Source organism: Cydia fagiglandana, chromosome 10, assembly GCF_963556715.1.
Source record: "Cydia fagiglandana chromosome 10, ilCydFagi1.1, whole genome shotgun sequence".
Lineage (NCBI taxonomy): Eukaryota > Metazoa > Arthropoda > Insecta > Lepidoptera > Tortricidae > Cydia > Cydia fagiglandana.
In genome coordinates this window covers 6,738,528-7,698,294 of record NC_085941.1, presented here as the reverse complement: position 1 = coordinate 7,698,294, position 959,767 = coordinate 6,738,528, and the positions used below count along the sequence as shown (strand labels likewise).

At 36.9% G+C, this 959,767-nt stretch overlaps 17 protein-coding genes and 1 long non-coding RNA gene across 23 annotated transcripts; 10 read left to right on the top strand and 8 right to left on the bottom strand.

Moving 5' to 3' along the window:
* Positions 1-33,887: 33,887 nt before the first annotated feature.
* LOC134668427 (glucose dehydrogenase [FAD, quinone]-like) lies at positions 33,888-37,156 on the bottom strand. Its single transcript, XM_063525908.1, has 3 exons — positions 37,043-37,156; positions 35,557-35,687; positions 33,888-35,471 (listed from the first exon to the last, which is right to left on the bottom strand). The coding sequence occupies exons 1-3, from the start codon at positions 37,143-37,145 to the stop codon at positions 33,897-33,899; spliced, it is 1,809 nt and encodes a 602-aa protein (XP_063381978.1). The 5' UTR covers positions 37,146-37,156; the 3' UTR covers positions 33,888-33,896.
* An 18,789-nt stretch (positions 37,157-55,945) lies between these two features.
* On the bottom strand, positions 55,946-820,329 carry LOC134668174 (uncharacterized). Its single transcript, XR_010098726.1, has 3 exons — positions 820,277-820,329; positions 220,094-220,294; positions 55,946-56,170 (listed from the first exon to the last, which is right to left on the bottom strand). It is a non-coding gene; the product is annotated as an uncharacterized LOC134668174 (long non-coding RNA).
* LOC134668065 (toll-like receptor 6) lies at positions 89,615-234,208 on the bottom strand. Its single transcript, XM_063525525.1, has 2 exons — positions 229,901-234,208; positions 89,615-94,489 (listed from the first exon to the last, which is right to left on the bottom strand). The coding sequence occupies exon 1, from the start codon at positions 233,755-233,757 to the stop codon at positions 229,918-229,920; it is 3,840 nt and encodes a 1,279-aa protein (XP_063381595.1). The 5' UTR covers positions 233,758-234,208; the 3' UTR covers positions 89,615-94,489; positions 229,901-229,917.
* LOC134668206 (uncharacterized) lies at positions 176,788-179,095 on the top strand. The gene is made up of 2 exons (XM_063525710.1): positions 176,788-177,485; positions 177,982-179,095. Exons 1-2 carry the CDS (start codon positions 177,033-177,035, stop codon positions 178,111-178,113), a joined length of 585 nt encoding a protein of 194 aa, XP_063381780.1. The 5' UTR covers positions 176,788-177,032; the 3' UTR covers positions 178,114-179,095.
* LOC134668287 (uncharacterized) lies at positions 332,378-337,587 on the top strand. The gene is made up of 4 exons (XM_063525769.1): positions 332,378-332,778; positions 333,278-333,519; positions 334,260-334,332; positions 337,277-337,587. Exons 1-4 carry the CDS (start codon positions 332,378-332,380, stop codon positions 337,584-337,586), a joined length of 1,026 nt encoding a protein of 341 aa, XP_063381839.1. The 3' UTR covers position 337,587.
* LOC134668286 (uncharacterized) lies at positions 337,587-340,672 on the top strand. Its single transcript, XM_063525767.1, has 3 exons — positions 337,587-338,359; positions 339,227-339,547; positions 340,492-340,672. The coding sequence occupies exons 1-3, from the start codon at positions 337,644-337,646 to the stop codon at positions 340,670-340,672; spliced, it is 1,218 nt and encodes a 405-aa protein (XP_063381837.1). The 5' UTR covers positions 337,587-337,643.
* LOC134668426 (tubulin-folding cofactor B-like) lies at positions 560,939-564,549 on the top strand. The gene is made up of 5 exons (XM_063525907.1): positions 560,939-561,122; positions 561,752-561,951; positions 562,542-562,685; positions 563,292-563,450; positions 563,833-564,549. Exons 1-5 carry the CDS (start codon positions 561,000-561,002, stop codon positions 563,948-563,950), a joined length of 744 nt encoding a protein of 247 aa, XP_063381977.1. The 5' UTR covers positions 560,939-560,999; the 3' UTR covers positions 563,951-564,549.
* Positions 566,731-579,190, bottom strand: LOC134668100 (pleiotropic regulator 1). Its single transcript, XM_063525590.1, has 10 exons — positions 578,921-579,190; positions 576,563-576,687; positions 575,726-575,950; positions 574,758-574,844; positions 573,541-573,626; positions 572,643-572,765; positions 571,855-571,926; positions 571,091-571,265; positions 567,715-567,860; positions 566,731-566,942 (listed from the first exon to the last, which is right to left on the bottom strand). The coding sequence occupies exons 1-10, from the start codon at positions 579,034-579,036 to the stop codon at positions 566,751-566,753; spliced, it is 1,347 nt and encodes a 448-aa protein (XP_063381660.1). The 5' UTR covers positions 579,037-579,190; the 3' UTR covers positions 566,731-566,750.
* LOC134668123 (uncharacterized) lies at positions 581,394-589,266 on the bottom strand. Of its 4 annotated transcripts, none has more exons than XM_063525624.1 (4): positions 589,140-589,266; positions 587,653-587,853; positions 583,313-583,433; positions 581,394-583,052 (listed from the first exon to the last, which is right to left on the bottom strand). In XM_063525624.1, exons 2-4 carry the CDS (start codon positions 587,849-587,851, stop codon positions 582,569-582,571), a joined length of 804 nt encoding a protein of 267 aa, XP_063381694.1. In that variant the 5' UTR covers positions 587,852-587,853; positions 589,140-589,266; the 3' UTR covers positions 581,394-582,568. The 4 variants fall into 4 exon arrangements, with proteins under 4 accessions (XP_063381694.1, XP_063381696.1, XP_063381697.1 ...); XM_063525626.1 differs by having other exon boundaries at positions 581,394-583,037; XM_063525627.1 differs by having other exon boundaries at positions 583,313-583,418.
* On the top strand, positions 595,512-712,780 carry LOC134668103 (potassium channel subfamily K member 6-like). Of its 2 annotated transcripts, XM_063525597.1 has the most exons (7): positions 595,512-595,646; positions 670,160-670,268; positions 685,533-685,646; positions 705,050-705,190; positions 705,947-706,156; positions 706,636-706,824; positions 707,288-712,780. In XM_063525597.1, exons 2-7 carry the CDS (start codon positions 670,169-670,171, stop codon positions 707,596-707,598), a joined length of 1,065 nt encoding a protein of 354 aa, XP_063381667.1. In that variant the 5' UTR covers positions 595,512-595,646; positions 670,160-670,168; the 3' UTR covers positions 707,599-712,780. The 2 variants fall into 2 exon arrangements, with proteins under 2 accessions (XP_063381667.1, XP_063381666.1); XM_063525596.1 differs by lacking the exons at positions 595,512-595,646; positions 670,160-670,268; positions 685,533-685,646 and adding an exon at positions 688,856-689,486.
* Positions 716,864-718,595, top strand: LOC134668205 (uncharacterized). Its single transcript, XM_063525709.1, has 2 exons — positions 716,864-718,131; positions 718,463-718,595. The coding sequence occupies exons 1-2, from the start codon at positions 717,309-717,311 to the stop codon at positions 718,591-718,593; spliced, it is 954 nt and encodes a 317-aa protein (XP_063381779.1). The 5' UTR covers positions 716,864-717,308; the 3' UTR covers positions 718,594-718,595.
* LOC134668132 (uncharacterized) lies at positions 725,893-727,302 on the top strand. The gene is made up of 2 exons (XM_063525640.1): positions 725,893-726,509; positions 726,882-727,302. Exons 1-2 carry the CDS (start codon positions 726,102-726,104, stop codon positions 727,128-727,130), a joined length of 657 nt encoding a protein of 218 aa, XP_063381710.1. The 5' UTR covers positions 725,893-726,101; the 3' UTR covers positions 727,131-727,302.
* On the top strand, positions 728,795-730,702 carry LOC134668085 (bifunctional lysine-specific demethylase and histidyl-hydroxylase NO66). Its single transcript, XM_063525564.1, has one exon. The coding sequence runs from the start codon at positions 728,926-728,928 to the stop codon at positions 730,678-730,680; it is 1,755 nt and encodes a 584-aa protein (XP_063381634.1). The 5' UTR covers positions 728,795-728,925; the 3' UTR covers positions 730,681-730,702.
* Positions 730,742-768,518, bottom strand: LOC134668156 (proteoglycan 4-like). The gene is made up of 8 exons (XM_063525675.1): positions 766,750-768,518; positions 765,050-765,165; positions 758,804-758,970; positions 757,965-758,135; positions 740,288-740,412; positions 737,929-738,099; positions 734,548-734,665; positions 730,742-733,655 (listed from the first exon to the last, which is right to left on the bottom strand). Exons 1-8 carry the CDS (start codon positions 767,998-768,000, stop codon positions 733,567-733,569), a joined length of 2,208 nt encoding a protein of 735 aa, XP_063381745.1. The 5' UTR covers positions 768,001-768,518; the 3' UTR covers positions 730,742-733,566.
* LOC134668425 (protein PBDC1) lies at positions 769,953-772,565 on the top strand. Its single transcript, XM_063525906.1, has 3 exons — positions 769,953-770,065; positions 771,044-771,142; positions 772,109-772,565. The coding sequence occupies exons 1-3, from the start codon at positions 770,063-770,065 to the stop codon at positions 772,496-772,498; spliced, it is 492 nt and encodes a 163-aa protein (XP_063381976.1). The 5' UTR covers positions 769,953-770,062; the 3' UTR covers positions 772,499-772,565.
* Positions 776,486-779,734, bottom strand: LOC134668424 (large ribosomal subunit protein uL24). Its single transcript, XM_063525904.1, has 4 exons — positions 779,641-779,734; positions 779,227-779,408; positions 777,608-777,748; positions 776,486-776,661 (listed from the first exon to the last, which is right to left on the bottom strand). The coding sequence occupies exons 2-4, from the start codon at positions 779,392-779,394 to the stop codon at positions 776,524-776,526; spliced, it is 447 nt and encodes a 148-aa protein (XP_063381974.1). The 5' UTR covers positions 779,395-779,408; positions 779,641-779,734; the 3' UTR covers positions 776,486-776,523.
* On the top strand, positions 784,211-896,735 carry LOC134668082 (muscarinic acetylcholine receptor DM1). 2 transcript variants are annotated; one of them, XM_063525561.1, is made up of 6 exons: positions 784,211-784,361; positions 857,382-858,175; positions 886,365-886,380; positions 886,691-886,783; positions 894,532-894,710; positions 895,113-896,735. In XM_063525561.1, exons 2-6 carry the CDS (start codon positions 857,451-857,453, stop codon positions 895,903-895,905), a joined length of 1,806 nt encoding a protein of 601 aa, XP_063381631.1. In that variant the 5' UTR covers positions 784,211-784,361; positions 857,382-857,450; the 3' UTR covers positions 895,906-896,735. The 2 variants fall into 2 exon arrangements, with proteins under 2 accessions (XP_063381631.1, XP_063381632.1); XM_063525562.1 differs by lacking the exon at positions 886,691-886,783 and having other exon boundaries at positions 886,365-886,473.
* Positions 896,736-946,114: 49,379 nt separating this feature from the next.
* LOC134668311 (chorion class B protein PC401-like) lies at positions 946,115-946,523 on the bottom strand. Its single transcript, XM_063525793.1, has one exon. The coding sequence runs from the start codon at positions 946,521-946,523 to the stop codon at positions 946,179-946,181; it is 345 nt and encodes a 114-aa protein (XP_063381863.1). The 3' UTR covers positions 946,115-946,178.
* Positions 946,524-959,767: the final 13,244 nt, after the last annotated feature.

Sequence of the window (959,767 nt, the reverse complement as noted above, 5' to 3'; positions counted from 1 at the left end):
ATGGTTTAAAGTGTTTGTTGCCGATGGGGTCGAAAACTGCTCGAGTGGAGACCACGGACTAGCAAGCGCAGCGAAGGACGTCCACCCACAAGATGGACAGACGACCTTGTTAAGGTAGCCGGAAGACCCTGGATGCGGGTCGCTTCCAACCGGCACGTATGGAGGTCCAAGGGGGAGGCCTATGTTCAGCAGTGGACGTCTTATGGCTGAGATGATGACGATGAAAGTATTTGTTATAGTTCAGAGCACCAGTATTAAAGCCAGCAGACCAAATGGTTCATGTGTCTCATGATAAAATACTTAAAACTAAAAGTTTGATGATTGAAATAATCTAAGAAAGTCGTTAAACAATGTTGTCTAATGTGTAAAATTGTATGATTTTAACATTTAATCATGAAATATCTATACATTTTATCAATTGTTTATGTATTTAAATGTACATCATAAAAATGACTTTTAGTATTTTCTGAAAGGTATAAGTAGATACCTACCTATATATTTTATTTTTGAACCTATTGTAAGATTCATTAAAATTACTAATTATTAGAAACAGATTTAATGAAATAAAGAGTTGAATAATCATTGGTAATCTATAATTTAATAAATTTAAAAGTAACGTGATTGATAGTTGACCTTTGTAAATAGAAGGTAGTTGGAAGAAAGAATAAAAGACGACTGGCATGGCGGTTAACGGGCATTCGGTTACGGGCAGAGGTGAAGGGAGGACGATTGTGAAGTAAGGTGATTGGAGATTGAACTGTAACGGAATATTGTGATCAAGAAATATATTGTTGTTATGAAAGAAGGAATTTTTATTATACATCAGAAGTGGTAAGTACCTACAAGTCACTATGGTATTCCTGAATGTATTATATTATGTAGGTATTAATATTAGAACTGATCGAGTTAAATCTTAATTACCCAATTAATTTGTTACAATAGTAACAGTGGTGTAAAATTATTATAATTATATACCTATACATATATTAGTAACACTTATATTGGTTGTTGTTTTGTTGAAATTAATTATCATTTCATATTTCCTATGTTAGGAAGTTTATGTTTAACGGGCGCTTAGAAACAAAGACACCGTTAATTTTATCAAGAACAAAATAATTGGGTAAACCCATTTCGGCCTATTCGTTCACTCGAGAGCAATTATACTGCAAATTTTCTCTTCAAGACCAACAGTTAGGTTTTTTTTAGTGTTTGCTGTAATGCCTATCCATAATATAATTAAAGCATTCATTACATCGCGGGTAGCGTGAAACCTTTGGAACACCGTTTTATTTTGAATAGTTCGGATACCTTTATGATTATTTACAGGTGTAGATCGAATTCTTTTAGTCTATGTATGTACCGCTTATTTGGTTACAACTTTTACCATATTTTCAATATATTACTTATCAATACGTCAGTATTATATAGCGGGGTTAAGTGTTTTCGAAATTATAAACTACTCGGACTGTAAATAAGTAGGAATGATACTTTTACTGGTAGTTACCGACCCGCCGACCTGGCCGGGGTTACAATCGCTGTCGCTTCGACAACGAAAAGCATTATGTCTCTATATCACTCTTCCATATTAGCGCGACAGTGACAGTTGCATTCCGATCGCTACGGAGCGTAAGCGATTGGCATCTTGGCTACGCGGCCCGTTTCGTATTCCGGATCCCGTTTCTGGATTTGTGTCCGTGCCGGATACTGGAACCGTGCCGGGTGCATACCTGATTTGTGCCGGATGAGTTCCGGATCCATGCTGGATTCGTACCGGATCCGTCCCAGACTGGTGCCGGATCCGTGCCGGATTGGTACCGGATCTGTGCCGGATTAATACCGCATGTATATCATTTGCCGGATTCGTGCCGGATTGAACCGGATGCGTGCCGGATTGGTATCGGATCAGTGCCGGATCCCGAATTTGTTCTAGATTCCGTTTCTGTACCAGTTCTAGAATTTTCCCGTTTCAAAAAGCCTGTGTTCCGGATCCGTACCGGGATACGGATCTGTTTTGGATTTAAGATCTGTTTTAAACGTAAGATTTAGAACTCTTCTCTAAATATAAAAAATATAAATATAAATATATAAAAAAAAAAGTTAATCCAAGTATATGTAAAGTTGTTTGTTTAAAATTACCGACTTGTTCTTTAACCCTAACACATATGTGCGGCCCGACAGGACAGTCCCGCGTATCAGGGAAATCTACAATTTTCTAATTATTATTAGAATAATAAGAGAAACAAACTGACGGGAATTTTTTTCAATCTTATAAATCTTATAATGTTGGCGGGATCATTTTGGCTGGTGTTGATTGAATAACCAAGGTTGGGCCTACACTAGTAAAGTATTCGTTATAACCGTGTATTGATTCGCTTTCAGTATCCTTGGTTTTAAGAAGTTCGTTGCATTTTAAATATTTTAGCTTGGTTATTGTAGCAAGCAAAGCTCTGCTGATTGCTGTTGATCAATTCGTTCAATTGTGGTTGGTGCAACTGACGCTTAAGTGGCAAGTAATATAACGATATGATGAAAATACCTACATATGATGATAAGTATAATATTATCGAATTATAAAATTTCTGGATTATTTTAATTAATGAGTTATGGATTAATGAGTTACGGATTAATGAGTTACGGATCAATGAGTTACGGATCAATGAGTTACGGATTAACGAGTTACGGATTAATGAATTACGGACTAATGAGTTACGAACTAATGAGTTACGGATTAATGAGTTACAGATTAATGAGTTACGGATTAATGAGTTACGGATCAATGAGTTACGGGATTAATGAGTTACGGGATTGATGAGTTACGGGATTAATGAGTTACGGGATTAATGAGTTACGGGATTCATGAGTTACTGGATAATTGAGTTACTGGATTAAAGTTATTGGATTAATGAGTTACAGTAAACGAGTTACGGATAAAGAGTTACGCATTAATGAGCTACGGATTAGTGAGTTACGGATTAATGAGTTACGGATTGCTGAGTTACGGATTAATGAGTTACTGGATTAGTGAGTTATTGGATTAATGAGTTACTGGATTAATCAGTTACTGCATTGATCAGTTACTGGATTGATCAGGTACTGGATTACTGGATTAAGCAGTTATTGGATTAATGAGTTATTGGATTATCGAGTTAATGGATTATAGAGTTAATGGATTATAGAGTTATTGGATTAAAGAGTTATTGGATTATCAAGTTATTGGATTATCGAGTTATTGCATTATCGAGTTATTGGATTATCGAGTTATTGGATTATTGAGTTGAGTCTATTGGATTATTGAGTTGAGTCTATTGGATTATTGAGTTGAGTCTATTGAATTATTGAGTTGAGTCTATTGGATTATTGAGTTGAGTCTATTGGATTATTGAGTTGAGTCTATTGGATTATTGAGTTGAGTTTATTGGGTTATTGAGTTGAGTTATTGGGTTATTGAGTTGAGTTATTGGGTTATTGAGTTGAGTTTATTGCGTTATTGAGTTGAGTTATTGCGTTATTGAGTTGAGTTATTGGGTTATTGAGTTGAGTTATTGGATTATTGAGTTGAGTTATTGGATTATTGAGTTGAGTTATTGGATTATTGAGTTGAGTTATTGGATTATTGAGTTGAGTTATTGGATTATTGAGTTGAGTTATTGGATTATTGAGTTGAGTTATTGGATTATTGAGTTGAGTTATTGGATTATTGAGTTGAGTTATTGGATTATTGAGTTGAGTTATTGGATTATTGAGTTGAGTTATTGGATTATTGAGTTGAGTTATTGGATTATTGAGTTGAGTTATTGGATTATTGAGTTGAGTTATTGGATTATTGAGTTGAGTTATTGGATTATTGAGTTGAGTTATTGGATTATTGAGTTGAGTTATTGGATTATTGAGTTGAGTTATTGGATTATTGAGTTGAGTTATTGGATTATTGAGTTGAGTTATTGGATTATAGAATTGAGTTATTGGATTATTGAGTTGAGTTATTGGATTATTGAGTTGAGTTATTGGATTATGGAGTTGAGTTATTGGATTATGGATTTGAGTTATTGGATTATTGAGTTGAGTTATTGGATTATTGAGTTGAGTTATTGGATTATTGAGTTGAGTTATTGGATTATTGAGTTGAGTTATTGGATTATTGAGTTGAGTTATTGGATTATTGAGTTGAGTTATTGAATTATGAGTTGAGTTATTGGGTTATTGTGTTGAGTTATTGGGTTATTGAGTTGAGTTATTGGGTTATTGAGTTAAGTTATTGGGTTATTGAGTTGATTTATTGGATTATTGAGTTGAGTTATTGGATTATTGAGTTGAGTTATTGGATTATTGAGTTGAGTTATTGGATTATTGAGTTGAGTTATTGGATTATTGAGTTGAGTTATTGGATTATTGAGTTGAGTTATTTAATTATTTAGTTGAGTTATTGGATTATTTAGTTGAGTTATTGGATTATTGAGTTGAGTTATTGGATTATTGAGTTGAGTTATTGGATTATTGAGTTGAGTTATTGGATAATTGAGTTGAGTTATTGGATTATTGAGCTGAGTTATTGGATTATTGAGTTGAGTTATTGGATTATTGAGTTGAGTTATTTGATTATTGAGTTGAGTTATTGGAATATTGAGTTATTGGATTATTGAGTTATTGGATTATTGAGTTATTGGATTATTGAGTTATTGGATTATTGAGTTATTGGATTATTGAGTTATTGGATTATTGAGTTATTGGATTATTGAGTTATTGGATTATTGAGTTATTGGATTATTGAGTTTTTGGATTATTGAGTTGAGTTATTGGATTATTGAGTTATTGGATTATTGAGTTATTGGGTTATTGAGTTATTGGCTTATTGAGTTATTGAATTACTGAGTTATTGGATTATTGAGTTATTGGATTATTGAGTTATTGAGTTATTGGATTATTGAGTTATTGGATTATTGAGTTTTTGGATTATTGAGTTGAGTTATTGGATTATTGAGTTATTGGGTTATTGAGTTATTGGATTATTGAGTTATTGGCTTATTGAGTTATTGGCTTATTGAGTTATTGAATTATTGAGTTATTGGATTATTGAGTTATTGGATTATTGGATTATTGGATTATTGGATTATTGGATTATTAGATTGTTAGATTGTTGGATTGTTAGATTGTTGGATTGTTGGATTATTGGATTATTGTCTTATTGAATTATTGAATTGGTAATTTGCTATGGATGGAGGAACGGATATATGGTAACGATGAAAGAAAAAAAAAGACGGAAATAGAGGATGTTATGTTGTGAGACACGTTTGTGTCATGAGAGTGATTCAGTAAGTAGCACAAAAAAAATGGAATGAAAAATGGAATGGAATGGAGAAAATATGGAATCAAAAAACAAGAGGAATAATGTGCTACATATAAAATTTAATTTAAAAAATGGTATGTTGTGAGACACGCTTGTGTCATGAGAGTGATAAAAAAAAAACAGAAAAAAAAACAAGAGAAATAATGAAAAAAAAAGCAACCTAATATGTTAAGTAATGTACTTTATATGTAGTGATGATTTGTTAAAAAAAAATAAGTACTTTATATTATGTAGTAGTATGTGTAACATTAATAAAAACTTATATATCTAGATGGATATATTTATTGGATTTGAAATAATAATGTAAAGATATACCTAGATGAATTCAATAAATAATAAAAACAAATATATATAGACAGACAAAGAAAGAAATTGTATTAAATGGGTAATGAAGCATTAATAATTTTCTTACTGAATGCCCGATGATTTGACATGCCGAGTGTAAGATTAGATGACAGACGCGATTAGTATGACTGTGCATGAGGACATGCACAATGTCAGGATGGGCGAGTGTAAGATTCATTAAAATTACTAATTATTAGAAACAGATTTAATGAAATAAAGAGTTGAATAATCATTGGTAATCTATAATTTAATAAATTTAAAAGTAACGTGATTGATAGTTGACCTTTGTAAATAGAAGGTAGTTGGAAGAAAGAATAAAAGACGACTGGCATGGCGGTTAACGGGCATTCGGTTACGGGCAGAGGTGAAGGGAGGACGATTGTGAAGTAAGGTGATTGGAGATTGAACTGTAACGGAATATTGTGATCAAGAAATATATTGTTGTTATGAAAGAAGGAATTTTTATTATACTATTTAGAAATGAAGCCAACGAAATTAATAACTGAACATACCATATTTTTGTCAGTAAAATATTTTGTTCATGTACATTCTATTTGTAAGCGAATGAGGTCCTGATGGTGTTTGAGGTAGTGGTGTTGTTTTTGTTAATGCATACATTTAGAGCATTTCTAGAAGGTTAGAAAATTTACATCCGCAGCCACTTACGTTAGGGAAAAACTTGCAGTGAGCATCGGCTCTTCTTCATGCCTGGAGAGTCCGTGGAAAGCGAATAAAACGTTCCTTTTCAAGATATATTTTTATTATATTTTATACTTAGTGTAGTTATAAGTAGGATCCCTTTTAGGATAAAGCAAAGGTCCGCCGTCTCGTGTATTTTACTACCGGCCCGGTTTTTATTTGGCGTAAAATGCAAGGTGAATAAGCATTACATGCTTTGAAGGTAGGTTATTTATATTTTTGAAGGTAAGCTAGGAAACACCTGTACCATATTTTGTTGGATACCAAGATCCAAGAGGCGTATTCTGATTGTAATAACAGGTTTTTAATTTGATCTGGATTTGTTGTGGATATATACGGTAATAATGACGTTACTAGTTGACGAAATTATCACTTTTGATACTGGCATAACAAATCCAGATCAAATTCATAACTTGTTACACACAGGACAACACCTGGGAATAGTCACGTATCTTTTTCTGGCGTCTGTACCTACGAGTGCCTACAATACGAGCCTACAATACCTACCAATACGATTACCTACATTTTTTCGATGTACGCATCTTGGCTCATCCCAAGTATTTTTTATTTTTTTCATTTTGGGTGGTTAGGTAATTTATTCGAGGCAATTATTCTAGACATTCTCATTATGATATATAATTTAAGATAAATCATTATTGAATGTTAAATTAAATATGTATTTATATTTAAAGTGTTATTGATAACACAGGTCTCAACCTTAATTTCATACCTAGTGAATCTCTAATTCATTTCCCGAATCGCGCCGTTTATTGTTTATTAGTAAGCATATACGGTATAGGTATGTATAATGATCGAATACCTACTTAATACATACTTATTATTAAGTACATTTATTACAACGTGATTCTTTTTCAGATTCTAAACCTATTTAAAGAGGATTATTTTGTTTATTTAAATGCGATTGCCTTCATTTCGCTCAATCATTTTAAATGTTACTTTGCATCTTTGATGTTTCGAGGATATTTTCGAGACGACTTATTCGAACGTCCGTATTTCCGTTACATGAGGAAAAAATAACAATTTAATTCAACATGAAAGATCGCTCGAAGAGTGACTGGGATAAGCTTTAATGAAGACAACAGTTTTATGGCACTATGAGTTTGTTCAGTACGGCTACCATCAGTTTGGCATTGACATAAACGCTATCGTGAACGTAATTTACTTTCTTTATATCTCTTTCGCACTAATATGTCAGTACGAACGAGATGCATAGAAAATTAAATTTCGTTCACGATAGCGTTTATGTCAATGCCAAACTGATGGTAGCCGTACAGATGCTGTAAGTAGCCTGATAGCCAAACTGACATATTAGATAACGTCTGCGTAATTTACTTTCTACACTTAAGTATATATTTACTTTTTTATTTGGTTTTTTATTTCCTTTCTCTGTTTTTTCTTTTGTTTTTGGTAAGTAACGGACACGCCAGTGAATTTGTCAGTGTCAAACTGGTGGTAGCCGTATAGTTCACCGTGAAAACCGGTGACACCCGATGTCTTCGTTCTTTCGGCTGCATTTTACCTTCACTAACCCGCTCAATTTTATTGGCCGATTGGTAAGCGCACTATAAAATCCCAATAATTGTTATCTCAACGATACACCCGTCTACAGAGGCTTTGGGTGTGTCCCAGCCAGTGACTTTATTTACTCTCAACCGATTCCCAGGTTTATCTCCTTCGGTTGAGCCCTGAATAAAATGCGGCACAATAACAATAAAGTAGGATTTTGCCACAGATTGCTGACATTTCCGCGAGACGAAGGAACGATATAAAACGAGCCCAAACTCTTATTAAAAAAGCTTTGCATATACCAAACAGGACATACAGTTGTGGGATTTTCCTTGTTTTACTTTGAAGGAGAAAAATGGAACGAGATCTTGTAATTTTATTAACAAAATAAGTTAGGTAGCTGCGCCAAGGAAGGTCCTTCGTTATTTTTTATTAATCTTATGTTTAATATAAACTTCCAGTTTTGTCTATGGTAGTACCAAAACATTAATGCATTATTTGAACTCATTAATACTTAAAAAAGTATGAATTTAAAAAAATTGGCAAGCTTGAACCAGGCCTTTGGCGCAAGTACCTTAAGTTAGTTTAATTTTATGATTATTGTCATTAATAAACATACTTTAAGTAAGTAATTAGTATATGAAATGAGCAATTATACCGTCAGATTGCGCTTTATAATCGCTACACAAATATCAACCTACCTACATAATTATCAAACCGTTTATCTGGCGCGGAGGTATCACTTGCTAATGGCTTCGCTTTTTATATCCAGACTACAGACAGTATAATAACAGAGTTGTAAGCACCTTATTATGGAACGAATCACGAAACATACCCGAAGGCGAAATCGTGTAAGTGCGCTTTGTATTGGTTTTGCCTTCAACTGATATTAAAACATCTCTTGCTTTATGAACATTTTAATTGTTGTTTTTTGTGACCGAAGAAAGTTTCGAAATTACTACAATTATATGTTGTTCTTCATGGTCCTCACATATCACGGTAGGTATGTGTAATATGTGTATATTGTGTATAGTAAGTACGTACGTATGTATGTTACTAAGTAATCTCAAAGTCAAGGCGAGAAAAAAAGCCTCTATGTTTCTTCAAGGAAAAGGTACATGCTTTTGTGTTTGAGTACAAAAATAATTCTTCCGTTACTTTTAATAAATTATCAGATTATCACATTACATTACCTTTACACAAAAACGCCTACAATACTTAAACCAAAAAAATGAGGTTCGTGCGAAAAAGGCGTGGTAAGTATTTATTCCTGAGCCAGAGATCTTTAAAAAACTTCTGAATTTGTAATTTAAACAACGGAGAGCCGTTCAATATAAATAGCCTGGATATTTTAAGAGCCGACGCTAGTAAAAAATTGCAACTCATCATCTAAAAGCTTGCTTAAATAGCCGGCCTAATGAAAGGTTGATCGACGGTCGATTGATGGATTACAAATTTTCTTTGACCCTCATGCGAATACTCTCTATAGTTAGGGCTCAATATTGAGCTAGCCTTTGACCGCAACTTGAACTGATCATTAGTGAAATTGATGACCATACATGTATATATTGTTATCGGATTTGTAGTCTTTGCCGCCCTAGGTCCCAGGCCCTATAGCCGCACTTTTCGCAGCACCCCATATTGACTACATTTTAAGTTATTTCTTGTTATCATCAGCGGACTTTTTGTCATAATTTGCCGCCCCGAATTTTTTGCCGCCTTAAGGCAAATCCGCCACTGAGTAAAGCCAAATGTTAAGGTTAGCTATTAATCCTAAAGTGAGTCTGCATATTTCAAAACTGTTTAACTCAACTTATTGGATTTTCGCAGATCGTTTCTGTAGTTATTTCTATAAAGTTTTGATTAATCAAAGTTTGTTACCAATCCCCAGTAATTACGGGTAAGGGAATGCCGGGCGGGTCGGAAATATCTTAACTGGCCTTTCAATATTTAACCAAAGGCGTCGTTGCCGGCTGATGGGTAATTATTGAAATCATAACGGTCCTCGTCGACAGCTAATGGAGTTCGTGTGATTTTTTTATGAGTGCGCCACATCTCACTTACTAATTGACCTAATTAGGCTGTTAAATTACTAGAGAATTCAGTTTGAAATGCTTTTAAAATTGTTGGCTAAAAATATATGCTTTACAGAGACAGCGAGATTGTATTATTTTAGCCTTATGCTTGCTAGCAAAATGAATAAAGTATCGTCGTGATTTTGAACTGGTACCTAATAGACTAGGAAATAATTTACTTCAAGTCTGTTATATTTCCTATATATCAGAGGGATTAGCCTATAGGGCCCTTTCTACCACCTATGACTTATACAGGCCGGTCCAAACCTTGACGTCCAAAAATTTTTTTTAGATTCCTCACGTCGTGGTCTATCAGAATATAACCCCATGTATGTTAGCCGATTTTTCGTAGTTTGCGAGTTGGATTCTAGTGGGAGTCATGAAGAAATCTACAAAAATCATACTTTCTCGAGGACGCCTTTATTATTTTACTGCCCTTTCGCTTACAATAATTAACAGCAGAATTAGGCCAAGAAATAAGAAGTTATAGAGGGAAATGCTAGGAACACAATTTTTGACTCCGTAACTTTGTTTGGACTAGTTAGGAGGTGAACATATCAAAAGTCCCCGGCCGTAGCCCCGGTGCTGGGGGGGAGAGGGGGGAAAGAAGGTCTCATTTTTCGGTTTTTCACTAATATCTTGGAAACTTTGCGTCTTAGCGACATGCCTACTGAGACAAACCAAAAGCTGATAAAAAAGTTTTATTCAGTCAAGTTTTTCGATATCTTGAATAGTTTTTGAGATATCCGCTCTTGAAAGTTTATTTAGGGCTTTCAATTTTATCTTGATATCTACATTAGTGAAGCTGCTAGGCCGTATTTGGTATCATTTTCGTATAAATCGGGGGTGCTGAATTCATTTTTGATATCACATTGACATCATTCCTTAGAAAAAACATATAAACTTTAAACAAATACCTTTTTTTTTAAATTCCTCTTCACGCTTAAACCGCTCAACCGATTTAATTGTAATTTGGTATACAGATATTTCGAGTCCTAAGACAGGACATAAGATACTTTTTATCTCAATAATCATCCTTTAAAGTTGTGAAATGGAATATGGGGGGAATTCAACTTCGTCAACGAAACTGAATTCCTGAGGTAAATACTGCTTAAGGTAAAGTTTGAAGTCATGTTAGGTATCATTTTCATCTAAATCACAGAAGTATACCATCCTAAATTTCACCTAAACCGGTTCAGCGGTTATTGACTCCTCATACAAACTTCCACCCCACTTTTCACATCCTCAAAAGATGCTTTTGGTTATAAAAACCATCCTATGTCCTGTGTCGAGACTGAAACTATTTCTATACAACATTTCAACGAAATTGGTTCAGCGGTTTAAGCGTGAAGAGGGATTTTTAAAAATATATTTTTTTTAATTTTGGTTTTACTTCGGAATAGTGTCAATATGATACCATAAATGAATTCAGCACTCCCGATTTATACAAAAATGATACCAAACATGGCCTAACAGCATCACTGATGTAGATATCAATATAAAATTAAAATCCCTAAATAATCTTTCAAGAGCGGGTATCTCAAAAACTATTCAAGATATCGAAAAACTTGACTAGATAAAACTTGTAACTAATTTTATGAGCTTTCGGTTTGTCTTAGTAGTCATGTTGCTAAGATGCAAAGTTTCCAAGATATCAATGAAAAACCGAAAAATTCGACCTTCTTACCCCCCTCTACCCCGCAGCACCGGGGCTACAGCCGGGGACTTTTGATATGTTCACCTCCTAACTAGTCTAAACAAAGTTACGGAGTCAAAAATTGTGTTCCTAGCATTTCCCTCTACAACGTTTTTTGAGCATTCATTTACTGACCTAAATACTGCCAGTAATATTTAATAACAAAAGCAGTGAAGTAGTAAGTAAGGCCAGTGGTGCCTCGGGTAAACCACCATTTTACAAGCTCAGTGCGCAACTGCGTGTATTTTATCGCCAACGAATTAATAACATGTTACAAATATTTTACAACAACAGATTTGTAAAATATCGCCGGCCGGTACGGTTCATCAACTTGTTTACACGAAACCTTAGTTAGTATAAATCAGAACGTACTTCTCGCAGGAGACCTGTGCTGTGCGTTGCGAAGTGCGGACAGGTACGGTCAGCCAAGAAAGTGGTCTACCACTTTTCGACTCTATCAATCAGATGATAGGGTCGAAAAGTGGTAGACCACTTTCTTGGCTGACCAGCGGGTCGCCGCAGCTATGTCAATAATTCAGAAGCATTGAAGCTCGTACAGATTGGGACATATTACAAGAAACAACTGCTAGTGCAGGGACCTACGTGAAGGGTAAGTTTTAGATGAATGATAATTCTGGCTGAATTTGAATTTTCGTGGGTTTTATTGATCGAAGAGTGCGGAGGCTCTCGGTAAAATCTGTCAATGTTAGTGAAACTTTAGAAATAGCTTCGTCTTGCTATTTTAATGTCTCAGAAACAAACAATTGTACTTGTACTGAGTTGACGTCAACATTTTTTTTGTGGAAATGCGCAGCAATGTTAATTATAGCCATATCGAGTTCAGTTGTTCAAGTAATTTATTTTAAAGACAACATGTTATCCAGTAATTGCTAGTTTTTACTTCATCTACGTACTTAAATATTAGTTATTAATAATCTCATTTTAGTTCTTTTCAACCAGAAGTGACCTAAATTATTAACGGCAACCTTAAAATCGCCGTTAGCTTAACACTTGTATATATTGCTGAAGTATTTTACAACAGGTACTAACAGCAAAATAAAAAGTACCATTGGTATACTCTATGTTATTGCAATAAAGTTCGCGAATGGTCAGTTAATTGTATCGTAGATGGGCTACTCTCAGCCTCGCCGGTAGTACATACCTACCTAATGGAACCTGCGCAAGCCCACTAGATCACCGCGCGCCGCCGCCGCCGGCGCATGAATCAAAAAACAATGCGTACATTGCAATTAAGAGAGATACCTCCACTGTAAGTAATAAGATTCGCACACGGGAATAATAACATTTTATCTCGGATCTGAGAACATTAATATAATAATTACATCATACTATTGACAAGGCCATTAATATGGCTGTGATCAGTTGCCGCTATGAGAGGGAACGATGAAAGGTAAGGAGTAGGCTTTATATTAACTAATAGTTTAAAAACTAAGAAAGCAGAAAAATTATAATATAGGTAGTATAGGTACTCCGATTGCCAATACGTGTACGAGTACCAAGCTCGAAAAACGGGTCAACTTATCAATGAATAACTTCAAAATAACTTAACTTAGATCCTAGATTCATTGTATAAATTAGCTGTGGTACTTATAATGTATTTCATTTCAAGTAATACCTCGAATGTCTAATCAACCCCATACTGTTAAATTTATTTTAGAAATTCTACTCCATTCAATTGATGCTCATTGGTAGTAACTAATATATAGAGTAATCGCGATGTTCTTTTAATTAAAGCTTATGAGGCCTCTCGTTGCGGCTTTGCCCATCGAACACAAGTACCTATAGCCTCAATTTAAGCCGCTTGTTACAGCCATGCCAGGCGAAAACAGCTTTTGAGAACAAATGATAGAGTTTTAAATCTGTACTGACTCGTACCGTTTTTGATACAGTTTTTATTTTACGTAAGGATGTCACCCAATTAGTTTAAGCTTTGACAGCGTTTAAAAAATATAAAAATATGGTTTTAAATTCTATTGATGTTGTACATAAGTATTAGGTATCTCTAATAATAATTAGCTATTAATTACGTGTGCTATTAGAACCGACGAATCGAAGACCGCTAGGGTGGAATATAAAGGTAAATAGAAATACTACCTATAAATACCTATATATATTTACTATTGAAAACGGGGTGTTTACCATATAACCTGTATTCGTATTTAAATATGGCTTCCTGGTATGTTGCTACTTACAGTTACACATAGCATTTTCACGCAGGGACTAACTGGTGTGTTTAAATTTCTGTTTTGGAATTCAATCTGTAGCTAAGTCGCAGGGGATTTTCTCGTTGTTACGAGTTTGTTAAAATAGCAAAGCATTATTAAATGAGAATAATAGCTACTTAGGTAATTATCGACTACCACGGATACTTGGGCCCTGCGTATTCGCTGCATTGCCGTAGGTTAGAAACCTTTGAAGTGTAATGTAAAATATTTTTTTACATATTTAATTCAATACCACATTTATTTAGGTTTACTTGGAAAAATGTACCTAATCAATGTGCTTTGGCCGTCCCACCCTAGTAAACCCTACCTATTCAAATATTGCTCGTTTGTTCAATACCAAGTACCAATTATGATGCTTACGCATTGTTGCACCGAAAACTGGACTTAAATAAGTTTTCCAAGACTCAATCCAAAGGTTACTTTTTCAGTATACTTGACCTTTTCTGATTAACCCTATACGCTGCTAGGTTGTTTTTATTTAATTTTAGATGTTTATTTTGTTCTACTGCCATAAGAATATTTGTATGCAATAGTAATGTTTGTTTCTGTCGTGAATTAATATTGCCACCTCATTATAGAGGCTGTGCGGAAAGAGAAGTCTTGGAATCTGGGAACCCATACATTATACATTTCTACGTCTCTTCTCTTTCCACACAGACTGTACCAGTTACTAGCTTTATACCGGTTGAATGCAATTAGAAATGGTTGTTGAGCCCTGGTAAGATTTGTGGTTTAGTCTGCGCAGTGTGCAAGCGCGCGAGTAAATACGTCGCGCTCGGCTTTTACCATATCATCGGGTGACAAGCAAAAGCCACTAACTAACATAATTCAAATTATTGGACAATAAACCATATTAAAAAAGCAATAAAGTGCATTGTTACTTTATTTATTTGATAGTACTTAGTGAGTTCTGCTTGTCACCCGACGAATTATAAGCGTATAGCAACACACTCTCTTTATCTATCTATCACGCTGATATTGGTAGACGTTATCCCGTTGCAGTAAGGTTTAAAATCGTCTGTAATTGTGTCAATGATGCCTATTTATTGCTCAAGCGCCTCGAGATCTATATTAAACTAAATGAGCCCGATTCTGATATTGGTTACGATTTAGATCTTATTTCGATACGATCTTGAAGATCGCTCACGCTGATTGGTGCATGTGAAATCAATAAAAGTGCGTGCGATGCACGACGATCATATCAAAAACAGTTAATTTGTATGGGTATGTAATTATTTGAGTGTATAAGGGAGAAGTAGAAGTGTGAGTTGGAAGTGTTAGATCTTGGCGGACTTTCTCTGATCAGATCGGGGAAATCCTGAAGAAAGGCCAGGTAAAGAGCACCCTAAACCGGCGAGCGTGTATGAGGAAACTTATGAAAGTGAAGGAAGCGATAGAGGTATGTCATGATCGTAGCAAGTGGAAATCCATTGTCTCCGTCTACCCCTCCGCGAAATAGGCGTGATTATATGTATGTGTGTATATAATTATTTCCGTTATAGTTTTGATACGAAACTAGACAACTAACTTCAATTGTAATTTCCAGTTTCATCGTTAATTAATGAACCGTATAATAAACCGACGACGGAAAACAAGTTGGAGTCCCGTTACAGTTTCTATTGACAGCGTAAATCTGTTGGGAGTGTATTCCAGTGACAAAATGATATCTATCGACACCAAACGTGGATAAACTGTCCTTTGTTGTGTTACAAGGCCCAAGCAAGCCCAAGGCCAAGGCAAGGTATGATCGGCCAATTAGATTTGGCTAAAGTCTTGCTACAACACCTTTAGGGGCCCTTTTCTTTATCATCGATTGAAAAACGTAATTTTGGAATCTTAAAATTGTACATTCGTAGTTAGTTATTTATAAATAGGTAAATATCTTAACCCTTAATCAAACGGAACACTTTTTATGAGATTTTTGAAAACTAAGAATGGTTTTTAGGTAAATTGGGTGCGTAGATTACGAATAAATATGTAAACAGAATTTTAGTGGGGGGGAAAGGGGGGGTTTTGCGGTGGGGAATAATTTCCCATTATCCGTTACGGAATAGCAAAATTTTGAATGAAGTGGGAAATAGTTTCCCATTGTCCGATACGGTTACGAACTTTTTACTAATTAGTAGCTCCCCCCGGCTTTGCTTGGAATTCAAGTATGAGCCTTTAACGTTATCTTCAAAAATCAAAGAAATAAATAAAATAAAAAAGAAAACAAAAACAGGCACAGATTTTTTTGTGCAACAGGCAAACGGGCATATATTTTTATTTTTGGAAACCAATTAAAATTTAGGTGGAGAACAAACACGGGGAAATAATTTCCCACTTGATAAAACCTACCAATTTTTTTGTAAATCGTACGTTCAGGCACAAACAATGGGAAATAATTACCCACTTACTAAAACCTTAAAATCTTGGCTAAATCATATCGTTATCACAATTCCTTTCAAGCAAAACACAGGGAAAATAAGTCTAGTTTATGATAATATTCAGTCAGTGTACGCACTTACAAGATTTTTTTTCGCACTTAACCTCAAAACACTAAAAAAATTGTCGTTATTGCAAAAAAAATCACAACAACTGACATTGACTTTGACGTATGGTCACAAATGGCGGCCATTAGAAAAGTGTTGCCATTTTTCAAATTCAAAATGTTACTAAGATTTTAAATCTGTATCGTTGGTATCGCTGAGTGCTGCCATTAAAAAGATAAAAAATATTTCGTAAATTAGAATGAAGTGGGAAGTAATTTCCCGATATTTGATTAAGGGTTAAATTTACTACTAGAGTTGCTGGAGAACAATACGAGTACAATTGTGTTCGATATAGGATGTAATTTAACCACCCCATTTCATTACACCTACGACGTAAGATCTTTATCCACAATTCGATTATTGAGAGCCTGTTATGTCCCACTGCTAGGCAAAGGCCTCCCCCAGTTTTTTCCATTCCTTCCGGTTTTGAATATTCTTCGGCCATTCTTTTAAAAAGGACGCCATCGACGTGGTCTGCCAAATCTCCGTTTTCAGCTGAGCTGCCACTTTGTTGTAATCTTGGCCCACAGCTCACTTCACAAAATATTTTAAAAATACCACTGCTACTTAGAGTAGTGAGAGCTCTTGAATAAATTATGCCCTCCAGTGACCTCGTGCTAGGAAGTTAATCCAAGCAGCATTCGATATCGCATCGGACGTCGTAAATCTCACGTGCTCTTCCTTAACTACCGCCTTGTTAACCAGCGACACCTAACGACATCATTAAAGGAAAATGCGCAGACAAAACAGTCTTGTACAGGTCAACTTATTACGCAACAAATCCCGTGTTGGTAAACAAGGATAAAAATAGATAGGTATGTGTAGTCAAAACAACCTTGGGCAAATATCGTATTATGTTTTGATCCTTAGATCATATTTTAATAACCGGAGTCGTTTAGTTCGAACTTTTTTTTGTGACTCAGGAACAAAAACCTGCGCTCATCACACAAATATATGCCCTTACCGGGATTCGAACCCAGGACCATCGACTTCGCAGGCAGGTAATTTCTACCCACTAGGGCAGACCGGTCGTCGACCGATTTATCCGATATATTTTGTAATAGATATAAGGTATAAGTTCCTATGTATATGGAGTCATTGTTAAGATTGCATGAGTAACATCATTATAGTTCTACATTCGTTATTTAACTACTACCGTTACTATATTATTCCATGCATAAGTGATTGTGTGAACAACTGTCGGCCACCCAAAAGGTTTTCTATGAATAAGTGTTGCGTGATACTTAAACAATATGTTTAAATATGATTACAGCTTTGTTTAATGCAACAGATAGGAAGAGTAGGTATATACATAGTGGCTAAAGTTGATGTCTGTATTTCGTTGCTTATTATTATTTAAATACATATATATGTAATAATATGTATCCAAATCGGGATTTTTATGGTTCCGTAGCCAAAACGGCAAAAATATGTGGAAACATATTTTTGCCGTTGCTGGTTTCATCTTGGTTTCGTCCAATGACTATATTATTGGACCATATTAATTTTGTTTAGGTAGGTAGGTTAAGTATTTACCACCCCCACCCACAAATACTATGCTATTCTCCCAACTTTTCTATTAGATTAAGTTTTATGGGTTAAAATACCTAATATTTTGCTACTCTGCTTTCTACGAATTAATAAAATAAAACTAGGTATTTAATGATGTATATTAGATTATAGAGAGAAAGGAAGTCCAACATCGCTTCACTTATCAAGTGTCTTTATTAACTATTCTTTTTTTTAACAAGCGGCCAGCGAAGCTCTGCCATTAATCCGACTGCACAAAAAAAACTAGGTAGATAAGTTATTAAGTCTCTGGTTTGAAACTTGGCGGCAGGCGATTTTCCATTACCGATCTCAATTTAAAAAGTAACAGTATTTTGAGTGTATAACTGATCATTGTATATAAAACATACAGATAAATACTTTTTCAGTACCTTTATTTGATATTGTTTTAAATCATGAGCATGTCTGCTTTATCCGATGTCATTATTTAATTTATTTGTGGATCCCACATTTTTAGTTAAATAATACGAATCGAAATATAACTCTATGCAGATAATAATATTATATAATTATAATATTGGTGTTTCAGCCACTCTTCTCTGGCTATAATTATCAACAAGCTGTTTATTCACTTACTAGTTTTTGACATAAATACAAGTATAAATAAATCTTAAATTTTATAACTTTCATCCTAAGGAGGTAAAAATCGCTGCAATTACTCCCAAACCCTATCATTTATCAAACAAAACGAGCGCTAGTCGTTCATTCATTCCTAGTTCTTAATTGTTCCCTGTTTAAACAAATCGCAATAAAGACTCTGCGAGTGCCTGCTCTGGTATTGTTTGAACTCCAGAGGTTTTGTCTACTTGCTGATAAAAAGATCGTAGTTTCACGATATTACTGCAGATCTGTTCTACTCCGAGCCAAAATAGAACAAAGGAGCTTGTTCTTTAATTAAAACTAGTTGTAGTCCATCCGCTTTGTAGTCAATATAAAGTGAATTTGCGTTGTAGTAAAGACAATAGTGACGTTAACTAACATTTGTTTACATTTTAGGGTTCCGTAGCCAAATGGCAAAAAACGGAACCCTTATGGGTGTGTCATGTCTGTCCGTCTATCTGTCTGCCCGTGTATATCACAGACACTTTTTTCCGAAACTGTAAAAACTATACTGTTGAAACTTGGTAAGTATAAATATTCTGTGAACTGCATTAAGATTTTTACACAAAAATAGAAAGAAAACAATAAATTTTGGGGGTTCCCCATACTTAGAACTTAGAACTGAAACTCAATTTTTTTTTTCATCAAACCCATACATGTGGGGTATATACCTATAGATAAATAATTTTAAGCCTTTATAAACAAGTTACAATCTTGATTTTTTTTTGAAAATGAACTACCATTAGGTGCATGTAACATCCAAATTTCAAAACAATAGAACCACTAGTTTAGCTACAAAAAAATAAAAAAGTTTAAAAAAAAATTTTTTTTTGCCAAACCAAGCGGATTCTAGGCTTGAAATTTGGTAAAACGATATCTTATAATAAGACAAATAAACGCGCCTAAGAAAGGTATACATTTCAGCCAGGGGCAGTTTCACTATGGGATTGCGGCTAGACCCTTTGTGTTATTTTTACATAAGTGCTTGCTAACATTTTTGGTAAGTACTTAATTTAATCACAGACCTACACTTAAAAGAGAACACACATCTTAGAAAACCAGCCACATTAAAATAAATAAATTGGGGCAATCGTGAAACATTACATAGAAGATTACAGTGACAGTACGTGTAGACACTGTAATCTTCTATAGAGTGGAGAGTGTAGGATTAAGTGTTTATCATTATCATTAGTACATGATCATACATCATAATATGTAGAACTACTACTGCACAGTTTTTAAATGGCATTAGACAATAAGTACTTTTTATTCAGATCTCTTTGGATCATATACATATATAGTAAGAGGAAAATCTGCATTAGACAAAAGATTACTTAAAGTAGACAAAGTACAAAGTTCCTTTGGCGTGGTTTCAGGTTATTTCAAGCAGTATAGGTGAAGATGCGGCAAGCTCCGCCTTTGCAAATGTGTTTTCGATGGACCGGCGCTATGGCTGCGCAGTTTCGAGTTATGGCAATCGTTTTCCCGCCAAGGTTTTACGGTCTCTGTCTTTTATCGTGTGGACATTGGACGGAGCTTTGATCTCTTTGAGATATGACCAAGTCTTGTACTAACGAATGTCCCTCAAGCATCCAATAAGCTTCTTCGTTACCAGATGTCGTGCATCAAGTATTTTTATAGCCTCCTGTTATTGCAAACGACATTCGTTCATTGCTCATTCTAAGTTTATTTTACACAAAGGGAAATTGTCCAGTTGATGATGACATCAAACTACAACGTGACAAGAGACACATTGAACGACACCTTTTTTTAATACTTAACTAACATTTATAAGGAATGTGAATAGCTTCACGCATATCTTCAAAGTAGCCGTTAAAATTAAACAAAGAAATATGCTTACATAATAATTACACTACGGTTATTAAAGAATTCCTGCAGTTCTATCGCTAACGTTCGCAGACAATTGTTCGTTATCACGTAGTTAAGGCAAACTAATGAAGCTTAATAATCCTTAAGATGCTAGCCGCTGGCAAAAACTATCGCGGATAAGCGCGCTAATTCTAGGCGGCTGGTATGGAACGCAAGACCCAGTCGTTGGAGTATCGAAAAGCAATTATTCTACGCGAGATTAAGAGCTGCAAGATGTGGCTTTTTATACTGAAGATGTGGTTAAAGTTGCAGGTAAATGTTTTCAGTATTTCCTATGGTTATTTGGTTACACTTGATATATCAGGATGTTTGCTGCATCGTCGTATTGTTTTAGTTATTGGAAAACACTATTATTTATGGCGTTTGGTACAAATGTTTATCCTGATGAGTTACTATTTGTAAGCCGGAGTTAAGGTATAAACATTTTTTTTAAATGAGACATGACCGACTAAGCAAGAGTTGCTGTAATTAAATTATTAATCGATAATAAAATGTCTGTTGAGAATTAACAACACAATAAATATCATGTCTGTTAAAACAAATGAAGTTTATTTCCTAAAGTCCTTCGAGCCTGACTGCATTGTCAGCTTTGAGAGTTCCATTCCATTCAACGATACGAAAACCGAGATACCACCTTAATAGTTTCAAGTTCAGTGTGCACGTCATCGAGTAAATGCGCTAATTGTTTCCAGCCAATTGCACGGTACAAGGAGAAGCGCCGGAATGTGTGAGAAGTCGGGAACGCTTTATAGTCACCGCTCATTCAACGGTGTAACTTCAATAAGATATTAATTCAATTTACATCCATTATACGTACCTAGTTACTTATAGTTATTGCTATGTATAATACGTACTTAGACACGCTTAAGTAATTCTATTGGGTTTCACCTGCGTTTAAAAGTATTTTAATTGTTCTTTTTCTCTTTGTTACAAGGAATTCTTGGTCTTGGACGATCCGAAAAAACAATTAAAGTAGCAATGTAGTGAGAGGTGTTTTAAAAAGTCTGGTGGCCTGATAGTTGTGTTCACATACACATAAATCTTCATATAATATAGTTGTGATATTATGTGATATACGGTTAATAAAGTCTAAAAATCGAGTTGAAATTAAAATAATTTTATCACATTTATTTTGCACAAAAATGAAACGTTCCGAACATGAAAAACGCTGTAAGCATAATAAATATTTCCTTTAAGAATATTCTTTCATATAAATCTGTTTGCGTATTCGTGTCCCCGTTGAAAACAAGAGTGACGGGAAACGTCCGTGGCGGGCCCTGGGGAAATCTTGACAAAAAGGTTCCTTGAGCAAACAATGAAGACCAGTCGGTTTGAGCGTAGGCGTCCGACAGACACTCCACATAGCCCAACGTATATGTTGTGTGTGTATTGGTAGGTTGGGAGTCCGTTCGGATTAACGGTTTTTCCTGCGCGTAATTTAAACGTCTTAATAATACATAGGTACCCTAATTTGGAATGAATTATGATTGAAGATGCTAACTATAGTTCGTTTTTTTTAGCATTAGAAAGAACTCCACAGAAGTAAGCGTACAGTTTTTATCAGGCTCTTTAATTGTTAATAATTATTGAATTATCTAATGTAGCTCGGTCAATACATATAATTTACTTCAAATTATTACCGCCAAAAGTGCCGGATTTGGAACCACAAGCATACTTCTGCGAAGTTCTTTCTAATGCTAAAAAAACGAACTATAATGGGCTATTTACCTTATACGGTCACTCGCTCGTAATTAAGTAGGCTATACCTATATTTCGCGTACGCGTACTTTTGATACGACAGATAACCCGTGTATTTGTAAAATAGTTACTGTGACGGAAAAATCAAAACGAGTTCAATATCAAATAATAGAGTAGGTGTCAAACCTTACTAAAACATCCAGTCTGAAGGTGCCCTTACGTGTAAATTCCCCCGGATTGTTGCCAGCTCTGTCTGAGCTGTTGGTGCAGATAAGAAAGTGGAAATTATACGAACTTAATACTATTTTGCATTTGCGTAAGCTGGTAAAAGGTTTATTTGTGAAGTAGACTTGAGATCCCAAGCGAGCTTTAGAATCACACACGCTATTTTTAGGGAAGGCTATTTATTATTACGGCAAAATTGGCAAAAAATACCTAGCAATTGCACATAAATATTATGTACGCAAGTTATAAAAATTATGTTGAACTATAGTTACGGAAGTGAAGTCATAGATGTGAGATGAATATAATATGACTTATTACTTACTGTGGGACCAGCTCCGAACTCATAAAGTAGGTGACCCTAAAAAAACTACGTAATCTAAATCCAATGAATTGTAATGAATGGCAGTGAATACGGATTTATATTAAAACTGAAGTTGTTTTTAATCCAAAAAGCCTATTATTCCGTTGCTGAATTCTTGGATGAATAGCTCGACGATATATATCATTTATTTTTTAATTCTTTATGGCATTCTGAGGATTCTATTGTTGTATTTTTCTTTGTATAAATGTATTTATGTTTGACATCCACCTTGCTTGATTAATACAAATAAAATGAATATGGTAGGACGACAAATGCAATTCTAATATTTATTCTCATAATATTAAATTACATAAATTTAAATTACTAAAAAGCATAAACAGGAATATAAAACTAAAACTAACTACAATTAAAATAACTAAAACTAAAAATTAAAAATAGGGATCTATCAAAATTTGGTGCCTTCGGGAGGGTGATGCCCAACACGCAGGCAGCTTTCCCGCGCTGGATTTCGATTGCAATTCTCAATTTTAAAAGTAATTTAATAGTTACAAATTACCGCAAGTCCTTCGGGCGGATAGTGAACTTTTAATAGTCAACTTACTTGCCGAAATCTAATCAACACCCACTCAAGCGTAGGTTATCCTTTGGCTTGCCCGCACGGCACAAACGGCAAGTGCTTTGGCAAAAACTAGCATCTACGCTGATCTTGGGATTAGAAAGCAAGGCTTTCTTCATGAGGCAGGATTCTTTAAGATGCACTTGAACGAAAAGTATAATGCGTAAGAAGTTTCTAGGTCTTTTTACGACTGATACTGTTGAATGTAAATAAATTAATACATATATAGGTATTTTATACAGTTTGTCTGTCAGATTAATTAATGTAACTGACAAATACATTTCCTTATGAAGATTTCAAAAGAGCTGCTGTATTAAGATACCAAACTTTGTTACTCCAAGTACCTACTTCGTAACTTTCTGTGACTTTCTGATATTACATAATGAATTCAATTAAATTATATTCCCTTTGACTCCTTCCCAATGTATTTTATTATACGGCGCAGTGTAGCGTGACGTGAGTCATCCTTAAGGTGACAGTCCATTTCCAACGACAGCTGCATTACTGTTCATTTTACTATGGAAATTGACAATAACAGCGACGCGTTCAGTAGTAGGACTTAGAAATGGAATGTTACCATTAAAGGCTAGGTTGACGAGTGACTAAAATTAAGTGAGTAAAACCGTATTTTTTGGCTTAAACGAATGTCGGTTCATACAATATAGATTTACTCAAATCCTCTAATGAAGTATGAGAATTAGTTCATATTGAACTACGAACAAATTGCCGTAATTCACTCCAACTAGGACGAAATATATATTTTAGCATTAAACTGAATTGATACTAATGAGTGTTAATTAAACAGCAATTACAAACTGTTTCGGGAACCGGGGAGTAATTAGATGGATAATTCAGTTTCATTCTGTGCTACATTTGCAGTGAATGTGAGGCGAATGTACTGCCATTAATATTACCGCTATAGAATTAATTTTGGGCATGAATTTGGTAACAAATAACTAAATAGGTGTAGTTAGCTATCTGCTACATATGTACAAACCCGATTATGAGTGTATCGCGCTTAATGAACGGGACATGTTCTCTGGCAGAGTGATGACAGGAGGACCAAAATGTTAACCGATTGCTGGCCGTTTTCGGATGAAAGAAACTCCTGGCATCCGTTCGTCGGGTGGAAGATATGTGGAATATCGCGGGGCACTTCTGGATGCGACTAGCCCAGGACCGGCATAAGTGATGTACACGAAGAAATGCTCAGCAGTATGGGCGACAGGACACTAACGTAATCTTATTGATATGAAGTAACCTCAAATTTCAGTCAATGCCTCGGTGTATCCTAATAATACTCATCGATTTATGACAATCAATCGTGCACCAATTTTCATTTCTATCTCTTTTATTTGCATATAAATGAGAAATAGTTTTGGCTTCCATTGGACAGATCACAAAGGGCTTCGCAGACCGGAAAATTCGGTTGTGTAGCTAACATGCGGGCGCGGCAAACAATACATACAGCTAATTTTATTTGAACAAAATTACAGGCTCCCCTGATAAACCTGTTATACACTGAGAGGGTTTTCTTGATAAATGTAATTGATTTGTCACGTTGCCTCGAGATACATTATAAGGTTTATTAAGAGAGGGTGTAGTATTTTACTGATTGTAAAGACATACGCCAAGTTACTGCGAAAATCACTGTTAATTTTAAGGCCAATTTTGCAAATACGGCTGTTATCTGACGTTTCAAAGTCGGATAAGGTAAAAATCTAAAAATAACCACATTTAATCACTTACAATATATGTATATACGGCGTACAATATGAAAATTCAATATTGTGCGACATAATGGGGGAGAGTGGTTTCTCTCGTGACAAGGAGGTGTGGTCACAGGCGTCAGCCTCTCCGAATCCGCTGCAGCTTAATAAGGGTAGTATAAAAAATTAAGGGCTGCTGAAGGGAAGAGAGCACTCTGTGTAATCCATAACTTTCCTCTTAAATTACAACTGCTTTCTTATCGCCATTGTCAACACCATCAGCTGAATACCTAATGGCCCTTTTAAATTATAGTTGTCCTATGCTAGGTGCCTATAAACAACATCCTGCCGGATTACTATTATGTTTTCACCTCAGCAGCTCGAACAAGGGTACTTTGCTTCTTAAAAACAGTGAGGAAAATGCGATTTTGCTCACTGAGTCATTCAAGTGACTTTTATAGTCAAATGTCATTTCAACATGCCAGGTCTAATACAAGGTTCGATATACTTGGGTTCTATTATCTCTGTCCCTCTAGGTACCGTCTCACTGCTTAGGGTGAAAAATTTTGTGTATTACACGAGATCAAAGTTATTTACATCTCGTGCGCTTTTGAATCCCTTACTACGCTCAAGATTCTAAATTATTATAGAATCTTTCGCTTGCACGGGACTCAAAATAGGCACTCGAAGAAATATCAAACTTTGATCTCTTGTTGTCCAAATAACTATTTTTTAATACCTCTCGTATGAAAATTAAACACTGAACGGTGAGCAGATCTTAACCGGGTTTATGACGGGTATTTCCTTATAAAACCAATAGTAGTGTGTTAGGAAGTCGTTACTGCGTCGAAAATTCCAAGTCTGGTGCGTGAATTGTAACGATATACTCGTAATCTCGTAAACAGATGAACTTTACTTCCCTAAGCGCCACACAATGTTATAAACACCATTCGAACTATACAAGTAAAAAAATAATCGATCTATGTAATAAAAAATACTTTCGTAACTGGCTGGAGAGGATATGTTTTTCCGTTTTTAGTGTCGTGTAGGACTTTTTATGCGTAGTGTAGATTCTGACCGTGTATTCGCATTGGTTGCGCCAGCGCGGCGAGTCTAGTTTTCAGGCTAACCATTGTAATTTGATCTCAATATTCATGTTAATTATGTACGATTGAAAATTGTTCATATACTGGTTAGTTGGTTAGTCTGACCCTTGACGACTGCGTGCAGTGTAAACGGCATTGGAATGACACCTCGGGTAAACAAACATGTAGCGGATACGGGTGGTCGGCGCGATTTGTTGACACGTGGTCCCGCCACCGGTCCACCGGTTTAATTATCGCGAAAGGGTCGCAGGTTTACATAATACTATACAATGTGTGCAGATTATACAATTTAAATACACGTTAGAAAAAAAAGCACTAAGAAAATATAAACTTTTTCTGTACTGACTCATATGGTTGCCCTCTATGTAAGTTACTACTTATGGCAGGGATCACCCTGCTTAAGCCTATCATAATCATACGAACCAAAATACGTCTACTGCGACAGGTCTTCAGATAAGTCGCAGTTGCCATAAAGAAGTTCATGACATGACACGGTGATTAGTTAAATTAAAGAATCATTCGTTTTGCATGTTTTTTCGTAGGTATAATACTTTGCCATGCCATTTATTTTCTTCAAATACCTGCCGATAACCTATAGGTAATTGTATATCTATAGATTTATATTGGTGCGTGTATCGGTTGTTATAAACAAACACATGGCAGTTACTTACGGGTGGTCGGTACGGTGGCAGTAACCTACAAAAGTACACATGTGTGAAGTCGTTCTTCCAAATTAGTTTACACTACTGTTAGATTTTTGTACCTATGTTAAAAAAATGGGCTCCTAGTTTCGGTATTAATTTGTTCATAGAATTTGGCCTTGATTAAAATGTGTAAAAAAACCGGCCAAATGCGAGTCGGACTCGCGCACGAAGAGTTCCGTACCATTACGCAAAAAACTACAAAAAAATGTATGGGAGCCCCACTTAAATATTTATTACACTTATTCAGATTTTAATATTTGTTGTAGCGGCAACAGAAATACTGTACATCATCTGTGAAAATTCATGAGATACAACCTGGTGACAGACAGACAGACAGACGGACAGACGTAGTAGGGTCCCGTTTTTACCCTTTGGGTACCCGGAACAATATAAATTTTGCGTTAGCCCACTCTTTAATTGCACTCATAGCACTAAATATTTTTTAATACAGTTGCTCAAAAAGTGCTACTTTACGTAGCTGTTTAGCGTGCGGAAAGTTGGTTATCTCGAACTAGTGCTTTTTACTTTTCCAATTTTTTTAAATTTATACTTGTTCCAATTCACGACTACTTATTGATGAGTGTTAATATTAGTTTCCTTTAAACGTCGTAATCAGCATAAAAACCTATCGTTAATGTAAGAATACGAAAAATATTACATATTTCATATTTAATTACTTACCTCTTCATCATTATAACACGTTTATTTTTTAATATTCAATATTGAAAATTCCGTTCTTAATAAGTTTTTTTTTTTTTTTTTTTTATTATGCATGGGTTTACTCATGGCCACAGACTAGCCGAGGCGTAGACGTGGCCTACGATGGAGCGAGCTCGCCCAGAAGGTGCCTGTTCACTCTTGATTTGAAGGTTGCCGGGTTATAAGAGCACGGAAATATAGACGCCGGCAAGGAATTCCATTCCTTGGCAGTGCGCATAAGGAAAGTAGAAGCAAAGCGCTTAGTGCGAATTGGCGGAATATCTACCAAGTAAGAATGGAAACCGGCCGTGCGTCTAAAAGTCCGATGGTAGAATGGGGACGGTGGAATGAGCTCGTGCAGCTCTTGGGCACACTCCCCGAAGTGCAACCTGTAGAATACCGACAGGCTGGCGACTTTCCGCCGATGGGCCAAAGTCTGAAGCTTAGCCGTTAGCTTCTTGTCGCCAATCATCCTCCTGGCTCTGCGCTCCACTGAGTCCAAAGCGGCGAGTTGGTATTTAGCTGAGCCATCCCACAGGTGGCTGCAATACTCCATACACGACCGGACTTGAGCTTTGTAAAGTGTTAGAAGCTGTCCAGGTGTGAAGTATCGCTTCACCTTATTTAGGACGCCCAGCTTTCTGGCCGCAGTTTGTGCTTTAGACTCAATGAAGCTGCCGAAGCCGAGGACTGAACTCAGCTCCATGCCGAGGAGTTCCAGGCTGTCGGTAATAGGTACAGATGCACCCCGGAAAGAAGGAGTTAGGTCGAATGGACTCCGTTTAGCGGAAAATAGACACGCCTGCGTTTTGGAGGCATTGAACGTGACCAGATTGTCATCACCCCACTGGGAAACGAGACTAAGGGTCAAGTTCATTCGCTCAACCATGGCCTCTCTCTGTGAACGTATATCCTCCCTGCTGTCCCTTGCACTAGCCAAATATCTCTCAACAACCGTACTGTCATCTGCATAACCTACAATGCTGGGTTGCAGCATGTCGTTAATGTGGAGCAGGAAAAGGGTTGCGGAGAGAACAGACCCCTGAGGAACACCGGCGTCAATGGCCATGAGGTCCGAAGAGCAGCCATCAATAACTACTCTGATCGACCGTTCACTCAAGAAATCAGATAGCCAGCTACAAAAATCAGCAGGGATGCCGTAAGCAGGAAGCTTGCTAAGGAGACTTGCGTGCCAAACCCTGTCAAAGGCCTTCGAGATGTCCAGTGAAACAGCAAGCGCTTCACCGTTCCTCTCGATGGCCTCGCCGCAGCAGTGCGTGACATACGCTAAAAGATCCCCAGTAGACCGACCTCGGCGAAAGCCATATTGACGGTCACTGAGCAGATCATTTGCTTCGAGGTATGCCAGCAGTTTGCCGTTAAGTACCCTTTCCATGACTTTACAGAGCATGGAGGTAATGGCGATTGGTCGGTAATTGCAGGGATCAGCACGACTACCCTTCTTGGGTACTGGCTGCACGTTTGCAAGCTTCCAGGATTTCGGCACCGTTCTTGTTTGGAGAGAGAGGCGGTACAGGCGTGTCAGTACAGGAGACAACTCAGGCGCACACTGCTTTAGTACACGTGCAGGTATACCGTCTGGTCCATTGGCCTTATTCACGTCAAGATTCAGCAGAGCTCGGCGTACCTCTTTTTGATGTATAGCAACTCTCTGCATAGAGGAACTGCAATGAGGTAGCGTAGGTGGAAGTTTTGAGCCTGCATCTAGACGTGAATTGCTCGCAAACAGAGAAGCAAACAAGTTAGCTTTCTCTGTCGCGGAGTGGGCCAGTGTCCCATCAGGTTTCTGCAGAGGTGGCAATGTGGGTCGGCAGAAGTTGGATTCGACCGCTTTCGACAGGGACCAGAACCGCTTGCTACCAGGAGGGTAGGAGGCGAGTTTGGCCCCTATTCGACTGACGTGGTCGAATCGAGCCTTTCGAAGCACCCGTTTGCAGGACTTGGCAGCTGAGTTAAAGGCTTTTTTCTTCGCGCGAACCCTCTGTGCTCCAGCTTTGGTATCGCGGGCTAGTACCCAAGCCTGGTATGCAGACTGCTTAAGAGCCTCGGCTCGAGCACAGTCCGAATTGTACCATGCTCGGGTCTTGTGATCGAGCGATAGGTCGGAGAACGGAATGAAATATTCCATTCCCTGCCGAATCACATCCGCAACAGCCTCAGCAGAACACGAGGGGTCACCCGAAGAAAAACAGACCTGCTGCCAGGGGAAAGACGCAAACAAATGCCGCATCTCATCCCAGTCCGCTGACTCGTATCGCCATACTCTCCTCGTGCCCCTAGGGCAGAGATCAGGAGGAGAGTGGATCGACACGGATTTCACCAGACAGTGATCGGACGATCCTAGCGGAGCTGAGACCGAAACCGAGTGCCTGTCTGGATCAGTTGTCAGCAGAAGGTCAAGGCAATTGGGTGTATGGTCAGTAACATCCGGTATCCGCGTCGCAACATTTACCAGCTGGGTAAGGTTTAGGGATACAGCAAATTTGCGCGCTTCCCTCCCAGCGTGGCAAGTATTCTTGTACGGGAACAGCCACTCCTCGTGGTGGGCGTTAAAGTCCCCAAGGAATACGAGTTGAGCCGCGGGGTACCGCTGTTGGGCTTTATCTGCCATCTCAGTAAGGTGGTCAAAGAGCCTAGTTGTCTCCTGGTTTCCGCTGTGCGATCGGTAGACACAGGCATACAGAGTTTTCTCTGAGCCCGAGTCGACCATAATCCACAAAGTGGAAAACCCGGCAGCCTCAAAGCAACGGAGACGCTTGCAGCAAATGTCGTCGCGGACGTACACACAGACCCCAGCACGTGCTCTGAACTTATGTTCCAGTGAGTAGCCTGGGTAGTTGAGGTACGACGCGTCCGCTGGGGTTTTGATTTGCGTCTCCGTCAAAAAGAATAGGTGCGGTTTTTCGGTTTCAAGATGGTGGTGGACCGGATCGATATTTGAGTGCAACCCCCTGATGTTGGTGAGGTGCACTTTCAATGGGAGGAAGTGCAGCCGGTGTTTAACCCTATTCTTTTTTCTTTTTGTTTTCATATTTGTGGAGTGTGGGATGGGTGAAAAAAAAAAATGCCTGTCGAGGTGTTGCGTTTACCAATTGGATCACTTGAGCTAATCCGGACAAGTTGACTGAATGGAACGGAATAGCTGCCAAACGCCCATAGATATAATATACTTAAAGACGACGTCTAACCGAGCTGTCACTGTTACCACTTTTGTTTAGTGCACGATTAACAATGTTTTTCTTATTTTTTCGCAACTGTATTAAAAAACGTCGTTCGATACACGTGCGGAAATGTCATTCTTCACTCGTCCCGAGTCTTGATCTCTCAAGATATCTCGGTACTCGTGAAGTAATGACATACCTTCCGCACTAGCATCGAAATGTACTATTGAAGCTTAGTTAGGTACTAATAAAAAAAGCAAACACCGTGTGTTAGCCCCCTAGGCCGTAAAAGTTATTATGCATTGACGGTTTTTTTTCGGCCTCCAACCTAATTTATTATTAAAGTAATTTAATATTCCATCATAAGGGCGCTCGTTCCACGTTTTTCCATTATAAACAACTATTGTTAAGCATAATGTGCTGGCTAATTTTCGTTTCCCACTCAAAATGATAATTAAGTAGGTACTTCTCGTCGTCGAGAGAAGAGAGCGAAAAAATGAATAATAACTGAATAATTTAAAAGTAAAACATCAAGTTTTTTTATGATCCCGTACTCTGATGGAAGCGAGACCGTTAAGTAGAATTTTATAACGTAGGTAGGGGATATGGGAGTTAGCAAAATAAATATTTTATGTCACTAACAGAACATAAATTCTTTTAGGTAATAGGTTGTTTATTCATCCATGGTTCAACATTGTTCCTAGTGAAATGATAAAATTTGCACTTGTAAGTTTTACCGACTTGCACCTATTGTATGAGAAGAGATGTTGTAGGGTTTTTATATCTAGGTCAAATAATTTATCATACTTATTACTTAATTAACATTTTAGTATATACAATATCGAACTTGTTAACGTGGCCATGTAAAAAGTAGCCCCTATCTCCTTTTTACGGTATAAGTAACTACGTTATTCTTTCCTGCCATGCTCGTGTTATTAAGAGGTGATGATTAAATACTAGTAGGTATTAAATTTTATACAATACAATTCATAGTGACGGCCTTGAGCATATTATGAATAATATAGACTGAAATTACCTACATATGTGAGTCGACAAAACGACAATTATAAAGACAATGAACAATAAGTCACATTAGAACTGTGACTCCGACAATTCAAATCGGAAATATTTCATAAAATCATCAGTTTTTAGACTGATTTCGGCTTCTTCTTCTTCGCTTGGACAGTGCTTCTGTGTCAATAAAAAAGCAATTTTCCTTTTTTAGGGTTCCGTACCCAAAGGGTAAAACGGGACCCTATTACTAAGACTTTGCTGTCCGTCCGTCCGTCCGTCCGTCTGTCTATCACCAGGCTGTATCTCACGAACCGTGATAGCTAGACAGGTTGAAATTTTCACAGATGATGTATTTCTGTTGCCGCTATAACAACAAATACTAAAAACAGAATAAAATAAAGATTTAAGTGGGGCTCCCATACAGCAAACGTGATTTTAACCAAAGTTAAGCAACGTCGGGCGTAGTCAGTACTTGGATGGGTGACCGTTTTCTTTTTGCATTTTTTTCCTTTTTTTTTGCTTTATTCCGTACCGGAACCCTTCGTGCGCGAGTCCGACTCGCACTTGCCCGGTTTTATTTCTAAGCCCAACTAATCGTAGAAGCCTAATTGAAATTGTGGAAATATACATACATGTAAATAATATATATAGGTACAGTTCATCCGATAAAAATAAAGAGTCTTTTATACGATATTTTTGCAACCTCCTTGAATGTAACACCTGATTCACTAGATTTAATAATGAAATTAAACAAGATTTTGTTTGTTAGGCTGCCGCTACCCCCGAATGTTTGAACTAAAGTCAACTTAATATGAGGCGTTACTCGCCCGAGCTCTCTTGTGTAAACCATTTTAACACTGTGAAAATATTTATTTTATGCTTGTAATACGGAAATTAAGCTCCTCTTGCTTGGTATGTTATTAGAATTATTTAAAAGACCATTTCCATACGTGCACTTGCAGGATCGATATACCTAAGTATGTGTGCATAACATGTAAAAATACTTACACATAGGTAGGTACTACCTACCTACATGATTTTTGCGTATTTTGGATCCTGAACAGAAATAACAGGTAGTTTATTTTTTAAGCAAAAAGCTAATTAGCATGTATCTATTTACCTACTTTTTTCAGTGATACAAGCTAGTATATCTCCCATAGTTTTATTAGTCACCGAAAATTTCTGTGCAGAGCTCGAGGAAATACATGCGCGTGTCACTGGACAAAGAAGGCTTTTAGCGATATAAGATTGTATAATAGAATATACTGATGATACTTACGTAGAAACGCTCAATAACGCCTCGAAAAATAGCGTTATCGTCTAACCGAGCTTTCGCATCTTAAGCACTTTTCAGCCAATAGACGCACGCGCCATTTCGCAGGCTATTATCATAGATTACAAGCTGAAATCGCCACGTGATTGCCCGATGGCCGGCCATCATTATGACGGTCTATCCGGTATCGGATTTCGCGTCACGTCCTCTGTTGATTGCCGAACGACAAACCGGTTGCCCGCCGGCGTTGCAATTACTAACGACACCGACACCCTGCTACCCTCCAAAGTACCGATAAATAGATGAATGTGGATCGCTTTGACGCCATTACGGAAGTTTTATGCCTTTCGAAGGGAGTCTCAGAGAGGACGATAAGACAAGTAAGGAGAGTAAAAATGCGTAAAAATATAATAGGTATTTTATTTACAGAAAATGTAAGTACTTAGTTATCACGGGAATTTCCCACTTTCGCACTTTTTAGTTAGTTAGTTAGTTAGTTTAGTTTGTCTGTCGGCGGCCTTCCTCCGCGAACGTTTGTGCTAGAAAGCTGCAATTTGGCGTGGATAAACATAAATCATGAAGTGCAACAGAGCGGTACAATAAAAACTAGATTTTTTAAAATTATTTATTTATTTGTTAATAATATTACAATTGTATCAATACTATAATGGTAACTTAGCTTACCTTATTGCAAAAACAGATATTAATGACTAGTCGTGTGAATTATCGAGTAGTTTTCTCAATGGCTATATCCTCACAAAATGGTAACATAATTAGAGTTATGTTAAATGCTAAATTGATTTATAGAAAATAGCACTTTTGTTTATCAATCAAATAGGTATTTATCGGTGTCTTTTATGATAAAGTCAGCGACGCGCTCTCCAATTGCGATGGCAACGGCGGCAGTGTTGCCGCGCGGCACCTCCGGCAGCACGCTTAGGTCTGCCACTCGTAGGCGCTTCACGCCATGCACGCGCTGTTGTGGGTCCACCACCGGGCCCAGCCGCGCAGTACCCACTGCGTGGAGCAACGAGGTTGTTAAGTGCCGGCAGTAGCAGCGCCAGTACCCTTCACGGTCATCCTCGTACTCGGGACAGTCAGGCAACTTTAGGTGGACGATAGACGCATTTTGCACCTTAAACTCTGGTGTTTGCATCAAGTGCTCCACGATCGTTATGCCGCACAGCATCTCATCAACGTCCCTTTCATCAGATAAGTAATTTGGGAAAATAGATGGCTTTTGTAAAGGATCACTGCTGGCGAGCCGAATGTTGCCGCGGGAAAATGGCCGCAGCACCAAAGGACCAAGTAAAATTAAGGACTTGTTTTTGTTTTCGGCAATAAGCTGTTGCGCGATGTTGTTAAAGCCTAAATTCGATTGAATCAACCCAACGTCGAGGTACAAATTGGCTAATTGCATGGTAGGTATTTCGCAGTCGGGGCTGTTGTAAATGAGTTTCCGTTGGCTGACGTCATAGCAGCGTGTGTTGAGGAATGCTGTTACGGCGGTAATCCCGATGGAGGCGAGGGGCCCTGTGCGATTATACAACCACCTTTCCATGGCTTCGCTTTGGGAAGACATTGATGTGTCAGGATTTACCGATGCGTAGATCTGTGGAAACACGTGATCAGTTAGGCTATCGCCCACGGGTAAATCAGCGCGCACCGGAATGCCCAGATCGTTTAAATGAGAAGCCGGCCCTATACCAGAAAGCATCAAAATTTGCGGAGTTCCGATCGCACCCGCTGAAAGAACTATTTCTTTTCTCGCGTAGAGTTGAAGTGTTCTATTTTGCTTTTCATCCCCAACCACCGCCTTGATGCCTATAGCGTTATTGTGTTTGTCCAGGATAACGCCGGTGCAGTACGTGTTCTTAGTCACCTTTAGGGCTGATTTCACGTCGTCGCGTGTCAGGTAACCTCGCGCCGTGCTCATTCGCTCGCCTTCGTTTACGTACCCAATTACTTGTGATATTCCGATTTGCGATTTAGCATTTACGTCATAGTTAAAAGGGAAATTAAGATATCTATAACCTTTTATGGTCCTTGAATGCCAACTGTTTTCAGAGTCGGCGAAAAATCCTATTTTCATAGTGCCGCTGGTGTTGTGGTAGGAAAGAGAATTATAAGGTAACTTATCCAAGTCCTGCAAGCCCTCATACTTTAGGAAGTAGGGTTTAAGGTCTTTCCAGGCCCAGCCCTCGATACCGAGCTCATCGTAATCCCGGTGGTTACCTCGAACATACATCATGAAGTTGATACTGGTGGATCCGCCAAGACACTTTCCTCGACTAAAGCGGCACTGTTTGTCCGAATGTGAGAGGCATGAAACGTTATTAGTGACGGTTGGGTACTGCCAGTCTAGAGCTGAGCCGAGTAGTGTCGAGTACATTCCGGGAATCTGAAAAGATGAAAAATTATATTTTTGTTTGATGTTTTTTTATACACATGTATAATACAAGCAGGAATTTGAAAGGTTATGTTACCCTAGTATTCAGATTGGGGTCGCCGCCGGCCTCCACCAGCAGAACGCTTGCGCCGGATAACGCCAGCCGCGCTGCCGCCGGGGCCCCCGCGGCACCCGCGCCCACCACAATGTAGTCGAACGAATCACTATCTGTAAGCAAACATGAGCAAAATACAGATGGTCAAGCAAATCTTGTCAGTAGAAAAAGGCGCGAAATTCTAATTTTCTATGAGACTTCAAATTTGCCGCCTTTTTCTATTGACAAGATCTGCTTGACTAACTATATATCTGCAGGCACATGGCATATCAATAAATAATATGCTTATGCATCACGTCATATTGAATGAACTTATCAACGTCACATCAAAAGCGCTTCGTAGTTATTATTGAGTCTATCTAGCGTAGTTTATTGTTAAAAGTGTTATTAAAGTGTAAAATTGTATGTAGTTCTAAGACAACTTACCAATAGTGTACGCCTTTGTAAGGCAGGATATGGAGAACATCAATAATTTGTACCACCTTTGTAAATAAACTCCACCCATAACCATATAATTTTTTTTTTATATATATATTTATTTATTATACAAAAGGTTAATGGTACATAAATAATCAAACAAAAGTAACTTAAATATATCTAAATATTAAAATATTTTAATCTAAAAGACCTCTGCGGGCTATACCGGGTGCAAAGGTGCCCATGATACTTGCCGCGTTACCACGTAAGGCTGGCCATCGCTATCCAACGTGGCACGTTGGATAGCGATGGCCAGCCTTTTTGATTTGTTTTGATTCTTTCATTGTATGATTATTTTATAAGGAATAGTACGATAACCTTCGATACCAAAGGAACCAAAAGAAGGAGAAAAGCGAAAGACATACTCGGATTCATAACGTATAAGTTTCTTGAAACAATTCTACCATTTTTAGGGTTCCGTATACCTCAAAAAAAAGAACCCTTATAGGATCACTGTCTGTCAAGGCTTTTTATCTCGGGAACGCGTGGAGGCATCGAGAAATGAAACCTTATTGGAACTCAGTTCCTTTGAAGTTGTAAAAAAATCAAACTTATAAGTTAACGTACAAAAAAGATACGGCCGATTATGCCGCAAAAGACGTATATTTTTCACACTATAAAGGAAATCAAAATTTACAGGGTATCCCGTTGACCTAGAACTATGAAATTTGGCAAGTAATATCGCCTTACATTACAAGTATAGGGAAAAATCTGAAAACTATAAATTTGTAAACAAAAGTTACTTAAATTTCTACGGAACCCTCGGTGAGCGAGTCCGACACGCACTTTTCCGGTTTATTTTATTATCTTTACGAACAATATTTGTCAATGTTTTATTCTGAAATGGCTAACTCTTGGAAGACTTCTACAACCATTCAGATATTCCAGAAAAAGGGTTCAGCTTAATGTAAACCTTCTCAGGTCAGCACTTCGAGTTAAATCAATAGTTACCGAAAATTTTAATGAAATATTTATTGATAGCAATTATTACCTTGTAAGGGCACTGAAAGGGGTAGCACATAATCTGGCAATTCTTGTGCTAGGCTGCCACCCGCTAGCATTATATTCAACAGTAGTATGGCCCAAGGCAGCATTTTCAGTCCATAGGTATATTGAGATGGCCGATGGGGTCGAAAAGTGCTCGAGTGGAGACCACGGACTAGCAACGCAGCGTAGGACGTCCACCCACAAGATGGACGGACGACCTTGTTAAGGCCGCCGGAAGACGCTGGATGCGGGTCGCTTCCAACCGGTGCGAATGGAGATCCAAGGGGGAGGCCTATGTCCAGCAGTGGACGTCTTATGGCTGAGATGATGAGGTATATTGAAATGATGTGTCTGAAAGTAAACGTTTTAAGAACACTGAGAATAAGTAAATGTCCACTATTTTCACCCAAAATCCTAGTACGTTTTAGATTCCATTAAATCTCAATAGTCCTAGCATGTCCTCAGTTCGGTTTCATTCAATTGTCGAATGCGTCTGTATCTGCCGTATTCGAACTTTAAGATATTCACAAGAGACGACACGTACTAGATCCATTCTAGATACGTTATAGTTTAGATATCAATTAGTTCTCTTTTGCAGCGCGATTCGGGCAACCAATGTCACTTTTACGTTAGATAAAGTAAGATATCTATTAGATGTGATTCGCATTTTGAAATAGACACCTATTAGATATCTTTTAGACATCATCAAGATACGACAACGATATGTTTAAGATCTAACCTGTCAAATTTGACATTTGCGCGATTCTGGAGATACTCTTGAACGATTTCCACAGGATATGACATATTCTTACCGACCGCGTAAACTTCCCAAATATCCGGGATAGCATTGTTCCGTTTATGGGTAAGACATGTAAACATGTATTTCATATGTAGGTTTCAGCAACCTACATAAGAAAAATATAATATTTCAGAGCCTTAACTTACAGATTTAATGTGTGAACTCGCTGAAGCCAGGAAACTAAATGTGATCTTCTACCAACACAATACCTACTATTACCTCGTGTATTACTGAATCGCGATTAGAAAGGGATTGAGATAGCTGTCAATCCATATTGATTTTGACGTAGTATGGAAATCTGTTATTTCTAATCCCTTTCTGATCGCGGCATGATAATACCTACATCACTGACATCACCAACACACCTGTTATCGCAGACTGCTTTAATCAATATACTTAATTATACATGATAATTATACAAGTGTTCCGTAATTAAAAAAAAACATTTGTGTTCGTTCGATGTTGACTGAGGTCTGAAAATTCAATAGGTACCTACCAAATGATTAACTTCTCACATACTGCGTATCTGGTAGAACCACTATGCGAGTTTGGATACGCGGGACAAACTTGTTTTTGAAAAAGGTCACTTCTGTAACACTTCTGAACAGAATACCTTATTAAAAAAGGTCACTTCTGTAGACAATAAAATCAAAGTTAACGAATCTGGTACATAGATATCCCGTTTTTATTATTTGAATCTCACGTAAGAAAATTATTTGGAATTTAAATCGGAAATTTGCCTCTGAACAACTGTATATTCATCAATAAAAATAATTTAAAGAATACTTAATCTTATTAAAATATCTTAGTAGACTTTTCGATTAAGGTTAACATGAATAAATTTAGAATAGGTATGGGTCTTTGTTTAACACAACGCATTTAACAGTCTACGAAATCAGTATTTAGCAACGTAATCAGTATTAATAACAATACTCACGCTAGGCATGATAGGGATAATAGATATTTATCTTTATAGTATATTATTAGTAGTGCTTTACATTGGTAGTGATTATAAATAGCCGATGTCTCGTATTGATAAGATATGTCATTTATCACTTATCAGTTTGTATCTGAAGACCACTAAATTGTTTTAATATTGCTGATACTTGATAGTGATTAGCTACAAATATTCGATATGCTTTTTGATATGTGATAGTGAAATAAAGTGTGAGCATTCTTCAGGGTTCTCATTTTTATATGTTCTAGATATCTAAAGAACATGGCCATTGTGGATTTGGTTGAAAAAAATTTTTCAGAAAAAATATCGTATTGCTTAGAACAAGATGAACAAGATTCAACATACCTTTAAGCCATTTAGTTTCCGACTAACAGAAGCAAGGGATAATGTATCAAGGGTCTGCCTGAAAACCAGCGTTGTAGTTAATACACTGCAACATTATGCTGAGGCAAGCTCCTATTTAACACTCATGAATATTTCTCCCTTAGATGTGCAACTCAATTTCTTAGTTTTTAAGTGTAAATTTAAGATTTATCTGTAAAATGTGTTACACTATTTGTTAACTCTGTCATTTCATGTGATGTTGAATAAAATTATTCTATGTCTATGTCTATGTCTAGATGTCCAGTCGCATCGCCGTCCGTTAATCTATGTAACTCCCTGCAAACAATCGGGCCCTCACTTATCAAGACTTACGGCTAATACCACCCGAAGGGCTCCACCCAATCTGCTGTAGTTCTTATCTCAATTTAATGCTTCTCGTATTAATTCCGTCTTTGTATCATTTGGAGATAGCTCGGGAGATGTGCAATTGAGTTGAAAAAATTGATACGCGTGTCGTTTTGTTTGAGTTTGCAAGAAAATATCTAGTAATTTTGATGTTTAATGTAACTAATGTGATTAATTTTAATAGTAAATTTACGAGATGTGATTACTGTTTTGTTAACTAATTATAAGATGCAAATTATGCAAAATGCACGCTTACATAAAAAAATTACACAATGCCTTACATATAAGTAAAATGTTCAATGTGACGAGAGTTCCATCTTTCTAATCTATCAGACCTTTATAAAATTAATTAATTAATAGAAAATAATTAATTTATTAATTAATAAACTGTACACAACTTGTAATTGATTAGGGTGAAGAACACAGTCATATCAAAGGAAAACTCCAAATCACACGTTTCTATCTCCGCTCCGGTCGCGTGTAAGCTTGCTAAGCTTGTATTTTGCTCCCAATAAAAGTTACATAAAACTTGTGTTTACGTAAATCCACAAAACAAAGCGTCCTTATTTGGAACGACGTCACGTTTAGCCTCAAATCAAAAGAACGTTATAATCCGGCCCGTTTTCGCAGCCCGCTCCGAGCGCGGCGGGAAAATTGAGAATCAAAGCCATTGTTTCCAATATCTAGGGAAGGGAAGAAAACTTTTATTGGGTACAAAGTGGGTATTATTCACGGGTTGAACGCAATCAACCGCGGACAGGGCGACCGGACGCGCCGCCCCTGAATGCAAAGATATTTTTTTCGGGTCATTTTAAAAGGGTTCGTTTTATAAGGAGTCCGTTTTTATTATTGGACTCTTGGATCAGTGGCTGGGTTGCAATTAAGAGAGATTAGGCTATTTTTATGGATCCCTTCACCCTTTTTTAACGGGTTCCGCAATGGGTCAGAACCAATTAGGAATAAATTTCGTACGATAGTGAGTCGTCGGATAATCTTAGGTCGCTTCGTAGTCCGTACCGGACTGTTACGTCGATTCGTGTTATGGCGTGCCTGACCTCCTTAAGGCGTTAGTTTAGAGAAGACTTACGTTAATGGCGTCCTAACTAAGTTTCCGTGCGTTAGTTCCGACTTGCAACTTCATTTAAGTTCATTTAAATTTATTTCAAGACTGTTGTCTTAGACTATTTAATTGGCTTACTTAAGCTACCATCACCGTTATTTCAATAGATAAAACCATTTATTCAGTTCCTTTAAAATTCGTGCTTACGATTGTGTTATTATTCACATTAAATAGTACGTACTTGAATGGATAACTAACTAGTAATATAATAACTATCATACTTTAGTTTGTCAACCACGTGTTGTTGTATGTCATATCATACTAAGTAAAGAAAATAGAGACCAAGTGGAAAGGTCTATATCACTTTATAATTTATGTAATATTTATTAGGTCACTTATGAAATTCTATTAAGTATAAAATAATTTCATTATTTCTCTAGTAGTAGTTTAATGTCATACACTGAAAACAATAATACAAATACGTAGTAAATCCACAAACAGCTCGATAAACCTTAATGATAAAATTGCAGCTTTCACAAGTCTCACTTCTGTCAAAGCAAAATAGAAAAGGCTTTAACGCCTCGCGAGTAGAGGCGAGGCGGCGATTGCCAAAACGGTCGTATAAACTCCGGATAACGATCGTCCACTCATCTACAGCTATTGAGCCCATTGCCTGCAGAGCCTATATTTTCAAGTGATAGCTTCTATAAGGTTGCGCTGTGGGTGCCCGGGCGCGGCGGGCTTGTGATGCTAATATCGTTATGAAAACCTATGTACTCAAAACTATATAGGGAACAAATAAATTATTTTAAATGTGTTTTTAAGTTGTCACAGTATACAATTCTTATAATAAGTATACGTTTATATAAAATATGAATTGAAATGGACGTCCTTTTACAAAGCCATCAAGTGGCCGAGACCGGTCTCCTATGTACCTACTTATTTTATCATATGGAGAAATCTATTCTTTTTTGTCGGTTATTACGTTACTATTTTACGATTTAGTAAAAATAAATTTTACTAAATCGTAAAATTTGACTTGTGATTTTTGGATTGGAATAAGTAAACTGTAGTTGTACTCGTAGTAGGTACTTATTGTAGTTTATGTAGCTAGCATGATAGTTCGCAGAAATTTCATGCCAAAGAAATTTTTCGACATGATAGAAGACTTCCAACTTCTAGTGGCGTACTTTTATAATGACTTTTCCAGAAGGTTGATTTAAAATCGGCTCGATTTTTCTAAAATAAATGTACATGATGGGGTCAGCCTAGCAAAGAACCAAAATAAAAAATACCATTGATAAATTACCACACGTCAAATATTATGAATTAAACACAATCGTCCGCTCCGCTTGTATATGAAACTAAATACGCAACCTTAAGAGAAACGCGCCTGGAATCCCAACAAGCACTATTATTAGACGTGAGCCTAGACTTTCAGAGAGGTGTTTATACTTATACACCTACTTATGCCGTCGTATTATCCATTGCTACAATGTATTGATCAAGATCACGCAGCAGATGACTTAGTGGCTTCGTGTCCTGCACCAGATCTGATCGGACAGGAGAGGATGCCCTCTTTATCCACAATCTAGATATTTTAGTCCTGGGATTATTTAACGCTAGACTCTGGGCCGTAGGAGGATTCTTGTAGCTACATAGTATGTAGCATTCTATGTAGTACATACGTATAATAATTGACCAAGAAAAGGCTGCAATGATTTTGATAGCACACGCAGTGCAAGTGTTAGATTAAACGTTAAACTTCTATGAAATTATGACGTATTAAATAAATAAATAACACTACCACTGTGATAGCTAATGTGGAATGGACTGTATGACTTATGAGATGATGGAAACACGTTTTATAATTAATGGTTTTAATTGATAAACAAACCACAATAAGATGTTGTCATTACAACGGTAACAGGCAGACTCTTTGACAATAATGTTCAATCATAAAAGGAAAGGTTTTGCAAAATAATATATGTTCCAAAGAGGTCGCGCGCCAGCCAGTCGCTAACACACTGCGTATGCTATCTAAATCGGTGCAGACTTTTCTTGGTTTAACTCTAGTAACGTTGCGCCGAAATGTCTTTGCAAATAAGTGCATCGTTTTATTTCAATAGAGGTTTACTTAATTGAGAAACGATTTAGAAGTAATTTTGGTAATTTTGGAAGGTTTAAAAAAATATACTACTGATTTGATCTTAACCCTTTATCGCATATGCAGCCATATAAATAAGAGTTATAATATTCAACTAGGTATATTAACAGCTACTAAAGATCAAAATTAAACTAATATATTTTTATTACATGAAGTACCTAAGGGGTTAATCAGTTATTGACCTCATTGTGTCCTTTTTGCAAAATAATATAATTATGTATAAGGACAAACTAGATGCACTGACAGCAATAATTATATTTAAAATCTGAATAGGTACCTACGTGTATTGATCACGTTCGATAATGTCTTAAAAATATTATGAATAATATCGAACGTCTGAACTATTTTTACTATTCGTGACATTATTTTAAGTGTTATGGACTTCGTAGTGACACTTTACAGACGATGAGTCACGCTTAAACCATAAATAACTATATATGTAGATGATAAGATATTTTATGAGAAATCGACCAGTAGACGGCGTCTCTTGACGCTGAATATGTCCTCGGAAATAGCTGCATTATTTGCACATTAATTCTTTACTGCAGCCAGCTGGGGTAATACAAGAAGTAACGCCAGTGCGTTGGCAGTGTTGGCACCCTACACAAAGCGGAGGGGAAAACAGACATGGAAAAGGGAAGTAAGATTAAGCCCTCCGGCATTCCTCTTTAATAAGTAAACAAAAGGCAAAAAGAACATTACAACATGTTTGGAAGTACCTATGAACTATAATAATTTATAAAAATTAATGTAAAAAGAAAAATGGCTTATTAGAAATGAGACTGAGAGAATGGTATTTGCGTCTGGTGAAAATTGCTTCGAGGCTTAAAATTTTGCACATAAAGCTACATATTTAATTTAGCTATCCAAACACACATTATAAATCAAATATATTTGCAAGATCAACTTTATTTCAAGCCAAAAGTCCTTCAAATTTTAAAACAATGCGCAATACAATGGAAAATATGAAACATTGAATGTCATGGTCGTTGTTTGAAAATGTCCGTTTTATGGGGTACGTTGGTCGCGATAAGTCGACTTGTCAGAGTTGTCACTGGCAAGTCGCAATATGTGCATACAAGTGTTTCTGTCGGGCGCGTCGGGTTTATGGCTTCGAGTTCAAACATTAAACAGCTAAACTAACACTAGGGCAAGTGCAACGAACTGGGAGCTTTAACCTTTAATTAATTTTACATGTGCATTGGTTCAGTGTGTTTAATATATGAGCGTAAAATATTCCATTTTTACTTCAAATGAATCGTTAACCATGTTCTTACTAAGCCAATAAATCAGAATGAAAGAGAACTAAAAATGAAATTAATAATTTGTGTTGATGTCGCTTTTGGAAATTGGATGATAAAATTATCTGTGTTTGTATGTTATAAACATTAAATTTGTACATCCGCATTTGTGGATAAAACATAGTGATCGAAATGTATTAAAAGTACCACCTGTATTTATTACCTATGTTATACAAATAAATTTCTGATTCTGATTCTGATAAAAAAATTGTTAAGTGTCAGTGTCATGTAATTGTTAATTGTTAAGTGTCGACGTGCATATATATTGGTATTTGTATCGACCCTTACAATATTAATTAAAAACAATTACAAAGTAAAACATGAAGAGTAACATAATAAAACACAGAATATTTACAGAAACTTTAGCCATAAACTCTAACATTAGCTATTATTGTTTAAAAAGCCCGTAAATACTTCTTACTCCGCTCCCCGTGACTTCGCTGTCTTGAAACCACATTAAAATTTGCTGTCTGGCTTTTCACGGCTAACATTTTCCGTCGACTGCTACCACGGCATGTGCCAGCCAAATTAGAATCTTAACCTCAAAGAAATACAACTCAAATTGGTTTTAGACTAGCACCCTAACAGCTACTTTTTGCAATATTAATTCGAAGTAGCTTAAGTATTTTTACGTAGCTGAAACAGATTGGGCAGTTGGAGAAAAATGTATTTTAAAGCGGGGGGATAGAGTATGATGTTGGTTGGGGAGTTTTGGTAGGTTGCTATGTTTTTTTCCTAAATCTTCCCTCGCAGCCAAAAGGAGTCCCTGGAGGCATGATCCCGAACTCCTCATTTATCATGCTTGTCACGCGCTGCCCATCCCTCGCGTGTAGTGTTCAACATATAACATGAACTCGCCTATACACATACCTAACACTTATATTGGAATCAACTTTGACTTTGTGGCTTTTTGTCGATTCTCTTTGATGTGTTGGTGTTTTACGAGGGGAATGTTATTTTATTAGAACGGGTAGGACGAATGATGGTGCAAGCCTCAAATTGTATAAATTTTTGTTGCTGCAACATACTTCAATAATACAAAATAACAATATTGTGTATTTATGATATTTGAAACTTTTCGCGTTTTGAACACATACTTAACTCACAATATCTGGGAGACCGAGCTTTGCTCGGAAAACATATGAAAACTCAAAAATGCGCTTTTTTCCAGAGATAAGATCCATGTTTCGCCCCCGAAAGCCCCCATATAGCAAATTTCATCGAAATCATTAGAGCCGATTCCGAGATCCCCAAAATATAATTATATATAAATAAATGAATATATATATAAATATATATAATATTTAAACGTATAAGACGTATAGACGTCGACGTTTAACGTCGATAAATATAGGTAGTGAAATAAATTCGCGATAGACTCTTCTATAAATGAGATTTAATATTGTGTATTTATATTACAAATACGAACACACTGATTGAGTAGGTATTAAAGTATAACACTACACATAGGTATTAAAGTATAATACTCTCGCGTTTTGTACACATATAATATTTAATTACACAAATGGGTCTAAAATTAAATAAAGAAAAAAAAAACCGATGATGAAAGTACCTATATCGCGCTAGACCCGTTTGTGTAATTATATAGGTATTATTAAAGTATGTCATGCCAAAATAATAATGTTTCCCTCATTTCAATTTGTTTAATGAAAATAATTCGGTGGCGTTCCGTCCACATAATCAACTTCGAGTTCCCTTTCCGCATTCCGCTTCTTCGTCCAAAAATAAATACGCAATATTATAAAAAAAATTGAAAATGTAGTCTGTCTGATACCAACAGTTGAAAAATTATTACTGTTTTAACGAGCACAACTGTTTTGCACTTAGTGAATTTTACCTATGGGCCCGATTCGGATTCTGAAATAAACATCTATTAGATATCTTTTAGACATCATCAAGATACGATAACGATATGTTTTAAGATCTAACCTGTCAAATTTGACATTTGCGCAATTCTGGAGATACTCTTGAACGATTTCCACAGGATATGACTTATTTTTAGGGTTCCGTACCTCAAAAGGAAAAAACGGAACCCTTATAGGATCACTCGTGCGTCTGTCTGTCCGTCTGTCCGTCTGTCACAGCCAATTTGCTCCGAAACTACTGGACCAATTAAGTTGAAATTTGGTACACATATGGAAGTCTGTGACCCAAAGACGGATATGTAACGTCAACAAATGAATTTTAAACACAGGGGCTACTTTTGGGGGGTAAACTATAAAATTAAAAAACAAAGTTTTGAAAACAGTATCGTGTTATATATCAAACGAAAGAGCTCATTGTGAGAATCTCAAATATATTTTTCTTATAAATTTACAATAAAAAGTTTAGAAGTTATTCAAGAAAATAGACAAAAAATGACCATTCCCCCCCCTTTATCTCCGAAACTACTGGGTCTAAAATTCTGAAAAAAATACAAAAAATAGTCCTTTACCTATAGATGTCAGAAAAACCTATTAGAAATCTAGAGTCAAGCGTGAGTCGGATTTAAGAACAAAAATGCAGTTACGTTTTTTTAGGGACACAGCCGCAATGGTTTAAGTGAAACGTGATGTAGACAGCTATATTGCGAAGGTCCTAAGCCGATATCCGCATAAGGCCGAAGGCCCGAAGCGTCCCGAAGCGTCCTTCTTGCGTGAGTTCGACTGAAGACAAAAAATGCGACTAGGCTGTATCTGGCACACAGCCGCAATGGTACTTGTAGTACTGATTGATTAGGTTACTATTGTTACGTGTTTTAAAAAGCCTTATACAGGGTGGCCAAAAAAAAAGTGTATTCCCGTTGCCAACTTGCAACCCCGAAATCGCGAAGAAAAATTTGGCTGTTTCATACATTTTGGCTGGTCCGTTTTCTATGGGAGCATACATTTTTTTCGCGATTTCGGGGTTGGTCCCATACTAAAAGTTGCTTAGTATAATCTCAAAACCTCCTTGGCTACGGGAATGCACTTATTTTTTGGCCAACCTGTAGACCTACAATAATACCTGTATTATCTCTCTTCGGCCTTCGCTTTTATAACACTTTTGGAAGTTGTAGGAAGCACGACCCGTCGGACGCTTCGAGTTTTCAGCTTTATGCGGAGCTCGGTCTTCAGTCTTCGCATTTGGACACTCGTACTATTGTTCAGCATTTAATCTTCAGAGTTGTAGAGATATAAACCACTACGCCAGAAAACTTCATGTTACATCTGGTTATTGATTGACCTATTCGGGTTTTTCAAGACGTTTCACTCACGTCATGTTTCAAAAATGTTGAAAATTGTATGATGTACTTTGAAACGCGAGTCCGACTCGCACTTGACCAGTTTTTTAGATATACAATTCACATCTAATAGATATCTTACTCTATCTAATCTAGACACGCGGCAGCGTGTCAAGCCAAGTTCAAGCAAAGGAACTGGCTAGCCAGCGCCGAGTGTAATATTACACGAACCACTTGGTGCCACTTTTGACCCTTCTATAACTCAAAACATCTTTAACGTAAACACATAAAACTACGTGTGTTTAATTATATTCATAAGGACATCTAGAAGCCCAAATTTCATGAAGCTAGCTCAACCGGTTATAAAGATATGAAGGTCAAAAAGTCGTAAATTTTAAGACTGACTGACAGACTTATAGTACCTAAACCTAACCTACTTCCAGATGACCTAGAAGGATGAAATTTGGAATCCAGCTCGGTTATTGTGTGTAACCGTAGGAAAAAATCTAAAAATAAAATAAAGTTACAAAATAGGGGGGGTCCCCATACAAAAAAAACATTTTTTATTGGGACTGACATATAAGTACCTAAACCTAACCTACTTCCAGATGACCTAGAAGGATGAAATTTGGAATCCAGCTCGGTTATTGTGTGTAACCGTGGGAAAAAATCTAAAAATAAAATAAAGTTAAAAAATAGGCGGGGTCCCCATACAAAAAAACCATTTTTTATTGGGACTGACATATAAGTACCTAAACCTAACCTACTTCCAGATGACCTAGAAGGATGAAATTTGGAATCCAGCTCGGTAATTGTGTGCGAGCGTAGGAAAAATTCTAAAAATTAAAAAAAATTAAAAAATAGGGGGGGGTCCCCATACAAAAATTTTTTTTTTATTGTAGCGTTGGAACCGTTACAAGCAGATATTTGAAACTACCCCAATATATGTATGAGAGAGAGAGAGATGGCGCTGCTGTCAACTAGTACACATCGGCTACTTGAACTTTTGTTGTTTATAAATATAAATCAAACTTAGTATCAAGTAAAAAGTGATAAAATCTGCTCAACTGTTTCCAAAAAACCAGTGATAACGTTATTTCGGGCTGTAATCCCGTTTAAGAATCATAAATACGAGATGAAATCGAAGTGTCTCAGTGGTCTTAAAGTGACGGAAACGAAAGTTCCAAAGGCAATTAATGAATTACGATAACAACAACAACGGATATACAGTCAACGTATGCGGATGTGTAGAACTAATAACAAGTTAGTGTAAAAAGAGTGTATTTCTGAGTTGTTAAGTGTGTAATAAAATTCTGGGTAGTTTGTTTTTCTTGATGAGGGTAAACCACAAGGTAAACATACCACACCGGAATCTTAAGGAAAAGTACACACACTCATCAGAACCTAAAATTCGACGGTTTGAATATGGGCTTCGTAGCACTGGGGTAATGTCGGTGTTTTTTTGGCTCGAGGTCGGCGATAGTCCTGCGTTCGAATCCCAGCAACTGTGCATCTTTTTGTTTGTTTGAACATTGTGCGGATTCTGTTTAAATATTGTTCTTTGGATTTTATTTTATGTGTTGTGTTTTTTTTGTTTCGTTTTAATTTTCTGTAATACTTTTCATTTCAATCTGTCAAATTTTAATTTTGTAATAATTTTATGAATATAATGTTGGTTAATGTTATTTATTATATTTTTTATAATTTATTTTCTTTTTTGTAATCTGCATTTTTTTTTTGATGATTTTAAATTGTGAGTTAGTTATATAAGTAGGACGTTATTTTTATAAGTTTTTTTATTTAAATAAAAAAGTAATGTTATTTGAAAGCAATTATAGACTTATTATAATTTTTTAGGTAAAGTTTTTGACTTTTAGAGCGGAATTTGAATGTGTTTAATGTAATTAGTGGCTCAGAGGCCAAATTAGTATTATTATTATTTTTTCATTTTGTATTTTTTATAATTGTATTTTACATTGGAACATTGTATGTTTAATATGGCTGACCCGTCTTTGTTATCTGTGTGTCCTTACTGCCCTAACTCTTCAAAGACTTTTAATTCTCATGGGCTCAAAGTCCATATAGGGCTCAAGCATAAAGATGTGCTTCGCCCGGTTTCGCCTCAACCTCCTTCGGTGTTGCAGCGTGACACTCTCTCCGGGCCACTGCCAGCGGCGCAAATGACCGAACCCAGTGTTTTAGGATTAGGCGACCTGGCTATCCTGAAACAGTCAGTGAAGGTGTTGCGGCATATTCCTAAGGGTGCACGGAATCTGGCTGCTGGTAGAATGAGCGACCTCATTGATAGGTGCTTAGACACAAATGGTACGGGTGAGTGGTTTGCTCTGTTGTCATTCGCATATTCTGCCCTTAAAACGCCAGAAGCTACTGACCCGGGCAATCTGACAACCAAAGTAAAACGAAACATTGGCTCAGCTAATGCCTTTACTTCTGCGGGAGATTGGGGGGCAGAGGCAGGGTTTACGAGTCGGCCTTCGCTTACTAAGACTGTTGAGTCTAAAGTTTTTGAGGGTGACCTGAGGGGTGCAGTGCGGGTGCTAATGTCAGACGACGGCGTGGCGCCTTCGGGTCCGGAGACACTTGCCGCCTTACAGACGAAACATCCTGCCCCTTCTAGGCCGCTTACGTTTCCGCAGGATCCTGACAACTCTTTTCCTGCATTTTTTGTGAGACCAGAAGAGGTAGCTCAGGCACTGGGCTCATTTAGCAGCAGTTCGGCGGCCGGCTTGGACGGTATTAGACCAACGCATTTAAAGGAGCTTACATCTGGATCCGCGGGGGAAAACGGTCTGCGGTTGCTGGAAAGCTTGACAAAATTATGCAACTTTTTGCTTAGCGGTCAGGTAAATCTGGAAGTTTGTCCCTATATTTATGGAGCATCTTTATGCGCACTTTCGAAGAAGGACGGGGGTATACGGCCCATCGCTATTGGTAGCACTTTTAGACGGTTGGCGGCTAAACTTGGGTGTCGTGCTGTGCGCGAGGAGATGGCTTCGTACCTTCAACCTTCACAGTTAGGTTTTGGCACTAAATTGGGGTGCGAGGCCGCTATTCACGCCACACGGTCTTTTTCAGTGGACCCCAACAACGCGGATTGTGTTATAATAAAAATCGACCTGAAAAATGCCTTTAATTCCATCGAACGCGATATACTTCTGACCGAAGTCCGAGAAAAGGTCCCTTCCCTTTATCCGTTTCTCTTCCAGGTATGCTCGCTTCCATCATTCCTCTTTTACAGCGGTTCCCAGATTTTGTCTCAAGTCGGCGCGCAGCAGGGTGATCCGCTGGGTCCTCTAGTATTCAGTCTCGGGATACAAAAGGCGATTTCCGAAATTCAGTCCCCGTTAAACATCTGGTATCTGGATGATGGCACCATAGGAGGAAAACCAGAAGAGGTGGAACGGGATCTGCTCACGCTTCTTCCTCGCCTTCGAGAATTGGGGCTAGAGGTTAACTCTACCAAGTGCGAGTTCTTCCCCTGTAGTGCCGGGGCCCGTTCTTCCTTTCCCTCCTTTTATGATATCCTTCCCGGTCTTACGGAGGTGTCCGGTCAAAATTTTAACCTTTTGGGCTCCCCTATTTTTGCAGAAGCGATCCCGGAGGCCTTCGAGGTTAGAAGACAGCTTCTCTTGATGGCAAGGGAGAGATTAGAGAAACTGTCGGCGCATGTTGCTCTCGTGCTATTGCGGGTTTGCTTTGCTGTTCCCAAGCTCATGTACTTTTTGCGCACAGTACCGACTTGGTTTCAGCCTACGCAAATGGACTCCTTTGACTGTGCTTTGAGGGAGTCTGTTGAGTCCTTGCTGAATGTGGCTTTAAATCCAGAACAATGGGACCTGGCGTCCTTGCCCATTCGGAGTGGTGGTCTGGGGGTGCGGCGCGTGAGGGATGTGAGTCTACCGGCATTCTTGGCATCGGCGAGTGGGGTCGTGGATCTTGTTACTCGAATTTTATCTCCTAATGGTAACAGGGTATCCATACCTTACGCTGCTGATGCTTTGGCGGCTTGGATGACTCTCAATCCGGACGCGCCCCGACCCGAGAAGCCGGACGTACAACGGCTATGGGACGATGTTGGAGTCAAGAGGATTGTCGAGGGTCTGATGGAGAACGCAGTGGGGGCGGATAGGGCGAGGCTGCTGGCGGGGTCCCAATCGGAATCGGGGGCGTGGTTACATGCGCTTCCATCTCCGCATTTGGGCACCCTCCTTGACAATGATTCGATGCGGGTGGCGGTGGCTCTTCGTCTGGGCTGCGATGTGTGTGTTCCTCACTTATGCATCTGCGGTACTATGGTGGAGAGCAACGGCCACCACGCTTTGAGTTGTGGTCGATGTGCAGGGAGATTCCCACGCCATCACGCTCTTAACGATCTGATCCGAAGGGCGCTTGTTTCCGCGAATGTCCCATGCATGCTTGAGCCCCCAGGCCTTAGCCGGTCGGATGGTAAGAGGCCTGACGGGTTGACGCTGGTGCCTTGGCGGAGAGGAAAGTGCTTGCTTTGGGACGCTACATGCGTTAGCACTTTTGCTGCATCGCACATTGGCCGCACCGTGAGGGCAGCAGGGGCAGCTGCTGAGGTGGCGGCGCTGAGAAAACGGGAGAAGTATGCGGAATTGGACGGTTATTTGTTTGTGCCTCTGGCAGTCGAAACGGCTGGATGTTGGTGCTCAGAGGCTAGAGAGTTTTTTAAGGAGGTTGGGAACCGGTTGCGAGATAGAGGCCTGGATCCCCGCTCCGGGTCATTCCTGGTGCAGAGGTTGTCCATCGCGATTCAGCGCGGTAATGCGGCAAGCGTTTTGGGCACCTTTGCGCCAGGGATGACGCGGGGTGGGATATTTGACTGACGGGTGACTGTTTTGTTTTTGACTTGTGTGTGTGGGTGTTTTTTTTTTTATGTTATGTAATTTGTAGTTTGTAATTAAGTGTTGTTATTTAAATATAAGTTTAGTTATTAGTTTAGGTTGAGAAATTAGTGATTTTTGGATTTGTGTTGAATTGTATTGTATTGTAATCTTTGACATTTTTTATATATGTATTATTATATTTGTTATATAGAAATAAAGTTAAGTCAAAAAATAAGTGCTGTCCCCATACAAAAAACTTGTAATACGCTCTAAACAACCGGCCAACGGTGTGTCGTCGGCGGCGCGCGGCACCACATAATTGTACAAAGAACAGAAGTAAAAACCATACAGCGGAAACACAAGAAAAAACATTAAATCTCAATACCTGCCTAGTATTCTTTACAAAAATATTGATATCCCACCAAAAACATAAATGTAAAAAAGGAGAGCCAAGTTCAATACAAAAATGATGCTTGGCTGTGGGGTTCGCCGCAAAAAGAATGGAGATCTAAATGAGTGCCAAGTTCTATGCAAAATCCAAATATGTATTTATAGGAACAAAATAACATTATAAACAAGTATTAAACTCTATTTCTTTGCTTTATTGGATACCTATAACAATTGCTGTTATTTAAAAAAATGTGCGATCTTAAAGTAGGTTAGATTTGGCTTGGCCAGATTTTATCAGAATTACAATATATATGTTGAATAACTTTATAAAATGATTGATGTAATGAAAACTGGCCAAGTCAAATCTAACCTACTTTAAGATCTCACATTTTTTTAAATAACAGTAGTTGTTATAGGTATCCAATAAAGCAAAGAAATAGAGTTTAATACTTGTTTATAATGTTATTTCGTTCCTATAAACACATATTTGGATTTTGCATAGAACTTGGCACTCATTTAGATCTCCATTCTTTTTGCGGCGAACCCCACAGCCAAGCATCATTTTTGTATTGAACTTGGCTCTCCTTTTTTACATTTATGTTTTTGGTGGGATGTAAAAGTGACATTGGTTGCCCGAATTGCGCTGCAAAAGAGAACTAGTTGATATCTAAACTATAACGTATCTAGAATGGATCTAGTACGTGTCGTCTCTTGTGAATATCTTGAAGTTCGAATACGGCAGTATGTTAAATGTAGATTGTAGTAAGTAGTATTTATGTTTCAACATGTTTGAAACGTCGACTTGGAACACAACCTCCTAAGCGCGCCCGCAGTCGGCAAGCTAGAACAAACACCGTTCATAATGGAAGCCTCGTGATTAATGCATCGCGCTACTCGGTAGCTTTATTATTAATTTATCGATTGCAACTAACGCTGAAACTCTCCTTAATAGTCGGTAAGTGATTATGATTTATTATGATGTGCTCGCGATGTTGGGCCAACGTTGGCAGAATTGTGGAACTATGTTGGAAGTTAGGTACTGAAAGTTACTAAACTATAATTAATATTTTTTAACTTTAGAAACTTTTGTTGATATTACATATATATCTTTAGGATAATAAATAAATAAGTATAGTCTCATCTTTTAAAATTGGCTTGACTTCGCCACGAAAAGGAAACATTTTTTTATGTATTTCTGTTAGTTGTCAACCAGATAGTGACAACGTCGTTGTATACCACAAACCCTTCGGAAAGCAAATTTCATCAACAGGTAGGTACCTACAAAGGATACGAAACCAAAATTGTGTAAAACAATGCGGGAAATAACAACGGAAGTACCTAACCACAACAATAACGCAAAACCAAATTAAGGATTCCAGCGCGAATATCTCCTGGTGAAAAAGGAGGCTCAAATTACGGTGAGCCGTGATTTGAATTTATTACGAGGAGGCTAATTTTGTTTCGGTGTCTGTGAGACAATATTGTGAGGGATACCTACTTCCTGACTCCCGTCTGACGCTTTTGTGCTTGTATAGAGTAATTCGGATTGTGACAGATTGATGTTTTTGTTTTCCGTCTTGTTATGAAGATACAAAAATTCATTATTTAGACTTAAACGGGACTTTATCGTGTGCATTTGAGTACTAATATTATTTATCCGTCGAGCGAGTTTATGCTACCAGAATTGGTAATTAATTAATGATTAAACGAACTCACCATAAGTGAAGTTCTATCATAATTATCCGAGTTGCTTCGTCGAATAGATTAGAAATAAACACAATGTACTTTTAGTACCTCTGAGGATATGTAGGTAAGGTACGTATCAGTCAGCACCAAATAATTTCTCCTTAAACCGAATTTACTAAAATAAATAGCAAATTTGCTTAAATTATTTAAAGAATTACCCCCAAACGACTTCCCGCAACAGATTCTCTGCAAAACGGAATACGTTGCTCCAACTGTGCGTTCAGAACTAAACAGCCGCACGGCTCTTGTTACTGGCCCCATCCGAGCTATCGCTTTAATCGAACTATTATAAATGTAACCTTGAGATCCGGAAAATTTAAGTTTATTTATTTCTACAAACAGCTCAATAATCCCAAATATAATATCAACAAACAGATAATAGAAATTGCAAGAACCAATAGAAATTACAAAAGTCAATTTGTTCCTTTTAGTTAACTCTCCTTGTCCCCGGATTAAGTTTATTTTTGTAATTCTAAGTATGTTTTTGTTGTACTTTTCTCTCAGTGAAATCAGGATTTAAACTGGTTAATAAAAAAGGAGTACCGTAGAGTTTAGTTAAATTTTAAAATAAGCCTTTATTTTATAGTCCCTATTTTGGGCAGATCGAAGGGAGAGTACAGCCCAGATGGAACCGAGCTATTGGGCTGTTGCCGTATTTATATAGTATTTTACAAGTAATAAAGCACTTTGTAAGTACCTATGTGGTGACGACAAGATTTCAAGGGTTTGTGGCTCACGTTTCACGTTTAAGCTAGCTTAGCTGAAGCGTACCTATACTCGGCAAGCAATGAAAATGGGGCCAGGTAAATGTGGCCGTAACAATAAAAAAGCGGGAATAGGGAAACTCGGAACGAGCACTGTTTATCGGGAAACAAAGGCAGCGAGGCATAAGATATGCATAAAGTACTAAATTAGAAGCCCTTTTTTACTCTGAATTAAATTGTTTATTGTGGCCATTTCGCCGTCTTTAGCAAATTGGACGCGAGATTTTTTTTATGTAAAAATAGAAATTGTAGTTTTCCTTAAATATAAATAAGAACTCGTTTGTACCTTTAATTTGAATACTTGGAGACAAATAGAGATCAAAGTTCCGTTTGGTTGCAATGAAATCTTGAATATGACTTACACCCCGCTGCAAGAAACTCCATGAATAAGGGCTCATTAGACGGTGCGAGAACTCGCATGCGAGTTTCAATACATTGCGGTATATGATTGGTCGGCTAAAATGGATGTAATCTCAACTATAGTCCGAAGTGTAACTATACTCACTTACAAGTTTGTGCGTCATATAAATGAGCCCTAACTGTAGGAATAACTTTAATAAGGAATACACAACTACAGAAAAAAATATGTAAATCATCCGTATTATCTTTTACATTTATTAATACAGTTGAAAAAATAAGATTTGCCAAAAACCGCTGCCATTTCAATATCCGCTGACATTCCAGCAAGTAGGCAATAAAGTCTAGTAGCTCCATAGTACTTTTATTGCTTTTCAATTGACCATAAATCTATATGAATGCAAAAACGAGCGATAAAACTTTAACGATTTGACTTCGATAGCCTTGATCGCTTGTAAAATTTGATGCCTTGCGGGCAAATTACGCCGGTAAATTAACCTTCTAAACGTTCAAAGAATGCTTTAAATAATAACGTGTTGAAATAAAAACCGGACAAGTGCGAGTCGGACTCGCCCACCGAGGGTTCCGTACTTTTTAGTATTTGTTGTTACAGCGGCAACATAAATACATCATCTGTGAAAATTTCAACTGTCTAGCTATCACGGTTCGTGAGATACAGCCTGGTGACAGACGGACGGACGGATGGACAGCGGAGTCTTAGTAATAGGGTCCCGTTTTACCCTTTGGGAACGGAACCCTGAAAACTAATGCTGGGCTTACATGAGTTCAAATGAATTAGGCTTATAGTGATGTACTTACCTACTGTACCTACTGCGGTATACAGCTACAATCTTTAGCATACTGAGGTATGAATACATTCCTCATCATCAATTTAGGTAATTGTTTAATGTTTATTGTTTAGTATTATGTAAAACTGCTAATGCCAATACGAGTAATTATATAGAAGTTGATGATTAGTGTTTATCTCCTAAGCGCTTGGTAAAGCGCTTCGATTTCCGCACTTAGACTGTCAGTACATATTAGGTATCAGGCCAGAGCATTGCCCGCCAGGGGTCTAAACAGCCTAACTCCGTCCAGAAACGCAGAATCCTCTTAAGCGTCTCCACAGGCTTCCTGGAATGATCTTCGTGTGTCCAGGAATTGAGCCCGTTGTTGAGAATTGAACTGTTTTACCGGCCGACAGGCATCCCCTACATAGGCGGCTAAGTATTAAGTCTTATCTTATCTAAAACGAACTACTACGCGCAATTAGGTGCTCCCAAGAGAAATCTACATTTTCCTAATAAATGTCGCTTGTGTACTCGTGCGGTGTGAACCTTACCCACGCCCAATGTTTACAACCAGACCTTATTAATATACTATTTGTAATATTATTATTTAGAACCAAATTGTAAACACCCACGTATCAATTGTAACCACGCGGTCAAATGCGTATGTATAACTTGTTTAATGATAATATACCTAAATAGGTATACTAAATCATACTCAAGCGTCTTGACTCGGATCTAAGCTTAGGTTATGTTCCTTTTTTATCTTTAAATAATGAACCAAGAGGTAAGTAAGTACCTAAATAAGTAGATGTTCCTTTAACCGTACCGCAAACTAAAGAGGAAGACTAAGTTTAGTTGAACCGAATTTATAAATTCTTTCACATATTTATAGTGTAGCTTCGAAGCATTTGAATGGCTGATCCTAAGATTTTTCATGTGAATGTAGAAAATTCCCAACGCACACTTGAATGATTTTGTCCACGCCCTCTCGCTACAATGCGCTGTTAAATGGTCAAAACGTATAACTTAATATGTTTGTAAGTACTCAAATACATTTTGGCTCGTCGGTAATATTGTTAACAGTTGGTATGGGCTCTTCCTTCCTTTATATATTTTTTATAGTCTCCGTTGCTTAGCATCTCGCACGTTGGGTTACACGGGAGGGGTGGGGTGGTCACTGCAAAAGCGTTATTTTGAACGCTTATAAAGCGCCGGCTAGTCGAAACCTCAGGCGTACTAGTATTTCTGTGCGTTCTGCGATTTTAGGACTTTTATTATAGTTTTTTTAGTGAAATTGTATATTGTGAGATAAATAAATCTTATCACAGGGAAATTAGTATATTTTTAGATATTCACCTATGTAAATGTATATAAATACAAATGCATTTATTTAGAATAGAATAGAATATAATCCTTTATTGCGAACCATGGTACATAATAAAGTTGTTACAATAAAAAAGTTTAGAACACATGGCACCCTGGTAGGGCATTGCAAATTAATCTTATGTCTAGTTATTTATGGAACATTTTTTTAAACTAAATACTGTTACGTAACTGTAACAATAAATAATACTGTTAAATAAGATAAATAAAAATCCTAAATAATAACAACTTTATCCTAGCTTATTTCTTGTATTAAGTAAGTCCTAATGTAATTTCATTACATTATTAAGTATATCTGCTTAAGTTAGCCTCTAACTCTAACCTTTACTTAGGTCTGCTTAGGCGTTCGACTTATTTCTGCCGCGTGAGCTGTGAGAATGCGACAAGGGCCTCTGTACACTGTTTTGACAGCCGAAGCACAATTTATGACCGCTCACCGACAGCGATAAAACCGCCTTTGTCACAAGCCAATGTAACACTCGCAGGTTTATGGCCAAATAAATTTCGAACACTATTATTATTCAAATCAGTACTGGACCCACAAAATACAAACACACCTTTTTATCGGCGGTCGTTCATTCACAAAAATATTTTTAGAAAAAAACGCTTGTCCTTATACCCGTATTCTTGATCATGTGTACGTTATTAATAAATTATCGTTAAATTGTTACGACGCTTCTTTCATGCGGGATTAGGCCGGGACTCTTCAGTAGTTAGTTTTTTATCACTTCTTATTAAATAGCATGCTTCACTTCTAACATCTGTTGTCATTATTCAATGTTTTGATTTAGGGTGGCTCATAAAAGTATTTCTGTCATCTAGTAGTCAAAGAAGGGCTGAGAAAATAACGCTAGTAAAAAAACAAAAACGTAACTGAATAAGATTGACCCTGCCGATACTTAACACATTGACGGATGATCTCTTAATGATTGATTATTTCCACAGGCCTTCATATTAATATGGTTTCTAATGTAATCTACAGATATTTTACGGTTGTTGTAGCATTCGATGAAATAAACTATTGTTCAATATGATATGAGCTAGGTAGGTTGTAGTAACTAAAATATGGTTGATTTAGTTTTTGAAAAAAAAAATATGATACCATGAAGTAGAAAACATTTTTACATCTAAAAACTAAGAAGAAATTATGTTTAAACATAATTTAAAAGAAAAAAATCTTTAATTAAACAACAAGCGACTATCTCCTTTTAAAATTTCTCTTGATACACAAAAATTATCTATCTTCTGTTACAGGATGGTGAATGTACAGGGGTTTTGAGCTAGTTAGCATTAAGCAAGAAACAATTAATCCCTTATATTTCGTATACAGGGTGCTGTGTAAAGGTCGCTGCGGGGTGAAGTGGCGGCGAAGTGTCTAGTCTGCAGAATGGAGTGCTCTGAGACAGGTGAGAGCTCGGATCAAAGGGCTCCATTGACCCGCTTGCTGTCAGTTTACATTTCGGGGTGCTATGCTGTTCCATTTATGACACTTTCCAACGTGCCAATCGTTAACGCTCCGTAGCGTATCGTAGGTAGTCATCTCTCTCTATCACTCTTCTCTAATAGTACGACAGTCAGGCGTATTCGGGAAACGAGATAATCACAAGATCTAGAAACGGTATAGAGATCTATTAGATTTACATTAGATATCGACTAGATGTGACTTGGATATCTAAGTCATAACTTGTCGAAATCGTTCAAGAGGACCTCCAGAATCGCGGAAACGTCAAATTTGACATATCTATCTTACAAATATCTTTAAATTATCCATATCGTAACTTGTTGAGATTTAGTAGAGATCTATTTCATTTTCCGAATCGAGCCGAGTGATAGTTTGCGTTTCGTTCGCTACGGAGCGGCTGCGTTAGCACGTTGGCTACGCGCCCAGGCTGCGTAGCCAAGATGCCAATCGCTTACGCTCCGTAGCGATCGAAACGCAACTGTCACTGTCACACTAATATGGAAGGATGATAGAGAGACACAATGCTTTTCGTTGTCGAAGCGATAGCGATTGTAACCTTGGCTAGGCCGTCTGTTCTCACTTTAGTTAAATAGATAGAAACTTTATTCAACTACAGCTTACATGCTTAGTGACACAAATAATTGACAAGAAACTACGAAAAGAAAAACTAACATACTAAATAACACTAAAAAGAGTAATAACGATTTATATGCCTATTGTTAATTTAGTCGAGTGTGTTGTGGTATAGAATAGGCGCTGACTCAGCCTGCTGCGGAGTCCACAGCGCTGATCTTCCGTCAGTATTCTAAATAAATCTTACACTTTAGAACGACCAGTACCTACAGCAAAAAAGCCAAGTGTGTGTAGTTCGAATAACTCACGCTGCGAGATATTGATGTTAGTTTTACCCAATCTTTCTCAGAGATGATTTTGTAGCTTAGGTATACGAGATGAAGTCCCGTTCATATAAATAATAACGTGTAAAAATAGCAAAATTTCTACTCCCATGCCACAAAAATTCTCAGCATTTTCCCTGGTCAAGAGTCCGCGTAACCGCAAGTAACCGCGTTAAACCCAATGTAAGTTGACAAAATTTAGTCATAATAGTCCATGAGGTAGGCTTGCCATACGTCCCGGTACGCCGGGACATGTCCTGGTTTGAAGCATGATGTCCCGGTGTCCCGGCCCATAAGCAAATTGTCCCGGTTTATAAATCATAGTTATTTAGTAGGGGGCATTGAGACAGACAGACGGCCGGACGGGCAACAAAGTGATCCTATATGGGCTCCGTTTTTTTCCTTTTGAAGTACGAAATCCCAAAAATCTACCTACTATTATCTCGAAAAAATTTCGCGCTCGCTTCGCTCGCGTTTTCATTTAGGTACCTACATTATTTGTGACAGTTAAGTTGAAATTTGGTACACATATATTATGTCAATCTATAACCCGAAGACGGACATGTAACGTAAATAAAATGAATTTTAAACATAGGGGGCACTTATTGGGGGGTAAATGAGACAGTTAATAAACAAAGTTTTGCAAACTATATGGTGTTACATATCAAGTGATAGAGCTGTGGGAATCTCAAATATATTGTATTAATAATTTTAAAATTAATAGTTTAGAAGTAATTTAAGTAAATAGTAGGGATGTACCGACTAGTCGCCGACTAGTCGGGAAAGCCGACTATTCGGCCATATTTGTAGTCGGCGATTAGTCGGCGACTAGTCGGCGAAAATGGCCGATTAGTCGGCACTTTCTTAGTGAAAGAATACCATATGTTATATGTGTATTTTACTAAAATAACTATTCAGGATGCAAACGAAAACTTTTGTTGATATAAATAATTGACCGTTTGATCGTTATCGTATGTTGGTGGGCTGGTGTTGTCCTCTACAGGTCGTTCTCAACTGATTCTAGTGTAATTATGTGCAAGTTTGATAGTTAATTTTTTTAATTATTATTCAGTTTTTTTTTTTTTAATGGTAGAGCCATGAGGAACTATGTATTATGTTATTGCAAAATTTAGAGACTTAGACAGAGCACGTTGCTCGTTAAGACGCTGACCACAAGGGGATAGGTTCTTAACTGGCGACTATACGTACGGGAAATACTTAGAGCCTTGGAAATACCTCCTACAAGCTGTACTGGCGGTCTGCTCAGGATCGTAAAATAAAAGAACCAAAGACAGAAATTGAACGAGGATTCTTGTGATAGATCTTTGAATCTGTAGAGAACTCCTTTTAGCCAAGCTAATATGATAAATAGCGCAACCAAAGAAGCAAAACTATTGTTTTCCACCTGAACTTATACGAAACGAATGATCTGGCCGACTAGCCGACTAGTCGGCCGACTAATCGGCCATTCGAGCGCCGATTAGTCGGCTAGTCGGCTAGTCGGCCAAATCAATAGTCGGTACATCACTAGTAAATAGACAAAAAATGACCACTTCCCCTCTTTATCTACGAAACTACTAAAATTAAAAAAAAATACTAAATAGTTCCTTACCTATAGATGACAGAAAAACCTATCAGAAGTATGCAGTCAAGCGTGCGTCGGACTTATTACTTAGTTTTTGATCGTCCCTTACGGGTCTTTTTTAAACATTTCACTCACGTTTCACATCAAAATATACATTGTTGAAAATTGTGTAATGTACGGAACCCTTGGAAGGCGAGTCCGACTCGCACTTGGCCGGTTTTCTTTAAATGTCCCGGTCTGAGCCCCGACACTTATGGCAACCCTAACATGAGGTCATATTTTTTTTTATAACATTATAAAGCCTGGTTTCCAGTGTCCAAATGATCTTTCTGGGCGCAACTCCATTTTTAATTTTTTTTTTAATGGACTGTAACGATACAGCACAGATATTTAAACATTTACTAATCGAGATTTACTTCCCCGAGGTTGGCTCAAGAGGTTTTGGTCACTTTTTATTTAGTATAAGCGTTAATCAAGAAATGAATTTATCCTCGAAGTAAGAGCTGGTGAAGTGTCTAGTCCGCAGACCGGAGTGCTTTGGAGACAGGTGAGAGCTCGGATCAAAGGGCTTCATTGACCCGCTTGCGGTCGCCTGTTAACATTTTGGGGTGCTACTCCATTTACGCGAACTCGATTTGTGTCGATGTATTTAAACACAATAAAAAGTCATTTTTAGGTAATTTCAAATGTATGTAGTTATCGACTGATGTTTCATGTGATGTATTATGATGTTCAGATGAGAAACAATTATTATCATGTCTAGCTTTTGTTTTTCTTTAGCTCTGGGGGTACAATTTAGTTTTTAATAAAAATTATGTTTCATCCTTTCTACAGACATTTTGGTAGCTGGCATTTATGCGATTCTGGAGATACTCTTGAACAATTTCCATAAGATATGACTGAGAGATCCAATTCACATCTAATAGATATCTAACACTATCTGACGTAAAAGTGACACTGGTTGCCCGAATTGAGCTGTAAAAGAGAACTAGTTGAAATCTAAATTATAACGTATCTAATAGAATGGATCTAGTACGTGTCGTCTCTTGTGAATATCTTGAAGTTCGAATAAGTATCTAACCTAAGCATATGTTCAAGATATATGCATATGTACAAAAGGATGGCAGACGTGACACATATTTATAAATTCAGTATTCAGGAAAAACGCACTATGTAAAGTAATCCGTTGATATGCAAGAAACATTCCAGAAATTTATGAGAAACATGGTAGGGGCAAGGAATTACAGGAGACAACACAACAAACTGGGTAAGCCTGGTCGAGTGTTCGACGTCATCCGTCTTTTGTAACTGAGGACCCAGCAAAACTGAAGATGAATTTAATTTGTCGAGAGCTATCCAGCGACAATGGTTTCTTTAAGGGCTAACACGGAATTCGTTTATTTGAACTGAAGTTTATTAATTTTATTATCATTTTGTTTAATAAAATTTTCTACAGACGATATATTCGAATTAGCCTCATACTTAAATCACATGAAACTTGGCATGAACAGTTACGTAGAGTGTATCGCCCTAATTTCTTTGTACATATTAAAATTTCTAGCAAGGAAGACTACAAGATATAGAATATTGTATTTCAATGTTTATGTTAAATTTAATGTTATTTCGTTTTATAATGAAAGCTTAAATAATTTTGATTGTATGGCGGCAACTAGGTTAGCGTGATTATCGTAATAAAAAACCAACACAGCAACCTTGAAATTTTCTAAGAATGAACTATATTTTTAAGTAACGGCTCAATCGAAAATTTCAGTACAAAGGATTACATTTAAAAGACCTTATATCCGCTCTATTAACAGCTGTAAATTAGAATACTTTTAATATAATATACTCTTTTCGGAACGTTACGGAATCCGAATCGATATCGAAATGACTCGTGCTTTATTTCATGCAGTATATCTAAATAATGTAGATTAATCATTTTAACTTAATAAATAAGGACATATTTCAAGAGAGATTATTTTATAAAAAAGGTCCTATTTAGAATAAGGACGATATTTGAATTTTGACTGCAGCAGCGTTTAATTAAGGCCTGCGCAAACCGGCGGAGCGCAGCGCAGATCACTTTAAAATTATCAATGTATTTTCTTCCCTATTTCAATTACCCTCAGGTATAAATTTAAATGCTTTGAGACCTCACGGAGGATTGTTACTCCGCGGCATCGAGGAGCACGCTAAAGGATACCGCGGCGGTAGGCGCCGGCATCCCCCAGCATGCGCCGAGGGCTCTCGAGTGCGCTGGAGTAGCGCCGGGACGACGGGGGAGAACTCGTGCACACTAGTCACTAATCCCTTGTCTTGTGATAGCGTACACGTGGCAGCATGCCGCGGCATCCCCCGGCCTGCGCCGAAGTGCTCCCTGGTGTGCCGGCCGTCAGCGTTCGGACTGGCGGGCGTTCGGTATCGCGGGGGATTTTACCTCGCCGGTGTGCGCTGCGCGGCGTAAATCCTCCTTGGTGATCTGATCTGCGCTCCGCCGGTTTGCGCTGGCCTTTAAAGTGTTAATAATTACGTCAACACAACAATAGATATAAATATATTGTTATGGCGCCGACGCGGGCGATGCCCTTGATAAAAATGGGCGACTGACGTTCAACGTTCCAATCGCGACTGCGATCTGCCGTCAATGCGGTATCGACAGCAATGCAATTTATCAACGAAATGGACAGTGACAACGCCCGCGTCAACGCTGTACACAGCAGTAACGCTGAGGAATTGGTTAAAAATAAATCATTCAACCCAAAAACTATCTTTGCAGCAAAGTAATTAATCGCCATGATGAAAAAAAGATTTGAGTACCTAACTATGAGATTTACTTATCTGACGAGCCAGATGTAATTAAATTAGTAAATATTAAACCTATGTGTAACACGTAAGTATAATAACAACTTACAAATCTTTATTTTTTTTCCTTAAGGCTTAATAACTTACCATTACCAAGCCTGCTTGCTTGCTTTGCTTTGGGGGGTTTGCTTTAGAGTAACTTCGTTAAATTATGTTTTGACTTTTTACTCTCACATATTTGATTTTACTACGTAGTATCAAACGTTATTCTGTCAATAATGTTACCATTTTATTATCAGATTTAAGAATTTTATAACCCAAATAGACGGTTGTAGTTGTGTACTAGGGAACCGGTGGGCGGCGAGTCGCAGTCTGTCGTGGAAAGACATAATATATAAAAAGCGACGTAAGTCTTGGGTGTAACAGTGTTTACGAGGCTTTTTAATATTGGACGCAAGAGTAATGCCACGTTAACGGCTATCTGCACCAAAAGGTTCCGCTCTTATATGATTTAAGATGACAATTAATCAAGCTCTTTACCTACTGTTTAGCTTAAACACGACTCTTTATTAATTTAAATAAATAAAAACTAAAAAAAATCGTTTATTTCAGATTATAGCGTTATTAGTAGGTAAGTATAAACTTATTGTTAACCTTTATTTATATTTAATGTTGAGTCGATTAATCATAATTTGAATGATAACAAAAACTAACATAACTTTGACTCAACTTTGGGCCAACTTTCAGGGTCATAAAATTTGTTTGCGACACGTGTTTGTTAAATAAATTTAAAACATAAGATAGAGATCTCGTTTCCTTGTTTTTGTCACTTAAAGTATTTTTCTGCGTCGATTGCCTTGGTTCACAACACTATCCCTCAGTGATGCCTGCTTTTATATTATCGTGGAAATATCAGATTTCGTGTGTCAGTGTCTACTAGAGATGCAATGGATTGTTGTTTGGCCTGATACCGGATACCGGATATTCGGCCTGCCCATCGGCCGAATATCCGGTATCCGGCCGCCGAATATTCAGCCGGCGGAACTATACCTACATTTCAGTTTTCAGGTGCGCATTGTGCAGATTTTGACCTGTTTCGTAGTGCACGTTCACGCGAACTTATTTCTATTATATGTTCAAAATGAGTGCGCGTGCATGTCTGTGGAATAAGATAAGTTAACGATTATGACCGTGATTGTTTCTTAAATCCAATTTTGTGTACTCCGAAATCAAGCAATGTTACTATCCGGTATCCGGCCGGATAGTAGGTCCCTATCTGGTATATGGCCGGATATTAAAATAATTGCCGGATAGGCCGGATACCGGATAGTAACCGAATATCCGGTACATCTCTAGTGTCTACACAATTTTTGACTGGTCTTCAGGAGGATGCTTTATTCCCTCACTTATTCCCTAGGTAAAAGACACGAGCTGAAGAATGTAACAAAAGCACGTCAGTCAAAAAGAAGAATTTAATATGAACGCAGCTCCCGAGACAATTCCGGGTCAGGTTACAGTTTGGCTTTTCAAATTGCATTATTTCGCCAATGGTATCTCAACATTTTTGAACTTTCCTCGCGGGCAAGGTATGAGGGAACTACAATGTACCTATTGTGTATAATGTGATAAATATTAACTATTTCTTTCTCTACTATTTTTTTGTATATAAACATCATTAAAGTTTAAACCAGCTAATTGTGACGTCAAACGATTCATAATAATGATCAATCATACCGAAGCTTAATTATTTTTGCTAATCAAGGGCTAGGTTAACAGAACACTCAAACGATTCGGTTAAACCGTGGGAAACAAAGTAAATAAGTAACGAAATCGAAGAGCGTAATTTATATCACTCGCCAGAGCGTTCGATTATCTGCGTTTGGAAAGCAGTCGGAATGCCCATTCTGACCAAACCGGCAAAAGGTGCTGCCACGCTCGGTCCAACTGAAAGTCTTCCAATTGACAGCCCTGCGACTGTCAATCTTTACACCAGATAAGTTTTTGCGGCGAGATAAATTGTCAGCGGCTAACGCCCTACTATAATTACACAATATTTCAGTTTCTTTCACCTCAATTATAGCATTTCGCGGCGCCGACAGCTGGGCTTCGTTTCGGGCATTCCACAGTAACCACGCTGCATGCCGCACTGCACTTAAGGAGCAATGCCGTTTTTGCTACCATTTGACTTTCATTCCCAGTGTGAAAGAATTGTTCTTCGATAGACCGTCAAATGATCTTTTAATTTGAAATATTTGGTGATCTGCAAAAGGAAATATTGCAAAACGGGGTATTCTGTCAACTCTAGGCCAAATTTTCAAGGGAATAGTATATGTGACGTTATCTATGAAAATATAAAAGGGACGTTATTGTCGATGGCGCTTACCTACGCCACTACTAATGATGCTCAGATATAAATACAATGCCTCGCGACGCTGTGCGGCGTAAGCGCCATCGACAATAGGTTCCTTTTCATAGATAATGCCCGATATACTGATCAACTTTTTTATGGGACCAACCACGAAATTGCAGAAAAAACTGGCTCTCAAATTATCTTCATACCAAATTTCATATAAATCAGTTTAGCGGTTTAAGTGTAAGAGGTAACAGACATTCAGTCAGATAGACAGAGTTACTACCGGATTTATAATATTAAAAAGAGATAAAATTCATTGTTTGGTAATGCCTTCACATGCGTCGAGCACAAGTCAAACATAAATATAAAATACGGCGGCATTATTGTAAAACTGATTTGCAATCATATTCATTTAGAAAATAAATACGTTTGAAAATAAATAAATATGCTTTTTTGTCATATTTTATTGAGAAGAAACAACCAAATTCGTTTGTAAAGCGTAAGTAGCCAATCACAAATTAAAAACTGGTCAAGTGCGAGTCGGACTCGCGTTTCAAGGGTTCCGTACACACAATTTTCAAAAAATTTTTTGTACGTGTAACGTGACGTGAGTGAAACGCCTTGAAAAACCCGAATGAGTCAATCAAGTTTTCAACACATGTAACATGAAGTTTTCTGGCGTGGTGGCTTATATCTCTGCAAATATGCAAAGTAGCTTTTAGATAGGAAATTAAATGCCGAACAATAGTACAAGTGTCTAAATGCGAAGACTGAAGACCGAGCTCCGCGTAGGACTGAAACTCGGAGCGTCCAATGGGTCGCGCTACTCGCACTTCCTACAACTTCCGCAAGTGTTTTAAAAGCGAAGGCCGAAGAGAGATAATACCTACAGGGTGGCCAAAAAATAAGTACATTCCCGTAACCAGGGAGGTATTGGGATTATACCTACCTACTGAGCAACATTTACTATGGGACCCGAAATCGCGATAAGAAATGTATCCTCCCATAGAAAACGGACCAGTCAAAAGTTTTGACTTTTGACTCAAAACGTATGAAACAGCCAAATTTTTCTTTACGATTTCGGGGTTGCACGTCGGCAACGGAAATACACTTAGTTTATTTTTTGGCCACCATGTATAGTGCTTTTTAAAACACGTGACAATACCTAGTAACCTAATGAATCAGTACTACAAGTAACATTGCGGCTGTGTGCCAGATACAGCTTAGTCGCATTTTTTATCTTAAGTCCGACTCACGCTTGAAGCTAAAGGCACGTCTCTTCGGGACGCTTCGGGTCTTCGACCTTATGCGGATTTCGGCCTAGGGCCTTCGCAATAGCTGTCTAGAACTCTAATACATCACGTTTCACTTAAACCATTGCGGCTGTGTCCCTAAAAAACCTAAACCGCATTTTTGTTCTTAAATCCGACTCACGCTTGATTCTAGATTTCTAATAGGTTTTCCTGTCATCTTTAGGAAAAGGACTATTTTGTGTATTTTTTTCAGAGTTTTAGACTTAGTAGTTTCGGAGATAGAGGGGGGGAATGGTCATTTTTTGTCTATTTTCTTGAATAACTTCTAGAATTTTTATCGTAAATTTATAAAAAAAATATATTTGAGATTCTCACAATGAGCTCTTTCGTTTGATATGTAACACAACATAGTTTGCAAAACTTTGATTTTTAATTTTATGGTTTACCCCCCAAAAGTAGCCCCTATGTTTAAAATTCATTTGTTGACGTTACATATCCGTCTTTGGGTCACGGACTTACATATGTGTACCAAATTTCAACTAAATTGGTCTAGTAGTTTCGGAGCAAATTGGCTGTGACAGACGGACGGACAGACAGACGCACGAGTGATCCTATAAGGGTTCCGTTTTTTCTTTTTGAGGTACGGAACCCTAAAAACAACTCACAAACGAAGAAACAAAAGTTCCACGCTACCCGCGGCAACATCAAAAGCTCAGGCGCACGTCACGCGGCATCAGCGCTGACAGATCGACATTTGAGCGAAAATTAACCCCCATCCTCGAAACCAAACTGACACACTCGATAAGTAAAAGCACATCAATTTAAACCTTCACTTGTTTGAGGTTGAGTTTATATTTGCAATAAAATTTAATTGTTTTTTTTTATTGAGAGTCCAGGGAAAAAAGTGCACGTACAAAGACCGGCTGCCTGCGTGCGCGCACATAATTAGTGACTCGTACTGAATAGACTTGATTGTTCATTGCGATATAGTTGTAAACCAACTCGTTGTTTCTAAAGTTCGAATGCGGAATTGATCTGATGTGTGTTTTCAAAACTAAAGATTTTCATAAGACGTGTTAATATTGGCTCAAATAATAAAAAAATATTACGTTTAAATCGAAATACATATAAATATTTACACTCAAGAGATTCAACTGCAGAAAACTATAAATAGTTACCTACACCTATAAGCAATAGAGAAATGTGTAAAGTTAGTTGTATGAAATTCGAAAAAACAGATCCACATTTTAATTTGGAATAGAGACTTAACGTGCTTGTTGCTAGGCCTACTTGAATACAGAATGTTTTGACTTGTCTTGAATTTAATACCTAAATCTAAACGCAAAAAACTGTACATGAACTAATCTTAAACGAACCTGTTTCTAATTTAGTTTTATATATAAATTTAATATGCCTACAAAGTAGCAGTAATAGTAGTATATTTTAAGATATATGTCACTTTAAGTATTAAACTATTTTCATCGATTGTAAATTAAATGTAAATGTAAATAACAAATGACCGTATAATTTCTAAATTGAGTATGATAACACGGAGAATGGCTTTAAAATGAGGTGCTAGAGGCTGCTAGGGACGTGTTAAATATGTCTGTATTATGTAAAACAGTATGTATGAGACTGTTAAACCAGTTGTTGCACTTAAGTTATGCGAAAATATTGCAACGGAAACTCGCCACAGTGCTTATCATCGAATACCATTTCAAGGAAGATAACGGACAATAAAACCCTGCTTGGGAACGTAAAAAGTCATGTCTGCACTGCGATTGTCACATAATTTTAAGAATTTACATAAGCACAATACTTGTTCCAGAATTAGACTTATTTTAATAAAATAATGACTCCCACGCACCTTCCTCGATTCGCGGCGCAATTGCTTTTAATATTACATTGACCAGCTAAATGCGACCTACGTCTCCTTGTAGCTTTTATATTTTTAAATTAATAAGGCCCACTTGCACCATCTCACTAACCCGGGATTAAGCGGTTAAATCTAATAACCTAATCTCAAATTGTACTGGTAACCATGGTAACTCCAGGTTTAACCGGTTATCCCCGGGTTAGCAGAATAGTGCAAGTGGGCCTAAGGGTGCTGGTATGTGTGAGTCAGGGGTCAGGGGCTGCTGGTCGGTGCCCGCGGCCCACGCGTACTGCTTTATTGGTCGGAATTGCTCCTAAACGCTACCAATGAGACGTTTGTTGTTGTATATTTACGGCACTTTAAGTTCTGCGCGGTAAAAGGCCGCATCGACGCAGTAAAGTGCCAGATATATGGGGGTCTAAGCCTTGCAACGATTCACTCACAAAATCGGACTGAATTATTTAAAAAAGTTCTTTTATTCCTTAATTAGAAGTGGGCCATGTTTAGATTACATTACGCTCAAAATATTATGTATTTTTACTGAGCCCGTTAAAAGCTCGCTGCAAATGAACAAAAAAAGCTATATTAATAAAAACGGCCCCTACTCCATGAACTTCGGCCTACTTACTTTACGAGGGAGAGTGTACTGTCTCTTCCGAAAATCGTTTTTTCCATATTGATATTTTTGCCATTCGCAATTTTTACCATTTTACTTTTTCTCGATCGCATCCTTTTCCGAAATCATATTTAACCATTCGCATATTTTCCCATTATTTTAATTTTCCAATATCTTAATTTTCTAATAGGTTTTCCAACCATTCGCATAATTTCCCGAATTTAGCGAAGCGAGGAGGAGTGTGTTAGATGAACTGCGAGAAAAACAGTGCGCGAAGCCGAGCGAGCGAAGTGAGCGTGCCGCGGCAGCGGCCGGCGAGCGCCAGAACCGACTAATTATATTGTACGATATTTATTTACAAAAAGAAGTTATTTTTAGTGAGTCTCTCGTATATTATAATAAGAATACATATCCAAATTATGCGAATGGTTAGAAAACATATTAGGAAAATAAGCTACTGGAAAATAAAATTAATGGGAAAATATGCGAATGGTTAGAAATGCTTCCGGAAAAGGATGCTATCGAGAAAAAGTAAAATGGTAAAAATTGCGAATGACAAATATATCAATATGGAAAAAACGATTCTCGGAAGAGACAGTACACACTCTTACGAGGTGCAGAATAAAACTCATTAAGTACACTTTATTATTATTTAAAAGATTTGCTGATTTTTTCTAAATTCATCCAAAAAATACGGATAATAGAAGCCAAACAATTTTCAATAAAAATACTACCTAAACTTACTCTTAATCTTATCAATAATAACAAATGTTTTATTTCGAAAAAGTCTGCCAGATTTAATCAAGATACCTTTTTACAGAAAATAAACTTCACTGCCATATTTAAACATTTTGTATGCGGAGGACTCATTTCCTGTATACAATTTCTTTCTTCTTTGTCGTCACACTCTAGCCAGAGTGGTCGTGGTCGTCATACCAGGGCCGGTGGCAAGCTTCATAATCCGTCGCCATTCTTCCCTTACTGTAGCCCTTCTTGTACATTCATGGAGTGTTCCATTGAGTACATTTTTGACTAGGTCTGATCTGAACAAGCTTTGGTGAATTTGCAGTAACTTGTACTACAAGTCTTTCACAGATGTATATTCTCGACGTGTAAATAATATGTCCAAAAAAAGTTAATGAACTAACTTTTGCGAATTCAGTCGTATTTTTTTGGTCGCAAAGACCACGCGAAGTCGCCCGTCTGTATAGTTAATTATACGTAAAGTAAAGCGCGGCCTAACATTATCACTACCAAGAGTAGATAACCGGGGCAAATTTAGCGTGGTCGTATCCTAATCATATTATTAAATATGAAATGAAGGACTTAAAAGGATGAATTTTAATACACAGTATTAACATCCATCCTTGTTTAGATTGCTCATAAAAACATCATCGATGAAGCTACTTCATACGCACCGGATCCCATCTTCTGTTTACCTCCAGTAGATAAAAAGAGCATATTAAAATTTATTAGGGCTCGGCTCGTCATGGAAATAAACAAACGAAGGGATGTTAATGTGAAACTATTTGATCTTCAACGCGGGCTTCAGGGTATTTTGTTTGTTCACAGCATATTTTTGGGGGTGCTTTTGACAGTCGCCAGGCAAAACATGTTTACTAAGTCTTTTTTATCGAATATTTTAAGAGAAAGTTAGGTAAGTTAAGGTAAGTACGTAAGGTACAGCTCGGCGAAAATTATTTGCTATTTTTTGCAGGCATTTTTCGAATCATCGATTGCATACGTCCCGTATTGTAAATTTTGTGAAAATCGCGAGAGTCGTTTTTGAGAAATTATCAAAAAAAAAATGCAAATGTATCTGACAAAATATGATAGATTAATTGCCGCTACTAACTGAAGCAAGTATATTTCGGTTTAATTCAAACATAACAAATAATATTTAATATTATGGAGTACGCTGTGATTTAACCATTACGAAATAGGATTCTTCTTAGGGTATGATGTTATATTCTTTAATTTTTTTGTGAATTACGGCGTACAAGTAACCTGATTACTGGATATTCAAACAATGTAATTTATTCGAGTCTGTGTTTAATAAATGAAAATTATAGTAATACATGTAAGAATAATATATCCCTCGAAATCCAATTTCACGCTTCTCCTGTGCTCATATAATTAAAATGGTACATCGTTTTTACGGTAATATTTTCTCTGTTTGCATAAAACCCCTACTTAGGAACCTTAAAAAAACCCACCCTCGACATACTTTGTTTATACGGGGAACATTTTTTGAGTATGTACAGTCGCCATCAGATATATCGGAGCGGTCAAGGTGTTCACAATATCTGAACACGCACTCTAGCGCCTTGACAATAGAGGCGTGTTCAGATATTTGTGAGCGCCTTGGCCGCTGCGATATATCTGATGGCGACTGTACTTTAGATATGTTCTGCTAGGGCTCCGTCAGTGTTTGCACAATTTAGTGTGTTTATTATTCAAGTATTTGCACACTACATGTGTAGGAAGCGAAGCGCCTACTTTAAAAGCTTTTCGCGACACGGAGTTATGCACGCGGCATTGTCACAAACATGTGAGGGAACGGGGTGAATATAAATATATGGACTAGATGTTTTTAAATGAATAATATAGGACAATTTTACACAGATCGATCTAGTCCCACAGTAAGCTGAAAAAGGCTTGTGTTGCAGGTACTAGACGACGATGTATGTAATATACACAAATATATTAATACTTATATACATAGAATACATCCATAACTCAGGAACTAATATTTGTGATGAACACATAAATAAATGCCGTAGAATTCGAACCCGGGACCTCCTGGTTCGTAGGCAGGGTCACTACACTACCGACTAGGCTAGGAGGCCGTTAAATATAATTTGTTTTTGTTTTTCAAATCTAATAAGTTTTTGGCAAAAATTTCATTTTTGGTACGAGCTTTTATCGCCGACTGTACTTTTTTTTCCACAGGCAACTAATACTAATCGAGACAATTCTAAAAATCCCAAACACAATTAGGTTTCGTTGTTTTATCACAGAGTTCCTATGGCCACCTCCGGTCTCCATCATCAGATCAGCTCGATGACACCATAATATTGCATTGTCACCCGACTTACGTATGTATGCAAAATATCAGCTCAATCGGAAACCGCGAAGTGGATCAAATTTAACTTGCAAGATTTGATTACACACAGACAGACAGACAGACAGACAACGGTCAGGTGAAACTAAATAAAAGCTAGAAAAAATGCAGTTCTGTCAAACAGTATTATTACTATCTACCCATAAACATACAATTTCAATAGAACATAAAGGAAGTTGATGATCCTAGAATATTTTTATCACCGCCTTAGTTGACCGTAAAACTATCCCAAGACTAAAATTTAAAATCGCGCCATTGCGACTCTAGAATAATTCGCTTCAGGCTTATTTGCTCTGAGAAAGTCTGGAATAAAATGTATGGATCCAAGTATTCATAAAACAGGATTCGGGCCAATAAAAAATGAATAAAAGAAGTAGGCAAATATGTTAGAATAACCTAACCTTAGCTAATATTTTTGCGACTCGTGACTATTTTTATTGCATTGTAACTGATATGATAACTAAAAATTTTGCTTTAAATGCAAACTTTACGTACCTACAAACTTATACCTCTATTACAAACGCTGTATAATTATGAAGCCAGTGGACGAAAGTCAACCCTATCTTTACTTAAAGTGTTTTCTGACATTAATTGCTCGTAACAAACGCCCACACGTCTGAAACTAACAAACCACGAAACTAAAGCCGCGTGACACATTTGACCGCAAAAAATCGCTTCGCGTGTTGATTGAGAACGGGCGTATTCAATAATCCATTAAAGCGGAGCTCGAGTTTTGACAGATGACGTGCGAGGTTGACGTCGTATGACTGATGCGCGACCTGGCGCGCCGCTAGTGGGAGCGGCGAAGCGGTAGCGATGTGCCGTTCTCGAAATTTTCCCGAGAACAGAGAATCGGAAAATTTCTAGATATTTAGAGTTTTACCTTTTCGTCGCAAAAGCGATGAATTCTTTTGTTTAATCACTTAGTGTAGGAGATAAGACAAATACCAAGGAAGCTTAAAATCAAATACTTGGCACCATTCATAGGAATATAAAAAAAATAATACCAATTGATTAAAAAACCAGGAGTGAAATTGTCCAAACAAGTTATTGAGGCAAAAGGTATAATCTTAACAAAAGTACATATATCATTCCATAAAAAAATAAGATTGTTCATAGTTTATTTATGCTTATAAGAGAACGTTCTCGAGAAAGTTGGAAATATTCCGGAAATTTCTTCGAAAAGGAATTCTCAGAAACGAGAACGTTCTCATCAGCAGCTAGCGGTAGCGGAGAATGTGACGTCGATTCTATTTTAACATGTTATGGTTTTGGCATGACCTTGACGTTCGACTTGGTGATTGGCGCGCATCTCACGCTCGACTTTCACATCATTTTGCATGCACCAATCAGCGTGAGCGATCTTCAAAACCATAACAAATGGATAAATCTGAATCATGCTCCGTGTCTCATTCAGAGATGTGATGCATAATTATTTTCCATCGTATTTTAACGGAAACGTACGAGTGTCTTGCTATTTCAGTTAGACTCGGTACAAAAAGTACTGAGGTTGACTGAAGTAGCATGAGCGATAAAAAATAACCCGTTATTAGTACAAAATGGCGCTGTGAAACAGGTTAACCAATTTTTATCAACAAGAGTTAGTTTCATTACTTTAAGAAGTTTTACGAACCCCCAGTTTCCCGAGAGGACTCGTTATCACAAAACCACATTTTACGACGAGTTCGGCTTAAGGTGTAGAATGTTTCCAGAAGAAAAACTATCGTAACTCAAAAACTACCGAGTTTGTGTGTTCTAAACTTCCGCATTATCACTACCGCGCCAACAGCAAAGAGATTAACCATGTATCTTGTATAAGCACCGAAGTATTCCAAAACTGGAAGAGTTCTATTTCATACTTTACCAGTTTACCTTACTTGGGTGCTGTACAGCGTACGATACTGCTAAACTTCGCCTGTATTCTAAACTATCATCTCACAATTTTAAAAGGTTATTTCTAGCAAAGTAACGACTAAGGTATGGTCATTTTTTTGAGTGAGCATATGGATATGGAATCTGTATTTCAAGTTTAAAAAAATTGACAATTTACACAGTATTTATTTTGATTGGAATTATTTTGCACGTCACGTCACATACCTACAGGTTAAAGGGTTTGATTGACTTTAATCGTCCCATAGTCTATATAAAATATGGTCTTCTCTTTCCAGAGTGACACAAGCCTACGTCACAATAACATTGTCACTTCATATAGCGCTGTCGCATGATGACGCAGGCTTGTGTCAGTCACGTGACCACGAAAAGACGGGAAGAGAGTACCAGGCGGAGTATACCATGAACCGTCCTGTTTAATTTGTCTCCGTTGTCGAGTATTTTTTATTATCTTATTACATAGTTTTTTAATAATTTTTTTAAATGTTTCATGACTCAAAAAAAAATAGAAAAGGAACTTAAAATTTGTTTAATCCTTTAACAGTCAAGATTTAAAGTAAACACGATTCAAGGCTTATCGCCTCTTTAAAGTCACCTCGTGAAAGATAATATTAGTCGTAAATGTAGCATAATACACGTTAGACTTCTTAACATAATATAACAACTGCAAGCATTATGTAACCTACACATAATTCTATAATCTATTCCCCCATTCAAAACAATAACATGTTTGATGTCACTTAAATCATTGGGGAACTGGTTGTCAACGCGAACCGTTAATACACCTTACACGTATTTAGCGACGCGGCAACCAATATGGGCCGTCCCAGACCATGTACGAACGATCGAGTTACAGCGAGCGCGGAAAATGCACCATTTACCATACAATAAGCGGTGGGCGTCACATATAATGTTCAGTTGACTACACTAACAGTACAGGAACAGAGGTAACTTGTAGCAAAATACCATGTATGTACAGTCAGCGTCATATATAGTAGGTAGCATCCAAAGTATTCAAATTATCGAGTGTACCGAACTACTGTTTGAATACTTTGGATGCGAGAATACTACGAGTATATGACGCTGACTGTAGTTTGTTTTGTTGTGACTAGTGAATGATTGAAAATGTAAAATAAAATTAGCGGGCGGACAAATATAATTTTTAATTAATGTACAGTTTTGGAGTTCTTCAAATAGGTACATAAAAACATAAAGGACCTGTAAAATGGTAGGAGTATGACTTGTCTTGTGTGCTTAGTTACTTATTTTAATTAATTAATATTATTTTTACTTCTTACCAGGGTTCATAGCCAAGATGCCAATCGTTCGCTCCGTAGCGAACAATAGGTACGCTAATGTCTCTCTGTCGCACTAATATGGAAGAGTCATAGAGAGAGATTACCGTATCGTTCGCTCCGTAGCAAGGGACCCAGAACATTTACCTACAGTATAGAGAGAAGAACCATAAATTATAAATAAAAGATACAACATAGGAAATTTATTTTAAAAGCATCGAAATATGCTAACGATCAATTATATTTTGTAGCTAACTACATCCCAACTATCCGGTCCGCTAACGCTAATAGAGGAAATTTTGTATCTTTCAGGAAAATGCTGACACATTTCACGATAATAAACTATCTTCGTGGCCTACTAAATTATAGTCAACGATTAATCAAAAAATACGCAAGAAGTAGCAAATAACGAAATAAGGTCGAATATAAAATACAAGGCACCTAACATGGAAGATATTTCGATTAGTTTAAATTATCCCGGAGTCTAAATTGCCCCCCTGCACCTTACATCTGTCATCCCGATAGCGATGTATGAATGTCATCTTGGCTAAGCTCCGAATTTTTTTATAACACTAAATAGCGCCTTAACTCAAGTGATAGATATATTTACGAGTATCTTGTGATTATTTCGCACCTGAATGCGCATACGCCGGTGGCACGTATTCAAACCTCAGGTCCATGCGGGTTGTTAGCATTACTTGTTGTGAACTGCCCGCGTATTCTTATTTGAGTGCAATGCCAGCGCTTACAAGTTTTTAGACGAACCAGTGTAACCTGACCTCAATCTTCGTAAAAACTACGTGGAATCGGTGAGCGCAAGGATACTGGTTAGTCTGAGTCAGATAGCTTTTCACTTGCTCCTGCTTTTTAAGTGATTGGAGTTGACTCGCTTTGGCCTAAACGCCGCTTTAAAAGGCAAAGATCAAGTGTTCGTTAAACCGTGTATGCTGTCAGTTAGCACTTGTATTTTATAGTCCATTCCATACAGAAGTAAATCCCAGCTTTGAGCTGTTACAGCTCGTTATATTCAGAGATGCCATGGGAATTTAATGCTTTTATAGATTTTCTTGAGTAAAAATTTAAATAAACATAAATGTTAAACGTTTCTTAGGTCTTGTTAATAGTAACAAGACTTTAATGCATAAACATAAGCAACTTATTTAAAAATTGTGATTGACATGAAAAAGCAATCCAGTAATTTAATTCAATTCTTTAAGAAAAAAAAATAGAAAACTTAAGCAAAGAAAATGTGTCTTTTTTTGGAAGTGAATTAAAATTTAATCTATGTTACCCGAATTGAACCAGAAAATCGATTTACGTGTTCAATATAATTGTCTTTGTAGTTGGAAATTTTTATTTAAATAAATAAATAAAGTTGTGTAGAAATCTACATTAGCTTAAGAAATTTCGCGCAAGTTATGCGTTGTTAACAATAAGTCATCAAGGGCTTGAATCCGCCGGATAAGAATGGTCACATGTAACTAAGACGCCCAGACATTACTCCTCCAAGATTACAAATTGTAACTCACACTGATTAAACATGACAAGTGGAAGTGCAGTTAAATGGGACTTATTATCCCCGACTCACCATGATTGCGTCCACTGTCCAGTAGAAAAAAAAACAGACTATTAATAAGAGCGAGTTAACTTTTTGCCAGCTTTGCGATTCGCGTTGGGAAATTTGAGTTTCAATCGTAATTGCTTCGTTACTGAAAAATGGAAACTAATTTTCGTACTTTGAAACCAAATAGGTGGGATATTCTGCCTGAATATTTTTGACATTTGAATAAAAATGTACACTCAGAAATTATGCATGGCCACGAGCGTTTTATTTATTTGATCATATATACGAGTATATTAGTTATCTTAATTACCTATACGGTAATTTGAATGCTTGTAAATATAAATCATATAATAATATGTTTCCCAAAATAGGTATTAAATTTGACGTTTCATTATGGTTGGTAGAATTGGCTATGAACACGAAAAAGGTAAGGTTTATATTATGTATATAATTAAATACCTGGAATTACTTCTAACGTATCTAACACAGACTGAGATTTAAGGAACCTCAAGCAATTTGAATTTAAATAAGAAATCGTGACAAGAATTCCTCGCGATACATAAATTACTGAGATATACTGTTGTTGCTTTCTTCTTATACTTGTACTTATATTGCCTCATGATTTCCATACAAATTAGTACCAACATTAAGGGATAATGTTTAATCAAAATGTTGACAGAGACGATTTCTGTAAGTACACACAATTCCAATTATCGTTGTATACTTAACGTACTCTATGTGTATGGTTTACTGAAGATATTTTATGTTATAAGCTGAAGGTTTACTGAAGGTTTGTCTTCAGTCATACGTAATTTTCTTGAGTAAATAGAGTAAGCTTACATTATGCTTTAGAATATTTAACGAAAATTTTATTATGAAAGCCCAGGCCCAGACTTCATTAGGAGGTTGGTAGTCACTTAAAACAGTTAAAACACTATACAATATTCGACGTAGGCATAGAGGAGGTAATTCAAAGGGAATAAAAAGTTAATTAGTATCATGTTCTTGGCAGCCATTGGAGCTAAAAAGATAATTCTTGTGTCTTTAATACTTTCGTTTATGATTGAATTTTTATAACAATAATTGAGTTTGGTAGGCAAGATATAAAAAGAATAGTGACATAATCGTAAACAAGCTTGTATGCACTTCTAAGTAATAGTATTAACTGTTTTTAATTTAAAAACGAAAGTGTAGTAAATAGTCATGAAATCTAGGATATCAAATTAATGATTATGGTTCATTTATTTAATATTACAAGGAAATCTAAATTTCCCCAATTGTTTCATGCATGGCCATGACTCCCAGAGTCCGTTTACCATCAGTGTGCACTTATTCGTACGTGCCACAAAAAGCACTAGTCCTACCGCGGCTGCATTCTGCTGATTGAGACTGCATAAAAGATTAGGTGCTGTAGGTGAAGATAAAACGAAAAAGTCCTCACCGGGGCTCGGTCAGCCTTACTAGGTACACTAACGAAATTAACATATTCACTGTTTCATTTTAACTAGTTCCCACTTTTGAATTTCCTATTAGTGTTTACAAAGGCAAAGTCAATACGAAGTCAGCTAGAGGTTTCAATATTGGTGGAGTATGTTTGCGGAAGGTTCGACTCAAAAGATATGTATAAAAGGTTCATATTTGGTTTTTTGACTATAAATTATGAAATGAAGATCCACATGCTAGTCTATTGTTGGAATTTGTTTACAAAATGCTTAAGTTGTTGACTTAGGCGTGAGAATTGGCTTCTAACGTTCGTAATGCTGGTAGGTCCAATCGATCAAACATCTAACAGGCTACTGTGATTTTTTCGGGTCTTGTTATGTTAATAAGCTAAAAGCTTTCCTGCACGATCTTGATACAAATGAATTTGTAAAACATAGCTTAGGATGTGGAGTTGATCGGTACGATACCGACCTGTCAGTGTCAAAACTGACATTTTTTTTCAACAAAAAAAAACGTCACTGACTGAATCTGAATCGTACTGCTGTGACTTCTCTAAAGCATTGTTCGAATCGGACCGTAAAGCTAATGGTAAAGGTTGCAGAGAAGACAAGGCGAAAATCTTAATGACTGTTCTTTTTAAGAAGGTTGATATTTGTATGATGTAGGGGTTTCTTAGAGGTTGACGAGTGAACTGTTTGATGATTTTATTTGCAGCTGATTTTGACACATACATGACATTAATACGATCACTGACACGTGCTTACTGGTAACATTCCATTTCTGACCGCAGCTGCACGACTGGTACTGAACGCGTCGCTGTTATTGTCATTTTCCATAGTAAAATGAACAGTATTGCAGCACATTTAAAACGCATCCAACAATGACTAAGTACGTCCAGGAGTGCCTTGCGATTGTGACATCTAGTGGGAGTAGTGGGTCTCTTGAGGAGTTGTTTGTGTGAGATCGTTAACTATTACTAATAATAATCGCTATCGATATTTTATCCAAATTATCCTGCTAATTACCTTGTTAATCACAACTGTGTCTTCGGAGCCAGACATGTCCATTATGTTCGTGTACGTAAACAACGCAGCGGAAGCGTTTGTTAATAAGCACGTCGTGTAGCATTAATTAGGTGGAGGAGATAATTATAAGGACTATCAAATATTCCGTGTTGCTCGTAATACGTGTTTGCGTTAATATGCATATATTATAAAGCTGTTTCTGCGAGATACAAAGTCGATGCTACTGAAATTCTAATCTACATTACGATACTTACCTAAAATAACACATAATCTAAACATAAAACCTAATTAATAACTAAACTTAAATATACACTTAATATGTATAATATGAACTACCTACCCGTCCCGGGCTGCCCCCGATGCAAATATGCCCATCACGCTCGCTGCGTTGCCGCGTTGGATTACGATGGACAACCTTTGCATCAGGAAAAATCCGGAGTGGGGGTCAAGGCCCCTTTCAAGCTGGCTATGACCCAGCTCCCGGAGGAAGGACTTACACTTAGTCAACCAGATACTTACCTTACATTTTTAAACTGCAACTTTTATTATATCGCCCCACTTTTTTATCTGTTTATTAGCATGTCGCATTTCATAATTAGGTACAGCATTAGTAAAATTATTTAATTAATCTAAAGTTTTTCTCGTTGCTTGCCTGCTTGGCACCCTTGACCTCGCAAGAACCTTGCATTAGTTGCATTTCCAAGGAAACTGGGTCTAAATGGGGATGATTTCTGTTCTTGTGTCAGGATATTTTCTTTACTTAAGACGTACAGACCTGACGGACCTGACGATATACCCTCAGCACCAGATACTTACCTTACATTTTTAAAGTGCAACTTTTATTAGATCGCCCCACTTTTTTATCTGTTTATTAGCATGTCGCATTTCATAATTAGGTACAGCATTAGTAAAATTCTTTAATTCATCTTAAGTTTTTCTTGTTGCTTGCCTGCTTGGCACCCTTGACCTCGCAAGAACCTTGCATTAGTTGCATTTCCAAGGAAACTGGGTCTAAATGGGGATGATTTCTGTTCTTGTGTCAGGATATTTTCTTTACTTAAGACGTACAGACCTGACGGACCTGACGATATACCCTCAGCACCAGATACTTACCTTACATTTTTAAAGTGCAACTTTTATTAGATCGCCCCACTTTTTTATCTGTTTATTAGCATGTCGCATTTCATAATTAGGTACAGCATTAGTAAAATTCTTTAATTCATCTTAAGTTTTTCTTGTTGCTTGCCTGCTTGGCACCCTTGACCTCGCAAGAACCTTGCATTAGTTGCATTTCCAAGGAAACTGGGTCTAAATGGGGATGATTTCTGTTCTTGTGTCAGGATATTTTCTTTACTTAAGACGTACAGACCTGACGGACCTGACGATATACCCTCAGCACCAGATACTTACCTTACATTTTTAAAGTGCAACTTTTATTAGATCGCCCCACTTTTTTATCTGTTTATTAGCATGTCGCATTTCATAATTAGGTACAGCATTAGTAAAATTCTTTAATTCATCTTAAGTTTTTCTTGTTGCTTGCCTGCTTGGCACCCTTGACCTCGCAAGAACCTTGCATTAGTTGCATTTCCAAGGAAACTGGGTCTAAATGGGGATGATTTCTGTTCTTGTGTCAGGATATTTTCTTTACTTAAGACGTACGTACTTAAGACCTCACGGACCTGACGGTATATATCAAATAATATTTATTTCGAACTCACACTTCAAAACAGTTCCCAGAAACTCATTCTCAAAAGACGAAAATAAAATTCTTGGAACATATTATTATTTGATTATATACACGAGTCACACATTTCATATTTACTTATCAACATATATTTTATGGATTACATTTTTTTTTATCATACAAGAGGAAAAAAACAAACTCTCGTTACCACCAAGACCACCTACAGTTCACAAAATTAGCGTCAAATTAACAGACGTGACACCAACCAAATTATCGATAACCTTCCCCCCTACTTGTACCAATAGTTCTTACTTAGTTCGAAGAAGTAACAAAAGTTAAATTTAACCACTCCGGCACCAGCTGCCGCGCTGTCCAAATAAAATCCACCACGTTCTTTAAAACCGGGCAAGTGCGAGTCGGACTCGCGCACGAAGGGTTCCGTACCATAATGCAAAAAAAAAACAAAGAAAGCAAAAAAAAAAAACGGTCACCCATCCAAGTACTGACCCCTCCCGACGTTGCTTAACTTTGGTCAAAAATCACGTTTGTTGTATGGGAGCCCCATTTTAAATCTTTATTTTATTCTGTTTTTAGTATTTGTTGTTATAGCGGCAACAGAAATACATCATCTGTGAAAATTTCAACTGTCTAGCTATCACGGTTCGTGAGATACAGCCTGGTGACAGACGGACGGACGGACGGACGGACGGACGGACGGACGGACGGACGGACGGACGGACAGCGAAGTCTTAGTAATAGGGTCCCGTTTTACCCTTTGGGTACGGAACCCTAAAAAGGGCATATGTTAGTAAAAATATATGGAGAATACGACGTTTTCGGGGAACACGGCAGATTAATGCCACCTCCGCGGACTTCCGACGTCGTAATCGAATAACTCAAATAAACTCAGGTGGAACTTTTCAATACGCTTCGTGACAGTGACGGTTACGACTGAAACGCGCTATGTAATAAGACACATCTGAGATTTATACTAAGGAAATCCAAAAGAGTGCATGCAACGTGATTCCGTTATAAAAGGTGCCGTTTTAACACTGACAGGAACTTTTCTAGATCTTTTTGTTTTCAAATGGAATTTCAGAAAATGCTTTTCGTTTAGTGTTACAGAACTTTTAGTTGAATCCGATTTGGGTATATATCCGCAGTATTGTTTGTGTAATATTTTGAATACTCCACTTACTTGACTAGTTTATGCTATGCTTCTATCCGATTTATTTTGAAGGTAGGATAAATATTTAACAAATCCCTCTGCTTATGCTTTCGTTCAAGAGAAATAACTGGTGCTACTAAAGTTTATTTGTATCCGCACAAAAAGGCTTGTTCGTTATTGCATAAACACTTCCCTTTTCCCGAATCGAAGCTTCAAAGCAGTAGTACAAAACACGTAGTTTGATTCGTTCCGAACTTGCACGCTAAGCGTCACAAAAACTCGCCGCCTCTTCGTCTGCGACTACCTAGGCCAAAGTCTTCTTAAAAAACGCTACCTATATGCCTAAAGAAGAGTTAAAATATAGATATAGAAAATGTAGCATAGCCAATTGCGAAGTCGTCCAGAGTTACGTTTACCTGCACTCTAAAAAAAATTTGGTTGGCCCTATCAATATCTTGATGGCCGTAATCAAGCATCTTGATTCCATACGAGCCTAACAAGAACTTAAACACATCAAACAAGGTAATTCTGATTGCTATTACTATTGTTAGGTAACTGAACCAATTGAGATCTTGTTCAATATTTACACGAAAAATAATTATGCCAACTAATTGATCCTAGTAAGATCAACTAAGGGCTTGATAATGAAAACAAACAAGTTAGTTTAACTAAGATGTAAATCAATGTTAACATGAAGAATTACTGTATTAACTATTTGACCCAAATAAGTTCAACTAAGAACATGATTACACCGACTTATGGCGTATTAGCCTGAACTAAGATATTGGTCAATTTGAATCTTAATTGTTTAATCATTTCAACTAAGATGTAAATCAATGTTAACATGAAGAATTACTGTATTAACTATTTGACCTAAATAAGTTCAACTAAGAACATGATTACATCGACTTATGCATCTTATTAGCCTGAACTAAGATATTGTTCAATTTGAATCTTAATTGTTTAATCATTTCAACTATGAAGCTTGTTTAGTACAATACCATTCTTGTTCAATTGTACTATGACTTACTTTGTCGCATTTACTAAAACATTTCTTTCAGATCTCTAGTTTTTATACGCGCCGTGCTGAATAATGCTGGTGGTCCTCGTTATTATTCTCAAGGAATTAGTCTTAAATACTAAAATATACATTATACATTTATTTCAGATCTTTTTGGCGATCGGCTTAGACCGGTTTAGCTTTACAAACACGGGAGGAGGCGTGCTTGTGAAATGTGAAGCCATATCGGCCTAGGCCGATCCTCAAAAAGATCTGAAATAAATCTGTAATCTGTATTACCTACTTAGTATTTAAGACTAATGCCTTGAGTATAATGCGAGTACGAGGACCAGCATTTATTCAGCACGGCGCGTATAAAAACTAGCACAAAGAAAATGTATAAAATTTAAACGAATAAGTAGTAAATAAAATATAACAACAAAGAAAGGGATAAAACATAATTAAACTAAATCAAGCCCGTAGAGTTTTATAAAAAGGGGGTAAATGAATAAAACAAAAAAATATTATAATAAGATGTTATTTATTCATTTAATCATTTTGAAAGTAAACGTTTTGCATTTAAATTCACGCGCACGGATCCGTGTCTAAGCATACGAGGGGTTAACACTCGTTGGTCCAATCACGTTCACACTTGTTGGTCTATCCAAGCACACTACACTCACAGTGTCACTACGCGAGTTTGATTCGGATGTCACTGGTTGTTTTTTAGTCAAACAAATCACAAGATTCCACACATTTGACAGTTTAAAAACCCATCTTCACGATTGTATTTGTGAATTAAGGCTTCTCTTACCAATCTTGGTATATAGTGGCGTGCTGTCGAAATGACCTTGGGACTATGCAGCTCGATCCAGTGACTTATACTCGACTCAAGGTGACACTGAGCAATAGCTGACTTGTGAGCGTCGTTGTTCTTGACCGCAGCGATGTGGTCTTTAATTCTGCAGGCAATAGTGCGTTTGGTATGCCCACTGTACGAACTACCACAACTGCAATCAACTTTGTACACACCAGGTTTTTCCAGAGGAATAAGTAATTGAATGAGCTTAACGCAACTGCGTGCTACAGAGACTGACTGCTCGGTCGCACGCGCCACGAGAGGGGCGCGGGCGGGGCGGAGAGCGGGTGTACAGGCGATCCCCCTACTTATCTCTTGATTGATCGGATTAACCGATTATTTAATTTAATTATTAAGAAAATCGATTTAACAAATAATTCTTAGTAGAATGGAATATTAGTTTCGTAATCAATACAATAACTTGATCATAATGGGATTGAGTGTTTTATCTTCGTTGTTCTAAATAAATTATATGTTTAGTTGATTCAACTAGCAAATCTTATGTAAATCAACAAAGACAAAATAATCAAAAAAACTATTAAAATGTTCATACCTATTAACATATTTATCTGTTTTAATTAAATTGTTAAGGATTGAATTAACCTACGTTACATAATTATGCCAACAAGTTAATAATAGATGCAAAGTATACAATTGTTAGGATTAATAACATACCTACTTTATTAGTTCAATCACAGATACACTTATTGTTTTAAGTAATCAGCTTTCTTTGATTTATATAAGATCGTTATTGTTGTAATTAACTTAACGTCAACGAAGAGAAAACTGCTCTTAGTTGGTCTTCATTTTTTAGAGTGTGGGATCCACTATCACAAATACTGGAAATTGTGAACAAGAAAATAAAAGACGTTGTGCTGTAACACGATCAGCTGTGGAGAAGCTCACGAAAATATGGAAAGATCGCCGAATAACTAAAAACACAAAGGTTCGACTCATGAGGTGTTTAGTATTTCCAATTTTCTTGTATGGAGCTGAAACATGGACAATCCGTGAAAAAGATCGCAAGAAGATTGACGCACTTGAAATGTGGTGCTGGAGACGGTTGCTGAGAATAAAATGGACGGCTCGCCGTACTAATTTCTCCATCCTAAAAGAGTTAAATGTTAAGCAAAGACTTTCGTCGATTGTGCAAGTGCGAATACTGAAAATGTTTGGACATATCATTCGCAACGAAAAGTCGATGGAGCGGTTGGTAGTGCAGGGTAGAGTGGAAGGTCAACGTTCTCGTGGCCGATCTCCTACAAGGTGGACGGATCTCATAAAGTCCACGACGAAATGTTCCCTGACTGAGGCTGCTCGGAGTGCCACAAACAGAGAGAGATGGAGGAGTATCGCAACAGCCACAATAAACATAGAAAAGGACAACCCATAACCACGACCACTCTGACAAGAGTGTACGACTAAGGAGGAGGATAGATAATGTGCACACACCAATTTACTTAGCTTCCTCACTTCGTAATCTCGCATTTTTAAGGTCAAACGTTTATACAGGGTGAAATTTAAATCACTGGCCATATTCATTCCCGGCACTAGGTTACACTTAAGGAATCTATTTAGCGAAAAAAAAGAGTACACGTTTTTTTAATTTTCATTTTTCAATTTTTAAATATTTTCCACGAGTCGTGGTCACCCTATTACCACAAATGTAAACAAACCTAATAGTAGGTTTTAACAACAACATCAGCAAAACCCTTATCTGACCTTCACTAAACCTTATAATCGTTGCAATAGGGTCCACCCAGTTAGTGTTGGCGATGGTAGGCAGGTTTATCAGTTTCGAGGGTAGTCTAAACTAAACCATTCCGCGCTAGCGGTAAACATAACGGTAAGCATAAATGATTAGTCACTCGTCACTCGCCAACCTTAAAATAATAATCGCGCGCGTACTAAGGTTAAAAAAAATGTTTTCGAACCGGGAATATTACGAAGTGGTACGGTGTTATTTATTAAGTGGTGAGTGTTTACGTGGTGCACAAAGATTATAAGAAATGGAATCCGTTCCACGCCTTCGCAGACAAGGATTGAATCCAAGAGTACCATCTCGTGGGACTTTCGTTAATTGCGTCGATTTTTAATCAAATGTACGTAAGTTGATTCAATTTTTTAAATACGCCTGAATGCAAAGATTCCTGACCTAGTTTTTACTCATTGTTTTTAAGCCACGGACGTTTTGCTAATAATCATTAGTCAGAAATAACATTTTAGATTAAAAATGGGTTGCCTTTGCATTTTGACGGTTCTAAGCCCGTTAATATGAAAGGAAAAATTAGCAACTTATGTACGTAATCTCGCTGCAATAGGGTTCATAATTGGTGACGCGATTGCAAACAGCGGGAGGGGCGGGGTGTCAATGACCTTAACTGATAAGAGAGAAGCGGGTGTAGCGGGTAGTTGTCGGTTCACCATAACGTACGAGGTTTTTAGGACAACTTGATGATGAGTTATTTCGAAAAAAATGTACTGAGCGGTATTAAAAGAAAAAACACGTGTTTAATATTTTTTCGAGTTCTTTCGGTTGTTTCAATTTGGCCAGTGAATTAAATTTCACCCTGTATAGGTTCACCTACTTATAGTTAAAATATGTTAATTATTAAAATTTCAGTGAAATCATCCTGTTTCATAGATCAAAATCTGTTTTATATGTTAATTTTTTTTAATTCTGTCGAATTTCACTTAAAACTGAACTTTTTTTTTTTAAATGTGCTCTGAAAAAACTTTCGTAACAGACACTGAGGTGAATATTGGTCACGTCACGTCACATATATAATCACCTCTATTATTTATATAGTTGTATTATATCGTGGGTCTGGCATAGCCATGACTAAAATACATAAAATTGTGTAAAAAAAAATATATTATATTTTTAATAATGTCAATATCCAGGAAGGAAAATGACGACTACGTTTTTATACAGAATAAATCGTTCTTTCTTAGTGCATTTAGTAACTGGAGACGCTTTGGCTGTCATTTTCTATACAAAACAGTCTGCCGATTTTTGCGGCAGAGGGGCACGTCAAATGTATGACTATTTGTAAGTAACGTACAAATAGCCATGTCAGATAAACAGTACATACAAAAGTTTGCACAATTGTGCAAAGTTTTCGGCAGAGGGGTAAGCTCTTAAAGGTGACTCCAGTTATTAAATGTTTTAAGTTCCCTTTCCTCTTAAATAGAGCTTTGAAAGCATGTCAAGCGAGCATCTAGGGCACAGGAAACTTTAATACAAGCTCGCACAGGAAACTGACGGAGCAAGTCACGCTAATTATCGTTTAATCTCGCCTTGTGTTGGCAATGACACACTTGATTAGTTTGGGAATATTTTTTAGCTTGATAGTTTCTTGCTAGTCACCAAAAGACCATGATCCTGCCTTTTACTCAACTACTTTGTTTCAGCTGTTATACTAAGTACGTAGTATCCAGATTAATAAAGAATATACCGTCAATCGGGGTGAATACGGATGGCTGGGGTGAATAGGGACAAAACTTAAATTTGTGATTTATCTGACTATTACTCATAAATTTTAACCACACAAAATGTACCTTTCGATAAATAATAGTAGATTTTGTATGATACCATTTGTATGGGTAATAGTTATTAAGAAATTGTCAGGTAAATGATATTTTAAGTTTTGTCCCTATTCACCCCAGCCATCCCTATTCACCCCGGTTGGAGGTACTATGTCTGCAATAACTAAGAGTCGAATTTTTATGACACAAATTGTTACAGATAGGTAGGTATTAGTTAGTGTATAATTTAGGTGTATAATAATTTTAAGGTTCAAATAGTTATGTACCTATATGTACAACAAACGGCTGCTTTTAATAAATGAGCCACGTGTTATATGTATAATTCATGGCAAATGTAATTTTATTTTCGTGTAGTAAGTTACCGACCTGTGAACTTGATTTTAAATAATATTACGGTTCGGCCGCATAAGGGTTGTCCCCAAGGACTACACTTTTTGAATTAGGAGATAACATGGTTTGTTTATGTTGTATTTTTATGTTGTATTGTGGGTCTTTATTTTCAATACAGGTTTTTCATATTTTATTGTGTTTTTTTTTATAAATACATTAGAAATAGACATACATATATATTTTGAGGGGTAATTAAACACACATTTAAATTGATTAATACAGAATCTTGTTACCAAAACATTTTAGGTGTAACTTAACAATTTTAAGAGATGGGTATACATAGGTAGTAAATTATTATAACAAATATGTACAGCTTATATGGTGCTTTATCTACAAACGTTTGGAACTAAAGTACTTTACGTGGTTCTTTTTTTCAAATATGTATTAACTTTTTAAACTTTCGCGTTTTGAACACATATTAACTCACATTCACAACCAGTGAAACCTGTGTCGAAACATCGGTAAATCAAGGCAATTGAATAAGATTCGCGTTAGACCCGTCTATAAATGTGAGTTAATACTTATGTATTACCTAACTGTTATTAAAAAAATATTGTGATTATATGCATATTAACAATCAAACAATCAATTGTGTGAAACATACCTATACAATACAATTAAATAATTGTTCATATAAATGAATGTATTCTCGTTGGGCGTTGATATATTTTTTAGCTGTAGGTAAGTACTACATATATTTTTATTTTATATATGTAATATAAAATAAAAAAAATCTGATTATTGATAAAATTGTCTGCATGAAAAAAAAACAATACATAGGCAACAATATACGAAAGTACAGTGAAGTATCCAATATTAAATTGATTAAATACCTACTCCGCAATTAATGAAGTAAAATCTTGCACTAACTAATCTACCTATTGTTGCTTTAATTTTCTTCTTTACAATTTTCACTCCTAGGTCGTTAATGTTCATCTCAAACTTTCTTTCACTTATCAAAACTATGTACAGTCAGCAACAGTTAAATTGAAATGGAAAAATATTTAACACAAATTTAAGTTTTTTTTTATACACGTACTTATTCTCTTTCAAGTACAACTTTTAGAATATTTACACCCATAATGACTAGAAATATTTTGTACAGTATATTACTTAATTACTAATAACACTATCGAATCGTGTGTCTTGAAACCTGGGACTATCTACATTAAAAAAATAAATCTTAACAAATATTTCTTACAATTAAATCGAGAAGTAGTAAGATATTTACAGCTAAGAATTGGCAAATATACTTAAATTGGAAGCTTAACCAAAAATCACAGCGATCTTATGACCTAATTTAATCGATTCGTTTCTAATAAACATAACAAAGATTGCTGGTGTCATCTCTTACATACAAATTTACATTTATTCGTCTTATACTCAATACCTTAGGATATTACAAAAGTCATCATGTTAAGATAAAAGTTAGGGGTATAACCTATAGTAGGTACTACAAAATTACGACACATAAAAATAAGGAGACTTATTAAGAACGCTAATAGTAGATAGTAACTGTAGCAAAGTAACACAGTAGATATACATGTATTCAGAATAAGTAAATATGCGGAATGTACACACTCGTCGAGGGACCCCGAGACAGGCCGAGAACGTGTGTGTACTTACATGCTCCTCCCTTCATGTCTCGTCTCTCGCTTCTCCGATTGGATAATGGATAGGAGCGGTGCTGAGACTCTCGGCGAGAGGCTCTCGACGAGTGTGTACAGCCGGCATTACATGTCTATGTATATGAAAGGATTATTAGATTTATTGATTTAGAGGTTTTTGCTGTTGTAGTCTTTACCTCCTAACCTTAAATACTAAAATGGCACGGATATATATGTCAAACTATAAGAAATAATCGGGGTAAGTAGTTGTAGGTTTTATTGTTTGGAAACCCAAGCATTGCCTCCGTTGATTCGTTCGTATTGTATGTTACTGTAAAAATCCGAAGTACGGCAAAATCTAGGATTTACCATATCGGTGTTGGTAAAAGCCCGAAGTAAACTAGGTACTAAGATTTAACATTTCGGGCTTTTACCGATCGGCATAGATAAAAACTAGGATTTACCGGTAAAACCTAGGTTTTGCCGTACTTCGGGCTTTTACAGTAACATATATATAAATATACCTGATGATACTCCCGTATACCGAAACACCAAAGTCCCGAATCCGTTGCGTTCGATAACTAAACTGAATACATTCTAACTTCGTCCATAAATGGCGCATTACTCGTTGCCCGTCATAAATATTCATTTTAGGCAACGATGAGGAAGTTGCACGCTTCTTCTTGGTTCCAAGTAAATGCGAGAAATATTAGAGAATTTATGAGCGTGTACTTAGAAAGATGCGAACAGGCCTTAGAGCGTTCGTGTACTACATGGAACCATCAAGGACAGATAGCTATTATCACAAACAACACAATATCTAATAAACCTAGTATACATAGCATGTAATTGAGTGTTTATTAGTTTTCCTGTGCTGATATTTTGTAATTATTTATTCTATTTCTTATATTATTACATATTTAAATCTGCCATGTGCACCCGGATCGTTGGGCGAAATTGGCTACCCGGTAGTAGCCGCTACCGAATGGACACCGCAGGTTAGCCAGGGCAGAAGCTAACCAACAGAGAGATGGCGGGACTACCTCGACACATTTTGCTTTGCAGCGAATAGCGGGAGCATGCACCAAACCGTGATGAGTGGTGGACGAAAGGGGAGGCAATGTATACATTTTTACTTTATGACAACCTATAAGGTGCAAACATAACGATCTATTTTCATTTACCGTTGTACACCATACATTGAAATATTTTAAAAGGTATTTTAATTTATCAACCAATCGAACTTATGCTCCTACGCCGACTCTAAGATAAGGTAGGTACCTATATAAAAAAAATACATTTTAGAATAGAATAGAATAGAATAGAATGTTTTTATTCGTGACAAAAATTATAGATAAAACAACAGGTAACACTACCATGGTCACGAAATGGTCCCGACTCAGCAGATGCTAGCCTAAAGGCTAGCGCTGGTCTTCCGTCGGGGCCATGGACTATTACGACTAAATTATAAGAGAACACATTATGACTACAATATTATGTAATAAGACTAAAATTACAGTTAATATGACAGTTAAAATGAGTGGCGGTTGTAGAAGAGACGAAAAGCAGTAATACTAGGAATGCGTCAAGGGTGCTTAAATGTAGCTAGTCTCAAGTTTGAGGCACTCTTCGTTTGATTGGTGTTCGAGCATAAACTTTTTAAAAGTTGATTTAAAACTGTGAATGCTTTGCAGGTTCCTAATAGGAGGAGGGATGTTGTTCCAACACTTAGTGGCTGCGTAACGAAAACTGCCGCGGAAGGCTGCTGATGTGTGTCTATGAGTTAGAAGTTGAGTCGCAGATCGCCGACCCCCGCGTGACACGGAAATGGACAGCTTCTCGTACAAATAAGTAGGAGCCTGAAGGTTTATTACACCAAAGAGCAAAGAAGCAAGGTGCAGCTTACGGCGGTGGTGCATTTTTAGAATGTTGTGCTGATTAAGGAAAGGTGATACGTGGCCTCGCAATGGAATGCAGAAACAGAAGCGAGCACAGGTGTTTTGGACACGTTGTATAAGTCTTTTGGATTTACAAAGAAGTCTTGGTCCAAATACCGCATCCAAATAATTTAATTTTGATAAAATAAGTGACTCAACTAACCTAACACGCAGTATTTCATTGATGAAAGGTCTAATTTTGTACAACACTTTTAGTTTGTAAAAACACCTCCTTACTACATCAGAAGCATGCTTCTCAAAGCGAAGGCCACTATCCATCAAAAGACCCAGGTTCCGAGCCTCATAGACTTGCTCGATCGGCTCGTCTAATAATGTGACTTTCAAAGTAGGAGTTAAACCAGCCAACTGGTGTTTGCTTTCAAAGATTAGATATTTCGTTTTGTTCGTGTTAAGTAGCAGGCAGTTATCTGAAGCCCATGATGCAATATTACTGAGATCAGAGTTGAGTTTAGCTATAGCATCATCAATATAAGGTGGTTTGCATGAGATGTACACTTGAACATCATCCGCATAGATGTGGTACTTACAGTGTGTGATACGTGAGCCGATGTCAGCAGAGTATAAAATAAATAGGATCGGGCCAAGGATAGAGCCTTGGGAGACTCCCCTGGTTAATTCAATAGGATCTGAGGTGGATGTAGAACCATCACATTTAATTTTTACATATTAGACTTACACTTCATAAATCTTAATAAAAAGTGGTCATTTTTTCTTACTTTTTCAGTGGAAGTTCCTAATCGAATTACTACGATCTTTGGCTACCTGGTTTATATCGGAGCTACTAATGGCACTTGATTTTACTTTTTGTTTAAATTAAATAGAAAAATACGTTAGTTTGTTTTCTGGGCATTCTCCGCAGGTCCACAAAACCGTAGTGTATAGGTATTTTTGCTTGCGGTATATAATTAAGGCCTAGTCTATAGGTACGCACTTTTAATTAAGATTTACTTCATTATAAACATTAAACATATTAAATAATATTCATCTCTCATCTAGATAGTTTGTATTTATAACGTATATATTCGTGTCCACAAGTGTCCGTTGTTAAAGCAGATCTTAAAACATACCAGTTTTATTACTACAACGTTTTGTAGACATACTCGTAGTAAAAAAATATTTGATATCAAATAAAAGTTTGCTAAAAACCACGACTTTAGTCAATTTACAATAGTCAGTGTTACAAGCGTCCGTTGTCAAAGCAGAGTCTTTTCTAGCATGCAACTTTCGTCGCTACAACGTACCTATTGTAGTTTAAAGACAGTAACAAATCACTTTCCATTAAGACATGTCTTCATTGGCTGAACAAATCACAAATCTATTAATATACCATAGTAATTTCACTGTGATTAGTGTCCGTTATCATAGCAGGGCCTCTTCGAGCGTGTCGAAGGTGTCGTGCCATCAGTCGCTCTCATAGACCGTGGATGTGGACGACCGGCGCCGGCTGTAAGGCGAGCTGAACTCCAGCCTGTTGTCCGGCAGCCAGGAGTACGCAGTGCGCTCCGAGGATGCACTGGAATGAGGGAAAAACAATATTTATTGTTGATATTCATAATACACAGCACAGGTAGAGAGGAGATGCTAAGCTGTCTTTGCTGTTCCCGAAATTTAAAATTGGTGTTATATTCAATGCTTTAGATTTTAATATAGACATACACTGTCTGCCCGATTCGAACTTTAAGATACGTCAAATATTACAACAAGATACGATATGGATTAGATATGTCAGTGTCGAAAGTGACGTTTCTTCAAACAAAAACGCCAGTTTTAACACTTACATATCTAATCTGTATCCTATCTTATCGTAATATTTGATGTATCTTAAAGTTAGAACCGGGCCGTTTGTCTGTGATGATATAATTCACAACCAGAAGTAAGGCTTCTTAAAGTGACATTCCATTTCCAACTGCAGCTGCAATACTGTTCATTTTACTATGGAAATTGACAATGACAGCGACGCGTTTCCATAGTAAAATGAACAGTATTGCAGCTGCAGTTGGAAATGGAATGTCACTCTTATCCTTACTTTCAGGAACAACAGATACAACTTTTCTTTCAAAATTTCTTTCGTAGGCTTCTGGTTAAATTTAAAAACATTTTTTTTATATCCCGTAAAGAATTTAATAAAAGAGGATTATTGTATGCGGAAGAAGTCGCAGACAGAGGATACATAATTGTCAATAGGTATATAGTTTCAAAATACTAACTCAGACATGTTTGAAAATTTAATGAGCCGTGTTGAACTTTGTTTCATGTCCAATTAACGTTTACAGCTCGGCTCGGCTTTCAACGTGTAATAGTGCGAGATGTAAGGAAAACAGTCCATTAAATGTGGGAAATATGTTCTCTATAATATAGCGGAATAAGTAATGGTGCTTAAGTATTACAACTATGGAAATATGATTTATACCGTAAAAATATAAAACTTTGCCCTTTACTGAACTGTGACGCGGTGGGTAAAATTATGTTAAAGGGCAAAGTTTTATACTCTTATGGTATAAGTATATTTAATAACAGAAAACAAAGACTATCCCAAAGCTTTCATGTGGATAATTTGTTATTAATTAAGGCAATAACAGTATCAACGGATTTGTCATATTATAAAAAATGTGTACATTTTTATAAAATACCATGATCCCCTAAACCTAAACCCTATATTCCCGTAATTAGATCTAGTAGGTATCTAATTAATAAAACAGTAAAAGGAGATGCTCATGTACGGTATGCATTAAAATACTCAGCATTCATCCTGTAAAACTATGTTAAGGTTGTCCATACCCGTGTTAACTTGAAGATATTAATTACAAAACACAACATTACAGAATTCGCTAATGAGTTTAGTAGCGTAATAAAGGAGGCTTACTGCAACCTTGCGTTGGACTTCGCGCCTTAATGGTAATCTAGCTCAGGATTTACATGACCAACAGTAACAATTGGACCATGTTCTTTGGACTAAACAAAGGCATGGTTAAGCCACAACGTCGACATAATATTATCATAGTAATACCTAATACAACTAACAAGACAGTTCTTGACAGGGCGGGGAACGCACTTGCACGTGCGGTAGAAATGATGTCACATCTATTACAAAGCCAATAATATTTGGCAGGCGTTAAAGTCCTTATAGCATTCACAGAACGCTTATTATCCCTTGGTTCTCGTGTCATCATTTTGTAGTATTATCATGCTACTGCTTCCTACGTTTGATTTAACAGGCTATCATCTAATAATGTTGGTAACTGTAACATTTAAAAGTTTTGAAACGGTTTGTTGTGTTGATGATTTTTGAAGCGGCTCGGAAAAGTGAAATTATGGTTCTTGGTTGATTAAGCGTGATTTTGTCACACTTGTAATATACACTGGTTTCTCTCCCAAAGCGCAATTATAACTCTGGCAATGAAGTTTAAACAATTTTATTAATCATGTTAAAATGCATCGTTTCTGTTTATTTTTTATTACCAACAATATTTTTTTAAATCTTAATTTCTATTAGCTGCTTTATGTTGCTGAATCTAAATAAAGATATAAAAACGCATAAGTAAATAAACATTGGGCACGATTCGGATTGTGAAATAGACATCTATTAGATATCACCAAGATACGATAACGATATGTTTAAGATCTAACCTGTCAAATTTGACATTTGCGCGATTCTGGAGATACTCTTGAATGATTTCCACAGGATATGACTCAGAGATCCAATTCACATCTAATAGATATCTTACTATATAGTCTAACGTAAAAGTGACATTGGTTGCCCGAATTGCGCTGCAAAAGATAAATAGTTGATATCTAAACTATAACGTATCTAGAATGGATCTAGTACGTGTCGTCTCTTGTGAATATCTTGAAGTTCGAATACGGCAGATTGTCACTTTATATCCCAAACCTACAGAACCACGTACAAAAACGTCAAAAACTACAAGCTGTGTGTACATACGGCCTCCACTTTTCCCCAATGCAGTAGTACATTTTTATTCAACCCATCTTTACAAAAGTAGTTATATAGGCTTACGTGTTCGCGCGGGCGAGTGCCACCTACGATCACTTGAACAAACAGCATGTATTTACCTTTGTCTTGCTTGTTGTTTTAAAGAGGCGGTAGAGAGCATAGGTCACCGCTCTTGACACACTTTATAGGGACTCGTAAGAGGTCTCGACTGAATACTGGGGTGGGATTTATAAAATGTCCACGGTAAAGATTTATTGATACTTTTGCGTAAACTATGATCCAAAAGCGGTTAGCAAATGGCTCGTATGTATCATTTAAACTGCTATCCATAACATTTTATACGATGGTTTGAAATGTTTGCTGAACTAGTTGGGATTTTAAAACAATTTACTAATAACTGATTTGCAAGACCGAAGTGATCCCATAAGTGTTCCGTGAACAAAGTTTTGTACGGAACACTAATAAAATAAAAATGTACAGCACTCAAATTACTGGCAAACATATTTTTTATCGATTTTATTTATGTTTAAGTTCCGTTTGTTGCATTGCATGAGTGTGCTAAACAAATGAAATGCTAAAAAATCTACATTCCAGTAGAAAAGTACTTCTCATCACTGTTCTGTACAAGTACTGTTGTTTTTAAGTTTTTATTTGTGTGTAAATGTATTCAACAGTAGTTTTTTGCTTTTATAAAACGCAAGCCGTTGAATGAGATTAAAATTGTAAACAAAACTAGATGAGGTACATAATATACACACTGTGGCTGACATGTTGCTGTCATATTTTTAGTTATATCCCGGTTATATATATATATGTTTATGTATGTCTATTTGTATTTCGTATATGTGTATGTTTATTCAATGTGATTGTGTGTGTGAACGTAGGCTCCATAATGTTCTCTTTGCAACACCTACTTTTTCGATTAAGTACTTCTCTGTTTCCGCTACCCAAAGGTTGTCTGGAAGAGATCGCTATTTAGCGATAAGACCGCCTGTTGTCTGCCTCTACATTTAATCAATTGTATTTTTCTTTTGTATCTTTTTACTGAGGTGTGCCAATAAAGAGTATTCTATCTATTCTATCTATCTACACAGTTTGTGATACGTCATACCTTATAGAAGATTAGTCTACTAAGCCATTGACTTCCTATAGGTATAAGGTTATACCTCCGCCTAATACATACATAAAGTAGGCATTATACACGAACAATGGAATAGTACCTACTAATCCACTTCATACGGTTAGTTAATTGCAAGGCATGTAGGATAACAGTATGATTGGCGGGTTAATCTTATGGCCGATAAATTATCCTTTAGAGTTTAGACCATCGAAGTTCGGACGGCCACTGGTTACCCAACGAAGCCAACATCGAAACATGAACAAAGAGTAAAATAATCATGTAGTAGATAAACACAATAGAAATTACCTTTTTTAAAGGGTCACATAATTATGTATGTACAGCCAGCGTCAAATATATTGTAGCAGCCAAAGTGGTGAAAATGGTGGTGGTGGTGGTATGTATTTACATAGTTTGTCACACCGTCTCACCTTACTAAATACATATATGGTGTAGTGAACTATTTGACCACTTTTGCAGCTACTTATAATATTATACTTGATGGTGATCGGTGACTATACTCAGAGAAAACTGATGACCTCCACGCCTAGAAAATTGTTTGCACGGGGATCAGTTATCTCTGCAGTTGACTGTACATATATGAAAGAACTAAAGTCACAGCAGCATGCGCACGCGAAAACAATGTCATCAGTATCCTTAGTGTAAATTTCATTAGAAAGTGTGACGTGACGTGCGCGTTTGTATTTTAGCTTAGCGCGCTGTTCCCAAAATCCCATACAAAAATAGACATAACGCAAACGTCACGTTATCGAATGAAATTCACACTAGGGGTTCTTGTTATTTAGACGTCCGTGCATAAATAATAATTCAGAAATGTGATTTTTCAAAGCGTAACTATTATCGGTACAAATATGTAATCAATGATCAAACTATCAAACACAGTATTCAATTCATGTTTACTAATCTAGAATTAAACAATATGACGTAGTTACAATTTTAGATACAAAGGTTTCATTTCGATAACGAAGCGTATTTAGTAATTCTAATTTACCAGCGCTATTTACAATACGAGAGCAATGGAAAGCAAATTCATTTTCATTTTGATGACTTTAATGTTTACCTTGCAATAACTATTTCTCAATTAAAGCAACGAAATATAATCGTATTTTATGTTACGCATAGTTTTTAGTCAATTGTATAGATTTGTATAATTGGTTGATACCTATTCGTTTTTTGTAGTAGTGTTACGAGTATAATTATGTTCGTCGTCGTGTGGTGTAAACCTATATAGGTAGGTACTTATTACTAGCATTAAATTCTTTATATTGAACACCTACCTCGCTAAAAGCCCCCAGAATTAAAGATCAGTTTTTAATAACAACCGTTCTACATTTAATTCACACGGTCGGTCGGTTTAATTTTCATGCTTAATGATTGGAAAAGGATGTATTGATTATATTCAGGTAGGTACTAAACGTTTTCCTCAAAAACGAACAATCCTTATTGTTCGGCGCTTCTAAAGCTATCATAAGGGAAGCAAATGGAAAGCGAGTCCAAGACTGTTAAAAGGGAATAAAGACCTTACAGACATCACAGTGACTGCGAACGAAATCCAATTTGAAATAAGTGCCAGCTGAATTAATCCAGCCACTTTGAACGGACCGGATGAAATTTCTGGTATTTTTCACGTCTAGCAATAAAAAAGAGCCCTCGAGTTGGGAAAGATGAGTAATAGCCTCGCTTGGAGCTCTGTAGAAGTGTAAGGAATAATATTATTATGCTCGTGCTGTGAGGACCTTTTTAAGGCGTATCCATACCTCCGTGACATTGACCACACATTTAGTCTATCACCAGCAAACGAGAAAATTGTCATTAAACATTATTTAAATAAATTTATGATAATTTTCTCGCAACAATCCTACTTGAATTAATAACTATAAAGTAGACATCCGAGTGCTCGTCACTGTCACAGTACATTATGTCATCTTTAACATTATGACATTACCATAGAGATGACAGCCAGGTGTCACCTATTAGCGTCTCCAGCATTGAGACGTTTACCTTATTACTATCGATTTTTGTGTTAAAAACAGCCTCTTTTGTACATTTTTTACCTACAAACAAGTTTATTCTCTTCGTAAATTTCAGTATTCATTTATGTTTTTGTATTCATTTGCTATTTCTATTCATAAAAAATACTTAGGCTTATTTTAAACATTTCACGGCCACAATACGCCTTAAGCACAACTTAAACTGTTGTGCTTTTTGCGCGGCCCAGGGAAAATGGGATGCATCTAGATACAATCTGTGTCGACGGAACATTCTGTAACCGTTGGATAAGACTCATTTCTCTATTATTCTTACCACTGATCTTGCTTATATTTTTGTTAAATGTTCTCATTTCATTATGAAAGTAAAGTCTATATACTCTGTATCTTTAGGTACTTAAATAGCAGTAAACAAATAACGTGTACATTTTCGGGTAGTTATAACATTTATTGATTAACCAATCAAATACTTACAAAACCACCTGGATCTGTCACTGAACGACTTGACTTTAACCTACATTATTTGATCATGTAATGTTTTCAACTACTCTCAACTGGCTAAAGAAGCCATTTGAGGGTCGATTTTGTTTACTCTTTTTTAAATACCTAAATATACAGACTAAAGGTAATGTTTGAGTACCTAGTTGTTATTTCCTAACTTTGTGTTAACGAAAACAAAACATTAAAGTATCATATGCTCAACTATATTGCATTGAGAAAAAGTGTATAAATGGTTATTAAATTTAAGTGCATATTCACGAAAATTCTATTTTGAGCACATCTTGAACCAAAAAACTTGATATTGATGCGCTAAGAGACGCGGCCATGAGTTTGTCACGTACACGTTTGAATGACGTATCATTTTTTTTTAGGATTCCGTGTCCAAAAAAATATGAAATTGCCTAGGATTCCGTGCCCAAAAAATATGAAACGCGATTTCGACTATTGTTTGGTATGTGTTTTTAATCTTAGTATTTACACTTTAAAAAACATTATCGGAAGCAGTAAAAAAATAAATCAATAACATTAAAAATATATCAGTCGAAAATAAAATTGCTCGACAAGTTTGTTATAACCCGTAATATAGAGCTGTTTGCATTGGCTGACCAACTGATTCCTCAAAAGGTTATTTATAAAAATAAACCATATTTTAAATCGCATAGACATTCGTAAATAATTCTCTTTTGAGGGTCTTAGATTCTTAAATTAGCCGTCTTTAAAACATAATAAGGGCATGGAGGACGAAAAGGGCATACAAATTCACTGACCCAATTGTAGTGTAGGTAGCACTTAAATTTTATAAGGGTGCATGATTCAAAGCAAAAATGTTTGTTTTAAATCTTTAAGGTTATATTTTTTAGCTATTTAAGATGTCTGCGTGTGCTGAAAGTCAGAAGCTGTAATTAGTTCTAAAGCTCACTAATTACATAAACATTAAAAAAGTACTTAATTTTAGATAAAATCCAAAGTAATTATGAACTGACGGACTTGAATAACTTATTCTACTATCGAATTAGATTATTTACTTGAACTTGTAAAGACATATAAAATTCATAAAGTCAAAAGGAGAACCTAATTTTGTTTTGAAAATTTATGAGCCTAGTCTAAATATTTGTTAGCAAAATAACATGATTTGAAATTAGTTAACTTTTTCTTTAGTAAGTACTTCAGCCTAACAAGCAGTTATGTTATACTGTTTCGAGTTCTTAATGTTTAACTCGATTATGTTGCTAGAGATAATTTAATAACTCTATAAGTCTCGTAATTTGAGTATTTCATATTAATAATATATAGGTACCTACTGAAAATTTGGTAATTGTAATGTAAATCTGGTATAAAAATTATAATAGGAAACAATAGTTTCTAAAAGTTATTCGACCAATTTTGAAATTTTAGTACCTACTTTTTTTTTCATATGCTATAGGATAGGTAAGTAGGTACTGAACTTGCTAATAATTTCGCTAGTTCGACCCGAAAAGAAAAAAGATCTGTTACTTTTAGGAATTAATTTTAAACACCCAACCACAAGTAATTAACAACAATATAATTTCTTTACACGGCCATAAAAGAGTTGTTTCTCATTACCTGTGCACAGAACTTTGGTGGTATCCCGGGCGTACCGTGAATTGTCTATACAAATACAGGCAACGGTCAAAATGGAAGAGCCATTGTGCAGCGACGTATTCATTTGTATGGCAAGCTCAATATTGACAGTATGGAACTTGTTTCGTCAATGTCAATAAGGAAACGAACCGTATGTGGTATCGGCTAGCTCATTATTAAAGATGCTAGATTTCTCTGATTTTTAACTGTTAGAATTATTGATTCAATGTGTGTAACGAATCATACGGCTACTACAATCAAGATAGGAATATTCCTACCATTCTCGTAAATTTTAAACTGTACCTACTAATATTTGATAGACGAATCATAAATTAAGTAGGAGAAACTTCGAAGTTTCGTATGAGAAACAGGTAAACAATATAGTAGTATTTTGTGTATCATATAAAGTAGTAAATGCATTATGACTAACCTATTTATAAGTAAGAGATACGTTTGATTTATAAGAGCCACAAAATTAATTCGTAACTTCTCTATAGTATCATATGAACCTGTTCTACACACTACATGACCTATGAATACTGAATTTAGATTTTTAAAATAAATAGGAAATCCTGATCGTCGCTTAATTTATTATTAATTTTTAGGTTGACTGTAATAAAAGCGTGAGAAATAAAAGACCGAAGTAAACTTCGGCTAATAACAAATTGATTATTACTCCGCAAATGGCAGTTTAATTTATCATAAATTATGACTAGGATGATCGCCTTAATCAACATTCAGTTACGATGTTAAAATAATTGCTTTTATTACATTACATTTGTTATCTTCATTGGATAGACGTTCATCATCATCATCATCTCAGCCTATATACGTCCCACTGCTGGGCACAGGCCTCCTCTCGAGCGCGAGAGGGCTTGGGCTATAGTCCCCACGCTAGCCCAATGCGGATTGGGGACTTCACATACACCTTTGAATTTCTTCGCAGATGTATGCAGGTTTCCTCACGATGTTTTCCTTCACCGAAAAGCGACTGGTACGCACGCTCTTACCGCTAGGCCACCAGCACTCTTATCCGATAGACGTTACCGTAAGTTAAATAAAAGCCAGGAAATTAAGTCCTCGTCTTTGGTGGTCCGCCTAAACTAATTAGTATTCGACAAATACATTCATGAACTGCGATAAACGCGTTATAAAACAAGTCTATGTTTTACGACCTCACATCCGAATCCCAAGTAACTTTTACGTCCTTCATTGTTGCTCTTCCATTAACATTATTAATTATTAATGTATTTTTTATGGTTCATAAATGGCGGCTTAAGGCGACGGAAGATCGAACGGCAAATTTAACAGCCAGCTTTATGTCTGATTATCTTAGAAATGTTCTGAAGAACATAACGAGATTGTTGGTTGGTTGGAGTTTTAGCTCTAATAAGAGTAATAAGTTATTTTTACTACCTGTTTGGGTGTATGATAGTTTTTTAATTGCTTGGTAACGGTCCCGCTGACACATTACTGTTTTGAATACGTTTGATGTAAAACAAAAAGTATCGATTTGAAATAATGTGGCTAATACTCACGCGAGCCCCTAATAAAGGGTGTTTATAGGGGGAGTGAAATGGCTTTCCGACCCACGTCGATTGCGCATGGGAACTAAAGTTTAAACAATTCCGAAATCTGTATGGCAGGCAATTTAGTACAGATAAACGCATTGTAAAATTACCGCTGCTGGTCAGTCCACCCCGTCGTCGGTCAGATGGTGTATTCTACTTGGGGTCCCTTTGTTTCCCATAAAGTTTTAAGTCATATGTATTGATTGTCATATTATCGTTAGTCATAAAACTGAAACCGTTAACTTTTCAGGATTTTTGTAAGGTTAGGTTAGTTATTTTTGTTAGGTTAGGTTTGTTTTATGGCAATCCTGAAAAGTTACGCGTTTTTGAGAAAAACCAATTATGACTAACGAAAATTCGGACAAACAATACATTATGACTTAAGACTATTTGGGAAACAATAGAGACCCGTTCTACTTTGTACTAGTAGGACGATACCTTTGCTAGTGCACAAAAAATTAACAATCATAGGTACATTTTGAGTAATATGCTATTCATTATGAATTGAATTTTAGGGTTTGTTTGTATCGAGAAAGAAGCGTGATTATTCTTATTGACTATTCCAATGGTATTTAGCATGAATATTGTTTTAAGTTTGTATAAATGGGCAATTCTTAAAAAGTTTGTACAATTCGATCACATTTTAGATTTTTATAGATATTGGTATACTGGTAAAGTGTACATGTATACATGAAGCTGAACATTTTCCACCATAAAATGTCCCAGAAAGTTTCTAGGAAACATTCCTTTTTTGTTACCAAAAGTGTAAGGAATTCTGGCAACAAAAAAGGAATGTGAAAGGAAATAACAAATCTGTTCCAAATTAACAAATTCCTAAAATATAACTAAGTTTGAATGCGACATGCGTATGTTATGTTTTCACTAAGCTTTAACTTATATCACCAAGAGAATTGATTGCTATACTTATACTCGTATGAAGTTTATAAAAAAGACGGATGAAAAAAAATGTATAACAGTACCTAATATAATTATAGGCTTAGCAACAACTACAACATGAAACGCATTAATAGTACAGAAAATGTCTTATGAAATGTGTGATGTGCATCATGTCGTGCGAGCTTTGGGCGCCAAGTGGAAAATACCAAATTAAATAGGATAATATTTGAAGCGTAGCTAATATTTTATCGGATGCCGGTTGCATGATGAATCCAGATGGGCGATGCGGACATTTAAATTAAACACTGGCCTTGTTTATTGGGATTTTTTTTAAATATATGTTGCCATTTAAGCCAATGTCAAAATATTATTTATTCAAGTACCTAGGACTAGCAGCAAATACTATTTAATCATGTTTTACAAAGTCAAGTCCACATATCAGATGAATTAATGATGCAGTTTTTATTGTTCTTAAAGAATTCTGAATTCTTAAAGAGATGTCAAACTTGATAATAAAAATTTCACAATAATATCGTGAATCCCTGAAATTGTATAAAAATACTAGTCTGGAAAGTTTCTAAGAATTGAATTTGGATTATAGAACTCATAATATATTAGGGGACTATACACATATAATATATTATATGACCTACTCGTGATGTACATCATGGAAATTTTAAGTATGACAGTAAAGGAATGGTTATGATGGTGTTATATATAAAACATAACATTTTACTTTCCATTCTATATAAAATAATACTTAAGTACCTAAATTAACAAGACGTACAAAACGGTTAAAAGATATTATTAATAATAAAAGATGGAATCGCTAAGGACGATACTTAAATAATTGTAATTTTGCTTGTCTTCGCCCATTCAAGTTTGCTCTGGCATTGTAAACGAGAACCCTTGTCTTTGAATAAGTTTAAAGCCATTAACAGTTAAGTAAAGAGTTGAGAAAAGTAAATTAAGTTACCATTCTGACATTGTAGCTTTTCTTAAAACTGTAACAAATGCTTTCAGCTAAGTAGTGCTAATTTTCGTCTTCGCAATTCAGTCTGAAGATTTTTAACTTGTTTAAAGTTTAGTTGATTTTGTATTCCTACATTTTTAACAATTGATTTAAATAAACTGAGAAATATATTTTTTACCAGACTTTTATATTCCAGTAAATGTTGTACATATATTCTATCTAAATGAGCTCATTATCTGAAAATTAATACATAAAGGTTAAAATAGAGAAAATAAATGTAAATACTAGCTATTCTAGCAGTTGGTGAGTACCTACATATTTAAAAAGTCAATTTAAATCCATCGATATGAACTGACAGGTACTTAATTAAACTAGGATGATTAACTAGTTCGATGCAAACCTAACCAAGCTAATAGCAGAAAGCCCAATAGGTAAGTGGGGCAAAGCCAATCGAGCCACATTCAGTCACGATGGACGATGCGTAGTTTCGCTTTCCATACGTGATATCAACTTACATACAATTATATCTATCTTTATTTTGTCGAGATAAAACCTACTTAAACGCTAAGACTTAAAACATATTTTACAACGCTGCATTTCTGAAGCAAAATCACAGCTTATTTTTCTTAAATCGTATTCAAATAATTCTGCCATGCCAAATGCAACTTAGTTCTAACGCAACTAAGGTATAAACATTTTAACAGCACAGGAGAAAGATATATTCTTGGGAAAATAGCAGTGAATACGGTGGAATAGCGTTCTTTTCACCGATTTATTTGACGTTTGATTACTATCAATGGAATTGCTACATCGAATGCCGTAAATTCCAGCTTAGAAACTAGTTGGGACTCATATTTTCTATTCCATTGATTTAGTTTAATTGAATCAGCAAATGACTTCCCGAAATCCTATAAAAGCTAGTGATGTAACATACATAAAATCTTCTTATCGTCTTCCTATAAAATATAAATTTCCTATAAAATATAAATAATCTATTTAATAATAAATGTCAAATATAGGAAGAGGGAAAATAATGTGAAATGTGATGTGTTAGGGAATAACTTCGTGGGAAGTTACTTGAACGGAGAGATTAAAACACAGGGCAAGGAATTTCGTATGTACCTAATGGTAATTACTGGAAGTTATTTCTTTTTGTTGTGTGAAATTATGTTCATTAAATCCTGGAGGCATCCTTAACTAAATACATATAAGTGAACAATTATAATGTTATTACATCCATTTTTATGGATGTATAGTATAAGTAAAAAATAGTCTGTTGTTCGTGAAACTAATCATTATTAGTTTTCCTGGTACTTTATTTAGTCACGAAGTAATTCAGCACCCTAAAGTAAGCGCTTTTTTTATAAGCAAAATACAAGTCACGATTTTAAACAAAATTTGTCGATTACGTTAACAATAGCTTCACAACACTAGAGAGGAAATGACATAGTGTGTGATATGCGGAAATGTATTTAATGAAACGCGAGGGGTGACCGCGTGCTGTGGGTCCGACCAAAGTAACATAAATACACACACGATGTCGTGTCATTGTGTGGGTTTAATATCGCACAAATCATTGTGTGCGTGTGTTGGGTCCTACCAGAAGGATGCACAGTCGCACACAGATATGGTGTCATTGTTGGGACCCGCTCAGCTGACGCACACGAGGGGAAAACGCGTGTTGTTTGGATGCGGGGGCAGTAGTGCGGTAAACCGAAATTATTGACGGATGACAAAAGGATATAAATTAATGATGTCATTAAATTATTTGATTTTGTTGAAAATGTTGTTTGCTTTAATATAGGTACATTACAAATATGACTATAGGTAATTCTAACATTATAATTATGATCACCTGCCTCCTGGAAATAATTATAGGAAGACGTTTGAATAAGGCCAAATTTTACACACAATATCATAATCGACGCCCTAAAACTGGTCAAAATAAGACACATATAAAAAGAGTCTCACATTTTTGTCAAAGAAACAATGGAAACTATTGCAAATAATTCTATGATGGAAATATAATACATTTCATAGTTAATCAACAGCCAATTTTGACTCAAATTTCGTTTAAACACCACGGGGCAGCGCAATTGATTTTCGATAACCGACAACTATTGTTACATTTCCGACAATGGGTTCCCGGCTTATTAGCGAATATAGTTACGTTTAGCTAAATAGCTCCGGGTCAAACCAATAATTCAGACGCCCCGGGAGACGATATTCAAACTATTTCGATAGACTCTATTAACGTTGCGATTTCCCCCTACAGTCACACTGGTAATTTAAGACTGGTAATTTGGTACGTGAGGTTGTACGGCCGATTCACTGTTATGTTATTAAGGCTTATTAAAGCAGCGGGGCTTGTGATCACTGTTCGATTATGGTGCGCAAAGTACGTTGCTTGGCGTATTTGCGTTTGCGTTGGCTTTGAAATTGGAACGCGGTTTGAAATTGTTAGGTTTGATTAATTGGTTGGTGAACACCGTTGTAAGAATGTGATTATGTTTGAAGTATTGACGGGGATGCGATTATGATAAAAAGTAGGTTCGTTGTGTAGTAGTGCAATCATTTGCTTTGTTGGCCTGCGAACGGAATAGTTGCTGCAATTTGTCTTGTCAATATTTATTTTGAATACAAATGTGTACTACTAGCTTTAAAAATAAGGGATAATATGGGGCATTATCTATGAAAAGGGACCTTATTGTCGATGGCGCTTACGCCGCACAGCGTCGCGCGGCATAGTATTTAAATCGGAGCATCGTTAATAATGGCGTAAGCGCCATCGACAATAAGGTCCCTTTTCATAGATAATGTCACATATGCGGCAAGAGTACCTACTATTCTGTAATAAATAGCTATACGCAGAGATTTTTTGTTCAATTTGTACAAAAAAATAGACATGGGCATATAAGTACGTACTTTCGTTCGTTTAGTACAGTTTATAAGAAGAGAACCTAATGTCTTAAATGTCTAAATATAATCCAAAAGTTTAAAAACAAATTACAAAAATCAATATACCTTATTTTGTTAGCGTACAACCCACAGAAATTATTTGCATTATGTACCTAATAAACGGGGTCCGTGAGAATCATAAACAAATTAAATGAATCTAGCAACCCCATCATTGAATGCGCAATAATGACCCGTTTTGCCGTTAATAAAAAAATATAATAAATAAAAATGCGCTATAAACGGTGGACTGCAGCAAAATATTATACTGTAATAAATTACGGTACACCCCGAATTTAGCGCTTATGCGCACACGCTTAACTCTGTACAACCCTACGCTTAGGCACGACATTGAGTTTCATTAAGTATAACTACGCACAACCCTACGGTTAAACTTGACATTCAATTTCATTGTCAGACAAAAATGTTCGCACCGGCGGTACTTATTATTTATTATGACCCCGCATGTGTCACTGTTAAAAAACATACAAAGAGATGGTAGAGATTATTACATCTTTCCAAGTTTAATTGTACACAATGGTTAAACAACAAAAGCTGGGTTCTACATTTGTAACAGACGTGCGCTATGAATGCGAGTCTGCAAGGACAATAAGTGCATTTGCTGTGGCATTGATTTTGAAAGAGTGCTCGATGAAAATTTAAATGATAAAAGTTGATAACGCATGGAAGGCATGCTTGCCGGTTTCTATGAATAAATGAAGATATATTAATCTAGTTGGGGTTAAATTGTTATTAAGACTATGATAAATGGTTTTTGTTAATGGAGCTTAGATTAAGGAGCGGTCTGCGTTACCACGGTTAAAAGTTACGTCGGTTAACCCGTGGCATGGAGTGAGAATTAATCTCAATTATTAACATGTTAGTTTCGATCGCACCAAGAGTTTGGTCCCGCCCGGCCAAACCTTGAGTATTGTGAGGTGCGCCTGATTTTAATTGAGCTGTGTACGCAACTTGGTCTCATTTAAACTGCACCTGTACCAAGGAACAATACAAAAGAAAGAAAAACCTTTACCTATTGAATTAATTCAATTTTGGTTGATCAAACATAAATATTTGTGAATTGGTTTGTTTCGCTTTTAATTTGTGGTTTTTATTTTAAACATTAATTTGCTCAAAAAATAATATAGGATACACTATTTTCGTTTTCGTTCTGCATTTTGCACTCGAAAAGATCCGGATTGCTTTATATATTTTCAACTTCTTCTGATTACTTTTACTTAAATAAGGGACCTTATCTATTAAATCCATAAGTTTCAAAACTGACAGAGTGTTAATATCAGCTAAGTCGCTTTAAATCCCATATCAAGGCGTGTCTCCCTCATACTCATGAATCTATTTTACTGTTCTGATTAAACAGGACCAGCCAGCGCTGCCCAGCGTCGGTGCTTCCTTCGATTTTATATGATAAACAAACATCAGCGAGGCAAACACGCTCGTAAATTTTACTACAGTATTCGCGATCCCGGAAATTCTACATCAAATCAAAATTTCCCTACTTTCGCCGAGTTACGTTTGACTCGTGTTACGTTTTTGTGGTTTTATTTGTAAGAAAAATATGCTTTTCGTGTATGTTATTTCCGTTGCCGTAAAATATACAGCAAATAAGCTTGTGAATAAGTCAAATAATATCATTGATATTATTTGACTTATTCACAAGCTTACTTATTGATATTATATCAATAACAGTGATATCATTTTCTAACTCCTATTTTGAAGAGCGATCTGCTGTTCGGAAATCATAGTGCATATTTATTTTCCATCGTATTTTCACGGAAACTTACAAACGTGTCTTGCTATTTAAGTCAGTCTCGGTACAAAAAGTTCTGACATTGACTGAACTAGCATGATAAATACGAACAATTATGCACTTTATCTATAGATTCTATAGAAATATAATGCCTCTTATGTTTTAATGTTTTTTTCTTGATCGATCTATTTTATTCCTTTGCGCTGCTTATTGCAGTTACAAAAATCACGACACACTGGCACTGGATGTAAATGTCATAACTGTCATAAGCTTAAAACTTTATTAGCGAGAAGAGGGAAGTTCTGCATGTGATTTAAATATGAGAAATCACGATACATGCAATAATTTGTGCGGTGCTATAATGTAGCAAATAGATAATCGATCATAATAATACCAACATATCCATAACCAAACTCAATGACATGAAAGTTACTAGCGCATCAGAAATATATGGGCTGTTACCAAATTTTATTAGCAAACAGTATGTTAGATATTGCCGATGCACGACACGAATTTACTCAATGACTTTATGTGCCAATCGCGCGTAATAAAACATGGTCATGGATTTAAAACACGTAAGGATTTTACTATAATGGTGAATAAGATTCTCAAACCCATTAAAATTTAAGACATAAATACAACTAAAAGGGTTTCTTACGACTGTCATAACAAATGGAATACTCTCTACGTTTTCCTAGATATACGACCCATTATTGGGCCTTTTTAGCTTAATAAAACTTATCGTAACGGAAATACACTTGCCATAAAAAGCCGAACTAGACGGATAAGTCCCTGCCTCCATTCGAACTTCGTAAAAGCAAACAAACTTCATTACGCATACAGGGGGACCCTAAAAAAGAGTGCAGCAAAAGTAAGCGCATCGAATGAAATTTCTATAATAAAATTACCATAATCGATACATCGACAGAGTCATCGAAGCACCCTAATAGTAGTTCAAAACCGTAACGATTTATATCAAGTTTATTGGCATCGTTCCACACAAGTTTACATATGCACTTAGTGCGCACGGAATTGAAATTAAGCATTATTTCATGCAAACTGCAGTGTATTACGATAATTATTATCGATACAATCTATGCGTTTCCGAGTCGATGGTCGGAATTGCTCCGTTTGTTTGCTTAGTTACGAGCGTGAAACAGTTGGTGGAACCAGTATTCGTAGCACGCGATAATTAGTGAACGTAGGACGTACATACAGATAGTTACATTTAAACTATTGTGAGTCATGCTAAAGTTTTACAGCCGTATTCGAACTTCAAGATATTTACAAGAGACGACACGTACTAGATACGTTATAGTTTAGATATCAACTAGTTTTCTTTTGAAGCGCAATTCGGGCAACCAATGTCACTTTTACGTTAGATAGAGTAAGATATCTATTAGATGTGAATTGGATCTCTAAGTCATATCCTGTGGAAATCGTTCAAGAGTATCTCCAGAATCGCGCAAATGTCAAATTTGACAGGTTAGATCTTAAACATATCGTTATCGTATCTTGGTGATGTCTAAAAGATATCTAATAGATATCTATTTCAAAATCCAAATCGGGCCCTTAGTACTTGAGAATATCAATGAGTGGCGTATATGGTACCCCTTTTCATGGCCGAGTATTAATGTTACAGCAGGGCGTAAGTATTATAGGTAGGACCTACTGATGTCAACAACAGTAACTTAGGGCAAGTTGCACGGGATGCACCGGTCACTTCTGATGGACTGAACAACGCAGCTGCCATCCCCTTGATATCTGAGGGCCTACCGCAAACCCCGTTCGACGTGTTGCCTATGTCACACATACGTACGAATTTACATGTGCGACAGAGAAGGAACACGTCGAACGTGGTTCGCGGTAGGCCCTCTGTGCTTTCCGTGCAATTGATTCCATGAAAATGTTATCATCTTACATTATAACCGACTACGAAAATTGGCTCTTATGATAAATGTGTTTAATTGAAATGGTATAGGTATGATTTAGTGTATTACGATACTAGTGCGAAAAGTAGGAAATTCGCAACGAGTAGTGATACGACATGACCGAAGGGAGTGTTTTAAATCGACACGAGTTGCGAATTACATTTTCGCACGTGTATTGTATAATTTGTATAACCATCATCATCATCATCTCAACCATAAGACGTCCACTGCTGAACATAGGCCTCCCCCTTTTATGGGAGGTGAATGCCATAATCGCCACGCTTGGCAGGCGGGTTGGCGATCGCAGTCGAGTACACCGAATTTGAGGGACGCTGCTGCCCGTCCAGCGGTGGTCTTGGACGTAGTTCAAGGACATACCAGGGTCCACCCGGGTCCAATTTGTATAACGTTTTACAGTATATATGGCCTTTTAAATTTTCGACATTCGACATATAGTGCTAGTTACCGTAGTAGGGCGGTAAATTAGCACCAAATATACTGTAAAATGATTTAATACTCTTTTTTAGCCCAAAGAACCCAGAGAATTTACTCTAGATAACACAAATATTCTGCAGTGGGCGTAATAGTAGCAGTTTTATTGTCTGTTGTGTAAGTTGTGACTAGTTTTCGCACGAAACTTTTTTACTCGCGTGTGGTTCCCATTACGGTATAAATCGTTACACGGGGGAAGTATAAGTAAGTTTTATAGAGCGAATTACATAAACTGTGTTGTTTGTTAAACCAGGGAAATAAATATTTATATTATTTTTGTAACTAAGACGATTTATGAGATCACCCACAAAAAGGAGAAGGTATTCTGTTTCAAAAATGACTTATATTAGTTCCCTATTTATGTTTTCATTGAATTATTTACAATTAGGTACACCCAGTTGCAAAAATATGTAACCATGATATGAATGAATTCCATTCATAAAGCGGGTTTGCACTTTTTTTTTATTATAAATGGGCTTACTTTTGTAGCTCACTCTACTTTGAGACAAAAAACCTTGAATAAAAAAAAAATCATATGAAGATCATATGAGATCTTTAGCGGCTTTCATATTGATTGTCACTGTGACAAGTGACTGTACTGTATATAACCGTAAGGACACTCCATTTCCAACGACAGCAGCACTACTATTCATTTTACTATGGAAATTGACAATAACACCGACGCGTTCGTACTAGTAGTGCAGCTGCGGTCAGAAATGGAATGTTACCCTTATGTAGCAATTTTCACCATATGCCCCCTTTCGTATTCAGCACGTCACAACATATGCGACTGCTTCCTATCCGAGACATCAATTTCAAAAACAGTCTCGTCCAGTCGGATGATTCATATCTGCGATAGCCTGTCTCGTTCCAATCGCTTGCTGAGACCAATTCACTCAATCCAGTATAAAGTGCGCTCTCTGATTACGTGTAGTTACTATTGATTTCGAAATCAAAGCTTAACTGGTTCACCCGAGAGTTTGAATGCCCCATTTGGTGAGCATTGCGAATGCACAGCCTGCTAGTGCTAGGATTCTAGGATGTCGGTCTCGCACCGTTGGGCCGGAATTAACCCGTCTCTACACAGCACTGTATTCAGCATTATTGAGTGTATTAATCTTGATAAGTCTTCAAGGAGATTAGACAATAAGACGATTAGCACACACAATCTAAATTTAAAGGAAAATCAAGCCCCTGAAGCTTACTTAAACCCCTTTTAGCTAATACAGATCTAAATGTATTATCATTTATTTTACATTTTCATCCTCATTCAAAAACAAAAGGACAACTTATCAAGGGTAATTATAAAATACTTATAAATAATAAGGCATTAAGAGTCGCCGCCAAAAAGCAGCAGTAACATCAAAATAGCTTATACAATCAAAGTTAAGGTCTAATTTAAAAAGAGCTAAATAACCAAAAAAATATTAGGCGCTTATTCTTGTAGAAGTAATTATTTTTTAGTCTGCTATCACCGACTGGGTTGGAAGGTGAGCTGGCAGTCGCTTTTGTAAAAGCTAGTGCGCCTATTCTTGGGATTATTTGCTAAGCGGACCCCAGGCTCCCATGAGCCGTGGCAAAATGCCGGGACAACGCGAGGAAGATGATGATACTACGGACATTTTCTACTATGACTTTTGTTACCTACTAGATGGAAGTAAAATACTAATCAGACTTTTAATTGGAGCCAGCTATGTAGGCAATTGGCGAGATTAGAAACATCCTAGCCGCATGACGTAAACGAGGCTAGGCCAATAATGCAAATAGCTGCCAATTGAGACGAATGACCTGCGCATGACAATGCTTTTATTGTTAGTTAGTTGTAATCAGGAACTACATGTGTAGTAGGTACAGTCAGCAGCAGAAGTTGCTGAGCGAGCGAGATGTTCATAATTACCTTGACACACTCTTATTCTCTTAACAATAAAGTCGAATCAAGATCATTTTGAACACCTGACCCGCTAAGCAACTTCTGCTGCTGACTGGACAACCAGTTGGTGAAATGGGAGAGATCTCGAATTTTGGATGCTAAGCATGTCGCGGCTAATCAATGTTTTTGTGTAATTAAGTTTTTGCTAAATTATGTTTGGCTTAATTTATACATTAATTAAGTACTTTTTGTAACTAGGTAGGTAAGTACTAATTTTTCAAATAAATGAACATGATTGACAATATCAAATTTAATTAAATATTTATATGCTTACTCTTAAAAAAAAAATCACATCATTATGCAATATGCTTAACCTAAATTAATTAAAATTTGAAATAGCGGTTACTTAAAAATAACACACATACATTTAAAACATATGTACTTACCAATTAAAAGGTTATACCGATAAATTAAATGAAAAAGTTTGACTGTAAACTAAAGAGGTGAATCTGTGCTCAGCATTGGGACGATTTAAAAGAAAAACTACTAAATTCATCTTATTTAACTTACACAACTAAATCGAGTATGCACCAATTGCACAATATACATAATAACAATACACCTATGCAAAATACGCCATGTCACAACAATGCTGATAATGGTCGGTGGCTTTGTGTGCCAAACGTAATCCGGGCCTGTTTAACACATACACATTGCGGTCGCGTGACTACTGTGAATATAATAATATATATGTATATACAGGGTGACCTTACATTAATGGGACACCGGAAAGGCCAGTCCTTGTAACTATTAAGGATAATTCAACTTCAAGACACATTTGTGTTGACATTAATTTGTCGTTAGGATATCTCCGTGTAAGAGAGCCATTTCTGATTGAATTGTGTGTTATTGTTATTATGATAAATACGAGCCCTGGAAGGTTGCTGACCCCTAATATAAAGTTGGGACGTGAAGGAGAAAATCAAATAATTACGGTACGTACGTACCTTCCACAGCCAAGGAAGATTTTCCTAATACTCAGAATACAGATCCTGTTTCTATCTGTAGTTAAATATTATAAAGTAAACAAGTGACGCGTCACGTTCATGAATTATTTCTTGCAATTATTAAAAACCCAATATAAAAATTTAGTATCCGAAACAATAAAAATCTCTCTCGAGTCTAAAATCTGTTTTGGGAAATATCATGTTGTTCCTTACTTCAGACTTTACTATCCTATATTTACTCATCATAACTTAATAGGCCTCGTGCCACAAGGATCCTTCTATACCTCATTAATCTGTTCAACATTTCAGATATGTCAAACTACCCATCAACTCATCATTTAATCGTATTACCGAGCGGTAATACGTACTCTACGTACACGCTCCAAGAGGCTAATTTAATGGTAAAGACGAGCCAACACAATTAACCCATATAGCAATGTTCGGAGAAGCCAATTAGTATTATGCCCCTTATTATTACGAGGCTAAGGTTCAAAAGAAGCTTTGTAAAGACAATAACGTCATAGTACATATAATACCACAAATTCAAGTTAACTGACCTAATAAATTCATTGTGCCATAACTATAATTGCTATGTATGTGAGTTATGCGACTCTCGGAACGTATGTTTGTTTCCATTGTAATGCGTCTGGCAAAAGGACGGGAAATTGTCAAAGCATTTACGTTGCGTATGATGTCCGGACGCTTTGATATCTATTACTTTTGTATTATCTAATGTAGTTCCGTATTCAAAATTGTCTTTGTTTACATACGAAATGATATGCTTTTATGATGATTGATGAATGATATGCCTTTTGGCATTTAGTCCGCCATTTTTACATACCTTTGTGTATATCTTTGTGCAATAAAGTTTAATTAAATACCATTAATTATGTTATTTCCTTCATTCCACTTTTCGAATACGAAACCTAAAATAGGAACAATAATTCCCTACGTAGGGTCAGGTGGGATAAATTTTAATATAAGACACGTGTAAAAATAAGACTAAGTTTTTAACACTCAAAAACTTATTCTACTTCATTCTTATTCTATTTAAAAATAAGTCTTGTGCGTAGACTTATTTTTAATGGAATGGAATATAATAAGTTTTTGTGTGTTAAAACTTAGTCTTATTTTTACACGTGTCTTATTTTTACCCCTCTTGACCCTAGTGTCTTTTTTGTTATTTAATATATAAACGGGGAAACATATATATTTTTTTTTATTTCAATACAATAAAACCGTTATAAAAGGAGAATTAAAAATTTTATTTTTTAAAACCATAAACATACTTAAAAACAAACTTAGAATAAAAAGTAACCTAAAATTAAAACTACCTACAAAACTAAAACTAATACCTAAAAAAAAAAAACATATACTCGTATAACATGATGTGGGTGATCTAGCCGAATATGTATATGTATATTAGGCTAGATCACCCAGGTCCGAACCCTGTGGAAGGGTTCCCATAAGGCTGGCTGCGTTCCCCCTTTGGATGGCTATGCCGATCCGTTGGGCGAGGAACGAGCCAGTCCTACGGTCCCCGGTGACCTCGAATATTAAAAATAGTTCCGTTATATTTTAAGTATAAAATGTGTAGTCGCTGGAAAATATTAGTTGTTTGAACAATCGTGTCGCTCCAAATAATGAAAACAAATAACCCGATCTGTTTCTCCGGGATCGTTTGATTCAGATTAATATTCCGCATGCTAAATAACACCCAACGCGATATTCTAAACAAACTGCCAGGTCTAAAGGCAGTTTATTCTATTTCAGAGCATAATAAATTGTGGCCACGTCGCCTGTGCAATATTTCAGTATAAAGTTTCTGAACCCCGTTGACAGGTGATATTTTCGGTGAACGGCTAACTAGGCGAAAGAATAACAGTTCTGTCCATCAAAAACTAATTTTGTGGAACTAAAGAGTCAAATTTTTGGGACGGTTTCGGGTGGTTCATTAGCGTATGCAGTTATGCTATTTCGGCTACATTATTTATGTGGAACGAGTTTATATTTCATGAAAACCTGATTTTAAAGCGCCTGAGCTCTTTGTGTACATTTTCCTCATTATATTATGCTTTTATGTAGATACGTATGTTCTAGCTAATAATTTATAGTCTCCGTACACTGTCAGTTAACCATACAATATGAAATGATCATTTTTAGTATTATAATTTGGTCATATTAACATTATATGTACCTACCTATAAATATTTTTTGTTAGAATTTATAATCGTTGTATTTTAATTAACTCATTAAAATATAAAACGACAAACAAAATTAATGAAAACGACGCCCCAAAGCGCGTCGTTTTAATTCAAAATCAAAGTTGCACCCTCTATCATTAACCAAGCTCACGTTAGAATAAATAAAACAGTCCCGTCTGTAAATATGGGGGATGAACACAACTTACGACCCGCAAAAAAGCTAATCTATACTAAAAGTATGTATTCTAGAAGTGACTAGGTCCTGTTAGCCAGTGAAATAAGTTTTATCGATATAAATATTTAAAAAACCGGGCAAGTGCGAGTCGGACTCGCGCACGAAGGGTTCCGTACCATAATGCAAAAAAAAAAAACAAAAAAAAAGCAAAAAAAAAGCTTAACTTTGGTCAAAAATCACGTTTGTTGTATGGGAGCCCCATTTAAATCTTTATTTTATTCTGTTTTTAGTATTTGTTGTTATAGCGGCAACGGAAATACATCATCTGTGAAAATTTCAACTGTCACGGTTCGTGAGATACAGCCTGGTGACAGACGGACGGACGGACGGACGGACGGACAGCGAAGTCTTAGTAATAGGGTCCCGTTTTACCCTTTGGGTACGGAACTCTAATATGTAAGTGTAGTGTACGTACACCTCAACAAATCCTCAGCTTAATTTGGCAAGCCGATTACGCAATTACTTACTGCCCGATTGGAACTTTAAGATTTGTCAATAAATAGATCTAGAAAGATATGGATTAGATGTGTCAGTGTCAAAAGTGACGTTTTTGTTTTAAGAATCGTCACATTTGACACTGACATGTCTAGTCCATAATTAGAGTGACATTCCATTTCCAACTGCAGCTGCAATACTGTACATTTTACTATGGAAACGCGTCGCTGTCGTTGTCAATTTCCATAGTAAAATGAACAGTATTGCAGCTGCAGTTGGAAATGGAATGTCACTTTTATCGTTTCTAGATCTATTAATTGACGTATCGTAAAGTTCGACGGGCCGTTAGTTACTTTTACGAAATCTGATATCTGGCGCAATAAATTATTTACTTTACCCACAGGTAATTAAGATTTGTCATAAATGTTACCTGCAATAGTATGTTACTCTTCGAAGGCCGCAAAAATATGTGAGACGCTCCTATGGCTCTACAAATAAGATCATTTCAGATATTTTTGCGGCCTTTGTTGGACAACATATTATTGCAGGTGATTGTACAGATAAATGCACCTTCCAGCAAACGCATCTACAGGCAAATAAATTCAGCCGGCCAGTACGCGTTGTTGCTGTCACCCGCGACACTTCATACGCCAGTAAATCACACGTCGTAAACTCTGTCCGTATGGCTCGTCACTAAAATTAAAGCTTTAAGTGAACCAAGTCTATAATAAAGACAGTCGATCTTTGTACAAATTCGTGGCCTCGTAATTGTTACATGAAGATGGCCAAAAAATAAAAGCCTGGCGCGAGTTGTGAGCGATAATGGCATCGCGCGTGGCAGTGAGACTTCTCTACTTAAGCGGATGGAGCACGCGACTATGTTAGACCAGTTTTTATTACATATTTGTCTTTGGTTTTAATGAGAAAGCGAACTACCGTCAGTTATGAAGCGCGCAACTATACGTTACATATATTTATATTACCTGAACCGTGAACGCCCGCGAACCGTAATGGAATATGTTCCGGCAGCTATTTATTTATTAGAACTGACAGCGATTGTCCATAAATAGCAAAATATTTCCGAAACAAATTTGCAAGCGGCCTTCTGTATATGAGCAACACACACAAAGACAGTATCGCTATAGTGTGCGAGTTGGAAACTTTTGATCCCCTGACATAAATCTCCATCAGAAAATAGGGAGGGACGTAACCGGCTTAAGCTTAACTGTGACTAGTGGCTCCGAACCTTACTTTAAATATATTGTAATAATGATAAAATATAGTAGTTAATTTTCGCCTCTATTTATTTAGCAGTAAAAAGCGTTTTGTCATAACAACCCTGTTTATGTTGGGAATGGGAGCGCGGGCCGTGCAAATATTGGTTCATATTTCGACTGCTTTTGCTAGTTATTTAGGTAAACAGATTTGTATTATTGGCATTGTAATCTTATTTTGCTACTTAGCTAATCCTCTGTTGTTACTTTTTCTGTTGACACAAAAAAAATCTTTTAATATAATATATTATAAGTTAAAACAACTTAATTATTTATTAACAAAATAACAAAAAATAATTTGCGAATTTTTAATTTGCGAATACACTAATTATAGTTATACTTTGTTGTACGTAAAATTACATATACACCGTGTTTTTATTGAATTCCGTTAACTTCGGGGTATGATTAAGAACGTTTAAGAGAACTAAATGGCATAGTTAATTTTCAAAAAAAAAATTTTTTAGCTTTTTTCAAAACAAAAAAAAAAATTTAAAAAGTAATTAAATGTAGCATATACCGTTGTTGTAACACGGGCATTACATTTAACTCAACCAAACAATTGAAATCTGTGACATATCAATGTCATTTCGAACATCGATCGACCGAGATTGTACTTAAGTTTAGTAGCAAATGTATGAACTCATTCTAAACACTAATCAATATGTAAACCGGCCCTAAGGCAAGTGTACACGCTTGTAGAGGCCTTATAGGAAAAAAAAAATTGATTATCTCCGAAATGAAGTTAAGACGAAACGGGAGCTGAGCTAAAAGTCAATTTTGAGATTTCAAGCTGAATATACCCGTCGCTCTGACGGGGCGTAACCGCGGCGTGAGAGACTGTATTTGTATGTGTAATGCACGCACACAGACGCGTGCGGTGCGCCCGTACTCGCGCTGGCGCGCACCGCGCACCTCACTGATTGCAATTTGCATTGCCACTTTTTGTTACTGCTACTACTAAGTAGGGTAATTCGCCAGTAACTGGCCGCCCTAAACTAAAAATGAATCCTATTCACCTATAAACAGAATTCATTTTAGTATAAGGTTTCAATAACTTGCCACTTTATACTAAAATTAATTCTATTTATAGGTGAATATAATTCATTTTTGGTTTGGGGTGGCCACTGACGAATTACCCTATTGCGATTGAACTTTTTTACTTACCCGGCTTACGTTTACGGAACTCGATATCGAATAGGGTAATTCGCCAGTAACTGGCCGCCCTAAACTAAAAATGAATTGTATTCACCTCTATACAGAATTCATTTTAGTAGGTATAAGGTTTCAATAACTGGCCACCTTATACTAAAATGAATTATATTTATAGGTGAATAGAATTCATTTTTGGTTTGGCGTGGCCAGTTACTAATAGTGGCCTGTTACTGGCGAATTACCCTATTTACGTACTTAGTGGTTAATACTAGTATCAAGTAAGTTTTTTTTTTCAATAATGCTCAGAAACGAAGTATAGACATGACAAATATAAATATTAACGTCTTTGTAAGGCAGGATTGGACTTTCTATAGAGTAAGAGTAAGTGTATGAAACAACCAATTCAGCTAGGACTAGGGAATGCTATCTAGATCTCGCACGTATTTTCGAAATTTAACCTAGTTGACAGGAAATCTCGATATATGCAATCTCGGTCGAGATCTCGATTAATATATTCGAGATCTCGAACAAGACTGAAAGTGAAATACTTTGTTTTAAGTAATATATGACCTTAGATTCATGTTGTTCAGGCAGTGCTATTATGTGTCCGGCTTTAGCTCTATATTTTCATTTATTTATTTTTCTTCTTAGGCTAGGTCATTTATAACATGGATATAAAAGTAAAATACAAAAACACATAAAAAACAACAAAAAATAAGTATAAACACATTATAAAAAACCTAACCTAGGGTGCCGCCAGCAGCGGGGCAGGGCCCATTAGCTCTATTATTGTTAGGCAGTTTCTAAGTAAAGGTAAATAGTGGTTTAATTTCGATAGCATTTCATAGAAGTAAAGTAAAAATTAAAATTGATTTTATGTTAAATATTTAATTTGTTGTTGTTATTTTCAAAATATAACATGAGGTAAGTACCTTAAATAAGTAGTACGTCGGCGGCATATCGTAAAATCGTAATCTTAGGCGTATCATGAAACGCCACCATTTCCTGATCTAATATTAACCCAGGCATATCACGATCTTTCTTATGAAAGAGACGGCAGATCCATCAGAGCAATGCATTCTTTGATATTCCTAGCTTCATAGCGGGCGCATTGTAAAATAATTGATCGAGAAATCATATACATATTTTCAATGATTTTGTAAATGACTACAGTTATGACTACGGTTATTAGAAACCAATTATCCACTCAACCGTCCGGCCCACGAGACTGTTTTCCTGTCAACCGTCCGGGGTTTTTTAGCGACGCACACCCCGCGCAGCGCATTCACAATTTTCTACAAAAATTATAACTACACTGCCATCTAAATTTTTTTAGAGCTAACTATTTAGTTAGGCTACGTTGTCGCATCAAGAGAATTAGTAAATAATGCTGAAATATTCCGTTAGATGGCTCTGAAATCAAATCTTTCTTCCACCCCTTTGGATAGTAAGGTTCCCGCGGACGGTTAAGAGCATATTTTTTTCGGATACTATGCTATCGTCGGACGGTCAAGTGGTTATAGTATGTTTAATATTCTTTCTAATGGTATGCATCACCAATTGATCAGTAAAATAGAACCCGAGAAATAATGATCAGTTGAGGTCGGTCGCCCGCCATTTGCGTGACGGAACAAAATTCATCATTACTTTGTTATATGTATAATATCATACATCAATAAAACTTATGTTTTTGGAAAGCTAATGAAATTTTTCGTATATTTTATAATAACATTAATTGCGGTAAAGTTATAATTTATTGAGTTAGACGCATGTTTTGTCAGTACTTATGCCATCCATGCACGGTAAAAGATCATATATTTTAAATATTTTGTAAATGACTACAGTCATGACTACGGTTATTATAAAACAATAATTGCACGTTTAATACTCTTTCAAACGACATCTCACACGAACCGATCGGTCCCATAGGACTAAAGACGTGAACAAATATCAATGCTGGTCGGCCGCCCACTTTTTCCTTCCTTTTTTTCGACACGCCCCCCCCCCCCCCTCCATAAAATAAAAAGCGGTTTATTCATATTCTGGAGACCACGAGGAACACGTCCATACCAGTTTTAGGTATTTAGAAGAGATGTCGACGAAAATCGTGAAGGAGACGACTTTTGTTTAATTTGCCTATAGACTATAGGAATATCAGAATATCACACCTTGAGGTTTACGCAAAATGGCTGGTGTTCGCTAGGCAGATCATGAAATGTCGGCGTTTCATTATATTCCTAGGAATATCTCGATACGCCCGATTTTACGATGTCTATATCTATGGAATTCTTAGAGATTATTGATTAAAATAACACATTTTTAGTTACTTTGTCAAATTCGATCTCGTCGAGATATTAATCTCGATTCCGAAAATCTGACTGTCGAGATCTCGAAACACCCAATCTCGATTCGGATTTTTCGTGCGAGATCTCGAATCGCCAATCTTGGTGCGAGATTGCATTCCCTAGCTAGGACCTTAAATTGCTCGACAATTACGGAGCGTGACTGTACCTAAAAATTTTGTAAACCCATAACCATGCAATAAAATATTTTTGATTTTGATTTCTAATTTGAAATATTAGAATCAAAAAGTTCAAAATAGATTGTACCTATGTAACTACAAAAATGTGTTCCCTCTCAACGCAAAACCCCTTGTGTCTTAGGAGGATCCAGATATGTTCACACAAGACGGTTTGTCGATAACTTCTTACATCACTAGATTATCGACATTAAAATGTCGACTATTGCCCATCACTTTTCTGGCTGTGTACGTATTTAGAAACTTGACTCCGCCCCTAAAATTAGTGCGATAGGGACAACTGCAGCTGAGGCGAAAAATCCTGCGTAAAAATGACAAAAATCGAGGTTCTCGTTCGTAGTCCTCTTTTTCCTCCTCCAAAACTTAACCAATCGTAACCAAATTTGGAAATCTAAATGATTATGAAATTATCTGTGTCGGACCGTTTTGCTTTTTTGGCTAATTGATATCAGTTTTGAATACCACGCCTCTCATTGCGGCATAGTCAATTAGGCCATTTTGGCCATTTTTGAAGGGCTCTAGCGCCTTAAAAAACAAAAATATCAAAAAAAGCAAAACGGTCCGACACAGATATTGACAATAATTATCTGTGTTGAAAAAATCATTGCTCTAGCTTCAAAAACCACGGAGGAAAACGAGGACTACGTTTGTATGGAGAAATGACCACTCCTGTTGGCTCTTAATTAGAATATCGGTGTCTTTGAGAAAGTTACTTGATATAAGCTCAGGAATGCACCCTTGAAATTAACGGAAAACAAAAAAAACACGGTGTATACGTTTGTAAAGTTATTATTTAATGAAAATAAATTTAGCACATTCGATAAATGCGACATAAATTTCACGGGAAGGTTAGCACAAATTACTTGCTTACAACCCTTTTATTATATTAATTCATTTTAACAGCTGTCATTATTAAAATTTCCTCTCGTGAAATATGACTTAATAGAACAATACATTTTTCACCACACCAGCTCAGAAAGTCTTACTTTGCACTTCAAAAACTGATAGCAAATTTGCATTTTATTCACATGTGAGGCAAAGTAATCAAATGCAAATTTTGAGTTGTTTTCTTATGTTTGCTGGTAGTATTGACTTTTAAGTGATGATTTTGGATGATAAATATTTAATAACATTCATTTGGATTTGATTTGGTTTAATTTTGTTTGATATTTTACATTTAATATTTGGTTCGGGTTGGTGTGGTGAAAAATTTTGTGTTTCACTCGCTACGCTCATGGTTCAATTTTGGAATATTTCGCTTGCTCGGGTATCATTATTAGCACGAGCGGTTAAACAACTTTGCCCCCCCTTTTAAAACAAATAACTATTATTGTGGTGTTGTACTGTTAGTACCTACCTATTGTGAATAAATTGTTAAACTCGGTAACCATATTTATAGGGTTATATGTTTACTGTCAGTTGTGTTGTACGTATATAATAAAATTGTGGTAGAATATTTTTTCGAGACCTACGTAACTGTAAAATATGCAAAAGGGACGCAAATCTTCTTATTGTTTGTTCAGTTATAGTTTTACATCTTTTATATTTACTATGTCAAAGAAAGGTAAAACATTTGAGTGAGTCAAGTGCCAGGCCAAGTACCCGCCTATTGACCCAAGTAAACACTTTTAGGAAAACTACGCACATTCCGATTCTGAGTAAGTATTTGTTTAATACTAATTTCAAAGATATTATAGCATTTAAGATGCAGGGGGATAATTTTGACTGCGGGGTTATTTCGACTAATCGAAATACTTTGTGTTTTACGTGAACTAGAGTCACACACAACATATTTTTTTCGCTATCTGGACATATATGGCAATCTAGTTAATAATGTTAAGCATGGAAGACATTTTGATTAGTTGAAATTATTTCGTAGTCGAAATTGTCCCCCAGCACCTAACACGTTCGCGGACGCGGATTGCATAGCATCCGTTTTTGTACTCCTCCTGGTGACGCGCCTGCTATTGCATCCGTTATTCTTTTTAAATTTCTTCGTTGAAATGCTTATCAATCCGCTTAACCACAGTATAATATTATTCATCAACTTTTCCTCTACCAGTCACCAGAGTCAAATAATGCGTACTGCCATATTACATAATTTTATCGAAGTTAAAAATTATCCTGTGACGTCTCCAAATTGGCCCCCCTTTCTGTGACGCGGATGCTATAGCATTCGTCTTTGTATGGCAGCTCCCTTAGTAGCCCGGCAGGTGCGTCTGGGAGTGGACACATGTAATTTGGGTCAATTTCGTGCGCGATAGCGATTTTGACGTATTTTTATAAAATCGTAATTAATGTTTTTCTTACAATTTCTTTAAGTTTTTCATTGTGTTTTAATAAACAAACGCGTTTACTTGCTGTTAATTATACTACAGTAAAATTTTGATAACGATTAATGTGAAAAAGTGAGGCATGAATGTGTATACCTATTATTGAAATAATTACGTTACTAGTCATAGTTTTGGTCATATAGTTGTGAATTATAGCCTGTAGGCGCTCGATGATCACCTCCCACAAGGTAAGCACCTTATGACACGCATTTGTGGTATCATTCTGTGTATATTTCATGCCTTGTATTTGGTGCAGATGCATCCGAAAAAGAATATAAAGTTGGGTGAATCATCGCTTGGCAGGAAAAGTGGTGGACGCTTTACGTCCAGAACTTAACGCGGCGGTGCGTTACAGGGAACTGAAAAAGTGTAATGCGGTACATATTGACACTTTTGAGAAGTAGTGTTGGCGTAAAATGCTGCGTATACCTTGGACAGCTAGAAGAACAAACCTCTCATTTTAAGAGAGCTCAACATTGCAACTCGGCTCTCTACAACATGCTATGAGACCCATGACTGGGCCTTTAGATTAGACCCGGTCTCCAACGCATAATTTGTAGGTAGTATCACATAATTTGAGGTCGAATGAACAGCGAACGTGCTTGGCATGGGGCATGTATGAGATGGACTCAATATTACAATGATAAGCAAAGAGGGAACAAAACAGAAGAAGAAAATTGTTTGAAGAGGTCAGCAAATGAGTCTTTAGAGCAAAAATCGCGCCCTTAGGAAGTCAGAAGTCTCAGCCATCAAGTCCATCGAGCACGATGTATGAATGCTATAACATGCGATGTCATATAAAATCCCATCTTGACTACGTCATGTGACAGACATGCTTATGCATCCGAATTGTATAGCATTTGTTGTCACATAGCGTATAAAAAATATACTTCATATTGACGCGGATTGCATAGCATTCGCCTTGCATAGCATTACGCGTCATATACAAACCTAAAAGATATATTTGTAGTGACAGGAATGCTATAACAGTCCCAATATTTCCATACAAAATTTAGGTGTCCAACTGGTGTGACTGAGCGTCCGCGAACGTGTTAAATCTCCAAAAAAGTAAAATAAAGAAAACGTACTTACCCACATCTAAAATGAAGCAAAATTGAACAAAGGACGCTCAAATCAAGTTGTAACGCGTAATGGAACGAAGTGAATGACGCTTAATGAATCAAACTATCTCCAAGTGACTTACTTGAAATCCTAGTCTGGAATGTTTGAAAATCTATGAGTTTTCTATTTCTATTAGGATTGAATCGTATCCATAGATTTGAATTACTTTGTGAGTTTTATGTCCGTTTTCATGTATTATTCAAATGTTTAGGGGTTGATTTCGTAAAACAAAAACCTAGTTGTCTGTGTTTGAATGAGTTACTTTTCGCATACTTACGCCGTTTTTTTTAGTAAATCGATAATTTTACGTGATGTCAACAACGTGGATATCAGCTGATCGGCCTAAAAATAAAAATAAAATATTATGTTAAATGTAAATAAAATATTTTGTTTTTATTTTAATGCTATACGATAAGATTCGGAAATAAATCACAAGCTAGTTCATTCAGAAACTTCTAATTCGGAAATAAATCGTACATATAAATTGTAATGTTTTGAATTATTATCTCTCTTTGAGTATTGAATATGAAATGTGGTTAAACCTGTCATATTAACGCCCGATATTACGCATTTACCAAATGCTTTGTCCGGTTTTATTGCAGTTTAAGGTAAAAATAGTATAGACATGACATTGCCATTTTTATTACTTCTCGGCTTTTTAAAACGTCTATAATAGGTAATGGTCAATGTATCCGCCTTTTGCTTTTGTATTTCGAATACAATAACGCAGTTCAACACTAATTACACTTTATTTCAATTCAAATTTTATGTTCTCGTTATACAATTAAAACGAGATGGATAAATCTCCAGGTACAAGATTGCAATACATCAAAATAAAATACTGCCTTACTAGGAAAGTAACTTTCCTTACATACTTAATGAAAATGACTACCTAACTTTATAAAATGAAGTTCACCAACTTATCTAAAAGACTAGGAAGCGTAAGTTTTCACTAAAATATTATTAATATGAATCCCAATTATGAGCAAGGTATGTCCCCACAAATCGTTCCTCATATCATCTGCTCCCCTTGCGGTGAACCTAATGGTATCATTTAGACTTATTTCGCTCCTCAATGGGCCCGAGGCTGGTCGTCAGTGACGTAATGCCCGTTTTTTATTCGCCGTTCGACATTTATCGATGTCTCTGAACGTCGGACACAACTGTTCGTTCCAATAATCGTAATAAAGACGTATGTGTAGTTAAAATTGTAAGCATATACGGCATTTTAGTGAATTTACTGGGCAGGTTGCATTGTTCAGTGCCGTAAAATGTTTTTCGTGTTTTCATTGATGATGTTTTATGGTCCACCATGTTACTGTGCGTTTGGGGATTTTGTTAGTTTTATTAACGTGTCTCTGATCTAGAACGTTAACTACCCACGGTTCATACATACATATGTAGGTATATTGTTGTGCCTTCAATCTGGCCAATAACTGGTACGCACTCGTAGCATAGCGGTCTGCGTACGGGCTCAGAAGTTATTACCATACCAGGTTTTAAAATCAGAATTGAACATTCTAAAATAAGTAGGTCTGTATTTCTAGTGGCTCCAAAAATGCCCAACGAGTTTGCAAACTCATTAGGTATATCTTTGTACCTATCTGGCTATCCCACGGTTGGAATGTTTTTAAAGCAGGCCACTGACGAGCCTTCCAAATGAATGCCGTTACAATGGATTCGTCCAAATGGACGGCATCCTAATATTAAACATTGTACGTTTTTGACATTCACGGACCGATTTCGGATTGCAGCCACGCAATTTGGACTGTTGGAAGGCTCGTCAGTGGCCACCTTAAGGGACTTTAGAAGCATTTACGAAAATTAGAATATGTAATTAAAAGTTTAAGTAATATCTAGGGTCTGTTCTCTCCGCAACCCTTTTCCTGCTCCACATTAACGACATGCTGCAACCCAGCATTGTAGGTTATGCAGATGACAGTACGGTTGTTGAGAGATATTTGGCTAGTGCAGGGGACAGCAGGGAGGATATACGTTCACAGAGAGAGGCCATGGTTGAGCGAATGAACTTGACCCTTAGTCTCGTTTCCCAGTGGGGTGATGACAATCTGGTCACGTTCAATGCCTCCAAAACGCAGGCGTGTCTATTTTCCGCTAAACGGAGTCCATTCGACCTGACTCCTTCTTTCCGGGGTGCATCTGTACCTATTGCCGACAGCCTGGAACTCCTCGGCATGGAGCTGAGTTCAGTCCTCGGCTTCGGCAGCTTCATTGAGTCTAAAGCACAAACTGCGGCCAGAAAGCTGGGCGTCCTAAATAAGGTGAAGCGATACTTCACACCTGGACAGCTTCTAACACTTTACAAAGCTCAAGTCCGGTCGTGTATGGAGTATTGCAGCCACCTGTGGGATGGCTCAGCTAAATACCAACTCGCCGCTTTGGACTCAGTGGAGCGCAGAGCCAGGAGGATGATTGGCGACAAGAAGCTAACGGCTAAGCTTCAGACTTTGGCCCATCGGCGGAAAGTCGCCAGCCTGTCGGTATTCTACAGGTTGCACTTCGGGGAGTGTGCCCAAGAGCTACACGAGCTCATTCCACCGTCCCCATTCTACCATCGGACTTTTAGACGCACGGCCGGTTTCCATCCTTACTTGGTAGATAAGTATTCCGCCAATTCGCACTAAGCGCTTTGCTTCTACTTTCCTTATGCGCACTGCCAAGGAATGGAATTCCTTGCCGGCGTCTATATTTCCGTGCTCTTATAACCCGGCAACCTTCAAATCAAGAGTGAACAGGCACCTTCTGGGCGAGCTCGCTCCATCGTAGGCCACGTCTACGCCTCGGCTAGTCTGTGGCCATGAGTAAACCCATGCATAATAAAAAAAAATAAAAAAAAAATAGGCTATCATGTATGGGCTAAGATTATTGATAAAATAAATAGTTACGAGTCCGAAATTGAGTAAATTCTGTCCCTATATTATTAATACATTGAATATATGTTCACTGTCATCGTGACACATGGACATAATACCGCTATTTACTAAATGAAATTCGCATTAACAATGCAATTTTAAATTATTCAACGCAAATGAAAGTGAACTCATCGTAATGGCCTATAAAATACTGACAATAAATCGATTATTTACGATAATTCGATATACCCGTTATTTAAGCTCGCTCTACTGAGCCCAGAATCAAGTACTAATTTAAATTAATATAATATGTAAATTGGCGAGTTCTGTTATATTACTCCATAATTATGCAAGTAACAAAAGGGAGGCCCGGCCGACCGCGTAATCGCTTACACCGGGCGATATGGATATAGGTGGCTGGCAAAGAATAGAAAATGTTGACTAGATTCGTAATGCAAACTTCAGCTTATTTTATCAAACCAACGAAACGTTCAATTTTTTTTACCAGTTTGTATGATAATTATACATTATATCGCCATGAATGAAGTCACAAGCTATGTACATAAATACAATGTCAAAATATTTATCACATCACAATAATATGTCTGTATTTTATAACAGTACTGCCAGGGGCATCAAACATAAAATACAGGTTGATTCATGAGACGTGAGCAGGACTAATCCTGCACACTCAGTAACTGATAATAAAATTGATCGATCACCGTCGTATTTAGGTGAAACAACGACACTTTTTCCAATTTTTTACTTTTTGGTGAGGGCAAATTTAACTCTCTACAATCATGGTTACCCTACAAGACCTAATTAATAGACATAAAACCTCTTTAACCGTAATGACAGCATTTTGATTACGAAGAAAATAAACTGTCAAACTTGAGTGAGATACGAGTTTTAAAAAGTAACAAGACCGTGATGACAGTGATGACATTCAATTTGACACAGAATATCGGTAGTTTAGTATTATAATTTTAGGGTGACCATGCATGTCGTGAATATTTTTTTTTCAACACGAGTAGAAAATTAACGTGAATCTCACTAATACTGATACGAAACAGTTGCTTATAATTTACAAAATGCGCAGTGTTAGTCCTGCTCACGTCTCATGAATGACCCTGTATAAGAGAAAAATCCATCACGCTATGTTACCAAATTGTACAGTCAAGGAATTTAAATTCCGACCCATTTCGTACTTTGTCACAGTGACAACCGTATGAGGTCTCTAGCGGCTTTCATATTGATTGTCACTGTGACAAAGTACGAAATGGGTCGGAATTTAAATTCCTTGACTGTACCCAGAAAATCGTTATTGTTAGCGTCTGTACTCTGTACCTTTAGGTACTTAAATAAAAATAAACAAATAATTTGTACCTTTTCGGGTAGGTACTCATAACATTTAATGATTAACCAACCAAATACAAAACCTCTGAACGACTTGACTTTAACCTAATAGATTATTATATCGTGTACTTCTAGGTAATGTTTTCATCTACCCTTAACTGGCTTAAAGAGCCATTTGAGGGTAGATTTTGTTTACTTCTATTTAAGTACCTAGACATACAGAGTATAGTAGCTGCAATCTCTTTACCTACTCGTAGTGTTTTACGATGTCGCTTTTGTCGTACAACAGCTAAGTCTCTCATTTGACCTAGATTTTATTAACCGTCATAAAATGTAGCAATTAAAAACAAATTGCATTTTTACAATTAAAGCTGGAGTCGGTCTTAAATTAGGTTAATTGTTTAAATTGCTTGTAAGATTCTGATTTGGGCTCGAGTTTTAAAATGTTTGTTATATACTATATTTGCCATACTTGGTACAAGGATTTGCTAAATTAATTAGGACTTTTTGTTAATTCTAATACCTAAGTACAAGCTTATAAGTACCTACATTCATATTTCTATCTTAAAAACATAACTTATACTTTTGAAAAAGAAACGATGCTATCTGCGCATTTTACACACTGATACTAATAAGAATATTCTGTGCCCCGTTACATATCGCGGCGGCAAAATGTAGGCTCATTTGAGTGAAAATTAAATTATAACCGACGCAGCAATTACATTTTGAATTGTTTATCACGAAATTTGTAAAACACCAAGGGAATATCTGTGGTGAAATTTTATTGTAAAATGTTTGCACATTTTGAAGGTTCGTCGATCGTCGACACAATCGTGAATAAAACGGCTTTTATTCCAAAACAATGGCAGCTTGAGGTAGTGAGGGGCTAGACGTCAGCAAGCAAAACGAATCTCAGGGTGAGTTCGCCAAAATCGCATTTAAATTTCGCGATCACAATTCGAGATAAGCAAAATCATGACTTAGGCTGAAAGGGTTAAGAATCCTGCGTGCCGCCGCATAATTTCGCTAGGGAGTCTACGTGAGTCACATTAAGGAGGCCCGAGTTGCGATTCGGGGGACTTGTTTTGGTCATGTTGCTATATCGCCGACTTTGTTACTTTATTACTTCCAGCGATGTGTCAATTTATGATGTTTGAGATGTTTAGCTTGCAAAAAAAACAGCATAGGGGAGACCGAGATGAGTTGTGACAGAAGAGAGTTGTGACATCTCAAAATATACTTTATTCATGTAGGCCTAGCAACAAGCTCTTATGAATCGTTTATTTTTTGGAATCTATTAAGTACACAACTCTACACAATTCTCCTCGGTCTCCCCTAATACCTACTCAAAATGTGCTACACGTCAAATTTCGAAAATTGCGTTCCGACGTGGAGACACCACTTTATTGACACTACTCGATCTTCACTTTATGTAATAAATCTCTGGTGACAACACCGCCATGTTACAATTAGCGACATTGTGACCAGACATAAGAACGTGTTGAATAGGTCCTTGGAATCTTGTTGAGATTATCGTGCCAGCTTCCGCTTCCGCAAAGAATCTGGGTCAAAAACGTTTAAGCAAATGTGATTGCAATTTTATGTAATGAATTGTTTAGCTCTTTAAAAATAATTCTACTAATAATACTACAATAAATAATTAGGCAGATAGATAAATTTCTTTTGTTTAACTTACTTATTTAAAGTGGTTCTTAGTGGTACTTATTTAAAATTATAAGAATAGCAGATACTAAATCAACATTGTAATATTTTAATATCCTTATAACTGTACAGTCAGTAAAGCTATTTGCTTAGCACCCTTGCATACCTACGTATTTATATGCAGGAGTCCTAAGCTAATAAAGTTGCTGACTGTACCTACACTTTATTATTGTCAAGGCCACCTTAATAATGTCGAAATAGTAATAGGTACATCTGCAGTTGCTACCTAAACGTCATGCATGTTAATGTTTATGTTAATATTTCGGTACATCTTTGATTTCTTCTTAAATAAACATTACTAACGTAGGCGACTTCTATAACCTAAAAACGTTAAAAAAACAAACCATCTAACGGGTGTCCTAATAATCATCACTTTGTGTACCTATACCCTACCCTATCCTCCTAAGGCCCAGCCATACAAATGAAAACGCAAAATTTGCCACAAACATTTGAACCTACAATGTAGGAAATAGAGTTCCTTTTGCGTTGTTCGAAAACTGACCGAAACAAAGCAAAAGCAACTCTGTTCCAATAGAATATTATTTAAATTTCATTGAACTGAATAAGAATCTTTGGAGGCTATTGCAAGGGAGTTTTAAAAGGGTTGGAAGAGGGACAGAATAAAGGGTGATTAGAGATAAACAACGGTCGTATCTGCGTGTATCCATTATTGATCTTTATTTCTTGCCCACAAGGTTCTAAAGTCAAATAATATTTATGTTGCTGACTGTACACTGTACAGGCAGGCGGTTAATTTGCAATTGTATCATTATCTTCGGCGGTAAATTAAACGAGTTTTATGTCTCGGAGGCGGCGACTGTGATTTATGTACGGCTTAAAGCCTGTAGACTTATTGGCAGCGGGCGAACCTCTGAACTTGAATGAATCAGTTATTTCAATATATATGTAATGATACTGGCATGATAATGTAGGTTATTCATTTTATCAAGCGACATAATAGAGACAAACGGTGAGGGAAAATCAATGTAGTTGGTAGGTAGACTATGAAACAGAACTTGACTTTGAACACAATGTTTTTCCATTGTACAATAATTTATTGAAATTAGTTTAAAATAATGATAGTAGGTACATATATTATAGTATTATATAAGCTCTCACGTATAATACATTAAAGTTCGTGACAAAAGTTACCATTTTGTAGTCAGCTATACGTCGCTATAGGTGATACACCATTTAAAGTTATAAAAATAACTCGAACTGCTACGTTTCCACGAATTTGACTAAGGCAGCTAAACAAACAGACTATCCCGAAATAAGCAGTGTGTTAGAATAATTGTCTCAAAACCCTACTATTAAGCTCCAAAATAGGAATTCCTGTAATAATGGGAACCTCACCACGTAATGGGCGCTATACTTGAATCCCAGTCAATTAACATTGATAATTTACTAGTAATTGTTTTTGAAATACAAATACATATGCATAATATTCTAAGACAGTATTTTTTGAAGCCGGACATATGTTTATTGTATTCTTCGAAAAGTTCATTCATAAACCTTATAGGTATCGGAGGAGTTCGGCGAAAAAATAAATGCACATCTAAGAACGATGATGAAATATTGCTTCTTTTTAAAAATTCATTATGAATAGCACAAAGGTGAGCGCAACTGTTTACAGTCATTTGCAGGAAATATTTTAGGATATATGTATATCTGTATATATATATATATTATGCATATTAATTTAATCTTTAATATGCACCCAATAAAATTCCGAGCCACAAAAAATACAGTCAAGGAATTTAAATTCCGACCCATTTCGTACTTTGTCACAGTGACAATCGTATGAGGTCTCTAGCGGCTTTCATATTGATTGTCACTGTGACAAAGTACGAAATGGGTCGGAATTTAAATTCCTTGACTGTACAAAAGTCGTATTTTCATTAGTGGCAGTAATTAACTGACGTTTGCGGGTGTAATAGTCTGACTTGATAAATTGGAGGCCTTTATAAAAGTAAGTAATAAAACCATTTTAGTTTTAATTTCAATACGTCAGAAACAGAATGGTTGTGGATTACCTATTAAAAGAAAATACTTGATAAGTTAGAAGTGACAATAGTTTGCAGAAAACTCCAAATGAAACTCAAATAATGTACAGTCAACGGTAAAATATGGATGTAGACAACTTACTCACTGACATAAGAGTTATGGGACATATTTTTGAAATGATTTGTACACCCATATTTTTACCGTTGACTGTACCTACATTATTGTAATGTTAGTTGCATAATTATGTCTTCCCAATTAATTTAAATATTGGCATTCGTCCATATACGATTGTTAAGTAATTTGTCATCTTGACTATCGTTTCAGAAAAAGTCTTATTTTCCTTTTTATAATTTTTCAAATTTAGTAGTGTCAGGTCCAACGAGGTAAGTACCTCTGAAATGACCCCACAACCTCGTATTGTATGTCCCAACTCGCAAGCTGACGGAAGCAGTTGCCAAATCATTCGCGCATTAAGGTACTTGCTGCCGCTTGGCGACCAGCCATCTGGAAGGTCTAGCTCAATCTAGCTGGAATTGGGTCTAACAAAATGTTATTACACCACTCTGGTTTAACGATTATGTTAAGTGTTGATCTAGTTATGTGAAATTTGTAGGTGCGCTTTGCATGTTTGGATATGTAGGTATAATGTATTAATCAAGTGCAAGTTGTTAACTAGAAAATACATACTAAGGTGATATTTCAAATCATGTCACAGGTTCTGACGTCGCAAAATTTGTAACGATACATTTATTTATCTATGTGTAAAAGGAAAATTTACAGTTGGCAATGTCATCACCGCTGCATCTGCCGCTTTATTCAAAAGTTTCTTATACAAATACGTAAAAATGATGTTATTGAAGCCAATCCCGTTTCACTTTATTCAAGGTAATATTTATGTATGAAGATATTTACGTATAATTTTATTGAGGAAAATAACGAAAACAGTAGGTAAAAGTAATAAGTGTGTGACGCAAAATTTGGTACAGTCCTCGGAACATTTGGAACAGGTAATTTGTTATCGCATTGTCAAAGAAACGTTTCTATTAATACGTCATTCGCATTAAACTTGATTTATCTGAAACCCGGCGCCTACTGACCTCCTTCAGGCTAGATACCGGTTGTTTACGGCCGTCGGTTTTTCTTTTTAAAATTACGTCATTTTTTGCCGGCAAAATCCCGGCTGAATGGCGTTATTATAGCTCGCCCGTCCCGGCTCCGTACTCATAGTACGTCAACGAGGACTAGAACCGGCCATTGTTTCCATACATCCCACCTTCCTATTCATTTAGCGAAAATCGATTTATTTGCAGCTTCGATTGTTCTTCGATCACAAATGAAATCGCTTTTTCTGTTATCAGATTAAATGCTCGACTTATTCTGGCTTCACTCGTACTCGTATGGACATTTTAATGAAAAAATGGTTTTCTCACGCCGACGCGCGATATGTCACCGGTGGTATCTGTTTCGCGTGTGTTTTTAAATGACACCGACGTAGAGGAAAATGTGGCTTTTTATTTTCCTGGACATTCCTTTTATCGTACGCAGTCACCTCATTTAACAAATTGAATCAAAGAAATTTTAATACAAACTTATCCTATATATATTATGTAACTTCCATAACAGAGAAAATTATTTATATGACATTATATATAAGTACATTGTAATTCTTCAAACGGTGTAAGCCATAGTGTTTGAAATAATTGTTCATTCGCAATAAACATTTCCAACATATAAATATCACTAACATTCCGGAACAGACACACAAGTGAAATATTTCATAAACATGCTCTTTGCTTACATATTTTCATCACGGCAGGTCCTCGAGAGACAAAGCTCTATGAATATTTTGAGGTACCTACACGAATTTGGTGTAACGGGAAAACATATTTCACGCAGTGTTGCCAACTTGGCATAAATGATGCCAGATCTGGCATATTTTCACTTGCTTTCGCATCAAAATTTTCCATTTAGCATCTGGCATATTTTTTAGCATAATTTAGTCTAAGCCAAGTTTGCACCAACTTTGCAGCAACATATTATGCGGTTCACATTTTCATATGAATTTTGACTTTTGTGGACGGATGGACGTCGACGGACTATATAAAATTGGTCAAGCAGATCTTGTCAGTAGAAAAAGGCAGCAAATTTGAAAAATGTATGTGTTTTAAGTGTTTAATTTCGTGTGACATATATTTTAGCATTTTTTTAGCATATGTCAAAAAACTTTGACATAATTTTGGCATAATCTAGACATTAGTCTAGCATTTTTTCAAATCCGAGTTGGCAACACTGATTTCACGTTTTCCTCCTTCCCCGTGTACGAGTATCATTATTTTAGCAAGCCCGTCCGATAGGAGACTTGCTCAATCCGAGCTCACCTTTTTTTGCAAAGATCCGTATTTTTGCAGATTTTTTTAAGGCGTAACTTTTTAGTTTTTGGGACTAACGTCGTAACTCAGATTTCCCAAAATTGTGATGAATATTTGTTAAGTATATTTATGGCGGAGATAATTTTTATTCCTTATAACTAAATACATTTTTTTAGAAACTTTCGTACGGTGTAACTATATGTAAGGAAAATAATTTAAGTAGGTGTAGAGTTGAGTAGTTTTGTGTCGTCATATTTTGTACTAAGTAAGCCGTGAATTGTGGTCATAAAGAGGTATTTTCTCAGCAGTGGGACGAATAAGGCTGAAGAAAAAAATTCGACATTTCTTGATTATGACGGGCCAAGTTATAAATTTAATAGTCTTAACAGAAAACAATTTTTGAAAACTATAAAAACATCGTGCTAAATTACGGATTTTTTTTAACAAAATATGCAGTTTAGTTTATTTTATGGTACTTTTAGCAGCAGCCCTCCTCAAAGTTTTTTAACTCGTCAATAACATCGTATGAATTTAAAAGATACGACGTTGACTAATGAATGTGTCAAAACATACAAACACGCCATCTTTCAGGAGGAACCCCACTAAGGATCCCTAATACGTGATGCGTAGATATTTTTCTTTGGATTTCGGAGCCTTTTTTCACATTTAGGTGATTCTTTTTTGCTAAATAAATTTAGTTTTTTCTCTTATTATATAGATTTTATCTGAGTCTAAAATGTAATACTTGAGGATCATAAATAACTTTATTCTTGTTGATTTTTTCTTGTTAAATTAAGAAAATAAAAGACATAATATATTGGATTTAGAATATTCTAGATCCATCAGGCTTAACCTAATAAATCTAGAATATTTATAATCTTGCTTGCTAAAACAACAGGCCCTGATAAAAGAGTCTACAGTCAAGATACTGATGAGACAATACCGTGTAGCATTTGTACATGAAACTAAGTTCAATAAGTTAAATAAAACAGGCCAGTAAAGTTCTATTCTATAAATTTATTAGTGTGATGTCTCCTTCTGTATTCAAATCAAAGAATTCATAGGCGTCTGATAAACCCAACGAGTTGTCTCTACCCGCCATTTTGTCATTTTTGTTTGTTAGAGAGAATTTGCGAAATTTTATGAATACGAGATACCTCTTTTACTATCTAACATTATATATGGTTAAATATCTACATATACCGGGTATGGCCTGTAACATGAGGAAAAAATTAAACTGTAGGCTGTAAGGACTGTATCGTTTATTATAAATACAACTTTACTTAGCCGTTTTTTCTGGTATTATATTTTTATTAAAAAATTACACATATAGTTTAATTAGTGCTTTAATAATAAGTAACATTTCGTCCTGGGAGATCACGTAAAGCATATGGTTTGGACAATATTCACCCAATCCTCCCGAGTAACTACAACGATTTTGGACAAATACTACAAGAAAATTTACGGTTTGCGAACAAGACGAGATATTACACAAAAAAATTCGTACTATGTAAACAGCAATTACATATGATTCGTAAAGCGAAACATCTGGGCATAGTCTAATCATTTCTTTTAGTTGGAAAAAAAGTTTTGGATCTGTGCTTGGTGGCCTTTTAGAGAATATGGCATGTTACTTACGACAACCCCGACTTTGGTATACAATATAACCATCATGGAGCGTTTCTATCGACCTGTTCTAGCCATGGTTCAACGCCATGAATGTCCGTTAGGCTTTGGATTTCGGTAGATTCTTTTAGCTGTTTCCCTCATTTCGCTGGCGTCAGAAATTGACGGGAATCCAAAATGTTGCATAAAAAGTCGTTTTCATGTAAAGATAAAAATTCACCACATTAATTCTGTGGATGTTCAATTGAGCAATCATGAAAAGGACACTTAGATGGCATATTTTGGCAGCATATTAACCTTTTGTTTCTTTAAATCGTACCAAGGAATCGGTGAAATAGTCTCAAATTAAGCTCGATAGGCTTGTCCCAATTACAATTGCTAGACGGTATTAAAATCATCATAAAGTTCCTAAAATAAAATAAATGTAAAACCTTCTTATATCAGATATGGCTTAAAAATACCCCCTGATTATACCTTAAGAACATAGTAATACAAAATAATACACACGTCAACAGTTAGACCAGGTTTTATTTGTATTTATAATAAACGATACAGTCCTTACTCCTGATACCGACCAACATATTTTGTTTTGCGACTTTTAAAAATAACTTGTGGTTTGATTTTTAATACACTTTAAAGTTTATTCTAAGACGCATTGTATTGCGAATTTTATTATGTTTAAGGCGTGACAAGCAACGTCAATCACAATAATATGGCGTGGCGATGGCGTCCATTGAAGGTAATATTTATTTTGTATGAAAAATAGGGAGTCTAAATACTTCATCATTTTTAAGAGTTGTTGAACAAAAATGTCACCGTTTGAGGGGTACAATCTACGTTTTAAATAAATAAAAAATAAAAACTGTTTTATTGCCACAACTACCAAAAAAGAAAAAGATAATACACGAGAGAAACTATACTTCATTTCACAAGGACGTTAAATATACAAAACATGCACAAAAATTTGTGGTATAGGCAATGGGTACCAATGTCAGCTTTTTGCTAGATGTATACCCAGCGCTGATTTTCAGACGGGTCCCTTTTTTTGACAGGTCGGTCTTTACATATACAGGGTGCACAACATCCAGTACTTACACTGGTTATAATAATCTAATATACGCGAACGGCGCGGCTGTTTATGTGTGTATGTGTGTGTGTGTGTGTGTGTGTGTGTGTGTGTGTGTGTGTGTGTGTGTGTGTGTGTGTGTGCGTGTGTGTTATGTATATATATATATATAAATATATGTACATATATAAATATGTTTTTATGTTTTATTAGTTATATTTTTATTAGGTAGTTATATTCTTATTAGTAAGTTAGTTAGGGGGATCTCCTTTCTGTAATTGAAGTAAATGTGCTTTAACCAGCTTCTTAAACTTTAGCAACGGCATAGGATTCCTTAGTGGTGGTGGGAGATCGTTCCAAATTTTTGTTGCTGCGTACTTGAATCCTCCCCTAAATAACTTGGTCCTATGTTTAGGGATAAGCAAGGCATGTTTTCTATGACTTCTCACTGACTTGTTTCCATCATTTACCCACTTCCGTTTTTCATAAAGATAAGGTGGCTTCTGAAATTCTATAATTTTACGTAGTGTAAAAGACAAATGCAGGTTTCTTCTATTTTCCATATTTAGGGTGTTTTTGACATTAAGGTAGGGTGTTATATGTGCTCTTTTAGGGATATCGTAACAAAAACGTGTACAAGCATTCTGTACTCGTTGTATGGACTTTTTTGTTATAGCTAATAACCTCGGACCATAGACAATGTCTGTGTAGTTAAATGGCGATAGTACTAGAGCTTCCACAAGAATTTCTCTTACTTTTTCGGACAAGTATTTCCTACAGCTGTATAAGGTCTTGAGACGATAGAAAGCATTCCGTATCTTAATATTAACGTGATGTTCATACCTTAGTTCTCCATCCATAATAAGTCACCTGAGGTACAGACTCAAGTCCCACATATAATTCGGGTTTTTGGTTTATAATTTTTTCCCTTTGCCACTTACTCGTTTTAATTATTTGCTCGTGTTACAGGCCACACCCGGTATATAAAATACGTATTGTCACTGGCCGTTAAGAATGCTTAACAACAATAATATATAATATAATATCATCTAACGTCCTTTATTACGAGCTACGTCCGGTTTAAATATGATAAAAAATGATTTTTTGATTGAACCTGCTGTAATGGTCATACTTCAAGGAGGGTGAATGTATAGAGCTGCTTGTTCTAACTGAAATATTGTTGTATAAACTTATATGACGACCATATTGACCACTTACTATTTGACTTTTCGATAGTATATGTAGATTTACTTGGTTTAATTAATTACTAATTTATAGAATACTTTTGAGTGATCTTTTTAGAACTGCAAAACATTCAATGCACTACGATTCTGTACCCGTACTACGAGACACTAACAGTGTCAACACTGGCATATACCCTAACGCCTACATAATTTACTTTCTATACATTACAGTACGAGCGAGATGCAAAGAACGTAAGTTACTTTCACGCTAGCGATTATGCCAGTGCCATACTGGTGTATAATTAGCACAGCTTCTTGTATGATAAAGTATTTGTAGGTACAATTTCGTCCTGAACATTGATTAATTTTCAGAAATTGTGCAATGGCTACATTTATATTTGAGTAAACATTAACTTTAATAAGGTCCAAATATAGCACAAATCTTATATTATATCTGCCTAAAATCCATTACGACATTCCTGGAACTCCATATTATTCCAGCGCTAGTAGCGACAGGGGCCTATTTAACATAAAATGTTATAGAGTACCTAATATCAGACGCGAGCATACCCAAGGTCCCGCCGTCTTTGAGGCCATTATTGATCAGATCTATTATTTTTGACAAGGGTCGTGTGAAGAAAGTTTTATATTCTGCCAGTAACATGCTGAAATATTAATAACGATTTCTGAAGCAGCTCTATATTATATCCATAGACATCAGGGCATAATACTTACCATTGCCGACGTAGTTAACTAGCTATTCTTAAACCTTAATACAAGGCAATAAGGTCTCTTAATGGTTAGTTAAGTGTGTTGTTGTTGGGAAGTGGGACGTTCCACTGGCGAGGTCGAGCATGTTATTGACCTGCCCTATTGTTAACGCCATATGGCCACCGAAATTACTTCGTGCCAAGAGAATTAGCAAAAATTGGTAAGAAAAATACTAAGTTAGGTCTGATGAAAGATATTCGGTTCGCGAGTTAACACGTTTTCTTTTTTGCTTTTATTAGTCGTGAACAGCAGATGCAGTGATTTCTGTACGGAAAAGGGTTTCGCAGCTGCTAGTATATTGACTGTGGCGGCATGTTCCGAAAAGTTTTGAACACAGCGAAATCACCTAATCTATGGAATTGATTTGTTATTTAAATATGAGAATGGAAATAATATCCAGATTTATAAAATAAATCCTCCTTAAATTAGAAAATTCGACGTGAAAATAATTCCTTTTGAATGTATTTAATTATGACCAATACGAGTACCTAATCAATCGTTTAAATTTTTAGCGTCTACCTATAATATTATATATATAGTACGCAATATAAAATGTTAAATATGGGGACAACATCAAATTTAATTTCAAAATCGATGAATATTTTAGCACATGGCGCCTAAATGTTTCTCATAATTCAGCATATGGCGGCGACCATAAAATTTGGTAAATTGGACTGATTACAAGTTACGACCAAAACAAGAGTTCAATTATCGTCCAATAGACAAGGGTGGACGTGATAAAAACAGATCTCCTAACACGTAATTACATAATTGCGCGCCCTCGACGCCGCACGAATATGGGTTAACCGGAATGAAAAAACAAAAATTACATGTTGACTATCATAACATGGATGTTCTGGGCCTTTAATATGTCTTTCAACACACCAACTACTTTATTCTTCAAAAACTGATGAGAATCTTGCATTTTATCCACGAGAGTGGTAGAGCAACATTTAATGTGATTGATATTTATAATTGTTGTATTTAATGATATTGATAATTGTTGTTGTCTCATGTTGGTTGGTGGAATTGATTTTTAAGTGATGATTTTGAATGATAAATATGTAATACCGTTCATTAGGATTTCTTATGATTTACAATTAGTATTTTCTCCGCGTTGGTGTGGTAAAAAAAAGGGGGTTCACTCGACATCAAAGTTTGTTTAACTCTCGCATCGCTAAAAATTCCACTTTTATAACCACTCGCTACGCTCGTGGTTCAGTTTTGGAACTGTTCGTTTGCTCAGGTATCAATATTAGCACGATGAGTTAAACGTTTCCTTTGCCCAATGTAAATCAAATAAACATAGTTCATAGAACATTCAAGACTAGGTTGCCGAAACAGTTACCTATTTGGTAAAAAAGAGAATCTACTGTTTCTATGGTTACTTAACCCTTTATTTACTCTTTTGCCAGGGTATGTTGAACTTATGTTAAGCAGTCAAATCATGCTCTGATGCTTAATGTAGTAAAATAAACTAAAAATATCCTTTTAAAAAGCGACGAAAATAGTTTCAAACTCTATTCATATCTATAGTAAAATCATCGCTCTCCGATGCACAGATAAAACAGAGGAGACCCAAAAACAAGTTTAATAAGATAGTGGAAGTAAAACATTTTCTATACCGGAATCGTTAATAACTGTACGTTGCGGTCGGGGCCAGCCGGTGAACTGGCGATTCCCTTTTAATTTGAAGCCTGAGCAGAGACGAAAAAGTTAACAAGACCCGCGTAATTATAGCTTAGTGAAAGAACAAACAAGCTCCGAAGGCTATTTGAAATCGTTATAGCGCCATATGTGGGTACGATTTTGCATAGTTATTTAGATTGTATTTGAGACTACGGTATTATTTCGGCTCCATAATTATCACTTGTTACAGAGCTAAAGCCTGACCAGGAATATATGAACATGCGCCATGTTGCGGAATTTCACTGGAACTAATTTTTTCATACTTTATTGCACTGTCACCCTATACATGAGAATGACAGCGCCCTCTTGACAATGACCATATATTGGTCAGGCTTTTAAATCCGAATTTAACTGTCGGAAATTATTACTAAAGGTTGCAAAAAATTTACGTTAGAAAGTATCTTCAAAACTTTTTTTGAAGTATTTTCGTTGATAGTTAAAGTAATATTGTATATTATGGCACTTTAATATCTCCGCCTATCATTCACTGGTATCTGTTCGTGTAAATGGTTCGGATAGTATAGTTATGCAATAACTAAATAATTTATTAGCGCTCACAGCGGTCTCCTTCTAAACTCACAATAATACAGCAAAGTTAACACTGCAAACATACTAGGACGCCGCAATGTAGGGCAAACCTTGGCCATTCGGTGATACGTAGGTTTCATTGTCTTTTAGCCGAGTTACCCGGTAATTTTATTGCTTAAAACAATGTTTAAGAGATACCATGGATGTGACTAATGTGGTGTAATATGGTTTCAAGTAATATAATTACCAGGTAACGCGGATAAAACACATTAAAACTGACTATCACCGGATAACCAAGTATCACCGAATAGCCAAGGTTTGCCCTACGTATAATAAACCGTATTCGGTCTAAGATTGTGAATTAATTATGAAGTTTCTTGCGTTAAACTCCTCTATTGGCGATAGTTGGTAACAGCATCCATCCGCGCGTTATGCATATTAATGAATCAGCGGAACCATTGCGGTACTGTTCCTCCTACGAGGATTGAAAATTTCATACAGAAATAAACTTGATGCTCGAGGCCGCATTTTTCCCAACGCAATTTGCTTTTCATTTCATTTTAAAGCTAATGAAAAGATGTTGAGCAAAATTTTAATTTAACAAAATATGCTCGTAAGGATTATACCGCATTAAGAAGGCTTCTATATTTTGATAAATTAAGTGTGGCTCGCTGATGCTATGTTTAAAGCTTAAGGTTTTAGAATTAGACCGTCTTAGTTAATTTATTAATTTAGGTAACAGATATTTTCCATTAGTTGTTTCGACTTAAGCAAACCGACTTTGGTTGAGGGCGGAGCATTACCACAATAAGTGGCTCTTAAATGTATTTAATGCTTTTTGAACTTAATTACCAACTAGTTAATTGAGTAAGTCGTGTGCTTTGTTTGGTTTAATTACTTTTAAACATCTGTGAGTGACCGAAAATATTCCAGTCTAAAATGTATCTAACTATGATTATCTCTCATGAATTCATGATGTATTTTAATTAAGTTAATGAAGGTTTATAAAATACATTTTCATTACAGAGTTCTATTATTCAGGGAATGTCAGTGTGATGTTAAGCTGTTGCCGGATATATTGATCAATATAAATCTCTAAAAGCTTTCATGGAAGTGAGTAATAATTATGATAATTATCGTGCCGTCGCAGTGTTGTCTTGTAGACAGCCATAACAATAATTACGCTCATAAAAAGTGTTATCTCCCAAAAACCAGTAATGTTCAAATAAAAACACTGTCGCCGTCACGTTCTTGAATTCGATTTATTATTCGAATGAAACTGAACTTTACGTGCATTCACTTTATACAAATCTGAGTCGATTATCCTATGATCCGAGTTGCTATCCCGAATAGTCGGCTGCATTCGTATGAAGATAAAGTATCAAATTCCCACAGACGAACAGTATCAAGATGCAAAAGCGGTAACCGCTTTCTTCCAAATTTAAATGAATTATAATTACAAACAATTACCGACTGATTTAATGAATAAAGAAAAATGGTCGATACGAAGTAAGAAAGAGATATCCTATTCTAAGTAGTGGTCGTATGAAAAGGAAGTGTAATAGAGAACGCCTACGTATTTCTTTGGACGTACGATTCGGCGAGCGATAAAAATCGCTGGTCTTATTCGTCAGTCTTTTTTTAATTAGTGAGGGGTCCGACATGTGAACTGAGGTGGCTCGGGCCATTGTATGGGAATAAATACGACTTTTATAAATGATCGGGCCTCAACGCAGACATTGAGAAGGACACCGCATAAAAGAAGAGGCGGAAAGGATGGGTTTTACGTTTTTCTTTGTTATTTACATACACGAATTTATTTAAGTGCTTAAAGTTAGTATTTTAGTACCTAAACCCTATATAAAAAGAGAATGAGATATTTGATTACTGAATGAAATATTTTGCTTTAACCTAATAATAAATAGAAACAAGACGCAACACCAATGGGTAAGTACTATCCCAATCTAATATTTAATCGTTAGTTAGTGGCAACGAAACGTCAACTTAGGAACTTCAGTTAGTTTAGTTCAGGGGAGAGTGAAGTAATTGGGTAACTCCGACCACTAGAATATCTAGCATCGTACTCTCCAAGGCCCGCTAATAGACAGGTTTGCTTCGGCCATCTATGGTAAGATTATCCAAAAAATGTTGTTGATTCTTTTTTTTAAGCAAAACATACTGTGACACGGATCTTTAAAAATAATGTACTGAATGAAACTTTTCAACTGTTCTGTAGAAAAGCTGAGTAGAGAAAAAAGTAGGTTTTTACTCAAAACTCTACTTTTTTAGTGCCTAATAATGTAATAAAGTCATAAATGTCACGAAGATACGCTATTTCATTTGTTGCTTTTCTGATTTGTCGTGTCCTATAAAGCTACACAATACACAACTCTCCATTACGCGCTTTCCAGCACGAGCTACCGGGTTAAAACACACTTTTTTATTTTTTTCCTTATTAGCGAAGGCTAGTTAAGGGCGATTTTATCCTGTAAACATGATAAATTATGTAATTAAAGATATCCTGCCGAGCTTCCAAGGTTATTTAATCATCTACCGGGTTTTCCTGATGTTGTTTTGGAGATGTTTACCTATTTGTATTTGCGCAATGAAGTACCTATGTACTTGGTGTAAGAGAGGGATGCTTGGTGTAGGGGAGGGGTGTCAGGATCAGGGAGGGAGGGATGATATAGTATATAATATTATACTTTTAGTAGGTATTATCAGCATATATTTAGTATGGTAAAATTAATCTAAAGTTATAAGTAGGTATAAGTACTAATTTTTTTAGTCTTAAATATGTTTAATTTTTACAATCCACCAAACACATCATAATTTATTTTACTATAGTGCATACATCAATTGTAGAGTACGTATACAACAGGCTTTTCACCACCGATATTGACTACCTGGCTACATATTGAACCTGAGCAAACATGAGACGAAAAACAGAACACGGCTGTAAAATTGGAACGCAGTGCTATGCCAATCTATTAACGGTTGTAGCTTTTCATACCTGTACGATATTTTACACTGTACAGGAGCGATATTCAGATAATAAAGTGTGTTAAAATTTTGATATTTCTATACTTACGACGTTGACATGACTCGCAGTGCATCTTGCACTCAACAATAATTGCAAACGAGATGCCTTTTGAAAAGACTTGCTGTGAGCGATTGGACATAACATAACCATAACAAAACACTAACAACTTTTAAGTTGCATATACGTAAACCGCGTGCACGTACGTGTTCTTATAACCCGGCAACCTTCAAATCAAGAGTGAACAGGCACCTTCTGGGCGAGCTCGCTCCATCGTAGGCCACGTCTACGCCTCGGCTAGTCTGTGGCCATGAGTAAGCCCATTCATAATAAAAAAAAAAAAACGTTTGAAGTTGACATTGCAGTTATTTTATCTGTCTTTAAATTGCCAGCTTATTACAATATAGGTTCAATCGAATGTCAATTGTTTAAATAAATAGTTGGGAACTGAATCTTGTTAAAGTACCTACTAATACTTTGTTATCTAGTACAAAATCAGTCGAAACTCTGAAAGGGACTCGGAAACAGTGGCAGCACCCCTAGAGGCTTTTGTCCAGGACTCTGAAATCTATAACATATCAAAATCTCAAGATATTGAACTGAAACCACATATTCCATACTTTAGGTCCGTGGTCCTTTGAAGTCAGAATGCCGCTCCAGATGCATGTGTGTGTAAGAAGCAATACAATTAAGTTCGAACACGATAGAATTTTCATTATTCAACCAAAGTTTACTAGCCTCCGGCTTTTATCAGGTCTCTTCGCCACGAGGCGAATTGCCTAAGAATAACTAAATAACCCGTGACTACGAAACCAGTCAAATACAAAGCTTATAAACTCTGACCTGTTAATATAAGGTTAACATAGGTTATCTTTCTATATCAGTAAAAATAAAAACGTAGGTAGATAAACAGCTGAATCGTATTTTATATAATCGTAACCATTATTTATACTCACACATAATGTGTATGTGATAACTGCATAGAATTAATCGGAAACAACAAGTTAGTTCGATAACCTCCACCATTACGTCTCGAAGCGATCTTCGGCGACCCTTTCATCTCTGAGCCAGTCGAGTCATTACAGTCAATAATACAGTGTATAAAAACAGATGTCTACTTCATTTATAGGTGCACCTTGAACAATGCCTACAACCTCTGAGAGAGTTTCAAATAATAGGGTTATAATTAAAGAGGCGATAAAACCAAGAATTAAAAGTAAATTACCTAATGGATTCGTATTTTAGAGGACAATTTATAGCTTTCTAAATGAGAAACTGGAGTAAGTAATACAATTACTAAACTGAAAACATCAATTGAAATAACAATAATAAAGCCTGTGTTTGTTTAGGAGTTTACAAACAATAGTATATTAATATAACTAAAGTTATATATCGACTCTGGAACAATCAATTCCACTACTCGGCTTCATTTATTCTATTCATAACAACTGTATCACAAATTTGCAAACTGCTAAGGTACCTATTATTAGTTACCTATCTCTTAATTAACCTAAAATTAGTGCGATATGAAAGTAAATTTAAAACTAAACTTAGACCGTTCGCTTCCTATTTCTGTTTATTTCGCTGTCAAAATAGTTGCTAACCATTTTACTATTCTATTGGCGAATACGCTTTATTCTCGTGTTCAATTGCTTAAGTAGTAAATGACAAAAAAAATTGTATAAATTAATATTTAAAGTGAACTCTCAACTTCGTGTTTAATCTGTGGCTCGCGTTTATCCCACAAGCACGATCTCGCGCACGCGAGTCTCCAAAATTTGTTCCGGCGACTAACATTGTTAACGTAGGCAGATAATTTCTACAATAAAATCAAAACTCTTCGAATTCTCCCGAACTAACAAATAAAACGTTTAGAGACGATTCTTTGTGCTTATTAATTCATATTATACGGCTTTTTGAACCTCTTGACGTGGTGACAAAAGGGAGGTCTCTGAACGACCACAAAAGTCAATGGATCGGAGCGAGCTGAATATAATAAATTACTATGGCTATCCTCAAAGATGCGTACGTACGTATACGTGAGGGTTTTTGTTCCTTTTTCTCTCGACCGCGTTTATTTGTGTACTGGGACAATTTATCTTGCTATACGAGCGGAGTATGAATGAGTGAGCTTACGGTTATCGAATGTATGGAATTGTCACTGGCTGAGCGGGAAAGAAAGGCCTTTTAAATATTTTTTGCGCAGCAGTATCGACAATGAATAGACGCTCTTCGAATAAAGATGAACACGCGTCTCAATTTCGGAAACATTTCAGTACATCAATATTATTTAGAATTTATTAATTACTAGCTGTGCCCGCGGCTCCGCCCGCGTGGAATTCGGTTTGTATCAGTAAGCTGCTAAATATATAAAAAATAGTAAATTACATTACGCTGTATTTTTTTATTCAAAAAATTATAACATTTATAATTTCCTGCATGATAATTTCTTAAAATAATTCTATCTTATTGTTTCATACTTTTTAGAGCGCGATTTGTAGTAGTCCGACTACGCCCGACTCTTTTAGTATGAGAAAGTCGAAGTCGCCTAGCTTTGGACCGCATTCAGCGCGCCACGTGCGTCGGGCTTAGCCCGATGCTTTGAGTATGAGGGTGCCTTCGGCTCCCAACTTTGGCAAGCGTACAGCGTGTCACGCACGTCGGGTTACGCCCGACGCTTTGAGTATGAGGGAGGCGCCCGGCTTTGGAACGCGTTCGTCGGGCTACGCCCGACACTTTTAGTATGAGGGCGCTAAAGGCGCCCGGCTTTGGAACGCGTACAGCGTGTCACGTACGTCTCTTTTAGTATGACAAAGTCGAAGTCGCCTGGCTTTGGACCGCGTGCAGCGCGCCACGTTGTCGGGCTACGCCAGATTCTTTTAGTATGAGGGCGCCGAAGGCGCCCGGCTTTGGAACGCGTACAGTACGTACGTCGGGTTAAGTCCGAAGCAGTGCCGGATTAAGATATTTTGATGCCCTAAGAATTTCTAGACCATGGTGCCCCCTCTCCCTAGGGTCATTAATATTACATTATTTTTTTTGGTAAATTGAGTGAAGTTCATTGCCGCATTACAGCTGAGAATGGAAATCAGTTACATAATTTTATCTCGAAAATTGACAGTGCCGCAGCAGTAATGTTGCAACAGAGTACCTAATGCTGCTGCAGTCGCCACCCGAATGTCACCTTTATCATATCTTAGGTTAGAATGTAATTGTAAACGCGAGCGAAGCGAGCGCGAAAATGTTTGGATATAAAAACGCAATTTGATAGACGATTGTACATTTTTACTTTTAGTATGGAACTCGGTCACATCATTTTATGACGAAAATTTACAGTAACGTTGCAACAGAGTAATGCTGCTGCAGTCGCCACCCGAATGTCACCTTTATCATACCTCAGAATGTAATAAAAAACGCGAGCGAAGCGAGCGCGAAAATTTTTCGATATAAAAAACGCAATTTTATTTTTAGTCCCAACCAGGCGCGAATCCAGGATTTCATACAAAGAAGGGATGGGACAGTTTTCTAACAGCCTAGCTTCGCATAGGGCTCGATATTTAAGGGTTTCAGCGAGGTTGTTTTCATGCATAAAAGATGCAATAAAGCAGAGCTTGAATTGGCGAAGTGTGAGCAAGGCAGTAGGCCCAGCTGCGAAAGAGGAAAGCTTGGATCCACGCCCAAGTGTAATTAAGGCAGAAGATCAACTTTGCCGTAAGGCAGAAGGCCTCGCATAAGACCTAACGTCGAACCGCAAAAGAGTGAGAGAGAGTGAAACCCAGATAAATAAATATACTTATACCTACATATAAACACGAACGCTGAAAACACAATACACACTCTCTCTCTCTCTCTTTTTTGGGTAGTCGTGAAAAAGATGTCACTGTGCAATGAGGGGTAATTAATTTACTGTCCTTTAATTTTGTTGTATATTATTAAATCGACATAATTATTCAATTTAATTTGTTGATGTCCGTACCCCCTCATCTAAATCTAATTTGGCAAAAACCTTCCTCGGTGGCTATTCATGTCACTACGTATTAAATTCAGCGCCATCTGTTAGTTTACCAGGGTACTCAATAGTGGTAGCACATATTTGAAAAAAGCTTGCCTCTCCTTCCTAAGTAGCGCCATAAGATTCAGGGGCAAACTTAAATCAAGCGAGTGTTGTGGCTACCCCCCCTTTTAAGGGTTGAATTTTTATAGCCTATAACCTGGCCGGAGATTTTCTCGACATATTAGTAAAGTTTGCATCAAAATCCGTTCAGCCGTTTTCACGTGATGCGCGTTCAAATAAACAGACGAACAGATAAACAGATAAACAGACAAACAGACAAAAATTCTAAAAACTGTTGGAACGTGTTCTGTTATCGATTCTAAGTATCCCCAGCCAACTTTTTTTCAAATATCTTCCATGTACAGACTTTCTACCCTCTACAGCTTTATTATATGTATAGATTCAAAAACTAATTTGTCAAATGTTTTGTAGACATGGCTTGGATTGTGATATCTCTGTGAGAAAAAATAGTATTTACAATTATTATTAAATAATTACATATATTTATTCATAGGAATATTAATTATCTTATATTATTATAAGTTAAATATTTTCTTAATTAATTTGAAGTGTGTTAGATCTCATCAACGCAAAGTTTGTAAAACATCTGCTAATTATCTTTTTTCTCCAAGTTGGCAGCTTGCGATAAATCTCGCAAAAGCATCCCGCATTCCCCGCTGTCAAATATCTCTAGGATCCCGCAATGAATCCAAACTCATCTAAATTATGTCTGTCACGTATTAAGCTTTCAATATGAAGGAAAAGTCCTTTCTTTCAAATATGATACAGAATACTCTACCTCTTTTGTCTTTCGCGTATTCTTTAGTAATTCAACGTCGGGAGCGTATTTGTCATAGACAACGCGTGTAGGCACTCACAAGACATTCAAGCAGGTCTTTGTGTTTGTTTGAGTTCCATTTCCTTATTCAAAATTATGCGGCACATATTTGAAAATGGAATACTGAATACGTTACTGGAGCGCTCTTTCGTTGCTATATGGAAATGAAAATAATATCTCTAAGCCATTTGCATTTTGGACAATAACGTCCGTCCATTTGTGTCATTCAAATTAGAATTAGGTTTTAGTTTGCTTGTTGTATTAAAAGCTCTTTGTTGTGAGATGCAGCTTATAAATGAGGACGTTTATTAGTTAACCATATGTTATAACATATAAAGTAAATGCTACGCTTACAAATATATATGCAATAATCGTAGTTCAGTACCCACCAAATGTAGTACAGTCAAAGAATTCAATTTAATACCTATTTTGGACTTTGTTGCAGTGATAATAGTATGATATGAGGTCTCTAGCGAAAATCGTATTGATTGTTATTTTCAGTTTAGCTTTTATATAGGTACCTACTTATAAAATTATCATGTAAGTTTTAATTAGTTTTGGTACCTATCATGCCTATTAATTAAATACATAAAATATATGCCTTCCTAATCTTAATTCTAATTTTCAATAACGAGTAATCTATGTAAATTTTGACTTTTGGCAACATTTTGGATTTTTCACTTGTTCCCAGCTCAACGTAATTAAGTATTACAAAAGCATCTTGAAAAATCGTGCTTCCATACTTTTAATCTAACTCTGACCCTAATTATTCTTTGATAAACTATCATCACAAATGAGCAGTTGACTGGTCTCCCAAACACCATTAACACATCACTTACACACTGAAAGCAATAAAACTGACCTATTTATTACCCACACACCATCCGATAAGTTTCGAGGTCATTAACACTCTTTGATAAAAAAAAATACTTTCGAAGATGTTACGTTGACACTTTTATTTTCTATGTATATGATTTGTGAAGTTGTTTATTATTTCATCAAAGTGATTTCAAAAGTTAGTAAAGATAAACTTAGTAAGTACCTACCTAAAACACGGAATAGAAGCGAATACTTACTTATTAAAGAATATCTATGACATAATATTCAAAACTTTCCAAAACGTCGGTAAATGAAGGTAATTTAATAAATTTCACTTTTTAATTTCTTATGCTAACCGAAAATAAAAGTAACTTTTGCAGTAATTAAGTCAAAGAAGTAGCAAGAAGACTTATTGCACTAAAAATAAAAGATATAACTACATGTTAATATGAATTTTCTATAATGTGCAGTCCTATTTACGATGCGACCAGCCGACCATTCTTGTCATAAAGTCATATTTTTTTTTATATGTACCAAACATGCGTATGAATGACAGTTTTTATGTAATGCATGACATTGCTCTACAGAAGCTACGTGCGAACATAAATCAAAATTTCCCACCGATAAGAACTTACTGGAATCAAGCATTCTAGGTGGCATTCGTTTGACATCATAATAAAATGATAAATGGTGTATCTGATTGTTCCTCATTACCATAACATGACAAGTCCATTAAGGCTTGGACAAATGTAACACGGACAAACATGGCTGAAACGTTTTATTTTGTATTTAAAATATTCACAAGAAGCAAAATGTTTTACATGTGTAAACTGAATTATGAATAAGACATAAGTCTTATAATCAACCAATTTATGAAGAAGAAGAAATGCGAGGTCAACTGAAATACAAAGCTTCTTAACGCATAATGTTACCACTGACTACCAATTTTATATTAATTTATGTTTTTTTAGGTAGGTATAATTCAAAATCACCTGATTTCGATATTAATCCAAAACTGGATATTTAGGTTTGATACCTGTTGGGAAAATTAATCTAGTCTGTAATTTGATGCAGATACAAAATTTCATGATTTTATTCGTGTTGTCTATATCATCCCTGATTCAGGATTCGAACCCATAACCACCAGATTCGTAGGCTCACTACGGACTACTGACTAAGCTATGATACCAAAGCCGGCATGGTTGATTTTCCCTTTAATCCGTAGCGGCAACATACTTGCCATCATATTTAAAACAAAATCGCATCTCTATTATAAGAATTACAGTTCTAATTCGAATGACTAAAAAGGCATGTCAAATGGTTAAAGGGTTAAACTGAAAAAAAATGTCCTAATAAAGGATGACACACGTTAGACCGGGCCGTGTCCGGGCCTGAGCTTCTGATGCTTACTTTTTTATGACATGACAGGTGATCACGTGATTCTTTCCATAGAAAACGATGCTCCGGAAGCTCCGGCCCGGACACGGCCCGGTTTAAGGTGAGTCATCCCTAACTTTATTTCATTTCATTCATTCTACTTTTGCAAAAAACCAAAGACTTATTATCTACCGACGTTGGGCTTCAATGATTTAGTTTAGTTAGTTTGTTCGTTCATCACAATTAAACTCGACTTTTTAGATAATTTAGCTATTAGCTCTTTCTTTCGCATAAATATCAGATAAATACATCGGCCTACTGTTTTTATGCACGTTGCGTATTTTCACATGACCCCTGGTTTATAATAAGCGTTCAGTAGTAATTGTTGAGTCATTGCGAGTGAATTTGTTATACGTGTTTCGACGAATTTCGATAACGAGATAAGCTCCTATAACTAAGGGCCCCTTATTAAGTTACCTTCTTAGATGTCAGGTCATAAAATCGGGTTTTTAGGGTTATTATAACAACCTCCTTTAATGAAATCTCGGAGTCATCTTTTATTCTTCCGCAAAAGGGAGGTAATTAAAGAAATTTAAGAGCTGTCCTGATTAGTCGGATATAATGTGACTTGGAGAGTAGTAACTGAAGTAGGTACCTAACGAATTTGATTTGATTCCATATTAATTAATTAGGTATAATTGGGTCTTTCATATTTTTGTAAACTATAACAATAAACATGTCGATATGTCGCAGTCTTATTTACTCCATTCATCATATGGGGCATTATCTATGAAAAGGGACCTTATTGTCGATGGCGCTTACGCCGCACAGCGTCGCGCGGCATAGTATTTAAATCGGAGCATCGTAAATAATGGCGTAAGCGCCATCGACAATAAGGTCCCTTTTCATAGATAATGTCACATATGAACAACAATATTTACTAACTAGCCAAGTGTAACGGTTTTAAATACAAAACAAATCACGTTACGTATATTATCTACTTCAAAACTTATGAAATCTCGTAAGTAAATGTGGCTATTTAAAACTAAATTTCAAGAGATATCACTGAAACTTCTCTCATTTATCTTACATAGCGGGACGATAAAACAAATTGACGCAAGTTCGAACTTACTCCAACTTTATAAGTGCCTTTAGAAGTCAAAAATATTCAAAGTATTGTTAACATCGCTACATAACCGCCTAGCGAGAGCATAAAACCTCGACATATCTCCAATTACGGTTAATGTTACAACTTTGTAGCAAACGTAATTTTAAAAAATATCCTCTTTATTACAGACATAATCCATGGAGCGCGAATCTCCCGCCGTATATTAGGCAGCTCGGATCGTAAAGGTCCGCTATGCGAGACCGTATATCTCTGTTACTGAGGAGTTTTTTGCCGTTTGTTTTCACGCAATAACCTCACATTAAGCGTTATCTCCACAGCCGGTTCCGCTCGCGAGGCAACTTCACTCATTTATTGTATTATAAATTTAGTGGGAGGAGCTATCGAACGCGACCTTCCCACTTTGCAAGTCGCAGGAACAAGACGGCGATACCGCGTTCCAGTTTAACAATAAACTACGCGAACGAGTGAGAAGGAGCCTATTATTTTTTAAAGTTCACTAGGATAGAAATATAGGGGTCGATTGCCGGCTTCCCTTCATTAATAAGCTATTAGATTACGCGATGTCGCACCAACCGATTGGTGGCCATAGGGAATCCCAATAAGCGTTGCCCCCACTTCCACTCGGATGGCTGTTCGAGATTCAAAAGAAGCCCCGCTTTGAGCTCACGAAACAAAACAGGCGCTCGAAAAAGACCCCGCTCTAATTCTCTTTACGATCTCCGATTTCAATTGCTCCTTCAGAATTTGAATATAGGGAGGGACAAAGTTTTGTCACGTAGGGTCGTGTATAGAAAAGCTGAGTACATACAATGCGGGCTCGGGCCTCATAGGTACCCCATTAACGAGAGTGCCCGAGTTGCGAGGACGATATCACATCTACGGATCAAATTGACAAAAAGTAGAGAAAAATGGTTCATCCATACAAGCAGACTAGTTTTATGAGCCCTGTTATTAAACATTTTAAATATGATTCTGTAGCGTATATTTTTTACTGACCCTATTCAGTCTCTAAAGATCTATGGGTTGATCTTAAACCCTTTGGCTGTAAAGCACACACACACACATATACACACATAAAATAGCTAGTATAATTTTATCATCCATGTATATGTGAGTTTTTTGGTTATTTGTGTCCCCTTTGCTGGTACTTTTTGATACCGATCATTTTTTGTTCGCCCATTATTACGAAGCATTGTGCGAAGGTTTAGCTCGGATAAGATCTTTGATATGTCACCAAAGTCCCTACCGTATTTTTTATTGATCAAAAGGAGTAACCTTTTTAGTAAATCAAAAAAGGTTGTGAGAAAAATATCCTTAGCTATAAATTTTGGACTTAAAATATTTCGGATCCAATACTGGAATTGAAGTGATTATAATTGCTCCAAATATTTAGAGTAATAAATAAAATTCTAGATTACGCAATTTATACATTTAGTATGAAATATTTATTTTTATGCCTTATGTGATAGGTATAATTACCATCAATCATTGTTTTTAGACTTTTTTTAATGATTACATTCATCAATCAAATCCTAAAATAGAATTTAGTTTCGCCAGCCAAAGTAAAGGATGTTTCGCAAATTGGTAATTCAGTGAACAATCATTCGCTCCACATTGCAAAAGTCGAAACGACCATCAATCATTCGAGATAACGCCACAAATCGAACCAGTCACACGTAAACCATAAAATTGCATATTCAGCATCGAGACAAGATAAATTTGAAGCAAGTAGTGCAGAAACATCGCAAGAACACTGCTGAATCATTTACCTATTGCTAGAAAATATTTCATTGATAGAATAAAAATGACGCTGACGCTTAAAACAAAAGAGTACCTACAATGTCTGCACAATGATATTTGTGGCAAAAAGTGAGCAGGAAAATAATAAAAGGACCGGCGTTTCGGGATCAGCGTATTTCTGAGATTTCTTACTTGAAATGTATCTATCAAAAGTCGCTGAGTTTGTCAGCACAATGGTCTGCTAGAAAACATCTACTTGTTCGGTTTTATTCGTGAGACTCGCCATTTGTCGCTGGCTTGTAACGATAACAATCTCATAAGTCGTATTCAATGTCACATTTCATCAATAGTGTCTTATCAGAATCTGCGCCGTGGAGACTTCATGTTATGTAATACTCTCTTCTGTTCAATGCGACTGCCACGTCTTAGTATTGAAATAGGTTTAAACAAACAAAGGACATAAAAGCTAAAAGGAGAATCAAGCAAAGGTTCTATAGAATTATTCTTACACATAATGTATTACACTTATACGTACCTACAGTAGGTATACTTACACATGTAACTGAAAAAAAAAAAAAAAAAATGTTTAGATATAAATTAACATTTTTTTCAAATGCAACGTAGAAAATGTAACGGACTTTCATAAAGTGAATTCATACGGTTAAAAAAGCTTTTGTTCTTTCTACAGGCCAATTCGAACGTAGTGTACATCAAAATGATATCTGAATGATGTCATTTAGTTATTGTGCATTTCGCTCGCACTTGTCCGTACCTCCATGTACCTACGTCTCGCGTGCGAGACGCACGGTAGGTAGTAGGCAATTGACATCATTAAGATACCATTTTGATGTCAGTGTACCTTCGAATTAGCCTCCAAGTTTTAAAACAAAGCATTTAAACATTTCTTATTTTCCGTTAGTAGCGCAGGAAACGCAAACACTACTTTTCCTATTACGTACGTCTACTTTTGTTGCTCCACTGGGAAAAATGTTGTAATTCGATGTAATTTCCTTTAGAAAGGCTTCTGCTGAGACCCTGCAAGCTCTCGAGAGCCCACGACCATTTTGTATCCGATTACACGTTCGTAAGGACCGGAGTAACTAGTCGATTGTTTGTCGTACGGTTTGTTTGCTCACTCGGTCCGGCTTTATCCCTCTTAATACTGACTGGGACTATCTTCAATCACGCAAGTGCTTGAGAAACTTGTTTAGTGTGCTGCGAAAATTTTAATGTTAGATAAATTCCTCATGAATATCTACTTTAAACGAGCCACATTAAAGAGGAAAACCGATTTATTTAAACAGCAAACTTACAATAAAAAGTAACCTAAAATATAAACTACCCACAAGTAGTTTACTTTTAATCGTTAATAGATTAAAATCGTCTCACATTTATTTAATAGTCGGTAAGTCATTTATGATACCACAACACAATTTTATCTTAATCCATATAAAAGGCATCATAAATATAGATACTTAAAGACATTTCAGATAAATACAAGCTGGTATTTATTTAATAACATTTTAATGTCAGATTCTTCAATAGTGTACGAGAAGATAATTGAAATTTTACGATGCAATTTCTCGTTGTAGTAACTATCTGATGAACGTTACGTTTTATTTCAAAGTTTAAAATGTTTTACATACTTACATTCAAAGGAATAAAAATGGAAATGACTAAAGGTAGTTAAAATTTGATATAAGTAGGCACAATCTATGAAATGAGCTTTAAAATTCGAAATATTTTGTTGGACTCAATAAAGAAAATCATGTTTTATGAATCTGTCGTCAAAATGCACACACAATTTTAACAACAGCTGCAAGCACCTTTGCATTTCACAAAATTAATCCGCGTGGCACTGCCGTATTGGATTTCGTTTTCACTCGATTGAAATTTTTTTTTCGTCACAGACTGTCGCCTAAGCTTAGGATCTCGAGTTACACGGTAGCTTCTTTGAAGCGTTGTAAACCAAGAAAGCCGCCGGTAGGTGCCATTATCATACACTACTTTTTTAGGAGAGGTGAACGTTATTTGTAGGCGTCTCTAATGGGCGGGTGAAAATTAAATTTACGAGTGAAGTCAAAAACTTATCATTTCTCGAGCACTGTATATTTTCAATAGCTAGTGAACCCATTGATGTTGTATTAGTGCACATTTTATTTAGTTGAAAACTTTGCGTTTCCTGCTATTAACTAGGTACTTTAATTTAACTTCGTGCTTCTACGGAGTTGACGCAAAGTTTTGGTAACGAGATATTTTGAGATAAATTATATTAAAGTCATTTGTAGGAAGTTTGAAATTAATTACACCGTAATTAATTAACTAATATATGTCTGTATCAAGAAATATAACATTTGTTAATCGCATTGTTTTTATATAGGTACCACGACAATGTAGCGAACCGATGCTTGCAATTTCACGTGTGTACTGTGTAAAGTAACATGGGCGTGTGACAAATGTAGTCTCCCGGCGTTAACACAGCGCAACTTTACTCACCATCAAAATACAATACTCCTATAAAATAGAAATAGAAATAGAAATAGAAATAGTTTATTCGTGGCATAAAAAAAGAAAAAAATAGGTAAGTAACAGACAAAGAGAAAAAAAAATAATAATAAAAAATTACACTTAACATTACAACACATCATTACATAACAAAACAAGTAAATAGCCACGAAATGGTCCCGACTCAGCATGGTGTTAGCCTTGATGGGCCAACGCTGGTCTTCCGTCGGGGCCATGGACGAGTGAAATAATCACTGCACGATAACAATAATACAGTAAAAGAGTTTTTGTCAATAGGTACTGTCTTTTGAAAAATAATTTTAACTCTTTAATTGATCAAAATGAGTTGCCGCTAACCGCTATGCATAACCTGTACAAAAACGTACAATATTCAATTAAAATATGTGTAGGTTGAATAAAAAAACTAATGCCAAACCTGTCAGTTGGTTACATATTGCACATGTTTGTTAGCAAACAATAAAAATCAAATCAACCGCAAATTAAGTTTCAGATTGGTTTGAATAACAAGCTCCCTTAGGACGGCGGTAGGTGAGACAACCGATGCATTCAAAAACAATATTTGCACTGCGATACAATAAAAGACTGTAAATACGGTGAGCAATTACTACACCGGCAACATATTTGTTTAGGACAGAGAAATTGAAGTGTTTTCGGGCGTGCCGAGACATTTCGTTGAAGGTATTTCCTTTAAGGCGCTATGATGAGTGGGTACGTCTACAATGCTACCGAGTTGGTAAAATAATATCGCTTTCAATTAAAATTTACTACACATATTTACTAGATTTTTTCAACGTTCTAGAGAAGGCTTAATGTCTTTTATACATGTAAATAGTGAAACTTCAGCTTTAGTTATATATTAATTACTAGCGATCCGCCCGGGCATCGCACGGGTAAACAAATTATACACCTAAACCTTCCTCAAAAATCACTCTATTGATAGGTGAAAACCGCATGAAAATCCGTTCAGTAGTTTTTGAGTTTATCACGAACATAGAACATAAGCGGCGGGGGACTTAGTTTTATAAGTTGTAGTGATCTGGAAAACAATTGAAGGGATGTTTACAAAAACAACATAACTGATTACACTGGTTGACACCTGAAACGATTAACAATGTTCTTAAAGAAGTGTCAACCGCTCTAAGCAATTATGTTGTTTTTGTAAACATCCCTTCAATTAAATGTCTCTATGTAAAATAGTGGTAAAATATGAGAGTAAATAATGATACCTAGGTATATGAACAACGTACAGATGCATTCGCTTGTCACAAAAACAATAATATAACCCTTATAAAAAATACGTCGAAATGTCTATCACGGTTAACCAATCGGCAGCAATGTAGGCAAACCATAATTGTATGCTTACGCCTACCAGTCGACTATGTAAATAATATTCCTCTGAGACAATAACGAATCGGAACAATCACTACGTTAATGTATTTGATTTATTAAGAGCTCCTCTAGACACGGCGATAGCATCATTCAATACCCGAATTGATTTCGTGACTTATTATGATTGTAGTTATTGCTTCGTAGCTACCGAATTGTCTTTGTATTTTAGTTTGACACTTGGTTTTGCTACGGTATAGGAAAAATTTTTTTTTCTTTCATTTAGAAAACAATTTTTGTCTTTAGGAATGATTAAATACAATTATTTTATCGGATTAAATGTACCTATAGCAGTGTACCCTATAATGGGCGTGGAACCAGTAATGGGACAAAAAAACATAATTCCTCTAAAAGTAGTTTATAAACACGGGCTGTATATTTTCATAAATAAGAGTCCTAGAGCTGTTTCAGTTTGAAGTTTCATTAAATTTGGTTGCTTTTTAAAAAATTGGCGTCAACCCAAAAGTTGTCGTGTCACTGAAAAAAAATACCACTACGAATTCTTAACAACTTCGCTAAGAGAGGTGAGTTAATTTATTGAATTTCAATTAATTAATACTTGATGAAAACTAGAATGTGTTTTGTTAATTGAATTTACCATGAGATAAGGTATACAACACACTATGTTGTGACTCCACAGATGTAAAAAAATAGTGGTATTTGGCCCAATCCCATTATAGGAGCTGTAAAACTGCGTACCTCCTATGATGGGACATTTGACAGAATGATGCTTGCCATGCCATAATTTCATGTTTAAACAATACAGAAGTAAAATGTAGTTACGAAATATGTCAATCAGGAGGTATTCTCGGACTTCGGATAAATTAATATCGTTTTTCCAAACTTTTATTTAACTTGCCCTGTTAGTTAGTGTGGGTCCAATCTTGGTAGCTGAATTTGAGCCACTTTTCGATTTCCGATTCAGTTGAAATTTTGTGTAAGTACGTAATAATTGTAATTAAGTATGCAAATCGGATGATAATGCAATATTATGATAACATGGACCTAATCTGATGATGGAGACAGGAGGTGGCCATGGGAACTTTATCGCAATAAACCCTAACTAATTGTGTTTGGGTATATTAGAATAGTCTCGATGGATCTAATACAATAATAATTGGCTGTGGAAAGAAAAATACATTCAGCGATAAAAGCTTATACCAAAAATTGATTTTTTTGTCGTAACTTATTCCCATTTCAATATTTTATACTGATAGAGCAATGTCCATTATAGGGGGCCCATTACTGGATCCACGTCCATTACCGGGGGCCCATTACTGGAGCTTTGGTGTCCATGACTGGAGAAAAAAAGCATAGTTTTAATTTGTTAAATATGTGGAAACTAATTGCTGTATCTTTCATACAACACGCCTAAAACATGAAAGACGGATAGGACTTTCATCTTTTAACACGCTAAGCGGTAGACCATTTACATGTATACGGGAAATATCATAAATACTCCAAATTTCCTCTTAAATGTCCCATGACTGGTGCTGTTACTATATACGTATTAAATGCGTAATATAATGCATTCAAATCGCTTGATTTAAATGCATGAACATGATTTTATATAAACAAGGCTTGATATTATTCTTATTACCTATGTAATACTATAGATTAGGTAACACAATAAAAATACATAGGTACAATTAAGTCAATACTATCTTTGCGGAAGTATGTTGTATGAAGTCATTGGTAACAATATTCATATACTCGTACTTAGCTAATATGGAAGTGTTACTATGATTCAAGAGTTTCAACATATTCAATCAAATGAAATCACAATACAACTTTTAATGCAGACAGAACCGGCTACAAATGAGAAGGGAAGAAATGGGAAAATAAGGGAAAAAATATTAAAACTTTCTTTATTCCATCTTGGAGCGTAGCCCCGGAATCCTTTTCGCTAACTTTCTTTAATATAACTACCTACTCGGCGGATCCCGCATTATGAGGAATAAGAAGAAAATATAGGGAGATAGTATGACTCGTCGTAGGCTGGGTTTAGGTAGTTTCCTAATTCGTGGGTTACTTTTCGAGGTCAAATACTACGGATAAGTTCAGCTCAGTGAGTTTTGTTCAACAAGAAAAAGGAATTGAAACTGCTTATAGTTATATCCTTGTAGCATTTGTGTAATGCTGGTTATAAATTAATGTTTTGTTTAAGCACTCACAAGCAGTTGTAAATATTGTAAATACTCGTATTTAGTTTTAAGTTATATAAGTTTCTCATATAAGTGAATTGTAAAAAATCTTTTGATAAATAAAGATCTTTGAATCGATAATACAAAATTAACTTCACAGAATTCATCAAATATGAAATTACTTTTCTAAGAATTCTCGTTGCAGCATGCGAATTAATTTTGCATTTTCATTTTAGCTAAATCGGACTCCGGGAAAATCGAGTTTTCGTCTCCACGCCCGCATCTGTATGGAATGGCTTGTAGCGTCGAAAAACAGACGCGACAAGAGATTGAAACCGCTTATTAATACGAAAACGTCCTAAGCGACGGCAAAATATGCATTCCTTTTCATTCAAAAACATACCTTGAGACGATGGAAGTTAAGTTGATCATTGTGCGAGATAAGTTTGTTAACGCAAGTACACAAAATGCAATCTAGTATAGAATGTAGGCACCATCCACACGCCAGATGTTGCGGTTTTCGAATTTCGACGTAACTAAAAGCTTTGTTCCGAGTTAAGGTCTCTAATGCAGACACCAGCACTGAACATTAATGACGCGTGTTATACTCTTTTATTGTTATTCTAAGTAGTTACACACACGTGCAGTCAGAAACGGAATGCGTATTTCCGCGCCAGTGTTGCTATATTAAAAATACTTCAAATGTATTCTGAAATGTACAACTATAGACCGACAAGAAATTGTAGAAATTAAAAAGTGGCAACCCCTTATTTTCCTAGATTGATTTGAAAGGGACGACACTACGATGTCGCTTTTTTTTAATTTCTACAATTTCTTGTCGCTCTATACATGCATTATATCTATTTAATTTTACCTACCTATTAAACCTGTAACCTGTTAAATATGACAATAGTTCATTTAAATATAAAAGTACTGTATTTTTACATTAATAAACACATACACGCATCAAGTGTATTTACCTATATACGGATGTATGAAATGAATTTAAATTTCCAAAGAGCAATATATAAAGCATGTTTGATTGACATGAATATAAAATCACACGGATAATAACACGTAATCAGCCTTTTTAATCGCAGTAATATTCATTACCGTTGAAACCGAATGGGCGAATTACTCCGATATTCTTATCCCGGCGAGCATTGTCAAGGTACCCGTGTATTGTCAAATGACAAAACCAACAGACCCAGGTACCCAACCCACCAATTACTCCCCATTGTCAAAAACCTATTCTGGAGACATTTTTTGAACATGTCATTCGTATGTCACAAGCTCGTGGCGCTGTTTTCAATCTTGAAACAGAAAACCGTTTTAAAATCGACTTTATGCAAACGGGTTAAAGACCTCTACGGAGTTTACAAGCAGAATAGATAATTGTGGAATCGCACTCAAAAACTTTTGTAAACTGGTCCTCTAGTCTGTCACATATCCTCCCTATTGTGATTTTTACTTCAATAGATTTTAGCCTATTGATTTTAAGGGAACTTTAGCAAAGAGTTCACCTACACCTGCTTTATAAACGTACCTACGTTAGTAATAACAGTAATAATAAAACGTGATGTTTATAAGAGTTTTTGTGGGAGCTATTGTATTTTTAATTAAATTTAATTTTCACTATTACAAGTTAGCAATTAGCTTTTCAATATATGTATTACAATAATTAATTTAAAATAATTAGCTACTATGAAAATATATACAAACATATATAAATAATTACAAGAGACCAATTAAATTAGACTGTTGGCTGTCAAAAAGTATATTTTCATTAAATAACACTCGTGTTTTAGGTACCGTGAAAATATGTAGTGCTATTTAGATCCGAAACGGCTCTTCATTAATTTTATTTTAATTAGAACACAAACATTAATATTTCATCACAAGAAAGTGCTCTCGAGCATTCTCCAGAAATGTGCAAATACACATAGGTACTCTTAATCATGATATCAATTAAATTAAATAGTAAAACGAAATTATACATTTAATATACCTAGTCTAGACAGACAAATTTTAGTAAAAAATTAGTAAGAAACAGAATTAAATACAAATATGTACAAACAATTATGTTATAATATGTTTAAACATGAATACTTATCAGTGTACGTCTTACTAACGCAAAGATTTATATTAGGTAAATTAAACGAATGCCGGGGTCTGACTACTTATTACGTTCTCGATATCATTATGATATGCCCAATGCACATTTTATCGTGGGGGGCACCTAATACATAATGTACCTACTTCCAGACCACAATAAGCCGTATCTTCACCGTGCAATCTTGAGCAGAAATATTCACAAATAAGCCACAATTAATATCCCTAATCATTAATATCCCTAATCATTTTGTTTGCTTTGCTGATTTGAATCAGAATTATACACAGCTTTTATTTAATTTATGCTAATAATAAGGCTGAAATCGCAGTTAGAAACTCTTATAACTGTGTACCAAGGCATTTCTTAAATTATATACATAGTTAGTCGTCAAATAACATATATATCAACTTTAAACTTTTTAAGACTGCATAAGATAGCACTATTTTATAGCACTTAACTGGAGATTATAAATAACTTGTAATTAAAGATATTTTAAGGATAAATTGTATTTAGTTCTTACTTAAATTTTAATAGTCAAAAGAGCAAATTACTTAATAAAGTGCGAGTTCCATTTTGAATTTTGAACTTCGATAAAAATATCAGCAATGTTTCAAGATACGTAAATACATACTTTTACGTTATTTTTGTTAAAATAAATGTTTGAACATAATTATATTAAAATATAAAGAGAAATCTCATTTTGCTAGAATTAAACAACTATTTACTTACTCATTTGCGTGTCTGGTGCTACATTACTCGTACTAGTATTAGTATATTCTCGTTGCATTTAATTTATCATATCGTTTATTTCATTCAAATCACTACACTTACACTGTCTAGCAGCCATATTCGAACAATGAGATACGTCAAATACTAGATATTGAAACGATATGGATTAGATATGTCAGTGTCAAACAAGAGTCAAAATTGACATTTCTTCAAACAAAAACGTCACTTTTGACACTTGTTTGACACTGACATATCTAATCCATATCGTTTCAATATCTAGTATTTGACGTATCTCATTGTTCGAATACGGCTGTAGGAGTACTTATCTAATGACTTGATGTACTTATTGTGTAATAGTAACTCAAAGGAAATGTAAAATTGTAAAATTTATAAATTTGTGGGTAACCATAATAGATCTATATTTTTTGTTTGCTGCCCGACAATTTAAATACCTACCGGGAACACTATATGGGAACCGGGGACATAATTATGGGTTATTTTTAGAATTACCCGAATAACCCTTCATATATTTCAATAAAATTCATAATAATATACCTACCTACTAAAAGTATACTATTATATACAATATCATCCCAAACTAACAGGAGTATAAGTAAATCTATGAAAAGTAATAAAAATGTTCACATATTTCGCCTTTGCTCTTACTGCATACTTAAGTCGTTCTACCACAGAATAAATAATGGTACTAGGTACAGAAGACTCACTCTCTAACAAAACGCGTCTGTTAAGATCAGCACAGATATAGCCGCTAGATGGCGACAGCGCCACGCGCGGCTTAGGCACTGGTCCCACCGCGAGCTAGTAAGCTATGAGCTATCGGCTATAAACACGAACAAAAGATAAGCACTCCCGTGTAAATAAAAGAGACACGGCGACGACGGCGATATTTATAGCTCACCGCTGGGCGAGTAACTATAAATATCGCCGTGTCTCTTTTATTTACACGGGAGTGCTTATCTTTTGTTCGTGTTTATAGCCGATAGCTCATAGCTTACTAGCTCGCGGTGGGACCAGTGCCTTATGGCTTTCCCCAAAATTGGGGCCGAACGGATGTACTTTTAGCTAACTTTAGCAAAGCGACGAAATCGTGGAGTGAGCCACGCCTGGTACTGCGTTGAGTAATCACTCCATTCAATCCAATCCCGAAGTACAGTCAGCTGCACAGATAAATGCTCCGACCCTGCATATAAATTCGTTTGCAGGGGGGCCATATATCTCTGCAGCTAAGTATTTTATACTTGTATGCCAAACTCTACGTACCCAAAATATGGTGGGCATTCTCATAAAAGTGCGGTGTACTGTGATGAGATAGAATGGCCGCTAGCGGACATTGTTAAGGATAAGCAGAAAAATCCGGTAAATATTTATAAATCGCCGTATGCTGAAATAAAAATCAGTACCAATATAAAAGCAATACAATAAGAATATCAAGGCATCCCCCTCGTACACATGTAACTGCGCTCAAAAGCGAGCGAGCGCACGTAATGAATTCGTTTTCAATACCATTTTTGATGTAGGTAAATATCGTTTCTGAAATATGGCTGGACTTGGTATCGTGGTTTCTTGTGTGGCTGAGCACTTTCTTACGTGACTGGTTTGAAATCCTTGCCTTTAGAAGGCTTTTACGAGCGATACCTCACTTTTGATCGTTGATGAATATAGCCGGTAAATAAAATTGAACTGGAACTGGAAACTGAACAATTTCATAGAAATCTATAAATAGAATTCTTATTTCAGTTTTCTTCATTCATAGACACCACCTACGTATAACAGAACATTTTATGAAAAATATCTATTATAAAAAAGTTTCTGAATGTCATGAATATTTCAAGTCAGTAGCACAGATAATTGACCGCCTTCCCTGCATTAAAGTTAGTATACACTAAGTATGCAGGGGGCACAACTATTTCTGCAGCTGACTCTATATCCAGCCGCAAAATTGCATGACCAATTGACCACTTTATGAACAATTTCATTAATGATGTGTCCACGGAATTTATTTTTGGAGCTCGTTGTACAATATTCTAGTTTTTATAATTTGAAGACAGGTGTGGCCTAGCGGGTTCACTACCATGTCGATGAAGCCGATGGGTTCGAATCCTGGTAAGGGCATTTATTTGTTTGATGAGCACAAATATTTCTTCCTGAGTCGTGGGTGTTTTCTATGTATTTAAGTATTTATATATTATATTTATCGTTGTCTGAGCACCAACAACACGAGCCTTCTTGAGCTTACTGTCATGTGGGGCTTAGTCAATTTGTGTCGAGAATATCCAATATTTATTTATTTTATTTATAACTGAATGAAATTTAGTCATACACACATACAATATACATAGTTCTTTTTTTAGCATTAGAAAAAGACTACACGATCATAAGCTGTCTTTTAATTAAAAAACTCTTTTTAAAAATCAGTAACTATTACTTATGAAAGCAAAAAAAAATATGATTCATAATTGTTACTTTTTTGCCGTGACTTATTTTTCAAAAGTGGTTTTATTTTCAATAAAATGACACGTCAATACTGTTTTTCCTTTTTCTTAATGCTAAAAAAACCGACCTAAACTTCCAGTCCACTTCTTAAATAAAACTAGACACGTAACATTCTAGATAATATGTCCACGTATGTTAGGTACTGTTATTACGTGATGGGGCGTAGGTACCTGTTCTATATTTGGGCCGTAGTTAGAGCGCCTGGGGTCAGGTCGTGCTAGTCTCCATGTAACTCTGCACTTCGAGCTACAGGTTCATGCTAAGCCGTATAGATTTGTATCGTGTGGTTGATACAGGTGTTTTCTTTCGTAACACAATAATATTGTGAAATTATTTAATTGCCGTTTTAAACTTTTATACTAATGTACATTTAGGTTGATCACTTAGTTGTTATGGATTGGTTGACTGGAGGAAAGATTTTTAGGTACCTAATACCTTACTCGTTTCTAAGTATCGCGTCGCAAAAAACTTGTTTTAATGATAGACCGGGAGATAGTGACACATTTTACTGGGTCATTTGTACCAGTATGGCGGTTCGTCAGGGGTCTAAGTACGTAATGAACGAAATAAAAATGATGGTCATAGCGCTGGTACCGGCGGCCCAATCGCGTGGGCGTTAGTCGAACGTGTCGGATAAAATACGAGTGTCGAACGATTTGTTCCACAAAAATCCTCGTATTTTTCGATAGCCCATAAAAAAGAAGTAGACGGTAGCGTAATGCTATACTTCTCCGGTGTGACTTACAGCCCGCCATACTGAGGCGAACACATTAATTAAAAAAAAACAATTCAATCATTTGTGCCAAGCTAATTTTTGCACAGGTGATCATCGTCGAGCAGCCATTCATGGACATCACCATGCCATACTTTTAGAGTGGTTCCAAATGGCCGCCATACCGCCGCAAAGGAGTTAAATTTTTTTTTATTGCTAAACGATTTGTACCATCTTGTAATTTTTTTTCAAGACTTTCTGTGTGATCATAAATGGAAATCTCATAATGCCATACCTGTAGGAGGTGGCAAATGTGTACAATATTTTTATTTTATTTCAAGTATGGTGCCTCTTTTTCCCCCTATTAGAAGTATGGCAAATATAATAATGGTCACATTGCATCATATAATTTCCAAAAATCCAAATGCCATACTGGTACAAATCTTTTTTTTTTTTTTTTTTTAAAGTGGAAAAATTACTGTCTTGGGTGAGACTTGAACTCACGGCCTCTGGATCTTTTCCACTTTTAAATTTATTCTAAGCTTAATAGCATCGTTCGCAGACGTTTCTGCTTGTTAAAAATTAAAATTGGTACAAATCGTCAAAAAATTGTTTTTTGTTTTAAGTCTTGGCTTAACTCTCACAGTCGTCCGCCCCGTAGTTATAATCTGAAATATTTTTTTTAGGTATAATTGTATCCAAACAAACAGAATATGATGATGCCATGCTGTAAAAAAATATTTTACGTATACATAGTCGTATTTTTGAAACGTGTCGATTAAATAAGTTTTTCAAGTATGGCAGCACTTTTTCCCCCTACTATAAGTATGGCAATTATAATAACGGTCACATTTTATCAAATACTTTCCAAAAATTTTAATGCAATACTGGGACAAATCGTTTAGCAAAAAAAAAATTAACTCCTTTGCAGCGGTATGGCGGCCATTTGGAACCGTCCGAAAAGTATGGCATGGTGATGTCCATGAATGGCTGCTTGACGATGATCATCTGTGCAAAAATTAGCTTGGCACAAATGGTTGAATTGTTTTTTTTTTAATTAATGTGTTCGCCTCAGTATGGCGGGCTGTAAGTCACACCGGAGAAGTATGGCATTACGCTACCGCCTACTTCTTTTTTATGGACTATCGGAAAATACGAGGATTTTTGTGGAACAAATCGTTCGACACTCGTATTTTATCCGACACGTTCGACTAACGCCCACGCGATTGGGCCGCCGGTACCAGCTCTATGACCATCATTTTTCTTTCCTTCATTACGTGCTTAGACCCCTGACGAACCGCCATACTGGTACAAATGACCCAGTAAAATGTGTCACTATCTCCCGGTCTATGACTTAATTTTGCGATAAATTTTAGTGTGACAATCGGTTTGACAATTTAGTTCAGTTTATAAAGAGATACCTACAGAGGTATCTCTTTATAAACTGAACTTGAACAATTGTCAAACTGATACGCCGCGATACCGATACCGCTACGTTCATGTTAGTTCGCTTTCAAGTTCAAGGTCGCTAAGAATGACGTAATGGGTCATTATAAGAAAAAGCTCGCAAAGATACTAAAACTTATTTAAAAAACCAGCCAAGTGCGAGTTGATCTCGCTCACAAAGGGTTCCGTACCATTATCTATTGTTTTTTGTATTTTTTTCATAGGGGCAACAGAAATATATCATTTGTGAAAAATCATGTTTATGAGATACAGCCTGCTGCCAGACAGACGGACAGTGGAGTCTTGGTAAAGGGTCATGTTTTTATCCTTTGATTACGGAACCCTACAACCCAAATAGTAAATTATTCAGTTTTTAATAAATGTCAAGGTTGATTTTAAAACTCATACGAGAAACCAATCAATATGTATTTCAAAATAAAGTTTTATATTATAGTGATTTCGATAAGCAATCACGAGAATCGGAGATTGTCATAATTAAGATGAAACTAGGTTGCGTTTTATCTAACGATCCATCCTAATCAACGTTAACATGTGACATATGAGAAACATAAATATTCATAGTCAATATTTCTGCTAACAATATTCTGACTCGTCTTCCAAAATACTAGCTAGACTAGATTTCTGTAAGCATGATTTCTGAGATAATTGATTCGAACTAATAGACACACAAGAATATTAAACAGGCTACCATTGTCAAAGTTACAGGTAACATCACTATTAACACAAATGGAATAACATATTCATCTCAGACTTGACTTAATTTGCCGTGAAGACGATACCTAATTGTTTGGGAGATCAGCTGCTTTCCTGAATCTAGATTAATTTAGGTAAAGCCCTAAATGAAATTGTATCCCGCCGCCGGATATGATTTCGTTTAGGGCTTTAGCGAACAAACCAGGTTTCGTAGCGTATGCGTAACCTGTACTAGGTTTTATACCCTCGTATACTGTCTGTCCAAATGTGTCATTGAAAAACTGACCATGAGACATTAAACAATAGATTTATATAAATTCCCACGCACGGATCCATGTCTAAGCATGCGAGGGATTAACGGCGCGATTCGGGAAATGAATTAGAGATGCACTAGATAAGATATAGTAAAGATATGTGACGTTCCACTGCGAAAGGTACCATTACCCCGACTGAATATTGGAGCGGCGTTAATAATAAGCGTAAGCGCCAGCTGCCATAAGGTACCTTTTGCCGTGGAACGTCACATATCTTTACTATTTCATATCTAGTGAATGTCTAACGGCGCGATATCTTAAAGTTCGAATCGCGCCGTAAATGACTTTATTTTATACCTTCTTCTACCACCTTTTCTTCGCCAGTAAATCAATTTCCAATTTGTGCCCATGACAAAGTAATCAACTTATTTATTATTAATCCTGCCACAATGTTGTTAGTAGTTTTCTGCCGCTATCGATATCGTTTTTTTAATCGCTTCTGAGAGCTTCATAAACATAAATTAAGGTTTAATTACTTTAAAATTTCCTACCAATACACGTATCGTTATAGAATAATGGTTGCTAGCGAATTATAAGTATAAGTTACTTGAGGAGTTCCGTTTAACCCTCTTAGAATCGCCAACGTATTTTTTATTGCTCTTAAATATTGCAACAATGGACCCAAAATTAATTTAAAATCGCGACTATCTGACAATATACAACAACTGTGAATTTTAATAAAAAGGTACATAATTATTAATCATTAACTTTTGCTTATCTCAGTGTTGTTGGTCAAGGCGTTTCATTTTTATACACATAGGTATCTATGGTATTTACTAAGTAATAAATTTTGCAGTGCAGTTCTGATCTTATAACATTCACTGTCCCCATACAAAATAATATATCACAAAGTCACATGTCTAAGTGTGCTTTCAGTTCGAACTTCGAACTTGTAAGTTGTGAACCCATTGTAAAAGTACGATTTCCCGAAAAAAAAACTTCATGATCATGACTCCACATTGGGGGCACCTAGATATGCTATTGAAACACATTGTAAAATCCATAATGAAATTGGCAAAATTTCGGGTTTCCCGTCTATACTAAAGTACTGATTTTTGCTCAAGTTTGGAAACAGAAAATAGGAATACGGGAAAATACAAAAGAACATCGTTATTAAAGGCAGTGTCTTTATATTCCGTACGTTTTTCCAGTCAAAACAAGCAATGAAACCGTCGGATTTCCGAACGCATTCCGACATAACTAACGAAGCAAGATTTAATTAAAAACGTATCGTCGAACTAGCTGGACGGTACACAATTTACGATGCCGCTAAAACAGAGCACCGGCAATAATTTACCTCATTTCTAATAAGAAAATTATGTAAATTAGACCGATTAAGTACAATAAATAGTTAGTAAATCAGACGAGCCGGCCTTTAAGTGATGTCTGATGGTAATTTTATGAATACTTCCAAGTCTCATCTTGTTATGTGTAAAAACTTCACTTAGAACAATATTTATAAGTGTAAAACACATTTTTTAAAAATTTTAAGGTTTCAATTTCAAGTGTTCTAAAAGTAGAATATATATACATAGTTTCGATTGAAAAGTACTCAAATTTTATATTTCATTTATAAAATATAAAATTTGAGTACACTTCAATCGAAACTACATATGTAACTGGATGAAGTTTGTAATTGAGAATGGAATCTTATTTGACATTGTTAACTTCACTGACAAGTTGACAAAAGACACGGCAACTATAAGGCCACTTTATTGTCTCCACTTTCCAGTCAATGATACTATTGGATTTTTTCCTATCAAAACACGCTAAATTAAAAAAAAGTTAAAGTGAACGTTATCAAATCGAACATCAATAAATTTTCTTAACACATTGTTAAAACTAGGTATGGAAAATAAAAAGCTTGAGACAAACAAGTATGCGCCGAAGCAAAATAAATGCTATGCTTTTAAGATGATACAATAACTGATATTAAATAGGGTTTCTATTTCTGGTTTGAAATAAAAGATTATTTATTCATATAAAAAGTTTGGTACATAAAAAAGTTTTAACCAGAAACTTGATTTTTTATCGTAATGAATACATATCGCTTATAATGATTATAATGAATTAAGATCGATTTAAGTCTAAATTGGATCTAACGCCGCTGCCATTTAAAACCAGGTGATTAATGTATTGGAACCTCTACAAACTGGCTTTAGACACAAACACAAAATTAAGTTGTGATAACGTATGTATAAATGACATCAAATTAATTGGGTACACGATTTATTGTAGAAACTCACATCAAAATGCAAATTTTATGTAAACCTAGTTACATTGTTTCGGCTTTAAAATTAGATTACAGGTACCTAATTTTACGTTAAGATTAAAAATGGTAATTTCATTTCACTAATGAAGATAAAAAGGTAAAGTGAAGTTTAATTTTAGAACTTTCAAAGAGATTTCTCGATCAACTGCTTTTTAATATTTTAATCCTACTTAAGACTCAAGTGTTCTTGACACACAGCTAGGTCATAATTAAAAAAGTCTAAAGTACTCGCAAACTTTACAAGCTTTAGTTTTTAAAACACTACTTATCGTTGAGCCTTTGAAACTAAAAGCATCTGGCATACGATTTAATTACGGAACTCCGTGCACAATGGCGATTCATAATTTCACTTTCTTCGTAAGGGTTGGAACAACGTGATATGTTTACAGCGGGAATAACGCTTGTAGAACGCGCGACGTAGTCAATATTCATGTAAGTTATAGGTTAAGTTATTTAAATATGACCACACATTGTGGGAATAAAGGGTAACGATGTAGGTAAGAGGGTAAAAACGTCAAAACACTTATTTTATCCTAGTAAAGTCAGCCTATCTTAGGATAAAAATATTGATAGCTTTTTTAAAGTATGTAGTTTTAATGAACATTGGGCCATATCGTAAGCTGAACTGAAACATTATAGCAATACCTTTGGACCATACGAAGTTACGTTAGAGGTGAAGTAGTTTCAATGGTGAAATATCCAAAAAAAAAATCGTTTGTAGATGTGGTTATAAATTTACAACTGAACTGTAAGCGTGAAATTAAAATTTCTATAAACTAGGCGCATTTCTCGCACGCTATCGCCATCTTGATTTAGCAACGGTTGCCGGCGTACGCGCATTTGTTTGCATCCAGGTGTTGCGCTGACAAAACAATCGACCCTCCACGCGAACGGGGCGGAGAGCCCATACATAACGAAACTTATAAAATTCCATCGAAAAAAGCGTGAAAAAATCTCAAGAACTCACATCTCCTCTGTAATATGTTATAACATTAACTACTTAGCTGTCGAAAATAGGTGTGTTGTAATTTTGTTAATAAAAGACTTAAGTTCGGCTCCTTTATTTCTTGACGTAGGGAAACGCCCCCGAAAGCAAAGGTGCAAATAGAGGCTTCCGCGCGTTTATTAATTAAGTTTAGTTTCGTCTTTCTTACTAATATATTTGCAACTCAAATATAATTATAAAAGGTATTCCTTCTGGCCAATTCATTATGTTTCCTAAAACTCTAATTAAACTCACGAATGTCGCTCAGTGTCATTCACTAATCTGGTGGTGTATTATTTTCTGAAACTAGCTAGTCTGTCTTTCCGAGCGAAAGAAGCTAACAATAACAGTGATGGGCAAAAAGTAACTACACCTATCATAATACAGACCGATGGTCGACCTCTCGCATTGTATCATGTTTTCATAAGCCTCAAGGACCGCCTTCAATACATCCACGGAATAGAAAATCCTCAACGCTTCGTCACACTTCAATGCAAATAATTAGGTGTATATTTTACAATTTGCCAAAGATCTCTTTTGTGTTCTTTGTGTTGTAAGTGGATTTATTTTCTACAAAGGGCCGGCCGCATGACAGTGCTACCTAAGATATCGGTACGTGTGTGTAATGTTATTATACCGAGCCGCATCTGTCACAAAGGCCGTTGCGTCTGTAATTTTACAGTTTAATCAGCGTTAAATGCTTACAAAGTTACCGCGTTGGGCGCAAAAAATTGAAAGAAACGTGTCCTCAGCCGGTCGCCTCAAGAATTTGAGTTCATAAATCACTTCTGTCGATGACGTTCGCGTTCCCTCGTAGTCATCAAGACCAAGGAGTTTTTCGTGGCTTTGTTATTAGAAACAAATTGGGTAAAATCACAGGAACCGTGACATCAAATTTACTTAATTATCTCAGCGTAAGTGCTTTATAACGATTTACCCAAAAAGTTTCTTTCGTAAAAATACAAGAGAGTGAATTGTAAGTACCAAAAAGAATAAATAAATAAAGAGGCTATTTAGTAAGATTTTGATCTTCAAAGGCAATTCTTATGGAAATAATATTATAAGACGGCAAGACGTTCATTCAGCAGAACACAAAGAGATATGTCATCTATTATGTCTCATTCATCGTCCGCTGACCACTTAGCGTCGAGAGGAAATAATTTATTTAAAGCATACTCTGCCCTATCTTCAATGTATTCTAGCCACTTTGAGACGATGCCTCGTCCTTGCTTTGAATTGAGAAACATTATTCTGGGCGAGAAAAATAAATGTAACTGGTGGCCTTATTTTTTACACTCATAATTGACTCGTTTTCTTTCTCGGATAAGTATGAAGAATCAATTAACAATGGTACATGGTAGCTAAAATTAATTAGCAGACTTCCTCGGCTTAACAAAAACAGCAGATGCGGGAGCGGTACAAGCTGCGTTATTAGATGCTCAGTAATGTTTTTGCTTTTTATTTTTTCCTTGCTAACCGGCCGCACTAAAACACCATCTGTGAGCGGACACGATTCGGTGCAATACACACGGGTTTACGGTTAGTCGAATGACATAATCACATGTATGCTCTGTGCTCTCATAACTACAATGCGAAGTAAAAAGCTAGCTTGAAGTGCGCAGAAATAATGCTGCTTGAACATACGATTTTCATTCAATAGACATTGACTTTTAAATATTATATTTAAATAAAGCATAGAAAACTATGCTTGAGTTGAACTAAAAAGTTCACAAATAAAAATTAAGACACACACACAGGATAACCTAGGAATATTTCAGTATTATTTATTCCAAAATAATCAGTGTAAAGTCATGTCATGTGTAACTAATATTATAATTGTTAAGGGTGTATATGTAAATAGGTTTTGATACGTTTACACTATTATCTATGTCTAGTCTTAAGTTCTTTTTTAATTCCATATTTAAATTCTAATGTTATTTTGACTGTTTATATTTTTGTACGTCAGTTCGCAAAATAAATCCGTTGCATACAGTCGACTGCCTGGTTTATTGATTATTTTCCACCTTTAGCTATCGAAATTCCCTCTTCTTCATTTGGTCCTTCTTCCTCACTCATGATCTTGCGATCTAAAACCAAGCAGTCGGCTAAAAGCGCAAAAATGACGCGCTCGGAAACGGGTACCCCTGCCACGGGTAGGCTCGGCCAGTCCAAAAAGTTGGACCACGGTGCGGCCGACGCCACCGTACCATCCGCGGCTTCCGACCCGCAAATCCCCGGGACGTCTCGCGAGTGCCTCACAACCGGCACCAGCGCCGAACAAGTTAATGTTCCCCTCAGTTGCAGGTCTCGCGCTTCGGGCTCTACGCGATCATCGGCCACGATTAGGGCACGACGGTTGACCGCGGAGGCCCACTTGGCCCGCAAAAGCATAGAAAGAGAACAGGAGCTCTTTCAACGCGAGCTCGACAACCAACGGAAACTCCTTGAGCAGGTTAAACAGGTAGAACAGCTTGAACTTGAAGCGAAAATAGCCGCCTTAGAAGCCGAGGAGCGATCCAATCACACGGTTAGTAATGCATTTTCTCGTACAGCATCTTGGGTTCGTGACGTAAATCAGGAAAGGCAACCCGTAGACACACGGGCCGAAGTGGGTGTAACTATTCCGCCTCATATAGCGGTAGTTACCACCATGACTGCCGATCCCCCTATAAATTTACATCCAGAACCTACTGTAGAGTTTAATGTAGTAAATAACCGTATTAATTCACCTTTATTGCGTGAAAACGTCAAACGTCAAAACGGCCACGATAATGCAGTGATTGATTTTAATAATGATTATGTAAACCAAGAATGCCGCCGTCAAGAGCAAACCGAGCCAATAACCGGCTCTGCCACGCTTTTACAAGCTATTGCCGATACGGCTGCCGCAGCTAAAGCGCTCGCCGCACGAGACGTGCCAAGAAAAGCTAAAATTGAGCTTCCAACTTTCTATGGCAACTCGTCACAATGGCTTCAATTTAAATACTTATTTGATAGTACTAAAACTTCTTATTCCCCCGCAGAAAATACGGCGCGTCTACATAACGCACTCCGCGGGCCCGCCCGGGAGGCCGTCGCCTCTTTACTCAACACCGCGGCAGCTTCCGAAGATATCATGGCAGCACTCGAACGTACATTTGCTTGTCCCGAAATGATTATCTTCGGCGAAGTTCAGATTTTGAAAACGCTGCCTCGGCTCGGGCCTGACCTAAAGGAGATAGGTATTTTCGCTAATAAGGTACGCAATTCTTTGTCTAGTATGAAATTACTCGGCCTACGAGAATATTTACAATCGCCGTAGCTGTTTCATAATATTCTAGGAAAATTTAACCCTTTAATGAAAATGAGATGGTCTGATTATGCGTCAGATTTGTCAGAAACGTCAAACCATCTCAAGTCAAAGTTAGAACTTTTATCTGACTTTCTAACACGCGAACACGAACGCTATACTAAATTCGCTTTATCACCAGAAGTAGGGCTTTCTACGTCTATACCGCAACAATCACGAGTACATTTTCCAATGAATAAACTATTTAAACGTGAAAATATACATTCCGTCACTCATGACAAAAATAAAACGATTGGTAAGATAGAGTGTGTTTATTGTAAAAAATCCCACAATATTAAAAACTGTACTGAATTTACGTCGTTATCTGTTGACGATAGGTGGCGTTGGTTGCGTGAACACAAAGTTTGTTATAGATGTCTAAAAGACAACTCACACCTATGGAAATTATGCAAAAGCAACCCTTGCGGGGTCGATGGTTGTACTTTTCGACACAACCCTCTTTTGCACGGCAGGCAGGAAACGTTTACATCACCGCCTCCACCCGATACACGGATTAATAACATCATTTGCGTTCCTGCGGCTGAAAGTGGTACCCAGCATTCGTCGAGTTCCTCGCCAGCCGATAATAAGGAGTCAGACAATAATGTGACTGTGTCTAATATAGGTATATCGTGTAACCAACATGAAACGTCTAATGAAATATGTTCAAATATTACAATGTTGAAGGTTTTACCAGTGACACTGTCAGGGCCAAATGGCAGCTATGAAACCTTCGCGTTTCTCGATGATGGCAGTACTGCGACTATGATCGATTGTAAAGTGGCTGCTCGTATAGGTTTAATAGGGCCTGAAGAGATCATAACTGTCAATGGTATCATGGGTTTACAAACAACTACAAAGGTAAGGTACGTTGACTTTTACATGAGAGGTAAATATGAATCTGACATCCATTTGGTAAATCGTGCTAAGGCTGTACAATCGTTAGGCTTGAACGAACAAACTCTATCTAGAGAGACTATTGAATCTTATGCTCACTTAAAAGACCTAGCCGAATACTTGACATATGCTGACGCTACACCAACCGTACTTATTGGTGCTGAGCATTGGCATCTGTCAATATGTCGCGAGGTTTGTGAAGGCAGACGTAACGAGCCCGCCGCTTGTCGCACTTTGCTTGGGTGGACTTTGTATGGACCAACGAGTAGTAAAACCAAGCCAGTCGAGTTTGTCAACCATTGTCAGTTAGACCGCACTGAACCTTCTGAAAATGAACGCCTGGAGTCACTGATAAAGGAGCAATACAAACTCGACTCGCTCGGTATCTCTAAGCGCGAGACTCTATTTAGCAAGCTAGACTCCCGTGCCGTCGAGATTCTTGATGCTACCACCACACGCTTACCGACCGGTAGATATGAAGTAGGTCTTCCGTGGCGTGACAACATACAGTGTGTTCCCGATAGCTACCCGCAAGCTTTATCAAGATTTCTAAGCCTCGAAAGGCGAATGATTCGTGAGCCCGCCTTTGCTGACGCGTATAAAAAGTTTATTGATAACATGATTGCTAAAAATTATGCTGAGGAGTGCAATCCCGGCACTTATTATAATCATCTTATCACTAAAAGCGTCAACACCAGCATTGATCTCAAACGCGATACCAATTTAAGCGATTATCCAAATACAATTCGCACCTTATCTGATAACTTACAACCTAGTACAGTCAGTCCGAATAAAGCAGAAACAAATTTTGACATTAAGCTGTCAAGTGTGAGCAACAATAAAAATAAATTAAAAACCGATTCTGAACCTAACCAAAGTGACATTAATGCAAGAATAAGGTGGTATTTGCCTCATTTTGGCGTGTACCATCCTCAAAAACGTAAACTTCGTGTTGTCCACGACGCAGCCGCGACTAATCAGGGTGTTTCATTAAATTCGTTGCTGCTTCAAGGACCTGATCTTTTAGAAAATTTATTAGGTATTTTATTTCGGTTCAGAGAGGGCGCTGTTGCCATAACAGCTGATATTAAGGAAATGTTTCCTCAAATAAAAATCCGTGAACAAGATCGTGACGCACTACGTTTTTTATGGCGCGACGTTCAGTCAAGGAAAACAACGCCTCTAAAAGAATATCGGATGACAGCTGTCATTTTTGGAGCATCGTCCAGTCCTTTTACTGCGTTGTACATTAAACATAAAAACGCTATGTCTCACCAAGATTCGTATCCAGCGGCAGCCAACGCAAGTATCCATAGTTCTTACATGGACGATTTCCTGGATAGCCTGGACGATGTTGACGAAGCTGCACAGATGGCATCCGATGTTGTGACTATTCATCGTAACGCATGTTTCGAAATGTGTGGCTGGATTTCTAACGATCAAGGAGCATTGCGTCTTGTACCGACTGAACTGCGCGCCGCCCAGCCTAGTGAGATGTCACTTGGTAGTGAGTCAAGTAGCGTCAGAGCCTTAGGTGTTTCATGGGATCCTATATCAGACACTATCGGATTTAGGACCGGTTTAGAAGGTCTCATACTACAGGGCAGTTTTAATAAACGCAAAGTGTTGTCCCACCTCATGAAAGTATACGACCCACTAGGTTTGTTGGGCCCAATTGTGGTCAAAGGGCGTATACTGCTTCAGGAGGCGTGGAGATCCAATATGGACTGGGACACACCATTTCCACCATCACAGATTTTAAAGTGGAACGAGTGGTTTAAGGAACTGTCTGACGTATCTACAATTAGGATTCCACGATGGTACGCCAAGCTCAATGGAGAACCTCTACACAGGGAGCTACACATTTTCGCGGACGCAAGCGAGCTTGCCTTTGCCACCGTCGCTTATTGGCGCTTATTGTATGCAGATGGTACAGTCAAGCTCGCACTCATCACCAGTAAGACGAGAGTCTCACCTTTGAAGCCCACTTCAATTCCTCGTCTAGAATTGCAGGGCGCTTTGATAGCTTCTCGCCTTGCTGTCACTATTAAAGAGTTTCATAAGAAAAAACCTTTACGAACTTTCCTGTGGACAGATTCAAGAACTGTCCTCGGTTGGCTCAGAAGTGACGCACGAACGTACAAACCCTTTGTGGCCCATCGCGTAGGAGAAATTACAGAAAATACGCGCGTGCAAGATTGGAAATGGGTCCCAACTGATTTGAACGTTGCGGACGATGCCACTAGGATTAAGCCGCTTCATCTTAATCCAAACCACCGATGGTTTACAGGTCCCTCGTTCCTTCTCGATCCTCCGGAGAACTGGCCTGTTGAACCAGCTGGTCAGCCTATAGTCCAGGAAGAGCGGAAGCAGACTTCTGGACTTGTGGTTGGTCATCTGACAATTACCGCGGATTTCAGTCGTTTTAGTGACTGGCTACGATTACTTCGTGCTACTGCTCGCGTTTTGCAAGCTGCGTCTAAATTTCGCTCGGCTTTAGATCACGTAGGTCGCGTTGCTCCTAGCACCGATGTTAGGCTTCGTCAACGTACGAATACACCTACGTCCACCACTCTAATCCCCCTGACAGCGGAACTTATGGAAGCCGCAGAAAGGCACGTCCTGAAGAAAGTACAGTCTGAATCATTTAGTGACGAAATCCCAATAATAGAACGTGGAGAATTGATACCAAAGAGTAGTCGCCTGGCGAAGCTTTCTCCCAGAATGGGGCCAGACAACTTGTTGCACCTAGCTGGCAGAATCGTTGCCGTACAAGATGTCGGTTCCGAGATCAAGTTTCCAATCATTCTAGATGGACGACACCCAGTAGTGCGCTTATTGGTCAATTTCTACCATCGCAAGGCTGGACATGCAAACAATGAAATGGTGGTCAATGAGATTCGACAAAAATATTGGCTTCTTCATCTGCGCAGTACTGTTCGAAGCGTCACCAGCAAATGTTTGTTCTGTCGCATCAAAAGAGCAAAGCCAATGAATCCGATGACCGGTAACCTTCCCCCTCAGCGGCTTGCCCACCACCGCCGCCCATTCACGTACACTGGCTTGGATTATTTCGGCCCGATAATTACCAAGATCGGTCGAAGACAAGAGAAACGTTATGTGGCCCTGTACACCTGCATGACATCCAGAGCCGTTCATCTGGAGCTTGTACATTCCCTTTCTGCTGACTCCGCAATAATGAGCCTGCGACGATTTATTGCTAGAAGAGGAACTCCCAATACTGTATATTCTGACAACGGTACATGTTTTATTGGTGCAGACCGAATTTTACGAGAATTTTATCAGCACGAGGTCTACGATTTTGCTGCCAATAGAGGAATAAAATGGAGCTTTATTCCTGCCGCTGCTCCTTTTTTCGGCGGATGCTGGGAGAGACTGATTCGCACCATCAAAGTCGCGCTGGAACGCCACATTACGTGAAAGAGAACCTAATCCCGAAGTCCTAGTAACTCTCCTTCTAGAAGCGGAGGCAATTGTAAATTCTCGACCTCTGACCCATGTCCCTATTGGCCCTGAAGACCAGGAAACCCTAACGCCCTTCCACTTTCTAATTGGCTCATCTTCTAACCAGGTTCTGCCTGCAACCCTTGACGACCGAGACCTTTTAAGACGTGCTGACTGGAGGAAGGCGTTGAGATTGGCCGACCACTTTTGGAACCGATGGGTAAAAGAAATTCTGCCAACCATGCAACCTCGCCAGATAGCGGAGAACAGAGAGCACAACTTGACTGTTGGCGACTTAGTCATCATTGTAGACCAGAACCTACCCCGAGGAACCTGGCCACGCGGCCGCGTCGTTGCTACATTCCCTGGCAGAGACGGAGTGGTCAGGGTGGTGGACGTAGCCACATCAGGTGGAATTCTTCGTCGACCTTCTAAAAAATTGGTCAGATTAGAGGCATAAAGTCTCAGTTTATATCTAGTCTGGCTAGTTTTGTGTGCTTTCGCACACAAGGGGGTGGGATGTTAAGGGTGTATATGTAAATAGGTTTTGATACGTTTACACTATTATCTATGTCTAGTCTTAAGTTCTTTTTTAACACGTTCGCGGACGCGGATTGCATAGCATCCGTTTTTGCACTACTCCTGGTGACGCGCATGCTATAGCATCCGTTATTCGTTTTAAATTTCTGCATTGAAATGCCTATCAATCCGCTTTACCACAGTATAATATTATTCACCAACTTTTCCTCTACCAGTCACCAGATTCAAAGTTTGCATACTGCCATTTTACATAGTTTTATCGAAGTTAAAAATTATCCTGTGACATCTCCAATTGGGCCCCCCTTTCTGTGACGCAGATGCTATAGCATTCGTCTTTGTATGGCAGCTCCCTTAGTAGCCCGGCAGGTGCGTCTGGGAGTAGACACGTGCAATTTGGGTGAATTTCGTGCGCGATAGCCATTTTTATGGATTGTTTATAACATCATAATTAATGTTTTTCTTACAAAATCTTTAAGTTTTTCAATGTGTTTTAATAAACAAACATGCTTACTTCTGGTTTATTGTGCTACAATCAAATTTTGATAACGGTGAGTGTGAAAAAGTGAGGCATGAATGTGTATACCTATCATTCAAGTAATTACGTTACTAGTCATAGTTTTGATGATATAATTGTGAATTATAGGCCTGCTGGCGCTCGATGATCACCTCTTACAAGGTAAGAACATTTATGACAAGTATTGTGGCATAATTCTTGTATATTTCACGCCTTGTGTTTGGTGCAGATGCATCCGAAAAATAATATAAAGTTGGGTGAATCATCGCTTGACAGGAAAAGTGGTGGACGCTTTACGTCCAGAACTTAAAGCGGCGGTGACTTACAGGGAACTCAAAAAGTGTAATGCGGTAGAGATTGACGATTTAGAAAGTGGTGGTGGCGTAAATGCTGCGTATACCTTGGACAGCTGGAAGAAAAAACCTCTCTCTTTTATGAGAGCTCAACCGGCTCCACTCGGCTCTCTGCAACATGCCATGAGTGGGCATTTAGATTCTTCAGACATATTATGCGGTCTCCAACGCATGATGTGTAGTATCACATAATTTTAGGTCCAATGAATGACGAACGTGCTTGGGATGGGGCATGTATGAGAAGGACATAATATTACAATGATAAGAAATGGGAGAACAAAACAGAAGTAGAAAAATGTTTGAAGAGGTCAGCAATGAGTCTTTAGAGCAAAAATATCGCCTCTAGGAAGTCAGAAGTCTCAGCCATTAAGTCCATTAAGTACGATGAATGAATGCTATAACATGCGATGTCATATAAGATCACATCTTGACTACGTCATGTGACGGAGATGCTTATGCATCCGAATTGTATAGCATGTGATGTCACATAGCGTATAAAAAATATACTTCATATTGACGCGGATTGCATAGCATCCGCCTTGCATAGCATTACGCGTCATATACAAACCTAAAAGATATATTTGTAGTGACAGATATGCTATAACAGACGCAAAATTTCCATACAAAATTTAGGTGTCCAAATGGTGTGACTGAGCGTCCGCGAACGTGTTAATTCCATATTTAAATTCTAATGTTATTTTGACTGTTTATATTTTTGTACGTCAGTTCGCAAAATAAATCCGTTGCATACAGTCGACTGCCTGGTTTATTGATTATTTTCCACCTTTAGCTATCGAAATTCCCTCTTCTTCAATATTTGAGAAGTGTTTGTCTGTCTGTTACCTTTTCACTCTCAACCGCCGAACCGATTTAGATATACAGTGAAACCTGGTTAATTGGCACCTGGATAAATGGAAAACCTCAATAATTGCAACCAAAAGTCCGGTCCCGGTCCCTTGAGACCAAAAGGCCTCTATAATTGAAATTTTGGAACCTCTATAATTGCAATTTAGATTTTAGTGCTTTTCGTAATTTTGCCTCTGTAATTGACCACATCGCAACTTAAGACCTTTATAATTGACACTGCTAAAAAAACCGTTATTTTGCTCTTGTTTTTACCTCTATTATTGAAACGAGTCTTACTTATTACCTCTGTAATTGAAATAATGTAGTTGTAGACAGCAGAAACAATATTTTAATAGCAATGATCACTTTATTTATATCTCCATCCAGAATTCAATTTATTTATTGGGTATCTATCACAGCCTGTAATAGTTTAAATCAATAAAAAACAAAGTATGCTTTTTACATTCTAATAAAACTTTCTTCTACAATTCAAGGGATTTTTTGAAACCCAAATGATAAGAAAATAAAGTGGTAAAATTTATGTAGTGTAAAAGTGCAAGTATCGACACAAGCAATATATAGACCAGAAACCCAGAACTTAAGCGTTTAAATCTACTTTAAATGGTTATTTGCACCTCCATAAAAGAAATTTGTCAGAACGCTACCTCTATTAATGAAAACCTCTATAATTGACACAACTATTTTTTGAACCTCGTTAATTGACACGACCTGCTTAAATGAAAAACCTGGTTAATTGACAAAAACTGGCCGGTCCCTTGAGATTGCAATTATCCAGGTTCCACTGTAATTTAGTTTGGAGATATTTTGAAACCCGGAGAAGGACACAGGGTAGTTTTTATGAATCATTATCATTCTATACGGACGAAGTATTGGGCGGAAGCTTGTAAGTAATATATTTATATGTCCAAGTGATTAAAAAAAAAACAATTCCGATTTCACCAACACATAGCTTCTTGATGATATTATATATCAATTATATCCTTACATATAAAAGTATGTAGTTAAGTCTCCATGTCAGTGTGTCCAACTTTAACTTAATTATAACACTTGCCTATAGGGACTGGCCGAGATTGTGACTGTATAGAATGGAAAAGATTTATTGCGAACTTGCCGAGTCGGTTAGTAAGTGCGGCTCGACTTTTTGTTTCATTCCCTTCACGCTTAATCAGTGGATAATCTTGCACTAATGTATATCCAGTTTCGGTTAATATTGATAAAGTATTACGGTGCGCATGTGTGCGTACGGTGTGTATGTTTACTATAGGTGCATGTACATAAAACTAGTTTTAGCAAGTTTATTGCGAAGCTGAAGATAGGTTTTCCAGTGCAAAAAATAAAATTGAGACTATACATATAATACTTTTGACTATAACTTCAATTCACAATGAACTACAAATAAACAGCTTTTTAACATGGTAGATCTACCTACCGATAATTTAAATCAAAATTAATGGAAGTCGCAAAAGTAATTAAAATCTATTCCATACATGCCTCTTAATTCCGATAACACTAATAAACTAAACTAGTTTTTAAAACATAATATTTAACAACGACGATAAAACAAAAAGTTACTTCTTTTTGACCTCAATTGGAATAAACTAGAAGCTATAAATTAGTTTTAATTGATTACTGTTAATATACAAGGAAACAACCGCCTTCCAGCATTGATTAACTATTAAGTCGATAGAAATCTGTTTGGAAATGTTTTGCTTTTAATTTTAATAAAACTGTTCCTCCGACTTGTTTTGGTTTGTTAACTGAGTAAGAGTAAATGTGACTCGTTTCTTAATGTTTTCCCAAATAACTTCGCAGTAAAGATTAAATCAGATCTTTTCTTAATTAATATATCATTAAAGCGGTTATATTTCATCCTGTCAGTTATTTTATTAATTTATAAAGACGATAAGAAGAAAATGATATTCTGTTAAGAACGGCGCGAGTATTTGTACTTCGTTGTGTTGATTCGTAGGTACTATAATTATTGCCGATGACTTGCTATGCCCGGTAACTGAACAGTGTACTGTTGATGAAATATTCTTGTTCCTCGTGTTCACGCCGCTACAGAAACAATTATGAGCATACAAGAGACGGGTCGATCAATAAATCTCTCTATAATAAGAAATTCTATAAATGTAATTAAGACGCATTCTTTTAAGGCGTCATAAAATCCGTAAATAGAGTTTCTTGCCCCATCTGAAGAATAACCATGAACAATAAATTTAAAATCATGACAAAATGATATTTAATGTCCCTTCATCCTTTGTTACTTATGAGAGCATTACCTCATTTCCCAAAACTCATTTAGGCACGAACGACTTTAAAGGTACCATCCTTAATCTAAGGACACGTTTTTTCATCGCAAGTCTATCATCAATCTGTTCGTCTCAGAGTCTACTTATTTCCTTGTTATTTCTTTCGTCCTGCTCTTTAAGGAGTATAGAGAGGGCAACAAATAGAGAATGTATTATCTATTTTGTCTTAGCTTTGACAATAATTAATGACTGGATTTAAACGCTTCCTCACGCCCGTGACATTAACGTAAATAGAATGATCTTCGTTTTGCCCATTCAGCCCCTTTGATTCCTGTATTTTTAGCTCACCGGGCTCAGTTTTGTATATTAATTTGTTAACTGTAGATACCGCGATGCTTTCATTACTTTGATGTTTTGTGTTAAATGGTGTCTGGTGATTTTCAGTTTAATACCTTTTAAGCCTCCTGGATAGTGTCACTGAAACGAACATGTTCGTTAGAATGTTTTAGCAAGTTATTTCTGTGATATCTAATTAAAAAGTGGTTTTGAGTGTACGCTTTTAATTTACAAGAACTGCAAAGCTAATTTAACCTTAATAATTGCGTACAGTGAGTGACTTGACATGGACACAAGTAAAAAAACTCCAAATACCTGTATTGCAGTATAATTTATAATCAGAACGAACAATTAATGTGTGTATAAACGTAAGCACGATTCTATCCAATTAAGTAGAAATAAGTGCGCGATTCCAAAGTTTAATTAACATAAACCTGAGTCATGGAATGAACAAAGATCATCAAGATAAATCCGCTGGTGTAGAAGATGATCATAAACCAAGCGCTCGGGGCGACGTGTTTGACAAAGAAAACAATGGTACAGATAGTGTAGCCGAGACACAGGCTTGAGGCAAGTGTGAATTATTGTAATCAGCTGCTGCGCGCTCTTTCTTTTGTATCCTAATTAGTTCGAGGGGAATTAGAGGGATGTGAATTTGAATGGCAACATAATGTGCGCCTTAATGGGTTTGTATTAAGATAGAGAATTTGACTTCTCCTGTCGTAATATGTAATTGGTTTATTAGAACTATTTAGACACTTAATAATTTTATTGTGAGCACGTGTTAGACAAGTTTATGTTCAAGGTTAAAAATAAAGTTCTCACACAATGCACTAAATGATAATTTTGAAAAGATAACTAAGTATGCTTATGATAGTTATAATTGCACGGATCACGAGTAAAGAATCCCACGCTTTGTAAATTGTCTCGCTAAAATAAACACATGACGCTCCAGATTTGCATCTAAACCTGTGTAATGAAGTTAAACAACTCTCTCATACACCAGGACATAAAACACGATATCTTGACTAAACCGTTATTTTAGCATCTTCACCAGACGTTATTATAGTGCCACGAGCTAAGCACTCGACGACCGTAAAGTCGTATATAAGTTTGTGCAATTCCTAACAACATGAACCTTACGGCGGGCTTTAAAGTTTTCATATTATTTATAAGTAACTAGACTTACTTCCAAGATATCTTGATATAATATATATAACACTGTAGTAAAGCGTCCAAAAAATGTTTTTAAAAGATTTGTTCATTATGCACTAACGGTTTTTCTTTCCTACATTTTGCTATTAGAATGTCTAATCTTTACAAAAAATACCAGCTCTCCGTTGGTGTCGAAATCTTAGAAACCGATTAGTTTCTTTATGCATTGACTAGTATCACGAGCATGCATCGGGCGACCCGAATAGCGAGCCCTGTATGGTCACCAGCGGCGAACAATTAATTTCACAATGTGCTAAGAATTTCTATCACGTCTCTAGTTAAACGACAAAGGCTTTCGAGAGTTCTGTTACATTCAATATAACTATGAGATATCTATTAAACATTTCCACCGATTTAGTGACCAATTCACGTAAAAAAGCTATAAATTAGTTTGTATGTTGGAGTTTAACAGGTCAATAAAAAAAAAGCCAAGTTAAAACCATTGATACTAAGTATCTAATGAAATATATTGCAATGCTGAGTTGATTTAAAATACTTCCATGGTAAGTAAATTATGAAATTAACCAAATTTATTTATTTTAAGATAATTATTATTTACCATAAGTACTTCACTAATAAAATAACTGTAACAAACTGCTTAAAAACTGAATTATAAATCTGTTAGGTCATGTTGTTGCTTAACAAGCACGTAAATAATAAAGTACTCTGCCAATCTCGTATGTGAATCAGCGCAGACAAAGCTTAGTAATTATTTTGCAAGAATCTAGATATTATTCCTAGAAAGATACCTACATTTCTTTTTCAGATGAAATCGTTTAGCTACAGATACTAGTTTTAATTGAAACGAATTTTCTTTCAGTAGAAATGTAATCATGAGCTTATGTTTCTTGTAAATATACATATTCTGTTTTATTATTTGCTAAATGAAATAAAATGAAAGTTATTCTGTACGAGTATATTAAACGTTTTAGTTGCAATTTTATGTCAACGATAGCAGTGTTACATGCCGCTATAATATTTATATAATTTTTAATATTTTATCGACTATTTTTTGATAGAACATTCATAGAGTGTAAACTACAAAACTGAACAGATTTAAAAAAACAAAAAGTAGTCGCGAAGGAATTGTAATTATGCAGTATCAAATTTATTTTCTACGCGGACAACTCACAGCCACTGATTATATCAAATTAGGACGAAATCATTTCATATTATATCCAGCCTCGAGCCACAGAATCTCTCAAAAGCATACCACTGTGTTTTTCTAATAATACCAAGATAAACACACCAATTATTAAATTCCCTATATTATCTTATGTATGGAATCCCAAATCGAATAACCATAAGCCAATAAGAAATATGAATTTAAAGAATTGAGACGTATGCCAAACTAAACCGAAATAATTTTTTACTTGAACTTTATCCGATCGCCGAATGGCGGTTACTTTATTAATTAATAAAAACATATTTTATGCTGAATTGAATTGAATTATTTATATTCGAATCTTTGTTTGGAATCCTGCTATTGTTTAAGCTTATCGGGTTGGGGACGGTGATATATTTTTGGTATCATACATTATTTATATTTGGAACAACTTAAATCATTGCTGTTTTCGTTAGCCATATGATTGGTATAAGTAAAGGTAGTCTCTAGCTAAAATACTAATTGAATGGACCCCACTGTTATTTATTTATCTTAAATGCTTAATATTGGCCGTGGAGTATTTTATGAAATGATTGCCCCGAGTATCGGCCCGATTCCAACTTTAAGATACGTCAGTTATTAGATTAGGGATTGCAATCCGGTCCGGCGGATCCGGTAATCCGGCCAGATGCGGCACTTTTTAGGAGCTACCGGATCCGGTTATAAACACCGGATCCGGACCGGATCCGGGAAAATAGAAAAAAAAGACCGCACACAGCACCGACTGTGCGTTTTAGGTGAGATAAAGGGGACGGATGGAAGAAAGAAGTTAAACAGAATAAAGAACGAATGAAAAAGTCAAGATTTAGTAAACATCAAACATCAAACATCAACATTTAGAGTATAACAACATATAGAGTAAAATGAGAAGATATTTAATATTTAATATGACGATGATTGAGAACAGAAGCGGATTTCCTCTACTTCCATGTTGGTGGCACAAATCGGCACGATACGACAATTACTTATATACTTACTTAGAAGTAAAAATCAAAGGATGTTGATGTTATGGAAGGCATTTGTAGCGACCGGTCTGGTCTAGTGGGTGTCATTCTGAATCCCTAACAACGTTTGTCCTTAACTCATTTGCCCTAACTGGTTTGTCCTAATGGGCACATGCCCTAACAATAAATTGTCATAACGATTATTTTCCATAATGTAAGGTTCTGAAAGATGGTTAGGTTTTAGAACTTGCTGCCACAAAAGTAGGTTTGGTTAGGGTTAGAACTGCGACCCTCGCAAAAAAGAAAATATGCTTAATAACATTATGATAACTAATCAATAATTAGGGAAACCAGAATTAGGGTTTTTAGTGTTAGGACAACTGATCATTATGACAAACAATATTAGGGAATGTAAAGATAGGAGATAATACTTTAGGGATTCAGATATAGATCCTGGTCTAGTGGATAGTGAGTAGTGACTAGTGACCATTCAGGGACACTGTCTATGAAGCCGATGGTCCTGGGTTTGAATCCCGGTAAGGTCATTTATTTGTGTGATGAACACAGATATTTGTTTTTGTTCCTGAGTCATGGGTGTTTTCTAATTATATAAGCATGTATTTATCAATATACTATACGTATATATATCGTCGCCTAGTAGTACTCCTAGCTAGCTAGTACCCATAGTACAAGCTTTGCTTGGTTTGGGGCTACGAGTAGGTCGATCTGTATAAGATTGTCCCCATAATATATTTATACGTGAATTATTTACTTATTTGTGAAAGCAAGATAATATTGGAGCGCATTTCATATAATTTTGCTTTATTAGAATGGATGTCAGCGTTACAAATAATTCCATCAATGAACAGTTACGAAAACTCTTTTCAAGGAGGAGAACAGTCTTTTCAAGGAGTTCTCCAATTCCCATTCTATAGTTATCCCATTAACAGGCTTTGGAATCAAATCAAATTTATAATTTTATTGTAAATGTGAGCAGAAATTAATAAATGGCTTAGATTTCAAGTTTTATTTTTAAATTGAGATTGTCATGGTGACACTTTTTAATACTTAGTTTTATTATATTGTTAATAAGTTATTTCTTATTAACTTTAAATTTATGTTTTATGAATACATTTGCAAAAATACCCTTTGCTTCTCATATAACGTATAAAACTTGAAAAATATGTCATTTAATTAATTTTAATATCCTTATACCTCACCCGATCCGGTCCGGCCGGATCCGGTCGGATTGGGGCCAAAATCCGGCCGGATCCGGCCGGATTGAAAATAAATCCGGTTTGAAATCCCTATATTAGATCTAGAAAAGATATGGATCAAATATGTCAGTGTCAAACAAGGTTCCAACTTGACGTTTGTTCAAACATATACGTCACTTTTGACTCTTCTTTGACACTGATATATCTAATCCATATCGTTTCAATATCCAGTATTTGACGTATCTCATTGTTCGAATACAGCCGTATGATTTATGACACTAAGCTGATACTTATAACCATGTAAGTATCAGTCCAAAACTAATAAGTTTATAAAATATTATTTACAACTTAATTCACATTATATAAACCAGAATTTGTTTGAATGTAGGCTGTCGAAAATACTCTTAAATTATCTCTACAGTAAATAATATCTCAATATGAATGCTTGGCTTATAACCTTTGCCGGTAATATTTTATAATATTCTTCATTTCAAATATGCTAATCATATGTTACGGCTTGCCAACAAAATCCGATACAAAGACGTATGTGATTCGATATTAACAGAAAACTAAAACTGCATGAGATTGGTGCTCATTTGAAGCCAATTTACATAATAAGATATAAGTCATTTAGGGAGTTTATAATCAAATCTGATTATTAAATTCCAATTTAAAAGAGTGTTTATATCGTGGGACAAACCGTTTTTTACAAATTATGTGCCCATAAATTTCTTTATGATCGGGTCGAACACGTATATTGATTTAACAAATTGAGTGGATATCTATAATTTATTTTATGTTTGACCTTCTCAAAATCTATAAATTATATTTTTGTATGAAAGGAAAAATTAACGGCAAAATTCACCGCCTCAGGCAAGAACTTGCAACCTTTCGGTCGCTCTAAACAACTAAGCTACCGCAGATAACGCGCTGCAGGGAGGCGCATAATGATATTCTATCTTAACAGCATCAGAGTCCAAAGTTGACCAATTCACCAGTAACATAGTATCACCAGTAACATGTGATAAGTCTGCGAGTGATAGGTACAACTTTTTTATATCAAAGGAAAAATATAAAACTCCACCGCATTGTTCAGTCGTTCTCAATATTAACTTAAGTATCGGTAAATCCCTCTCTTACACACATTATGAGAAACGATAGCGATGATCTATAATTTATTATTCCATAACTGTAATTCAGGTTGTCGTATTTCTGCACAGCTGATGATTGAATGGCTGGATGCTATGCTGCCTGCGCCTTGTACAACTAAAAGCACTGTGGTTTGAATAGGGGCAGTGACACGGTTCATAGTTGAAAGGAAAAACAGAAACAAAAGACGAACGGCTCACATTTTCATCCTCTTTGTAGGTGACCCAACAAATAAAGAGATTACTTTACCTCGACACCGCCGAAACAATTTTAGGGGTTTGCAATTGCAAAAAGATATGAGTAATATAATATAATCAATAAAAACGCGCAGGACTGGCAATCCAAAGATATGGGTTCGAATCCAGAATTGACCAGAATTGATCTTCATCTTCTTTCAATCATCTTTATTGAAACAATTCATTGTGATTGACATCTGTATACACAGTTTATATGTAGATTATAATGTGTTACGACCGAAAATAAAAAAGGGAAAATATTAACAAAATGTGCCAGAGTAGGCGGCTTAAGAACGGAACCCGTATTTGTTCCAAAATACACACGTACTTGGCGAACTTTTTTGCTGGCGCGTGAAGGATGATAAATTACTAGCCGCCTGAATGCAAATCTCTGGAAGTGGGTCAGTCCGCTGATATTTTTCACGTTGAATCACTACTGGAGACCTCGTCTACTGAATGATTGATCTCTTATTGTCTCGTGACACTTTTACGACTTGCGGGTGTAATAGAAAATTTTTACAACGCTCCGCAAAGCAACTTGAACGTAAAAGGCCGCGCGGTTCCCTCTAGAGACAAGCAACTAACGGCTTAGATGCTCAAGGCATAAGTTTTATTGTCATCTGTGACGTGACGGACCTTTATGACTTTGCAGTAGTATAATTACGTCGAGTGCTCTTTGTGTGGGGCTCACTTGAGAATGTATTCTTGGATTGCACAAAGTGCAGTTTTTAGAGTTCCGGCCATTGATGGATTAATCGATTAAAAGGTGCAAGAAAGTGTCACTTTGAATCATCGATCACAATACTTCAAAAATATTCCTTGGCGAAATCAGGAAGTTTTTATTGATCGAGCGGTAAATAGGTTGTACTCGTAATACATAGCAAAAATGAGGGCCGTGGGAACTAATCGGTGTATATTTTAAAAGGTAGCATAAAAATATGCAAACATGTTTTTACCGTTAGCAAGCTAAATTCACAAGATGCTTTAAGGAATCCAACGTGTAAATGCGAAGCATTAGCTGTAGGCTATTGAAAATAATATCCAAAACATTCTCTGCATATCGATAGACTTAAAATCCAGTTAGTCTAATATAAACTTTAAGCACCAGCCATAAGAATGTGCTTCCAGGTACATAAGTAAGTCGAGTTCGGACATGGACAAGCATTCACCTCATCATCATTTTAAAATCCCAGAATTTTAAACATTTAAATTGCATAACGAATCGCAAAAGGTTACGATTGAGCTAATAAACCACTGAATATTAATATTAAAAATACCCATCGCATATTGCTTGTAGCGATCACGCCATTAGTCCACTAAATTGTACCGTGTACGCTTTAAAATGCAAAAAAGTCGGAATCCGCTGAGAAAGTAAAAGGTTGCACATAATCTGTGCGGTGCCGGGGTACACGTACGTACACGCATCCCTGTAATATGAATACGGTCGCAACAACATAATGTGTATAAACAAGTTTAGCAAAGGCGGCTATTGACGGAACAATTTTGTTTCAAACACCAGGAATTCCAAAAAGAAAGTTGGATATAACAATACAACATTGGAATAAAACAATTAACTTTTTTGGCGCGAGCAAAATGCGTTGTGAGTACCTAATCCCTATTAGTAGTAGTAGTAGTAGTAATCACTTTATTCCACACAACACAGGTTTACATAATATTAATATTTGATGCAGAAATAACTCTGACTGTCTGTCTGTATGTTAAGTAGGTACTAACGCGGTCAGATATGGCTGGATATTTCGTCAACTGAATCGTTTGTAGCCAAAAATTTAAGGCGTCACGGCTCCTTATACGACAACCAATTAGGATAGTGCAATAACTCATTATTACGCTTAAGCTCCTGAACCGATTTTTAACGAACGTTTCTTAATCAATCACGCAAAAAACATGCGCAGTTTGATGTTCAGTTGTAGTTAAGAACCTGAATATTTTATTTTAAAAATATTGCTCTTAAATTACCCTTTGTTCATAATTATAAGGGTATACTTAATCAGTTGATTCAGTTGCAAATAAGAAAGAAGATTTAGGTGTGCATAATGACAAAATGTGTTGCTGCTTGCATAGGTACTAGTATCGTAACACAGATTAGGTAAATATTGTTACTTACTGCAGCAAAAATGACAGATAGGGAAAAGTTTTATTCTTAAATCCATCTTGTTAAGTCTTTTATCCGCCTTTTTACGTTTTACTTAACGTAAATGCCGGGCCTTAGCCAATTTATAAATCCTTTTGCCGTAGCTTGAGGCGAGATTATTTGATGAAAGAAATTTCGAACCACGAGTCGAGCCACCGTTACATGCTATGTTGAGCATTATCTTAATAAACAATACTTTCCTTCATCAACCTTAAATATAGCGCAAAATTGGCGTAAATATTGGTATACAATTTTAAACTCAAAATGGCGAATAAAAAACGGAGACCATTTCAATTAAAAACACAAATGAGCATTAAGAATTAAGAATAGTTATGTAAGTATGTTTGAAAACGAATTAATGTTAATACTAATCAATATATGAATAAACAGGCCCATAGCCAAGATATATATGATTGTCGATATATTTGGAAACGTAATTCGATCCCAGTGTGGTTCAGTTTAGTATGCATATTCGATGATAAAATACTGCAAAAGGTTGAGCTTTCAAATATTGTTTTAGACTAAATTTAAAACCAAACATATTCTTTACAAATTAGTTTTCTATGTATGAGTAAATTTTAGTAAAAATATAATTCTGGATTATGATGGAAGCCAAATACCGTAACCAAAAATATTCAACTTTCCGACACCGCTGCTCAGATCTGTCTCAAGAGCAAAGAGTATTTAAATTTTGTAGAACCTACCCAACTTAAGACCTTTTTCCTCAAGTTGCCAGTTCAGTCATTAACCGACTTCTAATTTTCCTAACATCGCCTCGGAACATCAATCATAACTCAGTTTAACTCGATATAACGACTCGTCCTCGACAACAGATCCACCGACATGATGATGATGACTTATGTAATGCAATCATCTGTAACATTTGACGCGGCCGTTGCCCTTGGATAGGAAAAAATATGGCGTTTGTGACAAATTACGAACCGTGATGGTAAAAGGATAAATGGTGATAATGTCTACATAGTTTTTGGATTTTTTTGCTCTTAAAGTAAGAAAAAATACATTAAATATACATCAATAAAAATATTACATTTTATAACTGGCTAACTTTACTTAATTACATATTAACTCACATTATAGACGGGTCTACTTAACGCACCGCGCGCGCGCGGGCGCGGGGTTAACGGGGTTTACTTAATTAATTATGCATAATGCTCGAATATTTTTCTAATTTGATAATTTGCAGTTTAAATTACGATGTTAGTGTGACGTATTTATACGTGTACCTGTGCACCTATTATGAGTTGGATACACAAAGTTCACATATAAAACGAAGTGAAAGTGTTGACAATTCGTTAAAATTGAGTTAATTTGGACTCCAATCCAACTCCGTTATGCATGCGTATACTGTTAATGACAATATATGATATTCGGTACCGGTCTTGACGCTATCATGTTGATGATTGAAGCAACACAGCGTAACGTCCTCTATAGTCTCCCGAACCCTGATACTAATCGCCAAGTATGCGCAGGTAGCAAGCGGGACTGGAGGATTCTCAATGTTTAGCGAGCCGCAGGCGAGCCAGCCGGCCTAGTCAAGGTTACAATCGCTATCGCTTCGACAACGAAAAGCTTTATGTCTCTCTATCACTCTTCCATATTAGTGCGATAGTGACAGTTGCGTTTCGATCGCTACGGAGCGTAAGCGATTGGCATCTTGGCTATGCGGCCTGCATGGTCGCCTAACGCCAGGTTGGCTAACCAAGGTGATAATCGCTTGCGCTTCGCTATCGAATCGCTTTGTGTCTCTCTATCACTCTTGCATATTAGTGTGACAATGACAGTTGCGTTTCGTTCGCTACGGAGCGTTAGCGATTGGCATGTTGTCGACGGGGAGGGTCTACCACCAACCACGTTCGACGTGTCGCCTCCCTGTCATACTTACTTATGTACGAATTTACAAGTGCGACATAGGCAACACGTTGAACGTGGTTCGCGATAGGCCCTCTGCATATCTGGCACCTCGATGTAAACAACTATGCGTAGGTAGTCAAGGACTGAGGCTAATGCTCGTCTATGGACGTTAAGTGGTAAGAATAGCAGCGGTCAGCCGCGACTCGATGCTATCTAAATACGAGACATATCTCAAATGATCTCTTTAATTCGGCGAGAGGAGTTTTGAGATAAGACAGACCGGTTGACTCACTTGTTCGATTCAAATTCCCAATAGAGGATAATTTTATTATGTCTGGAGTTGCCTTGTTATCGTACCAATATGCAAAAAAAAAAATTGTTTCGGTCAAAGACTGACATTAAATACTGGAAATAAGTATTTAATAGTTACAGATCGAATTAAATGATTAAAAAGTATTCTTGGTACGAAAAGATACTTTACAAAACTTCAAACGAATCGTTGGAGAAAACTAATGTTAAAACAAAGCTACTCATGTGTTATATTTGCTTTAACGCTTCGCAACGTGTGAAATAGTTAGCGGAGACGGAGAGGATCTTGCAAAGCTTAAATTATTCCTCATGTTTCTTCAGTACCTTAAGGCTAACGACCTTCTTATGTTTCTTAAGCACCAACTGTTTATTGCTTGCATTCACTTAAATACTAATAAAGCTCAGCATTAGAAGTATAAAGTTTATAAGAAGGTAGCTATTTTGTGCTAGCCGGGAACGCAGCTCCGCCCGAATTCAGTCTATAGCCATTTTAAGGTGGTAAATGAAATAAGTTTTTGGCAAAAATTTCATTTTTGGTACAAGCTTTTATCGCTGACTGTACTTTTCTTACGACAGACAACTAATACTCATCGAGACAATTCTAAAAACCCCTAACACAATTAGGTTACGTTGTTTCATCACAGAGTGGCCATAGCACCTCCTGTCTCCATCATCAGATCAGCTCGATGGTACCATAATATTGCATTGTCATCAGATTTATACATGCATGCTAAATTTCAGCTCAATCGGAAACCGGGAAGTGGATCAAATTTAACTTTCAAGATTTGATTACACACAGACAGACATACAGACAGACAGACAGACAACGGTTAGGTGAAACTAAATAAAAGCTTGTAAAAATAAAACTAATTGAGGTCCGTCCCTTTAACTCATATTGTCTATAAATATTTCAAATTTCATCACAATCGGTGTGAAACCTTAACCAGTAGATTATAAGGCACATTACCGACCGACATACAGACAAAAAGGCACAATAAATATTACTTCGCATTTGTACGCATAGATAGTATTGATATGAAAGTGTCATAAGAAAACCTAAGTATGTGAATTTATAACACTATTTGTATTTTAAAACGTGCAAACAGCTTTAAAAACAGTGAATTCGAGGAGCAACTTGATTCCTTGGTTATACCCATTAAATAGCAGGTACACTTTGACCAGAAGCTCGGACCAACAACCGTAAGCAATAATCATTACTTTCCTCTCATCAGCCTTGAAAGATGCTTTATTGTCTCGATTCGGCTCGTTGTCGACTTGTTACGACTACACAATAAAATAAAAAGTAATCATCAAACTTGTATTATAAAACCTCACGCAATCGAATGCGTCGGGAAAAAAGTTAAAGCAATTCCTGCGTTGATTTGGAGAGGGCGTTGTTGATGGAAATGGTTTATGGTTGGTGGCGATTAGGATTTTATTAGATGAAAGCTGGCCTTGAGGATTGTGAGATGACAAAGCTTAGATTAGTGACATTTGAGATTTATGCTGTCCGCTTCTAAGATTTTAGATGTGTAGACGGACAATCAATAAATATGTACCTACATTACGAATGTCGAACTGTAGGATCATAATCATCATAATAACAGACGTTACACAATGTTATAAAAGAAGTTAGAAAGTAACCCTATCCGCTACAATTGAGCTAGGCATTGATTTAGTTTAGACTATAAGCGGTAATCAATGCAATATGAGCACTGGGCGGATTTACAGGCATGCTCTGCTATTCATGATATATGAAATTTTCTCTTGGTGAAATTAGAGCTAGTACGCCTTTATCATCATAATTATAATTCAAGACTTATAAAATACCAAGCGACAACTATAAAAAAATCATACGTATAAAAAAATGCTAAAACCGCTACAGTAAGTAAGGTCAATCTCATCAAACTTTATGTATTATATAAATTTTGTTGCAAATAATACTAAACGCTTTGATATTCATTTCTCAATGTTTTTTTTTATATAAAATATTTAGAAGTTAGTGATAAATAGACTCTTATATGAAATTGCTTTGGCGAGCTGGAACTCATTTGAATCCTTTTCTTGGCAGGAAAATCCAGACAGATTTTGTAATAAGGTACCGAAAGGGCAAAAGCCGTACGTGAATGCCATTACCGTACTCAAATAAGCATTCTCGGATGGGTATATCCCCGTAAATTCTTGCGGCAGTAAAAATATACCTAAGCGTTATTGCTTTATTGTTACGACGATCCAGATCCCTCTTGTAGACAAACCGAAATCCAGATAAAGTCCATAGAAAGTATATTTCGCGGGGAACGGCAATAACTTTTTAGGGCCACCATGAAAGTAACTTTTATGATTGTTAGGAATTAATATCTGAAAAACGGTTTCGGACCGTCGTATTTTAGCCGATAAACGCGATATTGCGAGAAGTTGCTACCAATATTTTTTAATTACGGTACGAGTTACCGTATCGGTGCGATGAAAAGATTTTATTGACGTCTAATGCTAAATTTTGTATGAGATACCTACAGACCCTTTCAAACATCAATAGGTATCAACAGCTTAAATAATTATATGATACTCGTATATAAACACGAATCCATCTAATTTAAAACAAAAACAAAGCCTTTAAGCGCATACTCAGACCTTGGTCAGTGAAAACGTAATAATCCTGAAAGCCGCTGCAAGTACGGGCAGTCCAAAAGCCTTTATTTTTATGTTAGGAAAGGTACGTTATAAAGCTACAACATCAGCATGTTAAGCTGTACTTACAGTACCCGTTGTTCAACATGTCGATAGAGCCCAAAAAGCAATTGCGTATTCTCTTTCATACATATTTGAACAACACGTAGCATATGAGCACTCGTTCTGTCTGCCTACTTTTGTGATATATACAAATACAACCCCGATATAAATTGTGCTACGTGAACCCGCGGTGGAACGGGAAAAGCCGGTGAAAAAGTTTCCCTTTTGTTATTTTAAATACCGAGTGCCGACCGCCTAAAAAGGTCGTCTAATTTGTCGACCGGAATCCAACATTATTTCGCTTGGCCATTGTTTGTGTTACGATTAACGCAGGGGTTAAATCGAGCGTTAACGCGCCGAGTTTTTTAATCAACTTTTCCTCGCTGCTTAGAAGGAGTGAAAAGGGTTAAGCGCCCAGCTTTAACCGTAAACTACTTGCGTTTTCTTCCTTTTAATCTCGGATTTCTGGGGTGGTTGGAATTATTTATTTAGGATCCTCAATGTTATGTAAAATGGAAAAGTTGTAGGTACCTAAACAAAAAATCGTTTGCGCGCTACCTTCGACTTGAGTTTCCAATAGGTACCTAACTGAATTAATTATAAGTACCTAAATACATTTTGTATCTGGCTCTTGGAATATACTTTTTATTTTTATCACGAAATTTTGTTCCTAAATATACCTACATTTTGTAGTCAAAGTAAGTACTTATGCAGGAAATATTAATTCGCGACTCGTGACGATGACAATAAGAACTTATCTTGTAAAACATAAAGTGAATTGCGCATCTGAATAAAATTAAAATTAAAACTTGTTTACATCAGTTTTAACCACGGGAAGTGTTTTCAAGGGTCCATAAACTTGTATAAATAAACAAGCTTGATACAATTTGCGTATAACTTTATTGCAATAACGAGGAAGAAGCTCATTTCCACGCGATCCGACTGCAATTGCGCTGGCGCATGCCTTAGGACAAATCGCATAAGTGCAACTATTAATTGCAACTGGTCCTACTGTTACCCGTACTTAACTACCGCTATTCCACTACACCGTCAATCGAGATGTATGTCCAGCCATACTCAAATAGATACGACTTTCTTGGATAATGTAACCGCTATACGCGCTAGTATGTGACGTCGGAAACATCTCTCTCGCCTCTAAATAAGGTTGAAGAATCGGGCTCGATATGGAGATGGCTGGCATAGTTATGCTTATGCAGTAGTACTGAGTTGTCTTTACCATAGATACCTTGGTATCATATGAGATTTATAACAAGATCAATAACTGATCCATAGGTTGATGAGTTTTTTTTTTTATAATTCTGAATAACGCGTAACTGTAAGGTGACTTTCTATAATAAGTAATGGAATAATTATTAACAGTTAGAATAATTAATAAAATAGATGTTTATTAATCGTTAGTTACTGTAAAGGTCTTCATCACATTTATAGGAACTAATGATTTAAGTACCTATGTAATGAATCCTCGATACTTTGAGGTAAACATACTGGTTATCTTACTGGTTTTTGAAATACCTACTCTTTTTGATTGTTTTGTTTCCGCTATCCAAAGGTTGTCCGGAAGAGATCGCTTTTTAGCCATAAGATGGCCTGTTCTATGCCTCTACCTATTAATCAATTTTTTTTTATTTTAAGTTTTACTGAGGTGTTCCAATATACCTACCGGGTGTGGTCTGTAACACGAGCAAATAATTAAAACATATATTGCACTCCTCAAACGGTGACACTTTTGTTCAACAACTTTTGAAAATTATGAAGTATTTAGATTCCCTATTTTTCATACAAAATGAATATTATCTTCAATGGACGCCATCGCCACGCCATATCATTGTGATTGACGTTGCTTGTCACGCCTTAAACATAACAAAATTTGCAATACATTGCGTCGTAGAATAAACTTTAAAGTATATAAACATCATTCCACAAGTTATTTTTAAAAGTCGCTGAACAAATGTTGGTCAGTATGAGGAGTACAGCCTACAGTTAAATTTTTTGCTCGTATTACAGGCCACACCCGGTATAGTACTCTAACTATCTATATATTTTAATCAACCCGCCCCGGCTTCCCACGGGGTAGCAAATGATACACCTAAACCTTTATCATGAATCACTCTATCGATAGGTGAAAACCGCATGAAAATCCGTTCAGTAGTTTTTGAGTTTATCGCGAACATACACACACACACACAAACAGCCAGACGCGGAAGGACTTTGTTTTATAATGTGTAGTTGATTGAGCCGCCTGACAATAATACGGATACATAAAATATTAATTAAAGTCCCGATAATAACAATAACTTTTTTATATCGCACCTTCACGTAATATCCTGATCAAAATGCCAGTGTTGACAATGAAGCCAAACTTCATGGAAATCCGGCGATAACCTTCCTTAATAAGGTGTGAAGCGCTCTACAGCTTCACTAAGCGCTATCTTATGGCTATCGACTCAGCTTATCAACAATCGGTCCTCTTAATTGTTGCTCAGTGCATGTCTGGCCTTAATTAGTGAAAATACCCACGCGTTATCGGGCCGTCCATCTTTGATTTTGAATGCAATTATTGTTCTCTTGATAAAGAGGCCGTGTTAAGCGCTAAGACTATAGTAAATAAAGAGTTAATAGTGTTATGCAATATGTGGTAAAATGTTAATTTGAATTTATATAATTTATTAACCATAAGAGAATTTTAGTGGTCATTTATTTTAAGATTGAGGTCGAAAAGGAACAGCTATTTCGTTGATAGAGAATCCTTTTCATGGTTTATAATTTTGAAGCCTGGAATGGCAGTCTAGATTTCTGTTTGAGGTACATATACGATACAAGACAACATTTACCTACTTCGCCGTCCTTAATTTGTAATGATACTTAACTCAATTTTCACTTTAATACGTAATTAGCGGAACTACATAGGCGTAACATCACTTATCTTGGCCACCTATAACAAACAATCCAGAGAGACCTAATTTTGTACCTAGTCTAGTAAAGTTGTTTTGAAAAAATGTAAACATTTTTATTCAAGTTTTTCGTATTCCTAATACGAATGGATTATAAAGGATATTTGTAGTTTTCAGAAAACATTTATATTGCTTGAAAATGTTTCTATTTATCAAACAGTTCTTTGGGATTCGAGAAGCTTAAGGAAATTGAACATGGAACAATTAAACTTACTGATTGTTTCCAGCAGAATACCTACAGTTGTTCAAATTTAACACATTGTATACTTAGTTATATAACATCTCTGTTTTCAGCCCTTAGGGGACGAGCCCACGTATTGTATGTGTACGTGTAATATCATAACTAAGGATTAGTGCACGTTCTAATAATACCCCTTGGTTTTCCAACTGCGTGGCGGCTGAACAATAATGAAAATTTTAATCCATTCATCTGCATACCGCATGAAACCATTCAAATTATCTAATTCAGTTGATCTTCAGCGGCGCGCTGAGATGTGAAGGCCCTTTTATTTTGCAACTGCTGCGTAGGGAACACAGAAAGGCTTAAATTTTAATTAATTTTTCACTCGACGGACTTCTTTAATAAAACGGGAGGCCTAATTGCCAAAATATTTCACAATCCTTTTACGTGAAGGGAGTGCCTTAAGACGTGTTTAAAATTAGAAACGTGGAATTCATTTAAATAATGTTAGTTTGTAGACAGTCGTAATGGTTTGTGCAGATTTTGCGCAGAAGGCACTGACCGTTTTATTATATCAGACTGAAAACTATTTTCTAGAGCTCAGGTCATACATATAGCTAATTAGCAAAGCGTGCAACTTGTTTTAATGGGGTCTAGTCAATGCAACCCAAAGTTATCAAACCACGAAATCTGGAGGCAGTCACTTTCTTAAAATAACACGGTAGTTTCAAGGTTTAATCTTCTGCGAGTGATTCAAGCAAGGAGAGAAAAATGAAATTTTCATGTTCAAAACAAAATACATACAATCTTAAAAATAAATGTATTTTTGGACTTAATGCGGGTACGCAGCATCAAGGTTGCTAGACCGGGCCGGGGCCGGGCCGGAGCATCCGGCGCGTCGTTTTCTATGGAAAGCATCACGTGATCATAGAAAATGTCATGTCGGACGCCTCGGCCCGGGCGCACCTTCATTTGTGACATAAATATAATAAAGTATTTATATAGTATTTTTCAAATTATCACTGGTTTATAGGTATAAAGTATCAGCATTGCGATACAGCGAGGAAATGCCGCCAGCATTCTTGGTACAATGCCTCAAGGGCCTATTTTATATTTAAGCTAGTTATTAATTTCTTTTAGTAATAACACTGTAGGTATATCTTGTTTGTAAATAAATATTTAATTTGAATGAGAAATGAATGTTTATTAAAAAGCACTCAAGCTCACATCACGCCTTAGAAATCCTTCTTGAATGTGTACGAAATGTTATCTTTAAACGTATTTAGCTACTTTCTTTAATAGCGAATACAAAGCCCTTCCAATTCATTTACTTATCTCTTTAGACTCTTGGTAAGGGTACCGTATATTGAAGCGCAATGGAGCCTAATGTCACAAAATGTCATGGACTCAGCCATCCACCAAAGTTGTTCCGCAATGAATAATAATAAAAAAAACAACTAGTTTTATGTTTGGGTTCCGTAGAGCACTTTTCGTGCGTATGTCAAAAGTTTAAAGGGCCTGTAAAACGTTGTACGATTCACGTGCGAATAGGTAATTCGTAACTCGTGCGAATAGGTAATTTATCGCCACTCTTCGAATTTCATCTTTTCCGCACTTGTATCGTAAATAACTATTATTATTTAAGGTGCGTGCTGTGCTTAAAAAAAGAGACAATTATACAAACATCGGTATTAATTCAAATTGAAAAAAAAAATGTTAATGATTTGACATTAAGTATATTTTCCAATGAATGAGCGATAACAAGATGCACCGAGAGTTATTTCATATCAAATCTTTAAAATCAATATGACAGATTTACGTCTCAACTGGTATCGCTTATGAGCAAAGTCGAAATAAAATATCTAAGCTGCGTTTAGTACAAGAATAATAATAATAAAAAACTTAAGTGTAACATAGTGTTCGCAAACATTCGAAATGATTATCAACAGGGGTCGTACAAAAAGTGCGGATGACGTCAAACCACTTATAGGATGATTTCAAATAGTATTTTTGATTTTCATAAACAATTATCACTTATCATTTATCAACCTCTGTATTAAACGATATCGCCACTTGAAATGAGTAAGTACGTTTTTGTCTGACACATTGTCAATCAGATGAACAATAAATTGACTTCGTTATTGTTTAGCTATTGTATCTTCACGATTATATTTAGCTAAAATTTATATTTACTAATGTATAAGAAAACGCTCTAAAATGTCATCTTTACTCGAATATTGTGGCAATTTTCCGTTTTTGGAGGTACGATACAAACACGTAACTGCTCTTGCTGTAATCAAGATATACCAACGAAGGTAAGCAATATTAAAAGACATTTGGAGACAACCAAACATGTCGGAAATGTAGAAAAGAAAGGGCAAAGTGAATTTAATATGAACCTTACAAATTTTATGATAGCAGCAAACATACCCTGGGTGCAACTATTTATCTGAGGATCCCACAGACCTGTTCTAACTAATTTCAAATAATTATACCTTATGGTAACAAGTTTCGTGAAATTTATTTTATTCACTACATCACCCTACCACCTGTATTATTAATTCCATGGATTTATTTACGATTATTTTGTTACTTCATTAATACTACTTTGTTACTACATGTCACACGGAAGTTTAAATACAAACTCAAACATCATCCTGTGTGCAAGATTACGTCATTTTTACGTCATCCGCACTTTTTGTCCGACCCCTGATTATCAATATGATTATAACATGACTGTCAACCCTAAGTCAGAGAGGTATTCTGCAAGCGTCCGGCTTGCAAAATGAAAAGTTTGAACTCTAAGGATTCACGGCGGTACCCTAAAAAAAATGTAAATATGCCTCTCACGTTGCTCGGCCAAGCGAGAGTTTTCTGGAGGTAGTAGGTAGGTATATTCAGTTACCTTTTACAATCTCGTTAGTTGAGCGCCTTTTCCTTTTACCAAATATATGGTTTTCAAAGACAGATCGATATTAAAAAGGTATGTGGTTTCGTTTCGCTTATCCTTTTGTGGGACAGACTTAACGCGTATGTTGATAATGGAGGTAATTTTTTCGTATTTTTTGGTACCTACTTTGCATTTGTTACGAGTATTAGTAGGGTACGATTTTTTGTTATGATATAGAAGGCAAACGAGCAGACGGATCGCTTGATGGTAAGCGATTACCGACGCTCATGGACTCCCGAAACACAGAGGGGTTGTAAGTGCGTTGCCGGTATTTAAGATGGGAGTACGCTCTTTTCTTGAAGGTCGTGTCGGTCCATAAATATACAAGCGTATGAAATAGGATATTTAATTCGCATTGCCAATTTGATTTTAAATGTTTTATTTTAAACTTGTACTATATCGGTGACATGCTTGCTGCTGGTGCTTATTGCTTATTGATATATATTATAAGGCCTTTAAAAACTTACTTATCTGTGTATGTAACTTACACCCACAATTTCATCCAACAAATTGAATCCGGAACTTCCCCATCCCTTCTCTCCGCACACAAAATATTATACGCGAATGCAAAATCACGTTTCTTTGCCAATTCCGGGATCGCATCCGATAGTTCACTAGTGTTGACAAAAAGGAAAAACTTTATATTCAGTTACATGCCTCTCTATATTTTAGACGGAGCCAGTTTTATTTGCCAAATGGCGTTGTTTAATACCGGTCGAGTTGGCATTGTTATTGGCATTGCCGCTGTCCTGGCGTCTATTTGAGGGAGATGTTTCTCGTTAAACTGCTTAAATACTGAGATTTCTAGACACTAGACAGTTAATTTATTGGTGCGAGATTATCTTTAGGATTACCTAGTCAAACACATTCACTGCCAAGAACACGATAGGTGGTTCATTTTGTATTGGAAATGGAGCGCTTTGGCACTATAATGTCTGGCCAGCTACATGAGGGACAAATTAAAAGACATAAATAATAAACATGTATTTATTTTATGTGTGTACGAGTATAACTATACAAATACATTCTTGAGATATAATATATTTTTTTAGTTTGACTAACACTTTTCGAAAGGAATAAAATAGAATGATAATTTGGGAACTGATTCAAAGCTCATATGTCTGTGTAGGTACACATAATAATAGTATTTATGTACATATATACGAAAGTACATTTTTCTCGTGTATTTAAACTTTTTAAATTTATAAATTATACATAATACATTTTTTATCTAATAAAAATAATAATTTAGAATTAAATATAAAAATGTAGGTACTTGTACTCTGTCAAACCTATTCTCATAATGATGGCTGATTAACTATTGCCAATTATGTCACATGCAGCTGTGCGCACTAAAATTGCAATTTAGAACGTAGCCTAACACTTTATAGTCATTCATAAATTCTACTCATTTGGCTTTAAGTATTTAATGTATGGACAGTTGAGATTATTGTTCCAATAATAGTACTCATAATCATGAGATTCACGAGTCAACGTCGCCAATATTAGACTAATCATATGCCTTATGGGAATATAGTTCAGAGCCGGAAACCGCTACCAACTTTTAGTATGTTGTTGGGCATGGCATTGGGTCTCCAAAACTGCCGGGAGACAGCGGCACCGGCCATCTACTTCAGCGGAATGACGTCATCAAAATGACTCCCGTTTCGTTGCGAATATTGCATATTGTACCCAAACTATGCATGGCACATAATTGTGTGGGGTATTGAATGAAAGCCAGTTAAATATGCTATATTTCATTTATACAGTGTGTATCAAAATATTCAGCCGTTTAAGAGCCATTTGCAAAAGAATCAAAATGATGTAAAAAAATATTCAATTATTTGGGTTTTACAACCAAACCAAAAGTCGGACGTTAAAGCAATGTACTACACAATTAAAGACGACGTCTGACGCCATACGTTGATATCAATCAAGTCAAAATTGGGCCAAATATGTGGAAATTATGCATCAAAATGTAGATATTTGCTCATACAAATGCATTAAAGTTTAAAAAATCCAAATTGGTCATTTTCAGGATAATCCGCGTAAGCTTCTAGTATGTTATTAGCAATATGACCTGGGTTCTAAAACTGCCGGGAGACCATCTTTATTGTCCCCCAGTCACGAATAATGACGTCATACAAATAATCACTGCCGAATTTCGTAAAATGTAAATTATAGCTATACTATGAGTCACACATACATGTGTGTTACATGTAATGAAAGGTTATTAAATTTAGTACGATTCACCTAAACATTGTTTGTAAAAAAAATGTACGGTTTAAGAGCTAGAAACAAAGAAATACCACTTTTTATGGAAAAAGTAGATATATATCAATTTAATAGCTAAACTAAAATCGTCAATAAAATGTTGCGTATAATATTTAAAAAACCAGTTATTCAACTATATATCACAATTTAAATTTTACATTTCCGACAAAAACTGTGGAAGTTCTGGAAAAAAAACTAAAGCGCCCCAACAATTCTACCTTAATGCGCTCATATTATGCAAATAATAGTTCTAATTATCGAGTATTAAATGGATGAACATTACATAAAATACATGAAAACGACATTTTCGAATGGAACCATAATTAAAAAAATAATAATTTACTTCATAAGTAAGCAAAATACTGTTTCTTTAAGTACCTAATCTCCTCCTTTCAAGGTCGGTTAAAATGTGGCTTTTGTGACCTGGGCTACAAAGACAAATAAATTGACACCTCATTTATCAAAATCAGTTCAGTTGTTTCATGTAAAAAATACATAATTACATACGTAGATAGCAGTTCCTGCTGTAGTCGCGGTAAATATTAATATCAAATAGACTCTTATTGTCATGGCCTAACGCTGCATTATTAGAGAAATGTAAAGTTACATGCCAGTAAGTAGGTACATGCCTAATACAAAATGCCTCATCTCGGTAAACGCCACATCAGTTCACTTAATGCGATACATAATTATATATTTAAGCCTCGATTAGCCTTATACATACATACATACATACATCACTGGCTCAGTGACCCAAAGAGGATCTTGACCTCTGACACAAAAGAGCGTCACTCTGCCCTATTCTGCGCCACTTCGCGCCAGTTGGGTATTCTTATAAAAGTGGAATCTTGAGTGGTGCAAGGGTTTCAAGGCTGAGCTGAGAAGGCTGGCAGAATTTTCCCTCTGATCCTCCGAAATACAGGTCATCCCTCTGGTCTGCTAACATCTACGGCCTGAGGGTTTCAACGTTAGATGCCAAGCCACGCCAGGCCATAATAGTAAAGGTCTAATTATTGAATTTTAATTTTTTGTCCGACTACGGCAGAATTTGCTATCTATGCGTGCATGTGTAGGTACCGTTTGCATGAAAGTACTGAACTGATTTTGATAAATTAGGTGTCAATTTATTTGTCTTTGTAGCCCAGGTCACAAAAGCTACATTTTAACCGACTTTGAAAGGAGGAGATTAGGTACTTAAAGAAACAGTATTTTACTTACTTATCTAGTAAATTATTATTTTTTTAATTATGGTTCCATTCGAAAATGTCGTTTTCATGTATTTTATGTAATGTTCATCCATTTAATACTCGATAATTAGAACTATTATTTGCATAATATGAGCGCATTAAGGTAGAATTGTTGGGGCGCTTTAGTTTTTTTTCCAGAACTTCCACAGTTTTTGTCGGAAATGTAAAATTTAAATTGTGATATATAGTTGAATAACTGGTTTTTTAAATATTATACGCAAATTTTTTATAACGATTTTAGTTTAGCTATAAAATTGATACATATTTACTTTTTCCATAAAAAGTGTTATTTCGTTGTTTCTAGCTCTGAAATCGTACATTTTTTTTACAAACAATGTTTAGGTGAATCATAATACATTTAATAACCTTTCATTACATGTAACACATGTGTATGTGAGACTCGTGGTATAGCTATAATTTACATTTTGCGAAATTCGGCAGTGATTATTTATATGACGTCATTATTTGTAACTGAGGAACAACAGAGATGGTCTCCCGGCAGTTTTGGAATCCAGGTCATATTGCTAATAACATACTAGAAGCTTATGCGGATTATCCTGAAAATGACCAATTTGGATTTTTTTAACTTTTATGCATTTGTATGGGCAAATATCTACATTTTGATGCATAATTTCCACATATTTGGTCCAATTTTGATTTTATTGATATCAGTGTATGGCTTGAGACGTCATCTTTAATGTTGTAGTACATTGCTTTATCGTCCGACTTTTGGTTTGGTTGTAAAACCCAAATAATCAAATATTTTTTTACGTAATTTTTATTTATTTGTAAATTTCTCTTAAACTATTGCATATTTTGGTACACTTTGTATAAATAAAATAAAGTTTATTTAATTGGCTTTCATTTAATACCCCACACGTGTATGTGCTATGCATAGTTTGGGTGCAGAATGCAATATTCGCAACGAAGCGGGAGTCATTTTGATGACGTCATTCCGCTGAAGTAGATGGCCGGCGCCGCCGTCTCCCGGCAGTTTTGGAGACCCAATGCCATGCCCAACAACATACTAAAAGTTGGTAGCGGGTTCCGGCTCTGAACTATCTCTGGGACCGTTTCCCATAAGGCATGGCGCTAGACAGTCATTTTTGCATTTCGATTATGAACCGTATTAAAGTAGCGTTTAACTGAAATTTGGTGGTTTGTAAATGTTACAATAATAGAAATATAGATAGTTAAACCATTTTGAGAATTGAATCAGTGTTTATTTGTGTGATTAAAAAAGTAACTACTCAAAAGAAACTAATTAATTACATAATGATTACATCATCTTTAACGAATTATTTGGAAAATATACTTGCAATTACACTACACGTCTTAATCATCTCTTACACTCAGTTCAAGCCATATGTTTTGAAATGTGCATAATATACCGAGATACATTTGAGAGGCACCAAGATCAAACAAATCATTAAGAACCAGTTTTCTATTTTGTTACTAACAGCTGTATTTAAATTGAATTTTGATATTGTATAATACTAACCAAACTATGGACCTAGAGACTGCAATATATTTTTTTTCTCAAAGATAGTTTATACCCTACCATACAGCATATACTGCTTCTTTTATTCCAAACATTTTGCCATCTATAGGCAACATCCATTAAACTTCTAACTCCTCATAATTACTTATGTTTTCGTTACATGATGTAACATAGTTTGCTGAATACCGAACATAAAATTCCTCATAAATGTACTCGATGGAAGTCAGAATTGCTTCCTACGCGAAAGAGTTGCGTTGAACATGTGAGTAATATTCACCATTTATTCGGTAGCGACGCCTCAGAATGGCTTTTTCTTGTTATCTAAATTATCTATTATCTTTTTTAGCTCCATACCCAAGAATTGCCGTATGATGTCGTATGTTGTGTATTTTTTAAGTAGCTGGGAGTGTTTATTTACTTTCAGCGATTGAATCAAATGAATACATAAGAACCCGTATTTGGTTTTCATATTTTGATGTCAAGCTATAAAACCTAATGTTATATTTTTTGAAGTAAACGTTTTCTTACTACGAGTAATAATAAATTTTAATTTTTCCCTATATTCCTTTTATAGCTTGCTCTTTATCGTAAAATCCTGGAATTCCTAATCTTAAAAGCATAGAAAACGTACACGCTCACTAATAATAAATTTGAATATCAATATTCGGTAGCCGATGTAGGTGTTAAACGGATGGGAGCCAATCTTATCTATGGAACGTCAAGTAGCCCAGCTGAGGATGTGTCCAAACCAGCATCAGAAGATCTTTCACACCCGCATGCTGTTGCTTCGGCGCGTTTGACTTTTGTTAGTACACCGAGAGGTCATTGAATGTTGGTAGCATGACTCACGTGAGCTTGGATGTGGGAGGTAGGTGCATTAGGGCCGAATCAAGATCGTTGCAACGGAAGCCAGGTGATGCATTGCTCCTATCAATCGCTAGATGCCCGATAAGATCTGGCTTTCTAGCTCAAACTGCTTTCAAATGTAGTTTCAGTTGTTTGAGCTTTAAGTGATTCGTCTTTTACACACCTTTCGCAGTTTATTTTCAAAGAAAAGAAATTGCATTGTTCAGGTTTATTTTCGTTTCTAACAAAAATATAATTCAAATGTCGTTTAAGGTGAGAGTATGGAATTTATTCGAGTTGATTAAAGTCTCCTTTGTTTAGCCTAGATAGGAATCGTAAAGTCGTACTTAATTCGCATTGCACATTCGTGTTAATAATATTTAAAAATACCGGTTGATAGACTTATAATAAATAATAACGCTCGTTCACATGGTAAGTGGGAACATGGACCTCTGCGCGAAATCCAATTAACCAAATGGGTGTCAATATACGTTTGAGCTAATTGTTATTCCATACCGATCTTGTAGTTATTGATGGGCCAATCATAGGAATGATTAAGTTTATTTACCTGTCCGCCAACGCAATAGTTCATTAACTACGGTGTATGTTCGTATCGTTTAACGTCCAAGTGTGAGCCTGTGCAAGCTGCATGACTTGATGTGGGTGTCCATCTTTCATTAAGAACAAGTCAGTTCATCACGATTGAAAGAACACTATGATGTTTCTAATTGAATAGTTTTTAGTTCAGACTCGTTAGTGTTTTGATAAATTATGGATTTGACATTCCGAATTCTGGTTCTGTAGATGGAAATATTTCTATTTAGGTTGTCAAAAACCGGTGTTTATGAGTATTTTTGATTCTGATCCATTTTTGTTTCTGGTAGTTATTTATAAAGTATTACCATCGTACTCATCACACTTGTCCTCTATTAGTTAAATATTATATAATATATGTAATATATTTTTCCTTTTTTCATCAGACACAAATGTCAACATTCTAAAGAGGGCTAGCCAACTTTTTATTTATAAATTTCAACCATTTATAAGATTTCGTTTTCCATTTCCTTAGTTGATACATTTGTATTAGATAATTCTATTAATCTCTTAGTAATTCATAGCACGTCGAAACCTTCAACAGTAAAAAGTAGATTATTGTATGATATATACCAGGCCGCTTGTTTTTGTGTACTAGAGCTCTATTATTCGGAGCCACTCATGTCAGCACTCAAGTCACTAGTAATGAATGTCTACACTTAGCTAGATTAGCTGCCAAGTGAACATTAACATTAAAATTATTTTTCTATTCTAGAAATTATTGTTTGCGGGTGGAAAACATAAAACTAAATAAGGTTTTTAGGAGTCATAAAATATGATACTGTGAAGCTAATCGTAAAGTTCTTTTCATAAAATTTCAATAGGTACTGCAAACTTTTTGCCAGACCCCGTTAATTTAATAAATTCTTAAATTCGATTTGAATAAATTAATCAACATCTCATTTAACGCAAGAACAAAATGCTCAAACTCAATAAGAGACTTCTTTATAATTGACTTAGCCCCACGTTTGACCTCTGACTAGGCGCTGGTATCTCTCAGAGAAGCCGCTAAATCTTCGGTTTTAAATTTGGTCTCGGGAGGACAATTCCGAATCCTAAAACGAACCGAGGTGCGTTAGGATGTACAAAGAGGGTTTAACTCTGTATTGTGATCACAAGCACGCGAGATAAGAAAATATTGTCCCCTTACGAAGACCGTACGCAACGTCTTCTTTTCTTATAAGCTATATCCGCACTCATTATCTTTTAACACGCCGCAAAACTTATGTTCCTCCTACGTTATTCGCTATCTCGCCTCTTAAACAGCACTTTCCCGGCTTTTGCTGCGTCCCGGGCTCAGATCAGATAGGAACGCTCGCACGAACCAACAGTCTATACACTTATTTATTTACCGCGCTAAGACGATTATTTACGATGTAAAGCGCGTTGTAATAGGTTGCAGTATCTTGTTTTTCCGTACGCGCTGCGGCTCCCAGAACATGCTTGAATGTGCGCTAAGTCAATTTAAAGATTTGAAACGCTTCAAACCTCCAGCGCCATCATTTCTACTTTAAAAGTATTCGCGACGCGATCCAGATTAGCATATAAAAGTAATTCAAACAAATTGCCTAAACGATTTTAGTGAGAAGTGAGATACGATCCGTTTAGAGAAGCTAGTTCCGAGAAAACTTTATTTAAACTCTCATTTGAACAGCTTTCCAATGCATACTAAAATTTGCTTTGACTCTTGATTTTATCCTAGTAATAATTTGGTCAGTATATTTTACCCTTTAAAAATGACTCGTAACAAAAAGTCCAAAGTATATTTTCCAAGGCAAAAACTCTTTGTTGTTTAATTTCTTTATTGCACGGTGGATGCGCGAAATTCGTAATAATTCTTCAAAATTACTTTATATACTTTTAGCGATAACGCTCGGAGGGCCATCATTAAAGGCCTTGTTTAACTGCTGGCCGATAACATTTTTTGCAAAATACATAAAAACGTACATAAAGATAAGTCCTTGTGCGCGTTGCTGAATTTGTGCCGCAATATTTGCTTCCGAACCGTTTTCGGATAATGTTCTCCCATCAGTGGTTTACAGGAATGAGCTCTTTTAAGGTTTCATTTTCGGTCGCTTTTATAACCTCTTATTTATAAGTACCTAAGAAGTTATAAAACCACATGTAAGTTTAAAAGCAAAAAACCAGAGAACATGCATGAGAGAAACAATATTTACTTAGTCATGTCCTGCGAAAAGATAATGAAAAATTGTCTAATTATGTCAGTTTTGTGTTAAGTTGCACATTGTTGCTTAAGATGACAGTGGGTGATGTCACCCAGTGTTTTATTTTTAAACACAACACACCAACCGGGGTGACGGCGAGTTTTACTTTCAAAGGCTAATAATACTCCCGTTAAGGCTTAAAGACGTCTGCCATCGCACGGCGGGCCTCATAAAACTCCCTTGTTATGCCATTTAACGGGCCAACGCTGGAATAAAAACTATTTATAACACGATATCGAAACTGTAGATACACAGAGAAAGCAATAAATATTAATATAGGAGGCCCAAACTTTCGTTTATGACGGCCGATCCCCTGTCGCTACTCAGAAAGTAAAAGTACGAAAATAGGTGCCGGCACGCGGCATCCCTGTGAACTAATTTGCCCTGTAACAAATACGATAACAACGGGCTTGTTTAACACTTGGGTATTTTAACATCCTTTGTTTAAGTTTGTCATTGAAAGGGTTTTATTGACGCAATAGCTTCAGCAATCTACATCAAAGGCCTATTGTCTACAACAACCGTCAGTTTAAGAAGAACGACAGTCATGTTTCGGCACGTGAATACTAAACGCTTTGACTTTGTCCCCGACACCGATCACCGATATGTCGTTAACGGCGACAATTTCGTATCCGACAGTGATATTGGCGCCAACACTAACGACGGTGAGCACGGGGTGAAAAAAGAGCACTGGGCGGGGTAGGCGTGTCGTCGGTCTGTCGGATCTACACGTCGGTTTCGGCTAGTGTGAATCGTATTTAGTAATGTAGGTTAGGATATAATAAGTATCTACCAGTCTTATGTTTGTTCGTATTCGTGTTTAGCCGGACACATGAGATCTAACATTTTTCGGCAAAGTAGTAGTACATATAGGTAGTTATATAAATCAGAATTGTTTAAACTAAACTCAATTGAAAATTGTTTCAGGTAAACGAATGGTAGGTATTAATTCACATTTTGATAACTTGTCGGGTATAATATCAAAATTTGTACCTACCTGTTCACACAATCATGTATGCAAAAAGTACCTAGGTATATTAAGGAAAATGAGCTAACCAACATAGACAGATATTATACGAAAATGCGAATTCGTTGCTTGCCCTTTAAGCGTCCTGCCATTCATTTCAAACTTAAGTCATGACCCAAATCGAAAATCGTAACAAAACTCACAAAGAACTCGGTACTATGAATAGAATCGTCAGCCGTAAAGACAAAGTTGGTTTCACTGAATCCTCCGCTTCGTTTTACGCATCCCTTGTATGCAAATTTGGTTCAATTTCGGCTTTCGTTTACTATCAACATCGTCATAAATAACTTGAAGAAATTGAACAGAGGGTCCTTCCGAAAACCGGCGGCGGTAAGGCCATTGTGACGAACGAAAGTAAGAGATTTTTTTACGTGTATTGTTTACGACATTGTAAATTTAGAATTTCTTTTGGGAATTTTATTGTGATGACGACATGACTTTATTGTTATTTAGTTTAATGACGTTCACTTTCATAATTTCAAATTAGTCTGGATATTCCCAGGTGCAGTTTACTCTTCTTTGTAGTGAAATAACTTTGTTTTGGGTACTAAAGTTCCTTTGTATATGGACGAACATGAACTACGATCATAATACTCATAAATTACATTTGTCAGACCAAGGTTAGGTATGTAGTTTTATTTTTTAATACAATTCTGATACTTTTGTGAAAATCAAACATATTAAAATGTTAATTTTAATTTTTAACAAGCAGAAACGTCTGCAAAGGATGCTATTAAGCTTAGAATAAAAGTATTTAAAAGTGGGAAAATGACTGTCTAGAGGCCCTGTCCAGGCCCTGATCTAGAGGCCGTGAGTATACCTACTCATCCAAGACAGTCATTTTCCCACTTTTAAATTTATATTAAAATGTTGATTATATAGCTGATTATACTTCGAGTTTAATTAGCAAAAGCATATTTTAGTTCGTAGCCATTAACGGAAACCAAGTCATAAGTACGGTTAGTACGCTTTTATAGGCCTTAAAACATACGTAATTAGTAAAGGAGTCCTGTTGCAAACTACAATATAATTTGATAGTATTTGATGCCCGTAATAAAGTGTTTATTTTAATTGGCCGTATTAATCGCATTAGCAGCGTGCACTAGAAGGTTGTTTACGATGAAACAGCGATAAACCTAGATCCAGCTCTTGTTCATCAACGAAATTAAGTTATTGAGTTGGTTACTACTTTTGGTTTTAAAAAATACTTGGGACTGTTATTACAATGTGTAGAGGAGGAGAGGGAATGATTCTGGCAAGGAAAAGATACTGAAAATTGTTACATTTTGTACAATTTTGAGTTCAATGTTAATGTTTCAATAACACTACAGGAGACTAGTTAACTGTTACACTGAAAAAAATATGATCAATCGAGCACACATTAATATGATTTCATTAAGTTCAACTGCTATATACAATATCAACGAATGTACGTACTTTACGTACCTCTACGAACAGTAAACTTTACTGATGGTTCGACAGGCTCATATGGAACGAATCGAATCGAAGTCATTTTAAACTTTTTTGTTTTCAGTGTATACAAGCTATTGCAGTATCTCTATTAAACGTCTACAAAGCTAAAATTGCGTTTCATCGCAGATAGCTATGCTCAGTGTGTGGTAGAGGAAACAATTCACAATTTTCTCCCATCTCTCCCCTTTAAGCAAATCCGCACGAATTCCTAATCCTTATACGGTTGAAGGCCCGGCGGATCACGCTGGAGATATAAAGGCACTAGACGAGGCAACTAGAGATTACTGAGTTAGTTGTTACGCAACGAATAATTGTTTAACACTAGCCATGCTTAATCAGAATCAGAATCAGAATCAGAATAAGAGCATAAAAGGGGTAATAAATATGCTATCCTAAACTTTAACAGATTCCTATCTAATATCCTCGATATAACAAAATTAAAATTTTATAATGAAAACTCATTTATTGTATAATAAGTGTTAAAAAATGAATATAAAACTAAAATGAACTACAACTATAAACTAAGGCTAAAAAATTAACAATAGCTATCAAAATTTTGCGTCCTTGGTAAGGTGCCCATCACGCAGGCAGCATTCCCGCGCTGGATTGCTATGGTCAATCTATGGTCAAGTTAGCTAAAACAATGTATTGAGTATTCAAATTGCTTAAAATAGTTTTTTGTCGATAATGTAGATTGAAGACGATTGACTTAAAGTACCTACTTAATGTGTCCACTTATGCAATGTATTAAGGTTGAAATTGTACACATATCTTTGATGTTATCACTCCATGTTTTAACTTCCAGTAAAATCTAAGGATAAGCGAATTCAAAGGAATTTTCTGTGTACGTCAATGGCGCGGGCGTTAGGTTCGCGTTTAGAACCGATAGCCCGAGCTTTAAGCGCTAGATGCCGCTATTCTATACAAAAACAAATAACGTCGTGAATAAAGAATCGGTCTATTATCTTATCTCTGGATTTAAAAATAAAACTGTTTAAAATTGAAAGCTCAAGTGTTTATTTTTCTTTCATTTGTTTTAAACGTATTCAAATATGACCTTCAATATACCTTTGATAATAAGTATATAATTATCTTCTTTCTTAAACATATATTTTTTTCTTTAATATATATTTTCTTTTTCTTTGGGTATTAATATATATATATATATATATTTGATATGTTTTTATTTTGGATTTTCCTTTAAAAAACTATGAGATATTGAAGCTACTGAATGTTTATTCACTAGAGGGTAAACTTTCATTGCACTACACATGCCAAATAACTTTTTACGCAGGTATACTTTAGTATTTCAATTCAATTATTTTATTTTAGTTATAATTAACATACATACAAAACTGATTCTACTCCTCAGACTTATATGCGCTGATAAATAAAAGTTAAACTTTGTATGGCAGCCGGAACCTAGCTGACCCCACTTAATTACCATGCCTTACTGGGAATAAAAAGTTGGAATAAAATAGTCGCCGGTCTTTTTGTGTGCGTTGAAACAAGAGTTTTATTATTTTATTTTAATTGGCGTCTTAAAACTTCGATGAATTAAAGATAGAATGATAGCTGCGGTTTGTTGAACCTTCTTTTGTTAATGGGTAAGCCTGAGGGGCAGACGATTTTGAAAGACAACTTTTTTGCTTCTTTCTAGCCCACAGTACACCTACACTGTTGTGCCTTTATAGTTGTATCATTGACTAAAAATATACAGTGTGTTTTCTGTAACAGGAGCAATAAATACCTACAGTTTACTGTAGGCTTTACTCCTCAAACTGACCAACATTTGTTCAGCAACTTTTGAAAATAACTCATGTTTTGATTTTTATTACACTTTAAAGGTTATTCTAAGACGCAATGTATTGCAAATTTTGTTATGTTAAAAGCATGACAAGTAACGTCAAACACACTGATGTCAGCGTACATTGAAGGCAATATTTATTTTGTATGAAAAAGAGGAAGTCTAAAGGATTCATAATTTTTAAAAGTTGCTGAAAAAATGTTGGTCAGTTTGAGGAGTACATCCTTTAGTTTAATTTATTGCTCCTGTTACAGGAAGCATCCTGTAGTTGTATCATTGACTAAAAATATATACACCTACAGTCCTACATCAAAAAACGTACCTATTTATAACAAACTTAATTAAAATTCTTCAATGTTTTAGCAATTTATTGATTTAATATATTGAAAAAAGCAGCCAAGTGCGAGTCGGACTCGCCCATGAAGGGTTCCGTAGCAGTAAGTAACATAATAAAATTGCGGTTTACGATTTATGACGTATTAAAAAAAACTACTTACTATAGATCTCGTTCAAAACAATTTTCGGCGGAAGTTTGCATGGTAATGTACATCATATATTTTTTTTAGTTTTATCATTCTCTTATTTTAGAAGTTACAGGGGGGGGGGGATACATTTTACCATTTTGGAAGTGTCTCTCGCGCAAACTATTTAGTTTAGAAAAAAATGATATTAAAAACCTCAATATCATTTTTGAAGACCTATCCTTAGATAGGTACCCCACACCACGTGTCGTATGGGTTTGATGAAAAAAAAAATTTGAGTTTCAGTTCTAAGTATCGTTTTTTTCTATTTTTGTGTAAAAATCTTAATGGGGTTCACAGAATACATCTACTTACCAAGTTTCAACGGTATAGTTCTTATAGTTTCGGAAAAAAGTGGCTGCGACATACACGGACAGACAAACAGACGGACAGACATGACGAATCCATATGGGTTCCGTTTTTTGCCATTTGGCTACGGAACCCTAAAAGAATCTTATTAATACGACTTTTTAAGCATGACATTCTTTATAAAACTTATGAGTAACCATATTTATATTTAACAAATGAACTGTCAATAAATCATACATCGTAACAGGCTCTAATTTTATGCATTGATTTATTTAAACGATTCTAAATAAATGTTCTTGAGCATCGACACCAAGCACCATTATTTTAAACTATTGTTTAAGTTGCCTTCTGAAATATAGCCTTTTCCCGAATAGAACATTTATTCATTACTGTAGGCGTTTCTTAAAAGAGTGCTGAGGAATCAATAGAGACTTGGACGTTCAAAGATATCGAGTAAAAATACCCGTGCTCCTCAGTCACTGTAACTGATACTCGAATACTTGGTGCGAATATCTCTCAAAAGTCTCAAAAGACTTGATGACCAGGAAATTAATTTCCGCTGCTGAACACTGATTTTTGTTGGTTTAAATAATCTATCTAGTAAATGTTACCTAAAAAGAACTTCTAACCAACCCAAGCAACACGTCCGGCATCACACGGGTTAGCAAATTATACACCTAAGCCTTCCTCAAGAATCACTCTATCGATGTGTGAAAACCGGATGAAAATCAGTTCAGTAAGTTTTATCGCGAACAAATAAACAGACAGACGCGGCGGGGGACTTTGTTTTATAAGGTGTAGTGATTTGATATTGAATTAATTTCTTAAGCAACGAGCACCAACAATACTTCGAAATACTAGGTGTACTGGTCAAAATACTAGATGTACTAGGTACGTTACACCGCCCGCAGGCATCCAAGTCTACGCATGGTCATTCATCGTCTACATGATAATTAAATTTGACCTCAGGCGGCTTACGAATACATATCGCTTTGTATTTATGGATACGTCGAACTCTCTTGACATTTCGAATGACCAGGTGCCGAACCTATGCTGTAAATATTGTTAACACTGCATATAAAGCGGAAGGCATTATATGCGGTAATTGATTGCTTCCTTTCATGAGTTAAAGAAAGGTAAGTGGAAAGTATGATTCGGAAATTGTGACTTATGTGTGATATCATAGTTTTATTTGGGCAGCGATGAGGCATAATATCTCTTTTCTACTCCATTGGATTGTAAACTTAGGACTAGGTACAGTCGCCATCAGATATATTGGAGCGGCCAAGGTGTTCACAATATCTGAACAAGCGCTCTAACGCCCTGACAATAGAGGCGTGCTCAGATATTTGTGAGCACCTTGGCCGCTCCGATATATCTGATGGCGACTGTACCCTATAAAATCTTTTAATAAATTAAAACGAGCAGGCTCAACACCGAAAGCTTTACGGAAATCGTCGTACGTCTACTAACGTAAATTAGTATAGCAAAATTAAACTAGAGGGTTTTCCTCGATATTGACAAATTAAAATAAAAACATACTTCTAAATATTTTAAAGCAATGAAACCAAAATTATTTCAAGTATACACTTACAAAGATTTAAATTCTTTGAATAACGACTACTTCTGAAACTTTTTTTATTTATAATAGCATTTTTCATCCATTGGAAGACCACACCAGTAGCTCATATAATACATAATAACATTAACAAATGATTTTAACTACATTTAGATAGCCGTTTCTGACGATTATTGGTGCTAACTGACACATAAATACGTTTACGTGTTCATATATAAGAAACAGTTCTTAGAATTATTAAAATTTCCAGTGATATGTTGCCGGAAACAGTGATATTAGTCGTGTGCAGTAAATTTTACAAATTAGTAGCGTATGACAAACGAAAATTAATGGCTCTGGTCGTCAGCTCGAGGCATTTTTTAATTCCACACTCTGGTTGTGCTAATGATCAAGCAGATGTCAGCGCCGTACTGAAAATGAGTGACGTAACGTAACGTGTTTTATTTTTAATTAATAATTTTCTGTGCGTTATCTTAATACACTACAAACTGTTTCTTATAATGGGTGGGCTCACAAAGCTATCATAATTTAACTGCCCAATTTGAATTTTAAGATACGTTAATTAATTAATAAGATCTAGAAACGATATGGATTAAATGTGTCAGTGTCAAAAGTGACGTTTTTGTTTGAAGAAACGTTACATTTGAGACAGACACATGTAATCCATATCGTTTCTAGATCTATTACCTGACGTATCTTAAAGTTCTAATCGGGCCGTAAGTTAATTACATAAAATGCATTGCTTTATTAGGTACTTAACTGGTATTTAATAGTATCATGTATTACAACCATTATAATTTAATTTTCAATCACTTCTATAGCAGTGGAATAATAAATAGAAAATAAACTGTTTTAACCGACCATATATATAGGTATATAGGTAGCCGATTTTCGTGAATTAGTTATCATTCTATTCGCGGATGGCATAGCTTACATTTTGATCCAACTTTGAAAGTGTAGGCGGTGAACACAGAAAATCGTATTCTGGTTAATCTCCTGAGACCCAGATTTAAATAGTTATTTTGTTTCTGAGTTTGGAACCCTTACTCAATAAAAGTTCAAAATACGCAAGGTCTCAAGAGGTAAAAGTTTATCAAATATGTTGCTTGTTTACACGATATAATTGTACAAAAATAATGTCTACTACATAGGGGCTGTCCATAAATTACGTCATCGATTTTTGAGGATTTTTGACCCCCCCCCCCTCTATAATCATACAAAAATCATGCTTCAAATGACCCCATTTCCTCCTACTTTATGCTACCGTCATCCGATGTCCAGACCCCCCCCCCCCACTAGTTTGAAATGACGTAATTTATGAATAGCCCCATATATGTATTACATTTCAGCATATTATTCATAAACTAAAACCCGTGCTCTCCCCGACCCCAAATTCTCAATTTACTAAGTTCAAAAGTGTATACTCAAATACCTATACTATTAACCCTATGCTTTTAGCCTGTAGAAAGCAGGTTTACCGCACTTTGAGGTCTACACCTTAGAAATCCAAACACGCTAACATATTCTGATTAAAGCACCTTAAACAAGAAACAAGGAAACACTAAAATAGGTTCCATTAAAGTGTATCCGCGCCAATACTCCGAGGGCTACGAACATTGATTAAAATTTCATAACCCCGAGCTTAAGCAGGGCAGACTCATTAGGAATTATAGCGCGTGTTCAATATTCAATGGGTTGAGCCTTTGTTAACACATGTAACCACTATTTTAACTCATAAATATATAATTTAAATGGTATAATTTTATTGGTTACTAAAGCCTGTAATTTCAGTATTCGTTTTTAATTTTAATAACGTATTTAAGACGTAGATGACTGCTATGAGTTCATTTTATAATTTAACTGAAAGACCGTTTACCCACGAATTTAATACCATGATTGGTTTTCCAATGAAACCGAAATATAGGGTAGGAATATTTAACTTATATGAGTTCCCTGAGCTATATTTCACTTTAGACTTTCAAGTCAACTATTGCTCAGCTAATTACTTCTCTCAAACTCATTAGCTTTTTAAATCTGGCTTCAGCAATCAGTCCCTGACAAGAAAATCAGAGTCCGTTTTGCGCAAGTTAACAAAACGCCGGCATTCCCAAAGGAGGCGGCTATAAGTCATCCAACTACCGCCGTCAAGCCGCCGAGAAAGCGATATATCAAGTTTGATAGTCAATTATTGGCACTCGGTGCTGGAAACCGCTGTCTTTGGGTTATCTAAACCGAGGCTGCCTTGGGGACAGCCCTCTGGTAATATGGCCGGGTTTATTCATACTTGGCCTGTGCGAATGAATACTAAGCAACATTTTGCCGAACTCTATGGTTAAATATGTTGAGTGAGAGTAGCTGGTTTTAATAAAAAAAATTAGTCTAAAAATTCTAAAACGTATAGATAGTTTGCTACTTTGCTACTTTCTCTGATATAATTTAGCTTTTTTTATATAGGTATACATACCATGGTGAGAAATAAGCTTTCTGATGGTAGGGGATGCGGAAATTCTAGTGATGTCACAAGCGCGTAGCTGACCCTTTATATCTTAGTAAAACTCTTTACGTAGGTATCCATAATTTTACAAAAAAAAATGTATCTCTTCAAGGCAAAAGTTTACAAACCAGCAATACTTTAATGAAAATGTTGATGTTATAACATACAACAATCGGATGTCACGGCAAAATAACCTATTGAATGTACCTAAAGCACGCCTGAAACAAACAACTCGCACGCTTTATTTTAATGTGTGTTAAAATATTTAATAAAATTCCTAGCGATGTAAAAAATCTTCCTTTAACGCAATTCAAGAAAAAATTGCATATGTGGCTAGGTATATGAATTATGTACCTATTTACTCTATAAACGAGTTTTTAAATGCCAAGTTTAGTAATAGGAGCTAGTTTAATGTAAACATTTACATTTATTTTGATAATAAGGCATCTTTATTTTGTGTGAATCCAGCCACGAAATGTAGATTTTATAATTGCATGCTTAATTTAAATAGAGTATGGTGGACTATATAACAAATATTGTAACAAATTATTGTAACCCATATTCCGCAAATAAACAATCATTCATTAATTCATTAATTCAAAGTTTTAATAACGTATTTGATATAATACAAGTAACATCCGACTCTAATGCTGGGAACTCGGAATGAACCCGCCATAATGACGGTCCCATCGAGCTATTTACTGCGCTCCGAAAATTCCCAACACCGACACTTGGTTCACATTCTCGACCAAGTTCAGATTAAATTAGCGTCACTAAAAAGTACAAGAAGTCACGAAATCCTTCGTAAAATTAACGATAATCTTTTGTAACACTGAACGCGCCCCGAGCAACATTCCTTTAGACTATTCAAATTTAGAACGAGACGCCGGAGTTCTAGCATTTTGACAACAAATTCGACTCGAAAAAATGTTGTACGGCCGGTTGTTAATGCACAAATAGATTTGTCCTACCCAAAATAGAATTTCGAACAAATGAATCGTTCTGTTTTTCTATTCGACTACCAAACATTATTTCGAGTGCACCGGTGCATGTGATTAAAGGATGGGATATTATCTGAGCTCCTTTTGTCCTCGATTGTCCTTGTTTTGCGGTATGTGGTCGACATATTGATATGAAATGTCAAGTAGTTCTTATTTTGTGGTACTTAAGAGGTACATTTGAATGTCGGATGCGTTTCACAATTTGTATTGAGTTACGCAAACCCAATACCGTTGCCTAGACGAAAGCTGATCTCTTGCAGTGACATCTCTAAAGTACGTAAAGGATTATCGAATGACAATATACGTTTTTCTATACGGTGATATTTTAGACTAGAGTGCTATTAAATTGCGTATGCGTCTTTTGTCGTGCCATATGGTGCTTTCCCAGCAGATGTCTCTTTGTTAAGCCTCCATGTTTAAGTAAGCTTATATCTTAGAATTCCTATTAAAAGTTTAACGACATTTAAAATAGGATAACATCGATCAAAGAGTCCGTGCGGCACTCAACGTTGTCTACTTCACTTTTGGGCTTTTGGTCATCACTAGAGTTATACATATAAATGTGTATACTTTGTTGCCAAAATAATTGTTATTACAACGTAAGCAAAACATGTTTGCCTATTTTATCGCTTATAAAAGGTATTTCGTATATTTAGTTTTGAACACTAATTTAACATTTATACCCTAAAATTTCCAGTTGCAATTATAAACTATTAATTGCAGTTATAAAGTAGGTACAAAAAGTTTTTGAATTTGCTTAACTATTCACATACAAATGTAATAAGCATTCGTTTGTTCAAAAACAAAACGGAGTCCCATAGCCCATTACAATCAAACTCGTTCTACCCTTGATAACTAAATTTTAAACTTAAGTACACAGAGGCCTATTGCGGTTTACTAATAACTATCAAAATGTACGCGCGTAGCTGAAATTTTCCACACAATGTTATCTACATCCCTCTTCACTGGAGTACCAAAATTAATTACCAACTAATTCCATTATCCCGCCAGTGTGTTAGCATTATGTGAATATATTTCATGAGATAGATAATATTTTACGCATTTTTACTTTTGTCTCTGAGGTGTATTTTATAGGTAACAAGATACGACACGACATGTATTTATGTTCATTAATGTGAACTATAACTAAACTTATAACTCTTGTAAGAAAATTATATTATTTATGCTGTGAATAAAAACGATCCGACAATTAAGATATAACAATTTTATGAAGCAAGTATGATTTTCTCAGAATATACATAAGCTTTATTGAGCTTAATTTAATCTTACTAATTAATGTTTATTACTTTTAGGTACTAAGAGCATTCCTATGTCTTCGTTAATTAAGTATTGTACAAGGAATATGCATAGGCAAATTAGAAACTAGTTGAAATTCGGAGTACTTACGACAGTATCCTTAATGTATAATAATCGTTAAGTAAATTAATTTCAATCTTTATGTGCCAAACTATATAAATAGATGGTTATGCGTTATGGTAACATTCCATTTCTAACCGCAGCTGCACTCCCGGTACTGAACGCGTCGCTGTTATTGTCAATTTTCATACTAACATGAACAGTATTGCAGCTGTCGTTGGAAATGGACTGTCACCTTTAGAGATCGTGAATGAAACCAGAGTATATCTCGTCGCATAATAATTGATTTTCCCTAATGTAATGTAACGCATAAAACTCTTTTCGCATTATTTTTCCAGCTGAAACAGAAAGTATTTTCGCAAATATTCTGCATAGGTTGTGTAGAATAGGGTAAATAGGGTAGGTTAGGTTTGTTTTACGATTTTCAGAAGTGTTAATAGGTTCAGCATAATAACAATTATTACCTACATTAGGACAATCAATTATTATGCTATCCAATATAGACCCGAATCAAACATCTCGTTTTAGAAGTTTGAACAATTGAGAAACATAGTCTCAAGTGCCAACGTCTTGCCAAAGTCGCATTCTCAGTACTAACTTCCAGCAATTTACAGTTGTAAAGACTAACTAACAAACAGGGTGTATCCGATAAAATCGAGACCCGGGTTCGTGGAAATAAGTTTTCCCATTATTCCCGCGCTGACCCGTCCTCGGTTGATAAGGGTGCGACCGGCAGAAGGGAAACCAATGTTGATTTCGTTTTGATTTGTCCGCGCCGAGATAATAGCAGTTTCATGAGCCGACGTAGCAGCGTTCCCGGCAGGCGAGACAAAAAGCGTTAATATGACACGCTTGTCACGATGCCGGCTGACGGAATCAAAGGGCACCATTTGTAAAAGTTTGGAAATGTTTCTTTAATTCGTGATGCTGGTTTTTGCCCAGAGTTATTGCCAGTTATACTTATTTCTTGCAGTTGACAGACAACTACTTACTACTGTCTAAACTTATACTTCATAGATAGAAACTGAGTTGAAAACCATTGCAATGTTCGAAATTAAATATAGTAAATAGGCCGCGAAAACTTTTGAAAGTGACATCGAGAAATGTAAAAATTCTATTTAGTCCTTATAACCAAAAAATAATATTTTCATTTTATCACGTTATATAAATAATTCATTAAGGTGTAATTTAAAAAATACCTAATTTTAACTGCGATATTATATACCAAAGTCCTAAATCCGCATTAGGCTAATCCCTAAGCAGGCCCAATGCGGATTTAGGACTTTGGTATATAATATCGCAGTTAGAATTAGGCATAATAAATTGGGCTATAATTAGCCCAAGCCCTTCGCGAGGGGCCTGTGCCCAGCAGCGGGACATAGGTATATAAGCTGATTTTTATACCAGGTTTTAATATACGCACACCCCATATACGAGTAAGTTAGTCATTTAACTACGAAGCACCGGCAACCATATTACCTGACTGTAATTTCAATTTTGCAGTGTATCGCAGCAAACTTGCACCTGATCGTGGCAGAAAACTAAGAACTCTCTACAGTGAACAAGGTTATTGAGTTATAGGTTCTGAAGCGGACAGATGTTAGAAAGCTATTCATTTGAGTCATGGTACCTACTTAAGGGTGTTTTTGACAACTATAAATTATTTAAAATAAATAAGCAAAACTGTCAATTCAGTTTTAACTTTTGAATTGGCAACAGTGAAACATGTCGTAATTCACTTAACTGTGACCGATTTTGTTCTAAATTAATTACAAGTATGATTCTTTAATGTGCTGGATACATGTTTTAATAGCCAGTTTTAAATAAAAAACAAACGAAATGTCTGACTATAATTTAATAAATACATACATACATAATTTACTTTCGAAGTTAGGCAATGATATTATCGCTTTAAATGTTTCCTATTTTAAATATAGGTACCTACCTATTAGATTAGCTAGTAATGTTTTAGTCAAATCCAAATAATTATGTATATAGATTTTTTATAGAGTATTACCTACCTAAAAGTAACATAATTTTTTTTTAAATTATATATCTGTAGTATGTAATGAACGAAATGTCCCCAAAGAAATTATCCTTTATAAGTTTGGGCTATATTACCTGAATTATATAAAATAGTTAACCATGGTATCATGTACCTATCTGCATATACCACTTTCAGTTCTAGACGATGCATCTCTAGTAACAGAATTATTGGGTTCCTTTTACCAGCACTCAACTTAGGTGGAGTGCCTTCGCATTTCCAACATGTTTGCATATTGACGAACATTGAAACAAGTCAACTTTGCTAAGGCAGTTAGTTGACGCTTTTAAGAACAAGTGCTACTTTAGTATACTTTTTAGTTAAAAGTAAAGTATACATGTAAATACAATTTCAAAATAAATTTGGGTAGGTAACTTATATGTATAGGTATTTATTTATATGGGGTATTTATATGCCAGACCTAACTATTGCTGCTTTTATTCCCTGAATAAACCTAACTTTTATTTAAATAAAAAAAACAGCAAATAAAGACAAGGCTTAAAATAAAATAAAACAAAACAAAATTATAATTTCATATTGTATTTTATTTCAGTTTTTCTTTTTCGTATTCTTGTTCATATTTACAGTTATTTACATATTTTAATATTTACAGTCTTTTATATGACAATCATAATATTAACAAATAATTATTATAAATGCATCTGTACATAAAACTTTGGTAGGTAAGTATTATAATAATTTAAGCAATAAAAATAAATCATAGAAGATAAGTCGATTGAGATTTTTAGCTACAGTATATTTACATTTGTTATTCGTCTATTTATAAATTACTATCGCAGATAGTAGGAAAATAATCCGACCGTAACATCATAATCTAACCCTACTTGTACAATTAAATGCGGATTGTGATGCTATACACCTTAGACTAAAATAAATATTTATATGGAACGTACATACTTAAATTTAATTATCACTTTTTTGGACTAATACGCTTAAGCGTTTTAAGAGGGAATTTTACCTGCGCTGAAGCATACGCTACGCCCAAAGCTGCGCGTGCGGCGGCATGCGGTGTGCGTGCGCATCGCGAGCGTGCACGCTGGCCGAGAGCGCCAGCCCGTCGCCCAGCAGAGGGGGCAGCTTGCCCGGCGGCGGGGGCGGGGGCGGCGCCGGCGCCCGCCCTGCCCCCACCGGTGACACTGACGCGTAAATATTCACAGTCGACCGGTGATATTGACACTTTCTCAAGTCCGGCATCGCGAACCTCAACTTTTGCCAAAACTGCCTATCACCCCACTCTATACACGTGTTCGCCTTCAGACACAACCTCAGTTCGGGATCAATGTCTCTATTCGGCAGCTCGCCTAGTAATATTATTATCAGTCTTCTTCGTCTCTCTTTTAGTACTTCGTGGAGCGCCGTCTTAAATTCGAAACGGCACCATTCGTTGTTAATGAAATTTTTTGATAGGACTATTATCGTCCTTTTCGATGATTCTACGGCTTCAATTATCGTATCGGCCACATAAGCAGAAGCATTAAAATCTCGATAGTGCAGGCATAGCCGAAAACTTGGGTCAGTTGATTCTAAGCCGGGCGCCAGCATCTGTGCCACGAATGCCTCGTCTTTGACACTATAACTAATGTAGGCATCAAACAGCCGATCTTTATCAGCCTCATCATCGAAAGCTGTGCTCTTGTAGCACATTCTAAATCCGCAATGGTAGTAAATCCAAACGCGAAGCTCTCTCCTCCAATAAAATATACCACATATTAATGCGGAACTTATTACAAATATGCATAGAGATATCAGAAGCAGTGGTAGGTAATCATTTATAACTTGATTTTCAATAATTGAGGAGCTGCCGCCGACGTGGCTTGTGCAAATAGTGGAATTGAAATCAGCCATGAGAGGGCCGACGGTGTTGGTTACATTATCGAATACACATGTGATTTTGTTAGCGTCTTCCACTTTTCCAAAGTTATTTTTAAACCAATTTCTGAACTTGTTCAAGTATTGACAATCGCACGACCATGGGTTTCGAGACAGGCTTATCTCTACCAAATATGGGTTCACTGTAAACTGCCACACCGCAAAGCCGTAAATGTTATTCCCTTCCAAACGTAGCACTTCTAAACGTCTTAGCTCTATGAAGGTCCGATTATCGATATAGTGTATTTTATTGTCTTGTAGATGTAGCTCTCGTAAATTCTCCAGGGGCGACAATTCAAAGCCGAGCAGCTCTTTTATATTATTTTTTTCTAGATGCAAAACTTTTAAGCGTTTTAGTCCACTAAATGTATTATTATACAGAGCGTCAATATTTGAATTATTAGCGTATAATATATCTAAGTTTTTACGACCTATAAAAGCGTGACTTGCTAAACCACCAAAGTTGTTACCGTCTAGATATAGTTGAGTAGCGTCCATAGGTATGCTGCTAGGTATTTCCGCGTACCCAGCAGCCGAACAGTCCACAATATTTGCCGACCACGGTTGGTCATGATAACATGTACAGTTCGATGGGCACGTCATTTCACAATCACAAGCGTCAAAATCACAACAATGACACAACGTAAAACAATGAGTTTTATATGTACACAAAAACTGGGAAGATTCCGCCTCGATAAGCGGAATATAGGTCCTTTCCCTGTTATATAACAACTTGCAGTATATGCTCTCTAGGTCCATTACCCTAGGGTGTTGTCTGAGGTGATCGAGTTTATTAATTCGTTGTAACCACTCCATTGTACAATCACACTGAAAAGGATTTCCGCCAATGTAAAACTCGGGCAGAGGGCGACCTGGATCGACCGGAGTTAGACGAAGCGCATTGAGATCCATACTAGTTATCTGATTAGCATACAAATCGACTCTCGTTAAATTGGTTTTTCCAACAAAAGTTTGAGCTTCAACTTGTGTAATTTGATTATCATTTAAGAACAGAAGTTCCACGCTATCGGGGATGGAAAAGGTAGATATTTTTGTCATTTTATTGAAGCTCGCGTCTAATGTCTGCAGGCGTAGCTCTTTATTCAAACGGTAGTTATTGCCCAATTCTTTGATGTTGTTGCTATGTAGGTCCAGCCATTGAAGTCCCGTCGGTATAAAAGCGTAATCAAACCATTCTACTTGGTTATCTGACACGTTTAACCACAACAGAGAGGGGATGTTTGCAAATAGACCTTGGATATCAGTGAGCTGATTAGCGTCCAATCTAATAGCTTGTAAATTAGTAAGGGTATCAAACGCATTGATGTCGATTTTCTTCAACTTATTTCGAGCTAAATTCAATATTTGCAACGAAGGTAAATCAGAAAACACGTCTTTGCTTATGTTTTCTATTTTATTTCCGATAAGTCGCAGTCCATATACGTTATGCAAACCGACAAAGCCGGGCTCTTCAAGCAATGTTATCTGATTTTCTCCTAGATCCAATGTTCGCAATAATCTCATGTTTCTTAGCGCTATGGGTACTTTCTTTAATCGATTTCCATTTAAATTTAAATCTTGCAGGGAGGATGTATTTCTAAATGCTTCAGGGTGGATTTCTTCGAGATGATTATTATCGATAGATAGCAACGACAATACGTAGAGACCATTTAAGGCATAGGCATCGATATGTGTTATTTTATTGTATGACAAAATAAGCGTATGTAGGTTGTTCATGGGTGCAAATGTATCGGCAGCAATATTTTCCAGAGAATTGTGTTGAACATTTAATATTTGTAGTGTATATAAATCCTTGAATATCTTCGGGTCTAGTTTGGTCAATCGGTTATTCGATAAGTTCAACAGGACCATTCTTATAAGACCCCTAAATGTGTTTTCTGTGACCCAAGTACTCGTTAGATGATTATTTGACAGGTCTAATGCCAACAATTGGTCCAAGTTGGCAAAGAGATTCGGTGATAATACACTTATGGAATTGTTTTGCAGGTAAATTTCTTTAATTACCGTCTTACAATCCTTAAATAAGTCCTGTGGTAGGGCGACAATTTTATTATTCGAAAGATCTATTATCTGTAGTTGTTTTAAGCCTGATAGAGCTTTTTCTGACACCATAGATATTTCATTATCGTGAATATGCAATTCTTTTAATCTCCTCAAAGACATGAAGCCATTTTCAGGCATTAACACAAAACGGTTGTTTGAAGCATCCAGGACTTCAATATCTAAGGAACACGAAGCATGAGGTAGGGATGACGAAGGGACTGGTCCATCTTGTTCGCTTATAAGAGCCTGGTGCACTGCGTGTTCCCGGAATCCCAGATCGCTCACGTCCAGCAGTCGGTTAGACGAGACATTTAAGTACACTAAGTTCGTCAGAGGGCAAAACAAATTTTCAGGGAACGACCAAATGTTGTTAAAACTCAGATCCAACTTCTCTAACTGCCGAACCGCCGCAAAGCTTTCTGATGCTATCTCTAGGCTCATAGCGGCCCACTCCGTATTTTTCGTTCGGATCGTTAAATTTCGAAGATCTCTTAAACCCGAAAGTACACCAGGCGGCCATCTTCCAATTTTACAGTTATCCAAAACAAGTTCACGTAGTTTTATTAAATGGGCGAAACTTCGGTCGTCTAATGAGCTCTTGTACATCATTTCTTCATTACATTCTATTCTAAGTGACGTTGTATGTTCTGAAGGGATGACACTGAAGTTTGTTGTGTCAAATTCGCTGTTAATTGTACGAAGCTTACATGTGAGGGAAACTTCGTGGGAGTTGTTCGGGCCTCGTAACCACCACTGGCAATCATCTGGAGCTTCATATTTGAGCGGTAATGAGCTCTGATCGGCAACATTAAGTCCAACGACGAACCAAAATAAAATTTGGCTGAAGGCTTGTTTTCTTGAAGAACTTCTCTGAAGAGCCATTATGAGGTAAATCAAATATCAAGGAAGAAAGAAAACAAGACACGATAGGCTCAGTGTCATGTTTTTTCCGCCGGTGTTCGTGTGTTTCGACCCCTTGCCGGATGTGAAGTATCCATCAATTTATAAAGTCTATTTCAGTGTTAATTTAACAAAAAGTCCTTGTTATACCAACACACATTATGTGGTATATTAATTCACAGCTTTCTAATGTATCCTTGGAGATGTAAACAAAAATCACGTAAACAGTCCACTTTTACGAAAAGTCAAGTATTTTCACTAAAACTAATACACAAAGTCTTCTTTTATTCATTTGGTGATTTTGTAAAATTTTCAGAGTCCGAGTGTTGTTGCTGAAACACGTTAGTGATAAGCGTGTTTTACTGAAATATCGTCCGTACGTAGCGTCGAGCGGCGCGACCGTGCTCTGACGCTGCGGTAAGTAAACTGATGCGAGTACAGGCATTGCAGTCGAGTATACGTTCGGTGGTGGGGAGAGGGGTGCGCGGCGGGAGCGAGATGAGCCGAACGGTTGCGAATGTTCACGAGGACTTATTACAATAAATTATTTTTTCTTGGAGCTTTAAGGCATCGGACGCCTGGATGTGCTGACCTTAAAATATGAAAATTTTCATTAAGACTAAGCTTAATGCCGTTTTTCTGATAGGTTAAATAAAGTAAAGTAAAAAATATTTTTATTGCACAGAAAGAATACAGTGTTAACATAACAACACGAGTTTCTGATAAGAGTTGTGCATAACCAACTTGACATTCAGAGATTCCAGGAGTCCCCGCACTAGGCTAGGCCTGTATCGCGGGAGACCAGATGTACATTGTATGTCATGCAAGTTAACTTAGGAAAAGAAAAATAATTTATATTTAACAATTTTGTAAACTATATATGTCTATCTGTTATTACATTACTATTAATTTTGTTTCTAGGTTCAACTTTAGTATCAATTATAATATCTTAGTCTAATCCGTTATTTTCTTTAGGTTCTTGCACTAGTTTCCTATAATTTGTTTCGAATAGTTTAAATTTAAAAAAAAACTACCTAGCTGCTTTCAAACAAACACAATTTTTTTTATATAATTCGTACAAATTTATTTAAATGGATATCCCTATCTATCCCTAACTTTAAAATTTACAAATACAAATGCATTTATTTCATTACTTTTTACATCAGTTCTTAGGTATAATATAATGGTTAGGTAGGTAATTAGTCCATCTTAGGTATATGGAGTAAGTAGGTAAGTATTTATCTAAACATTATGCAACAAATTTTGTAAGTAATGAAAAAATGATACAGCTAGCTGAATTTAAACCCGCCCTTGGTCAGCTAATTGGAATGGTATTAAGATTATCTAGTATTTAAATTATGAAATTGACATATAAAACATTTAGGTATTAAATAAAGGCAATAGATCTATTTTAAAAGAAATGCTAATTACATCTGATATAGATTGAGTCAGGTAGATACCTAAGTAATACTTTTATAAAATGGTCAACAATTTTAATATAAAAAGGTAAAAAAATAGTAATTATGTGACAGTTAAGTAGTGCATAAATATAAAACAGTAAACAAGTATTTTGGGAGACCAACATTAAGTACGAGTAGAGTACAACATTAAGAAGAAACATTAGTGAAATAATCATTTTTCCAGATGTTAAAATAAGCACACAACTCAGAAGTATAATCATGACTGTGTGTTGTTATACTATTGAGCCATTAATTATATTTTTCAAAGCAAATCCCTTAAGACTTTTAAAAGCTTGAATATTAATCGTCTACTTCCTACCACGTCGCGGTACCCAACCAAAATAAATTTTAATAGGATTCTGAATAAACGAGAAGCAATCGTAGGTATAAAAAACTTTTTACTTCTATTATAAACGTATAAATTTTCTTATAGAAATCGAAATGAATTTACCGCACGATGAATAGGGCCTCGAACAGTAACAAAAGGCTCTGACGCTTTTGCCTACAGGAAAGCGGGATTAAAAATCAACCCTTTTATACTTTTTGAATGCTAAAATTAAAAGCTACTATAGGATAAAGGTATTAGGAGCTTAAGGTAACAAAATTCGTAAATGCGTTCTCAAAAGACTTGGACAAGAGATTTTCTGTTCACGCTTGGCGGACCACACTGGCTGTCAGACGACGGAAGATATCATTTTAATCCTTTTAGTTAAGTTGACTATGAGACAGATGCCTTGTGGTATCCGTGTTTTTCTTTTGTCACTTGGCGCTGCTTTCACGGTTGACGTGACGAACTTTGACGAACTGACTGTTAGTCATTGGAAGATCACTTTTTTGTTTTTACTCTATGAAAAATCTGTTTACTCACAAACGAATGTATATCAGTAGGTACATTACAGCGATGCGAATATAAGTAGGTATCTCATAAGAATAAATACCGACTTTTTTTGAAAAGCTACCCAATGGGATATCTAAATGAAGTATATAAATAATTTAAAAAAGCTTCGTAAGGCAAGGACAATTAGGTAGTGAGATTTTGAATTTGGGACCTTCTTTTATTTTGTGTAAGAATTAATATTTGAAATTTAATATATACAATCACGCGAGGACTTACGAGGATAGATAGATAGGTATGCTAGGTATGTAATTAATGTGGAAGTATTTTGGTGTAAAGCCACATTTAATAGTCATTATTTCTTAGTTTCTCGATCTGTGACCTCTGTAGGTATCTGTAAAATCTGTATTTTATTGAAATATATTTTAAAGCAAATTACATACTTACATAAATTCACAGTAGATATTGCTGATACTTGTTTATTAAATTAATTAGATACTAATGTGAAATAATTTTCGATTATTTCATTAACTTGACGTCGAAACTTGAATAACTTTATTGGGGCCAAAAACATAGCAAGCGCGGAATGCAGCGCGTACCTAAAAGTAGTCTCTAATATATCGACCATGATAAATCCAAAACGTGTTAAAGTTATTACACCGAGGTGTTTCACATCAAAATCTGTCAGCTCTTGGATGAATAATGATCAATCGTTTTCGCTGATATTCGCCGTAGGGGCAACGTCTCCCACGCATCAATACTTTTTCTTCGGTTAGGTATTCCGCGCCGCCAGTGAAATAGTTCAGAGGGCCTACCGCGGACCACGTTCGACGTGTTGCCTCTCTGTCGCACTTGTAAATTGGTAAGTAAGTATGACAGGGAGGCAACACGTCGAATTTGATTCGCGGTAGGCGCTCTGCGCTCGAATAAATCGTTTTTATCCGATAATTGCGAAGCGATTGTTGAAAAATGCGAGGTAGTCGTGCCCATTCCATTTTATTAACCAGCTTCTCAAAGGGATTTTATAAATTGATATTCGATAGCTCGATTAATTTTATTCATAGCCATTTCAAATTTTAATGTATTTTGACGAATGATTCTTTATTTGACATTTACTCGTATGTAATAGGTACATTATTTTATGCATTTTCAATTCTAACGAAAATTTTATGTATAATGTTTATCTTAGCCGGCGTATTATGGATAGCTTTATCCATCTTTATCCACGTGATAAAATAACTGTCACCGTGTGATAGAAAGTGACGGACACCGTTTTATCACGCTGTCACGCAGACAAGAACGACCATCATATCCGTACTCTTGACATAAAACGAAATTCCTAAAAAGTTTAATGTTTGCAATTAGAGCTTTTTAATGCAAATAATCGAGTTATTCTTATTCGACTTAGAATTGTTCTATTGGAAGAATTTTGAGTACCTACTCAGCTCCCGAGAAATCGTTCTTACTCAGCGTTTAAATTAGGTAGTGGTTTTAGATTAATTGATGAGTCAGTATCTTTATTTATCCTGACGTTAATAGACTGTTACCAATTAATTTATTGCAACGGGATATCAACAAATTACCGCAATACGTTTTTGGCTTCTTCAAGATTATATTAAATTAAGTTGCTATCAAGAAAAACTACCAAGAAATAAATTCGGTTTATCCGGACTTTAACTTGCGGGATAAGATAAAGAACGAGTTATGTTATTAAAGATAGCAGAGGAGGGCAAATCGGGCAAACAGCGCTCCCTAATAGTATCAACATCTTGTATAAATAGAGTTAAAACATAGGTATTGTTAAAATGTATATTGAGTTAACGAATAAATAAACTATGATATGTTTAAATGTTCCTACAATAAAGTACTTTTTGATATTATAATGAGAAGATTTTTTTCGACTTCTTAAAAGTGATTAAAATCATTTAAACGAAATAATGTTTTCATAAGAATTTATAACGTCTCAGAAACTATTTAAAACGAACAAAACGATCACCGCATATTTGGACGCTAAACTTTTAATCGTCAGTAGCCATCTGATGCAAATCAATAGATATAATGCCTATTAACCACCCAGAAAATCAACCTTCATAAATTTGGGTTTAACTTCGCCCGAAGTTCGTTAAAAAATATTAAACTTTATAAAAAGTGCCAAAGTAAACTTCCGCGAGGAAACGACGTGAAATGTTTCCTTTCCTTCTTAACTTTTTATAAGTATTATGTTGACAGCCAAGCCAGTAATAAAATAATATAATAACACAGCATACAATGACCAAAACCTAAGAAGGGTAAACATTCCATTCACTGAAAAATCCATTCCATATTTTATAAAAGTCACACCGTATAAAATCAGAAAATATGAACCTTGACAAAACGCGTGAATCTGTATATTAATCTCTTTGAAATCTAATCAAAGCAATTAAGGATGCTTATTTCTTATGCCGTGCAATATATCTGTCCTTCTCATATTTACGGGGATTCTAATCAGATATCTCTTTCATCCCGTTTTTTTGCCGTTTATAAGGTGGTCACATATCCACCTTATAAACGGCAAAAAAACGGGATGAAAGAGACAGGGGTTGTCCGGCAATATTTCACGAGCGGTGCCTATAAGGCAACAACGCTCAGGTAGCAAACATTATCACTATGAGCTTTGTTCATAATTTAGAAAAAAAGTCAGCTCTCTGTATGGTAGAATAAAGGAGGAGTAGAGAGTACAATTTATAGTTTTTATTTTACAGTAACTGTAATTATGTTACCAAATGACCAATTTATTCATTTAGGTAAGTACCTATGTTAACTGTTGCCGAAATGTTTATCGCTATATTCTACCATCTAATTTTCTACCTAATTATTATTTTTATGTGAACACGCAGTGCGTATCTAATTGTTTAATTAGATATAATAACAATAATTTTACCAATAAATAACGTGACAATAACTACCTAACTATACTTACATATCTTCGGAAGTAATTACTTTTAACTATTGTAGATAAAAATAAAATTTAACCTGCCACAAAATACTCAACGACAGTAATCGTTCTTTAAAAAAAATGTTAAACAAAAATAAAGTAAAATTTGAGTATTAAGTCGTCTCTAATCATTTATCTAACTCCCGACAAAAATAAGAAACGGATAAAAAATAATCGGCTCAGAGCTGAGCTGCTAAGAAAAAATGACGAACAAAAATATTAATCTTAAAAAAGATAATGCTCTGTCTGAACTTATTTTTTGCATTGTGCCATCTTTTGTGCCAATTATGAGGCCGTTTTTAATTTTTTAGTACCTTTTTCTAAAATGTCAACGGTGGGTGGGAACTTTGTCCTGCAGTGGTTAACAAGTCCTTTTGTGTGTTAGGTGCGTTTTTAATCCTTTGGTTTTTTAATAAATCTAAAAATAGAAACTTGATGAAAATTATACTTGCACTTCTAAGTATTTGCTGTTTATTTCGTCACCACCATCCCACTAACTCGGGTTAACAGGTTAAACCTGGAGTTACCATGGTTACCAGTACAATTTGACACTGAGTTAACGGTTTAACCGATTAACCCCGAGTTAGTGGTATGGTGCAAGTGGGGCTTAGATGATAACAATCATGTACTAAAAGTTTTTAGTAAATGATTATATCTAAATTATTTTTTTAGATTTTATCCTGGGTTTGATTATATCACCAATTACTAAATAATTACTCATACATATATCATGCAATTGTTGGCAAAAAATGTAACTATTGTAAACTTTTTTGTGTGAAAGTTGAATTTTACTAATGAAATCATTAGTAAAATTCAACTTTCACACAAAAAAGTATGACTGATGTTGATAAAAGAAGGAGAAGCATAGTCGAAATAAACATATTGAGGTTACCTAATATGTTTCATTATTACTAATCGATGTGCCTTTAGAGGGGCCCACTGATTAACAGTCCGCCGGACGGCATCGGCCTGTCAATTGTTCGGAACTGTCAAAATTTTGTTCTCACAGGCCGATACCGTCCGGCGGACTGTTTATCAGTGGGCCCCTTAAGTTTGGCAGGTACATACGTGTTATAAACGTTACTTAATCCGCGAGTAGCCGATAAGCGAAGGAGAGTTCTAGAAGGATCCCTCAAACAGGTTGAGGGCAATTATTTAGCTTTCGATCTAAGTCGTTACTAATAGGCGCACGTACCTTTCAACGCGCCGGCGATGGCTTATAAGCATGCGGTACACTGGTCAGGTTTTTACTTTAATATTTATGAAAAAGAAATCATGAAAATATGGCTCAGTAAAGATTTTAAATGAAAATTGTATTGAATTTTCGTGGTCTTCTTAGTAAAAAGACGTACAAGTGCGAAGATAGTCTCTTACTCCTTGTTTATATAGAGATACAACCACACAACGCTGAAGATAAAGATGGCATTTACATTACTGCTACATCGTTGATGTCGCCGATAGTAAAATGAGTGACGTTCGTTGCCGTATTGCTGCCACGGTATTATGAAATTCAATCCGTCATCTTTTATAACAAGAAAATTTAAGGTGACAGTCTATTTCCAACGACAGCAGTACTACCATTAATTTTACCATGGAAATTGACAATAATACCGACGCGTTTGTAACTAGTAGTGCAGCTGCGGTCAGAAATGGAATGTTACCTATACTGTCACGTAATGTCACAATAGTAATGTAGCATCCGAATGTCACCCTATTTAAAAGTTCATAATCATAATCATAATCATAATCTTTATTGTTTGTGAGAAATGGGTTACATTGCCAGTAATTACTATTGTAACAATATTTTATGGACTCACCAAGACTCTACCTTTACAGGTGTACAAACAAATATTTCCTATGTTAGGTACCTACATAACAAATGATGTCAAGTATTAATACAATCATAAATCACAATCATAAAGTCTTATTAAAAACTCATGCAATAACAAAACGAAATAAAATAAAATACAAATAAAGTCATACACAATCTAATCCCATTAAATCATTATTTAAAAATTCATTAACACTATAAAAACATCTCTGTATTAGCCAAGCATGGACTTGTGATTTAAATATATTCAAATTATTATTCTTGAAAATGTCAGGTAATTTATTATAAATACGAATACACATAATATACGAGTTTCTTGAGGAAAGTGCCAAATTAACAGAAGGTTTATGTAAAGTAAACTTATATTGTGTCCTTGTCGCGCGTGGACCCATGGTTTGGAACTCCACAAACAAGTATTTATACTTGTGTACAAAAACACACACTTCGAAAATGTACATGCTAGGAAAAGTGAGTATGTTATTTTCTATAAAATGAGCACGACATGAGCCCATATAGTGTATGGCAAATATGGCTCTTATACAACGCTTCTGTGTTATAAATATTGCGTCTTTTTCAATACAGTTTCCCCAAACTACAAGTCCATATCGTAAGAGAGAATTTACGTAGCCATTATAAGCCAGTAGCGCTGCTTGGGTCGATACAGTTTGGCTAATCCGTCTAAGTGCAAAAATAAAACTATTTAGTTTGGATCGTACATTAGCAGCATGTTCCGTCCAATTACAGTGGCTGTCAATAATTATGCCTAAAAACTTTGTATTTTGCACTTCTTTTACAGGCTCGTTATCTAAAGTTATATGCAGTTTCTGTGTATTGCCTCTTGCTGTACTGAACTGAATATAAGTAGACTTATTTACATTTACTTTTAAGTTATTTCGTTTTAACCATTCTACAGTGCTTATCAGTGCTGTATTTAAGTCATCGTTATAAGTTGATGCATTTTTACACTTTACAATAATAGATGTATCATCTGCATACAATAAACAATCATGACTGGGCAAGCATTTTGGCAAATCGTTTATGTATAATAAGAATAGCAGAGGTCCCAAAATACTGCCTTGCGGTACTCCATAATTATTATACATTAAAGATGACTTGTAAGAATTTAGGGTTTTAGATTTTTGGCAATATTTCAGGGTCTCGACACATTGATTTCTGTCACTGAGGTATGTCTTAATCCAATCAAGAGCAGGCCCACGTATACCGTATCTGTATAGTTTAATCGCCATGCGTTTATGACAAACAAAATCGAAAGCTTTGCTCATATCCAAAAACAAAACTGTTACAGGAATCTTATTATCGATTGCATTTAATACATGTTTTACAAGTTTAAATGTCGCCAATGTAGTACATCTCGATTTGCGAAAACCATGCTGCTCTTCTGTAATTATATCATAGCGTTCTAAAAAGTTTAATAATCTGCTAAACATCACTTTCTCGTAGATTTTTGCGAACACAGATATCAATGTAACTGGCCTATAGTTTTCTATATCCGTCTTAGGTCCTTTCTTATGAAGGGGCTTTACCACCGATTGCTTTAAAGCATCTGGAAAAACACCTTGCAGTAAAGAGAGATTTATTGCATGTAGAAGAGGTTTTTCAAGAATATGCATACACATTTTAATTATATCCATTCTAACTCCATCATGCCCTACCGACTTCGAGTTTTTTAGTGACTTGACTAGCTTGTTGAGTTCATATGCGCTTACTGGATTAAGATAAATAGTAGAAGTTCTATTCGTTATATCGATATCGTCTGTAGAAACAGTAGAAACATTATCGCGAACTACGCTAATAAAATAATTATTAAAACAATCAGCAATATTTTGGGGATCCTGAATAATTTTATCGTGAAGTGCCAATTCGTCCACTGATGTGCTACAACAATCCGTCGATGTATAATTCTTGATGACGTTCCATACTGCCTTACATTTATTACTACTGTTGTCAATATATCTTAAATTATTTGATTTTTGATGATTAAGTACGCATTTTTTAAGAAGACGAGAGTAGCGTTTATAATACAATTTACAATACAATACAATACAAATACTCTTTATTGCACACCTCATTACAGAAAACAATACAAATTTAAATCCTGAAATTTAGTATCCTGAAATTTAGTATCTACTACGCAAGTATAGTTGGCGTTTATGTTTGCAGCAGTTTCGTAGGCCTCTCGTTATATTTTTAGACTTAAGTGAATTGTTCTTAATTTTTACTTTAATCACTGGGAAACAAAGGTTGTAAAAAAGTAGAAAAATGTCACTAAATTTACTAAAAGCTTTGTTGGCGTCATTTTCGTTTACAACATCATTAAACGATAAGTTCGTCAAACATTCTAAAAATTTTAGCTGATTGTCATGGCTAAAATCTCTTCTGTATACATACCACCATTTGGCAGGACATGGAGACCGTTTCTTTACCGGTACTTGACATGATTGCGCTGTGTGATCAGATAGACCTAAATCGTGTATGATAGCATTCCCACTGTTTGTATTTGAAGCTATGTGGTCAATACACGTTTCTGAATGTTCAGTTATTCTAGTTGGACAGTTAGTCAGAAGTTCCAAATTATAATTATTTAGTATCTGTCTGAACTCATTTGCTATAGATGACACCTTCATAGTATCGATATCGATAGTTAAAATAACTTTATTATTTGTTTTATGTCTGTGGCTCTTATAGTGTTTGCTTTCAATACAGTTTAAGCTTAATAAAACGCGTAGCACAAATACGAATCAATAACAAAGAGTCTAGCGAAATAAAACGTCATCAACTCCAATTGACTTTTTCTTAGCAGACGAGGAAAGTTCAAAGGCTTTTTTCAATTTAAATTTACCTTTGCCTAGGTGACGGGTGCCTATGGAATTTCATTTAGTGCGCACTGGCCCTAACCCGCGCCGCATGGTTCCATTGCGGATTTCTTACACAACCTCGTATTATAAACATACAGTGTAAAACCGTAAGCTACCTTACTATGTAACAAATAAAGTTCAGTTTAGCAATATGTGAAAAGAAACGTATGGGAATGGTAAAGTAAATGTGGAACGGCCGCCTCTGTACAGGCAAATTATACTACTCACAGCGGGGCTCAGGTCCTGTTTAACGCAATATATCGAATTTCTCTCACTCACTTAACGATTTATCCTGCTTGTTCGCAGGAAAAAATAACGAAGAATTTTTATTTAAGCGCAAAAAGTAGCTTTGAATAAAATAACAGATTGAAATTGGACAGCTCGTAAAACAATCGCCGTACGAAATAATTTGAGTGATCGCTCACTTTTTATTTATATCAAGCAAACTGCTTTTAATGAATTAATTTATTTTATAAGTCCAAAAAATATAGTAACACATTATAATTATATTCTTATAAAAATTTAAAAAAATATCTCGTCATTGTCACAAGTTTCATAAGTACCTACGTGCCAAATACCAAAGAGTAATAAATGAAAAGTATCGCATCGTGTAACCATTTGTGCGCTATTTAATAAACTTTTTCTGGAGTAAAGAAATCTAGACTTGCAATCGCCCCTGTCGATACTAACACCTTGACTTCTAACACATTTTAGCCTAGAACATTATGCTGTAGTCAGAGTAATTTGCAAAAACCGGTGTTTTGTGAACAAATACTTGCTCATTAAAATTACAAAAGGTAAACAGATAATGTAGACGGAACCAATCTTTCGTAACAGATTATCCCTTAAGATAAGATACAGTTAAGGCAGACAAAGATTGAATTACCATTACAAAATTACAAAAGACATTTCTACAAGGTAACGTAAGAGGATTAACCGAAAGTGGTTTACAAGTCAACATTGCAATTCGGAAAGGAGATCACGCAACTGTACATTTAAAATTAGTTGTTCTATTGTTGTTAGCCGGACACATTTTAACGTCTTAGGTTCTAAACGACTTGCTTAAGCCGGGTCTTTGCCAGAATTCGCTTTCCTACTTGCTTTTTCCACTTTGTAACTATTTATGTACTAGTGTTTTTTCATTTATAAGCCCATTTTAGAATACCCTTACAGCCATTGCTCCTTTAGTAACCTATTGTGACGACCAGATTCCATTTGGTCAAGGTTCAGTAGTTCAATTCGTTTAATAGGTATCCACGCTTATGTCAAAAACATACAAATTACAATAAAACACACACCGTCTTGGAAATGGCGCGGATAGTCCGGCGCCGGCGGTTCCTCTCTCTGCGGCCCGGGTCTCTTGGGCCTTGCCTCACTGCTGGCGGCACCCTAGGTTAGGTATTTTTATAATTTTATAAGTATTTTTCTTACGTATAAAAATGCCTTTGTGGCCTATTTGCTGGATAAATGTTGTTGTTTGATGTTTGATGCTTAACAAAGTCAATGTTACAAATTATTTTATGAAATAACTGAGGTATGGCTTTTTAGCTGTAGGCTTTTATATGTAAGTTCAGTAGACTTATTTTATAAGGAGCGTATCTAATGAAATAAAGTCTAATACTATGGAATAATGTACTATGCCGGCCATTAGGCCATTATTTAATGTGCTGAAATAAAGTAGGCAAGATTACAGTTAAATTTATATATTTAGGTAGTTCTCCTACAAGTAAGTCGGTACGTATAGGTACGTATATATTTACTGATGCCGTTGTTTATGCTTTAAACTGTATTACAATTATGATTAAACATGTTGTTACACACGAAGTTTGTTACAAATTACATCAGAACGTTATATTGAAGTACCAGAAGTCCAGCGCTTAAACTAAATTCGATGTACGCAGAATCTCAACGGACCATGCACGTCGTAGAAACTTTGCTAAAGTAATCAAAATGGCGTGTTAGTTAACTGAAGAAACTTAATATTAACCCACGAGCACACCGCTTGGACATGACGCGCCGCATGTAGCTGGAAATGTCTGGCCTTGCTTAAACTTGCCGGAGGCTATATGGCCACAGATATATAATTAGCAGCATGTTCTAAGGCATTGTTTGAAATGTAACCTAATTGACTTATTTTACTGGAAACATTATTTTCTTTGCTTAAAACAGGTAAAGTCACATCCTATTAAGTTTGTGTTATTTTTAGCTAGATGTGTCTTCACAGCCAGAAAAGATAATCAAGGAATCTGAAATCTGTTCATAATAATTTACTATTACAGCTATCATCAGTACCCAGCAAATTATACTGTATATTTGCTTGCAACATTAGGCTTGCAAATATAGGGAATATTTAAGAAGATGGTTTATTTGATTACATAAACAAAAAGTTGATTCTTTCATAAAAAACTTAATAAATTGTCGTTATTACCTACATGTTTTCTCATGCGTTTACTTAATATACAATAAGGCAGTTATTTAGTCTTGCTTGCATTAAGTGTTCCCACCAGTCCCACCCCATTTGTGTAATAATCAAAGGTGAAATTGGATATGAAACTCGTATGAAAACTAACTTTAATTCACTGCCGCTATAACTGCAAACTCAACTAGTTTCCAGCTTCGTTTGCCGGCCTCATGATTCGAGAAATCGCACCAAGCAACATATTGCCGATTCTGTTGGGGAAGGTGAATAGTTTTGAGTAAAATTGGCTCGCACGGTTTTTAAGGGAGCGCTTCAATCTTGTTCAATTAGTTAAAGGAACTAGTTCAGTGGCCAATTTGGCGTAGGGTACGAATAGGAACCGTTTTTATCTGTTAGTTAATTTCACCGAATCCGAATTAAACGAACGATTTATTTGTATTTGTTGATACAACATACAACAGCAACTAAAGAAAGCCAATTAAATATATTTTATTTCATAATTATAATATTTTTCCAATGGGCTAGCTCAAGCCTTTAATAGGCCCTAAACCCTTTTTAATAAGAAGAGGCCTGTACCCAGTAGTGGGGCGTACAATCGTACATAAGCTGGTGTGAAACATAGAATTGAAGACTAGATACCGTTTCAAATAATTCCAAAGGAACTAATAGTTCCTTTTTCCCAACAACGGGAATTCATTTCTAATAGTTCATAGTTCCTGCCGACTCGAGTCTAGTTTTGAGTAACTTGCTGTGGTCAGGCCCCGGTGGATCGCGAGTTGCGTTGCGACCACATACACCGCTTATATTAGACCCGTGTTTGCTGACGCTACTTGTCCGTAATTAGAGAACTGAGGCGTCCGCAAATAAAGTCCAGGAGGTATTAAACTTTTTGCTCCTTTGTCTAGGACAAGGGATAGACATCGGGTTGAACTGCGGGCTTTGTTCCGGTTCCTGTGTTGATTTACTTTGTCTGATATTTCCTTCATTAGTTTCTATAGCGATTGTTAGAGGCCGAACATGATACAGATATTATTATACACTTTGAGAGAGAATTGGTTCATTTAGAGAAAGAGTTCTAGTATCTACTAACGTAACTAGGAATTCATAGACCTTAATGTACAGTTGTAGTGCATAATTATTTTCCATCGTATATTCACGGAAACGTACGAACGTGTCTTGCTATTTCAGTCAGTCACAAAGTACCTACTGAGGTTGACTGAAGTACCTAGCATGACAAATACGAACGTTTCCAAGAAAGTACGATGGAAAACAATTATTCACTACATCGGTATAGTTACTACTATAGGTACGAATTTAAGTGTACCAAATGAAAATTTTGAGTTTGAAATAATTTGATTTTGATAGCTGTAGCATGACAAACTGAAGAATTGAAGGACTAGGTACTAATATTTAGTAGTCATTTCATTATATTTACAAGCAAGTTTATGTTATAACTTGTTCGGCTACTTGAAGTTGTGCAGTGAACTTGTTATAAACACTCTATTACCATAACTTCAGGTTTGAAAGCAAAACAAGCACGTTATTGCAGCTGCGAGCTTCGATAAGCGACTTGGTGAAAAATACAATCTTACGCTACGTCTTACGTAGGCGAACAACGCGCGAACGCGGCGCGGCGCGGCGCGGCGAAAGCGGCCGCCGCCGCGCCGCGCCGCGCCGCGCCGCCTGACATTCGCGTGCAAATCGCGCCGCACCGCGTTCGCAACGAGATCGCTTACGTAGGACACTTCTATGGGCATCAAAGGATTGATTTCGCCGCGCCGCGCCGCGCCGCGTTCGCGCGTTGTTCGCCTACGTAAGACGTAGCGTTACGCTACACCTCAAGGCATAATGTATACTTTAATACAGAATATACAAAGAACCAGGATCTTTTTAACTAGTAAAATGGTTTTCTGGTGTATCTAGTGTCTCATTGTTTTTTAATAATTTGGCACCAGCTTTGCTTTTATAGATTTATTCATTTTGAACGCTGGCAAAAATTCATATAGGTTTTCAGGAATTTTCGCAAAATTTTGTAATCAAATTTACATTGGAAAATTTAGAGCGATTGTTGATCTTAACGCGGGACTCCACCAGGGTGCGGCTCAGCACTAGCATACACTGGTGGAATCCCGCTTTAATAAACATTTTAATCTTACTTAATATTTACACACGGTGTGTCTGGCAATACAAGTAAATTCTTACGCAATTTAGTATTTAGTGCTTTCAAGTTGGTTAAACAAAAAGAATGTAATGACCAAAATGCTACGAAATTTGTATATCGTTGTTAATTTTACTGAATTAAAAAAAAATACTGGGACCACTAGAAATTGGATAAATAACTAGGAATAGTTTAAATTAAGTCTCTTGTTTACATGCGCCCAAAAACTTGCCTTATTTTATCATACACAATCTTATCATAAAAAAAGGGTTACTTACTTAGGCACAATTCACTGTCTTCTTGGGTATCGCTTGTCAGTAAACTGTAAAAGCAAAACTTTCAAAAGAAAACAAACTTGCGATATCAAACTTTACCCTTTGTTTTGTTTGCAAACATTAAAATAGTTTTACAGTAGTATTTTATGAAATGCTTCAATAATACATTTTTGACATACCTACTTTAATTTCATATACCTCTAATCTCTGATAAAGCTTCATTCAGTAATATTGGCATACATTTCAATACTACTATTACATTAAAACGTTCAATTGTTCAATAATTAACGAGAATTATTATGATTTTGGTGAACTAATATTTTTAATTAAAATGTGGTAGTATCGGTAGGTATAACTTTAAAAACTTTTTAAATCATGTGTTTTAAGATATGACTGCCTTTAGTAAAACAAACAAACACTGTAGGTATTCTACTATAGTTATTGTTAAAATTTACATTCGAGTTTTTTGTAAATACTAGCGACCCGACCCGGCTTCGCAAGGGTTAACAAATTATACACCTAAACTTCCTCAAGAATCACTCTATTGACAGGTGAAACCCGCATGATTTGTTCAGAAGTTTTTGAGTTTATCGCCAACATACAAACACACAAACAGACGCGGGGACTTTGTTTTATAAGGTGTAGTTATAACATTTTTGTATAATTTAGCACAAATTGCGATTCTATTAAACAGAATCAATTGCATAACATATTTTTTGTCGTCGGAAAGTCTCGTTAACGGTTTTTCACTAGGTACATTTATAATAGTGAGTTCGAATTCGAATACAAATAGTAGTTTCACAATGGCTGACATTTCGATTCGATTCGACCCTTTTGTCCAACCTAAGAAGACGGGCACAGCGAAGCCGTGACGAGTGTTTGTCATTCGTATATCGTAACGAAGGCCGAATAGAAAATCGCCGTGTCATTAAAACGAAACAAAAAAGTTAATATGAGTGTGATACCTGTGACTATACATTTAAGAAGTCAGGATGCTTCTATCGCTGATGCCTCCTATTTTCTATTTGTGATAGGCTTAGGTATTAAGAGTTCTAAAGGTTGCTCCATAAGATATTTTTTTATAAAATTTATTTATGTTTTGTTTACCTGAAATAATTTTGAACCACGAGTATACTTATATAGGTAGTTCTTTTGTGGCAATTTGCCTAGGGTTTTCATAGAAGAACATGATTCGTACACATTAGTATTATTTTATTGGCTCGTTACAGAAAATTTAAAGAACACAACGAACTGTCATTTACTTATGTTTCGTTAATATGCTGTAATACTTGTACTTTCAAAACGACACATTAAAAATAAAGCTCATAATCATAATACAGAACCGTCGCCGCTGGCAACTGAACGTTTATAAAATGTATAGTAGTTAAATTGTCCGAACAAATTATAACTTTTATTTATTTTATTCGGAAACACGATAACATCGCATACCTACTCCGAGTTTGTTATTATCAAATATAAATGTACAGATTGGACGACATTCCCTGGCGCGATCATAAAACCTGCTTCGATAGATAAACAGATAAAATCAGAAATCTCTAACCGACACATTCGTATAGCAACTACAAGCATGTTTCGATAGAAGGCAGTTGACTTATGTAGAAGTCTTAATTAAGTAAAAAACAAGCTATATCTGGCTACCGAACAAATACATATTCCATCAATCATTGTGTGGTGATTGATAATGTATAGTGAATTACTGATAGATCGACTCGCCCGCAACGGGAATGGTCTAACAATTTATTTACATGTGTCCCGTGGCACTACTACTTGTTGATCTTGCCATATGAGAAGATATGCCTTTGACAATGGATAAGACAATTTCCTCTCGATGATTTTGGTACTGTAATTTTTTTTATAATGACCGCTTTTTGATTGAGCTGGAATGAGATCTCACCAATTTTAAACAATAAAAATTTACTTATTTTTGAAATTACTCAGAATTATTGTTAAACCATACATAGGTTTTAAAACATACTAAAACTAAGCTCATACTATTTTTGAGATTCATTAAGTCACAAAATATTTAACCTTTAATTTTCAACTATTAGGTACCTATGTAATAAAATCGAATCTTGCTAATTACAGGAAAACAACACGATCAAAGAAAATAATCCATAATAACTGAGCTCAAAATGTCTTCTCAAAATAATCGTTTCTTAGCTCCGTGGCGATGATCTAAGATACACGCTAACGAAGCGTCGGATGTGATTGAAAATCATCTCAGAGGAATGGTGTTCCACACGGAAGCCACTATAAATCATCGACGGTAGCCCATACATCAATAAGGTCGATTATTTGATAACTCAACACAAAACACGGTCACATCACCAACTGCGCAACCAACTAATATATTATAAGAATAAGTTTCTATTTCACTTTATCATCAGTGATAGGCTCTTGTCTAGAAATATTAAAATAAATAATTAATAGTTACATCTATGGTCAAAATCTATATACTAAAAAAGTAGAAGAACAACCAATATTGGTTCATTAACCGTTAATTATTGATTTATACGTTATAAGACCATAAATGTTTATATAAAATAGATTACTGTCATCGAAATTATCGCGATTCGTAGAAATATATTTTAAAGGCCATAAAAAGCATCAATTACTTGATTATAGATTGAGTTGATATCAGGCAGGTGATCACGGATCACGACCATCGGTCGATCAATGAAATTCGTTACAAATTCGACCATTTAGTTACACCTCGTTGAGTCAAGGACTTACCGACTCATTCCGTGCACAATAAAAAGATTAAAAAACACGAAACAAATTAACCGATTGAACCTGTTTTGTGGGGACCCCTGAAGAGCGGGTTCTGTTAAACTGAACTAATTTATACCCACCTGTATCATAAACAATATGAGAGGCAGCGGTGCGGGCTGTTTTGGAGGCATTTAATATTTTTATTGGCTAAGAACAGAAGATCCGCGCAGTAAAGAGATGTTAACTCTTAATATTAATTTTTAAGAGCGCGAATCGATATAGTTGTTTTATTTGAACTGCCGACAGCCTATGTTGGGTGTAGCTGGAAACCTGAGACGCTTATTAAAGTCTTTTTTTTTACCATTATTAATTAACACGCGACTCGTATTTATTGGTTATCTGTTACTATATAATAAATCTTTAAAATTAATATTAATCAACACGCACTTTGTATTTATTGTTAGTCGGTTACATTGTAACATACATATCGGGTGTCGGGTACATTTAATATATAAAGTATTAAAAATACTTTGTATTATATTTATTGCACTTATCTTCATAAAAGTCTGCTATTTTCGGCGTTGCCCAAATAGCTATATTTTCAATATTTTCATATGTTGTTATAATAGTATGTTTTGTATAACCGATCAGTTAAAACTATGAGCGCAGCGTTTTAGTTAGCACTAAATAAGCGGAAGCGCTACTTTAAGCTCAGTCAAAGCCCATTTGAATCGTTAATAAGGTGTTATCTTAAATTAGATTCTTAAACGGAAACCATCCTATCTTAATTGCAAGATAAAACCTGCACACAAAACCATTTTAAACTGATTTGATTGAGAGGTTTCATGCGGCGCTTGCAAATTAGTCTTGTAACGTTATTCGGTTGCACCATCTACTTATCTAATTGATGTTATATCTGACGCAACGCGTATAATAAGTACATAAATTAGTTTCCGTTATTGAAAGGCCTTATTCGGCTATACAGTTGCCGCCACACAATATTCCATTTCGCCTGCCAGTGGGGGGTTCGACGGCTTCAATCGTAGCTACAATTAATCACAGACCGGCAGTGTCATCCGGCTCCGGTCAAACCAAAACATTCCCCCACCAATTCTAATTCCAACTAAGAATCAAAACAGCGTATGTATATGAAAACTCCTCTAAAGATACGTCCTTTTAACTGCAACAGGTACAATTCGTAATCAGAAGAATACAATTTCACAGTCGTTTTCGTCTTCACCATCTCGCTTAATCTTCTTTTGATAGAAAAGGACGTTCGCTTTATTGAAATAAATTCTGTATCTGGAAGGTTTAGAATTGACCGAGGAATACATGCCTAACGAATTTATGGTACTATATTTTTTACGTGTTTTATACGCGCGATAAACGTTACGCAGCACAGCGGAATTGAGATGCTAATCAGACAGTTTCTGATGAAATTTTAAAATAAATTGACACATTCGGGCCAAGTTTATATGCCCATTAAATATTTTATTGTTCGGTACTTACTTATTATTTTGTAAAGCATACTTATTTCTAATTATGTTATTTAGACTTATGTATATTAGCCATGGAATTACGATAAAAATTGCTCATTTAGTTTTTCATAGCTTGATAGGTTATTACGAAAACGATTTCAAAATTATAAATCTTCAATAGGTACATATAAAAAAAAATTGTACCTAATATGTACATATATGCAGATCATGAATTAAAAAATAATAAAGCTCACAGCACGGCAGAAGTGGAGTATAAGATAATTATGATTAAATTAAGCTTGCCAAATCGATAATAGCGTAATCACCAAAGAAGGTTCGAAATTATCCTAAAATATTTGAGATCATTTGTTATGTTTTCGACGGCTAGCAGTGAAACGAATTTTGATGAATAATTCTGATCAAAATGATTGCTCTCTTTTATAACTACGAAATTAGATTAAAATAGAGGTTTTGGTATAGCTGCCTTTAAATATGCAATGTTATTTAAAATTCCAACTACATAGCACACATTTGCAAATATATTTGAATTTTGTAAAGTTAATAATGCAATATGTAGTTCGGAATTTTCCTTTCTGAATTAGCTTTATATTATTCAAAATAAATATAAAAATAAAATAAATTTCACACCATTTCTGAATTAGTATTAGGGAGAATTTCACAATATTTGTGCATAATGTTTATTATTTATTTAATAACATTTTTACAACTTTACAACAAAACACAAACTGTGCATAATTCAATTTCAATTCTAAATGAAGGAAGCTATGATCTATTGGTGTGTCATATTTAAAAGAATAATAAGACAAGATTACATGTTATGTTAAACAAACCTATGTTCGAACACAAAGGGTGGTCTTGGCATGTGTAAAATGCACGATTTGCTAGACATTAAAGCCTAGCATATGAGAGTTAGGGTCATAAGGAAACCTGAGCCGCAGCCAATCAAAGACGTAAAACGGGATTTTATTGTGTGCAGTGTTCCGTGGCAAGTTTATTGTACGGAGTTGTGACGGTAGCAATTACTCAAGTCTTGTATAAACACGGCTTTTGCTTTACAAAATAGCGTACTTCGGTTTATGTCCTTTCATATATTGCGGCGCTGTGAGCCTTTTAATCTTAACAACAAAAGTTTAGATATTATGTGACTTATGAAATTTATTATTAGACATATGGAAAGTAATACTGTTGACTTTTGTAAATGTCACTGAAAACTATGCATTTGTAATATATTTTATTATTCAATTTATAGCTGTAAATTCATAAGAGCTGACGCGAGATTTGTAGTACTAAACTGTCAACATTTTCATAGAAAATTCGCGCCGTTCTCCGTGAAAAGACTGTTTATTTTAATTTCAATTATTTATGTAAGGTTTACTCGGGTAATTCCGAATGTCGAAAACTGTCGGATAATTCCGAAAAGAGACTTTTATTATGATGGAATTAAGGGTGATTTTCATCTGAATTTCGGAATTATCCGACATTCGATATTACCCGAATACACCTTATTTCAGTCAGGTCAATTGAAAAGTGTCTAAGTTGTATTATTTTTCTTCAATTTATAATGAGTATAAATGTACCTAATTATGATGATGGTATGATAGTTATATTCATCAAAATCATCAACAATTAGTGAATGAAAACTATTTCATTTTATTCAATTACCAATAACAAATCAAAAGTGGGGGTTACATTAATATGTAATTTCGTAATATTGATTATTAAAATATGCGCAAGTAACTAAAACAATGCGCTTGAAGCGGTTACATTCAAAACAAATTCCACTTAGTGGACAACACTGAAGTCTTTTACGCCTTTAATAATGCCTCAAAAGCGGCAACCCCATTATGTTCCTTTGGCAAAAGTTGCTAAAAGGGTGTCAAGCGTTAGATTACAAGATAATCGCGACGTAAAGAAATTCGTCAAGGAATGTACAGGGAGCTAAAAGTTAACACTTTTCATTTAAAGTTTCCCGTTTCCCTTGCGCCGCAACGTTTAATTTCCGGCACAGAAATTATCAGGAAGAACTAAGTCAGAAAGGCTTTGAAAAGTGAACGACAGTAGCCGACTGGCCTTAACTACCTGTCAACTATAACTTGTGAAACTATAACTTTTATTAAACTGAGCGGAATTACACGGCAGTTGTTGCAGTTTTTAAATAGCCACGGTTTGTTGTTATGGTCTGAAGCGGGGGTTTATTATTTAGTGTACAGCTTGATAGCTTGTGGCGGTGTAATATTATTTCAATGCTTGATTGCGCTTAATATTGGTATTTTTAAATTTAAACACATAACAATTGTTTTATTAATCTTGATCCAAAATAACACGAACTGCGTTGTATCTAAAACTTGAAAGAAAATTCAAGTCCATATAGCTTATCTGTTTCTTCAATTGATTGTCCTTTAGTTATTCCGGAGACCGAAATGTAAACTAAATTTATTCATTAAAAATTATCTTTCTCATTTTTGTTACAAAATGAATAAAATTTTGAGATACAAAATTATTGAATAAAAAATATGCTTTCAAATAATATTCTAGCAAAATCGTAAACAAATTTATTACAATCATTACAGACGCCCTCACCTACACTTGCGAATATACTCGTATTCCAAAATGGCGCACGATAGCTCACAGGAACTAGATGACTGGATTCAAATAAGCAATTTTCTGCACCATCATGGATAAGCACTTCACACTCGTGAGCCATAAACCGCGGTAGAATCCCAAAGTTACCATGAGATCTATTCAGATTTGTGCTCGTGAGAAAAAAAAACGAAATTGCAGTGAATTTGTTGCTATATCCTTATGGAGAGGCAATCCTCTTACGTGGATCGTTCGGCTGAGCCCACACATTGTCGAACTGATATCGAATATAGGGTGAACGTTCATATGGACTATTATTATATGATCTGCGATATGGGTATGCATTTTTCTTAATAAAGCGGCTAACTCCAATCATTGATATTCTAGACAATGTAGATATAGATCTAGATAGTCAGGTACTTATTGGAAAAAAATACTTGCTGCTTACTTAATTACAACACCTTTATCCTGATATTTTTAAAACGTAATTTTGCACACATTTGTATGCAGGGGTGCTAAGCTAACTGTTTTGCTGGTGAGTGTGTAAAAGTCTTACCTATTTAGAATTTTCTTACTCTGGTCGGTAAATTAAAAATCAAAACCTTAGTTAAGTACCAGAAAGGAACGCTTTGGGGGCTAATCTGCATTGACGACATGCAATGAACATCACTATCACTTCACCTTATAATTAAAACAAAGTCCCCCGCCGCGTCTGTCTGTTTGTGCGTTTGTTTGCGATAAACTCAAAAACTACTCAACAGATTTTCATGCGGTTTTCTGCTATCAATAGAGTGATTCTTGAGGAAGGTTTAAGTGTATAATTTGGTAACCCATGCGACGCCGGGGCGGTTCGCTAGTTCTAAATAAAATCCTGTACCTGAGTGCGAGTGTAGGAACGTCATTATAGAGATTGGAGAGCGCCGCTCGCGAGCAGGCATTACGAAGGAACCTAATGACTATCTTAGATAGAGCAAAACTTTTTCGTTTTTCTAGGACTTGTCTGAGGTTTCGTCTAAATAAGGTCATTACGGCCGATATAGAACGCGCGGTGTTCTGACTTTATGTCGAATTTGTGGGAATTATAGAAAAGGTTTGTCTTATTTTGTTGTGGCTTAGGTTTGACCGTGGATTCCTGGAAAGAAAATCTAAGTTTATCTTAAAGCGCTAAGAGAAATAGTACTACTATTTTCTTTGTCCGTTAAATAATAAGTTTGTAACTGAACAGAATTCTAATAGAGGTCACTTTGTTTGACATAAAGTTTTAAGTCATAGTGTATTGTTTGTCATATGTGACATCCCATGGGTAAAGGTACCTTATGGCGGTTGGCGCTTACGCTATTATTAACGCCGCTCCAATATTATTACGGCGCTATGCGAAAGCGCCAACCGTACCATACATAAGGTACCTTTTGCCGTGAAACGTCACATATTATCATTACTCCTACATCTGAAACCGTTAACTTTTTAGGATATATAGCTTAGGTTAGGTTTGTTTTATGGCAATCCTGAAAACTTACGCCTTTCTGAACCAAACAAATTATGACCAATGAAAATGCGGACGAACAATACATTTTAAGACTTAAAACTTTTTGGGAAACAATAGAGACCCGGGGCCCGATTCGGATTTTGAAATAGACATCTATTAGATATCTTTTAGACATCACCAAGATACGATAACGATATGTTTAAGATCTAACCTGTCAAATTTGACATTTGCGCGATTCTGGAGATACTCTTGAACGATTTCCACAGCATATGACTTAGAGATCCAATTCACATCTAATAGATAACATACTCTATCTAACGTAAAAGTGACATTGGTTGCCCGAATTACGCTGGAAAAGAGAACATGTTGATATCTAAACTACATATAGGTATAACGTATCTAGAACGGATCTAGTACGTGTTGTATCTTGTGAATATCTTGAAGTTCGAATACGCCAGCCGTTCTAATATCATACACACTATTCAAGTTTCAAATTAAAGGTTTCCAAGGTTTAGTTTATACTTTGGATCTGACCTGTTTTACAAATTATTACGAATATAGTGTAACTAAGTCTAAGCTCTGCCACGATTGGGGTCTCTTCACTTGAATCGACAAAGTAAAAGTTTAAAGTGACTTCAGTACCGTGTCTTATCAATCTGTTGAACTACCAAGCCTGAGAGCTGGCACTGCAATCCAAACACAACTTTAAAGGCACGGAAACTAGATTAAGTCAGACATAAAGCGTAGTACACGAATGCGGGTAACACGAGACACTAGCAGACAATGCTGGCTCCCTTATTGCATGCTCTTAAATTGTGGTGCGGTTTCAATGCAAGTGCCAGTGACGTTAAATTATTGTCCCCGTGCAACGTTACACCGCCTATGTCGGCGTACACGTGTGCACCAGGCTTAGGTCCTGTTTGCCAGAGCCTACATAGGTCTATTAAGGCTATTAACGTGGAGTTACGAAAGTTTGGAAACTAAGTGGTTTCCGTGAACAAATTTTTGTTGCGTTAGAGAGAATAGTACGTAATAGAAGACTAAATTAGATGTAAAACAAACTATTATGAAGAACCGGGCCCCAGTTAAGTACTTATATAAATCCAACTTCAGCAAAATACAATTTTGTATAATAATATTATAAATTTTCACAGAAGATTTATTAAACAATAAAAAGCCTTAAAATTGAAAAAACAAACATTAAAATTAAAAACTAAGCTTAAAAATAAACTATAAACTATAAATAGAAAATTTGCCCCAATTCGCCGTCTATTGGCAGCGTGCCCAGAAGGCTGGCAGCATTGCCACGTTGTATGGCATTGCTGATCCGCTGCGCTAGATATGACCCAGCCCTCTGGTCACGCGTCAACTCGACTAACCTGCGGGTACATACATATTATATGTTTAGATAATATTACCATTTTCAATGGACTTAAATTTAGATTAATTTATTCACTTGTCTTTGAAGTCTGACAGTATAATATGTGTATCTTTATTTTAGTTCAAGCTTTTGTTTTGATGCTGTACTTAAAAAATACGTACCTACATATTCTTTTGCGCTGGTCTAACATACCGATAATTTATATTTCTAGCCAGTGCCTATTGTTAAATAAAACATTAATTAAAATGTCAGTTTAACGCTGTCAGCATTTGTTCAGTTTACCTATTTCATAAAACAGTGTGAAGCACCATCATTACAGAGCAGGGGTTTGTTAAAAACAATGATGTAGCTAAAATGGTGTTACAATTATTATTGTTTCCAGTGTTGGCCGTTCCGGGCTACATAACATTTGTATCAATGCGACTAAATAATTCTGATATAGGTACTGTTAAATACTAGTTTTATTATTTTAATAAAGAACATAATTACTCGTAATTTATCATAGCAACTAGCTGCTATTCGCGACCGTCTGCGTTTTCCGTCATAATAACTAAACTAGGGTTCCTATTCATCGATTTAGAATACCCAAAATGGTATTTTAAATCGATGTTCCTATTCCATTTAAAAAGAAGCCATGTTTAGACTTATTTTAAATCGAATAGGAATAAAATAGAATAAGTTTTTTAATGTTAAAAACTTTGTCTTATATTTACCCCTCCTAACCCTACCTATATCCATACCAAACTTTATTTTCATCGGTTCAAAAGTGTAAGCGTCATGGGTTAACAGACAGACGGACGTACTTTCGCATTTAAAAATATGTACATGTTGAATACCATTTTAAGTTTCATAGCTCCTTGTGCAAACCTCACATACGTTACACAGTAAAGATGGCGGCTCTACATTGTTACTCTACAATATATCGCTAGTAATCGGGTAATTGAAATTTATATTTATTGATCATTAAATTATATGATCTAAGCTCTATTGACTTGTATTGATGTTAATTATTGATTGCTTGTTTTAATACATTTTACATGACAGTGTTGTAATTACTGGTCTAATAAGTTTGTAATCGTTAACATATTGATAGCATTCATGTTTGATAGCCAACATTTTAATGTGACTTATATTAGTATGCTAAATTTCGGCAGATTATTTTAAATGTTAAATTTTAGGGGAATACTTTGATTATAGGATGTTCTATTAAACAATATAACTTTGCGCACAATATGGAATCACTGTTGGTTTAATGTTACATCATTTCAAAATTAGTCTATTCAAAAAAAGTTGTGGGACAAAGATATGAGTTACCGAATTGAAGGTCAAAGTTGATGGCTATTACTAGAACATTTTTGTACAAACACGTAACATACTAGGCTTGCTCTATTATTACAATCATTATTCGGCTCGACACGAGAACAAGTGCATACGTAGTCATTACATTTCGTCAATATAAAACAAGAATTCACGACTTATCTTTTAAAACGATCACTCTTATATTAACTGAAATAAAGTCTAAATTTATTGAAAGCCACTGCAAGTTTAAGTTTGTTTTTGTCAGAACTAATACATGATCGTGAATTACACCGACATTTGCATGATAATGTTTAAGTATCATTATATATGTTGTGTAAAGCACTGTTAATAACACTTTCTAATATCAAAACATTTTGGGATATGGTTCAAACGGCAACCAGGTAACTATATGTAATCTCTTCGTATTATTCGTAATATCTTTTCACTGTCAAAACTACTTTTTAACAATACTAACTAGTCAACATAAGAATAGGCCTATATTAATCAATTAAAAGACTGCTAATATCAAAATAAATACAAGACCGAAGTGATCCCATAAGTGTTCCGTGAACAATGTTTTGTACGGAACACTAAAAAAACTGGTAAAACTGGAAAAACAAGTAGAAATATGTTTTGTCATTCTTAGAAAGAAAGCTATTCACCAAACTACGAATAAACTACGAGTATACAACCTCATTATTAAATCTTTAATTATTATTATTATATCTCTAAGTATCCAATTAAGGGTGGAGTTAAATCTTCTCGAGGCAGAGGTGTAGGGTTGGAGCCGGTGTAGCTTTATTTGACGTTCATAAGCGCATTGTAATATGCCTACTTGAATAATAAACTATTTTTTATCTTTATCTTTAAGTTTTAGATTCAGGACAAATTATAAGGTTAAGCATTTAACAGTATAGTGAAGAATAAAAACCTAAATGCTCTTTATAATATATAGTCGACTAATAGTTAAGCAGATAAACAGTTATGGTTGTAAAAAATAACCTATTTTACTTCATTTGTACAGCAATTATTTCAATTCCGAATAGCGCCCGCAAACGAATTAAATAATCGATTTAATCGTTCATTTAATTACGAACTTAATGTCGAGCGCTCTGAGGGCCTACCGCGAACCACGTTCTGCGCGTTGCCTCTCTGTCACACTTATGAATTCGTATGTAAGTGTGACAGGGATGCAGCACGTCGAACGTGGTTCGCGGTAGGCCCTCTGGTAATGCTTCTGCGTTTGCCGCAGGATGTGTTGCTGCAGTCCTACTTAAAACGCAGTTTCTTCATATGTGACGTCCCACGGGTAAAGGTACCTTATGGCGGTTGGCGCTTACGCTATTATTAACGCCGCTCCAATATTATTGCGGCGCTATGCGATTTAAGCGCCTGCCGCCATAAGGTACCTTTTGCCATGGAACGTCACATATAATAAAAATACACTTACGGCTTTTTATATTAAAGGCGAACATACTACATTCAGTCGCACGCATTAAGATCGAGCAAAAAAGTAATTGTGCCTAAAGACGCAACACGGAGTTGGTATACGGGTACAAGTTTAGTATTTTTTTTATTTCAGTGTTTTGTTTTTCAAATATGACTACCACTCGTATTGTTTTTATTTTATTAAACATCGGCCAGTATTTTGATTAGTTGTGTTGAAATTATACAACATTGAATAGTCTTAAATGTACATACAGCTTTGTCTTAATTAATATCTTAATTATCATCAATTATACTATATTTTTTGTAAATGTCTATTATGTACAATTATTGATCTTTTAAACTTGAAAACTGTATTCAAACCCACATCATTTCGTTATTAGCAGAACTTTGATGGAACCTGACATGCGTCACCTTTACCCTCCGCAGATAATCTCAGTTTCCAAATTGGGTCGTGAATAGGGCCCATAAGTCGAGGACGGATTTGAACCAAAGGTTGCAGATCTGCGTAAATAATTTAGGTAACGTTACTTGACCCCTGCTTGTAGATAAGCAGTGATCGACTTGGCAGATAGGGATGGAACGGTGTTGGTACTGGTGTGAGAAACATGAGATTTAAATATATTGGGCATGCTTATGGTGGAAAAGGTACCTACTTGTAATACGATCGATCGACTTTAAAATTCTAGTTTTTAAGCCATAATATATATTTATGCGACATTTTTTACAGTAGGTGAATATCTATAGGTCTATGGCCTTATAAAATTTATCAAAGTAAACCCAAATTTTCCAAAGTCACCCCGGTCTACAAGTACCTAATTTAACATATGTTTTTTTACAGGATTTTAAAACACAAATGTAAATTAACTAATAAATTGCAGATAATTTCTATTAATTACGACATTTATGACCTACTACATTGTACTTAACTCAATTAAAACTGCATATATTGAAATGTAACAAATACTTAATATATTATCTTTTAATTTAAAGACTGCCTAAATAATAAAGAAGTAATGATAATTGAAGCGAAATTTTTAATAAAGAATCATTTTGAAAAATGCAAAGGCGTTTTGTAATTAAGTTTAAGTTTAACTTATTACATATTAATGCTCAAAGTTAATTACGATAAAATATGATGCCATTAAGCAAAATGTCGATTCAAATGAAATCCATTATTTGTATTTTGTATTTTACCGTACGTATAGGTACTAATATATTATTAATTTATTGACCCAAAAAAACAGCATAATAATAACAGCACACTACTACTAATAATATTACATATAACACTGCAAAAGTAACTCTGTCTGTAATCTCTTGAAGCTTTAAAGTAGCTAACACACTATCGCACCGCACCAAGGTCATTGTAGGACGCACCCATAAGTAAAAGGGAGAAAGCGATATCTCTTTCTCCCTCTTACTTATGGGTGCGTCCCACAATGACCTTGGTGCGGTGCGATAGTGTGTTAGCTACTTAATAGCCGAAGCTATTTAGATGAAATTTGATATGGAGATAGTTTGAGTACGGCCCGGGGAAGGACATTAAACAGTTTTTATCCAGACAATCATTTCTTAAGAGTGCTATTACATTTCGGGGTTGAGCGAGTTTAGGTATTTTACGCGCTGCGGCAGGCCGTGCGAGCTCAGTATTCCGATCCCTTCTACTACACTCGCACTACGATGATGGATTAAACATTTTTGATCCTTCGCGAAGCATATTGAAATCAACCATAACAACACTAACTGTACTTAACTTATAAAGTCCTAAAACTGTTATTTGGTAAGTACGAAAATACTAAATGCAGTGCAAATGTACATAGGGGCTGTTCATAAATTACGTCATCTATTTTTGACCCCCCCATCCCTCAAATCATCCAAAAATCATGCTTCGGAGGACTCTGTTTCCTCCTACGTCATGCTACCATCATCCGATGTCCAGACCCCCCCCCCCCCTCCTCCCATTTGAAACGACGTAATTTATGAATAGCCCCATACTCGTACTTATGAACGTATATTACTCGAAAGAAATTATAGGTACTCGCTTATTTACAAGAAACAAGTTACAAGAAACTGAAGATACACAGGGTCTGATGATGGAGCTGGAAGGTGGCCACGGGTACCAGTCTATCATGTAACTAAACCACTTCGTGTTTGGGCTCGTTTGATTCGTCTCAACAAGATCTTTGACACAAGACAGTACTCAGGGTCTGATGATGGAGCTGGAAGGTGGTCACCATTACCAATCAATCATACAACTAAACCACGTCGTGTTTAGGCTCGTTTTATTCATCTCAACAAGATCTTTGACACTAGGTGATACTCAGAGTCTGATGATGGAGCTGGAAGTTGGTTACCGGTACCAATCAACCATGCAACTAAACCACTTCATGTTTAGGCTCGTTTGACTAGTCTCAACAAGATCTTTGACACTAGGTGATACTCAGAGTCTGATGATGGAGCCGGAAGGTGGTCACCGGTACCAATCAACCATGCAACTAAACCACTTCATGTTTAGGCTCGTTTGATTAGTCTCAACAAGATCTTTGACACTAGGTGATACTCAGAGTCTGATGATGGAGTTGGAAGGTGGTCACCGGTACCAATCAACCATGCAACTAAACCACTTCGTGTTTAGGCTCGTTTGATTCGTCTCAACAAGATCTTTGACACTGGGTGATAAACCAAACACGAAGCCCAAACACGAAGTGGTTCAGTTATGTGATAGACTGGTACCCGTCGCCACCTTCGAGCTCCATCATCAGACCCTGAGTAGTATCTTGTGTCAAAGATCTTGTTGCGACGAATCAAACGAGCCCAAACACGAAGTGGTTCAGTGTCATGGTAGACTGGTACCCGTGGCCACAGTCCAGCTCCATCATCAGATCCTGAGTACTAACTTGTGTCCAAGGTCTTGTTGAGACGAATCAAACAAGCCCAAACATGAAGTGGTTCAGTTACATGATAGCAGTGTTGGCAAAACATCAATTCGAATTGACGATTGACGATTGAGAATTGACCGATCAATTCGAATTGACGATTGACGAAACTAATTCTAAATCTACTGATTGAAGATTGACGATTACTCATCGTTAATTCGAATTGATCGGTCAATCCTCAATCGTCAATTCGGATTGACGATTACTTTGTATGTACCTACCTAATGTCCTTTTTATTTAGGCCATTTTTGTGAAACTGACCAAATGCGTTCAAAAGCGGTGTCTGAGTTTACCAAAGGTTCCGAAAGATGTTTCCGACGGCTATATGAAGGATGTCCTTTTTGGAACATTTTCGGGACTTTCCTTGAAATTAACCGATAGCGTTCAAAATCGATATCTGAGGTGCCCAAAGGTTTCGAAACTTGTTTCCGAGGGAAATATTGAGAGATGTCCTTTTTTGGGACATTTCTAGAAATTACCCGATTGCGTTTAAAATCGATATCTGAGGTAAACAGAGGTTTCTAACCATTTTTTCAACTGCAATATTGAAAGGTGTCCTGTTTTGGCACATTTTAGTGACATTCTTTGAAAGTGACTGATTGCATTCAAAATCGATATCTTGTCGCGTTCTTGAGCGTTCAAACCTACTAGATGTCCCGCTAAGGATGGGAAATTATAAATGAGTAGGCAGAAAAACGGTACAAAATAATTATTTATTGCTATAACCAGCTCAGGTGGTAAAAACGGGTAAATGTCGTGGTTCGCGCTAATACTTTATAACGATCGGATTCCGCTAGTCGTTTGCAGCCGAAGTACTCCCCTGAGGGTCCGAGGTGGTAGGCGCTGGTGTTTCCGTCCGGCGCTGAGTTCAGCGCAGCTTCGAACTGCGTGGCGCTGAGTCGGGGAAAGGGCCAGAAGCACGCCAGTAGCAAAACGGCAAGCGGGCGGCAAGCAGGAAGCCAACAAGTCACTCTGGACTTTGGACCCTGGAACGCGCCATCAGACAATGCGTTAGAAACGGTCCATAAGCCTTTTGTGAACACCAACGGCAAGCGGGAAAGCACTATGGTAGTTGTGTTGCCGTGGAAGTTCACAATTCAGATACGGAGATTACAAAAAGGCGAAGTAATTTAAAGAAAGAAAGAAATTTAAATGCAATTATATTTTTAATACAAAATGGAGGGTCGGTTAACATTTGGCCGTGATGACTATGAACAAAACTATAGTGATGAAGTTATAAATCTGTAGTTAAATGGCAATTACTAAGGAATGGTTGTGATTTCGATATGCAAGTTAAAATTCCAAAGCAATAAAATAGCACTACAACATTCTAAGCAAGTAGCATATAAAATGTATCCACTTACCCAATTCGGGGTACACTTAAAAACATAATTAAACACCACAGTGATTTTATAATGGTTGAGGAACACGTAGGGACGAAGTTAAAATTCGATTACGGTTTCTATATTTGATCCGTAGCAGAGATCGATAATTAAGCGAGGATTGATGCGTTAATTCCAATTGATTCAATCGGATTGACGCGTCAATCAGAATTAAATCAATTCGAATTGATCAATTCGGATTGATCAATTCGGATTGACGCGTCAATTCGATTGATCAATCCGGATTGATTTAGTTCAGATTGATGCCAACACTGCATGATAGACGGGTACCCGTCGCCACCTTCCGGCTCCATCATCAGACCCTGAGTACTATCTTAAGTCAAAGATCTTGTTGAGCCGAATCAAACGAGCCCAAACACGAAGTGGTTTAGTTGCATGGTTAATTGGTACCGGTGACCACCTTCCGGCTCCATCATCAGACCCTGAGTACTATTTTGTGTCAAAGATCTTGTTAAGACGAATAAAACGAGCCTAAACACGAAGGGGTTTAGTTGCATGGTTGATTGGTACCGGTGACCACCTTCCGGCTCCATCATCAGACCCTGAGTACTATCTTGTGTCAAAGATCTTGTTGAGACAAATCAAACGAGCCCAAACACGAAGTGATTTGGTTGCATGGTTGATTGGTACCGGTGACCACCTTCCGGCTCCATCATCAGACCCTGAGTACTATCTTTTGTCAAAGATCTTGTTGAGACGAATAAAACGAGCCTAAACACGAAGTGGTTTAGTTGCATGGTTGACTGGTACTGGTGACCACCTTCCAGCTCCATCATCAGACCCTGAGTACTATCTTAAGTCAAAGATCTTGTTGAGCCAAATCAAACGTGCCCAAACACGAAGTGGTTTAGTTGCATGGTTGATTGGTACCGGTGACCACCTTCCGGCTCCATCATCAGACCCTGAGTACTATCTTGAGTCAAATAAATACATATAGAATGTCAGGTCGTTTCAAATATTTTTAATCCTGTCCGGTAGTTTATTAAACTGTACCATTATAAATTATAATACTATAAAAACAGTGCTAGGATCAAAGTCTCTCGTTGCGGTTTACACGCACACAGTATAGCGTTTTACACGGCGCCCGCCGCACACAATGATAAAAAATCTCGTCGTCGCCGTTGAAAATGTGCGGAGCCGACCGACACACGTCCTGCCTGTACAAGCTCTGCCGCGGCACTGAGCTGGCGAGCGCGCGTCATCGGTAATATAGAGTAGTTTTCAAAAAATTGCCAAAAAATTATAGTAGAATTTCATAAACACTAATGTATACCAACAGTATAAGCAAACGTTGCAGATTGCTTGAGTATGAAAATGACTTCGATATTAAGTAGATTTTCGTAGAAATTGACACTTGTTTCGGAGAGAAAATTGAGTTCGTTTTACTTTGATTTTCTCTTTCTCAAAGATATGTAGAAAAAATATCGTTTGATATGCCGAAAGTACAGGGTATTAGTAATACAAAATAGCCAGGTTTAGCAGAGTAAACTTCTCAACATTTCCAAATAAGAGCTTGCCGTTCAGTGCTTCACGGGGTTTTTCGGAAACGACCATCAGAAAAAAATTCATTACTAATTTAATAAGTCCTTTTTCTAATATTTACAACGATATTTAAAAAGATAAGAAGACGCTTTTACTGGAACGAGTACTCATTGTTTCTAATAATGAGCACAAAGTCCTGAATTTCGTCGACTAGTATCATCAATTTTGCATTATTTCGACTTTTCTTGTAAGAGCGCTCTTAAAAGCAAAGAAGGGAAATGTACATATAAATACTAATTCTATGCAGCCGAAGTCCCGGGAAAAAGTGTATTTTGATAAATCACTGACAAAGCAACAAAATACATAAAATGCACTTGATAAAATTCTTACATCCATAATAATAAAAACATCCTAGTTCCTACCATCTCCGGCAGCGCAGCATTCGTTGAATAAATGACGTCATTCTGTAAGAAAATTTGAAATTAATGAAAACGCATTCTTGCTAACACTTCGTGTAACATGGCGTCGCGACACTGGCAGATTAGCGCAGTACGTGTAGGTTATTTTACACCATTTAAAATAAATTATTGTACACCATGCAAGAAATAAAGCACCAGAAGATTATCAGAGAAACATATACAGAGTGATTTCTGGGTCGTGATCCAGAACCACTTTTTCTGACTCTTTAAATGATCCACATTATCATATGGTAGTATTTGATGAAAAGATAATTACTTTACTCGTAATTATTCTTATTTTTCAAGTAAAATTAATGTTATAAGTAATTATGGTCACCCTAAGAGTGACATTCCATTTCCAACTGCAGCTGCAATACTGTTCATTTTACTATGGAAATTGACAGTAACAGCGATGCGTTTCCATAGTAAAATGAACAGTATTGCAGCTGCAGTTGGAAATGGAATGTCACTTTAAGACTTTTGACATACGCTGTATGGAAAGCGACAAGACGTCACATTGAGTAGGGTCACCAAATTGTATGCAAATATGTTTTTTCCTACTTGTCATCTTGAAAATAATCATCATTATTGGTGATAAACAATAATTAACAACATCATTGGATTATGTATGATGTCTGGCTCTCTTGCTCCACGACCCCGAAATCACCCTGTATAAGACAACAGTTTAGGCAGCAGACACAATATGTTTGTGTTTCATATGAATTTCATAGTAGCGACTTGTTTTGACAGTTCGAAAAAAATACTGATTTGACTAGTAGTCAAATACCCTAATGTAAAATTATTTGTTAAAACATAGTTTATAAAAAAAATCATGGACTAAAGATGTGTACAATCTAATAGGTATTAAGACGGATTCGCGTGCTTGGAATATGACAACCAATAAAGATTGCGGCTGTACGGCTGCGTACACTTCACGATCAGTTTCGATGCCAAAAGTTACCAATTGGCGATTAAGTTACCACAAAATATAATCTTCTTCAGCTATCAATTTTTTTCTTAGTACTTGGTTATTAAAAAAAAACTAAACTGAATTTGCCGTAATTCGTAAGAGAACTTTTCTATTTATCACAGAAAATCACAAACGTTAACGATCTATTAAATTAAGTACAACTTGTAAGCGTATAAAAATAAATAATTATACAATGTCTTTTGTCACAATGCGTTAATAAAATTAACGACTTACCGATATGAGCATACGAATTATGATTTCCATGAGTTAATTTCATTGTTTTACACGGAATATCTATATTGCTTTACTGTTTCAATCTAGTATATTGTGACGTAAACGTCTGAAGTCTTGAAACGAACTTAGATACAAATTAAGGCTGACATTTCAATTACATTCTTGCGAAACTATTGTCTCAAGGAAGCGGGACATGGTTTCTGCTATTTTACTGCACTTTACAAGTTCATTGACGATGTCCCGTAACAAGTATGTATTTTAGTGTAACAGGCAAATTTAGGAAGAAGAAGGGAAGACCAAGGAGAGCTTAACTACATGAATCAAATAAAGGAAAAGATCAACGTCGCGTTGTGTCGTTCATGTTGCTCCACCGACAAGAGTCATACTCTTAAATATATGATGATGAGGCAAATTTAATGATACTTATTTAGCATGTTATTAATAACATTTACAATATTTTAATCAATGGCCCCAATATTATGTATGATAAAGTTTAAATAAATAAGTACATTTTCTAATTTATATATTTGTGTCGTTCTTAGTCTTAAAGATCTTAAACTATAACTAAAATACCAACAACATAGTATGTACCTATATTAAAAAATGAACATGAACATAAATATGTCATTATAATGTACGTAACAAAATGAACATTGTACTTAATTATTTAAAATGTTATTATTTCCTCGTGTAAAGAGAGTTTATTATTTATCTCTTTTGAAAAGTTCACATTGGTGACAAATTAGCAAAACAAAGTGTTTTTATCGATTTTTAAATGTCACGTTCCGTCACCAATTACGATCGACTTTGTCCTAGCGAGTCCAATAAAGGTCCAGCATTAAATGCGAGCGGCCGGGCTCGTAACTCCGACAATTAAGTCGAATTAAAAATAAAGTCTCAAGCCAGTACCGATGTATATACAGATACTGTAAAGATTTTTCGTTTCGCAAAAGAATGGCTCCGGGTATTTTGCTTGTGTAGAATGAGCAAGTTCTTAATATCTCAATCTCTCTTTACAATGTTTGATTGTTATAATTTAAGTATAGTCGGTTGTTATAACTATAAAGTATTTTACGCCATACATTTTTATGCAAGAAACAAATGATCGTTCCATAAGTTTATGGGCAGTAGTAGTATAGTTAAAAAAAAAAAACAGATTGTCCATTGGCAAACGTTCCTTGTTTTTTGTCATGTATTTATTAAGTAAAATTTTCAGTCATTCGATGAAAAGGTAAATAAAATTTAGAAATTAAAAGTTTAATACATACTTAACAGCATGACTGCGATGTTATTTAGCTCTCTACAAATAAATTCATGTGCATATCTGTGAGAGGCACACAGAAACTCAGTACCTAAAGGCTGTTGATTAAACGCCATCTACCGAGACCCCATCAATAACAACGTTTAATTAAACACTTTTATTCGCGCCTGAATGACTGCGACGCCAGTCTCGGCCTTTTATTTGCTTTTTTATTTGTTTAATTTTTTGCTTAATAGAGTCGACGGCGCGCCGCTAAATGAGCCAGGGAACAAAGCGGACTTAGCGGTAAGTATTGAACGTGGGTTGGAATTCCTTTACAAATGAAAGGGTTTGTATTAATATTTTTATAAAATATTATAAAAACTGTTTACTGTGTTGCTTATAAAGAATATAGTGTTACGCAGTTGATGCGCTAAACGTTCACATTGGGTATTTAAATTTGTAAATGACATCTAGTTTTTATTTCTTATTTAGGTCCAAATTTCAAAAACACCACATTAGAATCCGATGCATATTGCATGAGTAAAAATGATTTTCGAATGGGAACAGCAACTGCATTACTGTAGTAACATAAGTCTATGCTGCGGCCTTGTCGCGGGCGTTATCTTATCAGTCTTATTACTGCCGCAAATGTTAATCGATGTTTCTGTCCAGATTTTTGTCATTTGCGACAGTAATGCAGTCGGCAGTAACGTCACGCTGCTGCAACTTGCTGCAGTAATGGTGGTGTGGTCTAACGAACGGTTAATACAGCACCTGTGCCATGCTGTATTAACCGTAATACAGAGAGCTCACCGCGAAAACCAAAATACACAATTTTCGGGATCTTTCTCTTTTACTCCAATGAAAGCGAAATTAGAGTGACAAAGAATGATGCCCGCAATTTGCGAACTTCAATTTTCGCAGTTATAGCCCAGCCCGCCTCCAGTACCTTTCGCAGTAAGTTACTTACAACACTAGTGTTGCATATGCGTAGGTATTTATAACGAATGCGGCACGCAACGCAAGCGATGTACAGTCGAGTTCATAAATATGTATAATTCTTTCCACCTTATTGCAATGGGATAAGGTGACAAAATGTATACATATTTATGAACTAGACTGTAAGTACGCAGGGAGCCGAAGGCGTGCCGCATAGTGCATATGTCGGCGGCCGATCGTAAGATCAGGCATATCGTGAAATTCGTAGGCATATCGTGAAACGTGAAAATCTTTGACTCGTTCCCTGAGTCGACGGAACCCCGCTTGGCGGGGCTCCTATTTCTGGGCAGTTTGCACTTCGGGCATATGAAGCAACCTAACGAACCTATCCTACCTATATATTGGTTTAATGTAACTATCGTCAAAACATTACACAGGAACATTACGATCTGCCTGATCTTACGATCGGCAGCCGACACATACACATTCGTTGTGGCTTGACCTTCACAACTATGATGATGAATAATAATGGGAAGAGAACCAAATTGGAAATTAACATTACCATAACTTCAAGACTTAAGACATGTATAAATTCAGACATTATGGTGTTCATTCGGAAATGTTTTTTTTTATAGAATGACTATAAAGTTTCGAAAAGAGGGTCTTTAAAAACAAACACAACTATGATATAGTTACATTTTTACGCATAATTATTATCATTTATTTTTTTCCGTTACGTTATCCTTTTTTTACCGGCAACGATCAGTAACCTATAAAGTGTAGTTATCAAGTAATAAAACCTACTATCTTTCTACTTAAATTAGTAGAGGATATTAAACGAAGTAATAGTAGATAACAGGACAATTTATATGAGTCTACTTTCTTAAATGCTTCGGACAGAACATGCTAATGGTCGCCGAAGGAATTAAATTACATTTTGAATAGTCTCTTGCCAGAACAAATTTGTATTTATTTACATAAAATACGGAAACGAAACGATAAGCGCTTAAAGTAAAATTTATACAGGATATATTAATTAGGCCAAAGTTAAACCATGTAACTAGTATATTTTAATGGTAACTTGTTAAATATAAACATCAAACAAAATTACGTACTTACGCAAAAAACTCAATGTTTATGAATAAATTAATTTTTATGGCAAACATTGAAGAACACAAATGTGTACCTAAGTTAAATGAGAAAAATTACATAAACAAAACAACAAATGAGATTCCGAGAAAATTAAAAACAAACCCGAATTTATTGAAGTTAGTCAAAAAGTAACAGCATACTTGTATCAAGCGGTCGGTCTTCAAATATTTCAAACTTCTCAGATAACAAATAATGACATCATCATTACTTGAATACGGCTTACAATAATGATTTAAGATACTATCATCGAGCGCCATCTTCTCAACAGAATACGAACGCTTACTTTCAGATAAAACCTGGGTTTATTTTATTGTTATTGATATGGAACAGATAAAGTATCCCAATACGTCGTAGAAAAACAATGTCGCCAACGTATAAAATTGATAAGGTCGATATAAGGGCCATTTTTATAGTGGGGCCGGCGTGTGAATAAAAATGTTAGAGTCCCAGTGCGATTTTCGTAATGTCGCCATAAAGTGATGTTTATACAGTGTTGCTTTACAAGATATACATGGTGGGACGGGAAATGCGCCGAGTAAAGTTGTTGCTACGAATGCTGCGATAAATCTTGCTTTTACCAACTATTTCTGGATCTATATATCATGAAACTCTTTGCAATAAAAAAATATGAAACGTATACCTACTTTAAAAAAAAATACTATTTTGTAAAAAATCTGTATACTTGTAAAATTACCTACATCCACCTATGCCAAGTTGTTTGCGTTATTTCTGTTACTCAGTTAACTTTTAACCTCGTACGTCCCCGTGTACATGTACAAGTACAAATTAAATTCGAGTTGTGAACTCTTATAGAAATAAAAGAAAGTTCCAAATTTGTTAATTGACCTTTTTCGATAATACATTTTAACCTTTTTTTTTTTCAAACAAATCTTTCAGCTTGGTCAGTTAAATCATTAATGTTTTTTTTGTTATTTTAGGGTTAAAATATTGTTTTAAATAACTTAATAGAAATATTTTCTTTTCAAATTACTTGCGTTTAATTACGCTCATGTGCTTCAAACCCCCTTTAAAACCATCAAAACTATAACATTAGACTTTTAAAAAATCAGCTCTCAGGACCCCAACATAGCACATTGTTACACACAGTGCCTCAACCGCTTCCATTCTGTAGTAAAAATAGGCACAGAGCCAGTCTATTGGAAAACAAGCCCTGTATCTCGAGAGCTAGACTCAGTTGGTTCTTCTCACGTAATCATTTTATGAATGTTATGAGTTTCACGTGCAGGAGATACGACGTGCAACGACCGTCCGCGATAGTTAACGTGTTATTTATGCGTTTGCGTTTCACGTTAATGTTAATGTAGATATGATCTTACATATATCAAGTTGCAAAAATAATTCGACGATTTAAACGTATATAATTACGAAAAAAAATAATTGTTAGATAATATAATTAACATATATGTACAGTCAGCAACAGAAGTTGTAAGTAAGCGGGCGAAGTGTTCAAAATTATCTTGACGTGACTTTATTGTTAAGAAATACGAGCGTGACAATGTAATTTTGAACAACTCGCCCGCTTATCAACTTCTGCTACTGAATGTAGCGACTTACAGTAAAATTTTCGCACGCTACAACTTTGACACATAACAAAATTAAAAACCTTATATCAGGCATGGAGGCAGCTTTGTAAGTTATCGCATTCTATGTAGGGCAGGAGTACCATTGGTCACTGTTGGTAGGTACCCTTTGTGGTCATTTACTGTCGTAATATACGATGAAAAGAAGTTAATTTATTATACAGGTTGTCCCTAAAACCGACGCCAAGACTCAAAGGGCTTAGAGAACAGCTTATGGGCTACAAGATTAAGCAAATTTAGCCTAAATCTTATAGTTTTTGAGATATCGGCACTTTTTATATCGGCGGTTTTCGAAACACGGCGTCAGTTTTTCGAGTGCCACCATTGCAAATTTAAGCACTTTTTTAAATCTGTTTTTTTTTTGCAGTATGTTGCCAAGGCCAAAGCCTGATATATGTTGTAAAATAATTTAAGTTCATTAATAAGTTTAAATTCATTAACGAGGTTATTTCTATAACTAATTCAATCCGAATGCAGTTCAAAATTAAAACTAGAATGCAAGTAATTAACACTTATTTACTTAAAATATTAGGTACTTAAATATAACTTACTTCCGTTACGAAAATATTTTTCTATTTCAAGCCATTTTTTCTGCTGTCGTTCAGTAAGCGAAATCAAAATTTATAGATATTAGTATTTCTAAAAATAGTTACCGTGTTACCGTATCCACATTATGCTCTACCTAACCACGATACAAGTCTGCAAAACTCAGAAACCGCACTTGGACGTAGTTTTTAAAAGTGGCTCTCGCACTCCTAAACGTAACGTTCTTCCAAGATTTTTCATGTGATTTTGCATTCCAAATTGCCTTCCTTGAACGGTACTGGACTTTTTCTGAACGGAGTTGCTAACTTGCTTATGGCCGAAGCAATCATGAAATGCTGATTTGTTTTTCATTTGTATGCAGGACAGTTTTAACATAAATTAAGTACTTGAGGTTGATTTATAGCAGATTGCGGTTGTCTAGGAAACGAAAAGCAGAAACGAAATCGCAAACCACCCCAGAGGGCTTACCGTGAACCACGTCCGACGTGTTGCCTCTCTGTCGCATTTGTAAATTCATACGTAAGTGTGACAGGAAGGCAACACGTCGAACGTGGTTCGCGGTAGGTCCTCAGGAGTCAATACAGGTCTGTGATCGATGCGGCAAGAAATGCCGATCGGCCATTGGTCTATATATACAATCATCGCAGCCAGTGTAGGCTGTAGACTACCTCTTCAAAATACCTTATTTTGTCGCTGCAACTACTTATCATCTGCAAAGATGCTGCGGCCAATGATGGTGAGGTACATTAGGCCTCAGTTACACTTGTAAGTTTTACTTACGTAAGTAGGGACAAAGCTATTTGTTAGAATGAGATAACGATATTCATCTCTCATTCTGTAGTATAGCCGTGTCCCTACTTACGTAAGTAAAACTTACAAGTGTAACTCAGGCCTTATAATATGTAAAAGAAAATTCTTTTAATTTTTTGTGTCACTACACCAACCTAGAGTTTGTTAAATATAACACTGCTAACAATTATTTCATGCATTTGGACGACCGGTCTGGCCTAGTGGGTAGTGACCCTGCCTATGAAGCCGATGGTCCCGGGTTCGAATCCTGGTAAGGGCATTTATTTGTATGATGATACAGATATTTGTTCCTGAGTCATGGTTGTTTTCTATTTATTTAAGTATTTATATATTACATATATCGTTGTCTAAGTACCCACAACACAAGCCTTCTTGAGCTTACCGTGGGGCTTAGTCAATTTGTGTAAAAAATGTTCTGTAACATTTATTTATTTATTATTATTATTATTATTTATAAATACAGATTACTCTAGAGTACCAGTTTCGTTTGGCTGGAGCTGGATAAAACATACCACAAACATTAAGTCCTCCATTTGTACCTTCATGAATTGGGCAATAAAGTTTAAAATAAATAAATAATATGTATAAATAATAATCACGTCTGTTTCCCAAAGGCGTAGGCAGAGATCACTGATTTACACTCTATGATCTTGATGGCTGTCAAATTCGAAGCGCGAATTTGCCGTAGATTTAGATGAATATTTGCCTAAACCCAAGTCCCACTTATAAAATACTTACCTACAACATATTTATTACATCTTGTACCTATACATAACTATCAACCTACCATACTCGTATAATATTACCAGATCAATCATCGTGACATATCTACTATTCAAAGCAATCATACCAAAATAAAGCATAGTGATTTAAAATCATGATTGACATGTTGTTATTGCGTATGCCGTTAAGTTTTTTTGCAATTAAAAATGATTTGGCTATAAATTACAAATTGGCAGTCTACTTTTCTGCTAATCATTATGTTAGTAAGTAATGAATTCTAGTTTATGGTACGCCTACACTTAGGTTATATCGTTATCTATATACTTATAAAAGAATTATTCTTTTTATAATACTGCATGTAGGAGTTGTTATAAATATGACTTGAGAGCCAATTAAACGCGTCTGATCGTTTATTTATACTGCCTTATTCAACAATGTAGGTATACAAGAATTATCTGTACATACATACCTACTTATACTCGTACATACTATATACTCGTACGTACAAATTGTTCCAGATATTTGGAAGGCATGCGCGGATTCGAGACCAACACTTCGAGACCATTTTATACAATTTAAAGAAATGTAAGGGGTACACCAAGCGGATGCTGTCCATGCCCATGTCATTTGACGCACGCACCAGGCAGCCACCAAGATCTAAAGACTATGAATTAATGGAAACAAATAAATGATATCCAGAGGTTAGAATTACTCTGAGAAGAAATTAGTTTCATTTTACCATAAGGAAGCATGCACATTTCATGACAATTTCTGTTTTAAAAAACCGGGCAAGTGCGAGTCGGACTCGCACACGAAGGGTTCCGTACCATAATGCAAAAAAAAAAAGAAAAAAACGGTCACCCATCCAAGTACTGACCACTCCCGACGTTGCTTAACTTTGGTCAAAAATCACGTTTGTTGTATGGGAGCCCCATTTAAATCTTTATTTTATTCTGTTTTTAGTATTTGTTGTTATAGCGGCAACAGAAATACATCATCTGTGAAAATTTCAACTGTCTAGCTATCACGGTTCGTGAGATACAGCCTGGTGACAGACGGACGGACGGACGGACAGCGAAGTCTTAGTAATAGGGTCCCGTTTTACCCTTTGGGTACGGAACCCTAAAAAATGAACCCGTGCCCACTAGAAATTTGTAAAAGAATCATTTATTTTTCACCAATTTCGAATTACCATTTGACCTTTAACTTAAAGTTACAGATACTGTTAATAAACTAAGAGTTCATTACGCATGAACTCTTAGTATATTAACAGTATCTGAGACTTATCTGGCTAACATTAACTTTGCTGCACTGAGATAAAGAGCCACGCCCATTTTTACGATTTATGATAATAACCAGCACCTATACTGTCTCTGCGCAAGTGTACAGTTGGCATGTAATTAAAAGAAAAAATATACAGTGATCTTTAACACGTGCTTATAATTTTTATAGGTAGATTTAACTAGGTATTTATTTTTTCAACAGGCTCATTCAATGCGTTCAAAACTAAATTATCGCAATATATTTTAAACCACTACCCACCATAAAAAAAAGTTGCGTGAGCGTGTACCTCTCGAGCGACTTTTGTATGCTACCGTAGATAAGATTATTTTTAACTTTGTAACTCTGTTCTCGTGTAAATGACTTGTATGTCTTTTATGAGAATATATATCTTTAAACCTAAACCTATTTTTATTATTCTGTCCCTTCAGCAAGGAGACAGTATGTATAGTAACACTGTTCGTTGAAAAAAACTGCTGTACAGTCACCTATTAGGGAGACTCTTTTCGTTAAAAAAGTATGCTATTAATTATCAGAGTTTTAGGTATGTCCCAAATCTTATCGGAATCGGTTTAGTGATTTAGCCGTGTAGTCATAACAAATTTTCACCAAGGCACATATCGAAAACTAGTTTTGACTGAAAAATTCCAGATAAAACTGGTTTTCATCAAGTCGTTTCGTTTTAACTAATTGTTGTTGTTGTCCTAATGGCACCCTAGGGATGCAAGGGGCCTTCACAAGCTCGCGCCACGCCTTCCTATCGTCAGTGACCCTTCTGGCCTCGCTCCAGCTCAACCTTTAACTAATGAAAACCTGTTTTCAGCGAGGCTTTTCTAAAAACTAGATTTAACTAGGAAAAAGGCGTTTTCACTAAAAACGGTATACTTATCTCAAAAGGTGTTCTTGTGAACTGTACTTTGTTAATAATTAAACTTTACAGTTACAATAAAGGAACGTGAATCTGTTTAATAGGTCTGATCATTTTATCAGTAATTTGTAAATTATTAAATACAGCTTTCATTTCGTTTCACTCCAATTAATTATTTCCGTTTTGTGGAAATGGGTCGAGTCACAGGTCGCGTTGTTAAAATACTATTCAGAATGATTTGTGTATTTACTCTCAATTCACACTAAAATGATAGGGATTCAAAAATAATTTGTACTCGAAACATTCTTTAAATGGCTTTTTAAAAACCACATATATTTCATAAATTATGTGCTTATATTAAGTCAAAGCGGACCCGTTATTTTACATATTTAAAAAGCTCTATCTAAATATTAGTTGTATTCGACCTGTTCCACCCGATATAATAGGCTAACAGAACGTATGTTATGAATGAGTTTTCTTTCAACGCGTGACGACTTAGCGTCACTTGCTCTAGGCGCCACTGACACCATCCCACTAACCCGGGGTTAGCTGTTATACCGTTAACCTAGTGTCAATTTGTACCGGTAACCATGGTAACTCCCGGTTTAACCGGTTAACCCCGAGTTAGTGGAATGGTGTCAGTGGCGCCTATGAAGCGTTCAGCGTCAACCGAGGCCTAGGGGCCCACTGATTAACAGTCCGTCGGACGGTATCGGCCTGTCAGTTAGAACAAAATTTTGACAGTTCCGAACAACTGACAGGCCGATACCGTCCGGCGGACTGTTAATCAGTGGGCGCCTTTAGACTAACGTATCGTATACGTATCGTAAGAAGGCCGAGAGCAGGGTGGGATGGAAGCGATTGGTGACAGAGGTCATCAGAAAATTTCAAGACGGACACGACCTTCAGCAATGAAGAAAACGACTAGAGAGATATCGTATGTAAGCTATTATACTGAATGACTATTCTTTCAACGCGTGACGCCTTATGAAGCGTTCAGCGTCAACCGAGGACTTAGCGTGTACGTCAACAGTTAGAGCACAACTCTCACGATCATCTATTACGGATAACAGATCTCCCAAATTAACAGTTCAAGACTATTAACTTGAACTTGCCCTGTTCACTAAATCCGAGTAACGTCTTAAACAACATGATGTATGTGTGAACGCCCATCAATGTACACCCCACCACAACTCCACCTTTATATCTACATAAATAGAGGCTATTTTAAATTTAGTTACCTCCACTTTAGTATACATGGTAATTATCAACTGGCCCGCTAATGTGATAATCTTTAAGTTTTTCTTTGATGAGTTCATCGAATGAATGCTGAGGTTTTTAGGTCATTTGATGGTTTTAGTAATCAGTATTAATCATTGGCAGGCGTAAGTCAAAACGTATATTTAAATGGGTGGAAATTATAATAATCGATTGTATGGTGTGATATTGTATTAATTACGAATACGATAAATAATACCAGGGGGTAGCCAAGTGACAATATACAAAACGCCAAAAGAAACTTAAATAACATATGGAAATGATCACATCCCTTTTCATCCCGATACATTTTTAGGTAGTTAGACTTATTTTGTGGGTACGAGAACGAGACGGCTATAAAATATCGTCGATAATATTTATAAGATTTAAAATCATAACCCACCAACTGAAACAAACACATATCCGATATCCGTCAGCTCATCACACAAATAAATGCCCTTACCGAAACATACTCAAATGCATTAAACCAATGTCACTTATTAAGTTTTAAACTGTAACTTCTAAAATTAACGAATACCTCCAAAACATCGAATTACCAAAACCATGGGGCCGCCAAGGGCATATTAGTACACAACGTAATTACACCTTTCGAATTATATCTCGCCTCGTTTGATGCGCGGGCGCCGGTAACGAGACAGAATAATGATACGAGCCGCCTTTTGTCTGTGTGTTTCGCCACCTGCCCAAACAGCGCTGCGAAGTCAAGCTCGATATCGATAATGATAGTATCCTCCTAAGGCTCAGCCATACAAATGAAAAAACCAGAATTGGCCACTGAAATTTGAACCTTAAGTGCAAGGAATAAAGTTGATTTTGGCTTTGTTTGAAAATTGAACGAAACAAAATAAATGCGACTCTGTTCCAATTGAATATGATTTAAATTTCATCGAACTGAATAAGTACTATAGGTAGGACCTTGAGCCTTAGGAGGGTATAGTGCGGAAAGTACAACGATACAATAATATTTATGATACGATGTATTGACTTTTAAAAAAATTTACCCAGTATTACTTGTAATAAAATGTTGTATGTCGATTTTAACTTTTCATAACTAGCCGACAAGAAAAGTTTGCATAAAACATATTTTGATTACAAATTTATTTAATGTTATAAACATTTGTAGCTATTTTAAGCAATCCTGACTTTATTAAACCGTATTACTGCCAGCAACGTAATTAACTATGTGTGTAAATATCAATTCATCATCATCATCATCATCTCAGCCATAAGACGTCCACTGCTGAACATAGGCCTCCCCCTTTTTTTTGGGCGGTGAATGCCATAATCGCCACGCTTGGCAGGCGGGTTGGCGATCGCAGTCGAGTACACCGAATTTGAGGGACGCTGCTGCCCGTCCACCGGTGGTCTTGGACGTGGTTTAAGGACATACCCGGGTCCTGGACGTAGTTTAAGGACATACCCGGGTCCTTTAAGGACATACCCGGGAAATATCAGTTGAGGAGTGTCTTTTCAAAATGGCTTATTTATCTATGAACACCAGTACAAAAATAACCCCTTTTGAAAAGACACTCCTAAATTATATCACTGAATACCTTTAGCACAGTTGTGTTATTTAAACTTGCGAATTTCTATTCAGCAGTAATAGTAACAAAAAGAATAAAGCTTAATCTTCCACGTCGCCATTGCTAAACGTAATAAGACGCAAAAACATCGATAAAGTGAGGTCGACATCCTTATAATGATACCTTGTTAGCTCTTAGTCATCCCGGTGACGGAAAGACGTTGTAACGAAAAGGACTCTTAACGTGAGCCTTAAAGGTGTGATTTTTGGTACGGTTAAGTGTTAAGTAATTATTAAAATCGGTCGTGATAAACGCAGCCGGTTATGTGTTTCGGGAAATGTTAGGTGCGGTTTTTGGTATAATCTTCGGTCGTTATAATTTGACATCGTCTTGCACCAATTTAGGCTTTAATGGGGTTAATTTTTGGTTTTAAACTTGCTCATTTTGCACCTTGTTAGAACTTCATGCAAATTTGAAGAACCAAAATTAATAAAGGGTGTATTTAGAAATTTAAACCAAAGTTCGTTTACTTAGGCCCACTTGCACCATCTCACTAACCCGGAGTTAAGCGGTTAAACCGTTAACCTAGTGTCAAATTATACTGGTAACCATGGCGACTTTAGGTTTAACCGGTTAACCCCGGGTTAGTGGAATGGTGCAAGTGGGCCTTATTGTTTTAGTCATTTATTATTATTTTTAAGTTTCATAGGTACTACACTTCTGAAATATTGGTACAAAAGCAAAATTATTTATTTAAACTTTATTGCACATAAAATTAAAAGTACAAATGGCGGACCTAATGCCATAAGGCATTCTCTACCAGTCAACCACTGGGCCAAAAAAAATGCAATTATGTCTTTAGTTAATTTAAATCGTCTAAACTTTGTTTAACATTTGAAGCAACATGTGAAGATGAATTGTTGCTTTAACACTACAAAACTACTTTCAAAGTTACTCCTACAGTGGATGTTGATACCTTTTTTTTAACTTAACTTTTATATGACTCATTTTGTCTGCGAAATTATCATAGGGACTTTTTGTTTGAGTACAGGTTATAAATATTGTCAGCGTGCGGTCATAAACACCTATAACTCTTGCATACACGTGACGTTTCCTAAAAGCCCCTTAACCCGGACAGTATCGCCTTTCTTTGTAAGTCAATTTATAGCTATTTCATGAGCTTTATTTAGTTTTATATACGCTAAAAGTCTGCGCTATAAATTACTTGCAGCCCATACCACCGGACATACTAGCTTATACTGCGTGAATAACTCTCCTCTTATTATGTTTTCGGATATAAATTAGAGAGATTTATGTATTTTCCCCGTTGTAAACAGTATACCGCCACTTTCGTTTAACAATCAGGACAGTGTGGTCGAGTCCCGATTGTGCGTGATTTAAACGAGATAGTTATCTGAACGGAATACAGTTGAAATAGTAGCTGTATAATTTATTGTTGACTAAATTTAGGTACGAATGAAGATCCTTGAAATTTGACGGGGTCATGCAGAAGACTGTGCTCGGAAACTTCATGTCCTTACATTACATATTCACTAGGTTCATTCATTATAAAATAATAAATAACAGTTAATACGATGAATGGATGAAGAAAACGATATAAAGTTTCATTTAGTATGCTAGTAACTTTTATGTAAAAGTTGACTCTACAGGATACAAGAGACGACCTATACATTTCATTCTTTAGAATGTAAATCAATTTAGTAATTAGGCCTCTAACTCATTAACATAATAATATGTAATACATTACTCACATAATTACAATACTCTATCATTAATCTTATTTAAATATTCATAATACATATATGCCATCGAATGTAATAAAACAACAATGTATATTAAAAGGGTCCAAACAAGATTTGTAGTAAAACTAGTACATAAGTCAAGAAACGACTTGCCCTTGGTCCCCTTTGCCCCGAAAAGCCGTAAGTCGTAATTAATAAGGCCTGTTGTCGAAAGCCATTGGATTTATTGTTTTACAGCGCATTTTGACTATAAATTCCTTAATTGGCCTCCACTTTACGCTCAGCGGCCTTAATTTACAAGGGTGAGCACGGACTGTATCAAGTTATTTTTTTATAAATAGGTTCGTACGAGACCGTCGAGGCCATTTGAGCCAACAGAGACCATATAATTTGGGTGGAAAATACTCCACAACATTGTTACGGAGCTAGCTTCGCGGAGTTGCGAGATAATAATTTTCACATTCAAAATAACAGTGTATAAAGATATTTTACGAGGGATTATTTAAACTTTATTGGGCCAGAATTAAATGCAGACTAACAAGCCACTCGGATAAATGAGGTATAGCCGACTCTGATATGACCGTAATTTGTAAATTAAGACCCGGCCGGGCGGTGAGTAAATGTTTTGAAATGGACCCTTCATTTACTTTTATTAAATGTAGTGCATTTTTAAGTATTTGAAAGCGCCGACTGGTCAAGCAGGTTTTATTAAAGGTGATTATCTGTTGAAATAGTACATGGAATTTCTAGTTGCATCAGAGATAATGATCATTATTTGTGTAAGGTATGTCAATGACAAGTTTACCTTAGAGATGTCTTTTTCTTTTTAGGTTTCGAAGATAAAAAGACATACAAATGCTATATTTTTTCTATTACGAATAACAAACAAATATATAGTTGGTAGCTTTTAACAATAGTTTTTAATTTAAAATTAAATAAGTGAAAGAACCAGCGATGTAAACTTATTTATAAATTAATTTAAACTTGTTCCGAGAACTTTAATCTACTGTTTTGGAATCCTGCAGTAGGCAAGCTCTCAAAAGTTTTATTTATGGGAGCCAGTCAGTGTCTCTGATAACTGCTAATTAGACTTAAGTACATAGTTAAAATCTTAATGAAATATTTTTAATTATAATATTCATTCTTTTCCTGGGCTTCTAAATTAGTACGGGAATGTTAAATAATATATTCACAGTGACTACGGTATACAATAATTAGAAGCTGTTAGGTTCTTTATTTGAATTTATCGTATTACTCTACCCTACAAAAGAATTTACCGACAAAATGTAATGTTAGAATTTTTACTCATATTTTCGTGTTTGCAATTCCATACATGTACATGTAAAGATGGCGCCTAGAGGCTTACCAAGTTAAATATTCAGGGCAAAAGTCAGTCACGAAACGAAATGCAGTGTTCTTGCAACTTTTGAAGCTTGGATACTTGATTGTGTAAAGACATATTTTGCCTTGCAGCGAACAAACCACTAGATCTCTACAAAAGGATGAATCATCAAGAACTTCTCTGAAATATCGCCTTTCCATAAAAGTGAAACTGTTGACAAATATTTGTGAGTTGTAAACGAGAGCAAAAGTTTTGTACCACAATTGTCACAAATGACTCCTTACACTACACAATATAGTTAGGAAAGCGAAACCTTAGTAGCCACGTCATAAACCTGACAAATTGCTCAAACAGAAAGCGACCCATATTTTCAATGGAGCTGCAATAAAGCAAGTGCCATGAAGTTATTGTTGTAAACATAGTTTAACCCTTAATCAAACGGAACACTTTTTATGAGATTTTTGAAAACTAAGAATGGTTTTTAGGTAATTTGGGTGCGTAGATTACGAAAAAATATATAAAAAGAATTTTAGTGGGGGGGAAAGGGGGGTTTTGCGGTGGGAAATAATTCCCCGTTATCCTATACGGAATAGCAAATTTTTAATGAAGTGGGAAATAGTTTCCCATTGTCCGATACGGTTACGAACTTTTTACTAGTTAGTAGCTCCCCCCGGCTTTGCTTGGAATTCAAGTATGATCCTTTATCGTTATCTTCAAAAATCAAAGAAATAAATAAAAGAAAAAATAAAACAAAAACAGGCACAGATTTTTTTGTGCAACAGGCAAATGGGAATATATTTTTATTTATGGAAACCAATTAAAATTTAGGTGGAGAACAAACACTGGGAAACAATTTCCCACTTGATAAAACCTACCAATTTTTTTGTAAATCGTACGTTCAGGAACAAACAATGGGAAATAATTACCCACTTACTAAAACCTTAAAATCTTGGCTAAATCATATCGTTATCACAATTCCTTTCAAGCAATACACAGGAAAAATAAGTCTAGTTTATGATAGTATTCAGTGTATGCACTTATAAGATTTTTTTTCGCACTTAACCTCAAAACACTAAAAAAATTGTCGTTATTGCAAAAAAAATCACAACAACTGACATTGACTTTGACGTATGGTCACAAATGGCGGCCATTAGAAAAGTGTTGCCATTTTTCAAATTCAAAATGTTACTAAGATTTTAAATCTGTATGGTTGGTATCGCTGAGTGCTGCCTTTAAAAAGATAAAAAATATTTCGTAAATTATAATGAAGTGGGAAATAATTTCCCGATATTTGATTAAGGGTTAAATAAAACAATTCGCTAGACTGAGAGACAAACAAAAGTTTTCGTCGAAATTCCACGCCACCCTTTCGGCTTCCTTAAATTGTTATAGCGGTAATAAAGCCGGGGCGAACATGTGACTTTTATGGCCACCAGCTCTCGAGTTTCGGGATAACACAGTTTGTCACTGGCACAATTACTGGCCGTGTACTTACAACACAGCCTTTGGACAATGACCGCTATTTTTTCAGCGCTAAACACGCGAACAACAGCACTCCTATATTTATACATAACCTTTCTTTCGGCAATCAGGTTTAGACACAATTTTGCGAGATATTTCAATTATGCAAAAGTTTGGCACTTTTACTTTCAAGTGTCAGTACACTTTCGACAATATCGAGTTTAGACACAATTTTGCGAGATATTTCAATTATGCAAAAGTTTCAAGTAAATATACCCATACGTAACAACATGTTTTTGAAGAGAGACGAAATTTCTTGTTACCTGTCTTCACGAAACAAAGTAGGTAAGAAAAGTTTCTTCACAATTATTGTCGTTACCCCTTGTTACATGTAATTAATTACTGCTGTCTCCGAAGAATCCATTCGCGTTCCCGGTACAATAAAACGCTTTCAGATTATGATATGAAACGTTGAAAGCTTATTCAACTTGTAATAAATCTGAGATTTGTTAATTACCTTAGAAGAGTCCCGGCGAAGGGAGTCGTAAAGGCGTTATGCTTTTGTTTTAGTCGCAATTCGGCGGCAACTTCAGTAAGATTTTCATTGTTATTGAGTTAACCGTAATAAACAGACTGTCCCTGGAGGCGAGTCCGTGCCTTGTCTTGTGTAAACAAATTTTACTCCTCAAAACTGCAGAAGTTGCCATCTCTGTCTTGAATATAAAGTGCTAATAAAAATTCTAGACTGACCCTGCCCGGTCCGCTTTCTTTATTAGATGGCACTCAAAGGGAAATATGACAATTCCGCTAAACGAATTAAAAAGTTACCTGCTCTAAGATTAGCGTGCTAACAAGTTTAATTTTCTTCTACTTTTGTTTGGCTTTAGATAATTATGCCGCAATTATTGCCATTTCCTTTGTGGATATTCATCTTGATGAATCCATTTCAAAGTTGTGATAATTTTATTTAAAATTTTAATTAAAAAAGATTAGATATTTATTTATTCTCTCTTTGTTTACATATTACTTAATATATCTTAAAGGTATTATTTTAGCCCACAAGTATTCAGTAAGTATAGCCCGTTAGTGTTAACGCGTCGTAACGTTAAGTCAAGATTAACTGACCGTGATACCAAGACGCTGTATATTACAGCCTTTATGTATCTTTAAATAGGCGTAGTCCTACATGGTAGGGGCCGCGGCTAGCGAACCATAACCTCCAACGTTTTTATTTTATAACAAGAGTTCGAACTATTATTATGGCGTCACCGTGTCATGCCCACATCACCTCTACATCCGCCCCATATCCCGACATTTCTTGCGCATAATCAGATATCGCTTGTTTATCATACTCATTACGACAAGGTTCTATTTCTAAGTCGTACCGTCCCACATTTGTATAGTCGAACAACTTTGTCGGCTTTAACGGATTCAAATCACTAAACAGCATTATAAATTGTTCTTAAATGATTCCTTGACAATTTAATACTGATGTAGGTTATCAAATACGTTAATAACAATTACAGAAGAATGGAGATAAGTGCTCAGGGAAAAATATTTTTGTTTAAGCACCTGTTTAGCCGGACAGTTTGTTTTAGGCTGTCGGTTAATGCGTTTTTAAGTAGATATCCTTGTCTTGATTGATGAATAGCTGTCCCGCGCTTTGTTACCGAAGATACTGAATCAGTTCTTAAACAAAGTGATTAATTTGTTTAACTTAATTGAGATTAATATAACAAGGAAAACAATGAATATTCGGTGATTATTGTAAGAGTAGATATCTGCAGTTTAGGCATGATAATATGTTTGAATATTACTGGTAAAGCGTGTAATTACACAATATAAAACTACATCTAGTGTCTGATCCTATCCCTTACATTACTGACCTAGTAATAGTTGAGAGAAGGTATAATATCTTATAACGAGCCCCTTGAATGTACCGACTTACCTACAATCGATTAGAATTTATTTCTTCATATTACAATAATTTATTATTTTATATATGTATTACTAATATGTATTTAAAAAATATATAATGTTCAACAGCAGTTGATTTCATTTGTCACAAAATTGTTATTCGTAGAAAAAAGTTTTTCATTAAAATGTTGTACATATTCTAATGCTAATGATTATTAAAGATGACTATGTAGCTGATTGTAGCTTTTTCATTTTCACAGATGAAAATAATAACAATAATATTACAACACAAAGAGTATTCATATTTTATATACACGAATGCAACTGTAACTTCCATTGTTGTACGCTAGTTTTCCAGATAATGATATTTAGTCGAAGCCAAACAATAATGCGAGTGCCCGCAACGCAATCCCGGAACTAATCTGTTTCGTTTGCATTTTGTACGAGAGCCAAATCCAACCGAAACTAGAACCAAGCAAGATGAACCAAACAGCTAATGAAAAGAGACTTATGAGTAGTGTTGGTTAAGACTCGAGATTAGTGATCCAAAAGAGTCAAGACTTTTAGCTCTTTTTTTATGGCTCGCCTTATCTCTTGACACCTAAAAGGCTAAAAGCCTATTCATATGTAATTAGTAAAATAGGCTTCTAGCATTTTAGGCGTCAAGAGGTGAGCCCTAAAACAGAGCTAAAAGGCCCGAGTCTTTTGTATCACTACTCTAGATCCGACTTAGTTTTTCAGACTCTATAATTACCTGAGCCGAAACTCGTATTCCTTTCAACCTGTTAGAGTTTCGTTTTTAGATACTTGAGTCCTTTTCAGATAACTCTCATTTATTTTAGAAAAACATAAAAATGCAACCGACTTCACGTAAACATAAGTGCAAGAAGAGTACGTAAATAATACCAATAACTCCTTATTTTCTTCCTGTTATTTAGATAAAATCTATAAAATTGTTGACAGGCAATTATTCAGAGGCTCGAGTCTTTTTGAGTTGTGATTACAAAGGCTCAATAATAGACTCGACTCTGAAGTTTTTTAAGCATTGATCGTCGTAAAAATGAGCCGAGTTCTTATCAACACTATGAGTTACTGTACTTTGAGTTACAAAACTACGGCGTCTATTAGATGAAAAATAAAATTACTGCTGCATAAGTATTTGGCCGGTGTCGTGCAATTAAAGTGACGTTGGATAGCAACTGCAGTTGCATTACTGGTACCTACTATATTAGTGGTTCTATTTAACTGTTGGTAACTCCTTTTAGAACAAAATGGCGATTGAAATTAATTCATTTGTCGAAAAGATTATTACCGCTACAGTGACAGTGACACTTTGATACGGAACCCATAGCCGTACTTTAGCGTGGCGAAGCGCACACTGAGAGAAAAGTACAACAAAAACACACTTAGAATTACAAAAATAAACTTAATCCGGGGACAAGGAGAGTTTACTATTTAATAGGAACAAATAGACTTTTGCAATTTCTATTAGTTCTTGCAATTTCTATTATCTGTTTGTTGAAATTATATTTGGGATTACTGAGCTGTTTGTAGAAATAAATAAACTTTACAGAAATAGTGAAACGTCCATAATTATTACTAAAACTTCATTTTTTCCCCCAGTACAGAACTGTTTTTTAATTCCTGGTGATGATTTTTCTCTCAGTGCATGTTTGTGAAAACATACTATTCTAAAACCCGCGACATCACGCGACATTTTACTATATTTTTACGATATTCAAGATTGCCAGTAGAACGAGCATCTAGTTAAATACTCCGTTTTCAATTTGTTCGCTTACATTTTAACTCAGCACAGTACGTCGGATGTCGTACCCTTAAAGGTAAATTAGGCAGCTTAGCCGGCCACGACGACGCTAGCCATTCCTCCGTACCATTCGCCATTCAAATTGCAGTAAGTTGCGCACACATAGGTACTAAAGGTCCGTACCTTTCTTAGCGTACGTGGGAGCTCGTTTAGTTTGTCATGGATAAAAAAAGACCTTTAGATTTTCTAAATTTGTTCCTTTGGCTTGCATACTTCTAATTGTAGCCGCGCTACTGGTCATTCAATCCGACTTTAGAACTTTGCATTCAGAATGATTACTAAAGGCAAAGTTAAGCTGTTTGCAGAGTAAATATTTTAACCAAAATGTCAATGGAATGAGATGTTACTAACTACTATAAAAACTACTTATAAAAATTTGATTTTTGAAATATTAAGCGATAATATTGTTACGTTCTCTTCCTCTTCTTAAAACGCATATAATATGCCAATTTGTACCCTCATTTTATTAGATTAATTCTCATTGATAATTATAACGCGTTTTTGTTCAATATTTTGTTCATCACAATAGACGATAGTGCGTTGATTATCTTGAAGAATTATCAAATCCAATAAATGCATTAACGACATAAAACCTTAAACGGATAAACAAATCAATGTCTCAACCAAAGTGGAATAAAAAAAGTAGATTTTTACGACCCCAAGTTTCTAGCAACACCGAAGCGCGGTATTTAGTTAAAAGGCCCCAACATTTGCATAATCGACGTTTCCACAGGTGCATTGGCGACGCATTGGCAGCTGATTTAAGTTCCCGACTAAGTGACAAGAGGGCCTGCTGGGCGTATAAGGCAATATGCTACATCGGCCATTTTTATTTATCGACGCAACAAGACAACCGCTTGGTGTTTTACGCGCGTTTGCGAGGATACGGCAGTGGATGTGATTTTGTTTATTTTTTCAACCACGACGTATAATAACTTGTCTCGTGTGCTGTTGATAAATCGACTGTATTTTTATTATTTGCGTCTATAATACTTAGTTAAAAAATGCTACTTAAAAACACCGAATTTACAAACACACTAGCTGTCTCACCGACTCTCCTCGACAAAACTTATCGACTAACAAACACACCTCTTCCACCATTTACGGAATAATACTAAAGGAGTCTTAACATAACATTAGGTTATAAGCGTTAAAATACACGGTACATTTGCGACATTATTTAACAATTGAATCTATAGACGAATGAGTAATGTGTTAGTACCTATCTTACAATTTAATTGTCGTCATTAAATCGTAATAGAGATACTAACACCAAATATTACAATATTAATAGGTACTAGGCACTATTTCGCTTCCTTCACTTTTTACTACATAATTCAAAAATCTATACTAAATCGTGGCACACCTGCGAAGCCCCCAACATAACGAATTCCAATTAAATACATCTCGATATTCCCACTGATCATTAAAGTACATTGTTAGGGCCCTGTTTATACAGAGGTGTTGGCTCCGTGTGAGGCAGTCATGATTTCTGGTGACTTATTTCTGTATCCGATCTCTTTTGAGAATCATTGCTAATGGTGCAAGGGAAGGTTGGCTCCTTTTATATCAGAAAATGCATTAAATAAAGCTAGAACAGATATGCGAATTATTGATACCTATTCATTATTTTTGCTGATACTGCAATAAAATATATTCGTGTTTTATGAAGCGTTGACTGAGATAACTCACGTTTCTTTTGCAACGTATTAACATCAGTTGAAAAATAATAAAGGATATTATTATTTGTTTGTGGTAAGTATTGTACCTATGTGTAAAATAATGTACCTACATACTGCGTACTGCGTACGTCTGGAGCGTATTTTTTTTGATTTATTTTTTAAATATACGCATACCTATATTATTAAGTTAGTTCGTTAATTATGTATTTAATTTCTATTTATGAATATACCACCCCTTTGAGTTTTTGATTTCTTAGATGTTTTTAATAGTTCTCTGTAAAATGATTTCTTAATAGAGCTTGACGAACTATAGCTCTTTTTGTAAATTTTCGTAGTTTTACATATACGAGGACATCGAATCACGTCACATGTGAAACTGATCTTGATGTTGGATGACGTTGACTCAAAACCCACCTTATACAGTCAGTTTACATACATGATTCTGTTGTCGTTTTAATTAATCCCATAATCGCAATTTTCATCGCATTAGTTACTTAATATCAAAACTAACATAATAAACTAGTGCTAGTGTTCATTAATTAAACGTTCTCCCTCGTTATAATCAACACCTGCTCTTGAAAACCGTTTAATAATGACGTCAAGCAGCAGCTGGCTGCGGCCGTCGCCGGAACGGTAGTTTTCAGGGAAAATTAAAATCATATTAATTTATAGTGGTTAGGCTTAAGTAATTAATCTTCAGTTCAAAGTAATTCCGAGTTAGTGGCGTTAGTGCACAGCCGCCAACGCTGGGTGCTAATATGTGGAGTAATATCATTTTATAATCTCATATAAATATAATTTAATGTACTAAGTCGTAATCACGAGTTAGGACAACTTACGCAGATACATAATAATGTCTCTTTGAAAATCTGGCTACTTCATGACATTTTCCTCCGACATTGTAAAGTGCCAAAATTTACCATAATATATCATTTTGTCTAACAAAAAATGAAACATTTACAGTCGGACTGGAAAATACACGTACACACGGTCGAATAAAATATGTTTGGTTAAGAATGTGTAGTCTAATCTTCATAATCCAAATTAAAACCAGAATAAAAAAGTTTTGACTACTATGTATGAAGCATCGTGTTGAACGCTTGCTACTGGTCAAAAAAATTAAGCGACTCGATCCTAAAAGCAAGTCATAAAACCATATCTATACCATTTAATTCGTATACAAAGCAATGGAGATAATAATACCGCGATCCGAATGATCTGATTGCTCCAACGGCAGAGCATCGAATTCTCAATTACAAGTCCGACGTATCACCTTTCTCAGATGCTGGATTGTTACAGCTAAAAACAAACGGTACAATCAATAAGACCCAAGCTCGGACTTCGAACCTGGTAAGAACGAAACACGAAAAGGTTAAGAACTAACTTCTTGGTCTAACTTGGCTTACTGACATAAGTGCGAAGTTCTAATATTTTTTGTTTTACAACACCTTGGGAATTATCAGAAGGGTTGAAGCGAAACCCTTTTTTATTAAGTATGTATTAACTATTAGTGCAAGTTTTCAGTTTCGTGAAGGTACGTACGAGCCAATAATAGTTGACATGGATCCGATCATAGCATGACTCTGATAAATTCTAAAGCGATACCTCCGTGTTATTCCCATTTGGGGTTAGTCCAGATCTGGCAGTTGCGCGAACTGTTTACGAAAGGATCGCTAATGCAGCACGCGGATAACGTCCGCTACCGACGGACTTTGTTCTGAACGAATATTTATGCTAGTCGCTTCGTTATGTGAGCGATTAGCGTTATTCTGGTACGAGTATATATCAAAGTCTTGCTCACAGACCAAGAGGCAGCAATATCACTGCACAAACCGACGTTAGCTGTGTATCTTGGAGCTACGCGTACTTCTCCGAACGATTGGCCGATTCTTTAATTAGTAGCTTATCAAGATCGACACGTGGAGAGTAATCGATGCGATGCGATGGAATCGAATGCTAATGTATCGTTACCTTTATCAAGATTCGTAATTGAAGAAATGGAATCGAGATATCATAAAATATTATTGAAATGGTTTATTTGTGTCGGGGATACACGTATGTTTTATTATATTGCGAACTAAATAAGTTGCTGTTCGTGTAAAATCGTAGGTTTATGTATTTGTAAAATATACCACACACCATAATTATCTCTTTGTGTCATCAACGAGTATTTCAAATGTGTATATGCGTAGAATCCGCTTTGTAAAATAGGTGCCTACAATATGATTCATAACAAAACGGACACAAACGCACAAATAATTTATGGGGAAAATAAGTTAGTAAAAGATCTTCATGTAAATTAACTGCAACCTACAATTGATACATTAAAATTGAACTGTATTACGGTTTTCACGATAGCATTTAAAGTACTTGTCCAGTTGTTTCCATTCGACTAACACCCAGTCTCATTACCGGCCAACGATAACATCTGAATGCCCGCAGCGTTGCTCCCGCCATATCAAAATATATATCATTAATCTCAAACTGGCCTATCGAACCAACTCACACGCAAACTAAATTAAATCCTAATACAAGACTGCAGGATTTATAATTGAATGGTGCAAATTGGTGGACAGTATTTTTGACGCATGGGAGCCTTGGAAATGCGGTTGTGTTGTTTGTCAGAAAAACCGAATATCGGTGCACATGAGTAACTAATTCCAAGCGAATAACTATGTGATAAAATTGTAAATGTAATGAGTATAATTTATTAATATTAGACAACCTCAGTAAGAAGAAGTCGAAGCGATGGTTCAGCTCTGGAGCATTATCTTGTGTACCTGTACCTATTGTATTTTGATCAATCTACTGGGAACTCAAACAGTGATCTTAAAGATGAATATTACTATGATACTCGTAAGTATGAAAATTACTTTGTTATAAGTAATACAAAACAAACTTCAAAGGAAAAGTTGAGTTGAGAGTTTTTAAGTATTGTGATCATTAGCCTTCCGGGTATCTAATGCACAAAGTATAGAGCCATACATTTCTGACGTCACGTTGATGGGACAGAACAGAACACGCGTACTGTAGACCTATACTGTACAGGAAAAATGCTAATGATTATTATAATTATTTATTTTAACTTATGCGATGCTTTTATCTAGCTATACCTATCTGTAAATATGTATATCCCAAAGAATTGGCTCGTTATGACTCTTATGAGAGAAAACATATTGATAATTACATTATAGAAACTTTATTCAAGTACATTCATTCTATATGTACGAATAATATTATAACACTTTAAACAAACTTTTTTCAAGTACCTACTACTTATTAATTCTGTATGTAATAAAACACTGAACTCTCACGTTTTGTACACATATTTAATTACACATCGCGGTAGACCCGTTTGTGTAATTAAATATCTGTATGTAATTACAAAAGTGTTCCAGAAATATTTTATACGGTAAATTAAACATAATAAAAACTTATTCTACAACTGTCCTGTCAAGAGGTATAGTACAGAGGTATAGTAGGCGGAAATACCAGTCGCGCTATGCGTAGGGAGGTAGGGTTTGAAACAATAAAATAAATGATTCAACCGATTCATATCGCAGTGAAGGAAATCATAAAGTCTAGGGTGTTGAAAAGGGTCCAGTAAATAGATTCGCAGCTGTGTACTATCGCACAATCGCCTTTAAATCAAGCCAACACTTGCAATACTTTTACAAAAGAAGAAGTATTACATTAGTTATGGAATGAATTAAAAACTACTCTAATATTTTGTAATTTACGCGTAATTGTAGGAAGGTAGGTACTTAAGAAGAAGAAATAAAAAAAAATCAGGATTCTTTTATTTTAGGTATTGCTTAAAACTAATAACACTTTTATTAGTATAAAACATAAACGTCACTGAAAAGGTCTCCCCTCAGGTTGATGTCAAGTTACCTTTCAGGTATCTTGACGCTGGTCTTCCGTATTTATTTATTTTAATTAAAGGAAATATAAATTATTTCAATCAAGTGCTTTAGTTAAGTGGGAGTCTACGTTATATCGAGTACATTTTAGTGCACTGGAAAATAGATAAACGGCGAAAACGACCATGACCGCGATGGATTTTTATTTATAATAATTATGTAAATAATTTCCGTACATGTTTTTTTCCTAGCACCTATAGCGATAAGTTGGAAAAATACCCATGTTGTTTATTTGGCTGTAGGTACCTACCTACTTTACCTAGGTACATCCTACATTATCCAAATAATTTTGAAACTAATCACGTAGGTACCTAAATAGTTTATTATTGACGATTTTGGCTTAAGTATTATGTATTACATACCGTATTACAAGTACTTAATATGTGCAACAATCCAGCATACTTCTATGAATTAACAACTTTAAAATAAAGTAACTATTTTACATAAGAAGTTCATGAATTCAATGATTGAGAATTACATTAATGCTATCAGCTATTCATGTAGTAGTAAATTTTAAACTAGGCATTCAATTAAATTCTCATATAGCATTAAAATGATACAATGAAAACTATTGTAAACGGGCATGGAATATAAGCTGTAAACCGAAATTCCTTAAACCAATATTCCTTTAAAAATAATAGTCCCGACATTATTACGCAATTCCCGTGTACAAGAATATCAGTTTTCATTGAAATCGCGCTTTGTACAAAGGCTTAATATGACTGCTACGAGTAAAAACAGCAATTAAACTGGTATGCTGGCTCAAAACAATGTCAATGTAAATCGATCGTAAAACTGTTACAACGTTTTAAACTGTTACCAATCAATACAACGTTACGGCTCTCCGGCCGTTAAACTTAGCGATAAATTAAGGCTTAGGACATTCTCATTGTTGCCAGAAGATTCCTAAAGAAAGGTTATAGTTGACGTCAATACAAAACATAGTCACTCACAATCACTAATATAGTCACTATATAATCAATGTTTGAAGTATCTCGCAGTCTTTGTATGTAGTTAATGTAGTTTGTTGGATCACTTACTATCCAAATTGAAGGATGAAGTAGCGTTTCTACATATTTTATTTTAAAGAAATAATTCTGCAGTTTTAAATAAGTACCTACATTTTCTTATAAACATGTTTTGTAATATAATGTTTTTCTTATCATCACAAAGGTGTTTATTTGAGTTCAATAACCACGGTAGAACTTACATAACTTTTGACATTAGATGAAATAAAAATAATTAAATAAGAATTAATGTCCTTAAACACAAGATATACCCATTTACCCAAACAAGCATTTGACATTACCTACGGCAATAAATCAAGCGAACATCTGTCAATCTCGAGCGATAAAGATAACTTCGAGATACGATAGTACCACCAATACAGAGGGCCTACGGCGAATCACGTTCGACGTGTTGCCTCCTTGTCAAACTTACGTACGAATTTACAAGTGCGGCAGAGAGGCGACACGTCGAACGTGGTTCGCGGTAGGCCCTCAGTTTGTCAAACGAACCGACCGCAATAATGGCTTTGATTACTGTTTATTTAAGTGGAAATTGATTTTATTAGTTCTTAAGAATATGACCTCCTAATCTTTATATGGTTTGATGAGTACTAAATGCGTTGTGTGGGCTCAGTGGCTATTTATTTTATATTACTTTAAAGAAAAGAGGATTTTATTCAATGAATACGAACCTAATTTAAATGTTTATAGAAATGCCAGCTGCAGATATTAATTTTATGATGGAGAATATCGCACTTGTTGGGTTTGCTTACAAACTGAGGTGTAAATAGCAGTTAATTATGTAAGCCTGTCTAAGTAATTTACATGTAATTATAGTGGGTAAGAAATATTTAATTTGGGTCTAATATAATCTAATTTCGGGTCAAACTAAGTTAGTGTTATTTAAAAAAAGACATACTAACATCTTTTTGCGAGTTTCTAATAATTGGCTCTCTGTATTGCTGTTTAAGAAATTAAATGTATCGTTTACAGCTGTTAGAATTTAAGAAACAGAAAAATAAAAATGTACACGAAAAATGTATGTATGTGTGTTACAAAATTAATAAACATTGCTGTTCCAACAATGTTTATTAATTTAATAATACCTATTTTTTTCTACATATTTCAATATTTTCCCCCCGTCCCCGATAATACCTATTTTTTTCTACATATTTCAATATTTTTCATATTTGAGGGTTTTGTTTATACTGATAGATAAATCAACATTGTTTTAGCACATATCAGTTATATTTCATCTCGACTAGGTAACTAACACTTACAGTATTTAAATATTACTATCTCAAAACTTTAAAAGGAAATGCTAAACCCGGCTACTGTATTGTTGATATGTGAATATTTTTGTGGAAGCGTAAAGTATTCTCAGCGGGTAACTCACGGAGCAATATTTCAAGCTCACCTTGCTTCTTGTCCTCTGTATCGTGTTGCATTATTACTAGCAATAGCGTGGATAAACTCTTTCGACGGAGATTTACTTTTATTTTGTAAACTGAAACTTCGGTATTGCCGGCTATATAAAACTTTATGTTAGCTATTGGGTTTTATTGGCTTAGCTGTCAACATAGAACAATTGAAAGGCAAATATAGATAATGTTATTTTTATTTATTTCTAGAGCAACACATTTTTTTTAAGAAAACATGACCTTGAAGTTTAAGTAGGTACTTACATAAATATGTTACCGTAAGAACCCGTTTTTAGTGAAAACGCGTCAAAAAGTTTTAACTGAAATTAATTTTGAATCATTAATTATAGTTTCACCGAGGCCTTTCGGAAAATTAGTCACAACTAATGAAAACACGTTTTCAAGGAGTTACCGAAAACTAGTTTAAGCTGGGGAAAACGCGTTTTCAATGAAAACGGGTTTTACGGTAACATAGTATATAACATAATAAATAGTTAAAAAAAAACTTTCATTTAAAACATACTTACTTACTTGGTTGGCGCGGTGACCCAAAATGAGTCTTGGCCTCCAACCCAACACAAGAGCACGCCACTTTGATCGGTCCAGAGCGGTATCCCGCCAGCTCTCGCCGACGCCGAGCTCACGGAGATCTGCCTCCACTCTATCTGCCCAACGTTATTTAGGCAACGTTATTTACTGTCATTAATACCCACTTAATGACAGTAAATATGCTTATTGATACTATCTGGAGTACTTTTAATCAAAACTTTGCTGTCTGCAAAGTTTTTAGACTCATTTGAATTTTGTCTACCAAAACAACTTGCTAAGCCAAAAATGAACAAGTTCTACATAAAACAAATGAGGACAAAAAAGTAACTAATGAATAAATGAATATTTTTTCTGAAGTGAGCCTACTTCAAAAATAGAAATAAACTAAGATTTACATTAAGTATCTAAATTTAAATATCTTTTTGTGGTTTTGGATAGAATAACAGAGTAGGTAGGTACCTACCTACCTATTATTTTCTTTAGTAAATTTATGAATATTTAACCAAAATTTCGCATAAACTCCAAGATACTAACTTAGTATGCGCGGACGTGTCTATAAGCACCCAATGTGCTAACCAGGAAGCTGGTATTCAGTTTCGTAGTTACTCATCAACCGAGACTCGCCTCAATCTAGCGAACTTCCTCTTTGCAACATATTTGCTCCCTCGGAATACCAAAACTTGTGAAACTCCGCTCATAATCGCATAGCACTTTGGATTTGTGCGTTAAGTAAATGCTTTATAAATACGAGTATAACTACTTCGCTGCACTGACTATAATTACTTCAAGCTGCGAAGTGTTTAGAATATAACTTAGTTTATTAAATCAATAATGCGTTTTGATGTTTTTTTTTAAAATATTTTAGGAACTAGTGTCTGCTCTTTTTTTACTCTTGAGAATATTCTTCAATCTCAACCCCAGTATCAATTATTTTAATCACATTTGTAATCACACTCGTTTAGTTTTTAGTCAAAGTATGTAAGAACTAAGTCTAGTATCAAATAACCTAAGCAAGTAAGTTAAGTACCTACTATTTATTTGTCAACCAATAGAGATATCATTTAGTGTTAATGTTTACAGGGTATATAACAAAACAAGAATAAATTTATTTCAGAAAAGACAGTATAAAGACAAATAAATAACATAACCAAATATCAAATTATCAAATCGCATAAATGTTTATTTCAAACAATTCAGTGCAAAAAGGGTTTACATTTCAGAGTTCCCATTAAAAGCGGTCATTACTATGGGCCAATGGAGCCTGGTTATTATCCGTATGTAATATTAGACGAAAACTGTAATGAAGGCCAAGGGATTCCCGCAAGACGGTAGATAACAAGCTCCGGAGGCTAAATATGGCTTGCCGTAAGTTATAGTCGAAAGCGTTCAGTCAAAGCGATACCCGAGTATAAATGCCCACAGATTACCAGTTTGCCGGGCGATCAACCTGTAAGTTGTTCGGAACTGTCACCTTTTGTGATTGACCTTTTTGACGTCGTGTCAAACACAAAAGCTGTCACGCGGACGCCACGTCACCGAAGTGTCATAACTGAAATTAAACTTTATGCGTATGCACGTAGGTCTATTTTGATCTGTAGTTTATGACCGATTAATCAGTCTTTGGCGTTGAACCTGCGGTACGGATATATCGATCATTGGCGTCCAAAAGGTTAACTGGCACTCTAATATCGCCCTTCTGTAGGCCGCTTAAGTAATACTCAAAACTGTGCTTAACATAATTTAAAACTACTTACTAAAATATTAAAAATTCATGTTTAATGCCTTTAAACTTAGACTATAACTAAGGATTTTGAAATAATTAAACACGATTGGAAAAAAAATCTTCTATATATGGCTACATTGGCTACAAAGAAGGCCCGAAAGAATGATTACAGAGATAAAGTTCTCGTAAAGATACCTACTCAAGCAGTGACCACAGCTTTACTATAGGTACTGTGTAAATATGTAAGTAGGTAACTAATTGCCATCAAAGTAAAGTTTGTTATCAACAGTTGAACTGAAAATGTCATTCATATAAAATAAGTAACGTTATTATTGGTGAATTTATTAAATACTTACTTAAGAAGAAGATTAACTGTCGGAAGTTAATATTGCAACAATCAATAAAAAATAAATATGTTTTTTACAATATTGCGTTTGACTATTATTTGTAACTTTCATGTTTTTAGTGACACTTGGACAATTGAGACAAATAGATTGGTAAACACATTAACCCTTCTTTGCGTTGGGCTGTCGGGAAAAATCCAAGCCTATACAAAGATACAGATCTCTTACAAATCGCCTAAAGCTTGTATCTTAAGCCTGAGTTTAAACACACCAAGCGGAGTTGATTTATGCCCACAGAGGTTCATACGTTCCACGAGCGCCGTATAACTGTTTCTGACCTCAGAGTCTCATCAGCATGCGTTAATCCTATGGGATACCACTTCTGTGGTTTAATCTAGGGGCAAAAAATAGGTCGTTATCCTTTTACTGAGGATTTTTGAGAGGGATTAAACTTTGTTTACATAGCTGAAATGTGTTTGCTAGAAAGAGTGTTTTTGTATTCAAATGTTAATGTTAAATGTAAAAGGGTTCACTTAATTTGTTAGATTAAGGGTGGTTACAATATATCATAATGTATAGATAGGTGTAGCTCATTAACAAATCACATGAAGCTTTTTGCGGATGAATAAATTTGCTCCACACAGGTTTTATATAAATCGTCAACGTATTTTATTTTCTGTACTTATATTAATTTTCAATTTATATTAGGTTACAATTTGTTCATCGTCAATAATTTATGCCGTAAAGAAATATGAATTCGCAAAGTGCTAATTCTTGCGCCAATTATCACGCTCCAGCAACTCCGCTAAAAGATGCTCAGCATTTCAAAATCCGAACGTAAATATTCCAGTTTAGTTACGCACTGTATTTAGCATTCAAGTGTACTAAACTTAGGTGATCAATCAGAAAATAAACACATAACGAGTGCTGGCGCGGACGTCGACGGGTAAATGGGGCCGGGGTAATCTTATCTTCATTTATAGAGCAGTAAAATAACGCTCCTCCTGCGAAACATAAAGGGCCGTTTATCATCCGCTTCGCCACAGTAAGTATATCGGAATCAGTCCCTTGAGATCATAAATTGACCGGGTCGTTCGGTTAGCGGTATAGTTTGGCTACAAAGCCAGATGTCATGAGTTCCGTGCCCATTAAGCAAAACGCCTCTTGGATGGTACCATTGGTACCATATTCACACGTATGCTCTTGAAGTTTTGCCCCTTTTCTTTATTTGTTTTGTTATGATGACACACTCTAGACAACTTACACCCTCTTCATTAAGAGTAATGTCACTTTTTAGGGATTCATATTTATAATAGGGTAAACCCTCCAGTGAATTAACACCCCCCAGTGAATGAACAAAATCACGTTTTTCGTCTAAAATAAGAAATATAGCAATTTCTTCCACTTGTCTTATTTTTTTTCTTATTAACAACTCTATTTCCTATGCAATGACAACCCGTAATAAATTTATTTTCGACAAGTTACGATGTGACTGGCGTTTGAAGTTTACGTGTTTCTGGATTTGAAGTTTTGTATGAAAATATTAGATCCCAGATAAGAACAGTGTACGTTTGGAGCAACATATGAAGTGCTTATTTAATTTTTGCCAGTACAAAGTTTGGTTATTTGGTTAGATTAAGAGTTGAACCTTCTATTTATGTACACTTTGTCGGCGTATTATGCGATTAAGTCTTTATTTTTTATAGTTCCATTACTGGCTTATCAAATGTTCTGAAATCAGTAAATGAACAGTGTGTTCATTTACTGGTGTCACGTAGATTTCATTTTTTTCCCAAATGTATATGTAAACGCAATCGTATTGAGCTTGTTTTTTGTGATTCTGCATAGAAAACGATTCTGATTCATTTAGCCAGTATTGGAACAAACCAAATTTATATAGTCCATTTACTAGATTTGTCATGCCTATGTATGAACAATACTTGGCTTGTTCATTTATTGGATTTCTACTAATTCTATGTATGAACAGAGTAACCACGAACAACGCAGTGACAAGTTTATTATTTTAAGCATTATTTGGTGAGCATGACCCCTTTTCATCAAAATATGCACGTTGGTTCTTGTTTTAATGGTTGATTTTATTTTTTCCTTTTAATATGTAACGGGTTTCTATGTTATTGGTGAATAACCATCATTTTATTACATTCTAATCGATTCGAAGTCAATATGGAGGGATAAAAATATATAAACGCTATCGCTATAGCTATTAAAACAGAGCCGGAAACGATATTATATAAATAGAGCCGGAAATGATTTTATTATGCTAATTAAAAAGAGTTAAATAATGTTCATTCGCTGGGTTTTTCGGTGTTCATTCACTAGTTTTTATGTTCATTCATTAGGTTTTTGGGTAGTTATTGGTAAATTCTGGTATAACTCAAAAACTATGAAAGTAATTAAAAATCGCAGAAATTACTTTCTTATTAATAAATGAGGATTGATTAAATTGCAGTTAATTATTCCAATTATTAATGAATGCTGAGCAATGATTTTTCAAACTTTGATAATTGCTTAAGTGTTCATTCACTGGTGTTCTTACCCTAGTACCTAATTCAGTTTTAAAACCCCCATTTTGATATTTTAAGCTAGCCTTAAGTATAATTTTAGTTGCAATGATTTGCATTGAATATTAGAATAATAATGATTTAGCCTATATTCGTCCCACTGCTGGGCACAGGCCTTCTCTCAAGCACGAGAGGGTTTGGGCTATAGTCCCCACGCTAGCCCACTGCATAACACTACACTGAATATTATCAAGACATAATCTTCGACTTTTCGATCTACTTTAAGACACACTATTTTTGACTAATATTAGTCAGAATACGGATTATTGTACTTTTGTTGTGATGTAGGTAGTTTAGGAAGCAATGTATTGAAGATTGATATCCCGTAGGCCGTGATAGGTTTTTGTTTGAAAATAAATTTGTATAGGATTTTTGCTTAAGAATGTTGTTGGAGGTAATTTAAATCTTGCAATAAAACTGGTTCTACTATAGGCGCTTGATTTTAGAACAAGAATGTAGAGGATTACCTCTTGCTTACACGATTTTCATTACAAATATACTCGTACTTTGACATTTATTTGATGTTTTCTTCTTTGTGAGTTATCCTTTATCGTAGACGGAACTTATCATAGCAATTTTCACCGTTATTGCAATACACTGAACCGTAGCCAAATACATTTTGGAATCATTGATAGTTAATAAGCTAAGCCAAATAAACCAGACCAACCTTACTACAATCACCACCGCATACAATTATACCGCCTTACATTTGTATTTAAATGATATACTGCAAATACTAGTCATTGTAATGACTCACTGACACTGTATTGGTTACTGGCCTCGAATAGGTAGGCTCTTATAAATGTCATGCAAAAACATAACCTAATGAACATGCACAAAAAAGAAAATGGGCGGGGCAAAATAAAGACTAAGAAGAATTCACAGAAATGCCTTTAGTAAACCAATTGAAGCACAGATCGCGAATAATTCGATACGGTTTAATAACAAGCATAAATTGTACTGAACAAATAAACACATTTAGGATTTACATCAAAATAAAAACGCAAATTGTTACAAACTTTGAATGAATTGGCAGAATGATACCTACAAAAATAATAATAAGAATTATTTTTATTCTTCAATCATATATTAAAACAATTTAAAAATTTAGTAGTAGTTATTCGATGTTCGTCTAAAATATGTAGGTGTATGTCACTGATAAATAAGAAAAAAAAGTTTAAACCAATGCCGAAATTTAGTGTAAACATTCAGCATATGTAGACAAATACTGACGAATCTCCGAAAACTGGCTAATAGATTGCATTGTAACAAACGTTCTAAGTCGGGAACTAAACGAGGTTAAAAGCTAACGAGGAGCGATGTTTTGTGAGCAAATCGATCATTGTGTCAATCACGCCACAGAGCTACGATAAAAAGAGTTTACTGTATTGGATGTACCTACCTATTTACAAGTAAAAAAAATAAGAATAAAATGGTTGTCTATAAAGTCGGTTTACGGACGATAATTTTGCGTAACGTCACAAGAAAACATTACCATTACATTACGTAACGTTACCATGGAGATCTGTCCACAATGATGGAGATCTGTCCACAGGTGTAAGACGTTATCACGTCAAAAAATCTTACGCTGACACTACTAGGGTTATTAAGGCATCATTAAATCTATGGCGTTAAATACGAGGTTACTTATTTATAAAATAAGTTTAATGTCTACCACAATATTTTAGCAGACTTTTGATTGAAACGTGTAAAAATTAAATTTAAAACTACAATTTAGCGTTAGGCCCCTCTTCTACACATAAACAATTATTATTTGATTACTTACCCTGGCTACTCTAAAATAGATTTTACTCGCTAAGGTATTTTTGAAACACAATTCGGAAATCTGTAAATCTTTTCTAGCTCCTTGGGAAATTTTCACAGTAATTTAACGTTCGCACCTACGTCTGTTGCTTGGAAAGATTTAACGAGAAACGTTACGTGAACTTTTAAAATTTATGTTGTTTGAAGTAAATTCGTAATCAAATATCTTCAAAAGTAACCTACATTCTGGATCAGTGTTTAAAAACCAAGGTCGTTATGTTATAACGTGTAAGACACGTGTATTTATTACTCGTTGTTAATGTCTGCTATAAAACTGATCTACGATTCTACTACTTGCAACAGAAAGACTGAAATATTTTACATTTATAATTTTAAATCACACTCAAGGCTCTGATCCTTTACTATGTTGCAACGTTACCTCGATGCCTCTACGTGTCGATGTTTTGCGAAATTTCACATTTCTTTGATAAAGAATAGGATTCGGATTGGAAACCTATATTAGTTCGTGAGCGTCACGTGGATTTCCCGAATTCAAAAAACAAACGATAAAACGCCGCAACGCCGATAAACCTACAAAATGTAATTTTAGGGATCTCAATTATTTTACATCAGGTTGTTGTGGTAAGAGCTTGTTACCCATAAACAATACGTTCTATAATAGGTAATACCAAAAGCGTATGGAGCGTTCTACGAAAAAAGCAAAGTAAATTGTTCAAATATAAACGTTTAATTAAGCAAGAATAAACTGGGTAGGTATGGACTTTTTGCAGTTGGGTGTACAGTCACCTGCAATAATAATTAATATGTTACTCAAGGAAGGCCGCAAAAATATCTGACAAGATCTTGTTTATGGAGCCATAAGAGCGTGTCACATATTTTTGCTGCCTTAGAAGAGTAACATATTATTGCAGGTACTGGTATGTATTACAGGACTGTACTCGACCACTGCGCTACCTTGCGTCATCAAGGAAACCAAAGTTTCAACAGCTTACTCAATGAATAATAACTGTAAATCGAACGTAAGATCCGATACCTAACTGTTGAGTCGATATGGCGTCAAAATCAATGGTTTTACCCTATCACGTAGGGACCATTACACTTTCGTCATGAGCAGAGGGCGAGGCATTTTGAAGTTCGCCGGATAAACACGGCGTCGTGAGCGAATGTGGCTGTTAACACGTAACGAGGTGTGGAATATAAGCCCACCAGTCATGATCATGTCTTAGCGAGTTATTCCTCGACCAATGACCCCGCGGCGAAAGCAAAAAGCCTCTATACACCATCACACATTTCTCACTTTACAATTTACCGCGCTCACAATAAGGTTGATATTGAAAAGCGTGCGAATTCAAATTCGGTATTTCTGATTTAAAACACCCAGACGGCGGTGCAAGCGATAATTTGTACGCCTCATTGTAGTAGGTATTATTTGTACGTGAGTAACGTACAAGTGTAAAAGGAGGTATGAATAAGGGAATAAATGATTATGAATTACAAAGCTGAGAATGTAAGGGAATCAAATGTCAGTAATTTGTAAGTTTTAAAGTAAATATGTAGTACCGGAAAAAAGTTCTTGATAACCAGGTAAATTGTACGTAATTCTCACATGGCGTCCCTACTTATAAAAACTCTTATACTTGTTATCGTGAAGCTACAAAAATAAAAAGCAAGTTTTTAAAAATTAACTTCATTGTAAAAGCGGTAGATTAAAGTGAGAAAGGTAAGATGGTGTAGAGACTTCAAGTTCAAGTATAGTTTATTTAAAATATAATATGGTCTAATATTTAAAGTAGGTTAAATTGAGACCATAAGCTAAACAATTTGAATAACTGACGCATTTAAGCTATCGTGTACGTTATTTTGTTTGCCTAAGTATACCTTAACCGCAGCTGTAATATGTCATTGTGATAGATAGTGGATTAGTTTACATAGGCCAGCAGTGTACATATTGTCTGAGAAATGTACCATGTGACGTTACTTATGGGCGCCTATTCAGTGTATTGTTTCTTATTGTTTTGATAAAGCTTTATAATTCCATCTGTCTTTGCATACGGAGAGGAAAACATTTTTAAAAGGAATCAATTTCATTAGATCCGGTCAATGTGGCTAATTTCGTCATAGGGGCTATTCCGTTCACGAGCGTATACTTCTTTGATTTTCAATCGTATGAAAAAAACCATTTGCTTTTGATTGCTGAAACTACAAGCAATCGATGCTTTGTCGACGAAATTATCAATATAGTTCGTTGTTCGAGAAAAACGCTAGTGGACGGAATGAGCCACACCTACCTACATTTTATACATTTTATTCTATTGTTGATCTCTGTTTGTATATTTTCACGTTAGGTAGGGGAGACCGAGGTGAGTTGTGATAGAGGAAAGTTGTGACATCGTCGATTTTTTGGAATCTATTAACTAGAAACTAGGTCGCAACAGTGTGCGTTTGTTAGCTCGTAATATGAACTAACAAACGCGCGCTATTAAATGCCCTTACTAAATGGTTTTCAACTACTTTTTTGTTCTATTTACAAAAAACTGATAGTATAGAAACAGCTCTTAAATTACAACCAGACATGATAACTGACATCTCGAAACAAGGCCTTTGAAAAACTTCTAATACTATTTCAGATATTCGTGGCAGTTAGTAGGCGAGTGAATTTCAGGCGGAGCTTAATAAGTCTTAAAATAGCTACAGCAAAAGGCTTAACCATTATCTTAGGCTACAATATAAACAGCTGCAAAAGCCAGTAAGAACATTCAAAATGAACATAGTAATTCAAAAGCTCCCAAAGCAAGTCCAATGCAAACACGGTGTAAAGTCGGCAAAGCGTATTCTAACGCTCGGCGTATCCTCTAACACGGCCTTTGTTGAGGAGCCCCGAGTGTTGATAGAACATTTCGCCGTTGGCTGGTGACTTAAGTTACAACGGCTGGACCATTGTCTGATACAGCTGTAAGTAATCAATTATTTAGGACTTAAATTAAATTTATCTTGGTTTTTTACCGGAAAACTTCGACTTAAGTAAACTGTTTGAGACCCGAATTCCAATGGCGATGTTTGAAAATCAGTTGTTTTAGTTGTTGCATAAGACTAAATTTAAATTCCAATTACGCAGGATTTTATAATTTATTATCGACGATAAAATTGACCACAGATGTATATTCGGCAGCAATATGGCGCGGTAATGTAGTCTTAATTAGAATTTAACAGTTAAGAGAGTACCTATGATCTGCTATGACAGCCTGTTGTCCGTGTGCTATGAGCATATGAAAATCATCCTAATGTAACCTATATTTTCTGAACAACAATTATCAAAACGCCGTCGCTTGTGAATTCATCCGTATCTAGTCGGTTTACATAACATAAGGCCGCTTGTGTCCTTTCATAGTAAAGTGTTGCTTTTCATAAAACAACTTAACTTAAATCTGCACATGTGCGAATTATGCAACAGAATTAACATTACTATGGCTTCATACAGAATTCATAGTTTTCTGCTTCTAGAAAATACATCTAGTCTAACTAATTACCATTATTTAATATCTAATTCCATCTTCAAATCAAAAGACGTCGATTGCTGATCCTTGAACCCTCAATGACCGCAACAATAAACGGACTCTCCCCAGTTTACGAAATTTTCAGTCTCCCTTGTGGCAGACCTATTATTCGGTTCAGAACTTTTCAATTATTTGCATAATTAAAGGAGGTCGTTTTTATTCCGTCCATCTTCGGACAATGATAAACCTTTCCTTCGTTCCTTTGCTCCTGATATCAAGCCAGTGTGTCCTTTTGGGTGGTCTGCATGTGGGATGTTTACTCACGAGTTAATTTCTTACAGAACCTATAATTATAATACATCTTCTCATGAGGAAAGTTATAGTTTATCTTATTAATCTCATATGTAACTCTGCCTTTGATTTTCTTCACTACTTAAATACCGAAGTTTTATTAAAAAGTTTTATACCGTCCTTAATAAAAGATAATTATTCAATCGAAGTTCCTGCAATCTTCACTTTTATAAAGGTAAAGTATCGACTTGGTCCCTTTAACTTAACCCTACAATGCATGACTTTTTTGTTTATGGAAATAAAATTATATGTGATAAATATATGTGTTTACTATTAGGGAAAAATAATAAAAAAAATACACAACGCATATTTTGGAAAATAGAAGGTTTTTTATCTGTGTTCCATATGTGGAACACCATGCATTAAGGTATAGAGTATATACATTTAAAAATATATTGCACATTTTCGTTTTTACATATTCCATTTCTTTTTGTAATGCTATCAACCTTTTTTATGGATGTGGATTGCTTTTAAGTGACTTTTGTGGATTTAGCGGCCTTGAATCATGTTTTTGACGAGATTTTTGTAATTTTACTTAGTCCTGATGAGGCCAGCTTGAAGCTCTACTGGTGATGTATTACCAGCATCAGCATTCCAAAAACTTGTGGTATTGTAGGTTGACTTTACAGAATTAAAGTGTAGGACGTGCAGATGATCATGGAACACATTGATGGTGACCTATTATTGAACTTGATACCAACTCCGAAATTCTGACAGGTGATTCCGATGTATGGAGTTGTGATATAGTTAAAAATAAGTCATATGTAACTGGCGTCAGCTCAACTAACTCGGGACATGACGACCGACTATTTTCTGAGTCACTAAATTCTTCAGAAGCCTGATTTATTGTTGCCCGCATTATTTCAAAGACAAATTCACTATCGGCACTCAAATATCCCATCATCCAGATCCCGATCATCTTTACTTGCAAAGGATTGATAAAAATGATAAATAATGCTCATTATCTGCATTCCGTAAGGATTTACTTTCGCATCGTCTAAAAACTGTTCATAATTATTAATTAATCAGCTGTTGTGAGCTCTAAACAAAGGTTAACGATTTTGAGCCTTATGCCTTGGACAGAAGTTCTTAAATGTATACATATTTTAACGTGAGTGTGCCGTAAAACCATAAATAACCGTTCCTACAGATTACGCCAAACTAAAACTTATGCCAACGTAATAAAGACTCTGACAGGTGCAAGCGTTCCTTACTTGTTTTGTGTAAGCAATATGAACCTCAATGCATGGTGTGCCATATCGGGAACGTTTGAAAAATATTGCTTGACGCTATCTAAACGTTGCAAAACTATAAAATTAAACTAACCATTGAGTAATATACAGATTAACAGTCACAATATATATTTTTTCTTATTCTTTAACTTTAAAATGATTTTTTTTGTCGCACTTCGAAACTTGTCAAAACTGATTTTTGCACCAACTCCCGAAATTTGATCGATTGTCCGTCACCATGGATATTTACTGCTACCTAGCGGCAACACGCCGAACTATTATAGTAGCCTTGAGTGTAAAGTAACCTTCAAGGTATAACAGATGTCGCTGCCTACCTGAATCTTGACGCAATTCGCACATATTTCGGTTGTGCCATATATGGAACTGTATGCATTGTAGGGTTAGGATTATGTTAAGAATTTGAATCGAGCTAGTTCTACTTTTTCGCTTTCAACTTACGAGTAGGTTAAAAAATAGATCAGCTATTTTAAATATGGACACCTTGATAGAACTTGCAGCTTTTTTGTGAATATTTTTTTTATTCGGGTAAATAGTGTATCCAAATAAATAAATAACGTGGTAACGCGACAAGTATCATGGGCACCTTTGCACCCGGTACAGCCCGCGGAGGTCTTTTAGATTAAAATATTTTAATATTTCGATATATTTAAGTTACATTTGTATGATTATTTTATTTATATACCATTAACCTTTTGTATAATAAAGTATCCAAATTAAATTTAAATACATATATCACTTCTTAAGTCAGGGTACTCAGGGTTATAATGCTTGTTTTTTTCTTAAATCTATTATTTATTTCCTACACAACTTCTTCAGCCGAATTATGTCGTAATCATAGTTTGCTATTTCGCTCGTACTTAACATTTATTACTGAATGCACAGGTAAAGCAGTTAATTTTTACGATAATCTTCCCATGCAGTAGGCGGCAAGAACAAACCAACTTACACAGCTACTTTAAGCTTTAGTAGAGTAGTAGTGTCGTAAGCAGTACCTCGACTCCAGTACAACAGCCAGTACAAAAATAACTATCAGGGAAAAGATTGCAGTTACTGTGTGTAGCATTTTATTTCAATCGGCTATCACTGATCCACATCATGTGTCTTTTGATATTTAAGACAGTTAAGTATAGAATATTTTATTTATTAAACAATAAATACTCCTAATACCAAAACCACCAAACCAACCAAACCAACCAAACCAAACCAAACCAAACCACCAAACCAAACCAAACCAAACCACACCAAACCAAACCAAACCAAACCAAACCAAAACCAACCAAACCAAACTAAACCAAACCAAACCAAACCAAACCGACCAAAGTGGCGTGCTCTTGTGTTGGAGGCCAAGACTCATTTTGGGTCACCGCGCCAACAAAGTAAGTAGTAGTAAGTAAATACTCCTAATATCTAAACGTACAATTTAAATTTGGTTCTCTTGTATTTATGTTTTTGCAGACCTGTCAACGAGTGAGAAAATGTTTGGACAATCCAATGGGATAGACATAGTTGAGTCATACACACTGTACATTAGGGACATTTGTTATTTTTTATTTGTGTACATGATTTGGTACAAAAGTTCGGTACATAATTTGCTAGCGCGCCAACAAGAATGAAAGGTTTGCCTATATGTATAAGTATGTATAACCTATATGTAAATAAATATACCTAATGGTTAATCCCATAAGCAAGATATACATTTCTCACATACATTCCTTGGCGAGTTTTCCAGTTACGAATACATTAAAGGTATTTCATGTATTGGCAGTCTTTATTCTGCATTATTATTCTTTCTGCGCTTTTGTTCTAAGCTCGTAATATTCCGCACTATAATGAAATCGCCTGTTAGCACGCGGCCTGCCTGCTTGTGAATATGAAGGCTCAGATTAAGGCTCTGATATCACCATAAACAAGGCTCAGTTGTGATTTATGGTGCTCACTGAACAGGTTTACTGTACTATGTATTTGTTTATAAAGTAAAAATAATGTTGTTATGCATTTTTTTACATTTCATGAGTTCAGAAAGGGCTAAGGCTAAATTTTAGTACCTATTTGCAAATAGAAAACCGTCTACGTGGTTGGTCTGTGGTAACTACTATGAATTAAATTAGAGTTATCAACACTAGGTATAACATAACGAAAGGTTAAGGAATATAAATGGGTCAAAAACAAAACTGTGTTCGCGTCTTTCCTGTAGAAATACACAAGAGTTAAGGGCTATAAAGGTTAATTTTCTTATTTAACCCTTATCCACGTGAAAAGGTCCTCCTTTTATTCAGAGAACTGTGATAAAATCATTACTTACATGCCCACAAGCTGTTAACTATTGCCCACAGGAGAGAAAAATGTACAGTTCGCGCGAACACGCTAGTTTTCTCTCTTAACCTTAATAGTCCTTAACTCTTGTGTATGTCTATAGGAAAGACGCGAACACAGTTTTGTTTTTGACCCAAATGTACAAATTGTTAATCAGAACTCGTACACACGTCGTAACTGTGCTATATATACGTAAAAAGTATGACATAGGTAGTACAAACATAGCTATCAGAATTATTATATATATACATTATACCGCAATCAAACCGCAATGCGTTCCCACTAATGCCTATTTTCGGAACTGCAAATGATTATGCAAAACAAAATCAATCAATTCGGTTGTCCTTTTCATTAATTAATCCGTGACGCATGCAGCTGATGCGAGCGTCAATCGAATGGTAGCAGATGTTTGGCACCGATTCCAGCGATGCAGTAAAGCGTTGTTCATACGAAATTTAGTAGTTATAGGACTATGTTATTAAAAGAGAAAACTAGTTTAACTCTAATCGATATTAAACTTTCGTGAGACATATTTTAAATTGTTTATACGACAACGGTTTCACTCACTTTCACTCACTACTGCAACTAGTTTAACTAATTTTAAAGACGCGGATAAACTTAATATGACAGACATCTTTATGAACTTATGAAATATAAATTCCAATTTGAACCACTGACTTACAACTAACTATTCGGTCTTTTGTAGAGGCTATTTAGGCGATAAACGAGGGAAATTAGCTCTATTATTATTTCTAAGTGTAGGTAGTGTCTGCTTGATTTAGGTAAAGGTACCAATAATTACCTACAATGTTCTCGTTCATGAAAAGCTAGTAGCAGAGATGCACTTGTCGGTAATATTACTCTAATAAATATAATTAATAACGCTTTTACAATTATTATATAATAACGGCAGAAATTGAGGGAAAGTGGTAATTCGCAACGTGATTTCGGTAAACCAGGCATTATTGTGGCAAACTTCATGGAGTGGGTTTTAATTAATTTTTGTCTGCGGCACAATTAGTGGGTGAACGTGAGGTTAAACATGTAGTTTGAAATAGAGGGAAGTGACTATATATTTTAATATCTCTAAAACAAAGTCCCCCGCCGCTTCTGCTTGTGTATTTGTATGTTCGCGATAAACTCAAAAACTACTGAACGGATTTTCATTCGGTTTTCACCTATCAATAGCAATAGTGTGATTCTTGAGAAAGGTTTAGCTATATATTCTGTTAACTAGATACTAAATAGACTAGTAATTATCTATAAGTGACTAATAAAATGTGTTAAAAATTATTAAGTTCTGGAATATTATACCGGGTGTGGCCTGTAATATGAGCAAAAAATTAAACTGTAAGCTGTACTCCTCATATTGATCAACATTTGTTCGGCAACTTTTAAAAATAACTTGTGGTTTGATTTTTAATACATTTTAAAGTTTATTCTAAGACGCAATGTATTGTGAATTTTGTTATGTTTAAGGCGTGACAAGCAACGTCAATTACAATGATAATGGCGGGCGTGGCGATGACGTCCATTGAAGATAATATTTCTTTTGAATGAAAAATAGGGAGTCTAAATACTTCATAATTTTCAAAAGTTGTTGAACAAACGTGTCACCGTTTGAGGAGTACAATCTATGTTTTAATTATTTGCTCATGTTACAGGCCACACCCGGTATATGAGTAGCAAACTAGTGAGAGTAGTCAGTCGTATTTTGTTGAGTCGTGGGGATGGATACATTTTGATCTATTGGAATCTTTTGTTTTACTGTTTGTTTGCTGCACCTAACTATTTAAAATTTAGTTTACATACTCCATGCAGTTAATCCATATTTTGTCAATAAGGCCCTAATTACCAACAAAGTCACAGAATAAATAATAGTACTAGGTACAGAAGACTCACCCTCTAACAAAACGCGTCTGTTACGACCAGGACAGATATGGCCGCTAGGTGGCGACAGCGCCACGCGCGGCTTATGGCAAACCCCAAAAATTGGGGTCGAGCGGATTTACTTTTAGCTACCTGTAGCAAAGCGACGAAATCGCGGAGTGAGACACGCCTGACAAAGTCCCTTTTACGAGCTTACAATAATACACAATCAGGACATTTTCGATTTATATCTGTAACTATGTATAGAAAAGAAAACACACACACACACTATATACTATATTACTCTATAACATCACAGGCACACAAGGTGACACAAGGATTAAGCATACACTTGAGATAATAGACAATGTATATTGTTCAAGCAATACGCCACAAATGATTCAATTACTACCTATCACTAATTACATTGTATATGACTAGGGTACGTGTAACCGTATAGGTACAGTCATTAACTGATTGGCAATTCCGTCCAGTTAACGTGCAAACGATGTTCCTACTACTACCTACTACATACCGATCGAGTCGGATGAGCGTTGAGGCGAACCAGAGCGGCTACCGCGAAAACCGGAATTCGCAAATTGCGGGGATCTTTCTCTTTTACTCCAACGAAGGCGTAATTAGAGTGACAGAGAAAAATCCCCGCAATTTGCGAACTTCGATAGCTCTGGGCTATAACCGCGAAAATCGAAGTTCGTCAACTGCGGCATTTTTCTCTGTCGCTCTAATTACGTCTTGATGAGAGTAAAAGAGAAATATCCCCGCAATTTGCGAATTTCTTTTTGCGGTACGCCCCCAGCGTATTTGTGACTTATAGAGTTACACAAACCCGCCTCATTTTAAAACTACATCCTTAAATTACATAAGACTACTGGCTCTAATTCCTTACAATTTCTAGCAAATTACCTCCTTATCCATAAAACTTTATGGACCTGATTTAGTTAAATTATGTTTCATCCCTTTCTTACAAATAGGCACATAAGTCAAAAATACAGATAAAGACAAGACAAAAAGATTTAGTGTTTGTAGCGGGTTTACGAATATGGGGGTTAAACTATAGTATCAGACATAATTAATGTCCATTTTCATGTTATTTCAGAACGTCGCTCTCAGTGAGAGCGAAACATAGATTGTGTGGTGGTGCCTAGGTTCATGTGTCTCTTACGAATCTTATCCATTGAAGCCACATTAGAATTCAAAATCCAACATGACTTGACCCATTGAAAAGTATGTATGAAATTTACTATTAAAAATAACATTCAATATTTGATAGACATTTGGCAAATGAAATTGCCAAAATAGGTGCGAGCGAGATGCACTATAGTATCCGCAAACCAAACTGACAAATGGGGTCGTAAAACATCTCGGTAAGAGTGAAAGAGATAGTGATCTGGGTCCTCAGTTTGGTTAGGTTAGGTTAGTTAGGTTATGTATAGTTTGTCCGAGAGTTCAGCTCTCTTGCGCTCATTCAGCGATTGGAACAGCGCACTTCGGACTAATATTCCTATGCCATTTTTAGTGTCACGTAATTGATATTTGATATTTATTGAAATAAAATTCTACAGCATTACAACTAAGGGGCGCCAATGCGCTGTAAAATTAAGTAATAAAAAAGCTATAGTACTAAAATTATAAAATTAATATGACAGTAATTAATAAACTAGTATGTTGATTCGCAAAAACGTAAAAATTCTTTATAAAGTTTATGACTCTGGTCGGCAAACAAGTCATAAACCAATAAAGTTGTAACTGCTATTAAAAACGGAGTATATTCCAGATAATTTGAAAAATAGCAGTTACAATGTAAGTAAATAAACATGCCTAATAGCATGTAATTCCCTTAATTTTTATATTTACCTAGTTATAAGTTTGTAAATTTCTGTACCTATTTACATTTGAATACAATGTTAGATTTATTATTTCAGTAAATAAACAAGTAAGCAAGGAATAATTATTTTTAATTGTAATTCCAACTAAGCATAATATTTTTATTTATAAGGTAGATACAAATATTAAAATAAACTAACTTATCTATAAAATAAAACTAAATTAAAACTAAAAACTAATACTAAGTTATAAAATAAAATTGTTATGACATATAATTGTTATGACACACAAGCTCACGGTCACAATGGCCCTCTTGAGGCAAGTACGCATCAACAATGGGAGTATTGGTGCTGCAATTAATTGCATGGGTCCAATCTAAGACAATTAGTTAGGCAGTCTGTGATTATCGGTCTAACAAACCAATTGAAACGTTCACTTTAAAACTTAAGTCAATTAATACAAACTTCACGTTGCAGATCAGAACGATTGTAGACTAGCTCTCCGACTTAAAAAAACCGGGCAAGTGCGAGTCGGACTCGCGCACGAAGGGTTCCGTACCATAATGCAAAAAAAAAAACAAAAAAAAGCAAAAAGATAACGGTCACCCATCCAAGTACTGACCCCTCCCGACGTTGCTTAACTTTGGTCAAAAATCACGTTTGTTGTATGGGAGCCCCATTTAAATCTTTATTTTATTCTGTTTTTAGTATTTGTTGTTATAGCGGCAACAGAAATACATCATCTGTGAAAATTTCAACTGTCTAGCTATCACGGTTCGTGAGATACAGCCTGGTGACAGACGGACGGACGGACGGACGGACGGACGGACGGACAGCGAAGTCTTAGTAATAGGGTCCCGTTTTACCCTTTGGGTACGGAACCCTAAAAATCCTGTGCGCTCTCGTGGTAAAAAGTACTACCAAAGCAGTTTACACTATACCGAAAAAAATGCCTTAAATTCGCAAAAAAACCGACTGTCTCGTAACTCCTTTGAAATGTGATCACTCAAAATCTAAAAATATTGCGTTTTGGAAATGGATCCTAATAGAAATAAGTGTTCCGTAAACAAAGTTTTGTACGGAACACTAAAAATTGCATAGAACCGTAATAGAGTTTAAAAAACCTTATCTTGTCTCCAAATATGAGTATTTTGTGCAAGTATCTAGAAAGCCTGGGAACCGCCGAGCGAGCACTGGACTGTGGAGAGTGTAGAGGCTGACCGCGGCGGTATCGCGTTACGGCAGCCAATTGTGGTAAAAAAAACATCACTGCACGGACACAAGGCTTTACAATGTCAATAAATCTTAACGAGATTGATGAACCACGGCTATTGCTTAGAACAATGTTTAAGAGTTTACTGGAAATAATTATATGTAAATTAAAATTGCTGAAATGGGATTACCGTGATTTTTTATTTAAGGAAATATTAAAATACAGAGTTTAAGAGTACATTCTGATGAGTGATTGTAAGTCAGAGATAAATACACTACCGATCTAAAATAGTGGGTATGTATTTTCTTGGTTTGAGTACAAGTATTTTAATATGTTACAAAAATATGAAAATATTATTTTCTGTTCATATTTTCTTCATACTTTCCGCAAAATAAGTATATATTTTTTACGATAAAATACCGTTCTGATGCAGTAGGTAGTACAAGTACTCATTACTGATATTCGCTAAAAAAAAGCAGTCTGAAGATGCAGGTTTGTACTTAATACCTTTTAGATATTTCTCATATCATATGGTTTCGATTGACCGCAAACCCAACTAACATCACAGTAAAAAGGCATATGTAACTTTGTTTTTCTTAATTATATGCGACTTTTTATGATAGGGGGGTTGAATGAAATTCTATCAGGCAAGAGACGGTGGTCAGTGTAGGATGACGTAACCCATCGGAATTCGGTGACGCAAGAGGCTTATCACATAATTAATAGACGATATTAGTTAGAGATACGAGGGGTTGTTAATGTTGTTATACAAGTTTTTGTATTACAATGTAAGATTATTTTAACTGACAGCTAAAAAGGTATAGAGTTATATATACCTACTTTTGATGCCGATGCGTTATGACGCATCGTAAGTAGGTAGGCTGCATAAAAGTTATCCAGATTATTAATAATTTTATGTTATGATATCTTTCTATTACCTTTCTTACTTACAAATAAAGGCTGTCATGCCATTGAAGGAAAAGTAGATATTAACTCAACAGACTAAACCATACTTCTTAAAATAAGTTCCATTTTCTAGCCGCCAAATGTATTGTAACCATGTAATAATCCAATCCACAAATTTGCCTTACCTTAAACTGATATTTAAGTAGGTAGGTATAGGTTTCTCTTTCAGGACTTGTGTGACTTGTGTGTCGTCTACTACAAATTTTGCACGAGTTTAAGTAAAACATTTCAACTAAGATACACAATATCATCTCAAATGAACCAATTCATCAAAACCCTATTAATTAATCAAGTTAGACAATTATAATGCACATTCAATTCTCGATGTGATTGAACTGTGAACTACAAGTGTCTGTAATCATATCATCATTAGACTAATAACATGTCTAAGTATGGATAGTAAGATGTGTTTATTCAAATTTTATCTGAACAAATTGACTATAGGTACTTACATTAGTAACGTAGAGTAAACTAACCAAAATACTGAAGTTATTGTTTTTTATAACCAAAAATATTTGGTTTCAATGGTACCTAATAGGACAGGCAATTCCTTACATTTTATTATTGTATATATAACTTTTTGATGGCTTAATAGAATACACAATCAATCAAACGGAAATAGAAATAAACTAAGATATACTTAGATACAAGACTAGGTATGTTAAGAAATAATAATATAATTGTTAACTGGTAACTGGACTATAGTCGAATCATTAAACCACAGCAAGTTTTCAAAACCCTCAACACTCCTCTAGCGACAGAAGTGTGACTGCATCCAATCATTTCGACACGTAGCCACTCCTAGGTAGTAGATAAATCATAATAGTTAGTATTATCCTTGCCTGTCACTCCCAGACTCCCACTATACTTAGTGCTTCTTAATAAGTTAATAACTAACTCACTGGCTTTAGTGACTGGAAAAGTTAGTCATTAGGTATCCATTTTTTTTATGCTACGTGTAAATAACTATTTACCAATAAATCATTATTCATTATTATTCATTAGTATTTCCGTCATCCTTAGTACTTTTTGTACCGAAGACACGTTCGTCTCGTACCTTACTCGTAAATTATAAATTCCCAAAAAAGTGAGCTTAGTTCTAAACAAACAAAGGATAACTACTTTTTTATCCTAGGACACATGCATGCGAGCGTATTTTTACGTTTTTTACTACACCCCAAAGGTTACTAGACTCAATTACAGTCCTTACCTGTAATTCTTACCAATAAAACTAGAAAAGTAACGATTTTTTTATGCAAAAGCTCAACTACAGTGTGCTCTTAAATACTGTATTTTGCATCCCTAGAGTAAGCTACCGGAACATTTGTATATCCTATACTGGAGTCAGTTATGTAACGCTGCCATACATGACCCAAAAAAATTTTATTAAGCTATGAGCTTCATCACATCTGATATTTGAGTAATTCTAAGCATTTCTAGCGTGAAGTGGGGGGGAGGGTGGGGTACAAAGACGGCCGCCATCCGTCATCTTTAAAAAAAATCTACTCTGATCCTGGTGGGTACTAGGGCAAGTTTGGTATCATTTTCGTATAAACCAAAGACGTAGAATTCATTGCTGATATTTGTTTTTTCAATTTCATAGTAATTTTACAAGAAAAACGTAAAAAGGTGAAAAATTTGGTTGGAGATTTTTGCTACGCGGAGCCGAAACTACAAAAGATAGAAAGTTGAAATTTGCACACTAGATTACATTTATAAAGTGTACAAGAGATAAGAAGCGATTTTGAGAAATTCAACCCCTAAGGGGGTTAAAAAGGGGATGAAAGTTTGTATGGGGTTCAAGTTTTATTTTAAGCTAGGAATTTGAAACTTCGTAAAACGATATATTATTAAAATACAAGAAAACTAATTTCAGCGTTTTTGAAAATTCATCCCCTAAGGTGGTGAAAAAGGAGTTGAAAGTTTGTATGGATATCAAAAAAATTTTCGAACGCGGGACTTGAATCTTTGTATTTGGGGATATTATTAAAATACAGGAAAAGTAATTTCAGCGTTTTGTAAAATTCATCCCCTAACAGGGTTAAAAAGGGGTTGAAAGTTTGAATCCATTACAAATCCGAGTAGACACACATTTCTTATTGGCTCCCAGGCTTGAAATGCTTAGAATTACTCAAGGAACATATGTGATGAAGCTGATAGCTTAATAAAAAATTTTTGGGTCAACTTTATAACTGCTTCCGCTACTATGTTTTTTGCTCGTTGAATGCCTCCCGAGAGAGGAGATAGCGACTGGCTGTTTTCTAGAGTTTGCGCCAGACATGTATAAAGAAATAAGAAAATGATTTGTATCGCGATATTAGTAGATTGTAGGTTTATGTAGTAGGTTGTAACAAAGAAATTTTGTTTGCAATGTGTTTTATGATTTTGTATTCACGAACTTTTGTTCAGCTAAAATAAGACATTTATAAATGTGAATTATTTTGAATAGCGTTGTTAATTTAATAGCCATGGTTTATTTCTTTTGCAAAACTAGGTATTCGCTTTTATGTAATTGTATAGTTAGCTCTGGACTGAATGCTTTGATGTTTAAAGTTTAAACTATCCAATTTACTTTTAATAAAAAAGCAAGTAATTACCTCTGTTCAGTTGCCAAATTTTTTAATTTTTAAAGCACTCAAATTATTTATTCAATATTTCTGATGCTACTTGCGCTTTAAAGGGCTTCAACATTTCTACCAAAGGTTAGGCGTATATCTACGGTATAAGCCATAAAATGAGATGGACTTTGGACCCGGGTATGTCCTTAAACTACGTCCAAACCAGCGGTGGTAGGTCCCGCAAGGGGCCGCCTGGTTTGCTACCACCCTCCCGCCGGAGTCAGACGCCAAGCAGCCTTGCTGCGTTTCGTCTATGTGCGGGAGTACCAGTGCCTTTGGGGGATGATTGGCTGTCAGTTGTGTTGCATAATGCCGGTTTTTGGATCCTTGAGTGACGTCGGGCCGAGCAGCTCTCGCTGGAGGGTAGCGGGATCCGAGGCACGGTCTTGCCGGTGGCCGACCGCAGGAAGTTGGGGGCCCAATTGTACGACAGCCACGTGCGAGAGGCTGCCCCGCCACCTAGCGAAAAATCCTGGAATAGCTCCACCGTGCCAGTTGGCGACTGGACGGGGGAGGACCCGGTGGGTTATTTCAGGGGGGCTCGGGCGTCCCCGCAGTCTCCAAGTGAGCTCCTCATTGTCCGGATTAGCTCAAGTGATCCAATTGGTAAACGCAACACCTCGACAGGCATTTTTTTCACCCATCCCACACTCCACAAACATGAAAACAAAAAGAAAAAAGAATAGGGTTAAACACCGGCTGCACTTCCTCCCATTGAAAGTGCACCTCACCAACATCAGGGGGTTGCACTCAAATATCGATCCGGTCCACCACCATCTTGAAACCGAAAAACCGCACCTATTCTTTTTGACGCAAATCAAAACCCCAGCGGACGCGTCGTACCTCAACTACCCAGGCTACTCACTGGAACATAAGTTCAGAGCACGTGCTGGGGTCTGTGTGTACGTCCGCGACGACATTTGCGTCTCCGTTGCTTTGAGGCTGCCGGGTTTTCCACTTTGTGGATTATGGTCGACTCGGGCTCAGAGAAAACTCTGTATGCCTGTGTCTACCGATCGCACAGCGGAAACCAGGAGACAACTAGGCTCTTTGACCACCTTACTGAGATGGCAGATAAAGCCCAACAGCGGTACCCCGCGGCTCAACTCGTATTCCTTGGGGACTTTAACGCCCACCACGAGGAGTGGCTGTTCCCGTACAAGAATACATGCCACGCTGGGAGGGAAGCGCGCAAATTTGCTGTATCCCTAAACCTTACCCAGCTGGTAAATGTTGCGACGCGGATACCGGATGTTACTGACCATACACCCAATTGCCTTGACCTTCTGCTGACAACTGATCCAGACAGGCACTCGGTTTCGGTCTCAGCTCCGCTAGGATCGTCCGATCACTGTCTGGTGAAATCCGTGTCGATCCACTCTCCTCCTGATCTCTGCCCTAGGGGCACGAGGAGAGTATGGCGATACGAGTCAGCGGACTGGGATGAGATGCGGCATTTCTTTGCGTCTTTCCCCTGGCAGCAGGTCTGTTTTTCTTCGGGTGACCCCTCGTGTTCTGCTGAGGCTGTTGCGGATGTGATTCGGCAGGGAATGGAATATTTCATTCCGTTCTCCGACCTATCGCTCGATCACAAGACCCGAGCATGGTACAATTCGGACTGTGCTCGAGCCGAGGCCCTTAAGCAGTCTGCATACCAGGCTTGGGTACTAGCCCGCGATACCAAAGCTGGAGCACAGTGGGTTCGCGCGAGGAAAAAAGCCTTTAACTCAGCTGCCAAGTCCTGCAAACGGGTGCTTCGAAAGGCTCGATTCGACCACGTCAGTCGAATAGGGGCCAAACTCGCCTCCTACCCTCCTGGTAGCAAGCGATTCTGGTCCCTGTAGAAAAAGCGGTCGAATCCAACTTCTGCCGACCCACATTGCCACCTCTGCAGAAACCTGATGGGACACTGGCCCACTCCGCGACAGAGAAAGCTAACTTGTTTGCTTCTCTGTTTGCGAGCAATTCACGTCTAGATGCAGGCTCAAAACTTCCACCTACGCTACCTCATTGCAGTTCCTCTATGCAGAGAATTGCTATACATCAAAAAGAGGTACGCCGAGCTCTGCTGAATCTTGACGTGAATAAGGCCAATGGACCAGACGGTATACCTGCACGTGTACTAAAGCAGTGTGCGCCTGAGTTGTCTCCTGTACTGACACGCCTGTACCGCCTTTCTCTCCAAACAAGAACGGTGCCGAAATCCTGGAAGCTTGCAAACGTGCAGCCAGTACCCAAGAAGGGTAGTCGTGCTGATCCCTGCAATTACCGACCAATCGCCATTACCTCCATGCTCTGTAAAGTCATGGAAAGGGTACTTAACGGCAAGCTGCTGGCATACCTCGAAGCAAATGATCTGCTCAGTGACCGTCAATATGGCTTTCGCCGAGGTCGGTCTACTGGGGATCTTTTAGCGTATGTCACGCACTGCTGCGGCGAGGCCATGGAGAGGAACGGTGAAGCGCTTGCTGTTTCACTGGACATCTCGAAGGCCTTTGACAGGGTTTGGCACGCAAGTCTCCTTAGCAAGCTTCCTGCTTACGGCATCCCTGCTGATTTTTGTAGCTGGCTATCTGATTTCTTGAGTGAACGGTCGATCAGATCAGTTATTGATGGCTGCTCTTCGGACCTCATGGCCATTGACGCCGGTGTTCCTCAGGGGTCTGTTCTCTCCGCAACCCTTTTCCTGCTCCACATTAACGACATGCTGCAACCCAGCATTATAGGTTATGCAGATGACAGTACGGTTGTTGAGAGATATTTGGCTAGTGCAAGGGACAGCAGGGAGGATAAACGTTCACAGAGAGAGGCCACGGTTGAGCGAATGAACTTGACCCTTAGTCTCGTTTCCCAGTGGGGTGATGACAATCTGGTCACGTTCAATGCCTCCAAAATGCAGGCGTGTCTATTTTCCGCAAAACGGAGTCCATTCGACCTGACTCCTTCTTTCCGGGGTGCATCTGTACCTATTATCGACGGCCTGGAACTCCTCGGCATGGAGCTGAGTTCAGTCCTCAGCTTCGGCAGCTTCATTGAGTCTAAAGCACAAACTGCGGCCAGAAAGCTGGGCGTCCTAAATAAGGTGAAGCGATACTTCACACCTGGACAGCTTCTAACACTTTACAAAGCTCAAGTCCGGTCGTGTATGGAGTATTGCAGCCACCTGTGGGATGGCTTAGCTAAATACCAACTCGCCGCTTTGGACTCAGTGGAGCGCAGAGCCAGGAGGATGATTGGCGACAAGAAGCTAACGGCTAAGCTTCAGACTTTGGCCCATCGGCGGAAAGTCGCCAGCCTGTCGGTATTCTACAGGTTGCACTTCGGGGAGTGTGCCCAAGAGCTACACGAGCTCATTCCACCGTCCTCATTCTACCATCGGACTTTTAGACGCACAGCCGGTTTCCATCCTTACTTGGTAGATATTCCGCCAATTCGCACTAAGCGCTTTGCTTCTACTTTCCTTATGCGCACTGCCAAGGTATGGAATTCCTTGCCGGCGTCTATATTTCCGTGCTCTTATAACCCGGCAACCTTCAAATCAAGAGTGAACAGGTACCTTCCGGGCGAGCTCGCTCCATCGTAGGCCACGTCTACGCCTCGGCTAGTCTGTGGCCATGAGTAAGCCCATTCATAATTTAAAAAAAAAAAAAATGGCCATACTTGAGGTTGCACTTAGTATGAAAACATCCAGGGATAGACTAGGCGACAATTTTTTCACGACACGTATCGCCAGCGACGTCTGGCAACATGGCGCGCCTTATTTTGCCATGTCGCCAGGTATGTCATGCGAAGACCGGCAACGTCACCTCACCCAAAGTAGCTGGTGGCAGGTGTCGTGAAACAATTGTCGCCTATCTTAAGAGTCATTCTATCCCTGGCTTAAGAGTCATCGGGCTTTAGTTCGGAACATAAATTAGCGATATCATTATATTCGGCACGGGTGTGGTGTTTCGGCGGTTCCAGGGCAAGCGTTCAGACGACGCCACGGAGCCACGCTGTTACGTCGTCGCTCAATTAAGTTTAGTTAATTTAATTTTTATGTGTCTTGTTTTTCTTTTATTTTGTAGTTTGTTGGTTTCATTTTATACTGTTATGGGGTGTTACTTATTTGATCAATAAATAAATAAATATTAGCTTCATAAAGTCACTTGGTGGATAATCTATTATTGGACATATTGCCCTCGGCCCGCCTTACCTTAAAGGTATTGCAATAATATTGCTACTAAGCGGCAATATCGCTGCAATACTGTCTAATTTCCATAAATTATGATGGTCAATTCGCGACTAATGTGAGGCCTTAGTAACGCTACAATCAAACAGAATTAATTACCTTTGACAAGGACTGTAATGTAATAGCTAAATTCTTAGGTAATTACTACTAGACTTTTGCATAATAATAATCAATAAGCAAATTTTGAATAAGTAAGTACAATTTTTTTTTTGCTTTTTTTTGTTTTATTAAGTTTTATTAAGTTGCCTTCACAATAAAGGCCTGTGCACACCGGCTGCGTGACGTGCACGTGTGCATGCGGCGTTATAATATACCTACAGGTCCTTATGAGAGAAGGCACACCGCTTGCGTGACGTGTGCGTGTGCGGCTCCAACATTTTAGCGCACGTGCACGTGCATGTCACGCACACGCAATCCGGTGTGCACAGGCCTTTATGGTTATTGTAACAATGGAGCTATACAATTATACATATAGGCAGGTATGCCCCCGTGCAAAAAGCCTTAAGTTCCATTTAAGTGATTTGAATTTGTCCCACGGATACACTTGCAATAGTTGCAAGCATTGCCTACTTGATAATAGACACTGCAATCTTTTAACATTTCAAATAACGTTTGATGTTTTGAACCGCCTGACGTTTATGTCAAGACAGCTATATTTCTATAGGTTGGTAAACTTAGCTAGTTCACATACCATATATAATAAGATACATAAGGCATTCATTATTAAGTCTTACTTACGCGACACAATCACGATTTTAAAATTTTCAGGCAAACATTTTCCACGTCCACTAACCCCAAAACATGCAGGAATTCAGTTTTAAAATAAAAACGTGGCTACTTCATTACAGTAGGCTTAATTTCTAAGCCCGCGGCGTGGAAGAGGATTTACATTTTTAACCTCGGGACAAAATGGGGGTTGTTCGAAAAATGTAGAAAGAATAATGAAAACAAAACATGAATACACTTGCATACCACTCGACGCAATAACTAATTATAATTATATTCTTTGTAAATATGACTAAAATTATCAATAGCTTGTGTTAAGTGAATTCACTACCGTAACATAGCCCGAAGGACACTTCAAATTACTAGGAAATAAAATATAAGGAACAGACAAACAGCTTTTGAGATGACCATAATCTTCTTCTTCCTCGCGTTATCCCGGCATTTTGCCACGGCTCATGGGAGTCTGGGGTCCGCTTGACAACTAATCCCATGATTTGACGTAGGTACTAGTTTTTACGAAAGCGACTGCCATGTTCCAACCCAGAGGGGAAACTAGGCCTTATTGGGATTAGACCTTGGTCCGGTTTCCGATGTTTTCTTTCACCGAAAAACAACTGGTAAATATCACATGTTATCGCAAATAAGTTACGAAAAACTCATCGGTACGAGCCTGGGTTTGACGTGCGACCCCCGGATTAAAAGTCGCACTCTCTTGTTTGAGATGACCATAAATGTGAATTCAAATAAAAGAGAACTGTTTTAAGAAAAATTCTATATCCAATTTGCCCAACAATTATGACTACCGCACTGCCATTGAAAATTGCCATAAATAACTCACGCAAAATAATTAATATCGTTAATCTAACACTTGTTTTATGCGCAGTTGTAAAATTGCGCATAAAGTGTTACTTATGTTATAAAAGTCCCGACACCTCGTGAATACCGAATTACTTCACAATTACGTATAAATTCAAATAACTTTCAAATCTTTTCGCAATAAGTTTTATTATACCTATAAACCATGTGCCTATCCTTTCAAAATAACATTTCATTGGGATGCAAAACGTACTAATAAAAAACCACTCTAAAGATTATTTTTTTGCACAAAATGAAACCATAAACTGCAGGTTTCATACCTACTGTCCATGGTGTTTCAGTTAATATAAAATTACAGGTAATAAAAGTACCGTAGTCAGCCAGTAAAGTAAAAACAAATTTTATGAAAAGGGTTCCTCTCTTTGGCAAAACGTTTCTTCAATGTGTTTAAATAACTAAACGAATGTAATCAATACATTTTTTCCAATTATTTTGACACAAATGTTGGCTGTTTAAAAAAAATAGGAACATAATATTTAACACCAAAATGGATGTTACTCAGCATACGCTTCAGTTTTTGAAGTGATCCTAGTGTATTGTAATTTCCTACAATATACTTAAAAATATGTACTTCAAAAAGTTTGCTAAAGTTTGAAAGACTATGAAATAATTTTACAAACGTAGCATTGATCCTCTTTAACATTGATTATACTGTTAATACTCATAGGTGCAATGAAATTGTAAGTTTAAACAGCAGCTTGTCAATTGCTTTTCGAATCAAAAACGCATGAAAACTGCTACGCGCTCTGCCGTTTTTCACTACCTATCAAGCGAAAAAGTTGATTAATGACCATGCAGTCACTTTTAACGCACGGGCCCCTAAAAAATGCGCCATTGCGATGGGATGCCATGCGATGCCAGCGTGGTGGAGGGATGCACGCTCTCGTGAACTGACCAGTGATTTTATGCGACATTAAATTACGGATGAGGATTTATGCAAAGCCTTACTTGGCATACCCAGCGGCACATGAAGGGTTAAATTTTCTCTTTAAAAACCTGGCAAGTGCGAGTCGGACTCGCACACGTAGGGTTCCGTACCATAATGCATAAAAAGACAAAAAAAACGGTTACCCATCCAAGTACTGACTTCGCCCGACGTTGCTTAACTTCGGTCAAAAATCACGTTTGTTGTATGGGAGCCCCACTTAAATCTTTATTTTATTCTGTTTTTAATATTTGATGTTATAGCGGCAACAGAAATACATCATCTGTGAATATTTCAACTGTCTAGCTATCACGGTTCGTTAGATACAGCCTGGTGACAGACGGACGGACGGACGGACGAACAGCAGAGTCTTAATAATAGGGTCCCGTTTTACCCTTTGGGTACGGAACCCTAAAAACCATACCAATGTACGTGTTTCCATCGGTCGCTTTAGATACATCGAAGGAAAATTAATTATCATTCTTTGTTTTCGATACTGATGGTCATTTACATGCACCCCAATGTTTGGAAACATAATACCCGAGCTTAAAGTCAAAGTGAACGAAATTACTTTCATAACGAACTTTAGAATTTACTGCACAAAAATGTTAAAAGCTTTCTGTGCTCGTTGCAGAAACATAATGAAATTTACCTGTTAACTAATTAATATTTTGTGTACCTAATTAATTAGCAAAACGTTTGCTTCGAACACTTTACATTGCAGATTTTCAAATTATACTAAATTGTACGTTCGAAGACAGATTTCAGTGAACTTTGTGCTCCTCGGGTAGCAATAAATCGTTCAAAAGGAACAAATAACTTGACTTAAGAAATTAGCTCCGGCTTAATTGTTGAGTAGGGAGTAGGGACCGGAGTTACTAACTAAGAAAAGATGAGAGGAACGCACCCTGTATACAGATTAGAGTTTGTAAAGGGCTGAAAATGCGATGCTAATAAAGTAAAAACAGGCTCATGAAATTCGGGCTTCAGGGTCGTGACAGGCATAAATTAAAATTGTTTATAGAGCTCATTAGTGATTTCGTTTTTGAACATTTGCTTTGATCAATTAATAAAATAAATTTTAGTTTTTGGCGAGGTTAGCCTGTGAAGCGATGCTATTTACAATGTTGAGAGTTTTGAGTGCGAATTTAAATGAAGGCTGTGTTTTATTTTTTAATTAGTCTACCCTCGTATATCAACCTTTCACTGCTCGTATATGTCCAATTTAGTTCTTAATTACTGTTAGACTTGTTTCGTAAAATAAATTATTTTTATTTATACTAGATTTTTTATGTCGTCGATAAGATAATCTTATTTAAATGCTTTAGGGCAAAAAAGTACACAAGACAAATGGATGAATTGTTTGCTATATTCACACTAACTGTAGAATATCGTGATGAAAGATGAACAATCCCATAGCTGGCATTTTTGAAGTTTAAAAAATATGTAATCCTAAAGCCAATTATTAAGAGAATAGTGGAGCGGAGCCCTTTCTCAGATGTTTTTGGAATTTTAGGAGATTTAGGTCAATATATCCACCGCGCTAACGGGGCAGGCTCCTCAAATTAGTGCTGTAAAGATAACTGCAGTTTAGGTAAAAATCCTACATAAAAATCTGGAGGTTTCGTACTCGACTATTTCGTTCTCCAACAAAGCAATCGTAACGATTTTTTTAAATTTTAATGGTAATGGTATTAAAATCTGTGTCCGACTGTTTTGCCTTTAGTGCTAATTGGCTAATTTATAACAGTTTTGAATAATATAATAATATTTTTTGTCTTGTTTTGAATACCATTCTTTTATTTACGGCCTAGTTAATTAAGTTTTTGTTATGTTTGAGGTGCTCTAGCGCTTAAATAATAACAAAAATATCAAAAAAGTAAAACAGTCCGACAGCCTGTGTTAAAAAAATCAAAGCTCAAATCAAAGTCGATTACGTTTGTAAGGAGAAATGATCACTCCCCTATCCTCTTAAAGTGCTGAGTGTACGCACTACGCTGGTGTTTACAGTGAGCTGTGGGAAAAATGTATATTATATACATATTGAACACATCAAAGCACTTCATTGTAAACATCTTGCAAGATTGTAAAGCAATATACCTACTCGTAAACGTAATTTAAGTTACCTATGCAAGAATATCGCTATAGCACCTTCAGATACCTATAAGTATGTTAGATTAGATTATTAGACCAATAAACAAAAGCTTGTAATAATTCGTGTCTGATCATGGAATAATTTTATTTTTCCCAACGTTGATATGTATTATTTTGCTTTAAAAATACAGTGAGAGACCTTTTAAAAACGCCTCGTAATAAAAACAAGTGAACCTACCGCCCACCAATTACGATCCGTATCGCTACTTCCACTTGACAGATATCCTGCTGATAGTGTTTAAGCCTATTTTTGCTTTATCGTAACTACCTGCAATTACCCGACGATGGCGAGTAATGCTTCAATAAACCCGAACTTAATCATGGTGATAAAAACTGAATGACACGCGTTAGTAGTGCGGGGAAAAGTGTGAAATATGTTTTTAAATGTGTCGTTTCGGAGCAAAAACTCTCACTTTGTCGCTTGCCATAAGGACGCTTTGACAGGTTATTCGTATAAATATACAAGCAAATCTCGTCCTCATGGTAAGCGACAAAGTGGAACCTTTGACTAGACTTCGACACAAATATCAGTAGTTATTGCAGTGATTAGTACGAGTAGGTACCCTTTTATACGTTATGTCAACTCATTACATTGAATTTGCTTTACTTGCCCGAGGCAACTTTAGTACGTCCCTCTCTTATAATTATTAGACATGGTCAGTTTGTGGTCAGTTTCATGGATCAGAATTAGAATTCCATATATTTAATGAATATATAAATAAATATTTAAATTAGCAAATTTTTAAGCAGGTTAGATAACACAATTTTCTTCTATGTCAGATCCTTGCACGCTATTAGAATTATACATCGTAAAATTAAGTACATATATGTATAAGACTTACTATCTTCTATAAAATGTGTGTAGCCTAGAGTCTTCCTTAGAAACTAATATAAAACTTTTATCGATACATTTTCAGTACCATTTTAATACAACACTAAACTCTGCCCGCGGTCCTCTTGCAAATTATTCAAGTACATCGCTCACTCGCACAGTTTGCACCTCTCGCTCGTTTTGCAAATTTATATGAATCATTATTGGGTTGAATTATAGTACCGGCCATCGGCTCAAAGGCCGATGCATAAGTTTATATTGCGTTCGTAAAAGGACCTAACCGCCTATATATCATGCCAGTCAACAGTCGGGCTGTTGTTACCAAGACTTTATTGTCTACAGCATAACAACGACTTCAACATATAGTCTATCCTTGTACCAGGAACATGTTCGTTTAAAGACAGACCATAACTCAAAAGTCTTTTAAGACGTCTTTTTGGCTAGTATTTTAAAGTGACATAATTTTTTTGGTTATTTAAACCAATGTACGCACATACAACTTAGTCAAAACTATAGTTCAAAATGTCTTCAGTCAGAATTCAACTCCATCGGCCAGACGGGAATTTGGAAGAACGGTGGATGCACATGAGTGAGATAGGTTAAATAGATTAAAAGAGATAGGTTAAAAGAGAGATATTATGTTTTCTGAATTTGAAGTTGTCTGATCATTTCCAGTAAGTACGAGTGGATTAGACTTGGTTGTCACGCTATTGAGATGTGACCTCTAATATTTAATTTCGTTTCAATAAACGTGTGTTTTATGGAAACGTTTTTCTTATTTCTACTCCCGCAATAAAATTTACAAATTAATTGTCTGTAGGTACATCGATATCATTTGTTAATTGTTTTATAATGGGACGAAATTGTTTACTTATACGTACTTACAATTAATTATTATTATGGTGTATCAAATGTACCTACAATGTATAAAAGCGAACAGCGCGCTTGTAAAATTTATTAAATCGTATCTTACTTTCCTTACAACCTTGTTCATAATTCTTTAAAGAAAAGCTCACGCCCGACTAACAAAGCAACTAATATGCAATAACCATTGTAACCATATTGCCTTCTTCCATATTTCATAGCTTCGCCTTTCTCAGCGCATCAATAACGTACGGATAGATGTTATCAAGTCTCGTTTAGCTCTGGTTCGGCCGTTTTTTACTCTCAGCGGTGTTTAATAGCTGGGCTAGTTATTTATACACAGAGTTTATGATTACGGTTTAGACACAGTCAGTAGGTGTCGACTTGTAATTGATTTAACACGCGCTATAACGCTTTTTAAGCTGGCTTTTTGCTATTGGATGCATATTTTAATCTTATTTATTGCAAGGGTTTGCACGTCTGCCTGGTGGCTTGTTTGTGGTTTGCAGTTGTCTATTCATCGATGTTATTGATTAATGTAAATATTATTTAATATTTAATATATATCTCTTTAATATAAATACCTGCCATATTTTGCTTTGCATTACTTATGAAAGCAATATAATATAAATAATTGTACTTATATGATTCATAATTGTTATAATTATTTGCAGTGACTTATTTTTCTAAATGTTTTTCAATAAAAAGACACGTCAAGTTTGCTTACCTTTTTTTCTAATTCTAAAAAAAATTACTATTTGAACCATACGTTAATACGTGCATAAAGTTTTATAAAATATTGATAAAAGCCATTCACTTAGGTCAGAACAAGCAATTATACTTATTTTCTTTGTCGGTATCTTTTGTGCAAATTTAATTTCAACGCTGTAGGTAAAATTTAGCAATTTAGTTAATAGTCCACTCCTGTTTATTGTTTTATGGGCCTGAACATACACCGTGTAATTTACCTCTTGCAATTATAGGACTCATTCATTTCAAAAAAGTGTTTCCTTGTAACGCGGTTTTATTACTTCCTTTTTGGATATTAGCATTATTTTCGTGTGAATAAATTCATATAATTTGAATAATTTTGTACCTCAAACACGTATGAATAGGTAAACGTTAGTATTGCAGAAGGCTGAGATATACACGGTGGCTAAAAATAAATGCATTCCCGTTGTCAGGGAGGTTTTATGATTATACTGAGCAACTTTTACTATGGGACCAACCCCGAAATCACGAAAAAAAAAGAACGAGGTCTCAACTTACGCTTGCAGTGTAGTTAGAGGGTCTAACTCCTATACATTATACTAGTTTTTGGTTTAACTCTTAATATGGAGTATTACTGCTATGTTCTGCTGCCAGAGTGCAGCATTAGTGCACATAGTAAACCATAGAGTAGGTAACTTATACATACTAGGCCTTAAACAATTATTGACAAGTTTTCACTATGACATTGGATGCATCAATTTGTTACAGGTGGCTCTACGCAGTATTACGCCCTATACCGGGTGTGGCCTGTAAGACGAGCAAATAATTAAAACAGATTGTACTCCTCAAACGGTGACACTTTTGTTCAACAACTTTAAAAAATGACAAAGTATTTAGACTATTTTTCATACAAAATAAATATTATATTCAATGGACGCCATCGCCATGCCATATCATTTGTGATTGACGTTGCTTGAAATTCGCAATTCATTGCGTCTTAGAATAAACTTTTAAGTGTATTAAAAACTAAACCACAGGTTATTTTAGAAAGTTCCTGAACAAATGTTGGTCAGTATGAGGAGTACCGCCTACAGTTAAATTTTTTGCTCGTATTACAGGCCACATCCGGTATATTAATTGGTCAAAGTTCGTCAATAATCGAATACTGACTATGATGTTGGTAGCATTGTTGCTTATACTAAAAAGAGCACGGAGACTTGACGGAGACCCATCGCGAAGACTATTCATAGACTATTTCACAATGACAGACGTCAATTTATATTCAACCATCAAAATATTTTAGTATATTTTTTACAAAAGAATAATGAACGCAAATATGCAAAATCTTGTCTGTTGTCTTATTTTCTTTTTAACGTTTCGAGGGATCAAGGGAGACTTTCTTAATAATGGAAAACAGGAGAATATTGCATCAGGACCCGGGTCATTTTGGGATGAAAACAATTTTGGAGAAAGTGTAATTACAGAACTGGATGAGTCTGAGGACGACGAAGATTTTGATGATTATAGACTAAGGAAAAGTTCAGCGGAAAATATAAAATTGTATAAAGAATTCTCTGAGGCACAGCGGAAAGTAAATAAGTCCAATGAGATGGCATTACGTGGCAAATCCAGGGCAAGAAGGGATGATTCGGTGGAGGTACTCGAATGTCTACAATGTAACGGCTCAATCTCAGATAATACAAGTATTGCTGATGAAAACTGCTACAGTGGTAACAAGTAAGTTTTTATTTTATTTTTTAATCCAAACCAGTTAGTAACTGAAGTCAAAAACATAAACTGTTTTTACCGAAATATGCATTCATAAGAGTCTATAGGTATAATAAATTATAAACAATTAATATTAAATTATCACGGACCATAGTATGAACCGTAAACGCGTAAAATTTCGTGTCCAAAATTATAAATTAAGCATTTTGACTGTACACTGTACAGTCACCTGCAATAATTTGTTACTCTTCGAAGGCCGCAAAAATATGTTACACGCTCTTATGGCTCTTACAAATACGATCGTGTCAGATATTTTTGCGGCCTTCATTGCAGGATTTGCAGGTGACTTAGGAGTATTAAGAAACATCTTAAAAGTTGAACGCATGAAATGGGAGCGCTACTGAGATATTATATGTACATGCACCAACGAGAATGACACACAAAGTACCATGCGTCTAATACAGTATAAAGTCTGCGTTATTAATTAAAACATTTTGTTTCCTTTCAGTGTATCGACGGTCGAATGCGGTATGGAATACGGCACTCGGAATCTTCAAGAATGTTTTATAGAACTCCATCCTCTTTATATAAAGCGAGGTTGTCATGATCCTTTTAAACTCAATGTAACATTTTATTGCAAATGCACCCTATGTAACGATAAACCTGGTGAAAAGCGCGAGTACTTCGTGTATGAAGATATGAAGGATTGGGCATTTGACAACAGAAGACTGCAACAACCAAACTTGCCAGGTACTCTTCATTTTTAGGGTTCTGAGGCCCTACCGCGAAAACGAAATTCCTTTATCCGCCTCCCTATCGCTCGTATATGCAAGAGCAATAGAGAGGTAGATAACGAAGACGTTTTTAGTAGTTCGCGGTAGGGCGCTCTAGTGAAACTTGGCGAACTTGAATACTCCCTTGTAGGTGTTTATTCCCACTTGTAGGGGTTGTCCCTCTGGGCTCTCTGGGCCCGTCGCTCTGTACCGCTTACTGTGGAGATATTATTATATTTGTTTAAAATGTACTCAAAACACAAAAGTTATGAATTATTGTTATATGTACAATCAACTAAGAAAAGTTTGTTTAACCGTTTTAATTATTTATTTCAGTGGTTACAAACAATTAAGTAACAGCTTATGGGCCCGATTCGGATTTTGAAATAGACATCTATTAGATATCACCAAGATACGATAACGATATGTTTAAGATCTAACCTGTCAAATTTGACATTTGCGCGATTCGTAGATACTTTTGAACGATTTCCACAGGATACGACTTAGAGATCCAATTCACATCTAATAGATATCTTACTCTATCTAACGTAAAAGTGACATTGGTTGCCCGAATTGCGCTGCAAAAGAGAACTAGTTGATATGTAAACTATATCGTATCTAGAATGGATCTAGTACGTGTCGTCTCTTGTGAATATCTATAAGTTTGAGTACGGCAGTATTTATGGAGCCCTATTAACATATATCATTCATTTGTAGGTGTTATTCCAGCGTGTAAATATTGCAACACGACTGGTGCTGGATACTATCAAACTTGCTTGGACGGTACCAGGTAAGTATTAACCCCTCAACTGCCTTGTCCCGTATCCGTCCCACACAATTTGGACTGTAATAAACAGTTGAAAGGTTATTAAATCAGTAGCAAATTTTTGACACTAGCGTTCGAGGGGTTAAGAGGAAACACGTTTTTAGGGTTCCGTACCCAAAGGGTAAAACGGGACCCTATTACTAAGACTTCGCTGTCCGTCCGTCCGTCCGTCCGTCTGTCACCAGGCTGTATCTCACGAACCGTGATAGCTAGACAGTTGAAATTTTCACAGATGATGTATTTCTGTTGCGGCTATAACAACAAATACTAAAAACAGAATAAAATAAAGATTTAAATGGGGCTCCCATACAACAAACGTGATTTTTGACCAAAGTTAAGCAACGTCGGGAGGGGTCAGTACTTGGATGGGTGACCGTTTTCTTTTTGCTCTTTTTTGTTTTTTTTTGCATTATGGTACGGAACCCTTCGTGCGCGAGTCCGACTCGCACTTGCCCGGTTTTTCAATTAAACATTTACGACGAAGGAATTTGATTTCAGTAGCTTGTCACAGTGACATTAGTATGAGGTCCACATCGACTTTCATATTAATTGTCACTGTGAAGTTACCAAATGCTACAAAAATGAAATCCTTTGACTGCATATCCTCTAGCCACTCAGACATCGCAACTTGCCAATACAAATGCTATTTTGATTTGTCAGAATAAAGATTCAAATTAGAATGGAACGTGAGACCTCTGGACGGCTAGAGGATATGACTCATATGACTATTGAAGTTTTATACTGTTTTCTTACTTCCGCAATATTTTCATAACTATAATTTTTAGCCGTTTTTTAAGACTTATTTTATTTGATACTTTTATTAGTTTTGCATTGATCGATCGATCCATAATAGGGCAAGTTTTTCCATTGTCGCTACCCCCATCCCACAGTGTTCCGTCTAGAACAAGCTAGGTGGACAAAATTCATTATCAAATTTCCACTAATGGGTAATTAGATTAGATAAATAACATTCTTAAACCCCCAAACCCATGAATAGATCATGCCTAACTTTCTAATTTTATGAGTTATAGGGCGCCGAAGTCAGCTAACGAGGAAAGTGCAATCGCACAATTAAATCAGTTGCAATTCTGTGATGCGTTCAACAACATCTCTTTCAAGTAAAACATTATATTGTGGAAAGTTGTAGTAATAGATCTTATAGCTGAAGGTAAGCACTTTATATTTTTCATTTAAATATATTCATATCTCTCGTAATAGTGCAATATATGTAGCATTAAAAATGTACTTTAAAAATGTTGAATTTTTTCTTAGTTTTCGAACTTTGATAGACTGGCAAATACTTGACAACACTTGACAACAGTCTAGATTTTACATATAATGTACTACCATTATCCTTCTTTATGATGGTGTATATTTCATTTTTCACAAATTTTCACAACATTTTTTTTTCTTTTTTTTTGCAGAACACGTTTTCTCTATTTCAAGGAAGGGGTTTTTGAAGAATGGACAAATAACGGGAAAAAAGACGGAAATTCCCACCTTTATCAGTTTATATTGGCAAAATATGAGTTACGAGATTTCACGAAAGAGTCTGAGAGACGGTTGAAAAATATTTAAACCAGTTATTCATCAAAACTGAATACCAAGTGGAATAGTGCGTTAAGATTAAAGAAGCAATTTGTGGAAAAGTTTAAAAGGGGTCTGGATGGCCAAAATATAGAATTACGAGTGTGCATAACGAGATCAAGTACATCAACGTCGTCTGAAAATGTTAATCCTGCAGGAAGACCCAAATTAAACTTCAAAATTTCCTCTTTCAAAACGAAAAAACGCTGAATTAATAATCTGGTACAATTACGTAGTGTTTTAACTGCTGCTTAAATCCCGATTGATTCGTCATCGGCAGGAAATAGAACACGGCAAAAATGTTAAAAAATATAAGAGAAAATCCACATAAGCCAACGTAGTCTTGTTCTTACGACAACAGTAGGAACTTCAATGAATTCTAGGCAGCTAAGTGTTAATGAGGCATTAGCATATTATATTGAGTCAAAATCGAAATGTACAAACTTACAAGCAGACTAAAAAGTGGTCAATGAATGCTGATCATCATAAATATCCATCATATCATTATTTGCCCAATGCAATAGGTACATGCGTGTTATATCCTTCAGAAGAACTTCAAAAAACTTACGCAAAACAAGGAAAACAATTACTATTCTGATATAATACATGAGTTAGAACAGATTATTAGGTTATTAATCATTAACAGATTTAAAATAATTTATTATTAATAATAAGTTAAGTTTTAATTAATTTTTTATATATATTTTTATTTTTTTGTATATTTTTAAGTAAATAATTTAAAAAATAATGTATATTATGAACTGTAAAATTTTGTTTATTATTGGGTTAATCAATTATTTGTAAAAAATATATAATTAATTTAAATATATATTTTATTTTAATTTTTTTACTTTTTTTCATGGTATTTTAGAAAATTTAATAAATTATATTTAATTGAATAATATTAACCATAATACTACCCAAAAACATTACAAAATAATTTTGTCCACCTAGCTTGTTCTAGACGAAACACTGTTCATCCCCACCAATGTTTAGAACTTTCAACTTACTCTACAGTACCACTCGTGACTGTTACATAAATAAGTACACATTGTCCTACATTGAGTGGTTTATGCCTTTAATGGGGCCCACTGATTAACCGGCCGCCGGTCGGTTAGAACAAAATTTTGACAGTTCCGAACATCTGACAGCTAGGCCGATACCGTCCGGTGGACTGTCAATCAGTGGGCCCCTTATTGCACTTTGTTGCCTTCTATGTCCACCAACGACTTTAACTCTGTGAAATAATTTAAAAACCACATTAATTACCTAAGTGTTCAATGTACCTAACAAGTTTTTAAATATGTACGTTATTTTTTAGTGTAGAATATACAATTTGCGACGAAGGACAAATGTGTTATACTCATATAGACAAGACTAAAGGGTCAATAAGTCGTGGATGTGCTAACAAACCAGCCTACAACTCTTTATTCACATTTTGCAACCAAAGCTACTGTAACGACAATAACTATTGGAATACTGATGCAGCATTTCAATTTACAAAACCAAGGAACAGGACGCACTTGATTTTAGAACTCTCAGATTTTTTAATAGGATCTAACACAGGACGTAAAGTGAACGAAATACTATTTGTTGTTCCTTTAATAAACCTGTATGTGAATACTCTTTGAAATATTTACTTTGACAATCAAGAATGTCAAGTTTAATTCTTGTCAGAGTTGAGTGTCATGTCGAAAATAATCACTCGTTATACAATTTTGAATATTTTTATTTTAATAATATGCGCGGATTGCAATACAACAATTTCAAATGTAAACGACGACATTATTTTAGCTTATGCAATGACAAACAACGATGACAACACTACATTACAAACAATTGTTGAAGACACGCAAAGTGATTTGGTTTCGGATTTTTTTGGCCATATTAAAGAAATATTTGAACCCGATGGAGCTAATACGAGTAATGAGGTAAACTCATATGAAATACCTGGAAAAAATAATGAATTTGCTCTAACAAAATCCCCAGCAAAGGAGTTGATACAAAGATTTAGACACATTACAAAAAAAGAAAACAAAATTCTTGCAATGTTTGAAAACAGTACATTACCTTCTTCTAAATATTATACTTTTAAAATTACCGATCCTGATATTATAAAGAAATATAAGTTACTACAAAGAACTACACTAACTAATGTAGAAACAACGTCTTTGTCGTCAACGGCTACACAAAGACAAAAGAAAAAGTATTTTAAACAAAAATCAATATCAACACGTAAATCTAAAGAACAAGATCAGCTTCTGGAAGACGAGACAAGCCTTGGGCCACTCGCTATCGAAGGTGAAGAAGAAATTGACTTGATGGATCAACATTTGAAAAAATTATCTTGCATAACTTGTGATAATGTTAATAGCAGGGATTGCAATAATCCGGGAAACAAATTGTGAGTAAATTTTATTTCGGCAACGAAAAAACTGGCTGATTTAGACGGCGCGTGAACTCGCGTGCGATTTTAGTTACATTGCGGACTGTTGGTTACGTCCAATTCAACCGACCGATCAAAACCCGCAATGTAATGAACTGGCATGCGAGTTCTCGCATTGTCTAAATGAGTCCTACTGGTTCGGGGTTTATTATGTACTGAAACAGTACTTACATACATAGAAACACTAGATTTTATAGAATTTCGTAGCCATGGTGCTGTTTGATTAAGAAACACATGTCTTAACTTGATGTTTCGATCGTGAAGACTATAGGTACAGCTATGTTGATTGTTCGATAGTGGTCTCTGAGGCCTACTTGCAGAATTACTGTGTGAGTTTATAATAATTTAAGCATGAAAGTCAGGATGATTTAATACTATATATTAGTAATCGTATAAAGTAATTAAATGATTGTTAGCTTATAATTTTCAGAATTCAACATAAAACACTTAAATTTGATCGTGATGCTGATGTAGATCTGAGATACTCTGTGCCCTTGACCGAGCAGACAGTTCAGTCGTAAAGCTTACTAATTAAAAAAATGTGATCTAATTTTTGAAGTTGCACCACATAGTTGCTAAATCGTTTCTGTTTTAAAAGTTAAAATTTAAACATGGAACGTATGGACAAAATACTACGAGCTTTACAAACACGTCGTGTCCAATTGAGTCTGTTATCTTCAAACTCGGGTAAATCCATCTGTCCGATTGTTATTGAGAATATGGTAGATAAAGGGTGCGAGAGGGTCGAATGGATTTACCCGAGTTTGAAGTTAAGCGACACAATTATTCGTATATGTACTTAGTTAGAAGAGTTTCCTTTCACAGACTTCCATTGCAACGGTGCAATGATGGCGCTGATAAATGCTATACGATGCAAACACCTTTCGGCATAGTGGTCCGCGGCTGTTTCAATCGTCTAATGAATCACACAACGTACGTGTGTTCTTGCAACCTCTGCAACTCAATACCGATACATGATTTACCGATCATCTTCACAAATAAGACCGAATGGAAGAATAACATTCTGGAGATAAGTCATGGGAGAAGATTAAGACATTCCGTGTATAACCAGATGGCTTGTATACGATGTGAAGTTAATCAAACGGTTCATGAGATACCGGATATTAACTGTCTCGAAGGGAAATAGTAAGTTTTCTGTTTTAATTTTTTCATTAACAGCCAGTCATTATAAGTATAAGCAAGAAGAACAACAGTAAATTGTAGGGTTAAGTGACCCCCCTGCAAACAAGTTTCTAAGCATGGGGTCTCATTTAACACTGCAGTACTTTTTCTAAGTACCCAGTTCCAGGAATTTTCAGTATGCCCTAAGTACATATATAGGTACATATAATTATAATCACTACACCATATAAAACAATGTCCCCCGTCGCGTCTGGCTGTTTGTATGTTTGTGTGTTTGTTCGCGATAAACTCAAATATCACTGAACGGATTTTCATGCGGTTCTCACCTATCAAAAGAGTGATTCTTGAGGAAGGTTTAAGTGTGTAATTTGTTAACCCGTGCGAAGCCGGGGCGGGTCGCTAGTATAATAATGTATATTATATAGGTACCTACGTCAACCAACCACTTTTTAAAGGAGAGGAGATTAAATAGCTTGTAGCGTAATTCGCCACTGTTAGTAATGGCCACCCTAAACTAAAAATGAATTCTATTCACCTATAAAAAGAATTCATTTCATTATAAGGTATTCAATAACTGGCCAGCCTTCTACTACTAAAATGAATTCTATTTCAAGGTGAATAGAATTTATTTTCGTGTGGCCAATGTTAGGCCAGTTACTGCCGAATTACCCTAGTTGGTCTTCTCCACATTGACCTTAGAAATATCATATTCTCATCTCTCTCTCTCTCTCTCATCGCGTTTTTTTGGAGAATTAAGATTGGTACTTTGCTAAGTTGTAATTAATATTTATAGCTGGTCAAGCAAATCGTGTCAGTAAAAAAAGGCGCGAAATTCAAATTTTCTATGAGACGATATCCCTTCGCGCCTGCATTTTTCAAATTTGCCGCCTTTTTCTACTGACAAGATCTGCTTGACCAAGTATATCATAGTTTACATTTATTTTCAGTCGGGTTCTGCCAAGCCAGTACTGCAACGTCGATGAGATATGTGGCATACGGTCAATCAAGAATGAAGGCTACATTTGGCGCGGGTGTATCAAATACCCTTATTACAATTACTTATGGAGTTTCTGTGAAAATGATTTATGTAATTTCGATCCGCCTACGTCACTTTTTGATATCGAATGAAATTTCTGTTGCTTTGAAATATCATATGTGGTTGTGTGAACGTTAAAATTATTACCTAGTTATTACTACTTGGTACGTATGTATTGGATAATAAATAAATAATTAAAAATTACTTTAAATGTTTGGCAGTGCACCTGTTCAACTTTTTTATTTACTTATTTACTTACATATGGCGGAATTAATGCCGTAAGGCATTCTGTACCAGTCAACCAGTGGGCTAAACCAGAAAGTTGAAGTCTTTTTTTTATAATTCAAAATATACGCAGCGGTATAGTTTTTAATTAATTTGCCTAATCAAATTGTCCTTATCCTTAAATTCAGTTAAATATAAATATTTATAAACGAGTCTATCGCGAATTGATTTTCACAAAATGTCGGATGTTGTAATATATATGTATTTAGTAAAATATCAAAAAAAAAACATTATTGAAGTCATTAATGACCATTTTCAACATCAACATCAGCTGTAAAAAAATATTTTGATATACATCATCATCATATCATAATTTTTTTTAATACATATACATCATAAAACCTCAAAGACCAATCTATCGCAGCTTGTCACTTATAAATTCTCTTCCCATAACACCTTTTCACAGATTTTCTTATCAGAGTTAAAAGCATATGCTGGTTATCTCGCGAACACGTAGTTGAAAGTGGTCGGGCTCAACCATGCGAAACTTAGACTTGCCCGTAATCTAAATGAATTTTACGGTGATGGATACTTTGAAGGATTTCATCTGGTGGAAACGAGATGAAGTGAACTGAATGAACCGTTGATCTGGAATATAAGATCTATCGGTTGAGTGAGGAGTCAGAATTTTAAGGCAGACGTTATGAATACAAAGCACATGCAAAGCTTTGCAATCTTGATTGCGTGAAGTGAGTTGTGAGTATTTAAACCACCCTCAAGTAAAATTTTTGTACTATAATATATAACATATAATATATAACTGTAGAAATGTCTATAATATCATGAAAGGTATTTTTATATTTTAGTCACATAATCTGAAAAAGAATTCTCGAGGCGAGAAATTTAATAATAATAAACTCAAAGTGTTATCGGCAAATTTACCCGCACGCGTGTTTCACAACATTACTTCAATTTAACTCTCATATGATTTACCAGTGCAAAGATAAAATTTCCTAAATCTAGAAAATCCTTTTAGAATATGTTGCAGTAACGCAGCGCGAAATCTCAAGTGGCACCCGGTTCTTTCCATTTTATACACTAGCAGAAGAAATTTCCATTTACTTCGTTGAAAAGATAACCTTATTTTGAAAAGGATTAAGATTATATGTTAAGAGAATGGAAACAGATGTTACGAGTATAAGAAAATTGACAGAAGATGCTCGTTGCAGACATTGCGAGTCTGCTCAAGGGTCCACGGTGCTAATATTTTGTAATGTGAGTTAAAATGTCATTTTAAACTTGTGTGCGAGTTTTATGCCTGAGAATATTTACTATTATATGTTTCAAAATTATCAAATTTTACAGGAGTGATGATACTGCTGATCTGCGAGTGACTGAGAGCCCTCATCGGCTCAAAATTTAGCAGTCCCCTTGTGTCAAGTAAGTATTTTTGGTCAATGAAACAAATGGGTGAGTAATAGTATAAAGTATGTGACATGTTCGACATGTTAGAAATGACTGACGACAACGAAATATTTCGTTCAGTTGGTAAATCTTAGGTTTTACCGATACCGTACAGTACTGTAACATTACACATGTATAAGTAATACAAACACTTCACATTCAACAAATAAGTAGAACCTTTTCAATATTGCCTCATTATTTTACTTATTCGTTTTGAAATAGGCAATATACGAGGAGCGCTGTCAAAAAAATTCCATTACCTGGCGGGCTGCCCAGACTTAGGGTTTTGGCTGGGAGCCACAAGAAACGTTTAGTTACCCTAACTTGAACCTTGACCCTCGGCGACTTTTGTCTGGAGTCTTTGAAACAGCAAATGAAGATAAATTCAGCAGACATTTTTTCATCTTTATTCAAAAAGTAATGAAAGAACGATCATTAAATATAATGACAAGTTTGTACACTTACTAGAGGTCGTGTAAATTCAGTGGTTTTTTATGCACAATTTAATGAAATATAAAGTCGATTTGGAGTGAGATTATTAGAAAATAAGTTTATGAAGAAATCGAGGTATTGATTGATGGTTTTAATATTGTCAAGAGTTGAAGACGGATTACTCTGAAGAAAATATATATTATAATTAAATTTCATACTAGCCAAAACTAACTTTTTAAATAATAGAAACAAGTATTTATTTATATTCATGGAATAGCTTTCCATGGCGTAGTTTGGTGCCCCCAAATTATGTAGGATATAGAAAAATATCAAATATAAAACAAGTTGAAGTTTTACCGTTCAAAAGTTCACAATACCTTTGTGTATTTTTTAAATATCTATTGTTCCAGTCTTCTACGTATTATAGTCGTAAATAAATTAAACATAGCGTAATCCTATAGTGGCTCTTTATCTCACCGATCTATAAAACAACATCGAATTACACGCTCATTACAGAAATGCACTAAAAGTTAACATGTAATGTACACTCACCAATAACGCAGGCCAATAACTTATAGCAATGTTGCCATTAGTGTAATACTGTAACTGTAGAAATGTCTACGTAATGACCACATATATCTTAATGAACTACCACTATTTTGCCTGTGCTATGCGAAAACCGGCTCTGGTGACATTTTCCTACAATATATCTTTTCAAAGTAGATTCTTTAGTGCTCCTAAGTCTAAGTGAATATCGTTATTAAAATGAATAATTGCCTGAACCTAATCTGTATAATAGCTTCGGCAATAAAGCGAAATCATTATGAGTGCATTAACTGTTAGTGATTCATTTAATTATTTTTAGATGTCAAACAAAATTCGATTCCGACAATTTTAGAATTCAAGGCAATATATTTGCATCAAGATTATTGTCATTCAAACCTATACCCCATTTTCCTCTCTGGATATTAACATTATAGATATTAATATTTTTTCACCACACCAACTCGTAAAGGCTTTCTTCGTACCTACTTACTTCAAAAACTGATAAGAAATTTGCTTTTTAGCCACATGTGGTGCCAACTAAACTGATGCCAATTTTGGTGGTTTCTCATGTTGGCTGATAGAATTGACTTTTAAGTAATGTTTTTGAATGATAAATATTTAATAACTTTCAGCTGACTCTGATTTGTAATGTTTTACAGTTATTATTTTGTGCGCGTGCGTAGGCGTGATGAAATACTTGGCACAATTTTGGAATCTTGCGCTTGCTCGGATATCACAGAGGGGTTAAACAACAACTTTGCCCCCTTGAAAACCAAATAACTATATTACATGATTTTTAGTATTAACCAGCGACAGCTAAGCCCCTTTATTACACGTTATTATTTTTTGCTAACTTTGAACATATTCTTATAATAAAAAAAAGATCTAAATGTAAACTCTAAATAAATACAATAGGTACAAAATGTGTATTATTCAAACTTTATAATAATGACGTATTTGTGGCGACATATAAGCAGTATAATATAATCTAAAGAATAAACTGTCTATCACTCTCACGTTCTAAATTACATCAGGCCCCTGTTTCACCAACGTGACAGGTGCGACGAATTGTAAAATCACTGTTGCTGACGTCACAGGCATCCATGGGCTACGGTTACCGCTTACCATCGGGCGGGCCGTATTCCTGTATGCCACCATCATTGTATTATTAAAAAAAACTTTATGATATCGGAAAAAAACAGATATTTCTTTTGCTAAGTTTATGACAATTGTCACAAGAAACACTACAATTGTCACGAAATTCCGACATATAACTCATTACCTGTCAAGAATTACCTACAATTCTTCTAAATCTTTGACAATTGTCGGAAACTTCGCAGGAGAAATATCTGTTTTTTTCCGATATAATAAAGTTTTTTTAAATAATACAATGATGGTGGCAAACAGGAATACGGCCCGCCCGATGGTAAGTGGTAATCGTAGCCCACGGATGCCTGTGACGTCAGCAACAGTGATTTTACAATTCGCCGCACCTGTCACCGATGTGTAATTGGGGCCAGGTAATGACAGTCGTAATCCTTCTTAGGTTTATCTCATCGAAACGTTCGGTCAACACTACTCGATCTTAAAATATAACAAAAAAGTCGACGCAATAATCACATCTCGACGCCAGAGCGATCATTGCGCGCCCTTACCGGGTTATAATAACAGTATTTTGAAGTCGAACGGATAAAATGGTAATGAGTGGTGTAGCGAACGCAGAAGGCACGCTAGTTTGAGATGCCTCGAGGCTCTCCCGGGTTTCTTTCAACACGTAGTATACTGTGTGTTTAATGCTCATCTAACGCTCGCTATCAAACGCGTTTGAATGTGCCTGAAAGTATTTAAGATTTGCAATCGTGTTGCCGCAAACGAGATACCATTTGGCCAAGGGCGAATACACGGCTTGCCTGTTTTGTCTGGTTATAAAGCGCTTTTGGTTGAAACGAGAAAATTATAGGACAGATAGACTGAGGTTTAGTAGAGACTTATCTCTTGAGCTTGCAACGTTTTAGACAGATAACAGCCCCGAGACATACACAAAAGCCTTCCATTGGTCGTAATACTGAGACCATTTACCGCCTGACTAAGCATATAGATAAGTAAAGTACTTTCGTGTTTATTTGTACTGTATTTACTAAATACAAGTTAAAAAAAACAGTATAAATTCGTTTTACAAAGTCGATTGTAGACCCCAGTTGCAATGAGCGTTGTATTTTCCATTGCGAGTTGAAAAGACCGGGCAAGCACGTGCGACTGTAAAACGCACGCATTTAAAAAAGCAAGCCACTAACGAGCGGCACCCGCGCAGCGCTGCCCATCGATAAATGTTCACTGGACGATTTAACTTTAGCACTGAAAAATTAAACGATGTATCGCTGCAATTTAGACCATATTTATATCAAGCCTTCCGATTCAAACAAATAGGCAGTTCGGCTTACGACGCGTTTATAAGTCTGACAACACACCATAAGTGGAGAGAATTACGATTCGAATTTCGCGGTTTTTATACGATTGATTTATGCTTTTGCAGTCTCCAATTTGCGAATGTTTGTGCTTCAATTAAATGGAGTTATGAAGTCTCGAAAGGCGTGTAATTTGTTTGCATTATTTAGGAAGATACGGTTAATCTTCCACCGTGTGGTTGTTGTAAACATTCTGTCGATGAGATATTTCTTATGTATATTAGGATCATGTTTGTTTTAACAACATGAAAATTACGGGCTTCCTTTGACTCAGACAAATAATACAGTTGAGAGTTTATTCCATAACATTTCAACACAAGACCTACAAGATGAAGGAATGAGTAAACGGATGCCGATCAGTATCACGGTTAATTATGGTAATATTTATAAAATCTCGTCGTATTATCTAGAATGTGGCCCATGTGTCAGCGGCGACAGTAATATATTGCTGACATAAAACCTCTAGATTCGGGTTTGATAATTTCTTGAATAGTTAGTTTCCGCCCAACGCCCGATCCTTCTTCTAACTAGAGGCCATAAAAATGTAGAAAATTCACCCAGATAACGCCTGCCACAGATCGATCAACGTCGAGTGTCTGGAGGCCTTCTATTATTCTAAAATGTGTTCAATTTTTGGAAAGACTATTATTTTAGCTAAAATACATCCAAGCAAGATAGGATTGTCGCGTTTTATGATCGCATCACTGAAAATAACATGTGTCAATAAGTTCTCGCTCGTGGCATTCTGTGGTGGTAGTATTTTATGTTCTACAGTACGTATTGCCAGGCATTCCATCAAAATTTTATTAGAATCGACGGTTTATTTGGAATCATATTTTGGTGACAATGTTTCCTTTGCTTTGTTTCCCTTTTATTGAATAAATATTTATGCAGCTACTGCATTAAAATTCGCTTTGGATTCAAAGAGCCTAAACCTTAAAAAATAAAAGTCATTCATATATTCTTTGGATCATTAATGTTAAAATGGAATTTAACTAATTCTAACTACGCCTTCCACTTATGTAGGATTATATGTTCATGTTACCAGGAAATATTCGTAGTTAAATCTGAAGTAAAATTTACTAATTCAAATAATGAAAGCTTGAATAACACGGTACGCCAGTATCTACACAACGAGCAACTCGACGCTGTAGTATCATGCTACAAGTGCTTGTGTATACTTTATCAACAATATTAGCTGTGGAGTTAAGTGCCTCTGGTATTCATTATCTATCTTTTGAATTCAGTGCATTTGCACGTAAAAGGATTGCGAGTATTCAGAAAGTTTGTACTTTATTTTGCATAAAACTTAAACGGACGGGATGCAAATTATAAGTATCTTTTGTTTGGTGTCGTGAGCCATCTATGTTATAATTGGAACACAACAGATTAAAGTAAGGTGGAGTAAGACCAACATAGTTTATTTTGCTCGGGGCAAGACTAACAGTATGAGGATTCCATACAAGTGATAGTCTTACTCCGGTGATAGTCTTACCCCGCCTTACCTTAAATAACTTTAATTTCCATTTGTGTTGAAAAATACATATCATACCAATAAACAAATGTCCAATGTGTTGAATACAGCATGGCGTAGGTATTATATATACAGATGTACGATTATATACAGCTACCTATAAATTATTACAAAATCGATCTAAATTATCTAACCAAATATTAAACAAATTGCGGATACGGATAGTATGTAAGATAATCTACCTATAATCTCATAAATCGTAATGAAACTAGACACCACAAATCAAGCGATTCTAAATCACTAAATTGTAGCTTGTTAAGATCGCCTTCTAAGGCACTCGTAAAACAAGTAGGTGTTAATTGATTGCCTTACCTCACTTGCTAGATACTTTGTTACACTAAAACGGCTATCTGAAAATCCTGTACTGTCTTTGGAAGATTACGACTTTAAGTTTAATAATTTATGAGTATGACGCTTTGTATTGGCAAATGAGCAAGTTTGGTACGGTACACAATTGTACCTAGGTACAGAATGCTTTTCTAATTAGCTTAATACGAGTAAAAAATAAATAATAAGCATATACAGGATGTCCCAGAAATCGACGTCAAGCCGTAAACGGATGATAGACCAAGTCATAACAGTTATCATAAAAATACAAAAAAAAAACCAACTCATGTTTTTTAAAAATTATGGTCACCTTAAAAATTCACTAAAAAATCCACACCCTGTAATGGTTCTTTAACTCTTGTTACTACAAATTCCATAATTTATTCTAATTTTTTTATTATTGTGTAATCTTGAATAATTACAGGGTGTGGATTTTTAGTGAATTTTTAAAGTGACCATAATTTTTAAAGAACATGAGTTGGATTTTTTTTCTATTTTTATGATAACTGTTATGACTTGGTCTATCATCCGTTTACGGCTTGACGTCGAATTCTGGGACACCCTGTATATGTCCCACTGTTGAGCACAGGCCTCCTCTCATGTGCGTGATTAGGGACTTCACATACACCGTTGAATTTCTTCGCAGATGTATGCAGGTTTCCTCACGATGTTTTCCTTCACCGAAAAGCTAGTGGTAAATATCGAATGATATTTCGTAGGTACCTACATAAGTTCTGAAAACCTTATTGTGACGGGCCAGGTTTTGAACCCGCGGCCTCCGGATTGAAAGTCGGAAGTCATATCCACTCGGCCACCACCGCTCCAAATTAAGATTTTTTTTTAGAAATTTGTTCCTTAGATTACGCAGTAAAATATTTTTTTTTTTTTTTTATATATTATGCATGGGTTTACTCATGGCCACAGACTAGCCGAGGCGTAGACGTGGCCTACGATGGAGCGAGCTCGCCCAGAAGATGCCTGTTTACTCTTGATTTGAAGGTTGCCGGGTTATAAAAGCACGGAAATATAGACGCCGGCAAGGAATTCCATTCCTTGGCAGTGCGCATAAGGAAAGTAGAAGCAAAGCGCTTAGTGCGAATTGGCGGAATATCTACCAAGTAAGGATGGAAACCGGCCGTGCGTCTAAAAGTCCGATGGTAGAATGGGGACGGTGGAATGAGCTCGTGTAGCTCTTGGGCACACTCCCCGAAGTGCAACCTGTAGAATACCGACAGCCTGGCGACTTTCCGCCGATGGGCCAAAGTCTGAAGCTTAGCCGTTAGCTTCTTGTCGCCAATCATCCTCCTGGCTCTGCGCTCCACTGAGTCCAAAGCGGCGAGTTGGTATTTAGCTGAGCCATCCCACAGGTGGCTGCAATACTCCATACACGACCGGACTTGAGCTTTGTAAAGTGTTAGAAGCTGTCCAGGTGTGAAGTATCGCTTCACCTTATTTAGGACGCCCAGCTTTCTGGCCGCAGTTTGTGCTTTAGACTCAATGAAGCTGCCGAAGCCGAGGACTGAACTCAGCTCCATGCCGAGGAGTTCCAGGCTGTCGGTAATAGGTACAGATGCACCCCGGAAAGAAGGAGTCAGGTCGAATGGACTCCGTTTTGCGGAAAATAGACACGCCTGCGTTTTGGAGGCATTGAACGTGACCAGATTGTCATCACCCCACTGGGAAACGAGACTAAGGGTCAAGTTCATTCGCTCAACCATGGCCTCTCTCTGTGAACGTATATCCTCCCTGCTGTCCCTTGCACTAGCCAAATATCTCTCAACAACCGTACTGTCATCTGCATAACCTACAATGCTGGGTTGCAGCATGTCGTTAATGTGGAGCAGGAAAAGGGTTGCGGAGAGAACAGACCCCTGAGGAACACCGGCGTCAATGGCCATGAGGTCCGAAGAGCAGCCATCAATAACTACTCTGATCGACCGTTCACTCAAGAAATCAGATAGCCAGCTACAAAAATCAGCAGGGATGCCGTAAGCAGGAAGCTTGCTAAGGAGACTTGCGTGCCAAACCCTGTCAAAGGCCTTCGAGATGTCCAGTGAAACAGCAAGCGCTTCACCGTTCCTCTCGATGGCCTCGCCGCAGCAGTGCGAGACATACGCTAAAAGATCCCCAGTAGACCGACCTCGGCGAAAGCCATATTGACGGTCACTGAGCAGATCATTTGCTTCGAGGTATGCCAGCAGTTTGCCGTTAAGTACCCTTTCCATGACTTTACAGAGCATGGAGGTAATGGCGATTGGTCGGTAATTGCAGGGATCAGCACGACTACCCTTCTTGGGTACTGGCTGCACGTTTGCAAGCTTCCAGGATTTCGGCACCGTTCTTGTTTGGAGAGAGAGGCGGTACAGGCGTGTCAGTACAGGAGAAAACTCAGGCGCACACTGCTTTAGTACACGTGCAGGTATACCGTCTGGTCCATTGGCCTTATTCACGTCAAGATTCAGCTAGCTTATTAAGGTGTCCCACTGCTGGGCAAAGGCCTCTCCCCTTGTCTTCCTTGACTCCCGACTTAGCGCCTGCTCTGGCCAGTTACTGAGAAAGGTGTCTAGGTCATCCCGCCTAAATGCATTAAGTGTGTAAATTTCAATTGAGCGGTTCATTAATATTATGAGATTTTAAAAGTGATTGCAGCATTTGAAACCATCGTCAAACTGCTGTGATCTATTCACAATCTTAACTCGGTAAGGTCATCGAGATCGATGTATTGATGTTTTATGCGCATTGTCTTGAATGTCAAGACTCAAGAGATTCATCAATCAGTGCCTGTGGTTAGGGTTGTTATTTATTTATTTTCAACAATAATCTTGATTTCACCAATATTAAAAAAGGTAACCATAATAACTGATATTAGTATTAAATATACTGAATTTAACTATTTAACAAAGATTAATTTTCCCACTTCATTAATTAAGATTAAAAATATATATTTATTGTACCTAAGCGCTTTTCTCAGAATTACCTGATCACATTTTTTTTATTCCCTCTAATAGTAAACGGTCTATGAAAGGTCTTTCCGAGGCGAGGTCTCGTCTTGAGCAACGCAACGCTTGATGTTTGATAGGGACATCAAGTAAGTTGATTCAAGGAAGAATAAAATTTTTTTAATATCATTTTGAAGACTGATCGAGAGATGTTAATTATCCATAGTCACATAAATTCAAATGCTAATCCGCGAAAAGATAACGTGCTAGTCAATCAGTGCTAACCCGTTATACTTACTTGCGTATTTTTACATGCAATTAATATTCCCACCCTCCCACCGCACAAATAAATATAACAAACCACCACCAAAAGAAAAATACTCGACACGTGTTTCGCCTCTCTACGAGGCAACCTCAGGAGTTGTTGACGGTATGACGCCCGGCAACGGAATGACCTGACTAGAATGGTCTGTTTTCGTGGATTAGCAAAGTAATATTTTAGTTTGAATTAATATGGATTTCCGCAAAGTAACGCCTGATTCTATTCACTAGTCACATAAATGTTACATTATGCGCATTTAATGTAACGAAAGTAACCCTTGATGGGTATATTTTTTTAAATAGACTAGAACTGAGTATATATTTATATTTACAAAGTTTACTTACCTACTACAAGAGCTAGTATTTATTTTGTACAAGATATCCAGAAAATATATTTAGGGTAAATTAAAATAAACTTATTTAATTGGATATAAATACATGACATTTTATACGTTTTTAACATTATTATAACTCAATGTGTATTACTTAATTATACCATAAGTGGCAACCCTACATGCCTAGTTAGTCAGAAAACGGTTGCTGATTTAAACGGATTGGCGAAATGTAATCTCGCTAAGCCTATTAGAAGATTTGGGTAGTTGCATTGTACATAAGTATTAATAGTTCAACGATAGCTTCATAGTTACACACGTCGTTGATGTAATGTGATTAATATGAACCTAGTTATTCACTATTCTCACGCACAATAATGGTCAGAAAAAAAGTGCCTCATAATTCTATTACTGCATTAACGCTCATCAATTTTATAGTATCTTAGATACATTTTGTAAGTACCTACCTTTTTATTTACGTAAGCGATGTGTAGAACATTTTTTTTTTGCTAAAAAATCATTTATTTACAAACAAGATATACAGTGGTATTACTAAAAGAAATTAATAAGTAGCTTAAATCTAAAATAGGCCTTAGAAATATATAAATAGAAAACAATGCAACAAGCATCCTTGTTGCAATGGTACCAAGGATGCTTACGGCATTTCCTCGCTGTAACCTCATTTACAAGATATTTAAATTTCTGAACAACCAATATTTTTAGTGTATCCTTTACTTAACAGTATTTTGGTTTTGTACTTTTGAATAACACAAATCGGCTTTGCACGAAAAATAAAGTTAATGTTCGATACAATTCGAAACTGATTTCTTTCGCAATATTTATGTCCAAAGTGTACTTTTACTGGTGGCAAAATAATCGATGTCCCATTGTGAACTGGAAGGCCTGGCTTGTTTCTTGGCGCATTGAATCTTTCAAGGGAAGGCGGCGATCGGGTGCAGAGTTGTTAATGTTCCCGACCACTTGTCACTTGTGACTGCGAATGCATAAGAGTACTGCATCTGTGGAAGGAAAAGTGTACTGTTTTAGTTTATTGAGGATTAACAATCCCTAGTTCCCTACTTTACATATTTAAAGACTCCTCTTCACGTTGGGCCAACGCCAACGCCAACGAGGGACGCAGCCATGCGGTAGAATGAGATAGCAATATCACTTGCTCCCTCTAACGTATAAATGCGTCCTTCGTTGGCGTTGGCCCAACGTGAAGAGGAGCCATAAAGCGCATTTTCTCATAACTGTGGACCATTAACGGCCGGTTAGCAATCGTCACAAAACCGACGATCAATGTCAAATCCCATACATTTTGTCAGGAAGGTGACTGTAAAAGTTACTAAAACACGACTTTAATCACGCTTTAAAATACAAGCAAGTTAAAATGAAAATGCACATAAAAGTAACTCTGTCTATCTGTTACGTCTTCACGCTTATACCGTTATACGCGTATGAGATCAAATTTAGTATGGAGATAGTGGACAAAGGATAGTTTCCATCACTTAAATTAAATCATCATTGTATGCTAACAAAGTCGCGAACAGAAGCGAATTACCTACAGTGCTGCCAAACTGTATCCTTAGAAATTATACAGGGTGTCCCATAAGTGACACGTCACAGTGACACTGGAGGTAGACCAGGCCAAGAGGACCCAAACCAACTTAACATGACCCCAGTAAAAGTGGCACGGTTTTCGAGTTATTGCCAAATTAAGGTTTTTCATGAATTTTGACCGTTTTTAACATTGTTAGTGCCAGTGTGCACTCGGAAAGGTCTCGAAGTTAGTTTTTTTCATGTGTACGGCATCATGAATAGTTAATTAAGATAACAGAATAGGTATTTTATCGATAAACAATGTAAAATACAAAAAAGTACTGGTTTAATCTTGAATTAAATTTACAGCGACACATCAATTTCGACTTTGACCACCTGTCGTGAAAAAAAATTACTAGAAAAGTAATGAGCAAATAACGTCAAAAAATTGAACATGTTATGCAGATTCAAAAATGGTATAACACATGTACCTTTGCAGGCAATAAAATAGGAATTATTATCATCTTTCGAAAGCCTCATAAAAAATAAGTGAAAACTAGGAAATCTGCAGTCCGTTGCTACTTGTAGTAAAAATAACGATTTATGTTGAGATATCTAATTCTGGATTCAGAAATAAAAAAAAAGCCTATTCAGTATTTGCCGAATGCTTTAAAGAAAGAGATGGAAAATGGTTATGTCCCTTTTTAAGGATATCGAGTTGATAAAGGTTCAAAAACTGCAGGTTGAAGTTTAATCAAATGTTTTAAGTAATTTTATTTTAGAATAGGTGTTCGAATTGTTTTTCCCCTGCTGGTATGCACCCTTGGCACCGTCTTGTAAAACTTCAAGTTAATTTCCTTAAATAAATTTCGGATATGTTTCGTGCCGCCTCGAACATGCGCCGCCGTAGTTCTTCTTGGGGCCTTATTGGCACGGAGTAAACTTTATCTTTAAAGCATTTTAAGCATCCCCAATGAAAAAAATCTAATGGGTTTAGGTCCGGGGAACGCGTCCCAATCGGCGGATCTATCTGGGAATTTCTGTGTGAGGTGGTCGCGGCCAGCGCGTAGTGTTCTGGGCAGCCATCTTGCTGTGGATCCAGCTCCAGAAGATGGATCTGCCGACTGGTACCAGCGGCATGGCCTACGTTCCCCGGACCTAAATCCATTAGATTTTTTTATTGGGGATACTTAAAAGAGAAATTTTATTCCGACCCAATAAGGTCCCAAGAGGAACTACGACGACATGTTCGAGGCAGCACGAAAAATATCCGAAATTAATTTAAGAAAATTAACTTGAAATTTTACAAGACGATGTCAAGCATGCTTACGAGCCGGAGAAAAGCAATTCGAGCTCCTATTGTAAAATTATTTCAACCTACCCTTTCAAACTTCAACCTGTATTATTTTCTTTGAACCTTTATCAACTCAATGATATCCTTGAAAAGGGAGATAAGCATTTTCCATCTCTTTCTTTTGGGCATTCGGCAAATACTGAATAGGCTTTTTTTTCTGAATCCAGAATTAGATATCTCAACATAAATCTTTATTTTTACTACAAGTAGCATCGGATTGCAGATTTCCTAGTTTTCACTTATTTTTTATGAGGCTTTCGAAAGATGATAATAATTCCTATTTTATTGCAGGAAGGTACATGTGTTATACCATTTTTGAATCTGCATAACATGCTAAATTTTTTGACGTTATTTGCTCATTACTTTTCTAGTAATTTTTTTTCACGACCGGTGGTCAAAGTCGAAATTGATGTGTCGCTGTAAATTTAATTCAAGATTGAACCAGTACTTTTTTGTATTTTACATTGTTTATCGATAAAATACCTATTCTGTTATCTTAATTAACTATTCATGATGCCGTACACATGAAAAAAATTAACTTCGAGACCTTTCCGAGTGCACACTGGCACTAACAATGTTAAAAACGGTCAAAATTCATGAAAAACCTTAATTTGGCAATAACTCGAAAACCGTGCCACTTTTACTGGGGTCATGTTAAGTCAGTTTGGGTTCTCTTGGCTTGGTCTACCTCCAGTGTCACTGTGACGTGTCACTTATGGGACACCCTGTATAATGATCTCATGTTCCCTAAAGTCAACTTATTATAAGCCTAAAATCTGTTTCTGACTATTTATATCGTTAATACTCGTAGGTAGTTCTGTTATTGTATTATAACAAAAAACGGTGAATAACATCCCAATGGATGCATGACTCCGGTCAGCGTCCATAGGGAAACAACAATCATTCCGACACTTCTCGCGCAAAACGAGCAAAATACGAGACAATTATGGACGCCGCCGTCTCCCGGCGCTCTTTTTACTTCCTTTGCCCGCCGAACACCAAAATGTGTATTTTTGTAACTAATTTAGAACCGGACACCGGAATCTGCTTGTCTATAGGTTTAAAGACATGTGTGTAAAGGGTGAAGAGATTCTTACTGTTTTTTTTTTCTAATGCTGGAGATTTGTCTGGCTTAAGATAGGATAAAGGGTATGGTTCCTATCAATTTATCGACTTGGCGAGATAATAAATTGTTATAAAATTACTGTTTAGTTATGTTTGGAACAGGACAATGCTGCGGTAACAAAAAGTGTTGAACAAGATAAATGATGATAAAGTTGTACGTATCAGCTTTTCAATCATAAAAACAATGCACTGACAGCATTTCGTTCCCAATTGAATGTTAAATTCAGAGAGCATTCGACAGCTTTTTCATAAATTCCGTATTGAACAAAATCTTATTCACATTGACGAGCCCGCCACCCTGAAAACAGCTGGTGTTTCATTTACAACCTGTATAGAAGCAAGCTATTGTTCTCGAGATGTTTATCGTTCTGTCGCCTTAACAATGAAATTCGAAGTGTGATTGTTTCGATTCGCATCAGCGGGTTTTATTAAAATTCCCCTTATTTGTTGGCGGACGTTTTTGCGGCACGCGGAGTTGGCTAACGAAACTCGCAACACGTTCCAGACACGAATCTTGCGGCTTTTTTATGTATATTTCGTCGACATTTTAAAACCTCCCGTTGCCGACTCGTTAGAGATCCCCGCATGTCTGGAGTGGCGTTCGCGATGCAGATACGCTCAGGAAATATTCCCAGACATCTCTGCGAAGCCACTAGAATGCTGTTAGAGCTTTTTATTCGCATCAGAGACAAGCCGCGGTGGTGTTAACAAATGCTTTTAGTATCTAAATGGTATGGAGAAGCCTGGCAAAAACTAATCAGTGTGAAAAGATTAAATACCGGACATATGTTGGACAGGTATTTGCCGATTGTTATTGCAGTCAGTACAGTAGTTTTTAGCGGCTGATTTCAGGTATTCAATTATGGGAGAACGTGTTTTCGACTCGGAGGAAGGTAATGTGTTGACTCCATAATGACAGTCATACATCATAAGTAGTACGACTCTGCACATAATTAGGATTCAGTGCCGGTTTGTTCTGGCCATGAGTAAATTCGATTTAAAAAGTTACATATTTTACACTGTATGGAGCAAAAATTTCGAAATTGGAACAAAATCTGGTCAAGATTGTTATGTTCTAAATAAAAAAACAGTTTTCTCGGAAATCATTAATCGGCATTAAGTTAGTTTTGTTAATTGATTTGTTAGGTGTTTGTTCTGGTTATGATTATACTAATATAATGCCATGACATGCCATAATAAATTAATGATTTTAGGTACACATATATTATATAAATAGCTGTAATTTTGCCCTAAATTTTGCGTCCGAAACAAAGATTGAACAGTACCGCGCAATACATGTCGTAAAATACGTTTGTTTGAGATAGCGCGTCTACAGTGTCTTCTACAAGTTACAACTCCAAACTCGGAGCACGAAACATACGAATAACGCCAAAAGTTTAATCCATCATTGCGCACCCGGGAGCGATTTTTCACGTTAACGGCTTAATAAATAGCCCTTCTATAGCTACGCACCGACACGCAATATGCGATAGCGACCCGGGTGATTCTCAATGACCGGTGTAAAATGCTGCATGTAAAACGTTATCCACTAGGTCGACCCCTCTAATATTATCACTTTTATTTGAATTAAGATTAGTTAATAATATCTGGGAGACCGAGCTTTGCTCGGAAAACACATAAAATTCGCGTTTTCCCAGAGATAAGACCTAGCTAGATCGATTTTACGACCCCGAAAACCCCCATATAGAAAATTTCATCTAAATCGTTAGAGCCGTAAAATATTTTCTAGTATCAAAACTATAATTGTGACACAAAGTGTGACCAGCCCAAGATTTTTTGAATTTCCCTCCAAACATTTGTGTAACATTTCAGTAGCCAGACTCTATTAGAGGATAGGCATATTTAGAATGATGGACAGTGTGGACACGTTTTCGTCACAATCTCCTGACCTATTTTTTATGTATCTAAACCTACTTTCGGGAATACTAAAAAGTATAACGCAATGTTTACTTTTGGTTGTTTTCTATTCACGCCCAAGTCGGATTAATGGTGAATTTCGAAGCGCTAAATCACCGAGAGCCGTAAAAAACACCTGTCGCTGTTGTGAATACCGCGAATCACAAGTTTTATGCGAGCTAGTTTATGCATGCCACTTGTGTTTGAGACATTGTTGCGCTTATAGTAAAAATTAACTGCTGACATCGTATCTCTTAAGTTTTTATGTGAAATAACTTTAAGTTTAGTAACCATAACACACATATACAATATATGTAGTTAATTAAAAACATACAATACGTACATTGCTGAAAAGGATAGAATGACCAATAAATGGACAACTTTGCTAGTTTGGGGGTTACCTATTGCATTTTGGACCGGATAATTAGAAACTGTTTTTCACGACTACTATTCCATTTTTTTTTCACTTATATATTTCATTAATTTCATTATTTATTATCGCTTTACGCCAGATAACAATTTCATATTCTTACCTACTTTAACTAAAAAATAAAACAAAATAACTAGGTACAATAGTTTTCATTTCTGTAGGCAACTGTACTTTCAAAAACTAGTGCAACTAAAACGTTGGACAGCTGGTTCAGAAGTACAACTTAGTGGTACTTTCTAGATTTAAAAAGTGAAAAAGTAGATATTATTACCCATGTATTCTTTTCAATAAGTTGAAAACTGTGCATATTTATACGCATCCAAATCTTTGAACGACTGATATACAAACATGATATAAGTAATTAAGTTCAAGCTGTTTATATTCAGGCTAAACGCATTGTGTGAACTAGTCGCCTAAATGTACATAATTTACAATGTTTATAGTAAGTTGCCTTATATGTATTACATGCCAAGTAGCGTTAAATGTGTGACTTCGATTGCCGAAGGAAACTGTTTATTTAGTACGTAGTTCATGGCAAGAACAGCGCGGCCGCTTGCCAAAGCCGTTAACAATGTACAGGCACTTCGTATAAAACTCAGACTTGGGGCCCGATTCGGATTTTGAAATAGATATCTATTAGACATCTTTTAGACATCACCAAGATACGATAACGATATGTTTAAGATCTAACCTGTCAAATTTGACATTTGCGCGATTCTGGAGATACTCTTGAACGATTTCCACAGGATATGACTTAGAGATCCAATTCACATCTAATATATATCTTACTCTATCTAACGTAAAAGTGACATTGGTTGCCCGAATTGCGCTTCAAAAGAGAAAGTAACTAGTTGATATCTAAACTATAACGTATCTAGAATGGATCTAGTACGTGTCGTCTCTTGTGAATATCTTGAAGTTGGAATGTACAGCAGTTGTGCTCGTTTCTAGGAAAGTACAAATATAATTTGGCAATTTTATGACATTTATGATAAATAATCTACATATTTAAGAGAACGAGTAAACAGCATAAGTTTATTAAATAACTATTCAAATTACACGTGTAAGATATTGTTATCCCGTTCATCCAAGGGTGATATGTTTTATCTATAAAGGATTTAAATGTTAAAATTCCGTAGCTTATGTACATACGTAACTACGTACATGTATAGCTTCGTATTTTTTTTTGTTCTTCTACAACAGCCAGTCACAATAATCGGTATTTGGTAGTTTTATCTTATCTTATAATGGAAATCCGTGGTCTCTGCCTACCCCTCCGGGAAATAGGCGTGATTATATGTATGTATGTATCTTAAATTTGAATATCAAATTCCATAATTATTTAAAATACTAGTCACAGGATTATTGTGATTTATTTTCAAAACCTCAAAAAACCAAGAAACAATGAATTCACTCTCCAAAAATCGGTAGGTAACCTAGAAAATTACAGCTGGCGTAGCATCCCAACTATGCCCCGAGATAATCATTTCAACGCAATGCAATTTCATATGCAATTAAGCACACACGGGACACTTAACATCAGGTTGTCATTACGGCCCCACATTTATTTAGAGGGCGATATAAATTAAATGCGTGCACCATCGCGAGCCTCCGAATACAAGACGTTGGAACCGAGCCCGGCCTTAATATTGGCCTATGGGTTGTGACGATAGTGGAATTGGGTAGCGATTTGGTACTAAACGCTAAGTGATATTTCTAAAAAAAAAATATTTTTTTTAATTCCTACACAAACGGTAGGAAACAATACTCGTAAAGATGTAGTGCTAGATGCTCAGAAGCGGTATCATGGTCGCATTTTATCACCTGTCATGCCATGCATCACTTTCGCACTTACATATATGTTAGAACGTGACATCCATGGTGACAAATGATAAAGAGCCGACCGTCTTAGCTCTACAGGTTGTTTTGAGAAATCGTTAAACTTCACTATAAACGTTATCCAAACGAGCCAGCAATTTCAGGTACAGACAAAGTACAGGAAACTGCGTCACGAAAATGATTTTTTAGTATTTATCTAAGATTTTTATTATTGTATGTATAATAATATGTTAGTTTCCTGAAAAAAATGCTTTGATTGATTGATTAAATATTGGCACGGACAAAGTGCCAAAAATATGTATACGACCTTATTGCCCATAATAGCCTGATTACACATTGAATAGTGCTAAGGTCGAGTATAAAACACTAATCTATAAAATACCATTTCACTGTCTCTGTTCATTTTGCATCTGCAGCGGATTTGATAGCCCACGCAGTGTGTTATTTATACGTCATAATTTCATAGAAGTTTGACGTTTAAAATGACTCTTGCACTGCGTGGGCTATCAAAATCGCTGCAGTCTTTTCACGGTCTGACTTTAAAATATTCTGTATTCTCACCGCTCTTACTAAACCTAAGTAGCTACCTTATTCTTGTTATGGAGTTCGGTGCCAGAGACGCAGAATAATGGTAGTTAAGTTCCAGCCACGCTCTAATTCACGCTTGTTCGCCTAGAGCCGTCACTTGTGTTATTAATTAAAGTAGTGGCAGTGTGCTGAAAGTTCATTATATCCTACCTTTAAAGTGAACCCTCTTTTCGAGGTTATTAGAGAGTACCTAACTGTATCAGCAGATATGAAACATCATAATCGATTTTATTGTTTTCATAACAAGAGTTACAGTTGTTATTTAACAAAACAAAGCATAGACATGATATTTATTAATAATATTTTAAATGTTACACGTCATATTTAAGTACCTACGTATTATTAAATTTTATTTATGCAGTTTTTGTTTTTATCTGTAATCATGTGCCATGTCATGTTGACATACTCGTAAATTGAAATATTTATGAAGAAATTCAGTTCCCAAAAATATTTATCATAAAATTGATAAATAATATTGTAAGATTGATGATGGCAGCCTTCATCAATCAAATTTTATTTCAGATATATTCGAGTAGGTCTGTAAAAAACATAAGATAAGAAAATGTAAGCAAAACTATAGAAAGTTACTATTTATAAAGGTTATTTTGGGGTCTATTCATTAATCTCCTGTAGGTTGGGAATAAATAAATCAAGCTAGCCAACTTACAACCTACATAAAACCCACGTAATTTTAACAAATGCTCCATCTAAAACCACGTAAAACCTTCCTCCACTTCATAATCTTGTACAAGCAAATCTATGATAGAAAAGTTTCGCCTTGAGAAACACTTGGCGGTCTCACGGGCACTTTGAGAGTCTTCCGTCAACTAAGCATGCAAGAGTACTAAAAGAGAATTTTTCAGGTAGATAAGCGCTAGATAATGACACCTGAGATGCCAAAGCTCTCAGCAAGTACTCTCGGATAAAATGCTAAGTTGAAACTTTTGTTTAATTTTTTTTATTAGGGGGTTATTATCATGCCGCGATCAGAAAGGGATTAGAAATGACAGATTTCCATACAATTACGTCTAAATCAATATGGATTGACAGCTATCTCAATCCCTTTTTAATTGCGATTCAGTAATACTACTCGCCCGCCCGATAAAATTACATTATGTATAAATTACATTACATTATACACACAACTGCAATAGTCGATTGTTAACCAAGGGATGAAAGGCACTCATTTCTGCCGAGGTAGTTTGGTTAGGCCAGACCGATCGTCGAATATGAAATATTGGCATGCACTTTTGCAGATCTGCTACGAGTGATATTGATAAGATCAATTTAACGTCAATTAAAAAATGTCGTTATAGTACTCCAAACAGTAATCACACATATGCCTAATCTAACCGATTTCATGATTCCTCGACTGAAACCTAATATACATAATAAAAATAAATATCATAGGCAAAGCTAAGTCTCTGGTAAAAGCTTTCCAAGTAAATGAGCTGTAATGGCAAGACCACTTCCTATCTGAATGTTTCCTTGCTCAATGCGGTAAATGCTCAAGTTAAAAGTCTGGAGAAAATTGTTTGAGAGTGATTTTGTGACGCTTTTCGAGCATATTGAAATTATTAAAAGTGCTCTCTGTCTGTATCTAAGAAAGTATTCTTACTAATAATTCTACGTTTACTGAGGCGTTTTTAGTCTTCGTTGTCACATTTTTTTAAATATTTTAGTAAAAAATTGAATTACTTGGATGTTTGTAATGTTTTTTTTTTAATTACGAAATGTATATTGTATGCGAAACAAAAGATCTTATTATAGTAACTTTGTAAGGAGGTTCAATATTTTTTATTTTATTTAAATCCATGACAAGCGTAATATATGATTTAATTTGAGTAAACAGGCGTGTAAACGTGTAACTAAAATTTTAATAAGTCAAACAATTTGCTTTTGAAAAAGAAAAACTTGAGTTAGATCATGACTATGGTACCTAGTTATTGTTAGTCAAGTCATTAGTGGAATAGTAGAACTATTAAACATAATTATTTCCATTCACGGTTCAGCCTGTACGTCAAAACGCTGCTATAATATTCATTCTTATACAATACTTCAAACTTCGATTTCTTAATGATCCAAACGGAAATCTGCAAAAATGGTAAAAGACGCCATTTCATAACATTAAAGGGCAAGAAAACGCAGGAAATCGGGACCTAAAAAGATCTCCAAAGTGCTCATTACTGGCATCTAGGACGACATCTTGGGGCAGTCATAAAGGCAATTACCTCGCGTTTTCTTTCCGTTTCACTTTGACATTTTTATTTTTGTCTTTCTTTAATGCTTTCGTGAGATACGATTTCTTTTGTCATTTATAAAATATCTTAGCTTTAAAACAAGCAGAAAATCTTTTGTCTCTACAAATACATAACTATGACATTGTAAATATTGTATTGACATGCGAAAGAGCTTTTGAGGCCTATTTATGCAGAACATTTATTTGAATTCAGTATTCTGAATTCAAATAAATGTTCTGCATAAATAACACTCTTCATTGCACACCTCAATAGAAGAAAATAATACAGAACGAAAACACCAACACAATTGGAGGTAAATAACAGGTGGTCTTATCTCTAAAAAGCGATCTCTTTACATTACACACTCAGTAAGTGATTCTAAAATGTGTTATATTTGGGTTTAGAAAAATATTTTGCAAATAAACATTATTTTGCACAAGGCAAACGACATGATAACATACATAATAAGTAACTATGGCAAGAAACTTCAATGGAAGTAAGTATATTCGGATCATGGCCACTTTGTCCCACTTAGCTATTAAGGAGCTTAGAAACATCTTTACTTAAAGTCCTTTATGTAACCACAGCATTAAAAAGTTATAAGAGAAAATATCTCACAAAGCGCGTTTTATCACAGTTTGGAGTTGCCGGTATCACATGAGCTCGTGGCCGACGCTAATGACGTGAAAGACTTCGCTAATATTTATTTTGGTGCAACAAAAATGGCGGTCTTTTTTATGACAATACTTTTCTTGTTTACGAAAAGATTTTTTTTGTATTTTGTCTCACGTGCTTAATCTAAGCTAGGTACCTTATTTATTTGCTTCAATACCATGGTTTTTAATAGTTTTTCAAATCATTTTCATAATGATTCTGCCCTTTGCATTTTCATTTGCGAAACATCAAACTTTTAAGCGCTACATTTTTATGAAAGTTTAATGTGTGTACTCTCAGTTCACCTTCATGAAATGGCAATTAATGGATGTATGATAAAAAAATAAGCTGTAATATAAATAATATTCCCCCAGTAATAGAAAATTATCGTAAATCGGATAGGCTTAATTCGTTCCCGAAATCTCGGGTATTAAGCGACTATATATTTCTTTGTATACCCAAAAAAATATTATCTTAATTTTTTGATCGATGGATCGTGCAAATAGTGCTTCTGGAGATTTAAAAGTCTGTCTAGATGTATTTTTTATACAGAGCCTTAATTAACTCCTGACATGGTCTTGGCCCGCTTTCATTCAGCAAGTAAACGATTAGTTTTACCTTCATTTGCTGTTAAGAACTCGCGTTGAATTTATTTAGATTCGCTTTCAGAACTGAAATGAGAACAACGGAATAATGCAAATACGCTGCTGCATTGTTCCTATCTAAATAATTTGATGAAAAACTGAATTCTCTATTTCTTTGATTAAAACGATTTGAAAGCGACGTCCACGATTCATCTACAGCAGCTACACAATATTAAAAAAGATCCCCGGAGTGAAAATACCTCGACGAAATAGAGGAAAGTAAACAGATCCGTTGTTAATTAAAAAAGTCGGACGGCGGTGGAGGGCATTACGATCCCCTCTTTACCTGATTACCGGACTACATTGATAAGATGAGGGAACTCACTTCCGATCTAATGGAATCTTTTATTGTTCTTCAGGTGATAAAGGTTTAATTAAATCCAATTGTTCTTGATGTTTTGTTCATTTCGAGAATGTGTAGTTTGAACGACACGGTATAACTTATTTTGTAAACTTGTAAATATTATATATAAAGTAAACTCAATGTTTAAAATGTTAGCATATTTATTATGCTATTTATTCTGCATAAAAAAATCACATGCTTTTGGTAGCTCTAGCTACCAACTGTCACCCTTACTTTTTATAATAGGTAATACAAGTCACTGATAAACATCATTCACGTGAGTGAATATGAACATTGCGCCTCGCCCAATCTACTTATTACTTACTTTTCGTGAACTGTGTATGACTAGTGTGATATTTCACAGTAAATTTATTTCAATACTTAATCCAAAAAACAATATCAAGCCTTGTAATTTTTACATAACCATCAAAAAGTTTACCTGCAAGTAAATTTGAATTACGAAAACATTTTATCACGACAAAGTTAACACCTCACTTCGTCTACGGACGCTTCAGTACTTTGCAAAGTACAAATTAAAAGTACCTATTAAAACCGACTGTTAGAAGGCGTTTCATTACAAATGTACAGACGGACGGATACTGACGTGGAAATAAGTTTTCCTCGAGTTAAGTCTCATGAATATTAATCTCTCTTCCTGCGGGAAGTATAAACTTTGAACGTTTCCCACTTGATCAAACTTTACTGTTAGGACAGCCAGGGGAGACTTCGTGATCCGGATGCTATAATCACATTAAAAATATTATTAATATTTAAATTTTTTGTTGCACAAATTTTAATACCTTTAAAATAATGATAAATAAAATTCTCTGCAAAGTAAGGTAAACAAAATTTAGATTTAAGATGTTAAGAGCATTGGCATTAAAAAGTAGATAAGAAGAGGGTACTTTGTGTTACGAGTGAAAAGTATAAATGCCTTAAGCCCGATTTAGACGATGCGAGAACTCGCATGCGAGTTTCATACCATTGCGGGTTTTGATTGGTGAATTGAATTGGACGTAATCCACAGTCCGCAATGTAACTAAAATCGCATGCGAGTTCGCGCACTGTCTAAATCAACCCTTATATTGTAAGATAACAGTCCCATTAGATTATATTAAAGTTTTATTCAATTCTTGCAGTAATTAGTACAATCCTATATGTATTTGGATTATCAAATGTAATGCATTAATATTACATATGTACACCATACAAGGCGTAAGAATAAAACACGTAATATTACCAACATCCTAAAACTTAGCTAAATCAGTAAAAAAGTTAAACCAAAAGTGCGTAGTTCAGTTACAAAGAAGTTTTGTTTGGTTAAAGGAGTAAGAGCATTCGGTAGCATTAAGGAGACGGTTGGTCTTAGTCGGCGTATTTGTTTGATCCGAGTTGTAACTGGGCCTTATTCTAAAATGAGAATTTACGCACTGAAATGATATCGAAAATATATTGGAACTGTGCGCTTGCTTGCTCAAGTATGATGCCAGATATGTGCGAGTGCATTTCATTAACAACCGTTTGAATTAGTGAGGTGTTGCTACTGGATTTTGTTTCTGAATAAATCCTCGGATCAGGAGTAGAGGACTAATCTGACACAACTTTAGCTATTCGAACTTTGAAAGTTATCTCGAGTAAGTATTTTGAGTCACATTGATTTAAAAGTTAAGGCAGTTTTCTGTAACAACTGCAATAATGCTCTGAAGTTTATTAGGATGTCATTTGCGAGTATTTTTTTAGGCATATCGGAAAAAATTATCTTTATTCAAATACATAAATATTTCATTGTACGTATATTAAAAAAAACGTTATAATATTTTATTTAACTCGTTTTTCGTTAGTATCGTCTATCAATGTCAGCGCACAGTTAAATAAGGATATAGCACGCCATACAATCAACCGAAAACAACATAATCGCCATAATTCCTTATAAAAATAAATTGCTAAATTGAACGGAACGACCAGCCGGACAGGCAAAATGGTATACCAGGTTCGATATCAGCACCGTAAATTATTTAACAAGAACGCATTAATCTTTATCTCGCTATACCTGACTTATGTACCACCGGGCAGACTATAAAGGGATTTAATTAGAGGCGAATGCGATGAATGTGTGGTCCGGCCAGTTATCGGTTGTCACGCGGGGGATAATCTCGGAGTCATTCGTAATGTCCAAGGATTGTGTAAGCGCATCGATTAGATGACATTGACAAAGATGTGATACGTGTTTAGCGATAGAGGCGTAAAGTACGCTTAGTTGTACTGTCAAATGAAGCAAGTGTTTGGAGTTAACGTCACCCTAATGGGTTTTAGAAAAACTTTAAATTTACATACAGTATTTACATACATGGTACATTGCTCAAGTTTCATTATGGGAGTTGAATTGATGAAATGTGCAATTACTACAAGATCATAATATTTTTAAAAAGCTTGCGTATATAGTGCGTCAAGCAAATCTTGTCAGTAGCAATGTAAAGCAAACTAAAGTAGGGCAACACTCAAAGAGTAGTATTGCGCTAAGAAAAGCAGCAATGTACAATGTACATCGAAACAAAACTTTTTTTTCCGCTGAGCGCGCCTTGTCACGTACGTCAATTCAAATTGTCACTCGCGGATTCTCTATTGAAAATGTTTGAAATTGTTATTAATACATATGGACGGACAATTTAAAAGCAGTGTGTGATGTTGATAAAAATGATTAACTAATTTGAAGATCTCAAAATAAAATTGTAAGTGGACTATGCCGTTAAACAAGAATGTATGAATAAAATCATTGCTTCAGCAGGTAGATGTCATACTGGATTTTCATATTTTATTATATTTCTCAGTTGGCACTGTAGGCATTGTAGGCACCTTAGCTTTAATTAAGCACAGTCTTATTTAATATATTGGTATTTAATGGTGACACAGCAGAAATATCTCTTGAAATAGAATCGATTCAGAATGTAAACATTGTAAACCATTTGTAAACAAACAAGATGATGGCTGTCATTCGCGATCCACATTCCACAGATAAAACACAGATGACACGCGATTTTCGAATTATTAGAACACAGTGTTGCTAACCCGCGATTTTTCAAATTTGCCGCCGTTTGCTACTGACAAGATTTGCTTGACCCAGTATAAATTATATTATTTCTTAAAGGCAAGTAAGTATTTATTTATTTTATCTCATAAATAATAACAGTTTGAAAAAAAACGGCTATATATGCGCTTAATACAGTTTAAAACTGCCGAGAAAAAGCATTGACCTTTCATGTGTAGGTATGTTGGTGAAATATCGTGGATTCAATCCTCCGTTGTGCCGTAAAACAGAAACTAAAAAGTACGGCTATGTTAGTTACAGTTGAATAAACTTTAAATTTAAAATACTCAAAGTATTCTGGCTTGTTTCTTGCTAATTCAAGCATTCATATTCAGCTGTAATCTCAGAGTTGTCTCGAAAATTAATTACGACCAAAACTCCTTGCACGTCCAAATCCCGATATGTAATCTGATGCCGAAACTTCGATGTTGTTTAAGAGCTAATTTATTAAATAAATTTCTTAAGTAACGCGCTTGGAACTGGTATTATACTTGTTTCAAATAGGATACATGTAAGCCAACAATACTTAGGCAAACTGTCTTTATTTAACTTGTATTTAATATCAACGACGTGTTTTGCGAAAGTTGCCTGTACGTATTCGCGGTGCGGTGGAGTTGCTTCAAGTTTAGAATTTGAAATTGCGTTCGTTTGCGTGCGAATTTCAACTTGTTAGAATTTGTTCCCGTGAGGCATCAGTTATGAGTTTGATAGCACCCATTTAGGAGTAATGCTTTCTATTTATTTTAGGTCGTACCGCGTACTTTGTGAAACGTTTCTGGAATAAATTTTGACTCTTTTATGGAACTGCGGAGTTTGCTTGTTTAACTTCTCATATAATGATTTTCTGCTAACTGGTCTGTGGTTTTAGATGAGACACAAAATAATAAAAGCGCCGAAGCGTAATGTGTGTCTTAAGTTGCTCGTATAACTTTTATTCCACAGGTTTAGCTCTCAGTTTCATAAAATAAGACTTTAAGTAATGAAACAAGAAATTTGTGGTTGCTTGAGCTCGTTAATTATGCTTATAATTAATTGTACCTACAAGTTTAATGAAACTTTGCACTTTCCCTAGATAAAGAGCTTGCTACGGATAGCACCGCGGGGATTTGCTGAACGTGACGCGGTGGATTATTTCCATGACACAATTTTAGTTTCCGTCACATTCCGGGTATTCTAGCAAAAAATATTGTTACTCGTAGTGAAAAATATTGAAAATATAAACGCAAAATATGTTTTTGCGCGTTAGTATTTTAGAAGCAATGTAGGTATAAAAGATGGAAGTAAATTGTACTATTCATTTTTTTCACCTTGCCATAACAAAGCAACATGGATATTGTTTTGTTTGAAAGGATATACTTTTACTGCGTTAAGCTTAAAGCTACTATTTAACTGGTTTTCAATAATAACAAGAAAAACGTAGTGCAGTGCGGTATTTTAGATTTATAAGCGTTTTAATTTATATTAATTTATAAGGTGGATGCAAATGCTTAGGTGTTGAAAAATTATAAATTTACACATCACAGTAATTTAGAATTTGTTGAAACTGTATCATTTAAATTCATTTCACTCGTGGACCGTTAGACCTAGACGTATCCAATCAGCAAAACGTATTTTTAGGGTTCCGTACCCAATGGGTAAAAACGGGACCCTAGCTATTACTAAGACTCCGTTGTCCGTCCGTCTGTCTGTCACCAGGCTGTATCTCATGAACCGTAATAACAGTAGAACACAGATGATATATTTCTGTTGCCGCTATAGCAACAAATACTAAGAAAAAAATATTGAAGTGAGGCTCCCATACAACAAACGTGAGCTTTTTTGCCATTTTTGAGTATTGGTACGGAACCCTTCGTGCGCGAGTCCTACTCGCACTTGGCCGGTTTTATTGTACGAGCTCGTAACATGCATGCCAATTAAAAATTCAAACTGAAATCCTCTATTTGAAGGTAACTTTAGCATCTTCAGCGCCCAAATCTAAATCGTGTTGAAATTAAACGCTTACACGTCCATAAATTATTCCTCAAGTTTATCGCTAGTGAATATTTATTACTGGCGTAATTAGGTTCTGCCGGGGACTTTATTCTCCAATGTGCATTTTTTGTATCAAATTGTATAGAAAACTAATTCATCGAGTGCGCTCGCTCGCTCTAAAGTGCAACTAGATATGTGCAAGCGGGAAATACTGATATGAATGTTGAATTGATATTATATTATTGTTTATTATTCATATATAAATAAGGCTGCAGGGTTGCGCAACGGGACTCCGTCTAAATAAATTAAGCATTCCGTCTAACACACGGTAAAGTCAACGGCATAAGAAAATAAAGTGAAATAATTGTAGCAGTGCAGGTACCAAGTTTCTAAATCTGGTCTGCAAATTATATGAATTTCCAGACAAACATGAGATTTATTTTTGTTTGAGTTTGAGGCAATATAACTTTACATTACAAAGGAAGTTGGTAATATCTTAGTCTCTGTAATTTTATCCTATTTCAAATACCAACATTTTGGTAAGTATCTACCGTGTTTATACAACTTTAAAGAGAAGCGGAGTAGAAGGTAAGCCGTAAGAGTAAAAGTACCTACCAATGGCAATATTATCAAATGCGGTAGTCGTCTCTTGAAAATCCTACTTCCTCCTTTTTGGACTAATCCTGTAATGCAGTCATTAAAAAAATCGAAATACCACTAAGAGAAGATGCTTATCTAATATTCAGCATGAATTTATCAATGATATAAGCATATATCAGTCAGTCATGGATCATATAAAGTTATTGCTGTCGCGTTATATGAGCTGGCTTCCTCGCGAGATTTGAACTGGCAGTTCCATCCAAGTGTGGCGCCGTTGCACATTTATTTATTAAAGTATATGAGGTCTGCTAGTATTCGCGTAGCTCCAATATCAATATCACTGGATGGTTACCACTCAACAATATTCCGCACACAGTTGTCAACTCTTAATAGTCTTTATGCAAACTACTATCGTTTTTGCTGTCATTTTTTTGTAACTACATAATATTTGTGTCTTCTGTTAAAGATACGGGTTTCATGGATGTGAAGGCGGCGAAGACATTTCATTTTCGTTTGACCTTTATTCATATCAAGTCTTCAGACCGGCACATCCTAAATCCATCATTCTCTGCAACAGTTACATGTACCTTAATCAAACAATTCTCGTAAGGTAATGTTTAACTTCGAATTAAAATCTTAATTGCTAATTAAAAGCCCTCCAAGAATAAATAAAACATATTTACCGGAATACCAGATTCCGTACCGGATTGTCGACTAATGTCGAGAGGAAATAGGGAAACACTTAACACTGTTTACAGAATGGGGGCGCCGTACAGTGAGGAAGAACCGAAGTTACTTTCAGTTCAAGTAGTTCAAGCTGAATTGCTTGAGCCGCTGGCCTTTTGTAGGTTTAGTTGTAATCTGCTGGAGGTGCGCTAAATACAAATGAAAACGGATCAATTCACTTTAAACTGTTTAGACGACAACGGTTTCACTGACTTGATTTTTTTGTCGCTACTGGCTATTTTTTTTTTTTTGGAAATTCTGTTCCTGGATCATTTGTAAAAATATACAATATACAATAAAATAGTTGGTTTATAACTGTTGTGTAAGATTTTGTAAAAACTAACATGCGTCATTTTTTCTGGGACAAGCTTTACGAAAATAGTGGTTGTATTTTTAACTAATATTTTTTTTAGGAAATACACAACCTTAAAGAATTTGAACATGTTTTATCAGGAAATACTTAAAACACCAGCATTACGAGTAGAATGTTGCATTTAAGATATTTGTTTTAGACTAACTAAATATTGTTCTTCCGCGCGTACATTCGCAAGTGTTTTCCTTTTTAGTATAATGCGAGGTTAACGTACCTACCTAGCAAATATTATGCGCCCGTGAGAATGCTTAAAGGATGACTCACGTTAGACCAGGCCGTGTCCGGGCCGGAGCTTCCGGCACTTACTTTTCTATGACATGACAGGTGTTCACGTGATGCTTTCCATAGAAAACGATGCGCCGGAAGCTCCGGCCCGGACACGGCCCGATCGTTACGTGTGCCATCCTTAATGGTGCTTCTTCTTAGAACCAGTGTGTGATATTAGAAATTTAATATTACGCACTCATAGAATTATGTGCATGGTAACAATGTGAGGCCGTTTAGTGCATATACGAAGCCATTATATTGCAGTAATATTCAACTCTATCGACAGCCTTTAAACTTCTCAGTTTTTGGTTTTTTTATTAATTTTCTAAGTTATATAAAAAACTTTAGTTATTAATATAATTATGTAGGATCTTTGATTTAACCTAAAGCCGATATACAGTCAGCAGCAATAGTTGCTAAGCGGGCGTGGTGTTTAAAATAATCTTGACGCGACTTTATTCTTAAGAGAATAAGAGGGTACAAATATATTACAGACGTCGTTGTCACATCCAAAGAATAATCGGATCATCGTGCATCGATAATGCATTTATCGAGGTTGATCTGTGTAAGATGTCCCCTGGTGGTATTTATTTATTTTTATTTTATTTATTAATTTATTGACAGCGTACTATTTTGTAACCTAGGCTTAGTGAGAGTATTTACCTACGATTGTCAAAAAACAAATTTCAAACAATACGTGTATTTTATGAATTATGCTATATAAATAAAAGTTTGGTCAACCACAACGCAACATTAATTACCAACTGAATGAACAAATGATACATTCAGAATCAACCCGATTGATATAATATCGCTCGTTATCGTTAGAAATGGCAATCTCGCAGAAACCGTTTCTAAGGAACTGGCCAGGAAAATGACTTTGGGAAAATTTTGCACCAGTTACCTCGGCTAATGAACCTGACGTCCGAAATGACTCTTCTAAATAAGAACAGAAATGGTATGGAGTATTATTATGGTATTAATACTTAATTTAATAAATTTATGGTTACTCCAGTTAAGTACAATACTTTACTAATAGATCTCGAAGTTACAGTAAACTATATAATTATTACATTTTGTGACATATCGTTAAGAATAACTATTATATTTAAACTATATTTTTACGTGAAGAAAAAAATGTTTTGAATTTGAATTGACAGAAAAATATTATTCATGAACTGTGTTTTTATCTAGATAAATAAAAATAGCGTCCCTTTTTAGGGTTCCGTAGCCAAAGGGTAAAAACGGGACTACTAAGACTCCACTGTCCGTCTGTCACCAGGCTGTATCATCATGAACCGTAATAGTTGAAATTTTCACAGATAATGTATTTCTTTTGCCGCCATAACAACAAATACTAAAAGATACGGAACCCTCGGTAGGCGACGCCGACTCTTGTACAGTTTTTATACACCACTCCACACCTCCCTATTCTCATATTGGCGTAAAAGTTTGCACAACAAGCCCGTAATAAACGATTTGACTCAATGACTTTAGCAAGTAACGCCCCAAACTGGCCGAACGACTAACGATGTCTATTATTTACCGACAAATATCACGGAAACCGGCGAGAACGAAGCAGAGCTTTTCATTTGCTAAGATTTACCGACCGTACTACCGTACAAGGGAGTTTAATTCAAACAATTTGGACGAATGTTTATTGTCCAGTACCCGTATTCGAACTATTTTTTTTACTTGTGTTAATATTATATAAAGTTCGAATGCAGCTCCTTATTTAGCTTAAATTTTGACCGGATGCATTACACTATTTTTAAACTACTTAACTACAGTATTATTGTATGAGCAGACAAATATTTTTTATAAACAAAAAGAATCCATTAAATCTTTATTCATAAACATTATTGGTAGGTACATTCAATGTCAATCTTAAAATCTAGTGAACAATTTACTAAACGATGTCAAAGATTACAATACAATACAATTCAATGCAACTCCAAAAATCACTAATTTCTTAACCTAAACTAACAACTAATAAAACTATTCACAAAATTCGTTCCGAGTCCCTCCAGATGCAAAGGAGCCCATCACGCTCGCTGCGTTGCCACGTTGAACCGCGATGGACAACCTTTGGATAAGGAACGACCCGGAGCGGGTCTCATGACCACCCTCCCTCAAACGCCTGCCCACTTCCCCAATGAAAGACTTACAAAACAAATAAACAAATATCCATATCCATATCCAAAAGTGATAAAAGATGGTTGTGTAGTAAATCTAGAAAATTATTACGAGTAATATCATCGCCATATCATGTGTGCAAGCCGTGACAAATTAAAGTAGGTAAGTAGGCACGGACTAGCAAACGCAGCGTAGGACGTCCACCCACAAGATGGACGGACGACCTTGTTAAAGCCGCCGGAAGACGCTGGATGCGGGTGGCTTCCAACCGGTACGAATGGAGGTCCAAGGGGGAGGCCTATGTTCAGCAGTGGACGTCTTATGGCTGAGATGATGATGATGATGATGAAGTAGGTAGGTATTAATTTTGTTCAATATTGATAACAAAATGATGTTATAAACGTAGGTATTATTCATCAGAAAACATTACTTTTCAATTTACTGAAACCACCCCCCGATGCCTCAACAGTTTAACATCGTATTTCAATTAAACGATAATTAACTATTCGTATTATACAAAGAAGGGTACCTAAAGAAAACTTCGGCTAACATTGTTAAAGGATCTGACAAACTTGCGAACCGCTCGAACTTAAAATATACATGAAAATGTGGAACGTCTCTACCAATAAGGGTGTTCTAGAACTTGGGCTGGTGGAGTAGATACTAAAACAAATGTTAGTGAAATTTTCATACCTGGGCATTTTCATTTAACTTGTACTTTAAAGCGCGACATAAGTCGTATTTCAGTAACGTCTAACCGTTACATTCCTGACCGTCAGTTTTGTAACGATTGCTAACCGGCCGCTAAATGTGCACAGTGAAGTGAAAATGCCCACCTGATATATTATTTTTCATATATGATTAATGGACTAATTCAATATAAAATCAACTGCAAAAAAATGTAGTAACCATAAATTAGCATACCTTATTTGGGTAAACTCATGGTATAATAATATACTCCGCCTGGTACTCTCTTCCCGTCTTTTCATGGTCACGTGACTGACACAAGCCTACGTCATCATGCGACAGCGCTATATGATAATATGCGATAGCGCTATATATAGTGGCCATGTTATTGTGACGTAGGCTTGTGTCACTCTGGGAAGAGAAGACCATGTTTTATTAGACCACGGGTAAACTGTCCAAATCAATACGACCAATTTAGCATAAATGCAATAGCACACCTGACCTTTATTAATTTTGTATTTCTACAAAATTGAAAATTAAAAATAAATAAATCGTAATTTGTATTTTGTGTAGAATTATTTTTATAATCGTAATTAATTCTTTTTGATATAATTCTCAAGATGCGCTTCAAGTATCCCTTACGGTCGGTTAGGCAACCGGCCCTCGCGTTACGGCTACGAAAGTATGTCGGCTTGTTCCCGAACGTAGAACTAATTAATCCAATGAGCGGCGTCTTTGCACTAACGAGGTTCGTCGTTTGTGCCCCCAGTGTGATACTGAGGAATTGTGTTGGAGTTCGATTAAATTATACGGGAACTTTCAAACTTTTCAAAATTGGCAATTTTAGGTAAGCGGCTTGGAATGTTTAGAAATTAAGAGATCTTTTCACTGGTTACAAACTGGTGTCGTCTGGTCTGACATACAAATAAATAAATGACTTTATTTTATTTTATTAGCCTACGTGTGTGTCCCACTGCTGGGCAAAGGCCTCCCCTCTCCCCTTCCAATCCTCCCTGTGCTGAGCAAGATCCCGGCAATCCCGCTGGAATGCATCAAATACGTCCCGCCATCTCTTTCTCGTAATTAACTTATGCACCCATTTATGTACATACTATAAACATACAAGTAAATTATTGCATAAACTTATATAGGTAAGCGAAAAGCGAGTGGTAAATATCAAATGATATTCGATGTAAGTATATAATACGTTCCGAAAAACTCATTGGTACAAGCCATAATTTGAACCCGCGATCTCGGAGACCTCAGTGACTTAAGTAAAGAGAGTAAAAGTCGTATTAGAACTAATGTAATAAAATAATTGAAAAGGCGGTGATAATAAAAAAGAACTTCGAATGAAACTGATGGTTGCTAATTACAAAAACACAAGCAACACATTTACGTACAACAGCAGCTAGACATTGATATCTGTTGAATAAAAGTCACATCATTAAACGAAAAAGAATAAAAATACACAGTTGTTTTGCAGTAATTAGTGATTCATCGTTTTTTGTCACGCCATATGCGGATTTATCACATTGTGACAACTTGTAAACCGTATGTTGTTTTGTCGCTTCTCTTTTTGCCGGGTAGCGGCACGATGGAAATAAAATAATTGGTATCACGCCCAGCCGAGGCATCTGATTTCGAAATTGTTACCAGTGTGAATCGGACATTTTAAGAGGTCACAAGCTTAAATATGAGACAATAGTTAGAATGTTGGAAGCTTGTTTTATATTTTATAAAAAATAGCGTGACAAGCCACAATAAAATTTGTATTATAAGCAGATTGAGGTACAATTTGTTGGAGGTTCTTAACGATCTACGCGGACGATGTCGCCCTCTAGCAGGTCACTTTTTCGAGAAACCACTTTCAAGTAAAGTCACGTTCTGAATAGGTACTTCACTTACAGGTAGGTCACTTTCTCAGGGCTTCACTTTCAGAGGTCGTCACTTTCTGAGGATATCACTTGTCTTGTTTTGTTGACCAAAAACTGTACGTCCGCCTTCTTTAATTTCGAACGTGTTCCTATTCGGTATCCTTTTTTCGGGCACATATACGGTTAATGATTCGGTCAAATAGTGTTTTTTGAAACACAAATTATAGCCAACATTCAATGAATGTAGTATGATACCTTTGGGTATGGTGCTTTACGCACACTAGTGTCCTATCCCCTCCCCCTGACGCAACCTCCCCTTTTAGCATGAAATATATCCATGAAGAACACCAGTTGACCGAATCATAAATATTAGGTAAGCAAAAAAGTCATGTAACATACAAAGAAATTCACGTGATCTAACTCGGATGTCACTAGTAAGTCTATTAATAAACCAAATTACACAAGAAAACAAAACAAATTATTAGCCTCTTCATTGAGTTACAAGATGAAACATCCGCATTGAATTCATACTTTGAGTTCAAAACAAATTAATTATCAGACTGAACCGAGCCCGTGACGTCTACGAGTTGACTTTAGCTGAGTTTTGATGAATTACAGGAATTAATGTGATTTATTTATTCGGAAATAGCCTTACAGATACACTGATACGTACAATTGATATAAACGAGCTCACTGCCGTCACTTTCGGTAAATTGATTGATTGTAACGCGAGGGACGAAATCTTCATTCTTCATTCCGCACCTTGTCTTGTCTAGGATACCCTTTAGCTTTACTTAGGTAGATTAAGGCTGAGCCTTTAAATTAGCCTTTTGGCACGTGACGTCTATTTTTATATAGCCGGGAGGATTAAGATATTTAACTTCATTTAAATGATAAAAATAATTTTCCTACGAAACAGGTATTATTTATATAAAAAAGTTAGATGTTGGTCACTGTTATCGTAACACGTGTATTTTCGTAATCGTTAAAATCTGCGTCTTATTAAAATATTTATAAACCTTTAGAAAACCTCAATAAGCATGTAAATGTTCTTCATTTAAAAATCAATATGACTACAATTAAAAAAATACCATTGAATACCTACGAGTTTATCTCTCCAAAAGTGTCGCCATATGGCAACAGGAGACAAAGCAATAAAAATGCGATAATGATCAATGACAGTTGGTCGCTTACGGTGGCATAAGATTACGGCGGTAATTATCTTTTAAACATTCCTTCTTTATTCAACATTTCTACTTTATTGCCAGCGACCGGTTTAATAATAGCTACATATTTGTAATCTGTCGTTTTGGTTACAATTGGAAATTCAAGACACAATTTGGAGGATAAATTAGCGTATAAAGGAGTTAAAGCATATCAAAATGTCATCAAGCTTGAATCAGCCCCCGACCCCCCACCTCCCGTGACTGAGGAAGCACCTCCTAGAGACTTCTATATAGAAGACCGGAGTCATTGTTACTCATAAGAACACTACTCTCTCTACTCCGTAAGTACCTATATTCATAATTATATATGTAGTACTTTATTCCTGGTATATTGCCAGAACCTAGGATCTCCGGGAACGGACACTATATTTTTGATGAGGCGAGAGAAGAAAGTGGCTTATATAACAGTAAAATGCCGATAACGCGCACGTGAAAACCTTAGAAGTACAAGCGTCAACATCTTATGCTTGTTTGTCACAGCTGTGGTCTATAAAAAGGTGGCCTTTAGATCAAAAAGCTTTAAATAACTCATATGTTTACTTAAGCTTATGTACACATTACAGATACCTACAGAGATAAAAGAGGTAAAACCAACATACCTAATTTAATATTTATTTTACCTCTACTCAAACTAAAGTAGCGCTATTTGCAAGTAATATTTTCAAAGAATAATGAAAAAAATATGCTAACAACTTTTACAACCGGCGTTAAAATTATTTAAGAGAAAATAAGTTGAAAGATTTGAAAAATGTTTCATGTAATACCAGAAGAGTTAATGAACAGCGCTTCAGGCTATATGCTTCTTTCAATTTGAACGATACTTCGATCTCATTAATCGGAAACATCATCATCATCATAACTTAAGAGCTTTTCTCTTGTCGGTGGAGCAATCGCCAATCATTTCTTTCTTGTGCCAGTCTTTTAATTTCCACAATTTCCACATACGACACATTATTTTTTATTTGGCAGAGATAAGTGATTCTAGGTCTCCCTTCTTCTTTTGTCTTTTCAATCCTGCCTTCCGGGATGTTTAGGAAAATCCTTATTATAGAATGAAAAAAAAAATGTTAGGAAAAAGTTAATTAATCGGAATATCGTGTTCTAATTTCGCTGAAGCAGTGTTTAATACAAAAAAGTCCAATCACATTTTGTTATTACATTATAGATAAATAAAATCACGTGATGATTATAAATAAAATAATAGCTTCATGACTAATTTACATTATTAAAATTTGGAAACCCGCTGAAAAGTTTAACATATCACCTCGTTAGTTATATACCTAGTTTATCAAAATAGGTAGTTGCAATGTTTCATAAAACGTTTTAATGATGTGGTTTTACGCAATAGGGGTTGCTAATTATTAATCCAGTTTAGTTTTTGTTAGGTTTTGTTCGGTTATTTTTCCCACAAATATCCACAAATATCATACAATAAAAACATACCAAACAAACTAATAAATCGCATAACCCTCCTTTTGTGTCGCCTTAGGTTAATAAAGCCGTAAAAGCAATGATTTAGTTACAAAGATTGATCTAATGATTTCAGACACCCTAGAGCCTAGTATCCACCAGCAAAAACAGCGTATTAATCACCAAATTAACTCTGGTCATTCCGCTTATCGGAAAAAGTCTTGTCAGCGTCCGTACATCAATTATCCGGAACCGGGCAGATCCGGGATCACGTGTAATTGACTTGTTCGTCATTTTTTACACGCTTTCCTTGGCTTTATCTCGGCCTGCTACGTCAGTTCTTTATACTTATCTTTACCAATACATAGCACAATGTAGCACTGCAGATTTATTTTAGCTGGGTAAGATAGGAGCACTAATAACTTATTTAATGGTCCACTAAAAGGCTGTGATCAAATCACTGTCCCTTGAAGCAAAAATAATAAATTATAAACAAATACAGATAATTATATAACATATTATTTTCTTCTAAAAATAGCGCTATTCTAATTATATAATGTAAAACATTTTATATGCTTGCTAAATAAACGGTAGGAATTTTGGTAACACTAACATACATCGCAACGCTCATCTCAAAAATCTTATTCGATCAGGTAAAAGAGCTAAAGTAATATTGCAAATTGAGTTACAAAAACGTAGTACAAAGATACCGTATTAATTAATTTTGAAAACCTTTTCATACTGAACTCCCTTTGATCCTAAATTTGTTCCTTTAGAAGTCTCCCCCCCTGAATTAGTCACAGAGTCTTAGTGCGCCTACTAATCTGCCAATTTGCAAATTGGAACTGAGTGATCGTTGGGGTTTCCTTGATATTATTTAATTACGATATGTTAAGTAGAACTTTAAGTGACAATCAAGATTTGAAACAATTATTAATATCTATTCTTAGTAATTGCATAGAAAGTCGTAGTAGTTATTTATATTTTATTTTTCCTAGCCTATTTAGGGTGTCCCACTGTTAGGCATTGCCTCTCCCCTTGATCTACAAGACTCCCGATTTAGTGCTTTTTCGGGATATTATTTCTAATAGGTACATACATAACTACTAAACTTAGTTTTAAATAATGCAATCCCATGCAAAAAAATTATAAGTTATTAATGAAAACTATAAGCTATCACTATCACTATCTCTAAGTTAACTTTAAAAATATGTCATATGTAATAAATATGAAATACTGACCAAGTAGTACCAATTCTTGTCATATTTGGTACTAAAAAGTTCCACTCTTTTTCTGTCAAAAAATGTATTGAAATCAATGATCATATGTTTTGAATTTTAATGTAGGTACTAGTTAAAGCCGTTATTAGTATTTCGTCTGATATTTCACTTAAATTAAGATGCTCTGCATCATTACCGTGCTAAAATGAAATGAGCCCCGAACCGCCCAGTAGCGAAACGCGCCGCTCGGGTTCGGTTATTTGATCCCAAACTACTGTTCCGTGTTAGATTACGTCTTAATGAAGCAAAGACGGGGGGCGTTCATATTTTTTGCATACATATGCCTGGTTAAAAGTATCAATAAGCTTGCCATGCGAATATAAGTTTTAATAAGTTGAAATAAAGTTAAGTGTATTTTTATGAGTAATTTTGATTACTCTTTCCGAGTCTTGATTAATACATCCGTTGAATGTTACTCAGGATTTGAAATACCTTTAATTGGCTAGCAATACCTCGCAGTTGTTAGGTTTTATTTTTAAGACTGCAACTTTGAACGAGCGAATGACTTTGAGATAGATGTTGTTTGTTATACAGAAATCATTTCACTGGGCTAATGCTCTGGCTTATTAAAATTATTTTAACTGGTAACTCACGTATTATTGTCAAACATGTTGATTTTTTGAGCTATTCGACTTAATAATACGTGAATGTGAGTGATCTGTTTAAAATAATATTAATATGTTCGAGTTTTACAGGAGTTTTATATTTAATTGTCTGGTTGTACAGAAACGTGGCACAAACAGCCTAAAATATTTCACAGTTTGAATCTCAGACATATTGCGCAGAATATTTCCTTAGAGCAACGTGGACCGGAGGGCAGGTCTACACGTAGACTGTCCCTGTGATTAACGAGCAAGGGCGGATCCAGATCAGATGCACGTGACGTCACCGAGTAACGTCCAAATAATATTTCCGTATCAAAGAGAATTTGAAATAGAGGCGGATTGTCAAAGTAAATTATGTAAACAGTAAATTTACTGCCATCTTTCGGCAGAAGATTAAAACTGTTAGAACGCCATTTGACTTTGATCCTTATTGGTTCTCTGATATGTGTTAGTTTGTTAAATATTGAAATGAACGCCATCTACTCGACAGTAGGCCAAAGGTATGGTGCAATCTTTTTTGACCGATAGCGCCATAACCTTAAACAGTACATTTACTATGGCTACATAATTTATCATGACAGGAAGTCTCTATACACTCTATTCTCTTTGGCAGTATATACATTTAATTGCCAGTAGGAGGACTAATGAGGAGCTGGGCAATTGATTGTTTATAGTAGGTAGGTAGGTAAACTACTCTGGAGGAGTTCTTGAGTACTTGAGTTCTTCGGACACATAGCCAGGAAGACTGGAGACAACCTGGAAAAGCTAATGGTCACAGGTTCGGTGGAAGGAAAGAGAAGGGGCCGCAGTCCAACGCGATGGTCCGACCAGGTTAGCAAATCGCTATCCATGAAGGTCCATCATGATGCCTTAGAACTTCTAAGTTAGAAGTCGCAAGGGATCGGATAGACTGGAAATCAGCAATCCGGAATCATGTGCTCCACTAAGAGGTCACGATCCTCAGCACTGAGGAGAACGAAGCAAGGAGGAGGAGGAAAACTACTGCTGCTTACTTACTATTTTGTCTGTTGACCGTTGATATCAGAAGGGTAATGTGTAGGTTCGATTCTATTATCTTGTGTGTACCTATTATGTACTTTTAAGAGCTAGGTATATACATGTTAAAAACCTGCTAACAATGCAAACGTTTCCGGTAGTTTAAAAAAATAGACATGGTAAAGGAATCAAACTGATTATTGTTATGTTATAATAAACAATATTAGGTTTAATAATTTTTTTAGGTATTAGGTTTAGTTTTGCAGGTAGTTTTATTTTAAGGTTACTTTTTATTGTAAGTTAGATATTAATTACGAGTATGTTTATGGTTTTAAATAAAATTAAAATTAAATATTAGGTTGATTTCAAATGATTCAATCATAAATAACAATTATGTTATAGTTTCGTAAGGTATAGTTTCGCCTTACAGCCGTATTCGAACAATGAGATACGTCAAATACTAGATATTGAAAAGATATGGATTAGATATGTCAGTGTCAAACAAGTGTCAAAATTGACATTTCTTCAAACAAAAACGTCACTATTGACACTTGTTTGACACTGACATATCTATTCCATATCTTTTCAATATCTAGTATTTGACGTATCTCATTGTTCGAATACGGCTGTTAAGCTGGGTGTGTTGTTATTCTATACATTTCTTTTCACAATACGATATAAATATATATTTATATTCAATTCTAAGAAGTCCCTTGTCGAATTTGATTTCTTCATAACTCAACTCGCCTCAAGGCCTCTCAAAATCACAATCACAAAGGGTTTCATTCGGATATTTGCGTATAAACTCCAGTAACTTCAACAGTCGTGGTCAAGATTTTTTTTATTATTGGTTAAGTATACAACATGTATGAATAAAGGTTGCAAAGGCTTTGGGACGGTCGCAGTTTACCCTTCAATATCCGGGCAAAGACGCTACATCCGGAGTGCGGTGGTCGAGCGATTTCGTCTATTTTTAAAGGAAAATGCAACATTCTTTGAAAACCGACTGTTGTGTAGCCATTAAAGCGTGAGGGTTCGATGCATAAGTTTGCATCTGAGGAACTGCTGTGACTGAAACACGGTGGATAAAAAATTTAGGTGAGTTTTTTTTGTAAAAAAGTAGTAACTACCTACTAAATACTCCACGATTGGATGTTTTGCATAAACATATTTTATATTTGTGCAATGAGACACACTAACTTTATTCTCATAATCAACAAAAATTTATTACATTAAAACAATCATAAGTACATAGGCAAAGGGTTAGGTAATACATATGTGGGTAGGGTAGAAAAGTGGTTTCAATCGATGTGTGCAATTGATTAAATAAAGGTGCTTTAGAAAACGACGGAATAAAAACATAAATATGAATGTAGTTATGTATTTGAAAGGTCAACAATATAGTAAATATGGAGTGTGGCAGCACGCTCAAAATTGGAAAAAGCCCAACAAATATTTAAACCGTGTTTATCAAATTCGGAATATTTTAAATAATCACAGGGACTAAAACTAAAATGGCATCTTACGTTCCAAAATATAAAACGGTTGTTTGTTTTACCCGAAATATTACAATAGTATCAATTTTATTACAGACTGACGTTTATTTACAAACAACTACCTATGTTTAGTTATTTCTGCACTATTGCTGCGAAACAGCTGGCGGCGGCGACAGAGAGCGTATATGTAAAGTATACATTTGAATTCACAGTTTATAAAATAGGTACTAATCTAATTATTATTTTTAATTGATCATAGTAATTGTCCTCTTTTTTTCTCTACAATTTATAGTCCCGAAAGTTAATTTGATCTGCCGATAAAAAGAAATCTTTAAGTACAAAACTTAAAGGAGCTTGCCCCACTGATGGAAAAGACAGCATTAAACATAATATATGTAACCTGAAAAATTTAATAAGTTATTATTAAATAGAATAAACACACTAACAACTTAAAAGTATGACTATAAAATAATAAATCACAGTTACGAGTAGCAAAAGTTGCACAAACTCCCACGCACATAAACTGAAACTCTTTTACCTATTAAAAATAACTTGCCACAAACTTCGTTCGCATAAAAAACGCCAATAAATAACGACGTAAATTATAACTGGTTTACAACAAAATAATCGCGCACATTTAAACTGTTCGCAGCAGTTAGTCCAATATCCGGGGTAGGCGCCACGGCTGGCCGCTTCCGCCGGTCGCACGTTTGCTCTGACCACTGCCACAGATTAAATAAATCCATACACTGAATCTCTCTTTTTCATTGGGGTACCTATATCGTCGGGTGACAAGCAAAAGTCACTAACTAACACCATTGAAAGTATTGAATAATAAACGGTGTTACAAGTGTTATATTAAAGTGCATTGTTACTTTAATTTTTTTATAGTACTTAGTGACTTTTGCTTGTCAATCGACGATATTTTTACTTTTAAAAATAGTGGAATATCGCGCAATTACCCTTTGCTGGTAAATTGGAGAGTTTGACTTTATTAATTTGTATACTTTTGATATAAATAGTGCTATTTATAATTTCAAAACTAAATCGGGACTTAATCGCCTGCCTGTATCTACCTGTTATGTCTTCCTGTGACCACTAACGTAACGCTACGTTCGAAACGTCAGGCCAAATAAGAAACGTGAGTATACGCGATCAAGTCCCGCTTTAGTTTTAAAATTATGAGTGAAAATCGATAGTGCTTTATTTCGAAAAAGAGTCGACAACTTTTTTTTGTTAATTCATAACGTTTACTATCAAAATTTCTTATATTTTCCCCTTGCAAGCGAAAACCTAAATTACTTGTATACATATTTCAGTCAAGTTAGTTCTTGTTGTTCAAATTACAGATGCGAAAAACTCAGGGTTGATGATGGAAATCAGGCCCATGATAAGATTGATAAGTGGTTTATCTGCTATACATAATTATGTTATCTTTAATCTGTAGCCCAGTTGAATAAATCGATATTCGTTTTCTGCAACTGTAATGTGCACTGGATTTTACAGGAAATTTGTAACCCTGGTAATAATTAGGTTGAAATACCCCCTGTTGCCAAAATCTAATGATACATATTTGATGATGGTACGTAAAATGTTTTTATTTATACGACAAATAACTAAACCTCCCAAATCATACGTAAAACAAACACTTCAACTCTTTCCTTATAGTTCTTACATACATACAATTAATTTTCATGATCATCATCATCTTCCTCACGTTATACCGGCATTTTTGTGCCTGGGGTTTGCTTGACAACTTATCTTTACAAATAATTAAATTTCATAATATCGATAAAAAAAAAATCAAGCCGTATTTTCACACAAACTGCTTCACGACACTTAATTGACACAAATAATAATAGTTTTCCCAAAATATGAAGTATTTATACGCAAGCCCAGCGGTCGGAATAATTGAGGAGTTATTCCCGGAATAAACCTGCTTCCATTCCCGCCGCGGACGCCGGCTGTCCGCAACCTGACAAGTCCAACAATAGCTACCGTTACTAAATAATACATTACTTAGGGAAACTATGTATTATTTTGTGCAAAATTATATCGTCTAAATTATATATATCAAAACCGATTTAGATTGTTAGAATCCTGGCTTATTCCGAATGTCAGATCTTTTTGGTGTAGCGAAACAGTGACAGAAATCGAACGCATCACTCTCTATATCTAGTGAAAGGTATGCAGTTTTGCTTAAAATACAAAACAAAGCTTACGCTGGAAATATTCCAGATTTAGAACATTAGTCCATCTTTTTTAAGATTTCCATACAACTATGGGGCTTAGATTTTCCATAGGACTCCTGGTATTTCGTTAAAACATACCTACATCTCTGATTATTTTAGCTACTTTCATAATTATTAGATTACAATGTATGAGAAAATACAAACACCTACACACTTATTAGTTCCATTAATATCATTGTTACCTAAGTATTTGAGTAGATTATGTTTTAGTTTCTCTCTAATATTCCAACGAAACTGGTAATTATAAATTTTCATTGTATAATCCGCCAATGCCGGCGTGAAAGCAAAATTTAAAGGAGTTAAAAAGTCCTATCCCAATCTTTGCTAAGAAACTTTGTCGCTTTTCAAAATTTAATACGTCCCTAAGCAGCAATCCGAAATGTTTCTCGGTGAAACTGCACCCAGGAGCTTGAGATTTAAAAATAAATTTGTCAATATGTAGGTTTTGGAGATCTGGGTATAAAATATAAAATATAGCATTATAAGGCATTGTGAAAGATGTGCCATGTCTACTGTAGCATAGGTACTGCTATTAAAGTTGTAGGGTAGGTACTGTAATTAAATCGGGCAAATTCAATTTTATCCATTCTCCGGTATCCAATTGAGGTAAAATTTTGCTTGCACGTGTAAATTGGATAGCAAGGCAATATTTTAATGACTGAAGATAACCATGGGAACTCTGTAATTCAATGACGACGACGACGGAAATATATGTAGTAGTTTAGGTTCGGTTGATTCCTGTTGATGAGTATTAAATACTGTCTCAAGAAGCAGAACTAGATAATTAATAACTGCTCAGCAGTACAGTCAACAAAAAGTATTTATAATATTTTTTTACAGTAGTACATCTGGTGCTCCATTATGACACCCTGTGCTATAATAAGCACACGTAACTACGTCGAAAATTTAAAATTTAATTACTGTAAAACGTTGTACGATACACACAGCTCGTGTCGATTTAAAAAAACTCCCTTCGGTCGTGTTATAAAACTCTCCACCCGTTGCGAATTTCCTATTTTTCGCACGTGAATCGTAAGTATATAACTATTTTGTACTCGTTGAAGCATAAAATGATCTAAAATTAAATCCAGCTAATACATCTTGTACTCAAATATTTAATGCACATACTGAACTGAAACCATTTTTCTAGTTTCCATTAAACGTTAATCTTACTTAGAAGGTACTTTAGCCGCGGGCCGCAGCATACAAAGCCGTGCATTCGACTTCTTTGTGGCAAAGTCAAACGGGCCGAAGCCGTGGTTTAAGTCTAAACTAGGAAGAATTTTAAAAGTTGGCAATATTTGATACAAAGGGATTATTTTCCATTATAAATTCCTCTTGCACAGAAAGAGTGCAGTACCTACGTCCTACGTCCCTAGCATACAAAATTCTTTGTAAGTGAAGATACTTTTCTTTCACTAATAATATTAAAATAATTCTTTAAAATTCTGGATAAGTGTTACATGCTACTAAATTGTTTGAAGTAGTATTGCCTGGTAGAAAAGTAAGCAGTTTTAATTAGGCGAAGTTTACTGTACCCGTAAAGCAATTAATAATTAACATTTCAATTATTTAATTAAAATTGATATTGTGTGTTAGTTAAATTAAATAATTTGTTAATTCAGGCATAACCGTTAGATACATATAAGTAGAATACAATTTCATGAAACCTACCACATGCAAAACAGATTAGGGCTTATAATATTTCAATTACTTTTCGAAAATCATAAAGAAACGTATATTTTTTCTCAATTATTATATTCTAACAGCTAGCGGCCCACAATGCAAATAAAATGCCAGGCAAATTTAAATTAATGGTATTAGAAAATAGAGTTGATTTTGTTTTGTTTTAAAATCAAACAAAACAAACGCAACTTTGTTCCATTTAATAAGGATTCAAATTCCATTGGCGGTAATTTGTAGTATTAGGACATTGAACCCCAAGATTCTAAACAAACAAAACAAAATTAAATTTTCAATAAACATTGTAGCACAAACAGTTGAGTTCAATAAAATGGGCAGTAATATGGTACGTAAACAATATTTAAGACATCGCCGCCGATATTAAACGGCCCCAGGCAACAGTGGGCTTTCCAATATAATAAATTCCTTGCAAACTTCAGTAAACCTTCGGTTATTTGTTAGCGTTTGAAATATTCCCAATATTTACATTTTTAATAATTTTACCATTTTTCTAGGTACTGTCAGCAGCAGAAGTTGCTAAGCGGGCGAGGTGTTCAAAATTACCTTGACGCGCTCTTATTCTCTTAACAATAAAGTTGCGTTAAGATCATTTTGAACACCTCGCCTGCTTAGCAACTAAAGCTGCTGACTGTACTTTGTATTTTTTAATTTCTACGCTGAGCATAAATTGTACATGAGTTAGATGACACAAATTCGTTAATAAACGATAACATTATTAATTGTGTCCAATATTTTTATACCAATATCATGACATCAGTATTGTAGGTACCAAATATCATAACAAAACTTTATACGTAAAATAATTTTAAACTCTTATCATCAGGACGCCACCTGGACTTTTTGAAGTTTTTAAATTATATTTAAGTATTAATAAGAAATTTTAAATACACCTAGAAAATTAACCGCGGCTTGAAAAACTTGGCGAAGTTTAACCGGTGCAACTATGAGTGGGCAAAGTTTGAGTTAGCAAGCCGGCCCCTAGTAAACAAAAGGCGTTAGTAACAAGAGTTTTATATTAAAATGAGTCTCTTAGTTCAACTAGGCACAATACACATTCCCATTGCTCACTGAATGCAGGCGAGCACTTGACTCCTGCGTGCCAGTATAATTCCGAGCTTTAAAAAAGTCATCGTTCTAACATATATTTTAAAGCCCAAGCCCAAGCCCCAAGCCCTTTCGCGCATGAGAGGAGGCCTGTGCTCAGCAGTGGGACGTATATAGGCTGAAATGATGAATGATGATGAACATATATTTTATAATATATTAGTCCGCCATTGGAAGTAGGCGGCCATTCCACTAGACAGTTAGTACTTTTTATAAATCTATCTGTTTTCCGACGTATGGTTATTGAATAGAATAGAATAGAAATATTTTTATTCGTAAAATTATACAAGCAGAGAAGCATTAACGAAATGGTCTAACCTCAGCCTGTTGTTGGCGACTTCCAGTGCTGATCTTCCGATGTGACCATCTGGTGAAACAATCACGACATATTATATACACTCACGACATATTATATAATATTGCGGATTTCGAAGTCATATTTATTTATTTATTTATTTAGAAATTTAATTCAGGCAACAAGGCCCATATTACAAATACCTTACAGACTAACATACATAATGTATTTTATAAACTTAAAACTAAACACTATTTAGTCGACAAAACGGCGGCGGCGGTGAGCGGCTATACTAGTCATCGAGAGACAAATGCTTGTGTAAACGATGTTGATACCGAGTGAGAAGTACATAACTAGTGCAAGTTGTGGCGACTCTGGCAAAGTAGGTAACGAACAACTGATGAACTTTAAAATTTGTTTTCAATTTTAAAAGTTGTTAAGTGGGTGGATAACTCTAATAGTAATGGTTAGTTCATGTGACAATAAAAAGGTGACCGTGAGATTATAAAACAGGGTTTTGTTGAAAGAGCTAAACGGCAATGCACACACCAATCTACTTCGATAATGAATTAATTAAACAGAAGATATATGTCACTATGTACCTACCACCTAGAGTCTAGGTCCTAGACCATCAGTCCATGACGTGACTGGCCGCTTTATACGTATTTCCCTCAAAATCCAGAATATTCAACAAAAATACTTTAATTAAGATTCAATTATCTAGCAATCTACTCAACAGGGCTGAATTCTTTATCCAAGTGAACAAACACAATTATCTTGAACCAAATGAAAACGTAACCGTCGTCACCGAGGAAAACTCTTATTTAATGTCACTTCACTAAGTCTGAGTGTTTGCGTAAATTAAGACACCGACGAAAGGCAGAGTCGATTCCTTATCTGATCGCCATAAGGTGCATGCCGTGCCATGGCATGTGCGAACAAAGTATTCACTAACATCTAAAAACCGGGCAAGTGCGAGTCGGACTCGCGCACGAAGGGTTCCGTACCATAATGCAAAAAAAAACAAAAAAAGCAAAAAAAAAAACGGTCACCCATCCAAGTACTGACCACTCCCGACGTTGCTTAACTTTGGTCAAAAATCACGTTTGTTGTATGGGAGTCCCATTTAAATCTTTATTTTATTCTGTTTTTAGTATTTGTTGTTATAGCGGCAACAGAAATACATCATCTGTGAAAATTTCAACTGTCTAGCTATCACGGTTCGTGAGATACAGCCTGGTGACAGACGGACGGACAGCGAAGTCTTAGTAATAGGGTCCCGTTTTACCCTTTGGGTACGGAACCCTAAAAATGATGTTATTGTCAAGGTATTAGAGTACATGTTCAGACATTGATCAGCCTGTAATGTACCTACGTAGTATGTGTGTAGATACATTCATCGGCTGCACCCATGAAATAGTTTGTGGGTTTTAATTTTTAAATCGATTGGGGTCGGCTGAAGAGCAATCGAGGCAACTGTAACCTGCAAGTAAATAATTGTTAGTTCATTATTGTAAAACCATAAGAAATAAAAAGTAAAAACAACACTAAAGAAAAAAAACAGGTGTTGTAACATTAATGTCAAGATCTATCAATCAAACACTGTTTCCATTAACTTCAAAAAAGCATAATAAAATTAGAATATTAATTCGCGTGTCCACGAAATGAATTGGTTTTGGGTAGCAACGTCAAGCTCATTTGTTCCACTCCGTCTCAGTAGGATACTGTTTCTATTTGTTAAAATTAACATATCAATAAATTAACATCCAGTTATGACTAGGAAAATGTATCAGGTAACCAAACTTCAGAATTAATTCAGGACAGTCTGTTTTAGTTAGGAAATTAATATTCATGACAGAGAAACTTATTCCTTGAGATACATGCGATGCATAATTGAAGAAAAATTGCTTGAAGTTTAAATTGAGTTGATATTATACAGTAGTTCAGGTATAGTTTCCAAGAATAATTTATAGTTAATTATTCTCTCCTGCTCAAAGTCAATAAGCGATATTTATGTTCGACATTTTAAAATAGTATTTGTATAGAATAGTGTATTAACATATTTCCTTATAATGGTGAACAACATAACCATAATTAAAATATACTCTAAATACAAAAAATTATGATAATGAATCCTATTTTTCAACCCAATGGCTACCAACAAAGACTGAAGTGGCCAAGTGCCAATTAATCTTGTAGTGTTGAACGATACGATATTTTGGTAGATACATTATGTATGTATTTCAAAACAAGGTGTAAATACGTACTGAAATAGTATGCACTCAAAGTCTAAGTAGCTTGATACATTACAGACGAAAGGCATAGTGAATCTTGCCTTAGTCTTGATCATCTAAAGTCGATGTTTATTTTGTCTATAAGAAACATAAACGAATGGTAACCCTATACAGTTCCCCTTGGGTTTGCACCTGTATTCTTTACTGGGTGCCGCTGATGTGAAAAACTAAACCAAAGGGACAGGTGCGAATTCTAACCCAGTGGGGGTCCCGCCGACAGAACTGTCGGGTCCACCCATAACCTTAATTGATAGGAATCGTTAGCCTTTAAACACACGCCATCGTTTCCTTAACATATGTAAAATACGCCCGATTTTTATCTCCAAACTTTTTTCAACTGTTATTTTATACGTTCCTCTAGTTAGCTATCGACTATCGTTTTATTTTCGGGTGTCCTCTCTCACAGCCGCCGATAGATCGTTATTTCGTAATAAACAGTCCATTCTTTGTCATCCGATATTTTGAGATTGTGGACGAGATAATTTGAAATCATCTTGGCGCCGTCTCATCGGTTATGGGTAATAACGTCTAATATCGATTAAGTAAAGTGGACAGGGATAAGACGGTGAAATTATTACCCGATTTTGGTACATTACTTTTACTTTATAAGTATCGTATCGATTTAAGATTAACTGGAGGGCCGATCGTGACCGAAATACCTACCCTATTATAACACTTCGAAGCTATTTTGTTCGATTTAGGATTATGGAGGGTCATAACACTTAATTCAATAAAAATCGCGACAACCTTCCGCTGAACTCGCGTGATACCAATACCTTTAATTTATATTCGCACTCCCTATTTTTTATTATAGGGTGACTGGTATATAAAAATTCAACAGAAAACAAATAACCTAAAAAGATTAACCGCACTTAATATGCGGTATAGGTAGTCACTTTGTATAAATATCGGAGGTTTTGCGGTCTTCAATCAAGAAGATAAAGACAAATTTCGGCCTACGTCTGCGAAAACAAGATTAAAAGATACATAGCAAAAAGTCACTAAACACCATGTTTTTATTAAAAACATACTATATACAGGGTGTCCCAGAAATCGACGTCAAGCCGTAAACGGATGATAGACCAAGTTATAACAGTTATCATAAAAATACAAAAAAAAATCCAACTCATGTTTTTTTTTAAATTATGGTCACATTAAAAATTCACTAAAAAATCCACACCCTGTAATGGTTCTCTAACTCTTGTTACTACAAATTCCATAATTTATTATTTCCATAATTTATTTATTATTTAAAAACATACTATATACAGGGTGTCCCAGAAATCGACGTCAAGCCGTAAACGGATGATAGACCAAGTTATAACAGTTACTTATCATAAAAATAAAAAAAAAAATCCAACTCATGTTTTTTTTAAATTATGGTCACTTTAAAAATTCACTAAAAAATCCACACCCTGTAATGGTTCTTTAACTCTTGTTACTACAAATTCCATAAATTATTCAATTTTTTTTATTATTGTGTAATCTTGAATAATTACAGGGTGTGGATTTTTTAGTGAATTTTTAAAGTGACCATAATTTTTAAAGAACAAGAGTTGGATTTTTTTTGTATTTTTATGATAACTGCTATGACTTGGTCTATCATCCGTTTACGGCTTGACTTCGAATTCTGGGACACCCTGTATTATACAAACGTGGGTACAAACATAAACCTTACCTGTTTATCTCCAATCATCGGTACAATTTAAAAACTACCGACTTGACATTTTTCTTTGAATGTAATCAAATCCGGCGCGTTGACATAAATTTGGTCGGACCCACATCAGTTTGTTTGCCGGCCCGTTTGTCATCGGTACATGGTGTTATCAGATCGGCTGAAGACCATAATTCTTTTACATGTAGATATTTTGGGGAAGCCAAGAGGTGAACGGTAGTGTAGGCGTATTATAATATGTTGTTTATTTCATTTTGTGTTCGCTAATACATACATACTTTGTTTTTAATCATGTGGTTAACTAAATCGTGTGTGGTTATTTGTTTTACAAGGGGACAAAATTGTTGTTTAATTCCTTGTACTAATGTTGATACGTGGAATCGGAATGAATTGGAAGTGGATTCGAACCGTGGAATCTTGAGCATTGCGAGGGTTTCAAGGCACGAGGGTTAAACAAACATAGCTACCGAAATAAAACAATATTTTTCGCCACACCGACTCGAGGAAAATACTAACTGTAAAATATGACATACAAAAACAAAAGAACGCTATTAAATATTTATCATTCAATATCAACACTTCAATGTCAATTCTACAATACAGTAATCTGTATTGAATCACTTTGCCACTCTCGTGGATAAGATACAACTTTCTCATAAGGTTTTGAATAATAATAAGAGCCTTCGAGCTGATGTGATGAAGAAATATTTTCTACAAGGTGTTTGGTACATCGTTTGCCAAATTAAAACGGCAGATAAGTTGAGTCATTTGCTATCTTCTTAGGCCTAGAAATGTTTTATTTAGCGCACATTTTTTTTTCACTTCTATGCCAGTTTTTCGTAAATTTCAAATTTTTACTTGCGTAGTAAAAAAAAATCCATGGCCAATTTTGTTTTTCTAGGCATGAGAAGATAACTAATGACTCAACCTATCTGCCGGTTTAATTTGGCACGATGTACCAAACACCCTGTATAATGCTAGTATCCAGAGAGGAAAATGGAGACTACGGTGTATGAAGAAACCCTGTTCCTTTTAAGGATCGCCGCTAAATGGACTGAACAGGTGCCTTCAACTTTTTCTAAAGTCCCTCAGGTCGTAAATTGTCTTAAGTAACAAGCTGAGTTCCAACTTTAAGCAACTTCTACTCTAAAAGTTCAAAACTTTATTAAAGTATAATAGGTGAACAACAAATCAAAACTTAAATTTGGTTCGTGGTACCTATTTTGAAATAAAATGCTGAGTCATTTTGAAGGGTAGATGGTGCTTTTATTTTTAAAAAGCTGTATGTTCATATTATTTTCAATGTAAAAAGATCCTTTTAAAATTCAAGGGAGAATCATAAATCTATAATCGGTTTTGTCTTAAGAGCCGATTTGGGGCGTAGGTGTTGTCGATACTTAATTGAAGTAATTTCATTTTTTGTGTGACCTAGTTCGATCCAATAATAGGAAAATAACGCTTAAATAAAAATATCCCTTTTTTAAGCATTTAAAACACGGCAACTTAATAGCTATTTGGTACGTAATATGAACCTACAGTTAACATTTTAACGTAAGGTGCAGAGGGTAAACTAATCGATATATGACGACCGGTCTGGCCTAGTGGGTAGTGACCCTGCCTGCGAAGCCGACGGTCCTGGGTTCGAATCCCAGTAAGGGCATTTATTTGTATAATGATACAGATATTTGTTCCTGAGTCATGGGTGTTTTCTATGTATTTAAGTATTTGTATATTATATATATCGTTGTCTGAGTACCCACAACACAAGCCTTCTTGAGCTTACTGTGGGACTTAGTCAATCTGTGTAAGAATGTCCTATAATATTTATTTATTTATATCATCCATGTTTTCTATTATTAACTACAGTCACATACAACACATCTTTTTCGCTATCTGGACCATATATGACACTCTAGTTAATAATATAAAACATGGAAGATATTTCGATTAGTTTAAATTATCCCGCAGTCTAAACTATCCCCCCCCCACCCCCTGCACCTAACACTATGTATTTTAGACAGAACTTCATTCCTATTATTGTCGGCGTCAAACTAATACCCAATTAAAAATGTTAAAATGTACGCACCGGTAATATTTAAAGGTGCTTCCACACTGTCTTGTCCAGTTACAATAGTCCGACAGTGTACAAAGGCTTTAGGTACCCATGTCGGTAGTCTTTTACCGTCTTGTAGTGTCGTGTAGATGTCTAGATAAAGCGGACGCGAGGGACGCGGCCGCCGGAGCTCTTATAAAACCTGGCCCTATATGAAAATGCTTGCAAGTATAAAATATTATGATTAATCTTTATAAGCTTTCATTGTAGGGATTGTATGAACATACAAATGAACTCAAAATTTTAAATATTAAGTACCTAGTCTATTTTTTTTTCCTATTAAAAAATTAAATTAAAAATAGTGGTTTACATGGTCTCATTAATTATCTCGTAAAACTGAATAAAATAATATTTCATTTTAACCCATTAGCGCTCACAATTACGTTTGCGTAAAGTATAGCTAATACACATAAAATACGAAAGCTGAAACTTATAATTAATTTTCTTCTTTATTTGTATAGGTACATGACAGTATCAGTAATTGTTGTTCCCAAATGCTTATAGATAACCGAAAAGATCTTTTAAATTCTGTATTTTTATCATCATAGAACATATGGAACAACTTCAAACGATTTAAAAAAAAATCTGTACGTGTAGCAATTTTCACTTACGATGTTTTTCGATCATCGCGATAAGAGCCCGATGAGGTGATTACAGATAAGAGGCCTGATCTAGTTAAGGCACCGCTAATGCAAATGATTTGTGGGAAAATACATTCAAAATTCAATGTTATTGTCATTGTTCTACACTACTTACTACTTAAGTACCTAGTTGAAAACATTTTTTCGGCACTTATTGTGCATTGTTCCTTGATACTTTTAAAGTAAGAGAAGTGGTCACAAGATGGTTCCTAATAATTTTAAATAAGTTTAAAATTAAGTATTTGTCGATTCTTCATTATTATTACGTACCTAGTAAATATGATTAGATTATATAACGAGAGAAATTGTACACGTATGTAGTTTCAGTCTGGTAGACTTAAATTAAACTTAAAATATGATTTCGTTGTGTTCATATAAGGTGAGTTTTAAGCTAAAAAAAATTCGTGTAGCGTATTTTATAAATTGATCTCATTATCCCCTGTCTCGGAGCTTAAATCGTGTACGTACTAATTTAGGTATTAGATAATGATATAATTTACCACTGCGAATGATTTTAAAATGGGATCTAAAGTTGGAATAACGACAGAAAATTAATCCAAATTATACTTATAGGTATATTATAATTATGGGATTGACTTCGAGGTGTTTCTAATATTTTTCTTTCTTTAATTTCCTTTTTCCCCACAAATATTTTACGGAGCAATGGCACCGTTTATAAATGATTACAATCATGTTTACAGGCGGATATGTTACTCTACTACGTCGCCTATTTCTAAAAACACTATTAACTTACGTGGACCTTATGTCTTTGTAATAAGGCCTACAAACTGTCAGTTAATAGTGAGGACGATGGTACGTAATAGATTTAAGAGTGACGCTGATGTCAGATAAGATCGTAGACCCGATTCATTAAACGTAATGATATGCTTCGTTAATCCAGTACAATTGACGATTTTGTGCGCGCTCGCGTACCCCAAACCCACAGATTACTTTCCAACTATAAAGGGTAATTTTTGGACCGTTAGCCATATTGTGCGAGCTCATTAGGTAGGTCATACTGAATAACTTTTCTATGGGACCAACCCCGTAACCCAAAAAAAATTGGCTTTCCCATAGAAAACGTCGACATCCACTCGACCAAAATGTATGAAACGGCCAAAAAAATTTTGTGATTTCGGAGTTGGTCCCATAGAAAAAGTTATTCAGTATGCCCTACCTAATCACCTCGCACAATATGGCTAACGGTCCAAAAATGACCCTGTTTAATTATAGTCTATGAAGGAAACATTCGCACACGCAAAGGCATTTGCTGACTAATTAACGAGAACCGACACCCCTTAACTTAGCCGCATCCTCGTTTACGATGAATACATTCATAATATCAATAAAAATAGGGTTGTCTAGATAAACATTAAGTACTTATGTAAATGCGATTAAAAGATGTAAATCATGGCGAAGTGTATTCAAAGAGCCTTCGCTTGAGGCTCTGTTTTTCGCCTGAGGGTACGTAGGGAACGTAGACCACGTTGCTCACAGCATGTTTTAACCGCATAGTAGGTACCTACCTTTAAGTCATTTTTATATTATCGCGTGCCTTACGTGACAGATGCATCCATAACATTATAGAGAGTATTACAAGTTAACAACAATGTCTTCAAACACAACATTTAACAATTACTGTCAAATAGTTTCATATTGTTTTTTTTTAGATACTACAAATTTTTAGTCCAGTTGTCGTGCGTGCTTCATAGTGCCAAGTCTACGAGAGGCCGTCTATGTCTCAGCCTTAAACACACTCGTGAAACGGTTTCAATGTAACGGTCGATAATAAAACCTACATTATTAGTTTTGAAAAGCCATAAAAGAATTCAAAATGATCGTAACGATCCTTTGTTGGTACAAATTGATTGTTTTATATGGCTTTGATAGTTTCTAACGAAAAAGTTGAGAAAACATTCATTAGTCATGCGTTGTTTGTTTTTCGTGTGATTTTTGTAGAGCGAAGCCGAAACAAGTGAATGTCTATTTAAATTGACGTGGAGTCACATTGAAAGTTCTTGAGGATTGAATGTGAATTGTGTACCTACCTAAATTCATTTTATTGTAATAAGTTCGCTAACAAAATAAGCTACAATATTTTGCAAACATGCTTACATATTATTAGTACGTACTTATATCAAAAAACATAGAAAAAATAAACAACATTTTATTTCAATATTAGTGTAATTAAGTTGGCCTGGAGCAATATATGTAGACGAATGCGAAGCACTTCGGCGGAATGACTTAGATTTATGAGAAAATTCGACATATAATGTGGGAGCTAAACGTCACATTTGTCACTTTGACGAACGAATTGTGGAATAAATTTACACTTTATTACAATTTTTATCTTCTAACTTGTAGGCACTGCGACTGATTCGATATAAATATGTGTACATGACATGATACAACGATAAATTGCTTACAAATATAAATTTGTCTCATCTGTATCTTAGACCTTAAATGTACAGTCACCTGCAATAATATGACACTGAAGGCCACAAATGTGATACGCTCATATTATGGCTAATAAGATCGTGTCAGATGTTTTTGGTGCATTCGTTGTGTAAAATAGTATTGCCAGTGAATGTACCAGACATCACAAAGTTTAAAGTTAAATGGTGAAAACTTTTCGCTTGAATATGTTTTAGCCGCATTTAAAGTCATTTTATCATGTCATTCCATATATCCATAATATTATAGAGCATTACAAGTTAACAACAAGGTCTTCAGATACAACATTTAAGGATTAATGTCAAATAGATTACATATTGTTATCAGTCTTATGGTAACATTCCATTTCTAACCGCAGCTGTACTACCGGTACTGAACGCGTCGCTGTCATTGTCAATTTCCATAGTAAAATTGACAGTAGTGCAACTCTCTCATTGGAAATGGAATGTTACCCTTACTCGCACTCATTGGTGCTGGTGCGCTGCGATAAATAACATATCAATAGCAAATCATCAACAGATTTTGAAGAGTACAAATGCGACGCCGCGCCGGTAGAGTCGGACCAAGGAAAGTCTGCAGCGGATTGGACAGCCCACGCAATTCAAGTGTCATTTTAAACGTCAAACTTCTATGAAATTATGACGTATAAATGATACTTGCACTGCGTGGGCTATCAAATCCGCTGCAGACTTTTCTTGGTCCGACAATATCTCATATTTTACGATTCCGAATAAGGCCCCTCTAGTTACGATATTGAAACGCACTTGAACTTGAGACAACGTGATTGTTTTGCCCAATTTATCAGTTCCACAGTGCGGGCCGTCAAGTAGGATGAGTCGTGGTATTCCTTTATGAAATAATCAATTAAGTGTGGGGGAAATCTGGATTAGATGCTATCGGGGCTTTGTCGGTACGTGTATCAATTGTGAGATACATAACAAGATGCCTCGATTCAATAGTCTTGGTGCTTGGCGTCTAATCATACCTACCCTGTTTATTGTAAGTTATTTAATATAACGTCGGGTGACAAGCAGTGGCGGCCGAGTGGATATGACGCCTGACTTTCAATCCGGAGGTCGCGGGTTCAAATCCTAGCTACCAATGAGTTTTTTGGAACTTATGTACGAAATAATATTTGATATTTACCACTAGCTTTTCGATGAAGGAAAACATCGTGAGGAAACTTGCATACATCTGCGAAGAAATTGAAAGGTGTATGTGAAGTCCCCAATCTGCATTGGGCTAGCGTGGGGACTATAGCCCAAGCCCTCTCGGGCATGAGAGGAGGCCTGTGCTCAGCAGTGGGACGTATATAGGCTGAAATGATGATAATGATGATGAACATGCCGCACACAATGTAATCGTATTTTTGTTCAGTCATCTATATATTGATCACATATTTTTTTGCCTTTTTCCAATTTGATACCGTTTTGTCTACTCATTTATGGACCTTTTCTGGGCTGTTTATTAAATTATTACAAATTACGTATTTTGTGAAATTATAGTTATCAGCAGGCACCACTTTTGGTGATTAATCCTTATATCTCCGTGCGGTTTAATTATGCATATCTATCCAAATTCAGGCTTAAATACGAAATAAAAATAGTGTCACACTTACAACATATTTGACCATACAAGCTCACAAATAAGGCCCAGTCAGTTGTTAACTCAACATTACAACCATCAAGACCAATAAATCCGTATATAGTACAGCGGACGCGGTGTTTGGGTCCCAGCGGCGCTCAGGCATCCGAAGTATTGTCAGTACTTTAATTGAAACAGCGGGGGCACCGGCCAGCCGAAATGCCCAACACTCCAACCAAAATACAACAATCTTTTGTATGAAAATATTCATGCAGTACCTTTTTAATTGCCCCCATATAGTTTAATTAGAAGCGTGTTGTCCATGATTAATGTTTGACCATAAATAGCCTCCGTGATGACTATAAATAAGCGCCAGCGTCGTTAGAATTTTTTGAATGTTTGAACTGATGCCCTTGATTCTACCCGCATAGATGTAAACAAATTATAGGGCTTTAAACTGTATCAGTGATCTTAACCCATCGGATTATGTTCATATCATGCATATATATTTTTAGATCTTTTCAAGGGTCTCAAATAAGTACCCAGTTTTAATGACAGAAATAATAGTTCAAACTAACATGAGACCGTAAGACGAAAATCATGTTTAGGTACCTATTTAGGATTGTCTTAAAATTGTACAAGTAGATAATCTGTTTTGTTTTACCGTAGAACAATAACATCTTTACTATCCAACAAACAGCGGACCATCGGATGTCAAAATTATCTTCTTGTTATTACAAGGCAATATTTGAGATCCAAAATAAATATGAACAAGTTTACCTAATAAGATACTAACCTACTGACTTATATGTTATTATTGACAGTTTACGTCAAATAATCCAAAACTCTCGAGACTAGTCATCATTTAGATTAATGAGAATAGTCCAGAACTAATCCCGGCATCCGTAACTTTGACAGAACAGATTAAGGCGGCCCAAAATGTTCTTAAACACTCCGATGTCTAGAAAGTTGGGTAGGTTTACGCAATAGTTCAAGGTTTCTAACTCCAACGATAAATAGAAATTGTTGTATTATTTCGCACTGCGAACAATAATGTGATGCGCAAGTAAACAGCCCCAGAGAATATTCTGACTAGAAGGCTGCTCTAAACTGTTTGATTTTAGTCAAACAATGTCCGTTTACAGTAAATATGATAACAAAAGAGAGTGGAAGTTCATTAAATTATATTGCGAATACACCAGTAGGTACAGTCAGTATCTAAAGTTAGCGGATCAAACAACGCGTCATAACATTCTCTAACAGCTTAACTTTTGTTAATTGATGTCTTTTTAACCCAGCAAGAACAATTAGGAATGTAAAAGATAATACTTTTGGACGTAAATATTAGAAATTTATGTATATTTGGAAATAGCGCTGGTGGCATAGAGGTAAGAGCGTGAGACTTACAAGGGTCGAGGGTTCAAACCCCAGCTCGTACCAATGAGTTTTTCGGAAGTTATGTACGAAATATCATTTGATATTTACTAGTCTCTTTTCAGTGTCGTTACCAGGATGCTGCTTAAAACATCTGACACAGATGAAAAGGCCTATTATTATTATTTTCGGTGAAGGAAAACATCGTGAGGAAACTGGACCTATTAAGGAATATTTTCCCCTCTGGGTTGGAAGGTCAGATGGGAGTCGCTTTCATAAAAACTAGTGCCTACACCAACTCTTGGGATCAGTTGTCAAGCGGATCCCAGGCTCCCATGAGCCGTGGCAAAATGCCGGGATAACGCGAGGAAGATGATGTATATTTGGAAAAGCTATCTGGGATAGCAGATATTTTTGGCGTTGTTTTATTCGTTACTATTCATGCCAACTGTACAATTAGGTGCAGCAGCGTACATTTCAAAGTCATTGTCTAAGTGATCGCCGCCTGATTTGTATTGTAGTCACCGAACGCCAATCACTAATGTTTACTGCTCTTCTCTTGGCATCTTTATATAATGATATCTACCCACGGTCGTTGAGAACGGATATTTTAATTAGACGCCTTGTTAAAGATAGTTAATAGTACATTTCGATGCTAGTGCGGAAGGTATGTCATTACTTCACGAGTACCGAGATATTTTGCCACGAGCCGCAGGCGAGTGGCAAGACTCGGGACGAGTGAAGAATGACATTTCCGCACGTGTATCGAACGACGTTTTTTAATACAGTTGCGAAAAAATAAGAAAAACATTGTTAATCGTACACTAAACAAAAGTGGTAACAGTGACAGCTCGGTTAGACGTCGTCTTTAAGTATATTATATCTATGGGCGTTTGGCAGCTATTCCGTTCCATTCAGTCAACTTATTAAGAACGGAATTTTCAATATTGAATATTAAAAAATAAACGTGTTATAATGATGAAGAGGTAAGTAATTAAATATGAAATATGTAATATTTTTCGTATTCTTACATTAACGGTAGGTTTTTATGCTGATTACGACGTTTAAAGGAAACTAATAATAACACTCATCAATAAGTAGTCGTGAATTGGAACAAGTATAAATTTAAAAAAATTGGAAAAGTAAAAAGCACTAGTTCGAGATAACCAACTTTCCGCACGCTAAACAGCTACGTAAAGTAGCACTTTTTGAGCAACTGTATTAAAAATTTATTTTATGACATTGTACCTCTTATTGTTTTACTCGCTTCCTCCTTGAAATGATTCTGGACTCGAAACTGGTTTCTTAACGTGTGTGAAGCTTGTTATATTAACACTTTAAATTCTAACAGTCCTTTCAAAAGAACAAATTATAATGGAATTTTGAACGATAATTAAATAAAAAAAGGTTCCAAATTCAAAACCGCAAAAATGACTCTGGGTCTTAGGAGGTTGTTCGTTTAAAATAATATTAATAAAGCTGATTAATGTATTTACTCATCATGAGGCTTTTTAAGGATACCTAAATTAATCATGTCCAAGTTTGAGCTGGCGGAATAGGTAGTGGACATAATTTAGATAAACTGTCACTAAATGGATGTAATGTATGTTTCCAGCTCAGATTTAATTTAGACGAAATAGATAAGAAAAGGAGTTGCGGGCGGTTAAACGAATATTTATTGTTTATCATGGCGCACTCCCATTGTCGTAAATTTGTCAGAAACGAGTGGATTGATGCAAGATGAGACAGATAAGCCGGAGCGGAAATAATTGGGCAGTTTTATGATGCCATAGAATGAACCCAGTCAGATGTTACGCTTTTAGGGTCAGTGGTTAGTGGATAAATATTTTGGAAGCAAACGAGCATTTGCTTAAAATATTATTCCTTGTACAGTCAGCAGCAGAAGTTGCTAAGCGGGCGAGGTATTCAAAATGATCTTGACGCGACTTTATTGTTACGATAATAAGTGCGTGTGAAGGTAATTTTGAACACCTCGCCCGCTTAGCAACTTTTGCTGCTGACTGTAGGAAAGATTAGTTTTCTACGACAAGCTTGAATACTGTCTGCCGATACTCTATCACATGAAAAAAGATTACCGAAATTACAATTTATTTGTTAAGAAAATGTTTGTTTAAATTTTTGTGACGACACTCATTTTCAATCTTTATTACTTAGTAGCGTGCGTGCTACTGCACTATAGACGTGGACCCAAAAAAGAGACTTTTCGTCTTATATTTTTACAATACATTTTCAGAGTTTTAGAAGATTTACAAGTTTCTTGAATTTATATTCGTATCGATCAATAAAATTGGCAGTACGTATCACCAATTTTACTTGACAGTACTAAATCTGCCGTCGCCGTAAACCAAACTATTTGCTACCATAATTGACACCATGTGTGACAGTGCTTGATGTAATTTGTCGTTCGATATTAACATGATACACGGATAGACAGGTCGCAAGACGAGTTGAGATTAATGAACTTAAACCGATTGCAAATTGATGAATGACTCTTTTTATAGGTCTTTACGTCTCTTTTACGAATACGTAAGCGTTTTTATTTTTGTAACTGCTAATTAAAACTAACTCAATTTTTGTTTTCAAAGTTAAACAATAGAATGGAAAAACCATAATAATACCTACCTTATATTTATAACTAAACCTTATTATGTACCTGTTAATGCCCAATTACTATAAGGGTTGATTATTAATTAATTATTTAAATGCTAAGAAGGTATTTTTTGCTGAAATCCGTTACCCTATACAATTTCGAACAAAATTAGTTTCCAACAGAGCTCAATATAAATAAGACAAAAGTTCCAGTTTTCCGGTTAAATAGGTGTCAGCTCCCATTTTAGACATTTCAGTTCACACTGTCGGGTCTGTCGCTATTGGAAACCGATTGCGTTTTAAAATTAGGATTTCTCAGTAACAAATCGTTGAACAGAGTTTTGTGGGCTACATTGAAACTTAATTACTTTTGTTTTGAACTTGGAACGTGCCCGACGGCAATCGGTTATTCCATTTTGTTCGAATTTCTTACAAAATGGATAAAACCTTTTTTTACATATAAATGGCAGGTAGAGCCGTGCTTAAATAATTTACGTATAGGTAATTTTTTTTAAATCAGAGAAAAGCATATAACACACATCTTTACATGGAAAAACACACGGTAAACAGGAAAATCGTATACGTATAAAACCCTTATTTATTTTATTTATTTAATATTTATTTAATAAAATACAAGATATTCTTAAAGATAGGCATAGCCCCGCAAAACTCATCAGTGAGTTTGACTGCGGGGTCATCAGTCTCTAGTTATTAACTTAATTTGTATGTACTTAATGTTTAAATTATTACAATATATTATTATGGTAGTGTTTTTTTAACATAGTTTTAAATTTAGGCTTATTATTTTCACGTCTTATGGCTTCAGGCAAACTATTAAGTAAGTATGGAATTCTTTTCCTAAGGGTTCTATCCCCGTAGTAATTATTAATTCTAGGAACGGATAGTTTACCTGAAGTCACAGCCTTTGTGATGTATGTATGATTAACTGGTGTTAAGGAATCAGCTGAGTTAGGCTCTTGGTAACTATGGTTATTGACCGCAAGTAAGTATTTATGTTTTAAACTGACCGGTAAAATATTGCAAATTTTGAAAAGAAGTCTGTAGTTACCTTTACATTTGAGTTTAGTTTTATGGCTGACAAGTAATTTTAAAAATCTAATCTGCATATTCTCTAATTTATCGATATTGGTCTTAGTTGTGAGCCCATAGCTGTCAAGAGCATAACTCAGTATTGAATCTACAAGTGACACATATAAACATTTAAGAGTGCTAATGTAAAGCTTGGAATGTAAAGCTTCTATAATAACTGCTTACCATCAGGATAGTGGTTGGTTTTTGGTTTCTTACTATCACGGTATAAAAAATTAGAGGTTTTTAAACGATATCTGAGCATAAGTACATGTTTTACCACCACAGTTACTTAATTGATTACTCGGATTTCTTCCCCATTAACCAATAAGTAATTTTTTTGATATCAGTTTGTTTGTCGTAGTACCTGAGGGACGCACCAATACCAACTCAGACCTTGAAGACAAAGTCTTAAGGAGTCTAAAACCTGACACGCTTACACCTGCAGTTGCGCGCCTGACTAGTTTTTTAGGGTTCCGTACCCAAAGGGTAAAACGGGACCCTATTACTAAGACTTCGCTGTCCGTCCGTCCGTCTGTCACCAGGCTGTATCTCACGAACCGTGATAGCTAGACAGTTGAAATTTTCACAGATGATGTATTTCTGTTGCCGCTATAACAACAAATACTAAAAACAGAATAAAATAAAGATTTAAATGGGGCTCCCATACAACAAACGTGATTTTTGACCAAAGTTAAGCAACGTCGGGAGGGGTCAGTACTTGGATGGGTGACCGTTTTTTTTTTTTTGCTTTTTTGTTTTTTTTTTTGCATTGTGGTACGGTGCCCTTCGTGTGCGAGTCCGACTCGCACTTGCCCGGGTTTTTTAATTTAGGTAAACAAACAGTCACTACTAGAAAGTGGAAATATAAAGTGTTGTAACACTATTTACAGTAGTTATGTGTGACCAACACCGTTCACCACTTATTAAATAAAATTATTTTGATTATTCGGAGCTTATACCACTGAGGTTTAAGGCTCAGGGAGGCATTGACAAGAGAAAGGAAGATACGCGCGAGTTCAACTGTTAACAATTCATCAAGCAGTCTTTTATAGCTGACTAAATACGGATGCTGCAAATAAATCTTAACATAAAATAGTACCTAGTAGGTTTAACGGGACGTAAATTTGATTCATACTTACACTTAACACCAGCTTATTGTTTTAGTAAGCTCCAATGTAATTACTTGTCAAGTGTCCGTTCAGCTATAAAACCTGAGACGAGCAAAGACTAACAGCGAACACGCTGTGGTTACAGTTCCATGTCCGAACAGTGGAAACTAAAGTATTTTTGGGAATAAGAAACAAGCTATCAAATCGAGAATGTTTGGAGCAGTAAAATGGTTTAATGTTCCAATGTGGTTCTCGTCAGATGTGATCTAAAGCTTGCCTTCCACTTACCTATCAATCTTGCGCAATAGCTATTTTATTAGCATTAGTTTTTTTTAGTCGTGTAACTCTTCATGGTGTCACAGATTTCAATTATTTACATCTTACTTTTATTTTATTTTGTTTTTAAAGAACCGATAAATTAACTCATCGCTGTTTAACTAAAATGTTTTTATTATATAAATAATAAATAAATGAGTATTATATGAAATTTATATAAGTCAGGTTGATCGAGTCCTACAGTAAGCTAAATAAGGCTTATATAATAACTCATGAACAAATATTTGTAATAAACACACAAATAAATGCCCTTACCAGGATTCGAACCCGGAACCTCTTGCTTCGTAGGCAGCAGCGTGTACTACACACATAATATTGAACCTATTGTCCACTAATTCGCTATTATACTCTTAAAAGAATTGAAGGTACCTGCTTAAACTTTATCTTGAGTTGGACGATCGGCCTTAGAAACAATCTTGTTATTCAAAGGTTGCTTAATTTATTAGGACTTTTATTGTTTAACTTTAATGACCACTAATTCGAATGGAAAGGTAGAGAACTTGTGCTCATTAAATGTTTTAATCTACTTAATGAGGCGATTTTAATATTCACAGCAATTGGTTAAATCTTGGTTAAAAATTAGGTAGCTTTATCTTTAAACAAGATGTCACATTTTATGGAAATCTCATATTTTTCTGCGGTAGGTAGGCATTTTAAATTTGTACGAGTATAATATAAAATTGTACAAATAGGGAAAATGTTCTTTTGCGCCGTAGTGAACGATACGCTAATGTCTATGCTTCGCACTAATATGGAAGAGTGTTTGATAGTGATTACCTACTGTTTCTACCGAATGGCATCTTGGCTACGGCCTTTTGTTAACCATTCGAGATATTTAATATAATAAAAAGAAATATAATAATATAAAGAATTTTGTATGTCAAGTTTAATTTTGTACTTTAATAACATGCTAGTTTTCTTTGTTTCCCTACGCAGCCAGCAAATATCTTCTAATAACACAAACACAAAGGAAAAACTCTGTCCTGCCATACGGTACAGACAATGCAATAATCTCGTGTATTATTTAAATGATCTTTCTGTTATGAAGTATGAACTTACTGAAAGATTGTTCGTGATCTTTTTTTTGCTTTATTAAGCTAGTTTTTTCATGTAAGTGTAAATCCGACACGTGACAGCTTATTAATACATGTTATAATTATTATCATTATGTACCTAGGTACTTATGATAGTGTTTATTAAACTACAGAAGAGTACATTCAAAAACATAAAAGTAAAAGAAAATAGATAGAAAGTTACTGAAATGTAGATGTTTAAGATATTCCATTTCGTTTTATTTACAAAGTTGTAGACTCCCAACTTATTTTATTCGCAGAAAGCTTAAACTGCACTTGCCAATAAGTATTCCGATTATTCACACTCATTTCACACAAATTCAAATGACTTATATAACTTGGATATTTTCAAAAAGCAACCTTCAGTTTTGTTTATTGAGAAGAGAATCCATTGAAAGTTTACAAAGAGTTGCGGCCGGTCTTTTGCAAAGGATTCGCTACGAAGGTCCTCTGACGTTCGAAAGGTAAAAAATAATACGGCGGTGTGCACCGTGGTGATGAGACGTCAGTGCTTCGTTTATAAATATTTATTACCTAATTATCGGGGCAGGTTTAACACCTCCAGCGAGATTTTAGCCACCGGCGGCAGCTGTATTCATTAGAATTCCGTGGTGAATGGGAAAGAACGCGTTCAATAAAACATGTCGTACGTACAAAGTGAATGTGTTGCAAAAAGGCGGTGCAGCCTTTTGGGGCTAGTCGACGTTGTTAACAAATAGATGGAATGCAGTAACTGCATATAAGTGGCTTATTACTCTTATTAAACTGCAAATTTGATGTAACCAAACCGGTATAGGTATGTGAGTGTCTCACAGGAAACATAAGAAATCACTTCAGTGTCTGTCCGCCACAACCAATGATAATAATGTAGGAGAATGAAGATACATACATACAAATAATAAACTAAATAAATATAAAGAAAATTATAAACTAAATATAATGTGATACTGAAGATAATGGATTTAACTAACTACAATTCTTATCCACTTATTTTATACCTGTTTGTTTTGTTTAACGGACGTTTTTAACATTCAGTTACGGCGGGATTCCACCAGTGCCGTATACTGGTGGAATCCCGCCTTTATACGTTCAAAAAACCGTTTGGTCTTTAGGTCACAGTATCATGAGGGGCCCAGAAGTCTCGAACCTAAGAGAGATAGAATGTCATATTTACATATGTAGTGTAGGCGACGGTGCTAAATATATCAAAACTGATTATAAAATCTGTTCATGTTTATTTTACACACGACATACGGAACACCATGCTGCGAACACGAACTCAGCGAATTAATATCCTTTTATATTCCAGCATTATATCGTGCAACAACTTAAATCGTGTCAACATGTAATAAAGTTGTCCATTACCTATCATTCCGGGGTGTCGAGAATGCGAAAAGGTGTTCATTCCTCGCAATTTAAATACGAAATATTACAACGACCGCTAAAAAGGCGCAGGAGAACTCATTTGGCGCGTTTAAGTTATCAAAACGATCACAATTATCATAACTTTGACGTTTTTGAGCGTGGTAATGCTTTATTTATACGAGTCGAGATAAGGAATCGTTTGCTTTATCCATTTAAATCTGCGTTAGTATATTTTTTCATGTAAATTGGCATATTTGAACAAAATAAGGTTATAAATAGGCGTATTGTAAAATAAATCTTAGACCAAAGGCAGGATTCCGTGACAGATAATATTTTTCTTGGAAATTTTAACATCAGAGTTGAAAACAGATTACAAAATTAGATTGAAAACAGGTGTTTTTACATATTAATTTGCAATAAACAACATTATTACGTTTTTACATGGTCAGTCGAAATAAAAAAAAGGATTTATAAAGTAGGTAAGTACGTGACATGCCTTTTTTACCGTATGTAGGTACCTTAAATATATGTAAACAAATGATTTACATAGTTTTAGATAGCGAGCTGCTGCAAGGACACATTATGAATGGAATTCATTCATCAATGGGCTTTATGCGGCTGAGTGTACAATCAGTTGTAAATATATTATGTTAACAGAACTCACTATGCGTATAAACATGGATACCAATAAGACTTATATTGACCGGGATATGGACCGTGATTACTTTTGTATGGTTTTCGAGCTCCCGATATTTCAACGCAATTGCATGCATCTTGTTCACGGGTAACTGAAGATAGCGTGAAGATAACGGCGAATCGTGAATCATTCAAAACTGTTATGGATGTCCATTCTATACAAGAGGGAAGGTCCACATATCTCAACAGTTGACTGTAAACGGAACCTTGAAAATTAATCATTATGAAATCAAATGATTGTTTAACGACACAGAATATTGATGTTCAACGTTCTAATAGTGTAAGGGCCCGATTCGGATTTTGAAATAGATATCTATTAGATATCTTTTAGACATCACCAAGATACGATAACGATATGTTTAAGATCTAACCTGTCAAATTTGACATTTGCACGATTCTGGAGATACTCTTGAACGATTTCCACAGGATATGACTTAGAGATCCAATTCACATCTAATAGATATCTTACTCTATCTTACGTAAAAGTGACATTGGTTGCCCGAATTGCGCTGTAAAAGAGAACTAGTTGATATTTAAACTATAACGAATCTAGAGTGGATCTAGTACGTGTCGTCTCTTGTGAATATCTTGAAGTTCGAATACGGCAGTAAGTCGACTACGAAGATGGCTCCAAACCCGTTTGTCGTGCTAAATTATCAGAATGTGACGCGTTATCACGAGAGAACAGCAGTTTACACTTAAACATGGTGTCTGTGACACTATCGACCGGGAATTATGCGTTTAGTCGCCTTATTAAATAAACTTTATCGGCGGAGCGTCCGCTCTGGGGCGCATGATGTATAAGTAACCTGAACTTGGAACAGATATACATAGAATAGAAATACTTTTGTGTCAGATTTTATTTTTAACTTGTTTATTTTTCTTTTGGTCCGCTGCCTAAACTACTTGACAAATTTTAACGTATTATTAATTTATTTATTTTAAACTTTATTGCACATACAAAAAGTACAACAGGCGGACTTAATGCCGTTATAGGCATTCTCTATTATTAAATGTTATAAACTGACTTAATCTCGGTTAGGAGGGAACATCAAATATTATAGTTATTTAATCAAATTTAGAATTTAAATTACCGAATGTCATAAATTACATAATTGTTTAATAGTATTAAGTCGAATTCGACCTTTTCACCGATAAAATAATTACATATATACTTATGTTAACATTTTTAATTTGATTATTCTTAAATGAAAATTCATGTCCATACTTTCCTTTACTTTAGTAGTTTACTTTAGTAAACTTCGTTAAGGTTAAAGATTACGGTAACGTTACTTAATTCAAACAGATAAAAATTTTATTCATTCATAGCTTAAACGTATGATCGTGAGATTTAATCCAATTATTTAAAAAGTTTATCCACATTAATACTATTTTATCCGATGATCCAAATACCTCCAAGGCTTTACTGGGACAAGATAAATACCACACAAATAATGACCTTAGGGCTCTACAACTATGTAGTTTAATGCCCGTTCGTAACGTCATCTCAACGATCAATCAACTGGACAGGATAAACATTAGTTTTGATTTAACACTCATTAAAATAAAACAAACATTTTACATTTTAGGTGCGCGTACGCGGGAATGCGTAATTAACGTCACGACTTCATATTTCTTCTTGAAAGGTAAACTCTGAGGGAATGCATCAATTTTCGTGACGCTGATGTGTTTCCGAAAGTAGAATTGGAGTGACGTATCTATTTTTACTTTTTACCCATTTTGTGGATAGTACGGATGCGGTGACTGTGTTGTCATTGGGGACTGGGGTCAGTTTCACTCCTTTAATGTAATGTAAAATCGCCTGCGCTCGCGGTGTTCCACCCTTAGGGCAATACTCGCTTAAACGCCTTTGAACGCCATGCAGGTGATAGCCAAGTAGCCGCTCGGTGGTTGCAAGGATTAAAGCATTTATTTTTTAACTGGAAAACTGCAAGCGCAGACGATTGTACCTTAACTAAAAAGTAAAATGAAAATTATAGCAAATACGGAAAAAAGTATTTGCCATAATTTTAAGCAGTATGGTAAATATTTGCATACTCTGGCTAAGTCTTCTTTGTCATAGTGGATACCATATTGGTTATGACACTGACTGTAGGTACTCTCAAATAACTCATAGGCTATAACAAAATCAGTAAAAGGTACTTTATGTATTGGTAATTAAATTTATTTGTGGTAGGTAATCTTACTCTGGGGTGCTACGGACAGGAAACCTCCCAGAGCGCCAGGTCCCTTCTCATTCCTCTTGATCTAATTGATCCGGGGGTAAGGGAAGGGTTCTTGGACGGTGCACCCCGGGGGCAACGGTAAATAATCTCTTGATTTTCAAGTGATTCCTTACCGGTGCTGCCAATGTCCTGTCGTGGGGGGGTTGAGGGGGTTCCGCACAGGGTGTCCTCTCAATTAGGGAGAGTTCACCCGAGTGTGTGCTGGAGGGGGCCTTCGGGCCGGGCGGCTACGGTCGCGGATGGGGCCTTCGGGCCGGGCGCCTTTGGGCGCGTGAGGGCACAGGAATGCCGCTGACCTGTATAAAACTGCGGTCCCCGTAACCGTCTAGGCAGAGGGCCTATGATGACGGCCGGGGGGGTTGCCACTGCTGGCCGGCGCCGGCATGGTGGCCACGAGGATGACCACCTCTATAAAAAATCGCTAAGACAACCTGAGGAGGTGGAACCCGGGGTTTTTCCATCTCCTCCCGGCGTGGAGGTTGTCATGAGGGATCAGTGTGTGGTGTCGCCCTGCATACTACCTTCGAGAGGGGGAGCTTCGGCTCCAGGGCCTTCGGGTCCAAGGAGGGGACAGCCTCGGCTGTCGGCAGCAGGCGGTGTTCGCGGTAGAATGCTCTGCGATTCCGTGTTCACCGTCACTATTGCTGCGAGACGGGCATACCGTGGAGGGTTTAGTCGGTATTTGGCCCCTTGGCCACGAGTCCGACATATCCGTCCTAGTTCCCCGGCTAGGCGGAATGCCTAAATGCATTACTCCACGTAAAAAAAAAAAAAGGTAATCTTACTCTTCTATTAAGTAATAACTGGTTACCAAATTATGCCAAAGACATGTTAATAATTTGCAATATTCACCAATAATTTACGTTTAACTATTTAAGCATTAGAACTTATCTATCCATGTAAATTCATCAAACAATGTAAATCTGTGATTAGATTTGCTCGCTCAAGTGCATTAAAGCGGGTTTGATTAAATTTAATTTGCATTTTGACCAAATTAATGAGAAACAAATACTATCGAACCGACCGCAAATTCCAGTCTACTACCCGCCCACACATGCTCAAAATACTTAGATTTCAACATGCTAAAATCAATCGAATTTGAACCTTGACACTTTATCTACAGAATTCAAAATAATATACTCTGTTTTAATCTTGTAAGGTCAAACCTAAAATGTAAAATGTTATTATGAACTGAAATTAATATATCATTAAATTTAATTACGCCTTATAACAGAAGGTTGGATGAACACAGATAATTTTAGTCATTTGATAGTGTTATCTCAATGTCATTTTAGCTTTTTATTAGTGTAGTAGGCATTCAAGACCAATTAACTATTACATTTTAAGTATTTATTAGGGATTTTATTACTGTCTGATGCTTTACTTCTTACTGACTATAAAATAAAAGTACCACAGTTTACAGCTTTGGTGGTCAAACTAGGGGCTCATTTAGACGGTGGATGAAGTCGCATGCTCGGTTGAATTGGACGTAACCAACAAACCGCAATGTAACTAAAATCGCATGCGAGTTCGTGCCGATGCCGTCTAAATCAGCCCTAACCCTGAGAGAAAACTAGGCCATATTAAAACTAGTCCGGTTTCCTCATCAAATGATATTTCGTTGATACGTAAGTTCCACAAAACCCATCGGTATAATCCGAGGCTTGAAACCGCGACGTTTGGTTTGAAAGTACGCCTTACATTACAGCTTGGCTACAATGGCTACCTACATACAATTCAACGTTTAATATATATTACACAGAATATTTCCATTTCCAGGAAATAGGTATAAATTCACTGCTATTATTTTTGTAGAGTGCAGCTTTCAATTAAATTAAGAATAACACGAATGTAAAAAATAGAGCTGCATACGAGCACATCGAGGCTAACGATAATGATGCATAAAAGTATTTCCCATGTCGCTTTATGTCTCTCAATTAATCAGAACCATACATTTTTTACTTTATTTAAAATTTAAAAGCATCGGTAAACGCGTTCCTGTGTTTGTATGGTCCACCCATCGTCCCATCGTCCATTAGGGTTTATTAAGGGCCTGGTCAATATTGATCAATGGCTAGCCGGCGACATAACGACGCAATTAAATTTTGCCTCCGATGACGGTGTGTTTATGCACTAAACGAGGCTGAATAATTGTAAATTAATCGAGTTTATCTACATTGGAGTGGTTTTTATCGATAAATTGGGAGTCTGGATTTATTAGCGAACATGGAAAGGCTGTTTGCGATTCGGAGTTTTGGAAGTTTTATTGAAACCGTGCGATTAGTGGGCGAGTATTTTTACCGTTGCTTATTTGTGAATAAAGTTTTAAGTGTTTTTTTTATTAGTTATTTGCGAGATCATCGTGATGTGTCGTACTTTTTCTTACATTTTCTATTTGAATATGTAGATCGAAATCCGTTTGTGAATAATTAACTATCTATCAAATCTATCATTGCTCTGAGTTTGCTTTTTAGTCACTCTGACTTATTTTCTCACCAAGAGGAGAGTTTTCCTGTTTTCTATTTAGTAGATAAGAATTCTTGTTTGTATAAATTTCAGTCCAGCTACTTCGAGCGTCTGTTTAGTATTTAGGGCAACTTGTATTCTAAAACAGCTTATTTAACAAACAGGGTCACCTCCCGTTGTACGCGCCAACTAGGTCGTGGTTCAATTTGGGATTCTATGCAAAAAGTTAGGTGGACAGGTACGTTCATTGTGACTGGCGGTGTGAAGGCAGATTTGCATTGTAATGACATGGCAGCTCCGGACGTTGTACTAGCCGTCTTTCCGGGTGAAGTTGCGAGTAGTTGTATATTGGGTACAAACACGACAATGATGACAGAGGTGACAAAGTGTTCATCAATGTATGTCCTTGATAATGCAATTCTAGCTTAATACGCAATCACAAGCAATTGTTACGATTATGTTTTTGTGCTCAAGTTTTATAAAATGATTATATTAAAAACCGACCAAGTGCGAGCAGGAGTCGCGCACGAAGGGTTCCGTACCATTACGCAAAAAACGGTAAAAATAACATTTGTTGTATGGGAGCTCCACTTAAATATTTATTTTATTTGTTTTTAGTATTTGTTTGTTATTTGCGGCAACAGAAATACATCATCTGTGAAAATTTCAACTATCTAGCTATCACGGTTACAGCACGGTTAAGAGTTACAGCCTGGTGACAGACAGACGGACGGACAGACAGACAGCGGAGTCTTAGTAATAGGGTCCTGTTTTGACCCTTTGAGGTACGGAACCCAAAAAAATAAATATGTTCAATTGTTTATGTAGGTTCATTTTTAAAAATATAATAAATTCTTACACAATCGATTGGGACATCAACTCTGTCAGACAATATGGACTACCATTTCCTATACGTTGACTTTTCTACCATTTCTGGGTGGCCTCATTTCAAAGACGCTATTCTGTGGTTCGGTAAATAGAACGTATGTTTTGTCGTACCCTGTGGGATATCGGAGAAGCATTATCTATTATAGATATCATTTATAATTCGACCATGTTTGCGTTCATTTTGTTGTGCTATTTTGGTTTTGATATTTCAATCGTACACTATTGATAACAAGCCATTTTCTTGCGTGCTACGCTTTTATTGATGTTAAATTTATTACCACATCTGAATGAAAGGAAACAATTACTAGTAGCAGAGTAAAAAATGTCATCTGTCTTAATTATTTTGAGACACATTGTATTGCAAACACCTAAAAATACCCACCGTGAATGCCAAAGTATATATTAATAAATAGTATTGCACATATTAATATTACATAATGTTTACACTTTACTTATTATGACTGCAAAATGAGAGAAGAATTTTTAAGGTCCGATCAACAAATGAGTCATGAAAAAACAATGAAAAATTAAAAATACGAGTAGGGCTATAGAACCTGCAGTATTTATCATGGAAACTAATTAAAAATGTATGCTTTTTTATTGTTGTTTACATATAGGTACTCGAAGCGCCATAAATGTGCCAATCAAATAGCTACCCAACTTCAACTTATTATAAGCCCCCCCCCCCCCCCCCACATCTAGCGTCTTTCGAGTGTCGGCGTCTACAACTCTATGGCCGCTGCTCGACGCAACGTCGACGCAACTGCGCAGCGACGTCATTTTCCATAGCGCTGACCAGACGCCGACGCTCGAAAGACGCTAGATGTTGGGGGGGCCCTAACCAATAACACTACCGCGCAACCTATAAAATTATCACTATTAAAAACTGGAAATAACTGAAATAACTAATACGAATCCTTTTACGATAAGTTTTTTTTATCATATCATAATCTGTCCGGTTAAAATATGCCCCTATAAACTTTACACACTGAAATTTTATGACCGTCAGCTTTATACCTCCATTTTAAAATTAAGTTCATAAACCTCAAAGACATAAAAGTCTAAGTACCTATGTCTTTAAAGTTTTTGACGTAAATTTCGCTCAGTATGCACAGTTCGTTTCTACAAAAGCAAACGTTCCCAATAAAAATGTAACAGGCACAATCACCAAAGCTAGTTCGGCGACCGGCTGCCCGCAATCGGACGGAGCGAAGCATCTCTGTCGACCGCATTGTTCCTTTGTTGCTCGCTCGTGGACAGAACCTTTGTCCGAGAATTGTTTTATACAGAATGTAAGTCACGAATACCATGTACTGTCTAACTGAATAAGGACAGCTCTTTCTGCGTCCAGTCAAGACGCTCGTGGCCTCATTTGTGACTCTATTTAGTGGATCAATAACCTTCCGTAAATATCAGGTATAGAACGCTTTACGGACCGCGCAAGAAATTGAACATTTCCCCGAAAAATAGTTAAATTTACTTTTAGTTAAAATTGAGAAAGGTTCCTTTATAACTGAACTTGGTCTCACGGGCCATAAAGCATCTAGTTACTCTTGTAGGTACGTCACAAAACATGCTACTTTACTAATAAAGTATGTTTAATGTTTATACACAAAATAAAAACATTGATATCCCATAGCATCTACAAACAGTAGGTACCCACCATGTAGTACCTACCTGAAATGAGGATATATTAGGCCCTAGGCCCTCCATCTCGCCAAGATTCCAATCGTTTGCGCCGTAGCGAAAGAAACGGTAATGTCTGGCTGTCAATCTTCCATGTAAGTGCAACAGACAGATATTAGCGTTTCGTTCGCTACTGCACAAACGATTCGCATCTTGGCTAGCCACCCTGAACGTAACATACATCTACGTGACACCATAATAAAGACAGTTTATATATTCAATCACGTGGTATTAAAAAGAGCACTTATCACGTGGATCAAGTCATCCATAATAAGCCTGCGACTAGATAATTGGTATAAAGATGACATTGTTGAAAACATAATGAAGTAACTTTATAAGTCCAGTCAAAACTTTACCATACTTAAATGGTTAAGTAATTGATTGATACGATCAAGATAATTCGAAAGTCAATTAAGGGCTGATTAAATCTAATTAGTAACTTTACTAAGTATCTGATTGTTTTCGCTTAATTTAACTTTATTATATCCATAAAGTAACTTATAAGTTTTATTAATTAAATACTTAAGTAAAGTAATTCTATTTAAAGGCAATTTCTATATTAAAGGTCGAAGCATGATATTTAGTGTACCTATATATTTTATATAGCGTGGGGACTATAGCCCAAGCCCTCTCGCGCATGAGAGGAGGCCTGTGCTCAGCAGTGGGACGTATATAGGCTGAAATGATGATGATGATGATGATATATTTTATAGATGTTGCCAATACAGAGCATTATATGCTATTTAAATAGCCGATACTTAATAACCCACTGGAACAGTCCAGGATAGAGCTAGAAATACAGAGACACGTGTGTGGTATAGAAGTGTCAGTTTTCTCTATAATCAGTTAGTTTAAATAATATTCCTATTAAAATTATCCCTTTTATATCATGATACAAGTTTTGCTTAGTTTGGGGTTAGGTCGATCTGTGTAAGATTGTCCCCAAATATTATTTCATTCCTTTATTCATTTAATATCTTGGGTTAGATTATTTATAATATGAATATAGAAGTCAGATATAAAAACGGTTACAAAGCAATAAAAAAAAACATATAAACATATTATAAAAAACCTAACCCAGGGTGCCGCCAGCAGCGGGGCATTGGCCCAAGCTGCCGGTGGTCAGGACTGCAGAGAGAGGAACCGGCGGGCTATCCAGGCCGTGTCCAAGACCACCGCCTTCTGCATCTGATCCGTGATCCAACCACCTAGCGAGAGTCTCTCAAGATGTTGGTCGAGACTCTTCGCTATTAGACCGTTCACTGAAACGACTATCGCGACAATGATCGTTTTATTATTATTATTTTATTTTATAAATAGTACACCCATGCATTAATACAAATTGTTTCACATATGACATAAAACCCCCACATAAAATAAATTAAATCTAAAAACTCCATATCACCAACCGGAAGTATTCTAGACGTCAACGACTGAAAATGCAACCGATGCGATTTTATTGCGCTCGGTAGAACATTATCTGTCAAGCGCATTTCTAGAGATATGATAAAAATGCTGAGGCTGCGTTTTCGAATGCTGGAGGAACGTAGTGTCTTATATGCGCAAATTGAGTTATGGGGACGATATACATTTATATGACTTTTATTGTAAAGATGTAAGTACCTATTTGTAAGTAGTCTTCGCAGTATTGTTGTGATTGTGACCGTAAAGTGGTTGGGGATTTGGAAAACATCTTAATCTGTTTTTTATTATAATTATTGAGATCTGCGGAGGAATATCAGGTTATATATTGACATGGATATATTTTGCATAATACAATTCCGTGAGCCGTTTCCAATCTAGACATACCTATCCTCCTTTTCTTTCAAATTTTTGACTTTTTTGTAGACACCCGCGGTAAAAAGAGTCCTTGCTAAAATTGCTTGCAATAACATTTGATTATAATATAAAATACCTACTCAAAACATAAATATGCACTAATATTAGCCAAGTTTTAGATTATTATATTCTAGGGATAAGAATTCTACAGGGAACAATATAAAAGAAAGGCGTACGTAATATTAATATTAATTAATAATGAGTGATTTCCTTCATGTTGCATGAAGACAAGTTGAAAGATAGAACTTTTTGAAATGAAGTTCTCTACTTTCTTTTAACTATTGTACCTACATACATGCTGTTTAAATTATTCCAATATATTCCACGATTGTCCATATGACACTTGACATGACCTTTACACGTACAAACTAGGAACTTCGAACCATATTCGTCAACTAGCAAGTTCCCGCGTGTTTCATCGCGTGCCGAACCCGACCTTCGTACCTCATACTATCTCAATCTGATAAACAGATAACCGCCTACATCGTTCTCAGCGGGATCTCGAGACCTTTACCCTCTGCTAAACCTCATTCTTTTGTCTACAATAATAAAGACTATATTCCTTTGATTCCATGACGGAAATCTTGTCATGAAGGTATGACTGTTTTAGGGTCGTGATTGAGCTTATAGCAAGTATGCATTGTGGGACAGTCCATACAAACGATGTCTGTGCAGCTTTTGTTTCTAAAAACTACTTTAAATATAGCTAATACATACATCTAGATGAGTATCTACGTAAGTTTTGTATCTTATGTATGAAATAGTCTGGATCCTTTAAACCTAAAAAACACAAATCTGGGGACACGGCAGTGCCCCCGCCAAGTCGAGCAAAACAAAGACGCACGGCCGTACCATCCTTTTCCCAAGGCGATTCAGGCGATTTTCGAAGTTTAACCTTACCGATAGTCGGACTTTGACGTAAGTACGGCCTGATTCGAACTTTAAGATACGTCAAATATTTACCAAAGATACGACTTGGATCGGACATGTCAGTGTCAAAAGTTTTTTTTAACGTTTATTAAAGTTCGAATCAGGCCGTAAATTTGGCGCAAATCAAACAACTTGGCCTATTTTTAGATTACGAGTGTACTTACAAAATAAAGTTAAAATTGAACTATGTCGGTAAAGTACGCGCACTACTTTAAATGCATAAGCATAACAGAAGCACATTCGCGTTGCAACACACTTCACTGCTACTTATGAAAAACTCGTATAATAGTAAAATATATATTAAGTATTAACGGCCACTGCATCTTATCATAAAAATGTGTTTTAATGCGTTAGCCTTAAGGTTGTATATCGAGAGTTCATAAAGGTCGATGGCGGCCATTTTTTCTATTGAGAAAAGTTAAGTTTGCGTTGTATATGGGAACGTGGGGTAAGTTTTATTTAGCAAAAAGGCATAAAATGGATGTCTATTGAGCGGAGGCGGGCTGATCGCTGCGCTATACAACGTGCACTAGGAGCGCTATCAAACTTTCGCTTAACACTGCTTTTAATGAAACTTGGTATCGCGGAAATTGCGTGGAAAATAAATGAGAACGCAGTAGTTCGCTGGCAACTTTTAAATTCACCCGTCTAAATAGAGTGCCTTTGTTAAATTTAAAAGCGAGTTCCGATTCAACTGAAAATTGGAGTATTTGAACGTTTCATCTTGAAGTTGACGTTGCTTTCGCATTGAATATGTTTTCATTTTACCGTTTCTATTTTCAACAATTTGCTAGTCATTTGCTATTCATTTGCTACTCATAATATAATGCTGTTTTTTTGTCCATACTTTTTTGATTCAAAATTCTTATGAGAGTTATCATTCGTCATCCCTATTAAATATTATATTTCAATGAACTATAATGTATGTGTGGAAAGGCGACCAATGGTTTTTTGTAATTTATGTTACTTAATCTAAACTCTAAATCTTATATTTTTAGATCTCAATATATGTCAGATAATGAATCAATATTATTCGTTTCAATATTTTGAAATGAAATAAGATTTTCAACGATCCAACAAAATGAGTGAAATCGTGAGTTTACTGCAAATAATATTTTGAAAAGGTTTTATCTAAACGTTTAAATAACGCGAGAGAGTGAGAAAATAATACCGCGAATGTACTCTTATTCAAAGCTTCGTAGGTTTAACACGATGGGTTTTATATTTTTTATATAAGTCATAGTCTCAATATCAAATAAAACTAAATATGTATAATTAAAAGTATGTTAAGTAGGTATTTCACTTTCAAAGTTTCCATATAATATAGGTATGATAATATAAAATACTTATGTACTACTTATTTATTAGTTTTTGTAAATATTTTTTAACCGGAGCGTGTCAATCGCTTTTTCTGGAGTAATAGATAGTCGTATGAACTAGAACTAGTAACTTTACCAATCTATTAACTAAACATCCATAAACTTAAATGCCACAAAATAGGGGTATATTTATGCAATATTCGTCCACGAAGAGTTGCCAAGTTACATATTTCTTCGGAAGATATATCAGATATCTATCGAGTGGTCTTTACCGGACAATGTCATATTTGAAGCCAAAAGCAGTAACAATATTCCGTAAGTAACCAGACAACTGGTCGGCTCGAATACAGAACAGTTGATGGCTGGTATTACGTATGCATATTGATATAGATCGAAAAGAAATCAAAGCTTTGGTGGTCCTTTTTTAACCGACTTCCAAATCTCAAAGAAGGAGGTTAATAATTCGGTTGTATGTTTTATTTTATTTTATTTTTTATTTATTTTTTATGTATCGTATAGTCAATAGTCATCATTCTTTCAATTTAAGAGCTAGCTCTTGTCGGTGCAGCGTGATGAAGTTGTCTCCACCTTGGTCGATCCGAAGCCAGCCCTTTTGTGTCCTGGTACGACACAGCCCCTACATGCTCCTTTACTTGGCTCATATAACCTTTCCTTGGTCTTCCCCTCTCTCTCCCTCCATTTATTTTCCCTTCTATGATGTTTCTGATGAAGTGGTCGTGTCGTAGCAGGTGGCCGATCATTTATCCGCTATGATATTGGTATGGTATGGTATGGTATCGTCGACGTATGACGTATGCAATTTTCATCCGAATCTCACCTTTAAGGTCATGTCACTGACCAATTTCTTTAAAAAAATAAGTGAGGGATGGAACTTCTTAACACGGCAGTAATGACGCAACGAACATCACTAATTTTATCAATCGCAACAGTTGCCATCGGTATGTTACCTCAATACATTACACTCTTTTTTTTTGGCAGTCGTGTAAAAAGCAGCAGAGACTTTAAAGTGTTATAATGAGTAATGAGTACCAATAAATTGGAAAGATGCTGGGCATTGCTGCAAAATTCACTTTTAAGAGTTGACCTGAACAATCAAAAGAACATACGACCTCAGTAAATCGAGAATGGTTGTAAACAGATTTACTGCATAGATTAATCGAATACTTAAAATTTGATAAGTAATATTTTATTTTTTACAACTAATTTTCGTGTGATCTAATCTATTTAATATTTTAAATTTAATGCAAGTAGAACCAACCGAAGTTTAGAGATTATAGAGATCTTTGATCAGTGTATATTTCTAAAGGACACCATCTCAATTGCTATCACAAAACGTAATAGATCAAGTTATTTGATGTTAGTTATGTCGTCTACGATATTATGTGAATACAAATTTCTGCGAAAGAGATCTCTCATTTTCAGACACCATCAATCAAATACGGAGTTTTAATAGACTGATTTGTCCTCAATAAATTTAAGTTAATTCTGCGCTAATGGGAAAATAATACTTATTTATATACGATGTGCTATTTTTAAGGCAGTATATAATAACAACAACTGTGTAGGTACCTACTAAATAAGTGTTTTGTAAAGTTAGGTATAAATGTAGCTTTTTAGGGTTCCGTATCCAAAGGGTAAAACGGGACCCTATTACTAAGACTCTGCTGTCCGTCCGTTCGTCCGTCCGTCTGTCACCAGGCTGTGTCTCACGAACCGTGATAGCTAGACAGTTGAAATTTTCACAAATGATGTATTTCTGTTGCCGCTATAACAACAAATACTAAAAACAGAATGAAATATAGTTTTAAGTGGGGCTCCCATACAAAAAACGAAGTTAAGCAACGTCGGCGTCAGTACTTGGATGGGTGACCGTTTTTTTTGCTTTTTTTTTGCATTATGGTACGGAACCCTTCGTGTGCGAGTCCGACTCGCACTTGCCCGGTTTTTATGATAAATTACGTACACCATCAATATCTGTAAACTGGATTTATTTGCTTTTCTCATACTGTACCAGTTACAAATACATAATTATATTTTCTCAAACATGCAATGAAATATTGATGTTATGTTCCTTATAATAGGCTGCGAAGTATGACGTTTCAGGTGCGGCTAGGACAAAAGGTATTTAATGGAATTTCATACAAATCTTGCAGGCCTAGGCCGGCAAAGTCCTCTTTTTTAATTTTCATTTCACAGATATTTGTGACACAGCATCGTGGCATTCATCCATAAAAAAAACTAGAGGCAGTATTGGCTTTATGGTTCGTAATGACACTGCCACTACGCCTATAAAAAAAAAAACAAAGTTTGCTATAATTTGCAGTTTTATTTATCATTATTAACCAAATTTTATAATTTTAAATTATAAATTTAACTACACAAATAAATACATTTAAAATATTTCATCTAAACGTTAGCGGTAAAAAGGTCTACTCAAACACGCGTAGTTATTTTTTTTTCATTGTTATGGAGGTAAAATTGAAAAAAAATTATGCTGTTTTATTGGATTTATGGTGCGTTGTTGATTTTTTTACTTTAATATGAGTTCCGACGAAATAATGAAATTAATTGTAATCGTAGGTGTTGGAATTGGCAGCGTAAGCAGAATTGATTTTAAATAACTTGCTGCCTCTGCCGCCAAGTCAAAGACGAAGTATGTATATGGTTGCTTATGGCAATTTTATTATTTGAGAAACTAAGAAAAATGGCTTACAGTTTATTAGAAACAGTTTTGTGGCATATTTTAAATGAATGTAACTACAAATTCATCAACACTGTGGAAATTATACTTATTTACTCCATGCATAAAGCAACGATGTATGTGAAACATGATATCAATATGAAAGACTATGTAAACTTATGTGACGAAAACGACAGTCAGACGGATACAAGGCGAAAAAATCAAAGATACATGAAAATATACGGGTAGTAAAAATACACGACTCGTGTAAAACATACGCGTGATAATGATGTAGGTACGTGTTGGTTATATTTTGGGTGTAGTTTACTTTTAGTTTTTTCTATAAATAAAACTTGGGTTTCGTGGATTTTTTATTTTATTTATTTCATTGCATGTTTGAGAAAAGCACTATACATACCTCGGCGGGAAATGGGGTTGCCCGCGCTCAGACTTATCCGGCCTCGCTTCGCTCGGCCGTCTATATGTCTTCGGCCGGCAACCCCTTTTGTCCCGGCCTCTGTAGTAATGTACTATAATACTGACGATAAGTAACAAAAAACTCTTTGAAAAAATATTTAATTTACGTATTTTAACTTTTTTAGCACAAACAACAAAACGCTCCTAACGCAATATTAGTGCATTCCCTATATTAACCATGCAGGTAGCTTCCCAGCATACTTGCTACGCTCCGAATAAATGAACAGAAATAAACAACGCCATGTTCTAATATATGTTTTTATTAAATTCCGCCAGAGGCAGTTTCAGTGCATTTACTTTCGATGCAAATGGCCTGCACTCACTGTGCGCCAGACAGATATTGCGTTATCTTCGTATTTATTGTTAGAACGAGTTCAGTGTTGATATCGAGGCTTTAACTACTGGCTAAAGTATAAGTCTCTGAATATAAACTTATTTGATTTTTAATTTAATACAGTATGTATCAGAACGAAAGGCAGCGAAAGAGACCAATTTATGTTTAGATCATATTGAGCAACTTTTACTAAGGGACCAACCCTGAAAACGCGGAAAAAAATTGACTCTCCCATAGGAAATTTCAACATCAGACCAGCAAAATGTATGAAACATCTAATTTTTTCCGCGCTTTCGAGGTTGGTCCCATAGTAAAAGTTGCTCGGTATGACCTAATATTAATGGGTCTCTTTCTTTGCCTTTCGTTTTGATACATACTGTATAGTACAGAGAGCTACCTTGTGAGCATTAGGTGTTAGAAAAATATCATCATGTAGAGATATCCGTAAAAGATTACAAAACTACTTTTGAATGTAAGATATTTTACTGTCAGGAAACTTAAAGATTTTGCAGAAATTCTCAGAAATTATTTTGCTCAAAATTAGTCATTAAAAGAAAGGCTAAACCGCTATAAAATTTTAGTACTTATACTGGGAAAGAAGAGAATTGTGCAATTACTAGGAGCGTTCTTGGAAAAGCTCTAAAATAACTTTACCAAATTTACTGTTATTACGTTCTTCGGTAGCCGTTTGATAGTTAAAAAGCCACGAGTAATCCGGATATTAAAGTACATAGCAAAATTTAATCCCAAGTTGGGTTTAACGCAAATCTACTTAACATTCGAAAGTATTCAAAGCAAAATTATTTCGTCAAATGTGCAATGTGCATCCTGGACCGTAGCGAACCATTGTCAAAATAAACTTATTACCACCTTACTATAAAAACACAATGACTGTTGATTTTCTGGCTAGTTGAACAAATATCTATTTCACCTTGGTCAAGTATCAAAAAAAGCGCAGATGTTGGCATCGGCCGAGAGTTTGAACAAATGAAGGCGGCCCATCCTTTTGTTGAGCAAACTACGCATTCAGAATGTTCCTCGAATTACAAAATGTTTAGCTATTTGTTAAAGTCCTATTAAAGTTCTGTCACTTCAATACTGAATCAGCAAACTTAGAAGGGAGTTTGGTTATTCAAATTTCAGCTTTAATCCCAGTTTATACAGTTGTTGCAAACTTTTTGTATAAAGTTGCGCCCGTATAATTGTCGTACGACGCAACGAAGTCGTCCGCAGTTTGAATGAGACGTCGATAAATTAAATTCGTTTCCGCCGTGTGAATTCTAAAGACATCTCAATTTGTTTTCTTGTTAACGTAAAAAAATCTCGATTATAGCTTAATATTTAACGTGTTATGTTTTAATGATGCGTGTGTGACTTTGAATTTCTTTTGAAACCTAGATCCATTTTAAAGGGAATATAAATTATTTATTTTTGTAAATTATTGGCTAAAAAACCGGATACGTGCAAGTCGGGCTCACCCACCGCGGGTTCAGTACTTTTTAGTATTTGTTGTAATAGCGCCAACAGAGATAGGTACATCATCTTTGAAATTTTCAACTGTCTAGCTATTAAGGTTCATATGAGATACAGCCTGGTGACAGACAGACGGACGGACGGACACTACGGACAGTGGAGTCTTAGTAATAGGGCTCCGTTTTAAACCTTCGAGTACGGAACCCTAAAAAGCGCAAATAAATTCTTGTCCTTATCATGTTTTAGCTTTATCATAAGTGCGTCTAGTAAAGTGATTGATTACCAATCCTAAGACGCAGATCATTATATCTCAAGCTACCAGACAAAGACGATAACCAATATTATTTTACTATCGAAGGCCCAACGAAATATAAAAAAAGGCTCTCATAGGCATTCAGTAGACGGCAACTTAACACTGTGTCAATAACGATAAAAGTATTTGCTCAGTCGAGACGTACAAAGATCTAAGCAAACACTCAGTCACGCCCACCACGACGCTTACGAACTCCTTGATACGACTACTAGTTCCATTTTGATATCACCATTGGATTTGTTTTATATCAAAACAGATTGGTCAAATTATTTTAGAGGTATTGCCAGCAAAATGTTTTACTTAGTTTTAGGGCTTGCTTTTTATCTTAGTATTGAACCACGAGACAGAAATGGCAATGTTATATTCTTGAAAATGTTCAGAGAATCCGGATTTTAGAAAACAGTAAGCCTATGTAAAATATAAGGCTTTGTGAAACAGAACAAACAAGTTCAAGCCTGATACGATACGACGGCATCATCTAAGTTCAAACTAAGCACGATATCGACCCCTAATCTTCGCGACCCGAAAGCGTTGCCAGTTGAATTTCACGTACAATTTGCGCTGAAAAGCCTTTGAGCCGTAGCTAATGTTTTCGCTAAGCGATTCGTTCAAATTGTGAGACAGCGAAGGCGTTTGTTTTTAGTAAATTGCATGCTCTTACCGCCTTGAGAGGTTGGACTTTGCCATTAAATTCATTGTGGTCTTAAATTTTATAATCTGTTGTTACTGCTGCTATCTATTCTGTGTTCTATTATTAATCATGTACAAGTAGCATTTGCTACCTAATTATTTATTATCAGACTAAAATTACTTTTTATACCTACCGTATTCATGAATTCCTTTAGCTAGAAACAGCTACCTTCATTTTCTAACCTCTTGTTATCATTAATATTATTAATACATCTTATTAGGATAGAAGGCCTGCCAAGGATCTACACAGGCGCCTATTATTAGGAATGCGGAAAATCGTGCAGAATGGAGAGCCTTGGTGCACAAAATATGATATGTAGATATGAGGACTCGAGGAAGAAGACGAAATATATAAATAATACAAAAAGGACTGCAATTTGCGTATCCGTTTACACTGTATACTGAAATAAGGTAGTCTCACATTATTTTCATTAAAATAATTATCTGTGTAACCTTATTTACATTTTAACTCACATTTCAAGAGCCACGTGAAAAAAACAAAAGCCAAACGACACGCTCGGGACTACGACCCGCGGAAATGTTTGGCTTTACTTCCTTGGATATTGTGTTACTATTCAATCAGTATATCTTTGTTCGATTGACGTGGAAGAGAATTTGGGGGCAAACACAAATTACCGGTAGCGTATTTACTTACACGTATAGATTTTGGGTCGTGCACAAAGTATCGCTTTCAGACAAATTAACGGAGAATGCGGTGCGTTTTAGTGAATTGTTCTTGGATATTTTCGGGAGTGGAGTGTCGAGTTTCTGGGGCATCCGTGGCTTTTGTTTTTGCTCGACGCATTATGATTTAGTTTCGTAACATATTTTAGCATTTTTGGTTGTTTTTCTCAGTCATATACTGTGTTATTTGAGCTACCTTAAACTACTGAGCTACCTGTAAGGAACTATTAGGGTGTACGCCTGTATCTTTTAGTTTGCTCTGGGTATATTATAAGCTTAAATCATGAAATCACAAAAAATATGATTACACAGTCCATGTTAAATTAAGTCAAATAAAATATTTAAATTTAACACAAACTCGATATAAACAGTTTGTCGCATAAATTTCTTTACGCACAAAGAATATTTTACGTACGATGTAAATAAATTTATAGTAGTAAGTTCAACGTTTCACGGCGCTTAAAAATAATTCATACGGAACGTCTACTCTCAAAAGACTTATAAATATTTAAAAAACTCTGTATTGTGGTGGCTCCGTTGGATACTATTTTTCGAGAATATGCAGCCGCGGCGGTTGATGTCGCTCGCAGTGATTTACTGCTTTTCTCGCGGACCTTTAACTACTTCTTACTAACAAATCATACACTGGATCGAAATTACTTACGGCTTCCAGTGATTCACGGAAAGCCCATTTATGGCTCGGAAAGAAATTGATTTCAAATTTTACTGCATATTAAAGTAACCTTTGATATTTGATTGCCACTTATTTTTAAAAGAATATTACCGAGGTAGCGTTCTGCTCGTACGGCGCAGGCGCCCCACTGCTTTTGTGGCAATGAATTAAATTAACGTATGTAAAATATCGATTTGATTAATTGAAAACTTAGTTATTTTGAGAATGTTAGTGTTAGTAAAACATTGTGACGATCAGTACTAAATTCGTATTATTTAAAAGTAAAATTATTTTTTAGATCAATATTTGCAAATTTCTTACCGCTCGTAGCATTTAACTAATATTTAAATAAATATTTTTATCAATATCATACATAGCTACATCTTAGGAACTTATTTATAAGGTAGGTACCTAATAAGATCACCTAAGGGTAACATTCCATTTCTGACCGCAGCACTACTAGTACGAACGCGTCGATGTTATTGTCAATTTCCATAGTAAAATGAATGGTAGTGCTGCTGTCGTTGGAAATGGACTGTCACCTTAAAAGTGACATTCCATTTCCAACTGCAGCTGCAATACTGTTCATTTTCTATGGAAATTGACAATGACAGCAACGCGTTTCCATAGTAATATGACCAGTATTGCAGCTGCAGTTGGAAATGGAATATCACTCTAAGAGTCGTTCTCGCGACTCTCTTACTAGTAAGGTGTCAAAGGTGACACGGTCTATGCCGCCTTTTTTGGAGTAAGCCGAGAGCTGTAGCTGCCACCACAGGGAGCTCAGGCAACCCCAGCGGACACCCCGCTGATCCAGTAGCCTTTTACGATAGAGGTCATAATCCTAGGCCTTCATGGAAGCATAGAAGTCAGTTCGAATTCACTAATAATAAAATCACTTTTTGAGAAGCAGGTGTCAGTATAAGGGGTAAGTGGTGTGACGTCACATTTTTGACAATTTTGTTTTTAACGGAATCGACAATTCGAATTAGGTATTATTAATAATTATTTTATAAAAAAAATATAAAGGTCATATTAGTAGTTTTGTAACACTATATCGATTAGGAACACGAATAAAAACGATTATCGTTCCAAAAACTTGTTATTTGACATGAAGATGAGGTAAAAGTAACGTCACAAAATTCGCCACTCCCCCTTCCTCTTGTCCCAATATGTCACATTTTCTTGACGCTCCCTCCCCCTAAACGTGCGATGTAATTAATGGATGATCCCTAATTCCAATGTAAATGAAACCTATTAACATTTAAAAACTGACCTAAATACACAAGACTGCAAAGCTGTTAAAGTTAATATTGATAAGTAAATATGTATTTTGATTATAGAGTGAGTTGCAAAAAAATTGTACATAGTTTAAGCACCTTTTTTTTAAGTAATTAGTCTACAGTTAATTGATTCCATTTTGTTACGACAGTTAAGCCATTTCTATTTAAGTTAGATGCATGAAAGTGTGTTAGCGGACGAACTACGTAAGAATTAAGTACAATATAATACAATTTACATACTCTATCATTCGTAACACAAATGAATCAATTAATTTAAGACTAATCACAGCTTCTTAACTGCGCTTAATATATTTTTTTTGCAAATCACTCAATTATGATGCCGTTGTTCGAGTTGGATACTTGATTGATTTCTTAATTGGTTGCAACAATGAGCATTAGACTACCAAAATATATAGCCTGTACTGCCAAAACATGCAATTCGTCAAAATATGACAGTCGATTTGTCATAGCTAAACGATTAATTAGTTAGGGGCAAATATAACCGTAACATTGAGTGATCTTATATTAATTTCACGCACCTCCCAGCCAACGGGTGAGTGGCTCTCAATCAAACTTAAGTGTTATTCAATCAAACAGTTATTCAATGCTTACATAGTATCAACTGGCAAGTTTGTGATAGAGTCGGGACAGAATTTGTGATAGTTTATTCCTTAAGGGTCCTATTCTCACAGAGAATAAATGAAAAAACACGACGATGAGATTGTTGATTTCTATGTAGGACGTAGGTATAATAATTTATTTTATAGGTACTTATTAAATAAATATGTTTATTATATATAGTAAATTAAAATACAAATAATTTGGGGCTTATCTATAACACAGTTAATTAAAAATATAGAGGAAGGTGGGATAAAACCGGATAGTTAAGGCAATTGGATCGTGATTCATTAGTTTTGGATCATTAAAAAAGTTTTTTAGCAAGTATTTGACTATTATTTTTTACTTTTACCGCCACACATTATTGTCACGATTCGATTATTCAATCCATGACTCATTTTATCAAGGCATTTGACAATCCACGCCGCCGCCGCAGTTATCATCCGAATGTCACCTTTACTTAAGGCAAAAATAAACCAATATGAATATACTCAATATTTGTTTTTTGACTTAATATTTATTATAATTGTTTTCGGACTGATTCACTAAAACTTTACTAGTTCCTCTATATCTGCAAAAAATAACTACATATTTATTCTCTGCCAAGCCATTAGTTCTAAATACAAACCGCTAAAAGCCTTGATTGATTGGGCGGCGTGTAAGATTCCCCTATCTGGGGGCAGGAATCTAACGTCAGGAAACGTCAGAAAATATTATTGGAGGACAGCCGTAGATTGGCATTTCTTTGCAAAAAAGGCTTTTGAATAAAATCTCGCCTTGTCACCATAATGCTTAACGTTTAAGAAAACTTTTTGTTGATATAAGAAATGTTGAGACGAAAACTCAATGTCAATATTTGTGATACGTATCTATTTTCATATAAAGGATCTCAAAATGATTCTTGTTTTACGACTAATATATTTGGTTGAGTATTTAATAGCCATTAGTTTAAGTTAATAATATAACTAGAGTTCGTTTTTTTAGCATAAGAAAAAGACTACACGTTCTTGAATATTTCCTGTCTTTTAATTGAAAAAAAAAACGCTTTTTTTATAAATCAGTAACTATTACTTATGAAATCAAAAGAATGTAAATAATCGAAAATGATTCATAATTGTTACCTACATATTTGCCGTGACTAATAAGTCACTAATAAGTCACGGCAAATATGTTGGTAACAATTCAAAATATTGAATAATAATTAAAGTGTTTTTCAATACACGTCAAGATTGTTTACCTTTTTTCTAATGCTAAAAAAACGAACTATAGATGTTGTTTAATTAACGAGCGCATACTTTTAATTATGTACATCTAACATAAATTAAAGAAACTTACGTTTATTTTTAATAGGGTAGGGTAAACCCTCCAGTGAATGAACACCCCCCAGTGAATGAACAAAATCACGTTTTTCGTATAAAATAAGAAATATAGCAATTTCTTCCACTTGTCTTAATTTTTTTCTTATTAACAACTCTATTTCCTATGCAATGACGACCCGTAATAAATTTATTTTCGACAAGTTAGGACGTGACTGGCGTTTGAAGTTTACGTGTTTCTGGATTTGAAGTTTTGTATGAAAATATTAGATCCCAGATAAGAACAGTGTACGTTTGGAGCAACATATGAAGTGCTTATTTAATTTTTACCAGTACAAAGTTTAGTTATTTGGTTAGATTAAGAGTTGAACTTTCTATTTATTTACACTTTGTCGGCGTATTATGCGATTAAGTTTTTTTTTTTTATAGTTCCATTACTGGCTCGTCAAATGTTCTGAAACCAGTAAATGAACAGTGTGTTCATTTACTGGTGTCGCGTAGATTTCATTTTTTTTCCCAAATGTATATGTAAACGCAATCGTATTGAGCTTGTTTTTTGTGATTCTGCATAGAAAACGATTCTGATTCATTTAGCCAGTATTGGAACAAACCAACTTTCTAGAGTCCATTTACTAGATTTGTCATGCCTATGTATGAACAATACAAAATTTGGCTTGTTCATTTATTGGATTTCTACTAATTCTATATATGAACAGTGTAACCATGAACAATGCAGTGACAAGTTTATTATTTTAAGCATTATTTGGTGAGCATGACCCCTTTTCATCAAAATATGCACGTTGGTTCTTGTTTTAATGGTTGGTTTTATTTTTTCTTTTTAATATGTAACGGGTTTCTATGTTATTGGTGAATAACCATAATTTTATTACATTCTAATCGATTTGAAGTCAATATGGAGGGATAAAAAGATATAAACGCTATTGCTATACCTATTCAAATAGAGCCGGAAACGGTGTTTGTGATAAAAATGATTTTATTATGCTAATTAAAAAGAGTTAAATAATGTTCATTCACTGGGTTTTTCGGTGTTCATTCACTAGTTTTTATGTTCATTCATTAGGTTTTTGGGTAGTTTTTGGTAAATTCTGGTATAACTCAAAAACTATGAAGTAATTAAAAATCACAGAAATTACTTTCTTATTTATGAAATGAGGATTGATTAAATTGCAGTTAATTATTCCAATTATTAATGAATGCTGAGCAATGATTATTCAAACTTGGATAATTGCTTAAGTGTTCATTCACTGGTGGTCTTACCCTAATCATATTATCGACGATATTATATTATCGGCCTAGTGGGTAGTGACCCTGCCTGCGAAGCCGATGGTCCTGGGTTCGAATCCCAGTAAGGGCATTTATTTGTACGATGATACAGATATTTGTTCTTGAGTCATGGGTGTTTTCTATGTATTTAAGTATTTGTATATATCGTTGTATGAGTACCCACAACACAAGCCTTCTTGAGCTTACTGTGGGACTTAGTCGATCTGTGTAAGAATGTCCTATATATATATATATATATATATATATATATATATATATATATATATATATATATATATATATATTATACTGAAATTATATCACATACAGTTCGGCACAATATAATCGTCGCCGTTAAACCTTCGTCTAGACGATCAAGTGATTCGTGGGCAATCCGCAATTCATTGGGCGACGATCAAGCGTCGCTTGCCCGTGATCAAGATAGCTAGCGTATCGTAGGGCTGGGCGGTGTCTGGAAACCAAAGAGTTTCTTTTTAATAATTTTAATACTAATGATTAATGGGTACCCGGGTGTCCTTAAACCACGTCCAAGACCACCGGTGGACGGGCAGCAGCGTCCCTCAAATTCAGTGTACCTACTCAACTGCGATCGCCAACCCGCATGCCAAGCGTGGCGATTATGGCATTCACCCCCCAAAAAAGAGGGAGGCCTATGTTCAGCAGTTTACGTCTTATGGCTGAGATGATGATGATAATGATTAATAAACAAAGTTATGGAAAAGCCATGGTCGCGTCAAAAATGATAGATCCGAGAAAGGATAGGCATTTACAATTTTACATACAATGTTATTTAACCGTCCCGCTAAAGGCAAGATGAACTTTACCAAAATTAAAACAAGGGTAGAGGAATTAACACCTTCTAAAATGGCATTTATAATTTAGTATACAACGTAACAACCGAAGCAAACAATAAAATATTGTGAAAAGGTTAGTATGTACTTACCTTTAACCGGTTAACCCCGAATTAGTGGTTAACCCTAGACGACAAGTAGGTAATCTAGACACTTAGAGCCACTTGCACCATTTCTCCAACCCCGGGTTAACCGGTTAAACCTGAAGTCACCATGGTTTTCAGTACAATTTGACCCCGAGTTAACGGTTTTACCGCTTAACCCCGGGTTAAGGGGATGGTGCAAATGGCGCTTAGTAGTGTCTAGATTACCTACTTGCCGTTTAGGGTTAGCCACTAACTTGGGTTTAACCGGTTGAACCGAGTTTGACCCCAGGGTTACCAGTACAATTTAACCCTGTGTTAACGGTTAACTCCGAGTTAGTGTCTAACCCCGGATGGTGCAAGTAGCCCTTAGATAATAGGTAAAAGTAGTCAATCTAAGAGGGTTTAAGATATTAAAAATCCAACAATACAATACTGTTTTCAAACATATGCTTTTTTTATATATATGAAATGAATACCAGATATTGGTATCGATACAAGTATTTTCGCACACGCTTCAATTCTTGGGTTTATTATTTGCTGAATCCAGTTTAAATAGTGGAACCATTCCACAGACCGTTCAATTTTCGTATATTGCTTTGATTTGAATCTGTCTGAAAATCATTCACAGTTGCACACTTTCAGAATATTTTATGAAAGTTTAAGAAACTCGATTTTCAGACTTTGAATTTTTTATGACTAACATTTGAGTGAAAATTGCATTTCTCAAGGACAAGCATCAGATATAAAGATGAATTTTTCTCTTACCTCTGGGTAAAATGCTTTGATTTGATTTTTAACAATTAAATTGATATAAAAAATTTGTATGTTAATCGCTGTTCAAAATTTGTATTTATCCATGATACCTATATATATCTAAATAAAATTTTACAAGTTCTTTAACTGACGCACCATTACAAAACGCAGATTCAAATTAAAATAGACGAATCAAAAGATGACCGCGTTGAAAACGCACAAATCTGTTTACGCTGTAATATAGTTAATTCCCATATTAAGTACCTACATATTTACCATAAATATTAATTCATCCAAGAGAGCGAAGGAAGCCTTTCTTATTCCTAAAATTGTGTCTATTCATTAGTCAAAACCTCAACAAAATTGCAGTAACGTTGCCTATTGATGTTTCGCTCGATTCTCGTAACCAAGGGGTTCTGTAAATTGATTATTAAAACGTTGTGACGTTAATAGATTTCTGGGGGGTGGTGACGACGTTATTAAATACATGAATTGCCAACATGAGTTGCAGTTTTCTAATGACTGTATTAGGGTTTGAAGGGGTGCCGAGTCGATGTGAGACTATTGACAATGTTGACACATTAGGAGAAGTTTATTTGCTGACATTGTTTTGTACAAAGCTCATACTCATACTCACTCAGACACTTATGTATATGTTATAATCATATGTCAATAAATCTTATACTTCTAAGAAGGAAGTATATAACTACTGACAACAGTAACTTTTTTCACACAAAATCCATTTCGGAAGAAAACGGTTTCGGTTAACTAAACCTACATTGTGTCAATAACATACTAATAAATCATGGAGAATGGAAAATATTTAGAATTAAATTGGCTAGTACATAATTGTAATAATAATTATGTTTTTACTCTAAAAATTCCTCTACTTAACCTTACTATTGTATTGTTACGTAACTTATAATTATAAATTACGAAATTTGCTCAGTCAATAAGCGATACACATAAGGTTTTTCGAGTTTAAATCGATAGTTGACAGTACTTATACGAGTATCTTCCCTCAATTAGTTACCGTTCAGATCGGATAAAATGCTAATGGAACGTTATATTAAAAACAAAAGATATGGTTTAAGACCAGTGGCTGAAGTCGTGCTTTCTAGTTCGCATTAGCTGTGCCTCGTCGCTCTTACCTTATCTGTGCATCTCACCGCCCACAGCTGTCAAACGAACAAAAATAACAATGTTATTACAAATGCGCACACTAAGCCGAATCAGATAGCCGCTAATCTCCATTACAATTAAAAAGTTTCGGGCGGTCAGACCGGTGATATTCGAATTTTGGGTCGTGATTCAGCAAAAGTTGCTGTCTTGGTATATAATGGTGGATGTATGACTCAGTATAGATACTCAAGTATAAGTACGACGTTGACGGTATTATTTATTTTTATCCGACCGACGGTAGAAGAAGGATAATGATTTATGCGTTTTTGTACACTGTACACTTATTTTGACACGTCCGGTACCGAAATGGTTTGGCAGATTTTAAGCAATAGGTTAGGTGTAGTTGTGTAAGTAAAACTAGCTGTATTTTTTGTAATCTGCTGATTGTTTATATTAATGTTTTATTTGGTATTAAAAATTTGGTGGATTCGAATACAGGAAAAAACTCAAAGTGCATAATGAAGAGCATGAATGATTATAGGTAATTAAATGTCGATTTTAGTTACTTAAAAGTAACTGCAATCAAATACAGTAACGCATTTTGACACGCAGGCATTATTGTTCCAGGCAATTGATTAATAAAAACCCATTCAAGTTTGATCAATTTAATTCAATGCAAAACAAATCTAAAAGCAAACAAATGTATTCATATTTTTCGCTTCATAAACGAGACAATAAACCAAACAATAAGCGAGGAAATTTGCATTCACTGCGACCATTTTTCTACCATCTTCCGCCGGAGAAACGCAGCAGGCTTGCTTCATTAAACGCCAAATTATCAACACGCTCCATCCGCCCGCAAGCAAAAATAACCATTAAGTGCTTAACGAATTCCTTACTGAATCTTAGCCGGTGCTCGAACGACGTAAGACGTATTTTTGCTCGCAGAATAATCCGATGCAAGCTTTTTCTCGTGAAAAATTCGTCAGATCATAACTCACGAGAATTGCGGAAAACTGATCGCTCATTCCAGTAACACGGTCCCGCTGTAGACAAAAATGAATCTTACGCTAAACTGTTTTGAATGCAATTTAGTCTGGAAGAATTGGAAAGAATATTATTTTGCACACTTCAACCAAGCATGCACCCTTCAGATAGCACCTAACCCCTATTCCGTGCGTTTAATTGTTCTGATTTTAAAATGAATGGAAAAACGGGGTGCATTTTAAAGGTCCAGTCGAGATAGTATTAAGAATTCTTTGTACCTAACTAAGTAAACACTTGTTACACAAAACAAGTAAAGGAAATAATACTGCATTAAGTATTTTATTGCTTTTATTGCAAGTTTGGCATGCAAAAGAGTAGTTAACGTGAAAAAAGTCACTAATATGTCTTTGCCAACAGTTAACAAATATGTATATTTGGAAATATGCTACTCTATTTTTAGTTAACCAACGGCTTTTAACGAGAAATTTAAACCACTGTATTTTAGATCCACTACAAAGTTGTAACGTAAACAATACACTATATTTTAGTGACTAAAATATGCAGAGATGGTAGGCACCAGGAAAACTGAATCTCGGAAATTGCCAGGATCTTTCTCCTTTACTCCAATGAAGGCGTAATTAGAGTGACAGGGAAAGATGCCCGCAATTTGCGATCTTTGATTTTCGTGGTTATAGCCCTGGTACCAGTAGATTTTCGGGATAGTGTTCACAACTGTGGCATCAGAATTTCAATAAAAATGCAAATATTTTCAGGGAACATTGTGAACTAATTGCAAAGCCGATTGTCGTGTTTTAAGCCGACAGACAGCGTGACGAGCACGAAGTTAAATAACGAGTTTTAACTGCAAACAGACTAAACGATCTCGAATTGTTTAAAATCAGTTTAACTATGCAAATAAGAAATTGTTCAATTATACATTATTATTATTATTTAATTAACAAAATTCAAGAATTTGATGAAAGGAATTGATAAATTCACAAATATGTGTGTTAAATGTTTATTGCATGTTTATACAACATTTTTAACGAAAATCAACAACAAATCCAAATTCAACTACAAGCAAATAAATTTCGGTTGTGCTCTTTAACGCATTTACTGCCAGGGGGCGTGGCCTAGGAACAAACTTGTTTAACCGTGAACGCACATATGCGTTGGTGGCAGTGAATGTGTTAAAGTAAATCAGCGCAGCAAACATCAACATCACATTAAAGTTCCATAATATTTCACACGCGAACTGAAATACAGTTTGGTATGAAATACAAACGAAAACATTTGTAAAAAAATTGAATATTTTTGTCCAAATATTTGGCTTGCGTATCTGTCCAAACAAGTGACAGATTCAACTAAGCTATCGCTTAGCTGTTATTTATTTCATACCGTTATTCCGTCCGAATAAACCTCGGAGTAATTAACAATGGAGCCGCCATTAACAGGCGTTCCCCTCTGTCGAAAATAGGCGGCCGATGGTCAACCATATGTATGGACTGACGTTTATCTGACATGACGTACTCTATACATTTGATGTGCCCCTCCCCCGCAAAAAACGGCAGACTATTTTGTACCGAAAATTTTAGACATGGCGTCTCCATTGTTAATTACTCCGAGGAATAAACACACCAATAGACAGAACAAAGGACAGACGCGCCCCAACTAAAACTAAAAACGTCACCGTTCAACAAAACTGCAAAACTGGCCGTGTATTACCATTGCTTATTATCGCAAGCGTGTCGCGTGCTCAGCTGACCAGTATGTATGAGACCTCTAAATCTGTACAAACTGTATGTGGTCCATGAGCGCAATGATTCTAGTTTGCATGAGCGTTCGATTCGTCTATGTTCGTTAGATAGAAAGAACGTTTCGTGCCCGCTTGTCGCCAGCGATAGCCCACGGGCTCGGCTCTCTTTTCACGTTCCCCCTTCAATTTCACTTTTTCATTTCATTTTTGCTCGTAATACAATATTCATTGAAAGCGTCGGTAGATCCCGAACTCAGACCCGCAGCGGCACGCGCAAACAGTGTCATCCTGACACATTTTGACAAATTGAAGTACCATGAAGCCTCGGCCATTGTTTCATTCATTTTTATTCATATAACTCGATTCCACTGTTTGAACTACGTTCGTTAGTGAGGATGTATGTTTGATTTATGATTTATGTTGGTCGTGTGGGACGCGTGGCGAATCGATAGTGTTGCGTGGGTTTAAACCTCGATAGGTGCCGTACTGTGCAATCAATTCGCGATGTAAGAACTTTCGAGTGCAGAAATGGTCGTCAATTTGATATTAACGTGGTTGTTTATGGCCGATTCTGTACTTATCCGATACCGTAAAGTGACGACATTGTAGGTACGCCGCGGTAACGATCTTGTTTACTTCGGGAAACCTTTTAAATTGAAGGAGTCTTATCGGTGTTCGATAAAATATGGGCAACTTGTGGGTATTATACGTACTATACAATTGAAATAATCATAAAATCATCCGTAAAATAATCGCTATATCCTAGAATTAGATACAGCTTTATCTAAATTATTACCTAACCTAAGTTACTTTTATTTTCCTAAATAAAATTAAAACCTTAACTTTAGTGTCTGGTAGAGTCAAATAACATTGCCGTCGATATAAATATCCGTAATAAAATAAAAAATAAATTAAATAAAAAATGCATGTTTGTAACAGAACTCCCTCGATGGTTACTTTCCACGCATACTTCAAACCCCATTTACTTATCAAAACTGTCTAAAAGCGTAGTATTAATAACGCACGTATCGCAGACCTCTCCCAATTAAAAGTAAACCGTTTACCACATAATATATGAGCGGGCAAACGGACTAATTACTCAAAAATCACATTTACAAGCGTATGTTAAAGCTGTGGACAGGTAACGCTCATTAAGCCTCGACATAGGGGTCCTGTCAAGAGGCAGTGAAATAACGGACATTCTACATTTTTTTGTGACGTACGACTTTTAATATGTTTGTAAATGTATAATAATTGTTTTTAATGAAATAAATGGTTTTTTTTTTACATAATATATATGTCATACAGTATACAAATAAATAAATAACTAGCTTAAATTTAGAAAAAAAATATTAATTTAAATTAAAACGAATTAATCTATTATTGGATCACTTGATTGAGTGCTGACTTTGTAGCAATTTGGTACAAAAATAGTTTAAACATTAATGGTTTAAACGCACTCCCCCGACCCCTAGCATTTTTTTTACGCAAACTATTTTTAATTTATTTCGCATGTAAATTACATAACAGATAAGTAACGAAAAAAAATGTAAGCAATTAAATGTAATATTTTTTTAAATTAAAAAAAAAATATTAATAATATTATTTTTAAAAGTTTTAAGTTTTATATAATTGCTTATTCGAGTTATTGTTTGTTTTGTTTCCTTTGTTGTACAAAATGAAGGAAAAATTGTAGAAATGTATAGCTGGCGCTGCTCCGCGCTTTTCATTCGTTCGTGACACAAATTATGAAAGTCAACTTCATCGTCTGCTTTAATTTACGCATTGCATTTTAAATAAAAGGGGGTGCAATGACTCAACTTTATCATACTTATTTTATATTTCACATATGTAAATCCAGTCGTGATTATTACCGCCTGTAATATTTTTTAAACGCAAAATTCCGCAAGGATCCCCGGTTACCCTTACCCGGTCTCCCTTTTGGAATGTAATATGGCTGCGCCACCACATAACAGAAACCAAACTATGCAATATACAGCCTCACTTCAATTAATTTAGAACGTGGTCGCAGCTGAATGTTACAAAAATCCGTGTCTAAATAGACAAAGATAAATATTACCTGACTAATATTTTTTTTGAAAATCTCTTTATTAACAAAGATTTCGTTTCTAATACATAGTTATTATCTCTTCTTCCTCGATTCCTCATGACTGAGGGTCGCGACTACATGAGGTCGTTATTTTGCGCACCAAGGCTCTCCATTCTGCACGATTAGCCGCCTTCTTAATAATAGGCGCCTATGTACTAGATCCCTGGCAGGCCTTCTATACAGTGTCCACCCAGCGGATTGGTGGATGTCCACTACCCCGTCCTCCATCCACCATGCCAACTATAATGCGGTTTTCAAAGTTGTCCGGCTCCCGTTTAGTACCTTACATACAGACACACATAGTTACATAGTTATAACTATAGGCTTTTCGTAGTATGACAATAAAAAAAACAGAGAAATTAAACTAAATTGAAACCTTTTTGACTACGCCTTTAAAAGGATTAATTTAAAAATCCCTTTCATAGCGTGTCTAACATTTACATATTACCCCATAAACAATGTCCTATTTTCATGATAAATAGCACATACACGGTAACAAGTTAACGGTGCCATCAATAATTTAATTTAAATGAGGTTTCCCTCAGTTACAAAAAGGACTAAAGTTTCACATATTTTCGTTAAAAATACGTTTTTTAAATAGTCCGCCGCAGGACGGTGGTCACCCGCACGCGACTTTTGACTTAAACGCGACAACTGTGGTGATATGCTAATCACTTTTAAACTGGGTGTGCGTTCTCACTTTGAGCAGTTTAAAGCCCCATTCAGACGATTTTAGAACTTCCTTGCAATAGGTATTCGAAACATTTAGTAACTACAGTACAATGAATTCGATTGATCGACCAAATACCGCAATGCAACGAAAATCGCATGCTAATTCTCGAAGCGTCGTAATGGGGCTTTACACACGGGACAATTTGTTTCAAATAATGTATTTACCCGTAAAGTCTGTCCAGCCCTTTTTCGTCAGTAGAAAAAACCGGTAAATTTAAAAACCGGCCAAGTGCGAGTCGGCTCGCGCCCGAAGGGTTCCGTACCATTAAGCAAACAACGACAAAATCTTGTTTATTGTATGGGAGCTCCCGTTAAATATTTATTATATGTATTATGTTTTTAAGTATTTACTTTTATAGCGGCAACAGAAATACATCATTCTTGAAAATTTCAACTGTCTAGCTATCACGGTTCATGAGATACGAGTACAACCTGGTGACAGATAGACAGACGCACGGACAGACGGACAGCGGAGTCATAGTAATAGGGTCCTGTTTTTACCCTTTGTGTATGGAACCCTAAAAATGGAGGCGCGAAGGTTAATCGGCCCATAGAAAATTTGAAAAGCCTTTTCCTATTGACAAAGTTACTTGACCGGTTATATTTTTGAAACGAGTAAGCACAGATTAATATAGAGTACCAGACATAGATAATTATTATCTTACATAAAACTTTATGCCAAATTTCAAGTAATTTAATCATCATGTCGTTAAAATGTGAGCGTAATTTCGATTGTATGGCGGTGGCTAGACGTGTCTTCTCTTCTTCTTCCGCGCGTTATCCCGGCATTTCGCCACGGCTCATGAGAACCTGGGGTCCGCTTGACAACTAATCCCATGATTTGACGTAGGCACTAGTTTTTACGAAAGCGACTGCCATCTGACCTTCCAACCCAGAGGGTAAACTAGGCCTTATTGGGATTAGTCCGGTTTCCTCATGATGTTTTCCTTCACCGAAAAGCGACTGGTAAATATCAAATGATATTTCGTACATAAGTTCCGAAAAACTCATTGGTACGAGCCGGGGTTTGAACCCGCGACCTCCCGATTGCAAGTCGCACGCTCTCACCGCTAGGCCACCAGCGCTTCGCGGCGGTGGCTAGACGTGTGACTCTTAAATCAAATTTTCCGTCTTGATTCTGATAAAAAAACTGCTATAAATGTTGAAATATTTGATAGCTTGCATGCTTTAAGCTAGTTGTCAAAGTCTGTACACACCTAACCATACTCGAGAATTTATTACACTAACGGCTTTTTACGATTCCATGCCGTGCCATATGACAATAAAGTGGGACACCATACAACGTGTTTATGGAAGAATCACTATCTCGGAATCTGAATGCCTATTTAAAGCCGAACCTCTGTGACTTACGGGCGTTTATCATTTCCAATCAATTTTTATTTTGTACGGACATATTTTAGTATCGGAAACAAATTTGGTGTTGAAATTTATGAGGTGTACATATTTAGTCCATTGTATGTGTATTTATTAGTAATAATTTGTTTTAATGTCCATATAAAGTTAAAATTAAGTCTAGTTGACATACGAATTTAATAATCAATTTAGAGCCATTATTTTTCTATAAGTAATGGCGTTTGGTAGTAGAATAATGTACGATATAGTGAATCTGATACGATCACGCTTTGACAACACAATGAGACATCCGTAAGAGTTGATATCGGTGTCGTAAGCAGACGTATCGGATAGCATGGTAGAAATGCGTTCACCTTAAAGCAAGGCATTGCTCGACTAACCGGTATTACATTTTTTTTCATCCGTTAACTTCAGCATTTATCTAAGTACATTTTAGTATTTGTAAACTTGTGTTTGCATTTTTGTAGTTTTTGTAGGACATCAACATGTGTATATTTTATTCGAAACAAAGTTTTTATAATAAACAACTATAAAAGCATAGCTAAGTAATTGTGTAAAAATATTTTCTATAATGTCAATATTTAAATTATTTATATTTCAACGCGGACAACCCAAGGACAAATTGTAGGACGTAGGAAAACCTTTGTATAGAGAAGCGGACATTCCCTCTCAAGATTGGTCCTTTTATATTAAGTATCATTTATTCGAACGCTTTTATCCTTGCCGTAGATAAGTCATCGATAAATTTTAATATACGACTGTACGATAAGGCGTAGCATGATATTCAAATTAAATACCTTTGACATTTTAAGATTACAAACATCAACGATACAGTACTGAAAAGTGAGCGCCGTTGTATGAAGGCCAAAGTAAAGAATAGAGTGGATCAGTGATAAAACGAAGTAGTTTTTTTATGATGATGCTGCATATGAGTCGTGAAGTTTAAGTAGATTCACCGAAGCAGCTTTTGTGGCGATATGACCAATAAACTATATTTTTGTATTCAAAATACATGAATCACAACAAAGGACATATTTTCACGTTATTTTTGTGGACTTCGAAGATCGTTGAATGAAGTACCGTAAAACCTCCCAACTATAGTATAAGAGCTCCCAACTATGGTCTAAATTAGAGTTAAATTCGTTTTTTTTCTTATCTTCGTTCAAGTGTGACTTTTATTTGTTTTTTTTTTAAGTTGTAAGCCAAAATACTTTTACAGATGGATATAAACACTCATACATAACCAAATGGAACAGTATTAATACTTAATTACTTAACTTGTGGACCATAGTTGCAGTAATGGACTATAGTTGGGTTTTGAGTTTTTTTTTCAAAATTTTAGGCCCAGTAGTTTCGAAGATAAATGGGGGGGGGAATGGTCATTTTTTGGATATTTTCTTAATTAACTTCAAGCCTATGTATTTTAAAATTATAAAAAAACATGTCCATCTTTGGGTCACTAATTTACATATGTGTACCAAATTTCAACTTAATTGTTTAACAACCAGTAGTTTCCGAGAAAATAGGCTGTGACAGACGGACAGACAGACAGACGCACGAGTGATCCTATAAGGGTTCCGTTTTTTCCATTTGAGGTACGGAACCCTAAAAATGGTTGCTACATCATATCTTGGCATTAAACGAGCAAAATTCAGCTGTCATATCCACAAAACTCTCACAGTCACACACGCGACTTATCACAGCAATGCACTTACGATCTCCGTCTCAGGGCGTGCTATCTTTATCCAATTTGTTACCCTTATCAAGAATTAAATGCGTTTTAAGGCCTTCGCTCGACAGATTTTATTTTTTATTAATTACGAGCCAGTCGGCCTCATAAGGAAAGTGGACAGGTGATAGCTTTTTATGATCCCTGTTTATCTAATATCCATCTGTTACCCAATGAGTATTGGACGTCAAACGAATTGGTATCGTGTTTCAATGAATCAGCTGGATTCGATAAAGTTCGATTGAACGATCCTAACTATCCCAAGTTTTAAAGACCGACGTTGTGACATCAGTGGCAAAATGATATTATAGGTCGAGGATTTTTATTTATATCTAGGTTTTACTATACTTAAATTCTCCATGTTATATGGATTAAAACACATTTTATAATAAGCGATACCTTATATTTGGATTTTTTATATCTAGGTTTTACAGTTCTTAAAATCTCCGTGACGTAGGGATTAAAACGCATTTTATTATGTAAAAGTTCCATAAAGATAGAACTGTTTTAATTATAATAAAAATGGGCTACACTTTGACTGATTTTTTCAAAATATGCGTTGTTTACGTTTATTTTATCTTCAGTATAAGAAAACAAAAGAGCTGCTGAAACGTGCTTGCGATGATAATGCCAAAAGTGTTTCCACGTCTTAATAAATAGATTCATGTTTAAAGTTTAAGATACAGTGAGGTGTAGCCGCATTGACAAATTTTATTACGTTCACTTTTCGGTCTTTTTCCAGAACTGGTCTTATTTTCATTTTATTTATTCTACGTAGTTCAGAATATTAATACATGCGTATAAAAATCCTATAACCCAAAAGTTTACACAAACAATTTATTCCGAATTAAAATAATGTAATTATACAGTAGCAGCGAGATCTCCTGCCTAATAAAAAACATTTTCATATTACCGACTTTGTTTATCTCTGTATAAGGAAAGAGAGTCATAAACAAATAATATTTTCCTTGTTTTAATCAAGCCGTCGGAACTTAACCGGGAAAAGTTGAAACAAACATCGTAAAAATAGTCCCGGATAATGCGGTACCACGTGCTGGTAAAAATTACTTGTCATGTTTGTATTCTATTGCTTATGGCAATGACGGTAGATATTAGTTTTCCGGATGTTTTCATTCAATGACAGAACCATAAAAAAGTTTATTAAATCTTTTCTTGTTTGGCAGTGTGTGGCGGGTAATGTAGGTTTATAATCAAGCGACACCCAGGATTCATATATATTATGGGTGTAACATAAAAATATGAAACGTAATTAGCGATTATCCACTGAAATTTTATACCACCGGCGATAAAATAGTTAGTGCCAATTTTATTAAATAATATCGTATTTATTAAATATATGTAGCTTTTCCTCCTTGATTATTTATAGTAATAAGGTTAAATTAACATAAAACACTGCAAAATTGTACTTGAGTTACTAAGCTCAATTCCTTACTTAATTTAGAAGTAAAAAAATATAATGGTTTAGAGTATGTACATCAAAAAGAACATAAAATGATACCAAATGTGAGAACTTGGCCAAATACCGTAAAACTTAAATTCAATACCTTGCCAGAAAATAATTATAATTATTTTCTGCGAAACGACGACATAGCTTAATGCAGTTTTATATTCCAATAATTGTACCTGGAAACTGGTAAACATAATATTCATTATGATACCTATTTACCACGCCCAATGTCGTTAAACTCATTTTTATAACCTATATTTTATGTCAAATGATAAAATATTCACCCTTGCTGTAAAATTTTATACAAATTAAACCGGTAATACGAAAAAAATAAAAATGGGACGTTGGAAAGTAACTACATGATGCATGATTTACGTACCTAACTAATTATTTTTTACTTGCGACTGTAGGTAATGAAACTATTAGAGGTAGGTAGGTACTTTGAGGTGTAGGTACATATTTGTATACTTTGAGGTGTATCTGTATAAAGCCAATAGAGCCACCAAACAAAAATCAATTTGTGATAATCACCGTGCAACATTTTTATGAATTAAATATTGTACCGTATAATGGCTTTTGCCCAAATTTTACAAACTTTTACCTTCATATTTTATTAAAGCGACCCGCACCCGTAACTTTTAATAAGTCAAAATGTATTAGGCTAACATTGTCGGCAGGCGAGGATGTCTCACGTCAAGCCGACTCACTTTACACCTTAATGGAGTTCGATTCCTCGCCAAAAGACAAGTTTCCGCGTCACTTAACTTTACTTCCGTCGTTATCGATATTTATTAGGGTTCCATTTATAACAGACGACTATTTCATTATGCGGCCGTTACCACGACACCTCGTGAGAACACAGAGCCAGGGGCCCACTGATTAACAGTCCGCCGGACGGTATCGGCCTGTCAGTTAGAACAAAATTTTGACAGTTCCGAACAACTGACAGGCTGATACCGTCCGGCGGACTGTTATAGCCCCTTACGTAAAGAATGATAAGGACAAATTTACCTAAACTCGCTAACCCAAATACACTTGGCCTTATTTATTTTATTTTATTTATTTAAGGATCACCAACGGATAATACATCTACACAATTACATAGAGGAACAAGGTAATTTAACTTTAACAGATGCTTAGCCACTTATACTTGACCACACGCGTACATATAAAACAACTAAAATTATTGAGAATAAACTAACTTAAAGTTACTTAAATTTACAATTTGTCCCAATATTAGTGTTGTATCAATTCACGATAAATGCTATACCCCTAAAATCAATATTTTTTAAAAGGCTTATGTGGACAGTCGGGAAGACAGAACGAACGAGTGCAGTTAAGTAGCAGTGCTATAATATGATCGTAGGGCGCTGTGGAAGGGTTTATTTTATTTTTGATTGAAAACACTGTATTTAAAATGTGGTACTGTTTGTTACTGTGAGAGTAGAAAGAATAGCAAATGAACCTTCGTAAAATTTAACAGCGCACTCTTGACAGTTTTTTGCTTCTAAAATCGAGAGTGTCACTCTGTGATATACGAGAAGGCCTGTCAGTCTGTACGAAACCTTATGTAGGTTAGCGGCTATTTACCAAAAAAAAACGTTAGGGTGTAAAGTTACGCCATTTACTATACGTTTATCTATTTATTTTATGTGTAGATACGGATATTAGATGCGGTTTGAGAGGCTTCAGCACTTCGGCAGCCATTTTGAGTTTTGGTCAAAAAATGCTGTTGTGTTTATAGAGTTACCGCTTAACTGAAACTGTTCTTCGTGGATTTTCGTGGTGTTTCTCTAGTAAAGCAGTTTAACCAGTCACAGACACTAGAACCACCCTCATCGCCATAACAACTTGTGATGGACTGTCTCAGTTATGTACTTATGTGTCAGATCCCATTGGTTCTTGAATTTAAACTATCTACCCTAGTTTAAATAATAAAATATGCTTGTTTATAAAAAATAAAGAGCACAGCCATTTTTTCTTCTAAATGGTTCCATTGCAAATGGTGAATTTTTTGGCTTCGCACTTGAGGAAGTGTACGTAACGTGTGAAAAAAAATTTAAATATTTTTAACACTCTAGACTTAGACCTATGCCTTTGCCTAATCTCAGAATGCCTCAATATTGATGGATACAAAATCATAACTGTATAATAATATAATTATTATTTCAATGGGAGCAGCCATATCGTAAAGTCGGGTTACTTTAGCCCTGGATAATAACTTTGGCCATTGAGATTTACTTGGTCCAGGTTATATTATTGCACTATAATTATGGAAATATGCCATGAGGTTGGTTGCAGCTAACCTTCGACGTTTTTATGTTAGACCCTTTTAAATGAGGTTTTTATGTGGGTCAAAGTTACCCTCCATTGGGTCATAGTAACCCGAGTTTACGGTATATAGTTTTCGGGACTTCCGATTTCTTACAAAATCTGGGCAACTTACAAAATCTGGGGAACTATTTTATAAAAATACCTAGAACTATCCAAAAATTCACGTATTTTCGACAACCTAGTTAACCGCAAAAAGGGGCGTGACAGTCCCACTGGTACTCGTATTTAAGGTGGAGTCCACACTACCACACCTTTTATATCTATTCTATTACATAAATAACGCAGAAGCGGAACGCAATGCGATGGGAAATGAGATTCAAAATTATTGGAATTTTATGCGTCTTTTTTTTAAGTAAGTACTATAACATTTTTATATGTAAATAGGGGACATAGTTTGTCTGTAATGGTGCGTTTTTGTGTAACGGTTTATTACTATGTAGCTGTTAAAACACAGTTGATTACTTTTCAATTGAAACGAACTCTTGTCTATGAAAATGTGAAGTAGAATAAATAGAGAGAAAATGTTAAAATTTTAACTCCTCAGTAAGTACTCGGAATTATATACCTACAAGTTGCTAAGAATATTCAAGATAAATTGTACACATAACAGAAAATCTAACAAAGTGTCTGTCTGTGACAAAATTTAGACGAAACTTCCATCGTTACTCCTATCACACAATACCCTTTTTTTCCTATAGCATAGCATAATATTCTTGAGAATTAAAACCACAGCTGTAAATCATTGCGTAAAAACTGTACTGATATGCCAATCACTTACTTTTTTAATTCCAAGAATAAAAGCGCAAATTTAATCCAGAAGACTAAGGCAAAAACTGCCTTTAGAACCCCAAGGCAATCAGCAAGGCAGTAGTTACCTACACAATAACGATTATTAGCAGACATTAGCTAACTGCGAGTTTCTCCTTGCCAGCGTGAGGAGGGTTAACTTCTAAGAGCTTTCGTATTTGCAGTGTTTACGAATTTAGTTTTGTTTTAAAAGGAAGTCATGCTACTTTACACATAGCTGAATAAGAGTAAGTTTACCCACTTTATGGATATAATTATAAATGGGTAAAAATGGGTAAGTACATTGGTTGCGTAGTCCAGCGATTTTAATATTATTTATCTTTTCTCAGATATTTTTGCAGACCTTTGTTGTGTAACCTTATATTATTGCAGGTGACTGTAATAGTAGATACATTATGTTATACGGTTCCCTTCGTGTAGGTAGGTATTTCTGGGAGTATAATTACAACACTGTATAATATACGAATGTCGGTGTGGAAATACGTAGGTACTACCTATTTACTGCTTAGACATTTCAGAATTCGTCATTTTTGCAACTAAAAGATATACTCTACAAAATCACAATGGAATTTTGCTTTTCCAAATTTTAAATACCTAAACATTTCAAAATATATCTAAATATTTTGAGAGAAAACGAGTAAAGACACGAGAAAGTATTAAAATCCATTTACCCGTTTATCATATTAAGATCTACACGCGTTTGAGCTTCCGGAGTTACAAATGAATGTACGTGACAGTTATAAGTGATCGAGTCACACCATACTTTCTACGCGCGTAACAGACTGATCTGGTTGGACAGCTTCTAACTATTTCTGGGCGCCTGGTAGCTTGGAGTAATTAGATCGTTCCATTTTTATTTATTTAATTAATTAATTCGAGATAAGTTTTAAATCTGCACGCCCCTCCTCCCCATAGCACATAAAATGTATCCATGTCTACAATAATGTTTTAGACATAGCACACATACACAGGTAAAGTAACGAAAATAATTGTATTTGTATGCATTGTGTGAGTTTATGAGATTATTATAGATGTCAGTGTAGTTGCTGCTGAAAAGAAGCGTAATTAAAAATATTTTTTTCTCTACGCATGACAAACTATTTTTCACCACACCACACCAGCTCGTAAAGGCTCTCTTTATTCTTCAAAATCTGATGAGAAAGTTACATTTTATTACACAACAGTGGCAAAGTAATTCAATGCATATTTTTTAATTTAATTTTTAATATTGGCTAGTAACTAGAATTGACGAAAAGTCAATTGGAATTGACTAAAAGTGATGGTTTTAAAAGCTTTAAATGATAACTATTTAATAGAGTTGATTTGGATTGATTTGTATTATTTAACAGTTTTTATTTGGTAATATTCAGTTTTTGGGTTTCAATCGGTAGCAAAGTTTGTTCACCTCGTGTCTTGAAATCTTCGCAAGGCGCGTGTATCAATATTAACAAGAAAAAGTAAACAACAAACTTTGTTGCTGTTAATCTGGCAGTATTCGCTAAGCGGTTATTTTTAAACACGTCTGTGGGCCCGATCCGGATTTTGAAATAGGCATCTATTAGATATCTTTTAGACATCTCCAAGATATGATAACGATACGTTTAAGATCTAACCTGTCAAATTTGACATTTGCGCGATTCTGGAGATACTCTTGAACGATTTCCACAGGATATGACTTAGAGATCCAATTCACATCTAATATATATCTTACTCTATCTAACGTAAAAGTGACATTGGTTGCCCGAATTGCGCTGCGAAAGAGAACTAGTTGATATCTTAACTATAACGTATCTAGAATGGATCTAGTACGTGTCGTCTCTTGTGAATATCTTGGAGTTCGAATAGGGCAGTGTGTTTACTCCTACAGGTAAAAAAATATCCTAATAAACTAATCCTGGGAATTGCTTAATTACTTAGAGAACTTTTCAGAAAATAAGTGCTTAATTTAGTTTTATTTGGCCTCGTGTTTGAAATAAATTAAATATATACTAAATTCTCTCATGGATCAGATTAATAAAAATAGTTACACCGTTTAAGTCGGATCGCCTCTTTATAGCCCTAAAAATTCTGCAAAAGAAAAAATACTAAAAGATTTCAGTTATACGATGTTCGTTTTTTCCGTATAACTGTTTTACAAAGGACACTGAAACTGTTATCATTATGAATATCTTCCAATGAACATTTTTACCCAATTAGATTCAAACTCTTTTTAAATTGAAAAAAAATCTGAGTATCCATTCTAATAAGTCCAGACACTCAAGATGATCTATTCCACTCAGAACGCGTCTCATTACGTCCACCTCCTTGTGATCATGCTTGCGTGACAGATTAACAAAAAACAATATTTACATCTCGCATTAGAAACACAACCTCTTGCTCCTCTTAAAATAAGGTTCAAATTCGAAAAGTCAATATGTAAATGAATAGTTGTTAAGTTACTGGAATAATTTATGATTATTATAACCAAACACCAGCATTGATGCAGTAACAGTCATTTGTTTTCTTCGTCCACCTCGCTTGTTAAAAGAAAATCTTGACATGTGTGGCGCGTGGGGGGTTCTTTGTAAGAAACCCACGTGGCAGTAATTCTTTTGTAATGCTTTCTAGTTTATTTGTTAATGCTTATGAATGAGCCAGCTGTGTTTGTATGCAAAAATCTTATTAGTTTCAAATTTCAATGGGGATTTATTAGTGTCCGACAGAAGATTCGGTTTAGGTTTCGGTCGGCCGTGGTTTCGGTTTCGGTCAAAACACGGCCGAACTTTTCGGCCGGGCCGAAACTTACGAAATGGTACTTCGTTCTATGAAACTAAACTATGTGACAAAGACCAAAAGTTGTGGAACAAGTAGGACAACAATATTAATATACTGATTTACGTTTACAGAAATTACAGAACTTGGTTTATTAGAAAACACAGTTCTCCTGATGAGGGTGCCACTGGAGGGTCGACGCAGTCTTAATATGTGTATTAGAAGCTGTTATATGACATTTTTTCAACGATTTTAACAAGTCTATAAAAGTTTCAGTTTCGGTTTCGGCTGACTAGAGCCATAGCGGAACATTCGGTTTCGGTTTCGGCAAAAAAACATGTTTCGTTCAGACACTAGGAATTATTTGAAGCCGTCATCGTGATGAAGCTATTCATTGTTTCACCATTTAAATATGCATACTGTGGCACAAAATCACTAAATTCAATTTATTTAACACTAGAGAAATTATTCATCGTTCTAGAAATTCTTTTGAAATTTAAAAACGATATCACACAAATGGAAAAAAGAATTGGTTTTCATTTCCAGGATTCAATTTGATACGAGTGCCTGCATAAAAGCTAAGTAGTAGAAACGGAATGAGTCACCAGTGATTTAAAATGAAATAAGACTGTACGACTTCTACGATAACTTTTGCGGTCCTCGAACCTGAAAGCGTGCCTTAATGGCTTGAGTTAAAGATCAAAATAGAATAACAGTTTGTTTTTGGAGAATAAACGCGATGAGATATCATCGTGAGGGTCGAGCGACCTTTTTTCTTGATCGGTATCGGACGCACTCGATGCTTCCTCGCGACAATACTATCGAAATTCTTATACACATCGATATGGTAATGTCGTTGCATTCCAAACCTTTGTGTACTTATGTTGATGAGGTGGGCGAAACTCCATTGATATACATTCGATCTTATTGTTAACGTTATTGGGAGGATCCGTTTTAAAAGGCAATTTATTCCGAGGGACATCCGATAATGCTTCGTAATTTTTTGTGCTCGATGTTTTTGACATGTTTCGATGTCGTGTCGAGGTATGATACGTGTAATTTATCTGGAGTCATGCCTAATCCTTGTCGAGGCGAGGTCACGTCAGGGCACGGTGACGTTAACAAAAATTGTTTAATACAATCCATATAATAATAGAGCTTACATAAACTCACACATGTAGGTATTGTCACAGAATAAATAATAGTACTAGGTACAGAAGACTCACTCTCTAACAAAACGCGTCTGTCACGATTAGCACAGATATGGCCGCTAGGTGGCGACAGCGCCACGCGCGGCTTATGGCAAACCCCAAAATTGGGGTCGAACGGATGTACTTTTAGCTACCTGTAGCAAAGCGACGAAATCGCGGAGTGAGCCACGCCTGGTATTGTAGGTGTTTCATATAGGAATACCAAGAATCTGATAAAGTATTTATTTTTTCGGAGTACATACCGTATGGTCATTTTCACGAAATCAGTTTTTAAATTTTGCGGCAACCTACACATGGAGTTGCAAACGTGCAAAGTTGTCTCTCTGTCACGGCGGCATTGCGTTCCTTACATATAGTTATGTTCCAATTTTAAATAATATTTTAATATCCCTTTACGTAAGGTATTATGTCTGCGGTATCAAAAATTTCATGCGCTTCAACATATTTAAAAGGACAATAATTTAAGAGTTTGTTACTGTTAAGCTAAAAGACAAAGATGTTTTAATTACATACATTCATATTATCCCTAATAACGGGACCGAAGCAATAAATACTCATCAAATAATTAAAAAAAAACTGTACTCTCCTTCTACAATATTAAATTAGAAACCTCTTTAGACCCGTTTGCTCCATCGTTGTAACCACAATCGTTCATGCCCATAAAATTGGTATTTACCCAAATTAAGCGTTGGCTGTAATTGATACAAATGGTTGTTTCCAGTTAAATATTAATTGATGAACCAAAGAACCAACTCCAGCCCACTTGCACAGCGACCCGATCGCTTCATCAATTTGATGCTTTGAGATGCAATTATTTTTTAAATGTTTAATGGTTTAAATTTATGTTAAGCGTGCATGTTCTTCTTAAAGAACTGTGCAAAAAGCTGGTCGATACTACCGGTGACCAGAGAGCTGGCAGCTTTCTCTCGCAGCGCATTAGTATTGCCATTCAGCGAGGGAATGCTGCCAGAATCTTTGGCACAATGCCGTGGGGGCCTTTTTAGGTTTATTTTAATTTAGATTAGTTAAGTTTTTAATTTTGTTAGTTAAATAAGAACACGTAATTTATGTTTTAATATAATTTCTAGATAAACTCAGCCCTACACTTTAATTTGAATTTTGAAGTTTCTCTCTTTTTAGACAGCATTGCATTAATGAAGTTTTGTAAAACGTGTGAATTCTCCGAATACCTGTGATCATTAATGATTAATTGTTTCAAACTAATTATGAAAATCAATCTGTATTAAATCCGTTAAAGTTGTCTTGCAGTCCGAATATAATGCGACATGACTGTTGATTTTGTGAAGAAAAACAGAATTTTGAGAACATATCAGGGAATGACACTAAAAAGAATATATCAATTATATTATCAACATGCTTATTATAATTAGATACTTAGTATTTATTTCAAGTAAGAATATAAATGTTGTATAAAAACTTATAAACTAAAATTATACTAAATAAATAAAAATAAAACCTAAACTACAATAAAAATCGCCCCTCGGCAAGGTACCGTAGACGCTGGCAGCATTGCCTCGCTGAATTGCAATGCTTATGCGTTGTGCGAGGAAGCTGCCAGATAATTAGATTATATTCAATGTTTTCGGTTTGTGAATATAATACCAAACATCTAAATGTGCATTCCTTCTTTATAATAAAATGATTTAAAATAGTTATAGTACAGTAACCCACAACAATGTTAATTAAGTGAACATCTACATATAAATGGCTATCGTTTCCGTCCGTTACGCGTTTCTATTGCCATCGAATTGGTATTTGTTATAGTGAAATAAAAATCCAATAAAATCTCACGGCGTTCGGGTATGACCGTTTAACGTAAACGTCATTGTTTTCTATTGCCGGGAATGCTGTAAAATGTTATGAAATGATCGGTTTTAGGGTACCGTAAAACGGGGTGAGTAGGTTTCGCGGGGAGAGTTGGGTTATGAATGGAGAGAGAAGGTTTGAGAGGGGGTGAGAAGGGATTTTAAGGCTACTGCTACAAAAATAATGTATTCCAATTTAAAATGGGGCTATAGTAATACGCATAATAAAAACAAATCGATCCAACAATCTTCCAAAATCACCTTTGTATGAAAAACCCTCTCACCCCAAATACGAGGCACTACGGGGTGAGGTGGGTTTTCCTCTTTATCGTCAAAGTTATGAAATGGAACTACCCAAAATAAAATACAAACGTCCAAACCACTTATTATAATTATACACCATTCAGTTTTCACATGTAAAAATAAAATTTTATCGAAGTTTGAATGTCAAATTTCACCCAACTCACCCCATTTTACGGTACTGCTAGTACGTATAATAAAGTAAAGCTTTTGACAACGTTCGTCCATTTACACCAAAAAGTAAAAAAGTATTGTTTTACTTTACAGGGAAATAAGCAACAAATAAATAATAAAAATGAATACTGAAATCGTACTGGGGCCGATTTTTTAATTTCGAGCGTTCGATTTCGTCACTCGAAAATCGGTGAAAAACAGCGAAATGCTAATTTTTGAAATACGAACGATAGAAATTGGGAATCGAGTGGTATTGACCACTCGTTTTTAATTCTATTAGTAGAATTTAAATGCCAGGTACTGGAGATATTATTGAACAAAATACACGAAATCGTGCGGTCGAAATTCAAAAATCGGCCCCCTGGAAACTAAATTAGCACTAATATTTGAATATTGATAACAATTCTCTAATTGGAATTAACTTTCTTCAATAATGCATTGTTCTTACAGAATCCAATCAAAAAAGTTACTTAAGTAGGTACCTATGCAACTTTTTTACCTATTATTTTAAATCCGTTTAGAACCCTGCTGCGTAATGACACTTAAGAAAACATTTTGAATAGTAAGGTAAACAAATCAACTGTAAGTTTTGTCGCTTTAAATAAAAATAAAGTTAATGTTATGTAACGCCTTGCGTTATAAAAATCAATCGAACAAGATTTACTGACACCGTGTAGTAAAATAAAATTCTTAAATAATGAAGATAACGAATGGTTTAAACGGACCATCGTAACATTTATGTTTATAGAATCTATTAGGAAAACTCGTAACGACCCAAATGTTATTATGTAGATATAAATTTGGTTCAGTGATAAAGCTCTTTTTCTAGTAACAAATCACAAAATATTCCATAGCGTAGATCCCATTCACGGCCCAATGTTCATATTTAGTCCTCTACTGGACATGTTGCTGATTTACTGTTGCTCCCAGTTAGAAACTTTCCTAATAAATAAACCTTATTCGTGCCGATGTCAGACTCCATGCTTCCACGAGTATCTGCCGCTTTGGACACGACCGTTGGTTTTTGTGTCCAAGCAACATAAATTTGTCCCTTTCCCCACATGCACATCCCGGGACCTTTATGAGTAGGGTCACCCTATTTTGTGCTCAACCCGCCATTTTATCTGTTTTAATCGCTGCGTAATGAACTTTGTTAGACCACGCAAAACACGCGTACAAATAGTTTGTGACATTATCGTTTTGCGGAACGGCTTTGCTAATCTAAACAAGTTGTTTCCTTTTTTTGTTGAGTTAGCTTAGGATTTATATTCCACTTCCCCATTTCACTATCAAGGAAACTTTATTAATGCTTTATTAACAGCATGAGTAGATCTTGATTGCCTTAGGGCTTAGTATCTTACTCTTAGAGAATATAACCACGGAGTGGTCATTAACAGGCGTTCCCCTCTGTCGAAAAAAGGCGGCCAATGGTCTTGGTCAACCACATGTCAAACACATGTATGGACTGACGTTTATCTGACATGGCTATGTTGACGTTACGCATACATTTGATGTGCCCCACCCCTGCAAAAAACGGCAGACTATTTTGTACCGAAAATTATAGACATGGCGTCTCCGTTGGTTGTATCCTCTAAGATCTTACTAAGTAACTGGTATTTACATTACATGTCCGTTTTTGTGTCAAAAACTTACACATGTGTACCAAACAACTTAATTGTTTCAGTAGCTCGATGCAAAAAAGGATAATATCAATATGGTGTTATGGATCTTATATCATTTTATTTTTCCTTTTGAGATAAGGAACCCTAAAAAACTACTCGAAATGATTCGAGTAAGCAACTGAATATTTAATCGCGTATAAATATGTCCATAGCAGATTTTCCAAACGAACTTCGTGGCTCCCTTTGTTTTCTTCGCAACTTTCGATACTTATTTCTATTTGAAGTATTATTAAGAGCAAACTAAGTAGTTTGCCTAGTTCTCGAGTTTCTTATACAATATTCAGGACTATTATTCTTTTCAAGCGAAGAGCTAAATGTTCAGTTCTTGCCAACTGTGTCGGGCATAACTCTTGTGCCAACCAGAACAAAGATGGACAAAGAAACAGTGCATCTTGTTTCGAAAATTGCAGCCATTGTGGTGAGATGATAATTATTAGCACAGAATAAATAACAGTACTACCGTATAGAAAGGACACTTCCTACAAAACCGAACTTTGACAGCGATTCAGGGACGAATCATGCTATACTTTTCGAATGTATAGCACTATCCCTTTCGCCTATTTAGGGTTGTCAAAATACAGGTATTTATCTTATCTGTAGTCGTGCACGCAAGAAGACGTCAAGTGGGGCCAATCCTAATAATTGACCGTAGTTCTGTAGAAAGCGACCAATTTTTTATTTTTGTCAAAGTGACTTACACCCTAACTCAGTGGCTTTGGTCGCTTTCTGCATTGATAAAAAAATTGAGTTGGTCGTTTTCTGCATAACTACGGTCAATTGCTCGTAGCAATGCTGAGCCGAAAGAAAGAGTGTCTCTCCACAGTGTTCTTAGTAAAAAAATATAAATAGCACTAAGTCAAGATTCGACTTGCTTTGTATTACGGTATTAGTTTAAAATTATGACATTGTAAGCCTAAACGTCGCAAGTAAATATGTATTTTTATTAAATTTTAGAAACAATTGCACAAATAAGAATAATTTAAAGATTTATGATAGGTACCTATCTAATTAATAACTAATTAAAAGCCAACAGGAGTGGTCATTTCTCCATGCAATCGTACTCGACTGTTTCCTCCGTGGGTTTTGATGCTAGAGCAATGATTTTTTCAACACAGATTAATATTGTCAATATCTGTATCGGACAGTTTTGCTTTTTTTGATATTTATGTTTTTTAAGGCGCTAGAGCCCTTCAAAAATGGACAAAATGGCCTCATTGACTATGCCGCAATGAGAGGCGTTAGTATTCAAAACTGATATCAATAAGCCAAAAAAGCAAAACGGTCCGACACAGATAATTTCATAATCATTTAGATTTCCAAATTTGATTACGATTAGTTAAGTTTTGGAGGAGGAAACAGTCGAGTACGAAACCTCGATTTTTGAAATTTTTACGCAGGATTTTTCGCCTTGTCTTTATCGCACTAGTTTTAGGAGCCGCTTCCGTTAGCGAGAGGGGTATATTTACCTAAAATATTTAAAACTCAGCTTCTGTTTCGTCTTAAATATCGTCTATTTAGTTTCTGTGCTGCAGCGATAGTATATTATTTTAATCAATAAATATTTATGTACTTTAAATTATTAAGGCATTATTTATTACATAATATAAAATGCTTGAATAACCTACTGTATCATCTTTGTCTAGTTTAGCTAGCTAGCCTACTTCGGTCATCTGCAGACGTTCAATATTGCATTTAAATGGAAATTTTATATTAGTTATTTGCAATTTCAAACATAAGTTTTGCGAATGAAGTGTACTGGTATACGAGTCGTTTTATTATACTATTATTCTACATGCCAAAGATTTCAGATATTGAAAGGATATAATATTGTAATAATATGTACATATATTTATTTGTGATAATGGCACTACTCACGCAATATGTCGCCGATAGAATGCATTTAACATTTACATACATCTATGCCTCTACCATCAGTTGGCAGAGTATTTTTCACTTACTTTCAGTGAAAAAACGTGCCGTGTGTCACGTTTTACGTTTCTTTACGGTCTTATGTACCTAACTTCACTCCACTCCAAACGATGCTGTCCCTTTCTAAGTATACTAAAAAACAGAGCAAGAGTTATATCGGAGTTAAATACAGCGCCTCTAGGATTCACCTAAAGAACTAAATAACAAAATTGACACATTTTCTCACGTCTACGTAATTTACTATCTATGCATCTCGCTCTCGCATATTAGTGCAAGTGAGATGCACAGAAAGTAATGTTACATATACTGATGGTAGCCGTGAATATGGAGGGTAGAGGTAAGGAGAATCCTTTATGACTTTATGAGAAAACTCCTTTATGGAAGAATATTTGCAAAAACTGGGCACGCTGTCAGCTATTATAATTTTCCTAAATCTCTCCAGAGTAGCGAAAAAAAGGAAACCCATAAACCTAGTTTTTCATTGTATCAATACCGTACTAAAAATCATGGAGAATGGAAGATACTCGTATTTACTAGTGGAAAAACGTTTTCTCTTTTTGTATGGACGATTGCGTAGTATGGGAAGTATACTTCTTAAGGTTTTTGACGGACACTTTTTCATTATTAATTACATGGAGATTGTATTCCTTACCTCTACCATCCACTAAGAGCATTTAGAAGGGAGATGTCATCGCTGTCATTTTCTTTACAAAACAGTCTGCCGATTTTTGCGGGGGAGGGGACGTCAAATGTATTGCTATTTCTACATGATTTGTACGTAACGTACAAATAGCCATGTCAGTCCATACAAAAGTTTGCACAATTGTGCAAGTTTTTCGGCAGAGGGGTAAGTAATAATGTCAACAAAAAAAATAAAGAGCATACCTACGAGACTACTACGACTATGATATTTGATTTATTCGGTTGTCAATATAAAAAAAATGTAGGTGTTCTTTCTTCTCGTATGAGACGCTATTACTATGTAGTCTTGCTTGAGATTAATAAACATTACCTAAGTATATGGTGTTAAAACAAGCTTTTCTTTCCTGCTTGGAACCCTAATCCTAAATCCTAACAGTAAGCACTCAATGGCCACTCCAGTTATTAAATGCTCTAAGACCAATTTTGTCACTTTGTTACTGACTCAACCTTCATTCTACAATTTTTAAAGATTTGACGTTGCCATAGTTACGAAAATAATAAACACATCAATGTTAGTAAACAATGTATAAATTAAAATATATTGTATTCAAGACAAAAATTGCAAAATATGATAATTACGTAAACATCATTAATAATCGAGTTAAAATTATGACTTTGCGTGTTAAAAAATAGGAAGCAAAGTATACGGCCCGATTATACAGACTGCTTTTGGCTACATATTTATTACCTATGATGAAAATAGTACACACATGAGAAGAAATCTTAAAATATTAAAATAGGTATGTATTATAATGGTCCGCTTCAGTCCGCATCATGCCAGCGGCCGTCTCCTACTGCTAAGTAACATTATCTAATAGAGTGTGCGAAAAGAGAAGAGTCGTGAAATTTAGGGGAGCCCATACATTATACCTACGACTCTTCTCTTTCTGCACAGACCCTACGTATGACCTTAATAGCGATCTTAATTTTATAGTACCTATATGATCTCGAGTATATTTCAGTGCCAAGTGCCCCATTTCCAATACAAAATGAACCCACGCAGCGGGTTTTTGGCAATAAATGTGTTTAAATCTTATTTAAATTTTCAGATTCTGAACCACCAGCAAAAGTTTTTGAAGAAAGTTTTATATTTCCTGTTACCAAGTTGACATAAAAAACGATTACCTAGGTACCAAACACAATAATTTGAACAACGGAAAATAAAATAATACTTACTTAGTAAAGAAAAATAAATAAACTCAGTGAACATTTGTATGTTTTATTTTATTTAAGATAATAATGCTTAATAAAATACGTAGCAATTCTTGTGTAAATATTATAATAGGTCTTGCGGTATGTATTATTCTTACTATGTGTTATGTGCACCCAGCAACAAAAACAGCAACATGTCTATGTACCGCTCCTTGTATTGAGCCTTAATTCTTAATACATATGTAACTTCTACATGCATACGCATTGTTTTCAATCAGCTTCTTGCCTAAAACCAAAAACTGCTCGTAAGCAATGTGATTTTCGCAAATGTAGCAGTAGAAATAGGAAAATATGATGTCAAGTATAACTCATTACCTTTGTACTAAATCAGCCTTTTATCGAACTATTAATTGATTTATCCCTTAAAGTTTTGCTTGAAGTTCACATACTGTTATAAATTTATACATATTACGTTGAAAATTGCATTAATATTCGTGAAAAATCTGCGTATTTGTTGTGTTTAGAAGTTGATAGAAATGTCACGTTGGAAACGCACGTATTTTTCCATAACAACTGTCACGTTTACTCGCGTAAAGTATTTACGCAGAATAATTCTGGCTCTGTTTTCATTATATAATTAGAAAGAGAGCGTTTTAGGTGTGAAGTTAGGCAAGTATGGAAAACTCGCGTAAAAACGTTTGTAACTCATGGTACAAATTGAAAATTTTAGTTCTTTACGTGACCGGTAGAGGCACTGTACAATTACTCCATACATTTTACTTAACTTTCTCACTATCGACTGTCATTCACGGAACTCATAGTAGAGCTACTAGTAAGTAGTTTTAGTGAATTAAAACTGCAGGGGACGTTTTACGTTTACCAATTTCAATCAAAGATGTACTAAATATTACACAGGAAACTAGGTTCCACTACTTTCTAGGAAACGTAAATAGTATTTCTAAATACCAATTACAACGCGCGTAGCGTATTTACAAAAGAAGTAAAAAGTAAATTAAACATCAGTTGAAAACAACTGGAAAAGCAACATACCTTTTTCTCTATTCAATATCTTTTGATCATGAGAAACTAAATAGAATAATATTATAGTTTACGGGAATTCCTTGTTCTATATTTATATTTCCTTTCCTACTCTCCAAGTCAATATTGTCCCGTTAAAAGTTCGCCCGCCCGTAGTCGATAAACACGAGTCCGCATTTTTTCTGAAAGGTGTCTAAATTTATGCATTACATTACAGAATCACCCTATATTGCAACTTAAAACGAAGCGACGTGTTTCTAAATCCACTTTCGTAGTGCCTGTAGGTCTCGCATCTAAAGCAGGTTACTCGTGAACAGATTTATAATACTTCTTCAAAACAATTGTCTTATTCTGTAGACTTTTATGGTAACATTCCATTTCTGACCGCAGCTAACATTACTGATACTGAACGCGTCGGTTTTATTGTCAATTTCCATAGTAAAATGAACAGTAGTGCAGCTGTCGTTGGAAATGGACTATCACGTTTAAAATAAGTATTTAGTTTGAACATCAACAACTAATATTTTACGCCAATCTGGTCAAGTTTATGGGACGCAGCTACGGGACGGGCTATTCGTTTGAGGGATAAAAACGTCCCGTAGGCTCGCTGAGGCTCAACATGTAAATCACGTTAGACGCGGTTAACGAAAGTTTTTCATGAATATTTATATACCTATGGATTTTTCTCTCCGACGTATCGGAAAGCTCTATTAAACGATATTGGGATAGTGACAAATTGCCACTTGGCTACCAGAATGTAATCAATATATATGTGTATGTTCTTATCAATTTGTTGAAAAATAAGAAGTATACAGTATGTATCAGAACGAAAGGCAAAGAAAGAGACCCATTAATTTTTAGGTCATACTGAGCAACTTTTACTATGGGACTAACCCCGAAAACGGGGAAAAAAATTGGATGTTTCATATATTTTGCTGGTCTGATGTTGAAATTTCCTATGGGAGAGTAATTCTTTTTGCGATTTCGGGGTTGGTCCCATAGTAAAAGTTGCAGTATGACCTAAACATTAATGAGTCTCTTTCTATGCCTTTCGTTCTGATACATACTGTACATATAAGAGCCACGTATTTATTATAAATTTTAAGTGATTAAGTGGCTAACTTGTAGTTAATATGTGGCTTTCCACCAGAGAAGGGTCCTTAGGTATTTTTCATGTGATCCCTTTCTGATAAAAAGCTCCTTATGCACATGAAGCATGAACTCTTCTGAGATGAAAAGCCATATATACCATATTAGGATTTCCATCGCTATACAGCGCGGGAATGCTGCCTGCGCGATGGGCACCTTGCCGAGGGGCCTAGGCTTAGAAGGTAGGCTTTAAGGATTTTTATTTTTTTGTTAGGTTTAGTTTTAGTTATTTTATTTTATAAGGTACTTAAGTATTCAGTTTATATTATTTTCGTTAAATAAAACCCCTTACTATAAGGTGGTTCTCCTTGCTCGATTTTCATACAACTTTCTTGGCACCCTAGCTCCTATTATATAGGGTTTCTTCACTTGTATATGTAATGTTTGGGTAGTATATACATTTCTATCTTCGCTTAACGTAAAAAAATACTAGATTTTGATTAAAATTATTAAGAAAAAAGCCTTTGAATATTGGTAAAATTTTGCCTCATTGCTTGTTTGTGTGAGTGATGCTTATAGTATCGGTGTAATTCTAACATGGCGACTTCATTTGACAAGTAATCATTTTTAATTTGTCAAAGGTGTAACAGATGGCACTTTAAAACCGCAACACAGATTACCTGTGTATTTTGTTTTATTTTCACTCAATAGAGGGAGGTATATTTAATGCACAAAGCATGTTACGAGTATACCTCCTTTCTGATATAATTTCATTCCCAGATTTAATATAGCTTAATTTTGTGTCTCCTTTTGGATTTCACGGGCCTATAAATCCCGGTCTTTTGATAGGCTTGCGTGGGGATATAGATCCAACACGTAGAGGCCCCTTGGAGAGCTTTAATGTCATGTAGAACGCCTGCTGGAACCCGTTCACAGGCGCAACAATAGACACCCATGAACCGGTCGCAGCAGGCATTGTGACTATTGTAGAAAAAGTGAACAGTATTCCGGTCTATGGATTGATGTTTGGGTGGACAATGAGACTGGGCTATTGTAAAAGAGGTCCGGACACCTGCCATAACAATGTTAACACCGTCATCGAGGCAGGCGGTGACTCGCCGCTGACTAGATGGGCCCCTGAAACTGCCGTCGCGAAGATGACCAGGAGCAACATCGGTGTGAGCGGCTCAGGGGTGTCGAGAGGTGTGCGCCGCTTTCTACCCAGTGACTGTTAACAGCCACTGTGCCAACTCGCGTCTTATGCATCTTTCACTTCCACCCCTGGAGCATATAGCTCTAGCGACTCCTCTCTGGACGGCCAATGAAGGCAAGCCAGAGCTGAGAGTCCTGCGGGTCCCCTTGGGGTCCACTCCGACCGACGAAGACACGCCGGAGACGGAGATCCTGAACGACTCTCGGGAGCACTCGGGTCCGTGGGGTCGTTACTCCCCAACAGCTCGCCACAAGCTGCCCTGCGGGCTTAATAATTATTATGATTATTACACAATAAAATACATTTATATATTTATAGAAAGGTCAGTCCAAACGATCATTCGCGTTACGGTCGTCCACCGAAAACCCTTGTGAATTCTGCTTTCGTTTCGGTAAATGTTCTCTGGAAAAGCCTATATTTATTGTAACAATGATTTTTAAACTAAAATACCTAGCTATATTTTTCTCAAAAATATATAGGTATGTGGAGAAAAATTTCATCTTCTTGTAAATAAACAAGATTCTATAATATCTTCTGCTTGTGCATAACAATAACATTAGTAGCTGATATTTTTAGGGTTCCGTACCCAAAGGGTAAAACGGGACCCTATTACTAAGACTTCGCTGTCCGTCCGTCTGTCCGTCTGTCTGTCACCAGGCTGTATCTCACGAACCGTGATAGCTAGACAGTTGGAATTTTTACAGATGATGTATTTCTGTTGCCGCTATAACAACAAATACTAAAAACAGAATAAAATAAAGATTTAAATGGGGCTCCCATACAACAAACGTGATTTTTGACCAAAGTTAAGCAACGTCGGGAGTGGTCAGTACTTGGATGGGTGACCGTTTTTTTTTTTGCTTTTTTTTTGTTTTTTTTTTGCATTATGGTACGGAACCCTTCGTGCGAGAGTCCGACTCGCACTTGCCTGGTTTTTTTTCAAAAATGCTGCCTTTCACCCGAGTTAAAACACTCTACTTTTCATTTCGCATACGAGGAAAGTAAAATGCATGTGTTTTTTTAAATACATTTTTATAGTAGGTGTTTTTGAGAGTAGGTATTTTTTTAAAGTAGGTATTTTCAATTAACAATTTGGCCAAAAGTAATTTATGGAATGGGGAGTCAAATATCAGAATGGAAATTGTATAACAAATCCATTTATACCCAAATTTCAATTGCTTATTGTAAAAAGAATAATAAAATCGTACTTGGAATTGGAACCTAAACTGCTCTAGTGCAGAAACGTATCATTTCCTGCACACCTTTTACAACAACAATGACCCTCTTTCATATATTCGGTCAAATTGTGCTTTTTGAAAAACTAATTATAGCCAGCCTTTTATGAATGTAGTATGATACCTTAGGGTATGGTGCTTTACGCACACTAGCGTCCCTTCCCCTCCCCCTGACACAACCCACCCTTTTTGCATGAAATATGTCCCGGTTCACAGTTTTTTACATTTTTTGAGGAAAGTATACATTTTAGGAAAAAAGTGTCAATGAAAGAAATAATCCTTAATAAATTCTTAATAAAAAAGGTCATATTCATTTTTTTCATATGATGCACCTAAATCATGTATTAGCTTGTCAAAATTCGAAATAACATAGTTTTTACTTAGGGTTCGAAACTCATTTATTATACACGGTGTAACATGAGGAAACCGAATAATTTTAACAGCGTATTCCTAATCACATTTAGAGACAAAAATATCCTATAAACTTTTTTGAAATTCGCCTAGTTTCAGAGTTAATACCAATAAAAAAAAAACAAGTTTCTATTGTTACATAGTTCAAAACCCCTTTTTGATGGCGATGTTGCTACTATGGGATTTAGTCTAAATATCCTTATTGATATGTCAAAAAGTGACAAGTAACACTTTGCAAAAACTAAGTTTTACGAAAAAAAAACCATTTTAAGTGACAAGTTTACCAATAGCATTTAATTTTTATATACAAATTCATTCATAAAATTAAAAAAAAACCAAACATATTTTTTTTTTGGCGAAATTGACCTAAACACATATTACATCTTTTCCTTTTTTTTGACCTCATGTATACATTTTAGGATAAAAGTGTCAATGAAAGAAATAGTTCCTTATTAAATTCTTAGTAAAAAAGGTTATATTCAATTTATATAAGAAATGCGAAAGATTTTATTTCTGAGGTCAAATTAAAAGGAGGAAAAAATGTTTGTATGAGTATAGGTCAATTTCGCCGAAAACAATTTTTTTTATTGTTTTTAGGGTTCCGTACCTCAAAACGAAAAAGCGGAACCCTTATAGGATCACTCATGCGTCTGTCTGTCTGTCCGTCTGTCACAGCCGATTTTCTCCGGAACTACTGGACCAATCAAATTGAAATCTGGTACACATATGTAAGTTTGTAAACAAATGAATTTTAAACATGGGGGCCACTTTTGGGGGGTAAATGAAAAAATAAAAAAATAAAAAATTTCAAACTATATCATGTTACATATCAAATGAAAGAGCTTATTGTAAGGATCTCAAATATATATTTTTTTATAATTTTCGAATAAATAGTTTAGAAGTTATTCAAGAAAGTAGGCAAAAAATGACTATTCCCCCCTCCCCCTTTATCTCCGAAACTACTAGGTTTAAAATTTTGAAAAAATACATAAAATAGGTCTATACCTATAGATGACAGGAAAACCTATTACAAATGTACAGTCAAGCGTGAGTCGGACTTAATTACAGTTTTTGATCCGACTCCTACGGATTTTTTAAAGATTTCACTCACGTTTCGCATAAATAATGTTTAGTTTTAAATTTATAAAATACATATGTATGTTAGTCTGTAAGGAATTTGTAATATGGGCCTTGTTCCCTGAATTAAATATCTAAATAAATAAATAAATAAAATAAAAAATACATTGTTAAAAATTGTGTAATATACGGAATCCTTGGAACGCGAGTCCGACTCGCACTTGGCCGCCATTTTTTAATTTTTTGAATATATATGTATGTACATAAAAAGTAAATGTTATTGGTAAACTTGTCAGTTAACATGGATTTTTACTTTTTTTTCGTAAAACATAGTTTTTGCAACGTGTTACTTAATTGTCATTTTTTGACATATCAATAAGGATATTTAGACTAAATCCCATAGTAACAACATCGCCATCAAAAAGGCGTTTTGAACTATGTAACAATAAAAACTTGTTTTATTTTTTTAAATTGGTATTAACTCTGAAACTAGCCGCATTTCAAAAAAGTTTATAGGACATTTTTGTCTCTAAATATGATCAGGAATACGCTGTCAAAATTATTCGGTTTCCTCGTGTTACACCGTGTATAATAAATGAGTTTGGAATCCTAAGTAAAAACTATGTTATTTCGAATTTTAACAAGCTACTACATGAATGTGCATCATGTAAAAAAATCAATATGACCTTTTTTATTAAGAATTTATTAAGGATTATTTCTTTCATTGACACTTTTTTCCTAAAATATATTCTTTCCTCAAAAAATGTAAAAAACTGTGAACCGGGACATATTTCATGCAAAAAAGGGGGGTTGCGTCAGGGGGAGGGGAAGGGACGCTAGTGTGCGTAAAGCACCATACCCTATGGTATCATACTACATTCATAAAAGGCTGGCTATAATTAGTTTGTCTTCCCCATACATTAGAACACAATTTAACCGAATCAATAGCATGAGAAATGAAACGGATATTTCTTGTTTTCTTTGCATTAGCATTTTTCTCTCGATAATTTAATCAATTTGCAACATAAGTAGAAGAATCCTCATATATCCATAAATATCAAAATATAAAAGGACATACATTTTCAGAAGAATTCCCCGTGCGACGTTGCCAAATGGTTTAAAGTACAACATGCTCGCAACGTTTGGATGTCAATGAGTCGACAATGAAAAATTATATTTCAAATCAATTCAAACTTGATATTTTTGACAGTAATGGGTTACTTAAATAAGAAGGCATTTTTCGCCCGAGTCTACTATGGTCAAATGGTCTAGTGGCTTTTAGCTACTGAGTATAAGTCTAACAAGTTGAATAGCATGACAGGGTTCAAACCACGAACAAAGACTCATTTCTTTTTGTATTTATTTATTTAATTTGTTTCATCTTTTTGGTAATTTTATATGCCTTATTTTAAAATTTATTTTAAGTAAATGTGTTGTATTTGATTATTTCATGTAGGTATATCATTTCAATAAAATTTTGGAAACTTTTATTTTATACCTGGTCAAGCAAATCTTGTCAGTAAAAAAACCGGGCAAGTGCGAGTCGGACTCGCGCACGAAGGGTTCCGTACCATAATGCAAAAAAAAAACGGTCACCCATCCAAGTACTGACCACTCCCGACGTTGCTTAACTTTGGTCAAAAATCACGTTTGTTGTATGGGAGCCCCATTTAAATCTTTATTTTATTCTGTTTTTAGTATTTGTTGTTATAGCGGCAACAGAAATACATCATCTGTGAAAATTTCAACTGTCTAGCTATCACGGTTCGTGAGATACAGCCTGGTGACAGACGGACGGACGGACGGACGGACGGACAGCGAAGTCTTAGTAATAGGGTCCCGTTTTACCCTTTGGGTACGGAACCCTAAAAAGGCGCGAAATCCAAATGTTCTATGAACGATATCCCTTCGCGCCTACATTTTTCAAATTTGCCGCCTTTTTCTACTGACAAGATCTGCTTGACCAGCTATACTTCGTCGATAGTTGACTTCTTATGTACCTATTCCGCGATCCTAATTAGCCTCATGCATGACTTTTTTTTAATTATTTTAATCATTATTTATATCCTTTGAAAACCGGAAAATAAAAATACTTTTATAAATCTTCCCATAATATTATTAAAAAATAATTAAAATACTGAAAATATTTTACTCACGTAAGTTTAGTTTCGAATAATAACATACGCTTAAAATAATTCAAAAGAGAATGCTAAAATTATAAAATAAAAAAAAACTGGCATTGTCGGGGTTTGAACCATGTATCTTAGCTACAATCTGATTTTTTTCAAAATAGAGGCTACGGGTGCCACGAGCACATGACAGTTGATGGTCGAAAACATTAGTTGCTTCTGAATGCCTTGTAATTCTTAATCGTTGCTCAAACAAGAATTTATTATTTAATTTCCAATCTTTTTTCAACAATAAACATTTCTCCGCTGCGCCCTCTAGGTTACTTTACTGTAACATTACGAATCTGCTGACATTTGACACTGACTTTAAGGTGACTTTAAGTACGTAAGTGTGCGTGAATGCAAGAAATTGCAATATTTTGCAGTTGGATTCCGGTAATAACGAAATGAGACAATGTTGAGTTGAACATGTCTCGATTTGGATGTAGTATTTTTTATAGTTTTCGCACATATCAACACATCTTATGAAACTTTGTATTTTGGGAGAAATAGTGAAAATCCACAATTCGTGCACAGTGACGCCATCTTTTGGCTGATAATCGGCATCCCATCCCTAGACATCCACCTAACGAATAAACTCGTAGTATTAAACGTCAACTTAAAATTTTTCAATCGCAATCGTTTAAGAGTAATCGTACTGCGCATAGTTCGCTTCAGCAGAAAAGCCGCGAGCGTTTTCGCAAATCTTGCAAGTCGAAAGTTTGTATCGCGGAGTTTTAGGCGAGGCAGTATTCAGTTAGTTAGGCTCACATGTGTGCGATATGCGAGTTGGGTGTCAGTGTTACATTTGGATTCGGAGTTCAACTTGGTGTTGAAACGAGTTAATGTAATTTTTGCGTGACTAAGTTAGTTGCTGGGAAACTACTTAAGTAGGCTGTCTTTTTCGAGACATACAAACGTGATTTCTTATCGAAAATGTTTAGGATTTCGCATTTATCCTTGCAAAGGAAAGCGTAAGAGATTATAGGTGTATACCTATATTTCATTACATTATTTTCATAATTTAGTTATAAGCAGGGCTCGAAATTATTAAGATAATTATACTCCTTGTTATATCGCGATTAGTATCGGATAACTTCCTATCGGATGTCACTTCACTTGTACAGGTAATATTTTACTAACCGACTGATATTCGCTGGGAAAATCCTTTTTGAGACAAAATTGAAATATCCGAGAATTTGAATCAAAATCACCAACAATTATTACTTTATATTGCTTTAGAATGGGTAGCTCAATAAGTTTTTGTAATTTTGAAATAAAAAAACTTCCCTTGGATCTGTAATTTATTTGAAACTTAAATGCCTCTTAATAGCAAGTCAAGCATATTCAAAGTCCCTGTGTAAATGGTCTCGGTAAAGGTTTTAACTCCAAGGGGATTTAATGAAAATCATAAGTTTGTATGGCGGAAAGTTGAACTTTATATACCAACTTGTATCCACGGCGATACTCCGACTTAGACAGTAATTTGCTGACGAGCCACTTGAGAACTTCTCTCACGCCATTTTGACAGCCTTCCCCCCTTTTTCGCCTTTGAAATTATCACATTTTACTTGAGAAGTTTTCGCTTAAAAGTAAATAAGTTAGAGTTCGTCTCCTTTAGGTAGATGTTGAAATAGAATTCATATTAAAACATATTTATAACCGGGTCTTAGCGCATATATTTTGTGACTTTTATTTACCGACGCGACGTTCAAAACGCGAAAGTTTAAATGTTAGAAATAGAATTGATTTAATTATTTAAGTTCGACATTGACATAAGTTATGAATGTATAAGACAACTTGGAAGTATCTATTCTGTTTGAGTTTAATTGTGCACATTTATAACGCGCTGAATTGAAGCGTATAATAGTATATACCTTAATTTTAAAGGTTATTTCATTTACAACAAGTGTAACGTATTCGTTTTCATAATATGATATTAAATAAGTATATTTAATCTAGCGCAAAGAACATTTTTCTAAATGTTAGCTTAATAAAAGGGTCTACTGCCATTTTCTTCTAGGTTATAAGGCGATAAGTTTCGATAAAGGCACCGAAGGCACGAGCTCTGATTTCCTTTCATTTCCTTTTAGGAAACTTAAATAGAACTGAGAGTTCTCTGCCGACGGGGCGGCGAATCAATTATTTGTGTAACGAAACTCTTAGTAGTAGATTTGATCTGTTGACGCATTATGAAGTTTTGGTGTTATCTCCAGGAAGTAATTGCTTCTAGTAACTTAGAACATTTCAATTAATTGTGTTTATTATCACGTAATAGTACCGTTGAGGGATTCCAAAAGGAGAACCGCGTCCTGGTTTTTATTAGCGTCATACCAGGCGTGGCTCACTCCGCGATTTGTCGCTTTGCTACAGGTAGCTAAAAGTACATCCATTCCACCCCGATTTTGGGGAAAGCCATAAGCCGCGCGTGGCGCCGTCGCCACCTAGCGGCCATATCTGTGCTGATCGTAACAGACGCGTTTTGTTAGAGAGTGAGTCTTCTGTACCTAGTGCTATTATTTATTCTGTGTTCGATTAATCATAAGTAATTCGATGTGAGATATCTTCTAACATGTGCAATGTGTAGTATGGATTATATGGTACTAAAAGTTTTGGAACGATTTCTCAATAACCCCATTTTAGCAAATCTGTAAAATAATCCCATAACGTTCCAATAACAACATGATTGGTACGTGTCCCTCAAATCCAGAACTGAATGGATAAAATTGCAATTGTACTCATAATCCCTCCCCATATTAGGTGGAATTCTTTCAACACTGCACGGGACACGTCGAGTGTATATGACAGTATAATAAGCTCACACCCTCACTATATCGAAATTGGTATTATTAGGATCCATTTTCGGATTGTTACCATTTTGTGTTGGTCCATTGTGCTCGTTTTATTTTTGTAGTAGCGAACGACACATTGAAACTATACACTCCGATGTTATAAGTTAGACAGAATTTAGACCAAACGTAATAAAAATAATACGACATAAAATAAATGGATTTTAGTTTTTTATTAGCTATCTTTAAATGGCGGCAAGGTTAGGCACACTAACTAGTTCTTATCCCTGAAATGACATAATACGCCTGCTGATACAGTTAAAAATGGATAATGAAGTGCTCTAACTATAAATTATTATTAGAAAGCCTCACAAGTAATATACAGTGTGGAAATATATGTCAGGCCCTGGAGGGAAACTACCTTAAATCCTTAAGTTGGCTCATTTCATTTAAAAGAGACATTCCTTTATTTTTAAAAAGAAACAAAACTGCATTCAAAGTATGACTACAAAAATAATAATAAAAATTATTTGACTAGTTGTAGGATTTGTAGGTTTATTCGTTCTAAATAATTTCCGACATAATGAGTTATATGTCGTATAAAACTAACAACCAGTGGTACTGTAAACTGCTACAACAGTAAAATTATCCGGGTTTCAGCAAGCGGAGTAAAATGTTAAAAGCTTTTCCTGTCCCAAATCCTGACCAACTTATTTTGTCCTCGTGGTATTTGTAGTAATGGAACGGATTATTTAATTACGAAGGTTGAATTAAAGTCCATTTATCTCGTGTAAGTAGATTTTGGGAGCACTTACTTAAATATTTGACTGCCCTTTAGGTTCTGTTTACCAGGTTGCTTACATTAAGGTCTCAGTTAGATTACTTCTGCGGGTACTAGGATTTACAAAATAAATAAAAATCCTATTTAAGTTTTGAATATTTGCATTGAGTTTCGAGAATCGCTCAAATGGGTTTTATCGTCACCGTGTATCGTTGGGTCGTTCTTTTTATTCATATTCATATTTTATTCATAAAACTAATCTTTTTTTATATATTTTTTATTTAGTTTCCATGTAGGTAAAATACAGTAATATACCGGGCATGGCTTGTAATACGAACAAAAAATTAAACTGTAGCCTGTACTCCTCATACCGAACAACATTTGTTCAGCGACTTTTAAAAATAACTTGTATTATGATTTTTAATACACTTAAAGTTTTAATTCTAAGACGAAATGTATTGCAAATTTTGTTATTTTGAATAATCAAATTTAAACTGTTGTGAGACATACTAACATTGAATATTTTTTACGGTTTAGACTCACAAATTTTGTTGTTAGGCGTGACAAGCAACGTCAATCACAATGATAATGACGTACATGGAAGATAAAATTTAATTTGTAGGAGAATTTTATAAACTTTAAAGTTATTGAACAAAAGTGTCACCGTTTCAGAAGTACAATCCATGTTTTAATTTTTTTCTCATGTTACAGGCCACACCCGGTGTATTATACCATTTATATCTATATTCTTATTCAATTTTCGTTCGTATCATGAATTTGACGTCGTATTCCTGGTTACTCAATTCATCATAAGAACTACCTACGCAAGCAAAAAAGTTTTTAATATTATATATCACGTCTCTCGCCTGCAAATCCCTCGGGGTACACTTGGCGTTTTGTTACCTAACTGATTTCTTGCGAGATTTTGTTTGATACTTGATTCTGTTAAATGATGCGATATAAGTGTTATGAGCTTTTGTCTAGTTTCGGCGTTAATAGAATCAAACCTTAGCTGAAACTAATTTCGATCAACTTGATTGGTTTTCAATTGTTAATCAAATATATTTTATTCATTTATTTTAGTAATCAAATATGTCACAATGCTTCTGAATCGCAGTCCATCATGTAAACTTTACTAACATATTGAGTCTCTTTTCAAAACAAATATCTTAAGATACCTGTATAAATCATACCTGTGAAAACTTCATTTGATTTATTACTTATAATTTGATCACAAATTGTATTAGCTATCCTCTGCCTGCGACTATGTTCTTGCTTTCAACTACCATTTCAGCTCCTTAGGAAAATAATTTCGGGAAGAAAGTATAATTTATCCGCCTTGCAACTTTGTGAGGAAACCTGCATACGTCTGCTAGGTAGGACCCAGACTATTCGGACCTCTGTTTAGCGATAGGAAGTTTGTAGACTGATGGTGATAACACAAAACTCTTGGTATTATTTAAAAATATAAAAGTATTTAATTCAAACTTAATAAAAACATAAACAAATTAGGTCACATAACGCCTATTAACGCTCACACTGCACTGACAAATTTCATACAGTCAGCAGCAGAAGTTGCTAAGCGGGCGAGGAGTTCAAAATGATCTTGACGAGACTTTATTGCTAAGAGAATAAAAGCGTGTCAAGGTAATTTTAAACATCTCGCCCGCTTAGTAACTTCTGCTGCTGACTGCACCAAACAATACGATTACGAAATCGAAAGAAGACATTTGCTCTGCGACAGCAAGTGACAATATCGTGAAGCTCCACAGGAGACCTAATTGCAGGCATCCCTAATTAATTAATCACCAGTCGGCGAAGACAGTGCCGTCGACGACATAATTGATATTTGAAAGGACCTCCTGGACCGACTGAGGCGACCCTAATTTGAGAGATGACTGCCAGACGGGAGCCCGAAAAATTATGTTAAAGCGCTCCGGCGCTTGATATTTTGCCGTTTTTCGGGCTATTGTTCTGATTAATGTGTCACGGGATTGGCATAAATAAAGACGTTAAAAGCATTTAATATTCCAGAATACATTTAGGTTTACAAAAAAAGTTACTCGTACTCATTGACAGCGATTCTAAAAGCTTTTAGGAAACCGTTTATAAGATAAACAGTATTTTAAGTTGTATTTAATATGTAATTTTCATTCAAGTGTTTAGGTATTTTATTAATATTGAAATATAATCAAGAAAAACAAAGATGTAATACTTTCCAACTTTTGATTAGATAAACAAGAAAATGTCGCTGAACTCATTTTTCTCTCGTAACTCCGTGTGTGAAGCTTACTTTTCACCTTATCTCCAAAAGTCTATGAATAAATTTTGGTCATTTCTTTGAACAAACAATGCGCCGCGAATATTGTTTATGGACCATAAAGTTACGTTCGGACTATGAATAAGGGTAAACAATCGAAAGAGACAATGTTTTCCGCAGTTTCATGCATTTTTCATGAGCCAGAAGTGCTTTCCGCTGCAAACGAATGTGTTCATTGCGATCGAAAGTCTGGGGAGCCGGGATTGCATCTTTGGATTGCATGTTCAAACCTTAGATCTCGTTAAATTGTTCTGGCCAGTGCCTCACATAATTAGAAAGTTCCGCTTCGCCACTACTTCAGTGTTCTGAGGAAACAAAGCATTCCTCTCGATCGCTATTTGGCAATTTACAAGTGAGGAAGTACTTTGTGATAATCGTCGGGATAACGGATCACGGTGCACGGACTCGGACCCTCCCCCCGGTATTGAGCTAGAAAAAGAGAGATAGAAAGATGAGTTCTATGAACCACGTTCTTCTCCATACTTCCATTACAACCTTATTTATACATAATTAATGTTACTAACGGGTAAATTTCATTATTATACCTTTTTTTCGACGTTTCAGCCAGGTTACACTAGCTGTGGTCACAGAAGACTGACGTCCCAGAAAAATGGAAAATATTGGTACCTAAACAACAACACTAAACTACCCGACATTAGTTTATATAAATGTTCGGGGTAGACAAATAAAATAAATTGACATTAAAATAATGTTTATTGTCCAGTTTATCACGGCACGACCACATTATATGTTATTATGTTTATTATCTTTAGGATATACGTGTACGAAAGCAGTCTTCTTTAAACCAAATTCGGGAATAGTCATCCAATAGGTGATGGGTGTTCTCACCCATCGTTACGGCGGCTTCGACTACTAGAGACTACTAGCAGACATTTCTTTGTACAATTAGTCCAACACTATAAAACCTACATAAGGCTCTCACAACCTCTAGCCATAATGACGGCTGGAAATTATCACCAGCCAACGGCCGCTGTTTGCCCAGACGAGCTCTGATTTATTAATTAGCGCTCGCCAATTTCACCCTTTGTCGACGCTTTCAATAACCCGATGGGTAGACTGGGGATATTGTTTTTAATTGTTATTACCCCTTAAAATTGCGGTGTAATGTTCTACGGTGTGCGGAGTGATTTGTGATTGAAATATTATGCGATGAGCGCTGGGGATGTTATGAAATTGATAAGGACTTGTTGGAGGTTCGTTTAACCCTTTAACTGCCGAACAGTACAAAATAACGTACATTCAACTTCAGGATGTTGCTTTGGAATGTTTGCAAATAATATTAGATGTCTACGAAACAGGAGAACCCGAGTTCAAATCGCTGTAAGTGCATTTATTTGTGTGTTTATCAGGAATTTCCGAAGTTCCTGAGTTATTTTTGATATAGTACTCATACCACGAGCTTTGCCTCGTTTGGAGCTAGTTCGATCTGGTTGTTATTATTATCATAGATATACCGTAAAACGGGGTGAGTAGGTTTCGCGGGGAGAGTTGGGTTATGAATGGGGAGAGAAGGTTTGAGAGGGGGGTGAGAAGGGATTTTAAGGCTACTGCTACAAAAATAATGTATTCCAATTTAAAATGGGGCTATAGTAATACGCATAATAAAAAAAAAACGATCCAACAATCTTCCAAAATCACCTTTGTATGAAAAACCCTCTCACCCCAAATACGAGGCACTACGGGGTGAGGTGGGTTTTCCTCTTTATCGTCAAAGTTATGAAATGGAACTACCCAAAATAAAATACAAACTAAAATACAAACGTCCGAACCACTTATTATATATGTCGGCGGCAGATCGTAAAATCGGGCATATCGAGATATTCCTAGGCATATCATGAAACGCCGCCATTTCATGATTTGACTAACGACTACCAGCCATATCGTTCAAACCTCAACGTTTGACGATTTGCCTGGCTACGTTTAGGCATATCAAATAAGTAGGGTGTGATATTCCTAGCCAGATCATGAAACGCCGGCATTTCATGATCTTCCTAGCCAACACCAGCCATATCGTGCAAAACGCAAGGAGTGATATTCCTAGGCAGATCATAAAACGCCGGCATTTCATGATATGCCTAGCGAACACCAGCCATATCGTGCAAGCCTCAAGGGGTGATATTCCTAGGCAGATCATGAAACGCCGGCGTTTCCTGATATGCCTAGCGAACACCAGCCAGATCGTGCAAACCTAACGGGGTGATTTTCCTAGGCAAATCATGACACGCCGGGATTTCATGATCTGCCTAGCGAACACCAGCCATATCGTGCAAGACTCAAGGTGTGATATTCCTAGGCAGATCATGAAACGCCGGCATTTCATGATATGCCTAGCGAACACCAGCCATATCGTGCAAATCTCACGGGGTGATTTTCCTAGGCACGCTTCTACCGTTTATTGATGCAAAGCCAAAACGCACTTCACAACGATACAATATTGACATTTCAGCCAATAGGATCGCCCGAAACTCTCGGGCGGCACGCTCAGGACGAGCCTCAGCAGCGCCTCTGTTGGCGAAAAAGAGAATTAGTGAGACGCCGCGGCATGCGGATCGACCGCTATCGATTTAAATCACATTATATGTTTTTGCGTGGCAAAAGGCCTAAGACTGTTTAACGTACCGCCGGCCGGCGTGTGAAAGAGGAGAAGGTGCTGAACGTAAAAAAAGAACTAGTGGCATCGAGAGAATTCCGCCATTGATGCAGTATCAGGTCATTCCAGTGCGTGATATCCTTTGGTTATTTTATCGTGTTGTACCGTTTATTACCGGTGAGTATAGATATTTATGCTCGATCCTGAATGTTGTGAATTGGAATTGCATCTCATTCCAAAACCGCGTCGTTTCGCAACAAGGGGTGATATTCCTAGACAGATCATGAAACGCCGGCATTTCATGATATGCCTAGCGAACACCAGCCATATCGTGCAAACCTCACAGGGTGATATTCCTAGGCAGATCATGAAACGTCGGCATTTCATGATATGCCTAGCGAACACCAGCCATATCGTGCAAACCTCACACGGTGATATTCCTAGGCAGATCATGAAATGCCGGCATTTCATGAAATGCCTAGCGAACACCAGCCATATCGTGCAAACCTCACAGGGTGATATTCCTAGGCAGATCATGAAACGCCGGCATTTCATGATATGCCTAGCGAACACCAGCCATATCGTGCAAACCTCACACGGTGATATTCCTAGGCAGATCATGAAATGCCTAGCGAACACCAGCCATATCGTGCAAACCTCACAGGGTGATATTCCTAGGCAGATCATGAAATGCCGGCATTTCATGATATGCCTAACGAACGCCAGCCATATCGTGCAATCCTCACGAGGTTATTTTACGATGTGCCCGGTATGAAGCTAGGAATATCAACGAATGCCAATGCTGTGATCGATCTGCCGCCTCTTTTATAAGGCAGATCGTGATATGCCTGGGCAAATCTTAGTCAGATCATGAAATGGCGGCGTTTCATGATATGCCTAGGAATATCTCGATATGCCCGGTTTTACGATATGCCGCCGACATATACACCATTCAGTTTTCACATGTAAAAATAAAATTTTATCGAGGTTTGAAAGTCAAATTTCACCGAACGTGTATACAATACGAAAACATTATATAATTAATCGGGAGAGTAAAACTGAAGTTATTTTATCAACTGTATAAAATATAACGCTTTAAATCGGTCTAAATAAATTGGATATGTGCCTCAATGGAGTCGAATGGACGCATAGTAAATAGGTATTCGACCGGTGTGTATGAAAGGCTTTAGCTTTTCATTGATAAAACCAATGCCGTTGATCTACAGAATTAGTTCAAAAGTGCTATACCGCATATGAATTTTAGTATGACATAAGACTTTTTTTAATCGCGGGGCTTGTAGTTTCTATTAAAACAGATCGCTCCAGGGCATTTCTCAGGAGGGCCGTTTTTACGTGTCCGGGGCAGTAATTGATTGAATTTACTGTTCAATAAATCTGAATTAATTTAGGCATGATCTTCAGGTTATGTTCTGTCTGGGACACTATCAAATTATTTATTTATTATTTATATAATACAAGAAAAAGAAATTCAAATGCCAAAAATGATGTTCGGTGGGCGTGTCCCGCACCCAGATCTTATGAAACAAAAAATTATTACTCAAGATGGGGCATTAGATCGGAGTTATTATGGGTATTCACGCATAGGGTATTAGTTAGCTTATCGTATTCTTTATATCACAATAATGTGTTTGCTCAACACATTGAATAAAACCAAATTTACGATGTGTCCCGGGCTAGTGACTGATATCGGTGTAATTTGCAAAACATGTCAGTACTCCTTCAAAGTTGTAGACCAGGAACTCAGTGTCTCAAACATAGTATGCTTTAGTTGTGCCTTAAGAGGGCGTCGAGGAGGGTAAATTTTCAGATTCTGTCAAATTACCCCATTTCACACACAAACGCAGCTCACACACACTACCTCAATTTACTGGGACAGGTCAGTGACCCCTAATGTTTTTTTAAAGGTGCTGTTTCGAGTTTAGTGTTAACTACGGACCTTCTTTCAGGAATTTAAACTGTCAAAGCTTTCCTTTGTGAGAAGACAGAGAAAAATCACTTTTTATATATAGCTTTCCTTGTTTGTTCATGTCATGTCATAGGTATGTGACGTATTAGGTAATTAATTATTTTCGTTGTTGACTTTTATTTGTATTAAGATAGGTACAAACGGCGATGCTCTTAACTGTCCATCGGTGGACCTTATGCCTTTTGTAATAAGGTTTACGAACTGTCAGTTAACAGTGTGGTCATGGGCGATGGTATGCGGTTTGTAAACATAGTCCGAATTTACCTACTCGAAAAAAGTGGACTATATCTAAAATGATCCCCTCATTAGTTATAGGGCTTGTAATATTTTTTTACAACTAAAGACGCTTATTATATTTCACTTATAACTTGATTGATGATAAGGCTTTAAAAACCTCTAATAAAATTCAGGTACTACATATGTACTACATTTATACTTTTGTAAGTCAGTAAGTGATGCTTATCGGGAAATCAAAGAACTCATAATTACCTATATAAAAATAATTAAATTTACTATTTCGTCTCACGTTCAATAAGGCCCGGGGCCGGGCCTTGTCACCCGCACAGACAGAGGGCCTTTTTAGCCCAAGTACAAGTTCAAGAATAACAGAGAATATAGTAAGTATAATTTAGTTTATTTATCTCAATTATACAATTTTCACACAGGTAAAATGTACATACATTTCAGCTTGTAGGTACTTATCATATAACGATCGTTTTTGTCATAAAAAAATATTTATTTATTACACTGTGCTAAACATGAGAACAATATGTTATAATCTAGTTCCTTTTTATCCTATTCAGTTCACATACATTGTTCGTGGGTAATAAGGCCTACAAAATTTCCCTTTAGGCCTTATTATCCTTTATCTGGAATTAATTACGCCTTAAATTTAAAATGGTATACAGGGTGGAAAGATAAGTCGGGCCCTGGAGGGAGCCTTAAATCCTTAAGCTGGCTCATTTTACTTAAAAGAGACATTCCTTTATTTTTAAAAAGAAACAAAACTGCATTAAAAGTAGTTTTCTTTTTTTATTCAATCTGGCTTGTCAAACGAAATCTTAAGTACTAAATATTAGATTTTATGGATATTTTGTACAACAGACGAGTGTAAGACCTAATGTTTCTTGGAGAAATGTTATCATTAACATTAACTGTATCGACTAGTAGAATAAACTTGCGAGTTTTTATTTTTTGGAATTTTTAGTCGGTTCGAGTCCCGGGCGAGGCAAGCGAGTTTTTAGAAAATCTTTGAATGCAGTTTTGTTTCTTTTTAAAAATAAGGTATAATTAAGGTAATTTCCCTCCAGGGCCCGACTTATCTTTCCACCCTGTATAGTAAATTAAGGCCTAGATTCATTTGATTGTTGGCATTTTGTTTTATAGTTTCATGTGATCCACGATGACGCGCTGCTTTGGTAAATCTAACCTTTAATAACATGGCAATACAAGTCAAGGCACGCGTTTTCGTGAATGACACGATCTATACTTTGCATTTGTAATAGGTACAAGATTGTAATATAGAGTGTTTGTTACCTAACTTACTAAAACAATCGATTCCAGGTATAAGACAATTTATTCTCAGAAGAATATACATACCTATACAAACTTCACTTTTAGAATTGATTTAAATTGTACTACATCGCAAAAGCTTAGTTTGTGTTTCGTAACGATAATTGTGTTAATACCTTACCTACCTTACGATGCTCCGCAAACTCCTGCATCTTTTAATACCACTGCCTTTTGTTATCGTTGTAACTTTTGAAAATGTACAGTCTCCCACGAAAACGATCTGATAAACATTTTTAATGTTATAAACCTACAGAGTTGGGATGTTTAGTGGCATTAGGGTGAACAATGAAGCAGTGGATTTGTTGTTGTAAATATTTTTGGCGTGATAACGTCTTATAAATCGATGAACACCGGTCACGTTGTGGCCAAATCTCCATGATAACGTTGTGGACAGATTTCCATGGTAACGTTACGGCCACGTTTTCTTATGACGTTATCACGCAAAATTATCGTCCGTATACTGACTTTACAGACAACCATTTTTTGATGAAATAAATTAATGAATGATTCATAAAAGTAAAAAATAAATAATATTGCTAAAATTTTCATGTCTTGAACAACTTGCGATTCGAATCAACAATTCAAAATCTTGCGTATTATTACTTCATATGATGTCATACGGTTGTCAATATTATGGAAAGCCTATACTATATAATAGCAATCTGTTCCTTATTAGCTGGAGTTATACGGATTCACAATTTATGAAAAATCCATGTATGTGTTGAATATGATCTCTCTACGTGCACCGATGTTAGCGTAGCATAATGTTAAATAAGTTATTTCCAAACAAAATATAAAACCGAACAAAGAACGTGCAAATTTATTCTAAGACACGTGTGACAGACAAAGAGCATATAATCACACGTGACAGAAAAAGTTGGTAACCGCATTGACATATTATAGAATTAAGAAAAATATAAAATACGATCCAGTAAGGCTGTCGTTCATACTACTTTATACGGGCCCGACACTATCATGAATGACAAGACTTATCATAACATGCCAACGTTTGGTCCAGTTCGGTCATGACATTACAAAATCTCCTCAGAGAGGAGGCCTCAAACACTTATCAGTATTTTACAGTACTGCTTACAGCTATTTAATTGTTATTTTAACTACTATTCTTGAATGCTGGGCCTTGTTACCCGTCGGGCCTTATATTCCTCACCTAACTTTAACCTTAAATTTCTCTGTTGCCTTTAAGAGGAAAAATAGGAAAAGCCTGATTCGTTGTAGTCCAGTTATCTGGCTTTCGAAATCACTCGGTTTTATAGCTTGAGCATCGATTTTTTTATATAAATTTTACTAAACGCTGACACTCGTTCATCTCATTTTAGGTACAACTTTGCATAAGTGTATTTATTATATTGTAAAAGATTTCAGATTTTCAAGGGTGATTCGTTGTAAACACACTCTTTGGGATAATAATGACATTTATTATAATTTTTTTTATCAAGAGATGTGAACGCTAGCGACTAAACGGTGACTGCCTTTTCCGCTGATTTTGCTCGACACAAACGATTTATAAACGGCAACTAAGCCACTAGTATTGGGTTGCCTATAATCATTTTTCCGTGAATGTACTCGTAAACCTCTATCCGTTAGTATGCGATTCATTAATGGACGCACCATCGGGACACGGTTCTTTAACACGTAATGTTAATAATCAGTGAACATCTTTAATTACGCTCAAATGCTTAAGTTTCAGTACAGGTTTTCATATGAGCTGTACTTTTAATTGTTAGTACAATCGGCATCAAATAGATAGTGACGGCCAAAGTGACCAAATATAGCTATAGGATCTAAATGTGGACGAATAAGGTCAGGTGAAGCATATAAGGGCCCCACCTTTATTTTAACTGAAATAGTTCTATTAATAATCAGGATATTATTAACAAATCAATTCAATATAGATTTCTCATTTGTTCATGTTTCTTCACATACCAAAATAGTTATATAAATATTCCAGCGCTTTTGAAAAATACACGTTTTATAAAAAAAAACCGGGCAAGTGCGAGTCGGACTCGCGCACGAAGGGTTCCATACCATAATGCAAAAAAAAGCAAAAAAAAAAACGGTCACCCATCCAAGTACTGACCACTCCCGACGTTGCATAACTTTGGTCTAAAATCACGTTTGTTGTATGGGAGCCCCATTTAAATCTTTATTTTATTCTGTTTTTAGTATTTGTTGTTATAGCGGCAACAGAAATATATCATCTGTGAAAATTTCAACTGTCTAGCTATCACGGTTCGTGAGATACAGCCTGGTGACAGACAGACGGACGGACGGACGGACGGACAGCGAAGTCTTAGTAATAGGGTCCCTTAGTAAAAGGGTAAACCTTTGGGTACGGAACCCTAAAAACCATACCATGTTGGTTCGGAACCGGACCTTGTTACTTGCACTGACAGTTGAACACTGACTTGAACAGAAGTTCAAGAATAACAGAAAATATTACCGGGCCTTATTAGCTTTTATCATGAATTAATTTCATCTTCAATTTAAAATGGTCTATAGTAAAATACGGCCTACATGAGTCATGGAAAAACAAATTGTATTTTATTTAGAAAGTACTTATATGTTGTTCATAATCTTCAGTAAGCTGACTTCTAAGAGTCTATCTATTATAATTAATGTAGATTGACAGTTTACTTAGCAAATTGTACTTTTATACCTTTAGGTTTTATGTCGGAAGTATTTCAGCCAATTTGTACTGAAACAAGCATTTGAGCGTAATTAATGATGTTTACTGATTGTTAATCTTAAATATACCTATTATGTAGGGCACTTAAATTATTTTAGCGGACCGAGCGGATATGTATGTTTGTAGACCACTTATTTATTTAAATAATTAAATTGTAATTCATTCAAAAAAAGGTTATTAAATGAGGGATATAGATACCTCACCTACCTTTATTACAAAGCATTACAAAAATGTCCAAAGGCCAAAGCCACGCTGATAAGACATAAGACCTCATAAATACCTATAAATAAACGTTCACTGAAAAAACTTTAAGGCATTTTTGATAAGTAATTATTTTTCATTACCTACTGAGTTATCGTTTTGCACCGAATATCAATGAAATAAAAGCACGTTGTTATTTGATAGATACATTTATATAAACATCGTCACATGAAACCAATATAGGTACTCGTAAACCATACCACTGCGATGGAAATATCGTTCTTTCAACTGATAATATAGCCACAAAAACACGCTGAGACTGCAGGTCGAGTCTTGGTTTCAATTTCTTGATGATATATCATTGAATTAACTTTCAAAGCACGTGATAGCTCTCAGAATAGCAACAAAACTGGTTGAAACTAAAAATTTTATTGCTGATATTATGTGAACAACATTGCTTCGTCTTCATAAATAAAATTTTAATAATTTATATTGTTTACGTTAAAATGTGAATTGATAAATTTTCTATCTAGTATATTGACATTATGTCATATATGTTTTTAAAATGACGTAATATGAATGCCAGCACAATGAAAATTTATTCCAATAAGATAAAACAAATCTTCAAACTTTTTTAATTTTTAGTGAATTAGGAAGAAACTAATTACGCTGATTTGGTTGTGTTCGTATATATTTTAAATAATTTGTTATATTTTTAAAGTATTATGACTTATGAATAAAAACAAATCAAAATTTTAATGACTCTGGATCTCCGTGTGACATTATTCATTTACCCTATTTATTTTGAACACAGTTTTTCACTGGTATCATCATTCGTATACGGACATGAATTTCTGTCAATATATATGCCAAATTGAAAAGTCAATTTGGAAAAAGCATGTACGCGTCCGCTTCCAACGGCCCACAGCGGGCATCTGAGGAGAAGGAGAATTTGACAGATATGGCGGATGTATGGAAATTTTACGAAAGTTTACGTTTACGATTGAATTTCTCTGTAGCCTTTAAGAGGAAAAATAGGAAAAGCCTGATTCGTTGTAGTCTAGTTATCTGGCTTTCGAAATCACTCGATTTTGTAGCATGAGCATCGATTTTTTTATACAAATTTTACTAAACGCTGACACTCGTTCATCACGTTTTAGGTACAACTTTGCATGAGTGTATTTATTATATTGTAAAAGATTTCAAATTTTCAAGGGTGATTCGTTGTAAACACACTCTTTGGGATAATAATGATATTTATTATAATTTTTTTTATCAAGCGATGTGGACGCTAGCGACTAAACGGTGACTGCCTTTTTCGCTGATTTTGCACGACGCAGTCTTAACCGTTGAATAAAGGAGAGGTACAGTCACAGTACAATAAAGTGATTTTTTAAACGTTTCTCCGTCCTTCGCTGGGTTTGGTCCTATGTTTTTTTGAGATCGGTGGTGCAATTTACTCCGAAAGTTTTAGTGCAATTATTGGTATGTAAGTGATTAAGAAGTCATCGAAAGTACGTAAATCCACCATTATTACATCTCCTCTGTATCGTTCATGCTATTTCTGTAATTGCTAAAAAGCGATTAATTTTGATATCGCTGGTGTTGATTTCCCTGGTTTCGGTGGATTTTTTGACCACCGATATCAAAAATGTGATCACTGAATTCAAATCCTGCTTTGTAAACTAGTTTGTTGTACTAATTTATCATGTCTAAAAAGTGAATGATACGTTGTACAAACGTAAATTTATGTTTGTAAGTAAATTATGTCATAGTAGGTACACAAAATCACTAGTTCACTATGAGTAGTTTTTTAAACCAGACGTATAGACCCAATGTTTCTTTCTCTGTCTTGATATTCTTTTCCAACCAATTAAGTAAATTATGTTCGTTGTCCTCTGTATCACCGGAGGCCCTACACCTCGATACCTTTAATCATGTCAGCCATGTTAAATAAATGTAGTCAATTAGATCCCACTTCTTTTAAAATAACTTGTGTATGTAAGTACTATGCAAGGTGAACCCAAGGGACAGGATGTACAGAACAAGGGATTAAAAATAAAATAGCATTCTAATGTCGAGATCGCTTCAAAGGCACTGAGCGTACCTACTGATCGATATTTCTAAAGGATAGCCATAGACACACATTGAACACAGCAAATATTTTAACAATCCTCAATGTCTTATGTCTTTTTCAACAACTTTGTTACAATTTAGCTCAAGTGTTTGAGGGTGCTGGAGATCATAATTAATTGGTAATTGGATCTTCAAGCATTACTCGACTACTTCAAATATTATAGTTTTAAATTGACGGAGTTCACGCTTTTGAACTCTTTTATTAAAAAAATACTTGTTTTCCGTATTGCATCACATTGCTTTATAAGTACATTAAATATTTAATGAGCATTGAACACCACTCAAAAGTGTATTGTTTATCGGGTGCAGGTAACATAAGTTTTTTTTAGATGCGTGTGCGGTCGGATTGCATGAAACAAACATCTTCTCCTTCATGGATATAAAATGCAATGAATAAATGATTATAATGTGCGAATTTGTGGTCGACAATGTCGACATGTCTGAAACTCATTTCAGGACCACACATCACCCTATTTATATGAGGCCAGTCATATAGTGTGGGATATCTTATAGAGATGTTGATTTACAAGCCGTAATTTGGTTATTTTAAAATCTTGAGTCTATATCTATTAAATTTATGTAAGCTTTCGAGATCATTAGCCTTGTTACATCACTTATTAACAAATAGGATTGAAAAATATGATTAAAATAATTATATAATTGAGATATAAAACCTAAATGTGATTTTGGTGTAAGCATTATTGAATTCGGTGACGCAAATTGATTTCAGTGCCTGCACATGATTTCGGTGTTTTTTAAATCTCAAATATCTTGAAAACTATAAGGTTCTAATGGAGGCCTCCACTACCAATATTTTTTATATCAAGGGTAGATTTTAGGAAATAAACTCTCATATTATATAAGTTAAAAAAAAATTTTGGCACCGAAGTCAGGCACCGAATGTCATCTCTGAGAATCGCCCTCCATTTGTAAGCTTTTTGGTTTTATCTAAACATTGCTGCAGATGTAAAACTCATAAATGCTTGAAGAGTCACCTATTACCTACACACACAGTTATCATAGTTTTGACAAAGCTGTTTACCTATTTATCTGTCCCTGTGCAGATCTAATAGATGAGAATATACTAAAAGTCTTACTTATTTAACAATATGATCATAAAAACAATGATATTTTATATCTATGGCTGTTTTTTTATGAAACAAATAATGTCGCTGCCTGTCAACCGCCACGAAGTTATAGATTTTAATTTTTATTAATAGAGTTTAATTTCTTTTAAAAATACCAATACGAAAGACTGACAAAACTTTATAGAATTGGATTTCAGGTGGTTAAAATCGACCGATATTTTAGCTAACTAAAATAATATATATGCCCTTGCTCTCATCAAATCGCCGGCACTGGACTGTGGAGTCTACTGTGGACCTAATGGATTAGCCATTTGTATGATTAACTATATCAATAAATAACGACCGGGGGTCAAATCAAATCATTGATTCATTAAACTTTTAGGGTGCAACTTAATTGCATACTGTTTGTAATGCAGCCCGAATGCGCTAATTAGACTGAGTAACTATTTGCTGTCCTGAATGTTTGTTTAATTATATTGCCAAAGTGTACGCAGGTTAAATCTATGTTCGACGTTTCTAAACAACACAGGTCAGTAATAATATTTGCTTGAAGCGGTTTGATAAAATTATGCAATTTCTAATGTTGGCCGAAAAAAAACTAATATGGTTGAAAATTTAACTTGATGTCACATATTCCTTGAAATTTGCAAACGTTACATACTAAATACATACGGCGCGAGTCGGGTAATGAATTAGGATTGTTCATTTTTTTTAGACCCCCATTATTTTTTCGGAAAATATAGGTTAATTTAAAATACTAATTTGAATGATTTAGTAATTCGTGGCTCGGTTGAACATTTATAATTTATTGAAAATATGAGATACGACTTCTCGTAAATTACATGTCGTCGACATGGCTGTTTGATAAAGCACAAGCAGCAACAAGAATTAAAAAAATAGTTGTCATTGTCAATTGATTGTAATGTCACCTGTCGACAATGTCAGTGTCACGTGTTTCTATAAATAATAATATCGTCTGGAATGGAAAACTCGTTTATTTTGAATCATTAATTTCAAAATACCTACGCTATAAATTTGAGAAAGCTGATTCCAGAAATCTGCCTATAAGTTATATAATATAACTTAGTTTTATTGAGTATGTATCCATATAGCATCCAACTCCAACCATAACTTGGCTGAAATCAAGGGAGCAAAAATACAAATGTAAGTTACCTACATATATATTTTAACTTATTCGATTTGTAAGAAGATTGGATTCATAAAATCGTTACAAGCGTCCATTGCTAAAGGTAGCTGAGCACCCAGTGGGTGCTTTCTACCGGCTTGTCACCATTGTTTGGATATTGTACTACATACTTATACTACTATATTAGGAACATGCCAATTTTGCTAATTATATCCTATTATTTCAGGTCATCGTGATTCCTATTTAGATACAGCTGTGAGATATGTAACTGCACTTGGGCCCAGAACAAAGTTGAGCATTTTGTATTGAAACGAACGTCATATTAATTATTAATCGTCGTAATACTTTACGACCGTAAATAATGCCTGGGATCAGAGTAAATAAAATAACAAACCATACACTTCTCTTCTGGATGGTCAACAAGAAGCCATCATTGTCAGATGCTCGTGCAGAACATGATAAACATACATTTAATGTAAAGTTACTATTTTTTTTGGAAACATATATAATAGTCCGGTGGCCGGCTGCATGAAACAAACCTCATCAAAAAATAGAATATACCTACCCTGTAGAGGTACCTGACATTTAGTAGCTTTCAACGCACTTGGTCGGCCTAGGCTTAACCTGGCAGATTTTGTACAAATGGCAAAAACGTTGGACAAAAATTCATCAAAAAAAACCTCATCGAAAAATAGAATGAAACTTATATGGTAGGATACCTGACCTTGAGGACAGTAAAAAAAAAGTGGTCGGCCTCACCTTAGCCTGGCAGTTTTTGCAGTCCGACCAGATTTATTGGGTCACGTGAGAGCTACAATTTACCTCATCGAAAAATAGAATGAAACAAACGGATTATAATAGCTAAAATAAGCCTGTTGACGTATGTCTTGGTCGGCCTCACCTTAACCTGGCAGTTTTTGCTTGAAACTTGTATGGTACGATAGCTGCCTTTGAGGACAGTAAAAAAAACCAGGTTAAGGTGAGGCCGACCAAGACATACGTCAACAGGCTTATTTTAGCTATTATAATCCGTTTGTTTCATTCTATTTTTCGATGAGGTAAATTGTAGCTCTCACGTGACCCAATAAATCTGGTCGGACTGCAAAAACTGCCAGGCTAAGGTGAGGCCAACCACTTTTTTTTTACTTTCCTCAAGGTCAGGTATCCTACCATACAAGTTTCATTCTATTTTTCGATGAGGTTTTTTTTGATGAATTTTTGTCCAACGTTTTTGCCATTTGTACAAAATCTGCCAGGTTAAGCCTAGGCCGACCAAGTGCGTTGGAAGCTACTAAATGTCAGGTACCTCTACAGGGTAGGTATATTCTATTTTTTGATGAGGTTTGTTTCATGCAGCCGGCCACCGGACTATAACATATTTCCCAAATTAATAAAAAAGTAGGTAAACAAAAACATGTTTTATTATTCACAACTCTTTATTAAGTCTTGTCCACCATGATATCAGCAGCTTGAACTGCAACATGTACCTGGAAATTAGAAATTATATCTTTTTAAAGCAGTTTCAGGCTGAATTTTGAGTATGGCTATGTATTCTTGTATATTCCTTCTTTCTACTCGTAGTAGGCACCATCTCTGTTTAACGGTTTGCCTTTAGGTACTCTGGCTACATTACCACAGAAAATAAATAGATACCACGACCCTACCAATAAAGTGAGCTTTTAAATACTTAATTGTAGTAAATTAATATTAATTTTATACTTACATCGACGTGATTCTCACAGCAATACTGTGTGTAACACGTGAAGTAGGTAGGTATTCCAAGTTTAATTCACGGCACCATCTTGTCCATCTTTCACATCGTAGGTCTTCGTGGATTCGAACTATTATTTTTGTGAATCATTCCCACACGTAGGAACAAGGTTTTTGATATATTATTAAGCAATGAAATCTACTATTTAGGTATTAATTATAAATCAAATTGTAACAAACAAGCGCAGCGATTTAACTGAAAAAATTTGTTATGACAACCGATGACAATGATAACTTTGACAATACGTGAGTGACGGATTTATTTACTATGGTTCGATAACTTTTATTATGCAATGACTTTACATTCAGCCCAGGAGAAGGTCAAACTAAGGTCATAAGGATATTTGTTGAAATATCTTCAATCCTCAATTATTATATCGCAGCAAATGTCGGAAACTGTTTAAAAACCTTATATCTCGAAATGGTTTTCGAAATAGAACATTTGAAAAAAAATGAACAATCCTAATTAGAGACTCACTAGATACGAAATAGTACTATTTCATATCTAGTGAATCTTTAATTCATTTCCCGAATCGCGCCGATAGTTTCGAATACGGGCACACTTGGTTCATATTTATATTTCTCATCATCATCATCATTGTCCTTAAGAGCCTAGCTCTTGTCGGTGGAGTATTCGCCATTCCGTTCTCTTCTCTGCTACTGTTTTGAGTTCCTGATACGTCACTACATTAATTTTCTCTTTGTCCTGTCGTCAATATATGCACGTCTCGGTCTTCCTCTGCCTCTCTGTTCTTCTATTCTGCCTTCAATTATAGACTTTATGTAATTATCGTGACGTATCAGGTGCCCCAACATGTTTCCCCTTCTGTTTTCAATTGTTTTTAGCAGAGATCTCTTCTCACCTACCAAATTTAATACTTCCGTATTTGTTTTCCTCTCTTTCCAGCTTATTCCTTCCATTCTTCTCCAAGTCCACATTTCAAAAGCGCTCAATCAATCAATCAATTATATTTCTATGCCAAATAAATTTATTAAACATAATAACTGTAATAAGCCTATATAATAATACACAATAATACACGATAATATACACGTGTCTACCAACAAGCCTCCCTTATTTGACATTGTCTTACGAAATTTGTCCTTTGGGTAATCATACTGATCTATTTGATCGGCATTTGTTGACGAATAAGGAAACAAATTGAAAGACGCCCTAAGCGACTCTTTCAATTTTTCTTATCTCGTGGGAAATTATGTGGAAAGAAACTCCATTTAATGGCCTGCACGATCCATAATACTAATATACAGAATATGATAAACAAAGCGGAAACTGTTAATATGAAATTATACTATGAAATGTTATTGATAGTAAACGTAAGAAAAGACACGATAAGCATATAACGGACACGGAATTAGCTAAAGGATTTTTTTACTACGGTGGATCAACATTTTGAAGTTGTTATTCAGTCACGTTGTCCAAGGGACAATAGTTGTACAGTTTGTTGGAACAAAAGTATGTATCACGTTTTAAGAAAAAAGAAGAAGTAGAATAATCTCAATTTTTTGTTTGTTACACGCAAACCATGGCAACGATTACATGGCATACGCTGTAATGCCGTGTAAATGTATTTAAATAATAAATAATAAACGATTCACAAGATCGAGTCGATTCACCTAACATCACGTGATTTAAAAAAATTCATTAGGTATATCCAATAATAAAATATAAGGTACACGATTCTCAAAATTTTTATTCTCTGTTTTATAAAATTTCTCATAATTTAGTCTTTACTTGAAAGTGTTTGATTAAACGCTTGTTTGATCCTCAACTCAAAATATTTTCTCAACTTTAATTTCGCGACTGTGTTCAATTTTAGTAACCGAGTACAAGTGAAAATCGTTTTACTTCGAGAGCCCTTAAGAGCCCGTTTGTACTTGTATTGGAATTAATATAAGTTTCCTTGACTGTACCTAATCCGAGCTACGAGAAAAATGTTAGGTATTCTATCAAACCAAGCAGAATTCAATTTAGGCCAAAAATATATAATCGTCTACGTTTCTGTGTTTACGTCACACAAACCGCTAGGTACAATAAAATATAGGCTTATACCATGTAATATTTTTTGGTATCTAATTTTACGGTTACTTAACTCTAGCTCTAGCTAGCCCGTAGCCACTCGACCAAATAAAATAGAAGTAAGTACTTAGGGTTTTTCAAATGAGTAGGTAACATTTGACACAGCCTAGCTATAGGCAAAATACCATGGTCGGACTAAATAAGTAGGCAACGCGCTAGACGTTATCAGATTTTTAGTTTTGAGCATTCCCAATAAAATATGAATGACTGACTACGTAGATGAATATGTAACTACATAATATATGCCGTTCACATTTAATATACATAATGTAATTAGTCGAAATGGCAAGGTGCTTGTGAGTCTTGTGACACCTCCAGAGTTGCAGCCTCTAGCAGTGACCACTCCACCACACAGATTGTATGTTTTCCATCGTCATGTCAATGTTTTTCAAAAACGTTTTCAAAATATTCTCCCTTACTTACTTACCTGTATTGTACAAATATACAGTCAGCATCATAAGTAGCGTATCAAACTATTCATCATTCTCCGATAACATAACAAAATGAGACAGATACTTTTGAACGGGAGCTGAAGAGATAAATCCCTATTTACAAAAGTATTCCAGTGTGGTTACTTTAGGCGCGTCGTTTCATTCGCTACCATTGGTGCTTACTGCACAAGTGTTTCTATTAAATCTCAATCTAGCTTGAACCATACTCCGTCCGTCTAGCACTTCCCGGCCGCCTGATCGATCACCGAAACTTTCGAACGTGTCACACACGATCGTATAAACTTTACACATTGCAACGCTGCGGTTTCTTTTTATCACATCGTTGGCAAATTGAAGCACGTTTTAACACTAAATTCTTACCGTGGGCCATTTAGCGAGCCCGCGTCGCATTCACCCAGTACGTTTTACGGCCGAGCTATGCATTATTGAAGTAGGTACTCCCGTGGTTCGTAAGTAGGAAGTGCGGAATTTTAATATTCACGAAATATTTATAAAGTTTGTGGATTAGAATCGGTGAAGTCAGTGGTTAGATTTATGAATGAACAGGTAAATACATGAAAAAAAAAGATTTAATTGGAGCTATAATTTACTCATGTATTATTGATGACAACTAGTTTAGAAACTATTATATTCGTTATTATGGTATTCGTTGAACGCGTAATTTTGTGTGTTTTTAGTAAGTAACAATATGTTAAGTTCCGTGACACACGCGACCTCGTGTGATTTTCTGTTGCGGCAACATTGCGGTTACAATTCGACGAAATGTAGCTTTTCCGCTAAGGCACTTGTCCCACCGCCGACGATGAGCGATAAGCGAGTAGAACGATAAACTAGAAACGAGTGGGCGAGCGGCGAGTAGCGAGTGTTAGCTCCAATAGTTTTGTCGCTCGGCTATAGGCGAGTGTTCGAGTGCGACGGGCTATTACTCGCGTCACTCGCTCGGGCGGTGCAGCGTAGCCGAACACGCAGACTGATTGATCTCGCAGCTTGAGTTCTAACTACGAAGCGAGCATCGCCGAGCGAGTACCGCTGAGCTAGTTTTCTCTTACCGCGACGACAAACTAGTAGAGCGAGTGTTCTCGCCGGCAGTGTGAACAGCCAGCGATGAACTATTAATATATGTGTCTCTTTTACTAACACAGGATCCTAATCTTTTGTTAGTTTCTTGGGCGAGAAAATCGCCGATAGTTAATCGCTTACTCGCACTTGGTGGGACAAGTGCCTAAAACAATAATATTAAAGGAATTTCACCGAAAATCTGATAACGACTTGTGCGCACGAACGTGAAAATTCTTTCATTTACAGCACTGATAAGAGCCTAAGTTTGGGTCTTATACAAAAGCATTGAATGGGCAAGTTGGTCGAAGGCGCAATTTTTCTGGTTAACTTTATTTACTCAGAATGATAACTCGGAGTAAGTTTTAGGCGGGCCCGGGAGAGTTATGAAAAGAGTTCGTAAGATCTATTTGGAAAAATGAAACTAAATCACATTTAACTTTGGTTGCCGGTTGCTGTTTCTTCAATTTGAATATTAAATCTGCACTCGTCTCGTTGGACTAAAAGCTTAACTCTAGATTGAATTTTTTCACATACATTTTATATTAAATTTTCTGTAGCTGTAAAATATTTTTGTGATAAAGTTACTGTAGTATTTTTTTCTTCATAAGGTATTGATGAGTTATATAAATAAATACCTAGCAGGAAACAAGAAATTTCAATACAGACTCAATTGAGAGCAGATTTCGACAAAAAGTGGTTTGAGCGGAATTAAAATTGACGTGTACGCTGATTAGAGTTTCGATCGCTAAAGGTTTTGGATTCAAGTTAAAAGAATTTTACGGTTTACATATTTTTAAATCAAATTGCAGAGTGTCGTGAGGTCGATTTATCAATATTTTATAAGAGAAGGACAAGGGGGAATAATTAGTTTTTCGCTCCAAACTTTAATAATAAACTAAAAGTCGAAAACAGTCAAACGAATGGGCATAGCTATAGTTAGTATGTACTATGTACTTACATCAAAAAGGCTTATAGACTTCACTGGTGACCGAAGAGCAGCTTTCTCGCTCAACGTATTAGCTTAGCAATACAGCGGGGAAATGCTGCCAACGTCCTCGGCACCATGCCAAAGGGGCCCAATTTCGTGGACATATTTTGATTTTATTTTATTTAGTATTCGTTTTTAGTTTTATTTTATAGATAAGTTTTTTTTTTTAAATATTTTTATCTAATTCCTTACATTTAGTTTAGTTTAAAAAAAATTGTATTCAAGGCGCAAAATAGGGACTACGTTTGTATGGAGAACCGGTAAATGATAAGCATGGAAATATCAATATTGCCGGCTACGCCATAGCGTAGTAAGCCTCGACCGATATAGGAACCTTTGTTACGGATGACTCACGTTAGACCGGGCCGTTTCTGGCCCGGAGCTTACGGCGCTTACTTTTCTATGACATGACAAGCGATCACGTGATGCTTTCCATAGAAAACGATGCGCCGGAAGCTCCGGCCCGGACACGGCCCGGTCTAACGTGAGACATCCTTTACACGGATGAGCTCTATTTACTTGTTGATAAGTTGTAGTTGTGGTATGTAAAGAATACTAAAACTAAACTTGATGCTTAAAATGAATAGGCACATATATAAATGTAATATGAAGATAAAATAAATATATATACCCATAATAATTCTTGATGAAGGTTTAGGTGTATAATTTGCTAACCCGTGCGAAGCGGGGCAGGTCGCTAGTCAATATTAAACCAGAAAGCGATTTTCCCGGTCTCAGTACGCTGCCGCCTGTACTGAAAGCAAGTTGTTGCAGTGGACAGTTCGACAGGTTTAATGCGGAGTTATTTCTTGCACAACTGACTGGGTCACTCCGTCCGGCTTCGGGATAATTGCGATATAATGAGATAGGAACTGTCGCTATTTCCGAAACAGAGCCAAGTTGTATATAGAATTCCTGTTTTCGGTTGGCTTTATAATTGCAAATGGAGATTGAGTTTAATTCTAACTATTTAAAGGGAATAACTAATTTAGTTATTTTATCAATGATGCTGCAAATTTACTTGAACATACTGCAAAAATGTTAACTTTAATAATAGGTAGCGAAACGTTATCGGTAAATCATATCCTTAGAAGGTATGTAATAAAAATTGTCAGTTGAATTTAAAATCAATAGCATAGAATAATATATGAGAATTACCTTTGAACCAAAAGAAATGCAATTTTAATTAAATTGAAAGTGATTTCAATTAACTACTAATTTACATTGGTTAAAACCGTAGGCCTTAGGAGGTTAATGAAGCTTATATTATATGTCTGTCCGGAAAACTATCACTGTAGGCACTAATATGTAGTAAATATTTAAGTTAGGTCCTTCGGCTTTCCTGTATCTTTTTTTACTAGTAGGTATACGGTTTATTAAAGATCTGAACTTTTTTTAATCTTTATTTTGTAAAAAGGGTTCTTTCACAATTGAAAATGTCACCCTTATTGTGACATAGCAAACCCTGAACGAACTGGTAGTAATTAGTAATAAGTTTTGATTGTCACCTGATGATTTGAAAATAATATTATTATATATATATATATATCATAATAACCAGCACCTAATCCGTTTTTAGTATAGTTCCAGAAAGGTCAAAAGGCTCGGGTGCAATCTGACGCTTGCCTTTATTTCCCCAGGGTGCCGATACATGCGCCAGCTCAGCTCCTCGATCCTATTTGTCGGCCGATGACGGTGAGACGCCTTAAATTTTAACATTGAATCAGTTTTCCTTTCTAAATTAGTTTTTAATCACTTGAGCAGAGAGACTATTTTGATTTGGCTTCAGTGGCTACATTATTGAAATAAGGAACTCACATGGAAAAATTATAGGCACGTAAGAATCGTTACAATCATTACCTATTTACTCTGATGAGTTGAATTAGGGAACATGTTATGAATTATATACTTAGTAAAAACATTTTTGATTTTGAGTTGTATTTGCAATCAGGACGCAATACGTATTAGGTATGGATAAGAATTATTGATATGGTATAAGATAGAAATCTCATGTAGTGGTTAATTTAGGCTTAGTTTAGTTTTGATAGTCACGAGCATTACATAAGATGGGGCATCTAACCATTTTACGAATCAGCATATAAATAATATTGATATCTTGTGTCATACCTACTGAATTGAATAGCACGATTATTTTAACAATCATTTTATTTTATGAACTAAAAATATCTTTTAGCGAACTCGAAAATCTTGCATAACATTACTGCTCATCCATGTCGCGGTTGGTATTTTTGTCTCAAAAATAATAAACTGTAAAAGCCACTAAGGAACAAACGTCTTTGGAACTGTTCCAAGTAGGTTTTTAATGCATTTTATTTTGCGCTCATTCATTTCACTAAATTTTCTTGGTGGTTCGTCTGACCCGATTTTATGTCTCCGGGGCTGAAATTTTATGGTCTTTACGTTAAATTCTGTTTATTTTCCGGAACAAATAGTGCATCGCCGTTTTGCCTCGTTGAACTGTGGTTGAAACACAAATATCCGTTGTCCCTGTTGTAAGATTTATCACAGCACAGTCACATTTATCAACTTTTCATAAGGAAATACATAAGTTAAATTAACTAATAGTGTGATTAAATGAGTCTCGTGATGTTACTTAGGTAAGCTGTTAAATTTCAAGTACCTCACGCTATACCAACGATTACTAATGTAAAAGTCGCAACGACAAATCATATGTTTTTATTGTCACCACAAACATACGACGACAAATCATATTTCGCTTTAAATTAAGTATTTCCATGCTCAATTTCAGTTTCGTGTGATATACTTATACCTATGCCTACTGTCGCTGATATTGCATAGCTCATATCGAGCCCACAGCCGCGTTGAGTCTGCAAAACGATTATTATTTAATCCGGCTCAAGGCTGTACCTGGTACCTGCTCTTCTTAAACTTGGTGCAAGACACTTTAATTTCCCTAGAGCCGCCGAGCTACGGAACTCATAATTCATGCCAAGTTAACATTTTGTCAGTTCGCATTTGTTGCTCAGCGAACGCATGCTTCCTTTGGAACTTTAATTTGCTCTTTAATTTTTGTTTCCTTGATTAATTGTAAGCGATTTACGGGATCGGGACGTGTCTTCAAATTTGAAGTCTTCGGGCGCTTTAGTTACCTGCTCCAACTGGTAATGTACTCGTAAATGGAGAGTTTGCTGAATCCTAATTGTTGCTTGCAAGTTATTTCAACTAAAGTTTGGCGTGCTGCTACGAATTCAGCGCGCAATATACTTGGCGCAATGCTTTATTAGTAAAACTGTAATTGCTTCTATTATATTCTACCTAATTAGTAAACTTGTTTTGTTAATTTCTAAAACACGTGCAATCTCGCTCTTCACGGAACTATATTGCTACCTAGTTGAACATTTGATTTCAATGGCAATTGTTTTAAATGTTTTCCACGTTTACATCATATATCCGCAAAGTGACATTAAATTTTCAGACACATGTATAATAGCAAATTTTCATTTGCATTGGTAGGTACCTATTTAAAATACCTCTAGACTGTTTTTATTTAACTGTAGAGTACAACGCCATACATTTTATATGCAAGGAATCCTACTATTTCCTACTATTTCATAGTTAAAAGTGACTATAAGTGACATTACCTACTAACCCAAGCTGCACTAGTACAATGTCACATGAACATTATATTTAATACTTCAGAGTACCTTCACGTTTAAAAATAGTGCACTTATTGTGATAATCCAATATTAGTTCCCCAAATCGTCCAAACTGTAGACTGAAATTTTCTAATAACACAAATGGCCAATCCATTAAAGTTGATGTGTAGCATTAACTGAGATAGCCGAGATGCATCACCGAGCGGGCCATCGGCGCATGAACACTTTTGCGATATGTGCATTTTGCTGTATTACCGTGCTTGCTTTCTTTATGGGGGATTCATAAATAAATTGTATATTAGCTTGGTACCTACTTGGATTCACTTAGCCGTTGGCCGCTGATGGGTCTCTACTCTTTCTGTATCACCGTACATAGCACAATAAGAGGCATGTGTTGTTTTCTGACTTATGTGTTTGCAAACAATTCAATAGATTACCTAGAAACGATCAAAATTTAGATTTATAATTTGACAACGGATAAACAAGTGTACTTAAATAGTAATTCAGTACAAAGAGAATAGATAGTATAGAGGGCTATTGCCAAAGTAAATTTTGTAGTCACGGTACATTTACTGCCATCTATCGACACACGATTAAAACTTAAAATAAAATTGAAAATGTATAAATTAATCAAAATATGTTTATGAATAAATGATTTTTAATTTTTATTGTTCCATACTGACCCATGTTCTTTCACAGATGTGTGTTAAAATTGTTAAATATCAAACGGTGTCGTCAACGCCATCTAGCCGAGAATAGGCCAAAGGTGTGTGCGCCATCTATTCGAGAATGACTTTTTCTTGATTTCCGAGGCACGTTTTTTTCTTAGACTTATATATACGGAGTTATATATACCTATATCTCTGTTCAGTAGTTAGTAGCCTGTAATATTGTATGTGTATGTAACGTCCGCACAGTAAGAAATTATGTCACAAGATTGCTTATTAAGACAGCCTCAACGGAATCGTAAAAAACTTATTTTCCGTGAATAAGTTTAATTTAAAGTTTGTTGCCAACCCGTATTCCTAGGTAGTCGTGCGCGAACTGCACTTCCCTTATAAGCTTATTTTCTTCACGGGGACTCGAAAATTTTCTTTAGATTAGTTTCTCTTGTTGGGGAAAATAGGTAGGAATAATAAGTTTGGGTCGCCTCCCAAATTGGCTATGCTTTGCACAAGTAATTTTCTGAATTGTACTTTGGTTATGAAACTTATGAAAACGTAGATTGTGTTAAGTATTTGTTTGTGTGGAGATGATTGTGTTTGTTGTAAACACCTTTTATTTTTAATGGCAAATAAAATGGAAAAGAAAAATCTTTATTGACACTAAAATACTTGCAATACGCTAAAATAATTACAAATTAACAAATATTACTAAGGTTATGCTTAAAAGTCCTCGCTCGGCTTCATGTCACGAAATAAGCCAAGCCTTGATTGGGAAAAAATTATAAGCATAAGAGGATACATAAATAGCAATGCACGCACGAGAACTTTCCAAAGTTGCGAAACTTTCCACATGAGAATTTCTCGGTAACTTCTGAGAATGTTCTCGAGAACGAGAATATATTTATTTATCGTAGTTTATACCATGAATATTCACGATAGTTTAGGTGTAGTCCTTACCCCCAGAAAATTCCGACTTTTGGCCGTCCGCTTCCGGTCAGAAAAATGTATGACGGCCCGGCCAAACGGTCAGACTTAGGTGGGGGGTGCTCGACCAAATGTCATAGAGGGACCCTAGCAGTTTTTGACGCCGCCATTTTTTTTCAATAAGGCCGACTTTTTTTTTAACTTTTTAATTTTGTCCTAGCGCGCTGAAATTTTGGTCACGAAATCTCGGGGTCCCCTAGATACCTACGAAAAAAATTTTTTTGGAAAAATGCTACAAGTGCAGGAAAACTGGCCACTTTTATTTTGTATGGCAACTTTTAAACGGTGCGTGATAGGTGGGGGGTGCTCGACCAAATGTCATAGAGGGCCCCGAGACAAAATAAACTGCATTAAAAATAAATCAAATTGGCCGACTTTTTTTTTAACTTTTTTCAAGTTGGTCCGAGCGCCCTGAGATTTGGCATGGCGGGAGATAGAGGCCTATAGATTCTAATGAAAAATAAATAAAATTTGGAAAAAATTGTCGAAAGTCGAAATGTTGTCTGAAATACAGTGAGAATTTAAGCAACTTATTGGTAAACTTATCACATCAACAAAATAGCTAACTGTAATAGACAATAGTACATGCATAATAACATTTAGTTTTAAGTTATGCCTATTTAAACTTTATTTCAAGTATATTCTCTTGTTTAAACAATAATTTCCATGTTGCAGGAATGCTCTGAGAACATTCTTGAGAACGTTTCCGCTTTTTGGGAATGTTCTGCAATTTGTACATTGCTATACATAAATGATGCCTACTCATAAGTGTCATAAGTCTATTACGCAGTGTTAATATTTTTTTCCCTCTTCCACTCCCTATATTTTAATAACTCGTTTTGGCAAGACCGAAATTCAACAAATTATATTCCTTTTAGAAATAACTCTATTTGGACTGTCAGAAAGTTTCGCTTGCCTTCAAAAACAAATATGGACAAAGACCCCGAAAAATATTTCACACAAAAATCTAATTATGATTCTCGTTTCAGGCCCAAGTATTTGTTTTTATTTGGTAATGCTTTACAGTTTGCTTACGTTATGGCGGTAACTCAATCCGGCCTTGTATTCGCCGCATTTCTCGGTTCATTGGATATAAAAAGGAAATAGCGCTTTAAAGGGATCACGGAGCCTTTTCAACGTTTTTGTACAGTGCGAGATGCCCGTGCATGTTTCAGTAAACACTGATCTAATGATTCGTGAAAACAGATTGGATTTTAATTTAATCACTGCGCCGTTAGAAGTTTTCCTATTTATATTTAGAATGATTTAATTCAGGATTCATAAAGCGTAAACTTTTTTAAGATAAGTCCAACTAATGATAAAACAGATTACGTAAAGAGCATGAGCAGAAGGCAGAAGAGACAAAAAGAAAAATATGGTTAATGACCGAGCGTCAGCGAAGGTATCCGTTTTAGCTTATGCAAAAATGCTTTCGTATGCCTGGATATCCTGCCTGATATTATATCCAATATTTTTAAAATTTACAGGTCGCAATTCTCAACTGATTGTGGTGACTATTTCTGAGATGATTAGATGGTTAAATATTTTTTTGTCAAATCAGTTTTGGGTATTTTTTTCAAAATGGCGGAGCCATGGGAATTCGCGTCGTCTACAGCTCCGAGAGCCACTAGTTATTTTATGTCAGGCCGCTTAAATCCTACCTACCTGATATTATATCCATTATTTTTAGAATTTATGGAAACGACATCAAATTAAATTTCCAATTTATTATAATACGCTATATTCGATCAATGCCGTGACTTCGCAATTTTATTTGCTAACTCATTTCTGTAACGCTGTGATTTGATAGTTCGGGCGGGGTTACTTCGCCAGTCATCTGTCAACGCACCAATCAATTTGCTACTCTAATACCAAAAAATAAAGAATAAAATCACATGCTATACTCTAGTAAAGGTATCCCTGGTGAGTGATGTAGCAAAAACAGTACAATCTTGTCTCCCTAAGCGATTGATCCAAAACGTTAGCGCCTTATTGGGCGTGGTTCACAAGTGCATTGCTGAATTTAAACAGGCCTATTTTAATCTATTATTCAAAGGATTTTGACTTGATTTCATATACAACATTTTATTATAAATTTTATTGCCCCTGCAACACAGGCAGATTAATTTTCCAAGAAGATATAAGGTTTGTTCTGTACATATAGAGACATAATATATTTTTGTATGCTGATAATGTTTGTATGGTGATCGTATCAACAACTTGGACCAATCAAGTAGGACGCACATCGGACAGAACCCAGTGGAGGCAGATCATCTGCTCCATCTGCAGCTCTGATGTTGACCACGATCGTCAGATATGCAGGACTGCCCTAGGTTAGCTAAATATGTTAGCGTTCTTTCTTATACCTACCCAAAACAGGCTGTTCAGCACAGTAGTTTAACGAAAAATTTGCAACAACCAGATTGGAAATTCTATTTTATTTTACTAATAAAAAAGTTTAGGTATTTCCAGCGAATGGAATTTAATTTAAGCATTGTTTCGATTTTGTTTTTATCCAATAGAACAGTTTCGATTGAGCGTCGGGCGCCGTCCGAAACTGGGTGCTTGGCGTTTTTGTGAAGATTGAAAAATAATTATTGTACATACTTCTAAACAGGCAAAATCAATACGCGACATATAAGGTAGGTATATATGATGACGATACCCACTGCTTACTAAAGTAATTTTGTTTGTTTTAGAAAAAATGCAAGTAACCAATTAGTTTCTTCAGGGGTCCGGTTTTTAAAATAAAATGACCATCGCGGTCCGTTTCTACTTCAATTTATTAAATAAGTAAAAAAATAACACAGGTCGGCGGTCCGAATCCGGACTGCGGTCCGCCGTTTGGTGACCCCTGGAATATAATATAACATAATAAAGGTATCACTGTGAAGTTATCGCTGAAAAGGCAATTTTTTTATAATGCAACTTTTGATACTCTTAATGTGAATCGGTTTAAAAATTCATATAATTGGATTGGACCGTAAGAACTTAAAGACTTTGAAGGATCCCTTCAAAGAAAAGTGTCACGTAGACAATAGGTGCGATTTTCACAAATGAGCTGCTCAATATTCCAGCGGCAAACGCCTTACCGTAACAACAGAACAAATTCGAAAGACGAAGTATCGAAGGAAGGCCCTTAATGTAATTATCATAATGGTGACCAATAAAAGAGAGGTTCGGAATTCGTGTCGCAGCTTTAAAAGTACTATCAAAGGTGCCCGAGGCGGAAAATGTCGCATCTTATTTAGCGCCCTACCGAACGAGGGCACTCGAACCCCGGCTCGGCTAATCACATTACTCCCATGAAAGAGCTCGAGATAAAAAAGGCCCGAAACAGATTTACATGAAACGTCAAAGTTGATTACGGGTACTTGTCGGGATGGACTCCTTAAATATGTAGATTCGAATAAATCATTATAGACATTCAAAATGGTTGACGCCTTAGCAATTTGCTTCAAACGGGATTTAATTACTGGATTGTGTACACTTTATTCATTTATGTTGTATAAAGTGCTAGAATTTTATTGAAACGAAAAAATTATAAGTTTCTGATGAACATTTTATCTGTTTTAATTCTGTTCACTCTCCAGCTCCAATTAATTTGTAAGTAAAAAGAAAATGATGGCGTAATAAGTTAAAATTTTCCTAAAAGTTGATATTAAAGCATTGAACGAGAACTTGCTTAAGTATTTTCCTTTTATTAAATTAAATTCGTTTAATCAACGTATTTATTTCTCATAATTGTATTTATCCATGTTTGATTTTAACTTGAAGTAGAAGTCCCCTACACCAAACCAAGCAAGACCAGACCATTCGACACTCTCGCAAATCAGATGAATACTAAGAAACTCGGGATTAAAAACGAAATCAAACTTAAAAGTAATTTCTAGGTTTTATTTTAGAATAGACGAATTGTGTGACTCAAAATGTGTTACTTCCCATAACACCCACTCAAAAACTATTAAAATTATAACACTGTAATAAAAAACTAATAATATCAATAGTACTCCCTCCTGAATGCTATTATACAATACGGGCAATTCTATTCACATTGTATTGCCCAGTCGATCAGGCGTGAAGCCTTTTATTTGGAGTCACGTGTCGACCACCGTCCAGGAAACCGACATGCAGCGTTCGAGCGAATCTAATGCACTCAAATCCATGTGACATCGGAGAGAAGGGTGCCAAGCGCGAAACAATACGGCAGGACCTCTATCCTATCCATATACGTATTCACTGATATTTATAGCGTCATATCCTCTGCGTCTCCTTCTCACACATTTAGATTTCCGTAAGCGGGAAGCTGAGAGCATAGCTTATCATCGCTTGATAAGTTTTCGAGTCGTAAATGTGTAGGGTCGGTTTAAACTAAGTAACGGCGTACGAACAAAAGACATGGTTGAATTGCTTGCCAAAAATATTGAGTAAATTAAATTTAGTAATATGCCCATAATGGAATGAAATAAAACTATGTTAACTGATGATATCGCATATATTTAATTTAAAATACACCCAGATGTTTCGAACCCTTTACAACGTTCGTGGCAAACGGGAGTCAAACCTTTGTCAAAATTACAATGTGCAAAACTACCCACAAACAAAAATATCATTGGTTTTGTATGAATTTTAAGAACGGTAGCTACTAACAACGCATGCTTTATTGAGGTTACTAAATATGGGACTAGCGGCGCGATTCGGGAAATGATTTAGAGATTCACTAGATATGAAATAGTAAAGATATGTGACGTTCCACGGCAAAAGGTACCTTATGGCGACTGGCGCTTACGCTATTATTAACGCCGCTCCAATATTCAGCCGGAGCAATGGTACCCTTTGCCATGGAACGTCACATATCTTTACTATTTCATATCTAGTGAATGTCTAACGGCGCGATATCTTAAAGTTCGAATCGCGCCGTAGGACGATTTATGTTTATGCTGACCTTATTTTGTATTTTCCCTGTTACACACGCTTTGCCTACCTCGCAATTTTGTACCAACTATTTCAATACTCACTTAATTAAAAAGTTGCCGCCATGTTGTGTTCCAGTCTGCCATTGTCTCGATATTTTCGTCAATAAATGCACATTATTCACATCCACTATACGCCTGCCCCAGATTTAATAAACCTGCACATACCAGTATCATATCTTTCAGTTCTTGGCAGTATTAACAACAATGGATTTTAATTCAGCGTAGTTGCGTTTCATCCTGTATTGTTTTCGGAAAAATCAATGGTGAATCGCTTCCGATAAGAACTGTGGAAATGGCGACAGGAAGAATCGCTATTATTGTCCGGAGAATAGAGAATACAGGGAATATGGAGAATATAAGGAACATGGGGAATACGGGCACGTGCCAACAGTGTAACATTTCCTTCCTCTGTGAATGATGGTTTTATAAAAGCAGTTATTTAGTTGTCAATGTCACCCCTGTGTTAATTTGTCGGTTAGATGGAATTCCTTTCAATGGTAATAGCAGTCATTATTTTGATGAGTTAATCATATATTTACATTGAAATGGGGGTAAACGTTTTTAGAAATTGAATTTTCTATAATATTGTGTACGTTCGTAATGCAATAATTTCCTATTTAATTATAGTAAAGGAAATAAGTACATCTTGCAATATCCATAGGTAGGTATATAATTCCATACACACTACTTTGAATAATACAGTGGACTGCGATGTCTCAATGGTAGGTGTACCTATTCATAATCGTTAGTTTCCTAATAATTTGTAATATATTGCATTAACATAACTCACATCTAGGAATATTATTATTCCCTTTAAATTAAAATAAAACAAGTAATTTCAATACATACGTAGTCGTGCTTTATGTCCATATAATCCATAATTTTTCCAACTAAAGGCCAAACAAAGAAAAACTTACCCCATCGCGTGTTTGTGTTTAAGTCAGTGTCAGACTAACCCCGCAAAGGGGAAGGATCAAGACATGTATTCCTGTTACACACAGAACACAGAAACAAATGTTCAGGCAAACCAGGTAACTGTGACCTCAAAATCTGTAACAACTTACTAGGGTAGCTCTGAGAGTTCTGGAATATCAAAAACAGGCAGCGTTAGTGTCCTAAAGTTGTTCGAACCACTACTAAGGGCCCGATTCGGATTTTGAAATAGACATCTATTAGATATCTTTTAGACATCACCAAGATACGATAACGATATGTTTAAGATCTAACCTGTCAAATTTGACATTTGCACGATTCTGGAGATACTCTTGAACGATTTCCACAGGATATGACTTAGAGATCCAATTCACATCTAAATTAGATGTGAATTGGATTGGATTAGATGATCTAATAGATATCTTACTCTATCTAACGCAAAAGTGACATTGGTTGCCCGAATTGCGCTGCAAAAGAGAACTAGTTGATATCTAAACTATAACGTATCTAGAATGGATCTAGTACGTGTGAATATCTTGAAGTTCGAATACGGCAGTAAGTCTTTTTTCTGTCTCTATCATGAAACACATAGCTTTGATGTTAGCTAAGGACATCTTTTGAAACACTTCCATCCTGTTCATAATTTGTAACAGTAATATGGCCACGATTAAACTAATTACAAACGATAACTTTTACCTAACTACCAAAATAAATAATAATTATTACCTACTGAGGTCACTGCGAAAAGTCGCAGCAATACTGGGCCTAAAATGTTCATATTACATGTAATTTAAAAAAGATAGATAAACAGATGTATCTAAATGATATTGTATTTCTTTTTGTTGCTTTTAATCTTTAAGTGGCTAATTCCAAAACCTTTTAGTGTGGCCTATGTTTGACCTTTTACTGGTTTCCTACGCGTTCAAGTCTCCTATAGACATTAAGTTTGCGGGACTAATAACACCCCAGAACGCCCCTTCATATTTAGCGTTGGCAACTAAATTGGCACCCTCACAGGGGAGAAATAAGTTTTATTTGACATATATCGCGTTTTGCACGCTCCGATCGTATTCTTTGCGACAGGTTGATAGGTGAAATTTCATAATACATTTTTCGATACGCTTCAAATAAAATAGGTGAGTTTCCTTTATGAGCTTTTATAGCATTTGTGAAATATCCGATGTTAACGATTGATGATAACGTTTTCCTGGAAAATATTAAGAACAATAAAATATTGGTAGCAAAGAGTTGATATGACAATTACTAGGTACTTACTGACTGACTGTAGATATATAAGGTACTCGTGCCAAAGCAAGCTTGCCAACTTTATTTATAAAGGGGTTTAAATTGTCATCTTTATTTGCTAGTATTATAAAAAACTACAAGTTCATAATGAATATAAGATAAATGAAAAAAACGATGAACCTTTTTTGGTGCCTTAGATCCTGTTTTCTTTAAAAACTTGTAAACATTATAAAACTGAATTATAAATAGTTAAATGTAAATAAAACTATAACATAGAACATTTATAGAAATTCTAGTAGGTATTTTTTTAAACGGCGATGAATAGCTGTAATAAGATCGCCATGGATCAGTAACGCGCTTAAGTGGTCAAGATGCCTACACCCTAGTTTGTTTCATAACTAATAACTGAAAGAGAATTCGAAACTATAGTTTCAATTTCTCTTTCAGCCCTTAGTTGTAATCTTAGGGCCCAATTCGGATTTTGAAATAGACATCTATTAGATATCTTTTAGACATCACCAAGATACGATAACGATATGTTTAAGATCTCACCTGTCAAATTTGACATTTGCGCGATTCTAGAGATACTCTTGAACCATTTCCACTATATTTGATATGACTTAAGGCTCCTCTTCACGTTGGGCCAACGCCAACGCCAACGAGGGACGCATTTATGCGTTAGAGGGAGCAAGTCATATTGCTATCTCATTCTACCGCATGGCTGCGTCCCTCGTTGGCGTTGGCGTTGGCCCAACGTGAAGAGGAGCCTTTAGAGATTCAATTCACATCTAATAGATATCTTACTCTATCTAACGTAAAAGTGACATTGGTTGCCCGAATTGCGCTGCAAAAGAGAACTAGGTGATATCTAAACTATAACGTATCTAGAATGGATCTAGTACGTGTCGTCTCTTGTGAATATCTTGAAGTTCGAATAAGGCAGTTAGTCTATTGAGTTTCCCATTATCGCCATCACCGTCAACTGCGCCCAGAATAATTAACGCGTTATTATCCGCGCCAGACTGGGCCTACCAGAATACGCGTAATTGCCGATCCTGCAAAATGTATGGACCTGAGATAAGGATACGTATTATAGCAGACCAACAGACAGACTTATTACGTATGCTTTAGGCTTTATTGCTTTCATAGAAATAGCTACAAAAATTCATTAATTTCTGTAAACATTAATAAGAAAATTCATATGCAACTTTCCACTTAGAAAGTTCCCGCTCTGATTAGAGATTATTACTCAATGTTTTGAACTGTTGACGACTCTTTCATTTAACATTTACGCCACTCATTGGAATCTATTTCAAGTATCATAGAAATTGAAATTAACTGTAAGAAGGTTTGGCAATAAAAATACCAAGAATATTTCCAACCGCTACTAAATTTAACTGTTAAGCGTAAATTATTTTTACTTCGTCATGAACTTACAATGTACCTAATAATAATGATAACCTTTATTTTGTCAATCAATGCCTTCCGGAGCCTTAAGCTTCAGAGGTATAAGCTCCGAATAATCAAACTATGTAATTGTAATAAATGGTGAACGGTGTTGGTAGCACACACATACTTACCTACTGTAAATAGACTATAGCCTGTTTTGTAGTGACTGTTTGTTTATCTAAATAAAAAAATCGAAAGCAATCGGTAAAAGCTGATAAAAATACTGCATATCGCAACAAGCACACGTAATGCATCAATTCGTCCCCTCTGAATGTTTGATAACGCCTGCAGATACGTTTGAGTGCACCCGCATGTCGTAAAACCGGTTAATTTTGTGTATTATCACGGCAAATGATAAATATTCTGATTAAGAGTTTTATTATGATGAATATTGACGTATATTACTTTATTTGCTGCCTGATACAATGTCATAAATGTTAATGAGCCCAATCAATGCGACGAATCAGGCAGGGCAGATTGGTGCCTATAAATAAAAATATTTTTGTCGTGATTTTTTTGCTTTCATTAATAAATGGGGTAAATTTTAATCAAAATAAAATTATCCAAGACGGGATCTCAAAATTATATGTTTGGATAACAATAATATGAATGACAAACTTTAAAGGTTTAACGTTTTTGAAATATCATAGTCTTATAGTTTACTCTTGATCATTAAGGGAAAATGCCTATCATATTACATTCTTAATTATTTTTTTTAATAATAGCGACGTAATGACCTTCGTTAATGCATTTCTGAAGAATAAAAGTTATAAAAGTTATTTGTTTTTTGAATAAAAGGAATTAAAGTAGGGACAGACTCATTATAGATGACTGCGTTGATGCGGAGCAAAGAACTCGGCTCTCGTTTTCCAATTTTGAGACACTTTGTTGACAATTTGGATTCTATGCTCTTGATACACGTTACCCAGTTACCTAACATGTATGGTTTCAAATGCTATTACGCTTCGCCACTGCTACATTCAGATAGCAACTGAATGCCTTTTGATATGAGATAAAACTTACATAGCGTACCGTCGCTGCGCTTACCAAATCTGGTATGTGCGGGATTATTATCAAAATGAAGTCGGTTCGAGAAACTGAAAACGATGAAAAATAGAGATAATACTCCTAAAAATACGTGTGATACCTCATTAGATTCGTCATGATATCTAGAAAAATGTATTCGAAGCGTGTATTATTAGCACACAATAAATACAAAAAAGTTATAAACAAAAAGGGGCAAAAAGTAGATATTTTTATTTACCCAATATCTCAAAAAGTATTAATATTTAAGAAACCAAAATTAATATTATAAAAGAGGAGTATGTTATGATGAACCTACTATTTGTCAATTATAAATCGAGCACATATCAGCTTTGGAAAGCGGAGAGGAAACGACGATAGGCGATAATATCAATACTATAAAAGTATCCATTAACAATTATCTTCACATTCATTACTTGTGAATCACGTTTTATTGATGAATATAAAGATTTTATTACCGCCACACGAAATTTACGAAAACGATATTACTGTCACGTAAACCGAAATTAATATCCTGCTGTTTCCTATAACATGCACGTTTAGCTTAAAATCACATCTTACCACGCGTTCGAACGAAAATAACCCAATATTGATTGTCACCCCAGACCAACGATAAAAATATGTACATGCAATTTATTACAATTACCAATTTACATACACTCTGCAAAGACGACATGTTTCTGGAGTTAAACGTCGTTAGGGCGCTAAGAGGGTTCGGGGTGGAGGTACGTTACAAGTAGATGCGGCATTTTAATTCAGTGTTGATTTAGTAAAAGTTAATGTTTTAAAAGTGGATTCATGTCATCATCTCAGCCATAAGACGTCCACCACTGCTGAACATAGCCCTCCCCCTTTATGGGGGGTCAATGCCATAATCGCCACGCTTAGCAGGCGGGTTGGCGATCGCAGTCGAGTACACCGAATTTGAGGGACGCTGCTGCCCGTCCACCGGTGGTCTTGGACGTAGTTTATGGACATACCCGGGTCCGTTTAAGGACATACCCGGGATTCATGTAGGCACTGAAAAACTAATCTGTCTCATGTAATAGCTATGTATTGCATAAGTTGTGTACTTTTTTCAAAAGAATATATATGGGGCATTATCTATGAAAAGGGACCTTATTGTCGATGGCGCTTACGCCGCACAGCGTCGCGCGGCATATTGGAGCATTTGGAGCATCGTTAATAATGGCGTAAGCGCCATCGACAATAAGGTCCCTTTTCATAGATAACGTCACATATATTGAATATTTCATTAAATATTGAATGGTTGCATTTATTTCTTTAAAAAACAAAATAACCGCCAATTGGTAAGTAACAGCTCAGCTGAGCCTTGAATAACGGGTTGTCATGGCTAAAGCTAGCTTATTTGTTACTACGGAAATTTTATTTCAATTTAATCCATCTTACAACTGAATGGCATAAAATGTAGACTTGTAGAGCAGTACCGAGACCAAAAGCTGATAATAAGCATTACATTTAAATATGCTTATTAATCTTTGCCCAAACATCCAACTGTATTACTAAAATACTAAGTACTGTCTGTAGAAGCACATACGTACCTATTGTTACAGTGGTAGTTAATAACTACTGTTTATAAGGAGATAGCTACTGCTGAAGTGTAAACGTACCCTTTAGATGGACCTAGTAAATTCACGGTTGCCTGACTTGCTTACTAAAGGGGCTCACAGATTACCAGTTCACCGGACGATATCAGCCTTTCAGTTGTTCGGAATTGTCACCGTTTGCGATTAACTAACAGGCTGATATCGTCCGGCGAACTGGTATAATCTGTGGGGCCCTTTAGTACTTGTACCTAAGATTAAGCCTACCACTATATTCATATAAATAACGGTTACATGGAATAAGAATTGATAACGTCGTTCTCAACTACTTAGGGCATACTCAATATTCCTGGACTGGCCACTTAGAAAAAATAAATCGTCTCATATATCAGAACCCAGAAACTTTTAGCATGGCCCACGTATAAGAAAAGAGTTACTAATCCAAAAGGATTCGATTTGCGAAGCCGAATTGCATTTAAGAAGATTAGTTTTTTTTAACAAGTATTCGTACATCCATGGCACATTAACTTAAAATTCTTTTTGCTTTTACTGCCCCAAAATGTTAAATTAGCACCAGAGCTGGAGTTTACTAATTACATTAGGTACTTATATAATTAGCATTCTTATTGTTACATACAATCACGCATTTTTGATTTGTTTAGAAAGTATCCTATGGATATTAGTAGTAGTATTATTCATCTTTGGAACAATTGAAAATTGCTAACAGCCCTAACGATCTCCTAACACGTTTGTAGCCGTGAGCAGAAAACTGTGTTTTTAAATTGAATTCCATTTAGTTGGGCCATTTTGCAAATGCCGAACGAAACTACCTAAATTTCGCACAATCTCATCTCACTCTGCAGTTAGTTAAAAATGCAACTCTATTCCATGAAAATAAAGTTAAAATTTGTGTAAAAGATAGTTTGGGATATGAGGGAGTAATTGTTATTCTACTAATGCATTAGGATATGTCGCCGACAGAATCGCCCGCGGCTGGGCACGCGCCGCTCCGGCGCGGCGACAGTTTTTTTCAAGGGTGCAAATGGTGCAAATCGATTAAATCGTCGGGTGACAAGCAAAAGTCACTGAGTACTATCAAAAAATTAAAGTAACAATGCACTTTATTACACTTGTAACACGGTTTATTATCCAATAATTTTAATGGTGTTAGTTAGTGACTTTTTCTTGTCACCCGACGAAATAGTGAATGGTGACAATCGATTAGTGACTTAATTGAGACGACAGTTTCTCACTAATGCACTGAGCAAAAGCAGTGTGAAAAGTGATCTGAAGACACATGTAAATGATTTATTCATAATATTTTTATAAAATAATATAAAAATCATAAATAAACAACTTGACCTAAGTCATAGTCGCTCGGTAGGGTGCCCAGAAGGCTAGCCGTATTGCCCCGCTGGATGGCAATGCTGATCCGTTGGGCAAAATATTGGCCAACCCTCTGGTCACCAGAAGCCTCTATGAGGCGCTTTGACAGCTGACATGTAATAAATATTTCTATTTGACATTTAAATATTTCTCATGGCCTATTTCTAATGATTTTCTCCAAGGTGCGGGTCAACTCGATGAGAAGCAATCGTGCATTGTTTTATCACTGCATCTGCTTCCTACCGACCGAGAGATGGCTAACTACAATATTGATCTTGATATTATTGCTTACTTAGAAATACATTATGTTCTTCATGCTTACGGCTATCTTTTGAACTTGATTGTAACATGTACAGTCACCTGCAATTATATGTTACTCTTTGAAGGCCGCAAAAATACATGGCACGCTCTTATGGCACTACAAATAAGATCGTGTCGGATATTTTTGCGAACTTCGTTGTAAGATATTACAGCCTGGCAAAAAAGAGTAGAAATTAAAAAGTGGCAACTGTAGCGTCGTCCCGTTCTCTTATATAAATTGATTTGAAAGGGACAATACTACAGTGTTGCCACTTTTTAATTTCTATTTTTTTTTGCCAGGCTGTATTGCAGGTGACTGTAATATGTACTTATTTACTCAAATTGATTATAGTTCTTATTGACAAAATTATTCAGGGATGTTTAAGAATAGGTACTGCGTGAAATTCAAGTAATATAATATAATATCATTGATGATGATGGGTATAATTGTTACCGATGACTAACTGAATATACTGCCATTGAAAAAAAAAGTATTGAAGGTTTATTTATAAACAGTCCACGATCTCATTATTCGTAAAACTAAACGATTCTTGAGGTGAAGGCATAAATGAGCCCAACACTCGACCTCAAGCCATTATTCTGGAAAATTCCAAATGCCAAAAGAAATAATTTCCCACCAATCCTTCCGTACGTGCTAAATTTATTAAGGGTCATACTCACGCCCTGCAGTAAGTAACTGTTACGAAAACGGTACGTTTAAATCCTGCGGAAAGTGTCGCTATATATCATCCGAACATAATTTCTGGTCCCCTATAAAAAGTGAAGTTTCCCTTGCGGAGTGCACCGAACGTCTGTTTCTTATTTCCCGAGTCGGGCTAGAATTGGAACTGATTGTTTTTATCGGCACCCGGTGGGAGGAGTGTTAAAATTTTGACTCTATCTCGAACATGTGTAGGAAATATCGGGGTTTGTAGTGAAAGTGTCCATTGGAAAATCTTGGAGGGAAATGGTAACTGAGTTGAGAACTGTTTAAAATGATGCTCGTTTTCCTTATTGTGGGATTAAGGGTAAGGGTGATACGGGCTTTAGGTTGACTTTTTTTATAAAATGTATAAAATAATGTTTGTTTGTTAAATTTTATTTATGCTGCTTTGCACTAACACTAAATTTAAGTATGTACCTAACTTGTTACTAACATAATATGGGACATGTCCTGAAATAAATATTATTCATCATTCATTCATAAACAAGCACTGCAGAGCCATAATATTAGTAGTAGATATAACAATATAATTAAGAGGGCGTCGAGGAGGGTAAATTTTCAGATTCTGTCAAATTACCCCATTTCACACACAAACGCAGCTCACGCACACTACCTCAATTTACTGGGACAGGTCAGTGACCCCTAATGTTTTTTTAAAGGTGCTGTTTCGAGTTTAGTGTTAACTACTGACCTTCTTTGAGGAATTTAAACTGTCAAAGCTTTCCTTTGTGAGAAGACAGAGAAAAAACACTTTTTATATATAGCTTTCCTTGTTTGTTCATGTCATGTCATAGGTATGTGACGTATTAGGTAATTAATTATTTTCGTTGTTGACTTTTGTATTAAGATAGGTACAAAACGGCGACACTCTTAACTGTCCATCGGTAGACCTTATGCCTTTTGTAATAAGGTTTATGGACTGTCAGTTAACAGTGTGGTGGTGTGCGATGGTAGGTATGCGGTTTGTAGACATAGACCAAATTAAACCTAGGAGTTTTATTATTAAAGATATAAGAAATCGTCTACTTTACCTACTCGAAAAAAGTGGACTCTATCTAAAATTATCCCTTCATTAGTTATAGGTCTTGTAACATTTTTTACAACTATAGACGCTTATTATATTTCACTTATAACTTAATTTTTAAAGCTCTGTTGATAATAAGGCTTTAAAAACATCTAATAAAATTCAGGTACTACACTTATACTTTTGTAAGTCAGTAAGTGATGCTTACTTAAAACTTATCGGGAAATCAAATAACTCATAACTACCTATATTAAAATATTTAAATTTACTAATTCATCTCATACGTTCAATAAGGCCCGGGACTGGGCCTTGTCACCCGCACCGACAGAGGGCCTTTTTAGTCCTACATAATATTAAAGAACTGTGTCCCGGATAGTATGGGTTCTGGTCCATGACGCGTCCTGAATTAACTTATACAGGGTGTAATTGTTAAGTGTGGCCAGGCTACAATTCCGTAAATATAACAGATATCAGAAAACTTCAAATTGATATCGAAAGTGCGTTACCTAATGAGTAAAATTACATTAATAACTTTTTTTAAATAAATGCAGAAATATCCCAAACATTAACTTCCAATCAAACCCTCCCATACATTTAGTACGACGACTCAACCCTCAAAGAACGTCGGTGTTGTAAGAGACAAAACTGCTTGAGATTCATTATTTGCGATAATAAACTGTAATAAAATAATAAAACTACCGTTTATGGAATAATAAATCTAACACTTATTTTTTAAGGAAGTACATTTTTTGTTTACAGTAGTTTCTCGAAATGACGCCCTTCTTGTGCGATACATTGACGGGCCCCCTTAAATATTTCTAAATTAACTTTGCGGCGTGATTAAAAAATAAATGTTAGATTTATTATTTCATAAACGGTAGTTTTATTATTTTATTACAGTTTATTAACGCAAATAATGAATCTCAAGCAGATTTATCTCTTACAACACCAACGTTCTTTGAGGGGTGAGTCGTCGTACTAAATGTATGGGTGGGTTTGAAGTTAATGTTTGGGATATTTCTGCTTTTATTAAAAAAATATATTAATGTAATTTTACTCATTGGATAACGCACTTTCGATATCAATTTGAAATTTTCTGATATCTGTTATATTTACGGATTTATAGCCCGGCTACACTTAACGATTACACCCTGTATATCATTAGATAATTCATAGCCTATATCTATAGAATAAATCGTTCTTATGAGCGTATTTGGTGGGCATCCCTTATTAGTAAAAAAGCCTACTGCTTTATAATAGGGTGGCAATGGTGGCAGAAACCCATTTCATTTGTAAAATTGTAGGGATGAATGTATAGTTTATTGTAAATCCCAAATATATTAAATTACCCGCGGACAGAGCGACCGATTTTATTATTAGATAATTTTCACATGTATGAGCTCTGTTCTGTGTAAGTAATCCTAGAGCAGCTGTAAGCGCTGCGCGCCGTGTTTGACGGTCTAACGATCCGCCCTCGGCTGCAGCGCTGACAGCGATGTATTGTGCCCGCTTCCCGCAGGCGCAGAGAGCTAGATACGAACGTTGTTATCGAGGCTGTCATACTAAGTTGCTTTTTCCCGTTAAATTTGTGTTTTGTAATTATTATTTGGCTTTCGCTCTTTCTCCTTCTGTTTGTATAAAGATAGATAGATGTGTGTATTGTGTGTCGTAACGGACAATAAATCGGTGTGCGAAAACGAACGCTTGGTGCCTATTATTTGCTCCTGCATCTGCACCCGCTTACCACGCCTAGCACAACTCTACCTTCCACATCTACAAAATTATCACCTGTAATTTATCTGTAAAATATTAAAACATTGTATTCACACTTTTCAAATGCCAGATTCAGTTTTTTTTTTAAATGTTTGACTTTGGCCATAATTCAATTTGAATAGAAATCATCACCGCCACGCGCTACTAATTAATATTCAGAAAAAATATATGAGTGCCTATTTTTATTTTTTTGACATTTAGATTTTATTCTAGAAATTATAGACTAGTATTTTTTATACAATCTTTTTAATGTTTGACGATCCTTCTGTGAAATTCTTAGTGTTAAATTTGATATGTATAATAATCCAATTTTATTATGGAATAATATTAACATCAATAAATTGTTCTGATAGTTAGATTAAGATTAATTACAATTCATACGAGCTTGTTGCTAGGCCTAGATTTTGCAATTTTTTATTTAGTACACATCACCACACTGTGATTGTAAAGACCAAAATTGTCCTAAAATTACATATCATTATCATTTATTGTGCAAAAATCAGTTTATTTGTATGAATCGTTATACCTATATACGATTATTTAAAAACTGAATTCCTCGTCCCTAAATTATACAAAAATGATATATAACTTGCCCTAGTTGCTAAAAGCATGAAGCATAGATTGGACTTCATAGATTGGAGCCGACCATTTCCCCTCTTCCCTTATTTTTGGTATACTAAGCCACTAGTATTGGGTTGCCTATAATTATTTTTCTTTGAATGTACTCGTAAACCTCTATCCGTTAGTATGCGATTCATTAATGGACGCACCATGGCCCAAATCGGGACACGGTTCTTTAACACGTAATGTTAATAATCAGTGAACATCTTTAATTACGCTCAAATGCTTAAGTTTCAGTACAGGTAAAAGTACATATGAGCTGTACTTTTAATGGTTAGTACAATCGGCATCAAATGGAGAGTGACGGCCAAAGTGACCAAATATAGCTATAGGATCTAAATGTGGACGAATAAGGTCAGGTGAAGCATATAAGGCCCACCTTTATTTTAACTGAAATAGTTATATTAATAATCAGGATATTATTACCAAATCAATGTTTCTTCATATATACCAAAATAGTTATAAAAATATTCCGGCGCTTTTGAAAAATACACGTTTTATAAAAAAACCATACCATGTTGGTTCGGAACCGGGCCTTGTTACTTGCACTGACAGTTGAACACTGACTTGAACATAAGTTCAAGAATAATAGAAAATATTACCGGGCCTTATTAGCTTTTATCATGAATTAATTTCATCTTCAATTTAAAATGGTCTATAGTAAAATACGGCCTACATGAGTCATGGAAAAACAAATTGTATTTTATTTAGAAAGTACTTATAATATATGTTGTTCATAATCTTCAGTAAGCTGACTTCTAGGAGTCTATCTATTATAATTAATGTAGATTGACAGTTTACTTAGCAAATTGTACTTTTATACCTTTGAAACAAGCATTTGAGCGTAATTAATGATGTTTACTGATTGTTAATCTTAAATATACCTATTATGTAGGGCACTTAAATTATTTTAGCGGACCGAGCGGATATGTATGTTTGTAGACCACTTTTTTATTTAAATAATTAAATTGTAATTCATTCAAAAAAAGGTTACTACAATTAGGGATATAGATACCTCACCTACCTTATTACAAAGCATTACAAAAATGTCCAAAGGCCAAAGCCACTCTGATAAGACATAAGACCTCATAAATACCTATAAATAAACGTTCACTGAAAAAAACCCTAAGGCATTTCTGATAAGTAATTATTTTTCGTTACTGAGTTATCGTTTTGCACCGAATATCAATGAAATAAAAGCACGTTAATTTGATAGATACATTTATATAAAAATCGTCACATGGAACCAATATAGGTACTCGTAAACCAGACCACTGCGGTATTGGCTTTAAATATCGTTCTTTCAACTGATAATATAGCCACAAAAACTCGCTGAGACTGCAGGTCGAGTCTTGATTTCAATTTCTTGATGATATATCATTGAATTAACTTTCAAAGCACGTGATAGCTCTCAGAATAGCAACAAAACTGGTTGAAACTAAGAATTTTATTGCTGATATTATGTGAACAACATTGCTTCGTCTTCATAAATAAAATTTTAATAATTTATATTGTTTACGTTAAAATGTGAAGAAATTTGTTGATAAATTGTCTATCTAGTATATTGACATTATGTCATATATGTTTTTAAAATGACGTAATATGAATGCCAGCACAATGAAAATTTATTCCAATAAGATAAAACAAATCTTCAAACTTTTTTCATTTTTAGTGAATTAGGAAGAAACTAATTACACTGATTTGGTTGTGTTCGTATATTTTTTATATAATTTGTTATATTTTTAAAGTATTATGACTTATGAATAAAAACAAATCAAAATTTTAATGACTCTTGATCTCCGTGTGACATTATTCATTTACCCTATTTATTTTGAACACAGTTTTTCACTGGTATCATCATTCGTATACGGACATGAATTTATGTCATAAATGAACTGTCAAAATGGGAGATTTTAAGTACGCGTCCGCTCCGGACGGCCCACAGCGGGCATCTGATTCAAAGGAGAATTTGACAGATATGGCGGATGTATGGAAATTTTACGAAAGTTTACGTTTACGATTGAGTTTCTCTGTTGTCTTTAAGAGGAAAAATAGGAAAAGCCTGATTCGTTGTAGTCCAGTTATCTGGCTTTCGAAATCACTCGATTTTATAGCTTGAGCATCGAAATTTTTATACAAATTTTACTAAACGCTGACACTCGTTCATCTCGTTTTAGGTACAACTTTGCATGAGTGTATTTATTATATTGTAAAAGATTTCAAATTTTCAAGGGTGATTCGTTGTAAACACACTCTTTGGGATAATAATGATATTTATTATAAAAAAAATTATCAAGAGATGTGGACGCTAGCCACTAAACGGTGACTGCCTTTTTCGCTGATTTTGCTCGATGCAGTCTTAATAAAAAAAAACCTAAGTTACTGCAAAAAGCTCATTACATAATTATAAAGCATTACCATTAGGGTGGTTCACGTTTGTATGGGAAAAATTCAAACTCTAGCTAGAAGAAGCGGCACCCTCCCATTTTGTTACACTTGTTTTATTGACTAAATATGCCAAGTTTTGTAATCTTATCTCAACTACAAGGGGGTGCTCAAACACTTTGAAATTTTTCAAAGTTGTATGAAATCCAAAAAAATTAAGTTATTATTTTTTTGAGTTTTATGTAAGTAGTAGTTTTCACATTATTTGAAAGTGTGATTTAAAAGTTATTTGGTGAAAAACCATTTTTATTTCTATTTTTTATGATTTTTTTAGGTGAAATTCAAAAAATCTTACTTTTGAAAAATTATAAAAAATTGAAATAAAAATGTTTTTCTACTTAAAAACTTATAAATCACATGTGCAAATAATGTGAAAACAGATACTTAAATAAAATTTTGAATAATAAATACTTGTTTTTTTTTGGTTTTCATACAACATACAAAATTTTCAAAGTGGTTGAGCACCCCCTTGTAGTTGAGATAAAATTACGAAACTTGGTGTATTTTATCAGCATAATAAGTGTAACAAAATAAGGGGGTGGCCCGTCGGAAAATAAAAAAAAATGTTTTTTGAACCACCCTAATTACCATGGTCTAATAAAACACGGTCTTCTCTTCCCAGAGTGACACAGGCCTACGTCACAATAACATTGCCACTTTATTTCAACATAGCATGTTACATGGGTACATTATACCTATGGTTAATAAGTTAAAATATCTTTTTATAACTTTATAATTTTCGTTTATATGTATTTTATCTTAAATTTTACAATAACACGTCTTTTTTAATTATTCGTTAGGAATATCTTCCGATTCACGAAAGAAATTTCAGACGTTCGGGTAATTCTGTTTACACTACTGGCAACACAGGATTACTACTGTCACATTTGACAATTCGGATCTAGATAACTTCATACCCTGACCGTCATCCTTTTCGAACGCGTGTTAATTGTTATTTCCTTCTCGCTCAGTGTCAGCAGTTGCAGTGTTTTCCAAACTTTTCACGTCGTAAGCTTGGTAATCAATGTTTTGTTACAAAAATGGTTGGCTGTTCTATTCGGAAGTGTTAAGTGTAAGAGTAGGAGTGAAAAGGGTAGTTTTATTTTACTATGTTTCTACATGAATAACTTAAAATTAATGCTGTTAAAATAATTTTCACCGTTGGTTAAAATTCTCCCACATTTTAAAGTTTGAGAACCTGTAAACAGCATGATGACGTAGGCCTGTGTCAGTTAGGTCATTCGCGAATCTCGGAAGAGAGTACCAGGCGGAGGATATTATTATACCATGAAGCATTACAATATATTGTGTTTAACTATGTCAACACATCATCATTTAGTAAAATAAAAATAAATCGTGTCATTTAGTAAAAAAAGTATGGGATACACTTCGTGTCTCAAATTTAAATCTATATTTATTTATTGTGATTTTATTTCTACAGTACCTAGGTTTCATGAAAAAATTGGCAAAAATATAGAATTACTAAGATAACATACAAATATTGCAGTTATTGCGCGTTACAGATGTTTACAGAAAGCATCGTAGATTGATTTTTAGCTCGCACATTTTGACGTGATAACGTCTTATACATCGATGAACACCGGTAGCAGTAGCATGCACGAAAAAGTGTCACGTGGACACTTAACGTTAACGTAACGTAACGGTAACGTTGTGGACAGATAGATCTCCATGGTAACGTTACGTAATGTAATGGTGATGTTTTCTTATGACGTTATTACGCAAAATTATCGTCCGTAAACTGACTTTACAGACAACCATATTTTTTTTAGTTAAATGATCATGACCAAAAAAAAACACATTTGTCCAACTTACAACATCTTCATCAATAATTCTGTAATATCTACAAATTGCATGCTGTAAGCGACGTCGTGGGTCAACAACACCCTACAGATATTGATGAAACACGATACTGCTCAAATTCCAAGCAGTGGGTGCAATATAAATCCCTGTCCGGAATAATCTCGACCACAATTCGTCGCGCGCAACCCCTCTCATCTGTCCCTAAATCAAAGCATTCGTCGCGTCACAACCGAACAATAAAAAAAGGGAATATTTATTCGTTATTTGTTGTCGGTTTGCATTAAAATAAAGATCGCGCGGAAAAGGCAGTAACTACCTACGCGCTTCATGCAGTTACTCTCGTATTCTTACAATGCAGCGGTTATCTAGGCCTCGGCACCCTCGCCGTTTTATCTAAGATCGGAATTGCATAAAATTCTCATCAGTTTCTTCAATGTGACAAGCGCCGGGGAGCACGCATATCATTGAGTGTTGCATGCGGGATTTAAAATTGCATTCAATTACCATTTATTTATTTATAATATACTTGATAATATCTAAACAATATTCACGAACTAAGAATACGCCTTCTGGTGATATACGACACGTACAGATAAGTTTAATATCGAATACATAGGTCACACTGGAAACAGATTTAACAATGCCTGACTAAAGGATATTGCGACAAATTGAGGTACGAATAAAACAAATGACATGACTGTACGGATCGTGATTTTTTTTCATATTTTATTTATGTAACTCCATGCGGACTAACTTTTCAAAACGTTATCTGAAATAGGTTTGTCGAGTTAGATTTATGGTCCGAAATATATGAATAACGAACGCAAAAACCTCAAAATTCTAATACAAGGTTTTATCTTTAACATTTTATGGCAACTAGTTCCAATTTATGAGGCATTAAATTCACCATTTGCACATTTTATAATCTACGATAATGTTTAATTAATCAAGTAATTATCAATTAATTAAAATGCACCATAATTATCGCAAATAGTTTTTTAGTGTGCGTTATTCATAAACTTAACAAGCCGTTGAAATCGGTTGTGACCGTAATTTTGACATTTGTGTTTGACACTAAGAGAAAAAATTTAAAAGACTGTTGCTAAGAATTTATGAATAATGGAGTAAAATCTTTTCAATAATAAACTTTCATTTAAGCAACTTCAAAAAACGTGACGAAAAATGAATAAAGCAAAAGGTAACTCCTCAAAATAGGGTAGTACGTCACAGCACCCGATTCGGCACGTGCGGACTTAGCCCCGAGGCCATGGGAACAGGCCACAGTAAACAGAATTCATCTGTTTGTCTCCTTTAAATCTCTTTGTTAGACAAACTCTCGCGTTTTGTTTTCCTGCTGGGATTAAAAGTAGTTTTATATATTTATTTAGTTTTCAAATCCCATCAATACTGGGCAGGTTAGTCTTATCCGAGCTTAGTTGTATTTCACACAAATAGTGGGATGGGTCACTTTTTAGATAGACTATCAAACAAATCGTGTTGCAACTTACGCAAAAAAAATTCAAACAATCGTAAATCGTTAAGGGCCACTTGCACCATTCACTAACCCGGGGTTAACCGGTTAGACCTGAAGGTACCATGTTTACCAGTACAATTTGACACTGGGTTAACATAATGGTGAAAGTGGCGCTAAAGGGGCCCACTGATTAACAGTCCGCCGGACGGTATCGGCCTGTCAGTTAGAACCAAATTTTGCCAGTTCCGAACAACTGACAGGCCGATACCGTCCGGCGGACTGTTAATCAGTGGGCCCCTTTAGAAACCAAGGTCTCAAAGTATTTCAGCAAAATAAACGTTTGTACGATCATTGAGAATTCCCTTAAGTTTCCCTAAGAAAAATCTGCATTTTTAGCACTAAGTTTATAATTATAACTTAAGCTAAGTCATTAGTAGGAAGTTTATAATTGACAATTAAACAGATCGCAATGTTTGTGACAGCCGTGACGTTTTCTAATGCCTGGACAATGTTAGTCCATTAACTGACAAGCTAATCTAAGCGGCGCTCAAAATTCAGGAACAGAATTAGGCCCAGTATTCCCAAATACAAAGGTATAATGTGGGGTAGCCTGTATTATTTTGCCTTTGCTATTTCAAAGTTTTTACGGATCTTGAATTCAGCATTATATCGGTTCAGAGGCATGCAATCGCCTACGGTTGATAAACAATGGGAATTAAACAAAGAAACTTTTCAGTATGGACTCGAGTGCTTACCTATTTATAGACCACCACTTAAGTAGAAAAATTAAATTGTGAATCATTCGTCTTTCCGAATAGAGATTAAGGAATCAAACTCAAAGACGAGTTCTAGACATGTATTTGTAAGAGTATTAAAAGCGACTTAAGTATTGCGCATTCAAGGGGGTGGTAGGATATAATAAAAACCGGACAAGTGAGAGTCGGACTCGCCCACCGAGGGTTCCGTACTATTTAGTATTTGTTGTTATAGCGGCAACAGAAATCATCATCTGTGAAAATTTCAACTGGTGACAGACGGACGGACGGACAGCGGAGTCTTAGTAATAGGGTCCCGTTTTACCCTTTGGGTACGGAAGCCTAAAAACACCACTATTTAGTTATAGCAAATGTGTTCTTATAAACAACAATGTCAACAATATAAAAACTTCAATCGACTATAAGATATTCACCCTTATAATATATAAAACTTTCAATCAATTGAACATTCGAAACTGCATCAGCATTTTGCATGGTGCAGGTGTCTGTAATGGTATACTTAGTCCCCCGTTCAACCCTTGCTGCAGATGTAAGGTTAGCATCATAAAATCCTCCCTAATTTAATCAAAAATAATATATTGATTTTCAATTGTCGGAAATGATCAATTTTAGCACTTATTGCGCTGCCGAGTTAGTATTTTGCTAGTAAAATTGATCAGCTGAACGTTAAAGACAATGTGACCTACGTATACATTTTTTTTTGTTAAATATGTTCATTACTAAATCGGCATTATAGCAGTCGCCTTTTGCTGGCAATACATTTCACCATACTTGCCTAAATACTTGTGTTATATCTCCAACCTTAACAAAAAACAAAAGAGATTCGTCGAGAGAGTCGTACCTATTTGCAAAAAAAAAGCATATTGCCACTTCTACTATGTTGCCACGTTAGTAGCTCCAATTTGGACGCACAATATTAAGGCGTAAACGTACTTGCAAGCTATCAAACTCAGAATATTATCAGCCTACAAAGAACAATCATTTGCATCACAATTTCATCCAGTTTCAACATCAAAATCTCTATTGCAGATATATGTAAACTGTAAAATTATATTTCCACGCTTATATTTATATGAAGTTTTATTTCAAGCAAATGAAGTTGAATGTAAAGTAGAGACGACGCTTGAGTAGGTACTATTTGTCAAATGTCTAAACCAATGCAGGAGGATTTAGCGTCGAGCACAATATGCGAAATACAGTGTTTCTTTTTATCTCAAACAAATTTCAACTGAAGATGCAAATGCTATAAATTTGAATATTCAACAAATGTTCAACCTAACATGACGATAAACTTTGTTCTAGTCGTATCTTGGTTTAGTCCCAGTTAGGTACGATACGAGCTTTGCGATTTTAGATACAACTCATTTACTTTACATATTTGGACTAATATCATATTGTTGAAATAGCTTACGAGTACCTAATACATAGTAGTAAATGAAGTAGAACAATAACGTAAGACTTGTCACTCAGCAAATAGTGCAAAACATGTGCAAAGCTTATAATTTTCTACATTTTTAATCCCTGCTACTCAAAATCAAACTATATGTACTTACATAGTAAAATAAGACTATAAAATCGGCATTACAAAAATTACATAATAACTTCACATAGGTACCTTCTAAACACTTTCACTTACTCATAACTTACTAACACCCTTTTAAATGACTTAAGTCTTTGTTCTTAGTTGGATAGTTATATAATCAAAAATCTTATTCTTAATGTAGTAGCTTTAATATTTTTTTTTGTGTAGCCTATACTGTATCCCACTGCTGGGCAACGGCCTCCCCTGTCTTATAATTATAATATATTCTGTTAAATTAATAACCGCAACATATCGGTATTCTGTAGGTATTTCTCTAAGATCCCCAAGTTATTTTGAATTTGAATTTGAATACTCCATGGACCGCCGTATACGCCACATCGTAGGTGTAGATAAATTTTCTTATGCATGAAAAAATCTATTTACATACAAGATGTATACCTACAGTGTTACTACTAAACGATATTAATAAGTAACTAGCTTATATCTAAAATAGGCCTCTGAGGCATTGTACCAAAAGGAATTAAATTATGCTAGCATTAAGTTTCTCGCATGATGAGAAAGAGCGAACAACTTCACGATAGTTAGGTATATAATGATAGGGTTAGGTACCTACATTGTCCTAAACCGGCTAAAAGTGGCACAGAGATCCATGGAGCGCGCGATGCTTGGGATGCTATTCGCCAACGCACGAGAGTTACCGACATCATCGCCAAAAGAATTGCGCAACTGAAGTGGGAATGGGGCGGCCATATCCGCCGCAGGGATGACGACCGATGGGGCTAGCGAGTACAGTTCTGGAGACCTCGACGGGGAAGCCGGAGGGACGGAAAACCACAAGCCAGATGGTCGGACGACATTAGAAAGACGGCAGGGCCGACCTGGCATAGAACCGCCGCATAAAGAACAACATGGAAATCCATGAAAGAGGCATAATTATGTTCAGCAGTGGACGCAAATATGCTGAGAAGAAGAAGAAGAAGATTGTCCTACATATCCATAGCGGTGAATGTGTGGAGAAATATGAAAATAGCCGAAACACAATTTAGTCCGAAATTCGCGCGAATTTTATCATCAGTTACATTTCAACCGATCATTAGTCATTACGATCTAGCTGCAGGCCGGCGGAATGAAATCGCCATATTAATTGCCCTATTGCTGTAAGTAATTGCCTACTGCAGAACTAGAGCTATTACGTACTTAGTAGTTAAGAATACGATGCGACAACGACCTTTATATTGTTGCTCTAGGGCGTAATAAAACTATTTCTACAAAATACTACCTATCTCAACTGAATATTTTTTACTAGTAATAATACAAGTACTTAATAGTACTTAAGTATGTGATTAAGTACTTGTATTATTTTTATTACCTGTTTACTAGTATAAAATGTTTATTTTCAGAAGACTTATTAGTATTGTTAGTACTTAAACAAAAACTAAAAAATATGAGAACTAAGAATAGAGTAAGTATTATTATTATTATTATTATTATTTGGAGCCTTACGTGTCCCACTGCTGGAGTAAGTATAATAGAGAATAAATCACACCTCGGGCAAGAGTTACCTTAACTATGGAACTCTTAAAGATTCCCCATGTCCCTTTATCTATATGTCTGTCTATCTATCCTTTAGCACCTTAACTCAATAACCATTATAGTTAATTAAAGTGCTATGTTTGTGTGTGCTATTAGTTATGTGTTTTTTGCTACATAACTAATAGTTTACCGAACTTATTTTTAAAATTCACAATTATTATTTTTTATTTAGAATAAAAAACAAACGTATCCCATTCAAATATTTTCGTAGCGTAGTGTGCTTATTTTCTATTCCAGTATGGGAAAAATAACATTGAAATGTGAACTGCTTTTATGTAAACAAACCCAGCCAGAAGCATACAAACTCAACTCAACAACATTCCATTTTTTATGTACCTATTGAAAATCGTATCTAAAATAGTATCAAAATAGTATATTTAGGTGTCCGTGCCTTCGCTTGAACCACATTATGAGATAACACCCTTGTAACTCAGCCCTAATCAAGCGAATTCATCAACTAGTAGCGCCATCTATCGCGCCACTCAAGTACTAATGTCGCCCGGTTGCCAGCGCTCGGCTGCTTTCTCTTCAGTACGCTTTTGTAACTCAGCCGAGCAACACGTTTACAAAGCAAGTTTAAAAAGATCGAGAAATTTAAATCGAAAAAATATTTTGAAAATCTCCGACTTCGTGACATTCCGCTCGGTGCCCATGGCCCAGCGACGAGACGCAGTGACCTTCCTACAGGCACCGTCATAAAAAGTACACGGGTACTTACGCCTCATGGCCTTGTCCTGTGGGATAACAAGCGTCGTCCCGTGAGACGACATGGCGTCGTCCCGTGAGACGACAAGCGTCGTCTCGTGTCTCGTGAGACGACAAGGCGTCGTCCCGTGAGACGACAAGGCGTCGTCCCGTGAGACGACAAGGCGTCGTCCCGTGAGACGACATGGCGTCGTCTCGTGAGACGACAAGGCGTCGTCCCGCGAGATGACATGGCGTCGTCCCGCGAGACGACATGCGTCGTTCCGTGAGACGACATGGCGTCGTCCCGTGATCGTCCTGACAGACGACATGGCAGCGTCTTGTAAGACAACGAGCATCGTCTCGTTAAAAGACCTTGTGACATTCCGCTTAGTGCCCATGGACCAGCGATGAGAATAAGTGAGCTCCTATAGCCATCATCATTGAACAGAATACGGGTATAAATGGCACATGGCGTCGTCCCGTTGGACGACAAGCGTCGTTGCGTGAGACGACATAGCGTAGTCCCGTGAGATGACATGACATCGTCCTGTGGGACATCAAGCGTCGTCCTGTAAACAATAAGGCGTCATCCTGTGATACGACAGGCATCGCGATGAATTACGTCATCATGTGAGAAGACATTGCGCCATCTTGTGGTATCGTCCCGTAAGAGGATATTGCGTCCCAAGGGACTACATTGCGTTGTTCCATAAGACTACATTTTGTCGTGTCGTGAGACATTAATGCGTCGTCCTATGAGACGATATCGCATCGTCCTCTGAAATGACATTGAAATGACGTTATCTTGTTAAACAAAAACCGTTGTCTCATCAGTCTCATGGCCTACCACTAACACGGTAGTGGACGACTTATTGGTCGCTTTATCGATCGATGTCTGCACGGCCGGACTCGCATTTAAAATCTGCATGGTCATGAACCAATGTGCGACCCAGTTAGTAGACGTCATCATCATTGTAGCCGACCAAATGGTGTGTCACCTTTTAGAACGACGAGCAGCAGAATTTCTATTGGCGGGTTTGGCGCGAAATTGATAACGAAATGTAGTTACAGTAATTGTTTCAACCTGCCGGGAAAAAAGGACGGTTTCCGTCTTGGTCGTGTACAAATGTTGGTCTTGGTCGATAACTGCCATCTCAATTGCCGTGAGATACCAAACAAACCAAAAATATACATTCTGAGGATCCTAAACTGAATGACTAACTGGCCATGGAAAATAGCAGTTAAGAAACTGTGAAAAGCTCTTCCCTTTTCACAGTACAAAGTGAAAAACCGTGTGTTATACTTTGCCCAACTAGATCCTATACCAAAAAGAGAGAGGGGGAGGCAAGAAAAATTGACGTTAGCTTTAAAGAAGGAAAGAAGACTAAAACTCTCTCTTCTAAATAGGAATGCTACACGTATAATGCCAATTCATTAACGGCTCTGTCATAGGCTAACAAAAGATATCTCTTTATTGCGGCTCTAAACCTGAAAATAAATAAAGAGTTAATGATATATATGAGTGTATAATCATCGCACTAAATCCCTCTCTTAAATGATGAATGACTATGAGACTTAATAGTGTCTTTGGGAATACTGAAGCATCTCTAAATATTGACCATTAGCTAAAAAATTGCGACCTGTCACAGATAAATCTTTTACTTAGGTTAAATCGTCTACTATGTAGCTGTGAAACTGAGACCACTGAACTAAGAGTAATATCTAGAAAACACAGGGGCAGGATCGCATTCCGTCCAAGAGACCGAACTGACAAAGGCATTTTTAATGCTGTAAGCAACAAGCTCCACTTCGGAAGAGTATCTAAGCAGCGGGTTGTCAATCAACCTGCGCCGTCGGTATAACAATCATGTATCATAAAACGTTGACCGTAAACGTTACATAGTTCAATTTCAAAGGAAATGAACTCCTACTGGTGATATAACTATCGGAAACAGACGGCATTTGTAGGAGGTGCTTTTACATAATGTCTAAAAGGACCCTATATAGTACAATATTAATTTAGTACGGCAATCCGCATAGTTACCCATGATTGTTCAATAGGAGGTGAAACATCGGCTTCTTTAATGGTAATTGTTATGCCTATGTAGACGATGAAGCGCCCCTTCAAATTACTTATGTAAATAAATAAAGAATTTATGAAAAGATTTTTCGTAAGTTTAGTTAGAGTGGAGTTACTGATTCTGTTTCGAAAAATCGCGTATTGAATTAGAGGTGAAGCCGACTAAGGGACTAAACTGTCGAACCAACAGCCACGGTCTACGGCTTTACCTACATCTAAACAATGATTGTTTAATTTTTCCAAATAGATAAATTAAAATGAAGTCACTTCAGAAACTTTGAAACCTAGTGGACTGCGGTGCAAGCCAATATACATACAAATGTACAACGTACGTAAACGTACATACTATCCGTAATATGTAGAAAATATTTGCAGGCAGTCACCGATACCAGATACCGGATTCTGAAAGAACACGGACCAGAAATATCCTTCTTTCGATTTCCAGATGAGAGGCTTCCTTGGCAGATAAGGAAGTACTCACATGATTTTATAAAGAATAACAACATACGGTGGTTCAGGCAAAATGCAAGATCTAAGCGAAATGTGATCCTGGTAGTGAATCATGACTACAAATATGTTCGCCGGTTAAATAGAGCCTGCAATTTACTCTAAAAATCAACACTAGTTCTGCTGACATTGCAGCATTGCCAGATCTAAGTACTACAAGCTTAGCTGAAAGGTAGTAGTCCAGGGACTCCAGGGTTTACAGCATACTGTTGTAACAAGTCTCGTAGGGCATGTAATTGGAAACATCATCGTCAATGCAATCAATTAGAGTTCCAGGTGTAGTACCCTACAAAATTATCGTATCTTGGTTATAGGGCAGATGTGCTGCTAATAGAATTACAGTATTAGTTGTGAAGACAACTACAATTCATATATTCATGATAATATGCTTACATCATTGAATATAAGATATCTGTAGACATATATCAGTGTTACGTCAGGCGTAGCTCACTCCGCGATTTTGTCGCGTCGCTCCAAGTACATGCGGCCCACACCAATTTTGGTGTCTAGCACTAGTAGTTGCCGCGCACCGCTATGTAACGGACACCTGCTCGCGTTTGCGCCACCTTGCGGTCATAATCTGTCGTAATAGACGCGTTTTGTTAGAGAGTGAACCTTCTGTACCTGCAGTACATACTATTATTTATTCTATGATTACGTCAAGGTAGTGACATAAATATAATATGTCGCAGAAAGGCCAAGATCATCAAATAATTGTTTATTTGTGGGCATCATGATGCCTAATTAACCCTAGGGTTCCCTCGCGACAATAAAAACAGTCTAAAATCAATTGATACACAACTTAATTGCACGAAAGCCAATAAACAACATACAACGTCCTTGTATTGCTAAATTTCTAACCAAAGTACCTAAAAATTATTAATAATAGCAATTCAGCCTATATACGTCCCACTACGGGGCACAGGCCTCTTCTCACTCGCGAGAGGGCTTGGGCTAGGGTCCCCATGCTGGCCTAATGCGGATTGGGGCTTCAAAGTACAAACTAATATTTGGTAATGAATGCGTCTACACAAGTACACATGTTAAGGTTTGACAGGAATTGTGCCACAGCATCGCCCGCGCGCGCCGGTGCTGGCGCTGCACTTGAGATTAGATGATATCATGAGACACCCGTGGCTTGTGCAACTACAATGCTATAATGCCAAGAACTTATTGGTTCTCACCATATACAAATAATAATAATGTTTTAATTTGTCTGGGTGTTACGAAAGTTTCGCAATTGGTTTGTAAAGGTTGCACTACAATTTAAAGTGGATAGGTCCACCTCCTCTTTTCTTAGAAAGTCAAAGAGTCTTCCACCATCAATCAAGAGGTTTTTACACTCTTATAGAATATTGTATGTATACAAAAGCATTAAAAACTCACAAATCGTGCTAAGTCTAACAATAAAGCATCGTACAATCCATTACCAGCGCGCGAACCATAAAATCTTCAGTTTGGGAATGAGCTTGCCACCAGAAAGAGTTAACATTAAACAACCTACAATTACAAGCCTTTGTTATAATTAGCCTAAAAATTATAGGTGAAGGCATTGGAATTATTCAAAGATTAAAAAATCTTCTAAAATATCCTACTTGGTAGACGGATCTTCAGTCTACGCACAATATCATGGAGAGATATCATCCACAACAACCGGAGTTGTCAGCATCACTTTAAATTCATAATCATCGCCTTCATACGATTGTCACCTGCGTGTCAGTGATTTTGTTCATTCGTTAAATACATTCGCTTGCATGACTGACAAGCATATAATATAAAAGCTTGGTTGACCCGGCACCAGCTTAATTGGCATGTTTCCAGTTATCTGTGATTCATAATTGACACTTGAAATAGGTAGGAGGACTAGGAGGGCTACCTTTTCATATAAGAATTAATATCTATTCATGAATTACTATTAATATGGTTGTTTTTAAAGCAACCCTCGCCTAAAACTAATCAGTAAGGTAGGATGTTTATCGGCTCAGTTGAAACTACTGCTGAGAGTTGTTACTAGTTAGTAACGCATCATGAAGTGTTGTATTTTCTTTTTCACTTTCTGACGCTACTTTCAGGCAGAGGAGTACTCGATTCGAAATAAATCTCAATGGCTTCCACAAATAAGTTTATAATTATTATTTTTTTTTACACATTTGTTTACGGAATATGTTGTCCTTATGTAATGATAGCCCATTAACAAATAAACCTGGTATACCTAGTCAATAACTATTTATATCTAAATAATGACAATGTCGTATTCTAGTGGGTACCTATACTTACGAACATTTGGTTATTTGTCCACATAGACGTATATAACATTACATCTGGCCTATCATATGATGCAACTTACCAATTTATATTAAATTGTTGGAAAATACGATAAATCAGAGAGGACCCAAGCTTTTCCAATTAGTTACAAATTTTAAACAGTTGATGGGCCGACAGTGCTATTTTTGTGGTAAGCAGTAGATAAGTAGTAGTAATATCATTACATCATACAACAAAACCTTTTTATCACCTAGTGGGAAAACATCAAGCATCAAAGGAAAGCATCAGAGGTAGCTTGGACGGGTTTAATGTAAAACTCACTCGATGTGGTTCACGTTACATGCATCAGAGCTAATACTTCAGATAGTGGTTACATTTAAAAATGGTACGACCTACAAGTACCTTCTTTTATCTTTAATTATGATTTTAGGGACAGTTTTTCAACTAATAATTACACAGTTTTGTTTTATATAAAAAGTTAAGTAATTTTATAGTCGCAACGAATAACTTACGTTGCCAGTCAGTGCTAACAATTGTCTCATCTATCGGTAATTTCAAATAAGGAAAATCTAGTTTGACGCAAACAATCCTTTAGTATATCTATATGGAATAAATTTCAAGACCACGTTCTTATTATGTGATTTTTGCATAAATATAAATATTATCAGTCACAGTACGCCCGGACCAGCGCCGGCAGAGGTTTAAACACGTCTCATAATGTGGTTCAAGCGAAGGCACGGACACCTAAATAGAACCGTTTTTCCCCCGAAGGGTAAAAAACGGATATTTAGGTTCCTGCCGAAGCTTGAACCACACCTAAGGGCCTTGCCGGCTTATGTGGTACTGAAGAGAAAGCAGCCGAGCGCTGGCAACCGGGCGACATTAGTACTTGAGTGGCGCGATAGATGGCGCTACTAGTTGATGAATTCGCTTGATTAGGGCTGAGTTACAAGGGTGTTATCTCATAATGTGGTTCAAGCTTCGGCAGGAACCTAAATATCCGTTTTTTACCCTTCGGGGGAAAAACGGTTCTATAACCTAAGCATCACTTTTGTTTCATTAATTTAACATTTAAATACATACCTCATCATCATCATCATCTCAGCCATAAGACGTCCACTGCTGAACATAGGCCTCCCCCTTAATGGGGGGTGAATGCCATAATCGCCACGCTTGGCAGGCGGGTTGACGATCGCAGTCGAGTACACCGACTTTAAGGGACGCTGCTGCCCGTCCGCCGGTGGTCTTGGACGTAGTTTAAGGACATACCCGGGTCCATACATACCTACGGGGATACATACCTAGTTGGCATTATTTCTATTATTATTGAGTAATGTCTTCAAACTTACGCTATTATTAATACTGCATTAAACTAATACAATGTGTATACCTATTCATAAAATTATGTCATTCGTAATACGTTAATTAAAAAAAATACATCAAAAAGGTGAATTTACAATCGAACGACTGAACAGTTTGACATCAAATGAACTTTCAAATTGGCTTTCTGATGGTGATCAGTAACCAATTATTAATAAACTTAACCTTCTGGCGGCTGGCGCTTACATTATTAATAACGCCACTCCAATATTCAGCCAGGGCAATGGTACCTTTTGCCGTGGAACGTCACATAACTTGACTATTTCATATCTAGTGAATCTCTAATTCATTTCCCGAATCGCGCCGTAAGCCTCCGTATAGATGGTGTTTCTGACCATGGGGCTTTAAATCCACGGCTTGATTTTACTCGCTAAACTGAGCTACTTTCACTATGGGACCAACCCTCAAATCGGAGAATTTTTTTTTGCTTTTCCATAGAAAACGTCGACATCTGATCAGCTAAAATGTATGAAAAAGCAGTAAAAAAATCGGGATTTCAGGGTTGGTGCCATAGTAAAAGTAGCTCAGTTTAGCGAGTAGAATCGAGCCCTGAATTTAAAGCCCCATGGTCAGACACACACTGTATAGTGCTAGTAAGGTAGGTATAGGTACATAGGACATTGCCAAGTGGGGACGGTTAAATTGAAGGGCGAGATTCATTAACTTTTCCAATGAATACAAGCATTTGCCTCCAATTTGCAACGCCTATTGCAAACCATTGGTTCAAAATATATCGGATTACTTGCTTTACGCTTTTTCAGATAGCTTATAAACATGGCTTCGTAATATTATAATGGAATCCAATATATTAAAAGTTGATGAAAAATTTAATAATTTTATTAAAGTTCACATAAAATATGACACATAATATGTCTTTGTATCTCATTATTCTAATATCGTTTTCATTGAAAATATGCTTGATCTGTTTTCTTAATATGCTAAATCCAACCTTTAATAACGATGCTATGAAAAATTATTTATATTAGAAGTGAAAATGTTTTCGAGCCCTGGATAAAAGACAATTCTTAATGGTAACAAGTCCGAACCGTTTACGCTCCGGCCTCATAATTACATTAACTACGCATTGCATGTGCTTCGGAACGACCGCTATACAGGGTGATGTTTGCATTAGAAAATCTATAGGTACTTACGCGATTATCACACGGCGGCGGCGGCAACCATAGGTGGGAAAGAACTATCCAATCGCTGTGTCCCGCTCCAACCTATGGTTTCCGCCGCCGCCGCCCGTCGCGCAATGTCGTGGCCGAGCCGTGTGCGAAATATACTGATACATATAGAGATGTCCAATGCTCTTTTAGAATACCATAATTAATTACTGTCTATGTTTTGCTGCAATAAGCCTGTTATTTGAATTTGTAATATAATAATATTTTTAATTAACATTTAATATGCTATGAGAGAAACTAATATAGATCAGTAAACATCATAATACATTTTACAATTTCACTTTCATAGCACACCGTTATCCATAATTATTGTGAGAATGTGTAATATTCGATTCTGAGAATAAAAACGAATACTTATTTGACGACCGGTCTGGCCTAGCGGGTAGTGACCCTGCCTGCGAAGCCGATGATCCTGGGTTCGAATCCCAGTAAGGGCATTTATTTGTGTGATAACACAGATATTTGTGCCTTAGTAATGGTTGTAATCTAAACTAATCGTCGCCTAGCACCCATAGTACAAGCTTTGCTTAGTTTGGGGCTAGGTTGATAAATATGTGTAAGATAGATGTCTGCTAATATTTATTTATAATAATTATAGATTAGTACAACACTAAACTATACCTTACTTTCATAACCTCATGAGTTCCAGTATAATTTTTTTCTTTTTGAATTTTAACTTTATATTAATGCATAAAAGAAAAAAAAAAGATTTTGTAAAATACAATGTGAAATAAATACCCAGAGTCTCATGACGATAACACCCTGTATATTGTAGCTACAGGGAGAAGTTACCCCAGCAACCGGTCCAGACAAATTGTCGCACCCCATAGCGGCATTATTGCAGATATTTAATTGTTTGCGTAATTTATTTAGTTAGAGCGAGACACGTTGCTTTGTTTGTACCTACATAGATACAGTGAATAAATTTGCTTAGGTTTAAGTACCTAGAAATAAGTTTCCTATAGTTTAGTTTAGTTTCTTGTTTCTTTATTGGTAAAATAAATATTTTTCAGATAATACAAATTAAAATAAGCAAGATAATTACGAACTCATAACCATCGATTTCCTAAACATGTCCCTCCCTACCTGTCGATCAAATATATTTACCTTGAGATTCTTTACTGTTTCTGATAGTTAAATGTGAAATCGAACTAGGTACACCTAAACTTTTCGGCATACGAAAAATATTTTAAATTTCCACTTTTTCCGGCGCATTTCAAAAGTTTCATTTTATAAGTATTGCAAAACACAAACGAGCGGAACACGCCCGTTTAAAAACTAAAAGCAACTTTTCTGTCAAATTTCCCCGCGCGGTAATTTAACCAGACACTGATAAAAGCCATACGTTCCTGGTGCACCGATCAATGCAATTGCACTACTGAGCAGAACTAGTGATGCGCTAAGAGAATATTCCCGTTCCCTGTTTGGTATCTTTTACGGGTAAATTTACCTGTTCCCGGGACTTCTAGTAGGACGCACGCACTAATTTAACCAGACACTGATAAAAGCCATACGTTTCTGGTGCACCGATCAATTAATGCAGTTGCACTACTGTACGGAACTAGTGATGTGCTAAGAGAATATTCCCGTTACCTGTTTGGTATCTTTTACGGGAAAACTTACCTGTTCCCGGGACTTCTAGTAGGACGCACGCACTAATTTAACCAGACACTGATAAAAGCCATACGTTCCTGGTGCACCGATCAATGCAGTTGCACTACTGAACGGAACTAGTGATGTGCTAAGAGAATATTCCCGTTCCCTGTTTGGTATCTTTTACGGGAAAATTTACATACTCCCGGGACTTCTATAGGTACGTCCTTGGTCCACCCATCAATGCAGTTACATTACTGAGCGTAACTAGTGACGTTCTAAGAGAATATTCTTGTTCCTTATGCTATATTTTACTGGGAAATTTAACTATTCCCGAGACCTCTAGTAACGTGCTACGGAAATATTCCGATCTACATGGTGACGTGCTACGGAAATATTCCGATTCTGTCTGGAGATATTTCCGGGAATATTCACCATTCTGCACGGCATTCTATTCATAAACGTACATTATTCGAAATATATTCGATTTCACTTTAAATTTATATTTTGCCGTCGCCAAATATATAGAAAAGATTTCAGTCGGCATTTGGCATTATTTTCCTCCTCCTTGCATCGGTTTCCTCATCACTGAGGGGTGTGGCCACTTCTAGGGAACAGCTTCAATTTGACAATTGCCGCCACCTCTTTCTGTCTGCCACCGAATGTTGGGCACCGTGGAGCGTTGCATCAAGGGCTGAGCGAATTCGGTCTGTCCACCGCATTGGGCTCCTGCATCTTGGCTTATCGCCTTCGATTTTACCAGTGATTACCTTTTCCAGGTTATCACCGTCTTTCCTAGCAATGTGGCCAAAACACACAAGCACTTTGCGTAAGCAGAATGGGCATTATTTTCCTATATTAAAAAAACTCTGGGAATGTCTTTAGGAAAAGTCTGAGGCACATCACTAAGCGTGACTAAACGTCACTTGCAATTTGTCCACGCTCTCCCTGACAGATGCATATTTCAATGTTAGCTACGCCAGTTTGCGTCGCTGTTATGAACATTTTAATTTCTCACAGTGTTAAAACTGGTTTGGCGTTCCAATTGAAAAACTAAGTGTGACATTCGAAAGTTATGGACACTATTTGTTTGTGAAATAATTTTAATCGATCCAAAGAAAGACGAATTTCAAAAAAATCTGGTTTGCACAGCATAATGTTCAACTGCTTCTGCTAGCGACTTTGTCTGCGTGAAATGATGATGACTGATAAGTTCTAAGTCTATAAGATAAGATAAGTAATAAGTCCTAAGCTTCCCCGGGCCTCAAACTATTGGTGCCTCATACGAGTATTAACTTACTAATTTATTTCTGCTTGTGATAGCTTTCAGACATAAATCATGTACAATCACCATCAGATATATCGGAGCGGCTAAGGCGCTCACAAATATCTGAACACGCCTCTATTGTCAGGGCGTTAGAGTGCATGTCCAGATATTGTGAACACCTTGGCCGCGCCGATGTATCTGGTGGCGACTATACTTACGTGAAATGAAGCATGCTGAAACCAGTTTATACGCTCAGAAAAAACACTAATAGGGTGAAAGCTATATTAAGATAACTATTAAGTATGTAAATTGCAGTGCCCTTGCAGGGCTCATAGCTGATCTTGTTTTGATGTACCACCTTACGTAATGTACGTACCTATGAAAGCAACAAATTACTGAATACTGAAAGCATAGCTACGTGCGTACATACCTATGCACGTAGGTACGTTTGTGTAATTTCACTTACGCTACCCACAATACCCACATTTCAGCCGCTGTGGGAGGCGCCTCTATTAAATAAATTCCATTAAACAGATTGGACACCGACATGAATTGGTAATCACAAACACATCACTTAATATCCTTTCACAGGATTACCTCACAATCTAGGGATGTCTATCACACGTATCGCCAGTGGCGTTCCAAATGCTTGCTTAGCACGCGAGTCAAACGCCCAGGCGGACCAGCCGGCCAAGCAAAGGTGACTAATTATCGCTACGACAACGAAACGCTTTGTCGCTCTATCACTCTTCCATATTAGTGCGATAGTAAAAGTTGCGTTTCGATCGCTACAGAGCGTAAGCGATTGGCAAGTTGGCTACGCAGCCTGTTTATGGCTCAGCCACGACAGTGCCCGGCAGCGTCCAGTGGCAGCGACAAGCGTCGAGTCAACAGAGGGCCTACCGCGAACCACGTTCGGCGTGTTGCCTCTCTGTCGCACTTGTAATTTCGTACGTAAGTGTGACAGGGAAGCAAAACGTCGAACGTGGTTCGCGGTAGGCCCTCAGGAATGGAAGCGAAAGGTCGACCCGTGGACGGCGGAAGTTGTAGACCACTCGCCAAACTGTCTCTACAAGAGTCATATTCGTTAATTCTCATTAATAAGTGCTACTCCTCATACAATCATTTATTTATCTGTAGAAAAATTCGAAGTTCTGATAATGATTGATGCCCTTGCCACAGAATAAATAATAGTACTAGGTACAGAAGACTCACTCTCTAACAAAACGCGTCTGTTACGATCAGCACTGATATGGCCGCTAGATGGCGACAGCGCCACGCGCGGCTTATGGCAAACCCCAAAATTGGGGTCGAACGGATGTACTTTTAGCTACCTGTAGCAAACCGACGAAATCGCGGAGTGAGCCACGCCTGCCCTTGCGCACACTTAAATATTAGTGCAAGCGAGATGCACTAAGCTGATATCAGTACCAGGGCCCCTATTCGACAAGCGACGTTTGACGTATCGTGTTGATATCCCGTTGATGTGGGAAAAATCATAAGTTCTCGAAGACGTACAATGTCAAAATTTGACATTAACAATCCACAGTTAGGGTGACAAGCAAACTAAACCGAACCATCCTTAGTTAAGAGTGGAGTTTTGGTTGTACCAAATGATATTATCCACCGTTGATGGTATCATAACTCAGTATGCGATAAAATCAACTATTGATTTGACGTGGATGCGAAATCTGACAGTTGTATGTGTCGAATTTGGCCCCAGATTCATAAAACGATTCGCAGCTTAAGATGCACTGCGAATTGTATTAAATTCGTATCATAACAATAACAAAGTGAGGTTGAGATTTTAAAATCTGAATACCGTTCCTGTTTTATCGGATATCAAGGTTACAACTACGCTGGATCACCAGAATATCTACTCGCGTACACTGCACGACCAAGAGAAATACCGGGGTTGTTTGGTAATGTATCCATTTACCCAATAAGACAAATAGCCCTTATTCGTGACGGCTTATCTTAATAAGTTTCCGTAGATAACGCGCGAGTCGTTATTTCTATCTGGTACATACATACCTATATTTAAGTAGATGTTGTGTTGGGTCCTTTGGGGTTAACGTTGCACGAAAATAAGGGTGAATGAACCCACGTGGAAAAAACTATAGAAAAGTATATATGTGAAATTAGAATTAGGTTGTTTATCTTTCCTAGACATTTTTATGACGTACGCAATTTAAATTTTTTATACTTATAGGTACTTACATGCTTGTTGCAGACTGGCCAACGACCTTTATTTGCAATTTTATACTTTGGCTGAAGGCCAAGTTTCTAATATCAACTGCAATAAAAGGAAGAAACACAAACTGCGACTATAGCTTAATGTAACTATTAAAATTACGTTCTCTCCCAATTTTCTGTCGTTCTAACTAAACTACCTATCTAAAGTAGCGTAAAATTTTTACTTTGTTTCCCACTGTGTACGTGTAAGATCTAACAGTTATTATACGAAAATTCTGTCATATATGAAAGCATGATTTGATACTAGTGATGGTCTACGTTAAACAGTATACATCATCATCATCATTTCAGCCTATATAACCCACTGCTGAGCACATGCCTCCTCTCACGCGCGAGAGGGCTTGGGCTATAGTCCCCACGCTAGCCCAATGCGGATTGGGGACTTCACATACACCTTTTGAATTTCTTCGCAGATGTATGCAGGTTTCCTCACGATGTTTTCCTTCACCGAAAAGCTAGTGGTAAATATCAAATGATATTTCGTACATAAGTTCCGAAAAACTCATTGGTACGAGCCAGGATTTGAACCCGCGACCTCCGGATTGAAAGTCAGACGTCATATCCACTCGGCCACCACTGCTTGCTCGGCGAACAGTATACAAATATCAATTACATATAATATAGTTGGAGCAAATTTTGGAGCAAATTACACACATTTTTACAGTAACATTACGGCCTGGCAGCTTAACATTTTTAAGCACATCTAGGTGTATACTTATTTATACTTACAGCTTTGGTTGTTGATCCAAAAACTCGTAAAATCCCTCGTAATCATTTAATTACCAGCATCTATCCGTCTATCTGGTATATCACAACACGCCCAGTCTACGTCATAATTTGAAAATAAACTGAATATTTCCTGTGCCAAAACTTCAAACGGCGGTCATTAGAAGCATTATAAACGTAATTATTTCAATTCAATCTGACATCGTTAATGTTAATATTGGAAGTATAATTAAAAACAGGCTGTTTCCTCAAGACGTTTCAAAGTTGTCGTCATTTGGATCGGACGCTTTAGACTAATTTTGCAACATAGTAGATTTGATTGCTCCAGACATTTTCCAGGCTTCCTCTTTTGCTTCAACGGTTCTCAGTATTTTAGTGTATTTTTACTGCCTTCTTAATTTGAAAGCAGTGGTATCTTGTCTAGCGTGTTTTGACACAATTATTTAATTAAAATTTAAAGGATGTTAACTGGCAAATAATTTTTTTATTACTTTGGTGAAAACGGTAAATTAAACTTGTTATTTCAATAGGATCTCCAGGAAAAGTTTTAATAGCTAAATTAATTTTATGGGTGGAATACCTATATATGCGTTATATTCACACTCATGGGACATTTACTTTTATAATTTGTAAACTTAAATTCGGGAGGTACCTACTATTACAAAAGATGAAAATTTCGATATAAATCTGTATATTTCAATTGCAAAACTAACTTTATACCTAATCACATTGAGCTATAAATAAATTAAATCAGTGAAAACCTATCGTATTCACCAGACCATAGATAATTTTGCAAGCACGCGTCAAGCGATTTTCCACAAACGGTTTCTCTGTGACACAAAGCTATAAAGGATTTCCAAATTTAAACACTCTTATCGAGAATCCTTTTATAGTCCCTATCGCATTGTATTAGGAAGTATTTTTGTCTCGTTTGAATGTGCGGTGAGGTTTCCAAATGCTGTGGCTTGTGCGCCGTAGCCATTTTAATTTGCGTTCTGGCTGTAAGCGAATTGTTCTTTCACGCAAAGCGGAATGTTGTCGCTCGGAGGACATCAGCGTACATTTTTCATGGTGGACCCTAAATGAAGGTGTAGCCGAGCGTATAAGTAGACGTTTATTTAGTGTCTTATTTCTTTTTATTCGGCTACCGCGGCTCGGACGAAATGAGATGTTTTATGAAATTGTTTTTCCGGGACATTAGCCTGTTCTAATTATGTCTCTGCTCGCTTGAACTGGGGTCAAATTCCCTGGACTTTTTCACGTTGATGGTGACAAAGTGATGAGGGTGGAAAAAGTGTTTTGCGTAAATGTTGATGTCTTATTAGCCAACTGGAAAGTGCGCTTGAGAAATATAATTATGACTAAAATAAACCTTATTTATTCGATGTTCTAAGGTATTTTTTGAGCAACTGGAGAAGCTACTTTAGACCGACTAGGATTCAACTCAAATTTGATCTAATTCTATCGCGCCCTTACAACATTTTTATTACAAACTCGAAGAAGCGAACCAATCAATAAGTAGATACGTATACTTTATTATCTTATTAGGTACCCAATTCATTAGTGTCAGAAAAAATATCTACAGTCCACAATAATTCATATGAGCAGGCTGGGCAAAGAAGGAAACCGAAAAAGTGCAAGCGTTTTATTGGTGGAAATATTTTTCTTAGATTTTAACACTGCTCTGTTACCTATATGTAGGTACCTATCTGATGCATGGCATGAATTGACCATATTCTCTTCAAGACATAATATTTGTAACCTGCATTAGAAGCATGATCAGGTGTCTGGGTTCCGTAGCAAACTTCGCTTTCCACTTGGTAAAAGTTCGCAACAGATGGCAGTGCATAATCGATGAAAAACTGTTCAAGGCGCTTTTATGTCAGACAACTTTAAAGCTATCAAAAGCTATGAAACGCAAGAAGTTTAGCTAAGCTATTAATTTAATCCGACGATCCTAATTGATTTCACATGTATACATTTTTCCCGAAGCAGCTAAACTGGTCGCTAATTGAAAACCATTTGGTTGGAAAACTTCGTTATCCTAAGACGTGTTATAAATAACTATTCTTTTTAAATATTCGACTACTAACTAAGGTAAACTTAAGGTAGAAGTACTGGTGCTCGACGCTGCACTAGTATTCGACATGGGCACTTTATGTCAAAGTGACAAGGATTAAATTTGAATACAGAAAAATCTTCGTCGTTCAAATTTAACCTATATTACTTTGATATAAAGTGCCCATGTCGAATACTAGTGCAGTGTCGAGCACTAGTACTTCTACCTCACTGGTGCTCGACGCGGTCCCAGTACATGTTATCTTGAAACTTAAGTCATTGTCAATAGAGGTAACAGCATGGTCATCTATTGGGCATTAGCATGTCGAGCACTAGTACGTTTACCTCAAATACTCGTACAGATTCAATCACACATGACGAAATGTTTTTGCCATTGATAAAAAGTTTACTTTCACCTGGATTGTAGTAAACATTTTTACCACCGCAGGATAAACAATTATTTTATCCACACTGCGCCCCACGTTCCTTCATGCGTAGGATAGAGCGTGCTAATATGTAGTGTAATTGGCGCAGGGTATCGACAGTTCCATTATTTTATTTCATTAATTTCGAACAATAAAGATTCGTATCAGATAGTTAGTGGTAGGTACAATAGATATGATATAATGATATATGTATGTATATAGTCCCTGGTGTATGTACACTTAATTATACGCCAAATGATGATGATGATGGAATTTCATGAAAACATATATTATATATTTATATATATTTATTGTATACATGTACGTATATATTATTGTTGTATATTTATTTATTTTATCTTCATATTACATTTATATTTGTGCCTATTAATTTTAAGCAGCAAGTTTAGTTTTAGTGTTCTTTACATACCCCGCACCAACTATGCTTCTCTGTTTGGCCTAAAGGTTGACTGGTAGAGAATGCCGTGTAGCATTAAGTCCGCCATTTGTCACTGTATATTTTTTACTGTGCAATAAAGTTTAAAATAAATAATAAAAATTGATTATGTATGCAACATGGTTCAATATATCTACAATTAGTTTTAGGTATGTTTACACTTTGCGCTTTATCCTTTTGAAATGTGGCGAATAACTTTGACGTCAACGGTACCTAAATTAAACATTTTAACGTTGGGATTTATCACTAGTATTTTTCTGCTCAAAGTGTGTTAAATATCTCAATATCTAAGATTTTACTCAAAATGCGTCGCTCAAAAATCCCAACTGGCAACCCTCTGTCAGCGTAATCCCCCAAGGACTTTCATGTCACTTTAGTAGCTGACAATCTGATAATATAATTTTAAACTAACTTCTAGTTTGTTACATGTATTTATTGTAGAAGGAATACAGAGGGCAATACAGAAATATCTCACTAAAAATTGATTGGCCTACAGTTTTCCATGAAATATCAAAGTCTGCGTTATCTTATTTAAATTATTTCTGGGTATTCTTAATTTTAAACTTACCTATTAAGGATAACCCGGCGGCTGACCCGAGTATGTCCTTAAACTACGTCCAAGGCCACCGGTGGACGGGCAGCAGCGTCCCTCAAATTCGGTGTACTCGACTGCGATCGCCAACCCGCCTGCCAAGCGTGGCGATTATGGCATTCACCCCCCATCATGAAGGGGGAGGCCTATGTTCAGCAGTGGACGTCTTATGGCTGAGATGATGATGATGATGATTAAGGATAACTCACGCTTAACCGGGCCGCGGCTGGGCCGGAGCTTCCGGCGATTCGTTTTCTATAGAAAGCACCAGGTTATCACCGATCAGCCGTCATAGAAAATGATATTTCGGACGCCTCGGCTCGGGCCCTGCTCGGTCTAGCGTGAGTCATCCTTTAGATTCACCTTTCATTTTCAAAGTAGGTATCTTTACCTCTCAGACACCCCTTAGTATGTAATACGGCCAATTTACGATGGTTTTCTTTGACCTAATAACTTCTCTCGCTCCCACTTAAAACGACTATACTAATCATCGCCCATCGTTACAATAAATTGCTGCATTACATCACTAGATACCCGTACAGATGATGGTGCAGTCACGTATTCCTTGGGGTGGGGAAATGAAATAATTTGTCTTGGAGAGGGTGCATTTCATATTCGGGGTGAACGAACTTCGGGCTTATTTGACGTGTGTAGGTTGTTTGTTTGCATAATTAGTGTTAATCCCGGGAAGGTTAAATGTGTTAATGACTTATATTGTAGCCGAGACTTAATTGGAATTAAAATTAGGTAGGTATAAATAGCGAATCCGACATGTAATTAACTAAAATTAATTGCTTCAAGAACAAGCATATTTTCGTTTCAATCTTTAATAAAGTAGGTTTCCCACCGCCTACGGTTAATGGAAACCAAGTAGTGATGAGCTAACTGTGATTTGACGGAGTTGGACCGGTGGTGTCTTATAATTTATAGAGAAGGAAAAGTGGATCGATCACAAAAACGAGCAAATAGAGAACTGAAATCACATATGAATCTATGGATCTTAATATAATTATATTATTTTATATAAAAATCGGTACGAGATATTTCCATAAGAGATTTCAGTCTTACGACCCTTACCCACTGCTAGGCTTAAAGTGTCGGTCTGTTACAAGACTTAGAAGGGATTAGCTAACAGGGTCGCTTCAGTGCGGATTGCTAAAATAAAATCCTGCCAAATACCTTAGTAAAAAACAACATTATCTATGAATCAAAATACGCCTACATAAAGCAACAAAGCAAATGTGATACCTAATTCAAATATACCAAAATTTGTATTTCTTTAAAAATACGTTGCCATTTTCCGCCTAGATGATGCAAATGAAATGTTTTCCGTGAATTATGACTCAATCTTATGGCGACATAAAATGAGACACACGTGAAAATTGGCAATTCCTCATAATGAAGGCGGGAGTAATGTGCCGCCGTTATGAGCGCAAATTATTTGACGGCTTTCGGAGACGAGTTTCAATGTTTGACTCTTGTGTAGTCTCTACATTAATAGTAGCGGAAGAGAGTGCGAGTCGCGATTATCTTCGCTTTACAAAATCAATAATACTTATATTTACTAGGTATAAACAAAGACATATGTAACTTCGTATAAGATGAATAAAGTCTAAGGAAAAAACGTGCCTCGGAAATCAAGAAAAAGTTATTCTCAGATAGATGCCGCACACAACTTTAGCCTATCCTCGGCTAGATGGCGTGACGACACCGTTTCATATTTAACAATTTTAACACATAGATATCAGTGACTGAACACGGATCAAAATGATATAAAAATAATAAAATCATTTATCCATATATATATTGATAATTTATACGTTTTAATTTTGAGTTTTAGTCGTGTATCGATAGATGGCGGTAAATCTACTGTGATTACAAAATTTATACTGACAGGACCCCTCTATACTATCTATTCTTTTTGGTAAAAATATATACTTACCTAGAAAAAATTCTGTGTGGCAGACACTTTTGAACACAAATTGTAAATTTACAAAATATTAGAGGGTGGATGCTGACTGTAACTCTTATTTTGTTGAAAGTTCGTGATTATCTTAGAAAAACCCAATTAGAAAGACACAACGCCGTTAGTTTTTTAACAAATCTGATTGATTGCAATATTACTGGCAGATTTTCTGTGCAGTAAGCACAATATTTTATTACATTACATACAAATTATTTCCAATATGTGTAAATGTAAGTACAACAACAAGTAAGTGTTTATTTCTCTATAATTGGATTTATTACTCGGGTTGCAGTAACCACATAAAATCTGGGGTAAAATTAATACAATTTAGCAATATTATTGATGTTTCCCGTACATTAGTTTCAGCAAATAACCCATAAGTACAATTTATTTGGCTGTATGCGCCCGGATCGCATAAATCGTCATATCTGAGGTCTGTCAGTGACCCGTGCATACTGCATCACTTTATTGAATTAAATTTATTTATTGGGGGATATTGATTTATATTTATACTATTAGTATTTTATTTATAAACGGGACAAGACAAAAGTTGTCACTTGATCCACTCCTGTGTATAACAGTTAATAGTTTATGTGTACAAATATAAATAAATAGGTATTAAAAATAATACAGCATATATTCGTCTCATAGCTGATTACTGGCCGTCTCTCATGCGCGAGATTTCGGCTATAGTCCCCACGCTGGCCCAAAGCGGGTGGGACACTTCATACACACCTTTAAAATAAAATAAAAAACAAATTATACAAATGATTACATCACAAAGGTTAACAGAAAAGTTTATTCAATAACAAAACTTATACAAACTATTATTAAAATTAAGTATAGACTAAATAAATTAAAACTAAAACTAATAAAATAAATAAATAAAAAAAAAACAGAAAAGTAACTTAGTCCCATTTTATAAGGTTAAAATTTCAAACAAAATTAGACTTTATGACCCTTAACTTTATACTTGTACTCAGGAGAGATGTGAATCTAAAGAATTGCTGTGTGTCTACGACCCCAACATGAGTTGTTCTTTTTGTCCTGAAAATATTTTAGGTCACGAACTAAGCATTCTTACCGTATACTTAGCCGTTTTTCGTTTCTCTGTCTGTCTGTGTCTCTCTTCACGCTTAAACTGCTGAACCAACTAAGATTCATTCCACGAGACTATGGGACACTTGCGCCAAACCGTCTGTCACCGTTAAAGCGTTCGCAAAAAAAAAATTTGAAATTTATATTCATATATAGCTCAGGTCTGTGTGACAATGATCAATCCGTCAATTGTGGTTAGCGCAACCTGAGCGGCTACCGCGAAAACCGAAATTCGCAAATTGCGGGGATCTTTCTCTTTTACTCTAACGAAGGCGTAATTAGAGTGACAGAGAAAAATCCCCGCAATTTGCGAACTTCGATTTTCGCGGTTATAGCCCTGGGCCTAAGTCGCAGGCAGAAGCTAGTACATTTAAAAGATTGCAGTAAAATGACCAGAGTCCAATGCCCGCTGATGAATACCAACCCCCACTAAAACATTAGGACGCTACAATGCCTACTCTTCCAAATCCCCCGAAGATTGAATCCGGTCAAAGTTTCTTCGCAACTGTGTCAAAAAACTTGTAATTCCGCTCCCATTGAATTCCTCTCGTTATTTATTGTGCACGATCAAATAATATTAATCTCAGGGGGATTACAGTTGGATTTTATTCGTCTGCAAGTCGGAACTTGGAAAATAACCCTCAAACATTGTTGGCGTATGGAATAATGTGGATAGGCAATCCGCTAATGAAAGTATAATGACTGTTTTATGGCGGACATTGCTAATTAATGGTATTTTACGAGCAAAAGTTTGGGTAAAAACGGAAGCTTAGCCTTTAACTTACTGTGCCAAATATTGTTAATTGAAGATTTTATTTTGTTTTAGGCGCTAAAACTTTTATCATCACCTTGCTTTTTCTTTTAATTTGATGCTTTTTTATGTAAAATGGTCCTTTATTTGACACCGTATGTATAGGTACTTTTTAGTACGCAATAAAGTTTAAATAAATATAATAAAATAAATAAATAAATATGCCTGTATTTTTTATTACGGGATGATAATTTCTGAGGGCCTACCGCGAACCACGTTCAACGTGTTGCCTCTCTGTCGCACTTGTAAATTCGTACGCAAGTGTGACAGGGAGGCAACACGTCGAACGGTGTTCGCGGTAAGCCCTCTGTTCCGCCTAGTTACCGACGTCCTTATTGGATATTTCCAAATGGGTATTTCTTTCGGCCTATCCTCACTAATATCGTCTCGTCTTATCACATCCAAGTAGTAATCAGCTGTAGAAGTTTCTGTGCGTAAGAGAGATTATACTCTCGATAACTTAGCTTAGGGTAGAGGGCAATAAATAGAGCAATAGAGAGAGACGGAAGACCCCTGCACGTGTAATCCGAAAATTTGTTATGGTTTTAAGAGAAAAATGTAAGTGTTCGAAGAATCCCGTGGGAGTCATTCCTATGTTTTCATTTCATATTTGTCATAGGGCGAATAAAGTTTGCTAGTCGCGTGCGGCGCTTTAATGGAAAAGCTTTTATGTTTTTTTTCTTATTTATTTAATAGCAAATGCACTAAAAGCGAAGCAATGTACTCTTAAAACGTTAAAAGAGGTTTAAATCGTATTTTAATTTTATGCTTTTTTATTATCAAGATTAAAAACAAAACAGCATCAAATTTCAACGATCGACGCGCGTTATTGCGCGGAATTCAAATTCGTCCTGTGAAAAATTTGTTAAAATTTCCATCAAAAATAGCTTACATACTTTCGTGACTACAAAGCTTCGTTGCGGTTAGGAAAAACGCAATATCGCATGGGTTTGAAAGGCTGTGGATTTACAGTGTTAGCGGTAAATTGCCGGGCAGGGTTGTCAAGACGCGGGAAGTTCTTAAGTCTCGCGTGACTGTCACGGCGCGAGCTACGTCCAACTTGGAGGTTAAGTTGGTTTTAAAACTAGTGGGGATTTGCTGAGCAAATGAAGAATTAAATTTGAGGATGTGTGCTAAATAATGTTAAGAACACGAACGTCAGTGTAGCGTCAGATTTAGGGGTAACATTTTATCGGACTGATTTATATGATATTCAAATTAAATAAGTATACATTTGTAACTCATTTAAAATTAATATATGTTATTAAAGGTATATATGTACCAACATACTTCGAAAGCTGTTTCTGGACAATTTTGTACTCATATCTGTGTGCGAAATAAAGAGTGCAAAATATATGACATCCAGAAAATTACGGAAAACTTATACCTAATGTTGACCGTTATAAGGTACTTGCACCTAATAAGGCCCAGTTTTAAAGCTTGCTCAATTTCAAAATTTCATACTTTTATAAGTGTAAATGAGTTTAAATTTCTCGCCCATGTTTGGTTAGTACCATAGACAAAATTGCAAGTTCATATCAAAAATGAAAAAAATAAAAAATTAAATTAAAAGTGGGCCTTATTAGGCGCAAGTACCTTACTCCCTTTTTTCTACCTAAATAGTATTGGGAGCTAAATACTATCTATTTATTTTAAAATTGGTCCGCTCGAGTGTTTATTTACGAAATGAAAATTGTTTGATTGAGCAATAACTTCCATATTTCGGTGTATCTAAATATGTTAAAAATAAACAAAACAAACTTTTACGAGATTTTCGTAGGTTTCATTCACACAACAATACGGAAGCAAACATAACAAATCCACGTCACGCACCAAAATCTAGCAGGACTGTCATAGTCGTAAAAATATTCGACGCAGCCCTACGGGTCTTCATTGGCCACTAGAGACCCTTTGTCCTGACGGCACCGGCGAGTTTATAGTGACTTTTATTGGTTATTGCGTTCGGCTATTGCATATGATGACGGACCCTTGGTTACGCATTTGATGCAGGACGTTTAATAGTTAGGGAGTAATCATGGGGAGAATCGTCAGATAAAACTGGCTAACTTGGTTATCTTGCGACTGAAAAATTCGCCAACAGCGATTCTGATAATATGATGTGTATTAGTTTGGGCTTTTAAATGTATTATTAAAGGAAAAAGGCGATACAATTCTGAGGAGTCTGCACTCTAAACATTTTTATTCATATTCCTTCATTTCAAAATTGTATATATAATATATTAAAAACTCTCTCTCTCTCTCTTATTTCAAAAATCTTCAAAGCTCTCCGTACTTTACTTATTACTGCATGTTTCATTGTATTTGATAGTATTCAGATAAACCTCTTGCCCCTCTTCCTTGACTTGAGGAGTCCATGAAATGTCCATTGCTCCTCATAGGCAAATTTTAAGATTATCATTTATGTTTACTTCATCATTCATTGTTTTATTTATGTTTACGACGTCGAGGATAGGGCGAAGTGGAAGCAACTAACACGGAAAGCTGACCCCATCACCATGTGGGATACATAGCTCGGAAGAGAGAGAGAGATTTATGTTTACTTCATATGACGTCAGATGCCAGATACTGTTAACTAGCCAGACTAAAGTAAACAGTCGCAAATACTCCATCTGCGGTTATAATTAACAGCACCATAACACCATAGCCAACCTATTCCGGGTAATAAAATATGCAAATCGTTGGGGAGTGACATCAATTATCTATGTAACTAATATTGCATAGTATAATTATAGTTTGTAATTACAAACTATATATCTATGCGTTGCGGTAGAGAATATCCCCAAAGGACCTGACGAATTTGCTCAGAGATTACGGAACGGACCCCGCTTCACTGTATTTGGTATAGTATACATATCCCGTTAATTTGTACTAGGATTAACTGTTGTATCGTTAATTTTGTTTGCACACTCCAGTCCATAAAGCGAAACACGCAGAAACAGAGCCCACAACACACTTCATGTGGCGATAACTTTATTACTTCCAAATATTTACGCCACTCCAGCCGGAGTTGCCCTTTTGAGAAACTTGCCCGAGATATGTTCCTAATTTGCCTTTCAAATACTTGGAAACACTTACGGAAGTATTCAAGAGAGCCGCTTTGACTGCGAAAATACGCAAAGAGCCTAGTGTTACGTGCAAACTATCTCGGCAAGAAGGCGAGTTGGCGATGCTAAATTCCGTCCGCGTAATCGCCGAAACACCGTCCCTCGGGACCCAGCGGTGTGCCCTCCCTATCTCCGACATTCTTACAGTTTAATGTATGCAAACGCATTTTGTTTCAAAGCCTGGCTCCCTCAAGGACGGTGTTACTCGAGAGGCCTCGGGCGGTCTTCACCTCAGCCGCCTACAGAAGTTTTTCCTCCCGTGTGTGTCACAACATACTCTTTGATCTTCTCAAATGCGAATATAATGTCGGAACCAGTTAAGACCGTTCCTTTTTTCCTTTATCTGAATGTACCTACACTATTCCGACGAAAGTTTTTTTGCGATGTCGTGTTACGTTCACAAGGTTTTTTCGAGTAACATCTTTTGCGGAAGTGAGATAACAAAACAAGTCAGTTTTTTCTTTTCCTATTGTTTCTATTTGTTATATTTATTTAAACTTATATTAGAATAGGTACAGTAAAATTTTATGGCTTTAAATAACAAAGAGGTTTGTCACATTTGTTTGCAGTAATTAAATCGCTTCTGTGATTAAGGAGCGAAATAATAATTCATAGAGGGAAAGCATTTCAATACGTCAGCTAAGTAACGACGTCCCATACATCACAGGCATATTAACGTCAAGTAGGGCTCTTAAACTAGTCCTCAATTCGTCTTGCGCCAAAAATAGGTATTTTTATTGATGAGGGATATTTGACGACAAAGTAACCAGTAACGGACCATGTGGCGTCCTCAAATAGAATTTGAGGCGAACTCCTTAGGGCTTGTGCACAAATCACGCGAGGTTCGATGGGGGGAGGGGGTTCACGATAGATCACGTTGGGGGGTATAAGGAAACCTCGCCTGTATTTTTCTACAGTGAGCGAAACTAAAAAAAACCTACCACATGAGTGGATACTTTTTTTCGGTTTAGTTAAACATAAATCTTCACTTTGCACTTCATAATAGCGAGTCTATTTAACGATAATAGAAAAATAAACAAGATTTTCTAAATACAATACTATATAGAAAATCATAAACTTTGTTCGAATGAAAAAATTTCAAAAAAATACACGTGAGGTTGTGTGGGGGGAGGGGGTAGCCAAAAACCTCACCAAATATCACCAAGGGAGAGGGGGAGGTCAAAAAGTAGCCAAAACACCACGCGTGATTTGTGCACAACCCCTTAGCGTCACACGTGGCGCGCCGAAAACAGATCGTTTCCTTTAAAAAAGTTAATTTGGCATTTTTTGTGACTGAAGTGTTACAAAAAGTGTCACTTTTTAAACCGAAAAAGGGCATGTGCTCGATAATGAGACGTTAGTGGGGTGTCTAGAAATGTGACTCTCTTAACGATTAATAGGGTGCTTTTTGTTGTGAAATACTATCACTTGTCACCTAAGTGGCGTTACAATATCGGAAACTAGGATTTTTTTAATAATTTCCGACGTAGCAGACATTTAAACTTAAGTTATAAGGGAAATCTAAAAACATACTTACAGCTAGATTGTCTTTGTCAGATAGTTTTTACCCATTTGAATTTTTACTTCAAAACGATAAAAATAAAGTAAATATTCAAAACATCCAATTGTATGATTCTTAATATTAACTTTATAATCATTGAAATAAGGTAGAAAGTCTAATATATAAAATCCATCTGCCAATCTTAAACTAAAGATTTAACGCATTGTTTAAAGTTGCGTGTTCGTTAAGTACTTTAATAAAAATGCCGAGCTTTTAAAGATTCCATCGCTATTTCGTACATTTGGCAGTTAATTTTAAAATACGACAATTAACAAAAACAAATATTTCCGCTAGCCATGCGTGCTAAAAAAAACAAAAGGTATGGTTACTGTACCGAAATTCCAAAACATTTGCCTAATTAAATTTATTATGGTGGGCGAGATTAACGGTTATAGCTATATGGATAGCGTGCTTACTTCCATAATGACCGTTTGTACATTTCAGTTTGGTTTTATCATTCTCTTATCTGACAATTAAGTAATTATAAAAATCAACATTGTTTTAAGGCGAATAAAGTATATTTTGGAAAAACACTGTAATGAGCATCGACGATTCTTAACTTCCTTAATTAGAAAGCTTTTTTTCAATCAATTTGTGCTAAATCTTCTAATTAGGTCAATGGAGTGAAATAGACTTGATGAAAGCTCAATAGGTATATCGTTTACGAGGTACTTTTAATAGGTACAGTCAAGGAATTTAAATTCCGACCCATTTCGTACTTTGTCACAGTGACAATCAATATGAAAGCCGCTAGAGACCTCATACGGTTGTCACTGTGACAAAGTACGAAATGGGTCGGAATTTAAATTCCTTGACTGTACCTATCTACCTATATACCTAACGCTTACCTACGCGTAAAGGAATACGAGTGAAATAAAAAGTCTGACAAAATTTTATTAAAACGAGAGCTCAATCTGAATCTCTTCCGTAAACATTTCACAGCGTTCTCTTATTTTTTTTACTTGCATTATATTTCATTTGCTAATGTCAGAGCAAACAACTATTCCCTACAATTCCGGGGATCTCATATATATGCAGGATTAAGAACTAACCAAGATGTGACATTCTGAATAAGGGCATATAAGGGCTTACGATCAAATTATTTCGGCCTATAACTCTAGTTAAACGCAGCTACGCCCTAATACCCTCTTGATGGATGAGCCTTCACCACGACAGTAATAAATGTAAACAAAATGCTCGCTTTTGCCCTAAAAACATTATTAATGAATAGCCCTGCTGATAACTTTAATTGTGTTGGATGCCTCGACTTGTCCTTACGATCTCCACAAAAGATAGTGTTCCGGGAGGCAATTTTTTCGCTCCTAAATGTCACATTCTTGACACAAAAGATCCTATTACGTCACTCAATTCATTATACACCTTTCCTACCACGGTTTCTCGTTTTTTAACCACTTGACATTTAAATTTGTGCTATTAAGGTCTAAAATCGAACACAAGGAGTAGTCATAGGGATTTTTTATGTGCATAACTGTGTGTCAGGACAAAAAGTGCGACCTAAAATTCTTCGTAATAGAGAAAATATTTGAATGAGCATTTTTTAAGCACACGAATGTGTAAAACAGTGGATTTTTTTTTACGAAGACTGTCCTCTTGCGGTGGGGGCGACGGAAATTTGTTAAAATTCCATTGAAAACATGCGACGCGTTAGTCATTGGAATCGTATTAAATTCCCGATAACCGATGAATGCAATAAAATCGTTCTGTCCGTGTGACAATAAGTTAGATTTATTAACGGAAGATAGATCGAAATGGCACTAAGCGGTTTAATTTGCTTAAGTAGCTTCCAATACATTCAAAAAACTATAAAAGAAAATAAAAAAAATGGTTTTATTTGTAACTAAGGCAAAGTTTAGACTAGCAAGAACTTGCTTGCAATCTGTATCTAGTAAAATCTTAGTTTTATTTTTTAACGAGCCTATAAAATGTCCCACTGCTGGGCAAAGGCCTGTTAGTTTTATAATAATAGAAAATAAAGATACCTGACACACAAACTGTAAAATGAGCTAAATAGTTTTTTTGGGCATTTTCGTCTTAACTTAAAAGCGTGACTGTTGTGTTTAAGTCACTTCTTACTGTTACTTTCCTGGCAAAATGTATGGATTTTTTGTGCCTATTACTAACCATTATACACAGATAATAGGTACCTAAGTGAAAACGCTTTATTAATTATTATAACTTGCTTCATAGATATGCCTACTTAATTCCTTTAAATACCTGACTACTTACTCACAACAGTTTCTACGAAGAAAACAACCATGTCACTAAAGATTTCCTCTGTATAAAGATGATTAAAGCTCTGTAATTGCTGATTCAGCCGCAGCATCAAAAGAAACAACCGGATCGATCCACTAATTGGTTTAAATGCCCCGAAAAGGAGTTCATCAAAATGACAATCGTATTGCGAATTCTGGAGAAGAAGTTACGAGTCACAAAACATGCGGCTTTATTAAATTAAACACATAGGATTAAGTGTTTGAGAATGTTGGGAAGAATTCAGTGACATAGGATTTTAAGTCATACATAACATTTTCATAGTTAAAGGCCAGAGCATACTGACTGGCTGCGTGCGCTTAAATGTTTGAGCGACGAACGCATGATTTCTGGGATAAAAACTATCTTATGTGAAGGACATAACAACCTCTCTACCAAATTTCATCTAAATCGGTTCAGCGGCTAAGCGTGAAGAGGTAACAGACCGACAGACAGACTTGCGTTTAGAATATTAGTATGGATTATAAACCTGGTAGGGATTATTCATAGATTTTATTAATCTGATAAATCTTCTCAGAAACGCCTGATAGAATATAATGAGCAAAATTTCTACAAATTGGTTAACTCTATAATTCGTAGGCGTAATTTTAATAGGATAAGAAAAATTATTAATAGACACTTCTAAGAAATTGTTTTCTAATCCACAAGAAAAAAGTGTTCCATTAATGCTCTTATTATTTTGTTTTCGGATCAATAAACGTCTCAATCGTTGGTAAGAAGGACACAAACAAAGTTTACGGTTGATCTATTCTGTTTTATGAGATCCTTTGTTATTTGTTACGCATATTTGGATACGAAAAGACGTGATCAAAGATTCTAACATTTATAGCAAGTATTTTCTTCATATTACAATGATTATGAGGACTCTTATTATGAATAAGTTTGATGTCGACTATGAAAATAATAGTTTTTTGGTCTGGTATGGAGTGAGTACTCTTGTCTTACTATATTTTAATAATATATAATAATAATAAATTATTGATTCAAGACCATCGAGAATCATTGTGTTAGTAATATAAATAATCTTATCCAAGTGTATCTAATCGTATCCTTCTATACATAACTATCCTTAATAACTATAACTGTACATTTATTTAATAATGATTATTTAGAAGCATAACTGAATTACTTAAACATTGAAAATAACACGACCAATGTGTTAAAATTACTAGATAATATCATAGGCAGATAATTAAAAACTCGAACAACAAATCAAATGCATTTTTCTATTGACTTAAATTTTACATTATTGATAATAACACTTGTAATTATTCGCAATAGGTAAATACGGTTTTACTAACCTCAGGGTAGATTTGGTAAGGTTAAGAAGGTAGACGTTTATTTTAAAATTAAGTAAATAGTCGCACTCCAAATTTTCTGGCAAACTTGAGATTAAGACGCTGTTACTTAGCTCAGTCAAATTTACATATCATAAATGTAATATTTAGCTCCAACTTGCTAATTAGAGTACTATGTAGCGTTAGTAGCGACATGGATCTCTCAAGGAATATTTAATTTATCTAACTATTAACTAATATAAAGACAGCTTTACATGAGAGCACTTTTAAGAGCACGCATTAACGTGCATACTAGCGCCGTTGCTAATTAATCGTGATTATTTTTTACGACAGGTATTTAAAAAAGGGGGCCACTATGTACTGTATTGTGTATCTCAGTACCTTTTGAATACTTCAAACTAGTTTTTATGTTGCTGGATTCGTCAATCTATGCGTCCAAAGTTAAAACGGCCGTTTTTGTTTTGAGGTCCTAGTAAAAACTAGTTTGATGTATTCAAAAGGGACTTAAATACACAATACAGTACGTAGCGGCCCCCTTTTTTAAATACCTGTCGTTAAATTTAAATAATCACGATTATTTGGCAGTGGCGCTAGTGTGCACTTTGATGGGCTCTTAAAGTTAACAGACATGTATGTAGGATAGTAAGTAAAAATGATAGAAAGTAAATGAAAACGATTGATTTAATTTAAATAAAGGTCAGATTTAAAATAGCAGTTGAAGATGCAACCGGGATAAATGCTAAAGTGACCTAGTATGTCATTCCACTGTAGGTAAGTACCTAATATGTACTTAAAATCCTAAATTTCAATCCAACAAGCCGGTTGGGCATGCCAAAGAAATAGTAGGTACTCATTATAGTTTTTTATTTTTATTTTTTATTATGAATGGGCTTACTCATGGCCACAGACTAGCCGAGGCGTAGACGTGGCCTACGATGGAGCGAGCTCGCCCAGAAGGTGCCTTTTCACTCTTGATTTGAGTCAATACATAAAGTACATTTAATAATAGGTACACATACATTCCGTAATAAGTACATTTGAAAAACATTAACCTCCCTTATACGCCCTTTAAGTATGGTTTTATTTAATAACTTTCAATTATGAGTACATTTAAGTAATGTAAAATAAGTATTGCCAATAACAATCTAAGCCAGACAAAAAACTTCAGTGGAAAAGATAAATCAGTTATTTCTAAGAATTATAATATCTTTTTGTATTACTCTAACGACGTCTCATTACATTTATATACTTACTCGAAAAATCCGAAACACAATCATACGTAAAGTTCACTAACTGAATCCATTCTCGATGCTAGGATTCACTCATGTGTGTCCTAAATAGCCCCTGGTCCTTATAAAGTTCGGTCGCCTTTCGAACCTTTTCAACTTTTCTCCTATAGGATCTGAAAACTTATTCGACGCTCAAATTATTCTGCATCATCAGTCTTTATCAGCAAATTCGGATACCTTAGCCTCCTAGACAGTTTCACCCTAGGCTAAAAATAACTTTTAAATACTTTTGTAACAAAGACAATAACTGTACTATTGGATTTCTGCTTTCATAAATTCAAATTACTTATAAGAGTTATAAGGCTACATTAGTCTATGCTTCGCACAAACTACTCCCTTAGGAGGAAAGTTTCATTAGTGTTTTTTTTCTTAAAATTAGTTAAGTCAACTGTTATTAATACCGACAGCGAAACGCTTTTATATTAGCGTGTTGTTTTCAACTCTTGCTAATAACCGATTGCCTACTTAGGTTAGGTTTGGTCCATAATTTAATTAGGCTTTTGGTAACGGTACCTTGTAAGTAGGTATTAATTAACACAATTTTAAAATTTCATAACCTCCTGAGATAAATTAGAGTTACGTTCAAAAACCCACCACCAAAAACTGTCAAGAAAACCGGAACTAAATTGGTCAGTCCGTTGAAATACTTAGAATCAAAGTTAACCGTCAAGAATCAAGACCGTCTTTGAATTCAATAGCGTTTGGTATAAATCAGAAACACAGTGTTTCGTTTTATTGGTGTAAGTATAAACAGAGAGTCACAGAATGTAGACGACTTGCCTCTGGAAGAAATTGGTTTGCGCACCAACCACGCTCAGCCTAAACACAATAAGTAAATAGCTAAGTATATAGTTACCATCATTTGGCAATGAGTATCAAAATTATGCAAGTTTGGTTTTTGTGTAGGGTAGGTCAAAAGATCAAAAGGAGCAAACGGACTTTAATAGCTATCTACTGATTATCATTTCATCCGGATAAAGGAAACCCTCTAATTTTCTGTTAACTGTAGTTCAATTCAACTGTCGGAATGACATAGACTACGGTGGCCTTAATAAACGATGGGGACAGTCAAATTTCACGATAGCCACAGTATACACACATAAAGGGTAGTTATATATATCTATCCAGTCGCCGGACACTCTCCTATCTTGCTGCTAAGAGCGACAGCGAAATAACACTTACCTATATATATATCGGTGGATGGTGTTTAGCAAAAATGTGTCAACCACAGAGTCAACCCACATGCATTTTGCTTAAATTTTTTTGAGTTGACATTTTACTGTGTAATCATGTTAGTTGACACATTAATTACGCAAAGTTATTCATTTTTGGTTCTCCCGTAGAGTCTGGTAACAAATAACGTGCATGGTGACCTGACATGTTGAATATCCAGTTTTGCCAACCCTACCTGTAGGTGAGCTCTTTCCCTCCGTGAGTTCGCGTTTCGCTTTTAATTAGTTGCGAGTTGTTATTATTGTTACGGCGAATATACCCATAAAAATTACCAGGCACCTTATCACTGGCTTTTACGCTCCTCTGTGCCGCGTGGAGAATTGGAATAATACCAGTTTACTTGAGCATCTCATTACGAAAACAATGTGAGACATAATTTTTATCTTTTGTTGTTTGCATAATTCCAGGCTTTTTGCATTTTTTAATAAACGTGGGAAAATTAAATGAGGCCTAGTCTTGTTCCTTTCTAGCGTTTTCTGACAAAGTAAGCAGTAACTTGGCCCTACTTTTTATATAGATTATCTTGATATTATTTAAATTTATTTGTGACGATCACAATATGGATTCCTATAAATTCTAGTACCTACATAGCTACACTACCTTGAGGCACTCCATATAAATAAAATATAAATTGTCATTAATGTAATTTGAACTATAATCATAATATATGTTGTGAAATAAATAAATCTAATATATAAGTACCTAGAGTAGAAATATACACGTGTTTTTACAGTAAGTACCTATAGTTCGTTTTTTTTAGCATTAGAAAGAACTTGCAAGAAGGTAAGCGATCTTGACATGTCTTTTAATTGAAAAACGCTTTATAAAAATATAAAACTATTACTTATGAAAGTAGAAGAATATAAATGATCGTATTAGATTCATAATTGTTACATATTTTCCGTAACTTATTTTTAAAATGTGTTTTTCAATTAAAAGACACATCAAGATTGTTTACCTAATTTCTAATGCTAAAAAAACGAAGTATATAAATAGAGCCGGAAAATATAGCCTCAGCCTACGCTCTCTCTTTGAGATACGGTAGAACGGAAACAATTGACCTATAGGTACCTACGTGCCTATACAAGAAGCGGAGTTTTTAGTATTTATTTTATATAGGTACTTATTTCAATAAGAGTTTACACACAAAACAGATTATTAACACCGGGCAAACATGAGTCGATCCGAAATTGAAATCGAAATAAATTGGGACGAATGGGAGCCTTCAGTATTATAGTATAGCATTAGAAATAAGGTAAACAATCTTCGATATTAAACTTTCGTGAGACATATTTCAAATTGTTTATACGACAATGGTTTCACTCACTTGAATTTTTAGTCGCTATTGGCGACATATTTAAACCCGTTGTCGTATAAACAATGTAAACAATCTTGATATGTCTTTTAATTGAAAAACACGTTTTAAAAATAAGTTACGAGTTACGACAAACATGTAACAATTATGAATCTAATACGATCATTTATATTCTTCTGCTTTCATAAGTAAGTTTTTGAACTTTAAAAAGCGTTCAAGATCGCTCACCTTCTTGCCCTTAGCCATTGCCTAATAATATGTAAGTGCTCATTATCCCCCTTATTCATAAACATTTACTAAAGTTCACAAGCCGATAATAATCGTTTGTCGCTTTCCGACGTATCGGTATGATGGAAAGGGACAAACGATTATTATCGGCTTGTCAACTTTAGTAAACGCTTATGAATAAGGGGGTATATAATTAGTCACCCTATTCCCAGGGCATAGAGTCTGTGCGGAAAGAGAAGAGTTGTGAAATGTATGGGATCTAATACATTCTACGATTCTTCTCTTTCCGCACAGACTATAAAGGCATCCTAAATCCAAAGACAACTTGACCTAATCCTCCTTGTGGAACTATTAATTAATCAAGAGTCCATTCTCGAGCGGCCACGTCCCGATGGCCCAAGTTGCGCTTTTGTGGCTGTCCTAATGTTGTTTACATTGTCGTTAATTAAATGGGGACCGGAGGTGTAATTAGCTCCATTTTAGAGGATACCACGAGGACAAAGGAAGGCGTATGCCGGATATTATTTATGTAGGCGCACTTGAGGAACTTTACTTGTGATTGTGACGTCGGAAAATGGGATGTGCGAGGGTTCATGTGACTTGTGTTAATAGGTTTGTATGTACAGTCACCTGCAATAATATGTTACTCTTCGAAGGCCGCAAAAATATCTGACACGCTCTTATGGCTCTACAAATAAGAGCGTGTTACATATTTTTGCGGCCTTCGAAGAGTAACATATTATTGCAGGTGACTGTACATCTTAAAATACACTCGGGTGCAAAGAAATCATACCACCAATTTTTTTTTTGTAAAAACTGTAAACGTGGCCGTGACGGTATACCTATACATAATTATATTTTGGCAAACACAACCTGTCAGTCATTACCTAAGGACCAGGAAAATTATACTCATTTCTTTCTTTTCAGTGCTATGATTCTCTATGCCTGTGTTTGAAACGAGGACAGTCCTGGGCCAAACTGCCCTATGATGAACACAGTGTCCGCCTTCGCTTCTAGAGAAATGGTCCAGACTATGATTGATCCACCATCCTGCAACACGTTCTTCGATGCAAAGGGCCTACCGCGAACCACGTTCGACGTTTTGCCTCCCTGTCAGACTTATTACGTACGAATTTACAAGTGCGACAGAGGCAAAACGTCGAACTAGGTTCGCGGTAGGCCCTAAGTATTTAGAGAACCGCTCGGCAGGCCTTCTGTAGACTCGTGCTCGTCCTTCATAACGTAGCCGTAACCGCGAAAATCGAAGTTCGCAAATTGCGGGCATTTTTCTCTGTCACTCTAATTACGCCTTCATTGGAGTAAAAGAGAAAGATCCCCGCAATTTGCGAATTTCGGTTTTCGCGGTAGGCACAGGGCATTTGCAGCTCTGTGCGTCCCTATCATTTAGTCATCTTCTAACAGTCTAGGCGGGTACGGATGCGCGAGCATCAGCTGAAAGAAACGTTCCAGGTCTCTAGGAGCTTCTGCTGAACCCGAACAGCATTCAGTCGACGATTTCGTAGCGTGGAACAGCGAGGAACAAATAACTTGTATTTGAGATCCACGCCATCTGTACACGATGTTTTAAACTATTTTCAAGACTTGTGAAATATATTAAACAAATCAACGCCCTCTAACGGCATTAGGCTGTATTAACGAAGTTCGATACATGTTCGGTACGACAACTAAAGTTCATTCTTAAACTACCAGATGGCACGCCTTAAATATAAATAAATGTAATACAAATTCAAGAAAGCCAAGAAATATGTTTGCTATCTTGTTTAAATAAAATAAACATAATATTCGTCGCGTCTTTTATTTTATGAAAAGTATTTAATTATCATCAAGTTTTTGAACGGACTGTCGTTGATTTTCTTTTTACTTGCTTGACATTGACATATAGTTGACAAATAGTACAAAGGCAATTTTGAGATTTGTTTGTGTGTAACAAATATTGTAAATTATGGAGGATATACAAGTAATTACCCAAGATTTTGTGAACGTACATATCACGAAATCTGACGCTGATATCGGAGCCCCAGTCGAGAGGCGTTTCAAAAAAGGAATAACAGTCTCCGAGTTTAAGGTTATGAGTCACCTACCGTGTAAATTCTTTTTATTTACGTTAAAATATTTTAAAAGTACACACTCATTTAGAACAAGGCTTATTTCTTTCCTTAGAAATCTTTATATGAGATCTTAAATAATTGATTTTAACAGATATCCTTAGAACAGAATCAAATTATAGCAGTTGTACAAAATGTATTTTTTTAGGCTCCTATGTTGTCTTGTCCTACTGCTTGGCAAAAGCCTTCTTGTTGATGATCTTGAATGATCCCTCCATTTCTACATAAATCAATCAATCAGTTAATTTGAACAGTATTGTCTATAAACAAAGTTCAATACAAATAAAATTGATAGTAAGTATAGTTCGTTTTTTTTAGCATTAGAAAGAACTTGCAAGAAGGTAAGCGATCTTGACTTGTCTTTTAATTGAATAACGCCTTTTTTAAAATCAAAAACTATTACTTATGAAAGCAGAAGAATATAAATGATTGTATTAGATTCATAATTGTTACATATTTGGTGTAACTTATTTTTAAAATGTGTTTTTCAATTAAAAGACGCATCAAGATTGTTTACCTTATTTCTAATGCTAAAAAAAAACGAAACTAATGAATTTAAGCTTGATGTTAACCGACCTTTTTTTTTTAGACTAAGCTAGAACTTGTTACCGGAGGCAATGCTACCACAATGAAACTGAAGTTGTTTGACAGTAAAAACAATTATGTGTGTGACATAGACAACGACAATGCCCTGCTTGGGTCCTACCCAATAGATGATGGAATGAGGATACATGTGGAGGACAAATTTGTTTTGCTCAGTGACGTTAGCTCATCAGATAGTGCAGAAAGGTATATTACTATTTATTTGTTAGCTTGTTCTGTCCCACTGCTTGGCAAAGGCCTCTCTCTTCTTCCAGGCATCTCGGTTTTAGCCAAAATTAGGCAAATCTCTTTGAAAAACATTGTTGTAAGTGTGTAAAATGACAACCCAAATTCAATTCTCAAGTTAAAATATCAAGGTAGTTTTTTGCCTGGCAAATTTAGACCCTGGGGCTCTTAAGAGTTACTTAACACTTTATAGGGTATTATCATATGATTTTATGGGTAAGGAAAATGACCAATCCGAAACTTTTTTTTTTATAATGCCCTTAGACACATAGGCGTACCCACGGTGGGGCAAGGTGGGGCAGTTGCTCCACCCTGGTCTCTGACCATAAGCTAAAAATTTCTGTTTCAACCGTACCCTGTTACCACGTACCCAGCCTCCCCTACTTCTGCCCCACCCCTTAAAAAATGTTGCGTACGCCCATGCTTAGGCAGGATTTTTACAACTAGGTGCCAATGAGGCTTGAATTGAGGATTTCTTATAATCTTGCCTGTTAAAGGGTTAATATTTTTATGCCAATCCACAATGCCTACTTTTTTGGCTAATGTTTCAGATTTCGTTTGTCAGAAGAGGAATATGAGAAGAAAGGAGACACGGTGCGCTCATTCCTGCAGCGGAACAGGCTCGGCAAGTACAATGAGGAGGAGATGGCCAAAATGAAGGAGCAGCAGCAGCAGGAACTGGAGGAGGAAGCCAGGTATGCTGTCATTTATAGGATCCATACGTAAAGGGTAAAAACGGGACCCTATTACTAAGACTCCGCTGTTTGTCCATCCGTCTGTCTGTCACCAGGCTGTAACTGATGAACCGTGATAGCTAGACAGTTGACATTTTCACAGATAATGTATTTCTGTAGCCGCTATAACAACAAATACTAAAAATAAAATAAGTATTTAAGTGGGGCTCCCATACAACAAACGTGATTTTATTGCCGTTTTTTGCGTAATGGTAAGTGCGCAAGTCCGACTCGCACTTGACCGGTTTTTTGATATGGGGCAGCATATCACATGACACTGTAGAAATGACGAAAATGATGTTGTGACAGGTGTTTTCCGTCCGTGATACGAGTAATATCACATGAACACATTGTGTTTGGGGGTTAATGATTTAATAATAGAGCAAGCTGAAAACAAATTTAATGTTATTAGTGTTAAAAAGACCTTATGCAGTACTAAATGCGAATTTGAATTTACCTATCCTGACTAACAGTCCCTAAAATATAAAAAATATGCATTCTCTTTAGATCCAGTCGATAGATCCAATATGGTATATTTTGAATATGGTATTACATACATTTTTCTAGGCTGGCAGCATCGGTGCTTGTAGGCGCGCGTTGCGAAGTGCGCGTGCCATCGCAGGGCGTACGGCGGGCGACAGTGCGGTACAACGGGCCGCTAGAGGGCGCTAAAGGGTTGTGGATCGGCGTGCAGTATGACGAGCCGCGAGGCAAGAATGACGGCGAGTGAGTACCATCGACCACACTGTTAACTGTACATCGGTGGACCTTATGCCCTATGTGATAAGGTCCACAAGGTGTAAGGTATTTTTGATAAATTATTGTCCCGGCATTTTGCCTCGGCTCATTAAATTAGAGCCTGGGGTCCACTTAACCTCTAGCCACCCAGAGACCTATAAAAAGGTCTCCTGTTCCATTCTAATTTGAACTTTGTGTGGACAAGATAAAATTTCATTTTGCTTGGCAAAGTTTGCAATTGGGCGGCTAGAGGTTATCAACTAATCCCATGATTTTACTTGGTTTCATTTTTGATAAATTATTTCAGACCCAATTAGTTATGTAATAAATATATTATTCATGTATTTAATTATTTATTTTATCATTACAGAGTTAACGGCAAGCGGTACTTCACATGCCCTCCGAAATACGGCGGCTTCGTCAAGCCAGCATACGTCACAGTCGGCGACTTTCCCGAAGAGGAATTCGATCTCGACGATGAAATATGATCGCATTCACTGAAACGCTTATTCATTTTATAAATTAAACGTCAACCTCTGCATTCGTCAAATCCAGCTTCGCGATGTACAGTCACCTGCATGAATATGTTACTCTTTGGCGGCCGCAAAAATTTGTGACATGCTCTTATGACACAGAATAAATAATAGTAAGTACTACCATACAGAAAGGACACTTCCTACAACCCGAAGTTTGACAGCGGTTCAGGGTTGAATCATGCTATCCCTTTCGGCTATTTAGGGTTATCAAAATTCAAGTGATTATCTTATTTGTGGTCGTGCACGCAAAAGGAAGTCAAATGGTGTCAACCCTAATAATTACTCGGAGCAATGCTGATCGAACGGAGCCGAGTTTGACCGAAGTGAGGAGTGTCTCCCCACTGCTTATGGCTCTACAAATAAGATCGCATCAGATATTATTGCGGCCTTCGTTGTGTTACATATTATTGCAGGTGATTGTACAGCCGCAAAATTGCATGGGTACTTTACGAATGAATTCATTCATGCAATTTTGCGACTTTGGTACAGTTAACAGCAAAGCTTGCTAGGCATGCTCCACTGGCACTGAATAATTGCTCTCTTAGGGCCCCCCCACATCTGGCGTCTTTCGAGCGTCGGCGTCTACAATTCTATGGCCGACGTCGACGCAACGTCGACGCAGCGTCGACGCAACTGCGCAGCGACGTCATTTTCCACAGCGCTGGACCGACGCCGACGCTCGAAAGACGCCAGATGTGGGGGGGCCCTTAACTTTAAAGTTGTGTGCGAAAACTGCATAGCTATTTATGCTGCGTACTGTCCACTTATGTGATAGATTTGATGTTTTTATTTCATGGTTGCATTAATTTTTCTTATATTTATAGCTTGCGGGCAAGTTAACTCACCACTCATAAGTTTGCAAGACGCAAATAGATTAATGGAGTGAGATTATTATTACATTAGTGTACTAAAATTATGATTTTATAAAATACTGAAACAATTTTGTGCTCACCAGTAAATTACTTGATTTAAAATATTCTTAAAATGCGCGTTACACTCACTGTAAAGGATTATTCGCTCTTAAGATTTGCCATTTGGATGTAACTTCTGTAATATGGATGAATTTCCATACAATTCGGGTCCAAATTGAAGATATCTGTGAACTTGTGATTGTGAAAAGCGGACTTCGTACATTTTAAGAATGTTTTACTATATCCAACCAAATTAATTTGATAGAATCCTTTCTGTTTTATGTATAGATAGAGCAAAGGACCGTAGCTTGGTTGGATTACCTATATCATATCCATGGATAGTTTTTTTTTTACTTGAACAAATAAAATTGGTCTCTGCAAAAAAGTTGATTTTTTACGTGTTTGGTATATAAGAATTTTTACTTGCTAATCATGTTAAAAATCCATTCCACAATGTCTTTTAAATTATAATTGCTTAACATTAATTGTAAATTCGCTTTGTAATGTTTAATTTATGAGGCACTATTTTTAAAAATAAATAAAAATACTAAAACTATGTTTTTTTTTCAATAAATATCCTTTTACTGGATAGTTTACTTTCACAAATGACATAATAATGAGATTGATCTTAAACTTTGGCCATGATGAAAGTTTCTGGATCAAAAAGAACAGTATAGTAGGGTTAGTAAGGAACACAAATGTATGGAAGTGCATGCACTTTAGTCTCAGGCGATGCCGCTTGGCACGATTGTTCCTTAGGTCAAACAAAGTTGATCTGACCCGGTAGACAGGAATCGTACCATGCAGACCCCCCAAAAAGGGGGGGTGAAAGGGTCCCGAACCTTTCATCCCCCCCCCCCCCTTTTTGGGGGGTCTGCATGGTACGATCTCCTGGCTACCGGGCCAGATCAACTTTGTTTGACCTAAGGAACAATCGTGCCAAGCGGCATCGCCTGAGACTAAAGTGCATGCTAAATGACCTTACTGACCCTAATATATACGAGCCACCCAACACTAGCGTTACCCGAGCGTCGGCGTCTAGTCAACTCTGGCTGCTGCACGACGCGACGTTGGCACAACTGCGCAGCGACGCCATTTTTCATAGCGCTGACTAGACGCTAACGCTAGTGTAGGGTGGCCCTAATACTTTACAATGGAATCAATCTGAAAAGGTTGCATTATGTGTATGAGGGATCGAAGGTCATCGCGAATGGCTTTGGGTTTAAAAAAAACCGGGCAAATGCGAGTCGGACTCGCGCACGAAGGGTTCCTTACCATAAAGCAAAAAAAAAAAAACGGAAAAAAATGCAAAAAGAAAACGGTCCAAGTACTGACCACTCCCGACGTCTTTTAACTTTGGTCAAAAATCACGTTTGTTGTATTGGAGCCCCATTTAAATCTTTATTTTATTCTGTTTTTAGTATTTGTTGTTATAGCGGCAACAGAAATACATCATCTGTGAAAATTTCAACTGTCTAGCTATCACGGTTCGTGAGATACAGCCTGGTGACAGACAGATGGACGGACGGACGGACAGCGAAGTCTTAGTAATAGGGTCCCGTTTTACCCTTTGGGTACGGAACCCTAAAAACGGAATGATCACACTAAGGTAGAAGTACTAGTTCTCGACGCTGCACTAGTATTCGACATGGGCATTTTATGTCTAAGTGACAAGGATTAAATTTGAATACAGTAAAATCTTCGCCGTTCAAATTTAACCTATATTACTTTGACAGAAAGTGCCCATGTCGAATACTAGTGCAGCGTCGAGCACTAGTACTTCTACTTTATATGCAAGATGGTAGAAATAAAAGAAAGTACTTTTGAAAATCCATAGTTTATTAAAACTTCCTCCTCTTGAGAATCTCCGGACGCCAGTTGATAGGATGAGTCTCCTCTGAGGCCGTGTCATCCTCGCGGTATATCTTGATACTCTTGTCGGCCTCGGCCGTGATGAGACGGGCGCCGGAGCGGTCGAAGGTCATCGCGAAGATGCCCGCCTCGGAGTCCATTGAACCGGGTTGAACTGCCGACTGATGAAAAAGGAAATTTTTAATTTAGGTCAAGAGATACTTGGTACCAAACCCTTAGTGTAGCATGGGCTGGGTCAATTTTGAAACACTGGCTCTCTGATTACTGATAAGCTCAAATTCAATGTAAATAAAACATAAAACCCATTTGTCAATCACGAACAGGTTGGAGTATACCTAATGTGTAAATGAAACCTGCATCATTCCGGGGCCCAACGGTGGCCTACGATCTTGATCTTCTTCTCGTGTCGATGGTTTCAGACTGCGGAACCAGAATGGGCGGGACGATCTTGATAAGAACTCGTGTGTACCTTGATTTACGTTTTCCTACCCCGCCCTACTAAGCTGCTTGCCCGCCAAGCTGTCCGATTCCCTAATCCCTTAGTCATTCATGTACGCCATGTAGCAGAGCTAATGCCTCCTCTACACTATCGGCGATGATCGTTCATAGTATCATCATGCAATCATCTACACTATCTGTAGTAGCAACCACCCGGCGATTGCCTTTGATGTGTGCCCAAAAACCGACAACTCACGGGTCGCAGGCACATTACTGGCGAAACAATAGACGATTACTGGCGGGGACTGCGAGTATATGCCCCCAACACTATCGTCCACGCCAGTCATCGTCTATCATCGCCGATAGTGTAGATGAGACATAAGGATTCAGCTTTGGACACACTATGCGGTCTCCAAATCAAGATGTTCTTGGTGAATTATTTTACGCGTTCATGGTACGTACATAATAACGAACGAAAAAGAAATATAAACAGACCTGCAACCGCTGGAAGTTGTATCCGGTGCGCCAGTCCCAGCAGTACATGGTGCCGTTGTCGCCGCCGCTGACGAGGACGCCCTCAGGGTTGACCGCCATGCAGTTCACGATGGCGTTGTGGCCGGATAAGTTCTGGATGAACTTTCCTGGAAAATTATTCAATAAGTAGTTATGAAGGAGATGAACCTATTGCATGCTCTGACGGGTAGATTATGTGCTCTGATAAACCTTGTAACATCTTTACTATTGTAAATGTACCATAATCTTGCAATAAAGACATTTTTGATTTTATCAAACTAGTAGTTCGCCCCGAACTGTGAACTCGCCGTTCGCCAAAAAGATCAATTGAATGCAGTGCTACTTAGTCCGAGATGGGCATTTCGTAATTGATTCCTGATTCCACGATTACTGGAAATTACTTTGTAATCTGATTACCGATTCCCAGATTACTTTGTTATCTAACAATACCGAATTACCTACTAAGTACAATTCCATTTGAGGAATCAGGAATCAATTTTCGAATACTACAATTACTAGTAATTGGAATCAATGTAGATTCTTCATTACAGGAATATATTACTTGACTCCTTTCAGATTACATTTCGTACTACTATCAAAAGTACAATTCGATAGTAGATATAGATGTTGTTGACTTACTAGGATGCATCTACCTATACCTTATTTGAAACAGGTCTGTAGATTTCGAAAATGATGATCATGACCAATAAAACGACATCCATGACGACTTTTATGACATACTGCATGGCCGTCATTTTGGATTCTAAAATGATCATCATTTTCGAAATCAGGGCCCCCTAAAACCTACAAAGTGACATCCATGACGACTTTTATGACATAATGCTCTTGGATTCTTGGAGTAGTATTCTTGGATTCCAAAATAGTCATCATTTTCGAAATCTGCGCCCCCTAAAACCTATAAAACGATATCCATGACGACTTTTATGACATAGTGCATGGCCGCCATGTTGGATTCCAAAATGGTCATCATTTTCGAAATCTGCGCCCCCAAAAACCTATAAAACGACATATATGACGACTTTTATAACATAGTGGACGGCCGCCATTTTGGAATCCAAAATGATCATTATTATCGAAATCTGCGCCCCCCGAAACTTATAAAACGACATCCATGACGACTTTTATGACATAGTGCATGACCGCCATCTTGGAATCCAAAATGGTCATCATTATCGAAATCTGCGCCCCCCAAAACCGATAAAACGACATCCATGAGGACTTTTATGACATAGTGCATGGCCGCCATTTTGGAATTCAAAAAGGTCATCATTTTCGAAATCGGGGCCCCCTAAAACCTATAAAACGACATCCATGACGACTTTTATGACATAGTGCATGGCCGCCATGTTGGATTCCAAAATGGTCATCATTTTCGAAATCCGCGCCCCCTAAAACCTATAAAACAACATATATGACGACTTTTATAACATAATGCATGGCTGCCATTTTGGAATCCGAAATGGTCATCATTTTCGAAATCTGTGCCCCCCTAAAACCTATAAAACGACACCCATGACGACTTTTATGACATAGTGCATGGCCGCCATTTTGGATTCCAAAATGGTCATCATTTTCGAAATCGGGGCCCCCTAAAACCTATAAAACGACATCCATGACGACTTTTATGACATAGTGCATGGCCGCCATGTTGGATTTCAAAATAATCATCATCATCGAAATCTGCGCCCCCCAAAACCTAAAAAACGACATCCGTGACGATTTTTATGACATAGTGCATGGCCGCCATCTTCATCTATATTTTGTTGCACACTTACCTTGGCCGCAGACGAACTGAATGAAAATTCCGAACGTCTAGACGTTCGGAATTTTCATTCAGTTTCCGTACGGAATGAATGACAGGTAGGAACGGGACGTCGCTCTACAAATGTCATTCCGTTCGGAAAATGGGGTTGGCCGGTCGAAGTATTTTGAAGATGGCGCCAGCATAGCTTGCCCTGTCAATCCCTAGAATTGTGTCAATTTTTTGTTTGTAATGAATATTTATGTCCTGGATGCCAGTCATTTAAGCCAAATCTCATAGACAAAGAGGCAAGCTATGATGGCGCCATCTATACAAACCTTTGACAGTTGCCAACCCCATTTCGAACGTCTGTGGCCTTGTGGCGAGGCTAAAGTCGACAATGGATTGAAAACGTGTGCGAATATAGTTGTCAAATCAAATTTGTCAGTAAATAAGAACAAAAAATCTATACTCGTCCTTTTCTTTCGGGTGCTAGTACTGGTGTAAGACAAAGATAGTATCATTCTCTCTGTCTGTGTTTGTTTGAAACGAGACAGTCCTTTGACAAACTATAATTGTAAGCTCTGTGGAGCCTTTAACTGATTCACCATAGAGATTAAAATAAACTGTATCTGTGGTAAGCCGTAATGTTTCTTGTATCTATGGAGTGTAGAACCTCTACCTTCCATAGTTTCTTGCCAAATGTCAAATACCTATACTATGTTTATTTTTATCTTGCTAATTATTCCAAAATGGTAAATTTAAAGACGATATTATAAAAGTGCAAGGCGAGCGCTTTCATTTGATACCAAACTCGACCATACTTTCTTACAAAAAAGATAACCAGAAATGCATGACCCCTCACAAATAGCTTTTTAGCATTTTAAGCTCTTCTAGCTTAATAACCTCTTGATAAAGCCTGCTCATAATTTAATGACTAAAATTTGCTGCCCTCAACTACACGTTTACCCAATTTCATTTAAATTAGGACAAATTTACTTAAGTTCTTGAGTATCAAACTATCTTCTGACAGTTCAGCTTAAAAACATCGAAATGCCGGGACGTGCCGCTAGCCGGCCGCGTGTCCGAAGTCGAATGTAAGAACTTCGCTTCGCTTCGCTCGCTCGTTCGATAATGTAGTGAATGGAAATATAATGTAAACGCTTTAAAAAGTCGACTATGATCGATTTTTCTTTGCCCTTATTAGGTAAAAGTTAGGTACTGAAATAAACGTCTCAGCACCTTTTCTTTCAGAGAAAAGCTGGGCGAATAACGCCTCAGGTGTTATTAGTAAACGCTAATAGTTTTTAGAGTTCCGTACCCAAAGTGTAAAAACGGGACCATATTACTAAGACACTACTGTCTGTCTGTCACCAGGCTGTATCTCATGAACCGTGATAGCTAGACAGTTAGAAATTTTCACAAATGATGTATTTCTGTTGCCGCTATAACAAATATTAAAAAGTACGGGACCCTCGGTGGGCGAGTCCGACTCGCGCTTGTCCGGTTTTTGATCTTCCCACACTGCTGCAGAATTTAAGATGTAACTGTAATTGTTTAAAAGGCTTAAGATTAAGCTTAAGTCGACTTGTTTACCTTCTGGACACTTCCACTGTTTGATATTGTCTGGCGAGGCCGAAGCGAAGGTGTATAGCGTGGGGTGGATCACGATGGACCGCACAGATTTCTTGTGGTTGGTGAGTGTGCACAGAGATTTGCCTGCAGCCAAGTCCCAGAGCCGGATTGTTGAGTCGTGCGAGCCTGTGATGATCTGAGACACAAATTAAATCGTCACAGTGCAGTGCAGCCACCGAAAATGGTAACTAGTTTATTGAATTTAAAACTAATACGAGTAACACAATATTAAAAATTATTTTTAATACCATTTCAAAATAAAATAGGTAGAAGGCGGAATTAATTCTGCTCCCTTTATTTTCCTACTGGTTTTCATCCAGTTCAAATCATTGAATAAAAATCATTCCTAATATTGACAGATTTTAAGTTTTAAGCATGTAAGGTGGGGTAAGACTAACATAGTTTATTTTGCTCAGGGCAAGAAAAACAGTATGAGAATTCCATACGAGTGATATAGTATTATCCCGGTGATAGTCTTACCCCACCTTATACCTTGTTAGAATGTATTCACAGCCATAGACGCAGGCTCTAAATGCAGATGTACAATCGCCTGCGCTCGCGGTATTCCAGTTCGGTAAATATTGCCTTAATCCTTACTACCTGGTACCTGCAAGGCGTTCAAACGAGTATCGTCCTAAGGGTGGAACACCGCGAGTGCAGGCGATTGTACTTACCTACATTTGAAAAGAAAGTACAATATAAAATATGTAGTTTAATGCACTAACCTGTGGTTCACCTGCCTGGCACTGTAGTGACGCAATGGTGTCTGTGTGTCCAGTGAGGGTGTGGACATTAGCCTGTCAACACAGAAATAAGGTTCAATTAACGTTTAGAATTGCTACTCTCTGCTAGGAATGATGTTGGCATTTACGTAACATTTTTGAGTAAGGGTGGTATTTCACCTGTCCAATGTTGATTGCGTCCCGCTCTCGCTTTAAGCAAAATGTGAGACGCAAATATACATTGGACCAATATATTAGACAGATGGAATAGCACCCTTAGTCAAATAACGGGCAAATGGTTCAAAACAATTCGAACGGGACGGTTGGACGCAATTTTCTATTCACAGTGAGTCTCCAACTTGTGAAGTTTGGTTCGGTACAAAAATTACCGAGTTACGTAGGTTCATAAGTTGTTATGGTATGTTGTCGTCAGCCATTTCAATCCCAAGGAGACATCGGATCAGCAGAAAAAAGGCCTTCCTCCCTGCCACCGACGTTCCCACATTAATACAGGTTATATGCGTTCACTGCATTAATATGAATCACCAGAAATGCCTAGAATTTTTATACATTTGGCTTTTTGATGAACCACAAAAAACCGGACAAGTGCGAGTCGGATTCGTCCACCGAGGGTCCCGTATTTGTTGTTATAGCGGCAACAGAAATACATCATCTGTGAAAATCACGGTTCGTGAAATACAGCCTGGTGACACACAGACAGACGGACAGTGGAGTCTTAGTAATATGGTCCCATTTTTACCCTTTGGGTACCCAAATAAAAGAATAATGACCTTAGTGCGCATGTCCCACACTCGGGCGGTGGCGTCGCGTCCCGCCGTCACCAGTACGTCGATGCTGGGGTGTAGGGCCAGTGTGTACACCGCCGATAGGTGCCCATGGTAGTGACGGATCACCTGCAAATTTATCAAGTTACTCGTAATACAGTCAAGACTATAGTCTCTGGGGGCAAAGAGAATTTGAAATAGAGTTACTGTCATGGTAAATCATAATATTAACGCCATCTACTCGAGAGTAGGCTGAAGGTTATGGCGCCATCGCTCGAAAAGATTGCATCATACATTTGGCCTTAGATGGCGTTAATATTAATATAATAAGTTAACATATATCAGTGAAAGAATAAGGATCAAAGTCAAATGGCGTTCTTGGTTTTATTTTCTGTCGAATGATATCAGTAAATTTACAGTGGCTACATAATTTACTTTGACAATCCGTCCCTATGCACTCTATTCTCTTTCATGGGGGCCTAACCAAGATGACAACCGTACATAAACGCCAAACAGATGCTACAAAAAGTCACGTAACTAGTTCCATAGACGTTTTCTTATCTAGGCCCCCTAAATTTTAAGTGCGTCCAAATCTGGAGAATAGTCCCGGGATATTGTGAGGAAATTGCCAGATCTTGATGGACTTTAGAAGACTAGTCGAAAGTAAAAGAGCTCGCTCCATCGTAGGCCACGTCTACGCCTCGGCTAGTCTGTGGCCATGAGTAAGCCCATTCATAATAATAATAAAAAAATCTAGTAAACCTAGCAGAATTCAGAGGCTTATTAATAAAAAATCATTAAAATTTCAGGAACAATTTACGAATATGAAATATTCAGCCTAGATATCAGTAAAACACATAAAGCGCTGCAGTAAATTAAATAATACGTAAACATCGTTATTTACCTTATTATATTCTAAGTCCCAACATTTAACTTGTCTGTCTTCACCGCAGCTGAACAAATATGGATGTCTCGAGGAAACTTCCATACCTGAAATTTAAAAATTAGCATCAATATTTACTAGTTTTTTTTTTTCTATGCTATTTGAATTAATTCCTTTATTGGCGTCAATCGTTTTTTTTTTCTGAACATGAATTGAATTAAATGGATAATAGTTATATACATTTTTGTTTATATTTTATTTTAACATTGGTAACAAAATTGATAACCGATAATGTTTGACCAGAACCAGTAGCCAGAAAATATGGCACTGTAAAGTTCCATCTACTTCAGGTGTAACTGCGGTCACAAAATAAATAATAGTACTAGACACAGAAGACTCACTCTCTAACAAAACGCGTCTGTTACTATCAGGACAGATATGGCCGCTAGGTGGCGACAGCGCCACGCGCGGCTTATGGCTAGCCACTAAAATTGGTGTGGAATGGGTGTACTTGTAGCTACCTGTAGCAAAGCGACGAAATCGCGGAATGAGCCACGCCCACAGACAAAACATCCGCCAGACTGAGCATAGTCGCGCTACCCCCTCTGCCACGCATACGGTAATTTTACTCCATGTTCGAGTCTGTCTTTCACTTTGAATTTTACTCAAAGTGTCTTTGTGTGACGTCCGTGTCTTTGAACGGACCAATCACGGCACGGGACTTCGCTCACCTCGTCCCGCGCACCCCCGCATTTTTGGCATCATCGGTTGCATGAAATAATCGCTCTAAACTCGGTCTAGAGGATTCCTAGTCTATGGCCACGCCTGCTGCGGCTACCTTTTGCGGCGTCACATTACTATACCGGGTGTGGCCTTGTAACACGAGCAAATAATTAAAACATAGATTGTACTCCTCAAACGGTGACACTTTTGTTCAACAACTTTTAAAAATGATGAAGTATTTAGACTCCTTATTTTTCATACAAAATAAATATTATCTGCAATGGACGCCATCGCCACGCCATATCATTGTGATTGACGTTGCTTGTCACGCCTTAAACATTGCGTCTTACAATAAACTTTAAAGCATATTAAAAATCAAACCACAAGTTATTTTTAAAGGTCGCTGAACAAATGTTGGTCAGTATTAGGAGTACAGCCTACAGTTTAATTTTTTGCTCATGTTACAGGCCACACCCGGTATAGCGTCGCATTCATTCATCTACGCTGTTTCTTACCTCTAACAGTACTGACGTGTCCCGTGAGCGACACCTTGAGTTTACCACTAGCCAGATCCCAAATCTTGATTACACGATCTGCGGCTCCTGAAACATGGAATGGAATTTGCGAATTATAAAATACTTATTTAGCAAACCAACCCTGACAATCCGTCCGTCCGTCACAGATAATTTGCTGCAAAATAGCAAATTATCTGTGACGGACGGACGGATTGACGCAGACAGATATATGGACGGACAGATAGGCATGATTGAATCTACAGGTAAGGGTTCCCATTTTTCACCTATTTCATTCTATTCATCATGTTGTAATCTTTGTAATGATCACTTTAGTCTAGCTAGTTGACAGCTCCTGCTAACATAATCCTTGGCTCAAATCCCAGCAATGGCATGTGTGCAGAGCATGATGTAGGTATTCCAGAATTACGGATGATTCTACTTTCATAATCATCATCATCATCTCAGCCTATATACGTCCCACTGCTGGGCACAGGCCTCTTCTCATGCGCGAGAGGGCTTGGGCTATAGTCCCCACGCTAGCCCAATGCGGATTGGGGACTTCACATACACCTTTTGAATTTCTTCGCAGATGTATGCAGGTTTCCTCACGATGTTTTCCTTCACCGAAAAGCTAGTGGTAAATATCAAATGATATTTCGTACATAAGTTTCGAAAAACTCATTGGTACGAGCCAGGATTTGAACCCGCGACCTCCGGATTGAAAGTCAGGCGTCATATCCACTCGGCCACCACCACTTTCATAATAATTTATTCTAAATACAAGATGAATGGAATAATTTAACACATTCATTGCCACTACGTGCTACAGGTTACGCTCGTAGCTCGTAGCCACGGTTTTGCCGTATGGAGCGCGTAGTCGCTACGAACAGTGTACCAGACAGTCGGGTTCTTGGCCCTAAATGTGCTAAAGCAGACAAGACCAACAGAATAATCAAAAGTAAATTTACCTGTAGCAAACCACTCGTTCCCTGGCTCAACAGCAACACACCGCACCCAGCCAAGATGGCCCGATATAACTCTGAACAGTTTCCACGGAGCGTGCCACTTTGGTTTGGGCATGGTGGGTGGTTTCCGGGGTGCGAGAGCGGTGGAGGTCGGCGCGGGGGACGGTGCGGGCCCCGTGAATGGGAGCATGGCACCGTCGGAGCCTAGAGCTGCTGATTCTGCAATTTCTGTCGGAAGCAATAACATACATGGTTAGGGAATAAGACTGGATACTTTTTAAAGATCAAAAATGTCAATATTCTAGTTTGTAACTACATACATGTTTAATGTTCAATTTTATCATCATGATCTTACCACAATGTAAAGGCAATGTGTGACAGTTTTGCTCAAAGTTATCATGCCACCTACTCAAAAATGATGATTGTCAACCAAATAGATAATCATCATCTCACAAAATAATAATTTTTGCTGAAGAAGAAGATAACTGTACAGTATGATACAAGTGCAAAAAATAGGAAAAAATAACAGTACATAATATGAGTCGCTTAACTTCAAACTCGGGTAAATCCATCTGTCAGATTATGCGATTTTGGTACTAAGAAAACGTAATAGGGTAGATATTTGCTGAGAGGGTCCAATGGATTTACCCGAGTTTGAAGTTAAGCGACACATAAGGCCATTTAAATTTTCGACATAGTCACCTATAAGTAACACCATATGTACTGCAAAACATATTATAAAATTAAATAGTATCTACAAGCAATACCAGCCTTTCATTTCATGAATAAAAGTGTCATACTACCTATGCTCCCAAATGCTGCTCTGTATTGTTGTCATACCTGTATCATGTGGTGTCTCCGGCCGGCTCATCACCTCCTGCTGCTTGACAGCTTGAGCCTTCTGCACGGCCGCCATTACTTGGCCATAGCTGTCTCTGGCCTTCACAGACTTTAGGATTTTCTCACTGCAACATTTAAAACAGTTAACATTGTCAATAAAACCAAATTGCACTAATGCAAATGCAAACATTTTTTTTTTAACAATAAAATTCAACTAAGGATGATAAGGTTATCTAGTCATCAAGAATATCAATTCAAGGAACTTTACTAATGCAAGGGCAGAACTATAGTATATTGTATATTCAACAACAGTATAAATTGTTCACACCTATATTAAATGTTTATAGTTATAGTCAGAGCTCGGCGGGGGTGAGCTGTTTTCAGAGTTTGCACAACATGGACGTGCCTTGTCATTCGATGGTATATGTGGTGTAATTTAATAACTAAAGAAATAATTTTATTTAGGCTGCCTTTCCGCTACGATCTTTACGTCGCCATTAAAACAAATAAATTTTATAGCAAGCTTTTTTAGTAAACCTCTTCAAATAATATGTATATCCATCCATATGCTACTATTAAAGTTTATTTGTACATAAGGCATTGTCATTTTAGTTTAATTATAATTAATAAAGTTTTATTTTAATATTTCTTTCTAAGGTGTATCTATATTAATATCTACACTTGACATAAGTGACGTCAAAATGGCTCACCCCTGCCGAGCTTTGGTTATAGTTTGTTTTTTTTTAGCATTAGAAAGAACTTGCAAGAAGGTAAGCGATCTTGACAATTCTATTAAAGCCTAACAAGTTCCTTTTTAGCCCTCGCCACGTTGCGGATTTTCGATGGAACTAATTTATTTTAATGGCAATTATTTTGTTTGACATCCGACATTGAAAGTCATTGAATGTCACCGATGTAAACAAATCGAAAATGATTGTAAATATTTCAGGATAATAATAGATTTTGCAATCAAAATGCCCAAAAAAATTCACACCGATGCTAAACAAATAATTTTAAATACATTAAAATACTTGCGACAGAAAAAGGATACGGGATTCAGTAGCATTCCATTAAACAATGTTGTGAAATTATTTGTTGACATGACGGGTACTGATTTTCATAGTGAGTTTGTAATAAACTGGTTAGTTTTGTACTAAATATGAATATTAATTATTAAATTATTATTTTTCTCATTTAAGGCGTCTTTAGTGCTATAATCAAAAATATTTATTATAAGAATGAGCCATTACCACCACGAGTGACTGAATCTGGTAAATATATATATGGAGGTCGAATATTTAGAATCAAATTATGGCGGATAGGTAAATTATTCATACTTAATTATCAACTAAACATGCTCTTTCGATTGGGTTTCGATTGGGAAACATACTTCTACAACTCACATGTACATAATTGTATACCTCACTCGCTCTTGCACGATGCCAATACACACTGTCCCGACTATTCATGACGTACACGTATTGTTGCTATATGTAAGCTGTTTGTAGCGACATTATATCAGGGCTAAAAAAGAACTTGTCAGGCTATATATGAAAAACGCTTTTTAAAAATCAAAAACTATTAAGTACTTATGAAAGCAGAAGAATATAAATGATTGTATTAGATTCATAATTGTTACATATTTGCCGTAACTTATTTTTAAATGTGTTTTTCAATTGTAAGACACATCAAGATTGTTTACCTTATTTCTAATGCTAAAAAAAACGAACTATAGAAATAACTACAGTTAGAAAAATTACACAATAGGAGTTGAAACTTGTGAACATACGGTTAAAGGAAAGAGTTCACATGTTCTTTTTAGGGTTCCGTACCCAGAGGGTAAAACGGGACCCTATTACTAAGACTTTGCTGTCCGTCCGTCCGTCCGTCCGTCCGTCCGTCCGTCCGTCCGTCCGTCTGTCTGTCACCAGGCTGTATCTCAGGAACCGTGATAGCTAGACAGTTGAAATTTTCACAGATGATGTATTTCTGTTGCCGCTATAACAACAAATACTAAAAACAGAATAGAATAAACATTTAAGTGGGGCTCCCATACAGCAAACGTGATTTTTTACCAAAGTTAAGCAACGTCGGGAGTGGTCAGTACTTGGATGGGTGACCGTTTTTTTTTTGCTTTTTTTTGTTTTTTTTTTGCATTACGGAACCCTTCGTGCGCGAGTCCGATTCGCACTTGCCCGGTTTTTACTACAACTTTCACGTAGAGTTATCGTAATTTGCGCTCAAAGTTGAGGGTAAACATTTTCCAAAATATAACCTAGAATGGTTTCATCGTCAAAAATCTTTGATGGGCGAACTAACAGAGTACTTTCTTAATGTAATTATGAGTTCTATACTTACGCTTTCTCATCAATTGGCGGCAGCATTCCCTGGTTAGCCAGGAACATATCGTGAGACCTCTTTAACGATCTGAACACCAAAGTGTGAACGGAGTGCTTTATCACGTCGTCAGCCATTTTGTTGCGTTATAGTTTAACACTAATTAAACTATTATGTTTCAATATTTACTAGTCACTTATTAAACTACAGATATCTAGTCATATTAATTTATTATTAAAATAATAATTCCGTAAATACCCTAGCAAGCATACGGCGTCGCGTCAATTTTGATCTGTCACTTTGATAGCTGAACATGACAGAAACTTTTCGTTCAGGAATGTATTTGTTTGTGCTTGGGGTTCCATGGAGTTGGCATCGGAACCCTATACTCTGGCAGGGGTGCGAAACTGCTCCCTTCGGGCAACCCCAAACAGCCGAAAGGGATAGTGCCATATATTAGAAAGGGACTATATGAGTCGAATCCTATCTGTGGTCGACCCTGAACCGCTGTCAAACTCCGGTTTTGTAGGAAGCAAGGCCCCTACCTTTTCTGTTCTCTTTGACGGCGCAGCAACTAGTATCATTTCTCTCTCCTCGCTCTTTTAAAATGCCATTTGTCAAAAAAGGACAACCATACTGTTGACAAGGTGAACTTCAAATCAAGTGTTGCCTTTTTTGATGCATCGAGGGCCCAGTTTTATAAAGTTACAAGTTACAAGTTTACAGGCGTTTACTGGCAACACTTGCTCCGTTTTTTACAATTTGCGTTTTATAAAAGTACTGTGTTACAATTTTACAGGTTACAGGTACAAGTGCCTGTAGCTCAACCATAGACGAAAATACGGGAGTTTTATAGTTTTAAACTCATAATCGAACAAGCGTTTTATAAAAATATTGTAAATTACAAGTGTAGATTGGTACACTTGTAACAAAAACTTACATACGTCTTGAGTCCTGTAACAGCACAACAGCAGTTACTTGTAGACTCGTTTTCTGAGAGATTTTAAACTTTACTCTTTATTGTTAAGCACCAACGCCAACGATTGTGCCAGGGCATGCATACTTTTCCATGCACTGACCTTATCAGTTTTTGTTAATGTATCTGAAATATATAGTAAATAGGAAATAAAGTGACAATATGTTTGATATTGATTTTATTGACGATTTGTTTTATTTTATCTACTAGGAAATGGAAAGGGATTATTGCCGATATTTGTCGTTGATTTATTAGCATTCGTCTCTTTATTTAAGTATAGTGCATTCACATTATGGTAAAGTGTACTATTCATAATTTACGATACAGCCGCTACCGAAACGATACATTTTAATGTAAGAATGTGAAAGAGTACTTATTTACATGTTATTTACTTATTACGTAAATATTTCATTAAATCTAACTTAATCTGAATCTGAAAACGGCCCAAAAAGTATATCCTTGGCATGGAACGCCGCTCTCAACCACTCGATTTTTCCTTCATTTCTGGCCATTTTTCCAGTAATTAATATTTTACAGCAAACAAAAACACATAATTTAGTAGAGAACCGAGTATCTATGACACACGTTTTTTTTTAAATAGTGATGTCCTACACACCTGTAGATTTCACATGTAATCGAGATTGACCGTGGTTCTTTAAAACTGTAATTATTTATGTGTATTTATAAAACACCTGTAGCCGTTCACAGTGCATTACAGGTGCCTGTAGCCTGTACTCTTGTAACCTGTAACTTGTAACTTTATAAAACTGGGCCCAGGCTGTGTATGTGTGCGTAAAAACGTGTATGTGTGCTCTTTTAGGGATGTGAAAAGTCGATTTTAATCATGTTATATATCGATAAATGCTACACAGTGGAACGAAATAGCAATTAATTGAAGCTTCAATATCTTTGTTAAACATATACATAATTGAAATGCTAATGAATAATAAATATATTAGAATATAATAAAATATTTCAATTATTGCGGAACACATATCTTAGTAGGTGTTTATGTATTTTAATTAAATATCTGAACTTTCCCTTGGTTCCCTGCTGGGGCGTGACGATAAAATTGTGATCTGATAACCACAATAAAGAATAAAAGCGTTTTTGTTCATTTTAGATATCGTCAAACCTTTGAAGTAAAATTAAAATTGTAAGAAATGTCGATAGTTTATCGATATGACTTTATCGACATGGCTACAGCAAGGTGGTGTTAAATTGTTAATCGTACACTAAACAAAAGTGGCAACAGTGACAGCTCGCTGAGACCCCGTCTCTATATATTGTAAGTCTATGGTAGGAAGTTTCCTTTCTGTACGGTAGTACTATTATTTATTCTGTGACTCTGGCAAGCATGTAGAAAGCCGCGAAATTCAAAATTTGTATGAGAGAACGATCCTTCATTACAATATTACACTGTAGTAACTTACACTGTAACCGGTCGCGTCTTTTGACGTCTTTGGCGCGTTATTAACCATAAGCAATGCAGGATATTGGAAATAAATAACACAAAAATACGAGTAAAACAATAGTTTATTGATACGTATAAAAGGCAGTCATTACAAAATGTAAAACACAGACATTACGCAGTTTCGCCTATATCAATACGTTGCGTTTTTCTAGTGCAGTAATTGCAGTATTAATAAAGTACCTAGAGTAGAAATAGACATCGAGTACAGGGTACAATCGTGAAAAATACATAGTGACATTTATACGCATTGACTAGAAATGTCGATGTTACTTATCCCTTTAACCGTCATGGGAATAAAAGGTAATGGCTTTCAATCTGTAGCTAGGCATTTTTAACATTGAACGTAAAGTGCACTTACTTATCAGTAAAAGCTTAGTTCACATAAGTAAGTACCTAAAAAACAATAATCACAGTTTGATAGACGGCTAAAGGGTTGCACATCAATTTCACTACAGGGTAGCAGTAAGACGTACCTACTAAGACTAGAATCGAATTGCATTGTATTTTACATCGCACAGCTGATAAACAAAAAAATATAAAATATGTGTATAAATATTTTATTTACAGTATGATAAAAGTTAAATAATATTAACACAACGAATAGAACTACCGGCATGTTGCTAAACAGCACCAATTTTCGAACACTGGTGTGTCATACCATCGGTCCATTCCTGCTAGATTAATTAGAAAAGATGATGTGTGACGTAATATGGAAACAGGCCATAGATGATTGGATTTAACGCAATATAATCTAACGTGTCACGATTGTGATAGCAATAAGTTTCTAAAGAACATTATTGCACAAACCTCAGCCACTGAAAATGTTGTTCACTATAATCTGGCACTTCAAGCTTTACATTCACTGAAAACTAAAACTAATGGAATTAAGTGGTCCATCGGCCGCTTAAGCGGCTCATAACGTTTTCTTTCACACAAATGATGAGTGAGATAGATGAAAATACAGGCAACGGCAACCTTAGAAGGGTGAAAGGAGACAGGCAGATGTTCATAGAATTCCATCCCAAAAGATAAATTATATTCACCATAAACACAATTCTTGCACTAGAGTCAGGGTATTCGTGAGGAATCCTCTTTAGTATGTCGCTGCCTATACGTCCTGGAATGTTTACACGAGTCGATCGACGTTGGCGCTGTCAGGTTGCCAATCGTAGTCGATATCGGTAGAGTCGGCGACGGAGAAGACCGCGCCACCCTCGGTTCAGATGGCCGCCTTCTCCGGGTTGTTGGCGTCACTCACCCGTCGAGAATGCGGTGCCCTGCGGAGGGTCCTCGGCTGAAGATTAAGAGGTGGCAAGTTGGGTCGTTCGATTCTAGTAGGAGAGGAAACCAGCGGTCTTCCCCTGCGGAGGGTTTCCATACCGTTTCTGAAGTATTCCTCAGTGCGGTCAGCATAGCTTTCAATCAGTGGAGCTGGATCTTCGTATTCGACGTTGAAATGCCGGGTAATAGCAAGATCTTCTGGTGGACCCAACTTGTATAGCGGAGGTTCGACGCACTCATAGTGATGGTCTTCAGTTTCATCGTGGGGGTATGTGTCAGCAACAAAGTGGCGGGTACCCCTGGGGGTGAGGGCGGCCCAGAGGACGCGGGAGTCGAGGGCTGCACCCCCGTAGAGCGCGTTGGAGCCTCCTGCCTTGCCTGAGCTGCTCTTGCAAGCGCCTCGGGACCTGTACAAGGATAACCTTGTAGGTAATGGAAAATTAATGAGTATAAGATATTGGAATTCGGAAAGTCTAAAAGACTTACATGAATGTCATACGGATGTCATGACTCATGAGTACCTAGCTATTACCACGTATTATTACCTATTGTTTTTAATTGTAAGTCTTAAAGAGGTATTGAGTAGTTAATAAAAAAATTTCAATCAGAGTCTTATCATATCAGAGATCAATCTAGATGAGATGGCAGAGACTAACAGGATATATCGATGGCTGACACTTACTCTCGGCACCTAAACAGGAATAGCGCCAGCAGTGCCGCGATGCAGAGAACAGCTACGCAGCACGTGATGAGGACGAGCAGCCACGTGTCATCGCCACCGCCTGGTTCTGCAACACCCGCCACTACCAACACCGGTTCCATCACCATCAAGAGACATGTAAAAACACTGGAAGTTCCATGTTTAACAATAGTTTGAGGTAAGGAAATGGTACCTCAATAATTAAATGCAGTAATTCCAATTTCCTCGCTTCAACAGTATTGGTTTCCGTGCAACATCCAGTGTTTTTTTTTTTTATTATGAATGGGCTTACTCATGGCCACAGACTAGCCGAGGCGTAGACGTGGCCTACGATGGAGCGAGCTCGCCCAGAAGGTGCCTGTTCACTCTTGATTTGAAGGTTGCCGGGTTATAAGAACACGGAAATATAGACGCCGGCAAGGAATTCCATTCCTTGGCAGTGCGCATAAGGAAAGTAGAAGCAAAGCGCTTCGTGCGAATTGGTGGAATATCTACCAAGTAAGGATGGAAACCGGCCGTGCGTCTAAAAGTCCGATGGTAGAATGGGGACGGTGGAATAAGCTCGTGTAGCTCTTGGGCACACTCCCCGAAGTGCAACCTGTAGAATACCGACAGGCTGGCGACTTTCCGCCGATGGGCCAAAGACTGAAGCTTAGCCGTTAGCTTCTTGTCGCCAATCATCCTCCTGGCTCTGCGCTCCACTGAGTCCAAAGCGGCGAGTTGGTATTTAGCTGAGCCATCCCACAGGTGGCTGCAATACTCCATACACGACCGGACTTGAGCTTTGTAAAGTGTTAGAAGCTGTCCAGGTGTGAAGTATCGCTTCACCTTATTTAGGACGCCCAGCTTTCTGGCCGCAGTTTGTGCTTTAGACTCAATGAAGCTGCCGAAGCTGAGGACTGAACTCAGCTCCATGCCGAGGAGTTCCAGGCTGTCGGCAATAGGTACAGATGCACCCCGGAAAGAAGGAGTCAGGTCGAATGGACTCCGTTTTGCGGAAAATAGACACGTCTGCGTTTTGGAGGCATTGAACGTGACCAGATTGTCATCACCCCACTGGGAAACGAGACTAAGGGTCAAGTTCATTCGCTCAACCATGGCCTCTCTCTGTGAACGTATATCCTCCCTGCTGTCCCCTGCACTAGCCAAATATCTCTCAACAACCGTACTGTCATCTGCATAACCTACAATGCTGGGTTGCAGCATGTCGTTAATGTGGAGCAGGAAAAGGGTTGCGGAGAGAACAGACCCCTGAGGAACACCGGCGTCAATGGCCATGAGGTCTGAAGAGCAGCCATCAATAACTACTCTGATCGACCGTTCACTCAAGAAATCAGATAGCCAGCTACAAAAGTCAGCAGGGATGCCGTATGCAGGAAGCTTGCTAAGGAGACTTGCGTGCCAAACCCTGTCAAAGGCCTTCGAGATGTCCAGTGAAACAGCAAGCGCCTCACCGTTCCTCTCGATGGCCTCGCCGCAGCAGTGCGTGACATACGCTAAAAGATCCCCAGTAGACCGACCTCGGCGAAAGCCATATTGACGGTCACTGAGCAGATCATTTGCTTCGAGGTATGCCAGCAGCTTGCCGTTAAGTACCCTTTCCATGACTTTACAGAGCATGGAGGTAATGGCGATTGGTCGGTAATTGCAGGGATCAGCACGACTACCCTTCTTGGGTACTGGCTGCACGTTTGCAAGCTTCCAGGATTTCGGCACCGTTCTTGTTTGGAGAGAGAGGCGGTACAGGCGTGTCAGTACAGAAGACAACTCAGGCGCACACTGCTTTAGTACACGTGCAGGTATACCGTCTGGTCCACTGGCCTTATTCACGTCAAGATTCTGCAGAGCTCGGCGTACCTCTTTTTGATGAATAGCAATTCTCTGCATAGAGGAACTGCATTGAGGTAGCGTAGGTGGAAGTTTTGAGCCTGCGTCTAGACGTGAATTGCTCGCAAACAGAGAAGCAAACAAGTTTGCTTTCTCTGTCGCGGAGTGGGCCAGTGTCCCATCAGGTTTCTGCAGAGGTGGCAATGTGGGTCGGCAGAAGTTGGATTCGACCGCTTTCGACAGGGACCAGAACCGCTTGCTACCAGGAGGGTAGGAGGCGAGTTTGGCCCCTATTCGACTGACGTGGTCGAATCGAGCCTTTCGAAGCACCCGTTTGCAGGACTTGGCAGCTGAGTTAAAGGCTTTTTTCCTCGCGCGAACCCTCTGTGCTCCAGCTTTGGTATCGCGGGCTAATACCCAAGCCTGGTATGCAGACTGCTTAAGGGCCTCGGCTCGAGCACAGTCCGAATTGTACCATGCTCGGGTCTTGTGATCGAGCGATAGGTCGGAGAACGGAATGAAATATTCCATTCCCTGCCGAATCACATCCGCAACAGCCTCAGCAGAACACGAGGGGTCACCCGAAGAAAAACAGACCTGCCGCCAGGGGAAAGACGCAAAGAAATGCCGCATCTCATCCCAGTCCGCTGACTCGTATCGCCATACTCTCCTCGTGCCCCTAGGGCAGAGATCAGGAGGAGAGTGGATCGACACGGATTTCACTAGACAGTGATCGGACGATCCTAGCGGAGCTGAGACCGAAACCGAGTGCCTGTCTGGATCAGTTGTCAGCAGAAGGTCAAGGCAATTGGGTGTATGGTCAGTAACATCCGGTATCCGCGTCGCAACATTTACCAGCTGGGTAAGGTTTAGGGATACAGCAAATTTGCGCGCTTCCCTCCCAGCGTGGCAAGTATTCTTGAACGGGAACAGCCACTCCTCGTGGTGGGCGTTAAAGTCCCCAAGGAATACGAGTTGAGCCGCAGGGTACCGCTGTTGGGCTTTATCTGCCATCTCAGTAAGGTGGTCAAAGAGCCTAGTTGTCTCCTGGTTTCCGCTGTGCGATCGGTAGACACAGGCATACAGAGTTTTCTCTGAGCCCGAGTCAACCATAATCCACAAAGTGGAAAACCCGGCAGCCTCAAAGCAACGGAGACGCTTGCAGCAAATGTCATCGCGGACGTACACACAGACCCCAGCACGTGCTCTGAACTTATGTTCCAATGAGTAGCCTGGGTAGTTGAGGTACGACGCGTCCGCTGGGGTTTTGATTTGCGTCTCCGTCAAAAAGAATAGGTCCGGTTTTTCGGTTTCAAGATGGTGGTGGACCGGATCGATATTTGAGTGCAACCCCCTGATGTTGGTGAGGTGCACTTTCAATGGGAGGAAGTGCAGCCGGTGTTTAACCCTATTCTTTTTTCTTTTCAATTTCATATTTGTGGAGTGTGGGATGGGTGAAAAAATGCCTGTCGAGGTGTTGCGTTTACCATTTGGATCACTTGAGCTAATCCGGACAATGAGGAGCTCACTTGGAGACTGCGGGGACGCCCGAGCCCCCCTGAAATAACCCACCGGGTCCTCCCGTCCAGTCGCCAACTGGCACGGTGGAGCTATTCCAGGATTTTTCGCTAGGTGGCGGGGCAGCCTCTCGCACGTGGCTGTCGTACAATTGGGCCCCCAACTTCCTGCGGTCGGCCACCGGCAAGACCGTGCCTCGGATCCCGCTACCCTCCAGCGTGAGCCGCTCGGCCCGACGTCACTCAGGAATCCAAAAACCGGCATTATGCAACACAACTGACAGCCAATCATCCCCCAAAGGCACTGGTACTCCCGCACATAGACGAAACGCAGCAAGGCTGCTTGGCGCCTGACTCCGGCGGGAGGGTGGTAGCAAACCAGGCGGCCCCTTGCGGGACCTACCACCGCTGGTTTGGACGTAGTTTAAGGACATACCCGGGTCCGAAAATAATTGTAATGTAATGTAATTATATATAACGTTCTTCTTTTTGATCACAAAGTTACCTTACACGATGCCTTTATGCCCGACATATATAGTACTAATTCTTCCCTTAAGCCCCATTTAGCCCCATTTTCAAAGCGATCATGCTATTAAACGGTACCTATGGAAATATGAAGTGATACCATAAAACACATAGCTTTAACTACATTAACGACATCATTCGCAGGTAAACTTATACTCTGAATTTCTTAGTAGGGAGTCATGGAAGTGTAGGATTTGCAGTTGTTTTCTTTCCATACATTAAGTAAGGTAATCTATACCCTATCGGTATCCATACATAGTTAAATCATTACTTAAAATCTGTACCCCTTAAGGCTCATTTAGACGGCGCGCGAACTCGCATGCGAATTTAGTTACATTGCGGATCATTGAGGTTACATCAACTCGGACGACCGCAATGTAATGAAACTCGCATGCGAGTTGTCGCACCGTCTAAATGAGCCCTTATTTTCTCTACAAGTCATTTAGAACTCACCGTGTCTAGGCAGCTCATGGTATTCCACGCCCGGAAACAAGGAGTTCTCCTCGTTGTTCTGCGGCGGGCATTTCGAGGCGCGGCAGGGCGGTGTCAGGTTGGCGGCATTAGCGAGGAACGCCGGTAGCGGTGGAGGTGGTAAGTACAGGATGGAGTCTGGCGGCGGGCCTAGAGACATGCATTCCGCTCCGCACGTCATGGCTGGAAGAGATAGAAGATATCAAGTATATGCTTTAAGTCTTTGCTGCTAATTAAACCGCCTACAACTTATCTGCTTTGCCTAAAGGTTGACTGGTAGAGAATGCCTTATGGCATTAAGTTACATTTGTACAGTGTATTTCCTTATGTGCAATAAAGATTAAATAAATAAATAAATGTTGTGTAGCGAGACTTAACACTTTCATTGACAGTAAGTGCTACGGTTTACGCTCGTAAGTCGTAGTCGCTACGAACAGAGGGGCTACCGCGAAAACCGAAATTCGCAAATTGCGGGGATCTTTCTCTTTTACTCCAATGACGGCGTAATTAGAGTGATAGAGAAAAATCCCCGCAATTTGCGAATTTCGGTTTTCGCGGTAGCCCCTCAGTGTATCCGACTGTCGGGTTCTTGGCCCTGAATGTGTTAAGGAACGTAAATAATATGGTCAAGACCGTGGAAAGCGGCGCCCATTTTTCGATCCAGGATCTTAAATTATGACCAGTATGGGACCCTCTGCCTCGACTAAATAGGTAAATTTCACCAAAACAAATCAACTTGAATGGACTATATTTTAGTAAATGATGGCAATCAGTGGCAGATCTAATTACGTTACTGTGGCTAACCTGTCCTGTATCGTCCCCAACTCCCCATGCACGGAACGGTAAAGTCCCGAACTTATGAGAGTTGTGCGCGGGGCCGACGCCAACACGTTGAGTCGATCAACAGTTCATGTATCTATTAATGACTATAAGGGACACCGGGCGGATACCCCTGGACCAAAGGTTTGTTAGATACATTTTATCCTGAATAATAATCCTATCGATTAGTTTAATAAAATAGCGTTTGGTTTTTTTTTTTTTAGTTGGTTCGAGTCCCGGGCGAGGCAAGCGAGTTTTAGAAAATCTTTGAATGCAGTATTCCGTTTCTTCTTAAAAATAAAGGAATGTCTCCTTTATGTGAAATTAGCCAACTTAAGGATTTAAGGTACCTACCTAGTTTCCCTCCAAGGCCCGACTTATTTTTCCACACTGTATATATAGATAGACGAACCAAAAAGGTATTGAAATAAGGCTAAGTAATAAAATGAGTACATTTTGATAGATTATGATGACGACTCACGAGTTCCTGTCTTATTTAAATTAATTGACTTTGTACATTGGAAATCATTTAAACAAAGGGATTTTCAATCATTAGAAAAATATTACACAAACAACACAAACTCAACTTAAGTAGGTACCTATACTTAGTTTTAAAAGTGACTACGAGATATGTTCACTAAATTACTCACTTTTTGTATTAAAACTCGATAATCCTCTCAAAATGGACGCACTTTAGGACACGGCTTACGGCTTACACTTGTCCCAAAATTTTGGTCCACGGATGCAGAGCGCAAGCGCGAAACTCTTCCGTGACATACCCAAACACACGATACTAGAACATCACACTTTTTAACTTCAAATCCATTGCGCTTTTTGCAGTACCCGCTTCATAACATGCCTTAGTAAGCGCGCAATGTATATTAGCACGAGCGATATTTACAGCATGATGTAGGGAGTTAGTATAGGGTGAGGTATTGATTTGCGACTGCGCGTTGAGATTTCGCGCCATGGATTAGGGCGCATCACTTAAGGGATGTTTTGTATGGTTGTCCCTTTTACGCTTGGAGATTTTTGTGTCGGATAGAAAGAAAGACTATAAAATTAAGTGCGGTTACTTATTTTAAAATATCTTCATATATTTTTATTTCATTATCGCGGTAATTGAGTTTGGAATTGGTTTAATATATTTTATTATGACCCGTTTCTAATTATAATTTAAATTGTATTCTTTGTTAATTTATTACATTAATCAGAGTACACGATTACGACCTTACATTAAGCGTAAAAGTAATTAATTTATCAAATTAGTGGTTAAAGTCAGGGGTCCTTAACTGTATTTTAGTGTGAGGCAACCACCACACCAACAATCCTAAGAATATATATGACTACCATTAGCATTAGCTTTAAGGTATTTAGGTATGGGCCCCTAGTTCCCTGAAATAAAGATTTTAATTTCATTTCATTACAACCCCAAGGGGAAACTAGGTTCATCGAATAGTTTCCTTTCAAAGATTTTTCTTGGACCAATGGCTTTTAATTGTATTGGTACCTGCTTCGTACGAATCGTACGTACATACGAACTTTTGGTACCCAAAACTCATTGGTACCAAGTAAAGGTTCGTGGTGTTGGTAAATTTTTTATCAATAATGTTCGTGTAATTTTTGGACATAAATACTAAATATTAAATTAAGAACGACCGTCACTCACGTATTTTAAGTCGAAAAACGCATGTTCTTAAGATATTTAATGTCTGACACAGACATGGAAATTTGTTTTTGGAAATAGTTTGTTTTTAGGCCGAGTAGATTAACGCCACAGCCAAAAGTTAAAAGCCTAAGTTATTTTTAGACGACATCGATAAGCACGAAAGTGGAATGATGGATTGGTCCGATTAGTATAGGTAGAGTAAAAATACCGTCGGTATGCGTAAAATGAAAACAAATTTGAGTCAAAGTATTAAAATTCCTTTTCTTATTTTGACTCAAATCTGTTAGTAGTTACGCTGTTTCAGTTTTTCAATCTAAATCAAATGTATAATTTATTAGCTGCACTTATTCAAACTAATTCCAATTAGTATCATCAGTTTTGCATTCAACGGTAGATCCCGATGAGTTAATACGCTATTTTGTTGCTAAGAAAATAAGTGCAATTAACAGTCTTTTATCAAAACTCAAAAGTCTGTGTAATTAGATTCCCCGGAAAGACAATAGGCGGGAAATTAGATTGTCCCTTACCTAGATATAAAGCGACAGCTCTGATCCGAAGATGAAACACTTTCCAGGATAGGATCAACCCTAAGCCGCGTATAAAGTGCGGCCCATACTTGTTATTCCGCGCACGGCTATAAATATATTATGAACATGCATCGTTATTAAACGCTATGAAGCGGCACCTTATTACATTTTTAATATTCCTATGGCAAAGGTCTAGTTCAAACAGTTCAATAAACGGTGAACTTTAACATTTCAGCCCGATAAAAGGATCGTCATCAACGTCACATCAGATACCTATATCATTTCTTGACCGCAAAACTTTCAAAAAAGTACTTATATAGTAGGTTGATTTCTCAAATTATTTACGACGACTTGACGAAGCCAATTCGTCTTTTTTGCGTCATACAGTAAAGGCGTAGCCAACGTGCAATTGGTAAACGCTCCATAGCGAATGACGAACGAGCTCCGTAACGCTTCGTACCTTTTGCCGTGGAACGTCACATATCTTTACTATTTCATATATCTAGTGAATCTGTAATTCATTTCCCGAATCGCGCCGATTGTCGCTTTGCTTCTACGAAGTATTTTCGCTACATAGCGCTACGACCGGCGACCGTAGCTTAGCAGTAAATGAGACTTGAGTTATGGTATTTTTAATGGCAATGTGTTTAAAGACTTTAAAGTCACACAAAACCCGCTGCCCGTTACTGAATGATACCTTTATGGTAGTTATTGGTTAGCATCCTTTCCAAATCATCGTCAATATAATTAATGTTGAGTACTAGTATATTTCCGGACGCTTTAAAGAAGGCACTTATTAAGCCACTTCACAAAAAGGGTGCCTTAGATGACCCAAATAATTATAGGCCTATAGCGCTATTGCCATGTTTTTCAAAAATATTTGGAAAGGTAATTTTAAAGCGGTTAAGTACGTATTTGAGTAGGAAAAACATACTGGACCCAAATCAATTTGGTTTTCAAAAGCAGAAATCAACATCCTTAGCAGTTTTCAAAATGTTCAATGACATATGGGATAAAGTAAATAGTAAAAAACCATGTGTATCATTGTTGCTGGATATGTCTAAGGCGATTGACTGTGTAATTTATGAAATTCTTTTGAAACAGTTGGATAATATCGGAATAACAGGACATGCTCTACAGTTATTTGAAAGTTATCTGACGAATAGGCAGCAAGCAACAATGATTGTTAGTTATAATAAGGAACAGAAAATTTTGGGCAGCATACAATCTAATCGGCCTTTGAAACTATTAAAGTCGGGGTTCCACAAGGTAGCGTCTAGGACCTACACTGTTTTTTATATACATTAACGAGCTCCCAAAAGTTGTTAATGAATTATGTGTTTTGTTTGCAGACGACGCAACAATACTGTTTTCAGGTGATAAATCAAACACTTAGGCCAAGCAATAAGAAGTTATAGAGGGAAATGCTAGGAACACAATTTTTGACTCCGTAGCTTTGTTTGGACTAGTTAGGAGGTGAACATATCAAAAGTCCCCGGCCGTAGCCCCGGTGCTGGGGGGTAGAGGGGGGAAAGAAGGTCTCATTTTTCGGTTTTTCACTTATATCTTGGAAACTTTGCGTCTTAGCGACATGATTACTAAGACAAATCAAAAGCTGATAAAATTTGTTACAAGTTTTATTCAGTCAAGTTTTTCGATATCTTGAATAGTTTTTGAGATATCCGCTCTTGAATGTTTATTTAGGGCTTTCAATTTTATCTTGATATCTACATTAGTGAAGCTCTTAGGCCGTGTTTGGTATCATTTTCGTATAAGTCGGGGGTGCTGAATTCATTTTTGGTATCACTTTGATACCATTCCTAAGAAAAAACATATAAACTTTAAACAAATACCTTTTTTTTTAAATTCCTCTTCACGCTTAAACCGCTCAACCGATTTAATTCAAATTTGGTGTACAGATATTTCGAGTCCCAAGACAGGACATAAGATACTTTTTATCTCAATAATCATCCTTTAAAGTTGTGAAATGGAGTATGGGGGGAATTCAACTTCGTCGACGAAACTGAGTTCCTGAGGTTAATACTGCTTAAGGTAAGGTTTGAAGTCATGATTGGTATCATTTTCATCTAAATCACAGATGTATACCATCCTAAATTTCATCTAAACCGGTTCAGTGGTTATTGACTCTCCATACAAACTTCCACCCCACTTTTCACACCCTCAAAAGATGTTTTTGGTTATAAAAACTATCTTATGTCCTGTGTCGAGACGGAAACTATTTCTATACCAAATTTCAACGAAATTGGTTCAGCGGTTTAAGCGTGAAGAGGTATTTAAAAAAATATGTTTTTTTAAATTTTGGTTTTACTTCGAAATAGTGTCAATGTGATATCATAAATGAATTCAGCACCCCCGATTTATACGAAAATGATACCAAACATGGCCTAACAGCTTCACTGATGTAGATATTAAGATAAAATTATAATTCCTAAATAAACTTTCAAGAGCGGGTATCTCAAAAACTATTCAAGATATCGAAAAACTTGACTGGATAAAACTTGTAACTAATTTTATCAGCTTTCGGTTTGTCTTAGTAGTCATGTCGCTAAGACGCAAAGTTTCCAAGATATCAATGAAAAACCGAAAAATTCGACCTACTTACCCCCCTCTACCCCCTAGCACCGGGGCTACAGCCGGGGACTTTTGATATGTTCACCTCCTAACTAGTCCAAACAAAGTTACGGAGTCAAAAATTGTGTTCCTAGCATTTCCCTCTACAACGTTTTTTGAGCATTCATTTCCTGACCTAACTGAGCAGTTGGAACAAAATATTAATAACACCCTTCACAAAGTGATCAAATGGCTTGAAACTCTAAATCTAAAAGTTAACCTAACCAAAACAAAACTTATTAGTTTCAGAAACTATAAAACACCTTTTCTATGTTTGAATGTTGCAGAAAATGGGACTTTGATTGAAGAAGTAAATAGTATATCTTTTATTGGCATTACTATAAGACACTTTTTTGAATTGGAAGGCGCATATTACTAAAATAAATAAGTTAATTTCCAGCCAGTGTTATGCCCTGTCAATACTCTCAGGAACTTGCTCTGAGGATGTTGCCAAAAAATCCTATTATGGTAATGTGTTTTCGCTGCTAACATACGGTATCATTTTCTGGGGGAACTCGGTAGACATCCAGAGTACATTTATCCTCCAAAAACGATGCTTACGTACAATATATCGCATGCACACTGAACAATCCTTACGTAATGTGTTTAGAGAAAAGCGGTTTCTTACTCTTACTGGAATATACATTCTAGAACTCTGCCTCTTTGTAAAAAATAATGACGCCTATTTTAGGAAAAAATCCTAGCAGAGAGATAATCTCAGAGAGCAGTACAGATTTAATCTTGTATGTCCAAAATCAAACAACTCAATGTTTTACAGAAATACATTCAATACTGCAATACGAGTTTTTAACGCCCTGCCAGTTGAAATAAAAATGTTAGAGGGAAATCGTTTTAAATTTAAATTAAAAAACTGGTTGATTGAAAATGTACTTATTTTACAATCTAAATGAGTTTTTTCTGGAATCACCAGTTTGTTAAGTACTTATAAGTTAGTCAGTAAGCTAGTATATTTAGTAGTTTTAAGATCATATTGTATGCTCGAAATGGGCAACTGTTGATTCGATATCTCCTGTATATGACATCTTATGTACACAGTTTACAATTAATAAATACTTTACTTTACTTTCAAATTCAAGATTGATGCCTAAATATATTTGTAACATCGACGCGCGCTAGCTACATACGACGGCGGCTACGGTGCATACTTAAATTACGTTCTAGAAGACAACCGAAATAAAGTAAAATAATTATGATAGTGTACATAGCACAGTGACAACACACCCGTCCTAAAATAGTAGCATTTCAGGTAAATTTACCTAACTGAAAGCCTATATTGAATTTGCTATTTCCATCCCAAATTCCCAGGGCATTTATGCGTGACAGCCATTAATTATAATTTACCCTTCACTACCTACGTAATTAACCATATTAAATTTGGAGTTCAACATTGCGCGGGCTATGCTCCCACAAACCCAAAAGAAAACAAACATTACACAATCGTCTATGGTTATTATGCAATGTTATTCCATGCAGTCGGGAAAACTAAGAACTAACGATATTATATACTAAAAATGTGACTTTAATGTTTGACGGTGGCGCCGCGGTTGAACTGCAAAACTATGTTTGCACAGCGTATGACGTCAACAAGATGGCGGCTCCATTGATAAAGTGTCATGGCGGCGGCGTTGGCGCGAAGGCGCAGGCCCGGGGGTTATACAGCCATTGATAGAGTGTAGGAATCGTTATTTAGTACGACACGACAACGACAATTTTTTTTGCGTGTGGGTAGTTGGGTACGTACATAACAGTATAATGCGAGATAAAATAGTAGAATTTTAATAAAATGGATCTAATAAAATTCTATATTAAGCCATTGCCAAGTTTAAGCATTTTACGTCAAAAATGTGACAGTTAGGAAGTGGCACCCTCAATAAGTTTCTACAAAATCTTGTCGGACTATAATCTGCTTAGGTTCTTAGGATTTTTGTTTAAAAAGTAGTTAAACAATCTGCTTACCGGGAGGCTCCATCCCCTAAATCACGGTCATTATGTAGGTACTTTAATTTAAAGAAATAAATAATTCTGTATATATGTTTTTTCAGAGTAAGTGTGATATTGCCTAGTATTCCGTGCGAGTCGGTAGTCGTTACGTATAAAGGCACTTTTACAAGAGCAGCCTATTTTCAAACAGTGCAATAAAAGCTATAGGCTCGGCTCAGATGCCGCCCCTGTCGCCGCCGGGTCGCACGCCAGCCAGTAACAAAACGCCGCGAAACAATTTCTAATTTGAATTTCGTACGAACAATTTCGAAACCGGTTTAAACTTCGAAGTAACCGGTTGAAGATTTTGAACGAGTGGTTGTGAATTGGTAAGTTTATTGTTTTGGATTTTTGTTTATTTTAATTAAGTTTTGAATTAAAATGCATTCATTACAACTGCCTATATACAATATAATTATATCAGTTAAAGATTTTTTTTTTATTTCTGTCATAATGATATGATAAATGGATGTGTGTACTGTGTGTACAAAATAATACAAATATTGAAGTAGCTTTATTTCTTAAAAAACTTTTTAATACTAACAATAGCAATTCTATTGTGCTGATGTCTCACTCTTCTATATGTGTCAGGCTGTCAGTTAAGTTGAACGTTTGAGACAATTTGAAGAGCGAGTAGACAATAGGGTATTATGATTCCATCATCCTCATGTCTTACGCTACAGTTCCCTTGACGACTGACGTATACGTGAGGATCGTTCAAACTACCAAGTGTTCAAAGCGTTGGTTGGATAGCACTTAAATTTATTTTTATAGCACTAAAATTAACAAGGTCAAAGTTATTCTGAAGATTTCGATCGCGGTGTCATGAACACGCTGAGTGTGTTCAATTTCTCGTTAATCTTATAAAATATACCTATTTGGTTGGATAATGGTGTATCATTACAATTGTTATTTTGGTACGCAAAGTTTAATTTCGTAGTCATCAATCTAATCTAATGTAAATATTAAAATTCTAATTTAGAATGTTATAGGTTGCCAGTTTTGGTATTCGAATGTGGTATTATTTTCTCCAATTCGTTGTGCTTGTGATGCATCAAATTTTGAAAAGAAGACCTTATGTAGTGTTTTCAGGTTTCCATTTCGGTTTTAAAAAATCGAGCACATATCGGAATTCACAAGCGCAGCGACGATTTTATGGCATGAGCGTAGCGTGCTACGTAGCGTAGACTGCTACGGCTAGGCGTTGTAGCTTTCACGTGTTTTATCAGTGAGCGGTTACACGGTTACAACCCGAGACTTTTCAGTTATATGTAGGTAAACTTTGTTATATTGCGATACAGCGGGGAAATGCCGCCAGCATCCTTGGTACAATGCCTCAGGGGCCTATTTTAGATTTAAGCTAGTTATTAATTTCGTTTAGTTGTACCACTGTATATATATTGTAGGTACGAGTAAATAAATGATTTATTTACCTAACTTTGAAATATTTGAATACTTACGGCATTATTTTTGTTGTAATTTCCCGACTGCATCATTAGATCATTTAATAGAATAAAATCCAGTTGAATAATGGGTGGCATAAATACGTACCCAAAATTGGCAAAATTAATTCACAATAAATTGTATCGAGGAATTCATGGGCGTATTAAACATTTAGGATTTAGAATAAGTTTGAGTAAAATTTTCATAAAAATATAACGACTAGGCAAAGTTGGGACGGGTGACAATAATATATGTATTTGTTTTGTAATTTTAATTAATTTTTACGCAGATCATTTTATTGTGAATGTAATGGATAATATACCCTGAGCTTAAAAGGTCAACACAAACCAAGCGCTTTTGTAGAGTAAGCCGTCTTTATCTGGTTTCTAACCAATTACCTCTAGGAATTAGGCATAGGACATTAGGTCGGGCTAACTAAGCTACCATGCCACTATTATACTAAAGTTAATGGAACATTTTCGTCCTTTTTGTACCCCTACAACAAAACGGGGGGGGGGGGGGGAGCGTCACCGGTATAACTAAAAATCAAAATATCCCATACCTTTCACAATATTTCTTTGATATTACGTATATAATAGTATTTAGGTAAGTATATGATTGATCACATGAGGTAAATTAAGTGCATAAATATACATAAACAACCGTATTACCGAAATTGAATTCCGGTTTATTTGTATTATAAATATACCGGTATTCGGTCCCTATTGCAGACGTTCTTTGTTTTTAATATGTACATATTTGGATGTTGATAACGAAACATACGTGAGCCCAAACATTTGCATTCAAGTAGAAGACGGTCCATGTTTTGGATAGTAAGATAGTTTTTTTCAAAATCGGTTAATAAACGACTAAAATGACTGACTTCCATACTGGAATAACTCAATTAAACCAAACAGTAAAGTAAGTATAATTCTCATTTTGAAGACAGTTAAAAAGATACGTACGTTTAATACATTTTTGTATTTGGCTTTAAAATTTGACATTATCTACGAAATTTAAAACGTGCTTCTAATTTGAAGGATTATATTTTAACACATTAAAGATCTTTTATAATGCAAACGGGACCAATTTAGTTAAAAAGGGCTTTATTTGATATAGGTATAGCAAATAAAGAAAAAATAGAGGGCTTACCTCATTTAAATATAAAACTCCTCTGGGATTAAGATCCCAGAAGGATTCTTGAAGGTGTATTTGACATATCAGATGATATAATATTAAAAAGCGTATTGGTTGATTGATGACGTGGCACTCAAAAGGCCCGCAACACCACAATAATAAATCGTTGATTGATTGTTATTAAAAATATTACTTCCTTCTTCGTGGCCGTGACCTCATGTCTGAGGGACGTGACTCGTATGGGTTATTCTTCCTACCACTGCTCTCCAGGCCTCTCGATCTTCGGCCATCTGCATCGTTGCCTAGAGCGAAGTCTGGGTAATATTTTGGACCACATCTGACCATCTACTGGGTGCACGCCCTCTACTCTTTCGTCCGTCGACACTCCCGGTAATAATACGCCTTTCTAGCGTGTCCGTGCCGCGTCTGACTGTGTGGCCGAAGAATTTGAGGACTCTTTGGGTACATATGGTGGATAGCCTTGTGGTGATATTGAGCACCTCTAAGATGAAAAGAAGATTAAAAGAGAAAAATATTACTACACACCTACATTATGGAGTAGTATGGAACCTTCGGTGCACGAGTCCCAGTTGTACTTATTTGGTCAAATTATTGCAAACTGAATTATGCGTCTTTGATATATATTTTTTTAACTCTATTGCACAAATTTACACAAAAAAACGGACTTAACGCCTTGAGGCATTCTCTACCAGTCAACCATTGGGCTAAACAGAGACAGTTAATCCATTGCCATGTTACATCACGTTGTCCTATTAGTTGCATTTTGGCTAAAGAAGTGTCACTTCATTTGGCCGATTTATTTAATTTAACTATTATCTAGTATTATTAATAGAGTTAGACCGTAAAAAGTCTGCAGCGATTTTGATAGCCCACGCAGTGCAAGTGTCATTTTAAACGTCAAACTTCTATGAAATTATGACGTATAAATAACACTTACACTGCGTGGGCTATCAAACCCGCTGCAGAATTTTATTGGTGCGACTATATTTCAGTTTTATATGAAAGCTCTACCAACTCTAAAATTCCGTCAAATTCCTACTTTACCTTTTATTTTTAAACCTTTCTGGAAAATGTAAAAAGGATAGTCCTCACATTTTTCCGGACGGTTTTAATAATGGATATTTTCCGTCTGGAGCGTGGGTGTTCATTGAAAATGTAGTAACCGGTTTAATATGGTTACCCAATATTTGCTAGCGTGGGTTGAATGTGGATGTTCAGTTGCTCGCTTCAAGTTATACACGCCCCCATAACTCTAAACGCGTTTCAGTTGAAAAAGTTGTCGTGTATTGATATTAGATTGGAAGAGGAACTGTACTGCCAATTCTGTTTTTATGCTATATTAGTAGATATAAAGTGAGATTCCAATTACAAGTGAAAAGCTGTTACATGTTAGGTACCGTTATAGATTATTGATATAAAAAATACTTATGTTAAATTTTATTCCATAAGCGTAAGTTTATAATATAACACTAGCCGATATTAAAAATTATTTCCTTTATGTGCTATAAGCTATTTTATAACACAGGTAAAGTTACGAAATCATAACAGTTTTTACATACTTATTTTAACCGGTTATAACCTGCATACCTATTCATTAAACCGGTTATTATCCCTATATCGGTCCCGCTTCCTATAGGCCAACATAACTGCAAGTGTAACTCACTGAAAATTAGATTATCATTAAATATGAATTCGATACTTTATTGACACGTGATTTAAATCAGATTAAGAGGCAGAGAATCCAGGCCCTAGTTTGTTGCGGATAATATTTGACGTCGCGTGGGCCGAATGTTGATGTTTCAGTTCAGTTGTTAGCTTCAAGCTATACTCGGCCATATTGCGAAGTGGCAGACCCGAAATAGAAATTCAATATCAATAAGAACTGAGCAAATAAACAACTCAATTTAACTCGCTGCCCTTTTTATTTTTAAATAAGTACTTAAAATAGAACTCGGCGCGTCGGGTAACTTTAGTAGTTCTAAGTAATGTACTTAATTATAACACTAATAATTTAGCACAATAATTCTCTAATTTATCATAATTTTTTTGTAATTTATAATGATTCAGCGTAAATTATATTTGAGTTTTTATTTTTAATAATACCTAAAATAAATGTTAGCAGTGATAGGGTCACTTGCACCATCTCACTAACCCGGGGTTAACCGCTTAAATAAATCTGGAGTTACTATGGTTACCAGTAAAATTTGGCACTAGGTAACGGTTTAACCGGTTAACCCCGGGTTAGTGGAATGGTGCAAGTGGGCCATAGTGTACTAAATAGTGCCCACTGGCTTTTGAGAGTTTTGAGGGCGACTACTGTCCATTGAGAATGTAGAAAATTAGACTAACGAAGTTAAGTTATTACAAGTTGGCGAGTGTGGGACGAGTGTTGATGCTAACAGCTATTCTCATCGCAAACCATTGCTGGAAACTCAACAGAATTGTTAAGGAATTTGAAGACAGAGTTTGTGAAACTATTAACTTATTGCCCGCCACCCAATGCTATTATATGACAACGCGAAGTTTAAAATTCACTCTATGCATTCCGATACAATTTTCTATAGCTAGTTATTAAAAATAGTCATGGCGGTTGCGAGGTTATGACAGTTTTTTTGCCGCAATATACCGTACCTAAACTTTGATTACCTCGGTAGAGCGGTCTTCCAAAGCCGCGAGTTTGAATCTCGCGTGATGCGGTAAAAATACCATTTTTATTTTACATTATTTATCGTAGAAACTCGTAGAAGGGATTTTGGTACGTCACATGATCATAAGATCCACTAAAAGTAGGTACTTAATCCGTCAAGCACTATTGTACTGGCTTTGTCCAACCGATCAACTCGCAAGCAATTTGAATGACACTCTTGTCCAAATCCACTCATGCAAATGTGAGTGGGAGCCGTTATGCCAAAATCGGCCTACGAGTATATCACTACCGTAAAATGGGGTGAGTTGTGTGAAATTTGACTTTCAAACCTCGATAAAAATTTATTTTTACATGTGAAAACTGAATGGTGTATATAATAAGTGGTTCGGACGTTTGTATTTTATTTTGGGTAGTTCCATTTCATAACTTTGACGATAAAGAAGAAAACCCACCTCACCCCATAGTGCCTCGTATTTGGGGTGAGAGGGTTTTTCATACAAAGGTGATTTTGGAAAATTGTTGGATCAATTTTTTTTTATTATGCGTATTACTATAGCCCCATTTTAAATTGGAATACATTATTTTTGCAGCAGTAGCCTTAAAATCCCTACTCACCCCCCTCTCAAACCTTCTCTCCCCATTCATAACCCAACTCTCCCCGCGAAACCTACTCACCCCGTTTTACGGTATGTGTTCTATATCATTCTGTGACCTTTTGGTTTAACACGGCTTAACAACCACTGCGCACCAGAGAACAGCGATTAGCGAGCATTTGAACTTTACAGTCAGTTAGCTTGATTTGTGAGTTATGTTGTTGTTAAAAAATACGAGTAGGTACGGTGATTTATATGTCTACGGCTTTAAGCCTGAGTCGAATTATAAAAACTTTTTGGCATAAGGTATTGACATAATGTGCCCACGTCGAATACTAGTGCAGCGTCGAGCACTAGTACTTCTACCTTACAACTTACATTTTAGATAAATAAATAAAATAAAAAATAAAATAAAAAAATAAAATAAAAAAGCCTCTTTATTTCCTTAATTTTACATACATGCATCATTCCATAATCATAGTTTGTATAATAATATTAAGTAATATGAATAAACATGTCACACTAAAATACATAATTCATTTCATTTTTTTTTCATTAAAATATTATTATGAATAAGTTGATGTGATTACATATATATTTAATTTATTTATTTATTTTTGTTTTAAGGACCTCTTATCCTCTTAACGAGTAAAGGCCTCCTCCAAATTTTTCCATGCCTCTCGGTCGTTTGCCTTTTTCGTCCAGTCTTTGCCTGCTACTTTGCAAATCTCGTCGCTCCATCGTTGTTTTGGTCTCCCTTGACCTCTGTTATTGATAGGTCCTGCCCAGGTTGTTATTTTCCTAGTCCATTTTTTACTGTTCATTCGTTTATATGGCCAGCCCACTTCCATTTGAGCTTTTTACAATGAGCTAAAGCATCTATCACGTTTGTCTTTCGTCTTATTTTTGTATTTCTTATCCTATCTTTTAGTTTTAGGTTGAGTGTACTCCGTTCCATTGCCCTTTGGCATACTTGTATTTTATTTTTTGTATCATTGTCAAAAATCCATGTTTGGCAGCCGTAGGTAAGACATGGAAGCAAACAGGTATCTAGGACTTTTTTCTTGAGTTTCATTGGTAAGTTTGATTTTAATATATCTTTGTTGCTCCAGTATTTGTTCCACGTTATGTTTATACGTCGGTTTATCTCGTCTTGGCGTCTGCATTTATCAAAGGAGACTTGTTGGCCTAAATATATATATTTATTCACGTATTCTAGACATGTGTTGCTCACTTTGATGGGCCGTTCAAAGGAGTTGGTCATGATCTTAGTTTTGGTAGAGTTTAAATATCATATATAATATTTTAGATAACTATTAACATTATTTTTCACGCATTAATGCTGCTGAGCTTACAATTAATATCACAGATAAAAAATGTAAACCAAAAATCCTTCCGTTTGAATGAAGACTTTTTGTGTATTTGCTATCGGGCGTGTGACAAATTGGTTTTACCTTCGTCGTTTGAAGCAAAAATCTTTTATTTCTCTGCCTCATATAAACAGCTATCTGCATTACAAATTTAAACTTAGCTCAAAGAGTTAAGGTTCAAATTTGTCTGTATAAAGCCGACGATTATTTACTAAATTTGAACCACGGCCTACGTCAGAGCTAGGGGTTTCGCTCATCAGTCTCGAGAAGGGCTGTTTGCTCGCCGCGTTTGCACTCAAGCTCGACCTTGGCCATGACTGGTGACAACCCTATACCTACGTAAAGCATTCAACTCATTTATTATTGAAGAGCCGTCCATTGAAAGAGTAGATATTTTATAATAGTAACCTGGTATGATTTATTGCTAAATACCACTGTATTATCAAATTTAGGTCGCTATACCTAAATATTTACAAGTAATATAGGTACACATTACAAATATTGTGTATAAAATATTCATATTCATAGATTTTTCTGCTGCCTTATTGTATATATAGATATACAATATAGTATAGGTACAGTTTTCTGGTTCTCTCCAGACTATTATGATTCTATTCTATTTCTACAAAAGCCTTAAAATTCTTTTACGTAAGTATTAAGGATATTGATTACTTATTACCTACACGTAAAAAATCTGATATGAATTCGCTCAAAAACTACAGTTTAAGAGTACCAAGTTGATATCACACCAGGAGTTACATTTTACATCTACTATTAGCGCTGGAAGTCGCCAGCATCAAGCTGAGATGAGAACATTGTAACTGAACTTCCTATGTTTTTCTGTTTTGTATAGGGGAAGTACGGACAAAATGACAGGGTGTTTTGATTTTGAATCATATTTCTTTATTTATTGTAACTATAATCAGTCTCATACATTGAAACTCATCTTAGGTTCATTGACTACTAGTAATACAGTCTTTTAATTGAATAGGAACTATATCAAAATAAATATTAAGAAATAAATAGACGAGTCAAAAAAACCATTTTGTCCATATAGTATGGACAAAATGACACACTAAATATGGGTATAATGACATACTAAAAATTCAGGAACAAAGCTCGCAAATAAATATTTTAGACTTCTTTGAGACATCAGCACAAGAAGCGTGAGCCCAACGAAAACAACTCATGCATCTTAACCAGCTTACTCCCGGTTTAGACCGCTAATAAAGATCATTGCAATAAATGCAGAGGGCGTTTTCTTCATCCTCGTTTTCGGCGGCAAATTCCTCATTATTGGAGCTGGAATCGATAGTTTGAGCAAATTGACGCTCCCGCGGCATCTCTCCTAGAGAGTAACAATCAAAAGTAAATAATCGAAACATTACGGACAAAACGACACACGTCACGGACAAATGACAAACACTATGTCGTTTTGTCCAGCGTATAGGCATGTCATTTTGCCCAAATGTACACAACAAACATTAAAAATCATATTTAATTAAATCGTTTGAAAATTGTATTAATACTAACTCAATTCACAAGTTTATACATACGTCTTCAATTTTAGTAAATATAATATACAAATATAACACAAAACTCACCAAAAATCCAAAGAAATCATTAAATAAAATATTTTTTTGTGGACAGGAAACACGTTCTCACTCGTTACTTCAAAAAAACTAACCCAATGGTGCTGGGTTTCTCGCAGGATTGTAAAAATGGCCGCCGTCACGTGTTGTTATGTTCCTGACCTCGCTATAGCCCGCCAAATTCGAAATAAACCCGCTATGTCGTTTTGTCCGTATATGCCATTTTGTCCGTATTTCCCCTAATTTTATTGTGTTTGTTCTTACGAATAAATTATTTATATTCTATTCTGTTCTATTATAGTAACGTGTATTATTCGCTTTTTTATTAAGATGTGCAGCTCTAGAATTTAGGCGGCAAAGAGAGCATAAACATACGAGTATGCCGACGCTCCTGAACCAACGCCGCGTTGTCCCAAGGCGTCGCGACGCAGTTTCTTAAGGCTGGCGTCCACTAGACTCGCCGAGGCGAATCGAATCGAATCGCAATAATTCGCCTCCTATATTTTCTATGCAACTGCGTCCATTGACGAATAGCCGCGGCGCGCCGATTCGACTCTCCGCGCGTATTGCTCGTCAGGCGAATTTCTGCGGCTACGCGTTTCGACTCGACTCGGCGAGTCTAGTGGACGCCAGCCTTTAGGATCCCCTCTTTATAGAATTCTCTCGTCCCTTACACCGCAAGGTACGACACACCTTTGATCCTTTGTACCGAATCACTCGATCTCGCTAAAAGCTCTTCAAGGCCAATCGGAGAGAGGGAAGCGTGGATATTTGTCAAGGTAAAGTGTCAAACAAGCTTAGAATTTCTCGGTTTGATAAAAGCCTCAAAATTTCTTTAAGGAAAAATGTTTCCTACACTCTCTTTTTATCACTTTTTAATACCAAAAACAAGCGCTCGGCCCGTCGGAGGAAGTGATTAAATTCTAAAAAGACTTAGTACTTACTGCATGCGAAATTGCGAATATACAAAAGTTAATATCTATTTAAGAAAAAGTAATTTAATTTATTTTTTAAATTATCCCTAATTTATGAAGCTATAGTTTCAAATATGTAAATTTGTTTTAGTTTGTCAAGTGTCCAGTAGACATTAAGCTAGAGAATACTGTAGGTACCTACAGCTGTGGAAGGGCGGTCTCTTGACGGTTGTTGAGACTGTAGAGCGCCTCTAAGTGTTGACGCGCGATTTAAATGCCTGAAGGTGACAGTCCATTTCCAACGACAGCTGCAATACTGTTCATTTTACTATGGAAATTGACAATAACAGCGACGCGTTCAGTACCAGTCGTGCAGCTGCGGTCAGAAATGGAATGTTACCATAATGAGAAAGTGGTATATGTAATTAGAGACCCCTAGTGGCGGATTTGCCCTAAGACCAAGTAGGCCCGGGCCTAAAGCGGCAAGTTTTTTGGGGGCGGTAAATTGTGACAAAAAATTCGCTGATGATAGCAAGAAATAACTCAAAATATAGTCAATATGATGGGTGCTGAGAAAGGGGCGGCTACAGGGCCTAAGAAGGTAAATCCGCCAGTATAGACCCCATTGCCCTTGCAACGCCAACTACTTTTAACCAACGCCACAAAACCCAAACCCTTAAATGCGTCATGATTAATCGTGCACATAGCACCGCATACTTTTGGCGTGCACTGTTAAAATAAGGTAAGTAAGGTTAGTTTTGCCAGTTTTGTATTTTTGAAACTTTTACAAAATATCCGAATGTTACGTATAACAGCTCCAAATTGGACACCTAAATAAATCCATTCCCATTTGTGAGGTTGTTATGTGCGTAGCATTTTTGATATAACAAATTATATAACAATTTTAATTAAAATATTGATTAGGCGAACTTGTTCGTCATTGCTTACCGAACGGAATGGCGTAGGGGTCTTTTAATGGGCTGTATAAATTACAGGTTAATTGAAAATTTTCTATAATTAGGTTATAATTAGTGAACATCCAAACAAAGGGATGTGTGATGGATTAAACGAATTTTACACTTGTACATAATGAATTAATTGATCAAAGTGCTCACAAATATCTGAACAAAGCCCATATACAAAGCCTGATGTATTGTCAAGACTTACCCCCTTGTTCATAAAATTTTAAATTAAATATTTAGTTAATTTATGTTTTAACTTTTTCTTACATATATATAAGTGACGAATGAGTTTTCCCTAATAATTGCTCGGAGCAATGCTGAGCCGAGCTGTCGAGTGTGGCCAAAGTTAGAAGTTTCGCACCCCTAACTTAATCTAACTGCTGTATAGGTACTCACGTAGCGCAGTTTTCATATAAGCGACCCGTATGCTTCGCTTTGGTTCTCATAGATTACACAAGCCAACATTTCAGATTACAATAAAATGTGGCATTATCTACACTAATCCTCAAAAGACAGGCCCCAATGAACGAGTCGGCGTATTTTATGAACGGAGGTGGGGCTTGAATAAATCACATTAATGTATTCAGATCGATATCCTTCGCGCCGGATTGGGCTAAAAATATCTTCACGAAGAATATAATTATTTTGACAAAGGAATTGGTGGAATAAAGATATTTGTTATGACGGATGTCGGTCACCAAATAGGCAGCTGCTTTGGGTTGAACATGAGAGCTTTCATACTTTGAAAATGTTGATGAATAAATTTAAATCCGACACATTATTGAATGCCCACTGTATATCCCACTTTACAATAATATTGTAACATGGGGTAAGTGGGGGTACAAATGTGACTATGTAAATAACCAATCCAAATAATACATATTACTATTTGGTTACGTATAAAGCAAACGTTATATTATGTTGCAAATAATCTTAGAGATCTGCTATTGCTATTATTTAGGTTTGAGTAAAATATGATAGGTACATTTAGGCATTCATGCCACTTACAAACTGTGAAAGTCAAAAGTAGGATCCCAACTCTTTATTCTACAATATGCACAAATTCAATTCAATTTGCATCTTTGAAAGTCAAAAAGTCGACGCCGTTCTGATGTATCATTTAAGGCACACATTTTACTTTTTTAATACCTCATTGTTTTGTGAAAATGTTTACATACTTTACTAAAAGTCTCTAAACAAAACCGAACTCCGGCAACCCTTCTCACGCCCAACATTGGCACTGGAAATGTAAAAAGTTAACAGATTTGCAATTAAAACTTGAAGCTTGGTTGGAGGTAATAAAGCCCAGGGGACGACTACCTGCAATACCTCTCCGTTTGAGTTAAACATCGTTTAATATAAAATTAGAAACTGGTCTAATTCGAGAAATTTACGTTTCCAACTGTTTTCCCCATTTTCCTTTCTGGATGGGAAATATTTAAACACAATTTGATGTATATTATGACGTTAGAAATACTATGCAGTTAAACTAACAAAATGTGAAAATTGTCGAAATCATATGTACTTGCGATTGAAACTTTCGGTCCGTGGTCGTCAGACACCAAAAAACTAGCAAAGGGACCCACAGATTACCCGTTCGCTGGACGATATCAGCCTGCCAGTTGTTCGTTTGCGTTTAACCAGGCCTATGGAACTCTCCGCGCGAGCTCGGATTTATACCTACGAATCTGCTCCCGTTCACGGTAGATAGGCAAGCCAGTTGGTTACCACTCGCGCTCATGTACGCACGTCACCGCGCGCCGCACTGTCAATTTTTACGATAGTTACAAGCTACGTAGTAGGTGCCTACCTACTATTGAATTTTTCTTTAATTAAACATGTAGTGTTTATTATGTATGACAAATGTATAGTTTTAGATATCTATTTGAAATAGGTAGCAAATTTTTAATTGATTTTGGTAAATGTTTATTTTAACGACAGTAAGTTAACTTTACACCGGAAAGTGCCTACTCATTTTTGCTCTGGTTAACTTATAATTAATTACCTGTATTAATGGGGTTTCTATTATTTTATATTATAACATTAATCTCTATCTGGTTTTAAATTACACGAAGTTTTAAAACTAATTCTTGCTGGGATTTTTGCGCGGCTTATAAAACAGCGTAAACACTGCGGTTACTGCAGGGACATGACCTTTTAAAAAGACTATTTCGCAAACACTAACGCATAATTGGAATATTAGGTATAATTTAAGATTTAGCTTTCCTTTTATTTCACTCCACTGTTTACGTAGGTATTTATTTATCATTTCTAAGCGTCAGCAACCCTAGCGTTGTGCCGGTGCGCGCGGTGCGGGGAGCGGCGCGCTGAAGGTCACTCCATTGTATTTTTGTGTAGGTATCAAAACGGTAGGTATTTGCGTTTTGTTTGAGAGATAAGTATCTGTTCGTAAGAACTATTATATAATCTGTGGTTTAACTCACAGGCTGATATCGTCCGACGAACTGGTAATCTGTGGGCCCCTTAAAAGAAATTTCTACCAAACTAGTCTGGGTGTCAGGCAACCTACGAGCTGGCGCATTTTTTCACAAAAACTCAACCTCACTGTATAAACGGGGAACGCGGCCAGTGCCTGGGAACAATGCCACAGGCTAATTTAGGTTTAGACTTATGATAATTCCCTAATTGTGCAATAAAATAAAACCATATGGAGCAAAATTTATAGCATCTGCACCTGCTTCTTTTGCGTATACGTACGAAGAAAATATATAACAAGAAATTGAAATGATTCAGCTCGGGGCTCGGTGAAATTGGGATACTAAAACGGTCGTAAAGCACGTATCTCGATTGAAATCATATGTTCACAAAAACAAAATGTGGAACATTTATGCAAGTAGAGAGAGTAAACAGACTGATATCGGGACCCGACATATGAAACTTACTCGAATCGAACACGACGATACCGTCAAATGGTTGGTTTCAAATATATCATGAAATCATGATCTTACCGATAAAATATTTACTCGAAAATATATAGCGACACTCTTGTCCAATTCTTGGAAGTAGAGACAAGTGAAAATGAATTTTGATTTCTTTGAAAGAGAGTTCATAATCAAATGACTGTAAGAGTTGGTATAAAAAAGGAAAACCTCCTAGTATTCGGTAGAACACATGTGTGTGTGTGAAACGAGCGTCCCTCGGGTAGTGCGTGACCTTAGACACGCCACTTTTTGTTTGTTCTTGCTTGTTGCGTATCAAATTTTGTGTAACCTTGCGGTCTATTCGACATGCTCGCAAAGGCATCTTTATTTTATATCCAATAAAGTGAGAGCAGAGTTGAATTATATAGAAAAACACGAATAGGCTTTTTGCAAATAACCTGAAAGTAATCTATCTATTCTTTCTTACACGTGCAACAGTTTATCGTACCTTTCGTCATTCATTTTTGCGGTTTTCGACAGCGCATCATCTATATTCTAACCAAAAATCATGTCACTTTTAAAAGCTGGATGGGTATTTGTGTAAAAATGTATACCGGCTCTACACACTAGCCGAGTGATCCCGAGACAGGCCGAGAACGAGTGTGTACATACATACCGCTCCCTTCCCATCTCGCTTTTTCTCGTTTCGCCCTTATCTCGCCGAAACTCCCGACGAGTGTACAGCTGGCATTAAAGTAGGTAATAGGCTAACAGAAGTAAAATTGAACTATATACAGCCTGTAACTTTTTTTGACATTCAAATCAACTAGAAATTAAACTATGATGATATAAACTAGTTATGACACTAACAGAACTATTCGAGTTAGTTACTGAAAATACGTGCGCAACACTTCAGTATACTGAGCTACTTAGAGCTAACTCAGTGAAAGAAAAGGTTTATTATAGTTGGTCAAACCAAATTTGTCAGTAAATGATAACAAAAAAACTATACTAATCCTTTTGGGTGCTAGTACTAGTGTAGACAAATATACCTAGTATGATTCTCTCTGTCTATGTTTGAAATGAGACAGCCCTTTGACAAACTATATTTGAAAATCGAACTCTTTATAAATGTTTTGAGATCCAATTTATTTGGGTGTGACGTTTATTTTAGGAATGGTGGCAGTTTGAAAGTCGAGAAATTTTTCGTGCAAGACTTTTATAATACCTATATTAGGTTCTTTCAATGTGTCCTCAGTCGACAACAAGGTTATAGCCCAATTCGACTGTTTGTGGTAGGTTTTACGGCCCCTCTCCAAACTAAAATCGTAGCTGTGTGCTCAATAATAAGTTAGAAAAAAGTCGCATATTAGCAAATTCAGACCTTAAATAAGTATCCAAATACACAAATGTTTACGTTAAAAAACATGAATCTAATAACAGTAATAACACACACAACCGCGACGCGATACAAGGCCCAAAATTTCGTTCGTAGGTACAAAATGTACCTAAGGAAAAATGGGTCGTATAATTTTCACGATGATCCTTCCTATCGTAAAGAAAAATTGTATGCATTGTCATTATTGTCAGAAAAACTCAAGGAATTTTAAAAGAAAATGTTACATAACCTACCTACTATTGTTTTTAAAATTAAATGCACTTTCAGTATGACCTAAGTAGTATTGCATGGAAATTTAAAAACAGCATGAATTAACTACTTATGGTAACATTCCATTTCTAACCGCAGCTGCACTACCGGTACTGAACGCGTCGCTGTCATTGTCAATTTCCATAGTAAAATGAACAGTATTGCAGCTGTCGTTGGAAATGGACTGTCACCTTAATTTACGTCTTATTCTGTCATTTTGACTTATGTATTTGTAAGAAAGATTTCAGGGGCCCACTGATTAACAGTCCGCCGGACGGTATCGGCCTGTTACTTGTTCGTAACTGTCAAAATTTTGTTCTAACTGACAGGCCGATACCGTCCGGCGGACTGTTAATCAGTGGACCACTTTATGGAAAAGGGATAATTAATTATTAATCTTAGCTAAAATTGGCAGGCAAGTGATCCCTTATTAATGAGCGAATCAGTAAATCAGATTACTCAGAAAACCGATATCAGAAGGAGTCAATCGCATATTCATCAGGTTCCCCGTAGCTTCTAATCTCTTATGTGTGCAGAAATAGGCTTCTATTTTCTAAGAACTACGGCAGATGTTATACAACATAATATCATACGTGAGGCATCTAATGTAAGAGATACCTAATGATGCTATGATATCCTTAATTTATTAGGTTTTTCTTGTCGTTTAAAATTGTTAATTTTCGATGTGCACAGCGTATGCCCCAAATTGTGGACTATAGTTACTTGATTTTATCACAACACAATTAAGAGCCCTTCAACGTGCACACTAGCGCCACAGCTAAATAATCGTGATTATTTAAATTTAACGAAAGATATTGAAAAAAGGGGGCCGCTACGTACTGTATTGTGTATTTAAGTACCTTGTGAATACATCAAACTAGTTTTTATACTGCTGGTTTCGCCAATCTAGGAACTCAAAAAAAAACGGCTGTTTTAACTTTGGACGCATAGATTGACGATTCCAGCAACATAAAAACTAGTCTGATGTATTCAAAAGTTACTTAAATACACAATACAGTCCGTAGCGGCCCCCTTTTTAGGGTTCCGTAGCCAAATGGCAAAAAAACGGAACCCTTATAGATTCGTCATGTCTGTCTGTCTGTCTGTCTGTCTGTTCGTCCGTATGTCACAGCCACTTTTTTCCGAAAGTATAAGCACTATACTGTTGAAACTTGGTGAGTAGATGTATTCTGTGAACCGCATTAAGATTTTCATACAAAAATAGAAAAAAAAACATAAATTTTTAGGGTTCCCCATACATAGAACTGAAACCCAAAATTTTCTTTTTCATCAAACCCATACGTGTGGGGTATCTTTGGATAGGTCTTCAAAAATGATATTGAGGTTTCTAATATCATTTTCTTCTAAACTGAATAGTTTGCGCGAGAGACACTTCCAAAGTGGTAAAATGTGTGTCCCCCCCCCCTGTAACTTCTAAAATAAGAGAATAATAAACCTAAAATAAATATGATGATGTACATTACCATGCAAACTTCCACCGAAAATTGGTTTGAACAAGATTTGGTAAGTAGTTTTTTTTTAATACGTAATAAACCGTAAATCCCAATTTTATTATGTTACTTGCTGTTACGGAACCCTTCATGGGCGAGTCCGACTCGCACTTGGCCGCTTTTTTCAATATTTTTCGTTAAATTTAAATAATTACGATTATTTAGCTGTGGCGCTAGTGTGCACGTTGAAGGGCTCTTAAGTAAATATAAAACATTAAATTAACTTAAAAATAATATCCTTAATACGTGCCACACATCTTGTATTTAAAGCCTTAAGTCTAATAATATCGGTTAATGGTTCAATGTTCCTATTAACGGCGAAATGGACTTAATTAAGGTCCTCGTGACCCAAGACCCTAGTTGGGAGGATGTTGCTCGTAATAGTCGTAATACCTACTACAAAATAGGTATTTGGGTGGATCAACTTTCTCGTACAGTTATTTTATTCCGTTGTCCAACGGACAATAGCGGTACAGTTTGTTGTAAGAAATGTTCACATTTTACTAATGCTTAGTAATTAAGGTGTCTATTCTGTGTCAAAGAAAGCCTATTAAGCTTGTCTATTACTACTTTCAAAATTTCATACTTTTATAAGTGTGAATTGTGAAAACCATAGGCAAAACTGCAAGATCATATTAAATTTAATCTTTAAAAAAAATAACGATGGGCCTTCTTTGACGCAGGTAACTTATACGGCTTAAATACCATAAAATTAATTTAAGAGTCCCCCATCAGAGGAACGCAACAAGGGCAACGAGTTACTAAAAAGTTGATTCACCCAACTAAACATTCAAAAAACTAAAATATGTACTTTATTTAACCTCTCTTCATTTTAGCGCATTTGTGTTTTATTTTAAGACGTGGGTTTTGCTTATCGCTACCTAATCCCCAGAGCACGGTGGTCTGGCCCTAGGCCATAATTCAAAATATGTTATGTGTTATTTTTAAGTGTCAAATGCATTAGTATTATTCACTAATAAATGTACTTTAAGGAGGTATAAATAGATCCTGGATAACTCATTATTTTCATTCTCTAATTAACGTCGAAAGTGAACTGAACTCCCGGTTGTACGCGCTCTCTTATCGGCAACTAATTAAGTGATCGGTCATTAGTGGTGAATTTCTGCTGAATTTGTGTATTTACTGATTATTATGAATATGGAGCTTCAAGAATCAGGTATGTAGTTTTGTTTATCACCCTAACTTTCACTCTTTTTAGAAAAACATAATAATAATAAAGGGTCTACGCCATGACAAATTGTAATGAGATTTGTTTTAAATGTTATTTCTTTACTTGGAGTTTTAGTTATTTTATTAATCCAACGTAATGACAAGATTTATACCAGTTTAAAGCTTATTTTTTCTAGATTTATAATCATGAAAGTCTTGCTGCGTAAACTTGCGTATTTAGTTTTTAAAAGCCTGCTACGCCTGCGTAGCCAGCTTCGTAGCAGTGCTACAAAAATAATACGTAACGAAATTCACTATTATTTTTTTATTTTCAGATGATAAGTACGTGGGATCCTTTACAAGAGGCTTCATATTTGAACTCTGGCTATCTTTCAGTGGTTCGGACAAAGATAAACGTCTTCAAATTATGCAACATGTGATAGAAATGATACCAGATGCTGAAAACGTGGACACCAACAATTTGGATAACATCATAAAGTATATTTGTGAACGAATTACAGTTATTTGGAAATCCGCTTCGCGAAATAAGTCTGCGGTTCTCAAGAAACATTCTGAGTGGCTTAATAAAAAGCAAAGTGTTAATATGCCAAAAATAAAATCGGGGGCCGATAAGTCCTCAACTGTTCAATTCGTTCAAGAATCATCATCGCCGGGAACGTCATCTGCAGTTGGACGACCTAAAAAAGAGTTTACTGCTTGTAGCAAGCGGTCAAAACGCAGAAGATTAGCAGCACTAGCTGATCTTGATGGATCAGCGGTCAGCGATTTAACGAAGGCATCAGACAACGAGACCAAAGAAATAAACCCTGACGACGTGCTTTCCCTTCTGACAGGCGCTAAGCTCACCAAGCATCAATATTTGTTACTGCGTGAGTTTATCAACTCGCGAAAAAATCCTGTTTTACCTTCATATGAAAAAGTTCTTAAAGCAAAGAAGAAATGTTATCCAGAAATCATCAGAGTTACGGAATCAGCAGGCGAAGTGGAATTGCAGAGTTTATTGAATCATACTGCATCTCGCATAGTAGAACTACAAAACGAAGTTTTAAGTACTATACCAGAGGAATCGATGGGTGATGTTACGTTAATAGGAAAGTGGGGTTTTGATGGAAGCACTGGCCATAGTGAATATAAGCAAAACTTCGCCAGTTCAGATGTGACCGGAGACGGAAGCCTATTCGTAACATCGTATGTACCTCTTCGATTGATTTCAACCACTTCATCATCGGATGACGCCGTGCTGCTTTGGAAAAACCCGCGCCCATCGTCGACTAGATACTGCCGGCCAATTCGATTTCAGTTTATTAAAGAAACTAAAGATTCGACTGTTAACGAACAAACATACTTTCAAGAAAAAATTGAGCAGCTTGTGCCTACGATAGTGAAGTACGGAGACGGCAAAGAAATAAACATAAATCACTGTTTGCAACTCACCATGTAGGTCAGGAAATGAATGCTCAAAAAACGTTGTAGAGGGAAATGCTAGGAACACAATTTTTGATTCCGTAACTTTGTTTAGACTAGTTAGGAGGTGAACATATCGAAAGTCCCCGGCTGTAGCCCCGGTGCTGCGGGGTAGAGGGGGGTAAGAAGGTCGAATTTTTCGGTTTTTCATTGATATCTTGGAAACTTTGCATCTTAGCGACATGACTACTAAGACAAACCGAAAGCTCATAAAATTAGTTATAAGTTTTATCCAGTCAAGTTTTTCGATATGTTGAATAGTTTTTGAGATAGACGCTCTTGAAAGTTTATGTAGGGATTTTAATGTTATCTTGATATCTACATCAGTGATGCTGTTAGGCCATGTTTGGCATCATTTTCGTATAAGTCGGGGGTGCTGAATTCATTTATGGTATCACATTGACACTATTCCGAAGATAAAACAAAATTAAAAAAATATATATTTTTTAAAATCCCTCTTCACGCTTAAACCGCTGAACCAATTTCGTTGAAATTTGGTACAGAAATAGTTTCAGTCTCGACACAGGACATAGGATAGTTTTTATAACCAAAAGCATCTTTTGAGGATGTGAAAAGTGGGGTGGAAGTTTGTATGGGGAGTCAGTAACCGCTGAACCGGTTTAGGTGAAATTTAGGATGGTATTCATCTGTGATTTAGATGAAAATGATACCTAACATGACTTCAAACCTTACCTTAAGCAGTATGAACCTCAGGAATTCAGTTTCGTCGATGAAGTTGAATTCCCCCATACTCCATTTCACAACTTTAAAGGATGATTATTGAGATAAAAAGTATCTTATGTCCTGTCTTGGGACTCGAAATATCTGTGTACCAAATTACAATTAAATCGGTTGAGCGGTTTAAGCGTGAAGAGGAATTAAAAAAAAAGTTATTTGTTTAAAGTTTATATGTTTTTTCTTAGGAATGGTGTCAATGTGATACCAAAAATGAATTCAGCATCCCCGATTTATACGAAAATGATACCGAACACGGCCTAGCAGCTTCACTAATGTAGATATCAAGATAAAATTTAAAGCCCTAAATAAACTTTCAAGAGCGGATATCTCAAAAACTATTCAAGATATCGAAAAACTTTACTGAATAAAACTTGTAACAATTTTTATCAGCTTTTGGTTTGTCTCAGTAGTCATGTCGCTAAGACGCATAGTTTCCAAGATATTAGTGAAAAACCGAAAAATGAGACCTTCTTTCCCCCCTCTCCCCCCCAGCACCGGGGCTACGGCCGGGGACTTTTGATATGTTCACCTCCTAACTAGTCCAAACAAAGTTACGGAGTCAAAAATTGTGTTCCTAGCATTTCCCTCTATAACTTCTTATTTCTTGGCCTAATGCTTGATGGGAAAATATGTGCCGCACTCAGTGGCACTTCCAATGCAACGTGCACCCTTTGTAAAGCTGTGCCAACTCAAATGAGAGACGTTCCTTCTAGCATAGAAAGGCCTATTGATTTTAGTAAATTGGAATTTGGACTCTCGCCGTTGCATGCGTGGATTCGGTTTTATGAATATTTTATTCATTTATCGTACAAACTTGAAACAAAAAGATGGTACGCTACATCAGAGGAGGATAAAAAGCACATAGCTTTGAGAAAGAAAAAAATCCAGGGTGAGTTTCGGCAGAAGTTGGGTCTAATTGTAGACAAACCACGAAGTGGAGGGAGTGGCACATCCAACGATGGAAATACTGCGAGGAAATTTTTTAAGCACTCTGATGTGTCTGCTGAAATCACAGGTATCCAGCAAAGCCTTATTGAAAAGTGTGGAACTATTTTGGAGTGCATATCGTCTGGTTATACAATCAATGTAAGAAAATTTGAAGAATATGCCACAAAAACGGCTGGCCAACTCATGGATGCATATGGCTGGTATCCTTTGCCTTCATCAGTACACAAAGTGCTTATACATGGTGCCATCATTATAGAAAACGCTCTAGTTCCTATTGGAGAGCTGTCCGAAGAGGCAGCTGAGTCAACAAATAAAAATATAAAGATGTTCAGGCGAGACCATACCAGAAAAATGTCACGAATCCACACCAACGAAGACCTTATTCACAGGCTTCTTTTAAACTCGGATCCATTAATAACCTCCAAGAGGAAATTGCCGCGTAAAAAAAAACTACACTTTCTTGTAACGTATTAAGCTTATTAACTAGTACTGAATAGAATTTAATGCTTCACTTATTGTTTTCGTTTGCTTTACTGTTATCTTTTCTATAGAAGTATACTCGATCTTTATGATTGATTTTTCCATTTAGTATTTAATTTTTTTTGACCGCGGACAGCGAATCGGGGCAATTTTTAGGTTAGGTATTTATTTGTATTAGTTTAGTTATTTTGTTTTAGTGTTTCTTATGCATTTTTAGTATGTATTAATAGTTAAAACTAACAAAGACTTCAGGTTTTTTATGATGTGATTTTTAATGGAGAAAAGTTTAATATACTTATCATGTTATATACTGAAACAAGTGTTTTATTTTATTAAAAACAATATTCGTTACATCATATACTCATTCCCGAAAAAAAACTACGATAATTAACATTTTTTTTAATTATGGCCGCCTTTACAAGGCGCGCCGACCACCGTGGCAGAGTTGGGTTAAGCATTCATCTAAATCTAGCATGGATATAAGGCAATGTAGGAATTAGTTCGGCTTGCTGTACTAATGATTAAGTATATTTTATTAAATAAGTACCTGAACGAGATTAAGTTAATCACGACCCACTTAGTTTGACAAAAATCAATTTCATAAGGATGTTAAAATATCGCTAAAGAGCAACTTAATTAAAAAATTGGAGGAAATTCCCATTCATTACATAAAAAAAAGTATTTTCTACTTACTCATTCAGTTCACGCTTGAACTTACCGCTCATTATTCGCAACTCCATCGGCAAAGCTTTTTCAACTTTTCTCTAAAGTTTTCATGACTTTTTCTTGCAATTCTTCTTTTTTCCACTGAATGCTAGAATTCATATCCTTTAAGGCTAAGAAGGCTGGCAAAGGCCGGGATATCGCTAGGTAGAAGGTTCTGATACTTCTGATAGATCATATCCATAACAAATCTAGATCAAATTCATAACTTGTTTTTATAATCAGAATACAGGAGGCGTATCATGTTTTTTGTGTTTAGATACAATGCTTCTCTCTCACACTCATGCGTAGTAGTTTCGCACTTGCTAATACGTAGTATTCGATTGCTTTGCACTGATTTAAGATAGGTACTTATATTTAATAAAGACTGTAGAATGTACATATGTATTATGCATGTATAAAAGATGCAGCGTATTATGGATAGCTTTATCCATCTTTATCCACGTGATAAAATAACTGTCACTTTTTAACACCGTGGGATAGAAAGTGACGGACACCGTTTTATCACGCTGTCACGTAGACAAGAACGACCATCATATCCGTACAGATTTTTAAACTTTCACGATTTTCGTACAATAAGTATTATTTACTTTGACGGGACTTAATCGCGTATACTTATGCTTTAAAATTACCTCCGACGTTGCGAAGATGGCGCTATCCCCGTGGTCTCGGAGAAAGGGTTGCTAAAATTGACATCAATATCTTTATTCAGTAAAACGAACTAATGAAAACAAGAAATACAAAAAACTCCGTTTGAATATCTAGCTTTTATAACCATTGATCACTTTAAACACCTAAAATATTATTTGCATAAGTATTTAAGTTACCTAAGTCTATAATTAATCGCAAGTTAAAGAAAGGATCCTTTTATTTAAATGAAAAATATGTTCTCCTCACTCATTCAGTTTTGCCGAACTTAAATTGCCCGTAATTCACAACTTTCCTCCATTGGCACAATGGCGACACTTTTACAGCTTTACTTTTAGAATTGTAAGTGGATCAAAAAGAAATCTTGCATTGTTTTGAAGTTCTCATTTCTTTAGTATCTAAAGTTTTTATAAGTCTGATCACAATTCTCGAATAAAACTAATTTGAAATACGACTACTTAGGTACTTAGTATATCTGCACTAGACCTAAAAGCAGCAGGCATATTACGGATGGTTTTATCCACGTGACAAAATACTTAACTGTCACTTTTTAACACACCGCAGTGACACCGCGATTAAAAGTGACGGACACCGTTTTATCACGTAGATACCTACTTGTATTTTTTTATAAAAACGCCAAATAAAGGTTCTATAAAACTAAACGATTCTTGTTACACCTTGTTGCTTCTAAGCGCGACAACGCTGACCTCCGATCGATTCTTGGCCTATGATTGTTCTGCCCTATCTATTATTCATAAAGCAGGAATAGCAGGAGCCGAAATGTATAGGTGTGCGACTTTCAAACTGAAGGTTGGTGATCCTGGATAGTGTTTACAGCCTGGCAAAAAAGAGTAGAAATTAAAAAGTGACAACACTGTAGTGTCATCCCGTTCTCTTAAGTATATAAAATGATTTGAAAGGGACGGACGACACTACAGTGTTGCCACTTTTTAATTTCTACTCTTTTTTGCCAGGCTGTAAGTTTTTTTACAGTTTGTTTACTTCCGAAATAACTTTTGTTGTCATATTTGTGGTCGTCTACCGTCTAATTTAAGTTTATTCTATTTTGTAGTTTCCCCCTTTTATTGTGTTGGTATTATGTAAGCTCTGTTTGACGTGTGTATCACTCGTTTAGTTACGTGTCGTAGTTTAGGTGTAGCTTCGTTTTAAGTCAGGTACCTTCGGAAAATTAGCGTCATGGCTTGCCGTGGCATTATGCTGAATGGGGATCTGTGCATCTAGTTTGTGTAATTTGTGATGTATGTGTTATTGTTTATTCTCATTTAAGATGTAAAATAAATGTATTTCTTCTTCTTCTTTATACCTGAGCTGAGTGTAGGCTGCTTATAATGAAAAATCTATTTAGAGGAGACTTAATAAGCACAGTAGGTATATTCGAAATCATACTCATAGTTGTACTGATGTGCCCTTGCTGCGTGATCCTTAAAATAAAAAAGCAATTAATTAGTTAAAAGTAATATTCAATGTAACATTTTGGCTATTATGCTATACTTCAAACTCGAAACATTTCACGAAAGTAAAAACAAACTTCAAGTGGTTGAGTTATCTCCAAATGGATCATGAATATAAAAATACCTTTAGGGCTTTCATCGTCAAGGATCGTCCGATAAAAGGACGCCGGGACACAGGAGATTTACTATAAAATCGTCCCAAGATAAGGCGACCCGCGATTCTCGCAAGCTCTTCCAGTTATCATGACATGTTAAATCCTTAAAATTTTTTTGGCATATTTCCGGTTGAAAATGAAAAATTCAACTTCCATGATTCATTCAGGTAGGTACCTACCATGCTCGTACGGTAGCTACATTATTAATTCTTAACGACGTAGAGAAATAAATTACTTTATAACTTTTTACAAAGCAAATTGTTTCAAAGTAATTTTTTTTAGATAGTAAATAGCAACTTGATCGAATCTAGGTAAATAGATACCTTAATGATACGTAGCCGCACTATGTTCCATATTATTATAGTTTAGTTAAGGACATATTATTTATGCTGTTACCGATGAACAGCCTTTAACTTTTGAGTTAAGTTCTAGGAAAATAAATAACATTTAGCTCAAAAAGGTACAGTACATATGTCACACTTTTACGATTTATTTTCTCTTTGTTCTTCACTGTACATAATAAAATAAGAAAACTTGGAAATATATTGCTTTTTTTAATTATATGGGGTGACTGATAATTCGACCTTGAAATGGGTAATACTAAAGAGAATTTGCAAGCCCACGGCGCGATTCGGGAAATGAATTAGAGATTACCTAGATACGTATACTAGCGTATTTACGTGCTTAGCCGCTAAGCCTTAGCGTGTAGCGTAGCGTAGCGTACTTTATGGCGGCTGGCGCTTACGCTATTATTAACGCCGCTCCAATATGATTGCGGCGCTATGCGACGTAAGCGGCGGCCGCCATAAGGTACCTTTTTCTGTGGAACGTCACATATCTTCACTAATTCATATCTAGTGAATCTCTAATCCATTTCCCGAATCGCGGCGCCAGCCGCCATAAGGTACCTTTTGTAGTGGAACATCACATATCTTTACTATTTCATATCTAGTGAGTCTCTAATTCATTTCCCGAATCGAGCCGTCAGTCAACTGTATAAAAGCCTAAGCGAAAACAGTGTAGGTAGTTTTTTTTTGTAAAATTACAAATGCCTCTGAATTGCTCCGCCCCGCCGCGATCGATATGTCTGACATCAGAGTATATTAGGGGCTGGGATGCAAATAGCGCTCTCTCAATTTCATCAACGTGCATCTAATGGGGTCAGGCAATATACTCAATTCTAAAACTAGACACAACTAGGTTAAAATTAGCATGTTACATTTTTTCAGAATTGGGTCACTAAATGTCAAAACAAACTCAACAGCTCTAGTAACAACCTGTGTGACTCTTGACGTACCAATGTTACGTTACGTTACTGGCGTTAATTAATGTTACCGATAGAGAAGAATCTTTCCCCTGGTGGGATTGAAAAAGCTCATGATGCTAAGTAGAATTAACATAAAAAACCGGACAAGTGCGAGTCGGACTCGCCCACCGAGGGTTCCGTACTTTTTAGTATTTGTTGTTATATTAGCGGCAACAGAAATACATCATCTGTGAAAATTTCAACTTTCTAGCTATAACGGTGCGTGAGATAGCGCCTGGTGACAGACGGAGGGACGGACAGCGGAGTCTTAAGCAGGCCACTGACGAGCCTTCCAAATGGATGCCGTTACAATGGATTCATCCAAATGGAAGGCATCCTAATATTAAACATTGTACGTTTTTGACATTCACGGACCGATTTTGGATTGCAGCCACGCTATTTCGACTGTTGGAAGGCTCGTCAGTGGCCACCTTTAGTAATAGGGTCCCGTTTTACCCTTTGGACGGACGGACGGACAGCGGAGTCTTAGTAATAGGGTCCCGTTTTACCCTTTGGGTACGGAACCCTAAAAAATTGGAATTAAAAAGTTAACTGTACAACTTTATTATTATTAATTAAATGAGCCAGATGACCAAACAGTATCTTTTAGAACTATGAAATGGCAATGAGGCTTGAATTTTGGAATTTTTTAAATCTAGTCCGTTAATGAATCAAATCCAAAAGGCAATAAGTAAACCAAATAGGTTCAAGGAGGGAACAGTGGCTCTGTAGAAAAGGCCGGGTACAGTGGCTCACACAACCTATTTTCAACACAAGAGAGGCGATATTTGGACGACTGAGCCACTGTTCGAGCTGAGCCACTGTTTCCGCCTTGACCCTACTTATACGAGTAGAGTCAGTCTAAGTATGCAGTCCAATAAACTCCGTCTAAGTTAACTATGCACTGACTTGAATAGAAAAAAGTGAGGAAGTGTTATTATAATCATAATCATATTTAAATAAATGTCATGTCATACTTTCATAGAAATTGTACATTAATGATGGATATTGCCACATTTTATCATTGCAAATGCAGAATTAGCTTGGTCCGACGTGAACTACAATGAACCTCAAACTTCTATCAAAATATAAGTTAATTATGGAGTTACCAAATATCACTGCAATCTTAACTTAGACGGACTGCAGTCAGCACATTTAGCATGTGCTCGGTATAATGCACCCGCCTCCCGTGACGTCAGTTGCATTGATCGGCTCGCAGAGTTCGTTGCAGGTCACTCTATCTTTGGATAGAAAAATTCGTTCCCATTTTTTGACTGACTACGGCCCCAGCGGCTCATCAGAATTTACATGTGCATGAGATCAGAAACGGCGTATTATGGATGGTTTTATCCACGTGATACTGAGAAAATAACTGTCACTTTTTAAGACCGCGGGATAGAAAGTGACGGACACCCTTTCGTGACGGACGCTGTCACGTGGACAAGAACGACCCTCATATCGGTACAGGAGCCGTCTAACAGTAGGTAGATATTGTAGTAACAGATTAATGTAGTATATGATCTTTCATTGTCAAAAGTGACGTTTCTGTTGGAAGAATTTAAGTGTCACTTTTGATCAGTGTCATTTATAACATATCATATCCATAACAAATCCAGATCAAATCATAACCTGATATCCAAATCAGAATACGCCTCTAGCGTACTAACAATCCAAACAATCGGATGCAGAGATCCGCCGTTGCAGTCCCTTACTGATTGCGGTATACGACCAGTATCATTACGGGACAGGACTTGTGATTTTTAACCGCTTAAATTTTGGTTGAAGTCTGTCCTTGCAAATATAGTCTAATTTACGTGTATTTTTTTTTAATGGCATTTGCTCTTGATTAAACTGTGCAAAAAACAATATACAAAGCTTAATAACACGATAGGAAATACACCCAAGGTTTCAATGAAAGTATATGAAACCAATACAGACCAATAAGTCCTTAATACTGATTAGAAATGGCAAAGGCAGCTCCAATAAAAGTAAAAGTTGAGACAATGGAGTCGGATGGTCTAATACGCTCGGCCGGGCACTTTGAGACTGCAGTCTATGAGGATACCTTTTTAATACCGTTTTAATTCTTATTTCTCATTAGGTATCTACTCGTATGTTCACACTAAGGGAATATTTCGGGGACCCTACAGGTCTGTACCACAGAAGCCCTTGTCTGTACGGATATGATGGTTGTTCTTTGTCTACGTGACAGCGTGATAAAACGGTGTCCGTCACTTTTTATCCCATGGTGTTAAAAAGTGACACTCATTTTATCACTTAGATAAAGATGGATAAAGCCATCCATAATACGCCGGCAGTCGTATTAAATAAATTAATACGTATTGAAAAGCGAATTGATTATGAAGCTAGCATAGCTGCACGCGTTATACAAAATTTAAAGTTTGTAAATGTAAAAATTGGCTCTTTTGCCTCTTTTGCTTGTCACAGACACTCGACTTATCTTATTAAATTGTATAAAGATAAGAGGATTAAGAAGTAAGTTCTTAATCCTCTTAATAAAAAATACTTCATGTAAAATGAAAAATAAATACTTTCTGAGTCGTTTTAAGTCATTAAACTAAATTATACGAATAAATTTTACGGACATTTTTTTTTCTACACAAATTGATTGAGCCCCACGGTAAGCTCAAGAAAGCTTGTGTTGTGGGTACTCAGACAACGATATACAATATAATATATAAATACTTAAATACATAGAAAACAACCATGACTCAGGAACAAATATCTGTATCATCATACAAATAAATGCCCTTACCAGGATTCGAACCCGGGAATGTACTGAGGTGCTCTGTTGCATCTGACATAGATTTTAAACGTTTTGTGATATGCCATGATGTTATCAACAAGATTTCGATTTTGTAAAATTTGGGGGCCTATGCAACTCATCAAAGGCACAGGTTGTGACATGGCAACTATAAATCCCTTTACACGGAAGTATTAGCCTCTAAGGCCATACAAATGAAAAATCCAGAAATTGCCACTGAAATTTGTACCTTTAGTGCAGGTAATAGAGTTGATTCTGGTTTTGTTTGAAAATTGAACGAAACAAAACAAATGCGACTCTGTTCCAATTGAACATGATTTAAATTTCATCGAACTGAATAAGTACTATAGGTAGGACCATGGGCCTTAGGAGGATAGGCAGGTGCCACGATGCCATTAACAATAATTATTAACTTCGACATTTCTTCGACCTTCCCAGTCATGATAGTTCGTTAGCAATGAAAACAATGGCGTTGAAAATTAATTGACTTAATCCGACCTGATATTTATCAAATGTTTCACTTCATGAATTAATCGGGTTAGGGGCCCGATTCGGATTTTTGAAATAGACATCTATTAGATATCTTTTAGACATCGTAATCATAACGATATGTTTAAGATCTAGGGTCTGTTGCACCAAACTGTTCGTATCGTTAAAGAGTTCGCTAATTTTGTATGCATAGAAAGTTTCATAGTAAAGCGCCGGGGCGCGCCGGCTGACGTTGATCAGTCTGTCAAATGTGGTTGTTGCAACTGGCCCCTAACCTGTCTAATTTGACATTTGCGCAATTCTGGAGATACTCTTGAACGATTTCCACAGGATATGACTTAGAGATCCAATTCACATCTAATAGATATCTCACTCTATCTAACGTAAAAGTGACATTGGTTGTCCGAATTGCGCTGCAAAAGAGAACTAGTTGATATCTAAACTATAACGTATCTAGAATGGATCTAGTACGTATCGTCTCTTGTGAATATCTTGAAGTTCGAATACGGCAGTAGGTTAGGTTAGGTTCTGCGCAGACTTACGTGACCTGCATGTAAGCGCACAAGTTCTACGAGCGTAGGACTTGCATGTAAAGTCAGCCGCAGAAGTTGCTAAGCGGGCCAGGTGTTCAAAATTATCTTGACGCGACTTTATTGTTAAGCAAATAAGAGCGTATCAAGGTAACGCTTAGCAACTTCTGCTGCTGACTGTACCAAAGCGTGTAAGTAGAGAAAAGTAACCTATCAGATGGCCTACCGTGAACCACGTTCGACGTGTTGCCTCTCTGTCGCACTTATAAATTCGTACGTAAGTGTGACAGGAAGGTAACACGCCGAACCTGGTTCGCGGTAGGCCATCAGTATCCTTACCACGATTGCCTTAGCAGTGTCAAACTGACAATACTGACATATTCGCTAACGTCAGCGTAACTTACATCTCGCTAGGTCTAAAGTAAATTACGCACACACTAGCGAATATGTCAGTGTGAAACTGATGGTAGCCTTACTGATCTTATCAAAACATAATATTGTTATGGCAAAATTAAAGTTTTACTACAATTTGCCGCTAATTTTGGCAGTTGAGTTTTGAATTATTGTTTCACTTATTCTTTTTACTACTCATACTAGCTCACCGCTGGGCGAGTACTATAAATATCGCCGTGTCTCTTTTATTTACACGGGAGTGCTTATCTTTTGTCCGTGTTTATAGCCGATAGCTCATAGCTTACTAGCTCGCGGTGGGACCAGTGCCTAAGCCGCAACACAAAATTCTCAAAAATTTTGGGTGGCTTTAGACTAGCGATTTATACAAGCATACGTGTACGCGCGTGTAAGCTCGTATAGACCAAATGTAGGGAAAAGTAACGCGTGTGTAAGCTCGTAGCATTGGAATGACCGTATACGCGCAGAAAATTACGCTAGTCTGTATCCAACCTTACAAGAATGAATACCTTTTCACAGCTTATTAATTTTATGTAAACCTAATTCTTATGGACTAATTGCTCTAAGCCCAATTTACACAAGAAATTAAATTACAAAATTACATTTATGTTTGACAGGCGTGAAATTATTTATACAGAATATTTTGGGCTCATTCCTTTACAAAGGTGTTCAATGTTCATTGTTTCTTTCCTTTTGCGTAGGTTGACATACGCCTTCAATCAAACTATTGATAATTAAAACGGAATACATATTATATTTGCTTCTCGCTATTAATAGGTACTTTATTTCATTTGAATATTTAACACTATGTAATGTAAGCAAGCGGTTTACATGTCGTAGCTAATTGGGTTAATTATTGTAAAGCTGAAAGGGTTATAAAATTATTAATAATACTTTAATAGTATGATATTTTATCCGATAATTTTCGGTTATATTACTTATATTAACGATCGGGTATTAAGTACCTACAACGCAGCGGCTGTAGGGTGGATTTCAAAATCGGGTGAAAAGTTATGGTTCGGTCTTTATAAAAAAAACTAGTGGGTTGTGTGAGTTGCAACTTTTTTATATGTTTTTAAGAACTATTATCTTAATGTTCCTTCAATTACCATCTCCAATAACTTAATAGTTTTTTTTATATAAAATGTTTCATGTGTCTAAAATCATCACCGTCTACCGGAAAAATTACCTAAACCTTTTTGTTTACAGTGAAAATTATAGCATACCTATCGTACGATTGCGATTTTTCTTTTAGTTATATCTTTTCCATGTTGTTGTTAAACACATGAATAAATATGCAACAATTCCTTCACCGAGAAAGTACATTTAAAAATATTTAAAATTTTGTCACGAATATTCGTCAACACCGTCATGGTTATGTCAATGTGAGCTTATCTCCGTGTATAAACAACAAAATACCGATAAAGGTCCTTGCCCTATTTTTCACTTTAGTATAAAATGCAAAAAATGATTTCGCTATAAATTCACATCATTGAATCGTAAGAAATATGACGAACAAATTTGTAAAAAGTAGTTTGTCACAACAGAGCATCATCACCGTTATGCTTTGGTTTAAAGAAGTTACGAATGATATATTAGAAATAATTATCGAAATGAATGGAAAACTACATGGAATTTACTGTGTGGCAAAGACATTAACTACTAATATTCCCATTCTAGAAATAAAAACAAGAAACTCTCAAATCGTCAACACCATACCCATCATCACCGGGAAAAAATGACGACCGGTGATGATTTCATGTGTATGGTGATGACGGTTCTCAGAAACTTTTCTAGTTATTTTGGTATAATTCACTATGATATTAAGCTGTATGTTTGAAAAACGTTTTCTATGTCTTCTAACACTACATAATGTCTACCTTATAAATGTAGAATAAACGCAGAAAAAGATGTAACTATTTCTTTCATACTAGAGGGATGGTTAGGTTTTATATAACATGTTAACTAAGTTGGCAAAATTTAGGTCACTTAGAACTTAAAACGTTTTTTTTTTGTTTTTTATAATCTAATACGTGTAAATCGTGCAACTTAGAGTCTGTAATTGGGTAGGTAAAGTTTTTTGAAGATAGGCAAATTATATTTTATTCCGATAGTATTTATTATAGCGATCAGGGAAATGCAGCTCTTTTATTTTTATTTCATTTTATTGATTAAATATAATTTTTTAAATGATCGATATGACGTTTGTGAGGTGAAATGGCAGATTCGAGTCATTCCTTTGCACGTAGTAAATGGGACGAGATAGAAAAAAAAAACGATGTCAACTGTCAGTGTCACTTAGCTCTCATTCCCGAAAAATAACGGACAAGCCTCATGTTACCTTGCGAATTGCTATTAATGTTATCATTGAGATTTTCGACGACCTCAGCACGACCCACGGACTTCTGATTCCCCACGACATCTGCGCGTATTTGGACAAAGATTGAATTTACTTTCGATAACTTGGCACTGCATAATTATTGGACAACGTTTTCTTCCCCACCCCTACACGACGGCCCCTGCGCTGACCCTTGGACAGAGTTTTGCAAGAAAAATAAGCGAGTTCATGCGATATTGCGAGCAGATTCTACAAATTTGAAATTATTATCATAACAGTGATAAGCACAATGCCGTTGAATTAGAGGAGCAATGGCCGTACAGGAGTACGTATCCGTGAAATACATAGGTACATAAAACTTTCTTCACTTGTCTTTTGATTTCTATTATTAAATTGCCATGAGCTGTTAAGTTCGTAAACAAGAAATCGGTCTAATTTTTTCTAACAATTTCAACCATCTGTTAGTTTTGTGTGGTTATCCTCATTTTATGAATGTTGTTCTTATTTTCAGGTGGATGTAAACATTCATTGGCGGTATTATACTGATGGCTAATTAGAACCATTGAGCCATGACATACTTCCTTGCAGTGTTATTCGGCTAAGCCTCGAGCATCCTGTGAATCTGAAGGATATAATTATTTCCATAAAAAAGAGCAATCGAATTAGGACCAAGATATCCCGAGAATCTAAAGACATTTTATAAAAAATGCAATAAAATGAAAATGGGAGACACTCTTATTTTAACAATGTTACAAGATCATGACAATGTTATGGTCTATACTTATTAAAATTTTAAAACCAACATGTCTTTATCTTTGACTAGAAAATGTACAAATGATTTGGGTTAAGTTTTATGAAATGCAACTTATGCTAAAAATCTATTATTATATGTCAAATTATCGTGAACTCGATGTTGCTTAAGGCGTATCCAGATTAGTCAATTTTTCGCCAATCTGATTAAATTGCCCGATCGAATCGGGACGTACGGACGCAAACGCCAATTTGGCTCGCCGAATTCAACCGCCGATAATGACCGATAAAATGAGGTGCGGACACAAGAACACCAATTTGTGAGGCTAGTATTTTCGTTATGGGGCATTTTTTCAATTTAAATGGCTCTAATATCACCATAAATCTAAAATTGGAGATTGACGCCAATTTCATTTCTGATCAAATCGACCGATTTGATCTGTCCCGTCTGGATACCGCTTTAGCACCGCGAAAGGGCGCTGCGCGGTGCGCGCGGATTGACGCATGCGCGTACCGAATGCTTAGTATAGTATCTATGGTAATATAATTTTAAAAAAATATGCAAATAAAAGGCGGCAAAGTTTATTCGTTGTGCAATACTCAATAAGTTACCGCTTGTTATTTTAATACTCGTAATAAACAAAATGAGTTCAAGTGGCGAAAACGACCTGCGGGCGCAGCACGGTTCCATTTTTATCGACTATCACTATGCGCGTCCCTTTCGCACTTACATACTTGTTAGAACGTGACAGGTATGGTGACAAGGGATAAAAACGCCACCGTGCTACGCCGCCTGGAATAGACGGCACACCGCCTCATTTGAAAGCAGAAGCAAACTTAATAATGAATAACTAGCTTCCTGCTAAGTCCAGGGACAAATACAACAGGACTTACGACATGCTCCTGCTGTGGAAGGACACAAGAAGGACAGCCAAAACGCAAGAAACACCTACTCTGAAAGTGGTTTTTAGCGTATTTCTGTGACCAAGTGAAAACTAAAAAGCCGAATAAGCATTTAATATAAACTAAGAATATGCGTTGTTTTTTTAATTGTATTCGCGTCACTTTACCTCTATTAAATACGCTTTACTAAATTGAATTTGTTTTATTTCCTCACATAATTTGAGAATAATGCTTACTATGTATACCTCAATGGAAGCAAAAATGTAGTATTTTTGCGAGTTGATACACTTGCTACTTGTGTATAGTGGCAAATGTATTAAACCCGCAATCAACACTAATCAATATGTAGACAGGCCCCAACGTGAAGCACAAAATAAATGTGCTTCACGTTGGGGCCTGTTTACATATCGATTAGTGTTGATTGCGGGTAATTATGTAGGGTAAATACCCTACAGACATACTTATCCATATTGACCATATTTGAACCTCTCAACTCTCTTCAAGGGCATGCCACACAGCGTGATTCTATATACTGTTGTAATGTTAATGCTTAAGGATAATAATTTGTGGATTTATAAAATAAAACGAAACGAAATTTACTGGATTTATATTATATTATTTTGGATTTATATTATAAGTTTTCTAAAGTACAGTCGCCATCAGATATATTAGTGCAGCTAGGGTGCTCATAAATATCTGAACACGCCTCTATTATCAGCGCGTGCGTGTTCAGATATTGTGAACACCTTGCCGAGCCCATATATAATAGCCAATAACAACCTAGTTATAAGACTATTACAATCTTAATCATTATGTATGTATAATACAACAATCACGTTTATATAGTCCTCACAAACGTATAAGTTACCATTTTGGCCAATATATCTTCAAAGCTTGGCACCGAATCGCTGTTAAAGACTTTGGTGTGCTCAAATACGCTGAATTTGGAAAGTAACGTCTGTACTTCCTACAAGACGGTACGACGCACTTTGAGTTCATCTCTGTAATATTCTATTTCCATTCGAACGTTTCCGGGATCGTCTCCATCTATTGTAGCCTAAGCAAATTAGAAAAATCTGCGGAAATAATTCGTGTAGTTTTGAAAATTGGTACAGGTATACCTTGTGGTGCCCAGATAAACATACTAAAAGTCCTCGAGGGTAGGGGGTGTGCTGGGGGTGTAGAGGGGGGTTGAAGGTACTTTTTTTCATATTTTTGCTCATATCTCGAATATCTGTACGAATAGCATTATAATTACTTAGGACAAAAGTTTTAGCATAAAATTTACTACAAATTTGGTTATGTTTATTTTTACTCTGCGATCAATACTTTAGGAGCTACAGGCTGTTAAAGTTAAATAAGTAATAAAAAATAGACGGTTTAAGAAAACGTCGTTTTTTTGTAATTGTTCATCACAAATAAAAAAATTAGCTTAGAGTAAGCAAGCTAAGCAACCTGCTGATAAAATATATTTAATGGGCTGTTATTTAATGATAACTTTGTTTTCCGCTTACTACTCCTACACTTAGATTAAAAATTGTTTTATTAAGATAGGGCACTCAAGGTCTATTAACACATATAATATTATTATATAAGTTTTTGTACAAGACTGTTTGTTGCCTAAATAAATTAAAAAAAAAAAAAAAAAATATAAAAAAATAGACCATATGCATGTCGGGCCATGCTCAGTGTAGGGTTCCGTAGTTACCCGTCTGTCAAAATAGACTATTTGCCATAACTCAAAAACAGCTATACCGATTAGGTTCGCTACATTTTTCCTTGAAAGTATTTACTAAGTTATGTTTTCACGATTTTTTTCATATTTTTTGGACCCATGGTTCAAAAGTTAGGGGAACTAAGGGGTAAATCACAACTTTTTTTCTTTCAGATCGATTATTTCCGAAAATATTAAGTTGATCAAAAAATGGTTCTTGAAGACCCTTATTCGTTTTAAAAGACCTATCTAACGACACCCCACACTATAGGGTGGAAGCGAAAAAAAATTTCATCCCCATTTTCTCTTCTCTTCTTCTTCATCCCCATTTTAATGTAGGGCAACCACCATAAAAAATTTATTTTCTAGTTTTCATGTTTAAATTTGCCACGAATATATAAATCAGTTACGCTGACAAAGTTGTAAAATATAAATTAGAAAAAAATATTTTTTAGGGTGACTGCCGTACAGTCACCACATGGGAATGTTGAGCCACTTGGCAATGGACGCAATTTAGTCGTGTAATATAATGGGTTCGGTATTTTTCGTTAGTAGGCACGATCGCGATATGACCGATGTTACCCGATGATATCTTGGTTGCTTTGTTGCGTCAAAATTTCACTATGTCAAAACTAGTTGACGTAATAAAAATTCCTTCGTCTACGAAAAGGATTAGCCAACGGCCATTAAATTTTGAAGTTACTCGTTTGAATCAGACGCTAGATGTCGTTGTTCCTAGCGGAAACTGGATAACGAGAGTTCTTCATGAATTCGTCTAAAACCGTTTAGTAATCTACTAGTATTTTTTTCAAATTGGATGCCATGATTTAACTGACATTAATAGGCGAGATCTTTTTTCAAGTCGAGATATTTATATAAATATCCATGTTATCAGGCAATTTCAAATTATTTTTTCATTGAGAGAGACAAATGCTATTGCTGTCTTTACTATCATTAAATGTGTCACAGCTCCTAGTTGACGTTAATTGAATACTTATGTAACCTTTGTGGAAATATGGTAGATAACCTTTGATAGTCTACATATAATCCTATAATCTGTCAGTAGCTATAGAAATGTTTAATAGAGACTTGATAGTTTCTGACTCAAATTCTAACTTTGAAAAAATATCTGACAATGAGTATTGTCAATTTTTTTTTCGCTGTAACATTAATTGCGGAAAAGTAGCTATCTAAATCTAGTAAAAAAATCAAATATGCCACCGGCAATAAACGACGAAACTAGACATGAAATTATATTTTTGCACCAGCAAGGGTTAAGCATGCGTGCAATAGCAAACGCGTTAAATGTGCAGGTATAAGGTTCTACAAAATAATAATTTCCAAACACATTGATTTTATTAAGAAAATATCTAACCTATTCATTCCTTTCTAGCGAAATACTGTCAGTTTGTGGGTAAATAGGTATGCCGCAGAAGGAGATATAAATGATCACCGTCAAGGCAATCATGGTGTCTCGATACTATCAATGGAACAACGCAATGAAATGCGAGAGAGCTACATGGAAAATGGGTTTATATCTACCAACTATTTCGCAGACCGCTTCAATTGCCACCCCAATACCATCCGAAAGCATTTGCATTCTATGGATCTTCACCATAGACGTCCCGCATACAAAATTGCTTTGACGGAAGATCACAAAATCGCTCGAGTCAATTTTGCTCAACAGTACCGAAATTTTGATTGGGGTTCGACAATATTTTCCGATGAGAAGTCGTTTAATTCAAGTGACCACGGTCGTTTACATCTCTGGCGTTATGACAATACGCGATATGCGGAAGACCATGTTATACCAAACAGGGAGTCGGGTCGCATCAGTGCAAATTTGTGGGGGTGGATGAGTTCGGACGGTGTAGGTGAGCTGGTTCCTTTACCTCCCAGGACCAACGCTCAATGTTATCTCAGCGTGTTACAGGAAAGCATGCTTCCCACCGTAAGGGCATTTTATCCACGGGAAGAATTGCCACATTTTCATTTTGTGCACGACAACTGCACGATACACAGGGCCAGGATTGTAAAAGACTGGCTCCATCAACGTCGACAGGAAATAACGGTCATACGGTGGCCTGCTAAGTCTGCGGATCTAAACCCCATAGAGAATCTATGGGGTTTAATGGTCCAAAGATGGGAAAATCGAAATGAACGATCAAGACAAGCTGTGGAAAATCATTGCCAAGAAGTTTGGGAAGACTTGCGAGGAACTGATTATTGCACTCGATTTGTGGAGTCCATGCCTTCGCGTCTCCAAGCTGTCATTGATAACGATGGGTCATATACAAGTTATTAGTTTTTAGATATCTCTTTGCTTTAATACGAATAAAAAGATTTTGGTCTATTTGTTATGTTTTTTACATTTTAAATAGTAGAGTTAAACGTAAATATTTTTTAAATAATAATAAATATTTTGACATAGATCTTTACGAGACAGTAATGAGGGTATTAGACAACATTACAAAGAAATGTTTTAAATTCCAATAAAAAGAACACAATAAAATATTCGTAAAATAATGAACTTCTGCTTATTTATAATTATATTTTTCATTCACTTTCCTTTTGACAGCTGTTATCTACATGAGTTTCAGTTTATGAATTATATGGAAATGGCTGCCGTTAAAAGGAAAGTGAACGAAAATTTCTACATAGCAGCTTAGCAGTCAAATAGACGTTTCTAGGACTAAAGCGGATGTTGTAATGTAACCATAGTAACGTCAGCTTCCGGAAAAATCGCTATCAATCATTGGTTAAATATTTTTGTTATTACGTAACCATAGTAACGCCACCTTCCGAAGAAAACACGGGCGGTCATTGGCTAACCGTATTTGGTTTTACGTAACTGTAGCAACGACCGCCCCATTGGTCAGCAGAGTTCGGCCGAAGTCGTGATACGAGACTGGTAAGAGTTCGGACCCCGACTTGGATTATTCGACCAAGTTGCGAACAGTGGTAAGTGGCTCAACATTCCCGTGTGGTGACTGTACATTAAAAAGGGGATGAAATTTTTTTTCGCGTCCACCCTATAGTGTGGGGTGTCGTTGGATAGGTTTTTTAAAACGAATACGGGTCTTCGGGAACCATTTTTTGATCTGCTTAATATTTTCGGAAATAATCGATCTGAAAGAAAAAAAGTTGTGTTTTCCACTTTAGTTCCCCTAACATTTGAACCATGGGTCCAAAAAATATGATAAAAATCGTGAAAGTAAAGCTTAGTAAAGACTTTCAGAGAAAAATATAGCGAACCTAATCGATTAAGCAGTTTTTGAGTTTTTGCAAATAGTCTATTTTGACGGACGGGTAACTACGGAACCCTACACTGAGCATGACCAGACATGCTCTTGGCCGGTTTTTTTATATTTTATCAGCAGGTCATTTAGCTTGCTTATTCTCAACTAATTTTTTTATTTATGATGAACAATTAGGATTGTTCATTTTTTTTCAAATGTTCTATTTCGAAAACCATTTCTAGATATCAGGTTTTTAAACAGTTTCCGACATTTGCTGCGATATAATAATTGAGGATTGAAGATATTTCAACAAATATCCTTATGACCTTAGTTTGACCTTCTCCTGGGCTGAATGTAAAGTCATTGCATAATAAAAGTTATCGAACCATAGTAAATAAATCCGTCACTCACGTATTGTCAAAGTTATCATTGTCATCGATTGTCATAACAAAATTTTTCAGTTAAACCGCTGCGCTTGTTTGTTACAATTTGATTTATAATTAATACCTAAACAGTAGATTTCATTGCTTAATAATATATCAAAAACCTTGTTCCTATGTGTGGGAATGATTCACAAAAATAATAGTTCGAATCCACGAAGACCTACGACGTGAAAGATGGTGCCGTGAATTAAACTTGGAATACCTACCTACTTCACGTGTTACACACAGTATTGCTGTGAGAATCACGTCGATGTAAGTATAAAATTAATATTAATTTACTACAATTAAGTATTTAAAAGCTCACTTTATTGGTAGGGTCGTGGTATCTATTTATTTTCTGTGGTAATGTAGCCAGAGTATCTAAAGGCAAACCGTTAAACAGAGATGGTGCCTACTAGAAAGAAGGAATATTCAAGAATACATAGCTATACTCAAAATTCAGCCTGAAACTGCTTTAAAAAGATATAATTTCTAATTTCCAGGTACATGTTGCAGTTCAAGCTGCTGATATCATGGTGGACAAGACTTAATAAAGAGTTGTGAATAATAAAACATGTTTTTGTTTACCTACTTTTTTATTAATTTGGGAAATATGTTATATATGTTTCCAAAAAAAAATAGTAACTTTACATTAAATGTATGTTTATCATGTTCTGCACGAGCATCTGACAATGATGGCTTCTTGTTGACCATCCAGAAGAGAAGTGTATGGTTTGTTATTTACTCTGTTCCCAGGCATTATTTAGGGTCGTAAAGTATTACGACGATTAATAATTAATATGACGTTCGTTTCAATACAAAATGCTCAACTTTGTTCTGGGCCCAAGTGCAGTTACATATCTCACAGCTGTATCTAAATAGGAATCACGATGACCTGAAATAATAGGATATAATTAGCAAAATTGGCATGTTCCTAATATAGTAGTATAAGTATGTAGTACAATATCCAAACAATGGTGACAAGCCGGTAGAAAGCACCCACTGGGTGCTAAGCTACCTTTAGCAATGGACGCTTGTAACGATTTTATGAATCCAATCTTCTTACAAATCGAATCAGTTAAAATATATATGATGTAGGTAACTTACATTTGTATTTTTGCTCCCTTGATTTCAGCCAAGTTATGGTTGGAGTTGGATGCTATATGGATACATACTCCAATAAAACTAAGTTATATTATATAACTTAGGCAGATTTCTGGAATCAGCTTTCTCAAATTTATAGCGTAGGTATTTTGAAATTAATGATTCAAAATAAACGAGTTTTCCATTCCAGACGATTGTTATTTATAGAAACACGTGACACTGACATTGTCGACAGGTGACATTACAATCAATTGACAATGACAACTATTTTTTTAATGCTTGTTGTTGCTTGTGCATTATCCTAATCAGCCGACGACATGTAATTTACGAGAAGTCGTATCTCATATTTTCAATAAATTATAAATATTCAACCGAGCCACGAATTACTAAATCATTCAAATTTGTATCTTAAATTAACCTATATTTTCAGAAAATAAAATAAAAATGGGGGTCTAAAAAAAATGAACAATCCTAATTATGAAAATACGACGTTTTCTTAAACCGTCTATTTTTTATCTCTTATTTAACTTTAACAGTCTGTAGCTCCTAAAGTATTGATCGCAGAGTAAAAATAAACATAACCAAATTTGTAGTAAATTTTATGTTAAAACTTTTGTCCGAAGTAATTATAATGCAATTCGTACACATTTTCGAGATATGAGCAAAAATATGAAAAAAGGTACCTTCAACCCCCCTCTACACCCCCAGCACACCCCCTACCCTCGAGGACTTTTAGTATGTTTATCTAGACACCACAAGGTATGCCTGTACCAATTTTCAAAACTACACGAATTATTTCCGCAGCTTGCCCAAATTCGGCTTAATTTGACGTGGCTATTGTGTTGATACTGAGATCCAAAATGACTCGTGTAGCAGTCCAAGAGTCGTGGTGAAGGCCGTAATGAAAATGTTCTCCAAGAAGCAGTACCAAGTAGTCGAAAGCAATCGTTATCATTATCAAAATATCCGTGTTGATCGTGCTAGGGACGTTAAAAATACTTATTCTAGAAATCACACCGACATCCAATTACAAGAAAACACAAATGTTTCGTCCGACCATTATTTTCCAATTATTTGAAAGTTATTTTCCAAGAATGACACTGACAGCTGACATCGATTTTTTTCTATCTCGTCCCATTTACGACGCGCAAAGGAATTAATTACTCGAATCTGCCATTTCACCTCACAAACGTCATATCGATCATTTAAAAAATTATATTTAATCAATAAAATGATATAAAAATAAAAGAGCTGCATTTCCGTGATCGCTATAAAGAATACTATCGGGAAAAAATATAATTTGCCTATCTTCAAAAAACTTTACCTACCCAATTGCATGTTAGTCGTGTTAAAACATTGTATTTAAACAAGCAACATCTATTAAGTTTTAAGCGACCATAGGCTACGGTACTGGCTCACTATCCAGATGGCCTTATGTTTTTTGACGATATTACATTAATTAATGTATATAATTACAGCAATTAATAATTATACCATTTGTTAGTCACCCGACCCATTCGGCCCAATACCTAACATTTTGTAACTTATGACATGCATTAAAAGTAGGGATCTTGCAACTTATAAAACACTGATTATATAAAAATGTTTAGCTATTAAACAAACGATATATGGGTTTAAATCATTACAACTATTTTTAAAGTTAGTTTATAAAACAACAAAAATACAAACATTACAAACTTAGGTAATGAATCAAATTATCAAATAAAAACGTAATATATCATAACAATTACGCTCATTGGTAAGCCAGCTATTTTCTAATATGATATAAATACCGAGTTATTCAGTAGATAAAAGAAGATGCGGGTTTAAACTGATAATAAGAGTACAATATTGATACTATGATTTAACATTGAAAAAACCCAAAAAAATAAAATACATAAATTGCATATTTCTGAATATAAATTATTTAAAATTATACAATACAAATACTTGTTATATATTTATTTATTATATGAATAAAATGTATTTTTTTAAATTTTCTGAAAATAATTTATGAAGCTAGTCTTATGTTCAAAAACATGTTATTTGTAATGTTTATTAAAGTTCTAAATCCTTACAATTAAAAAAAGGTTTATATTTTTAATACGTTTTTAAGACATATATAATTTAGTTCCCAAATCGTCATTACCGTACATGCAGTGTCATCACCGTCCATAAAAGAGTCATTACCATACCATGGTTGTCATCACCATCTTGCGTTTTTATTTTCCGAAAGCGATAACTTCAAATATAAGCCACAAAATTAAATGATTGTATAAATACCATAAATATCCTCAATATACAGCTCTCTATTACTTTACACAGCTAGAATCGTGTTGAATTCAACATTTAAAAAAATAAAATTTTTGTATGGTGAAATTTTTAGTGATGAAATCCACCCTGTAATCTTTTTGTCTAAATTATGTTTTTTCGTTGTCGTCTACTTAAATATTATTATTTTTGCAGATTTTTTAAGCATATAATTAAATTCGCGTGATTCCAAGATCGAATCAATAATTAACTGTTCGCCATTGTTACAAATCACAACCTTTATATACCAAAAACCGTATACTAGCTCTTAATGAATGTCAACGCCAGATCCACCTAGCGAAACAAATTAAATTAGCTCGCCCAAAACTCAAAGGGAGCAATTCAATTAAACCCCCGTACAAGTCATTTGACCCCACACATGTAGTCATTACCCACATACGGATAGGTACGAGGACAATTCTCGCCGAGAATTTCTCGGTATCATGATAGGTATCTGACAAATTCTTGAATTTAAACTGTTGTGAGACATACTAACATTGAATAATTTTACGGTACGGTACGGTGCTGCTCGCACTGTTAGTGTTTGAGAAAGGAGACCTAGGCTCTCCGAAACATGTCGCGCGAGTGACTAAAAACAAGTGAGTCTAAACCGTAAAATTATTCAATCTGACAAATCCATTTGCAGTTTCCGGAAATCCATGCGATGTCTGCCCTCGAGTTTTATATGGTCGGATGTGAAAAATGTAAACATTTTCAGGAGTGCCAAAACAAAATTCGCGAACAAAACCTATGCGCTCTGGGCTATAACCGCGAAAATCGAAGTTCGCAAATTGCGGGGATTTTTCTCTGTCACTCTAATTACGCCTTCATTGGAGTAAAAGAGAAAGATCCCCGCAATTTGCGATTTCTGTTTTCGCGGTAGCCGCTCTGAACTGACCAAATAAAATCCGCAGTGGGAAATTGCGTATCTGACTGTGCCAGACATTCTGCCAACAGGGAGAGATGGCGGGAGATCGGGCAAAAAGCTGTGTCCGCCTCTACTACGGACGCCTTAACGTGGCCACGACCGCTCTGTCAAGAGCGATACGATAGAGAAGAATAAGAACAAAACAAAATTCACACTTTTGTCTCATGAATAATGTGAGCTATCTAAATATCAATATTTTTTTAAGTTAACAATGTCTTTGTACCTTATATGGATAAGTAAAAGTAATTTTCGTGGTAATTTATTATTATTTATTTAGAAAGAATACATATTCGGCTAGATCACCCACATTATGTTATATATATTTTTTTTTTAGGTATTAGTTTTAGTTTTTTAGGTAGTTTTATAATTTTAGGTTAATTTTATTCTAAGTTTGTTTTTAATTATGTTTAAGGTTTTATAAAATAAAACTAAGAAAGAATACTTAGATGGTATACTACCTACCTAGGTTCAAAATATTTATCACAAAACTGGATTTTTCTTGGCCAATAACGCTTTCTAGTTATAAAATAAGAACATTATGTTTAATCCTGTCAAACCCACAGAAAACAAAACACTCACGCTAATAATAATTAATCATGTCGCTCATTAAACAAGATTTAAATATAAAACATCGTCTGACCTTGCCCACCCCTAGTCCAGCTTCCCAAACTGTCCCTAATCCGCCGGACACAATAGACTAGGAATCCTCTAGACGGAGTTTAGACTGACTGAGTATTCCTTCGACATCCTTTTGAGGGGGTGTGAGTTTCGGCTGTGGAAGCTGCATCCAGTCGCGCCCCACAGGTGGGGCAGTCGATCGCACGTCGTTTTGTGGACGGCTGTGACGGAGTTTAGTTAGAGCAATTATTTCATGAAACCGATGCTGCCAAAAATACTGGGGTGCGGGGGACGAGGTGAGCGAGTCCCGTGCCGTGATTGGTCCATTCAAAGACACGGACGTCACACAAAGACACTTTGACTCTAAAATGGAGTAAAACTACCGTATATTTGTGGCAGAGGGGGTAGTGCTGCTATGCTCAGTCTGGAGGATGTGTTGTCTGTGGCCAGACAGAATAAAGTTGTTCAAGGTCACGGGTATTTTGAGTTTGCTTGTTCAAGCGAACGTGCGGCACGCACCGCACTGAGGATTTCATATTTCTGACGAGGATTTAATGATAGTGAATGCATTCAGTCGTGGGCAGTGTTTTCCATAGTTATAAATTTTGTCTTGTAGAGCAAGCAATTTAATGTCGTCGGATATATCTAAAGATAGATGTTTTTAATTGTTTCGATAGCATCTAAGCAAAAATTTCTGCTAACGAAATAATATTTACATACTTATATATTTATAATGAAACATTTAACTAAATGTATCGCTTTAAGCAAGATTACGCATGACCTATTGACATACTCATACAAATTAATTCGCATCTCATATTTAAACGTTTTTGTAGTGACATTCAAGACATGGGACTTGACACTATTATATGGGCCCGATTCGGATTTTGAAATAAATATCTATTAGATATCTTTTAGACATGACCAAGATACGATAACGATATGTTTAAGATCTAACCTGTCACATTTGACATTTGCGCGATTCTGGAGATACTCTTGAACGATTTCCAAAGGATATGACTTAGAGATCCAATTCAGATCTAATAGATAACTTACTCTATCTAACGTAAAAGTGACATTGGTTGCCCGAATTGCGCTGCAAAAGGGAACTACAGTTGCCTCCAGAATCTCGCGAACTAAATTGACAGGTCAATGTGCACAAATGATACTACAGTTTGGCCAGTGCTGTTCATATCGATATTTTCAAAAAAGTTTGAATTAGAAAATGTCGGTATTTCCAAAATTGTGCAATTTTATGGTACCTAATAGAGACAAGGATAATATTAGATAAACATATTGTAATTAAATAAATAATTTATTATTTTTATTTTGTTTGTTAGGAAAACTTACAGCTAGAGTAACAAGTTGTGGGTAATAACATAGAAACAGTGATTTTGGCTCAAAATACAAAAAAGCCGGCCCAGACCGGGACATATTTCGTATAATATGATTAATTTCTCATTTAATTTGTGTGGTGTGAACGCAAAAATTAAATCGCCTCGGTATGCCTATTGCTTCGATTGTAAAAACCAGTCCCTAAACTGGACATTTAACCTTTTGAACGCCACAGACGGCAATTGACGTCAACGCAAAATCGTGACAACGACGCCAAAGACGGCATTAAACGTCGATCGTTTTTTGATAAAAACCTACTGAAAAACATTCCACTTTTAGGTTTGCATTATTTATTCACAAAACTAAATTTTACCCCCGTGGCGTCATGGCACGGCAAATGGATGCGCCGTTTGGCGTTCAAAAGGTTAAGTTGACAATTAGGTCAGAATTTAAATAATTATGAATCAATCTCATCTATCTACCGGCCACATGTATAAAATTAAATCACCAATTTTAAATTTATGGCCACAACCGAGCTCTTGAAATAAACAATGACGGTAAGTTGTTGCACACTAACATTGAAATACTAACATTGAAATTTGTCAGTTTCGCACGACACAGTCTTACAATCGAATCAACCACTTTTTTCGTGATCGTTTGTTGATCTCGTGAAATCGTTTGTGACCCCTTTATAATTATGACATGGGTAGTAAGTGCAATATCTTTCTTATCGATATCATTTTATCGACATATACCCGTGAGTATTTTTTCTTTGCTATTCCTGGTATCATTTTATTTGTCAAACTCATGTCAATTTAGTTCGCGAGTTTCTGGAGGCGACCTTAGTTGATATCTAAACTATAACGTATCTAGAATGGATCTAGTACGTGTCGTCTCTTGTGAATATCTTGAAGTTCGAATACGGCAGTAGGTATATGATGACAAGACAGGAGAAGACTGTAATTTTTTAATAACATGTTATGCCTGAATGCTAAATGCCAAAAGTTAACTTTTCTGAATTGGCGAAAACGTGTAACTAGGAGTACCACCGTAGTAACTTATAAGAGAAAAGAGTGCAAGTGCACGTGCCTATAAACCTATAAAGGTACCTATAAAATTGTTTACGGCCGTGACATACGCCTCGATTCGGGAAATGAATTAGATCTCTACTAGACCTCAACAAGTTACGATATGGATAATTTAAAGATATTTGTAAGATAGATATGTCAAATTTGACGTTTCCTCGATTCTGGAGGTCCTCTTGAACGATTTCGACAAGTTATGACTTAGATATCCAAGTCACATATAGTCGATATCTAATGTAAATCTAGTTGATCTCTATATCGTCTCTAGATCTTGTGTTGTGATTATCTCGTTTCCCGAATACGCGTGATAGTAAAATAAAATCCTGTAGAGTGCGTGAGTTCTCTAAATATTCTTTAGGTTTTAGAAATTCTTCTGCTAATGATGGCGTCCTCCAAAAAAAAAGAACTTTAACACGAAACTACCCTAGAAATATAAAACCATTCAAAATACATAAAACAAACATCCACAAATCTTCTTTTTGTGGACAAAAGATAACGTTTGCAAAAAGCAAAATCAGCCTGATCGTTGCAGAAAACAAAGAAAATCTGCCTGAAGCAGAACTAAAGTATTCTTTATTTTATTTGAGAGTCAACAGATAAAGTTTAGAATAGTAGAATTAAGCAGAAAAACATAAATTTAAATTTTACAAACAGATGAAAATTCTGTTCCCGTCATGTAAATGGGAAAAACACTAAATTACTACCTAGATGAATAAACTATTTAGGCTTCACAAACACGAGTCCTATTTCCAGGCGAATGCGTGGTCGGCTCGCGTAGGTACGATAGACGTCAGCGCGCTCTATAGGAATTTAATGAAGCATGGAATTAATTTGAAATTTCGAACGCGCGGGAATTAATCATGGCGGCTATTTATAACGGCCATTGTAGCTGCAAGCGGAAAAGCAACTTGCGTAACATCTAAATTGAAAATAGTGTAGTTTCATGCAGTTCACCACGAAGTTATTTCATGAGATAAATAGTATAACATTTATCTTGCATCGGTCCATTAAATGCTTGCACGGGCCTAATGCTAAGTAACGGGAAATAACCCGTAACGAAAAATTATTTCTGTTAATTTATTATGTGGTTCATGAGACCAATGCATGTGTTTAACCAATGTACGCGCTGTGTCACGCTGCATTACCTATATAAAATCTAAATTTAAAAACATATAGGATAGAATATACAAAATGTTTACGTAGTTACTTAAAATATGGATTCTATTACCACCAACAAGCCACTCAAAACGTCAGAATAAATTAATAAATATTAATATTAGTTTAAGCTTATTACTTTTAATGAAGACTGATATATTATAATTGATTTTTATATTTATTTGAATGAATATGTATTATACTTACAGCCTACTTTATTTTATAACAATTATAGCTGTTTTAATAAAAATACCTATACATATTTCGTTAATTTCGAAAGCGTTTCGTTAAATTTTATGGAAAATTTAGTTGGAATTGTAACATTTATTTTAAAAATACACACAAACGTTATACGTCGTATAAAACCAAAAGAATTTTGGACTTGCCATACGACAAAATGTTGCGGTGAATTTAAAGAACCACCATACAAAGTCCCCAGCCTAATAGCGGAAGCAGTTATAAAGTTGACCCAAAAATTTTTTATTAAGCTATGAGCTTCATCACATATGTTCCTTGAGTAATTCTAAGCATTTCAAGCCTGGGAGGCAATAAGAAATGTGTGTCTACTCGGATTTGTAATGGATTCAAACTTTCAACCCCTTTTTAACCCTGTTAGGGGATGAATTTTACAAAACGCTGAAATTACTTTTCCTGTCTTTTAATAATATCCCCAAATACAAAGATTCAAGTCCCGCGTTCGAAAATTTTTTTGATATCCATACAAACTTTCAACTCCTTTTTCACCACCTTAGAGGATGAATTTTCAAAAACGCTGAAATTAGTTTTCTTGTATTTTAATAATATATCGTTTTACGAGGTTTCAAATTCCTAGCTTAAAATAAAACTTGAACCCCATACAAACTTTCATCCCCTTTTTAACCCCCTTAGGGGTTGAATTTCTCAAAATCGCTTCTTATCTCTTGTACACTTTATAAATGTAATCTAGTGTGCAAATTTCAACTTTCTATCTTTTGTAGTTTCGGCTCCGCGTAGCAAAAATCTCCAACCAAATTTTTCACCTTTTTACGTTTTTCTTGTAAAATTACTATGAAATTGAAAAAACAAATATCAGCAATGAATTCTACGTCTTTGGTTTATACGAAAATGATACCAAACTTGCCCTAGTACCCACCAGGATCAGAGTAGATTTTTTTTAAAGATGACGGATGGCGGCCGTCTTTGTACCTCACCCTCCCCCCCACTTCAGGCTAGAAATGCTTAGAATTACTCAAATATCAGATGTGATGAAGCTCATAGCTTAATAAAAATTTTTTGGGTCATGTATGGCAGCGTTACATAACTGACTCCAGTATAATTAGCTACTTTCAGCAGAAGTTTGCAACGAGTGGGAGATAAGTACCTTACTTCCAAGTTAAGAGACTCCTTGAGACACTCGAACCGGCAGGTTGTAGAGTTTTGCTAATATATACCTACTCGTATAGAGCAGGCATGTTGCGGATGCGGATTTTTTGACATCCGCGGATGCGGATGCGGATTTTTAAAGCCTCACATCCGCGGATGCGGATGTCAAGATTTGGTACTTAAAAACGTCAAGTATTACATTTTTAGCATTTTTTATTTTAAAAAAACGAAACGTTTATTATTTGAGCAAGAATATAGGTGCGTTTTATTTAATAAACAGTAACTTGGCCGTCTTTTCGGGATCTAGACGATTTCTTTATAAATAATTAATGACGAAATTACCTAGCTCTTACGCCGCCGGGCCCGCCGGCGCCGCCGCTAATACGTTCCTTTTACCGACTTGGTCGACATCCGCATCATGCGGATGTGGATTTTATGCGGATGCGGATGCAGATGCGGATGTTCCGCGGATGCGGATGCGAATATTCGCAACATCCCTGGTATAGAGTTTCCCTCTCTTTATTAATACGAGTAAATCCAATTGGTATATTATTAAGATAAAATGTATTTAAAAAGAAATTTTGGTGCCCCGTGTTAGTTTTATTGGCCAATTGGAGTGTTAGTTATTGGATCAGTTTCAGTTGGAGTTGATCTGTCAATGTTAAAAGTGACGTTTTTGATTGAAGAGTTACTTTTGACATTGACCGATCAGTATCATAATGGAAAAAGATCGAATAACTAAAACTCATCACAACACATAGTACTCACAAACTCATAACAAATCAAAGTAAGAGGGAAGTATAGCACGTGATCGTCCATACTTCTTCTTCGCGTTATCCCGGCATATTGTCATGGCTCATGGGAGCCTGGGGTTCGCTTAGCAATGCACCGAGGAGAAGTTTCTTAAGTTGCGAAACTTCTATGGAGAATATTCTCTGGAACTTAAATTTAATAAACAATCTAATCGTCGCAAGACCGACGTAGACACATGCCATTTTAAATATTTCGCCTGCCCGTTTTACTGTTATGTGGCGTGTAATATTATATATATATTACACAAAACGTTAAAGTTCTCGTGGGAACATTCTCACAGAGAACTTTCTAAGTTTCTTTCATGTAATTTCTCTGAAATTTCCGAGAACATTTCTGCAATTTGTACATTGCTAGGTTCGCTTGACAACTAATCCCATGATTTGACGTCTATAGGCGCTAGTTTTAGCATGTGATCGTCTATACAAAAAGAAAAAATGTTTTTCCATTTCTAAATATTTTCCATTCTTCATGATTTTTTAGTATGTTATTCAATGTGCTCATGAAAGAAATTCTTATATTTTTGACATCAATGCAAACTTATTATGTAATTGTCTTTCATGAAATAAATCATCTAATATAATCTAATCTATTGACACAATCAAAAACTAGATTTAAACGTTTTCCTTTTTTCAAAATTGGCAATACAATTTCTTCAAAGCGAAACCTACAAACGTAGATTATATTAATTTAGTAAACGTTTTAGCATATTAATTACATTTTGTCATCAATAGCACAGAATAATTAATAGTACTACCGTTCAATAGTTGGCCTTCACAATTTCCATCAATTGCATTTTTCGTGAAAATTTTCATCTATTTCTACGTGTGGCCTCCAACATTAAATCTAAATGTAAGTCACGTATAAGCAAGTTTAAATAATTAACATATTCCTTGTTCGCAAACGACATAATTGCGTGTTCTTAATTACTACAATTAAGGATACCCTACACTAGCAGATCATTAAGAACGTTTAATTTAGTCTGAACTCGTTACTCTCACTTGTTTGAATTAAATAAACGTTTGAAAACAATAGGGAGGTGAGACGACATAAGGAATACATGTAATTGAAGTACATTACTTAAGTGATATATAGATAGATAAAACGTTTATTTGGATGCTGCAAAAGCACACAATTTACAAATAGGTACATTACAAACAGAACAAAACTAAACTGTGTACAAAATTAAATTAACAAAAAACCGGGCAAGTGCGAGTCGGACTCGCGCACGAAGGGTTCCGTACCATAATGAAAAAAAAAAAAAAACAAAAAAAAGCAAAAAGAAAACGGTCACCCATCCAAGTACTGACCCCTCCCGACGTTGCTTAACTTTGGTCAAAAATCACGTTTGTTGTATGGGAGCCCCATTTAAATCTTTATTTTATTCTGTTTTTAGTATTTGTTGTTATAGCGGCAACAGAAATACATCATGTGTGAAAATGTCAACTGTCTAGCTATCACGGTTCGTGAGATACAGCCTGGTGACAGACGGACGGACGGACAGACGGACAGACGGACGGACGGACGGACGGACGGACGGACGGACAGCGAAGTCTTAGTAATAGGGTCCCGTTTTACCCTTTGGGTACGGAACCCTAAAAAATACTTAAACACGAAAAATGGGTTTACTTGCTATAGCAACAGAGTACTCTCTGTGTGCATTGCAGCAAAAACAAAAGGTGTGAATGTTGTACGAGAAGTACCAAGTTTTTAATAGTCAAATAGAATTATCGATCGCAAATAGTTATTTTACATAATGTACATTGTGTTTTAAATTCTCTGATGTGTGTAGTGAAACTGTTATTTATATATTTTATTCAGTAACTTATTTCTGTTTTTATTTACGTACTTGACATACGTTTACATAATACATAAGCTTGAGTGATTGGAAATATTTGTAGTATGAAATAACCATGCCATAAATTTCATATCGGTATAAAAATGTTTTAAAACAACTAAGACAAGTAAGACATTAAGCCACTTGCACATCCCACTAACCCAGGGTTAACCCGTTAAACGGATAACCTAGTGTCAAATTGTGCTGTTAAACATGGTAACTCCAGGTTTAACCGATTAATTTCGGGTTAGAGGGATAGTACAAGTGGGCCTAAGCAATTAGGTAGATAGAGTATCATGTTGTTGTCAAAGGAATATTGAAGTGAATTAATGAACCATAAGTAGATTATTATTTTTATAATTGGATATCTAACTGCAATATCAACAAAATTTCATTAAACAAAAAGACAATCTATTTTGAAATCTAAATTATCAAAACAATTTTTTTGTATAGGAACTTATTTAAAACAAAATTCTTAAGGCCTCTCCGTTAATTGCTTTGCTTGTCTTCAACACTTTCGCGGAGCCTTCAGAATTCAAAATATTTGCTCAATTGCGTCTCTTGAACGTTCAAGGTCAGAATGTCGGATGAACGGGGCAAAGCTAACAAGAAACCCAAGTTTTGTTTTTGCACGTGAAACGACATTTGATAACAAATTTTCGAGGCAAGAGCATAAGAAGATATTTTGTTTTCATATAAAGCGATATTCGGATTTCAAATATGTTAAGAGGAGGGGTAAAGCCAAACCAAGTCAAACTTGCAACGGAAGATATGGTCATTATCATCACGCGTATTTTTAACGTTTTACCTCAATAACTCTGAAAATATTCTACTGTTTAAAAAAAAATCTCGTCACGTCCCTTGGCTATACACGGTGTAACATGAGTAAACCGAATAATTTTAACAGCGTATTCCTGATCATATTTAGAGACAAAAATGTCCTATAAATATTGGCATAGTATCAAAAAAAAATTGTAATTAAATGTATGTTTCTTACTACTAGCGCCATCTATCCACAATGTGTGTGTAACTTATAAGTACCGTTACTCATTGAATAAAGTCAGTCTGTTGCGAATATCTAACGTGTTTTAATAGGTTATGGGCGTTTCCAGTTTTTATCAGTTATTTTAGTGTAAAATAGATAAAAGTGAACGTTTATTCGTGGAAACATGACTACGAACTATATTGCCAGTGTGCCTAAGTTGAAAGGCAGGGAGAATTACGACGAGTGGAGTTTTGCGGCCCAAAGCTTGTTGGTGCTCGATGGAACTGACAAGTACATCAACCCCCCCGAGGGATTTGAAAATAAGCCAGCAGAAGATGCAAAAACGAAGGCAAAGTTAATATTAACTATTGATCCAGCATTGTACGTGCATATCAAGAATGTACAGAGCTCAGCGGAATTATGGACTAAGTTGAAGACCATGTTTGACGACTCTGGTTTCTCAAGAAAGATAACCTTGCTTCGACATTTGATTAATATAAGACTTGAAAACAGTGACTCAATGTCTAACTATGTTACACAAATGGTCGAAACAGCTCAAAGGTTAAACGGCACAGGATTTACAATAACCGATGAATGGGTAGGATCATTATTGTTAGCAGGTTTGTCTGACCGTTATTCACCCATGATTATGGCAATTGAACATTCGGGTATTTCGATAACTGCAGATGTCATTAAGTCGAAGTTACTTGACATGGAAGTAACGAATGATTCTGAAGTTGGCAGCAGTGCGGCATTTGTAGCAAGAAATAAATATCACTCTAGCAACACTAAGCCGAAAAATAATGGCGGGCAGTCAATGTCAAACAAGAAGACAGTGACAGATACAACAACAAAAGAGGTTAAGGAGGTTATTTGCTACAGATGCAAATCCGGTGGACATTATCGAAATCAATGCCCGATGTTGAAGAAAAACGCTAGTAAATGCGTATTTAGTGTTGTTTTCCTCACTAGGAAGTTCAGTAAGGAAGATTTTTACGTGGACTCAGGTGCGAGCGGTCATTTTGTGGTGAACAAAGATTGGGTGAAAAATGCAAACTTTACGCCGTGTTTACCAGAAATCATTGTGGCAAATGATGAAAGAGTGCCAGTAGTTTGTTCCGGAGACGTGGAAATTGTTTCGGATTTGGAATGTCAAATAACCGTGAAGGATGTGTTATGCGTGCCTACTTTGACAACAAACTTGTTATCGGTAAGCGAGCTCACCAAAAATGGTAATAGTGTCACTTTTGATGAAAAACATTGTTATATTTGTGACAAAAACAATGCTTTGGTTGCCATAGCCGATCTAATTAATGGTGTATACAAGCTGCGGCTACAGAAACAAAGTTGTTTGTTGGCAGCTCCAGTAGTTACAGGACAGCTTTGGCATAAACGTTTGGCCCACATAAATAGCCAAGATTTAAACAAAATGAGAAATGGCATTGTTAATGGTGTGTTGTATGAAGGATCTTTGGACATAACCAAGGCGCAATGTGAAACCTGTTGTGAAGCAAAACAAACAAGGTTACCTTTCACTCATGTTGGTACCAGGAGCACAGAGACATGTCACAGAATACACAGTGACCTGTGTGGACCCATGGAGAAAAATTCTTTAAATGGTAACAGATACTTCATGCTGTTCATTGATGATTACAGCAGAATGACCTTCATTTACTTTCTTAAACAAAAGAATGAGGCTTTTAGTAAATTTAAAGAATTTAAAGCACTAGTGGAGAATCAGCAAGGGAAGAAGATCAAGATATTTCATACTGATCAAGGTCTAGAATATTGCAATCGTGAGTTTAAAACCTACCTTGCTGCCGCTGGCATTATACATCAAACGACAAATGCCTACACTCCAGAACAAAACTCAATCCCAGAACGAGCCAACCGCTCCGTGGTCGAGAAAGCTAGGTGTCTTCTTTATGATGCAAAGTTGGACAAGAGATTTTGGGCAGAGGCGGCCAGCACCGCAGTTTATCTGAAAAACAGGTCCATTGTATCAGGTTTAGAGAAAACTCCATTTGAACTGTGGTATGGTTCAAAACCTGATTTAAGTCACATTAGATTGTTTGGTAGTAAAGCAATGGTACATATCCCGAAGGAGAAACGCTTGAAGTGGGATAAGAAAGCTGCACAGCATATCTTGGTTGGATATGGAGAGAATGTGAAAGGATACAGATTGTATAATCCTTCAAAGAAGACCATTGTTACCAGCAGAGATGTCATTGTGATGGAAGGTGAAATGGATGCTAGCGACACCTGTAAAGATTTGGCTATTTGGATACCTAATGAAGAGGCACCGGCAAGCAGTGTGGAGGAGAAGAGCAGCATTTCAGTGGGGGATTCGCATCCTGATGATCCAGATGCAGATCACTCTGTACTCTCTTCAGATTCTTCAGTATACGCTGATGGTAATGAGACATTAACCGAACCTATGTCAAATGAGGAGCCAGAACAACCAGTCCAGAATACATCAACACCTGAGCCGAGAAGTAAGCGTCTGAGAAAACAGCCTGACAGGTATGGCTTTAGCAGCATGTGCGTTCCCAGTACTGTTCCAGCATCAGAGGAAATCTCATACTCAGAGGCTCTCGAGGGGCCTGAGAAGGAGCAGTGGAGACGTGCCATAGCTGAAGAGTTACAGTCGTTCGAGGACAATGATGCGTGGGAGCTCGTCGAGAACCCCGGTAACGTGTCTGTAGTGAAGTGTCGGTGGGTGTTTAATAAAAAAAGTGATGTGGACAATAATGTGCGTTATCGTGCGCGGCTCGTGGCCAAAGGCTTTACGCAGAAGCCTGGTGTTGACTATACGGACACTTTTTCTCCTGTAGTGCGTCATTCAACTCTGAGACTATTATTTGCTCTTAGTGTAAAGTTAGGAATGAGCATAACGCATTTAGATGTTACAACCGCTTTCTTAAATGGTTTCCTGAAGGAAAATATATATATGTCAATTCCTGAAGGTTTTGCAAACAAAAGTGGGGGAAATGTGTTAAAACTAAAGCGGGCTATTTACGGGCTGAAGCAGTCTTCTCTAGCATGGTATGAGAGAGTCAAAGATTGTCTTTGTAAATTAGGCTTTAAAAACAGTCAATATGAACCATGTTTGTTTGCAAAAACTAATGGGAAAGTAAAGATAATTGTCGGGCTCTATGTAGATGATTTTCTGATTTTCTCAAACAATGACACTGAAACTGAAAAATTGAAAAATGTATTAAGTTCAGAGTTCAAATTGAAGGACCTAGGCCCTGTAAGACAGTATCTTGGCATGAGAATAAATTTAGATAAAAATAAAAGTGTGATAACTGTAGATCAACAGCAATATATTGAACAGTTAGTGTCTAAATTTCAGATGTCAGAGTGTAAAACGCAAACTACTCCCATTGAACCCAAGTTAAATTTAGAAAAAACTGTAGGAAGTTTACCTAATGTTCCTTACCAAAAGTTAATAGGAAGTTTGATGTACTTGGCAGTTTTGACAAGGCCAGACATAGCATATTCGGTAAGCTACCTAAGTCAGTTCAATAATTGTTATAACAGTGAACATTACAATTATGCAAAACGCATTTTAAGGTACTTGCAGTTAACAAAAACCTATTGTTTGAGATATAGTAATAATAATAGTGATTTGCAAGGTTTTGTTGACAGTGATTGGGCAAGTGATTCCATAGATAGGAAGTCCTATACTGGTTTCTGTTTTGTTATGTCGGGGTCAGCTGTTTCGTGGCAAAGCAGGAAACAGAAGACTGTTAGCCTTTCTAGTACGGAGTCAGAATATACTGCTCTCTCTGAAGCTTCCAGAGAGGCCGTGTACTTAAGAAATTTACTACATGAAATTACAGGAAAGTTTCATACAATTAATTTGCATTGTGACAACCAGAGTGCTTTGAAATTGGCATCTAGTCATCAAAGTCACAATAGATCTAAACATATAGATGTACGCTATCACTATATCAGAGATGTTGTTAAAAGTAATTATGTTAATATTAAGTACATTCCTACTGAGGAAATGCCAGCTGATTTATTGACCAAGGGTTTGTGTTCTCTTAAACACTACAAGTTTATGAAAATGCTTGGTATTGTTTCTTTGTAGGTTTACCTATATACCTATGTATGGGATTGTTTATTTTTGTAGTGGTGGTGGTTTTTTGGTTTCTTAATTTCTTAAGAATGTTTATCCTTCTGATTTATTGAGGATGTTTAGCTTATTTTGATAAGTGGGGGTATTGGCATAGTATCAAAAAAAAATTGTAATTAAATGTATGTTTCTTACTACTAGCGCCATCTATCCACAATGTGTGTGTAACTTATAAGTACCGTTACTCATTGAATAAAGTCAGTCTGTTGCGAATATCTAACGTGTTTTAATAATAAACTTTTGTGATAATCGCGTAGTTTCAGAGATATTATTAATTAAAAAAAACAAGTTTTTTATTGTTACATAGTGTAAAAGGCCTTTTTGATGGTGATGTTGCTGCTATGGGACGTAGTCTAAATATCCTTATTGATAGATGTCAAAAAGTGACAAGTAAAACTTTGCAAAAAGTAGGTTCTACGAAAAAAAATTGATGAAATCAATTTTAAGTGACAAGTTTGCCAATAACATTTATTTTTTATGTACAAATACACTCAAAAAATTGAAAAACAAAACAAAAAAATTTTTTTTTTTTTTGGCGAGATTGACCTAAACTCATATTACATTTTTTACTTCTTTTGACCTCAGAAATGCGTGGTAAAAATTATTCGGTTTACTCATGTTACACCGTGTATTTGTGACTTGAATTGTGTGTTATACCCCTCTTACGGTTTTGATATTGATATAACATAGGTAAATACTCGGGCTGATTGGTGTGCTCGAAATGCGCTGCGATGCGTGTCTAGATTGTATTATAATAATATTAAAACTAATTATTTGTTAAATCAGGATAACGCTCCGGATCTAATATTTAGAGAATTTCAACAAGTTTTATTTTTTACCGCTGAAACTGATTTTATAAACTAATTTCAAGATTTATTTGTCTGTTGGCAAAAAATCTTAATGGTTTCATTTGTATTAGAACTGAAATCAGAGATGACGGAAATCCTATAAACCTATTCTTTATTCTTTGTCAATTTCATTGACCTTTGCTTACAATATTATATTTCCAAATACGACCTTAAATTATAATTGAAATTTTCTTCTATTCCATTAAATTAATGAAAAGAGGTCCATCAGAGTGGAATTAATCGTTTCTAACAATATTAATCGAATCTTCTGAAAACGTAAAATTTTTAAGCATGACCATAAAATGACATGACACATATTTTGGCATTTTTAAGCATATTATGTTCGTTTTTAGGGTTCCATACCCAATGGGTAAAAACGGGACCCTATTACTAAGATTCCGCTATCTGTCTGTCTGTCTGTCTGTCCGTCTGTCTGTCACCAGGCCATGAACCGTGATAGCCAGGATGTTGAAATTTTCACAGATGATGTATTTCTGTTGCCGCTATAACAACAAATGCCAAAAACAGAATATAATCAATATTTAAGTGGCGGTCCCATGCAACAAACGTGATTTTTTTGCCGTTTTTTGCGTAATGGTACGGAACCCTTCGTGCGCGAGTCCGACTCACACTTGGCAGGTTTTTTATGTTCCTTAACAGTGTGCGAAAAAAGTTATACAATATTAACCCTGTTTACGCAATTAAGTTCTATACGCAGTTAACCATGGCGCGGCGGCGGGGACCCCTCCGGATATCCGGGATGAGCGTATCGGATCGGACGGGTCTACGGAAATAGAGGATTGATAACAAAACGGGATTAGAAAAAACTATCAAGTTAGAGTTGAACTTAGATATCTCACCGAATCCTATTACGAGCGGGACACTGAAATTGTTATGCAGAGCCCTCGGCGCGATTCGAGAAATGAATTAGAGATTCACTAGATATGAAATAGTAAAGATATGTGACGTTCCACGGCAAAAGGTTATTGCGGCGCTATGCGACGTAAGCGCCAGCCGGCATAAGGTACCTTTTGCCGTGAAACGTCACATATCTTTACTATTACTATTTCATGAATCTCTAATTCATTTCCCGGATTGCGCCGCATCTCTTTATTTCATAATACATGCAAGTTTATCTTCTGATTAAGTTTATTGCTGCCTTTTATTTCTGTCCTATGTTACCCGATATTAATTCCAGTTTTTTCCAGTTATTCGGGTACTAAATTGTGGTGTCAGTCCATTAATCAACTAAAACACCCGTAATTGGAGTAGGCAAGTAATTAAGTATTCAATAATTGCTTTATTTTTAATTTTATAATGACAAGCTTTTAGTCTCTCCTGACATTGGCGGTGCCCGGGTTAATTTAATGTTTCCACGTCCATATTTTATTCGACCCTTAATTTTGACAGGGTACAGTCAGCAGCAGAAGTTGTTAAGCGGGCGATGTATTCAAAATGCGACGATCTTGACGCGACTTTATCGTTAAGAGAATAAGAGCGTATCAAGGTAATTTTGAACACTTCGCCCGCTTAGCAACTTCTGCTGCTGACTGTACCTAACTAATAAAATAGTACCTGTATCTTATTATTTCAAAAAATAGATACAAATCCTCTTTATTGCACAACCTCGGAATACATGGAAACACAGATAGATCTATATACCGGGTGGGGCCTGTAACACGAGCAAATAATTAAAACATAGATTGTACTCCTCAAATGGTGACACTTTAGTTCAACAACTTTTAAAAATTTTGAAGTATTTAGTCTCCCTATTTTTCATACAAAATGAATATTATGTTCAATGGACGCCATTGCCACGCCATATCATTGTGATTGACGTTGCTTGTCACGCATTTAAACATAACAAAATTCGCAATACATTGCGGCTTAGAATATACTTTAAAGTGTATTAAAAATCAAACCACAAGTTATTTTTAAAAGTCACTGAACAAATGTTGGTCAGTATGAGGAGTACAGCCTATAGTTTAATTTTTTGCTCATATTACAGGCCACACCCGGTATAGATAGATAGATATTTCATTTGAATTTAGTCTTAGCACAATCTCATATGCAAACCTTAGCAAACCCATCATGTTGCTTAATACTTAATACGCCTTTTAATCTCTTGAACTACAAAATTAAAAAAAAAACGTAAATTCCAGTAGATTTATCATTCTTTTTAAAACAGCGGAGTATTCCGCGATTAAGAGTCAATAATTTAATCTTAGCTTATAGTCCGTTTTTTTAGCATTAGAAAGAACTTCGCAGAAGTAAGCTTGTGGTTTCAAATCCGGCACTTTTAGCGGTAATAATATGAAATAAATTATATGTATTGACCATGCTACATTAGATAATTCAATAACTATTAACAATTAAAGAGCCTGATAAAAACTGCACGCTTGCTTCTGCGGAGTTCTTTCTAAATAAATAAATATATAGAACTGAATTATTTTCGAACATGAGTACATTTTAACCTTGTTTTAGCTGGTCTCGTGCTAAAATAAATTACATACGATGTAAAATAGGGGCGTAAATAGCCCTGTAAATTTATTCACCAATCAAGGTGAAATATGTCGGGGAAGAGACATTAGGCAGTTTCAAGCTGACCACCCCGAAATAACCAGACGAGCCTAGAAATACATTATTATTGATCTTTTCCACAAAGTAGTAAGTCATGTTTCTGAATTAACTTTGATAAGTACCTATCTGTCCTCCTTATTCATAATCGTTTACTAAAGTTGACAAGCCGATAATAATCGTTTGTCCTTTTTTAGAAATAGAAATAGCAATACCAATACGTCGGAAAGGGACAAACGATTATTATCGGCTTGTCAACTTTAGTAAACGTTTATGAATAAGAGCACAGAATTAATTCGGATTTAGAGCCGGCCTTTCTACAGAGACAGCAGTTCTCTGCCTGAAACACACTGTGCGATACTACACAGACAGGGAAACACCTGTGTATGCGTGCTTCCTCGATCTGTCAAAGGCCTTCGACTTGGTTTGCTACGATAAACTTTGGCAGAAACTGTACGAGGATGCACGCCTACCCAGTGAGTTGGTTGAGTTATTTAAATACTGGTACAATTATCAGAGAAATGTTGTCAGGTGGGCTAATTCGCTGTCAGTCTCATACAGGCTGGAATGCGGTGTAAGACAGGGTGGCCTGTCGTCGCCCAGGCTCTTTAGTTTGTACGTTGACAGGTTGATTAGGGAACTCAGCGGCACCATGGTAGGATGCTCAGTGGATGGCACTTTTGTGAATAACATTAGTTATGCAGATGACATGGTGCTGCTGGCCCCATCGGTCAACGCTCTCAACAAGATGCTCAGTGTCTGTGAACAGTATGCCAAATCACACGGGCTTAGGTACAACACATCTAAGAGCGTGATGTTGGTTTTTAAAGCGGGTACCAAACATTACCCACGCGTGCCGCCGGTTAAACTGGCCAACACACCTCTTAGTATTGTTAAGGAATTTAAATACCTTGGACACTGGGTCACGGAGAGTCTGGGGGACGACAAAGATGTGGAGAGGGAGCGTAGGGCGCTCGCAGTAAGGAGCAATATGTTGATTCGTAGGTTTGCAAGGTGTACTAAAGAAGCTAAGGTTACCCTTTTTAAGGCGTTTTGTCAATCGTTTTACACCTGCAGCCTATGGATCAACTACACACAACGAGCTCTCAGCGCCCTACGCGTCCAATATAATAATAGCTTTAGGATGCTCTTGGGGCTGCCGCGCCATTGCAGTGCATCGGGGATGTTTTGCGAGAGACGTACAGATGGCTTCCATGCCATAATGCGCAAGCGCGTTGCGTCCTTGGTGAGGCGCCTGCGTGGCAGCCCGAATAGCCTCCTTCAGACGGTGGCAGAGCGCCTAGACGGCCCTTTCCAGCTTCACTGGGATAAGCTGCACAGGGCGTCTAACTGACCATGTAATTTTAGTTTTAATTTTAAATTAATGTTATTATTTTAATTAATTTATTTTTTATTGTTTCTAATTTTAATTTTAATGTACATATTGAGTGTGTTTTATGTGTTAATTGTGTAATTATGGATCATGTATCTGAAATAAATGAATTTATTATTATTATTATAAATAATAGTACTAAGTACAGAAGACTCACTCTCTAACAAAACACGTCTATTACGATCAGCACAGATATGGCCGCTAGGTGGCGACAGCGCCACGCGCGGCTTATGGCAAACCCCAAAATTGGGGCCGAACGGATGTACTTTTAGCTACCTGGAGCAAAGCGACGAAATCGCGGAGTGAGCCACGCCTGATAAGGGGAAGGGGGTAAATCTTTAGATATTAATAAAAGTAAACAAACGATTTATATATTTCCGGGTAGTTATAACATTTATTGGTTAACCAACCAAATACAAAACCGCCATGGATCAGTCACTGAACGACCTGACTTTAACCTACATGATTTGATCATGTAATGTTTTCATCTACCCTCAACTAGCCATTTGAGGGTATGTTTTGTTTACTTTTATTTAAATACCTAAAGATACAGAGTATATATCATATTCTACTCATATTATATGGACGCGCGTAGTTGAGCAGGTGGGTCATAAACTATTTAGTATGAGTTATGGTTATGCGCCTTTCCTGTGTAGGTAGTAGGTACATCATAAAATAAATGGACTTTAAGACTAATTTTCTTGCCGAAATTATAGGGCTTATGTTCAAATCTTTTACTTCTTAAAAGCTATATTATCAAAGACTTAAAATGTACCAATATCATTAACTTTTGAATTGTCTACAGGAAAGTGGCCCTTTCCCTTGAATGTTTTCGACCAGGTTCAGGAACCATACTTTTATTTAGGCACAGAATAAATAATAGTACTAAGTACAGAAGACTCACTCTCTAACAAAACGCGTCTGTTACGATCAGCACAGATATGGCCGATAGGTGGCGACAGCGCCACGCGCGGCTTATGGCAAACCCCAAAATTGGGGCCGAACGGATGCACTTTTAGCTACCTGTAGCAAAGCGACGAAATCGCGGAGTGAGACACGCCTGATTTAGGTAATTTACTCGATTCACTCGACCACGAATTGATATGATCTTTAGAGTACTAATATACGTTTATGTACACAGAATTGGGTATGTTACGGTGTGAAGCTCTTAGGTTCTTGTGGTTTATTAAGAGGTTACATCGATTTTTAACAAGTTTTGAATCGTATCTCCTTTTTTTGCACTACAACAGCGGCCGCATGCGGCCCGCGAACCTCTCACTTGCGGCCCGCGAGCCCCCTGGCTATTTTGTATGTAATAGTGTCAAACAACAATGTCTGATAAAGACACACTTATTAACAAAAGTGCGGCCCGCGTCAACTTCTTTAGCTACTATGTGGCCCTTGGCTGCTAAAAGGTTGCCGGCCGCTTCACTACAGATAAAATTAGAAGACAAACGATTATCGGTTCTTCAATCTTTTATCTCCGGTTTTGTCTACCCTCGTGCCGCCCAATGTACAATAGGATGTACACTCAGTTTCGATGGAATGTCAACCTTAATTTAAAGCAAAGTAGGTAGCATTTCATTTGTCTCGTAAATTTTTCGAACAAATGAAATTCAACCTAATTGAAAATATAATAAGATTCTAACTTCCTTGGCTATAATTTTGTATGGTGGGCGGCACGAGGCTACCGGATTTTGAAATGCATACTTATTTTTTTATGATTAAACATATTGTCTAAAAAAACACTTTTTTCGTATACCGGGTGTGGCCTGTAACATGAGCAAATAATTAAAACATAGATTGTACTCCTCAAACGGTGACACTTTTGTTCAACAACTTTTAAAATTTATGAAGTATTTAGACTCCCTATTTTTCATACAAAATAAATACTATCTTCAATGGACGCCATCGCCACGCCATATCATTGTGATTGACGTTGCTTGTCACGCCTTAAACATAACAAAATTCGCAATACATTGCGTCTTAGAATAAACTTTAAAGTGTATTAAAAATCAAACCAAAAGTTATTTTTAAAAGTCGCTGAACTGAAATGTTGGTCAGTATGAGGAGTACAGTCTACAGTTTAATTTTTTGCTCATATTACAGGCCACACCCGGTATATAGGTATAGTGTGCTGTGAAGGATCTTACATGTACGAAATCTACATATTTATTTGGGTTTGTTTTTGACGTCTCAAAAAACCTGGTTCAAGTTTAAATATTAAGGCGCATCCAGGTTAGTAAATTTTTCGCCAATCTGATTCAATTGCCCGATCGAATCAGGAGGTGCGGACGCAAGTACCAATATGGCTCGCCGAATTCAACCGCCGATAATGACCGATATTACCGATAAAATGAGGTGCGGACGCAAGAATACCAATTTGTGAGGCCAGTATTTTCGTTCTGAGGCATTTTTTCAATTTAGAGGGTTCTAATATCACCATAAATCTAAAATTGGAGATTGACGCCTATTTCATTTCTGATCAAATCGACCGATTAGATCAGTCCCGTCTGGATACCACTTTTACACCAATGAAAACAAAAGTTATGTACAGAAAACCAGTCTTTTAGCCTAAAATTGTTCAACTTTGATGCCAAATATCTCGAAGACAATGAACTTTGAAGTGCTTAAAGCCGTTGCTGTTAATATAATAAGCTACAACAAACATTAAAAAACTAAGGGATTCAGATCGAAGGTCATTGGCGTGGGGTAGCATTAAACCACACACCAAACCTATATAACATACGAAAGTTGCGTTTGTTGGGCTACGCATTACACACGCACATTTTGCATAATCATGACCGATCGACGCGCGGCGTCGATCGGTCAATTAAGCCTTCGGCTATTAGCCTACCATTTGTCAATAAACTGAATTAGCGAGCTAATCGAGCCGACTATCGGCTTAACCGTCGATCGGTTATGTACTCGTAATAGATAAACAGTTTATATTAAACAATGCCAAAGTACACCTAATAATATTTTGAGCAAACAAAATGAACCAGCTCCATACAATACCGTCTTTACCATAAGGGCACACGGGTGCCCAGGGCCCCCATCCTCAGGGGGCCCCGAAGGATAGACAGTAACAATATATTTGATTACCTACTCATAATAAATAGAAGATCATAGTAGAACAATGTTAAATTAGCTTTCTTCTAACATTTAAAAAGAAATTAAGTAGTTTTCTATTAAATAAGATAAAAGATCGAGTGCAACCTATGTAAACTATACCTACACTAAGTTTTTATATTGTACGCTCAGATTATTGACCCCTTAACTTCATACCATAGATAAAAAGTATTTGTTTAAAAATGAACCTTAATAGCTATCAATGGTTTTTAAAATTGTAAATGCCATATTGGGCTACGCATGCGGTAAAGGGTTAAGTAGATAAGTTTAAGTTACATATAAATAAACTACCTAGTACTTGCATAAACTAATTATAATAGGAGCCTCGTCTGCCAACAAACCGCTCTGTGGTTTGGCAGAAGAATGTATTGTATCTAGATGTAAGTAAGCTTGTGAATAAACGCTTTATTTATTTATTTATTTTTTTACTTTTAGAAAGGGCCCCAAATTCTTAAGTGCCCACGGGCCCCAGCATAGTTTAAGACGGCCCTGGCTCCATAGTGCTCTGCTGCAGTTAACATTAAATAGGGTTTCTTTTATCCAAAAAGTTATTAATCTTAGAAGAAAAAATCATGCCCACAGGTTTAAGAGAGACCTAACTGGTGAGTGGTTAATAATGAGATAGGTAATACCGTATTACCTATCTCATTATTAACCACTCAATCTCAATTGTCAAACGGGAACTTTCGACAGTCAAAAGCTACCGTATAATGTATTCATCGGTACAGCGCGGCCTACATTAGCTGTCAATTTCGAGGCACAAGTTTCTTTTAGACTTTATACCTTCTAAACAATAAGGGTAACATTCCATTTCCAACGACAGCTGCACTACTGAAATTGACAATGACAGCGACGCGTTCAGTACCGGTAGTGCAGCTGCAATGCTGTTCATTTTACTATGGAAACGCGTCGCTGTCATTGTCAATTTCCATAGTAAAATGAACAGTATTGCAGCTGCAGTTGGAAATGGAATGTCACTCTAAATCTTTGGTTCTAACTAGGTAATCTTATGCGGTTGTCACGTCAACGCTTTGACATGAGTACCAATTATGAGTATCTATCCCTCGTAAGTATGTATTTAGCATTAGTTTCCTTCAATTAGTCGAAGTAATTTCGTAAAGTTTTCCACTTTATTACTGTCGAGACGTTACCTACATATATATTACGTACCTATATTCCTTTCAAATGAATACAGAATTTCCAAACTTTCTTATACCTGCGTTATACAGTAAACAAGAAAAGTTTCGGCAAGCTTCGAAATATTCCACAACATATAACTGAAAGTGAGATAAGCTTGTAAAATAAATGGAATCGCAATTTGATGTGAATGGAATATCCATTTAGTAAATTCAAGCGCCAAAGTTGCTACTTTGCGAGGCTTCTATAGTAAAAATTACTCAGTAAGTATATATGACAGTGAAAAAACACCCTCTAAGTGTGATGTTACCTACTGTTTGCATCATCTTCTTAATAAAATTATGTGTCAGTTACAAAAATCCTGAAAAGTTAACGGTTTCAGTTTTAGGATTAATGATAATATGACAAACAATACTCGTACATTACTTAGTTATTACTTAAAACTTTATGTGAAACATAGCGAGCTCATATCTTTCGATTTAGGTACCTAAAGATGCCTGATGCGAAATAGGTATACGCATTCCCTTACAATGTTTTTTCCTTAAATTGATCTATTTTATCTCATCTAATGATATTTTAATGTTCACTGTTCAGACGTAAAGAAAACTGCACAGTCATTTAAAGGCCCCTGTACACTTTGGGCCAGCGCGGCCAGTCCAAGGGACGCAGCCATGCGGTAGAGGGAGCAAGTGATATTGCTATCTCATTCTACCGTATGGCCGGCGCTGGCCCATTGTGTACAGGGGCCTTTAGGTTTTCTAAACGACATGGATCCTTGCTCGACCACGATACGATAATGTGATTTGATGATTGCACAAATTCATCAATTCATAGTTTTCAATATATCGCGGTTTTGTGAATATACCGGGATTCATCAGGCCCGCTGACAACACCACTCTAACAAGATTTGATTATTTAGGTGCTATAAATGTATTTATTTTGATATTATGCATGTCATTTTACAATAATCGACCAAAACAAAATCTAGTTTATATGTAGGTAAATAAGAAATCCGCAACGCAGACTCAGCAGGCTTTAGTCATTCATTTTTAATTTTCCGTTTTGGCAAAGCTACGTAAGTACTGTACTGCTAACTTAACCTATTCCACAATCTATTTTGAACTTTAATTGTGTAACTAAAGGGTTCTAAATTCAAAAACAAATAACTGTCATTGGGTCTCACGGTTAAAAATGGATGACCTTGAAACTCACGCTGTTTGGTACATGCGAAATGAAGTTAAAGTCGTGCGTGAGATCGTATCAAAACCATAACAAGATGTAATATCTGAATCGAGCTGACAGGCCTCACGGCCCCTTTGCGCCTTTAATATAGCCGTCATATTGCGAAATCGACTTTCCTTCGATAGGTGATGGATAGAGTAGTCAGAGGGCCTACCGCGAACCACGTTCGACGTGTTGCCTCTCTGCGCTCTGTCGCACTTGTAAATTCGTTACTTAAGTGTGACAAGGAGGCAACACGTCGAACGTGGTTCGCGGTAGACCCTCTGATATTAGAAGCGAGGGTCCGGTACGTGTGTTCGGGCCTTAGGCACTCTATTATTAGATAAAATAAATTAGGTGTTTTTAGAATTTCGTAGTTCCAAAATATATTTATTAGATTTTTGTTGTTTTTGTTGTGAATGTATTTTACTGTTTTTATTTTATATTGAAGTTTTTCACTTAAATTTAGCAATAAATCTACCGTAAAAGGAATTTGTACTGCCTACCATACTGCCTTGAGCAGTTTCGCTTGATATTTTATATCAATTATACTTTGAATGTCAAAAATTGACGTTTAGGTTAGACAATTTGTTTAAGACAAAATATGGTGCCATACAACGCCATCTAGTTCGCCTGTCAAACGTGAAGCGAGTTTTTCTTTTTTTTTACTGTTTCTAACACCTTTTTGCAATCAATAACGCATTGGATTGCCTCGGCCTGCTGTCCATGCTGTCACTCGCGTTCGAATAGCCCCTTATCAAACCTTGACAGGTCGATCTGGCAGGTCATCCGACAATCTGTCTATCTCCAGCCGTTGTCAAATGAAGGGATGTAGAAATACGCAAATGGTTACGAACGTTACGATGTCCGATAAAGTAGTGAAAAAACTAGCTCGCGGATTCGTCTCTTAATATTAAGTTATTATTAAGCTTTTAGGTACTTAATGCTGATTCAATCAAATAGGAATAGCAATGCACCGAGGAGAAGTTTCTTAAGTTGCGAAACTTCTATGGAGAATATTCTCTGGAACTTAAATTTAATAAACAATCTAATCGTGTCAAGACCGACGTAGACACATGCCATTTTAAATATTTCGCCTGCCCGCTTTACTGTTATATGGCGTGTAATATTATATATTACACAAAACGTTAAAGTTTTCAAGGGAACATTCTCACAGAGAAATTTCTAAGTTTCTTTCATGTAATTTCTCTGAAATATTGGAGAACATTTATGCAATTTCTGCATTTTGTACATTGCTAAATAGGAATCACGTCATTTGTCCTAAGATTAACCCTTTACTTTCAATACTTTATTACTGTTACTTCTATTTTATATGTAATATATTTTTACGCGTGTAATGAAATGTTACATGTACATTTTATATACATTTTTACATACACTTTTGTAAGCACAAACGCAGGACTAAAACGATTTACTTTTCCCGCGCCGTCATTTATTTAATACGTCGTATCGAGCTGGTGCCGACTCCAAAATGGGATATAAATCCATCTTGATGGCAGATAATCTTGTTATATAAGCGACAATTGAGTTGCAAATTCGAGAGCAAAGGCCCTTTGATTCCATCAGAGTATACCTACGAGCGCGGCTGTATTTCTTTATGAATAAGGGCAATACGATTTAAGGACGACTCACGTTAGACCGGGCCGTGTCCGGGCCGGAGCACCCGGCGCGGCGCAACGTTTTCTAAGGAAAGCATCACGTGATCGCTTGTCATGTCATAGAAAAGTAGGTTAACACTTTATGGGGATTCATAAATATTAGTTAGTTTTCGCTTTCTGTTTTACTCAACAACACGGGTAGAGGCAAAGTTTTAACACATATACCCTAAACTTTTCGGTAGGTATCCCTAGGCTAACCTTCATGTAAAACACTTGCAAGTCATCTTCGCAGCAACTTAATTCGTTTATGTTTGTTTGAAGTATAAATTGTACATTACTCGTGCAATATATAACATGTGACGCACAATCTAAATTCCAGAGGTATAATATTACAATTTATTACCTATACGTAAGTCTACAGGGCTATAACCGCGAAAATCGAAGTTCGCAAATTGCATGCATCTTTCTCTGTCACTCTAATTACGCCGTCATTGGAGTAAAAGAGAAAGATCCCCGCAATTTGCGAATTTCGGTTTTTGCGGTAGCCCCTTTGTACACAGGTGTTCAGAACTTCGAACAAAACTCGTTCGACGCGACGCAACATTGCACTGATGCCCGAGGCCTGAGGGCATTCCGCGAACCACGTTCGACGTGTTGCCTCCCTGTTGCACTTGTAAATTCGTACGTAAGTGTAGGGAGGCAACACGTCGAACGTGGTTCGCGGTAGACCCTCTGAAGCGTAGCCAGGGGCGGCACATTGAAAAGTTTAGAAACATTCCGAGGCTTGAGTTTCACAAAATCGATGTCACATTAGAGATAGACCTGTAACCTGCACCTTACAGGGTTTCATAGCTGTCCAATATCCTAATGTAACACGTAATGTACTTACCTATGGAAGCAATAAATGATTATAGGCACTGGTCCCACCGCGAGCTAGTAAGCTATGAGCTATCGGCTATAAACACGAACAAAAGATAAGCACTCCCGTGTAAATAAAAGAGACACGGCGATATTTATAGTTACTCGCCCAGCGGTGAGCTATAAATATCGCCGTGTCTCTTTTATTTACACGGGAGTGCTTATCTTTTGTTCGTGTTTATAGCCGATAGCTCATAGCTTACTAGCTCGCGGTGGGACCAGTGCCATACTGACTACTGATTACTAACAGTGCAATATTTCATAACTAAACTTTCAAAAAAGGTTCAAAGCTACGAAGCATACTATAGGCAAGCTACAAAGGCGAAAACTCAAATAAGAAGTTTGATATTTTTATATGCACCCGAGTCATTAACTTAAGTTATATTTTCTACAGAAGAAATCTTTTTCTGAAATCTGTTTGACCCTTTTCAGGTTATCCTACTTACGAACCCATTTTATGACTTCTAGAACTTCCAAAGCTTACGACACGAGTTCTGTCTAAAACTCATGTTTGAAGTATACGATATAAAGTCGATTCGGAACTAGTGCAGTGTCGATGTTAGTGTGAGGTAGTTTTGTGCAACAATGCACAATAGTTACAAAACGTTCTTATAAAGGTCGGCAACCTTTTAGCAGCCAAGGGCCAAATAGTAGTTAACGGAGGTGACGCGGGCCGTACTTTGTCGTTTGTCACTATTACATACAAAATAGCCAAGGCGGCTCTCGGGGCGCAAGTGACAGGTTCACGAGCCGCATGCGGCCCGCGGGCCGCAGGTTGCCGACCGCTGTTATAAAGTAATAAAATTCTAACAACTCCTGTAAAAGTCTGAGTAAAATCTGTCGTCACTCCTTATTGCTGTTTTTAAGGTTCCGTACATCAAAAGGAAAAAAACGAAACCCTTATAGGATCACTCGCGCGTCTGGCTGTCTGTCACATTTTCTCCGAAACTACTGGACCGCTTAATTCGAGATTTGGTACACATATGTAAGTCTGTGACCCAAAAACGGGCATGTAACGTTCACAAATTAATTTTAAACATAGGGATTAGAAAATTGAAAAACAATGTTATGCAAACCGTGTTGTGTTATAGGTATATCAAATGAAAGGACTCATTGTGAGAAACTCAGATATATTTTTATAATTTTTGGAAAAACAGTTGAAGATATATTTTGATGTCAGAATGTAACTTTGAATTGTTCTCTGGCTATGCTACGCTCAAGTTCCATAACGAGGTATAACTTCCACAGCCAATCTCGACACAGGTACCCTTATTGGATTTTCCGACTTATTATCGCCTTTGTCAACAAATTTCACTAACTAGGTATGTTCAACTTTTCCAGTATTTAAATGAGCCTCGGGTTTGGTAAACATTAAATGTAAACAATTACGAGCGACGTGCCGAATTCACAGATACAGACTTCTTTAGAAAAGTATAGATATATTATTTTTTGGCACTTTCTTGTTTGGATAAATAAATAAAGGTATTTAGGTGTGGGCTCATTTTACTCATTGTTAAGTAATTTAAGAAAAACTTACAGCTGGGGTAACGTAGAAACAGTGAAATTAAAATTTCGTCAGGTAGACGATGAAATAGGCGAAAATATGAGATGGGATAACAAAAGATTCCGACGAATTGATAACCTCCTCCTTTTTTTTAACCCCGTTAAAAATAGGCGAGTTCTTCAAATTTAGCCTCAAAAGACACTAGTTCCTACCAACAATAATGACAGTTGTGACCGTTTTATTAGGCAGGCGTCCGTTACCCCATAGCTCAGTAGGTACAGTCAAGGAATTTAAATTCCGACCCATTTCGTACTTTGTCACAGTGACAATCAATATGAAAGCCGCTGGAGACCTCATACGGTTGTCACTGTGACAAAGTACGAAATGGGTCGGAATTTAAATTCCTTGACTGTACTTAATCCATCGCTTTCACCCAATAACCTACTTAGTTCATTTCAGATTCCATCAACTCTCTGCGTGCGTCCCATGACACGGGCAAGGATAGCATCCGCTCGGTGTACCCCTTACATTTCATTAAAGTGTCAAAAGGGCCTCTACGTGTTGGCTTCGGCTCCACGCACGCCTCCCAAAGATCCGGAACACCATTGTTCCGTGACGGGAAAGACGGTGTGATAATGATAAGTCATTCCAAATTTCCGCTTATTTTATCACGTGAATAACGCTATCCATCGTACGCCTGCAGCTTGGCTACAATGTCTAATACTCGAACAACCTCCACAATGGCTGATTAATAGCACAAGCATTGTTGTCAGGAACCCCGGCAGTTCGTTAGTCTGTAACTGGGTTAAACAGACCGACTTGATGGCTTCATTGAGGAATTATATTTAAAATATGAACAATTTGAAAGCTAACCTGTTTGTGGCGTGCGGTCCCAATATTTGGGTTATCTCTTTAGAGACGAAATGTACCTTTCTACAATTAAATATATGGGTATATTGTGAACTTATTCAGAATTTGTTTACACTGGTTGTACAAAAAAGATTATTTAAATAGGTACATGCTGTCTCTTGCATGTACTAGGTTAACTGATACGTTCAAAACTTCAAAACTTTTCAAAACTCAAAAACTCAAGAAACAAAAAAGTTTCAAAACTTTTGCGGTTGTTAATAACATCAATTAATATTCCATTAAAAAGAAGACTAATCCTTACAATAACCTAATCAATTACTTTTTGTGTTCATTTTTCATTCATCAGCAGACATTAACTCAATTAAGAGATAACTTGATCTAATTCTGGCTTATCCCGCACCATCCCCCCCCCCCCCATCCACCTAACGCGTAACGCTTAGGGGGGTGTCTGAAAAATTAAGCAAATGGAAGGTTAAATGTAGCTTAAAGAGGGGCTAACGGCTCACGCTACGTGCCTACTTTCTAAAATAATTTATTTACATATGTACAAGATATATACAGTGGTACTACTAAACGAATTTAATAACTGGCTTAAATCTAAAACAGGCCCTTGAGGCAGGGCTCGGAACCGGTATTTTTTTAAAACCACGAAATAGCCCAATATTTTGAATTATTTTATGCTCTTTAGATAGGACTGAATCATGTATTTAGGTAACAACTCCGTATTATTAGATTGTCCCGTTAAAAATGAAATAATGAACCAAAGAACGAAAACGAACGTAATAATACCGGTATTTTTGTATGGAGCAAATACCGGTTTCCGACCCCTGCCTTGAGGCATTGTACCAAGGATACTGGCGGCATTTCCTCGCTGTATCGCAGCGCTGATGCGTTGTGCGAGGTAGCCGCGAGCTCTTCGATCACCAATTACGTCAATCAGACGCTTCGCGATTTCTGCGAACAAATTGTAAATAATTTTTATATCAATTATAAAATTTTATAATAAGTTCATAACTGATATTTATGTAAATCAACTAACCTTGTGATTCTTATGAATAAAATAAAACTACTTAATTGAAATGGTTTTTCAAATTGTACTAGCTCTAAAATCGGCAAGAACAATGTAAGAGTTTTATTTCAATGTGACAGTTGCCTCGCAACATAAAACAGCACGGAACAAAATAGAAATTCCACGTTAAAAGCTAAATAAAATGCTCCCATTTCCCAAGCCAACTGTACGTCCAATAAGTCACCCGTTGACGGCCGTAAGCCGATTTGCGAAGTACAGTCGACTTCCTAACAACACTTTGTTACCGTCATAATGTAATGCCGGCGGAAGGGTAAATAATTTAAAGGGGTAAAATGGAAACACTAGGAATTTTTAAGGGGAATCCACACTGCTTTTAACTAGGTTAAATATTTACCTCACGAAGTGTACCTAATGAAGAAAGTAGTTAATTATAATGGATACCTAACTTACACAAATTTATAGAGCATTAAATTTAGGTACATATTGTTATATATATATTCAAGTACTGACATAAGAGTTACAATTTATCCTTTGGTAGACCTATTTCTGAATCTATGTTTCCCAAGGTTGGATTAGCTGAATATGTCCAAGAAAGTCAGTACAAGAGCTTATATATGTTTTCCGAGCAAAGCTCGGTTTCCCAGATATTCTAAGTATAAAATTAACACAAAAATGACGCTCGGAGTTTATGAATTCACACCTTAATAAAAGCTGATTTCAGTTTCGTTTCCGGACGGATGACTGCTCCACGTGTGAACCTGCCGGCGTATTATGGATAGCTTTATCCATCTTTATCCACATGATAAAATAACTAACTATCACTGTTTAGCATCGTGGAATAGAAAGTGACGGACACCGTTTTATCACGCTGACACGTAGACAAGAACGACCATCATATCCGTACTGATATATTTACTACCTAGTCATGGCTGGAAATTTTCGAATCGCATGTTGTGTAGATTTTTACCTCTAAGAAAGCTATTACTTATCATTATCAGGTTCTATATTTATGAAATAAAGTTATTCCACTATCAATACTTTTTGTTATTCCACCATCTTTTACGTAGTTAGACTGTATTGGTAATATTCCCCTTGACGGCTTTGACTGCCCAAAATTCAATTTAATTCCAAGGCTAAATAAAATACATTTATAGAACAACTCAAACTCGGTAAAACAACGGAGTAAATCCATTCGGCCGAATGGATCCGCAAATTTTAGAGCCCTAGAAACAAATTGAAATCGATTTGGAATTGGACGTTACCTAGAAGTTTTTTACGAATTTGAGATGTCTGCCATTGGAATAAGATTTGAAATAATCTGTTGGCTGTCTTCTATGTCGTACCTAACTTTGCTACGACATAGAACTTCCTTTTGCGATATTGGTTTGATATTACTTCAAAACGGAAAATAAATACCTACTGGAGACATGTGTGTCTTATTGTTTTGTAAGTAGACAAATAATTTAATCATAATTAATATAAATGTAATTGTTTCAGGTATAAACGATGCGTTTAGTGATGCCGGGGTGTATAACGGACATACGCGTGAGGCCATGGCTGCGCGTACTGACCCTAACGCTATTTATGGCCCTCTACCTCACGAGTGGTAAGTAGCATGGGACATTCCATAGAATGAAGAGACGTGGTGAAAACGATGCGTCTAGTGATGCCGATGTCGGGATGTATAACGGACATACGCGCGTGAGGCCATGGATGCGCGTGTCGACTGGTATATAGGGCCATAAAGAGCGCCCTATATACCTCACGAGTGGTAAATGAGACTATACAATACAATACAAATACTCTTTATTACAACTCAATATAGAAAGCAATACAAAAAATACATAAAATCAAGAAGAAGTCAACAGCGGGCGGTCTTATCACTAAAAAGCTATCTCTTTCAAGGTAGAGCTATTAAAAATAATTAGGCTTACTTTACCTACATGAACGCAAAATTCAGGAATTTTGTACCTATATTAATATAAAAGGAATTCAGTTCAAAGATCTAAAACTAAAAACATTTCAAGTTGATCCTAGTTTAACACAAATTCCTGGTAAAATTACGGGGATTTTCCTTCCAATCTAGAGGTTTTCTTTCACTTAAATATTAGGTATTTTATTCTGGAAAAGTTCTTGTCGCCTGACTGGCAGGTAATAGGCAGACGTAATGAATTTAATTTGTTGAGCCGATAAAGTAATGTTACCGTAAAATGGGGTGAGTAGGGTCAAAACTGAAAGTCAAACCTCGATAACATTTTCTTTTTACATATGAAAACTGAATGGTGTATATAATAAGTGTTCCGGACGTTTATACTTTAATTTTATTTTATTTTGGGTAGTTCCATTTCATAACTTTGACGATAAAGACGAAAACCCACCTCACCCCGTAGTGCCTCGTATTTGGGGTGAGAGTGCCTCGTATTTGGGGCGGTTTTCATACAAAGGTGATTTTGGAAGATTGTTGGATCGATTTTTTTTATTATGCGTTTTACTATAGCTCCATTTTAAATTGGAATACATTATTTTTGTAGCAGTAGCCTTAAAATCCCTTCTCACCCCCCTCTCAAACCTTCTCTCCCCATTCATAACCCACCTCTCCCCGCGAAACCTACTCACCCCGTTTTACGGTACTACGGTGGTATAAGTTGTAGTAAAGGTCTAACTATTTTTACTATCTAGGTTTAAGATAAACCACCACCACTTTATAGTAAGGAGAGTTTTTATGTTGGCAACGTAAACCTTCATATGTTCGTACCACCCATCCGTCGAAAGAACTACACTAGAAACAGTTTTATTCCCCGTACTAGCTGTTGCCCGCGACTTCGTCCGCGTGGAATCTTATCTTCAACATTTTACATCTTTAGTACCTATAATTTTCATATCCAAGCAATGTTGAAATTAAGTACTTTTCTTTTTTAGCAAGTTGTATGAAGTTTTAAGTCAAGTGGATTTTGATGTTGGTTGCTGAAATTACTTTTCTTGTATTTTCATAATAGGTACCTATGCCCTTATACAAAGATTCAAGTTCCGCATTCCGCACTCACAAAATATCTGATCTCCATACAAACTTTCAACCCCTTTCTCACCACCTTGGGAGATGATTTTCAAAAATGCTTGAATTAGTTTTCATGTTTTTTAATTTATTACCTTTTTTTCCAAAAAGTTAAAGTTCCTAGCTTAAAATTAAATTTACACCCCAAGACGAATTTTCATCCCCTTTTTAGCCCCCTTAGGGATTGAATTTCCAAAAACGTTGCAATTACTTTTTTTTGTAATCGGCTATTATGTCTTTCTAAGACGTTTCAAAGCATTTGTAATGGATTCAAACTTTGAACCCCATTTCAACCCTGTTAGGGGATGAATTTTACAAATCGCTGAAATCACTTTTATTGTCTTCTAATAATATACCCAAATACAAAGATTCAAAACCCGCGCTCGAAAAAATGCATGATATCCATACAAACTTTCAACCCCGTTTTCACCACCATAGGGATGAATTTTCAAAAACGCTGAAATTAGTTTTCTTGTATTTTAATATAATACCTTTTTACAAAGTTTCAAGTTCCTAGCTTCAAATAAAATTTGCACCTGAAGACGAACTTTCATCCACTTTTAAACCCCCTTAGGGGTTGAATTTTCAAGAACGTTGTAATTACTTTTTTTTTTGTAATCGGCTATTATCGCTTTCTAAGAATTTTTAAAGCATTTGTAATGGATTTAAACTTTGAAACCCATTTTAACCCTGTTAGGGGATGAATTTTACAAAACGCTGAAACTACTTTTATTGTCTTCTAATAGTATCCCCAAATACAAAGATTCAAGTCCCGCGCTAGAAAAAATGTTTGATATCCATACAAACTTTCAACCCCTTTTTCACCACCTTAAGGGTTGAATTTTCAAAAACGCTGAAATTAGTTTTCTTGTATTTTAATAATATATCTTTTAACGAAGTTTCAAATTCGTAGCTCAAAAGAAAACTTTAACCCCATACAAACTTTCATCCCCTTTTTAACCCTGTGAGGGGATGAATTTTACAAAACGCTGAAATTATTTTTATTGTCTTCTAATAATATCTCCAAATACAAAGATTTAAGTACCGCGCTCGAAAAAAATTTCGATATCCATACAAATTTTCAACCCCTTTTTCACCACCTTGGGGGATGAATTTTCTAAAACGCTGAAATTAGTTTTCTTGTATTTGAATTTGATAGTTTTTTACAAAGTTTCAAGTTCCTAACTTAAAATAAAATTTGCACCCGAAGACAAACTTTCATCCCGTTTCTAACCCCCTTAGGGGTTGAATTTCCAAAAACGTTGCAATAACTTTTTTTTGTAATCGGCTATTATGCCTTTATACGAAGTTTCAAAGCATTTGTAATGGATTAAAATTTTCAACCCCTTTTTAACCCTGTTAGGGGATGAATTTTACAAAACGCTGAAATTACTTTTCTTGTCTTCTAATAATATCCCTAAATACAAATATTCAAGTCTACCACTTGAATGTTTTTTTGATATCCATACAAACTTTCAACCCCTTTTTCACCACCTTAGGGGATGAATTTTCAAAAACGCTGAAATTAGTTTTTTTGTGTTTTAATAATATATCTTTTTACGAAGATTCAAATTCCTAGCTTAAAAGAAAACTTTAACCCCATACAAACTTTCATCCCCTTTTTAACCCCCTTAGAGGTTGAATTTCTCAAAATCGCTTCTTATCTCTTGTACACTTTGTAAACGCAATCTGGTGTGCAAATTTCAACTTTCTGGCTTTTGTAGTTTCGGCTCTGCGTTGATGAATCAGTCAGTCAGGACACTTGCATTTATATATATAGATTATGTATCTTTACAACAAAGAATTCAACGAAATAGAGCTCTTCAATACCACTCTTAGAGGGTTGAAAAACAAGATTAATAATAAATTAAATATGTAGTTACGATTAATACAATCAAAAGTGAGTAATAATAATGTATAACATAAGTACCAGCAACACGCTAGATATTAAGTAGGTAGTAAACAATTGTACTTCTTCTTATAGTTTAAGTTAAATAATTCAGGTCCGTTGCAACAACAATATTAACTATAATCTACAACGTTTTCGGCACTGTATTGTCAATCTTATATGTAATAGTTTTCAATGTATCTTTTTTGTAATGACTGTTTGTGCCAAAATAAAGAGAAAAAAAAAACTTGATTTATGTTTTGACATGAAATATTTATCTACACGTATAATTCACCATAAATTACTTTATATTAAGTAAGGTCACGTGAGGTAAGAGAAACACTTGTAGGGAATCATCAAAATTAGACCACGTCAAGTTTTCATGTCAAGTGGTACTTCAAGTGTCTATGGAGCTTCTAGGGATATGTATGCATTCTTACGCTACGTCTTACGTAGGCGAACAACGCGCGAACGCGGCGCGGCGCGGCGCGGCGAAATCAATCCTTTGATGCCCATAGAAGTGTCCTACGTAAGCGATCTCGTTGCGAACGCGGTGCGGCGCGATTTGCACGCGAATGTCAGGCGGCGCGGCGCGGCGCGGCGCGGCGGTGGCCGCTTTCGCCGCGCCGCGCCGCGCCGCGTTCGCGCGTTGTTCGCCTACGTAAGACGTAGCGTTACTGCCAAGTTTGTGCAAAATTAGCATGATTAGTCTAGTTGCCCGACCTTATACAGTGTGTTTTCTGTAACAGGAGCAATAAATTAAACTGTAGGCTGTACTCCTCAAACTGACCAATATTTGTTCAGCAACTTTTGAAAGTAACTCATGGTTTGATTTTTATTACACTTTAAAGTTTATTCTAAGACGCAATGTATTTCAAATTTTGTTATGTTAAAAGCGTGACAAGTAACGTCAAACACACTGATGTCAGCGTACATTGAAGGCAATATTTATTTTGTATGAAAAAGAGGAAGTCTAAAGGATTCATAATTTTTTAAAGTTGCTGAACGAATGTTGATCAGTTTGAGGAGTACAGCCTTTAATAGTTTAATTTATTGCTCCTGTTACAGGAAGCACCCTGTATATGAATATATTTAATGATAATAGGCCTAGGGCAGCTTTAACCCATGCGGGTTAAATTGTTTTAAATTAATAATAAAATTTCTAAGGTAAACTGCGACCCCTATTGGAATTGTCTCATCTACAGACTTGCGCTGGATTGCGGGCTTTTTCCAAAACCTCGCAGCGTTAATTTCAACTTGGAAGTGTTATAAATCGTCCCAGTCGCAACTTCTCAGGTTTTTGCCCATTTTTAGCGACGTGATTGGACTGAGGACTGCGAATTTTATTTTTAAACGAATAAAGTAATACCTAGAATAAGTTTTTATATTAATATTATAGGACATTTTTACACAAGACTTGTGTTGTGGGTACTCAGACAACGATATATATATAATATATAAATACTTAAATACATAGAAAACAACCATGACTCAGGAACAAATAACTGTATCATCATACAAATAAATGCCCTTACCAGGATTCGAACCCGGGACCATCGGCTTCAAAGGCAGGGTCACTACCCACTAGGCCAGACCGGTCGTCAAAGAATAAGTAATAGAATAAGTAATATTTATTTATAATCCGTTAGATTTCTATAGGTACATATAAACCGTTACTTGGCATTTATGATTTATGGCTTTATTCATTTTCAATGTTTCTAATAAAACCACAGATTTCATCTAAATTGCTGATCAAACATTTGTTCTGTTTCTTTTCTAACAAAAGCAGAAACTCTGAAGTACAGCGAAGAACTCCGCTTTACTTGAAAGTTTTTGCTCAGTAGGTTTTCTTTCCACAACTGTTTAATTTCTACCCGAAATAATTATATTTTATTGTATTTTTAAATTTATACTTGTTGAAATAAGTCTATATAAAATTAAACTAAATTAATATTAGTCTTAAACAGTGTAGGTATTAACTAGTATGGCGTCCGTACTTGATCTTAGAAAAGCGGACAGGCTATACCCGCGAATTTTTGTTTAATTTTCTTGGTAACGTTTATTAGACACTATTCCTTTCCAAACAAAAGTTTATAAAATAAAGCATTTTATTCATTTAGGACATATGTACAATAAAATGAATATTTGACACTCGTCGCTCGCAGGTTCATTATTGGCACCTTCGGAGATAATCAAATTAGTGAAAACGAAGTTCGATCGATCGCCGAAACGCCAGACATCTCCGAACGCTGACTTCGGGGAATGTTACGTTCTTTACGTGGTAAATTTTAATTGATTAAGATCCTTTTAATTAGTTAAAGAAGCGACCTTTGCTTTTAGTTCGGAATCATTAGGACTATCTGCGCGTATTGGCATGTATGTTTGACTTTTTTTTATCATAAGTATTGGTATTTGGTGAGGGTCAGTCGGTCCTCGCTAGGAGTACGGGCGGCCGATTGCCTTTAAGTTTATATTTGGTAATATGTATTTATTTGAGGTTTTATATTAATAAGTTTTTTCTATCTAGGGATTCCAGGGGCTATGTCGCCTGCTGTTTGGGGCGTTTTTTTTATTTGTTTTTATTTTTTTTAGTTAGATGAAATTTTGTAGGTATGAAGAGCTTCTCGTTCTGACCGGGATAAATATAAAATGACAATCTGTAAACCATTAAGTACTTTTTCGTTGAGTTGCGAAAATTCCATATTTTTAGGACATACGATGAAATTACGCTTAAATTTTACATTAATAGGGATATCATTTTATCGAAATTAGTCCATAGAAAATTAACAACAACAAATCTTCCCATCTGACATTTGCGCCTATGATGGACTAACAAATAACAATACTTACTATTAGCAAAAACATATGTAACTTCGTATAAGATGAATAAAGTCTAAGAAAAAAACGTGGCGCCCACACCTTTAGCCTATTCTCGGCTAGATGGCGTGACGACACCGTTTATTATTTAACAATTTTAACACGTAGTTATATCAGTGAATGAACATGGGTCAAAATGATATAAAAATAATAAAAACATTTATCCATATATATTCCTCTTTTTCGATAATTTTATACGTGTTTATTTTGAGTTATAGTCGTGTGTCGAGAGATGGCAGTCAATTTACAGTGACTACAACATTTACTATGACATGACCTCTCTACGAGGGGCAAACTGAAAGTGTTTAGAATAGAAAAAGCTGAAGTAATTAGGACGTTACTCTTTATTTTAATGCGTGCTTTATCTCTTTCTGACCACGCGTACAAATTTTCGTTAGGATAGGATTACCCTGAAGCGCACACAACTCATTCTTCCAATGCCTTTTTTGTATGGCGATTTTAGGTCCTCGGAGGTTTTGTATGAAATTCATGAGGTACCCATCGGTATTCAAGCTTTTTTGACACAAAATAATTTAAGCAAATTTTTTAACAGTGTCATATGAATACTGAGGGATATCAAAAACTACTGATACCTATACAATTTTTGCCAGTATTTTTTATTAACCGCACAGCTGTGCGATGTAAACTTTTGCCGTCACTCTTGAATGACATGCTTCTCTATGATCATCCGTTGAATAACTACAAAAGCGATTAAATGTGTAATTTAAAAAATAAACAGACGTACAAGAACTAGGCTTCATTATGAAACTATAACTGAAGCCTACTGTAACTCTGTTGTTGGCTGAGCCCACAATGAAAATCGTTATAAATAGTAATACAAAAAAATTCTTAGGTCGAAATTGGAATAACGCTCGACGTACAATTTCCAAATTGCCATCAATCCTGAAACATAGATAACGACCAAATTGCATATACCTCAAAAAAAGTATAAAGAGTCATATTTTCATAAATAATATGCCTCTTTTTGTTATATGATCTCTAAGTAGCCTTTTCTAAGAACTTTCAGAGTTGCCTACGTATACTACCTATCTATTCTTTTTGCTATTAGTTACTCTTACCTAACTTAATATGCCTCAAGTTATTGATGTTTACTTTTAACATAGCACCTAATGTCCCTATGTACTCCATAAAAGTATGCAAATAATCTAAACTAATTTATAGATAGGTAGCGAAAGGACAAAAGAGATAGATAGATATTTTCATGTCAAGTGGTACTTCAAGTGTCTATGGAGCTTCTAGGGATATGTATGCATTCTTACGCTACGTCTTACGTAGGCGAACAACGCGCGAACGCGGCGCGGCGCGGCGCGGCGAAATCAATCCTTTGATGCCCATAGAAGTGTCCTACGTAAGCGATCTCGTTGCGAACGCGGTGCGGCGCGATTTGCACGCGAATGTCAGGCGGCGCGGCGCGGCGCGGCGCGGCGGTGGCCGCTTTCGCCGCGCCGCGCCGCGCCGCGTTCGCGCGTTGTTCGCCTACGTAAGACGTAGCGTTACTGCCAAGTTTGTGCAAAATTAGCATGATTAGTCTAGTTGCCCGACCTTATACAGTGTGTTTTCTGTAACAGGAGCAATAAATTAAACTGTAGGCTGTACTCCTCAAACTGACCAATATTTGTTCAGCAACTTTTGAAAGTAACTCATGGTTTGATTTTTATTACACTTTAAAGTTTATTCTAAGACGCAATGTATTTCAAATTTTGTTATGTTAAAAGCGTGACAAGTAACGTCAAACACACTGATGTCAGCGTACATTGAAGGCAATATTTATTTTGTATGAAAAAGAGGAAGTCTAAAGGATTCATAATTTTTTAAAGTTGCTGAACGAATGTTGATCAGTTTGAGGAGTACAGCCTTTAATAGTTTAATTTATTGCTCCTGTTACAGGAAGCACCCTGTATATGAATATATTTAATGATAATAGGCCTAGGGCAGCTTTAACCCATGCGGGTTAAATTGTTTTAAATTAATAATAAAATTTCTAAGGTAAACTGCGACCCCTATTGGAATTGTCTCATCTACAGACTTGCGCTGGATTGCGGGCTTTTTCCAAAACCTCGCAGCGTTAATTTCAACTTGGAAGTGTTATAAATCGTCCCAGTCGCAACTTCTCAGGTTTTTGCCCATTTTTAGCGACGTGATTGGACTGAGGACTGCGAATTTTATTTTTAAACGAATAAAGTAATACCTAGAATAAGTTTTTATATTAATATTATAGGACATTTTTACACAAGACTTGTGTTGTGGGTACTCAGACAACGATATATATATAATATATAAATACTTAAATACATAGAAAACAACCATGACTCAGGAACAAATAACTGTATCATCATACAAATAAATGCCCTTACCAGGATTCGAACCCGGGACCATCGGCTTCAAAGGCAGGGTCACTACCCACTAGGCCAGACCGGTCGTCAAAGAATAAGTAATAGAATAAGTAATATTTATTTATAATCCGTTAGATTTCTATAGGTACATATAAACCGTTACTTGGCATTTATGATTTATGGCTTTATTCATTTTCAATGTTTCTAATAAAACCACAGATTTCATCTAAATTGCTGATCAAACATTTGTTCTGTTTCTTTTCTAACAAAAGCAGAAACTCTGAAGTACAGCGAAGAACTCCGCTTTACTTGAAAGTTTTTGCTCAGTAGGTTTTCTTTCCACAACTGTTTAATTTCTACCCGAAATAATTATATTTTATTGTATTTTTAAATTTATACTTGTTGAAATAAGTCTATATAAAATTAAACTAAATTAATATTAGTCTTAAACAGTGTAGGTATTAACTAGTATGGCGTCCGTACTTGATCTTAGAAAAGCGGACAGGCTATACCCGCGAATTTTTGTTTAATTTTCTTGGTAACGTTTATTAGACACTATTCCTTTCCAAACAAAAGTTTATAAAATAAAGCATTTTATTCATTTAGGACATATGTACAATAAAATGAATATTTGACACTCGTCGCTCGCAGGTTCATTATTGGCACCTTCGGAGATAATCAAATTAGTGAAAACGAAGTTCGATCGATCGCCGAAACGCCAGACATCTCCGAACGCTGACTTCGGGGAATGTTACGTTCTTTACGTGGTAAATTTTAATTGATTAAGATCCTTTTAATTAGTTAAAGAAGCGACCTTTGCTTTTAGTTCGGAATCATTAGGACTATCTGCGCGTATTGGCATGTATGTTTGACTTTTTTTTATCATAAGTATTGGTATTTGGTGAGGGTCAGTCGGTCCTCGCTAGGAGTACGGGCGGCCGATTGCCTTTAAGTTTATATTTGGTAATATGTATTTATTTGAGGTTTTATATTAATAAGTTTTTTCTATCTAGGGATTCCAGGGGCTATGTCGCCTGCTGTTTGGGGCGTTTTTTTTATTTGTTTTTATTTTTTTTAGTTAGATGAAATTTTGTAGGTATGAAGAGCTTCTCGTTCTGACCGGGATAAATATAAAATGACAATCTGTAAACCATTAAGTACTTTTTCGTTGAGTTGCGAAAATTCCATATTTTTAGGACATACGATGAAATTACGCTTAAATTTTACATTAATAGGGATATCATTTTATCGAAATTAGTCCATAGAAAATTAACAACAACAAATCTTCCCATCTGACATTTGCGCCTATGATGGACTAACAAATAACAATACTTACTATTAGCAAAAACATATGTAACTTCGTATAAGATGAATAAAGTCTAAGAAAAAAACGTGGCGCCCACACCTTTAGCCTATTCTCGGCTAGATGGCGTGACGACACCGTTTATTATTTAACAATTTTAACACGTAGTTATATCAGTGAATGAACATGGGTCAAAATGATATAAAAATAATAAAAACATTTATCCATATATATTCCTCTTTTTCGATAATTTTATACGTGTTTATTTTGAGTTATAGTCGTGTGTCGAGAGATGGCAGTCAATTTACAGTGACTACAACATTTACTATGACATGACCTCTCTACGAGGGGCAAACTGAAAGTGTTTAGAATAGAAAAAGCTGAAGTAATTAGGACGTTACTCTTTATTTTAATGCGTGCTTTATCTCTTTCTGACCACGCGTACAAATTTTCGTTAGGATAGGATTACCCTGAAGCGCACACAACTCATTCTTCCAATGCCTTTTTTGTATGGCGATTTTAGGTCCTCGGAGGTTTTGTATGAAATTCATGAGGTACCCATCGGTATTCAAGCTTTTTTGACACAAAATAATTTAAGCAAATTTTTTAACAGTGTCATATGAATACTGAGGGATATCAAAAACTACTGATACCTATACAATTTTTGCCAGTATTTTTTATTAACCGCACAGCTGTGCGATGTAAACTTTTGCCGTCACTCTTGAATGACATGCTTCTCTATGATCATCCGTTGAATAACTACAAAAGCGATTAAATGTGTAATTTAAAAAATAAACAGACGTACAAGAACTAGGCTTCATTATGAAACTATAACTGAAGCCTACTGTAACTCTGTTGTTGGCTGAGCCCACAATGAAAATCGTTATAAATAGTAATACAAAAAAATTCTTAGGTCGAAATTGGAATAACGCTCGACGTACAATTTCCAAATTGCCATCAATCCTGAAACATAGATAACGACCAAATTGCATATACCTCAAAAAAAGTATAAAGAGTCATATTTTCATAAATAATATGCCTCTTTTTGTTATATGATCTCTAAGTAGCCTTTTCTAAGAACTTTCAGAGTTGCCTACGTATACTACCTATCTATTCTTTTTGCTATTAGTTACTCTTACCTAACTTAATATGCCTCAAGTTATTGATGTTTACTTTTAACATAGCACCTAATGTCCCTATGTACTCCATAAAAGTATGCAAATAATCTAAACTAATTTATAGATAGGTAGCGAAAGGACAAAAGAGACCCAAAAGTTGTCCAATACCTTGAACACCTGCTCCGCAAAGTTTGAGATGGTTGCCAGTCTAAAAACAGTACGGATTTACTTGATTATAATCAAATCATCAAAACTTATTTCAGATTACAGAAATACATTATCGTACTGATAGTAAAAGAAATGGAAGAAGTGTGGATGAAATTTTAATCACCAGCCATACACTGCGTAGGCACTTTATAGTTATAGATCATACTGAACAACTTTTATTATGAGACCAGGGCTATAACCGCGAAAATCGAAGTTCGCAAATTGCGGGGATTTTTCTCTGTTACTCACTTACGCCTTCATTGGAGTAGAAGAGAAAGATCCCCGCAATTTGCGAATTTCGGTTTTCGCGGTAGCCGCTCAGTGCCGAAATCGTGATATAAAATTTGGTTTCATACATTCCGGCTGATGTGATGCCGTTGGTTGCTATGGGACAGCCAAATTTTCGGCATCCCATACTAAGAGTTGTTCAGTACGAAATCTTATTAGAATTAACTTCACTCTATGGTTATAAGCCCCCCCCCCCACATCTGGCGTCTTTCGAGCGTCGGCGTCTACAATTCTATGGCCGACGTCGACGCAACGTCAACGCAGCGTCGACGCAACTGCGCAGCGACGTCATTTTCCATAGCGTTGGACCGACGCCGACAGACGCCGGCGCTCGAAAGACGCCAGATGTGGGGGGGGCCTTAGTTATAATTACTTACATTATACAATCTATGGCAAAGCCTCTTTCAATGAGTCGATTAAATACGAATAGAAACCTATTTCGTATTTAACGTTAAATAAGGGATTTCAAATATGTATGATCCAGAAATTCGTACCTTTATGAGTTTCTATGGTTCCCATTCCAAAGTTTTATATTTTTTATAAACCTACATGGCCGATGGGGTCGAAAAGTGCTCGAATGGAGACCACGGACTAGCAAGCGCAGCGTAGGACGTCCACCCACAAGATGGACGGACGACCTTGTTAAGGCCGCCGGAAGACGCTGGATGCGGGTCGCTTCCAACCGGTACGAATGGAGGTCCAAGGGGGAGGCCTATGTTCAGCAGTCTTATGGCTGAGATGATAATGATAATGATAAAACTACAACGTGCCTACTGTCATAAATCTGTATATACCTACATAAGCTTGAACGAAACGAGTTTAAGGATCCACAAACTTGCTAAGTACTCGCCGTGTTGCCTGTGTTATTTTAATTATACCTCTTACAAGTAGGTACTTATACTTACTTCCCTTTACTTAAAAAGTACTTCATTATGTTTATAAAGGACACACTCAGCAAAATGAAGCCCTCTCGCCAATTAACTGTCAACATTAGCCCATTAGGTACCTATTACAAGACGTGTTATAACAAAATATTAGAAAGCGGGAGGTTTTTTAACTGAAAATTCGTCAGTTTTGCGATTCATTGAAACTCTCTTTTTCTTAATCAGTATAGTATACCAATATAGTAGTAGTATTTTCGGTAAAGGAAAACATCGTGAGGAAACCTGCATACATCTGCGAAGAAATTCAAAGGTGTATGTGAAGTCCCCAATCCGCATTGGGCTAGCGTGGGGACTATAGCCCAAGCCCTCTCGCGCTCGAGAGGTGGCCTGTGCCCAGAAGTGGGACGTATATAGGCTGAATTGTTATAGTATACCCAGCTCCCTTATTCATAAAACTTAGATACTAGTAACCTGCTCTTACAAATCTCTGTTAATTTTTGTCTCTTTCTAACAAACAGAAATGTCAAAATGACGGTAAGGGCCAAACGATTATCAACGGTTTGTTAGAGTGACATTCCATTTCCAACTGCAGCTGCAATACTGTTCATTTTACTATGGAAACGCGTCGCTGTCATTGTCAATTGCCGTAGAAAATGAACAGTATTGCAGCTGCAGTTGGAAATGGAATGTCACTTTTAGTTGTTATTTGACAGACGTTTATGAGCTGTATAACTTACAGTAAACTTCATACTGAGAGAAAAATCATCACCAGGAATTAAAAAACAGTTCTGTACTGGGGGAAAAAATGAAGTTTTAGTAATAATTATGGACGTTTCACTATTTCTGTAAAGTTTATTTATTTCTACAAACAGCTCAGTAATCCCAAATATAATTTCAACAAACAGATAATAGAAATTGCAAGAACTAATAGAAATTGCAAAAGTCAATTTGTTCCTATTAGTTAACTGTCCTTGTCCCCGGATTAAGTTTATTGTTGTCATTCTAAGTGTATTTTTGTTGTACTTTTCTCTCAGTGCATGACTAAAAAAAATACATGTTCGAGCGTTAAAACGCCTCACGCAAATCTAAGAGCAAAACCGTAGCCCATCGGCTACACTTTACAATAGGTACACTGTATACACTGTACACTGTACAGTCGAGTTCTCACATATCTACGAACTAACATCCCAAAAATATTTATATTATCAAGCATGTAATACACTGGCAATAAGGTCATGTAACCGTAACCGTAATGTGTTTGACGACCGGTCTGGCCTAGTGGGTAGTGACCCTGCCTGTGAAGCCGATGGTCCCGGGTTCGAATCCTGGTAAGGGCATTTATTTCTATGATGATACAGATATTTGTTCCTGAGTCATGGTTGTTTTCTATCTATTTAAGTATTTATACAGGGTGATTCAGGAGACGTGAGCAGGACTAACACTGCGCATTTCTTAAATTATAAGCAACTGTTTCGTATCAGTATTAGTGAGGTTAACGTTAATTTTCTAGTCGTGTTGAAAAAAAAGTTATTAATTTATTTTCGACATGCATGGTCACCCTACAATTAGAATACTAAACTACCTACCGATATTCTGTGTCAAATTGAATGTCATCACGGTCTGGTTACTTTTGAAAACTCATATCTCACTCAAGTTTGACAGTTTATTTTCTTCGTAATCAAAATGATGTCATTAGGTCATTACGGTTAAAGAGGTTTTATGTTTATTAATTAGGTCTTGTAGGGTGACCATGATTGTAGAGAATTAAATTTGCCCTCGCGAAAAAGTTAAAAAATAGGAAAAAGTGTGGTTGTTTCACCTAAATACGACGGTGATCGATCAATTATCAGTTACTGAGTGTGCAGGATTAGTCCTGCTCAAGTCTCATGAATCACCCTGTATATTATATATATCGTTGTCTGAGTACCCACAACACAAGCTTTCTTCAGCTTACCGTGGGGCTGAGTCATATTTATATTATCAAAGCCTGTAAGACACTGGCAATAAGGTCATGTAAATAAGTTTTTGGAACGTTGGTTTGTAAATATTTTTGTGTGCTCGAACGTACAGATTAATTGCTATTACGTTAGTTTTTTTCTACCTTTAACCTGTGGGTCGCGACGTCCGTCCTAGTGGGAAGGTCGCAGGGGCATCTACTTACAGACCTTACAGTCTCAGTAAAAAATAAGAAACAAATACTTTACGCGCTGCTAGACACAGTTAAGGGGATGGATAAAAATGTGTTATGCCAAGTGTAAAAAGTTATTAAACACAGTTTTTTTAAAGTGATAACTTATTTAGCAGCGCTGAGCACTTTTTGACGTGGGGAAAAAATGATAAACTCGATTCAGCGTAACGCGTAACGTAACGCTGACGTCATGTGTCACGGACAATGTTATTCACCAAAGAACTTGAGTCATAACGTGTCATAATCAGGTCAATTATTTAAAACTGGACTTTTATATTAAGCAATAAAGCTCAATGTTCTAATCTTGTACGGGCTAAAATACGAGGATCTCACAGTTACATTCTAACTTTATATCACTCAAATATAATTCAATAAAGCTAAGTACATCTTGAGGAAATCGCTAATAAAATTGAACTCTAGTACTGGTGAATAAAACTCAAAATATCATGACCAAATATATTTAGATGCGAGGTCTGCAAGGTAACTTTACAATTTCTATTCGAATTTTAAACAATTAACGCTACAAATTTAAGCTCACTGGCCAGCAATTTCGGAACTAAATTATTTCAATAGAAAGGAGGATGGGTCAATTATACATAGTGCTGCAGACATTTTGGACTAGTCATTGAGTTTTCACTTCTGTCGGCACTCCCGGAGTGCAACCCGTTGTTTTTTTATAAAGATGTATTTAGTTACTCTTTTCTATTTCAGGAGCGCTGATATTCCAGCAATTGGAGGGTCAGAAGGGTCAACCAGACGACTTAAGGGCTCGGCAGGTCCAAAAGTACAAGCACGACTTCTTGCGGGACCATCCTTGTATCTCAGGTAAGATTAGTCTTATGTTGCTACAGTATATTTATTTCCAGATTTAACTTTAGTCTTAACTGAAGACTCTTAAGTGGGACTGAGCGAACGTCTCTCGTATGCATCCTAAGAGGTGGGCCAAAATGGTTAGCAAGTGAGACCCACTGAACACCATAGATGATGCAAGCCGCGGTGCAGGCAGGCCGAAAAGGGTTCGCCGGAGGACTTTGATTGTTACCTATTATTATATTATTACCTCGACGCGGCCCTATTATAAAAGATTCACTACTATCATTTTATTAGCACGAACAATGACAATATAAACTGATTTATCGACGAAGGTACTCTTAAATTAATCAACATTTATAATAGCTCATAACATAATAAGTAGTACTCGTATCAATTTAATAGTTTCATGACAAAGGTAAGGTGGTGGTACTAGTGCTCGACATGCTAATACCCAATAGATGACACCCTGCTGTTATCTCCATTGAACGCACGCACGAACGCATTTTTTAGTGTTCCGTAATGGTTCCGTACAAAACTTTGTTCACTGAACACTTAGGGGATCATTTCGGTCTTATTTTTTTCAAAAGTTGTTAAATTTTCCAAACTTTCAAGAAGCCATGTGGTTAGGTTAGGTTAGATTGGTGACCATTCCAAAAATTCAACGGTTTAAAAAACGTGTTCGGTCAAATGAAAATTTTGGTATTTTAATAATCTGATTTAAAATTTTCGGAGATGAGATAGGTAACCGTAGGTATATTGTCATTTAACTTGAATGTTTTACGCACTAGTGTGTGCGCTCCTAATATTGACCATGACTGACTTAGGACCAAATTAATTCGGTCAGTTTATCAGTCGGCTTTATGAAGTCGAACACATTGTGGCGATTTATCATTGTTTACATTGTAAGTGAATTTATCTGTTTAGTAACTGATATAATATCTGCGTAGGTAATCAAATTTTTTATATATGTACCTAGTAATACTAGCGACATTGTTAAGTAATTTTTAATCCAATGTCAGAACGACCTTGTTGGAAAATTCCTATTTTTTTTTCTACTTTTCTGAGCGGCGCCAAAGTATCACATTACATGACGTAGCTAAGTTTCAGATATGTCGTAGGCAACTTTTGTCGTTTGTCTTACTTGGTTTTGACATTATAAATACTTTTAGACATTGTAACTTATACTTTATTAGAGACACGCATGTAATATAGACTGATAGTCTTCATATAAAGTCGTGTTTCATCATCATCATCATCATTTCAGCCTATATACGTCCGACTGCTGAGCACAGGCCTCCTCTCATGCGCGAGAGGGCTTGGGCTATAGTCCCCACGCTAGCCCAATGCGGATTGGGGACTTCACATACACCTTTGAATTTCTTCGCAGATGTATGCAGGTTTCCTCACGATGTTTTCCTTCACCGAAAAGCTAGTGGTAAATATCAAATGATATTTCGTACATAAGTTCCGAAAAACTCATTGGTACGAGCCAGGATTTGAACCCGCGACCTCCGGATTGAAAGTCGGGCGTCATATCCACTCGGCCACCACTGCTATTCGTGCTGCTGCTAAGTCGTGTTTATTAATTTTTATAATTAATTAATTTAGTTAATTATTATAATTAGGATCATTGTTGTAGAAGTGTTTCAGACAGCTATCTACCTTATAATAATATAATCAAAGCAGAGTTTGAAGTAGGTTTAAAATATAAAGCAAACTATAAATCGAAAGGTTAAGTTTAACAGTACCTTGCTAATCCATCTACAACTATGATTTAAAATGAAACATCTTAAGATCCGAGCTGGAAGTCCATTTCGCGACACATTCTCCTTCCTACGTTTTTCTGCTTTGTATAATTTTCTCTTGTATGATTGTGTTTACGATCACATTCTTTATATTCCGAAGAAACTGCCAGTTCTTATTCTTCACTTGTCCCTAACTATACAAGTATACCTACACTTTCATGAGCACCAAAGAGGACGAATTGAGGTCCGACCACACCGCTACTTAAAAAACGGTGAAATTACGGAATCGCAGTGGCGCATCGTAATTGTACCGTCATGATTTTAACGCATATCCTCCTAGTGAATTCGTAAAGTTAACGGCACGTCACTGCGATTCCGCACCGTCGCCGTTTTTTAAGCAGCGGTGTGTGGAGCACGCGATAAAAACGGAAAACGATACGCTTACGATGCGTCACTGCGATTCCGTGACGTTACCGTTTTTTAAGCAGCGGTGTGCGGACCTCCGATAAAAACGGTAACTACGCTTACGATGCGTCACTGCGGTTCCGTGACGTTACCGTTTTTTAAGCAGCGGTGGGGTCGAGCCTTTATCCAGTTAAAGGAGATTCAATAAAATCAATTGAGAGTTGGGACCTTTCCTTGCAACGATCCATCGTAAATCATTGTGTGTATATTATGGTATCTATGATGCAATGTGGAGCATGAACTTTAGTATCTTAGGGAAAACGTATGTAATAAAACATTATGCGCCGTATAATAATAAATAAGTGCAATAATTATATTAATTATTATGTTTATATCATTATATCGGAAGCCACGCCTCTACTGTTTACAATTGGCACATTGACGTCATTTAATTTATCTTGATACTTGATCCAGATCATTATGTAATTCTAGGAAAATAAAAGACAAACATTTATATTACATACTATTAGGTACTAGGTTTTATTTCATGTGGCACTAAGGTCAGAAAAGTGTATTTTCCTCGCTAGAAAAGTTTGTTTGCTTCTCTTTCATTCAAGTTTCTACTTTTTAAACATATACTAAGATGCGCTTGTAACTCAATATCGGAACCTTTCGCTTGCTAAACTTTCAATGCAAATGAGCACGAGTGGCAAATACCAATAAAGAAATCTTTTAAATCTAATGTTCAAAATGGTCTAAGCATAGTGATGCCGAAATTACCGAATTTTCGAGCATATAAAAAAAATATCATGGGACATTCTTACACAGATTGACTAAGTCCCACAGTAAGCTAAAGAAGGCTTGTTTTGTGGATACTCAGACAACGATAGTTAATAAATAGAGTTTTTAAGGTACAAAAAAACATTATTAAGTTGTATCTAGTATCTAAGAATCCCGTATCCCGTCTTTATCACAGCAACGACAAAAAACTTAAGTAGGTAGATCGGTAAATGAACCTCTTATCTAAACCAACACCAACACAACGCCGTAGATTAAATACTTGATACATCGCACCAACCCAACCAGTTATCCAACGGCCCCCGCGTAGAACGTACTGCCGCGCTTCTTAACTTCCAACCGTAAAATGTATCAAAATGGTCGTTTCTAAACTCGAAAAATGCCTTCGTTACTTTAAAGTGACAGAGACTATAGCGTTATTCGTCGAACCTAATCATCCTAAGCGGTTTTTTAAATACAGTTGACCAAAGTTTAACGTTCCGCCGTTTGGAACACTTTAAAACTTGAAATTGGACATTCGAAGTTCGAAATTTGAAAATTGACTCAATAATGGCGAGCAATAAATACGCGCGTGTTCATTCTTATGGGAGCATGAGCTCAAGAAGTGACGACGATATGGTGGTGCATTCGCAACTCTACCCTTATCCGAAGAAAATGGTGGTGCAGCGAGAGATTTTGTATGAAGAGGAGCATCCTCCGTTCCAACCTTTAATAGCCACTGAGAGGTTGTTTGGAAAGACTCGTTTTACTTTTCTGCTGCTGAGTTATGTGGCGTTCTACTTTGTCTATCTGATTTCTGGTGCATTGGTGTTCTCGGCGTTGGAAGCACCCATGGAAAACCAGGTGCGGTTGGATGTGATTAGAGCGAAGCAGGATTTTATGATGCGGCATCCGAATATATTAGGTAATTATTTAGAACTTTTTTGATTAATTAAATAACGGTACAGTCGCCATCAGATATATCGGAGCGGCCAAGGTGCTCACAATCATCTGAACACGCCTCTATTGTCAGGGCGTTAGAGTGCGTGTTCAGATATTGTGAACACCTTGGCCGCTCATATATATCTGATGGCGACTGTACCTAGATTATTTTATTGGAAAGGGTAGCTCAAGTCGAATTTCTTAACTTGTCAATTACCGCCACATTAACGAGTCAGGTAACTTTTTAACGTTGTGTCCGTTGAAATTTGAATTTTCAAATATAGAATCTATCTGGGCATTTATATTTTGAACAGTGTGAACAATTTTCGTAAATTTTCAATTACTTATTCCTTTGCTTAATAAATAATGGCTTGTCAAGTTATCAAAGACTTCAATATCTTAGGCCTACTTACTCGAAACTTAACGATTTCAGGCAACTTGAACTTGAAACTCAAATTGCTTCCACTGTTCAGTGAACTCTTCTCATTATCACCCGGCCATCACCGCGAAAATCGAAATTCGCAAATTGGGCATTTTTCTCCGTCACTCTAATAACGCCTTCATTAGAATAAAAGAGAAAGATCCCCGCGAATTTCGGTTTTCCCGGTAGGCCCACCCCATGTTGTGCGTAAGTGTCCCCTACGGAAGGAACAAACTTAAGGGGTTTCACAGTTTCGGTCAATACGCCGTAAAGTTTAGTAGGGGATAATAATCCAAGAGTAGGTACAGTCGACGTCAAAGATATGTTTACACTTTTGCACCTTACTCCTTTGTAATAAGGCAAAAAATGTAAACATATCTTGTCGAGTTGGTTGGTTGGTTGAGTTGTGTAGGGGAGACCGAGGTGAGTTGTGACAGAGGAGAGTACTGACATTGTCGATTTTTTGGAATCTAATAACTGTTAGTGGGCTCGCAACAGTGTGCGTTTGTTAGCTCGCAACTTGAACTAACAAACGCGCGCTATTGCGACCTAGTTTTTAGTTAATAGATTCCAAAAAATCGACAATGTCACAACTCTCCTCTGTGTCAACTCACCTCGGTCTCCCCTAGGTAAACCTGCCCAAGGAAATCAACTTTAGATTTTTTTTTACATTAAAGTCGATTGCAGAACTTGACTGACAGACAAGTTGCTTAGAATCACAAATCAAGTTGCGGAAAGTTTTCGAAAAGTTGGAAATATTCTCGGAAATTTCACAGGAATGACAGGATTTTTTTTACTTTCTAAATACTCGTAGAGAAGTTTCCGATATTTTCCATGTGGAAATTTTGAAATTTTGATGCTCTCCGACGACACATTAATACAAAAATTTATTTTAACCACTTTTAAAAACTTTGGAGTTATGTAGGTAATTAAGTAAGTTTACGTACTAACTCCACATCCACATATCTATTTACTGTCTTTATTTATTTCAGTGATATGATTTTACAGATTTGCTGAAACTTATACTTATATTATAAGTAGCAGTGGCGGCGCGTCCATAAAAGCCAATTCCCACCGGCTTGCCTGTTTTTGGACCTTTAAAGGAAATATGTAAGTCAAAATTAGCCCCGGCTTGCCTATGGATATGTTTGACGCGCCGCCACTGATAAGTAGTCTTATTTACATACCTACACCTAAAGGTTACCAATGCTAACCTTCGAAGGTTATGACCTGACACTAGTTTGTCTAGGTTAATTGTAATTCTACCCTTTAAACGAATCTGTATTGAATTGCGTAATGTGTAAAGGCCCATTTACATGGTGCGATTTTCTCGGCTCGAACGCATGATTATCGTAGCACGAGAAAAAATATAGTATCATGTAAACTAAACATACGATATCGTACTAGAAGGAGCGATAATCGCCTCGCCTTTGCTGATTGGATGTCTCCGTGTAAACAAAATTTTAATGCGAGAATCGCATTTCGAGATTTTCGGGTTCATATTTGTTGGTGTCCCAATTTTATGCGTTTTTTGGGACATTTAAAATGTTTTATTAATAGCCAAAACGCACAACAATATTTTCTTTTCATACAGTGTATTTTGTGATGTTTGACCATAGGTACTCTGAGGGCTGAATTATGTAGGTCATACTGAACAGCTTTTACTGTGGAGTGTGGAGCCAACCCCGAAATCGCGAAAACAAATTTGCTTGTTCCATAGAAAACATTGACGTATTATGACTCTTCGAAATTTATGACAACCTACCTACCTACCATGGAGTAGGTAAAAGTTCTTTTGTATGACCTACATATGTATTCACCCCTCAGAGTCTAGTCAGATATCAGATATCACAGAAACACCGTGTAGGTATAATTATATGTTGTCGTTTCCCGGCACCTTATTTTTTCTTAAAAGCAACGTCACGTTACTTCAGCCAAGAGCCAATATTAAAATACTCGTAAATGCAACTTAAAATATATTAAAATTAAAAAAAATGAGAGAAACAAGAAATGTTTACTAAGAATATTGACAGTATAGTCAAAAGATTAGTAACTAATCACGTAAGTTGACAGGTAAAACTCGTACGAAAATCGGTTCGCACCGATTCGTGCGATACTCGCACGTACGTGAAAATATGTCATACGAGAACCAGTTTAGACAAGTCGAGAAATCGTATGCAAATATCTCCCTAGAACGCAGCTCCCCGTGTAAACTATTTCGCCTAGCGATAATCGCCATTCGAGTATCGCATGACATAATCGTAGGCGAGTTTTTATTTCTCGCATGAGTGTAAACATTTTTATTCGATAATCGCCTGACGATTATTGCATACGATAATGTCATACGATTTCTCGCCCCAAAACGTGCGAGAAACTCGCACCATGTAAATGGGCCTTAACATAATCTATTGAGTGTAATCAATTACTTAACGCACAAAGTCGCCATTTCTTAGTTAGTATATCTACTTTAATAAATTATTAGTTAAGTGAAATGGCTAATTTTGTGACATCAAGTCTCTGACAAATGTTTACACCGACAATGGAAAGACGAAGGTACGGGCAGCCAAGAAAGTGGTCTACCACATTTCGACTCTAACAATCAGATGATAGAGTCGAAAAGTGGTAGACCACTTTCTTACCTATACCTGTACCTGTATGGCTGGCTGTACCTATTTAGAAATCATAATTTTGTCAAACGTTTTTTTAAGAGCCCTTCAACGTGCACACTAGCGCCACTGCTAAATAATCGTGATTATTTCAATTTAACGACAGGTATTTAAAAATGGGGGCCGCTACGGACTGTATTGTGTATTTAAGTACCTTTTGAATACATCAAACTAGTTTTTATGTTGCTGGATTCGTCGATCTAGGAACTCAAAACAAAAACGGCCGTTTTTACTTTGGACGCATAGGTTGACAAATCCAGCAACATAAAAACTAGTTTGATGTATTCAAAAGGTACTTAAATACACAATACAGTCCGTAGCGGCCTCCTTTTTTTAAATATCTTTCGTGAAATTTAAATAATCACGATAATTTAGTAGTGGCGCTAGTGTGCACGTTGAAATGCTCTTAAAAACTTGTCAATTGTTGTTTGTGTAATGATTGTCCACCAAATTAACTTTTTATTGAATCCGTAACCCTTATTCTAAATGTTAACATTTTAACTTTACTGTAAATACTTAGTATTAAATTGGTAACAAAGACAATATATAGGAAATAATTACATTTCTTAAAATGGAAAATTAACTCGTTCGCCGAACCCACAAGAATTGTGAAAAGCTTCAACTGGTGGGGGACCTAAAGGTGCCGGTTAAATAAACAACTCTTGTTGATTCTGGTACTAAATAAAACTTAGCAAAGCAATCAAGCAGACAACTGACAAGTTAATACAATTCATTACCTATTCTGATTTTCGCTGTTAACCGAATTGAAAGTTGACGTGAAAGGTCGGTTGAGGCGTTGAGGCTCCTAAATATATTGTTCTAATCAATATCCAGCCAGCTTAAATCCTGTTGGCCATCTATCAACCTGAAAATGTGAACGTAATATTGCGTGTGAAAATGTAGCAAAATTGGACATTATCAGGTCAACTCTGGAGCCTTAATTTTTTTCGTTTTTATGTGAAAAAGATAGTGTAACTTTTTTCTGTGGGTACTTAATTTGATATAAGATTTATATAAAATATTTTTAGTAAGTACCTGTAAATTTCTGCACCTTACAGCAAAATACAACATAAAATATTCGTTGTAAGAAAACAAACAAATGGAAAATAAGTACCGATATAAAGATCAAAAGCAAGGACACTGTCACTCAAAGAAACCACCAGGGCTGCCAGATCGTATAATAGGCTACGAAATTCGTATAATGAAATTATTTTCGTATACATGTCGTATAGTTGGTCAATCGGTATAATTGGATACGAAAAAAACACCGATGTTAAACTACTGTCAATGCTTCAAAAAACAGTGTGCCAATACTGTTATACGATTTAATGGAACGGCAACTACTTAAATACACGTCAACGTGGGCTATAACCGCGAAAATCCAAGTGCGCAAATTGCGGGCATCTTTCTCTGTCACTCTTATTACGCTGTCATTGGAGTAAAAGAGAAAGATCCCCGCAATTTGGGGGCTTACCGCAAAAACCGAAATTCACCAGTTATTAAAAAATCGATTTAAAATAATAGTTTTTTTTTTGTACTCGTATAATGCAATCGAATTTCGTATAATTGCGGGCACAGGATCGCATAATCAAGATTTATGTACTGGCAGCCCTGGAAACCACACAAAAGCCCATTTCTTTTACGTCCTTCTTGCTACTGTATTTTACACTGCTTATTTGTCGTTTTTATGCAACAAAACATACAACGGAATTGATAGCCACCTCTTTTTGAGGTTTGGAAGTCGGTTAAAAATAAATAAAAACTAAAGGAACTTGGAAATACAAGTAGTAATTAAATCTGTTGTCATGATGTTATGTGACGGGCTTGATAAGACATGTTCAAAAAAAACGGACGGGCAGACGGACAGTGGAGTCTTAGTAATAGGGTCCCGTTTTTACCTTTTGGGCACGGAACCCTAATTACGTAGGTAAGTACGTACCTAGATATAGAATTTACACATATTTTCATTAGTTCTTTGGTGCAGTAACTAAACCATATAGATAAACGCGAGACATGTAGAGACACTTAAGGTCAACCAGGATGAATGGGTCTCTTGTAAATGCTTCTTTTGAAGATATCTTCGAAACGCAACATAGTATAACTATTATAGCCATCTGCATTAAAAGTTCAGTGACCACACTTTGAACAGAGAGGGTTGCAATATCTTAAAAAAGCTTTAAAAGCATTTACCTCCCGGTTGACCTTACATTATTATGTCATCGACTGCATTTCAATCATGCATCATGCATGAATACATCATAGCTTATGCACATACATATATACCTACTCGTATAGGTACAGATTATAATTTATACAGCGTGGAGACTTCTACAAGGTAGGGGCTGGTACACAAATCACGTGAGGTTTTTGCGGCTACTTTTTGACCTTCCAAGATCCCAGACGGGTCAAAGTTTGCCAATTGTTTACTTATTTGAAACTTTCTTGAGTTATTCTGCGTTTTTAAAGTAAAGGCAACATTTATTAACACTTTGATGTATTGTAATATATCTTCTTTAACACAAGTTCTGATAAGATTAATACTGTGCCGTATTATTATTGATATTGAAGGCCTACCCCGGGTAGGTACTACCTATACCGTGTCTATAGGTATGCTTCATTATTCTAATATCTTTCTAATCTATCAATTACTTCAATTATGAATCATTTTGTGTAATTGTGTCACTAATTGTTATCGATTTGTAACGTAGAAGATTAGATAACATTGATTGCTACTGCAACAATACCAGTCGAAATTAAACAACAATTTTATTTGGAGTTTCATCTATACTAATAATTATTTGTTTGCCAACAAGCAATGAAACTGAAATATATAAAACAACTTTATAATAAAATTAAAAACTAAACTAATTCAAATTATAATACGTTTAAATACCCCGCGGCGTTGTGCCAAAGATGCTGGCAGCATTCCCTCGCTGAATGGCAACGCTAACTTATACGAATACGAATCTATACTACACCATTAAAACTGGTAATTGTATATCTATATAATATTATTGTTGCCGTTTCCTTTTCGGGGAACAAGTTGGGCTGAAAAGCAAGTAAAAAAAAATTACTTCGCGTTAATACGCGATAAAAGTTGCTGTTTTTTTTTAATTTACATAAGCATATTTACATAAATTGTAAAAATCAGCAACTTTCCTTTTAAAGTAGGTACCTACCCAATCATAAAATATAGTAAAGTACCTAGTATTTTGGTTTGTTACCGAACCAACAGAGAGCATTGACACACAATCAAAATGTTAATGACAAAATTTCCCTTTAACCTAAAAACTAGAACCTTGCTTGAAATAGAATCGAAACACTCGAAACTACTTTTATATCAACCGGTTATATATTTAACTACTTACATAGTTATGCATCCACGCAACCAACCAGTTTCCAAAACTGATTGCTAGAGAACAGAATTCTTGAAGTTTAATTATAAATAATATTATCAAAAGAATGTGATCAAACGTAAAATTAGGTGGAAAAATAATTAACTGCAGACGTTGCTAAAAGCAAATAAAAAATGTCGAAAAAGGAGGACCTAACTTCGTCGGAATTTTTTTTATGTAGGTACAGCAGGTACCTACATTATGTTACCTGATTTCTACAAGACGAGATTGAAAAAGTTAGGTATATGTTCATTTAAAATGTCCCGATATAATCAGCTCAGGATTTGATTACGAGATCATGGATTATATATTTACTTATTTTTAGTATTTTTAGTGTTTGTAAATAAAGTCCATAAAATAAAATTATGGCATACTGTTTGTAGAAAAAAAAACTTAATAATTATTATCAGATACGTCGCACGTACCATACTACATAGGTACACAATTTATTTATTAGTAGATATAATATTAGTAGATATAATATTATAGAAACCTCTAAAGAGTTTTTATTTTCTAATAAGTAATACCGGTTTGAAACCTCTTATACGGCCCAATTCGAACTTTAAGATACGTCAGTTAATAGATCTAGAAAATATATGGATTAGATATGTCAGTGTCAAATGTGACATTTCTTCAAACAAATATGTCACTTTTGACACTGACACATTTAATCCATATCGTTTCTAGATCTATTGATTGATGAGTATCTTAAAGTTCGAATAGGGCAGTTACTTGCCTATTTTGTTCCTACCTAGAGAATAAGTACCTACCTACTTCATAAAATAAATAAACTCATGTCATTTGCTACGAAGATAAAAATGAAATGATAGCATAATGAATGAGAGAGTTAACATTAACACGCATTAGTGATAAGCAATCATTATTGTTAATTACCTATATATTAAATTACACACATACAGTGCCGGATTTACCACTAGGCTGAGTAGGCTGAAGCCTAGGGCGGCAGATTTTAGGGGGCGGCAAATTTCGGTCAAAAAAATATTTTATGTGCTGTTCGGATAGGGTAGACCAGAATTTATTTGTAAAATTTAAATAACAAGCATAATTTGTCGATTTTGCCGCCCTCTGTCATGTCAAGACCTTTTTGAAGTACGGAACCCTAAAAATGTACTTACCATTTTCTCGAAAAAATTTCGCGCTCGCTACGCTCGCGTTTTCATTTAAGTACCTACATTATTTGTGACCCATCTGACTACATTGTAAATTTGGGATGGTCGTCGATTCTTGTATCTTCGTGGTATTATGGGTTCCTTTTTTTTCCTTTTGAAGTACGTAACCCTAAAAATTTTCCTACGTACTATTTTCTCGAAAAAATTTCGCGTTCGCTACGCTCGCGTTTTCGTTTAACTAACTACATTTTATTGTGAATGATAGCACAGAACCTAGTAGAACGCCAGCGGTAATGTCCACGCTATCGGAGCAGCTTCCGTCTACTATACGGCTCATATGCGTCTACCGGATAAAAAGCTAGCGATCCATTTGTATGGCATAGTCTTTTGAGCAGACTCAATGCCAGACCCGACCGAACTCCTTAGCTATATTCAGCCTGACTGCCAATGCCTCACCTTGATTCTCAATGGCCAAAACCCAGCGGTACCCACCGGTCACCGATCAGATCAGGCAAATATAAAGAGGTTGCATCGTCATTGAGTGACAAAAACGGCCCATATAAATCTGTATCTGGAATGAGACATTTGTGACGTCACCTTATATGCATTTTAATATAATATTTTAATATGTTGTACTATAAAATTAAACGCCTCTGACAGGAAAGTACTTTAAAAAACCTATAAGCGAGGCGGATAGGGGCGGCAAAATCGGCATAGCCTACGGGCGGCAAATGTCTAAATCCGGCACTGCACACATAGGTACCTAAACTAATAGAAACACATAAACTAATAGAAAATATTTTATTGAATATGAGAGCAATAACAACTGCCTTAACCACTTTGGATTTGATAAGTAGGTAAACAAAATTATTATAAGACTTTAATAAATTCTAAAGCTTGTTAACAAAACTGAATAGATCCCTAGACTTTGCTGCAAAACTTGTTTTATTGGAAAAGTTTCAAATATATGTACTCATACTTAGAAAGTTATTGAAACATGGCCGCAGAGTATATAAAAATAAGTCAAAACTTATTATTATTACTAGGTACATAGATACCAATGCGTTATTAAATAATTTATACAATTTGGTAGGTAGGTATGTACTTTAACTTAACTCTATATCATGAGTCTGGCGTCTGGGAAAATAATAAAATCATTAATGCATTACAAGTTAAGTAAATAAATACATTTCTTAGAATTGTTAAAGACTATCTATAATATATGTTTGTTTTGATTGCGTATTTGAACTGACCTAACTATTGAGGTGGAACGTCACATAAGGTCATCAATATTACAAGGTTAGAATGTTGTTTCTGTGTTTTAGCTTTAAAGTGAAATTAATAGGGATAAGTTCGCCTTTGTATTTCTTACTAATTGTATGTTATTTTTAATACTTATGTCATTTTTGGATCTGAAAATCTGAAACCTGCTCAGTCAATTACCTGAATTGGGGAGTAGGTATTAGTATAAATCTGCTCTTTCCCGCTACATAGGTATTTAGGTAACAAATTTGATATGCCACCACTACTACCACTAGTGCCCTTTTGTGGCTAAATCTTTATTGTTTCCCCGGGCTCGTGTAGTTGAATACGTAAAACATTTCATTCAACATATGGTCGCGTTTCAAAATTGTACCCAATTTCGGATCTTATTCCATAAACTTAAAGTCTAAAACGTTGTACACGGCTTTTGGAGGAGACGAGCCCTCGTAACGTCTGCATTACCGTCCACTCTAAAAGATTCATACTGTATGAAGGCGTAAGGTCGTTACTGCATTGTTCTTGTATTTATCTACACACATATCATAAACTGTCTATGATGCCTTCAAAATTCGTAAATAATGGCCCACATTACGATAAACTGTTTTGTTACAGCAAATTTCTTATCTGTGAAAATGTGGTAATAGCTCATTACTATATCAAAATCGATTTGGTAATGCATTTCAAATTTCGAACATCTCTGAAAAAAAAAGCAATTTGATTTGACCCCTATTCTAATATCCGTTGAGATGACGTTTTATTCGAAATCAAATGACAATTGCATACAATATTGACAAATCTCGCACGTAAGTTGGTATCGGACGATATGGTAATCGACCCCGACTCTAGTTTGTCTCTGAATTAAAAAAAAAACTACGGATGCGTGACGTGCGTGAAAAAAGTTTTCATTTGCCGCCATTTAACGTACAGTTTATCTTTTAATTAGTTTATAAGTAAAAAATAATTTGTTTTGTTGTTTTTAAAGGAACAATAACAAAAGTTTCGTGTAAAATGTGCGATAAAGATATTTCGGAGACGCCATGTCATATCCGCGAGTTCCGCCAGAGAGCAAAATCGGCTGTAATATCAAGTTAGTGAATATATCATAGAAAGTTTATAATATGTGTGTAGATAAAGCAGTGTATGTAACTGTACATAATTAGGCATTAAAACACTCGTGTGATACTATTATGAAACTCATTTCATTCGTTTCATAAACCCACACTCGTATTTTAATGCCTTTCATTATGTAGCAGTCACATAAACTACTATTACCGTAGAGTTGCGTAGCTTCGCCTGGGTTTTGACACTTTTCTCAAAATATCTCTCAAATTTGAAAGCATTTTAATCCGTTAAGGCGAAAAAACGTTTTTTAGTATTCCTAACTATCAGTATACACCACTAAAACTTTGAATTTCATTGGTTAAGTTAGTAATAAATGGCCCCAAAGCCAATAGGCGATGTTTGGGTATTTTTCCCAATCTTCGCCTATGGCATGCCTTGCCGCTAATACTTACTTTTCTGTGACTTAGACACGTTAAGTCGCATCTCCTTGGAATGTGCTAATATACTATGAACCTTAACTATACCAGACTAGGCATATATTTAAAAAACGGGGTGGTAGGCGAAGTTAGGTAACAGTCTGAAGTCGTTTTCATACATTTTGTATAATGAAGCTAGGGCTGCCAAAATTAACCAACATGTCAAATAAAGGGGAGTAATGGTTTATAAGTTAAAAAAAAAATTTTTTTTAACGAAATTGTTTAATTGTTGCAAAATTGTTGTTATTATCGTAATTGACATCAAATCAACCTTATTTACACAAAGTGAGACATAAAAATACCTATTTGGTACCTACTCAATATAGGTAAGAGTAGAAATAAACATTTGCATATAGCGTAAACTAAAATAACTAAACATAAGAAAATATTTAAATTTGGAAACAAATAATGTCATCCACCAATGAATGTGGTACAAAAAATTTGTCAACCCTAGGGGTAGGCGAAATTTGGCAACAAGATGGACGCAAAGTACCCTCTCCAACGTTTTATCCAATTGTGACTTCTAAACGTGAGCTAACCATAAAATAATAGTTTCATATGAAAAAGAGATAGTTATAGGACGTAATCATGTAAAAAGTTTAACATTACCGGGTCCGTATCACCGTTTAAAACTGAAGTTAAAACACTGGTTTATAAAAACGTGTGGTCGGCGTCGCGAAAAAACCTCACTAAAGGTCAACTGAGTGAAGTTAGCCGCAGAATGTTCGAAGAATATTGACACCCGTAAAAAATACTTTGTATTTAGCAGTTTTATGTAAGGCTTACATTAGAAACATTTTGTTAATGGCAACTTATGTCAAACTAGGCGAAAATAGGTAGCGCAGGCAAAGATACGAAACTCTACGGTACTTACTCTGATATTTTGAACCAAAAAAGACGTATGCCATTATGAAACTCAAAGGAACATACGATGTTTTAGGTTAGCGCGATTAAAAACTGGTCACTCCCAAGTGTCGGCGCCCTCCTGGGTTATCGGGATACCCCCTGGACACAGCTTGAGCAATTACTTTATGTAATATATTCTCTGATAGGGCGGTCATGCACGCATATTATCACGTGTCACCTACTTGTGTGTGATTGGTGGGTTTGCTGTCTGGAAGATTACTTATTGCTTTCTTGCTAATTGCGAACCTTTCGAGAAATAATATAATCTCTTATTCAAGCTTACGAGGTAGATTTATAAAATATGTGAGCTATTTCTTATGCCCAGAGATTACTTCAATAAACCTTCATAAATGAATTTAAGGTTCAAGTGAACAAGGGTGTGCTTTTAAAGTTTGATGCTTCAATGTGCAATTCACTAATCACTACTTCTATCTATCCAAAATGCTCTTATAAATGCAAAATGTACTGATAACATAAATAATAATATCAGCCTAAATATATACGTCCCACTGCTGGGCACAGGCCTCCTCTCATGCGCGAGAGGGCTTGGGCTATAGTCCCCACGCTAGCCCAATGCGGATTGGGGACTTCACATACAATTTGAATGTCTTCGCAGATGTATGCAGGTTTCCTCACAATGTTTTCCTTAACTGAAAAGCTAGTGGTAAATATTAAAGGATATTTCGTAGGTACATAAGTTCCGAAAAACTCATTGGTACAAGCCAGGATTTGAACCCGCGACCTCCGGATTAAAAGTTGAACGTCATATCCACTGGGCCACCACCGCTGATAACATAAAATACTCACATTTTCTGCCGCTGATTTCAGCCCCTCCGGTTTGTTTTCAAATTGAAGTACTTACCTTACCTACATACCCTTCAAATATCAAAATAACATGAAATTAATCGCCGTCAGAAAACATTTACATTTTATTGATAATCTCAGGAAAAACATTAAACATTGTCGGGGCGGTCAACGCGACCAAATCGCAAAATCCATCAGCTGTGTGCCATTAATCACGCAATAACAACAATACGCAACTTTATGATGAGCACAATGGCGCCGCGAATGGAATGGCGGAATGAAAATTACATTATTCATGTTTTGGTACTAGGCGGTATCGAGGTGAAATTGTTCTGGATAATGTTATTATGGGTGACTGGGCATGAAACGATGAACCTGGGATTCAGGGAATTACTTTTTTATTTGCAATAGTGAGATAGCGATTTATCTACTGATGTGTCATAAGAAGTACCTACCTAACACCATCTAACAAGTACAGAAATAAAGAAACTTCGATTATTTATATACGGATCTAGTTTATTTATTTTAAGGTTTTTAATAGAGTAGGTAGTTAAGAAGTTAATTAATTAAAGATACAAAATAGTTATGTCTTTTACTAATACATTTTGGTCTATTTTCTACAATGTTAAACAAATAAAAAATATTCTATGACTTACCTACTTTGTTCGGCATTAAGAGTATACAGATGTAGTGCATAATTGTTTTCCATCGTATTTTCTCGGAAACGTTCGTATGTCTCATGCTACTTCAGTCAACCTCAGTACTTTTTGTACCGAAACTATATGAAATAGCAAGACACGTTCGTACGTTTCCGTGAAAATACGATGTAAAATAATTATGCACTACCTACATCTGTAGGTACATCACTCATTTATAAATAGTTTGTATTTTCAAGTTTTTTCGACTAATAAACAAGTTAAGGAATGAATCCTGTAAGTATCAAAAATAATAGTCTAGTTAGTGCAGGTAGCACTAAGAGTATATCCCTAGTACCCTGTGTCCTAAGTATGTTATATGTATTATATTACAGATCCGATATTACGACAATATTTTTTTTCGCAATCGTCTAAATAACTCCAGGTAAAGTTTATTAATACATATAAATCGGTGCCTGCCGCGTTATTTCATTAAACGGCCAACTTGCAGCGCGTTCTGTTGCCAACTCATTACTTATTAAGCCAAAGCCGTTGTTTGGTACAGTCAGCAGCAATAGTTGCTAAGTGGGTGAGGTGTTCAAATTGATCTTGACGCGACTTTATTGTTAAGAGAATAGGAGCGCGTCAATGTAATTTTGAACACCTCGCCCGCTTAGCAACTTCTGCTGCCGACTGTACGTAGACGTGTTGCCTTAATGCGGGTTTCAGGAAAAACACTGAGCCTAGAGGCCAGTTGCAAGTTGGTAAATAAGTTACTTTTTTAACCGACTTCCAAATCCCAAAGGAGGAGGTTATCAATTCGGTTGTATGTTTTTTTATTTTTTTTTTTTTTTTTTTTATGTTTGTTACTCCATATCTCCGTCATTACTGGACCGATTTTGAAAATTATTTTTTTGATTGAATGTATATGCATACAGATTGGTCCCGTTTCTGTCAAAACCCAGTTCTGATGATGGGTTCCACGAGGAATCGAGGGAACTCCTCAAATCTTAAAGGCATACATATAGTGATTTTTGGGTTTTAATCATCAAATCAAGCATATACATCCAAAAGAGTGACATTTGATGAAGTGGAACTGCTGATGATGATCAGAACGGAACTCCTCAACGACGCATAGTTCACGGTTGGCGATTTGTCCTCTTCGTTATGTTTGTTAAGCAAGTTCAGTTTTTAATGCACATTTTTGTAAAGCTCGAGTTCTGATGATGGGATCCATGAGGAATCGAGAGAACTCCTCAAATCTTAAAGGCATGCGTATAGAGATTTTTGTATTTACATCAGAAAATTAAGCATTTTCATTAAAAACTGTCGCATTTGATGAAGTGGAACTGCTGATGATGATCAGAACAGAACTCTTCAACGACGCATAGTTCACGTTTCGAGATTTTTCCTCTTCGTTATGTTTGTTAAGCAAGTTAAGTTTTTAATGCACATTTTTGTCAAGCTCGAGTTCTGATGATGGGATCCATAAGGAATCGAGGGAACTCCTCAAATATTAAAGGCATGCGTATAGAGATTTTTGTATTTACATCAGAAAATTAAGCATTTACATTAAAAACCGTCGCATTTGATGAAGTGGAACTGCTGATGATGATCAGAACAGAACTCTTCAACGACGCATAGTTCACGTTTGGCGATTTTTCCTCTTCGTTATGTTTGTTAAGCAAGTTAAGTTTTTAAGCCAAATTTTTGTCAAGCTCGAGTTCTGATGATGGGATCCATAAGGAATCGAGGGAACTCCTCAAATATTAAAGGCATACGCATAGATTTTTTGTATTTTCATCATAAAATCAAGCATTTACATTAAAAACTGTCGCATTTGATGAAATGGAACTGCTGATGATGACCAGAATAGAACTCTTCAACAACGCATAGTACACATTTGGTGATTACGAATTTCGATTTTGACTTGGACTGGGTCCCGGACTCGGACCCAGAACCGGACTCATACCCGGATCCGGTTCGGACCCGGACCCGGACCTGGACTCGAACCCGGGCTCGAACCCGGACTCGGACCCGGACTCAGACCCGGACCTTGACCCGGAAAACCACTATGATACCTTAACTAAATAAACCACTATGATTACCTACCATAAAATGTGTAAGTATATAAGTATGATGATGCCAATCTTACTAGCCCCTCCCGCTTAAACCCCCGTACACCGCACCGCATGCGCCATTAAGTGGGTTAGGTTAGGTTTGAACTGCGATCCTCACAGAACCGAACTGCTATCAGAGAAGTGGGTTAGGTTAGGCTAGAACTACGACCCTTACAGAAGCGAAATGCTAGTAGAAAAGTGGGTGGTTTTACCTCCTTTTCTACATTAGTGTACCATCTACAATAATCTTTCACCGGCCCCCATAGAAGTCGGTTTTTTTTTCTTAAAAATTATTATTTAAACGGTTGTGGTTTTAACTGCAGCTGGTGTAGTGCATTTGTTAACTTTTAAAGAGAGTGCTTTTAAAAGGGACAAAGTTATAGCTTTATGACCGTAAAAAATTATTAAATAATTTCACTTATCAAATTTTAGGTGCGATTAGGTGTCTCTTTAGGGATTAATTTATCATAATTATAGGTATTTTGCGACAAAATTTGTTTTTTTTTTCGCTGGGTCCATGCCGTGCGCTCGGTGGCGCTGCGTTGTCAATGCTGGGATAAAAATTGGGTAGGTACTTTGCGTCTTCGATTTATGATCAAAACGCGACGAGCATGCTCGAGGAATTCTATGTCCTTATGATATGGTTAAACAAGCCCCTTCTTTCGCAGCTGACGACCTGGAATCGCTGATAGAAGTGGTGGTGCGAGCCACCAACCAGGGAGTGCCGGCGGCGCAGAACGTGAGCGGCGGACCCAACTGGAGCTTCGGACAGTCGCTGTTCTTCTCTTCTACTGTCATTACTACTATCGGTAAGAAGTTTGAAGCCCTTTTCTTTTGTCTATTGCACTTATAAGTGCTAAAGCCACGCCAACTTTTTCTAATTTCGATATTAGGCTAGGAATCATTATGAGCGCGTGTAGTCCGTCAGCACACTGTGGTCTGCCACCGTCTAGCCAGACAACTGAGACGGACCCTCAGACTAAGGTCATACCAAGGGCAGACTGTCTGAAGGCTTGTCAGCGACCGTGTAGCAAGTGCTTAAAGGCCTTAAAGAAAGTTTTGTAGGATTTCCCTTAGTTTGAAGTAGATCTGATTCATTCCGGTTGCATTCTAAGAAAATAATTTTAAGAAAGACAACCGGTCCGCCATCATTGTGTATCCGTGTACGTAGTTTATCTGACCTAAGAAGATGAAAACGGAAAACCCAGATATTTTTATAGGTAACTCGGTAAATAGGTACCTACTTAAAGTAATAAATGTAACATTTGTTCGTAACATTGTCAATCACCCTGAATTTTTGGATAGAAATCAATAACGATTTTAAAAAGGATGTGAAATATCATAAAAGAATGGAAAATTGACCGTAATCAATTTCTTCTTTGTTTTTTTAGGACTACATTGATGGATGTACCAAATTTTTTGGACGGCAATGATCATTTATCTTGTAAAATGAAACTGGAATCAATAGCACCTGTTAATACTTAATTTTGTCAAAGTGAACATATTTTTTGGTTGTTTGAAGTTGTGCACAAATTATCAACTGATAAAATCTCATTATATTCCAGGCTACGGCCACGTGACCCCCCTCACCAAGATGGGCAAGCTGTTCTGTATGCTATACGCAGTGCTGGGTATCCCGCTGACCCTGATCCTGCTCTCGGCGCTGGTGGAGCGACTGCTGCTGCCAGCCACGGCGCTGCTGCGGACCATGAACGCTGAGCTTGGCCACCTCTACAGACCCTTTACTATACGGCTGGTGCACCTTTCAATTATTGGTAAGTATTACAAAATTAAAGTGCTGTTTATACTTATAGACGCCTTTAAACTGTGCAGCGCATTATACAACTATATTCAACAACGGCTTTTTTCAAGCCACGAACAGTGTAGTACCTATCTACAATCTGTTTGTATTAGCAAGCTGCATTTAGAATAGGCTGTTGCAGAACCTATAATCGCTGAAGGTTCAGAGAGTTTGGGCTAAAGAAAAGTGTTAAATATCTGCCCTTATTGAGACTGCGTCAGAATTGTTGAATGCCCGCTTCTGACTCTGAAAGAAGGTTAGAAAAAGTACTAGGCATCGCCAGTAGCGTATATGTTCACTTAACACACTAATTTATTGGCTTGAGGAGCCCCGATTGCCTCCTACGTCTTTCGTCACATCTGCCCTTCCTCCGCTTAAATTGCACGGAATTTGCAGACGGCACACAAGTTTAAAATCAAGTTAGCAATCTAACTGTCGCATTCTCCATTCCAGTGACGTTCCTGGTGGTGTTCTTCCTCGTCATTCCAGCTGCAATCTTCGCCTCCCTTGAGCCAGGTTGGGACTACCTGGACTCGTTCTACTACTGCTTCATTTCGCTGACCACCATAGGCCTGGGCGACTACATTCCTGGAGACTCACCTGGGCAGGAGTACCGCCCCTTGTACAAAGTGGCTACTACTTGTAAGAACGGTTTGATTGGAAATTACTTATCATTTTTTTACAATTACTTATCATTTCTGTGAAATCATTGTTTTGTTTGACTGACTGCTGTAGATGGACTCTCATAGAGTAATCGGATAGGACTTTGGTTCGTTCAGACAGACTTAGTTACAATAAGTCGTAATTTTTTATGGCGTTGTGGTATCATATGAGCTTCATTAACATATATTGGCACAGCGGATGCTGGATGGTCCAAACGTCCATCAGTGTTTAACCTTGTTGATATTTGTGTATTTTTATCGCGTTATTCATAAATTCACTACAACCCTCAATCAGCTAATGATCATTTGTTTTAATCTGTCTTTTTGACCTATGTATTCGCAAGGGAACAGACATCAATTAACTAGGCAATTGAGGCTTGTAAAGTTCCATGAATTAAGGGATCAGAGTATATTCCTTGACGTCTATTTATTTCCTATTCCAGTCTTCCTACTGGCCGGGCTGACTTTCCTCATGCTGACATTAACCGTTTTCTACGACATCCCGCAACTGAACCTCAGCACAGTCTTCTCCTCCGTGAAGCTCGACGAGGACCCGGAGAAGATGCGTCTCAGTGGCTCCGGCGTCATGGGCCCCGGCTACGGTATCGGTGGCCTCGTCATGAGGGACGACTACAACCACCATGACCAGCGCCGGTCCGTCGTACACATTCGGCCACATTTGGACGACAGTCCCAGCCCTGAGGACACCACGCCTGTCCATGCTAGGGATATGAGGGTGCCCCATGTCCATTAAGCTGTTGTTGGACTTGCCTGGCAAAATGAACAAATTTAAACCAAAAGAAACAGTGAGTAGATCTTCATTGAGAAGGGACAAAGATCTAGAAAGTAAAAAAGATCGATCAGAGAGTCAGATTGGTTTGCTCTTGCTGTTTTTTGCTTGCACTGCAATTCACGAGATACCTACGTTTGTTTTGGAGTACGCGATTTTAAATTTTGCCTAGGCATGTCTTACAGTGTCAGGACAATTGGCTGTATTGACAGCATTTGCAAGGGAACAAAAAAAATGTCATTGCCAATTAGGAATCTCTTCACACTTCAGGATTCCTAAGTCTATGACTGTTCCCTGACAAAATGCTACGTAAAAAAAATTCTGACAATCATTTCTTTTTATGTAATGAATTTGGCACGGAGCTATTGGATTGGCATAATTCGAATTCCACCTATTTATGTAAAAAAATATAGTTCATATAGTATTTCTTATATAATGTTTGAAATATATTTCAATCTATTTAATACATGACTATGCTCTTTTTTATAAGAGCGCATTATTGCGGTAGGTATGGTTTTAATTTACCTAATTGTTTTGAGTATGAAAATGATTTCTTCTATAAATATAATTTTTGATATTATGACAAAGGTTTCATTATCAGTTAAAAACTATATATAATACATAAAAAAGACCATCAAACCAACTAACTTTAACAGCTTAAAATTAAAAGATTGTTGTTTCTTATAAAAAGTGTCAAAGTAGGTATCCATACGTTTATACCGTGCGAATAGGTAAATCCTCTTTTCCGCACTTGTATCGTAAATATTTATTTCGATGTAGACGGTAGACCTTCGGGCGCCCTCAGGAGTGAAATGCGCCGAAAATGCCTACTTTGGTACCTATGTGTATCTAATTCGTGCAAGGAAAATGTCATCTATGTTTCCTGCATGTTTGTACAGAACTTTACAAAATTAGTGTTGTAGATATGTCAATAAAAAACAGATTAATATTAAAATGGCTCTAAAATTAAACTCTGGAGAAATCGCATAAGTTCATAACGAATTTCTTAATTTTGAATGCGCAGTCTTCAAATAGATACTTACATGCTTCAAATATGTGACGTACCTAAATTATTTCACAAACATTGCACACGCTTTCACTTGTTTCCAGCGCATTATATCGATGACCGTCCTCTTAAAAAACTAACAGTGATGTTAACATACAGATGTAGTGCATAATTGTTTTCCATCGTATTTTCTCGGAAACGTTCGTATTTATCATGTTACTTCAGTCAACCTCAGTACTTTTTGTACTGAGACTGAGACTTGCAAGACACGTTCGTACGTTTCCGTGAAAATACGAAGGAAAATAATTATGCACTACTTACATCTGTACCTACATACCTAATACCTTGGAAAATTCGTCGAATTCACAACCGCTGGTGAAACTAGCTGAACTGAACACGTTAAGACTGACAAGGATTTAACAAATTTTCGCACTTTTCTATTTTCACATTAGATTTTGTATGGGGACTAAATGAACATAAAAATTTTTTCAAAAAAGTAGGTACCTACTCCGTTTCAGAGGGTAGTGCAAACTTATCTGTCGATCGTGTCTTTTTTTGCTCAATACAGACTCAACCTTAACGTCTGTTATTATAAATTATAAAAAGGTAACTTACTTATTTACTATTTCATTCCAGTACATACCCTAAAATTCTCACATTAGAAGTAGCACTATTAAGAACTTATATCATGCAAAAAACTACGTAAATTATTAAAAAACGATGACATTATACAGTTTATATCCGCTATCCTTATGTGCTAGGTATGGCAGTAAATAGACTGAACAACTTTAATCATTCTGATATCGTCGGGTGACAAGCAAAAGTCACTAACTAACACCATTGAAATTATTGGACAATAAACCATGTTACAAGTGTAATAAAGTGCATTGTTACTTTAATTTTTTGATAGTACTTAGTGACTTTTGCTTGTCACCCGACGATATGTAATTGTGTATACGGTTTACGGCGGTATTGTAGCATGATCCTATGGAATGAAACCAATGATGGTAATAATTCGACCATTTTTTAATTACCATTTAAAGAAAAGTGATTTTTAAATAATAATTGGAAAATAATTCAGATTTCTCAAACCAACCACCAAACATACATACATACATACATACATACATACATACATAGTCTGTCGCCTCAGTTTTATTGTATGACCAACTTCTTAATTAGAATCTCTCATTTATTTACATACAATATATATACAGTGGTACAACTAAACGAAATTAATAACTTGCTTAAATCTAAAATCTTGAAGTTTATTAAATTCACATTAAGCTAAGCAGAATTTTTGACGATGCATTCTTACTTTTCAAGTCACTAAAATATTTGTTCATACTCTCATAATCCATTTCCGTCAGTAAAAGAGGTGGCAGATTTGAAAAGTGCAGGGTTGGTCTCCAATCAAAAAATAAAAACACGCCATTTATCTGACATAATAATGTTGGCCAAACTATAGTACCTAACTATCATGTAGGTTTGTAGGTACTTTAGCTACAAATTAGACGAAAAAAATACTTACATACACAGTTTATAAGTACCTACAATATTAAGTATATTAATAGGTACTAGTTAAAAGGTACACCATTCTTTATTGAAGTAAATATTAATTACATACAAATAATAATGGTATATGTGCTGTAAGTATACACGAAATTTAAATTATCTTGTACCTATTTACCTAAAGTTTATTTACATTGTATTAACGTACGTATCAATTCGGTGTGATAGTTGACCAATAATTTAGTAGATTATCAGAGATTATCAAAAATATATATTATACATGTAATTATCTTTATTTAAATCCTTCAATGATAATATAGTAAGAAACGTAGAATGTTGTGGCGTAAAACGCAATTTAATTTGTACGTAGATAAACGCTTTTAGCCCATAGGTTTTGTAATTATATATATCACCAGGGAAGCTTATACCGAAAATTAACCGTTACTTTATCCTTATGATTTCATGATTACTTATGTTCTGTATTATGTATTTGGGAAGAATGGGAAGTATAATGTGCATTTAAATTCCCAAAAAGACGTACCTACAGATGTATATTATATATAGTGCATAATTATTTTCCATCGTATTTTCTCGGAAACGTTCGTATTTTTCATGCTAAGTACTTTAACAACGCCAGTACTTTTTGTACCGGGACTGACTGAAATAGCAAGACACGTTCGTACGTTTCCGTGAAAATACAATGGAAAATAATAATGCACTACTTACATCTGTACTGTAGGTAGTGTAGGTACCCTACTTTTCTATTTTGCTGTGCAGAAGGTGGTATACAGAAAGTGATCCCTTTTCGCCTAAACATCACAAATTTACCATTTGCATTTTAATCTTTCATCTAGTGTGGCTGTGACTGATTAAATTAATATCAAATGTGAATACATTACTATTTATAAAATCCACAAAGTACGATTAGCATACCTAGCAATAGTATATTCCGTTCACTTTGAATCGAAACGCAGTGACAATATTGTTGACTTATGACGAAAGAAACAAAATGTAAGTTTTTCTTAATAATTATAATGTAGGTAAACTACTACAATTAGAAAATTATCATTTGCCGCATCTATCTTATTAATCTTAATAATAGATGAAAGGAAATGAATCAGCTGATCGCTGAATCGCTGATTTAATGTGTAGGTATATTGGGCAATATCTATGAAAAGGGACCTTATTGTCGATGGCGCTTACGTCGGACAGCGTCGCGCAGCATAGTATTTATATCGGAGCATCCTTAGTAACGGCGTAAGCGCCATCGACAATAAGGTCCCTTTTCATAAATAATGTCACATTATAGTAGTGTATTTTTTATAAAAAAATCCGTACCTACATTTTTTTATTATTTAACGTAAAAAATTTAAAAACCAATGTAACATCTGATCGTACCTAATTATTGTATAAATTTAAATAAAAAATAGTATCCTATTATTGTGTGAGGGGTGTTTATTGTTCTATTATATGGATAGGATGTGGATAGGTACCTAAGTACCTAAGTGTTGTGCTAAGGATTCTATAAGTACTTACATTATAAAATTGCGCTTGCGCTCGTTGGCTGCGCACAAAGTTCCGACCGCCCCTACAACATGCAATGAAATAAACTTTTTATTTTCTTAATTAAGCACTAATAAAAACAAAGTTATTCGTTGAAAACATCGTCGTTCAAATTATGCCTTGTTGTGGGGATCGGCCAACGATAATCGCAAGCCATTTGTTGCAAAGTCTGTAGAAGCCTTATGCTATTTTACGAAAAAAAAAAACTTATAAAAAATTTTTTTTTACTATTATAACTGCTTATAGTCGAGCCACTTCGTCAGTAGAAAAGCGGCAAATTAAAAAAATGGAAATGTCATCCCATAGAAAATTTGACTTTCGCGCCTTTTGCCGTTTTTCTACTGACAAAGTTGTTTGACGGACTATAATTCCTTATTATTTTTAAATAAAAATGTAGTGGTTTATAAGAACTATTTCTACAGGGAGCTATCTTCGATTGTAAAAAAAATCTTTACTAACGCATGTTATTAAAAAAGATTTTACTGAGTAAAAGATTTTATTTCAAAAGTTACGAATAAAAATTATAAGTAGACTTATACAGATAGGTAATTAAAATAAGTAAATACATCGTTTTATAAAGTTAAGCATCAAAAGTTGTACTGGATATAAATTTAGCTGCCGTATAAAGATGTGTAAAGGCCAGTCCAGACGGGACAGTCAAATAGACCATTTGATCAGATAAAAAAATTGCCCTTAACTCACTTCCTGAGGGCTAACCCCTAACATCGAAAAAGTGAAAGATTGTCCATTAAATTGACAATTTAACCAGATTGTGCAAATGATTGTCCCATCTGAACACCCTAATAGTGGTCACGGCAAGTATTTATTAGAAAATATTGTTATTATTACCGTATACCTAACTTAAACAAAAAATATAAATAACTAATCGTTAAACTCACGTAAGTGTAGGTACATTTTTGTGTAGAATAGACACGTATAATTATACATTAGTGCAGAACAATAACACAAACATAAAATGCTTTAAGTGGATAACCGCAAATCAAATTAGACCCCAATCTGTACCCTACTTGAAATCATTCATAAATAAACCAGCTTGAAATGTGATACCACTTTTATTTCGATTTTCCCTAAAATTTAGGGCCAATGGGGCTAGGGTTGCCAGATCGAAAGGCGCTATTATCGGGAAACAATAGAAATTTTTCCGGATTTTGGGACTTAAGTCGGGAAAAAAAAACATTCAAATTAAAGTAATTGTATTAAAACAACGATATTTTACATTATTGGCACTACGTCAGCTCGCTCGCTCGACGACAGTTCGGAGCTTGAAATTATTATTAACTCACATTATAGACGGGTCTAACGCGAATTATATTCAATTACCTTTATTTACCGACGTTTCGACACAGGTTTCACTGGTCGTGGTCGCGGCTGACTGAACTGACTTGAAATTATTGTTTTAAAACGTGAAGCTGTTTTTCGGGACAGTTTACACTTTGTCGGGAATCGGGAACACACCGAACACATGCTAAAAATCGGGAGAATCCCGCCAAATCCCGACCATCTGGCAACCCTAAATGGGGCCCGAATGTTTATGTGAATGTTTCACCAAATATCAGCACATCGCTAACAACACCTATTTGAAAGTAAAAAACCGGACAAGTGTGAGTCGGACTCGCCCACCGAGGGTTCCGTACTTTTTAGTATTTGTTGTTATAGCGGCAACAGAAATACCTACATCATCTGTGAAAATTTCAACTGTCTATCACGATTCGTGAGATACAGCCTGGTGACAGACGGACGGACAGACGGACAGCGGAGTCTTAGTAATAGGGTCCCGTTTTACCCTTTGGGTACGGAACCCTAAAAATGACCGGTTCATATGCAAAAATATCAATAATTGAACATTTTTGGCAATTAGAGACAAAGTATACCTATCCTCTCTGTCTGTTTGAAATGAGAAAATCCTCCCTGTGCCAGACAATACTTTGTCAAGCCATTTCCGTCAGTAGAAAAGCACGGCAAATTAAAAAAAATATTCACGAAGTGTTATCGTCCCATGGAAAATTTGAATTTCGCGCCTTTTTCTACTGACGAACTTGTTTAACCGTGTATATTCTTTCAAATTTTCAATCAGGCCCGCCGACCATAAGCCTCCTCCACACTCGTGCGCGAATCGCGGCGCGAAGCCGCGAACGCGATTCACGCGCATAGTCTGGAGGGGGCTATACATGCTTTGCCGTACATGTCTAGATTTGGCCAAACCATAGATATAATATACTTAAAGATTACGTCTAAGCGAGCTGTCACTGGGACCACTTTTGTTTAGTGTACGATTAACAATGTGGAACCACCTTGCTATAGCCATGTCGATAAAGTCATATCGAAAAACTATCGACATTTCTTGCAATTTTAATTTTACTTCAAAGGTTTAACGATGCCTAAAATTAACAAAACCGCTTTTATTCTTTATTGTGGTTATCACATCACAATGTTATCGTCACGCCCCAGCAGGCAACCAAGGGAAAGTTCAGATATTTAATTAAAATACATAAATACCTACTAAAATATGTGTTCCGCAATAATTGAATTATTTTCTTATATTATAATATATTCATTATCCATTAGCATTTCAATTCTGTTTATGTTTAACGAAGATATTGAAGCTTCAATTAATCGCTATTGCGTTCCGCTGTGTAGCGTTTATCGATATATAACATGATTAAAATCGACTTTTGACATCCCTAAAAGAGCACACATATACGTTTTTGCGCACACATACACAACTTGGTTCCACCTAAAACGGGGACACCTTGATTTGAAGTCCATCTTGTCAACACTATGGTTGTCCTTTTTTGACACAGGAGGTGGCCATAAGAACTATGTGATAAAACAACATCATCTTGATTAGATCCCCACGAATTACGACTTTTTATTTTACGGGATTCGAGTAATTTTGTGGATGACGAGTGACGAGTGAGTACGCGTACCAAAATATTGCATTATTACCCAACTTACATAATTATGTATGTGAAGATTAAGCTCAATTGAATAATGCGAATCGGGTTATATATTTATTTATAAAGTCACATGACTATTTAATTTTCATCTTGCTCCGTATAGGCAAAATGGGGGAGGGGAGTTGGGTGCGCGGAAGGGAGTAAGCTTCTTACCAACAATTTATTTGTAAAAACTACGTCGCTCGTCGCTCGTCGTTGTAACCGGACTTGATGGATGAATTTTGTGTCAATTTCCGTTTAAAAGCGGTCGGTCGTAATCAAGGCCTGTTCACTTCCTAAGAAAGTTATGTCCCCAAATAATTGCGCATGTCTGCGCCTGAAGCTTCTATGTGTGCGTTGGCCTCTGAGAAAAAGTTGCGAGTAATAAAAATAAAAACATTTTTCTACAGCAACATTGCTCCCAATTCTGATTTAAATTATCACGAATTTTATATATTATTAATCATAAAACGAGTCTTAAAACGCTTAAAACTTAATTATACTCGATTAAGTTTTAAAATTGAATATTTGCTTCCAACTGTCTTTATCAATGTCCATAAAATATATGGAGGGTAGGTACGTCTACCCACCATAATACAAAAATATATTTGTCAATGACTTTGTCCAACTGCTGTGGTTAAAGTTCATAACGAAAATTTTATTTATTAAATCTACTACCACTAGACGACCACTACCGCGGTACTACCACTTAAGACTGTAAGTCTGTACCTACATGGATTACAGCAATGCACATAGAAAATGTGCTAAATGCGGAGCAACGGCTGTTGAAGCAGCCAGAGTGAAATTTACAGCTTTAGTGGGCTCAGAAGGAACCGAGTCATAACGCATCTGGAAAGCGTATTAATTAACCGTGAAGAAATGTAGGAATACAAGTTGGAAATCTGTGTAAAATGCCGTGTGTAAAGTGTAGTGTATCTGCGTGTAAAGTGTAATAGTAATAGGTAAGGTAGGCATGCCTAATGTTATTTGTATTATACTGAAAACTTTGTGAATGCGCTTTATTAATGTTTATTTTTTTATTAAGTTGTCAGAGTTTAATTTTCAGTGTATATTTCTATATGTACGAGTAAAACATTTTTTTAATAAATAAAATAATACAATGTTATAAACATAAATATGCCTTTTATTTAAATCAATTGATAATACCACAAACAAGGGGTCTTGCATATATTTCGTGATATGAAGATAACGGTGTTCTGCCTTTTCGCAGAACTATTTTTGGCGGAATTTCATTTGCCAACCAACATTTCGCCGACGTTTCACTTTGACAACTAACGATTAGCAAATTTTTGTATGACAACGTTTCAATTGGTAGAATTATTGTAAAGCAGATTATTATAACGCCTCTAAACTTTTGGGAGACTTATCATTTGTCAAATCTTTCACTTGGTCGAACAACTCTTGGACGAATAACGTTTCGTTGAAGCTACAGTTCGCTTTTCATACATTAGGCAAGTTACAAATAAGAAAAAGATACATACCAAACAATCAAAAATGGCCGAGTTGTTCGACTTTTTATAATGTATATTTTAATATTTGAAGCCAGTGGCAGTGAGCGAGCGAAGCGAGCGAGCAAGACCTTCCGGGGCAGAGCCGACTTGGATATGGTTAGGTTAGAAGACTAAGGCGGGAGCTTTGCTCCCGCCTTAGTCTTCGAGGTTATTTTTTTTTTCAACAACCTAAAAAACGTAATTACACAGCAACTTTCGGGTCAAATATCCCAACTTTCGTGTCAAATATCTCGGCCGTTTTTGATTTTAGAGAAAAGTTATTCCTACAAAACGGCCCCCCTTTGGCACAGTCTGACCAAATGAAACGATTTGTAGACAATAAACAACTAAAGTGTATATTATGCCAACTAAAACATTCTACGACATGAAAGTTGGCATTTTGAAAATTGGCATTATAAAACACAGACCAAACGTTTAGTTGGCAACTGTGCGGTTGGCAAATAAAAAAAAACCATTTGATAAATTGGGAAATGAAAATTCGGCGAAATAAAATTCCGCCAAACGTGAGTTGGGAAGTGATAATCGGCCATACCATTTTCGGCGATAAATAAGAGAACCGAAGATAACAAATATGTTTATCAACAGAATTACTACCTACCAATACCCGCCAGGCTAAACCGGTTGTCAACTTTAGTTCCATTGGTACACAAAGACTAGTATAAACGTATAAACGGTTGGGGACATTTTTTTGTATGGAGTTACCGTTCTTCTCCTAGTGAGTATTATATTCTTTGGTCGTAATAAACGGAGTCGTAATAAACGGTTGTACTTTCATAGTAGCTTGTACTAATACCAAACAAGTGCCTATAGTTACGTCGCTATAAGCGGTTGGTTGTTATATGCGAAGTCGCACTAACCGGACTCTACTGTAATTGCAATGCTAATGGATAAATATATAATAATATAATAAAATAATTGGGTAGGTAAAGTCGTTTGAAGATAGGCAAATTATATTTTTTTCCGATAGTATTTATTATAGCGATCACGGAAATGCAGCTCTTTTATTTTTATTTCATTTTATTGATTAAATATAATTTTTTAAATGATCGATATGATTTTGTGAGATGGAATGGCAGATTCGAATAATTCCTTTGCACGTAATAAATGGGACGAGATAGAAAAAAAAAACGATGTCAACTGTCAGTGTCACTTAGCTCTCATTCCCGAAAAATAACGGACAATAATGCAAACACACTATTTAACCAAATTATGGACAGACAATTTAAGGGATGGCTACAGGTCTACACAGATGCCTCTAAAATAAACCCAACAGAATCTGTAGGATCAGCGGTTTGGATCCCAAAATATAAAATAGTACTTAATAATAAAAGCCCTCCACAAGCCTCAATATTTACCGGCGAAGCAGTTGCTCTATACGAAGCTATCTCCTACATTCAATCGCATAATCAAGATAAAAGTATAATATTGACTGATTCTCTGAGCTGCTTACAGGACCTGAAGAGACTACCATTTCACTCCAAGGATAACTTCTACCTTACCTTAAAAATAAAAGATAAACTTAGAGAATGTCATGATGCCAATTTGCAAGTAGTCTTAGCATGGATCCCTAGCCACTCAGGCATATCTGGTAACGAGGTCGTGGACCAATATGCAAAAGCTGCCATACACCAGAGTTTCGCTTCTGACCAAAAATGCTTTACTCGAGACATAAGATCTTCGATAAGATGTCTGCTTTTTGAAAATTGGAATAAATCATGGCAACTCTCACGTAGAGCCAAGGGTCAACACTACGGTAACCTGCAACCAAATATCCCTCCTAAACCCTGGTTTTTCAAGCACAAAGGCTATTCTAAGGTAGCAACTTCGAATATTATCAGATTACGACTTGGACACATTTGTTCGCCAGTGCGCCTGGCCAAGATGCGAATAAGGGACAGCTCTATCTGTGAATGTGGATTGGACGAAGGTACTACTAACCATATACTTTTGGAATGCCCCTTAATACGTTATCCAATATATGATTTTCTCCCACGTGAGATAAGCCGTCCAATAAATATTAACTTCCTCTTAACTCTAGTGTATACCACATTTGGTGATATCTTAAATAAATTCCTGACTAAGAATGAGTTCAAACTGTGAAATATGAGTTTACTGACAGGTGATGGATCTAGTAAATGTTATAATAACCTTAATAATATATACATACATATACCTATATGTTGTTTGATTTGTGACGTCTTTAACTATTGGAAGTAGTCGTGTTGTCCGTAGGTTGAATGGCTTGTGTTTGTTTGTAGGGTGGATGGATACTCTACCGAACACCGTATATACATCACCGACGATCTATATCATACTGGCCGTGTGTTATCCAACCTCGACACTGGCGGAATCATCAAGCCCTGATGGAGCCATAATACACAAAAATTGATTGATTGAATAACGGACAAGCCTCATGTTACCTTGCGAATTGCTATTAATGTTATCATTGAGATTTTCGACGACCTCAGCACGACCCACGGACTTCTGATTCCCCACGACATCTGCGCGTATTTGGACAAAGATTGAATTTACTTTCGATAACTTGGCACTGCATAATTATTGGACAACGTTTTCTTCCCCACCCCTACACGACGGCCCCTGCGCTGACCCTTGGACAGAGTTTTGCAAGAAAAATAAGCGAGTTCATACGAGATTGCGAGCAGATTCTACAAATTTGAAATTATTATCATAACAGTGATAAGCACAATGCCGTTGAATTAGAGGAGCAATGGCCGTACAGGAGTACGTATCCGTGAAATACACATAAAACTTTCTTCACTTGTGTTTTGATTTTTATTATTAAATTGCCATGAGCTGTTAAGTTCGTAAACAAGAAATCGGTCTAATTTTTTCTAACAATTTCAACCATCTGTTAGTTTTGTGTGGTTATCCTCATTTTATGAATGTTGTTCTTATTTTCAGGTGGATGTAAACATTCATTGGCGGTATTATACTGATGGCTAATTAGAACCATTGAGCCATGACATACTTCCTTGCAGTGTTATTCGGCTAAGCCTCGAGCATCCTGTGAATCCGAAGGATATAATTATTTCCATAAAAAAGAGCAATCGAATTAGGACCAAGATATCCCGAGAATCTAAAGACATTTTATAAAAAATGCAATAAAATGAAAATGGGAGACTCTCTTATTTTAACAATGTTACAAGATCATGACAATGTTATGGTTTAAACTTATTAAAATTTTAAAACCAACATGTCTTTATCTTTGACTTGAAAATGTACAAATGATTTGGGTTAAGTTTTATGAAATGCAACTTATGCTAAAAATCTATTATTATTATAAAGCCCGCTCCACACTCGTGCGCGAATCGCGGCGCGAAGCCGCGAACGCGAGTCTGGAGTCGATTTCGCATATCAGCGAACTAGACTCCACACTCGCGTTCGCGGCTTCGCCCGCGATTCACGCGCATAGTCTGGAGGGCGCTTAATATGTCAAATTATCGTGAACTCGATGTTGCTTAAGGCGTATCCAGATTAGTCAATTTTTCGCCAATCTGATTAAATTGCCCGATCGAATCGGGACGTACGGACGCAAACGCCAATTTGGCTCGCCGAATTCAACCGCCGATAATGACCGATAAAATGAGGTGCGGACACAAGAACACCAATTTGTGAGGCTAGTATTTTCGTTATGGGGCATTTTTTCAATTTAAATGGCTGTAATATCACCATAAATCTGAAATTGGAGATTGACGCCAATTTCATTTCTGATCAAATCGTCGATTTGATCAGTCCCGTCTGGATACCGCTTTAGCACCGCGAAAAGCCTCCTCCAGACTATGCGCGTGAATCGCGGGCGAAGCCGCGAACGCAAGTGTGGCGTCGATTTCGCAGATTGTTCACGTCTTCGCGCCTTGTTCTCCGTTTTTTGTCGGTATTTCGGCCCGCGTCAAAAGCCCGCTCCACACTCGTGCGCGAATCGCGGCGCGAAGCCGCGAACGTGAGTCTGGAGTCGATTTCGCATATCAGCGAACTAGACTCCACACTCGCGTTCGCGGCTTCGCCCGCGATTCACGCGCATAGTCTGGAGGGCGCTAAAGGAGACGCGAAGCGCGAACTTGCAAGACTCCACATTACACACTATTATGGCTCTTCTGTGGCCAGATAAATATTAATTATATTATGATTATATTACATTAAGCAGCTATATTTTACGGTTTCACAAGAAATCAAAATGGAAAAACAGCTAAATCACGTATGATGCCATAGATAACTAACAGTTAAACTCGATCAGCTGATGCTTTTCCGCCATCTTGCCGCAAACCAAACTGCGAAATCGCCGTGAAGTGTGCGAGTGTGGAGTCATACGTCAACTTCGTGATATGTTCGCTCCGCGACGTCGCGGCGCGATTCACGCACATAGTCTGGAGGGGGCTAAAGGGCGTTGCGCGGTGCGCGCGGATCAAGCCCCCTACTCTGTCTGTTCTCTTTCACGGCGCAGCAACTAGTATCATTTCTATCTCCTTGCTCTTTTAAAAATGCCGTTTGTCAAAAAAGGACAACCATACTGTTGACAAGATGGACTTCAAATCCAAGTGGCCCCTTTTTAGGCGACCCAGGTTGTGCATGTGTGCGTAAAAACGTATATGTGTGCTCTTTTAGGGATGTGAAAAGTCGATTTTAATCATGTTATATATCGATAAACGCTACACAGCGGAACGAAATAGCGATTAATTGAAGCTTCAATATCTTCGTTAAACATAAGCATAATTGAAATGCTAATGGATAATGAATATATTATGATGTAATAAAATATTTCAATTATTGCGGACCACCTATTTTAGTAGGTATTTATGTATTTTAATTAAATATCTGAACTTTCCCTTGGTTCTCTCCTGGGGCGTGACTATAAAATTGTGATCTGATAACCACAATAAAGAATAAAAGCGTTTTTGTTCATTTTAGGTATAGTTAAACCTTTGAAGTAAAATTAAAATTGCAAGAAATGTCGATAGTTTATCGATATGACTTTATCGACATCGCTACAGCAAAGTGGGTCGCTTTGTTAATCGTACACTAAACAAAAAGTGGTCCCACTGACAGCTCGCTTGGAAGGCATCTGTATATATTCTTATATCTATGGCGCGGATTGACGATGACGCATGCGCGTACCGTATGCTTAGTATCTATGGTAATATAATTTTAAAAAATATGCAAATAAAAGGCGGCAAAGTTTATTCGTTGTGCAATACTCAATAAGTTACCGCTTGTTATTTTAATACTCGTAATAAACAAAATGAGTTCAAGTGACGAAAACGACCTGGAATAGACGGCACACCACCTCATTTGAAAGCAGAAGCAAACTTAATATTGAATAACTAGCTTCCTGCTAAGTCCAGGGACAAATACAACAGGACTTACGACATGCTCATGCTGTGGAAGGACACAAGAAGGACAGCCAAAACGCAAGAAACACCTACTCTGAAAGTGGTTTTTAGCGTATTTCTGTGACCAAGTGAAAACTAAAAAGCCATCTACATTTAATATAAACTAAGAATATGCGTTGTTTTTTTAATTGTATTCGCGTCACTTTACCCCTATTAAATACGCTTTACTAAATTGAATTTGTTTTATTTCCTCACATAATTTGAGAATAGTGCTTACTATGTAAACCTCAATGGAAGCAAAAATGTAGTATTTTTGCGAGTTGATACACTTGCTACTTGTGTATAGTGGCAAATGTATTAAACCCGCAATCAACATTAATCAATATGTAAACAGGCCCCAACGTGAAGCACATTTACCCTACAGACATACTTATCCATATTGACCATATTTGAACCTCTCAACTCTCTTCAAGGGCACGCCACACAGCGTGATTCTATATACTGTTGTAATGTTAATGCTTAAGGATAATAATTTGTGGATTTATAAAATAAAACGAAACGAAATTTACTGGATTTATATTATATTATTTTGGATTTATATTATAAGTTTTCTAAAGTACAGTCGCCATCAGATATATTGGTGCAGCTAGGGTGCTCATAAATATCTGAACACGCCTCTATTATCAGGGCGTGCGTGTTCAGATATTGTGAACACCTTGCCGAGCCCATATATAATAGCCAATAACGACCTAGTTATAAGACTATTACAATCTTAATCATTATGTATGTATAATACAACAATCACGTTTATATAGTCCTCACAAACGTATAAGTTACCATTTTGGCCAATATATCTTCAAAGCTTGGCACCGAATCGCTGTTAAAGACTTTGGTGTGCTCAATACGCTGAATTTGGAAAGTAACGTCTGTACTTCCTACAAGACGGTACGACGCACTTTGAGTTCATCTCTGTAATATTCTATTTCCATTCGAACGTTTCCGGGATCGTCTCCATCTATTGTGTTGATACTGAGATCCAAAATGACTCGTGTAGCAGTCCAAGAGTCGTGGTGAAGGCGTTAATGAAAATGTTCTCCAAGAAGCAGTGCCAAGTAGTCGAAAGCAATCGTTATCATTATCAAAATATCCGTGTTGATCGTGCTAGGGACGTTGAAAATACTTATTCTAGAAATCACACCGGCATCCAATTACAAGAAAACACAAATGTTTCGTCCGACCATTATTTTCCAATTATTTGCAAGTTATTTTCCAAGAATGACACTGACAGTTGACATCGATTTTTTTTCTATCTCGTCCCATTTACTACGCGCAAAGGAATTAATTACTCGAATCTGCCATTTCACCTCACAAACGTCATATCGATCATTTAAAAAATTATATTTAATCAATAAAATGATATAAAAATAAAAGAGCTGCATTTCCGTGATCGCTATAATGAATACTATCGGGAAAAAATATAATTTGCCTATCTTCAAAAAACTTTACCTAAATTCCAAATTCAAATTCCAAATTCCAAATTATTTATTTGTTAAACATAGGTATGTACAACAGTAGGTCTTACATGTATAATATAGTAACACTATGTTTCGCCACATGGCACACAAATAGCTACAGAGCACATGTAGCATGCAGTTATAAACTAAATCTTAAAACATATATATATATATATATATATAACAGATACAAATTAAAAGGTAATAAAGTTTCCTGAGTCTGACAAATAATCTTGAATAGAATAGTATGCTTTAGTTATTAGGAAATCATACAAGCTTTTTTTAAATTTATTTAAATCATTAATTTTTAAAATCTGTGTTGGTAGCTTATTATAAATTTTTGGTGCCATTCCAAAAAAGCTTTTTGCTAGTAACGCTGTTTTACATGATCTAGATTGTATTCTATGTTGTTGGCGACAACTATTGAAATAGGAGAATTGGTGAGGGTTATACTTAACATATAATACGACTTCATATATATAAAGACAGGGAAGCGTGGTAGCGTCCTACCCAATTCAATTAGTGCGGATACCTATTTTTGTAGGTATTTATGTATTTTAATTAAATATATGAACTTTCCCTTGGTTCCCTGCTGGGGCGTGACTATAAAATTGTGATCTGATAACCATTATAAAGAATAAAAGCGTTTTGTTCATTTTAGGTATCGTTAAACCTTTGAAGTAAAATTAAAATTGCAAGAAATGTCAATAGTTTATCGATATGACTACAGCAAGGTGGGCCTCATTGTTAATCGTACACCAAACAAAAGTGGTCCCACTGACAGCTCGCTTAGAAGTATCTCTGTATATTATTATTATATCTATGTTTTTGTCACTTGACTCCATAGACATAATATATATACAGGGTGATCAATCTAAATGGGTCAGTATGGAGAAGCCAGAAACTATAAGAGATAGCGAAATCTGTTCTTAGGAACCATGGCTCCGATTTTAGATTTAATAATAATGGCATTAAATTTTTTTTTAAATCTATTATACATAACCGGGATTCGAACATGGTCAATATTCTTGTTGTTTGTTTGTATGGAAACTTTTAAACGATGCGTGATAGGTGGGGGGTGCTCGACCAAATATCATAGAGGGCCCCGAGACAAAACAAAGTACATAATAAAAATCAAAATGGCCGACTTTTTTTTTAATTTTTTCAAGTTGGTCTGAGCGCGCTGAGAATTGGCATGCGGCGAGCCAGAAGGCCCAAGGTTACAATGTCAAAAAAATATTTTTGGAAAAATCCAAAATGGCGGTGGACACGGGCAAAGACAAATTTCCAAGTAGGTTAAGCGAGTCTGAAGGGCGAGCTTCAGGCCGGGAGGCTGAAGGCCGACCCCGGTGGAGGGCCGAAGGCCCGAAGCCTCCACCCCGACGCCCAAAAAGCGACTCCCAATAGGAAAAGTGTTGGGTCGTGTTTAAGCTCCAACTTCCCCCTCTCGTGTGACGCTTCGGGCCTTCAAGCCTCGACGCTTTGCCGTGGGGCATTTGGCCTGCCGGCTTCGGTCATCAATACAGATGAATTGGTAGAACGCTTGGAAGCACCGAATTCACGCAGTTCGGCCTTCGACCTCGCGTTTTGGGAGTAGGGGTGGAGGCTCAGGGCATTCGGCCTTCCACCGGGGCGGCCTTCGGCCTCCCGGCATGAAGCTCGCCCTTCGGGCTCACTTAACCTACTTGAAAATTTTACTTTGCCCGCGTCCGCCGCCATTTTGAATTTTTCCAAAAATATTTTTTGACATTGTAATCTTGGGCCCCCAGGCTCGCCGCATGCCGAATCTCAGCGCGCTCGGACCAACTTGAAAAAATTAAAAAAAAAGTCGGCCATTTTGATTTTTTTTAATGTACTTTATTTTGTCTCGGGGCCCTCTATGATATTTGGTCGAGCACCCCCCACCTATCACGCATTGTTTAAAAGTTGCCATACAAACAAACAACAAGAATATTGACCATGTTCGAATCCCGGTTATGTATGATAGATTTAAAAAAAAATTGAATGCCATTATTATTAAATCTAAAATCGAAGCCATGGTTCCTAAGAACAGATTTTGCTATCTCTCATAGTTTCTGACTTCTCCATACTGACCCATTTGGATTGATCACCCTGTATAGACGGTGTCTCAGCGAGCTGTCACCGTTGCCACTTTTGTTTAGTGTACGATTAACAATTTAACACCACCTTGCTGTAGCCATGTCGATAAAGTCATATCGATAAACTATCGACATTTCTTACAATTTTAATGTTACTTCAAAGGTTTGACGATGTCTAAAATGAACAAAAACACTTTTATTCTTTATTGTGGTTATCAGATCACAATTTTATCGTCACGCCCCAGCAGGGAACCAAGGGAAAGTTCAGATATTTAATTAAAATACATAAATACCTACTAAGATATGTGTTCCGCAACAATTGAAATATTTTATTATATTCTAATATATTTATTATTCATTAGCATTTCAATTATGTATATGTTTAACGAAGATATTGAAGCTTCAATTAATAGCTATTTCGTTCCGCTGTGTAACGTTTATCGATATATAACATGATTAAAATCGACTTTTGACATCCCTAAAAGAGCACACATACACGCTTTTACGCACACATACACAGCCTGGATGCATCAAAAAAGGCAACACTTGATTTGAAGTTCACCTTGTCAGCAGTATGGTTGTCCTTTTTTGACAAATGGCATTTTAAAAGAGCGAGGAGAGAGAAATGATACTAGTTGCTGCGCCGTCAAATAGAACAATAAACGTAGGGGCCTTGCTTGACTCATGCTTGACACTGACAGTTAACTTTTTCATTCGTTGAATAAAATTGTGCAATGTTAATTTAGGATATTTCGATAGAATTAACAACTTACAACGTTATTACAGATTGAACTGTGACTGCTTCTATTATATTGTGCTATTTAAAATTTGTGCCATAACTATTTTAATATTGTGCAGTTTGTATAAGTACAGTAATTGTATGTTATTGCACAATTATTAAGTGCCTTTGTCAGAAGTACTTCACGGGTATTTTATATGGCGACAAAGGCGGCAAAATTAAAAGAGAGAGAATTAATCAAAGAATGCATTAAGCTATACCGCAGTTTACCATCTTTGTGGAACGTAAAAAGCAAAGTTTATTATGACCGGGAAAGAAAGAAAAAGGCATACGCTGTTTTGTTATCTAAATACAGAGAAATGTTTCCCGACGCGACAAGAGAAGACGTAAAGAAGAAATTGAACAATCTGCGATCAAATTATCGCAAAGAATTAAAAAAGTACCTTAATGCTATGGCTGCAGGAGAATCATATACACCATCATTATGGTACTTCAATGAACTGGATTTCCTGTATGAAGAGGAATCATCAGAAAATTTATGCGAAAATTCTATATTGGATGCTCAAAGTTTTAAAATAGATGTTAAAGAATTAACAGGCATTGAGGTAAAAAAACAACATGCTGTACTCGTTTTTTTTTGGGCAGTTGTGTAATAAATACTGGTGTTTGGTTTGATCTATAGATTTATTTCTTGCACTGTATACAATACAACTGCCCTCTCACGAGTCACGTGATTGGCTATGGAACAACTTGATTAAGTACCTTAATTATTCCTTTAAGTTGTATCAGATCTACGGGGTCATTGTATGAGAGCATACCTAAAAAATCGATATTTAGTTACCTGCCTCTCTATCACTTGCATATTCAAGCAATAGAGAGAAGTATAACAAAATTTCGATATACCCGGTAGACCGTCTGACCTCCTTCTTGTTATTAATAAAACTTAACTTAATAGTATGTAATCTATTTTTTTGCAGGGCAATTCAGCTAAAAAATTAAAGACAGAAGAACCGTCAGATCAAGAATACCCAAATGTAATTGAGGTCAGGGATGAATTTTATCATTGGGCTATGGCTTGCGCTGCAGATCTTCGAAAAATGGAGCGGACTCAACAACTTTATGCTAAGAAAGCATTCGCTGATATAATTCTAGAAGGTCAATTAGGACTGCTACACCGTCACTCTGTAAAAATAAATGAAACTCCACCACAAGCAACAGAACCTTAGCCCCACTCAAGTAGCTACACATTTATGAAACTTCTATCACTTACAATAAGCTCTTGTGCATTGACTTCTAGTTGAAGGGTGTCATGTTTCTGAGAAATCAACATGAGAGAAATCAACAATCCGATATAAGAGCAGGCGATTCAATGGAGCCATGCCATGTTATCAATAAAATAGTGTTTAGTTTTAAGTTTATGAAATATATATATGTATTTTAGTTTATAAGGTAAATTATAAATTATTGTAATATGGGGCCCTTATTGCCTGATTTAAATTTTAAAATAAATAAAATTTAAGTACCTAGAGTCTGGCTAACCAAAAATTGTTGACAGATATTTCGTTGTTGTATCACCAATTGTCTATGATTTAAAAAAAAGCTAAAAGACAGTTGTCAATTTATGTCATTCATTCAAATTGTTTGCGGTTTATAATGGGTTTATTTTAAATAATATTAATAATTTCTATACTGAGTGAGGTTCGCTAACTATTATTTAAGCTCGTAAATAATTACGACAATGTGAGAAGTCGACGTGTAGCGTTGTATAACGAAAAACTGCAATGTTTACAACTCCTAACCAAATGTAAACAAATTAGGAGGTTGGTGCTCTATAAATATTTTGATACTTTAAGTACTAGTTCTAACATTTGCGTATTACTTTGATTAAGTACGTGAATTTATTAATGCCTGAATCTCATAAATATGACAAGTGTACAAAGAAACGGATAAACTAAAAGTTCTGAAAAATATCTATAAAATCTAAATATTGGAACGTAACCATTAGGTGTTTGTCGTTGACTGTACTTTAAATAGTGGTAGAAATTATGTGACCTGACTTTGAGTGCACGTAAACGTTTATTTAACTTATTTCCTTAGGTACCTTACTTGTACACAGAATATCATAAATATTGTCGAGTATCAAAACTATAGTTCCTACTACACAAAGTGTAACCAGCCCAAATTTTTTTGAATTTCCCGCTAAAAATTTAGGTAAAATTTCAGTAGCCAGACTCTATAGTCCGTTTTTTTTAGCATTAGAAAGAACTTCGCAGAAGTTCGCTTGTGGTTCTAAATCTGGCACTTTTAGCGGTAACAATTTGAAGTAAATTATATGTATTGACCATGCTACATTAGATAATTCAATAATTATTAACAATTAACGAGCCTGATAAAAACTGCACGCTTCCTTCTGCGGAGTTCTTTCTAATGCTAAAAAAAACGAACTATAGCAACTATTAAAAATGTCACGCATTATTTATTGATACCTATTGCAAATCCTAAACCTTAATCGCTTTTATATAAGGTGCAGGGGCACAATTTCGACTGCGGGGTAATGGTAATTTCAACTACAATAGGTAATCGAAATATCTTCCATAACACCCTCTCTTGGTGACCATTTCCATTGTGACTAAACTAAACGTCGGATGGGTCAGTCACCCTTTTGGTCACCCTCCTTTTTGTGGCAATCAAATGGCAAACCACCGCCGGTGACCGTCTAGGCGTCTACATGGTTGGAAACCAGCAAGGTCACCTTGATCGGAAACTTTTCATAAACGTTTTGTTGCCTAAAGCCAATGCGACCATTTGATGTTGACATATAAGGTTCACATTGAACAAAAACAAAACGCAACTTTCGTTTCATTCAACATAACCTCAAATAATCGACTGTCTTGGATTGGCATGTTCACTGCCGTATTCAACATTTTTTGTTTTAATGAAGTTTTGTGATGTATTAACATAGTGAATACGAGCACAGTATAGTATTTTTCCTAAAAGTAATTGTCCTCTAACAGTAACACAATGGAAGAGTCGCCGGTATCAGCTTATGCGATCTACAGCGCTAACCGAAAACCGGATCAAAAATCAAAACCAAAAAATGTAGCCCAGAAACTAAAACGGAAACAAAAGAAGTTAAAGGAATCAAAAAACATTGTAAAGAAGAAAAGCCACAAAAAGAAGAAGACAAAAAATGTCGAAGAACTAGCTAAGATAAACTTACATAATAAGAAAAATAAAGAGAAGAAAAGTTTAAAAAGTAAGAAAAGCAGTAGTGAAGAGGATATAGACGATGTGCCAGAACTTGTACCAGCATTAAATGGGAGTCAGCAATTTAATACTTCCATCAGTGGTGTATCCAACCAGTCAGATTGCAGTGATTGTAGTAACTGCAGTAATGATGGCTCATTCGATTTCACACCAGTCATAACCGATAGCGCGGAGGAAGGACTAAAGGTATTCAAGTGGATGATCGCACCATACAACCCAGACCAATTCCTTAATGAAATCTGGGAAAAGAAACCACTACACATCGCTAGGAATAAACCTGCATACTACAAAGAAATCATGTCAACTCCTTTCATTGATGATATGCTTCGTAATGAACACATTCAGTTTACTAAAAACATTGATGTTACATCCTATGTTGATGGGAAGAGGGAAACTCATAACCCGGAAGGCAGGGCTCACCCACATCTCGTCTGGGATTTTTATCTAAATGGCTGCAGCATCAGACTGTTAAATCCACAAACTTACATGCCAAAATTGCATTTACTCAATGCTACACTTCAAGAATTCTTCAATTCATTTGTTGGTGCCAATGCTTATTTAACCCCTCCCGACAGCCAAGGTTTTGCCCCACATTATGATGATATTGAAGCTTTCATACTACAAGTTGAAGGGAAAAAACACTGGCGCATTTACAAGCCGCTCTCAGACAATGAAGTTTTGCCAAGGGTATCTTCAAAGAATTTTGAGCAGGAGGAAATAGGTCAACCAATAATGGAGGTAACTTTAGAAGCTGGGGATATGCTCTACTTCCCTAGAGGCTTTATACATCAAGGAATCACCATAGATGGAGAGCACTCTCTTCACATAACAGTCAGTATGTATCAGAAACATTCTTGGGCAGATTTATTTGAGAAAATGATTCCAGCAGCCCTGCATCTTGCTGTCAATGAAAATGTAGAGCTGAGAAGAGGTCTGCCTTTTGATATTTATGATAACTTTGGGCTTGTTAACTCTGATCTCAAAACACCAAGAAGAAAAGAGATTCAGAAACTAATTGTATCCTTGTTTGATAAAATAAAAGATCATCTGCCAATTGATGAAGCTGTGGATCAAATGAATAAGAACTACCAGCATGATGCTCTTCCCCCTGTTTTGACTGATTTAGAAAAAGCTGTCACTGTTTATGGAGATACTGATGTCATGGTTGATGATGGAAAAGTCACTAACAGGGTTGAGATCAGTCTTGATACTAAAATCAGGCTGCTGCGTAAAAATATCTTAAGAATGGTTTCCGAGGAGGAAAATATTAGATTGTATTATTACACTGAGAATTCTTTGGAATACCATGCTAATGAGCTACCATATCTGGAGATTGAAGAGGACATGGCACCCGCGATTGAGACACTGATCACGTCATATCCTGAATATGTGGCAGTAGAAAATCTAGACATACCTAATGATTCTGACAAGTTGAATATAGCAGATGCCCTGTGGGGGCGAGGACTGGTTATGACTGAATACCCTTTAGAAACCATTGAAGACGATTAAAAAATTATGTCATGAATTTTAATTCTTGTATTATTTATTGGGTTAAATTAAAACACTTCTGTCTCTTAAATTATTATATTTAATTCTGAATTGCATATAAATTTTGTAATTTGTGGACTTTCTGTTACAATAGTACTCTCAAACTGATATATTTTTTGTATAAAACGCTAAAATATGTTTACAACTATTGTACCACAGGACTGGTGCAAACATTTCCCACTTGGTACGTTATAAACAGAAAATTCACACACAAATTTGTATCCTAAGCTTAATCCTCTCTTTAATTAACCTATTTAGAAATACCATCTAAAATGTAGGTACTTAATTTTTCTAACACACACACTCGCACGCCCTTAACTCGGGTCTGACGTATAATAACAACATAAGACTTATGGAAACATTCAACAAAATGCAGTGCGGCGCGCGCCCGCCGGCCAAAACAACCTTAAGTCATCAACTCGCAGATGTGATGTAACAAAGTCGGGAGAATGTTTTCATTAAAACTAAATTGTATAAAACTAAAAATAGATTAAATTATCTATTTTTACATTGAAGAAGTTTCGAAACAGGCAGTGGCATAACATTTAGTATTCAGCTGTACATTGATTCAATGTATGCAATGTATAATATTATGTAATTATTGCAATGTATTATGCTTGGTCCAAACAGATACACATTTATTCTGTAGACTTGAGGATCTGCCAGCCACTATGAGAAACCTTAATTCTTACAATCCATTTCCTTTCGGTCTCATTGCAGTTAAAACGACAACTACCCTCAATTCACGACAGCACATTACGATAAAAGTAAACCAATAGTATCAAAATATATTCTTATTACAAATCAAATGTGTTACATTCTGATTACTTTTTAGTTCTTTGTACTGATTTTATACAAAACTTCGAAATTATCGAGTACCATATCCTAATATCAATACACTAGCAAAATTCCAAATTTTATCCTAGCCTTATAAAAAACCTTTAAATCTATTGCCTATAGCTAGAGGAGACAATCATCCCCCAGCATTGGATCCAGAAGAGCAAAATTAGACTGTTAACATTCATGTTATTTGTATAATATTTACAGTGAATACTAAAATTGTTACATATACGTTAGTAAAAGTTAGTATAATAAAATTAAAGTGAATTCTAGATTTACGATATTTTATTGTTACAAAGAAGCATGATATTGAAAAGTCGCTTATTGAAAAGAAATAACGTGGCCTTTCGTTGACACGAGTTAATCTGTACCGGGCATTTTACACTAGTAGGCCCCTGACACAAAAGTGTATAAAAGTAATTACATAATTATAATTTACCTCCACTTAGCATTTCCCTATAATATAACAATATTCCTGATCATTCTTGTGCTTCACAATTGCTGTACTTCATCATCAAAAATTCAATAAAATAAAAACATCTCATAAATATGCCATAAAGGATGCAATTTTTTTCGTGGCTTAACCCTTTGCACGCCTATCGTGTTCGGCGCGTCATCGGGAACCTTGTCAGAATTCACGAAGGTTAATATTGAGCTGAGCGCGTCAGTTGAAGTATTAGGTGGTCAAAAGGTTAAAGGATCCATCCCGTTTTAGATAAGTAAACTAAGATGGATTCTCTTGAGTCAGCCAATTAGTTAGCTTCCCACTGAAATAGGTATACAATTTATGACTAAATCAATGTTCACAGAATGGCATTTTGACAGTGTTATACTCGTAATATTTATCATTTGCAATGACGAGAGATGATTCCAGGTGCACATCTAACGGATTTCCTTACACCTATAAGTACAAAACAAGAGAACATGAAAAGATATATTAGCAATATTTATTCCAATTTGGAACATGATTAAACCATCTGTCAAAATGCATGTTGCGAAGAAAAGTCCAATTACAATAAAAAAATAAAAATAAACGTAAAACATTATTATGCAAGTCCATGTTGTAAAAATAAATATCTTCTAAGACACAATGTTACGACCTTACCACGAGGACGATACGTTTGATAACATTTGTCTACTCAACTGGCTTCAATGATTGCATTGAAACGAGAAGAGTAGAGAAAATTGACAACTACAGTGAGTCTTTTGTGACGATAAAAACCGCTATACACTTGTATATCTGAAGACTAGTCTGATAGAACAATTGGAATAAGACACAGTGAGTCGCCATGCACTTTTGCAGCTGATGGTACAAGTATCAACTTAAGAGTTAGACCAAGAAAAGTCTGCAGAGATTTTGAAAACACACGCAGTGCCAGTGTTATTTTATAAGTCATAATTTAATAGAAGTTTGACGTTTAAAATGACACCTGCACTGCGTGTGCTGTCTAAATCTCTGCAGATATTCGGTCTAATAACATAATCTACCAGTTTTATCTCATAATCGATTAAATGGCGTATATAACACATTCACTGCCAGGGTTCTCGTTCGTAGGCGCTTTTGGTTACTAAGCGGTTTTTCCACTTCATACCTACCGAAAAGCTAAGAAAAAGCGTGATACCGGCTAGAAACGTAGCTCGCGCTGGCAGTGGATGTGTTAAGTCTGGTCTACTTTAGGTGTTTGTTGATCATTGTACTAATTTACATAAAACCATGAAATGGCGTGAGACATTATCACATGTTGCTTCGTCCAAATAAGAACAGTTCATCCACAATTTCACATTTAATTTTTGCTAGATCGTGATACATTCTGATGACATAGAGGAGGTATACCATTAAAATTCACCATTACATTAATGTTTCATTTGAAAACAATTATCTTAGATTAAGTCCCCCTTCCATTTTTGTAAAAATGGACCTGTAAAAGCGGTTTTAATATTCACTAGAGGTCCTCACCGCGCTCGGCGTGCGGTCACGCGCAGTGTGGCGCCGCGGTGCGTCTCGTATTATTTCTTTGCGGGGGGCTTCCGCGGCGTGCGCGTAGTCTTGCCGGTCGACGTCGACGGCGTGGGCACGATTGGGGAGGGTTTGGTGTCTGTGGAAAAAAGGTTCAATTAGAGTTAGACCAAGAAAAGTCGATATTGATAGCCCGCGCAGTGCCAGTGTTATTTTAAACGTCAAATAACTTCGGACTGCGTGTGGGCTATCAAAATCGCTGCAGATTTTTCTAGGTCTAACTCTAGAAACACGAACATTAACGCATCGACTGTCAGCGACCCGCTAAGCGGGTTCTCTGTTCGTAGTCGCTTTTCGCTACATATGGTTTTTCCCATGTTATCGGCTTCGCTCGTGGAATGGAATCAGCTGGTATGGCCTCTTAAGACTCTATTTTTTTTAAGCGGCGCAGTCGCGTAAAATGATTCGAATTCTTTAAATTTAAACTCGCAAGTTCGTACCAATATTTTTACCTTTCACAATTGACTGCCTCTCTTTCGTCGGCGTGGCCGGTGGCGTCTTCTGATTGGCCGGCGTCCCTTTCGGAGTCGTAGCCTTTGCTTTTTCCGGTCAAGACTTTCCAGTTATAGTGTATTTACCTTTCACAATTGACCGCCTCCCCCTCGTCGGCGTGGCCAGTGGCGTCTCCTGATTGACCGGCGTCCCTTTCGGAGTCGTAGTCTTTGCCTTTTCCGGTCAAGACTGAACATGCGTTAGTGTATTTACCTTTCACAATTGACCGCCTCCCCCTCGTGGGCGGGGCCGGCGGCGGCGTCTCCTTCTGTTTGCCCGGGTCCTTTTCGGCGCCTTAGTCTGCCTTTTCCGGTCAAGACCGAACATGCGTTAGTGTATTAACTTTCACAATTGACCGCCTCCCCCTCGTGGGCGTGGCCGGCGGCGGCGTCTCATTCTGTTTGACCAGGCTTCCTTTTCGGCGTCCGTAGCCTTTGCCTTTTCCGGTCAAGACCGAACATGCGTTATAGTGTATTTACCTTTCACAATTGACCGCCTCCCCCTCGTCGGCGTGGCTGGCGGCGGCGTCTCCTTCTGTTTGACCGGCGTCCTTTTCGGCGTCTTAGCCTTTGCCTTTTCCGTTACCGCCGTGGCCGTCTGAAAATGTCAAAGGTTTAATACGTACTGAAAAAGACATGAACTAAAAATGTTTTTGGACTTTATGGTGGGACTGCTTGGAATGTAAAAGAGTTTTGTAGGTACATACATATATTCTTCTATAGCTATGTCTATTTTTAGGTAGGTATATATTCTTCTGTAGTTATGTTTATTTTATTTTGAAGGTATTTCATAGCTAACAATTTATAAAAAATATTTCAGAATCAATGTATGAATCTCACGTGTTCATGATTTGCTCTAATTATTAATATTTCTTTAATTTGAAATAAAAATAACTAGGAAGTTTTGATAAAACATGAACGTGATGAAAGACATCTAATTTTTCGAAGTTAAGAATTTCGAAAAAAGTTCGAAGAATTTGATCCTTTTTAATGATTATTGGCCTCATATAATTTTTCTTAAAAATATATATCATTTAGACTTTCCATGCAATACAAACATGCTGTATATAGGAAAATTCTATAAAACAGCAAAATATAAAAGGAAAGGCAAACCATCAGAAAAAAAGAATTTGTATAAATGTAGAAAAACACAACAAGCAAGCGATGATTGGTGAGAGTGAATGAACTTGAAGTTAAATATTATGATTAAATAAAAAAAAAACATCAGAGAGCTTCATAGCAAAGACCTCTTCTCTACGTGGGGAGATAGCATTTGGTTCGATGTAGGTATATAAAATCTATTCATAGATTTCATAGCATAGACTTCAAAGAAATATTATTAATAAAAATATTAAAATACTATTTTTACAAGACTAGAAGGAGAACGACTATACTATTCGACAATCTATTATATTAGGCACCTTAATTTCAGATAAAAAAGTCGAGTTCGAAAAGAACGACCTCTGAAAATAGGGCTTAATTTCAAGTACGGTCAAGGAATTTAATTTCAGTACCATTTCGTATCTTGTCACAGTGACAATAGTATGAGGTCTAGGTCTATAGAGACTTTCATATTGGTTGTAACTGTGACAAGGTACGAAATGGTACGGAAATTAAAATCTTTGACTGTACCTGTCCCACTGCCGACGATTTGCGAGAAGCGATGAAAAAGAAAAAGCTCACGGCAGTCAGAATACTGAACAGTTAATATATTTATGTACAACATGGGGTTTTTTTGGCTACATTTCTTGTCGCTTTTTCGTCGACGATCGGATAGATCCCTTATATGGTTGTCTAAATGCGCATCATTTTCATAATAACGATTAACCGGCATTATCACTGTCTTACTCTTACTTGGCATGCTAGAGGAAGATGGATAATGGCTAATTGTCATTGCAATATATTGCCATGAAAATGAAACGCGTTTATACCACCTATACTTATAAATGCCTTCATTCGTTCTCTCAGCATGTCCAATATACTTATCCACCTATCACCAATGATTTACGTCATAAATATTGTCTTCATTCTAATTAATTATTTCAATTTTAGAGTACTTAGTCATAAATACCAAATACCTATGCAGTTTGGATGACGTAGTGGTTGCCTATTTTTTTTCTTATGAGAGACCAAACTACACTACTACTATGAATATAATATTTACTATCTAGTTTCTATCTGGATGATGTTTAGCAAAAATGTGTCAACCCACATTTATATTGCAATAAGATGTCAACTCAAGAAATTGACGCTTAAAATTGACATTTTATTGCAAAATGAATGTGGGTTGACACATTTTCGCTAAACACCATCCTACTTGTAGTATAATCGTTACAAATGAATATTCAGGCCTGGATAAAGTTAACCAATTTTGTTTGGCATCATATAAACAAATGATATATATTTGCCCGTTTACCACCCTGTATTTTCATTTTCATGCCCTCACGAATAAATATTTATAGTTATTGATGTAATGATGTTTGTGGAATGACAATGAATAAAGAACATAATTTATACCTCGACCCAAAAATAATGCTGAGTAGTTACACTGAAATTATATAAATACATTGGCATATTTCATTTACTTGCATTAACATCTTAACATGCACTTCGGAAACTTCAAAGAAATCTATGTCTAATTCTTCAGTAAAAAGTTCTTTAAAGGAAAATAAATTCATCTATTTCAATACAAATCAGTGCCTTTCATCTGCTTTTATAATTATTATTTGCATCAAATACCGGTTTCTGTAACTCATATGTAACTTTATCTTAAATAACCTTTACCTATTAAAAGTTAAGGATGACTGGTACCATCGCCCATACTGTTAACTGTCCATCGGTGTACCTTATTACAAAAGGCATAAGGTCCACCGATGGACAGTTAAGAGTGTCGCTGTCTGTACCTAATTATAATTGCAGGGATTATACTGGTAACTGGTTACTAGTGGGTACAAACTAATCCCCTTATTCATAATCGTTTACTAAAGTTGACAAGCCGATAATAATAGTTTGTCCCTTTCCATCATACCAATACGTCGGAAAGGGACAAACAATTATTATCGGCTTGTCAACTTCAGCAAACGTTTATGAATAAGGGGGACAGTAACTAACTTATATGCCATAATTTTAGGCCAGTCACTTAATAACCCAACTTCCAACCTAAAATTGACAATCGTGAACAAAATATTTCCATTTAGTTACAAAAAAAGGAAAACATTTTATTTAAACCCGATCACTGTATGTGATTCCTAAGACCCAGATATTAGAAGGTTATTAAATAAATAACAAACAATATTTATTTTTAATGTTGTGTCAATCAAAGGGTACCTGATAAAAAGATACACTGACGTTCATTAATTTCTGGTTATTCCCCGAAACAACTGAGAAACAAAATTCCCAGTAGTTACTACCAAAGTGGTGCTCCACCAAAGTAGTTACCACCAAATTGGTGGTACCCAACAGTAGGTACCTGTTCAATCTTTATTCAAACACACCCCCTTAAGGCTCCGTCACACAGGCGCGTTTTCCTGGCGGGGCGTGACCGTTTTATAAGTAAAAGCGGCGCGCCCCGCTCACGCGCCGCCGCACAACGCGCCTGTGTCACGGAGCCTTTAGATGTCACCTTAATATTTATGTAAAATAAATAAATAAATAAATAAATAAATCATTTATTCACAATTATTTATTTATTTATTTATTTATGTACAATCGAGCCACAGAAACCAGTAATCATTAAAAATCAAGCGAGACGTGTCGCTATCCCGCTATTGCGAGAGAGAGACGGCACATGCATCCATAAACCACACACCTCTTACTCACTCTCGGACATGAATGTATATGCTGATGATTGCGGATACGTACATTTCTATATATCCGTTGTACTATGCCTACCTTGCTTGCCGTCGCCACTATGGGCGTGGTACCTGCCGATTTTCGTTTGGTTTGTGGTTTTTGCGGTGTCGCTTTGGATTTGCGCTTCGGGCTGCGCTTTGGTGTGGTACGCGCCTTTTTAACCGGCGTCGGTACTTCCTTCTGGAAGGGAAAGTGATGTTTATGGACGCGGTAGGGTAGTTGTCTAATCAATATACTTCAAAACCTTTTTACAATATTATATTTGTGAGGGTTCTTAGTCGGTAAAAGATAATTTCGTTCCGTGGTCACTACATTTTACACCAATACGTCATTGAGCCTCCACCACAACTAGTTACCTAAGAAAGATTGGAACTCTTAGGGCCCCCCCACATCTGGCGTCTTTCGAGCGTCGGCGTCTGTCGGCGTCGGTCCAGCGCTATGGAAAATGACGTCGCTACGCAGTTGTGTCGACGCTGCGTCGACGTTGCGTCGACGTCGGCCATAGAATTGTAGATGCCGACGCTCGACAGACGTCAGATGTGGGGGGCCCTTAATACTAAATTTGTTCTCTGTGATCAGTGGCGGATTTGCCCTAAGGCCCGGGCCTGGGGCGGAGTTTATCAATTATTATCTAACAGACAACTACCCTTAGCTTTAACGCAAAACATACCAATGAACAATGAGAGTTTTACAAACCCGAATGAGTATCAAAAATGTACGAGTTACGACAAGCGGCAAACGTGTTAATGATTAATGACTATGTGCCAATTTCGACACAATTAATTGACCTATTGTATTACTGGAATCAGTTATGTAACGCTGCCATACATGACCCAAAAATTTTTTATTAAGCTATGAGCTTCATCACATCTAATATTTGAGTAATTCTAAGCATTTCTAGCCTGGGGTGGGGGGAGGGTGGGGTACAAAGACGGCCGCCACCCGTCATCTTTAAAAAAAATCTATGCTGACCCTGGTGGGTACTAGGGCAAGTTTGGTATCATTTTCGTATAAACGAAAGACGTAGAATTCATTGCTGGTATTTGTTTTTTTAGTTTCATAGTAATTTTACAAGAAAAACGTAAAAAGGTGAAAAATTTGGTTGGAGATTTTTGCTACGCGGAGCCGAAACTACAAAAGATAGAAAGTTGAAATTTGCACACTAGATTACATTTATAAAGTGTACAAGAGATAAGAAGCGATTTTGAGAAATTCAACCCCTAAGGGGGTTAAAAAGGGGATGAAAGTTTGTATGGGGTTCAAGTTTTATTTTAAGCTAGGAATTTGAAACTTCGTAAAACGATATATTATTAAAATACAAGAAAACTAATTTCAGCGTTTTTGAAAATTCATCCCCTAAGGTGGTGAAAAAGGGGTTGAAAGTTTGTATGGATATCAAAAAATTTTTCGAACGCGGGACTTGAATCTTTGTATTTGGGGATATTATTAAAAGACAGGAAAAGTAATTTCAGCGTTTTGTAAAATTCAACCCCTAACAGGGTTAAAAAGGGGTTGAAAGTTTGAATCCATTACAAATCCGAGTAGACACACATTTCTTATTGCCTCCCAGGCTTGAAATGCTTAGGATTACTCAAGGAACTTATGTGATGAAGCTCATAGCTTAATAAAAATTTTTTGGGTCAACTTTATAACTGCTTCCGCTATATACCTTATTGCATCGAGATAAGGTATGTCAATAGCCAGTTAATTGTGTTGCTGTTAGTGCATTAATTACATCCCCAGGAGCCAATGCACACGAAATATGCGCAAAAATTTTAATAATACGTTTATACGCAGACTTGTTTTAGGAAACTTAATAATTGTACCTTCGAAATCGATATGCAATTCCATGAATTTTAAATAAGTGTAAGGAACTATATTCCATTTTTTACGGTTCCGTATCCAAAGGGTAAAACGGGACCCTATTACTAAGACTCCGCTATCCGTCTGTCTGTCACCAGGCTGTATCTCATGAACCGTGATAGCGATAAATTTTCATAGATGATGTATTTCTGTTGCCGCTATAACAACAAATACTAAATAGTACGGAACCCTCGGTGGGCGAGTCCAACTCGCACTTGTCCAGTTTTTTATAATATTATTTTGTCCAATGAAATAGCCGTTACTTTTGCAGCCGTTCTCGATTTTTATAGTTATCATAAGATACATCCGAACTAACAAAGTCCTTATAAGATAAGAGTCTTCAAGATATTCGCACGGTAACAGCAAGCGTGAGAGTGGGAGGTCGGATTACGGCATCTCACTCTAAAGCATGCTCACCATGTAAGTGCGCTTCAAGTGTCCGTGTACATTGGCTCCATAAAGGTTAGTACTTAGTACAAACATGACAAAGTTTGCAAATACTTACTTGTGTATCGGCTTGGCGCGGCGAGGACTTGCGGGGGGAGGGCTTGCGGGGGGAGGACTTGGACGCGCTGCGCTTGCGCGACTTCTTTTCCAGCTGCGACTCGTCCGTGTATAGCGATAGGTCCACTGTGGGACATAATTTATTTAGTTTGGTTCGTAAATAGAGAAGATATAACGGAAAATTATGAAGAACGAACTTTCTAGTGTCATGATTACGGTAGACAACTCTTAAAATTCTTTGTTTTAGACTTAATAGTCTGGCAAGGCTTGAAATCAATTTGCCAAACGTGCATTTTTATAGTTTTTATAAGACACTACCATAATGAGCCATCTTACGAAACAAATGAAAAACCAATAGTTCTTCCAGCAAACTGTACTTTCTTGGAAAATGGGACAGAATGAATACTCAAAAATCATTTGCGTTTATAGATGTGCGCGGCACGTCTGTACACGCGTCATTGTATGTGTGGGTAAGTCGCTTAAGGTGACAGTCCATTTTCAACGACAGCTGCATTACTGTTCATTTTACTATGGAAATTGACAATGACAGCGACGCGTTCAGTACCGGTATGCGGTAGTGCAGCTGCGGTTAGAAATGGAATGTTACCATTACTGAAAGGACGCCAGAAGTCCGCCATATTCATGTCATGTGAGGTAATGCCAGTCGGGGCGGGGCGTTGCGTGGCCGTTCTGTATGATAATACTATTACTTATTCTGTGTCTATATGAAATAGAGAACCAAGTGAGTGTACGGCCAAGTAGACAGTAGGTCAGGTCAGTAGTCAGTAGTGAGTACTCACAGCCGTCGGGGTGCTCCTCGGTGACGGCGGGCTTGGCGTCGCCCTGCTCGGCCTGCAGCGCGCGCTCGAGGATGGAGCGCGCGCGCGCCTGCTCGGCCGGCTTCAGGATCTGCGCGCTGGTCAGGTCAGTAGTCAGTAGTGAGTACTCACAGCCGTCGGGGTGCTCCTCGGTGACGGCGGGCTTGGCGTCGCCCTGCTCGGCCTGCAGCGCGCGCTCGAGGATGGAGCGCGCGCGCGCCTGCTCGGCCGGCTTCAGGATCTGCGCGCTGGTCAGGTCAGTAGTCAGTAGTGAGTACTCACAGCCGTCGGGGTGCTCCTCGGTGACGGCGGGCTTGGCGTCGCCCTGCTCGGCCTGCAGCGCGCGCTCGAGGATGGAGCGCGCGCGCGCCTGCTCGGCCGGCTTCAGGATCTGCGCGCCGGTCAGGTCAGTAGTCAGTAGTGAGTACTCACAGCCGTCGGGGTGCTCCTCGGTGACGGCGGGCTTGGCGTCGCCCTGCTCGGCCTGCAGCGCGCGCTCGAGGATGGAGCGCGCGCGCGCCTGCTCGGCCGGCTTCAGGATCTGCGCGCTGGTCAGGTCAGTAGTCAGTAGTGAGTACTCACAGCCGTCGGGGTGCTCCTCGGTGACGGCGGGCTTGGCGTCGCCCTGCTCGGCCTGCAGCGCGCGCTCGAGGATGGAGCGCGCGCGCGCCTGCTCGGCCGGCTTCAGGATCTGCGCGCTGGTCAGGTCAGTAGTCAGTAGTGAGTACTCACAGCCGTCGGGGTGCTCCTCGGTGACGGCGGGCTTGGCGTCGCCCTGCTCGGCCTGCAGCGCGCGCTCGAGGATGGAGCGCGCGCGCGCCTGCTCGGCCGGCTTCAGGATCTGCGCGCTGGTCAGGTCAGTAGTCAGTAGTGAGTACTCACAGCCGTCGGGGTGCTCCTCGGTGACGGCGGGCTTGGCGTCGCCCTGCTCGGCCTGCAGCGCGCGCTCGAGGATGGAGCGCGCGCGCGCCTGCTCGGCCGGCTTCAGGATCTGCGCGCTGGTCAGGTCAGTAGTCAGTAGTGAGTACTCACAGCCGTCGGGGTGCTCCTCGGTGACGGCGGGCTTGGCGTCGCCCTGCTCGGCCTGCAGCGCGCGCTCGAGGATGGAGCGCGCGCGCGCCTGCTCGGCCGGCTTCAGGATCTGCGCGCCGGTCAGGTCAGTAGTCAGTAGTGAGTACTCACAGCCGTCGGGGTGCTCCTCGGTGACGGCGGGCTTGGCGTCGCCCTGCTCGGCCTGCAGCGCGCGCTCGAGGATGGAGCGCGCGCGCGCCTGCTCGGCCGGCTTCAGGATCTGCGCGCCGGTCAGGTCAGTAGTCAGTAGTGAGTACTCACAGCCGTCGGGGTGCTCCTCGGTGACGGCGGGCTTGGCGTCGCCCTGCTCGGCCTGCAGCGCGCGCTCGAGGATGGAGCGCGCGCGCGCCTGCTCGGCCGGCTTCAGGATCTGCGCGCTGGTCAGGTCAGTAGTCAGTAGTGAGTACTCACAGCCGTCGGGGTGCTCCTCGGTGACGGCGGGCTTGGCGTCGCCCTGCTCGGCCTGCAGCGCGCGCTCGAGGATGGAGCGCGCGCGCGCCTGCTCGGCCGGCTTCAGGATCTGCGCGCTGGTCAGGTCAGTAGTCAGTAGTGAGTACTCACAGCCGTCGCACATACGTAGATTTCCCCAATCTAGGCGGCCAAAAGTCCAATTAGTGAAATTCATTATCGGTATAATTTACTAATTACCTTATATAGTTGACATTCCTGGGGACCCACCCCCACCCTATTTAACTTATTTGATAAAGCATGTGCTTATCAACAGGTATTCAAAACTAGATCATCGCTAGCAGTGTGCATATCAGTTTTAAGCGCGTTAAATTTACTCTTACTTACAAAGTTCATAATTATTTTTTTACGATCTAAAGTGACGTTAACGTGATGGATTCTAATAATTTAGGTAAGAATCTATGTATTTGCTTCATAAAATTTATTCTTTTCACCTTATTTTCATACTAAATGATAAGTTAAAGTCGAGACCTTTTTTAATGATACTTTTTCTTAGTTATCAAAGTTTAAAGGTTGTTTTGAAATGCATTTTAGTCCGTCTCAGCGACCATTAATATTTTAAAATTTTGGTTACATATTAAACATAACAAAACCGGTGAAAACGGCTGCTACTACGTGCTACTCGCAATTTCTAAACCAATCTAAGTTAACAGGGCAAAAACTCTAAAACGTCTTCACATTTTTCTACTTTAACATAATTCGTTTTTTTTTATTTCAGAGTTATCCAGTGCTTCTGGTATTAAAGAAGTGACTCGTAAATATTTGTATGAACAGATAAAAGAACAGAATTTACCAAGTTTCAGTGAAAATTTGGAGAAATTGGAAAATAATCTCTTGGAGTGTTATGGCTACACCGAAGAAAGTAAAAAGAACCTCAAACGTAAGTTTTCGAACTTTAAGGCACAAATAAAGCAAAGGTGGATAACTGCAAAGAGGAGAGAAGATCTGTTTTTAACTCAAAATCAGGCTTGGTTGGAAGGAACCTTCGAAATCCCTTGTGAAACGATTCATCGGCAGGGTCGTCCCAACAAATTATTTGCGGAATCGAGTGAACGGACCAAAAGGAGGAAAACAGAAGAAATCCGAGCTACTGTAGATGATGATATCATAGTCCATGCTGCACAAGTGTGTTTACAAACAGGTGGAAAAAGAGATGCTTCAAAAGTCCTCAAGGAAATAACGAATTCTCCAACACGAGCCACTAAGTACAAGAAATGCTGTAATAAGGAATCAGAATCAATCGCACCATCGACGCATATGCCTTGGACACGGCTAAGCTGTACGTTAATGAATATGGTTGGCATCCCATGACGCCAACTATGCACAAAGTATTAATACATGGTGCGAAAATTATAGAAAACGCGATATTGCCAATCGGTCAACTGTCTGAGGAAGCGGCAGAAGCCCGGAATAAGCATTTTCGGAGTTACAGGCAAAACTATGCGAGAAAGTTTTCTAGGGAAGCGTGTAACCTGGACATTTGCCACAGGCTACTGCTAACCTCGGACCCACTTTTGAGCAGTACGAGGACCAAAAACAAAAGGGCACACAAGACGTTTTCCAGCGAAGCAATGGAATTATTAATGGCTGCTGAGCCGAATAGATAATAAAAGTATTCTCATATTCTGTAAATTTTATGTTTTTTGTATACTTTTATTTATTTTATACTGTATATGAAAATGACTAAGATGCAAAAGTGTATTTTTATAGCTTAAATTAATTTTTGATATAAATTTTTTATATAAAAAATTTTGTTACTTTTTTTTTACTTATTTATTGAAATAATATTTAATTATAAAAGAATACAAGGTTTTTTTATTAAATATCCCATATTAAACTCGATTATACGATAAAATGTTTTTGGCCGCCTAGATTGGGGAAATCTACGTATGTGCGTCGGGGTGCTCCTCGGTGACGGCGGGCTTGGCGTCGCCCTGCTCGGCCTGCAGCGCGCGCCTGCTCGGCCGGCTTCAGGATCTGCGCGCCGGTCAGGTCAGTAGTCAGTAGTGAGTACTCACAGCCGTCGGGGTGCTCCTCGGTGACGGCGGGCTTGGCGTCGCCCTGCTCGGCCTGCAGCGCGCGCTCGAGGATGGAGCGCGCGCGCGCCTGCTCGGCCGGCTTCAGGATCTGCGCGCCGGTCAGGTCAGTAGTCAGTAGTGAGTACTCACAGCCGTCGGGGTGCTCCTCGGTGACGGCGGGCTTGGCGTCGCCCTGCTCGGCCTGCAGCGCGCGCTCGAGGATGGAGCGCGCGCGCGCCTGCTCGGCCGGCTTCAGGATCTGCGCGCTGGTCAGGTCAGTAGTCAGTAGTGAGTACTCACAGCCGTCGGGGTGCTCCTCGGTGACGGCGGGCTTGGCGTCGCCCTGCTCGGCCTGCAGCGCGCGCTCGAGGATGGAGCGCGCGCGCGCCTGCTCGGCCGGCTTCAGGATCTGCGCGCTGGTCAGGTCAGTAGTCAGTAGTGAGTACTCACAGCCGTCGGGGTGCTCCTCGGTGACGGCGGGCTTGGCGTCGCCCTGCTCGGCCTGCAGCGCGCGCTCGAGGATGGAGCGCGCGCGCGCCTGCTCGGCCGGCTTCAGGATCTGCGCGCCGGTCAGGTCAGTAGTCAGTAGTGAGTACTCACAGCCGTCGGGGTGCTCCTCGGTGACGGCGGGCTTGGCGTCGCCCTGCTCGGCCTGCAGCGCGCGCTCGAGGATGGAGCGCGCGCGCGCCTGCTCGGCCGGCTTCAGGATCTGCGCGCTGGTCAGGTCAGTAGCCAGTAGTGAGTACTCACAGCCGTCGGGGTGCTCCTCGGTGACGGCGGGCTTGGCGTCGCCCTGCTCGGCCTGCAGCGCGCGCTCGAGGATGGAGCGCGCGCGCGCCTGCTCGGCCGGCTTCAGGATCTGCGCGCTGGTCAGGTCAGTAGTCAGTAGTGAGTACTCACAGCCGTCGGGGTGCTCCTCGGTGACGGCGGGCTTGGCGTCGCCCTGCTCGGCCTGCAGCGCGCGCTCGAGGATGGAGCGCGCGCGCGCCTGCTCGGCCGGCTTCAGGATCTGCGCGCCGGTCAGGTCAGTAGTCAGTAGTGAGTACTCACAGCCGTCGGGGTGCTCCTCGGTGACGGCGGGCTTGGCGTCGCCCTGCTCGGCCTGCAGCGCGCGCTCGAGGATGGAGCGCGCGCGCGCCTGCTCGGCCGGCTTCAGGATCTGCGCGCTGGTCAGGTCAGTAGTCAGTAGTGAGTACTCACAGCCGTCGGGGTGCTCCTCGGTGACGGCGGGCTTGGCGTCGCCCTGCTCGGCCTGCAGCGCGCGCTCGAGGATGGAGCGCGCGCGCGCCTGCTCGGCCGGCTTCAGGATCTGCGCGCCGGTCAGGTCAGTAGTCAGTAGTGAGTACTCACAGCCGTCGGGGTGCTCCTCGGTGACGGCGGGCTTGGCGTCGCCCTGCTCGGCCTGCAGCGCGCGCTCGAGGATGGAGCGCGCGCGCGCCTGCTCGGCCGGCTTCAGGATCTGCGCGCTGGTCAGGTCAGTAGTCAGTAGTGAGTACTCACAGCCGTCGGGGTGCTCCTCGGTGACGGCGGGCTTGGCGTCGCCCTGCTCGGCCTGCAGCGCGCGCTCGAGGATGGAGCGCGCGCGCGCCTGCTCGGCCGGCTTCAGGATCTGCGCGCTGGTCAGGTCAGTAGTCAGTAGTGAGTACTCACAGCCGTCGGGGTGCTCCTCGGTGACGGCGGGCTTGGCGTCGCCCTGCTCGGCCTGCAGCGCGCGCTCGAGGATGGAGCGCGCGCGCGCCTGCTCGGCCGGCTTCAGGATCTGCGCGCTGGTCAGGTCAGTAGTCAGTAGTGAGTACTCACAGCCGTCGGGGTGCTCCTCGGTGACGGCGGGCTTGGCGTCGCCCTGCTCGGCCTGCAGCGCGCGCTCGAGGATGGAGCGCGCGCGCGCCTGCTCGGCCGGCTTCAGGATCTGCGCGCCGGTCAGGTCAGTAGTCAGTAGTGAGTACTCACAGCCGTCGGGGTGCTCCTCGGTGACGGCGGGCTTGGCGTCGCCCTGCTCGGCCTGCAGCGCGCGCTCGAGGATGGAGCGCGCGCGCGCCTGCTCGGCCGGCTTCAGGATCTGCGCGCCGGTCAGGTCAGTAGTCAGTAGTGAGTACTCACAGCCGTCGGGGTGCTCCTCGGTGACGGCGGGCTTGGCGTCGCCCTGCTCGGCCTGCAGCGCGCGCTCGAGGATGGAGCGCGCGCGCGCCTGCTCGGCCGGCTTCAGGATCTGCGCGCTGGTCAGGTCAGTAGTCAGTAGTGAGTACTCACAGCCGTCGGGGTGCTCCTCGGTGACGGCGGGCTTGGCGTCGCCCTGCTCGGCCTGCAGCGCGCGCTCGAGGATGGAGCGCGCGCGCGCCTGCTCGGCCGGCTTCAGGATCTGCGCGCCGGTCAGGTCAGTAGTCAGTAGTGAGTACTCACAGCCGTCGGGGTGCTCCTCGGTGACGGCGGGCTTGGCGTCGCCCTGCTCGGCCTGCAGCGCGCGCTCGAGGATGGAGCGCGCGCGCGCCTGCTCGGCCGGCTTCAGGATCTGCGCGCTGGTCAGGTCAGTAGTCAGTAGTGAGTACTCACAGCCGTCGGGGTGCTCCTCGGTGACGGCGGGCTTGGCGTCGCCCTGCTCGGCCTGCAGCGCGCGCTCGAGGATGGAGCGCGCGCGCGCCTGCTCGGCCGGCTTCAGGATCTGCGCGCCGGTCAGGTCAGTAGTCAGTAGTGAGTACTCACAGCCGTCGGGGTGCTCCTCGGTGACGGCGGGCTTGGCGTCGCCCTGCTCGGCCTGCAGCGCGCGCTCGAGGATGGAGCGCGCGCGCGCCTGCTCGGCCGGCTTCAGGATCTGCGCGCTGGTCAGGTCAGTAGTCAGTAGTGAGTACTCACAGCCGTCGGGGTGCTCCTCGGTGACGGCGGGCTTGGCGTCGCCCTGCTCGGCCTGCAGCGCGCGCTCGAGGATGGAGCGCGCGCGCGCCTGCTCTAGCAGAAGTTCTAAGGTCCTGTTTTCTAAGGGGACCTTGCATTTTGGAGACAAAGCAAACCGCTTGGAACAGGTGTTTCTGGGGGTGATCTGAGCCGATTAAGCCCGGTTGCCAAGAGGTTCCACCCAGCAGGTGGGCAGGGGAGGGGGGGCAAATGTGGCTCCGGCGCGCCTCACTCTAAGCTATATATCTGCATACATCTAGCAACTATATCAAGTTTGGTGTCTTTTTCGTGTAATTCGAGGATGAAGAATTCATTTCTGTGACTAAATTTTCACTCTTCCATACAAAAAAATCGAGAAATTAAAAATTCCAAAAAAATCTTTTCACTTCTTTTTTCGAAAATCTTCTACAAAATTAAAACTATGAGGATTTGCTCTAGAAAAAAAATACCTGTGAATAGCCCAGTTATCCTACTATATAGAATAGTAAACTTGTTAAACATTTTTTTTTCATAACTCTGATAAAAAAAAAGTTTTGTGTCGCGCGGCGTACCTGCATTGTAAGAGCGGTATGCAGCGTTTAGGATTTTTAAGTATGTTTCGATGGTTTCTGATAAGTTGTTATTCTTCTGGTTGTAGAAAATTACTTCTGGACGTGATATATATACAAATATAAATTAAACGTATAAATATAGATGTTGGGAAAACTTTTGCCAATAGAGTTATTATAAATGTGATAAAATTAACAAAGCAGATGTTTGATTAAAATGCGGGTTAAAATACGAGTAAGATATATATTGTTCGCAATTGCCACTACATGCCCATGGGTCCGTGCATTTTAGTTTTTTCTTAACGCAGTTGCACCTCCCTGCCCATTTTGTTTTGCAGCGGCAACGAATAAGCTCTAAACAAGCAGCAGCCGCCGCAGGTAGGCTTGTACATATGGGCTCCCAATAACCATTTTGTTTGGACCAGCTCCAGTCAGCAGGACATGGAAGCTGTTGCTGAGGGGCTATAATCTGTCCCCAAACATAGCCTCCTTGGTAAACTGCACGGAGAAATATGTTTACGTGGGTAGGGCATCTTCAGGGGCGTAGCTAGAGGATATGGCGCCAGGGGCAGGCACCAAATTTGCGCCCCCCCCCCCCCACACAAACGAAATGAACTACAAAAGGGTTACTTTTTTTTTAATTAAAATTTACTTTTAATTTAGACAATACAGTGTATATGTGTTTTTTTAATACATCGGCAGGCGTGGCTCACTCCGCGATATCGTCGCTTTGCTACTGGCAGTTAAAAGTCCATCCGTTCGACCCCAATTTTGGGGTTTGCCATAAGCCGCGCGTGGCGCTGTCGCCACCTAGCGGCCATATCTGCGCTGATCGTGACAGACGCGTTTTGTTACAGAGTGAGTCTTCTGTACCTAGTACTATTATTTATTCTGTGACATCGGTGGGTAACAATTTTTACGACCCACCTGATGGTAAGTGGTCACCGCATCATATGGACGTCTACACTCCAAAAGAGTTACAAGCGCGTTGCCGACCATTTTAAAACTTATGCACTTTTTTGGAGATCTCCATACTGTAGCCTCTCGAGAAAAAGGAACTTAATCAATTTATTGTGGAATGAGCTCCCTTTTTTCGACAAATTTCCTCCCGACCACTGTGGAAGGAATTCCTCTTAAACCGCACAGTATGCGACCATTTAGGTTCTAGGGTGTGAGGATAAACACTCTGCCTATCCTAATACGGCGAGCGGTGCAGTAATGGCAAGCTGTCACCGTTGGCAACTAGGCAGCATGTCAAACAATTCTTCAGACAACAGCTCATTGTACTTACCTACGAGCGGTAGAGAACATCCTGTATACAGGGTGGCTAAAAATAACTGCATTCCCGTTGCCAAGGAGGTTCTGGGATTATAATGAGCAACTTTTACTATGGGACCAACCCCTCAGTCGCGAAAAAAAAATTTGGCTGGTTCATACATTTTGGTTGGTCCATTTTCTATGGGAGGGTAAACTTTTTTTTTTGAGATTTCGGGGTTGGTGGTTGGTCCCGTAGTAAAAGTTGCTCAGTATAATCCCAAAACCTCCCTGGCAACGGGAACGTAGTTATTTTTAACCAGCCTATATAGGAATCCCCGTACCTACTGTCGTCCGATAGACAACATGTCACAGATATGCAGCAGCAGCTATTGGAGTAGGTTCCGTCTACTACGGCTCATATATATGCGCCTGCCGGACAAAGGGCTAGCGATCCATTTGCATAGGTAGTCTCTTGGACTGTCCATAAGATGGTAACTTCCCGACAGGAGACCCCTGAGGGAAAAGACGCGCTAACACGGAACACAGCTCTGAACTCTCTGAAGCACTCGGCCCGCTCGCCTTATAAAATGAAAGCATAGCAACTCCTACCGAATATCCCTCTGCTTGATAGAAGTTTCTGGCATAGAGTATTCGCACTGCGGGATGGTGGGCGGTAGGGCGCTACCGTCGTCTTTTAAGGTCGAGTTCTAGGCAAAAAAGAGTACCTAAAAGATCGGCTTTCTCTTTGCTTTTCTGAGCTGTGGGCCAGATTACCAGGATGAGAGGTAGTCTTTTGCCCATTTTGGCGCCCCCCCCCCCTTGGTCGGCGCCCGGGGCACTTGCCCCCTCCAACCCCCCCCTAGTTACGCCTCTGGGCATCTTCCATTGGATGCAGATTCTCTAACTGAAGATTTTTTTTTGTAAAAAGTACTTTTCGGCACTCTTTTGCACTCGTACTTGTACCTGATGTACTCGTAAAATCAGTAACATAATACTATGCATTTTGTTAAAATAACGTCTAGGGGCCAATTCACACCTCGTAATTCAAATCTGTCCATGCTTACTATTGTAAGACTCTTACTTGCCATACAAGACAATAACAATTTTTATCAATTTTGGCAATGCCTGCTCAATATTGCCTTGTTTGCCGTATTTAAACCCCTCCGTTACGGCAGGATATGCGCTCCAAGCTTGAAATACGCTTTTTTCCCTGTCCATACAAAAAAGAAACAGTGTCGCAACCTGAAAAGGTGTGGAAGAATGACAAACCTTCTGACCTTTCTGGTCCTGTAAAATAAATTATATATCTATGCGTTACAAATAAAATCATATATTTAAAGAAAGTTTGCAGCACTTGACCAATTGCCCTGGTGAGCTGTCTCGTATACTGCGGTGACATATTTATTTTATTTACAATTAATGGAGGATTGGCACAGGAAAGAATCACCTGTTCCTCTCGTGCCATGCTATTGCATTTTCTTAAGCTAACGTTTGTAGTTCTTCCATTAATTGTAAATAAAATAAATAAATATGTCACCGCAATAAGAGACAGGTCAACTGGGCTAATGGTCACGTGCTGCAAACTTTCTTTAAATATATGATTTTATTTGTAACTCATAGATATATGATTTATTTTACAGGACCAGAAAGGATAGTAGTCTTGCCATTCTTCCACGCCTTTTCAGGTTACAACACAGTTTCTTTTGTGTGTGGAAAGGGAAAAAAAGCGTATTTCAAGCTTAAAGCGCATATCCTGCTGTAACGGAGGGCCTTCTTCTTCGTTACACTCTTGATAGAGTGGTCGTGGCCATTATGAAAACTTTTGAGCGACTCATTTAACGACACGTCGCCATTCCTCCCGTAGAGCTGCTTTCCGTAAGCATTCGCTTACTGTGACCGACACACTGATTTGGTTTGGTCAGTACATCTCATTAGAGATCTTCCCCTAGCCCTGTCACTTCCTACTCTTTCTTGCACAACTAGACGTTCTGTAGAGGTTCCGTCTCGACGAGACACGTGTCGAAAGAAGTTGAGTACCGAGTTTTGCCCGTAGAAAGCAACCGCTCTTTAATGCCAAGCTCCTCAATAATTGATGCTCAGTCCATGATATGCCCAGCATTCGTCTCCAGCACCACATCTCTAGTGCATTCACTTTCTGTTTTTCGGATGCCCTTAGTGTCCATGTGAGACATACAGCATACAGAAAAGTGGGAAATATGAGGGATCTGACAATCCTGGTTTTAGTGGTCCTTGTAATGTTCCGGAGGGATTTAAATACGGTAAACAAAACAACATTGAGCAGCCAATTTTGGAAAAAAATGTTATTGTCTTGTATGACAAGTAAGAGTCTTACAATATTAAATCTGAACAGATTTGAATTACGAGATGTGAATTAGACCTAGGTCCTTAGACATTATTTTGATACTATGCATTGTGTTACAGTGTTCGGATCAGGTACAAGTACAAGTGTAAAAGAGTGCCGAAAAGTAATTTTTACAAAAAATAATCTTCAGTTAGAGAATCTGCCTCCAATGGAAGATGCGCTACCTACGTAAACATATTCTCCGTGCAGTTTACCAAGGAGGCTATGTTTGGGGACAGATTATAGCCCCTCAGCAACAGCTTCCATGTCCTGCTGACTGGAGCTGGTCCAAACAAAATGGTTATTGGGAGCCCATATGTACAAGCCTACATACCTGCGGCGGCTGCTGCTTGTTTAGAGCTTATTCGTTGCCGCTGCAAAACAAAATGCGCAGGGAGGTGCAACTGCGTTAAGAAAAAACTAAAATGCACGGACCCATGGGCATATAGTGGCAATTGCGAACAATATATATCTTACTCGTATTTTAACCCGCATTTTAATCAAATATCTGCTTTGTTAATTTTATCACATTTATAATAACTCTATTGGCGAAAGTTTTCCCAACATCTATATTTATACATTTAATTTATATTTGTATATATATCACGTCCAGAAGTAATTTTCTACAACCAGAAGAATAACAACTTATCAGAAACCATCGAAACATACTTAAAAATCCTAAACGCTGCATACCGCTCTTACAATGCAGGTACGCCGCGCGACACAAAACATTTTTTTTATCAGAGTTATGAAAAAAAAATGTTTAACAAGTTTACTATTCTATATAGTAGGATAACTGGGCTATTCACAGGTATTTTTTTTCTAGAGCAAATCCTCATAGTTTTAATTTTGTAGAGGATTTTCGAAATAAAAAGTGAAAAGATTTTTTTGGAATTTTTAATTTCTCGATTTTTTTGTATGGAAGAGTGAAAATTTAGTCACAGAAATGAATTTTTCATCCTCGAATTACACGAAAAAGACACCAAACTTGATATACTTGCTAGATGTATGCAGATATATAGCTTAGAGTGAGGCGCGCCGGAGCCACTTTTGCCCCCCCTCCCCTGCCCACCTGCTGGGTGGAACCTCTTGGCAACCGGGCTTAATCGGCTCAGATCATCCCCAGGAACACCTGTTCCAAGCGGTTTGCTTTGTCTCCAAAATGCAAGGTGGTGGACCTTAGAACCCCAGCTACTCGGCCGGCTTCAGGATCTGCGCGCTGGTCAGGTCAGTAGTCAGTACTCACAGCCGTCGGGGTGCTCCTCGGTGACGGCGGGCTTGGCGTCGCCCTGCTCGGCCTGCAGCGCGCGCCTGCTCGGCCGGCTTCAGGATCTGCGCGCTGGTCAGGTCAGTAGTCAGTAGTGAGTACTCACAGCCGTCGGGGTGCTCCTCGGTGACGGCGGGCTTGGCGTCGCCCTGCTCGGCCTGCAGCGCGCGCTCGAGGATGGAGCGCGCGCGCGCCTGCTCGGCCGGCTTCAGGATCTGCGCGCTGGTCAGGTCAGTAGTCAGTAGTGAGTACTCACAGCCGTCGGGGTGCTCCTCGGTGACGGCGGGCTTGGCGTCGCCCTGCTCGGCCTGCAGCGCGCGCTCGAGGATGGAGCGCGCGCGCGCCTGCTCGGCCGGCTTCAGGATCTGCGCGCTGGTCAGGTCAGTAGTCAGTAGTGAGTACTCACAGCCGTCGGGGTGCTCCTCGGTGACGGCGGGCTTGGCGTCGCCCTGCTCGGCCTGCAGCGCGCGCTCGAGGATGGAGCGCGCGCGCGCCTGCTCGGCCGGCTTCAGGATCTGCGCGCCGGTCAGGTCAGTAGTCAGTAGTGAGTACTCACAGCCGTCGGGGTGCTCCTCGGTGACGGCGGGCTTGGCGTCGCCCTGCTCGGCCTGCAGCGCGCGCTCGAGGATGGAGCGCGCGCGCGCCTGCTCGGCCGGCTTCAGGATCTGCGCGCTGGTCAGGTCAGTAGTCAGTAGTGAGTACTCACAGCCGTCGGGGTGCTCCTCGGTGACGGCGGGCTTGGCGTCGCCCTGCTCGGCCTGCAGCGCGCGCTCGAGGATGGAGCGCGCGCGCGCCTGCTCGGCCGGCTTCAGGATCTGCGCGCTGGTCAGGTCAGTAGTCAGTAGTGAGTACTCACAGCCGTCGGGGTGCTCCTCGGTGACGGCGGGCTTGGCGTCGCCCTGCTCGGCCTGCAGCGCGCGCTCGAGGATGGAGCGCGCGCGCGCCTGCTCGGCCGGCTTCAGGATCTGCGCGCTGGTCAGGTCAGTAGTCAGTACTCACAGCCGTCGGGGTGCTCCTCGGTGACGGCGGGCTTGGCGTCGCCCTGCTCGGCCTGCAGCGCGCGCCTGCTCGGCCGGCTTCAGGATCTGCGCGCTGGTCAGGTCAGTAGTCAGTAGTGAGTACTCACAGCCGTCGGGGTGCTCCTCGGTGACGGCGGGCTTGGCGTCGCCCTGCTCGGCCTGCAGCGCGCGCTCGAGGATGGAGCGCGCGCGCGCCTGCTCGGCCGGCTTCAGGATCTGCGCGCTGGTCAGGTCAGTAGTCAGTAGTGAGTACTCACAGCCGTCGGGGTGCTCCTCGGTGACGGCGGGCTTGGCGTCGCCCTGCTCGGCCTGCAGCGCGCGCTCGAGGATGGAGCGCGCGCGCGCCTGCTCGGCCGGCTTCAGGATCTGCGCGCCGGTCAGGTCAGTAGTCAGTAGTGAGTACTCACAGCCGTCGGGGTGCTCCTCGGTGACGGCGGGCTTGGCGTCGCCCTGCTCGGCCTGCAGCGCGCGCTCGAGGATGGAGCGCGCGCGCGCCTGCTCGGCCGGCTTCAGGATCTGCGCGCCGGTCAGGTCAGTAGTCAGTAGTGAGTACTCACAGCCGTCGGGGTGCTCCTCGGTGACGGCGGGCTTGGCGTCGCCCTGCTCGGCCTGCAGCGCGCGCTCGAGGATGGAGCGCGCGCGCGCCTGCTCGGCCGGCTTCAGGATCTGCGCGCTGGTCAGGTCAGTAGTCAGTAGTGAGTACTCACAGCCGTCGGGGTGCTCCTCGGTGACGGCGGGCTTGGCGTCGCCCTGCTCGGCCTGCAGCGCGCGCTCGAGGATGGAGCGCGCGCGCGCCTGCTCGGCCGGCTTCAGGATCTGCGCGCTGGTCAGGTCAGTAGTCAGTAGTGAGTACTCACAGCCGTCGGGGTGCTCCTCGGTGACGGCGGGCTTGGCGTCGCCCTGCTCGGCCTGCAGCGCGCGCTCGAGGATGGAGCGCGCGCGCGCCTGCTCGGCCGGCTTCAGGATCTGCGCGCCGGTCAGGTCAGTAGTCAGTAGTGAGTACTCACAGCCGTCGGGGTGCTCCTCGGTGACGGCGGGCTTGGCGTCGCCCTGCTCGGCCTGCAGCGCGCGCTCGAGGATGGAGCGCGCGCGCGCCTGCTCGGCCGGCTTCAGGATCTGCGCGCCGGTCAGGTCAGTAGTCAGTAGTGAGTACTCACAGCCGTCGGGGTGCTCCTCGGTGACGGCGGGCTTGGCGTCGCCCTGCTCGGCCTGCAGCGCGCGCTCGAGGATGGAGCGCGCGCGCGCCTGCTCGGCCGGCTTCAGGATCTGCGCGCTGGTCAGGTCAGTAGTCAGTAGTGAGTACTCACAGCCGTCGGGGTGCTCCTCGGTGACGGCGGGCTTGGCGTCGCCCTGCTCGGCCTGCAGCGCGCGCTCGAGGATGGAGCGCGCGCGCGCCTGCTCGGCCGGCTTCAGGATCTGCGCGCTGGTCAGGTCAGTAGTCAGTAGTGAGTACTCACAGCCGTCGGGGTGCTCCTCGGTGACGGCGGGCTTGGCGTCGCCCTGCTCGGCCTGCAGCGCGCGCTCGAGGATGGAGCGCGCGCGCGCCTGCTCGGCCGGCTTCAGGATCTGCGCGCTGGTCAGGTCAGTAGTCAGTAGTGAGTACTCACAGCCGTCGGGGTGCTCCTCGGTGACGGCGGGCTTGGCGTCGCCCTGCTCGGCCTGCAGCGCGCGCTCGAGGATGGAGCGCGCGCGCGCCTGCTCGGCCGGCTTCAGGATCTGCGCGCTGGTCAGGTCAGTAGTCAGTAGTGAGTACTCACAGCCGTCGGGGTGCTCCTCGGTGACGGCGGGCTTGGCGTCGCCCTGCTCGGCCTGCAGCGCGCGCTCGAGGATGGAGCGCGCGCGCGCCTGCTCGGCCGGCTTCAGGATCTGCGCGCCGGTCAGGTCAGTAGTCAGTAGTGAGTACTCACAGCCGTCGGGGTGCTCCTCGGTGACGGCGGGCTTGGCGTCGCCCTGCTCGGCCTGCAGCGCGCGCTCGAGGATGGAGCGCGCGCGCGCCTGCTCGGCCGGCTTCAGGATCTGCGCGCTGGTCAGGTCAGTAGTCAGTAGTGAGTACTCACAGCCGTCGGGGTGCTCCTCGGTGACGGCGGGCTTGGCGTCGCCCTGCTCGGCCTGCAGCGCGCGCTCGAGGATGGAGCGCGCGCGCGCCTGCTCGGCCGGCTTCAGGATCTGCGCGCCGGTCAGGTCAGTAGTCAGTAGTGAGTACTCACAGCCGTCGGGGTGCTCCTCGGTGACGGCGGGCTTGGCGTCGCCCTGCTCGGCCTGCAGCGCGCGCTCGAGGATGGAGCGCGCGCGCGCCTGCTCGGCCGGCTTCAGGATCTGCGCGCTGGTCAGGTCAGTAGTCAGTAGTGAGTACTCACAGCCGTCGGGGTGCTCCTCGGTGACGGCGGGCTTGGCGTCGCCCTGCTCGGCCTGCAGCGCGCGCTCGAGGATGGAGCGCGCGCGCGCCTGCTCGGCCGGCTTCAGGATCTGCGCGCTGGTCAGGTCAGTAGTCAGTAGTGAGTACTCACAGCCGTCGGGGTGCTCCTCGGTGACGGCGGGCTTGGCGTCGCCCTGCTCGGCCTGCAGCGCGCGCTCGAGGATGGAGCGCGCGCGCGCCTGCTCGGCCGGCTTCAGGATCTGCGCGCTGGTCAGGTCAGTAGTCAGTAGTGAGTACTCACAGCCGTCGGGGTGCTCCTCGGTGACGGCGGGCTTGGCGTCGCCCTGCTCGGCCTGCAGCGCGCGCTCGAGGATGGAGCGCGCGCGCGCCTGCTCGGCCGGCTTCAGGATCTGCGCGCTGGTCAGGTCAGTAGTCAGTAGTGAGTACTCACAGCCGTCGGGGTGCTCCTCGGTGACGGCGGGCTTGGCGTCGCCCTGCTCGGCCTGCAGCGCGCGCTCGAGGATGGAGCGCGCGCGCGCCTGCTCGGCCGGCTTCAGGATCTGCGCGCCGGTCAGGTCAGTAGTCAGTAGTGAGTACTCACAGCCGTCGGGGTGCTCCTCGGTGACGGCGGGCTTGGCGTCGCCCTGCTCGGCCTGCAGCGCGCGCTCGAGGATGGAGCGCGCGCGCGCCTGCTCGGCCGGCTTCAGGATCTGCGCGCCGGTCAGGTCAGTAGTCAGTAGTGAGTACTCACAGCCGTCGGGGTGCTCCTCGGTGACGGCGGGCTTGGCGTCGCCCTGCTCGGCCTGCAGCGCGCGCTCGAGGATGGAGCGCGCGCGCGCCTGCTCGGCCGGCTTCAGGATCTGCGCGCCGGTCAGGTCAGTAGTCAGTAGTGAGTACTCACAGCCGTCGGGGTGCTCCTCGGTGACGGCGGGCTTGGCGTCGCCCTGCTCGGCCTGCAGCGCGCGCCTGCTCGGCCGGCTTCAGGATCTGCGCGCCGGTCAGGTCAGTAGTCAGTAGTGAGTACTCACAGCCGTCGGGGTGCTCCTCGGTGACGGCGGGCTTGGCGTCGCCCTGCTCGGCCTGCAGCGCGCGCTCGAGGATGGAGCGCGCGCGCGCCTGCTCGGCCGGCTTCAGGATCTGCGCGCCGGTCAGGTCAGTAGTCAGTAGTGAGTACTCACAGCCGTCGGGGTGCTCCTCGGTGACGGCGGGCTTGGCGTCGCCCTGCTCGGCCTGCAGCGCGCGCCTGCTCGGCCGGCTTCAGGATCTGCGCGCCGGTCAGGTCAGTAGTCAGTAGTGAGTACTCACAGCCGTCGGGGTGCTCCTCGGTGACGGCGGGCTTGGCGTCGCCCTGCTCGGCCTGCAGCGCGCGCTCGAGGATGGAGCGCGCGCGCGCCTGCTCGGCCGGCTTCAGGATCTGCGCGCTGGTCAGGTCAGTAGTCAGTAGTGAGTACTCACAGCCGTCGGGGTGCTCCTCGGTGACGGCGGGCTTGGCGTCGCCCTGCTCGGCCTGCAGCGCGCGCTCGAGGATGGAGCGCGCGCGCGCCTGCTCGGCCGGCTTCAGGATCTGCGCGCCGGTCAGGTCAGTAGTCAGTAGTGAGTACTCACAGCCGTCGGGGTGCTCCTCGGTGACGGCGGGCTTGGCGTCGCCCTGCTCGGCCTGCAGCGCGCGCTCGAGGATGGAGCGCGCGCGCGCCTGCTCGGCCGGCTTCAGGATCTGCGCGCCGCCGCCGCCCGGCGCGCGCGCCAGCGACAACGTCGTTAGCACGCACTCCATGTCTGAAACAAACAGGTATTACAACTTGTACAAAACTGCCGTGACATGGCTACGGACTGGACGCAAACAGCGCGCAGCGAGCGGCTTTGGTCGAGCGCAATGTATGAATTACTTTCATTTGATACTTGGCCGTTAAACTTGTTCCAGACTAAACAAAAGCAAACTAGACGAGTAGGGGTAGTAAATCTGCTAATGGGCAGGCCACGTCGTATAGGTATGCAGCAGGACTCCGACCTCTGCATACTACATCGGTAGTGATGTGTGCGTATTCATTCATTAATAATATCTTAATCTTCAGTTGACGTAATACGCTACGTACGACGACACATTGTACCTATGGGAAGTCAACAACATTTAAATTTCCCGGTTTAACAAAGAGCTGTAGCGTACACTGGTACCTACCAGTGTATCAGTGTACGCTACAGCGAGGGGATCTTGGTCTTGCGCTGGCTATGGTAAACACGCCTACGTACCGCCACCAGTATAAGAAACCGCCAAACTATCACCGAATCGCATTTGAAATTTTAAACTCGGACGCAATAAATGCTAACAGAAGTTCAACTTTGTAGGTATTCCCGGGGGGCCTTGCAGTCTTGTCTTGAGACAGCCAAGGAATATTGATTTTGCGCAGGGTCCTGTATGCATATTCTACGTGGCACTTGTAACTTACCAGTGACGTCATAGAAGTCCGGTTTGTAAGTCTCTCCGGACGGGTCCGCGGTCTTGTCCTGAGACAACCAACGGATTTTGATCTTGCGTGTGGTGCGGTACACATTCTGCGTGGCCTGGCAGACGTAAAAACCACCTTCGGCGTTTCGGACCGCTAGGTATTCGTTTCTGTAATGGAAACAGCCAAATTAAACTGACGAATACAGCTTCTATTGTACAAGAGTGTCTTAACACAGTGTACAGTGGTCTTGGGTTGGTGCAGTGTGTGTTGAGTGTCGCTAGCTCGTTATCACCTGAGATGATCCAGTTAGGAGGTCGAACCATACTGTTCTACCTTAAAGGCTTGGCCACATACAGAGCGCGACGCAGCGCCGCGTCCGCGCCGCGTTCACGCCGCGCGACCGCGGCACATGCTAACAGGTTACCGACGTCAAACAGACTGCGTCCCGCCGGTATCACGCCCCGCTTCTGTCGCGCCCCGCGCCGCGCGGCCCCTTGCGTCCGCGCGGCGCGTGCGCAGCGCTGCGCCGAGCGAACGCGGCGGCCCGCCGCGTCGCGCAAGGTCACATCAGTAGGATCGGACGTTAGGCAGCGAGCGGTGCGCTGCGTTCCCGCGCGGCCGCGCCGCGTTCACGCGCGCCTTGAGGGCGTGTTGAGAGCGTGAGGCCGGCGCGATCGGCGCGCGCCCTGTTTGACCAGGCTTCGCGTCGGCATCACGCGGCGCTGCGTCGCGCTCTGTGTGTGGCCAAGCCTTAAGGATGGCTAGGGGGCGCCGTAAGCATTCAGTAAGAAGCGCATATACTTGGAAAAAAAATCGACCTATGCCGCTGTGGCCATAAGAGTGTCTTAAAATCGGATATGTAATGTTTTGTATAAATGTTAAAAAATCGAAGCGAAAAACCGAGCATTAGCGAAGGTCCCTATTTCAGCTTGGACAAAAATGCTTTCGGATGTACGAACCGAAGTTCTTTGCAGGTCGCATTTCTTACCCGATTCTCCTGAAATTTTGTGAGCAGGTTGAGTAGTTCCATAGAATTTTTTTATTGTTTCGCTTCGCGGAGCTTCTATTACCACTCTGAGGGGCAAACAGTAACTACCCTACCTCGGCAAATAGCTGTTCAGTTTATGCGTGCAAGTCATATATTAAGACATACTGAAGAGTCGTACCTACATACAAAAAAGATAAATAAGGTCAGTTGGAGTAAGAGGAACATAGTTTAAGTTTATTTATTATCATTATCAGAGATATATATAACGTACAAGATAAATAAAGTCTAAGAAAAAAACGTGCCTCGGATATCAAGAAAAAGTCATTCTCGAATAGATGGCGCACACGCCTTTGGCCTATTCTCGGCTAGATAGCGTTGATATTTAACAATTTTAACACATATCAGTGAAAGAACATGGGTCAGTATGGAACAATAAAAATTAAAAATCATTTATTTATCCGTAAACATATTTTGATTAATTTATACATTTTCAATTTTATTTTAAGTTTTAATCGTGTGTCGATAGATGGCAGTAAATGTACCGTGACTACAAAATTTACTTTGGCAATAGCCCTCTATACTATCTGTTCTCTTTGTCATTATCGATGACGTGTAACGATGATGATGTGATTGCTGTTTACCAGAAACCACGCTTAAAAAATGCATTCGTTTATCTATACCTCGTTTTTTTTAGCATTAGAAAAAAGGTAAACAATCTTGATGTGTCTTTTAATTGAAAAACACATTTTAAAAATTAGTTACGGCAAATATGTTACAATTATGAATCTAATACGATCATTTATATTCTTCTGCTTTCATAAGTAATAGTTTTTGATTTTTAAAAAGCGTTTTTCAATTAAAAGACATGCCAAGATCGCTTATCTTCTTGCAAGTTCTTTCTAATGCTAAAAAAAACGAACTATAGATGACGTCATCGTATTTATACCTACAAAGTTCAAGAACATTTTGATACTTTTGATAACCCATGTCATCATAACTCATAAAACTAGCCGTTATGCATAAAATGAAGTACCTAGAGTTAGACCAAGGTAAGTCTGCAACGATTTTGATACGCAATATAGGTACATGTGTTATTACGTTAATGAAATTATGACGTATAAATAACACTTGCACGTGTGCTATTAATATCTTATATGTGACGTTCCACGGAAAAAGGTACCTTGTGGCGGCCGGCGCTTACGTCGCATAGCGCCGCAATAATATTGGAGCGGGCGTTAATAATAGCGTAAGCGCCAACCGCCATAAGGTACCTTTACCCGTGGGACGTCACATATATTATATTGATCAGTGACAGGTTCATTTGTATTTAAATTGACTTGTACAGAAGAAAACATTTATATCACCGGTTGTTTTATTTAGAGCCTATGGGACAAAAACAGGGGATGCATTATTTTTACTTCATTTATGCCATTATTATTTACTAAGTTTCCACGACTTAGGGTACCAGAAAAAAAATGTAGTCTCAAGGAATTCTCCAGTTTTGTATCTCTGTTCTACAAACTTCAGATAAACATATTCTGCCTATTCTGATCACTGGTTGAAACCTATGGAGGCTAAAATTTGCAAGGTTGACATGGACATATATACCGGGTGTGGCCTGTAATATGAGCAAAAAATTAAACTGTAGGCTGTACTCCTCATACTGACTAACATTTGTTCAGCGACTTTTAAAAATAACTTGTGGTTTGATTTTTAATACACTTTAAAGTTTATTCTAAGGCGCAATGTATTGCGAATTTTGTTTTGTTTAAGGCGTGACAAGCAACGTCAATCACAATGATATGGCGTGGTGATGGCGTCCATTGAAGATAATATTTATTTTGTATGAAAAATAGGGAGTTTAAATAATTCATAATTTTTAAAAGTTGTAGAACAAAAGTGTCACCATTTGAGGAGTACAATCTATAGGGTTATGCAGCTCAATCCAGTGGTTTGGTCCTGACTCCAGCAAATGCTCAGCCACCGCAGACTTGTTGACCTGACGATTTTTGACAGCTGCGATATGTTCCTTAACTCTTTCTGCTATGGTGCGCTTAGTTTCTCCGATATAGGAACTACCACAACTGCAATCTATTTTATAAACGCCAGGTGACTGGAACGGAATAACGTCCTTCGGTGACCTTAGGCTCCCTGCTACTTTGGATAAAGGTGTGTACACCGTCTTTATAGAGTACTTTCCAAGTACTGTGCCAACTTTATCCGTTACCCCTTTTACATACGGCAAAAATGCCGGCTGTCTGGAGACATCAGGACGTTTCCGCCTTGCCTTTCGTCTGGGTTGCCACTTTTTTACCTTGTACCCGTTCCTCCTTAGTACCTCCTGAATATGCGACATCTCGCTCTCTAAATATTCAGGGTCACACAGATCATGTGCTCTGTTTACTAGCGAGGTAACCACCGATTGTAAGTGACGAGGATGGTGGTGAGAAAGGGCGTTCAAATACCTGTCAGTGTGTGTAGGTTTCCTATAAACAGTATGAGTTAGGGTTCCGTCCACTCGACCAATCACTTTCACGTCCAAAAACGGCAAACTGCGCTGTGATTCCAATTCATACGTGAACTTCGTCTTCGGATGAATTGAAATTAGATATCGGAGTAGTTGCTCCACCTCCTGCTTCCCACCCTTCATAATACAGAAAACATCATCCACATAGCGCTTCCACAACTTCACCGCCCAAGGCTGCAAGTTTATACTGGCTTCGATATGCTCCATCCAGATATTTGCCAAAACCGGTGCTACAGGGCTACCCATGGCTACCCCATCAATCTGGAGGTAATGCTTTCCACAATACAAAAAGTAGCTTCCTTCCAAGCAGTTCCTCAGCAACACCATTACTGACTCCGATATACCCTCATCGCTCAGTTTCCTTCTGACTACTTCTAGACATTCTTTAACGGGAACATTGGTGAAGAGCGACTCAACGTCAAAGCTCACCATTACCTCATCTGGTTCCAGCGTTATTCCCTTGAGAATATCTATAAAGTGACGAGAGTCCTTCACAAAAGACGACATACTACCCACAAGCGGCTGCAACACCGACGCAACATGCTTTGCAAGATCGTAAGTGGGAGAAGAGATTTGACTCACGATAGGCCGCAAAGGCACATTCCTTTTATGTACTTTTGGCAATCCGTACAGTTTAGGTGGCAGTACGATCTTGGGTTTGTACAACCGATCGAACACGTCTTCTTCGAACAACTCCCTGTTGTCTTTGATGACAGCCCTAATGCGACGAGAGACCCTAGCTGTAGGGTTGTACGAAACAGGCTTGTATACGAGACTGTCATCCAGTAAGTGCCGTATTTTGCTGTCATAATCCGTTGAGTTCATCACTACAGTGGCGTTTCCCTTGTCAGCCTTAAGAACCAGGATGTCCTCATTTTCCTTTAGATCCCTAAGGGCTGATCGCTTGGTCTAGTAGTGATGTGCATGATAAGAAATATGACAGACTGCTTTATCGATATGGGAGAAACGTGAGTACAAGTGATCATCATGGGGACAAAACTACCACCACAGTTGTGAATTTATCGAGTGCTACACTGGATAATGCAACTGTTAGCGTACTGGAAAAAGGCTTAAATTTTGCAATGACGCCTAAGAGGGTTCCGTATGAGACTGTGATCTGTGGTGTTGAGGAGGCTATAACGCGTAACAAGGTGCCGTCGTGCGACGCGGAAGAGTTAAGACAGGATGTTGCCGTTATTCTAAGGAAAGCCAAACTTCCAAAGAGTAATACCACTGCGGAGGAGCGATCAGCCCTTAGGGATCTAAAGGAAAATGAGGACATCCTGGTTCTTAAGGCTGACAAGGGAAACGCCACTGTAGTGATGAACTCAACGGATTATGACAGCAAAATACGGCACTTACTGGATGACAGTCTCGTATACAAGCCTGTTTCGTACAACCCTACAGCTAGGGTCTCTCGTCGCATTAGGGCTGTCATCAAAGACAACAGGGAGTTGTTCGAAGAAGACGTGTTCGATCGGTTGTACAAACCCAAGATCGTACTGCCACCTAAACTGTACGGATTGCCAAAAGTACATAAAAGGAATGTGCCTTTGCGGCCTATCGTGAGTCAAATCTCTTCTCCCACTTACGATCTTGCAAAGCATGTTGCGTCGGTGTTGCAGCCGCTTGTGGGTAGTATGTCGTCTTTTGTGAAGGACTCTCGTCACTTTATAGATATTCTCAAGGGAATAACGCTGGAACCAGATGAGGTAATGGTGAGCTTTGACGTTGAGTCGCTCTTCACCAATGTTCCCGTTAAAGAATGTCTAGAAGTAGTCAGAAGGAAACTGAGCGATGAGGGTATATCGGAGTCAGTAATGGTGTTGCTGAGGAACTGCTTGGAAGGAAGCTACTTTTTGTATTGTGGAAAGCATTACCTCCAGATTGATGGGGTAGCCATGGGTAGCCCTGTAGCACCGGTTTTGGCAAATATCTGGATGGAGCATATCGAAGCCAGTATAAACTTGCAGCCTTGGGCGGTGAAGTTGTGGAAGCGCTATGTGGATGATGTTTTCTGTATTATGAAGGGTGGGAAGCAGGAGGTGGAGCAACTACTCCGATATCTAAATTCAATTCATCCGAAGACGAAGTTCACGTATGAATTGGAATCACAGCGCAGTTTGCCGTTTTTGGACGTGAAAGTGATTGGTCGAGTGGACGGAACCCTAACTCATACTGTTTATAGGAAACCTACACACACTGACAGGTATTTGAACGCCCTTTCTCACCACCATCCTCGTCACTTACAATCGGTGGTTACCTCGCTAGTAAACAGAGCACATGATCTGTGTGACCCTGAATATTTAGAGAGTGAGATGTCGCATATTCAGGAGGTACTAAGGAGGAACGGGTACAAGGTAAAAAAGTGGCAACCCAGACGAAAGGCAAGGCGGAAACGTCCTGATGTCTCCAGACAGCCGGCATTTTTGCCGTATGTAAAAGGGGTAACGGATAAAGTTGGCACAGTACTTGGAAAGTACTCTATAAAGACGGTGTACACACCTTTATCCAAAGTAGCAGGGAGCCTAAGGTCACCGAAGGACGTTATTCCGTTCCAGTCACCTGGCGTTTATAAAATAGATTGCAGTTGTGGTAGTTCCTATATCGGAGAAACTAAGCGCACCATAGCAGAAAGAGTACAATCTATGTTTTAATTATTTGCTCATGTTACAGGCCACACCCGGTATATACATATACTTCATATCATAAGATTCATAAGTAGACTTACTTGTAGAACACAATAAGCTTGTCGTCATTGGGTTTGGTTGGTGTTGATCTGCCAGCAGAGGCGGACAGCTTGGTTGCCATGGCGATCTCAGGAGTTGGAGACTGGTATAGTTGCACCTGAAATTATAATGTTAATGTCAATATTTTAGCCTTGCCTTAGGTTCATGAATGGAAACAATGTAAAGCCCGACCTGAAATATATGATCATTGTCAAGAGGGTGTTGTTATTCTCATGTATCTGGTGACAGTTCAGTTTAGTATGAAAAATTTGGTTCTGAGTTCCAATTAAATTACGCAATATGGCGCCTGATCATTTATTACTCGTCAGGCTTTACCTGACAGACGTGGTAAGGTCCGTAAGGTTGACGAAATATAAAGTTAGCTGATCTCTCAAACAAGTTTGAAGAAAATCGGCTCACTTTATATTTCGTCAACTTTACCCTGTCTATCCTTAACCTTCCTGTATTCCCTAAGTGTTATAACACTACCCTAAATTAGGCTAAGGGTCCCTAAAAATTGGGTACTGTGGCCTTTTTTAAGTAAAAATGTTTTTAGTGATGTACAAATGATAACTTATGTAGATGCCACAGAATTTAATAATATTATTAGGTTTTTTCAATGGACTGTAGGCATTTGAGTTAAAAATGGCAAAATATTAAAATCATCAATACTATCAATACACTCAAGTTTAAAAGTATATTAAGCGGGCCACTCACACACCTGCCGCAGGGGCAATATTGGAATTGGACCCTTAATTGCCTCCTTAATTGTGATGTGTGTAGCAGCAGGGGCAATTTTTAAATTGGGCCTGCAGCAGGGCGGCAGGGGCGCAAGACCTTCCTAGCTCCCTAGATTGTATCTACCGCCCTGCTAGGTTGTTACATGTGTAGTACGATTGGGGCAATTCCAGTCAGTTCATTGGCGACTACCGAACCAAACGGAGGTCACTTGTCACAATGAATAAAGAACGTGAAATTCGGAAAAGGATAAAGATAAAAGATAAAGGCCGGCCCCACATGTGGGATGAAAAAAACAATTTTTTTTTATTCTAAGCGCGAATTCTATGCTGCCAGTTAGTACGCCAAATTAAAAAAAAAGAGGTCTTAAAATTCTGCTATTGGCATTGTAAACCTGAAAATCAATGAATAAATAATGTTTATTTTTAACACAGGAGCCATTCTCGTCGACGTGCGTTCAGCGGGACTATCACTTACACACTGAGTGGCAGGCTAGTGTGTAGAAAACAGCCTAAAATTGCTCCGACCGCCGTGCGACCAGTATTGCCCCTGCGGCAGGTGTGTGAGTGGCCCGCTTTAAACTACACCTACAAATCAATTGACCAAGTAACAATTAATCAGTTTCATTTCCTATAATTTATCTTTAGGCTAATTAAGTTATTAATTATATTTGAAAATCCCTATAGTTGAATATAATTAGTTACCAAGGTTACCCTCATAAATGCAACTATTGGTAACATCAGGTAAGTTTAAATTTGAGTATGTTATGTGTATGTAATGTAAGTTCATTTGTTTTGTAAAAGTTGCCATCCAGAAAAAGATACTATAATAGATAACTAAGCATATGTTTGATAACAATTTTTAAACTCCATAGTTAGTACTCTGTTATACAGTATGCACTTTTAGATGCATCTTGAGATGACTAGACAGTAAAAAGAGTAAAGGAAAAAGAGTAATATCTTACCGATTTCCTATTCCTCTTGGACCGAGAGTCAGGTGTAGAAGGATCTTCAGCAGGTTTCTTAGTCGCACTGGGGCCATCGGTGGACTTGCTTGGGCTTGCATGCCTTCTCTTCCTCATTGGTGGTGTGACTGTCGCAAGCTTCAGAGTAGACTTTGGAGCAGCCTTCGGTTCAGGTTTAGCAGGGGTTTTGACCTCTGGTTTTTCTGGTTTTTTCTCCTCAACTTTTTCAACTGGCTTTTCAGCACTTTCCACTGGCTTCTCCTCCTTTTTAGGAGTTTCTGCCTTTTTGGGTGCCTCCTCTGGCTTAGCTGGTTCTTGAACTGGCTTTGCTGCTGGCTTTTCAGGTTCCGGCTCTGGTTTTTTCTCTTCAGGTTTAACATCATTTTGTACCTTGGCACTTCCCGCTGCTGGTTGGGCTGGTTCAGGTTTTTGTGGAGTTGGCGCCTTGTCAGGGCATGGACTGTCTTTAGCTGATTCTGGAACAGGCTTACTGTCGCTTTGGGATGGTGCAACATCAGCCGTCGGTGCTGGCTTGGGTTCAGTCGGTTTAGCTGGGGATTTTTCTGGTGCCTCATTGGCAGTGGCCACTTTGGGCTGAGCAGGGTCTGCCGCTTGGTTGGCATTGGCAGGTTCAGCCTTCTGAGGAGTACTGGGAGTACTTGAAGGTTTCTCAGGGGGCTTTGGTGTACTTGGTGATGTCTTAGCAATGTCAATATATTTGCTTGGTTCAGGATTTTGTGGTTTCAAAGTGTTGGGAGCATTTGCAGCTGATTTTGGAGAGTCAACTGTGCCATTTGACTGTGCCGGTGGGACAGTGGAGTCAGGTTCCTTTTTCTCTGGAGTCCGTGTCAATGCTAAGGGCTGAGAAGGAACTGGTGCTGGAGGCTTGTCTTGGACGAGACTCAATGGAGCGCTGGCTGGCGGCTTGGCGGGACTGGCGGCCACAGGTGGAACAGAGTTCTGAGTGACGTGCGATAAGTTACCGTGGTGACTCATATTTTGAGCCATTTGCGCCATGTTTGCGGAGACCGGCGCCATGGACGGCACGGCGTGTGCGAGGGGCTGAGCTGGCGGCGCCAGCGGCTGTGGCACGGCCGCGGGCTGCGTTAGGTTCTGCCCAACAAGGCTGCCCCCGAGGTTGGGCAAGTTCCCGCCCGCGCCCAATCCGCCGCCGGCGACAGTCGCCTTCGCGGGACTCGTCTGCACACCCGGCGCCCCAGGCTGGGGCAAAACGGGCTTTACAGAATTCATATCACGCGAACACTCACACCGAAGCGTAAAATCTGAAACATAAGCGATGAGCTGTAGAACTGTCGTAGACGCGCGCCAACACCGCGGAGTCTTTGACCCACAACAATCGTACGTAATCGAACTCGCTCCGGCCGATAGGCGCGTAACGCGCTTAGCTCGCTTAGCACGCTTTCTACGGCGGCGTCGGTTGATAATAAAGCAGTAAATTACCACTAGCCGGTCCGGCGACAAAGGCCCATCAAGTAGCCCGATGTATGCGGTGGCCGCGGAGACGGCCGCAAAAAATATGCGTTGGTATAGCTAAGAAACTTCCGCAAATTTACGACCGCGATTTTATTACGCTTGCACTGCGTAGGTTAAACACTATGTGTTGTCACTTTATCTCACAAGCGGCGATATAATTACATGATAAATTACACTTTTTAACACGAATTAGCATTCATTTCACTCTAGGAATAAGTACGCACAGTAGTTAGAGATGGCGTCGGCCGAACGCGCATGCGCCACCCTCCTTCTAGCGCTCGTCCAATGAAACCAAGCCCAAGCGAACGAATCCTTCTGAGAAGTAAAATCTCGTGTCTTTGTCTTACAACAGAATACGGAGTAAGGTATCTATATTGCTATCTCTTTCTCTATTAATGGTCACATTCTGTTTGAAGAATGATGGATTGAATTGAACAACAGCAAAATAAAATTAAAACGTTTCTCTCATTTTTTAAATGTTACGAGCACAAAAAAGGATTTAACGGAATTTCTCAGAAACTAATTAATCCATTCTCAAAAATTAAACAAGATCGGATTTGAGTATGCAAAATAAAAATACCTGAGGCCTATTTTATAAAGCTACAAGTTACAATTTACAAGCGGAAGTCTCGTTCTAACACATAGGGTTTGAAAGAGACTTCCGCTTGTAAATTGTAACTTGTAGCTTTATAAAATAGGCCACTGTAGGTACAGTACAGTCAGCGTCAAATGTGTTGTAGCAGCCAAAGTGGCCAAATACCTAGTTCGTCATAAGGTACTAAATTTTAATATAATATATGGTGTAACGAACTATTTGACAACTTTTGCAGCTAAAATATATTTGATGCTAACTGTATACCTACAGGTATTTTTTTTCGTACATACATACTCAAATCTTTGAATTTTGGTGTTCATTTATCCCATCTCGTAAACTAACATCAGTAAAATCATGTTGTCAACTTATCAATATCTCATTGTATTCATCTATATGAAACAAAATTAAATGACACGACACACGATAATCCAAATTTATCGAAAGGACCGACTTAGACTGGTTTTATTTAGATTTAACTTGGACAGAATCTTTTGTTTGTTTTATATTAAATATATTAACTTAATAACATCAAGATAATTATAATTATAGCGTCTATTATAATTATAAACGTCCTTTAGTAAAGTCGGCAGCAAAAGCTAGGCGGGTGAGGTGTTCAAAATTACCTGAACATGTTTAGTGTTAAGAGAATAAGGGCGTATGCATGCTATATGCTATGTATGCAGGTAATTTTCGCTCATTTAGCTACTTCTACTGCCGACTGTACATATAGATGGTCAAGCAAATCTTGTCAGTAGAAAAAGGCGCGAAATTTAAAAAATGTAGACGCGAAGGGTTATTGTCCCATAGAAAATTTGAATTTCGCCTTTTTCTACTAAAGAGATTTGCTTGACCAAGTATACTTTATAGATGGTCAAACCAATTTGTCAGTCAGTAATAACGAGGAAAACTATACTCATCCTTGTCTTTTCGGTGCTAGTACTAGTGTAAGACAAAGATAGTATGATTCTCTCTGTCTATGATTGAAATGAGACAGTCCTTTGACAAACTATAATAACAAATCTGAGTTTTGTTATGAGATTTATTTCTAACACTGGTAACATCTGTTAAAACGTCAGTCTACTATAAAATATGTCATTGTCATCAAATTGTCAGTGAAATAGCAAATTAATATTACGTATGGGCCTGCGTTAAAAACTAATAAAGCACGTGTTAAATCATCTAATAAACTCGTAATAACAATACCTTAAAATATATTCAACGAGGATGGTACGTACATATAGAGTATAACTTACATCGTGATAGTTATCTTAACTTGCAGAGAATTTGGGTTAACGTTTACAATCAATAGGAACGAGTGCATTTCAATTTGAAATGAATGCTGTTGTGAAGTAAATACTTACCACTATCTGTAATATATTTTAATTCAAAGTGTTTAATAAAAAAACTATTACTTACAATTCAAATAAATTATTTCAAGTTGTCCGTAACGTTAACCTTCGTACTGCCGGTCTTTTATCTACGAGATGAGGTACATTACGAGTCTTTTTAGATTTATTTAGTTGACTAGAGAATATGAACTATTTCCCATTCAGTTACGGAACAGCACCTGATTCATTTAGCGCTCAGTGCATTGGTGTCGGTAATTGTAATTTAAATGATAGATTAAATTGAGCATGTTATGAATAAGTAAGTGAGTTTCTTAAGTTGTTGTTAAAAATATTCTATTGTTGTATAAAATCTACCGCGGATGGAGTATCGAGACAAACCTTACTGGTTTACCGATACTTTTGTAATTGATGTTTAGATATTGTGTTGTAATTACCTAAGTAATAAAAAACAAAATTTGCTCATACACTTTGTCTCTAGACTTGTACGGCTGTTTTTTGTGTAATCTTAGCTTATTTACCTACGAAAAATATTTTAAAAATCGAATTTACACTGTTGTGTGTCATACTAAAATTAAGCTAACTTAACTCACATATTCTGTCACTCGCGCCACACGTTTTATTTTCAACTTGCTTACTGCTAGCCTTTCTCCGCCGACGTTTTGTCTGGTTGCCCTTATTTTCAACTAAAAATGCATAATTAGTGGTCACAATAGGTAAATGGAGGCCTATATTGGAGTTAAACTGTAAAATTATCAACTTGAACAAAATTCTGATGACACTGCCTGAACATTTCTTTTATGTTACCTAGTGAATTCTTATTCATCTTGATTTTATTATTATTATGTACTTGCTTCAGGATGTCCTAACCAGGCCTGCGGAGGAGTTTGGCAATGATGAAACATTGGAGCACCTGTGGGCTGCAAAGGCTATGGAACACAGTGACATTTACTTCAATGTAAGTGTTGTCGTTACTGCATAATTTTGGCCTGTCCCTCTCTTGGGTCACAGAATAAGTAATAGTACTATCCGTACAGAAAATTCACTCGTTCACAAGTCACATTTAGGTATAAAATTATACCTATACTCGCCGCCTGCAAGCAAAATTGAAACTTATATAGCGGTTATATACCTATGTAACCGCGCACGAACCGTGAATCTTCCTTGCGCGCCGCAGTTTTATGACCGAGCTGTGAGTGTCGGCACAGGGTTGAAACTTGACAAGTTTTTGTACCTATACCTACCGATTTATTATTTTTAAGAATAATATGTAGGAATTACAAACGTTGATTCTGTAAACATATTTTTTTTATCCGGAGATAGTATATCTGATTCTTACGGAAGTATTAGGTAGGTATGCCACAGCCGTATTCCTTTGAAAATATGTCGGTCAGTTCCTAATATTGTTTCTGGGCGACCAATAATCATTTTAAATTGGTCTAAACCGCTTTAGTTTTATGCAAACAAAACGAATTAGTTATCGAATTTGATTACTTAGTATTTATGTTATGTTTTAAAGTTTAAAATTCACCTTTCAATATCGTCCGGAATTTAATAAAATGTTATTTCTGCTTCCTTGTTCTTCAGACATCCGTAAACAGAACAATATCTTTTATACGGATTAGATCGAGATATAGGTTTCGAAGCCATTGTGTATTTTCAATTTTGTGCGAGCGCCACGTGACACGACAATCGTGCGAGCCGAGCGGCACGCGACGGCCCGCTGCCATACGCCGCGCGGCGCGGCGCGCCGGCCAAATGTACCTAAACTGCGTAGTGACACCCCCCTGCTTGGGTCTTATAGAAAAAGGGGCAAGCTATGATGGCACCATCTATGCAAACCTTTGACAGTTGCCAATCCCATTATGTGTGGTTCTGTATTATTAGATACCCTTTTGTAAATTTTTTAACATTTGTATTTCAGGTGTTATGTTCAGTAGACACACGGTTGCTACGCCTCACCCCACAAGACGACCTAATATACACACACTTCAGGCAAGACTTCCCTGACCTAAATGTAGCCTACATCAAAGAGAACGAAATTAAAAACAACCACAACAAAGCAAAATGGCGTGCGTTTTGCGAAAAATTTAAAAATATAATTGAAGACTACAGTTTTGGGACTTTGATGAGAGCCGATACAAAAGGGGACTACTCGGAACAGAATACCATACTAGTGCCAAGAGTGCAGTTCTATGCTATAGAAATTGCTAGGAATCGTGAAGGATTGAACAATGAGGTGAAGAAACGGTTCAAATGCCAGTCTAAAGCTAATTTAGAGGCACAGGAACACAAAACTGCTGTCACCGCGTAGGTCTCGACTGCTACTTATCAACTATTCTTAAAAAAAACGTCTGTAATCTAATGATTATTGATGATGATTGGTAATTACCATCACCATTTTCATACATTTTATATGGAGTCATGGCAATTAGATTGCAGAAATTTTTTCAAATGGCCGTTTAATATTTTAAGATGTTGCCAATAAAGATTAAGTTAACCCTTTATAAGGCAGAGGCGATATATCGACCACATACGCTCAATCAGAAATTCAACCATACTGTTTTAATAATAGGGCTCAAAATCGTTTGCATTAATTGAATATTCAACTTGCTTTTAAAATAGATTTTTGAAATGTAGGCTTCTGATAGCTGCAACAAATTCTGCGATAGCACGTCCCTGTCAACGGGCCTTATAAAGGGTTAAGAAATCAATATAATCACAAAAATTAAAAAATACATGAAATTATGTTTGGCCACCAGTTCTGAAAATGAAATCAATGTACATACCTACTTTATGGCGCCTACACTGTTCGTAGTTTTTGGTCAAATAATGCTTTGTATTTATTTAAGTACCTATTTTCTTTTTCTATCCAAGGAAAGAGGTGAAACAAAACATTTGGATAGATACTTAAATCTAGTGTATAGTTCGTTTTTTTTAGCATTAGAAAGAACTCCGCAGAAGCAAGCGTGCAGTTTCTATCAGGCTCGTTAATTGTTAATAATTATTGAATTATCTAATGTAGCATGGTCAATACATATAATTTACTTCAAATTGTTACCGCTAAAAGTGCCAGGTTTAGAACCACAAGCGAACTTCTGCGAAGTTCTTTCTAATGCTAAAAAAAACGGACTATAGTTTGGAGGCGCCATTACAATAATAATATCCTAAAATAGTATTTCCAGCAGTTCCAGTGTTATTAAATAGCACTCCTTTGGAAGAAGAAAGAATCTGATAAAAATATGTAGGTATACATGAATATGCCAATAGCCAGCCATTTAGAATTATTTCCATAAAAGCCTAGTAGACTTAAGATATCTGGCCTTTGCCTACGTATCTAACGTGATAGCCGTACAAGTATCTGATGGTGATGAAATCCATTATATTGATTGGTCACTAGTCCTTAGAAATTATCATTGAAAAGCAGAGATCCATGGGTCATTATTAATAAGCCGATATACCTTGATATAACCTGGCGGCGTAGCACGATCGCGTTTTTATCGCTTGTCACGTTCTAACATTATGTTAGTGCGAAAGGGACGCGCATAGTGATAGTCGATAAAAATGGAACCGTGCTGCGCCCGCTGTTCACCTGTGCTGCTAAGTATTCAGTCCTATGCCCTGTTTATCAAAAGCTTGTAACTTGTAATACAAGTGGAAGTCCCTTTTTGACAGCTTTTGTTAGAAAGGGACTTCCACTTGTATTACAAGTTACAAGCTTTTGATAAACAGGGCACTAGTGTAAGGAATAGGTTAGTAACTTGTAAAAATGAATGAGGTGCTCAATAACTCATACATTTTGTGTAATAAATTTTATACTACAGTTTGGTGTTTTATTTTCACGCTCTTTCCTAAATACTCCTCTATAATTACTACGTATATTTAGAAAATTGATAGCTTGACTGCGCTAATCGGGCTGATTTTCCTAATCGCACGCTAGATTGCGCTGTTCCGTGTGCTAAAAATTCTGAATCGCGCGATCAAGCTTTTTTATGCAATAACGTCTCCAGATTTCAGCAAATTGTGTAATTCATAAATCGCACGTGTTCCACATAGTAAACAATTCTAAATCGCGCTAAACCTTTTGGCCGCCGGACCTAGTCCGCAAAGACGCTCACTCACACGCCAGAGTAAATTCTAAGTAAACAACTAATAAAAAGTTTAGGGATTGCAAAATGTGATATCGATATTTACAATTTATAGTAAAAATCTTCTCAATTTGGCTTTGTTCTTAACCAACTGTAATTTATTTCGAGAATGCCAAAAATTAACATATTTTTTACACACGACAATGTTAAAAATAAAGGTCTTTATCATTAAAAACAACCACTAAACAATATCGATTCATGACGGAATATCACCGCACTAGGCTCTACGAGAAGTCTTGTATACATGACAACGGCGCGCATGGACTGCCCGCAGTGCAGACCGACAAGGACCGTTTCCGCGCGGATTAAGTAATAATAGTCTCTAGGTCAACGGCGTAAGCGCTTGTCGGTACGTAAACTTTATAAGCGTATGGTTAGAGCCGCGCATCGTGTGTCGATAATATAAATGTACCGGAACTGCATTGGGGAAAATGACACGTGGGTTTAATTGTCAATGAGTGAAGAATAATAATATTGGAAAAGGGTGGGGATCAGAAATGTTCGGGAATGCATGTTTCACATTCGACATGTTCCTTAGAAGAGCTTGTCAGTTCCCGTATTACACCCTCCCTACCATAATAATTTTTCGTCAATTTCAAATACATAACATTCTCATAGTTAGGCGACACTGACTAGTCCGAGCGTCCGCCTGTAGAAGCGAAGCGAAGCGGTCACTGCAGGGTATCACTCCCCACTACACTATCATCTCAAAATGAATCATTTGTTCTGCAAATAGACCACAAGGACAGATTTACTTGTCTGACTCTACTATGGACAGCTGAACAAGTTCCCTGAACTCCAGCTATAGTTATGCCTGTCTCTCTCTCGTTTAACGTATTCTAGTTACTAGTTATCACCAATTGGCATTTAACAGGTGTTCAAATGCTTAAATAAAACCAGATTGGACACTTGATATTTATTTTGAATATTCTCTAGAGATGCACCGGATATTCTGTTACTATCCGGTATCCGCCCTATCCGGCCAGTATTTTAATATCCGGCCGGATACCGGATAGTGCCCTACTTCCGGCCGAATACCGGATAGTACCATTGCTTGATTTCGGAGTAAACAAATTGGATTTAAGAAACAGTCACGGTCATAATCGTACTTGTTTATTATTTTAAAACAATTTAGAGATTCAACTGACTTGCACGCGCACTGATTTCGAACCTAGAAATGTGTCCGCGCGAACGTTCACTTAGAAACAGGTCAAAACTGCAGAATGCGCACCTGAAAAACCGAAATGTAGGTGCAGCTCTGCTGGCCGATATTCGGCGGCCGGATACCGGATATTCGGCCGATGGTCAGGCCAAATATCCAGTATCCGGCCAAACAACTATCCGTTGCATCTCTAATATTCTCATATCGAGTTAACATTCCCATCCCTAGCTGTCTTGTATACAAGACAACGGCGACGAGGAACATGAAAAACGTTGAAATCTGGAGCAATTTTTTTGATTGCCTTATTATAAAAGAATGGATTTATTTATCTGCTTTAAATGCAATTATTTTAAAAATCAAAGACCTAAAACATTAACACGAGTGTAAAAAAATACTACAATTGATGTTTTTTCACATTTACCGAGCGGTTGAATTTGTGTCTTGTATACAAGACAGCGGCGCCAGTGTATCGTTCTATCGTTGTCTTGTATACATGCCAACGGCGGTCAAAGGGCATTTTTCCTGGGACAATGGGCCCGGATTTCAGCAATTAGTTTCCAAATTTCACGTTAGATGGCGCTGTTCCCCGTAGTAAAAATCCTGAATCACGTTATCAGAATTTCTCCTTTATCAGATCGTTGGTACTACCATAATAATGCAAACCGGCGGACGCTAACTGATGTCATGTGTGTCATTCGGCCAAAGGAAACAAAAAACTACGAGACTGCTATAGCATTCGTGTCAGCATAATTATTTTCCATCGTATTCACGGAAACGTACGAAGTACGAACGTGTCTTGCTATTACTGTCAATCTCGTAATCTTGCTATTTCAGTCAGTCTCCGAACAAAAAGTACCGAGGTTGATTCAAGAAGTATGACAAAAACGAACGTTTCCGAGAAAATACGATGGAAAACAATTATGCATTACAGTGAATAACCCTTTCCCATCGTGAAAATGAGCATAAAACTAGAATAAATAAAATCCAATAGCGAGTTTTATCTTTTTTATTAGCTTAAAATCTAGGTGTTCACGAGGTCTCCATGGCGGTGGCGGTCTCCTCAGTGTACTTGCCCTTGTCTTTACCGAGCGCCGCGAGACGGCCCTTCGCCCTGCGGTCGAGGATCGCCTTGCGGTCCTTGTTCATCTTAAGCTTTACGATAACACACTGAAAGGGACAAACATATGGTTAGACGGTGGTGGTGCTTTTAAGGTTTTTTTTTCAACGGTGGGATTGTTATCAGAGCCATGGAAGTGTATCAGCAGTAGCCGTGTTAGGCGTATTGGCCGTCAGTCGAAACTTCGGGCGTTAATACGACTTGGCACGGTCTAAGTGTAGTAATTATCATCATTTAAAATTAATGAACACAAAGGTTGCAAAAAAGTGAACTATGATGAAGAGGGCAAAAGATTTATCTAGGTATACTACGTTTTTTAGCATTAGAAAGAAGATAAGCGATCTTGACGTGTCTTTTAATTGAAAAATAAGTCACGGCAAAGCAAATATGTAACAATTATAAATCATATACAATCATTTACTTTATTCTGCTTTCATAAATAATAGTTTCTAAATTTTAAGTTTCTAAATTTTAAAAATCAAGTTGTATACTTTTTTTCTATTGCTGAAAAAATTAAGTATAATTTATGATTTTATTTTGTATAGAGCAAACTCAGCAAACATTGTAATTGTGTTACTCCCGGAACTGTGAGTTTGGAATTGTTACTAGTGGCATAGCTATGTGGTTAACACAACCAGAAGTTTTCTCTACATATAGAAAATAAAATTGGAAAGTTGTGATATTTGTCTTTGCTCACACCACCATAGTGAAAGAAATTATTAATAAATTGTTAAGTCAAGAACACCTAAACTCATAGAAAGTTGTTTAGCCCACATTGCCATTAAAAATGCTATTGCGGCGCTGATTGTTACAAGCACATAATCTTATGGAATATTGCACATTAATCCTAGTGGTAGCTGTTTGATCTAAATCTATTAACAAATATGTCACATTTTCTTTTAGCTTTTGCCCTTTACCCAGCTTTTTCTCAAACTCAGCCACTAATTTGAAGAATAATTCTCTAAAATAAAATACCAAACCTAATTTTGTAATTACCTTTGAGGGGTGGATGCCAACATATGCGCTGGCTCCGTTAGCCTTCTCACGCTGGATCCTCTCGATGTAGACAACGAACTTCTTACGGTACACCTGGACTACTTTGCCAACCTGCTGGCCTTTGTAGTGACCGCGGACAACCTGAAAAGATGTAATTAAATATCATTACAACATGTCCAAGTTTTTGACTCTTAGGTGAGTTAAGATTTGGAATTTACTGTACTATGGCTTTGTAGTTTTTGTTTATAAATGTAAAAAATTGTTTAATTTATCCACCAATGGGCCTAAAGTGCCAAACCTCATTAGTATGTACAATGCACATATACATGGTGGCATAAAAATAACTGCATTCCCGTTTTGGGAGGTTTTGGGATTACACTGACCAACTTTTACTTTGGGACCAACCATGAAATCGCACAAAAAAACACCCTCCCATAGAAAATGGACCAGCCAAAATATATGAAATGAAACAGCCAAATTTTTTTTCGCAATGTAAGGGTCGTTCCCGTAGTAAGTTACTCAGTATAATCCCAAAACCTCCCTGGTAGCAGTTATTTTTTAGCCACGCTGTATACTGATTTAGACTTTGAAGCACTGTTCCAAATGTGTTTAACCTTTCTACACAAGCAATTTAAATCATATTGACTTACCTGTTAGGATGGTATTCCATTTCCATCCGTCCAATATCTTGGTCCAATGTATACTCGTAGATTAGACAAAGAAAATGGACGGGTATAGTTCGTTTTTTTAGCATTAGAAAGAACTTGTAAGAAAGTAAGCGATCTTGACAGGTCTTTTAATTGAAATACGCTTTTTAAAAATCAGTAACTATTACTTATGAAAGCAGAATAATATAAATGATCGTATTAGATTCATAATTGTTAAATATTTGCCATGACTTATTTTGTAAATGTGTTTTCCAATAAAAAGACACATCAAGATTGTTTACCTTATTTCTAATGCTAAAAAAACAAAGTACTTATAGAATACCACCCTTAGCAAGTTGTTCAAAAACAAAACCTAGCATATATATGAAACATAAGGCAAAACAATCAGAGCCATATTTTGAACCATGGTGCAACCTGGCGACCAAGTTCCAGTGTCACCGAAGAAAACCTTCGGCTCCACTTTCCCGAGGAAGCAGTGATTGCAGTCTGTGAATGGTTTGTGATCATCATTTTATTTTGCCTTTTTTTAACTAATTACAGGCGAGTTAATGCATTGATACATAAAAAACAGACCTATCAATTGTCATTTTCAAAGCCTATATTGTATATCACATTCTTAGAAACACAAAAACAATTAGAAATTGTGTCTATTCGCATTTGGTGCGCACACATTTTGGTTTATGGAGTAAAGCCTACATATTGCTGCTTTGATAGATTTTGCAGTCCTACAAGAGCTACAATGCTCCTTAAAACATTGATTTTTGGAGGTTAAAGTGTGTTAAGCACGATTCATTTAACTTAGAAGATAAAACTGTTAGTTTCAATGTCTATGCAGATATCCTTAAGTTACCAGATATCAAATTTTTCAAACATAACCTATAACAACTAGTTGTTTTTTTTATAAAATAAATACTTTTAGAAAATTAAAATAAGGATTTGATTCATATTTACCTGTACTTCGTCGTCTTTGCGGATGGGCATCGATTTCACGTTGAACTTTTGCCTCAATTCCTTGGATAGGGGTGAGGACATGAGAACTCGTCTGATGTGAGAAGGTGCACTGAAATGCCTCTTCCTGTTCTTCCTCCTCGAGGAAGTCACGAGCTTGTTGTACTTCATCTTGGTCCTCTTCGCTGAAAACCGAAATATCACGTTTAACCTTTACTTTGGCTTAATGTTTAGGTTAATGTTCCACTCTGCGTGCGAAACGTCAAACTGCCGCGACTAATATTTCTATTGCGAACAAACGTAATGGCGAAAATACGCATTGTAGAGCAACTAAAATATATTAAAGTATTATCCAGCAGTAATTTCACTACGATTTTTGTAGGAATATGTAAGATTTTTATGGATTCAACAACGTACCCTAAACAACACGGCAAAGAACCGAAATAAAAAGAATTTGTTATCAGGTGTTGCCATTTTTCAAAGACCTAAAATGACTAAATGTCATTTCATATAATACGAGTTTATTTGTTACAATAATGCACCTTTTATTTTATTAGAAATAAATAAAAAGTCATATTCAATAATAATAATAAATGTATTGTTTCCAAACAATATTTTGTTAAGAATTTTTGTTGTATAAAAAGGAGTAACTATTAATTCCTTTAATTTTAACCGTAGTCTATAAAAATGGCAATACTAGATATACTTCCGTTCCATAGTACGTAGCTAACGTTTATCTTGTTTACTCGCGCTATGTAGTTGCTATGTAGTAATTTATTAAATAAATAAATTAAACCGGCCAAGTGCGAGTCGAAGTCGCGCACGAAGGGTTCCGTACTATTACGCAAAAAACATTTTCAAAATTTTCGCGTTTTTCTACTGACAAATTGGGTGTGTATATTTATTTAAACTTTATTGCACAAAAGAAAACTTATCGTAAAAAAGGCGGACTTAATGCCAAAGCATTCTCTACCGGTCAACCTTAAGGCAAAGCAGATAGATTGTGGGCGGTGTTTCAGTATAATAGTTTGTTTATAACAAAGCAGCATGGCATAGTGCCTGTCCTGATCCAGAGGGATGAAAAGAATAGTCTAATTTACTAATCACACGATAGATGGCGTTGTTTCGTGTAGTATAAATCCTGAATCGCGCTATTAAGATTTTTCCTGGGATAATGACCCAGATGTCAAGGAAACTTAGTTTAATTTGTTAATCGTACGCTAGATGGCGTTGTTACATGTAGCAGAATCCTGAATCGCGCTATTAAGTTTTTTCTATGGATACCTTATAATACACCAAAAGGAAACCTTATGGTTTGACTCCGTCCGTCTGTCTGTCCGTCGCTAAATATAACGAGAACGAGAAGTATCGATTTGAGGAATGGCTATGAACAAGGCTAAACACACATTGTAAGGATAATTTCAACATTTCGTTTTTAATAATGTCGACTACGGATTGATGTTAAAGTGCCTTTCAAATTCTCATACATCAATTTTCATTAGTAGCTGGTTTGTTACTGTACACCGTTGTATGGGGACCTTGCACTTTGAGACTATGCGCTGAAACTTGGCACAGTTGATTGTTAGCTGGTCTTGAGCAGATACAGACCGGGAGCCGAAGAGAGCCTCCTCTCATTTAGTGGGGGGGGGGGGGGGGGGGAGGGGGGAAGTTCGACGCTGCCGCGCTTCATTTGGAGCAATATTTCTCTAAAACTATACCTATTAGGGCATGTAATATATCATTTTCGGATAAATTGAGTATGAGGAATCTAGTTTTGGAACAAAAACAATGAACTTTCTAACAAAAAAAAAGCATAAAGTAGAAAAGATTAAAAAACGTGTTTTTGATTTTTTCATAATTACCAATTATTTTTTTAAAGTGTAGCAGGAATCTGAAAACAAAAAATACAGTCGTAAAGCTACACTTATTACGTTTAAGAAAATATATAGTTTATTATACAGAACTGTTGATAAATGGGTGATAAAAAATAATATTAAGCGTGGGTCAGAGTGATCTCAATACAAAATATTATGAATGTGGGAAAGTTACTTATAATTTGTTCTAGATTCCTCATCCTTAATTTATCCGAAAATGATATATTACATGCCCTAATAGGTATAGTTTTAGAGAAATGTTGCTCCAAGTGAAGCTCGGCGGCGTCGAACTTCCCCCCTCCCCCCCACTAAATGAGACGTGGTTCTCGATGTCTACCGGTCTGTTTCTGCTCAAGACCAGCTAAGAATCAACTGTGCCAAGTTTCAGCGCATAGTCACAAAGTGCAAGGTGTCGTGCACTAACAAACCAGGTATATATAGGTACTTACATTCAAAATATAAACTGAGAATCATGTGCACTCTCAAAAATAGCGCTGTGCAGCCAACCAAGTAAATGCGAGCGAGTTCCGAGCCTATTGTCACAGCGTAGCAAATGCTCCATAAATTTTACGTTGAACTATTTTGTACCTATCACGTTACGTTGAACTATTGTAAAATCAATATTTTTTTTATCTTTGTATTAAAATAGTGAATAATAATGTGCTGCAACGTGCTGCACTGCACTAGTCTTTGCACCTGGCGGGGACCATCTCCGGATGCATCACATTTGTGCGTTCGGGGATGGTATCCGCCACGTGTATCCATTGCTTTTAGATTCAAGTGTCTCAAAAGCCCCACGTACGCCTCCCAAAGGTCCGGGACCCCATGGCCCCGAGATATGGAAAAGACATACAAATAATAATAATAATGAATTTACATACACTCATAGTCACTATTTGTTAAATTGAACTGCAGATGATTACAATGAATTTGAAACTGCTTAGTAAAGTCGGATCTTTTATAATGAAAACTAGGCATTTGAACGAAAAATTTGGAAATCGGCTCACGTGTGCGGTGTAACTCTGTCGGGAGCGTGCTTTTACGGTCGTGACAATATTAAACTCTACTATACTCATATAGACAGCTAGGTGTGGCTCACTCCACGATTTCGTCGCTTTGCTACAGGTAGCTAAAATCCGTTCCACACCAATTTTGGTGGCTAGCCATAAGCCGCGCGTGGCGCTGCGCTGTCGCCACCTAGCGGCCATATCTGACCAGGCCGCGTAGCCAAGATGCCAATCGCTAACGCTCCGTAGCGATCGAAACGCAACTGTCACTGTCACACTAATGTGGAAGAGTGATAGAGATACATAATGCTTTTCGTTGTCGAAGCGATAGCGATTGTAACCTTGGCTAGGCGGCCTGATCGTAACAGACGCGTTTTGTTAGAGAGTGAGTATTCTGTACCTAGTACTTTATTTATTATGTGCTATAGATCTAGGTGTGCCCAGGATCATATAGGTTTCATAGGCTGGGCAGGACCGGTTCTCAGTAAAGGTTTTTCTTATACCTACTACGTCGGTGGCAAACAAGCATACGCATACGGCCCGCCTGATGGTAAGCGATCACCGGAGCCTATGGATGCCTGTAATGCAAGAAGTGTTACATGCGCGTTGCCGTCCCTTACACCCGCACCCTCGTTCAGCTCTAGCAACCTTACTAGTTATTGTTAAATAGGTGTTATTTATTGTGTGTCCATAACTCCATATATTATCGTGGCATAGTGGTTTTCGTAATTTTTGGCATTGTGTAGAACGTCGAGAATTTTTTCACTATAGTTCGTTTTTTTAGCATTAGAAAGAATTTGCAAGAAGGTAAGCGATCTTGACATGTCTTTTAATTGAAAAACGCTTTTTAAAAATCAAAAACACTTATGAAAGCAGGGGCCAAATTCGACATGTACAACTGTCAGATTTCGCATCCACGTCAAATCAACAGTTGATTTTATTCCATACTGAGTGTTGATTCCATCAACGGTGGATAATATCATTCGGTACAACCAAAACTCAACTCTAAACTAAGGGTGGTTCGGTTTGGTTTGCTTGTCACCCTAACTGTGGATTGTTAATGTCAAATTTTGACATTGTACGTATTCGAGAACTTATGATTTTTCCCACATCAACGGGAGATCAACACGATACGTCAAACGTCGCTTGTCGAATAGGGGTCCAGAAGAATATGAATGGTCGTATTAGATTCATAATTGTTACATATTTGCCGTAACTTATTTTAAAAAGTGTTTTTCAATTAAAAGACACATCAAGATTGTTTACCTTATTTCTAATGCTAAAAAAAACGAACTATAGTAAGTATGCGCTACGCCGCACGTCGTAGGTCGTAGCCCGTAGCAAAGATAATCGGGAGACATAGAGGTACATGTGCATCTTGCGCAGAAAAGGAGCGGAATATATATTGTAGAAGTCTAGTTTTATCAGATATACCTAGATGTACTTAATTCTTTAGAGGGTAATATTAAAACATTTGAAAGTTTATTATTTATATTATGTAAATTTAGTAATTTTCCAATCGTACAGATGTACCTACTTATCCAGTGTAAATAAATACCTACTTACAAACACTGACTGGAAGTACTGGAACCAGTATACTATTATAATCTTTTACAAGGCCACACAATATTTCATATTTCAGTCATAAATCCTACTTAAATGGTCTAACAATTGAAACAGTTAGGCCGCTATTGAATCCATTCAGTTTCAGAATCGGCGCACGCTCACTTAGATTAATTGCCCGTTGGCGGCATCAAAATATACTTATATTACGCCTGTAAAGTGAGTAAACGTAAAGTGACAACTGTTGAAACTATGCTTTTACCAACCAGCCCGCCCGACCGTCTAAGAATTTGATATATACTGTACAATAGTCACAGGATACTTTTCAGCTGTCACAGTTATCAGCTACCATCATGTTTACCGTTCAGGTTATCGCGACCTTGTGACCTCTACCATGCGTGCTCTAACCAGAGGGAGCCAGTGAGACCGCAGCCTCCCTAACCCAACCCAAAAAGCCCTAAGTCTACCATAAGTGAAGGTTTTTAATGCGCTTTGTTACAGAATGGCGACGCACGTCCGAGCATGCGCTCTGGACCGCCGCCCGGGCTTTCACTCAGTGAATGGAAGACCGTCTAGCCGTGACAACGTGGGGTGAACAACAGTGTGAGTGAAATGAGCATCGCGTGATTCCAGGATGTCTGTGGCCGCGGCCGCTGTGGGGCCCGGCCACTTGCGACCATGTGCTGCGACATAGGTAAGTCCATACAATCTTTTGAAGGGTTTCGGTTATCTTACTGTGAAGGTACGCCTTTAATGTGGCTTTACAGGGTCTGTAAGTGATATAAAACGGGCCTACGGACCTTTTAAGTGTTTAACGCCGATGTGGTTTCATCTACTTGACAGATTTTTCACGTTAAGGGTGAGGGAGCGAGTATAAGACCGCGTTTTAGTCTCATTTAAGTGCTGGTGTCCGTATTTATTGTGCCTTTAAGGGTAGAAGGCTTGAAAGACCCTCCTAATTAGGGTGGACGGTTTCGTTCTGTCGAGGAACGATTAATTCTCGGAGGTATCGCATTTATCTTGATAACTGACGTTAGGCGGATTCGGTTAGTGGAGATTTGGAGATGAAAAATGGTTCGTTTCATTAATGAAATTGTTAATCCTTTAAATCCAAAGGAGCTACGCCTTTCCTTTATTACTGGAGTATAACGTTTGTGATTTATAGGTACATTCGACAACAATGATCATTAGTTTTGCAGAAAAGATTAAAATTATTCAGACAAAATAGTATAGGTACATAAATGCAGTTATCAGATAAGGATATATATTTTGAGTAATCTTATGTTTCCTTTCCAATTATTTCAAAAGAATTAGGTTTGTATCACTTACTAGCGACCCGCCCCGGCTTCGCACGGGTTAACAAATTATCACCTAATCCTTCCTCAAGAACCACTCTATTGACAGGTGAAAACCGCATGAAAACCCGTTCAGTAGTTTTTGAGTTTATCGCGAACAAACATACAAACAGACAGACGCGGTGGGGGATTTTGTTTTATAAGGTGTCGTGATTATGACTATACAGTCACACACACAGACAATATACATTGTGCCTTATTTGTAGGTACTGTGACTGTGCCAGTAAGTACACATAACTAATTGTATCGTAATTTTCCTCTGACAGTTAGAAATGATTTACCTACGACACTAATTGCTTTTACAAGGTCGGCTTCGTATGTAACTACGAACGTATGTACTATATTTACATACGTATACCTACTGACTTGAAATACCACGAATTGTGAATATAAATAAATAAATATTATAGGACAATTTTAGACAGATCGACCTAGTCCCACAGTAACGCTACGTCTTACGTAGGCGAACAACGCGCGAACGCGGCGCGGCGCGGCGCGGCGAAATCAATCCTTTGATGCCCATAGAAGTGTCCTACGTAAGCGATCTCGTTGCGAACGCGGTGCGGCGCGATTTGCACGCGAATGTCAGGCGGCGCGGCGCGGCGCGGCGCGGCGGCGGCCGCTTTCGCCGCGCCGCGCCGCGCCGCGTTCGCGCGTTGTTCGCCTACGTAAGACGTAGCGTAAGCTCAATAAGGCTTGTGTTGTGGGTACTAGACGACGATGTATATAATATACACATATATGATAAATACTTATGTACATAGAAAACATCCATAACTCAGGAACAAATATTTATGATGAACACACAAATAAATGCCCTTACCAGGATTCGAACCCGGGACCTCCTGCTTCGTAGGCAGGGTCACTCACGACTACAGTCCGTTTTTTTTAGCATTAGAAAGAACTTCGCAGAAATAAGCTTGTGGTTCCAAATCCGGCACTATTAGCGGTAATAATTTGAAGTAAATTATATGTATTGACCATGCTTCATTAGATAATTCAATAATTATTAACAATTAAAGAGCCTGATAAAAACTGCACGCTTGCTTCTGTGGAGTTCTTTCTAATGCTAAAAAAAACGAACTATAGGCTAGGAGGCCGTTATACAACCAAATATATATAGGTACATATATAACAAATATAATATAGTACATATATATAATGTAGTAGGGAATATGTAGTACAGTCAACTGTATAAATATGGTACACAGTAGACAGCTTACTAAAAATATGTCCTAGTTCTTAATTCACTGACATAAGAGTTATGGGACATATTTTTGAGATGATTTATTTTGTACACCCATATTTTTACAGTTGACTGTATCTAATGTACCTATCCTGATTTATAAAATGAACAAATAATGGTGTAGGTACTTATTTAAATTAACGAAGTATTAGGTACAGTCATCAGCAATAGTATCTTACACAACTAGGGCCGCAAAAATATGTGACACGTTCTTATTTGGAGCGCGTCATATATTTTTGCGGCCCTAGTTGTGTAAGATACTATTGCTGATGACTGTACATACATTCTTATTTTTCTTTATAAAAATAAATATAAGTATCTGTGTAAAAACGTTATTCACTATTTTACCCCGTTGAAAGTAAAAGAAAAATCACAGGTACACAATACACATCGACAAAATGAATATTCAGTTGTTTAAATAATTAATAATTTGATACATGAAGTAATTGCAATGCAAAATTTAATTAATTCTTAATCCTCTGTTGGTTCTCGGTTGGTCGGTCGATTGCTGGTATTTATAATGCACAGAAATAATTAGTTTCGGTTTTTACCAGTGATACCATATTAATTACAAACTTAAACATTCGTATTTTAATATTTTGCGTACATATCGCTGTCACATTAACATGCCATTCCCGGTTTTTATCCCTTTTCACCCCGCCATCCATATTCACCCCGTTTGGCGTTATACATTTATGTAGGTCTACCACATATCTCAGTCAGTTTGTCAAGAAGTAGCACAATGAGCAGTAATATTAAAGACATATGTAACTTCGTATAAGATGAATAAAGTCTAAGGAAAAAACGTGCCTCGGAAATCAAGAAAAAGTCATTCTCGGATGGATGCCGCACACACCTTTAGCCTATGCTCGGCTAGATGGCGTGCCGACCCCGTTTCATATTTAACAATTTTAACAAATAGATATGAGTGAATGAACATGGATCAAAATTATATAAAAATAATAAAATCAGTTATCCATATAATATACATTTTTTTAATAATTTTATACGTTTTCATTTTGAGTTTTAGTCGTGTGTCGATAGATGGCAGTAAATTTAATGTGACTACAAAATTCACAATGACAGGACCCCTCTATACTATCTATTATTTTTGGTAATATGAAGATGTCGTCCCATGGAAGTTCACTTTTTCTCGAGCTGATGTGTTGCCGTAGCTTTGTATTTCCCCCACGATACATTTCGCACATAAGCAATCAAAGCGTCGAAGTCACCACGATAAACAATTTTACGGTGAATGCTACGATTCAATCAGCACAACTGAATTGTATTCTACAGCATATCCGTAAAGCTTATATATTTGTATATTTGCTAGTTGTATATTTTTTTAGTTTTAATTTAGTAAAATAATAACCGCGACATGTCGATGTCGGTACTGTGTATTTCGCTAATGGCTCCTCTAGCTCTACACGTTTACTCCGTACTCCAAACGCTTGGCTCATGAGTTGGCCATGCCTTGGTCGGAACGCTACTACACGTGGCCACGTATTCGTCATTTTTAATTTTTTAAAACACAAAAAGCATGAACGTCCACCCTCGACCGCGTCCGAGCACGCACCGCACTGCCGGTTGGGCCACGTGTAGATGCGTACCGCAATCGCTTGGCCAATCCCTTTGATGTGCGGCCGAAAAACCGACACCGCGGCCAACTCATCGCCAACCCGCGCGCCAAAAGCCAACCGACACCAATACCCCCTCTGTACGTTGTTACCCCCTCTATACCAACATATTGGACCAATAGGTTGGGCCAACGTGTAGAGGAGCCTTACGCTACGTCTTACGTAGGCGAACAACGCGCGAACGCGGCGCGGCGCGGCGCGGCGAAAGCGGCCGCCGCCGCGCCGCGCCGCGCCGCGCCGCCTGACATTCGCGTGCAAATCGCGCCGCACCGCGTTCGCAACGAGATCGCTTACGTAGGACACTTCTATGGGCATCAAAGGATTGATTTCGCCGCGCCGCGCCGCGCCGCGTTCGCGCGTTGTTCGCCTACGTAAGACGTAGCGTTAAGATCTCGACGACACAGGCTGAGCCTATATAGTGTGGGGATCACTGTACTGGCTCTCCTGTAATATCAATTTCTGAAATAAATATAATATACTTATTTTGATTTTGAATTTTTTAAATTTGAATTTTATTTACACGTGTAAGTACTGAGGGTCGTGATTGTGGGCTCAACAAAAAAAGTCGTAGCGCTTTCATACTAAATTTGTAGGGGAGCGCTTATGTGTGTATTTATATGTAGTATTTGAGGTGGTCTATGGGTTGTGGTAGGTACTAAGAACTACTCGCTATTATTTTTATTTACCGATCTCTGGATACTGCTTTTGGCAAGCAATCTTGCTTCGTACGCGTCCCACGGTTCAGATTGGAATTACTGCTAGGCTTACTAGATAGCTTTCTGGGAAAGTAAGGCACAATCATTAATTACTTCGCTGGAAATGTCTGCCAATATTTAAATACCTATTCGTTTAATTTTGAGATTGCTTCTCAGAAATGGAGAAAATTCGGAGATATTTATCATTGTTGTCAAAATTAAGAAATAAAGCCTATTTTGGGAGAAATGAATTTCCTACGGTCTTCCTTCCCCCGCATCCGGCTTGAATTTTGACAACGCTAAATAGCCGAAAGGGATAGTGCCATAAGTTAGAAAGGGATATCACGTGTCGACCCTGAATCCCTGTCAAACTTCGGTTTTGTAGGAAGTGTCCTTATTCTGTATGGTAGTACTATTATTTATTCTGTGGCAGTGCCTCGCATCTTCACAGAATGTGTTATAGTGAATGGGTCCATTTAGCGATAAGTTATCAATAAAATTGAAACCAAAACTGATGGTGCGTTGCGCTATTACGCATCATTGTATTGGTAAGTACATGCATGTAAATATTGTGCACATAAATCACATTCAATCATTCACTACCTTATTCAGTATTCATGTAGCGGTGTTGGTAATCATTCAATTTGGTTTCTTTTGGATAAAAAGTGAATGTACCGTTTCCCTATAAGCTCAATGCGTCATTACCGCCTTTGAGTACCTATAGGCCTATAGGCCCTCCGTAATGAATGAATGAACCGTTCGACATTCATCCAGAACTGCTCGTGATTCAAATAAAGCCATGAATGAACGAATGACACGACCGAACGAGTCCAATTTCAATTTGGCGTACTCTGCTCCGAGATGTCAAAGTTTTAATGAGATATGTGCGGGTTTAAGCAGAATTTAATAACGCCTAGTATTCGTGGATCAACAAAGGGTGATGCGACGTAGAAAATTGGAAGGCCGGTCGCTGAGTGTTGTGTTTATCTGGTTTTATTATGCGTGTGTATCTTCATCGTTTGAAAAACGTTGAGTGGGCGGACAAGTGAATGAAGAGATATGGGACCTCATTCACTCTGAATGATATTACCGCGTATTTCTATGTGAGATTATTAGGATTACAAATTCATGGTGAACTACATATGGTGTCAAGTATTAATTCCTTTTTTAAAAGATAGGTATCTCTTTGATTTTGACCTGGCGAGTTAATATTCCGTAATTAGTGTAATCGTTCTTATCAGTCGATTGACATAACATATGTAATTATATTACTGTAGCCTACTGGCTCTGCGGGTGATTTTTATAAAATCTCACTGTACAGTCACCTGCAATAATATGTTACTCTTCGAAGGCACTCTTATGGCTCTACGAATAAGATCGTGTCAGATGTTTTTGCGGTCTTCGTTGTGTAAAATATTATTGCAGGTGACTGTACCTACCCATAGGTAGTTCTATCCAAATACGTGGTACGCTCACTTTTTCACATAAGATTCGGGTCTTCGTCGTAGCTTTTTATTTCCAATATTTTATTGAATTTGTGTTGACCTAATCGTTTATTTGATCTATATAAGCAATTAAAAGTTGCTTTTTATTCCTAAGTATGTTTGTATAGTTTTATTTGATTTGTTCTCTGTTTTTGTACATTATTTTGTTTACTCTTTTATGGCTCCTTTGCACGATGGGCCAACGCCGGCCACTCCAAGGGACGCATTTATGCGTTAGAGAGAGCAAGTGATATTGCTATCTCATTCTACCTCATGGCTGCGTCCGTTGGAGTGGCCGGCGTTGGACCATCGTGTAGACGAGCCATTACCAACTTCTATATGAGCCATGGTACAGGTACGCACGACTTCATATGAAAAATAAAAGAAGATCTTAATAAGCAAACTCCACGTTTACATTCATTAAAATGCTTTTATATACTTCCTCATGCCAACTTTTTCCTCAGTCATCCTTTTGAATTGAAGTGTGTATTTTGGATTGAAGTGTACTCGGCATAATAAAGTTCCACGAGTTATCCACTGGGTGGGAATACGTACTGACTTGACAAATTTTAATTAATAATGATGACATCCTATTAATTAAATGAACGCGCGTGGTTGTATGTCACGTCAGCCTGATGTCAATTAAAATGTTATATCAAATATATTTTTTGAAGACACTTACGGGCCAATTTGAGTTTTAGTTGTGTGATCTGATTCCGATACGACACTGATCTGCCTGCCTCAGGGCCCCGTAACTGTCTCACTCCGCAATTTCGTCGCTTTGCTACAGGTAGCTAAAAGTACATCCGTTCGACCCCAATTTTGGGGTTTGCCATAAGCCGCGCGTGGCGCTGTCGCCACCTAGCCGCCATATCTGTGCTGATCGTGACAGATGCGTTTAGTTAGAGAGTGAGTCTTCTGTACCTAGTACTATTATTTATTCTGTGCTGTTACTACGTTTAATTAATTACCTAATATTGAATTCCGATTGAAGCGAATAGAAAACTAGGTAACTCAATTGTTACCAAAATCGATATCGTCACGTTCACTAGGTAAAATATGCACAAGTATATGTGAAATCCAAACCCAAATCTAAACCCAAAATTAAGGGGAGAGGCCTTTGCCCAGCAGTGGGACACTCAAATAGGCTAGTATAATGAAGTCTGCTTTGTAACACATCACATGGATAAAGCTTTTTATCCACGGGGATAAAACCGCGGAACTAATGAGGTTCGACACGCACTTATGCGCTGTCCGCAGAGTTAATGGTCCACCGGGAATACTGTTCAACGTCGAAAATAAGTGTACATAAATCGCTTTCATTACAAAGGAATAAGGTGCACAAGTGTAGCGATATATATTGCGTCGATTGAATAAACAGCTCCAAAGTTACATAGAATGATGTGCTTAGAACACTGACAACATAGGGCCACCCCACATTTAGCGTCTTTCGAGCGTCGGCGTCTATAGTTCGTTTTTTTTAGCATTAGAAAGAACTCCACAGAAGTAAGCGTACAGTTTCTATCAGCCTCTTTAATTCTTAATAATTATTGAATTATCTAATGTAGCACGGTCAATACATATAATTTACTTCAATTTATTACCGTTAAAAGTGCCGGATTTGGAACCACAAGCTTACTTCTGCGAAGTTCTTTCTAATGCTAAAAAAAACGAACTATACAACTCTATGGCCGTTGCTCGATGCAACGACGCAGCGACGTCATTTTCCATAGCGCTGACCAGACGCCGACGCTCGAAAGACGCTAAGTGTGGGGCCTACCGACGTGTTGCCTCCCTGTCACACTTACGTACGAATTTACATGTGCGACAGAGAGGCAACACGTCGAACGTAGTTCGCGGTAGGCGCTCTGTATTATGCAATGAAGTTCATTATGAATTTGATCAGTATTTGTTTTTGAACTCAAATTGATCTGTCAAACTGAAGTGTTTGAAGTAATGTCTGGGGTAGAAAGCGATCCGTAAAAAGTAAAGACTTATTTTTTTACCGATCCGAATTTACATATAAATTGACTTGTCAAAGCGGCGCTCGTTACGCTCCTTCATTACCCGCGGTCATCAAACGGTACTTAATCCCCACTTAATTTGTGAAGCTATATTTTGAAGCCAAATTACAGGCATGTAGGGTAGGAGTGGTTGGGCGACTCTCCTCTTTCTGTCATTCTCGGCTCCGTTCGGCTCAGCATTGCTCCGAGCATTTATTAGGGTTGGCACAACTTGGCGTCCCTTTACGTGCACGACCACAGTTAAAATAATGATTTGAACATATAGATAATATCCACTCACGAAAAAATCGTGATAAACACAAATAAAATATGCCCTTGCCGGTATTCGATGCCTTTGTATAGTTAGTATATTAAAAAAAAAATTGTTACCTGCCTGTATATAGATTTCACCACGCTTACTTCAACATCTAGATAAGTATAAAGCAAGTGTCTGGGTATAAAATAGGGACTAAAATAATTTGTATCACTGCGGCATATAAATAATATTGTCTTGTAAATTCTCAACAAAATCTAATATGAATAAACATAAAACCTCCATTATTGTAAATAGTCAGAAAGGGAGTTAACCCGTCTGCTGAGGGTATTGAACTATTCTTTGTTGCGGTGAAAGGGTTTTGCTCTCTTAACGTTTCTTTGGAACTAAACTGCTTAGTGAACACCCAGATGTACACGTGTTGTAACACTTGCAACTACATGTAAATATAAAGGCCAGCGCAAACGGGCGGAGCGCAGAGCAAATCACCCAGGAGGATTTACTCCGCGCAGCGCACACCGGCGAGGTAAAATCCCCCGCGATACCGCGAGCGCCTGTCAGCCCGAGCGCTGGCGGCCGGCGCACCAGGGAGCACCTTGGCGCAGGCCGGGGGATGCCGCGGCATGCCACCGCGTGTACTCTGTCTGTCTTTGAATGTGTTGTTTGTCTAACTATTAGCTTCGCAGACAGGTTAACTACCACCTAGGACAGGGATTGTCAACCCTTTTTGGGAAACGTGTTTTTTAATAGTAAGCTAATTCACACATACAATAAAAACGTTGAATCTGTGAATATTGCTCAGTTCGAAAATAAATCAAATGTTCTCGAACAATTTCGCTGCATGCCTTCACTGACACGAGTGCCAAATGTTCGCCATTAAACTGCGAATACCAAAAAGTTACTGTACACGGATCAATGAATACGTTAGTGGTCCGTTGCGGTTCTTGCATACACATATCTTTGATGTATTTAAAGCGATCTTCACATTGGATGCGGTTTTCTCGCATCTCCATATAGGGACCCGATTCGGATTTTAGATATCTTTTAGACATCACCAAGATATGATAACGATATGTTTAAGATCTAACTAGACGTGTGCGCCGATTAAAAAATGATCGGCGGCGGCGTTTGCCAAAAAATCGGCGGCGGCGGCGTGTTTTCGGCGTGAAATCGGCGTGACCTTGACTTTCAGGTTTCTTAAGAAAAATCATTAATTTGTTATTTTTCTTGAAAATTTGATCAATGCAGGTTGCTGGTCAGTCAAACTACGTATAGTTTGAATATGCTGTGAGTAAAATAGGGTTTGTAAATGAATATAGGATAGGTAATTGGCTTGCATTAAGAGGTTACCTGGTCCCAATGACCTTCGATCCGATCTGTAACTCTCCGTATTCTCAAGCTTTCCATGGCTTATCCTATTAAAATGCCGTACTTTAACAAAACAGAACTCCACATATCCTTGACATTTGCTAAACATAGTGGACTCCTTTTTAATGTTTTTTTTGTTGTACAAGCACCAGGCTCACTGAGACGTATCTTCTTTCTCGTGTTCTCATTGCTGAGGCTCTCGACCACATGTAATTTGTCTCCATTTCGTGCGGTTATAAGACTTATAAGCCATATGGACTGCACGGTGCAGACTGCCGCAAGCCGACCTCTTCATTTCATAACGTTCAACCATCTCACACATGCTCTAACTCGAGCACGTTTGCCATTCATTCGGCTTAACTCTTGTTCTCCACATCATGCGTTGGATAATATGTCCGAAGAACCTAAGGGCTAACCCATGGCATGTTGGGAAGAGATGAGTGGCGATATAGAGCTCTTTGAGAATGGAGGGGTTTGTTCTTCTAGCTGTCCAAGCAGCACTAGCAGCAGTCTTCGTTCGTTCGTTAACAGTTGACGGTGAATACTTAGGATGACTCAGTTACTTTAATTGGTGTGTCAAATAGTTTCTGCTACTGGCTATTCAGTTTCATTCAATTAATAATTGACGTATATTTGACAACAGTGACATAAATAATACAAAAAAAAACATATTGTAATCCAAAAACCAGTTTGAAATAGCTAATTAACAACACTCAAGGTCACGCCGATTTCACGCCGATCAAATGATCGGCGGCGGCGGCGTGGTCAAACGGCCCGGCGGCGGCGGCGCGCCGGCGCGGCGCACACGTCTAGATCTAACCTGTCAAATTTGACATTTATGAAATGTCAATGAAAAAAAGCAGCCTAATTGTGTTAGGGGTTTTTAGAATTGTCTCGATGAGTATTAGTTCTCTGTCGTAAGAAAAGTACATTCAGCAATAAAAGCTTGTACCAAAAATGAAATTTTTGCCAAATACTTATTTATTGCCTTACGATAGTGCAACTGGCTCCAAGTGTGACAGACGCCTTAGCCTTTGCGCGTGCAACGCTCGGTTTAATGAGCATATTGCGATAAAATCTGCTTTGTTGTGTTAACGATACGCTATTAACATATCTTTGTTGATGATATAATGTTGCCTATGAAGGACTGTTGTCTTGTGCATTTTCCATGCGCCAATTACAATTTAGCTTTTTTTTTTATTCAGAACACATAGTCATATAAGATACATATGTTAGAGGTGCGTAATACGCACATAAATCTTAATACTAAAAAGACCTGGAGGTTCTGGAGCATTTGTATAATAATGAAATTTTATTAATAACTACTTATCACCAGACATCGTAAATTTTATAGCATTTTCGGTGCAGCGGAGTGGTGTTAACGGAATTGGTATAAACAACTTTAACCTTAATGATTAATTAGCGTTAATTATGTTAATAATTAACCTTAATTTACCATTTTTTTGTATATGGGGGTTTTCGGGTGTGGCCTTCGCTTTGAGAAGCATACTTCTGATGTAGTAAGGAGGTGTTTTTACAAACTAAAAGTGTTGTACAAAATTAGACCTTTCATCAATGAAATACTGCGTGTTAGGTTAGTTGAGTCACTTATTTTATCAAAATTAAATTATTTGGATGCGGTATTTGGACCAAGACTTCTTTGTAAATCCAAAAGACTTATACAACGTGTCCAAAACGCCTGTGCTCGCTTCTGTTTCTGCATTCCATTGCGGGGCCACGTATCACCTTTCCTTAATCAGCACAACATTCTAAAAATGCACCACCGCCGTAAGCTGCACCTTGCTTCTTTGCTCTTTGGTGTAATAAACCTTCAGGCTCCTACTTATTTGTACGAGAAGCTGTCCATTTCCGTGTCACGCGGGGGTCGGCGATCTGCGACTCAACTTCTAACTCATAGATACACATCAGCAGCCTTCCGCGGCAGTTTTCGTTACGCAGCCACTAAGTGTTGGAACAACATCCCTCCTCCTATTAGGAACCTGCAAAGCATTCACAGTTTTAAATCAACTTTAAAAAAGTTTATGCTCGAACACCAATCAAACGAAGAGTGCCTCAAACTTGAGACTAGCTACATTTAAGCACCCTTGACGCATTCCTAGTATTACTGCTTTTCGTCTCTTCTACAACCGCCACTCATTTTAACTGTCATATTAACTGTAATTTTAGTCTTATTACATAATATTGTAGTCATAATGTGTTCTCTTATAATTTAGTCGTAATAGTCCATGGCCCCGACGGAAGACCAGCGCTAGCCTTTAGGCTAGCACCTGCTGAGTCGGGACCATTTCGTGACCATGGTAGTGTTACCTGTTGTTTTATCTATAAGTTTTGTCACGAATAAAAACATTCTATTCTATTCTATTCTATTCTAAAAATCGATATAGGTAGGTGTTACTCTGAAAAAACGCGCATTTTTGAGTTTTGATGTTTTCCGAGCAAAGTTCGATCTCCCAGATATTATTATTTTGGTATTAGAATCAAAATAATATGATGCATGTACAAACTAACATTTTTCAACAGTTTAAGTACACTTGAAACCATTAAACCCCATCAAGACACTAAACAAAGTTAATCATTTTCCAACCCTAACTCCTTGCTAATAGAGTACATAATTAAACAAACTCTGCATCAAACTTTTCGTGAGTAATGAGCCAAACGCACAGTTCCAACACTTAACATATTCGGTACAAAAGCGACATAAACGTCGGGGCTGTGAATAATTTGCAAGTTTATATGCAGCAGTTGGCGACCCCTGCAGTTGCGATAATTTGGTGCTCACCAACGCAAAGAGGCGTATTCTCATTCTAATAACAGGTTATTAATTTGATCTGGATTTGTTATACGTAGGCTGTTCCATAAGTCTTGCAATGGAAGGAATCTAACAAGCTTTGACATGTATGACTAAGCGTATGCTTATCTGCCACTAATTACAAGTTCTTACATGATGTGTTTGTTGAGCCTGCCAGCAGTGATAGTCGGTAAATAGATCGAAACAATTGTAAAAAGGGTAACCGCGAGTACAGAGTGATTTTCTATTATAATTTCAAACGTGGATTATTTTACCAAGAGTGCCACGAGGGAAATGTTCGGTGCCTTTGGTAAAGAGTGCCCTTCCCTTTCTACCGTATTCAGGTGGTACAAGGAATTTCAAAGAGGCAACTATAATTGAGACGACGACGAAACACCGGGCCGACCCTTTACAAGCAGGACCCAAGAAAACATAGACGCTGTTAGAAAACTGATACCTAACTATTAATAGGCGAATTACGTGCAGGCAGATTGAGGTCATTCTCCACATTAGTGCATCAACACTTAATTCAATTTTACACGAAGACCTACAAGTTAAAAAGTTATGTTCTCTCTGGATCCCTCATCTGGGCAGTTGGCACCTCCACCATCATAACGCTCCTGCTCATCGTGCGATTAGAACTCAGGAGTTTTTGGAGCAATCGGGGCTTACTGTGCTGTAACATCCGTCTTATAACCTCGACCTTGCACCGTGCGATTTTGGTCTCTTCCTGCCGATCAAGAGCCAATTAAAAGGACGACGGTTTGCAACTGATGACGAGCTAGTGAGTGCATGGGATGAAGCCTGCGCCACTGTCACAAAGGAGCGGTGGAAGGTCATGTTTGATACATGGTTGGAACGCATGCATAAGTGTATTAACAGTGATGGTTTTTATTTTGAAAAAGCTTAATAAGAAGTTACACTTTTGCAAGACTTATGGAACAACCTACGTATATGATCTATCAGTACCTATCAAAAGTCTCAGTTCTTCAACCAAAAACATTAATTTTATTTTAGCACTAATATATCCTGTAAAATGTGCCTACTTTGTTCCCCACTAGGTAGCTAATTGTGCTTTAACTGTTTTTTTATATATGGAAACAAAAAAAGTGGTACATGATAGTTTGATGGTCTACCACGATATAATAATAATATATAAAACTTTTAAATTAAATTTCGAATTTTGGAGCAAATTTTTCAGCAAAGAAGGAACATTTTACGGCCTAAGTATAAAATCCAGATAAATTCATAACCTGTTACTACACTCAGAATCCGCCTCAAAGACTGTATTTAATGACAGTTTCAGGGGTAAAAAACCTTAATGTTGGTTTCGTTGCTATTTAAAATGCATACTTACATTATCTTCATTTAAAGTATTGGCGTATTATTCGCAAGTTCATGTAAAAGTTGCCAACCCCTGTCTGTAGATGAAATAACTTACTGGCCTTACCAACACAAAAACTGTATTTAATGATAGTTCCAGGGGTGCAAAACCTTATTATGTGAGTTTAAAATGTTTTAGAAGAGCCGATTGTAAGATATAAAAACTTTGGTGTTTCATGCAGACTCAATACTGTACCGCTTTGCTTTTTTTGTATAATAACCGGCAGTAACTTATTTTGGCTGTGTGAATTTGAAATGTAAAGCAGGCCACTGACGAGCCTTCCAAATGGATGCCGTTACAATGGATTCATCCAAATGGACGGCATCCTAATATTAAACATTGTACGTTTTTGATATTCACGGACCGATTTTGGATTGCAGCCACGCTATTTGGACTGTTGGAAGGCTCGTCAATGGCCACCTTTAAATAAAGATGCATGCTTAACAGCATAAATCGTTGAAGCTGAACAGTTAACCTAATTGAATGGTTAACTTACTGGCTTACGGCCACTAAGGACTAGCGCTGCACAGCTGCTCAAAGTTGCGTTGAGCAGCAGCCTATAGAGTTACTAGACGCCGATACTCGGGAGACGCTAGTGTATCCTACAATTCCTACATCTAGGATGGCCACCCCACGCTAGCGGCTTTTTCATAGCGCTGATTAGACGCCGATGCTCAAAAGCGTCTCGCTAGTGTAGGGTGGCACTAACAGTTAATCTATTTTTAAATGGTTAACTGGCCTGAAAGCAAATAAATGGTTAATTACTGGCCTAAAAGTAAATGCAAGTGCAAAGACCGGGCGACCGCGAGTCATGCCTGAAAATCTGATGCTCCATCCAGTACCTAGTGGTCTGTGGGATGAAAGGTCCGTCATTGTGAACGCTTGTCAGACCTGATGGATTTATTATTTGCGTCAGTGCCCATACATAAACGCCCGTCAAACAACGCAAACGGTTTCGACGATAAAATACAGGGATGATTATTAATGGTCATCACCGCTTGAGCCGCGATACCCGTGATCGGGTAATCGAAACTCTAAATATTGTGATACCGTACAGAAAGGAAACTTCCTACAAAACCCAAGTTTGACAGCGGTTCAGGGTCGAATCGTGCTGTCCCTTTCTAATGTATGGTAATTTTGACAACCCTAACTATCCCTTTCGGCTAGTTAGGGCTGTCAAAATTTAAGCCATTATCTTATCTGTGGTCGTGCACGCAAAGGGACGTCAAGTTGTATATCAACCGTAATAATTGCTCGAAGCAATGCTGCAAGACGAACGGAGCCGAGTTGGTAAGTTAGGAGGAGTTTCGGAAATATCTCGGGAATGGCTTGACTGAATTAGATAGTATGTAAGAAGGTAGGTATTGTATTCCTCTTTATATTACTATACCTACCAAATCACTCCGCAATTAGGATTGTTAATTTTTTTTAGACCCCCATTTTTATTTTATTTTCTGAAAATATAGGTTAATTTAAGATACCAATTTGAATGATTTAGTAATTCGTGGCTCGGTTGGATATTTATAATTTATTGAAAATATGAGATACGACTTCTCGTAAATTACATGTTGTCGGCTGATTAGGATAATGCACAAGCAACAACAAGCATTAAAAAAATAGTTGTCATTGTCAATTGATTGTAATGTCACCTGTCGACAATGTCAGTGTCACGTGTTTCTATAAATAACAATCGTCCGGAATGGAAAACTCGTTTATTTTGAATCATTAATTTCAAAATACCTACGCTATAAATTTGAGAAAGCTGATTCCAGAAATCTGCCTAAGTTATATAATATAACTTATTTTTATTGGAGTATGTATCCATATAGCATCCAACTCCAACCATAACTTGGCTGAAATCAAGGGAGCAAAAATACAAATGTAAGTTACCTACATCATATATATTTTAACTGATTCGATTTGTAAGAAGATTGGATTCATAAAATCGTTACAAGCGTCCATTGCTAAAGGTAGCTTAGCACCCAGTAGGTGCTTTCTACCGGCTTGTCACCATTGTTTGGATATTGTACTACATACTTATACTACTATATTAGGAACATGCCAATTTTGCTAATTATATCCTATTATTTCAGGTCACCGTGATTCCTATTTAGATACAGCTGTGAGATATGTAACTGCACTTGGGCCCAGAACAAAGTTGAGCATTTTGTATTGAAACGAACGTCATATTAATTATTAATCGTCGTAATACTTTACGACCGTAAATAATGCCTGGGAACAGAGTAAATAACAAACCATACACTTCTCTTCTGGATGGTCAACAAGAAGCCATCATTGTCAGATGCTCGTGCAGAACATGATATTGATAAACATACATTTAATGTAAAGTTACTATTTTTTTTGGAAACATATATAACATATTTCCCAAATTAATAAAAAAGTAGGTAAAAAAAAACATGTTTTATTATTCACAACTCTTTATTAAGTCTTGTCCACCATGATATCAGCAGCTTGAACTGCAACATGTACCTGGAAATTAGAAATTATATCTTTTTAAAGCAGTTTCAGGCTGAATTTTGAGTATGGCTATGTATTCTTGTACCGTAAACCGGGGATACTTTGATCAATTTTAGAGTTTGGCATCATTTTTTGACGATCCTAATATACTTAAAAATATGAAATAAAAATATAATAATCGGTTTTTTCTCTTCTTTCCGCCTGCCAAATAAAAAAATATTAGGACTTATAATTTTTTCAGAAAAAAATAAAAACCATGCGATCAAAGTTATATTGAGAATGGGGTTACTTTGAAACTACTTAGTTTTTTGCTGACAATCTAAAGTAGACCCGCTAAAAAGCACGTAAAAAATAAAAAAATAAAAATCGGTTAAGTACTTTTTAAGTTATTTATATTTTTAAGGTGTGGGGTTACTTTGATATCATACGAAAAAAATTAAGCGCTTATTTACTATAAATAACGTAGGAATTTAACTTATCATCGCACTTAGCAACAGATTTTTGAATTGCAAGGTTTTCCGTTTCAGTAAATTTGGTCTGTGCACCCGGGTTTTTGATAGGTTTTGTTACCTTTATACCTACTTATTGTATAAAGTTCTATAAAAAATATTGTGTGCTTTCGATGCGGCACGAATAGATTTTGTGCCAATGTTTGCGAATGCATCATTAAGTTGTTCTTCTTGGTATTTTTGTAGTCTTGTTACCCGATATATTTTTTTGTAATCTATGGCATTATTTCTATAAAAAAACAATGCATATTTATTTATTGTAGAATTAATGCCCTGGTGGGCTGGTGGCCTTACGCACGTATAATAAAACACCTAAAGCAAAGCCGCAGGATAAAATATAGCCAAATTCCACCCAGAAACTTAATTCCATACGACAACGGTATGGAAGAAACAGGTAAAAGAATATTTATAATCAGATAAGCAGTTCCAGAGATCAACTCCTAGATACAAATTTATAATTCTACAACCTCTAACTCTTCCACTGACTCAAACGATGCCTATTTATTACATTACTATTGAAAAAATACATAAAAAAATCGTAAGCTGCCAAAATAATTCTTTAATCTTTTGATCAATTTCACCACGTATAAATGATCAAAGACACCCCGACCCAGGGATTCCCCGGCTACGGGCGCATGTGGAGGTTGTCGAATTCAGGTATTTTTTTATAAACTCGCGAATTAACACTGATTAACGTAAGACACTATAAAATTACATGTATTAATTATTGACACAAATACAGTCAAAGTTTTTCAACCAATAAAATCAGGAAGAAAAGCGTACCCGCCATTAATTTTTTTTTTCTAGACGAAATAATAACATAACACTCGCATCCGCTTACTGCGCGGTGAAATAACTATCAGTGTTGCCAATAAAGAAAAAAATACTGCGAAATTTTTGTTCAACACGTTAAAACAAGGACTTTAGCAGCGGAGAGAAGTTGCTATCAAAGTCGACCCGCAAATCAAAGTAACCCTGGTTTACGGTATATTCCTTCTTTCTAGTAGGCACCATCTCTGTTTAACGGTTTGCCTTTAGATACTCTGGCTACATTACCACAGAAAATAAATAGATACCATGAGTCATGACCCTACCAATAAAGTGAGCTTTTAAATACTTAATTGTAGTAAATTAATATTAATTTTATACTTACATCGACGTGATTCTCACAGCAATACTGTGTGTAACACGTGAAGTAGGTAGGTATTCCAAGTTTAATTCACGGCACCATCTTTCACGTCGTAGGTCTTCGTGGATTCGATCTATTATTTTTGTGAATCATTCCCACACATAGGAACAAGGTTTTTGATATAAGTATTAGTAAGCAATGAAATCTACTGTTTAGGTATTAATTATAAATCAAATTGTAACAAACAAGCGCAGCGGTTTAACTGAAAAAATTTGTTATGACAATCGATGACAATGATAACTTTGACAATACGTGAGTGACGGATTTATTTACTATGGTTCGATAACTTTTATTATGCAATGACTTTACATTCAGCCCAGGAGAAGGTCAAACTAAGGTCATAAGGATATTTGTTGAAATATCTTCAATCCTCAATTATTATATCGCAGCAAATGTCGGAAACTGTTTAAAAACCTTATATCTCGAAATGGTTTTCGAAATAGAACATTTGAAAAAAAATGAACAATCCTAATTCCAAAGAATTCACTCATCGTACTGAAAAAAAGATAAAAAGGATTTTGAGAAAAAAATAATTTCGAGGAATAAAAAGCATTCTGGATAAACGTTTCCGAGAATTTGCGGGCGCTATTAGGGGGTGCGTGGGTGCTCGCCACAGATTACCGCTCACTAGACCCCGCATTAGGAGCAGTCCACAATAGCGTCTTTTGCGCGTCAGCGCTATGGAAAATGGCGTCGCGTTGCGGCGGAGTGCCCTTACCGGGTTTCGAACCCAGGACCATCTGCTTCGTAGGCAGGGTCACTACCGACTGGGCCAGATTAAGCTACTCAAGAGCCAATGAATATTGATTGATTCACTCGACACCTCTGTTATTCCCGCTGATCGCCTCAGTGGAATTGTAGCCTAATGTATAAATATAGTATATATTCGTAGCTGAGTGGTAGGAGCATATACCTACTGCATAATTTAACCCATTCACAGGCGAGGACACGGCATCTGCGAAATGTTCGAGGAACAATAGGTCCTCCTAACGCCCAGGAATTCTATTCAGAAAGGCTTCGCTTCGAGTTTAGCATTAAATAGGTAGTCTTAGTTTGCGTTATTATTGTTTAATGTCTGGGAGCAACCTCGGAAAACATATAAAAACTCAAAAATGCGCATTTTCCCAGAGATAAGACCTAGCTAGATCGATTTATCGCCCCCGAAAACCTGAAAAATAAATAAACAAAAAATGCGTAACTTTTTGAAACTGTATAGGTATCAAATTCATCTGATGACGAATAAAAATAAATGTTTATTTAAGTTTCTTTTTAATGGGAGTCCGAAAAGTTTCAGTCCAATAATAATCCAAAAAAAAAATCCTATAATGTGATTCTTCTCTTAAATGCCTCGTTCCAGTATCGTAGCGTATTATAGGTAGGTATTTGTATTTTTTTTATGGTTCTGATTATGGAGCATATTAGTTATTTGTCAATTGTCTGGGCTCCCGAATGTTTAAGCCATGTCGAGGGTGGTCGTCCTTAGTTCCGTCGCTGTTATGAAAATTTATTTCCAAATTAAATTTTCAAATAAACCCGAAGATTATATAAATTATCCGCCACTGGTAAACAGCGATCTTTGGTGATAGAAAATGAAAACATAGAATACAAATTGCGGCCTAAAAGTATTGTCACATTCATTACCACTAAGTGCTACGGGTTACGCTCGTAGCGCGTAGCCACGGGTTCGCCGTATGTAGCGCGTAGTCGCTACGAACAGTGTACCCGACAGTCGGGTTCTTGGTGTTGAATGTGTTAAAAAAAATGACCAAAGTTGAAATGAAATGACATAAGAATATATTCAAAGCAAATAATGTAATTTTCCTTCCAATATAGCAGGGCAAAAATCCACTAGCCAAGAGCAATCACCAGGGTTGTGCCAAGCGGTTTAATTAAAAATTTAATCGTTTTTGCCTACGAATATTGGAATATTCGCTCTTATGAAGCTATTTTCGGGCCACAAGGTTCGGTCGGCTGCATTTTTGACAGCGTATATGAATTTAGTCTGAATAACGTGTGCAGTTTGCTATCTAACACTGTTTAATATTGAAGATAATTTTAGATATCAAGTTCATTAAATGCACGTATAAGCAATTTTACATTATGCAATCAGGTTTCGGTATCTGACAAATGCGAGTACTTACTTTTAATGACTAATCGCCGGACACTCATAAACCAGTTGGTACCTATTTTTTAATAAAACTGCTGATGGTGATCAGACCGGCTAGCATGAGTTGCATTCTCATATTTGAAGTCGCGCTAGACACAAAAGAGATAGGTACAGAAATCAATCTACATACAAAGCGCGCTCGAGCAACGCACACATAGACCCTGCTCACGGACACGATATCTCGGACCAGTTGGGACCAGTGCGAGCGCGAGTGCCATCCGCTTGAGATACGCGTCTGTGAACTATTTTGTGCAATAATGGAGAAACAAAACAAAAAGTTATTATAACTGTACAGTGGACGGTTGTTTAAATTCAACATTAACCGGTGAATTGTCGTTTTTTAAGCTACCAGTGGTTTCAGAGAGAATGCGTATGCGAATTTATTACATTGTACATGAGAATGCGAATTTATTACACTTTAAAATATAATAATCGTGCATTTCGCCAAACTCGAAATCATCGCAAGATATTTTCTGTGGCAAATCTGTCGTAATATAACAATGACATTAAAATGAAAATAGCTATTTGAGTTATTAATGTCATTATTAATTTATACTTATTTCCATTCTTCCCGTTTCATCCTCAACAATAAATCAAACAACTAGATACGAGATACGATACGATGGATACGAGTGCCACTACCACGATAGTTTTTTGTGCATAAGTCATAGTTCGCAACAATCGCAACCCTAGAGCGACCGCCGACCGTAGGTATGAAAAGTAAAGTACATACATGTGATTGACTTCTGTACTTATCTGTTTTGTGCGCTAGATGTATGGAGTCGCGCGCGAGAACGCAACTCATACTAGAGTTAGACCAAAAAAGTTTGCAGTTATTTTGATAGCCCACGCAGTACAAGTGTTATTTATACGTCTTTTTTTATACAAGTTTGACGTTTAAAATAACATTTTCACCTCAGCAACTCGAACAAGGGTACTTTGCTTCTTAAAAACAGTGAGCGAAATGCGATTTTGCTCACTGAGTCATTTTGTCTCACTCAGTGAGCAAAATCGTATTTTGCTCACTTAGTGAGACAGTATGAGTGAGCAAAATCGCATTTTGCTCACTGAGTGAGACAAAATGTCATTCAAGTGACTTTTATAGTCAAATGTCATTTCAACATGCGGGGTCTAATACAAGTTCGATATACTTGGGTTCTATTATCTCTGTCCCTCCAGGTATGTTCTCACTGCTTAGGGTGAAAAATTTTGTGTACTACACGAGATGAAAGTTATTTACATCTCGTGCGCTTTTGAATCCCTTACTACGCTCAACGCTCAAAATTCTAAATTAGATTCTTAAGATTATAGAATCTTTCGCTTATACGGGACTCAAAATAAGCACTCGAAGAAATATAAAACTTTGATCTCTTGTTGTACAAATAACTATTTCCATCATGCTCGTTGACATGTATTAAACGAAACTCAATTTTTATTGGAAAACGATTCAATTTTCTATTTAAACCACCGAGAAAGCCCTTATCGTCGTAAGTAAAATACACTTAAGCAAGGTAAACACGATTTTCTTCCAACTGCAAACAGGCGGATCGCTTAAACTCAAGTGGCGGATATGAAGGTATCGGCAACCCTAAGTGGATTTCCGGCGGCATCTTGAGATTCAGTCTGTCAGAATGAACGCACTTTCTTTCCGACATTTTCCATTCACTTTTCAACTGTTCAGTCCACCCAGTGTTGCTGCGGATTTTGAAAAAATGCTAGACTAATGTCTAGATTATGCCAAAATTATGCCAAAATTACGCCAAAGATTTTTGAAACACCTATGCTAAAAAAATGCTAAAATATCACTTGAAATTAGACACTTAAAACACATACTTTTTTCAAATTTACCGCCTTTTTCTACTGACAAGATCTGCTTGACCAACTTGATATTAGTCTATATAGTCCGTTGACGTCCATCCGTACACAAAAGTCAAAATTCATATGAAAATATGAACCACATAAGGCGATGGCGCATATTGTTGCTGCCAAGTTGGTGAAAACTTGGCTTAGACTAAATTATGCTAAAAAATATACCAGATGCTAAATGGAAAGTTTTGGTGCCAAAGCGAGTGAAAATATGCCAGATCTGGCATCATTTATGCCAAGTTGGCAACACTGGGTCCACCTGAATGAAACACAGGTGTCTTTTATAAGAGTAATTGAAGAGCGCGCGTTAGGCGTTATTCTTAATTATAGATGGTCAAGCAAATCTTGTCAGTAGAAAGAGGCGCGAAATTCAAATTTTCTATGGGACGATAACCCTTCGCGCCTACATTATTTAAATTTGCCGCCTCTTTCTACTGATAAGATTTGCTTGACCACGTATAGGTACTTAACGCGGATCCAGTGTACGAGCTTGATGTCGCTATACAAGGTGGTCAAAAAATAAGAGGATTCCCGTTGCCAGGGAGGTTTTAGGATTATACTGAGCATCTTTTACTATAATTACGACCAACCCCGATCGCGAAAAAAAATTTGGCTGTTTCATACATTTTAACTGGTCCTTTTTTCTATGGGAGGGTAAATTTTTTATCGCGATTTCGGGGTTGGTCCCATAGTAAAAGTTGCTCAGTATACTCCCGAAACCTCCCTGGCAACGGGAATGCACTTATTTTTTGGCCACCGTGTATACAGGCATACTGGGAGTTATCTCTCGCTCAAACACACGTGAGCTCAACTTTTGTATGTTTTATTTTCTAAATATAAAAATAGTTCCGAATCTTAGATACTGTCATGTCACAAACTACACATTTGAAAGATAGATCTCCACTATAAAAACATATTAGGGACTCGATAGAGGATTTTTTTAAGTTCAATAAGTGAAATGGGATTGAAAGTTTTACTTCTACGCGGATTTAGTAAGTAATCTAAAAGGATTTTTGTTATTTCCGAGCGTTGAAACTCTCAGCGCGAGCTACGCGCTACGAGTGTAGCCGATAACACGGTTTTACCCGTATGTAGCGAAAACCACTAAAGAGAATTCGCCTAGCAGATTCCTGGCAGTAAATGTCTTAAAAATCAACATCCTCTATCTCTGACTCAGTCGTCCCTATAACCCTATATTTGCAAGAGCAATAGAGATGGACATAAACGAGTTTTGGATATCGATGCTCGCAGTAACCCTCGGTGCCCGAGTAACGAAGAAAAACAGTCACGATCAGCGTGTCAAGAGAGTAACAGCGAAGAAAATTGTATTGGTTTAACATTAAGTTAATATAATTTACATTGTAAAAATATTCCATCGTGCAGGGGAACTAGGTCAGGATTAAACGAGGTTTCATTATGTTGTCGTACAGACGGTGTCTCTCCTCTTTGGGTTTAAATGTGGTTTAAATCCTATTTAACCTCGCAGGAAATACTATAAAAATTTCATTATTTTTTTCATCATTCATGTGACTAATGAAAAAAATACATGGGCAATACTGAATGTTTCTGGAATGACCCGCTTAGCGATCACGCAATAAAATAAAACGCTAATTGTTTGAAATTTTATGTATTTTTAGGTACTATTTACTCTTTACTACATTCCTCAGTATAAATTAAATATGTTTTCTACGACCAAAAACTTGACTCTAAAGTGAAGACTAGTTTAACTACGATTTTCCAGTCAAAACTAGTTTTCGCAAAGTGCCGTGATAAAACTTGCAATCAATTCCAGAGAGAACTACCTGCAGTCAAGATAATTTAAAAAATCAATGTATTTACAGTTTACTCTGCCAAATTTCAATAGTTGAAATGAAATTATAACTGTATGTACTAACTTTACATACCCCTGCCCTATTTCCCACAATTCGAGCCTTCTTGCTCCAAACTTTATTAACATACATCTGTTAACAACATGAATATTTCTGTCTGTCACATAATACTATTACTTAACCCACACGCTCACATAACTCACTGACCCAGTTCGAGGCCCTTCGAGACGTGCGCCCCAATTGCTAATTCCAGGCACCTTTGACGGGTTAAAATGACTGACACCGTCTCATAACACGGCCCTGTACAGTGGGCGAACATGTTCAAAATGATCTAGGTCTTATTTTGTTAACAATAGAGTCGTGTTTTATTTTGGGCATGTGTGAGTTCTTTCTGAGTTTGTGACATCTGCGGCTTCCTGTGTATTTCATCCAGGGCACGAAACCGGTATTTTTAAAAAACTTTGAAATAACTCTTTACGCACAACTGAATCATGTATTTAGGTAACAACTTTGTATAATTAGACTGTCCCATTAAAAATGAAATAATATACCAAAGAACGATAAAGAACGTAATAATACCGGTATTTTCGTATGGAGCGAATTCGTATGGGTTTCCTACCCTTGATTCCATCCATGTGCGGAATGGAAACCGAAACGCGTTAGAGCAATACATGAACGGAGGTTCTAGTTCATGGTGGAGACCATATTGTATTTATAAATATTATGATAAACAAGGTAGAGTGTAGAAAGACATATTTTACAGAGAGTAATGTTTTACCGATAGTGACTTAAGTGACTTAGTTGACCAGAACAACTAAGATTTTCGATATTGATTCAGGGAAAGCGAAATCTAAGTGAGCTCTTTTGCAACTTTTGAAGAACAATCAATGTGTTCGTGAAACATTTGGGTTTTTGACTTTATATTAAATAATCTTATCTACCACTTTCTTTGTGAATGACTGACATATTTTTCCAAGTAACTTAGATAATTCTCGTTAAAATACCGTTAGCAAAGTAAAGTTGCCCGTAAACTCCCCCGTTAACGAAATAAGAACCTGTCAGTTTTGCATTCAACAACCCGCTTAAGAATGTGAAAACAGCCTTCTAAATTATTCCTGTCATAACGTTCCATTTTACGTAATGTTCTAAGAGTTAGCTACGGAAATAGGTTTGCAATTTATAGAGCAACGAAATCCCTCTAGTTAGTGTGCCATACTAACATTATTAATTAATCCGGGCGCCTGGCAGCTGTTCCGCGGTGGGTGTGACAGTGGTTGGGCAACAAAGGGGTTGTAAAACAATTGAAGATATGCAATGTATAGAGGGGACCGAAAACGGGACCTTATAGTAATAAGGTCCCGTTTTCACCCTTTGGGTAACGGAACACGGTAAAAATTGACCCAGTAAATGAGATGACACTGCAGTAAATGAGATGCAACTTTTACGCGCATGGCACTACTTTTCCCCCAATTAAAACGCCTGGCAATGTTATATTCGAATTAAATACATAATTTGCTATTATATCACACCAAAATTAGAGCTCTATAAATTGTACCTACACCTTCAATTCATTTGACACCTCTCACACTCACCGTTGAACAGCTGCCAGGCGCCCGTATTAATTAATAATGGTACTATGGCACACTAACCAGAGGGATTTCGTTGCTCTATAAATTGCAAACCTATTTCCGTAGCTAGCTCTCCGTCTATAACAATTTCGCAGAGCTCCGTCAAGCCGAACCCGCTAAGTACAGCGCACGCCGTTTGCTTAATGAATCCTTTTAATTATTAATGAAGTGTCTCAACAGGGCGCGAAACGGACACCGCTAGTTTAGCGCGTGAAACGGAACGCGTTTAAATCCTTAAGGCCGAGCCATACCGGCTTGCGTGTGCGTGACGTGTGCGTGCGCTAAAATGTTGGAGCCGCACACGCACACGTCACGCAAGCGGTGTGCCATCTTTCATAAGGATCTGTATACTACAACGCGCACGTCACGCACACGCAGCCGGTGTGCACAGGCCTTAATTCGAAATTTGTTCGAAATGTTTTAAGGTCTATCCACCAATGTAGAGTTAGCAGCAGAAGTTGCTAGGCGGGCCAGGTGTTCAAAATGATCTTGACGCGACTTTATTGTTAAGAGAATAAGATCGTGTTAAGGTAATTTTGAACACCTCGCCCGCTTAGCAACTTCTGCTGCTGAGTGTACGGGTAAGTATTCATTCGTTGGTGACAGTTATTAATTATTTAACTGGCTCACACTTACGAGTATGACTTGCGATTAATATGACATCTTTACTCTTTTAATGATGTAGACGTATCCACAGCAAAAATGAACCCGTTAGGTTTTAAGAGCACTGCATTAAGCATTGTAATTTTTAATCTCTTTTTAAAGGTTTAAAACATACTGTCTACGAAGCTTAAGAACAAATTGTTAACTTTTTATTGTTTCTCATTTAAAGAAAAGTGTATTTTGTATAAAAAATTTAGAAAATAACAAATGAGTGTGCGTATAAAATCTGAATTTCTAACGCGCTTGAGAAAATGAGCATTTCTATAAAAGTTTATACATTTTGACCACATCTTAGATTTCTATAAAAAATGGTATGCTGGTAAAGTACCTACATGAAGATGAACAGCTTCCACCACATTTCCCAAAATGGGTCACAAAGCTTCTAAGAAACATTCCCTTTTTGTTACCAGATTTCCTTACATATTACATATTTACGATACTTAATCCTTTACAGTTTAGCGATTGCACCCTTACATGCAACTGGTTGCACAAATAAAAATATATCGTTTAAAAATAAATTGCAGGCAAAGGCAATCAGGCAACTAATCGAGCCTGCGTCACGGATAGGTCACGGTGGAAATAGAACTAGTATACACTAGTACAAACAAACTATAGTGTCCGTTTATGAACCTTACAACGTTGTAATAAGGTTTAGGTTCGGTCAGTAATACGTCCTGGGTCTCGTTATAGTTGTGAGAAATGGAAAAAGACGGCTATAAATATCAAATGAAATAGTGTGGTCATGTACAGGTAGGAGTCAATTAATTGGCTGCAAAAAGAATACCAATTTATCCGGATAAAGCACAACGACTTATACTCGACTGACAAAGGGAGGGTTATTTATTAGAATAGAAATAGAATAGAAATAATTTAATTCGTGAGCACAAACACAAAATAAAAACTTATACAAAACAGAGAAACATAAAAAAGAGAAAGTGCCACAAAATGGTCTCACCTCAGCATGTTGCTGGTACAACAAGCTTTATGCTGTTTTACAAGCTTTTATTTAACTTGCAATGTACCTATATATGTATGTAACTATGTTTGTACGGGTCAAATCTTGCAAGTTAAATTTGACCCACTTCCCGGTTTCCGATGAATCTGAAAATTTGCATGCATATGTAAGTCGGGTGACAATGCAATATGATGGTACAATCGAGCTGATCTGATGATGGAGACAGGAGTTGGCCATAGGTAGGGGAGACCGAGGTGAGTTGTGACAGAGGAGAGTTGAAACATCGCCGATTTTTTTGAATCTATTAACTAGAAACTAGGTCGCAATAGCGCGCGTTTGTTAGTCCATGTTACGAGCTAACAAATGCACACTGTTGCGACCTGGTTTCTAGTTAATAGATTCCAAAAAATCGACGATGTTCCAACTCTCCTCTGTCACAACTCACCTCGGTCTCCCCTACTCTGTGATAAAACAACGCAACCTAATTGTGTTTGGAGTTTTTAGTCTCGATGAGTATTAGTTGCCTATGTAAAGAAAAGTACAGTCAGCGATATAAGCTTGTACCAAAAATGATTTTTTTGCCAAAAACTTACCGGGCCGTGCCCGGGCCACGGCGTCCGACATGTCATGTCATTTTCTTAAAAACTGCAGATCGGTGATCACGTGGTGCTTTCCATTAGAAAATGAAGTGTCGGAAGCTCCGGCCTGACCCCGGCCCGGTCTAGCGTGATTAGTTTCTTATTCAGTTTCCCTAGTTTTATTACATAAATTACTTAAAGTGCTAAACTTCCAAAAAATGTCTCCTAGAAACCTTTTGTCTACTCCAAATAAAAAAACCGGCCAAGTGCCTCTCATTTACCCCCCAAAAGTGGCCCCTATGTTTAAAATTCATTTGTTTACGTTACATGTCCGTATTTGGGTCACAAACTTACATATGTGTACCAAATTTCAACTTAATTGGTCCAGTAGTTCCGGAGAAAATCGGCTGTGACAGACGGACAGACAGACAGACGCACGAGTGATCCTATAAGGGTTCCGTTTTTTCCTCTTGAGGTACGGAACCCTAAAAACTGCCATAGACACCATTATTCGATGCGAGAGATACGAGTAGTGATAGTGATGTCGGGTCCGAATGTAGTGACCCGGAACTCTATTGATTAACGATATAGTTTTACCGGAAAGCTTTCCCGGTCCAGTTTTCCTGCTGCCGGATTAAGGTAAACACAAGTTGACCTCTTTACTTTATACTTCGGAACATCAGTGAAAGCCTAAGCCGGAGATACACTGGGCGGATTTGGAGACTTCCAGCGGTATCATGTTCGAGTTTTTATCATCTGTCATGTCATGCATCACTTTCGCACTTACGCACTTGTTAGAACGTGACAGGCATGGTGACAAATGATAAAGAGACGGCCATACTTTTTCTTTTTTTTTAACTTTTTTTTACTTTGTAGTTTCACAGTGCCTTGGTTTTATACTGTAATGCTGTGTTACTTATTTGATCAATAAATAAATAAATAATAAATAAATCTTAGCTCTTCTGGACGTTATTCATAAAACTTTACAGGCCTCAATTGAGGCTTTTTGTAGCCGTTTATAGAGGTATAATGCCATAAGTTATTAACTTAATGAATTAACAATGAAACTTGTTTTGTTTCAGGTAACTACGAGTAACTTTTTAGGCAAAAGGTACAAAAGTGACAAGTGAAAATGTTTTCGAAGTAAGTAAATAAAATGTTCGTATATCTTCATTGTAACTAGGTACCTACCACGCACAACAGTACGTAAATAAAACCACCCAGCGTTAGTCCAGGCGGCTTAGCACGGTGGCGTTTTTATCCCTTGTCACCATACCTGTCACGTTCTAACAAGTATGTAAGTGCGAAAGGGACGCGCATAGTGATAGTCGATAAAAATGGAACCGTGCTGCGCCCGCTGTACTACAAATTGTCCACAAGTTATCCGTTACAAGGTCAACACCAAGTATCAATACCAATCAAGTATCAATACTCGCCTGAGTTTTTTTCTTTGTTCACATTGACAAATAATATTTACACCTGAACGAAAGTATTCGAGTTAATTTTGGACCATAGTTAAGAACTTTTGGACTATAAGGTAAACGTACCTGCTGGTGCTGGTGATGGTGGTGGTGCTGGTGTTGGTGTAAAGTCTATGGAATGGAAGAGACTGGTCAGCAACATTAGGACATGATGTCACGATCCTCAGCATTGAGGGAACGACTGATGATGATGACCTACTGGTGCTCGACGCGTTCCCAGTACAAGTCATCTTGAAACTTAAGTCATTGTCAATAGAGGTGACAGCAAGGTGCCATCAATTGGGCATTAGCATGTCGAGCACTAGTACCTTTCATAGTTGGGTTTTACGGTAATTACATAAATAAAATCCATCTCTCAGTGTGCCCTCATCATTACTTAGTCCATAAACCGTCGGAGGTTCTTCTGCGGCCTCCGTTCCGTATTACTCTGTTTTGTTCCCCATAGATTGCTATCAATCAACTAAGTTTTTATTATCCCTGTTAATCAAGTATCCCTAATCTTATACCTTCAAATTCTGAGCAATACTTGTATATTTATTTATTTATATAGGTATATTTATTTCGGGGATCTCGGAAACGGCTCTACGATTTCGATGAAATTTGCTATATGGGGATTTTGGGGGGCGAAAATACGATCTAGCTAGGTCTTGTCTCTAGGAAAACGCGCATTTTTGAGTTTTATATATATTCCGAGCGAAGCTCGGTCTCCGTATAAATGGGTACAATGAAATAGGTATGTACATTTATTCAAGTACGTATGCTTAGAGCCAATATCAGATTAACTATAACATTTTTATTTGTTTGGTCTATTACAATTTAATTAATATTGTTTCTATCATGAAATTGTCTAATTTGTTTTAAACAATAAAAAAATTAGAAGTGAAAGGAGCAGAAAGGTTATTACCTATTGCATATTTTCCTTTACTACACCCGATTGTAGTACCTACAAAATAAAAAACAACATAGCCACAACCGAATACAGAACCTCCTCCTTCTATGAAATTGAAGTCGGTTAAAAACCAAGTGTGTCGATGTAAAATTAGCTTGTCAATTTTTCTGTCCGTTTTACTCTTACATTTTATCTTATTCTCGCCTATCTATACACTCAAAACGAGTATGACTCGGATGGTTAAAATTATTTCACCCTGTTCAGATTTCCACTTCTCGACACAGTTGATATTTGTGCACCCGCTCCGTTTTTGTTAGAAAAAAAAACCGGGCAAGTGCGAGTCGGACTCGCGCACGAAGGGTTCCGTACCATAATGCAAAAAAAAAAACAAAAAAAAAAAGCAAAAAAAACGGTCACCCATCCAAGTACTGACCACTCCCGACGTTGCTTAACTTTGGTCAAAAATCACGTTTGTTGTATGGGAGCCCCATTTAAATCTTTATTTTATTCTGTTTTTAGTATTTGTTGTTATAGCGGCAACAGAAATACATCATCTGTGAAAATTTCAACTGTCTAGCTATCACGGTTCGCGAGATACAGCCTGGTGACAGACGGACGGACGGACGGACGGACGGACGGACACCGAAGTCTTAGTAATAGGGTCCCGTTTTACCCTTTGGGTACGGAACCCTAAAAAACTTACCAGACATAGTTGTCCTTACAGAGCGAAGGGGAGAAATCGGGGCTGCAAGTTTTAAACACATCATTTTTATGGCTCCTCTACACGATGGTCCAACGCAACTTCAAGGGACGCAGCCATGTGGTAGAATGAGATAGCAATATCACTTGCTCCCTCTAACGCATAAATGCGTCCCTTGGAGTGGCCGGCGTTGGCCCATCGTGTAGAGGAGCCATTACCATCTACGCTAACAATCGCGAAAAGCAAGAAAAACATAAAAAAAATCTAAGATCTAAGGTGTGCATCTTTTAACATCATCTGATCCGTATTGGATGGACTACCTAATTAATTGAGAATAAAATGTGCCTTAATTTAACATCTGGCTATACAATGAAAAATCGCTACTTTCAGCTTTTAAAATATACCTACTTAACAAAATACCTGCCCGCGATACATCATAAACAACCACTTTTCAACCAATAAAACCAACACGGTAAATTCTGACGTCACAGCGAGTCAGCCATTTCGTGTCAGATAATAAATTACAAATGGCGGCACAAACCACTCAAGTAATACCCACGTTAAGGATTTTAACGACTTTAGCATAAAGTCCATAATCGCTCGAACCGTGTGCATTAATGTTGTAGTATTTCACTGACGTGACTGCCTCGTAAATCCCTGGACCAAGGAATCGAAGTGTACAGCCACAATCGAAATAAGAGTAATTTTCTTTATCTCCGCCCACTGGAGACGTAGGTAGTATTTAATTTTGTTTTCAGATTAAAATTCTTTGAAACGAAGTGATGGATTGTTAAGATTTGTACTGGGGGGAGAGTTTTTCTAGACCCATACGATCAATATTTAAATGACTATTTTATTACTGGGGATTGATAATTACGCCTACGAGTCGGAGGAGATGCCTGAATAAAAAATAATATACTAGGTACTCTTAATTTTTAGAGGGGGTAATAGAGGTATGCATATCTGTCGGCGGCCGATCGTAAGATCAGGCAGATCGTAATGTTCCTGTGTAATGTTTTGACGATAGTCACATTAATCCAAGATATAGGTAGGATAGGTTCGTTAGGTTGCTTCAGATGCCCGAAGGGCAACCTGCCCAGAAATAGGAGCCCCGCGTAGCGGGGCTCCGTCGGCTCAGGGAACGAGTCATAGATTTTCACGTTTCACGATATGCCTAGGAATTTCACGATATGCCTGATCTTACGATCGGCCGCCGACATATACATTATTATGTGTGTACCTATGTACGTCACTTTATTGCACATAAACAGGTTTACATAAAACGGACAAAACAAAACAAAAATAAAATGTTTTGTACAATGGCGAACTTATCCCTAAAAGGGATCTCTTCGAGCTAACCTTTGAGAAAATGCGAAAGGATCAAACACTAACAAATTAAAGACAATTTAATTATATGGACAAATAGCAATTATCTGCGTTTCTTTAAGTAGGATTCCGCTCCAACTTCACGGTAAATTAATATTACCAACCTAGTATGTTATCTATACAAACCGATTGCAATCAACAATAAAATTAGTTTTCGACAGACATGGGTCATGGATTATTATAATCAATAACATATTGTATAATATGAAGAGTATAAAATGGCGACCTTACACTAAATATAGGAATAGGAAGAATAGAATATACACTGAGAGAAAAGTACAACAAAAACACACTTAGAATTACAAAAATAAACTTAATCCGGCGACAAGGAGAGTTAACTAATAGGAACAAATTGACTTTTGCAATTTCTATTAGTTCTTGCAATTTCTATTATCTGTTTGTTGAAATTATATTTGGGATTACTGAGCTGTTCGTAGAAATAAATAAACTTTACAGAAATAGTGAGACGTCCATAATTATTACTAAAAATTCATTTTTTCCCCCAGTACAGAACTGTTTTTTAATTCCTGGTGATGATTTTTCTCTCAGTGTAGGAATGCTTAATTTTCGTAGAATTCCTATTAACATAACAAGATCTTTCTCATTAGCTACTGTTACTAGGAATTCCGTTATCTCTCAAAGACACAGCTTAGACAAACTAACTTGTTGCTAAATAATATCTCCACACAACAAACCCCATCTTCAAAGACAGCATCTCTACTAGAGATAATCAAACACTATCTAATTTATGTATACCTACCTAACTACATGCTGAGGTCGTCGACATTTAAACAATTTGAACAGCAATGCTTTGTGGTTAGGATAACCCTTAATACACCAAGTTCTAACCCCCACTATTCTAATGTACGCACTAAATTGTAAAAGGACATAAGTGTTGATACATTAAAACGCACGTATGCTTTTTTTAAACTTAAATGGATTATGATTGAGCATAAGGCTGCGCAAAATTAATTGAATTTGCGTAGTATTTACTTACGAGTTTAACGGTCGAAAAGTTTGCGAATAAAGGTTACTCTATAGTTCGTGTTATGTGATTTTTTATTTACTTCCACAAAAACATTTAAAAATATCTTATCAATGCGAACAGAATAGGTATATATTATGAAAAAAAAAAGTTAAATCTAATGTATACCCATATAACCATTCCAGTCGCAGAATCATCAAAGTGGTAACTAAATGTCAGATGTGTCGTAACAGAGTCCACACAATGTGTCTAGAATTGTTTCGAAACAAAGTGTCGTCGCCGTGTGTACACTTTTCCGTAACAAGGTGTCGACACATTTGTGTGCACTTTGCGTGCGGTTTGCGACTAAATCTGACAGCAAATTTGTGACAGCAAATGTCAATATAAAATACCTCTTGAAAACCAAGGTTTGTCAAACTACTATTACATTAATTAGTGTGTCGTGTGCTCGTAAGTAATTCTAGTAAGTCATCATGGGCGATGCAAATGATAATAATCGACCAAAACCATATAAACACCCAACACCCGTCAACCTTTCACAGAAAAGTTTTTAAAGAAATGCAATAAGCTACTTAGGTCAGCCAACGAATGCTCCAAAAAGTTGTAGAGGGAAATGCTCGGAATACAATTTTTGACTCTGTAACTTGGTTTGGACAAGTTAGGAGGTGAACATATCAAAAGTCCCCGGCCTGTTTGAAGGTCCCTTTGTTGAAAGGTTTTCCGGTATTTTCGATTATATCTCGGAAACTATGCATCTTAGCGACATGGCCATTTATATACAAAATGAAAGTTAATTTAATTTGTTACAAGTTTATTCAGTCAATTTTTTCGATATGTTGAATAGTTTTTGAGATATCCGCTCTTGAAAGTTTATTTAGAGCTCTCAATTTTATCTTGATATATCTACATCAGTGAAGGTGCTAGGCCGTGTATGGTATCGTTTTCGTATAAATCTGGGTTGCTGAATCCATTTAAGGTATCACATTGACACCATTCCACAAAATTAAAAAAATCTTTTTAGGGTTCCGTACCTCAAAAGCAAAAAACGGAATCCTTATAGGATCACTCGTGAGTCTGTATGTCTGTCCATCTGAATACACAAAATAGTTCTTTACCTATAGATGACAGGAAAACCTATTAGAAATGTGCCGTCAAGCGCGAGTCGGACTTAATGTACGGAACCCTTAATACGCGAGTCCGACTCGCACTTGGTTGGTTTTTTTTAAACTCCTCTTGACGCTTAACCGCTGAACCTGAACCTGAATAGATCTTATAACCAAAATCATCTTTTGAAGGTGTGAAAAGTGGCGTGGAAATTTGTACGGGAAATCAATAACCGCTGAACCGATTTATATTAAATTTGGGATGGTCTACATCTTTGATTTAGTTAAAAATGATAAAAAAAACATGACTTCAAACCTAAACTTAAACAGTATTAACTTCAAGAAGTCAATTCTGAATTCTCCCCTACACCTCATTTCACACCTTTGAAGGATGATTTTTGAGATAACTTATTATGTCCTGTCTCGGGACTCAAAATATATGTGTACTAAATTTAAATTAAAACTGTTCAGCAGTTTAAGCGTGAAGAGGAGTTTAAAAGAAAGTAAGTTTATATGTTTTTACTTTGGAATGGTGTCAATGTGATACCATAACTAAATTTGGTACTGCGAATTTATACGAAAACGATACCAAACATGGCCTCGTAGCTTTACTGTTGTAGAAGTCAAAATAAAATTGAGATTAAATTCTTATTACTTGACCAAACTTGTGTAGAAGGAAAAGGAAAAATAAAAGTCTTCGGCAGGAATATAAGACACAAAATTTTTTTTTTTTTGCGTTACTATTACAATTATCAAATATAAACATACCTTGATTATATTATTCTAGTGAGATCCTCACAGATAAACAAAAACATTTACTTAAAAAATTACAAGGTCGAAATGTCACGGAACTTGTGAGAGTAATACGTGAAAAATAAAAACTTTTATGACAAAAAAATCTGGACACAATTTAAGAAGCATCCAATTGCGTCGAGGAATCACCTATATTTTTGCTTGTTTCATTACCTCCTCGCTTCTTTTTTTGTCCTTTGTATTCTGTAGCAATTTGTTAGATCTGAAAATAAAGATAACTTGCGTCGTCACGGATGTCGATTTATAGGTTTTAGGGAGTGCAGAATTCGAAAACGATGATCATTTTATAATCCAAGATGGCCGCTACGTATTCTGTCATAAAAGTCGTCATGAATATCGTTTTATAGGTTTTAGGAAGTGCCGATTTCGAAAATGATGACCAGTTTGGAATCCAAGATGTGTGCCGTGCACTTTGTCATAAAAGTCGTCATGGATATCGTTTTATAGGTTTTAGGGAGTGCAGAATTCGAAAATGATGACCATTTTGGATTCCAAGATGTCTGCCGTGCTATATTACATTCTAATCGTAAAGGGGCCCACTGATTAACAGTCCGCCGGACGGTATCGGCCTGTCAGTTAGAAAAAAATTTTACAGTTCCGAACAACTGACAGGCCGATACCGTCCGGCGGACTGATGTTAATCAGTGGGCCCCTTTATATGGAATGGTTATAAATCCTTATATGTATAGTATATATAATCCCGAATTCGAAATTGGACATGACACTGTCATATAATCGATTGGATTCCATAGATATATCCAGAAAGTCATTGAGCCCCTCCTAATTAAAATTCTCCACCCTTCATAACCTGAAAATGCTAAGTCACCGTCGCGAAGGGAATTTAATTAAAAACTGGGCCTTTGTAGCCGCCCACGCACAAGGTCACAATTGTGTAAATATGCGCATACCTAGATATTTTGTTAACAGGAAGATAAACATGCTCATTATGACATCGCACCGTAATGAACAGTCCGATTCGAAATTTAACACACGTTAATTAATAGATCTAGAAGAGCGTTTTCCAAAAAAAGTCTACATTTCATTCATGTATTCAAAATATTGACTTCTTGGGCTCATTTTACTCAGAATCATTTATACATTCACGCCTCATACATGAAAAAATGTTTTTGAAGACCTATCCATAGATACCCCACACGTACCTATGGGTTTGATGAAAAAAAATTTGTTGAGTTTCATGTCTAAACCCCCAAAATTTATTGTTTTTTTTCCTATTTTTGTGTGAAAATCTTAATGCGGTTCACAGAAGACATCTACTTAACAAGTTTCAACAGTATAGTTCTTATAGTTTCGGAAAAAAGTGGCTGTGAAATATGGACGGACAGACAGACAAACAGACAGACAGACATTACGAATCTATAAGGGTTCCGTTTTTTGCCATTTGGCTACGGAACCCCAAAAACACATATAATTTTTGTACAAAGGCGAAACTTATCCCTTTCAGGGATCTCTTCAAGTTAACCCTTGAGCAATCACAGTTATTTTGTAGATATATTATTTTCACTTTACATGACATCATTGACATCAAGTTTCACGCCATCAGTTAGATATCATTTTGACGTAAAGTGTACGTTCGAATTGGCGCCATTGTGTCAAGTAGTAGGTTAGTCGTTGCTGATATACTTAATATTTATTTATTTATTTATTTAAGCCTTTTATTTCTTTAATAATACATTATAATATATACAATACAATTACATTAAATTACTTAATGTAGATAAATAAATATTGAGCTATTTAGTAAAGGCAAGATTTATTTACAGGTACTTTAAGGCATAAGTCGTAGGCCTTGTCATTGTTCGAATATTCACAGTATTTTTTTTATTCCCCATAAAACAATAGAGATCAACCTTATTTACGATTGGTACCTTAAGAGGATATTGAACCGCTTCCCAGTACAAACGTAGTCTCCAGATTCCTCTCTGGATATTGTGGAAAATATTTTTACTCAATATAATGTATACAGTGTGTTTTCTGTAATTGGAGCAATAAATTAAACTGTAGGCTGTCCTCCTCAAACTGACCAACATTTGTTCAGCAACTTTTGAACATAACTCATGTTTAGATTTTTATTACACTTTAAAGTTTATTCTAAGACACAATGTATTGCAAATTTTGTTATGTTAAAAGCGTGACAAGTAACGTCAAACACACTGATGTCAGTGTACATTGAAGGCAATATTTATTTTGTATGAAAAAGAGGAAGTCTAAAGGATTCATAATTTTTAAAAGTTGCTGAACAAATGTTGGTCAGTTTGAGGAGTACAGCCTTTAGTTTAATTTATTGCTCCTGTTACAGGAAGCACCCGTATATGGCACCGTTTCCAATCATCATCATCATCATTTCAGCCTATATACGTCCCACTGCTGAGCACAGGCCTCCTCTCATGCGCGAGAGGGCTTGGGCTATAGTCCCCACGCTACAATACAAACCGTTTCCAATACAAACTACAAATACATGGCCCTTCGTTTGATATTTTTTCGTTTTTTTTGATGATTATAAAACTTAGGAGCGAAAAATAAATTCCATGCTAATTTATAAAATAATACATACTTAATTATGTACTATCGCCCACACTGTTAACTGAGTGTTGCTGTTTGTACATGCTAATTAAAAATATGAAGAATGAAAGGTATCGTCTTGGGTCGTCCCATTCGTTTTTCGTCAAGTTCTTAAATTAGTCCTATTCTGCTTTCGTCACTCATTCTACATTGAAAGTCATCGACGATCGTGACGACGTAGCATGAGTGGCGAAAGCAGAATAGGACTAATTTAAGAACTTGACCCGATCCAAGACGATACCGAATGAAACGAAGGGGCAGCACTGTGTTAATATACATCAAATTGTGTAAAATATATTCCGGATAATGTTAATATCCACAAACGACAATAGGGACGACCGCTTTTCCATACAAAGATATTTTACCTTTGTATGGAAAAGCGGTCGTCCACTTTCCCCTGAAACAAGATGGCGGCCATTCCAATCAATTCGGAGATTCCCTCGTAAACTCACCTTTCAATTTACGAGATGCTTTACGATCGGTGGATCGCTGTTGCTCCGATACCGAATATATTTTAACAGCCGTTTTTATACAGGGTGCTTCCTGTAACAGGAGCAATAAATTAAACTAAAGGCTGTACTCCTCAAACTAACCAACATTTGTTCAGCAACTTTTAAAAATTAAAATTCCTTTAGACTTCCTCTTTTTCGTACAAAATAAATATTGCCTTCAATGTACGCTGACATCAGTGTGTTTGACGTTACTTGTCAAGTTGTCACGCTTTTAACATAACAAAATTTGCAATACATTGCGTCTTAGAATAAACTTTAAAGTTTAATAAAAATCAATCCATGAGTTATTTTCAAAAGTTGCTGAACAAATGTTGGTCAGTTTGAGGAGTACAGCCTACAGTTTATTGCTCCCGTTACAGAAAACACACTGTACTTATGTATACTTCTACCTAATATTGCTCGCTTTTGTGTATTTTGATGGAACGTACTCGTATGTATTCACCATTGGCCTCTGCCCGCTACTTCTTCTGCGTGGAGTGATGGTGATGGATATGGGTCAAACACAAAGCTGTGTTACGGTCTTTCCTGTAGACATACACAAGAGTTAAGGGCTATAAAGCTTAATTTAACCTTAACCCTTATCCACGTGAAAAGGTCCTCCTTTTATTTAGAGAACTATGATAAAATCATTACTTACATGCCCACAAGCTGTTAACTATTGCCCACAGGAGAGAAAATGTCCAGTTCGCGCGAACACACTAGTTTTCTCTCCTGTGGGCAATAGTTAACAGCTTGTAGGCATGTAAGTAATGATTTTATCATAGTTCTCTAAATAATAGGAGGACCTTTTCACGTGGATAAGGGTTAAATAAGAAAATTAAGCTTTATAGCCCTTAACTCTTGTGTATGTCTACAGGAAAGACCGTAACACAGTTTTCTGTTTGACCCATATAAGTTAGCAAATGGTATCTTGACTCTTGACTAGACCACCTGCAGATTAATGATATCCGCACACTAGTATCGAAAAGGTTAATTATTATTCTGACACAGAATACATATTAATATATACTGGGTCAAGCAAATCTTGTCAGTAGCAAACGGCGGCAAATTTGAAAAATCGCGGGTTAGCAACACTGTGTTCGAATAATTCGAAAATCGCGTGTCATCTGTGTTTTATCTGTGGAATGTGGATCGCGAATGACAGCCATCATCTTCTGTGTTTACAATGTTTACATTCTGAATCGATTCTATTTCAAGATATATTTCTGCTGTGTAACCATTAAATATCAATATATTAAATAAGACTGTGCTTAATTAAAGCTGAGGTGCCTACAATGCCTACAGTGCCAACTGAGAAATGTAATAAAATATTAAAATCCAGTATGACATCTACCTGCTGAAGCAATGATTTTATTCATACATTCTTGTTTAACGGCATAGTCCACTTACAATTTTATTTTGAGATCTTCAAATTAGGTAATCATTTTTATCAACATCACACACCGCTTTTAAATTGTCCGTCCATACGTATTAATAACAATTTCAAACATTTTCATTTGAGAATCCGCGAGTGACAACTTGAATTGACGTACGTGACAGGGCGCGCTCACTCGCTCAGCGGGGAAAAAAAAAGTTTTGGTTCGATGTACATTGTACATTGCTGCTTTTCTTAGCGCAATACCCTACTAGTGTTGCCCTACTTCAGTTTGCTTTACATTGCTACTGACAAGATTTGCTTGACGCACTATAGTAGGTACATTGACTTCACCAAACTTACAATAAAAAGTAACCTAAAATTAAAACTACCTACAAAACTAAAACTAAACCTAAAAATCTATATCTAGAGAGGGCATCAGTGCCCTAGGGCTTAGTGCCAAGAATGCTGGCAGCATTTCCTCGATGGATCGCAACGCTTATGCGTTGAGCGAGGAAGCTGCCAGCTCTTTTGTCCCCAGAGACCTCAACAAGCCGTTTGGACAAATATGTGAAAAGACTCTGAGCTCCCGGGCCCCACGAACCGAGGGTCCCGACACCGAAAGGAATAAATTATAATTACTCAAAGTTAATTTATCTCGAAGTTGCGAGTAGTTACAGTATCGGTATATTCCGAACTTCGAATATTAATCGGGAAACGGTACATAATTTACAAGTGAACAATTTCATCTGTAAATTTATGATCCAACTTGCAATCGACGATATTTAAATTACCTGCTACACAATTTTTTGGTAACTAACAGTACTTGCACCATCCCACTAACCCGGAGTTAACCGGTTAAACCTAAAGTTACTATGGTTAGGTACCAGTACAATTTGACACTGAGTAAACGGTTTAACCACTTAACCCCGGCTTAGTGGGATAGTGCAAGTGACCATAGCACACTTAGCTCCACTTGACCATCTCACTAACCCGGGGTTATCCGGTTAAACCTGCAGTTATCATGGTTACCAGAACCATTTGACACTGGGTTAACGGTTTAACCGCTTAGCCCCGAGTTAGTGGGATGGTGCAAGTGACGCTTAGCTGACCATTGATGGACCTTGTATTGTAGCAAAAAGATGGCACCTGTGTAATGGCGCCTCTACACGATGGGCCAACGCCGGCCACTCCAAGGGACGCATTTATGCGTTAGAGGGAGCAAGTGATATGGGTATCTCATTCTACCGCATGGCTGCGTCCCTTGGAGTGGCCGGTGCTGGCCCATCGTGTAGAGGAGCCATAACCACGTTCGAGTTTCGTCAATATTAACTTAAATTTTATGTCACATGTGGCAAAACCGCTGACCTATCTTGTATGCTATATGTTTGACATGAAACAGCGAAAATGCAGCGCTTGTGTTAGCATTTTACGCCGGTAAATCTTTAATGTTTACTTAAACCAAGTAAAAAGTAGTAGATTATGCCACTTAGGAAGCGGTGGTGGCCGAGTGGATATGACGCTCGACTTTCAATCCGGAGGTCGCGGGTTCAAATCCTGGCTCGTACCAATGAGTTTTTCGGAACTTATGTACGAAATATCATTTGATATTTACCACTAGCTTTTCGGTGAAGGAAAACATCGTGAGGAAACCTGCATACATCTGCGAAGAAATTCAAAGGTGTATGTGAAGTCCCCAATCCGCATTGGGCTAGCGTGGGGACTATAGCCCAAACCCTCTCGTGCTTGAGAGGAGGCCTGTGCCCAGCAGTGGGACGTATGTATAGGCTATATTATTATTATTATTATGCCACTTAGGAGCAAAGTGACATATTTACTGCGAGGCAGGACGTGCAATTTATTCCTGAACGACGCGATGACAAAAGAAGATTCTATAATATAATACCGAAACTAGCGAGGGATTCTATAATAGCATCCTAAGCTTAGAGTGAGGGATTCAAGCGTTAACGCCCAAGGTGGAAATCATTTGCCATACCATGTGACACTGTATAGGTACTGCTTTTCACACCACCTATGAGAAAATTATTATGTTTCATAATATTATTTAAGTTGAAAAACATAAAATGCAAAAAGAGGTAAAAATAGTGTCCTAGAACAGAAAAGTCGGTTTAAAGATCTTTATTTGCCACTTTAAGTGCCACTTTGATCCCTCTTAGGGAATAAAAAGTCCTTTAAGGGGCCCACTGATTAACAGTCCGCCGGACGGTATCGGCCTGTCAGTTGTTCGGAACTGTCAAAATTTTGTTCTAACCACAGAATAAATAATAGTACTACTAGACCAGTCAAATCATACAAAAAAATGTTCTAAAAAAACAATGCGTGATGTAGTTCTATATTTTTTTGTATGTTGTTTGGAGTCCTTGGAGGAATGTGAAACTATGTTTTGCAAGCAAAAAAAAGTTGTGCTCCATGCGTAATTTGCAAAAAACTGCAAAAATTTCGGATTTTTTTCAGTTTTTGCACTTTTATTATAAAACTATGGATTTTTAGTATAAACTTGCTATGTAATGTTAAAAGAACATTAAATTTGCAACAATTTAAGCCCATGTACAGTGCCGCAGGTTAAATAGTTCATGAGATATGGAACTTTAAAATAAGGGTATTTTTTTCCTTAGAACGAAATTTTTAGTTTTTCCTATATTTCAGGACAAATATGGGCACAACCGCTCATACTATAAGATATATTGCGATGAATAAAGTTGTAGCCAATTTAATTACCTTTCATTTAAGTCCAAGAAAGGGTCAGTAAGTTCTACAGTTCTCTAGTTATCGTAAAAAAATGAAATTGCTATAATAAGGAAGGCAACTAATGTATTGTTTAAGGCATTGTCAAAATGTCAAGCACTTAATTCATTCAGTAATGAAATCAAGATACAAACTGTAGTTTGGCTTGTTTTTCGGCTCCACTTTTTGGTCGTAGCCATTGATTGCAGTCCAGGATACCGATTCTTATTTAAGAATTAGTTCTTGTTTTGATACGACCTTGACGATAGTTCACGGTGATTGGCGTGGTGTTGACGAAACGCACCGGAATCACTGAAAGTCGTGTCAATAGATATCTAGCTGTCGCTTTTTGGCGCTCTTGAGTGTACTGTGAGTCGTGTTAATACAAGATCACGATAATATCCTAACCACAACAAATTGATACATCAGAATAAGCTACCATTACCCACTCTAGGTATACGTTTGTGTTATAATCCACGGGTTTTAACTAACAAGATCCTATTACTAGGAGTCTTAACTACATACATAGGTGTATAGATTGACAAACCAAATCGGGAATAGAAGAAGAACTAAACGAAACACGTAGTATGAACTAGTTTTTATTCAGTAAGGTATAGATAAGTGTGTGTTATCATGATGCATGATCTGCCAAGCCGGGCAGATTGCATACATTTATTACTTTCTAGCAATGAGACATTCTTTTGGCATAATTAGTTAATCATAAAAATAATTAAAAAAATAAAAATAATTGGACTAATTTGTCAATAGAAAATACGGCAAATACATATTGAAGTTTATGAGTTACAAATTGGATATATATCCATAGTCTATGCCAAATAATTTACAAAATTTTAGTTACAGGTACTTAAATATCCAATTTGTAACTCAAAAACTTCAATATGTATTTGCCGTATTTTCTATTGACAAATTAGTCCAATTATTTTTATTTTTAATTGGTCCAGACTATAAATACATTTATACAGTAATGACTGAAATAGGTATTTATAGTCACAACCCGTGGATTGACAACTCACTGAGCAGTAGCTCCACATATATTTAGCCTTAAGAGCCATTGGAAAAGAATTTTCAATAAATATTACGTGTAAATACGGTAAACCACTGAAGAAGTTATATATACTGTTAACTTGACAAGACTGAGTCACATACATGCCTATAGCACAAACTTACTTACTTAGCGTGGGTAATGGTAGCTGATTCTGATGTATCAATTTGTTTTGGTTAGGATTATATCGTGATCTTGTATTAACACGACTCACAGTACACTCAAGAGCGCCAAAAAGCGACAGCTAGATATCTATTGACACGACTTTCAGTGATTCCGGTGCGTTTTGTCAACACCACGCCAATCACCGTGAACTATCGTCAAGGTCGTATCAAAACAAGAACTAATTCTTAAATAAGAATCGGTATCCGGGACTACAATCAATGGCTACGACCAAAAAGTGGAGCCGAAAAACAAGCCAAACTACAGTTTGTATCTTGATTTCATTACTGAATGAATTAAGTGCTTAAGAGGGGAGTGCATATTAAAAATGGTTGATCTCTAACATCGCTCTGCTGCTATCGGAGAAGGCCGGTAAAAGCTAATCGTAGATGGCATTCTCGACGATGGTACTGCCTTTTGTACGCATTTTGACAATGCCTTAAACAATACATTAGTTGCCTTCCTTATTATAGCAATTTCATTTTTTTACGATAACTAGAGAACTGTAGAACTTACTGACCCTTTCTTGGACTTAAATGAAAGGTAATTAAATTGGCTACAATTTTATTCATCGCAATATATCTTATAGTATGAGCGGTTGTGCCCATATTTGTCCTGAAACATAGGAAAAACTAAAAATTTCATTCTTAGGAAAAAAATACCCTTTTTTTAAAGTTCCATATCTCATGAACTATTTAACATGCGGCGCTGTACATGGGCTTAATTTTTTCCAAATTTAATGTTCTTTTAACATTACATAGCAAGTTTTGACTAAAAACCCATAGTTTTATAATAAAAGTGCAAAAACTGAAAAAACTCCGAAATTTTTGCAGTTTTTTGCAAATTACGCAGGGAGCACAACTTTTTTTTGCTTGCAAAACATAGTCTCACATTCCTCCAAGGACTATAAACAATATACAAAAAATACAGAACTACATCAGGCATTGTTTTTTTATTGTAAGATTTGACCGGTGTATACCGTACAGAAAGGAAGCTTCCTACAAAACCGAAGTTTGACAGCGGTTCAGGGTCGAATCATACTATCCCTTTCTAATATATGGCACTATCCCTTTCGGCTATTTAGGGTTGTCAAAATTTAAGTGATTATCTTATCTGTGGTCGTGCACGCAAAAGGAAGTCAAGTAGTGCCAACCCTAAAAATTGCTCGGAGCAATGCTGAGCCGAGCGGAGCCGAGTTTGACCGAAGTCAGGAGCTTCGCACCCCTGTTCTAACTGACAGGCCGATACCGTCCGGCGGACTATTAATTAGTGGGCCCCTTTACGGAATAGGTGATGTCAAAAGAATTTCGCCGTTCCCTGTACAGTCAGTACATGTTTCCACACGCCTGACTCTTTTTTTACCTTATTCGACAATACACGGCCACAAAATAACATTCTGCGAAAATGCAAAACGTGTTGACACGACGGCAGACATGCAAAATGACATGGCGAGCTGCGAACTCGTTAAACGTTGCTGAATTTTATAGCATTTTGAACTTTAAGCGTACAGATTAGAGTCGTATTTTAAATGCGCGTTTCGATTTGATGAGATATTGTAGAAGTTATTCGTATGCAAAATTGTGGCGTTGTAATTGAGTTGTTTACGGCCTTTGAAAATGGCAGGAAAGTGTAAAAAGTGCCGATTTAAAAACCACTGTTATATTTTTCTTTTAATGCAATACATTTTAAACGATAGATTGCGGTTTGAAAACAGAATGTTTAATATTTGAATTAACATAATGGATACATTTTACAATATTATGTTATGTACAAAAGTTAATGGCTGTTCTACACGATGGGCCAACGCCGGCCACTCCAAGGGACGCAGCCATGCGGTTGAATGACATAGCAAATATCACTTGCTCTCTCTAACGCAGCGGTCGGCAACCAGCGGCCCGCCATCCTGCCAACCTCTCACTTGCGGCCCGCGAGCCTCCCTGGCTATTTTGTATGTAATATTGACAAATGACAATAAGATAAGATAAGATAAGATAATCGTTTATTTGATAAAACACGAGTTATAAATAAGATGTCAATATATACAAATTCAGTTCTTTACATGTCTGGCTGGAATTTCAGCATTCAAATATTTATCACAAAATTAACTTACAAATGTTAATGTGTATCAATGTCAAATTACTAAACTAAATTATCTAAATATTGTTAATTATAAATAGTTGTATTAAATTTTTAATCATTTATGTCATTATCAATTTTCCAACAGTAAACTGTACAATTATTTACATGTCCGGCTGAAATTTCAGCATTCATAATCCAATTAAATTTCCAATAAAATAAAAAATACAGAAAAAAAACAAATGTTAATGAGTATCAATGTCAAATTCCTACTTAATTAAATCCTATCTAAAAAATTATTAATTTTAAAATGTTGTTTTATATCATTTAAGGTATAAAAACAATGTTCCAATAGTAAACTATACAATTTTTTTTGAAAAGCCTTTCCTTCTAGTGTCCTTATACCAACAGGAATAGAATTATACAGATTTACAGCCATACAATAGCAGTTATTTTGGAACAGCTTTAGCCTTTGATGCGTCGGTATCTCTAGGTCGTATTTGTGCCGTTTATCGTTGCCCTTTTTTTAAAATAAACCTATATTTTTTTTAACAAATTTACAGATTTCGAACACGTACAAGGATGGTAAAGGCAGTATTTTTTTTCTTTTAAATAATGGCTTGCAGCTATCAATGTCTCATAAAGTCATAAATATTAACAAAGTGCGGCCCGCGCCAACTTCGTTAACTGCTATGTGGCCCTTGGCTGCTAAAAGGTTGCCGACCGCTGCTCTAACGCATAAATGCGTCCTTTGGAGTGGCCGGCGTTGGTCCATCGTGTAGAGGAGCCTTAAGAAACTAAAACCCGTTATGAGCCATGCCGGGTCCAAAGGTCCCCATCACACTAGCAGCGTTAAGGTTTGAAATAAAAATAATTTCAGGCCAAATTTCGATTACTTAGAGTCTTGTTCTAGTGGCAGAACAAAGACAATCTCGGTGCGTGTTTATTTTGGAGAACTCTGGAAAAAAAAATAAAGGTGAAACAAAATAAATTGAAATTGTAGAAATAACTATTAGGAGTTCGGTTAAAAAAATACATTACTAACATGCAAGAAAAAACATGTGATCGATCATCGTTTATTGCCAAACTAAAATATAATAACGATTCCTTTGTAAAAGCAAATATTGGAAAACGCCATGTTATTCCAGTACACCTCTGTTGTTTCGCCAATATAATCAATTTTGCGACCAATTATCTTGGGCAAACCACTGTGCAGTTTAAATTAATTTCGTGCGGTTTGCGGTATGCTAAGTTAATCAGTTGATTGCTTAATAGTAGTTTATGTGACTGCTACATAATGAAAGGCATTAAAATACGAGTGTGGGTTTAAGAAACGAACGAAGTGAGTTTCTTAAAAGGATCACACGAGTGTTTTAATGCCTAATTATGTACAGTTACATACACTACTTTATCTACACACATATTATTACCTTCTATTATATATTCACTAACCTCATATTTCAACCGACATCCATCGTTGCTGTCTGACTTAACTCGCAGATTTGAGAGGTGGCGGCTCCTAAATATCTTTTTATCACTCATTTTACACGATACTTTTGCTTAAAGTTTGTTTAAAAACAACTATCAAATCAATTTTATAACCTAAAACTAATTAAAAGATGAAACTGTAAGTCAAATGGCGGTAAATGAAAACTTTTTTTCACAAATGTCACGCATCCGTAGTTTTTTTTAATTCATAGACAAAAGAATGAAGTCCCTATTCTCATGCCACTCGAGATCAAATGTCGTACGGTTTATATTAAAAAATATACCGAATTGACGTTTCGTATCGATAATTGTTTTAATATCTATGGATACTAGAATAGACACCCACTTGAGTTTTGACAGCTGTTCCAAATTTAAAACTCATAACCTTACAAAAATCTGTAAAGTTATAACTTTAAAGTACAAATTTTACCTACTACCACAGATAAGAAAGTTCTCATAGTAAAATTGGTTGTGATAATGCTGGTCATTTCCTACGGTTTCTGAATGCATTTTAGAGCAGTAATGATATGTGCGTAGATAAAGCGGTATAACGGTACGTTTGTGTATTATGCAAAGTTATGCTTTAAATGGTAACAATACTATTGATAGTTACTCATCAATAAAACAATTTTACCGACACACGTTATCACGTTACACGTATCATTTTATAATACAATTTCGATCGCCGCGACATCTATTGTCTACTAGCAGTACTGATAAATTCCGTTACTTGACGCTAGATGTCGACTATGAAATAACTCGCGTTTTGGTATGGAGTTACCATTCTTTCTTTACTTATGTTTCTCTATGCCTGAAGTTACCATAATTCAGCATCGTTTACATGACTATGGTTTTCATAACCAACGCGTGGCGCGGTAAGTACGGCGAGTTAACCAAAGGCGCTACCGCGAACTACGTTCGATGCGTTGCCTCCCTATGGCACTGGTCCCACCGCGAGCTAGTAAGCTATGAGCTATCGGCTATAAACACGAACAAAAGATAAGCACTCCCGTGTAAATAAAAAAGACACGGCGATATTTATAGCTCACCGCTGGGCGAGTAACTATAAATATCGCCGTGTCTCTTTTATTTACACGGGAGTGCTTATCTTTTGTTCGTGTTTATAGCCGATAGCTCATAGCTTACTAGCTCGCGGTGGGACCAGTGCCTATCACACTTGTCTTACGTACGAATTTACAAGAGCGACATAGAGGCAACACGTAGAACGTGGTTCGCGGTAGGCCCTCAGATGATTACGGTGTACGAAACATTTGTGGGTTACCAATGGATTAATGCTAATGTTGTCACGTACGTTATCCTAATGGACTTTGCTAACTATACTTACCATAGAAATGTATAGGTAAAACCCCTCTTGCACGTAAGAAATGTACCTAAATCAACACAACAGACACATAGAAAGCTACTGGCTACTTTAATAGTTATTTGTCTTACCTACAAGAGGGTAAAGTTATTGTTTAACTCCTACTTAGTGTTAATATTGATACTTGAGCAAACGAAGGACCTTAAAATTAAAAGGGTTCGAAAAGTACTTTTCACCACACCAGCTCGGAAAGAATTACTTTGCACTTAAAAAACGAATAGCAAAGTTGCATTTTACCCACATGTGAGGCAAAGTAATCAAATGCAAATTTTGAGTTGTTTTCTTATGTTTGCTGGTAGAATTGACTTTTAAATGATGATTTTGGATGATAAATATTTAATAACATTCATTTGGATTTCATTTGGTTTGATTATGTATGATATTTTACATTTAATATTTGCTTCGGGTTGGTGTGGTGAAAAATTTTGTGTTTCACTTGGGGGCAAATTTTGTTTAACCCTCGTGCTTTGAAACCCTCGCAACGCTCAAGATTCCATTTTTCGAATCTTTCAATTTTGGAATCTTTCGCTTGCTCGGGTATCAATATGAGCACGAGCGAGCGGTTAAACAACAACTTTGCCCCCTTGTAAAACAAATAACTATTGATTGGTGCGAGGGCTTCAAGGCACAAGACACGAGGCCAGGCGTGGCTCACTCCGCGATTTCGTCGCTTTGCTACAGGTAGCTAAAAGTACATCCGTTCGACCCCGATTTTGGGGTTTGCCATAAGCCGCGCGCGGCGCTGTCGCCACCTAGCGGCCATATCTGTGCTGATCGTGACAGACGCGTTTTGTTAGAGAGTGAGTCTTCTGTACCTAGTACTATTATTTATTCTGTGACGAGGCTATAAAGTAAGAGCATTGCTGTCGTGAGTAGTCGAGCGAGACCCCCATTGATTAGGGTTGCCAACGTTTTTTTGGTGGAATATTATAGTATTTTCCAGAATAAGGCATCAAAAATATAGTTCAATTCAAAAAAATATATTACTTTCAGATAAAATACTAAACATGAGTGTAATAATACGTTTAATCGGAAATATAGTATTTAAGCGTACTATATATATTTTTCCGCATTGGGCTAGCGTGGGGACTATAGCCCAAGCCCTCTCGCGCATGAGAGGAGGCCTGTTAGGACGTATATAGGCTGAAATGATGATGATGATGATATATTTTTCCAAAAGTACAGAGAGCCAAAATATAGTACAATACTATATAATATAGTACGGTTGGCAACCCTACCATTGATTAAGCTAAACGTAGTAGACACAATTAGTTTCACCGAATCTTAATTTCCCTAACCCAGTTCGCGAGTGTTAATTCCGTCGGCGTTAATGTGCGGCGTGTATGAATAAACGGGCTTTATTTGTTATCTGTACAATTTCCTCTAATTAAGGGCTCATTTAGACGATGCGAGAACTCGTATGCGAGTTTCATTACATTGCGGGTTTTGATCGGTCGGTGGAATTGGACGTAACCAACAGTCCGCAATGTAACTAAAATCGCATGCGAGTTCGCGCGCCTCATTTAGACAACGAGCAAACTCGCATGCGATTTTACTTTTTAGTTACATTGCAGACCATTGAGACTACAACAATTCAGCCGACCGATCAAATAACGCAATGTAATCAAACTCGCATGCGAGTTCTCGCACCGTCTAAATGAGCCCTTAATCAGCCCTAAGGGGTACTTAGGGCTGATTAATTAGTATGAGTTGTGAGTGTGCATGTTTGAGAATATTAAAATTATCTTAGAAAATGTATCGCTTTTCAGTGTAGGAGAATATCGTGAGGAAAACGGGCTAATCCTACGAGTATAGTCCGTTTTTTTAGCATTAGAAAGAACTTCGCAGAAGTAAGCTTGTGTTTCCAAATCCGGCACTTTTAGCGGTAATAATTTGAAGTAAATTATATGTATTGACCATGCTACATTAGATAATTCAATAATTATTAACAATTAAAGAGCCTGATAAAAACTGAACACTTGCTTCTGTGGAGTTCTTTCTAATGCTAAAAAAAAATGAACTTTAATAAGGCCTTTAATAACCCGCTGGGTTGGAAGGTCAGATGGACTTCCATCCAATTGGTTGTCGTAAAAACTTGTAAGTTGCCGACCGGTACTAAGGCTGTCCAGGTAAGCTGACCCGAAATGCCGGGAAAACGTTAAGAAGATGATGATGACTGTCGCTAGCTGTCGCCGTCACCATTACCAGCCAAGAGGAAAGCTGGAAAACCGGTCGAAAGTTGGGCCGATGACATAGTAGAGGTTGCATGAAAAGACTGGATGTACAATGCCAAACACAGACATTTAATGGAAGAAATGGGAGGAAGCCTTTACCCAAACGGGATGCATACTTCAAGAAAGGAGGAAAATCAACAAAATTCAACAGCATAAAAACATATTTGAACCGAATCTAAAAAAATTAAACTAAATGATTTGTAAGAGTTATGGAAATAAGGAGGCTATAATAATAATTGCTGTCGTAAACTGATAATTATGTGTGTTTATTTCCAAACACATTGTGTGCACAATGTGTTAAATGAATCTGATACTGACTAAAACTGGACTCCGTACTCGCAATATCTAGGTTGTAGCGGCTAACCAATCAGACTGTAGTCCGTAACAGCTAGCCTAACAGTATTTCTAGCGTGTGGACGTTATCACAGACCACAGATATACACTCGGTCACAGAATAAATAATAGTACTAGGTAAAGAAGACTCACTCTCTAACAAAACGCGTCTGTTACGATCAGACAGATATGGCCGGTAGGTGGCGACAGCGCCACGCGCGGCTTATGGCTAGCCACCAAAATTGGTGTGGAACGGATGTACTTGTACAGTCAAGGAATTTAAATTCCGACCCATTTCGTACTTTGTCACAGTGACAATCAATATGAAAGCCGCTAGAGACCTCATACGGTTGTCACTGTGACAAAGTACGAAATGGGTCGGAATTTAAGTTCCTTGACTGTAGCTACCTGTTGCAAAGCGACGAAATCGCATAGTGTAGATGTACCAAACTTTAGTATTTCTATTGAGTATGGAGGGGTATTTCAATTCGGAAGTCGGGTTCACATTCTGGTACCAATGAGTTTTACGGAGCTTTTGTACGGAATTTATGTAATTTGATAATTACCACTGCCCTGCTCTAGATGTACTTATGGCTATGTAGTCCTCAACTTGCATTGGGCCAGTGTCGGGTCTATAGCCCAATCCTTATCGCGCATTTGAGGAGGCCATAATTATTTTTTAAATTAATATGTACATACATCTGAAAAGGTTGGGTACCTATTGCTGACATTTTTTGTATAGTGTACCTTTCCATTATATCATTTCTCATGTCACGCTTAATTTCTTTATGAGACTACAAATGTATACAATGTACTCTCATTTTCCTCGTCTGATCTCTGATAAGCCTAACCGCACGCGAGATAAGTGCGTAGCGTAGTCTACTTAGATATCCGTGACGGGAAATCACGTCTCAACTCCAGGGCCGTGCGTTCATTAGGCGACTGCAATTAACCCTGCACAGCTTCAGTCTAACTGGGGCTCAGTTGGACGTGATTTCAAGGGCTCAGGATGTGGTTGTGAATTATGATGGCTAGACCTTTAATTCGTATTGTCATCGATCGCTCATGATTACGACCGGCGTCAGTATATATAGTATAGTGATTAGTTTAGCGTGAATTTAAAAACCGGGCAAGTGCAAGTCGGACTCGCGCACGAAGGGTTCCGTACCATAATGCAAAAAAACGGAAAAAAATGCAAAAAAAACGGTCACCCATCCAAGTACTGACCACGCCCGACGTTGCTTAACTTTGGTCAAAAATCACGTTTGTTGTATGGGAGCCCCACTTAAATCTTTATTTTATTCTGTTTTTAGTATTTTTTGTTATAGCGGCAACAGAAATACATCATCTGTGAAAATTTCAACTGTCTAGCTATCACGGTTCGTGAGATACAGCCTGGTGACAGACAGACGGACAGACGGACAGACGGACGGACAGCGAAGTCTTAGTAATAGGGTCCCGTTTTACCCTTTGGGTACGGAACCCTAAAAAGTTTAGTTTAAGCAGGCGTGGCTCACTCCGCGATTTCATCGCTTTGCTACAGGTAGCTAAAAGTAAATCCGTTCCACACCAATTTTGGGGAAAGCCATAAGCCGCGCGTGGCGCTGTCGCCATCTAGCGGCCATATCTGTGCTGATCGTAACAGACGCGTTTTGTTAGAGAGTGAGTCTTCTTTACCTAGTACAATTATTTATTCTGTGGTTTAAGTCTTACAAACCTAACAGCGGCAAAAGAAATACATTATCTGTGAAAATTTCTAACTATGACGGTTCATGAGATACAGCGTGACAGACATGCGGACAGACGTCTGTCTGAGGACAGAAGGACAGCGGAGTATTGGTAATAGGGGTAACTGTTTTTATCCTTTAGGTACGGAATCCTAAAAATCGGCCCATGTTGTGATGTCAAGCCTACACTATTTCCATGAAGCCTAGGAGAGTATACAACAAAGAATGATATAACCAGGCCAAGGACCCTTCTCTCGACCATCGAACTTGACCGAAATGTGTTGGCCTCACAGCCAATGTTAATGACATGACGTGGAGGAATCTTCTGAAGTTCATTTTGTTTATGGCCGTGAATAAAAGTAGCATACATATATGAACTTTATGTATTTAAATAAAAGTCCCCTAAAGGGCCTAAAGAAAAAAAAAAAGAAAGAACAGGGAAGAGATCCCTTAAAGGGATAAGTTCGCCTTTGTACTAATGACGAATGTTATTTTTCCTGTTTTACTACTACTACTAAAAGTAAACAAATTCTACCCTCAAATGGTTCATTTTTAAGCTAGTTGAGGGTCATCATCATCATCATCTCAGCCATAAGACGTCCACTGCTGAACATAGGCCTCCCCCTTAGCCCGTAGTTGAGGGTAGACGAAGACATTACACGATCGAATAATGTAGGTAAAAGTCAGGGGGCCGATTTTTGAATTTCGATCCCTCGATTTCGTCACTCGAAAATCGGTGGAAAACGGTGAAATGCTAATTTTTGAAGTACGATTGATCGAAATTTGGAATCTATTGGTATTGACCACTCGATTGCAATTCTATTAGTAGAATTTAAATGCTTAGTAGTGGAGATATTATTTAACGAAATACACGAAATCGAGTGGTCGAATTTCAAAAATCGGCCCCCAGGTCGTTCAGTTACAGATCCAGGCAGTTTTGTGATTGGTAGGTTAACCAATAAATGTTATAACTACCCAAAATGTATGAACTGTTTGTGTACTTTTATTTAAATACCTAAAGATACAAACTATAGGTAGTTAGGTACCTACTTAAAAGAAAAAACGGTACAGGCAACACGTAAAAAAATTGTATGAAAACCGTTTCTAAAATTCGACGTTGCTGCCCGTGTCTTTGACATTTGCGGCAGCAATGCAGTCAGCAGTAATATTGCGCTGCAATACTGCAACAGTATGGCTGGTGCAGTCTGTATCCGAAAGGCACTTGAATACTCATATTAGTCTATAACGGTCGAGAAACGGAACCCTGAGGGCACAAACAGATAGGTATAGAGCGGCTACCGCGAAAACCGACATTCGCAAATTGCGGGGATCTTTCTCTTTTACTCCAATGAAGGCGTAATTAGAGTGACAGAGAAAAATCCCCGCAATTTGCGAACTTCGATTTTCGTGGTTATAGCCCAGAAATCAATCTACATACATTAGTGCGCTCGAGCAACGCACACACAGACACTGCTCACGGACACGATATCTCGGACCAGTGCGAGCGCGAGTGCCATCCGCTCTGTTTTATGTTATTACGTGTATGAAGTTGTGTGGTTGCACAACATCCTTAATGAATGCGGGATTTAGTTACCATTTTTGTTGCAATTTTAACTGCAATCACGTCCGTAGCTCTGTGGTACAAGCAGCTTAAAAATGTCGTTTTACGACCACCCAATAGAATAGTTACTCAGTTATAACCAGTATAAACAAGGTACTTATTCAGGTGCTTACTGCTGTAAGGCGACGACTCAAAGTGGATCTTGGCCTCCAACACCAAAGACTGCCATGCTTCTCTGTCCAAAGACATTTTTGTCCTATCGGCGACGCCGAGTACGTTAAGGTCTTTTTAACCGACTTCCAAATCCCAAAGGAGGAGGTTATCAATTCGGTTGTATGTTTTTTTTTATTTTTATTTTTTTTATTTTTTTTATTTTTTTTATTTTTTATGTTTGTTACTCCATATCTCCGTCATTACTGGACCGATTTTGAAAATTATTTTTTTGATTGAATGTATATGCATACAGATTGGTCCCGTTTCTGTCAAAACCCAGTTCTGATGATGGGTTCCATGAGGAATCGAGGGAACTCCTCAAATCTTAAAGGCATACATATAGTGATTTTTGGGTTTTTATCATCAAATCAAGCATATACATCCAAAAGAGTGACATTTGATGAAGTGGAACTGCTGATGATGATCAGAACGGAACTCCTCAACGACGCATAGTTCACGGTTGGCGATTTGTCCTCTTCGTTATGTTTGTTAAGCAAGTTCAGTTTTTGAGCTACATTTTTGTCAAGCTCGAGTTCTGATGATGGGATCCATGAGGAATCGAGAGAACTCCTCAAATCTTAAAGGCATGCGTATAGAGATTTTTGTAATTACATCAAAAAATCAAGCATTTTCATTAAAAACTGTCGCATTTGATGAAGTGGAACTGCTGATGATGATCAGAACAGAACTCTTCAACGACGCATAGTTCACGTTTCGCGATTTTTCCTCTTCGTTATGTTTGTTAAGCAAGTTAAGCTTTTAATGCACATTTTTGTCAAGCTCGAGTTCTGATGATGGGATCCATAAGGAATCGAGGGAACTCCTCAAATATTAAAGGCATGCGTATAGAGATTTTTGTATTTACATCAGAAAATTAAGCATTTTCATTAAAAACTGTCGCATTTGATGAAGTGGAACTGCTGATGATGATCAGAACAGAACTCTTCAACGACGCATAGTTCACGTTTGGCGATTTTTCCTCTTCGTTATGTTTGTTAAGCAAGTTAAGTTTTTAAGCCACATTTTTGTCAAGCTCGAGTTCTGATGATGGGATCCATAAGGAATCGAGGGAACTCCTCAAATATTAAAGGCATACGCATAGATTTTTTTGTATTTTCATCATAAAATCAAGCATTTACATTAAAAACTGTCGCATTTGATGAAATAGAACTGCTGATGATGACCAGAATAGAACTCTTCAACAACGCATGGTACACATTTGGTGATTACGAATTTCGATTTTGACTTGGACTGGGTCCCGGACTCGGACCCAGAACCGGACTTATACCCGGATCCGGTTCGGACCCGGACCCGGACCTGGACTCGAACCCAGGCTCGGACCCGGACTCGGACCCGGACTCAGACCCGGACTCGGACCCGGACCTTGACCCGGAAAACCACTATGATACCTTAACTAAATAAACCACTATGATTACCTATAGGATTGCCAGATCGAAAGACGCTATTATCGGGAAAACATATAAATTTTTCGGGATTTTGGGACTTAAGTCGGGAAAAATATTCAAATTAAAGTAATTGTATTAAAAACAACGATATTTTACATTATTGGCACTACGTCAGCTGCTCTGCCCATAGACGTTGTTATATAAAAATAAAATAGTATAAATTCTTTGAGATGTTGAACAACCAAAAAAAAATGTCTTCGACGCGGGTCGCTTGCTCGCTCGAGGACAGTTCGGAATTTGGTAAATTATTGTTTTATAACGTGAAGCTGTTTTTCGGGACAGTTTTCACTTTGTCGGAAATCGGGAACACATGTTAAAAATCGGGAGTATCCCGCCAAATCCCGACCATCTGGCAACCCTAATTACCTACCATAAAATGTGTAAGTATATAAGTATAATGATGCCAATCTTACTAGCCCCTCCCGCTTAAACCCCCGTATACCGCACCGCATGCGCCGTTAAGTGGGTTAGGTTAGGTTTGAACTGCGATCCTCACAGAACCGAACTGCTATTAGAGAAGTGGGTTAGGTTAGGCTAGAACTACGACCCTTACAGAAGCGAAATGCTAGTAGAAAAGTGGGTGGTTTTACCTCCTTTTCTACATAGTGTACCATCTACAATAATCTTTCACCGGCCCCCATAGAAGTCGGTTTTTTTTTCTTAAAAATTATTGCACTTCGTTTGTCCAGCAGTCTTCGGGCATTTGATACGCCATCCAGACTGCCCGATCATCACCCAGCCGGGCCACGTGCCATCGGAGTCTGGCGGCTTTCGTTTCTCTAATGATGTTAGGCTCGGATACCAGATTTTCAATTTCCTCTACTCTAGGTTCCATCCTCTCTTCGTGTGGGTCCCAATATTTTACGGTAGATTTTCCGCCCAGCTACCAGCCACCAGCAGCGCGTGGTCTTTTTTGTGTTAGTGTCCAGAGTCCAGTTTATGTGTTTGGTCCGATAATGCATATGTTCGTCCGTCCGGTCAAATAATGCATTGTTACATATCTCAAAGGATTAATATACACAGGTCTTTCCTTTTGCCGGACAACTTCGGCTATATTGCATTTACGCGGAACGGGGGAAACATATTCCTAGTTCCTTTCTTTATCCCTCTTAGCAGAAAGAGTCCTGAAAACGGATAGATGTAGGTAATAGTTAAAGGTCCTGTTATAACGGTTTAATTAAGAACTTGTTTCGCCCGCACTCGCGCAACCAAAAACACGCTCTGAGCGTGTAAACCGCTCGTAAATAAAAAGGTTATCGTGCGAATGTGGTTTGCAGTATTTGCATAGTAACAGGACAAATTGGACCCGGCAACGTTCCGTTCCCAGTGCATTCTGAAAGAGTTCGTTTCTGCATTTCCGTTACTGCTGGATTTGTAGTGCTTTTTGTGGCATAAATGCTAAATGAAGGCGACAAAGAAGGGTAAATAAACTTTTAGAACTTTTTATAGGGTAAACTGTTTAGACGACAACGGTGAAACTCATTTATATTTTTAGTCGCTATTGGCGACATACACAGACAGTTTAAAATATGTCTCACGAAAGTTTAATTTCGATTATGATAGGATATTCTCCTTACCATCGTTTATGTACAGTTACCGAGCTCAAGGGAATAAAATACGATACTTATGAATCCTTTTAACATGCTCGTACATTTAAAGAGACGTAGAAAGTTTGAGATAAAGTATCATCATCATTATTAACTCCCTTCTGCTCGCAACTTCGTCTACGTTAAATGACGATGATGATTGTCAAAAACTATCCTATGTCCATTCCCGGGCCTCAAACTATCTCCATAACTACTATTTTTTATTCATGAATATTTTCTTTTAAAACCTTTCGGAAAAGAGGGGAGGCCTTTGCCCAGCAGTGGGACACTCCTATAGGCTACTAAAAAAAACCTTGAGTGCGCGTCGTATTAGCACATATTAAAAAAAACCAGAAAAACTGAAATGTAAAGAACATCGTTCACACTGTTAACTGTACATGGGTCATCGGTGGACCGTATGTATAAGCTCCACCGATGTTCAGTTAGAAGTGTTACTATTTGTACCATCAGTAAATAAGTAAATTAATTTCAACGAGTGAACTACCTACTTAAATCTAGGTAGAGTTAGACCAAGAAAAGTCTGCAGCGATTTTGATAGCCTACGCAGGGCTATCAAAATCACTGCAGAATTTCATCGGTCTGACTCTTTATGAATCTATTTTATAAACACACAATTAAAAGGTGTAAAACGTTTTTGGCGTCGACGGGTCTAACAAACCCACAAAAAATGAAGTGTCCCGATGGAAATATCTCAACTTTCTATTCATGGATATGGATGATGGATGGATGACCTCACCGGCCACGGGCTGACAGTCGTCTAAAGTGATGGATCGCTTGTTTGTAGCACCCCTGTAATCGCTGTTTTAACTCGAGAATGGTGAGTAAATATGAGAGGAATTTGGCACTTGAAAAAGTGAAAATTATATCGTATACACGGTGTAACACAAGGAAACCGAATAATTTTAACAGCGTATTCCTGATCATATTTAGAGACAAAAATGTCCTATAAACTTTTTAAAAGATTCGCCTAGTTTCAGAAATAATATTAATTAAAAAAAAAAGTTTTTATTGTTACATAGCGTAAAAGGCTTTTTTGAGGGTGATGTTGAGGGTGGGACTTAGTCTAAATATCCTTATTGATAGATGTCAAGTGACAAGTAACACTTTGCAAAAAGTAGGTTTTACGAAAAAAATGTAAAATCAATTTTAAGTGACAAGTTTACCAATAACATTTATTTTATATGTACAAATACATTCAAAAAATTAAAAAAAAACAAAAATTTTTTTTTTGTGAAATTGACCTAAACTCATATTACATTTTTTCCTTCTTTTGACCTCAGAAATGCGTGGTTAAAGTTATTCGGTTTCCTCCTGTTACACCGTGCATCTACGTAAAAATCGTGAAAGTTAAAATGAGTAAGGTTTGGATAGGAGCATTTAAAGTTTTGATGTTGTTATGATACGACCTAGATACGATTCGCAGTGAATTTTGCGTGCGATGAGCGCGAACGATTGCATCGTATAATATAAAATATACAAGCTGTAAAGGATTTTTAAATCTAAATACGTGCTCGAAGTTAGCATATTCAGTGCCAGCAAGTGCTACGCGCTACGAGTAGCCCGCAAACCCGCATATAGCGACTACGGACTGAGCGCCTGCCGGTTAGTTGCTGGCAGTGAATACGTTAAGACGAAACAGGAGTTGAGTTATAAATATTTTAGTTAAATATACCCGTGTCGCTAACGGAAGCGGCTCCTAAAACTAGTGCGATAAGGACAAGTCGAAAAATCCTGCGTAAAAATCGAGGTTTCGTACTCGACTGTTCCCTCCTACAAAACTTAACCAATCGTAACCAAATTTGCAAATCTAAATGATTATGAAATTATCTGTGTCGGACCGTTTTGCTTTTTTGGCTAATTGATTTTAGTTTTGAATACTACGCCTCTCATTGCGGCATAGTCAATGAGGCCATTTTGGCCGTTTTTGAAGGGCTCTAGCGTCTTAAAAACTAATGTATCAAAAAAAGCAAAACGGTCCGACACAGATATTGACAATATTAATCTGTGTTGTGTGTTGAACAAATATTTTAACCATGACTCGAAAACAGAATAAGTATCAATTCATTTGTGACTTATCTGAAGGGATATAAATCCTTTGTTCTCATTTTCATTAAAATACGCAAACGTAACACAAATACATCAACGTAAAATTAAGCTTTCAGCCCACACACGCAACATTGTATTTGCAAAGACTCGAGTATTTTTAAATTCTTCTCATTTTGCAAAGCGTTTTTTAAATGGTTTTCGCTCGTCTATTTCGGGCGTAAAAACGCCCAATCGGCATTGCTTTGATCGCCGGGGCGGCCTGCCACGCTCTGCTGATCGCTGAGGGGTTTTATTTTTATATTTCATTGTGGGACCATCTATAGCTCATTCTTATGGTGTATGCCACATACTTTGATAAGCCCTGGTAAAAGCCCTTGTTCGAAGCTGTTGACTATTCATACTAAAATTATAAACCCAAAAGTAATTCTGTTGGTATCTACTTACGGCTCTTTCTTTAATGAAAAATGACCGATCTTAACTAGAGATGCAACGGATAGTTGCTTGGCCGGATACCGGATACCGGATGTTCGGCCTGACCATCGGCCGAATATTCGGTATCCGGCCGCCGAATATTCAGCCGGCGGAACTATATATAGATAGATACCTACATTTCGGTTTTCCGGGTGCGCATTATGCAGATTTTGAGCTGTTTCATAGTAAAGTTCGCGCGGACTCATTTCTAGGTTCGAAATGAGTGCGTGTGCAAGTGAGTTGAATGTTTAAATTGTTTTAAAATAATAAACCAGTACGATTACGACCGTGACTGTTTCTTAGCTCCAATTAGTTTACTCCGAAATCAAGCAATGTTACTATCCGGTATCCGGCCGGATAGTAGGTCACTATCCGGATCCCGCCGGATACTAAAATAATGGCCGGATAGGCCGGATACCGGATGGTAACCAAATATCCGGTGCATCTGTAATTTTAACACATTCATTGCCAAAGTTTTCGTAGCGCTACACGCGCGTAGCCGATTCTAGCGTTTTCCTGCTTTGTAGGGGAAAGCGACTACGAAACAAACAGAGCGCCCGCCGAGCGTTAATGAAATTGTGTAGTGGTTTAAATAGTGCTAGGGATAAACTGCCCGATTCGAACTTTGAGATACGTCAATTAATAGATATAGAAACGATATGGATTAGATATGTCAGTATCAAATGTGACGGTTCTTCAAACGAAAACGTCACGTTTGATACTGACATATCTAATCCATATCGTTTCTCGATCTATTAATTGACGTATCTTAAAGTTCGAAACGGGCCGAAAGAAATATGTGTTAATGACATTTATTTGTATAGTGGTTTAAATAGCGCTAGGGATAAATAAAGGTTACTAAACACATTCACTGCCAGCGCGAGCTACGCGCACAGAAGAAATAATACATAGTACTAGGTACAGAAGACTGACTCTAACAAAAAGCGTCTGTTATGATCAGGACAGATACGGCCGCTATAGTCCGTTTTTTTTAGCATTAGAAAGAACTTCGCAGAAGTTCGCTTGTGGTTCTAAACCTGGCACTTTTAGCGGTAACAATTTGAAGTAAATTATATGTATTGACCATGCTACATTAGATAATTCAATAATTATTAACAATTAACGAGCCTGATAGAAACTGCACGCTTGCTTCTGCGGAGTTCTTTCTAATGCTAAAAAAAACGAACTATAAGTAGGTGGCGACAGTGCCACGCGCGGCTTACGGCTAGCCACCAAAATTGGTGTGGAACGGATGTACTTCGACTAGCTAGCTAGCTATAGCTAGAAAGCTACCTGTTGCAAAGCGACGAAATCGCGAAGTGAGCCACGCCTGCTACGCGCTAAGTTCGTAGCCGGTAACACGGGAAAACCCATTTGTAGCGAAAATCGCCTAACACATACCCTACCTAGGCGGTCGATGGCAGTCAATAATTTTAGGAGGGTAAAGGGTACAGTTACTGCATAATAAAAACCACTGCTGTTAGCTGGAACACGAAAATACGTACAAAAAATATTCGTGTAACTTTTTAATAGAACAGCAGCGTTGGTATCCAGAATCGTAGGAATTATCCAGGGAGCAATCGGCATATGTATTATGTAATTATAAAATATAACAAGGATATTATAGACATAAATATGGTTTAATAAAAGATGTTTAACTTGTGTAGTCGATCTCTTATTAAACATTATATACAAATAAAAACAATCAGTATGTAGTTTACGTAACACATGCCATGCAAATCAGATCAAGGCCGCCCCATACACTTGACCCGGTTTGGGGACAACTCCCATGGCGGTCGAACACACCCTGTGAATAGCCTTGGCGCGGACAATTCTTTATTATACAACTTTACGAGTATATTGGTAATATAAAACATCACTATGAACCGTTATTGTTATCCAATCTCAATTTATGATCCCAACTTGTGGTTGAGCATGGTAGGTAACCGAATAGGTTCGTAAGTACCTATAGCATGCAATACTGATTTCAAAGTTCACTATTCTTTTTTTATTTATTCACTTTTACTTTTATAGTATTCCTTGAGGATACTTTCAATTAACAATATCGTTATTTATAGAATGGGGAGTTGAATATCAGAATGGAAATTGTCAAATCCATTTAAAACCAAATTTTAATTGCTTATCGTAATAATGTGAAAAATAACGTACTCGGAAAGTAAAACGCCCTAGACCAGAAACGTATCACATTCTGCAGACTTCATAGATAAAACAATGACCCACTTACAGAGCATGAGAAATAAAAAGTAAATTCCACTACAAAGACACTATAGTTAGTAGTTAGTTACGCGTGGTTTGGCGTCTTGAGGAATACGGATTCCGTTACTGATCAAATCCATTATGTCTAGGTTATTTACAACCGGGTAAAGCTGAGTAAGGACAGAACCTTGGGAATTAAATATATCTACACAAAGAACAGTAAAGCAATCGTTTCAAGCTCAAAAACGCGGCGTTGTGATATTGTTGTGGGTGTAATAATTGATGATCTCGTTGTTGATAGTGGTAATTGTGGTCATAATAGTATTTGCAGAGATTGGTAAATATTTACTATATGTTTACTGTTATATATGATGAAGCTGTGATGTTGTTATTTTGGGACTTATATGAAAATCCAAGCAGGCTACATAATTTTGCTGCCAAGCAAAACAATATTTCAAACACATTAAATAAAATTAAGCCATTTTTTTTCCATAAGTTGTTCGAATTACTTGTTCACGCCGTGAGAAGGGCTTTTAAGGCTACTGCTACAAAAAATATTGTATTCCAATTTAAAATGGGGCTATAGTAATACGCATAATAAAAAAAAATCGATCCAACAATCTTCCAAAATCACCTTTGTATGAAAAACCCTCTCACCCCAAATACGAGGCACTACGGGGTGAGGTGGGTTTTCCTCTTTATCGTCAAAGTTATGAAATGGAACTACCCAAAATAACATACAAACTAAAATACAAACGTCCGAACCACTTATTATATACACCATTCAGTTTTCACATGTAAAAATAAAATTTTATCGAGGTTTGAAAGTCAAATTTCACCCAACTCACCCCATTTTACGGTAATCAATTAAACCGCATTGAATTATTAACCAGTGTTGAGTGACGCTAAGCATTTCGTACCACAAATCGCAAACGAATTCTAACCGAAACTTACCTCCTGTAATTCCAAAGGTCAGTTCCGGCTTTAATTATGAGTAGCTGAGGTCGGCATGCTGGTAATATCAGATTCCGGGGTGTGTTCCTATTGCGATGGAGAATTAAGCTCTTGGGCGAACAAATGTATTATGACCTTGAAATTCTTTGTCATGTAACGAAATTTGCTTAAACGTGACACCTGACAATACTTTTAAAATCACTACTACCTCTCAATGTTTCAATCTCTTCCATAACCTCGTCCTGATCAAGCATTTAAAGGAGTAACAGCAAAAATAATAGATAGTATAGAGGGGTCCTGTCATAAGTAAATGTTGTAGTCACTGTAAATTTACTGCCATCTATCGACACACGCCTATAACTCAAAATAAACACGTATAAAATTATCAAAAAAATTAATATACTTATATGGATAAATGATTTTATTATTTTTATATCAATTTGACGCATGTTCATTCACTGATATCTATGTGTTAAAATTGTTAAATATGAAACGGTGTCGTCACGCCGCGCCATCTAGCCGAGAATAGGCTAAAGGTGTGTGCGCCATCTATCCGAGAATGACTTTTTCTTGATTTCCGAGGCACGTTTTTTCCTTAGACTTTATTCATCTTATAGTATCAGTAAGTAACTAAGGTAACCTAATATTACCGTGTTGTACAGTGTTTTCCACAAAAGTTAACAGTGGTGATGCCGCTCATGGATAAGTAGTTCTTACATCATGCATGGTATTTTCATGAAAATGGCATCTACTTTTTACTGGTCGGTAGTCTAAAGGGCGCTACTGCTATTAACATTCAATCAAAATATCCGGCAATTTGGTACCTATATTTTATTTCAAAACGCGACAGGGTACACCGAAATTAAGCATCCATCACACCGAGGGAAACGGTACAAAAACGCCACGTCAGCGTTATTTGAACTCAGATGTAGGGGACCCTTAAGTATGACAATAAGGGCGCACATTGAGGTTTCAACAATATGGTACCAATATTACTTAATATGTATTGTATCACTTTAAAATATTACTTGTGCTAGGTCATACAGAATATTATAATATAATCATACCTGTGCTAACTCGGGAGTCTCGGGACTCGAACACTAAAGTGATGGCACAGAATAAATAATAGTACTATATTGGTACAGAATACTCACTCTCTAACGAAACGCGTCTGTTACGATCAGCACAGATATGGCCGCTAGGTGGCGACAGCGTCACGCGCGGTTTATGGCTTTCCCCAAAATTGGGGTGGAACGGATGTACTTTTAGCTATCTACCTGTAGCAAAGCGACGAATTTGCGGAGTGAGCCACGCCTGGTGATGGTAAGTATTAGAGTTTTTTACCTTAAGAGGCTTGATATTAGACATGATATTGAACCTGTTTATCGTAATAAAGGATTTCCAAGAAGCAAATGCATAATAGGTTACGTCAATAATTGATGTGTTAGTATTCGTACCCCGAGTTAGCACAGGTAAGTATAATTATAATCGTGTTGGTTACCTACTTAGGAGTGGTGGAACGCTTATAGAACTTGATTCACACTGGCGGCTGCGGGTTACTGAAAGGGTTTATGGTCACTATTTTTTATTTTCAAAGACATTGTCATAATACTCTACGATACAAATACTGCCGCAAAAAGTACAATTTAAAAAGCTGCCATAAATATGACTACTGCTTTTATGGCAGTTTTACAGCCTGGAGATTCATAATAAAACTTGGTTAAAACATTACCCCGAGAGAATGATGCACAAAATATCTCTTGAGCCAGTAAAATTAAATTTGTTAAGACTTTGACGGAATTGGGTCGTTCGGTCCGTGTCGGGTATTTTTGTTCCTTAATACCGGTATTGGGGCAAATATGTCAGTTTCTGAAATTTTTTACCTGTCGCTACTGCGCGGTTAAGAACTTTCTTATTTATTACTGCATTTCTTATTTAAAACTAACAACTCGACCCGGCTTAGCACAGGTTACACAAATCCTTAACAAATTATACACCTAAATCTTCCTCAAGAATCATTCTATTGATAGGTGAAAACCGCATGAAAATCCCTTAAGAAGTTTTTGAGTTTATCGCGAACATACGTACACACAAAGCGACAGACGTGGCGGGAGACTTTGTTTTATAAGGGCCCCCCCACATCTGGCGTCTTTCGAGCGTCGGCGTCTGTCGGCGTCGGTCCAGCGCTATGGAAAATGATGTCGCTGCGCAGTTGCGTTGACGCTGCGTCGACGTTGCGTCCACGTCGCCCATAGAATTGTAGACGCCGACGCTCGAAAGACGCCAGATGTGGGGGGGCCCTAAGGTGTAATGAAGGTAGTAATTTCCGCGTATCACCCGTTGAGATAAAATGATATTTAAAAATCTTGTATGTGTGGGTATGGATCCTGACCGTGTTTTTAGTCATCGTTATACATTGTGAGAACATTTTTTTCGGTTCTATTCAGCACAATCCAGGTTAAACCCACGATTATTGACCACCACACACACATGAAAGGCTTGTGCATACCGGCAGCGTGTGCGTGACGTGCACGTGCGCATGAGGCGTTGCAGTATACAGAATAATACAGATCCTTATGAGAGACGGCACACCGTGCGACGTGTGCGATTTTAGCGCACGCGCACGTGCGCGTCACGCATACGCAAGTCGGTGTGCACAGGCCTGAAAGGTTAAATAACTTAAAAACTACCAAAATAATTATTATAACGCTATTACCCTATTACGATACAGTACTCTAAAAAGTTAGATCAAAACACGAAAGAAGAATACGGAATCCGTTAGTATGTTATGTCACATAATAAAGTTACGGATTATCCGTTTTTCGTTATGAAGATTTTCATTATTACGTTCCAAGGCTAGAACTTGCCGCATTCACTATTATGCACTCTGGATAATCCAATCTTTGAATCGGCTCGCTTAATGAGATCGGTTCAGAGTGGGGACAAAAGGATTGAAAAAAAGCTATTGGAAAACTAGTCTCGCGATGTAATTCGATTGATAAATAGTACATTACTACAGAGGCCGGGACAAAAGGGGTTGCCGGCCGAAGACATATAGACGGCCGAGCGAAGCGAGGCCGGATAGGTCTGAGCGCGGGCAACCCCATTTCCCGCCGAGGTATGTATAGTGATTTTCTCAAACATGCAATGAAATAAATAAAATAAAAAATCCACGAAACCCAAGTTTTATTTATAGAAAAAACTAAAAGTAAACTACACCCAAACTATAACCAACACGTACCTATATCATTATCACGCGTATGTTTTACACGAGGCGTGTATTTTTACTACCCGTATATTTTCATGTATCTTTGATTTTTTCGCCTTGTAAGACGGATATTACTGTCGTTTTCGTCACATAAGTTTACATAGTCTTTCATATTGATATCATGTTTCACATACATCGTTGCTTTATGCATGGAGTAAATAAGTATAATTTCCACAGTGTTGACGAATTTGTAGTTACATTCATTTAAAATATGACACAAAACTGTTTCTAATTAACTGTAAGCCATTTTTATTAGTTTATCAAATAATAAAATTGCCATAAGCAACCATATACATACTTCGTCTTTGATTTGGCGGCAGAGGCAGCAAGTTATTTAAAATCAATTCTGCTTACGCTGCCAATTCCAACACCTACGATTACAATTAATTTCATTATTTCGTCGGAACTCATATTAAAGTAAAAAAATCAACAACGCACCATAAATCCAATAAAACAGAATGAAAATTTTTCAACTTTACGTCCATAACAATTTAAAAAAAATAACTACGCGTGTTTGAGTAGACCTTTTTACCGCTAACGTTTAGATGAAATATTTAAAATGTTTTTATTTGTGTAGTTAAATTTATAATTTAAAATTATAAAATTTGGTTAATATGTATTATTTATTAAGTTCATGTTGATTTTATACAAATAAAACTGCAAATTATAGCAAACATTATTTTTTGTTTTTTTTATAGGCGTAGTGGCAGTGTCATTACGAACCATAAAGCCAATACTGCCTCTAGTTTTTTTTTATGGATGAATGCCACGATGCTGTGTCACAAATATCTGTGAAATGAAAATTAAAAAAGAGGACTTTGCCGGCCTAGGCCTGCAAGATTTGTATGAAATTCCATTAAATACCTTTTGTTCTAGCCGCACCTGAAACGTCATACTTCGCAGCCTATTATAAGGAACATAACATCAATATTTCATTGCATGTTTGAGAAAAATATATTTTCTCATAACCTACGAGATACATTGTTTTAAAAATAAGTTACTCAGATATTTCTTTTGCTTTGTTATTGGCATACACACATTTTCACCACACTAGGTAGTAACGGCTCTCTTTATTCTTCAAAAACTGATGAGAAAGAAGCATTTTATCCAGAGTTGATGCAATTTTTTAGTCATTTACACGTGCTATGGTAGAATTGACTTTTAAATGATACCTAAACATTTAGTTAATTTGGATTTGATCGCATCAAAACCAGTTCAAAACTGTAAAAAATTAATAAATATGTATCGGGCTCTAGTTATACCTACTAGCGTTGGGATATTCAGAGCGCGTACTCATATAGGTATTAAGTACGAGGTTCCTTTAGGATCAACGAGTTTAAATTAATATATTTACTTAAGAACGAACAAAAACTCTCAATAAACTTCCTATTTTGCGTTAAGAACACATTCATAGACGGGTCTATCGCGAATTTATTTTATACCTTTATTTACCGACGTTGCTGCTCGACGTGCTTTGATATCAGTTAGCCGCGACCACGACCAGTGAAACCTGTGTCAAAATGTCGGTAAATAAAGGTAATAAAATAAATTCGCGATAGACCTGTCTATATTTAAATGTGAATTAAACTTACTATACGTGTACAAACAATAATACAATATTTCGGTTACATTAACACACACATACAAAGTCTGACAAAAGCCAACTACTATTGCAACTTTTTTTTTTATTATTATTATGAATGGGCTTACTCATGGCCACAGACTAACACACTTCGTGACAGACTTCGTGTTGTTTATGGGAAACTTATTACGATGAGTAATATTTCGCAACAAATCCCATCGTCCATTACTTATAACGTATATACAATACTAATGTCGCCATTATGTTAATGTTTTCCTATCCCTACTTATTTATTTTTGGAGCTCTAATACCTTTATGTTTTCTGTTTCTATACTCTTGTTACAAAAGGATAATATGCCATTAGGATTGTTTCGTGCTTTGGGATTATTTAACCTTTATTTTTATTCGAAATACAAAATAGATGAGTACTGATGGAAACCTTTTCTTGCATAAAAATTGCTAATGGATTTACTCCCCTATGCTTGTTGCCTAAGACATAGGTTCCTATTTTTTTTTTATATTGAGACTTCATTTGGTTCAAATTATTTGCAATTCTTATGTAAATGAAAATAGCACGAAGCGCTTTGCTTCTACGTGCTTCTACTTTCCTTATGCGCACTGCCAAGGAATGGAATTCCTTGCCGGCGTCTATATTTCCGTGTTCTTATAACCCGGCAACCTTCAAATCAAGAGTAAACAGGCACCTTCTGGGCGAGCTCGCTACTAAAACGTAGTGGTTATATTCTCTTTGCTCGCTACATCGTAGGCCACGTCTACGCCTCGGCTAGTCTGTGGCCATGAGTAAGCCCATTCATAATAAAAAAAGAAAAAAAAAATAGCCTGCTCTTGGCTCTAGATTGTCTAGAATCAGAATTACCGAAGTGTGCTTGTTTCTGATCCGTTTGATCTCAAAGAAACTGTATATTATTAACATAAACCTTTGTTTTCTTGTTTACTAATGTTGTGTTAACTTGTTTACCGCACGTATTGTTTATGGGAAAGTTGGAAAACATCGGAAATACCCTATTTGTTTATTATTTGAACACACTAAACTTGAGAATCAAATAGGTCCTATTATTAAATAGACTTATTTTTGTCACTAGATTTCATAAGTAGCTCTTGCGATTTTGATGAAATCTACATTATTGTGTCTTACGGCGAAAAATATATGTATTTAGGGTTAGTTTGAGGAAAAAATATTTTTATTGCCCGCAAAAAATAAAACACGGTTATACTTTTTATACTACCAACATAACTTTTGTTTTTATCAAAATTACGCTCAGTAACTTTCAAATTGGATTAGTTTGTACGGAAATATCCCAGCATAGTAATGCTTTTATTACTCATGATTGTATTTTATTACCTACTCTGTATGGCGGCTCCATTGAACCTTATCTGACCTTCGGTTGGACGGTTGACCTGAGATTGAACCCTCGGTTGAAGCCAATTATTCATATTTGTAATACATTTTTGTATGAACATTTTGTAACAATCTGAGCCGCAATAGAACAAGACTGAACTGTGAATCCCAGTTAGCAACCTAACTTATGCAAATGAGGCTTGCGGTTCGTGCGTCAGTCAATTTGACTTGGCTTGTAAATACGGGCGCACAAACAAACACGTTGAGTCTATGAAGGCTTAAGAACGCGGACGTCGTGATAAGCGAAGCGTGCAGCGTTGTAAAGTAGCTAAGCACTAGTGGTAGCTTCATGGCTCCACCATTTTGTAAACTTTCTTCTAGGTACCAAAAAATATCGTAATGATCTTTAGAAGTGTAGTAAACTCTTATGTTACTGTTCAAACGTGTATAAACAGCTACACTCTTAACTGTCCATTGGTGGCCTTTGTGATAAGGTTTGCGATCTGACAGTTAACAGTGTGGGCGATGGTACTTTCTTACGCGAGAATATAGTAAACTATTGATTACAATCTAAGCGTTGGATTCGTGTTTTGTTATTTTGTTTTATGCTATAAACACTTATTTTTCTACCTTTATTTCTCTAACAATCACATTTAAAATTGCGATATTTTTCGGGCAGAATTTGCATATGCTGACGGGCAGTCCGCTCGCTGTACGCTCCGCTATGTTACCGTAACCGTAGCTTTAACACGGGAATAGTTAAGCCGAGAGAAGTACTTAAAATTATTTGCATGAGAAATAGGAAAAGGCGAGGCGTTGCTCTACCACATAGTTAATTGCAGTTATGCTGTTCGCGAGTAAGTTTTGACATTACATCCGGTAATATGTTCATCATTTTCCTCGCTTTGTCCCGGCATTTTGCCACGGCTCATGGGAGCCTGTGGGGCCCGCTTGGCAACTAATCCCAAGAATTACAAGAATTACATCCGGTAATATGTTATGTCACTAAATAAGACAATAAAGTTTTTTTTTTAACTATGAAGTAGAATGCTCATAGAAATAGTATGGAACGCGCATTTGTGTCTCGCATAGAAAATTTATTTTATATTTAAAAAACAGATCATAAATAGTAAAAGTAAGTAGGGAATTAACCTTCTAAATCCCTGCGTACAATTTTTTGTACATATTCCAAAATTATTTTGAACTATTATTGTGTAACTAAGGGTTCCAATTTCAAAAACAAAACAATTGCCTCTGGGTCTCAGGAGGTTAAGAGGGAGGCCTTTGTCTAGCAGTGGCACAATATACAATATAATCATAATAATAAGTAGATTACGAAGACGGGGATTTGTTATCTTTTGAAACTTTATTTTGGGAACCCAGTAGGCAGCATACAGAAACTATTTACAGTATCAATAAAAATGTTGTACGTTCGTTTGCGCGTATTTTAGCATTTTAATTCTGCCTACTTAGAAACAAAATCATTCATGATTTTCATGGTTTTGTTAAACTTCAGCCTTTGAATAATAAGTCAATATAGCCGCCATTTTAAAGTCACCCTTAACTAGGCACCGACTCCTAAAGAAGCGAGCGAAATTCGTTTAAAAACTTTAAAGACCCCTTTAACCCCTTTCTGCTTAAGGTCGTCTCATACTGCCGCAAAAATTAGGCGGTACTCAATTCGTCGGAATATTTTTTGTTATAATATTATTATATTACCGATTACTCGGACACAATATAATATCAGACCGAATTCAGTGTTTTTGTTTGAAAGGGGTTGGTTTGATGGCAAGATAGCCATCAACTCAGTATCTGATTTCGGGATCCTACAGAAATCAAGAGAGATCTTCAAATATTATAGGCACACCACATCTATATTTTGAGTAGGTACCTTTTAAAAATAACTCATGCAATTTTTATATATTTTATTTTTTATATTTATTTATTTTCCCACATAGGTATACAAGATACACTTGTGTCCGTCGTGTACAATACATTGTTGTTACATATCAGTTGTATTATTAGTAGTAATACTCGTAATTAAACACTTATACAGACTTAGTATTTACTCTTTACGTTACAATATCACAATCATCCCAAACATTTCTATCAGTTAAATTGATATTTTATAGTAGGCTTTCTTAGTTAAATTGGTTTTCACGACTCTTTTAAATTGATGGTATGGTAAATCTGTTATGTGACTAGGTATTTTGTTGTAAAAATGGATCGATTGTCCTACAAATGACTTTCTTACTTTTGCCAATCGCAACCGCCGCACCGCAAGTTTTCCTTTGTTTCTCTTATTATAGTTATGTATGTCACTAATTTTTAGAAATTCCTCATAATGTTTCCTGGCGTACATAATAACTTCATAAATAAAGAGCGATGGTAATGTGATAAATGATAATGTTTACGTCTATAAAAAGATCTCTTATCGACGTGCGTGGTTTTAGATTATAAATTGCTCGCACTGCTCTTTTTTGAAGAACAAATATGCTCTCAACATCTGCAGCTCTTCCCCACACTAGGACTCCGTACGACATCAGACTGTGAAAATAGCTATAATAAACCAATTTTGCTGTATCTACATCTGTTATTTGTCTTATTTTTTTAACGGCATAGGCAGCAGAACATAATTTACTAATTCTCGGAAAGCACCATTTAGCACAAAATGATGGCATAACAGACTGATGAAGTCGGTTAATTTTTAAAGATCACTTTTATAGACTCCACTGAGTCGACCCACACCCACTAAGGCGGCGCCACATGCATGCACTACCGAGTGAATAGGAGTATTCATGTCACGTCAGTGTACCAGGACCTTTATGTTACGCGATATAAAGATTTAAAATGTCTTTAGTCTAAAACAAAGTTTCGGCTTCAATTTTGTGCCCAATTCTTAGTTATAAGCCCTCAGAAATTGAATATTATAAGGAGGTATTTCTATAAATGGCTTTACTTAAACGAAGATATTTTGACTGGATGTACGAAAGTGTACTGTCATTTCTACGAAGTGAAATTGGTACTCACATTTATTTTTATGTAGGTAGTTGTAAAATCTGAAATGATACTTTAAGGTTATAAAAGGCAGAGCTAGATTACCACCATTCTATGAATTGACTCATAGTCTAATTGTCTCGGAACACTAATAAAAAATGGTCTTCTCCTCCCAGAGTGATACAAGCCTACGTCACAATAACATGGGCGCTATCGCATATTATCATATAGCGCTGTCGCATGATGACGTAGGCTTGTGTCAGTCAGGTGACCTAGAAAAGACGGGAAGAGAGTACCAGTCGGAGTATATTATTATACCATGAATTGACTATAAAATTATTACCAACCTACTGGATACTTATACAATACATAGGTGACGGTGGCGGAAGTACAAGACACGACAACAACGCACGACGTTTAACCACGTCGTTGAATATGAAGTTGTTCTGATCCACCGTTTCATCTTCAATTATTTTAAATATTCAAAAATACTACGCAGAGCTCAAAATATAAGATATTAATCTGCTTGAAAGTAAGAAGATTACTTTGACTGCGAACGCCATAATAAATGCGTTTTGGTCACTACGGGCACAAAAACTGGCGATTGTAACAGTTCTTGGCGTCATAAGGGATAAAACACCTGTAAGGTAAACGTAGGCACTGATACTCGACGCGGTCCCAGTAGATGTCATCTTGAAACTTAAGTCATTGTCAATAGAGGTGACAGCAAGGTGTCATCTATTGGGCATTAACATGTCGAGCACTAGTACGTTTACCTTGATTATTTTTTTGAAAATGTTAATTAAATTATTATGGCATTAATTGTTTGTGTTTTGTTTTCAGGCGTGCCCGCACACGGCCGGCGCTCTGGTCGGGGCGCAGCGCGGCCCCCGGGCGCGTTGAGTTGACAGCATGCTAATCGACAACACCACTGCCAACCTCACCGACCTGGCCAACGTCCCCGCCAGCCCGTACTCTCTCGTCCAGAAGATCATCATCGCAATAATCGCCAGCATCCTCTCTGTCCTCACCGTCGCTGGCAACTCCATGGTCATGATCAGCTTCAAAATCGACAAGCAATTACAAACGATTAGCAACTATTTCTTGTTCTCGCTTGCCGTTGCCGATTTCGCTGTCGGTCTGATCTCCATGCCTTTGTTCGCGATGTTCACTATCTACGGATACTGGCCGCTCGGGCCGCATATTTGCGACACGTGGCTGGCTTTAGATTATCTAGCATCGAACGCGTCAGTTTTAAACTTGCTCATCATAAGCTTCGACAGATATTTTAGTGTGACGCGACCGTTAACTTATAGAGCTAAGAGGACTACACGGAGAGCTACGGTCATGATAGGCAGTGCGTGGGGTTTTAGTTTAGTGTTGTGGCCTCCCTGGATTTACGCGTGGCCGTATATAGACGGTGAACGCAAGGTGCCCCCAAACGAGTGTTACATTCAGTTTATAGAGACGAACCAGTTTATCACGTTCGGGACGGCTATAGCCGCCTTCTACGTGCCAGTGACTGTGATGTGCATATTGTACTATCGGATATGGCGCGAGACGAAGAAACGGCAAAAGGATCTGCCGAATCTACAGGGTGGGAAGAAACACGACTCGTCTAAGAGGTCAAACTCTAGGTAAGTTTTAATTTCTAGTGAGCATTTTATAATGTCGTAGTGCTTAGTAAATTCCGCTATTTGACCCGTCAAATTTTCAGAGAAGAAAACCTATGTGTAATAGTTTTCAGGGTATTATTTCGGTTTTCAAGAATCGAGCAGATGCCGAAATTACAAGCGCAGTGACGTTATGCAAAAACCGAGCCACAAAAGATAATTAATTAAGTCAATCCACTACCATTACGGTACGCAATCGTTTGTACGGTTCGCATATGGTTTTGCATCTCTTTTGGAACATACAATAACGATTTTCTCATCCTATACATCCCCCTTACCAAGGCGATAAGCAAAACACACACATAATGAGAATACGTGACCACATTACACCAAATAAAAAACATAAGTACAATCATTAAGGAACCGGTTCAACTCGTTCAGATTAAACGAAGCTCGCAAACACAAGTACCTAAGCGAAGAAGCTTTTCTTTTAAGTGCCATTCAGTAACGGGTGCTATACTACTAGTACTTATATAATTCCAAAATCAATAATGGGTAAAATAAATATATTGGTGCGAGTAAATAATAAAAGTCAGAAAAAATCTGAGTACATATAATTTGTACCTAATATTACTCACTCCGTCATAGAAAAAAAACTTCAGCAGCTACTTTATTTATAGTGAAAATAGAAAACGAACCAACTTTTCCATTTATATTACTCAGGATAAAGGAGATCCCATAAAAGACAACGGTAGTTTCCAAGTTTTCGAATTTATTTAAGTAACTGATCAAGGGTTCTCGCTACTCGATACAACAAAAGGCTTTCAAGGGTCTATTCGGGATCGAAATTTATTTTGCTCCGTCTCTCTCATTCATTGAAGTAATAGGTTATAATGAAAAAGACGGCACGACCACACGACGGGATTGAAGGCATCCGAGGCAGTTTGTCTTGAAGACAGCTTGGTCCATGTAGATTTATCTCTGCGATAGATTAAACATCCATCGTCCAGATGGATGGAGATTGATAGTGGATCTGTAGGAACTTGGACGTAAATAAAAGCTTTAGAGGCAAGCCTCGATGCTTCAATGCCTTGAACGTTGAGAGACGCGTAGCTACATTTAAGATACATACTGTGTTACTGTGGGACTTAGTCAATCTGTGTAAGAATGTCCTGTAATTAAAAAAAATAAAATACATACCTCTATACTTAATCAGGTAACTATAGGTATATGTGGGAATCTAGTCACAAGAAGAACAAAGCACGAAAATAAAAGCTAGCTGTAAAGCCCGCTCCACACTCGTGCGCGAATCGCGGCGCGAAGCCGCGAACGCGAGTCTGGAGTCGATTTCGCATATCAGCGAACTAGACTCTACACTCGCGTTCGCGGCTTCGCCCGCGATTCACGCGCATAGTCTGGAGGGGGCTTAATACCAGGCAAATTTTACACGTAAAACCGTAGAATATTTTACTTGCGAAGGATAACGAAAATAGATGCAAATTAATTTATAACGGCTATGCCTAATTCTCTATGTAGGTATAGCTTGGCAAAAAAGAGTAGAAATTAGTATTAGTAAATATAAAGTGGCAACACTAGTGTCGTCCCTTTCAAACCAACAAATATAAGAAAACGGGACGACACTACAGTGTTGCCACTTTTTAATTTCTACTCTTTCTTGCCAAGCTGTAGTAATTGTCAATTTTTGTTAGTACCTAATAACAATTTGCCTCAAAGCTTTAGTTTGTCTTAATTTTTAAAAATGTACTTATCAATCAACCTATTTTTTAGGCACGTTAGTTCTAAAGAAAATCGTCTCTTGTCCTGGCAACTGATCAACTTTTTATACTTGGCTAAGCAAATCTTGTCAGTACAAAAAAGCGACAAAATTTAAAAATGTAAGCGCGAAGGGTTATGGTACATAGAAAATTTGAAATTTGCGCCTTTTTCTACTGACACGATTTGCTTGACCACATGGTCAAATTGATTGATAATTTGTGCATATGTACCTATATACTTATATAGGTACATATGCACAAATTATCGCACAAGTAATTTCCTCTACAGACCAAATCTTCACTTCCCCGAGACCGGTAAAAGGAATGGCTCGTACTTTATCCTACTCAGACGTGCACAAGACAAATGTGTTGACATTATGCACTTTTTCAAGCGGTGCAGACAGGGGCACTGTAGCTCGAGTGTTCCGACCACAGACAAAAGATCCTCCAGACTGAGCATAGTCGCGCTACCCCCCTCTGCCACGCATACGGTAATTTTACTCCATGTTCGAGTCGAAACTGTCTTTGTGTGACGTCCGTGTCTTTGAACGGACCAAACACGGCACGGGACTTCGCTCACTTTGTCCCGCGCACCCTCGCATTTTTGGCATCATCGGTTGGATGAAATAATTGCTCTAAATTCGGTCTAGAGGATTCCTAGTCTATGGCTCCGACGCGCCGCCATTTTGAAATTATGCCGACGTGAATATTTTACAGAACTAGGTCTTAAAAATAGCTTCGGTTCTATATTCTGACATAATACCAAAAGTTTTCTTTTTATAACTTGACTAATACATTTTCGCTACGTCTAATATTGCATAGAAAGTAAGAAAACTAAAATTATGTTACCGTCAAAAGAAAATTCTCGGCGCCGAGATTAAAACTCAGTTCAAAGTCGGATAAGCCTTTTTGTAGGCCTTATGAAGCTGAGAAAGGGTTTTGGAACAAACGTTTTCTTTAACCCTTATCTTGGCAAAGCTCAAAATGTCTTAAATATAAACATTTTTTTAGTTTTTTGTCACCTATTGAGCATACTAGACTATTAAAAAATAAGAAAAAAAATCCAGGATTTTCCAGTTTCGTAAAATCATATGTATCATATTTGATACAATGCCAATAACTCGACAAAATAGTTACCTACTTATTAGAAGAAAAATGAAGATTTAAATAAAAATAAAACATGTAATGCAACAGAAATTAGCATTTACTGCTAATTAAACGCAATCTAAAGCATCAGATGACTATTAAACCTGTAAATATAAATTATATCTACGTATACCTGATCACATGGGCGGAAAATTAGATCCCGTAAAGTTTCAAAAAAGTCATCAGGTAAAAGTTGAGTAAAATATGAAAAGTAAACAAATAATTAAAAGTAAAAAAAAAATACATTTTTTTTACTTTAGGGCCATTTTTTGCCATACACATATTTTTTCCGTGCTACGGGCTACGGCGTAGCAATAATGCTACAGCGTACGAATATATAGTTAAATAACATCTAGTACTTAAAAAAATCTAAGTTTAATAACTAAATAATACGACAACTAATATTAAATAATTGAAGCATGTTTTGTAACCCCACAAAAATGAAAAAATAAAAAAATCATCTAAAAATATTTTGACGATAACTTGGCAATGTATTAAATGTCATACAATCCTTTCGATATGTACTTTTCTGAGTTCTTGGCAGTGTATCAAATATAATACATATCAGTTTCATGTAAGGTTCTGTGTATTAAATGTTTTTAAATTCGAAGGCATTGTAAATATGTATGCACTAAGAGACAGTAAAGATATCAAAATGTAGATTATGGAAAAATATGTACTAACATAAGAAATAAATGCAAAACTTCCAGTACGAACCGAAATCTATTGTTTCCGCGGCGCCATGTTGATTATTACTAATTAATTTACAATGACACTCGTGTCAATTATTTTTTTCTATAAGTAAGGAGGGTAGCTCGACATATTGATGGCAGAGTTATTGTGTTAGGTAATAAAGTGAACCTGCTAGATTTTTTTAAGTTCCATGTATCACGGGTGTTACGATGCCAAGATAAGGGTTAAAGTTACATTATACTGTAGTAGGTACATCATAGAATAGTACCAAGACAATTCTTTTCTCACAAAGTACTTACAGCAACAATAATTAATTGTGTCAACTCTTAAAGGTACTTCTACATATCAAAGGATTGACCTAAATGTAGGTAACGTAAAACGGGGTGAGTAGGTTTCGCGGGGAAAGTTGGGTTATGAATGGGGAGAGAGGGTTTGAGAGGGGGGTGAAAAGGGGTTTTAAGGCTACTGCTACAAAAAATATTGTATTCCAATTTAAAATGGGGCTATAGTAATACGCATAATAAAAAAAAATCGATCCAACAATCTTCCAAAATCACCTTTGTATGAAAAACCCTCTCACCCCAAATACGAGGCACTACGGGGTGAGGTGGGTTTTCCTCTTTATAGTCAAAGTTATGAAATGGAACTACCCAAAATAAAATACAAACGTCCGAACCACTTATTATATACACCATTCAGTTTTCACATGTAAAAATAAAATTTTATCGAGGTTTGAAAGTCAAATTTCACCCAACTCACCCCATTTTAGAATAGAATAGAATATTCTTTATTTGCTTAAAATAAACGTACGTTACGGTACTCTACGTGACTATTGCATATAGATTGCGCCTAATGTAATGATATACAATATAAACAAACGCGGAACATATTGCTTCGCAAATAGCAAATTATCCGAAATTGAATACATTTATCCTTAACTTGAGGAAAAGGTAACCTCAGGCCGCACCCTGTATTTGCTGACTCAACAGCCGAAAAATTCATCCCGACATTAAATATTATCCTTCGGGAATTTAATGAAAATAATATCTAGACACGCGGCAGCGTGTCAAGCCAAGTTCAAGCAAAGGAACTGGCTAGCCAGCGCCAAGTGTAATATTACACGAACCACTTGGTGCCACTTTTGACCCTTCTATAACTCAAAACATCTTTAACGTAAACACATAAAACTACGTGTGTTTAATTATATCCATAAGGACATCTAGAAGCCCAAATTTCATGAAGCTAGCTCAAACGGTTATAAAGATATGAAGGTCAAAAAGTCGTAAATTTTAAGACTGACTGACATACCTATAGTACCTAAACCTAACCTACTTCCAGATGACCTAGAAGGATGAAATTTGGAATCCAGCTCAGTTATTGTGTGAAAGCGTAGGAAAAAATCTAAAAATTAAATAAAGTTATAAAATAGGGGGGGTCCCCATACAAAAAAACCATTTTTTATTGTGACTGACATATAAGTACCTAAACCTAACCTACTTCCAGATGACCTAGAAGGATGAAATTTGGAATCCAGCTCGGTTATTGTGTGTAAGCGTAGGAAAAAATCTAAAAACAAAAAAAAGTTAATAAATAGGGGGGGTTCCCATACAAATTTCTTTTTTATTGTGACTGACATATAGTACCTAAACCTAACCTACTTCCAGATGACCTAGAAGGATGAAATTTGGAATCCAGCTCGGTAATTGTGTGTAAGCGTAGGAAAAAATCTAAAAATAAAAAAAGTTAAAAAATAGGGGGGGTCCCCATACAAAAAACCTGTAATACGCGCTAAACAACCGGCCCACGGTGTGTCGTTGGCGGCGCGTGGCACCACATAATTAATACAAAGAACAGAAGTAAAAAACATGCAGCGGAAACACAAGAAAAAACATTAAATCTCAATACCTGCCTAGTTTTCTTTACAAAAAGTATTGATATCCCATCAAAAACATAAATGTAAAAAAGGAGAGCCAAGTTCAATACAAAAATTATGCTTGGCTGTGGGGTTCGCCGCAAAAAGAATGGAGATTTAAATGAGTGCCAAGTTCTATGCAAAATCCAAATATGTATTTATAGGAACAAAATAACATTATAAACAAGTATTAAACTCTATTTCTTTGCTTTATTGGATACCTATAACAATTGCTGTTATTTAAAAAAAATGTGAGATCTTAAAGTAGGTTAGATTTGGCTTGGCCAGTTTTTATCAGAATTACAAAATATATATGTTGAATAACTTTATAAAATGATTGATGTAATGAAAACTGGCCAAGTCAAATCTAACCTGCTTTAAGATCTCGCATTTTTTTAAATAACAGCAATTGTTATAGGTATCCAATAAAGCAAAGAAATAGAGTTTAATACTTGTTTATAATGTTATTTTGTTCCTATAAATACATATTTGGATTTTGCATAGAACTTGGCACTCATTTAAATCTCCATTCTTTTTGCGGCGAACCCCACAGCCAAGCATAATTTTTGTATTGAACTTGGCTCTCCTTTTTTACATTTATGTTTTTGATGGGATAAGAACTTTACCTCTCGGGTCTCGCCGTTTACGTGAGAGGCGTTCGTGTTTTTTCGCTTGGGTTCTGTTAATAAATGTTGGGATTCTCACATTATCTAAAATGATTGTGCGTCTTTTAGTCGCCATATTCAGGTTAATTTGAACGTGCACCATATTAGAATGATACTGGAATCAGTTAGCTGTGTTTAGGAAATTGTCCGTGCAACTGCTTACAAGCGAAACGCCCGCGCGTATGACAGCAAACTGACATGATTCCAATATCACTAATAATATCGGTTTAATGTAAGATGACCACGTTCGAATTGGCCTGTCTGTTATCCCATAACAGGAACAACGACATGGGGTGCTTCGATATGATTACGAACAAAGGATTAATCATTTTAAATCTTTAAAGTTGTTATTTTCTGTGATTGCCATATAGTTAAGAGTACAGTCAAGTGTAAAAATATGAGTGCACTCATCATATTCAAAAATATATCCCGAATTAAGAACTATGGGACATATTTTTGAGTAAGTTATATGCATCCATAGTTTAATACTTGACTGTACCTATTTCAAAACAGATTTCATGGTGGTAATAGTTACTTACTCTTTTTATATCCATCCATTTCTGCTTATAATGCAAGTTAAAAGCTATTGTTAAACAGACAGGCCCAGAACATTTTCTAAATGCGCCTGATAAAAGAATTACGGACCAAAACGATGGTTTTATCTACTAAACAACGCAGACAACGCACCCTAATAAAGATGAACGCCACTGAAACCCAAATTATCTTGCTTCACCCTTTACAACGATCCAATAAAAACAGCTACAGTGAGGCTTTTAAAATTTTCATTCCGGCCCCTCCTAAAAGGGGTGATAGGGGGAAATGCCCTCACAGTAAGACATTACTCCCCCTCAGATTTACGGGCGACGTGATACACACATTGATTATGCATGGAGGTGACAAATTGAGATCAGGCTATCTTTAGTGCTCGTGATAGAGCTATGATGAAGGTCGGATGTGTTTTATCTTGGAGGATGTGCGCTTAATTTGGTTTAAGAGCGTTGTTAGCTTAGTTCATTTAGGTAGACTCCGAATACGCCAAGGCAGCCGTTCCACTAAGCAGAGACGAGTGGAGATGAGAGGAGACGCGCGGGGCCAAATTTCCCCCTAGGCCCACTAGGCCCGGGCCTAGGGGCCCAAGCAACCTGGTTAACAGGCAATGGTTTTCCGATGGGAAAGGCGCCCCCTAAATTCTAAGTGCCTAGGGCCCTAAGTCTCTAAATCCGGGCCTGGAGACGTGTGGAATCATCCAATAGCAATGGTTGTGTTGTAAACCACAACTCTTCTCCGCTCCACTGGATTACAATTTACAACGAATGCTAACCGTGATTCATGCACGCCTCTTTTCATCTCCGCCTTAGTGAAAAGGTAGCCTAAGCTGGTCCTTTCTTGGTTCAAATGTACCTAATCGCATTTATTTGTGTGATTGATAACTTTAGACTTGTAAAGTGTAGAATAAATAAATAAATATTATAGAACAATTTTACACAGATCGACCTAGTCCCACAGTAAGCTCAATCAGAATAAATAGTTGCAAGTCACAAAACAAGCATTAAGCTTACCTACGAGTAGGTACGTAGGACTATGTTGATTGGTGTGAGATTGTCTCAATATGTACGAGTATATCAAATAGTACAGTTTAGGTATCTCTATACCTATAATTGAATTGTACAAGGTCTTTACAGTTACCACGCCTATAAAATGTATTTAACTCAAATCATTATATTCTTTTCCTTATAGTACGTAAAGCTGCCCTATATAAATAGCGAAGTTTAAATCATTCTATTTTTATCCCTAAAGTACGCATCTAATCTGCCCTCTTGTAAAGAGTACATCTCAACAATGGCGATTCCCGACATTCTCCCGATCAAAGTAGATTACTCCAAATGTTTCCTGTAAAACCCAGTATAAGACTGACCTTTGACTTCGCATAGTTGCTACCAACATTAGGTTCAAGTAAAAGGGAATAGATCAGAATCGTATATTTTGCAAAAGGTTTTTGATCATGAATTTCTGTACGCCTACGCAAAGGTCTTATAACAGGTTATAACCGATTAAAAATATATTTTTAGACGTTATGGAATTTCAAACATTTTCATTATGCCTGTGCTAACTCGGGATGATTCGGGGCACGAATAATAGATAGAATATTGATGTTTATAATTAATGTTTATTGACGTAACGTATTATGCATTTGCTTATTGGAAATCCTGTAACAGGAATAGTAAACAAGTTCAATATCATGTCTAATATCGAGCCTCTTAAGGTAAAAAAACTTTAGTACTTTAGTGTCCGTGCCCCGAGTTAGCACAGGTATGCTTATAATTAGGTACACTACTTAGGTACAAAACCACAACGAACACTTAACGTAAGTGGGAAAGATAAATAACAGACAGCGAACCCGTCCCATTAAATATCCAGGGGTCATTATTTACGGCGTATAGGTCAAAGCATTACTCTTGTGCGTCGTTGGAAATGCATAGGCAGTGTACACATTCACAAAGAGCTTCCCCTGTCTCTGGAGCATACTGGATATTATATACAGACAAGCATTCTTTCAAAGTCTGCGAGTGCGTGTATCGTAACAAAAGGTTATTTACAAAAGATTAATTCACGTTTTCAAATAAGAAAAGTAGTGTTTTTAGGGTTCCGTACCTCAAAAGGAAAAAATGGAACACCCTTATAGGATCACTCTTGCGTCTGTCTGTCCGACCATTTCCCCCTTTATCTCCGAAATTACTGAGTCTAAAATTTTGAAATAAATACACAAAATAGTTCTTTACTTATAGATGACAGGAAAACCTATTAGAAACGTGCAGTCAAGCGTGAGTCGGACTTAATACTTAGTTTTTGATCCGACCCCTACAGTTATTTTAAAAACATTTATTTCATTCACGTTCCACTTAAAAAAATACATTGTAAAAAGTTGGAACGCAAACTGGCAGTTTTTGACGTTTCCTGCAGCAATGCAGTCGGCTGCATTTCTGCAACAGTAATGCTGCTCTGAATCTGAACGGTATGGTACCTACCTACCTAAACTATACATAAGCAAACATCCAGTAAAAGCTTTCTTGACTCTCCTCGATAATGGATTCTGATTGAGATTGATGGGAAAGGGTTAACCCCATGATTCCTAATTTCCTTTACAGTCAACTCCTATATAATACAGTAGTACAGTCAGCATTAAAAATAGGGGATTAGAATACGCGGCAAAAATATCTATTTCTCTAATACCTAACTTAACAAAAAAATATATATAGTCTGTGCGGAAAGAGAAGAGTCGTAGAATGTATTAGATCCCATACATTTCACGACTCTTCTCTTTCCGCACAGACTATGTATATTATAACTGTATATGTAGAATAATAATTGTTCAAATTATTCTAAGACTATTGATTACCAGATCGTCTTTTTCTAACTTTATTAATTAAAGAGGGACGGGTAGTCTATCTCGTGGCGAGATACTGTCGCGCCAATCATGTGCTAGCCCGGCTGGTAATGCTGATGGTACACAGCCGTAGTTTTATCATAACTACAGTAAGATTGTAACGAGCGAAGCGAGCAATTTAAAAAGTGAAATCCTTAGCGATGGAAGGCACGAGATGCTGAACAATTTACAAAATATGAAGGTAATATAAATCACCCTTTTTTCAGATATTACGAGTAAACTACGTACAACAATGATGATGCAAGCGAATTTGTATGGGAGTGTCAGTCTCCTTAATTTACTGGTCTGTGATACAAACCCATATCTGCCAGTAAATAATATAAAATTTTGTCTCTTGAATTCTACCTAAAGTCTGCATCTTTTGAATCGGTTTATTTAGAAAGCGTTGCAGACACGAGAGCTTTATCTCTCGAAGATCTACATATTCAAGTGGCTGAATCGCTGGAAACCGAGCGAGAGTTATCGACCAAACCGACTCAAACGTTATTTGTAGAGTTCTGTTGAACCACAAAATACATAGTACGACCGTACAGAAAGGACACTTCCTACAAAACCGAAGTTTCACAGCGATCGAATCATGCTATCCCTTCAGTTCAGGGTAGAATCACCCCTTTCTAATGTATGGCACTGTCCCAGTTGACTATTTAGGGTTGTCAAAATTCAAGTGATTATCTTATCTGTGGTCGTGCACGCAAAAGGACGTCAAGTGGCCAACCCTAATAATTGCTCGGAGCAATGCTGAGCCGAACGGAGCCGAGTACTCTCCCCACAAACAAGTTATTCAAACAAGGAACCCTTACTGGATGACTCACGCTATACCGGGCCGGGGCCGGGTCGGAGCTTCCGGCGCTTCGTATGTATGGAAAGCACAATGTCATCACTGATCAGCCGTCATAGAACATGACACGTCGGACGCCTCGGCCTGGGCTCGGTCCGGTCTAGTTTCACCACGTCCATCTCTTCCTACGGAGGTTTGTCTGCGCTTAGCTTTCTTTGCAGAAGCAAATCGTCAAATATAACATAAATGTCTGGATAAATGACCCGTTTGACGTTTTCAGAAGCAGTTTAGGCTGCGATCCAGCGGCTAGGTTTTTTGACATTTGCGGCAGCAAAACAGTTGGGAACAATGCTGCACCGCAGCATTACTGTAGTTTGGATCCGAACGGTACCCTAATAAATTTATGCAGTCAGCTGTGCACCTTTGCAGTCTATTATGCGAGTATATAACGCTCTGTGTATACTGTATGGTAACTGATCTGCATTACCAACTCGTGTAACAGCAATACTCTTCACTGACCATCGGTGAACCTCATATCTTGGCAATAAGGTGTAAACTGTATAAATTGTCAGTAAGGCCGCGGACTGGCTGCAAGCGGCGCGGCGAGCGGCAAATCAAGACCATTCCTACATCTGAGCGCCTACCGTGAACCACGTTCTACGTGTTGCCTCTCTATCGCACTTGTGAATTCGTACGTAAGTGTGAGAGGAAGGCAACACGTAGAATATGGTTCGCGGTAGGCTCTCTGGTCGCGGGACTCGCGGACAATGTATGAAAACTGACTGTGTCGAAACGTCGGTAAATAAAGGTAATTGAATATAATTCGCGTTAGACCCGTCTATAATGTGAGTTAATATGTATTCAAAACGCGAAAGTTTAAAATATTTATAATGTATGAAAAGCCTTGCGGCTCGATTCGGAAAATTAATTAGATTTCTACTAGACTTCAACAAGTTACGATATGGATAATTTAAAGATATTTGTAGGATAGAATGAAAACCAATTTTATTAAGAATATACAGGGTACATAAATAATCATACAAAAGTAACTTAAATATATCTAAATATTAAAATATTTTAATCTAAAAGGCCTCCGCGGGCTGTACCGGGTGCAAAGGTGCCCATTATACTTGCCGCGTTACCACGTTGGATAGCGATGGCCAACCTTTGCACCAGGTACGAACCCGCGCGAGCGTCAGAGGTCCTCTCCCTGATTCTACCTCCCACCTCCCTTATAAAAGCTATGGCGTCAGACCCCCAACACCCCGTTACCTCGAAGGCGAGTGGCACAAAATAATAATTCGCCTCAAGGTCGGAGTATTTTATGCGCTTTCTTAATGCTGCCAGCTCTGCCGCAGCGCCTGCTGTCTGCACCGTCCGGTTTAGGTGCGAGGCGGCGAAAGTGCTGACGCACGTCGCGTCCCATAGGATAGATATATCAAATTTGACGTGTCCGCGATTCTGAAGGTCCTCTTGAATGATTTCGACAAGTTATGACTTAGATATCCAAGTCACATCTAGTCGATATCTAATGTAGATCTAGTTGATCTCTATATCGTCTCTAGATCTTGTGATTATCTCGAAATCCGAATAGGCCTGTTGATCTGTCGCTCGCCGCGCCGCGCACCGCTTGCGTCCAGTCCGCTTCCTTACAGAGTGGATGTACACTATACGGTATCTAAAGTGCATTACCGTGATTGATGCGAGCCCCAGTGGCTCGTAATCGAGTGAGAGGAGTTAGGGTTGACCCTGTCTACGACTTTGGGCTAGATGTATGTATGTTGTCAACATTAGGAGCATGGAATAATTGTATTAGGGCCATAATAAATGTATTAATAATTGTAAGTAGCTCGGCCCTTTCCCATACTCACAATGAGTTATTATCTACCTACGGCCGCGTCCGGCGCGATATGCATCCTACATTCTAGTTTCTATTTCCTTGATAGGTACTTTTGTTCTCTGTTATATAAAGCAAGTACTTAAGGGGTCCACTGATTAATAGTCCGCCGGACGGTATCGGCCTGTAAGTTAGAACAAAATTTTGACAGTTCCGAACAACTGACAGGCCGATACCGTCCGGCGGACTGTTAATCAGTGGGGTCCTTTAGAATCTTAGATAGATCTTTAATGTCACCTGGAGCAATGAATTCTGCTAAACACCGGTAGCGCTGAAGAGCGCTGGTGGCCTAGCGGTAAGAGCGTGCGACTTGCAATCCGGAGGTCGCGGGTTCAAACCCCGGCTCGTACCAATGAGTTTTTCGGAACTTATGTACGAAATATCATTTGATATTTACCAGTCGCTTTTCGGTGAAGGAAAACATCGTAAGGAAACCAGCATACATCTGCGAAGAAATTCAAAGGTGTATGTGAAGTCCCCAATCCGCATTGGGCTAGCGTGGGGACTATAGCCCAAGCCCTCTCGCGCTCGAGAGGAGGCCTGTGCCCAGCAGTGGGACGTATATAGGCTGAGATGATGAAACACCGGTAGCCGCTTGGTTAGGCTCTTAAATCGCCTCATGGTTTGAAACCCGGCTCGTGATGAATTTCTGCCTACCTAAATACTAGGGATGTACCGACTAGTCGCCGACTAGTCGGGAAAGCCGACTATCCGGCCACATTTGTAGTCGGCGATTAGTCGGCGACTAGTCGGCAAAAATGGCCGATTAGTCGGCACTTTATTAGTGAAAGAAAAACAGAAAAAAGAAACCAACAGTCAATATTTACCATATGTTTTATGTCTAATTTACCAAAATACCTAATCAGGGTGTGAAAACTTAACGTTATCGTATGGTGGGGTCTCGTGTTTTCCTCTACAGGTCTATCTCAACTGATTCTCGTGTAATTTCATGGCCAAGTTCTATACTTAAAGGATTTTATTATAATTCAGTTCTTGTTTTTTTTTTAATGGTGGAGCCATGGGGAACTCTTAATGTTATTGCATGGTCATTGGGCGTTTTGTTCGGACATATGACCCACAGCGTACACAAACGAAATAGGGCTAGGTAAGTAGGTAAATGTATCTACTACTCAGTGGTATGAGTCGCATTCTTGCAAACCATGGGAGAATTGAGAAAGAAATAAAAATCATTTCATATCATTATAGCATTTTTGCAATGAATTAAGTCAAAACTATTGGAATTATTTCAAAAATACTCTGAATAGCTGCTGTTATATTGCGTTGCTGTTGTTATATTGTTCAATATCAAGAGGAACAAAAATAAAATCCAGTTCTAAAAAAACAAATTTTTAATTCTGCATGATCAAAATCAATTGTTAATTCGTTTAAAAAGGCAGCAGGCGCAAAATAAAGGGGGAGTCACCATTCACCACACCGCTGGGGGCTGGGATACTCTTCGAGCTCCGCTCCGAGGCGGAGTACCGCATGGGTCTCCCCTCCTTCACACCGATTGAAGATATCAAGGAACCCCTGGAGAAGCTGGACCACCCCAAACACGCCAAACGGATAGACGCAAGAGGAGGCCGCCCGGGCTGCACATGGGCATCTAATATGGGATGTCGGAGCTTCTCCACATGAGGAGTGTCAAGGTGGAGGCATGGCGCGGAAATAAGGGGCCCGCGCAATGTCACCGCTGCCAGGGCTTCCGGCACTCATTACATGGATGTCACAGACAGCTCGCCTGCGCTCGCTGCGCCGAACCACACTGAGCCAGCCAATGCAGGCGACCTCTAGACCAGAAGGCCACCTGCAGAAACTGCAGAGGTGACCACCCCGGCAACAGCTGCAATTGACAACATTTCATATGCCATTATGCTATAAAACTCTTCTCATGCTGCATGAACCACACTTTTGCACAATGCTGAAAGTAAAAACATTAATAATACTATCTCGTACCGTTGAATAACTATTTTCTGCCGGGTGATACATAAAAAAAAATTACATATTTAGAAAAGTGAGATTAAATTCTCTATTTTAAAACTAGTTTGGTCTTTGTACGCGAAAATTCATAAAGCGGGTCAAAAACGCCCAATGACCTTTAGAGACTTCTAAACAGGGCACGTTGCTCGTAAAGACGCTGACCACAGGGGATAGGTTCTTAACTGGCGACTACGTACGAGAAATAGAGCCATGGAAATACCTTCTACAAGTTGTAGTACCTACTGACGTTCTGCTCAGGATCGCACAATAAGAGAAAGACAGAAATTGAACGAGGATTCTTGTGATAAGTAGGTCTTTATTGAACCTGTAGAGAACACATTTTAGCCAAGCTACCAAAAGAGCAAAACTATTGTTTTTCACCTGAACTTATACGAAACTAATGATCTATGATTAATCGGCCGACTAGTCGGCTAGTCGGCCGATTAATCGGCCATTCGAGCGCCGATTAGTCGGCTAGTACCTATCCCTTAATTACCTAAGTACAAAACATAATTTCATCGATAACAGTCCTCGGCGAAGGAAAACATTATACAAATAAATTAAAAAGTGTGTGTGTCCGTATATTAAGCTAGTTTTTCCACACTAGCTCTACTTGACTTGACTGTAGCCTAAACCCTCTCTTCAAAGGGTTAAATATTTATGCCCAGCAGTGGGATAATTGTATACCCGTATAGGCTTGTGACTATCTTAGTTTTACTTACATATTCATTTAGTAATCAGATTGAATTAAATAAGAATTGTTTATACACATATTTCAATGCATAAGAAAATAAAATAAAATTACATAATAGAAAAAAATAAAAACAATTATTAATTTATTAACTAAGTACAGATCTAACAACTTACAATATTTTCGACAAAAGGTTTCCAGTCTCAGAGTATGCGCGGCCGAGATACCCGACGCTGGTTTTCAGTCCGGTCCCAGACTAGGACGTTAGGAGGGTACTTTTGAAATTATCAGCTTGTGGCCGTTTTTCTCGCACTTTAAGCACTTTTAAGTAGCACTGTTGTGAACCTCTTTACTCATAACATTTATTATTTTTCCATGCCTAATTCATATTGTCATTCATATACGTCATGTTTTGCTAATTAAAACCTACTGATTAGATTTTGCCTGTTATTTCAAGCACGAAACTTTGCTAGTGACAAAGTTTGACAGTGTTTAGGTATACGAATGACTGTAAATAGTTAAATACTGTTCTGAACATTATTAATAGGAGCGCAAATTCGTATCACATTAGTTGTAAAGTGGCCTACTTTCTACTGCCACTCAAATATAGACTTTATAGTGCATGCATAAAGTATAAATTCCCTCAAACGGCTATTCCTGTAACGGCATTTTAATTTCGCAACCCACTAGACATTGATTGATAGAATCCGCTGCAGGCTCCAAAGTATGTTTTTAGCAAAGTTTTTTGGTATAGAATACTATTATTCGTTATAAGTATTGCAAATTAATGATTTCCTTTAGTTTCTCTGGTTTAAATACTTTAAGTTGTTTCAATTATTACAGAAATGATAACATAAAAATAAACGCCCCAGAGTAGTGGGTCAAAGTGGTCAAACAACACATTTCGGGAAAAGATCTCTTCTATGGACAACACAAAAGATGACGATCTGGGTTCGTATATATTACCTTTTTCTTATTTGAGTCAAATACTGAAAATATTCAGAGTATAGAATAGGTATCGTATGATTCTCTTTACCTTGCGATGTCTAAATTAAGGAAAGACGCAATATAATTATAATGTGCACCAATGATTCAAGTGACTCATTTTAATTTATATTTGTAGATACTATTCAACTAGATATAAAGATCTAGTAAAAATAATATTACTATGGTTAGTAACTTAGGCTTTCAGAATTTTCTCTCAAAGCTATTTGTTTTAAAGATAATACCTATGAACCTACTTACAAAGCCATTAGCTAATTACTTGGCTTTTCGACGTCACAAAAAACGTTATCACCTCTGCCCAGGGTACCGGAGCGAAAGTGCACTAATGAAAGTGTCGGAAATGAAGATTGCATTTTGCAAAAGTCTCCTAATAAATAAGCAGCGTGTCAAGCCAAGTTCAAAAGAAAAAATAACTGGCGACGCAGCGGCCGTGTTTTAGGTATATTACCTAAAAATATATAAATGACCTACCTAAAAAACCTTCCTCTCAGTTAAGAAAACATGTGTTTTTTTTCGTAACTCGACGGAAAATTACAAACAGTTTTACGGGAAAAGTTTTGATTTCGTATTTATTCCGCCCGGAATGAGGAGCTATTCAAACCAACCTATAGTTTTATCGAAAATATCTAAATCGAATGAAAAACGAGATCAAAAAATAAATAAAATAAAAATCGGTCATCATCATCTCAGCCACAAGACGTCCACTGCTGAACATAGGCCTCCCCCTTGGATCTCCATACGTGCCGGTTGGAAGCGACCCGCATCCCGCGTCTTCCGGCGACCTTAAGAACAACTTAAAAATCGGTACAAATGACAAAATAAATAGGTAGTCAGATATATTGTATATGTTTCATTAAAATATTAATTTGTATATTATGTAACTTTATTAGAATAAATATTTCTTATCTTATCTTAACAAATCGCCACCTTAGCTCTTTTCCAGATTGAATTGAAAGTATATCGCGAAAACTTTCAAAACTTTGAACAGGACTCGTCAAACTCATGGATTAACTTTCATCGTGGCATTAATTTCATATTATTTTCTAAGTAGAAATTCATAGTAGTAGAAAGTAGAAGTAGGAATTCGGTCTGGGGAAAATACACATACATACAACTTAACTTTAACATCGCTTTTGTTTTAATACCTTCCTAATGTTCCTTTTACGGCTCATGTTATGGTTTTTATCATAAATCTACTTAAATATTCAAGTCGTGGTAAGCTAGTTTTATGTTTGACCTTTATGTTTTCAAATGAGGGTAAATATATTTTTAACCATACACATCGATTTAGGAACTTCTAGAACTTTAGATTACAGTTCTTATTTGCAATTCTAGTTACAAGCAGTCAATGTCATGCTGACTATCTCTGGAAGTTATGTGCGGAACTGAATTTGATATTCACCAATAACTTGTCGGAATTTCGTGATAGTCTGACAGTTGGCTGAAATGTACTCGTCAGCGCAAGTAAGCCAGAAATTGCGCTAGTTCGTAAAGCAATATCAACCGATGTACCATAACGATAAAGTTCGATTTCATTTATTTTTACCTATCTATAGACTCAGGATTTCTATTATTCATATTTTATGGCTATCTTATTATGATCTAAAAAAGGGCTACATTTTAAAAACTTTGCACCGTACCGTGAACTGTGTGTGCGTGCGAGCGTGTGTGCGCGTGCGTGCGTGCGTTCGTGCGTGCGTGCGTGCGTGCGTGCGTTCGTGCGTGCGTGCGTGCGTGCGTGCGTGCGTGTGTGTGTATATATTTAATGGGGTAATTTGTGAGAATCGGAAAATTGACCCTCTTCTACCCCCTCTTAAGGTAAAAATAGTGAGGATCCGTTTAAGGGCATACATATTAGGTATCGTGTTCTGATTAGGAAAAAGTAGAAGAAATATTTTTTTTGACATTAAACTAACTGCCGTATTCGAATTTCAAGATATTCACAAGAGACGACACGTACTAGATCCATTCTAGATACGTTATAGTTTAGATATCAACTAGTTCTCTTTTGCAGCGCAATTCGGGCAACCAATGTCACTTTTACGTTAGATAGAGTAAGATATCTATTAGATGTGTATTGGATCTCTAAGTCATATCCTGTGGAAATCGTTCAAGAGTATCTCCAGAATCGCGCAAATGTCAAATTTGACAGGTTAGATCTTAAATATATCGTTATCGTATCTTGGTGATGTCTAAAAGATATCCAATAGACGTCTATTTCAAAATCCGAATCGGGCCCTACGGTTGTCAGTGTCACAATAAGCGCGATATTTCCCGCCATAAACCCGGTTACGTCGCCGTCAGATGTGCCTCTTATTAAGTTTGCATATTGTTTGCATATTCGAACGCTATCGCCCCCATGCATTCTCACCGCAATATTTATGTTACGGTCTTTACTCATTTCAAAGTGATTTATTATGGTTTAATTCATTAATTGCCACTATGTAGCAGTTTCGCCGTATGTAGCGCATAGTCGCTATAAGAATAAGCGCTGGTGGCCTAGCGGTAAGAGCGTGCGACTTGCAATCCGGAGGTCGCGGGTTCAAACCCCGGCTCGTACCAATGAGTATTTCGGAACTTATGTACGAAATAACATTTGATTTTTACTAGTCGCTTTTCGGTGAAGGAAAACATCGTGAGGAAACCGGACTAATCCCAAAAAAGGCCTAGTTTCCCCTTTGGGTTGGAAGGTCAGATGGCAGTCGCTTTCGTAAAAACTAGTGCCTACGTCAAATCATGGGATTAGTTGTCAAGCGGACCCCAGGCTCCTATGTGAGCCGTGGCAAAATGCCGGGAGAACGCGAGGAAGAAGTCGCTATACGAACAGTGTACCCGACAGTCGTGTTCTTGGCCCTGAATGTGTTAAAAGTTATTTTCCTTATTTTTAGGGTTCCGTACCTCAAAAGGAAAAACGGAACCCTTATAGGATCACTCGTGCGTCTGTCTGTCTGTCCGACCATTCCTCCCCCCCCCCCTTTATCTCTGAAACTAGTAAACTACTGAACCTAAAATTTTGAAAAAAATACACAAAATAGTACTTTACCTATAGATGACAGGAAAACCTATTAGAAATGTGCAGTCAAGCGTGTGTCGGACTTATGTACGGAACCCTTGGAACGCGAGTCCGACTCGCACTTGACCGGTTTTTATTTTTAGGTAGAGCTGGACCACGCCACGCTATGTTTCCATCAACTTAGTTATAACCACGCCATACTCCACGCGTAACTTGCCGGATGACTTATGGCGTTAAGTCTAACAAGCTCTTGATAATCGTTTGTTCTTATCCGTCATTTTGACATTAGTGTTTGTGAGAAAGGGACAAAATTTAACACAGGTTTGTTAAGTTTTATGTTTACGAGTACAAGGGTTAATGTGATCTCTAAGAATGTAAATTATATTTTCACCACACCAGCTCGGAAAGGCTTACTTTGCACTTCAAAAACGAATAGCAAAGTTGCATTTTATTCACATGTGAGGCAAAGTAATCAAATGCAAATTTTGAGTTGTTTTCTTATGTTTGCTGGTAGAATTGACTTTTAAATGATGATTTTGGATGGTAAATATTTACTAACATTCATTTGGATTTGATTTGGTTTGATTTTGTTTGATATTTTACATTTAATATTTGCTTCGGGTTGGTGTGGTGAAAAATTTTGTTTTCTCTCGGGGGCAAATTTTGTTTAACCATCGTGCTTTGAAACCCTCGCAACGCTCAAGATTCCATTTTTCGAACCACTCGCTACGCTCGTGGTTCAATTTTGGAATCTTTCGCTTGCTCGGGTATCAATATTAGCACGAGCGGTTAAACAACAACTTTGCCCCCTTGTAAAACAAATAAAATTAACTATTACGATTAACTTAAAACATTTTCTACAAAATGTTGGAGTTTTTTTTGTGGCATAATGTGAGTCGGCATTTTAAAATAGGGTTGCCACAATAAACGCGGCGTGTCCCGCCATAAACCCCGTTTCATTCGCCGGCTGACGCGACCTGTTATTAGATTTGCATATTGGAACGCCATCGACCCCGGATGAATATTTTCACCTCGTGCGGCCTATGTTTACCTTTTTAGGGTTTTTTAACTTCGTGTAGAAACAAACAACCCTTTCTTGATAAGTTTTACCATACATTATTTCATCATACTCGTAGCATTGTGCCGGTATTTTACCGTGGCTCCCTTGGGGAGCCTGGGATCCACTCAGCGACCTAATAGGTAATCCCAAAATAAAACGTTTTAAGTTTTTTTTAAATTAACATACAATAAAAAACTTTTAGACTTTTGTCTGAGGAAAAAATACTTATTTACAAACAAGATATATAAAGTGGTACAAATATAAAATCTTAATCTTTTGGCTTGATAACGAAATAAATACTTATACTGCCGTATTCGAACTTCAAGATTCACAAGAGACTACACGTACTAGATCTATTCTAGATACGTTATAGTTTAGATATCAACTAGTTATCTTTTGCAGCGCAATTCGGGCAACCAATGTAAATTTTACGTTAGATAGAGTAAGATAACTATTAGATGTGAATTGGATCTCTTAGTCATATCCTGTGAAAATCGTTCAAGAGTATCTCCAGAATCGCGCAAATGTCAAATTTGACTGGTTAGATCTTAAACATATCGTTATCGTATCTTGGTCATGTCTAAAAGATATCTATTTAAAAATCCGAATCGGGCCCATAGTGTCAAGTCCCATGTCTTGAATGTCGCTACAAAAACGTTTAAATATGAGAACGAATTAATTTGTATGATCTTGACGTCTTTTAATTAAAAAAATGTTTTTAAAAATCAGTAATTATTAAGTACTTATGAAAGCAAAAGAATGAATTTAAATAGCAAAATCATATACGAATATGATTCACAATTGTTCATTACATATTATATTTGCCGTGACTTATTTTTCAAAAGTGTTTTTCAATAAAAAGACACGTCCAGATTGTTTTACCTTTTTTCTAATGCTAAAAACTAGAACTAGAGTTTTGTGAAAAGTCTGCAGCGGATTTGATAGTTCACGCAGTGCAAGTTTCATTTTAAACGTCAAACTTCTATGAAATTATGACGTATAAATAACACTTGTTACACTGCGTGGGCTATCAAATCCGCTGCAGACTTTTCTTGGTGCGACTATAAGTATATGTATGTAACACAAAACCGTTTTAATTTAGCGCAATGGTCGCTAAGGTCTAATTCTCTTTGTAGTGAATAACTACATCCTTCCAGTTGGCAGTGACAGAGACAAATGGATGTGGTGGACAATTAAAAAATGGTCCTTGCGAATGGGAAGTGACCGAATTGTATTCTCATTATAGGGTCCAACCGAAACCTTTTTCTCGACACCGAAACCAAAACCAAAGGTTCGGTTTTGCTCTAGTTTGGGCCGAAACTGAATCTTAGGCGGAAACATGATGCCAAAACCTACCGAAGCTTTGCTTCTACAAATATGCGCAATGGAAGCAGAGCGTAAAAAGTACAAACACAAGCTTTGTATGTTAAATTGTGAATGCCGAATATCTTATACTTATTTGAGTTATTTGATATTCTTATACTGTAAATGTATTGGAATAGTAGAGACTCTTATCTCTTATCGTCTTATCTCTTTCCCAATATCCGGCGGATTCGCGAAACGCTCAGGAGATTACTCTGATGTTACTAAAAATATAGCGTCAGATTGTATTTTTTTCTAAGGTATGATAGATTTTAGCATAGGTATATAACAATAACAAAGATTCAGACCCAAAAAAATAAGTAATACCATTATCAATCCTTCTTACAAAAAAATACAAGAAAATTGCTTGAATTTGTCTTCGAAGGTTGACCAATTCAGACGAGAAAGACAGTCGATTGTAATATGCTTAGAGCATTAAATAACTGGTGTCGCCTTTAAGAGCTTACCCCTCTGCCGAAAAACTTGCACAATTGTGCAAACTTTTATATGGACTGACATGGCTATTTGTACGTTGCGTACAAATCATGTAGAAATAGCAATACATTTGAAGTCCCCTCTCCCAAAAATCGGCAGACTGTTTAGTAAAGAAAATGACAGCGAGGACAAATCTCTAGTTACTAAATGCTTTAACGTAAAATGTTATTTCATAAGTCATTAATATTATTAGCATCCATATTTTTACGACTGACAGTGAGACACAAGTAGCTTAATATTTGCTTATTTATTTTATTTAGACGTTCCAAAACATACTTTTCTTTAATCTTTATAGTCGATACTATCTTTACTATAAATTTGACCTCAAGCAACCGTTTGCACGTGTGACCGCTCACACGTGCGTCCTCAATACCAATGCAAATTTCGCAAAAGATGTTAGCAATTTTTCCACATCCACACAATACCCGGCGATGCCTATTGATATTTGCGGCCCATTCAAAGCACGTAGGTACAAACTATGACAAGACTATCTGATCTGTCCTTCGTTACTCTATGTCCGTTGTACGGCAGGAAGGACGTGTCATTGAGCGAGACGCCACTATAATCGTGTCTACTGCGTGAAAGGGACGGACAGCCGTCATTGTGTTGCGCCTCGATTGTTACAACTTTGTATGCAAAGAGGAAACTCCTTTTATGTCAGACGGTACGTTGTTTTATGACTGGATTCTATTTCTTGCTCCCATTTAGATAGGGATTTGTTTCTGATATGAGTTTTTAACACACCTGGAGTTTTCTGTGTTGATCTCGTTAGATTAAAGTTACGTTTTATTTTAGACACAAGTTTTAAATGCGAGTCGGTGAATAACCGATTTGCCTGAAGCAAGTAGGCACCCCTTTACAAAGCAATACCTCACCAATTGAATCCAACGTGGTTTTATCACTAACATATCAAATTTTTGCCATATTTGGTGCGCTTTTAAATAAGATTATTCCGGGAATCCCCTTGCGTGCTGAAAACTATCTAAAAAGCCGAAAACCCACGTAACTTAATAAAGAAAACATTTTCACTCAATTCCGTATAGGGCTCACTCTACGTTATCAAGGTTTGAGCCCGCATTGCTACCTCCCTAAAGGGAGAACCCCCCACGTCCGGGAAATGTATACGTTTTTCCACCGTGCACTATTTATGACGTCGTCTTCCTCAATAGGTTAACAACTTAACATTAACCACTCAAGCAATCCATTACCAAACCTATTCTACAAACAATAAAGTAAAAAATCCAAGTGCACGCGCGCACACTTATGTCATTTATAAATAAGCACGTTCTATCTCCAAGATTCACAACAATCAAAAGTCAACTCAAGACTGACGAATGTAGATTCATAATGGCATGACGTACGGCGCTCAGTTTTAACGCTTCGCGTTCCTATGTTTTAGAATCTGCAAGGGTACTTACTACTGGTTCGTTTCTAAAGAGCATAGGCAGATTGATGTGATACGTAGTTTGAAGTCGTACGGTCATAGTTTTAGAGTTTGTTTTAGCATGTAGCGTTTATTTGGTGGTTACGATTAATAGATTCAAGGTAAGTCGGGGATGGATCGTTCAGCGATTCATCGGATTGGTATTTATGTTCTGCCTTTGTGACCTCCATCGCGTTTGAAGTACCGAATTGGTGTTTTGTCTTAATATTCGCTTGAGTTATCGTGGATATTGGGAACGTTGTGCTTGACTTTAGCTTTTGTGTTTATGTTTCGAGACTAGTTTCAAACGAATAATATCTCTGAAAGGCAGACTTTCGCAGACTTTAATCTTCAGACTCAACTTATCATGTTTACAGAACTGTTTATATCTTATTTTAAGTCTAGCACTTATACCTACAGTCAGCATCAAAAGTAGCGTATCAGATTACACGTCAAAATTCTCATAAACAATACTCATTCTCTAATAATTTAACAATAATAAATCTCTCTATACGAAGAAGAATCTTTATTTGAACGGAAACTGATATTTATATTAGGAAAAGTATTTCAGGGTGGTGGCAGATACTTTTGGAGCATTGTTTCATCCACCACCATTGTTACTTACTGTACCTTACTTACTTTAAAATTCTCCTTACCTCATTGTTGTGTGATGAAGAATAAATGGGCTACAAGAAATACTAAACTATAAAAAGACGGTGATATGAGCTTTTCTGAATGAAATTTAAAATTTGCACTTAAGCGGTGCGCGGTTAAAGAGATTGTTCAGTATGAATATTGTATCGGTGTAAATGGCGAGAAAAGAGCCTTTTTTGGTGCATTTAGCAGCCTTTGTTAACATTGAACCGTTTTACAGCCCTTGCTTTTACTTGGGCACAATGCAGCGCTTAATTCAGCATGGCGGCACTTTAAATTATATAGTATTAGCATTGACTACGTCTAAAGACGGGCCTTACGGGCACTAACAATGGTGCTAGTTCAGCGATGTCACTCACGAATTCGAGCCGTGCCGTCCGCAACTAGTTGCGAGCAATCGCGTTCTGACGTTCACGATTGGCTCGAATTCGTATGCGTGACACACTACCATAATTTTTGGAGGATAGCTTATGCATATGATCGGCAGTCTCGTATACAAATATGAACGCTTCATCATGTTGGATAGTCGATGTATGACCACTGTAGAAACCATCCCGGTGTACGAATCCTACCCATCTTCCCCTACGTACTGCTGAGTGGAGTGTATGACTTGAGTCCTGGCCGAAGCGCAGAGACAGAGACGGAACACATTCGGCCCGATTGGAACTTTAAGATACGTCAAATATTACGTTTGATACGATATGCATTAGATATTTGAGTATGTTTTTGTTTGAAGAAATCGTATCTAGACGTAATATTTGACGTATCTAAAAGTTCGAATCGGGCAGATAATTTGGTTCAATTCCCTGTCACAGCGGGTTTCGTAGCTATCAGTTGGATATTCCCGCCCTCACTATTTCTTTCCCTCTGTAATCTAAATAAATCGCTAATAATTAGGTACTCGAATGTAGCTAAGCAACTGCAGTAGCAAGAAATCTCTCTCTCTCTCTTTCTATGCTGAACATGTTCTCATGATTGAGGATTGTTACCTTGTTTTACAAGATCAAAAGTTTGACGTGACATCCAAAGCACGGAAGCGCTGAAGTATGTAAGTATAGTCTTAACCACTCGGGGCGATGTGCCCTAATTATGTGCTCTGAGCCCTATGAGTCAAATCCCATAAATAAATTTGGAAGCTTCTAATTCTCTAAAAAAATCTAACGTTAAAATAGTACTATTTTAACGTTAAAATAGTACTATTTTAACGTTAGATTTTTTTTAGAGAATTAGAAGCTTCCAAATTTATTTATGGGATTTGACTCATTGTAAAAATATTTTCCAATATGTAATGTAAAAATCTATAGAGGAGAAAGATGACTACGTTTGTATGGAGTAGCGGTCACGCAGCATTCCTCTTAATGTCTGATGGGGTTGTCAAGAAATCGAAAGAGCTCCTCCAATTAGGATAAGAACTGAGCATTGTTCACAAAAGTTAAATAATGAACTCTTGAATAAGATCTATTTGTAGAGTGGCACTGATTGAAATCTTTTTATTGTTACAAATGATGGGCGTAATATTATTTCGGTATATCGCGCGACAAACAAAGTTACTTTCTGTCAGTTGTGCTACGTGTAGATCGGCCCGCACCATCGGCATCGGATACATGGGTATCGGACCGATTCGAACATTAAGATACGTCAAATATTACGTTTTATGTCAGTGTAAAAAGTGATGTTTTTCCTAACAAAAACGTCACTTTTGACACTGACGTATCTAATCTAATCTAATCCATCGTATATAGCAATATTTGACGTATCAGGTTTGAATCGGACCGTGTAGGCCGCTTGGTAGGTTCTATTTTCTAATATTTTCAATGAAAAATACACGGATATTTATACAAAAAAATCAATGGTAAGTTTCCATGAAAATTTGTTTACATGTGTCCGATATTTGAAAACGTTTTTATAAACGCAATATTCACGGAGGAACAAATTTTGTTAGTTTAATGAATGCGTCATTATAAATGTTTTAAAATGCTTTATGAATAATGTGGGCGTAAAGGGTTGATCTCGCACAGTATGTACGAATCCTGCGTATATTTTTACTGATAAATTTAATTTAATAACCCTAGTTGTAGGTACGTATACATCAGGCTGATTTTGAAAGTCAAATTAAGCCACAACTCACCCTACGCCTCGTTTATAATATATGTATATATACATATATCGTGAAATAAATGATCGTACCTTTTATTAAGCCATCCTCCTAATCGGATGTCAAGATAAACCATTCTTAATAGGTAGCGTACCTCCATGCCACGGCAATACTAATCGTACAACATTTTAACAAGCTTACCTTCTGGACTAATGCTGAGCTGCTTGTTATTACGAACGCTTGAAAAACGCGAGAGAGTTAAGGGATAAGGGGGAGTTTCTGGCAGCAAATACATGAAATAATATGTCATTCTATGGAAATTGCTAACTATATGTAAACAAACCGCCATGTTGCAACTGTCAAAAATGATGAATTTACTAGTGACTTTTATTTACATAGCAAGTTCCTTGTTCCTTATGCAACGTAGGGGGTGGAATACTGTACGAGAGTCTTTTATCTTCACGACAGCCGCCTGCCGTATTGAAATTTTTAGGCAGTGTAGGCATCGAAGGCGCAAACCCATCGACATTCAGCCAAAATTGAAAATTGGGTAAAAATATTTTAAACTGTTATTAAATTAATCAAAATCAATATTTTTAAGCACAAACAAAAATATTAAACAATAAACGTCGGTATTTCAGAAGTAAAACTTCTGTATACCTCGATTTTAAACAAAGTATTAGTGATATAATTTAAAGAATCCGTAACTCCCTCGGGAACAATATAGGCCTTTGTCCTTCAGTACACCTAATGAAATAAGGTATTTTTCGAGTAAGTGTGATGAAAACTTTATTTTCAGGTACCTATTCCACAATTTCTTCGCCGCTTGACAATTAACCCACACTGTTCGTACCTATACAGGCTGTTTCCTGTAACAGGAGCAATAAATTAAACTAAAGGCTGTACTCCTCAAACTGACCAACATTTGTTCAGCAACTTTTATAAATTAATTACTTATTATAATCCTTTAGACTTCCTCTTTTTCATACAAAATAAATATTGTCTTCAATGTACGCTGACATCAGTGTGTTTGACGTTATTTGTCACGCTTTTAACATAACAAAATTTGCAATACATTGCGTCTTAGAATAAACTTTAAAGTGTAATAAAAATCTAAACATGAGTTATTTTCAAACGTTCCTGAACAAATGTTGGTCAGTTTGAGGAGTACAGCCTACAGTTTAATTTATTGCTCCTCTTACAGAAAACACAATATACCTATTTTCAAAGTCCTAACCAGCTTAAACGTGTAGTCTAATCTGGAGCTTTGCGAGCGTCCAATTTGATTCCGTATTCAATTATTTGGTGAATTCACCGCTTTTGTCTCTGCGCAGCGGCTAGTAGGACGATAGGATTAGTTCGTGTATTGAATTCAAACCAATTTGCATACCCCTTAAAACTTAACATGCCTTTGTTGGTTATTGTTCAATGTTGCCGGAGGTAGATTCTAGTTTAAATTTGCTATAGTTTTGATCTTGTTTTGATACGACCTAGACGCGGCTCGCAGTTCATATTACGTGGACCAATAAGTGCGAGCGAAATGTCTAAATGACACCACTCTATCGGCCCGATTCGAACTTTAAGATACGTCAGTTAATATATCTAGAAACGATATGTATTAGATGTGTCAGTGTCAATGTGACGTTTCTTCAAACAAAAACGTCACTTTGGACACTGACACCTCATCCATATGTATCGTTTCTAGTTCTATTAGACGTATCTTAAAATTCGAATCGGGCAGTATGACGCGTGGCCAATCAACGTGTGGAATTGTTAAAGCTCGTATTAAAAAAGTCAAAACTTTAACAAATTGTTAAATCAGACTTTATCTCAAGGTTCTGTTAAGCATCCACCGAAGCGTATGGCCGCGTGCAACTCTAGCACTGCCTACTTAAACCCTCTTTTTCTTTATAAAATTTTCTTTATTAAGTAAATTAAGGATGACTCACGCTAGACTGCGCCGGGGCCGGGCCGGAGCATCCGGAGCTTGGTTTTCTATAAACACCACGTGATCACCGATCAGCTGTCATAGAAAATGACATGTCGGACGCCTCAGCCCAGCCTAGCGTTTGTCATCCTATATTTGTCAACAATTTCACTGTCTAACGACCATTTTGTTCGCAGCGACGAGACGAAGGAGGTGGACGGGCGGGCCCGATCCGAGTCCGGAGACGCGGACTCCGTGTACCACGTGCGGGGCGCGCTGCACGACTCCAGGTGGAAGGAGCAGCAGGTATTACCATCATCAGCCCCTCGGCTGAAGGTCATCTTGTTGACAGCGACGAGACGAAGGGGGTGGACGGGCGGGCCCGGTCCGAGTCCGGGGACCCGGACTCCGTGTACCACGTGCGGGGCGCGCTGCACGACTCCAGGTGGAAGGAGCAGCAGGTATTATCATCATCAGCCCCTCGGCTGAAGGTCACCTTGTTGACAGCGACGAGACAAAGGAGGTGGACGGGCGGGCCCGGTCCGAGTCCGGGGACGCGGACTCCGTGTACCACGTGTGGGGCGCGCTGCACGACTCCAGGTGGAAGGAGCAGCAGGTATTATCATCATCAGCGCCTCGGCTGAAGGTCACCTTGTTGACAGCGACGAGACAAAGGAGGTGGACGGGCGGGCCCGGTCCGAGTCCGGGGACGCGGACTTCGTGTACCACGTGCGGGGCGCTGCACGACTCCAGGTGGAAGGAGCAGCAGGTATTATCATCTTCAGCCCCTCGGCTGAAGGTCATCTTCAAAAGGAAAGAGACAAATGAATGTTCAAATCGCGACAGCAAGACGGAAATGCTGTCAACGCAATTTATCAAAGAAATTGATAGCAATAGCAAAACTACTGGATTCGCCATTCAAATGTATCCATCCTTTATAAGCGCGTCCGGTGACTTAATTATCTCTTCTTCCTCGCGTTATCCCGGTATTTTGCCACGGCTCATTGGAGACTGGGGTCCGCTTGCAACTAATCCTAAGAATTGACGACTGCCGTCTTACCTTCCAACCCAGATGGGAAACTAGACCTTACTGGTATTAGTCCAGTTTCCTCACGATGTTTTCTTTCACCGAAAAGCAACTGGTAAATCTCAAATGATATTTCGTACATAAGTTCCGAAAAACTCATTGGTACGAACCGGGGTTTTAACCCGCGACTTTAAAGTCGCACGCTCTTACCGCTAAGCCACCGGCGCTTTTTTCGATGACTAAATCAATTTAAATAAAATATTCATAAGGGGTAGATGATAAAACGCGATTATCATAAACGTGCTCTAATTCCGGTAATTAAATTTTATGATACCATAATCCAAGGGCCGTTCCAGGAATCAAATTTGAACCCAAAACTATGGCCATTAACCGACCCTTCAGCTTAATGTTATAATAATTCACCTGGAAAATAGGCTTTAAAGTATTCTTATTCGCTTCGCGAGTCTAACGAGTTCGGGTCTTAGGGTAACTAGCGTTACGTGACCTCTAGTTTCGTAAAAAATCTTCGCGCGCATTATACTGGTTCTTTTCTTTGGTTTCTAATCTTCTGTTAGTAATGAGAATGAAAACAGCTTAAGAGTTCTTCCAGAGTTCGGCTTATCAAACTGCCTTTTCATTGATTAAATTTTGATGTAGTTGCTCTTCGGTTGATTGTAAAGCGCGTTAGTATACTATACAGTGCAATACGTTAGCAAGGAATCGTCTAAACCGAACCGTCATCAGTAGTCTATATTCGTCCGATTGTTAGATGTATGCCTCCTCTCAAGCACTCCACAAGCGGGACCTCGCATAAGTAAGGTGGTGGTACTAGTGCTGGACATGCTAATGCCCAATAGGTGACACCCTGTTGTCACCTCTATTGACAATGACTCCAGTTTCAAGATGACATACTGGTACCGCGTCGAGCACCAGAACCACCACCTTACACCTTTAAATTTCTTAGCGGACTGTAGGAAAATACCAAGAAAACTGTAAAAGGAAGGCAAGCAGGTCCATTTCACAGTTCAAATAACTGTACCTAACCCAGGCGTCTAACTAAAAGGCATTTTGAATAAAATCTCGTAAAACGGTATTCTCCATTACATTCGTAGCCGGGAATATCAGCATATAGCCCGATGCAGCGGTGTTATTCCTATTGACTACGAAACAGTTTAGTTAGATGAACCAAGCAGACCCTCACATTGAGTTTTACGCGGCCTTAAACACTAATATCTGGGACACCGAGATTTGCTTGGAAAACATATAAAAAACTTAAAAATGCGCGTTTTCCCAAAGATAAGACCTAGCTAGATTGATTTATCGCCCCCGAAAAACCCCATATAGCTAATTTCATCGAAATCGTGAGAGATGTTTCCGAGATCACCGATATATATATATATATATATATATATATATATATATATATATATATATATATATACACAAGAATTGCTCGTTTAAAGGTATTAGATAGATAGCTCAACTCAAACGCAGTGCATTTCACTTCCACTAATATTCAATACATTGCATTGTGAGTTAGTTTACGCAGTTGCTAGCGAATATGTTAGGTAGTGTCAAACTCGTGGTAAGGATAAGAATAAGGCAATCATGGCTAAAAGCTAGCTGCATAGAAAGATTGATTAAATCCCACATAAATACTAGAACTTAAACTGCATCAAAAAATATACAAAAAGAAATATGCAACCTCACTTAGCAGGTAATTTAAAAAAATGTCTAAAGGTGAGCTCTCTCAATTATTATGAATCTGGAACTGGGAATATACATTTAGTTTTTCCAAGACTGAGCTTAAAAGAGTAGGTATTTGGTCCTGAGTGGTATAGAGATCTATCTACATTATTTCAGATTTAAGAAAGATTTCTCCTGTAAGTGAAAAAATAAAACTTTGATAACTCCCGCGCAACAATAAACTGTATAAAAGTTCACATCTATCATTTCCGCTCAGTCATTGCCCGCCCATTACCCTTCTCTAGTGGAAACCCTGCTTTCACTGGTCCGCTCCACTACTTCAGTCGCTCGACTCAACGCTTGATGAGCAATGTGAACACACAGCCAGAACTCGAGGCGTCCCAACGCGCCTTAGTATCGAAACAGCGTATCTTACTAGCGTTTCCTTGTGGTTTAAGACGTTTCATGAATATAGGCCCATTCATAATGCAATTCCAGTGCCGACGTTCAAGTTACGTGAAGTTCGGGCTCTGATATATTCTATTTATCCGGCCTTCATACTTTTAATGCCGTCGCTCTGCTGTTTACAACATATCTGATTGTGGCATTGCAGTGGGTCTATTAATCTATTTATTCGTATTTTCAGTGCGGTTAGTTGTTATAATAAATAATATTTTATGTATCTGTTTCGTCAGTACGTCGTTCTCGTTGCAACACGCAAATCCAATCAAACGCAAATCAAATTTGTACATTTTGTTATCGTGCAATAAAGTTTAAATAAATCCCGGGTAATGGATTTACTAATTGCCAGGGCACTCGATGTACAATCAAACAGGAATGACCCTCGGGCCTCGAATGACACTCGTACGACACTACGAGTAGTGCACACAGCCATGCCAATTACTCGCTTGTAATTGATTCTGAAGTATTACAGCTTGATGCATCGAGCAATGAAAACGGGAAGTTTTTGTATTGAAACATTGAGTTATTACTATGGAGAAACCATATTCAAACAATAAAATTGTCGCAGTCACGATATATACCACACGACCAAAACGTCGAAAGCGCCGTAAAACTAAAATTCATAGCGCATAGGTCGCTAGATTTATGCTCCGCTTGTTATGTACTGGAATCAGTTATGTAACGCTGCCATACATGACCCAAAATTTTTTTTATTAAGCTATGAGCTTCATCACATCTGATATTTGAGTAATTCTAAGCATTTCTAGCCTGGGAGGCAAAAAGAAGCGTGCGTCTAAGACGGCCGCCACCCGTCATCTTAAAAAAAAATCTATTCTGATCCCGGTGGCTACTAGGGCAAGTTTGGTATAATTTTCGTATAAACCAAAGACGTAGAATTCATTGCTGATATTTGTATTTTCAGTTTCATAGTAATTTTACAAGAAAAACGTAAAAAGGTGAAAATTTTGGTTGAAGATTTTTGCTACGCGGAGCCGAAACTACAAAATATAGAAAGTCAAAATTTACACACTAGATTACATTTATAAAGTGTACAAGAGATAAGAACCGATTTTGAGAAATTCAACCCCTAAGGGGGTTAAAAAGGGGATGAAAGTTTGTATGGGGTTCAAGTTTTTTTTTAAGCTAGGAATTTGAAACTTCGTAAAACTATATATTAATCAAATACAAGAAAACTGATTTCAGCGTTTTTGAAAATTCATCCCCTAAGGTGGTGAAAAAGGGGTTGAAAGTTTGTATGGATATCAAAAAAAATTTCGAACGTGGGACTTGAATCTTTGTATTTGGGGATATTATTAAAAGACAAGACAAAGTTTTTCGGAACTTATGTACGAAATATCATTTGATATTTACCAGTCGCTTTTCGGTGAAGGAAAACATCGTGAGGAAACCTGCATACATCTGCGAAGAAATTCTAAGCTGTATGTGAAGTCCCCAATCCGCATTGGGCTAGCGTGGGGACTATAGCCCAAGCCCTCTCGCGCTCGAGAGGAGGCCTGTGCCCAGCAGTGGGACGTATATAGGCTGAGATGATGATGATGATGATTAAAAGACAGGAAAAGTAATTTCAGCGTTTTGTAAAATTCATCCCCTAACAGGGTTAAAAAGGGGTTGAAATTTTGAATCCATTACAAATCCGAGTAGACGCACATTTCTTATTGCTTCCCAGGCTTGAAATGCTTAGAATTACTCAAGGAACATATGTGATGAAACTCATAGCTTAATAAAAAAAATTTGGGTCGACTTTATAACTGCTTCCGCTAATGTATGGTTTGTTGTCAAAAGAACATCAAATCATGGCGCAAAATACTGGTTCTCTGTGCCGGTTCTATACGTTATAAAAATTTTCAATGCATTGAAACATTTCTTTTGACCTGTTGTAAAGGTGTAAGTCTTTGGTAAACCTATAGAACTGTTATTCTATATCTAATGGCCGCTTGATCAGGGCTATAACCGCGAAAATCGAAGTTCACAAATTGCGGGGTTTTTTCTTTGTCACTCTAATTACGCCTTCATTGGAGTAGAGAAAGATCCCCGCAATTTGCGAATTTCGGTTTGCGCGGTAGCCGCTCAGACGTGTTTTCTATGTGTTTTCTCATGAATAAAGGTTAAAACGATGTGATGTAAATCTAAAGCAGCATTCAAACTTTGTAATAGCATTTACTGTAACCATACTACACTGAGCAGAGCAGCATACTCCTGATTACGTCGTTTAAGCCTTTTAAAATTATTTGTCATCATTATCATTTGTCTAGCGCGTTAACCTACTAAATATCTACAGACATTTAAGTTTGCTAGGTGCTTAATTACCTCAAATTCTACTGCAGATGTTCTCGTTGCAACACACAAAGCTCCGGTAATGGATTTGTACTAATTGCCAGAGCACTCGATGTATAGGCACAATCGAACGCGAGCGACCCTCGAACGACACTCGTACGACACTAGTGGTGCTGCGGGTAATTGTTTTGGTGCAGGATTACACGTGATGCATCGCGCTTAGTTAATTACAGCATTGTCTACGTGTATTATAAAATATAATACACGATCAAGTAGGTATTATATCCCCAAATATTTATAAAAAATATTTGTATATTATGCTCGGACATGTGAAGAAACCCCTGATCAGCCGTCGAAAAGTTTCATAATTTTTTGTATGGTGTTCGAAATTTTCCGTTATCGAAATGAAAGTTTACTTAATTTCCTATAAAATAAAATCCACGAAGAATCCAAGGATTTTTTAAACTTTCCGCATCTTGCACATCAGTAGACGAAACCAATTTTTCCCATTCACATTTGACTCGAATCCCTCAAAGCTTGAGCGCCAACTACATATGTACAGTTGTATTTACTTATATTATAAGGTACCTAAGGTGGGGTAAGACTATCACCGGGGTAAGATTATAATTTGTGTGGAATACTCATACTCTTTGTCTTGCTCCGAGCAAAATATGTTAGGGCCCCCCCACATCTGGCGTCTTTCGAGCGTCGGCGTCTACAATTCTATGGCCGCTGCTCGACGCAACGTCGACGCAGCATCGACGCAACTGCGCAGCGACGTCATTTTCCATAGTGCTGACCAGACGCCGACAGACGCCGACGCTCGAAAGACGCTAGATGTGGGGGGCCCTTACCTTACATGATTTAAGACGGCGTTGCTTCAAATTTTTCACGTTTTTACTTCCGAAAATATTACAAGTGTTTTTTAATGATAAAGGGTCCCATATCTAGGAATGACAAAATGGAAACGTCGTGACCCTTTTCCAGGAGAACCTTTTTTCTGAGAAAATAATGGATCAAGTTGTAATTTATTACATGAGGGTTATATGCGGTAAGAAATTTAGCGTCCAACGTAGGTAGATAATGCCATAAAATATACGAGTTTAAAGTTGTGGCTTTGCTTATTTTGTTTTATTCCCCTTCGTTAACTAGTACTGCAGAAACTGTCACTGACACTTTTTAATACGTTTGAAACTACGAGAAGGTACCGTACATACCATAAAACTACACAACTATAGTCCAAAATCTCCCATTTATGGCCCGAATCCGATTATAGGTCGATTGTTTTTACGGAGCTCATCAGTGCTTACAGATTTTTGGTCTGGTAAAGAGTGCATCTTATACTATGTAATATCTTGGACCATGTAATAAACATCAATCGGACTAATACCAATATGGTCTATAGTTCTCTCTAGTAGCGGCTAGTTCTGGGCTGGAAGGTGGAATGGTCGATCGCTTTCGTTAAAACTTCGGATAAGATAGTTATAGTTGGTCAAGCAGATCTTGTCAGTAGAAAAAGGCGGCAAATTTGAAAAATGTAGGCGCGAAGGTATATCGTCTCATAGAAAATTTAAATTTCGCGCCTTTTTCTACTGGCAAGATTTGCTTGACCATCTATAAAGCGAAGTCCGAGCTACTTTAGAATGCAACAGATAAACCGCTGACAAGGAGATTAGTCATTCATTCCTCCATAAACGATGTCCCGCGCACAATGCTGTTGTTTTATGCTGCGGAGTCTGTGTAGTAATCTATGCTATGCTTGAAACACTAGCGCCTCAACTTAGTTAGGCGCTAAGTGTTATTAATTTACGCGCTATTAAGGCGCTTTCAAAGGTTTCAGCTTATCTGCTAGAGGCAAGTTTCTAAGCGGTGTTAGGTTCTTTGTCTGTGGAGCTGGTTTCCAGTGAACAGCTTTGGTTGCATTTATGAAATTTGACCAATTATTTCAACTTCCAACCCATCTCACACTGAGGCGATTCTATTCGTATTATGTTACTTTTGGCTTTTGGCAAGGAAATAAAACAAGGAAAAATATAAACCCAAAAGAAACTAATGTTTGATGTCAATAACAATAATGGAATAAACGAACCTAAAAGAGATCAGCCACGAACGGCCAATTAGACATTTTCCACACTTCTGAAGGGCTTACAAGCATCGTGGGCAAGCATACATTATGTGCTTCTAGCAACACTGCATCTCCTCAAATCATCACCAATCTAAACCAAATCCTAATCCCACCAGCCAAAGCTCAGAATCAACTGGCACCAACCCGTACCGAAGGTCGTAAATTTGGAATGATGCCAGCATAGAATGCGCTTGGGGACAATTTGGCACGTTATAGCAAAATCGGTGTGCGGATACTATGTTTTGAATGAATAATCGGCGTGCAAGTTTGCGAGTTTGTTTTTGGCAAGGTATGGCAAGGTATCCCGTATCGGAACTGGAGCAATTTCAGGGGATTATCTCATATCTGATTCGTTTTTCATTTATAGGATTTGGTAGATGCAGGTAGCCCGCTCATCTCTTTGATGAGTTTTATGCAGATGTTTTAAAATATAGGGACTGGCTTTGCTTCAATATATTTACATATGGTGGTTAGATTATTTATATATCATATTTAATAGTTCCATGGAATGCCAAAAATACAAAGGAAGTTAGATGCCTGAACCATAATTGGTGTACGAATGATTTAAATATGGCACATTGGGAACACATCTTGGGAGCCTGGGGCGTATAATATATACCATCTAAAGGTGACAGTCCATTTCCAAAAACAGCTGCATTACTGTTCATTTTACTATGGAAATTGACAATGACAGCGACGCGTTCAGTACCGGTAGTGCAGCTGCGGTTAGAAATGGAATGTTACCATAATGCAAAATGTTTTTCAACAGAACGCCCGGTTAGCGCGGTCGCAGAAGCGGGGCTTCGCTGCGGTCCGCGCGTGGTGCGTGGCGTGGTGGCACTCCGGCAGGGAGGACCTGGAGGACACGGAGCCCGAGGAGGAGCCCTCGGATCCGGGCTACGCCACGCCCGTGTCCGTGGAGACCCCGCTGCAGAGTACCGTGTCGAGGTATATATTGAATTTTAGACCAATTAAAAAAGTTTGGGTAAAATAAGAATTAGCAACATACATGGTTGGAGAACAGCCAGATCTTGCTGTAGAGCAGTATGTATATTTTAATGAATAGGGCTGTGGTTGAGGTTTAGTTTTCTTTAGAATTTCAAAGGTATAGAAATCTTTAAAAAAATATCGAATCAAGGATGTTTTTATTTATGACGCAACTTTACTTTGAGTCCATTTCCTAAACCCTAATTTAAATTTAGACTATATCTATTTCAGATTTTATTATTGAGTTCCTTGTCTGGCCTTTTATTGTGCCTAGCATTTTGGTAAATGAGGAACCTCTTTTTATTTCACTATAATTATTGAGTTTGTACCACTAATTGACTGGTTATTTCTTCTCTTCAACAGATGCACATCGCTAAACGTCATCAGGGACCCTTACGCCAGCCGCGGGGGCTCTGGTGGCTCGGGCGGTGACGGGGGCACTTCCCCCCTCCGCCGCACATACGACGCCCCCTCCGCCCCTATTCCCGCGGCCCGCGATAGCCGGTCCCTCCCGCCCAACACCAGAATCAACACTACTACCTCACCTGCGCCAAAATCAGTTTCAGCCGACTCGGTATACACTATCCTAATCAGGCTGCCAGAAGGAGATTCGGAACAAAATAGACCTACAATAAAAATGATCTCAGAAGAATCACCCCCTACAAACAACACTAGACCACACTTCCGACCAACGAGAGGAGATTCGGAATTAAATCTACATCCAGCTGGACACCCCGCGTTGACCAGAAGAACCTCACATATACAAGACGTTAGGATTCCCCTTAACGCCAAAATAATACCGAAACAACTTGCTGGCAAAGGAATAACAAAAGCGCCAAAGTCGAAAAAGAAAACGCAAGAGAAGAAACAGGAGACGAAAGCTGCTAAAACACTATCCGCTATTCTTCTATCATTTATTATCACTTGGACGCCTTATAATATCCTTGTGTTACTAAAGCCTCTTACCGCGTGTACCGGGTGTATTCCTGACGAATTATGGTCGTTCTTCTATGCCCTATGTTATATAAACTCTACGATAAACCCAGTGTGTTACGCATTGTGTAATGCTACTTTTAGAAGAACATACGTCAGGATATTGACTTGCAAATGGCATAACAGAAATAGAGAAGCAATGACTAGAGGTGTTTACAATTAAGATTGGATTCAAATTTGTTTTACTATAAGATTAGGATGGTACCAATTTAATGATTGCCCAATTTTGGTACCTGAATAAAATTATCTTTGTGGCAGAAGTTGTTTTAAAAGCCATTTATTGTGAGTAGTTTCATTTTCATTAGTGAGTTGACCGTCCCGTCCAAAGAATAGTTGTATGATTTGTAGATTTCGTAAATTTTTGTGATAATTTCTTGAATTAGTTGATAATTACTGTTTTATTTTTCGCATCTTCTCCTGTTGTAAGCAGAAGATCTAATAGCCAAAGATAAGGAATTATGATTTCGTAAATAACTAAGGGTCGAATATTTTACAGAGGAAAAAAAAAGAAATTGACGTTAGTGTGGTTTATAAAATCTCTAGTCATTTCTCTACGGTGTTCTACATGCAAGGTGTGAGCTTTTAGGATTAAATGGACGAATTTAGGCGAGAATAATTTAAATAATTTATAATTGATGGACTGTCATTGCCAAATTCCATGTGATTTATAAGTATCTCATTAAACATTTTATTGACTATTTTAAATCTGTGACATTTTCATTTGTTCCATAACTTGTGTTTTTAAATAATATATAATTTTGGTGTCGAAGCCTATTACCAAGTCTTTGGTATGGTATTTGTTGTGAATTAGTTCTAAATTGTGTGCATAAACGAATAGTTCATAGAACAGAGAGAGTTCTGCCTTGTTTTTCAAACTTGATGTGTGTTTTATCTTAGTGTTAATTATAATGATTATAAGCAATATTTACTTGATAATCTGTGGTACTGATTGTTCATTGCAGTAGATATTAAGAAAGTTACCTTGGAATAAATTGTCTAGTACATATAAATGCAATAAAAACGACGTGTATACAAAAAATAATCTACTGTAAATAGTCTGAACCCAAAGTGATGAGCCTACTTGACAGAAGTCCAATGGAAATGGAAATTAAAGGACCCGTTAAATTAAGGATATATCGGAATAACAACATTATTTGTCTGAAATGAGAAATCGATACGCAATGACCTGTAGTTTCCAAGGAATCTTTCTCAATGTATTTTTTCAATTGATTTCTGTGTTCCTGTGTTACTTCGTAATTTATAAGAATCATAATTCTCTGTCAGTTCGAAAACATATATATTTGCAAAGTCTATCAAAATACTTAAGAATACAACGATATGAACAATTTAGACGATTTCCTACTAAAACTAATGTCTCTCTTTTTAGATTCGAAGTCTGTGACTAGTCTACTGAAATATATTGTAAAATATAATGTAAAATCTTATACGTCACAAAAAAGCGGGATATTAAAATTCTAAATATATGTACTTTAAATATTTAAAAAGATTAATATTGTAAAAAGCGACATTTAATTCTATAAATAGTATATACTGTATTTGTATCGGCATTATATTAATAGACATAGTGAATATAATGACTATGATATATACAAGCGAGTGTAAGTATTTACCTATATGAATTATGTAATATAAAGTCGAATCTATGAGTGTCGTACAACGTTCCTCTGTTGTGAATGGGGTTTTATTAACCTATTTATTATTATATAATAATATATATGTGTAGAAATAGAATATTATATCATAATTAAGATAGGGTTTTAACTTTAACTTATCATAATTTTGTACAAATTGCGGATAATTACGCATTTTACCATTTTTATTCGTTTTCAAATTACTATATGCAATAATAAAAAAGGAAATATTTTTTTATTCTGCTATTAGTAATTTTTCAGCAACCAAAGTTAATCTTTTAGTCGTTCTGCTTAGCAACAGTCGAGCGGCAAAACTATTATTTGATTAGCAAAATTTTACAAAATAAACGGTTCAACAAAATATGTATAATTTATTGAACAACATGCAGATGAAAATCCGTACTCTAGTTACACCACATTGGGCTCGTGCCAATAACCAATTTGTGCCTGCATTTGAAAAATGCTTATGGACAATGATTAACGTTATGCTCAATTGTGAGTAGAGAACACTGTACTTCTAATTTTATGTCACCATCTACATAATATCCATTGTATTCTGGCAAATAAATAATTTGTATATGTATGTTGATACTTACTTCCATTTAAGTGAATTTCATCTAGTTTTTATTAATTCCTAATCAACAAATTGAATCATTTCTGTTGTAATAACTGGCTAATCAAAATTTTGAATTTATACTTCTTTTACACATTATGTATTCCATTGATGTATGTTGTCACTTCAATAAACTAAGTCAACTAACAACATACGTTATCAGCACGAGTTTATATTTTAAATAGATTTATACGTTTTAAAACTGCGTATTCTAGCATAAAAAGTGAATCGCAAAGTTTTTACAATATGTGCGTGTATGTTTTGTGAAAATCCGTGAAGATTTAACAGTTCACAAATTTTCCAATATTTTCTGTTGTGACATTGGAACAGCTGTAATCATGTCAAATAATTCTCTTAGTGCAATAAAACCACTTATAAACAGAGAAGGATATTCATCATGGAAGTTCAAAATCCGTATGTACCTCATACATGAAGATTTATGGGAGACCGTCATCGGATACCCTGAAGGTAACAATATCTCAGCTGAGAAGAAGTTGCGTAACGATCAAAAGGCGTTATCAAAAATATGTCTCACTGTAGATGGTATGGCTATTACCCATGTAAGATCATGTAAGACAGCCAAAGAAGCTTGGGATGCCCTGGCGTCCGCTTATGAGGACAAAGGCTTAGGGCGACGTATAAGCCTCGAACGGAAGCTGTACAGGTACTGCCTTGATGATTTTGACTCTAATATAGAGACTTACATAAATGCTGTCATGTCAACTGTGCAAGATTTAGCCGATATAGGCAAAACTATAGAAGATGCTTCAATAGCTGCAATTCTTCTTGGAGGCTTAAGTCCTCAATATGCACCTTTAGTAATGGCTTTAGAAAACTCGAATATAGACATTACTGTAGACCTTATTAAGACGAAATTATTGAATGAATTGAATAAGCCAGGCATAGATAACCCTAGTACTGCCTTTCGATCCCGAATGAACCCGATCAAGCCTCAATCGAAACAAAAGAAGCCAGTAGTCTGTTATGATTGCATGGAGCCAGGACATAAGCGGCCAGATTGTCCCCATAAGAAGGATAAGAAGAGAAAACCCGTTAATCATAAGAATTCTCTATGTGCGCTGAATGTTAATGACGGCTTTCAAGATGATAAATTCTTTATTGATTCTGGTGCGTCCGCACATATGACGTCACGAGTAGATTGGATGGAAAACGTAAGAGGTTCTTCAACTGGGACCGTGACCATTGCAAATGGTGAAGTATTACCCAGCACAGGCGTTGGAGATATTTCTATTACCAGTAGCGGTCACAATACTGATATAAAGAAGATTACGGATGTAGTTTACGTACCGAACTTGAAATCTAATCTTATTTCAGTCAAGAAGGCGGTTGATAAAGGCTTTAGCATAGTTTTTGATAAAACTGGTTGTAACTTTTATGATTCTGATGCTTTTTCCTGTAAAGGTGATGTAATTTTACATGGTTCTGTTTGTGGTGGACTGTATTCTTTAGACTGTACAGTCAACCCACCTCGTCAATTATCCGCTTTTGAGACACACTCCGATGTTTCTAGCTTTAAGCTTTGGCATAGACGTTTAGGTCACCTATGCCGCATTGGAATGGATCAGCTAAAGAAAGGTCATGCAGTAGGCGTCGACTACACAGCGGTAGACAAGGAACCATGCATCTCCTGCATTGAAGGTAAGCAAAGTCGAAAACCCTTTAAAAAGGTTTCACACAAAAAGTCAACCTCAGTTTTGGAACTTATTCATTCAGATGTCTGTGGTCCCCTGCCTGAAACTTCATTTCAAGGCAATAAATATATTTTATTTTTTATAGACGATTTTTCTCGTATGACTTTTGTGTTCTTTATTTCTTCAAAAGCTGAAGTAAAGAATAAGTTTTGCATTTTCCAGTTATCTGTGGAGCGGGAAACTGGAGCCAAAATCAAGACACTGAAGAGTGACAATGGAAAAGAATATGTTAATGGTGAATTTTCGAACTACTTACAAAGTCAAGGAATTCGACACCAAACTACAGTTCCGTATAGCCCGCAGCAAAACTCGGTTGCAGAGAGAACGAATCGTTCTATTGTAGAGAAAGCCAGATCGATGCTTTCTGAAAGCTCTCTTTCTCAGGCCTATTGTCAAGATGCTGTAGAGACGGCGGTGTATCTCAAAAATAGATCACCCCATCGTGCTCTCGAAGGGAAGACGGCGTACGAGATGTGGCATGGTAAGATACCAAATTTGTCTCATCTACGCGTTTTTGGATGTAGAGCTTTTATTCAGGTCCCCGAATGTCATCGGAAGAAATTGGACATGAAAGCGTCTGAACACATTTTCGTCGGATATTCAGAAGATCCACGAAGCTATTATTTTAGGGACATTAGATATCCCAGAAAAATTGTGAAAAGCAGAGACGTAACTTTCTTTGAAAACCATTTTCGGGATTTAAAAGGTAAAGATAGTAAGTCTGGTGTTGATTTAGATGAACCAGCGCATATACCTCTTCTCCTAAGTTCAGAAGTGAACTCGTCAAATAGTTCAAATGAACTTACACCTCAGGTGAGTACTGTCGCCGATGAAGAACATAATCATCCAGATATTGCAAGTGTATCAGAAAATATTGTCTCTAACTCTGAAGTTGCAGAACCGTGGTACAACGCTACTAATGAAGTTGAACAAATCGAAAATGATTCTGCACATTCATCAGAAGATGAAGAGTATAATACTGAAGCTGTGGAACCAAGGTATAATTTGAGGCCCAGAAACCCTAAACCTGCTGCCAATTGTGTATGCATGCAGTCTTCATCCCTTAAGATGATGAATGAACCTACAAGCTATTCACAGGCTATGAATGCAGAAGATAGAGATATGTGGTATCGAGCTATGCAAGATGAATACCAATCACTCCTTGAGAAAGAAACGTGGGTTCTCGTTAACAGACCAGATAAAAAGGTCATACCTTGCAAATGGGTCTATAAGCTGAAGAAAAATGCACATGGTGACGTAATTAAATATAAAGCAAGGCTTGTAGCCAAAGGCTTTAATCAAACTTATGGTGTTGATTATTCTGAAACTTTCTCTCCAGTCGTTCGTAATTCTTCACTGCGCATGCTTTTCGCGTTGGCTGCTGAAAAAGGTATGAAGATGCATCATTTAGATGTGGACACGGCGTTTTTAAACGGAGATTTGGAGGAGGAGGTGTATATGAGTCAGCCAGAGGGATTTGCTAAACCTGGACAAGAAGGTAAAGTATGCCTACTAAAGCGTTCGCTTTATGGCCTCAAACAAGCACCGAGGGCTTGGTTTAAAAAATTAACCGAAATTTTAAACCGTTTAGGTTTCAAACAAACTCCTTCTGAAGCATGCGTTTATACTAAGAAGGTTGGTACCGAGTCTATAATACTCGCCTTCCATGTCGATGACATTGTCATATTCTATACAGAAAATAAAACGTTAGACAACGTCATAACTGACTTAAAGAATTATTTTAGCTTAAAAGTGCTAGGCCCGTTGAGTTATTATTTAGGTTTGAATATTAGTAGCAAACCTAATGAGATTAAATTATCTCAAGAAACTTACATTAAGGATTTGTTGCGAAAGTTTAATATGTCGGATTGCAAGTCTGCACCTACGCCATTGGAAGCAAAGAAGTTGTTGCCGTGTGAAGATGGTAATGTAAACAATTCTTCGTTATATCCTTATCAGCAATTAATAGGGTCACTGATGTTTTTGGCTGTAAATACGAGACCAGATATCGCTCATGCGACATCGTATTTAAGTCAATTTAACACTAAATATGACAAAAGCCATTGGATTGCCGCAAAGCGAGTGTTGCAGTATTTAAAAGGCACTATCGATTTGGGCATTATTTACAGGAAAGGCGGTGGATGTCTACATGGTTATGCAGATGCAGATTGGGCCAACTGTCCTGTAGACCGTCGTTCCTACACAGGATTTTTCTTCACCGTGGCCGGTGGCGCCATCTCTTGGGAGAGTAAGAAGCAGTCCACCATTGCCCTTTCATCAAGTGAAGCGGAATTTATGAGCTTGTCGAGTGCGGCGAAGGATGCTGTGTTTCTGAGGCGGTTGATGTTTGAACTTACTGGTAAGTTGACAACTATACCAATTTATAATGATTCACAGTCTGCTCAAAAACTGGCACTGAATCCAGTCCACCATAACAGAACCAAGCACATAGATACCAGATTCTACTTCATACGTGATTTATTAAATGACAATATTGTTAATGTCATTTACACTCCTACTTTGGAGATGTGGGCAGATGTACTAACTAAGCCGTTAGCTCGTACAAAGCATCAGAATTGTGTGAAAGGTATAGGCTTATTTTGATTACGGGGGAGTGTTGTAATAACTGGCTAATCAAAATTTTGAATTTATACTTCTTTTACACATTATGTATTCCATTGATGTATGTTGTCACTTCAATAAACTAAGTCAACTAACAACAATTTCATATGAAAATTCGGTTTTAATCTAGGTTCTTGTTGGTCTGGCTTCAAAACGTAATAAGGTACATACAGTATTTTAATTTTATGTAAAATGCGTAGTTTTATCTGCTATGTTATCAAAATACGTTACAAAATCAACACAAAAATGCAACAAATTGAACCTTAAATATTTTACTTACTTTATGAAAAAAAAAATTGTTCGTGTAATAATTAAAATAAATAATGCAACAAAACTACAAAACAAAACGAATTGGATCATTTACAGACACCTTTTTTATAACTGTTTTTTTTTATCATCGTCTCAATTATTTTTTACTTACATAGATAGACAATGAAATTTGAATTAAGCACTTCTAGAAATATGTTATATAACAGAATATTTCAAATAAAATGAATATACGTACAAGTAAGTACAAAATTGTCATAACCGTACCAAAGTTTTTTGTAACGTATTTTGTTAATTGTAATTCCTAAAAGTATATTGTCAACGCGCACAGTAACTTAGTTTAACCTTTATGGGCGTTTTCTTGTCGGTGTCCCTAGTAGGTAGTATTTAATTATTTGTAGTTATCTAGCCTTGTAGAATTTACCTTTTTACAGGACCCCTTTACATGTATAACGCCTACTGTACACGTAATCCTACCTGTAAGGTTTTGTTATGCTGCTGGCAATATTCATTGTGAAATTTTACTTGTTTAGTATTATTTATTTCTCTCATTCTTAATTTTATTTTCAAGGGAAGTTATATGAATTTTATCAGCTGAACCTATATGTGAATTTATACATTCTTGTGATATATTCTTTCTGTATAGTACCTAATGCTGGGTGATTTTGGGGTCGTGATGCTGAATGTCAGAAATGTGGTAATATGGTCATACTCACATTTAACAAATTACTTCTAACCACGAAATCTCGAAAATAAATCTAATTGGCACCTTGAGGACCCAAAGCAGACGTATATATTTTTATTATTTCTATCACTTTTTACCCAAAGTCACTCAATATTTGTATAAAAATTGATGTCAAATAAATCACAATACCTATAGGTAATCAAGATACAAAGTCAAACATTCAGCAATAAAAATAAACGCCAAGCTTAGGTATACATATTTCTATAAATAAATAACATTACCTTCCCTTATTGTGTGGCCTGCATTTTTCCATTTTGCTGCTGCACAAGACGATGTAAACTAGAAAAAAAAAAACACAAGATCTTTCTTTAAATAATATACAATTTTTACTGAAATGCTATAAAGTTTTTAATCATCAGGCGATAAATATTTACCATCGACTGGTAAATATAATAAGTGTAATGGCCCTACCTAGGTATTGTCACACAATTAAGCTGAAATTGGTTTAAAAATGTCACGGTTGTTATACAAGGTGGGGCAAACTGTACTACCCATACGAAAAATATCGGTCATATATTATTTATGTACGATATAATTATTATATAATTATTTATGCATACAATATAATTTGTATTTTATACGAGGTGATTATTAATGATAAGAGCCATTGTCGTTTATAGGGGTAATATGATTGTAATGCTATCATAGGAGAGTCTTGAAGACTTCTTAATCTATTTGCTAGTGACATAAGTGTTTTGCTCCAACCATCTCGATATCGACTTTTTTATTACAATGCACATTTTTTTGTCTTACTCGCAATAAGTTTCATAGCAATCGCTTTTTCGGATTATATGTATTTTGTAATTTAAGTAATTTAATTATAACAAATTTATGTACAAAGTGATCGTTTGTTAATAATAATTAATGTATAATTAAATTAAAAAATTTGGCGATCGAATAGGTAGTGAAATTTTAGTCAAATGAAATTGAAGTGTAATAATAATTTGCGATGTTAAAGTGAAATTTGTATAATTTGTGAGCAATATTTACAAAATCCTCCTTTATATCACACATTCCAATTGTAGAGTTAATAGTGACCTCAAATATTTAACCACAAATCGTAAATTTTTGACTTTATTATTATTAAATGCGTCGCTTAACTTCAAATTCGGATAAATCCATTCGGGCCTCTCAACCAATATCTACGCTATTACCTTTTCTTACTACTAAAATTGCATAATGTGACAGATGGATTTATCTGAGTTTGAAGTTAAGCGACACAAATAAGGTATTAAGTTTATACATTTGATTTAAAAAAAATTAAGATATTTATATTATTTTTAATAAATGTAATAAAATAAAGTTAGATAGTAAACACGTATAAAAATCAAATCGTTCAATATTTCTTCATTTCTAATTTCATTTATAATACTATAAAGCTGAGAATATTTGAGGTACGCTATATGAAGCAAGACCTGCGTTTAATTAAAGTAATTTTTAGACGTCGATTTTAAAATCATTAACTAAATGACAAGGGAGTAAAACGAACTGAAATATTTAATTAAAATATTGTCGTGTATTTGTAGTGATGTACCTAAAATAAAAATCTAAAGGAAACTAATAGGTTTGGCAAATATTAAGAAAATAGATAGGTAGATACCTATTCGATGGATTTTTACTTAATACGTAAGTGCATGAAATGTGAGTAGGCAGTGCCAAATATTTCCTATTACATGTATAAAAAACGAATCCCATAACATTCCAATAGTTATTTTGTATTATTTTTAACGTCTCGTTTTTATTGTTTAGCACTGCAAAGAATACTTAGACACGTTATAGTTATAAAATAAATAAATTGTATCGCAATGAAATTGACCAAAATGTACAACGGTTTTCGACCTAGTTTTAATGGGTTGGTTATGATTATGATCTATGGGCGTGCATGTACAAATCGAGTATAGGGTGAGAATACGAGTAGAGTGAGTTTCGTTCGAGATATTAGCCAGCAGTACGAGTAAGGCTCTGTCGAGCCGCATTTTGGAATGCTTTGTGCACCTAAGATTTATGTTACTTTAATGTTATTAGTGTTCTGTACAAAACTTTGTTCACGGAACACTTATTTTTGGATATTATTGCCATTCTCCCTTCCTTAGCCAAGTGACCAACCAGACTGTGAATTTTGTGAAACCCTGTCTTATGGAAAGAAATGTACGAAGTGTCAAATAGAATTAAATCTCGCAAATTAATATAGATTTATTATTATCAGTGTACAATTTAGTCAACACGGTGTATTTATGAAATAATAAATGTGTTTTTTGTAAATTATTTTAAAAATTAATCCATGTTTTTGTATAACCAAAGACAATAAAATTGAACTAAAAAGGGTGTTTTATTCATATCCTTAAAATAATAGGTATATAATATCTAGTGGTATTTACATCACAATACTACTTTGATTTAAAATTTGAGCTTTAAACATAAATTCTAGTAAGTATTTAATACCTATTACGTCGAACCCATTGCACTAAGAATATTAATAAAGTAACAAGCAGACAAGCAAAATTAATACAGTTAAAACCGGGCAAGTGCGAGTCGGACTCGCGCACGAAGGGTTCTGTACCATAAAGCAAAAAAAAAACGGAAAAAAAATGCAAAAAGAAAACGGTCACCCATCCAAGTACTGACCACGCCCGACGTTGCTTAACTTTGGTCAAAAATCACGTTTGTTGTATGGGAGCCCCACTTAAATCTTTATTTTATTCTGTTTTTAGTATTTGTTGTTATAGCGGCAACAGAAATACATCATCTGTGAAAATTTCAACTGTCAAGATACAGCCTGGTGACAGACAGACGGACAGACGGACGGACGGACGGACGGACGGACGGACGGACGGACGGACGGACGGACGGACGGACGGACGGACGGACAGCGAAGTCTTAGTAATAGGGTCCCGTTTTACCCTTTGGGCACGGAACCCTAAAAACAACGTTTGCGCTGTAGTTTTTATATCCCAGTGACAATTCGATAGCCCAATCTTTCTATCACTCAATAAATATGTCTAGTTTATTACTAAAATGACAATCTGCCCGCCAACGCGTGTTCCAGACGATGCTACTTATGGAGCGAAACATTGCAAACAATCTTCCACTTAATATACGTTATGATATATGTGTTTTATATGTCTGTGTCTCACGGAAGTCATTCTAATTGTCATTTTAATGTCTGGGATATAAAAGAGCTTAGTCGCTTTGCACTTTTCAGAAATACCTTCCATAACTTAACTAGTTCTAATTGAAACCTAATTAAATCGCCGGGGCCCGGAATATCATCTAATTTGTTCTGATGGCTTTTAATTTATCAATTAGAGACCATTAGGCATTTCGTGTTTCAATTAGTGTGGGGCAAGCAGGCATGAAAGCTCTTCGAGTAACTTGGTTTATTTTGAAATTCGTTTACTGTTGTATTTTATGTACTTATAAAAAAAAAAATGCTAACCAACTTCCATGATATCACGTCTGAAGGTACATGTATGAAGCCAAGGACATGCCGAAAAAAACAGAATAGAATAGAAGTATTTTTTTATTCGTGAGCACAAACACAAAAAAGAAAAGCAACTATAATTTTAAATGCCGTAAAACGGGGTGAGTAGGTTTCGCGGGGAGAGTTGGGTTATGAATGGGGAAAGAAGGGATTTTAAGGCTACTGCTACAAAAATAATGTATTCCAATTTAAAATGGGGCTATAGTAATACGCATAATAAAAAAAATCGATCCAACAATCTTCCAACATCACCTTTGTATGAAAAACCCTCTCACCCCAAATTCGAGGCACTACGGGGTGAGGTGGGTTTTCCTCTTTATCGTCAAAGTTATGAAATGGAGCTACCCAAAATAAAATACAAACGTCCGAACCACTTATTATATACACCATTCAGTTTTCACATGTAAAAATAAAATTTTATCGAGGTTTTAAAGTCAAATTTCACCCAACTCACCCCATTTTACGGTGATAGATTTTTTGCCGCTACTGCATTAATGTGCGTCAGTAACAATAGGCTTTGCTGTAACAATAGCAACGTTGTAAACGAAACATAATTCTACAAAAAAAACGTCACTTTTGACACTGACATATCTAATCCATATCGTTTCTTGATCTATTAATTGACGCATCTTAAAGTTCGAATAGGCCAGATAGCGTGTCCATTTTGTATCTATTACTTTTTCTATAGCCTTGGTAACTTTTTTAGTAGGTATAGGTGTACTTTTTTTGGAAGTCAAAGACAAACAATGTAGAAGATACATAAATTCCTGAAAACCTTCACTCAGGCGTATTCGGGAAACGAGATAATCACAAGATCTACAAACGATATAGAAATCAACTAGATTTACATCAGATATCGACTAGATTTGACTTGGATATCTAAGTCATAACTTGTCGAAATCGTTCAAGAGGGCCTCCAGAATCGCGGAAACGTCAAATTTGACATATCTATCTTACAAATATCTTTAAATTATCCATATCGTAACTTGTTGAAGTCTAGTAGAGATCTAATACATTTTCAGAATCGAGCCGACTGTCTCCGTTAATGTAGCCTTTAAAAACCTAGGAGCGAAAGGGTGAAAGGGGGGCAAAAGATCCATGTGGGGTATTTAGCATATGACTGGAAATACCGGGGTGGTATACAGCTGTTCATCCAGTACGTTGACTGTATATTAATGGCGATATAATTTTTATATGTACAAACAGCAATAAGGTCCACCGATGGACAGTTAACAGTGTGGGCGATAGTACTGTTTTAGCAAACATTCATTGTATTTTAATTCGTAATGCAGCCAGTACATTCTCACTCACCGTATCTCTGTAGCAATTCATTTACGTAATGAAATATTATTCCTGAATTAAATACTTCCAATGATACTTGCCATCAAAATCATTCCGATTTTGGTCGCTCATTTAATATTTGACAGGAAATCTTTTACATTGTAGATCTGTTGAAGATTTACTATAACAATACAGTTGAGTCCTAAGAGCGTGTCACATTTTTTGCGCACTTCGTTGTGACGTGTATAATAAATAATACCAGGACCCCTATTCGACAAGCGACGTTTGACGTATCGTGTTGATACCCCGTTGATGTGGGAAAAATCATGAGTTCTCCAATACGTACAATGTCAAAATTTGACATTAACAATCCACACTTAGGGTGACAAGCAAACCAAACCACCCTTAGTTTAGAGTTGAGTTTTGGTTGTACCAAATGATATTATCCACCGTTGATGGAATCAACACTCAGTATGCAATAAAATCAACTGTTGATTTGACGTGGATGCGAAATCTGACAGTTGTACATGTCGAATTTGGCCCCAGGTGACTGTACTGTGTCTCTGAACTGTGGCCAGCGCCGGAACACCTCGTAAATATTCTGGCTCTTTAAATTTATGGCTCAAGGGATTATTATCCAGGCGTGTGATATTACTAAACGGTGGGATTACTCTTGGATTTCGCAGATCGGAATTGATCGGAACTTTATATTGAGTTTGATTTGAAACGTGACATTTACATTGTTGGAGCAGACGGTGCGCAAATATAGGGCATGCGGGACGAGAACTTTGAAGCTGACAGACGTTTTCACGATTGTGTTTTTGAAGCTATAGTTATATTTTGCCATGAGATGACTTAATAAATTATACTGAACGACTTTCAAGGCCTGTGCATACCGGCTGCGTTAGCGTGACGTACGTGCGCGTGCGGCATTGTAGTATACAGATCCTTATGAGAGACGGCACAGCGCTTGCGTGACGTGTGCGTGTGGCGGCAAGAGCAGCATCCGCTCAGTGTACCCCTTACATCTCATTAAAGTGTCTCTAAGTGTTAGCTTCTCCAGAACAGCATAGTTCCTCGGTTTTATTCATTCATCGCATTACGAAAGTCACAAAAAGTCGTGGCTGAAAGCTAGTTTCCGAGGCAAACTTATCCTGGAGTCAACTCAACGGAATAAAGTTATCTCTTAATCCAACCGAAAACTAATATTTGTTGGAAGTTTTTAACGAGGTTACCGAGCGAGCCCATTCGTTACGACAAATTCACGTTTCTGAAAATGCACAGAAATTTCAAAAGATTATGTTTTGAGCAAGTAGGTTTTAATAGGTACTGAATAAATAAAAATACATGGTGCAAATTGACAACAATGAGAGTTGTATTCATACAACTGATATTATCCACAGTGGATCGAATCAACACTTGATAGAATCAACATGTGATCAAATCAAGTATTTAACGTGGATAGACAGTGTACATCTCGAATAAGGCTCAATATATATTTACATAATCAATTTCCGACGAAACCTATTGTCACCTGGGGCATAGAATACAACTGATTTCCAAAAACTTGCAACGTGATATTGTATCTAAGGAATCTGTTGAAAGTTATACCTTGTGCGTTGAATACAGTGGCGTTGTCTTCATTAACATGACGTTCTTTAATATTACCTACATATCTTGTTAGGAACATCTAAATGTAATTACCATATTGTAGGTTGACTACAAACTGATGGTTGAAACTGTAGGTTGAAACTGTGATGACTTTGACTTGACAAATTGTGGAGTGCCAGAAAAACGTCCTGTTGTCACAGAAATGTTGTGAACTGGCAGTTTTGCTGCACCGTAGAACCGATTCATTTTCAAAAAAAAATATACATAAACACTCCGGCGTGTTGTATACGGCAAAGCGCGAATTTAAGCCGAACGCGTTTTCTATTGGCTTCGTTACAGAAAAAACGGTATTCCATTTTTAAAATTGGAAGTTGCGAATTGCCGTTTTTAAGCGTTAATAAACGGGATTAATAGGGTCCTTCGATATGTAGGGTTAAGTGGAATTGTAGCTTTTATTAATTAATTTGTTTACAAGAAAAATGTTTAGTTTCCTTAACTTTTCATATGCGGCGGTATGGTACATACCTAGATACCTATTGAATTCTAATTTAAATTATTATACTCCTGGCATAATTGTCTATATTGCCGATCAAATGTTTCCGTAACGGCGAAAATAAGAATTTTATGTACCTATGTATGTATTTATGTAAATTGTAGCCTATCCTATCACGCCTTTTGCACTAATCACGTTAAAGGGTAAGAATAACAAAATATAATTATCTTAAAAAATGTAAAAGCGTTTGCACACGGGCACTGCATGGGGATTGATAAGTTCATGCCACTTATTGAATTCAATTTATAATATAAGTATGTACATGTAATATATGTATAAATTGTTTCAAAAGTGCAATAAACATTTCAAACAAAATTTTCCTTTGCGTAGGAATGAAATGAAAAACGAATGCTTGAGGCGCGCGCATTACTGCCGGCAGGCTGCGCCGCGTGCGGAGGCGTTCGAGGGAAATCGGAGTGTGGCCCACAGCAGCCTCGGCACTTCGGTAGGTAAACCTAGTCAATATTAATAAGTTTTTGGCAAACATTATAAAATTTTCGGTACAAGTTTTTATTGCTATTTCTTTCCACGGGCAACTAATATTCTTCTTCTTCCTGGCGTTATCCCGGCATTTTGCCACGGCTCATGGGAGCCTGGGGTCCGCTTGACAACTAATCCCATGATTTGGCGTAGGCACTAGTTTTTACGAAAGCGACTGCCATCTGACCTTCCAATCCAGAGGGGAAACTAGGCATTATTGGGATTAGTCCGGTTTCCTCACGATGTTTTCCTTCATCGAAAAGCGACTGGCAAATATCAAATGATATTTCGTACATAAATAAGTTCCGAAAAACTCATTGGTACGAGCCGGGGTTTGAACCCGCGACCTCTAGATTGAAAGTCTCACGCTCTTACCGCTAGGCCACCAGCGCTTCTAACGGCTTCACGGGCAACTAATATTCATCGAGACAATTCTAAAAGCCCCAAACGCAATTAGGTTGCGTTGTTTTGTCACAGAGTTCCTATGGCCACCTCCTATCTCCATCATCAGATCAGCTCGATGGTACCATAATATTGCATTGTCACCCGACTTACCTACATATGTATACAAATTTTCAGGTTCAGTGGAAGACGGGAAGTGGGTCAAATTAAATTTTGCAAGATTTGACCCGTAAAAACAATATTTACATAACTACATACAAGATACATTGCAAGTTAAATAAAAGCTTGTAATAAAATAAAATGTATGGTGTATGAAAAACGAATGATTGAGGTGACTTGCTTTTGCAACTCTAACTTACATTACATGTTTATTTTTTATTTTCCGTTACCTAAAGGTTATTTGGATAAGATCACCTTTGACGGCTTTGACATACGCTGCCTGTATTATTTTCTTTGGCGACAGAGAAAAAGACTTGCTGCGCCGACCCCAACTGAATGGGACAGGGGCAACCGAATGATGAATATCCTATCCTACTGTATTCAAATTGATCACTGTGACGAATTTTCACCAACATTCCATATTTTCCACCATTTTAGAACTCTCCATTCCCCCTTTTCCATGCCTTCTTTGTTAGCGCTCTTTTCACCGTGTCCTTTGTTTTAAAGTGGCCCGAGGCGTTACTACTTAGGCGGGTTATTTTAAAGAATAGTTTCTCGTAAATATTTAAATATTAAAATGGGTGGGAGTTTGCAAAGGAGTAAGTTAAAGAGGAGGTTTGAATAAATAAGCATATTCTAGTTAATATTGTAACTACGAACAGTAGTGGTGGCTGAGTGGATGTGACGTCTGATTTTCAATCTGGAGGTCGCAGGATTAAATCTTGGCTCATATATCAATGACTTTCGGAACTTCTTTGTACTTTTACTACCAGCTTTTCGGTGAAGAAAATATCGAGAGGAAATCTGCATATTCAGAGCATTATGCATCTGCATATTCATAAATTCGAAGGCGTATGAGAAGTCCCCGACCCGCTTGGGTCACTGGTCAGCAGTTATTATATATTTAAAATCATAATATCTTTTTTAAAGCTTAAAGATATAATGGTTTCTGGCTTTTCTCTTTACTTTTACTATAAGTCAATATCTCAAAGATCTATGGCTGAAGATCCCATTAAGGCGCGGCGCGGGCGTCTGGCATAGTTGTTTCCACGGATTGGGTTTAATTGCTTTTTCAATTAGCGCGGACGCGACGGCGTAATGGATTGGGGGGAATAGCGAGGCAGACGCGACGGAGATCGGCGCTTAGTGTGTTTTACACGACTGAAGATGGGGTAATGGGTTTACTATGTATGTAAGGGAGGTTGAGATTTGAGTTCAATGGGGTACCTTATGGGAGATGTGTTCCTGTGTTTCATAGACTTTTACTAAATGTTGAATCTGAACTTTAGTTTATTTATTAATCAATACATATAGTGTTTAAATACACAAACGGGTCTACCGTGATATAATTTCATTGTTTTTACCTTAAATTCCGACGTTTCAGCTGAGTTGCACCAGCTGCCCAGCCAGCCAGCTGCCCGTTTGTGTAATTAAATATGTGTACAAAACGCGAGTGTTTAAAGTGTTATATCAATATAGTAATTTAGTAATAAATAACACACACAATAATACAATTGAATATTCAAGACAATGATTATTAACATTATATTTAATTGTAAATAAACGACGACAATAGGGATAAATATAAAGTGTACCAGTTTCATTCTTCCAACTACAGCAGCCTGTAGTTGGTATGGAAATTCTACAAAATAGTTTATGCTTATTCAATTTTTACACGACTGCCCAAACAAAAAGAGTGTATTGTGTTCAGCGTTCATGTTTGTATGTATGTGAGTTTCTTTATTCCACCATAACTTCTGAATGCTTTAACCGATTTAGATGTATGATATGTCATTAGAATCCTTACGTCATCCCGGGTGACATAGGCTATATGACGTCATTATAAAAACAATATGGCGGACGTAATACACAATATTGCGTGACGTTTAGAAAAAAAAATCTTGCAAACCTATCGAGTGGGGTCTCAAAATGAAGAGCTTTGAAAGGCGATTTAAAATATATATGCAACATACGCGCTTAAATCTTATTTTGATTAAATAAGGATTTACAAAATGTGCTTAGAAAAATAAATTCCGTAAACCGGGGTTACTTTGATTTGCGGGTCGACTTTGATAGCAACTTCTCTCCGCTGCTAAAGTCCTTGTTTTAACGTGTTGAACAAAAATTTCGCAGTATTTTTTTCTTTATTGGCAACACTGATAGTTATTTCACCGCGCAGTAAGCGGATGCGAGTGTTATGTTATTATTTCGTCTAGAAAAAAAAAATTAATGGCGGGTACGCTTTTCTTCCTGATTTTATTGGTTGAAAAACTTTGACTGTATTTGTGTCAGTAATTAATACATGTAATTTTATAGTGTCTTACGTTAATCAGTGTTAATTCGCGAGTTTATAAAAAAATACCTGAATTCGACAACCTCCACATGCGCCCGTAGCCGGGGAATCCCTGGGTCGGGGTGTCTTTGATCATTTATACGTGGTGAAATTGATCAAAAGATTAAAGAATTATTTTGGCAGCTTACGATTTTTTTATGTATTTTTTCAATAGTAATGTAATAAATAGGCATCGTTTGAGTCAGTGGAAGAGTTAGAGGTTGTAGAATTATAAATTTGTATCTAGGAGTTGATCTCTGGAACTGCTTATCTGATTATAAATATTCTTTTACCTGTTTCTTCCATACCGTTGTCGTATGGAATTAAGTTTCTGGGTGGAATTTGGCTATATTTTATCCTGCGGCTTTGCTTTAGGTGTTTTATTATACGTGCGTAAGGCCACCAGCCCACCAGGGCATTAATTCTACAATAAATAAATATGCATTGTTTTTTTATAGAAATAATGCCATAGATTACAAAAAAATATATCGGGTAACAAGACTACAAAAATACCAAGAAGAACAACTTAATGATGCATTCGCAAACATTGGCACAAAATCTATTCGTGCCGCATCGAAAGCACACAATATTTTTTATAGAACTTTATACAATAAGTAGGTATAAAGGTAACAAAACCTATCAAAAACCCGGGTGCACAGACCAAATTTACTGAAACGGAAAACCTTGCAATTCAAAAATCTGTTGCTAAGTGCGATGATAAGTTAAATTCCTACGTTATTTATAGTAAATAAGCGCTTAATTTTTTTCGTATGATATCAAAGTAACCCCACACCTTAAAAATATAAATAACTTAAAAAGTACTTAACCGATTTTTATTTTTTTATTTTTTACGTGCTTTTTAGCGGGTCTACTTTAGATTGTCAGCAAAAAACTAAGTAGTTTCAAAGTAACCCCATTCTCAATATAACTTTGATCGCGTGGTTTTTATTTTTTTCTGAAAAAATAAAAACCACGCGATGTATTTTTTTATTTGGCAGGCGGAAAGAAGAGAAAAAACCGATTATTATATTTTTATTTCATATTTTTAAGTATATTAGGATCGTCAAAAAATGATGCCAAACTCTAAAATTGATCAAAGTATCCCCGGTTTACGGTTCTTCTATCTTATTTAGTGAGCTATCAAATAAAAGGGTATTTACCGCTGATCATAAAAATATATACAAATCATCCATATGACTTGTATAGGTATATTTTTATAAAGTAATTTTAGGAACTAAATCGCCCTATTGAAATGTTTAGATTTCAACTGTAAACTTAGATTTAAGCGATTGGGTTTGAATAATACTAAATGAGTCGGGCATAGCACGACATACGTGGCGCGCTGCACGTGGTCCAAAACCAGGCGCCTTCGACCTTCTCATACCAAAAGAGTCGGGCGTAGCCCGACGTTGTGACACGTTTTACGCTTACCAAAGCCGGGCGCCTTCGGCGCCCTCATACTCAAAGCGTCGGGTGTAGCCCGACGTACGTGGCGCGCTGTACGCTTACCAAACCCGGGCGCCGTCGGCGTCCTCATACTCAAAGCAGCCCGACGTACGTGGCGCGCTGTATGCGTTCCAAAACCGGGCGCCTTCGGCGCCCTCATACTGAAAGAGTCGGGCGTAGCCTGACGTACGTCACACGCTGTAGGTACTCAAAGCGTCGGGCTTAGCCCGACGTATATGGCGCGCTGTACGCGTTCCAAAGTCGTGGCGCCCTCATAGATAAAGATAAAAGATAAAAAGATAAAAAATAGTTTATTCAAGTAGGCATATTACAATGCGCTTATGAACGTCAAATAAATTTACCGGCTCCAACCGTACACCTCTGCCCCGAGAAGATTTAAATCCCCCCTCAATTGGAGGAGGGTATCCCAATATGGGACCGGCAACAAACTCGGCGGGACACATCTTTTCAAAACATTATTACATCTTATAATTAACATGCATTACGAGTAATTAATACAATTTAAGTTACTATAGAATTCATGCAATTATACTCAGTGAGTACATAACTTTATAGAATTTGATATAAAAAATAAACATATATGCACATGAAATCACAAATACGTAGCTCTTTCAGAAAACAAATCAAATCTTACAAAAGGAAAAGAAAATAAAATCAATAAAAGAAATGAGAATACATATTATATGAATCTAACTGATTGTTATGAGATGCTTTCATACAATTTGATGTGCTTTCTTACCTGAGCTGAGTCACCTTTAACTCTACACATAATACAATGTTTTTATTTGCTACTTGTCGTTATTACAGTTTCTGGTTTGGACCATGCATGTTTGTCTGTCAAGTAGTCCTCGACTCTGTAATAAGCCTTCAACATCAATGACTTTTTTAAGTAATTCTTAAGAGCTGGAAAGGGTAATCTTAAAGCATCCTCAGGTAACTTGTTATAAAAATGAATGCATTGCCCAACGAATGACTTCTGTACTTTACGAACACGAAACTTTCTGATAGCAAGCTTATTTTTATTTCTAGTATTATAGTTATGGACATCAGAATTCTTAGTGAAGGAGTCTAGATTCTTAACAACATAAATAATACTATCATATATGTATTGGGAAGCTACAGTTAAAATATTAATTTCTTTAAAAAGTTCTCTTAATGATTCACGCACCCTTAAATTATATATAGAACGAATGGCTCTCTTTTGTAAGACAAATATAGTCTGTATGTCAGCTGCTTTGCCCCAAACCAGAATACCATATGACATTACACTATGAAAATAACTATAATAAACAAGGCGAGCTGTCTCAACATTAGTCAATTGTCTAATTCTCCTCACAGCGTAAGCGGCCGAACTTAATTTGTTTGCTAGTGTTCTTATATGAGGACTCCATTGTAGATTTTTGTCCAATGTTAAACCAAGAAACAGTGCTTTATCTACCATCTCTAAGCATTCATTATTCAAAAGTATCTTAGTATCGACTGGTTTAACATTCGGCAAAGAAAATCGAATGCATTTAGTTTTCATTAAGAAGCAAATTGTTCATAGTAAACCAGTTTAGTACATTAACGAGTGTGCTGTTAATTACACTGTAATCGGTAGATTTACGATCAACCTTAAAAAGTAATGATGTGTCATCAGCAAAAAGAACAATTTCACAAAGATTTTCTACTACACATGGCAAATCATTTATATAAACCAAAAACAGGAATGGACCCAAAATAGAACCTTGTGGCACTCCTAATTGGACTACAGTACCGCTAGACCGGGTTTTGTTTACAACAACTGTTTGTGTTCTGTTGCTAAGGTAAGAAGACATAAAGTTTAGGGCATTTACTGACAGACCATAGTGTTCTAATTTCAAAATGAGCGTTCCATGATCCACACAATCAAATGCTTTAGAAAGATCACAAAATATGCCAATTGCATCACAAGAATTTTCCCAAATATCATAAATATGTTTAATAAGTACCGAAGCAGCATCGGTCGTGGAACGGCCCTTTGTGAAACCAAACTGATTGCTTATGAGTAAAGTATGTCTGTTGAAGTGACCCAGTAGATCATTTAACATTAACTTTTCAAAAACTTTACTTAGTACAGGAAGTATTGATATTGGACGGTAATTAGCCATATCACTCGAATCACCCGATTTAAAAAGAGGTATGACTTTGCTATATTTCATAAGATCTGGAAAGACTCCTTGTGAAATTGAAATATTATAAATTACGGCTAAGTAAGGCGCTATTACGTCCAAGACATGACTAATGACTCTAACGGATGTTCCCCATAAGTCTTCCGTTTTCTTTAAATTGAGTGACTTGAATGTTTTAACAATAATTGCTGAATCTACTAGACTAAACTCAAAGTTAATATTACATTTCTTAACATTAGCACAAAGTAAGGAATGAGCTCGAGACGAAGATGAATGTAGACATTTCGTGGTATTAATAGCTATTTTAGAAAAATAATCTTCGAATGCCGAGGCAACATCGTTGTTTGACATGGTCTGTTGTTTATCCGAGACAATGTTGACTTGACGCGTGATTTACATTTACCAGCTTCCTTATTTATAATATTCCATGTTGTCTTCACTTTGTTGTCCGACACTTTCAGTTTAGAACTTGTATAGTTTGCTTTGGCTGTTAAACACACTCTCTTGAAGATTTTTGAGTAGTTCCTCACATAGTCCAGGAAATCTGTATTTTTGTTCAGCTCTCTCTCACTATAAAGTTCATAAAGCCTTTTTCTACTTTTATAAATGCCTGCAGTAGCCCATTCACTAAACTTTGTTCTAGTTTTTGACCCACTAATAGTTTTCATACTGAAATTTTGATTAAAATGATAAAGAATTACGTTAAAAACATCTTCATACAAATTATTACAGTTGTAATGTGAAAATGGTAACCTACAAAGACTTTTTTGAATTTCATTTTTGAATAATTCCAAGCGACTACTAGTAATGGGTCTATATGTTATTGTTTGTGGAGTATCACGAATATCGCTTAAGAAAACAGCCCTTTGACCGCTATGATCAGAATAAAAACAGTTAAATATTTGCTTATCTATACATTCACAATTACAAAATATATTATCCAGACACGTTGCACTAGTTACCCCTACCCGAGTAGGTTCAAGAAACAAGTTAAATAAATTGAATGATTTAAACAAACACAGCATTTTAACAGTGTTACTAGAGGACTCGAGCAAGTTAACATTAAAATCTCCACAGACTATAACATGTTTTTGGCCCTTACATACTAATTTCAGCACACTTTCCATTGTAGTTTCAAATGTGCTGAAGTCAGCTGATGGTGGTCTGTAAACACATACAATAATATATTTTTCTAATTCTACACAGGAAATTTCGATAATTCTTTCTATGGAATAATTTACAATATCTTTACGCTCTTTAGATTTCATGCAATTTTTAACAATTATCAGGGAACCACCATGAACAGCAGACTGTCTAGCAAAAAAACTGACTAATTTAAAGTTAACAAAATCAAATAAAAACTGCCCATCTTTCAGCCAATGTTCAGTGATACACATAACTTCAACATTATTATTATCTAAAAATAAACCTATTTCTAATTCTTTGCTGGAAAAACCCTGAATATTCTGGTGAATAATATTCATACTCAGGCGTTTTTCCGCTGTCTTACAATCTAGTTTAAATTTGGCATGGGGTCCTTGACTTTGTCAGCTGACTGAGAATTAGCTATAACACTACTAAATCTATTTGGCTCAATATTATAGGCCAATAAATCCACTAGGTATACAAAATATTTCTTTGGCAGAAATACCTTCCTTGGAGCTAGCATGAAGCGCTCAATGAATTTATTTAAGTCAAAGAAATGGTACTTTCTATTGACAGATATGGCATGGTACATCAAAGAATTGTAGTGTGCTACTTTACTATTATAGTCATAAGACATATTCTCTGCATAAGGCAGTGCACATAAAATGATTTTCCCCACACCAGATTTTTCAATAATACTTAAAGTGGACATCAACTTATCTATGCTAAGCTTATCTACATTAAGGCTATTTCCTAATAAAATTACAAGTGTAGTACTGCTATCATAACATCCCTTTGAAATAAGGTCACACAAGTGAGACAAAGTAATGTTTTGATAACAGTAATTTGAGACTTTCTGCTCTAATCTGTAGCTTAATAATGGGCCCATTCCTAGCCCAATCTGATCTGAAAAAACAACAGTCTTACTGACTGCTCTAGGGGGCTGTGTGACTACTGGTACAGCTGGCCTAGAAGTGTTGAGGGCCACATCGGCTTCAACAACTTTTGCTGGTGGCATTTGGCCACAATTACAAATATTTCCATTAAGTAATGACTTGCATCGCTCCTCTAAATTTTGATTTTCTTGCAGCAATTTATTAAAAGCCTTGATGTGCTCCTCAACTTGTTTTTTGGTGGTTTCATACATGGTGGTTATTACCAGAAGCTCATCTTTTAACCTATTTATATCGGCATGTAACTTCTGGAAATTTGATTCCTTGGTTTCAAGCTCCAAATGACAATTTTGAACCCTATTTTTCATAACCGATAATGCATGTTTTAATTTACTATATTTTTTAATGCATGCCTGGCCTTTGATAAGCTTCTGGGTTCTCCTAATATACCTATTAATCTTGATATACTTTTTTAACTTATTGCTACTATTAAAATATACTAAATATCTAGAGTCCTTACTAATTTGAGTTTCACCGCTTGCCAACTCTTGGTACACATTTTGTAGTTCCGAAGCATCATAGTGCTCCCGCTCTCTCCTAAACAAATTAAGTTCATCATTAGCCGCACCCAGTTCCTCTTCCAAATGTGTGATGCGGGTTAAGGCCACTTCATGCGTAGAAGCGCACTGATTGAATGAGTCTACTGCCTCTTGCAAACGGTCCACTTCACCACGGGCATCAGTCAACTGCACATCATTGTCTGCCAGGTCCCGTCTTAAATCTGAGTTTGTGTCGACCAATTTCTTGAACTGTAGTTCGCTCTCCTCCCTATCCTGCAACAACTGCTTGGACAAGGCCCTCGACTCCTGTAGATCTTGTGTAGTAGTCTTAAGTTGCATCTCTAGTTGGCGCGCAGTTGCCTTGCGAGTGTTGGCAGCGCTTTTGGTGGTCATTGTCACTTGTCACGAGTTCTGAAAGGTGTAAATAATAAAGGATGAGTACTTATCTCAATAAAATTGAGAGTGGAATTTTGCCAGGACAAGAGAGATGAAAGCTAGAACATATGAACTATGAACGATGTATGCAGTGTGTCAGTAGTGGGCTGTGTCTGTGGCGAATGTGCCTTGTCTCAACTTTTACTTCCACTAGTTCGTCAAGCAAAGAGAAACTGCACTGAGCCAATGTATTTGTGGTTTGACGTTGCTCACGGCTGTACAATGAGCTTTGTACAAATGTAATACTAAGTAATATATGGTATAATATAATAATAACAGTGTGGTAACAGTAAGATAGAACAAAATACTCTCCCGGTTTCAAACACGAAAATCCAACGGCGATCACTCGTTGACAGCTCGTTGACATACTAAGAGAGTTGGGCGTAGCCCGACGTACGTGACATGCTGTACGCTTACCATATCCGGGCGCCTTTGGCGCCCTCATACTTAAAGCGTGGGGCTTAGCCCGACGTATGTGGCGCGATGCACGCGTTCCAAAGTCGGGCGCCTTCGGCGCCCTCGTACAAAAAGAGTCGGGCATAGCCAGTGTTTAAATGCGAAGCCCGTAGATCGAACTCCGCGTAAAGCCGAAGGCCCGGAGCGTCCGACAGGTACGCGCTTTCTACAATTTCTCCTAGTATCATAATTGAGAAGTCGCAATTCCACGCAAGGCTGAAGACCGAGCTGCGGGAGGTTAGTACTCGCGGAACTTGGTCAGATATTTGAAGAAATTGCAGGAATTGCTAGAATCCCTAGCCCTTCAACTTACGCGGAGGTCGGTCTTCAGCTTATGTATTTTAACACATGTACCTACAGTGGTTTTGTGTTTCACCGCTAACGTCCCGCAGCTAAGCCTTCAGCCTCGCGTAGAAACTCGCTTCTCTTGGACGCTTTGGGTGTTCGGCCCTACGCAGAGCTCGGCATTGAGCGATCTAGTCTGTCAGGGCTACCTACTTTTATTTGGAAGTTCATCATTTGAATGTAGGTAGGTACCAGTGGCGGCGCGTCCATAAAAGCCGATTCCCACCAGCTTGCCTGTTTTTGGACGTTTGAGCAGAGTTGTAAAGGAAATATGTAAGCCTAATTAGCCCCGGCTTGCCTATGGATATGTTTGACGCGCCGCCACTGGTAGGTACTAACACTTAAAGATATTAGCGTCGAATAGGCCCTTTTACATACAGTCTGTCATTATTGATCTTTGAATTGGTGCTATTTTGCCAAAGGCCATGTGTGCGTCGTCGTGCTGAAGTTGCGACGAAGATAATTGGATCAAAAACTTTTTTAGTGACAGTTAAAATTATGAGTCTTTATTGTGGACCTTATTCAAACCCTCATGGCCATTATAATTCAAAATTCCACTTCTTTTTAAGAAGTTAAGAAGCTATATTTAATATCAAATATCAAATGTCCCAAATTGTGAACACATTCACATATTATCCACAGAAAAGACGCCCGTAATAAGTGTGTCTCTGCCTTTAGAAGGTCCCAGTCCTAGGAGCTAATACCTATCCACATAAAAAGAACTTTGTTGACAAACTAAATGGCCGGGGGAAATCCTTATAAATGGTAGTTTTACTTAGTTTTTTCACTAAAATGTTTAAAATAAAATAAATTAATTAAAAAATTAAAAACACGACTGCTGCATTTTAAATCGAACTGAAAAGCTAAAAATAATGTTAATATGTTAGTCACATAATTTTATGAATCTAAATTGGAATGTAAATATACACCCACGGTCGTTCACAGTAAGTACAAAGGGCTATGTACATTAATGACCGTGACTGTAGGTATACGTGTACATTTAATTTCAATTGCAGTCGGGGGACCTTTTGATTGAGATGCACTTAGGTACATCAAGGTCCCCCGACTGTAATTGAAATTAAATGTACACGTACCTACAGTCACGGTCATTAATGTACATAGCCCTTTGTACTTACTGTGAATGACCGTGAGTGTATATTTACATTCCAATTTAGATTCATAAAATTATGTGACTAACATATTAACATTATTTTTAGCTTTTCAGTTCGATTTAAAATGCAGCAGTCGTGTTTTTAATTTTTTAATTAATTTATGTAAGAATGTCCCTATAATATTTATTCATTTATTTTGACGCTAACAAGTCCTAATATTCCCAGCCTCCTTAATACTGATGTAGTCTCATGCAACAAATTGACAGTAAGTGCTCTTAACTGACCAGTAGTTTACGAATCGTAAGTTATAACAGTTTATACGATAATACAAAATGAATTAAACTCTTCTCACGTCTAAATATCTAGTGTTACTCTTTGATCAGGCGCCGGCTCTCCGCGCCCGTAACTCCATTTGCGATCCGAGGATCCACCTGACATCTGTGCAGTCCCCGGTTCGATTCCCATGCACTTATCCAGATCTCGTTATGTCATTAGCAATGTACACACTACTAAGTGTAGCGACTTGGAAGCATTAACTCCAACTCAAATATTTATTAACCCTTATCTTGGCAAAGCTCAAAATGTCTTAAATATAAACATTTTTTTAGTTTTTTGTCACCTATTGAGCATACTAGACTATTAAAAAATAAGAAAAAAAATCCAGGATTTTCCAGTTTCGGAAAATCATATGTATCATATTTGATACAATGCCAATAACTCGACAAAATAGTTACCTACTTATTAGAAGAAAAATGAAGATTTAAATAAAAATAAAACATGTAATGCAACAGAAATTAGCATTTACTGCTAATTAAACGCAATCTAAAGCATCAGATGACTATTAAACCTGTAAATATAAATTATATCTACGTATACCTGATCACATGGGCGGAAAATTAGATCCCGTAAAGTTTCAAAAAAGTCATCAGGTAAAAGTTGAGTAAAATATGAAAAGTAAACAAATAATTAAAAGTAAAAAAAAAATACATTTTTTTTACTTTAGGGCCATTTTTTGCCATACACATATTTTTTCCGTGCTACGGGCTACGGCGTAGCAATAATGCTACAGCGTACGAATATATAGTTAAATAACATCTAGTACTTAAAAAAATCTAAGTTTAATAACTAAATAATACGACAACTAATATTAAATAATTGAAGCATGTTTTGTAACCCCACAAAAATGAAAAAATAAAAAAATCATCTAAAAATATTTTGACGATAACTTGGCAATGTATTAAATGTCATACAATCCTTTCGATATGTACTTTTCTGAGTTCTTGGCAGTGTATCAAATATAATACATATCAGTTTCATGTAAGGTTCTGTGTATTAAATGTTTTTAAATTCGAAGGCATTGTAAATATGTATGCACTAAGAGACAGTAAAGATATCAAAATGTAGATTATGGAAAAATATGTACTAACATAAGAAATAAATGCAAAACTTCCAGTACGAACCGAAATCTATTGTTTCCGCGGCGCCATGTTGATTATTACTAATTAATTTACAATGACACTCGTGTCAATTATTTTTTTCTATAAGTAAGGAGGGTAGCTCGACATATTGATGGCAGAGTTATTGTGTTAGGTAATAAAGTGAACCTGCTAGATTTTTTTAAGTTCCATGTATCACGGGTGTTACGATGCCAAGATAAGGGTTAAGCAAATACCACAATAGTGCTTTCAAACGTCATTGAAGATTTTTTGTTATAAAATTTTAAATTGTTATTGATCTAAATAACAATAAAATATCTAAGCGATCGAAGAAAAAAAGATATCATCTTTAGTTACTACTTTAACGGAGCAGATTAAATAAAATCCACAATTAAGGCAGGTGCATTTTTTTGCGCAAAAATTCAGTCTCACTGTGCAGAGGGGGAACGCGGCCAGTGTCCTGGGAACAATGCCTCAGGCTTACACTTATGATCATTTGTTTAGTCTCTGTTTTAATAAAACTTGTCCATATTAAAACCAAAAAAATATTTCACACCACAATACCAGTCCACTTCATACCTATTCCTAAAAAAATTACTTCCAAATTCCATTGCCCAGCATATACCTAGCACAGAAAGTTAAGTAGCACTGGGGATGCGGAAAAACTTACATGCACTGGTTCTGCGTTTTCCTCCTTATGCGAGTCTCCACTGATTCGGCGGCACTTTATTATTGTTGTATGACTGAATTAGGGATCCTTTAGGTTTAACTTTCTTCTTAATTTTCTTGCACACAATTCGTAGCGACTTTTATTTTTACGTGCATTGACATGATGTCACATTTTCTTTTCATCGCCTTGCCGTTTTATTTTGAAAACCCGACAAGGAGGTCAGAATTCATAGGAGAAGTTTAAGTATTTATACGTGGCGCAAACATTCCCCCGGCCTTGAAAGGAATAGCTTTCAAAAAGTTATTTAAAATAAATCATTTACTACATAATAGCATCCTTATTGCTCAGAGAAAACTAAATTAACATAAACATATGAAGCCTCCTTAACAATGAGATAACTAATTACTAATAGAAATATAAAATTATATTATTGAGAAGGCAAAGGACATAATTTGACCAAAGGCCTTTTAAGTGTGCCTGATTTTGTTTTAACTAAAGCAACTCTGGCAATACCGTCCTTGCCTGGAAAAAGTTGAGTTATAAGACCTAACGGCCAATGTAGAGGCATAACATTATCTTGAAGGATGACTACAACTGTTCCTTCCTTAACAGGCTGAGAAGGAGTATTCCATTTTTGTCTGGCTTGCAACGTGTGCAAATACTCATCGCGCCACCTCTTCCAAAAGGATTGCGTTAAACGATCTAATAATTGATATCTTTGCAAAAGATGATCAGATGTTACCTCCGCAATAGACGCAGCTGGAAGATATTTCAAAGGAGTAACATTAAGAAAATGAGCTGGTGTCAATGCGGAAGGTTCAGCGGGATCAGAGCTTAACACGGATAGCGGCCTAGAATTTAATAAAGCCTCAATTTCACATAGAACTGTCATTAATTCCTGAAATGATAAGATTTGTTTACCTATAGTACGATACAAATGTGATTTGACGCATTTGACATTACTTTCCCAACATCCTCCAAAATGCGGAGCACTAGGGGGAATAAATTGCCAAATTATTTTATTGGCTGATAGTTCATTTTCCCAAGCGTCTCGATACTCATTCGCAAGGAAATTGTGAAGTTCTTGCAAATATGTATTGGCTCCCTGGAAGTTGGTTCCGTTATCGCTATACATATATTTTACAGGACCACGTCTAGATAAAAACCGTTTAAATGCTGACATAAAGCTTGCTGTACTTAAGTCAGTTGCAAGTTCTAAATGAATTGCTCGTGTTGTGAGACATGTGAATAAGCACAAATAAACCTTTTGACTCTTCACGCCTCTTCGTCGAACAGGTGTACAATACAACGGACCAGCGTAATCACAACCAGTATGTATAAAGGCCTTCTCAACTTGATTTACCCTACATGCTGGTAGATCTGCCATCATTGGATAGTTAGCCTTTGGCTTGGTCCGGAAGCAGTAATTGCATAAATGAATGCGATGACGAATAATACATCGAGCTGCTATGATCCAGAATCGATGTCGCATAATAGATATTAGAGTTTCAGGTCCTGCATGTAAATGGTGTCGATGATAATAATCGACCAGTAGATTAATGATGTGATCACGACGTGGCAATAACAAAGGATGTTTATAATCGTAATCTTCATTAGAATTACTGAGACGTCCTCCAACGCGAAGGATTCCATCTTCAATAAATGGCTTCAGGCTTGCAAAGGCCTTTGTAAACCCTTTCTTCAAGGTCATGTCTAAAATATGTTGACTGAAATAAACTCTTTGTAGAGCTCGTACGATTTCTAATTCGGCTGCTGTTAAGTCATCAGCACTAATGGGACCCTTAGGTAATCGTTTTATAAATTTCAAGATATAGGCAACTGTGCGTACATATCTAAGCCATGAAGAGAACCGTTTAGACAAATCATAAATTATGTTGTCGTTCGAATTGTCACAAGTCACCAAAGAAACCGTTCTTTCTTCAGGAACGTTGACTTCGTCTGGTATAAACGCCTGAGTCGGCCATTCGTTTTTCGGGAGTTTTATCCATGGAGGGCCTGATAGCCATAGAGGATGGTTCACCAGTTGAGCTGGAGTTAAGCCCCTAGACAGGCAGTCGCTTGGATTTTCTATTCCCTTAATATGATAAAAATGATCGCTTGACAGGTTCTCTTGGATCTTGGTAACACGATTGGCCACAAAAGTTTGCCATCGATGAGGCGACGAATGAATCCAACAGAGTGTCACTGTTGAATCGGAAAAGGCCATTACAGAGTCAATTGGGTATCTGGTTGAGTAAGTATCAACCACCCTTTTTATCAGTTGTGACAATAGCAATGCTGCGCACAATTCCAGTCTTGCTAGGCTGACAACCTTTACGGGCGCTATCTTAGATTTAGCGCAAATTAAATTAATGACACCTCGTTCATCATTAGGAAAGGTGACGTAGGCATAAACCACTCCACCATAAGCCTTTTCACAAGCATCCGAAAAACCAACTATAGTTAATGAACAGTTTTCAATAACACCTAGATGTCTGGGAATGCTAATGTTAGATAGTAGCGGTAGTTCACTTTGGAACTGTTGCCATTGGCGTACAATATGATCAGGCGGCAATTCATCCCAATCGATTTTCAAAAGCCACAACTCCTTTATTAGAAGCTTAGCGAATACGATTACAGGGGCAACCAGGCCCAGAACATCGAATAGTCGAGCTACCGATGAAAGAATGTTTCTTTTACTGCACGGTCGATCGTCGGGACTAACCTGGAACTTGAATACATCTTCACCAGGATACCAACGCAGACCTAAAATCTTCAACGTTGTATCATCGTCGAAGGTGACACTTTGGGACAAATGTAGTTCTTTCGGTATTTCATTCAGAACAGCTGCAGAATTTGACGACCACTTTGCCAGTTGGAATCCACCTTTCAAGAACAAATCCAGCAGTTGTTTAGTCGCTTGTACAGCTTGGTCTTCGTTAATAACTGAACTGGCTACATCATCCATATAAATATCACGAGATGCAATTTCCTTTGCGAGTGGGTATTTATAACCTTCATCAGCTACTAACTGTTTGACAGTTCGCAGTGCCAGGAAAGGACTGCTGCGTAGACCGAAGGCTACCCTGTTATATTGAAACACTCTTATAGTTTCCTCAGGACTAAACCTATAAAGTATACGCTGATAAGGACGATCCTCCCCCCGTACGTCAATACACAGATACATTTGACGTACATCAGACGTGATAGCAATACCAAACAATCGTAAGTTTAGGAGAATGCAGAACAAGTCTGCTTGAAGACTTGGTCCTGCGTGAAGTATATCATTTAACGATAAACCGCTTGTGGTCTGTGCACTAGCGTCCAGGACAATTCTAACCTTTGTGGTTATTCTGTCAATTTTGACAATTGCGTGGTGGGGTAGGTGATAAGCGTCATTTGACTTATCATTCGGAACCTCCGATAAATATTTTTTATCAATATGTTCACGGATAACTTCATCATAAGCTGGCTTTAATTCAGGTTGCTTGAGGAATTTTCTTTCAAGCGCTAAAAATCTGCGTTCAGCAGTCTTGTAAGAATCGCCTAAATTGCTTGGGTCCAATTTAAACGGAAGTGCTACTTCATAACGTCCGTCTTCCAAACGATTGATTGTATTTTTGAATATATCTTCAGCTTGTTTCTCGTCTGGACTATGAATCACTCCTCCATCCAAATCTTCAATTTCCCAGAATTTTTGCATTAAATTTCCCACATCGACCGAAGTAAAATATCCAGCTGCTGAGTAGGAAGCGTTAACTGCGGGAGCATCGCCTAGTATGATGTACCCCAGTGTAGTTTCTAAAGCGTCAGGCAAGCCAGGTTTGTTTTCAACTTTATCTGACATTAACAATTTGGTGAATAACTTAACACCAAGAAGTACGTCAATTTCACCTGGAATCGCCCAAGAGTCATCTGCTAGATGTAAATTATCAAACAGATCAGTTGCAGATTGATCAATATGACAAGTCGGTAAATCAGGCGTGATCTCATCTAAAACAAGCGCTTCGATAGTATATTGATGTTTAGGATCATATCTTGACCTAAATGTTAAGTTGACAGTTCCTCGGATGGGTTGTGTTATAGCTGTTCCACCTAATCCATTTATTGACGTCACGGGGCTGCTGTGTACAGGAAGACCTAAATTCTTGCAGCACTTCAATGTAACGTAATGTTTCTGTGATCCTGGATCCAGCAGACATCTCAAAACCTTGTCCTTGCCGTTACGCCCACTAGCGAGTACCTTAGCAGTGGCGAGAATTTCCGTCAAGGGTGATTTAGTCTGTCCCGATGCCGAATGAGTACATATGGAGGCACCGTTGTCCGTTACGGATGAACTTGTGCTAGCTTCACTACCATCCTTTGGTGAGGACTTAGACTCGTTGCTATTCATTGCAGGTTTCGAGTTATCAAAGTGTAACGTTGTATGATGTTTGCCTTTACATTTACGACAAGTTTTCATGGAGGAACATTTCGATGCAGTATGGTGCGTGTTTAGACAATTAGTGCACGCGTGAGTTTCCTTAACGAAATTAAATTTTTCGTTAGGCGTGAGTTTCATGAAATTATTGCAATTATAAAGTTGCGAGTGATCATTACTCTTGCACATAGCACATGGATTTCCGTTGTCATGCCCTTGCGTGCTAACATACGCTTGGGGCGTGCGAGGGAGAGGAGCTCGCACGCTGCTAGTGCTGGCAGCGGAGCCGCTTTCAGCCTTAGTTGGCGTTCGTTGCGATGTCCGATATAAAATCTTTACTTGTTCCCTAACGAAACAAATGAATTCGTCATATGTAGGCATTTTAGAAGAATTCCGAATAGACATCTCGAAATTTTTTGTGGTATCTGAGTCTAATAACTTAAGACCCAGGTGAATGAAAATAAAGTCACTTAAGTTTTCGAGCTTGAGTTGTCTTATTGCTGAAATAGTAGCAGCAAACGAATCAATTATTTTTTCTAAGTTAGATGCCGAAGGACCATTGACGTTGACAGGTTTCATCGAAAACAGCTGGTTTAAATATGATGTAGCCAATGCGCGTTTGTCATCATATTTCGCGATCAATGCTTCCCAAACTGTGTTGTAGTTTTCTGCGGCAGGTATAACTCCCGCACAAATTGACTTTGCCTTTCCTGTCAAATGACTAAACAAGTAGTGAACACGCTCAGAATCCGTAAGTTTCTTATTCTCGTGTATGACACGCTTAAATGTTTCATAGAAGAATGGAAAGTTTTGAATATCTCCATCGAAAGAAGGAAGATCAATCCGTGGGATTTTAATGGAGTCGTCCTTACAGGAATGGCTCGAATCCCTGGATGTCGAGAGGCTCGGAGCAGGTGCATCAATTTTTGAAATTTGACATTTGATTACGCAGTAGAGATCTTCAAAGGCATTCATTGCGCTGTAGTTGACGTTGTATTCTGGGTCCAACTCCAAGTTCAAAAGATTGACTTCATCCATCAACTCTATAAATTCTTTTCTCAGTTGATCGACCAATCGAGCTTGCGCGATGAACTGCGAGAAAGCCTTCTTGTCACTGCTTAGCTTTGGAATCATGTCGTAAATATTTTGCAAACGCATAAAACATTGAGCACGTTTTGCTTCCGCGAGCTTAAGTCTCGTTGCCATGGTTACCTAGTTGTTACTATGACAGCATGAAAAAATATGAATAATAATTATTGTGCTAAGATGCACAAATAATTATAAATTATATTCAACTTGAATAATACCTTCATGCAAGTCGAAGGAAAATTAAGTAGGTACGAATGTTCCGCTTGTATAATACCTTAATACAAGTGTAACATTCGCAGTAGGTTAATTACAGTTTATGAAAAACTGAGGCTTTCAGGAATAATTTACCCGTAGCTTTCAGTTTAGTAAAATGTATTTTGTAACTTAAAATACACTGAAATTATATAACGAATATGGTGTGCAAAAATGTTCCGTGAAAATTATGACACAATATGACAGTTACAAAATACGAAATATTTTTGTAACGCATTTATGAATAAGGTAACGCGATGAATAATCCCACACGCTACGCGTAAACAAAATATTAAAATAACAGACAATAACAATAAATTAGTATACTGACTGTACTTTGAAATAGAATTATGACGGGAACATTTTTTGAAAATTAAGAAACCGAAAGGAAATCCGAAATTATTTTGTATGCGATTCAGTGAGCAACAAGGATATTATGTAAATATTTAAAGGTAAATTTGCTATCCGGCTCGTTTGGGCCAAAAATGGGGATGCGGAAAAACTTACATGCACTGGTTCTGCGTTTTCCTCCTTATGCGAGTCTCCACTGATTCGGCGGCACTTTATTATTGTTGTATGACTGAATTAGGGATCCTTTAGGTTTAACTTTCTTCTTAATTTTCTTGCACACAATTCGTAGCGACTTTTATTTTTACGTGCATTGACATGATGTCACATTTTCTTTTCATCGCCTTGCCGTTTTATTTTGAAAACCCGACAAGGAGGTCAGAATTCATAGGAGAAGTTTAAGTATTTATACGTGGCGCAAACAAGCACTAACCTCCATATACACTGTGTTAAGTACTTAATTAGGAATAAAAACTAAGAAGAAGGCAGCCGAAAGGCCTGTTTTGATATCAGCCTCAAAACTAAGCCAATCTTAGTGATCCCGATCTCCGACTCCGATCACAGGCCTCCTTCGGCCTCATCAATTAGTTTCCCGTGTAATTTGCTGCCGGTAACTTTAGAGTACACCTAATTCGACCAACTTTGATGGCCCCAAGTTTGAAACAACACTTCGCAACAACAGTACACGAGGTAGACTCAGTACACTTCCGTCCTATGCCAAGAAGTCGCTATGTATGCGTAGTAGGTATGTCACTTTTAGCAATTCTGAGTAAACGCACTTTTGTAGGTATTATTTAACGTGAAGTTATTGTAGAACTACGACCCATAGCTCTCTCTATCTTCCTCTCTCTCTCTCTTTCTCTCTCTCTCTCTGCCTGTGTATGTAAAACAGGAGTGTGTAACAATAGGAATTGAAATTGGCATAGAAATTACGTGATCGGTTTCCGACTTAAAAAAATACATTTTGTAGTTTGATAATTCGTAACATGTAGTATATTTTGTGTCATATCAATACAGGTACTGTTAGGCCATACTGAAAGTTTCTGGATTCTGATATATGAAACGACTTATTTTTTCTTAGTGGCCAGTCCAGGAATTTTCAGTATCTTCTTCTACCTAGCGTTATCCCGGCCTTTGCCAGGGTCCGCTTTCCTACTTGCTTTCCTCCACTTTGCGCGATCCTGGGCGTCGTCTCGTGTGAGCCATCATCAGAACTCGAGCTTGACAGAAATGTGGCTTAAAAACTAAACTTGCTTAACAAACATAACGAAGAGGACAAATCGCCAAACGTGAACTATGCGTCGTTGAAGAGTTCCGTTCTGATCATCACCAGCAGTTCCACTTCATCAAATGCGACAGTTTTTAATGAAAATGCTTGATTTTCTGATGAAAATACAAAAATCTCTATACGCATGCCTTTAAAATTTGAGGAGTTCCCTCGATTTCTCATGGATCCCATCATCAGAACTCAAGCTTGACAAAATTGTGGCTTAAAAACTTAACTTGCTTAACAAACATAACGAAGAGGACAAATCGCCAAAGGAATTTTCAGTATGACCTAAGTATATCACGAAATCGGCTATATGTCTACAAAAGTGGTGACTTTGATCGATATGTGTTGACATAAAAGTCAACATAATGAGTTCTATTCAATATATTTTAAGTAACCTGAGCTATAGGTACAAATTCCTTGGTGAAAACTGAAATAAATAAAAATATATTCGTTTCGAATCTGTATACTATGGCTGTTGCTAGCAGAGAATGGCACATTTTGTCTTTTATTAAAAACTAAGTTCCGCCGCAGACTTGCGGTTAAAAAGTTTTTCGGTAACCATAATTAATATCTGCATTTAGCTCAGTTGCTACAACAAAGTTAATGACTTGGTGTAAGAGGACAATGCCTCTAGGTGTCTCTAGGCGAGATAACGACTCCATAGAGCGACTGGTCGCACAAGGAAGAGTGGAGGGAACCAGATCGCGCGGTAGATCGCCTATGCGCTGGACTAACCAAATAAAATCCGCAGTGGGAAACCGCGTATCTGACTGTGCCAGACAGTCTGCCAACAGGGGGAGATGGCGGGAGATCGTGCGAAGAGCTGTGTCCGCCTCTACTACCGATACGGACGCCTCAACGCGACCACGATCGCTTTGTCAAGAGCGATACGACAGAGAAGAGAAGAGGACAAACCTTACTTTTATTTTAAGTAGGAAATTCACCAGGGGTTGAATGTCTTGTAACCGTGGTCTTGTCGAGTCATCAGGGAATTTCGGGAAAATTCGAAATTTAATAGTAAAATGTTGTAAGAAAAGTTTGTAGGTCGGTATCTAATTAAGTACAGTCACGGCTCGATCGGAAAATGAATTAGATTTCTACTAGACTTCAACAAGTTACGATATGGATAATTTAAAGATATTTGTAAGATAGATATGTCAATTTTGACGTTTCTGCGATTCTGGAGGTCCTCTTGAACGATTTCGACAAGTTATGACTTAGATATCCAAGTCACATCTAGTCAATATCAAATGCAGATCTAGTTGATCTCTAAATCGTCTCTAGATCTTGTGATTATCTCGAAATCCGAATAGGCGTGTCAGCCTCAGAAATTGCGAAGCGGGTGAGGTGTTCAAAATTACCTTGACACGCACTTATTATCTTAACTCTTATTATTGTTGTTATCTGACGATCTTTTTGCGAGTTCATGTTATTTGGAAACATTATGACATTTTTAAATATCATGTAATTTTCAATAAGAAATAAATTAATCTATCTATCTAACAATAAAGTCGCGTCAAACTCATTTTGAACACCTCGCTCGCTTAGCAACATTTGCTGTTGACTGCACAGTTAAGTAGTGGTCAATTTACATAGGTACAGTTTAACTACATATATTTAAGTGTACAAAACATTGAGCTCACATGCTCACAAACAAACTATAACAGTTCAATGATGAATACTGAACGTTTAAAAAAATCTATATTTGGTACTTACTGTGCCAGCGCTCGGAACCGGTATTGAAATACCTGTTAATATCGTTCCAAAAACGTTACATTATTTCGTTCATTAAAAAACCGGTTAACTGATGGAACGCGAACTAACAAATTACGTTCGCTCTCCTAACCGGTAAGAAGAGGGAACGGAACTTTATGGTTCGCAGGGAACGATATAATACCGGTTACTCTTGGCTTTCGGAGACTCTCGGTTAAACTCGTTGTCATACGTGAAAGAGATAGCAATACTTACTCGTTCTATCTCGCTTCGATTTTTTTCAATTTAACCGGATAATTTCGTTCCTCGAGAACGAAATGAGAACGTATTTGGCATAAACCGTTATCTCAAAAGAACAGTTCTTTAACCGGTAACCGCAAACGGATACGAAATCCTTTTCGTTCCCGGGCGAATGAACGAAATCGGTTTGACTGATGAGAACGGTTTCCGAGCCCTGTACTATGCTATACATGTTACTTATCTATTGCTGTTCCTCTACTAATACAAATGAACCCTCAAACTAAAATTAAAGTTAGATTTACGGTCAAATCCAGGACAAAAACAGTCTCAAGTTATGGGTATCGGCAATCACAGCATCTAAATGTTCGGTGCAGGGGAGATTTATACGATGTCCGATAACTCCCTCGGTTGACCTAAATTGCGTGGCTCCATAAATCCCGTGTACCGTGAGTGGCAGTAGCGTCGGTAGTGATTATAAGCCACGGGGATGACTTCTATACAGGGGAACAGAATAATTAATAGTACTACCGTACAGAAAGGAAACTTCCTACAAAAACGAAGTTTGACAGCGGTTCAGGATCGAATCATGCTGTCTCTTTCTAATATATGGCACTATCCCTTTCGGCTATTTAGGGTTGTCAAAAACCTTGTGATTATCTTATCTGTGGGCGTGCACGCAAAAGGAAGTCAAGTGGTGCCAACCCTAATAATTGCTCGGAGCAATGCTGAGCCGAGCGGAGCCGAGTTTGACCGAAGTCAGGCGTTTCGCACCCCTGACAGGGGCCAAATTCGACATGTACAAGTGACAGATCTTGCATCCACGTCAAATTAACAGTTGATTTTATTGCATGTTGATTCTATCAAGTGTTAAGGGGCCCACTGATTAACAGTCCGGCGGACGGTATCGGCCTGTCAGTTAGAACAAAATTTTGACAGTTCCGAACAACTGACAGGCCGATACCGTCCGGCGGACTGTTAATCAGTGGCCCCCTTTAATTCTATCCACTGTGGATAATATCATTTGGTACAACCAAAACTCAACTCTGAACTCGGGGTGGTTCGGTTTGGTTTGGTTGTCACCTAACTGTTGCTAATGTCAAATTTTGACATTGTACGTATTCGAGAACTTAAGATTTTTCCCACATCAACGGGAGATCAATACGATGCGTCAAACGTCGCTTGTCAAATAAGGGTCCAGGGTGTCGCACTCAATATGGATCAAAGGAAGGCCAATGATGGAAAATCATAAAAGCCAGGAAATTAAAAGGAAACTTAAGATATGGAGCGTCACTCTAAACTTGCCGTTTCTCGGATTTTTAACACAAAAATGAATGAATTTCTCTGAAAATATACTTCTGTTGAAAATTTTGCTCGTCAGATTCCTCGGCACACTAAAATTATATTGCTATGATATGTAGCAGGGTAACAACTGAAACAAATGGTAGACATGTTTTCGTGATTTTTTCGAGCTACCTATTTACTTTTATTGTTCTTGGTTGAAGTCAGCCATTGCAAAAATAATCTAGTTTCCGTGGAACCACTTTCATGGCATTTGCACTTGATTAAAATATATTCGTCGACGTATTTTTTGGGCCATCATGTATGTAAATAATAGATTCTAGCCTCTTGACCACGTACACCACATACCATACCACACCATACACCATACAAAGGATTTGTATTCGACTTACATTCATGCTGTGTTACAAAAATAAGGCTAGGTAGCGCGGTATCTATCGAGACAAATCGTTGATTTTTCTGTAACGTGGCCTCCGCTATTTTTTTTTAAATAAATAATGAGCAATATAGTAAAGCCTATATTAATCCAATAGCATGTTCAAATGATCATGCATGACTCCATGACTGTATTGTAATTTCTGGCACCATTTTTATAATGATCCAAAAAATATAGGTACTTATGTACAGTATGTAGACTGGTGGGTTAAGGTCAATACATTTAGTTTTTGTTAGCATTGTTTGTATTAAATACCTATTAGATGCAAATAACTGTACAAGGTTCAGTCACTACCTTTTTATTGAACATTAAATAGTAACCAAGTTATAATTGAAACTATAGTATGTATTTTTTAGCCTAATTTAGGATCCCACTGCTGGGCAAAGGTCTCCCCTAGTTTCCTCCACTCAACCCTGTTGTTTAAGTAAGCACCAATCTAAAATCTATAGTTCGTTTTTTTAGCATTAGAAAGAAGTTGTAAGAAGGTAAGCGATCTTCACATGTCTTTTAATTGAAAAATTAGATTCATAATTGTTACATATTTGCCGTAACTTATTTTTAAAATGTGTTTTTCAATTAACAAACACATCAAGATTGTTTACCTTATTTCTAATGCTAAAAAAAACGAACTATAAGATCGAATTGGCATTAATTTTTTTTATTAATCAGGTACGTCTGCAAGCGATACTACAACGACGACGGTATCCAAAGGTCGCAGGTTCAAGTCCTGGCGAAAGCGGCGAATTTTTTCCATTATTCCTTTAATATAAAATTTGTATGTCTCTTTTCTTTTTTGTTAAGCTATTAACCGAGGTTCAGACTAAATGCAGATTACCTTAATAGTCGGCAATGTTACGTAAATTGTATGCAAGTTCTTGCTATACCTAATAGTCTATGCCTCACTTTGTAGACTGGTACGAGTACATACTGTATGGCTCCTCTACACGATGGGCCAGCGCCGGCCACTCCAAGGGACGCAGCCATGCAGCAGAATGAGATAGCAATATCACTTGCTCCCTCTAACGCATAAATGCGTCCCTTGGAGTGGCCGGCGTTGGCCCATCGTGTAGAGGAGCCATTTGACGTGTAGTCCGAGACCCATTTAAATTACTAAATATAGGTATCATTGTAATTATAAGTACCATTAAAATCTGCATATTATATTTGAATATGCTTTAAAAGGATGCATCAAATCTCCGAGGTAAATACTTAATTATAATGATTGTTGCATTTGCACTAAAAATTTAGTTAATAACAACGTCGTAATGAATAGATTGCTTCAGTGCGGGGTAATTTAGTTGATTACTGTTCAATATTCAACGTTTCGCCGGCGAGGAAGCGCGCTGCCGAACGGTTTCGATATCTTAAATTATAAACCACATGATTCTATTTTCCATAATAACTAGTATATGACTAGACATGTAATGTAAATGGTATGTTATAACAGAATATCTTAGTACCTAATAAAAAAGGCAAAAAAAACGGTCACCCATCCAAGTACTGACCCCGCCCGACGTTGCTTAACTTCGGTCAAAAATCACATTTGTTGTATCGGAGCCCCACTTAAATCTTTATTTTATTCTGTTTTTAGTATTTTTTATTATAGCGGCAACAGAAATACATCATCTGTGAAAATTTCAACTGTCTAGCTATCACGGTTCGTGAGATACAGCCTGGTGACAGACGGACGGCCGCCCATATAACCATTCCAGTCGCAGAATCATCAAAGTGGTAACTAAATGTCAGATGTGTCGTAACAGAGTCCACACAATGTGTCTAGAATTGTTTCGAAACAAAGTGTCGTCGCCGTGTGTACACTTTTCCGTAACAAGGTGTCGACACATTTGTGTGCACTTTGCGTGCGGTTTGCGACTAAATCTGACAGCAAATTTGTGACAGCAAATGTCAATATAAAATACCTCTTGAAAACCAAGGTTTGTCAAACTACTATTAGTGTCTCGTGTGCTCGTAAGTAATTCTAGTAAGTCATCATGGGCGATGCAAATGATAATAATCGACCAAAACCATATAAACACCCAACACCCGTCAACCTTTTACAGAAAAGTTTTTAAAGAAATGCAATAAGCTACTTAGGTCAGCCAACGAATGCTCAAAAAAGTTGTAGAGGGAAATGCTCGGAACACAATTTTTGACTCTGTAACTTGGTTTGGACAAGTTAGGAGGTGAACATATCAAAAGTCCCCGGCCGTAGCCCTTGAGCGGGGAGAAGAGAGGGGGCTTTGAAGGTCCCATTTTCCGGTTTTTCGATTATATCTCGGAAACTATGCATCTTAGCGACATGGCCACTTATACAAAATGAAAGTTCATTTAATTTGTTACAAGTTTATTCAGTCAATTTTTTCGATATGTTGAATAGTTTTTGAGATATCCGCTCTTGAAAGTTTATTTAGGGCTCTCAATTTTATCTTGATATATCTACATCAGTGAAGGTGCTAGGCCGTGTATGGTATCGTTTTCGTATAAATCTGGGTTGCTGAATCCATTTAAGGTATCACATTGACACCATTCCATAAAATTAAAAAAAATCTTTTTTAGGGTTCCGTACCTCAAAAGCAAAAAACGGAATCCTTATAGGATCACTCTTGCGTCTGTATGTCTGTCTGTCTGAATACATAAAATAGTTCTTTACCTATAGATGACAGGAAAACCTATTAGAAATGTGCAGTCAAGCGCGAGTCGGACTTAATGTACGGAACCCTTAATACGCGAGTTCGACTCGCACTTGGTCAGTTTTTTTTAAACTTCTCTTGACGCTTAACCGCTGAACCGATTTCGTTGAAATTTGGTATAGAAATAGTTTGCGTCCCGGAACAGGACATAGGATAGATCTTATAACCAAAATCATCTTTTGAAGGTGTGAAAAGTGGCGTGGAAATTTGTACGGGAAATCAATAACCGCTGAACCGATTTATATTAAATTTGGGATGGTCTACATCTTTGATTTAGTTAAAAATTATAAAAAAAAACATGACTTCAAACCTAAACTTAAACAGTATTAACTTCAAGAAGTCAATTCTGAATTCCCCCCTACACCTCATTTCACACTTTTGAAGGATGATTTTTGAGATAACTTATTATGTCCTGTCTCGGGACTCAAAATACATACTAAATTTAAATTAAAACTGTTCAGCAGTTTAAGCGTGAAGAGGAGTTTAAAAGAAAGTAAGTTTATATGTTTTTACTTTGGAATGGTGTCAATGTGATACCATAACTAAATTTGGTACTGCGAATTTATACGAAAACGATACCAAACATGGTCTCGTAGCTTTACTGTTGTAGAAGTCAAAATAAAATTGAGAGCCCTAAATTCTTATTACTTGTGTAGAAGGAAAAGGAAAAATAAAAGTCTTCGGCAGGAATATAAGACACATATATTTTTTTTTTGCGTTACTATTTCAATCATCAAATATAAACATACCTTGATTATATTATTCTAGTGAGATCCTCACAGATAAACAAAAACATTTACTTAAAAAATTACAAGGTCGAAATGTCACGGAACTTGTGAGAGTAATACGTGAAAAATAAAATCTTTTATGACAAAAAAATCTGGACACAATTTAAGAAGCATCCCATTGCGTCGAGGAATCATCTGTATTTTTGCTTGTTTCATTACCTCCTCGCTTCTTTTTTTGTCCTTTGTAGATAACTTGCGTCGTCACGGATGTTGATTTATAGGTTTTAGGGAGTGCAGAATTCGAAAATGATGACCAGTTTGGAATCCAAGATGTGTGCCGTGCACTTTGTCATAAAAGTCGTCATGGATATCGTTTTATAGGTTTTAGGGAGTGCAGAATTCGAAAATGATGACCATTTTGGATTCCAAGATGTCTGCCGTGCACTTTGTCATATAAGCCGTCATAGATGTTGATTTATAGGTGTTAGGAAGAGCAGATTTCGAAAATGATGACCATGACCAACAAAACGACATCCATGTCGACTTTTAAAATAGTGCGTGGCCGCCATCTTGGATTCCAAAATAGTTATTATTTTCGAAATCTGCGCTCTCTAAAACCTATAAAACGACAGCCATGACGACTTTAATGACATACTGCATGGCCGCCATTTTGGATTCCAAAATGGTCATCATTTTCGAAATCAGGGCCCCCTAAAACCTATAAAACGACACCCATTACAACTTTTATGACATAGTGCATGGCCGCCATTTTGGATTCCAAAATGGCCATCATTTTCGAAATCTGCGTCCCCTAAAACCTATAAAACGACATCCATGACGACTTTTATGACATAGTGCATGGCCGCCATCTTGGAATCCAAAATGGTCATCGTTTTCGAAATCTGCGCCCCCTAAAACCTATAAAACGACACCCATGACGACTTTTATGACATAGTGCATGGCCACCATTTTGGAATCCAAAATGGTCATCATTTTCTAAATCTCCGCCCCCAAAACCTATAAAACGACATCCATGACGACTTTTATGACATAGTGCATGGCCGCCATTTTGGAATCGAAAATGATTATCGTGTTCGAAATCTGCGCCCCCCAAAACCTATAAAACGACACCCATGACGACTTTTATGACATAGTGCATGGCCGCAATTTTGGATTTCAAAATGGTCATCATTTTCTAAATCGGGGCCCCCTAAAACCCATAAAACGACATCCATGACGACTTTTATGACATAGTGCATGGCCGCCATTTTGGAATCGAAAATGGTTATCATTTTCGAAATCTGCGCCCCCCAAAACCTTATAAAACGACACCTATGACGACTTTTATGACATAGTGCATGGCCACCATTTTGGAATCCAAAATGGTCATCATTTTCTAAATCTGCGCCCCCCAAAACCTATAAAACGACACCCATGATAACTTTTATGACATAGTGCATGGCCGCCATTTTTGATTTCAAAATGGTCATCATTTTCTAAATCGGGGCCCCCTAAAACCCATAAAACGACATCCATGACGACTTTTATGACATAGTGCATGGCCGCCATTTTGGAATCAAAAATGGTTATCATTTTCGAAATCTGCGCCCCCCAAAACCTATAAAACGACACCCATGACGACTTTTATGACATAGTGCATGGCCGCCATTTTGGATTTCAAAATGGTCATCATTTTCTAAATCGGGGCCCCCTAAAACCTATAAAACGACATCCATGACGACTTTTATGACATAGTGCATGGCCGCCATTTTGGATTCGAAAATGGTTATCGTGTTCGAAATCTGCGCCCCCCAAAACCTATAAAACGACACCCATGACGACTTTTATGACATAGTGCATGGCCGCCATTTTGGATTTCAAAATGGTCATCATTTTCTAAATCGGGGCCCCCTAAAACCCATAAAACGACATCCATGACGACTTTTATGACATAGTGCATGGCCGCCATTTTGGAATCGAAAATGGTTATCATTTTCGATTCCAACATGGTTATCATTTTCGAAATCTGCGCCCCCCAAAACCTTATAAAACGACACCTATGACGACTTTTATGACATAGTGCATGGCCACCATTTTGGAATCCAAAATGGTCATCATTTTCTAAATCTGCGCCCCCCAAAACCTATAAAACGACACCCATGATAACTTTTATGACATAGTGCATGGCCGCCATTTTTGATTTCAAAATGGTCATCATTTTCTAAATCGGGGCCCCCTAAAACCCATAAAACGACATCCATGACGACTTTTATGACATAGTGCATGGCCGCCATTTTGGAATCAAAAATGGTTATCATTTTCGAAATCTGCGCCCCCCAAAACCTATAAAACGACACCCATGACGACTTTTATGACATAGTGCATGGCCGCCATTTTGGATTTCAAAATGGTCATCATTTTCTAAATCGGGGCCCCCTAAAACCTATAAAACGACATCCATGACGACTTTTATGACATAGTGCATGGCCGCCATTTTGGAATCCAAAATGGTCATCATTTTTGAAATCTGCGCCTCCTAAAACCTATAAAACGACACCCCTGACGACTTTTATGGCATAGTGCATGGCCGCCATTTTGGATTCCAAAATGGTCATCATTTTCAAAATTAGGGCCCCCTAAAACGTATAAAACGACATCCATGACGACTTTTATGACACAGTGCATGGCCGCCATTTTGGATTCCAAAATGTGGCCTATTTTATAAAGCTACAAGTTACAATTTACAAGCGGAAGTCTCTTTCTAACCCTATGTGTTAGAACGAGACTTCCGCTTGTAAATTGTAACTTGTAGCTTTATAAAATAGGCCAATGGTCATCATTTTCGAAATCGGCACTCCCTAAAACCTATAAATTGACACCCATCTCGACTTTTATGACAAAGTGTTTGGCTACCATCTGCATGCAAGACATTTCTATTATTTTTACGTACAAAAATGGCCCCCTGTCAACTTCCAACCGAGATTTAATCGATAATTTATTCGATTAATGTTCAGATTAATTCAATTTCAATCTATGTTAGGTCGACTAAACTAATCGTGATTAAAAAAAATTTGAGGATTAACTTTTTTTATTCCATTAGTCGAATAAACAGTTAATCTATTAAGTCCCATCTCTGACCACGTCATTTTTACACTTTGAGAATATCTGAAAACAAATGAACACAAGGAGCCATTTTGCAAATCCAGTAACTTTGTTATTACTTTTGACAGCGCGTGTCATGTGTCTACACAGAGTCGACACAAAGTCGAAACATTTGCGACTACTTTGTGACTGCAATATTTCTCAGCCTTAAACCATATTTATACATCATAATTAACAAGTTTCGTAGTATGTAAAGCGTTATTTCTGTTATTTAAGTATAGTATACGCATCGAAGTACTAAAAATGCATCAAATAATATATTTATGAACACAAGCACTGAGAAGTAAACAATTTCATTTCCGGCTAAACTAAAACAATGTGGTGGCGCGTTGATTATATTACACTTAGTTTATCAAATCACTCGAGCAGTTTAATTCCCCATAATAATTTAAGTCCTATTGTAATATAAATGCAAACAATATATAATTACGTCTTGTAATCTGTTTTAGAGATGGCGTATTAATGTCACTTATTTTTATTTAACTATTTTTCCATCTGACAGTTTCCATTTGACAGGAACAAAATGAACGAATGATTTTGGCATAAAGTAGTCGCAAACTAGTAACAATGTGTGCACACGGCGACCACACTTTATGTCACTTTGTGTCATGTGTCGACCCTTCCCCATTTCTGGTAACTGTGTCGACACGGCGACGACTCTGCGACTGGAATTGTGACCGAAACAGACGGTGTCGACACAAGATGTGTCTACACCGCGTCGTAACGGCGACTGGAAATGGTTGTATGGGCGGACGGGCGGACGGACAGCAGAGTCTTAGTAATAGGGTCCCGTTTTACCCTTTGGGTACGGAACCCTAATATTAGTCTCACTTAATGGAATGAGTACCTACATGTGATATACTTTTAGGTGGTGAGTTAGAATAACATGACAAATTATGCCTACAATGTTACTGGTTTTAGAGGAACTAAAAAGAAGGAAAACTATTTCCTCGACAAGAGCGATTTTTGAAGTGAAAACTTCTTTAGCGGCGCTGGGCACTTTTTGAGGTGGGGAAAAAATGATAAACTCGAGACAGCGTAAGGCGATCACGTGACCGTAACGTTTAGATGACCACTCATTTAGATGGCATTTAAATCAATAAAGAAAAACTCAATGACATTACATGAAAAAGGTTCTAATCTTGTACGGGTTGAAATACGAGGATCTCACAGTTACATTCTAACTTTATATCACTCAAATATAATTCAATAAAGCTACATCTTGATGAAATCGCAAATAAAAGTGAACTCTAGTACTGGTGAATAAAACTCAAAATATCATGACCAAATATATTTAGATGCGAAGTCTGCAAGGTAACTTTACAATTTCTATTCGAATATTAAACAATTAACGCTACAAATTTAAGCTCACTGGCTAGCAATTTCGGAACTAAAGTTTTTCAATAGAAAGGAGGATGGGTCAATTATACATAGTGCTGCAGACATTTTCGACTAATCAAGTTTTCACTTCTGTCGGCACTCCCGGAGTGCAACCCGTTGTTTTTTTTATTAATTGAATTTTCGTACAGTAGAATCCGTTTATTATGACTCCGGTTACACTGACCAACCGCTTACTATGACGTAATTACTGTGCTAAGTTTGGTTTTCATATAAAATTCTTAGTGAGAAATTCGGATAAGATGACTTCGCCTATAGTGACAAATCGCTTACTATGACCGAAAAATCCCATTTTCATGAAATTACGTCCGGTTATACTGACACTTATGCTGGCTTTCTTGGCCGTCACCACGTCTTTCCCTGCGAGGACGTTTGGTGCGTTCGTGGCGTGTAAGGTATTTTAGTTCTGATCATCAGTGACAAGTTGATATTTGTTACAAGTTTAATAAAACTTATTTCTCACAAAGGAATTTGAGATTAATTTGGCAAACATAACAAAAGTAATAAGTTGTACAACTATGTTTTATATGACAGCCGCTTAGTATGACGTGTTTGTCACTTCCCTTCGATGTCATTATAAGCGGATTCTACTGTATATAAAAACTTACTGCTCAGTTAGCTAACAGTTTTCGTATACGCAACTAATTAATACATACATATGTTATGTAAAATTAATATTTTTCACCATGAATATGGTACTTTTTACTAATACTATTACTTTGACGATTCTCACAGTGTTGTATGGAAGTTGTGAGTATTCTTTAATTACTATACTCGTATTATATTAAATTTTCTATATCATCCATACTGGAAAGTATCTAATTAAAACGCTGCACTGCGTATGTTCCGGTATTTTGTGTGAGAATAAATAATTAATGTGTGAATTTTCGTATAATGTAATTTATTGAATCCTGTAGTTACCCTTCTGTAAATTATAATTTATAATGCACAAGTTAAGGGACTCCAAATTACTTTATATCTGTAAATTTCTTAATATTTCGACAATTTTAGACAGTTAAATAAGCCAATGCTCGAATATTTACACACAACATTTCTGTAATATTTCTTCGAGTTCATAACCATTACTGTTTTGACGTCCAATTATCATTTTATTGTACATAGTTTATTGGCATATCGGCATTGAAGACTCCCGCAATAAGGTACAGGTACGTACGGAATATGGGTTTGGTACCTACCTGTTATGTACTCGTACCTATGTATATGATGTAGGTATGTAAAATTTGACATAAAAATAAAATTTCATAATCATATCCTGAACTATTCATTTGCTAATAGGTGATTGCTGTCAATCACTATTACTTTTTTTTTAACAGAAGACATCCATTTCATTACATTGGGATGAATTTCATGAAAATACTCATAACACTGAAGCAAGTGAAATATACAAAGTGTTTTTTCTTGATTAGATAATGTAAGAGCGGACGGGTATTCTTTGGGATAAAGTAAAACATATTTGGCTTGTCTATGAAAGTAATTTTGAAGTGATTTTTCCTCCCAGCTATGAGATTACTCGTATTTCGATTTGTGTTCGTTACATTCGGCTTCCATTTTCATCAACTTCTTATTCACTTTAGAATACACATTATTTTCAAAGTAAGTACCAAATATGTAGGTGGATTAAGAAAAATACATGTAATTATATTATTATCTGAATAATCAAAGTATGTCCTTTATGTCTACATTCTTCTATTGTTTTCTTGGAAAAGACTTGTAGTTCGCCGTCTTTCAGTATTTGACTATTCAATAAGTGTTGAAATAATCTGCCACCACCTATAATAAATTGTACTTCGACAGCAACTTTTAAAAGTAAGATAAAAAAACCGGGCAAGTGCGAGTCGGACTCGCGCACGAAGGGTTCCGTACCATAATGCAAAAAAAGGCATAAAAAACGGTCACCCATCCAAGTACTAACCCGCCCGACGTTGCTTAACTTCGGTCAAAAATCACGTTTGTTGTATGGGTGCCCCACTTAAAACTTTATTTTATTCTGTTTTTAGTATTTGCTGTTATAGCGGCAACAGAAATACGTCATATTCTGTGAAAATTTCGACTGTCTAGCTATCACGGATCGTGAGGTACAGCCTGGTGACAGGCGGACGGACAGCAGAGTCTTAGTAATAGGGTCCCGTTTTACCCTTTGGGTACGGAACCCTAAAAAGTATTTAATTGATCTTCGAACTTCCAACACATGAGTTGACGTACGGTGCCAGATGTTATTATTATAATTTCTTCAAGTTTACAAACAAGTATATTCACCTACTCTCTAATTGTTTAAAGCACAGATTATTTATATGTAGTACTGTTTTTGTCTAGTAATAGTTTAAACTCACTTTCTCCCACATGTTAGCTTGGTTTTATTGTTTTAAATTTAATTTAGTTTTATTGTGTTTCTCCATGCTTGCCCTGAAAACCAGGGCCATGACTAAGTATCTTAGTCATCGGCATATGCTGAGTGGCATCCATTTTGGTGTTAGAATATATTAGAATAAGATGTATTATAGGTTAAGTTCTATTCTATTCAATATGTATTAAGCTGTATAGCAAAAATGTGTCTACCCACTTTATTAACTTTGTAATAAAATGACAACTTTAAGAGTAATTTTTTTGAATTGACATTTTATTGTAAAATGAATGTGGGTTATTGACACATTATTGTTTATCAGTATCCAGTTGTGATTGCGTTTGATAGCAATAAAAACATAAGGAGCAAAAGAAAAACAGAATAGAGTGAATGCTTTATTGAAGTGTGGCGGCGAAGAAAGATAGAAAGGAACACTTCGTCATCATTTAATGCCAGCCGAGACCCTTGCCGCCGAGACCGTAGCCCCCCCAGGTGTTGACGGGGACACCGGACCACACGCCTTTGCCGCCGAGTCCGCCCCAGCCAAGACCGCCGAGGCCTACGCCGCCCCAACCGCCGAGGCCTACGGTGCTGATGACGGGGCTGGTGATGATGGGAGCGGAGACGGTCTTGACGATGGGGATGGGCGCTGCCTTGACGAGGTTGGCGGTGGAGACGGCGGGAGCCAGGTATGGCGCGCTGATGATGGGTGCGCTGACGATGGGCGCGCCCCAGCCAAGGCCTCCCAAGCCTAAGCCACCCAAACCGCCCAAACCTAAAACATAAATCATATTATGTGGTCTTAGCTTACTAATTTTTACACTATGGTGAAAATGCAATCAAAATGTCCAGCTTGTATTGTGCAACAAAATGTTTTTTACCTGCTTAAAAACAGGACACAAATATAAACATACCTACATAGGTACAGTGCTTTAATTATAACCTATTCTTTTGACTTTTCTGAAGAAGGATTTAAAAAATAAGCCAGTGAATAAGAAATGGGAAATAATGTTGTAAGTGCATCTGCACATGTTCTTAGAATTTCCAGAAATTTTAGGAACTACATGATATTCTCGAATTTAAAAAGGATCCTAGCTTTTCAGAATCCACTAACGCTAGGTAAGGTAGGTAGATACTTAACATAATGGAAAATAAAAAAAATATTGAAAAGGTATTGTGACTCCCGGATTCCAATCAATAGGTTCACGACTTTAATAATAATTAAATTCTAAGAATCCTAAGAATATATGAACTTACAATAATAAACGCCCACATACCTCACCCAGTAAGTTCGATGTACCTATAATTATAAAATAATATATTACCGAGGCTTGAGACTCCTATGGCACTGCCATGGCTCATGCCAACCACGGCCAGCAGACAAGTCAACTGCAACAAATACAAGTTTAAAATCAATCATTGGTCCATTTTAAACTGTACCTACCCTCCTAAGTCCTGAGTTCCTTTAAAAAGAACAAATTCAAATCGAATTTTGAATTATAATGGAATAAAAGAACGTTCCAAATTCAAAAGTGAACATATGACTCTGGGTCCTAGGAGGCTAGGTACTTACTTTTAGCGGAAACGTGAAACATTTTCGTACAATGAAGATGTAGCTTAATCAAGTTACTTATTTTCAACTTCTTAGAGATTTTTGTAGAAGCTAGTCCTTTTCAGTGCACTCTAAATTTTTTACAAATAAAATATAAGCGTCTTTATGGTGCTTCCACGATGTATTATAACATTTTATAACAACCAAAGGTGTAAAATATCGTCTGTCGTGATTGTTTCACCGGATGGTCTTATCGGAAGATCAGCGCTGGAAGTCGCCAGCAACATGCTGAGGTGAGACCATTTCGTGGCACTTTCTCTTTTTTATGTTTCTCTGTTTAGTATAAGTTTTTATTTTGTGTTTGTGCTTACGAATAAAATTATTTCTATTCTATTCTATTCTATTCTATTATATTCACTATTAATCTAAGTAAAACCAACAAAATTGTTGACAGAGTCTTTATTTTGGTAGATCGAGTTCTTTTGAGCTGACCAACGACTCTAGGGTCTTAACGTCTCGAGTTCTTAACAACACTAGGGGGTCATAGCATGATAACGAATCGATTAATATACCTTATTCATTAATGTCGGTTAAATGGTTTTGGAACTACCGTTGACAACATGACATACAAATAACACAAACAACACTCATATAATTATAGTTAGGTACCTATATTTAGAAAACCAAACATATAATAAAAGGTAGCGATTCAAAAACAAATAACATTGATTGGACTTTAAAATATATTTTTCAATATTGGCAGTGAAAGCAATCATGTTAGTCCAATAATAATATTGGCGGAAAAATAACGGCTTGATTGGATACGGCAACTGACACAAGCTGACGTAATAAAAATATTTTAAAAGGAAATATTTATCACAGGCCGAAAAAGCGAAACCAATTAGCTTAAAGTTGCAGCTTTTATTTGATTAAGTTATTTTTGTTTGAACAGGTTAAAACTATTACTTTTATATCTACATAAAATTTTAAAGGCAGTAACAGAGCAGCAGACAGTAACTTTACCCACGCATGTAGTGATTTTTAAGAGTAATATGAAAGCGTTACTTTGATTCTATATCGGTGGCTAGGTAGGTACATCGAGAGCTGAAAATAACTTTCTTAAATGTTTTAATTATTGTCAGTGTACTTATAAACATTATTTTATAAGAACCACTTGCACCAGCGAAGATTAAGCTACCAACCCGAGCTGGTTACATCTGGAGTTACTAGGTGATGTAACACTGCTAGAGCTGCCTCAAAAGATGAGTCCGCAAGGGCAACGCCGGATGGGTATCGGAGGTGTACAGTCGCCATATCGGAGCGGCCAAGGTGTTCACAATACCTGAACAAGCGCTTTAACGCCCTGACAATAGAGGCGTGTTCAGATATTTGCGAGCACCTTGGCCGCTGCGATATATCTGATGGCGACTGTACAGTCGCGTTCGCGAAACCCCATCCACAAAGCGCGCGGCGGAACACCCCAGGGGATTTTAAAGTCCGTGGTAGTCGGACATACCCATTTTGCTTCTCGGATTTTGGATGGGATTTGCTTCTCATCCATAACGAATTCCCCGTCTCAAACAAAACGGTAATGTAACACTATGTATAAAAGACGGGAGGCCTTTGCCTAGCAGAGGACCAGTCCTATAGTCTAACACATAGTCTAATAAAATAAATAAATAAAAACATGGCCGCTATATATAGCGCTGTCGCATGATGACGTAGCTTGTGTCAGTCAGTATATTATTATACCATGGTCTAACAATAAAAAAAAGTATAATACTCACAGCAACGTAGGTATTCATTTTGTTCGTCAGACGAAGTGTGCCGATTGCAGACGGCCCGCGTTTTTATACCCGGTGCAACGGCAGAACGCATCCTGAGCGTGCCGTGTTGCATCAGGAATTAACATATCGCATCCTTGTAACATAACTATTGTTGTTTAAGGGTCAATTTGAGGGTTGGAGGCTGTGTAAAAATTTTACATGAACTTTTCATTTATTTTGTATTAAAATTTATTTCAAGCAACAAGGCCTATATTACGCATACCTTACAGACTAGCATACAAAAAAAAATCATAAACTTAAAAACTAAACACTGTTTTGGCGACAGAACGGCGTGGCTCCATTGAATCGTCTGCTCTTGTGTTGTGAACTAGAATAAATAAATAAATAAATATTATAGGACATTCTTACACAGATTGACTAAGTCCCACAGTAAGCTCAAGAAGGCTTGTGTTGTGGGTACTCACACAACGATATATATAATATACAAATACTTAAATACATAGAAAACACCCATGACTCAGGAACAAATATCTGTATCATCATACAAATAAATGCCCTTACTGGGATTCGAACCCAGGACCATCGGCTTCGCAGGCAGGGTCACTACCTACTAGGCCAGACCGGTCGTCGACTAGAAGTTTTGCATGTTGCGTGACAACATTTACGTTATTATATTATATAAATATTATAGGACGACATATGGTGGGATGACCGGACGCATTTCTCACAAACTGATTGCAAGTCCTCGTCTTTACCCAGCAGTTGGTCACTTTATAGGCTTAAAAAATAATACATAGTTCTTATGACCTTTGTCACCTTTGAACTTTTTATCAAATTACCTGAAGCCTTACAATTACATTAAATTTTACATAAAAAACCGGGCAAGTGCGAGTCTGACTCGCGCACGAAGGGTTCCGTACCATAAAGCAAAAAAAAAACAAAAAAAAGCAAAAAAAAAACGGTCACCCATCCAAGTACTGACCCCTCCCGACGTTGCTTAACTTTGGTCAAAAATCACGTTTGTTGTATGGGAGCCCCATTTAAATCTTTATTTTATTCTGTTTTTAGTATTTGTTGTTATAGCGGCAACAGAAATACATCATCTGTGAAAATTTCAACTGTCTAGCTATCACGGTTCGTGAGATACAGCCTGGTGACAGACGGACGGACGGACGGACGGACGGACGGACAGCGAAGTCTTAGTAATAGGGTCCCGTTTTACCCTTTGGGTACGGAACCCTAAAAATGGTATGATACTATACTACTACCGCACTAGTGCGATAATTAGTAAATATTACGTCTCGAAAATTTCATGTCATACTATCCCAAGTAACACACAAGCAGGATAATAGAGTAAAATTATCATCTTATTCAAATTAAGATTGCATAAATTTTGTGTATATGCGGTGGAAATTACTAAATTCGGAATAAGAAAATATGTGGGCCTAGTGGGGCCTTTATACCAATAAATGCTGAATAAATTTTGCATAGTATCGGTTTTGCATATTAAAGCTGAATAATACTTATTTCTTACACAGTTACTCAGACATTATTCAGCTTAAAGCATTTGTGGTTACTAAAAGCTGCATAATAGCAGCATTAGCAGCAATTAGCTGTATATATTCTGTGTTGTATGATTTTAAGCAGACAATATTAAGAAAAATGTGATAGTGGCTACTAAATGCTGAAAAGAAGCGTCGGTGAAGACTTTCAACTGTATAAAAGCGGTTGCAGTTTCTGTTTTAACGCTAGTTTTTGAATAAAGGTGGACGCTATTACTGGAAGCTGTAATAAAATCCACATATTATTTGTTATTCAGTAGCTGCATATATGGGTTAATTATGGCTTTTATTGACATAACGTCTGAATAATAAATACTAAAACAACACTTATACTTAAGTTATAGCGATTTTAGTACACATATACTATATTTTCTTGCTAAAACCTGCAAAATGAACGCAATGAGAAGCGCTATTCAAACTACTGCTTAGTATCAACAAGTGCGCAGTGGAGAGGGTTCCGTAGCTTTATACATGGTCAATAGTGCTACTCGAGTCTGATTGCTTTGAGCTTGAGCGTGTTTTTATTTTATTTTGAACGCATCAAGAATAAATACGCATATTCTTTAATCCAACCATTATTTAAAAAATCGAGGTTTAGTTTTCTCTTCGATTGGTTATTTTACACAAGATGCATTGTCCTTTTAATTAGAGATACACCGGATATTCGGTTACTATCCGGCCTATCCGGCCACTATTTTACTATCTGGCCGGATACCGGATAGTGACCTTCTATTCGGCCGGATACCGGATAGTAACATTGCATGATTTCGGAGTAAACAAATTGGATTTAAGAAACAGACACGGTCATAATCGTACTTGTTTATTATTTTAAAACAATTTAATCATTCCACTGACTTGCACGCGCACTCATTTCGAACCTAGAAATGAGTCCGCGCGAACGTTTACTAGGAAATAGGTCAAACCTGCAGAATGCGCACCTGAAAAACCGAAATGTAGGTATATCCGGCGGCCGGATACCGGATATTCGGCCAGTGTCCAGGCCGGATATCCGGTATCCGGCCAAACAACTATCCGTTGCATCTCTACTTTTAATGACGTAAAACAATTGCTAGTTACCATCGTAAACACTGTTAACTGACCATTTTCATACCTTACTGCAACGAGATAAAGTTTACCAATGGCCATTTAAGGTTGTTGTTAGTTGGCAAACAATGTGTCAAATGCTAGTTATTCATATTGTTGCATTAAAAAGTTGTAGACTGGACTGGGTATGAGAAAAATAAAATAATCACCCTCATAGCGAAATCGATTCTCCTGTCGATTTTGAACAGACTGTTTTTAGTTTTCAAGTGGGTCTACTCATACCCATCCCACACTGTACTCGTACTCATACCTAAACAATACTGCCCATATCAAACTATACTTAATTGTACTCATACCCGTGATAACCGCTACTAATATGAATGAATGAATGATATACCCTCACCTTCGCATCTATACCATATTCATATTCATACCATACTCGTAACCATACCATACTCATACTATATACATCTTCGTACTCACGTCGTACATCTTTGCGTTACCTTTACCTACTACATATTTGTCGGAACTGATAACGGAAAAAATAACTGTGTAAACTGCCGTGCCCCCAGATTTATCATATAACTTATATATTATATCGCGTTTATAATATTAGTGGGAAGTAGGATTGAATATTGCCCGTGTTACATACCTATAATGTTTTATCATCAAAGTAGTGGGGATCTATGTGGTTTTTACTATTTGTGTATAGAACCCTAATAGGCTTTAAGATTGAGAAAACAATTACTATTATACTGATGTTATTCAAAACTTGTTGTGTTAAGACCATTATTATCTAACATGTTGCTTAGTAACGCGAATAATGTGAATGCTTATTCAGAAATTAGCACAATAATAGCTGTGGCAGCAGCTTATATTCAGCACAGTCGGACGCCATTACGGTTGCTCACTTTCTAACCTCTACAATTATATAGGAATTGAAAATGAACTGAAAAACCCATTTTATTCATTTATAAAACTAGTTTTATCGTAGCATAACTTGTTAAAGTACATTTTCTATCACTAAAACATCTAAACACCGCAGAAAAATTACAAATTTAAATGTGGAGTAGTAAATTTTCTATATTTACTTTTGAAACGGTGCATTATTTACGCGGCGCTTTAAAATTTTAAATAAAATGATATATTAACAGTAAAGTCGCATGCGCAATGAAATTGAAGTTATGTAAACATCAAATAAATATATGGGTGATGTCCTCCTTATTTTGTAAGTTTTCACTGCAGAAACTACACTTTGACACGAGTTCACAAATTAAAATGGAAGACAATTAATCACTGATTTAACACAAATATCTAAATATATTTTCTGTAAAAATGCACTTTGGAACCAAAAGCTTCATAACGTGTGAATAACTGATTCATTGTGTACAAAGCTGGATAACTTTGGTTTAAAACCGGTATATAAGCTTTTGACAGCCTCTATACAAGTGTTATTCAGCGATTCAATGTGTGGGCACACACTTATATAGCTATTACATTACTGTTATTCAGAAATAAGCGGCGTGGGCACTGCCCACTTTGCGCCCAAACCTTCTGTATAACGTCTGTATTAGCGCTTATTCAGCTGTTATACAGCTACCTTATTCAGCATTAAGTACGGCATGCTCTATTATTCAAACAATATTCAGCTACGTTGTGTTACTTGGGATGTACTGTAAAACGTAGTACGATACATGTGCAAATAGGTAATGCTTTATGAACCTATTTATTTAAAAAAACTGCCTTCCGTCGTGTTTTTAAATTATTGCCACTTGTTGCAAATTTCCTATTTTGCGCACCTTGTATAGAGTAATGTACTATTTTATACGCAGTGTAATGTAATTGAAGCGTAATATAATTAATAATAATACCTCCTACGTAAATAAATAACACGAGAAAAATATAACAATGTCGCATATTAAGGGTATAGAAAATATTTGTACTTTGTTTCGTGACTTATTAGTACCCTTAATTAGCTCTAGGAAGCTAATTTCCTATACAACATGGAATCGAGTGTCATAAAAATTGTTGTCTTATCTGACGATTTAATCTATTATCAGCTACATCAAACTTTAATCAATGCTAGTACTTGAAAATAAAAATGAAAACTTGAGAAATTATTTATTTCCTTATTAAGCTTAATCTACACATTGCCATCAGTGGTTGGGACTTCCTTTTAGGTCACTCACTCACTCACCCGCTCCTCCATAGCTAAACAGTCTTGTTATTACTTAAAATAGGAAATGTTATACCATATGAAAGTACTTAACTTATTTTATTTATAAACTACTTATAACTAATATTGTAAATTACTTATTTTCTATTTTTATTTTAAATAATGTTTTAGGTATGCTATTATTTAGTATTCGAACCTAATTAAATAGGTACTATGTGGATATATATGTGTTTGTATGCATGTGCGTGCGTGTGTGGATTGGCGTAGGTATGTGTTCTGCCAATATGTTATGTTTAGTTAATAATTTATTCGGTACAGTAAATACTCTGTATCATCATAACTTACTTGTTTTAGCCATTTAGTGAGTTTTATCTTACACTTGTACATGTAAAACAGTAGTGGATGAATATCAATTAGCTTGTTTACATTGTTATAGATGTATGTCGATTGCGCTTTATATTGCCTTTTGGCAAACATAGATTTATGGCTAGATAGGGGGGCAACATTGTTTTTGCGTCCTTGGGTTTCATTTGTAGGGTTAAACTCTAGGGTTTTGTGTAGCCTGAGTGTTGTACTCAAAACATACAGCTTCCTGATGCTTAAATTGGTCACTGATTTCATGTAGTTCTTTTGTAGGAAACCTGTATGGTTTTGAGTACATCACCTTGAGCAGGCAGCGTTGCCCTCTCTCCACCTCTAAAAATTTTGTTTTGGCAGCGCCACCCCGGACAGTAATACAGTAGCTCATGACAGGTTGTGCCAATGTAATATACAGTTGATTCAGTAGTTCCTTAGTAGTAATATATCTAAAAATCATGAAAATCCAATAATGTTTTCTTATTCTTTTGTTTACATTTTTCAGTTCCATGACTTCCATGTGCCATAAGAGGCGTTGGTCAAGTAGTACACACAGATATTTAGTAATTTTACTTTTCCCAGTTCGATGCATTCACAGGGGGAAGGATCATCTTGGTTACACATGTGTATTTTTAGGAGGATATAATGGTCATTCTTGTCTACGTGACAGCGTGATAAAACGGTGTCCGTCACTTTCTATCCCATGGTGTTAAAAAGTGACAGTTAGTTTATCACGTGGATAAAGTGAAAAAGCCATCCATAATACGCGGGCAGAACACTTCTTATCATTAATTAAAATTCAGGCATCTCATTCTAAGACATATTCCGCGTTGAACATTAGCTGCTCTCACTGAATGATTGTTTTCTATCACAAAAGTGTACATATAATTCTATCGTTATCACAAATATTTCAGAAAAATTAAAAATATATCATACAAGCTATTCGGTCCTTTTTACAGGCTTTTATTTAACTTGCAATTATGTATGTTCAGGTCAAATCTAGCAAGCGAAATTAGATCCACTTCCCATTATTCGATTGAGCTGAAACTACACTATATTTACTATACTTATATGTAAGTTGGGTGACAATGTAATGTTATGGTACCATCGAGCTGATCTGTCGATGGACGGCCATATGAACTCAGTGATATAACAAAGCAACCTCATTGTGTTTGGGTTTTTTAGAATTGTCTCGATGAATAATTAGTTAAAGTATAATCAGCGTACAGTCAAAAAACTTATTTGACATTCAACTCCCGTGTGTAATTAATGTTCGCAATATAGCACCATATTATGTCAACTCAATCATCGATTAACGCCACGTTAGATTTATAGCTCGATCATGACAGCAAGCAAAATTAATTTTACTGTCTGTTTTCCGCACTGCATGTGCAGTAGTGCATTAAAATATTCCGATTTCGCATGCACCAGCCGGCACCCGAAACATGTGTTAGCCTTCGACATTTTAATTTGATTTAAGGGTCGACGTACACGCGTGAAGCGTTGATGGTGGGTTGGTTGGTTGGTTGGTGGTGGGTTGGTTGGTTGGTTTGTGGTAATACTCCAGAACCAATTACTACCGAGTAATTGGCACGGCAGTGTGCACTAGTGTGTTGAAATTTACCAGTCACTCTTCACTGAAGGGAAACGTGGCGAGGAGACCGGACTGGTTCCAATAATTGACATTAACAAATTTGTTAGTAAATACCATATGCCTATGGTGTTTTTGAGTAAAGGCAAGTGTTGCCTTTCAAATTATTACAAAAGACAAATAGCTTTATCGCTATCCTATTTACTTGACATTTCTGCCAAGAATTTGGCAGATAATTCTGCTCCTATTGAGCAGCCTAGCATGAACTTGGAATTGGTTCCAGTCATAACCAATGATTTAATTGATTTAAACTAGCTGTTAAGACAAAGGATTCTGTCTCTGGCAATTTAGAATTAAATAAATATAATGAAAAATACTGCAAAAATGGAAAGTATATCCACCTGGTGCATCAAAATATTCAATGTATTAGAGGAAAATATTTACAGATTGAACTTTTTTTGAATGATTTCAATATTGATATTTTATGCGTTACTGAACACTGGTTAAATAATAATGAATTAATGCCTCAATTTAATAATCACCAGGTGGGAAGTTCGTTCACCAGACTTAGTTCCATACATGGTGGGTCATTAATTATTTTAAATAGTCAGTTAAAATCTAAGGAACGTAAGGACATTGTATCCATGTCTGTTGAACGGACTATAGAACTAAGTGCAGTAGAATTGGAGCAATTTATTGTTGTCTGTGTGTATAGGCCGCCATTAAGTAATTTTGAAATATTTGAAAGAACAATGGAATCTGTCCTACTTAAACTATCACCTTCTAGTAAGAAATTACTTATATGCGGCGACTTTAATATAAATATTTTGGAACATTCAACAATGTCTTGTAGATTGTTGAATCTTTTCAAATCGTTTAATCTCAACCACATGTTTATGGAGCCTACTAGAGTGACTGCTACTAGTGCCACCTGTATAGATAATATTTTCAGTGATATTTTTCCTATTACTAAAAAAGTTATCAGCAATTTAGAATCAGACCACTTAGGCCAATTAATGGTATTTGAGGCCTTAAGGAAAAATACATTGAGAAAACAAATTACTTTTGTGCCAGTAACCTCGGACCGCGTGGAAAGAATGAAGCAAAGTCTAGTTCAGGCGCTACCCTTTTTGTCTTCCGATATGAGTCCTAATAGTATGTATAATTCATTCTTTCACACTTTTATGGAACATTATAACGCGATATTTACTTCAAAATCGGTCGTAGTTAGTGGTGCATCTGTTTTTAGTGAGTGGGCTACTGCGGACTTACATCAACGGAGACGTGAACTGTATGCTTTGTATGAGGAACGGCGGTTTAATACGAGTGATGAATTTAAAGAACATGTCAAGGAATATTCGAAGAAGTTTAAAATAGATTGTCATATAGCTAAGCGGAATTATCTAAGTCAGAAAATTAAAAATAGTCCGGACATTATTAAAGCAACTTGGAAAGTTATTAATGTGGAGACTGGTCGCTCGAAACACACAATGAAAGAACTGAAACTAAATATTGATAACAAAATTATAGATTCCAATTTAGAAGTAGCTACTGAATTTGAAAAATTTTTCACCGAGGTACCAGTATCCACAACTAAGGATTTAAATTCATCACCCTCATCTGCTGTTACATTATTAAAAGATAACGCTCCAGAGTGTTGTAGAGACCTTCATTTTGAACATGTTTGTACCTCAGATGTAATAAAGGCGTTTAAATCAATTAATGTCAAAAAAACGAATGACCTCTGGGGAGTCTCTGTCCATGCTGTCAAATCCTTAGTAGAAATTGTAGCGCCTGACTTGGTAGTTATATTTAACAACAGTGTCGATTGCGGCGAGTTTCCTGATTTAATGAAACATAGTAAAATAACTCCTTTGTTTAAATCTGGTAGCAGCTCTGACCCCACTAACTTTAGACCGATATCTGTGCTACCAACATTCAGCAAGATTTTTGAAAAATTAGTTCTTTCACAATTAGTACGACATTTTAACGGCAATAATTTAATGCATAATAAGCAGTTTGGTTTCACACGGGGTCGCTCAACAACCGATGCTGGTGTTGAGCTAATTAAGCATATTTTCGATGCCTGGGAGGAGTCACGAGATGCTTTAGGTGTCTTCTGTGATTTGTCTAAGGCGTTCGACTGCGTTTGTCATGAAACATTGATCAGGAAACTACACTATTATGGAGTTAGAGGATCGGCACTGAATTTACTTAAGTCCTACTTAAATGGTAGAATACAAAGGGTCGATGTGAGTGGACAGCGATCACCGGGGTCATTGGTCTCTATGGGTGTACCACAGGGGTCAATATTGGGGCCTTTCCTGTTCCTTATCTACATAAATGACTTGCCATTCCTTGTAAAGACCCACCATGACATAGTATTGTTTGCAGACGACACCTCACTTATTTTCAAAGTCAAACGACAGCAACAAGCGTACAATGATGTAAACGATGCTATTTCAAAGGTAGTAAATTGGTTCAATGTTAATAATTTATTGTTAAATGAGAAAAAGACTAAATGTATTCAGTTTGTCACTAGTAGTAACGTAAGGCATGTGCAAACAAGTGTCATTGTGAAGGATGAGGAATTGGAATTAGTTGATAGTACAGTTTTTCTTGGTATAACTTTAGATTCTAAACTTCAGTGGGGTCCCCATATTGCTACTCTTTCGAGTAGACTGAGTTCTGCAGCTTTTGCAGTGAGCAAAATCCGTCAGTTAACTGATGTGAAAACAGCTCGATTAGTATATTTTAGTTACTTCCATAGCATTATGGCATATGGTATTTTACTGTGTGGCGGTGCTTCAGAGATAAATACCATTTTTGTTCTGCAGAAGCGGGCTATTCGAGCAATATATAAATTGAACCATAGAGACTCACTTAGAGATAAATTCAAGGAAATTGACATAATGACAGTGCACTGTCAATATATTTATGAGAATATTCTGTATGTACATAAAAATATTGTTAATTTTAGGAAAAATTGTGACATTCATAATATTAATACTAGAAATAAACATAAGCTCGCAGTGCCCTTCACACGGCTCCATAAAATTAAAAAATCATTCATGGGTAATTGTGTAAGATTTTATAATAAACTTCCAAACCATATTACTGAATTATCAATTAATAAATTTAAAAATTATGTAAAGCGTAAACTTATTTCTAAAGCTTATTATACCACACAAGACTACATGAGTGATAAAACAACGTGGGATTAATGGTGACTCGAAATAGATAATTCAATGTATGTACTTCTTTGTTAAGTTTTATTGACATTTGTTATTGACATTTAGATTTTATTCTAGAAACATTCTAGACTAGTATTTTTTATACAATTTTTTTTATGTTTGACGATCTTTTTGTGAAATTCTTAGTATTAAATTTGATCTGTATAATAATCCAATATTACTATGGAATAATATTAACTTCAATAAATTGCTCTGATAATTAGCTTAAGATAATATATTATTATGTAAAACGTTCATAAGTGCTTGTTACTAGGCCTACATGAATAAAGTATTTTTGACTTTGACTTTGACTTTGACTAAGGCCTGCTAGGGTTTGAATATCAGATAACAGATAGCAATTTTCAACAACACGTGTCAGGATTGATGGTATTATAACAGAGGCCGATCTAGTCTAACGAAAATTCTACTAAAAAATTTAAGTGACTGCAATTTACAAACAATATTATATACAGTGGTATTACTAAAAGAAATTAATAACTAGCTTAAATAAAAAAAAGCCCCTGAATTCGCATTCTGACATTACGGGGGGTAAGCGATACTATGGGGCAAGATAAACTAATGCATAAATAAAATTAACTTAAAAATACGAATAGAAAGACTTTTAACCCATCTGACCTAATTTGCATTAATTATGCATAATTATGCATTTTATCTCAATGGAATAATGGGATGGGGCGATGGGGGTCTAATTTTCCTTGCAAGATTTGATTAC

Coding starts and splice junctions, on each gene's coding strand:
- LOC134668427 (XM_063525908.1), bottom strand. CDS start 37,145: ATGCTGCCTTGGGCCATACTACTGTTGAATATAATGCTAGCGGGTGGC. Junction 35,688..37,042: donor CCTTTCAGTGCCCTTACAAG/GTAATAATTGCT, acceptor GTTTGCTTACAG/ATAGTGATTCGTTCGACTAC. Junction 35,472..35,556: donor ACCCCAATCTGAATACTAGG/GTAACATAACCT, acceptor TCATCTTTTCAG/ATTCCCGGAATGTACTCGAC.
- LOC134668206 (XM_063525710.1), top strand. CDS start 177,033: ATGATCTTGCGATCTAAAACCAAGCAGTCGGCTAAAAGCGCAAAAATG. Junction 177,486..177,981: donor AGGAGCGATCCAATCACACG/GTTAGTAATGCA, acceptor ATTCCCCCGCAG/AAAATACGGCGCGTCTACAT.
- LOC134668065 (XM_063525525.1), bottom strand. CDS start 233,757: ATGGCTCTTCAGAGAAGTTCTTCAAGAAAACAAGCCTTCAGCCAAATT.
- LOC134668287 (XM_063525769.1), top strand. CDS start 332,378: ATGCAAAATCTTGTCTGTTGTCTTATTTTCTTTTTAACGTTTCGAGGG. Junction 332,779..333,277: donor AACTGCTACAGTGGTAACAA/GTAAGTTTTTAT, acceptor GTTTCCTTTCAG/TGTATCGACGGTCGAATGCG. Junction 333,520..334,259: donor GCAACAACCAAACTTGCCAG/GTACTCTTCATT, acceptor ATTCATTTGTAG/GTGTTATTCCAGCGTGTAAA.
- LOC134668286 (XM_063525767.1), top strand. CDS start 337,644: ATGTCGAAAATAATCACTCGTTATACAATTTTGAATATTTTTATTTTA. Junction 338,360..339,226: donor AATAATCCGGGAAACAAATT/GTGAGTAAATTT, acceptor TTCCTTTCACAG/ACTTCCATTGCAACGGTGCA. Junction 339,548..340,491: donor AACTGTCTCGAAGGGAAATA/GTAAGTTTTCTG, acceptor ATTTATTTTCAG/TCGGGTTCTGCCAAGCCAGT.
- LOC134668426 (XM_063525907.1), top strand. CDS start 561,000: ATGGAGGATATACAAGTAATTACCCAAGATTTTGTGAACGTACATATC. Junction 561,123..561,751: donor TAACAGTCTCCGAGTTTAAG/GTTATGAGTCAC, acceptor TTTTTTTTTTAG/ACTAAGCTAGAACTTGTTAC. Junction 562,686..563,291: donor GAACTGGAGGAGGAAGCCAG/GTATGCTGTCAT, acceptor ACATTTTTCTAG/GCTGGCAGCATCGGTGCTTG.
- LOC134668100 (XM_063525590.1), bottom strand. CDS start 579,036: ATGGCTGACGACGTGATAAAGCACTCCGTTCACACTTTGGTGTTCAGA. Junction 574,845..575,725: donor GAACGAGTGGTTTGCTACAG/GTAAATTTACTT, acceptor TCCATGTTTCAG/GAGCCGCAGATCGTGTAATC. Junction 567,861..571,090: donor ACAGTGGAAGTGTCCAGAAG/GTAAACAAGTCG, acceptor ATAATTTTCCAG/GAAAGTTCATCCAGAACTTA.
- LOC134668123 (XM_063525624.1), bottom strand. CDS start 587,851: ATGACGTGCGGAGCGGAATGCATGTCTCTAGGCCCGCCGCCAGACTCC. Junction 583,434..587,652: donor CCATGAGCTGCCTAGACACG/GTGAGTTCTAAA, acceptor CGGTGTTGGTAG/TGGCGGGTGTTGCAGAACCA. Junction 583,053..583,312: donor TTCCTGTTTAGGTGCCGAGA/GTAAGTGTCAGC, acceptor ATTACCTACAAG/GTTATCCTTGTACAGGTCCC.
- LOC134668103 (XM_063525596.1), top strand. CDS start 689,132: ATGGCGAGCAATAAATACGCGCGTGTTCATTCTTATGGGAGCATGAGC. Junction 705,191..705,946: donor TACTGTCATTACTACTATCG/GTAAGAAGTTTG, acceptor ATTATATTCCAG/GCTACGGCCACGTGACCCCC. Junction 706,825..707,287: donor GTACAAAGTGGCTACTACTT/GTAAGAACGGTT, acceptor TTCCTATTCCAG/TCTTCCTACTGGCCGGGCTG.
- LOC134668205 (XM_063525709.1), top strand. CDS start 717,309: ATGGGACGAGATAGAAAAAAAAAACGATGTCAACTGTCAGTGTCACTT. Junction 718,132..718,462: donor TGAATGTGGATTGGACGAAG/GTACTACTAACC, acceptor GTTTGTTTGTAG/GGTGGATGGATACTCTACCG.
- LOC134668132 (XM_063525640.1), top strand. CDS start 726,102: ATGGCGACAAAGGCGGCAAAATTAAAAGAGAGAGAATTAATCAAAGAA. Junction 726,510..726,881: donor AAGAATTAACAGGCATTGAG/GTAAAAAAACAA, acceptor ATTTTTTTGCAG/GGCAATTCAGCTAAAAAATT.
- LOC134668085 (XM_063525564.1), top strand. CDS start 728,926: ATGGAAGAGTCGCCGGTATCAGCTTATGCGATCTACAGCGCTAACCGA.
- LOC134668156 (XM_063525675.1), bottom strand. CDS start 768,000: ATGAATTCTGTAAAGCCCGTTTTGCCCCAGCCTGGGGCGCCGGGTGTG. Junction 758,136..758,803: donor GGACTTCTATGACGTCACTG/GTAAGTTACAAG, acceptor TGTTTGTTTCAG/ACATGGAGTGCGTGCTAACG. Junction 740,413..757,964: donor CGAGGAGCACCCCGACGGCT/GTGAGTACTCAC, acceptor TATGTCCCACAG/TGGACCTATCGCTATACACG.
- LOC134668425 (XM_063525906.1), top strand. Junction 771,143..772,108: donor ACAGTGACATTTACTTCAAT/GTAAGTGTTGTC, acceptor TTTGTATTTCAG/GTGTTATGTTCAGTAGACAC.
- LOC134668424 (XM_063525904.1), bottom strand. CDS start 779,394: ATGAAGTACAACAAGCTCGTGACTTCCTCGAGGAGGAAGAACAGGAAG. Junction 777,749..779,226: donor GCAAAGACGACGAAGTACAG/GTAAATATGAAT, acceptor ACATCTTTTCAG/GTTGTCCGCGGTCACTACAA. Junction 776,662..777,607: donor TTGGCATCCACCCCTCAAAG/GTAATTACAAAA, acceptor TGTCCCTTTCAG/TGTGTTATCGTAAAGCTTAA.
- LOC134668082 (XM_063525561.1), top strand. CDS start 857,451: ATGCTAATCGACAACACCACTGCCAACCTCACCGACCTGGCCAACGTC. Junction 886,784..894,531: donor CCAGGTGGAAGGAGCAGCAG/GTATTATCATCA, acceptor GTTTTTCAACAG/AACGCCCGGTTAGCGCGGTC. Junction 894,711..895,112: donor CTGCAGAGTACCGTGTCGAG/GTATATATTGAA, acceptor TCTCTTCAACAG/ATGCACATCGCTAAACGTCA.
- LOC134668311 (XM_063525793.1), bottom strand. CDS start 946,523: ATGATTTATGTTTTAGGTTTGGGCGGTTTGGGTGGCTTAGGCTTGGGA.